The 1,153,433-nt window shown below is 43.3% G+C and overlaps 1 protein-coding gene, 1 non-coding gene and 1 pseudogene across 2 annotated transcripts; 1 reads left to right on the plus strand and 2 right to left on the minus strand.

The window, feature by feature from the left end:
• Nucleotides 1–54,494: 54,494 nt before the first annotated feature.
• On the minus strand, nt 54,495–826,391 carry LOC126237916 (serine proteinase stubble). Its single transcript, XM_049947754.1, has 10 exons — nt 826,258–826,391; nt 772,036–772,139; nt 298,733–298,828; nt 189,166–189,418; nt 163,457–163,899; nt 107,478–107,563; nt 100,289–100,395; nt 85,658–85,955; nt 60,081–60,206; nt 54,495–55,089 (listed from the first exon to the last, which is right to left on the minus strand). Exons 3-10 carry the CDS (start codon nt 298,824–298,826, stop codon nt 54,931–54,933), a joined length of 1,566 nt encoding a protein of 521 aa, XP_049803711.1. The 5' UTR covers nt 298,827–298,828; nt 772,036–772,139; nt 826,258–826,391; the 3' UTR covers nt 54,495–54,930.
• Nucleotides 276,085–276,166, plus strand: Trnas-cga (transfer RNA serine (anticodon CGA)). Its single transcript has one exon. It is a non-coding gene; the product is annotated as a tRNA-Ser (tRNA).
• Nucleotides 826,392–994,082: 167,691 nt separating the features above from the next.
• LOC126205932 (5S ribosomal RNA) lies at nt 994,083–994,199 on the minus strand (annotated as a pseudogene).
• Nucleotides 994,200–1,153,433: the final 159,234 nt, after the last annotated feature.

A 1,153,433-nucleotide genomic window follows, 5' to 3' on the forward strand; every position in this document is an offset into this window, starting at 1 on the left:
TCCTTCATTGTTTTGTCCCTTTTGTTAGCTATCACTTACGTCTGTCATCTTATCACTTTCTCTTCTTCAGTGTTTTATATATACATAAATATATATTTTCGTCACCAACTGTGCTAGTTTCATCTTCCTCCCATTATCTTGTTCCGTTTATAGTCCTCTTCTCTTTTTTATTTATTGATTTATTTATTCAACATTCCATAGTTTTAACGTTCGTTATTCGCTGTTTCCCAGCCAACAATCACTGCCAACAATCTCTTCCACACCTACCAGTATCATCCATTTCCGTCGATTTCTTGTTGCTGGCGATATTTTTGTGCCAGTTGCTATCTTTCTCTGCCACAAGAAAATTTTTTTGGGACATTTCTGCGCCACCCGCGATCTTTTTTGCGGCACGCGCGATCTTTTTTGCGGCACGCGCGATCTTTTTTGCGGCACGCGCGATCGCTTTTGCAGCACGCGCGATCTTTTTTCGCCACTCGCTATCTCTGTTTTTGAGCAACGTGTGTTCTTTCCCCCTGATCTGGACATACTTGCTTGGTCTGGTCAACTTTTTCCGTATTTTTCTTATTTAGTGGTCTTCCTTTTGTATTGAACATTACCAACACAATTTCTTTCCTTCTCGTCCTTCCCTCCGTGTTTTATTCCTTCTTATGGTTACTATTTCAACTTTAGTTATTTAATTTCCCTACCCACCAGTTACCCACTATGTACCCTGATCCTATACCACATTATTTACATTCATTCCAGAAACATGCATTCACCGTAGCCAAACTGCAATCTCACATACTTTTCCTCCGGTCCTGCTTAACCTTTGGAATTACCCCTAAAGAGCTTACCTTAAAAGTTCCCACCTCCGGGTGCAATTCCTCCTTCCACCAGTCTCTCCTGGACTTCCAGAACCTTCAGTCCTTAGCCCTTACCCAACTTGTCCTGAATCTCTACACTACTTCATGTAACCACCACTCCCAACAGCTCCTATCTCTCTTCAAAGTCCTCCACCTCTCAAACCCTTGCTTGGAGAACACACTCAGGAACATCATCCTAGAAGCCAGCTGCAAACTTGAGTTCCATGCCACACACCACCTGAAAAAACTATCCACAGTGCTAGTGCAACACCTAAGAAGTGGGGTCCCTCTCCCTATATCTCACAAACACCAACCACAACAGAACCCTCAACAAACCCCCCTCATAGCCAACAAACCTAGCCTAGCCACCCTACTCAATCTCCCCATCCCAGCACATACCCCACACAGACCAAATCTCAACTATAACCACAGTCAAATGCCACATATCACCAGTCCCAATTCAGTCCTAAACCTCTCATCCAGATCCCTCTCTCCTCCAGAGACATCCGTTCTATCAAATGGCTTAACCTTTAGCCCCACACCTAAATTCAACCACACTGCCCTGGTTAAAGATCTCCTCTCATTCACCCGGAACCTCAACTGGAAATATCACTTCACTACCCAAACACAGCCCCCAAATACTAGACCTAGTGTTGAACCCTGTCTAGAACAGTTCCGACTGCCTTCTCAAAGGGATCCTCCTCCCCTCCCCCAAAACCATCCCTTGCAGACATTTCAGGAATTCCTCACATTCAGTGTTGCCTCCCAGTCCTTCTTGAAGAATATCCCGACAACCCCCAACATCACCCCAGCTGAATCCCATGCCATTAAGGAGCTGAAAATAGACCGCTCTATTGTCATCCTCCCGGCGGATAAAGGCTCCACAACTCTCATACTTGACCGTGTGGAGTATGTGGCAGAAGGACTGCGTCAACTCTCTGACACCTCAACCTACAAAGCTGTCACCCAGGACCCCATTCCCTCCATCCAGACTGAGCTGCAAAAAATCCTAAAAATCCAAGGTCCCTCACAAGACTTCACGACGGCTTCCATAGACTTACTCACTCCACCTGAGCCACGTACCCCTACCTTCTACCTATTACCCAAAATCCACAAAGAGAACCATCCTGGCCGTCCCATTGTAGCAGGCTTCAAAGCCCCAACCGAACGTATCTCAGCTCTGGTAGACCAGCACCTACAACCTATCACCCGCAGACTCCCATCCTGCATCAAAGACACAAACCACTTCCTAGAACGCCTCAAATCCATTCCCACTCCTCTCCCACCTGAAACCTTTCTTGTCACCATAGATGCTACATCCCTTTACACAAACATCCCACATACCCATGGTCTCTCTGCCCTTGAGCACTACCTCTCCCAATGCCCACCCGAAGATCTTCCAAAAACCTCGTTCCTTATCACACTTACCAACTTCATCCTCACCCATAATTACTTCACTTTTGAAGGCCGGACCTACAAACAAATCAGGGGAACGGCCATGGGAACCAGGATGGCTCCGTCCTATACCAACCTCTTCATGGGCCGCATGGAGGAGGCTTTCCTGAAGACCCAACAGCTGCTTCCCCTGGCCTGGTATAGGTTTATAGATGACATCTTTGTGGTCTGGACTCATGGTGAAGAAACACTCCTTAATTTCCTCCATAACCTCAACTCCTTTTCGAATCTGAATTTCACCTGGTCCTTCTCCAAAACCCAAGCCACCTTCCTGGATGTTGACCTTCATCTTGTTGAAGCTCACATCCACACCTCTGTCCATATCAAACCCACAAACAAACAACAGTACCTTCACTTTGATAGCTGCCATCCTTTCGACATCAAACGCTCCCTTCCCTACAGCCTAGGTATTCGTGGCAAACGTATCTGCTCCAGTGACGAATCCCTCAACAATTACACCAATAACCTGACCAGTGCTTTCCTCTCCCGCAACTATCCTGCAGACCTTGTCCACAAACAGATTTCCCGAGCAATACATTCCTCTCCATCCAACAACAATGTTCCTACCCCCAGACCACACAGAAGCATCCCCCTTGTCACCCAATATTATCCTGGCCTCGAAAACATCAACAAATTACTCCGCCAGGGATATGACTTTCTCAAGTCAACCCCTGAAATGAGATCATCCCTTGACAAAATTCTCCCCACACCACCCAGAGTTGCCTTTCGTCGCCCCCCTAACCTCCGTAACATCCTTGTTAAACCCTACAATATTCCCAGACTACCTTCTCTACCCAGTGGTTCCTACCCCTGTAACCGACCCCGCTGCAAAACCTGCCCCATGCATCCCCCCACAACCACCTACTCCAGCCCCGCTACTGGTAAAACATACACAATTCAAGGCAGGGCTACGTGTGAAACTACACATGTCATTTATCAACTGACATGCCTGCACTGCACAGCCTTTTACATCGGCATGACAACAACTAAACTGGCTGAGCGCATGAACGGACACAGACGAACTGTCCGCCTAGGAGATGCCCAATACCCAGTAGCGGAGAATGCCCTCCAGCATAATTCTATGGACCTAGGAACCTGCTACACCGTATGTGCCATTTGGCTTCTCCCACCCAACACCAGTCCCTCTGAACTGCGGAGATGGGAACTTGCACTCCAACACATCCTTTCATCCCGCCATCCCCCTGGACTGAACCTACGTTAAACCACCTCACTCCCATTCACTCTTCAGTCTTCTCCTCTTTCCCTTTCCTCTTTAGCCATTCACGCATCTTTTCATCCTACATAGTTGTGTTTATCTTTATACTATATACCTCTTTACTTCTGTATGCATCCTCTTTGGTTTGAAGCTGGCACAGTACTTACAGTAGAATATCTTTGGCTTCCCTCTGACAACCATGCCTCCATCCTTGCTACCCTCCCTATTTTCCTTTCCCTGTTGCTTCATAACCTGGGTTGTGAGTAACTGAATCTCCTTTCCCTTCTTCCCTTTCTTTCCCCTCTCTCCTCCCCGATGAAGGAACATTTGTTCCGAAAGCTAGGAACGTAAATTTTCAGTTCTGTTTTATGTGTATCTATCGGCTGTACTAAGCTGAGGTAAGTACTGGCCAGCCCCTCTATCTCTTTGTTAGTATTTGTTTCACATCTTTATATGAGATTTTCCATATATATATATATATATATATATATATATATATATATATATATATATATATATAAAGATGATGTGACTTACCAAACGAAAGCGCTGCCACGTCGATAGACACACAAACAAACACAAACATACACACAAAATTCAAGCTTTCGCAACAAACTGTTGCCTCATCAGGAAAGAGGGAAGGAGAGGGAAAGACGAAAGGAAGTGGGTTTTAAGGGACAGGGTAAGGAGTCATTCCAATACCAGGAGCGGAAAGACTTACCTTAGGGGGAAAAAAGGACAGGTATACACTCGCACACACACACACACACATCCATTCACACATATACAGACACAAGGAGACATATTGGTCGTTAAATATGTCTGCTTGTGTCTGTATATGTGTGAATGGATATGTGTGTGTGTGCGAGTGTATACCCGTCCTTTTTTCCCCCTAAGGTAAGTCTTTCCGCTCCTGGGATTGGAATGACTCCTTACCCTCTCCCTTAAAACTCACATCCTTTCGTCTTTCCCTCTCCTTCCCTCTTTCCTGATGAGGCAACAGTTTTTTGCGAAAGCTTGAATTTTGTGTGTATGTTTGTGTTTGTTTGTGTGTCTATCGATGTGCCAGCGCTTTCGTTTGGTAAGTCACATCATCTTTGTTTTTAGATATATTTTTCCCACGTGGAATGTTTCCCTCTATTAATTTTTATATATATATAGTGTATCTGCAAAGAGTGTTGTAACCTATTATACAATTCTTTGGTTTACCTGCAAAATGTCCAGTTTAGGATCTTCCTTCCAACTGTTGAGATGTGTGATAACACATTGAACGAGCATTTTCCTGTATTTTGCTTTTGTGGCAGTAGGGATGCTCAAGTCTAGACTGAACATGGCTTGTGCAACTTGCTGCAAAGAAGTTCTATGTTGCTAAGCTGTAGTGCTGAAGAATGAGCCAACAATTGTCTAGAAGCAAACGTATTTTCCTCTTCTCATGATGCATGTGGGCACTAAGCTTATTGAGGTGACTTTTGAAGAGGTTTGCAGTCATCCTTAGCTTCTTGTTTGACTCATACTTGGTGGGATATGATTTTGTGCCCTTGAAACATCGAGGCTTTGCTGACTTCCCTTTCACTAGTGGACGGAGTTTATCAGAGCCATCTGTGTTTACAGTAAGGAGTACCATCACTCTTTTGTTGCTTCTCTTTCCTCCAAAGCAGGGACTGCCCATAAATGCCAATGTTTTGTCCAGAAACAAGTTTAAAAAAAGTTCTGTTTCATCTGTGTTGTAAATATCTTTCAGACCGTATTTTGCAGTTGTACTTGGGAGATGATGCTCTTTCCAATATCCTATGGTGACATTATCCACACTGTTAGCCTCCCCACAAACTCTGCTGCCAGTAATGCCACATCTTACTTTGAATCAGTGTAACGAACCAGAAGAAGAAAGAAAGTTTCCAACATTTAACTTTTTTACAAATTCTACAGCCTTTTCTTTCAGTTTTGTGCTTGAGATAGGTACATTAGCTGCACGCTGTAACTGAAACAATGTCTGTAGGTATTTTTCCATTTCTGCAAACTTTCCACCTTGGATACGTGTGTGTTTCTCACCACTTGGTCTGACTTTCGAAGCAGTAGATCTTATCTGCGTTTCATTAGCCAGTATGGTAGTTAAGGTAGAATATGGGATGCTTTGCAATGCTCACTTTAGGTTCACTAGGACGTCTTTGCACTTCTTCAATTTCGTTTATTTTCTCCTGCATGGAAAGACACCTCTAATTTTGTGACAAACTCTATCATTTTCACATGCATAAAAATTGAAAACTACACTAAAAAAATTAAGTTCACCCCTTACAAAAACAGTCCTAGTTTGACTCATTGTGTCTTTCCACCTGCTTACACTACCATCAAGTGCCACTTGTATGTACTGTGTTGTGTGATTGTTGGACTGCGGGACCCGTCCTTAGGTCCCCATTACATGACACCACTCTGCAGCACTCATGAATTCACATGGTGCAGCATGTCATGCCACTACTGAGAACAGATGCAGCTGTTGCTGTGAGCAACTTTGATGCTGCCGCCACTGCTGCTATATTTGCTGACGTCTTGTGCCGATTGTTCATACGCAACTACCCTCTGCGTGGCTAATCAACAGCCCCCTGTGTGGCGTCGTGTGGAGGCCGTTATTGGGAACAGTGTTTCCACCAAGTTACACAATCTGAAACCGACTGCCACAAGGTCAACAACAGTGTCGCCATGTGTATTGTAGCAAAGGCCTGCAATAGCAACTGTGGCTTTGCATGCAGACAACACATCTACGAGGGCAGTTCAATAAGTAATGCAACACATTTTTTTTCTGAAACAGGGGTTGTTTTATTCAGCATTGAAATACACCAGGTTATTCCCCAATCTTTTAGCTACACAACACTATTTTTCAACGTAATCTCCATTCAATGCTACGGCCTTATGCCACCTTGAAATGAGGGCCTGTGTGCCTGCACGGTACCATTCCACTGGTCGATGTCGGAGCCAACGTCGTACTGCATCAATAACTTCTTCATCATCCGCGTAGTGCGTCCCACGGATTGCGTCCTTCATTGGGCCAAACATATGGAAATCCGACGGTGCGAGATTGGGGCTGTAGGGTGCATGAGGAAGAACAGTCCACTGAAGTTTTGTGAGCTCCTCTCGGGTGCGAAGACTTGTGTGAGGTCTTGCGTTGTCATGAAGAAGGAGAAGTTCGTTCTGATTTTTGTGCCTACGAACACGCTGAAGTCGTTTCTTCAATTTCTGAAGAGTAGCACAATACACTTCAGAGTTGATCGTTTGACCATGGGGAAGGACATCGAACAGAATAACCCTTCAGTGTCCCAGAAGACTGTAACCATGACTTTACCGGCTGAGGGTATGGCTTTAAACTTTTTCTTGGTAGGGGAGTGGGTGTGGCGCCACTCCATTGATTGCCGTTTTGTTTCAGGTTCGAAGTGATGAACCCATGTTTCATCACCTGTAACAATCTTTGACAAGAAATTGTCACCCTCAGCCACATGACGAGCAAGCAATTCCGCACAGATGGTTCTCCTTTGTTCTTTATGGTGTTCGGTTAGACAACGAGGGACCCAGCGGGAACAAACCTTTGAATATCCCAACTGGTGAACAATTGTGACAGCACTACCAACAGAGATGTCAAGTTGAGCACTGAGTTGTTTGATGGTGATCCGTCGATCATCTCGAACGAGTGTGTTCGCACGCTCCGCCATTGCAGGAGTCACAGCTGTGCACGGCCGGCCCGCACGCGGGAGATCAGTCTTGCTTGACCTTGCGGCGATGATGACACACGCTTTGCCCAACGACTCACCGTGCTTTTGTCCACTGCCAGATCACCGTAGACATTCTGCAAGCGCCTATGAATATCTGAGATTCCCTGGTTTTCCGCCAAAAGAAACTCGATCACTGCCCGTTGTTTGCAACGCATATCCGTTACAGACGCCATTTTAACAGCTCCGTACAGCGCTGCCACCTGTCGGAAGTCAATGAAACTACATGAGACGAAGCGGGAATGTTTGAAAATATTCCACAAGAAATTTCCGGTTTTTTCAACCAAAATTGGCCGAGAAAAAAAATGTGTTGCATTACTTATTGAACTGCCCTCGTACAATCACTGACCACACCATACACGAAACATTTCAAAACAATTTCTTGGTCTTTATAATGTATAAGTGAAACAAAAATGACTGCAGAGTAAAAATAATAGTGTAAAAGTACAAAAACATATAAATGGAAAAAATGAAAGTGGGGCAACTTTGCATGCAAAATCGAAAAAAGTGCACATTATAAAATGTACAAGTGCAAAAAATGCAGAGCTGAGGAACATATAAATGAGGTTTCACTGTGTAGGTTAGTGGTGGACTACTATAAATTGATTGACGTTTTGGTAGAGGAGGCATTCCCAGTTCCAAACATATCTGAAATACAGGTCCAGTTAGGAAAGACCAAATATTTTCCCACTTTGGGTTTTGCAAGTGAGTATCACCAGATATTAATGGACTCCACTGGGCAGAGAGAAAACTGCTTTTAGTGCTAACTGCTAGCACTATGAATCCAAGAGGATGCCAGTGGGATTGAAAGATGCACTTAAGTACATTCCAAAGGTTAATGAATTTAATGAATGTTGTATTAGCAGAGTTGCAGGAAACAAAATTTTTAGTATATCTCGATTATATTATTCACTATGGAAATTCTGTGAGAGAAATTATGAGAGATTTTTGACAGACTAATGGAACATATGCTGAAACTACAATCAGACAAGTGTGAGTTTCTGTGAAGGGTCTTATTCTTTGGACATAAGATGTGGATATTAGACTACAGCCAGATGAGCAAAATGTAGAGAAAGTGAAGAAGTTCCTAGTTGTTGGTAATTGATGTAATCAACATTAACATATTTATATCTCTGATTGGTAGTGCTGATTTATAGTGTGTGACTTGTAAACTCTTTCATTAAATGTCTTCTGTGGCTTGTAAACTCTTTTGTTATATGTGTTCTGTGACTTGGACATAAAGAGTTGTGGCAGACTGCAAATTGCTGCCTCCTACTGCCATTCACAGCATAAAAACTGCTGCCAAAACCTGGGAAGATTTCCATAATTGTTGCTGAGACACCATGATTTTTATAATGCACATCATGTGATGATGCTGTGATGGCCCACTGCAGTAATTTGTCAAGCCAGGCACCAAACTCATCTGATGATGTCCGACTGCATAGGTAGCTAAGTTTAACTGAATTTTCATGGCTTATGTTTTGTAGTGCCACTTGTAAACAGTTGATTCCTTGTTGTGTTCTATACTGTTATTGTGGCTGCTTGGTTGACACTTTAATAGTGTCAGATCTTACAGTAAGCCTGTAGCTTGCTTATGGCTTATATTTGTTTATCAAATTGTGTACTGCATTGCCCGCTTAGACAATTGCAATCAGTTCAGAAAGTCGGACACAGAAAATGGTGATAGCAAAAATCAGTCCACCTGTGTCCAGCCATCCTGATTTAGGTTTTCCATGATTTCCGTAAATTGTTTCAGGCAAATGCCAGAATGGTTCCTTTAAAAGGGCACAGCTGACTTTCTTCCCCATCCTCCCCTTACCCGATGGGATGGATGACCTCACTGTTTGGTCCCCTCATTCCAAGTCAACCAACAAACCAACAATCAGTTATAGTGCTTGAGACCTGATCTTGTTTTTGGCAACAGTTCCAGCAATCAACTGATTAGGATCCCATGATACCACCATTCATAAATTCACATTTTTCCATGGTTGCTTATAAGGGGAACCAAAGTATTTTTCTGGCAGCATCTCCAACCTACGAAAAAAGTGAAAGAATCATCACAGCATGCTAGGACGATAAAAATACGATAAGGTTATTACTAAACTTTCCCTATTTAACACATTAAAACACAGAAACTAATTACCGTACAAGTAACAAATGTGCCCCATTAATGTCAAGGACATGGGGAAGAGAAATAATGCAGACTCAATTCAATTAAAACACTTTTAATGTGCTGCTATGGTACATCATACCATTACATACTGATACCATTACTGTTACCAAAGGGGCTTAGTGTGGCATCTATAAGAGTCAAGAAGAGTCTGAAAGTGCAAGATTGCATTCTGCACAGCAGAATGAAAACTATCTGTAGATATTCTCGCTACCTCTCTTGATATGCTACGCTTCAGATCAGCACATGTATGAATGGTCCCTGTTCTTCAAGTAGCCCCTCAACCAGAAATCACAGGGAGTGAGATCATGTGATTGTGCTGGCCCAGCATTTGGAAAAGATTGGCTAATAATTCAATTGTTTCCAAATGTATTTCTGAGAAGCAGGTGAACTTCATGAACGATGTGTGGTGTTGCCCCATCTTGTATGAAAACTGTTGAGTTCAATGCATCTCATTCCTGCAGGGTGGGTATGACATGCTGGCAAAGCATATCGCAGTAACGCTGGCCACGTCTTTGGCCTTTGAGCTCCAGCCTGTTTAAGGAAGAATGGGCCAATGACAAACATAGCCATGAAGCCACAGCATATGGTGACATGTTCACCATGCAGAAGAGCTTCATGCACAGTGACAGAAGGTGAAGATCCTCACATTTGACAATTCTGTGTGTTTACCTCACCCCTCAGAGAAAAAATGAGCTTTGTCTGACCATAGGATGGTCCAGGGCCAGCCCTCGTCAACTTCAGTCCTTGCGAGAAAGTGGAGACTGAAGGCGACACATTGTTGTGTGCCCTTTGGTGCAAACTTCTGTATGATATGGATCTTGTACTGATACCATTTGAGAATGGTTTGAAGCACCTTCTGTACAGTGGACCATGGGATGTTCAACTGTCATGACACAGCACACGCTCTGCCTGATTAATGGGAATTGTGCACAGCTTTTTCTGCTATAGTAACAACAATTTCATCAACCACTTGTGGTGCAACCGGTTGTCGGCCTCTTCCCAGGGTGACACCCAGTTCTCCAGTTGATTCAAACTTCTTCATCATGCTCCGCACAGCAGGTGGAGAAAGAGGACCATTCCACAATCCTTTCAGCTGGCAATATTGTTGAAGTGCAGCTGCAGCATTACTGTTGTTTCGATAATAGAGCTTTACCAATAATGGCCTGCTCCTTTGCACTGCGATTGGTCAGATGTATGAAGCTATGAATTACGATGGCTGCTCCCTGTACCTGTTGGCCATAGTTGGAACTGGATGGTGGCACTGTAACACATGGAAATCATGCACCCCATACTCTGGACATTAATGCTACCAAATTTGGCACTTGTATGGTAATTAGTTTCCATGCTATAATGTGTTAAATAAGGAAAGTTTAATTATAACCACCTAGTAGAATTATGCAAACTCATCTGGATTATTTGGAATATATTAAGGCCAAACACTTTCCAAACCCAAATCACTGCAGTTAGCTCATCCACAAACAGATTCCCAAGCTTATAATGATGATTGCTGGAACATTGTAACTGAATGTTTATCAGCAGTTAAGAAGGAAAAACTTGATAAAATAAAGTGGAGGATTGTATTCAGTGTGTCTTATCATAAGCTCAACATCTCACAACAACATGTTATAGGTGGGAACAAATCTTCTGTCAGAAATAACTGCTGTTCTGTTATGGTTCCAAGCACATTGCATGACTACTATTAATGATATTATGGAAGGATTTCTGCAACTTGTCTTGCACAAGGACATCAGGGATTTTACATGTTTTCTATCGCACAACATTTTTCAAGGTAGTCACAGAAATTATCATACCACGATCAAAATAACGACTTATGGTTTCACTTGAATTACATTCAGCCTGACATGCCATCCATTCTTGCTTTCTCATGTACTTAATTACTGGCTGGCACTACAGTCCTCATATAACCTTGGCCTCCTTTGTTACCTGCCTCCATTCTTCTCTGTCCATTGCCTTCCTTCTCCGTTGCTTTGAGGTCCTCCTCCATATTATCAAGCCACCTTTTCTTGCATCTTTCTCTTCTCATTCCTCCTTCGGGCATTCCTATAAACACTCTCTTAACGCTAAGTTTCTGTCCTTCTGTGTACTTTACCAGCCCATCTTATTCTTCCTTGCTTGATTTTCACTATAATATTCATGTGTCCAAAAAGTGTCTGTGGCCCTGCATTCGCACTTATTCTCCAACTTCCTTCCTCTCTCACTTCGCCAAATATCTTTCTCAAAGTCTTTCTTTCCCATCTTAAGAACCAGCCTTCCTTCTTTGTATCATCACCCAACCTTCTGACACATACATTACTATAGGTCTTAACATAGTCAAATATATTTGAGTTTTTGTGTTCCTACTAACATTTCTGAACTTTAATGTATTCTGCAAGGATTAATAATTGAAATCTTATTAAACACCTTATATGCTGTATCTGAGGGAGTGATTGCATGGTAATTGCTGCACTCTGCCTTATCAACTTTCTTATGTGATGGGCAGGTTATTCTCATCAGGCATTTTTTCCTTTATACACACGAACTTTATTAGTTGGTGAACAGCCATTTCCACCTTCTTTTACTCAAATTGTAATAATTTGGCCTCTATGCCATCTTCCCCTGCTGTTAAATTATTCTTTTAGTTTTTAATTGCATTCTTCACTTCCCCTAAGTCAGGTGATTTGACTTCGTGCTCCTCCGCTTCTGTTTCTAATTCCAATTCCAAATGCAGTTCCTCTTCTTTGTCATTCAAGGTTTCTCCTCTCTGTTCCCTCTCCGATTTCCATTAAGTAACTCAACAAAATACCCTTGCCATATTAGGTTTCAATCTTTACCCTTATAGAAGACTGCTCACAGTTCGAACTCTCTCATCATTTCTCTAGATCTCTTATAGAACTTTCATATCTTATTATTATCCATAATTTTGTCCAACTGCTCTATCTTCCTCCTTTCTTTTTGCCTTTTCTTCACTCTAGTAACTTACCCAGTCTTTCCCTCTTCTCTCTCAAGTCTTCCACTGTTAGCCCCGTTTTCACTTCTCTGTTGGATTACCACTAAGTATTTCCCACTGAATGACTTCTCCATTCTTTGGTATTTTCACTTCCCTATCATTTCTTCCAAGGCTACACTGATGGCTGTTTTCAATATGCCCATTTAGTTTCCACATCCCATTCATTTCATGTGCTCTCTCTTGTCTTGGTAATCTCTTCTAGTTTCTTCTCATATTCTTCCTGTTTTTCATTAATTTGTAGACTTTCTGTATTGTGATTCACTTTTCCCCTACTCATTTTTTTCATGACACATCTATCTATTGATAATTCTGTGTCTCCTCCTGCCCATCTACAGCTACTAACTTCCATAATGTGTGATGAATGCATTTATCTATAATCACATGGTCTATCTTGTTTCTTGTAATTCTGTCTGGCAATTCCCATGTACTTTCTTGGATTCCATTTGCTTTTTATCAACAACTCCTTGCCACTAGCAAAGTCTGCAGCCTCAGTCCTTTACCATTACTGACTTCATGCAGGCTTTCTTTTCCTTTATGTTTCTACAGACTACTACTTTTCCAAGTGTTTGTCTTCAGATCACGTGACCAATGTGTGTTATCTGTAACAATTTCATCTTACAATGTGACGTGTTAACCCCGCGCCCAACCCCCAACCTGGAGTACCAGTATTTTCCTTTGGAGTTTACTCTCATAGACAGGTTGACTTCCTTTAACCTATAGAAGACATTCCCCTGCCCTAAGTGAGACACAATTTGTCTGACACCTCTGTTGAGTCCTGTCTGGCTTGGGTGACCCTGCCTGCAGCTGTGCTACCGCCGACATGCTGGAGTATGCAAACCCTCCCACCTGGCACTGAAGGTGCCTTCAGTACGGTTGCATCTCGTGGGCGACCATTCTTGCTTTTTGCAGTGCTAGGCATGAGACTACATTTTCCATCACCACACAGATACAAGCCAATAATGTGTCGATGACTTCACATTTAGTGCAGATAATGACACTGAAACTATTGCTGTGTGTTATCAACTAATGGCTCTCATGAAATTATTGAGTCTTAAATAAATGAAATGGGCCAGTTTCAAGACAAATGGAGAACCTAAGGGCAAGAGATCAACACATATAGTCAAGATGGAGGTGTGTAATGGAATGCGGCAATGGACAGTTTGTTCATTTACACAAATGGTGTCACAGAAAAATCACATGATGGACCTACTACCAAAAGGAAACTATTACAGACTGTAGTTAAATTTTGACACACACTAGCACTATTCTAGCCAAAGTCAATCATGGCAAAACTATTATTCCAAGAAACTTGGTGTAGGGGAATTTACTGGAATGAAATGCTACCCAACAACCTGACAACACTTAGTTGTCTTGCTATTCATGTCTCATAATGGTTATCAATTACTAAGTCACAATGTTCAGATTCACATATTTTGTGATGCTTCAGAATGAGTTTATGCAGCAGATCTATACATCCACAGTGTTTCACAGAGCAACACTTTGATTCACTTGGCCTGCAGCAAGAGCGGGCTGGCATCTATTAAAAGAATAACACTGCTATGTCTCGAAATTCTAGGTGCAATTGTTGGCGCAGGATTTCTAAGATAACAGTATTGCTTATGCAATGTTGTGGACTGATGCTACAGTGATCTTAGGTTGGATACTTAGTGATGTTAATCAATGGAAGACTTTCATCCATGACAGAGTGACAGAAATTCATACATATACATCACCTAGTCAGTAGAGACATTGTCCTGGACATGATACTCCAGTGAACTCCTTAACATTGGGACTTCTTGGCAGTCACATACAATATATATATGTTGGTGGAAAGAATAACTATGACCCCCTCCTCCTCTACCACCACCACCACCACCACCACCACAGACTTTGCAAGCCCTCTCTCTGCCAATATGGGCATGACTATAGAAAAGGCCAGTATAACGCTCTTCACTTGTGCAACAAGACACACAGTAGGGTTAAAGCATTAGAACTCTGCTCCAACATGAATAGCGACACATTTTTGTGGCTTTATGGAGATTTGCTAATAGTAGTGGATTGGTGAGCACCATCTACACCGACAACACAAAGTCCTTTCGCACTGCCAACACAGAATTGTTGGAACTATGGAACTTCCTGACAAACTTGCAGACCCACTGCTTCCTCATCATAAATGGAATTACTTGTAAATTCATTGCACCGGGGCTGTGTTGGTGGAAGTGAATAGTGGAAACTGTCAAGCAATGCTTACAGAAAGTGTTGGGACGATCAAGACTAACTGCAGAACAACTCTATACCCCCTTGGTTAGTATGGATGCTGCAGTAAACTCCAGGCCTACCTGATCAAAAAATTTAAACTATGTCAGAAACTAGCAATCAACTTCTAGAAAAGATGGACCAAGGAACATCTCATGGAGCTTAGGAGCTTTCACAAAGTTAGAGGCCCATCTGCAAGATGTAGTGACACCCATCCTGGTGACCTGGCTTTGATTCAAGAGAGAGGGTGCCCGCAACATGTCTGAAGGAAAGACAAAATGGAAAGACATGTACAGGGAAGAGACAATGCAAGTGGTGAAGAAGTAAGAGCAGTTCTATCATAAGGAAATATTGGAGGTGATCTACCGATAAAGCGTGCTTCGTGATTGCTAAATAAAGCAGAAAAAGACTACTCAGGAACTGAGATGGAGTGTTTGGTAATGGATTGAGCAATGAAGCAACTTCAGTTATAGAAGGAAATTCATGATCATAAACCGCTAACTTGGATCATCAGTATATTTATCCATCCTCCCATTTTTTGAAATGGAGACTGAAACTCGAAACATATTCATACGTGGTTGCATTCAAGCCAGGTCACTTAAACACTAGTGCAGATGCATTTAGTGGAATGAGATAAGCACATGATGATGCAACAAGAAGGGAGATGGAGGGGCAAATAAAAATAGTAACCAATCATGAAGAACTGTATGAGGACACACTAGAAGTTACCAATAAGGATAAAGCAGAAATTGTGAAAGCAGTATGCAACAGTCTATTAGGTAGTCACCAAGGTATCCACAGAGTGCGGGATTGACTACAGAAATATTGCACATGGAAAAGAATGAAAAGGAATCCAGGGAAATATATTACAGCGTGGGACCAATGCTGAAAGAATAAGTATACACACAGTACGACAAAGATGCCATTAGTGATTATAGACATTGTTTTGTAAACCCTCATCGCCAGTTGCGTAAAGACCTTGTCACTTCTGCTGTGGAGGCAGAGTTTCCACTGTTGTTATAGTAGGCCAAGTTTGTGAGTTCATGAAACAGCTTCTGGTGCAGGGCACCACTAAGACAATTTCTCCCTGACACTATTACACAGCTATGCCCCAGGGTCAGGAACAGAATCTGAGAAGGAGGTTCTACAACACTCCAACAAATTAGTAACAAAGTCACACAAATGAGTTAAAAAGGTTTACTTATCTTTGTGACCTTTTAAATAATGAAGTTTGCAACACTGTATGTAATATAACACAAAAAAGGCCCTCAGTGGCTAAGAGCAAATAATCGTAGGTAAACTTCACAGTATATAGCAAATGCAATTTACAACAACTGTCTGTTCACTTCTAAGAGCTCACTAAATGACATCCCCTGTCTAAGTCAGCCACGGGCAATGATCTATAACGAAGTGGGTGAGAGCTGCTGCTCTGTCTTCTGAGCAGGCTTCTGTTCATCATTGTCGGGTCATTGGCAAATTATACTCGGCCAATAATTGGCCAAGGCAAAGTTGATATCTTCATCCTCAGTGCCACCTTTGGTACTGGTGGAACTCGCGCAAGTGGTAAGTCTCTATGGTACTGGCACTAGCTTGCATGTTTGCACCTGTTGTGCTTTTGCCCTCGCTGTGTCTTGTTCGGACAACACAGCACATTGCAGAAACCATTTTTGACAAATGTAATTCTGACATAGCAGGTCCATTAGACTTAGAAACAGAGCTATAGATGTATTTTGACATTTCAGGATAATTTGCACAAGTTTGCAGTAGCTATTCCACTAGAAAGACAAGCTGCAGCTACAGTGGCAGGAGATTATATTAAGGTATGGTGTTTTTTTAATGGATAAAGACTCTAGTTTTTTAATTAAAGTATTTAAGAGAGTGTGTAAATTATTAAGAATAAAGAATATACAGACAAACGCCTTGCACCCCAAGACAGACAGAGCTTTGTGTAGTAGTGGTGCTCCTATCTCTCTTTCTTATCATTGAATATGATACTCACATTAAAGTTCTGGCATGATCCAGCAGAATCAAAACTGTAAATTTAAAAACCAAAATTATTCTCATACTTTTTCATGGATTGAATTAAAATATAAAAAATGATGTAAGATTTATTACCAAATAATTTGAAATTGTAATTATAAATTAAAACTGTAATTTAAAACTGTCATTATTCATGTTTGTATGACTTATTCTGAAAACATTTAACTAGAAGTATTTGAATGTGCAAGAAACGTTTTTGATGTGAAAGATTTATTCATCTTTGACCACTGATCTGTGACTTCATGTGTTGCTGCAGTTGTTGATAACTGTGTAGCAAGTAGCATGGGCTCAGTTATGGAGTAGTGAGTTGGTTGGCATGTTATGGCATGAGTTGTTGGGCTATAAACTTGATTGATGTGTACCTTATAATAAAAGTTTAATTTTGGGGAAATGAAGAAAATAAAACAGCTGATGAAGAAACATATGGAATCAGTATCTTAATTATATACTGAACCAAATCAAGTCCAGTAGATATGAACATTGTTTTCTAGAGTGACTCACAGTATCTTACGAACAAGATATTTATCAAGGGGCAGCAAGGAACGGGTATTGAACACTTATCCTTCTCACCTAATATTTATAATGTAGCTGGACAGATAAAAAAAATCTGCTCTCCAACTAGCAGTAGGATAACACACTTGTAAAGGTATTAAAGTTCACAAACTTTCAGAGCCAGTGGCTCCTTCTTCTGGCAGAAAGGTTGAAGAGGAAGGAGGACAGCTGAAAGAAAAAGACTGGTGAGGTCTAGGAAAAGGGGTAGAGTTCAGAAAAGCCGGCCACACCACCGTGGGTAAGGGCAAATTTATCATAGGGGATGAGAAGGAAAGACTGATTGTTGGGGTCTGCACTGGACAAGATTTGAAAATCTGAGAGCTTAAAAGTGGAAGATAGGGTAATATGCAAGACAGAGATTTCCACCAAAACAACATGCAAGAGTTAATAAGAGTGGTGAGCTAGGTGAAATTTATGTGACAGACAGGGGGGGGGGGGGGCAGTGAAAAGTAGACAGATCAGTAAATGAAAGATATAGAACACTAAAAGGTTGTGAGGAAACAAATAGCTACTGTAAGGAAATGCTGAGACTGAAGAAATTAACGTGAATGAAGGTAAGGTGGATGGCGAGAAACAAGGACATGTTGTAATGCCAATTCCTACTTATGGAGTTCTGAGAAACTGGTGTCTTGGGGAAGAATTCAGATGGCACATGTGGTGAAAAAGGCACCAAGGTCATGACTATCATGTTGTACAACATGCCTGCAGTAGGATCTTGTGTGGTGTCAGTATACAACCTCCTCCTATGCCCATTCATCTTAACTGATAACTTGGCACTAGTCATGCTGATGTAAAAGGCTGAACAGTGTTTACATAACAACTGGTATATGATGTGTCATTTCACATGTGTCTCTCACTTTGATAGTATATGTTTTGCCAGTTACAGTGCTGATATAGGTGGACGTAGGAGGGTGCATAGGGCTAAGGCAGATATACATTTGGTGGGTGGTTGCTTTGAGACCAACAACTATGAAACGACCAGGGTGATTGGGTTGTGACTCTTAGGGGTAACAAAAAAGATGGGGTGCATGTTTGGGGGGGGGGGGGGTAAGAAGTTCTATGGATTGAGAGGGTCATTGTGAGGGGCCTGAGGTTTTAAGGAGGGACTACAGTCAGTTTGAATCATGGCGTTGGGATCTTGATGGCAGATGCTGTACATAGAGGTGTCAGACAGCTAGCATAGACCTTTGCTTATGTACTCCCATCAGTGAAGTACCACAGTGGTAGATCCATTGACTGCTGGGAGGATAGTAACAGAGTATTCAGCTTTTAGTAAATGAAGAACCTGGAGTTCTGCAGAGGACAGGTTAGCGTCATGTTGCAGGGACCTGAGGAATGGTTGTGAAGCTATGCTGCATGTGAGGAATCCTTGGAAGGCTTGTAAGGGATGATTTTGAGGTAGTGGTTGTGGATAAAGTTGGGATCATGGTCAGAACTGTTTGAGGCAGGGTTCAATGTCAGGATTGCTGTTGGAATGGTTTTGGGATTAGGTTGCAAAGTGATATTTCCAGTTGACATTACATGTGAATGAAAATAGGTACTTCACCAAAGCAATATGTTTAAATGCAGGTTTATGGCTAAAACTGAGACCACTGGATAATACAGACAATTCAGGAGGGGAGAATGTTTTGGATGAAAGGTAGCAAGACTGACACTCATGGCATGTGATATGAAAAACAATAAGTAACATTTTGAAGGCAAAGGTTTTCTCTCTGTTTTTCTATGTCCCTCAGACAACAGGTAGTTGCTTGTTCAATGCAAAAGACAAACAATCAGCCAAAATAAAAAAGAGGGGTTTATAAAATCACATGTTGTGAGTGTCAGTCTTGCTACATTGGACAGACGGGAGGTCAATCTGCACCAGGCTAAAAGCTGGAGATTGAAGAAGCTCGATTCAGCCTTTGCAGAACATTGCCTGAACAAAAACCACAAATACATAATAGATGTACAAATCTTACATGCAGAGGAAAAGAAGGCTAAACTCAACCAATTAGAAATTTTAGAAATTAAAAGACAGCTGTGTACATCCCCACACCTATCATTAAACAATCAAACCAATTTAATTATTCACCTCTTTTAGATGAGATCACAACCCCAGGATAAAAGCATAACATTGGACCTAAGTCCATTAGTAGATAAAAAGTTATTGGCTGATGCATAATTTTAGTCCTGTCATATTAGTGTAATTGCTGAATTGTGTAATGACATATGTAATTTGTTAAAAAATGGTCATTAATATAATCTTACATTCAGCTATGGATTGATACCTGAAGAAGTTCAGATGATTATTCTTGCCCTGTCATCATGTTTATCTGTACATTATCATCTTTGGGAATTAGTAATGTACCTGAAAATGGGCTTATAACCCAAAACTTAGTAGTGCAGTAACATTAATAATAAAATTTGTGAAACGAGGCAAAAAACAGTGTTTGTTTAGTTAAATTTACAAGGTTTCACCAAGAATTCACAGTTGATTCATTTAAAATGATTAAAATGACATTGTATAAAATTACAATTGCCAATACACTCTTTGTGAAAAGTAGCAGCATCACTCCTTAAGAAGCGAGTAGGTAGTGAAAGAAAGTCTAGAGAGCCAGGAACACTTGCGTAACCTACACTCAAAATACCATATGCATTAAGACTGTAAAAGTAGATGGGTAAAGTAACATGTTTTATTTTAAGTGTGTTTTCTTGTTGAAGGAGTTTTTATTATATTTTTGCTTGTAGGAAATTTGCTTGAATTGTTGAATTAGGTTTTGTGTATAAGATTCATGGGAATCAAAGCTAATGGTTGTATCTTGCTTGTGTAACTTTTTCTTGCAATATTGCTTTGCTAAGGTAAAGAGTTTGAGGTTTATCCTTTTTTATTTATTCTGTTAGTGCTGTTCATGAGGTTGATCATGGTAACTTACTAAGTAAGGCAAGAGTGTGATAACATATGGGAGATTTTATGTAATTGATAGTGTATCAATGAATGTGGATCACAAACATTGGATCTTTTGAGAAGAGGGAGGAAAAGTGATTGCAGCTTCCCTTCCACCCAAGCAGCATCACCATAATTGTGGACAGTGAGAGGGTCCTTTTTTATGCAGAGTTGAATCTAATGGTGTTTTATTTTCATGTGTGTGAACTTTTGTTGGCAATGGTAAGAGAGGGTTTGTTATTGTATTTTGTGTGAACATTTGTTGAGATTAATGGTAGGTGTATGTTTTTCCATGGTTGTGATGTTTAACACATTAACGTTATAGATTCTTTGGATGTTCATTGTGCTATAGTCTACTGATGGGGGCATAGGAAATAGGTCTCTAATCCATTTTTGTGTGATGTTTAGTAATAGGTTTATACACTCTATCACATGTTGAGCCTGCCAGCACAGCCCCCTTCACTGACCACCATTCATTCACTGCCTGACCCTGAACCAGGAGTGCTGTCCTCACAGCCTTGCCATGCCCCCACTGGCTAGTGAGCATGCTTCACTGGTCTAGCCACAGCCTGTGTCCTGTGAGCATTGGCCTCTGCCCATTGCCCCCATGACCGTTGTTGTTTGTTATACGGAATAAAAAGAATATTTAACAATGCTGTTTTATGATGGGACATGTGCAACCACCTGGCACCAACCCACCACACCACTGCAACCATGCACTGGCTGGTGAAATGCAGACCTCCTGACCGTCAGCAGCTCAGCTCTGCAACCCACCGTAGAGGTCATCCACCCCTTACACCAACAAGTGGTGTCACAAGTGTCTGTCATCCCTACACCTCTGAAGCAAGCCAGGCAACTTGTTGATTTAATATGAAACAGGACAGGTGGCAGTAATTACACTTGTCTCTAAGATAGAGACCCAAGTTACTGCATCCAATAGCAATAGGAACAAGACACTAGGTAGATCTTCCTCTTGGAATGCCGATACCCTTGTGTATTAGGACTACTGAGGAAGCACTATCAGTTAAAGGACGAGCAGGGTGGGCCAAAAGTGGGCCAATTAAACAGTGGACTGGCAGTGACTGATGTTTCAGTTGACACATAGCAGGGGTCTGAAGATTGGGGATTTTGCTTGCCTATGCTTCCTCAAGTGCACAATGCTTGAGGAATGGAGTGTTTGAGTATGAATACCCAGAGCGGACAGGAGGCATAGTGTGTTTGAACAAGGAACCATGAGGAGCGGAGGACTGCCACCTGGCCCAGCAGACGTATCGCTCTGTTGTTGTGGCCGTCATAGCAGCTCTGTGTATATGCAGGCTGGTGATGCTTTTGTTACATTCCCATCAGCTGATGGAACTACACTTGGATCACTTTAGTTATGCCATACATTTATATTTCTGCATTGTAGCATCTAATATTTTTGGTGACAAAGAAAACATGGGAGCAGTTTTGCAGAAAAACTAAGCAACTACCAATTTACATAATGAAAAATCATATTGCTGTTTTTTGTAATGCCATCTGCTGTATTGATCCAAATTTGCATACATGAATGTTACCATATAATAAATTAGAAATATAATAGAAATAAAATGGTCTACAAACTATTATCAGTTAGCATTGTAATTACAATGAGTAGTCAAGACATCATAGATGCATTTCAAAAATCATTTCTGCTTTTCTGTGCAAGATAATGTTCCTCGGCACACTGAAATTTGTTTCACTGGCTGTATTTAAGGCTGGAACACACATACTCTTTTCACTTGAATAGCAAGCTTGGGAATACTGTTGTGCTTCCCCACTCAAATGGATTGTCATCATCACCACCACAATCCATTCTGAATAAATACAGATCAAACTCATCAGTAGATTGAATATCACTTGACCCACAGTCAAGACACTCTGAAAACAGACACTTAATTTTTTATTTTTTTTATTTTTTTAATTAATTAATTTTTTTTTTTTTTTTTTTTTTTTTCCATGCCTTACCGGGAACTGATATTTCGTCACAGATTTGACACATTTCATTGAACGTCTCATTCCTATCAGCAGTGGATGTCATTTTTAGTATTCAGAAGGGTGGCCACAGAAATATTGCTACTCTGTGTGACACCCCTACTTCCACTTTCTCTTCTATGAGGTGGAGATAATACTCTTTCAGCACTCATGGTACCTACTGTTAACATAAGATAACATGAAAGTTGAACAGTATTATGTAAAACATTCGTGGTTTTCTTCAATTCGAGATAAAATCTCAAGCTTTTGATCATAGCCTCCATCATCATCGTCAGGAGCAACTGACTGTCTTCACTGCTGCTGTGATGGCCTTATATAGCCCGTGAACTGCTTCTGATTGATCAGCTTGTGATTGCTCAGCGATTACGTTCTGCTGTCACAGACAGTGTCAAAGTCTGTGCTGGTGGCACCACCGCTTCCGTGGAAATGTAAACTCTGCAAGGAATGTCTCTGCTGCTTCTCTGCATTGAGCGCTCGTTTCCATGCACTGCTCATATAGTATCTGCTATAATGGTTAAAGTTCTTCTCGCTCATTCTTATTTCAACAGCCTCCTTAATAACAGAATCCCAGTATGTGGAGGCATGGGACAATTTTTGTTTCATCAAACAGTATTTTATGTTCGTTTGTGAGGCTGTGCTCTGCAATTGTCGATTTCTCCAGTTCTCTATTTTTAATATGCTGTTGGTGTTCTGCACAGTGATCAGAAATGGTACGAATGGTCTGACCTATATAATTGCTTTCACACTCACAAGGGATATTGTAAATTCCAGGGACCTGAGGCTGAGACTGTTCTTAACAGGGTGCATCATCTCCTTAATTTTCTTAGGAGGACATAAAATCGGTCTTATATCCCACCCGTCCATCCTTATTTTCTCATTATGTTGATGATACATTTATGGTCTGGCCACATGGCGCAGAAGCTCTTGAACATTTCATGGAACACATGAACAGCATATACCAAAACATCTGGTTCACTGTCAAGATGGAGAAGGAAGGAAGGCTGCCATTCTTAGACATTTCAGTACAATGACAGGCAGACGGGAAACCTGGCCACTCTCTGTACTGCAAGCCAATGCATACTGATTTATACCTTAATGCACAGAGTTTCCATCATCTTGTTCAGAAGAGAGTCATCTTGAACACATTGGTACATAAGGCAAACACTGTTTCTGATGAGGACCACTTGAAGTCCAAAATTAACCATCTGAAGTATGTGTTCCGAAAGAATGACTATGGTGCATGCAATATGAAGGCAGCATTCACCAAGAAAAGGGAACTTGAAAATGCTGCACACTCACAGGATGAAACACTGATTGTGGTTCTTCCTTTTTGTGGTGCTATAAACAGCAAAATAGGAGGAGTCCTGTGTAGACGGGGTATAGGACCAATTTTTCGTCCTCCTAAGAAAATTAAGGAGATGATGCTCTCTGTTAAGGACAGTCTTGGCCTCAGAGTCCCTGGAATTTATATCACCCGTGTTAGTGTGGAAGCAGTTATATAGGTCAAACCATTCATACCACTGTGCAGAATCCAACAGCATATTAAAAATAGAGAACTGGAGAAATCGACAATTGCAGAGCACAGCCTCATGAACAAACATAAAATACTGTTTGATGAAACAAAAATTTTGTCCCATGCCTCCACATACTGGGATTCTGTTATCAAGGAGGCTGTTGAAATAAGGATGAGTGAGAACAACTGTAACCGTGATAGCAGATACTAACTGAGCAGTGCATGGATATGAGCACTCGATGCAGAGAAGCAGCAGAGACATTCCTTGCAGGGTTTACATTCACATGGAAGTGGTGGTGCCACCAGCACAGACATTGACACTGTCTGTGACAGCAGTATGTGATCACTGACCAATCACAAGCCGTCCACAAGCTATATAAGGCCACCACAGCAGCAGTGAAGACAATCAGTTGCTCCTGGCGGTGACGATGGAGGCTATCGTTGAAAGCTTTAGATGTTATACCGAATTGACACAGCAAGAAAACCAAGAATGTTTTACACATCAGTGCTGTCATGAAAGACTTCGTTCCCTTGTTCAGTATTGCCAAATACCATAGACACTGAAACTGGTGTTTTGCAACTAAATATGATTTGTGTTTGCTGGACACATAATGTGTATTAAACAAGAGAACTGGGACTATACTGATTTAAACAAACATATGTCTCTGGCTCTTGCATTGTAATGACTCTTTGGTTTATGCACACATAACAATACAACCTGAATTTTAGGATACTTCTCGAATTTGAGCAGCCACCTTCATTGGCCATCATTCACTGTTTGACTCTGAACTAGAGTCATCACCACAAAAGTGCTGCTCTTGCAGCAATCAGCTGATGATGCAAATAGTACACAGAGGCTCATCTCGGACTCACTAAGCCCACACAAAGCACATTGGCAGTGCAGTGCAGCTTGCTGTGCACCCGATTAGGTGAATTGTAAACAGCCTCAAGTTTAATTTATTTTAGTAATCTGTTGCGAAGAGTTGTAGAAATATGTTTCAATGTAATTAAGTATTTTTTTTTACTGGATCCCAGTGCCTATTACTGCTCACAGAATGGGATGCAATATGTAAGAAACCTCAAGGAAACTAAAAGAATTGTCAAAAAGTAGTAAAGCTCAAGTAGAGAAATTAAAGAAATTAGAAGAACTAGACAAACTGACAAATGGTGTTAAAGCCACCAAAAAAGAATTATCAAATAGTTTTGAAAGTTTAAAAGCAGAAGAGTGGGAAGCAGCCAGTACAGTGAATAAAATTTTTAAGATAGAGGAAACCCTATTAAACTTATCTGAGGAGCTACATCTCGAAGTAGAGAATCAGTGTGATTTGGTATGAAAAAAATTTAAGGAACAGTTTAATAAATTATAAAATGAAACAATTGGAGGAATCTTCAAATAAGGAACTTGAAGGTATACTTAGTCAATTGTTGAAGATTTGAGACCAGGTAGAGGAACTAGAACAAAATTGCTTTTGTTTCAAAGTGATTAGTGCCTCAAATCCTTTGGCAAGTTTGGAGGAGATACTACAAGAGTTAGTCAAACAAAAAATACAAGAGAATGCTGAACTTGTCAGATCTAGTGCTGCCATAAATTCTATGGACTGTATGGTAACATGTCAGCAGGAATTGCAGAAGTTGTGGGCAGTCACAGAAAGCACCCAGTGTGAAATTAAGGTGAGTGATTTATGAACACAAGGAGAAATCTTGAAAAATTTTAAGTTTTCTAAATAATATAGCTCAAAGAAAAGAGTTATAAACCCATGTAATGCTTGCCATCCTTTAACAGATCTTTTGGGAACATTTTGATGTGTGAACCACAGCTTTTGGTCTCAATTTTTTTTTCTGAATTGTATTTTGTGTTGCAAGTGAAATAGAGCATATTAATTATGAGGGCTATTCAATAAAGAATGATCATAATTTTTTTTGACAACATACCATTACTCATCCTCATAATTTTGATGGTCCTTCTGAAAGTAGTCTCCCATGAATGCAATGCACTAGTCCCAGCATTTCTGCGTCTTCAAATGCATGCTGAAAACCATTTTTTGAGAGGTCCTTCAAAATCGCCTCTGCAGCCTTTGCCACTGCTTCTGATGATTGATAATGCCTCCCACGAAGCCGTTTCTTCATGTTAAGGAATAGACTACAGGGAGGGTGAGGGATGGGCTTCACATAGATTTTTGTAAGATATACAACAATAACATTGGCAATATGATGCTGCACATTATTGTGATGCAGCATCCTGCCTGCTTCACAGAAATGTGGTCTTTTGCGCCTGATATAGACTCGCAATGTTTTCAGGATATTGCCGGCCGGGGTGGTCAAGCGGTTCTAGGCACTACAGTCTGGAACCGCACGACTGCTACGGTCGCAGGTTCAAATCCTGCCTCGGGTATGGATGTGTGTGATGTCCTTAGGTTAGTTAGATTAAAGTAGTTCTAAGATCTAAGGGACTGATGACCTCAGAAGTTAAGTCCCATAGTGCTCAGAGCCATTTGAACCATTTTTTTCAGGATATCCCTGTAGTATTGTCCAGTTACTGATGTATGTGCAAGTACAACATGCTGATAAACCATGCCATGAATATCAAAGAATGAGATGACCATAACTTTCCCAGAAAAGCAACCACTTTTGCTTTTTTGCGGGTTGGTGATGAAGGAGATTTCCACACTCAGCTTTGCTGTTTGCTCTCAGGATCAAAATGATGTAGCTGAGTTTCATCAGCAGTGATTAAATTCGAAAGTAACCGCATGACTGTGTGTGGATTGTGTGTGTGTGTGTGTGTTGGTGGGGGGTAGGGGGTGGGGGGGGGGCGGGCAGGGCACATGTTTGCATGTGTGCGTGCTTGCTTGTGTGTGCGTGCACCTTTGCTGCTACATGGTGAGTAGTGGCTATCCTTTTCTTATTACTATCATTGTAGAATGAACAACATAACTTACGTATAATGAGATTTCTTTTATACTTTTTCTATACTATGACACATTATGGTTGTGTTTCTACGACTTTTTTATATGAGAGGTGACATACCATAAGCCAGTAGCACCTTGGGGAGCCAGTGACAACACACTAATTAACTTGTAACATTGACTGCTTGATGAATTGCAATCATTTTGTTACTCCATATCATCATACTTACAATAGGGATGTGTTAGAATAAATTTTCAGGGCCTGTATAGGGGAAGCTGATACAAGTTCATTCTGTAGGGTATGCTGATCATGCTTCATGTCTTCTTCCTCCCTTTGATTCTCAACAACTCATTCTTAATTTTCTTTTCCATATGTCTCTGACTGGAGTACCTATTATGTTATCCCTCTTTCTAAATTTGTACATTTCTACCACAGAAACCAATCTTTTCTGCAGACCACATCATTGTAATTTTAACCTACTAACGTAGCACAGTATGGGACAGTAACAAGTGTACAATGGCAAGGCACATACGGTTAACTGACACAGTATGCACAGCCTCAAACCCCTTTTCCTTCTGCATTCTAATGGTGAAGTTTCTCTGCAGAATAATAACTCCACCTTTTCATTCCAAATGTGTGTTTCCTACTTCCCTTACAATATTCCAGCCACATCACAAAAACAGGGTGAACAGAAACAGGAGCTTTTTCTAGATGACATCAGTTATGACATATTAACATACAAGCATTCTGGAGTTTTCAAATCATTGAGCAAATGCTTTATACTTACAGAGAAGAGTAAATATAGCATAAAAGCAAATATAGGATTATACTCAATAGAACCTGAGAAACTATCATTTAATATATTGTGAGTGATGGTGTGAAAGGCTGAAAAAGTATGTCTGATACTTTTGGTCCCATTAATTTGTATCAAATATTTAGGAGTAGGTGAAGACCATGTAGAAAAGTGCAGGAATGTTGTCGGTAACAAGAAAAGCAACAAACATTGGAAGAATACTTTGAGACCAGACCTCTTATTAGTTACTTTCTTATATGTAACTTATAACATTGCAAGAGAAGTGGATAAAAACTATAAAAGGAGTAGTTAGGAAACACATGTTTGGAATAAATGGATAAAGTACTGTGCTGCAGAATAACTTCATCATTAGAATGTAGAGGGAAAAGTGATTTCATCCTGTGCATACTGTTAAAGATTTGAGAAGGAGTGTGCCTGATTTTGGGCAGATATTGGAGAGTAAACGGTAGGCAAAATCATAGAAGGGATGGCCTGCATCTAGATCAATTGAATCCATGGAAGGAATTATCTATACCATTCCCTTTATGTAGAGATATCGGGAGAGAGACACTCACATCGAAAATACTAAAAAAATATGTACACAGCATCATCCATAGGATAAGTAAGCAGTGAGTGCAGCTCTTACAGGGGTATGAAGCTGTACAGTGATAGTTAACCATACTGTTGAAAGATTCTCCAAAGTAGTCAAACATTAACAGTCTTACCTCAATAATGATATTACTCAGAATTTTCATTTCCATAAATGCTTGATGTACCACAGATTTGAGATTTGAAATACTGGACAGAGGTGTAGATTAATATGTCAGTACATATCTCCTTATGGTATATAAAGACTTAAAATTTGTTTGCCTCAATAAATTTGGGAATATTGTACTGTTACAGACCATGATTTAGAAACAGTGTAAAGCAAATAACATATGAGTAAAAGTAACAAGATAATCATGAAGTCTGGTCAAATAGGACCAATACCTCCCATGGGATTTCTTTAACTACAAAAATCTATTAGTTTATGTACTTAATAGTTGGAGAGTGATAATAGTACAATAAAGTGTGCAAGATGAAAGTAATTTATTAGAATAGGATATAAGAAACAACATAATAGTTAAATAGGTATTCAGTAGTAATTATATTAAGAAAGAAATGAGGTGAATTCTGTGAAGGAGGATCACTGCCCCAGGAGGCAGTAGGAAAGGAGTATGCTCTGTATGCTTTTAACACATATGCATGTTACGTATATGTGCTTACTAATAAATAGTGTGGAACTGGTATGACTATACTGTGTCACTCACTATTCTGCTATCACACCATTGGTATCCCATTTCCCACAATGGTGACCCCAGATTTGTACATTGTATCACAGTTCTGCTGTTGAGTTGAAAATCTACTGTGCTGGTTACACCATTGAGAATGCTGCTGTTACAGACAGTACAACCTCACCGTTTCTTCAGCAATGACAACAACATCTCTCAACAAGTGCTCATGAATTCCATGAACTCCCATGTGAAAACTGTTAAATATCCGCCTAGGCTTGGACCATACTACAGAGCCAAATGACATAGCAACAGTTGTTAATCTCTCCAAACAAGAACTGAACAACGGCTCTGTGCCAGCACTGAATAAAGGCCTCAATTTTTCACCAATCTCAGTATATCTGCCAATTTTGGATATTATTAGTGGAATAGAGCTAAGCCACCAAAATCTAATATTAGCCAGGAGGAATGACATGGCTTACATTTACTGCATGAGAACAAGGACTTAGTTATCTTGCTAGTCAGCATAGGAAATTCCACTGTGGTTTTGAACACTGAAGACAACCACCTGAAGGAGCCACATTTATTACAAGATGATGCGTACCAGAAGCTTAGTCATGATCTGAAACGGGCCATAGTCAGGAAGACATGGAAGTTATTAAAGAACTCTGGTTTACCAGATGAAGTGGTGGTGAAATTAATGCCTTATGCCACCAGACATCTCAGACTTTATGGACTGCCGAAGATACATAAGGGAAATGTCCCTTTTAGGCCAATTGTTTGTGCAATTAGCTCATGCACCTACAGACTGGCACAACATCTTGCAGGATTATTAGCACCAAAACTGGGGCATTGTGAACACTACATTGTAAAATTGCAGACGTTTATGGAAACACCCAATAACATCGAAATAACATAATGATTAGTCTGGACATAGTGTAACTTTTATGAGGGTGACAGTACAAGACACACTGGATCTTTTGGCCCAACGTGTTTCTATCTGGAATTGTCAAGTTGTACTGTCATGTTCTAATGACAACGTACTTCTTGTAACATGATGAATATTATGAAATGATCAATGGCACAGTGATGGGCGCACCACTGTCTCCTGCAGTCGCAAATTTCTTAACGGAGCACTTTGAGGAGTAGTCTCTGAACTCTGCATTTTGCGTCCATCTTGCTTCCTAAGGTACATCAGTGACACCTTCCTGATATGGCCTCACAGTGAAAACACACTGTACCAGTTCATGGATCACATGTATGGTGTCATCTACAGGAACCAATTGCCACACATTGCTGAGACTTTCCTACCATTCACCCAAGCACTGTGCAGCAAAAATACATCTGGCAAATGATGCCTTGGTTGGATGCCAAAAATCCAAGCAATCTTTGAGAAAATAAAAGAACACATGTTACAGGCCACAGCCCTCACCCAGTCATCATCTGACACACATCTAATTATCTCATCTGATGCCAGCGATTATCCAATCAGGGCTGCTTTACAGGAAGAGGTAGTTGAAATCACTCAGCTGTTCGTGTTTTTCTTGTGCAAACTTACCTACCTCCCCCTTCCCCCCCTCCCCCCCCCCCCCAAAGAAAAAAGGTCTACATTTGACTGTAAACTGCTAGCCATATATAAAGCAGTTTGTCACTTCCAAGATGATGTTGAGAGGAGACCCCTTACTATATTTACAGATTATTGCTCATTGGCAGATGCATTCCGCAACCCTTTGGCAAATTCTGTGCCCAAGAGATTCCGCTGCCTACATTTCGTAACACCAGTCACTATCAACCTGCGATACTTTGAAGGTGCCAATAATATTGTGGTGGACTGTTTTTCCTGTATCGCAGCTGCCTCCACACTGTTGGGCTTCGATGCATAAGTGATAGGTGCTGATATCCATAGCTTGTTCAACAAACCAGACACTGGGCCCCAATTGCAACAATGCACACTACTCAGCACAACCAAACAAGTTTGTTGTGATGCTTTGAATTAACAGGTTTGGGCAGTTGTTATGGAGCCATATTGCAGGACAGTTTTTGAGCTTCTCCACAACCTTGCACATCTGGGCATGCACCCTACCACACACCTCATCATTTCATGTAGACCAGGACTTGCATCCTAGCCAACAGGCAAAACTGACCACCATGCGCAGCCCCCTTTTGTTAAATTCCTGATTCCAAATGGGCTGTTCAAGCATGTTCACATTGACACTATAGGGCCACTCCCCGAATCACAGGGTTACCATTACATTCTGTCAATGACAGATTGTGTGGCATGATGGGCAGAAGCCACGCCAATTTCTGACACACAATTAGAAATAGTAACAAAAACTTTCATCACAGTTGGATTGCGAGATTTGGCTGACTGGCCTCTTTAACATCAGACTAGGGTCAGCAGTTGGATTCTCAACTGTTCAATAACTTATGCCACGTATGCAGATGCCACTGGTTCCACACAACCATCTACTATTCCCAATCCAATGACTCATGGAATAGTGGCATCAGATGATGAAAGCTGCTCTCATGTGCCACTCAAAACCTTGGTTGGAAGCGCTTCCATGGGTTCTCCTGGGCATTTGCATGGCTCATAACGATGACCATGCATCACTTGCCAAAATATACTCCTGGAAATGGCAAAAAGAACACATTGACACCGGTGTGTCAGACCCACCATACTTGCTCCAGACACTGCGAGAGGGCTGTACAAGCAATGATCACACGCACGGCACAGCGGACACTCCAGGAACCGCGGTGTTGGCTGTCGAATGGCGCTAGCTGCGCAGCATTTGTGCACCGCTGCCGTCAGTGTCAGCCAGTTTGCCGTGGCATACGGAGCTCCATCACAGTCTTTAACACTGGTAGCATGTCGCGACAGCGTGGACGTGAACCGTATGTGCAGTTGACGGACTTTGAGCGAGGGCGTATAGTGGGCATGCGGGAGGCTGGGTGGACGTACCGCCGAATTGCTCAACACGTGGGGCGTGAGGTCTCCACAGTACATCGATGTTGTCGCCAGTGGTCGGCGGAAGGTGCACGTGCCCGTCGACCTGGGACCGGACCGCAGCGACGCACGGATGCACGCCAAGACCGTAGGATCCTACGCAGTGCCGTAGGGGACCGCACCGCCACTTCCCAGCAAATTAGGGACACTGTTGCTCCTGGGGTATCGGCGAGGACCATTCGCAACCATCTCCATGAAGCTGGGCTATGGTCCCGCACACCGTTAGGCCATCTTCCGCTCACGCCCCAACATCGTGCAGCCCGCCTCCAGTGGTGTCGCGACAGGCGTGAATGGAGGGACGAATGGAGACGTGTCGTCTTCAGCGATGAGAGTCGCTTCTGCCTTGGTGCCAATGATGGTCGTATGCGTGTTTGGCGCCGTGCAGGTGAGCGCCACAATCAGGACTGCATACGACCGAGGCACACAGGGCCAACACCCGGCATCATGGTGTCGGGAGCGATCTCCTACACTGGCCGTACACCACTGGTGATCGTCGAGGGGACACTGAATAGTGCACGGTACATCCAAACCGTCATCGAACCCATCGTTCTACCATTCCTAGACCGGCAAGGGAACTTGCTGTTCCAACAGGACAATGCACGTCCGCATGTATCCCGTGCCACCCAACGTGCTCTGGAAGGTGTAAGTCAACTACCCTGGCCAGCAAGATCTCCGGATCTGTCCCCCATTGAGCATGTTTGGGACTGGATGAAGCGTCGTCTCACGCGGTCTGCATGTCCAGCACGAACGCTGGTCCAACTGAGGCGCCAGGTGGAAATGGCATGGCAAGCCGTTCCACAGGACTACATCCAGCATCTCTACGATCGTCTCCATGGGAGAATAGCAGCCTGCATTGCTGCGAAAGGTGGATATACACTGTACTAGTGCCGACATTGTGCATGCTCTGTTGCCTGTGTCTATGTGCCTGTGGTTCTGTCAGTGTGATCATGTGATGTATCTGACCCCAGGAATGTGTCAATAAAGTTTCCCCTTCCTGGGACAATGAATTCACGGTGTTCTTATTTCAATTTCCAGGAGTGTATTATACAACAAGCTCCTCACTCTACCCACTGAATTTGTAGCACAAGAAAAGGTCCCCACAGACCAGGACTTACCACACTTAATTGCATGCGTGTGCACACCTACAAAGCATCTGTGTGTCACACCCTTCCATCACATGACACAATAAATTTTTATTCATAAAGACCTGGCCATGTGTTCTCATGTGACGCTACATACAGACACAGTGAAATCCACCCTACAACCACCATTTACAGGACAATACTAAGAGCTGAATTGTGATACAAAATTTTTGATATAGTAATCACTGGAAATCAAACGACAGTGTTAGTGAACCAGCTTAAGCTGATGTGGACTTTAGCAGGTCACAACAGATACTTCCCACCCCACCACCTCCTACTCATCCACTAATCAAAGTGTGTGTGAATCTCTATGATTTTCTGCCTGACGACATATGCATCATTTTACATGATACTGACCTCTTGATTACTGCTACCTGCATGGACAGACACTTGGGTGTAAGCACTGTCACACACAGTTTTGCGTACACCACTCATGTCCCATCGTAAGTTGATACAGCAAGACTTACCTCCTGTTTTCAGCAGGTGGCACACTCGCCACACTGGCTTTAAATGCCACCAGCCCTGCAACACTTCTTGTGGTCACAACAATGTGAGGCCATGCCACCAATGTACCTCTCTCCTCAAATTCTGCAGCTTAAGCCAGCAACAATTATAGGTGCCACTGAGACTACTTCCTTGTCTGTTAATGCTGGCGGTGGCAAACTGTTAGTCTCACTGCTGACGTAGTGCTTTGGGCAGGCCCTGTACCCCACCACCCTCTCCCCCAGCACACCTTGGTGACTATGTGTCTTCCATTGCACCCACACGTGCTCCACACTGTGGGAAGTGCCTCTCTGGCAGTGTAACATCTCTGACTCTGTAAATGAGGATTGCTGCCCTGCAAACCAATAGGAAAGGAGTACGCTAACATTTGTTAATGCTAACATTTGTTATGTATATGTGCTCAATAATAAATAGCGTGGAAATCATGTCTCTACATTGTGTCACTTTTCTGCTATTACACTGCAAGTATGCCATTTCCCACAAGGTTATTAAAAACGCAATCAAGTTTTCAACTGAGTAAGTGTTCCCCAGAAGGGAAGTGCAATTCTTGGTAGATTGAGTGATAATAAACTGAAGAGACTGAGCTAAGAAATATTCCCACATGTGTTTCACCTTGTGAAGGAATAAAATTGAATTTGGTTTTGTAAGACTGTAATTTTAATAATGAAAGCAAGTTAACAAAAGTTTAGATTATAAAATGACTGTAACTGGTCATGTAAATTACATTACACATGTTCCATCTATGTGAGGGAAGATTCTTTGGAATAATACGTTCCACTCTGATCCTCTTTGGCCAACAAATGGTATTTGTGAGAGCTGAAAACATAGTTTAGGTACATGTAATGTAGAAAACATCCCAATGTGCCTGCTATAGGTTTATATCTGTGCAGATAAAGTGTAATTCAAGCCAGCTCTGGACATTGGCAAGGCGTGCCAATGAATAAACTTCTCTACCTGCTGTGGCAGAGCACTTGTTCTTTTGATATCATGGCTTGCCAGTGTCTTGGAGGTCAAGGAGCAAAGAGGGTGAGCACAAGAATGTAAACAATCATAAAGAACTGAAAAATCATTATAAGAACTGCCTCTTTCGGTTCCTAATGTTCAAGCAAAATGCATGTGTGTTGCAATAGGCTGTCATAAGCTACAAAACCTGTTCACCCATCATTGTAACTGAAGATATATACCAAAAACAATGAATATAAAATAGACAATAGCTATGCTAAGCTGTTTGTGTTATTTAGTGGTTTGGACAGATTAATGCTTCCATCCAGCAACCACACCTCGTAACAAGGAAAAGTCCGGCAGCATGGCATCGTCGTACTGCATAGCAGAGCTGTGAAAGAAAGTAATTAACTTCAAGAACAGTGATCAGAAATTATTTGTCAGGTTAAATTGATACACACACATCAGGGTGGCAGATCACATTGACTGTAACTACCAATCCAGTAAGCAATGACAAAATTCTTCAGTATTTCTTTGTGGATAATTGGTGATGTATCCCTCAAAAAGATTAGTTCTTGTGAAAGAAAATGATTAAAATTCAATCCTCCAAAACCTAATTTTTTGGAGTCAGGTTACATCATAGTGACCTCTCCAGGAGTAGAATAAAGAAGTATGCATCATTAGAATATCAATAGTCATTATTAATGTCAATTGTTCTACTTAGCCAAAATGTCTCTGTTACCTGCTGTTATAATTTTTTCTTGGATTCAGGTGCAGGGTTATCATTGGGGAGTGGAAAGGCTTTGTGATGGCAGACCATTGACATATGTTGTATGATACAACAGAATATTCTGCATTACACAAAAACAGTAGTGAGACTACATGCCAAGAAAGTTAGATAGAACTACTTGGCATATAAAGAATGCAAATGTACATACTATAATTGTTTGTGGATGGCACATAATCAACATTTTGCAAAACCAGTTACTTCCCAATGTTATTGAAATCTGAAACATGGACAAATAATTTACAGATTATTATTAAAGGACATTGGTACTTTTCTAAGAAATAAAACATATCATGTCCTAATTTATCTTATTATCATAGTAATATTAAAGAAAGCAAGAAAAATGGCAGGCTTACATGATACAAGACGTAAGAACACAGTGAAGAACACAAGGCATTTTGTGCCTCAATTATTTAAAAAAGTGAAAAACAAAATTATTTAAAAATGGCATATATGTGTATCGGTACAAGGTACAATTTAATCTCTGATTTTGAGAGAGAGTTAATATGTTACAATTTCACATTGAATGGCTACGGCAACATTTGTTAATAAAGTTGGAAAAGTAATTCAACTGTTCTCCTGTTGCTGTTTTTCAAATACACTCTTGGTACAAAACAATAGTAGCTACATTTAATCAATTATGAAGCTGCTTCATCAACTGGTGTCTGGCATGTTTGTGGGCAGTATTAGATAATTGAGGGGCTGAGGGTAGACATGGTACAAGCGCTTGCTGAAGCAAACCAAGTACATTACTGCCAACATTAAATGGCTATTTATAAAATACAAGCATGACTATCGAAAGATCAGATATTTTTTTCTAATGATCAGTTAGTCTGTGTATAGTTGGAGGTATTGTTAGAAATTGTAGGTCCCCACCATTATTTCTTTTATAAAACTGGTATATTAAAATTTCATTTTAAAACTTCTTAGAGTAAAACAGCCACATCACACACGAATGTACATTATAAAACAAAGATATGTGAGTAGTTAAAATGATGTTAATACAACAATCTGAAAAACAGTAGGTAAATAGCAAATACTATTTAAATCAGCAATCACATACCTTACATTGAATTTTATATATACTGTACCTGGATTTAAATATATGGTTGGTTTCATTTGTCTGGAATGTAGTAGTTTTAGATGATAGTGTCATGTCTGCTATGCAGATCTGACATTAGAGGGTTTTAGTAGTGTGTTGATTCCATGCAGCATCGTGCCTAGGTATCTAGTAAGTACATGTTTAAACTTTTGTTTTGCTGTTGATTCTCTTGTCAGCATTGTTTCCTTATGTATGATGGATTGACTAGACGTAATGCATTTATTGTGGAGGTATGTAACAATTTTAGGTTCAAAATCATTTTGTTCTGCAACATATTTTAGGACTTGTATCTCTTTTTATATGGCGTCGTCCTCCAAAGGCAGGTTTAGTAACCAGTAGAGACCGGATGTTACGCATCATTAAAACCTTAAAATGTGCATGAAAAATGCTTAAAAATGCATGGAAAGTGTCGAAATATGAAAATTCAAATAATAAAAAAATATAGTATTTACTGTGTGCATTATATCTCAAAGTCAAACCTGTGCATATCAATTATGAAGAAGAGCACCGGCCATACAAAAAATCGGTACATTTAGAATGCTGATATCATTTTCTGAATTCTTGATAGTAGAGACTGGGGAGGGGTTCTTTCTGGGATTATTTTCTAAAAAATTGCAAATTGGCAATGCTTGCCGTGTTTCAAGAACTGTTCCTTCTTTTCTATTGTTGTCGATAACAAGCGCATGTGATACGAGAGAGTCACAGCAAAACAATCAATACGTATAGGACCAACTTTGAGATATATGGCACGCAGAGGGCCACGCTCAAAAACTCCACAATATTTTATTTAAAAAACAACATACAATCATGAATTTTTTTGAACAGCATGAACTTTTAATTAATACTATTAGACCAATGCATCATTTACAATTTATTTTACATTTTTCTACTATTCTAAACCTAAACAACCAATTACTATTCTAAATGTTCGGTAGTAAGATTATGTCTCCGATCACTCAAAACATTTTGATACGCAGAAAATCCTGTGTCTTTCCATCCTGATTTAGGTTTTCCGTGATTTCTCTAAATCACTCCAGGCAAATGCCGGGGTGGTTTCTTTGAAAAGGCATGCCGACTTCCTTCCCCATCCTTCCCTTCTCCAATGAGACCGATGACCTCACTGTCTTGTCTCCTCGCCCCCCCTCCCCCCCCTGCCCCCACAACAACCCATAAGCAGAAAAGGATTGTTCAACATCAACTGGGATAACTGGGCAGTATTTGAATTTGGGTGCTATATTGGAATTTACTCTTTCTGGTAAAAGTGCACCCATCCCATTAATAATCAATTTGGCACAAGGGTTCAAAGCCTGGGTTATTGTTTAAGATGTTTTCAGACTTCTCTTCAAGTTTTTTTGGGGGGAATACCTCCAGCAATGAGGAGTTCACCAGAATAATTTTATTCATTAACTGAATACATTCTTTCAATGCCAAATCTTGAGTTTCAAGCTTTTTAATATTTGCAGGTGTATGGGAAAAATGAGTACTAAGCACAGCAATGTCTTTTTTAATACCAGAATCACTGAAGGCTTCCTTGCACTGGCAAACTGCCAAAGCCTCTCGGAGTCATTTACTACCCCTCTAATGGCCTCGAAATGTTCACTGAAACAACACAGCTTTGACCCACTGGTTCGGGAGTTAAAAAAGCACATTTGGTGGTTTTTCTTTGTAGGTCTTGATGTGAGCAGGAGCCTTTAGAAACACTCTCTTTGTGGATGAAATTAATTTATTTACATTCACAAATGTGGAATGTACTTCTTCAGCAAGGCAGTGTACTCCATGAGCAAAGCAATTCACGTGACTCAGATTGGGATAAAATACTCAGAGAGCTTTTACTGATATAGGGAGCAGCATCTGAAATAAACACAAACACCCTTTCATCTGCAGCAGGTTCCGGAAATATTTTTCTAATACCCTCATTCACAAATCTGGTGATCGTAGACTGATTTCCTTTTTCAATTTATTTGCAGGCCACTAAATAGGAAGAAAGGCTCTTCTTTTATAGCCCCAACATTTAAAATTGCAATGTAATGGCCACAAGTGTCTGTAGTTTCATCATCTGGAATCCAGATAATGCTGTTCTTGAGTTCATTGCGCATTTCTTCCAGAACATTTACGTAAATTGTTGGTATTTAATTTTTACGCGATGTTGATTCATCAGCTATATTTTGATTTAAGCAATATTTGTGCAGGAAGCCTTTGAGGGTATGGTTTGTGAAGAGGAATATTGCTTGCAATGAATGCTTTACACAGATCCATGTTAAACTTACTTTTTTGGTTACCTTTGGACAAATCCCTGGTACTGCAATTTGCTGTTGTCAGAAGTAGTTGTTGGGCTCCTTTCTTCTGCATTCCTGTGAAATGAAGACTTGTCTTGACAGCCTGGTCTTTTTGAAACTTTTTTTGCATGAAATGTATTTCTCGCAAACTCGATAGTATGAAACAATTCTGTCATATGTAAAAGTTCCAGGATGGTCACCTATCCACGAAACAACATTCCTTTTTTTGGGTGACATGGCGCACAACACGTTACACACTAAATGTCGTAAACACATTTAACTGTGTACAAGTAAATAGAATGCTAATTTGAAACAGTGGATGTGCGACTAAAAGCTTGCATAGTTTAATTTAATTGTTGCCGACGCGTACAGTGTGACAATGGAGGGGATTAACTGGGGGCGCGGGTGCAGGAGCATTGTCTGTGTCTGCCTGTTCCTGTTCCTGTTCCTCTTCTGTAATGATTTTGATTGGCAGTGGCCTCTCGGTTAGTGATTGCATGCAGTTCTAGGCCCCGGTCAATCTGTGAGACATCAAAACTAGATCGAGCTAGAGACCACCCATCTAAATTTTTAAAATATTGTAAACATAGAGCAAAGGTATGCATCGTCACTAGTTTTTAGATAAAATGCACAATAATGAATGAAAAGGAGCCAAACATGTAAATGCATATGCAACATGCAAGAGCATATAATCCGGTCTCTACCAGTTAATCATAACATGGAAATACACATACCGTACTTTGCAGTTTTGGGTGACAGGAATGTGCATTAATAATGGTGTATTTCTGCGCAGTTTCGGATAAATCTCAAAATTGTGTGCGTAATTGATGTTTATTATGGTCAAACACAGGTAATTTATTGTTTTGTTATTTTGTAGTTCTATGGTAATTTTATTTTGTGGTGCAGATGTATTAGTTGTTTGTCTTCATTATTTCCATCATTTTTAAGATGCCATCAACATACCAGTATCTATTGTAATGTACGATTTTGGAAATTTTGTGTTTGTGGCATGAAGTAATTCTCTTCTACATTATTTAAGAAAATGTACGCTATTCAGCTTGCGATGCTACATGCCATGGCTACACAATCTGGTTGAATATAAAATTTACTATCTTAATGAAAGAAATTTTGGTTTAGTATTAAGTTTATTAATTGAATGAACTCATATTTTCCGCTTGTTGAATTTTATGCTTTCAAGTAATTTAACCAGTTTTATATTCAACTGGATAAATTGTAAGAATTTAACCATTATATTGTATGATGTTAAGGTTAACAATTTGTACTTATCTGGGCCCACTGCATCATATATATTATAGGCCTATTGTAATAAAGAATATAATAAACACAGCAGCATGTTTGATCTCACAACATAATATAGTAATCTCCTTATATGACATATAGGGTTCAAATGGCCAAGATGAGACCAAATTGTTGACGTTAGTGTCGTATAATATAATGGGAAAACACTTACAATTTCTCTGATTGAAGATAAAAATTGTTGAATTACTTGAAGACTTAAAATTCAACATGTTATGCATAAAGAAGAAAATTAATCATACTTATGTCAGCATCAATATTGTCACAATACCTGCAATAATACCAACCAATGCATGGCAAATTCATTGATAAGGACAAAATCAATCACACAATCATATAAAAGAACAGAAAACCTGGATGACATAGTATCCACAAAGGATGAGTAAAGCTGTTAATCTAGAACCCATATTCCACAGCACTATCAAGAAACGAGATATATTAACAACTAAAAAAGCAATTGATGCATATAGATTACACAAGAAACAACAGACTTAAATTGGTATTGGGACATTGAAATAAAGAGAAAAAGAAGGCACCAATAATTGCAAAAAGCACTACAAAGGCTACATGATATTACATCATATTAATGATAATCTAAAAGAATAGAATAGAATAGAGCTAATAACACAACAACAATAAAATCAGGCAACTATAATAGTTCAGTCAGCTAAAACGAAATGACTATTTACAAATTATAGAGATCTTACAAATAAATATACAGCACAAACAAAGATAATCATCAAACAGTGTAAACTATTCTACCCAATTGTGAAAAAGGAGCATGTTTGGTAGTGAATCCTAGAACACCTAAATTACATGGACATCTGAAAATTCATGTAATATTGTCCAGACCCATCCAGTTGTTGATAGTATAAACAGTTCCATGTATTTACTTAGCGGAGAACTGCACAAAATTCTAAATTATTGTTGTTGTCTTCAGTCCAGAGACTGGTTTGGTGCAGCTCTCCATGCTTCTCTATTCCATGCAAGCTTCTTCACATTCAAGTAACTGCTGCAGTCTACATTCTTCTAACTCTGCTTAAAGCATTCATCTCTTGTTCTCCCTCTACAATTTTAACCCTTCACATTTCTCTCCAGAACTAAATTAGTGATCCCTCGGGGCCTCAGAACATGTCCTTTCAACTGATCCCTTCTTCTAGTCAAGTGATGCACAAATTCCTCTTCTCCTCAGTTATATTCAGTAACTCCTCATTAGTTATGTGATCTACCCATCTAATCTTCAGCATTATTCTGTAGCACCACATTTCAAAAGCTTCTATTCTCTTCTTGTCTAAACTATTTATCATCCACGTTTCACTTCCATGCATGGCTACACTCCATACAAATACTTTCAGAAGGGACTTCCTGACACTTAAACCTATACTCGATGTTAACAAGTTTCTCTTCTTCAGAAACTCTTTCCTTGCCGTAGCCAGTCTACATTTTATATCCTCTCTACTTTGATCATCATCAGTTATTTTGCTTCCCAATTACAAAACTCATCTATTACTTTAATCTCATTTCCTAATCTAATTCTCTCTGCATCACCTGATTTAATCTGACTACATTCCATTTTCCTCATTTTACTCTTGTTGATGTTCATCTTATATCCTCCTTTCAAGACACTGTCCGTTCCGTTCAACTGCTCTTCCAAGTCCTTTACTGTCTCTGACAGAATTACAATGTCATCATCAAGTTTTTATTTCTTCTCCATAGATTTTAATTCCTAATCCAAATTTTTCTTTCGTTTCCTGTACTGCTTCCTCAATATACAGATTGAATACCAAAGAATCAAACTGCCTGTAACCATGTAACATTGCTGACTCAACTGTTATAGCTGTCTTGAAACACCTTTATGAAATAAACTTTCATAATTTGACAGTTACATAAATAACTATCCCAACAAAAATTTACATCTACTGTAGCCCCAGCATCATCAAAGGAGCAAACTCATAAAATAGCATTGCAGCAACTGAGACATCAATGTCACATGGATATGAAGACCATCTGATGTACATAGCAAGCCATAATTCTATAAGTGACATTCAAAAAGAAACTAGCCAGAGTCTGGAATCAGGTGACAGGAGGGTAATATCGTGGCGTGTGTAATGAGATGTGGTTTCGACCAGAGTGGTGAAGTTCAAAGCCCATCTCTAGAGGGCACGCATACATGTCATGTGACTATACAGAGCCAGCAGCAGCATGCATCAATCATCCAACACTTCCAGTCGCACTGCAAACAGTGACATGGAGGCATCAACAGAAGAGCAAAGAGGTGTTGTTCGTTTTCTGACAGTGGAAGGAGTAGGAGGAACATACATTCATCAACGAATGTCACAAGTTTACGGTGAACACTGCATGTCCCTTGCAAGGGTCAAGGCATGGCACAAGTGCTTCATGGAAGGACGGGTGTCATTAGCCAATGATGGTTGGTCTGGAGCACCACACTGCATTACTGATGACATATTCCAGCTGGTGGATGCACTCATTACCCAGGGCCACCGAGTGACAGTGAAAGCCATAACTGTCAGATTAAGTGTTGGAAGTGTTCATACCATCATGAAGGAATGACTGCACATGTGCAAAGTGTGTGCCCAATTCCCCACAGTCTTCAACCACACCAGGAAGCATGTCGAATGGCCCACTGTCTTGCTCATCTGCAGTGCTTTGCTCGGGAAGGGAATTTGTTCCTGGCACGGTGGTGGCTGGACCAGAATCAAAACAACAAAGTCCTCAGAGGAAGCACCCAGGGTCACCACCACCAAAAAAGCCAAGGCCATTCACATGAGTGCAGGAAAGGTTATGCTGATGTTCTTCTTTGACCTAGATGATCCCCTTCTGATTCACTTCCTGCAACACAGGACAACAGTCACAATGCCCAGCATTACTTGCAAGCCTTGACCACCCTTCACCAAGCGATCAAATCAAAATGACCAGGCAATCTCACCCGTGGGGTCATTCTGCTCCAAGGCAATGCAAAGTATCATATGGCCAACACTGTCACAGCACTCCTGCAGAAATTCAAATGGGAAGTTCTCGACCACCTTCCATACAGCCCGGACTTCTCTCCCTGTGATTACGCCATTTTTCGTCCCCTTAAAAAGGCTCTGAGGAGCAAACAATTCACCTCTTATGATGACTTCCAGCTGTACATGCAGAACTGGTCAACATTGCAGCCTCAGGAATTTTATTAGATAACCATTCACCGCCTTGTGTCACAGTGGGACAAGTGTCTCAACAGCCAGGGTCAATACTTCAAACATACTGGTTTCTGAAATTATGCCTCTGGCTCATTTCTTTTTGAACACCCCTTAGATAATAGGTTAAATTATGTGCTTAAAAATTAGAAATATTTTATCAAATTGTGTGCTTTTCACAGATAACCTGAAGATGGCAATCATGCCCACATAGGACTATTGTAAGAAACAATATCATCAAACACAGCAGTGTCTTTGGTCCTGACAGCAAAATATGAAAATATATTAGTGTAGTTCCAGCACATACGAGAGATTACTCATAGTCACATTCTATATTCCCCTCGCCATCAGTGCTTACTGAATGATAATAAAAATGTAAATGTTGTGTGACTAGGGCCTCCCATCGGGTAGATCGTTCATCGGGTGCAAGTCTTTCAATTTGACGCCACTTCGGCAACTTGGGCAGAGGAAATTGCCGACCCAGCCGAGAATCGAATTCGGGCCCTTAGGATTGACATTCTGTTGTGCTGACCATTCAGCTACCAGGGGCAGACACTGAATGATAATCATTTCCTTCTATGGTACCTCTTGAAGAATGTCATGATTGGGAAACACTTGTGATTCTGTGCCATTATGTTGTACATTTTTCAATCTTCCTCATCTCCTTCTTTGACTGCATCTTCTTCTTTCTTCACTCCTTCGTCTTACACCCATGGTAACTGCTGTCTGAGTATGGGATTTTTATAGAACTCATGCTCAAGTGGAGGGACATAGTTCTTTGTGTCCTGAAGAATTTTCTGTTTCACAAATTGTAATTCAAACTCATCTTGGTGCCAAGAGGTATTGATGGGGGATCAATATTATGCCTTCTAAAATCTGCTTCTATAAATTCCAGAACACAGTTTAATGAATGCTTGAACTGCAGCGTTAGAGGATTTTCTTTGCTGATTTAGACTCACCTGGTATTCTTCCATTCTATTTTGTATCCTTCTGTGTCTCTAGCAACTTTATTCTTTGCCATGGCTTCCTTGGCATTAATTGAAAAAAAGTTTTCTGTTTTCATTTCCAGTACAGAAAACTTTCTGCTGACCTGCTTTGCTGCTTCCATCCTGTCTTGGGGAACAAATACATGTTTGAAGTGTTTTTTTGCCTGTTCAGCAAGACCAAAACCTTTATCATATTCCTTACATGCAAGGTCAGGTTCAAGGACCTGCTGATCCAATGTGTCCTGGTAATTTTTCCTCATGATGTACAAACAATATTTTAAATAATGCCTATTTAAATATGCTTTAAGTATTCTTGTAAGCAAAGCTTGGTTTGTGATGGTACACACTATTACTCCGGCACTCCGTCTACAGGCCACAAGTGACCCCTAGGGACCACCTGACCACTGTGTTATCTTCAGTGTTGGTACCTCTGGGAAAAAAAAAATTGGAACCACTGATCTTTAGATGGGGTGCAATAGAATTTTGTTTTTTACTAATACAAATGTTGTATCCAAGCTTTTAATACATCTTAAAATTACATTTTAAGAAGTCAAAATTTCATAAGCAGTCCCATCCCCACCCTCCCCCACTATCAGAAGGTCACAGTTCTGGAACCTCTTTTTTTTTTAAAATCAGTCACTGCCCTAACTATTCTTAAAATCATATACATTAGGTTATTACCTTACATTAAAAAAATAAATACCTTAACTTTCATTAAAGATAGCAGTAATTCTCCTCCATTCCACAATTTCACTTATACACTGATGAAACAAAATTGCAACTCCAAGAAGGAGTTACATGACAAATAAGATTGTTCTTAGGCATGTTTCTACATCTGAAGGATGATGTCTACTCAAATTTCATGTGAATCACATAAGAATGTCACTAGTAGCACCATTATGAGGGTGCAAATCTCGTTTACTTTAAATACACACTTAACAGTCTTGAGCATTACACACCTTTGAGATTGCATATGGTGGGTTGATGTTATTCAAGAATGCCTTTAAGTCAACAAGGACACCACTATCAATACCTCAATGAGTTTGATTGAGGCTGTGTAATAGGGCTACAAGAAATTGGATGTTCTTTCTGCAATATTGCATAAAGACTTTGCAAAAATTTAGCTGCTGTACATGCTTGTAGGCAGAGGTGGTCATGAGAATGCATGGTTGCAAGATGAAGCTCCAGATGGTCATGTGGCACTGCTGAGAAGGAAGACCATCGTGTTTGGTGTATGACTCTGGCATATCATAGTGCATCTGCAGCAGCAAAATGAGCAGCCATTGGACACTAGTGATGCAAAAAAACTCTCACAAATCAGTTACTTCAAGTATAGCTCTGAGACAGATGCCCTGTAGTGTGCATTCCACTGATCTCAAACCACTGCTATTTGCGACTTCAATGGTGTCAAGCGAGAGCTCATTGGATGGCAGGGTGGAGGTATATTGTGTTTTCAAATGAAAGCTGGTACTGTCTTGGTACAAGTGATGGCTTTGTGTTGGTTTAGGAGGAGGCCAGTTGAGAGCCTGCAAACAGCCTGTCTGCACCTGTCTGCATGCTTGATAACCTTATGCTGTGGAATGCAATTTCATATGACAGCAGGAGCACTTTTGTGGTTATCCCATGCACCTTGACTGCAAATTTGTACATCAGTCTGGTGATTTGACCTCTTGTGCCACAATTAATGAACAGCATTCCTGGAGGTGTTTTCCAGCCAGATAAGACTTGCCCACATATCACTGTTGTAACCGAACATGCTCTACAGTGTCGAGATATTGCTTTGCCACCAGATCCCTCTTCAGTCGTGGACATGTGGGACATCATTGGACAACAACTGCAGTTTCACCCTCAAACTGTTTCAGCCATCCCTGTATTGACCAATCACATGCAACAGGCACGGAACTCCATCTCACAAACTGACATCCACGTCCCATACAACACAATGTATGCACATTTGCATTTTTGCATTCAACATTCTGGCAGTTACACTGATTATTAATGTATAAACATTTCACATTTCCAATTTCTTATCTCATGCTTGCATTAACCTGTGATCTTACAAAGTTAATCACTTAAATATGTTACCTAAACAAATACATTTCTGAAATTTTATTACTCTACATCTACATCTACATACATACTCTGCAATCCACCATACCGTGCATGGTGGAGGATACCTCATACCACAACTAGCATCTTCTCTCTCTGTTTCACTCCCAAACAGAACGAGGGAAAAATGAGCGCCTATATGCTCTGTATGAGCCCTAATCTCTCTCATCTTATCTTTGTGGTCTTTCCGCGAAATATAAGTTGGTGGCAGTAAAATTGTACTGCAGTCAGCCTCAAATGATGGGTCTCTAAATTTCCTCAGTAGCGATTCACAAAAAGAATGCCTCCTTTCCTCCAGAGACTCCCACCTGAGTTCCTGAAGCATTTCCGTAACACTCGCATGATGATCAAACCTACCAGTAGCAAATCTAGCAGCCCGCCTCTGAATTGCTTCCATGTCCTCCCTCAATCTGACCTGATAGAGATCCCATACGCTCGAACAGTACTCAAGACTAGTTCGTATTAGTGTTTTTTAAGCGGTCTCCTTTACAGATGAACCACATCTTCCCAAAATTCTACCAACGAACCGAAGATGACTATCCGCCTTCCCCACAACTGCCATTACATGTTTGTCCCACTTCATATCGCTCTGCAATGTTATGCCCAAATATTTAATCAACTTGACTGTGTGAAGCGCTACTTTACTAATGGAGTATTAAAACATTACAGGATTATTTTTCCTATTCATCTGCATTAATTTACATTTATCTATATTTAGAGTTAGCTGCAATTCTTTACACCAATCACAAATCCTGTCCAAGTCATCTTGGATTCACATGATGGCTTGTCTGTACCACCTGTAATGAATCCATAGACATCCCAGTCTATACTAGGTAGGATGAAGTCGCCTCCAACTAATATAGCATGATTCGGGTACTTCTGCGATACAGAGTGTAGACTCTCTTTGAATGATTCTAGAACTGTCACGGTGGAACCTGGTGGCCGGTAATAAAACCCAACAATTAACTTTATTTCTCCTAGCCCTGTTAAACGTTCCCAGATAACTTCACAATCACACTCTACTTTGACCTCAGTAGACACAATATTTTTGTCAACTGCAATGAAGACACCACCTCCTATGGTGTCTAATCTGTCTTTCTGATACACATTCCAACCCTCACTAAATATTTCAGAACTTCCTATCTCAGGGTTCAGCCAGGTCTCAGTCCTGAGAATAATTTGCATGCCACACGCTTCCTGGAGGGCAGTAAATTCAGGAACTTTTTTCCGAACACTCTGAAAATTTACTGCTAATATCTTGATAGCTGAAATGTCTTTACACTGAGCGTGTCCTGATTCCCTGCCTGCACGTTGACTGGTGAGTGTTCATCAGGACACCTTGCACTACTGCCTAGCCTAAAAAACCCCCATGTTCACGCCACAAGTACTCTGCTACCCGAGTAGCCACTTCCTTTGTGTAGTGCACCCCTGACCTATCTAGGGGCATCCTACAATTCCCCATCCAATAGTGCAAGTCTAGAATCTGCAGCCAAGACCATCACAGAGTCAACGAAGCCTCTGGTTGAGGCCCTCCACTCGGCTCCAAACCAAAGGACCCTGATCCACTCTGGGAACGAAGCTGCAAGTAGAGAGCTCTGCTTGCACCCCGCGTGCGAGGCCAGCGGTCTTCACCAAATCCGCCAGCCGCCTGTACGAACTGAGGATCACCTCAGAACCCAAGCGACAGGCATCATTGGTGCTGACTTGAGCAACTACTTGCAGATGACTGCACCCTGTATGCTCGATAGCCGCAGGCAAGGCCGCCTCCACATCTTGGATGAGGCCCCCCGGCAGAATGGAATTCTTTCCAGCGCTGTACGCTATTTCCCTAAGGGGCTCCATCACCCGCCTAACGTTAATCTGAATGCTTATGTTCCCTCTTTCCCAATATGCCCTCCTCTGCTTCTAAATGTGTTTAAAAGTCTAAACTATACATGATGAGGTAAATTTATGACTTCCACTGACAACCATTCCAAACAAAATACAGCCACAAACCCCCAACAATATGATTTAAAGGGAAGAACAGTCTGAAAAAAAAGTCTCTGTTCAATTGTAGAGGTAGCATCAAAATTAGTAAGTGAAAAATAATTGCAATCTTGGGCCAATTATAATTTTTGATGTGCATAATGTATACATATGCACCCACACACAAGGTAACAGTGAGTAACATTTATATTTTTTTAAATATATGCAGTATGTTCCTCCTAAGAGTGAACAGACATATTTTCTTTAGTTTTTCAGCAGATATTTGCAATCTCATATTTGCATTATGTAGCTGGAGTCAGCCCAAACAAACAGTACTCATCACGGCTTTCATGCAATACCCAATGTTGACTGAAAGCACCAGTTTCTTTCCTGTCACAAGCAAAATGATCCTTACAGTGGAATTTTTTGTATCCATTTGATAGAGTGATCCCAGATTAATCTAGTGTGGTACCTGTTTTATCAATCTGTATTAATAGGGACAATGAAACTTAAATAATAAACAATACTCCACCAGTGACTGCACCATCCTGTATCACACTGACTGCTACCTTCGAACATGGAACATTACTGAGTCACTGCTGGATTTTTAAAGTTTTTCTGTTTCTGTTTATAGATATTGATAAAATAACTATCTCACTACTAGACTAATTTGGGACTGCTCTATTTCATGGGAACATAAAATTTTACTTCAAAATACCATTTTGTTTGTAACTGGAAACTAACGGATGCTTTCTGCTGATGCTAGGAATCACCAGAAAAATTACTGAGTATGTATGCGGGTGTAGATGCAGATGTAGATACACACCAGGGCATTGCAGCAAATGTATTTAAACTTTGTTATACTTTGGGAGACTCAACAAGAGACTTCCAATAATTTGCATATGTAATCAATGATTTATGAAAAATTGCTTTTTTTGATACTTTTAAACAAACTGCAAAAAAGTATGTCAACACCAGGACTTTTAATTTACTGTTCATGATACCATGATTACCATGAGATCATGATTATCATAAGACTTTCCTGTTGTTCATGGAAGTTATGTTTCAAAGTGCAATTTCAACATGTATGTTACATTTTTCTGAATGCCTGAAGCTTCCATAAATTCCTTCAGCCTTGTAATTATGTTTATTATTGAGTAACATGGAATCTTTGTTGAAATACTCTATACCTTCTGGCGATTTTTTCATCCTTGCTGACTGCTCCTATCTTCTTGTTAAATGTTTGAGTTATTGAAATACCCTGGTATGCAAAACATAGCACTTAACTCACAAGATGATTTGACGCAAATTCACAAATTTTGCATGGTTTTTAAATAGTACACATAAATAAACTGATAGAGAACTGGATTTTACATTCTGAAAAATTATATCCCTGTGGCAAGTAAATTTTCACATAAAACTAAATCATAGGAATTAAACTTGCATACAAAACTGCCCTTGATCAGTACAAAAGAGTTTGCAAAAGTAACATTCAGTGCTGGTCTCCTTAGTTTTCTTTATCTTTACAGAGCATACATTTGGTTTTACTTAACACTTTAAACAATGTACTGAAGAAACAGAGCACCCCATCGCAATTGCCCTGAAGCTCTTCCCTTTGCTAGCAGAACTGTGATCGCTGGCTAGTGTAAAATCATAGCCTTTTGAGCTATTCCTTGATGTATATCACTGACACCTTCCTCCATCAATTGACAAACAATTTCATATCAAACTTAGGATCATAAAGCTGCCACAACCTGTGAGCACATTTTGCACTATACTGAAGAAAACAGGTATGTAAGTCACAAGGCATGGTCTAGGAGACCACAAAATATGTTAGTAACAGGAGTCAACAACAAAAAAAGAAGGTGATAAAGAAACTGACAACAAAACATTGTAGGATTGTTGATTCAAGGAAGGGGGGGGGGGGGGGGATGGAGCAGGGATATAGAAGCAGTCAGCCATTACTGATCTTGGAGAGCGAGTTCAAAAATTTTTGCTTGGTCTGAGGGACCACACCTTATGGGGTATGGGTTAAGGATGAAAGTAACTGTCACATGAACTTTCACTGCTAAGTAACATACTTCGATGGAAATTGGACCACACAGAGAAACAATTACTATAGTATAGTATGGAAGGTATCCAAAAGAAATACACTATGAGACAAAAAGAAGTGAAACTTTTACTCATAAATAATAACTACACCAAAGTCGCCATGATTTATGATGGTTCCCTGGACATTACAGAAGGATGGATATGGTTCTTAATGGGTGAGTGATCACCTTGGATGGGAGACCACAGGGCTGATCAGTAGCTCTTGTGGTAAGGCATTTCATTCTTCCCCCAGTGTGGTTGACAACTTCTGGAGGGTTATTGGTGCATGTAGATGTGCTGCAATACATCTCCCCAATGCATTACACATGTGCTCGATGCGATTTAAGTCAAGGAAATGGGATGGACAATCTATTCATTAAATATCTTCTTATTCGAAGAGCTTCTTTACATGTGCTATTTGATGCAGTTGTGAATTATCGTCCATAAAAATTGAGTCAGAGCCAAATGCAGCCAGAGAAGCTGCATCTGGGGAAGGAGTACAGTTTCACAATAATGTTGATAAGTGTGTATATAGTTTTCAAAGATGTGGAGGTTAGTGTACCCATGCAACATTATGCTTCCTGCAGTGGAACTGATCAGCAAATCACTTCTTTATATTCTGGAGTACTTAATACGTACAAGTACTCAGAATACCCAAAACTATAAAATAACCAGATCATATGATATTTATTTTCAGTTTATAGTTATTATGTTTTTCTACATTTTAAAAAGATATTTAAAATTAATAATTATTATAGTCATTATTGTTGTTTCTATAATTTGTTCTGAGTAATAATTAGAAAAGAAAGAATTAATCATGTACAAATTTCTTTGGACGTAAAAATCAATAATTCATTAGACTACTGTGCTACTAGTTCTTATAACTTAGTTCTTCTTCAGTCATCATGTTTTGGCATGTGTTAGTTATTATCTTTTTTTAGCCTGGAACCTGCTTCTGCTATTGTAAGATGAAGTTGTCATGATGAACCGTTGTAATGTTATTCATGTTGAGACATGAAATTACTAAATATGAAATATAGGAAATGCATGGATGAAATTCTACCACATTCTTATTTCAAAGACAAGCCTGGACCATACTTCCTAGATGAACAGTTATTTTTCCAGCAAGCCATATTTTTCATCAAGCCACATTTTTGACATTGAGCTAAAGGAAAGAGAGTAAACTATGGTTTATCATCACATAATCTTCCTTCTTACACAATTATTAGCTGCACTACAATAGCTAAAAATGTACGCTTGATTTGACAATTTTTGAATATGAACAATTCCACATGGTTTTTTGTAATAATAGTGGGAAAGGTCATTGTGCTCCCCACACGGTAACACGAGGACCATCAAAATGGTCATGCTCAACAATGCTGGATGTACCATCATATGGTTATAGGTGGGAACATGTAATTTGTCCAGGAACATCGACAAACATAATTCAAAAATGGTTCAAATGACTCTGAGCACTATGAGACTTAACATCTAAGGTCATCAGTCCCATAGAACTTAGAATTACTTAAACCTCACTAACCTAAGGACAGCACACACATCCATGCCCGAGGCAGGATTCTAACCTGTGACCGTAGCGGTCGCATGGTTCCAGACTGTAGCCCCTAGAACTACTCGGCCACACCGGCTGGCTGACAAACATAGTTGTTTTGGTGGTTGAAGTGTTATAGTGCGTGGAGGCATAATGTTGCATGGGCATTGGCCCTGACTTCATTGTTATAGATGACAAGGTGCAGCTGCATTGAACAGCTCTCTTGGAATGAGAGGACATTCAGTGAGTCCCCCAACTTAAATCCCATTATGTGTGGGATGCGTAGGGGAGACATACTGCACCACATCCAAATGCACAAACTATCATCCAGAAGTTGTCATATGGGCTGGTGGAGGAATGGAACATCCTCCTCTGAGAATTCCTTACCAGCCTTGAGCCAGCGTGAAAGCACATTTCTGAGTATGCAGTGCCATTTGTGGGTATCACACACACCATTGAGAACCAAGTCCATCCTTTTGTAATGTCTGGGGGACCATCATAGTTGCAGTAAGTTCAGTGTAATAGGGGACTAACATAAATCACAGTGACTTCAGTGTAATTATTGTCTTTGAATAAAAATGTAACATTTCTGTTTGTCTCACTGTGTATTTCTTTCATTTACCTTCTGTACTACACTGTAGCAGTACTTTCTATCTATCACCAAGTTTCATTGAACTATGTTACTTGGCAGTGCCACATCACAGAAAGTTTCTTTTGTTCTTTTGTGGATGAGTGTACAATCATGAGTTTACAAAACAGTGATTGTCTCTAAATATCTAAATATCCTTTTCCATAGCACACTTAGTCATGAATCTTTTACTTTTTACATTTTTGTGTTGTATATGTTTTCTTTTTGCTTTTTGGCTTTCTGCTCCCTGCTCACTCCAGATGCTGAATTTGTTAGAATTTCCCGATTTATGTTGCTGTTAACTATGGAATGCAGTGCTTGTTGGGTCTGCTTTATAAAGATAGCTAGTTTGATGTTTTGATACTTACCCAGAAGTTTTTTGTTTTGTGGGTGCTTGTTTTAATGTTCTTTCCAGTGCTAGAAATCTTTTTTTCTGTGTCCAGCAAGCTCTTTTTGTCTTTGCCTCCCTGCTTTGTCTCAGCAGGGTGAGGGACCTATGTGAGGGACCTACCTCTCCTTTTTAGTGAGTGCCTTCTTAATTCCCTGAGAAAGGGATTAACAATTCTGAAAGTTGAAAACAGCTTTTTCTAGAGTAGTCTTTTGATGATAATAATGGTTGAGTGTTGTGGCTACATATTAAATTACTTGAATAAGTCCAACAAAATACCAAGAAGAATTTACATTTTCACCCATTTTCAGCTGGTGTAATACATGTATATCTTCATAAGTAGTAATCTTTTGTTGATTGCATTTTGAATGCTGCAGCTGCATTTTGGTCTGAAGCTTGTAATGTCATGTTTTGATTTTGTATCCACAATATACACTTTTAGCTACACTGGAGTATTGATGCAATGCAATATTCTCACTGTTGCCTTCTGAAGATAATTAGTGCATCCTTGTAATTTACATTTCTTACTGTCTCCTACATGTCATCACATCATTTATGACATAAGCATCACTTTATAATCAGACAGCAGCTTATTTATCCCCAAATTTGTCAAAGATTTATGTCATTTATCAATAGCATCCTTTGTACAGATGTAGGTAGGTGTAGTAATGAATAAGCTTTGCACTGATTTGAATTGCATTTTCGGATCAACATTATGGCAACTAGATCATCAAGAAACTTCTAAAACAAAGCATTCTAGATTCTAAATCACCATTATTTCCAAAAGGTTTCCCTCCATTGTCTGAGGTTGTATATGGGTTTTAATCTTTCAGCATGTAATCTCTCCTTGCAAACCTAGCAGGTTTGAATGTTTTGTAATATTCTGACACCTCCTAAACCTCCAGTTCCCTATTCTCTTTCTCTCACTTTTGTATCTTGGCCGTACTTTATTGTAAAATATTGACAATATATTTTTTTCTTTACTCCTTCCTTCAGTTATTGTACTTCACATTATTGAAAGTTTTGTATACTTTGTTTATTTTTGAACTATTTTCTATCACTACTCCTCACTTCTTGTTTGCTTTATACCCCCTTTTCTTGATATTAGTTTTTACTCTCTTCTCTTTTTGAACTGACACTCTCAAAAAATATTAATGATTACACTTAGTAAGTTAGCCCTTATATGTAGAAAAGTATGTACTCTTATGCGTTTACCTTCAGTTTTCAAAATTAATTGAAAATCTTGAAAATCCATCTACCTTTTTCTTTAAAATACCCCATTCACTATGTACTTACAAGTTATTACTGTGTAGGCCATTTGGTAAAACATTCGTTAACATAAATGCAGTAACTTGACTGTTGTTTTTCCTGTCTCCTTTTATGTCCAAACACAGAAAGAAATGAGGTATTCATAATACTGACAATTTCAGTCTGTTGTTAGATTGCACATCACAAATGTGCAGAACAGATTGTCTACAGAAGACTATATTTTCTCTTTTTTTGTTATAATAGTATCAGGGTGACAGTACTACATAAATTATGCATGGTTGTAGAGTTTTTTTACATATTCCACAGTAATACAAATTTTAAGGTCACTTACATAATATTTTTGACTTCAGTTTTTGTATTTTTATTTTACATCATTTTTGTTTTCTCTCCGTCTATTGCTCAATGTCAGCAGTTAAAAGCAAATGAAAGGGATAGTGTTTTATGGGTTATTAAACATTAATAACAATAAAAAATTGTATAATAAACTTTATTTTTATAAATAGAAGTAAATAAAAGCTATGTCTTTGGCTTTAAAAAATATTTTCTCCCTAGGGCAGCAAGTATGGTCTCTCTCCTTTTATGTTTTGACCATCATTTGATTTGAATCCTTTGTGTGTTAACTCAAAGATAATACATTACACAAAACATTCATAGCACAAATTACTCTGAGGTCATTTGTTACAACATTCACACTATGTGGTTGACACATTTCCAACAGTGTAAAGCAAAAATACAGATTGACAGTTCATGTGGCATGATGCTTCATCACTTTTGGTAATGTCCAATGAGTCCATGAAAAGTAAATTGCATCATTAAACCTAATCATAGTTGTTGTGTCAGATTTCCTTTGCATTGATGGTCTACTGTTCTGACTGTGATTCAATGATATTTCTGGAACTTTCACAGTACTGGCAGAGTTATTTTTCAAGAAAGCTGGCTCAATAACAAGTATGAGGAACTATGTCACATTTTCAAGTATCCATGGTACAAATTTCGATATCCGTGTGCAAACTCCAGGCAGGTTGGCTTCAGCACATCCGATGCCCCAACTGATGATTCCTGCTAGAAAGTAGTGCCCATCTTTACCACGAACTTGCAGTGGGCCACCAGAATCACCCTGTCAACAGAAATTGTTTTGGCATGTCTGGGTTTCATTGTGATAAAAAAAGTGAGCAGAGCATACAAAATAATTGTGGTTTGCTAATAGTCAAGTAATAATTTTTCAGCCTTATGTTTTCTACTTGAGAAGAAAGCACAATTTTTTATGGCTTATAATCTTTGCAAAGTGCTTACACATTAATGTTATGTGTCATTTCAAAGATTCACAAAATCAGTTAACACATTACTTGCAATAAAATTTGTTATTGCTTATAATCAAATATTGTGCATATTAGACACATTAGTGAGTCTCTATCACATAGCTGTAGCTTGGAAATTATGAAGACAGTTTGCTTATTTGGTAGTAACAGATAAATGTAATTCCTTTAATTAGAAAAAAAGTTTATATTTTTAATATGTTAATAGCCTACCTTTAAAGTGATAAGAAAGAGTGAATACTATGTAATTTGTGACCGAGAAGCATCCACTGATAAGGCTCCTAAGTAGAGTAATCTGGATAAGTGGATAAAAAGCCACACAAAAATATTGAACTATGACTGGCTGTCAATATTTAAGAATTTTCTAATTTTTTTCATCGGGCTGAAGGTATAGGCACAGCTTCTAAATAGAAGGAAAAATTGGCCCCTATCCCAGACATGGAAAGACATAAATTACAGGAAATGAATAGACAGTAACTATCCATGATTCAAATATCGGAGGACCCATAATAATAATCTGTTGGTAATGTATAAGTCAAAGATTAAATCTACACTACGAGAAACTGAATATAAAATTGGGATAAAGGAGGGTAAAGAGAAGGGCAAGCTTGGCATCAGTAATAGAATATTGGACAAAACATACAAGCTAACTGGTGGTACTTGAGTGTGTTCTCACAGTCAATCCATCCTGGACCAACAAAATATTTACACTGTAGTGAGGCTGGAATGTTAGATACAGTCAAGGTTTGGATTACAAGTTTTTGCAACAAAGCATCACAGAGTTGAAAGCTGGGGGTAAGATTTGATTGCTAGTGGAAGCCCACTCTGGTGGCAGTGGAAGTGGTGTTAGGTCATGTTGATCTAATTTTAGTGTATGATGTATAGAAGCTGGTTATATCCATGGCATGGATACTGCCTTTTAGGCATTAGCCACATCCGTGACATAGATGCTGACTGATAGGCACTACCCAATGGATGCTTTGTGTGTTTCCCTCCTAACCTCTATCAGATCCTTATGAAAGTGTATGATGATTATATTTGCCCCAAAATTCTTACCCCTGCAATCATTCTCACTATGAAACCTGCCCCCATGCTCCCACTGACTACTACTTACTCTAGTCCCACCACTGGTATTTTCTACAATATCAAAGGTAGAGTGAGATGGGAAACCACTCAAGTTGTTTCATAACTAACTTGCATTCATTGCAGGGCTTTTCATATAGGAATGAGCACACCCAAAGTGGCTGAGCACACGGGTATACATAGAAGTATGTACAGTTGAGAAACCCAGCACCCAGTTTGCTGAGTATACTCCACAACATGGTTCAAGGGATCTGAGTAACTGCAAAGCCAAATGGGCCATTTAGATCCTCTGCCCTCTATTAGTTTCCCTCAATACCAAAGTCAATAATTTACCCTGCAAAATTCCTCACATCCTGACATAATTCTGGACTCCTCTCCATTAACCCTCAAATAGGTGCACCTGTGTATAAAATGTGCCAATCACAAATAACATTTTCTTGTTCTGTTCCACTGTTGTTTTACGATTGTGAATCCATACCTATTCCTTCAGTATTGCTTCAGTTAACAGGGTAATAAGTTGTGTTGTCATAAGTTTAAATGAGCAGCATTAACTTAGAATAAACAGCAACCTAAGTCAGAAAAAAATTTGCGATCCATGCAAGAAAATCCCATAATGAGGCAGTTATCTATGAGATAATTAGTAATTAAATATGCAGTTGGCAGGGATCTATTTCAGTTCTGCAGTTAAATGCTTCAAGTGGGTCATCACTGTGGGGTAACACTTGTATGTGGCATCAGAGCGATATAAGATTTATTTGATTATTGTTTAAGTAAACAGTGATTTAGCTCTTATAATGTATGCCGTTTTACCATTCTTTACTTAAACTAAGATTAAACTATGATTTTGCTCTTATATGTTTACCTTGGTAACATAAAGTCAACTATTCATTACATGTGTACAAAATGCGCCACATGCGTGCTCATGTTATAAAAAATGGCGCACCCACTCAAGTGTTAAAAATACATTCTTCCCCCTATTTTCCCAACTGTTGGATTTTTTTTCAATAATAGGGTTTCATTAGTTTCTCTGCTACTTTGTGGGGACCTTACCATTGATAAAGAAAGTGCAGATCAATAAGAATCTTTGCTCAGTGGTTGAGTCTCTGCAAGGAGAGTATTTTTGATGATGTCGGTCTGCTGTATGTTATTGTATCGTGTACATGCATCTTGTTGTATTTACATATTAAGCAATGAAGTTCCAGTGAATTCCATCCATCTGCTCCCTGAATTTCACTATGAGCATTTCCACGAGGAATACTCACAGTGGTGATCTTGCAGTGAACAACAACAGCTACTCCATCTTAATCAGTGTACACCGATTGACTGTCTTCACTGTGACTATGGAGCCATCCCACAACTGGTACTCTTGTGAACAACAGGTACAAGAAAGAGACTCTCATGGTGCTTTGTATAATGTTTTCCAGTACCCAGATCAGCCTACAGTATATGTGAAACACAAAACGACATTCTGTCATGCCATTGCAGGGACTACAGTAATGATGCACATGTACATGAACAGTGTGTGTGGACTTCTGACCTTCTCATTGATTTTAGTGCTAACTTAAATGTGTCCAAACACCATCAAGTCAATATTCCGCATACCTACTGTATGTCTACACAGCAGCAACCCATGTAATTTTACCACTCTTTCCACATTGATCACAGCCCAGTCAAATGCATTCATAAGCTCAAGAAGGACCCAGGCAGCCGAACCAAGTGAGAAGATTCTCATGTTGTCACCTGCAGTGCACAAAGCCATAGATCTTCGTCTATGTGAAAAATTTTCATGGCAGTTTTTGTTCACTGTCGTTTGAGAACAGCTCTTCAGCACGTATTTCCTTTGTTGCTCACATCTCCCCAGATTTGTCATGAGGAACCCTTATACAGACTAGTAGCAGAGAATCTGAACACTCCATCATCAGTAGTTCACCACTTCATATGCAGTTGCCGGCAGAGGACACTAATCTACAGGCAGCTTCCCGCATGATCCACAGATATGAGACAGAAACCATCATAGAGTCAGCAGCAGACACTCACATACAGATGAGACAGGATGCAATATCTATTCCATTGCAGACATAGGCCAGTATGGTGAGTACTTCTGGCAGTGTGCATGTATCCTTCTGGTGTGATCCCCCCGTCCTTTGGCACTCACATGTGACGATTCAACAGAGCAGTAATCAATACAAAACTGCACATAGAATCCCTTCTACAACAAGTTGCTTGGTCAATGCACAGCATGAGAAATGAAAGTTTGACAACAGTTTTATTTCCAGACAGTTTTTGCACAGCTGCAATCTACTCAGTGGCATCAGACTGGCCACTTTTACATCAAGATTATCAGTTGACAGGTTCCTAACTATCATGGCTCACAGGACAAAACACTTGCCTCTAAGCAAACAAGCAGAGCCTGATGGAACTGCACCCACTACTCCATCACTTCTGCAACCCAGCATTCCCCCACAGCAACATGGTGATCTCAATGCAGACTGGGAATGCTGCTATGGTTATCCTCACCAGCTTCTGCCCCACCTCAGCCAGTATAACCTGTATGGAAATGTGAGTTTTTCCCCAACATCAGACTTTTTCTTCTCTCTTGCCAATATATAGTCCAGTTGTGATCTGCATAGCAGCCAGCTATGGCATAGTTGGTCATGTGCTCCTATGCAACATGATATACACAGATGTGACCTCTGGTCGCCTCCTCCCCCAGTGCTCTACTTGCCCACTTGGGATGTAAAGTGGTGGACTATGTTGGGACCTCATCATTGGTAATGCAAATGCAAGATAATTAAACTCTTTGGTCAGTGGTTGAGTTTGCATAAGGGGAGAATCTTTGATGTTATCAGTCGTCTATATGCTGTCATACTGTATACATGTGTGTTGTTGTATCTCCATATTAGGCAGTGAAGTTTGTATTAATCCCACTCATCTGCTCCTTACATTTTGCAATGGACATCCCCACCAAAAATTCCCTCAACTTATGTATATTGTATTTTCATCTTTCCCTATCTCTTTAGTTTTTCCCTATCTCCTTTCACACATTCCTTTCAGTTCCTACTTGCACTTCTCATTGTTTTTCCTTTTAACCCATCGTCACTTCTCACTATCCCCTATCACATCTCAACTGAGCCTGTGGAAATGGATATGTTTCTTCAGTTACAAATATTACATATTATTATAATGAAATTATCAGTTCAGATGTATTTGACCTACAACTACAAAGTAAAACATGGTCTCGGAAAACACAATAAACTGTGTTAATGAGGAGTGTGTTGTTCATCTGATGCCCTTAGAAGTACTAATATATTGTAATGAACAAAAATGAAGATTTACTATTAATGTTTCTAAACATAGTACATTCACTGTCAACACACTTTTACTGTTATTTCTCACTTTTTTAGAAGTAACAAAATTCAATAAAGGATTGCGTTCTTCACAAATGAAGGTTTCTGATCATACTGAAACATCTCCACATGTATGAAGATGAGGCATCATTTGATTATTGTCTGATAATAAAGTAAATAAATCCCATTAGCTTATAATGTAAATATTGGAACAAAAATGGTAGAAAGAAGACTCTTACAGGGTAGATATGAAAAAAAAACAAGAAATAAAACCACTATAGTACAGTTAATAATTCATATACGGTGCTTATTCCTGTTTCCTTGTTCTTCATGTCAGTAACAGTGTTGGATGGTATACTGACCTGGCAGGAGTCCTGTCCACCATTTTCGTAGCCTGCACACAAGAATATTTCTGGAATGAACTCATGTCTACCAGCACGGAGAAACATTGACTTGCATTTGTCGTTGCTTACAATTGGAACTGAGACCTGTGACAAACAAATCTGATTATAGTGATTACATTTGCAACATGTTGCTTTCAATATTATTCTATCTATTGCTAAAGAAAAATTTAAGTATAAATGCTAATATTTCATGAGAGCTGCTTGCCACAGTAGCCTAATACTTTTGTGTATTCTGAACGTTGATTTCTAACATTTCTAGCATCAGATAAAGGTAATCCATGTTGTAAGAAAATTCAACAAAAATAAATAGCCCTTTATGAAGGGTGAAATGTTTACATCAAGTGAATCCAAGGATGAGGATCATCTGAGAAGGAAACATGAAAAATGGAACACGAGCATGAGGTCCATTTGATTGAGAAGAACAGAACTGACACGAGAAATTCTTCTTGACTTGTATGATCCAGCACTGTCATGAATTATACAGCAATAGAAATGGTGTGGACTGAGAGAGATGGTGAAAATTCATGCCAACAGTTAAAGCTGAAGCAGAAGTGTTTTGGAAGAGATATAAATGCAAGGACAAATTGAATAAAAACTAAAAATGCTGCCTTAATCAGATGAAGATAGGACACAATCTGGAAATATAACTATGAGAAACAGAACCAAACTGAAGAGTTTTGAGGGGCTGCATAGTGTACCACATAAAAACGAAATTAATCCACAGGAATGAACAGGCAAGAATAGAAATCTTAACCTTCAATAGAGTATATAGATTTTTTTGTGTAGAAATTTACTGCAAGTGGACCAAAGTGTTAACTTTTTATTCCATGCATGAGAAATCTTGCACTTCTTAATGTCGTAGATAAGGACATTATTGTGTTTACTACAGATTACACTTCTCATGCATCCCAGTTTCATGTCTTTTTTATGTTGTTGTTGTTGTGGTCTTCAGTCCTGAGACTGGTTTGATGCAGCTCTCCATGCTACTCTATCCAGTGCAAGCTGCTACATCTCCCAGTACGTTCTGCAGCCTACATCCTTCTGAATCTGCTTAGTGTATTCATCTCTTGGTCTCCCTCTACGATTTTTATCCTCCACACTGCCCTTCAATACTAAATTGGTGATCCCTTGATGCCTCAGAACATGTCCTACCAACTGATCCCTTCTTCTGGTCAAGTTGTGCCACAAATTTCTCTTCTCCCCAATTCTATTCAATACCTCCTCATTAGTTATGTGATCTACCCACCTACTCTTCAGCATTCTTCTGCAGCACCACATTTCAAAAGCTTCTATTCTCTTCTTGTCCAAACTATTTATCGTCCATGTTTCACTTCCATACATGGCTACACTCCATACAAATACTTTCAGAAATGGCTTCCTGACACTTAAATCTATACTCGATGTTAACAAATTTCTCTTCTTCAGAAACGCTTTCCTTGTCATTGGCAGTCTTCATTTTATATCCTCCCTACTTCGACCATCATCAGTTATTTTTCTCCCCAAATAGAAAAACTCCTTTACTACTTTAAGTGTCTCATTTCCTAATCTAATTCTCTCTGCATCACCTGGGTTAACTCAACTACATTCCATTATCCTCGTTTTGCTTTTGTTGATGTTCATCTTATATCCTCCTTTCAAGACACTGTCCATTCTGTTCAACTGCTCTTCCAAGTCCTTTGCTGTCTCTGACAGAATTACTATGTCATTGGCGAACCCCAAAGTTTTTATTTTTTCTCCATGGATTTTAATACCTATTCCGAATTTTTCTTTTGTTTCCTTCACTGCTTGCTCAATATACAGATTGAATAACATCAGAGAGATGCTACACCCCTGTCTCACTCCCTTCCCAACCACTGCTTCTCTTTCATGTCCCTTGACTCTTATAACTGCCATCTGGTTTCTGTACAAATTGTAAATAGCCTTTCGCTCTCTCTATTTTACCCCTGCCACCTTCAGAATTTGAAAGAGAGTATTCCAGTCAACATTGCCAAAAGCTTTCTCTAAGTCTACAAATGCTAGAAATGTAGGTTTGCCTTTTCTTAATATAGCTTATAAAATAAGCCATAGGGTCAGTATTGCCTCACGTGTCTTTCTTATATGCGCAGTAAAATATTGTCATAATAATCTTTTAATTTTTTTGCCTTCTTAGCTACACAGCAAAAAATGATGTGAGAAAGGTGTTAAATACTGTACAAAATGTATTCTAAACTTCAGATTCACAAGTTATTCTTGTTTTCGTAATGAACTGTCTTATTATGGGCCACTTTTGGGGAGAGAAATTGTGACGAAGAGGGCAAATTTATGCCAGTGTGTATAGCGAAACCGTGGTTACATTGATAGGTGTTTATTTTCAGCAGCCATGTACAGTGTGGGGCCCAGCAGTTTTGTGAAACTGGGTGCCTTATGTAAATATTATTTATGAAATGAGTATGTACTGATTATATTATATGAAGTGCCCAGAAGAGAAGGAGAAAACATAATCAAACTTCATGACTTGAGAGGCATGTGATGCTATTTCAGCAATTACAATATCAAGCAGAGTTTATGAAGAACTTAGCAGTATGAGCCCACTTTCCAGTATGAGATTGCACCCCCTCTGATCTGGATGCATGCATTGCTTCAGTTGGGAACTTGTCATAAAACTGTTGTGTCTTCTCCTGTGGTAGGTTGGTCCACAGATATTTCAACTGGTATTGATATCCTTGGTACTGGCAATGGAACAGAGTTGACATCAAAGATAGTTTTCCACACATTCTATTAGGACCAGTTCGCAGGTACATGTGCCATATGTGGATGAGCAGTATCCTGTGAATGTTGCAATAGAGGTAACACATTAGAACACAGGATGTCCATGACATAATGTTGCACTGCCAGAGTTCCTTCAGTAAATTACTGTCTGTGACCTGAAATCATATACAATGGTTCCCCACACCATTGATCCCAGGACAGGCTGTTCCAACTTGAGCACTTGCCAGTGGGGTGGGGAGAGTGTTCACTTGCCTGTGAGGCACTACCTCTCAGCCCTGGCCTGCAGCAAACATGTGTACAAGTGAAGGGGCAGGCTGGGGCCTGATGTGACGAGAAACTGCAGCTGCACTCAAAACCCTACCTCAGGCATGGCTGTATGTGAAATCCCTCTAATTTAATCTACATGAAATTAGTCAGAGTAAAAAAACTGAGGGCCATGGACATGTAACAGCTGCTAAGGGATGAACTGGCTGTGTGGAAATGGTGAACAGAGCAAATTAATGAGTATCCATTGCACATCTAACAACAAATTGATTGATTTACAGATCTTTTGGGAGACAAGTGCACTTTTGTCAGGTGATACCTGATTTACTGCAGTGATGCACAGCATACTCTTCACTGTAGGGTCCTGAAGCAATTATCTGTCTTTGTTTTTAATTCTCGTCATTTCAGAGAATAACTCCTCATAATACGTATGTTGATCTTAACATGCACATAATCACAGTTGTATTCCTGTGTTACTTTGTATGTTTCTGTCTTTACATTTTAAGACAAATTTAAACAACTGTAGTACATGTCCTTTAAAAATGCTGAATTTTGCAAGCTAGTTTTAGATCTCACAGAATCAGGTAACCTGAAAAAGGAGTACCAAACAACTGACATTCCTTCTCTTAAAAGTTAAGTTTTTGGAACCACAACTAGCTATTAGCTGATTAATTATGCATTTGTAGTTTTAAATGGGAACAGGGCAGGTAAAGGTATAGAATCAAGGTTTCTGTTCCTCATTTGTCTTTCGTATAAACAGAACTTATCTTTGAATGTCCTGAGTTTGTCTTACATTTGTACTATCAAAAATCTTCCCTCTGTAATGACGCATTCAGTGCATTTAGGTTCATTTTTATATCAACCAGAAAGCGAAAAAGAACCTTGAAGAACCGTACTTATGCTTATACACTGAACTATGCACTGGTAAGGCATAACTCCACATACAGATTCATTATCATGAACAGACTCTTTGAACTGATGATGGCTGACACTGTACCTTTGTACAGAATTCACACAGGTCACCACAATTTCCATTACATCACAAAGTTCCTCAGTCTCAGCACACAATGCCTCCAGATGAAATAAACACTGTACACTGTATATGCCCTTTCCGAAGTCACTCTAAGATTTATTTTTTAAGTGAGAGACAAAATCTTGCCAGCCATTTGTGGAACACTGGCTGTAGCCACAAAATGAAGGTTTTCCCACAGCAAATTCATGCTGTCTGCCGAGTAACATACAGCTTCAAAAATTTTGAGCCCTGTTGTCATGTAATCCAGTGGTACCATATCTAGCAGCTCCTCCATGACATGCATTTGCACATCCACATTACATAAAGGACAGCAAATTGAGCACATTCAGATATATCTGTGCTCTCATAGAGTGTGAGAGGAAAAACTGTGAAACTATGGGTGCTATTCCTGAGTTGTGCCTCCAAATCAGCTCCCATGTCAAGGATTCAATGGGACACCATTTGTTTTGAGAGACAAATGCCTTTGAAGTTCCTAATTCCCTTGGAACTATGCATCCTGCTAATGCTACCAGACATGATTTAATGCAAGGTCTCAAAGAGAATGGTTTGCCAGTCAGTGCTACAATGGGAGATACTTTCTAATTTGCATGAATTACAGCTTCATTTAGGTTTCCTTCAGCAGTATTACCTAAAATGAGTAAACATACTCCTCAGTCACAATATGTTTTAACTTAAAAATCTTCTTGTATGTTGACCTTGAAATTGGAAATCAAATTACTTGCAAGCATACCCTTCTATTCAGTCATAGCCTATTGCATGAAGGCAGTTGTAATGATGCTGTAAATTGTATTTCTTTGCAGAAACAAGCATTTTGTGACACATCAGGCACTGTGGGCTTCCATCTCTGTCACTGAACAGATATGTTTCTTGTAATGAGCTTTTTATTGCTGTCACATTTACACATCCACAATATCTAAACAGGCAGAGGCAAATCTGTTTGCTTCTGCCTCCAGAGTACTAGTGTGCATGACATCAGCTCCCCTCACCACCACCTCTCTGAGATGAGGCCCTGAGTACTTATAAATGCTCCTGCCCATGGAGCATGTGTTGTAACAATCAGCCCTAGGAGAATTACTTTTGTGCCTCTCCTAACGATTGGAAGAACAGAATCTCTAACCGTGTCGCTTCCATACTCACTGACGATGATCATCTGGGGTAATGCAAAACTGCAAGCCATCTCTCAACGTAGCACAAAGCCACTCATCAGTTCATGCTTCCTGGACACACCACCACTCCAAACTCAGCCGTTTGTGTTGTGGTGTTCACAGCAGGCTCTGTACGGGACAATAATTCCCTAGTCTGGCTGCTTCTAGTCTTCGACCACTGAAGCTGGATGACACGACATGTTGCAGGACGTCTATTACTTGTTCTCAGGTGGCAGGCACATATGTGAAGGGGATGCACTGTGCTTGGTGCAAAATATATTGATCCTCCCTTGTAGTGGTCAGACACGGTCACCCGGAATCTTGATGATGAGTGTGTTTGACCTCACATACCCATGGAGCCATACATTAGGCCATTGTCACATCTGAATACCCCACAAATCTGGATACTGCACAGTTCGACCAGTTAGCCAAATGGAAATCCATGATGAGGCCGCTTTCAAACTCTCTCATGTGCTGATAATGCTACTTCATGCATGCATACGGCACCTCTATCTCCTTCACAGTGATCATCGAACATCTGAGACTGTTCATATTCCTCATATAACCTAGCACGCCTGGTAACAAGACTAAATACAAACAACAGTAATACACTCTGGTGGCTGTACTACCTGTCACAGGGAACTGCTTCTCTAATAATATACATACCCACCAACAGTGTGTACACGTAGGAAGTTACACTGACATCCACCCATATCTCATATGGGCTTCACTTTTTTGTCAGGCAGTAAGCTTGTATTTAGGCATGTACTTCTACATCTACATCTACAAACATATTCACAAGCCACTGTACAAAGCATGGCAGAGGGTGCCCTGAACCATTACTAGTCATTTCCTTTCCTGTTCTACTCACAAATAGAACAAGAGAAAAATGACGGCCTCTCTGCCTCCATATGAGCCCTTATTTCTCATGTCTTACCTTCATGGTCCTTAAGCCAAATGTATGTTGGCATCAGTAGATTCCTTTGGCAGTCAGCTTCAAATGTTAGTTCTCTAAATTTTCTGAATAGTTTTTCTCGAAAAGAATGTTGCCTTCCCTCCAGGGATTTCCATTTGAATACTCAAAGCATCTTTGTAACCCTTATATGTTGTTCAAACCTACTGGTAACAAATCCAGCAGCCCGTCTGTTAATTGATTCATTGTCTTCCTTCAATCCAACCTAGTACGGATCCCAAATACTCAAGCAGTACTCAAGAATATGTCACACCAGCATCCTGTATACAGTCTCCTTTAAAGGTGAACCACTCTTCCCTGAAATTCTCCCAGTAAACTACAGCTGATCATTCACCTTCCCTACCACAGTCCTCACATGTTCGCTCCATTTCATATCATTTTGCAGTGCTATACCCAGATATTTAAACAACTTGACTGTCTCAAGGAAGACACTAGTAATAGTGCATCTGAACATTACAGATTTGTTCTTCCTACACATATGCATTAACTCACTAGGGTGTAGAAAAATATCCGCTACCAGTCATAATAAAAGGTTGTTTATTTGTCACACGACTGGTTTCGGTCTTGCACCAATCTTCAGGTGTTTATACATTCATGTAGATGTTCATACTGTTGGAGATCAATAAAGATGAAGCACCATTATTACAGTTATGCTGTGGTGACAGTTTTGCCACTTAGTTACACACTTATTATCATTTCACATCCATATTTCAGTTTTACCAAGATTAGCTTCATATTTCACTATTATGATGTGAAATACACTATACATACAAACATGTGAGCTGTGGTCAAAGAACTTATTTTTCTACACCCTATAAAGGAACAGTCATGGAGTTCGACAGCATGGACTATGGATAAAATGCATTAACTTCCGTCTTCCCACATTTAGAGTTAGCTGCCATTCGTCACACCTAAATTAATTGTGTCCAAGTTGTCTTGTATCTTCCTACAGTAACTCAACTTTGGCATCTTACTGCACACCACAGCATCATCACCAAACAATTGCAGATTGCTGTCCACCCTGTTTGCCAAATCATTTATGTATGTAGAGAACAACAGCAGTCTTATCATACTTTCCTGGGGCTCCTGACGATACCCTCATCTCTGGTGAACACTTGTCATTGAGGATAAGATACTGGGTTCTCTTACTTAAGAAGGCTTCAAGCTACTCACATATCTGTGAACTTATTCCATAACATATGGAATATGTCTGTTGTCCTTCATCCATAGTTCACAGTACATCATGTGAGAAAAGGGCAAGCTGAGTTTTGCGTGAGTGATGATTTCTAAAACCATGGTGAGTTATGGACTTACACTTCTCAGTCTCAAGAAACACAAACTACACAAACTACAATCACCAACCAGTCACACTTCATAACACTTATTTTATACAGCAACAGCAGCAGCAACAACAACAACTAATTTCCTTCCTCTACCATCCTCCTAATTCTGACTCAGCCTTTTATCCTTTCCATTGGGTCAACGTTTTATATAACTCTGTTGTTGTTGTGGTCTTCAGTCCTGAGATTGGTTTGATGCAGCTCTCCATGCTACTCTATACTGTGCAAAAACTTCTTCATCCCCCAGGACCTACTGCAACCTACATCCTTCTGAATCTGCTTGGTGTATTCATCTCTTGGTCTCCCTCTATGATTTTTACCCTCCACGCTGCCCTCCAATACTAAATTGGTGATCCCTTGATGTCTCAGAACATGTCCTACCAACCGATCCCTTCTTCTAGTCAAGTTTTGCCACAAACTTCTCTTCTCCCCAATACTATTCAACACCTCCTCATTAGTTATGTGACCTACCCATCTAATCTTCAGCATTCTTTGTAGCACCACATTTTGAAAGCTTCTATTCTCTTCTTGTCTAAACTATTTATCGTCCATGTTTCACTTCCATACATGGCTACACTCCATACAAATACTTTCAGAAACGACTTCCAGACACTTAAATCCATACTCGATGTTAACAAATTTCTCTTCTTCAGAAACGCTTTCCTTTGCATTGCCAGTCAACATTTTATATCCTCTGTACTTTGACCATCATCAGTCTCTATTTTTATGTTTATTTATTATTTTAGTATATATTCCATTAAATTTGTACATGAGCATCACATTTCACTTCATTACACAGTATGTGGCAATTTGCCTAATGCAGGATTAGTTTTGTAATACCTTACAAATGACAATGTTTGAGGGTCTTTTTCACCTCATTCAGTACTAAAAGCTAGTTACACAACCCTTCACTGGAACAGTGACAGGTGAATGTTTATATAAGCATTACTTGGTTTTGTAGTTTCCAAAAACAAAGAAGTTTGTGGGGGCAGGGTGGATTCTTCTGCTTAATAAGTAGCTGATTCTGCAAGAGGACTGTCTTAAAATGTGTTCATCTTACAATTTGACTCTTGTTTTTCCTACTTACAGATACTTTTTTTTGCTTTCTATATTAAATACTGAACTGTGCCAATTACACCGTCTTACTATTGTGTCTCCAGCTAAGCACATTTGCTATAGATTTGAACAGATGATTTCATCTTCCTCAACAGTTCAACAGCCTACCACGGTTTCTGTATAAATTGGGCTGTTCACTTCACAATAATTAACTACTGTCATCACATAAGCATTATTGATTGTAAATAAAGGAATTGCAAATTCAGAAAATTTACTAGCTTCTATCGGTGGTTAGCTAGATTTAAAGCTTACAAGACAAAACTTTTATTGTATAATCAGTCATTTTCCCATTGATATAGGGAACATTAAGAGTAACATACTTCTCCAATCTTTTCGTACAATTTCAAAAGTTGCCACCAATTCTAGTTTTAGCATACATTTGCAACAATATTCCTTGGAAGAAATGTCCTTTTCTGATTGTCCTCCCTGTTGGGAAAAAATCACATGGTTTAAGATTACTGTCTGGGGCAGGGATGGGGGGCAGGTGGTGGTGGGTTGGGAAGACAGAGAAAAAGATGTAATACTGGAACAAAAATAATCATGACAGCTGTAGGCATATGCAGCCATATGATGTCATGATGAAGCTTCCCCTTGCCAAATCAGTGTCTTCAATATTTCATGGCACTTTCTTTCATCAGTGTACTCTTTTTTCTTGTTTTGATTTATATATTTACTTCACAGTAGTCATCAGCTATGATAATGCTTCTTTCAGGATGTACTGTTTCTTGAATTTGCAACTTAATTTTACTTGTAACTGTTAAGCATTATCATCAGATCCCAGTGAATATGTTATTTAAGTTAGTGTTCAATGTTGTGTGAATGTTCAAACCAAAATATTTAGACTTTACATATGATTCTTGATGGTTTAACTGGAAAGAATGATACACGAGGCATCACAACAACGTTTCACCAGGCAATGCCGGTCAACTGCTGTTTGTGTATGAGAAATCAGTTGGAAACTTTCCTCATGTCAGCATGTTGTAGTTGTTGCCACCGGCGTCAACCTTGTGTGAATGCTCTGAAAAGCTAATTATTTGCATATCACAGCATCTTCTTCCTGTCAGTTAAATTTCGCTTCTGTAGCACATCATCTAAGTGGTGTAGCAATTTTAATGGCCAGTAGTGTATGTAGATTTTACCACAGAACTGTAATCTGCAGTTAAAAATGGGGCTCTCATTGAAGATTTCAAAGCTGCCCCACAACCACCCATGCACTTGGTGGGGTGGTGTATTGAGTGTGGTATCATTGGATATCCCCCTCCGAGACAAGCAAGTTGGAATTATAAATTTTTTTATCCAAAGTGAGTTTTTGAGATCTTTCAATGAAAGATGTTTAGGCGGAGTCCTATGTGCTATTGGATATTCAAGGGCCATTGAGTAATGTGTCATAAATTATGATGGTATCTGTGGCAAAATGAAGAAATGCTTCAGACAAAACATATGTAGATTTGCCTTGGAATCATAAGTTGTAATAAAAAACATGGCTTCCCATTGAAGATTTCAAAGTTAAAGTTGCCCCCCACCACCACCACAACCTACACAAGGAGTGGGGTGGGGGATTGAATATGGTATCTGTTGTGACAGTGCCACGACATTTAACAGTGCCGCCACGACAGTACGCGCAAACGGCGATAGAGGCGCTCCGCAACTCGGCTGAGCGCGGGAGTGCCACCTAGCTACGAACGGCGCCGGCCGCATGTCATGGCACAGCAGTCGAATGAGAGATACTGAGGTGCTATTATGTAACCAGCTATTGTTTCTAACAAGGGAACCTCCCCATCGCACCCCCCTCAGATTTAGTTATGAGTTGGCACAGTCGATAGGCCTTGAAACACTGAACACAGATCAATCGAGAAAACAGGATGAAGTTGTGTGGAACTATGAAATAAAAGAAGCAAAAGTACAAACTGAGTAATCCATGTGCAAGATATGCAGTATCATGGGCAGGCTGACCTCACGAGCGCCGTGGTCCTGTGGTTAGTGTGAGCAACTGTGGAACTAGAGTGCCTTGGTTCAAGTCTTCGCTCGAGTGAAAATTTTACATTCTTAATTTTCACAAAGCTATGATCTGTCTGTTTGTTCATTGACGTCTCTGTTCATTGTAATAAGTTTACTGTCTGTGTTTTGCGACCGCACCGCAAAACCGTGCTATTGTTATTGAAGTCGCGAGCTATATTTGCTGGATTCATATTGCCTACGGAATACATCTCACGTATTTAATGCACTCTCGTCCATAGTAGTGAACAGTCAACTGCCAGCCAGGGATCCTCGTTAGCAGGAATACTCTCTCTTCCGTGCGCTGTTGTCGACTGACGTGTGTTTCAATGTTTGTTTAGGTGTAGCGTCCCCATACCACGGCGCAGTTACCTTGCATCGGACGGACAGACTGTCTGAAAATTAAAATTTTCACTTGAGGTAGGACTTGAACCATGGACCTCTCGCTCCGCAGCTGCTCACGCTAACCACGGGACCACGGCGCTCTTGCGCTTCCACTATCCTTGATATTGCCTATCTTGCACATGGACTACTCAGTTTGTATATTTTGTTTATTTTTCCATAGTTCCACACAACTTTTTCCTGTTTTCTCGATTGATCTGTGTTCAGTGTTTCAAGGCCTTTCGATTGTGCCAACTTATAACTAAATCTGAGGGGGGTGCGATGGGGAGGTTCCCTTGTAAGTGAGTGTGTTTGAATATCCACGAAATTATTGGTGATTAAAGGTTATAACAGTATCATTGGATGTTCCCCTCCAATACAAACAGCCTGCATCTCATGGTCGTGCGGTAGCGTTCTCGCTTCTCACGCCCGGGTTCCCGGGTTCGATTCCCGGCGGGGTCAGGGATTTTCTCTGCCTCGTGATGGCTGGGTGTTGTGTGCTGTCCTTAGGTTAATTAGGTTTAAGTAGTTCTGAGTTCTAGGGGACTGATGACCATAGATGTTAAGTCCCATAGTGCTCAGAGCCATTTTCCAATACAAACAAGTTGTAATTATAACTTTTTTTTGATCCAATGTGTAGTTTTTGAGACTTTTCAATATCTTCAATTAAAATGAATACCCTGCGTAGTATCTGAACCACAACAATGAAAGAATGACCATTTCATAGTTTCAGCAGACACAAAAGTGATAGTTACCTATTTATGATAAGTGATTGAGATAATTGTTGACTATCTCAGGCTAAATGAGACAAGCACAAATTTCTTGATTTACAAAAACATGATTTTAAAGAAGGAATGAAGTATTTGGCTAATAAAAACCAGATATTGCAGATAATAGGTTGATCTGTAAGAAAATCATTACAGATGGAGTACAAATTCAGAATGGGCAAGGAAATGAGCCTTGTCCTTTTAGAGGACCATCCTGGAATTCACTGTAAGTGATGTATGGAAACCACAGAAAACTTAAATCAGGTGGCTGATTGGGGATTTGAATAACAGTCCTCCCAAATATGAGTCTAGTGTCTTATCACAGCACCACCTGCTCGGTTTGATTTGGACAATGATATTGATTTTTTTTGTTTTTTTTTTTTTGTTTTTTTGTTTTTGAGTCATCAGACTTCTGACTGGCTTGTTGCAGCCCACCACAAATGCCTCATTTATGCTAACCCCTCCATCTCTGAGAAGTATTTACACACTATGTCCTCAGTTATTTCTTAGATGTATTTCAATATCTGTCTTTCCCTACAGTTTCTGCCCTCTGCAGTTGCCTCTAGTATGATGGAAGTTATTCCTTAATGTCTTAACACATATCCTATAATCCTGTCTCTCCTTCTTGTCAGCGTTTTCTGTATGTTCCTTTCTTATCCAGTTATGCAGAGAACCTCCACATTACTTATTTTATCAGTCCATCTAATTTTCAGCATGATTCTACAATACTACATCTCAACTGCTTTGTTTCTCTTCTTTTCCAATTTTGCCACAGTTCATCTTTCACTACAATACAGTACTGTGCCCCAAACATAAATTCTCAGAAATTTCTTCTTGAGCATAAGGCCAGTGTTTCATACTAGCAGACTTCTCATGGTCATGAATGTCCTCTTTGCCTACACTAAGCTACTTTTTCATGTCTTCCTTGCTTAACCCATCATATGTTATTTTGCTTCCTAGGTAAAGGAATTACTTAACTTGATCTACTTAGTGGCCCTCAATTTTGATGTTAAGTGTATTGCTAATCTCATTTCTGCCACCCCTCATTACTCTCATCTTTCTTCAGGTTATCTTCATTACACTGTTAATTCCATACATGTCCTTCCATACATGTCCTGTGTTTCTTCTTCAGTTTCAGGATAGCAGTGTCATCAGTGATTCTTATTGTTCATAACTTTTTATGTTAAATTTTAATCTGAGTCTTGAACCTTTCTTTTATTTCTGTCATTGCTTTTTCGAAATATAGATTAAACAATAGGGGTGAAAGACTGCAACCCAGTCGTACACCATTTTTAATCTGAGCCCTTCATTCTTGGTCTTCCATTCTTATTGTTCCCTCTTTGTTCTTGTATAAGTTGTATATTATTCATCTTTCCCTATAGTTTGCTCTTGTTTTCCTTAAAATTGTGAACATCATGCTCCATTTTAAACTGTCAGACACTTTTTCTAGATACAAAAGATCCTGTAAATGTGTCTCGATTGTTCTTAAGCCTTGCTACCATTAACAAAAACAGCTTCAAAACTGCTCTCTGGTATCTATACCATTCTGAAAGCCAAACCGATCGTCATCTAACATATCCTCAATTTTCTTTTCCATTTTTCTATATACTATTCTTTCAGCAATATCAATGCATGATCCATTCAGCTGATATTGTACTATAGTTTTCACACTTATCTGTTTTTACTATCTTTGAGATGGTATGGGTGAGTGGGTGATGTTTTCCTGAACATCTGATGAAATGTCTCTAGACTCATAGATTCTACACACCATCTTGAACAGTTTCTTGGTTGCCACTCCCCATCCCACCCCCCCTCCCCCCCCCCCCCCCCCAACCCAATGATCACAGAAATCCCAAAGTAATGTCATCTGTCCCACCTTCTTATTTGACTGCAAGTCTTCCAAAGCTCTATTAAACTGACTCTAATACTAGATTCACTATGTCTTCCGGATTGATTCTGACTTATTCCTCAGTCATGTCACCAAACAAGTCTTCCGCCTTGTAGAGGCCATCAATGTAGTCTTTCCACTTAACCGTTCTCTCCTCTGCATGTAGCAGAGTAATTCCCATTCCACTTTTGATGTTAACATCCTTGTTTTTAATTTTAATGATGGTTGTTTTGATGTTTCTAGTTGTTTAATCAATCATTCTGATGATCATTTGCTTTCCAGTATTGTGGCATTTCTCCTTACACTTCTTATTTATTTCATTCCTAAGTGACTTATCATATTGTATTCCTGCCTTTCCTTGACCATTTTTGTACCTCATTGTTTCGTTGATCAATTGAAGTATTTCTTCTGTAAGCAAAGGTTTCTTCATAATTACATTCCTTGTACCTATATTTGTCTTATCAAATTATATACTGTGGTTCCCGTATTTGGAACTGCAGATCTATAGCCTTAGAGAACTTCAAATGCCTCTTGTCAGTCTTCAGTTCTCCAGTTTCCCACTTATTTCCACATTGATATTTACAATGAGTCTCTTAAACTTCATGTGTTTTACTCTACATTTCACATTGCTTTTATGAGATATACTGAAGTTGCAGTGTTTATCTTTGGTACACTAGAGTAAAAGGGGATCACTGCCACAGGGATTCTCAGGACAAGATCAAAGTAATTACAGCACACAAAGAGGAATTTAAACAATCATTTTGCCCAAGCTCCACATGCGAATAGAACAGGGAATAAGCCCCGACAAATTGTACAGTGGGACATACCTTCTACCATACTCTTCACAGCGGTGTGCTGAGTAGGTATGGTTGTAGATGTAGAAACTTCAGACTACTCTTCATCATTACTAAATTGCAATGTGAATCTATATCCACTCAATCCAGTACCTGATTTCGAATCCCTGATTCTGAAGTAATCCAACTGGAATCTTCCCATGTCTCCAGGCTTTTTCCAAGTACACCTCCTCCTCTTGTGATTTTTGAACACCGTATTTGCCACTAAGAGCTAAAATTTATCAGAAAGCTCAATAGACTTTCTCTTCTCACATTACTCCTAGAAAGTCCATATTCTCTCATAACTTTTTCTTCTATACCTTACCGTACTACCTGTTCCAATCCGCCATGGTTATTAGAGTATCATGTCCTTTCACTTAATGAATTACTCATTTAATGTCTTCTGATTTCTCTCATTTTATTCCATTGATAATTTCTCTCTATGTAGACTCGCAAAGAAAAAAAAAAAAAAAGAAAAAAAAGAAGACGAAGCACCACAAAAGAATTATCTGAATGGGACAGATGTGATATACATGTACAGACGAACAAATGATTACAATTTCAGAAAAATTGGTTTATTTATTCAGAAGAAAGAGTATCAGAAATTGAGCAATTCATTAATGCCTTCATCCACATCTGGTCCTTTTGCTAGCAGTTCTTTGGCTTGACACTGATTGACAGAGGTGTTGGATGTCCCCCTGAGGGATATCGTGCCAAATTCTATCCAATTGGTGCATTAGATCGTCGAAATCCAGATCTGGTTGGAGGGCCGTGCCCATAATACACCGAATCTCAATTGGAGAGAGATCCGGCGACCTTGCTGACCAAGGCACGCACAAAGACTAGCAGCAGTAACTCTCACCGTGTGCAATTCTTGAATTATTCAGTTTGTGAAGCTCTTTCTTTTGAATAAATCATACAATTTTCCTGAAACTGTAATCATTTGTTTGATTGTACATGTACATCACCTGTACCGGTTTCCGTCCAATTAGAATAATTCTTTCGTGGTGTGCCTTTTTGTGTCTTAGTGTGGATTTTCGCATTCAGAGGTGAAAGTTAGTGACTGAAATTTCGAAATTTCGTGAATAACTCTCGCCGAAACAGAAAACGCTTTTGTTCAGTGATTGCCACCCCAACTCGCTTAGCATATCCGTGACACTCTCTCCTGTTTCGCAATAATAGAAAACGAGCTGCCCTTCTATGGACTTTTCGAACGTCCTCCTTACATTCTATCTGTTAAGGGTCCCATATTGCACAGCAGTACTCAAGCAGAAGACTGACAAGCGTAGTGTAAGCAGTCCCTTTAGTAGACCTGTTGCCTCCTCTGACAAATGTTCTGCCAATAAAACTCAGTCTTTGCTTTGTCTTCCCCAGAACATTATTTATGTGATCGTTCCAATTTAATATATTTTCTCCATCTCTTCATCATCTGCTTGTGACGTCGACATGTATACGTGGTTTATTGTAGTTGGCCTTGGTTTGCTGCCAATTCTGATGAGAACAAACCTATCATTGAACTGTTTGCAATAACTCATTTTCTGCCTTACTTTCTTATTTTTTACGAACTCCACTCCCGTTATACCATTTTCTTCTGTTGTTCAAATTATCCTGTATTCACCTGACCAGAAATCCTTATATATATTTTTGTATCACTTCACTGCCGCTCATTTTATCAAGACTTAGCCTTTACATTTGTCTTTTCAGATTTGCTGACTTACCTATCTTTTTCAAACTTCTGACATTCGACACGCCAAGTTTTAGTACCGTGCGTTATCCTTTTGTTTTTGATTCAATCTTTTTCTTCCAGAGGTCTGAATGAGGGATTAATCTGAAAACTTTTTCCAATGGAGAAATTATCAGACAGTTTTTAATTACAAGCCACATATCCTGTGGACAAACATTATGTGGCTTTAATGTATGTTTCCATTGTCTTCTGCCTCGAAGACAGTAGACAAGAGGTCGTCCTGAAGCTCTGTCCGCTCCTCTGCCATCTTTGACAAGGCCATCAAAGGAACGAGGGTGACTCCTTACGCTGGGAATCTTCGACTGCCATTGCTGATGGTTTTTATTCAGAATATAAGCAATGGTTGGATTATAACCGGGGACCCATGACATTTTGGTTACGGTCAAAGACGCTACGCCTAGACCACAGTTCCACAACGTTGCCTTTTTTTGTGATGATGGTGGAGGGCAGGACTCCTCAGTCTTCTAAATGGTTCGATGCAGCCCACCACGAATTTCTTTCATGTGGCAAGCTCTTCGTCTCAGAATAGGCTACAGTGAATATAAATGTTGTTTCCAACGAAAAGAACTTGGTACCAGTGCAAGTACATCTTTCTTAACAGGGAGACATTGTCCGAAACGAAAGCAGCATTTGATGTACCCCAAAGAAAAGTGATGAGATCGTTACTGTTGAAGATTACGTCTGCAGGGTGTTTCAGAAGGATTAGTTAATATTTCTGGATGTGGTAGAATAGAGTAAATCGAATCCTTATAATATACAGGGTGGTCCATTGATCGTGACCGGGCCAAATATCTCAAGAAATAAGCGTCAAACGAAAAAACTACAAAGAACGAAACTTGTCTAGCTTGAAGGGGAAAACCGGATGGCGCTATGGTTGGCCCGCGAGATGGCGCTGCCATAGGTCAAACGGATATCAACTGCTTTTTTAAAAATAGGAACCCCAATTTTTATTACATATTCGTGTAGTACATAAAGAAATATGAATGTTTTAGTTTGACCACTTTTTTCGCTTTGTGACAGATGCCTCTGTAATAGTCACAAACATATGGCTCACAATTTTAGACGAACAGTTGGTAACAGGTAGGTTTTTTAAATTAAAATACAGAACGTAGGTACGTTTGAACATTTTATTTCTGAGAACGCATGCTGTTACAGCGTGATAACCTGTAAATACCAAATTAATGCAATAAATGCTCAAAATGATGTCCGTCAATCTCAATGCATTTGGCAATACGTGTAACGACATTCCTCCCAACAGCGAGTAGTTCGCCTTCCGCGATGTTCGCACATGCATTGCCAATGCGCTGACGCATGTTGTCAGGCGTTGTCGGTGGATCACGACAGCAAATATCCCTCAACTTTCCCCACAAAAAGACATCCGGGTACGTCAGATCCGCTGAACGTGCGGGCCATGGTATGATGCTTCGACGACCAATCCACCTGTCATGAAATATGCTCTTCAGTACCGCTTCAACCGCACGCGAGCTACGTGCCGGACATCCGTCATGTTGGAAGTACAACGCCATTCTGTCATGCAATGAAACATCTTGTAGTAACATCGGTAGAACATTACGTAGGAAATCAGCATACATTTCACCATTTAGATTGCCATCGATCATATGGGGGCCAATTATCCTTCCTCCCATAATGCCGCACCATACATTAACATGCCAAGGTCGCTGATGTTCCACTTGTCGCAGCCATCGTGGATTTTCCGTTGCCCAGTAGTGCATATTTTGCCGGTTTACGTTATCGCTGTTGGTGAGTGACGCTTCGTCGCTAAATAGAACGCGTGCAAAAAATCTGTCATTGTCCCGTAATTTCTCTTGTTCCCAGTGGCAGACCTGTACACGACGTTCAAAGTCGTCGCCATGCAATTCCTGGTGCATAGAAATATGGTACGGGTGCAATCGATGTTGATGTAGCATTCTCAACACCGACATTTCTGAGATTCCCGATTATCGCGCAATTTGTCTGCTACTGATGTGCGGATTAGCCGCGACAGCAGCAAAAACACCTACCTGGGAATCATCATTTGTTGCAGGTCATGGCTGACGTTATACATGTGGCTGAACACTTCCTGTTTCCTTAAATAACGTAACTATTCGGCGAAAGGTCCGGACACTTGGTTGATGTCGTCCAGGATACAGAGCAGCATACACAGCACACGCCCGTTGGGCATTTTGATCCCAATAGCCATACATCAACACGATATCGACCTTTTCCGCAATTGGTAAACGGTTCATTTTAACAGGGGTAATGTATCACGAAGCAAATACCGTCCGCACTGGCGGAATGTTACTTGATACCACGTACTTATACGTTTGTGACTTTACAGCGCCATCTATCACAAAGCGAAAAAAGTGATCCAACTAAAACATTCATATTTCTTTACGTACTACACGAATATGCAATAAAAATGGGGGTTCCTATTTAAAAAAAAACGCAGTTGATATCCGTTTGACCTATGGCAGCGCCATCTAGCGGGCCAACCATAGCCCATAGCGCCATCTGGTTTCCCCCTTCAAGCTAGACGAGTTTCGTTCTTTGTATTTTTTTCGTTTGATGCTTATTTCGTGAGATATTTGGCCCGGTCACTATCAATGGACCACCCTGTACGTGCAATTTGTATTGATTACTGAGATACAGCGATTAGAATGCAACCCAGACAAATACTCACAGCAAAGGCAAATGATTAAGTTTAAAGTTGATTTTCATGAATTCTAGCTCTGTGTTCATTGCACTTTCGAATTCTCGTGATAAAACTACATGCCATATAGCTCCTCTGATGTTGTCTTGGAATTCTTTCATGACTGCAGCAGTTTTCAAAATTCGAACGACCAGTGCGTCTCTTGTGTCTACCTTCTCTTTGTAGACTTCACCTTTCAGCCATTCCCAAGAGCAAAAAACAAAAGGGGTAACGTCAGGGGACCTTGGTGCCTAGGAAATGTGACCATTTCTGTCGATTCGTCTTCTGGCAAACATAAGGTTTTGTATCCGCGGAGCCAAACGAATAGCGCGCGCGCCCTTGCCATCGCATCGCTTGCCTCAGTTTCCCGTCGCGACCGCCGGCGGCGCATGGCGTTGCCGCCGACCGAAGACGTCGCGCCATTGCTGAGCTGGGGACCTCTGGCTACACGATATAACAGGAGCGCTGGCCCCGAGTCAGTGAGTCTTGCAGACAGCTCGTTGCAGTCGTCAGTGCCGTCGTTCGTTGTCTGGGTAGCTAGCTCGCTGTGTGATTCAGTATTCTATAACGACTTAGGCTACGAATCAGGAATATTCTTTGGACACTAATTGGAACTGTATCTACGGCACACTCTTCGCTGCCAGTAACGCTAAGTAACTGTTCTATACTAGCTGGCGCTTATTTGTCACTAATCGTTTTCCTGCCACCAGATTTTAGTCACAACCTGGTCACGTCCTACTCCATATCCAAATTATGGCTGCCACGCCCGGGCAGCCATAAAACTAGGTTTAGATGATGTGTCACCTGACAACTAGAATGTGGCAGGACTCGTACTGGAAGATCTTATCTATCATTGTGGCTAAAGAGACGTCTTTCAATAATACTGGGAGCTCATTTTTAAGAAAGTCTAGATAATGGGTCACTATACGGCGATACTGCAACAGAACAGAGTCAGTCAACCAATTGTGTTTCATATCACACGAGAAACTGACAGAGAACCGTTCTTGAAAATGTGTCACCACAAAGGGGTGTAGGTTTTCGTTGGACGACCGATGTTATTTACAGGGGTTATTGATTCCGTCCCTAGGGAAAATGGCTTCATCAGTAAACTTTATTAACGGAATTACTAGCGGATTTACAACTAGCCAGTTCTATGATTTCGTCTTCATCTCGAAGGTGTTCAGTCCGCTCTAAGTGGTAAGGATACAGGCGGTGCATACGTAATGTCCGCTATATTCTTACATGCGGAACATCGATACGTGAAGAAATTGTGCACGTGCTTGTTAAAAGGCATGTTCTACCAACTGAATAATGTCATCTACCTAAACCATACATTGGCGCTGATGACCTCGATGTTGAGCGCCCATAAACCCCAACACACACACTAAACCATACATTGTCCATTTTCACGTTGAAATTAAATTAGACTGCTGGTCACTGTACCAATCTCAAGCAGTTTAGTGAAAATACGTAACATCCTTGAATCTGCGGTTAGGGAATTATATACTGTATTCTCTACAAGTAACAAATTTGTGAAAACGTGTATAAACACTCTAGAATCTGGTACCTTGCACATAGAAAATCGCTTCTGTATTCTCTACAAGCACCAGCATCCTTTCCATTGCAAAACCGTACACAAACACCACACTGGTATACTCAGAGTTTGTAAGTAAATGCAGAATGCCCAATCGGTACAGCAGAATTGGCGAACAATCCCAATCACAATAACAGTTTTCAATTTCACTAATGTAAGCTCAAGTGCAACTTCGCAACTTGGACTTCAAAACATAATGACGGTCGATAAATAAACTCATGCGAAATAAAAACTTACGTATGTAATCAGCTATATCTCTGTATCCAATAATAAAAATGGGACATTGTGTATGCACTGGGTGTATCTCCCAAAAGTATTCCTCTGGTGTTTCAACAGTTAGCGAAATACACTGCCGGAAAAAAAAATTAATATGCCTGGAAAGACGACGTCGATTTTCATCAGATGACGGCAAACGCCTCCTAGGGGATAGTACATGTACTGACAATGGCTTCAATGTCGTGCACCAACAGTTAGCGTAGTGGCACAGCTACCACAATACCATCAATATCTACACCTTAATAGGGAATGCCTACAGCCGGAGCGCTCAGTGTGGTGCAAACGTGTGAACCAAGCAGGCAACCATGTCACGGAGACGCACTCGTGCTTCCTACAGCCAACTGAGCCGGTTTGGAAGCGGTCAAATAGCAGCGTTCCGAGTGGTGGGGCGGTCCTTTCGGAGAATTGCCACGCAAGTTGCACGTGCTGCGTCCTGAGCAGCGATGCTGGCATCAGTGTTCACGTGAACATTCTCACACTAGTAGACGAGGTTCTGGACATCCACGCAGAACAGATGCCCGCCAGGATCGTTGTATTGTAAGGGAAGCAGTGGCAGATCATACAGCTGCTACAGTACAGATGAGGGGGATTATGAGCCCAAATTTTCAACATGAACTGTTGTGAACCAGTTGTTAGCAGTGGACCTACAAGCACTCGTCTAGACCATCGTCCACTGGAGCCAGAGCTTTGATGTGCATGGCTCGATTGGTGTTGTCAGAGGATTAGCTGGAATGACACACTGTGGTCTTTAGTAATGCATGTACTATGTAGACCTGGTGAGTGCTCTCTGGTGAGTGCTCCAAGACACACTGGTCCCAGACCAGGCCTAATGGCCTCGGGTGCGATAAGCTACAACTCTCGTTCAGCTATGATGTTTCTGGAGGAGACGCTAACCAGCGCTCGCTACGTGCAGAATGTTACTAGACCTGTTCTTTTGCTGTTCTTGCAACAGGAAGGTGACGGGTTGTTCCAGCAGGATGATGCCCGGCCACACACTGTTCATGAAACTCAGTGTGCTCTGCAAACCGTCCAGCAACTTCCCTGGCCAGCACAATCCCCAGACTTGTCTCCAGTCGAGCCCGTGTGGGATACGAGGGGACGAGAAGCGACTTGGACAATTCGTCAGCCGATAATTCTTACAGAACTAGATGAACAGGACGAAGAGGCGTGGCATAACGTATCCCTGGACATTATTCACTATCTGTAAAGTCGATTGGATGCCAGAGTCAGTGCCTGCATTGCCGCCTGTGGAGGCTACACCCCATACGAATACGGATGTTTCAGCATGGGTCGATACCCGGTACCTCAGAACTGCTTGTGCTACTGATCTGTATATACAGTCATTTCATGTACTCCACATGCACTGTTGCAACATAAATCCCGAGTGAGTAGGAAACCACTAAAAGGGTGCACTAATTATTCTTTCTCTGACAGTGTAAAAGGGGTGCAAGTTTTCGATGTTTGTTTCTCTCTCTCTCACACTCCCTCTCCCTCTCTCTCTCTCTCTCTCTCTCTCTCTCTCTCTCTCTCTCTCACACACACACACACACACGCACTCAAACAAAACTATGCAAGAGTTGAAGGTAGTGAAAACTGTCTTTGAACAGTTCCACATCTTCATACGTATTCTGTGAACCACTGACAAGGGAACCTCCCCATCGCACCCGCTCAGATTTAGTTTTAAGTTGGCACAGTGGATAGGCCTTGAAAAACTGAACACAGATCAATCGAGAAAACAGGAAAAAGTTGTGTGGAGCTATGAAAAAATAACCAAATTTTCAAACTGAGTAGTCCATGCGCAAGATATGCAACATCTATTGTGAGCTCAGGAGCGCCGTGGTCCCGTGGTTAGCGTGAGCAGCTGTGGAATGAGAGCTCCTTGGTTCAAGTCTTCCCTCGAGTGAAAAGTTTAATTTTTTATTTTCAGACAATTATTATCTGTCCGTCCGTCCGTCCGATGCGAGGTAAAAACGTATGTTTTGACAGAGCACAGGGAAAACTGTTCGACTGTGAAACTGTTGCATTCATTTGTTGCAGTTTATGTGACAAACTCTTATGTTTTCATCACTTTTTTGGGAGTGATTATCACATCTACAAGAAAACCTAAATCGGGCAAGGTAGAAGAATCTTTTTACCCATTCGCCAAGTGTACAAGTTAGGTGGGTCGACAACATATTCCTGTCAAGTGACGCACATGCTGTCACCAGTGTCGTATAGAATATATCAGACGTGTTTTCCTGTGGAGGAATCGGTTGACCTGACTTGCGATCAGATGTTTTCGGTTCCCATTGGAGAGGCACGTCCTTTCGTCTACTAATCGCACGGTTTTGCGGTGCGGTCGCAAAACACAGACACTAAACTTATTACAGTGAACAGAGACGTCAATGAACGAACGGACAGATCATAACATTGCGAAAATAAAGAAAGTAAACTTTTCACTCGAGGAAAGACTCGAACCACATATTCTCTCGTTCCGCAGCTGCTCACGCTAACCACGGGACCACGGCGATCCTGAGCTCAGACTATCCTTGATGTTGCCTATCTTGCGCACTGACTACTCAGTTTGTATATTTTGCTTATTTTTTTCATAGTTCCACACAACTTCTTCTTGTTTTCTCGATTGATCTGTGTTCACTTTTTCAAGGCCTATCCACTGTGCCAACTTATAACTACACTACTGGCCGTTAAAATTGCTACACCAAGAAGAAATGCAGATGATAAACGGGTATTGATTGAACAAATATATTATGCTAGAACTGACATGTGATTACATTTTCACGCAATTTCGGTGCATAGATCCTGAGAAATCAGTACACAGAACAACCACCTCTGGCCGTAATAACGGCCTTGATACGCCAGGGCAGTGAGTCAAACAGAGCTTGGATGGCGAGTACAGGTACAGTTGCCCATGCAGCTTCAACACGATAACACAGTTCATCTAAATCTACATCTACATTCATACTCCGCCAACCACCCAATGGTGCGTGGTGGAGGGCACTTTAAGTGCCACTGTCATTACCTAACTTTTCTGTTCCAGTTGCGTATGGTTCGCGGGAAGAACGACTGTCTGAAAGCCTCCGTGCGCGCTCGAGTCTCTCTAATTTTACATTCGTGATCTCCTCGGGAGGTATAAGTAGGGGGAAGCAATATATTCGATACCTCATCCAGAAACGCACCCTCTCGAAACCTGGCGAGCAAGCTACACCGCGATGCAGAGCGCCTCTCTTGCAGAGTCTGCCACTTGAGTTTGCTAAACATCTCCGTAACGCTATCACGGTTACCAAATAACCCTGTGACGAAACGCGCCGCTCTTCTTTGGATCTTCTCTATCTCCTCCGTCAACCCGATCTGGTACGGATCCCACACTGACGAGCAATACTCAAGTATAGGTCGAACGAGTGTTTTGTAAGCCACCTCCTTTGTTGATGGACTACATTTCCTAAGGACTCTCCCAATGAATCTCAACCTGGCACCCGCCTTACCAACAATTAATTGTATATGATCATTCCACTTCAAATCGTTCCGCACGCATACTCCCAGATATTTTACAGAAGTAACTGCTACCAGTGTTTGTTCCGCTATCATATAATCATACAATAAAGGATCCTTCTTTCTATGTATTCGCAATACATTACATTTGTCTGTGTTAAGGGTCAGTTGCCACTCCCTGCACCAAGTGCCTATCCGCTGCAGATCTTCCTGCATTTCGCTACAGTTTTCTAATTTTTCTGGCGTATTGTGACGAGCCAGTTACTCGGCCACCATTGAACAGACGTTTTCAATTGGTGAGAGATCTGGAGAATGTGCTGGCCAGGGCAGCAATCGAACATTTTCTGTATCCAGAAAGGCCCGTACAGGACCTGCAACATGCGGTCGTGCATTAACCTGCTGAAATGTAGGCTTTATCAGGGATAGAATGAAGGGTAGAGCCACGGCTCGTAACACATCTGAAATGTAACGTCCACTGTTCAAAGTGACACCAATGCGAACAAGAGATGACCTAGACGTGTAACCAATGGTACCCCATACCATCTCGCCGGGTGATACGCCAGTATGGCGATGACGAATACACGCTTCCAATGTGCGTTCACCGCGATGTCGCCAAACAGGGATGCGACCATCATAATGCTGTAAACAGAACCTGTATTCATCCAAAAAAATGACGTTTTGCCATTCGTGCACCCAGGTTCGTCGTTGAGTACACCGTCGCAGGCGCTCCTGTCTGTGATGCAGCGTCAAGGGTAACCGCAGCCTTGGTCTCCGAGCTGATAGTCCATGGTGCTGCAAACGTCGTCGAACTGATCGTGCAGATGGTTGTTGTCTTGCAAACGTCCCCATCCTTTGACTCAGGGATCGAGACGTGGCTGCACGATCCGTTACAGCCATGCGGATAACATGCCTGTCATCTCGACTGCTAGTGATACGAGGCCGTTGGGATCGAGCACGGCGTTCCGTATTACCCTCCTGAACCCACCGATTCCATATTCTGCTAACAGTCATTGGATCTCGACCAACGCGTCTGTATCACGTCATATTCGTGGTGTAGCAATTTTAATGGCCAGTAGTGTAAATCTGAGGGGGGGGGGGGGGGTGCGATGGGGAGGTTCCCTTGTGAGAAGTGAATGGTAGAGATTACCTGCCATACACTGTACGGTGGCGTAGCGAATATGAGGACATAGATATGGCATTTTTATTTCTTTACACTAGCGTACAGTGCGCAATATTAGGCGGCAAGCGCAGGCGGCGTACCTCCTGGAGGACGGAGGGCAGCGTGCCGCCCTCGCTGAGGCGGCCCCAGCCGGTGACGGTGGCGTTCTCGCCGACGAGCAGGTCGTCGGTGGCGGGCAGGCAGATGGGCGCGATGTGCGGCGCGAACTCGAGCGCCCGCTCCAGCTGCACGAGCGCCAGGTCGTGCTCGTACGTGAAGAAGTTGTAGCGCGGGTGCACCACCTTGCGCGCCACGCCGCGCTCCACGAACGGCAGTGGCTCCTGCACGCTCGAGAAGTCGTACTCGCCCACGCGCACGCGGATCTGCGACGTCAGCAGGCTGTGCGCACACAAGAGCACACGGTCTCATTCGACAATGTACGGCCCGCCTGCTACGGCACTCAGAGTGATATTCATCGTGAGTTTGCTGAATAAGGACAAACTGCAGGGAACGATTTCTGAGAGGATGAGGAGCAAGAAAGTTTATAATGGACTTATGGCCAGAAATGCGATACAAGGGAGGTACACCGACTTGATGGTAGAGATAAGACTTTTGAAAATGAGTGCCGTATCAGTACTAGGCACGTGGCCACCATCATGGAGTAGGCCAGGCGACCATGTGGAACATTCTGGACGACAGCTGCCCGCTCTGTATCACTTATAAGCGCACAGGCCTTACTACTGGCTGATTATAGTTTAAGTGCAGCTACTCGTAGAGGTTCAGTGTGGGCTGCAATTACGTGTGGCAGCGAAACTTGGTAGATATGCTAATGTGTTAACCCGGGCCCGATTTACACTGGAAAAAATAGTTTCAGTTTTGGCCACCAGGTGCAAATCTGGCGCTGTGAATGCAAGAAAGGGTACAGAAATGTTTCCATATGTACTGGATTAGGAACGGATCGTGGGCAGAAAAGATCAAACAAGAGAGAAAGGCACAGTATTGATGTTATTATTAACCACCGCTTATACAATTTGTTCTATATGAGCACTCCAGACGTCGACGGGATGCTGCATCCATGAAACGACGTTCTTAGCAGTTACCCAGAGCAGTTGCGGCGGAACCTGAGCAACGTGTTCCTGTATACTGGCCTTCAGATCAGGTAGAGGCCGAACATGTACCTGGTAAACCCATTCGTTTAGATGTCCCCAAAGCCAATAGTCACATGGATTCAAATCAGATGATCTTACGGGCCATGCATGTGGGAAATATTTGGAGATAATACGTTTATGAGAGGTTGCATTAAGCAGACCAGTGAAAAACTGACCACAAGACTTTCCGTGCTGTTGACTGTGGGATGGACAATTCTCGTGATACTGCACGGAATCTGTGCACATCACCACACATTGTTGAACACAATGCTCTGCGGCAGGAGGAGGAGGACGAGATTAGTGTTTAACGTTCCGTTGACAACGAGGTTATTAACGACGGAGCACAAGCTCGATTTAGAGGAAGGTGAAGAAATTGGCGGTGGCCTTTCGAATGCAGTATCTTGGCTTCTGCCTTCAGCGATTTAGGGAAATCACGGAAAACCTGAATCAGGATTGCCAGACGCGGGTTTGAACCGTCGTCCTCTGGAATGCGGATCTAGTCTGCTAACCACTGCGCCATCCCGCCCGATGCTTCGCAACTGAAGACTCCTATGCGATGCCGTGTTGACCCAATGACATAATCAGTGAGTACAGAATCATAGATATTGGACCGTTGATCAATGAAACGTATCACCAGGTCGGATGAATCACGTTTATTATTACACCAGATGGATGGGCGTGCCTGGATACATCATCCAGGTGAACAACTGCTCACAAACGGAACATGCCACAAACATAGGCCGATGGGGGCAATATTATACTGTGGGGCACATTCATCTGGACGTTAGTGGGATCTATGGTAGTAACTGAAGGCACCATAACAGCTGTGGGCATGTGATCCTTACTGTCGATCATCTGTATCCCTCCATGCTAGATGTCTTCCCTGTTGCCGATGACATCTTTGAGCAGGGTAACTGTCGACCTCACAAGAGCAGAATCGTTCTACAGTGTTTTGAGCAGCTTCATAGTGAACTTACATTACTGTCTGTGCAGGTATCTGGGCCACAGGCCTCCAGGAACCTAGTGAAAACTTCTAGAATCCATGACACGCAGAATCGCTGCTGTATTGTGTTCCAAAGACGGACCAAACCGCCATAAAGCTTGTGGTGATATCGTATTGACTCATCAGTGTAAGTGTAATACAGAAACACCGACGTTTCTATCTGCATAATGGCAGGACGTTCACCCCCTCCACCCCATGCCCCCACCGACCCTCGTATATTAACGTTTGTCGAAATTGCAACATCAGTAAGGATATATGTGACTGAAATGAACTCTATACCATAGCTTCCGTACATTACAGAGCTATATGTGATTATGTCTTCGAGAAATCAGCTCTCACTGGCTGCAGTGTGAACATGTTTCATCGTAGCAAAGATCATGGAGAACTGTCTTTCTCACCGTTTGCACGGGAGTCCACTAAGCATCAACAGTGGCTGCTGGAGGATTGAGATGAGTAAATTGTTGATTAACTGTATCCCAAAGATGTTTCAAGGGAGACACGTCAGGCAGGAGCACCTGTGGCACCTGCTACGGAAGACTTGAAAACACTTCGCCATATGTGGTATGGCATTGTCTTACTGAAATATGACTTGTGGAGTTGCCTGAATGGGACGGCAGTACGTTGGGCCCTGTAAGCCCATAATGTAGCAATCATCGTTTAGATTTTCCCCAGAACATGAGACTCGAGATCATATGATTGTATCCAATGATGTCTGAAATTTGGCGCTTATTCACTATATCACTTAAAAATGCAGGTTGAAAGATAGTGATGTGTGTCGAACGCAGTAAGACAGAGTGAAGTGGAACTCTGTTGAAAATGCCACGTTTTCCGCTCATCGCATCAGAGATGACGATCTCGTGCTCATTGCAACCTGAGGCATATTGTTTCTGCACAGCAGCAGCCGACGCAGTGGCTTTCCTGACGCACCAGGACGAGCTCTCAACAAGGGAAGTGTCCAGCCGTCTCGGAGTGAACCAAGCGATGTTGTTCGGACGTGGAGGAGATACAGAGAGACAGGAAGTGTCGATAACATGCCTCGCTCAGGTCGCTCAAGGGGTACTACTGCAATGGATGACCGCTACCTACGGATTATGGCTCGGAGGAATCCTGACAGGAACGCCACCATGTTGAATAATGCTTTTTGTGCAGCCACAGGACGTCGTGTTACGACTCAAAATGTGCGTAATAGGCTGCATGATGCGCAACTTCACTCCCGACGTCCATGGCGAGGTCCATCTTTGCAACCACGACATCATGAAGCGCTGTACAGATGGGCCCAACAACATGCCGAATGGACCGCCCAGGATTGGCATCACACTCTCTTCACCGATGAGTGTCGCATAGGCCTTCAACCAGACAATCGTCGGAGACGTGTTTGGAGGCAACCCGGTCAGGCTGAACGCCTTAGACACACTGTACAGCGAGTGCAGAAGGTGAAGGTTCCCTGCTGTTTTGGGGTGGCATTATGTGGGGCCGTTTTACGCCCCTGGTGGTCATGGAAGGCGCCATAACAGCTGTGCGATACGTGAATGACATCCTCCGACCGATAGTACAACCATATCGACAGCGTATCTGTGAGACATTCGTCTTCATGGACGACAATTCGCACCCACATCGTGCACATCTTGTGAATGACTTCCTCCAGGATAACGACATCACTCGACTAGAGTAGCCAGCATGTTCTCCAGACACCCTATCGAATATGCCTGGGATAGATTGAAAAGGGCTGTTTATGGACGACGTGACGCACCAACCACTCTGAGGGATCGATGCCGAAACGCCGTTGAGGAGTGGGACAACCTGGACCAATAGTGCCTTGATGAACTTATGGATAGTATACCACGACGAATACAGGCGTGCATCAATGCAAGATGACGTGCTACTGGGTATTAAAGGTACCGGTGTGTAGAGCAATCTGGACCACCTCTGAAGGTCTCGCTGTATGGCGGTACAACAGGCAATGTGAGGTTTTTATGAGCAATAAGAAGGGTGGAAAAGATGTTTACGTTGATCTCTATTCCAATTTTCTGTACAGGTTCCGGAACTTCACTTCCAGCGCCCTTCGCTCAGGGGCCAAGTTAAAATGTGCCATCAGTAACTGTACTGTACTCATATTTAGTGTACATTGATGTATTTGTTTAATTGTGTAATGAAGCTTGTTTCAGCCAAGTTCTCCATGGCATGTACCTTAAGCTATATCATATTCCGAGAATTTTGTGATGATGAAGCTTGAAAGAGACTGGCACTGTACTTTATAACATTTTCGAAACGTGAGGAGCACAAGGCCAAAATTTCTTGTTGAGATGGAAAAGTTAGTTGCTGGATGTGAGGTATGTTGAATTATGTCTTTTTTCTATGGCTATTATGAAGTAAGTGATTCATTTTTTGACAGTTGCAATAGGAATTACTCCAATTTTGTTGCATTCTAGGAATTGTATGTGATGAAAGGTTTCACATAAAAAATACGCATTACAGACAGGTAGGCCATAATATCCTATGAACAAATAATTACTTGTTTTAAATTATAGCTTCAAAATACCACAGAAACCATTTGTATGCAAAGTAAAAAATCCAAATTACTCTATGAAATAATATTGGTATGCTTTTATACATGTGTTGTTATTTTGAAACTTTTGGATTAATATAAGGATCAGAAGATAGAATAATACGGGAGCTAGTTTAGCTAGGCAGTGTCTTAAGTATTAATTTCACAAGCTTACAATCATCCAACAATTTCGTTGTATATTCGATTAGGCGGGTGGATTAAGTAGTAATGTACCTGATTCATGAGTCTGAGCTTACTTATTTGAGCAACACGGTGCACAGTTTATTGCGCTTTTTCCACATTCAGATACAAATTTAACCATATGCTGCACTCAGTTTAGATAAAAGCATACTTTTTCTAGAACTCTTTTGCCTCAACTCAGTTCTCCGGAATTTGTAGGTTACACATACCTTCAACTGATTTAGGAATTTTTCTGTGTTGAATGTGTCTTACGTTTAGTGAAGAGCGTATTAAACCACACAAAGACTGACCCTAAAATGAATTTTCGAGATTATGCCTTCTTATTCTGAATGTTACGCAACAGATCGTCTGGGACCGAAGTATCTGCATGTAAGTGTTACAGTAATTGTTGAAAGACGATATATACCAAGTGCTCGTCCGCCATATTCAGGGGTATTTTAGCTTCTGGCTGTAACTGCTAATCATTGAAAGGTGGACGTTATTTTGTAGTTATTTGACACATTATCCACCTCTACCCTACATCACGTCCCTTTCATTTGACTTCAGAAAATATGGTGGAGGGCTACTCAGTTTGCTTTACTCTGGTCGCAGTGTTGCCTCTCTATGGTATTATACCTCTTTGGTGCCACCTATCTATTTCGCAGCAGACCAATACCCATTATCGCGCGGAAGGCGTTTTTTGTATACCAACAAAACCTGCTATTAAGTAAAAACTTACTCTGACTATTTTCGACAGTAGCCAGTTTAGACTTTGCGTCATCATATGGAAGACACATATGGAAGCAGAAAAGTGCTGTAAACCACGCGAGAATAATTACACTGTACATCTGATAAATAATTAACTCTGTGTTAGTAAGTTAGCGTAGTGTATGGCACGACAGCATCCAGCATTGTTTGCAGACAGTTCAATTTCCTAAATATCGATCACACTCTTTTGCATGCGCGCACAATTGTTAGCATATTCGCAGATAACATGTATCTGCTCTGGAGGCCCATACGTAAAAGCGTTTTCTGGTCTGCTGCATCGTCCAGAAATGTAGTAGCACCCTGGTTTGGACTGAGAGCTGTTCCAAATGTAGTGGGTCACTCGCCTTCATACGTCATCTTGGTCACGAAACTGCGCAGTTTTCACGACAGTTGTTCACAATGGTCGCATTAATCCGCTCACGACACACTTTCATCACCGTGATACGCGAAGAGTTGAAATATTTTGCACTCGGAAGTACTGGCAAGAAAGTCTAGTTTCATTCCTTCCCGGAACGTGCATAACCTGATCCTTGGCTAGTAACGGCACTGAGAAAAAATATGGGGATCGTTTTTGAGTCGATTTAAAAAAAGTAACACCGACAGTAACACGTGATGTGTCCTGAGAGACTTTTGTACATCACATGAAGAAGTGAGTAATGTTATATGATTCGACCATAAAAAGTGCATTACCTTATTTAACAGATATCTTGCCTGCTGCTTTTTTCCACGTCCTGGCATCTGCATAGTACATTTAACGTTGTAAGAGCTAAGCTATTGAGAACAATGGACAGCAGACGACTGAATGTGTATTTGTTGTTGTGGTCTTAAGTCCAAAGTGGTTTGACGCAGCTCCCCGTTTTAGTCTGTCCCGTACAAGCCTCTTCATCTCTGCCGCAGCCTACAACCATTTTAATCTACTCACTCTGTTCAAGCCTTGACCTTACTATACATTTTCTTAACCCCACCCTTCCTTTCGTTACCAAACTAACAATTCTTTGATGCTTTAGTCCGTGTCTTTCATTTTTTTAGCCATGTTGTGGAGTAAATCTCTTTTTCCACAACTGGATTCGGTATCTTCTCGTTTTACTCATCTAATCTTTGAGATTATTCTATAGTGTTGAGTGTTGTTATTTATAATGTCTCTGAGCTGTCGTTTCCCTCCCCAGAAAGTTGGTTATTTATTCTATAGCACCAAATTTCGAAAGCTTCCATTCTCTTCTTGTATGAATTAGCTGTCGCCCGCGTTTCACCTCCGTACAGGTCTACACTTCAGGCAAATATTTTCAGAAAATACTTCCTAACGATTAAATTTATGGTAGATGTTAACAAATTCCTCTATCTAAGAAATTATTTTGTTGCTTTTGCTAGTCTGCATTACGTCGGCCATCATGAGTTAATTTTCTTTCCAAATAAAAATATTCATCTAATACTTTTAGTGTCTCATTCTCCTATCTAATTCCTTCAGTATCGCCTGATTTACTTCGACTACATTCTATTACAAAAAAATGGTTCAAATGGCTCTGAGCACTATGGAACTCAACTGCTGTGGTCATAAGTCCCTTAGAACTTAGAACTACTTAAACCTAACTAACCTAAGGACAGCACACAACACCCAGCCATCACGAGGCAGAGAAAATCCCTGACCCCGCCGGGAATCGAACCCGGGAACCCGGGCGTGGGAAGCGAGAACGCTACCGCACGACCACGAGATGCGGGCTACATTCTATTACACTTGTTTTGCTTTTATAGATGTTCATCTTTTAATCTCGTTTCAAGACACTGTCTAGTCCATTCAACTGTTCTTCCGAGTCCTTAGCCGTCTCTGACAAAATTATAGCGCCATCGGCAAACAGCGAATCTTAATTCCTTTTCCAGATTTCTTCTTGGTTTCCTTCATAGCTCCGTAGACTCTCATAATGGTAATCAGTTTTTTTTTTACAAATTGTAAATAACTTCTCAGTCTCTGTATTTTACCTCCGCTGCTTTCAAAATGTCGAAGAGAATAGCGCAGTCCACATTGTTAAAAGATTTCTCTATATCTACAAACACTTAAATGTAGATTTCCCGTTTTTCGACTTATCTTCTAAGATAAATTATAGGGCCGGTACTGTCTCACGTATTCCTACATTTCTCTGGAGCCCAAAATCATCGCACCCAAGGTTGGCCCGTAGCAGTTTTTCTATTCTTCTGTGAGTAATTCGCGTCAATATTATGCAACCACGACTTATTAAACTCATAGAAGAATATGTGTTAGAATCGATAAAACACTGTAAGCATTTATTTAGATATGAACGTATCTCTGTGTGGTCTGGTTTCTGTTTTCAGTCAATTAACTGTGTGACGTAGTTGAAAAAAACATTTACTTTCCAACTCAAGTATTAGGAATAGTCCAGAGAAAAGTAATGGTATGTAGGGCAGTGTCCTGTACCAAAACACACAGCGCAACATAATCACGGGTCACTTTGTCGAAACCCCGTAGCTATCTCCCATGGCGACGTAGAAGTTCGAGCTTTGACTCAAAAGTGCCTACTACCTTTCTCTGCAATAGTGCAAAAGTGTGGCGCCCTGCACCGTCAACCTCGGCCTCGGCGACTCTTCAAACAACAAGGTGTCGACGCATGCGAAAAAAAGGCCAGAACTCATGTGTGGTGTAAGTTGTGTTAATGATGTCACATTGACACCAAATTTCACCACAATTCTGCTGGACGCCGCAACGAACGTATCACACGATGGGAAAGTCGTCACACGCCCTCGTACCCACATTTCACTCCTTCGTTTGACTCCTCTACGATGGAGGTCAGAATCACGACACCCAGCATTGATTTCATGCTGTTTTATTATGGGTGACCGAGGAAAACATTTCACATACACCGTCGCTCAGAATCGACACGAAAAAGCCTCAGGAGGTGGCATAATAGAGGGCGTCAATGAAATCATTCTTTCCCTTGAGGCTCCAAAAAGACCGTTCGCAGGGCGATGGACAACGGGATAACGTTCTGGATAAATTTTGACATTGCTGCCCCGCCTTCCCTCCCTCCCCGGATGATTCAACCCCTTTCTACGGTCATCGCGAGCTACAACCCTCTTGAATGTAATCTCACCCCTTTGGAGTGTAGCGTGACTGCAATGTTTGCTCTCATGTACAGGGCGGGCCGCTAGAGTCTGTTCAAAACCATTTTATGAAATTTAAACGTGATCCGAAGCAAAATACCATATTTATGCTTTTTTCATCCCTTCCTTTTTCGCGCACTCCTATGGCGTGTGCACTAGGGGGGGGGGGGGGAGGGGGGATGGCGGGTGATGCTTCATTGATTGACAGACAAGTGAATGAAATGGCGAAGAGTCTCTCTGAGACACCCACCCCCATCCCCACCCCTCATTTTGACACAACCCGGGTGCCGCTCGAGCGCCTTTGCTGGGCGCTTTAAAAATGTGCCTGCACAGAGATACTCATTTACGGATCGCTGCCCTCCGGCGAGACAGGCAACCCGCTCCACATATGTGGCTGCTGGCCGCATGCGATATACTCGTAAGAGGGGTGTCGAAATACAAGCAAAACTAATGCAGGTTGTCCTGAGAAAAAGAAGCATGAGTGGCTACGTCATAAACACTGCTTCGCATTTTTTGTGGCTCATTTATAAAGGTCAGACAAAGTTTATAAATTTCACGGAATTTCTAGTGTGTACATTTCTTAAGAGAAACAGCAGAGGTGAAAAAATTTGCAAAATAGAGACAATAATTTTTGCTGTTGGCAAACTGTATATTTCTAAGCATACATTTTCAGCGAATTTTAATTCTGTTACTCCTACACATTAGCACACACGGAGATTTTAGTTTAAGGATCAGTCTACATTTATGTTGGTGGTTTTCGGAAATTAGCAAGCATTTTTTAAATATCTGTTAAAACTCACCACATGTTATAAGTATAAGACTCAACCTTCACGTACTCGTGATAAAACAAAAAGATTTTAACGTAAGCATACACTATTTCACTTTTTCAATAAAAATAATCTTGCTGGATGTTCTGAGGAAAATCTGGAATACCGATACGTACACAAAGAACGTTACAAAAAGTTTTTGTCTCCACGTAAGTGTTCGATTCTTTCCTCAGCAGACTGCACGAAAGTATTATTATAGACATATTCAGCAGTCCATGTTTCCCAGTCGCGGCACCATTCCAGACACAACTGTGTGTGCTGCGATGGTAGCGGCAGACTACGCATGGGACTATAATTATTATAGTCCAGCTGCTGACAAAAGGTGCGGGAGGACAGAGAATGTTGCAGGGAGACTATTACTTGTTCTCGGATGGCAGGTATGGATGTGAAAGGGTTACAGTACGACTTCCCTCACTTGGGACGGTCATACGGTGGTCGACCAGCACCTGGACGACGAGTACGTCTGTACTCACTTTCCCTTGCAGTTCCATATCGGGCCACTGTCAAATCCGAGTGCCCCCAAATCTGGATACTTCACCACTTGACTAGCCGGCCAAATGAAAGCCCTTTCAGACTTTGTCATTTGATGATAACACTGTGTCTCACGAGTACGCAGCCTCTCTGTGTCCATCTACATCTACATTTATACCCTGCAAGTCACCCTGCGGTGTGTGGCGGAGGGTGCTTTGTGTGTCACTGTCACTTCCCCATTTCCTGTTCCAGTACCGAATAGTTCGCGAGAGAAACAATTGTTGGCGAGTCTCCGCGTGAGCTCGAATCTCTCTAATTTTATTTTCATGGTCTTTTCATGGAACATACGTGGGAGGAAGCAATATATTTATTGACTGTTGTAGGAATGTGCGCTCTCGGAACTTTAACAGTAAACCACGCCGTGACGCAGAACGCCCGTCTTGAAGTGTCTGCCACTGCAGTTGGTTTATCATATCTGTGACGCTTTCGTGCTTTCTAAATGAACCAATAACGAAACGCGATGCTTTTCCTTGAATCTTCTCTATCTCCTCTATCAGTCCTGTTCGGTACGGATCCCATACTGACGAGCAGTATTCAAATATTGGTCGAACGAATGTTTTTAAGCTACTGCTTTGTTGATGGACTACGTTTCCTGGGGATTCTTCCAATTAATCTCAGTCTTGCATCTGTCTCACTCGCGATTAATTTTATGTGGTCGTTCCACTTCAAATCGCCCGAACGCATACTTCTATATATGTTATGGAAGGAACCGCTTCCAGTAATTGTTCTGCAGTTGTGTAATCATGCAGCAAAGGGACTTTCTGGCCATGTACTTGTAACAGGTTACATTTATGTTGCGATTCAATGCTGCTCCCTGCACCAAGCGTCGATCCTCTGCAGGTCTTCATGCATGTCGCTACAATCTTCTACTGTCACGACTTTTCGTATACAACGGCATCATCCACGAAAAACCTTATGGAACTTTCGACATTATCTGCTAGACTATTTACATATACTGTGAAAAGTAATTGTCCTAGAACACTCCTCTGGGACACGCCCGAACTTCCTTATACGCCTAAAGAATTCTCTCCGCTCAGAGTGACGTGGTAGAAACTGTTCAATCCAATCATACAGTTGGTCTAATGTTCGCTATGCTCGCATTTTCTTTATTAGACGGCAGTGCGAAACTGTATCGAATGCCTTCCGGAAATCAAGCAACACGGCATCTACCTTGGCGTCTGTATCTACTGCATTCTGTGTTTCGTGGACGAACTGATCGAGCTGGGTTTCACACGATCGTTGTTTGTAGAACCCATGTTGGTTCCTACAGAAAAGATTCCTTCGCAGTGAACGCTCAGTATCTGATGGTGTTCAGGCTTCCTATATACCGAACTAGGCCTGGTAACAACGGCGAACACGAACAGCGCTGATGTAATCTGGTGGTTGTTCTACCTCTAATCATTAAATACCCGCCAATGGTCTGTACATACATGAGCGAAATTACATTGAAAATCCCTTGTGTCTTCTGGGTGCTTCACATTCTTTGTCAGGCAGCGTATACCGCGTCTGCACTGCATGAGAGAGGTGAACCTTTCCTCTCCCGGCCTGCTCTTCTGCCCACGGCAGTCTAAGTGCGAGGTAGAACTGTCGCTGTAAGTAGCGCCAACGAAGCACTGCATGGTGTAACGTCTGATCATAAGACTACTTTTGGTTAGAAATCTGTCACATTAATGAATTTTAACAAGAAGGAGTAAGCACCTTCTGTTCCGGCGTAACATCAACCGCCGGCACGTCGGCCTGAATGTAACAACAGAGAAGGCAGTGAGACGACGTCAACCAATAGTACGCTGACTAGGACGGCACCACGACAGGAGCGGCCCCTAGACGAGAAGAATATAAGCGCCGCTCCACGCTAGCTGTAGTTAAACTCCAAACCTACGCCCTTCCTGTCAACTACATGCGTCTGTTGGCCTCCTTCCTCTCCCGCCGCCCCTCCTATGTTACCATCCATAATGCCAATTCCCAAACCTTCTACCCCTCTGCAGGTGTGCCCCAGGGCTCTGTCCTCTCTCCTCTCCTCTACCCCCTGTACACGGTAGATAATGCCCCCCCCCCCCCCTCCAGTACACTTCTAGCAATATGCCGATGACACCGCATTCCTCGCCCTCGCTCCTACCCTCCAACGGTCCCAACGCCTTCTCCAGAATCACTTTGATCTTTTTGCCGCATGGTGTAAACAGTGGCTCCTGAAAATCAATCCTTCCAAGACCCAGGCAATCATCGCAGGCTGTACCACTCGCTCCTTCCGGCTCCTGGATTTCTCCCTTACCGTCTGCGCCCGTCCTGTCTGCCTGAGCCCCACCCTCACCTACCTTGGCCTCACCATTGACCGTCACCTCACCTGGATCCCTCATCTCCGCTCCGTCCAATCCAAAGCCCACAACCGCCTCCGACCCCTCAAACACCTCTCTGGCTAGACATGGGGGTTGCACCCCTCTACCATCCTCCACACCTACAAATCCTTAATCCGTCCCATCCTCTGTTATGCCAGTCCCGCCTGGATATCTGTCCCCCCTCTCCCCAAATTCTATAACTTCCTCCAGATCCTTGAGCGTCATGCACTCCGCCTCGCCTTCCGTATACGCCTCCCGTCCCCCATGCGGATCCTCTATAACCTCATTCCTTTACCCTATTTGTTCCTATTCCTCGAACATATCCGCATACTCTACACCTCCCGCCGCCTTGATCCCCCTCACCCCCTGATTGATCCTCTCCTCTCCCATCCCTGCCCCCTGCCACGTCTTCACTGTTGTGTCCCCCCTACCCTCCATCTCTACACCCTTCATCTCCTTTCCCAAGGTGGCTTCCATCAACTCCCCCTCCCAGATGATGCCCTCTCTCCCTCCATTTATCCCTCCTATCAACTCTGATCCTCACCCCCCCTCCTTTCCTCTGTCCTTTCCCTGGGCTCCCTCTTCTCCCCCTTCCATCCTGTGTTTTCTCCCCGCCTAACCTCTCCCTACCTCCCTACCTCCCTTCTCCCCCCCCCCCAAGTCCTTTTGTATTCCCCTCCTCTGCCTTCCCCACTCCCTGTCGCGTCTGCTCAGCACCCCCCCCCCCACCCTCTTATAGGTCCTCATCCTCCATTGGCTCCTTTCCCCCCTCACCCCTTCGCTTTTCCTCTCCTTCCCCCTTTTTTTATTTTCCCATCATCTGTCCAGTTTCCCCCCACCTATTCTCGGCTGTGGTATGTCATATTTGTACCAACTTTTTAGTGCAGTGTTTAAGTGAGTGTTCAGTGTTGTATGTCTTTCCAAAGTGTTGCAAACAGAAATCATGCTGTCGCTGCGTGTGAATTTTATATCTCTTGCGAACAGAAACCAGACTGTCGCCGTGTTTTTTAACTGTCTGTCTACTATTTTTCTGCTTCCTGTGTATTTTATTAGCATCATCAACCCTTTGTTTCATGTTTTAAATTCCACAATTTTCCGCCATGTTACCTTTAAGTCACCGATTTTATCGCCAACTTTTATTATTTATTATCTTCATCTTTTTAAAACAAATTCTGTAGGCTGAAGAGCGGCCTACTAAGCTGCTGCCAACCTGCCCCCTTCAGGGGGAATCGAAACTCAATAAAGAAAAAAAAAAAAAGAAACTAGCTGTAGTCTCACTAGAAGACGGGCAGTAGAAGAGCCGCACTAGAAGGCGAGCCGTGATCCAAACGATGAGATAATTTCGCCCCCTTGGGGTAGTTTCAAGCTACCTGTTGATAAGACAGTATCACAGGTTAAAGCAGCTTTAAGAACGAAATAAATAAAATAAAAAATGTACCTAATATTTATACACTCCTCCGCTGTTTGTGTCACAGTGAAAAACTGTGGTCACTTAGCATCTTCCACACATTTGTGAGGAGGAAGATCCATCAAAAGGCATCCTTAATAAATATCTCCTATGGTCATGGTGGCAACGATCACAACCTGCATATACAGTACATCACTATTTAGATGTTATGGCACAACAGCTGTTTACTGTGACACAAGCAGTAGAGGTTTGCAAACATTTTTATGTTAATTTCTGATTTTGTTTTATCTGTTCTTTAAGTTGCTGAAACTTTTGATATTGTTTTACTACAAGATAGTTTGAAAATGTCGAAGGGGGTGAAATGAGCTAATAGAAAGAGTACGACATATTCTTTATTTAAAAAATAAAAACAACTGACTCAGGAAAATGACTTCCGTCAAGAAATTCGCAGCGGCCTTGGGCCCATGTATACAAAAAACTATCGATTTTTTCTTTTTAGCTGTCAATGTGGATTAATTATTCGTTAGTTTTACCTTTTTCTTTTTTTGTCGGAGGGACTGGGGGTGGGGGCGGTTCAGAAGGGGGGAAGGGCCAAACAATCGTAGCGAGTTTCCTTTACGTTGTGTCAGAACCTGTCAGCAATAGCTTGTGCCGTAAGCAGGGGACTCGTGTACGAGGAATCACTGGTGTCATACATGATGGTTTTTGTCAGGGAGCACATCGGGTGAGAGAAACTAGATCTAGATATTGCTTATGTCACTCGGGTGGGGGGGGGGGGTATCTTACTGTAGTATGATTGTGAAGCAGCAGATATCCAGGGAAAGACGAACGGGGTTCTTAAGATTGCAGAGGTGAAGGAAACCAAGTGGCGTACTCACTCGTCGACGCAGTGGCCAGCGGTGGCGATCCAGTTCTCGTTGAGCAGCGCGCCGCCGCAGCGGTGGGTACTCGAGAAGCCGAAGAACGACGTCCGGCGCACCGACACCTGCGAAAGACGCCGGTATTAAAGAGTTGACGACGCGATTTGCTTATAGCTACCACACTAGAAGATACTGGGGTACATTAACAGGACATACACTACTGGTCATTAAAATTGCTACACCAAGAAGAAATGCAGATCATAAGCGGGTATTCAATGGACAAATATATTATACTAGCACTGACATGTGATTACATTTTCACGCAATTTGGGTGCATAGATCCTGAGAAATCAGTACCCAGAAAAACCACCTCTGGCCGTAATAACGGCCTTGATACGCCTGAGCATTGAGTCAGAGCTTGGATGGTATGTACAGCTACAGCTGCCCATGCAGCTTCAACACGATACCACAGTTCATCAAGAGTAGTGACTGGCGTATTGTGACGAGCCAGTTGCTCGGCCACCATTGACCAGACGTTTTCAATTGGTGAGAGATCTGGAGAATGTGCTGGCCAGGGCAGCAGTCGAAGATTTTCTTTATCCAGAAAGGCCCGCACAGGACCTGCAACATGCGGTCGTGAGCTATCCTGCTGAAATGTAGGGATTCGCAGGGATCGTATGAAGGGTAGAGCCACGGGTCGTAACATATCTGAAATGTAACGTCCACTGTTCAAAGTGCCGTCAATCCGAACAAGAGGTGACCGAGACTTGTAACCAATGGCACCCCATACCATCACGCCGGGTGATATGCCAGTATGGCGATGACGAATACATGCTTCCAATGTACGTTCATCGCGATGTCGCCAAACACGGATGCGACCATTATGATGCTGTAAACAGAACCTGGATTCATCCGAAAAAATGACGTTTTGCTATTCGAGCACCCAGGTTCGTCATTGAGTACATCATTGCAGGCGCTCCTGTCTGTGAAGCAGCGTCAAGGGTAACCGCAGCCATGGTCTCCGAGCTGATAGTTCACGCTGCTGCAAACGTCGTCGAACTGTTCGAACAGATGGTTGTCTTGCAAACGTCCCCATCTGTTGACTCAGGGATCGAGACATGGCTGCACGATCCGTTACAGCCATGCGGATAAGATGCCTGTCATCTCGACTGCTAGTGATACGAGGCCGTTGGGATCCAGCACGGCGTTCCGTATTACCCTCCTGAACCCACCGATTCCATATTCCGCTAACAGTCAATGGATATCGACCAACGCGAGCAGCAATGTCGCGATACGATAAACGGCAATCGCGATAGGCTACAATCCGACCTTTATCAAAGTCGGAAACGTAATGGTACGCATTTCTCCTCCTTACACGAGGCATCACAACAACGTTTCACCAGGCAACGCCGGTCAACTGCTGTTTGTGTGTGAGAAATCGGTTGGAAACGTTCCTCGTGTCAGCACGTTGTAGGTGTCGCCACCGGCGCCAACCTTTGTGAATGCTCTGAAAAGCTAATCATTTGAATGTCACAGTCTCTTCTTCCTGTTGGTTAAATTTCGCGTCTGTAGCACGTCATCTTCGTGGTGTAGCAATTTTAATGGCCAGTAGTGTATTTAAGGTTTATATCACATCGACAACAGTGCGTAAGTGACTGAAGATGGAGCCATAGTTGCTTCAAAATCGATTCCACATAAATTAAAACAATTAACATAGCTGAGCAGAAGAAAAGTAGTAAGAAAATAGTCTTTCTTTTCCATAAAAAAAAGGTCTTGCTGTTACCTTAGCCCTGCTCCCTACAGTCCGGACGTGAGTCTGCCACCCTCACACTTACTCTCAAGATTGAATCAACTCGTACATGGACGTCGTTTGTCTATTCTGGAAGAACTTGCTGCCACCATTACCAAAACCATTCGACAAAGGAACACGGATGGTGTATAGTACGGAATTACGAACTCCCATACTGAGAGTTTTGTAGGTAGACCATTGCAGATGTTAGTTGTAAGCTTCTCCGACGATCACTTTGCCAGATTTATTTCTTGCAGTTTAAATTTGGAACTTTTTATATCCGGGATTCACTAATTATAACGTCCAGGATTGCTCAAGTGTCACTGTTGAAATAGCCCTGTTGCTGTAACCTAAAGCACAGTTTACTCCGGACGATTGACAGATATTCTAAGAAAAATGTTGAAGCTGTCCTTTCCTAATTTAAGGATCGCTTCACAGAAGTGCGTGAAAAGTGGTTGAGAAGAGCGCCGTCCTAGAAGCCCCTGAGACAGCTCTGTTTAGGAAGTACGCCCCCGAGTGGATCTGTCTGGCTATGACGTAGAACAATAATATAAACCTCTGATATGTCAGCTGCAACTTAGTCATATCTCCTTATACTCATGCAGTTTCCTATGGCTATAAACGTGCTAACCTTTCATTGCCAAACATCCGTGTTTTTCTCTGCTTCATGCGTTTTTATGTCAGGTACTTCATTTATACCCTAGGCAAGACAATCAACCGAGATGAGTCCTACTTGAGTGGCTTTAATTGCTTCTGTTATCTGCTTCGCTGAGGGGTTATCGAACTCGCCTAACGACGATCCTGCTATTATTATGGGTCTTGGATTTGGTGAACAATCAGGTCTCATCAACCAACAATTTTTTCAAGTTAACTAAGAAGAAATACACCAATATAAGGACAGAAATGGAAAAACTTATGGACATTCTGGCTTATGAGGAAAATCGACTTTACTCCAAGAAAAAGACGTATTGAAGCAGGATTCTTCAAAAAGATATCCATACGCCTCTGTAGGAAAACGTTTCAACATTTGTGTGTTGCGACTTGCTGATTTCCTTGTAACTGATAACGTTGCAAAACGTGGGTTCATACTACGGTTGTGACAAGGAAGCGCTCTAGCGAATTGCTGATAGCTTTTATGCCTACATACCGGATGTACTTTATTGTGCAATATATATGCTGGTTTTCTTTTTTACGTTGTCCGTAGTGTCTATATGCAGACATCATATGATCCACGTGTGTTTCCATCTTTTCCAGGTAACTGATAGTCTGATCACTTATTCCAAGAAATTAGTCTCTTCGAAAATACAGAATAACGCCAGTATTTTGTTACAATTTTAATCGGACTGTTATATCATCAGAATTTCGCAAGATCATTGTTGTATATGCCAGACAGTTATTATAGTGCGGGTTTTGGCGGGTCAGTTCAGTGGTTTAACCCCCCTTCCTCGTAGGATTTTCCGTTACATCCAACGTAAGTTCCACCTCCGGAAAGATGCTGTGTATGTAAAACATTCCTATTTCGACGGCAGTTCTCATTCCGCTCTAAACTATAAGGTTTCCTACAAGTAGCTGGTTTATCAGGTTTTGAGATCGGAGAAAGCCAAGAAACATTCGCCTCTAATGGAAATGCCTTAAAACAAAAGAAATTCCAGTGCTGGAAAATCTAAGACAACTGTGACTTTTCTCCATATGAAATCGTGACGACGTGCTATCCGCGCTGTGATAGACGAGCTCTTTTCAGTAGAACATAAACGTTTTGAGGGGAATGTCATTTATGCGGTATTTACCTACTGGGAAGGGAGCTAGACTAATTAAAGTTCTAGTCATTGTACTTTATAAGAAATTTGCACAGTCCGTGAATGATATTCTAGACAAAAGAAGTCACGTCAACAGTGATTCTAATTGGGCATGAAACGAAGGCGCAATGGAATCTGACGACAATTTTGATAATCTACCGATTGTAATGGTAGACAGGGAAGCGTGACACATATCTACGTCTACGTCTGTGGACCACAAGCAAGCTGTGCGTTTCAGGTAATAGAAATAGCAGTATACCATAAGATACTCTCTTCGCATCCGCCCTTTTTTCCTTCTTTTCCATTTATGGATGGTGCGCAAGAATATCCACTAGGGAGGCAACCACACAAGTAAAAATACGTGACAGGATTCAACGTGCTTAGTAACTCATTTGGGAACATTCGCTATCGAAATTTCAGGAGAAAATTTTCCGTAATGTGTAACGTCTTTCCTGTGACGTCTTGCATTTGAGTTTACTGGTGATTTTATGACACTCTGACGTTGGAAAATTCCCTTCCTCCTCTGTTAAACTTAGTAATGATCCTAAGTGACAACGAATCCTGGATAATAGGTTGGATGAGGATTTGTAAACTACCGCCTTCGTTAAAGAATCACTCTTCCTTAGATGGTGCTCCAAAACTTCGATTTTCTTGCAGAAGGAACTACGTAGCAAGAACTTTTCTCTACCCGAGACTATAAATACGTAGCGTTACTTTTCCGAATATTGTTACGATACCGTCATTTCGTACGTTTCAACCTGTGAGGCATACTGAACGTCAAATTGAAGTCCACTATAAAAAAAAAAAAGATAGGCGTATGCTTTCCAAATATGACTGAAGCTTCATTTAAAAAAAGCTGATCATGTATAGTTTTGTGCTGGATTTTATGTTTTTATAGCAGTACTGAAAGTGAGAGAGTGTGACCAATGGATATACGAGGACGTTCTAAAAAGTAATGCCTCCGAATTTTTTATGCGAAAACTTTTAAAGATTTTTAAATAAAACAAACGTAATTAGATTTTTAAATAAAACAAACGTAATCAACATTCTACATCATTATTCTCCATGTCTTCATATTTATCTCCCAACATAGTAACCCTGGCGACAAACACAATTCTCCCAACGAGAAACCAGTTTGTTGATACCGTTGTAGTAGACTGTCGGTGTCATAACCTCACCTCTGTTTGCACCGCTTCATCACTGTCAAAGTAAAGTCCTCGAAGGTGTTCCTTAGGATCCGAAAACAGATGGAAATCGAATGGAGGAAGGACGGGACTTAATGAAGGATGGTTGATGAGAGTGACGCCAAAGCCTTGGATTGTTGCAGATGTCGCAGCGCTTGTGTGTGGTGTGACATTGTCACGCTGGAGGAGAGGGTGCTGCACGTGTGGACGAACTCTTCAAAATCTAAACTGGATTACAGCAGGCTGTTTCTCACACGCCGACATAGTTAAGTTACACACGGCCGTGTTACGCTCTACAGTTCGGAGCCGTATAGTCACAGACATACATAGACATGAAGAATAAAGGAAAAAAAAATACAGCCGAGGGAACTCAGCCACTTCCGTGAAGTTTTCAAGGAAAGGGATTTCAACAACAGATTAATTTCGCAAGGAGTTTCGTCCAAGCCGCGAAAGCAGAAGGCCTCCGAAGAAGACACGAAGACGACTGCGTTTTTACCGTTTCGTGGCTTAATAACAGGAAAGATTAGCTGGCTCCTGAAGAAACTTGAAATCGACACTGTCTTCAGGTCCGCATCAAAGATCGGCAACTAATGAAGCCTATGAAAGACGATGATGATGATGCTGAAGATGAATACGCTAAGCAGATTCAAAGGGATGTGGGTTGCAGTACGTACTGGGAGATGAAGAAGCTTGCACAGGATAGAGCAGCATGGAGAGCTGCATCAAACCAGTCTCAGGACTGAAGACCACAACAACAACAACCCTCAATAAAGACGGTGTATTGCAGCTGAGTACGGCCTCGGATCCTGTGATTGGGAAGTTGAAGCAGGCACGGCGACCGCGCCACCAAAACATTCCCATATATGGTAGGGGTGGGCACGAGACTCACGAGGAAGACAGGTCAGGGTGCGTACGTCACAGCATGGGGCGCTGCAGGTTTTACGAGTGCCAGCAGCCGTCTCCGGCGGGGAGCGAGTAACTATTTCAAATGAATTTAGTAATTCTTAACTGCGTGCTCAAATGCTTGGAAGTTCTCAGTAGCACATGACAAAATTATGATCTTCATTCAATTTAATATTGATTTCCCGTGGGCTTACACGGAGCCGAGAGTTCACGAAGTGTGACGGAAAAGACGACTAGTGTGACGTCACAGGTTCGTTGCAGGGCCACTATAACTCGTTGGCCCCGAGTGGGCACTAGTGACGTCACTGATTCCGGCGCGGCTGTATAAGTACGGCAGCGGCATTCATACAACAGTCAACCACTTGACAGTGGCAGAGATGTCTGCCGAAAGCTCGTGGGCATTAAACCACGTGACGCGGATTGAGACACGAGAATTTTTTATTAATAAAGAAGTAGAATGTTAATAACCTTAGTTTTATTTAAAAAATATTTAAATTTCTTCATTTGTGTGACCTTATTGTCAGTACTTTCTTTACAATTCTTGAGGATATTTTTGTTCTGTCGTTGCAACTACAGACATGCGTGATTTTTTTTACCAGACGCGTTTCGATTTATTGAGGTGAAGCATCTTCAGTGGTCTGTAATTAAGTTATTTACATTTTTAGTTGCTTTAAGCTAAAAAACAGTTCATTAAAAGTATCTTGATTTATAGTTATAGTGATTTTCGCTTGATTTATCTCAAATACCGGGAAATGCAGTCTGCTAGCACATCGTTGATATTTTTCTGCATTAGACACTGATAGATGTTTAATTGTTCTGCAGCACTATGCACTTCGTATGTTTTTCACAGCACACTGTGTGCAAGCAAGAAAACAAACGAAAATCACTGTAAATACAAATCAACATTTTCTTAACGAACTGTTTTTCGATCTTAAAGCAAATCAAAATGTAAATAGCTTAATTACAGACCACTGATGATGCTGTACGTCAATAAAGCGAAACGCGTCTGGTGATAAAAATCACGCATTTTTATAGTTGTAACGACAGAACAAAAATACCCTCAAAAATGTATAAGAGTGTTCATATAAAAAATCGACGGCATTACTTTTCAGCAAGCCCTCGTAGAATAGTTTAAGGCTATTCTCCAAGCAGACAAAGAGGTTTTGTAGAAGTATAATTTTCGCAGATAAACAGTTCATGTGCTTCCTCTCACTTTTCTGTAGCGTGCAATAGGCTATAACCAATGGCTGAGGGCGGTGCAGTTGTGAAGGTGCTATTAATTCGACGGTAAAAGCGGATTAAGATAATTCCGAAATGTATATACCTGAGTAGGGTCTGTTTTGTTGAACATGTCCGATAGAACAAACGTCACTCCTGATGACGCGGCATGCCGTCACGATTTCCTATCTATCCTCTCCTTTCCCTTCCCTTTCCTATATTTCCATTTCAAAACATGATCCAAGTGGCAACACATTGCCCGTGTAAACACACTCGACAAAATCGGAAACTACAGGAAACGGCTGAAGAGAGCTTACCTGCCACGGCCAGCCGCCGAAAGGCGCGTTCTTGCCGCCCACGATGCGCATCTCGGGCCGCGGGAACAGCGGGGGCACGCCGCACTCTGAAACATACGGCCAACACGTGGTCACGGGTCGCGTAGCATTATCACACTGCCTGGCACAGAGAGTGAAGCGCCAAGAAGCGGAGGTTCAAATGGCTCTGAGCACTATGGGACTTAACATCTGAGGTCATCAGTCCCCTAGACTTAGAGCTACTTAAACCTAACTAACCTAAGGACATTACACGCATCCATGCCCGAGGCAAGATTCGAACCTGCGACCGTAGCAGCCGCGTTGTTCCGGACTGAAGCGCCTAGAACCGCTCGACCACAGAAGAAGTGGAAGAGGAAGAGGAAAGAAGCTTCATGGGTTGAGAGGCTGTTTGATGTTATGTGATTACAAAATCGAATCATATTTACAAGGAACGTGGCAGTATGAGTCCTCTTTATTAGTGGGACGTTGCACCCCGTGGCAATGGGACTGAGTTGACGTCCTAACTGGTCCCACACGGGGCAGATCTCGGGACCTCGTTGGTGGCGACGGGAGCGCCTCAACATCATGCAGACAGTTCATGGAGACACGTGCCATGTTAGGACGAGCATTTTCCTGTAGAAAAACGTCACCACGCCACTGCACCGTAAGAAGAAACACATAACGACGCAGGATGTCCGCGACGTTCCGTTGAGCCATCAGAACTCCCTCAGTCGCTACCAGCCGTGACCTGAAATCATACCCGATGGCTCCCCACACCTTGACGCCCGGAATAATCTCCGAAGACTGGTGCTTAATGACACATGTCTTCTGGCTGCTTCATTTTCTTTGTCAGCCAGTGTACTACCACCATTCCAAGGACGAAAACAAGATGAAGCTATGATGCATTGTAACTAAGACGAGGGAAGAAGTCGGCTGACTGACCGTGGAAAGTCTCTCACCAAGCCTCCTTCGCTGCCTCGGCGTTCACTTGTAGAGTCCCACGGATATCGAGGGAAAAAACCCCTACATGTTAATATAGGGTCTACAAAGACTTCAGTGACCACTTATTACTCTTTGGAGTTAATTACTTTCCTTTTTATATAGGAACTGTACATTTCCTCATGATCTCTTTTGACAACCATCTTCAGATCTTATCCCCTTCACCATAAAAAAAACCGGATGAATATTATCACATGATATTGATAGTACAAATCCTAGAATATGCTAGAAGTTGTTTGAAAATAATTTGCGAGATTTAAGTAGAAAAAAAGGAATAACCTGAAGGACATAAATTCAACAGACTGTCACAATTAAAGAAATTGTACATAGATATACTTCACAATGTTTTCACTTGTTTTAAAATGCCCAGTTTTGCAAAACGTTTACTAGTATTAAGATAATTGAAAATAGACTTATTAAATAATTATTAACTCATTATGTAAGATGTGACTTAGCCTCAGTACTAAAGTCATTATTTTAAATAATATAGACACTGCTCCGGAGCTTTCACCGTATTATTTGGTGCCCATTATACTGAAAAATGTTTCTGAAAGCAGGAAAAATCGTAAATAGCTCCAAATTTTTTCCAGGTAATTGAACCGGTGCCCTTGCCCTCCAATCAAATCTGGTAATGAAATACAGGCTGTAATTACTCTGCTGCTACTGAAAACTATCGCTCTTGAGTTAATGAGATTTATCGTAAAATAAATGACATAAAATTATTATGTATTTTTCGTATGAAATTCAATTCTATTACTTGCAGACTGTAAATCATACGTTCTTGTCAAGGAGCGTCTAAAGTAAACTGAGGTAAAAGAGTCATTGGAATGAACACAATTCACGTGTGTTATGAGAACAAGAGTGCTTGTATGATGCGGAACAGATATGGCATGATGGATGTCGTCAGAAGGTGTGGCGTGGGGGCTGGTGGTTGGGGACAGGAGGAAATGTTGTCTCTTCTCACACTTGAGTTCGCACTTTTTTACCTTTAAGAGTCGCATTCAACTTGGTGCCGATCGGAACGCAGGGGTAACAATTGTCGGTGGCCATCTAGCGTCATTTTCTAGTGGGATTGCAAATGGATGGTGCTTGAGTAGCCACAAGACACAACTTAAACAGGTTCGAATCCTGCCTCGGGCATGGATGTGTATGATGTCTTTAGGTTAGTTAGGTTTAAGTAGTTCTAAGTTCTAGGGGACTGATGACCACAGCAGTTAAGTCCCATAGTGCTCAGAGCCATTTGAACCATTTTTGAAAAAACTGCAAAACAAAAATACATCAAACTTCGCTTCAGTACTTCGCCGAACTTATATAAAACGCGTTTCTGTTACTTATAAACTACTTTCGCATTTATCAATAATAACAGGAAATTCTTGCCTTTTATGATAATGAATAACACTCTATTGCGTACAAAATAACAACAATAATTATTTATATTTTTATGTTTGTATTTGTAAACTGCACCTGCATCAAAAGTAGTTGGTTTGGTTACATGAAAGCGGAGACGTTACGCGATTAACTAATTTCTATTACTTACAAAATGCAATTTATATTCCGTAAGTCCATAAAATACACAATGGACTAGCAATGAATATTGTGCGGTTCTAATGACGTGCAAAACAAACAGCCAAACAAAAGCAAAGACGGATCATCGGCTTCCAGTTTCTCTTTTACACATTCATCTATATTTCTTTGCCTATCAATGCTATCAATAATGTGTGTGTGTGTGTATCTGGATCTTATGCGAATACCAAATTTCAGGCATTAACGCTCACCACGGACAACGCAGTGACCGACGGCCTTCACAACCGAGACCACTGGCGACATCACAGAGATGTCAGTGCTAGCAGACAAGTCACACTGCTTGAAATAACCACCTAAATCAATGTGGGAAGCACTAGAGCTTAAAACGCCAAGATCACTAATCGTGAGACTCTCTGTTCAGATCTACGTTGAATTAGTGTCCTAACCAGCGCTTGTCGCAATCCACCTCGCTCAATCCTCTGTTGTGCCGATGTCCTATCGATCTCCGCTCACGAAAAATTTAACACTCTCTCCAAACCATCGAAAGCCACGCACTCTGTTTCGCCTTTCCGTTTATTATCCCCCATTAGGATCTTAGGATCGCGTACGAACTACAGAATTTCCCTTCTTTCCACTTCCACACTAAACATCTTTCTGGTTTCCTACATCTCCAAAGACTTGTTCCAACCACCCAGTCGTGTCATCGTTAATTACTGACGCTTATATTCTGGCGCATTTGAACCAGCTCATGCCCCAACCTTACATCTTCATACTCTCCACATCCTGTTCCAACGAAACCACCTCCCCTTACTTAATCACGACACCTGCCCTGAGATCCGCCCAACTTTCCAGCTTTAACAAACATTCTTCTTCCTCTCCATGTCAGCGTTCCTACCTCTTCTACTCCCTCCCCACTTCCCTTCCTCTCTTTCCAAATGCTTGGTTCGAGATCCTACTCCGTCCATTCCATACACTTTCCAAACACTCTCCCTCCAACATTCTTCACCTACCGTTCCAGTAAAGGGCATTGTTCTGTTTTTGTGGATACTGCCGTAAATTCACTGCGTTTTAAAAAATACAACAATATTTTCTTGATGCCTTCAAGGTACAATAGCCTACTTAAATAATTTTAAATACATATACATATACATATACATATATATATATATATATATATATATATATTTAATAAGTTTATTTTTTTAGAAATTATGTTAGTATATATTATTAATGCTACCAGCCAATGCTGTAACAATAAAGTTAGAAAATGATCTCACCCATGAAGAAATCTACATTGCCTACAAAAAAACTGAAGCTCTCGGAAGGGAGAAGACAACGAAATGAAACTTCGCGTGTTGAGTGAATATGAGATGTTATTTCAATGATTACAAAATCGAGTCGCATTTACAAAGCACTATGAAGCGCTATGAGCCCAAATATCAGTATGACGTTGCACCCCCTTCGTCCTGGATTCGTTTGGGGCGGAAACTCTAAAGCCGTTGTTTCCTCGCCTCAGGCAAGCTGGCTCATAACAGTTGTAACTGGTTCTTGGTATCGTAGACACTGGCACTGGGACCAACTTGACCTCCGAGATGTCTGGGCACATCTTCTATCAGGGACAGATTTGGGAATCTTGCTGAGCGCGAGAGTACTTCAACATCATGCAATTACTCCATAGAGACACGTACCATATCTGGAAGAGCATTGTCCTGCTGAAAAATGGCACCACTATACTGTCGCATGAGAGGTGGGAAGAGTGCGAAGAACCTGCTGCACGTTATTTCCCATCTAAGAAATAAAAGATGTAACAAAAAAGTACAACTATACCATCAGGACCAATCGTAACACAGTGAAAAAGAAAGTACATAGTACGTACAAGGGGCCGGAGACGCTTCATTTTCATGTGAGAACTCATTATCTTCAACTCTTCACAGCACATTAACTATGGGAAACACACACCGTACCAGCGTACCATGTGAAACTATTTGTTACATAAAATGTTCAACACGCCGTCATTTAACACTAGTACATTCACCAATGAACTTTCGCAATGGATTCCATATGTACTGGTGTATCCCTGGAATAATGAAAAGATTTCGGAGCCTTTAGAATTATGGTAATGAAGACTCTCCGTATTTTGTGGCGAGATTCGACATATAAGAGCTTGCAAATAAAAAGCTAGTGCGGTTAGGTCCTTCGAACGTGGAGCCAAGGAACTGGCCCACTTCTTTCTATCCATCCGTCATGAAATCTGTTATTCAAAAATAAGCGCGTGACGATAAACGGCATTTTTAACATTTTATGTAAGAAAGTCTGTTGGTACTTTCTGATCCTTCATATTTTTTCTTCATTAATATAGTAAGAAAAGATGAGTAAAACGATTTCTAAAATTTTCGCCATAAATTCAGAAAATTTCAACTTATTTTTACTACTACATCTCTGTTTCACGTTACAAATCAACAATTTCCTAATAACACCTGAATTAAACATTGACAATATCAGTTTTGCTATAAATACTGTTTATTCTTAAGTAACAGACAGGAGGATAACTATATACAACAAAAATAGTCCTTACGCTACCCGGCCTTTTATACAGGGCGTTTCCGTAAGAGCGTGCAAAAATGTAGCAGAACATAGCGAATGCTCCACTGAACAATTTGAGATAAGTAACTTGGTGTCGGAGAAGCCAGCTTAAGGAGATATGGGAGTAAACTTGTCTACCGCTCTATTCAGCATTACTGTTTTCCAGCTTATTTACAACTAACATGTGTACACGTTACTGTGCTATTTATTTACAAGTACGTTCTTTATTTCCTGCAAGGAAACAAGTACGACGAGCCTAATTACCAGGAAGTCATGATGCAGGTTTTGTTTACTTTACTTGGCTCAAATGGCTCTGAGCACTATGCGACTTAACTTCGGAGGTCATCGGTCGCCTAGAACTTAGAACTAAATAAACCTAACTAACCTAAGGACATCACACACATCCATCCCGAGGCAGGATTCGAACCTACGACCGTAGCGGTCGCTCGGTTCCAGACTGTAGCGCCTAGAACCGCTCGACCACTCCGACCGGCTTATTTTACTTGTCCATAAAGTGGCTCTGTTGTGTCATATTTACTATGCCCTACGGCAAAGTAAATACGAATCAACGACAGACCCATTCGTCACTCAGCTCTATTCAGAAGGGGAAGTCCTATTCCACGGCCTGAATCCCCTTGATTATTTTCTATGCGAATATCTATAGTCACTTGTGTATGAGATCCCGTGGATACGAAAATGGAATTAGTTGCCAGAATTGTAGCTGCCTGTGATGCGATTCGAAGCACACCAGGGTATTTGCCACAGTGCATCAGAATCTTGTTCGCTCATGTCATGCTTGCGTTGAGGTTGATGGCCGTCAGTTTCGGGCGTTTTTTAAGATACAGTACAAATGGTACGTTCATTCTGTCAATGATAGTATTTGCAGTTAACTAATGCAAATAAAAAAGGACACAGTAATGTGATTTTATTCGTATTCTCTCCTTAAGGTGGCTTCTTCGACCCCAGGTTCCTTATCCCAACTTGTTCAGTGCAGCGACCTCTAAGTCCTGTTAAATTTATGTACGCTCTTACGGGAACACCCTGTATATCGTCAATCAGTTTCTAGACGGTTTTAGGGCAATATAGTGAGATACTGATCGCATATGCAAGGGAAGCGATCTTTATGAGACAACAGCCGAGTGGTGTGCAACATACTTAACATACAGGCAACGCGGGTACGACCTTAACTTACCAAAGCTACACTACTGAACATTAAAATTGCTACACCACGAAGATGACGTGCTACAGACGCGAAATTTAACCGACAGGAAGAAGATGGTGTGAAATGCAAATCTTTAGCTCCCCAGAGCATTCATACAAAGTTGTCGCGGGTGGCGACACCTACAACGTGCTGGCATGAGGAACGTTTCCAACCGATTTCTCATACACAAACAGCATTTGACCAGCGTTGCCTGGTGAAACGTTCTTGTGATGCCTCGTGTAAGGAGGAGAATTGCGTACCATTACGTTTCCGACTTTGATAAAGATCGGATTGTAGCCTATGGCAAAACGTCATTTTTTCGGATGAATCCGGGTTCTGTTTACAGCATCATGATGGTCGCATCCGTGTTTGGCGACATCGCGGTGAACGCACATTGGAAGCGTGTATTTGTCATCGCCATACTGGCGTATTACCCGGCGTGATGGAATGGGGTGCTTTTGGTTACACGTCTCGATCACCTCTTGTTCGCATTGACTGCGCTTTGAACAGTGGACGTAACATTTCAGATGTGTTACGACCCGTGACTCTACCCTTCTTTCGATCCCTGCGAAACCCTACATTTCAGCAGGATAATGCACCACCGCATGTTGCAGGTCCTGTACGAGCCTTTCTGGATACAGAAAATGTTCGACTGCTGCCCTGGCCAGCACATTCTCCAGAACTCTCGCCAATTGAAAACGTCTCGTCAATGGTGGCCGAGCAACTGGCTCGTCACAATACGCCAGTCACTACTCTTGATGAACTGTGGTATCGTGTTGAAGCTGCATGGGCAGCTGTACCTGTACAGGCCATCCAAGCTCTGTTTGACTCAATGCCCAGGCGTATCAAGGCCGTTATTACGGCCAGAGGTGATTGTTCTGGGCACTGATTTCTCAGGATCTATGCACCCAAATTGCGTGAAAATGTAATCACATGTCAGTTCTAGTATAATATATTTGTCCAATCAATACCCGTTTATCATCTGCATTTCTTCTCTGTGTAGGAATTTTAATGGCCAGTAGTGTATTTAGGAAAACCACGGTAGTCTATGGTAGTTTTACAGCTCTGGAACAGAGAGAAAGTAAAGAAAGAGGAGGAAAGAGAGTCAACGAGTCTGTATTGCGCACAGGAGCGGTATAACCGAAATGGAATGTGTGCTGCGCGACTGCCACGGTTAAGCGCCCCGCGATGGGACGGGCCGATACGGAAGTGGGACTTAAAACTGCCCGCTGTAGGGAGCGGCGGAGCGCATAACGACACGCGCTGCCGGCGATCGAACCCCGCGCCGCGCGCTCTTCTGTCCTGGACAGCGCGTCTCGCGGAACCTGTACCCGCGCTGCGGAACGTGACGCCTGAGCCGCATCGCGAGCAGCCGGATGTGTCCGCTGCGACCAGGGCTCTCAGGTGCGCGCATTTCTCCTCCCCGCGCCTTCGCTGCCAGCTCCACGGGAAGCAGGAGAACTGCGTGTGAGGGGAAAACGTTGTCTGTAAAGGCGATACGGCTCTCAGTACAATATTCACGGACATCACTTGCTGATGAGCAGGTTCTCAATGCACCAAAATATATTTTTAACATTGTCGCTGGGGCACACTGCCGTTGGTAAACAATGTAGGGATCAATTACCTTCGACGTCTACACTGAATTGCAGCAACTCGAAGGGGCATGGACCCGACAAATAGCTGGAAGTTCCTTGCAAAAATATTGAGCAACAATGCCTCTATGGTCGTCCGCAAAGAGACCGCCCCTATGTAGTTGCTGTGCCACTGAGGAGTGAGAGAATGCGTGTCTTGCAATCTGTTCTCACTTGCGTCTTTTCATGGGTGCACTCGATTCTGAATTCATTTTTATTGATGACATGCGCGATCGCATCGAAAAGCGCAGACGGCAGAGCTCTCTGGACGAGAGGATATACGGCGAATGTACTGGTCTGCTTGGCCGGCCGCGGTGGTCTCGCGGTTCTAGGCGCGCAGTCCGAAACCGTGCGACTGCTACGGTCGCAGGTTCGAATCCTGCCTCGGGCATGGATGTGTGTGATGTCATTAGGTTAGTTAGGTTTAAGTAGTTCTAAGTTCTAGGGGACTGATGACCACAGCAGTTGAGTCCCATAGTGCTCAGAGCCATTTGAACCATTTGAACTGGTCTGCTTGTTTCTTCAACTTAAATTCCATCGAGCACCTACATGATACGTTGGGGAGACTTATAGCAGCACGTACACATGCACCGGTGACCATTTCCCTGTTGTCAACCGCGATGGGGAAATTGACCGCCTTTCCACAGGGGTGGCCAAGAACTCGATTCGTGGGTCGCGCCCTGGCACGAGTGCCGTAGAGCTAAGCCTGCCTGGAACGTTTGTCCCACCGCCACGTCACGCTGAGACCGAAAGGAGGGCGAAACTGCGAACGCGCCGCATTTAAATAGCAAATGCAGTTGCTCTGCGTAAGACTTAGTTTTATATTTCATGTTTCTCAACAACGTAGATCAAAAACAAAAAAAAGTTTCGATAATTAATTATTTTTCGCGCCCTAAAGATATATAATTTTTATCTGGTACTAACTGTCGGCATATGAACAGACGCAGATAATTTCCCAGATTTTCGCACTCAAGTTCCTATGTAATAGTGATTTATTTAGTTCCATAATCGAAACTAAGTCATTCACATACACATGTTGATCGAAATATTGAAGCGCTTTTACAATCTCATAGAGGAGACGTGGAAACTCTACCTGAGGAAAGCAATGTAGATTTCCTGAAGAGTTTTAACTTTAAAAGGGATTTGTCTTTGAAACTTAAATTACCTTGCAGATCAGTTAGTTGCATCAGGGGCGCTTTCGACTGAAACGGCAAACAGTATCGTAAACAACTCGAAAACAGTTGTAAGACTGACAGTGCCCTCAAAACGTTTAGGAAACTATATCTGTAATTCTTTGAAAGCTACAATGAATGCTTCACACCTAGCATTCTCTTTAATACCAATGAGCTTAGGGAACTGGACAGTGTTTGCCAGGAAGTCACCCTCCTAACGTGATTCTCTCTTTAAATCCATACCCAAGAAATTAGAAAGAAGTTGTCTCTATCCTTGTAATTTCCTATTGTGAGCAGTGTGCCGTCAAGTCCACTTAAAATGCGAGGTCTGCAATCCATTCCAGATTTTGTAATTTTCGTTCCTGCATCCCTTTTTCCTTCAAAAATTCATCAATAGCGAGTTTTAAATCGAAAAATCGTTCCAGGCATGCCCCTTGATTTGATCAAAGTACTTACAGTAATACGGTATAAAGTCACCATAATCTTCGTTCAGTTTCATTGTGCTCCATACCTGCAAACTTAGCACGAAGTACTTTCAGATCTGCAGAACAACGAATTCTGCCTAGCAATCGTTGTAAGTTCTGGTTTTTCATTGGCACCTAAATCTTTAAGTTCTTTCAGCGTCGTATTGCAAGATCGTTTCATAAAAAACTTGCAGTACCGTCGCTTATGCGACTGCATAGTACATGCTGAGTATTCTCACCCCTCTTCTCTATCATTCCGATTCATTTTTAAAGATTGTGACGAGACATCGTTAGACTGCCTTGCTTTGTGTAAACAGCCTCTGCCCATGTGAGACCGCGCGGGGTAGCCGTGAGTTCTACGGCGCCTTGCCACGGTTTGCGCGGTTCCCCCCGTCGGAGGTTCGAGTCTTCCCTTGGGCTTGGGTGTGTGTGTTGTCCTTAGCGTAAGTTAGTTTAAGTTTACGAGGGTTGTCCAGAAAGTAAGTTCCGATCGGTCGCGAAATTGAAACCACTGGGAAAATCCGGTAAAGCTTTGCACAAATGTGTTGGGCAGTGTCTCTAGTATGCCCGTCGATCGTGTGGCGTCACTCTTTTCAATTTTGAATGAACTGTGAGCACGTAAAGCTGCGTAGGGAATAGCGTCTCCCGCCAAGTACGAGAGCCTGTGTAATGCAGCCCACATAACACAGCTGTCGAGCACTTCCTTCTTCATGCCAATTCTCGGCCGCACACTGCAGCGGCAATGAAGACACTCCTGCAGCGTTTCCGATGAGAAGTGTTTGATCACCCACAGTACAGTCCGTAATTGGCTCCCCGTGAGGCTCATCTCTGCTCACAAGAATCGCTGACTATGAAGACAAAATTTTTCCACAGACGAGCTGCAGACCAGTTCAGATAATTGGCCGAAAGCAAAGGCGGCTGCTTTCTATGACGAGCATATTGGAAAGTTGATACAACACTACGACAACACTCGAAGTTGGAGCGGCGACTACGTAGAGAAGTAGGTGGAAGGTGTACCTAACTGTTGCAAATAAAACGTTTCTGGTTTTCACTGTGGTTTCCATTTCGCGACCGATCGGAACTCACTTTCTGGACAACTCTCGTATCTAAGCGATCGCTGACGTAATAAATTATTATACAAACATAATAGAGGTCGCATATTCCAGTTGGCAATAACTCAAGTAAAAAAAAAATGATGGCCTACGTTTGTGATCATCTGACTTTGCGTCATTGTCCTATATTATTTTCTATAACTCTCTATAGTGTCTCATGGAGTAGGAGCATGCGATACTTTTTACGGTGATCCCGTCGACGGATGGGAACTGTAAGTTCGGCTGTTAGAGAGGAGTAGGCTGTGTATCGGCATCGGGTATCATCCTTTCCCTTCTCTTAGCAGCATACAACATAAACATGACATCACAGTGCACACCCATCCATTACGGTCACCTACGCTCAACAGAGAGACCTACATAACTCTCGTTTATCGCGAGGAAAGAGGCCACTTTGCGCCGAGGAAGAAATCCCTTTCCGAGTGGGCGGCCAAACCTACGTCTCGAAATCTCCTAGCCAACATGGCCATAAAACTCTCTCTTTTTATCAAGGTTAAGGGTAAACGTCTGTAGTAAGACACATCGTCGACAAGGAGTAATACTAACAGCTGTGTGAAATGGGACAAACATATAAAATAGGCTGTAGGGAACTTAAGACTGAGATGTGTTGAAAAGTATCCCTGAACATGCAGTGCATCATAAGAGGACTTCGCATACTAGAACCTAGTGCGGTCAGTTATAGAGTATTGCTTTAGCTTTTGTAGCCCTCGTCAACTAAGCATGACAGAAGATATCGAATAAAGGCGGGGAGGCGCTGATAGAGTCGTAACAGTTTGACAGAGTCCATACACAATTACTCGTCCATCCGAAAAGTGTAACAGTATTGTTTCATTGAACTGCCACTCTTAAAAAATGTCTCTTAAACCTTACTAACTACACGGAGAAAGTCTGGGGATTTTTTCTGATACCTAAAATAAAAGAAAAGAGGAAGTGTGTACTTCATAGTTGGTCGTATCTGCACTGCAGAGACCATTCCAAATCAACGATACACAGGTCATGCAGTTTTCTTTTTCGGAATACCGATGTTACATATCAGCGTACAGTAAAAGTAGTCATGCTTATATCCAGGGATATGTGCAAGACTCAGTGCAGTTCTTTGATTGAGACTTACTTTCTTTCTTTTTTAACATGGCTCAATTCGTCTGACACAAATCATTCCATAACAGGAAACTACAAACAACATGGAGACCAGGCACCGTAAAACATGGTTCACCTATGCTGGTAACCGGTACGTATACCTACAAACAGACAGGTAACCCTCTACAAAAAATGACGGCGACATAAATGTATGTAGAAATGGACGTCGTATAGTTCTTGTGTGAAACTGAACATCTGATGGACGTTCTCTGTCGATTCCCTGAATTCCATTTGAAGTCCAACAAGAATCTTCTGGAAACGATTTCTTTTTTCACTATCATTCTTACTCTCCGCAGTATGACATATAGTACTACATTATATGAAATGAGCTGATTTATATAAGATGCCACTTGTAATGACAAGAAACTGTGCACCGTAGATTAATGATTAAATGTTGCTGGTAAGAGTAGATGACTTGATGGATGTTCCCCATGGAAAGAGAAACTTTAGAAGCTTGATGTAGGACTTGTGCGATGGTTGTGAAGGAAAATTTATGTGGGTGTTACGGCACTTGGATTTGCCGAAGTGAGGTGTGTGTGTGTGTGTGTATGAGTGTGTGTGTGCGTGTGTGTAAAATGAGGCTTTGGTGTACAGAGAGAGCAAGGAAGTCAAGGTCCATAGCTGGTATATAGGACAGGCGTCGTTGTTGCCTTAGCATGCAACTCCTTGGCAAGCTGTAGCACTCAATATGTAGGGTGATTCAGCTGCTCCTACGGACGTCCCTTCATGAAACCATACATGACACCACAATGGTGTTGGCGAGTTCGCTCTGGACATGTGACACACATTGTAGTAGTAAAGTACACGAAGATATCTTTGGAATATAGTACAAATTTTGTTTCTGAAACTACTTTAGCACATTAACGCGGCGTGTCGTTTTAATATTTTCATTGGGATAAGTACTGGGAAGTTGTTACTTCTTTGCTTCCCATTTTGATAGCTCCTGTTAATGTCGTTGGTCCTGATGGTGAAACACACTTTATAAGGCAATGTGTCTCAATCATTTACGAAAGATTAGGTACTCTAAACGGGATAAACTGACAGAGACACCTCAAACCTGTATGACTACACCGCTAAATACACAAAGAAAGATTGTAGACACTTGCATAAGTATGGCAGAAGTAGGGTATGTCTGAGATTAAAACTACTGTGTAACTCATGGCTAGTTCTCATGTGACTGATTCCGTTTACCAACAGTTGCCTACAGCTCTGAGAGGGAACTTACGAGGGTTGTCCAGAAAGTAAGTTCCGATCGGTCGCGAAATGGAAACCACAGTGAAAACCAGACACGTTTATTTGCCACAGTTAGATACACTTTCCGCCTACTTCTCTACACAACCGCCGCTCCAACTTCGAGTTTTGTCGTAGTGTTGTATCAACTATTCAGTATCCTCGTCATAGAAAGCAGCCGCCTGTGCTTTCGGCCAGTTATCTGCACAGGTCTGCAGCTCGTTGTCTGTGGAAAAAATTTGTCTTCATAGCCAGTGGTTCTTGTGAGCAGAGATCAGACTCCGGGGGAGCCAATTACGGACTGAATTGTGGGTGATCAAACACTTCTCATCGGAAACGCTGCAGGAGCGTCTTCATTGCCTCTGCAGGTGTGCGGCCAATAATTGGCATGAATAAGGAACTGCTCGAAAATTGTGTTATGTGGGCTGCATGACACAGGCGAAATCTCTTACCAGGCCCTCATACTTGGCGGGAGATGCTATTCCCTTCGCATCTTTACGTGCTCACTGTTCACTCAAAACTGAAAAGAGCGACGCGACACGATCGACGGGCCTACTAGAGACACTGCCCAACAGATCTGTGCAAAGCTTTATCGGATTTTCCCAATGGTTTCCATTTCGCGACCGATCGGAACTTACTTTCTGGACAACCCTCGTATATCGACTACGTGGCTGTCGCCTGCCTGGGTACTGTTCCTGACAAAGACTTAGTGCGGGCTGCATAAAACGACATCGTTAGGGGCAACTAAATAATCCTGTGTATTGACACACTGCCCTCTCTTGTGTTTATTAGTCTTCTGCCAGGTTCGACGTGACGCACCACGGCTTCCTCTCCTGTAGGAACCTCTTCATCTCAGAATAGCGCTTACACCTACTGTCCCAGTAATTTGTTGGATACATTCCAGTCTCTGTCTTCCACTATTTCACCCTGCACAACTCCTTACAGTACCATGAAAGCTATTCTCTAACGACTTAACACATTAGATAGCAATCCATTCCATTTTCCACTCAGCCTTTTGTGTACTTTCCGTTTCTCCCTTCTTGTAATGCAGAAGCGGATAGTAGATGTGGAAGGAATGAAGATTAGCAAATGTCACAAACAGATGGACATCATACACTCGAACATAGTACAGGGCCGTCTATTATAATGTAGTTGTTGCTGAGTACAGACTTCACGGAAAAGCTAATCTCTTGTACGTACCTCTTCCTCTGTCTCTGTGCGCGACGACGGATAAAATTGAGAAATTTGGACTTGTACAGAAGGATAATTAATCTTGCGGTTACCGTCGGCGAATGGAAGAAGTGAAGACAACGCAGGCTTGAATTTTTAAAAAATATTTCGGACTATTTCTGATAGAATTAGATCTCACATTTGAAAAATTTAAGAGAATGAACTATAATTTTTAAAATGAAATTTCAATCAAGGCGTATATTTTTATAATTTTTCGTTTACTTTTTGGACATGTACTTGTAACACTTCAAACATTGGTGTTAGACGTAAATTTTTAGAATTTTTGTTTTACTTTTTGGACATTTACTTGTAACACTTCAAACGTTCGTGTTAGCAATATTATACGTAAGTACTCTATTACATTTAGTTTCAAACTTTCTAGTTTTTGATTTCCTGTCAGAAGCTGCATAATTGCTGTTTCTCTTCAACATTCAATAACAATCGACTATCATACTTTCATTGCAGCTTCCCTAGTACGCCTTCTCCAGCTCTTGAATGTCCTGATAGAAACCTCTTCGCTCAATGTTCCAGATTTTCAAGGGAGTAACTAATATGTGACTGAAGGAAGAGAACATTTATTCTCACGGTACAACACAACTTACCGAAATTTTCCCAAGTGATTTAGACAATGGCCTTGTAATGGCCTTTTTATTCCATAGAAAATTTTGAGTTAAAGATCTGAAAGGTACCCATGCGTATTTTTTTTTTCTACCATTCATTATATTCTCAAATTCTTGATTCTTCGTCAACTGTGACTTTAAGGACCAACAAAAATTATATCTTTTAAGTTTTCGTGACTGGTGAAGGGAAATTTCGTAGCAATACTCTTAAATCAGAATCCGTCTTGTGAAGTTACCTTATAGCCTGCCTCATTATTCACAGTTTGCTATTTAATCGTGGAAACAATATTGTTTTCGTTTTGTAGAGAATGTATGGTCGCAAGAAGACCGGGATCCGGACGGCCACGTAGCACTACCGAGAGGGAAGACCGCAGTTTTCGAGTGCGGTTCTGGTGCATCGTACTGAGTCTGCGGCATCAATTCGAGCGGCAGGTAGCAAAACAGCGCAACCACGAACTATTACAAATCGGCTGTTTCAAGGTCAGCTTCGAGCCAGACGCCCTGCAGTGTGCTTTCCATTGACCCCAAACCACTGCTCTTTGCGACTTCAGTGGTGTCAAGCGACAGCTCATTGGAGGGCGGATTGAAGGTGTGTTGTGATTTCCGACGTAAGCCGGTTCTGCCTCGGTGCCAATAACTGCCAGGTGAACGCCTGCAGACAACTTATCTGCGGGCCTAGACACAACAGACCTACACGTGGAGCTATAGTCTGTGGTGCGATTTCCTATGGCAGCAGGAGTACTCTTGAGATTATGCCACGTACCGTGACTGCAAATCTGGACGTCATTATGGTGATTCGACTTGGGCTGCCATTCATGAACAACATTCCAGGGTGTGTTTCCCAACAGGATAGCGTTCACTCACATGCAGCTGTTGTAATCTAGTGTCGACATATTGCCTTAGCCTGCTCGATCACCAGATATGCTTCCAATAAAGCACATGTGGGACCTTATCAGACGACAAGTATAGTGTCATCCACAATCAGCATTAACTGCTCCTGTGCTGACAGACTAAGTGAAACAGGCGTGGCATTTCATCCCACAAACTGACATTCGACGCCTATACGACACAATACATCCACGTTTGCATGCTTGCATTCAACATATCGGTTATAAACGTAGCAGCATTTCACATTTGCAATGACTTTTTTCGCGCTTACCTTAACCTGTGATATTGCAACGTTAATCACTTAAATATGCTACCTAGACAAAAGTATTCCAGAAATTTTATTATTGTACACTGATTATTTCTTGATGTTGCGATTCTTTTCGTTCGGTGTATTATGAAGAAACATCACGTGATAGAAAATAACTAAGAACTGTTTTGAAATCAGCATAAAAAATTTAGCCTATAACACATATTTATTTTCAATCACACAACATGGAGGCTGGTGCGATCGTTGTGGTACACTATGTATCGACTACCACACATCAATGGTGGCTTGCAGCGTGCAGATGCAGAATGATACACTGTTTCACTTCTTTGTGACTGACTTTTCGGGATGAAAATTTAGAGTTCTCGTCACCCTTTCGCTATCGGCGATGGGAAGCCATGGAAGGAATGGCCGACTGTATGTTCACATCAGCGGTCTCCCCGTCAATTTTGTAGGCCAGGGCGTCTCCGCAGCAGCAAGTTTCCTCCGGACCTGGACTCAGGCCAGAGCTGCAAACCGCAAACGATGTCCCGGCCAAAGAAAAAAATAAGTGCGGCGCAGTGGCCGTGATCCTAATAACTACGTGCTGGCGGAAGAGTGTGCACCACTTGATTTGCGAACCCGTCGCGGTCGGCTGGCGCTCCCGAGGGAAAGCTGTTCTGCAGACGCTGCACCGGCCGCAGGCGGACGTTTCCCACTTGCTGCCTCCTCTGTCCTCTGGAGGGTCCCATCAGTAGCTATCAGGTGCCCGATGACAAAGTTTTTATTGCAGTCCAGAAGCAAATAGTATTCCACGCGTTCGAGTTGGAGAATGCCACACTGTGAAAGTAAATGGTTCAAATGGCTATGAGCACTATGGGACTTAACTTCTAAGGTCATCAGTCCCCTAGAACTTAGAACTACTTAAACCTAACTAACCTAAGGACATGACACACATCCATGCCCGAGGCAGGATTCGAACCTGCGACCGTAGCGGTCACGCGGTTCCAGGCTGTAGCGCCTAGAACCGCACGGCCACCCCGGACGGCTGAAAGTAAATAATCTTTCAAACAATGTATAAGAGGAAATCCTGGGAGAATCTTAGGAACGACTCTTGCGATTCAATACTGAATGCCCCATACTCTAGCAGTAAGAATGATATTTTGAAAAATGCATGAATGTCTCAACCTCGTCTCGTTTACAATGTATTTAAAAACACCTTTCTGTTCGGAACATTGTTTGCAACTTGTTCCGCAACATGTTGGCGACATTGCTCGTTGTTCGCGTCGCCGTTTACAGTAGCGACAAACATTTATGCATATGTAATCGCATCATTCGCTATGCTGAACTGACAGCAGACATTTCACATAGTGCATTCGCATCAAGAGTTATGCTGTGACAAGTGAAGAGGAAAAATTAATGGTAGATGATGCTGCACTAAAATCCTCGACGAGATAAGCAGACGAAGAAAGAGACTTAGTGGACAAAAACATATTGTAGAATGCGTGACAGGAATGACATGCTGTGTGAGTTGAATTTGGAAGACGGTTTTGGTTTTTGTAACTTCACTAGGATGTCGCCGTCCGATTTTGGAATTCTGGTGAACTTTTACTGACCCAGTTGTTTCAAAGAAAGACACTAATTTTAGAAAAGCAATTCCTGAGAAGCAAAGACTTGTTTTTAATCTTCATTTATTTGGTGACAGGAGATTCCTTCCTTCGAGGGTTGCCCAGAAAGTAATGCACCACATTTTTTTTTCTCAGCTGAAAACAAAGCTACGAATGCGAAACGTTACGTATGTATTATTGGAAGTCTCCTGAGTGAGCGCGCCTAGGATTCGTCACTTCCGTCAGATAGCGGAGCTGCTGGACAGTTTCAAAATGGCGTCTGTAGGTCATGTGCGTAACAAGCAACGTACCGTCATTGAATTTCTCACTGCATAGTAAGAAACTGTAGGGAATATTCACAAAGGCTTGTGCAAGGTCTGTGGAGCATCTACTGTTGACAGAAATAGTTAGTCGCTGGGCACGGAGAGTGGGGCTATCAGAAGGCGGTTTGAGGACGATGCGATTCACACAGTGAAGCAGTGGCTCCGCCCCCAGGACAAGGATTGGTACCGACAGGGCATACAAGCCCTTGTTTCGCGCTGGAGGAAGGTCTTAGAACGTGCAAAAATAGGAAGTGTAGATACAACGCCATTCTTTCGTGTGTGCAATTCTCTTTACATTCAATAAAGAATTATTGAAGAAAAAAATGCGGTTCATTACTTTCAGGGCACCCCTCGTATCAAAGCCTTGCATAGTTATTCCACATTTCAGAGCCAGCCGTATCTTAAATAGTTCCTGCAATTTGTGAAGCTTTGATTGAAGGATTATGTAAACGTAATTCTGTTATGAAACTTCCTGGCAGATGAAAACTGTGTGCCGGACCGAGACTCGAATTTGGGACGTTTGCTTTTCGCGTGCAAGTGCTCTACCGACTGAGCTACCCAAGCACGAGTCACAACCTGTCCTCACAGCTATATTTCTGCCATACCTCGTCTCCTACCTTATTTCCCACGAAAGACAAAGGTCCCGACTTCGAGTCTCGGTCCGGCACACAGTTTTAATCTGCTAGGAAGTTTCATATCAGCGCACACTCCGCTGCAGAGGGAAAATCTCATTCTAGAAACATCCCCCGGGCTGTGGCTAAGCCATGTCTCTGCAATATCCTTTCTTGCAGGAGTGCTAGTTCTGCAAGGTTCGCTGAAGAGCTTCTGTGAAGTTTGGAAGGTAGGAGACGAGGTACTGGCACAATTGAAGCTGTGAGGAAGGGTCCTGAGTCGTGCTTCGATAGTTCGGTCGATAGAGCACTTGCCCGCGAAAGGCAAAGGTCCCGAGTTCGAGTCTCGGTCCGGCAAACAGTTTTAATCTTCCAGGAAGCCTCATATCAGCGCACATGCATCTGCAGAGTGAAAATCTGTTTCTGTTATGTTAATAGCACCGAAATGTATATTTAATTTACATTTTAATTTTCATATTAAAATTAATCCAAATAATCGTTTCCAATAAAGGAAACTTCTTCAGGTTCAGCTTTAATCGCACCTCCAGTGAATGTTACAGGGGAATCTGCAGTTGATTACCCGCCTGCGACGTCCATGTTTACTAGTGACTACTGCCTCCTATGTAGCCTACGTCCATTTCTTCCTCATTGGAAGCGTCGTAAATTTTTTATTGTTGTCACCGCCCTTTCTTTCGGCTGCAGCTCAAGTAACTTGATGACGACACATTTTTCCACAAAAGTCAGGTAACGAATCCTGTTCTCGTTGTGTTGTTGTTGCGGTATTTTGAATGAGAGACTTGACTTTTTTACCTACGTCACTGCTGCTGCTGCCAGGAAACACAGTATTTTTTTTTGTAGAGAATCATCTTTCTGTTTAATATTTTTGTAACTATAACTTAGAACATTCCAGTGGCACTCTTCGTCCTCATATACTGTCACAAGTTCGTAAATTTTGCTTCTTGTTCATAGACAATTACAGCGGCACTCCTCAGCCTCAAAGAGTGTGACAGTTTTGCTTCTTATTCACTCCATTTCGTAAAGGAACGCAGGGAAAGACAACCCTATAGACAGAGCAAAAACAAACACTAACCCTGCGCAGAGGCTTTTAGTGGTAGCAGGCCACGGATCTTTACTGAAGGGCTGACGGTAAGATATCAATAGATAGAAATTTTCCCATTGAAATCGATACATGTAAGCGACATTTCTTAACCTATATATCGATATGGAAAAGTCAATATCGAGTGCCGATATTTTTATTTTATATCTTTTTCGCAATTTTTGATAAATTTTTGAAGTTGTTCTTTTCAAACTGTAGTAGAACATAATTTTACTTTCACTCTATAAAGGGGTCTTACTAATTTTTGAGCTTTCATCACGCCCAGTCGTTTTCTTTGACTGTAAAGCAAGTATAGATGGCACGAAGAAGACGTCCTATAGCACTGCCGAGGGGGTAGGGAGCGGGGGGGGGGGGGGGCTGACAGTATGAATGGAATAACAAGATAGCCGATGTGAAGAAATAGCACAAAAGTTGCGTTAAAAAACAATTTTTAAGGCAATTAGCGCGCTATTTCTTCATATCTGCGTTCTTTGAAAACAGTTGATGAAACTGATGAACAAAAATCTAAATGACAAGATTGGTCTTTGCGGTGGGCGGAGACGTGTGAGGGGAAATGCTGACGTGATCGGCGCTCGATGCCACCAACAGAAACTGTGACGTTTAACACCACCACGCAATTTTGACACTAAAACTGCGAGGTCGCTGGCGTTTGTAGAAATGAAATAACAAGGAAGTCAACATAAAGCCTTCCAGGCAAATCCGATATGTGACGAAACCGAACAACGGACCTGTCTTTTATAGTGCTGCTTGCCGGCGTTTGCCACTGTGAGAAAAGTGGTTATCGCCAAGGGTGAACGTGCATCATTTTCGTTTCAGTTCCTGCTCTAAGTGGGATAAGCAGGCAGCTAGCTTGTTGATGTACAGAATATCTAATAATAAATCAGTACTTAAATATACAGCTCTAAAACTGGCAGTAAATTTACAATGTGCAGCCGATACTTTTTTTGTCTGTAAGTCGAAATTCTTTCCGTCGATATATCTATATATTGATAGTTTTTCGATGTATCAATAGCGACAATGATACCTTTTAAATATCGATATATTCCCAATACTTTAAAAAATATCTACGGTGCTAGTACCGACACAACCGTGGAACACTGGTATTTTGTTGCCAACATGTTGGAAACATGTTACATGGGTAGTTCAGTACAAGCCGCGAAAAATGTTGCAGGACCTGTTTCGAACTCAGTATAAACGCGCCTCTACAACATCCTTTCAGTGAATAGTAAGGAAACATGAAATTCTTATTTATTTCACAGTCATATTCCCGGATTTTTTATACATGTTCGTCATATTTACAGTGTCATTCCACCCAAGTAGCATAATACAGAATCGACTATAGTTGACACGGAGCGCTTGGTTCACGCAGCTGGCGTCTATGTTCAACAATGGTGTTCTTGCTGTTACTTGGATACTGCATTGTGGGATCTCAAAGCTGAAGCAAATATCTTGCTTGAGAAAACGCTTCCGATTTTTGCCGTTTTTTGCAGACCGAGAATTATCGTTAATTTGTGAGAAGCAAATAAAATCTGTTCTTCATTGTACATAAGACTAAAACCAATGTACAGTACCTGCCATAAAGAATTAACATATTAAAAGTTAGAGTCCTCGGTGCACAGCCTGTGACTGCGCTACTGGCCTGATTATGGGTAGAATACAGCGGCAGTAGGAGGGGGCCATACACCCGGCCGCCTCTTATCCCCGCGAAAGGTCCCCGATACTCATTTGACAGCAGGGTGAATGGATCTGTGTCCGTCGTAGAGGGACTGAAACAAAGTGAGATCCTCGCCCCAGTTCATGATTCAATCCGAGACCTCCAGGGCCGGAATCTAGAATTCTACCCATTTGTTTCATAACAGTAATTTACTGAGTATTCTATATGTACCGTTTACTAACATTGAAATAAAGATAATGAAGATGAACATGACACATTTTACATATATGAACGCAGAATTTATTAGAAGAAACACAACAGACGTATCTGAATATTCGTGCAAAACAGGAAATACATTTTACTAGCCGGCCGATATGGCCGAGCGGTTCTTGGCGCTTCAGTCTGGAACCGCGTGACCGCTACGGTCGCAGGTTCGAATCCTGCCTCGGGCATGGATGTGTGTGATGTCCTTAGGTTAGTTAGGTTTAAGTAGTTCTAAGTTCTAGGGGACTGATGACCTCAGATGTTAAGTCCCATAGTACTCAGAGCAATTTGAACCATTTGAACATTTTACTAAAAGGAGTCATAATGGTTACAGTGAGCTACAGGCTGGCGGAGACAAGGTGCGTAGGGGTCGAACCACGAGGCCTGTCCAGGATTCCTCCCCCCCCCCCCCCCCCCTCCTCCACCCTGTCACTGGGCGCTCCTTCACATGGCATTATTTTTTGAAAAACAACACCAATAACGCAAAAAGAAGGAGCAGAGAGCAAAATCAAAGACGAGAAAACAAACACACTATGAGGGCAGCAGCTGCTGCCGGAACTATCCAACGCCTTCTCTTTGAAACATAGATTCAGCTTATTGACAAAGAGTACTCGAAATCGTGCCAGTTGGAAGCAGACTCGTAGACAAAGCTGACGAAAAGCTAATTGGTCATCATCATCAGCACCAACGACAAAATGTACAAAGTGACCACTCAACCATATGATCGTACTAGTCTTTGTCTTTGTAAAAAAAGAAGTATCGGGCGGCTGAATTATATCTGTGTACTATGCAGCCTCAACAGGCCGACTGAGGACAGCCAATTGCTTCTTGGGCCAGTACCAGTTTGCTACCTGACCACGACAAGTAAATCAGTGCTGCGCCTTATCTAGGAACGCGCGTCTGCTGCAGTTATCTGTGTCTCTAATCCCGATGCTGCACAGATGGTCGTTGGTGGAAATCAAGTTGTTACCATCCTGTACCAGGAGGAGACCGCTGGTGTCTTAGAGCCGAGAGGCTGATCTTGTTCCACACTATTTTTCTGGATGTTCTCGGTCATAGTGGTGTAACTGGCTTAGGACAGGAAAATCCTTCCCAGCGGGGGAACAAAAATTTGGCCGTGAGCAGCGGCCGCTGCAATACGTCAGCTCCCAAACAGCTCACAGCTAGGCAAAACTCTCGAGTTTGTCTCAGTTTAAAATTCAGACGACCAACGTCAATACGGGGTGAAGACTCGCTGCACCCAATAAGGTGAATTCCCGAGTCGCAAAGGTATAAAATTTCTGGCTGATCGTCAATGTGGTACGCCGAACGTATAATACAGATGCCTTCGTCTTAATGTCAGAAAGGCTCAATCCACGCAGGGAGCGAGACTTCGTCAATATCTCGTATCGCAAACCGAACACATGAAGCTTCCATAAAAAGCGACTGTACAACTGCTTCAGTTTCTAAGCCATCAAGGAGCGGAGCGGGAAAATTTGTGCCATATAATACGCCTTGCACAACAGATACGTGCTTCATATTCGTACCTTCTGAAGAAGGGTAGGAAAGCGTCGTTCGTGTTCCAGTTTTGCCCCCTGGATCTTATCAGTAACCGAATTCCAGTTGAGAGTCGCCCCCCAGACAACGATTAATAACAATTACCAGTAACGTATGTCGATTCACTGCAGTAGCCCACATTATGAGAGCTCCACCGAAACCCCGTAAATTAAGAAGTTTACTTTTGCCCTCGTTAAGTCGCGCTCCTGAGAAACGGCAGCAGTCATCGACGCCTTCAGTAGAGGTATCTCTGCACATCGACGGAGTAAAACCATCACACGATCAGTGTACGCGCCAACAGTGGGGGTCCTTCCAGAAGGCGTCCAATCCTGAAGCTGGGACGCAATCTTCTGAAGCAGCGGTACTACCTGACGGATGGTAATAAGGGGAGTCATTTGCCCATTGACAACTACTGAAGCTGCGATGTCCGTTAAAAAGTTCGGTAACACTCCTACGACCCTCACCAGTAAACCCTATCATCTCCAAAATCTGAAGCAGGCATACATGATGTACACGATCGAAAGCCTTATCAAAATCAAAAAAGGCAAAAGCACAATGAATAGAAGTATCGGTAACAACCGAAACCACATCCACTAGATCACCACGGCTACAACAAAAACAGGTTTATTCTGTTTCACTTTCCATTTTTAGGAAGTTTAAACAATTTGCGAATATCTCGACCTAAGCTATCGGGTGGAGAATTGTAGAGTTCCCTTTAATAGGTCAGGCGTACACTACACTACATGTGGTGTGCACATGGCTGTTTTTTAGGTTAGAGGAACCTGCCATCCCGCTTCCACCTTGGGATCAGCGATGAATGGTCTGCCGCAATCGAAGATACATCAGCCTCATTAGTCACACAGAATGCTCGTTCTTGAAGGTCGCAATGAAATTAGTGATTTGGAGATGCGTCCACGGTAACGTCCCAGGATTAGTATAGCTTTTTTTTTTTTGTCATCAGTCTATTGACTGGTTTGATGCGGCCCGCCACGAATTCCTTTCCTGTGCTAACCTCATCATCTCGGAGTAGCACTTGCAACCTACGTCCCCAATTATTTGCTTGACGTATTCCAATCTCTGTCTTCCTCTACAGTTTTTGCCCTCTACATCTCCCTCTAGTACCATGAAAGTCATTCCCTCATGTCTTAGCAGATGTCCTATCATCCTGTCCCTTCTCCTTATCAGTGTTTTCCACATATTCCTTTCCTCTCCGATTCTGCGTAGAACCTCCTCATTCGTTACCTTATCAGTCCACCTAATTTTCAACATTCGTCTATAGCACCACATCTCAAATGCTTCGATTCTCTTCTGTTCTGGTTTTCCCACAGTCCATGTTTCACTACCATACAATGCTGTACTCCAGACGTACATCCTCAGAAATTTCTTCCTCAGATTAAGGCCGGTATTTGATATTAGTAGACTTCTCATGGCCAGAAATGCCTTTTTTGCCATAGCGAGTCTGCTTTTGATGTCCTCCTTGCTCCGTCCGTCATTGGTTATTTTACTGCCTAGGTAGCAGAATTCCTTAACTTCATTGACTTCGTGACCATGAATCCTGATGTTAAGTTTCTCGCTGTTCTCATTTCTACTACTTCTCATTACCTTCGTCTTTCTCCGATTTACTCTCAAACCATACTGTGTACTCCAGAATGAGATTTTCACTCTGCAGCGGAGTGTGCGCTGATATGAAACTTCCTGGCAGATTAAAACTGTGTGCCCGACCGAGACTCGAACTCGGGACCTTTGCCTTTCGCGGGCAAGTGCTCTACCAACTGAGCTACCGAAGCACGACTCACGCCCGGTACTCACAGCTTTACTTCCGCCAGTACCTCGTCTCCTACCTTCCAAACTTTACAGAAGCTCTCCTGCGAACCTTGCAGAACTAGCACTCCTGAAAGAAAGGATATAGCGGAGACATGGCTTAGCCACAGCCTGGGGGATGTTTCCAGAATGAGATTTTCACTCTGCAGCGGAGTGTGCGCTGATATGAAACTTCCTGGCAGATTAAAACTGTGTGCCCGACCGAGACTCGAACTCGGGACCTTTGCCTTTCGCGGGCAAGTGCTCTACCAACTGAGCTACCGAAGCACGACTCACGCCCGGTACTCACAGCTTTACTTCCGCCAGTACCTCGTCTCCTACCTTCCAAACTTTACAGAAGCTCTCCTGCGAACCTTGCAGAACTAGCACTCCTGAAAGAAAGGATATAGCGGAGACATGGCTTAGCCACAGCCTGGGGGATGTTTCCAGAATGAGATTTTCACTCTGCAGCGGAGTTTCATATCAGCGCACACTCCGCTGCAGAGTGAAAATCTCATTCTGGAAACATCCCCCAGGCTGTGGCTAAGCCATGTCTCCGCTATATCCTTTCTTTCAGGAGTGCTAGTTCTGCAAGGTTCGCAGGAGAGCTTCTGTAAAGTTTGGAAGGTAGGAGACGAGGTACTGGCGGAAGTAAAGCTGTGAGTACCGGGCGTGAGTCGTGCTTCGGTAGCTCAGTTGGTAGAGCACTTGCCCGCGAAAGGCAAAGGTCCCGAGTTCGAGTCTCGGTCGGGCACACAGTTTTAATCTGCCAGGAAGTTTCATACTGTGTACTCATTAGACTGTTCATTCCGTTCAGCAGAGCATTTAAATCTTCTTCACTTTCACTCAGGATAGCAATGTCATCAGCGAATCGTATCATTGATAACCTTTCACCTTGTATTTTAATTCCACTCCTGAACCTTTCTTTTATTTCCATCATTGCTTCCTCGATGTACAGATTGAAGAGTAGGGGCGAAAGGCTACAGCCTTGTCGTACACCCTTCTTAATACGAGCACTTTGTTCTTGATCGTCCACTCTTATTATTCCCTCTTGGTTGTTGTACATATTGTATATGACCCGTCTCTCCCTATAGCTTACCCATACATTTTTCAGAATCTCGAACAGCTTGCACTATTTTATATTGTCGAACGCCTTTTCCAGGTCGACAAATCCTATGAAAGTGTCTTGATTTTTCTTTAGCCTTGCTTCCATTATTAACCGTAACGTCAGAATTGCCTCTCTCGTCCCTTTACTTTTCCTAAAGCCAAACTGATCGTCACCTAGCGCATTCTCAATTTTCTTTTCCATTCTTCTGTATATTATTCTTGTAAGCAGCTTCGATGCATGAGCTGTTAAGCTGATTGTGCGATAATTCTCGCACTTGTCAGCTCTTGCCGTTTTCGGAATTGTGTGTATGATGCTTTTCCGAAAGTCAGATGGTATGTCGCCAGACTCATATATTCTACACACCAACGTGAATAGTCGTATTGTTGCCACTTCCCCCAATGATTTTAGAAATTCTGATGGAATGTTATCTATCCCTTCTGCCTTATTTGACCGTAAGTCCTCCAAAGCTCTTTTAAATTCCGATTCTAATACTGGATCCCCTATCTCTTCTAAATCTACTCCTGTTTCTTCTTCTATCACATCAGACAAATCTTCACCCTCATAGAGGCTTTCAATGTATTCTTTCCACCTATCTACTCTCTCCTCTGCATTTAACAGTGGAATTCCCGTTGCACTCTTAATGTTACCACCGTTGCTTTTAATGTCACCAAAGGTTGTTTTGACTTTCCTGTATGCTGTCTGTCTTTCCGACAATCATATCTTTTTCGATGTCTTCACATTTTTCCTGCAGCCATTTCTTGTTAGCTTCCCTGCACTTCCTATTTATTTCATTCCTCAGCGACTTGTGCTTCTGATTCCTGATTTTCCCGGAACATGTTTGTACTTCCTCCTTTCATCAATCAACTGAAGTATTCCTTCTGTTACCCATGGTTTCTTCGCAGCTACCCTCTTTGTACCTATGTTTTCCTTCCCAACTTCTGTGATGGCCCTTTTTAGAGATGTCCATTCCTCTTCAACTGTACTGCCTACTGCGCTATTCCTTATTGCTGTATATATAGCGTTAGAGAACTTCAAACGTATCTCGTCATTCCTTAGTACTTCCGTATCCCACTTCTTTGCGTATTGATTCTTCCTGACTAATGTCTTGAACTTCAGCCTACTCTTCATCACTACTATATTGTGATCTGAGTCTATATCTGCTCCTGGGTACGCCTTACAATCCAGTATCTGATTTCGGAATCTCTGTCTGACCATGATGTAATCTAATTGAAATCTTCCCGTATCTCCCGGCCTTTTCCAAGTATACCTCCTCCTCTTGTGATTCTTGAACAGGGTATTCGCTATTACTAGCTGAAACGTGTTACAGAACTCAATTAGTCTTTCTACTCTTTCATTCCTTGTCCCAAGCCCATATTCTCCTGTAACCTTTTCTTCTACTCCTTCCCCTACAACTGCATTCCAGTCGCCCATGACTATCAGATTTTCGCCCCCCTTTACATACTGCATTACCCTTTCAATATCCTCATACACTTTCTCTATCTGTTCATCTTCAGCTTGCGACGTCGACATGTATACCTGAACTATCGTTGTCGGTGTTGGTCTGCTGTCGATTCTGATTAGAACAACCCGGTCACTGAAGTGTTCACAGTAACACACCCTCTGCCCTACCTTCCTATTCGTAACGAATCCTACACCTGTTATACCATTTTCTGCTGCTGTTGATATTACCCGATACTCATCTGACCAGAAATCCTTGTCTTCCTTCCACTTCACTTCACTTCACTGACCCCTACTATATCTAGATTGAGCCTTTGCATTTCCCTTTTCAGATTTTCTAGTTTCCCTACCACATTCAAGCTTCTGACATTCCACGCGCCCACTCGTAGAACGTTATTATTTCGTTGATTATTTAATCTTTTTCTCATGGTAACCTCCCCCTTGGCAGTCCGCTCCCGGAGATCCGAATGGGGGACTATTCCGAAATTTTTTGCCAATAGAGAGATCATCATGACACTTCTTCAATTACAGGCCACATGTCCTGTGGATACACGTTACGTGTCTTTAATGCAGTGGTTTCCATTGCCTTCTGCATCCTCATGTCGTTGATCATTGCTGATTCTTCCGCCTTTAGGGGCAATTTCCCACCCCTAGGACAAGAGAGTGCCCTGAACCTGTATCCGCTCCTCCGCCCTGTTTGACAAGGCCTTTGGCAGAATGAGGCTGACTTCTTATGCCGGAAGTCTTCGGCCGCCAATGCTGATTATTTATCAAAATTTAGGCAGTGGCGGGGATCGAACCCGGGACCGAAGACGTTTTGATTATGAATCAAAGACGCTATCCAGAGAGTTTTAAGAACAGAAAGTTGGTTGAAACTGGAACTGAATAGCAAAGATATCCTAGATTCAGATCGGAATGTTTATCGCAAGGATAGGTTAGTCGCCAATGGTGGCGGCGTACTTTATTGCCAAAAATAATTCGATAGTACCCAACGAGTTTACCACGGATTCCGCAGGTGAATCAGTGGTGAAGTTCAGCATCATCGGTGTGTCAAAAATGGCAATCGGATTATTTTACAGGCCACCTGCATCAGGAGCTGTAGTGTGTAAGTTTCCTGATCATGCTGTTTTAATAGGGGGTGACTTCAGTTTGCAAAGTATAGTCTGGTATTCGAGTGATATTGTTCCGAATGTCTTGTCCGAAAATTACTCCGAGCAGATAGCCGCAGAACCATCTCGTGGACATAACATCTTAGACCTCCTAGGAACAAACAGACCTGAACTTCTCCAGTCGGTTAACATATAGGAGAGCGTCAGTGATCATCAGGCTGTGATGGCATCTATGATTGAGGGTATTACAAGGAATTTCAAGAAACGCAGGAAAATATTTTTACTTAGCAAGAGTGACAGGATTGCTGAGTATCTTCATTCAGCTCCGGGGACGATGAGGTGGAGCTCAAATGGAAAAATATTCAGAAGTATCGTTCAATACGTCTTAGACAAGTACGTTCCGAGCAAGGTCTTAAGGGATGGGAAAGATCTACAGTTATTAGAAAACTATTCCGTAAATAAAGAGAGTTTCTTCTTAGAGTGAAGAGACGTCAAAATCTAGCTGACAGACAAAAGCTGAATGAAATGAAAATGAGCGCAAGGAGAGCGGTGATAGAAGCGTTCAGGGATTTTGAAAGTAAAATTTTGTCAACCAATGTGACTAAAGCCCCTAAGAGATTCCGGTCTTACGTTAAATAAGTAAGAAGTTTGAAGTTTGAAGTTTCACTCAGTGACCATAATGGAACCAAAACGGAAAATGACAAAGGGAAGGCAGAAATATTGAATTCGGTCATCCGAAACTGTTTCACCGCGGAAGATCGTAACACGGTACCTCATTTCAATCATCGTATGAACCTGGATGTGGCGACAAGCTGGTACGCGACCTTCCCGTTTAGAAGAAGAATCGTAGCGCAGATGCACATAATTGTAGGCCTATATCGTTGATGTCGATGCGTTGTAGAATTATGGAGCATTTTTTACGCTCTAGAACTCTGACGTATTTGGAGAACTAAAGTCTCCCCTGTAGAAATGAGCATGGATTCCGCTAACAGAGATCTTACGAAACTCAAGTCGCCCTGTTCCTCCGTGAGATCCACAGTGCTGTAGACATCGGTGCTTAGGTTGATGCCGCGTTTCTTGAGTGCAGGAAGGCATCTGACACGACCCGCATTGACGTCTAGAGAAAAATACGCGGTTTTGGAGTACTGGAATAGATTTGCGGTTAGTTTCAAGACTGACTTGCAGTTAGAATTCAACACGTCGTTGTTAACAGAACAAAATCAGCAGATGCAAGTATAATTTCGGAAGTACCTCAAGGAAGTCGACAGGACCGTAGTTGATTACAATGTTTATAAATGATCTAGTAGAATGGGTCGGAAGCTCTTTAGGGCTGTCCACAGATGACGCAGTTGTCTATAAGAAGCAGCAATGGTAGAAGACAGCAACGATCTGCAGAAGGACGTACAGAAGTTTGATAAACGGTGAAGTCTCTGGCAGTTGACCCTGAGCGTAAATAAATGTAACATATTGCGAATGTATAGGAAATAAATCCACTACTGTTCAACTACACTGTTTATGGCAAATTGCGGGAAACAGCAACCACCATAAAGTGTCTAGGAGTATATATCCGGAACGACCTTAAGTAGAAAAACCACATAAAACAAAGAGTAAGAATAACAAATGCGAGATTGACATTCATAGGAAGAATCTTAAGGAATTGAAATTAATCCACCAAAGAAATGGTTTCTAAGGCACTTGTTGGACCGATTCTTCAATGTTGTTCATTAGTCTAGCACCATAATAAGGCAGGACTGATAGAAGAGATAGATGATGCAATATTCTACATCAAAAAGATTTATTTAAATAATGTTTTTCATTACTGCTTCATTTTTATTAAATCTATTCACGAAATATCATTTTGCTAAATCCAATCAGAAAAAAATTTCAGACAGTTTTACAGGGGGGGGAGGAGGAGGGGGGGAGGTTTTGGTATTTATGCCAGGGGAGCATGATCACCTAGGTACGACTTTGTCCTCTGTGGTTGAGAACTGTATGATACCTGACAGATGTGTCACAACATATTATAGAATGAGATGTAAGGCTGTCATTAAAGTTGTACACGCAGATTTGTCTGGTGATTTTACGCCAGTACAGATTCGATGTTTGATAAGAAAGGTGAAACCTGTTCTTTGGCCACAGGAGGTACTCAAAAATGATCGCACATGAAGAGGATTTTCTCCTCAAACATACAAGTTTTTAAGAAGACAGAAGTATCCGTTGTTCTGTCGTTCAACGTACTATCATGCTGTAGTTCGGGAATTTATAAAAAAGGTAAAAGAGGAAATTACAGCTAGACTGAAACTGTTTGAAGCCTTTGAGGCGGTGTTTGTTGTTGTTGTTGTTGTTGTTGTGGTCTTCAGTCCTGAGACTCGTTTGATGCAGCTCTCCATGCTACACTATCCTGTGCAAGCTGCTTCATCTCCCAGTACGTATTGCAGCCTACATCCTTCTGAATCTGCTTAGTCTATTCATCTCTTGGTCTCCCTCTACGATTTTTACCCTCCATGCTACCCTCCAGTACCAAATTGGTGATCCCTTGATGCCTCAGAACATGTCCTACCAACCGATCCCTTCTTCTGGTCAAGTTGTGCCACAAACTCCTCTTCTCCCCAATTATATTCAATACTTCCTCATTAGTTATGTGATCTACCCATCTAATCTTCAGCATTCTTCTGTAGCACCACATTTCGAAAGCTTCTATTCTCTTCTTGTCCAAACTATTTATCGTCCATGTTTCACTTCCATACATGGCTACACTCCATACAAATACTTTCAGAAACGACTTCCTGACACTCAAATCTATACTCGATGTTAACAAATTTCTCTTCTTCAGAAACGCTTTCCTTGCCATTGCCAGTCTACATTTTATATCCTCTCTACTTCGACCATCATCAGTTATTTTGCTCCCCAAATAGCAAAACTCCTTTACTACTTTAAGTGTGTCATTTCCTAATCTAATTCCCTCAGCATCACCCGACTTAATTCGACTACATTCCATTATCCTCGTTTTGCTTTTGTTGATGTTCATCTTATACCCACCTATCAAGACACTGTCCAATCCGTTCAACTTCTCTTCCAAGTCCTTTGTTGTCTCTGACAGAATTAACAATGTCATCGGCGAATCTCAAAGTACATTGTACAAAATTTATGTGGAATAAGTTACGACATATCGATCTGATACTCGGTCTCACGCCCAAAAATTTAATGTATTGATGGCCTGCAGCTCAATTTCTACCTGTAAGCAGCTAATGTACCACCATTTCGATTTTGGAGTGACACGTGAACAAATTTACTACTAACACTTGAAAATAATAATAAAGGTACCAGAAGAAACAACTTCGCATTTAGCTGCTAGTAGCGGCGCACAGATGAAAAATTCGGGATTGGGTTATCCACAGAAGAAAAATGCTTGAAATGGCTCTGTGCACTATGGGACTTAACTTCTGAGGTTATCAGTCCCCTAGAACTTAGAACTACTTAAACCTAACTAACCTAAGGATATCACACACATCCATGCCTGAGGCAGGAGTCGAACCTGCGACCGTAGCGGTCGCGCGGTTCCAGACTGAAGCAGCTAAAGCACCGCTCGGCCAAAGCGTTTAGATCAAAGCGTGCATTCTTGTTACGCTAAAAGATCGAAATGTAGACGTCTGATAGACCTATTGGCGCTCCTGACCTTATTGATTCATTCCGTATACACACTATCTGATCCAGACGCCTATTAACGGCACATGTTCTTTTAGTAAACAGGAGCAAGTGAAAAAGAGTAAAATTCTTGTAACCCTTTGCAGACATGATAATAAGTTGCCTACATTGCTCACCGATGCTCATATTGTTGACAGGGAACCAGCAGCTTTATTAAATTTCTTAAAGCAAGTCCCATAGTGCTCCAAGCCATTGGAACCATTTTGAACCTAAGTGCTTCGTCATGTTGTTAGTCATACTAATAACAAGACTGATACTGTTAATAGTTTTCAGAAGAAGGTTTGTTAGAACTATTTCGCTTCCTTTGGCTGGACGGAAACAATGTAAACTTTTCGGTCTATCAATAACACAACGAGATTTTAAAGGTGAGAAAGCAAATTTTTTAAAGAAAAGTAGTCGCCTTTTAGGTCAATGCACTTCGTCTAGAATTTTTCCATTGGGTAGACTATATTCATAAGATGCTATTCTGTACGGCCCACAAAATAGTCAACTAAGGCTGGACTAAAACAGACGAAAGATGGATTAAAATTCATTTCTGTAAAATAAATTTCTTTGGATGCGAGGTTACGTGAAAGTCAGAGGCTACCATGTTTTAAGTACAAGCTGGGTTATGCAGCTATTCATGCGTCGGTTTCCTCTTTTTTCCTATTGCCAAAACACTTTTGTGGGCAGGAGCGTTATTCTGATGAAAGATGACATTTGCTTTGCTTCAAGTCTCTTTTCAAGCATGCTCCCGCACAGGTGGTCTGTAATACGTACGTAGTGTTGATTAGATATTATTCTATCCTAAGCAAGGTAACAAAAACATTGCCCATAGCTTTCCAAGTCTCATACACAGTAACGAATCAATTGGTTTAATTTCAGATCGATCGTAACTTAGGAGGAAAATACGTTTTTGGGTTTACTTTTGGCCAGCATTCAACAAATGAGGCACCGATATTTTCCAAAGCATTATCATGTAGGGCCTTCGGTATAGTGCACTTTTCCGACGTTTCGAGACGTACTTAGCATGGACCATGTTCATAGGAATCACAGCACTTTCGAAATGTGCAATTCATGCCTTAAATGCTGTAAATGCAGTAGGAAATTTATTATGAACTTTCACCAGTTGAAGTGAGTTTCTATTGGAGAAAAATTGTACAGGAGCTATTCTTATGTGGCAACACTGTACTGCAGTTATTCATTTAAACGAAATGCTCACAATACGGCTTTGAAAATACGTACAAACAAAAGTATTTCGCAGAATTAGTTAATGTTTGATTTATGTTATTACGTAACATTAATCAATAAAACAGAAATATCTTTTTTATTAGCGCTGTCGGTGTGCCAAGCTGGGAAATTTTTAGTCTAGCACACACTACGTTAACTTCACGAACATCTCAAGTACATACATCACTAGATAGCTACATTTGCTACTAAGCAGCTGGCCTTAGTTAATACCGACACAAAAATCAGGTAATAGGCGCGATATAGCATCCAATAACTAAACTTTTAAGGCCCAGTCTGGCAATAAATGCTTTATTCCATTGTTTACAGAGAGCAGAGCTGTTGGCAGTTTCCGAGTATGCTGTGAGATGATTTACTCACGTGTGTGATATTCAGTTTGACAGGACAGTCAATAGAAATATTATTTCGCGCTTTTTTCACAAACTCATTTGTCACGACTGAAGCCTGGACGTCGTGATGTACAAACCATTAAAGAAGAATACTCTTCGGGCAACATTTTCACAAACCAATACAGCATAATGCCTACGTCGCCTACGATGCAATACTACTACTGGCTTATTCCTGACAAATTAAGATCTCTGTAGTATATCATTTGTATCGCTTCGACATTGAAAAATTGATACAGACAGTAACCAATTGATGTCCTCCGTGGAAGTAACGTCTGTGCATGCTTGTACTAACAAATATGGTTACTGCACCTTCGTTTTGTGGCGTAAGAACAAGAGACATCACTGGAGTAGGGGAGAATACAGGAAGAGAAGACTCGACGTGTAGTTTTCCGCGATGCAGAAGGTCGAAATACCCTGCTCCGAAGGCATGCGATTTCCCGTGCGGCGGCATGTCGAGGTGTAGACCGCGCGGCGCGGCTGGATGCTGATGAATGGCTCACGCAGGAGAGCTCGTGCGCGTGTCTCGGGCTGCGGCGATCTCGCACACGGGAAAGTACTGCGGCAGACGATGCAGCACATCCGAAGAGAAATCGTAGACCGCGAAACTCAGTAGGCTCTGCGTGAACGTTCTGCTCTCTTTGCTCGTTACTGCGTAAGTTTAAGATAACACAAGTCTCGTGCACATGCTCGATTTTCTACCCTTCCACTATTTTTCCGAATCGTAATTACAAGTCACGATCGAAACGTTTCCGTTCGAAGGCATTGCAGTCCAGAATCGGTATGCCAATCCGGCAGAATCGCCGTGGGCGTTGAGGATAAGATTAGACTGGACTAGTACTTGTTCCATAGATCATGAATACGACACTTCGTAATGACGTGGAACGTATGAGGTTAATAAAAGCTTTGTATACAATACATTACATTACACAAAATATTACATAACACTTAATATTTTTTTTTTTGGGGTGGTGGTGGTGGGGGGGGGGGGGGGTCGGGGAAATTACCCACTTACTATATCCAAAAATGCATCTAATGAGCAGAGTGAGTTGCCATTCAGAAATTCTTTTAATTTCCTTTTAAATGCTATATGGCTATCTGTCAGACTTTTGATGCTATTAGGTAAGTGACCAAAGACTTCCGTGGCAGCATAATTTACCCCCTTCTGAGCCAAAGTTAGATTTAACCTTGAGTAGTGAAGATCATCCTTTCTCCTAGTGTTGTAGCCATGTACACTTTTGAATTCGTTCGGATTGTTAATGACAAATTTCATAAGTGAATATATATATTGTGAGGCTACAGTGAAGATCCATAGCTCTTTAAATAAGTGTCTGCAGGATGATCTTCGATGAGCTCCAGCAATTATTCTGATTACACGCTTTTGTGCAATGAACACTCTTCTACTCAGTGATGAGTTACCCCAGAATATGACGCCATACGAAAGCAGATAATGAAAATAGGCGTAGTAAGCTAATTTACTGAGATGTATATCGCCAAAATTTGCAATGACCCTAATAGCATCGGGGTGGCCGAGCGGTTCTAGGCGCTACAGTCTGGAACTGCGAGACCGCTACGGTCGCAGGTTCGAATCTTGCCTGGGGCATGGATGTGTGTGATGTCCTTAGGTTAGTTAGGTTTCAGTAGTTCTAAGTTCTAGGGGACTGATGACCTCAGAAGTTAAGTCCCATATTGCTCAGAGCCATTTGAACCATGTTTTGAACCTAATAGCATAAATAGCTGAACTCAAACGTGTCAGCAGATCTTCAGTGTGTTTTTTCCAGTTCAACACCTCATCAATGCATACAGCTAGAAATTTTGAATATTCTACCTTATCTACCGATTTCTGATCGAAGTCTATATTTATTAATGGTGTCATTCCATTTACTGCGTGGAACTGTATATACTGTGTATTGTCAAAGTTTAATGAGAGCCCATTTGCAGAGAACCACTTAATGATCTTCTAAAAAACGTCGTTTACAATTTCATCGGTTAATTTTTGTTTGTTGGTTGTGATAGCTATACTTGTATCATCGGAAAAAAGTACCAGCTTTGCATCTTCGTGAATATAGAAGACAAGTCATTAATATATATTAAGAACATCCGAGGATCCAAGACCGAACTTCATTCTTGATTGTTCCCCAGTTTGAGGAATCATTAGTTTTTTGCATATTATGTGAACTGCTTATTTCAACAATTCTGCACTCTTCCAGTTAGGTACGATTTACACCATTTGAGCGCTGTCTCATTCATACAACAGTACTTGAGCTTATCTAGAAGTAGTCCTGCTACGTGAAGAAGTACGTAACTACCTGCTGCACATCCTCGTCCAAAAGAATCATCGGTCCTTCAAGGCCGTCTTTAAGCGACCGAATCCATGACAATCGCATTGGGAGAGATCACGATTAAAGGGCGGGTGCACGAGTGTTTCCCACTTCATTTGGCGTAGCTTCTGCGTTACGACAGTTGCAATATGTGGACGTCAGTGGTCATGAAGCAGCAGCATCCCTTGGCGCAATTTGTATTCCACAACAGTTGTTTTCGACTTACATGCTGCCCCCTACGCATTCTTCATTCTCCGATGAATATCTGCTGGTGTTTGTGATTTGGAAGCCAAGGAAAGAATAACACCACGTTGGTCCTGTTTGGAAGCATTTGGTAATAATGTCACCATGGTGGAAAGAAATAAAGTCCACGGTACTAAGTGTAACGGAGGATATACTAGGAAGAAAGAAGATAATGAAGAAGAAGAAATGGTTCGACGAGACATGCCAGAAGGCTACAGAAAAGAGAAGGAAGATGAGGGAGAAGTGGCTAGCTGACAGGGAGAATGAGCAGAAAAGGGAACATTTTATCAACATCAGAAGGGAGACAAAACGAATCCTAAGAGCAGAGAAGAGAATATATCTAAACAACTTGCTAGAACAAGTTGAGGCAGAGAGCCAAAACAAGAACTCAAGGCAATTCTTCCAATACCTAAAAAATCGGAAACGAGGATTTCAGAGCCCAACTTTTTTCATTAGAGATAAGAACGGCAACTTGATAAATGACGAGAAAAGAATTGTAGAAAGATGGAGAGACTACTTCTCAGAACCGTTGAATCGCCCAGACCAAGATGACAGATTACCTGCAAACACTACGGAGGAAAGGAAAGATGAAGAAGAATGGGAAGTTAGTGGAGAAGACGTGAAGATCGCAATCATAGGACTCAGAAACAAAAAAGCCACAGGGGAGGACAGGTTAGCATCAGAATTAAATCAAGAAGGGAGATGAGAGCTTACACTTAGAGATATATAAACTGATCCAGTTGATATGAGAGAAGGAGACACTGCCAGAAGAGTGGATATTGGTTGTAATATGTCCAATATACAAGAAGGGAAGCAAAATGGAATGCGGTAACTACAGAGGAATCAGCTTGTTGAATTTAACGTATAAGGTGCTGTCCATCATTATCCTCAGAAAATTGCAACCATTCATAGAGAACAACATACAGGAGTAGCAAGCTGGCTTTCCACCAAACCGATCGACAATAGATCACATTTTCACACTAAGACAATTGTTTGAAACACACTGGGAATATGATAACGATATCTACAGAAAGTCGATTTTCAACGTGCATGTGACAGCATCCACAGTAAAAGCCTATATATGCAATGCGTGACTTCAGAATCCCTAAGAAGCTAGTGAGAATGGTGCAAGCTTATATGGAAGCGTCAAAGGCAGCAGTACGTTTCCGAGGAGCCACATCAGAAACAATTCGAGATTGAGACAGGCCTCAGAGAAGGGGATGCTCTCTCATGTATTCTGTTCAATGTCATGTTAGAGAAAGTAACAAAAGAGTCTAGGCAACAGGAGTGGGCTGGAGTAGAGATGGACGGTAACTTCAATTGTCTCGCATATGCAGATGACGTAGTACTACTGAATGAATCAAAGCACGAATTGAAAGAAATTTACCAGAAAATGGACAATTATGCGCAGAAGGTAGGGCTCAAAGTGAATCGAGACAAAACAGAGTTCATGCAATTAGGAAGAAGACGAGACCAGGAAGAATTTCTTGAGATAGATGGCAAGAGGTTCAAGAGAGTACACCAGTTCAAATACTTGGGATCTTGGTTTACCACGGACAACAACATAAAAATGGACATCAAGGAAAGAATAGCAGTGGGTATGAAATGCAGAGAGACGCTCGGCTCTAAATCGATCTCAGTGAACACTAAGATGAAAATCTACAACACAGTGATATGCCCAGCAGTAATATATGGTTCAGAAACATGGAGCATGACTAAGCGAGAAAGGGAAAAATTATTAATATTTGAAAGAAGAGTAATGAGGAAGATATGGGGTCCAGTTTTATATAACGGAGAATGGAGGAGGAGGAAAAACGAGGAAATCTACCTTCTGATGCGGCAACCAACTATCCTACAGAAGATAAAGAGCCAAAGAATACAATGGGTGGGCCATGTAGCCCGTATGCCGGATGCAAGACAGGCGAAGATGGCACTAGCGGGGAAACCAAACACCAAACGCCCCATTGGACGACCTGGCTGGCGAAGGGCCTAGCAGCCCTGATGAACTGGAGACACCTGGAGGAACCGGGCACAAAACAGGAAGGAATTCAGGCAGTTTGTGGAAGCAGCGCGTGGTCTGCAGGGCCTGTGATCGTTGAATATCTATCTATTTATCTATCTATCTAAAGTTGACGTTTCCGCATTTATCACATGCATAACGAAAAGACACGAATGACACACAAATTTTTTGTCTATAGGGTGGTGCTTGTATACCTGCATCGCAGTCGCGCTACGTTGCATATATGGCAGCAACGGCTTGAAACGGAAACTTTTTGATCGTCCTTTATACGTTGCAGAAGGCAACTAAAGTGCGCGTCATTTATGTTGGCGGCCAAGTTTAGGTTCGTTCTGCGCATATGACGTCACAAAACACAGTCAGCCAATGAAGAGAGAACGACGTTGCCAGATCTCGACTGCACAGCAGAGCACGGGCGAGTGTCTTCAGTTTTAGAAACGTTCAGTCATAAATAAAGTAATAGAACAAAAGCAATGCTTGATAGCAGACTTTCTTTTATAGAAAGTTTGGAAAAAGCATTCTTTATACCAATGGCTTCATATTCTATTAATTAATTAAACCAAACATGGCCGGCCAGTGTGGCCGAGCAGTTCTAGGCGCTTCAGTCTGGAACCGCGCGACCGCTACGGTCGCAGGTTCCAATCCTGCCTCAGGCATGGATGTGTGTGATGTCCTTAGGTTAGTTAGGTTTAATTAGTTCTAAGTTCTAGGGGACTGATGACCTCAGATGTTAAGTCCCATAGTGCGCAGAGCCAGTTGAACCATTTAAACCAAACAAGCAATAGGACTCCTAATTCAGGCGATAGCAAGGAAAGGTGTTTGTATCAATCTCACGAACCGCGTTTTCGCAATAAAGAACAGCGGTAATTGTTTATTTCCTATTGTACTTCGATGAAGTGTGCATAATTCACAGTCATACCAACAGTGTTTGTCAGTATTTTGCGTGACCTGCTAGAGTCCTCATGGAGTTACATTGTAGGACGATCTGCGTTAGTGTAACGGTTAAGGCGTCGGGATAGTAAGTGAAAGGTTAAGAGTTCAAACCTTGTGCGGTGTTTAATATCTTCTTTATTTAAAAACAATATCGAAGTGTCTTACTTCACGAATTTTATTCGTTTGAATGCAATTTTTTGAATTTTCTAGTGCTTTGTCTCTTCGTTAACCCATTCGCTGCTGCAGACACGTGCTCCCCGCATTCCGTGACTGTAATAAAAGTTTTATTTACACCGGGCACGTTTGGCTTTATTTTAAAGCACTTCAATCAATGAAAGGTATGGCACATACACAATGGTACTCATGTTCTCTTTCTTGTTTTTGTTCCACAGTCGGAGTTTTTCCATTGGTATCGAAATATATTCCTCTTGTGCAACTGTAATAAGCGACTTATTTAGACCAGACGCGTTTCTCTCTTTTGAAGCATCTTCAGTGGACAGTATTATGTCTCCTCCATTGCCAAGTCACCTTTCGTAGTTTTGTGCTGCGGTAACACAATATTCAACGTTTGTGTCGGCTGATCAGTGTTTTAGCAAATAAGTGCTGTTTGTGTGTGCCACACACAAAAATTATATTTGACATAGCTCAGAGCACTTCACTGATAGACGGTATATTCAAGTCCTAATGTTTTTGTAAGTCCACAGTTTTGTTTGATGTATTTTGTCTACTTCCTTTTGATTGATTGAAGTGCTTTAAAGTAAAGACAAACGTGCCCGGTGTAAATAAAACTTTTGTTACAGTCGCGAAAGACGGAAAGACGGAATATTTGGTTCTGAGCACTATGGGACTTAACATCTTAGGACATCAGTCCCCTAGAACTTAGAACTAGTTAAACCTAACTAACCTAACGACATCACACACATCCATGCCCGAGGTAGGATTCGAACCTGCGACCGTAGCAGTCGCGCGGTTCCGGACTGCGCGCCTAGAACCGCGAGACCACCACGGCCGGCACGGAATATTTCTCAATATTACATACACCTATGTGGTACTTAAATTAAATGAGATATTGTTATACAGTAAATTTTATATGAAATTTAGGTATCTTGTCCACATTTCATTCTCAACATTGTGGCAACTAAAATCGATCATACGGAAAGTATACTCTATGGACTTTTACCTCTGCAAACTCTTCAAAATTTCGTGCAATGGTTTACTATATTTAATGCTGCATAATAACTGCGTTGAACAACGAAACAAAATTAAGTCATTTATCGGGGGAAGGTATCAGTCAAGAAGATGTGTAAAAATCTAATTTTTGGGCCAAATAGTTTTTGTGGAATCGAATGACAAGAGTGTCAAAGCAGTCGGAACACTATGTGTCAGCACAGGCGAGCAGTGCAGTGACAAAATCGCGCACAGCGCGGAATGCGGGGAGCATGTCTCTGTAGCAGCGAAAGGGTTAATGCGGCCGTGGTGGCTTTACTTCATGAACTGCGCGCTCCCCCCTAAACGTAAGGTTGCGAACTATGCTATACTATGGCGCTGCTTCTCTTGGCGCGTGCGTCGTGTGCAACTGGCAACGCAGCAATCTCCCGCGTCTGGGCGGGCATGCGCGAGCCGCCAAGATAAAAGAATTGAACTATAGTTTCAGACTAAGAGTGTGTCTTTGAAAAATAAACAAATAAAATGTCAAAAAAAGCTTGCCGGACAAAATAGCAGTTACCCCCTCAAAAGAGCAAAATGGTCGCTTTGGTGGGCTGCATGTGGCATAGAACAACGTGGTCATTGTGACCCCCACCGCTGACCTAAGTTCAAATGTTCAAATGTGTGTGAAGTCTTAGGGGACTTAACTGCTAAGGTCATCAGTCCCTAAGCTTACACACTACTTAACCTAAATTATCCTAAGGACAAACACACGCACCTATGCCCGAGGGACCAGCCGCACAATGACTGCAGCGCCTTTGACTGCTCGGCTGATCCCGCCCAGCGCTGACCTAAGTCATGGAAGTATATAGACGCGACAGAACAGCAGGAAGGAGCTCTCGCTTTTGGGCGTGCCCATGACCGCACCTCGGATGAAGTTACAAGATTTTCTGGACTAAACTGACCAGAAGCGGTACGGAGGTTGACTGGAGGCGTGTATTGCGACCCGAAGAGTCGCTGTTTCATCAGAAGTGGTTCCGTGATCTTTTGAGTTTTATTTTCGTGTGATGAGTTCGGCCTCCTCGTTCATGAACCAGGATGTATTTTTTTCAACATTCTCGCTGACTGCTATAATTGTACTGTCGACAGTCCCGTCTTCCAAGATTATAACAGCCATGTTCAGACGGCTGTGTTCACACATTCCTGGCTTGTCGATCAGTTTGGCATCTCCAGATCTTAATCCTGTGGAAAATGTCTGGAACCATCGGGACAGCGGGTGAAACGTGGCAATGAACGTCCTTGCAGTTTGGTAGCTCTATGGGATCTTTGCATCAATTAGTGGCTTCAGCTGGATACGACACACATGAAGTAACATGTGGAAGCTCTACCTCGCCGAACAGAGGCCTTTATCAAGGCTAGAGATGGTGTTACATGACATTTGAGTTATGTCTTCAGAGAGGTTTTCTAATATTTGTCCAGTCTCCTTATGCTGGATGTAATAAGTATAAGCGCAGACATTTTTAGATGTGGTACCTCAGTATGCGCACACTTCATTGTGTTGGTTGATTTTTCTCTGCGTCGAACAGTCTTCCCACAAACACAAGAATTTTACGACCTGATGTTTTCTGCACGGTTGTACTGCACCACTATGTGAACTGTAGACTAACCGTTTCGATTCACACTTCAACATTGGACCTGTTTCCCAGGGGAAAATAAGCATTGATGGATTGCTCTTTCCACATGTACTTCCTGGTACTAACCAACCTAAAAACATACAACTTGTAATGGCTATAATTATTAGTCTGGAAATGACGTAAATACTAATGTAATGTCGTTCCGTATACCGATCTCAATCACCAATAAAAATATCTGCAGTTACACTCTTTACATGCCGTAAATTGTTCCTGTGACTATTTCTCTTTGGAAAAACAGAACAAGTAGAACGTACTATTGAAGAATGAAAATTAATAAGCCATGACGTAAAATGTGATTTTTCGATGGGTCTTTTACAGATAGCCGTAATCGTCGCGCTGAGTTTCAGAACTCAATATGCAACGGACTTTGACTTTGACTCTTCCTCTTGGGTCCTTTTCGTGTGAATGTCTCTTACTGACTGTAGTAGTGTAATATTCATAATCAAAGTTTCTGCAATCAGAGTTCCAACGATCCAAGATTCTGTAACAATCTTTGTAGGAAAAACATTATTTATCTTCCCTAACTGCATAAGAGTCTTTTTGGTTCTGTGGGTGTTTCGCTACAAACGTCGGTGAAATGTTCAGAGTTAACTTTGTTGAAGTCAGTGTGTTTCATCCGTCCTCCTGTCAGAGCAGATTGTTTAAATGTAATAAACATTTTAAGCATATTCTGCAGCAAATGAGAACAATTGTGATTCCGTTCCTAAGCTTATACTGTATACAAAATATTCTGTATGGCAATGCAATTTTTTTCTCGAAGCTAAAGGGTTTGCTGGTGTATTTTTAGGTGCTGATTTCAGGCAAAGTACTCAGAATATTTCAATCACATACAGTTTTGACTCACATTCAGAATTTATATGAGGTATTATTGACGACGCAGGTTGCAAGTGCTACTCTGTGATGAAGAGGTTGGCACAGGAGAGGAATTCGCTAGGTCTGCAAAATGCAGCTGTTTAATCGTTGTGTAAATACCAGTTTTTTTTGTAAAGATTTTCAATGTAACATGCTACAAAAATATGTTTAATTTTATAGTCTACAATTCCATAACCCATGTACTTCGGTGATACTGTAATGTTGAGGCTCATAAGTCTGTTTTAAATATCGACTGCTGCCTGATTTTTTGAATTTCTTAGTTTCAAGAGGTTATGTTAGTTCTGCTGACTACTTCTGATACATCTGTGGCAAACTTAAAGTTATCAGGTAAGTGTATTTTACGTACTTTGACGTGAAGGTTGGGGGCCAGGGCAAGTCGTGGGTCCATAACGACTATGTTCAAGTTGTGAGGGAGGACCCGTGATCCTATGCGAATTGAGCAGTTATGCAAAAACAAGCACTGGTCTCAAAAAATATGGCCAATGTGAACGCCAAAAGTTGGAGGGAAGAACGTACTATTCGATTCAAAGGTGCACCCAAAAAGAGCTTCTGTCTGCTTTTCGTATAAAACTTGTCATTATAAAACAATTAATTAAAGCCCTACTCAAAGATGCTGACAGTTTAAAGTATGCGGCAAGCAAGTTACAGGGGCTGTCAGAGGCTGAGATGAAAGAAGGGAGTTTTTGTCAGCTCTGACGTCCGGAAACTAATTAAAAGACGAAACACTTGAAGACAAAGTTAATGAAATTTAAGGATCATCTTGGATATACTTTAATCAAAATGTCAACGAGTCTGTTGGCAACTGCAAAAAACTTGAGTACGATAATTATGTTACGGTATAGAATATAAAGGGGGAGAAATTAGATTTTTTTTATTAAAATCATTCACATTGCCTCAAGCAAATTCAAGTCATGCCAGATACAGAGGCGCAAGCAGGAAGTGAGTCATTATGTCGCAAGTAAGTCAGGTCGACAACACTGCCTGCCGAGTAAGAAGTAAGCATTCGGCAGAAAAGAGGACGGAAAACCAAAGCAAGAGAGACAAGCATATTCATTAGCTCGTAAGGCATGTTGCAAGAAACTGTAGCTATTTCACGAGACCATGTAGCGAGGGACTGATACAACAGTTAACAGCCTCTTAAGTAAATGAAGCAGAATGGGGAGGACACATTCGGTCATTACGAACCGAGTCTGCGTCATAACCTCACACTATCTCCCTTTAAATACTCCAGCTCTTGTCTTGAGTTGATCATTGGGACTGATTGCATTCACAGTAATCGCACTCGATTCCATGATTACGTTGCTGTAGTGAGTCTATGTCCTAGATGATCCAGCACCGTCTATGGACTAGCCGAAGATGTACCGATGATGATGGCCTTCACCGGATGAGCTTCATGCTGCTCGCCGCCTACCATCTACTGGAGAAATTGATTGTCTTCTGACAACACCACGTCGCAGTGTGCTGCCGATACCGGACCCTAACGCAGAAGTCAACAACGGGGGCTCTTGGCGTCGACGTTCTACCCAGCACGCAGGCGCCCTCGGGTGCAGAAACCTACCAGGGGTACGGAAGAGATCAACCAACTACAAGACTACCGACACCAGATAAATACACCTATCCGCTATGTATCTGGTGTCGGTAGTCTTGTGGTAGGCTGATCTCTTCATCGTTGAATTCGGAGCGGGACCAAGTACACTCCGCAGCCGGGGCGAGAACCGCTTCGCGCCGGGCAGTCGCTGCCCCACTCGGTCGCAGCCGCCACGCCTCCAGGGTCGCTGACATCACCTACCGGGCGTGCAAACGCTGAGATGACTGGACGGACGTCAGCTAGAATCCAACACGCAGCTGAATAACCGAGGCTACTGGAGAAGAACGAAGGCTTGTAAAAATTGTGAATAAATGAATGAACTCGAATAATGTTTTACTGACGTTGTTGATGCTTCACAGATTTCCAACAGCTACCCTAACTTCACGCAGAGGTCTCTGTGCTCGGGCCTCTGTAATTAGTAAGAGAAACGCTGGATAGCTTCAAAGTATTGGATTCTTCAATGAGATTGAAGCTGCACTTTATGGATTCCTGCATAGGCTATTTTCTGGAAAATCCAGACGCTGCCGCGCGGGGTAGCCGCGCGGTTTGGGGCGTCTTGCCACGGTTCGCGCGGCTGCCTCCGTCGGAGGTTCGAGTTCTCCCTCGCGCATGGATGTATGTGTTGATCTTAGCGTAAGTTAGTTTAAGTTAGAGTAAGTAGTATGTAAGGCTAGGTACCGATGACCTCCGCAGTTTGGTCCCATAGAACTTACCACAAATTTCCAGATGCTGTGAGTGAGGTACAGGGAGTATGGTTTCAACAACACATTAAACAAGTGGAATGATCGATGGGATGTCATCATGATAGCTGAAAGCTGCTGGATGCCGTACACGGCGTGTCCTCACTCAGTGTACACAAGAAAATGCAACGGCGATTTGAAGATCTGAGGAACATAATATTTCATTGTGATATTAGGAGAGCCTTAAAATTTTTTTTTCAACGTTAGTGTTTTGTATGAATTTTCTGGGTCTTCATTATTACCTTGTTCAAATGATTCAAATGGCTCTGAGCACTATGGGACTTAACATCTGTGGTCGTCAGTCCCCTAGAACTTAGAACTACTTAAACCTAACTAACCTAAGGACATCACACACATCCATGCCCGAGGCAGGATTCGAACCTGCGACCGTAGCAGTTACGCGGTTCCAGACTGAAGCGCCTAGAACCGCACGGCCATACCGGGCGGCTATTACTTTGTGAAAAAACCTTGTATGATTGATGGAAACCAATAGCATTTTTGAACTTAGTGTATCAAAAACATTGGAATCAACTAAAATGTTTAGCGAAAAAATTTCAAACTATAAATTTGTAAGATATGATACTGCGTTAAGAGTTTGACAGAGCACTGAAAGACCTGAGTCGAATCAAGGCCCCCGGAGTAGACAACATTCCATTAGAACTACTGATAGCCTTGGGAGAGCCAGAACTGACAAAACTCTGCCATCTGGTGAGCAAGATGCATGAGACAGGCGAAATACCCTCAGACTTCAAGAAGAATATAATAATTCCAATCCCAAAGAAAGCAGGTGTTGACAGATGTGAAAATTACCGAACTATCAGTTTAATAAGTCACGGCTGCAAAATACTAACACGAATTCGGTACAGACGAATGGAAAAACTGGTAGAAGCCGACCTCGGGGAAGATCAGTTTGGATTCCGTAGAAATGTTGTAACACGTGAGGCAATACTGCCCCTACGACTTATCTTAGAAGATATTAAGGAAAGGCAAACCTACGTTTCAAGCATTTGTGGACTTAGATAAAGCGTTTGACAATGGTGACTGGAATACTCTCTTTCAAATTCTGAAGGCGGCAGGGGTAAAATGCAGGGAGTGAAAGGCTATTTACAATTTGTACAGAAACCAGATGGCAGTTATAAGAATCGAGGGGCATGAAAGGGAAGCAGTGGTTGGGAAGGGAGTGAGACGGGGTTGTAGCCTCTCCCCGATATTATTCAATCTGTATATTGAGCAAGCATAAAGGAAAAAAAGAAAAATTCGGAGTAGGAATTAAAATCCGTGGAGAAGAAACATTGTAATTCTGTCAGAGACAGCAAAGGACCTGGAAGAGCAGCTGAAAGGAATGGGAGTTTCTTGAAAGGAGGGTGTAAGATGAACATCAACAACAGCAAAACGAGGATAATGGAATGTAGTCGAATGAAATCGGGTGATGCTGAGGGCATTAGATTAGGAAATGAGACACTTAAAGTAGTAAAGGAGTTTTGTTATTTGGGGAGGAAAACAACTGATGATGGTCGAAGCAGAGAGGATATGAAATGTAGACTGGCAATGGCAAGGAAAGCGTTTCTGAAGAAGAGTAATTTGTTAACATCGGGTATAGATTTAAGTGTCAGGAAGTCGTTTCTGAAAGTATTTGCATAGAGTGTGGTCATGTATGGAAGTGAAACGTGGACGATAAATAGTTTGGACAGTAAGAGAATAGAAGCTTTCGAAATGTGGTGCTACAGAAGAATGCTGAAGATTAGATGGGTAGATCACATAACTAATGAGGAGGTATTGAATAGAGTTGGGGAGAAGAGGAGTTTGTGGCACAACTTCACCAGAAGAAGGGATCGGTTGTTAGGATATGTTCTGAGGCATGAAGGGATCACCGATTTAGTATTGGAGGGCAGCGTGGAGGGTAAAAATCGTAGACGGAGACCAAGAGATGAATACGGGAAACAGATTCAGAAGGATGTAGGTTGCAGTAGTTACTGGGAGATGAAGCAGCTTGCACAGGATAGAGTAGCATGGAGAGCTGCATCAAACCAGTCTGTGGACTGAAGACCACAACAAACAATTATTAGGAGTGCCTTATAAATTTTTTTCAACGTGCCTGTTTTCTATGAATTTTCTGGGTCTTCTGTATTACTTTGTGAAAAATCCTTGTACACTCCTGGAAATTGAAATAAGAACACCGTGAATTCATTGTCCCAGGAAGGGGAAACTTTATTGACACATTCCTGGGGTCAGATACATCAAATGATCACACTGACAGAACCACAGGCACATAGACACAGGCAACAGAGCATGCACAATGTCGGCACTAGTACAGTGTATATCGACCTTTCGCAGCAATGCAGGCTGCTATTCTCCCATGGAGACGATCGTAGAGATGCTGGATGTAGTCCTGTGGAACGGCTTGCCATGCCATTTCCACCTGACGCCTCAGTTGGACCAGCGTTCGTGCTGGACGTGCAGACCGCGTGAGACGACGCTTCATCCAGTCCCAAACATGCTCAATGGGGGACAGATCCGGAGATCTTGTGGCCAGGGTAGTTGACTTACACCTTCTAGAGCACGTTGGGTGGCACGGGATACATGCGGACGTGCATTGTCCTGTTGGAACAGCAAGTTCCCTTGCCGGTCTAGGAATGGTAGAACGATGGGTTCGATGACGGTTTGGATGTACCGTGCGCTATTCAGTGTCCCCTCGACGATCACCAGTGGTGTACGGCCAGTGTAGGAGATCGCTCCCCACACCATGATGCCGGGTGTTGGCCCTGTGTGCCTCGGTCGTATGCAGTCCTGATTGTGGCGCTCACCTGCACGGCGCCAAACACGCATACGACCATCATTGGCACCAAGGCAGAAGCGACTCTCATCGCTGAAGACGACACGTCTCCATTCGTCCCTCCATTCACGCCTGTCGCGACACCACTGGAGGCGGGCTGCACGATGTTGGGGCGTGAGCGGAAGACGGCCTAACGGTGTGAGGGACCGTAGCCCAGCTTCATGGAGACGGTTGCGAATGGTCCTCGCCGATACCCCAGGAGCAACAGTGTCCCTAATTTGCTGGGAAGTGGCGGTGCGGTCCCCTACGGCACTGCGTAGGATCCTACGGTCTTGGCGTGCATCCGTGCGTCGCTGCGGTCCGGTCCCAGGTCGACGGGCACGTGCACCTTCCGCCGACCACTGGCGACAACATCGATGTACTGTGGAGACCTCACGCCCCACGTGTTGAGCAATTCGGCGGTATGTCCACCCGGCCTCCCGCATGCCCACTATACGCCCTCGCTCAAAGTCCGTCAACTGCACATACGGTTCACGTCCACGCTGTCGCGGCATGCTACCAGTGTTAAAGACTGCGATGGAGCTCCGTATGCCACGGCAAACTGGCTGACACTGACGGCGGCGGTGCACAAATGCTGCGCAGCTAGCGCCATTCGACGGCCAACACCGCGGTTCCTGGTGTGTCCGCTGTGCCGTGCGTGTGATCATTGCTTGTACAGCCCTCTCGCAGTGTCTGGAGCAAGTATGGTGGGTCTGACACACCGGTGTCAATGTGTTCTTTTTTCCATTTCCAGGAGTGTATGATAGACGGAACCCATTAGCATTTCTGAACGTAGTGTATCAAAAAACATTGGAATCAGCTAAAATGTTAAGCGAAAAAATTTCAAACTATAAATTAAAATCAAACAATGGAAACTATAAATTTGTAGATTTGTGATTATTACAGTTATTGCCTAACGAAATATACTGGGGCGCAAAGCGTAAGGACGAAAACAACTTTCGCATGGTGAGTCACTCTCAAGTTGCATAGCTCTATGAAACTTGGATCATACATAGAGAAAACTGCAACAGTGTAATAGAGAAGGTATCTGAAAGAAATACGCAATAATACGAACAGAAGTAACATTTTTTTCCGAAAGCAATGTTCACTGAAGTAAACACAATTCATGATGGTTCCCTGGACATAACAACACGCGTGACATGGCTCTTAATAGGGCGTGTGATCATCAGAGACTGTAGTACATGCTGTGCAACATGCTCTCACACTGGCCACAAGGTTGGTAAGAAGTTCTTGTTGTAGGGCAATCCATTCCTCCACCAGCACGGGTAACAGATGCTGGATGGTCCGGTCGTTGGTGCATCTGGACACGCTGCAGTACGTTTCCCGAACATAGCCGACACGTTATCGACGTGATTTAAGTCGGGGAAATGGGCACGACCTCCCATTCGCCGAATATCCTCATGTTCCAAGAGCTCCACCACCTGCACGGTTCGATGCGGTCGCGCATTCTCATCCACAAAAATGAAATCAGGACCAAATGTACTCCTGAAAAGACACATGTGGGAAAGGAGTACAGTGTCAAAATAAACAGGCGAATGTAAGGTGTTCAAAATATGGAGGAAAGTATGCCAATGCAGCGTTATGCCTTCCCACACCATAAGACTTGAACCACCATAACGATCGTGTTAGTGTTGGACGTACCCCCAAATGGCGGGAGGATGGAACGTGTAATGCACCCAGGAACCTTGTCGAAGCTGATCGTTTTGGAGTGTAAGGTGCTATGGTGTTGGGAGGCATGATGTTGCATAGGCATGGTTTTCTTCCCCCTTTGAGCAAGCATCACTCACTGACCAACGTTATTATGACACTGTACTCCTCCCGTAGGTGCGTCTTTTCAGGAGTACATCCGGCCCGGATTTCATTTTTGTGGATGACAAGGAGCTCTTGGAACCAGAAGATATTCAGCGAAAGAACTGACCTGCCAGTTCCCACAGAGGAAGTGTGGGACGCGTTTAGGAAACGTATTGCAGAAGTTGTCGACCGTGCTGGTGGAGGAATGGGAGGAATGGAATTCTCCACCAAAAGAACTCCTTACGGACCTTGTGGTCAACATGGGAGCACATTGCAGAGCATACTCTGCTGTGCGTGCAGATTACAAATCCTTTCAAGAACCACCTCCTGCCTTTTCAATGTTCAGGAGACCATCATGTATCGCTATGACTTCATTGTAATAACCATCTTTGAATAAAAGTGTAACATCTGTTCGACTCAATTCGTATTTCATTCATATAGCTTCTTTACTGTATTGTAACGGGTGTCTCTATGTATGGTCCAATTTGTTTGAGCTATGTTACTTGGCAGTGATACATCATGACAAAATTAGTTTCGTCCTAGTTTTGCACAGCAGTGTACTTCAAGTTTGTTATGGTTTCCTTCCCGCCTTGATGTCTCTTCCGCACGAGTCTCTCCACAACAAGCTGCCTCAAGTCGCACCTGTAAACCTATTTATTGCTGTATACTCTTCAGCCCAAAAACTGATTTGACACACCTCTGCACGTCAGTTTATCCGGTACAAGTCTCTTCATCTCTGCATAACAAGCGGAACCTACACCCGTTTCAACCTGCTTACTGTGGCCAACCCTTTATCTCCCTCTTTAATTTTTACCCTCTCCACTTGCATCCATTACTAAATTGACTATTCCTTGATGCCTCAGCATATAGCGTACCAACCGATCCCTTCTTTCGGTCAAGATACGCCATAAATTCCTGTTCTTCGCAGTTCGACTCAGTAATTCCCCGTTCGTTATCCGATATATCCATCCAATTTTCATCATTCTAGTGTAGCACCACATCGCTAAAAAACCAGAAGTGGGTTAATGAAGTGTGTAATATTAGCGGAAAAAAAGTGTGAAAAATCCCTGTCTCTAAGCGTGAGCGGCCGTTGGTACATGTGTTATGGGACAAAGGAAAAGCTAATATGGAGATACAGCAAGAGAAGGCAAAGGATAGAATATGCAGAACAGAATATGCATGTACACTGAGAGGAACTGACTCACGCAAGGTGCGAAGAAATTGAGAGATGCTTGTAAGTAATCGACCGATAGTTGAATGGAAAGGAAAAGAAGCTACTCGGAGTGACTGGAACTTAACATTATCTCATTTTATCAAATACCTAATGGTGATGCATTGCTTGTTGAGATCGAGTCACACTGTACGTCATGGAACGGAAAATCAAAACATTCGAGATGCATTTCAAATGGCGTCATTCAGACAGACTGTCAACTGTATTGGATGTCAGCGTCAAAGCTTTACGGAAAGAAAGTTTTGACGTTTACGTTGGTGGTGGGAAAGTACGTCGTCTACTAACGTCGGAAGTTACCTATTCCTAGAGCGCTCATTCAGATTACAGAAGTCGAGTTGGTGTTGTTAATCTCATTATTCTTTATTTTATTGATCGTTTTGTTTCGTGGCGTATCGTGACGTTCCCCCGAGGATTTGGATATTATTTTGAATGAATGTTGTCCCACAGATGAGGCCAAATATCTGAAAGCGTAAATGATTTAGGTTTTACAATATCTGGACAAAGAAATGTTTTACACTTTTCATAAATAACAACATAAATTAATGACTCAATTTTCATAACAAGCATTTCTAAAAAGTGAAATAGTCAGCTCTATCGAAGGAAAAAAATACAGTTACTTTTGATGTTATTTTGTAACTGAAAAAAAATAATAATACGCTGTGAATAAGGTAAAAAGGCTCTGTATATTGCCATATAAGTACTGTGTGATGTGTTTGTATGTACGAGGGTCACTCCAAAAGAAATGCACACTATTTTTGTAAAAATACAGTTTTTATTCTGCATGTGTGAAAGTTTTACAGTGTGTAGATGCATCTTTCCCGCTTGTTTTCAAACTTAGTTCAACCTGTTCCCATGAGTGGCGGCGTCACAGCATGTCTTCAAGATGGCTGCTACACTTGACGTTCATCAGAACGAACGTGCTGTCATAGAATTCCTGTGCTGTGAAAACGAGACAGTGGGAAACATCCACAAGAGGTTGAAAAAGGTGTATGGAGATGCTGCTGTCGATTGCAGTACATTTAGTCGGTGGTCAAGCAGGTTACGTGATGAAAGCGGGCACTGCAATATTGAGGATTGTCCTCGCAGCGGCAGGCCTCGTACTGCACACACTCCAATGTGCAGAGAGTTAACGAATTGGTGACTGCTGACAGACGCATCACAGTGAACGAATTGTCACGCTACGTTTGGGTGGGGCAAGGAAGTGTTTGCAGAATACTGAAAGTGTTGGCGTTAAAACAGGCGCGGAGAAAACCATGAAAGCGATCACAAAACTCGGATGGACAACACTGAAACACCCGCTTTACAGTCCTGACCTGTCTCCATGTGACTATCATCTCTTTGGGACTTAGTGGTAAAAGGTTTGAAGATGATGACTCCCTTGTGCATGCTGCCAAACAGTGGCTCCAACAGGTTGGTCCAGAATTTTACCGTGCGGGTGTACAGGCGCTGGTTCCAAAATGGCGTAAGGCAGTTGAGAGGGATGGAAATAATGTGGAGAAATGAAAATATTGTTCCTAAAGGATGTATCTACACACTGTAAAACTTTCAAACATGTAGAATAAAAGATGGATTTAAAAAAAATAGTGTGCTTTTCTTTTGGAGTGACCCTCGTATATATTTTATGGAGCAACAAAGGCCGTTTTGAAATATTTGGCTATTACTCTTCCCAGTCTTTCAGTTCTCTTAAATGCAGAAGATTTACCACAAAACATTTAACAAGAACATCCATTACGAATTTCTCTTCGACCATTGACAAACTTTATGATTGGTTGTTCCATAATTATTATACTACACTCCTGGAAATTGAAATAAGAACACCGTGAATTCATTGTCCCAGGAAGGGGAAACTTTATTGACACATTCCTGGGGTCAGATACATCAAATGATCACACTGACAGAACCACAGGCACATAGACACAGGCAACAGAGCATGCACAATGTCGGCACTAGTACAGTGTATATCGACCTTTCGCAGCAATGCAGGCTGCTATTCTCCCATGGAGACGATCGTAGAGATGCTGGATGTAGTCCTGTGGAACGGCTTGCCATGCCATTTCCACCTGACGCCTCAGTTGGACCAGCGTTCGTGCTGGACGTGCAGACCGCGTGAGACGACGCTTCATCCAGTCCCAAACATGCTCAATGGGGGACAGATCCGGAGATCTTGTGGCCAGGGTAGTTGACTTACACCTTCTAGAGCACGTTGGGTGGCACGGGATACATGCGGACGTGCATTGTCCTGTTGGAACAGCAAGTTCCCTTGCCGGTCTAGGAATGGTAGAACGATGGGTTCGATGACGGTTTGGATGTACCGTGCGCTATTCAGTGTCCCCTCGACGATCACCAGTGGTGTACGGCCAGTGTAGGAGATCGCTCCCCACACCATGATGCCGGGTGTTGGCCCTGTGTGCCTCGGTCGTATGCAGTCCTGATTGTGGCGCTCACCTGCACGGCGCCAAACACGCATACGACCATCATTGGCACCAAGGCAGAAGCGACTCTCATCGCTGAAGACGACACGTCTCCATTCGTCCCTCCATTCACGCCTGTCGCGACACCACTGGAGGCGGGCTGCACGATGTTGGGGCGTGAGCGGAAGACGGCCTAACGGTGTGCGGGACCGTAGCCCAGCTTCATGGAGACGGTTGCGAATGGTCCTTGCCGATACCCCAGGAGCAACAGTGTCCCTAATTTGCTGGGAAGTGGCGGTGCGGTCCCCTACGGCACTGCGTAGGATCCTACGGTCTTGGCGTGCATCCGTGCGTCGCTGCGGTCCGGTCCCAGGTCGACGGGCACGTGCACCTTCCGCCGACCACTGGCGACAACATCGATGTACTGTGGAGACCTCACGCCCCACGTGTTGAGCAATTCGGCGGTACGTCCACCCGGCCTCCCGCATGCCCACTATACGCCCTCGCTCAAAGTCCGTCAACTGCACATACGGTTCACGTCCACGCTGTCGCGGCATGCTACCAGTGTTAAAGACTGCGATGGAGCTCCGTATGCCACGGCAAACTGGCTGACACTGACGGCGGCGGTGCACAAATGCTGCGCAGCTAGCGCCATTCGACGGCCAACACCGCGGTTCCTGGTGTGTCCGCTGTGCCGTGCGTGTGATCATTGCTTGTACAGCCCTCTCGCAGTGTCTGGAGCAAGTATGGTGGGTCTGACACACCGGTGTCAATGTGTTCTTTTTTCCATTTCCAGGAGTGTATATTCGGGCTTTGAAGTTGACTGGCATACTCTCTTTCAAATTCTGAAGTTGGCAGGGGTAAAATACAGGGAGCGAAATGCTATTTACAATTTATATAGAAACCAAATGGCAGTTATAGGAGTCGAAGGACACGAATGGGAAGCAATGGCTGGGAAGGGAGTGAGACAGGGTTGTAGCATCCCCGATGTTATTCAATCTGTATATTGAGCAAGCAGTGAAGGAAACAAAAGAAAAATTTGGAGTGGGTATTAAAATCCATGGAGAAGAAATAAAAACTTTGAGGTTCGCCGATGACATTGCAGTTCTGTTATAGACAGCAAAGGACTTGGAAGAGCAGTTGAACGGAATGGATAGTGTCTTGAGAGGAGGATATAAGATGAACATCAACAAAAGCAAAACGAGGATAATGGAATGTAGTCGAATTAAGTCGGGTGATGCTGAGGGAATTAGATTAGGAAATGACACACTTAAAGTAGTAAAGGAGTTTTGCTATTTGGGGAGCAAAATAACTGATGATGGTCGAAGTAGAGAGGATGTAAAATGTAGACTGGCAATGGCAAGGAAATCGTTTATGAAGAAGAGAAATTTGTTAACATCGAGTATAGATGCAAGTGTCAGGAAGTCGTTTCTGAAAGTATTTATATGGAGTGTAGCCATGTATGGAAGTGAAACATGGACGATAAATAGTTTGGACAAGAAGAGAATAGAAGCTTTCGAAATGTGGTGCTACAGAAGAATGCTGAAGATTAGATGGATAGATCACACAACTAATGAGGAGGTATTGAATAGAATTGCTGAGAAGAGAGCCGGCCAGAGTGGCCATGCGGTTCTAGGCGCTACAGTCTGGAGCCGCGTGACCGCTGCGGTCAAAGGTTCGAATCCTGCCTCGGGCATGGATGTGTGTGATGTCCTTAGGTTAGTTAGGTTTAAGTAGTTCTAAGTTCTAGGGGACTGATGACCTCAGCAGTTAAGTCCCATAGTGCTCAGAGCCATTTGAACCATTTTTTTGGAGAAGAGAAGTTTGTGGCACGACTAGAAGAAGGGATCGGTTGGTAGGACATGTTCTGAGGCATCGAAGGATCACCAATTTAGTATTGGAGGGCAGCATGGAAGGTAATAATCGTAGAGGGAGACCAAGAGATGAATACACTAAGGAGATTCAGAATGATGTAGGTTGCAGAAGTTACTGGGAGATGAAGAAGCTTGGACAGGAGAGAGTAGCATGGAAAGCTGCATCAAACCATCCTCAGGACTGAAGACCACAACAACAACATTCGGGCTTTTAGTATCATGCATTTTATCTCAGAAACGCAGTTTCATCGTTCGGAACAGGGCTAGGTCAACCGACGTTGTGTCGAAGTTTCGTGTCCGTTTGACGGGGACGTTCCCTTCCGTCCCACCCCATCAGAGTGAGTACTTACGGACGCCGCCTTCACCAGTGGCCGACACGGTCGACACGGAAGGCTGCGCGGGGCTCGTTGGCCGCGGCGTCGTCGACGTCGTCGTCGTCGTAGTGGTGGTGGTCGTCGGCCGCGGGGTAGTAGTGGTCGTCGTGGTGGTAGTGGTCGTTGTGGTGGTGGTTGTCGTGCTGGTGGTCGTAGTGCTCGGGCGACGGCGCGTGACGGTGGTGGCACTAGCTCCAGCAGCGTAGTGAGTTGACGGGGGGCGTCGAGTGGGCGGCGGCGTGGTTGGAGGCGGCGGCGTGGGGCGGCGCGTGGGCGGCGGAGTGGGTGGGGGCGGTGGCGTGGGGCGGCGAGTCGGGCGCGGCGGGCGCGGCCTGGGCCTGGGCCGCGTCACGAACGGCGGCTCCGTGCTGCTGGGCTGCTGCCACACGCCCCACGTGCTCGCCGGCTTCGAGCTCCAGCTGCAACACCGCCATCGCCGGTTCAGTAGCTGTCCGCACCAACCGTGCGCTCACCGGGAAAAATATCAGAGCACACTGGTCGCTTCAGGGGGCTGTAGATCGTGTGTAACTGGTACCAGGCGGACGTGTGACCCTCTACTGCTGTTGAGTAAGGCTATTAAGTGGTGTCCGAGCGGTCTAAGGCGCTGCAGTCATGGACTGTGCGGCTGATCCCGGCGGAGGTTCGAGTCCTCCCTCGGGCATGGGTGTGCATGTTTGTCCTTAGGATAATTTAGGTTAAGTAGTGTGTAAGCTTAGGGACTGATGACCTTAGCAGTTAAGTCCCATAAGATTTCACACACATTTGAACATTTTATTAAGTGGTGTGTGCGTGCCAGTCGGCTGTATGGAATCAACACAGTAACATGGATTGACGCGGAGACAGAATTCAGAAACGAACTATGTTGTCGCTTTTTAGTACACAAGATCACTTGGTTAATGAAGTTGCCCGGACTATCTGCCGTATCTACAAGGAATCGCGTATCACACGCAACCAAGTAACAGGGCGTAAGAACAATGGTCATAAGAGCATCCTAGACGACATTCCAACCGGTGACGATTGCCACTATGACAGTCGGTTTCAAATCCGACAGGAATTACTACCTTTGATGAATTCAGTTGTTCAAATGTTCAAATAAGTCCTAAGGGACCAGACTGCTAAGGTCATCGGTCCCTAGTCTTACACACAACTTAAACTTACTTATGCAAAGAACAACACATACACCCATGGCCGGGGGAGGACTCGAACCTCCGGCTGGAGGGGCCGCGCAATCCGTGGCGCCTCAAACCGCTTGGCCACTCCGCGCGGCCTCGAATTCAGTTCCTTCCGACTGAACATTGTAAAGGAATCTGCATGCAACAGACATTTGTACATCGGTACCTCGCTCTCAGGAATATGTAAAGCTGTTCGTCTTCAGCGGACCAAACTTGTAAGTAGGCTGTTTAGGTTTTTATGTTGGTAAGGCCACGTAGCGCTCTGTATGAAAATCACTGACTTTGCTGTGTGAAGTCTGTGGCTGGTTTACATTGTTGGAATATTTGTATTGTAGTGTTGGGCAGTTGGATATGAACAGCGCGTAGCGTTGCTCAGTTGGAGGTGAGCCGCCAGCAGTGGTGGATGTGAGAAGAGAGATCGCATAATTTTGAGAGTGGATGATCTGGACGTGTGTCCATCAGAAAGTGTAAATTTGTAATACTGGATATCATGAGCTGATAATATATGACTTTTGAACACTATTAAGGTAAATACATTGTTTGTTCTCTATCAAAATCTTTCATTTGCTAACTACGCCTATCAGTAGTTAGTGCCTTCAGTAGTTAGAATCTTTTATTTAGCTGGCACTATTGGTGCACGCTGTATTGCATTAGTTCGAGTAACGAAGATTTTTGTGAGGTAAGTGATTCATGAAAGGTATAGGTTACTGTTAGTCAGGGCCATTCTTTTGTAGGGATTATTGAAAGTCAGATTGCGTTGCGCTAAAAATATTTAGTGTTGATCAGAATAAGTAAAGAGAGAAATGTCTGAGTACGTTCAGTTCTGCTCAGCTGTTTGAAAATCAAATGACGTAAGAGGTTTATCAGCACAGTAATTCATAAATTTTTCAAAGGGAACGTTTCAAACTTCACAGAAATTTGCCGGTAGCGGATCCGATCCGACAAGTCGCTGCTTTGTCTCTTTTCAAATGAGGTAAGGTGTCGATTGCATCGACGACCCAATGAGAGGTCCAACCCGGAATGTGTGGGGGAAGTAGTTCAGGCGCAAGTTGTTCTGTGATATTTTTGGGAGTGTCTTTGATACCATGACTTGGGCACACTCTTTCAGGTTACAGTTACTACGAACCAAGATGTTTATTTCAATATTCTCGGCGATCAAGTGTCGCTCTTTCTTCTGCGTCTTCGAGATGAGTGCGCTGTGGACACTCCCATCTTCCAAGACGACAACAGCCGCATTCATATGGCTCCACACATTCGTTCCTGGTTTGACTAATACTCATGCACCCTTTTGCAACTCGACTGCTACGCTAACTCACCCGATGGTAATCTCATAGAAAACGTCTGCGACTACTTGGAGCAGCGGGTGAAATGTGGCATCTCCGCAATTTGGTAGGTCTACGGAAACTAATTATTAATGAATGGCTTTAGCTGGAACTCTGTTCCTCACCAAACTGAGATAGATAATAGGGCTATGGAGGATGTAATACTGTACTGGTACACTGTCTCCTGGGTTTTCTTTGTCCACTGTGCTTATGTATTGCGTTCTCTCCCAAAGGCCTCAGTAGCTTCTAGTTTTATTGCAGTGAAACAAGCACGACAGTTAATCTTTCACCCTGCAACGTAGTTTGTGCTGTTTTCAAACTTCTTGGAGCATAAAAACACTATGCCGGATCAGCGCTCAAACCCGTAATCTTGACTTTTGAAAGCAATGCTCACTGTTTCAAAAGAGTGAAAGATTCGTTATGGAAACAATCTATTTAGCTGTAGCTAAGCCATTTCTCGGCAGTTATTTTTCTTCCATGAGTGTCAGTGTCAGTCCAGCTGGCTATGCAGGAGAGGTTTTGTGAAGTTTGGAAACCAGGCGAGGGTTCCTAGTAGACGTGAAGCTTTCGGGGAGAATTACGACTGGTGCCCAGATGTCTTAATGGGTAAGAGAACTGTGCGAAAATGGCGAAGTTCCAGATTAAAGTCTCGCTCCAGCACACAGTTTCAGTCTAACAGGATTTTCAAATTAGATCAATCAGATTCATATGCCTGTTCTGGGTAAACAGAGTCATTACTACGTCATACGGCTGAAACATTATCGATGTAACACATAGTATCAAAACATTGGCAAAGTTCTCCTGTGATAAGTCACTGCCCTTATGCAGTGAATGATGACCGAATTATTACTGCCTCCTTAGTCTGCAGTTTCAGCCATCTGATCAAATAATGTCTGTTATGAATCATTGTCCAGGTCTGCGGCCACTAAGCGACGGTACATTCCATTTCACAGGTAACGACTTTTCATGCTTGGTGTGAAAGTGGAGTTCGTTGATTGAGAGGCTACCCTTGGGTCCTTATTATTTTCCTTATGATATCGTTCTAGACACAGAATAACTAGGTAAGGTCTGGTCTATCGCGTGGTAACGATAGTGGACCGCTGTTACTGAGTCACGTGCCGGTTTTTGTAAGCCGTATCTACTACAGACGAAGCGATTTGGAACCATAGTGAAACACTGCTATTGGTCAATCCGACAACGTCTATGAAGATTATTTCTCACAATTTCACGTGTGCCGTCTGTTCAAATACAAATACACTGTCACTTTCTTCTCACATGCAGTCTTAATGAAAGTGAAATGCCTTTTTCAACAAAGTGTCACAGGGTCTGTTGGAACAGCCGTAGTTGATATTCGAATTGATTGATGGGTATGAGCGTGTCTGTCGTCATACACGATTAACACAGTGTAAGCCAATGAGCCAGCTTATATTCATCTTTGAGGGCTAATGTTACCAGAAGACTGTAGTACTAGTTTTTGACGACGCGATCTCTTGCGAGTCGGGTTGGACGTGTAACAGCGATGGGAGGTTCTAGGATTATAATGCTTGTATCATCTACAATCCGTGATGTAATAGTCTGAAGAACATGGAGAGGACAACTATCGCCCTTGACAGCACGTAAGTTCAGCAGTTCTCAACCATATAGAACACTTATGAGACTTCGTGGATATCCGCTCAGTTTGTTCGAGAAATAGTTGTCGAGAGTAAGCGACGTTTGACACTGTATTTGATTGGCCATGTCAAATTAGTTCAGTGAGCATTGTTCTTGTGCTACTGTTATGTCTATAGCGCTGGCATTCAAGGGCGACTGAATGGGTCGATTATTTCTAAATGCTATGTCCAAGTTTTCCGTCGGTGCCTCGCAATTTTCGTAATGAATTGTACGTGATCATATTTGTTTCTCATGCTTTTGAAAAACTTGGATTTTGTTGACGTGGACTGGCACACCAAACGCCGGTCCTTTAGTAAGACGATCCACTCCGCACGCAGTGACAAGCAACATCACAATAGCCGGCCGAAGTGGCCGTGCGGTTAAAGGCGCTGCAGTCTGGAACCGCAAGACCGCTACGGTCGCAGGTTCGAATCCTGCCTCGGGCATGGATGTTTGTGATGTCCTTAGGTTAGTTAGGTTTAACTAGTTCTAAGTTCTAGGGGACTAATGACCTAAGCAGTTGAGTCCCATAGTGCTCAGAGCCATTTTTTGAACATCACAATAATCGGGTTGCTGAAACTCTTCTGGAAATCCTCGCAGGATTCTACTACACAATAGAACAGTCTGCTTCCCACGCCCGGGTTCCCGGGTTCGATTCCCGGCGGGGTCAGGGATTTTCTCTGCCTCGTGATGGCTGGGTGTTGTGTGCTGTCCTTAGGTTAGTTAGGTTTAAGTAGTTCTAAGTTCTAGGGGACTTATGACCACAGCAGTTGAGTCCCATAGTGCTCAGAACCATTTTGAATAGAACAGTCTCATGTTGCCTCCAGAGAAAAACATCAGCCACTGCAACGTGATATAGTCCGCTACTAGCGACATTTTACCACAAAAAGCCGGCCACATGTGACAGCATGATTTATCCATCAGACCTACTGTACTCTGTTCTATCTGTTTCATAATCACGATCAAAGACAAATCATCAATCATGATAAATGTGCGAAGACGGTCTCCATCAGCAGCAACACAGCTTTTCATACGTAATTCTAGATGTTCACCACTGTGGCAAGGTCGTTGCTGTCGCAGTGTGACGTATACATAAATCCTGATTACCCTGCAAAACAGAGCGCAGCATTCGGGTGGTTGCTTTTCTAGTTCGTTGCGATCCTCACATCCTGCGTTTATAAGATTCCATCACCAACTAAACTTTTCCTGCTACCTTTCTCTGTGCTCCGTCTTCTGCGTGACTTACTTGTTCCACTTCAATGATTCTAAGTTTGTGTACGTGCGGTTGCTATCTTACATACGCGGCCTTTTACAGAAAGGATTCAGCCAGCTGAAGCTTTCGGTTTCTGAGCGCAGCTCGATTTGATTGTCAGTCACCTTACGTTCTATTTTCAGATGGGGCAGTCATTGTCTACTTCCACGCACACTGCTTTATCAATCCGAATGTAATTCTGTAATTTATTGACGTCAGAAGTAGGCTTTAATTTTTTTGCTTCCTATTCTATCAGTGACAGCAAAGAGAGCCACAAAATTACAACATTTTGTGGCAATTCAATATCTACACTGTACATAGACAAAAAATTAGGGAATGACTGTTAAATACCATATTTAAATCGCATTGTAAATGTATGATGTAGTCCTAGAAACTCGAATTTTCTACCGTAGTCGTTCCGAAACTTGAAGGAATAAAAGAATATAACATCAAAGTGGTACACGTTGTTCTCTCTACCACTTTAAAATTTCTAGTGCGCAAAGCTTAAATCTGCGACATGTAGTTCAGATGACAATGGAGAGAGAGAATTATGCGGACTTTTTGGTACCACAGGCACCGAAACTGACTACAATAGACTCGGTACTTGAACCTGAACAGGACTGAACCAGTGAAGACAGAGTGCGCAGTTTATTTCTTCCGACTCATTTCATCTCTCAGGAAAAGAAAAACCACCTAATTTCTAGGAATCGTATGCCAATAATAGTTCAAAAGACGTATATGGAGTGTTTTTGAATACTCCTTAAAAATTGTTTAGTGGTTAATGATCTGAAGAGAAACCCTTGTTTTCGTTGTACAGAGAAACATGGAAAACAAAGTGGTCCACTGTGTTGTGTCTGCTGACTGAAAGACGGACAAAAATTGCTGTGGCTCCGGTAATTATTACATCTGTGTGTAACAAGTAATGCGGCAATGATGTCTAATGCTACTGTGGTGGGAGGGAATGAGGAATAGCGACTGAAGAAGAGACACCGACTGTTGTGGAGTGGCACTTGAGCCTAAGTGGTTTAGTATATTCATTAGTAATGGGCTGTATTCCTAAATTAGTTAGATGCTAACAGATCTAGTAATTAACAGAGTGACAGGAAAGTACTATCTTGTTTCCACCCAGCAGATGCAAGACAGTCGAAAATTTTGTTTCGTAAGTTTGTTATCGTAGCATACACATGTTTCGTCTCCATATATAATCCTATTCCAATCATTGTAAACCTGAGCCATTCATATACAACTAGAGTTTATAAGGAGAATGTAGACGCATATAGTACGTTCACAACTTCATACCGGTTATGGAAGTGGCAGCGATTTCTTGCGCCTTAGGCACTTTCTTTCCACAAAGCTTCTTTGTGAAGCTGGTTGCCGACTTGTTCCCTTCAGGCGTCGCCTGTCATGGAATTATTCATGAACGTATTATACTCAGCTACGACAACTTCACTTGGCGTGTTAGAAGATAAGGCGGGGCTGTCACTGTTTATATCGACTACAATAGCTGGCTCTAGATTACATACAAGATATTGCTCAACGACATGCCGTACAGGACATCGATTCGCCGAACAAACGACTGTGTCCAGAACTTTGCATTTGTATGTTACATCATGGCAGCGTGCATTTAAGAGGGGGATAGTACTCTGTCATTAATATCGTGAGTGCGAAGAAGACAATGTGATGTCGATCAAAGGCGTGTGTTCATAGGGGAATACCCATCAAATATTTATTTCAAATCTAGAAGTGTTTCACTAGAGCAGATTACATCTATCATAAGGTTTTGCAATTGTCTTGCCAGTGCTTCATCCTGAATTCCCGATATTTTAAGATCAAAGACTGCTGCCAGTCAACATAAAGTTAACAGCTTTGTCGAGGACATTCATTCAGTGGCCGCTGGTGGAGATTTGTTTAACGTATGACGAGTTCAGCTTCTCGAAAATACTATACGATAAACCCCTCATCACTTGTGTGGACCACTCGTGTCACTAGATGGCATTCTAATGTTTACGGTTTCCTTTTTCCGTAAGGAGACTCTGTCACAGTTAAGGGCGCTATGGAATGCACAACGATTTTTACGCTTTTGTGGTAGAAATTTGACTTATTTTTTCAGCCAAGAAGTTCTTTTGTGTTTGCCGATAGTTGCTAGGGATCGGATCTGAGAAATAGTACGCCAGCTTATATAAATTTTCGATAATTCATCTCGAATTCTTGTTATGAAATCTCAATTCTGGAAAAAAATATTTAAGGTCACAAATACTTCCACGGTTGCATTAACCCATTACTCAATTCTGTACGAAAGGAAATGTTAATATTTTCTAGAATGAAATTCAGATATGAAATATTCGAGTGATTCAAAAGTTCTTAATGGTATTTGGCCGTTATAAGGAAAAGCAATGTTTATGGGGAAATGGTATACATAAACAGGTCAGAAATATTTTCTCTTCTATTGCTTTCTCTCTTTCCTGCACAGTTGAAGTAATTCTCTAATGTGTGTAACACCATGGCTCTAATGCTCTACTGATCTATTTTGTCTCTGTTTCATTTAATGTTTCATCATTGAGCTTCTGTAAATGTATTTGTTTGAATCGATAACATAAAATTGTATACTCTTTTCTTTGTCAAGCCTTTGATGTCGTGATTTGATTCTATGCAAAGCAATGTATCTGTAATTTAAAATTCTTTGTCCCATTTGGAGGGAACAAAACTTACTGCATATAATTGCAATTCTGTGTGAATAATTTTTTGTAGAAGTGTCAATATGTGCAAATGTTCTGTTTTATTTAATGTGTTTGTTTGCTGTTATGTAAATTGCTGACCTTCACTTAGGGCTCTTAGTTATTCTGTATGTAAAAGGTGTAGGGGTTCCCCTCAGGAACGGAACAGCGTAGCGCGCGCAAAATGTGGTTGGCCTAGGTGGAAAAGGTGGAACTGATAGTCAGTCGGGGACGAGCAGTTAGTCGGGGACGAGCCAGCAGTCAGAGATGAGCTACGAGTCCGTGCACTGCTGTGTAAAAGTTGCATAGTGCTGGTTTCGAGAGAGGCTTTTCTGTTATTTTCCAAGGCCTCGGATGGATGGATAAATAGCTGGGCTATTCTGGAGTTTGTATCTATCATCGCCACCAAGAAATGACAGATTCCAGCAATTCTGCCTGCAATTCCACCTACCAACATGCAGTTGCCACCACATTGCGCAATCATTGCAACGTAACACGGTAAAGATGTACAGTGAAGGCTCAACTTAATGGATGTGTTATTGTGCTGAAATATAAGGTAATTTATATCTGAATTTATGTACCAACCTTGATTTTCTCCTCATCATTACACCTCTCAGGGTCCTCTCCGTTTGAACTTAAGTGATTACCGAGTATCCTTATTGAAAGTACGTTAAAACTCAGTTTGCTAATTAATGCCTATTGGACAGAGTAAAATTAAAGTTAATGTGGCAAGAGAGTGAGTTAAAGTTATTGATGCTTGCCGAAATAATTTTCCTAGTAAAACTGACTATTAATGTGTTGTTGCCAGATTCAAATTAAAATTTCTCAAGACTGAGGCTTATAACGTTTAGCTTAGTAAATGATCACATTACTACCTGTTGTTAATCGTAGAAAGTGAGTCAGTATCTTACATTAATATTAATTTTATGTCTCATGGTAGTAAAAGTGGAAAATTGCATAGTAGGAAATTATATACTCATGATTACTAAGTGTTTGTCTCTCTTGTGTGCATATTAACAGTATAAAGACCACTCAGTTTGTGTAAGCCCTGAAAGTGATAGTGTTTTTCTGTACGTGTTATAACTGTGCAAATAGTTTTTTGTGCTGCTCCAGTTGTTAGCTTCAATCTTAAAATATATGTGTGTCAGAGTTCATTGCACTCGCGTGTGGCCAAGTCTAGGTTGTGTTTGTCCATTATAGTTACTTATACCTACTTTCTTGAACGAGAATGTTAATCTTTCTCTTGCCTAGTTAGGCTGGCGGCCGTTTCCTTTATCTGTTGAACAGTGCAGATAGGCAAAATTTTGTTTGGTACTGTTCAAATATTTACGTAATTCTGTTCTTTCATTTCCGATAAGCCACTTCCGTTAGGTACAACACGGTAAATTTAACAAAATTCCTCTCAGAGGGTAACACAGCTCTGTTGATTTGTACTATAATTGCTTTTACAAAATAGTTTTATGTCACAATCTGTTTCTGGCATTGAGGTTATGGTGCAGTAATAACAGCAGAGAGGAGTGTTATAGTATATGGCGCCGCGTGACAGGACGTTGTTCGGCTTGCACTTACAGCCGGAAAAAATTATAAGTAGTTAGAATTTTACAAACATTAAGTGAACATAAAACGTCCAGCGGCACGAACCTGTATATTAGTTAACAGAACGGATAGTGAAAGTTCAGCTTAGATTGAAAATTAAAGGTATCAGTACTTAGTAATAGCTAAAATGGACAGGGAACTAGAAATGAATCTAAATACGCGAGAGCAGAATGCAATCGAGAGTAGTTCAGGCAGCACACCAACAGATGGCATTACGCGCGAGTTAAATTACGTACGCTACCACGCCGATGTCAATAAACAGATAGAAGCTATGAATGTCGCTCGTACTAAGGACGACAATATGAGTGATGTTGTGGAAGACAGTGGCTATGTTAATGAATCGCGGGATATGTTTGAATCACCTAAAACAGAAAGGGGTGTAGAATCTGAACACGTAAATGCAGTTGAAACCAAAAGTGAAAAGATACCAGATATGACTGATTTGATTAGGATGCTGTCTGCGCAATTTGCAGCGCAAAATGACAATATCAATGACAGTATTAAGGCACAAATTACAGCACACAGTGATAATATTAAGGCACAAATTGCAGCGCAAAACGCAGCACTAGGTAATGATATTAGTAAACAAATGCAAGAACAGGGTACCAGACTTAGTAAACAAATTGAAGAAGTCAACTCAAGGGTAGGAACAGTGAGTAATGAAATCAAAAGTATTAAAAGCGAAATTACTGTCATCAATGGCAATATTGCCAATGTACAAGGACAAATTGATGACATTAACGAAAGATTTGACTCTGAAGTAATTAAAATTCAAGATCAAATAGAACCCTTAGTCTGTACTAAAGTGGATGAAAAGGTATTCGGTATTAAATCCGAAATACAAACAGAATGTAACGCAGAATTTGCACAGATTAAACAATCTGTAACAGAAAAAAGTAGGGAACTAACTAAACAGATTGTTAATTGCGAAAAGAAGTGTGACCATAACACTTCACAAATCCAAGACAAAATGTATGACTTGGAAAGAAAAATACAAACAGGACCTACACAATTTACAGAAAGGGTCCCCTTCAGTAAAATATTAGAGGGCGAAGAAAAATTCGACCCTGCAAAGAGACATAACGGATGGAACCCCCTAGACTTTGTAAAGAATTGCGAAAGGAACTTTCCTGAATATTTATCTGACCAGGAAAAAATCGCGAGTCCCGTCCCCATCATAACAACAATTATTCGCGCGAAAATAATGACCAAAACGAACGACAGGAGAATGATAGATTTCGCGTAAACACGATTCAAAGAGGTCGTGCGAGAGGCAGGGGAAATTTTACGACGCGCGGCAGAGGATACATGGCGCGGAATTTCCAAAATAGAGAAAAAATGGAAAACTGAAAACCGCGTGTGTTACGGGCCGGATTCACGCGGAAACTGGTTTTGGGCCCAAAGAAAAGATGTCCAATATTAGGTTCGAGAAGGAAAGATGTAAACAACGGGGCAGAAAGGTTAATGACGCGCCTATAGCAGACGGGCGCGGAATGATACATAGTGGCATTCCCAGTGCGAAGTCACGTGACCGTTCGTGCTCGGGCCAGCGGTTGCCGGAGCAGCGTACATTGCACTTGACAGCAGACACAAATGGCAGACGTCAGAACAAGATGGCTGCCGTAGAGAGAGACAGAAGAGGCGGGATCGGACACTTCCGATGGCAGGTTTCAGTAGTAGATGGATGTAGAAATGAAAATAAAGTTAATACGTCATATGATAAAGATAACTCAGTATCGGTTTCGTGCGAAAAGACTTTATTAAAGAATGAAAGGGAGACAGAAAAGGCGAGTGAAAAGGGAAATATTGGCACTGTTAATGATGTGTATGAGGTAAAGGACGTAGATGTGGGGGGAGTTATGATGAATAAAGAGAAAAGGGAGGTAGAATATGCCACGCAAAAGACGTGTGCTCAATTAATAATAGGTAAAAATGATGTAGAGGAGGACGGTAGTAAACATGACATTATAAGCAGTGCAGATGAAATTATTGTCGATGGAAAGGTGCTTAATGATTTTAATGCAGAAGGGTCTGGTAGGGATTTCGCACGATTACCTGAAAATGACAGCATGGAAGAAAATGAAATGAAAGTTATCGAAGTACATGACGATTATACTAAATATGAAGTTAAGGCCGAAATCGCCCAAAGTGATATAACAGATGTGTCTGACTGTCCAAACGATGTGTATTACGTAGAAAATGAGTCAATAAACAAAGTGGCTGAAACATCTAGTGATAATTTGCCTCACTGTTTAAAAGTTGCATTCCTGCTCGAATCGGATGACGAAAATGAAATCAGTGATAGCTCAGACGAAGGAGAGACGACAGATTCAGATACAGATGAGTTTTCGGAGGTAGACAAATCTACTTATACCTTTACAGAAAGAGGTTACGAAAAAATTAACGACATCTTTTCGAAACAAAATCCGGAATGTGTAACTGAAACAAAACCGAAAGAGCCGCCGGATGACACTATATTAGGGCAGGCTTTACTTAATGTAATGACAGAAATAGATTTACTAAAACTTAAAGAACCTCCAGATACAAACATAGCAGAACGTGAACTGTTAAAGATCTGTAAAGATGTAGAGGTACACAAACCCAAAAAGCCACCTGATATACAACAGAAATCAGTAGGTAATATTTCCTGGAAAGATATTATGGTTGAGCAGGATCTGTTATGGGAAGAGCAGGAGGAAAAGGAACAGAGAATTATTAAACAAACTATAATACCGGTAAATGTTTGTAACACTGAACTGCAAGTACTTTTAGACACAGGGTCCCAAATCAGTGCCATATCAGAATCATTCTTTGATCATATTTCCTGTAAACCAGGGTTAGTAATAATGTCTGTTAGTGGAGTGAAAATTATAGGAGCTACTGGTAGGTCCAGCAAGCCCATTCAAAAACAAGTACTGATGGACTTTGAAATAGGAAGCCAAAAATTTGAACATGATTTTTTAGTGGTCCCTGAACTAAGTGCTGAAATGATTCTAGGTATTGATTGGCTAGACAAGGAAAAAGTAATTTTAGATTGTGGTAATGGAACTGTTAAGATTAATAGGGAAACAGAAACAATAGAAATTAAATTTGAAGGTGACAACCAGGTCCAAGCTGTGAATGTAGAACCCATTTTGTTAAAAATAGAATCTGAAAATGATGGTTTATCCCAAATATATGAAATATACCATGTGAGAAGTTTATTGCAGGATGACCAAAAAACTGACAGTTTTAGGGAAATTGTTGATGTTATCCAAGAAATATCATGTGAACAGAAAGGTGATTTATTTGATATCTTGAATAATAATAAGAAAGTGTTCTCTGATAAACCAGGTGTCGTAAATAACTTTGAATACCGTATGGATATCCTGGAACATGAACCATTCTTTGTCAAACCATATCCTATACCTATAGCTAAGAAAGAAGCAGTACAAGCTGAGATTGAGAAAATGTTGGAATGGGGGGTAATAGAAAGAAGCAATAGTGAATACAATAGTCCACTTATTATAGTCAATAAAAGGGATGGAGGTGTAAGAGTAGTCATTGATGCACGGACATTGAATAAAATTGTCAGGAGAGAAGTAGACAGGCCTGAAAATTTAGATGATTTATTACAAAAGTTCCATAATGTAAAGTATCTAACTAGTTTAGACCTTACTGCTGGATATTGGCAGATCCCATTACACAAAGATTCTAGGAAATATACAGCCTTTTTGTTTGCAGAAAAATGTTACCAATACAAAGTTGTACCATTTGGTTTGAATACTTCTGTTTCTGTTTTCATTAGGGCTTTGGATTCTGTATTAGGAAAAGAACTTTGTGCCAGATTGACTGTATATGTAGATGACCTATTGATTGCTACTGATAACTGGGAGGAGCATTGTGATCTGTTAAACAAAACCCTTATTGCTCTTCAAGCAGGGGGCATGACTCTAAAGTTAAAAAAGTGTGAATTTGTGAGACAAGAAATTAAGTTTTTAGGACACATAATAACCACATCTGGGATTGGCAAGGACCCAGAAAAGCTTAATGCTATTGAAAAGTGCCCTCCTCCAAAGAACCGGAAACAGTTGAAAGCGTTTTTAGGTCTTTGTGGGTTTTACCGCAAATTTGTGAAAGGGCAAGCTTTTAACAGCCCACATTTGAATAGCTTGTTAAAGAAAAATAGTGTATATATTTGGACATCTGAATGTCAGAAAGATTTTGAAAATTTGAAAACTGAGCTAGTAAAGGAAAACATTTGACATCACCCAGTTTTAAGTAAGCCATTCCACATGATTACAGACAGTAGTGCTTATGGTATTGGTGTTGAAATATTTCAGGAAAACACAGAATCTGAGGAAACAGAACATAATACCATTGCTTTTGCTAGTAGGACTTTAACTAAATATGAGAAGAACTATACTGTTTCAGAGAAAGAGGCCTTAGCAATCATTTGGGGATTAAAGAAATTTAGGATTTATTTATGGGGGCATAAAACCATAATTCATACAGATCACAGGGCGTTAACCTTTTTGAAGGATTGTCGACTGTTTACTGGCAGGTTGAGTCGATGGGCCCTGTACTTACAACAATTTGATTATGAAATATTATACATTAAAGGCAGTGACAATTATGTCGCTGATGCTTTATCACGGTTGCCTGAAGGTATGAACAACTTACCAAGAGAATGTAATGAAGACGGCAAATTTCTTATAAGATATATTAAGGAGGTTCCAGGTAGGAAAAGAATTGAGCAAATTTGTAAAAGTATGAGGTTCCACCAGAATGAGGATGAAAATTGGAAGTCAGTGAAAATTAATTTTAGTAACCCTAATTTCCCACAAATCAGTAGATTTTACAAGATATTTAATGGAGTTTTGTACAGGAGAAAGAATACCAGCACTGAAGAATGGAAGGTGTGTTGGCCTAAGCAATTTGAGACTGAAGTAATTGATTATTTTCATCTTGCCTTGGGGCATTGTGGTCCCAAGAAGTGTATTGAAAAGTTAACTGATGTGGTTGCGATTAACGTAGGTGCTACTAAGAAAATTACTGAGAGAATAAGATCTTGTGATGTATGTCAAAGGGCAAAAGTAACAAATAGAGTAAATCAGGGTTTCATGCAGAATACGATACCAGAGGACACATTAGAATTACTGTCAGTGGATTTGTATGGTCTGTTACCAAAAACCTCAGGTAATTGGTCTTATATTGTTGTAATGTTGGAAGTGTTCTCCAAATTTATTAAATTATATCCAATCAGGAAAGCCACTGCTAAAGTAGTCTTTAGCAAGATGACTGAGTATTTTAACACCATTGGTAAACCCAAAGCAGTTTTGTCTGATAATGGACCACAGTTTATCTCAAAAATCTGGAAGGAAGGCATGAAGCAACATGGTGTTCAAGTTAAATATATTTCAGCTTACCACCCGGCTAGTAACCCTGTCGAAAGATATATGCGTGAATTAGGAAGATTAGGTAGAACCTACTGTCACCATAACCATAAGGCTTGGGGCAGATTTGTAAATGACTTTGAAAAGACCATGAACACCTTGTACCGTGAAACCACCGGTTTTACCCCTGAAGAAATTCTGTTAGACCGTAAAAGTAAAAGTATTATTGAAGAGATCTTGCAATTCCCCCCTATTGTAGGAATTAACCTGCATGAGAAAAAAGAGTTAGTTAAGAAAAGAATGAAAGAGAAAGCGGCTGCTAGATCCAAAAGGCATGATAATAACCTTAAAACAACTAAATTTAAGCTTGGAGATTATGTCTTAGTGAAGACCCATGAAAAATCAAGTGAAATTAACAATGAAATTTCTAAATTCAAATACATTTACAATGGGCCTTTTGAAGTGCAAGGAACTCCACATGCAAATGCTTATTTTCTTGTGTACCCTAGGTCAAGGAAGCCTTTAGGAGTTAGAAATATAGTCGACCTGAAGTTGTATGTCCATAGAAACCAATGATGAATGAAATGTAGTACCCTCAGGCGACAATGCACCCTTTGCATTGTCAGGTGCCTGACGAGCACCAGGGACCCGAGTCATTGCCAGTACTATTTCCGTTTCTTTTCGTGCTGCCAACCTTCCTCTTCATCATTCAGAACTTTTGCTATCTTCTTTCCTTCTTCTCTATCAGAATAGACTGAAAAGTGTAGAAATAAGGTGAGATACTGTGTATTGTTTGTGGACGAATAAATGAATAATTAAATTGGGTACACTAGAAAATGACCAATATGAAAGTAAGTATTGTGGATACTGTAAAGAGAAAATGTAATGAAAAAGTAATTGGAAAGAGAAAAACGGATGTGAAAAGGTAAGAATACTGAAAACAAGGTAAATGAATACTGTAATATGACTGAATGTAAATGTGTTTCTGAAAATAGGGATAATTATGATGTTGAAAAAACTGTGTGTGTCAAAAACTGAGGAGATGAACCTGACTAATGTATGTAAAAATAGGTATTGGAGGCATGTGTCTAGTACCACAAAAGGTAGGCAGAAATCACTTGCAATAGGATTTAAAATTATTGTCTGGACTTGATGTATGTAATGACCTAACTGTGTGTGGAAAAGCAATGGTAAAGGAGTAGTAAGAAATTCTTAATACTGACTTGACCCCAAGTATGACATTTAATTGGTTCTTGATTAATGTATATTTTACCTGATGTTGTCATTTGAAAAGAAATCATTTTGTTGCCAGTGTCTAATTACTGTTTCAAAGTTGCAGGTTTTATGTTTTGTACCATTAATGCAAATTTTACCAAAGATGTGACATAATGATGAAAAACACAAAGATGATGACAATAAACTGCTCAAAAGTATGTTGTTGGGCAGTAAAACAAGACAAGACAACAAAAATGCTGTGGTCCTGAAGTTGAGGGCTACCAAATATGCTGTGCTGAGCAGTAGCCAAAGGACTTGCCATTGTGGGGCAAGGAGCTGATAAGTGGTCACGAACTGCCAAACCTAGAGGATGGGGCAGTGTGTCAAGTTAAAAATGTGTTTTATTTAGTGTTTTTAATCTAAATTGTGATTTTGTGTCTAAATATTTATAGGCAAAGACTGCCAAGCCAATGAGAGGCAGAATGTGTAAACATGGACTGATAGTGCTGAGGCAAGCAGTGAACTTAGGTTTATTGGTCAATGTGTCATGAACTGACTATTTTTCTGAAGTCAATGAAAATTTATTATAGAATATATGTGGATTCTTATTCAAATGGATGTAGATGTTTTGATGCTAGGGTTTTTGGAATAACTTAAAGTTTTGGACTGTCTGTTTTTAAAATACAGCAGAGATGATTAAAGATAGGTTCTGAATAGGTTAATGTGTTTATGTGCAACAATCATTTTGGACTGCTATTAATGAAGAGCAGCTTTAAAGTTAATTGTTTTGAGAAAACCTTGAAAAATTACTTTTGTATTTAAAGAGTCAGTTGGAAAAAGTTCTCATAGCTGTTTGTGTAAATATTTGTGCATTGATGGATGCAAACTGTAATTTTCAATATTTCATTAATTGCTGAATCTTGTAAAATGTACTATGACCATTAACGTGCTTGTGTGTCTGAAAATTTACATTCCTTCAAAAATATTGAAAGACAAATTCCTGCTTTGTTGAGTTAAAATGTTCTGTTCTGTTATTTATGTGTTTATTATTATTTTTTTTTGTTTGAAGGTCATACCTGTTCTACTAATATGAAGCTTATTTTGTGTACTGTTTTGTCTTTTATTTGAACTGTGTGTGTATGAAATGGACATGCTTGAAGGTATCCTGTGTATTGATGAAAATTAATTTCCTTGAAGCAGGGTGAAAATGAAAATTACTATAAATGCTTTACTTTGAAAATGTTTTCGGAAGAAGTGTATGAATCTCCTTAGTGTATATACTGTATATTTGTAATATGTGTATTTTTTCTCTCCCAACTGAAGTTGGATGTAATTTTTTTTCTGTAGCCAACACCACTTAGGTGTTATAGATGTTTCCTTGAAGTATCCCTTACAGGAAACTTCAACGAAACATGGGACATGTGTAACACCATGGCTCTAATGCTCTACTGATCTATTTTGTCTCTGTTTCATTTAATGTTTCATCATTGAGCTTCTGTAAATGTATTTGTTTGAATCGATAACATAAAATTGTATACTCTTTTCTTTGTCAAGCCTTTGATGTCGTGATTTGATTCTATGCAAAGCAATGTATCTGTAATTTAAAATTCTTTGTCCCATTTGGAGGGAACAAAACTTACTGCATATAATTGCAATTCTGTGTGAATAATTTTTTGTAGAAGTGTCAATATGTGCAAATGTTCTGTTTTATTTAATGTGTTTGTTTGCTGTTATGTAAATTGCTGACCTTCACTTAGGGCTCTTAGTTATTCTGTATGTAAAAGGTGTAGGGGTTCCCCTCAGGAACGGAACAGCGTAGCGCGCGCAAAATGTGGTTGGCCTAGGTGGAAAAGGTGGAACTGATAGTCAGTCGGGGACGAGCAGTTAGTCGGGGACGAGCCAGCAGTCAGAGATGAGCTACGAGTCCGTGCACTGCTGTGTAAAAGTTGCATAGTGCTGGTTTCGAGAGAGGCTTTTCTGTTATTTTCCAAGGCCTCGGATGGATGGATAAATAGCTGGGCTATTCTGGAGTTTGTATCTATCATCGCCACCAAGAAATGACAGATTCCAGCAATTCTGCCTGCAATTCCACCTACCAACATGCAGTTGCCACCACATTGCGCAATCATTGCAACGTAACACGGTAAAGATGTACAGTGAAGGCTCAGCTTAATGGATGTGTTATTGTGCTGAAATATAAGGTAATTTATATCTGAATTTATGTACCAACCTTGATTTTCTCCTCATCATTACACCTCTCAGGGTCCTCTCCGTTTGAACTTAAGTGATTACCGAGTATCCTTATTGAAAGTACGTTAAAACTCAGTTTGCTAATTAATGCCTATTGGACAGAGTAAAATTAAAGTTAATGTGGCAAGAGAGTGAGTTAAAGTTATTGATGCTTGCCGAAATAATTTTCCTAGTAAAACTGACTATTAATGTGTTGTTGCCAGATTCAAATTAAAATTTCTCAAGACTGAGGCTTATAACGTTTAGCTTAGTAAATGATCACATTACTACCTGTTGTTAATCGTAGAAAGTGAGTCAGTATCTTACATTAATATTAATTTTATGTCTCATGGTAGTAAAAGTGGAAAATTGCATAGTAGGAAATTATATACTCATGATTACTAAGTGTTTGTCTCTCTTGTGTGCATATTAACAGTATAAAGACCACTCAGTTTGTGTAAGCCCTGAAAGTGATAGTGTTTTTCTGTACGTGTTATAACTGTGCAAATAGTTTTTTGTGCTGCTCCAGTTGTTAGCTTCAATCTTAAAATATATGTGTGTCAGAGTTCATTGCACTCGCGTGTGGCCAAGTCTAGGTTGTGTTTGTCCATTATAGTTACTTATACCTACTTTCTTGAACGAGAATGTTAATCTTTCTCTTGCCTAGTTAGGCTGGCGGCCGTTTCCTTTATCTGTTGAACAGTGCAGATAGGCAAAATTTTGTTTGGTACTGTTCAAATATTTACGTAATTCTGTTCTTTCATTTCCGATAAGCCACTTCCGTTAGGTACAACACGGTAAATTTAACAAAATTCCTCTCAGAGGGTAACACAGCTCTGTTGATTTGTACTATAATTGCTTTTACAAAATAGTTTTATGTCACAATCTGTTTCTGGCATTGAGGTTATGGTGCAGTAATAACAGCAGAGAGGAGTGTTCTATGTGGAGTTGAACAAGGCGTCAAGTCATGATTGGAAAGTATATTTTTGCTATCGGCGAAGGTCTATCGAAGACTCTTCTAATAAGAAAGGAAAGTAGGGAGGTTCGCGAGGGTAAGACCGGGAGAATATAGGAACATGGAATCACTTCCCAAAGGAGGCCTTAGCGGTTGCCTTTGTTACGTTAAAGTCCTCCTGACGTGCATTCACCTGGTACTGTAGCACTTACTTACTCAACTGGAATCGCGAGGCATTCCAGCTATTAAATATTGCGTCAGCCCTTGTAGTTACACTTCTGACATCCAGCAGAACAGAAAATTTGTGAGGAGTGTTACTTTTTTTTAGGACTTAGCCGTTCGATTACTTTAATTTTTTTCCTAAATTACCAGTAACAGTCTTGGAAGTGACTAGTGTATTTTTTTCAGTAGTTAAGTTACGGCTAACTGGAAGAGATGTACAAATGACCGCCCGCTAATTTTTTATGCTTTTCCGTTACACTTTTCCGACACTGTGCAGAGAGCAATAAATTCGTGCGATGGTAGATATGTCATAGTTTATCACACTTGTATCGCCAGGGATTACAATGATGAGAAGGCGTTTTTCAAAGCCAAACGCTCTTCCTGAACTCTTCCAATCTCTCAGTTGAAACTGTTCCTCTGTTAAACCATTTTCGTCGTGACACTCTATCCCACGACAACACCAGTCCTCCGACCCGCCCTCACTTCATTTTATACTTTAGTTACCTCAAAAAGAAATCGAGTAGATGGTACAGCTTGATTTTATTTATTTGCCTCGTGATTTATCTCGCAGATACCACAAACTTCCTTCATACCAATCAAGTCAGAGATTTGTTTACAGGCATAACCTTCCAAGTAACGACTGAAAGGTCACAAACGGTAAATAATAATGTCTTACAAAAACACTGCAATGGAAACAAAAATGGTAACTTCTTTTATGCAGTACTTATCATAAGATTGTTAAACGGTACAGCTATTTGGCATTAAAACTTACCTAGCATCAGAAGAAATGAAACTAATGTACACATTTGAAAGAACAATGGGGTTTGGTTATTAAGATCTGAATCATCCAAATCACAAAGAGTTAATCGAGAGATCGTATGTAGAATATTACTGTAGGATGCGGTAAAAATGTTGCTTTATATTCTTTGTTCCAAGGAAATGATGTTTACTTCAGGGTGCAGTTGCACGAAAACTGTAGGCTTAAGATGCTACTAATGTTAACAGTAAATAAATAACAGTCGACACTGCAACATTTTTATGTGTTCTAATATCGTTCATGTTAAGGACCAGAGGTAGCGGTTGTTAAGGTAATAGTTGTAAATATTTTATCATAAAAGCACTAATATTAGGAATGCGGTTTCGGTAGTGAAGTTCCAATCATCTGGCTGTCTGAGTTAACCTTAAATAAAATACACTTCAAAAGCACTCAAGGTCAAAATACAAAAACAAATAAAGTTATTTAAAAACAGCACTTATACAATAAGACGAGGTTTTCACGTCGGAATATTTTGACCTTGATTACTTTTTAAGTGCGTTTTATGTAGGATTAACTTAGGCAGCCAGATGATGGGAACTTGACTCCCCAAATGCGTAGCTGAGGATAATGTTTCTAATATTAGTGGTTGTACCTTAAAATATTTATAGCCTTTTATGAATAGTAATTGACAGCACATGTTGAATAAGTGACCTATACATTGAATGGAAGGCCAGAAATTGATCTTTAAAGAGTCATTAGAATATAAGATCGTATACGAATAGGGTATAATATTTTAGACTGATGTGTACGGAACAGTATTCTAATAATGAAACACTTGTTGGTCAGATTGCATTACGGCCAGTGATAGTGGCCATGTGCTCACCCCCGTGCCACCATTTATGCAGCAAAGGATCCTTACTGGAGGAATGACATCACAGCCACTATTTATTTCATCAGACCTGCTGAAAGTAACCATATTTAGGACCCTATAGTATGATGGTCCTCCGTTAGTGTTGTCGACTTCAACTAGAACGGTTCGTGGCTGTCTCAACGACTGAGATTACAAGCAGAGCACCATCCGCGCCACATGAGTCTGTCCTGTCGTCAGTGGTATAAATAACGTTTCGGTTTGTTGCAGGAATGGCAATAAATTATTTTGTGAATTGTGATTCAGTATTAGTGTAAATCATGTTGATCTATAGGCCTAATTTGACACCTATGAGTAAAACAACTATCATTCCAGTCTCCAGAATGAGAGGTTCGCAGGAGAGCTTCTGTAAAGTTTGGAAGGTAGGAGACGAGGTACTGGCAGAAGTAAAGCTGTGAGGACGGGGCGTGAGTCGTGCTTGGGTAGCTCAGTTGGTAGAGCACTTGCCTGCGAAAGGCAAAGGTCCCGAGTTCGAGTCTCAGTCCGGCACACAGTTTTAATCTGCCAGGAAGTTTCATATCATTCCAGTGTTCACCTTATGTCCTCGACTCTAAGTGTTATATAGGTCAAGAATATGCCAATAGCATATGGTGGTTTATACTTCTCGCATCGATAAAACAACACTGCCGGGAAGACTTAATGTTTGGTGAGTCATTTACTCACTTGCTGTCTCATATGCTTGGACACATACAGGTTCTATTTAGGCAGGTGACTTGATCTTTTCTACCATCAGTTACCTGCAAAAATTCAATAAGCAGCAGCACTGTTCAGTATCAGAATAAATGAATACGGCGCTATGTGCAAATAGAAAATCAAGTTTTAGGATGTCCTAAGAAGTTCTTCGCTGATGGTTGAAGGACAAGACTCGTGTCCTCAGAAACACTTTCGAAATAAATTTCATTACCTTAAAATAACGTAGTAAAACTTTACGAGTGTGTAACGTTTTCAATGTTTTGAAGTGCACCTTGCTTCTCTTTGACAACCTTTTGTGGAAGTTTCAGTAGTTTGTAAAAATTGTGTACCGCACTAGAACTCGAGATTCTATCACCTATTGTTTGAACTGCGTTCCTTTTGTCAGTTTGCCCTTGCAAGCTTCGTGGTCTGACTCATAAAATCAGTCTCCACACTGATTTTGCTTTTATTGTCTGCCAAAGAGTTGTAGTTCAACTCGAATATTACAACAGTACAGTGCCGAAATTTCTCGTCTTCGCAAACTCCTCTAGCGGGAAAGATTTCATTCGTACCTCATTTCTTGATTCGTTACCCGCCAGAATAAACAAATGTTTGAAACGGTTTAGAAGTGCTTTTGAGTCGTCGTTTGCCCCTTATCTCCTTAAAATATATGTCATCAAAGAAATTAATTTTGAGAACGCCTTAACGGGTTATGAAGACATATCTTTATTATAACAAGTAGTTTCGACGAGTACTTTTTGTGTAATTCCATGTTATCAGTAATTTGAGAAACCTACTATAGATTGTACAGTTACATACATATGCATGCCATTTTTAAAATAAAAGAGTCCCGCCCAGCCGTTTAATTACAGGTACACCCATAGGTGGACGAGACTCTGGGTCATAAGCTATCCAGAAAGTACACTCACATTGAATGATACCTCCTTAAGGAATCAAACCATCATCCTGGACGAAAAAGAGGTGTCGTCTTTAAAACCTTGGTGGGCAGAGCCAACAAATTCTGCGAGCCGGTTTATTCGCAAGATGAATTAAATTAGTTACGAGCTTTTCTCACATTCATTAATAGAATTACGGATAATTTCGGGGAAGTTTTGGCCAAGTATAGGCTCTAAACGATCTTTAGACCCGCCAAAAACATTAACGAATATTTGAAAACAGCCAAAGACGCATGGCACCCGCTATCATCACCGGGTACGTAAAATTCCATGCAGTCGAGGGCAAGTGTATTACTCGCGCAAACAAAGTTGACACTCGGCGCGTGGCTGATGGGGAGTGACTGTAAAGGTATTTCCCATTTACAGTTGCTCCCATCAGCCAGCGCGCCGAGTATCAACTTTGTTTACGAGAGTAATATACTGGAACTCAGTAAAAAAGTGTCGACACACGCACAGCCGAACAGCAAGGGAACTATTGTCTGGGATATAATGAAAAATCGGCCGTAGGAGAACATGTTTTTCGACATGGGAACTATGAAATGAAATTCAATGAGACGAACGTTTTAACAAGGCCATCGCATTATCATGCACGCATGTATAGAGAAGCAACAGAGATTCACAAACAAGATAATAACTTTAGTAGAAAAGAAGAAGGTTTGAAGTTAGATAAAATATGGACGTCGACTTCGCGCCAACAGAATGGCAATCGATTATTTTTAATCGAGAATGATGAAACCATTCAGAGAGAGTCATACAGTCAGGATCACGTAACATATGATGATGTCCTCTAGGCGTCGATAAATGCGAGAGCCCCTCAAACCTCAGAAGCAGTAGCCATTTTACCTCGGAAGATGTCTCCCGCAGTCGGGAGGCGAAACGTTAGGAAGCATTTTTACACATCGACCACGGCCTCTCAGCCCGGAAGTTTCAACTGAAGGAGACGTCGGTCATGAAAGCCTACATTGTATGATTACCTCGAATAGACTTCGAATGTGACATCTGTTCTGTAAGCCGTGTTAAATTTTCCTTGTTCGTTTGTTCCGAGACACTGTTGTCCATACTTCAAACCACTGCGGTTGGTCGATATCAATCGTGACATTTGTGCAAGTGTAAAATTTTGACGTTTATTTGATAGTCTCGCTTTTCATGTGTTGACAGCTATACCTTCTGACAAATTCGTTCCACACCATTAACCTTGTGTACGATTATTGTGTAGATAGAAATTGTCAGGTGAGTCCTCAAAGAATAAATTGGATTGTGCATCGTTTCTGATTAGCAAGAAGTGTCGTAAATTGTGGTTTTATTTCAACACACAGGATGAGAGCCACACCTGCGAACCTCATCTCACATCATACTGCACTTCGACAGGTGACAAATTCTTTTCTTTTCACGGTGTCTTATTTCCTCGGCCGGGCGCTAATAAAACAATTTATCATTTGTAGTATTTCTGATTAGTTGTGTTGTGGTTTCCGAGTAATTAGTGGTGCCCTTTATATGGTAGTGTGTTCCTTTGCCAACATGGAGAATTATAAAGCGAAGAACACAACTGAACTCACTGATATAAGTAGTAGTAACCTGATTTATCGAAAGCAAAAATCAAGAAGAACAGTATCTGAAATAAGTGACAGTTCAACACGAACAGTAGTCTACTTCGCATATATTCATATGCTTATGTCATATGGTATTATGTGTTGGGGTAATTCTTCTGATTCAAAAAGGGTATTTTTGGCTCAAAAACGGGCTGTTCGAGATAATGTGGTGTAAGTTCGAGAACCTCTTGTCGACCCCTATTCAATAGTCTGGGAATTCTGACATTGCCCTCACAGTATATATTTTCTTTAATGTCGTTTGTTGTTAGCATTATTAGCTTATACCTAAGAGTTAGCAGCTTTCACTCAGGTAATACTAGGCAGAAATCAAATCTGCATGTGGAATGCACTTCCTTGACTCTTGTGCAGAAAGGAGTGCACTATTCTGCTGCATCCATTTTCAATAAGCTACCACAAGAACTCAAAAATCTTAGCAGTAGCCCAAACAATTTTAAGTCTAAACTGAAGAGTTTCCTCATGGCTCACTTCTTCTATTCTGTCGAGGAGCTCCTGGAAGAGCTGAAAAATTAAGCAAATTCCAGTGTTACGTTGTTGATTTTCTTTATTTAAACTTACGAATTGTCGCCTGAATACGTTTCTTATATTTCATTTTATCTGTTTCTACTATCGTGTTATAATTTCATGTATTGACTCGTTCCATGACCATGGAGACTTCTCCTTAATTTGGTCCCACGGAACAATAAATAAATAAGTAAATAAATAAATAAAAAATTACCACCCTCGAGGAAATGGGAACTTACACAAAATTAGTAATAAGGAGGATCTAATAAGATTTCTAAGGGTAAAGTGTTTCCAGCAGTCGAAGACATTATCACAAATGAACTTGAAAACGACTCCAGTGTAAGCCTCTTCTGTGCAGATACTCTTGTGCAGGTAAACTTGTACAGGTAAAAATGCACAGTTAAAAGCGCGCAGGTAATCTGCACAAGTCCCCCTACCCGGTAAACTGACGCCTTTAACGAATGTAACGTTTATAGGGCCGGTGTGTGACGTCCCGGTGAGCGTTTTCAGCGGCCGCAAAACAGGTGTTTGCTCAGCGTGGCAGGTGCAGCGTACTCACTGGATGCCGCTGGCCGAGGTGACGGGAGGATCCGGGGGCACGTACAGCACGGCCGGCGTTCCCGGCGGGCCCTGCGGCAGCGGCGGCGGCAGCGCCTCGTTGCTGGAGTCGTTGTGCGCGCAGCAGCTGCCGAACATGAACGTGTCCACGCACATGCCCACGTGCCGGCCCTCGCTCTTGATGCACTCCCACACGAACATGCACGTGCCCTCCACGCTGTTCACCGAGCACGGCTTCGGGCTGATCTTGTAGCCTGCAACACAGTAACCGCGTCCCATGTAGGTTTCAGCTTCGGAGCTCCCCGTAGTATCGTCTCTGTATTCTTCCTCTCCGGGCTTAACAGTGACCTCATGTGCGGCGGAATACACCTTTTAAATTACTTTTGGCTCGTTAAAGATATTAATTGTAATGTCTTGTCACCTAGACAAACTGGCTCACGAAACAAAAACTAATGCATTTCCAAAAATGATATAGGCATCAACTGCGTTTTTAATCGTCATTTTTGCGCCAGAATGACTGACTCTTCTGACAGAAATTCAATGATACAACAGTGCCGTAGGTCTGACGAGAAATTGTGCTGTGATCCTCAGATCGATGACGGCTTACATGCAGTTCTCCACGCAAGTCTAGCCTACGAATCTTCATCTCTGCATGCTTGCTGCATCCTACATCTACTTGAATTTGGTCTTCGTCTACGATTTTTAATCTCCCTACCAATTCCTTCCATTACCAAATTAACATTTCTTTGACGGCTCAGGATGTGTTCTGTCAACCGATACCTTCTTTTAGTCAACATTTCCCATATATAACTTTTCTCCCCTATTACTTCATTAATTTATCCATGTTAATGGTGGTTTATCTCTTTCTCGTTACTCCAAGAAATACGGCAACGAACCACTTTTGTACACTTTTATCTGTGTCAAGAAGCGTTTCGGTCTTCCACCCATCTTCAATTGTCGAAACAAAATTTATATCTTCGTCGATATAACGTGATGTATGCAAAACAACAGTAATGCTGTATAAAAACTGGCTGTTTGCGGCATTTCTTCGAGTAATCTCTTCATTACTTACTGATATATCATTGCGGTTTTCAGCATTCTCCTATTGCACTGCATTTCTATTCGCTTCTTATCTTTACTGCCTATCGTACACTGTTCACTGCCACATAACACTGCAATTCGAACAAATACTTCTAGAAATGCCTGAAATTTATATTCATTGTTAAGAAAATTTCTATTTTTCGTAAACGCTTTCCATGCTATTGCAAGTTAGCATTTTATATCGCCTTTATTTCGGCCATCGTCACTCATCTTTGTGCCCAAATAGAATAACTTGCTTACTAGTATCAGTGGCTCATTTCCTTATCTAATCCCTCCAGTCACTTGATTTAATTGGAGTACACACTATTACATCGATATTCATTTTATGACAGCTTTTAAAGACAACCATTCCGTTAAACTGCTTTTGCAAGTCCTTTGCAGTCTCTGACAGAATTACAATGTCATCGGCAAATCTTAAAGTTAAGATTTTATTTCTTATTTCTGAACTTTAATTCTCTTCCTAAATTTCTCGTTGGTCTCCTGTATTGATTCGTCTATAGAGTTGGGGATAGGCTACTACCCAGTCTTACTACCGTCTCTATTACTGTCTCCATTTCAGGTCCTTTGACTCTTATAACTGCTGTCTGGTTTCTGTTCAAGCTGTAGATATCTTTTCGCTTCCAATATATTATCCTAGACGATATCACGGTTTCAAAGTGAATGTTCCAGCGAACATTACTGAAAGTATTTTCTAAAATACAGATGCTATACATATAGATTTGCCTTTATTCAACGTATAATCAAGCTCTCAGAGCCAATATTGCCTTTCATGTTTCTACATTTTCCCATAACTGAAATTGATCTTTTGACTGGTCGGTTTCTACCGGTCAGTCCATCCTTTAGTTTAAAATGAAAAGGAAATAAGGAGTAAAAATACTTTGAATATGGTAATTTTTGTACTGTTGTTGTGTTGTGCCCGTTGGAATGATGGACTGTTTCGGAAGTTTACACCATTAGCCATGGAAACTGCCATCACGAGGCAAGCGATACTTGATGTTTAACCACCTTCGACGGGGAGTGGAAGGAATCTTTTGTTCAGAACGCCGTTAATACGGCCACAAGAACAGCTCAAAAACCCTCAAATCAATGTATTTTTACTTTGCAATTTACATCATACATAAAAAGATATCACTGAATCTCTCTCATACATTTCCGGTATTGTCGCCCAAAAAATTCTGTAATTGCATTAAAAAACAAATTGATATATGTATCTCGATGACCAATGAAACTGCGAAAAAGTATTAGCTTCATCTACATCTAAATCTACATGGATACTCTGCAAATCACATTTAAGTGCCTGGCAGAGGGTTCATCGAACCACCTTCATAATTCTCTATTATTCCAATCCCGTATAGCGCTCGGAGAGAACGAACACCTGTATCTTTCCGTACGAACTCTGACTTCCCTTATTTTATCGTGGTGATCGTTCCTCCCTATGTATGTCGGTGTCAACAAAATATTTTCGCATTCGGAGGAGAAAGTTGGTGATTGGAATTTCGTGAGAAGATTCCGCCGCAACGAAAAACGCCTTTCTTTTAATGATGTCCAGCCCAAATTCTGTATCATTTCAGTGACACTCTCTCCCATATTTCGCGATAATACGAAACGTACTGCTCTTCTTTGAACTTTTCCGATGTACTCCGTCAGTCCTACCTGGTAAGGATCCCACACGGCAGAGCAGTATTCTAAAAGAAGACGGACAAACGTAGTGTAGGCAGTGTCCTTAGTAGATCTGTTACATTTTCTAAATTTCCTGCCAATAAAACGCAGTCTTTGGTTAGCCTTACCCACAACATTTTCTATGTGTTCCTTCCAATTTAAGTTGTTCGTAATTGTAATTCCTAGACATTTAGTTGAATTCATGGCCTTTAGATTTGACTGATTTATCGTGTAACCGAAGTTTAACGAATTCCTTTTAGCACTCATGTGGATGACCTCACACTTTTCGTTATTTAGGGTCAACTGCCAATTTTCTCACCATTCAGATATCTTTTCTAAATCGTTTTGCAATTTGTTTTGATCTTCTTATGACTTTATTAGTCGATAAACAACAGCGTCATCTGCAAACAACCTAAAACGGCTGCTCAGATTGTCCCCAAATCGCTTATATAGATAAGGAACAGCAAAAGGCCTATAAAACTACCTTGGGGAACGTCCGAAATCACTTCTGTTTTACTCGATGATTTTCTGTCAATTACTACGAATTACTACGAACTGTGACCTCTCTGACAGGAAGTCACAAATCCAGTCACATAACTGAGACGATATTCCATAAGCACGCGATTTCACTACGATCCACTTGTGTAGTACAGTGTCAAAACCCCTCCGAAAATGCGGAAATACTGAATCGATCTGAAATCCCTTGCAAATAGCACTCAGCACTTCATGTGAATAAAGTGCTAGTTGCGTTTCACAAGAACGATGTTTTTTAAACCCATGTTGACTGTGTGTCAATAGACCGTTTTCTTCGAGGTTCGAACACAATACATTTATATTATGAATCTCTCCTCCCTAAGGCTCTGGATTAAAAGAGATTACAAATACCTTTAATGAGTCAAAAATAGTTTGTGGTAAATAAGTTAGGCGCCTCACGCTTTACGTAATTCAGACACAAATTCAGTTGCGTGTGGAAGCGACCACAGCTACGGAGACGTACTGAAGATTTCTTTTCTTCGAAATATGTAAATCCGATTACGACTCCGATGTCTTTTACGCAAAATGTGTTGAGCAAATTAAATGGTAAAACTCACATTGCCAAGAATGCATTGGAAACAGAAGGAATGGAATCAATTTCGAAATTTTGTGAACTACGTTACGCTGTATCACTGATGACACCTTTCAGAATCAAATATTTCTTCGGTAGATCATTCCTATCTTTTTGCTACGTTGTGTCAGTTCGACAACATCTAATAAAAATCTTGCTGGACCTCATGAGCTGAACAACCGCTTAAGACAAGAAACAGAAACATCGTAGAGCATGGAATGTGTTTAGAACTATTGAAAATATGGTGATCTGAAGAATTTCTTAATTATTCTACGTCTAATTAACATTGCAGCTCAAGCAGCAAAACATGCAATTCTTAAATCACAAAATCGTGCTACCTAAACATTATTTCATAAGAATACATCTGGCTGTTTTCTCTTCGGTGTTAGATTAACATTTTTTTTGCGCCCAGTCCTAGCTGAAAACTCGTTGATGGATTGAGAGATGGGGGAGGGAACGCATCTGAAGCGCCTTTATTTTGCTGAGAACTCGTCGAAGGCACAGAGCATCAAAACTATGTTATTGTGGAAGGTGAAACGAAAGATCGAATTCGGAAAACTTACGGGTCGCCATTAGCTGTAATTACTTCGAGATACATGATGCACGACGACGGAGCAAGATAATGCTTAGTAGGGAAACTACGTGTCGTACCCCGCTCAGATTTAGTAGTAAAATGACCCAGTGGATAGCCCGTCAAAAAGTGAACACAGATCAAGCATGAAAACTGGAAGAAGATGTACTGAGCTGTGGAAAAAGAAATAAAATAAACGATGCAAGCTCATGATGTGGAACATGACGGAATTATAAAAGTCACGTCGTCGTAGTTGTGTGGTCATGGTGATGGTCAGTGAAACGGGAGATCCGTCTTCAAAACTCCCTCGTGCTACTTTTTTTTCACAAAATTATGAACTTTCCGGCCGGTCATTGTGTGTCTGTTCTCCTTCTGTAGTCTTGGCAATCGTCGTACTGTACATTGATTATAGAATATGAGTCATGTAATAAAAACTTATTACCGTCGCAAAAAAATGAGATGAATGCGAGCAGGCGAGATGCCGCATAGTCCTCTCACAGAAATGAAAACAACATATAAACGGGTGTGAACTATGTTAGAACAAAGGAATTCAGGAGTCAAGGCTCCATTACGGAACGCAAGGGTCATAACATGTGATAGTTGTGTGGAACAAATAGGTGGTACGGGCATCTGGAGGTCCCTTCCTTACACCTCGCTGCTGCAAACGGATGTTACATCACGAAACAGACACAAATTTGAATACAGCGAACAGACAAGGCAGTGGACGGACGTTCAGCTCATAATTTCGTGAAACAAATATGGGGAACGATGGAGATTTAAACGCGGATCTCCTCCTTCCTAGTCCAACGCGGTGACCACACAACCACAACACCACTGTTATACAAACTCGCTCGATGTTGCACATCTTGAGTTTGGACCGTTCACTGTTTCGATTTGGCTTCTTTTTTCACAGTTCAGTACACCTTCTTCCTGTTTTCTTGTTTCGTCTGCGTTTTGTTTGTGACAGGCTATGCAGTGCGCCATCTTGCCGCTGAATCAGAGGGGAGTGCGATGAGGAGTCTCCCTTATTAGAATAAGGTGGGAAAAATTTATAATATTTATTGCAGTAAAAATAAGAGACGAAATGTGTTATTTTTTTAACTTAAAAATCATGAATTTAGGCTACAGCTGAATTGGCAAAAAACTGTTTACTTAAAATTGCAAACTGAAGAATTTTTTCTCTCGCTGCAATATTACGAAGATAATTTTAAGTATACCCATTTCCACAAAAAATACAGATTCTTTCCTTAAGTGGTGCTCAGCTCGAAGCGTCAGTAAGAATTTCTGGTGATATCGAACGGCTGAACTTAAAAGATTAGTATTCAACTAGGTACCATAATTTTAATATAACCAGTGATGTCAGTTTTGCACCATCTTCCCATTTAGAATTCTTCTGAATTTGATTATGTTTCCTTCAGTTTACTGTAGATTTCACATAGTATCTTCATATTTCAGTTCGTCCTTAAGCTGAAAACATTTGTCGTCTCACCATCTTCTACACTGAACGTTTGAGACAATGTGTATGTAATCGGAAAATTAAGAGGTTTTATTGATATTGAGATTTTCTGCTCGAAAGGAAATGTTTCCTATTATGATTTGACATTTATTTTATTTCGTTTATAGACTGCAACTCTGTGTCGAGTAACGTGGAGTTGTTACGCTTCGACGAGAGAGGAACGTACTGCTGAGGCTATTCGGAGCTTTCCGAACCACGGCGGCGGTGTCATTCATTACATTTCGTTCACGGAAAGCATTCGATGACGTCACTGTACTGGTTAAGGAAAGGAAATATAAAACATTCTAGAAGATAACATGTTTGGATAGCCAGCAAACTCAAGCAATTAGCGATTGGATATTCGGCAGGGTCAATGGGGCAATACTGAAGAGGCGGCGAGTATACTAACTAAATAAATCGTAGAATTCACAGTCTTACTTGAAAAGATCGAACGACCATTTTTCATGTTTACTGTATCTCCCTGAACATTTGAGAGAGGTCCAAAATGCAACATATCAATTCCAGTTTGGCTATGAAACATCCATTGACAGAATACTGTCCTTCTCGCTCTCATCTTGAAGTACTCAAGTTCAGATACAGAGGCGTCTGGCAATGCGGACACGAAGGAACCACATAATACTTTGTCTACCATTGCACATTATTTAACAGCTTTAGGCAGAACATTCTGCTATATAGGGCTGCAAGATACCTCGAAAAGTTCAACGTCATTAACAAGCTAGCGAACAAAATCTCCAACAGACTGCTAAAAGGATATAAGGGTGTCGACGCAGGCTGTCTCGGGTGCCGCGGGTGCAAAATACGGAGTAAGAAACTGTAGTGAGTATGAATGCCTTTTAATGTGGAAATAGTAACCGGTGTTGGAGCGTAGACTTGATGTACATTCAAAGGCCACAACCCTCGGCTGCTACGATTGGTACCTAACCCATATCTCTTCCTACGTCTTTTTCTTTCGTTTCTCTGTATCTTTTTAGCTAAATTTTATGAATTTTTCATGTAATTGGAGTACGTAGTATCAGGTCGCATAAAGTACTGGCAAGATTGCCGGTCTTCAAATTATTACTGTATCTTCAAGTGACATTGTATAAACGAATTGTGACTGAATGCCATAATTATAATTTCGTGTGTCTCAGTGCTCTGGTGTAGGTCCCTAACCCATCCCAATTATACGGCCGGGCAAAAGGGAACTGCAGTTTCAAAATGGTTCAAATGGCGCTGAGTACTATGGGACTTAACTGCTGTGGTCATCAGTCCCCTAGAGCTTATAACTACTTAAACCTAACTAACCTAAGGACATCACACACATCAATGCCCGAGGCAGGATTCAACCTGCGACCGCAGCGGTCGCGCGGTTCCAGACTGTAGCGCCTAGAACCGCTCGGCCACTCCGGCCGGCAACTACAGTTTAATGTGGAATACGAATCACTTGTCGTTTCTGGCGAATCTCCACATAATTGAGAGGTGAATTCTACGTTAAAAGGCAGAACCAAATATCCGTGATCCGGCCGGATTCGAACCCGGGACTTTTCGGATTTCAGGCAAACGCTTTACCACTAGACCGACAGGACCGAGATAGAATGCCAAAATATGATTATCTTATTATTACTATGATTGTTAGTTGTGTAAGTAATGGGATGTAAGGTTTGCCATAGTACCCAAGTGATGCAGCATCAAGTTCTTACAGCAGTAAATGGATTAATTTCCGTTGCACTCTCTTAGTGACTCACCATTTTTTGTGTGAACTGAACAAACGGCGTCCTTCCCAGTGGTTATGATCTCTCTGACTTGTCAACGAGTCCGAACCGTGACGCTCATAGTGTATTTTATTGTAAGAAAGTTTTTACGTCCAACGATCTTTGAAGTCGTCTATTCTAGTATCTTTCGGTCGATATCAGCAGAACCACAAATTATTTGTGTAATGACATTCTCTTATGTGAGGTGTCAAAGAGCAACAGAAAGAAAAAGGGACGAAAGTGGTGTAACATCCGCAAAGAATGATAATAATAACGATTGCACATTATCGCCTGCCGCTGAGGCCGAGCGGTTCTAGGCGCTTCAGTCCGGATCGGCGCCACTGCTACGATCGCAGGTTCGAATCCTACCTCGGGCATGGATGTGTGTGATGTCCTTAGGTTAGTTAGGTTTCAGTAGTTCTAAGTCTAGGGGACTGATGACCTCAGATGTTAAGTCGCATAGTGCTTAGAGCCATTTGAACCTCTTTTTTTCCCACATTGTCGTTAAGCTCTTGTCTCCTCCAGAACTCTGGCCTTTTCGCCAACATCTTACAACATAGAGTTTGTGCCGTTACTGTCTTACATCATTTTTTCCTCATCACTTTGTTAAGCGCAAGATCGATCATGTCAGATTATACTGTTCTACTTTCCTACTCTCTAGACTATCAATTTGGAGCCATATACCTAGTGGAAGGTCTATTTCACACCGTCAGGTATGGAGAAGTGCTCGATCATTGCACCCGTTTGACTTGTAACTCACTGTGCTGACTCCAGTGCGAACGTGACTGAGGAACCTGTGACATCACCGTGATCGATAAGACGAGGAGCCACTGGTACGAGGTGAGAAGCTGCATTTCACTTAAAACTCACAATTTATACTGCAGGACAAAAAGATCTTGAAAATCGGAGATCGCGCTTGATAAAATGGAATGAAGGAGCGGTATGGCTAAGCGGTAGTTCTAGACATACGGTCGGTCGAAAAAATTTCAGGAAAGTTCAACTTCTGAAATAACCTATTTGTCTAGAAACTTGAAGGAGACATGAAGTGTCCATCAACAGCAGTTTAGCACTCATTTTATCTTAGATGTCGCTAGAACATTCTGTAACACGAAACGGTCTCATGGACTACGACATAAAAATGGGCTATCAATCCTAACCACCAACAGCAAAAATCAGATTAAGTCCTTGGTTTGCAAAAGTAGAGGACTTGCGATAACTCTGACAAAATAATGGTTCTGTCCACTTGGTTTAATCACGAAATGCAACGGGAAGTCCATCACTAAGCCAGGAACGAAAAGGATCAACTAGGCTTTGAGCATAAGGATATGATGCATTACACAGCGAAACTCTTATCACCCCAAACTGAATTCATGAGGCGCGTTGAGAAATGTTACTCAAAGCAAGTGTCACTTTTACATTTGCCTTCGTGTACGAAACTAGCACATTCACATAGCAACTACAAGACCGACCAACGTGCGCTAACTCCGGAGGAAAACATGCAGCAAGTCTGCTAGCAAGACATTCAATGATACCATGAATACACTGCAGAAAAAGCAAGTGAAAGCAACAGCATACGATTAAGGAGGATATCGTCCATAGCAGTGCTATAAAAGAAAAAATCGTAGCAATAAAAAGAAATCAAAGTCAGCAGTGGAAACAACATAAAAAAATCAGCGGCGAGGTGTCAGTCGGGAAACCATCATCTCACAGGCAACCGAAATTCTAAGTGACACAGTTGAAGTTGTGAACTTAATATGCTGGTCACACAAGCCGCAGCTGGTGTTTGGCCTCGACAATTAGTCTCCTCCCACTTCTTCGGTCCAGGTGTTCTTTTCCAGCTAGTCCCATCGTAATCATATCCTCTCTGACGTCATCAGTCCATCTCTTCCCCTCGGTAAAAATGGAAATGAGCGTATGGCATCGTTGGCCGGGATTCCCTATTCGGGGGAGCTCAGCCACCAAGTGCATGTCTTATTGCAGTCGACGCCACATGGGCGACTTGCGCGCTGGTGATGGGGGTGAAATGAAGGTGAGGACAACACAACACCCAGTCCACGAGCGGAGGAAATCTCCAACCCGGCCGGGAATCCAACCCGAGCCCGCTTGCACGGGAGGCAGGCACGTTAACACCCAGCTAAGCAGGCGGACCTTCCTCTCAGTATCTGAACTCGGACGTCTTCTTCCGCTACCTGCCTGGTGATCTGACTTTCTCAGCACATTACGTGACCGTACCATTTCAAAAAAATGGCTCTGAGCACTATGGGACTTAACTTCTGAGGTCATCAGTCCCCTAGAACTTAGAACTACTTAAACCTAACTAACCTAAGGACATCACACACATCCATGCGCGAGGCAGGATTCGAACCTGCGACCGTAGCGGTCGCGCGGTTCCAGACTGTAGCGCCTAGAACCGCTCGGCCACACCGGCCGGCCGTACCACTTCAGTCCTCTCTCTTTAATCACTACCACAACGTCCAGTGATTTTTACAACTCCTGCAGTTCGCGGTTTTTCCTTTTTCTTCAGTGGTCTCCATCCTTCACCTGTACAAAAGTATGTCTCAGAACAGAATTCTCAAATGTCAGGAGTTTTCTTTCTCTCTTTTGGGTGACAGTCCAGGTCTGTGATTCGTACAGGACCATGAGTTGTATTACATTCCTGTAGATGCCAATCTTCGTAGATATCGATAGAAGCTGAGACTTGAACAGCTTTCCGAATGCTAACATTGACCTGTTTCCTGCTTGGATCCTTGCCATTATTTCCTGGCCCTTCTCTTTTCTTTCACTGAGTATTGCCCCTAGATATTTGAGCTCTTTTACTCTTGCAAAGATTTTACCATCCACGTCTAAAAGTGTGTCATCGATCTCTGCTCATTACGAGGCGAAGCCGGAATTACGAAATGTAGGACGCAAAGTAACTGTGTTTACTTGTCTTCTATCATTAAAAGGACTGCACTCAGATCATTACTGAACATGATTTTCTATTACAAGATATTACAGCTTAAAAAACTAATAGTTTTTATGGAAATAAAGTAAAACCAGACAGACATTAAGCACTAACCGTACTCGCTAAAGGCGGACATTGTTACACGACTTATAATTCTGCCGTTTTTGCTTTTAAAAAACAGTTCAGTTAATCTAAGTAAGCGCTAAGTAGACGAAATCTTAAAAGGGGCAGAACTGAACTTCGCCGATAAGAGAACCGATTGTGTGGGTGTTTGGTGTACTAACAAGTGTCTTTGGAGTTCTAGCTACTTAAGAAAGCTCTGCTAATTAAATTGGTAATATAAAATCCTCACGGACGTTTAATACTGATTCGATTCCTACAGGTTTGGAACTCTTTTACTTATGTCATTATTTCAAATAGAATATTTACATTCTGTGTTTCCATTAGCTAGTCTAGTACGATGTTGCCCTCTCATTCATTTGCTTTGACTTGCAAGATACGTAACGATTTTTTAGTCACACTACTTAAAGTAATCATAATTTATGTTACATTAGATTCTGAAATAAATATTGCTGTGACAACATAAAACAAGAAAAATCGTCAAAATAGCAAGGTGAAAACTAAAATCACGAGTGTATGTAACCCGCAGACGGTCAGGTTCATTAAATATTCGACATGATTCAGGTTTCACTAAACTTTCATTTGAGCCAGCATTCCAGACTTGCTGCAATTAGATACTTTTGGGACGAAACTTGCGAGGTTATTGCATGTTTACGTTTCTCGATTACGGTTTAGGAGCAATAAACCGCTTTGAAAAATTATACTAGCCAGGAGGCCGGCGAGGTCGCTTCCGCGGTGGAAATGTGCGCCACAGGTGTTCGTCCACAGCCAGCGCCTCGGGTTGTGAAGAAATGCGATCCTAATTAGGAGGAGAGACTGGGGCCATCAGCCCCGGGCCGTGCCCCGTATCGGCCGAGTCCTGCTTCCGGGCTCGGCAGAACAAGTGTAACTTGCCGATAGGCAGGCAGCGTTCTCACCAATAATGTATCAATAGATAGACACATTTTATTTTCACTAAAGTCTGAGGCCTTTCGTTCTTAGATACAACAGTTGTTGATACTGTAACTTATAGCTTATGGTGAGAATTGTGATTTGTGCTGAATTCTAGAACAAAAATTCACAATGAAATGCAAACATACAGCAAATACGCTATGCACATCGCACAAAAATTTAACTACCTGTACGTGACGTCACATTAATACCGTATTACACTGCCTCTAGCCTCGATAAAGGCCTCAGTACATCGAAGAAGAGACTCCACAAATTTCTTCAGGTATGCTATATCCAGCTGAACCCTCTGGTTGATGATCAGATCCAGAAGAGGTACCAAGTTAGGGAGATACTGATTGCTAGTTTCAGCCGCTCTTCCAAAAAACAGTCCCAGAGGTTTTGTATGGGATTCAGATCGGGTGACTTGGTGGGGCAATCGAGGTACAACAATAGGGTACCAGAATTAGAGGGCCCAAATTGCGGTGCTGAACACCCCCCCCCCCCCAAACAAAAAACAAAAAAAATAGGACACTCTCCGGTCTGAGCTACAGTATTCGCACACTATGGGTTAAGCGTTTCATTGGCCCATTGGTGCAGTCGACATATGTGCATAATTTGAAAAGAAGCTAAATCACTAGTGACCAGTTTCATTGTTGTTTGGCCCAACTAAAGACACGCAGCTTCATGCGACAGTGTGATCCGCTACGGTCGCAGGTTCGAATCCTGCCTCGGGCATGGATGTGTGTGATGTCCTTAGGTTAGGTTTAAGTAGTTCTAAGTTCTAGGGGACTGATGACCTCAGATGTTAAGTCCCATGGTGCTCAGAGCCATTTGAACCATTTGAACATCAAGTTTGGAGGATCACAAGCTCGCCTGGTACCAGAGCTCCATAGCAACAAGTGTGCTGTTTTAATGGCATGTCTAATATTTTGTCTAGTGCACTTATGAGGAAATAGTGGCGGAAATTTGATGGATTTCGTTCGAAATGCAAAGTTCTTGTGGGCAGCTAATTGCTAGAATCTCAAACAATTCTACTGGGGTCGTGAAATATCCTGACAAAAAATGGTTCAAATGACTCTAAGCGCTACGGGACTTAACAGCTGAGGTCATCAGTCCCCTAGACTTAGAACTACTTAAACCTAACTAATCTAAGGACATGACACACATCCATACCCGAGGCAGGATTCGAACCTGCGACTGTAGCAGCAGCTCGGTTCCGGACTGAAGAGATCCTGACAGATCAGCCCTTCTGAATGTGGTGTTTGAACACATTTATGATCTTCACTGTTCACAGAGATGAAATATGCATTTGATAAACACGTTGTGCAGCTCCAAATATGATCCCCATTAGCTTCCCCTTCATAAGAAAGAATGAGGTGGTTAGATTTTGAACCTTCCCAGTCACATCGCTGTCAGATTTTCCAGAATTTTAGTAAATGGGTCACTCTCATTAACTGACGCAAACCAAAATTATTTAATACCCCTGGGGACGTCAATAAACTTGCAGATGACACAGAATTCTGGAGTTCACTGTTGTGTGCGCTGTTTTGAAAAACGTAAAAATGTGTTTATTATTAATGAAACGTCATGTCTGTGACGCTCTGTTGGGAGGCATGAGTTTTCATTAAGGATTCTGGATAGTCTTACGATTGCCACTCCATCACCTCCATATCTAGACTGAACCGCGATGACTGCAGCATTAGAATATGAGAAGTGAAGTGCCTAATAATTAACATCTCTGAGAAACACTACATTTTTAAGGAAAAGAAGATTTTATATTAAAAAAGGGACTCATTTTACTGCAACCCCTTTACGCCTAGATAAAATGCGATAGACGTATCTCGAAAACCTGTTGCTTCATATCCACATTTTGGACTGCAAATACTACCAATCAAAATCTCACGTGTATTCCGATTTATAACTACTTGCAGCGGTACAACTGCAGAAAACGACTAGCTTCATTCAATTACCTTATATATCACTCCTAAGTATGAATACGAGACATTAGTGATTTCGTGAAGAACCGGTAATATCACTCATTTTGTGAAGTTAACCGTTTTCCTGGCAGAACTTCAAGCGCCTCGATATTTGTTAACTGTCTTTAGATGGACATACGTGGTGATTTAATTTTATTAGTACTATAAAGAAATTGTCTCCCTTTGTTTCTTCCTCTTTAACGATAGTAGCACTTCATATCCACCCACACCAAACAGCAAAAATCCAAATGTCTTCTCAGTATAGTGCACTTCAGTTACAAGAGCTTTGCATTAATTTTTCAGCGTTTCTTCTTATTTGGCTTATATTTGGTATTTTCTTCTTTAAATATAAAATATTGCTTGAGGACGGTATATCGATTCTTTCTTAAGCCCCAGTATGCGTCATCAGTGTTCCTAAAGATTTATCACCAAGGATAATATATCTATGGTTCATGAATTGCTTTTACTGCTACGTGATTCGCGTGGGAACACAGCGTACAAGGATTTGCTTGTCCCAGCATGCTGATGGTTCAGATTTGATGAATTGCCGCTCCCACTCCCTGTCGATCGGTGTCCTTTTGTTATTTGGTTTGACAGATTTTATTACCTGTACAGCAATACTGGACACACACACTGAATATTATATAAAGGAATCCATACGTTTCGAGAGAGAGAAGGAATTCTGAAACTGGTAGTGGCATAATGAATATACTGACTGCGGCTGATTTGGTTTGCTAGAACTTTGTTACTTCTTGTCCTATATGTACATGAGAAGAAATTTTTGTCGCACGTTTCTAATTGGATATACCATAACTTTTCTTTTCTTTTCTTTGTGTGAAAAGCGAAATAAGAAATTTGGTTTGTCGTCTCCACTTAAAAGTAAAGAAATATTTGTTGAGTTTCCCGAGTTTAACCTAACAGGATGGAGCAAAATTATGATACTGGATTCGTATCCCGGATTTGCAGAGTTACATTTCCCGCGTTTTCCTTGAAGTACTTGAATGGAATGTCGACACGGTGTCTTTCAAGAGTTTGTTGCATGCTTGCACAATTGAATTAAACTCTGTCTCTGATTACTTGGATGTGGAAGGGACGTTCACTTCTAGCCTTCTTTCTCTGTAGTTGACGGTGACAGAGATGGGCCATGACTCATATCCCAAAAGAGGAACGTTTATTTTCCTTTGGTCATTATGATATAGATTTATATGATGTTAAAATAACAGGTTAAAGATAGGACTTGTTTCTATTACGGTGACGGCAAATGTCTTCCTCTAACCACGTGCAACTAAGCTAGTGACCCATCTCCAGTGACACCCCTTCGTTGGTGAGATAAACTAACCTATGTTAGCCTTCAAGTCATCCAGACCTTCGGCGGCGGAACGTCGAGAAAATATCAATCAACATCACTCATTAAATCTTCAGTGGCTAAGCACTGTTTTCATGTAAAAGAATGTCATGATTCATAGTGTATCACTGCATGCGTACTATTTTGGCAACGATTCTCGTGAGGTACATACATCTACAAGACCTCCACAGCTACATCACTACTCTGCAATTCACATTTAAATACCTGAAAGAGGGTTCATTGGATCACCTTCAAGCTATTGCTTTACCGTTGCATTCTCGAACAGGGCGCGGGAAAAAGAACACTTAAATCTTATCATGTGAGCTCTGATTTTTCTTTTTTTATTACAACGATCATTTCTCCCTTTGTAGGTGTTAGCAAAAAAATTAATAGTATAGGGAAAGAAACACCCCGAAGGTAACCTACTGCTAGGTATGAACAAGGATAAGAGTTTTGGACCATTCTTTGTATATAGCAAGTAGTAAAGGTACAAGTTCCCTTGATATCTGGAGCTTTTGCTGGAACCAAAGCCGCAGAAGTTCACTACATATCTCAGCTCTGAAGTGCTTTGACCCCACTCCTTGAAAGATTTTCTCGTCAGCGTGCTTGGAGTTATTTCTGTTCGCACATTAATTGTGTCATCAGTCATCGCCTCGCCACATAATCATTTAACTCAGGATCGCCAAGTGAAGGTTTCGATATAATCCGCGACAGCAAAAACTCAAGCATGTATCTTTATATCGAAGTACGGAAACTCTGTGGGCTTCATAAGTGAGTACCCTAAAATGCATGTGGGTCAGTCACTCACTGGCAAGATACAGATCGTGACGAGCCACGTGGTCAGCGATCATTTGAAAATTCTTTTTCATTTATAGGGTTATGCTTCATACTTGCGGTAATACGGATTGTAAGAGACAGGCTGTGGCTAAAAAGGGGCCGTGTATTAAATGTCTGCTGCGTAATTTCGTTTTTTGTTGGCAAAGTACAGGCATGTATTGCGCCATGTGGTCACACTCGTAATGCAGATACTTAAATAAACGTACTTCATTTAGAATTGCCTGAGCGTCGGCGTGCTTTCTTTCGAGTCCCTCCTCGTCACAACAATTAAGACACGAGGTAAGTGATCTCTATTCAAGGAACTTCAACCGAGTGATATGATGAAGTTGTCAGCGCATTGGACTCGCATTAGCGAGGACGCCCGTTCAAATTCCCGTCCGATCATTCAGACTGTCATTTTCCTTGATTTCCCGGTTAAGGCAAATGCCGGGTGGGTCCTTTGAAGGTGCATGGGAGATTTTTTTCTCCACTTTTCGTAATGAGGGCTTATTCTACGTCTCTGGTGATCTTGTTGTCGATGGGGCGTTAAACTTCTACCTTCCTTATCTTTTTTTCCAAAGTACTTCAATTAAATAGCGTTTCTGCACGAAGAAGGCTTACACGCCTTTCGACTTCGCGTCAGACTACAATTAGTCGTAATGACAGATAAGTAACATGGGAGTTATTCCGTTTTTTGGCGCTGTAATAAAATATTATTTGGAACAAATTCATTTCACTTTCATTTAAAGTATCTTCACTGGTCTCGATAAGATTGGAATTTTGTTTACAAATCATAAACAGTTCTCATATTTAAAATTATTTTTATTAATCACATTTTTTGGCTTCTACATATTTCATTGGTTCCGTCACGCACAGATGTACGGTTTATAGCGTAGTGCACCTGACTGATACATGAAATAACATCTTCGGATGAACAGAACTACAACTACTACCACTACTACTACTACTAGAAGCAAAAACACGAGTAATTTGTAATTTTAATCACAGGAACTATTTGTGATCTCGATAAACCGCTTTGTAAGCAAAATCGCCCCCCCCCCCCCCCCCCCCATTAACCATGGACCTTGCCGTTGGTGGGGAGGCTTGCGTGCCTCAGCGATACAGATAGCCGTACCGTAGGTACAACCACAACGGAGGGGTATCTGTTGAGAGGCCAGACAAACGTGTGGTTCCTGAAGAGGGGCAGCAGCCTTTTCAGTAGTTGCAAGGGCAACAGTCTGGATGATTGACTGATCTGGCCTTGTAACAATAACCAAAACGGCCTTGCTGTGCTGGTACTGCGAACGGCTGAAAGCAAGGGGAAACTACGGCCGTAATTTTTCCCGAGGGCATGCAGCTTTACTGTATGATTAAATGATGATGGCGTCCTCTTGGGTAAAATATTCCGGAGGTAAAATAGTCCCCCATTCGGATCTCCGGGCGGGGACTACTCAAGAGGATGTCGTTATCAGGAGAAAGAAAACTGGCGTTCTACGGATCGGAGCGTGGAATGTCAGGTCCCTTAATCGGGCAGGTAGGTTAGAAAATTTGAAAAGGGAAATGGATAGGTTAAAGTTAGATATAGTGGGAATTAGTGAAGTTCGGTGGCGGGAGGAACAAGACTTCTGGTCAGGCGACTACAGGGTTATAAACACAAAGTCAAATATGGGTAATGCAGGAGTAGGTTTAATAATGAATAGGAAAATAGCAATGCGGGTAAGCTACTACAAACAGCTTAGTGAACGCATTATTGTGGCCAAGATAGATACGAAGCCCACACCTACTACAGTAGTACAAGTTTATATGCCAACTAGCTCTGCAGATGACGAAGAAATTGAATAAATGTATGATGAAATAAAAGAAATTATTCAGATAGTGAAGGGAGACGAAAATTTAATAGTCATGGGTGACTGGAATTCGAGTGTAGGAAAAGGGAGAGAAGGAAACGTAGTAGGTGAATATGGATTGGGGCTAAGAAATGAAAGAGGAAGCCGCCTGGTAGAATTTTGCACAGAGCACAACTTAATCATAGCTAACACTTGGTTTAAGAATCATGATAGAAGGTTGCATACATGGAAGAACCCTGGAGATACTAAAAGGTATCAGATAGATTATATAATGGTAAGACAGAGATTTAGGAACCAGGTTTTAAATTGTAAGACATTTCCAGGGGCAGATGTGGACTCTGACCACAATCTATTGGTTATGACCTGTAGATTAAAACTGAAGAAACTGCAAAAAGGTGGGAATTTAAGGAGATGGGACCTGGATAAACTGAAAGAACCAGAGGTTGTACAGAGTTTCAGGGAGAGCATAAGGGAACAATTGACAGGAATTGGGAAAAGAAATACAGTAGAAGAAGAATGGGTAGCTTTGAGGGATGAAGTAGTGAAGGCAGCAGAGGATAAAGTAGGTAAAAAGACGAGGGCTAGTAGAAATCCTTGGGTAACAGAAGAAATATTGAGTTTAATTGATGAAAGGAGAAAATATAAAAATGCAGTAAATGAAGCAGGCAAAAAGGAATACAAACGTCTCAAAAATGAGATTGACAGGAAGTGCAAAATGGCTAAGCAGGGATGGCTAGAGGACAAATGTAAGGATGTAGAGGCTTATCTCACTAGGGGTAAGATAGATACTGCCTACAGGAAAATTAAAGAGACCTTTGGAGATAAGAGAACCACTTCTATGAACATCAAGAGCTCAGATGGGAACCCAGTTCTAAGCAAAGAAGGGAAAGCAGAAAGGTGGAAGGAGTATATAGAGGGTCTATACAAGGGCGATGTACTTGAGGACAATATTATGGAAATGGAAGAGGATGTAGATGAAGATCAAATGGGAGATACTATACTGCGTGAAGAGTTTGACAGAGCACTGAAAGACCTGAGTCGAAACAAGGCCCCCGGAGTAGACAACATTCCATTGGAACTACTGACGGCCTTGGGAGAGCCAGTCCCGACAAAACTCTACCATCTGGTGAGCAAGATGTATGAAACAGGCGAAATACCCTCAGACTTCAAGAAGAATATAATAATTCCAATCCCAAAGACAGCAGGTGTTGACAGATGTGAGAATTACCGAACAATCAGTTTAATAAGCCACAGCTGCAAAATACTAACACGAATTCTTTACAGACGAATGGAAAAACTAATAGAAGCCGACCTCGGGGAAGATCAGTTTGGATTCCGTAGAAATACTGGAACACGTGAGGCAATACTGACCTTACGACTTATCTTAGAAGAAAGATTAAGGAAAGGCAAGCCTACGTTTCTAGCATTTGTAGACTTAGAGAAAGCTTTTGACAATGTTGACTGGAATACTCTCTTTCAAATTCTAAAGGTGGCAGGGGTAAAATACAGGGAGCGAAAGGCTATTTACAATTTGTACAGAAACCAGATGGCAGTTATAACAGTCGAGGGACACGAAAGGGAAGCAGCAGTTGGGAAGGGAGTAAGACAGGGTTGTAGCCTCTCCCCGATGTTATTCAATCTGTATATTGAGCAAGCAGTGAAGGAAACAAAAGAAAAATTCGGAGTAGGTATTAAAATCCATGGAGAAGAAATAAAACTTTGAGGTTCGCCGATGACATTGTAATTCTGTCAGAGACAGCAAAGGACTTGGAAGAGCAGTTGAACGGAATGGATGGTGTCTTGAAGGGAGGATATAAGATGAACATCAACAAAAGCAAAACGAGGATAATGGAATGTAGTCGAAGTAAGTCGGGTGATGTTGAGGGTATTAGATTAGGAAATGAGACACTTAAAGTAGTAAAGGAGTTTTGCTATTTGGGGAGCAAAATAACCGATGTTGGTCGAAGTAGAGAGGATATAAAATGTAGACTGGCAATGGCAAGGAAAGCGTTTCTGAAGAAGAGAAATTTGTTAACCTCGAGTATAGATTTAAGTGTCAGGAAGTCTTTTCTGAAAGTATTGGTATGGAGTGTAGCCATGTATGGAAGTGAAACATGGACGATAAATAGTTTGGACAAGAAGAGAATAGAAGCTTTCGAAATGTGGTGCTACAGAAGAATGCTGAAGATTAGATGGGTAGATCACATAACTAATGAGGAGGTACTGAATCGGATTGGGGAGAAGAGGAGTTTGTGGCACAACTTGACCAGAAGAAGGGATCGGTTGGTAGGACATGTTCTGAGGCATCAAGGGATCACCAATTTAGTATTGGAGGGCAGCGTGGAGGGTAAAAATCGTAGGGGGAGACCAAGAGATGCATACACTAAGCAGATTCAGAAGGATGTAGGTTGCAGTAGGTACTGGGAGATGAAGAAGCTTGCACAGGATAGAGTAGCATGGAGAGCTGCATCAAACCAGTCTCAGGACTGAAGACCACAACAACAACAACAAGCAAAATCGCAACTATTACAACGACCACTAAAGGTATTGTAAATAAAAGCGAAACGTATCTCGCCCAAATAAGACTCTTCCTACAGTCGCAAAAAGTGCCACATTACTTGCGAAACTGCAACTGCGGAAGAGAGAACTCTAAAACAAAAAAGGGACAGAGAAGTTCTTTTTTCTTATTTGTAACGGCTTTTGGTTTCATGACCATTCAACCAACCATAGTTTAAGCACTTCGGTAAGAATTGTCAGTTTTGATTACTATCTATGCACAGATTTCAATTCATTTATAGCAATGAAAGTATAAATTTTACAACACTGGTATGCATACACTACGTTTATTCATAGCAAAATTTGATTTAAAGTAAGGTATAACAAAAGTGTATTACTTTAACTAAATAACTGTGTATAAATGCACTTCAATTTATCTCGAATAAAAAACAGCCCACAGTTGCATTAATTATGTTAATTATCATAATTAGAGCAAGTGGGCTGTTTTTCATTCGAGACAATTTCGTAACGGTTGCTGGTGTTGCTGCCATGATGAAAACAACACTTCAATTTATGTGTCCGATTTGTCTTTCGATATACTGGGATCCTCCCTCCGGGCAATGCAGTTTTAAAAATTAAAGCAATCCTCGGTCGCAAAAATTAAGTCTTTTGACCTGGGTTTCGGCACTTCTGTGAGTGCCTTCATCAGAAATTAAACATTCAAACTGGCCTATAACGTAAGTACAAAAGTTATGGGAATTTTTTTTTTTATAGAAGTGTAAGTACTGACTAACAGTACAAGAAAGGAACTGTACTTACATGTTACGTATAAAATAAATATCAAGCGATAAAGCTTTAGCGACTAAATATCGCTTGATATTTTTTATACGTGACATGTAAGTCTGCTTCTTTCTTGTACTGTTAGTCAGTGCTTACTCTTTTATAAAAGATTTTCCCATAATTTTTGTACTTATGTTATAGGCCAGTTTAAATGTTTAATTTCTAATAAAGGCACTCCCCGAAGTGCCGAACGAGGTCAAAAGACTTCATTTTTGCGATCGAGGCTGTAATTGCTTTAATTTTAATTTGTAAACGGTCGCTGACCACGCAGCCATGTTTAAAACTTTGATACTGAAATTTTTCGTTTATGCTCTGCCCCTCAGAGTGGCCGTTCTCAACTATGGCCTTGTGTTAGCGGTTTCCTCCTCCTCCCTGCCGTACTCGTAGGATCTAGATTTTGACGTGGCTGATTCTATGGACACTCTTAATTCCTTGATAGCTGTGTAGATGAGTTTATACATCTAACGTCTGCTGTTGCCAAAAGAGTGATAACGCAGTAGGGAGCTTTGGACAGCATAGCACTCGGAATGAGATTTTCACTCTGCAGCGGAATGTGCGCTAATATGAAACTTCCTGGCAGATTAAAACTGTGTGCCGGATCGAGACTCGGGGCTTTTGCCTTTCGCAGGCAAGTGCCCAACTATCTGAGCTACTCAAACACGGCTCACGCACCGTCCTTACAGCTTTACTTCTGCCAGTACCTCGTCTCCTACCTTCCAAACCTCAAAGAAGCTCTCCTGCGAAACTTGCAGAACTAGCACTCATGAAAGAAAGGATATTGCGGAGACATGGCTTTGTGGTGTCACCGCCAGACACTACACTTGCTAGGTGGTAGCTTTAAATCGGCCGCGGTCCATTAGTACATGTCGGACCTGGGTGTCGCCACTGTCAGTGATCGCAGACCGAGCGCCACCACACGGTAGGTCTCGAGAGACGGACTAGCACTCGCCCCAGTTGTACGGACGACTTAGCTAGCGATGCACACTGACGAAGCCTCGCTCATTTGCAGAGCAGGTAGTTAGAATAGCTTTCAGCTAAGTCAATGGCTACGACCTAGCAAGGCGCCATTAGCATTACATTGCATGTATCTACAGAGTCTCACTTGTATCGTCAAGAGCGATGTACAACAATGATGGATTAAAGTTAAGTATTCCAGCAGCTACGTACTTTTCTTTATAGCATTCATTACGTATCCTGTTTCAGACCTCACGCCAGCCTGCGTGAGTTAACGCGTGCATTCGGCCTCCTCAACCAAGTTGTGTGCGTAGTGTTGGCTAACTGCTAACACTACAGGCTTAGCCACAGCCTGGGGTATGTTTCCAGAATGAGATTTTCATTCGGCAGCAGAGTGTGCGCTAATATAAAACTTCCTGAAAGTTTCGCTGGAGAGCTTCTGTGAAGTTTGGAAGGTAGAAGACGAGGTACTGGCAGAAGTAAAGCTGTGAGGACGGGGCGTGAGTCGTGTTTGGGTGGCTCAGATGGTAGAGCACTTGTCCGCAAAAAATGCCCCGAATTCGAGTCTCGGTCCGGAGCACTGTTTTAATATGCCAGGAAGTTTCAGCATAGCATTCAGTCGATTCAGTGTCCCATCTATCCTGCCTATAACAGAGATGTTGGATTGGCTAAATACACTACTGGTCATTAAAATTGCTACGCCAAGAAGAAATGCAGATGATAAACGGGTATTCGTTGGACAAATATATTATACTAGAACTGACATGTGATTACATTTTCACGCAATTTGGGTGCATAGATCCTGAGAAATCAGTACCCAGAAGAACCACCTCTGGCCGTAATAACGGCCTTGATACACCTGGGCCTTGAGTCAAACAGAGCTTGAATGGCATGTACAGGTACAGCTGCCCATGCAGCTTCAACACGATACCACAGTTCATCAAGAGTAGTGACTGGCGTATTGTAGCGAGCCAGTTGCTCGGCCACCATTGACCAGACGTTTTCAGTTGGTGAGAGATCTGGAGAATGTGCTAGCCAGGGTAGCAGTCAACATTTTCTGTATCCAGAAAGGCCTGTACAGGACTTGCAATATGCGGTCGTGCATTATCCTGCTGAAATGTAGGGTTTCGCAGGGATCGAATGAAGGGTAGAGCCACGGGTCGTAACACATCTGATATGTAACGTCCATTGTTCAAAGTGCCGTCAATGCGGACAATAGGTGACCGAGACGTGTAACCAATGGCACCCCATACCATCACGCCGGGTAATACGGCAGTATGGCGATGACAAATACACGCTTCCAATGTGCGTTCACCGCGATGTCGCCGAACACGGATGCGACCATCATGACGCTGTAAACAGAACCTGGATTCATCCGAAAAAATTACGTTTTGCCATTCGTGCACCGAGGTTCGTCGTTGAGTACACCATCGCAGGCGCTCCTGTCTGTGATGCAGCGTCAAGGGTAAGTGCACCCATGGTCTCCGAGCTGATAGTCCATGCTGCTACAAACGTCGTCGATCTGTTCGTGCAGATGGTTGTTGTCTTGCAAATGTCCCCATCTGTTGACTCAGGGATCGAGACGTGGCTGCACGATCCGTTACAGCCATGTGGATAAGATGCCTGTCATCTCGACTGCTAGTGATATGAGGTCGTTGGGATCCAGCACGGCGTTCCGTATTACCCTCCTGAACCCACCAATTCCATATTCTGCTAACAGTCATTGGACCTCGACCAACGCGAGCAGCAATGTCGCGTACGATAAACCGCAATCGCGATAGGCTGCAATCCGACCTTTATCAAAGTGGGAAACGTGATGGTACGCATTTATCCTCCTTACACGAGGCATCACAACAACGTTTCACCAGGCAACGCCGGTCAACTACTGTTTGTGTATGAGAAATGGGTTGGAAACTTTCCTCATGCCAGCACGTTGTAGGTGTCGCCACCGGCGCCAACCTTGTGTGAATGCTCTGAAAAGCTAATCATTTGCATATCACAGCATCTTCTTCCTGTCGGTTAAATTTAGCGTCTGTAGCACGTCATCTTCGTGGTGTAGGAATTTTGATGGCCAGTAGTGTAATATGGTTGGTTTTACCTTTATTGATACTCACAGCTGTGGAATAGAATTCAAATCTTTTTCTTAGGAAGGATGGTGAAGGAAATCACGTGGTGATTCATCTGGGCTGGCTGCACTTCACGACACAGATACTAGACCATCAGGTTCCTCCGTATTACGCGCTCCGCCTGCCTGCAGCTGAGACGCGAGCGGAAGACGAGTGGAGCGGGAAATGTGAACACCTCCCCCTCCTCCCTCCCCGTTTATAACAGGGAAAGCGTGAGGCGAGCGTAGCAATCTGTCTCAATGCTGGACGAGCTGGCTGCCCTATTAGAGCGGACAAGACGGAGGAGAAAAGTCCGAAAGCAGGCGCTGGCGATGGCGCGCCACTTAATTGGCCGGTGTGCCCGGGAAGCCGGGCGTCCCGTGGGAGCGGCAGGTAGCTCGGGATTTACGGCGCGGATCGCGTAATTAACCAGCGGCCGCAGCAGCAAGTGGAGCGCCGGCTCCGTCACGCGAAGCGCGTTGCTCCTCTCGCCTCTGCACCAGCGCGACGTGTCACGACGTATATCGCAATGATACCTCAGGTGCACGTGCCCTTAGTCTCATTAAATGTGCTTACTAGCTGATACTTTGTAACACAATATTTTTTGGCCGCGCCTGTGTACTTGTCCTCTTCACTTTCGTGGACGCCAGTGCTGGTCTCCGATACATCCGAGGTACGAGGTTTTTTGTCCAGCCTCGAGATGACGGGCCAGTCTTGTCTGAATCCTCCTACATGGGTTGTGGTCAGGACATCCTACTCTAGCTCAACCGTTTGCGACTTCCCCAGGATTCTAAGTGTTTTCAGCACCTGCTGGAAAGAAATTTATGAAGGTCCTGGCAGGAAATAGCAACTGCTACATCCGACAGATACAGCGATGAATAGCCTAGCTACGTTATCGACTGTCGCGGTTCAACGGCGTGGCGCACGTAGACAGCAACCTACAGGAAGCGGTGCGACCAGCGGGACGTGCCTCGATTATCCCCCAATAAATGCAAATAGTCGGAATATAGGGTGTCTCAAACCATTTTGGTCAAACTGAAACAGGTGATCATGGGGCCACTACTGATTATATTGCGACAGGGAAGCAATCATGTGAAAGAATATTTATTGTGTCATGCACATACACGGCATGCATCACAAAATAACAACGTAGTTCGTAATAATTGTTCAAAGTGAGGATTGCAAGTCTCATAGCCTGCAGGGCAACGGTGTTAGAAATTCTGCCCCACTTTGTTCAAAGTGAGAATTGCCAGTCTCATAGCCTGCATGGCAACGGTGTTTGAAGTTCTGCCACACTCTCTCAAAGTTCCCTGATGTTTGTCGTACCACGAGACAGGCAGCTTGGACCCTAGCGAGGGTCCTTCATCTGTTTCCACAAGGGTTTCGTACAGCAACGTCTTGACGTAACCGTACAAGAAAAAGTCCAGAGGTGTCATATCTGACGGTGACACTGGCCAAGGGACAGGACCTCCCCTTCTAATCCGACGATAAGGGTACATATTGTTCAGGTGCTCACCAACATCATCATCAAGGTGGACTGGAGCACCGTCGTGTTGAAACCAACAAGGGGTACAAAGAACTGTGGCAGCACTTCTCGCGGGAGCACACAGTAATGTAGACAAGTCCTGTTAGGAGGTCTTGGACATTGCTCACCCATATATTGACAGAGAATGGTCTGTTGGCCACTGATGTTGGTAGCATAGGGATTGTCCTCACTCCAGACATGGCTGAATGAGGCCTCATCTGTGAAAAATATAAACACTCGGGGCATTTCCGAGAGTGCTGCAGAACTCCATGTACTGTTGCGATACATGCACTGAGACCGGTGGTCATCAATTTGAACAATCTCTATGGGGTATTCCGTTGTTATGTAATGTCAAGGTGCCATGTCATAACAGAATAAATATGCATTTCCGACCATTGTTCCCCTATCTCAATGTAATCGGTTAAGGACACACTATCATGTGCTTCAATTTTACCCCCAAAAAATTGCGTAGGCGTGGCTGACGCTAACGCCACAGACACCTCCACTATTCATCACACCTACAAAACCTCGATCCAAAGTCTACTCTTCTATGCAAATGGTGCACGGATATGCACTCCATCTAACTGCTATGAGTCTCTCCTAATCCATGAACGCCATGCACTTCACCATGCGTTCTACATCATCTGTTTACTTATCCCAGATGGATCCTTTACCAACTTGTCAAATTGCCATCTCTCGTCAGTCTCATTAAAAAAGCCTTCCAGTAACCTACACCATCCGCAAAGTCGACTGCAATAATCAAATTGTATCACCTCTTAACTTCCAAGCCTAATACACTGACGCATCTCTACTGCCACTTTCCACCACCCCTAGGCCAGCACAACCTCCACTTTCTCTTCCAACGAACTTTGTCTTCTGGGCAATGAATCCAACCCAACATTTACCCATCCTTCTATCTGTAATCCCATCCCATCCATGCTACCTCATGAGGGATACCTTTTCCTTCACTTCCCTATTTTTCCTTACCTTTTTTCTCCGTCCCTCCCCATCTTTCCATGCTCCCTTTTCCCCTTCATATAATGGCCTTTCCGACACCCTCAAGTATTCTTCCATTTCTGCCTCACCATCGTACACTCCATCTCCATCCATACTATCCATTATTCCTCCATCTTTACACCAACACCCTCCTATACAGCTAATCGCCTCGCCTTTTCCCCTCCTACAACAGACCTTCAGCCCCTAGCAGATCCTTCAACTATTAACGATAACGAAGTGCTTCATTTATAAGATCAGAGTTTTACATCGTTTTCGAAATGTTATATTCTTATTGTTTTCACGTTACCTTTTCGTACTCCTGTTAGGAGGTCTTGGACAATGCTCACCCATATATTGACAGAGAATGGTCTATTGGCCACTGATGTTGGTAGCATAGGGAAATGTAAATGTAAAATGTAAATGTAAATGTAAATGAAGAAATGTATGATGAGATAAAAGAAATTATTCAGGTAGTGAAGGGAGACGAAAATTTAATAGTCATGGGTGACTGGAATTCGACAGTAGGAAAAGGGAGAGAAGGAAACATAGTAGGCGAATATGGATTGGGGCTAAGAAATGAAAGAGGAAATCGCCTGGTAGAATTTTGCACAGAGCATAACTTAATCATAGCTAACACTTGGTTCAAGAATCATGAAAGAAGGTTGTATACATGGAAGAATCCTGGAGATACTAAAAGGTATCAGATAGATTATATAATGGTAAGACAGAGATTTAGGAACCAGGTTTTAAATTGTAAGACATTTCCCGGGGCTGATGTGGACTCTGACCACAATCTATTGGTTGTGAACTGTACATTAAAACTGAAGAAACTGCAAAAAGGTGGGAATTTAAGGAGATGGGACCTGGATAAACTGAACGAACCAGAGGTTGTACATAGTTTCAGGGAGAGCATAAGGCAACAATTGACAGGAATGGGGGTAAGAAGTACAGTAGAAGAAGAATGGGTAGCTCTGAGGGATGAAGTAGTGAAGGCAGCAGAGGATCAAGTAGGTAAAAAGACGAGGGCTAGTAGAAATCCTTGGGTAACTGAAGAAATATTGAATTTAATTGATGAAAGGAGAAAATATAAAAATGAAGTAAATGAAGCAGGCAAAAAGGAATACAGACGTCTCAAAAATGAGATCGACAGGAAGTGCAAAATGGCTAAGCATGGATGGCTAGAGGACAAATGTAAGGATGTAGAGGCTTATCTCATGAGGGGTAAGATAGATACTGCCTACAGGAAAATTAAAGAGACCTTTGGAGAAAACAGATCCACTTGTATGAATATCAAGAGCTCAGATGGAAAGCCAGTCCTAAGCAAAGAAGGGAAAGCAGAAAGGTGGAAGGAGTATATAGAGGGTCTTTACAAGGGCGATGTACTTGATGACAATATTGTGGAAATAGAAGAGGATGTAGATGAAGATGAAATGGGAGATACGATACTGCGTGAAGAGTTTGACAGAGCACTGAAAGACCTGAGTCGAAACAAGGCCCCGGGAGTAGACAACATTCCATTAGAACTACAGATAGCCTTGGGAGAGCCAGTCCTGACAAAACTCTACCATCTGGTGAGCAAGATTTATGAGACAGGCAAAATACCCTCAGACTTCAAGAAGAATATAATATTTCCAATCCCAAAGAAAGCAGGTGTTGACAGGTGTGAAAATTATCGAACTATCAGTTTAATAAGCCACAGCTGCAAAATACGAACGCGAATTCTTTACAGACGAATGGAAAAACTGGTGGAAGCCGACCTCGGGGAAGATCAGTTTGGATTCCGTAGAAATGTTGGAACACGTGAGGCAATACTGACCTTACGACTTATCTTAGAAGAAAGATTAAGGAAAGGCAAACCTACATTTCTAGCATTTGTAGACTTAGAGCAAGCTTTTGACAATGTTGACTGGAATACTCTCTTTCAAATTCTAAAGGTGGCAGGGGTAAAATACAGGGAGCGAAAGGCTATTTACAATTTGTACAGAAACCAGATGGCAGTTATAAGAGTCGAGGAGCATGAAAGGGACACAGTGGTTGGGAAGGGAGTGAGACAGGGTTCAAAAAATGGTTCAAATGGCTCTGAGCACTATGGGACTCAACTGCTGTGGTCATCAGTCCCCTAGAACTTAGAACTACTTAAACCTAACTAACCTAAGGACATCACACACATCCATGCCCGAGGCAGGATTCGAACCTGCGACCGTAGCAGTCGCACGGTTCCGGACTGCGCGCCTAGAACCGCGAGACCACCGCGGCCGGCGGAGTGAGACAGGGGTTGTAGCCTCTCCCCGATGTTATTCAACCTGTATATTGAGCAAGCAGTAAAGGAAACAAAAGAAAAATTCGGAGTAGGTATTAAAATCCATGGAGAAAAAATAAAAACTTTGAGGTTCGCCGATGACATTGTAATTCTATTAGAGACAGCAAAGGACTTGGAAAAGCAGTTGAACGGAATGGACAGTGTCTTGAAAGGAGGATATAAGATGAACATCAACAAAAGCAAAATAAGGATAATGGAATGTGGTCGAATTAAGTCGGGTGTTGCTGAGGGAATTAGATTAGGAAATGAGACACTTAAATTAGTAAAGGTGTTTTGCTATTTGGGAAGCAAAATAACTGATGGTGGTCGAAGTAGAGAAGATGTAAAATGTAGACTGGCAATGGCAAGGAAAGCGTTTCTGAAGAAGAGAAATTTGTTAACATCGAATATAGATTTAAGTGTCAGGAAGTCGTTTCTGAAAGTATGTGTATGGATTGTAGCCATGTATGGAAGTGAAACATGGACGATAAATAGTTTGGACAAGAAGAGAATAGAAGCTTTCGAAATGTGGTGCTACAGAAGAATGCTGAAGATTAGATGGGTAGATCATATAACTAATGATGAAGTATTGAACAGAATTGGAGAGAAGAGGAGTATGTGGCGCAACTTGACAAAAAGAAGGGACCGGTTAGTAGGACATGTTCTGAGGCATCAAGGGATCACAAATTTAGCATTGGAGGGCAGCGTGGAGGGTAAAAATCGTAGAGGGAGACCAAGAGATGAAAACACTAAGCAGATTCAGAAGGATGTGGGTTGCAGTAGGTACTGGGAGATGAAGAAGCTTGCACAGGATAGGGCAGCATGGAGAGCTGCATCAAACCAGTCTCAGGACTAAGACCACAACAACATTCCTGTTTTAAAGTAACAACGAAGAAAAACAAGTTTTTTTTATGTAAAACCTTCCATAAATTTGTCTTTGAAACTTTTAAAATCCTTGTAGATACCTCACCGTTTAATTTATGTTTTGTTTTATTTTCGTATATGTTGCGTGGTCTTTGGCTGAAGAGCGGGATGAGTGTTCCGCTAACAGTCCATAGCCCGCCCATATGAGACGAGGGGGGATGAAAAACAATAAAAAACCACCAGATTATTTGTTATCGGGAGCTTGTCCGGATTTCATCTGCTGCCTGCTTCTAGTAAGTGTTATTGAGTTAGACGTCTTTTAATTCTCGTCGGCCGGCTATAATTACGTCGGAAACCTTTTCACATGAATCACCTGAGTCCAAATGACAGCTCCGCCAATTCATTGCATTTTCATATATTGTGGACGTGATACTACCGCTATCGGTATGTGTGTGTCTATCACTATCCAATGATGTGTCTATGTACGAGGCGCATTCAAGTTCTAAGGCCTCCGATTTTTTTTTCTAATTAACTACTCACCCGAAATCGATGAAACTGGCGTTACTTCTCGACGCAATTGCCCTGCAGACGTACACATTTTTCACAACGCTGACGCCATGATTCCATGGCAGCGGCGAAGGCTTCTTTAGGAGTCTGTTTTGACCACTGGAAAATCGCTGAGGCAATAGCAGCACGGCTGGTGAGCGGTCACGGAGAGTGTCTTTCATTGTTGGAAAAAGCCAAACGTCACTACGAGTCAGGTCAGGTGAGTAGGGAGCATGAGGAATCACTTCAAAGTTGTTATCACGAAGAAACTGTTGCGTAACGTTAGCTCGATGTGCGGGTGCGTTGTCTGGGTGAAACAGCACATGCGCAGCCCTTCCCGGACGTTTTTGTTGCAGTGCAGGAAGGAATTTGTTCTTCAAAACATTTTCGTAGGATGCACTTGTTACCGTAGTGCCCTTTGGAACGCAATGGGTAAGGATTACGCCCTCGCTGTCCCAGAACATGGACACCATCATTTTTTCAGCACTGGCGGTTACCCGAAATTTTTTTGGTGGCGGTGAATCTGTGTGCTTCCATTGAGCTGACTGGCGCTTTGTTTCTGGATTGAAAAATGGCATCCACGTCTCATCCATTGTCACAACCGATGAAAAGAAAGTCCCATTCATGCTGTCGTTGCGCGTCAACATTGCTTGGCAACATGCCACACGGGCAGCCATGTTGTCGTCCGTCAGCATTCGTGGCACCCACCTGGATGACACTTTTCGCATTTTCAGGTCGTCATGCAGGATTGTGTGCACAGAAATGCCAACTCTGGAGGCGATCTGTTCAACAGTCTTCGGCGATCCCCCAAAACAATTCTCTCCACTTTCTCGATCATGTCGTCAGACCGGCTTGTGCGAGCCCGAGGTTGTTTCGGTTTGTTGTCACACGATGTTCTGCCTTCATTAAACTGTCGCACCCACGAACGCACTTTCGACACATCCATAACTCCATCACCACATGTCTCCTTCAACTGTCGATGAATTTCAATTGGTTTCACACCACGCAAATTCAGAAAACGAATGATTGCACGCTGTTCAAGTAAGGAAATCGTCGCCATTTTAAGTATTTAAAACAGTTCTCATTCTCGCCGCTGGCGGTAAAATTCCACCTGCCGTACGGTGCTGCCATCTCTGGGATGTATTGACAATGAACGCGGCCTCATTTTAAAACAATGCGCATGTTTCTATCTCTTTCCAGTGCGGAGAAAGAAAATCGGAGGCCTTAGAACTTGAATGCACCTCGTATCAAATTATCACAATTGTTTCTTCAGGATAAATTCTGTACGTAAATTGCGAACGAGTTAGAAGATTTGATCAAGGCGACCATTGTTACTGCTTCAAGTCGGCTACCAAACTATTCGCCTGAAGTTCAGTCAAAAATTAGAGCGTGAAGTTATTACAATAAAAATAGCTTTCACTCCGTGAGTCAACTAACAAACCGTTCAGCAGTATCCTTGCTTCTGATATTGTTTACCAGTACTTAAAAAATAAATTTTATCTGTAGTCACATTTGTCAAAATTTTAACAACTATGGCCAGTTTCTACAGTTACATCTTCATCAGACAGCCTGTCCTTATCTGAGGGAGATGTCGGTCAAGAGAAGTTGATCAGTAGCTGTATTTTCAGATTGCCGAAAGTTAAAGAAGACGACATGCAGGCAGATCGTGGGTTAGAAGAGACGAATGTAAGCACGTGATATCTCAGAATGATGTAACTGTTGAAACCGTTGATAGCTGTTAAAGTTGTTATGGGGCTGAGAGTGTAAATGAAGTCGCTTTAGCGGACAGAATTGATAATCGTTGACGCTCTGCCATCGAATGAATACTACTGGCAAATTTTTTCACGATGTACTGTCGCTCTAGACGATGGTCGATGTCTGATGATGGCATTATAAGTCGAAAACCGGTTAATGAGAAACATAAATACTTAGAACACACACAGTTTGTTTTACATTTCTAAATTAAAAATAAAAATCTACCGTAGAAAAAGAAACTAGCTTCTCCCAAAAGATCGAGTCGTAGAACTTGTGAAGGAGAGGAAAAGAATGAAGAGAAAAATTGAAATCGTTATCATCTGCACTGTGAATGCTTAGTATTCGATACAGTTACTGGATTGATAATGTAAGATGGCTTAAAAGATAGAGTTATGTCATTTAGCGTAGCAGTAGCGTTGGCTACCAATACACTTCGCTGAAGTGACGCAAATGCGCGGTGATTCCGCTTCCAAATGACCCCTGTTTATGCTAACACAGATCCTCGAAGCAGCCATTTGGGTGCATAGCGATATGTAAACGCTTTAAAAAATCTGAATTCTAGTCTACGTTTATTCAGTTCCTACACAATCTGTAATACTTTCGTCTGTTTCTTTTGAAATTCAAACCGCTTAATAGTTACTTGTCAGAAGAAGGAAGGCTGAAGGTGACTGTCAACATGTTAAGAAAGATATTGAAGGCTCCGTTACTCATCTCTTCTGCCGCATAAATGAATAAAGCAAGCAGACAGACTAGATGATTTTTTAGTGATGATGAAGTAAAACCCGTTAACACAAACGAAGACAAACAAAACTACAGAAAACAATCAAGCAGAACAGGTCTGGCAGCGGCTTTTAGTAAGAAAGGGGTCGAAGTGATGAACGCCAGATATTCTGTGACGACCTCTGTATTCAGAATGCTTATAATACTAGTTCCGACAAAACAAACGTTAACGATTTTTATGTCTACTTTCTCAGTATGGTCTCTCTTAATGAAATTATTTACTTCTAAGTGTCTCCTAGACAGGTCGCGAGTGAAAAAGGTAATGTAATTAGACAGTATATTCTCTGATATACGGCCGAACTTAAGAATTCATTTGTATGTACAATATTTCAATGGCTAATGTATCCGCCTTCATCAGGTACTGCGTGAAAGAATATGATGTGGACTCCACGGCCTCGCAAAATCCATGCAAGCATAGGATATACGGAGTTGATTCGTGTACAGCGCAAGCCCAGTGTTCCGCTTTGCGCAGGAAGCAATTCCGAAGAGGCTATCTCTAAATGGTTCAAATGGCTCTGAGCACTATGGGACTTAACATCTGAGGTCATCAGTCCCCTAGAACTTAGAACTACTTAAACCTAACTAACCTAAGGACATCACACACATCCACGCCCAAGGCAGGATTCGAACCTGCGACCGTAGCAGCAGCGCGGTTCCGGACTGAAGCGCCTAGAACCGCTTGGCCACCACGGCCGGCGGCCATCTCTGATCGCCAAATTATGTTCCGTCATGTTCCTCGAACTCTGGCAGGTAGAGTATCGATTTTAGTCGAACTTAAGAAAGTTGGTCTTGGAAAGAAGTCTGAGAAAATCGTTGTGTCATTCAGGATTTGAGATTAGTGCATCAGTAGTGTAACTGTGGTGCACAAGCTCAAACTGGAACGTAGCTGCAGCAGCGCGGGCTGTGCAAGTATTGCTGCCATAATGGCAATGCTAGAGCAGCATTTCGTCACCACGCCCTTCTCGATAGGTGGCACAACCGGTTGGTCAGAGACCAACTGTATTACTGAAACTCTAGACGCTTTGACGGCGTTGTTGCAAGCCCACCCTGTCGCGTATAAATGCTGGCCGTCCAGCTTGCATGTGGCATCGAAATGTCTACCATCATGAGGCCATCGTCGTTCACTTGCCACACTACGGTGGCGTCTACTTAGGGGCACAGCCGTAGCAGCGATGGAGAGTCAACTGAGGCCCTCTCACTCGCCGATCCACTGGGTGTCCGTCGACGCCAGACGAGAGTCTGAGTTTTCTGGTGCCTTAAAATATTGTATTATCCACTTAAACAATATAAAAAGCTAACCAGATAAAGTATTAGTTAGCCTCTTGAAAGAGGACACAAGACGTTTTGAAGCGCTATAGGTGGTGCAGAACTAGCTACAGACAGAACTAGCCACAGACAGTCATGCGGCCCTCCACTGCGGAGTTAAGTCACGGGAGTGAGGTAGTGTGTATGTGGCGTCGGATAAGCGCTGTAAGGTGGTTCGACATAGAGGCGTGTCAGAATGGCAGGAAGGAGCTGCTGGGTTTGGAGTGCCCGTAACCAAACCGTAGATGTAGCTGTGGTTTATCAAAGGAGACTGTCCAACTTATGTATAAGAAGCGTATTACTCACAGCCACGGCTGAGAACAATGGCCATACAATAACCTTAACCCAAACGAATCGGAGACCATTATCACACGTTTTCAATGGCAATGTTCCAAACCCGACAGGAATTTCTACTGTCAGTGTACGCAGGCCCATTTGGAAAAGTATTAGAAAGAACGTTGTGAAGAGATTTGGAGCCAGGTACCGGACAAAAGGCCACTTACTGACAGCAACATATAAAGCTGCGCGTGTTCACTGCTCCAAACAATACAGAAACTGTACAGCGCAAGCGCAGTGTTCCACGTTGCGCAAGTAGCAGTCCCGAAGGGGCCATCTTCGATAGCCAAAATATACTCCGGCATGTTCTTTAAAATTTTTGTTATCCATTTAAAGAATACACTGATGAATGGAAACTTTATGATCACTGGCCATCGCGACGTTGTATGCCGCATGGTGGCGTTGCGAGCACGTAACGCGATAGCAAAAGTATGTAAACCGAGCAGACACAGACGGAGATCACCCTAGCGAAGATATGGGCTGCAAATGAGGAAAATTCCTTTGACTAGGGACGGATTATTATTACGCATCGACTGCGAATGGGTAAGTCGAAAACTGCGAAACTGGTCGAATGTTCACGTGCTACTGCCGTGAGCATCTAGGGAAAGAGGTAGAACGACAGTGAAACTACCACTAAACGGTAAATGGCAGAACGTCCACGACTCTTTACAAAACGTGGTGTTCGGAGGCTTGTCTGGTCTGTGAAAGAGGACAGATGGTGGCATCTCTGGCGAAAGAGTAGCTGGTGCACGCAGAACTGTTTCTCAGCACACCGTTCATCGTACATTGTTGCATACGGAACTCAGTAGCAGACTACCCCTACGTGTTCACATGTTGACCCATCGACATCGTCAATTACGATTGCTCCGGGCACTGGACCATCGGGATTCGACCGTCGATCAATGGAAACCTATCGGTTCTTCAGGTGACTCATATTTTAGATACGAGTACACTAGGTCGATGGTCGTCTACAGAAAAGCCGTCGCCTAGGTGAACGGCGGCACGAAACGTGCAGCGCGCCACAGACGCAGACTGGTGAGGGCACTATTATGCTATGGGACACTTCTCCTGCACTTGTATCGGACCTGTGGCAGTAATCGAAGACACGCTGACAGCTGCGAACCACCTCCACCCCTTCACGCACTATGTCTTCTGTGATGGTGACGTCATCTTTCAGCAGTATAATTGTCCGCGTCTCGGTGCAGAACCGTGTTACAGTACTTTGACGGGCATTACAGTAAACTCAGGCTAATGTCTCAATGACCAAATTCGCTTGACGTAAATCCTATGGGACCCATGTGGGTCGCTAAGGTGCGCCATCACCCGAATGCAAATCAGCGGCCCGTTATTTACGCGAATTGCATGACCTCCGCAGACCTATCAACAAATTGTCGGATCTTCGATATGCAGAATCAGTGATGTATTTCGTTACAAATACGGATAAATAAGCTATTAAGCAGGTGGTCGTGATGTTTTGGCTGATCAGTATTTAATAAGCTGACCGGACAAAATATTAGTTACTCCCTTAAAAGAGGCGACGGCAGAGTGAGGCGTTCAACCAGCATTTCAAGCCAGAGGTGATGGTGTGATGTTTCGGGGTGATTTTCCTATCACGATTCGGTTCCACGTATTCAGATATTGTAACATTCTCGGTGATCAAGTGTTACCCTTTCTTCTACATCTCTAAGGTCGGTAGGCCTATGCTGTGGACACTTCAGTTTTCGAAGATGACAACACCCGTAATGACATTGCTGCAACCGGTTTGACAAACACTCAGACAGGCTATCGTACCTCGAATGGCCCGTTGAACCATCCGATCTTAATCACATACAGAACTTGTGGGACTATCTGTAACAGCAGGTACAAGTTACGTCAACACCCTCGCCATATGATAGCTTTAGAGGGTCAGGTTGGTGTGGCGTCTCTGGCGAAAGGTACAGGCTCTCTTGTTCGAAGAACTGATGGCATTTCGAGGCTTCAGGCGGTGTTAGACGGTATTAGCGTGATGAACCCTTGGGGTAACTAATTTTTTGTCCGGTGTGTTTATTAGAATTTATGGCAGCCTTTTTGTTAGGGGGCGGCGTTAGGAGGGGGAAGAAAACATTCTGTTCTCCCCGAGGCCACAAACCAGGGGCCCGCATCTCGTGGTCGTGCGGTAGCGTTCTCGCTTCCCGCGCCCGGGTTCCCGGGTTCGATTCCCGGCGGGGTCAGGGATTTTCCCTGCCTCGTGATGGCTGGGTGTTGTGTGATGTCCTTAGGTTAGTTAGGTTTAAGTAGTTCTAAGTTCTAGGGGACTGATGACCATAGATGTCAAGTCCCATAGTGCTCAGAGCCAACAAACCAGGGAAGCAGGCGCTAAAAAGGAGTTGTTATTGTTCTGGTCTTCAGTCCTGAGACTGGTTTGATGTAGCTCTCCATGCTACTCTATCCAGTGCAAGCTGCTTCATCTCCCAGTGCGTACTGCAGCCTACATCCTTCTGAATCTGCTTAGTGTATTCACCTCTTGGTCTCCCTCTACGATTTTTACCCTCCACGCTGCCCTCGAATACTAAATTGGTGATCCCTTGATGCCTCAGAACATGTCCTGCCAACCGATCCCTTCTTCTAGTCAAGTTGTGCCACAAACTCCTCTTCTCCCCAATTCTATTCAATATCTCCTCATTAGTTATGTGATCTACCCATCTAATCTTCACCATTCTTCTGTAGCACCACATTTCGAAAGCTTCTATTCTCTTCTTGTCCAAACTATTCATCGTCCATGTTTCACTTCTATACATGGCTACGCTCCATACAAATACTTTCAGAAACGACTTCCTGACACTTAAATCTATACTCGATGTTAACATATTTCTGTTCTTCAGAAACGCTTTCCTTGCCATTGCCAGTCTACATTTTATATCCTCTCTACTTCGACCATCATCAGTTATTTTGCTCCCCAAATAGCAAAACTCCTTTACTACTTTAAGTGTCTCATTTCCTAATCTAATTCCCTCAGCATCACCCGATTTAATTCGACTACATTCCATTATCCTCGTTTTGCTTTTGTTGATGTTCATCTTATATCCTCCTTTCAAGACACTGTCCATTCCGTTCAACTGCTTTTCCAAGTCCTTTGCTGTCTCTGATAGAATTACAATGTCATCGGCGAACCTCAAAGTTTTTATTTCTTCTCCAGGGATTTTAATACCTACTCCGAATTTGTTTTTGTTTCCTTTATTGCTTGCTCAATATACAGATTGAATAACATCGGGGAGAGGCTAAAACCCTGTCTCACTCCCTTCCCAACCACTGCTTCCCTTTCATGTCCCTCGACCCTTATAACTGCCATCTGGTTTCTGTACAAATTGTAAATAGCCTTTCGCTCCCTGTATTTTGCCCCTGCCACCTTCAGAATTTGAAAGAGAGTAAAAAGGAGATGATTCAAAATATCATACCTCCATAAAAGTTTAGTGTTTTTTTCTTCGTTACCGTGGCAGTGGAGACTAAATAAAATTATTACCAGCAGCGTGCGAATTCAGCTATATACAGTGTCAACCTATAATGTGAGACTCTGAACTTTTGCTTGTAGGTAGGACTTGAGGACCAGTGCGGGCAGCCGGACTTGGCTTTGCCAGGTCTGGGCCGCAGCGACCGGTCCTGCGATAGGCTCGCGATAAGGGCGGCAGCGGGAGCGCTGCGGCGCGTTGAGTCGCGACATGAGGGCGTGGCTGGCCACTTTGAGCGCAGCGTATACATCACAGCGAGTTTGCGCCTAGGCAGCCAGCGGTGGAGGGCGGTAATCTGAGAGGCAAATTCCGGCCCGTAGCCGCCTTCAAGCCTGACGCTGAACGCGAGTCTTTCAGGTGCGGCGCCACCGTAATGATTCTCTTGCATTAATATGGTATGTCCCCATAGCTGAGGTTATCAACGCTCGGCAGCGTTTTCCCTTCTCATGGAGGTAGCATGTTCCCATCTGCCCTACCATTTCCATATAGGTTCTTGCCTCGCTTGCGGTCTGAATTAGAAAACCAATTAAGGTTCTCCTCCGTTATTTCTCAAAGATCTGGAACAGTTCCATCACGAGCCTAAGTTCGAATTGATATCCTTACTTATTTACTTTAAGCAACACACACCCACAGCTAGAAGACTCCCCTTCCACCGGATTCTATTTTGTGCGTTCTGTCACCAATCATGATCTCTGCCGATCTACAACAAGTTCTCATCTATTCCATCACCCTAATTTCGGGTGATGCTGAGGGAATTAGAATAGGAAATGAGACACTTAAAGTAGTAAAGGAGTTTTGCTATTTGGCGACCACAAAAAAATGATGATGGTCGAAGTAGAGAGGATATAAAAGGTAGACTGGCAATGGCAAGGAAAGCGTTTCTGAAGAAGAGAAATTTGTTAACGTCGAGTATAGATTTAGGTATCAGGAAGTCGTTTCTGAAAGTATTTGTATGGAGTGTAGCCATGTATGGAAGTGGAACATGGACGATAACCAGTTTGGACAAGAATCGAATAGAAGCTTTCGAAATGTGGTGCTACAGAAGAATGCTGAAGATAAGGTGGGTAGATCACGTAACTAATGAGGAGGTATTGAATAGGATTGGGGAGAAGAAAAGTTTGTGGCACAACTTGACTAGAAGAAGGGATCGGTTGGTAGGACATGTTTTGAGGCATCAAGGGTTCACAAATTTAGCATTGGAGGGCAGCGTGGAGGGTAAAAGTCGTAGAGGGAGAGCAAGAGATGAATACACTAAGCAGAATCAGAAGGATGCAGGTTGCAGTAGGTACTGGGAGATGAAGCAGCTTGCACAGGATAGAGTAGCATGGAGTGCTGCATCAAACCAGCCTCAGGACTGAAGACCACCACAACAACAACAACAACAACAACAATTTCGCTTTGCTCTTCCTAGTGGTCTTCTTCAACATCTGTGAATCTCAAAGGCCGGCGGTGTTTATAGATCGGTGAGACATGTTCTGCCCATATGAGCTGCTTGCTTCTCATCAGGCGTGCAATGTTTGGTCTATTGTAGATATCATCGAGCTCACAATTACGCCGGATCCCCCGTTCTCCAGCGATCTCATTTTGTACCGGAGCATAGATCTTGCTTAAGACTCTTCCCTCGAAAACGAGAACGTTATTTAAGTTTCGCAACCATACAGATCTATGGATTGTATCGGTGTTTTGTACAACTGCAGTTTCAAATTCCTTGAAAGACTGCGCGATTTAAAAGCAGACTGAGTCTGAAGTATAATCGGTTGACGGCTTGGATCCTCGCTGTGATTTCTGTCGCAGACGGTGCGTCCTCTGTAAAGATTATCCTCAGATATTTAAGAATGTGGATCCTTTGGTATAATCGGATTCCAACTACAAGTAGTTGGAGTGGTCCTCTTGAATGAGTCCAGCTCATTGCGAGATACTGGGTCCCTGATTCCAGTCGCTGCCGCATTTACGCTTTCGTTCATGTGCATCTGTTCTCCTTTGTATCTGGACAACAGGCCTACAACGTCGGCAAGTGGGAGATGTATCATTTCCTCCTTCTCTTCCTTGATCCCCTCGAAGTTGTTATGGAATGCTTCTCTCATTACCTTTTCGATCGCCAGTTTGAATAATATCGGTGATACTCCATCTCACTGTTTCAACCCTGCCTTTACGTACGATATCCTCTAAAATCCTGGTGCTCTTGACTAGATGCTGAATTTTCTTGTGGAGTCTCTCCCCTCCAGCTTGAATGACTTCTGTCTGGATTCCATCTTTTACTGGACTTCAGCTTCATTATCTGATTCTTAATTTCCTTCAGTACAGGTCGCGGACAATCCAAATCTACCGTGTCATGAGGCTGAAATTTGAATAGATCTTTAGGTTGATTACAGTTGAGGAGCTCTCTTAAATATTGTTATGACCTTTAATATTCTACTTTGAAATTTTATTGAGTTTCCTTGCTTCTAACATTATCGACTGGTTTTCGCTGTCTCTCTCGTCAGCGGTAAACTTAACATTTATAGTTCAGCGTGCAAAGACTTAGACTTCTCATTCTACATTATTGAACAACTACAGACTAAGATTGGCGTTCTCTGAAAGCCCAGCAGTTCTTTCCATACCCTCTCACCCCAACGCCTAACACCCAAAACAGAGCAAAGTACTGCACGTTCACTACCAATAGCCAAAAAATCTTAGAGAAACAACAAGGGGACTGCATTAGAATCAGAACACGATTTAAACATAATTTCTGTGATAACGAATCCAGGAATGTTTTGTTAGTTGTTATAGCATTTGTCATTAGAATAATATTTTTCCTATTAACGGGATGTTCCGAGGCTCCACTTTCGGAAGGTAAATATCTTACTGTGGCTAGTTGCCTGTCAACAAACTAACATTGCAGTGCGTAACAAATACAGATTTTAAACAACTTGGATGAGCCAAAGGATTTAGTCTGAATAAGTGACAGAGGAGAGTTTCATCCAGCCTATGTTTGTCTTATGCTGTTCTCCTCATTCGGAAACCGAGCGCTGGTTTTACTGGCTATCAAGCACAGAAAAAAATATATTTCGAATAAGCTGATGTATTTCTGCGTAATACGATAGCAGTTACTGGTCTTGCAGGAAATTCAATGAAAATACACTGAGAATCACACACGGTACTCGGAAATGAATGGTGGGTGGGAACTGTGAATAAGCATCGTATTAGTCTTTAGTAATATTCTAGTTGCAATGGCGCCGCCCATTTCTGACGTGTATGCTCGGCCTTCCACGAATAATCGTGTAACGGAGATGCTGTGTGGGTGTATGCTGCGTTGTGTTACTTGTGTGTTGCTTTCGAGGAGAATAAGGTCTGAGAGCTACCTCAAAGTTTATAATTTACAATTGTGCACTGCCAGCAACTCTATCTTCTCCATCAAACAAAACGACTAAAATTCATTACACCAGATTGAGGGTGAAATGTATTTTCACCTGACATTCTAACATCCTAATTCAGCTCCTCTCCCTCCCTCCCCCCCCCCCTCTCTCTCTCTCTTTCTCAAGTTCCTTTGCGTTACTGTCCAATAATAATTTCTTCTTAACTGTTATTAACGTTAGATACACTGATGCAAATACACCAACACACGCACATACACAACACACATACATTCTGAACATGGAAAGAAAAATAAAAGAAAATGTGATAATAATACATAGTGGATTCTAGTGACAAGAGCAAGCCATAAATGCTTGTTTTCCACTGGGTGATAGGACTGGTGTTGAAGTGTGGTCACATGGACGCAAAACGGTTAGTCTATACTGACAAGCATTGTCCAGGTAGTGGTAGAGCTACGGCCGTGCAGTAGACATCAGGCAGTAAATTATGTGAGGTGTTTGCGGGCAGACCATTAAGAGGCAGAGAAAAAACAAATAATACCCTGAAGTGGGTACAAATTAACGTAGTAATGACCACAACATTTGTACTTATACACCTAACACCCTGTATAAACAATTCACAAAGCATTTAAAGAGCACGGCAGATGGTCCTTGGGCTCTCTGATCTATTGAAATCGTGAGCAAAGGAAAAATAATCTGTATATCTCTACGCTCTACCTAATATCTTTTGTCTTATACCCGTGGTCTCTCCGAGAACTATGTGATGGAGACATTGGAAATGTTGTCCAGTCCAGTGTTTCAAAAATAACGTCGCCTGAGCGTCTATGTTTGTCACACTTTCTTATTAGAGTTCCAAGCTTTATACGATCGCTTTGTTGTCTGTCTGTCTCTCTGTCTGTCAGACTGCTAAGAACCCTTTCTCTGGAACTGGTAGACGTATCAAGTTCAAACTTATGTCACATCCTAAGATATGCCTCATCAAAAGATATGGCCAACTGTGTCACATATTTTGATATGCGAAAACTCATTCATCAAAAGCTATAGAGTGCATCCCGTTGACCTAGAATAAGGATGGTTTCACAGTACAAGTAAAGGAAAAAACATCCGAAAATTGTTAATTTGTAATTATATAATAAAAAAGTTTTTTGTCATTCTTTATCCGTCTGTGTGTTTGCTATCCGTGTGTTAAGACACTTCTTATCTAGAATAGGTTGGCGTATCGAGTTAAAATTTATGTCACATACTAAATTCTTTGGTGTTAAGCTTCTAAGCTAAGGAAATCGAAAGGTGCAGTCATTAATGTAACATATTTTGGCACTCGCATACTCACTCATCAAAACCTGTAGTGTACTTCCCGTTGACATAGAATCATGAAATTCGGCAAGAAGCAAGATTTAACAGTACAAGCAAAGCAAAAAAATCTGAAACTGGTTAAATTGTAATAATTATATCTTATAAATATATCTTTTTGTTATTTGAACATACATTGCATTCGTCTCCCTTCAAAAGCGTAATAGACAAACATTGCTGCACGCAAACATAAAACGTAAGTTGTAGTTATGTTTTAGTAAGTAAATAAAAATGGTTTATTAAATCTTCTCTTTCTACATAAATAATCTGAAGTCCCTTCGTCTGTCCGGCGTAGTCTCAGGAACTACTGTAGAGGTTTTGATAAGGTCTTGGAATTCCGGGGACCAATACCTTATCAGTATCGATGTGGATAACAGGCAAAAATCGTTGAGATTCTCGATTCCCAGATTGCATGAACTACTTATTGCATTTTTAAGTTTGTACGGAGCCTTCATTGCGCGAGTCCTACCTGCACTTGGCTAACGATTTTTTTTTTTTTTGGTACATCAATTTTATTGGATGTGACCAAAGAAGTCGATAACAGTCGATTCAGTAACCTGCGGGTTACACTAGCTTCTCCCGTGGGTGAGTAGACACTCGGAAATCGTGACAAAAAAAAAAAAAAAAAAACAGCTAAATATTTATGACAAGCGAAAATATAAACGTTATTCTTATTGAAGTAATTCAGTCTTTTGTTTTTTAATCAGACTACAGTTACAAAATCGAATAAACTCACTACTGAAATAGACCGGTTTATATGTAAGTAACATAGGATATTAACCTTCAGAACAAACTTCTATTACATTAATAAGAAAGCTCGAAACTTGTTACAAACTTGAAGACGAAAACAAAATTATAATACAGCAGATTGTGAACATCTACATCTACATGGCTACTCTGAAATTCGCAGTTAAATTGCAGGAAAAGGGTTCATCGAACCACTTTCATTCATTTCTATACCATTCCACTCTTGAACCGCTCGCGGGAGCACGTAAAGCTTACTGTGTAAGCTCTGACTTCTCGTACTTTACTGCACTGATAATTTCTTCCTAAGTGGATAGTGCCAACAAAATATTTTCACGTTCAGAGCAGAACGATGGAGATTGAAACTTCGTGAAAAGATATCACCGCAACGAAAAACGCCTTTGTGATTGCCACCCCAACTCGCGTATCATATCCGTGACACTCTCACCTCTATTTCTCGATAATACGAAACGAGCCACTACACCACAGTAACCACATATAAATTTCAACAAGAGTATCTTTCTTCTTAGGATATCCAGAAGACTTTTACTGCTGATGTTTCACTAACTACATTTAATTATGGCAAATCGTACCAAGACTGATGCGTCTTTGATAAATCTTCAATGCGCCACTGCACTGAAACGGCATACTGTCAAAACGTGCAAGTTATAGCAACAAAACACAACAAAATCTAATATGGTGTCTCCAAATTTCTTCAGTTTTCTACTTCTACCGAGTTTCGCGGTCTCTTTGAGCTTTATAGGATACAAGTCATTCAGACGTAACTTCTGAGCTTATTTTATCCATGTAACACACTCCTTTCAAAGATCATAAAATGTTTTCAACCGCAAGAAATTGGTGAAACGACTGATTTCGGCTCTGACTGTGGAAATGAAACAGAAAGATACGCGCACAAAATAGAACACACACCACTCCTGCACTCTATATGTCCAAGGATTACAGAGTCCAAAAAGGAATAACAACGATGATTCAAGTGTTGCTGAGTCCAGTGCAGATGAACAAATAATCCTGACGAGATATGTAATTGACGAGGTTGTGCTTCTTCAAATACATTTGCTATTACCTAAATCTTAGAGGATTTTCAGTTGCCATCAGTTGCTGTGCTGTAAGGTTGCCGCGGACGACAACCAAAGGCTATGGTAGGAAATGGCACCCCATCATAACTGGTTTTCGGGCCGTATGACGGGCGACAGCCAGGTTGGTATCCCACCACCATCCAGGGTGTCTGCAGACACGTCTTCACTGGTGATCGGGTCACAGTTCGAAGCGGGGCTCATCACTCAAAACAACTTTGGCAGACTTAATGAGATTCCGTGCCGAAGATTCGCCTGGAGAAGCCGACCTGACTGTCACCAGCATACGGCCCGACATCCAGGAGTGACGGTCTGGGGCGCCATTTCTTTTCATAGCAGGACCCCTTTGGTTGTAATCTGTAGTACCGTTTAACACAGTCCGCCCCCGCCAAGGGGCCCGGGTTCTATTCCCGTCTGGGGCAGGAGATTTTCTCGGCTCAGGGTCTGGGTGTTGTGATGTCCTGATCATCATTTCGTCCCCATCTGCGACACGCAAGTCGCCCAATGTAGCGTCGAATGCAATAAGTACTTGCCCTCAAGGGCCAAACTTCCCCGAATGTGGGATCCCGGCCCACGATGCCGTACGCACCTTTCCGTTTTACCGTTAACACAGCGGTACGTCGGCGATATTCTACGACCCTTCTGCCTCCCTTCAAGGCATGCCATCTTGGGCTTATATTTCGGCAAGATAATGTCAGGCGCATACGGCGAGAGTTTTTACTGCTTGTGTTCATACTTGCCAAACCTCATGTTGGCCAGCAAGAGCGCCGGGTCGCTCTGAAATTAAGAGCATTTGAAGCATAATGGGCAGGGCCTTCAGCCATTTCGGCAGTTGGACGATCTGATGTGCCAATTCGACAGAATTTGGCATTTGGCATGCAACAATTCTATCAATCAGTGCCAAGCCGAATAACTGTTTGCATATGGTTGAAATTGGCTCTGAGCACTATGTAACTTAACATCTGAGGTCATCAGTCCCCTAGAACTTAGAACTACTTAAATTTAACTAACCTAAGGACATCACACACATCCATGCCCGAGGCAGGATTCGACCCTGCGACCGTAGCGGTCGCTCGTTTCCAGACTGAAGCGCCTAGAAACGCTCGGTCACCCTGGCCGGCGCTTGCATATGGGTAGAGGTGAACCAACGCATTACTGATTTGCTCAATATGTGAAGTTGTTTTCTTGAATAAAGCATCCAATTTTTCGAAAATTGTAATCATTAGTTTGTTTGTACTTGTGCATCACATCCATCAATTTTCGTCCCGTTCGCATAATTCCTTCATGGCGCGTCTTTTTTTTTATCTTACAGGTATTGTCCGTCTATTCTACCTTGTTTTATCGCAAGTCTTCTAAAACTCCGTTAAATTGCAACCGTCGTTCTGCCCCTAAAATAATCGAGCGATAATACCTTCCTGTGGAGAATGTCATTGTTAACAAGCAGTATGTGAGAGCTGCTAACATTAGACATATCATTTGTGTAGTTTGGTAGCATTAGCGGATCCGATAATGCTTTCTTGGGCTACACCTGATGGCTTCATTGTGGTTGACCATTTTCCGTCCATTTTAACGGACTGGGAATTTTCATTTACTGAACATAAACAGACGAGCAACTGCATTGTCGCTACACGAATTCGCTAATTAGCATACGAAACCCACTTACTTTCGAACAAATTGAATTTTGTACTTCAGTTCTATTTGAGGGAAAGAAAGGATTGTCGCGCGGGATCAGCCGAGCGGTCTGAGGCGCTGCGGTCATGGACTGTGCGGCTGGTCCCGGCGGAGGTTCGACTCCTCCCTCGGGGATGGGTGTGTGTGTTTGTCATTAGGATAATTTAGGTTAAGTAGTGTGTAAGCTTAGGCACTGATGACCTTACCAGTTAAGTCCCATAAGATTTCACACACATATTTTTGAAAGAAAGGATTGTTAAAAACTTCAAAATTTAAACATGTCGAGAGTTGACGCAGGTGTAGCCTGCTTTTACTGAAGTTATTGACAGAACGAGTTTATCCCTTTCCTTCCGTGGTTTAGAACTAAGATAACGACGTTCTTTATTTAAATGGAAAGTTTCAAAGAGATATACTGCAGTAACCGCTGGATCAGCTTTCATTGTGTACTTTAAAATAACCAAGATAATGCGGTGGATAGAATTAGTAACACTACAGATCTTTTTATATGCGTATTGAAATGCGAGAAGGAATGAAAATTCATGTGTATCTGACTGTACTTGTAACATAGAAAACGAAAGTAATGATCTATAAAAGTTTTATCTTGTGAATCAGAAAGTGGTCGTTTTGAAAACTGAGTAGTTATAAAAGGCTTACAAATGCGTTATGTATTTCTAAATATCGTTACTACTGCAGATGGCTATGTTTTGCTTAGCTGTATAGAAGTGCAATGTTTATGCAAATAGTCTACGAATCGGGTTCGATTGTCTTCGGAAATACCGTTACAGGATCGTCGGGGAGTTTGTTTCAAGAGCCTTGTTCTCAGTTTCCGTTTGACTACCTGAGGACTAATAGTCAGCCGTCTCTATATACATCATGGTGCACCTTGCTCTTGTATTTGTGCATCGTTGCTCGATTTATATTTTTATTTCATTAGGATTTCTGATCGAAAATAATGTTGTACCGCCATCAGCTGCTATGAAACATGTTTTTTATTGTTACCAGTGTGGTTTGTCACACAGAATAATTAGGTACAACCATAGTACCTGTGGGGATTCATACATTGAATACAGTCCCTCTCTATGTAACGTATAAAACACAGATCGAACATCAGAACTTTCTGTACAAAACAATGCTCAGAATATACCACGTCGATGCAATTCAGAAGTACTGTGGATCCAACCACTGGAAATGGAAGTGTTTGGCCACGCGGGATTAGCCGAGCGGTTTAAGGCGCTGCAGTCATGGACTGAGCGGCTGATCCCGACGGAGGTTCGAGTCCTCCCTCGGGCATGTGTGTGTGTTTGTCCTTAGGATAATTTTGGTTAAGTAGTGTGTAAGCTTAGGGACTGATGACCTTAGCAGTTAAGTCCCATAAGATTTCACACATTTTTGGACAACATCCATGCTAGATGCCTTAACGACGCATCGTCGTGGTACAGTGCTTAAATTTTATGTATTGCGTTCTGGTGTTCAGTTTGCGTTTTTGGCATGTAGAGTGGGACTGAACGTCATGCATGTATCCGTTGAGATAATACGACTGAAAAACTTACTGTGCCTGATGATGATCTGTGAAAATCGAAACTGGTAGCAATAATACAAGTTTTCACAGAAGCTGATGGTGGCACAGGATGGTTTTTAATATGCATCTGCAAGCTGCCGGGCAGTACCTGCCGGAAATATTTAGTAATGTTTATCTTCGTTTCTTATAACGTTTGAGTTATAGACTAGTATAACTATCACGAGACCCTCTCTTTCCATTGCTGAACTGCCACCGACTTTTTCGTCGACAGGAGTGCCAATCAGTACCGCACTCGCCCTGTTTCGCTCTCATCGATAAACGTGCGAGAGAACCGAGCGAGGTGGCGCAGTGGTTAGCAGACTGGACTCGCATTCGGGAGGACGACGGTTCGAATCCGCGTCCGGTCATCCTGATTTAAGTTTTCCGTGATTTCCTAAATTACTTCAGGCAAATGCAGGGATGGTTCCTTTGAAAGGGCACGGCAGATTTGCCTCCCCATCCTTCCCTATCCGGACTTGTGCTCCGTCTCTCTAAGGACCTCGTTGTCAACGGGACGTTGAACACTAATCTCTTCCGTTCGAAAGCTCGCTGGACCCAGAGAAGAGAAGCAGCATAAGGTCTGTTATTACAGCATGAACCACACATAAGTTTTTTGCCTTTCGGTACGTAAAGTATAACGAAAACATAGATCTTATAATTTTATCATAATCATTACTTCTTAGGGATCTGTAGTGGAACAGTGTTAAGACATTTACTCCTAAAAGCTAGCGAAGGTAGTATTGATACAAAGTGAATAGGAGTGATATGTTCATCACAAAACCATAATTTAGTAAGTGCTTTGTCGTGATTGTCGTATATCACCTACTGTAATCAGTGTATTTTACTGAATGACCACATCTTAATAAAGTTAAATGGTTTATGTGTTGTAAGATTCGACAGTTGCTGCGTTCTGCATCTGCAGAAGCCGGAACAAATTCTACAAAGCACTAGAGTAAGACTTCTTCACAACTTTTGTAGTCACTGAAGTCCTGCCAACTTCTAACGAAGTCGTTACAGTTTTGAACTGACTGGTTCCGGCTTGAGATGAGAAATACCGATAGAAACTTAAGTAATTACTACTCTAACACTTATATTGACTTTCTTGCAACGCCCTACAATCAGGAGCTGGCGGGTAACGCTTAATCATGACTCATTAAGAATTTGGACCGCAAAGCCTGCTCCTTGCGCTGCGTCTGGCTGTTCATTAAACTCCTATTCATCATCTGCTTGTAATTAACGGTTTATCGAGCGGACCAGGAGCTACATTCCGTGCAGATACATTTCTTGAGAATAGGTGGCGATAAGTTCCTGTATTCCTTAACTGTATTCCTTGCCGAACTGGGCAGGCTGTCCGGACACTTATAAAAACAGTGCTGGTGCCGCAACCAACATTGACATCACGTTGGCAAATGAGTCAGCAGCTAACAAAATCAAGTCTTGGAGAGTCTTTCGGCATGCTACTGGAAGCGCCCACAATGCGATTGTGACAGGTTTTGTGGATACTGGTTTACAAAAAAATGGCTCTGAGCACTATGGGACTTAACATCTGAGGTCATCAGTCCCCTAGAACTTAGAACTACTTAAACCTAACTAACCTAAGGACATCACACACATTCATGCCCCAGGCAGGATTCGAACCTGCGACCGTAGCGGTCACACGGTTCCAGACTGAAGCGCCTATAACCGCACGGCCACACCGGCCGGCGCTGGCTTACAACGAAGGATTATGCGAAAGGAACACAATCACCTTCGATATAATTTTAAAAAGGCTAACTGGGAAAAAAGTAAGTGGACAGGTTTATCACACAATGTTGCCATTCCAATACATAATATTACTACATATTGCGCTAAGTCTTCGAGTGAAGAACTTGCAAATCTGAAAAGCACAACTTTATCAGAGAGGTTTAGATCAGTGAACCGAATACAGAGTTCTCACAGATACCACGAAAAAGGCGTTGGAAGCAATACTTTCAATGGAAACTGTAAGAGAAGCGTGGGATACTCCCTATGTATAATAGTAACAGAGAAAGCTAAAACACCAACTATGCTCTCTGCGCTGCGTAACCAGGGTGGGACTATTACCAGAGTTTGGGGAGACTCAGTTGAATACTTGCTGAGGCCTTTTCTTCCACTAGATAACAGCGGAAATGATGATGATCTTCGGAGACACGAGGAAGTGGGTATGCACCAAGAAAATGTTCAAATGTGTGTGAAATCTTATGGGACTTAACTGCCGAGGTTATCAGTTCATACGCTTACACACTACTTAACCCAAATTATCCTAAGGACAAACACACACACCGATGCCCGAGGGAGGACTCGAACCTCCGCACACTACTTAACCCAAATTATCCTAAGGACAAACACACACACCGATGCCCGAGGGAGGAGTCGAACCTCCGCCGGGACCAGCCGCACAGTCCATCACTGCAGCGCCCAAGACCGCTCGGCTAATCCCGCGCGGCGGATATGCACCATACGAAAGTCCGTCTGTAGCTGTATCATTTGCACAGGAATAAAATGTAGTTGCTGTGGCTCAGCTAAAAATTGAAAACTCAAACTCCTGACTACATTCATGGCGAAACGCTGAAAGCAGCCACGAACGAAATTGTTCCATTCTTCACACACTTACTGAGTGAATCGTTAAGACAAGGAAAAATTTCTGTAGTCTAGAAAAATGCACAAGTTTTATTAATTCAGGACCGCGTACATAGAGATACAATGCTCCCTAAGAATACAGACCAATCTGTCTTCACAGCACCTTGGATAAAGCTTGCTGCGCAGAAGATTACAGTCCTACAGGTAACTACTGGGCCTCAGCCGGAGCCAGTGCAGCATCAGAAGGTGCAGAACGGTAGGCGACCAAAATTAAATGCACTCTCAGCATTGTGGACAACTGTAGCAGCAAGTAGGTGGTAAGTATCATGGCTGAAATTGCGGATGCATTCGACAGTCTGTGGTGGCCCGCAGCGTTAGCTTGCCTACGACGATTACAGGTCCCAGAATGTTTGTACCAGAGCTTCCTAGATTACTGTGAAGGGCGCACTGTGGAGTGGGCACAACATCCAGAAAAGTAATGAGGTGAATTACCAATAGTTGTCCACAGGGATCTATATGTGGACCAATTTTCTGTCATCACTTTCTTCAGTAGTTGCTAACAACTCTGAATGAAAACTCTCAAGTGTCAGAGTAATAGCCTGTGCCGATGACATCGTGGTAGGGCTCGAAAGCCAATCTAGAAGAAAAGTGTGTGGTGTGATTGCTCAGGTATAAAAGTAGTGCTCAAATAATAAATTACACTCCTGGAAATGGAAAAAAGAACACATTGACACCGGTGTGTCAGACCCACCATACTTGCTCCGGACACTGCGAGAGGGCTGTACAAGCAATGATCACACGCACGGCACAGCGGACACACCAGGAAACGCGGTGTTGGCCGTCGAATGGCGCTAGCTGCGCAGCATTTGTGCACCGCCCCCGACAGTGTCAGCCAGTTTGCCGTGGCATACGGAGCTCCATCGCAGTCTTTAACACTGGTAGCATGCCGCGACAGCGTGGACGTGAACCGTATGTGCAGTTGACGGACTTTGAGCGAGGGCGTATAGTGGGCATGCGGGAGGCCGGGTGGACGTACCGCCGAATTGCTCAACACGTGGGGCGTGAGGTCTCCACAGTACATCGATGTTGTCGCCAGTGGTCGGCGGAAGGTGCACGTGCCCGTCGACCTGGGACCGGACCGCAGCGACGCACGGATGCACGCCAAGACCGTAGGATCCTACGCATTGCCGTAGGGGACCGCACCGCCACTTCCCAGCGTGTGGTGTCGCGACAGGCGTGAATGGAGGGACGAATGGAGACGTGTCGTCTTCAGCGATGAGAGTCGCTTCTGCCTTGGTGCCAATGATGGGCGTATGCGTGTTTGGCGCCGTGCAGGTGAGCGCCACAATCAGGACTGCATACGACCGAGGCACACAGGGCCAACACCCGGCATCATGATGTGGGGAGCGATCTCCTACACTGGCCGTACACCACTGGTGATCGTCGAGGGGACACTGAATAGTGCACGGTACATCCAAACCGTCATCGAACCCATCGTTCTACCATTCCTAGACCGGCAAGGGAACTTGCTGTTCCAACAGGACAATGCACGTCCGCATGTATCCCGTGCCACCCAACGTGCTCTAGAAGGTGTAAGTCAACTACCCTGGCCAGCAAGATCTCCGGATCTGTCCCCCATTGAGCATGTTTGGGACTGGATGAAGCGTCGTCTCACGCGGTCTGCACGTCCAGCACGAACGCTGGTCCAACTGAGGCGCCAGGTGGAAATGGCATGGCAAGCCGTTCCACAGGACTACATCCAGCATCTCTACGATCGTCTCCATGGGAGAATAGCAGCCTGCATTGCTGCGAAAGGTGGATATACACTGTACTAGTGCCGACATTGTGCATGCTCTGTTGCCTGTGTCTATGTGCCTGTGGTTCTGCCAGTGTGATCATGTGATGTATCTGACCCCAGGAATGTGTCAATAAAGTTTCCCCTTCCTGGGACAATGAATTCACGGTGTTCTTATTTCAATTTCCAGGAGTGTAGAAATCACAGGAAATAGCGCTACAGCTACCAGCTGCTCAAAGACAGACTCCACTGTTTGCGGAGTCCTATTCTGAGAACTGACAATAGCAGAAACTTCGGTGCGGTGCTATGAGGTATTTAAGTATTTGAGGATACTCATGTACGAGAGGCGTAACGTACACAGACATATCTCTCAGATATGAAAGACAACTACTTAAGTTATGCACAAATTGACAAGATTAGGCATAATTGATTTTAAGACACATTTGCTGCACCTTAGGTTCTATCATGGTATCGTAGGATTTTTCCGCCACTGTCTGGGCATACAAACTGGATACAATCGGCACAAGCTAATCCTAAGGCGTACACAGAGGAATGTGCTGCTGAGGCTCACAGAAATCTACCCAAATAACAAAGGTGGAGGCACTACTAGTCATACTAGGAGTGTATTCAGTTGATATTACTGTTCAGATCCAGAAGGTCTCTCTGCTGGCTTCTTCGAGGGAATCTTCCCAAGGTGAGAGAAATTTCTGGTTAAGAGATACCAACCAAACAAGAGCTAGAGTTAGGGAAAGTGTGTAAATGGCAAAGAGAATGGGACAACATCACAGGAGGTGGCAGGCTATAGGTCACATTTCCAAACATCAAATAGAGGCTGCTTATGAGCCATGTAAATCTATATAGTGGCATGGTTCACTGACTGACAGACCATGGATCATACCCTGATAAAGAAACGCCAGGCAAATATGTGTGCATGTGGCGGCATTGGTACACAAGACTATATTTTATTAGAATGCCCAGCGTACGAATATTTGTGGTCTCAGATGATTGATGTTGGTTCACTAAATGACACTGTTAGGGACAAAGAGAAACGGCACTTGGTGATCGAAGAACTTAGAAAATGTTTAGAGTATAAGAGAAACCCACTTCTAAGTGACAGTAGTGAATGAATACTGGTAGTGAGTGAATGAATATCGCGAGGATTCACCGACGCCAGAGCTATTTTCTACACAGAGGACGACCAGGAGCAGTGGATACGTCACCACCAACATTGCGGCTATGGCAGAACCGGCAGAATGAATGGGAACTTATAGGTGACCCAGAAATAACAGGCTGTGCAGGGACTGGTGTAGTGAATCCGTTAGGTTTCATTGACTGACTCCTCTGGGACTGCGGGCGACGGCGCTAGCTTACCTGTGGTTCCAGATCAAGACACACACGCGTTGGGGACGGACTGGTTTGGGGCTGGTAAAGGTTTGCTGGATATCCAGTTCCAGAGATTTAACATGCTGTCCCCAGCAATCAGGGATTTACTCGCATAGAGGTAAGTAATGATAATATGGATCATAGATGTAGAATTCTACAAAACCGGCTTCCTGGAGAATGTATCTTCCTTAGTCCTGAAGTTTTCCAGTGGTTAAGTTTAAGAAATGCCAATAAGACATCTGTTGCGATGGTAATGGAGGTTATTAATGCATGCTGTGAGGACTGACATTGTTTAAAGGTTTTGGGTGTTTTTACCTATTCATTTAATATTTTATAAATTTTCTATTTCATTTATAATTAATTTCCCTAATTATTATCAGTGCTTAAATTTCAAATTTGTAAGTGAATGTCAAGAACAGTTGTTTGCTAAGACAACAGGTGCTTTCTAAACTGGAACTGTGTGAGATACTGAAAGAGAGAAGTCATTGTAGGCAAAGATTGTAACTTAGGGGAAGAGAGGAAGGCCCGCATGTTGACTCGCATTCATCTCAGCACTAACAACTCTGTGTGAGCAAGTATCATATGGAATCCGGTTTTTGCCATCCGGCCTCTGTGTAAGGAGTACCGAGTCTTCATTAATTTATTAAATGGTTCAAATGGCTCTGAGCACTATGGCACTTAACATCGGAGGTCATCAGTCCCTTGAACTTAGAACTACTTAAACCTAACTAACCTAAGGACATCACACACATCCATGCGCAAGGCAGGATTCGATCCTGCGACCGTAGCAGTCGCGCGGTTCCGGACTGAAGCACCTAGATCCGCTCGGCCACCGCGGCCGGCATTAATTTATTAATTGATGGTGATATAAACTAAAACGAACTTTATTTCCGAAAGCCTTTTTCATAGCATCGTGAAATTTGGTAGAAAGTGGTTTAATGATCTGGCGTGTGGTACAGCGCTCGTAGGTGTATAAATCTATGACGGAGAAAATCATCTCTCGGGCATCGCAATACATCACGCTGACAGAGTAATATAACAAGTACTGACTGAAAAGTGAGAGGTACACCTTTTTTTTTCTTTTTTTGACCAGACCGTCCCGAGTCATCCAATAGCAGAAGCCATTACCCATACAGGAAACAATATAACTTCAGTTGATCCATGTAATACTGAGCTGAAAAAAATCTATAGCTTCGATTCAACGGTTATTGAGACTCATTGTTCAATTCACTTGTAGATGACTCACAGGTCCGGTTTGTTGTCTTTTGGCATTTTTCTCGATCCCTGTCATTGTTGTTGTTGTTGTTGTGGTCTTCAGTCCTGAGACTGGTTTGATGCAGCTCTCCATGCTACTCTATCCTGTGCAAGCTTCTTCATCTCACAGTACCTACTGCAACCTACATCCTTCTGAATCTGCTTAGTGTATTGATCTCTTGGTCTCCCTCTACGATTTTTACCCTCCACGCTGCCCTCCAATACTAAATTGGTGATCCCTTGATGCCTCAGAACATGTCCTACCAACCGATCCCGTCTTCTGGTCAAGTTGTGCCACAAATTTCTCTTCTCCCCAACCCTAATCAGTACCTCCTCATTAGTTACGTGATCTACCCACCTTATCTTCAGCATTCTTCTGTAGCACCACATTTCGAAAGCTTCTATTCTCTTCTTGTCCAAACTGGTTATCGTCCATGTTTCACTTCCATACATGGCTACACTCCATACAAATACTTTCAGAAACGACTTCCTGACACTTAAATCTATACTCGATGTTAACAAATTTCTCTTCTTCAGAAACGATTTCCTTGCCATTGCCAGTCTACATTTTATATCCTCTCTACTTCGACCATCATCAGTTATTTTACTCCCTAAATAGCAAAACTCCTTTACTACTTTAAGTGTTTCATTTCCTAATCTAATCCCCTCAGCATCACCCGATTTAATCTGACTACATTCCATTATCCTCGTTTTGCTTTTGTTAATGTTCATCTTATATCCTCCTTTCAAGACACTGTCCATTCCGTTCAACTGCTCTTCCAAGTCCTTTGCTGTCTCTGACAGAATTACGATGTCATCGGCGAACCTCAAAGTTTTTACTTCTTCTCCGTGAATTTTAATAACTACTCCGAATTTTTCTTTTGTTTCCTTTACTGCTTGCTCAATATACAGATTGTCATTACATTATTGAAACGTGATGATCACTATAATCACATTTCTGAAACGAGTAAATACACTGGACTAGCTCTGAGCACTATGGGACTTAACATCTATGGTCATTAGTCCCCTAGAACTTAGAACTACTTAAACCTAACTAACCTAAGGACATCACACAACACCCAGTCATCACGAGGCAGAGAAAATCCCTGACCCCGCCGGGAATCGAACCCGGGAACCCGGGCGTGAGAAGCGAGAACGCTACCGCACGACCACGAGCTGCGGACACTGGACTAGCATTGCAATCATTTTATAGTTGTTAGGCTGTATAAACAAAAGGAATAGAGTGCAGGCCACTATCACATGTATGATTGTGTATTGGGTATTGCGCTAGGTTCATCGATAACAATCGTATTTCAAAGTGAAGTTATCAGAAAAGTACTCCCTCCACCCATTGCTCTGAAACGTTAGAAACTGTAATGTTTCTTCCCCATTCCGATCTGGATATATTATCATCGGAGAAATTACAATGCGGGGAGCAATTTTATATTTACTGCGCAAAAGATATCCACATACGTTAACACAGTCACGAATTTAAGCAGAATTTTCGGAAGACATCCGGACTGTTCATGGGCTGGAATATACAAGTTTCAGTCAGTCTTTACTGGAATCGGATGATTTTCCCCAAATCCGAGAGTAGAGTGGCACACTTGCATGCGGCCACTGCGCGGTGTTCAGAGGGTTTACTGCAGTTTTAAGAGGACTATTATGTTCGTTGGCTTTGGTTCGCAGGTTACGAAGTAACCAGCCGCAGCGCAGGTTATAAAGTAACTAGCCGCAATGTACACACGGAAACTCAACTTTGAAGGGTGGAGTAAACATGGAAAAATGGCTAAAGAGTGCATGAGAATCGGTTTGCAATTGGTCCTCGGTGAATATATGCATGGTAAACGTTTATTACCTTGCGATACTGGTCGGAAGATAGAGACTGCTGTCTAACTGAAGAATGTCTTCCCAACAAGGATATTACGTTAAAGGATTTTCCACCAAAGACAAGCAAATATACCCAACCTCTGGATGTCAGTGTGTTTTAGACAGTACAAGCTCTATACCAGATCTCCTGTTGATTTTGTGCCCTTGCAGATAGCCCGCATCTCGTGGTCGTGCGGTAGCGTTCTCGCTTCCCACGCCCGGGTTCCCGGGTTCGATTCCCGGCGGGGTCAGGGATTTTCTCTGCCTCGTGATGGCTGGGTGTTGTGTGCTGTCCTTAGGTTAGTTAGGTTTAAGTAGTTCTAAGTTCTAGGGGACTTATGACCACAGCAGTTGAGTCCCATAGTGCTCAGAGCCATTTGAACCATTTTGAACCCTTGCAGATAGACAAACCGCATATCACGTTACATGATCGGCAGTTCGTGATCCGTCTTTCCTCTGTCGCCTATAATCAACTTTTGCATCGGGATACAGAATGTAGTTATAAAGATGATATTCGTGTTTGGTCATTTGATAATGTGCTACCGGTGGCTTTTGATACTGGGCTATTGCAGCGCGGATACATTGGCAATGATGTCCAATGTTACCCTTGTTGCATTCCACTGTGTTTTAATGGCTTCATTGAAACTCAACATCTGAACTTCGATGAGGAATAAAATAAGAATGGACGAGATCACAGCACTATCTGTTTTGGAAAATCTGATTGGGAGTGCAGCCTTGGTTAACCACAATGCTTCAAGTAAATATTTAATTTTTCCAAATAATATCTCATTTATGACTCTTGCAAGTCTGTTGGTCATAACTGTCTATTAAAGCATTGTTTCTTCAGCGCGCAGTCTCTATATTGGTTAATCATCAAACAACTGTTGTACATAATTGAGGAGTTTTATCTTTCCGTTCCTGACGTGAACCTCATAGGTGGAAGTCTAAAAACTTACTTTGCTTGTTTCCATTCTACTATGCCATAGCCCAATCTGTCAGTAGCTATTACAAAGAGCACAGGCGCTTGTAAATTTTATTTACTTGTAAAAATTGATAAAACATCTCGCAGGGGCAGCGCGACTATGGATGGGAGGAAAAGGGTCGCGACTAACGGAAAGTTAAAGATAAAAGACATGATTGATGGCATTTCAAACTCATTTTTATTCGGCTTCAGTTATTCGAGCTTCATTGCTGCCCTTATGAGTGCACTCGGAATCCTACCACACAGTTACCAATTTCGTCAGAGATGTGATTCTTTAATCTCGGCCGGCCGCGGTGGTCTAGCGGTTCTAGGAGCTCAGTCCGGAACCGCGCGACTGCTACGGTCGCAGGTTCGAATCCTGCCTCCTGCTTGGATGTATGTGATGTCCTTAGGTTAGTTAGGTTTAACTAGTTCTAAGTTATAGGGGACTAATGACCTCAGAAGTTGAGTCCCATAGTGCTCAGAGCCATTTGAACCATTTGAACCTTTAATCTCGTATCTTGGGTTAAAGCGAGGCTGGTGACCTTTGTCTAAACTATTTCTCAAATATAGCTGTACAAAGAGTTGGTGCGAGTCCGCCGATTAGCAGTTCCTTCGCCGACCGTTGTGCGTATTTATCGTCTAGCGCGTTTGCGTATGTTGCAAGAAACTGGAGCAAGTATACATGTGATTTAACGACATCATGCTGTTAAGAAGAAAAGCTCATGGTAACATTATTAACTATCTCTACGAAGCAATTGCCACGAACTCTGAGCTATTGCAGAGAACTTCGTCGCAGGTCAGATACTGAAGCGAGTGGCGGGGCGATCTTTCATGAGGCAGTAGGACTTGGCTATCATCATCGTCCTGTCCCAGAAACCCATGTACAAGCACAAATTGGGTGGTTCAAACAACTCGTTCTTTGATCTGTGGAGCAGAGGAAGTAGATTGGGTCCGCCATCTTTTTCCGATTTAGGCCAAGAGAATTAGTTTTCACTGGTACAAATCTGTCCGCAGAATTAAAGAAATCATTTTAGTCAAGTGCCTGGAATCGTATGTTTTCTATGTTGTTGTTGTGGTCTTCAGTCCTGAGACTGGTTTGATGCAGCTCTCCATGCTACTCTATCCTGTGCAAGCTTCTCCATCTCCCAGTACCTACTGCAACCTACATCCTTCTGAATCTGCTTAGTGTATTCATCTCTTGGTCTCCCTCTACGATTTTTACCCTCCACGCTGCCCTCCAATACTAAATTGGTGATCCCTTGATGCCTCAGAACATGTCCTACCAACCGATCCCGTCTTCTGGTCAAGTTGTGCCACAAACTTCTCTTCTCCCCAATCCTATTCAGTACTTCCTCATTAGTTATGTGATCTACCCATCTAATCTTCAGCATTCTTCTGTAGCACCACATTTCGAAAGCTTCTATTCTCTTCTTGTCCAAACTATTTATCGTCCATGTTTCACTTCCATACATGGCTACACTCCATACAAATACTTTCAGAAATGACTTCCTGACACTTAAATCTATACTCGATGTTAACAAATTTCTCTTCTTCAGAAACGCTTTCCTTGCCATTGCCAGTCTATATTTTATATCCTCTCTACTTCGACCATCATCAGTTATTTTGCTCCCCAAATAGCAAAACTCCTTTACTACTTTGTCTCATTTCGTAATCTAATTCCATCAGCATCACCCGACTTAATTCGACTACATTCCATTATCCTCGTTTTGCTTTTGTTGATGTTCATCTTATATCCTCCTTTCAAGACACTGTCCATTCCATTCAACTGCTCTTCCAAGTCCTTTGCTGTCTCTGACAGAATTACAATGTCATCGGCGAACCTCAAAGTTTTTATTTCTTCTCCATGGATTTTAATACCTACTCCGAATTTTTCTTTTGTTTCCTTTACTGCTTGCTCAATATACAGATTGAATAACATCGGGGAGAGGCTACAACCCTGTCTTACTCCCTTCCCAACCACTGCTTCCCTTTCATGTCCCTCGACTCTTATAACTGCCATCTGGTTTCTGTACAAATTGTAAATAGCCTTTCGCTCCCTGTATTTTACCCCTGCCACCTTTAGAATTTGAAAGAGGGTATTCCAGTCAACGTTGTCAAAAGCTTTCTCTAAGTCTACAAATGCTAGAAACGTAGGTTTGCCTTTCCTTAATCTTTCTTCTAAGATAAGTCGTAAGGTCAGTATTGCCTCACGTGTTCCAGTGTTTCTACGGAATCCAAACTGATCTTCCCCGAGGTTGGCTTCTATTAGTTTTTCCACTCGTCTGTAAAGAATTCGTGTTAGTATTTTGCTGCTGTGACTTATTAAACTGATGGTTCGGTAATTTTCACATCTGTCAACACCTACTTTCTTTGGGATTGGAATTATTATATTCTTCTTGAAGTCTGAGGGTATTTCGCCTGTTTCATACATCTTGCTCACCAGATGGTAGAGTTTTGTCACGACTGGCTCTCCCAAGGCCGTCAGTAGTTCCAATGGAATGTTGTCTACTCCTGGGGCCTTGTTTCGACTCAGGTCTTTCAGTGCTCTGTCAAACTCTTCACGCAGTATCGTATCTCCCATTTCATCTTCATCTACATCCTCTTCCATTTCCATAATATTGTCCTCAAGTACATCGCCCTTGTATAGACCTTCTATATATTCCTTCCACCTTTCTGCTTTCCCTTCCTTGCTTAGAACTGGGTTTCCATCTGAGCTCTTGATATTCATACAAGTCGTTCTCTTATCTCCAAAGGTCTCTTTAATTTTCCTGTAGGCAGTACCTATCTTACCCCTAGTGAGATAAGCCTCTACATCCTTACATTTGTCCTCTAGCCATCCGTGCTTAGCCATTTTGCACTTCCTGTCGATCTCATTTTTGAGACGTTTGTATTCCTTTTTGCCTGCTTCATTTACTGCATTTTTATATTTTCTCCTTTCATCAATTAAATTCAATATTTCTTCTGTTACCCAAGTATTTCTACTAGACCTCGTCTTTTTACCTACTTGATCCTCTGCTGCCTTGACTACTTCATCACTCAAAGCTACCCATTCTTCTTCTACTGTATTTCTTTCCCCCATTCCTGTTAATTGTTCCCTTATGCTCTCCCTGCAACTCTGTACAACCTCTGGTTCTTTCAGTTTATCCAGGTCCCATCTCATTAAATTCCCACCTTTTTGCAGTTTCTTCAGTTTTAATCTACAGGTCATAACCAATAGATTGTGGTCAGAGTCCACATCTGCCCCTGGAAATGCCTTACAATTTAAAACCTGGTTCCTAAATCTCTGTCTTACCATTATATAATCTATCTGATACCTTTTAGTATCTCCAGGGTTCTTCCATGTATACAACCTTCTTTCATGATTCTTAAACAAAGTGTTAGCTATGATTAAGTTATGCTCTGTGCAAAATTCTACCAGGCGGCTTCCTCTTTCATTTCTTAGCCCCAATCCATATTCACCTACTACGTTTCCTTCTCTCCCTTTTCCTACTGTCGAATTCCAGTCACCCATGACTATTAAATTTTCGTCTCCCTTCACTACCTGAATAATTTCTTTTATTTCATCATACATTTCTTCAATTTCTTCGTCATCTGCAGAGATAGTTTGCATATAAACTTGTACTTCTGTAGTAGGTGTGGGCTTCGTATCTATCTTGGTCACAATAATGCGTTCACTATGCTGTTTGTAGTAGCTTACCCGCATTCCTATGTTCCTATTCATTATTAAACCTACTCCTGCATTACCCCTATTTGATTTTGTGTTTATAGCCCTGTAGTCACCTGACCAGAAGTCTTGTTCCTCCTGCCACCGAACTTCACTAATTCCCACTATATCTAACTTTAACCTATCCATTTCCCTTTTTAAATTTTCTAACCTACCTGCCCGATTAAGGGACCTGACATTCCACGCTCCGATCCGTAGAACGCCAGTTTTCTTTCTCCTGGTAACGACATCCTCTTGAGTAGTCCCCGCCCGGAGATCCGAATGGGGGACTATTTTACCTCCGCAATATTTTACCCAAGAGGACGCCATCATCATTTAATCATACAGTAAAGCTGAATGTCCTCGGGAAAAATTACGGCTGTAGTTCCCCTTGCTTTCAGCCGTTCGCAGTACCAGCACAGCAAGGCCGTTTTGGTTATTGTTACAAGGCCAGATAAGTCAATCATCCAGACTGTTGCCCTTGCAACTACTGAAAAGGCTGCTGCCCCTCTTCAGGAACCACACGTTTGTCTGGCCTCTCAACAGATACCCCTCCGTTGTGGTTGCACCTACGGTACGGCTATCTGTATCGCTGAGGCACGCAAGCCTCCCCACCAACAGCAAGGTCCATGGTTCATGGGGGAGGGGGATGTTTTCTATATCCGCACAATAATACCCCTTTTACAAAGTGAGAAACACTTTAACTCGATTTAAAGAAAATGAGATGATTTTTATAGTTTTCTCAAGGGCCCGTGCAAAACTTTATTGACCATCATTACAGTGAGCGTGAGAATTGCGTGCAAGTTAGATGAATTTGCCCAAAAATTTGGCGACGACTGTTCACTATACTTTGGGAAACGCTGAAACAAATTTCACATTCAAGACATCAGAAATAATTAGCTGTAGTGATAAGAATGGTGACTTGGCAGAAGATATAGACTTTTAAACTATTGTGTCTGCAATTGTTAAGAACTGTCTGTACATATCGTGTTAACCGTCGCTTGTAATACGAGCGGAGCTTTCCATGTGGACCAACTGTTTGAACTCGCTGTTCTTCCCTGCGCTGACGTAATTTACATCGATATACTCCCTGTTTTCCCCAATCTTCTACACAATCCTGATATTTTGGTTATTCGGAATAACTCGTTTCGTGAACACACAAAATGCCACAGCTACGATAGATTGGAAAGACTGTGCTAGGATAACAACGCAGAACCGTACCAAGGCGTGGAACGTGAAGGACACGTCCGTGCAGCGCCATCGAAGACCAATTCCGGCGGCTGAGGAGCGCTTTCGTTCCCATGGAGCAGAACGGGAAGCGCCTCGCCGCAGAATTCCATTTCTGTTGCGGTCGCTCGGCCCAGTCTGCGGCTCGTCGGTCCATCCGGAGCTTTCGGCCTGAGGAGGGCCCGCCGTGCAAATCCACGCTGCGAAACGACGGAATTAGCGAGGTCGCTATCAAATAATTTCGCAGTGCCACACAGTCCGAGTCTTTCTTGTAACAGAGGCGGATGTCCGCTGTCCCCGTGCCCCACATTGCAGAAGAGTGGTGACTACATCTACATCTTCACCATACTCCGCAAGCCACCGAATGGTGTGCGGCGGAGGGTACTTTCGGTACCACTATCTGATCCCTTCAACCCTGTTCCACTCGGGAATAGTACGTGGGAAGAATGATTGCCTGTAAGCCTCTGTATTGGCTCTAATTTATCGAATTTTCTCTTCGTGGTCAATACTCGAGATGTATGTTGGGGGGAAGTAATATGCTGCCTGACTCCTCATGAAAAGTGCTGCCCCGAAATATCATTTGTGAACCAGCGAAATGCCGTGGGAAAAGTTACCGGGACGACAATGAAAGATTTTTAGGTAAAAATGCACTTACTCGTCGACGTCGTCCACTTCTAGACAATGGCCTTGTACAACGTTTATTTAACGAGTAGTTTTATCGCCAGAAGTGTCATTCTGGAAAGCGACTTGCAAAATATCTCGTACATTATCACTGATCACAAATGGCGTAGATGATTCAACAGTTCTTGCTTTTAAATTCTAAAACTTCCTACTGCTAAAGCACGTTTGTGAGCTGGTGCAGTTTCACAACAATAGAGTTTTTTAAAAATACAGGCAACACTTCATGTATTCATCCAACTGTTCCAGACGGTCTGCATAGTATTCCCTAGCAAGGGAAAGTAGTGATATATGAGCATAAATCTGTAGTATTTGGGATAATTTCAAGGAAACTTACTATCTCGTAAAATATGGTGTTGGGTAAGACACCTGTAGCACTCCTTCGGTTAGGGATAACCAGTAAAATTAGTCGAGAACGAAATGTGTTAGTTTCAAAAGTTTAGTTTTCGGCGTTAATTACCGATTAATGGCAGTTCATGTGACATTTAGCCCGTAGCGGTAGGGGGAGGGAGTGGGAGGGGGGGGGGTCGGGCGTAACGGTACGAAGGGGTGTCATTGTGTGTTCCAGCCATTCGGTTCACTTGTTCTATTAAATGCAGTTCTGCTGCTGTTCCACACTTTTATTGTTTGTGATGAAATATGGGATGAGAAACAGCATGTAGTGTTGGAGAAAGAAAGTCGAACAAGAAGGTTCAAATGGCTCTGAGCACTATGGGACTCAACTGCTGAGGTCATTAGTCCCCTAGAACTTAGAACTAGTTAAACCTACCTAACCTAAGGACATCACAAACATCCATGCCCGAGGCAGGATTCGAGCCTGCGACCGTAGCGGTCTTGCGGTTCCAGACTGCAGCGCCTTTAACCGCACGGCCACTTCGGCCGGCGGAACAAGAAGGTGTGCTTCTGTTAGTTAGGTAGTTAGTTTCAAGCTAATTAGTTTCATGTTCCATGATTCATTTCCACCATAAATCGTAATGATAAGGAACGAGTCATATTACATTCCCACGATAAATTAGTTTGTAAATATATGTATATGCTGTATATTAATAAGCTTTTGCAGTCATGGACTGTGCGGCTGGTCCCGGCGGAGGTTCGAGTCCTCCCTCGGGCATGGGTGTGTGTGTTTGTCCTTAGGATAATTTAGGTTAAGTAGTGTGTAAGCTTAGGGACTGATGACCTTAGCAGTTAAGTCCCATAAGATTTCACACACATTAATAAGCTTTATTTTCTTTATTTTTTATTTTAATTAATAAATACCATGTGGTTATTAAAGTTTCCCTATTTAACACGTTATAAAACGGAAATTAAGTTCCGTACGATTACCAAACTTGGTAGCATTAATATCCAGACTACGGGGTGCATGATTTCCATGCGCCACAGCGCCATCGTCCAGTTCCAACTATGGCCACCAGTTTCCATGATCAGTCATTGTGATTCATAGTCTCACACACCTGACTAGTCGCAGTGCGCTTGTTGACGTGTCAACATGAGCTTGGACAAAAGGAGCACGGCGTTATTGGTGAAGCTGTATTATCAACACAACAGTAATGATGTTGATGATCTTTGGTTTGTGGGGCTCTCAACTGCGCGGTCATCAGCAGCCGTACAAAGTCCCAATTTTTACACAGTCAAATCTAGCCACTGTCACGAATGATGATGATGAAATGATGAGGGCTACACAAACACCCAGTCCCCGGGCGGAGAAAATCTCCAACCCCGTCTGGAATCGAAAAACAGTATCCCGTGATCCAGAGGCAACAACGCTAAACACTAGACCACGAGCTGCGGACAAAACAACAGTAATGATGCAGCTGCACTTCGAGAATGAATCCGGTTGAAAGGGTTACGGAAGGGTCCTCTTTCTCCACCTGCTGTGCGGAGCATGATGAAGTTCGAATCAACTGGAGAACTGGGCGTTGCTCCGGGTAGAGGCCGACGACCGGTTGAACCACAGGTGGTTCATGAGATCGCTGTTGCTATGGTTGACAACGCTGCGTGCAGTTAGGCAGTGCGCATGCTGTGTTATGACAGTTGAACATCCCGTGGTCCACTGTACAGGAGGTGCTTCGAATCATTCTCAAATGGTATCCGCACAAGATCCATATTGTACAGGACTCATAACGACGTGTTGACTTCGCTCTCCACTTTCTCGCAAGGGCTGAAGTTGACGAAGTTCATTTTTCTCTGACTGGTGAGGTGAAGACACAGAATTGCCGAGTGTGGGGATATTTACTTCCAGTTACTGTGCGTTAAGTTCCTCTGTATGGGGAACGTCTCACAGTATGGTGTGACTTCACCGCTACGTTCATCATTGGTCCATTCTGTTTTGAGCAGGCTGGCGTTCAAGTTCCAAAGAGATGCAGTGTGACTGGTCTGCGTTACTGCGATACGCTCCGCCAGCATGTCATACGCGCCCTACAGGAGAGAGACGCACTGAACTCTACAGTTTTCATGTAAGATGGGGTTCCACCGCACATCGCTCGTGACGTTCACCTGCTTCTCCGACATCAGGAAACGATCGAATTATCAGCCGATCGTTTCCAAATGCGTGGTTTGCACGATGACCTGATCTCATTCCCTGTGATTTCTGGTTGTTGGGCTAACTGAAGGACAGGATTTACCAGGGGAGCATGCACTGATCTGAAGCGCAGCCTATCAAGAGAGATAGCCAGCATACCTACGCACATGCTTCGTTCTGCTGTGCAAAAGGCAACCCTGCCCATTGAGACTCTTCTGGACACTGATGAGCGCCATATTGAGCCTCTTTTGTAGCAGTAATGTTACTGGCATGATGTATCGTAGCAACAAGTTAAAAGTGTTTCAGTTGAACTGATTCTACATTATTCTCTTCCCCATGTCCCTGACATTAATGCTACCCAGTTTGCTACTCGTACGGTAGTTAGTTTCCGTGTTAAAACATGTTAAATAGAAAAAGTTTTATTACAACTACCCGGTATATAGATGTCAGTTAGTAGTTCCAACCCACCATTTTTTACACATTACAGTAACAGAAATTCTTCTACAGAGTAGAGGGAAATGTCAATGCGAAACTTTTTTCAGTTCGTTTTCAAACTTTACTTTGCTGTTTGTCAGACATTTTCTATCGCTGGTTAAGTTATAAAAAATTGTTGTTCCGGTGTTATGCACTTCTTTTTGTGCTAAAGACAACATTAACGTGGAGCAATGAATGTCATTTTTCCTTCCGGTATTGTAATCATGTACATGATCGTTTATTTTGAACTGCTGTCGATTATTTACAACAAACTTCACGAGGGAATTAATATAGAAAATAATATTATTAAATATAATATAAAACATGACAATGGCGTCAATTACAGTGCAGCGTGCAGAAATAACTTGAAACGGAAATGGTGACGTAAGTTATTTGCAATAGTCGCGCGAAACCTAGGCGCTATAAGATAAAAGGCCGTATTTCGTAAGGTCGAAGAAAATAAAACAACCCCTGCTACATTTTTATAAATATATTGAAACTTCCTGTTGACACATTCCCTGTAATCTAAATATTCTCTGCAGTCTCACTAGATGTAAAGAAAATACGCGAGAGAGAAGTTCCAGTGATAATAGCTATAATCTGATTAAGATTACTAAGTTCCTCTAGTCACAGTTCCAGTAAACGCGCTACCTATTGGCATTGAAACGGACAAAATAGAAGTTTTCGTTGTCACTGTGGGATAACCACAACCACTGGTGTAAAAGCTGTGTGTAATGTCACGCCTCAGCTGTACGTTTCTTCTGTTACATATCATTTTCACATTCTGCATTATTATTTACTAAATGGCTCTGAGCACTATGGGACTTATCATCTGAGGTCATCAGTCCCCTAGACTTAGAACTACTTAAACCAAACTAACCTAAAGACAGCACCCACATCCATGGCCGAGGCAGGATTCGAACCTGCGACCGTAGCAGCAGCGCGGTTCCGGACTGAAGCGCCTAGAACCGCTCGGTCACAACGGCCGGCTTATTATTTACCTCAACTTTGTCTCTACTGATCAGTTGAGCTTTACATCTGAGCGTTACGAAGAAATGAGTCATAACACGCGGAGGAATAGGTCTTTCGGTCTTAGCAGCGTATTTTCTGTAATGATTCTATTCGACAATTTAAATCTGCATCCTGACCGAAATTTCAACCAGGACCCTTACCTTTCACAAGCAGCGGGTTAACATTTACACCATCTAACCATGCCTCCCTGATAGCCTCAAAGCTTCAATTGTTGCTGGCTCCCCGCCAGGAGGACAAGGCCTTGCAGATTTAGGGAAATCAAAGGAAAAGCTCATACCTGAGTGTCAGCAGGGATTTCAACCATTCTCTTCAAGAGTACCGGTGACCTAAACACTACGCCACATCGACTGATTCGTACCCTTGAACTCCTATCATTTACGAGTTCTATGGTCCTGTCCAGAGGTAGAGTTTGGTGGTCGATTGCGGACGCTTTACATTGCATATTGACGGCTGTGCTTTAGTATTCTGCTTTTGATCGCTAATATGCAATACAGACGGATGAATCGTCAGTAACGGTAAGGAACTGTTGCCACATAATTAAACCAACACTTTTTAACATGTACTGATATATGAAACACAAATCTAAGTAAGAATGACAGGATGGGATGTGAACGCTTAACGTTCCAGTCTTGTTCAATTTATTACACTGGCTGACAAAGGAACTGAAGCATCCCCAAGGTCATTAGAAAACGGAACGAAACTTCACCGGTTAAGAGGGCATGTAATGTTATTACAATGCCTACAACACCGAATTTACTTTACAAGTAACTTAGCAATATGAGTCCATTTGTCAACATGACGCACCCTTCTAGCTTCGATGCACGCTCTGGTTCGGTTGGGAAGGGTGTCATAAAACCGTTGTACTCTCTCCTCAGACAAGCTGGCCCACAACTATTGTTACCGATCCCTGACATCCTGGATGCTGGCATTGGTACGGAATTGTCGTCTGAACTGATCCCCCACATGTTCTATTGAGGGCAGGTCTGGGGATCTTGCTAGTATCGGGAGCACCTCGACATCATACAGACAGTACGTAGAGAGACGTACCAAGTGTGGAAGAGGTCTGTCCTGTTGAAAAGTAGCCCCACGATACTGTCGCATGAGAAGTAACACAAAGGAATGCAGGATGACCGCGTCGTACCGTCGTGCCATAGGATTTCCCTTAGTCATGTCCAGGCGTGATATGAAGTCATATCCGATGGCTTTTTATTCCATGACGTTACATCGCTGTGTCTCTCCAAACATTGGAAGAATGGAATACCTGCTGGGCAGAGGTCGCTGCTATACTCGCCTATAACGGTCATCCTGGGTAGTGCAGAACCGCGATTCATCGTTGAACATAATGCGACACCATTCATCAGCAGTCCTTCTTCGCGATCACAGCACCACTCCAAACACAGTCGTTAGTTTTGTGGTGTTAAGGTCAGCCTACGGGAAGGACGCTAATTCTCCAGTCCGGGCTAGTCTCCGACCAATGATGCGAGATCACACAAAATTTTACACGGAGTCGATCAGTTTTTCGCGGATGGCAGTCGCTGTTGTGAAGTGGATAAGATGTGGTTGGTGTAGAATACGGCGAACCCCTCTTGTGCTGGTCCGGTGTGGTCGACTCGAACCATGACGACGAACATGCCCGCCATTACGTTCCCATGCAGCTCAACAGCTGGGCAATGTCACGCCCTAATACCCATGAAAATCTGGTTATTGCACGATTCGACCAGCCGGCCAAATGGAGACCACAATGAGGCCGCTTTTAGACTCCCGTCATGTGCTGATAACGCCGTGCCATAGGAGAATGCATTTCAGAAGCCCTTACGACGATCACTCAACATCTGACGCTTTTCAAGTCACTTCTGACACTATCACGCCTGGTAACAGCACTAAACATGAAAAATAATGTACTGTGGTGGCCGTTCTGCCACATAGAATTGCAATCCTAAAGATTTACGTACCCGCAGGTGGTGTGCACGTATACGAAATTACTTTTACTTTTGTTTTATTAGGCTACGTATGACTGTAACTGTTCGTTCAGCTATTGGACAATCCATTTGTATCATGTTCACTAGCAGGTAAGGCACTATAATACATCCAAACTTATTGAAAAAGTTTTACGTAACCTTCATGAATAGATCGTGTTTTATTGTTCGGAACATCTTTGCCAACACTGTTTTGGCCACGGCAAATCACTACATACAACCACCTGTATAATGAAGGTAGAATTAAATCTGTATTCTGAATGCAGTGCAGTATCTCCAAATGTGTACGGGACAATCCAGTGTATCTTCCACTTATCCTTCTGATATGCTGCGAAAGGTAATTTCAAGCCTAGACTGTGTCACTTTATGGAAGGGAAGGGAATGTGGCACACACTACAGCGACGTTATTCGAACATGGAGCCGTTATTGAGAGACAGGAAACATTGAAGATATTCTCAGAATTACGGCTCGTAAGTACCTCGAGATGACAGTTTCGTGGTTGATGGGATACATATGTCTTAATAAAGTAATATGCAGTTTTGGGGGTTGGGAAGTCTATATCTCATACCTGTCTAGTACTAAAATGTAGCCAGATGCTTTCTGAAATTGGAGTAAAATATTACGGACCAAGAGGTGGATATACAGAAGGCTGTGAGCAATCGACTGGGGAGGCGTGTGTTCATAGTGTGTCTGTTTCATGAAAATCATATCAGATCACCGTCTTCTCCATTCCAAGGATGTCTGAAGTAACTAATTGTGTTTTCTTATACATCATGGACATTGTTTTGGAAACTACTACACATCTCAGTAGTTCTGCTAGTTTTTACAATATTTTTATGTGGTGTGACGTATATGTCCTATAAAACTTCATAGGATTTAGAAAATATTGATGTTTGGTGTGTCGAGGCCATCTTCAAATGTTATGTTGAAAACTTGTGTATGGTGTTTCATGTTTTTAATTGTCATAGGAATAAAGGCGTTTTGGTAATGATTTGTTATACTTTTTTCCATGATTGCTATCCTCATAAAATCATTCTAAAATTAAAAATTTAGCTCTGAAAATTCTATGTTCATATGAAACCGTGGGTCTTTTGGATTCATCGAACAAATGTCCCACTCCACCCACTTTCAAAACTTATCAGTTTAAAATTTTTTGGTAGTGAAAGCTTCTTACATATCTCAAAGGAAGACAGTTTTTGACCTTTTGTTATTCAAATGTATTCAAAATAAAATTTAACGTTGAAAGGGCTAAATCGCAGCCGTTTTGTAGGAAAGGGGGAGGCGTATGTGGACTCCGAAAGTACACAAGCATCTGAACACGGTCAGTGTGTTCTCTGGGCGTTCTGTATCAACCATACGAAACCCACAGGATCGTGATGTGCGAAGAGGGTGGACGGGGGAACATCTAGGACGGAATCTGGATAAATGGTGTCGGGTACGCCTCATCAACGAGTGGTGATATGTATATCACGTGATGATCGTCGTACGAGCACTACACATCACAGGCGTGCAGTCCCACGAGGTCAGCAGAGCAGGAGGTGAGCCATGTTTTGGGGCGGCGTCACACATCAATGTCGGACGCCTCTCATCGCTGTCAGTGGTAATGATTTGAGGGCTACATAGTTTCGGTGCAGGATCCTCCAATCAACTATCCAGCGCTACAGTCAACATTTTTCCGATGGATTCACTTTTAAGACGATCATACAAGAGCACACATGGTTTACCTCGTGAAAAGCTTGGTTTAGAAGCCAAGAATCAATCGAATGGAAAGGCCTACAGTATCTGCTGTCATGAAGCCGAATGAGCATGCTTGACACTAGTTGAAACTTCCAATGCGTCGTTGTAGTGGCTCTCTTCAAACACTGTATGAGGCGAGGAGAACTGCATGGCTGAACGTTACCCAGCAAACGATTTTGATCTCACAGAGGTGCAGAGAAAAGCATTTTACAACAGACTGTCTTCATTTTATCATTTAGTTTTTATTTTAGAGTAAAGTAAATCATTATAGAATGAGATTTTCACTCCGCAGCGGAGTGTGCGCTGATATGAAACTTCCTGGCAGATTAAAACTGTGTGCCCGACCGAGACTCGAACTCGGGACCTTTGCCTTTCGCGGGCAAGTGCTCTACCATCTGAGCTACCGAAGCACGACTCACGCCCGGCCCTCACAGCTTTACTGCTGCCAGTTTTAATCTGCCAGGAAGTTTCATATTAGCGCACACTCCGCTGCAGAGTGAAAATCTCATTCTGGAAACCTCCCCAAGGCTGTGGCTAAGCCATGTCTCCGCAATATCCTTTCTTTCAGGAGTGCTAGTTCTGCAAGGAGAGCTTCTGTAAAGTTTGGAAGGTAGGAGACGAGATACTGGCAGCAGTAAAGCTGTGAGGGCCGGGCGTGAGTCGTGCTTCGGTAGCTCAGATGGTAGAGCACTTGCCCGCGAAAGGCAAAGGTCCCGAGTTCGAGTCTCGGTCGGGCACACAGTTTTAATCTGCCAGGAAGTTTTAAATCATTACACTCAGAAAATTACAACCATTCATAGAGAACAACTTACAGGAATACCAGGCTGCCTTCAGACCAAACCAATCGACAGTAGATCACATTTTCTCTCTAGGAAGCTGTTTGAGAAACTGGGAATCTTTTCTTTCTTTTTTTTGCTTGTGCCGTTTTCCCTGCTGATATGCAGGGTCGGCATGGTTAATCGGATGTGGCAATGTTAGTTGAAGGGGTGGCCGGATGCCCTTCCTGCCGCCACCCCGTACCCCCCAGGAAGGAAGTAGTGTACCCCAACTGTCTGCGACTAGTGGAATAGTGCGAAAGTGTTCAGATGTCTGCGGGCCGTGTAACGGAGGCGGTCCGTGGAGACCAGCCCGGTATTCACCTAGGGGTATGTGGAAAACCGCCTAAAAACCACATCCAGGCTGGCCGGTACACCGGCGCGCGTCGTTAATCCGCCGGGCGGATTCGAACTGGGGCCGGCGCGCCTATCCGACTCCAGGAAGCAGCACGTTAGCGTACTCGGCTAACCTGGCAGGTTATTTGAGAAACTGGGAATGTGATACAGATATCTATAAATTCTGTTCGTCGATTTTCAACGTGCATGCGATGGCACCCACAGGAATAACCTACACAGTGCTCTGTGTGAGTTCAGAATCCATGAGAAGCTAGTGAGAATGATGGACTTTTATGTATTTCTAAGACTGCCGTCCAAGAGCTATCTGTTGCCAGATTTGGAGTATGTCGCCAGAGAGAACAGCTGTTACACGATGAAATCCGTCACTAGAATCCTAAGAAGCAGTCTCCTGTGCTTGCTTTGGTGAGAGTCTCTGTCGAAAAGACAGAGCACTGAATTTTATGTCTTTAAATTCGTCCTGTATGAGCTCCCGAAAATCGTCCTCGAGCCATTTGTCCTCCTGCTCACGCCATTCCGACAATCACAGGGAAACGGGCCTACTCAAGAGCCATTTATCTTTAACTACAAATGCTCAGTCTTCTCTAAAAAGAACTGCAAAGTAGTCAGTGATTTCCGTTTCTCAACTGTCTTTTTCAGAACAACCAAGATTTAGATTTCACGACCATGGGAAAGTTTCCTTTCACTTGACCTGCCTTCTGTGACCTCGCTGATCAAAGCGCAATACCCTATGCAGAAAACACATTGTTGGGACATATTGTAAAACGTCCACTATGCAGGAGGCCTGTCGACACGACTCTCTTCAGTGTATTCACTAGGACCAAGGGCAGCTACTCAACTTCCAAATTTCGCAATAATCCACTGCTTTGTCCGCTAATGCAAGGCCAGCAGAACAATACATTTCCCACATATCTGTCTTGTGAGCGGCTAGGAGCACCTCTGCCCTCAGTCGGCAACTCAATTTTAAGTTACCCCAAGAGTCCTCTGGGAGTAGCATGACAGCGTGTGCCAGTCACTACCCTTCACTCTATATTAAGTCTCTCATACACAGGCCAACCAGTCAGCGGACCTGGCGTGTCAAGTGTGTCTGCCCTGACCCATTCGCCTTCGTATGGGCGAATTTATAGCGGTCGGATCCATGATCTGGGTGAATCAGTTTGCTGGCAGACCACTACCTGCTTGCCCCAATCGCTACCTGCCATCCCGCTCTCCATCAGTGCAGGTAGGCGAGGTCCACCATGCACTTGCATTGTGTCCACTCACAGACAGAGGGGTCGGTGATCTGCTCAGCAGGGGAGGGGGGGGGGGGTAGGTTCAGCCAACCAGGCAGCCAACCTCCCACTGACATGTGGGTTTGACCCAAAATATTCGCCTCTGAGTAGGCGATTGTATAGTGATTGGGTCTATGGTCTGGGCAAGCCAGCTGCACTGGTACAATGGTATCTCCTAGACTGTCTGTTACCTACTACCCCATACTCCGCCATTTTCCCTCTTGTTTTGGGATGGTGAAAGCTGCCATACAAGAGGGCAATGTGCCCACACCCCGTCAGACGGATTGGCAACACAGTCAGTGGAGGTGTTTGCTGACTTGTCAGCCTGTGAATGGGTGGCTTTAGCGCTGACTGTTCGTGGCTTTGGTTTGCAAGCACATATTCTACATACATGAACCCATTCCCAGTTACCAAATAAAAAGGAGATTAATAAAGATGCCTTGACTCTCACAATTACTGTCATAATGCTCATCATTTGGATAAAAAATAATGGCCTGACTAGTCTACATATGACTTTAATCGGTGTCACATGTTATTAGCATATATAATAAAATGAAAAATATCAGGCTGAGGATGGCTTGACGCTTTTCACCCAAAAAGATCAATATAACCTTAAGTAAAATATGTAAAACCCACGCCGATTGATTTTATACAGACTTGGTTATGAACACAATGAGAAGCTTAGTCATACGTTTGACGACACCAGGACCCGGGAGACGTGAACAAAGCAAGAGATTCGTGAACAAAGAACTTAACAAGCTTCCAAACGATTAACCCCATATACAGGAGATACCCAGCTGAGAGTTGAGTGGAAGGTCTGAAGGAGCGTGAACCACATCAGAATGGATGTAACACCAGTGAACGCAAACCAGATCCGAAGGGGCTAGAAGTTGTATATGACGACATATGTGATTGTAGCGAATATCAAGATATGGAACATCTCCTTACGTATACTGTTCCAGCAAATATATCCTGAACGAATTGTGGCAGGGAAACAAGGAAGCAGTGAACGTAGCCCAATTTTGAGCAGAAAAACTTTGGTCTCCGGATACGAAAAGGTCAAGTAAGATAGAAGACTGTTTTATTCTCCTGCATTTTTATTATTAAAAATTATATAACTATCAATAATGTTCCGAACATTCTGAAGTTAACTCAGCCATTTTTTTCTGACTTGATTTACCGTATGTGACAGTCATAAATTAACGCGAGAAGTTAGGCAGTACACAAGATATGTGGCTTGTAGTCTGGCGAGAAATACAGTTCCACCATTTTATGGGGCGAGTCACAGCGAACCGTATCGTTTAGCTGGGCCGGGTTCAGCTCCTGCGGGTAGCGGTCGCCTGCAGGCAGGACCAGTGCCTGCCTTGACCTCCGAACTCCAGCGCGGCTCTCCAGCTCTCCAGGTGACCCCAGCCACTCGCTCCCGGCACGAGGTCGTCTTTTACTTTCGTGTCAGGCTCCCAGATCTCCTGCTGATAGCACCGCTGGAGATTTATACCCAGCTTAATAATCGCATTACGGTCTCTTTAGGCCGAGATCAAAAATGATGAATTTTTCCGCTTTCGGCAGAACGCGCGCCGTTAACGACGCGTTCCGTGCAGACCAGTAAATCATTATAGCGATGGAAGTAAATGAGATGACAGCCCCCAAGGCGCTGATCGGTACACCTATAATTAACCGACAGACTCGTGCTTGACAGCAGGAGAAATATAGCAGTCGCGTTTTGTGAAAAAGCTCTCGAGTCCCTTGCACGCAAGCAATTGCGTAATACTCTTTATGAAATATCTTTGACAATGGAAGACGCAGTGGGTGCTTGAATCTACGTGACTGTTCGTGAAGACTAGACACTACATGAAGTGCTGACTGTAAAAGACGGGAGCTCTCGGTTACCAGTTACCAGTTCGATCACTTAATCCGAATATTTAAAGACGAATATTTGGACACACATAAGAGTTTTAAATTTATTCCAACCCAGCTGCTTTATGTGGATTGTTAACTGGCACACAAGATACTAAAACTAGCCGTCTGACTCTAAATGAAACTTACTTGCAAATCACAAAAACGTCCTTCATTGTCAGGTAAAGTAATAAGCTTGCTTTGAGGATTCTGACATTGCTTGACTGCGGGTGGAATGTCAGTGGTAGGTATAGGCATCGTGTTCACTGTAGCCAAGGACTGTGGAGGACAGAGGATCGAGGTGCTGCCTGCCACTGAAACTGCCATTCAGCCAGTGAGACTTACATATTCTGTTGTGAAACCTACTTTGTCCTGGGTCAAGAGGAGACAAACGCAGAATAGTAGGGCGTCTATTAATCGTTGACAGTTCAAATGTAGTACGAATAATGGTATCTCTTGGGGAAAAGGCACTAAGGGACAGGAAGGAACGTTGGGCATCCTCAATTTATGTGCTTTGGGATCTCATTCACCATGTTGAAGAGGCTATTAGGGTAGCCATTGAGGGAACAGGGATATAGCTCTATGTCAACAGTTCAGAGGATGTACCACCTCTTTATTACATACTATTATATACAGTCATATCGCCAACTATTTTACATTTCATATCAACACCTCTACCACGGAAAAAGACACAGATATTATCATGAGACAGTTTACAAGACCTACGGGTTCCAACACACAATGGTTTATCAATAAAAAAATTAGTCGATGTTTCACCAACACCACGAACATGGTTACCATGAACGTCCTATAACCGAGAACATCACGAGGAGGAATCTGCTCCAAAGACGTCGCAGTTGACTTAGTAGTAGTATCAATACGAATAATCGCAACAGTCAACCAACACTGACCGACAGGATTGTCAGTAACAGAACAGTGGTGCATTTTGGAACGAAAGCTACCTGTCCTCTGGGCTCTGAGGTCATACTTGGATCGTTCTAGTGTGGCAGAGAAATTTGAGAGAACCAATCTTGTGCATGGAGTTTCAGCGAAGCTCACAATTTGCAGCGTTGTACCAGAACCGATCGTCGCCACCTGGTTCTGAGTCAAGTGGAAGGATTTAACAAGGAATTCGAAGGTTCTGTGACAGGCTAAGCTGCGACCTCTTAGGCTTGCGTCACAGAGAACTTTAGGGTCCCCTCAAACGCATCAGGTGCGCGCTATACACCAGATGCTACCTATGTAACGAACTGTATGTGGGGTGCACACAAGGGATTTTCAGATTAGGTGGCTCTCCATCCAGTACAGATAACGACAGCTGTAGGAGACCCGTAAGTATTAATGTAACATCCAAAGGAATGCCCCCCAAAGGCGAGAGTATTAAAATCCTTGTAGTTAACTGTCAAAGTATTCGCAGTAGAGTGCCCGAGTTCGAAGCACTGCTGTAAAGCAGTTAAGCTCACATAATAATAGGCAGAGGAAGGTGGTTAAAACATGAAGCTGATAGGAGTGTGATCTTTAGGGAAAATCTAAGTGTGTATCGAAAGGACAGGCTAAAATGGGAAATGGAGGTGGTTTAATGGTCGCAGTAGACAATGAACTCAAATCCACGAAGATAGAAATTGAAGCTGCATACGAGATTGTTTGGCCGAGACTCAGTATAGGCGGCGAGTGTAAAACTGTAATGAGATCCTTCTATCGACCATCAGACTTTCCTCCTGATGTAATCGAAAACTTTGGAGAACAGTTCGATTGTTTGTGAGTTCCCCAGTCATATTGTAATCATTGCTTACAAATCAGAATAATATTCAAGTGTGTGGGTCTGGTATTAAATAGGCTAACAGGGGATATTGAAAGTATACAGGCAAGGGCAGCACGAATGGTAACAGGTTTGTTTGATACGAATGTCACAGCGATGTTGAAAAGACTGAACTGGCAGACTCTTGAAGATGTGAAAAATTCTGAGGCAGTGTACTACCACAGTTTCAAGAACCGGCTTTAAATGATGACTCTATGAATATACTACAACCCCGTACATTTCCCTCCCGTAGAGATCATGAGGGAAAGATCAGCACGTGCGGAGGCATGTAAACAATCATTTCCCCGCGCCTCCATAGGTGAATGGAACAGGAAAAAGCCCTGGCATTTGGTACAATGGGATGTTGTTGTTGTTGTTGTGATCTTCAGTCCTGAGACTGGTTTGATGCAGCTCTCCATGCTACTCTATTCTGTGCAAGCTTCTTCATCTCCCAGTACCTACTGCAACCTACATCCTTCTGTATCTGTTTAGTGTATTCATCTCTTGCTCTCCCTCTACGATTTTTACCCTCCACGCTGCCCTCCAATACTAAATTGGTGATCCCTTGATGCCTCAGAACATGTCCTACCAACCGATCCCTTCTTCTAGTCAAGTTGTGCCACAAACTTCTCTTCTCCCCAATCCTATTCAACACTTCCTCATTAGTTATGTGATCTACCCATCTAATCTTCAGCATTCTTCTGTAGCACCACATTTCGAAAGCTTCTATTCTCTTCTTGTCCAATCTAGTTATCGTCCATGTTTCACTTCCATACATGGCTACGCTCCATACAAATACTTTCAGAAACGACTTCCTGACACTTAAATCTATACTCGATGTTAACAAATTTCTCTTCTTCAGAAACGCTTTCCTTGCCATTGCCAGTCTACATTTTATATCCTCCCTACTTCGACCATCATCAGTTATTTTGCTCCCCAAATAGCAAAACTCCTTTACTACTTTAAGTGTCTCATTTCCTAATCTAATTCCCTCAGCATCACCCGACTTAATTCGAGTACATTCCATTATCCTCGTTTTGCTTTTGTTGATGTTCATCTTATATCCTCCTTTCAAGACACTATCCATTCCGTTCAACTATTCTTCTAAGTCCTTTGCTGTCTCTGACAGAATTACAATGTCATCGGCGAACCTCAAAGTTTTTATTTCTTCTCCATGGATTTTAATACCTATTCCAAATTTTTCTTTTGTTTCCTTCACTGCTTGCTCAATATACAGATTGAATAACATCGGGGACAGGTTACAACCCTGTCTCACTCCCTTCCCAACCACTGCTTCCCTTTCATGCCCCTCGACTCTTATAACTGCCATCTGGTTTCTGTACAAATTGTAAATAGCATTTCGCTCTCTGTATTTTATCCCTGCCACCTTCAGAATTTGAAAGAGAGTATTCCAGTTAACATTGTCAAAAGCTTTCTCTAAGTCGACAAATGCTAGAAATATAGGTTTGCCTTTCCTTAATCTTTCTTCTAAGATAAGTCGTAAGGTTAGTATTGCCTCACGTGTTCCAATATTTCTACGGAATCCAAATTGATCTTCCCCGAGGTCGGCTTCTACCAGTTTTTCCATTCGTCTGTAAAGAATTCGCGTTAGTATTTTGCATCCGTGACTTTTTAAACTGACTGTTCGGTAATTTTCACTTCTGTCAGCACCTGCTTTCTTTGGGATTGGATTGGAATTATTACAATGGGATGTACCCTCTGCCATATACTTCACAGCGGATTACAGAGTGTAGATGTAGATGCTTCGAATCGAGATACACTTGAGCCATGTACAATGGCATCTGACATCTGCTCTGTAAAGTGATTAATGGTCGCGAATGCCATCACGGATCTTGCACACAGCATGACTGCCGCATAATCCACCAGGATCTATGCGTTAGATCCGAGTCCGGCATTACCCGAGGGCGACGGCAGTGCGTTGTAGCGTACCTGCATCTACGCGTATACTCAGATAACCACAATAGAACGCTTGGCAAAGGTTACTTAGCACGGTACCAAAAGTCAGGGCTTCTTCCCGTTACAATAAACCGCACATGGAAGAACGACTGCTTAAATGCCTCTCTACGTGCTGTAGTTAATCTCATATTGTCTCCAAGTTATGGAGCTGAAGAACATCTCTTTTCTTCTCTTAACAGTGGTTCCTGAAATTTTGTAAGTAGATTTTCACAGGATAACTAATGTATTTCTCAAAGCGTCATCCAATGTAGGTTTTTAAACATTTTTTTGACGTTCTTCCGTCTGTCCAATAAACCTCTGACCGTCGATGCCTTTGTATACATTCAGTATCTACTGCCAGACCTATTTGGTATGAGTCTATCAAGCATGACTAATATTAAGAAACCGCCTTCAGTCACAAGTTGCGTTTATTTACTGCGCTATGCATTTCGAGCCCTGGAGGATCATCTTCAGGTGCTTTTTAGTGATTTACATGAGGTTTTTTAGTTGTTTGCAGTTTAACATTGTATGATGTTTGCTTCTGTTGTGCAGTTGGTATACACAACAGAAGCAGACATCATACAATGTATAACTGCAAACAACTAAAAAACCTGATGTAAATCACTAAAACGCACCTGAAGATGAGCCTCTAGGGCTCGAAATGCATAGTGCAGTAAATAAACGCAACTTGTGACTGAAGGCGGTTTGTTCTTCATTTTACGAAAGTAAAACAGTCGCGGACGATACACTGAAAAACAATGGATAATATTAAAATGACTAATATTGATGACGGGAAGAACTCACACAGTACGTAAGTTACTGCCCATTAACGGAATATTACGTGCGTCGTCGTAAGAACAAAACATGCTGTGCTAATTTTCGTTTCCTGGGAATGTAACCAGAAATATAGACTAACATTGATTACCACTAAAGAAGAGGTCTTAAAACCCAACTGAAGAAAAATATTCAGGAACTTAGATCACTGCGACATGCCCGTTACTTGTGTATGTTCGTACGCCACTAATATGTTGAAAACAGCTACAAAGGACGTTGTTTGTAATATGATTCACTCCTTCAAACTATCTTGATTTTGCATCCTTATACTTTCACTTTTCCGATCTCTGTCAATAATCTTCGACACAGTTCCTTTGATGTGGAAGTTACTTTTCGAAGTTGACTTGGCGGTTTCTTCAGCTCGAAAGCAACAGTACGTCATCGGTGGGAGTGGGTCACGGTTACTGAGCAAGGGCAAAGTAGTGATTAGCTTCTATAATCAGCTGATCCCATATAAATTCCTTCATTAAAACCACAAAACGCTATGGTATTATTCGTCAAACCAAGCAAACTGCCATTACATGATTTACGGCGTTGCTCAGTAGCTGTTCAGTTTGATCTTATACCATGTAGTTATCTTAGAGTTAATTAAGAGTTAAATTATAGAGACGACGTTGAACAAGTAAGATAATAATGCTTCCCTAGTCAAGTCTCTTGTAAACGTAAATATATTTTCTGATTAATTCTCTTTCCTCAGCCATTGTCTTTAATAAAATCTTTTCGATCTTCAAGCCGCATCAATTGAGTTTGAATCCTACAACACTCGAAATCTGTCGCCACCTTCGGCTTAGGGAATTAAAGACACTGAATACTGGATACGGCAAGGGGTTCTCCTTATATTCGCGAAACGACAGAGTGGAAAGATGTCGGCCGAGTTTATGCACGCACTGTTAGAGGAGCCTCTAGAAGATTCTGCACACACGTTGAGATTCCCAGCAGTCAGCATTTTTAATTCGTGAACTCAACGACGGGTAGCTGTCGTACGTTTGAGAATTTAGCTCATCTGACGTGAAGGGAAAACCAACTGCTATTTATTCAGCCGTGCCACTGATGATGAAGGCCTTGCTACAGTAGTCTTAAGCTTGTAAATTTTTTTTCAATGTGTGGCGCTACGTTCTCATCCGGGGTCACAATCCCGAAACCTATTTGTTTGTCGGTTACAGCTCAATTACCTTTGTTTTCAGAACACTGTGAACTAATACTCTGTTTTAGCAAGGTATTTGTGACTGAAAAGTCATTCAAACGACTTTCGGAGAAGCTGTGCGTGAATAAGAGCTATTGGCATTAACGTCCTGCGTTCACATAGTCCTTGTAGTAAATTTCTCGAGCAATATTATTTTACGATTGGGTACTGTTAAAGCCATCAGATAGAAGTAGTACTACCTTTAAAGTGAGTAGACTGTAGTCTCTCTCTGCTGGGCGCAGCTGAAGAACTGCCGTCACGAAGGCGTTCCACAAAGTAGAAGGAACTACAACACAGTAGTGGAGAACATGGGCTCAAGCAAAAACAGCAGGTCGTACCAGATGGCGTAGGGGGCTATTAGAGTTCGGGTTGTAAATCGTTTTCTCTGTCATATTAGCGTCTTGTGTTGCGGAAATCCTAATAACGGGTTTTCCCTAAGCACGCAACGTAGCTGGCCTAGGCTTCCACTGGAAGGTGATATTGGAGAGGGGGCTGCGGTGCAATAAAGGGAATTTATCCAGGCGGTCAAGGCTAGCGCATCGCACGCCACCTTTGCTGCCAGGGGTTGTCAAGTTCAAGTTCAAGTGGCTCTAAGCACTATGGGACTTAACATCTGACGTCATCAGTCGCCTAGACATAGAAGTACTTAAACCTAACTAACCTAAGGACATCACACACACCCATGCCCGAGGCAGGATTCGAACCCGTGACCGTAGCAGCAGCGCGGTTCCGGACTGAAGCGCCTAGAATCGCTCGGCCACAGCGGCCGGCCAGAGGTTGTCATTCGGTTTCCAAACAAGAGCCTACAGAACCACACCACAGCCAATACCTATCGAAAAAAATGGTTCAAATGGCTCTGAGCACTATGGGACTTAACATCTTAGGTCATCAGTCCCCTAGAACTTAGAACTACTTAAACCTAACTAACCTAAGGACATCACACACACCCATGCCCGAGGCAGGATTCGAACCTGCGACCGTAGCAGTCCCGCGGTACCGGACTGAAGCGCCCAGAACCGCACGGCCACCACGGCCGGCTCCTATCGAAACTAAATGCTCAAGTCCATATACTGTCTGTCATAGATTAACGTTTTGCTTTGTGTATAGCTTGTCATGGTCAATTCGGAACACTAACACTTTTGGGCACCTGCTATTTTTGACTGATGACCACAGCTGCTCATCTCGTGTCAGTGCCGCTATGATAACCTGCTGTATAAATGTTACGAAGGAAGGAAAGTTGATCAGGTTACCTTCCATTAGGAACGTGGGTGCACTCACAGACTGTGATCATTTATAAATTATACAGCGCAGCAATCAGTCGGCTTTTTTTTTTTTTTGCAGGTTTTATTTGACAAATCCAGATTCCGTCTAGTGCCTAGCCATTATGAATGCACTACTTTCCATTCTCAATGCATGTCAGTTCCCTGTTGTCCAGGCGGCAGTCTTTGAGTACTGCTAGGCACTAGGCGAAATCTGGATTTGCCAAATAAAACCTGGAAAAGAAAAGACGAATGATTGCTGTACTGTATAATTTATAAAGGAATGCTGAGTTGCGAAGTAGCAGAATGGGTTAAAATAACCGGTAACAGAACGGATGTACTTTGTTATAAGTGTGATAAGCAGCGGCAAGGACATCTGAGAGAGGGAACTTGATTCGTTCATTACAAAGAGCATCGAAATCTAAGATAATGCATACTTCGTTGCTGACTGTCTAGCAGTGGCTGCTGGAGTTATTTGAAGCTGGGTGTTGCACCAAACTTTCGAATATCCAATTTTCATACGAGTAGATCAGAAGGGCCTAATTTTTTTTAACTCGGCAGCTTCCTTCCCGTAACGCCATCCCAACAAATGATACTTCAAAATACTCCTTTAAGAGAGCGTGTTTAGATTATCCACGTAGAATCTTAAGTTCACACACCAAATTACAAGAAAGACAACTGTTATGATTACGTGACATGATCACTCAGTGCAGGATGTGATCTATAATTTTTTGGTATAGCCTTCTTTAGAAAATCAATTTATTTGCCTAGATCGCTACGTTAACACACATACTGGATTACTAGTTTCGTTACCATGTAATGCCATCCTCAGAATCTAAGACCGTGCAGGTGTAGTTACATCGTACAATGCTTGCACCACTCCGTCACATGATGACTACACAATATTCATAAAAAATCGAGAAATAACAATTTTTATGAATTGTTTATGAACGTTGTACAGTTCCAATGTTACAGAGTGGTGCAAGCATTGTATGATGTAACTACTACTGCATGATTTTATGGATCTGAGGGTGGCAATACACATTGTCGAAACTAGTAATCCAATAACTATGTTAACACAGCGATCTTGTCAAATAAATTGGTTTTCAAAAGAAGACTACAGTTAAAATTAAAAATGTATGAAATACGATGACTTTAGTTAAATACAACACCTAGGACACGCATATTTCTGTCATCACCCAATAGGTCTACAGGAAAGTCAAAGATATCTGAAACCAAAACACTCAATCAGCTCGAAAAACTGCAAAACTTTTAATATGTGGTAAACGAAACATAACGCCAACAGGAACACCAACAATACCATGTCGCTTACCACGTGTGATAATGTTGACACTAGGCTTGATTTACAGTTGACAAAAATATAAAACGAAATTATGCTGATGAGAAAACAGTTCCTCAAAACTCTATACTTATAACAAATTTATATATGAACCAAAATGTTAATGACTGATGATGAAATACCAATGATGGTAATGCTGGGGGGGGGGGGGGGGGGGTAAGGCGGCGCGGTAAGGCGTAATCTTGTGTGTGGAAAGAAACTGGTCATTGAGAGAGACGAGAACGCACAGGTGAAATCATCTCCGCAGACAGGTGGTTCCTAATAGGCACATTCGGAACTGTTTCCTCATAGAGGGTTTGATACCGCGCCTCAACACCCAAGGACAGGTACTGGCGTGCGATCTGGTTCGCCTCCGCTGAAACGACACTGTGGTGCGCTGTTCGCTGGGGAGCTGCAATAGGAAAGCAACCTCCGGTTTTGATTCGGACCCGCCAGAGTTTATTGGTCCATTAGGAAGCATCGGGACGTTGAACGACGAAACGTGGTTGATTTTTACATATTTTACTGGAATTCTTAGGCTCATTACATTAAAAGTTTAGAAGAAAAGCCGACCAATAAGTGTATAGTTATTGGGACTTCTGCAGCACTGCAGAAATATCACATACTATGTCTCATGCCTAGTGTCGGTGAAGCTGTAGTTACCATTTGAAAAAAAAAAAAAAAGGCAACCAAGAAAGTAGGAATAAAATTTTAAAAAGAATTGTGGAGACTCTTCTCCATCACGCGATATGCTGGCCATGTACTTCGCTGAATTTTATCGTGGTCATACCAGCACGAATGAGTCATGTGACTGGAAGTTATATGTACCGGGTGATCAAAAAGTCAGTATAAATTTGAAAACTTAATAAACCACGGAATAATGTAGATAGAGAGGTAAAAATTGGCACACATGCTTGGAATGACATGGGGTTGTATTAGAACAAAAAAAAAAGCAAAGTTCACAAAATGTCCGACAGATGCGCGTCGCTTGGTGATGAACGTGTGATCAGCCGCCACTTTCGTCATGCTTGGTCTCCCAGGACCCCAGACCTCAGTCCGTGCGATTATTGGCTTTGGGGTTACCTGAAGTCGCAAGTGTATCAAATGGTTCTAAGCGCTATGGGACTTGACATCTGAGGTCATCAGTCCCCTAGAACTTAGAACTACTTAGACCTAACTAACCTAAGGACATCACACACATCCATGCCCGAAGCAGGATTCGAACCTGCGACCGTAGCGGTCGCGCGGTTCCAGACTGAAGCGCCTAGAACCGTTCGGCCACCCCGGCCGGCTCGCAAGTGTATCGTGATCGACCGACATCTCTAGGGATGCTGAAAGACAACATCCGACGCCAATGCCTCACCATAACTCCAGACATACTTTACAGTGCTGTTCACATTATTTCTCGACTACAGCTATTGTTGAGGAATGATAGTGGACATATTGAGCATTTCCTGTAAAGAACATCATCTTTGCTTTGTCTTACTTTGTTATGCTAATTATTGCTATTATGATCAGATGAAGCGCCATCTGTCGGACATTTTTTGAACTTTTGTATTTTTCTGGTTCTATAAAACCCCATGTCATTCCAAGCATGTGTGTCAATTTGTACCTCTCTATCTACATTATTCCGTGATTTATTCAGTTTTCAAATTTATACTGACTTTTTGATCACCCGGTATATGACAGTTGAAGAGCCGGTCAACAAAATCCACCACACTGCAGTGAAAAACGATCGAGTAAAGAACAAGGAGATAGATTATGTAATGTCCGGCATTAACATTCATGAAATTCGCAAGAAAACAGGAAAAGAAACGTCCACATTCTGCGCTTGATGAACAGCGTGAAAGCTGATCTGCTGTATTAATTGCGAACATCTTAGCTGGAGTTGGGTGAGAGAAAATATCAATATCTGATTATGGCTCAGGACCTCTAGGGAGACCTAATTATTTAAGCTCCAAGCAGCGTTATATTTCATTGTGCACTTGTGTACCCGAAGCGACTGACGATCTTCCATAAGGTTTATAAGATCAAGGATTTTCAGTATCGACATTCGTATGCCACAGTGTATCCAGATAACTGTAACTGCTGTTAGCAAATTCTCGCTGCTATTTGTTGCTAAAACGAAGAACGGTGAGTCCGCCACAGTGTATCCAGATAACTGTAACTGCTGTTAGCAAATTCTCGTTGCTATTTGTTGCTAAAACGAAGAACGGTGAGTCCACTTTTGATATTTAGCTAACTTCATTTCCATTTTCACTTAGGTGCAATTTTGCCATATGATGACATGATGGAGACCGTGGCTGTTGTTTGAAGACAAATGTTGATGGGTGTTAGGACAGCAACCAGCCACAAATTTGTTTTCAATTCCTTTATTCAAAGGATACCGTTACCGGTTTCGAATCGTTGTGATTCATCCTCAGACGGTTTACACGCTTTCTTTATGACATGTGCTGTGTTTTTACAGATTAATTGTCCTAAAATATAAATAGTACATAATTATAAACACGCCACACACAGATGGTTGCGTTACAGATTTTCGTTGCATGTGACTTACGTGAAACGTCGGTTTCGAGTGTTTGTTTTCATAATATTCGTCCAACAGATGTAAATGCATTCCCACTGCATCCTCGTTGTTGCAGACGTAAATGGTTCACACTGAACACTTTAGATTTGTCGCTGAGATCATTTCTACCAGACACCACATGTTTTGATACATACAAAGAGCTTACAAGCATATGAGTATCACAGATGCTATGATATATCGTAACATTTGACGGTGTTGTCCCATGTTTGGAAAGGATCATATATTCATTTCACAACTGTAATGCCTTTTACATTAGTACAGAGACATTGAATTTTTTAGTTGATATTGCTAAATTAATTATAAAGTTTTTTATATATATTTAGAACTGTATAGGTAAAATAGTATATTATTTAATTACATTTAGCATCATGAGAATTACAGTAACATATAAATTTGCTACTTGATCTCCAAAGCAAATAATATTAGTACACCTATCTGCAGATCAAGTAGCAAATTTATATGTTACTATAATTCTCATTATGCTAAATGTAGTTAAATAATATACTATTTTACCTATACAGTTCTAAATATTTCACTGAGATGTGCGGAAGCTATAGCAATGGAGTCTCCGTAGACGTCAGTTACTTTACCGTGGCACCCGACCACAGACTTGTTGCAGAATATTTCCGCTATAAAACCGGTTATTGATAGCCACACATAATACCCATTCGTTCTATGGCATTAGTAGGTACTCAGAGGTGGTAGCTGCGGTGTCCGAGTGGTTAAGGAGTTGGACTCGAAATCCAATGGGGTCTCCCCGCACAGGTTCGAATCCTGTCCGCAGCGAATATTTTTCACACATTATAAGGAACACGATTCCACGTCTATTACATAATCCAAACATTGTACGTGGTAGTACATTCTGTTGTAGTTGTAAATCAATTAGAAATATCGAAAACGTAATACAACATATTGGATGTTCGTAGTCCAGCGTCAAAATCTGTTAAATAACTCAGAATTGTAAAATACTTAATGTAGCTCACCATACAATTAACTAGTAACGCAGCGAGGATTTAAAGAAGGTAAAAATTAGAGTTTGCCGTAATAGTATTTGCATACGAAAAAATCTTTGCAGTTTCCTACGTATCAATAATAAGCTCATACTACCAACTCCAGCACTATAAGACCTGCTACCGATCACTTGGCAGTAAATGTGTAGGAAGTATCGATAATATTTGCTGTAACCGAACTAGCGCACCATAAGCACCCTGCGAAAATAGTTTTAATGTAATCTACGGTTGCAAGCATCAGCATTGTCAGTGATTTTGAAAAATTGTTTTACCCAGCTAGATGGAGCACAGGTTGTGGTACCGGGGAGGCGTTCAAATTCCAGTACTGGTATTCTGTTTTAGTTCTTCTACGATTTCGGTAAGTCTTCGAATACGAATCCTGAAATGATTCCTTGAAAACAACTTACAGCTGCCTCCCTCTTCTTCTCCACTCCTCTTTATTAAACTTATCTGTTGCTCCAACAATCTCGATGTTCGATTACGATGGGATATTAAACTCTAACCTTTCTTCTTCCTTAAAATAACCAAGAAAAAATGCATAATTTCAGTGTGCTAGATGTGAATACAAAACATTGTTCTCTTCTCTTTCACAGTATTAGCGATAATTATGTTCACGGCATCATTTCTGAGAGGGTACTTTTTTTAGTGTATCTTCCCCGAAACACGAGGGTTCTCCAAAACGTAAGTTCCGATCGGTCCCAAAATGGACACCACAGTGAAAACCCGGTGAAGCTTCGCATAGATCTGTTGGGTAATGTCTCTAGTATGACCATCGATCGCATCAAAACGCTCTTTTCAGTTGTGAGCGCACTGTGAGCGAGTAAAGGTGCCTAGAACAAAGCTGTTTCCTGCCAAGTAGGAGGGCCCGCTAAGAGGCTTCGCCTTAATGAATGCAACCCACCTAACACAACTGCCACGCACTTCCTTCTTCAAGGCAATTCTCAGCTGCACTCTGCAGGGGCAGTGAAGACGCTCCTGCAGCCTTTTCGATGGGAAATGTTCGATCACCCACAACACAGCCCTAATTGGCTCGTCCTGAGTATCATCTCTGTTCACATGAAACGCTGGATACGAAGACAACACTTGGGCGCAGGCTACACGCTATAGACCAGTGTAGAGAATTATTGGAAGTCACAGGCGGCTGCCTTCTATGACGATGGTGTTGGGAATTTTGTATAACGCTCCGACAAATGTCTAAGTTAGAGCGGAGACTATGTAGAGAAGTACCTGGAAGGTGTAGCTAACTCTTGCAAATAAAATTTTTGTGATTTTCACTGTGGTTTCCATTTAGCGACCGATTGGAACTTATTTTCTGGACAACCGTCTAATGAATCTCATGTACTACTTTTCATAAGAAATACCGTTGGCCTCCTTCAATGAAGGCCATTTACTAAGAAAGGAAGAGTTATTTAATGGTAAAGAATACATGCACGCATTTTTCAAATTTTACTCATAAAACCGAGTAACAAAATTACAATTAGTGTTTGGTTAAGGAAAGTACACACCTATTTCTGAAGACACAGATGAGGAATTGTGATTAAATATCAGTCTTCATAGTTCCTGTTTATTGCAGGAACAACGCGGTTTCTTTCCTCTATAATGTTCTGTACATAATGGGTCTGGTCTTCTTGTGTCGAGAAAAACAGACAGAGGTGGTACTGTTATAATAATCTGGATTCGTCGTATTCGGCAGGAAAGCGTTTCCAAAACTCGTCTGGCCATCCAGATTTGGGTTTTACGTGATGCTGGGACGACGTCTCTTTTGGGAGGGCACGCCTGACTTCCCTTCTAGTTCGTACTTGAGCTCAAACTTACATTGAGTTGACGATAGCCATGGGATAGCGATATGCACTTATGCAGAATGTGTACACAAGATGTAAAAGGGCAGTACATTGGCGGAGCTGTCATTAATAGGCTTTGAACGTGGAATGGTAGTTGGAGCTAGACGCATGGGACATTTCATTTCGAAAATAATTGGTGAATTCAGTATCCTGAGATCCACACTTTCAAGTGTGTCGAGAATACCAAATTTCATGCATTGCCTTCCACCATGTACAACGCAGTGACCGATGGCCTTCACTTAACGACCGACAGCAGCGGCGTTTGCCTAGAGGTGTCAGTGCTAACAGACAAATACCACAGCAGACGACCGACACGAGTACATTTGCTAGCAGCACGACATATCCTGCAGCGCTTTCCTGGGTTAGTGATCATGTCGTTTGGACCCTAGATTATAGGAAAACCGTGGCCTGGTCAGACGAGTCACGATTTCATTTGGTAAGAGCTGACGATAGTGTTCGAGTGTAGTGCAGACTACAAGAAATCGTGGACCCAGGCTGTCAACAAGGCACTGTGCAAGCTGGTGGTGGCTTCATAATGGTGTGAGCTGTGTTTGTTAACAAGGGACTGTGTCGTCTGGTCCAATTGAACGGATCATTGACTGGAAATGGTTATGTTCGGCTACTTGGAAACAATTTGTTGCGATTCGACGATAGAATTTTTATGGATGACATGTCTCTGTCTCTGGGACTCGGTTGTTCGCGACTGGTTTGAAGAACATTCTGGACAATTCGAGCGAATGATTTGGCCACCCAGACCGCCCGACATGAATTCCGTCGAACATTTGCGGGATATAGTCGAGAGTTTAAGTTCGTGCACAAAATCCTGCATCTACAACACTTTCACAGTTATGGACGGGCCGGCCGTTGTGGCCGAGCGGTTCTAGGCACTTCAGTCCAGAACCGTGCGGCTGCTACGCTCGCAGGTTCGAATACTGCCTCGGGCATGGATGTGTGTGACGTCCTTAGGTTAGTTATGTTTAAGTAGTTCCCATAGTGCTTAGAGCCGTTTTTGAGTTATGGATGGCTATACATGAAGTATGGCTCAATATTTCTGCAGGGGCCTTTCAACGACTTGTTGTGTCCATGACACGTCGAGATGTTGTACGAGGGCTGGAAAAAGGAGGTCTGAGACATTAGGAGCTATGTCATGACTTTTGTCACATCAATGTTTAAGCCGCCGATGTAATGAAATACTGTTTAAGGGGCATACTCATTGCTACAGGAAGTACAAACTGTATATAAAGGGTGGTCAGAAACAGTCTGAAAAACTCATAGGGGTGTTGAAAGGTAGATTGTTCTGACAAGGGAACCTCCCCATCGCACCCCCCTCAGATTTAGTTGTAAGTTGGCACAGGGATAGGCCTTGAAAAACTGAACACAGGTCAATCGAGAAAACAGGAAGAAGTTGTGTGGAACTATGAAAAAATAAGCAAAATATACAAACTGAGTAGTCCATGCGCAAGGTAGGCAACATCTAGGAGACGGTCAGCTTACGAGCGCCGTGGTCCCGTGGTTAGCGTGAGCAGCTGCGGTACGAGAGGTCTTTGGTTCAAATCTTCTCTCGAGTGAAAAGTTTAATTTTTTATTTTCAGACAATTATTAAAGTTCAGGCACTCACACATAATCAACTTCGCTCTCCAAAATTCCAGGACATGTTTAGATTTGCTTGGACATATGCAGGATTTGACGGTCTACTCACGGAAACATTTGAAAACGTAAAATCATATGTTTTGACAGAGCACTGTGAAACTGTTGCATTCATTTTTTGCAGTTTATGTGACAAACTCTTATGTTTTCATCACTTTTTTGGGCAAGGTAGAAGAATCTTCTTACGCATTCGCCAAGTGTGCAAGTTAGGTGGGTCGACACCATATTCCTGTCATGTGGCGCACATGCCGTCACCAGTGTCGTATAGAATATATCAGACGTGTTTTCCTGTGGAGGAATCGGTTGACCTATGACCTTGCGATCAAATGTTTTCGGTTCCTATTGGAGAGGCACGTCCTTTCGTCTACTAATCGCACGGTTTTGCGGTGCGGTCGCAAAACACAGACACTAAACTTATTACAGTGAACAGAGACGTCAATGAATGAACGGACAGATCGTAACTTTGCGAAAATAAAGAAAGTAAAATTTTCACTCAAGAACTTCTCGGTGCATAGTTGCTCACGCTAACCACGGGACCACGGCGATACTACGCTTTCGTCCTCCTTGATATTGCCTATGTCGCACATGTACTACTCAGTTCGTATATTTTGCTTATTTTTTCATAGTTCCACACAACTTCTTCCTGTTTTCTCGATTGATCTGTGTTCAGTTTTTCAAGGCCTATCCACTGTGTCAATTTATAACTAAATCTGAGGGGGGTGCGATGGGGAGGTTCCCTTGTGAGAAATAATTGTTAAGAAAAAGAAAGTTGCGCTGTTTCCGAGTTAATTAGCATTGAAGTTAGCCAGTTAGGTAGCCTCCCGCTCAAATTCAAGCGGCCTGCCAGTGACGGTGTCTCGAAACGTGTTCTTCGTTTGGTTTTTATAAAACCGCACAAGAGAGCGATACACAAAATTGGGCACGGGGACGGTAGTAAGGATGGAACCAGAGCCGAAGGCTAAGCAGTCTCGTGTGCTATCATCTACGCTTTGAGAATAATGAACACTTATTGTACCTGCCGGGCCGCCTGAATGTGTGTCCGCAACGGCCCGAGTGGCTAACTTCAACGCTCATTAACCCGGAAACGGCACAAGGTATTGAATTTTTTCTTAAGAATTATTTCTCAGCAGAGACTCTTCAGCAGTACCCTTACAAGCTTTTCAGACTGTTTCTGGCCACCCTGTATATATATTGCTTAAATGACTCTACACCCGTTTACAGTTCAGGATTTAATATCAGTTTTAATGATTGTAACAGAGCCGAGACAAATTACTGCATCTAACATGCGCTTTCATTCATAAAATAACACCAGAAATAATGTTGGAAAAGGTTGCTATTTTAAAAGGTAGAACAATACTAAGTAAGATTTTTTGGTGCCTAAATTTGTAAATTGTTTAACCCGGACCAAAAACTGTTCGGATGATTATTAATGTTGTTCATAAGTTTTTAGTGGAGGCTAAAATGCGTCTTTTTTCTAATCAGTACGTATTTCCATTTATTATCATTTCTTCCTCGCTGCTCCTGTTCTGTGCTCATAGGCAGCACATAGCGCCTGGCACAAGCGGCGTTCGGGGACCACAGCACAGCTACGACACCTGAGGATGGACTTATAACAGTCCGAAACCGGTCGTGTGAAAATAAAGTAATTTGCAACTGAAGCGGTATTTTCAAGCTCTCCTAGATCTATTTAGGTTGTAACCGGTTTTTTATACTATTTTTACTTAATTTCGTTTCACTCACTGATCACTGACGTGTAATGTTTTGATTTGTAGGAGGTAGACTACTGAATACAATACTGACTTGATTTTCTCAGCCTGCCGGTGTGGCCGAGCGGTTCTAGGCGCTTCAGTCTGGAATCGCACTACCGCTACGGTCGCAGGTTCGAATCCTGCCTTGGGCATGGATGTGTGTGATGTCCTTAGGTTTGCTAGGTTTAAGTAGTTCTAAGTTCTAGGGGACTGATGACCTCAGATGTTAAGTCCCATAGAGCTCAGAGCCATTTTTGATTTTCTCGACTGCAGCACTTTTAAATTTCAATATAATATTTGTTCCTAGGGAAATGATAATGTCATACCTTGGAACAAATATTCAGGTTTTGGAAATGCCTTACTTTATCTGCAGTAATTTTTTATAATTTCAGAAAAACGCCGTAGTGCACAAACAGTGAATGCTATCCTTAAAAAATGGAATATGTATGTATATTAAACTACTGTTACAGTGCTGAATAGAGGCGAAAGACTGAAAAGTGATCCAAGGTTCAAGACTCACTGCCACCAGAAAAAAGTGAGTTATGTATTACTTTTTGACAGCAGCTTTTCCATTCTTTAAGACTATAGTTAGGGTCACAGTTCAATAAATAACCTTGCTGCAGTGTGTTCCTGCATAGCACAACCATTAATGATGTTCTCTATAGGTACATTCATTACGCGTGAGCTAGTCAAGAAACCATTTGCGCAGCTGTCCATTTCATAGAGACTTTCTACTATCACCCATAATTGTGAAGAACTGACTAGCTTAATCTATTCTGATGTAAATAACTCACACGTGCAGATCATCTGCGCCACCAACAGTTCTGTCCGTATGTTAAGGGCTCATCCAGCAACTGCTGTAGGATTTTTTTGTTACGTTTTCACTAATAGGTAAACTGATTCAGCCTCTGCTAAAACCATACCAGTGCCATAGACCACTGAATGGCTGACTCCTTAGTATCTTTCATACATACGAGTTATAAATTTAAACCCACTTTTTCTATCTGTGTGTGATAGTTAATCTCAAAAACTGCTGTAGGAATTTTGATACGGCTTCTGCTACACGGGACATGTCAGCAGGCGTTACATACTTAGAGCTAGTCGTGCGGAGATGAGGGGCAAGTGGCAGAGAGCTGGGGGGGGGGGGGGGGGGGGGTTCGCTGCTTTCACAAATGTGTTAAATTCTTAGAAAATTTTTTCTTCAGCCATTGGAAAGGAAAAAAGGTATTTCCAGAGATTATTAGGGATAACGTTCTCTTAAAGTTTTATTTTCCACTGTATATAACTTTGTTTCTGAATATAACATGCATTTGTTCTGAATATTGTATTTAATGCGGTGTGAGATTTCTTTCCTTATATCATTGAATTTGCAACTATGTCTCTAACATTTTGAACTAACTACCCTGTTTAGAGGGTACTTTGTTAAATGTACTTGTTTTTCTTGTAAGGATCCTTAAACGGACGTGTAAAATAAGTAACTAAAAGTTTTTTTGGTTAATCGTACTACTTAACGCAGTCTACTTTCTTCACTCTCATTCTGCTTCAGCGATCGCGCCGATGTTACACGATACAGTTCATCTCGTTTTTCGAGCGATTACCAATGTCTACGGAAAACACTGGTTTTGTTTCCCATTACGACCGAAATGATTTTTAAAGCGGAATTTTACGTGCATATTCGATAGAGTGGTCTCACATTAGTCTAATATAATATTCATTTAATTGATGTGTATTAACACGGACCTTAAATTGTGAAGAAAACTGAGTACTCCAGCGGAGATGAACTCGTTTCCCTTTTAGCCGCGTATAGCATACTGTGTTATGTGAATCTTGCATATACCCTCTAATCCAAAAGTGTATGGTGATTGACTAGAGGACATTAATATGGGTGTGTATACTGTTCGAAAAGGCACACTGTATTTAGAACCTCTGGCAGTTGATGATAATAACTCATTACGTCTATCGTGCGAAAGTGCCTACAATACCCGAAATTACCCAGAGTTTCTATAATGTTAGGTAAATGATATACTTCTGTCACTGTTCTGTAGCGGTAACCGCGTTAAAACCTAAGCTCCTTCGCTCAATCTGATGACCTCTTTGGCACAGTGGTGGCAGCATCTCCCTAGGCACAATTGCTTTCCTCTGTTACACAATCGTTCAATTGCCAGTTGTCAATTCTTCCATAATCGGTTGTAAGACTGGGGGACACGTCTAGATACGAGTCTGGCAGATGACACATACGTATGCATCCTGTCTGATCACCTGCATCCATTCATGCCCATTGTGCACTCCGACGGATTTGGGCAACTCCAGTAGGCAATGAAATATTCCACACGTCCAGAATTGCTACGGATTGTCTCCAGGAACACTCTTCCGAGTTTAAACACTTCCGCTGGCCACCAAACTCCCCAGATATGAGCATTATTGAGCATATCTGGGATACCTTGCAACTTGCTGTTCAGAAGAGATCTCCACCCCCTCGTACTCTTACGGATTTATGGACAGCGCAGCAGGATTCATGGAGTCAATTCCCTCGTTCACTATTCGAAACATTTGTCGAGTCCATGCCACGTCGTGTTGCGGCACTTCTACGTGCTCGCGGGAGCCCTACACGATATTAGGCAGGTGTATCAGTTTTTCACATTTACCTGTGTCGTAGGGTTTTCCATGTGATGGTGATTACAGTTTTTATGCGTCTTGTGCAGGTGTGATGTTGTGTGCTTCGATTAGGTGAAATTGCGTATGCGTATGTTGGTTTTGTTTTTACATTTTCCTGTGTGCAGTATGTGTAGGCACATATCCAAACTCGTCTAGCCTCCACGTTAATGTTATTTGGAAGTTTATCCAGTGATGTAATTGTCTGTTGATTTGCTTTGCCACCTCGTTGTGGATGGAACCTCCGACTTTATGTCATCTATATATTCTATCGTATTATTTTAGCTATCCAGTAACATCGTTGAACGTGCTAGGGGTGGGATGAGTTCATTTTTGTCGTAATTCTCTGGGAGAAGACTCATTTGTTTTCTCCTGGAAATTGCTCTTCGGTAGCTTCTCTGTATTGATGACGGTGATTTGTATTTACGTGTTTTGGGTGATCGGCCTAGGATATTAATATCTGTTGTATTCGTGTTGATTTTAATTGGCATAGTCTATGCCGTCCAAGAGTCAGACTTGTAATTATTTATAGATTTCGAAATCACCTAGTTTTGTTTTGGTTGCAGACACGACCTTTGTATTTGCAGGGGATGCAGACGCAAAACTCTGTGGAAGTGCACTGATTGCACTTGTATCCTTGGCTGCCACACTTGGCACACCTAACGTCGGGCTTTCCGCACGTTTTAGTCGTATGTCCAACGTCACAACAGTTACAACACGATTTGCTACTTTACAGTCTTTCACAGACAAGACTTTCTGCCTTTGTGTTAGGACTCTGTACAAGTGGGGGCTGATCTCTAACACCTGATGATTGAAACCCCTTGCTTTAGGCCCTATTTTAAACCTTCTTTTACTTCTCTGTCGAAGTCTTTTATTGTAGTGTCACCGTTCAGATTCTGCTCATGAAGGCTTTTTAGAAATTCCTCGACGATAAGTGTATCGGGCATGTGATATTCTGCCACCAGTAGCTTGCGTTTTCGCGGAGCTCCACAGACAATAGTGTGCAGGTCTTTCGTCTTCTCTGTCATTTTTCGACAATCCTGCTGTCTTGCGGATTCTACTATAACTGTAGTCTGAGTGGTTCTGATGTTAATATGCAGGAGGGACGTTCACAAAGTTCACCACCGATATATTGGATCGGTGGTGCAGCCGCATCCAGCGTGGTTAAGCGAGTCTGAACGACCAAGAATGAAGTGGCAGACCACATCTATATAAAGAACTAGGAGACGCAGTGGAAGTGGAGGCCCTGGTGCTCCAAGACCGGCGTACCACAATCGAGGCGATAGTGGCAAGACGGAAAATCAGTCATACATCAGCTTTCAACGTCTTACACAACATTATTTGGAATGTGACAAAAATCGCCTGCAGCTGCGTTTCTCGACTGCTCACACGCTTTCAAAAAGCTCACTCAACAGGGTCAGTATCAGGAATGTCGCAGCCGTGCCAGGCCAAATAACAAATGATTTGTTCAGCCACCTATACAGCGCAGAGGAGTGCTGGGCGTACCACTATGACCCTTTGATATGGGAGGAAAGCAAGCAGTGGAAACATGCGAATGTATTACCGCCAGAAAGACGAATACACAAGTATCATAGAGGCTACCACGGTGTTGTGTTGGCAGACTACGCTCGTGAGGGGCAAATCGTCACAGGAGCACACTTCCTAAATCTGACGATGTTAAGAGAGGCTGCCAAGATCAAGTTCCGCGGGAAGCTCTCCGAGGGGGTGTTTTTGCTCCGCTACAGCGCCCCAGCTAATTCTGCACTAGACACAAGGATAGTCAAAGGACCAGAGGAAGGGACCAGGTGGTAGGTTCTGCGGGAAGATACACTGGTCGGTTATCAAGAAGGAATCCATATCAAAAAATACATGGCTTGGGCGCTGGAAAGCATCGAAGTCTGAGATGGGTATGCGTTCCTCATTATGTCAATAAACCCAATGTAAGTAGCAAATCACGCTGTCTGTGTTACAAAAGGGCTTCGAACTGCATATCTCCTATGTTAATGCAGTGCCTACATCGGCGGTACTGAGTCTCACGCACATGAGCCAATACGTGCGGTTGTCTTTCAAGTATTTCAGTCGCTTCGTGGACTCCAGAAACACGGTCCTTCGCTGACGCTACAGGTATGCCATACTCCAGAGTATTTATACTAACCCACAGGAAATGGTTAACAGGTGTCAAGTCTGGCGACCGTGCTGACCATGGAACTGGTCCCCCCCCCAAATCATCGATTGAGATATGTGACACTGAAGTGATTTCGCACATCGACGTTACGGTGTGCTGGAGCTCCGTCATGTTGCAGCCACATGCCCATCCGAACATCTAGGGACATTACATCCAATAGGGTAGCCAAAACATCTCTAATAAATTTGAGGTGGATATGTCTTATTAATCTGTTTGTCAGTAGATATGGTCCAATGGTATAGTCACCAATTATCCTGGCCCATACGCCATAGCCAAAACATCTCTAATAAATTTGAGGTGGATATGTCTTATTAATCTGTTTGTCAGTAGATATGGTCCAATGGTATGGTCACCAATTATCCTGGCCCATACGCTAATGCCGACCCTGCTTTGGTGATTTTGAATCACCTGTGCACGCGGATTTTCGTCAGCCCAAACATGCATGTTGCGTAAGCTTAACATGCTTTCTCTAGTAAACGTGCGTTTTGGCGCGAATAGCACCAAGTTCTAGAACTGTGCCTGGAGTGTGCATTGTTGCAAATACAACTGCAAAAACTGTACTCGCCGTGGCGGTCCGCCTCTCGTAATGCAGACGCTACGAATGGAGCCGGTATTCATGGACAACACGCCACACGGCACTTACCCGTGTGCGGCGCCTGTACCGTCTGCCGAGTGTTGGAGGCTGGGTCCTCTTCCAACATTGTCAGCACGTCCTCTTCCAACATTTTCAGCACGTCCTCTTCCAACTGTAGTGTTCGAGCCGAGCCTGGACGTACCTCACCACGTTTCGGCACATACCAGGAGACAAACAGTAGACTCGAGATAGTATTCGCAAGAATCAAGCACGAAGTGCTACGACTGTACTGTACAACGGACATATCTCACAAAAGTATCTGCGTGCAACTTCCCGGCTTCCATGAGGCGTCTTTCGATGACCGCGAACGTGGAATGGTGTGGGATACGTCTGTTGGGAAAACGTTCCACGTACAATATTGCAGCAGTTCACCCATTGCAATACACTTTGCCGTACACAGGCACCATATACGTCATGTCCGCACCTGTGTACTGGTATATGTTGCACTGCTTTCAGCAACAATACTGGACTGACAGTAACACAAGGTTCGCAATAGGATACACACAAGAGCTATGTGGAGAAATGTAGCGCATGCGGAGGATTGTTATTAGACACAGATCGTCCATCTACAGTACACAGATGGCTTAACGGTTGCATATCTTCCGTATTCATACATCGGAACGATCGGAACAAATCAGAACAAATCGTTACATGGGTTCGTTCTCAGATTTCGACATTCTCCAGCGCGCAAGTCTGCGTTTCCCAATATAGGCCCCTTGTAGAAAACCAATAAGCGTGTATCTCACATTTGGAACACAGCTAAAGTTCATAGTTAAGGTTAAATAAAATTAATCAAGCAATAAAAAACACGAGTGGGCATCTATTAGGTGTGCAGAGGATAGCTGTTTTGCGTTTTCTCATGGTAAATACATTCTAAGACAAAAAACGGTGACGCACCACGAATGAATTATCTGACTGGGACGGAAATCGGTAGGTGCAATGGAAATGTACAGAAAAACAAATTATTTCAGTTTCGGGAAAACGGGATGTGTGGTTCAAAAAAAGGGCTTGAGCAAGCCAATAACGCTTTGGTTGTTCCTTAGTCCTTATGCGAGAAGTCACTCAGCTGGCATTGATTGATACACCTGTTGCTTGACCTCCGAAGGGGTATCGTGCCAGATTCTGTCCAATCGTCGTTTTACATCGCCAAAATTACGCCGCTGTCCGGGGCGTCATTTCCTTTCATAACATACCCGTTTGGCTGTCTTTCGCGGCACCCTTACAGCACAGCGGTACGTCGACGATATTCTACGCCCCGTTTTGTTACCCTTCACGGCAAGCCATCTTCGAATTACAGTTCAGCAAGATAATGCACATCCGCACATGACGAGAGTTTCGACTGCTTGTCTTCATGCTTGCCAAACCCTACCTTGGCCAGCAAGCTCGCCGAATCTCTCCATAAATGATAATGTTTGGAGTGTTATGCGCAGGGCCTTCCAACAAGCTCGGGATTTCGACACCTGACGCGTCAGTTGGCCAGGATTTGGCACGATATCCGCCAGAAGGACATGCAACAACTGTCTAAATCAATGCCAAGTCTAATAACTGCTTGCATAAGGGGCAGGGGTGGACAAACGCGTTACTGAGTTGATCAGTTCGTGAAGCTCTTTCTCTTGAATCGATAATTAGATTTTTCTCAAATTGTAATCACTTATTTGTCTGTACATGCATATCGCGTCTACCGATTTCCGTGTCATACGGATAATTCCTTTGTGGTGTATAGTTTTTTTTTTGTCTTACAGTGCAATTAGATCACATTTCCGGGACGAAAAGTGGCGTCCTTTCTTTAAAAAAATTAATAATACATCTTTTCAGCGTGAAAGAAAAATCTACATTAAAATGCACCCACAAAAGGCTAAATTAAATTTACACACCTAAAGAACCATTATCGCGTTTTTACTGCGCGCAGTGCCTTGTCTTAGGTTTCCTTTTTCTCTCCTCGTTTGGGTACCAATGCTCCTGGTGTCCATCGTCCCCGTCGCTGCGCAAATTATTATTCATAGGCCTAGTGGGCGGGCTGCTGAAAACCGCCCGCCGGCTCGTCCCCGGTTTACGATCTGGCGCCAGGCCCGCTAGTTATTAGCGGCCGTAATGTCGCCGCCAAACACGCCCTAACGCACCGCCGCCGGCTGCCAGGTACACATTCAACTGTCTCCTGGTACAGTGCGCGACCCATAAAAAATATCCCCAATTACCTTTACAGTACTGTAGATAAGCGGCTTTGGAAAAATTTCTCAGCCTAAGATTTAAGGACTGTTTATTTAGGTCAGAAATGTACACGTTTTTCACAATGAACCCCTTTTAAGTAAACGCAGTACGCCTAAGAGCAGCCAGTACATCTCGTCTCTGAGGCGCAGTTTCGAAGGGCATACAAAAATCTAACCAGAGGCTGCCGTAAGCTCTTTAATGAACCTCACACGTTTCCAGTTTTGGTCGAGTGTTTTGACTAATTTCATCTCACTTCATCGTTCTGTCGTGTACCGATCTCTTCATCTCCGCTGCGTTCATTCTTTATACAACGCAATATATTACGGTAAAGTTTAATATCCAGTAATGCCAAAGTCATCTGAGTAGGACGCAGGCTGTGTTCAATAGAGAAGGAAATCTCGTGGTAACCAGTCCCACGAATTTATTTAAGTAAACCATGGAAAACTTTAATCAATTTGACCGAATCCCATTCCTCACCAATATTTTCCTCATATCAGCCTCTGCGCTACATCACTCGGTGTGCACCTTAGCACTCGTTATCTTCATAGTTTTAGTATTTTTGCGAGTTGTTCAATCTCTTACTTAAATACTCTTTTGACTTATAAGAAAAATTGTTCAGGTAAAAAAAAAAAAAACCAAAACTCAGTCCTAGATCCTTTTTAACACATCCTGGTCTTTGTCTTGCTTCCACTCTCTTGACTTTTTTGTAATGCGTTGTGATACAGATTTTGTGCTGTACCACTGCGGATTTTCCCGCATCCACGATTCATGATAAAGTATGCTACACAATATGTTATATACGAACGTTAATGATTTTTGTATAGTCACTATGAAACATAAAACTAAAACGTGTTCATTTTGTGTTTTTTTAGTCATTTAAGAGACGCAGAGATCGGGCGAGAGCTGATGGTTTTTCTTCGCCCGGCACTGTAATTTCACCGCCGGGGTAAATTTTCACCTGGTAGATGGACGTCTGCCGCAAGAGGAAGCCCGAAGCCGTGCCAAATCAACTGCGGCTATTATCACTATCCACTGATACAAAATGAACAATGTATGAATGATTGAATTTATTAATCTCCTGACTAGTTTGTTTTGGCCACGACGTAGTACACATACATGTTTTACAATGGTTCCTGAATACATGATATCATTTTGTGCTCTGTAGTGATAAATAAACCATCTTGAAGTGTTCGTGAAGATTAAAAATATTCATTGAGTTGTAAATAATTTTGGAAACACAATGACGGAAAAGAGATCGCAACACAGAAAAAAATTGCCTTAGAATAATGAAATTTCGGGAATTTGTTTAATGTTGCAAGATCATAGGTTAATGTAAACGCGAGATAAATCATTGCAAACGTGAAATGCTAGTACATTAATGACCAGTGTAACAGCCAGAATGTTGAATGCAAGAATGCAAACACGCATTCTTTGTGTTGTATAGGTGCCGTATGTCAGTTTGTGGGATGGAGTTACGTGCCTGTCGCACTTGTTCCGCCGATACAGGCACGGTTAAATGCTGTTTGTGGATAATACTGGAGTTGGCATACGACGATATCCCAGATGGTCTCACTGAAGACAGATATGGTGATCGAACGAGTCAAGGCAACATGTCGACACTCTATGGAGAATGTTGGGTTACAACAGCGGTATGTGGGCGACTGTTATGCTAATGGAAAACGCCGCCTGGAATGCTATTCATGAATGGCAGCACAACACGTCGAATAACCAGACAGACGTACAAATTTGCAGTCAGGGTGCGTGGGATAAGCTCGATAATGCTCCTGCAGTCATACGAAATCGCACCTCAGGTAACAGCTCCCGGTGTAGGTCCAGTGCGTCTAGCCACCAGGCTTGCGCGAGTAGAAAAAGCGACACTCACAATTTGCTTATCCGTGTCCGCGAGTGTTTTACCCGCTTCACAGGATGTTAGCCTTCGATGCAATGGAGGTCTGACCGTAGGCGTGTAAAGTAAAGGCAAAGTACTGAGTTTTGGCCCTAGACCGGCTTCACCGACCGCCGTGTCATCCTCTACAGGGGCGTCATCGGATGCGATATGGAGAGGCATGTGCTCAACACACCACTCTCCCTGTCGTTGTCGGGTTTCTTGATCCTGGAACTGCTATTGATAAGTCGAGTAGCTCCTCAGTTGCCCTCATCAGGTTGAATGCACCCCGCGCCATTCTTCCCACGAAGAAAAAATTCCTAGCACTAAAAAGAATTGAAGCCGGGTCTACCACATTACAATCAGTCAAGCTACTTTTTTCCAAATCTTTTATTTAAAATTTAATTATTTCACATAATCACATACTACAACGTATCAGAAATCATAATTTATTTTGTAGATAGTTGTATGCTCTACAACACATACACATTAAGTCTTGAACATGCAGATCAATTGTCAATGGAGTAAATTCTTAGGTGACACTTACATACAATTGACATTACAGTTCTTTTGAGGAAGAATGCATATTTCTCAGAATAATTGTTAATTTGTTGTAGTTTCTGGTGTTGTCAAGTAATACACAACCAGAAATCCTCTTAAGCCCTGTCCCTTTTTGAGAATATGTAGAATATCGTATGTCCCTTTAACCAGTTCACGGGATTTTTCTTCATTTTCGGGTAATTTTGTTCATCTGGATGTAAAAGGCTCGTTAGTGTTATGCTGGGTGGGGTCTTTTGGGTACTGCCAAATTTTTTACTTATGGACAACCATACGTTGTTTGCATTGCCATGAACAAATGTATATTCTTCGGTGACAATTAGATTACAGATGGCACATAGTGGAGAGTCTGCCAGATGAGTAGAGTACAGTCTTGAGTTTGCTGACAATTTTCTGTCAACAACATAGTAACACACTGCTCTTATACGGGTGGGTAACAGCAGGTGAAGTAAGTTCTTCCAGATTTTGTGTGCCAGTTGAAGTATCTGTGCTTTTGTTCTATGACATTCATACTTTTATTTTGTATCAAATTCTTGTATACCTCTTTCACGTTGGTCATACGTTTCTCAAAAGTTCTTATTTTAGTATAACTATATTCTATGAGGAAGTGTTTCAGACGGTCGTTCGGGATGTGCGGGACTTCTGCTGTTGTAGGATCAAGGGTGGCCGGCTCATTGTCATTTAATAGTGATGCCGATATTTTACTATCTGAGTTCCTCAACCGTTTGTACGTTTTAGAAATGTACAGCGCTTGTGCTTTATTCTATGTATTTGTAAGATTTAAACCACTGCAGAGGCAGACACCGTAGGCGTGTGCCTGGCATCAATTTCCTTCGGCTGAAGTCGAACCTCTTAATTCATATTCCATACTCTAAGAACCTACATGCCGATCTAGAACACGTTTTAACACTAGATAGTTATACTCTTGAAACAGTCCTTAAGTTATAATTCTCTGTTTTAATTACTGAAACGCATTTTGTGCAGTTTTCTTTAGAACACTTGCTAAAACTTAGGAAATAAAATCAAGTCGTGCTATGCCTTGTCGTCACATATTGTATACCGTTAAACGCTCGTTCATCAGATGTACTTTAATTAACGATAATGTAAAACCAACATAAAGTGCTACACTTCTCAGTATAATAACAACTACGCTGTGTACTTGTAAATACTATTACCGAAAACGTTTATAGCATCGCAGATTTAAGGTTGAACGAAATTAGTCCCGTAGGTGATGCACAAACAGGAGCCAGAACATGATGAGAGAATTCTAATGAATGGATTGTTCTAGAACATCCTTCACACTCTCCGTGTCGCTTTGTGGCAGCCTCCATAATTAAGAACGTGACTTTGTTAATATAAGCGACAAAGAAATGACTCAGACGTAAGTCAGAAGGTGCGTGTAACTATGCGGAAAACCGGGAAGTTAGCCTTGTCGCCATCTTTACGTCTTGCAGGTGTCGGCAACCCATCTACCGTCTCTAGGTCTCTGTATACTGAAGTCAATATAGTGGCGGTCCGTCTCGAGTAGATAACAACAACGACGTAAAAAGTAATTATCATTATTATCAATTGCTTTGAATGTAAATGGACGAAAATCGAAATGTGACACTGTTCTTCGCTTTTAACCACAAAGTAATTATCATTTCGGATATCTGCATCGGTACAGGCTTATGTCCTCACCGAAGTTAAGCCCTTCGGGCGTGACCAGTACTACGAGGGTAGCCACCCGGGTATGCCGCGTGCTGTCGACTGCTTACCCTTTGCCTGTACGGCGACGGGGAGAAAGTGTGGTGACGTAAAGACGCTGTTCACCAGTCTTCGCGCCAATGGTTTGGACTGAATCCCGAACCTCTCCTCAGAGTCTCATGAAGTGACGGCATGTGATACTGTTGATGGTGATCCGTCCTTCGGATGGGGAAGTTTAGCTCTACCGCACCCTTGGTGCTATTTGAGAGGAGTAGGCCATGTGCCAGCACTAGGTTTGACTTATCAGATACCCTTATACATAATATACTCACTCTTTGGGGAAGGAAAGGTGCCAGCTTGCACGAAGGACAACTAACTCTTATTCAAGCACGTATTCGGCTTAGCATTGACTGACAGATTTGTTTCTTGCCGTGAGAGGGTTATCGTGCCAAATTCTGTCCAATTAGAGATTTGTATCGTCAAAATCCCCAACTGGTTGCAGGGCCCTGCTCATAATGCTCCAAACGATCTCAGTTGTGGAGACATCCGTCAACCTTACTGGCCGGCAAGCACGAAGATAAGCAGTTGAAACCCTCGCCAAGTGCTGGCGGAATTAGCTCGCCGAAATATCAGTCCAGGACGGCTTGTCATGAACGGCGTGGAATATCGCGACATACCGCTGTGTTGTAAGGGTGCCGCGGTTGACAACCAAAAAGGTCCTGCTATGAAATGAAATGGTACCCCAGACAGTGACTCCTGGTTGACGGGCTATATGGTGAGAGACATTCAGATTGGTATCCTACCGCTGTCTGGGGCCTATCCAGAAACGTCTTCACTGGTCATCGAGGCTCAGTTCGAAGTGTGGCTCATTAATGGCAGCAATTGTAATCCAGTCAGTGAGATTCCAGGCCGAGGACGTGTCTGGAGACGCCCTGGACAGAGGTGGGATACCAACCTGACTACCGTCTGCCATATGGCCCGACAGTCAGGAGTGACGGTCTCGGGTGCCATTTTACTTCATAGCAGGACCCCTTTGGCTGTCATCTGCGGCATCATTATAGCACAGCGGCATGTCGACGATATTCTACGCCCCGTATTGTTGCCCTTCATAGCAAGCCATCATGGGCTTATATTTCAATAATACACACAGCAAAAATAGTTTTGCATCACCTCGGTTCCCAGAACTCTTGAAGATAGACGTTGACTGTGTATATTTTATCACAGACGCAGTCCCTTTGATTATTCAGAGAGGTCACTAAACCCGCCCAAAGATGTAAGCAAGCATGCATGAGCACCCCCTTTTAGACGGAGGGGTCTGACAGCCGATCAGTTCCAGTCATTCCACCAGGAACGAGGTACACAGCTCGTGTTATCTGTAGTTCAACCATGCCTAGATGGTCAATACCACGGTTCGATCGCGTCCGGATTGTTACTTTGCGCCAGGAAGGGCTCTCAACAAGGTAAGTTTCCAGGCGTCTCGGAGTGAACCAATGCGATGTTGTTCGGACATGGAGGAGATACAGAGAGAGATGCCTCGCTCAGGGCGCCGAAGGGCTAATGCTGCAGTGGATGACCCTACCTGCGGATTATGGTTCGGAGGAACCTTGACAGCAACGCCACCATGTTGAATAAAGCTTTTCGTGCAGCCACAGGATGTCGTGCTACGACTGAAACTGTGCGCAATAGGTCGCATGATGTGCAACTTCACTCCCGACGTCAGTGGCGAGGTCCATCTTTGCAACCACAACACCATGCAGCGCTGTACAGATGGGCCCGACAACATGCCAAATAGATGCTCAGGATTGGCATCATGTTCTCTTCACTGATGAGTGTCGCATATGCCTTCAACCAGACGTGTTTGGAGGCAACTGGGCCAGGCTGAACGCCTTAGACACGCTGTCCAGCGAGTGCTGCAAGGTGGAGTTTCCCTGCAGTTTTGGGGTGGCGTTATCTGGGGCTGACGTACGCCTCTGCTGGTCATGGAAAGCGGCGTAACGGCTGTACGATACCTGAATGTCATCCTCCGACCGATAGTGCAGCCATATCGGCAGCATATTGGTGAGGCATTCGTCTTCATGGAAGACAATTCGCGCCTCCATCGTGCACATTTTCTGAATGACTTTCTTCAGGATAACGACATCGCTCGACTAGAGTTGCCAGCATGTTCTCCAGACATGAACCCTATCGATCGTGCCTGGGATAGATTGAAAAGGGCTGTTTGTGGACGACGCGACCCACCAACCACTCTGAGGGATCTACGCCAAATCGTCGTTGAGGAGTGGGACAATCTGGACCGACAGTGCCTTGATGAACTTGTGGATAGTAGGCCACGACGAATACAGGCCTGCATCAATGCAAGAGGACGTGTTACTGGGTATTAGACCACAACCTCTAGAGGTCTTGCTGTATGGTGGTACAAAATGCAATGTGTGGTTTTCATGAGCAATAGATAGGGCGGAAATGATGTTTATGTTGATCTCTATTCCAGTTTTCTGTAGAGGTTCCGGAGCTCTCGGAACCGAGGTGATGCAAAACATTTTTTGATGTGTGTGTAATTTCCGGCGAGCGTTTTTACTGCCAAACCCTACCTTGGTCAGGAAGGTCGTCGGATCTCTCCCCTATTGAGAAGATTCGGAGCATTATGAGCAGGGCTCCCCAACGTGCTGCGGATTTTGACGATCTAACGCACCAGTTGGAAATAACTGGGGGCGACATCCCTCAGGAGGACACCGAACAACTCTATCAATGAGGGCCAAGTCGAATAACTGCTTGCATGAGGGTCAGACGTGGACCAACGCATTATTGACATGACCTACCTGTGAAGCTCATTGTCTTGAATAAATCATCAATTTTTTCTGAAACTGTAATGATTTGTTTGCCTGTACATATACATAATATCTGCCGATTTCCGTTCCATTTGGATTATTCCTTCGTGGTCCATCCTTTTTTTTTTCTTTTTTTTTCCTGTTTTACTTTAGGAAACGTTTGGAAAGTACATATTTTCAAGCTAGCATTCAGAGTGACCGTTAGCCGTTGCGCAAGTGGAAAAGGCCGGCCGTAGTGGCCGTGCGGTTAAAGGCGCTGTAGTCTGGAACCGCAAGACCGCTACGGTCGCAGGTTCGAATCCTGCCTCGGGCATGGATGTTTGTGATGTCCTTAGGTTAGTTAAGTTTAACTAGTTCTAAGTTCTAGGGGACTAATGACCTCAGCAGTTGAGTCCCATAGTGCTCAGAGCCATTTTAGCAAGTGGAAAACAACTCTGAGAACCTTGTTCATGAATCAATATACCCAAATGAAAAATTCAGTAGGAGTTTATATCTGCTTTCCGCGTAAGAAAAGGAGAAAAAGCACGAGCAATAGGTGTGCTGTACAGACGTATGAGTGGGGGAGGTGCGGGGGACAGTGATGGAGCTGGCGGACGTTTAGCGTTAACTCTGTGGCGGGTGACGCGGCTGGCGGGCTCCCCGGTAACTCTGTGTCACCTTCACGCATAATGCGCGCGGCGCGTGCAGGAACGCGGCGATCGCTGCCTTTGCGGCCGCCGCCGCCGGAGCAGGCGCCGGACGGGTCCGCAGCCGCTTTACATTCCGGCCGGAATCTGGACGTGGTAGTTTGTGCCACCCGGTCGTTTGTTCCGCCGCAGACTCGGACGTTTTAGTCCGCTACTGGTCTTTTATTTTCTTTTTCACGGACATTCCATTCCTTACGTTGATACAAAGGAGCAGTAATTCTAACTTCCCGTATTCGGAGGGCTTCTTTTTATGGAGATATCGAGGACATTATCTTTTTTATACACACTCCGGGACAGAAAGATTGCGACACCGTAAATAATTTTTCAGAAGCAGCATAAAATATCTAATAGCGGTATAGTTAAATGTCAAAACTTGGGATTAATACAACTACATTACTACTAAACGAAACAGGTATTTTATGAGGCCATCTGGAGCTATTGTTTACATCGCAGAATCAGGCCTGCGACTAGTTTGACAGGTAGGTGAAGCACTACGCTCCAGGCTCTTTTGACCCGTGGCAGTAATTTACAGATGCTGATTTCAGCACACAGATGGCTGTCTAATTACTGTGCGAACGTATCCGCAAATATTCTAAGTGGCTACACGCAATATCCCTGCGTAAGGGTGTAGTGGCGTCACATGGTAATTTCCTTGACGACCTGTCTGCTCGGAACTCTGTCTTAGGCATGCTGACTTGCTTGCCCATCCCGGTTGAGCTCTTAATCTGGTCTGTCCACCATAAAGATGAGCGTCGTCTAGGTCTTCGGTCGTCGACTTTGCCCTCTGTCCTCGTCCTTTCAGTTGTCTTTTGCCTTCTGGCAATGCGACCAAAATATTTTACCTGATTTTCCTTGACAGGAGTGAAGAGTATTAGCCAGATCCAGAGGTGCTTGAGGATTAGAGTTGTAAAACTACCTAGCCTACAATAACTTTATCTTGAAACTCTTCCATTTGGTCCGTGATTGCATTGAAAAAAAAAAAAATGGGAATTGTGAGTCCACATTGATGCAAAACACTTTTTGTTATTTATTTGCTTATTTCAAAATGCTTCAAATGGCTCTGAGCACTATGGGATTTAACATCTGAGGTCATCAGTCCCCTAGACTTAGAACTACCCAAACCTAACTAACCTAAGGACATCACACACATCCATGTCTGAGGCAGGATTCCAACCTGCGACCGTAGCATCAGCGCGGTTCCGGACTGAAGCGCCTAGAACCGTTCGGTCACAACGGCCGGCATTATCTTATTTATTCCCAAAAATAGTTTCAACGACAAATATCGCCATCATCAGTGGGTTATTTAAATCTACAACATGCAGAAAACAGCACGGAGAAACACATTACTGCTTTTGTACTGTTCTAAGTTCTAGGGGACTGATGACCTCAGATGTTAAGTCCCATAGTGCTCAGAGCCATTTTTGAACTTAACTTCTGAGGTCGCCAGTCCCCTAGAACTTAGAACTACTTAAACCTAACCTAAGGACATCACACACATCCATGCCCGAGGCAGGATTGAAACCTGCGACCGTAGCGGTCGCGCGGTTCCAGACTGTAGAACCGCTCGGCCACTCCAGCTGGCAGGAGGGAGGCGTGCCAGGGTAATCCGGCCAGTTGCGTGAACCACTGTGCCAAGATGCCTTAGTGGCTAACGTACCTGCCTAATCAGCAGGGGACCCGGGTTCGATTCCCGGCCTTCGTACAAATATTCACTCGGCGCTTCAGTCTATAAACATAAAATTAATGCCGTGTGACTGCCACTGGTGGAGTGGAAACGGAGTACTCACTGTGTCCTCGCTGCAGCGACCTGAGCGCGCAGGCGGCGGGCGGCGGCACGAGCAGCGACACGGCGCCCACCACCAGCACCCACCGCATCCTCATGCCTGCAACACAGGCGCAGCAGTCACTCTCACCTGTAACGCTGACACTACGGACGGCTCAGTTTTCCTGTAAAAATTATGTGTGCCAACTTACACAATAGCGCATTAACAGTTTGTGACATTTTGGGACTGCATTGTTAAAATTTATAGACTATTGAGTAATTTAATATGCAAGGTAACATAATATATTACAATACACTGACGAAAAAAGTGGAGCACCAAAAATTAGTTAAGGGGTTTAGGACGCCAAACGGGCCGACTTGGAGCGGGAGAGGCACCAGAGGACATTTTAATTCCAACTGTCCATACTTTTACAAATAAATTTATAAAACTTTGTCAGCATGACCAGGAAGAATTCAGGATTCACACTCATAACAGTGGAAGTTCAAACACATAACAGATTTTTTTTTTTAATTGTGAAATTTCAGCATTTTTTCACTTACTGTTGGCTGCATTTGTTGCTATAGGTACACTTTTCTTCATAAGTAAGAGAGATCGTTCGATGAATTTTGCACAGCATACAAACCATATTTACAGATGTATGAAACTCTAGAATTTTCCAAATCTATTAAAAACTGTGGTAAAAATTGAGGTAATTGACTATAAGAGTTGAGTTTTTTCTAAACATGAAGTTCAAAATCCAACAGCTCCTTCATTTTTTCATACATCAAATAAATTCTAGAGTTTCACATACCTTTAAGTATGGTTTGTGTGCTGTGCAAAATTCATCGAAGAATCTCTCTTACTTACGAAGAAAAGTGTATCTATAGCAACAAATGCAGCCAGTAGTAAATGAAAAAAATGATGAAATTTCACATGTAAAAAATATTATTTTGTTATGTTTTTGAACTTCCACTACTATGAGTGTGAATCCTGAATCCCCGCTAGTCTTGCTGACAAAGTTTTACGAATTTATTTGTAAAAGTATAGACAGTGGGAATTAAAATGTCCTGTGGTGCCTGTCTTGCTCCAAGTCGGGCCACTCGACGTACATTTGTCTAGGTAACACATTTAAGTGATTAACATCACAAGATCACATGTTAAGGTTGGGTTGGGTTGGGTTCTTTGGGTAAGGAGACCAGACAGCGAATTCATCGTTCTCATCGGATTAGGAAGGGACAGGGAAGGAAGTCTGCCGTGCCCTTTCAAAGGAAACATCTCGATATTTGCCTGGAGAGATTTAGGGAAATCATGGAAAACGTAAATCAGGATGGCCGGACGCGGGATTGAACCGTCGTCCTCCCGAATGCGAGTCCAGTGTGCTAGACACTGCGCCACCTCGCTCGGTCACAAGTTAACGTAACCACGAGACAAGCCACTGCAAATGTGAAATGCTGGTACGTTAATAACCCATGTAGCCGCCAGAATGTTGAATGCAAGCATGCAAAAGTGCATGCATTGTGTTGTACAGCTGCCGGATGTCAGGCTGTGGGATGGAGTTCCATGCCTGTTGCATTCGGTCGCTCAATACGAGACGGTTAATGCTGTTTGTGGATGATGCTGAACTTGTCTTCCGATGATGTCCCATATGTTCTCGATTGGAGAAAGTTCTGGTGATCGAGCAGGCCAAGCCAATATGTCGACACTCTGTAGAGAGTGTTGGGTTACAACAGCGGTATGTGCGCTTCAACAGAAACAAGCGTAACTTCAGGTGTGCCCCAGGGCAGCGTTATAGGTCCGCTGATTTTTACGATTTACATAAACGATCTGGTTGACGGTATTGACAACGGCAGTAGACTGTTTGTCGATGATGCTGTAGTCTACAGGAAAGTAGTATCACACGAAAGTTGTGAACAAATCAATCAGGATTTGCAGAAAATATATGCGTGGTGTAATGACTGGCAGTTACATCTCAATATTAAAAAGTGTAAGCTACTGCATATAACAAGGCGAAAATCCCCATTAATGTACGAATACAAAATAAATGCCCAGTATTTGGAAGCGGTAATATCCGTCAAGTATCTGGGTGTGACTATTCGAAATGATCTCAAATGGAATGATCAGATTACACAAGTAACGGGTAAGGTGAACTCTAGATTGCGGTTTATTGGTAGAATCCTGAAGCGATGCAGTCCTTGAACAAAGGAAATAGCTTACATTACGTTAGTTCGTCCAATCTTAGAGTATTCTTCCTCTGTATGGGACTCTTGCCAGTTGGGTCTGATTCAAGAGATTGAGAAGGTCCAAAGAAGAGCGGCAAGATTCGTGACTGGTACATTTAGCCACCGCGAGAGCGTTACAAGTCTCATAGAAAGTTTGAAGTGGGAAACACTTGTAGATAGACGGCGCGCTAAACGGAAAGGGCTACTCACTAAATTCCGAAATCCGATCTTCACAGAGGATGTAGAGCAATATTATTACCACCAACTTTCAAATCGCGCAATGATCACCATTCAAAGATAAGGGAAATTAGAGCTCGTACTGAGACGTTCAGACTGTCGGTTTTCCCCCGCGCGATCCGCGAGTGGAACAAAGGGGGTAAATTATGACTTTGGCGCGAATTGTGCCCTCTTGCTACACACCGCTTGGTGGCTAGCGGAGTATATATGTAGATGTAGAGCGTTATCCTGTTGGAAAACACCCCCTAGGATCCTCTTCATGAATGGCAAATGGCTCTGAGCACTATGCGACTTAACTTCTGAGGTCATCAGTCGCCTAGAACTTAGAACTAATGAAACCTAACTAACCTAAGGACATCACACACATCCATGGCCGAGGCAGGATTCGAACCTGCGACCGGAGCGGTCGCTCGGCTCCAGACTGTAGCGCCTAGAACCGCACGACCACTCCGGCCGGCATGAGTCGCACCACAGAAAGACGAATCATCAGACTAAGGTACAGATTTGTAGTTAGGGGGCGTGGGATAGCCACAACATTGCTCCTGCTGTCATACGAAATCGCATCCCAGGCCACAATTCCAGCTGTAGATCTAGTGGTCTAGCACGCAGACAGGTTGGTTGCAGGCCCTCAACTGGCCTCCTAACTAGCACACGGCCATCACTGGCACCGAAGCAGAACCTGAGCTGTCCGCAACGTCAGCCTTCCAATGAACGCTCGCTTGACACCAGTTAAGTCGAAAATGGCGGTGGTTTGCGGGCAGTGGAATGCACGCTACAGGGCATGTGACTCGGAGCTGTCCTTGATGTAACCGATTTGTAACAATTCGTTGTGTCACTGTAGTGCCAACTGCTGCCCAAAAGCTGCTGCAGACGCAGTATGACGCGCCAGAGCCGCATGCCAAACTCGATGTTCATTCCTCAAGGTCAGGCTCATCCAAGAATTGCGCCCCGCGGGCGCGCCCGCGGCGCCCCGTCCGCGACCGTGTGTCGCTAGTGTCGCCATGGGAGCGAGAGAGAGAGAGAGAGAGAGAGAGAGAGAGCTGCAGAGCGAGTTAGACCGCACAGCACTGCTCTGCGCTGGACTGTCCCGCGATCAGATCCAACGTAAACAAATTATTCTATTTTAGAATTAATTTTATGTAAGGGATATAGAGTCTCATTCTTACTGTTAGTAGTTACAAGTAAGTATTTTTTGTTATACTTCGTGCTACAATTTTTTGTAACCCTTTTCAGAGTTTAGAAATCGGATCCTTAGTTTGCTGTTTTTCAGGACTGCTAGTTCTGCAAGGAGGGCTTTTGTAAAGTTTGGAAGGTAGGAGACGAGATGCTGGCAGAAGTAAAGCTGTGAGGACCGGGCGTGTGTCGTGCTTCGGTAGCTCAGATGGAAGAAATATAGGCAAGACTTCGCTAATTACTTGCGACTTACATTTACCGACCCGCCGGCCAGATGGGGTGTGACGGGTGAGAGATGAGATAGACGAAGAAGCCGAGATAGACATCGATCACACTTACGGACCCTTAGTTAATTTCGAGAAGACGACCCAGTCTTACACCAACGTCTGGAGAACGAGTCGATAGATGGCTCTCTTGCTTTATCGAACGTCGGGTCGTGAGCAGATGTCGCCCCCGACACGAATTTCATTTCATTGCTACAGGAGCATGTTTCTTTTGTATTTGTACTATCCGCAATGTCTTCATGTCTTTCATTTGGGCATTTTCAGTTTTATTCATTTCCTTAAATAATTAATTTTCTCATTAGCCACTATTTGTCAACATAGGGACTTTGTAGACACTATTTATGCGATAGTACCACAAAATGTATGTCAGCAAAGGTGGTAAGCCTGACATTAGATTAAAAAAAAAAAAAAAAAGTGGTCAGCGCGACAGACTGTCAATTAAAAAAAAATGGATAGGGCGTCTGCCAAAAAAAAAAAAAAAAATGGTAGAGCACTTGCCCGCGAAAGGCAAAGGTCCCGAGTTCGAGTCTCGGTCGGGCACACAGTTTTAATCTGCCAGGAAGTTTCATATCAGCGTACACTCCGCTGCAGAGTGAAAATCTCATTCTGAAAATGAACTTTTGTTCGATACCCTTCGAACAAAACCAGTTTATGTAGGTATAAAATAAGAAATATGCATGGAATGGCCTGTTGTATTATTTAATATATTGTGTATACCACGACAACTGTAACTGAAGAGAAAGCTACCGCCGGCCTCTGTGGCCGAGCGGTTCTAAGCGCATCAGTCCAGAGCCGCGCTGCTGCTGCGGTCGCAGGTTCGAATCCTGTTTTGGGCATGGATGTGTGTGATGTCCTTAGGTTAGTTAGTTTTAAGTAGTTCTAACTTCTAGGGGACTTATGACCACGGCAGTAAAGTCCCATAGTGCTCAGAGCCATGTGAACCATTTTTTGAGAAAGCTACAACACATGCGTGAAAATCGACAAAACAGATTTCCGGCTCAAAGTAGTCCAGTTCCGCAGTTGTTGCTGCATTGGGGTCATAAACGTCAGAATTTTTCAGTACAGTCTTCTTTTGAAGAATAAGTAAATATTTTTTTAAAAAAAAATTGTGTTTGAAAGTCGTGAAGTGGAAGAAAAATCAAATTGTTGTTTTTTACTAATGTGTGGGACGCAAAAATATAATAACTCTTCCGTTGATAAAGTAGAATAATAATTAAATAAAACGCTAATATTACGGCGCTTATGACGGTAACTGACACTGAAGTGTTTTTCCAGCTGTCTCGCAATAATAACACACAGCTGTGAGTGTTGCGACGGTGTATGTCAGACTTCTGCAGCACTTTCACTTACTCGAGAAGTCAGTGCCGGCGTAAATATGAGGACGAGGTGCTTCTGGAGTTGATAGAACGCCGCCCGCTGATGGAAACGCAGTAGCCGCCGTACAAAACGAGGAGCGCGCTGCAGCAGTAAACGGCCCGTTTGCGGCCCTCCCCATTAGCAGCATCGCGGCCGGCGATCGCCCCGGCGCCACGGCGGCTGCCTATTCTCCAATAGCACCGACCAATGGAGGCGCCGGCTGCGCTCATCCGCGCAAATAGCGACTCTTCGCGGGAGGGAAGAAAGTTCCCACATCCTCCGCTGATTGCTTGAACCCCACCGTAAAGCCTGCGCTCGTCGCGTACCTTTCCGCGGCCTACTGACACATAAATGGGATATTTCTCGTGCACGCCATCGCCTCTCTTCGTAGAGGTAAGTGTACCTACCTTCCAGAAAGCTGTTGTGCGCGAACGATCCTTTCCTGAACTGAGAATGTACGGTCAAGACACTTTGAACTCTACAATCGCGAAAGGCCGGTTAAGTTCGTCGTAGGATTAGAATTTATGGTGAAAGGATATCACTGATGAGGCTCGATGATGACATTGAAATCCTGTGTAAAATTAAGGAGGTATTACAGGATCATTTGAAAAGAACGAAAAATCAAATGAGCTCAGAATACGGTTAGAGAGTAAACCAAAAAAGACAGAAGTACTGGGGAGAAGTGGAAACGAGATTTACGACAGTCTTAACATCAAAATGGCGACCAGAAAATGGAGGAATACAAGAAATTCTACTGCTTTAAAGTTAAAATAGGGCATGATAGACGAAGAAAGCACGACATGAGAAGCAGACTAGCACAGGTAACGGGGTTACTCCTCGCTAAAAGTCTAATAGTATCAAACCTAATAGAAGTCTAGTAGCATCAAAAATTGGCCTTTAATTGAGGAAAGTATTTCTGAGAACGTGAGTCTGGGAAAGGAGGTAATCTTAGCGTTTGAAACATGCTGTTAGAGAAAATTGAAAATTAAATGAACTTATATATATATAACGAGGTCTCTGCAGAATCTACATTTGCTGACTTTGCAAACTACTGTGAAGAAGGGACAGTACGGTATGGCACATATTAAGACATACCTCCATGGTACTAGAAAGAGCAGTAGAGGACAAAAATTATAGGACAATACAGGTATGGAAAAATATACATTAGACAATTAACGATGCTGGTGCAAATGCTATTCCGAGATGAACAGATTGACATAGGACCGGAAATCGTAATGAGCTGAATCTAATCAATTAGAAGACTGATGAAAAAAAAAAAAAAGCCATTGCTGCTGGGGTCAATTCTTACAGTAATGTTCTCAAAGTTCGAATTAGTTCCCTATCCCTAGCTACAATTCTTTTAATTTATACTTCAGTTCGAGAATGGAAGTCACTAATTCAAGCTCATGGATGAATTCGTTTACGAAAATTCGCTCATGGTTCTCGAAATTACACCGCACCTTATTTAAGGAAGGTATTTCGTTCCTGGCGTGTACTATACGGATCACGTATGACAATGGAAACAAATTACTTCCTGGAAATGCAGACGTTTCTCAAAAGAAATAACAAATAACATAAAATCGATCTTATCAATGTAAACAAACTTTTCAACAACTCCACGGAGATACTGATCACTGATAAATTGCTCTAATATCATTACACAGCACAGCTATTCTTGATTGACGCTATGCGGCAAAAGCAGATACAAGTAAAAGCTCTTCTCCCGGCTCCTGCTCTAATATACTTCTATGCTAAACAAGATCTTTTTTGTTGTAACAATCAGTATGTCGACTTATGCAACAGGCTTCTGTACATTCGTGTCACATAAGATGTTATCAGAAAACATCAGTTTTTCTTTCGTCGTCATCTACGACAAAACATCACTCGACCATCCAAATTTACATTCGCCCTGGTTCAGTACATCAGTTAAGAAAACTGCAGGGAACTGACTATAATTCGTGCAGCATCACCCACGACGTCGTCGACTACGGGATGTTAAAACCTGATCATCGTCCCTTTTATGGTACTACTATCAGGTTTCGTGTGACGTTACTAAGGTAAATTGAAATTGTGTACAGATCATTTGTTTAATGTTTTTTAAATTGACTAGTAAATTTCCCCTAAATCAGTGCTCTACGCCAGAGGAGGAGAATATTTCTTTTTAGGAGTGGCAAAAGGTCTGTTCCGTGCTCATCAACAGTCTTAAAACCTCTATGTCACTCAGATGCGAGGTAATGCTGAAAGTTCCTGGCAACCATACATTGTATTATGGAGTACTAACTGCAGCTGCGATTACAGGGCGTCGACGTGTCCTATTGCACTTTCCTGTATGTATACATGGTATATACTACGAATCACATTACAGTGAGTTAAAAGATTACCGCTGCGAAAAGAGAAATTTCTCATCCGAGTTTCTGATTTATTTTTGTGGTTATCCTTCGTTGCTTTCGTTAGAATAAGTCTTTTCAACGAAGACTGCTAGTTGCGGTCGTTCTCTGCTTGCGAAGAGACGAAAACACGCGTGAAAAAGGAAAAGTGTATACACAATCACATCATTTAGGGCATTCAGTGGAAGACAGTACAAAAAGTCCTGGAACTCTACAGTGGATCCCAAGTTTGATTTGTGCTGTTGTCGTACACATTTTATGCAGTTCTAAAGTCGCGTAAAATATTTTGTTAGTAACAGCTAACCGTGGTCGAATAAGGACCTGACACACACTTATTTGAGAAACTATAACAACAATCAGCGGCAGAAACTCACTTTTTCACTGCTGAAAAGTAAAAGGCGTGTATCCTCGTCTCGTGATATCTATCGCAATTATAGCACGTCTTTAGACGAAGAGCGCAGGTACTTCCATTCCAGGGTTTGCTATTGAACGTTTTCCTGATGTTACCAGGGTGTTATTTGTATAAGTGTTGATCACTTGGATTGTTTATAATGTACGTAATTCTAAAAAACCTCATTGATTTAATTTCATTACTTTCGATTTTACAGCACGTCAGAAAAATTGCAATTGTTACCAAGTTAGGAAATACGTTAATGGAGAGTTTTGCTTTAACTATTTTTATGGATAGTATAGCGGCTAAGAGAAAACTACTCTATGTCATGGCAAAATATTGTTTAGCGATCATTTAATCGTGACTTACACAGCAACTGACGTCATTTGCACTGGAAGAGTAAGCTTCAACCTTAGGACGTTGATTTTGCTGAAAACGGAATAATCATTGGATGCAAACTGTTCATTGCATGAGGCGACCACTCGAGATGTTTTAAGGCACAAATACCTCAAGAAATTTAACAGTAGCGACGTTCAGCATGGTACAGTATGTGTGGACATCTAGGAGCGCAAACAGTATTGCTCAGAAATGACATGTTAAAAGCTCCTGCAATTCGCACTGCGTTTTGGTGCCATCAAACATGTAGATTTGTGTTAAAACTGCAAGCAGTTACTCACACTTCAATATTTACACTTCTGGTGATACAGAGTGTCATCTCTCCGTAGATTTGCACAAGCATCAGAGTACCTACTTTCTATAGCACCAGACGTTATAACTTAACACTATCATATATCGCTCATAATTTTATTTCCGAGACTCGAATTGCAGTAGCACTCTTTGTTTCAGTAAAAATTATTTTCTGGTCAAAAATTCCGTTGGCGTAGTATTGTGCTTGATTTGTGGGAGTAGTAAATTTTCAGTTGTAAGCAATTTAAATTCAGTTTCAGTGGTTTTGTAGGCTCTCTGTGGGTGTGTATACAAATTAGCTTGTTAGTGGGCTAGTGGTTAGCGTTACTAGCTTCTGAGACGTATGTTCCGAGTTCTCTTCAAGGTGACGACCTCGTGCGGTTCCGTGGTGAAACATGTTTATACTTGGCAGCAACTGAGAGTTGTAAACCCAGATAAGCCATTTAGGTAGAAAAGAGGGCACTGTCCTATAAATAACTGAAGTACTGTTTCATTGGGTACGTACCTACTATACGCATGAAATACCGGGTGATCAAAAAGTCAGTATAAATTTGAAAACTTAATAAACCACTGAATAATGTAGATAGAGAGGTAAAAATTGACACACATGCTTGGAATGACATGGGGTTTTATTAGAACAAAAAAAAAAAAAAGAAAAGTATTGCTAGACGCGTGAAAGAACTCTTGCGCGCGTCGTTTGGTGATGATCGTGTGCTCAGACACCACTTTCGTCATGCTTGGCCTCCCAGGTCCCCAGACCTCAGTCCGTGCGATTATTGGCTTTGGGGTTACCTGAAGTCGTAAGTGTATCGTGATCGACCGACATCTCTAGGGATGCTGAAAGACAACATCCGACGCCAATGCCTCACCATAACTCCAGACATGCTTTACAGTGCTGTTCACAACATTATTCCTCGACTACAGCTATTGTTGAGGAATGATGGTGGACATATGGAGCATTTCCTGTAAAGAACATCATATTTGCTTTGTTACTTTATTATGCTAATTAGTGCTATTCTGATCACATGAAGCGCCATCTGTCGGACATTTTTTGAAAGTTTGTATTTTTTTGGTTCTAATAAAACCCCATGTCATTCCAAGCATGTGGGTCAATTTGTACCTCTCTATCTACATTATTCCGTGATTTATTCAGTTTTCAAATTTATACTGACTTTTTGATCACACGGTACATTTTGGTATCACAGTCACCAGCGGATGCATGAGAACGAAAGATACTTGGATTCGGACTGTCTTTTTTCCGGAACTGTGGTACATTCATTACTTGCAGACAATTTAAAGGGAGCTGGTGGAAACAAATATAGTGTGCCGCTTTAGTCACAGTGGTTCGTAGAGATGACCACTACGTTCGCATAGTACAACAGAAGGTAACTCGAAAAGATTCTCATTATTTATTACAGTGAAGGTAAATATTATACAGAATATGCTTGCATTAAAAAATACTGGAAATTGTAATACGAATGGTATTTACCTATTCTAATATTCTACGAACGACTTACTGTTTTTCTATATTACACACAACAAAAAATGGTTCAAATGGATCTAAGCACTATGGGACTTAACATCTGAGGTCATCAGTCCCCTAGACTTAGAACCACTTAAACCTAACTAACCTAAGGGCATCACACACGTCCATGCCCCAGGCAGGATTCGAACCTGCAACCGTTGCAGAAGCGCGGTTCCAGACTGAAGCGCCTAGAACCGCTCGGCCACAGCGGCCGGCTTCCACACAACATTCAAGAAAACAAATAAAATACGAATCGTATAATATCACTTAGACAGTGGTAAATTCCGCCACTTGACGTCGCATATTTATTAATGACTGCAGAAAATGTATGATAACCAATTTATGATTAAGCTATGTAACGAGTTGAATAAAATATTTTAAGGGAGATAATATTGATACTGAAAACTGAGTTGCACTGTGGATATAAAAGGAAGAGTTAGATTGGTGCCAGGAATCGAATCCTAGAGTCCTGTCGGACACACTATAGTTGCAATACAAAGAGTGAGTATACTTAAGACCATTATTCTGTAGCTTTGAATACTTGTATAGCACAGTGCTAAAAATAAGTAACTGCCATCGACAGGCTCACAACAGCGCACAGTATGCTACAGAGTGAAAAAATCTTTCAAGAAACAACTTCTGGGCTGTGCCTAAGCAATTTTTCCGCGATGTTCTTTGTAAAGAGAGTGCTTTTTCAGCGAGATAAGCGGGAGAGTTTGTTTTATTGGAGAGTAGGAAACAGGTATTCGAAGCATTGCCAGAATGAAAGTCCGGATGGGTGAGGATGAAGAGGGGGAGGGGAGGGGTCAGAAGTCGTGCATGAGTCAAGGAGTGATAGCCGGGCACCAAGTTTTAATTGGTCAGATGTATGTACCGCCTCTGCATTAAGGTGCTTACTGCACACTAAGAACCCAAATAATAAAATAAAAATACAGTACAATTTGTCTGGAAGCTTTACAACAGCTCGTACTCCATTTGAAACTTGCAACGAAAACATGAAACCTATTACACCGTCCCAGTCGTAATTTAAAGTCGAGTAAAAGCCTTTGCTTCAAGGAGAAATTATAAGATAAGGCGAAAATAAAATAATCTGTTTACAAAAATTTCTTTTTCGCTCCTTGGCTATTATATCATGTCTTTTATAGTCGTGGACCTCCATTAAGTTCTTTAGGACAGAGTGACATTTTTATTTTGGAGCGTTATGACATTTTCTCTTTATTTTGAAACCAAATGAATCAGCCTCACATGAAGCGAATCAAATCACAAACAATAAATCGGTTTGTTTCCCGTTACAAACAAGATGATTTTTAGAGAATAATGGAGTACCGGTTATTCTTTCTGTTTTACTGTCCCTGTTAATACATGTCTGTAAAACGAATATCGCACTAGAGTAATCTGAGATCGCTCAATCGAAGTGGCACGTAAATTTCCGCTTTAAAAATGATCTTCTCTGTAGCGGGCAACAAATCGACACTTTGCGCTGACATTGGGCATCACATGAAACATATGAAGAGAATCGTTTGTTCGGGTCGACTTCATCTATAAATTTCAAAAGTGAAACTCCAGAAAAAATGCACCTGACGATTGTTAGGCGAGATCCCTGTAGCCTTGAAACAATGGTCCTAGATACGCTCTTGATATATGTCTAAGATTACTCTTATGTCTGAAGATTTCACTCTGTCAAAAATGACATGCTGCATTCTGTTTGCTAGGAACTGTTTAAACCAGTCATAAACCTGAAGTGATATTTCGTGCGGTCGTATTTTGTTCCTTAGGTTATGTGCGCAACTATATCGAATGCCTCCCCGAAGTCAACGAATACGGCAGTAAGTTGGGCGTCTTCTGGGTGTTGTGAGCTAGCTGGGTTTCACGAGACTGTCGTTCATAGAATCCATGTCGGTTCCAAGAGAGGAGATTTTTCAGCCTGCAGAAAGGTCTTAATACATAAGCATAACAAGTCTTCCAAAATTCTTCAAGAGACACATCTGTGATTTAGCCCTATATTTGTGTTTGCCTGTTCGACGAATCTTCTGGGAAACGGGAATAACCTGCACGTTGGAACAGTTCGTTCCTCTTCTTACCTACAATAGACTGCTTCTAGAAGAGGCGCAATTTCTTTCGCGTACCTATTGAGCAGAACAAACGTTGTCTTTACAAACTGACTTCCTGTTGCATTTCTTCAGAGTTGTTTTTAGAGTAAGTTCATGAAACGAACGACTTGAGCGGTACGAAGGTACCTGGAAAAAGAGATACTGTGTACCGATCACAGAGCGTCCGGGACCAGGGCCGTACATAGAATCTACTCGTAAAATAAACCTTAAGACTGAACCTCTGGTTGAGGTCCCACTGCTAGGGAAACTTTAGCGATAGTCCGATAAAACAGCATTTTAGAACATTTTCCAAATGTTGTTGTTGTTGTGGTCTTCAGTCCTGAGACTGGTTTGATGCAGCTCTCCATGCTACTCTATCCTGTGCAAGTTTCTTCATCTCCCAGTACTTACTGCAACCTACATCCTTCTGAATCTGCTTAGTGTATTCCTCTCTTGGTCTCCCTCTACGATTTTTACTCTCCACGTTGCCTTCCAATGTTAAATTGGTGATCCCTTGCTGCCTCAAAACATGTCCTACCAACCGGTCCCTTCTTTTTGTCAAGTTGTGCCACAAACTCCTCTTCTCCCCAATTCTATTCAATACCTCCTCATTAGTTATGTGATCTACCCATCTAATCTTCAGCATTCTTCTGTAGCACCACATTTCGAAAGCTTCTATTCTCTCCTTGTCCAAACTATTTATCGTCCATGTTTCACTACACTCCATACAAATACTTTCAGAAACGACTTCCTGACACTTAAATCTATACTCGATGTTAAAAAATTTCTCTTCTTGAGAAACGCTTTCCTTGGCATTGCCAGTCTACATTTTATATCCTCTCTACTTCGACCATCATCAGTTATTTTACTCCCTAAATAGCAAAACTCCTTTACTACTTTAAGTGTCTCATTTCGTAATCTAATTCCCTCAGCATCACACGATTTAATTTGACTACATTCCATTATCCTCGTTTTGCTTTTGTTGATGTTCATCTTATATCCTCCTTTCAAGACACTGTCCATTCCGTTCAACTGCTCTTCCAAGTCCTTTGCTGTCTCTGACAGAATTACAATGTCATCGGCGAACCTCAAAGTTTTTATTTCTTCTCCATGAATTTTAATACCTACTCCAAATTTTTCTTTTGTTTCCTTTACTGCTTGCTCAATATACAGATTGAATAACATCGGGGAGAGGCTACAACCCTGTCTCACTCCCTTCCCAACCACTGCTTCCCTTTCATGCCCCTCGACTCTTATAACTGCCATCTGGTTTCTGTACAAATTGTAAATAGCATTTCGCTCTCTGTATTTTATCCCTGCCACCTTCAGAATTTGAAAGAGAGTATTCCAGTTAACATTGTCAAAAGCTTTCTCTAAGTCGACAAATGCTAGAAATGTAGGTTTGCCTTTTCTTAATCTTTCTTCTAAGATAAGTCGTAAGGTTAGTATTGCCTCACGTGTTCCAACATTTCTACGGAATCCAAACTGATCTTCCTCGAGGTCGAAGTATTTATTAGGCATAGGCCATATAAAAGAAATGTAAGAACTAAGAAAATTTTACTTACATTAAATTCAAATACAGTCCTTTACCACAACATATGGTTGACAAACAAAGTTATATGGAAATGATTTTCCGCAGCTTCAAGCGTTCAAGAATCCGCAAGTGGAGACAGGAAGTAAAAAGGTTTATAGGTTCTGGTTTGGATGAAATGAGGTATGAAAGGACTCGACTTTCTGATAAATGTAAGTCTCTTTAAATCTCCAAAATTCCCTTGTCCGTTCTTTCAAAAGTCCATAATATTTTTCCACTGAAGTGCAACGTGTTAGACTGACTGAGTACCTTGTGAATTTTACACGCGGGAGCACGTCCTTTACGAAGTGAGTGTTGGCTTAATTCATAACAGCTGTCCATTGAAAACTTCACCCTCATAAGCCCATACATACTACTTTTTACAATTAAGACATCAATATGACTCTCTCAAGGCAACCAAATAGCTTGTCACTTGGGGCTAACAATGTCTTGCCACTTTTGCAGTAACTATAGCTCTATTAAGATATCCAAATGGCTAAATGGCTCTTCAAAATGGTTCAAATGGCTCTGAGCACTGTGGGACTTAACTTGTGATATCATCAGTCCCCTAGAACTTAGAGCTACTTAACCCTAACTAACCTAAGGACATCACACACATCCATGCCCGAGGCAGGATTCGAACCTGCGACCGTAGCGATCGCGCGGTTTCAGACTGTAGCGCCTAGAACCGCTCGGCCACCCCGGCCTGCCAAATGGCTCTTCAGTTTGGGAGCAACTATGAGAGTGTTAAGATAGCCAAAAGTCATATTCGTTTCAGATAGACAAAGGCTGTTTCTCTTAGGGAGCAAAAAGTGTTAGTATCGTCGTTAGTACGAAGACTGGTTTGATGTAGCGCTCTGCGCTAATCTATCCTATGTAAAGTTCTTCATCTCTAACTATTAAAACCTACATATATTTGAATCTACTTGCGGTATTCATGCCTACGTATCCCTTCACAATTTCTACTCCCCACCCCTCTACACCTATCCATACTTCACTCCATTACCAAATTGACTTTTCCCTGATGCCTTAGGATGAGTCATATCAACGGATTCCTTCTTTCAGTAAAGCTGTGTCATAAATTTGTTTTTTTTTTCCCAATGTGGAGCAGTACGTCCTCAATTATTCTATCTATCCATCCAGTCGTCATGATTTTTTGAAGCATATTCTTGTCTCGACACATTTTCGTATGTGTTCCTCCTCCGTGCAAGGCTACACTCAAGAAAAATATCTCCAGAAAAGACTGCATAGCATTCAACTTTATATCGGATGCTAGTGAAGTCCTGCTTTTCAACTTTTGCCAACCTGTATTTTTACTTCGGCCATCACCAGTTGTTTTGCTGCCTAAACAGTAAAACTCATTTACTACTCTAAGTATCTCATTTCCCGAAAATCATCAGATTTAATTCGACTAAATTCATTGCGCTTGTTTTACTTTTCATGAAATTCATCCTACAACCTCCTTTCAAGACACTATCCATTCTGTTCCAAGTACCTAGCCGGCTCTGACAGAATTTGAAGGTCACCGGGAAACCTCAAAGGTTTTATCACCTTTCCCTGAATTGTAATCCTTTTTCCTAGATTTTCGTTGGTTTGCTTCACAGTTTGCTCAAGATGCAGACTGAATAACATCAGGGATGGACAACTACCCTGTCATATTCCCTGGTCAACTACGACTTCCCTTTTAGGACCGTCGATTCCTACAACTACAGTCTTGGTCCTGGTCAAGTTGCGAATAACCTTTCGCTTCTTTTACATTAGCCCTGCTACCTCCAAAATTAGAAGATGCTAGTGTAGTCAACATTGTCAAAAGCTTTCTTCAAATCTACAAATGCTAGGAATGTAGGTTTGCCTCTTTTCAACTCATCTTCTGATACGCATCGTAGGATCAGTATCGTCTCATGTGGTTCCACATTTCTCCGGAACATAGGCTGTGACTGTGTTAAAGTAGTCAAATGTCTCGTTACCTGAGGAGAGACTGTGAATCCTTAGGCGAAGGATTTCACCCAAACCAGGCAATCCTCGTAGACACAAGGCTGAAGACATATCACTTTGGGCCAGAATGGCCCCAACCTTTAGTCGAAACCTTAGTCCTATCTTCTTTTTAGTAGGTTTTGTGCGATGGAGAAAGGAGAGGGTTTTTGCAACTTGCCCCCCTCCCTTCTCCCCTCCCCCCCCCCCTCCCCCCGTCCTCCAGTCATTACTGCTTAATATAGATGCTGAGAAGGTACTTTGTACGTATCTGAGAAATCTGGCTGACTCGACAACTTGCGGCAATCAACTTCTTGTCACGGCGATGCGGCAGACCCACTTTAGTGAGGGTCTCCATGAAGATTTCCCTGGGAGGATGTGGAAGTCGACCCCCTGGAGACGCCCAGCCTCCTTGAGGATACTCACTTTTAGCCGAATTTTTCCTTGCTCACAGCATCGTCCCCAAGCGGTATGTGATCGGCTCGCTAAGGGTTAATTTTGTTCCTAGATTGGAAGGAAATAAACACGACCAACTACGGAGGAGCTCGACAAACTTCGTCGATGACGACATCTACAACAACGATGACGACGAACACAAAGCAACTACCGCCTCTTTCAAAAGTTGGAAGTCACTAGTAATAAGATAGAGAAAATTCGTGTCTACTTATCTGAAGGTAGCGAAGTGCCTCGTCACCTGTGGAATGACAACCTTAAATTAGCCAAACCCGTCGTCACTTTGGAACAGGCTCCTTTGTGGATCAGGTCCATAGACTGCTGCCACGTGCAGGACGTTTGAGCGCAGAGGAGTATAGGCGGCGGCGTGTCGCTGGCGTTTACCGCGCTTTCCCAGCTAAGCGCGCGAGCCCTCGGCATGAAACCCCCGCGCCTGGTGATAATTTGGGGGCGCGGGCTCCGGAGCCTCATCCGGCAGCGGCTGCGGCTGCGGCTGCGGCAGCGAATGCGGCCGTAATGGCGCCAACTGCGGGCCGTCATTAGCCGAGACGCGCGTCGTCGCCCGCTTCACACCGCTCGCCTCTAATGGCAGCCCACTCGCGCAGACGCACACGTGTAAGCGTGGTTATTGCCTGTTTCTTCCATGTCTAACGACCTTCCGCTGCTGCCGCCCGCTGCTGCTTTCGCGTAACCTCGCTATTTCCTTCCCGGATGGTTCGAATTCAGCTGTGACTTATGGTGCGCTTGTCTGGTGTTACGACGCACGTAGCCCCGGTGGTGGTTTGGCTGCTAATTTCGAGGGCGACAAGACGACTTCGCAATTCGCACTTAACTTCTTGGCAGTCAGAGAACCACTTTCCGACTATTTCTCGGCTGCTACTCTCCAAATCACACGTCATAAAAATCAACACCTAAATCTTTCCGCGTGAGTTCTAATTTCTCTGACATTACTACGGTAGTGATACCTACAGCTCGTGGCCTCGTGGTTAGCGTCGCTGCCTCTAGATCGCGGTGACCTGGATTCCAGGCCTTGTTGGAAGTGTTCTTCGATTGGGGACTGGATGCATGTGTTTTTTATTTCATTTTCTTTCGCCTTCATCGAGGCACAATTTCCCGAATTAACGTCAAACAGAAATATTTGCACCAGACGGAAAAAGAACCCATCTACCTAGCTAGCGTTTACATACTTGTGCTCCAATGGTAAAGGAGCGACTGAGTTTGAACTCCATGTGTTTGATCTCATCCGCCCAATTCGTTGGCGTTTACATTAAATTTAGACTCTATGTGTGTTTCTCTTTGCTGCAAGAACGTGACCAGCCAGATAATTATGACTACCTACGTAGCGGCCGGGATGTCCACCTTTGGCACGGATAACAGCGGCCAGGCGTCGCGGCATAGATCTAATGAGTCCTTGGTAGGCTGCTGGAGGGAGTTGACATCTTCACACATAAATCACGTAATTCCCGACAATTCCGGGGAGGGGGGGGGATGAGCTCTGACGTCACGTTCCATCACATGCCAGATGAGTTCGATCGGGTTCAGATCTGTCGAGTTGGGAGTAGCACATCAATTGCAATTTGCAACTATGTCCCTCGAACCACTCCATCAAACTCCTGGGCATGTGACACGGTGCATTATCTTGTTGAAAAATGCCACTCTCGTCGGGAAACATGATCGTCATGTTCTCTTGCTAATAATTGCCACTGTCGTCTGGAAAAATGATCGTCATGAAGAGATGTACGTGCTTGCAACCAGTCTGCGATGCTCCTTGGCCGTCTTGGTGCCTTGCACGAGCTCCACTGGACTCATGGATGCGCACAACAATGTTCCCCAGATGCGCACAACAATGTAGCCAACGTCAGCTTGTCTCCGCCCTCGCAGTACAGGTGTCATGTAGCTGTCCCCTGAAAGGCGATGGATTCCCACTCTCCCATCGGCATGATGGGATTCCTCAGGCCACGGAACGCTCTGCCACTGCGCCAACGTCCTGTGCCGATGTTCACAAGTACATTTCAGTCGTAGTTGCCGATTCCATGGTGTTAACATTGGCACATGTATGGGTCGTCGGTGGAGGAGGCCCATCGTTAGGAGTGTTCAGTGCCCTGTGTGTTCAGACACACTTGTACTCTGCCCAGCATCAGAGTCTGATTTTAGTTCTGCCAGTCTACGACGTCTGACATCTGAAGGAGGGGTGGTCGCCAAACCTAACAACGTATGCACGTGGTTTCACCTTGGTTTCGCCACTTATTGAAGACACTCAACATAGCACTCCTCGAATATCCGACAATCTGCACACAGTCAAAATCAGATACATCGACCGTCTTCCCCATTCTCCAAACGGACAGTACGCTCACTGATACTACACCCTGTGTACCTGACTAGCCGTCATTACTCGCCAGGTGAGGCTGCTATCGCCTGCACGGGTTCATATCGATAGTAGGGGCCGTGGTCGTAATGTTCTGGCTGATAAGTGTATATAACTCGACTGCGGGTGCGACTCGGAAAAGTTAACACTGTACTTTCAGTCAGGGGTTGCTTTCGGGTATCTTGCAGCGAGGAGGGAAACTCTTCCATTTAGTTTATTTCAGTGATCTGTAGGAAAGATGTTGCCCAGATCAAAAGCTTCGTTATATTTTTAGGCCTATTATGTATACCAGCAAAACGCTGTTGAAATCTTTATTACTATGTAGCTCGTTTGGACAATTTATATCACCATCTGTCACCCGGCAAACTTTAACATGTGTCATGCAGTCTGCACCATTTAAGTTTTCAGAAACTACACTTGTGTAAACTATTTGCAGCATAATTAATATTTTAGCGGGACCAATAAAGTCATTCCGAACTGTATCCAGTCGAAGATTAAATCTGCTACAAGATCAATAAAAAGGCATTTGACTTTGGTACTTGAAAATGACCAAATCCAAAATCATAACTGTACATTAGAATAAACGGTTTATTCATGTAAACATTATCATACGACTGTAGTCCTAAACTACTGAAAAATTTTCGGTTTCAAATGGTGTCTACCGCATTCCCCAAAATCATGACTGTACATTGGAATAAACAGTTTATTTATTTAAACATTATTATACGACTGTGGTCCCAAACTCCTGAATAATATAAGGTTTCAAATCGTGTATACCACATCTCCATTTTTTGCAATATGTCACGTATCTAGTTGGCGCTGTGAAATAAGGTGAACCTGGAATCTGGCAATACATCATCCATCCCGTAGTTTACACCATTTTATACTTTAAAAACTATCAGATGGTGATATAAATTGCACAAACTGGTTGCAACATAATACGTGGGGCTTTGAGTAAGTAATGCAACACTTTTTTCTGAAAGCAGGTTGGTTTTATTCAGGATTCCAGTTCACCGTATTATTTCCCAATCTTTTTGATCAGAAAATCCAATTTTTCAACATAATCTCCGTTCACTGTGATGGCCTTACGCTAGCTTACTGTATGCTCGCATGGCAGCACTCAACTGCTCGACGTCGAAGCCAAAGTCTTACTGCTTCAATAACCTCCCCGTCATCTACGTACTGGTTCCGCGGACTGAATACTTTGTTGGGCCAAACAGATGGAAGTCGCAAAATGCGAGATCCGAGCTGTCGGACGGCTGAAGAAGAACAGCCCAATGATGTTTTCTGAGCTCCTCTCGGGTGCACAGACTTGTCGAGACTTTGCGTTATCGTGGAGAACGAGAAGATCGTTTGCATCCGTCTGTCACCTCGAACGAGATAGTCCACACGTTCCAACATCGTAGGAGTGGTAGCTGTGTGATCAGACAGGGAGATCATACAAGTTTGCGCGACCACGTTGGGATGATGACAGACCCCTCGCCCAACGACTCGTCGTGGTTTTGTTCACTGATAGGTCTCCGTAGATATTCTGCAACCGCCTATGCTCTGGTTTTCCGCAAAGAGAAAATCGCCACCGTCACAGATGTCACTTTGAAGGCTACATATAGCGTCGCAACTTATTGGAACTTCATGAAACTACAGGGTATGAAGTGGGAATATTTAGCGATGTCCCACAACAAAATCCAAATGGCTCCGAGCACTATGGGACTTAACATCTGTGGTCATCAGTCCCCTAGAACTTAGAACTACTCAAACCTAACTAACCTAAGGACATCACACGCCTGCGACCGTAGCGGTCACGCGGTTCCAGACTGAAGCGCCTAGAACCGCACGGCCACAACGGCCGGCTGTCCCACAACAAATTCAGCATTTTTTCAACCGAAATTAAAACAGAAAAAAATTTGTTGCATTGCTTACTGAAGGCCCCTCGTAAACATTTTAGCAGTTTTTTGATGGTATTCATAGAAAACGCCTTTTCGCAAAGCTGTGGAATACTAGCTATAGGGTGTTTCAAAAATGACTGGTATATTTGAAACGGCAATAAAAACTAAACGAGCAGCGATAGAAATACACCGTTTGTTGCAATATGCTTGGGACAACAGTACATTTTCAGGCAGACAAACTTTCGAAATTACAGTAGTTACAATTTTCAACAGATGGCGCTGCGGTCTGGGAAACTCTATAGTACGATATTTTCCACATATCCACCATGCGTAGCAATAATATGGCGTAGTCTCTGAATGAAATTACCCGAAACCTTTGACAACGTGTCTGGCGGAATGGCTTCACATGCAGATGAGATGTACTGCTTCAGCTGTGCAATTGTTTCTGGATTCTGGCGGTACACCTGGTCTTTCAAGTGTCCCCACAGAAAGAAGTCACAGGGGTTCATGTCTGGCGAATAGGGAGGCCAATCCACGCCGCCTCCTGTATGTTCCGGGTAGCCCAAAGCAATCACACGATCATCGACATATTCATTCAGGAAATTAAAGACGTCGGCCGTGCGATGTGGCCGGGCACCATCTTGCATAAACCACGACGTGTTCGCAGTGTCGTCTAAGGCAGTTTGTACCGCCACAAATTCACGAAGAATGTCCAGATAGCGTGATGCAGTAATCGTTTCGGATCTGAAAAATGGGCCAATGATTCCTTTGGAAGAAATGGCGGCCCAGACCAGTACTTTTTGAGGATGCAGGGACGATGGGACTGCAACATGGGGCTTTTCGGTTCCCCATATGCGCCAGTTCTGTTTATTGACGAAGCCGTCCAGGTAAAAATAAGCTTCGTCAGTAAACCAAATGCTGCCCACATGCATATCGCCGTCATCAATCCTGTGCACTATATCGTTAGCGAATATCTTTCGTGCAGCAATGGTAGCGGCGCTGAGGGGTTGCCGCGTTTGAATTTTGTATGGATAGAGGTGTAAACTCTGGCGCATGAGACGATACGTGGACGTTGGCGTCATTTGGACCGCAGCTGCAACACGGCGAACGGAAACCCGAGGCCGCTGTTGGATCACCTGCTGCACTAGCTGCGCGTTGCCCTCTGTGGTTGCCGTACGCGGTCGCCCTACCTTTCCAGCACGTTCATCCGTCACGTTCCCAGTCCGTTGAAATTTTTCAAACAGATCCTTTATTGTATCGCTTTTCGGTCCTTTGGTTACATTAAACCTCCGTTGAACACTTCGTCTTGTTGCAACAACACTGTGTTCTAGGCGGTGGAATTCCAACACCAGAAAAATCCTCTGTTCTTAGGAATAAACCATGTTCTCTACAGCACACTTGCACGTTGTGAACAGCACACGCTTACAGCAGAAAGACGACGTACAGAATGGCGCACCCACAGACTGCGTTGTCTTCTATATCTTTCACATCACTTGCAGCGCCATCTGTTGTTGAAAATTGTAACTACTGTAATTTCGAAAGTTTGTCCGCCTGAAAATGTACTGCTGTCCCAAGCATATTGCAACAAACGGTATATTTCTATCGCTGCTCGTTTAGTTTTTATTGCCGTTTCAAATATACCGGTCATTTTTGAAACACCCTGTATTTAAGTAAGTGTACATTTATAGCTAGAACAATATGACCACTGCCCTAATATCGATATAAACCCATTAAGGCGATAGCAGCATCAATTGGCGAGGAATGACTGAAAACACACAGGGTATATGTAGGGGCCTAGTATCGGTGAGCGTGCTGTCCGTGTCTAAGCGATATATCTACGTTTGACTGAGAGCAGATTGTGATGGCCCGGAGGCTCGGCACGAGCTTTCCGGAAACTACACGACTTATCGGCAGTTCCAGGAGTGCGAAACCCAGGTGAAACCACGTGCAGCCGTTGTGGGGTTGGGCGAACGCACCTCGTTACAGGTGTCAGACGTCTTAGACTGTGCAGATTGGTGAAACAGGACAAGCGGCGTGTGTGCGTGTGCATGTGTGTGTGTGTGTGTGTGTGTGTGTGTGTGTGTGTGTGTGTGAGTGTGTGTGTGTGTGTGCAGAAGCACTCATAGTCAATGATAAATGTGCGCTGATACGATGAAAATAAACAAAATGTAAATTTATAATGCCCAAGAGAACAAACCTAGTTATGTGATTTGATTCGAAAATAAGTAGAAAGTAATCAGACAGCTCCCAATTTAAAAAAAATCAGAGCAACGAAAAGAAATGAAGAAATGAGAGGCAGCATATCTAATGTGTGTCAGTAGCACATAAATGGTCAGGTTAATAAAGGCAATAAATTACTTTCAACATTTGTTAGCTTTCCACTTACAGAGCATCCGGCTCTGCAGTAGGACTGTTTCCCATTTTGGGTGTACATGAATTGAGATTGCAGAAAGTAGTTGATTATTGGAATTATCGTATTACATAAGGCACAACACGATGTCTCATAGTGGCAGTCAGCAGTCCAGAACTCGACGACATTTTCATTAGCATCTGAAAACTAAATATCAGATAATGATTTTTAATTCTCACTTCCTACCCAGTAGTCGAGCGGCTAGAGGTCAGAATGACTGTGACTCAGGTATTCAACTTTCATAACGCAACAAGTTATCGGCGTGGCAGAGTAGCACTTTCAAACTGATTAAATATAAATAATGGTATGTTTCTGGGAAATGAAATCATAGGACGTTAATTTAGCAAGCAATCTGTCGAAAATTTTACGGCACAGTAGGGATATTTTCACTTACAATTCCATGATTAAACTTCAACATCGCTTGAAATATGTGAGTCTGATTCCTTGAAAATTTAATCTTTACACTTCAGGAAAAGTTTATATCTTTGTATTCATAATAGCACAGAATGAAATAAAGCCATATCTGATGCAACAACCAGCCTTCAAACAGTTCGTGATAGCAACCTTTGAGTATTTATCACATAGTGCGAAAACGCGTTTTCGGATATCTACGCGCGAATAATCCACGTGAACATTTCTAAACCAGTTTCCAAACATATACTTTAAGTTATAGCAGCAAAGAAATAGAGTTCGTCTCAACCGATCCTTAGGCACTGCTATGTTTGCTCAACAGCGTGGACGTCAGCAAGACAAAACCATCTTCTTTCTCAACACCAGAGACACGACAAAAAGTGCCTCTTGGAATTTACCGTTTCAAGTCCGAGAAAACAGTGGCCAAGAGTAATGGCGAACCACTTTGAAACGAGAAAGGCACACTCTCCTACATGCGCGAACGGATATTGTACCTCGTAGGTCGAGAGCAAACCGACTCGGCAAAGATTTTACAGTGATCACTCAAAGACGTTGTTAAAGAGCCTGCATTGATATTTCGAAACTCGTTAGAGCAAGATGCGAGGAAATGAAAGTGCTGGGGTAACAAGCACCTTCCAAAGTGCAACCTGCCACTCTCTTTCAAGGTGCAAGCTACTGCTCTATCTCTTCACGACTCACCAGGCAAGCTAGATTGTAGCGCGTCTTTCACGTAAAACAGTTTTGTTCTGTGTATTCTTATCCTCCGGGAGTATCTACTTACGTAAAAATCACAATTTAGTTATTTAATCATGTAGTAAGACTTGCTTTTAATTAACATTCAAACTGAAGAAGCGATGTAGTAACAATTCCTTTTAATTAACATTCGTACTGAAGGAGCAATTGAAATTATAATAATGTAATGCAATAAAAACGGAAGGTAAGTTACATATTCCATAACATTCCACTATATTTCGATTTGTCTATTGAAGTATATGATATTTTCTGTGTAACATCAGTAAATTAAATTACTAGCCTCATGTTACACATCAGCAGCAACATGGTCATTTGAGCATTTCGTGGAAACTGAATAAAATGTTTAATGTTTAGTATATTTATTTCAAGTAGGACATTAATCGATATCTAGAGAATCATGTGTGAAAGTAACGCCTTTCCCTGCCTTTTGGTATTAATAAACAATAATGAAATGAATTAATAATATGGAGAAAAATTAAATTAGAAGTTAGTGAAACAAAAATGAAAGTAATATTCAACTTTATTTATCAAGCTGGGGGCCCAACAGCAGGAGGCTGCCAATCGAGATAATTACTTTTAAAGATGTGCGATAAATAGGTGTATAGCGAAGCATACTTTCCTGATGAAGCAAAAATAGAAAAGAAATAATCAGGTTGACCTCCAAACGAAATTGAATATTTGTTAGACAGATTTAAACGTAGGATTTTCGTAAGAATTAAATTCCTACTGAGCTGCCATACATTGTAAAAATGAATTCATGGTTCGAACTGACAACGTGCTGCGGTCGCTTACAAGGAAAATATACCATTTTACCTCGACGGTATTATCTGAATAGCGCTTCCAGCCATGCCTGGAAAAGATACAGTGTTTCTCTTTCGCTTGGTTCCCTTCTGGAACCTTGTGCGTATTTAGCGACCAACGTGCTTCGTTTAGACGAAGCAACTCCAAGATACCTTTATAATGTCATCATTTCACATATGAATCAGTTTAATGTAATTCCATGTCATTTGTGAGACACAGAAATATAGCGATAGTACTGTGTATATAGGTTTGCGTGAAAAAAAAGTAAGAAGATGGATTTTCGATTTCTTTCAGAATTATACAAAGTTCAAAAATGTTTTGCATCACCTCGGTTCCCAGACCTCCTGATGACAGACGTTGACTGTGGGTATTGTATCACAGACACAGTCCCTCTGACTGTTCAGAGATGTCACTAAACCTGCAGAAAAATGTAAACAACCATGCATGAGCAGCACCTATTAGACGGAGGGGGTCTGACAGCCGATCAGTTCCAGTCATTCCACCAGGAAGATGGTACACGGCTCGTGTTGTCTGTAGTTCAACTATGCCTAGACGGTCGATACCGTTATTCGATCCCGTCCGCATTGTTACTTTGTGCCAGGAAGGGCTCTCAACAAGGTAAGTGTCCAGGTGTCTCGGAGTGAACCATAGCGATGTTGTTCGGACATGGAGGAGATACAGAGAGACAGGAACTGTCGATGACATGCCTCGCTCAGGCCGCCCAAGGGCTACTACTGCAGTGGATGACCGTACCTACGGATCAAGGCTCGGAGGAACCCTGACAGCAACGCCACCATGTTCAATAATGCTTTTCGTGCAGCCACAGGACGTCGTGTTACGACTCAAGCTGTGTCGCATACGCCTTCAACCAGACAATCATCGGAGACGTGTTTGGAGGCAACCCGGTCAGGCTGAACGCCTTAGACACACTGTCCAGCGAGTGCAGCAATGTGAAGGTTCTCTGCTGTTTTGGGGTGGCATTATGTGGGGCAGACGTACGACGTTAATGGTCATGGAAGGCGCCGTAACGGCTGTACGATACGTGAATGCCATCCTCCGACCGATAGTGCAACCATATCGGCAGCATACTGGCGAGGTAGTCGTCTTCATGGACAACAATTCAAGCCCCCATCGTGCACATCATGTGAATGCCTTCTTTCAGGATAACGACATCGCTCGACTAGAGTGGTCAGAATGTTCTCCAGACATGAACGCTATCGAAAATACCTGGGATAGACTGAAAAGGGCTGTTTATGAACGACGTTGCCCACAAATCACTCTGAGGGATCTACGGTGAATCGCCGTTGAGGAGTGGAACAATCTGGACCAACACTGCCTTGATGAACTTGTGGATAGTATGCCACGACGAATACAGGCATGCATCAATGCAAGAGGGCGTGCTACTGGGCACTAGAAGTACCGGTGTATACAGATTTGAACCACCACCTTTGAAGGTCTCGTTGTATGGTGGTACAACATGCAATGTGTGGTTTTCTTGAGCAATAAAAAGGGAAGAAATTATGAAACTTCCTGGCAGATTAAAACTGTGTGCCCGACCGAGACTCGAACTCGGGACCTTTGCTTTTCGCGGGCAAGCGCTCTACCATCTGAGCTACCGCAGCACGACTCACGCCCGGTACCCACAGCTTTACTTCTGCCAGTATCTCGTCTCCGCTGCAGAGTGAAAATCTCATTCAGGAAGAAATTATGTTTATGCTGATCTCTATTCCAATTTTCTGTACAGATTCCGGAACTCTCGGAACCGAGGTGATGCAAAACGTTTTTTTTGATGTGTGTATGTACGTCGTTTAATTTGCTGTGCTGTGTAAACGTCATTTAAAGGCACTATTTTTTGGATTGTAATTCACAGGAAAACTCTTTGCAGAAACGTCGCCACCTAACTTCAACAGCACATACAACAATAACCAAAATATCACGCATGCGATAAAAACAGTCATAGAAAACATTTTATGATGGCAGGCGGGCTCCTGATAATTGCAACATGCTGCCGAAACGCTCCATTCCACGGCGCCGAAAAGCCGCCTCTCAAGTAACTGCAGGTGACCGATAGTAACCCACAAAAGTGCTCGACAGATAACAGTAGTTACTGCTATTAAATGTGACTGAAGTAGCAAAATATGTCACTTGTAAAACACATAAAACAGTCGCAGATCTCATCGAGTTCCAGGTAATATGGGCAAATTTAAGTTAAAAATGCGTACATCGAAGGTAACTTTTAGAATTTAGTGAAGAGGCTGTGACAGCAGTATATTGATATGTTACTGACTTCCCAAGAATTTCACTTCAAGCGAGAACTTTAGAGAGTGGTAAAAATTTTAACAAAGTAGATGAACCCAGAAAAGGGTCTGTGTCGATAAATGAGTGTTTATTAAAAATCACAGTTTTTCACTACCAAGTCTAAATCATTCCACCTTGGCTGTTCTCGACGTTCCATCGTACTGACTGGCGTCCACTGTCATTAGTGACCCTCGCAAGACGGGAATAGGTGCGGTTTCCGCTACCTGCAGTTTGGAATGGCATACAGTCTGACGCTGCCATTGAGTTTGCTCGCCACTTAGTGCCCCGGACAGGTGGCGCTAAACACATCTGCGAAGCGATTCCTCTGTGTACAGAGAGCGTTAGGATGATGCCAATGCCGGTGAGCAGCGGCAGAGAGTAACGAGCAGGAAGCGAGTCCCTCCCCGGGAAACATCGCACTCATTACCTGGTAACAGCTCAGTTTTACTAGCTGGAGATTTCACCTAATGATACGCCTCGTTTCGCTTTTAAGTCGATGCAAATTGAGTGTCGAGAGGAAGGGGTTTAACTTGTGGATAGGTTCGCCATTTTTATTTCCTCCTTACCTTCAGTTTCACTTGGCTCCTTTCCGCCTTTCTCCGTTACCGCCGCTCAACCACATGTTGGTTGTTAACAGTTGCGTGTTCTTAACAGCCACTTCAGTACCACTAAATGCTAAATGCTTGCAATCGATGACGATATGACTGCTTGGCATTTTCTTCCTATACAGCTGACCTTAACCATGAAAGATAAAATGAGAGTGACGTTAACAGTATTTTCCAAGGAGATAAGAATTTTTGTAGGTAAAAAACAATACAGTAGCATTTCGGTGTAGTTCTCTTTACAGTTAATGCATTTCGCTCTGCGTTTCTCTGTAAGTAGATTAAATCCTGGAATTGTGGTTCTGAAAGGTCTACAAAATATCCATCTAGCGTTACCATGACAGCTTTGTTGTATTCGAAACGTTCTCTAGTCGCATTTTTTTTTTTTAATATGCAACAATAGTTGAATAAAGAAGAATGCTGGTGACTCTGATAGAGGCTCTAACAACGCGTACTCTAGTCCCTAAATTTTTCCCATTAGTAAATCACGTTTATGGCGAAGAACATGGGCCCGCTGAAAGATAATTTTCTTCTTATATAACCCAGGCGTCTTTGTTATTTTTTAACTCAGTTTCTGCGGTACAGCTGCACAATATTCATCAATTGTTGGTATGCCCTTCCTAAAGTAGTGATTAAGAATGATGGTAGAAACCACTGGTCATATACTTTGCAACAAATGGTTCAAATGGCTATGAGCACTATGGGACTTAACATCGGAGGTCATCAGTCCCCTAGAACTTAGAACTACTTAAACCTAACTAACCTAAGGACATCGCACACATCCATGCCCGAGGCAGCATTCGAATCTGCGACCGTAGCAGTCGCGCGCTTCCGCATTGAAGCGCCTAGTACCGCTCGGCCACAGCGGCCGGCTACTTTGAAACAGGTGAACTGCACTTCGTCTTCTTTATGGAGTTGGGCAGCCGGCTCCCGTCCACTAATTAGATTGGTATTTCCTTTCTGGCGTGAAATATCATGTAAAACAAATGAATATTAGAGTTTTACGTCCTGTTTACGACGAGGTCATTAGACTCCAAACACAGGCCCGGATTGAGGGAAGGATGGGGGAGAAAATCGGTCGTTCCTCTTCAACAAACCAGCCCGTCATTTAACAATGTTTAAGAACATTTCTCGTGGAGAACAGCGGTATGGCAAAAAGTATTTTAAAAATGGACACAGACAGTCTCGATCGCAAAAGAATTTATTTTGATGGGAACCGGTTTCGGCCAGTGTTTTGAGCATACTCAGACACGCACACCATGATGGTAGGCGGTGGCGGATGAGTGGTCAGCAGTCAGTTTCTTGGTATGGACTTAGAACATTGTTAATAAAGTAAGTATTTATTTTCTAATTTGTCTAATTATTTTCGTGAGCGTCAAATTCTGTGGTAACAGAATACTTTCTCAGTTTTTTGGACACAAATCAGTTATATACAAACAGAGATAATTGTGTTTTCATTCTCCTGTACCAGCCGGGGTGGCCGAGCGGTTCTAGGCGCTAGTCTGGAACCGCGCGACCGCTACGGTCGCATGTTGGAATCCTGCCTCGGGCATGGATATGTGTGATGTCCTTATGTTAGTTACGTTTAAGTAGTTCTAAGTTCTACGGGACTGATGACCTCAGAAGTTGAGTCCCATAGTGCTCAGAGCAATTTGAACCATTCTCCTGTCCAGTGTCAGATTTGGCACTAAAACATTTTCTATTTCAGCTCTTGTAATGAATTCGAAAACTGTGAATAAAAGCATTACGCGTATGCCATCTAACAGGTCATCTCCTTTTCAGTTACCAAACGGAAGAAATCAAATTATCCAAAGTACTTTAAAACAGAAAATTATCAGATTTAAAGTTAAATGAATATAGGTTAATGCAATAACGGCAACAAAGTTTCCTAATAAATGATGACTTAGTCTCGGCACAGTTGTTTTGGGTGTGTCGTCCATATTCACTAACTCACACTGTTTCATTCTGATTTGTAGCACCTATGAAACATGGAGCAATTTCTGACAAAGGAATGTGCCTTAACTTCCTTCGCTTTTTGTCTTTCCGAGAATCAACTCAAATTATTTGATGTGAAACTAACGATGACTAGATATTAGTTTGCTCTAGCAACGCGGAGTTTCCGCGCGGTTTGAGGCGTCATGTCACGGACTGCACGGCCCCTTCCGCCGGAGGTTCGAGTCCTCCTTAGGACATGGGTGTATGTGTCGTTCTTAGCATAAATTTAAGTAGTGTGTAAGACTAAGATGACCTCAGCAGTTTGGTCCCTTAGTAATTCACACATATTTGAACATTTGGATTTTCTCTACATATGTAATGTTTATACATGTTATTTGACTCAAATACCGCGAATATGCGCCAACACAGTTGCTGCAGTTTGTCAGATTGTCACCTACTATACTTGAATGCTGTGCCAATTAATCACCTGTAATCTACAGGACTTATCTAAATACTCGCAGAAGGAAAATGCAGAGTGTTTGACGTGAATCATTATCTTTTATTATCATATCAAACTACTATTTTCTTAAGGCTACATCAATTGAAACAGCTGCAAATATTCTAAAATAGAAGCCGATTGATGAGAGTATTATAATGATTGTGAAAAGTTGCATAATTTAAAAGCTGCACAGGTAGCGACAAGTACCCACAACACTGATTTGCCGTAAGCTCACAAATCTCTATCTTCAGTGGATGTCGTACCATAGGAAAAATAATCTGAAATTTGGAACTGAGCTAAAAGATAGGAAGACATGATACGTGTTTATAAACGAGTGCTTCATAGACAGAGAAACAGAGAAGGAGAATAATGAGGGGCAGGAGCGGGTGAGAAAAGCGACATTTAACTTGCTGACTTCCTCGTACATGTACATTTGGCTTACCAACGAACTTATTTTCAGGTTTTTTTGAATATTTAAACACCCACAGTGTCAAAAAAATGATATATTTGCATAATACAGCAGCAAAGGAACTGGTACGCGAACGATATCTTTACAAGTCGATATATGCAGTGACAAAAACTAATTAGACAACCTAACGTTGCACACAGATTGATATCCCATTACCTCTAGTGCAAGAAAACTTATTCTCGCAAGTTCTTACTCATAAATATTCATTAAGTATATACCACTAGTATAATACGGAATGTGTACAAATTTATCTTCTACCTGCCTCAACATGTTTATGCTTCATCGCGATAACTGTCTACGTTCACACGCTGAACAGGTAATGACAGTAATTATGCAAACGGTGTCACTGTAGCAGAGACAAACAAAGATTCTGCATATTCATAATGTCGGGAAGAGTTGTCAAGTTGCTAGCATTAACATGAACAAATCGCGGACAGGGGTTGACGTTATAAAGTAGTGAATTAAATCAGGTGAACAGTTGCACTAAAGAGTACTCATTCGGTTGCAAACTACTCTTCCTTAGCATCACTACGTGCTACTGTGGTACACTGAATAGTTACCATCATCAGTTATTGAAACAGAAGGGATGGTGAGCTTATATACTGCCGTCAGTGTAGAGCTGTGCCCGAGAAGACCACAATTTGACTAATCTACTCGTGTAATACTGAAACCGAAATGAAGCTGAAAAATCTTTGATGACTAACTGAAACCCTCAGCTGCTGACAGGTGTTGTTGATATACCTCGATGTGGACCGCTAAAAATGTGTGCCCCGACCGGGACTCGAACCCGGGATCTCCTGCTTACATGGCAGACGCTCTATCCATCTTTCTTTTTACTTTTTTTCTTTTATTTTATTTTTATTTATTTATTTATTTATTTTGTGGGTTTCCTTCCTCCCCTTCAACCCATCCTTGCGCTCGCCAATTTCTGCCGTCTCGGCCTGGCCTCTATGCCATTAAAAGAACGTTGAACACAAAGGACGCTTCTTCTGCATCAAGAATGGAAAACGTGTTGTCACTGCAGTGGAAAGCTCAAGGTGCGTTGCTCCTGCAGCAAAGGAAACGTTTCATTCGTTGTTGATGACTCTTTGCTGCAAAACTTTTATTTTCATCGTGTTTTGTTGGTTTTTTGTTTTTTTTTTGTATCGTTTTTAACTTTTTTAATATACAACAAGTTTTTTTTAATTGTTTGTTTCCACTATTCTTTGCGTGAGACATCTCGGCTTGTTGACGGCACTCAACGCTCGTCTTCTCGAGGGTTGCCTATTATGGTATACCCCAAGCATATAGCTTGGTCTCATTTCTTTCTCCCCTTTGTATATGAATCTGAGCCACCGAGAACACAGATGAATAGCGCGACTGCAGGGACTTATCCCTTGCACGCTTCCCATCAGACTCACATTCCCAACTGTCCACAATTCTACATATGTAATGTACCTTATAGACATTTGCCCATTCACTCATTACTCGCGCACGCTCTGGAGATTCCCGTAGGAGTTTGGGCAACCTGTGCGCATTCGCACAGACGAAGGTCAATGGCTGGGTTGCCTTTAACTATATATATGAAGACAGTAACTGTTCTCGGAAGAACAGAATACTGTTGATGACCGTGCAGCATTTCCCTGGAATAAATGATGACTAACTGAAACCCCGCTTTTAATATGATCACATTTTAGTTTGATTAACACTGTACTCGGTCCGCCCAAAATATTCCGAGACTGATTTTCTTCCTGCCCTATAAGCGACGTCAGCACGGTAATTACGGTGGCAGCTTGAACTATCAACCGCAAACAATAGATATGCATTCGACCAGTCATTTGTGAACAGGCAGTGTTAAGTAGCGGCCGAGAGGCCGTAAGTACGTTATCGTCGTTGAGTTACAAATCGCACTGGAGCAACACCTCCCAATCAAGTGTTCAATACATTCTCCTGAATGTTTTGAAGAAGAGAGAAATGTGTGTAAAATTTATCCCGCGCACCTTGGCTCCTGAGCCGGCCGGTGTGGCCGTGCGGTTCTAGGCGCTTCAGTCTGAAACCGCGTGACCGCTACGGTCGCAGGTTCGAATCCTGCCTCGGGCATGGATGTGTGTGATGTCCTTAGGTTAGTTAGGTTTAAGTAGTTCAAGTTCTAGGGGAATGATGACTACATATGTTAAGTCCCATAGTGCTCAGAGCCATTTGAACCAATTTTTGAACCTTGGCTCCTGAACAGAAACAACGGCACGTGGACGCATGCCGCGACTTGACTGAAATGCGAAACGCGGAGAATTCTTATCTGGTAAAAATTGTTGCAGGTGACTAGCCATGGTGTTACCAATACAAATTCACCACAAAACAACAAAGACCAGAAATTCACTTTCAAGTCACTGCGATCGCGAATCGAACAACAAAAGTTTGAATATTCTGTGCGTTGTACTGAAGTGGGGAGAGACCATGTAGAGCACCTATAGCATTAAAACTACCATCATAACTTTTCTGTATTAATCCAATCCTGAAACTTTTTGGACTGACGGGGTATATGCGAATTACCTAAAGTATTCTCTTAAATTGTGAAATTACAATCGCGATCTCGCTTCCATCGAGTTGTCAAAGTAATTCAAACTGGAGTTCTTCTGTTTTAGAATGTAATATTCCATTTCCTATTCAAAATTAAAACCATAATTCAGAAACATGGACCATAACTGTGCCATTACTTTCTGGCTTATAGTGAGATAAATGCCTTGAAGTAGATCTCAAACTGCTAGTACTGTCGCAGCAGATTTGTCACGAATGAACGACTGCAATCATAATTAAAAATATACGAGGGTTATCCAGTCATTTAGATTCCTAATTCTTAAAGAAGGAAGTATAGTTACATGAAAACTTTCCTGGCAGCAGATACAGCACTGTTTGATCTATTTTTTGGCGTAATAGCCGTCGGAATTGAGGTACTTGTCAACTTCTGTATTTCTGTGTTGTGGAAGTCTGTCTTCTGAGGACGGAGCTCTTTGGAACATAACAGTCGTAGTGGTTTTTTTTTTTATTAGCAAAGAAAAGGATCCTATTGTTCCAAGTGCGGCTATTGAATTAGCACCACCAACATAAGTGCTTACCATCTTTCATAGAGTTCGTTGGTTGTACGAGAACAGTTTAGCCGAGAAAAGTGACTGACATCCGATAAATGGACAGCATTTGAAAAAAAAAGCTTGAGAAATTTTCAGAAAAACGCAATTTTTGAGTGATACCATTTCCACACACACACACACACACACACACACACACACACACACACAGAGAGAGAGAGAGAGAGAGAGAGAGAGAGAGAGAGAGGGAGGGAGAGAGAGAGAGAGAGAGAGAGGCGTAACTGAGCTACTGCCTGAAAGCATAGAATAATTGATTACTATAATTTTCGGGAATTTTTCTCATTAATTTAATTGCACTTAATTTCTCTTTCCACCCATCACACTCTTTGATGGGTAGAATTACCAGTAATTTAGAACAGACGCCAGAGGAATATTCATGGAAGCTGTATTTCATCATCATTTCCTGCTAATCTTAGCTGTCTATGATGTATGGGGTAAGACCGCCGCGCTGTGCGTTTGATCGACAACACTTTTATATTGGTCTTACTTCTTTCTCAGTTGCATTGTCTGCACATTTGCGTTTTTCTTCACTCACTTCTTACGCTTGTTTGTGTACATCACATTTCGTTACTGATCTTGTGTCTTTGTCTTTTCTGACACCTTGATACGTAGATTAAACTTTTGAATACAAAGAGAACTTAATAAACAAGGCAGTCTTCTACAACAACAGTCTCACGAAAAAGGCTATATCTAGTCATTAATTGCCTTAAAATGTTCTATCGCAGTCGATACTTATAGTATCAAAATATTTCTTGTCATTGGAGTAACAAGTCCATCACGCACATTTCAGCTCTTATAAAACTGACCAAGTCTGACTTTTGGCGATCTCATTGTCAAGTGGAAACTCAAGGAACAACCACAGCCACACCAACACCAGGTAGACAGCGTGTACTGGTGGAGAGGAACCGTTGAGCACTGTGGAAGGTGGCCGTAAAAAATCGGCTGAAATCAGCTGAAGGAATCAGTGGTGAGTTCCAAAGTGTTGCCAGCCCTCCAGCTAGCAGTACGACTGTGCATAGGGGATTAAAAATAATGAGATACAACGGTAGAGTACCTCCTCATAAGCAAGAAATGTCTGTACTCAGTGCGAAGCGAAGCTTAACGTGGTCTGAAGAGCGACGCCATACGACGGTGAATGACTGGAAATGAGTGATTTTGAGTGATGAATCTCGCCGTACCCTGCGACAATCCTATGGAAGGGTTTGTGTTTGACGATCGCCTGGAGAACATTACCTGCCATCATGTGAAGCGCTAATAGTCAAGTTACGGTGTAGGGGTGTTTTTCGTTGGTTAGGGTGTGATCCTCTTACTGAGCTTAAGACAACTCCAAATTCCGAAGGACATGAACGTATTTGACAGCACTGTACACTGCAAACAGAAGAGGAACAGTTCGGAGATGATGATTGTTCATATAAGCATGACTATGCACCTTGTCATAAAACAAAATCCGTGAGGCAATGGTTTGTGGGTAATAACATTCCTGAAATGGACTGGTTTGCCCAGAATCCCGACCTGAAGTCAACGGAACACCGCTGGGAAGAGTTATGACGCCAATTTCACTCCAGACCCCGGAATCCAACATCAATACCTTGTCTGGTTCCGGCGCTTGAGGATGAATGGCATACCATTACTCCACAGACAACCAGGCACCTAACTGAAAGCACAGTTCAAGCTGTCGTAAAGGCAAATGGTGGATACACGCCCCATTACTGTCAACTAACAGATATACTGGTTCTTTTGATCAAATAGTGTACTCATTTGAAAAGGCGTGGATTAGACGAAAGATGAACTAAAGCCTTGATAATAAAGAAAGTAAAAAAAAGTCACAAGTGTGTACCTATTAAAACAAGCATAAGACAGTCGTGCCAGGCTTCTTTAGTGTCGGATCGTTCGGAAAACGTATCCGTCTTTCGACGCGTACATATTTCGTCACCCTGCTTAGAAAATGCCAGGAGAGTGCCTGCAACCCGTCTCGGAAGTGGAAGGAGGTCACCGCCCAAAAATTTTAATAGTGAATAACTTTGTAAAGGAAGGATTATCCAGAGGAAGCTTACATAATGACACAAGGAATATGCAATTTCCCTTTGTGACATCCACAGGAGTATTGAGATACCGTTGGTATATTAAGCCTTACACTTCACTTTCTGCATATATCACAGCTTATTAAACGGTTCTCTATGACAATTTTCCCCCAGCATTCTCAATTTCCGTTATTACTAACTATGCCGTTGTTTCCTTTTGTAGAAGTTTAACTTTTAGCTGAAAGAGAGAATATTACGGACGGAACTCGCTGCTCTTGGACCTAGATTTAATGTGAACTTGCTCGTTAAACAGAGGATCTGCTGTTGAAATTACGGAAATTTTAAAGCTGTTGCGTTGAAATTCATTATGTATGTAAAGAACAAAATTCTTCTTGGAACTCGGTAGTTAAAAAGAAGAAAAAAATGCAACGATAAATGCATACACGCTGTGCGAATCTAGTTCCTATTAATGAAGGAAAAGGTGGAGAATAAAATCAGTTGAACCTGAAGTGATACTGTAGTTGTACATTGTTTCCGTTTTAATGCTTCCTCCTCATAAAGAAAACCATGACTGTACAGAAAAATTTTACGTAAGCCAGTATACACTCCTGGAAATTGAAATAAGAACACCGTGAATTCATTGTCCCAGGAAGGGGAAACTTTATTGACACATTCCTGGGGTCAGATACATCACATGATCACACTGACAGAACCACAGGCACATAGACACAGGCAACAGAGCATGCACAATGTCGGCACTAGTACAGTGTATATCCACCTTTCGCAGCAATGCAGGCTGCTATTCTCCCATGGAGACGATCGTAGAGATGCTGGATGTAGTCCTGTGGAACGGCTTGCCATGCCATTTCCACCTGGCGCCTCAGTTGGACCAGCGTTCGTGCTGGACGTGCAGACTGCGTGAGACGACGCTTCATCCAGTCCCAAACATGCTCAATGGGGGACAGATCCGGAGATCTTGCTGGCCAGGGTAGTTGACTTACACCTTCTAGAGCACGTTGGGTGGCACGGGATACATGCGGACGTGCATTGTCCTGTTGGAACAGCAAGTTCCCTTGCCGGTCTAGGAATGGTAGAACGATGGGTTCGATGACGGTTTGGATGTACCGTGCACTATTCAGTGTCCCCTCAACGATCACCAGTGGTGTACGGCCAGTGTAGGAGATCGCTCCCCACACCATGATGCCGGGTGTTGGCCCTGTGTGCCTCGGTCGTATGCAGTCCTGATTGTGGCGCTCACCTGCACGGCGCCAAACACGCATACGACCATCATTGGCACCAAGGCAGAAGCGACTCTCATCGCTGAAGACGACACGTCTCCATTCGTCCCTCCATTCACGCCTGTCGCGACACCACTGGAGGCGGGCTGCACGATGTTGGGGCGTGAGCAGAAGACGGCCTAACGGTGTGCGGGACCGTAGCCCAGCTTCATGGAGACGGTTGCGAATGGTCCTCGCCGATACCCCAGGAGCAACAGTGTCCCTAATTTGCTGGGAAGTGGCGGTGCGGTCCCCTACGGCACTGCGTAGGATCCTACGGTCTTGGCGTGCATCCGTGCGTCGCTGCGGTCCGGTCCCAGGTCGACGGGCACGTGCACCTTCCGCCGATCACTGGCGACAACATCGATGTACTGTGGAGACCTCACGCCCCACGTGTTGAGCAATTCGGCGGTACGTCCACCCGGCCTCCCGCATGCCCACTATACGCCCTCGCTCAAAGTCCGTCAACTGCACATACGGTTCACGTCCACGCTGTCGCGGCATGCTACCAGTGTTAAAGACTGCGATGGATCTCCGTATGCCACGGCAAACTGGCTGACACTGACGGCGGCGGTGCACAAATGCTGCGCAGCTAGCGCCATTCGACGGCCAACACCGCGGTTCCTGGTGTGTCCGCTGTGCCGTGCATGTGATCATTGCTTGTACAGCCCTCTCGCAGTGTCCGGAGCAAGTATGGTGGGTCTGACACACCGGTGTCAATGTGTTCTTTTTTCCATTTCCAGGAGTGTATTATCTTCAATTCAGACTAGCATAAAATACATAGTACACTATGTGATAAAAAGTATCCGGACACCACCAAAAACATACTTTTTCATATTAGGCGCGTTGTCCTGGCACCTACTATCAGGTACTCCATATCAGCAACGTCAAAAAAATGTATGTGAAATCTTATGGGACTTAACTGCTAAGGTCATCAGTACCTAAGCTTACACACTACTTGACCTAAATTATCCTAAGGACAAACACACACACACCCATGCCCGAGGGAGGACTCAAACCTCCGTCGGGACCAGCCGCACAGTCCATGACTGCAGCGCCTTAAACCGATCGGCTAATCCCGCGCGGCTCCTAGGGTGTAGCTGAGTCTTTTCTTCAGAGAGTGCTGTTTCCGCAAGGTGTGTAGCAGAACTTGTGTGAAGTGTCGAAATGGGAGACTGGGCGGGGCGTAGTCGCAGCTGGATAGCCCCGTCCTCGTCCTATCCTTCCTCCTCCATCTTCAGATAAGAATGATCTTCAGGAACCGAGAACGTATCGTGCCCGCCATACATACATACTGTGCGTCTCAATTCAGTAATAGTTTGAAAACGGGACGAGCGCGAAACATATACTGTCTAGTAGCAAGTGAACGCAGAAAATTGACGTTAATCCTGGTCCGACACACAGCTTTAATTTTTCAGTTAGTTTCTAAAAGTGGATTTGCAGACGGGGACGTGAATTTCAGTCTTCCCAGGTGCGAGACCAATATATTGGCCACTGCGGCGTCTCGTTCAGTCTCTCCTAGCCCGGCCGCTGGACAGCCTCGATATTTTATGGCGCTAATAAGCCCGACGGAAGGGCGGTTCGAAAGTGCGCGCGTCTGGAGAAACGGGGATACGGGACGGCGTGCACGTCCAGCTCCAGACGGCGGTTCCCAGGGGGCAGGCCAGAAGAACGGCGGGCGCTGTGTTTGCGCACTTTCCTCCGCCAGAGTACCCGGCCGGCTGTGGTGGGGGACCAATGAGCGCACGCGATGGAGGTCAGTGTGTCCGCCACTGAGGACGCGACAAAAAGGCCCTCACGCCGCCGATTGTTGCAGAGTGCGCGCGGAGGAACGAGGGCGACCTACTTGCGCAGCGGCACCTGCCGCCAACAGCCGATGCTATCGCCGGGGCTGATGTGTGCTCCCTGCTCTGTGCTCCCTGCTCTCCCCACGCCCACGAGTCGCCGCCGCGGGCGCAGCCCGCTTGTGGATACCGTCACGCGTGACTCGTCCGCTCAGACGGAAGAATGCGAAACAACCCTGGAAACGGTGCGCGTGTCTACCTCTGGCCCCTAGCTCCGGTGTTGGCTTTCTAGTGCGAAAACTCGCGTTACTCCGCTAAGGATGAACCACGTGGCAAGTAGAGCAAAAACAAAAAGTTGTTCAACGTAAGCAGTCACAATTCGACGAGATAATCTCATAGAGAGCGGTTCTAATGTTACTTTTTCATCTTCAGGTAATGACGTGACACTTACGTGCGACATTTTTATGTATAACCACCACGAAGCCGCTAATATCTGTACTCTTCTGCAATTAGCCAACTAGTATGTCGTCACCTAGCACAATTAGACTTTTAAAATGGTGCCAGATGGTCACATAGTATGGAATGTGGTTGCATAATAATAAAAAAGTTTGCAGCGTTTGGTGGTTATACATAAAAATGTCTTTTATAAGTGTTGTGGAGCACAACTAAAAAGAAAACTTAGCTGTGACATACGAGTGAATGATTGGAGTGATATTATATATCGTGTGTCTTCGCCTATCAGTTGGAAACAGTGCATTTGCACAAAACATCACAATCACTTGTTGTTCAATCCGAAGACTGCTTTGGTTCAACTCCACATGTTAGCCCGTCTCCTCACAACTCCTGCAGCCTACACCCACAACAATCTACGTACTACAATGGAGATCCCCTCCACCCTCCCTGACTTCCCTCCACCAGATTAAGTATTTCTTGACGTCTCACAGTGTGACCTATAGAACTGTCCCGTATTTTACTTACGTTGTACCGTAAATACATCTTCTGCTCCGGTCGATTCGGTATGTACTCATTGGTTATCCTATGTGCCCACGTAATGTTAAATGCCCTTTTTCTAACACCATAGCCCAAAATCCTCTGTTCTTGTCTGTAGTGCCTATCGACCACATTTCACCTACATACAAGGCCACATTCCAGACAAATACTTTCAGAAAAGATCCTATCAATTAAATTTATATTTGATGATACAGATTTCTGTTTTTCAGAAGAAATTCCTTCTTATTGCCAGTCTATACATTTTATACCCTCTCCACTTCGGCGATCGTACGAATAGCACGGCTTATTTACTGCTTTTATTGTCTCATTTCCCAGTCTAATTTCCTCTGGATTACCTGATATAATTCGACTAAACTTCATTATCCCTGTTTTACTTTTATTGATTTTCACGTCACAAGCGTTTTTCAAGACAATATCCATTCCATCCAAATGAACTTACAAGTCCTTTGGAATCTCCACCGGTATCGCAATTTTATCGGGGAAATTTAAGTCCTTGTTCTCTCTCTCCTTTAAGTTTAAAGCTAATTCCAAATATCTCTTTACTTTCAATAACATAGCTCAGAGAGCTATGAAGCTGAGTGTATGGGATTTGTATCAGAAGATGTATACTAAACAGTAAAACGCGTTTTACAAAATTGTGGCAGTAAGTCGTGACTGTTTACGATGTTCAGTTCGTTGTTTTTAAACTACCGTCATAAACAGATACGTCAGCGCTAACCTTAAATATATCTGCTTTTAAAATTCTACGCGTCGAGTATTGAGATACGCTGTAGCGTCTTTTGTCCAACTTGCGTTCTCCAGTACTGTCACTGTTAGCCCTCATTGAGTTGCTAGTTATTGCACTGGTTTCCTACGCTAGGCACTGCTCGTGATACTAGTTACGACATCAAGAGCGTTGTAAGAATGTGCTCTGTGACATTTTATGATAATTCCTTTGCGTAGGACGTAGTTGATGAGCCATTTGTGCATTTAAGTAAAATAATGTGTAAACAGCCAGAAAGCTGCATAAAATATGCGCAGTGAATCAAATAATCCAACAAGCTTGCCGTACCTGCTCTATTTTCTGCATCTCATATTACTTTCACATGGAAGGTGGTTGAGTTCAATTATGCTAGCCGATAATGCACAGCTGTCTACCAAATACAAATACAAACAAATCTAAAAAAAATTTGTTTCTGTTTGGAATGTATAGAAGCGAAAAAAAAAAACCATACCGTCACATTGAGGTCATCGCTGTCAGAACAGATTCTAGCAGGAACTTTCTGGCCAATCTGAATGATAAGGAAATTTACTTCAGAATTATAGCAAATATTTATGGTTCTTTAAAAAGTACACTTTTATACGTGATACTAGAGAACACTTTAGCCGATTAACATGCCCTTTAAATGATTTGCATATTATATTCTGAAACCTGGCAATCATAATATTTCGTAATCTACCATCAAACCATGCAGAGAGCTTTTATGTGGCAGTTACTTGAAAGACCACTGTTTACAATCATAAGCGAGTCAACGTTATAGCAGTACAAACAACTTGTTTTTTGGAATTAAAGCAACGAAGTGTTCTGTGACACTGCTATCGAGAGGTATTAAATCTTATGAAAGGGCGAAAATATAAACTCACGAGTACCAAAAGTTTTGCTATCGGCTGAAAGACGACAAAAGAAGAAGGCTGCACAAACGTACCTATCTGTGAGATACATTGGTTAAGAAACTGGGCCCGCATTCGGGAGAATCCTGTTTCAAAGCCCCGTATGGCCATCCATATTTAGATTTCCCGTGATTCCCTAAACAGATTACGGAAAATTCCGGAATGGTTTCTTCGTAATGCGGACTGCTGGTTTCTTCCTTCATTCCGTTTTTTTTTAGTGTGGCTCAGTGTCTCAGTAGGTCAAGCGTCAGACTACCACATTGAAAATCCGGGTTTCAACTTCCAGTCGTTCTAAGATTTTTTCTGCCACTTGTTGATCCATTCACCTCAAAATTGATTTTTTAATTGAGAAACGTCAAGCTGCTCCGTTTCCCGGAGCCCACATTAAACCGTAGGTCACCTGTGGGTGGCTGGATATGTCACTGGATAGGTCGAAGTAAGGAAAGGTCATAGCTCTTATAACGGGACCATGTCCAGTAATGCCCTTTGATTCTCAAACCAACTCTCGGGTTTATGAAAACTTTACCGCCTTTCCAGTTGACGCTTATGCGCCATCTCTGATGACATCGTCGTCGACGGGGCGATAAACACTAATCATCCTTCGTTTATTTTTTCCACCAACGCGTTGACTGGTATGTTGAAGGTAGAATGGAATCATAGGAATGTTTGTGTTAGTGGCAGAAGTAGTCTGACCTGACCATGTCACCGAGGGGTAAGCACAGACGTGGTGAGTACGTTTACTGTCTTTGTGGGCGCTGATACTTTATCGAAAATTAGTATAATGAAGTAAGTTCAGCTGCACAGAATTAGTGAACGATATGCTGCTTGAGATTTTATTTTTGTGTATAAGCTTATTTCGGATTTATTGCGTTCATCTACATATCCTGAAGTTAGGACGTGCGTGAACTTTGACTAAATAATTGCTGGTGTCTGTAGTTGATGAATGTAATATTTTTTCAGTTACGTTTGGAAGTTGTCCGATGATCTTATGCTGCACGTATATCACAATACATATTTTATTATTTTGACAGTCGTAGAAATTCAAATTTGACAGCTTGTTGTTTACTTTAAAACTTAACTGAAAACGTTTTATACCTATCAAGTATGCTCTAGTTGACATATAACCGTTTACAGCGTCAGGAGATGTGCTGATTAAGACAATAAAGCCGAAATAAGCCTATATATAAAAATAAAATATCAAATGGTTCAAATGGCTCTAAGCACCATGGGACTTAACTTCTGAGGTCATCAGTCCCCAGAACTTAGAACTACTTAAACCTAACTAACCTACGGACATCACACACATCCATGCCCGAGGCAGGATTGGAACCTGCGACCGTAGCGGACGCGCGGTTCAGGACTGAAGCGCCTAGAACCGCTCGGCTACTCCGGCCGGCAATAAAATATCAAACAACATATTGTTTACTAATTCTCTGCATAATGGCTACTGCGACATGATATATGCTACAGTTCCCATAGCAAAGAAACTTAAATTCAACTGTTTAGTGCAGAAATTTGAGGCGAATATTAAATGGTTCAAATGGCTCTGAGCACTATGGGACTCAACTGCTGTGGTCATCAGTCCCCTAGAACTTAGAACTACTTAAACCTAACTAACCTAAAGACATCACACACATCCATGCCCGAGGCAGGATTCGAACCTGTGATCCGTGTGGCGGATACACTATCATAATGGACTTCTCATGTCCTCAGTCCACGATACAGAACAAACAGGTTTGGAATTTAACTAAGGCATAGGCGCGCAGCCTGCCGAACATCTTCCGCAAGGCAGTCCTCATCGTCACTCTGTTGACAGTGGTGAGAATTAAGATTCGAGTCAGCTACCTTCGAGTCTAGCGTATCTGAACAGCGACCGATTGCGCCCGTAGCAGTGTACGTGGGAAGCAGCTTACATTCATAGGAAAAATCCAACGAGCTGCATAATGAAGCATCGTTTAATGGAAAAAAGAAGCAATTGGGAGTTAATCAACGTTGCACATTAGGAATGGATTATCCACTATCGATAAACACAAGTAACATTTTTCACTTTCCTGTTGTTCGCGTTTCGTTTCTTAGTCATACAAATTCTGTCGTTAGTCTTCCGATTGTAATCTTTCGATATGCACAGTGTTCGGGAGTTCCCGTTACAAACTTCTACAACCTGTAGAGGGGAGTCGGTACACAACATTCTGAATATGAACCCATGTCCGTAAACGCACTGTTTCCTGTCTATGACGGATTCAGTTCAGATGTTTTACACATCCACTTGCGTTTCAGGAATTAAATTAGGCCTGACGCAGTACAATTATTAGGTAACAATTCGAAAGGAACCAAAACGAAACACCCATTTAACACTTAAGCACATTTGTTTTTATTAACACTTTAACACTACGTTCTGTATGTACAATATGCTGAGTTCTTTTTTGTTTGGGAATTATGTAAACACGTTATGTTTAAGCGTTAATACAAACAAATGTGCTTAGTGACAAATATATGTTCAGTTTGTTTCCTTTCGAAGTATTGGTTAATAGCTGTACTGCGTGAAGCCTAATTCAACTCCTCAAAAGAAGTGGATGAATTAAACATCTGAATTGAAATCTCGTAGAACAGAAACGGTACATTTTCGGACATGGGTTCCTATTCAAAATATTATGTACTCACTCCCCTCCACAAGACCTAGAAGTTTGAAACCGGAATTACAGAAGCCTTGTATGTTAATCAATAGGTTCAGTCTTTACAAATAAAATGCTCTTTCTTTCGCTGTCCAGCGATAATATATATATTTGGAGAGAACTATGCGTATGTTCGAAATGAAGTATCGTGAAGTATGTACCATTTATTATAATTTGCAATTAAACGTCACTTTTTCAAAACGAAATTGCAGTGTGCGATTATGACAGGAGACTTCAGTCAAAATGCTGGTCTGTGAACAAATTTCACCTTGCGTTTTTGTTTAAAGTGTTTTCCTAGATATAACTATTTCTGCATGGAATACACTTCAGATGAACTAACATCCGAGGCAATGTAATGAATGTGATAGGACCTTGCTAATTAAAGATTTATTACAAACTGAGAAATGTAGTGGATCGTAATAGAATTTAGAAGAGCACAGCCTCGAAACTTCTTGACTGGTGCTATCCGCAAGTATGACACAATAAATGTTAGATGTGTTCAACAAATATGAAACATGTTTAATGTAAAATTATTCCTCTCACTTTTCTTATGTTTTGTAATAATTGGAGGATATAACCATCTGCATAATATACTAACAGCACAGTTAAATTAGAATACCTCGCTATCGACATACGTTTGAGACAGGTAAACAAAAATAATAAAGTGATGGTGACTATTTTTTGTGTGATTATTAATGTAAACATATATGTGCAGAATGGTTTATGATCAGTGTGTGGTAAAAGGTATGTGGTAGTACATAGATGCATTTCGTTTTTGTGCAAGTCGAATCCCGCAAAAATTAAACAGATTATGGCAAGGAGAGAAACGCAGTTTCCGACGAATTCCTGAAATGCGTCGTATTTCTTGATTTTTAATTTGATTCTTGAAGTAGATGACGATATAAAGGGCCAACAGAAGGCAGCCAGTGACGTGTAATAGAGAAACAGTAGTACAAATTAGTACATAGATAAAATTGCCACATATTTCATTTATTGGTATGTAGTAGAGAATATAGAAGTCAGTTTCATACTTTCTTTGAGTGTTGTTTCTAGAACCGAACTCGGTAGTTGGTTCTTTCAGTTCTGTGATGAAATAAATTCAAAATTCGTTAGAAAGAAAACTTTTTATTTCACTATGACACGAACTCATCTTAGTTAATTATAATTCAGTCTCCGCGTCTCAGTGTAATAAGGAACTGCCACGGTTTGAAAGTAGCTCCCGTTTTCTGTGTGATAAAGTCACAGGGTATTTTTACTAAATGCTAGCTGACAGACAGTCTAACGGGAGTATTTAGCGCAGTCATCCCCTCATTTTAATTAGTTCTTGGCCGCGGCATCTGCATTATTTATCTCAGGAATAATTAAGAGCCACTTAATAATGTGACCTATTTACTCATGAGATAATGTTTAGACGTCGCGTAATGCAATCACCGCTGCAACTTTTGAAATAATGGAAGCTTGTAGCAGACTGTAGCATATGTTTAAAAGGAATTTTGATTCGTACTTCCAAGATTTTATTTCCCTTTTCGCTACTTTTATCTCATTAAATGAATGTACTGCTAATTAAACCTTCACGGAAATAAATTAATGCGTAGCGACATGCCAACAAGGGCTTTCTACTAACATATCAACGTTCACATACTGATGAGCCCCACCTTCTGATTCTCTTTCTTGTCAAGCTCTTTTCTGTTTTCATGTCAGTGTCTGAAATCCACAGATCATACAGACTTTTAGAAACAAGCAAAATCGTATACTTACGTTTTTCTGTAGCCTTTCTCTCTGTGTTTTTGTTCTTTTCTCTCTCTTTTTGGCCCAGTGCAAGCTCAGGAAAGTGTGCATGAACAAGTGAGTATATAGTATTTTATGGGGTTCGATAGACGCGACGGCCATTCAATAGCGTGCTGGACGACGTTCAAGGTTATGAAAAGCATTTATTAAACTGAAGTATAAGCTTAGCAACCGAGAAATTCGTGTAGAGATTTATAGTCTTAGTGATATGGCTTTCGAAGCTGAAGGAAACTTTTCTTGCCTTTGTATACGGTGTCTACAAATCAACCCTTCTACTGCGAGCTTCTTGTGTTCTCTTTCTTAACAGTTTTTTTTTCATTGATAGCAAATGCGCTCATATGAAGGTCCACGAGACGCACACATAGACGACGATAAAGTGTATAAAAAAGTCATAGTGTCAAAATTATGACACGTGCAGCCGTGATACCCATCTACAATACAGGGATATGCATGCTATGGCGTATGCTTAGCACTTTACCGTGTCTCTGCGCCGGTGTCACTATTTATTACTGATTTTTTTTAAGAAATTGACTTTTTTCCTAAAATTAGTTGCAAGCAACACACTGTCCTTGAAATAATTGCTTCATTTCCCGCTTCAGTTGCCAGTGATTTTCTTAATTTATTCAACAAGCCGTTTTGAAGCTTAAAGATTCACGTTCAGCGCCCACCAAATAATTATGGGAACATAAAGTGCGTGTCGGTTGAGCCAGTTTGTCACGGGGGATCATATACACGTCAAACAAACGCATGGGAACGTAGGACTAGTAACCATAACCCCCGCCTGGACATCACGACTTCCATAAATTCCCCAAGAGTCCTCTGGTTAAGTGAGTGTCCTGGAAAGATCTCCAGGTCTAGCTCAGAACCCAGTAAGAGCCTCCTCCTACTAGTAGTAGCAGTGACTACATCCACTGTGTCACCGACATGGTACCTGAGGCAAACACGCCAATGTCATACATTGTATTGTATTGTATGATGCTGGGGACCTAGAAACGACGGAGAGGCTTCGTCCCGCCCTAGCCCTCAGTGGTTTACAACCCAACAATAGGCCACAGCAGTACACCCACCCCACCGCCGCCCCACAGCGAACCCAGGGTTATTGTGCGGTTCGGCCCCCAGTGGACCCCCAAGGAATGTCAGACACCAGACGAGTGTACCCCAAATGTTTGCGTGGTAGAGTAATTATGGTGTACGCGTACATGGAGACAGTGTTTGCGCAGCCCGCCTTCGCTGAGGTAGGTGGAAAAATCTCTTAAATCCATCCAAAGGCTGGCCGGCACACCGAACTTCGACACTAATCCGCTGGGCGGATTGGTGCCAGGGACCGGCACGCCTTCCTGCTCGGAAAGCAGCTTGTTAGACCGCGCAGCTAGCCGGGTGGGCAATGTCATACATTGATATTATATACACATTCCATCTACATTATTATATATACATTATTCCATATACTTTAACATTAATCAAGGAAGGGCCTGATGCCCTTTCATATCAATACAATATCCATAATTACTTCCAGTACTGAAGACCAGATCGCAGGCCGCCCAACACGGCCTGTGGTGACGCCTCTATTTCTAAGATAAAAGCGATCTGGTGATTAGCAATGGCTCTGATAGCTGCGCTATGGCTGCAAATCTTCTGTGTAGACTTTAGATCGTCCAAAGCTAGTTTAATCAGGTTCAAGTCTGCAGAGTGAGGAGGCAGTTGGCGCATCACGTAGTCCTGACAGGAGCACTCATCCACCAGGACAGCCCTTCGTGGTTGGTTGTTGTCATCGAACAGGTGCAACCCAGGTCTTAGTCAGCATGAAAAGGGTGCATCTGTCTTAGATGGATGTCGATCCTGTAGACCGAAGGCTTTTGAATATCTCCAGTAAATAAGAGCAGTGGAATAAGTACTAGAAATATGATGCTAACCCCAGACGTCAGCGTGATGACCGACACACTGCCAAGTTTCTACGATATTGGTAGGTTTGTAATATGTCCCAGGATCTGTCAAGTTCAAAGGCAGTGAGAAACGCTCTTCCGATTACACTGTGAGCCACCTGTAAATACCTTAACTTCGCTGTTTGGAAAATGGTCGTTTCCATCACCGACTACGGAATGTAAAAACATCAGAAGGAATAATTTTATACTACAGACTTCACATTTTCTGTACGCTTCTAAAATTTCTTAAACCTTATTTCTAAATAGCACCTGCAAAGAAATTTCCCATCCGTGCTGTATCAAGTTTAACTGAGTACCTTTCTCAGTTCATAATGAAACATTAATTAGCAATGTCCTTTTACATTCATCACCTGTTTCCATCCAGAAATACCGATATGTGCATGGAACAAATAAATGTGGAATACTAGCGAGATAACTTAGGAACGAAACTTAAATCAAAAGTTAAGAGGAATGTGGGACTCAGAACTATCGGTAACGAGTAAATCATTTGTAACGTACAAAATTTCCAGAATTTCAATTTTTTCTCGCTCCTCCTCCTCCACCCTTCAGTGCAGTACTTACAGTGATCCCACAGAGTAACTGAAGTCGAATGAAGCAAAAGTTATTTGCTAGGAGGTCATCGAATTATTCTTACTTTAAATTAAATACTGTGATTGATACTGCTTGACCTCGCCAGTAAATGTTATTTCAGTAAAATTTGGTATGCCATGTTCCATAGAATCAAATTAAGGAGCAAATCTCCGTTGTCATGGGACGAGTCAGTATGTGAAATTATGACAGAGGAGTAACAATAGATCAAATGCAACGTATATGAATTCTTGCAGACGACAATGCATAAGTTTCAATAAACATAATCAATAACGTAACACAGGAATTCGCTTAATTTTTTAATGTTTCCGTGAGTTCCTCGACAGAACAGAAAGAGTGAGCCACGCGTAAACTCTTCAGTTTGGACCTGAAAGTGCGTGGATTACTGCTAAGATTTTTGGATTCTTGTGGCAGCTTACTGAAAATAAATGCAGCAGAATACTGCACGCCTTTCTGCACAAGAATCAAGGAGGTGCGTTCCAAATGCAGATAGGATTACTGCCTAGTGTTAAGCTGGTAATTCTTGGGAATAAGCTGAAAGTATTAACAACAATCGACATTAAGGAAAATATCTATTGAGAAGCCAGTGTCAGAATTCTCAGGCTACTGAACGGGGATCTACAAGAGGTTCACGAACTTACACCAATATTGCTCGAAGTGCCCCTTTCTGAGTCAAAAATACCCTTGTCGAATGAGAAGAGTTACCTAAAAAAATAACACCATTAGTGATAAGCGAACATAAATAAGCAAAGTACTCGTAGTCTACTATTCTTGATGAGCTATCACTTATTTAAAATATTGTTCTATTGGTATACAAGCAGCGTTTAATTTTTGAGCAATATCTTGAACATTGGCTTTTCATGACAGCTTACTATCTAACAGAACGCCTAGGAATTTGAGCTATTCAGTCTCACTAATCATATACCCATTCTGAGTAATCAAAAAGTCCGTTGTTATTGAATCGTGTGTCAGAGACTGTAAAAACTGAGTCTTAATGTGATTTAACACCAGTTTATTATCTACAAGCCTTGAATTTATGTACTGAACTGCATTATTTGATAGTGTATCAACATTGCACACAACATCCTCCACTACCATGGTGGTGTCATCAGCAAACAGAAATATTTTAGAGTTATCTGTAATACTAGAAAGAGAAAGAGTAGCGGCCTAGCACCGACCCCTGCGGCACTCCCACTTCAGTGTGCCCCATTGGGACTGCACGTCGCAGCCATTCTCAGTTCTGCGTAGAATGACCTGCTGTCTGTTCTTAAAGTAGAGATGATCCAGTTGTGAGCTGCTCTCCTTTTTCCATAATGGCAGAAATATTTTGTAATCAACACAATCAAACACCTTAGTTAAATCAAAGAAAAGCCTAGCGTTCGCAACCTTTTATTTAATCCGTCAATACCCTCACAGAGAAATGAGAATATAGCATTTTCAGATGTTAAACAAGTTCTAAAACCAACCGTACATTTGATAGAAAATCACGTGAATTAAAATAATCAATTATCTTTGAATATGCTGCCTTTCCAATAACATTAGCAAAGACCGGTGGTATAGAAAAAGGTCTAAATTGTGTACATTATCCATTTCTCCTTTTTTTCTAAAGTTGCTTCACTACGAAGTACTTTAATCGGTAAGGAAACTGGGGGTTACGAAAGGAAAAGTTACAGATGTGGCGAAGTACGCATGCAGAACAGTACTTCAGTATTCTGCTAGATATCCCTCATATCCATGTGAGTCCTTAGTCTTTAGTGATTTAATTATTGACTCAGTCCCTCCCCTTCCCCCCTCCCTTTGTCAGTAGCATGGAGCAATATTTGATATAACAGTCTCGCAAAGCTATTTCTTAAGAGATGCCTGTAGGAACTAAGCTTCTGATTAGATTACCTACTATATTCAGACAGTGATTATTAAATACTGTACATATATCCGACTTATCAGCTACTGAAACATTTCCACTAAGCACTGACTTTACATCCTCAACCAGCTGCGGCTGACTAGACACTTCCTTCACAAATAACCGCATGGATTTAATTTTATCCCGATAATTGTCTATCCTTTTTGCATACCCATCTACGAAGTCGAGGGCCCTGAAACTCGCTAGTGTGATGGTACTGGGCTTGGAGGTAGTCGCTTATACTGAAGGACACGTCACTTTATCCGAGCACCGCCTCCCTTAGATCTGAGACTATCACCTTAGCGGCTGGCCGACAGAGCAGAGCACTCACAAATGTCGGGAAATACCCCAAAAGTGGAGGATAAGTGTTGAACACGTGACCATCACCATGTGAAATAGCTCGCCGAATTTGCAGTGGTTGAACCTACCGGTCTGACGCATCTGATCATCGCAGGTACTCACGCCAGTGTCGCTCCGGGCCTACGAGCGCGACTTCAGAGCGTGGAGCCCAGAGTTCGAGTTTTGTACTTGGGAGGCAACATTTTTTCCACTGGGTTAGACGTTTATGTGTTGAAACGGAGGTAAGATTCATTGTTTTATTTACCGGGCTCCTGGTCTCCGCTGGTCAACTGCAAAGTACAGTGCAACAAAAACCTACCGTATTGCGTCAAAGTAAGTAAGTATAAGCTTCCGAATTGCGTCGTTACTAGTACAGGATCTACGTTTTCTTAACCAAGTAATGTCTGTAAACAGAGAAAAGGGAGAAAGGAAAAGAAACATAGAAGAGGACAGTAATTTTGTAACTTCTACGGTTAGAACGGATCGCATTTAGAGAAGGTGTTCGAAATTTGCACCGTTTTCTCGAAAGCAAGTATTGCATAGCTCAATCATCGTTCACGCCCAAGACCAGCTGCTGCACGTGCGGCAAAATACGTCATCTGGTGACATCACATGTTCAATATTTCTCATATATTTTTCTGGTATGTTGCTAATATGACATGGTTAACAGAATACACATTTATGTTTCATGGATACACAGCTCTCTGCTTTCACAGATGTCAGTAACCAGGCAAGCAGGTGAGTTCACGCAACGCTGGTATACGCTGACGCCTGCGCACCTCGCAGTCTCGGCTGCCGCAATGACGGGGCTGCACACGCAGTCGCAGCTGCGTACAGCTGGTTGCTGACTGGATGCACGATGAATGTTGCCTGAGTCGTTCCGGTGGCCAGCTGCACGGCTAGCAGGTTTCCAGAGCACTCTCGTGACGTCGTGGACGGCACACTGGAAAGGCACCTAACAGCTTCGCACGAGGACGCCGTATTCGTGAAGAGTTACGTCACAGCCGTATCGTGAGAGAAGGGCCAGCAGCGCTGGTGTCTGCTCGTAGATTCAGGGAGGGGGGCCAGCAGCTACTTCACTCAGCCCGTTGCTGGTTGTTTGGCAGCTCACAAGGTACCATCAGGTAGGCCTCAAGTGGATCTGTGGTGGGAGTCAGTCATGTCTTCTCATCAGCAAAAGCAAAGACAAGGTACCAACAGACCATGGCAGATTTCAGGTCGGGCTGGCTGTTGCATCATAGATCGAAGTCATCTAGGCAGACCGCGCATGGAACATCACACGTGCCCGCCTCAGAACTAGGTAGCTACAAACTGAGAACTAGGCTTTGGAAGTCAGTGAATTTGTACTAGTCGTTATCGTTTGGCAACAATGACCCAATGTGGTCTAGTTTTATAGACCTGTAAAAGCTCTGCGCTTTGTCACGTTGTCCGAACTCCTTCCTTCGGACTCCTTTGGTTATTTCTGCAGCATCTGGGTGCTGTAAAGCCACTCTTGCATACCTCTTACGGTTGTTACTTCATTGTGCATGTCGACAGAATGACACTATGCTCCCTTCTCCGCGAGGTCGCTCTGTTGCACTTTGGTAATCCCGCTCGGCTGGTGTGTGGCAGTTAGCTCGGTGATGTGCCGGTGCTACGAGCGATATAGCAATATCGACTATTCTTCCTTGTTGACATTTCGGTCTAGATATTGTATACTAGCCTGCCTAGGCTTCAGCTCTGGCGCTGGCGCCGGCCAGGGCGAAAGTTAAAATTTCTTCAGATCGCTCTGGAGCGCATTAATATCCTTCAAAGAGTACACAGGTCGCTTTGGAAACATGTAGATGGTACCAAACGTGCTGTTACCCTTCACTGCTGACGTAAAAATCATGACGATGAATTGGTGTGCATGTGCTAGTTTGTTGTGTGTAATCAGGTGCTTCGACGTGGAGGCATGACAGAAAAAGAAGCTGTCGTATCTGGCTGCGCCCATGAACAGAACGTAAATGAAGCTGCCATTTGTTTTCGTCTATCAACGTGTCTACATGGAATAGCGTGCCATTCACTGACACATAACACGATATAAGAAAATTATCGTTAGAAGATCCTGACAGGAACCAGAGACGAGTGTCACACTTTGTCATTGACAATATTTTGCGATGTGTTCTACAAAAAGTTATACTTTTTCTTAACTTAGTACATTGCTTACTATTACGTTCGGAGAAAAACATGGCCAGGGAAATAACTTCCTCGTTTAATTGCGTAGGCTTCCGCGGCCAGAGTCAGTCGACATAAAAGTTTTCTGGGTTTGGTACCGCGTCATAATGTAAAAACTACTGCTGCTATAGAAAAGTCAACGTTCGGCCACGATTGCAGCGGCCTTCTTCTGGGTATAATGGTCGGCTGTCGAACTTCCACGTTTCATGCGTCTTTTCAAATGATGCAAGGCGTAGAGTGCACCAACTGACCACGGGGAGTTTAACCAACAGTGTGAGGTGGGCGAAGATCAGGTGTGTGGGGTAATGTTTCACTCCACACCTTGGGCTCCCTCATTCAGGTTACAGTGAATGTACTCCATGGTGCTTAATTCAACATTCTTCGTGAACAATTGTTGCCCTTTATTTTATAAATTCGTGATTAGTATGCTGTGGACACTCCAATCTTGTAAGGTGAGAACAGCCCAGTTCACACACATATACGTTCGTGGTTTGATGAACACTCAGGCATCCTATCGCACCTCGATTTCTTCTTCTTTCTTGCTGAAGCAGTTTTGCTTTTGCAGGTCGATGGCATAACCTCTTCCAATCTTCACTTTCCTCCTACAGTCTATAGTTAAGTATTTCCTTCCATTATGGTCCTCTTTGCTTCACATCATCCTTAAACTAGTCTCTCCATCTTGATGATGGACTTACAGTTCGCCTTCTTCCATTTACTGTACCTTCCAGAGCTCTTTTTGAAAGTTTTTCCCTTCCCTTCACATATCTCCAAAATAAAAAAAATCGAGTGGGGTCATGCCTGGCGATTTCGTAGGTCAAGAATGCAGTGCAGCGTCTTGGGGTCCCGTGAACCCTATCCACTGTTGAGGCAGAGTATCATTGATAAACAGATGTACGTAGTTGTGGCAGGATAGTGGAGTTCCACGCTGTTGGAAAATGAAGTAAGTGTAGTCCTCCTGAACTAGCGGGATGCCGGTCGGGGTGGCCTAGCGGTTCTAGGCGCTACAGTCTGGAACCACGCGACCGCTACGGTCGCAGGTTCGAATCTTGCCTTGGGCATGGATGCATGTGATGTCCTTAGCTTAAACGGTTTAAGTAGTTCTAAGTTCTAGGGGACTGATGATCTGAGAAGTTAAGTCCCATAGTGCTCAGAGCCATTTGAACCATTTTTTTTTTTTTAACTTGCGGGAAGAGCCAGTCATGCAGCATTTCAGGGTAGCCCATTCCAGTCAGTGTTTTCCTCAAAAAAAGAAGCGACCGCAGACATTTTCACGAGAAGTGTCACATGTATCCTGTCTCTTCAAATTGGCGATACCAACGACGAATGTTTTTGGGCGCAAGCGAACCAATGCTAAATCGCCAACGAAAAGAGAGCAGGACGGAAATCCCTGATTCACTTTTTCCAAACGGTAGAACACAAAATACCTTCTATTGAGCGGGCACCATTTTACTTCTGACCGGATGCAAACTGAGAAGATAGACTAGCTGAAATCCAACAGCGAGTTTCTGAAAATTTAGACCAAGCCCATTCGAACAAGACACATTTCCTCCCGGCACTTCCCATGTTTCGTAATTGTTACCGTCCAAAATAAGATCATTCTTTCTGAAACACCCTGTGCATAGAGAATGAGGGCGGCCCCATCACATTTACCTGCGGCTCTCCTGATGATATCCTTGTCTCTGATGAACACTCACGGTCGAGGACAACGTGATGCCTAATTTTTTACCAATGTGCTTAGCTCTCGGCAGTAAAACTTAAATCGTGAATGAAACCCTTGTTAATGAAAGAGGCTGTGTAACTTCTTATTTTTATTTGTTATTAAATTAATAGCTACATAGGAAACTGGCGCAATAGCAGGACAGTGCTCTGCTGCGGTCCTCTCCGGGCTGGGCTGCCTGGAGCTGGTATGAATTACGAGCGGCCGAGGTCGGGTGGCAGTCGCTCGCTTCATAGAAAATTAACGTTCCGGGCCAGACCGGAGGAGTCAATGAACGGCGGTGCGCAGAAAATTAGAGGATAATCGTGTCGGAGGCAAGTCGCCGGACGGCGCGGGAACAGCGGAACATTGCAAATCGCTGACCCACAATCGCGCGCCGGCGACTGGCGGGCGATCACAGGGCAGGCGGAGCTGGCGGTGGCCGTCCTCGGGCGGTCGCCCGGCCTGGTGGTGCAGACACTGACACACCGCCGCTGATTGGCGGGCCACGGGCTCGTGGCCGCCGGTGACCGCTGGAAGCTGCTTACACGCTGTAACGCGAGATGGTATCAAAAATTTCACGCTGCTGCTAATTAGGGGCCATATACTCGCAGTATCGTTATTTAGAGGCCAGTTCCTTAGCTGGAATTGAGATTTCCAGCTGGGATTTTTCCTATATTCTTCGTTTTCTTTTAACGTAGCGAATGTTTATAGGGAGGATTTAGCCAGTCCAAGCGAGCTCTAAACAAGGTTTTACTGCTACGTTCTCACGGCAGCTAGCTCATTAACAGCGGAGCATTAGAAGACTTTGATATGGGTCGTAATAGGTATTACTAGAGTTTTCTTCTAAGAAATCATACCAGCAGGTGTCTGAGTTGCGTTAATGAAACTGTAGATACTATCAGTAAAGACCACGCATGGTTGTAATCTGATGCTCCCTGTAGAGAACCTTCACTACAACATCATGTACATGTACAATACAACTATCGTGGTATTAATGTGATGCCATCTTTGGCGAGAGTCTATGGCCGTATCCTAAAAAAGAGGATAGAAGAAGAAATAACTGAATCTGAAGAACAAAATGGATTCAGATCTGGTCGCTCCTGTACCGATGGAGTGTTTGTTGGGTTGGCAGAAGAGCCAACACCGTGTTACTAGAGGAGGCCGAAATGCACGCGTTTTAGCTCACCCAGCCTGGCGTGAGGAGGGAAGAACTGTACTGACGTGAGGTCTGGAACATGACAAGGAATTAGAATTCATAAAGTGGGCGTAATTAGTTTCATACTTAACTTTAATCCATTAATGATGAACGTCGCTCTTGACGGTACATGTTCACAATATCAACCTCAATAGTAACTGAATATGGCGCCTTGCTAGGTCGTAGCAAATGACGTAGCTGAAGGCTATGCTAAACTGTCGTCTCGGCAAATGAGAGCGTATGTAGACAGTGAACCATCGCTAGCAAAGTCGGCTGTTCAACTGGGGCGAATGCTAGAGAGTCTCTCTAGACTAGACCTGCCACGTGGCGGCGCTCGGTCTACAATCACTGATAGTGGCGACACGCGGGTCCCACGTATACTAACGGACCGCGGCCGATTTAAGGGCTACCACCTATCAAGTGTGGTGTCTGGCGGTGACACCACAGTATTTACCCTCAAAAAACTAGTGGAGAAAAGGACAGCAAGGGGCCTTACAACTAACCTTGTCTTTGTAGACCTCCAGAAAGCTTATGACACAGTTCCACAGAACAAGTTATGGACAAGTCTAATTGATAATGGTGTCTCACCGAGCTATGTGAAAGCTGTCAGACTCCCCTACCAAGTTTGTACGGCAATGGTTAAAGTGAGAAATCAACTATCTCAAGAGTTTGAGGTGACAAAGGGACTACGCCATGGATGCACACTTGCCCCTACACTCTTTAAAATCTACCTAGAGGAGGCGCTAAAATCATGGAAAAGGAAATGCGGAGGAATGGGTGTCCCTATAGAAGACGAGATCTTGTTCGTTCTATTTTTTGCTGACGACCAAGCTGGAGATGAGGAAGATGCAAATTACATGCTCCGCAAATTAAAAGAAGAATATGAAAACAGGGGTCTTGTCATAAACGTATCTAAAACAGAATATGTGAAAGTGGGAGAAAATACTGTTAACGACTTACAGTTCGGTTCTCATACTGTTAAAGGGTGTCATAATTTTAAGTACTTGGGAGTGACACTGTCGTCCAATGGTAGAAGTATGGATGATGTAAACAATAAAATAGGCCAGGGCAAGCGAGCCATAAAACAACTAAATGGTATTCTCTGGAAAAATAAACATAACGCGCAGAACGAAACATACCATCTACCACACAATTATTGAAAGTATCACAACATATGGTACAGAATTGTGGGAACTAACTGCTGGCTGTCTAGATGGATTTCTGGAGACAGAGTAGTGGATACTCCAGACTTGACCATATTAGAAATGATAGGATCAGAGAGGTTACGAATGTCAAAATCACAATCCTAGACTACATAGAAAGGAAGCGCCTACTCTGGTATGGTCACTTACAGCGTATGCCAGACTCAAATTGGCCAAAATGGGTATGGAAATGGACATCAAAGAAGAAAGCGCGGTAGACCTGCGAGATGCTGGAAAGGCGACGTCAACGAAGCAATGGCGGCGAGACGTCTTAATGAAGGAGACTGGAATAACCGTGAACGATGGAGATTGGGATGCGAGAGGCGGCGGCAGCCGTAGAAACCTCGCTCATATATATATATATATATATATATATATATATATATATATATATCGATAATGGACTGTGGGTAAATTATCAGCACACACACACACACACACACACACACGCACGCACGCGCGCGCGCGCGCACACACAAAAGACTGTCACCAGATGATAGCACACAAAGGGTATTTTGCTGTGTAATCACCTTTTTACCTTGCAAAATATTGAAAGAATTATGGTTTATAAATTGGTCGACTTCAGTTTTCAATGGTGTTCGTTGCAGAGAAATATACGTAGTGAAACGTGTTGCTAACATATCTGGGAGACATGAAAAAAGTGAAGCCAAAGTAGCTGACACAGCACGGTTCCAGCTACCAGAGTTGATGTTTACCTGGCAATGGAGGTGTAACAGCATAATGCTAGCTGACTTAGAGCGTTTCCATGCTACTACCTCAGAGTTGTTATCCACCCAGCTTTTTTCCTTTTTGCGGAATATTTATAGGAGCAAATGTCTAACACACTGAACGTATTTATATTACAGCTATTTTGAATGATTAGAGTTATTTTTAGCTATAGAAAGACATTGTAGAGAAAAATACAATAGTCTATTCCTGTTACGAAACACCAAGAAAACGCCAAGCGTTGTCCCTTTAAACCAGTGTGCTGGATCATGACATAGATGATGAAGAAACTGCACACTGTCACTCTTCCCCCAAGACCCGTCAAATTTTAACGTTTCTGACAGCCATTGTTCGACCCGCCAGGATAGCCGAGAGCGCTAATGCGCTGCTTCCTGGACTCGGGTAGGCGCGCCGGCCCCGGATCGAATCCGACAGGCGGATTAACGACGACGGCAGTTGTGCCGGCCAGCCTGGATGTGGTTTTTAGGCGGTTTTCCACATCGCTCTCGGTGAATACCAGGCTGGTCCCCATGTACCGCGACTCGCAGATGTTTGAAACACATTCACACTATTTCACGATCTACGCTAGACACAGATAGCTGGTGTACACTACTTCCGTCCCGGGGGGTATGGGATGGCGGCAGGAACGGCATCCGGCCACCCCTTAAAATTCACCGTGCCAAATCCGTACTTAACCCTGCCAACCCTGCGCACAATGCGGGATAAAGGCAGTAGCAAAAGAAAGAAAGAAGATAGCTATTGTTCAAGGTAAGCAGGTACACTACTTCCGTCCCGGGGGGGTATGGGATGGCGGCAGGAACGGCATCCGGCCACCCCTTAAAATTCACCGTGCCAAATCCGTACTTAACCCTGCCGACCCTGCGCACAATGCGGGATAAAGGCAGTAGCAAAAGAAAGAAAGAAGATAGCTATTGTTCAAGGTAAGCAGGTGGAATCAATATTTACTGACTTCTGGAAAGAATTTGTTTCAGTTTCACGCCAACGTTTATTAACGAAAGTATGATCAGATGGAGCATGAAACTAAATGCGCGACTAAACAAGATTTTTTGGTGGTGGTGGTGGTGGTGGTGGTAGGGGGGGGGGGTGAAGACAGAAGTGCTAGTGATTTCAGGTGTGCCCCAAAGCAGACAGTATTATTAGTAACCTTATACTTCTTGCAGCCGACGCACTTATCTGTAATGAAGTACCGTCTAAATGAAGCAACATGAATATTCAACCGGATAAGGTTTCAGAGTGGTGCTAAGATTGGCAACTTGCTTTAAGTCTACAAATGTATAAAATTACGCGCATCAAAAAACGAAAGACGTAGTATCCTATGACTACAACATCAGTGAGTAGTGCGTACAATGAACCAGTCAACTCATATGAATACCTGGGCAAAAATAAAAACACAGTATTAAGCATCGTAAAAACGTGGAAAACAATAATTTCCACGGCATCGAGCACACCGTGGAAAATCCTGCATTTTTTTTCAATGTATCTATTGGAAAGAAAACCTCATTCACGTCCTCCTTTGTTTAAGAATTTGCATTCGCCAAGAATCGAATCCAGGCCAACCATAGGACAAGCGAGTATTCCACAGCACAACCTCGTAACCCTTTGAAAAATCGTCCGTCCTTTAGTCAATTAAGGACTCTGGGAAAACATCGAAGTCCATCTTCTCGAAAATTTTTGAAAGTTGTGTCTGTTTCGAAAGAACGATATTTGAATTCTAAACTTCACGTACCGTAAATATAAAAAAATACAATATTCCAATCCCCGTGTGGTTTTACTTTAAGTTTTATAGAAAAGTGTAAGACTGTCCCCTTGTCGGATACCTTTACACACGTTGAAAATTTAATATATTATACAGGGTGTTTAGAAATTAGCACTGCAGACTTCTAGGACTTGTGGAGGTGAGTGTGTACATAATATTTTAAATATCAACCCATGTCCGGAAAGTGCTGCTTCCGTTCTACGACAGTTTTCATTCTGATGCTTAACACATCCACTTCTGCTTGAGGAATTGAATTAGGCGTGACGCAGCACAATTATTAGGTAGCAGTTCGAAATGATACATAATAAAATATCCATTTATCACTCAAGCACATTTGTTTGTATAAAAACTTAAACATTACGGGGTTCATTATTCCAAAACAAAAAAGCATCCAGCACACTGCGCATACAAAACAGTACTGATGCATTACAACAGCGGCTCGATGTGGCGACCACCAACATCTTTACATACATTGTATCTACGAATCATTTTCTGATACACACTCTCCATTACACCTGGTGTCCCTTCAATTAGTAGTGCAGCATCCACAACTCCTGCCAACAGATTCTCCTATGTCTCTACACGAGTCTCACCGCAAAGCAGACGGTAAGCGACTTCAGGTGACCGTCTGACGTAATACACGTCATCCTGTCTGCCTTATTGCGTACCAGGAAAAGAAAATCTGAGACTTTTCTCTTTTCCTTCGCAGAAGTAGATAAGTTAAACATCTGAACTGAAATCGTCGTAGAACAAAAACGGTACGTTTCCGGACATGAGTTCCAATTCGAAATATTATGTACTCACTCCACTCCACAAGTCCTAGAAGTCTGTTACGGGAAATTTATAAATTGCAGATTTTTTTATGATGATGATGAGCCGCTGTAGCCGAGCGGTTCTAGGCTTTTTAATCTTGAACCGCACAGCTGCTACGGTCGCAGGTTCGAATCCTGCGTCGGGCATGCATGTGTATGTGTGTGATGTCCTTAGGTTAGTTAGGTTTAAGTAGTTCCAAGTCTAGGGGACTGATGACCTCAGATGTTAAGTCCCACAGTGCTTAGAGCCATTTTGATGAGTTTTACACACTTCTGCACGTACTGCTTCATATACTGAGCGTCTGAATGAACTGAATGATGAAATGAGGTATTAACCTGAAAACACTTATTTTCATTCGTTTCAGAAGCACGCTTTTGATGACCTAGTGTTCAGGCTACGCGATTCGGCGCTGAGACTCAAGTGTTTTAAACATATTACCGTGAAAGTGAAGTCGACTTGGTAGAGACTGTTGCCGTGTGTAAACGTAAGAATGTACTTCTCTTCCGCCGTTTTGTCCGAGTCGTGCAATCCAGTGCACTTGCTGACTACGCTGTTCGCTTCTTATAACCCATCTCAGTGGGTGCCACGTTTTGCTATAAAAATACTCCGCATTCTGTAACGCAGTTCAAAGGGCGTCGCTTTTTTAATAGCTTTGAACATTCATAACTAAAATAGGCAGCGGTTCTTTTGTGTGCGTGGCAGCAACGAGGAGTAGTTCGTTTTGTTACATTAGCTCAGCCGGAAATAATTCGAGCAGCTACGCTTTCATAGCGACGTACGGTTTCTCTTTCAGTCGAAAGCTACTCCAGGCCCCTAACGGTAAAATTAGAGCGCTCACTGCGGCCAACCACAAGTGGTCCCCACTGGCTTTTTTCCCGCATGGTGAGAGCCATTCGCTCCGATCGTGAAATCGACAAAGAATCAATGCTACTGTTTCTACTTCGTACACTGCTTTTTACTAACTGAGGGGACTCTTCCGTGAATCCAAAGGTGCCATTCAGTCCACATAAAATGTAAATAAAACGGTGTTTTCTGTATGAATAAGCTGTGTATTTATCGCTCAGTCAGGCCTTCCCAGAGTAACGTAGTGCACAATAATTTGAAACTAGTTATGTTCTTAGCAGGGTTTATTTTCATAGAAGTATCTTGAAACTAATATCGCTGACATTACGCAGGGTAACAATGTATGACAAACTCTTGACTTTGGTCTTATAAAAGCATTATGCTCTCCAGTCGATATTTCCTACAATTTAGGTTTTACTCTCGTTTTTTTTAAGAACAATTGAATACATATGTAACCTAGTGGTGTTTTCGTAAAGTCTTCATTTTGGGGACACCCAGTAAATTTTTCGCTGAATTATAACATGGAACAGTAGACTGCAGTAGTTCATGGCACTCCTTCGTGACGTCGAGAGAGAAACTTGATCAAGTCATGTAACGAGGGTTTATTACAATCACACTAGGAAAATGGTCGGAACACACTGCGAAACTGAAGAGAGATGTATTCGAAATGAAGTGAGTTAAAAACATCAATATGTCACCACAGCTGGAGGCACATTTTCTCAAGTTATTCCAGACAAGAAAAAGGAAGCCTCGTGGGCTGAGAACGACAATGTTACGAGTTCCACAATCGATTGTCACAGAAGAGAAAAAGCAGCAGAGAGTTATGTGGGATACGCAAGAAAGAGAAACTGTTGGTGATAAAGAAACACAGGAAAATCTGCAGAAAAGCAAATCATATGGTGTGTAGGGAGAGAACGCGTATCATGTTGATTTGTTTCCGCGGTCGGTCTGTTGTACTGAACAAGCTAGGGGTCGACACTTTAAAGACTGGTCGTCCGTCGGCTTGCCAACGAGATACAGAGCACGTACACCATTTATGGTTTACCTGATAAGCAAGCAGCTACATAAGAAGAACATGCATCAAAACAGAGCGACCATGCTCTCATAGGGACACGCACGTAAACACACACACTCTCTCTCTCTCTCTCTCTCTCTCTCTCTCTCTCTCTCTCACACACACACACACACACATACACACTAGAAACATACCTTTCTCGATGCAATCCGCTGATACCCTTGTAGCTACACGCCAGCTGTGTCTGGTCGACGTATGAGATTTCATTTATTTCATAATAATTTTGTGAGACTATTCTGAATTTATACGAAATGGTGTATTTCTGACATAGGGGAACCACAGCGGCAAATTTGTTACAGGAATCTGAGTATTCAACTACGGCGATTAGTTTTCTAACAACACATGGTATCGATTTTCTGACTGCAAATAAAAATTACAATAAGAGCTATGAAATGTAGTGAACAAATTTCTAAACATGAGATGAACCAAAGAGAAAATTAATTATGATTATCAGGCAGGAGAAACTGCCAGGTAAACATCGAATTCTCCTGGGTGTTCCACATCTACATACATATCTGCAAGCCACAGTACGGTGCCTGGCGGAGGGTACTTTGTACCACTGTTAGTCGTTTCCCTTCCTGTTTCAGTCGCAGGTACAGTTCATGGTGAGCAGATGATGACTTCTAAGGAATACCTGCAAGTTGCAGAGCACCGAGCATACAAGATTTCCATGTTCTGCTGTCGAGTAAACAAGACTTGTGAGATAAAACAATTAAGTTATAACAAAGGCAGTTGTAGGAGAAGAAATCGGTGTTGTACAGAGAAAGTCGTCCTCGAAACTGTGTATTTACAACACAACATTGCATCGAAGTAAAAAGGAAGCAATGACGAAACTGGTAAAAAAGACTCAAAAAAAGATCTGAAATGTGTAGTCTTATTGAAGTACGTAGATAATAAAACGAACATCATAAGTATAAAATTAATTCTGTATCAGACAAAAATACCAAAAGTAAAAAGTTTCATTGTAAAACCTGTACATGAGAAGAGACGGTTCATTGAGAAATATTATATGACTGTCATGAAACACGTTTATATTTCGCATCTGTTACTAAGCACAGTTCTTCGTGCGCCAGTTGTTTTGTTCTTAACTGCAGGCAGACGATGATTAGAAGGCCTGTCGACAGTATTGTGGCACCTGTATTGTGTGTTCTGATGTCGACTTCGATGTTTGGAACCAGTCACATGGGGATTACCACATGGCGAGAGATTGTTACGAATCGTTACATGCATGCTGGAGATAGGAAGTGGACGTGGTAAGGGCCTGGGGACAGATCCGCGAAGGAAGACGGCCTGAGAAACACAGTCGCTTGAGATTGCCAGGAGAACCTACAAGGGGAAGCGCCTCCTCGCCATCAGCGATTTCATCCAAATTTGTGATATACGCAGTACTTGGTCAGAAATAAAAGTGACAGAAGTAAGAACTCCAGGTGGCCAAGCGCTAGAAAAAAATAGGATTTCGGATGAGGATGAGTCGTTTATGATAGCATTAGTTTCAAGTAGCGTTTGGCACAACGGAAAGAGCAACTGTGGTGTCACCGCTAGACACCACACTTGCTAGGTGGTAACTTAAATCGGCCGCGGTCCTGTAGTACATGTCGGACCCGCGTGTCGCCACTGTGTAATCGCAAACCTAGCGCCACCACATGGCAGGTCACAAGACACGGACTAGACCTCGCCCCAGTTGTACGGACGACATAGCTTGCGACCAGACGTACGAAGCTTTCCTCATTGCCGAGAGACAGATTGAATAGCCTTCAGCTTAGTCCATAGCTACTACCTAGCAAGGCGCCATTTGTATCAGTGCTTATAGCCTACTAATATTCAAGAGAGATGTATTCCAACAAGAGAATTAAAGATAAGTATTAAACGCTACGTACTTTTCTTCTTATTCATTAATAAGTCTCATGTTCCAGAACTTCAAGCCCGTCTGCGTTAGTTTAGCGTGCACCTAGCTACCTCATTGTGTCTAGACTGTATGAACTAGACACAACAGCAACAACGGCAGTCAGAGGTTTGAGGGGTCGAGTCTCTACGTAGAAACTTTTTTATTGTTTCAGTCTCAATTTTTGTGTTATTTGGATTGCAAATAACCCGAAATAATGCTCAGTATATTCCTTCTTCTTCTTCTGCTTTTACGGCCTCATTGGACCACTTCAGTCAATCATTTCTGGTCCTCTTCTTTGGTATTTTCCCCTTCCGAGTGGCCCAGTATCTCTTCATTCGTTCCGATGCTTTTCGTCGTTCCTCATCTGTAAATACCCTTTTCATTGTATGTCGTTTGTCAATTTTTGGTTTAAATCTTATTTCTGTGTCCCTCAACTTCTTTAAATTTGGCGTTTTGTTCTGCAAATCATCCAGGGTTATTTCCAGTTCTTCCATATCCTCTCTTATTTCCTTAAGCCATCCTCCTTGTTGTTTCAACTTCCAGAGTTTCTCAATAATTTTCCTTGATAATCTGGTTTCTGGTGTCCTCAGAATGTGACCACAAAAAGAGATCCTTTTCTTTCGTATAGTATCAGTGATGGGCTCCAGTTCTCTGTATACCACTTCATTTGGAACTATCCGCCATTGTCCAGCTTTTTGATATTTCTTATTTATGCATGTTCTAGCAATTCTTCTCTCTACTTTTAAAATTTTGTCAATTCTGTTTTTCTGGGTGACTTTAAAAAGAGTTTCACTTCCGTATGTAACCTCTGGTTGAACCACCGTCTTGTAATGTTTTAATTTTGTTTTAATTGATAGACATTTTTTATTGTACGTAGACCACGTTAGTTTTTGAGCTTTTATCATTTTATTAGTTCTTGCTCGCCATGCAGGTTTCTCGTCCAATTTATGTGTTATAATTTCACCCAGGTATTTAAATTGTTTCACTATTTTAATTTCCCTATTATTCACTGTGATGTGATCTATTACAAGTGGATCCGTTACCATTATTTCAGTCTTTTCAAATGATATTTGGAGTCCTAATTTTTGTGCTATATTTTGTAAGCTTGTTATTTGTTTCGTGGCTTCCTGAATATTATTAGCTAGTAATGCTAGGTCATCAGCAAATCCCAAGCAATTTAGGTTTATTTTATCTTTCTTAGTCCCAATTTTAATATTCATAGGATTTACCTTGTACCATTCTCTCATTACATATTCAAGAGCACAATTGAATAGCAATGGTGATAAACAATCTCCCTGTCTCAACCCTGTTTTAATCGTAAATGGTTCAGATATTTCTCCTCTAAATTTTACTTTGGATTTGGTGTTTGTTAAGGTTAACTGTATCATTTTTATTAATTTAGGATGAAGTCCAAAATTCCTTAATATTTTCATCATTGAAGATCTATGGATGCAATCATACGCCTTTTTGAAATCTACAAAGGTTATGACTAGTTGTTTTTGCCTTCTTTTGTAGACATCCATAGCTAACTTCAGGGTGATTATCTGTTCTGGGCAGCTTCTCCAGGATCTAAATCCTCCTTGATATTCTCCCAGTTCCAGTTCTAGTTGATCTTTACAGCGGTTGTATAGTATTCTTGACATGATCTTATACGTACAGTCCAAAAGGGAAATTCCTCTATAGTTGTCTGGATTTGATTTTTCTCCTTTCTTATGTAATGGATGTATTATAGCAGTAGTCCAATTTTCTGGTAATTTCTCTTCATTCCAGATTTTTACTATGCATTTGTGTAATGCTATCTTTACTGGTTCTGCTGCATATTTCCAGTATATTCCATTTATTAAAATTTTCATAAAAGGCATGAAAGGGAAGGAAAATTTCGGATTTCAAACAAATTTCTAACAAAGATTGTTCTTAAGGCGTCTACAAGGACTCTGCAAGTAACGTTCAAACAAAGGGTTGTAAGTAAGGCGTAAAAGACTTCGCATTCCATTAGCTTCATTTTGAGCTTCTAGCAGCCCTCGGTAACTATACGTGAAGAATAAGTTCCCACTGGAGAAAAAAATCAGCCCGTCGAGAAAGAAAACGAAATCATGCCCCGAGAGCACTGCATCAAAATACATTTCGTTGAACATTACCAACTACCCTCTCAAATATTTGGTGAAATGCTGGGTTACGCTTTGTTTGTTGGCAAACTGTGCGATGTGAGAGAACCTTTCGTGAATGTAAACCAAGTTTGTTTTGCTACAGAAAATTTAAAGCATATAGTTGTATGTACAATATCAAATTTTCCTTATCTTTCCTTTTCATGCGTTTCATGAAAATATTAATAAATACAATGTGGTGAGCATTATTTCAGTTCATTTGCAGTGTAAATAGCGTAAAAACAGAAAATAAAAAAATATTTCGGAGTAGGGATTCGACATCACGATCCTCGGATTACCGTTTTACTTTTTCCGCTGCACCAACCGCTACCTGCGAACTATGCCAAAACATACGGCTCAGGCCTCGCCCAACCCACGTCAAATGTCCTGTCTTTTTTTTTCTTTTTTTAAAAATAATTGGCCATCTGGAGCTCCCACGCCTGTCACTTTCATTTCTGGCCAAGTCCTGCATATACTATATTATAAATTTGCTCGAAATCGATGATGTCGAGTAGGTGCGGTCCAATTGTTAGCAGCGTAGTCTCCTGTGCGAACTGATATTCGAGATACAAACAGCTGAAGCGCTAGGGCACCATGGCACCGCGGTTCATAGTTGCTTCGTTCCGCCTTAAGCGTTAACTACTTTGTGGAATGACAGGCACTGAATTCTGCATAACTGTCACTGCCAAAACATGCCAAGAGGTCAATTAGCAGGTTGCATCCAGGAGGAAATGTAAGCATTTCAAAATGACAGGAAACATTAGTCCAACTGAGTTGCTGTTAATCGGCATTTGCGTCATTTAAACTCTTACACAACTCGACACACCACATCAAAGAGGACAGTAACGGAAGCCATCCCTCAACGATGTGGTGGTATATCAAAAGACACTCTAAGGACATCCCTTATGATGTACATGGAGAGGCGAGAATAATTGAACTGGTAGTGGAAGGGTAACGGAGAACAACGCAGAACTTGAACTTGTAACTGTAGATTTATGTCGGCCATGATTAAAAATAACTCTATATTTCACTGTGTCGATTCATCCACACCTTTCGTATAAGAGATCGCAAAAAATAAAACGTTGGACTGATTATCTAAATAAAAACTGAATAATATTAGGGCTGATAAGGGGAACCTTCCATAGATCGCGCTCTGACACAACTGAAATTTGGTATGGTGAAAGAAGAGTGAAAGTAAAGGAACACCTGTCTTGCCTTACGGGCCAACACTCAATAGTTTTCGAGAAAATAACGGTTATAATTTTTTTGTGACATCGTAAAATATAAAGCAATTATTGACAAAAGAAATAAGCATTTACAATCTTAATAGAACAGATTTCATCATGACAAAATCCTATATAACCTTACACAGTTAACAATAATTTAAAATTAATAACATGAAAATTATAATATATCAATTTTTGCTTTGATTTTTACTTTTATGATTTAAGAGAAACAGTGCGTTAATGAAACCATTCAAAGCATAAAAATTCGGAGAACCACGAGCAACGTATGAAGGCACATATACCATATTGATATTTTTTGTGGGAATGTCATTAGGTCACTACTTCGCGACCTAAAGATAACTTCGCAGTAAACCAAGCATATAAAAGCATTTTCTCGAAAGCTGGATTCTGCAGTTGATTATGGATCAAGGTGCATGTCTTAATTGTATCGCTTCTAATTTGTGATTTCCCTTTCTGTGCTATGAGAGTTGGGGACTTCTGTAATTAACTCACGTAATTATACACCTGCCAGTAAAAGTTAACGTCGCAGGATTTACCTAATTGAGTAAACTTTGACAGACTTGCGTTTAATGATCCTGTCGGTATTTCATCGACAAACAGCCCATCGTATAAGGAGAGATCGTTTTGCCCATCCCAGGAGTCAGTAATGTACAGTAACGGCTCCATATTTACGTAAGTTGGCAAAACTTCGTTCAGAAACCGGTGATAGGTTTCTCTCGCGAACTTTCTAGATTTTTAAGCTGTTTCTTGGGCAATGTGATTTCGTTCCGTTAACTATTTTACGTCTTGATGCACTCGAGTGACAAATTTATCATTAACTTCTTGGAGACAGACGAAAACAGTTAGCAGTAGTTTTCTGGAAGGTGTTAATCAGTGGCAAATATTATGATAAAATCTATTTATACCAAGATTTAAAATCACTATTTCTTTCGTCATTAACTCCATTATATTCGATGATGTCATGAAAAATATTATTACATACTTTCGCAAACATAAGCTTGGTTCTGAACACGGGTGCGAAATTTCGAAACTGTGCTTTTAGCCACTGCATTAGCAACTCATTTGGTTCTACGATGCGCGAGTGGACTGATGAAGTCGCGTTGGAAGTTTGACCGTCACTTCCTCGCAAACTATTTGGTAAGTAAGCCAGAACAGGTGTTCCACTATTTTTATCCTTATATCACCATAACAAGTTCCGACTGCATCAGAGATATCGTCTTGTGTTGCTACAGATTGAATCTTATAAACAATAGCTTTCACCCTGCAGTGGAGGGAACAGGAGCGGATCCCAGGACGGGGTGGGAGAAGTCATGAGTCTCGAAAACGACCGGAACTACTATGATAGGACACTTTTTAGTTGCTTGCGTGAAGGCCTGGCCACGAGCATGGTCTTGCAGCCTGACCAGTAGTATGCCTACAGGTAAAGGTGCGCATTCATACGCTGACCGCACCGGCTGTCGACAGTCAACAACAAATCTGACACAGTTCGTGACTCAACAGGCGGAACCGACAAAACACTCTAATGAGAGGATACAGAAAAGAAAATACCGCTAGTAAGAAAGAAAAAACCGGACAAATGCTATCAGGACTCGTGATCTGAGGGTCCCGCACAAACTTTTTTATGTACAGGGCTACAGATAGTTCGTCTACAGGTTTTGATGAGTGAGCTCGCGAGTATTAAAATATGTGACATAAACGGTCATATCTTTTGATTGCATTGACTTAGAAGCTTACATTTTTTACACTGTCAAGGGACCGTAGACTTTAGTATTTGATACGAATTTCAACGTGATACCTCTATGTGTCTTAACAGACGGACAACGAAGTGATCCTATAAGGATCCATTTCACCGACTGAGATATGTGGCCCTAAAAATGATAGTAAGCCTAACTTCCCAAACTTGCGGAAGCAATTGAAAGGAGCAGCGTGTCCCTCGGAGATCCGTATTCTGCACACGAGTTCTCGCAGTCGTAGCGTTTAGTGAAACACTGATAGTGGTGAGGCACGTTTCAGCGTAATATTGTGCAAGTTACTGTGTTGCCAAGGTTGTGAGTTTGATGGTGGTGTTATTCTTCAATTAAATGCGTGACAGATGTCTCAAAGTTTCGGACGAGTGCACTGCAGATTCTGTACTCTTATCAATCGCAATATGGACTTAATGCTGAAGTGTGATGCGCTTAGGACTTAGGCAGACAAGTTATGCTGCATTTAAGAGTATTGCCCGTTTTGTATTCTCGACTCGTTCCGGTACACTCTTACAGTCTGTCAAGAACGTAGCTCAACAGTTGATCGATATTATACTAAAAATTAATGACCTGTGATCCCACACAGAAACAAATCGTGAAATTTATACATGTGGAATTAAGACAAGAACTACAACACATACTATTTCCATCACATAGGAACGACTCGCGAAACGCCTCATGGCAGAATTGAAGCAGAGACCCTCTTATGGCAAGATTCCGAGTTCGAGTCCCGGTCCAGCACTCAGCAGGGCTCAACTTTATTTCGAAGCACAGGGTAAAATAATGGAGGGAACACAAGCTGAGCTTCACTTGTGGAATGGATGAACGGACTGGAGAACGCAAACCGATAAGCCTGATCTAAGGAAACTATGCACCGGTGACGGCTTGCCTTTGAGCCATTCACTGAATCGATGAGAATGGAAGTGAAACGGTGTTAGACAAATCTGCTAGTCCCGCCAGGTGGTGCGCACGTGCTGTGTGACTAACGCGTCAACCGAATCGGCGGTCCTGATCACCTGCTGCGACACCAATTTTTAGGCCATGTGTGCTTCTAGGAGCAAATTTCATTGGTGTCTATGGAGTGAGCTTTGAGATATACTGAACAGAATTTTTGACACCAGCATTTTTTGCTCCCAAATCACATGCGGCCTAACGTAAAGCACTCCGCGGGATCTGAATGTCATTACAAGGCTCGTAACGGTACAGACAAATCCCCTTGACACGTTGTGTGAGTCTTTCAGGCGTTGCATAAACATCGTAACAATTATAATTTGATGTGTAGAATGAAGTTACTTTAAACTACGAAGAGATGAATGCACAGTGGTTTCGTTTTTTCACGACAAGTGTCACTTTTTTTGTTACTGGAAAAGAACTAACACCACAACTATTGTTTAGGTTTTTTACTGCATTTGTTCGTATTGTGGAGTCTCTCTTTTAATGAATAATGCTACAGCGGTATTGTGAAATGTCTTGCTAATAATCCAGAGCGAAAGTGTCCTGAAAAACATCAAATTTGGGTATTGATTTATGACTATCCGTTTTTCTGATTATAATAGGCAAGCCCAAAACAATATTTTACAGTTTACCGTATTTATTTGGCACATTTTGAGTATAAGAGTCAACTACATTACGGAATAAACGTCACGTGGGTAAAAGAGACACTCAAACATTATTCGTACATAATCATTTATTTCTTCTCTGTTTTTAAGCGTTTCCATGCAGTCTATGTCCTCATGAGTAACTTAAAACCAACCATTTCGTTGGTGACTGATAGGTCAGAAAAGCTCATAGCTACTAGTAGGAAAGCTTCTTGTCATGACTACTTTAGGATACGCATAATGATCTTAAAATCTGTGGAACATCTCGTAAGAACGACACGACCTCACTCATTCTTGCTTTACTCGTGTGTGTAGCCGTAGCCACCGTATTCAATTTTAACTGTGTCCTCAAGACAGAAGCAATTTTGACAATTGCAGCCAATGGGAACGAGCGGCATCCGAAACAGAATTGTCTTCGTTGGTTTATTTTTTGATATTTATTTGGCCTTAAGGCCTTATATCAGGCTAGGAACAACACATTAAAAAATTTACAAAAAGGTTTTCAATTCGTATGCATATTTCTGTTTCAGTTCTTGTGTGAACAAGTATAATTACCAACACAAATAAAAAGAAGAAATGATAATAGTAATTGGAATTAATAATAATAGTAATTATTAATATTATTGTTATCATAAAATGTATTAAGAATAGCAATAATATTGATAAGTTGAACATATTTGAATTCGTATTTAGTATCATGAGTTACAGAGCGGATAGTGAAAGAGAAGATTGAACTGGGAGTTACAAAAGCTGGTAAGAAAGAACACGTTTTCAATAGACTACTCTTCGACAAGGAGGATGGAAAACTGATTAGGGAGAAAATGCTGACATGAGTGGGTTGTAGACAAGTTGAAAGTTGGGTCCCTGTGTTTTCTTTGGATTCTGAATATAAGTGATCGTTGAGTTTGACCCCTGTGCACATAACGCTGTCACAGTGAGAACAACAAAGTTTACATGTGCACCAGGTTACAACATGCCAAAGTTTCAGGAAAACGTAACGGATCTTGGAATGTAAGAACTACGATTAACAGATATTTATTAGCTCTAATGACTGACAAAAATCACAATACAATTAACAGAGAATAAAGTTCTCTAAAACTCAGACCAAATTACAAAATGACGAGGTACCAAAAAGTGTGGGAGACTTTATGGGGAAAGCTCTACGGGATCTGCTCATATGGGCAACTCGCAAAATCAAAGTTAACGATGACAAGATGCCACAAATTATAGCCAAATTAAGCTACACAAGTTGCGTGGCAAATTAAGCAAGTAACGAGCTGATCAGAATATGTATCACACTACTGCAATAGCAACACTTACATTTCCTCAAAACCAGCAAACCTATCACCACCTAACAGTGGCCACGAGACGAGTGGATCTCATGGCAGATGGCGATCGAACGATCGCGTAAAGCAGATCTTCCTACACAACTATATTCTGCAGAAACTTCCCTCTCTTGGCTTACAAAGCGCAGCTTAACAATTAAGATGTTGATACTGGGAAGGAGCAGTGTCCCATCGACTTGTCGGTTTCTTTGCATCAAACACGGTGGTGGGGCAACTCCATTCGATTGGATACAACAAATTTTGGAGCAAAAGAAAGGGTTCAAAATGGTTCAAATGGCTCTGAGACTATGGGACTTAACATCTGAGGTCATCAGTCCCCTAGACTTAGAACTACTTAAACCTAACTAACCTAAGGACATCACACACATCTATGCCCGAGGTAGGATTCGAACCTGCGACTGTAGCAGTCACGCGGTTCCGGACTGAAGCGCCTGGAACCGCTCGGCCACCACGGTCGGCCAAAAGAAATGGGATTCCGTCGCTGGTTGGGCAGCGTTTTCGTATCTCGTCCTTGGACCTCTGAGCAGAACAGCCAAAAATGTCGAGCTCAATTACTTTCTGGGGATGGCAGTGGCAGCACGGTACCCGCCGCTCAGGACGAGAAGAGGCGCCGGCTCTGGCGGCTGTGGTACGAAGCGGGCTGCAGCCTTACTTCCGCGAAAACTGCCCAACTCCCAGTGGACTTTCGTCCTTCCTAATGACGTTCACTGACTGCCTCTTGCCGACAAAGAGGATCCAGAGATGGCACCGGGAGGACATCTTCCCAGTGAGAGAAATGCAGAGCTTTCCTCCTAGCAAATGTGGCCAGCAGACTAAATAAAATTAACCATGAGATGGTGGCAACAATTAATCAATGCCGGCTGGAGTGGCCGTGCGGTTCTAGGCGCTGCAGTCTGGAGCCGAGCGATCGCTACGGTCGCAGGTTCGAATCCTGCCTCGGGCATGGATGTGTGTGATGTCCTTAGGTTAGTTAGGTTTAATTAGTTCTAAGTTCTAGGCGACTGATGACCTCAGAAGTTAAGTCGCATAGTGCTCAGAGCCATTTGAACCAATTAATCAATATTGCATAGCAGTAAGTGCCAGATGTCGCAAAGTGTATGGAAGAGACAGCTTTTGTGATAGAAGATGGACCATGAGCTGTCTTGCAAAGTTTGAAAGGAGTTTAATTTCTCCGATATTTTGAAGAAGTATATTCCAGCGTCGAGTCCCTGATACACAAAATGATTCTGAGAAGGTGTCTGTGCTATGTAGTGGTGTAGAGAGGAGTTTAATTTGTTGAGAACGCTTGTTTCTGCTGTGTTGTTCAGGTTGTAGTGTAAGGGCTAAAGATAGCTAAGAGGAAGTGCAATGACTGAAGAACACAGAGAATGATAGTCTCTGAGCTTAACAGCACATATCCATGATAACTGTTCGTAGACAGGAGCGATATGGTAGAAGTAACTAATTTCACACATGTATCACACACAAGCAGTCAACGCCAGTAAACAAAAAAAAAAAAAAAAAAAAAAAAGGCTCTGAGCACTATGGGACTTAACTTCTGAGGTCATCAGTCCCCTAGAACTTATAACTACTTAAACCTAACTAACCTAAGCAAGGACATCACACACATCCATGCCCGAGGCAGGATTCGAACCTGCGACCGTAGCGGTCGCGCGGTTCCAGACTGAAGCGCCTAGAACCGCTCGGCCACTCCGGCCGGCACGCCAGTTCCAGCCTGCGTGAGTTCTCATACGTAAGAACCTGAAGAATAGGATCACCATAGACAATTGTGGGCAGTGTTAGTGATTCTAAGAGTTTATTTATGAGCCTGACAGGAAATCCTTTTTTTTTTTTTTCCTTGCTTACTTGTGTGCTGAATGAAGTGATGCTGACACTTTCTTACAGACTGCACCTGCACGATGGTCCAAGTTCTTAGGCGAGAGAAAGGACGTTACTTCTTTGTCATTTAGAATTAAGGATGGAAGAGATTTCCTGATCTGAGGAGTAACAACCTTAGTGAGCGAGTAAGATAACTTCTGTTTCAGTGGTTTAAGTTTCAAATCTATGTTCTGCGCCCACTCTGATGAGGCAGGTAAGTCACTGGATGACTATGTACAAATCAGTTAGATTTAAAATTTACTATAACTAGAGGTCGTCAGCGTACAAGAGATATTTGAAATAGTGTCCCTGCGTGTTTTCTGTCTGCTTGGTGGTTGCCGCCTCACGCAGTCCTCCCGACAGCTGTAACGGACGAAGCGAGCAGTGGCAGTGAAGAGTCGAAAACGAAGACGAGGAGAGAGTGGCGGGCGAGGAAGTTGATTTGTGGAGAGGCCGGGCCGGGCCCCGTGCCTTTGTACCGGCGCCTGCCTTCACCTGCCTCTCGCCCATTGCGCGCTGCGCTGAACCCCGCTGGGTAGCGCTTAGCTCGTGCCACGGGCGGCGTGAAATATTGCCCAGTGAGCGCCGCGTGAAACCAGCCTGTGATTTACGACCCACCTCGGCGCACTTGTGCCACTGACCTCTGCCCAAGTTCGCGGTGTCGTCAACACTCAGCCAAACAGTGTGTTAAGTCTTCTCTCCCCCCTGCCTATGGCTTCAAAGCCGACTGATATCAGCCCAACCAGAAAAACTATGAATGTGTCCTCCCTCACACACTTTTCCAAAATTTTACATTTTGTAGCGAGGTGACTATTGGAAATGACTTCGCTTCATTTTAATGGATATATGATAAAAGATGAAACCATCCAGTTGAGAACGCAATGGCGTGTTTTCGGTGCTGCATAAACCTGAGAGTAGGTTTCAACGTTTCACCAAATTTACTTCTTGCTGTAGAGGGTCCAGCGTTAATATATTTCTCAAATTGACATCAACAACATCTTTGTTCTCCAGAGATTACCATGTATCGAAGATCTAACGGAATAAAAATAATGTTCAAATGTGTGTGAATTCCTAACGAACCAAACTGCTGAGGTCATCGGTCCCTAGACTTACACACTTTTTAAACTAACTTATGCTAAAAACAACGCACACACCCATGCCCGAGGGAGGACTCGAACCTCCGGCGGGAGGAGCATCGCAATCCGTGACATAACGCCTCAAACCGCGTGGCCACTCCGCGCGGGCAGAATAAAAAGCTACACCAAAAATAATACATATAAGTTCACAAAACACAGGAGGAAAGAAGCCGAAGACTAACTGGACATGGGTATGTAGCTTCCCTCCGCTGTTTATAGCTGTTGTTGATGTTATTGCTGATTTTTAAATGAAACGGTTTTCTTTGCTTCGAACAGGCATGGGTAAAGGATGGTTAACAGAGAGAACATTCTTCCAACGAAAACCGACCGTATCATCTAAAACAAAAACATTTCATATAATTTACTTCATTTATTGAGATCACAAGTTAACACACTGCCTAACAATGATTAGACCCAACCATGCTCACGTTAGTAGTTTCCATTTAGTTCCACTTTCACCGTGATTTTTACGATTGTTGTATTGCTTCCCTAAATTAAACGCTATAAAAGCTCATGGTAATCTTGAAAACTGTTACGGTAATAATAAAGCCTGCCAACGGATGCTACTGCCTAAGGATGACTATGGTTATTTGTCCACTGGTTTCATGTGTAAATACACGCACACTCCACGAATGTACCAATTAATCTCTGATTGTTGCTCTACTATTCGACGGAAAACTCTTAACTCATATTTCATCAACATTTGCAAACCGTTCTTAAGTTTTTGTGTGAGTCGACTGCCTACGACCTTTCCACGCTAAACATGAAGCAAGAATGCCCTCGCTTCGCTTAAAGGCCGGCCGGTGTGGCCGAGCGGTTCTAGGCGCTTCAGTCCGGGACCACGCGGCTGCTACGGTTCGAATCCTACCTCGGGCATGGATGTGTGTGATGTCCTTAGGTTAGTTAGGTTTACGTATTTCTGAGTCTAGGGGACTGATGACCTCAGGTGTTAAGCCCCATAGTGCTCAGAGCCATTTGAATCATTTTTTTTTTCGCTTAAAGGAGAGCGCTTGGGAGTTGGGAGTTGCTGAACGAAACAGTAAGACTGTGCCTCCTACGAGAAAAGGCGCGCTCAAACCCAAATGTTTTAGACAACCAGCGGTACGTAAAGGGTGCAACTGCCTACAATGCAGTACTCTCGAGCTGCCGACAGTAGTACATGTCATAAGTGTCTTTTTTAGCCCTTTTTCCCGTGCCTGTTTTTAGCTGACTTTTATTATGTCAACTGGGATTGACGTATAGTCGGTTTTTAACTCCTCTCTGTCTTCGTGTTCTATAGTTTTGACTCGGGCGCGTATGACCCCAGTTGTTTTTTGCGCCCTAAAGAAAAACAAAACAAAGAATCACAAGTGTTACACTATCTATAGAAGGCGCAGCTGTAAGTAGGAAGATTCCAGCGCATTATCCAATTCTAGCTCTGCGGGGCAAGATCTTGCTAATAATCGAGCAACCCGGACCTGCGCATGCCGCCAGAACGGTGCAGTCTGACGCACAAAGCTGCAGCGGAGTGAGCGCTGCCGATGACGAACACGGTGCCCTCTAGCTCAACGTCACAGGCGTCATGCAAATGTCATCGACACCAGCGCTCAACTCTCTGCTGACTCGCTGCACAGGCACGGTCACTTCCAGTACGTCGCCATAGCCCGAACAATAGGCGCCTTCACCAGTTCTGCCTCGAATGGTCACGAGTCCATCCTACGATCGGAGATATGTGGCGTGATCGGCAGGGCTAAGCCGCGCTGACAGGAGCCCCGGGAGAGATTATTAATGATTCAATTATCGCGCCTCACGCTCGTTCCCAGCAACCGGAAGCAGATGACAGTGACTACAGTATTACAGTCCGTCATGCTTTACAAGGCATGGTCGTACTGGACGTGTAGGCCATCCTGAGTGAAAGTGAAGAGGAATTACAGGATCTGCTTAGTAGAGTGAACAGTCTAATGAGTACAGAATATGGATTGACAGAAAATCGAAGAAAGACGAAAGTAATAAGAAGTAGCAGAAATGATAGCAGCGAAAATCTTAACATCGGGATTGATGGTCACGAAATAGATGAAGTTAACGAATTCTGCTACCTGCACAGTCAAATAATCAGTAGCGGACGAACCAGACTAGCACTGGCAAAAAGGGTATTCCTGCCCAAGAGAAGTTTACTAGTATCATAAATAGGCCTCCATATAAGAAAGAAATTTCTGAGAATGTACGTTTGGAGCACAGCATTATATGGATGTGAAACATGGACTGTGGGAAAACCGGAACAGAAAAGAATCGAAGCTTTTGAGATGTGGTGCTACAGACGAATGTTGAACATTAGGTGGGCTGATAAGGTAAGAATGAGGAGGTTCTGCGCGGAACTGTAGAGGAAATGAATGTGTGGAAAACACTGACAAGGAGAGGGACAGGATGATAGGACATCTGTTTGTCGTCAGGGAGTAACTTCCTTGGTATTAGAGGGAGCTGTAGAGGGCAAAACCTGAAGAGGTTGCCACAGGAGAGGATTTCGTGGCGGGCAGCATCAAAGCAGTCAAAAGACAGATGACTAAAAAAAGAAAAAAAGAAAAGAAAATGCAGCCTTCGCGCCCAGCTATAAGCCGAAACGAGTCTTGACATGACATACGCTATCCATTAAGCAAATACTTTGCATCGGTGGGAGTCATGTGTAATGGAATCATAAATCTACTGTAAACACATGAAAATTCTAATAGAGGTGACTATTGTGATAATGTGAGTGTGCTTGAGTGAGCGAATGAGAGAATGAGAAACAGGCGAGAGACGGACATAGAGAGGGAGTGGGAAAGAGACGGGGAAGGGAGAGAGGGAGGAAGAGAAAGAGAGAGAGAGAGAGAGAGAGAGAAAATGTTCCTGCTGCCTTTGTTAGTAGCAAATGCGAGGGTACGAGTGTATCGAAAGAACAAGTGGCTCTGCTAGTACTAATGAGGCACGTAGTGAAGGTATTGTCGTGTGGGAGACGATGTTGTTTACACTGGGTGAAGTGAGGTTCCAGAACAATCTCCTACGGCATAGTATAGGTACCTCCCGTCCGACTATGGGCATCCACTTGTGCGTTTATAGTAACTCGCAAGTGACCTGTACCATCAACAAGGCAAAAAAGGCCCTACCACTTCATCGCTTCCGAACTGTTTCGGAACAGCCACGGACTAGAGGATGCTTGTCCCACGTGTCACCTCAACTTACTCCATTGAGCAAATCTGTGTCGCTGCTGAGCTAGACACGCATCTTTGTTATAGCACCGGCCAGTCTTCGTGAACTACGAGCAGCGGTTGAGCGACCGTGGATCAGGATGGTTCCCCAACGCTTTCGGTGTCCTATGAAGACTACGCCACGACGTATCACCACCATTGTCAGTGGCAGAAGAGGTGCTGCACTGTCGTACGTAGGTGTCTAATTCCGTTGAGCGCAGTTGATCTAGTGGTTTGCTAGTAACATACTTAGTTGAAGATTACCCAGTACAAGAGCCAGAATGGATTTTAACTCTGCTTCAGAGTATGCGCTAATTTGAAACTTCCTTGTAGGTTAAATAAGTGTGCTGGACTGGGACTTGAACCCGGAAAAATGTTATACGCAAAAAAATGCTCTATAGACTGATGTATCCAAGTATGACTTTCGATACGCACTTCGGTTGCGGTACACAGTTTTAATTTGCCAGGCAGTTCCAGCTCAACGTATACTCTGCTGCAAAGTAACCAGTCATTCTTTAAAGAATCTCCAAGGCTGTGGCTAAGCCGTTTCTCCACAATATCCTTTCTTCCGGCAGGGGTAGTCCCGCAAGATATGCAGGAGAAGTTCTGTGAAGTTTAGATAGTAAGAAAGAGGTACTGGCAGAAGTAAAGCTGTGAGAGGGCAGGTCATGAGTTATATGTGCATGGATAGCTCAGTCGGTAGATCACTTGTCCGCGAAAGTCAAAGCTTAAGGTTTGGAGTCCAAGTGTAGTGCACAGTTTTAACCTGGCAATGCGAGATCATACGAAATTCGCTTTCACTATGCTCTCTGTACGCTGTGCTCGTTAAAATCGAAATGTGCGCTGATTTGAAATTTTCTGGCAAATTATAAATATGCGCCGTTCCGGGAGTTAAAAGAAACGATATAGTGTCAGCAGTCTTCATTTTTTGCTTTCGCCTATTTTTATGCTGGAAATGAGTAGTTACTAGTACAACAATGCTACTTACGCATCAGTGGAAGCATTTATTCCATGTCCACAGAAACCAGGTATCTGGTAACCGTGCTGACACTCTGAGTGGCGCAACTACCTGTGATAATGTTGGAGTCAATAGATTCCAATCACTTTGCGGTTAAATGAACTTCAGGGCGAAACAATTCATCCAATTATCCCTCTTTTTTGGTACCAATATTTCAGTGGCAGATATCACGTTTTGTTAAAAAAATCTGCGATAGACTTTCTTGTGGAGGGACTTCTTAGTCACAACACCAGGAAATCTGACGTTATTGGATGTGATAACTTTTTCCTGAAAAACATTGTAGTTAAAACAGTCAAATAAGAATCTTTGCGGCTAACTGATATTTTCTCCGGATTAGAAGTGTGAGTCCTGAAGGTCATCGCTATCCTCGTACCACGTAAATCAACCAAGTACGCTTCGTAAACTGAGTCATTCAGCTATCAATTACCTCTTTTTCGTGTTCCGCAACTGTACACGGAGACAGAAATCTCGTATGAATACAGGCTTTACGCCACTGATCGTTGAAAAGTGTAATTCTCTTCTTACAACATGAGGAAGACTTTGAACAGATTATTATAAATAATACATTGAATATAAACCACGACGGAACGACACCAGACTAAACCGAGCCAACTTGAGAATGCTTACTGTTACTTGTTGTAAGCGTTCGAATTGTTAATGTTGATTTCTACATCTACTAATTTCATTTTATGGTATGTTCATGAGATTCTGTTTAAATCTATTTGCAGTTATATGCCTTACAATTTTAAAAGTCTTCCAAAAAACAGAGTTGTCAATGATTATCTGTAACGAACGTCATTACCGTTTAGCAGGTATATTTAACTGGTATGGCCGGCCGAAGTGGCCGTGCGGTTAAAGGCGCTGCAGTCTGGAACCGCAAGACCGCTACGGTCGCAGGTTCGAATCCTGCCTCGGGCATGGATGTTTGTGATGTCCTTAGGTTAGTTAGGTTTAACTAGTTCTAAGTTCTAGGGGACTAATGACCTCAGCAGTTGAGTCCCATAGTGCTCAGAGCCATTTGAACCATTTTTTTTAACTGGTATTCTCTCTGCTGTAAAGAGATAAGCGTGGAGGCTTGCGTTCTGTGGACCTATGTATACCCACATATCTTGACTCAAACTTTCACACATAAAAAAGCCACTGGCTGTTACGTAAGAAGTGCTAGTTTCCGTCAAAATCTTTAAAAACAAAAGAAAAGTGATATATACGACGTAAAATAGAAGCACGTCTCAAATATATTTTCCGTGCCTTCTCCTGCAGATGAAATTGGACAGGATTTTTTATTTCTTTTATTTTAAGAAACGTATTAAAATACAGAGTCCGGTAGGAATTAATTACCTCCTTGAATTCCTCCACTGCCTTCCACAGCTGAAATTTCGTCGAGGATAAGAAGCTGCGGTGCTTAGTGCCGGTTTATTCAGACTTACCTGAAAAAGAAAGAAACACGACTTTAAGTTGCAGCATATACACAGATAGTAGCTTATTCGAAACAAATTATAATATCTACTACTACAGAAGTTTTCTGTCATATGTATACACGCAAGTGTTAACAGTGAAAACATTTCACTCGTAGAGAACCCACTGTCAGTTACATGCGAAGTGCTTGTTACTGACGAAGCCGCTGCAAGACAAAAGAAAGGTTATATGTACGTCAGTAAAAGTTAATCATGTTTTAAATGTGATTGACATATGTTCTCCTATAGTGGCAAATGGATAACCATTCCATAAGCAACGTTATTAAAATACGGATTCAGGGGATGCGTCTGTCATTCGCTTGACTTAGGAACGGAAAAAAGCAGGTCTCGTCTTGTAATCCATCGATAACAAAGTTTATTTTCGGCGTTTCTGTGCGTCATCTTACATTTGCTCTGTGATGGTTTTGTCGGCAACGCCATGATCCATCCGTCTTCTTCTTCTTTTTTTTTTTTGTCCAGAATGAACTAGAATAATGAAAATAATCTCTCTGTCAACAGCAATTAAAATTATAAGGGCTAACTCGTAGCTGATTGGTGCTTCTGTCTTGTAAATTGAAATGCCTACGGAAAAAAGGAAATGCGTTGACGTTGTTTGCAGGCGACGAAACGAAATGACAAATTTATAATTTATTAGTAGCGTGAGGTTTTCCTTCTTTTTTTTGTATCTTTCACACATTACCCAAGAGCACAGAATGAGCAGTTGTGGAATTGGGTTTTTAATACCAAATACCACCGAAAATTGTTCCCAGGTGGGAGAATTAGGGAGGCGTTTATGAATTACGGCATTTTTTTGACAGATAAGGAAATCTTTCTAAATCATATGATGGTATATATATCTGTGTGTGTGTGTGTGTGTGTGTGAGAGAGAGAGAGAGAGAGAGAGAGAGAGGGGGGGCAGGGGAGGGCGGAAAGAGGTAGGGGGTATGGTATGTGAGTAATCAATTTTTTTTCTTGTTTTAACATGTAGATTCTGTGTTGCAACACGTTTGACCGAAACGCCAGCTTCGTGCCGAGTCAGGGGGCGCTGTTCAAAATGTTCAAATTTGTGTGAAATCTTATGGGACTTAACTGCTAAGGTCATCAGTCCCTAAGCTTACATACTGCTTAACCTAAATTATCCTAAGGACAAACACACACACACCCATGCCCGAGGGAGGACCCGAACCTCCGCCGGGACCAGAGTTACAGTCGATGACTGCAGCGGGAGGCACTGTGGTTATGACAATGTACTTGTATTAGGAAGTGACAGATTCAAATCTTATTCCCACACAGGTGTTCCTTTGTTTCTCTAGAACACTTCAGGCTATTGACGGAGTGTAACACATCCAAGTCCATGGTCGATTACCTACTCCGCACAGTCCAAGCTTGCGTTTATTCTCGACGTTGACGGGACGTCAGATGCCTCACCTTAAGATTAATAAGTAACGGTGATTCGTGAAAGGCGACTGCCTCTTTCCATTTTGCATGGTGGAAGGTGAGCTCTTCATCCAGGCGTCAGGAGCCGAATCAGCTGCCGGGTTATCGCAAAGGGCAGCCGACGTGGTGTGCCTATGCCTGACAGTTGGCGTGATGGCTTATCTCTACCATCGCTGTCTGGCTCGTCAAGGCTGGCGAAACCGACAGCTTGGATAACACTTGTGTCAGCAGAGTTCGGCGCACGCGCATTGCATGTGAGATTGAGACGCCTCACCACCTCGGTGCATGGGCCACAAGACAAACTTGACAAATAAGATAGAACTCAGAGAGGAAAAACTAGCGATACTCTGTTGTTTCGATGAACAATAAGTAGTTAAATGTACTCAGCAGTATTTCAAATAGCACGTTCTTAAAGACATTGCTTAATACTTACGGACGTTCATGAATCTCAAGTGGTGTCATGAACAATGATTTTCTTAAATCTGTTAGGGTTGTTAACTGCCGATTCTGAGTTCTGTCCTCAGTGTTGTCCACCCCGAGCTTATTCACTGTCTCTAATGACTTCTTTGTCGCTGGCCGGAGTGGCCGAGCGGTTCTAGGCGCTACAGTCTGGAACCGCGCGACCGCTACGATCGCAGGTTCGAATCCTGCCTCGGGCATGGATGTGTGTGATGTTCTTAGGTTAGTTAGGTTTAAGTAGTTCAAAGTTATAGAGGACTGACGACCTCAGCAGTTAAGTTCCATAGTGCTCAGAGCCAACTTCTTTGTCGACGAAACCAGAAGCACCTAATCTCCCTTCATTCTCATACTGGCAACCGTGAGGTACTAACAGTACGCACTGTCGAAGATAAGCCTATCGCACAAGACCGAAGCAAAACTGTCCCGAAATGTACTTTAGGTGTTTGATGACAAAGTAAAGCGAAGAGATCACTCTAAATTTGCAGAGAAACAGTTGGGTGAGACTTTTCTCTAAATAGCTGTTCTCCTGTGCATGAACTAGAATACCTTATTCCGTAGCAGACTTTAAACATTTTGCTGTCAGAATTTATTTTGGTCACCTGGTACTTGCTCTGACAACGGTAGCCGGTTGAAAAACTATGATGTTTCCTCAGCAATTGACACCCGTTAAATATTCTTCGTAATGGGCACGATTACATAGAATGAGATCTCTAGCATCAACTCAGGACCTATAAAATGTAATTTGTCGAGAATTCGCCGTGGTGCACTGATACAGCTATCGATATTCTTTCTTTCAACTCTCTTGGGTGAAAAAATCATCTTGGAACACATCGCGACCAAAACTGCATTTTAAAATGAAGTCAAAGCACTTACTTTTGTAACTATCTATTTTTGAAAAGTCTGCTTACTGTGAAATGAAGAACGAAGCTTCTAAATGTCACTGTGCTCGTTCCATCCGTCGATAACAACATTCAACATACATTCTCACTGGTTATTTACGTAACAAATTCAACATACGAATACCACTGAAAAACCAATACTAATAATATATCATCCCTTTTTAAAAGAAAAACTTGGAAAGCCTTATGTAGCAAAATGATTGCCTTGTACTGTCCTTTGTTCTCTCTGACCATTTATAAAGCCAGAATAGCGCTGCAGTTCCTTTTACTCCTAAGAAACTTAGCAAATAAAACCGCGTCGATCATAGTAAGTAGCTAGTAAGTTATCTCTTTCTAACGATTCTCTTATTTTAATGGCTCAACTGACCTAGAGGTACAGCCTCGTGTTTGGCGTCAACTAAGAATTTGCAAACAGTTACAGTGCAGTGGTTAAGACAATGGATCCGCAATCGGCAGGTTTTTGCTTCTAATCTCCATATAGTCCTCACGATTTCAGTTCCCATGGAGAACTACGAAGCAATTATCAGCAAAATTATTTGAAAAGATGTCGATCGTCTCCTTGCCTAGTCCTTCCTTATATGAGCATTTGCTACGGCCTTGCCACAGACAAGCGAGAAGACGTAGAATTCTAACCTTTAATCCCGCAAGAATCTGAGGCCGTTCGATTTTTTTTTCTTATATGGTACAACGACATCGCGTTTTGATGTCACTTTATCAGTTTGTACGCGTGGGGAAAATGTCAGAGTCTGAAGGTTTTTATAATCACTTGAAGGTTGCAATTGTTAAAAATTATTTCGTATAAATCTGAACAGTGTGGTAATTACAGTGTCCCATAAACAGAATGCAGGCCGAAATATCTTTGCCGGGCTGATCCAGCGTCCTGATGAATATTCAGCAGTTAATTAACTAGTTCTATATCTGACCGGCATCACTGACTGGTTGATTACCCACCAGAAAATAAAGTGTATGCGAACGACTGTATTGAGAATGGATGAACGTTGACGTCACCAAATCATTTAGGGAAAGTGGCACACAAAATTAAATCATATATTTGTTAACTACAGAAATAGATCGAGTGCCTTCCAGTAGAATTTAAGAGTCTATGTAATAAAAAAATGTTATTTTGATTGATTCTCCCATCTCTTCTTCATAGACTTACGCCACAACACATGCAAAGCAATATATTGTTTACGTTCTATAGTCTGTAAGATTAATTTATTCAGGTTTACCGGTTTTCTGCTTGCAAGTCCATTATCAGACTTTAACTGACTATCGTAGCCACAGAAGGTACAATGTTTGTAGACAATGTTGGGAAAAGTGTTACTCGGACTGTGCGGCTGGTCCCGGCGTAGTTTAGAGTCCTCCCTCGGGCATGGGTGTGTATGTTTGTCCTTAGGATAATTTAGGTTAAGTAGTGTGTAAGCTTAGGGACTGATGACCTTAGCAGTTAAGTCCCATAAGATTTCACACACATTTTTGAAAGGTGTTACTCATCTGGACCGAGGTACAAACATACAGTAGACGCCATTTGACAGTGCGGTGGGAAAGCAGGTTAGAAGATAAGAAGTTGAACAATTAATAAATATAGAGGGAGCAAACAGGAAAAAGATTGACAATTAATTCGAAAAGCAAGGCCTGTGTAATTTTTTACATTAAATAAAAAAAAACAATAGAATACAAATAATTTTACTACATTTCTTGTTTTTATATTTTTGTTGTATTTTTATTTTTGTTTTATTGGATTTGTTTATTTAATGTAAACTGATATGCAGGCATTGCTTTTCGAGTTAACTGTTAACGTTTATCCTGTTTGCTCCCTTTATATTCATTTATTATTCAACTTTTTACCTTTTAAATTGCATTACCACCGCACTGCCGAAGATAACATGTTCTGTATGTTTGTGGCTTCGTGTAGAAGAGTGAAATCTCTTCTAACGTTGTTTACGAACATTGTAGCTTCTTTGGCGACGATAGTCAGTTAAAGCCTGGTGATGGCCTTCTAAGCCGGGAACTAGTTAACCTGAATAAATTAATCCTGTAGAACATTAGCAATACAATGCTTTTCATTTATTAACAAGTTGTTATAGTCAGTTACTGAACAGTTAAAAAAGTCAGGAATTTATAATAATTGAATGTTGTTAATTAGATTTTCCTTCATTTTACACACGCTTTGACGTAGTAACTTAAAGACAGTGTTCTTGCTAAAAAAATATGGAAAGAAACAGTGCTAGTGGCCCAGCGCTGGACAGTGTATTCTTTTGCGGGAGGAACGGAGGTCAGACTACCACCCAGCGAATCGCATTTAGGTTTTTTTATCGCTCGAGTAAGGCTCCGATTCCAATAATCTTCTCGTCGACGAGAGATTAATCCCAACGCTTCCTTCCTTTCTCTGCAATAACTTGAAAACCTTAAAAAGTGGAACCTATAACGATGGAGTATTAGAAGAACTACAGTTAAATATACAGAGCATTGATGAGGTAGCCCTACTCCGCAAGAAAAGGCTCTAGATGTCGTGGCATCGGAGTAAAACAGATGTCACTGATAAACAGAATTCTGGATAGCCGCCATCTGACCCTGAAGATCAGCTGCGTTGTATATCTGACGAGCATCGTGAACGGATCACTGACCAAAGAAATCCAGAAATGTTCCGTGGGCAACATGACTTGCGAATATATAAAGTGCTGTAGACTTTCAAGCAGTATTGACTATTCTACCAAACCAATGGAAGATCATTGTCCTCTTAGAATGTTACTCCATGTTTGCGTTGAAGGAAGACCACCATTCCAGTCCGGAGAGCTTCCCTGTTACAGCGATCGCCTTCGACGATGGTTCACTCGAGAAGTTTATTTAATACACGGTCTACTCACATTAATGTGACCACCGCGTACGTTCGACGTCAACGTGCAGTAACCAATCACAGACGGCAGGTGGCACCATTTGCAGTGGAGGGTGTCGGGAAGGCGCGGAAAACAGTGCAGTCGTTGTCATAATGCGGAAAATGAGCGATTTATCTGACGTCCAGAAGGGTATGATCATTGGCTTTCGGACCAATGGTGGAAGCGTTTCCGAAGCGGCCAAGTTTGTAACCTGATCACGTGCCATCGTAATTGATGTACACCGTGCATGGCAAAGCGGCACTATCCAAAACCGGTGCCGAGGTAGCTGTGGTGCACCACGGCCCATAAATGACAGGTGTGGACGACCTCTGTTTGGCCGCGATGTATACGGGCGAGTTCAACTGTTCAGCGGCTGACCGCACAGATGAACAAAGGAGCTACCAACAGTGTCCCCGCAACGACCGTTCAGCGAACGGTGCTGAGTACGGACCACCGCAGAAGGTACCCGGTTCATGCATCCATGATGACTGCTCTCCATCGGCGACGAACACTGGGATTTGCATGCCAATACCGCAACTGGACGTTCACTGAGTACCGGCAGTTGGCCTTTTCAGATTAATCACGTTTTATGCTCCATCGGACAGATGGCCAACACCCTGAAACAATCGTCGGAAGGGTCCAGGCCGGAGGAGGAAACGATAAGGTCTGGGGAATGCTTTCCTGGCGTTCCCTGGTGATCTCGCCTTTCTGAAAGGCACAATGCATCAGCACAAGTATGCACAAGTATGCATCTACCAGCAGAATGATGCAACGTGTCACACAGCTAGCAGAGCGTTCGAAGAGCAACAGTATGAGTTTACCGTACTACCTTGACCACCAAAGTCCCCGGATTTAAGCTCAACTGAGAATCTGTGGGACCACCTCGATTGGGCTGTTCGTACCATGGATTCTCACCCGAGAAACCTACCGCAGCTGGTCATAGTACTTGAGTCGTCAAGGCTGCACATCCCTGTCAGTACCTTCCAGAAACTCACTGACTCTTTTTCTGCACATATCACACCGATGCATGGTGCAAACGGCATTATTCAGGTTTCTGACAGGTGGTCACACTAATGAGACTGGACTGTGCATGAGCCGAATCATCCAATTTGTAGGTTAGCGTTCACATCTACCGCACGTTACGCAACTCGGCCGTCACAGCAGTTTGCGCTGAAGCTAGGGTCATTGGAAAGATACTGCAACATCTTATAACAAAACAACATCTTATAACAAAATAAACAATCGATATTGCTCCCTCACAAAAAAAGAAAAATTTGCAAAATATGTTGCATCGTATTCCGCGATGCATTGCCATTCCCATTGACTTATGTCTTACTGCCCTCTTTAATTCTAGCACAATTTCATGCAATCAGTATGCGATTTTGGGTACGATAACAAAGAACGGCGACCATGCGCATCTGTTCAAACTTGGTACCAAATGGTTCAAATGGCTCTAAGCACTATGGGACTCAACATCTGAGGTCATCAGTCCCCTAGAACTTAGGACTACTTAAACCTAACTAATCTAAGGACATCACACACATCCATGCCCGAGGCAGAATTCGAACCTGCGACCGTAGCGGTTGAGCGGTTCCAGACTGAAGCGCCTAGAACCGCTCGGCCACACCGGCCGGCAAACTTGGTACCTTTTGTGTCGTAACCTGAAACCAACTAGGACGGTCACTGCCGCGAGCCAAGTAGAACGTGCAAAAAATAATAACAATAATCATGTGGCATTATTGGCAGGAGATCACATCTGGGGATGTTCGGCCACCTGGTCCAAGTCTTTCTGTATGATACCACGCACAGTGACATTACCAATAAAGTTTCTGAAATTTTATTTTAATTGTTGCTATCCACAGTTATTTTCGAGTATTCGCCATGAAATATATTGTCTCGATTACTTCACCACTCGTGGAACTATTGTGCTATTTATTTATATTACATTTTCTCTCCACGCGCAACTGTTTAGTCTTAATTTAATTACATTCGCAAAAAATTAATATGGTGGGCACATCGTATAATTCTTTCTTGCGCAAAGTGAATAAGATCATGTCTCCGGTGAATGCTCCGAATAGAAATTTCATGAGTGACAGTGAACATAAAAAGGAAATTTCACGAAGAGTCAAAATACAACGTGAAGTCCTTTAATTAAATTTAAGCTCTATGCCTTTTGCAGCACACTCGAATTTTAACTAACTAATAGCTCGAGGCAAGTGACAATACACAACAGTTTAGTGTAATAAATATCAGACGGTAAACATTTTACGCTGAAAACAAATTGCTGCAATCATTGTGGAACAACAGACTGAGAGCATGCATTTGAAATATACTTCGAAAAATCCTGAATAAAACCACCATGCTTCCAGAAAAAAAGGTGTTGCATTACTTACTCAGCACCCCTCGTACATCGAAACTTACACGCACCATCTACCTTCTGATTCCCAGAAAGTTTGGGAGGAAGACTTGCGTCGCTTGAAATCTCTGTCCTCCCGGCACAGAGAGCAAAAAGAAATTCCGTGAGATGCCGGAGAGAAATTCGACCCTAATGACCTCACATGGAGGAGCAAGAAAGGCAGCGTCTGCACTTTTGGTTACCGCGAGCCACCGGCAGTAAATCGGGGGACGGAAACGGGGCTGCAGCGCCGTGGTGTTCGCGTTCCGGCGCCTTCCGATTCCCGGCCGCGGCGTGTGCCGGTTAAGCCCGCAGTGGGAAGGCGACGCGGGTCGCGACCTCTGCCGATGGCCGCCGCCGTCCGGCGACGGTATCTCATGCTGCCTGTGAACACGCCGCCTCATTAGCAGCGCTCTGGGCTGCCATTAACCCACATCTCCCAGCTCTCGCCCAGCCTCCACTTCAACTCCAGTGAACGACACTGGCTTCGAATTCCTCAATACGGTGTAATTACACCGCCATATGTAAACTCAACAAAGCAGGTATATAACAGCTAACGTGCAAAGACTATGATCCGTTATACATCGGACAGACGTTTCAGGATAAGATGCTCGGAGCATTTAAGAGCGTTGAAAAGTGACAACACACATTCCACATTTGCAGACCACCTCATCAAAAATAACCATCCCCCCAACGGCATAGAAACAGGCGTCCAAATCCTAAAACACAGTAACCATATGGACCAATTTTAACAAATGGTTCAAGTGGCTCTAAGCACATAGAACTTAACATCTGAGGTCATCTGTCCCCTAGACTTAGAACTACTTAAACCTAACTAACCTAAGGACATCACACACATCCATGCCCAAGGCAGGATTCGAACCTGCGACCGTAGCAGCAGTGCGTTTCCGGACTGAAGCGCCTAGAATCGTTCCGCCACAGCGTCTGGCTCCAATTTTAACAACCGGAGAAAATTACCGCTTCCAAAAAGCTATCACACAGGGAACAAAGTTATCAATTACCAAACAGCACTCGTATATAGCACTCTCAACGATTTATCGGACAACACGAAACAAAATACACAAGCATGCACACACACACACACACGCACACACACACACACACACACACACACACACACACACACACACACACACACACACAGACAGACACACACACACACACGGTTCTAGGCGCTCAGTCCGGAACCGCGCGACTGCTACGGTCGCAGGTTCGAATCCTGCCTCGTGCATGGATGTGTGTGATGTCCTTAGGTTAGTTAGGTTTAAGTAGTTCTAAGTTCTAGGGGACTGATGACCACAGATATTAAGTCCCATAGTGCCCAGAGCCATTTGTACCATTTGAACACACACGCACTCACAGAGAGAGAGAGAGAGAAAGAGAGAGAGAGAGAGAGAGAGAGAGGAAGGGAACAAACGGAAGAGACCCAATCAAAACAAAAAAATATACAAATGACTGTCGGAAGAGAAATACGAAACATGACACATGAATAGCAAGATGCACGAAATATTTCGTCATAAGTAGCCTTCACAAAACTTTTACCGATGTCCACAGGTCAGCTCAGCGACACAAAAAGACCTTTGGTGCATAAAAACAAATCTGTCACAGCTAAGAACAACCAAAATATTACAATGGTAAGCCCAAAGAGGGGAGAACGCCACGAATTTCATCAGAACACACATTTTGAAGACTGTATAACAGACAAAAAATTCAATGCACATCGTTTTCTAACATCCCTCATGTTTGCATATGACATGGTACACTAATTTAGACCTGTGGCGGATTTTGGTTGGCAACCAAAGGACGCACACAATGTGAAATAAAAAGTAAAGTGAACATAAAATTTAAATAACAAAATGTGGTGTATCATATTCATTAACCCAAAAATATGTTGTTGCAAGTATTTCAGAAAAATAACAAAAAAACACTGAGGATTGCCACAGCTGTGGTGAAGCATGTTTGGATGATAAAAAAAAACTATGATTTGTGTACTTCGCAAAAACGCGAACCCATTCTTAATTCGTTATTGTATGATTACAGTTTCTTCCAAGGTGTCTCGACGAAGATGAAAATACTGTTCCTTGTTTAATGTAAAGAACGCCGTCGTTTCCACAATCTGTTCATTTAAAATGTACTTTACTAAGATGGATGGGTCGGAGAACTTGAGAAGATACTGAATCAAATTGGGTAAAAAAGAAATTTGTTGCATAACTTGACTAAAGTAAGTCTATGGGAGATATCCTGAGGCATCAAAGAACCATTAGTTTGATGATGGAAATAAGTGTTGAGGGTAAAAATTGTAGAGACTAAGAACTGAATACAGTCAGCAAGTTCAAAAGGATGTTGTAGTTATTCGGAGATGAAGAAGAGTAAGAAGCGTGCGTAGGATGAACTAGCGTCAAACCAGTCTTCCGACTACAACAAAAACGACAATTCTATCACGTTTTTCTTAGTGTCATCAGTCTTCCGAATATCAATTGAGCACTTGCAGCCTATGTCCTCATTATTTGCTGGATGTGTTCCAATACCTGTCTTCCTCTATAGTTTTCACCCTCTACAGCTCCCTCTAGTACTATGGAAGGTATCCCATGGTGTCTTACACGTCCCTTCTTCTCGTTAGTTTTTTCCATATGTTCCTTTCCCCGCCTTTTCTACTGAGGACCTCCTCATTGCATGTCTCATCAGTCCACCTAATTTCCAACATTCTTCTGTAGCACCACATACCAAATGCCTCAATTCTCTTCTGTCCCAATTTTCTCACAGTTCATGTTTCATTGGTGATTCTATAGGCTATAAACATTCTTGTACTACTAAATTGCTTTACAATGACGCTTGGTAGCGCAAGATACCTTCCGCCTTTACTGCATGTTCCCGCATAAAATGCTAATTTATGTATATTAATGTTAACGTATAGTTCCATGATTTCGTTTAGTGCGCGAAAGGAAGCGTAGTGTTGGAACGTTTCCAGTTTTATTTCTTTTTATTTTTTTAAGTCAGTGTATCACATATTTTGAATAACAGTCGCTGACGTTATCAGACAGACATAGATGCGTCCTCGTTGTTCATATGCTTATCTCCAGTGTAATTATGACCGTAATAGAAGTGAATTTCGCTAGGATGCATAGCCGCGCTAACGGATAATAGATGGAGCGAAGAAGTACTTTGCTGGATTCCATGGGATAAGGAAAGACTGTAATGTCCAGTTAATGACAGATGGGTAAATGACATTGTATGACATGGAGGACCTACTACACTGATGCGTTTCGCTTAAGAAACTGGGGAATCTGTAAGTGGTCTTTATTCAGAAAAGGTTATAACTGACTGACACTCCACAATGAGGTGACAAAAGTCGTGGGGTATCTCCCAGGACCATGTCAGAAACCGTTTTTCCTGGCTTGCTGCAGAAACTCGACATGGCATGGACTCAAGTCGTTGTAAATCTCCAGGAGAAATATTGAACTATGCTGCCTCTGTCTCTCTTTCCAAGCATTTATCCCGATTTGCGGGGTCTGTTGGTTAAACGGATGTGGCATGTTAATTGTATGGGGTGGCTGGATGTACTTCCTATCGCCACCCCGTACCCCCTAGGAAGGAATTAGTGTACCCCAACTGTCTGCGTCGAGTGTAATCCATGGAATAGTGCGAATCTATTCAGATGTCTGCGAGCAATACAACTGAGGCGGAATTTGAGGACAAGCCCGGTATTCACCTGGCGGGATGTGGAAACCCGCTTAAAAACCACATCCAGGCTGGCTGGCACACCGGCCCTCTTCGTTAATCCGCCAGGCGGATTCGATCCGACAAGCCCGGTATTCACCTAGTGGGATGTGGAAAACCGTCTAAAAACCACATCCAGGCTGGCCGGGACACAGGCCCTCGTCGTTAATCCGCCGGGCGGATTCTACCCGGGGCCGGCGCGCCTACCCGAGACCAGGATGCTGCGCGTTAGCGCTCTCGGCTACCCTGGCGGATGCCTCTATAATTGTCCATAATTACGAAAGTATTGCCGGTGCAAGATTTTGTGCACGAACTGACCTCTCGATGTGCCCCATAAATATTCGATAGGATTCACCGATCTGGGTGGGCAAATCATTCGCTCGAATTGTCCAGAATGTTCTTCAAACCAATTGCGAACAGTACTGAGGCCCAGTGAAATTGCCCATTGTCATCCATAAAAACTGTAAATGATCTTCGGAGGTCTCCGAATAGCTCAAAATTGCCATTTCCATTCAATGATCGGTTCAATTGGACCAGAATCCATTCCATGTAGAGAGACAGCCCACAACATTATGGAGCCACCACCAGCTTACACAGTGTCTTGTTGACAACTCGGATCCATGGCTTCGTAGGGTCTGCGCCACACCAGACCACGATTTTGCACTCGTCTGGGGTCCAATTGATACGGTCACGAGCCCAGGAGAGGCGCAGAAGACCGTTAGCAAAGGCGTTCTCGCCGGTCGGAACTGCCATAGCCATTAACACCAAATTTCGCAGCGCTGTCCAACGGATACGTTCTTATGACGTCCCACATTGATACCTGAGGGTATGTCACGCTTTGTTGCTTGTCTGTCATTTATCTTGTTCATTTGGTGTTAAATGTTGATATCTGGAACGAATAAGCATCCGAAGAACGCTTGGTAAATTCTGTGATCCTATTTGGCTAAGAAAGGTGGCTCATATATGGGCAACGGATGACCAAGGTTTCCCAGTGTTTTAAGCCTACACAACGATTTCAGAACGTCATAAGTGCCTAACACTGTTTTCCTGTTTTGCTAATACGGCTTGGAGGATAAAACTTGTCACTGGCAGCTGAAATATGTGACTGTAATTCTGTCGCGGCACATAACTGTCGACAGCAGATAGTGGGATTAAGCTATCCGATACCGGCTGCCTGTAGGTATGGAAAGCACAGCTCGGAAGTGCCACGGCGCGTCGAGTAGAATGCGTACGGCTGGAAAAAGCAGCGATGCAGCAACAGCTATTCCTGACGCTAAATCTATGTTCTTTAAAGTACCTGTTTGAATCCTACACCGTTCGAATCAACTCCACCGGAAGAATTTATGTACTCGACACTGAGAGTTGTCAGATTAACTGCCCGCTTGCTTCCAGATAGGGAAACGCACAACGCGTTTGTGGACACCGCGAGTTTCTAGAGCAGAATTGTATCCAACGTGGCACCTCTCATGAAAATTCCTGTCGTCCACCCGGTGCTGCCGTCACTTTTTACGCCCGGTGACACGGCTCTAAGGCGGCGGCACTCTGCCAATTAGGCGCAGCGGCGCGTCGCGTCCGTTTGTTGTCGGCGGGCGTCCTTTTTGCGTACGACGCGACTTGTCAGGTAGTTGCCACCTGGCTGGTGAATAATGCAGCCTGCGCGCGCACTTATCGCAGCGGGGGCCCTGCCCTGACGACCCAATCAGCTGCTCTTGTCGCACCCGTCATTCAACTGTCTCCCCGACAGGTGAGCTGGCTTCTCGCGTGTCTGAGACAACTTTTCGCCACATCTAAGGCTTGGGCAGAGTAAAACAAAGTCCCACCTAATATGGGGAAGGCCACCTGTGGTTGTGAAAGTACCCTGTATCGTCCTAAGAGCCGTTACACCTAAATACTGAATGACAGTTTGGATTTATAGCTCTCCTCGGTAAGGAACTGCACCAGTTCTTCGAAAAATGAGAAGAAGAATAGCGAGTCCTTAAAAGTCGTTTCGGTACGGATCGCAAATCCGGCTTTCTTCTGGCTATTTCTTTTTAGGATGTCATCTGGCTGCCTCATGGCCTTTGCTCGATGTTAGCCAAGGCGTGGGGCTCCAATTTGGCTGCCTCTGATCAGGCACGATTTGTTGTTAGCAGTTTTCTCCCATAAGGAAATTTTTTAAATGAATGGTTCAAATGGCTCCGAGCACTATGGAACTTAATATCGGAGGTCATCAGTCCTCTAGAACTTAGAACTAGTTAAACCTAACTAACCTAAGGACACTACACACATCCATGCCCGAGGCAGGATTCGAACCTGCGACCGTAGCAGTCGCGCGGTTCCGGACTGAATCGCCTAGAACCACTCGGCCACCGCGGCCGGCTTTCCAAGTATCCTGCCATAGTAAAATGGTTCAAATAGCTCTGAGCACTATGGGACTTAACATATGAGGTTATCAGTCCCCTAGAACTTAGAACTACTTAAACCTAACTAACCTAAGGACAGCACACACATACATGCCCGAGGCAGGATTCGAACCTGCGACCGTAGCAGCAGCGCGGTTCCGGACTGAAGCGCCTAGAACCGCACGGCCACCGCGGCCGGCAGCCATAGTAGAGGCACTGAGTTTTTCTACATAATTTACCTGTCACATATTGATGTACCAACGTTTCGGTCACTGTTCTTCATCTGGGTATTTAAGACTACAACATTTTTCTGGAAGTTGCTACCGATCACGAGAGCCTACAAAGTTACACGGATATGGCGTGCAAAGATAGCAGAGTTCAAGCAGTGAAATTGCAGCTTCCTATAGCGAAACGTAAGGAATGAAGAAGTCAGAGACAAGTTCAAAGTGTTTATGAGGTCCATTCGGAAAGTAAGCTCCAATAGGTAGCGAAATGGAATGAGGAAGCTCCTGCAGCGTTTTCGATGGGAAGTGTGTGATCACACCCCAAACAGCCGGGTCTTGGCTCCCTCTGATGTCGATCTCTGCTCAAATGAACCGCTGGTTATGAAGACAACATTTTGGAACTGACAACGAAATTCAGACCAGCGTAGAGAAGTGGCGGAATACAGATGCGGCTGCCTTGCATCACGAGTGTATTGGAAAGTTGGTACAATACAACGACAAATATCTAAGTCTGAGCGGTGACTGTGTACAGCAGTTGCTGGAAGGTGTAACAAACTGTCGCAAATAAAACATTTTTGATTTGCACTGTGTTTTCATTTCGCGACCAATCGGACCTTACTTTCCGAGCAGCCTTCATAATATTGTAGAGGCAGTTGATAAGTGTTCTAATGGATGTATAAGTCTCATATAACGCATGAATGGCGGTAGGTATCCTGAAATAATTATAAGCTATCTGCATGGAGGGAAATGGGGCTTATGGACGTGACCGTTCACATATAATTTCAACTTCATGCTCATAAAATAGCAACACATGTGTGTAGAACTTCCAAGATGGTGCACCGCGGGCAACGGACTGCAATAGCAGGACGGCAAAAGATTTACACAATAGGTGGCCGAACTAGATATCTCACGGACAACGAAAGCAACAGCAAACAGAAGTAGATAATAGCTCTCCTCTGAGTCCACATGTAAAAAATGTTGGACGAAGCGTCCCCCACAAAAGACAATTTCGACTGCCTGAGTAAATTGGCTGATGATAGTGACATCGACGTTATAGTTCTGTTACGTGATAGCAACTCAGCGGCTAGATGCAAGGTACAAAACGCTTTCAATGTTCCTCTTATCTATCAATAGATCCACAATAGCATTTCGAATTTTACTCAGGTAAACTCGGCCGTTTTATCTTGCAATTGAGCTAGGATGATTAATTTCAACATTCTCGGTTATCAAGTGTTGCTCGTTCTGCGAAATGTTTATAGTGCTGCGGACACCCACGTTTTCCAAGATGACAACGTGCTTGTACATAGGGCTGCACGCATACGACCCTGGTTTGATGAACGATCAGGAAAACCTTTCGCATCTCATTTGATCCGTTCATTTCTGAGGTTACCAACTAGAAAATTAATGCCATACCGATAATTATGATAGAACTTAAAGATCTGGCTATTAGATCAGCCGAAACCACCAAACGTAAATTAGTAAACACTAGTCTTTTCCGCAGCGACTACGACTTGAGTGTATGAGGGAGATTTTAACAACCGAAACACAACCTGAGGATGCAGACGGAAACTAAGAAAAACGGTCCAAACGGATCGACGTATAAGAACTATATATTATGATACCCAGGTGTTTAAAATATTCCGAAGAGACAGATGGGAAACGGATACAGACCCTGACCTATCCATATTCTCCACCGACGAGAACAAACTACCACTGGATCATTCAAGAAAAGAACTAAAACATTTTCTAGGAAGCTCACAGCGCCTCTCAAAAAATCAACATTGGTGTTAAAATACCAGTTACAAAATCCATCAATAACCCTAGACGGAGCTTTGAGGAAGCTAACAGTACACCCAGCATTACGAAAGATACTTGGTGATCATTTTAGAAGTAGCTAATCGGAATATCTCAAGGGGAATAAGAAATATTATTCTCAAACCTCTGCAAATAAACACAAGTTCGCTTGGACCGTAGTACCGAAATACAAACAAATCAGGAGTGAAACAAATCGATAACGACCTACAGCATACCATCACCCTACCACATCTCTTCGGCGAACAGGAGATAAAAGAGGCAATGAAAACTTTCAAAATTGGAAAAGCAGCAGGGTTTAATGAGATATTCACAGAATTTATAAAACACATAGGGGAGAAGGGGAGATCTTGAGTCAAATAAATAATTTCATAAAGATGTACTGAACATCGGATAAATCCCTCCTCAATTTAAAATTGCACACACTTTGTCAATCCTTAAACCCGGGAAGCATCCGGAAGATTTTTCTAATGGTTCAAATGGCTCCAAGCACTATGGGACTTAACATCTGAGGTTATCAGTCCCCTAGACTTAGAACTACTTAAACCTAACTAACTTAAGGACATCACGCACATCCATGCCCGAGGCAGGATTCAAACCTGCGGCCGTAGCAGCAGCGCGGTTCCGGACTGAAGCGCCTAGAACCGCTCGCCCACAGCGGCCGGCGAAGATGTTTCTAGCTGTCGACCAATCGCACTGCGGATGTCAGCTTCAAAATACTTGGACGCCTAATTCAGAGTAGGACTCGGGTTGTAAAAGAAAAAGCACTTCTACATTTCAGGCTGGCATCAAGAATAAGCTGCCCTACGGGAGCTGGCATTGGCTTTAATTCTACTATTAATTATTTACTGAAATTTATGCAAGGTGAACCGGAACTCCACTGATAAAATTTCGAAGTTTGTACAGGGATATTTTCCGATGATCTCCAGTGGCTGATAACAGACTCATTACATTTCATTTCGTTTGATTTCTTACACATACGAGGGCTGTCCAGAAAGTAAGTTACGATCGGTCGCGAAATGGAAACGACTATGAAAATCCGATAAAACTTTGCAATGATGTGTTGGGCAGTGTCTCTAGTATGACTCTAGGTAGAATTATGTCGCTCTTTTCATTCCTGAGCTCTTAGTGAGCGCGTAAAGATGTTATAGAAAATAGTGTCTCCCGCCAAGTACGAGGGCCTGGTGAGAATTTTCCCCTGAAGCTATGCAACCAACATTACATAACTGTCGTGCGGTTTCTTCTTCAAGAAAATTCTCAGCCTCATTCTGCAGGGGCAATGAAGATGTTCCTGCATCGTTTCAATTGGAAATGTTTGGTTACCCACAATACAGCCCGTAATTGTCTCCCACTGAGTTTCATCTCTGCTCAAACGAACCGCTGGCTATGAAGACAACATTTTGGCACAGACAACGAGCTTTAGGCCAGCGTAGGGAATTGGCGGAAAGAACTGCCGGCTGCCTTCTATGATGAGGGTATTGGAAAGTTGGTACAACGCTACGACGAATGTCTGAGTCAGAACGGCGACTACGTAGAGAAGTAGCTGAAAGGTGTAGCTAAATGTTACAAATGAAACATTTCTGATTTTCACTGTGATTTTCATTTCGCGGTCAATCGTAACTTACTTTCTGGACAGCCCTCGTATTTATCTTAGTGTCTGTATTCCAATGAAAGAAGTCTGCACAAATGCGAAATGCTTTCGATCTCAGAAATGTCAGGTCCTTTTACCTTCGAAATACCACTTCTACAAATGCTGTAGTGTTCCGTCCAAGAATAAAAAACGGTACTACATCAATATCATTCCATTTCACGTTGGTACGGACATAATGCGGTAGAGAGGATCTTGTGAAAAGATATGGAACTCGGAGCAACATCTCCATTCTTGCGATTCCATTCTGAGAACAAAAGCAGTTTTTCTGTAGCTGTCGTAAATCCTCTTCCAGCACCGACACTAAGCAGCAGACTCATTTTGCGTGCAAGAACAAACGCAATAGCACATTTCCGAAGTTATGGACCGGGCGCACGATTACGAACTTTACGTGACTTTGAAAACAATTTTAACAGCAGGGGACTCGGGGTACGTATTTGCAGGGTTCTTCACTCATCCTCTTACGACTGGGACCAGTTCCTCGCTTCGACCACTTTTCTCCTCACCGCATAATTTTTCCAGGCATATTTGAAATGCATGCTCGCAGTCAACTGTTTCATAAAACTTGCAGTAACATGTTTTCATGGCGAAATATTTATCATGCGATGTTTATTACACTAAACTGTTGCGTATTTTCACTTGTCTCGAACTGTTAGCTGCTCAAAATACGATTGCGATGCAAGTGCTCTCGAGTTTAATTTTAATTAAATGGCGAATGGCTTTACGACGTATTTTGACACTTTCGTTAAGTTTCCTTTTTATGTTTACTGTACTCACATAATTTCCATCTTGAGCATCCACAGGAGGCGACGGTATCAGTCACTTTGGGCAATTAAAAAAAAAATACACCTTATGCCCACCATACATAGTTTTTTCGAATGTAATTAAATTAACACTGAAGAATTGCACGTGGAGAGAAAATCTAATTCAGACAAATGAGACAGTAGCTCCTGGAGCGGAGAAATGAACGAGGCAATACACTTCATGGCGAGCGGTTAACACTCGAAACTAATTGTAGATAGCAACAATTAAAATAGAACTTCATGCAGATTATCGGTTACGTCACTGTGCTTAGTGCATCATGAGCTACATGCAAAGTCCTACCATTAAATTTTATACACCATGGTACATTTGACTCTATCTATTCTGACAACCAGTAAAACGAACAGCTAAAAAAACCAACACGGAAAATTTAACACCAGCTTATACAAGTAAAGATGGCGTCTTTCAAGAAATCCTAACGACTTTCGTCACGACTAATAGAGGCTGAATTCGAATTCACAGAAATAATCCCTTGTCACTAAGTAGATATACTCTCGCACCATTCAGGATCACTTGCAACTTCCTTCCTATACAAACTGATACATAGGGCACAGAACAGTCATGAAGATGTAACAGAAAAGGCATGGACTGAAGAGGGGAAACCAAGGAATGTGTCATAGATTTGTATTGATTATGACGCATCAAAACCAGCCACTGGGTCGGTGTCTAGAAAACATGCACGACGCGTCCGCTCTTCTCGAGACAGTTAAATGTAGTAGTAGTAGTAGTAGTAGTAGTAGATTTATTCATTCTTATATCACTTTTATAAGGATATTGGACATGTAGTGGTATTACAATTTAAGAGGAGCAAAAATTATGTAATTCATATACACAGACATTACGTAGTTACAGGCGTGGTATAGTTGTCTTATCTTTGATCTATAGTAATTACACTGTTAGACACATAAACATACATCGAATTCTTATATGACAGATGGTAATATACTGGCAGTAAGCTGCGAGCGCTCTTTTCTTTTCATGACTATCTTGTTTCAATCGATATTTCTCCTATATATTCTCAGGGTCGACGTGTTATTCTGTATTCGGCAATGTTAGTCGCAGAGGGTGGCTGGATGCACTTCCTCGCGCCACCGCTTCCCACATTGGGACGGAATTTGCATATATGTCTGCGTCTAGTGTTATCCCATGTGAAAGTGTGAGAATGTTTTGGATACGTTGTGAACTGCGTAACTGAGGCGGGACTTGGGTATCAGCCCGGTATTCACCTGTTCAGATGAGGGAAACCTTAAAAATCACATCCACGCTGGCTGGTGCTCCGTCGCTCGTCGTTAATCCGCCGGATGGATTCGAAACGGGTCGTTGCGCTTGCTCGAACCCCGGAAGCGGCGCAGTAACACCCTAGGGTACATGGGCGGTCGATGATCTTGTTTCAATGAAAGCCATTGCCACAAAAATACCGTTTCCTTGGATTGAATTTGGTAAAAGAGACACTTATATGTGAATCAGTCAAATATACATCTGCAACTGAAACATTATGAAATGCTACTGACATCAATAGACGAAAAGTACGACATTATAGTTATTTGGAATACCTCATTAAAATGGCATGACATATTAAGTATTTTCCTGGTTTTGGCTGCACACTGATTTTATTAGCTCTTTGTTTACAAACGACAATCTCTTTTCGGCAGTTTCTCATTTTCTAGTAATCTTGAAATATATAATGTACAGCTTTTTCTTACAAAATTATAAAAATTATAAGTTTGTTGGCTTACGTCTGTTGTGGTAGATATTTGGATTTTTATGTGTCACAAAATAGTGTGCTGAAGCGTCTGTTGAAATTATTTCTCAGTTTCCGTGCTGCTGAAGTTTGTCAGAACTTTTAGTATTGTGTGTACCTTTTAATTTGCGCTTGATAGCAATGGGAAATAATAAAAAAAACCTTTGCTCACGCTTAAGACATAAGAAACAAAGTAAACCCTTATGATTCCTATCCAAAGTTGAAATTATGAGTGAGGATACCGAAAGGAGGAAAAAAAGTTCTGTATACATTAGAAAGCAAGCCATGCTTAAGAGGAAATTATATTCCTAGAAAGGCAGCTTCAAGACATTCTGTCACTGAAATGCTACATTCCAGTGGAAGAATTTATTATTATCGACGAAACGTCGGGGGCACCTCATAAGAGGCCCGATGAGGTTGGGTTGGCTGGTCTGGGAGTGTCAAAAAACGATCGCCAAATGGGGATGTAAAAGACAACGAGGAACCTGACATGTGGAGACAGCACTACAGATAAATAAAGTCCAGCGAGTAATCCGGAGAGAGAAAATCTGAGACTCAGCGAAAGCGGAGACCAAGAACCAACGGTGCTTTTACGACAACGAGACGATAGCGATGCGTACACGACTGAGCCCTGTCTTTTTTTTTTTTTTTCTTTATTGATTTTCAAGGGGGCGGGCTGGCAGCAGCTTACTACGCTGCTCTATGCCCTGTGTCGTTGTGTGCAGAATTTATAGGACGGCCGGGAGCTGTAATTGGCCAGCGGAATAGTGTGTGGTTCCGCAGCAGGCGGCGCTAGCGCTCTCAGGGCTAACAGCTCCGCCTAGAGGCCGAAATCGAATTCCGTACTGTCTGGCGAGGTTTTTAAGTCTTCGGTACAGAGAATCAGAGGATTCATAAAGGATGAGTTGATAATTTGAGCAGGGTGTAACTAAGGATTTGATCTAATGCATAACTGTTTTTATACAAGACGTTTAAAAGAAATGTCACGTACACCTATAGGAAATAGTACTGATCAACGTTAGAAGACCATTTCCTACAACTATATGTCCATAACCCAATATTTTTTCGAATGTGGGCCATTTTATTTCTGAAGATTAAAGTGTAGTATTTGCAGGTGAAGCTTGTCTTATTGTTGCAGTCCATTGCTCATGTCTGAATGATTCTGATTTCCGGGACACGGGTGGTGGCGCTTATACCTGTCATAGCAGTGTAACCATCTGCTACATCAATCAGTATGTGTTGTGCTGCCCACGCATTATGTTAGCAGAACAAGATTAGTCATTCTGTGCAGTGTGAACAAACTGTTCTGTAAACAGTGCAGTGGAGGCGTACTATTACACGAGGAAAACGGCAGATATGGAATTCTGTGATGGGTCAGACCAGGGGCTGCCAAGTACTGAGCTCGTGAGCCATGCCCTGGCTCGCGGGCTGTAACGCTGAGGCTGACAGCACGGTTGCCCAATCGCCAAACCACGGTGTCTGAGTGGGAGGAGGGGGAACGGGGGAAAACTTTGATGGCAGTGTAGTCGCACAGCATACGACTTGTTTTCACATTTGACATGACATTTCTCAACAATATGCAGCACAAACAAAACAAATTTTCATTATTATTTATTTTTTGCATGCTGAAGGGATAACATAGTTTTTATCTGGTAGAAATGTCGGCATACAGACAGACAAAGACAATGTCACAGATTTTCTCTCTCGGGTTAACACGTAATCGAGACTGACTTAGTTTCATATTCGATAAAAGCCTTTCAGCCGGCCGCGGTGGCCAAGCGGTTCTAAGCGCTACAGTCTGGAACCGCGCTGCTGCTACGGTCGCCGGTTCGAATCCTGCCTCGGGCATGGACTTGTGTGATGTCTTAGGTTAGTTAGGTTTAAGTAGTTCTAAGTTCTAGGGGACTGATGACTTAGAAGAAGTTAAGTCTCATAGTGCTCAGGGCCATTTGAGCCATTTGAAAGCCTTTCACACATACTTATTGATCAAAATATTTTATCACGTTTGCACCTCGTTATCGAGACGTGGAAACTCCACCTGATGAAAACGCTCAAGAATTTGTATTTAAATCGGGAACTGCTTTGCAGATTAATCAGTTACGTCTTCAGATGCATGGAGGCACTTCAACTGAACAGGCAAACGGTCTCGAAAACAGTTCGAAAACAGATGTAAGATTAGCAAAACGTTTAGCAAACCTCTTTGTAATTCTTTCAAAGACAAAACGAATTCTTCAAGCATCGCGTTTTCTTTAGTGCTAATTAGCCCCCGGAGCTGGACTATGTTTTTCAGAATTTGTGACTTCTACAGTGCGATTTTCTTTTTATATGCATCTCCATTAAATCAGAAATAAGTTGTTTTCTCAACCGGCATTATGTGCAGTAAAGTCCACTTACAATGTGAGGTCTGTAAATCCATTCCGGACGTTCTAATTTGCGTTCTTACATTCCTTTTCCTTAATAAATTCAACAATATTGACATTTAACTTGAAAAATCGTTCCAAGTATGCCCCTTGTTCAATATGGTTCAAATGGCTCTGAGCCTTATGAGGTCATCAGAACTTAGAACTACTTAAACCTAACTAACCTAAGGACATCACACACATCCATGCCCGAGGCAGGATTCGAACCTGCGACCGTGGCGGTATCGCGGTTCCAGACTGTAGCGCCTAGAACCGCTCGGCCACCCCCGCCGGCACGCCCCTTGTCTTCACCAGCGTAATTCGCAGCAATATATAAAGTCTCCACGATCTTCGTTCAGTTCCATACAAAATTGCTAGAACTGACAGTGGAATAATGCGTTCGACTTCAGAAATTTTATTATTCGTACCACCAATTTCTTCACGTGTTCCATGCCTGCAAATTATTCTTGTTGAGCAAAACAATGAATTCCGCCTGTCGATCGTTGTAATTTTTGCTCTTCGATTCTCAACTAAATCTTTCAATTCTTTATGCATTGTGTAACTAAGTAGTTTCATCGTAAATTTGGAGTACACGTCGCTTATGCAACTTCATAATGCGTACTGAGATATCTCATCCCTCTCCTCTGTAAATCCCATTCACTTTTAAAGGCTTGTGACGATAGATCGCTAGAATGTCTCTTTTTGTGCAAACAGCCACTGGACCTGTGAACGTCTTTAATACCAGTAACAAACAACGAAGGGTAAACGGCGCTGATACCACGATTCTGCTGAAGTGAAGAAAGTTGTGTTACCGAAATATGCCGCACCGTGATACTAATTGAAAAGTCGCACTGTGCCGGGTACTTCTGAGAAGGTCCGAGAAAAGCCGAAACAGGACGATCCTCGACCTGCACATCCAGCTCGCGTGCGGTTTGGAACGCAGTTGCTGGCTGTGGGTTAGACTACGGCAGTAACCGCCAGGCCCTTGATCTATATGGCGCGCGACATCAACAATGCACCATTGCCCGAACTCTTACGGGACTCGGTAAGATGGTCTGCCGCGAGTTCAAAAATGGTTCAAATGGCTCTGAGCACTATGGGACTTAACATCTATGGTCATCAGTCCCCTAGAACTTAGAACTACTTAAACCTAACAAACCTAAGGACATGACACAACACCCAGTCATCACGAGGCAGAGAAAATCCCTGACCCCGCCGGGAATCGAACCCGGGAACCCGGGCGTGGGAAGCGAGAACGCTACCGCACGACCACGAGCTGCGGACTCTGCCGCGAGTAATGAGTGTAATGGGTAGGGGCACTACGAATGCAGTGTGTGGACATTAAGTTGGGAATGTGAATCTCACGGGGAGCGTGCAAGGGATAAATCCCTGCAGTCGCACTATCCTCTGTGCCCTCGGTGGCTCAGATGGAGAGAGCGTCTGCCATGTAAGCAGGAGATCCCGGTTTCGTGTCCCGGTCGGGGCATGCATTATCAACTGCCCCGTTGTTGTACATCAACGCCTGTCGGCAGCTTAAGGTCTTCATTTAATTATCATTTCACTTTAAAGGCATTGGTGTATGCCCAGCACATCGGCAATGTGCAGACGTTACAAGAGCGTGTGGCCAATATAAAGCCCAGAAAGAAGATGGCCCTGGCGCTTACGTCAGGGCACGTGACACTGCAGGTTTTACAAGTGGCAGCAAGCACTTCAGTAGGGTCCGCTAAACTATTTCAGAAAAGTTAAATAATCCTTAACTGCGCCATTAAATGCAACCATGCCGACCATAGCACACAACAAAGTTGTCCCCTAGAGGGTATCTTTCATTGACATTGCAAGAGGTCCATAATTAAGGAATTTGTTGCTAGCGCACTCGAGCGGGTGTAATTTCGATGTATTGCTCACGCGCTGCCTGAAATATGTAAGCTGTAAGAGAATCTCAGACCAGAGAGCAGTGTTGTATGCAGTAAGATCAGTGTCTGTAGCAGTAGGAGTAAGAAGTAGCTAGCAGTTGTGTGTGTGTGGAGTTGGCTGGACCGGTCGTGGGAGCGATGGCGGTGCCTGACCGTTGCAGTATAAGGTAAAAGCAGCATCGCGCATATGTAGTATTGTTATATCAACTCCCATATAATCTTTCTTACAAAAATTAACTTTCGACAATCATTCAACTCAATTTAAAGATATTACTAATTTCTCCAATCCTTGGTCACCCTGATTATTGTAAAGAAAAATCGGTTCTTTCTTTTTATACATGACAAATCTATCGGCCAGCATTGCACTCAGCTGTGCCAGAAAAATTTCTTATAGGAGCAGATATATACGCGTTATCCAGCGACCTAATTGAGGTAAGAATTTTCTATTTATTCAGAATGATCTTTCAGGGCCATGACACAGCACTGCTGACGTCCAAAATTCACCAGTTTAAATTCACAGTCGTTATTGAAAGGTTATAAGTGAGCTACAATTTTTTATTGAGAGATTAGTCACATTGTATTATTGGTTGTTGTTGTTGTTGTGGTCTTCAGTCCTGAGACTGGTTTGATGCAGCTCTCCATGCTACTCTATCCTGTGTAAGCTTTTTCATCTCCCAGTACCTACTGCAACCTACATCCTTCTGAATCTGCTTAGTGTATTCATCTCTTGGTCTCCCTCTACGATTTTTACCCTCCACGCTGCCCTCCAACACTAAATTGGTGATCCCTTGATGCCTCAGAACATGTCCTACCAACCGATCCCTTCTTCTGGTCAAGTTGTGCCACAAACTTCTCTTCTCACCAATCCTATTCAATACTTCCTCATTAGTTATGTGATCTACCCATCTAATCTTCAGCATTCTTCTGTAGCACCACATTTCGAAAGCTTCTATTCTCTTCTTGTCCAAACTATTTATCGTCCATGTTTCACTTCCATACATGGCTACACTCCATACAAATACTTTCAGAAATGACTTCCTGACACTTAAATTTATACTCGATGTTAACAAATTTCTCTTCTTCAGAAACGCTTTCCTTGCCATTGCCAGTCTACATTTTATATCCTCTCTACTTCGACCATCATCAGTTATTTTGCTCCCCAAATAGCAAAACTCCTTTACTACTTTAAGTGTCTCATTTCCTAATCTAATTCCCTCAGCATCACCCGACTTAATTAGACTACATTCCATTATCCTTGTTTTACTTTTGTTGATGTTCATCTTATATCCTCCTTTCAAGACACTGTCCATTCCATTCAACTGCTCTTCCAAGTCCTTTGCTGTCTCTGACAGAATTACAATGTCATCGGCGAACCTCAAAGTTTTTATTTCTTCTCCATGAATTTTAATACCTACTCCGAATTTTTCTTTTGTTTCCTTTACTGCTTGCTCAATATACAGATTGAACAACATCGGGGAGAGGCTACAACCCTGTCTTACTCCCTTCCCAACCACTGCTTCCCTTTCATGTCCCTCGACTCTTATAACTGCCATCTGGTTTCTGTACAAATTGTAAATAGCCTTTCGCTCCCTGTATTTTACCCCTGCCACCTTTAGAATTTGAAAGAGAGTATTCCAGTCAACATTGTCAAAAGCTTTCTCTAAGTCTACAAATGCTAGAAACGTAGGTTTTCCTTTCCTTAATCTTTCTTCTAAGATAAGTCGTAAGGTCCGTATTGCCTCACGTGTTCCAGTGTTTCTACGGAATCCAAACTGATCTTCCCCGAGGTTGGCTTCTACTAGTTTTTCCATTCGTCTGTAAAGAATTCGTGTTAGTATTTTGCAGCTGTGACTTATTAAACTGATAGTTCGGTAATTCTCGCATCTGTCAACACCTGCTTTCTTTGGGATTGGAATTATTATATTCTTCTTGAAGTCTGAGGGTATTTCACCTGTTTCATAGATCTTGCTCACCAGATGGTAGAGTTTTGTCAGGACTGGCTCTCCCAAGGCCGTCAGTTGTTCCAATGGAATGTTGTCTACTCCGGGGGCCTTGTTTCGACTCAGGTCTTTCAGTGCTCTGTCAAACTCTTCACGCAGTATTATATCTCCCATTTCAACTTCATCTATATCCTCTTCCATTTCCATAAAATTGTCCTCAAGTACATCGCCCTTGTATAGACCCTCTATATACTCCTTCCACCTTTCTGCTTTCCCTTCTTTGCTTGGAACTGGGTTTCCATCTGAGCTCTTGATATTAATACAAGTTGTTCTCTTATCTCCAAAGGTCTCTTTAATTTTCCTGTAGGCAGTAACTATCTTACCCCTAGTGAGATAGGCCTCTACATCCTTACATTTGTCCTCTAGCCATCCCTGCTTAGCCGTTTTGCACTTCCTGTCGATCTCATTTTTGAGACGTTTGTATTCCTTTTTGCCTGCTTCATTTACTGCATTTTTATATTTTATCCTTTCATCAATTAAATTCAATATTTCTTCTATTACCCAAGGATTTCTACTAGCCCTCGTCTTTTTACCTACTTGATCCTCTGCTGCCTTCGCCACTTCATCCCTCAAAGCTACCCATTCTTCTTCTACTGTAGTTCTTTCCCCCATTCCTGTGAATTGTTCCCTTATGCTCTCCCTGAAACTCTGTACAACCTCTGGTTCCTTCAGTTTATCCAGGTCCCATCTCCTTAAATTCCCACCTTTTTGCAGTTTCTTCAGTTTTAATCTACAGGTCATAACCAATAGATTGTGGTCAGAGTCCACATCTGCCCCTGGAAATGTCTTACAATTGAAAACCTGGTTCCTAAATCTCTGTCTTACCATTATATAACCTCTCTGATACCTTTTAGTATCTCCAGGGTTCTTCCATGTATACAACCTTCTTTCATGATTCTTAAACCAAGTGTTAGCTATGATTATGTTGTGCTCTGTGCAAAATTCTACCAGGCGACTTCCTCTTTCATTTCTTAGCCCCAATCCATATTCACCTACTATGTTTCCTTCTCTCCCTTTTCCTACACTCGAATTCCAGTCACCCATGACTATTAAATTTTCGTCTCCCTTCACAATCTGAATAATTTCTTTTATTTCATCATACATTTCTTCAATTTCTTCGTCATCTGCAGAGCTAGTTGGCATATAAATTTGTAATACTGTAGTAGGTGTGGGCTTCGTATCTATCTTGGCCACAATAATGCGTTCACTATGCTGTTTGTAGTAGCTTACCCGCATTCCTATTTTCCTATTCATTATTAAACCTACTCCTGCATTACCCCTATTTGATTTTGTGTTTATAACCCTGTAGTCACAGGTCACGAAATTTTACTGTTGGGAGGTTTTGGAGTGTATCTGTTGGAAGGTTACGCTGAATGTGAATTATATACTTATATTTTTTTTACTGTTGGGAGGTTACTAATCTGAATGATATATAATATTATTTTACTGTGGGGAGGTTACACTTGGATCCTGACGGGGTCGCCAAGTGTAACCTCCCCACAGTAAAGCCGGCCGAAGTGGCCGTGCGGTTAAAGGCGCTGCAGTCTCGAACCGCAAGACCGCTACGGTCGCAGGTTCGAATCCTGCCTCGGGCATGGATGTTTGTGATGTCCTTAGGTTAGTTAGGTTTAACTAGTTCTAAGTTCTAGGGGACTAATGACCTCAGCAGTTGAGTCCCATAGTGCTCAGAGCCATTTTTTTGAACCCACAGTAAAATAATATTATATTTCATTCAGATTTAGTGTAAACTCCGAACAGTAAAAAAATATAAGTATATAATTCACATTCAGCGTAACCTTCCAACAGATACACTCCAAAACCTCCCAACAGTAAAATTTCGTAACCTACCAATAATACAATGTGACTAATCTCTCAATAAAAAATTTTCGCTCACTTATAACCTTTCAATAATGACTGTGAATTTAAACTGGTGAATTTTGTACGTCAGCAGTGCTGCGTTATGGCCCTGAAAGATCATTCTGAATAAATAGAAAATTCTTACCTCTGTAAGGTCGCTGGATAACGCGTATATATCTGCTCCTATAAGAAATTTTTCTGGCACAGCCGAGTGCAATGCTGGCCGATAGATTTGTCATGTATAAAAAGAAGGAACTGATTTTTATTTACAATAATCAGGGTGACCAAGGATTGGAGAAATTAGTAAAATTTTTAAATTGAGTTGAATGATTGTCGAAAGTTAATTTTTATAAGAAAGATTATTATTAAGAGATTTCTTTTTAAAAGTATTTACATGGGAGTTGATATAACAATACTACATATGCGCGAGGCTGCTTTTACCTTATACTGCAACGGTGAGGCACCGCCATCGCTCCCACGACCGGTCCAGCCAACTCCACACACACACAACTGCTAGCTACTTCTTACTCCTACTGCTACAGACACCGATCTTACTGCATACAACACTGCTCTCTGGTCTGAGATTCTCTTACAGCTTACATATTTCAGGCAGCGCGTGAGCAATACATCGAAATTACATCTGCTCGAGTGCGCTAGCAACAAATTCCTTAATCATGGACCTCTTACAACATAGTGATATCCCTTTGACCCAGCACGGAGCCGAGCGTTCGCAAAGTAAGGCGGACAAGTCGACCAGTGTGACGTCACAAGTTAGCCGAGGTGCCCCGGAGTAATCAGAATGGAGGCAGGTATATTTGAAAAAGTGGGTAATTTACTGCGGGGAAGGGCTAAATAATGATTCAGGATGCGAGGTAACCACATGCGTTGTCTAGAGGGTGGTCCATTGATAGTGACTGGGCCAAATATCTCACGAAATAAGCATCAAACGAATAAAGTACAAAGAACGAAACTCGTCTAGCTTGAAGGGGGAAACCAGATGGCGCTATAGTTGGCCCGCTAGATGGCGCTGCCATAGGTCAAACGTATATCAACTGCGTTTTTTAAAAGTAGGAACCCCCATTTTTTATGACATATTCGTGTAGTACGTAAAGAAATATGAATGTCTTAGTTGGACCACTTTTTCGCTTTGTGATAGTTGGCGCTGTAGTAGTCACAAACGTATAAGTAAGTGGTTTCACGTAACATTCCGCTAGTGCGGACGGTATTTGCTTCGTGATACATTACCCGTGTTAAAATGGACCGTTTACCAATTGTGGAAAAGGTCGATAACGTGTTGATGTATGGCTATTGTGATCAAAATGCGCAACGGACGTGTGCTATGTATGCTGCTCGGTATCCTGGAAGACATCATCCAAGTGTCTGGACCGTTCGCCGGATAGTTACGTTATGTAAGGAAACAGGAAGTGTTCAACCACATGTGAAACGTCAACCACGAGCTGTAACAGATGATGATGCGCAGGTAGGTGTTATAGCTGCTGTCGCGGCTAATCCACACTTCAGCAGCAAACTGCGCGAGAATCGGGAATCTCAAAAACGTCGGTTTTGAGAATGCTACATCAACATCGATTGCACCCGTACCATATTTCTATGCACCAGGAATTGCATGGCGACGAATTTGAACATCGTGAACAGTTCTGCCACTGGGCACAAGAGCAGATTTTTTGCACGCGTTCTATTTAGCGACGAAGCGTCATTCATCAACAGCGGTAACGTAAACCGGCATAATATGCACTATTGGGCAACGGAAAATCCACGATGGCTGCGACAAGTGGAACATGAGCGACCTTGGCGGGTTAATGTATGGTGCGGCATTATGGGAGGAAGGAAAATTGGCCCCCATTTTATCGATGGCAATCTAAATGGTGAAATGTATGCTGATTTCCTATGTAATGTTCTACCGATGTTACTACAAGATGTTTCACTGCATGACAGAATGGGGATGTACTTCCAACATGATAGATGTCCGGCACATAGCTCGCGTGCGGTTGAAGCAGTATTGAATAGCGATACATTGGTCGTCGAAGCACCATACCATGGCCCGCACGTTCACCGGATCTGACGTCCCCGGATTTCTTTCTGTGGGGAAAGTTGAAGGATATTTGCTATCGTTATCCACCGACAACGCCTGACAACATGCGTCAGCGCATTGTCAATGCATGTGCGAACATTATGGAAGGCGAACTACTCGCTGTTGAGAGGAATGTCGTTACACGTATTGCCAAATGCATTGAGGTTGACGGACATCATTTTGGGCATTTATTGCATTAATGTGGTATTTAGCAAGCCGGAGTGGCCGTGCGGTTCTAGGCGCTACAGTCTGGAGCCGAGCGTCCGCTACGGTCGCAGGTTCGAATCCTTGCCTCGGGCATGGATGTGTGTGTTGTCCTTAGGTTAGCTAGGTTTAATTAGTTCTAAGTTCTAGGCGACTGATGACCTCAGAAGTTAAGTCGCATAGTGCACAGAGTCATTTGAACCATTTTTTTGGTGGTATTTACAGGTAATCACGCTGTAACAGCATCCGTTCTCAGAAATGATAAGTTCACAAAGTTACATGTATCACATTGGAACAACCGAGATAAAATGTTCAAATGTACCTACGTTTTGTATTTTAATTTAAAAAACCTACCTGTTACCAACTGTTCGTCTAAAATTGTGAGCCATATGTTTGTGGCTATTACAGCGCCATCTATCACTAAGCGAAAAAAGTGTTCCAACTAAAACATTCATATTTCTTTACTTACTACACGAATATGTAATAAAAAATGGGGTTCCTATTTAAAAAAAACGCAGTTTATATCAGTTTGACCTATGGCAGCGCCATCTAGCGAGCCAACTATAGCGCCATCTAGCTTCCCCCTTCTAGATAGACAAGTTTCGTTCTTTGTAGTTTTTTCGTTTGACGCTTATTTCGTGAGATATTTGGCCCGGTCACGATCAGTGGACCATCCTGTACAGTGTCTACTTCTAAGCAACAAGCAGATGGGGATGAGAGGACAAATTCGCGTGTATCTCAAGAGGAACTGGTTTCCAGACATACCATTATATGAAACTTTTTCTAGTTTTAACCAACACTACCTCCTGCAGGAATATGTAACACTTTCTTTAAACGCCCCATGCGTAGCAATATATTAAAGCGGCGCCGGAGTTTTCTGTGGTGGCATCATCCGACAAAATTCTCTTTGTGTTGAAAAGGCGATACATAGATTAAAATACAATATGATGCGGAGCTTGAAATAATGAGGATGTTTGACTTATGGCAACATTTCTTATAGTTTGTATGTAAATATTTAGAAGTAAAATGAGAAAGGATGTGCAATGGGTATTGGGAAGGGCGAAAATGTGAAATGCAGGTCGTAAGAGGCGGGTGATGTTGCAATTATGGAGGGAAAGTGTTGGATGCAGCCATCAATTCGAACAGAAAAAGGCAGAGTAGGTTTTAGTTGATAGGAAGGGTAGATTTCACGAACGATTTTGTGGTAGGCAAAGGCAGTTGAAATTACCTTAGCAAAGGATGTGGAGTGTATGCAGACGTGTGGAAGAGGGAACGTGGGGACCGAAGGGCTGCGTGGGGTTTCCTATCGTTGGGTTTCCTACAAGGGTGCAGCAGGTAGCGAAGCTGTCCCGAGCAACCGGTTCCCTAACGAGGTTTTTGCGAACTGAGCGTCCCCCACTGCTTGTCTACCCCAGTCGCTCACCCTCAGTGCAGGTGTTGTCACCGTTTCTCAGACAGTTTCGTCGTCGATAGCTTTCGTTCCGTGCGTTTTCATACACGACTTCTGTTCTATGCAAAGTACACGATGGAGGTGATAACAACAACGAAAGGGAGGCCGTGTCTTATCAAGGATGGCCATCGCTACCGTATTTATAGGAAAAATGAATATACGAACTGGATGTGCGTCGATTACGAACGGAGTAGGCGCAAAGGCCGTTTAAAAACTGCAAATGGTGAAATCGTTGCTCAACAGCAACATTCTTGTCCATCTGACTAAACAGATGTGGAGGTAAAGAAAAGACTACATAATTGCAGAAAAAGAGTTCGTGAAGAAAAGACCGTGCCTGTAGCCCAAATTTTTAAGCAGGAATTTCAAGATTTGAAAGATAAAGGATTAGAATTCGTGACATATATTCCGAATTAGGACAGCTCGGAGACTCAACTGTGTAAGGCGGGAAGAGGAGCTATTGTGTGGTGAGGAGGTTGGGAGGGGGCAGCAAGGGGAGCCTCAATTTGTTTTGCCGGCCCAGGCCTCTGACAGGTTTAGTCAACACCGACTCAAAGGAAGGTCTCGGCGCTTGTTGGTGACGTCACGTCAGCTAGGCATGGCGAACGCCATGTCTGTTGCAGGCAGAAACGCCTGGGCGTGCTTATAACTATAAATCTCTTATTTTTGGACAAAATGTTTGGTATTGTTTTGGATTCTGCAGTTTTATTTAGATGAAAGATTTTCTTACTATCGTAAATCTACAAATGAAGATCATAGTTCTGTATTACTGAATCCTGTCGAAACAAACGTAGATCAATATGAGAAGACACTTTGCCCCATTGCAAGCTTCGGAAATTTTACATTCAAGTAACTATATTTACTTGATCCATTTTGTTATCGAAACTTACCCCAACCCCATTACAATGAATTCGTTACTTTTAGTTATTTATTTATTTTCGTTTGACATCGTCACTAGAAATGTAAACTAATTTACATGTGTAAATGTCCAACTGTTGCCAGTCATTAGATTACAGTCGTTTTCAACGAAAGCAATTCTAAACAGGAAACAAAATAGCTTCATACATCAAAAATGCTGCTGAGCTTAAACTTTTTTAAACATGCACATCAGAAAAGATAAATATTCCCCTCTTGCAACTGAAAGGAGAAACTTTATAAGATAAAAAAATTTTATTTGATAAAAGAAGTATCTCTCTTTTGCCTCTTCTTCTGTCCCCCACCCCCTCCGCCAACGTGTACAATCGCAAGATATTTCATTAACATTCAGTGCTCCTCACCCCATAGTCAACCAAGATACCTAAAGAAGAGCACCAATATGTTCACAGTTTCTTGTAAGAGCAACTCAGTACAACTCAAATTTACGAATAAGGTAAAGAAGCACGAATTCTGTTGCTGCTGGACAATGAAGTTGTTTTTGTATGTCAATCCTTAAAACAGGTGGAAATTGAAGTTCAGGAGTACACTATTTGTTAAGAGGTGTAATGAATTGCACAATTAATTGATTGCAGAAATCCCTCAGAATAATGTGTGTTGATCAATTATCGCCAATAGTTTCACATTTTCCTGTGTCAGGGAGGGAGACAACACCTATGAGTATGCCTGCAACAGACCTGGCGTTCGCCTAGCCTAGCTGACGTGACGTCACGAACAAGAGCCGAGGCCTTCCTTTGAGTCGGTGTTGGTTTAGTGAGCCACTGCTCGTAGGAAACCCCACGGTAGGAAACCCCAGGACACCGACCGAAGTCGGGTACCTGGCCTTGGTTCTCAAAGGATGTGGAATACATTGGGAAAACAGAAATTGATTTTACGGTAGGTGAAGGTATTCGTGACATATGGAAAGGCGTGGAAGGTTTAGCTGCTAGTAGAGAACACAAGTGAGGGCATAAGTCACGAGATAAATAGTTCGCACCTGTAACGAGTAACGCGGAGGTGACGAGGCGAGAGGAAATCTGGGGCTGGTGCTGACAAATGCGTGCTCCGCCCACTCCGGGATCAGACGTTTAGAGGCGCACCGCGTGTCCGAAACGGATAAACCGGTCGAGTCGGCTTCCCGGAACGGGATCCACCCGGCACAGGTACCGGCACCCAGAGACGTCATTGTCTGGCGGAACGCGAGCAGGTAGGTACTGGACCGGCGATTCTGGAGAAAACGTCATTGTGGGCCGAGCGAAAGGAGTGTCTGGAGCTGGGCGATGGGGCCGCGATAAGGCGGGGCCGGCGGTATCTGGGACAGCGCGGAGGGCGGCGGGCGGCGGCGATCAAAGGCACGCGCCTCGTCCCGGATGGGCGGCTGCGCTGCGGCTGCGGCCGCCCAGCGCCGCGTAATTAAACGACGGCAGCGCCAGCCAGTGAAAGTCCCGCTGCGGGGGCCGGATGCGCCCGCCACTCGCGGCTCCACCTTCGCCTCCGCCCGCGCATTGCTTCCTCCTGCTTTTATTTCTGCAGGTTGTAACGCCGGAAACGCATATCCTCCTATTTCCATCTATTGTACTATAAATTTTTTTCCTTATTTTGTTACCTGAAGATTTGACATTTTTGTGCCTTTATATATTGTAATTGTTTTACTATTTGTATATATATAGGGTGTTACAAAAACCCTATATATTCTCGTCAGCCCTCACATGTTGATTGTGAAAATTTACAATTTGATCACGTAGGAATGAAGCCTCATCCGTAAAGAGAACATTTGCACTGAAATGAGGATTGACACATTGTTGGATGAACCATTCGCAGAAGTGTACTCGTGGAGGCCAGTCAGCTGCTGATAGTGCCTGCACGCGCTGTACATGGTGTTACAAAAAGGTGCGGCCAAACTTTCAGGAAACATTCCTCACACACAAAGAAAGAAAATATGTTATGTGGACATGTGTCCGGAAACGCTTACTTTCCATGTTAGAGCTCATTTTATTACTTCTCTTCAAATCGCATTAATCATGGAATGGAAACACACAACAACAGAACGTACCAGCGTGACTTCAAGCACTTTGTTACAGGAAATGTTCAAAATGTCCTCCGTTAGCGAGGATACATGCATCCACCCTCCGTCGCATGGAATCCCTGATGCGCTGATGCAGGGCTGGAGTATGGCGTATTGTATCACAGCCGTCCACAATACGAGCACGAAGAGTCTCTACATTTGGTACCGGGGCTGCGTAGACAAGAGCTTTCAAATGCCCCCATAAATGAAAGTCAAGAGGGTTGAGGTCATGAGAGCGTGGAGGCCATGGAATTGGTCCGCCTCTACCAATCCATCGGTCACCGAATGTGTTGTTGAGAAGCGTACGAACACTTCGACTGAAACGTGCATGAACCACATGTTGTGTCGTACTTGTAAAGGCACATGTTCTAGCAGCACAGGTAGAGTATCCCGTATGAAATCATGATAACGTGCTCCATTGAGCGTAGGTGGAAGAACATGGGGCCCAATCAAGACATCACCAACGATGCCTGCCCAAACGTTCACAGAAAATCTATGTTGATGACGTGATTGCACAACTGCGTGCGGATTCTCGTCAGCCCTCACATGTTGATTGTGAAAATTTACAATTTGATCACGTAGGAATGAAGCCTCATCCGTAAAGAGAACATTTGCACTGAAATGAGGATTGACACATTGTTGGATGAACCATTCGCAGAAGTGTACTCGTGGAGGCCAATCAGCTGCTGATAGTGCCTGCACACGCTGTACATGGCACGGAAACAACTGGTTCTCCCGTAGCACTCTCCATAGAGTGACGTGGTCAACGTTACCTTGTACAGCAGCAACTTCTCTGACGCTGACATTAGGGTTATCGTCAACTGCACGAAGAAATGCCTCGTCCATTGCAGGTGTCCTCGTTGTTCTAGGTCTTCCTCAGTCGCGAGTCATAGGCTGGAATGTTCCGTGCTCCCTAAGACGCCGATCAATTGCTTCGAACGTCTTCCTGTCGGGACACCTTCGTTCTGGAAATCTGTCTCGATACAAACGTACCACACCACGGCTATTGCCCCGTGCCAATCCATACATCAAATGGGCGTCTGCCAACTCCGCATTTGTAAACATTGCACTGACTGCAAAACCACGTTCGTGATGGACACTAACCTGTTGATGATACGTACTGATGTGCTTGATGCTAGAACTGTAGAGTAATGAGTCGCATGTCAACACAAGCACCGAAGTCAACATTACCTTCCTTCAATTGGGCCAACTGTCGGTGAATCGAGGAAGTACAGTACATACTGACAAAACTAAAATGAGCTCTAACATGGAAATTAAGCGTTTCCGGACACATGTCCACATAACATCTTTTCTTTATTTGTGTGTGAGGAATGTTTCCTGAAAGTTTGGCCGTGCTTTTTTGTAACACCCTGTATGTTTATACATTTATGTCGGTGTATAATTTGTTTGTTTTGTAAATATTATTTGTATTTTTACGCTGGGTCTGGCCTAGGGAAAACTATGCTATCGAACGATTACATCGATAGGTCGTGTGGAGAACCAAAGTGTTTAGGATCTGTGGTAGTGTTAACTCTGTCGCATGGAGCGCGGGCAGGGAGAGTCTGACTGGAGCAGGGCGTTGGAGCAGGTGTATTGTGTGACGCTCCCGCGAGTTGCCGCGCTTTCGGGGTTTGGCAGCATGTAATTGCGCTCGACTTGCTATGATAGTTTCTGACACGGTGTCGCGGACGGGAAACATTAGCTGGCGCACATCAAGAGCCCGTTACGCCCGGTGAACGTGTCGAGAAGAAGGCGCGCCAACATCCAGCTTCTGCAACAGCGACGGCCGACAATGAGTGACTGTCACCACCTCCTCGATCGACGGTTTCAAACCTTCAATCAACCAACAAGGAGGACTGGAAGCACGTAAAGTTTTACAACCTCAGCTTTTCAAACTGTTCAATTTGTCTCACAAAATTACAGCAACGTAGCATGAACCTTTGTTGCTCATTGTCCCAATTGCATTACCAAGCAGGGTCCCTTCCTTTTCCGGAATAAACCCGAGTGTCATTGAAATTTAAACGCCAGCATTAAAGTAATATCATTCCATTTCACTGCTTTAATTTCAAAGTTCAGTTAAAGTACTCATATCTGGCTACAATATTTAGATTACACAAGCACAAATTAAGAGTGCAAGTTTTGCTACCATATTTTAGCTTACCTGTGACTGCAGCTCAGCTTGGTACGTACTAAATTTTACTATTGTTAATTGTTCAGAATCATTTAACTCAAGTTCAAAGTTAAATCTCTTATTTCTAAATTGCGTAGATTCAAGTAGCTTTTGAAATGATTGTTGAGGTAGCCCAAAACTAACCTGATTTTACTGAATTTCACACTGCTTCAGAAACAAAGTTCACTATTAATTTCAGTCACTAAATTAACTTTCAATTTTCCGGTTTTATTAATTCTTCTGCTAAATTAAGTCAGAGTGTAGCGAAATTTATTGCTTCTGAAAAACATTCAGTTTTCACACAACACGTGTCAACCTTCAGTTGCCATGCTTTTAGTACTAATTATTATATGTGCATTAATCTCTCATTTTCAGTTATTATAGTAGTTGTCCATAGGATTGGCAACCGTAATTTTCCCCAAATCCCAAATATCTGATTAAAGCCAATTAATTGTTAACGTAAAGACCGCACATTTACTTTCTTTATTAATTTTACCCTTTTCTCAAAATTAATTTCCACCAATTCCATTTGTATTTTCCCTTTCATTTGGATGTAACCCTTTCCTCCCTCTTTACCGACAAATTAACTTCGGTGACGATTGCTTTTCCCAAATTTCCATTAGGTGCACGCGGTTTAATTTTTCACTGTCATTAAGGTCGAAAAGTGAGGGGGAGGTTACAACGTCTCCTATAAGGTGAGCGAGAAGTCCCCGTATCTCTGTAACCCATGTTTAATATCAAATACGAGAGTAATCCCAAAAGTGTCTCCTAGTTTTTTATAAGTACAGAACTCTGTGTGGCAATTGGTCACATTGTTATGAAGAGTGCTTCACGCGCTGTGTGTAAACATGCGCACGCCGCTCTGAGGCGCTCAGTGTTGGCTTGACAGCCGTTAAGAATGGAGCTCCCATTGGATGTTACCGCCAAGTGCGACTTGCGCGCGGTTATTCGGTTTTTGAACGCAAAGGGCACTGCGCCGATTAAAACCCATCGCCAATTGACGGAAGTGTATGGTGAGTAGTGCATGGATGTCAAAAATGTTCGTAAGTGGTGTAGAGAGTTTGTAGCTGGTCGGACCGAAATTTTCGACGAACAAAGGAGCGGGAGACCGTTAGTTTCCGAGGAGACAGTGCTGAAGGTTGAGCAAAGCATGTGTGAAGATTGGCGGATCACCCTGGATGATCTCTGCACGTTGGTTCATGAGGTTTCCCGAAGCACCACTCACAGAATTTTAACGGAAACATTGAAATGCCAGAAGGTGTGCGCGAGATGGGTGCCACGCATGCTGACTGAGGACCCCATGCGGCAACGAGCTGATGCTTCCCGCGCATTTCTTCACCGCCTTGCAGCCGAACAGTACAGCTTTCTGGACTCAATTGTGATGGATGACGAAACCTGGGCATACCACTTTACACCTGTGACCAAGCAACAACAATCACGCTAGTTCATAACTTTCTGAACAGCATGGCGACGAGATGGTATAACATACAAAAACTGCCACAGCGTCTACAAAACTGCATCGACAGAAATGGTGATTATGTCGAAAAATAGCTAAATGTTAAAGCTGTAATCTGATGTAAACCATTGTAGGAATAAACAGGTCTATATACTTACAAAAAATAGGAGACCTTACTTTTGGGATTACCCTCGTATTAATATGCAGGCTGGTAGCTATGTTACGTCTGACCAATTATTGGAATTCACGTTTACATTTTTTCACAGTCGCATCCAATTTTAATTTGTAGCCGCGACGTATGTGAGTGGTCATAGCAAACGAATTTTATGCTGAGAACTAACGTCCGTCCAATATTTATTCTCTCACTCGATTGTCCATCATGTGATGAGAGAGCCTTCAGCGTCTCAACAGGTGCAATTATATGTACAATTGTGCGGCCTGATTTTACACACGTCAAAAGAGTTCTGCATCACCTCGTTTCCGAGAGTTCCGGAACCTGTACAGAAAATTATAGAGATCAACATAAACATCATTTCCGCCCTTTTTATTGTTCATGAAAACAACACATTGCGTGTTGTACCATCATATAGCGAGAACTTCAGAGGTGGTGGTCCAGATTACTGTATACACATAGTAACACGTCCATTGATGGATACCTGTATTCCTCGTGGCACACTGTCCACAAGTTCATCAAGGCAGTGTTGGTCCAGATCAGATTGTCCCACTCATCAACGGAGATTAGGCGTAGATCTCTCAGAGCGGTTTGTGGGTCACGTCGTCCATAAACAGCCCTTTTCAATCTATCCCAGGCATGTTCGATAGGGTTCATGTCTGGAGAACATGCTGGCCACCCTAGTTCAGCGAGGTCGTTATCCTGAAGGAATTAATTCACAAGATGTGCACGATGGGGCCGCGAATTGTCGTCCATGATGACGAATGCTTCGCCAATATGCTGCCGATATGATTGCACTATCGGTCGGAGGATGGCATTCAAGTATCGCGCAGCCGTTACGGCGCCTTGCATGAACACCAGCGGCATACGTCGGCCCCACATAATGACACCCCAAAACAGCAGGGAACCTCTACCTCGCTGCATTCGCAGGACAGTGTGTGTAGGGCGTTCAGCCTGTCCGAGTTGCGTCCAGACACGTCTCCGACGATTGTCTGGTTTAAGGCATATGCGATACTAATCGGTGAAGAGAGTGTGATGCCAATCCTGAGTGGTTCATTCGGCATGTTGTTGGGCCCATCTGTAGGGCGCTGCATGGTGTCGTGGTTGCAAAGATGGATCTCGCCATGGACGTCGGGAGTGAAGTTGCGCATCATGCAGCCTTTTGCGTACAGTTTGCGTCCTAACACGACGTTCTGTTTCTGGACGAAAAGGATTATTCAACATGGTGGCGTTGTGGTCAGGGTGCAAATGGCTCTAAGCACTATGGGACTTGACATATGATGCCATCAGTCCCCTAGACTTAGAACTACTTAAACCTAACTAACCTAAGGAAATCACACACATCCATGCCCGAGGCAGGATTCGAATCTGCGACCGTAGCAGCAGCGCGGTTCCGGACTGAAGCGCCTAGAACCGTGTCAGAGTTCCTCCGAGCCATAATCCGTAGGTAGCGGTCATCCACTGCAGTAGTAACCCTTGGGCGGTCTGAGCGAGGCATGTCATCGACAGTTCCTGTCTCTCTGAACCTCCCCATGTCCAAACAACGTCGCTTTGGTTCAACCCGAGACGCCTAGACACTTCCCTTGTTGAGAGCCCTTCCTGGCACAAAGTAACAATGCGGACGCGATCGAACCGCGGTATTGACAGTCTAGGCATGTTTGAACTACAGACAACATGAGCCGTGTACCTCCTTCCTCGTGGAATGACTGGAACTGATCGGATGTCGGACCCACTCCATCTAATAGGCGCTGCACATGCATACTTCTTTACATCTTTGGCGGGTTTAGTGACATCTCTGAACAGTCAAAGGGATGTGTCTGTGATACAACATCCACAGTCAATCTCTATCTTCAATAGGTCTGGGAACCGGGGTTATGAAAACTTATTTTGGATTGTGTAAAAGGGCACTCCATCGCCTACGAAGGTTAGGCCTTGACGGGTGGATGAATTGCACCACTGGCCTTAAACATCTCGTGACCTCATGGCATATTACGTTTTTAATGATGGATTGTGAATGAGTGTGTCTGTGTATCCCCTGTCCAACATTTTGTTAAAGAGCGACGCTGTATAGCAAAAGCAATAAATTCACTAACTCCACACTCCCAAACTAAGGGACGAGTTTGACTGTCGCCTGGACGTTTGTTCTGTGTTCACTGGCGGGTGCAGTGAACATTTGTGAAAGACAAATGAAAACAAGTTTGTGTCAGTCATCCGCAGTAAGGACAGGAACATTCGTTTAGTAAATAAAAACGCCTTTTTCTTGCTGCAGTGCATTTTACATGTTCCAGGTGCGTTTTACCATTTACTTTAAGACAAATTAACTGGTATCTAGCTTGATACAGTTTTAGTTTGATATGCCATATTTGTAGATTATAAAATAGTTCGCGTCTGATTTTTGCGTAAATTAGTGACTGCTTACAGTTATTCGAGTTTGTGGTTGGCGTTTCTCCTCGTCTGTTCACATGCTGGACGTGGCGCTACAACTTCGCTTACGAAACATAAGCGAATTTTCGCTTTGGAATTTTCATGTTCTTCGCGCTAGTTGCTGTGGAGCACTATTATTCTTCTGTACTAGCTGTAGATATTTTACCGAAAACTACGATTTAAAGTCGTCAGTACTGTGTGTTCATTTTGTCTCTTCTCATTTAGTTTGTTTGCATTCATATCGCCAACCTAACGAAGTCTGTTCTGAAAACTAACGTCTGTTTGTTTCTGTTTATTTCATCTCTCTCTCTGTGTGTGTGTGTGTGTGTTTGTGTATGTGTATGTGCGTGTGTGTGTGTGTGGGGGGGGGGGGGAGGGGGGGGTTAGTTAGGACGAGTTGTATAAATATGAGTGTTAATGTAATAGCTGTGGCTGAAAGTTTTTGTGTTCGGCTGATTTAGGTTTTGGTTTAAATTTCTGTGGATGAGGGAATAATAATAGTGCTTTACAGCAATTTGCGCAAAGAATATGAAAACTGTGAAGAAAAAAGTTCGTAACGTGAAAATGTGCTTATGTTCCGTAAGTGAGGTTATATGTGACCCCATAAGAAGAAACGCCAGCCAAAAACTCGAATAACTATAAGCAATTACGCATTTACGGAAAAAATTAGACGTGATCTGTTTTATAATCTACAAATGTCGCGTATCAAAACTGGTTCATTCCATTGATGTTGCCTTAGAGTGGAAGGTGAAACGCGCCTGGAAACAATAAAATATATTGCAGCAAGAAAAAGGCGTCTTTTTTTGTACAATGCGGGTAAATGAAATATTTGATCCTAAAAATAATTGTAAAAAATACCCCAAGGTTGTATGTTCAAGCATGCAAAGGATATACTCTTGCAAAATCGTATGGTCCTTTTGAGAAAGAAAAGAAGAAAACTAAATAGTGCCGTGGGTGAGTTAAAATGTAGCCCAACTTTCTATCCTCATTCATGCGGAAGACATGGCCTTACGAAATACAACGAATGTTCGTATAACACGCTGCAGGCCAGACGAGACATCGGACACTAACCTTCCTTTTTCTCCTGGAGACAAAGATTGCTTTGCTCTCAGTTATAGGAGCAGATGATGGAATGGGACAGAGAGGCGTCCGGACAAGAAAAGCCGCTGCGGGACTTCCCAGCGGGCATGACGTGGCGGCTGGCGGCTCTGCAGACGACGTGTGGGCGGGCCGGCGGTTGGGTAAGAGCGTTATGGCCAGCGAAAGTGCGTGCCCACGCAGGTCCGGCTGCTCGGCTGGCTCACCACGCGTCTCCAGCAGTCCCCTGCGTCACTGGCGATTAGAGAACGTCGATTCTGCTGCAAGGTGCGCGTAATGTGAAACATTCAACGAATTAGCTCCCACTATAGATAATGATCACGGTATACTGACTCCCCGATACCGAACTGAAAATGTTACCAATTATGCTACTCTGTCACGCACTGCGCCTACTGTTGTTGACATGTTTTCCTGTGTACTCCCCCTCCTCCTCCCCCCTCTCCTAAAGGAAAACGATGAATCATTCAGCGCAGTTATCCGGCCCGCGGAAGAAATTCTTACGAGGGAGACCGAGTATTCACAGTGTGTTCCGACCAGGATGTACACTACTGGCCATTAAAATTGCTACACCATGAAGAAATGCAGATGATAAACGTGTATTCATTGGACAAATATATTATACTAGAACTGACATGTGATTACATTTTCACGCAATTTGGATGCATAGATCCTGAGAAATCAGTGCCCATAACAACCGCCTCTGGCCGTAATAACGGCCTTGATACACCTGGCCATTGAGTCAAATAGAGCTTGGATGGCGAGTACAGGTACAGCTGCCCGTGCAGCTTCAACACAGTACCACAGTTCATCAAGAGTAGTGACTGGCGTATTGCGACGAGCCAGTTGCTCGGCCACCATTGACCAGACGTTTTCAATTGGTGAGAGATCTGGAGAAAGTGCTGGCCAGGGCAACAGTCGAACGTTTTCTGCATCCAGAAAGGCCCGTACAGGACCTCCAACATGCGGTCGTGCATTATCCTGCTGAAATGTAGGGGTTCGTAGGGATCGAATGAAGGGTAGAGCCACGGGTCGTAACACATCTGAAATGTAACGTCCACTGTTCAAAGTGACGTCAATGCCAACAACAGGTGACCGAGACATGTAACCAATGGCACCCCATACCATAATGCTAGGTGATACGCCATTATGGCGATGTCGAATACACGCTTCCAATGTGCGTTCACAGCGATGTCGCCAAACACGGATGCGACAATCATGATGCTCTAAACAGAATCTGGATTCATCCGAAGAAATGACGTTTTGCCATTCGTGCACCCAGGTTCGTCTTTGAGTACACCATCGCAAGTGCTCTTGTCTGTGATGCAGCGTCAAGGGTAGCCGCAGCCATGGTCTCCGAGCTGATAGTCCATGCTGCTGCAAACGTCGTCGAACTGTTCGTGCAGATGGTTGTTGTCTTGTAAACGTCCCCATCTGTTGACTCAGGGATCGAGACGTGGCTGCACGATCCGTTACAGCCATGCGGATAAGATGCCTGTCATCTCGACTGCTAGTGATACGAGGCCGTTGGGATCCAGCACGACGTTCCGTATTACCCTCCTGAACCCAACGATTCCATATTCTGCTAACAGTCATTGGATCTCGACCAACGCGGGCAGCAATGTCGCGATACGATAAACCACAATCGCGATAGGCTACAATCCGACCTTTATCAAAGTCGGAAACGTGATGGTACGCATTTCTCCTCCTTACACATCACTACAACGTTTCACCAGGCAACGCCGGTCAATTGCTGTTTGTGTATGAGAAATCAGTTGGAAACTTTCCTCATGTCAGCACGTTGTAGGTGTCGCCACCAGCGTCAACCTTATGTGAATGCTCTGAAAAGCTAATCATTTGCATATCACAGCATCTTCTTCCTGTCGGTTAAATTTCGCGTCTGTAGCTCGTCATCTTCGTGGTGTAGCATTTTTAATGGCCAGTAGTGTATTTACATATTTTCGCTTTTCCTATTTTTGCAGTTTGGCTTCTGTGTAATGGAGAAGTTCAAGTGACTGAGACTTTTAAATTTTTCGAAATTAGCAAAGGAATCAGAGCTTAATTTATGTAGCGCTACAGAAATATCTTATGCCTGCGCGATCTCTCATTAAAAGAATTTTTGGACAAATACATGGATACTCTGCGAATCACACTTAAGTGCCTGGCAGAGGGTTCATCGAACCACATTTACAATAATTCTCTATTATTCCACTCTCGAACAGCGCGAGGAAATAACGAACACCTACATCTTTCCGTACGAGCTCTGATTTCCCTTATTTTATTATGATGATCGTTTCTCCATGTGGAGGTCGGCGTCAGTAAAATGTTTTCGTATTCGAGGGAGAGAGTTTGCGACTGAAATTTCGTGAGAAGATTCCGCCGCAACAAACAACGTTTTTGTGTTAATGGTGTCCATTACAAATCCCGTATCATGTCCGTGACACTATCTCGTCAGTAAAATGTTTTCGTATTCGAGGGAGAGAGTTTGTGACTGAAATTTCGTGAGAAGATTGCGCCGCAACAAACAACGTTTTTGTTTTAATGGTGTCCATTCCAAATCCCGTATCATGTCCGTGACACTATCCCCCCTATTTCGTGATAATACGAAACGTGCTGCTCTTCTTTGAACTTGCTCGGTGTACTCCGTCAGTCCTATCTGGTAGGGATCCTAAACTGTGCAACAGTTCTCCAAAAGAGGACGCACAAGCGTAATGTAGGCAGTCTCTGAAGTAGATCTGTTACTACATTTTCTAAGTATCATGCCAATAAAACGCAGTCTTCGGTCGCCTGCCCCACAATATTTTTCGATATGTGCTTTGCAGTTTAAACTGTTCGTAATTGTAATTCCTAGGTTTTTAATTGAATTTATGGGCTTTAGATTTGACTGATTAATCGTGTAACTGAAGTTTAATGTATTCCCTTTAGCACACATGTGTAGGACCTCACCTTTATCATTATTTATGGTCAGTTGCCAATTTCCGCTAGTCAGATATCTTTTTTAAATCGTTTTGCAATTTGCTTTGATCTTATGATGAGTTTACTAGACGATAAATGACAGCATCATCTGCAAACACCTTAAGACGGCTGCTCAGATTGTCTCCAATTATTTATATACATAAGGAACAGCAAAGGGCTTATAATACTACCTTGGGTAACGCCAGAAATCACTTCTGCTTTACTCAATGACTTTACGTCAATTACTATGAACTGTGACCTCTCTGACAGGAAATCACGAATCCAGTCACATGACTGAGACGATATTCCATAAGCATGAAATTTCGCTTCAAGCCACTCGTGTGATACACTATAAAAAGCCTTTTGGAAATCTAGAATTACGGAATAAATTTGAAATCTTTTGTCAGTAGCACTCAACACTTCCTGAGCGTAAAGAGCTAGTTGTGTTTCATAAGAACGATGTTTTCTAAATTCATGTTGACTGTGTGTCAATAGACCGTTCTCTTCGAGGTAATGTATTAAGTTTGAACACAATATGTGTTCCAAAATGCTTCTGCATATCGACGTTAATGATACGGGCCTGTAATTTAGTGGATTACTCCCAATACCTTTCTTGAATATTGTTGTGGCCTGTTCCACTTCACTGTGTTTGGGTACTGATCTTTCGTCGAGCGAGCTGTTGTATATGATTGTTAAATAAGGAGGTATTGGATCAGCATATTCTGAAAGGAACCTAATTGCCATAGTCTGTTCCAGAAGATTTGCTTTTATTAGGTGATTTAAATTGCTTCTCTAAGATACCCATGTTGGCAGCTGTTCTTGGTTCGAGTTCTGGAATATTTTCTTCATCTTCTCTGGTGAAGGAATTTCGATAGGCTGTGTTTAGTAAATCTGCTTTCGCAGCATTGTCGTCGATGTATTTCCATTACTATCGCGCAGAGATGGCATTGACTGTGTCTTACCGCTAGCATACCTTACATAGCACCAGATTCTCTTTGGATTTTCTGGCAGGTTTTGAGACAAAGTTTCGCATTGATGTACACGCTAAATTTCGATCTTCTGTAAAGGATAGCCAATCTTGGAAATTTTGCCTTCGTTTGGGTTTAGTATGTTTTTCTCGTTGTTTCTAAATGGTTCAAATGACTCTGAGCAAATGGTCCAAATGGCTCTGAGCACTATGGGACTTAACTGCTGAGGTCATCAGTCCCCTAGAACTTAGAACTGCTGAAACCTAGCTAACCTAAAGACATCACACACATATATGCCCGAGGTAGGATTCGAACCTGCGACCGTAGCGGTTCCAGACTGTAGCGCCTAGAACCGCTCGGCCACACCGGGCGGCCGTTGTTTCTACAACAATCTTCTGACTCGTTATGTGTAACAAGGAAGATCAGCTCCGTCTTCTGTTAATTATTTGATATAAATCTCTCAATTGCTCTCGATAATATTTCTTTGAATTCAAGCCACATCTGGTCTACACTTCCATTGTTAATTTGGTAGGGGTGGAGATTGTCTCTCAAGAAGGCGTGAAGCGAATTTTTATCTGCTTTTTGAATAGGTACATTTTTCGTTTATTTTCGGAAGATTTGAGGTTTACAACAGTCAGTCTCGCTACGACAATCCTGTGTTCACTAATCTCTGTATTTATTTTGATTTTTGTTATTAACTGAGAAGTATTTGTTGCTAAGAGGTGAAGTGTGTTTTCACTATTCGAGTGGGCTCATGAAGAAACTGCTCGAAATAATTTTCATAGGATGGGTTTAACCCAATTTCGGATGACGTTTTATGTGTGCCTCCGGGTTTAAACATGTATTTAGGCCGTCATATCGAGGGTAAATTACAGTCACCAACTACTGTAATTGTATGAATCGGGTACGTATTTGAAATTAAACGCAAGTTGTCTTTAAACTTTTCAGCAAATGTATCATCTGAGTTGGGAGGTCGGTAGCAGGATCCAATTATCATTTTATTCCGGTTGCCAAGAATGACCTCTGCCCATGCTAACTCACAGGAACTGTCTGCTTCAGTTTCGCTACAAGATAAACTACTTCTAACAATAACAATCACGCTACCGCCAACTGCCAATAGCTATCAATCCATAAAACCACCTAACATTTACTTCAAAATAATTATCTTTAGACTTATCAAAATTCCAAAATGAATGAGCATATTTACAACTGGCACAGTTAATAAGTTTCCTGGCTAGTCCATTTGATACCTCAGTGTCTTCATGTAAACTAACTGGCCCTCCACATATTTTACAACACACACATTCACCTAACACCCTTGTTAGGATGTGTAAATGTATCAGAATATAACTTATCATTTACATCACTTTCGTATTGAGAAAACTGTGTGTCGCAACGTTTTATACTAAATATCACATCGTTTTACTTTAATCTTCGAAGCACTAATGGATGTTTCTCTAGATACTGACGCGTTTGCCTGTATTTCATTGTCTGTAACTTCACGCACCACATGTTGGACACAATGTTTCCCCTTACTCTAAAATCTATTAGCATGAAACCCACGTTTCTTGAAAACACTTCGTTTTGGCATCATACTTCACGTTTTGAGAGATTTACCAATCTAATCGTCACTTTTCCTCGGAAAAAGGTTATCACTTCGACATACAACGCGTGTTTATACTATGAAATGATACGATACTGTTTTTGACAGTACTACCAATACAAACACGTAATTTAACCTCTGAAACTCAGCAATCCACAACCTTCTATATAAAAAAATTGCCGATTTTATTAGATCTTGAAGTAATGCACGTAAAAATTTTAACATTTTCAACCGGTGTAGATTATATTAGAAAAAATACTCCCCGTGTGAGTTTATAAGTGATATATATATATATATATATATATATATATATATATATATATATATATATATATATATATATGTTGTTGTGGTCTTCAGTCCTGAGACTGGTTTGATGCAGCTCTCCATGCTACTCTATGCTGTGCAAGCTTCTTCATCTCCCAGTACCTACTGCAACCTACATCCTTCTGAATCTGCTTAGTGTATTCATCTCTTGGTCTCCCTCTACGATTTTTACCCTCCACGGTGCCCTCCAATGCTAAATTTGTGATCTATCGATGCCTCAAAACATGTCCTACCAACCGATCCCTTCTTCTAGTCAAGTTGTGCCACAAACTTCTCTTCTCCCCAATCCTATTCAATACCTCCTCATTAGTTACGTGATCTACCCACCTTATCTTCAGCATTCTTCTTTAGCACCACATTTCGAAAGCTTCTATTCTCTTCTTGTCCAAACTAGTTATCGTCCATGTTTCACTTCCATATATGGCTACACTCCATACAAATACTTTCAGAAACGACTTCCTGACACTTAAATCTATACTCGATGTTAACAAACTTCTCTTCTTCAGAAACGCTTTCCTTGCCATTGCCAGTCTACATTTTGTATCCTCTCTACTTCGACCATCATCGGTTATTTTACTCCCTAAATAGCAAAACTCCTTTACTACTTTAAGTGTCTCATTTCCTAATCTAATTCCCTCAGCATCACCCGACTTAATTTGACTACATTCCATTATCTTCGTTTTGCTTTTGTTGATGTTCATCTTATATCCTCTTTCAAGACACTGTCCGTTCCGTTCAACTGGTCTTCCAAGTCCTTTGCTGTCTCTGACAGAATTACAATGTCATCGGCGAACCTCAAAGTTTTTACTTCTTCTCCATGGATTTTAATACCTACTCCGAATTTTTCTTTTGTTTCCTTTACTGCTTGCTCAATATACAGATTGAATAACATCGGGGAGAGGCTACAACCCTGTCCCACTCCCTTCCCAACCACTGCTTCCCTTTCATGCCCCTCGACTCTTATAACTGCCATCTGGTTTCTGTACAAATTGTAAATAGCCTTTCGCTCCCTGTATTTTACCCCTGCCACCTTCAGAATTTGAAAGAGAGTATTCCAGTTAACATTGTCAAAAGCTTTCTCTAAGTCTACAAATGCTAGAAACGTAGGTTTGCCTTTTCTTAATCTTTCTTCTAAGATAAGTCGTAAGGTCAGCATTGCCTCACGTGTTCCAACATTTCTACGGAATCCAAACTGATCTTCCCCGAGGTCGACTTCTATCAGTTTTTCCATTCGTCTGTAAAGAACTCGCGTTAGTATTTTGCAGCTGTGACTTATTAAACTGATAGTTCGGTAATTTTCACATCTGTCAACACCTGCTTTCTTTGGGATTGGAATTATTATATTCGTCTTGAAGTATGAGGGTATTTCGCCTGTCTCATACATCGTGCTCACCAGATGGTAGAGTTTTGTCATGACTGGCTCTCCCGAGGCCATCAGTAGTTCTAATGGAATGCTGTCTACTCCCGGGGCCTTGTTTCGACTCAGGTCTTTCAGTGCTCTGTCAAACTCTTCACGCAGTATCTTATCTCCCATTTCGTCTTCATCTACATCATCTTCCATTTCCATAATATTGTCCTCAAGTACATCGCCCTTGTATAAACCCTCTATATACTCCTTCCACCTTTCTGCCTTCCCTTCTTTGCTTAGAACTGGGTTTCCATCTGTGCTCTTGATGTTCATACAAGTGGTTGTGTTCTCTCCAAAGGTCTCTTTAATTTTCCTGTAGGCAGTATCTATCTTACCCCTAGTGAGACAAGCCTCTACATCCTTACATTTGTCCTCTAGCCATCCCTGCTTAGCCATTTTGCACTTCTTGTCGATCTCATTTTTGAGACGTTTGTATTCCTTTTTGCCTGCTTCATTTACTGCATTTTTATATTTTCTCCTTTCATCAATTAAATTCAATATTTCCTCTGTTACCCAAGGATTTCTATTAGCCCTCGTCTTTTTACCTACTTGATCGTCTGCTGCCTTCACTACTTCATCCCTCAGAGCTACCCATTCTTCTTCCACTGTATTTCTTTCCCCCATTCCTGTCATTGTTCCCTTATGCTCTCCCCAAAACTCTCTACAACCTCTGGTTCTTTCAGTTTATCCAGGTCCCATCTCCTTAAATTCCCACATTTTTGCAGTTTCTTCAGTTTCAATCTGCAGTTCATAACCAATAGAATCCACATCTGCCCCAGGAAATGTCTTACAATTTAAAACCTGGTGTCTAAATCTCTGTCTTACCATTATATAATCTATCTGATACCTTTTAGTATCTCCAGGATTCTTCCAGGTATACAACCTTCTTTTATGATTCTTGAACCAAGTGTTAGCTATGATTAAGTTATGCTCTGTGCAAAATTCTACAAGGCGGCTTCCTCTCTCATTCCTTCCCCCCAATCCATATTTGCTTACTATGTTTCCTTCGCTCCCTTTTCCTACTGACGAATTCCAGTCACCCATGACTATCAAATTTTCGTCTCCCTTCACTACCTGAATAATTTCTTATATCTCGTCATGCATTTCATCTATTTCTTCATCATCTGCAGAGCTAGCTGGCATATAAACTTGTACTACTGTAGTAGGCATGGGCTTTGTGTCTATCTTGGCCACAATAATGCGTTCACTATGCTGTTTGTAGTAGCTAACCCGCACTCCTATTTTTTATTCATTATTAAACCTACTCCTGCATTACCCCTATTTGATTTTGTATTTATAACCCTGTAATCACCTGACCAAAAGTCTTGTTCCTCCTGCCACCGAACTTCACTAATTCCCACTATATCTAACTTTAACCTATCCATTTCCCTTTTTAAATTTTCTAACCTACCTACCCGATTAAGGGATCTGACATTCCACGCTCCGATCCGTAGAATGCCAGTTTTCTTTCTCCTGATAACGACGTCCTCCTGAGTAGTCCCCGCCCGGAGATCCGAATGGGAGACTATTTTACCTCCGGAATATTTTACCCAAGAGAACGCCATCATAATTTAATCATACAGTAAAGCTGCATGTCCTCGGGAAAAATTACGGCTGTAGTTTCCCCTTGCTTTCAGCCGTTCGCAGTACTAGCACAGCAAGGCCGTTTTGGTTAATGTTACAAGGCCAGATCAGTCAATCATCCAGACTGTTGCCCCTGCAACTACTGAAAAGGCTGCTGCCCCTCTTCAGGAACCACATGTTTGTCTGGCCTCTCAACAGATACCCCTGCGTTGTGGTTGCACCTACGGTACGGCCATCTGTATCGCTGAGGCACGCAAGCCTCCCCACCAACGGCAAGGTCCATGGTTCATGGGGGGATATATATATATATATATATATATATATATATATATATATATCCTTTTTATTCGGAAAATTGCAAATTTTATAATGAGATAAAATCCGAAAAATGTGAAAAAAAAATTCCGTTGTAACTCACCTTAAATCAACAAGCAGAAACTTAGAAACTAAACTACCAAAGAACACTGATGAAACTACACAATTCGCTCCTGGTTAGGAACTCGTAAAATATCACAAAATCGGTAACTTCCCTGTAGCTGCTTGTGTCTCGCCCGACTGCTGCTGACTGACTGATGCTAATAGTGTTCCTGGATATTAACATACTAAATTTCAAACACTCTAATGACCTGCCTGTGTTTCTTTTATAGTCGTTTATTTTTTCATGACGACATTTCAAGATACCTGACACCCCATGTTCAGTGTTTACATTTATTATTTACATGTCGTGAGCATTGTTTCTTTGTTAACGGCGCTGCAGAATTTTACAATAGAAGATTTTAAGACAGCGATTGTAAACGTCGTACATAAAGAAACAGTGTTCCGACACGAAAATGAATGTTAACGTCCGAAGATAGACTATACATAAATTGAATATACCTTCTAAAACAGGTTTTTTGAGGTGAATAATGTCCTCGTTTCATCAAAGGTAGCCCATGCCTGCCCTAAACCAATTACGTTAATTTCTATAACTGTACTGATGATATCGAAACACACCAAACAAAAAATTAGCCCCCCCCCCCTTCTCCCCTACCAGAGATGCCACGCTGATACCGTGTTAACACCGCCTCTAGATAAGAGCGTCCATACACTGTGTTAAAAAAGTCCATGTTTTGTGAGTTGGTAGTATGGACCAAAACAAAAAAAGAAGTCCAGCAAACACGGGCAAACATTAAGAACTACACTCCTGGAAATTGAAATAAGAACACCGTGAATTCATTGTCCCAGGAAGGGGAAACTTTATTGACACATTCCTGGGGTCAGATACATCACATGATCACACTGACAGAACCACAGGCACATAGACACAGGCAACAGAGCATGCACAATGTCGGCACTAGTACAGTGTATATCCACCTTTCGCAGCAATTCAGGCTGCTATTCTCCCATGGAGACGATCGTAGAGATGCTGTATGTAGTCCTGTGGAACGGCTTGCCATGCCATTTCCACCTGGCGCCTCAGTTGGACCAGCGTTCGTGCTGGACGTGCAGACCGCGTGAGACGACGCTTCATCCAGTCCCAAACATGCTCAATGGGGGACAGATCCGGAGATCTTGCTGGCCAGGGTAGTTGACTTACACCTTCTAGAGCACGTTGGGTGGCACGGGATACATGCGGACGTGCATTGTCCTGTTGGAGCAGCAAGTTCCCTTGCCGGTCTAGGAATGGTAGAACGATGGGTTCGATGACGGTTTGGATGTACCGTGCACTATTCAGTGTCCCCTCGACGATCACCAGTGGTGTACGGCCAGTGTAGGAGATCGCTCCCCACACCATGATGCCGGGTGTTGGCCCTGTGTGCCTCGGTCGTATGCAGTCCTGATTGTGGCGCTCACCTGCACGGCGCCAAACACGCATACGACCATCATTGGCACCAAGGCAGAAGCGACTCTCATCGCTGAAGACGACACGTCTCCATTCGTCCCTCCATTCACGCCTGTCGCGACACCACTGGAGGCGGGCTGCACGATGTTGGGGCGTGAGCGGAAGACGGCCTAACGGTGTGCGGCACCGTAGCCCAGCTTCATGGAGACGGTTGCGAATGGTCCTCGCCGATACCCCAGGAGCAACAGTGTCCCTAATTTGCTGGGAAGTGGCGGTGCGGTCCCCTACGGCACTGCGTAGGATCCTATGGTCTTGGCGTGCATCCGTGCGTCGCTGCGGTCCGGTCCCAGGTCGACGGGCACGTGCACCTTCCGCCGACCACTGGCGACAACATCGATGTACTGTGGAGACCTCACGCCCCACGTGTTGAGCAATTCGGCGGTACGTCCACCCGGCCTCCCGCATGCCCACTATACGCCCTCGCTCAAAGTCCGTCAACTGCACATACGGTTCACGTCCACGCTGTCGCGGCATGCTACCAGTGTTAAAGACTGCGATGGAACTCCGTATGCCACGGCAAACTGGCTGACACTGACGGCGGCGGTGCACAAATGCTGCGCAGCTAGCGCCATTCGACGGCCAACACCGCGGTTCCTGGTGTGTCCGCTGTGCCGTGCGTGTGATCATTGCTTGTACAGCCCTCTCGCAGTGTCCGGAGCAAGTATGGTGGGTCTGATACATCGGTGTCAATGTGTTCTTTTTTCCATTTCCAGGAGTGTATGAGCAGTTGTTCATCGTGGCAACTGTGAAACATTTCTCTCCCACTGAAAGCTCTTTGAAATGTAGTAAACAGACGAGGACACATTCTTCTGTTATCGTACATGCACAGCGCTTGCAGTAATCATTTGTTAGGGTTGTTGTGAACCCTATTCACAGTTCTGGGTGTATAATATATAGATTCTCGCCACGTAGCTGTAATATAATGCTGTAAGTTTTTTGTATGTTCGATTCAACTGTGTGGACCCAAATGCAACTGATTTTAGATGAGCTGGATGTTCAATAATTGACCATCATGACAGGAAATACTTGTTAGACAATCATCGTCATCTTAGGCTAAATGGTGTCACTATTACGGCTATTAATAACGTATTTGTAACTATTACCATAATAATGTGCTCGTATAACGTAACTTGCAACGTGCAGCTTGTGAGACTAGGAGGGGAGACACTCCAAGGTCGCATCCGCGCGGCGGAGCAGCGAGCAGTGGCTGGTACAGCGACCAGACCGAATGTGGTTTTCAGGCGGTTTCCGACGCTCGTTTAGATAAATGCTGGGCTGATCGCCAAATTCCGCCGTGGAGAATTCATATACAAACAGCTGAAATACGAGGGTAATCCCAAAAGGAAAGTCTTCTATTTTTTTTATAAGTACATAGACCTGTTTATTTCTACAAGGGTTACATCAGTTTACAGCGTGAACATTTAGCTATTTTTCGACATAATCACCACTTCTATCGATGCATTTTTGTAGACGCTGTGGCAGTTTTTGTATGCCCATGTCATACCAGCTCGCCGACACGCTGTTCAGAAAGTTATGAACCTCTTCTTTCAGCTCGTCGTCGGAGCTGAAGCGCTGGGACCACAATTAACGCTGGCATGTACTGCGAGACTCTGAAAAAACTCAAACGGGCAATTCAGAACAAGAGAGGAGGAATGTTTAGCAAGGGCGTACACATTCTCCATGACAACGCTCGCCGACACATCGCTTGTCAAACCGTTGCTCTCCTGCAACAGTTTCAGTGGAACATAATCACCCACCCACCCTATAGTTCTGACTTGGCCCCCAGTGACCATCACTTGTTCCCTAGGTTAAAAGACGACTTGGCCGGAAAGCGATTCAGCTCCGACGACGAGATGAAAGAAGAGGTTCATAACTTTCTGAACGGCATGACGGCGAGCTGGTATCACATGGGCATACAAAAACTGCCACAGCGTCTACAAAAATGCATCCACAGAAATGGTGATTATGTCGAAAAATAACTAAATGTTCAAGGTGTAAACTGATGTAAACCATTGTGGAAATAGACAGGTCTATGTACTTATAAAAATTAGGAGACCTTACTTTTGGGATTACCCTCGTATAATAATGTGGCGAATTAAGTTTACACTGTACACAGATGGCGCATATGACTTCCATCTTTTAGTTTACCTTGACACCTGCAGAGTCAGAATGGGCATCTGTCCACGAAGTTGAACATCAGTGCCGGCCGCGGTGGTCTAGCGGTTCTAGGCGCTCAGTCCGGAACCGCGGGACTGTTACGGTCGCAGGTTCGAATCCTGCTTCGGGCATGGATGTGTGTGATGTCCTTGGGTTGGTTGGGTTTAAGTAGTTCTAAGTTCTAGGGGACTGATGACCACAGATGTTAAGTCCCATAGTGCTCAGAGCCATTTGAACCATTTTTTTTTTGAACATCAGTATTTGCCAAATCCTGAAAAATAAATGGACTCTATTGTGGACGGACAGACGCTAAGGAAGAGTAGAAAAACAAAGCAGGTGCAAACGCAATCTGTGTTACTAGTGCTGTCGCAACAAGATAGTCCGTAATCATACCTAAAGTTGCCCGCCCGGCTATCCGCGCGCGTGGTCGTCCCCGGCACGAATCCGCCCGGCGGATTAGTGTAGAGGTCCGGTGTGGCGCCCAGCCTGTGGATGGTTTTCAAGGGGGCTTTCCATCTGATTCGGCAAATGCGGGCTGGTTCCTCTTATTCCGCCTCAGTTACACTTTGTCGGTGATTGCTGCGCAAACACTGTCTCCACGTACGCGTACTCCATAATTACTCTACCACGCAAACATTTGGGGCTACACTCGTCTGGTATGAGACGTTGCCGGGGGGGTTGCACTGGGGGCCGAACTGCACAATAACCTTGGGTTCGGTGTGGGGCGGCGGTGGGGTGGGTGGACTGCTGTGGCCTGTTGTGGGGTTGTGAACCACTGAGGCCTACGGTGGGTCGAAGCCTGGTTCAACACACAATACACGCAATACCTAAGGTTAACAAGTGACTGTATGGAGTGAAATATGCCGACGAACTGTGGAGTCGGGAGAGATTTTTCTTTCTTTTTTTTTCTATTTTGTACGCCAGTTAAACCTAAACTATTCATCTTCACAGCGTCTAGGCCAGTGACACCATGCTGTGCTGTAGTGAATGAGAGATCCGGGCCCGCTAGCGGCTTTCCTCTGGTGGCGCGAACCATACATCACAGTTCGGCGCGGCCGGCATTTGCATTTGTGTGTCTCGTCGCGCTGCGCGTGTTTGTTGACAGGCGCGTCCACGCCTTTTAGGGGCGCACGTGTGTACGCTGGGTTAATAAGCTGTCCCGTTGAGGCCAGCTGAATAAACGTTTCCATCTGCCGCGCTTGTGCGCCGGACGACAGTCACCACCGTCACCGACGTGTAGGGCCACAGTTGCCGAATTTATGACCGCTTGCCGGAAAGCTATTTCGAAGTAGCAACACGTAGTTTTTACTACACATAAATTACAAAGAGCTCATGGGCAAACTGAAGGAAGTTTTATTTTTTTCTGCACTAACAACTGTCAGTTTCTTATGGTGTTTCGCAGAATACTTTCTAAAGATTTACATGAAAAGAACTGTCTAAGTCATACATTATTTATCCACATCAACTGTAAATCATGCGTTTCGGCTGTTTTCTTTTTAAGAAATTCTCCAAATATTTTAAGTTAACTCCTCTTCGTGTTTTCATAACAGGAACAAACAGTAACGATCTGCCGAAATGTGTAGTTGATGTGGATAAATGAAGTGTAATTTACAACTAGCATGCTAAATAAAATTTTATGTTTTATGTCTTTTTGCAAATAAAAAAACTAAATTTCGTCTTCTTATAGATAAAGCTCACTAATTTTTCAGTCTTCGATGGAAGAAATCGCAAAAACAGAATGGTTCCCCGATAGATTTGTTTCACTGTTCAGCCATATTAATCTATATTGTTAAAGATATTATTGTTAAAAAACTGAAGGTAAGAGAAACAGAAGGTAAAAATCGTTGGAATAGGGTAGAATTGGTAACAGATTTTTCGGCGTGTGAGGTTCAAAAAGGTACAGTATGAAAGATTACTTAAAGTTATACTTATGTGGATATGGTGTCTGTTCTTTCGGACATGTCCTGCTTACATGGCAGGAGATCCCGGGTTCGAGTCCCCGTCTGGGCACACATTTTCACCTGTCTCCGTTAATATATATCAACGCTCGTTATCTGCTAAAGGTATTAATACAATTCTAATTTTATTTAAAGTTAGCTTGCATGAAAACCGCATGAAACTTGTCGAAATACTTATATCTATTTTTAAAAAAAATTCAAAATGAAAGCAGAGTCTGAGCTGAGCTGCCAGTATCTATAGCATGGTAATGCGGAAATGGGAATATTGCGTTGAAACCGGGACGAGGCTATGTAAACAAGTAGTGCGTAATCATTTGCTTTATTTGGAATCTCCCACGTGTTCCACAACGTGTTTTAATGTGATGAAGAGTGAATGACGAATATTACACGTCAGTTGAAGCCGAACGCCTGAGAAACTCGTTTTCCGAAGTTCCTCATCTTTCAGTTTTCATTGATTCAGTGTCAAACATAAAGCCAACCTGGAAAATATCGTCTACTACTTCCGGCATCAGAACGGCCAACTACGTGTACTTACTAGATTATGAGGTGTTGGATAATATTGCCCACATAATACAAAGAACATGGTCTTAAATAAATAAGCACTGAATGGTATCAGCAAGAAGATGTGATAAATGAAACAGCCATCGCTGAACGTTATGAAAGCAAACTCAAAAAATACCTTCAGTTGTCAATTCTATGAAGGCGCCGAGAAGATGGACCGAGATTGCACACCACACTCAACAGGAAAAGGAAAATATTCCTCAGGGAAACGAAATAAAACATACATTTTAATCTGCCAGGAAGTTTCATATCAGCGCACACTCCGCTGCAGAGTGAAACTCTCACTCTGCATACATTTCCAGTCAGAATAACGTAGTAGATTTTCTTCGAACTCCTACAGACCCGCTTGATCTTTACCACAATTCAGAAGTTCTTGAAGCGATGTGAGTATAAAACAGTATGTGAAATCAGAAGAAGCGGAGCACGAGGAAGACCGTCGAAAATGTATAGATCGTAACAGTGCGCGTATGCTATCTAAGTAATGGAACATTTATAGAACATGCGGGCAAGAGAAGAACCTAAAAAATATGAAATCAGATTCAACTAACAAGAAGGACACGGGTGTCAGCTGTGTGGCTCCCAACCGCCAAAGAGATCTAGATGGCCACGACACATGAGAAAAGATTAAAAGCTGCCCCGTCAGCACAATAATTTCAAATAATATCCTTCTTATTTGTTTGGTAACATTCTCTTCTTACACTACCAGCTCTCGGGAACTAATAAATATGGTCTGCAGCTGAGAAGCTGATAATAGCCGTGGGGTACGTACCGTAGCAAAAAAATGGTTCAAATGGCTCTGAGCACTATGGGACTTAACTTCTGAGGTCATCAGTCCCTTAGAGCTTAGAACTAATTAAACCTAACTAACCTAAGGCCATCACACACATCCATGCCCGAGGCAGGATTCGAACCTGCGACTGTAGCAGTCGCGCGGTTCCAGACTGTAGCGCCTAGAACCGCTCAGCTACATTAGCCGGCACCTACCGTATCAGCATACGTAGTTTTAATGAGATTATTATTCACTGAAGCACCACAGAAACTGGTATAGGCATGCGTATACAGAGATTTGTAAACAGGCAGAGTACGGCACTGCAGTCGGCAACGCCTATGTAAGACAAGTTCAAATGGTTCAAATGGCTCTGAGCACTATGGGACTTAACATCTGTGGTCATCAGTCCCCTAGAACTTAGAACTACTTAAACCTAAGTAACCTAAGGGCAGCACACACCCATGCCTGAGGCAGGATTCGAACCTGCGACCGTAGCGGACGCGCGGTTCCAGACTGTAGCACTTAGAACCGCTCGGCCACACCGGCCGGCTATAAGACAAGTGTCTGGCGCAGTTGTTAGATCACTTACTGCTGCTACAATGGCAATCAAGATTTAAGTGAGTTTGAAAGTGGTGTTATAGTCGGCGCACGATCGATTGAATACTACATCTTCGAAGTAGTGATGGGATTTTCCCATACGACCATTTCGCGAGTGTACCTTGAAAATCAGGAATCCGGTAAAACATCAAATCTCCGACATCGCTTCGGCCGAAGAAAGATTCTGCAAGAACAGGTCCGAAGACGACTGAAGAGAATCATTTAACGTGACAGAAGTGCAGCCCTTCCGCAAATTGCTGTAGATTTCAGTGCTGGGCCATCAACAAGTGACAGCGTGCGAACCATTCAACGAAACGTTATCGATATGGCCTTTCGGAGTCGAAGGACCACTGGTGTACCGTTGATAACGGCACGACGCAGTGCTTTTCGCCTCGTCAGGACCCGTCAATACCGACACTGGACTGTTGATGACTGGAAACATGCTGCCTGGTCGGACGAGTCTCGATTCAAATTGTATCGAGCGGATGGACGTGTACGGGTATGGAGACAACCTCATGAATCCATGGACCATGCATGTCAAGCTGGTGGAGGCCCTGTAATGGTGTGGGGCGCGTGCAGTAGGTGTGATATGGGACCCTTGATACATCTAAATACGACTCTGGCAGGCGACCCGTACATAAACATCCTATATGATCCCCACACCATTCATGTCCATTGTGCATTCCGACTGACTTGAGTATTCCAGCAGGACAATGCGACACCCCAAACGTCCACAATTGCTACAGAATGCCTCCAGGAACACTCTTCTGAGTTTAAACACTTCTGCTGGCCACCAGATTCCACAGAAATGAATATTATTGAGCATATCTGGGATGTCTTGCAACGTGCTGTTCTGAAGAGATCTCCATCCGCTCGTACTTTTATGGACTTATGGGCAACCCTGCAGGATTCATGGTGTCAGATTCCTCCAGCACTACTTCAGACGTTAGTCGAGTCCACACCACGCCGTATTGCAGCACTTCTGCGTGCTCGCGGGTGCCCTACACGATATTAGGCAGATGTACCAGTTTCTTTGGCTCTTTACTGAACAAAGATTGAAAATTAGCGATTGGCGGACATTCTTCCACCACAGTAGTTTGAAAGTAAATTGTTTGTTGTTACATCACGAATCTATACATTCAATGCAATCACATTATATGACTACTTTCACTTTTTTGCAACAGTTAAATATAGCGGATATACTAGGATGTGGCAGCAAGAAAATCTTAGTTTTAAACAGTGAAGAAACTGGAACAACATTCCTGGGATGAATCATCTGCGTGCCGCCAAGAAATATGTATACCATCGCCGACCGCGGTGCTCTAGCGGTTCTAGGCGCGCAGTTTGGAACCGCGCGACTGCTACGGTCACAGGTTCGAATCCTGCCTCGGGCATGGATGTGTGTGGTGTCCTTAGGTTACTTAGGTTTAAGTAGTTCTAAGTTCTAGGGGACTGATGACCACAGATGTTAAGTCCCATAGTGCTCAGAGCCATTTGAACCATTTATATATATCAAGCACGTGGGGAATAGTTTCATGAGAACAGTGGATCGCCAATGACCTGTGGTTTCAGATTCCTTGTGTACGACCATGTTGTGGCATAGCGGGCAGTCAGCTGAAGTGGCTCTATCCCCTTCAGGGAACAGAAGAATTTGGTTTACTTGTCGTGAAGGTGATGTTCAGTGCAGCTACGTACTACGGTCGAGCCGATGCGATCAGAAATATTAGTATAACAAATCGCCACCACTAATGGTTTAATGCTGATATAATGTGTTGGCCTGTCAGAGACCGTTTTACTACGAGCAGTCGTAAATGCATGATATTCAGAGTGCCTCATAAATAAGGCTACATAGACATTATATGAAAATGAAAGCCAAAGGGAAGCAAACACAGGACCCATTGCTGTACAAAATCAGTACAAACTACTTAGCGAGCACACCATATGGCAAAAATTTAAGTGGAAGAGCTCGTATTTGCCATTCTGGCAAAGCAGTCACATTGAACAGCTACTTAAGGCAGAAATTTCGGGAATTCCTCGTAAAACAGGAGAAATAAACTAACAAATCGTTTTAAATCGAAATACTGACGAAGTCACATCCTCTTAATCGACGTTCTGAGTTTTGTTACGAGGACGGTTTCCGAGTTCAAAGGGCAGAGCAGGAGGAATGGGAGCAGAGGATCAGGAGTGGAAATGAAAGAAACAAAATTAGTATGGCGTTGTCAATGATGGAAAATTAAGGCAACTCTGTAAAGAAAATGGGCACTTTTGCGTAGTGTGTGTTTCTCTAGTTCCGAAAGCGTTACTACATATGGGCTAGAGGGTGTGTCTCAGGCCTGCAACTGCAATACAAGCATGTATACCGGACGTATTACCTTGTGTGTACTTGTGCGCAAATCCAGTGCAGCTACAAAATTTCACCGGCAGCCAGTAATAAAGTTTGACAACAGCGCATTTCAGCAAAGCAGCATAGGAAAGAAAGCCCGCATCTCGTGGTCGTGCGGTAGCGTTCTCGCTTCCCACGCCCGGGTTCCCGGGTTCGATTCCCGGCGGGGTCAGGGATTTTCTCTGCCTCGTGATGGCTGGGTGTTATGTGCTGTCCTTAGGTTAGTTAGGTTTAACTAGTTCTAAGTCCTAGGGGACTTATGACCACAGCAGTTGAGTCCCATAGTGCTCAGAGCCATTTGAACCATTTGAACCATAGGAAAGAAACAAGTTGAGGCTTGAGAAGCAGTAGCGAGAGAAAAACAAACGTTGTGTATGTCATTTTACAAGTAGCATCGACTTAACAAGGAGTTAATTTAGTTCCTAAGCAGTAAATCTTGTTATAAATATCTATTATGTTTAGAAATTAGCAAATTTTTGTTAAGAATGAATGGAAAAACTTAAATCGAGCTAACGGTAAAGAAATAAGTAAGTGTCGACGGGGCTTAAACACGTGCTTAAAAAGTAAAGCCCAAAACCAGGCTCTCGCAATGAACCATCTTAAACATGGAGAAGCTAATTCTGAAAAGTTTGCAACACTCTCCTGTTGCGGTTGTGAGAAAGAGTCTGTAAATATGGAGCCAGCCAAATAAAACCTAAAAGTTACCAAGCAATTAGGAAGCTCCTTATGCGGCACGCATCTCGAGAAAACGGTCTGGCGAATACCCGGACCAATGACTAACTGCGGTTATTAATTGCATTTGCTCACAGACGTTAACGTCGAAGACACGTACGATTAAGTCATTAAGTACTGATCAAATCTGCGTCCATAAATAATGCAAATAATGGGTTGCGTCGTTTAAGAAGAAGGCGCTTAATGGGTGAAAGTCAGTAGCGTGTCCGAGATTTCGACGTGCAACAAGAGGTGTAATTGTTTTTGCATTTTAAATAATGGCCTCTGAGGTCTAGTGCGTACACAAGCTGGTCGACGAATATCACGAAGAGATTGCCTTTTTCTGGCGTAGATGACGGTTAAGAGTGACTGTACTTACCATACGTGCATATTTAGCATAGAAGAACAAGTAAACGAACCTTCTTGACCGATCATAACTGCTTTTGGGTCGGCACTCGAAGCTCGAGACTGGATTTCCGTTGTAAAGGATCACTGTCGTGCATTCGGAATTATGCGTAAAGAGGAAAGAAGTAGAATAATAGATAGAGACTATTGAACCTGAGTCCGCAGCTCGTGGTCGTGCGTTAGCGTTCTCGCTTTCCGCGCACGGGGTCCCGGGTTCGATTACCGGCGGGGTCAGGGATTTTCTCTGCCTCGTGATGACTGGGTGTTGTGTGATGTCCTTAGTTAGGTTTAAGTAGTTGTAAGTTCTAGGGGACTGATGACCATAGATGTTAAGTCCCATAGTGCTCAAAGCCATTTGAACCATTTTATAGAACCTGAAATAAATCATTGACTCAAATAAACAATTGTGCAGTAATCAGGAACGCGAACAAAGCTGAGAAGTCTACTAAAACCGCATTGAGGGAAAGAATATGCTGTATGCAACTGTTGCATAGACATCGAGCCAAGAGAGATATTAGTGAATGACGTAAGAGAGCCATACAAGCCATAAAAATCTTTTTTTATGACACAGTCCCTTTGATTGTTCAGAGATGTCACTAAAGCCGCCCAAAGAGGTAAACAACCACGCATGAGCAGCGCCTATTAGACGGAGGGGGTCCGACTACCGATCAGTTCCAGTCATTCCACCAGGAAGGAGCTACATGGTTCGTGTTGTCTGTAGTTCAAACATGCCTAGACGGTCAATGCCGCGGTTCGATCGCGTCCGCATTGTTTCTGTAACGGCTGTACGATACGCGAATGCCATCCCCCAACCGACAGAACAACCGTATCGGCACCATATTGGCGAGGCATTCTGCATGCGCTACGGTCGCAGGTTCGAGTCCTGCCTCGGGCATGGATGTGTGTGATGTCCTTAGGTTAGTTAGGTTTAAGTAGTTCTAAGTTCTAGGGGACTGATGACCTCAGATGTTAAGTCTCATAGTGCTCAGAGCCATTTGAACCAAGCATTCTGCATGGACGACATATCGCGCACCCATCGTGCACATCTTGTGAATGACTTCCTTCAGGATAACGACATCACTCGACTAGAGTGGCAAGCATGTTCTCCAGACAAGGACCCTATAGAACATGCCTGGGATAGATTGAAAAGGACTGTTTTTGGACGACGTGACCCACCAACCACTCTGAGGGATCTACGCCGAATCGCCGTTGAGGAGTGGGACAATCTGGACCAACAGTGCCTTGAGGAACTTGTGGATAGTATGCTACGACGAATACAGCCACGCATCAGTGCAAGAGGACGTGCTGCTGGGTATTAGAGCACCGTGTGTATAGCAATCTGGACCACCACCTCTGAAGGTCCCACTGTATGATGGTACAACAAGCAATGTGTTGTTTTCACGAGCAATAAGAACGGCGGAAATGATGCTTATGTTAACATTTATTCCAATTTTCTGTACAGGTTCCGGAACTCACGGAACCGAGGTTCAAATCAGATGGCTCTAAGCACTATGGGACTTAACATCTGAGGTCATCAGTCCCCTAGACTTAGAACTACGTAAACCTAACTAACCTAAGGACATCACACACATCCATACCCGATGCAGGATTCGAACCTGCGACCGTAGCAGCAGCGCGGTTCCGGACTGAAGCGCCTAGAACCGCTCGGTCACAGCCGCCGGCAGCCAGCCGGGGTGGCCGAGCGGCTCTAGGCGCTACAGTCTGGAACCGCGCGACCGCTACGGTCGCAGGTTCGAATCCTGCCTCGGGCATAGGTGTGTGTTGTCCTTAGATTAGTTAGGTTTAAGTAGTTCTAAGTTCTAGGGGACTGATGACCTTAGCAGTTGAGTCCCATAGTGCTCAGAGCCATTTGAACCATTTGAACAGCCGCCGGCAGTGCGTTAATACGGAACAGATCTACGCTAAAAGAAAATTGTTCCAATTTTGGCCACCAGGTGCAAAGCTGGCACAGTGAATGCAATGAAAGACATATAGAAATGTTTCCATATGTAATTGATTAGGAGCGAGACGTGGCAAGGACACATCACATAAGTGAGTAATGCGAAATGTTGATTTTGTTATTAACCGACGTTTGCACGGTTTGTTCAGTATGAGCGCTGGCAGCATGCATTCGAAAACTACGTGATCATCAGATTTTCGCAGCAGTTCCGGTCCAATCTGAGCAATGCGTTCCTGCATAATTTGTCTTCATAGCAAGCATGTCCCTGGCAATCGTGTTCTTTTAGATATCCCCTGAGCCAAAAGTCACATGTATTCAGAACAGGTGATCTTGCAGGCCATGCATCTGGAAAACCTTTGGGGAGAACACGTTCGTGGAAAGTTTCATTAAGCAGGCCTTTCACTGGGCGAGAGAAATGAGGTGTTCCCCATGTTTCATGAAAACAGTGGTTTTCAAACAGTTGCGCTCTTCCAAAGCAGGAATAACGTGCTACACATGGACGTCTCGATAACGTGCAGCCGTCACGGTACACCTGACAGGCCCTCTGTGTATATTATCTTCAAACAAGAAAGGACCGACAATAAAGGTGCTTGCGAATCCCCACTACGCAGTCATATACGGTGTGTGCAGTGGCTCTTCGTGTACAACATGCGGTATATCAGTACTCCAGATTTTACTGATTTGTGTATTCACTGCACCCCGTACGTACTGTAAAATTTGCTGCGTCACTCCATAAAATTTTGCCTGACCACCTGTCATCAACTTCGATCCTTGCCGGAATGAGAAGAGCAAATTCAGAACGTTGCTGCACATCAGTGTTCAGTTACAGCAACAGCAACCTCGTAAATAGCTGACATCGGGATAGGACGCCTTCCTCTTCCAGGTACCAAACTAACATGCCCGTGTTTTCAGATTTTATCATCACCTTTAAAACATATAATGACGTCAGGCCCCACCTCAGATCTTTCACTCGGCGATACTCACTCAATATCGCTGCCGTCCACACACAACAGTTTCACACTGTCTCTCTTCTCGATAGCCACGCTGTCTATTCAAGTTATGGCTTATCAAATGACAGTGTGGATGTGATACCGTCACAGAAACAATGCACAGCGTCAGATCTGCACCTGGTGGCCAAAATTGGAACTATTTTTGCCAGCGTAACTCGGATCCGCATTATCATGTCTGCCAGGTTTCGCCGCCGTACGATAATTATAGATCACACTGGACCTTCATGAACAGCTGCACTTTGATTATACAGGGTTTTACAAAAAGGTACGGCCAAACTTGCAGGAAACATTCCTCACACACAAAGAAAGAAAATATGTTATGTGGACATGTGTCCGGAAACGCTTACTTTCCATGTTAGAGCTCATTTTATTACTTCTCTTCAAATCACATTAATCATGGAATGGAAACACACAGCAACAGAACGCACCAGCGTGACTTCAAACACTTTGTTACAGGAAATGTTCAAAATATACTCCGTTAGCGAGGATACATGCATCCACCCTCCGTCACACGGAATCCCTGATGCGCTGATGCAGCCCTGGAGAATGTATTGTATCACAGCCGTCCACAATACGAGCACGAAGAGTCTACATTTGTACCGGGGTTGCGTAGACAAGAGCTTTCAAATGCCCCCATAAATGAAAGTCAAGAGGGTTGAGGTCATGAGAGCGTGGAGGCCATGGAATTGGTCCGCCTCTACCAATCCATCGGTCACCGAATCTGTTGTTGACAAGCGTACGAACACTTCGACTGAAATGTGCAGGAGCTCCATCGTGCACGAACCACATGTTGTGTCGCACTTGTAAAGGCACATGTTCTAGCAGCACAGGTAGGGTATCCCGTATGAAATCATGATAACGTGCTCCATTGAGCGTAGGTGGAAGAACATGGGGCCCAATCAAGACATCACCAACAATGCCTGCCCAAACGTTCACAGAAAATCTGTGTTGATGACGTGATTGCACAATTGCATGCGGATTCTCGTCAGCCCACACATGTTGATTGTGAAAATTTACAATTTGATAACGTTGGAATGAAGCCTCATCCGTAAAGAGAACATTTGCACTGAAATGAGGATTGACACATTTTTGGATGAACCATTCGCAGAAGTGTACCCGTGGAGGCCAATCAGCTGCTGATAGTGCCTGGACACGCTGTAGATGGTTCGGAAACAATTGGTTCTCCCGTAGCACTCTCCATGCAGTGACGTGGTCAACGTTACCTTGTACAGCAGCAACTTCTCTGACGCTGACATTAGGGTTATCGTCAACTGCACGAAGAATTGCCTCGTCCATTGCAGGTGTCCTCGTGGTTTTAGGTCTTCCCCAGTCGCGAGTCATAGGCTGGAATGTTCCGTGCTCCCTAAGACGCCGGTCAATTGCTTCGAACGTCTTCCTGTCGGTACACCTTCGTTTTGGAAATCTGTCTCGATACAAACGTACCACACCACGGCTATTGCCCCGTGCTAATCCATACATCAAATGGGCATCTGCCAACTCCGCATTTGTAAACATTGCACTGACTGCAAAACCACGTTCGTGATGAACTCTAACCTGTTGATGGTACGTACTGATGTGCTTGATGCTAGTTCTGTAGAGCAATGAGTCGCATGTCAACACAAGCACCGAAGTCAACATTACCTTCCTTCAGTTGGGCCAACTGGCGTTGAATCGAGGAAGTACAGTACATACTGACGAAACTAAAATGAGCTCTAACATGGAAATTAAGCGTTTCCGGACACATGTCCACATAACATCTTTTCTTTATTTGTGTGTGAGGAATGTTTCCTGAAAGTTTGGCCGTATCTTTTTGTAACACCCTGTATAATCACTCGGTACAATGAGTATGGTGGCCTGATGAAGCTGGACATCCACTAAGTGGATGTGTCAACTGTTGAACCACACTGTTGATCTGTATTCAGCAGTGAATAAACTTAAGTAAGGGCGCATAAGAGAGCCAGTGTTTTGAGGACGGTAAAAACAGGAAGCAGACAGGAGCGTCATGCTTCACCGAGCCACGAATCGATCAGAGGCCTTGTGTAGCGCCTCCGTTCCAGTCGTGACCCGTGGCCACGATCACGATCACGTTACTCGCGTGTCGCACGCCTGTCAGCTGTCAGCCACCGCTTGAGACCCGCGTCCAATTAGTGAGACACAGACCAGTCTCGTTCCCAGACAAAACAGCGGCCCCGCCTGAAGCCGTATATACGGCTCAGAGAATATTCAGCTTCAACTTTCTCGAGGAAGGGAGGTGGGTGGGGGTAGGGCGTGTAGTGGAACCTTACCTAGATCTCGACATAAGAACATTATAAAGCTGCGTTAGCTTCGAAATGTTGACTGTTATTGCCAAAAACGCAGAAAGTTTACAAACTTAAATGCATTAGCGTGTCAGGCTGACTCATTTTTTAGCATAAAAATGAAATACACAACAAAACAGACGTTTCAGAAGTCTTTGCAGCCGTCCTCATCAGGGCGACGAAGAGGAACGGGTCCGTTGCAAAAAGGCTTTTTATGTAGTTCGTTTTAGTGTAACAAAATGGCGCGGCCTAATAGCCACACGGAACGAGCATGTTCAGCTTAGAACATCTGTGGGATCAGGTCTCTAAACTCCGATTTCTTTAGCCAGACAGTTCACGGAAGGTCGTTAATGACAATGAAAAAACAAAGCAAAGACTGGATTATGATTAATAATGGTATTTGTCTGGGGGCTTTAATAATTACGCCATAAGAAAAACTGGTCTGACAGGTAAAGGTACAATATTTCTGCATCGTTTGCCAGACTATAAGCGCTTGTAAGGCGCCTGGTAAAGCGATGCATACTGTAATCATGCCACATCACGGCGAATGCGTTGGCAAGTTAAGGGCCAGGCACTGACGAAAAATTCCCCATAAAATGTTACGCTCAATGAGAACGCGTTCCAATAAAATTTTTTCCACAAAGAGTTTCCGAGTTCAATAACTATAGCGCATGACAGTTCCATATCTGAAAGTTACGAAAAATAGAAAACAAAAATATTGTTCACATCCTAGTAGTAAAGGGAGTGAACCACTACACTAAGAAGCGATTAGTACAAAACTGTTGGCCGACCTGGAATACTATATGCTTAAAATTTAGAAAGCGACTACTAACTTACAGGCCAGTTTACCTAATCGTTAAAAAATTATAACTGTATATCTCATTGAGAAAGAAACTCCATCCTCAGCAGATGGACAACGTCTACTGCAGTTATATTTAATTTGAGAAACAAAAGGAAATTATTCTCTCATATGGATATATAACAGCATCTTTGTCGTTTTCTGTTCGAAAAGTTAGTAATATTTTGTAGCCAAGCGTGTGGTTCCGAAATCATTGTCAGTTTAATAGAAATTTTTGTGGGTGTGTGATGGCGCCTTGTTGAAATACTGCAAAGTCTCGTTGCAGGTTACTTACTCTAATGTATCCCACTCACAGGCGCATTTTACACAATACACACATTTGTTTTAGCTACTGTAAGAAACTGGAGAGGAATTCAAAACTCCTTCCTCAGAACGATGGTAATTATTCACTCATTAACTTCAAGATGAAAGGACAAGAGCCAGAGTTCGGAAAGTAGGCGGCCATGATGAAAAGTTCTCGGCCTAGCACACAGATGGTGTTAACAGCAATGAATTTTTATTGCGATTTCGTTGGTCTACATCGCGCACGGACGTAAGAACAGTGATTATTTGAACTGTGAAAGGGTTTTATGTATAGAGCCTCATAAAGCAATCAAATAATATGTGATTCTTTCAAGCGGTTAAATTAGAATACTATGTTGTCATAAAATTATTTCTACAGGGGCTTATTGGTAGATGAATTTTAACCAGTGTTGTGGGAGATTTATAGGGAGTCAGATACGCCGTTTTCAACAAGGGAAGAATGGGCGAAAGAATTCAAAAGCAACCGCATTGCTCTTGGAAAGTGCGTTCCAAAAATGACAAAATCGATAATGTACACTATACGATGTTTACTCATCGGCGATTAAAGGTGTATGAAATGGCTGACGCAAAAAGTAGCTCAGATGAAGTGTATAGTACATACATTTTACTCGAGGAACTGAGTATCAGAGAGCTCTGAATGAGATGACCGGCACAGTTTGTTGGGATGTTGGCTGAAAGCAAATACGACGAAAAAACACCACCAATGTTCTACTCGTTTTAAATACAAACCAACTGATTTCGTGCACCATCTATTTATTGCGGATGAGGCGTCAGTCTCACGCTTCACCTTAGAAACAGGACATCAGTATAGGTGGCGTATGAACACTCGTGGTTCTGAATCAAAGAATATAATACTGGTTTCAACAGCGAGAAAGCTTTTGGAAAATTTTTCTGGTGTCTACAGAGACTTTTCTTATAATTAGCTTGCAAAGGGGAAACAGCAACTGGCTAATAGCACACAAGACTTGTGGACCGACTGGATAAAGATGTGTTAGTAGATATCAGGATCGTAAAAGAAAAAAAATCATCTTCCATTAGTATAAAGCACCAATCCATAAATGTCCTTTTGCAAAGGAAGAAACTGAGGGATCTGAAATATAGCTGTTGAAACATCCACCCTAGTTTACAGATTTGACACCTTTCCACTTCTGCTTAATTGCACAACAGTTTTGGGGGTACAAAACATGTAGAGACCAATTATAATTCTATGGCAGCCGCGAGTGGCTACTTATCAGAGCCAGCCGCAGTCGCATTTCGGTGGTGAAATTCATTCAGTGGAAATACTTTGGTACTGACTCTCAAGGGAATATGAGAAAAGTGGCTATTTACTTAAGGATACAGGGTGCTTATAAATGGTGGAAAAACGAAATTTTTTATGACTTTATTAAATTCTATAGCCTTTCCTGATTACATTGATATGTACATTATAGGGTTAAGAACTGTAAACTTTCTGTTTCCAGCGATTATACGTATGATACATTGTGTGTTGGTAACAGTGCAGGTTTATAGTGTCTGTAAATGATTATCTTTGCTAGTATTTACTTTTGTTTCGCCGAAGCAGTTTGTTCACTTGTTACTGAATGTTTGTGGGCCAAGTGCTACATATAGTTGTGGAAGAACATATCTTTTAGTGAGCAATAAATACAAACTATACCACGCATTAAGAAATTCAATAAAAGGAAATTCCGTGGTAACCAGTTCACAAACAAAAAAAGCCACATTGCTGAAAGTAACCTACGTATCAGTTCTTCAGGGAAGAAACTCCCACATGGCACGCTTCCTATGGTGATTAAAATTTTTGTGTTAACAATGACGCTGTTTGCAGTTGATTTGTTGTTGTTGATGTGGACATCTTATCTTCTTTGATAAAGGAAGTGGCGAAATGTAAACAATGTGAAGGTGTAGGCTGTCTGGAAATAACTGAACAACAAAGTAGCAGGATGGGTTTAGCATCAAAATTAGTTGTTCTGTGTAGATCCTGCAAAAAATCTACCTCGAAAATGACTTCGAATATTGTGCATAATTCATATGATGTATATTTGAAGTTAGTGTATGCAATGCGTGCAGTAGGAGAAGGAAAACAGGCTGCTCAAATGTTTTGTGGTTCGATAGACCTCCCTCCTACTTCCAGTAGGTTCAGTAAGTACATAAAAATACTCTTAGGTTCCTAGAAGACTGTGTCTAAAGCATCTATGAAACGTGCAGTAGAAGAAACTGTAAATATTAGTGGAACCAGGGACATTACTGTTGCACTTGATGGGACATGACAAAGTCGAGGACATCGTTCCTTGGATGGTGTTGTAAGTGCTACTACTCTGGAGAATGGAAAAGTTGTTGATATTGAGTGCTTATCTAAGTACTGCCACACCTGCCATGGTAACACTGAAGGACATATTGAACAGCAGTGTTCTAAGAATTATGATGGTTACAGTGGAGGTATGAAGTGTGATGCAGCTCTAAAAATATTTCAGAGGTGGGTGCCCGTTTACAACGGTTAGATACACGAAGTACCTAGGCGATGGGGACTCTAAAGCTTTCAATAAAATTAATGAGTTCAGTTTTTATGGTGATACCTTGGTAACAGAACTGGAGTGTTGTGGATTTCTGCATAAAAGGATGGGTTCTAGATTGAGGAAGCTACGAAGAGAAATGAAAGGAAAGTTGTTATCTTACGGAAAATCTCTGTCTGGCCGAAGCTGATTGACAGAAACTGAAACAGACCTTCTTCAGAGTTATTATGGAGTGGCCATTAGACGAACTGCACCTCTGAATGACGTCACAGCAATGAGAAAAGCTGTATGGTCCACTTACTTTCAAAAGTTGCCCGCAGATGACCACCCTGTTCATGGACTTTGCCCTAAAGGAGCAGATCCTTGGTGTGGTTGCCAAAAAGCAAAAGAAAGTTATCAAATGTACCATCATAAGGATTCTCTTCCTGAGCCTCTTACGAATGAAATAAAAACAATTTTGCCGGCCGCGGTGGTCTCGCGGTTCTAGGCGCGCAGTCCGGAACCGTGCGACTGCTGCGGTCGCAGGTTCGAATCCTGCCTCGGGCATGGATGTGTGTGATGTCCTTAGGTTAGTTAGTTTTAAGTAGTTCTAAGTTCTAGGGGACTGATGACCGCAGCAGTTGAGTCCCATAGTGCTCAGAGCCATTTGAAAAAACAATTTTGCAGACTTGAGTGACCCTGTTTTGCTTAGTAAATGTCTTCATGGGAGCACTCTGAATACAAATGAAAGTTTCAACAGTTGCATTTGGGAAAGATTACCAAAGAATGTTTTTTGGAGGACTAAATACATTAAAAGTTGGTGTACTAGATGCAGTGATATGTTTCAATGATGGCGTGATAGGAAGGGTGGAAGTCCGGAGGAATTTAGGCATAAAATGTGGCTCTAATATGGAAGATCAATTGATTGCGTGTGACGGACAACGGGTGCATGAAGCTGAAAGATTCGCTCTTCAAGTTACCAAAGAAGGAAGAAGTGATAAAGGGAATGCCAAGAGGAAGCTTGAAGATGAAAAAATGCTGCAGGCTGCTTCAGGAATGTTCTGAGGCTCAGTTTAATTGAACGCATATCTTCATTCGCAATTTCGCGCAAGTCGTATTTCTCAGAATTCAGGTACAAATATTTCCTAAAGCTTACAAAGCACTCCTCTCATTTTTTCTTAATTTGCAGTTGTCCATACGTATGTAGCAGACATAAGTTTTATTGCAGAATCAATTAAATTATAGAAAAAATAAAATTTGTAGGAAAAAAATTATAAAAATTAAAATGTAAGATGTATTTTTTTATCCTTGTAATATACATAAAATGTAGAATTAAAAAGGTTTAGTACCTCAGCCATCGTGTCATGCATATCAGGTAAAAATTTGGTCTCCTTCAAATGTATAACACTGGATTAAATGGTACCTCAATTTGAGGAAGCATTTTGGAAAAAAAATTGCATCAATTTCTTTGTAATTTTTTTAATAACCCTAAGCAGGTTGAAAATATTCAAAATACTTCTAATTTGTTTAGAATGTGTGCTGCATTACTTGATATCAACAAAAAATCTATAAAACATATACGTTATAAACAGTGCCTGAAAGAAATAGGTGTTGATCTTTACATACTATTGAGCCGGAAAAGTAGCCTGTGTCCTTAAACAAATAGCCTTTCATAGATACACCGAGAAATTTTCACCTTTCCCTCGTAGGAAATGATGTTGAAGAAGACCGTACCGTTGTGCTCAGGAGAACAGAAGAGAAGTGGGTTGATACGTGATAGAGCAGGGTGCAGTGAGGGTCCTGGGGGGCCAAGCGCTATTACCGGGAGGGCAGGGGGCGCTGCCTATGTGATGATTTTTAATTAACCTCCGTAATTATAAGGTGCAGCCAGCGGCTACGCGAGTACTCCCACCCACTGGCGATGTACCGGAGAGGCTGCCCCGCAGAAGGTCCGGAATAACGCCTTGTGGTGTCTGGACGCCCTGGAGGATGTATGTCGGAAATGGGACTACTGAACATATCTCGGTGGCGAAGTTTTTGACACCTGAACAAATAATGACTCGGAGGTGACCCCCATATATATGAAGCTTCATGTGAATAAGAACATTTAACTGAAGATTTAATAATTGGAATATAAAGGAGTGAAGCTGCAACTGTGTGCTAAAAGAAAAGTAGATGCGCAAAGGAAGAATCTTTAAGTGGCTTATACTGTATTTAGATACGACGAGAACATCAGTAACTGAAACTGATCTGAAGAAGCAGGGGTGAGCATTTCATGTGTACATCAGTATCGACGAATGAACTGCAGCACAGAATGTGGTACAGACTTCTGTCTTCTTACGGAGGTGGGTCGCCATCCCAGAAGCTTGTCTTAACAGTGTCGGATTATTTCCTCTTCGAATTCGGTCATTTTATAAGAGTGATGTAGGTTAAGACGCGCAGTCCACACTCGAGTGGAGTGATGTACAAATCCGTGTTCAACAGTTAGAGTTTCAAGGCCTCTCCAAAGTGTTTTCTTGTAGTCGCCTGTCTTTTAGTAACTGCCTCTTTATTGAAAAATATATTATTACCGGCTTGAGGAGGATATAGCTGTCGCCACCGGCCGTTACTACATTTCTTTATACAGAGACAGCCTCTGCAGGAAAATTACAACATTTGTCTTGAATTTGGTTGTTTCGGTTTCGCTAAATGACTTTAGGTGATTGTCGTCGAGGTTTCTTCTGTTAGACTACGCTGTTTCCTTACAGTTTGCCTGCCCACCTAACTAAGTTTACATCCCTAATGATGACGACGGGACATTATTGTCAACGTTCCTCCCAGTGTCATCAGACATGAATGACGCTTAATTCTCCAAATGTGTATGGCAAGGAGCCGCGCGGGATTAGCCGAGCGGTCAGAGGCGCTGCAGTCATGCACTGTGCGGCTGGTCCCTGCGGAGGTTCGAGTCCTCCCTCGGGCATGGGTGTGTGTGATTGTCCTTAGGATAACTTAGGTTAAGTAGTGTGTAAGCTTAGGGACTGATGGCCTTAGCTGTTAAGTCCCATAAGATTTCACACACATTTCAACATTTGTATGGCAAGGAAGCTGCCTACATGTTGTTCTCACCACACGAAAATTAAAGCAAATCCAGGGTGTTGAATAATATTATTTAATAAAGCGAAGTGTTAACTGATTCCAGAATAAGAGGCTTCCAGGCTGCGCTCGTAGACGGCATCAGCAGCAGAACGATACCCGTTTCACATAGGCGTGAAAGGGAAGTGCAGCACAACCAGAAGGTTTGAAAATTAGAAGTCTGAAGGAGCGACCTCCAGTCTGATGACTAAGGTTGGAAAGGTGTGCGAGCCAAAATTTGCCTACTTATTCTCTACTATTACGACTGGAATGTACTGGGTTTCTCGTGTTTCAGTACTGATAAAATCCTTTGTATTATACTGATACTAATAGTAGGCTCTTTCCTTGTCCTATTATTTGCAATCCGTCGAATAATGTAAGAAATCTGACGGACACAATCTTCATTTCGTGGAATGTCAATTGAGCGTTCTCGTCACGAAAGGGTCTTGTCCTACTATTTGCATCAGCCATCACTTTGCTGCCATGTCGACCACACGATCAGCCATCCTAGCCTCCAGTAGTTATCAGTAGGTGCCAGTGATTGCAATTGCCTCCGCAAGATGGAATTGAGTTGCTGATATCTGCGTCAAACTGAATCTCTTGTATTGTATTATATCGTTACTTTGGCCACACTTCTTCTCTGCAAGTGTGTGTCAGATAACAGCAAAATAAATAGGTTAAGCGTGGAAAAAAATTGTTCAAATGGCTCTGAGCACTATGGGACTCAACTTCTGAGGTCATCAGTTCCCTAGAACTTAGAACTACTTAAACCTAACTAACCTAAGGACATCACACACATCCATGCCAGAGGCAGGATTCGAACCTGCGACCGTAGCGGTCGCGCGGTTCCAGACTGTAGCGCCTAGAAACGCTCGGCCACACCGGCCGGCTACGCGTGGAAAATTCAGTACTATTAAGCATTTTATAGAACACAATCAAAGAAGAAATAGTTGAGTGTTACTGCTACACTGTAATCACATATTACGGTGTGACTAAACTCGAGAAGTGTGTCAAATCAGTAACTGATAAGGATCAATGTGTAAATTGCACAGCTCATTAACAGGCTCTATTAAAAATGATACTTGAGTTAAACGTTAACAAATAATTGGGAAGTCTGAGAATAAAATACTAATATTAGGATGCTTTCTAGGCAGAAATTACGAACAATACGGGCAGGACAAAGGAAAAGATATCAGAGGGAGTAAATGAAAGAGTACTGGAAAAGGAGGGAGGAACAAATAAAGGAGAGTTACAGAAGTTGTTATGTGATCGCAGTTGCTAAATACAAGGAATAAAAAATGGGAACCTAATTTTTTACTCACATTACGCAAAGAGAATCCCTGAAGAAAAAAAATCATTGGAGGAAAATACAGACGTAGGTACGCAACACGCATGCTGCGAGGAGAGTTTAGTGAAATGAGCTGCAACACTCACTACAGGACTGTATCAACGCAGGAAGACGGGCGAGAATGGCTGCATCAAATAGGCGTTATCTTACTGAGTGATTGTGATTTTGTGTCCAGTTGTGTTCAAAACAATCAGTTCTCTGGTGTCAAATTTATTTCATCTCTTTCTCATAATATGCACTCGAATCGTGAAAGCACTCCGGAGGCTAATGCCAAGTGAGCTGCCTGGCCGTCAGCAGCTCTCTACTTTCTTTCTTTGCAATGGCTGCGGGTGGCGTATTCCGCACGTCTACTTCATCTGCAGTGCCCATTTATTCGGAACTGTGCAGATCCGTGACAAGATCTAGCAAGCAGCATGTCATTACAAAAGACAGCTTTCACCATACTGGCAGCACCTGCAGGTTATTTATCATCTCTTTCGGGCAACTTAAGGCGTGGTCGCTACTTCTGAACTGATAACTTCCCAATAGTATATCTCACTTATCGTTTAGGGTGATATTTTTATAATTTTTATTACAAGTACAAACAGCCATATTCTACCAGTATTACATAGTTGGTCTGCAACTTCCTCCCGTGCTTCTCCGCTATAACTGATTTATGGAGCACGCCTTCTTCGTCGAAGCGTAGTCGTTCCGCACCTGTAGTTTCGCTAATGGCACATTTTATAATCATCTATCTTGTACTTAGAGCATCGCTGTATCTGCAGATATATGGTTCTTATAGGGAAAAGAGTTGTATTTTTTACTAGCAATCCTATTAGGAATGTTCCATATTCAACCAGAATTGAATAAAGGTATGCTTAATATACTAATTTAGTCTTAAATACAGATTCTGTCACCTGCAGCACATTTAAAAATTATATCACAGCGTACTCACCAGCTGAGTGGCTACAAATTTCGCTATGCAACCAGTTGCCAAGCAACTTACTGGAAAGTAATTTGCGAAAAGTATAATGTATTAATTTTCCGCAGACGAACCCTAGATTGATGACTCACGAATATGAGGATCGTACTGGATGGAAGAGTTAGTTACAACTATACCTAAAATGGAGAAATCATTTTCTGAAAATTTCTTCTGGTCTTGATTATTATTCAACGCAGCACTGACTCTTGAATGACCACGAATGGGTGGATGAGATATATATATATATGCGACTGCAATCTGGCACATTGAATTGTTACAGTAATATGTGGAACTAAAAGAACAATTTTCTGTCTGTCTATTTATCTATCTGTGTTCTCTCGGAGTCATGCAACAGACCTATTTGATCAGTTTGTGGATTAAAGTAGAAAACTTGAAGTCGACTAATGCGTTTAAGCGATGAGAAAAAAATATTTTGTCTTATCTTTTTTAAGGCAGTTCAGATTTTTTTAAAGTAATTTCCGCCAATTGTCCATATTTAGTTTTTTTATCTATGTATTGTAATTTCACAATCTAATACGAACAATTTTATTACTGAAATGACTGTTTGACACTGTGCGACGTATGCAGAAATCAAAGGCTCTATAATCTTCAGAGAGATATGAACGCCGGCCGCGGTGGCCGTGCGGTTCTAGGCGCTCCAGTCCGGAGCCGCGCTGCTGCTACGGTCGCAGGTTCGAATCCTGCCTCGGGCATGGATGTGTGTGATGTCCTTAGGTTAGTTAGGTTTAAGTAGTTCTAAGTTCTAGGGGACTGATGACCACAGCAGTTGAGTCCCACAGTGCTCAGAGCCATTTGAACCATTTTTTTAGAGATATGAACAAAACTGTAATTTCTAATTTACATGCACTTTTTGCTGTTATGCGGAATATTAATTATTCTGACTTTTGGTCCGGATTATTGTTCTCGTTACGATTGTCTTGTAACTACTACAGCTCTATAGATATATTTTATTGTATCAGAAGAAATAAAAGATCTCATCTCATTTGATTAATAGAAGAGACACGAAATTAACTATTCTTCTACAATTACATTCTCATAAATATCTAGAGAGTTCCAGATATCTACATTGACATGCATTTGGAGAGACGTTGGAGACGTGGCGAACGAAACTGCAATCACACGGCGATTCTTTACAGACTCAAGACCTCGCAATTACATAGCATTAAAAGTGTTACCAAGATTTCGTCAGTCAACATATTACGCAAACGACGAGTTTAGTTAACAATACATATATCGAAAGCCAACAGTACAAAAAAAAATCTCGTCCAAATAATATTCCAACACAACATAAAACAGCACGACAAATAAAATAATATAGCAGTATTTAGGAGGTAAAGGTACATCTTCAGGGATTACAAGACGTAGATTGTCCCAAAATTCAGGTATTTCTGCTTCACCAGACCACGATAATTTCGATTCATATCTGCACTCTTATAATTATAGCCTTGAATCGAATAATTTTTTTACGAAGTTGAGTTTTAAGTTCGTTCGACAACGAGTCGTTACAGGATTAAAGTCCAGAGTTTATAGAAATGAAGTAATATCACAGAGACTCTTATTGCACTTACCGCTGACACACTGTGATGTGAAACAAAAATATTTCATCTGCTCAACTAAATATCCGATAACTGCGTATTCGATATGTACTAAGCTTGGATGTCTGTAGCATACAAAACTCGTCCGGTTAGCAAAGTACTTTCCAAAATGCAGAAACGTTCGGTCTGTCAAGGAATAGGAAAGTCCCTGCGACAAAGGGATGAATTTCTTAATGTGAAATAGAATGAGGGTATCACAACGACTATTATGGATAATTACACAATACGTAATTCTACTTTTCGATTGCGTCATTATCCTCCTGGCTATCATCCTACTCGAGACACCTCTAATGTTCGATACTTAAGAGGTAATTGAACTATGCATGAGCGTTTGTGTCGCCCATGATCCTTTTTTCCAACGGGACAAACTATAATGAATACCGTACATTAACGACCACAGTGAGCAATGCCGTGTCTTGATCTTCTGAACACCATGCGTTCTACGATAGAATAAAACGAGATTGCATATTACACGAAAGCCAATCTTGCCCTTGTCGTGTCAAATTATCCAGCCTATAGAGCTGAGAAATAAACGTATGTCGAACACAAGCGTCCACAACATCTCGCTCTGGATGGTAATGAAATTTACGACAGACATTACACGTAGCGTTCCCAGATAATGGTCGTCAGAGGCGACTTAATCTAATGATAAAAAAGTTAATTACATTCACCGAAGGCAAAGATAAAATTCCCTCATGTGTGTGAAGAATGACCGATTAGTTCTGTTGTACGATGGAAGAGACATCGAGAAAAAGCAGCAAGTGGTCTTTATGTGGGTATGATTTAATATGCCACTGAGACACAGAGCAGCTTGTGATAGATTTGACATTATACATCCTGAGTCATACTTTTCGTGTTTGTCCTAAGCTTTTTTTAGCACTACCAAAATAGTAACTATAGGGCGAGTCCAGAAATAGACGCCCCTTCTGTGACTTCCAGTTTCATACACTTTGGAGAACGGAAGACTACAATATTTCTAAGAGTAATGGCAGCAGCAAGCACCAATAACAATAATTTTACCAAACAATTTTGTGAATTTTAACAGTATAAAATACGGAAAGATATTTTTAACTCGTATTATATTTTTAACTCTCATGTTTCTCTGCAGTTTCTGTTAGAAAAGATAAGACTGATTTTGTTATTTTTACATAACTGTATACAGGGTAGTCAAGCTGCCCCTACCGATGTCGTGTTATGCATCCCGCAGTGGCCGTCAATAACCACGCGCGAGGTTTTCATATTCGCTCGCTCGCAACGCACATATTATTAGTCTTACGGGAAAATGAAAAGGATCTTTTCGTGGGAAGTTCAATGGAGCTAAATTTTGTACTGGGATACGTTTTTGCTAGAGACGGCAGTACGTCAAGTACAGTCGCACTCCTACACTCAGCCCCCACCAGTCAGCATTTCTTGTAGCCGGCCGAAGTGGCCGTGCGGTTAGAGGCGCTGCAGTCTGGAACCGCAAGACCGCTACAGTCGCAGGTTCGAATCCTGCCTCGGGCATGGATGTTTGTGATGTCCTTAGGTTAGTTAGGTTTAACTAGTTCTAAGTTCTAGGGGACTAATGACCTCAGCAGTTGAGTCCCATAGTGCTCAGAGCCATTTGAACCATTTCTTGTATGTTATTCATGGCACTCTTTCCTATCACTGCACAAAAATTTCCGTCTGCATCTATTATTTCCCAAATTCGACCTTTTTTGGTCTTCATTGACTGGCCTTATTAGGCCAATGGCTTAGTCGAGGACTTAGACATAGTAAAATTGACGCTTGTGCAAGTTTTACCAAACAATTTTGTGAATTTTAATAGTATAAAATAACAATTACATCGGTGTACTCGTCAGGCATTCTGTCTACGAAACTGCAATGCTAGTAGGATCGAATTGTCAACTTAATTAGTTTTAACATAACGTTTACAAAAGTCGTCTTTTTTTCATTACCCTCACAGGCACACTGAAATAAATAATGTTAAATATGGTGGGCCCTAATAGCCCAAACAATTGAGACCAAAAACGATGGAATATCGGGAATAGCTCGAGTAGATGGAAGTTTTTGTACAGTGGCGGGAGAGGGCCACGAACAATATACAAGAAATCCTGACTGGTAAGGGCTGAGTGTGGGGGTGGAGTTGCGTTTGGAGGCCTCTTTTGCACATTTTTCTTGAATAACTCGAAAACTCTGGCCTCCAGCGAAAACATTAAATTTGCTATTAAAGGTCCTGTTCATTTTTTCTGTAGGACTAATGCTCTGTGTGTAGTGAGAGAGAGAATATGAAAATCTCGCACGTGATTTCTGAAAGCAAGAAATAACGTTGCGGGTTGCATAAAAGGACGTAGGTACGGGCAGCCGAATCACAATTTGTGTAACGGGCGATCAAAAATCTTTCGTTTGCGGGCATTTCTGCGGCGTATATGCAACCCAGCGCAAATCCGCCGAGCCTATAAGAGCACCACCGACCCACCATTCGAACAGAAACTTTCTGGTCGCCCCTTATATAGTGGTAATTTTACAGAAGACAAGTTATCAGAGTAACAATGTTAATTTAATGGGACACGAAATATGTGAACGGCATGGTTCCGTGTACCTCGTACTTGTTGCAACATTTTTGTTGATCTTACTGGAGGCAGAATTTGTGAAAGGCCAGTACGTATTGCTTCCTAAACTATTTGCTCAGATCGTATAGTTTAGAAAGTGTGCATTGCATTGTCGAAAAAGTTTAATTTCATTATTATTGCGTTATCCGCAACATAGCCATACACTGCTGCTTGTTGTTGGAGCGGATGAATTTTGATTTCAGCATCTTCTGCGATCCCTGTTGATTCAAAATGATAAGTATTAGCAGCAGTTCGCCAGGATTTGCAGAGCCGTTCAGTACGAGTCAATCTTTTCAATAATGAAGTATTTAGGTATGTGTCTGAGTGTGGTGCTTAACTCTGTACTCGTACATCCTCTAAGCTGAGTAAAGCGTTGAACTTCCTTACTGTTCCGCGAAAAATTAACTTCCCATAAAGATAGAGTTGGAAACAAGTAGTGCACCAGGTAAGTATGAAATCCCAATCAAAGTGTAGACATTGGATAACTCCTCGATTTTCGAAAAACACCTGACACAGTGCACACTGCCCACTGTTAATGAAGGTCTGAGAATACGGAATAGGTTCTAAGATATGCAAATTGCTCGAAGAATTTTTAGTAATAGAACACAGGGCGTAGTCCTGGGGGTCGAGTGTTCATCAGAGATAAAGGTGTCGTCAGGAGTGGTCCAGGGCGGGGTAATGCGACGGCTGTTATTATCCATTACATAAACGATTTGACGGATGGTGTAGGCAAGAATCTGAGACTGCTGATGACACTAGTGTTTGGAAAAGTGTAGACATTGGATAACTATAGGGCGAGACGGGAAGATGTGGATAAATTTTCTAGCTACTAGTTAACTATGTGATCAAAAGTATTCGGACACCCGCAAAAACATACGTTTTTCATATTAGGTGCAATGTGCTACCACCTACTGGCAGGTACTCCATATCAGAGAGCTCAGTAGTCATTAGGCATCGCGAGTGCACAGAATGGGGTGCTCCATGGAACTCACGGACTTCGAAGGTGGTCAGGTGATTGGGTGTCACTTGTGTCGCACGTCTGTACTCGAGATTTCCACGCTCCTAAACACCACTAGGTCCACTGTTTCCGATGTGATAGTGAAGTGGAAACGTGAAGGGACACGTACAGCACACAAGCGTACAGGCCGACCTCGTCTGTTGACTGGCAGAGACCTCCGACAGTTGAAGAGGGTCGTAATGTGTAATAGGCAGACACCTATCCAGAACATCACACTGGAATGCCAAACTGCATTAGGATCCACTGCGAGTACTATGACAGTTAGGCGGGAAGTGAGAAAAATTGGATTTCATGGTCGAGCGGCTGTTCATAAGCCACATAACACGCCTCCGAAACACGGTACACAATGTGGCGATCCTATGGCAGGGTGTGGGCATGGCAAATGCCAGGTGAACGTCACTTGCCAGCGAGTGTAGTGCCAACAGTAAAATTCGGTGGCGGTGGTGTTCTGGTGTGGTCGTATTTTTCATGGATAGGGCTTGCACCTCTAGTTGTTTTGTGTGGCACTATCACAGCACAGGCCTACATTAATGTTTTAAGTACTTTCTTGCTTCACACTGTTGAAGAGCAATTCGAGGATAGCGATTGAATCTTCCAACACGATCGAGCACCTGTTCATAATACACGGCCTGTGTCAGAGTGGTTACACGATAATAACATCCCTATGATGGACTGGGCTGCACAGAGTCCTGACCTGAATCCTATGGAACACCTTTGGGATGTTTTGGAACGCCGACTTCGTGCCAGGCCTCACAGACCGACATCGCTACCTCTTTTCAGTGCAGCATTCTGTGAATAACGGGCCACCATTCCCCAAGAAACTTTCCAGCACCTTCAGTCCGGGACCGCGCTGCTGCTACGGTCGCAGGTTCGAATCCTGCCTCGGGCATGAATGTGTGTTATGTCCTTAGGTTAGTTAGGTTTAAGTAGTTCTAAGTCTAGGGGACTGATGACCTCCGATGTTAAGTCCCATAATGCTTAGAGCAATTTTGAACCTTCCAGCAGCTGATTGAACGTATGCCTGTGAGAGTGGAAGCTGTCATCAAGACTAAGGGTGGGCCAACACCATATTGAATTCCAGCATTACCGATGGAGGGCGCCTCGAACTTGTAAGTCATTTTCAGCCAGGCGTCCGGATACTTTTGATGACGTAGCGTATCTGTTCACGACTGTTTATGGCGATACTTTGTCTGTAACGTCTCCCCTGATATACTCGGTTACCTTGAATGTATGTCGTCGACACTCGTTCTGTCGTCGTCCTATAGCCTGTGCGATATATCGGTATGACGCTGCGACGTTCCTCGTACCAGTGAGTTGACCTTTCTCAGAGTCTGACGGTTGACGATAAGCTGCATGTTGGCATGTTACGTTGGGGTCTCCATCAAGGTAAGTTCTAGTAACGTTAGGCACACCTAGCAGCCATTGCGTACTCACGCCAGTCTCCATTTGTACAAATGATGAAAATAAGCTCACATAAGCATGAAATTTTAATCGTTATATTGCACAGTTATGGTAACACTGGAGTGTTTGGCAGCGTTTGATCAACGTGTTCATTGTGCAACTCCTGCCATCTCCGTCAATGTAGCTGTAATTGTCTCGATGATTGGCGGTTCTAATAACCACATACATCCAACAGTCACATCAAAATAAACGTAGGGCACCTAAACAGGCGAAATATTAGTATAAAAACTAGTTTTAATTTCACTGAAGGTTTCAACGGTGCGGTATCAGTTTCTTCGTAAACATATTGTTCTGACCCTTCATTTGTCAAATACTCGAGTTGGTGTGTGTAAGACTTAAGTAAAATCTAGCAGTATTTGCGTTTCGAGCTACGTTTGAATATTTCTCTGTAGGAGATAGAAATCAGTGTTAAATGATACGTATGCAGCTATCAGAATAAAAACTGGAAGAAGTTGCTCGACTAGAGTATGGAAGCGCTCTATGGACTGTCGAAGGCCTGGTTCGTGCCGCGGTCGCTCAGCAACATCAGCCAACGAGATGGATCTAGCAGCCTGACGCTGGTGACAATTAAGGCTTAAACATGCACGAGCGCGGCAGGCGCATACCAGTAGGCCTGTTGAGTGGTGTGCTCACGGAGCCGTGGATGGGACGGCAGGGCAACCGTGTGTGCACGGCGGAGAACCCACAGGTATATTAGACGAGCGGCCGATACTATCTGCGATGCGATCGCGCCACCGCCGCCGCTTAGCGTTTCTCCAGCCGCCGATTGGTTCCGTCGTCTGAGAACCTGTTCGAGGCGAGTCTGCGCCGATACGCTCTGTTCCCTGGCCTACAAACCAGCAGCGCAGTCGGTACCATCTGCCGTACTCCGCTAAACTGTATGGCATCTTTGTCGCGAAAGTTTTTAAACAACTCTTCTTTTTTTTGAGAAGGAAACGCTTCCGTATTTCACAGATGGCTTAAAATTGACCAGCCGTCGGCTGTGGGAAACTCTTTCATTCATAAGTCTCTGGATCGGATTTGGCAATTACAGTCGGCTGGCTGTTTCGACTCCAATGAGTCTCTGTGAGAAGTAAATACCCATTTTTTCTTTTTTGTTACGGAAGGCACAATCAAGCAATCATAGGGGTGGCTAAACATTAGCAGATTGTAAGTGATCACAATGAGTGTGTAATCTACCCACTGGAAAATTACCCTCTATCACGCAATAATGAATAATGGTCAATCAAATCATCCACATTTATTTACGTTTGAAAAGTATCTGATCAGATTTCCTAGTAATATATGCGCCGACAGCTCGTCGACGCCAAGGTATTTTTCTAGTACGTTTATTCCTTGGAACAACAGAGGTACGAAAATGTATGCTCCATGGTTATTGTAGTTAGAGAGAGAGAGAGGAACAGCTTCGGAAGTATTCGTTTGAAGATTATCAGATTGCTAAAGGAGTTTTATTTATTCTTCTTTGCGCTAGAGCGGGATAGGAAAGAGGATAGTTTGTGCCGCTAGCGCGATAGTAAAGAGAAGATAAACCTGTACCAGCAAATTGTAAGAGACTTGGAACCAACACCAAACGGAACATGTATGGAAATGAGTCAATATAATTTTGCCTCTGAAATAAGGTTTGTGAACATTTTATTCTAGAGTGAATGACGAATGAGTTCTCTGTCTGAATCATTGATGATTGTCTGGGCCCTGTAATTAATTGGGAAGTTTCAGCTGTGACGAAGAGAGCCTGCAATCTCTGAGTTTAGAAATCGTCCAAAAAGGCTTCGTTCACATCTGAAATTTTAGATCTGTCGTAAACTGAACGAATGGTTCAAACGATCGATTTTCCCAACTGAATGCAGCGCTTAATAATAATAACCAATGCAAAGATCTTTTCTAGCAAGCCAGCCGCTGAATATTAAGACGAAGGGCTCCACCAGAGATTCTACTAGGCTGATCTCAAGTAATTAATATAGTTTAAACTGTATACAGATAAAGAACATTTCTGTGTGAGAGTGAAAGAGCGATAAAGGCGACAGATACACTTCTGTACAGACCAAACATTACACCAAGTTAGCGGCAAGCTGCATTCACCACATATAGACTTTCATCATTTACAAAAGTAATCACAGAATTCAATTATAAGTGTTTATTCCTGATGGTGATTCATTAGAGGCGAAACCGTTAACTGTAAATATCTGCCAAAAGCGATCCACAGATTTATGAATGAAACAGTGTGTTTAAATACATGACGTGCTCCAATATGATAATATCGAGCTTCATTGAACTGTCGAAGAGTGAGGTAAACCAGTGTTTATCCATTACTGCTGGAAACTCACCAGCGAGTGGATATCCTGTTCAAAAAATGGCTCTGAGCACTATGGGACTTAACTTCTAAGGTCATCAGTCCCCTAGAACTTAGAACTACTTAAACCTAACTAACCTAAGGACATCACACAAATCCATGCCCGAGGCAGGATTCGAACCTGCGACCGTAGCGGTCGTGCGGTTCCAGACTGTAGCGCCTAGAAACGCTCGGGATATCCTGTTCTCAATTGCTTTAGGAATGATACGGAGCAACTGGATGCGCGACTCAGCTTTGCAGACGTGGCACTGAACATACGCGTAATCGTTTATTATTCAGTGTACGAAGATAGTACGGGCATCAGTGCTTTTTCGAAGCTGAATTAGTTTTTCGATTTAGTTTAAATGCCGGGTAGTTCCAGTCGTCGTACTTCCAGCCCATGAAGCAGACACGCAAGTGCAGATCCTGCTGTGCCAACGACGTCTTTACGATCCTGAGAACTTGTCGATGGAAAGTGCAGGAGAAGACATTTGTAATGAGGCTGCCCATTTTTCGTCGAGTGGGAAACTTTCATGTTATTCAAGATAGGTACAAATTTTATGCAAACGAAATCTTAAGAATAAATCAAGTTTTCATCTGCTCCAAAGCCGAATGCCGTCATTGATCTATATTAAAAGACAATTTAGTTAAATGTTGCCCATGATCCTTCCCTAGAGCGTCAGGAACTATTATACTATCTGATCAAAACCATCCGGATGTCTCTATGTAATGAGGAACTGACCACCAGATGTCTCACGAGAGGCCGACTCACCAGTATAAAAGGAAGAGCGAAGTATTGTACTGCGAATCGAGAAGCAGTAACAGAAGAATGGTGTGGCCAGGAGAGCTCTCTGACTTCGAACGTGGACTAGTCACTAGATGCCACTGTAGTAACAAACCCATCAGTATATTTCAATCCCTCTACAGCTGTCCGGATCCACTGTCGCTGATAGTATTGTGAAATGGAAACGCGAAACAACAAACACAGCCAAACAGGGAGCAGGCAGACTGCGGAGGGTGGTTGTAAAAAAAGGCATGAAATCAGCGGTTGGAATCACTCCTGACCTCCAAAGTGCCAGAAGCTGTCCAACAACCCTATGGCAGTCCGATGAAAGGGTTTGGGTTTGGCGAATACATGGTGAAGGTTACCTGCCGTCATGTGTAATGACAACAATGAGTTATGGAAGAGGTTGTGTTACGCTGTTGGGGTGTTTTCGAGGTTGTGCTGTGGTTCCCTTGTTAAGCTTAAACAACGCTATATGTGAAACGACATGACCACATTTTAAAGCATTGTGTTGTGCGTACAGAGACGAAGTGTCGAGTGCTACTGACAAGAGATCTCAAATTGATTCCGCATTTCTAGATTCCCAAAAGGACTCTGACACTGGACAACACAAGCTACTTGTAGTGAAACAGCATGCTTACGGAATATCGTCTCAGTTATGTGACTGGATTGGTAATTTCCTGTCAGAGAGGTCACAGATCATAGTAACTGACGGAAAGTCATCGAGTAAAACAGAAGTGATTTCTGGCGTTCCCCAAGGTAGCGTTATAGGCACTCTGCTGTTCCTTATCTATGTGAATGGTTTAAGAGACAATCCGAGCCGCCGTCTTAGGTTGTTTGCAGATGACGCTGTTGTTAATCGTCTATAAAGTCATTAGAAGATCAAAATAAATTGCAAAAAGATTTAGAAAAGATATATATGTATGGTGCTAAAATTGACAACTGACCCTGAAAAACGAAAATATGAGATCATCCACATGAGTGCTAAAAGGAATCCGTTAAACTTAGGTTACACGATAAATCAGTCATTTCTAAAGGCCGTAAATTCAGCTAAATTCCCAAGAATTATAATTACGAACAATTTAAGTTGGTAAAAGCACATAGAAAATGTTGTGGGGAAGGCAAACCAAAGACAGCGTTTTATTTGCAGAACACTTAAACAATGAAACAGATCTACTAAAGAGACTTCCTACACTATGCTTGCCCGTCCTCTTGGAGTACTGCTGCGCAGTCTGGGGTCCTTACCAGTGACGACTGACGGAGTACATCGACGGAGTTCAAAGAAGCGCAGCATATTTTGTATAATACCGATCAGGGGGAATACAGGATTTGGGGTGGACATTATTAAAACAAAGGCGTTTTTTGCAGCGGCGGTATCTTCTCACGAAATTTCAATCACCAGTTGTCTTCTCCGAATGCGAAAATACATAGTTGACGCCGACATGCATAAGGAGAGAGACCATCATAATAAAACAAGGTAAATCAGAGCTCGCACGGAAAGATATAGGAGTTCCTTTTTTCCGCGCGCTGTTAGGCACTGGACTAAAATGGAATTACTGTGAAGGTGGTTCGATGAACCCTCTCCCACGCACTTAAGTGTGATTTGCGGAGTATCCATGTAGATGTAGGTGATTCTTTGTACCAGTTTTATAATGCACCCTGTCATAAAGCAGCATCTGGGAGACAATGACCTGTGGACACTAAAGTTCCTCAAATTGACTGTCCCGACCTGTAAGCAGTGTAACATCTTTGGGACGAGTTAGAACGCCAAATTCGATCCAGACCTCAGCGTCCTACATCACTGTATTCTCTGGTGCCAGCAACTGAGGGAGAAAGGACTACCATTGATCCACAGTCACACACCTCATTGAAAGTGTTCCCAGCAGATCTCAAATTCTAAATTCTAAATGACAGGTTCTTTTGAAGTGCAGTTTGGTGCCGGCCGACGTGGCCGTGCGGTTAAAGGCGCTGCAGTCTGGAACCGCAAGACCGCTACGGTCGCAGGTTCGAATCCTGCCTCGGGCATGGATGTTTGTGATGTCCTTAGGTTAGTTAGGTTTAACTAGTTCTAAGTTCTAGGGGACTAATAACCTCAGCAGTTGAGTCCCATAGTGCTCAGAGCCATTTGAACCATTTTTTTTGCAGTTTGGCAATGGGAGGAAAACGACTGATCAGACATCTGTAAAAGATATGGCTACAGCGTTGCAGGAGGGTCGAATAGTGGCGTGTAAAAATGCAGTGCAAGGAGAACTGCCTGAACTTCGAATATTTCTATGAGCAAGGTGCATAAAATTCTACGAAACGTTCTCCAATGTTATCCATACAAAATTACCAATTTTCAGGAGCTACTTCATGTTGATCTGCCAGTAAGTAAAACGTTTGGTCTAGAATTTCTTACTCACTTGGAAGAGGACAATAATGGTCATGGAACAGTCTGTAGACAGAAAAATTCCATTCCCACCTCCAAGGGCATGCCATTATACAGCATTGCAGAATATAGCAACGGAAAATGTGGTTGCACATCAACCGGCACTGCTTAATTCTGCAAAGATAACTATGTGGAGTGGAGCAATGAGCTGCTGTCTAGTTTTCAACACCAGGAAGTGAAAATGATTATACATATATGAAACGTTGTCCACCGTCAAATATACAAATATACCAAATACAAAACAAATTAAATAATATGGAACCTAACTCAAAAATGTTTAATACATAATTTAAAGAAAACTGTTAAAACGTAATTACCATATACTAACAATACACAGGGCTGGTTCAAATGGTTCAAATGGCTCTGAGCACTATGCGACTTCTTCTGAGGTCATCAGTCGCCTAGAACTTAGAACTAATTAAACCTAACTAACCTAAGGACATCACACACATCCATGCCCGAGGCAGGATTCGAACCTGCGACCGTAGCGGTCGCTCGGCTCCAGACTGTAGCGCCCAGAACCGCACGGCCACTCCGACCGGCAATACACAGGGTACTGGGGGTATACGTACATATAGTTTGATAAATGGTACCTTAATGTGTACCAACATCAGTATGTCAGTCGTTTCTTCGCTACATCTAACAGTCTTTCTGCATATTTCTAATTTATTACCTGACGTTTTCTGCACAGACGTTACTGTGCCACGTAGTGGACTACGCCTGTCAGTACAGACTACCCATTTTGTGTCCTAAAAACATACTGCTCGTAATAGCTATAATTTCTACTCTGCAAATTAAGTAAATGCTAATGTTAATGTTGTTCAGCACGCTGTCCTCAGTCATCAATAGAAATATCTCCAGGCATACCTCTAACACACTCTGTACTGCTACAAAACACTGACGGTCTCGGGATGACTCGAGTCTTACCACCCCTACAGCCAAATAACAAACTATTCCTAAGTTGCTACCTCAGAGCCGTATTATCAAAGTCTAGTAGAGTCCATTGTGTCTAGTATTATCGTATGTAGTATTCTACATACAATTCACTACTATTTGAAATATCGCTCTCTATTAATAAGTGGTCGCAAAGAAAATTACATTTAAGCGTGATACTTTTGGTTTTTGCATTGATAGATTACATACAGATTACCGCGTTCATAATAAATACATGAAGTAAGTTAACTCACATACATCTCAGGATCATTAGGTGAGTCTTCTTAGCTGAAGTCTCTGTTCTCCTGTACTGTAGGGTCTGCATCTTGTAGAATGCCTGCAGCCGTAATACCCAAAGGAAGCGTCGGCGGATGCCATCGACAAGTTCTCAAGGTTGTGCAGACGTCGAGGGAACAGCAGGATCTGCATTTGTGTGCCTGCTTCACAGTGTGACAATGCCATGACTGGAACTACCCGGCATTTCTCCCTCGCGTTCTACACTGAAGGAAGACTGGGTTGAACGTCCCGTCACGATCGAGGTCATTAGAGATGGATCACAAGGATTGGGAAGGAAACTGGCCATCCCCTTTCAAAGGAACCTGGAGGGGTTTAGGGAAATCACGGAAAACTTAAATCTGTCTGGCCGGACTCGGGTTTGAACCGTCGTCCTCGCGAATGCGTGTCCAGGGTGCTAACTACTGCGCCACCTCGCTCGGTCCTACAGGGCCCAACCCGTTGGGTGGAGCCCGCTAGCGTCATCTTGTACTAGAAAATGTCTTGCCTCGTGCAAGGCGGTAACACACGGTGACAGTATCCTGTCTAGCGGGATAGCTAATTCGTTGACTGGTGCGCTTAGAGACATATTTACAACGTCGAATATTCAAGCTGCCGAAAAGATGTTGAATTAAAAGCCTTACAGTACGAAGTAAGACATGCAGAGAGCAAGTAAAGAATTAACTAACAACTCTGGTGTGGAAAGATCACCTGATATATTGAAACAATATTTCGTTTTGAAGTCTGAAATGAGCGTGGCTGGTTAAGCAACGCATCGCCTCAGATCACAAGTGCATGATATTCTGAACTAATGTGTGGCAAAAATAAATAAGAGTGAAATGGGGTATGGACACGAAGTTCGAGTGGCATCATTATTGAGGTGGCCATAGTGGGAAATGAGAAATTATGGATGTTAGACACACTAAGATGTGAAACCCCCCCTTAGAAAAATTTATGAATTACTGTGCTGGTAAACCCCTTACGTCATTTGAATTACAAACAGCTGAGCAAAACTGAACGTGCTCAGACATTTCTCTCTTTACTTATTCTGATCATCAATAAACAGACACACAATATTTTTAGCCGACCGGTGTGGCCGTGCGGTTAAAGGCGCTTCAGTCTGGAACCGCGTGACCGCTACGGTCGCAGGTTCGAATCCTGCCTCGGGCATGGATGTGTGTGATGCCCTTAGGTTAGTTAGCTTTAATTAGTTCTAGGTTCTAGGCGACTAATGACCTCAGAAGTTAAGTCGCATAGTGCTCAGAGCCATTTGAACCAATATTTTTAGGGCAACGCAATCTGACTTTTAATAATCCCTACAAAAGAATGGCCCTGACTAACAATAACCTCTACCTTTCATTAATCACTTACCTCACATAAATCTTCGTTACTCGAATTCAGCAATACAGCGAGCGCCAATACTGCCAGCTAAATAAAGGATTCTAACTACTGAAGGCACTAAATACTGATAGGCATAGTAGGCAAATGAAAGATTTTTGATAGAGAACAAACAATGTATTTACCTTAATAGCGTTCAAAAGTCATAATATATATATCAGTTCATGACATCCACTCTTACAAATTCCGTTTTTCTGACGGATACACGTCCAGATCGTCCGCTCTCAAAACTCTGCTATCTCTCTTCCCACATCCACCACTGCTGGCGTCTCACCTCCAACTGCGCAACGCTACGCGCTGTTCACATCCAACTGCCCAACACTACAATAGCGAATATTCCAACAATGCCAACCAGCCACAGACCGCACACAGCACAGTCAGTGATTTTCATATAGTGCGCTACGTGGAGTTACCAACTTAAAAACCTAAACAGCCTACTTACAGATATAATAACTAGTTCCTAGTTACCACAGTGTGTACAATAAAGCAAAGTGGCAATGTTACAAAATATATCGGCTCAACCACTTGTTTATAGTGTAAAACACTAAGGCTGACGCGTTTCGGAAGTCAAGCTTCCATCATCAGAATAATAAAAAGTAAAAGAACCTGTTAAAACTCGCTAAAATGGAACATGCACCAGGTACAATAAAATTGATAATAAAATTAAAACATCGTGGCTACTTCCTTTGTTGCAGCCGTGTCTTCCAAGGTGCATCTCCACATAGTCGTCAACCTTGTTTTAATTTTATTATCAGTTTTACTGTGCCTGGTGCATGTTCCATTTTAGCGAGTTTTAACAGGTTCTTTTACTTTTTATTATTCTGATGATGGAGGCTTGACTTCCGAAACGCGTCAATCTTAGTGTTTTACACTATAAACAAGTGGTTGAGCCGATATATTTTGTAACATTGACATTTACAACCACGACCTCTCATCCAGTATGGATAAAATCAAAGCGCATTGGCCATTTTATGATTGATTAATAAGGGGATTAGCAGAAGAGCGGGCAGTGCGGGTGTTTATAACTTGTAGTGAAGTTGCCGCGAATTTCCATTCAGAGGAAACTCTGGGATATCATTAACGAATGGCCACGGTTCACTCAGCACTCTGTCTGATGCGCGTGCTCCGTTCCCAACTTTCCTTCCAGCTCCGACTACTTCTGCAGGTGCTTTGTCGTGCTAAACGAATTATGTAATTTTTATTTATTGTAAGTAATTGCTGTGCACATAAATTAAAGACAACATGTAACGTCGACGGAGCTATCGATTATTACGTGCGCGAAATGTTTAATAGCCGGCTGGTCGCTGTTTAATTTTCATGAGCGTTTCGCCGGATTCGTGCTGCTTCCCCTAGAGGTGCTACGGGCCGTGAATAATGCATGAGGGCGTTGCCACCAAGAGCCGCGGGTCCAAATTGAAGGGCATTACGGTAACGACAGCTTTATCACTTAGGAGGTGCCTGCAGGCGGAGGGGCACCTTACCGCACCGAGCCGGCAGCTGTCGCTACAGGGTCACACGCAGCCGCGCCGGTGGTCTGCGGCAAGCACGTGGAGACTACCGGCCGTGGGTGTGACCACTCAGCTGCGGCCGCTGCTCTGACACCGTGCACCGGCTAATGTACTGAGTAACCGCCGTGTACAGTGCCGACATTAACAAGGCGCAGAAGAGTCGACTGTTAGCAGATAGCAAAGCTGTCTCGAATCATTTGTAGTCCTCTGTTAAGTAAAGAGCGAGCAGTGCTTGCGGTGGGGAACGTGGTCTTGCGCGGAGAACTCTGCTACTACAGTACAGGAGCTCTAAGAGTGGTTGTCACAACGTTTTAATTATTACTTCCAAAAAATAAAGCTGCTGTTTAATTCCTGTCAAAAATTGTTCAAATGGCTCTGAGAACTTTGGGACTTAACATCTGAGGTCATTAGTCCCCTAGAACTTAGAACTACTTAAACCTAACTAGCCTAAGGACATAACACACATCCATGCCTGAGGCAGGATTCGAACCTGCGACCGTAACGGTGGCGCGGTTCAAGACTGAAGCGCCTAGAACCGCTCGGCCACTAAGGCCGGCAATTCCTGTCTTTTAATGCAATATTCATTCAGTACTTGGACCACATAGACATTAAAAACTGGAATACACAGTATTATGTCCCAAAATAATATTTATTTTATAATAAACCAGACTGACTGAACACAAAAGGATTTGGATGCTAGAAAAAAAGGAGTCTCCATTTTTAAGAATCTTCTTAATGAATGACTTTATTATGATATCAAATGTGATGTTTTTCATAGGTAAAATAAAAGCACAAAGCTAATGTTGATGGAAACAGTAGCAGTCAATAAACGTCACAGAATTCTGATCATATACAGTTTCAATATTTTCACACTTGCCAAAGAAGCTGCAGCCGTTTAACATTGTTCTCATACTATGGTGTTATGCTTGTTATAAATTACGTAACCTTTCCCTCTCACATTCCAGTGTGTCATTCCACTGTGTCCTCCGCCCCCTCTCTCAACTCCCCCCCCCCTTCCCTTCCACTCTCTCTTAAGGGTCAACAAAATCCCCAACGTATTAACAATCTGTGCCAGAAATCGCTTGGTATACTGTTCTGCACTTTACATTCACATGCCTTTAATCTTGGATTACAATGTAATATATGGTTTATTTGCACACACCTTCTTTATGCATATTTCAATATCAGTTTATCGTATGCCCCCGGCAGCTGATTGGTCAGCGCGACAGAATGTGATTCTAAGGGCCTGCCGGCACGGTAGCTCAGCGTGTTCGGTCAGATAACTGGTTGGACTCTGTAATAAAAAACTGAGTGGAAGGATCATCAGACGAACTTTAACAGATGCCACGACCAAACTCAACGAAAAGGCCGGGTTCGATTCCCGGCTGGGTCGGAGATTTTCTCCGCTTAGGGACTGGGTGTTGTGTTATCATCATCATTTCATCCCCATCGACGCGCAAGTCGCCGAAGTGGCGTCAGATCGAAAGACTTGCACCCGGCGAACGGTCTACCCGACGGGAGGCCTTGATCACATTTATCAGTTTATCATACTATAACGATTTTTAACTAATATCTGTATAACATGTGTAGTTCAGTATGTTTAGGTCACTTAAGCAATGCGTTTATGGATTTATACTTCCATCCTCAGAGTCTAAAACATTATACAGAGGTGAAAAACTCACGGGAAAATGATAAGCATATCAACAGATTGCGGAAGTATCACTTACACGACGTATGAAAGGGCAGTGTATTGGCGGAGGTGTCATTTGTACTAAGGTGATTCATGTCAAAAGGTTTCCGACGTGATTATAACCACACGACGGCAATTAACAGACTTGGAACGTGGAATGGTAGTTGGAGCTAGACACATAGGACATTCCATTTCGGAAATCATTAAGGAATTCAGGGTTCCGAGATCCACAGTGTAAGGAATGTGCCGCTAGTATCACATTTCAGTCATTACCTCTCATCGTGGCCGAGCGGTTCTAGGCGCTTCAGTCTGGAACAGCGCGACCGCTACGGTCGCAGGTTCGAATCCTGCCTCGGGCATGGATGTGTGTGATGTCCTTAGGTCAGTTAGATTTAAGTAGTTCTAAGTTCTAGGGGACTGATGACTTCAGATGTTAAGTCCCATAGTGCTCAGAGCCATTTGAACCATTTTGAACGTCTCATCACGCACTGGCCGACGGCCTTTACTTAACGACAGAGAGCAGCGGTGTTTGCGTAGATTTGTCAGTGCTAACAGAGAATGAACTTCAGAAATCAATATGGAATGTACGACGAATGTATCCGATACGACAGTGCGGTGAAATTTCACGTTAATGGGCTGTGGCAGCAGACGACCGACACGAGTGCCTTCGCTAACAGCACGACATAGCCTACGGCTCCTCTCTCGGACTCTTGACCATATCGGTTGGACCCTTGACGATGGAAATCCAAGGCCTGGTCAGATGAGTCCCAACGGCAGATCGTAAGAGCTGATGGTAAGTTTCGAGTTTGGCGGCTGCTCCATGAAGCTGTGGACCCAGGTTGTCAACAAGACACTGTGCAAGCTGGTGGTGGTTCCATTACGGTGTGGGCTGTTTTTTTTTTTTTCCATGGAATGGACACGGTCCTCGGTTATGTTTGGCTCCTTTTAGATCAATTGCAGCCATTCATGGACTTCGTGACAATGCGCCATGTCACTGAGCCACAAGTGTTCGCGATTGGTTTGTGGAACATTACGTAAAATTCGAGCGAATGATTTGGTACCCAGATGGGCCGACATGAATACAATCGAGGATATGTGGGACATAACCGAGATGGCAGTTCGTGCACAAAATCCTGCACCGGCAACACTTACACATTTATAGACAGCTATAGGGGCAGCATGGCTCAGTACGTCTGCAGGGAACTTCCAACAACTTGTTGAGTCCACGCCATGTTGAATTGGTGCACTACGCCGGACGAAAGGAGGACCGGCACCCTATTACGAGGTATCCAATGGCTTTTGTCACCTCAGTGTACGTGTATCATTATATAATATTTATTGTTTTGTCCCCATAGTTCCAAAAAGCCTTTAATCGCCTATTTCATCCCCTTAGAAGTGGAATTTCGGACAATTCTTTCTTAAGCGATGCCTACATTATAAGGTATTCCTTTCCAAATTTCAAGTTCCTATCCTCAGCGGTTTTGCCAGGGCGATGATGAGTCGGTAAATTAGTCTGACCCTACTTAACCTCCTTAGGGGTTTAATTTCCAAAAATAGTGAAACACCTATTTTTTTCTTCTCTAACCAAGAAGCCAAACACCAATTTTTGAAGATTTAGTTTTAAGAATGTTTTCGCAATGAAATATTTTTGTAAAACTTTTCACCCCCTTAGGGGTTGAATTAAAAAAAAAAAACAGTGACATCCGTATGATTTATTTCTAACACAGAAACGAAATACAAAATTTCATAGATTTAGCTTAAAAAATGATTGCACAATTAAATATTTCCATAAAAACTCTCATCCCCCGTTTCACCCCCGTGGGGACTGAATTTCCAAAAACTGTGAAATACGTATTCTTTTACTTCTAACTGAAAAGACAAATTAAAAATGTCATTGATTTAGCTTTAAAAATGCTTTTATAACAAAAATTTTCTTAAAAATCTCATCTCTTATTTCCCACCGCCCCCTTAGGGGTTCATTTTCCAAAAACACTGAAACACGTATTTTTTTTTATTTGTACCGGTGAAGTAAAATTCCAATGTTCATAAATTTAGCTTTAAAAATACTTTAGTAGTGATATATTTTCAAGAAACGATTTCACCCACTACGTATTTCTCCCCCATAGGGTTGAATCTCCAAAAATACTGAAACACTCATCTCTTTATTTCTGAACGAGAAACCAAATACCAACTTTCGTAGGTTTAGCTTCAAAATTGCCTTAATAAGAACATTTTTCAGAGAAACCTTGCATCCCCTATTTCACTCCCTTAGGGTTGGAATTTCGGGAAATCCCTTCTTAAACGATGCCAATGGTGAATGATCCACACCTTCACTGAATTTCAAGTTTCCATCCTTAGCGTTTTGGACTTGGCGATGATGACGAGTCAGTTGGTCAGGACACTGTCTTTTATATAGATAGAGATTGTTTCAACCATTTTATTGTAGCAGTAAATATTGTGAAAACTCCAGGACGGTATGCAGCTAGACCATTCGCGTAATTAACTGAGATAATCTTAGGTGAAACTGAAAGCAAGTGCGGCTACATCAAAAGTGCAACAACAATTCCACTGTTAAACTCAGAAAAGAGAGCGGGTACGTGGAAAAAGTAGATTGAAGACCTCTACGAGGGCGAGGACTTGTCTCATGACGTGATAGAAGAAGAAATGGAAGTGAATATGGAAGGCAAAGGGGATCCAGTAATAGAGGCAGAGTTTAATAGAATTTTGGAAGATCTCGGTCAAATAAGGGGGAAGGGGAAGATAATACTTCTTCGGAATTACTAAAACTATTGGGGGATGTGGAAACCCAATGACTATCAAAGTTGCTGTGTAGAATCCGTGAGTCCGAAAACATGCCATCAGACTTTCGGAAAAGTATCATGTACACCATCCTGAACATACTAACAGCGAGATTTATCGCACAGTGGACTCCTAATCCAAGTTGCTGACAAAAGTAATATACAGATGAATGGAAAAGAAAACTAAAAATGTATTAGCTGACGATAAGTTTCGATTTCGGGAAGGTAAAGGCACGAAAGAGGCAATCCTGGCCTAACGCATGATAATGGAAGCAAAACTTAACATAAATCAAGACTTGTTCATAGGATTTATCGACACAGAAAAAGCATTCGAAAATGTAGAACGCTGCAGGATGTTCGCAGTTACAAGAATAATAGGAGTAATCGACAAGGAAAGATGAGTAATATACAGTATAAACAAGAATCCAAAGAGAGCAATAACAATGGAAAACAAACACCGAAGTGCTCGGATTACGTAAAAAGCTGGCTAGCACTGGCAAAAAGAGCATTCGTAGTGAAAAGACAGGGATGCAGTCATTCGCCCATATTGTTCAATCTATACATCGAAGAAGCAATGACGGAAATGAAAGAAACGTTCAAGAGTGGAATTAAAACTCAAGTTGGAAGGGCGCCAACGATAAGACTTTCCGATGACGTTGCTATCCCCAGTGAAAGCGAAGAAGAATTACACGATCGGTTGAATGGAATGAAAATCTTACTGAGCACTGATATGGATGCAGAGTAAACGAAAGAAAGACAAAAGTAATGAAGAGTAGCAGAAATGAGATTAGCTACTTAACATCAAAATTGGAGACCACAAAGTAAACGAGGTTATGGAATTCTGCTACCTTGGAAGCAAAATAGCCTATGATGGACGGACATAAGGACATAAAAATAAGACAAGCACTACCAATGAGAACACTGCTGGCCAAAAGAAGTCTGCTAGCATCACACATACGTTTCAGTTTGAGGAAGAAAACTCTGAGAATGTACGCTTGGAGCACAATACTGTGTCATAGTGGAACATGGACAGTGCTGCTGTAGAATAATATAGAAAAGTAGGTGGGCTAATAGTAAATGATGAGGCTCTCCGCAGAGACGAGGAGAGGAACATGTGAAAACACTGAAAGCAGTAAGGACAAGCTAATAGAACAAGTGCTGAGACAGCAGGGAATAGCTTCCTTGGTACTAGAGGGTAAAAACTGCAGTGGGTGACAGATTGGAACACATTCAACGAAAAATTGAAGACGTTGGATGCAAGTCTTAGTCCACGACGAAGAGGCCGGCATAGGAGAAAAATTTCTGAGAGGCCACATCAAACCAGCCAGAAGACTGAAGAATGGCCCACCACGTTCCAAGATGGTTATCAGCTGTGTGTCGATATTGGTACCGATGGTTCAAGCATGATGTACATGTCTGCATTGCTGGTTCTGGAGGGCTGATGCATGCAGATTACCATCAGTACCGCCTCCACAGACTAGGGAGCCACTGCTGGTCAACAACACTACAGCATCAACAGGGAACAAAGTCCCACTCAGAGTGTTGGAAGCTATGCTGCTGCATAGGCACAGTGCTGAAGCCGTGTGCGTAGCGCAAGTGATGAGAGCAAATTCTGAAAATAATTTATTATTCGGCAGAATCACAACAATTTTGATGCGAAGTTATTTGTTTCGGTGGTCACTGGCAATCCTGAAATTATAAGACAGATTCCGCGTTTCACTCCAGCCACTGCGAAAACCCAATTTTCGTTGCATTGAAGGCCGAAATCGGTAATTTCGTACTAAAATTTGTGATTGTGCTAGACAATAAATTATTTTGAAAACCATCAATTACTCTCTCCTCCAGTAGGATTGAAATGTCTCTTTTTTTCTAGTGCACGTTCTGCCTTGTCATTGATCGTTTGCAAACGCAGTATCAACCCGGACAGCGGCTACTAAGGGAGTGCATCAAGAATGCCACCTACAAGGCCGATTCTGGGCATCATATGATGTAGGGAGCCACAACCTATAATACATTATGACTGTGGGATATTTTGAGAAATTACTTCACATTCAGAACATTCTCGAGCGCATCCCATTGTCGTTCCTACAGCGTCAGGGAAAGGTTCTTTTTGAAAAGGGCCATATCAGTGCACGCCCTTATGCTGTACCAAACTCGCTCACAAACAAGTTCGTCCATTCATGTGCACACTATCACCAGGCGTGTCCTCCTTTGAGTAGGAATGAGCAGTTGTAGTTGTGGAGGCTGTACAATATACAGAAACTGTAGTAGACAGTGAAAGGTGGCTACACTGAATCACAGCGCCAGAGATTGCGCCAAAGATTATTATTCCGTCGCCTCCACTGGTGCAGTAGAAGTTCAGAGGATGTCGAGGGCAGCTGTTGTCTTGTTGGGCGAGAGAGTAGATGCTGTTCGGTTGGTGTAATGTATAGATGGAAGAAGTTGCAATTGTCGGAGTATATTTGAGGAGATGGGCCTTTGATTTATGATGCTGGTGTAATGGAAAATTTTCGTCAATATATAATGAGGTAAAAGGATATTACAGTTTTCTTTAATGACAATGCCTCTTGCTCACAGGTACAGTCAACGAGGCATCTGGCTCGTGTTCATTTATTAGACTTGTAATTCTGGTTTCTATGTGTAATTATAGTATTTCTGGTTTTTCAATTAGTTCATTGTAAATGGTGTTTAAAATATTTTGTCGTATTGAGAAAGAACCGAGCCTGATACATGTACGTCACACTACCACACACAGAACAGTTACACTTGTGCTTTGTTGTTTCGTAGCTTTTATAGTTGCAGGGGACTTAATTAATCAATTGTGTTAATGGAATTCCTTGTCATTCTTTATTTTTATTTTATGCAGTCAGATTGCGTGCTAATACTAGTCAGGGCCAACTGGTTACGAGACTTCGTAACCGGTCACACAACTACTAAAACTATTGCATTTATTCATTAATATTAGTCTTTTCTTTTTAATTAAGCCCCCATGCAACAGTCTGCCCAGGTGTGTACACAGTGTGCAACTTGTAAAATAGACACATAAAAGTCCGTCATGTGGAGCCGTTGCCAGAGTGTGTGTGAATCTTCCATCAGTGTAGATCAGTTGTTTGGATGTTAGGTCCATCTTACACAATAGATGATTTTGTTAGTTGTTGGTCAAGTATCTTTCACTAGTAACTTTTTTGCATATAATCTTTTTTAAATTGTGTTTTCAGAATAATTGACACAAAATACAGGTTACGTATTTTTAGAATCTGTCCTTGTGAGGTCAACAAATGTAGATCAACTGTTTAACAAGCTGTAAACGGTGCCTATAAGGAAGAAACATGCGTACATAATTTTTAACCCCAGATCCTCACCGAGAGCTAATAGTATCACAGTCGTGTTTAACCACGTAATGAGACATTCAACGGCAAACAAAAGCTACCCAGATTCGTAGAACGAATTACAATTTCTTCTGTTACACGTCAGCTCATTGTCCTAGATTCGCTAAACTACACATTTTGTCTTCATATTGAGGTGCGTTCCAGGTTGAGGATAATCTGCTCTAGCTCTCCCAACCTACTTTCACCAGACGCTGGGAAGAGCATCTCGAAGCTTACAAACACGTGCGTGTGCTACGTCGAGCGGCGCCGACCACTGCAGACGTCACAACCGCAGCGACTGCAAGGAACCGGTCTGGCGGCTGTCACAGACGCGTCCAGTGTGGACATCCGCTCCTCCACGTGCGAGTCCACATGTTTGGAAAATGCTGCACCGGTATTCATCCCCTCCCTAAAAACGCTCTAAGATGCAGCAATTTAAAAGAGACTTCACGTAGTCGATGAAATTGTTTCCATCTTGACGTAAGGTTCTACACGGAAGGACGTTCCAATGAATCAGTAGCAATCCAGAATGAGATTTTCACTTTGCAGCGGAGTGTGCGCTGATATGAAACATCTTGGCAGATTAAAACTGAGTGACGGACCGAGACTCGAACTCGGGACCTTTGCCTTTCGCGGGCAAGTGCTCTACCAACTGAGCTACCCAAGCACGATTCACGCCCCGTCCTCACAGCTTTACTTCCGCCAACTGTGAGGATGGGGCGTGAGTCGTGCTTGGATAGCTCAGTTGGTAGAGCACTTGCCCGCGAAAGGCAAAGGTCCCCAGTTCGAGTCTCGGTCCGTCATACAGTTTTAATCTGCCAAGAAGTTTCAATCAGTAGCAATGCTAGCCGTGAATCGTACTCTAGCAGAGCCTAGGGGTGAGGTAATGCCTTTTGAAGTTTAAAAAGTATGACTGTTGATCTTTCATTACTGGCCACGTATCTTTCGCTGCATTAAGTCAAAAGCTGTGCAAGACGTAGCATGTGAGTTGTAGATATATTCCGACAGAATGATGTAGGAAGCAGTGGACGAGCAGATGTGCGAATCATCGAGGAAGAGATGACAGTTAGTAAAATTGAAGAGGTGGCGACTGGTTTTGGCTGAGCCATCGTTCTTGCTTTCAGACATTCAGATACTATCGAACCGAACTCTCAATGAAACGTGTCCAGTTCAATCATACCATTATCAGAGGGTGCAGTGATGAATGATTGTTCTCATGGGGACCAGGCGCCCACTCCCCTTAACCGCCCACTACGTTAAGCAAAGGTTCAAATTTTCATAAAAATGGTTCAAATGGCTCTGAGCACTATGGGACTTAACATCTGAGGTCATCAGTCCCCTAGAACTACTTAAACCTAACTAACCTAAGGACATCGCACACATCCATGCCCGAGGCAGGATTCGAACATGCGACCGTGGCGGTAGCGCGGTTCCAGACTGAAGGGCCTAGAACCGCTCGACCACACTGGCCGGCTCACATTTTCATACAAACGTCTAAATTTTGCAGGCGTTGCCTACCTGCTAAGGCTACGTTCTTTGGTAACCCAATAGGCCGTCGGGCATTGTAGTTTCGACAATCTGTGGGTTTTCATTCGAGCACGTGTCCGTGTTTATTTAGCAGTGAGTAGCTTGAGCCGGGTTGAAGCAGTCAGAATCCTCAGTTGAGAGTTGGAAGAGTTGTCTGTTATATAGAACAGTAACCGATATGAAATACGATTAATGTAACTGATGAGTGAAGCAAGGGAAGTGTGGTGAGAGCATCAACGTATTTAGTAATACGGGGGAGTCACTAATGAAGTAGTGCTCCGATTGAGAGTGGCTTAACTGGCTTAACAGTTGAGTGTTGATAATAAAAACCAATAATCGTTATTTACGATGTTTTAACTACATTATCGTGGTTTTCATGGGGTAAAGTCCACAGTGACACTAACTGTAGTACGGTATCGTAACAGTTGTTCCGAGTGCTTTCACAAAATGAAACTGCTGAGATTGAAGTCCTTCTACATCCACATCTGTACCTGTATCTACATCATACTCTGCAAGACACCTAACGGAGGCAACGCCTGGTGCCACTAACTGTTCCACTCGCGAATAGCGCATGGTAAGAATAGTTATCGGTAAGCCTTTGTATTGGCTCTAATTTACCGAATTTTCTCGTCGTGTCAATTTCGAGAGATGCATGCAGGAGGAAATAACATGTTGTTCGACTCACTCCGCAAAGTGCTCTCTCGAAATTTCAGTAGTAACCCTCTCCGTGTTGCACGATGTTTCTCTTCTAGCGTCTGTCACTAGAGTTGTTGAACACCTCTGTATACGATCACGTGACAAAACGTGCTGCTCTTTGGCTGATCTTCTTTGCCTCTTCCTACTGTTTCTTTGATGTGGTCATTCCGCTTCAGGTCTCTCTGGATAGTTATTCCTACATAACGATAGATACTATGTCATGCTGTTTCTCATAAATTATCAACATTGACAATATTTATACATTTTGCTCATCCTGAATTTCTGAATATAAATCATTCACATACGTATGACTATATGAATTAAGGCACAGTATACCGTTAGAAAAGCCTGTTCTGTTGATGGTGCGAATGGAGCGGTCTACTGCCTGTCGAATCTCTGGAACAGTTATGTTTAATGTGCAATATCCGTGGGACGGACACTATGTACACTATCACGGCTCTTAGCCGTGCTTTGTTTATCTGTATGCGATTTCTTCACCACAAGGTGAATAAATTCCGCCTGCGTAATCTAAACTTGCAGCCGATAATAGGAGGGTTGGAACTTAAATAGTGGCAACTATTTACTCACAATCGATACAAAACAGTTACATGTTTGCATCTGTTTACTGTCCTTCGAAGTAGTCACCAGCTTTGTGTAGAACCCTTTGCCAGTGATGTGAAAAGGGTAGTATGCCGTTAGCAGAGCCTGTTCTGTTGATGGTGCGAATGGAGCGGTCTAAAGTTATGGTGATTCTCGTGTACGACTGTGATGGTGTTATCCTAACACATTGCGCTCCTCCACGGCAGACCGTCAATGCACAGTATTACTGTTCGTTTTTGGAGCATCACCTGCTACCAGCTTTGCGAAAGAAGCGGCGACACTTTCTGCGCAACTGACCCATCATTTTGCACGACAATGCGCGAGCGCATACAGCGCAAGCTGTGGCTGCTATGTTCGGTCAATGGGACTGAGAATTACTGTAACACCCACAATACTCCCCGGACTTAAGCCCTTGTGACTCTGATTGTTATCCGAAGATGAAGGAACCACTCCGTGGCATTCGCTTCAGTACTGTTCCAGAGATTCGACAGGCAGTACACCGCTCCATTCGCGCCATCAACAGAACAGGCTCTGCCAACGGTATACTCCACATCGCTGGCAACGGATTCTACACAACGCTGGTGACTACTTCGAAGGACAGTAACAGGTGAAAACACGTAACTCTTTTGTATCGGTTATGAATTAATAGTAGCCACTATTTAAGTTCCAACCCTCGTATATTCAACACATTAGCACGAGAGTGAAGGAGGAAAACTGACGCCATGCGGTGCTGACTTGTTGCAATGCCAGTTCCATCCCAGTGTCCAGCCAAAGGATGGTCAACGTGATACCGATAAGTAGATTCATACTCTCATACAGTCACTTCAGTAACATCTCATACCCTCTCAACCACTCATGTTTCCTGTCGTCCTCGCCTTACAGCTGCTTCACTTTTTAAGCCAAGCGGTATACTGTTACACTACTGGCCATTAAAATTGCTACACCACGAAGATGACGTGCTACAGACGCGAAATTTAACCGACAGGAAGAAGATGCTGTGATATGTAAATGATTAGCTTTTCAGAGCATTCACACAAGGTTGGCGCCGGTGGCGACACCTACAACGTGCTGACATGAAGAAAATTTCCAACCGATTTCTCATACACAAACAGCAGTTGATCGGCGTTGCCTCGTGAAACATTGTTGTGATACCTAGTTTAAGGAGGAGAAATGCCTACCATCACGTTTGCGACTTTGATAAAGGTCGGATTGTAGCCTATCGCGATTGCGGTTTACTGTATCGCGACATTGCTGCTCGCGTTGGTCGAGATCCAAAGACTGTTAGCAGAATATGGAATCGGTGGGTTCAGGAGGGTAATACGGAACGCCGTGCTGGATCCCAACGGCCTCGTATCACTGGCGGTCGAGATGACAGGCATCTTACCGGCATGGCTGTAACGGATCGTGCAGCCACGTCTCGATCCCTGAGTCAACAGATGGGGACGTTTACAAGATAACATCCATCTGCACGAACAGTTCAATGACGTTTGCAGCAGCATGGACTATCAGCTTGGAGACCATGGCTGCGGTTACCCTTGACGCTGCCATTGGTTACGCGTCTCGGTCACCTCTTGTTAGCATTGACGGCACTTTGAACAGTTGACGTTACATTTCAAATGTGTTACGACCCGTGGCTCTACCCTTCATTCGATCCCTGCGAAACCCTACATTTCAGCAGGATAATGCACGACCGCATGTTGCAGGTCCTTTGCGGGCCTTTCTGGATACATTAAGTGTTCGACTGCTGCCCTGGCCAGCACATTCTCCAGATCTCTCACCAATCGAAAACGTCTAGTCAATGGTGGCCGAGCAACTGGCTCGTCACAATACGCCAGTCACTACTCTTGATGAACTGTGGTATCGTGTTGAAGCTGCATGGGAAGCTGTACCTGTACACGCCATCCAAGCTCTGTTTGACTCAATGCCTAGGCGTATCAAGGCCGTTATTACGGCCAGAGGTGGTTGTTCTGGGTACTGATTTCTCAGGATCTATGCACCCAAATTGCGTGAAAATGTAATCACGTGTCAGTTCTAGTATAATATATTTGTCCAATGAATACCCGTTTATCATCTGCATTTCCTCTTGGTGTAGCAATTTTAATGGCCGTAGTGTATTATCTGTCTTCATTTGCTTCTAAAGATGATAATTGGAGCAGAGCTCATGTTTACGTGTTACTACCGGGAGCACCCTGAAGAGTGCGTGTGCCTAGAAGCTCCAATGGTCGGGCTGTCAAAGCAGCGTCGCCTGGGCGGGCGAGACGCGCGGCCGCGGCCGCCGGATACGGGCGTGTGCTCATTGTGCAGGCCGGCTGCTTCAGAGCGGGGCGGCGTGACGTGTGGCGCGGTGCGGCCATTTGTAGCCGGCCACGCGCTGATAACCGGCGAGCAGCTGCTGGATGTACTCGCCGCCGCTGTTCGTCTCCCGGCCTGACATGTGCGCCAGACGCCTCAGCCCTGCAAATACCCTCCGCGACCAGTTAGCTGGCTTGCTTTTCCATCCGCCTTCATGCATTATTTAACTTACTGGCCAATGATTAACGATCCTCCCTCGAAGCTGCGATACAAGATCGAGTCTTCTCGTCATATAATGGCTAGTCTCCGCCAGATTACAATTTATGATCTCCGCTTAGTGAGCGTTAAAAACCATTCTTGCACGAAACGCGTACGTTCTCCCTGTGACGTACCATTTTTTGTTCCCATTCCCAGCTTCCCTTTGTGCGAAACACGACGTTACCTCGACAAGTTCTTTCCGTAGTCTCTCCAGTAGAACAATAGCGTGGAAAACTGAAGGAAGTCAGTATTCATAGTATATTAAATGTAACAGGACCGATATCCGTGCATATTACAAAATGGGATGTACGTATATATGTATTATGTATTTATGTATATTTGTACCACATTCCCCCCTAAACCACTGGACCGATTTCAACCGAATTTGGTACACATATCACTCACTGTCTGGAAATCGTCCTTGCGGTGATAAGCACAACCTACCTGTCAAAGCGCTGGGGGTGAAAAAGCTGAGTAGCTCACGACGAGTAATCCAGCATTTGAGAATGGTAGTACTTAGAGATTTGCAACAAACATTACACATAATTTCAAACCTCCACGAATTTTTTTCTCGCTGACAACCCTCAAAAAAGGATGAAACGAAAAAAGTTTATCTTTTGCTACATTCTTACCGTTCATGCAGTAAAACTGCCGCTGAAATATGACGTTTTAATTTATTACTTTTTTTACTGCTAACTGTATTCGCAACACATCTTGCAGACAGTATTCACACACACTATTGAATGTACCAGAAAAATTATATCATTGTACGACACATAGTACAGGAGATACAACGTCAAAAGCATTGAGATGCGTGAAAAACTGCCAAGTCATGCAAGACGTTTAAATTTATAGCTTCGTTGCTTCGAACTTTCGCAGACGTTTTCCATACCTGCCGTTGACTGTACCTACAAAAATACATAACTTTACGACACACATTTCATGAGAGACAATGTCAAATACTGTGATGCACGAATAACTGCCGAATCCTGCAGGACGTTTTGATTTGTTACTTCTTTACTTCTCATTCTATTCACGACACATTTTGCAGATAGTAGGGACATAAACCATTTGATTCACCTACACAATTATATCATTATACAGCATACAGATCAGAAGAAACGATGTGATAAGCATTGAAACTGCAGGGCGGAATTTGCTATAGATACAGATGAAATATGTGTGCAAATACTTTTGAAATATGTTAAATATATATGAGGTATATCTGACTACCGCACACGTGAGCAAAAACACGGCTAAAAAGCTCATCCTGAACCCCTGGAACGAATTCAACGAAATTTGATGCACATATTAGTTACAATGAGAAAAGTAATCCTATGACGTAAAAACACGAGCCTCCTATTGCGGCGTGCATGGTAACGTGGAGAGAGAAGTGAGTACGAGGAACTGGAAAGGCAGCGAGGGGAATGAAGAGATGGACACAGTTAGGTAGAGGAGGAAACAGTCAGAGAGAGAGGAGACGAAGAGATGGATAGAGAAATGAAAGAGGAGGAGATGAACAGAGACAGGGGGAGGAAGAGATAGAGAGAGGGATTAGGAAGAGGAGAGGAACAGACAGAGGAGAGGAGAAAATGGAAAGAGAATCTCAAGGGCGATCGTTGATCTTTAAGGACGCAGTAGTTTTACGAATCTGAAGAGGATAGCTGAAAAGCGACATAAATTTGGTACTGGATCAAACCAATTTTAGTTCCGATTGTCAAAATATTCATTATAAAGATACATCCTAAATTCATGGACAAAAAATTTCCTTAGAGGATAATTCCCATACATGTTTTTCCAACGGACCAAGTGAGCTGAAGGAATGTTTACAGGTGCTGGACTCGCATTCGAGATGACTGGTCCTCAAATACCATATTCTCATTTGCGCTTCTGTGGTTTCAAATGGTTCAAATGGCTCTGAGCACTATGGGACTTAACATCTGAGGTCATCAGTCCCCTAGAATGTAGAACTACTTAAACCTAACTAACCTAAGGCCACCACACGCATCCATGCCCGAGGCAGGATTCGAACCTGCGACCGTAGCAGTCGCGCGGTTCCGCACTGAAGCGCCTAGAACCGCTCGGTCACCGCGGCCGGCTCTGTGGTTTTCTAAGATAAGTTAAGGTGACGGTTGGAATGATTCCTTTGGATAGGCCTCGGCAGATTTTCTGCTTTATCCTCGTCCGGTTCAGACTTCAATGAGACGCAGGACGGCAATGTACTGATGGTTTAGAGTGCTTCCACAGAAGTTACTGTGAAATGCGATGCAGAAAGATAGTGCGTTCCGGAAAACACTCTCGGGAAGTGAGGTTTTCACTCGGTGGCGTTGTTTTTCTTTTTTCCATCGCGTGTACAACACCAATACATGTCGCTTTATGTGGCATCACTACTAGTAGCCGTAAGAAGTTAGTGGATCAGCGTGTCTCGCATACAGCACAGGTTGTAGAAGAGGATGGACAGTTTGTGTCACACTGAATCGGGATAGCCAGCAACAGGACAGTAGGGGCAGATTATACAACTACGTCTAATGCTGAAGTGATAAAAGAAGCTGACGAAGAGTCTGCACGCTTGCTGTCAATATGATACCAATTCTTTTCGGCGCTAGAATCTGGAGAGATTAGACACTACTATTTGGTAGATAAGTAGATAACAGCGTTCGTCCAGCATTGATGTTGCCGGTACTATAAATCAGCTGCACGTAGCAAGATGGACGCAGACAGCGGGATGGCGTGTTACCAGACCGTGCGACACGTTGAATAGTTACCCGTGTTGTTTTGATAGCCAAGAACGCTGCAGTAAATGTATCGATGTCGGTCAAATATATTTCAATATTGTGTCTGTTTTTTGTATGCAGACTACTGACGTAGGCTGTGATTTATATAGATGTTTCATGCGTAAACAGCAACAGTTAAGAATCAGTCATGACACAACAACGACGAGTATTATAGAATTCTCTGCGTCTACATGGATATTCTGCAAATCACACTTAAGTGCCTGGCATAGGGACCATCGAACCATCTTCACAGTAATTTTTCTATTGTTCCATTCTCGAGCAACGCTCGGAAAAAACGAACACATATATCTTTCCGTACGAGCTCTTATTTGCCTTATATTATTATGATGATCGTTTCCCCCTATGTAGGTCGGCGTCAACAAGATATTTTTGCATTCTGAGAGAAGGTTGGTGATTGAAATTTTGCAAGAAGATTCAGTCGTAACAAAAGACGCCTATCTTTTAATGTTGTCCAATCCAAATACTGTATCATATCTGTGGTACTCTTTCCCCTATTTCGTGCTGCTCTTCTTTGAACTTTCTCTATTTACTCCGTTAATACTGTCCGGTAGGGGTCCTAGACCGCCCAGCAGTACTCCAAAAGAGGACGGACAAGAGTAGTATAGGCAGTCTCTTTAGTAGACCTGTCACATTTTCTAAGTGTTCTGCCAATAAAACGCAGTCTTTGTTTTGCCTTCCCCAGAACATTTTCTATGTGTTATTTCCAATTTAAAATGTTCCTGATTGTAATTCATAGGTGTTTAGTTGGTTTTACAGCTTTTAGATTTGACTGATTTATCGTTTAGCCGGAGTTTAGGTGATTCATTTTAGTACTCATATGGATGTCCTCACACTTTTCATTATTTAGGTTCAATTACCAAGTTACGCACCATTCAGATACTTTTTCAAAGTCGTTTCGCAGTTTATTTTGATCTTCTATTGAGATTACTAGGCGATAAAGGTAGCATCATCGGCAAACAACATAAGACGGCTGCTCAGATTGTCTCCTAAATCGTTTATATAAATAAGGAAAAGCAGAGGGCCTATAACATAACATTGGGGAACGTCGATTTCACTCCTGTTTTACTCCATGACTTTCCTTCAGTTACTCCGAACAGTGACCTCTCTAACAAATCATGAATCCAGTTACATAACTGAGATGATGATCCAAAAGCGCGCTATTTCACTGCAAGTCACTTGTGTGGTACGGTATCAAAAGACTTTTGAAATCTTAAAATACGGAATCAACTTGGTATGTATAAAGAGCTAGCTGTGTTTCGCAAGAACGACATTTTCTAAATCCCTGTTGTCTATATGCCAACAGACTGTTCTCTTCGAGGTAATTCATAATGTTCGAACGTAATATATGATCCAAAATTCTACGTCACATCGACGTTAGTGATATGGGCCTGTAATTTGGTGGATTACTCCTATTGCCTTTCTTGAACACCTGGTGTCACCTGTGCAACTTTCCAGTCATTGGGTACGGATCTTTCGTCGAGCGAGCGGGTGCATTTGATTGTTACGTATGGAGCTATTGCATCAGCATGCTCTGAAAGGAACCCAACTGGTGTATAGTCTGGACCAGAATACTTGCTTTCAATAGGTGATTTAAGTTGCTTCATTACTCCGACAATATCTACTTCTAAGTTACTTATGTTGGTAGCTGTTTTCGATTCGAATTCTGGAATATTTACTTCGTCTTCTTTGGTGAAGGAATTTCGGAAGGCTGTGTTTTCGATAACTCTGCTTTGGCAGTACTGTCGTCAATAGTATTTCCGTTTCTATCACACAGAGAAGGCAGTGATTGTGTCTTGCCGCTAACATACTTCACATACAACCAGAATCTCTTTGGATTTTCTGCCAGGTTTCGAGACAAAGTTTCGTTGTGGATAACCACCTCGCATTGATGTCCGCCCTAAATTTTAGGCTTCTGTAAATTTTGGAGATTTTGCGTTTGTTTAAATTTGGCATGCTTTTTTCATTGTTCCTGCAGCAGTGTTCTGCCCCTTTTAGTGTACCAAGGGGGATCAGCTCCACCGTTTGTTACTTTATTTGACATAAATCTCTCAATTACTTCGATACTATTTCTTTGAATTCAAGCCACATCTGATCTACACTTCTCGGTCACATAAGCTGAGATCAATATGTTCAAGTTTACCCTAACCTTGTCGATTACATAACTTGAGGTAAGTGTGTTCACGTGCGCCCTCAATCATTTTGAAGGTTGTGGATCAGACACTAAGGTAACACACATTAGAACTCTTCAACCATTCATTTCGAACTGCATCCATAAATTCGTCCGTCTGGCGAAAATTGGGAAATAATCGTAAATAACGCGTGTGTTGGAGAAGTCTTCTTGTTTTCCGATGTCAGATGAAAGACATTTACAGAGCAAGGAATGTTAGCGATTAGCGCTAACGCAATTTGATAACGATGGACAAGTGAATCGGCCATAATTTATTCAAATGAAGGACAGCGGGATTCGTGGGCAGTTATCTGAGAAACCGTAGAGAACCGAAAAGCTGTTGTCCACTCCTAACGAATACGACTCACTCCACTGGTATTACTTCACTACAGAGAAGTAATTGCTGTTGCGGTCTTCATCCCAAGACTGCTTTTGCGCAGCTCTCCACTCTAGTCTAACCTGTGCAAGCTTCTCCTGTCTGCATAGCCACCACAACCTACATCCATTTGAACCAACTTTCTGTAGCAAGGCCTGACCTCCCATTACTGTGTTTATCCTCCCCTCTCCGCCCCCCCCCCCATTATAGTTCACTCCATTACCAAACTAAGGATTCCTTAATACTTGGTTCGATTCCCGGCGGGGTCAGGGATTTTCTCTGCCTCGTGATGACTGGGTGTTGTGTGATGTCCTTAGGTTAGTTAGGTTTAAGTAGTTCTAAGTTCTAGGGGACTGATGACCATAGATGTTAAGTCCCATAGTGCTCAGAGCCATTTGAACCATTTGAACCTTAATACTTTCAAGAAGTGGCATGTTAAGCTATCGTTCTTTTTAGTGAAGTTGTGTCATAAATTTCTTTTCTCCCCAGTTCGATTCAGTACTTCCTCATTACTGATGCAATCTACCCAACAAATCTTCAGCGATCTCAGCTATTATCACGTGTTAAAAAATTCTATTAGCTGCTCTCCTTGTCTTTATTGTTTATCCTCCACATTTAACTTTCATATAAGGCTACACACCAGATTAACACTTCCAGAAAAGACTTCGTAAAACTTAATTTATATATGATGTTAAAACATTTCCGTTTCCCTCTAAGGGTTTTCTTGCTGTTGACAGTCTGCTTTTCTACGCCCTGTCTACTTCTATCATCATGAGTTATTTTGTTGCCCAAGTTATAAAGCTCATTTCCCATCCTATTCCCTCAGCACTGCCTAATTTAATTCGTCTATATCCTATTTAATCTTTTTTAAGTTTTTTATGTTTATCTCATATCCTCTTTTCGAGACAATATCAACTCTGTTCAAGTGCTCTTCCTACTCTTTTGCTCCCTACGACATAATTACAGTGTCATCGACAATCAACAAGGTTTTTATTTGTTTCTTCTGAAATTTAATTGTGTTTCATGATTTCTTCTCTGTTGTCTTCGAATGGAGACTGAATAATATCGGGAATGTGTTATAACAGTGACACAGTGTCTTTCCTCAATTACTGGTGCCGTTTCATGTCCTTAAGCTCTATTTTATGTCCAAGTTGTTCACGCGTGTTACACGCTTTAAGGTATTTGAAGTAGATGACTGTACTAAGAAAGGAAGAGCGGAAAATCAACGCTGGCTGTTAGCCTGATATACCAACATCACCTTTCGGCCTCATTCCATAAAAAGGCAGAGGAACGTATCAGTGTGACTAGTAATCTCCACGTCATCGATTTGTAAACTCATCCTTACTTCCTTTTCCTTTCCTCTTTCCGCCAGTTAACTTTTGACGACGAAAATTTCTTCCGGCATGGTTATTTCAGCTGGATACCGTTGTGTCCTTGCAGGTGAGTGATACTGGTCACGGCAGGAACTTAAACGCAGAAACAAGAATAACTACCTATAAAGTACCACAGCACACTCTGAAACGTACTCTGTTGTCTTAAGGCAATAATATATTACCAGAACTAGACATTTTGATAAAGGACATTCTTACCGACTCACATATATTCAATTTACTCCTATAAGCCACTGTTAAAATAAAGCTTCATTTAATTATATATGACGGTAGTATCTGTTCCCGAAAGAACAGTTACCGTTGATGACCATGCAGCTTTGCTAGAAATGAAATGATAATTAAATGCAAACAGGCGTTGATATACTTCATTGGGGACATGTTGAAAATGTGTGCCCCGACCGGGATTCTGCCGTGTAAGCAGGAGATCCCGAGTTTGAGTCCCGCCATGTAAGCAGGAGATCCCGGGTTCGAGTCCCGGTCGGGGCACACATTTTCAACATGTCCCCAATGAAGTATATCAACGCCTGTTTGCAGCTAGCGTGTCCATTTAATTATCATTTCATTCTAGCAAAGCTGCATGGTCATCAACGGTAACTATTCTTTCGCGAACAGATACTACCGTCATACATAGTTAAAATATGGCTTCCCGGCCACTGACCTTTTTGTGCGAACGCACACGCTATGCCCGAACTCGTACGGGACTCGGTAGATTAATCTGCCGCGAGTAATGGGTATGATGGGTAAACATCTATTAGGCGCACTACGAATGTATTGGTGTGGACATGTTGAGAATGTGGGTCTCACGGGCAACGCGCAAGGGATAAGTCCCTGCAGGCGCACTATCCTCTGTGCCCTCGGTGGCTCAGGTGGGTAGAGCGTCTGCCATGTAAGCAGGAGATCCCGGGTTCGAGTCCCGGTCGCTTCATTTAATATTTAAGACTAGAATGGGGCAAGTTGATTACTCGAGCGACGTACATCCTGGACCCACTTGAACTGTTGGTTGCAATCGACAAGTTAGTCGGCATAGCTGGCGTCTTTCATCTTCTATACAAATCACGACAACCAGTATACCTGTATTCAAAAGAAAGCTTAGGCACCATTGAACTGTTGTAGACAATTATTTTAAATGGATCACAGCTAATAACAGCCATAGTACTGGTGCAACGAAAAAATTACAAGGCAGTCCACCGAAGAAGAATTCAGGAAACCTGGACTAAAGTTAAAAATCAAAGGGCACAAATTATAAACTGTAACAAAAATAATCAGAAGGCCCGTGTGAAATTTTCGCACCAAGTGCCGTCTTTGGGATAAGGATAGTTATGGGAACGAAAAGAAAACATATTTAAAAATGAATCGAACGACTTGAAATAATAATCGTGAATTTCTTATACATGCTTGTATATACATTTACATGTGTCCAAAAATGAGATTCGCATTCCGGCTTGTACGACGGGCAGAGATCTGGGCCGTCAGAAGAACCACATAACCTATAACTTTAACTCTAAAAACATTTTTAGTTATAGAAAGTGTGGTGTCACCGCTAGACACCACACTTGCTAGGTGGTAGCTTTAAATCGGCCGCGGTCCATTAGTACATGTCGGACCCGCGTGTCGCCACTGTGTGATTGCAGACCGAGCGCCACCACACGGCAGGTCTAGAGAGACGTACGAGCACTCATCCCAGTTGTACGACGACGTTGCTAGCGACTATACGGACGAAGCCTTTGCTCTCATTTGCCGAGAGACAGTAGAATAGCCTTCAGCTAAGTTCATGTCTACGACCTAGCAAGGCGCCATTAGCCTTAGATAGCTTGTATCTAAAGAGTCGCACTTGTATCGCCACAATCTCCAGATGTCTCATCAAGAACGATGTATACAAAGGAAGGATTAAAAGTTAAGTAGTCCAGAAGTTACGTATTTTCTTTATAGCATTCATTAAGTCTCCTGTTTCAGACCTCACTCCATCCTTCGTGAGTTGGCGCGTGCATCTTGGCCGCCTCTTTCAATTAGTGTGCGTAGTGTTGGCAAGTCTGCCGACACAACAGAAAGCACATTAGTTCGTAGTAGCAATAGCTAAATCATAACTGAAGGCGACAAAAACGAATACGTTTGTCGTTTTGGAAGGTATGTCTGTTCAGAAAAGTCATCTAGTACATGGGGCAGATAAAATGATATTTGTAATAAGATAATATGAAAAGCGAGCTTTTTATCCTTGAATAATACGTTAGATTCGTGAAATACAACTATGAAGCTGAGCATCTATGATACCCTTCTGCCTGTATACTTAGAAGTCTATTTTATGTTAATATTTTCACAAATAGTTTAAGCGCAAAATCGATACGCAAAGTCAGAAACCAGTTCAAAAACGTTTCTGACGGTACCTCATTCATCCTTGTACGACTAGTCTGTGTTGAGGAAAAGGGATGATGACTTGTTAAATAATATCAAATGGCTCTAAGCACTATGGGACTTAACATCTGAGGTCAACAGTCCCCTAGAACTTAGAATTACTTAAACCTAACTAACCTAAGGACATCACTCACATCCATGCCCGAGGCAGGATTCGAACCTGCGACCGCAGCAACAGCACGGTTCCGGACTGAAGCGCCTAGAACCGCTCGGCCACAGCGGCCGGCTGTTAAATAACATATGTAATGATTAATATGATCAGAATGACAACACGACCTAATTGCTTCCACTTCTATTACGGATATTATCTGCAAAGACTTGCTTTCCTAATAGATTCCCAGTCATCAGAAATGTTAGCAAACATTTTCATAAATCAGTCAGAAACTGAAATCTTTGAGAAAATAGGCACACAAGGAAAAATCAAAATCATATATAGGCATAAATACGGGGCTGCATAATATGTCTGCTATATTAAACGCAAGAAAGTATAGACACATTTCATAAATAATTAAACAAGGTGCAGATAAACATAAAACTCGCACTAGAGAAGGACAAACAACTAAACTTTCTTGAGATGAAAATGACAACGGAAAATGATAAACACTCATTCAATATGCACAATATTACACTAGAATAATGCTCATTACCAAAAGCAAGCTGTACTGATGACACACATATCGTAAACAAGCTGAGTTACAGAAATAAAACTAAAATACAAGCTGAATTACAGAAATAAAACTAAAATACAGATCAAAAAGTACACACGTACAACAACAAAGCAACACAAACACATGCACGCACACACACACACACACACACACACACACACACACACACACACACAGACACACACACACACACACACACACACACACCTAAAAGAAAACTTTCCACAATGGTCTACAATTTCTAGGTGATTTTGGTGTACAAATGGAGTGTAATTTAGTACAAAGAGCAAGTGCTGCTACTCTAGCACCAACTTAGGCTCTTACCCAACTGGGTATCGAGACAAAATAAGCTTGGGTGACAGACAGGGTACGGCATTTCCTACTGCTTCTGTTCTGTGACAGAGCTCATCAGTAGTTGTGGATGGGTAGTGGTGGTATTCCAATCTATTGGCCACCCATGATCACAAGTTTTGAAGTAAGAGATCTGGTGAACATACCATCTAATACAACAGCCGAACGCTCTCTATATCGGGCTAGGTGAGAACTGAGCGAGCAACGTGCAGTCTTGTGTTATCTTGCTGGAAGATAACGTCTTGCAGCAGTCTTGTGTTATCTTATTGGAAGATAACGTCATGGAGACTTCAAAAATACATTTACAGTAGCCGTAATGCGTCTGAGTGTATCATCTGGTATCCAAATCATCAGAGGCGATCGTGTTTTGTACACGTTGCCACCCCACACCGTCACGCCAATTACTGGCCCCTTATGATGATGATGAATGCATTCTGACAACGTTCTTTCCCTTCAGAGCTTGTGCACACACACACACACACACACACACACACACACACACACACACACACACGCACACACACGTGATACCACTCTAGTATCGGGTATTGTTGTTGGGCTCACCATTATCGGCGCGCGTCTCTTTGCCGTGTCAAAGCAAGCCGTAGCGATGGTCACCGTGCCGACATAGGGACGATTTACACAGAAGGTAGTTTAGGATGCTAATTACAGCAGCGGCAGTTCCAGTAACTGCTCGAATGCGCGACTATTGGCCTGTATGAACGCAGCACATAATTGGACCGTTGATTGTCATGTCCGTTCGAAGATTCCTGGCTTGTCGACAATGGTACCAGCAGCCACAGCAATTCTAGCGACGAGGGCTTCTGCTCCATAACGGTTTCAAATGTCAGCTGCTACAGATGCCCCCAGCGGAAGAACTCCAGTCACGTAAGTTCAAGTATCCTGGGTAGCCAACCACACAGCTACTTCGACCGATCCATCGGACCCCGAAGGTGGCTCTCAGATGATTCCTGACAACAATGCTGAAATGGGCTGGCTCCACGTCGTACTAGAACTAAATCTTTGTGTAACATTCAGAGATACAAGATGGCGTGAGAAAAATAATGATGCTGACAATACTGCAAGCGAGCTGTGAAAGCTGTGTTGTTCTCGTTGTGTAGACTGTTGTGTTCATCCGTTCTAGATGGTCACTCCGAGTTTCAGCCCCGTACAAACAACATGTGATTTCTGAAAGCGCCTTCAGTGAAGTTGCGTTATTATTGTGTTAAGAAAATGGAACAGCGGAATTTAGAGCAACGTTTTGTGTTTAACTTGGGGACATTTGAAAAGTTGAAACAGTGATGGGGGAAATGTTCCTTCTCAAGAGCATACGTTTTTCAATGGCTCAAATAATATTTTGGAAGCCCGAGAACACGATGAAGATGAACGTCACTGAGGGATACCTTCAGCTTCAAAAACCGGCGTAAACGTCGAACATGTGAGTGCTGTTATGAGACAGACCGATGTTTAACAATAAGGATGATGATTTACCTGTCAAGCGTAAACACTTTCACCGTACGTCGAATTTTGATTGAAGTTTTGTACACTGCACATAAATGGATGATGCATCACGACAACGCCCCTTGTACCACGGCCACTTCCATCACAGAATTTTTGACGTCAAAAGGCATTCACCTGATGTGAGTCCTTGTGAATTTTTTCTTTATCCGAAATTGAAAAATGTCTTTTGCAGACTCAGGAGAACATTCAAAAGAACGTGATCGTCATGTTAAAGAACTTAAGAGTTGAAGCCTTTCAGCGCTGTTACCAACTGGGGACAACGACCCCGCCGGTACGTAGCTGTCGGAGGGGAACTACTTTGAGGGAAAATAATATTGTTCAAAAACAAAGTAAATGAAAATTTTGATAGATAAAAAAATCAGTCTCGTTACTTTTCTTACATATCTCGTACATTTTCCAGGAGTTCTGGCGATACATGTTCTACAAAGTTGGGATATCTCTATCCGCTGAGGCGGAATGGAAGAATATATGGTCCAGTCAACCTATCACCGATACTGCCGTCCCCCACATTAACACCGAATCGCTGCTGATCAGCACGTCGTCGAGTACAGTGTGGATTCACTTGTGGCTAAACAAGCGTACACAGAATAGTTTTGAATGTCAGCTCACATTCCCAGTCATCGGCAATGACACAACAGGTTACGTCAGTATCCCAAACAAAATGTTCCCCGCCGGCCGGAGTGGCCGTGCGGTTCTAGGCGCTGCAGTCTGGAACCGCGAGACCGCTACGGTCGCGTCCGCAGCTCGTGGTCGTGCGGTAGCGTTCTCGCTTCCCACGCCCGGGTTCCCGGGTTCGATTCATGGCGGGGTCAGGGATTCTCTCTGCCTCGTGATGACTGGGTGTTGTGTGATGTCCTTAGGTTAGTTAGGTTTAAGTAGTTCTAGGTTCTAGGGGACTGATGACCATAGATGTTAAGTCCCATAGTGCTCAGAGCCATTTGAACCATTTTTTTTTTCGCTACGGTCGCAGGTTCGAATCGTGCCTCGGGCATGGATGTGTGTGATGTCCTTAGGTTAGTTAGGTTTAAGTAGTTCTAAGTTCTAGGGGACTGATGACCTCAGATCTTAAGTCCGATAGTGCTCAGAGCCATTTGAACCATTTTGAGTTTCAGAACACCCTGTGGAGTATGCAGATGGTGTTACTCCTAACTACTTTGTGCAGTTGCACCGAAGTGCTGATTATTTACGTATCCAAGCCCGGAGTAGTAGTAGCACTCCGTCATCAAGCCACATGTGGCCCACCGGTACCATCCGACCGCCGTGTCATCCTGAGTTAGGGATGCGGATAGGAGGGGCGTGTGGTCAGCACACCGCTCTCCTGGTCGTTATGATGGTTTTCTTTGACCGTAGCCGCTACTTTTCGGTCGAGTAACTCCTCAATTGGCATCACGAGGCTGAGTGCACCCTGAAAAATGGCAATAGCGCATGGCGGCCAGGATAGTCACTCATCCAAGTGTCGGCCACGCCCGACAGCGCTTAACTTCCGTGATCTGACGGGAACCGGTGTATCCACTGCGGCAAGGCCGTTGCCAAGCCCGGAGTACACTTCACGTTAATTTGACGTTTATCGGACGACGTCTGTACGATATTGCAATTTTAATGGTCAACAGTGTATTCTCCAAGCTGGACGAGAAACTGCATGTGTTAGAAAGACCATTTCAAAGTGCTGTGGGTGAACGACCCCTCGAGAGCTGCCTTCTCACCCTTTCAGTTTTACGGCAATTGCAGTGGGACTGGACACACGTATCCAAACGGAAAGGCGCACCGTCAGCGCAGAGGGCCGCTTCCCGGCGCTGACGATGGACTCGATAAGTGAGCGGACACGGAGGCGGCGACTGTTTGCTAATGCAGGCCACGGCCGGTGTGCCCCGTGTCGCGAGTGAGTCACGAGAAGCACTTAGCATCTAATAAGAGCGTCACCCGCTAGCACTGACCTGGAGGGCGGGACGCGCCGTGGCACCCCGCGGGTCTGCGACGGCGCTACTGCCGCGGCTGTGGCCGCTCGGGCCGTTCGCAGGACGCGGTTGTTGAACCAAAGTGGCTGTCCGTCCAGCGGACGTCTGCGCGCTTCCCGCCGTCGAAATATCCCCAAAGACGCAGGACAACGACCTCGCCGCCACTCTCATTCACACCCGCCTTCATTCACCCACAGCGCCGCGCTCACCTCGCTTAACAAAGCTCGCGTCTCTTTGTGCGTGACAGCTTTTGACTTGCGCGTCCGGCTGCCCAGAGACGAGTCCTAATGGCGTCTGATGTGCTGTTATTATCGCCGCTAATACATATTACAGACACGCTTTCATTCGCGCATTTCCTCTAATAGAAGGAGAGAGGAGATTTCTCTCGATTGATCGCCCTCTGCTATTGACCAGCCTGGACAATGGAATAACAATTTTCGCTGTGGCCACGCCGATCCCACACAATGCAGTCGCCTGAAGCTAAATGGTGCCACGTTATGTTTCCGGCGCTTTTTCTGCGTAGAGCGGTGAACTGATATAGTGGAAGTTTCAGTTGCGTTTTTGTATTTTGATGTCCAAATTGCTTCTGGTGAGGCTATTAAGCCTCCAGTGCACACAATACACGGTGTGCGGGAATAATACGAGGGCTATTCCGAAAGTAAGGTCCGATCGGTCACAAAATGGAAACGACTATGAAATTCCGATAAAGCTTTGCACAGATGGGTAGTGTCTCTAGTATAACCCCAGTTAGCATCACGTCGCTCTTCTCATTTCTGAGCTCGCAGTGAGTGCGTAAAGATGTCTAGAAAATAGTGTCTGCCGCCAAGTACGGGGGCCTGGAGAGAAATTTCCCCTGAAGCTATGCAGCTAACATTACATAACTGTCGTGCTGTTTCGTCTTCAAGACAATTCTCAGCCGCATTCTGCAGGGGCAATGAAGATGCTCCTGCATCGTTTTCAAATGGAAATGTGAGAGTACCCACAATACAGCCCGTAATTGTCTCCCTCTGAGTTTCAGCTCTGGTCACATGAACCGCTGGTTATGAAGACAACATTTCGGCACAAGACAACGAGCCGTAGGCCAGCGTAGAGAATTGGCGGAGAGCACTGGCGGCTGCCTTGTATAGCGAGGGTATGGGAAAGTTGGTACAACGCTACGATACACGTCTAAGTCGGGTCGGCGACTATGGAGATAAGTAGCTGCAAGGTGTATCTAACTGTTGCAAATAAAACATTTTTGATTTTTACCGTGGTTTCCATTTCGCGACCTATCGGACCTTACTTTCGGAATAGCCCTCGTAGCATCCACATGTTACGCTGCAATGAAAGTTAGACAAAAAATAGTACACTGAAGTGACATCCTGTCGGTCCTCCTTTCGCCCGGCGTAGTGCACCAGCTCGACGTGACATGGACTCAATACGTCACTCTTCGTCCCTCGGAGAAATATTGAGCTATGCTGCCTCTTTAGCTGTCTATAACTGCGAAGGTGGTGCCCGTGCACGATTTTTTGCACGAACTTACCTCACTATTATGTCCCATAAACGTTCGATAGGATTCATGTTGGGCGATCTGGGTGGCCACATCATTCCTTCGAATTATCCAGAACGTTCTGCAAACCAATTGAGAAGAATTGTGGCCCTTTAACATTGCGCATTGTCATCGATATAAATGAAGTCCTTGGATGGCTGCAAGTGGTCTCGAAGTAGGCGAAGCCGGCCGCTGTGGCCGTGCGGCTCTGGCGCTGCAGTCCGGAACCGTGAGGCTGCTACGGTCGCAGGTTCGAATCCTGCCTCGGGCTTGGGTGTGTGTGATGTCCTTAGGTTAGTTAGGTTTAAGTAGTTCTAAGTTCTAGGGGACTTATAACCTAAGATTTTGAGTCCCATAGTGCTCAGAGCCATTTGAACCATTTTTTGAAGTAGGCGAACATAACCAGTTCCAGTCTGGTTCAGTTGGACAGAGACCCAGTCCATTCCATGTAAACACAGCCCACACCATTATGGAGCCACCAACAGTTTGCACAGTGCCTTGTTGACAACTTGGGTCCATGGCTTCGTGTAGTCTGCGCCACCCTCAAACCCTACCATCAGACTGTAGAATTACTAACCCAACAAACACGCGCATCAGGTAACAGATGTGTTTACAGTCTATCCATGTGGAGTCTCGCCGACCATATGTTCCTAACAACCAAAGACTTCTATAGGCGGGAATCAATACCATTCCTTGTTAACAGAGTTGAAACGTACCTATAGTGTTTGTTAACAATTTAAAAACCGTGAAACTTGGCGGCGTTCCCACTAACTCACTCAAAAGATACTGGAAGGCCGATTTCGGTAAAAAGTGTTACATTCTTTCAGAATCACAGCAGTCGCAACTGACTTTAGAGACTTCGAAAATTTCTCAAGTAGTCTACGGACTTTTTGATACTCGATTTACTATCTTAATGTTCGATTAGCGGCGTCCACTTTATTCACACACGTCGTTAGTATCTGTATTAATTTCACGATTACTACTGTTTCATGATATACAGAGAGACGGGGAAATAACGAGACTCTAATTACCGCTCCGGTATATAACAGTTTACTCTGAACACGATAAACACATAAATTGCCAAGATTCTGTTACAAAATTGCTTCGTGCAAATATATTTCGATCTTGACTGAGAAGTTGCCTTTTACCTACTTAACGGTCGAGAATAAAGTCTAACTTTGTTTGCAAAGGCAGCTGTGCAGAAGGTAATTCATAGTGGACATAGACAATGTCATAATTTTTACGTTGAACGCTGCCCTGTGAGATTCTTTTAGTTCTGTGAGCTATTTGGTTTATACTGGACAACAATTAACTACTTTCTTTAAAATGCCTTTCGAGTGGTTTACATCTTTGCTACTCTACATTTGCTAGTTATTTTGTGCTTTAGTCTTCATAAACAACATGTATCTTACAATCATACCTCGATGTGTTTTCGTTCTTGCAATGGAACTGAAGTTATCTCTTCCTCGATGGTAGGTTCATCAACTAGAAAAACTGAGAAACGTCCCGCTCTTGGCAGTATGACAAGTCTTTTGAAGCAAGACAATGATTAAAAGTTATGATAACTCTGTTTGAATATACACTATTGGCCATTAAAATTGCTACACCACGAAGATGACGTGCTACAGACGCGAAATTTAACCGACAGGAAGAACATGCTGTGATACGCAAATGATTAACTTTTCAGAGCATTCACACAAGACTGGCGACGGTGGCGACACCTACAACGTGCTGACATGAGAAAAGTTTCTAACCGATTTATCATACACAAACAGCAGTTGACCGGCGTTGCCGGGTGAAACGTTGTTGTGATGCCTCGTGTAAGGAGGAGAAATGCGTACCATCACGTTTCCGACTTTGATAAAGGTCGGATTGTATTCTATCGCGATTGCGGTTTATCTTATCGCGACATTGCTGCTCGCGTTGGTCGAGATCCAATGACTTTTAGCAGAATATGGAATCGTTCGGTTCAGGAGGGTAATACGGAACGCCGTGCTGGATACCAACGGCCTCGTATCACTAGCAGTTGAGATGACAGGCATCTTATCCTCATGGCTGTAATGGATCGTGCAGCCACGTCTCGATCGCTGAGTCAACAGATGGGGTCGTTTGCAATACAACAACCATCTGCACGAACAGTTCGACGACATTTGGAACAGCATGGACTATCAGCTCGGAGACCATGGCTGCGGTTACCCTTGACGCTGCATCACAGGCAGGAGCGCCTGCGACGGTGTACTCGACGACGAACCTGGGTGCAAGTATGGCAAAACGTCATTTTTCGGATGAATCCAGATTCTGTTTACAGCATCGTGATGGTCGCATCCGTGTTTGGCGACATCGCGGTGAACGCGCATTGGAAGAGTGTATTCGTCATCGCCATACTGGCGTATCACCCGGCGTGCTGGTATGGTGTGCCATTGGTTACACTTCTCGGTCACCTCTTGTTCGCATTGACGGCACTTTGAACAGTGGACGTTACATTTCAGATGTGTTACGACCCGTAGCTCTACCTTTCATTCGATCCCTCCGAAACCCTACATTTCAGCAGGATAATGCACGACCGCATGTTGCAGGTCCTGTACGGACGTTTTTGGATACAGAAAATGTTCGACTGCTGCCCTGTCCAGCACATTCTCCAGATATCTCACCAACTGAAAACGTCTGGTGAATGGTGGCCGAGCAACTGCCTCGTCACAATACGCCAGTTACTACTCTTGATGAACTGTGGTATTCTGTTGAAGCTGCATGGGCAGCTGTACCTGTACACGCCATTCAAGTTCTGTTTGACTCCATGACCAGGCGTATCATGGCCGTTGTTACGGCCTGAGGTGGTTGTTCTGGGTACTGATTTCTCGGGATCTATGCACCCAAATTGCGTGGAAACGTATTCACATGTCAGTCCTAGTATAATATATTTGTCCAATGAATACCGTTCATCATCTGCATTTCTTCTTGGTGTAGCAATTTTAATGGCCAGTAGTGCATAAACATGAATATTATTACACGCTGGTTTCTGCAGGACTCAGGAGATGTAAAATGCAGTTGATCTGCTGTATTCTTACATAGTTAAGAAAGAAAAAATATAAATTCATATTGCTGTAGAGAAATATTATGAAAACTCTTAATACTGGACTTTCAATCAATATGCAATAGCACACCCGAAGGACGCAAAATTTTGATTTATGTATTATGTTGTTTATGTCAGATAAATACTGAGGAAAAGAAGCCTTAATTTGCGTACTGTTTCATTTTTAGCAACTGAGTGTTGCGATTGGGGTAAAATTTCGGGCCTTTAAGCACGATGATAGAAAGCACTGTTAGAAAATTCTCTCGGTGAATGAAAGCCGATATTCACATGACGGTAATTAACTATTACAAAATATGTTAAAATGTCGTACGACACTTATAGATGAGTGTATTGATATTTATCTGCGTGATAGTGGAATGTTGATCTCCTCTGCAGATCAGAAGATTTTCGCTGTGAGCAGGTTTGGCGAGTCACGCTGTGTAATAAACTGACGGCTTCATAAGTGTGCTTCGTTCTTAGTTTGTGGGGTCAGGGAGAGAGGCGCTAAATAATTTCAAGTCATGGTTTAGGAGGGCTGGATTTCGGAACGTCTCTTCTGTTCTAATCAGTCCTTGTAGTCACGTTCGTCACACCATTATCATCATTATGGGCTACCACGTGGATTAAAAACCGTGAGTTTTTCTCATTTGCACATTTTTTTATCAAGTTATCATTATTTAAGCTCTGTGCCCATCCGTGTATAAAATATATCATAAAACAGGTATTTACTTGAGTTTACCCGTATATTTTTCACAGCAGTTGTAGAATCTTCAGTGGCCGTTTATCAATTTTATATTTATTACGCATTTCGCTTGTATGTCCGTTTCAGCAAGGGATCTATAACGCCATTATTGTTGTCGTAGCGAGTCTAAGTCTAGTGTTGATTTGACGTTAGTTAGAAACCGAAGGACATGTTGTGGGTCCACCACCACTGAAAAACATACCCTTTTTCATTTTATGAGGCTGAAGGTTTTGGTGCTATATAAAAGGCAGGCGTGTGAAATTTTATGAAATGGTTGTAATGGCGAGATTTCTGAATGGCAACGAAAGTCTTAAGAAAACAAATATAGTAACAAATATACATTTTAAACGAATGGTGTGATATAGTTTTGACGTGACATCGACATACACTACATAATAAAAAGTATCCGGGCACCTATTAGTGGACTATAATGTGCGGTGGGTGCACCCTTCACCTTTGTGGCGGCTTGAACTCTGTTGGGGACATATTTAATGAGGCGTCTGAATGGCTGTGGGCGAACGGCAGCCCAATCTTTCTCAAGAGCCGAAACCAGAGGAGGTAGTTATAATGGACGCTGAGTTCGGGAGCGAAGATGTGCCACTGGGTGCAGGGTGGAACTAAGGAGCACGGGAGTCCATTTCAGAAATGTTATAAATGTTACTGCTCACAAACCATTGTTTCACAGATGCAGCTTTATGACAGGCTGCAATGTCATGTTGGTACAACCATCATCTCCTAAGTGTTTCTCTACTGTACCCAGTATGCTGCAAAATGTGTCCATGCGTTTCCTCATTTAGCCTTTTGTTAAGTGCAATATATTGACCACATTCTAACAGTGAAAACCACCCACATTCCGTAACACCACTTTCTGCATCCTTCACTGTTGGTACTACACACAATGGCAGGTAACATTCTCCATGTATTCACTAATCGCCAAATCCAAACGCAAATCCATCCGGATTCGCAGACGGTGTAGCGTGACTCATCACTCCATTCCACTCGTTACCGGTCATCCATTGTCCCGTGGCGTTGCTCTTTTCACCACCTCGAGCACCGCCTAGTACTGACTACAGAAATACGTGGCCTATGAGGAGCTGCTCGATCATTGTACCCGATTCTTTTTAGTTCTCTACGTGCCGTCACTATGCTAGTTGTACTTATGGTTGCTCTTTAGAACCCCCGTTTAATTTCATGCGATTTTTGTACTACCACCCTCTGCAGCGCTTGACGGTCTCTGTGCGTCAGTACACTGGATATGTCTGGTTTTGATTCAGCTGTGGCTCTTAGTTGGCGTTTCCAGTTCACTGTCACATCACAAGAAGTCAACTTGGGCAGCTTTAGAAGGACTGGAATCCCGTGATGGATTTGTTACTCGGCTGACATTCAATGACTAGTCCACTTTGGAAGTGATGATGTTGTTTGGTTTGTGGGGCGCTAAACTGCGGGGTCATCAGCGCCCGTACGAAGTCCGAAATTTTACACAGTCCAAATTTTGCACAGTCCAATTTAGTCACTGTCACGCATGATGATGATGATGATGATGATGATGAAATGATGAGGACAACACAAACAGCCAGTCCCCGGGCAGAGGAAATGCCCAAGCCGGCCGGGAATCGAACCCGGGACCCCGTGATCCAGAGGCATCAACGCTAGCCACTAGACGACGAGCTGCGGACACTTTGGAAGTCACTGAATTTTCCTGACCGGCCTATGTTGCTGTTACTGACGTCACAATGCTCTCGGCCCTATTTCATAATGGCGGGTCCACCTCTCGTGACATCTAGCGGTCAATTCCACATTACAAAGAGATGAGTGGATTCTTTTGACTAAACAGATTATTTCAAAAATGAAATCCAATTTTTAAAGAATCATGATCGTGGGTAGCAGCCAAATGGGAGAGAAACCACAGCACTGTAAAGAACATCAGTTGATGGTTCGGGAAGGGCAGCAAAGCCTTATTGACCTTGGTGGTGGTGTTGGTTTTGATGATGAAAAAATGGACAGGAACATACTAAGTGTCGAATGAGTAATCCGAAACACTAGAGGATCTTGGATATTAATATCGTTTCTGCTGTATTTTGGTCCTTTATTACTGTACCACTGCCGGTTTCGTGGCGTTAAAGGCACATCTTCAGATGACATATGATTAAAACATTAGAGCGGAAAAGCTTGGAATATTTTATCCGAACATTCTTTGTCTGTCAAATACAAAACACCGCTAAAAGACGGTATGCCATGGATAAAAGACTACCAAATTCCAGTATACTGGATGGGTCCAAAACAAATGGTGTAATAGTAATCACTTCTCCAATCTACGAGGGTCACTCAATAATTAAACAGACAAATTGGTCTGGAGAAAAAAGTGTTTATTTTTAAAAAAACAATACTTTTTGTACTTTTCAACATAATCCCCTTGAACATTTATGCGGGTGTTTCAACGGCCTACAAGCTTTTTACTCCGGCTCCGATGAACTCTTTATCTTGATGTCTGAAGGAATTTCCCACAAACTTTTTCACGTCCTCGTTGTCCTGGAACCTCTTCCCACGTAATGCCTCCTTCAGTGCTCCAAACAAATGGAAATCATTAGCTGCTAAATCACGACTGTAAGGGGGATGAGGCAGTATTTCCCAGCCCATTTTGTCAAATGTTTCACGGATTAGTTGAGCAATATGAGGACGTGCGTTGTCTTGCTGGAGAATCACATCTCTCCTCTGAGATCCACCACGCCTCTCTCTCATGGCTGGCTTCACCTTGTTTAAAAGCAAATCTAAGTAGTATTGGCTGTTCAATGTATGCTACCCTTTGAGATACGCAAAAAAAAAAAAAAAAAAAAAAAAAAAAAAAAAAAAAAAAAAAAAAAAAAACCTGGGCCTTCAGCATCCCAAAACACCGTCAACATGACTTTTCCTGCTGATGACACGTGAGTTGGTGTGTTCCTACTCCATGCTTTAAATTTTTGATTCTGGCTTATAATAGCGGACACAAGTTTCATCACAAGTTAAAATTTTGTTGAGGAAGTGCTCACCTTCTCTTTCACAACATTCCTTCAGTTCTATGCACACTCTCAATCTTTTTTCCTGGTGTAGCCGCGTCAACTCCTTTGGGACCCATCTTGCACATGTTTTGCGGTACTTCAGCTTGTTACAGGTAATGTTATGAATTTTACCAGTACTAACCTGAACCTTATCATTTCCACAGTATCACGGCGGCCGGCACGAATAATGTCATCAATTCGACTTTCCAGTGAGGGAGTTGAAACTGCAACTGGTCGGCCAGAACGGTGTTCGTCAGCCCCTGAGTCGCGACCATTTTTGATCTGCTCTACCCACTTGTAAAAATTTGTACGATTCATACAACCTTCGCCATAAACTTTAGACATTCTACTGTATATATCCACTGGTTTCTCGCCTTCAGCAAGTAAAAAACGAGTAACAGACCGTTGTTCAACTCATGTGATCGTTTCAAGCGGACGCGCCATCTTGAAATGTATTTTTGAGGTTATAAACAAAACAACGTTGATGCATCAGCTGATCAGGGCTCATCCCAGTGATACCAGCTTAAAGCTATAAAAGTACCAAACTTGCCCTACTAACAGATTCTTCCTCAGACCAATTTGTCTCTTTAATTTTTGCATGGCCCTCCTATTTGGAACCGCACACAGGGGACGCGTCCGCGTCCAAGATGAATACTCACGGCTGTGGGTGCCCCACCTAGAAGTTGCCTGCACTAGAGGATCTATTTGCCACTTCCCGTGGTCGTTAACTTGAGCTGCAAAGCACAGTGCTGATGTACGAACGTAACTTTTCTCACGCCTGGGAGGCGGAGCCACAGCCTGTGTCGGTTTGCTCGCTATAAGCGGAGACGTCGGTCGAAGTGCAAAGTTGTCGGCGGGGTGGAAGATGGGGAGTAGAGCGGAAGGTGGGAGCGGCTGGCAACCCGTGGCGCCTGCGCCTGCGGTCGGTAACTCCGCACTGAGTCAACGGAGCAGCATCAGCCGCCCCCGCGACGGGAGGGCCGGCCGGAGTGGCACCTGCCTTACATCCTGTCGCGTCGGTCTCAGCGCACACAGCGGACGAGGAAAAAGGCCAGGGGATACGACCCAAACTCACCAGAGTTTAAGTGGAATGGCCTATCCCCATGACAGGAGGATTACAAAGAACCATAGCGAAAGTGTGAATTAGGGATGGTTCAAATGGCTCTGAGCACTATGGGACTTAACATCTGAGATCATCAGTCCCCTAGAACTTAGAACGACTTAAACCTAACTAACCTAACGACATCACACACATCCATAAAAAGGACATTAGGGAAAAATATTTGCTTTGATGTCCCGTACAACCTGCCAGAGTTTGTCGGTTAAAATACTTTTCACCTTGTATAAATTTTATAAGGCTTTCTCTCTTTAATAAATCATCCAACTCTTCAGAAATTGTAATCATTTGTCTGTCTGTACATATACATCATACCTACCGATTTCTGTCCCATTCCAATAATTCCTTGGTGGTTCGTCGTTTTTCCCTTCTCTTAGAGTGTGTTTACATGAATGTTATTAAATGCTGTTAGTAAAGTAACCGTTTCTCATCGACACAAGTGTGGTGTGATGTAGATGCGATCGCAGCCTGTCTGACACAACATTACGGGTGGCAGTGATGAGACTAGCCGTACAAGCTGCAGACAGCAGGAGAGGCCGGCAGTCACGTACCGAGAGCGACAAGTGCGGCTGACACGTACTGCGCTGGTACACCAACGTTGCTGTTTATAGCGTAATTACTAAGTTTTTCAAAGAGAATAGACTATTTAATAGATTTTTTTTCCTTGAAATATAAATCCGGATTTAAGAAATCTGTATGCAGATAGACTCGCCAAGTTTGAATGGTTAGAAACACAGGTTTAAAATGTTTAACGTGTCCTCCAGTTGCTGCACGGCAAACATCTAAGCGGTAGCCGAACCCATCTCATACGAAAAGGATCGCCTCTTGAGTTAATGAGTTCACAGCAGCTATGATACAGTTCAGCAGGTCGGCCCGAGCTGTTGGTAGAGATGGAACGTAAACTCCCTATTTCACAAAGCCCAGCCGACCGCTGTGGCCAAGTGGTTCTAGGCGCTTCAGTCCGGAACCACATTGCTGCTGCTGTCGTAGGTTCGAATCCTGCCTCGGGCATGGATGTGTGTGATGTCCTTAGGTTAGTTAGGTTTAAGTAGTTCTAAGTTCTAGGGGACTGATGACCTCAGAAGCTAAGTCCCATAGTGCTCAGAGCCATTTGAACCATCACCAAGCCGCGCAAGAAGAAAGTATGAAATAAAATGAGAATACGAAATGCTTCGCTGTTTTCAAAGACATGCACTTTGTTGAAACTACTTAAACTCCTTTAACACAGCTAGTGCCGAATCGGAGACGAAATGCATTCTACATTAATGCAACCGATCCACTCCTTTCGAGCTGAAGAACGCAAAAAACCTTACGCTGCATGATAGCCATCTTCCTCACAACAGACGTGAACTGGCTGTCTGTTAGCGTGCGCACTCTAACTATCGTTTATGAAACTATCAATTTCTAGTGGTCGTAATCGAAACTTAAAATCTTCTTCTTTCCAATGGTCTGTAGATTGCCCATGTCCAGTTTATACTGGCTTGAGTAAACAGTGATTAAACTGGGTTCAGCTATTTGAATAACCAAGTATAATTTCCTGCATAATTTAGTAGAGAGTGCAGTGTTCACGTATAAGAACTACTGTGACTTAGTACTCTGGTAAAAGCAGCCTTCAAAGAAACCTATAAATATGCTGGTATCTCAGTGTTAATAATAATGTTTTCGACTGAACGGTACCCGCAATAGTGTCGCGAAAACTTTACGTACTTAAAACAGTGAGCTCACTGCTCAGCGAGAAAGATTAATCAGACATTCTGTACTTCACAACATTATGCCCATAATTATTCAAAACACGCTTGGATTTCGCATCAGTACCATGTTCGTTACGAAGACTGTTGTACACTGATAAAGAGGAAGTTCGCTTTACCTTAAGCTCTTGGCTGCTTGATGCTTGCCTGACTTCCACGAGTTACCTTCAGTAGACCATACGTTTGTGGATCAACCAGTAAAATACTTTCGATGTAACCATAGAATTGCAAAACTGAGAGAAATTTGACGTCACATTATCAAGTGAGAATAATAACAGACATGGGTACTTATCTATTGATTGAAGTTATGCTTAATTCATAACAGACAAAATTACATTCATGCAGGCTCCCCCCGTCGGAAGTTCGAGTCCTCCCTTCGGCACTGGTGTGTGTTTTGTCGTTAGCATCAGTTAATTTAAGTTACATTAAGTAGTGTGTAAGCCTAGGGACCGATGACCTTAGCAGTTTGCTCCCATAGAACTTATCACAAATTTAAAAATTTTACATTCATGCAACAGATGTTAGATGAACAGCGTACTAAGTTTACGGAATGATTTTTTCAGCTGGAGAATGAGTATGCGAACTTTACTAATACAATTTAATTTATAGAAAGGTATAATGAAGAACAATGTACCTAAGCACTTATATTTATAACAGCTTGCCACTAGACCCCACTTAGCATTCTGACAGCTAATAATTTCATACATAGCAGAACATATTTGATGCGTAATTTCCACCATCTTTTGGTACAAGTAGAGCTATTTTTAGCAGTAAACTCTTTGGAACGCGACGCCCTTCAAATGCTGGAGAACGCACTTTTTGACGTCATAGCGATGCCTTTTACACGAGTAACATTCTATGTTCATTTATAGCCGACGAAAATGAGATGCAGCTCTTGCTTCATTAGGGTTATATATTACTAACGAAGTATTCCACGGAAGCTCAAGCAAACTTACGGTCACTATTCTCAGTAAGGCCAACCCTAATTTTACCATCTTTAGTCAGAACTTTTCCTACCGACAGTCTGGGTAAAGACGTACAGCGGCTAAAGTGTGTATCGTCCAAATCAGTAGATGAACAGAAAATGTCCGAAAAACGTCTTTGTCTAATGGAATATAGTTTTTCATAACATGTGAATGGCTGTTATTAAATTAACAGAATCTATATTTTAGCATGATCACAGAATTCCTGCACCTGCAGGGCAATATTTTGAGCATAAGAATATATTTCTGAGATTGAGAGAAAATTTTAGTTACGAACTAAATTGCCTGGAATAAGCGCAGTCCTACGAATAATTGACTGGGGATAAAATGAAGTAATTCGCAAGCAAGAGAAAAGAATTGTCTTATGAGGGTGTGATCTGATAGGCTCATTCTCTTTATGAACAAAACAACGAATAGAAAACACAGAACATACCTACTTTTGGAAAAAAGCGCAAAAGACAATAAAGGACCATAAGCGTCACATCGAAACGACGATACTACACCAGTACCAAAATGAGCTAGTCAGCAACATCGTGATATAGTCATTGCAGCGACAACGCATCAGCATGCGAGAACGCGATTTTACGTGCACGACTGTATAACCGAGAGCGTTGCAATACCATTATGGCAACACCACGGCCGGCTGTGCAGCGCCTCATTACGATACATGTAAAACGTGTTTAAACGTATCTAACATAAATCTCCGCGGTATTAAGACGCTTTCATGTGAGGCCGAGGCGGCGGCGTGTTTCGCGACGCCATAAGAGTAACAGCGCTCGAGAGGGCAGTGCTTTATCCACGCTCTGCAGTACACGTGCACGCTGCACCACTTGTAAAGTTTCGCTGCTTTGATGTTCCGGGGTAACGCTTTCAGTGACGGCAATATCGGTTACGGTTAAGCAAAGGAGAGCACAATGCTGTCACGGACACAAAATGCAGAATTACGTTTAACGGCTACCATGAACAGGAAACGTAAACACACCAGATTCATAAACATCACACTTACTTTAAATCATGCAGTTTTTCTGAACTAAATCATAGTAGTGGTCTTTAACGAACAAGCTGAGGGTATGTGTAAAAGAATCCTTAAAACTGAAGAAGGAACGTTTCTTTTATCCGGAAAAGCCTGTAGTTCATGTTCATACTCGTTCTTTCACTGAGATCGAAAGCAACACCCAAAAACAAGCATTTTTTGTGCTGACAAACGGCGCGTTTTCACTCGTTCTTCGCTAGCAGGAAACTATCACAGATACATGAACGTGAACATGTTGTAACATTGGTTTACGCTCAACGAAAGGTAACGGGATGGAGGTGTGGAGCAAAAAAGATTTTTCGGCAAAATTTAGCACCACGACACGAGCGCATGTCGGCAAACGCATCAACTGACACCTTCCAGGTCATAGAACTGATCGTGTGTAGTCCGCTAATATCTGCTTATGCCTTTTCCCAGTGTCCGGTTTCTTGTTGTGCTTACCCTACCCTTAGCTTTGTATAGAAGGAAGTTCCCATCCCTGCACTGCCAGAGCACTATCTGAGCCACCAAGTACATCACATCTGACGTACATGAGAATGCTTTGCTAGAATGGCGTTCCCTCTTCATGCCTGTCCTGTTACACTCTGACATTAGAAGGAAACCGTATAAAGGCGGCGTAAAAACAACAGCCATTTATCTCTGAGATTGTGTTAAGAGTTCGTCTCCTCCAGTTTCTGTGAAATCGTAGCAGCAGGATATTGTTCAATAACCGTAAATCAGTCTGTATTTTTTCTCTCATTTTCGATAGTAAACTGGATTCATAAAGAATCTCTTTAAGGCGTGCATTGAGAAGTCGTTGAAATCAATATTAAGAGAACGTCAGGCAAAACGTCCAACTATCCTCACAAGAACATTGTCACTGAATGTGTAGCGCATGATATCTTTAAAGTAATTGATTTACGTAAGCACCTTTCCTTGAACATGAATGAAATTCTTATGAGTTTTCAGACTGAAACTGTCACTTTACAGTGGAGTACACAGTAATCAAATTTAGATTAAAACCTGAGGTGACCCGTCGCGGTTCACGCGGCTGCCCCCGTCGGAGGTTCGAGTCCTCCCTCGGGCATCGGTGTGTGTGTTGTTCTTCGCGTAAGTTAATTTAAGTTAAATTAAGTAATGGTTCAAATGGCTCTGAGCACTATGCGACTTCTGAGGTCATCAGTCGCCTAGAACTTAGAACTAATTAAACCTAACTAACCTAAGGACATCACACACATCCATGCCCGAAGCAGGATTCGAACCTGTGCCCGTAGCGGTCACGCGGTTCCAGACTGAAGCGCCTAGAACCGCACGGCCACTAAATTAAGTAGCGTGTAAGCTTAGGGACCGATGACCTCAGCAGTTTCGTCCCATAAGATCTTACCACAAATTTCCAATTTTCCTGTTTTTACCCTTCGTCAGTCACAGTTAACTATCCAAGAACGCCTCACGTCCCTACTGATAAAGTTAATTTCCACCAGCTTTCTCCTATTCTTAGAAACACCATCGACCCTGTACTCTACTGGACGGCACATTTGGGAGAAATGATATGAGGGTGTATAACCAAGTGAAGGATTACTGAGTTTGAAAAAGACAGGAGTTCCGCTACGGTGAAGGTTTGAATTAGACCATAAGTGTTCCGATTATACAAGAACATGTATACTTTCATGGCGTTTCGGAACAGCTTTGTTCAAAAAGAGAGTGAACAGTTTGCCGCTTTGGGGTTTATTAGATATCTGAAAATGTTCAGATGTGTGTGAATTCCTAAGGGACCAAACTGCTGAGGTCATCGCTCCCTAGACTTACACACTACTTAAACTAACTTATGCTAAGAACAGCAGACACACCCATGCCCGAGGGAGTACTCGAACCTCTGGCGGGAGGGGCCGCGTAATGGCGCCTCTAACTGCGCGGTTACAGATCTGAGATCGCGTGCAGAGAATCATCGGGATCTTACTCTGTTCTCTGCAGACGGATTAATAGAGAACAGCAGGAGGCGCTACTAAACGGTTATCGAGGCCCTCTTGCAGTCACACGCTGACCATTAATATTCCCAGCGGGCATTTGTCATCTGCCGCGTAATGGCAACTGTGCCTTGCGTGGGGCGAAGGCATCGCGTAATTAACGTCGCTTCGTGCTAGGTCCATGAACAATTCCCACTCTTTATCACTACAAGCAGTCGTATTATATAACTGCTGAGATTGTAGAACAGATGGAAAGCAACAGAAAGGCTATCTGTTGTATTAGAGTTTCAAGTGTTTTTTTTTTGTCCCTTTCGGCAATATAGAATGAACTGATTTGTGTTGTAGCTTTTTGAGGATTAAGAAGCTTAAAGTGGCTTGTCAAATACATTTCGTCCTCTAGAAGATGCTGGAATGTGGAAGTTTCAACAGCTGTACAGCAGACAGGAACTATAGAGCCATGTTGCATGCCTTCTGATTTGGTTCTGCTGTCAGTGGTCGATAACCACAATTTATGGAGGCTGTTTAGCCCCACACGACCACGCCCTTCGTTATTTAAGACTGCCAATAACCAGTTAACAAATGTTTAACATTTCATCCAGCTAACCTTTGCTGTACTCCAGAGTCAAGAAACGGCAGAACTTCCCTTTAAATGATCAAGAAGCATTTACGGCAAAAAAAGGACATAGTGAAAAAGTTAAAAGTCATCACAAAATCGCCCTAGTAATGCGGTTAGAAAACGTCGAAAAGCGATAAGATGAAGAATTGGAGAATTCAGACTTAGATTTGGCATTTTTATTTTCTGTACCATACCACAATCTTATTTATGTTTATTTTTATGAGGCAGTCAACCACAAGACATTCGATCACAGAGAAAGTAAAAGAAGAAATTAATGCACACTCCTACGCATCGGCCGGCCGCGGTGGCCGTGCGGTTCTGGCACTGCAGTCCGGAACCGCGGGGCTGCTACGGTTGCAGGTTCGAATCCTGCCTCGGGCATGGCTGTGTGATGTCCTTAGGTTAGTTAGGTTTAAGTAGTTCTAAGTTCTAGGGGACTTATGACCTAAGATGTTGAGTCCCATAGTGCTCAGAGCCATTTTTTCCTACGCATCGCATTGTTCTTACCGGCAGATCGGACCATCTAAACTTATTATCACAAGTTGGGGTGTTGAGGTACACCAGACGTTAGAGTTTGCACCCTAGTGCCGTTTATTGCAGCCATTCTTCAAGCATCTCTGCTCCTCCGTGATTCCTTACAAAGTGTGCTTCTGCATTTTTTTTATGTGAAAATTAAATTAAACAACAGTTCAGGATCCAACTTGAATAGTAACTTTGTAACAGTGAGCTCTATTGAAGTTGTTGATTAGATGATTAGAGAAAAAGTGACTCTTACATGTGGTTACCGGAAGAAACTATATCCTCTCTCAGAAACTCCAAAACGGATTTTTTGTAATAAATGTGATGCTGCCGTCCAAATGGTAATACAGAGTCGACAAGTGATTTCATTTACAATATCCTTTTCCGGCTCTTAAGGAGTTTTTTTTTTGTCTAGGACAAGCGTCTCGTTATTTTCATTTTAAACATCACGTTAAACTATGGGTTTATGAGGGAAATTTTCCGAAGAAACATAAACTGAAGACGTAAAAGTCAATGTGGAAACAATCATTATTCTTATCATTTAGTGTTTCGCACAGAGCTCAGAAGTTTTAAGATATTTCCGCTATCTGTTTGCATGTGCAGCTCGTGTTTGTGTATAGTCGCGTGCGAAAACGAGTCGCATTCGTTTGTTCAGAGCAATTAATCCGGTACTATTTCGTTGGAGTTAATAGTGGGAAGTATAGGAGATGACCTTGCCACCTCTGCGGCACACGGCATATGAACCAGGAGATCAGCTGTACTTCATTTGTTACGAATCAAACTACTTTACCATAATTATCAACTAGCATCTTATAATACATAAGGGACAGTCGCCAGCTTATCATGATTTCACTGAAAATGCTTCCGTCAACACAGTAATTTAAATTTTTGAATTAGATTGGCATTCAAAAGCGTCATAGAAACGATATACTGTACATATTTGACAACACGATTTAGTCGCGTAAGAAGTATCTCACAACGGGTCCTAAGGATTTTACAACACCTTGAGCTTTTGTAACTGTCAGACGCTTTCTTATTACGTTTGCTCCAGTTTTATCATTTACTCAGAATTTCTCAACACCCTCGCCTTTCCAAAATAAACTTATTGTGAACGGTTAGGTTCCTAAGAAATGGCTCTGAATTAGGACTGTAAGCAACAATTCTCATTACTATACATTCATATCAATTTAAATGCTTTGTATTCATAAACTTTGATGTTATGTCTCCACTCCTAAGTTGTCATGTATGTGTGAACTCATTTTGGTTTCAGGTGTGAAGGGAACTGTGCTAAGGCTTTCAAAAACAGTAATTCAACTGGGGAAAGCAATTTCACTAAATTAGTCTTTAATGTTGTTCGAAAAATGATATTTGCCACGGAAATATGTGAATTAGAGGATAACTTTTTGAAGCACCGAATTGTCTCCCATTGCAGCGTATAAGTTTGAAATTTGGCTCAAAGGCGACTACAGCCTTCCTCTGTAGTGGAGAAAAAGCGTGGAAACCTGCGCCCTCAGATTTCGCATAAGGCCAGCAGGTGCTAACTCGGTAATATGGCGCCATTCAGCTCAGGGATGTCAATGGTTGCATGTCACACCGGCGCCCAGTAATCAGTGACTGGCTTTCTCTGTATGGGCACATTTTTAAAGTGTTCACCAGATACAAATGTGGCACTGGAGGTCTTAAAGGGACCATTTGCCTTTTATTCACGCACGTATCAATGTCGCAGCCCCCTTCATCACGCCACAGGAGGGCGCGAAACATGATCGCTGGAAAACTATATACACCCTTTGCTGCTTCCAGTCACGTTCAAGTTTCGTCGAATGGTTTTGAATAGTCCATAGTGGTTTGACGTCGTATATCGGAGCAAAAATTGCAGTCGCGCTGTACTCCAAAGGGGTGCGATCACTTTCAGTGGGGTTGCAGCCTACGGCGTCCTTACAGAACGGTTGAATCGACCGATGGTTGTCAGGAGTGTCAGTGGTTGTCCTGTTGCTCATTGCTTTGCGAACTGTCGTTTCCGACTGCGATGTATGTGGGAATCAACGTCCCAACGGAAATGGTCTTTTCAGTGACGCCCTAAGGTCTTTTCGTGTCGATACTGAGCGACGGTGTCTCTGAAATGTTTTTGTCGGCCACCCAGAAGAAAACGCGCGATATCAGCGCTGGGCGCAGAGGCGTGAAAAGAAAGGGTGAAACGCAGGTAAGAGGCGGTGTGACGACCTCCCAGCGTGTGACACATCCTCGGTGGCGTTGGGAAGAACTGAGGTCAAATTCGATGCCAGTGTGACGTCATTAAGCCACCTTACACCTCACGTCAACTTCTGAGCTCTGGTCTTTTTCCGCACGTGTCGACACCCTGCTGTTTGAAGCCTGAGGATGACGTCACAAGGCGCAACGCTTTTGCACGATAATAGAGCATGAGTGTAGGCACCTTTGAGCAAAATTTCAAACTTTTTCGTCGTAATTGGAGGCAATTACAGGGTTTCGAAAAAGTCACCCTTTAATTGTATTTGACCCGCCGTCTGAGCGAGGTGGCGCAGTGGTTAGCACACTGGACTCGCATTCGGGAGGACGACGGTTCAATCCCGCGTCCGACCATCCTGATTTAGGTTTTCCGTGATTTCCCTAACCACTCCAGGCAAATGCCGGGATGGTTCCTTTGAAAGGGCACGGCCGACTTCCTTCGCCGTCCTTCACTTATCCAATGACACCGATGACCTAGCTGTTTGGTCTCTTCCCCCCCCCCACACAACCCAACCCAACTCGCCGTCTGCTCAGTGAACTCAAGATATGAAGGCAATAGATTCCAACAGATTACATTCATCGTTCTCGTCATGTACTTGTGTTTCTCCCAAAACGACTGGCGACCAGCGAAAGGCTTCTTCTCGTCGCTAAGCACGTTTTTCCCACAGAAAACAACAAAACTTTTAACCCGTGTCTGATCGGTTCGCAATACGATAAAACACAATGCATTTTGTCAACGTCACTAAAATTGTAGAAAATTACCAAAATTACATACTTTTGGTTTTCGCTGGAGTATGAACATTTCGTGACACGTCAAAACTAAGTATGGAATCGGTCCTTGGGCCCAGATGTGTTTTTACGTTCTCTAAATTGCGCTATACGACTATTTTGTTAATTTTCTTCATAATTTCCAAAGACTACCCTATTTTACTGTGTCACAAAATGTCAATTAGCTCGTATATTCTGCTGAATAGGAAATCTGAGTAATATCGCAAAGGCTGTGATTATAAAAAATGGTTCAAATGGCTCTGAGCACTATGGGACTTAACAGCTGAGGTTATCAGTCCCCTAGAACTTAGAATTATTTAAACCTAACTAACCTAAGGACATCACACACATCCATGCCCGAGGCAGGATTCGAACCTGCGAACGTAGCGGTGGCGCGGTGCCAGACTGAAGCGCCTAGTACCGCTCGGCCACACCGGCCGGCGCTGTGATTACATCTTTCTTCCTAAAAGTGGATGTTCCACAGCATCGAGAGAGAGCCCGTGCGGAGTTTGCCGGTATGGAGAGAAACTAAAGAGCATTTTGAACTTAGACTTCGGCAGTGAGGTTTGTTAGGATAGTCCAATTGGTACAGTCCTGTCCAGTAAGGGGAGGTATATGCCTGACCTCTTCCCGTCTGGAACAGACTGTCAGACAGTCACAAATCGTTCAACAAAATAGTTGCTCAGGTTTAGGCACGGCTGAATCTACTTGAAAATAACTGCCACATTCACATGTTCAGTATATCAGTCCTAAAAGAGAAACACAAGACAGTGGATAAAATAATAACAAAAGAAGCTTAAGGCCTGAATATGTCATGAAACAACGATGAATAAAGACAAACGAATTTTTGCAAGGAAGAATGTTACCAATCATACAGTCGTTCATACTGAACCGATTTCTGAACACTAGCGATTTCTGTATTGGGACATTTCGGTGTCATATCTCTAAGCTACAAAAAATTTTGTTTAAGTCCACGGTAATAACAAGTTGCTCAAACATTTTAAATTACATATGTGGTCTTAATATTCGCTACTGCTCTGACCTCAGTGACCCAAAATATCATATGACCTGTGTAAATAAGAGAGCTGACGTCACTATTATGTTTAAAAGCCGTCTTCAATGCGTCCTTCCATGCTACATACTCTGATATATGACATGGTCTGGCGTACAAGGATGGAGGAATCGATTTCGACCTTGTTGAAGGGGAAATTTTTGAAGCTGGACGTTGACAGAAATCTGAAACTGTGTCTTTGGACAGAATTTCTAGCATAAAACACCTGACTCCGAATACAAAGCGTTACCGATGTTCTGCTTTGCCCGGTGTTGCAATTCCATGCACATTTCGGTTCTAACGTAGCATCAGTGAGTCGTGACGCTCCTTCAGTATTACTTGGGTAGAATTTGTGGAAAGAATGTCATTGTCCTAATTATACGCAAATCTGACAACAACGCTATGGAATGTTTCATAGGCAGGGTGTCTGGCAGGTTAGTAGAGGACAACAATCTAAGCAAACATAAGTCTGGGAACCAATGGTTTCCACTATATGACGTCGGCACGAGTGTCTTCACATGAATGGTGGCCAAGTGGCTCATTTGTAGGACTATGTCTTCAAGTGCATATCTTCAGTTTGAGTCCTCGGAGACTGCTGTATGGCGTTCACATACACAGTCGTAATCCGTCGTATCGGGGAAATGGATGTTAATTAGGATTATTTGTTTGTTTCATTTCCTCTACTTGCCCCTTTAGTTTGTACCTATTACAGACAAAGAGCCGGCAGGAGTGGCCGAGGGGTTCTAGGCGCTACAGTCTGGAACCGCGCGACCGCTACGGTAGCAGGTTCGAATCCTGCCTCGGGCATGGATGTGTGTGATGTCCTTAGGTTAGTTAGGTTTACGTAGTTCTAAGTTCTAGGGGACTGATGACCACAACAGTTAAGTCCCATACTGCTCAGAGCCATTTGAACCCATTTGAACAGACAAAAGACCTTGTATATTGTACTTACAAACTACGGGAACCTAAATCAGGAAGACTGGGCCGGTGTTCGAACTCTTTGCCTCCTGAAAACGAATCCAATGCCAGAATGGTACACTGTCTCACTAGAAAAAAAAAGTTCAATGCCGTATTTTTTAATAGCGTACTCATTAACCGTGGTTTTGTGATAAAAGGCGTACGATAAATTCAAAAATAGTTTGAAAATGGTTCAAATGGCTCTGAGCACTATGGGACTTAACTTCTGAGGTCATCATTCACCTAGAATTTATAACTACTTAAACCTAACTAACCGAAGGACATCACACACATCCATGCCCGAGGCAGGATTCGAACCTGCGACCGTAGCGGTCGCGCGGTTCCTGACTGTAGCTCCTAGAACCGCTCGGCCACTCCGGCTGGCGTTTGAAGATTGCATCTAAACAACTCTTTAGTTAGTTTAGAAAGCAACGCAGTTCATTTTGTGCTTAATGCTTGAAATGTCAATATAATTAGTACGCGTAACCTACTTTTTCTGAGGCTTTGAACGGAAGGGAAGAGGTTGCATATCTCAGGGAGATCAGAGGAACGCTGAGTTTCTCCTAGCCGCAGAAGCTGATGAGCTGAATGAAAATCCGCTTTACGTCCTATGTTACGGCCAGACAGCTGGCGGCGGGCATTTGCTTTGAAAGCTTGCTCGCCGCCGCGGACAGTAAAACTGGTAGTCACTTATGAGCTGGCATTAACATCTTGCGATATTAGCATTTGAATTGATTTTACACTTTAATTTATATACAGCGCAAGTCTTTAAGTGGCACGCTTTTTTCTCCCACATAGTCTTTTCCACCACACGGAAACTCTTTGCGTCTTATGGCGCCGACGTGTGGTTATTACAGGAAACGAAGAGAAGTTTTCTGTATTACGTGAATATTTGTACATACTGGTGGTAGCTCATAGTCACTTATTTACTGTTCCGTCTTACTACTCACGTTCTTCTTTTCTTCGTTTATTTCACTCTGACGTGTAAACTGATCGTTTTATGATACATGCCTAGACTGTTGGTCAGTAGCGTCGTGCTACCTGTTTTTTGTACATGCTTGATAGATTTATTCCATCTGCATCTTTTCTGGTCTACATTTTCGAACTATCTAACTTTTTTATGTTGGTTTATTCACTTTTGTTTGTTATCGTTTACCCTTCTTTGCAATGCACGCTCTAACATCTTCGTTTTCTTCTTACACGATTGTTGCTCGAAGCCACTAACAATTTTTTCGGCCATAATACAAGTGTTTGATCAGAGTTACCTCACTCAGCATACAAGAGCAACAAAAACAGTTGTTTTACATATTCATCCAAATGTCGGTATATGATAGATAACTTATCTTGAATGGTATCACTGTGATACGCAATTTCTTTATGAAACTAACAATAAATGTTTCAGCTTTTTCCTTACGCAATCACTGCATGTTTTAGGTTGTCAGCGACCTCATGGCTTATCGTAAGATCACAAGGAAAAGTATTATTACATCAAAATGGAAACGATCGCTTTGGAACGCTGTAAGTAGTGTAGAATTGCTTCTGGCTGGAAACGTGGCCCCACATCGCTGACGTAAGTCATGACAGTGGAGTGATGTGTGTGTGTGTGCCAGTCGGCTGTACGGAATCAACGCAGTAAAATGGGTCGGTGTGAAGACGTGCCAGAATGGCAGAAATGAGCAATAGTTACCGGACATGCCCATGAAAACACTGCGAATAAACCTGCTCGATCTGTTGGTGTATCAACACCAGCGTACAAGTAGCAACCATATAACTTGACATAGTAACAATGGTCGTAAAAAGATCCTAACTGACAAAGATCTGAGACGAGTGTCACGTTTCCGCAACGACAGTCGCTTTCAGACCTAACAGTAACTGCTACAACCAATGCAAGTCCATTTCGACCGATTTTCGTGTAAGCTTTGAGAGGGAACTGCATGTGCTGAACATTTCGATTTCGATACCTCGTTTCATTGGACAAGACAATATAGAAAGTGGAAAGTAGCTGACTCTAGATCGGCAGTGAGGTCCAAAGAATTGCGATTTTCCTATTTTCGAATGATACCAGACACCGACTGCACCATGAGGTGCCTTGTCCGCAGTGCTTCGAGGGTTTAAATCAAGCCGGAGGTAGTTCCGTAATGATTTGGGGAAATTTTAGTACCATAATTGAGGCCCAATTATTCAGGTTACGGAACCGTAAACATGAAATAAAACATTTATTTGAAAATTCTTGGTGACTTAAGTATTGCCCTTAGTTCTATCAACTCGTGATGAATACGCCATGAACCCTTCAGTGTTCCAATACAAGAACAACAGCATGTAAGTGTTCACGGTTTGACGAATATTCAGTCACGCTACCACGCCTTGGCTGGCACACTGAATCACCCGATCTTAATGTCACAAATAATTTCTGAGACTATCTGGAAGATCGTGTGAAACGTAGCAGTCCACGATCCCGGAATTTTGTTGTTCTGCGGGATCCAACCATCAGTGACTGTCTTCAGCTGATTTGTTCAGCATGTTGACAGAAACTTGTAAACTCTCTTCCTCGCCACTGTCAAGCATACAGGCGGAGTTACGCGATCTTAGCGTGATGTATCTTTGGAGTGTGGCAACTTTTTTTTCCGGTGTCTTTATAAATACCTAGGCGTATTACAAGGGCTATTTTTTGAACTTTCAATAGTTCACGAAGTGAAAATCAAAAGCGTTGTATTTAGAAGATTTACCTACACTTTCCACCTACTTCTCTAACAGCCGCCACTCCGACTTAGATATTGGTTGCAGCGAGTTACAGTCGTCACAGAAGACACAAAAAATGGTTGAAATGGCTCTAAGCACTATCGGACTTAACATCTGAGGTCATCAGTCCCCTAGACTTTGAACTACTTAAACCTAAGAACATCACACACATCAATGCCCGAGGCAGGATTCGAACCTGCGACCGTAGAAGGAGCGCGGTTCTGGACTGAAGCGCCTAGAACCGCTCGGCCACAGCGGCCGGCCACTGAAGGCAGCTGCATGTGATTTCCGCCAGTTCCCTGTGCTCATCTGCAGCTCGCTGCCTGTACCAAAATGCTATCCTCATAGTCAGCGATTCACATGAGCGAACAGATGGAAATCCGAGGGAGCCAAGTTCGGGCTGTATGGTGGGTGATCAAAGACGTTCCATCGATAACGCTGCAGGAGCATCTCCATTCCACCTGCAGTGTGCGGCCAAGAATTGTTATGAAGAAGAAAACTCATGACAGTTGCGTTACGTGACTGCGTGAAATCAGGTGAAACCTCTCGACAGGCACTCACATTTGGCTGGAGTCAGTAGTGCTCTATGCATCTGTACGTGCTCACTTTGCAGTCAAAACCGAAACGTGCGACATGACGCGATAGACAGACATACTAAAGACAATAAGCAACACATCTGCTCAAAGCTGCATCGGCTTTTCGGAGTATTTTAAATTTCGCAACCGATCGGAAGTTGAAAAAAAAAAAGAAAAAAAAGGGTCCTTGTATTACAGAGCAACGTGAAATGAAACCAACATGTGAAATCACTTGAAAGGAAAGCAAATGAATTATTTAGGTCTTTTTCAAGGCTTCTCGGTAAATATAGTTTATATACTATGTTAATGATATCCCATACAAGAAAATACTGCGATCCATTCTACACTACTGGCCATTAAAATTGCTACACCGTGAAGATGACGTGCTACAGACGTGAAATTTAACCAACAGGAAGAAGATGCTGTGATATGCAAATGATTAGCTTTTCAGAGCATTCACACAAGGTTGACACCTACAGCGTGCTGACATGAGGAAAGTTTCCAACCGACTTCTCATACACAAACAGCAGTTGACCGCCGTTGCCTGGTGAAACGTTGTTGTGATGCCTCGTGTAAGGAGGAGAAATGCGTGCCATCACGTTTCCGACTTTGATAAAGGTCGGAATGCAGCCTATCGCGATTGCGATTTATCGTATCTCGACATTGCTGCTCGCGTTGGTCGAGATCCAATCACTGTTAGCAGAATATGGAATCGCTGGGTTCAAGAGGGTAATACGGAACGCCGCTCTGGATCCCAACGGCCTCGTATCACTAGCGGTCGAGATGACAGGCATCTTATCCGCATGGCTGAAACGGATCGTGCAGCCAAGTCTCGATCCCTAAGTCTACAGATGGGGACGTTTGCAAGACAACAACCATCAGCACGAACAGTTCGACGACGTTTGCAGCAGCATGGACTATCAGCTCGCAGACCGTGGCTGCGGTTACCCTTGACGCTGCATCACAGACAGGAGCGCCTGCGATGGTGTACTCAACGACGAACCTGGGAGCACGAATGGCAAAATGTCATTTTCTCGGATGAATCCAGATTCTGTTTACAGCATCATGATCGTCGCATCCGTGTTTGGCGACAACGCAGTGAACGCACATTGGAAGAGTGTATTCGTCATCGCCATACTCGCGTATCCTCGGGCATGGATGTTTGTGATGTCCTTAGGTTAGTTAGGTTTAACTAGTTCTAAGTTCTAGGGGACTAATGACCTCAGCAGTTGAGTCCCATAGTGCTCAGAGCCATTTGAACCATTTGAACTCGCGTATCACCGGGCGTGATGGTATGGGGTTCCATTGCTTACACGTCTCGGTCACCTCTTGTTCGCATTGACGGCACTTTGAACAGTGGACGTTACATTTCAGATGTGTTACGACCGTGGCTCTACCCTTCATTCGATCCTTGCGAAACCCTACATTTCAGCAGGATAATGCAGGACCGCATGTTGCAGGTCCTGTACGGGCCTTTCTGGATACAGTAAATGTTCGACTGCTGCCCTGGCTAGCACATTCTCCAGATCTCTCACCAATTGAAAACTTCTGGTCAATGGTAGCTGAGTAACTGTCTCGTCACAATACGCCAGTTACTACTCTTGATGAACTGTGGTATCGTGTTGAAGCTGCATGGGCAGCTGCACCTGTACACGCCATCTGTTTGACTCAATGCCCAGGCGTACCAAGGCCGTTATTACGTCCAGAGGTGGTTGTTCTGGGTACTGATTTCTCAGGATCTATGTATCCAAACTGAGCGAAAATGTAATCAGACGTTAATTCTAGTATAATATATTTGTCCAATGAAAACCCGTTTATCATGTGCATTTCTTCTTGGTGTAGCCATTTTAATGGGCAGTAATGTATAGTGGTACGCCGATCACTGTTAGACTGATGAATATAAGAACAATAATATGGCGGTGAACTCTACTGTCACCTTGTGCTAATCAGAGCTTCATACAGATGAGAATAAGTATAGTCAAACTGGGTTATGCTTAACTTTTTATGATTAGTTGCATGTTTCCTTATAAGTAGGCTAGTCAGTTCCTAGGTATAAGGAAGGGAGTAGTCTGCCACATCCAATAAAGAACGTGCGTTCTTAGGCACTGATTGCGGTGTTCAAATCAGCCTTCGGGTTAACGACTCCTTTTCTTAGGAAGTCTTTTGAGACGTCAGGAAATAACGAACGAAGAAAAAAGACGAGGCTGGAAATTAAAGCGCTGTTTGTCGGTGTGCTCTGTGGCGCAGACAGACGCGGTGGCGGCCGTATTTCAGAAGCAGTCCTTAATGCCCTTCCGGGCCGGAATCCGGATCTGTCGGCGCAGCGCTGCGGCTTACGGCGCTCAGCCGTGGAGTACTGTTACAGGCGGATCGGATCGGATCGCCTTACCTGCTCGCTTACGACTCCGGCAAGTTACACGGGAGGCGCGCTGCGCCTGTCGTCGAGCCGCCTACCCTGCGAACAGTGCTGGCCACTCACTTGTAAAACGTGCTTAAATTAATCATACAGTTTCCTGAGTAGCTTTGAAGAGGCATTCTAGGCAACTTGCGTTATAAAACTACTTTAGATTCGCCAGTTACGACTGTACGTTTCTGTCTATTCTCACCGTTAAAGTGTTCAAGGAACAGCCAAAAACTGAGGTCTTCTTTCCAGAAGTTCAAATAGGTTAGTCTGTAACATATCGTCTATGGCCGCGCTCTCTGTTCGTGCTAGCCGTATTGCGAACACCGAGACCGGTTTTCCAGTATTCTGAGGGTGGGGGTTACCCTAACTTCCGTTAATCCCGTTAAATGAGTGGTCATCTGGGCCAAATGTGCTGTATTAAAAAGTAACTTTGTCTTCCTGACGAAAAAGTAAATGTTGTAGGGCACTCCCGTGTGTGAAACCCCACGAGGTGGTTTCGTCCACCTGTCGGAAACTGTGTTCTTCCTCCACGCACCCTGACTGACCCCATTCCTTAGTGATATGTAAGAATTTTGTCGTATGTGTATTTGTACAGTGTTCGTGAGTGTAATGGATGCGTGTATAGCCGGCCTGAGTGGCCGTGCGGTTCTAGGCGCTACAGTCTGGAACCGAGCGACCGCTACGGTCGCAGGTTCGAATCGTGCCTCGGGCATGGATGTGTGTAATGACCTTAGGTTAGTTAGGTTTAATTAGTTCTAAGTTCTAGGCGACTGATGACCTCCGAAGTTAAGTCGCATAGTGCTCAGAGCCATTTGAACCATTTTTGATGCGTGTATAATGCAGTGTTATGTTTTTGGTGTTTGTGATGACAATGATGTTGCTCGCAGGTTCGAATCCTGCCTCGGCCATGGATGTGTGTGATGTCCTTAGATTAGTTAGGTTTAAGTAGTTCTGAGTTCTAGGAGACTGATGACCTCAGAAGTTAAGTCCCATTGTGCTCAGAGCCATTTGAACCATTTTTGAACGATGATGTTGAGAGAAATTTGAGAGTAAAACCCGGCGCCGGCCCGTAGTATTTCTTCCGAATACGACCAAGAAAGACGACTGCTGAGCTTAACGTTCAAAAAAATGGCTCTGCGCACTATGGGACTTAACATCTGTGGTCATCACTCCCCTAGAACTTAGAACTACTTAAACCTAACTAACCTAAGGACATCACACACATTCCATGCCCGAGGCAGGATTCGAACCTGCGACCGTAGCGGTCGCGCGGTTCCAGACTGAAGCGCCTAGAACCGCACGGCCGCACTGGCCGGAGAGCTTAACGTTCCCGTGCCCTATAGGACAGGCCACAATCAACAGTGTCACGCGCTCCCACTTCATGAAACACTGCGGGGAGATTTGAAATTTAATCCGGACACTGGTGCAAAGGGCAGTGATCAGAAATTTTACACCACCAGCTCCCGTCCCTTTTCCTGGCCAAAAACTGGGACTGCAAACTATACCTATCACCATTATTCGAACAGGCACGTCTCCGAGTACAGGATCTCGTCTACGGAGACCCATTAAAAAACGTCTCATTACGTGGACATCGGGAGAGAGTGGGAGCCATGCGAAAAGACCATCACGACCGATCCATCTCACATGAAATGAGTCATTCAGTACATATTTGACTCCATTAGACTTCTTTTCGTGCAGTTCCGTCAATGATCTCGTGTAGACAACACTAGTCATTGACACTAGTATCCTTTCCGCATGAATCAAATATACACTACTGGCCATTAAAATTGCTACACCAAGAAGAAATGCACATGGTAAACGGGTATTCATTGGACAAATATATTATACTACAACTGACATCTGATTACATTTTCACGCAGTTTGGGTGCATGGATCCTGAGAAACCAGTACCCAGAACAACCACCTCTGGCCGTAATAACGGCCTTGATACTCCTTGGCATTGAGTCAAACACAGCTTGGATGGCGTGTACAGGTACAGCTGCCCATGCAGCTTCAACACGATACCACAGTTCATCAAGAGTAGTGACTGGCGTATTGTGATGAGCCAGTTGATTGGCCACCATTAACCAGACGTTTTCAATTGGTGAGAGATCTGGAGAATGTGCTGGCCAGGGCAGCAGTCGAACATTTTCTGTATCCAGAAAGGTCCGTACAGGACCTGCAACATGCGGACGTGCATTATCCTGCTGAAATATAGGGTTTCGCAATGATCGAATCAAGGGTAGAGCCACCGGTCGTAACACATCCGAAATGTAACGTCCACTGTTCAAAGTGCCGTCAGTGCGAACAAGAGGTGACCGAGAAGTGTAACCAACGGCACCCCATACCATCACGCCGGGTGATACGCCAGTATGACGATGACGAATACACGCTTCCAATATACGTTCACTGCGATGTCGCCAAACACGGATGCGACCATCACGATGCTGTAAACAGAACGTGGATTCTTCCGAAAAAGTGGCGTTTTGCCATTCGTGCTCCCAGGTTCGTCGTTGAGTACACCATCAAAAATGGTTCAAATGGCTCTGAGCACTATGGGACTCAACTGCTGAGGTCATTAGTCCCCTAGAACTTAGAACTAGTTAAACCTAACGAACCTAAGGACATCACAAACATCCATGCCCGAGGCAGGATTCGAACCTGCGACCGTAGCGGTCTTGCGGTTCCAGACTGCAGCGCCTTTAACCGCACGGCCACTTCGGCCGGAGAGTACACCATCGCTGGCGCTCCTGTCTGTGATGGAGCTTCAAGGGTAACCGCAGCCATGGTCTCCAAGCTGATAGTCGATGCTGCTGCAGACGTCGTCGAACTGTTCGTGCAGATGTTTGTTGCCTTGCAAATGTCCCCATCTGTTGACTCAAGGATCGAGACGTGGCTGCACGATGCATTACAGCAATGCGGATAAGATGCCTGTCATTTCGACTGCTAGTGATACGAGTTCGTTGTGATCCAGCACGGCGTTCCGTATTACCCTCCTGAACCCACCGATTCCATATTCTGCTGACAGTCATTGGATCTGGACCAACGCGAGCAGCAATGTCGCAATACGATAAACCGCAATCGCGATAGGCTACAATCCGATCTTTATCAAAGTCGGAAACATGGTGGTACGCATTTCTTCTCCTTACACGTGGCATCACAACAACGTTTTACCAGGCAATGCCGGTCAACTGCTGTTTGTGTGTGAGAAATCGGTTGCAAACTTTCCTCACGTCAGCACGTTGTAGGTGTCGCCACCGGCGCCAACCTTGTGTGAATTGTCTGAAAAGCTAATCATTTGCATATCACAGCATCTTCTTCCGGTCGGTTAAATTTCGCGTCTGTAGCACATCATTTTCGTGGTGTAGCAATTTTAATGGCTAGTAGTGTAGTAGTCAGGACTGTTGATGCTGCAATGCTGACCTGTACATGAGCAGAACTTGAGTATCCTTAATGCTCTACGAGTATTCGGGCATTACAGAAAAAAAAAAAAAAACTTTGCGAGCCGTGAAACCTTGCGACAACCAACTGTGCCACTCCATTTCTTATGGTTTCCAAATTACAATTTTTTTTTTTTTTGAACGGGGACCGCTACTTTGGTACACTCTGTAGCATTTTAGTAGTCGCTTCCAGCCAAGCGTTCGTGTACTTGTAGGCAAGAACGGTTCATTTCAGCGAGACCTGATTGCCCGGAGCGCCTGTGCAATTAGTCTGCAGCGAGAATAGCGGAGACAGTTGGGGTCGCATCCTGTTCGCAGCCCACTCCGCGCCTTGTCTGGTGTCCTCTCTACGGCTGGCGCGGCTCTGCCGCCTTATACAGAGCGCCACTGCCAGCACATTGTAGTCCGGCTCCACTGATCGTCCCACGCGAGAGTTCCCAGTGCGGAGAGGATGCGTCTGGCAGCCACAAGTTCCATTAAGGAGCAGCCGCTCGATCCTGCTTCCGGAACATCGTGGTCCCTTTTGGAGGCAAGCGAGCTCAGGCGAGGTACGAGCACAGACGTGCGTGGTACAATGTAGGCTAATCAAAAGAAGTCGGGTACACGTGTGTTCTCTCCCAGATCGCTGGTAGCCAATAGCACCATCACGTAGGCGATATGGCGAGGGCAGTTCTCCTGGCCCAGGAATTTATAAGACTGACGCGGAACTGAGCTTTGTTGGTGGACAGGATAACTGCCCATCACAGTAAATGCCGGAAACTGCGATTTCGCTGCGCCAGTCGATCGCTAACACTTGTCTGCGTGTACACATACCCAGAAGTGTTCTGTCCCAAGTACGTCGCTAGCTTAGAACGTTTGAGTGACTGAGTGGACTACACACGTTTAGTGATCATTAGTGACCAGCTGAGTGGAACACGAATGGGCGATCTCGATGAAACATCGCATGTTCATTGTCGAGTGTTATGCAAAGCACAGTTCGTGGATAACGTGTGCAGAACTATTTTAGCAAGAGTTTAAGACAGGAAGTATTTCGGCAAACCCTACAGCTAAGTCTCCAATGAAAAACTTAGTGGCGAAATGGTGCAAAATCGTTCAGTAACGAATAAAAATTCTAACTATCCGAAGAGATTTCGAATACCAGAAAACATTGCTTCGGGCCAGTTTTGTTATGTCCACCCTGTGTAACTGGATTCAAGTTGTTTGTAACGGAAACGAACTGAAATCTGTGTGTCGCTTTTGCATCGGTACTAGTGTAGCTTGTGTTGATCCATTCACCAGAGCTTTCCTTAAAGTAGGCAATCTTAAGTCCAAATTTGCTGGACCTAATGAGTATCAATATGGTGCAACAAATGACATGGTTTTTATCCTGTCATCATGATTACATTCTTAATAGTTCCAGATATTCTTCTTCAACTGCCACTTGTTTATCACACAGGCAAGAACAAATACTGTCCGTATTTTGCTACTCATCGTTGATTTTGTTTTAACCAGTCATGTTTCACCTTTCATTTTACGCTTCATCTCTGATCGACAAAAGAATATTATTTAACTATACACATTTTGTTAGGATACATGTAGTGTTTCCTGGCAGAACGTTTAAATTACTGTTCACAATTATAGGTTGTGATTTATAACTTACTTTTATTTTTCCTATTCTTTTCGTGTGTCCATTGGTTTTTGTAGGCACTAGATTCGCACAGCAGAAGTTTCAAATTAACAGTATCTCACACTTACGGATTGCACTGTACATAACCTTTAATAACGCCGTGCTGCGAGACATAACGACTTTACGTTACTTCTAATCACGGAAACATTAATCAGTATTATAAAAGGGTGGCCTCCTTGCGTGCTATTTTATTAGGAGCTAGGAGTCAACCAATTTTTAAAGAGAGGCTGTATTAAGATATGGTATCAAGACTTTTGTGGAAAGAACTAGTTTATACGCCAACTCAGTTTAAGATTTCCATTATTTATCATATCTTTAATTATGTAGCTGACTTACATGGTTTTATTGCAGAATGAATCTCGCTGAATGGAACAATGAGTACTCAAAATTTCCCTCTAGAGTTTCTCTGGTAAAGCTTGTTCTCTCATGTGTATTATTTATGGTACAGAAATTTAGAGACCAAACATTTGAGATCAGTCATATGACTTTCTTTTCCTTGTTACTCACTGCAGTACAAGGTAACAATAGCCGACAGAAAAAAGACAAATTATAGTGACAGGGGAGCAAGGAAAATAGTTAATAGGGCGCCATCTTTTAATGTCTCAAATTGCGGAGCTAAGTTGACAATACTACAAAATTTTCCGATGTTGCAATAGCAGATGAGAGAAGTTGAAAGTAGGAAGAAAAGCGGTAGTGATAAAGAGAAGACTCGCTGTGCTGCCTACCCGTTAGACAGTGGCGCGTCGCGGGGCCGGAAGGTGCCTTCGGCGGCGATGGGTTGGCACGCCGCTGCGACCCGAGGGCACAGTTTATGGGCCTCCGGCCTGATCACTCGACTCACAGGAACAGGTTGGTGCCAGAGGTAAACGTCTTCTCTTGTTGACCGAGACGCGGCGATTACCTCACCTCGCGTTGCATACCACCTGTGCACTTGCAAACGTCGTATCTTTCAACACACCAAACGTGTACTAGCATATACCTCCAGTCAGACTAGAAAGAAGTACGGGCTGCAATACGAAACCGTGTGTATAGGTGCAGAGACTCGTGATAATCGGATGCTACACAATTATACTGCTCACATCTTCGTAACAAAGTGAGACACGTTAGAAAATAAACTAAATTTCTAAGTGATAACAAGGAAGTTTTGACAAGTTAATTTTTATGAAGAAGAAAACAGTAACAAGCCACTATTAACAGTGATATTTGTTTACGTAAATAGCGCCGTTAACGCTTTAGAACCGACAGGTACATCTTCACAGGGATCTACACGTTTACATTATTTGTTGACTTTTTTTTCGGTAACTAATGGAAACAAGAGCAAATGTTATATAAATGTGAACAGCTGCCTGAAGATGAACCTGTCACTTCGAAATTGGCGCCGGCCGCTGTGACCGAGCGGTTCTAGGGTCGCAGGTTCGAATCCTGCCTCGGGCACGGATGTGTGTGGTGTCCTTAGGTTAGGTTGAAGCGACTGTCATCAATGCGACCAACGAACTGATATCCCTGGGAGTAATAATGGCTCTAACCCCGCCACGGATTAGGTCTAACTGAGAGGATGATAGATGAGGTTAAGAGGTTTCATGTCGATTCAGCTACATGAAAGGTTGCGTCTATAGTAGTGACTTGCGAATGGTGTCACTCCTTCTGCATTGGGGTAGGTCAAGTCACCGCTGGCATAATCAGATCTCGCGGTTTCTTGTAGAACCGTATCGTAACAGAGTCTCTGAAGATAACGCACAAAGACCGGCCTTAACACGTCAGAAGGTTAACTCCTGCTGACCAAATTAACGGCTACGAGAACCAGAGACGATCGTGTTGTGCGACACAACATACCATCAGGCCTGGTACTTGGACCGTATGACGCAGATGCATACAATCTGAGGCGGCAGCAGAGAGAGGCGCCACGTTTTCGTAAATAAACTGTATTATTAACTTTGGTTGGTGGCTGTTTTCTACTTTTCAATAAGAAACTTGTATTTCGTACACAGCTAATGTCTTAAAAAGTCAGATTTCAACAAAACAGCGGGAAGAAAGTTTTTGCCCAAGTGCCATTAATACTGAGGCATTACCGTTTATTCGTGACAATGCAAATGCAGGTTTAATATCCCTGCCAGCGGACATAAATATGGACACAGGTGAGCTGTCAAAGGTCTCATGGGAGAGAAGTACGGATAACTATCACGGATAGGACGTGCGAGCATAGTAAAGGCAGAAGCGCTGACTTAGGTGTTTACTTGTCGGTGGTGATAGACCGTGCCAGTCAGTTCTTACGCTAACCTAGATTAACACTGAGTTGGCATCCGAATCCCGTATGTTCTTGGTTCCATGTACCAGTTGTTCCGATCATTCGCGCTGGTCGCGTTTATGCTTTCTCCGTGCTATCTCTACACGTGTTCGTCTCTTTACTCCTCCCTGATTGACCCGCACATCTACTTTTCGATCTTCTGGGATTACGTCCACAGTATCCCGGTCGAGCACACACTAGCAGCTGATTAATGACATCTGTGTCAACAGAGCGCTTTAGCGCTGTTGTCACGCCAATGCTGGTACAATAGTGGCGATGGAGGACGTTCTTACTAATATTTTGTTCTCGTAGCGTTAATTTGTGGCCACCATGGAGCGTCATTTTGCAATACTGGCAGAACAGTTGCGCCTCCAGGAGCAATAACAACAGCACCAACAGAAGTAGGAGCTGCTGGAACAGAATGTGGAATTGACCCAGTCTCAGGCTGTGCTGGCGGCGGGCCAGGCGCCTGCAGAGCAGCCTTCTTCCCCGCCACCCACGATACCCTACGCCGATTTCGACGAGTATACGTACAGGTGGGATAATTACCTGCACCGGTTCTTGCTGCACTGGCACGTAAGGCTTATCGTCAATCCACCTGATAAATCCACTTTTTCACTGTCCAGAAACTTTGAGGAACTCTGTTGGTTGCTCACGCAGTATTTTGTACTCAGACCCATGTCGTGGTGGCATGGCTGCGGCTCAACCAGCATCACAAAAATGGTTCAAATGCCTCTGAGCACTATGGGACTCAACTGCTGTGGTCATCAGTCCCCTAGAACTTAGAACTACTTAAACCTAACTAACCTAAGGACATTACACACATCCATGCCCGAGGCAGGATTCAAACCTGCGACCGTAGCAGTCGCACGGTTCCGGACTGCGCGCCTAGAACCGCGAGAGCACCGCGGCCGGCAACCACCACCACAAGCGCCTCAGCCAATCTTATGTGGTCCGGATCGCTAACCTGCTAGGTCTCTCGAACAAGCGTCGGTTTGACTGTTCCCAGTGTCGTATCTCGGTTGAGGACTCGCTAATTAGGGATGTGATCGTCCGATTAGCATCCGATTCTGAGAACAGAACTCGGGCAGTGGCCTTGTCCGACCCTTATTGAACCAAAGTTGCCCAGACTGCTGAATCACATGAACTTACTCCAGCGGCGAGGGGCTTACTTGGCACTTGGTGAAGTAAAATGGAAGTGAGCGTTTGGCGTCATTGGCCGGGAGGCAGGTCCGGCCGCCTTGGTGCAGGTCTTATTACATTCGACGCCACAAAGGGCGACTTGCGTGCCGGATGGGGATGAAATGATGACGATGAAGACAGCACAACACCCAATCCCTGAGCGGAGAAAATCCGCGACCCAGCCGGGAATCGAACCCGAGCCCCTAGGACGGCAATCCGTCACGCCGACCACTCAGCTATCGGGGCGGACACTTGGCGAAGTTAGATATGCATGGTAAAATGCTCCTGGTAGTGAGCCAGGTGACCTCGCCTTCTGCTGAGACGTCATGTGATGACAACATTGTCAGTTCGCGTCCAGTGACGTCACCGCATTGATTATCATCATCCGCGGAGAGCTCGTCGTGTACAGGTAAGTCGAAGAGTCGTGATCCCTGCTTGCTACGTTTGTCGGCCTCTCGGAGTCTCTCTCCTTCTGCTCAATGTGCAAGCCGGTGGTCCTGGTCGGACTGTCGTTTGGTGCACATTAGACATATTGCCCGTATGTAGACGCGATGTGTGTCGTCTGCAGAAAAGTAGGCTATTTGAAACCAATTTGCGACAGTCGGGAAACCGCGGGACAGTCGTTGGATGCCCCAGTGTTTTCCCTGAACTTGGAACACTTCGTTGGACCCACAAGATCGCCCCAGGATATTCTACTAACACTGGTCGTGGAAGGGCGACCGACTCAACTTCCGGTTGGCACGGCGGCGCACATTGGAACAGATTAACACTTAAGTTACCGTTTGTACGAGTTCACAGTTTGTACAGTCTTGAAAAGTGAGTCTGACAGAATACCAACAGGCCCGCAAGCCGGTTCGAAAGTTCCTTGGCGGCGACGGCGGCGTGCTGTCGGCCGTGCTGGATCGGGAGCAGACATCCTCTCTTGGCTGGCTGTATCGTAATTCCCAAAATCGTCGCAGACGCGGTCCTAAAGACCCGCACGGGGGAGGTACACTTCTTCCTGATTGGCTGACCGCGACGTTGGCGGATGCAGCAAACGGTTCGTGGTATGAGCTAGCTTACACGCCCTCTGTACTGTGGTCCGCTTGTGCGAAGGCACTCTGCAGGTCGCGCTGCAAACCATGCGAGCCAGAATGTCGTGTAGTCGCAGGGGCTGAACTGGCAACCAATACGACGGCGGTGTGTTGCCGTGTGGCGTCGGCGCTTGGTGGCTTTTGTGACAGGCCAGTATGAGACACCCTGTATTGGTGATCATGGTAAGAAACTCAACACTGTCATATAAACACGGAGTCGACAGCTCTACTCAACGCTGTGCTAGATCCCAGCTGCCCTATTAGACGGTAGGTCAAGAGACCAGTCGAAATGCTCGCTAGGCCGTGCAAGATCATACAGCCACGTCACGAACCCTGGAACCCTGAGCCAGGACACGGACTTGTTTGCAGCAGGACAGCTATCCACATAGATAATACGACGACGTCAGGAGCTCCAACGACTGTCATCAATGCGACCAATGTTGTGCCGTCCTCTGAGGCGGCAGCAGAGAGAGGCGCGCGCGCATGGTGGTGCGCCCAACAGCAACACTGGATACAGGAGCGGCGCCACGTTACCTTTTCAGATGATTTCAGGCACTGCGATGGATGTACCCTCTCCGGAGTCTCCGAGGAGAACAGACGTCGCCAGATTGCATGCGTGATACGATCCCAGTACCAGGCCTGATGGTGTGTGGTGTCACACAACACGATCACCTCTGGCTCTCGTAGCCCCTATTTTGGGCCGCAGGAGTTAAATTTGTGACTTGTTAAGGCCGGTCTTTGTGCGTTATCTTGAGAGACTGTGACGATGCGGTTCAACAACAAACCCCAAGACCGCATTATGCTAGTGGTGACTTGACCTACCCCGATACAGAGTGAGTGACACCACTCGCAAATCAATACTATAGACGCAACCTTTCATGGAGCTGAATCGACATGAAACTACGTAACGTCATCTATCATCCTCTCAGTTCGACACGATACGCGGCGAGGTTAGAGCCGTTATTACTCCCAGGGATATCAGTTCTGCGTACTAAATTTCGCATCCTGTGCAGCCCAAAATAATCTACAAGTTTAATCACGTATTCTTCCTACTATACAAAATAAAAATTCGTAATTTGATGTCGTGATATTGCAGTTTTAATGGTGAGTTGTGGAGTGAAAAGTGAAAAATTCGGACTCACCATCCATGAATGGATTAGGAAAAGGTCTAGCGACCCTGGTACATTACGAACACTCGATGAAATTATCCAGTGACTTGCAGACTGCAAATGTGACTGTAGATCGGCACGATGCCGACTGCAAGCCCATATGCCGCATAAATAAATGAAGGATGTCAATGAGATAATGTCTATCACGCGCGAATCATGCAGTGAGAGCCGGAGAGCTTCACAAGCAGACGTGACAATGTCTATTCGCTCTTCGGCCGAAACGCTCTTAGCTGGGACATTGCTTGTGTAATTATTGAGAGCTCTAGGAGCTTGACTGGGACCCAAAGTCATGAATGAAAATATTCGATAAGTTGGTATAGGGTGTAAACGTGGACAAAATGAAACTGGCCCTGAAAATCTAGGAGTGACTTGCTCAGCTAATGGCGTTGCAATTTTGACTAATTTTTCTCCAGTAGAAATTCCTCAAATGAAAGATACCCCGCGGAAAAATCCGATAAAGAGGCAGCATCGGTTAGTTGTGCAATTCAGACTCTTATACCTCTCCCAAGCCCGTGTTATATTGGACACCTTGTAAGTAATTATACGATGTCCTCGTAACGCAATGTCGATCTTTTTATTTCTATGGAATTCTTTACTAATACCTTTGATATATTATGTAGGTGGCCTTATATACTACTTTACCGACCGTGAATGTACAGTAAAATGCGAACATCAATATACGTATATTATAAATTGAAGTTCCCCACTGAGTTTTGCTGTCTGTATGTGACAGCGAATCTCAGGAACTACTCTAGGAATTTGAAACAGTTTTCACTAATAAATACGTGCACAGCTCGTGGTATAGTGGCTAGCGATGCTGCCTCTGGATCATGGGGTCCCGGGTTCGATTCCTGGCTGGGCCGGAGACTTTCTCTGCCTGGGGACTGGATGTTTGTGTTGTTCTCATTATTTCATCATCATTAGTGACAGTGGCTAGACTGGACCGTGTAGAAGTTAGGACTTTGTACGGGTGCTGATGCCCACGCAGTTGAGAGCCCCACAAACTAAACCAAACCAAACTAATAAATAGACTGACTCAAGAGGAAGATTTGTGCATGTAATTTTTTATCATTACGCCAGACAAACTGCACCGTCGTGTAGCTCTACATGAGCGAAGCTGGGGCTGGTTGTTAGTAATTTATAATTATAGTAATGAGTGTGCAGTATATCGTTATCTGCTTCACGTTTAGTTGGTGTTCGCAGTGACATCTCGTGGCAGTCTTGGGAGTTAGGAGCTGGACATCTACAGAAGAGGCGGTATCTGGTGGGGAAAACATAGAACAGCTGCTACAACTCCAGAGAGCAGGGAAACTTGACCAGCAGCATCTATACATATTATACATATTGTATGGAATTGGGGACCTAGAAACGGCGGTCCTTAGTATGGATAGGGTCTGTGATTGCTGTGTGCGGATGTGAGCCGAGTTGGTGACACTTCAATCTCAGCTCCAGGCTGTGATGGCTTCCGTTACACAGCTTGATGAAATCATTGTTGTGGACAAGCCGTGGGGATCCAACAGACGTCCAGCATGACCCACGTGTCCGCGGATCGGTCCGCTTCGATGGCTAACCCAGTTACTGCTCCCACAGAAGTAACTGGAGCATTATATATTGAACGACCCTTGTATTATATGAGTTGGTCAGTACTGGAAGCGTCGTCTCGACATCGTCTTGCAGAGGTTTAGAAGAATTACGGCAAATTCAAATCGCGCAGGTCGTTGTACATCCTTCTGGCAGCGAGCCCAGGCTTTGGCGCTGCGGCAGCTCGTTCCCTGAACACGGGTACGGCAGCGCCTACGGAGATAAAGCGGTGTGTCTTGCGGTCACGACACGGTGGCAGAACCTGTTGGCGGACTTTTCGGCGTTACAAGGGCCGAGATTTAGCGGCGTCGCCGTCATCTTATCTGGCCGTCCGATCCGGAACTGAGCAGGACGCGAGCAGGGGACGACCGCCTCTCGTTAGGACGGGCCATATTTATGGAACACCTTGTCCGACCCCAGAACGATGCCGCGATACCGCCAGCACGCGCCGGTCGAGGCGTACATTAGCGACAGCCGACGCCGCGAATTAACGACTGCCTTGCCGCCCGTGTCGCTTCGGCGTACTGCGGAACCAGGAGATAAAGCGGTTAAGACGCAACATTAGGCTGCAGTGAACTACCCCGTGTCTGGGTGTGCACGTAAGTATAGGGACGGGGCGTTGTTGGCAAAGGTAAAATTTTCATCAGGCAGACAGGCTCGCTGCAATAGTGATAAGCAGCAGCTAAGACGAACTGTGTTCGCCGTCGCAAATAGACACCATTACGCTGGAAATACCACGCGAACCAAAATATATTATCTGCACTGCAGCTTAATATAAGAAACAGTATTTTAATGTTGCTTAACGTTAACCTACTTTCATCAGCAGATGACGCAGCACTTACTGATAAATTGGAAGTAGGCTGTTTAGGTTTTTATGTTGGTAACACCACGTAGCGCTCTGTATGAAAATCACTAACTGTGCTGTGTGCAGTCTGTGGCTGGTTGGCATTGTTGAAATATTCGCTATTGTAGTGTTGGGCAGTTGGACGTGAACAGCGCATAGCGTTGTGCAGTTGGAGGTGAGCCGCCAGCAGTGGTGGATGTGGGGAGAGAGATGGCAGAATTTTAAGAGCGGACGATCTGGACGTGTATCCGCCAGAAAGAGTAAATTTGTAGTACTGGATATCATGAATTGATATATTATGACTTTTGAACGCTATTGACGTAAAAACATTGTTTGTTCTCTGTCACAATCTTTCATTTTCTGACTATGCCTATCAGTAGTTAGTGCCTTCAGTAGTTAGAATCTTTTATTTAGCTGGCAGTAGTGGCGCTCGCTGTATTGCTGAATTCGAGTAATGAAGATTTTTGTGAGGTAAGTGATTCATGAAACGTATAGGTTATTGTTAGTCAGGGCCATTCTTTTGTAGGGATTTTTAAAAGTCAGATTGCGTTGCGCTAAAAATATTGTGTGTCAGTTTAGTGTTGATCAGAATAAGTAAAGAGAGTAATGTCTGACTACGTTCAGTTTTGCTCAGCTGTTTGAAAATCAAGTAACGTAGAGGTTTATCAGCACAGTAATTCATTAATTTTTCTAAGGGGGCGTTTCAAAATTGTTTACTATATGTACACTGACCAGCCAAAACATTTTTTATGACCACTGATTACCGCTACAGCGAATGCTATCTGGTGTTGTTGCGAGCATATATCGCAGTAAGGACAGTATACAGGGTGAGTCAGGAGGCAAGGTACATGCGTTGAGGACTGATAGTATTGGTGATGCTGAACAAAAGACTTCGAATCAACATATCCCCTTTTCTTAACCTTATCCTACGTACAACTGTTTGAAAATCATGCTTCAGTCGCATGTGCTTCTTCGCGAACACTCACATGCGAACAGGATAGGGACAAAGCGAGAATAGGGCTCTGCAGTACTGTCTTTATTGACGATTTCAACCCGGTGTCGGTGCTGATCAGTCTTTATTTCCTTCAAAATCTCTTACCAGAATCGAGTGGTTGTAGGCGCTTCAGTCCGGAACCACACGGCTGCAACGGTAGCAGGTTCGAATCCTGCCTCGGGTATGGAGGTGTGTGATGTACTTACGTTAGTTAGGTTTACGTAGTTCTACGTCTCAGGTGACTGATAACCTCAAATGTTAAGTCCCATAGTGCTTAAAGCCATTTGAACCATTTTTGTATTACCAGACTATTTGGTAGATATTCCTTTCGCAACACGACGTCGTATCTGCTTTCAGCACGACGGAGATCCTGCACATGCCGTACGGCCAGTGACACTGCATCTCACAGAGGCGTATCCTGGGCGCCGGATCGCTCGCCTTGGAGTCATTTCCTAGCCATCGAGGTCACCCAGTCTTACTCCACTCGACTGCTGTTTGTGGTTTGGTTTAAGAGCGACGTTTACAAGCGAAGAGTGGACACGAGGAAGGAACTTCTCGCTCGTATTTCACACGCGTGCCTCAAGTAAAGGACTGTACGAATGAGATGAAATCAAGAACACAGCAGCCGTCTGAAAGGGCTGCAAAAAGTATTGCAGTCGACAGTGGATTTTTTGGACCTCTTTTGTGAGGAAATGTAAACAAACAAAACATTAGATTACAATATTTCATTTAGTATCACCAGCATTTGTCTTGTTTCCCACTGTTTTATTTAGCTTGTATTGTATTGTATGCTAACCGGAGGCCTAGAAACGACGGAGAGGCTCCGTCCCCGCCGCAGCCGCAGTGGTTCACAACCCCACGACGACTACCGCAATCCACTTCAACCCTCCGCCGCCCCACACCGAACCCAGGGTCATTGTGCAGTCCGGCCCCCGGTGGTCCCCCCAGGGAACGTCTCACAACAGACGAGTATAACCCCTATGTGTGCGTGGTAGAGTAATGGTGGTGTACGCGTAAGTGGAGAACTTGCTCGAGCAGCAATCGCCGAACAGTGTGACTGAGGCGGAATAAAGGGAACCAGCTCGCATTCGCCGAGGTAGATGGAAAACCGCCTAAAAACCATCCACAGAGTCGCCGGTTCACCGGACCTCGACACAAATTCCCCGGGCGGATTCGTGCCGGGGACCAGGCGCTCCTTCCCGCCCGGAAAGCCGTGCGTTAGACCGCACGGCCAACCGGGCGGGCTTTTGATTAGCTTACAGTTACGAACAGTATATGTGTTCAAATGACGTTTTTTGTTCAGAATCACTAATACTATCACCTTTCAAAGCGTGTACCTTTCCTCCTGACTCACCTTGTATAAGCGGAGCAGAGACGGATTTGCAATTATCTAACGACGGTTCGTGCCGCAAATGGATAAATCCACCTACATAAGCGACTTTGACATTGGGTGGATTGTCTCGATTCGGCGCCATGGAACGAGCATCACGGTCACTGCGAAGCGGTTAGCTGTACTCGTGCTCCTGTTGTGAGCATCCATCGAAAGTGTTCGAAAGACGACGAACCTACGAGCAGATAAGAAGTCTTGAACGTCCACGTCTCATTGCAAAATATGGAGGTAGAAGAATTGCCTGTTCTGTAAAACAGATTAGGCTGCGATCTATGGCGTATATGACGACAGAGAGCAATGACGGTGCAGGCACCAGTGTTACAGAGTACACCGTGCAGGACGCACTGTTGTGTGTCTGCAGCAGAATGCCCGTACCTGTTCCGATGTGGATACAACGACTTGGTCGGCTACGGCTGTACTGGAGAGGAGATCATCGTGATTGGACGCGGGTCAATGTAAACGTGTCCCTGGTCAGATTAAAAGTTTCATGTTATAGCAGGTCTGGGTCCTGTCGGGATGATTCGCCATCCAGGCGAACGACTGCTCGAAACAGGCACCGTGCTACGGTCGCAGACTGGTGAAGGCTGTATTACACTATGCGGGGTATTTACCTGCTCTCCACTGGACATCTGTTAGTATGCTAAGGTACTATTACATGTGTAGAACACGTGAACATTGCTGTGGGTCACCTGAATCCCTTCGTGCTTAATGTCTTATCCGACGGGTCGAATGATGTTCATCTCACAAGGCCATATTCGTACTGCAGTGGTTTGGAAAGCATGACAGAAAACTCACGTTGATGTCTTGGCCACCAAATTCGCCTGACCTCAACCCAGTGGACCACACCTGGGGCGCTATCGGACGCCAACTTCGTGTCTACAAACCACGGGCCCGTAATTTCAGGGAACTGTTCGACCTGTGCGCACACGTCTGGAGCCGAACACCTCCGGAAAATTACCAAGGAATTAATGAATCCACGTCACGAATACTCGCAGCTGCTTTGAGTTCCTAAGGTGAACCGACACGCAATTTACCATTCGTAACTGTTTTACCTCACATAAAATGTATGTAATTCAGTATCACAGAGTATTTAGAGATAAAAATCGTCCTGGAACGTCCGAAATAACTGATCGTGCTCAGGTAAAAACAGTCAACCACCTGGACAAATATTTTGGCACATATGTTCTATGCCTGGGGTTGAAATATCACCTCCGTCAGGCCTTTACTTGTTACTGGAGATGTGCAGCTTGAAAAGAGATGGTCTGCTCCTTTAGCTGTTAAACCACTCATTAGAAAATTGTAGCGAAATGCAGGAAGATCTGCAGCGGGTAGGCACTTGGTGCAGGGAGTGGCAACTGACCCTTAACATAGACAACAGTAATGTATTGCGAATACATAGAAAGAAGGACCCTTTATTGTATGATTATATGATAGCGGAACAAACACTGGTAGCAGTTACTTCTGTAAAATATCTGGGAGTGTGCGTGCGGAACGATTTGAAGTGGAATGATCATATAAAATAAACTGTTCGTAAGGCGGGTACCAGGTTGAGATTCGTTGGGAGAGTCCTTAGAAAATGTAGTCCATCAACAAAGGAGGTGGCTTACAAAAGACTCGTTCGATCTATACTTGAGTATTGCTCATCAGTGTGGGATCCGTACCAGATCGGGTTGACGGAGGAGATAGAGAAGATCCAAAGAAGAGCGGCGCGTTTCGTCACAGGGTTATTTGGTAACCGTGATAGCGTTACGGAGATGTTTAGCAAACTCAAGTGGCAGACTCTGCAAGAGAGGCGCTCTGCATCGCGGTGTAGCTTGCTCGCCAGGTTTCGAGAGGGTGCGTTTCTTGATGAGGTATCGAATATATTGCTTCCCCCTACTTATACCTCCCGAGGAGATCACGAATGTAAAATTAGAGAGATTCGAGCCCGCACGGAGGCTTTCAGACAGTCGTTCTTCCCGCGAACCATACGCGACTGGAACAGAAAAGGGAGGTAATGACAGTGGCACGTAAAGTGCCCTCCGCCACACACCGTTGGGTGGCTTGCGGAGTATAAATTTAGATGTAGAAATTAACAACTATCTTGACTTGTGCTACATCGTGGGATGCTTGAACGTATTCGTTTGCCCAAAATCCTCCTGCTGTCAGAGCTCAAAGACAAGTACATGGAATTTTCAACAGACAGTGGACAATCAAATGGCAACGAAATGTCTTTCGGAATTGTTTGTCAGTTTGGACGACAGCTGAACAGGTGTATATGATAGCTAACAGAGACGAAAGAAAATCTTAGAAAACTTTTGCAGAAGCTTCCGAAGTTCTTGGCAGTATGGTATAGGATTTCATTGTTCATTAATGGGCGACCCTACTTCAGATCACTCTCAACAATGATAGTTATATCAGTAATTGTGTAGAGCTCAGTGGGACTCATTGAGCGCCATTTTTGAACTTTATTCCAAGGATACAATACTACTTTATGTATTTCAAGTCGTTTTTAGGGCCCTTTACAATACACATAACGCCTCTTCTCGCTTCCGATCATTTCCCTGGTGTGTGACCCGTTGACCATGTTGGAGATATAATCAGTGAAATGTGGAGATGGTGCTGCGGTGATAAAGTGCTATGGTATTTGGGACGCCAAAATCTATTGATTCTACATTCTTTTGTGGGTGAATAGCCCACTTGTAAAACATGAACAGTACGGAATGCAAAAAACCTTACATTCGAATGTAAGCTCTCTGAAATGCCATTCGTCAGTAACAACCAAGAATATTTTTGAGATGCCGTTATGACATGGAGATATTGTTACTGCACCGTGTAGCTGCTTACCATACAGAGATTTCTACCAGAACAGTGAAATAAATTGCAGAGCTGTTTGTGGAATAGTTGTATGAAAAAGCTACGTGGTAGGCATCAAGTAATTCTGTACTACTACAATGTACCAATGGGACTAAAATTCTTTAGGATTTGCGGTCGCAAATCTAATGTGATCTCTTTTCGAGATGTACTTAGATCAAATTATTGTGACTTGGTGAAAAGTATCGTAAATGGTTATACGAGGAAGATACACATAACCTCTTGACGACAGTTAGTTAATGGTAGCTGAATGTGTGAATTATGTGCTTCGAAAGTTAAAAGAAGACTATGTAAAACAAGAAATAACATTCAATAAGAAATATAGGAAGTGTGCAACTAGGATAAGCTGAAGTACAGAAATAGAGAAGACTGAAGGCTACAAATGGTTTAAATACTTACGTGGCATGCTGCACGGATGGCATAAAGTGTAAAATCGGACAGGGTAAGTGTGCAACATCTGAGCTGAAATCTGTACCGTGGAGTACAAATTTATCAATGGACACTGACGTATTGTCTACAAAACATTAAGTATTAGTATTTTTGGAATAGAAGATTTTAAATGGTGAACGAGGGACAATGCAAAGATATCTCACGGTGGAACTGAACTTTTGTAGGCGAAAGAGCAACATTCCTGCGATTGATCACGTGGGAAACGAGACCATAACTTAATATGTGAGAGTAGGAGGGACAACTATAAAATGTAACTTGAATCTAAACTTCACGTTAGTACGAATAATTTGAAAGGCTAAATGCGAGCAGACGGCCAACTGTAAGCGCGAATGACCACCTGGAGAGAGGCTGGTGCAAATGATGCGACTGCAGAGGAAGTGTTACCATTTTCAGAAACATTAGTGTGTGTTTTATAACTATTGTTCTCCGACCAGCAATCAGGATTTTGTTCGATATTCAACGATACATAATTTTGTAAACGACCAAAATATGTGCTGCTGCATTTGGAGACACAGTGGTAATAGTTTGCTTAGGCTGTCACACAGGCGACATCAGGCGACCTGTTGAAAATGTATCCAGGTTACACCACAGAACGCATTTTTTTTGCGGTTATAGTCTTTCAAAGATGATTTATTTTAGAATTCGCATACATATGCAAAACTATAAGCAGAAAGTCGTTCTGAATAACAATATACAGTGTAGCAGTTAAGATTCCAAAGAAGTAAGCTGAGAAAACTGTACGATTCCCACAGGTTAATCGTTTACCTTTGAAGCCGGTCTGTTACGTAAGAACGGAGATGGGTTGAACTCGTGGGAGCGCTCGTGGTGTATAACGAGTGCTTCCGCAGCGGCGGTCGCTGCTTCCCACGAAGCTGGCGCTTCCTTTAGCGAACGAGCCTGCGACGCCTCCGTGGGAGGACGGGAAGGCTGGCCGCAGGTGCTCAGACAGTTACGCCGTACTTTCGCTCAACTAGCGAGGGCGCTTCGGCAGCGAAACGAGGCGAAATTGCTTTCCCTACGTGCTGCAGACGGTTGTCGCCTACGCCAATAATATTTTACTATCCTTATTATGGGAACGGTAGTTAGTAAGGGCCGGTGGGAAGTATGGGCCACACGGTGTATCTGCGGTTTGCCGTTAAAAGTGGGCTCAGGCAGAGCTTACAATAAAGGCCATTCATTACTCCGCCGTTTGCTGCGACTTTTATGACATAACCGATGAGTTTCCGTCGTACCGTAGCAGTGTCAGTTATTGTGGATCATGTAAGTAACTTTTAATTTCTGTTTTAGGGCGTGATCACAAGGTTCAAGAAGATGCCTACCGGCGAGTGTCGGAAGAAATAGGCTGCGACTGCAATGAAGCAAGCTGTTTCAAATGGTTTGGAAAGGGAAATGACCGGAAGAACTACAGTTAATCGTTTTAATGCTCCTCGAACTAGACAGTGAACGAGATTTAAATCTGTTGTAGAGAATAAGCAGACATATGTGGCATCTCAGATGTGGTTTTTAAAACCAACTTCGTTTGTGGCGATTTTTTTTTTTTTGAAGAAATCTGGGTCCAATGTGGAAGGTGTGAGGGCTGGGCACATGAACTTTGTGCAGCCATTGAGCATTCATTGTATTACTATTGTGACTACTATAAAATGAAAAAACTTTCAACTTTTTAATATTGGACAAGTAGTTTTTAGCTAACTGTCCCTTATCTGCGATGTAGTTTATCATGTATCCTTCCTGATGTTGCGATTTTCAGGAATTTTGGTATAACAGACAAAAACAAACAAATGCTGAACTTTTATGTTAACTGCGTTATCAAGTTTATTAAGTTGTATTCATCCGATGAGAAACTGGAATATTTGTAATAAAGTACACAAAATTTGCTGAATAGATTTATCACAGAGTATTCCCGTGATAATTGCAATAATTTTTACATTTTTTGGTTACTGCAGTCAGTGTAGGTCTATTTCGTAATTAAATTATTCGCCATGAGGACGTGTTATTGTTGAAGTGACTATAAAGCAGTCCCATAGCACGTCGCCACAGACTGCAAACAGGAATATGCATGTGACAACCAGCCTGAAATTCGACAGGGTGGATGTCTGTATGCGGCACTGACACATCTGTAAGCGTTCGCACATTTCTTTCTTTCTTTCTTCTTTCCTTTTATTTATTGTTAATAGAAAGATTGTGAGAGACACTACGTACGCTATCCGATCAAAAGTATCCACACCCCCCCTCCCACCCCATGTAATTCGGAACTGACGACAAGATGCCACAAGAGGCAGACCCGTCAGCATGAAAGTTACAGCAGAATGGGTCAGTCAGGAAAGCTCAGTGACTTCGAACGTGGACTAATCTGGCTATCGGTGGTGTTATTGTGGAATGGAAATACGAAGCAACAAGCACAGGTAAACAAAGACTGAGAATGAGATTTTCACTCTGCAGCGGAGTGCGCTCTGATATGAAATTTCCTGGCAGATTAAAACTGTGTGCCGGATCGAGACTCGAACTTGGGACCTTTGCCTTTAGCGGGCAAGTGCTCTACCAACTGAGCTACCCAAGAACGACGCTCGCCCCCTCCTCACAGCTTTACTTCCGCCAGTACCTCGTCTCCTACTTTCCAAACTTCACAGAAGCTCTCCTGCGAACCTTGCAGAAATAGCACTCCTGGAAGAAAGGATATTGCGGAGACATGGCTTAGCCACAGCCTGGGGGATGTTTCCAGAATCAGATTTTCACTCTGCAGTGGAGTGTGCGCTGATATGAAACTTCCTGGCTTTCTGTGAAGTTTGGAAAGTAGGAGACGAGGTACTAGCGGAAGTAAAGCTGCGAGGACGGGGCGTGAGTCGTGCTTGGGTAGCTCAGTTGGTAGAGCACTTGCCCGCGAAAGGCAAAGCTCCTGAGTTCGAGTCTCGGTCCGGCACACAGTTTTAACCTGCCATGAAGTTTCAAAAAGTGAGAATACATTACGTACTGAGGGACAGACGCCGTCGAGCACCGCAGAGGGTGGCTGTGTAAAATGGCATGCAATCGGCAGGAGAAAGCACTCTTGAGCTCCAAAGTGCTACTAGCGGTCCAGCTAGCTTACGGAGTTGAAAAAAATGGTGCTGTACAATGGTCGAGCAGCGTATCATAAACCACACATGACGCTAACACTACCAACAAAGCAAATCGTGCAGCGCACAGTCTGAACTTCATTCCTATAAAGCTGGGTATAGAAATGGCAAATATTTTTCCGTCTGCTCTTGCTCAAGTAGCGAAAGTTTGATTATAACCATCCTGCAGATATACAGGTATATTGTAGTATTATTAGTTTATTATATATACAGAAGGAAGATATTTGAGAATTCTTCTTGTAAGAGGGAGTAAAATATAAAACTGCTTAAGTACGTACAACATAGAAAGCGAGCTATCGTCTGTGAGGTAGGAAACTGAACTAAATGACTCTTTTCCCAAAAACCTGCACAAAAACTTAAGCAAAAGGACAGGTATTTTGGCAATGGAAGGAATGTCAGAGCATTACTTTTACAGGTGAAGCAAAGAAGAGGAACATGTCACAGACATTATTCGGCGTTGTGTATAGCAAAAAGGATCAGATAGTCGCAGCAAAAAAGAAGTGTACGCCCCACCACAAGAGATTTTGTCTGTTCTGTCCATGCTAACTAAGTAATCTCGTCGACAACGCGACAGCATAGTTTCTTTGGCCCAAAGGCGCAGGTCCGCTGATAAGGAATGTTGTACGTCTCGAGACAAAACTCAGCCGGCGGGGAGCGGCAGCTCCTCTGTGGCTGCGGCCAGTAATGGCGCGGCTGGCGGCATTAGCGTCGCCATCAGTCACGCTGATTTGTGCGATACCGCGCCGCCAGCGCCATCTGCGCACGCCATCTCGCGCAGCCGGCCGTCGGCCGCGTGGGGGGTTCCCCGGCTGCGTCTGCGCCTGCGCAGTGCGCGCCGGTGGTGCGCGGTAACTGATAGCGCGGCCCGAGACGCGGGTCACTGAACATCATACACATCTCCGGCAGCAGCAGCGAACACTGCTACCGACTCGTAGCTGCCGGCAGCTCAAGCAGTGGTAATCCGTGATGTAGTGTTCCAGGAACTAATCAATTTGATGCGTAAGCCACTGTCTTTTGCTTTCTGCTCTTCACTTTTACGTTCGTTAGGTTTTCCTTCTATGCCCCACGTGGCATCCAGTTAAGTCGTTCTCTATTGTCATACTACTGTGACTTTATTACTGTTTAACAAACTGCTTTAAAACACAGTGATTACTCACACTAGACTTTTGTTGTAGGGCACGTCTTTCCTATGTTGTGGACAAATTATGGCGCACATGTTAACAATTGTATAGAGACCCAAACAATATAGCAGCCCATTTCGAGATCAGTGGTACGCGTGCAGAAAAGGTACATGACATTAAGCAGACTCATTACAAATTATACTCAAGACAACTAAAAAAAATGGTTCTGAGCACTATGGGACTTAACTTCTGAGGTCTTCAGTCCCCTAGAACTACTTAAACCTAACTAATCTAAGGACATCACACACATCCATGTCCAAGGCAGGATTCGAACCTGCGACCGTAGCGGTCGCGCGGCTCCAGACTGTAGCGCCTAGAACCGCTCGGTCACTCCTGCCGGCCAAGACAACTAAACTTATGTAGAAAATAGTAAACAACGGTATAAGTGGCAGATGCGAAGAGATCCGGAAGATCTTTAATCTCGAGAACAGACACCGATGTTGCTGCCATTAATGAGTTGAGAAGGAGTCAACATGATTCATTGCGTCAAGGAACTCGCGAAAGTCGTATATCAGTTCATGCGTAAGAGATAATGCTGAATAAGTGTTTGCCGTTCAAGAACTTGATGTCACATTACGTTCAATAATTGTTTCTACGGAATGAATTTGACTGAAAAAGTTTTGGACTAAAGTGACGTATAATCTAGTGGTTGTGAACAGGAGGTTGAAAAACAAGACGATAAAGAAAGAAGAGTACAATGTTTTGGAACAGGAAAAATTTAGGACAAAGTGAAATGAAGTGAAAATTCTCAGTGTCGGTGGCCAATCGCCTAAGCAAAAGCTCAGAGAGCAATTAAATGTAAGAGGACGGGAATTTAATATGAAGGGAACTGAGTCAGAACAGGACACAGAGAGTATAGCGAAATCAGAGGTGAAGAAAACTTCAACGACTCAGGAAATACTCGAACTTACGGATGGAAAAAGAAAATATAAGAAACCTCAGAATGAAATAGAAAAGAAGTAGTATAGACCTGTTGTGAATGAGTTCCAAACAAGCTTCGCCAGTGTGGATGAGAGAGATATAGAGCAGAAAGTCGATACAGCGTAAAGGAAGGTTAACTTCTGGGTAGTAAAAAAGAAAGGTGTTAACCTTCGAGATGTAAAACGAAAACCTCTATTAGATGCTGAAGAAAAGACTGATGTATCGCAGGAACAAATCAAAATCTGCATTATGGAGATGAACTGAACCAAATTTTAATAGAAGAGGGGAAGGAAGTTGAAGTGGATGACACAGGTCATCCAGCAACGCTGTTAAAAACTGTCGTTCACTGAATCATCTGAGCTGAAACAATGTCGCAGTAGTTGGTGATGTCGCCGAAGGCTGTGGGTGATAGAGGAACTAGAAAGTTGATGATTGCATTTTTTTTAAATTTTGAGCTTTTCCTCATTACAGAGGCTTTTCTCCGACATAATAATTTACTCGGAAATTACAATACGAAGAATAAACGTTCTTAAACTATATTTTCAAAATATTCCTCTAGGTGTTTGTCCTCTTCCTCTACGCACATTCTCCTCATTGTATGCTGTAGATTTTGGAGCCAGGTGGTCATAGGTCGTCTGTTCTCTTCTTCTTCTCGCCTCCGGTACCCACTCCAGTATCAATTTTGGTATTCTGGCTTCCTCCATTCGTCGTACATGCCCTACCACTGTAATTTCTTACTATCCATTACGTAATATTTTCTTTCCATTCTCCTTCTTATTTCGGTGTTCTTTATCTTCTCTTTCCTGGAGAGTCTTGACGATCTTCTCAAGAAGTCCATCACTAGAGCGTGTAATTTTTTAATGTGCTTCAGGTTAACTGTCGAGGTCTCCGTTCCATACAGAACCACAATCTCTAATATAGATTTGTCTATTAATTTTTTAGTTCTGCTCATTACATTTCTGCTCCATAAGAATGAGTTAAGCATCCCAATGACCTTCCGTCCGCTACTAATTCTTTTATTGCCTGTATGTATTAGCATGAAAATGCACTCTGTCTAAAGCAGCATCTGTAAGGCAATGATTTGTGGCGGACATTCCATTTTGGAAATCTTTAGGGAATTCAGCGTTCCGAGATCCAAAATGTAAACAGTGTGCGGAGAATACCAAATTTAATGCATTATCTCTCACCACGGACAACGCAGAGGGTGACGGCCTTCACTTAAAGACAGAGAGCAGCGGCGTTTGAAAAGAGTTGTCAGTGCTAACAGACAAGCAACATTGTATGAAATGACCGTAGAAATCAATGTGAGAGGTACGACGAACTTATCTGTTAGGGCAGTGTGGCGAAATGTGGCGTTATTGGGTTATGGCAACAGACGCGTTGATGCGAATGCCTTTGCTAACCGCACGACATCGCCTGCAGCGCATCTCCTGAGCTCGCGACCATGTCGGTTGGACTCTAGAAGACTGGGAAACCACTGCCTGGAAAGATGAGTCACGATTTCAGTTGGCAAGAGCTAATGGTAGGGCTCGAGTTTGGCGTAGGCGCCATGAAGCCATGAACTCAGTTTGTCAGCAAGGTAGTATGCAGCTGGTGGTGTCTCCATAATGGTGTGGGCTGTGTTTAGTGGAATAAACTGAGTCCTTTGGTCCAATTGGACCGATCATTGACTGGAAATGGTTATGTTGAGCTGCTTGGAGGCCATCTCCTGCCATTCCTGGGCTTCATGTTCCCAAACAACAACGGAATTATTATGGTTGCCAATACGACATGTTGTAATGTTTCTGTCTTTACAGCCATCATCTTCAGTCACAAGGAGCTCTACTCAGAGGAGTTGAGAAGGCAGCTGTGAGAAGATGGCGTAATGTCGTGTGAGATACCGGTGACAGGTGGTTTATTCGGTACGGCTACCGTGAGGAAGACCGCCTAAATTGTGATCCTTCTCCGTGACTGGCTGCTGCGTTCGGAAGCAGCGCCAAAATGATACACTTCTGTTATTAATATAAGAAAAACTCAACAGTGAATTAACTTGCATTTCAAATGAAGGCATCACTCAGTGGCAGGTTATCATTCCATTATTTCAAAAATGTTGAGATGGCGGACGAAGTGCTTCGGCTGTCAGATCTGAGCTGGTTCGGCAGCCTCGGAAGACAGACGTGTTGTATGTCACGGTCGGCATCGGTTAAGGATTTCATTAGCAAGCTCTGATTATTTGGATATATAACTGACAACAACTTGATAGTAATTACGCAACTAGACATTTTATTATTTTGTTGAGCAATGGGAATTATCTGTGGTTCATAAAGTGAAATGCAACTGAGCAGTTTCTCGTATTCTGCTAAGAAAAAGAGAGTGGCATCCCGTATAAACAAACTAATAGACTATTTAATTATTCATGTTGTGTCTAGACAAGACGGCCTAGACACAATGAGAGGAAGCCGAAAGGCACGCGCTTAAACTCACGCAGGCTGGCGTGAGGTCTGAAACAGGATACGTAATGAATGCTATAAAGAAAAGTACGTAGCTTCTGGAATACTTAACTTTAATCCACATTTGTAGAACATCGCTCTTGATGATACATTAATAGAATCTCAATATCAATTGAATACGGCGCCTTGCTAGGTCGTAGCAAATGTAGCTGAAGGCTATGCTAACTATCGTCTCGGCAAATGAGAGCGTAGTTGTCAGTGATCCATCTCTGGCTAAGTCGGCTGTACAACTGGGGTGAGTGCCAGGACGTCTCTCTAGACCTGCCGTGTGGTGGCGCTCGGTCTGCTGACAGTGGCGACACGCGGGTCCGACGTATACTAATGGACCGCGGCCGATTTAAAAGCTACCACCTAGCAAGTGTGGTGTCTGGCGGTGACACCACAATTCATACAGTATCAGTTCCTCGCTAAGAGTTTATTACAGCCTCAAGATAACGGATTCACAACCTACGTGCTGTTTTTTGCGCAGGGGACAACAACTCATGCATTCCACTTAGGGCGGTAGAATCAAATGGGCACTTCACGTGCCTTGTTATCCTAGTACAAATGAGATCAGTGACAATTCGTCTGTGGTAACACAGAGGAGCTACGAAGGAGAGAAGTTTTCGAGGTGGAGCTGTATCATATGCACCTATGTATCTCTCTGTCTAACCCTCTCTTGCCGGCCGCGGTGGTCTTGCGGTTCTAGGCGCTGCAGTCTGGAACCGTGGGACTGCTACGGTCGCAGTTTCGAATCCTGCCTAGGGCATGGATGTGTGTGATGTCCTTAGGTTAGTTAGGTTTAAGTCGTTCTAAGTTCTAGGGGACTGATGACCTAAAATGTTAAGTCCCATAGTGCTCAGAGCCATTTGAACCATTTTTTTCTAACCCTCTCTTCTTTCACTTGCCGTAATGTTACAGGGCCAAAATTGTTCGCGATTGGTTTGAAGAACATTCTGCACAATTCTAGCGAATGATACGGCCACCCAGATCGCTCGACATGAATCCCATCTAACATCTAAGTGACATAATGGCACAAAATTCTGCACCCGCAACGCTTTCGCAATTATGGGCGGCTATGGAGGCTGAATGGCTCAATTTTCCTGCAGGGGACTTTCAACGACTTCTTGAGTGTATGCCACGTCAAGTTGTTGCACTATGTCCGGCGATATGAGGTCTGACACGATATTAGGAGGCTTCTCATGACTTTTTTCACCTCAGTGTATATAATTTCAGATACTTACTCATTTTAAGCGACTGCAATTCCCAATGAAGTTAGTTTGCAATAACAATAAACAGAGCTCTAAATCAGAGAGAGTGGTAACGTGACGCCGAGAGAGAGAGAGAGGGGGGGGGGCAGGGAGAAACTGGACATAGACAGCTTGAGGAGGAGATGAGCGGAGAGGGAGAGAGGTGGGGGGAAGGAGTTTAGGAAGCATATTTAATTCCCATACATATTTAGCATTTGCGGAGCACTGCCATGTTCGCTAGTTAACTACAGGGGCTTTACTTTTGTACATTTTTATTACCTAGACAATATTTTTGATACAGGCAACTGACGTTAATATTGACATCCAGATAACTGTGGATGTAGCTGCCCAGCTTGTACCGCTAACATCAATAAATACAGCTGAAGAAAACAAAATACACTCCTGGAAATGGAAAAAAGAACACATTGACACCGGTGTGTCAGTCCCACCATACTTGCTCCGGACACTGCGAGAGGGCTGTACAAGCAATGATCACACGCACGGCACAGCGGACACACCAGGAACCGCGGTGTTAGCCGTCGAATGGCGCTAGCTGCGCAGCATTTGTGCACCGCCGCCGTCAGTGTCAGCCAGTTTGCCGTGGCATACAGAGCTCCATCGCAGTCTTTAACACTGGTAGCATGCCGCGACAGCGTGGACGTGGACCGTATGTGCAGTTGACGGACTTTGAGCGTGGGCGTATAGTGGGCATGCGGGAGGCCGGGTGGACGTACCGCCGAATTGCTCAACACGTGGGGCGTGAGGTCTCCACAGTACATCGATGTTGTCGCCAGTGGTCGGCGGAAGGTGCACGTGCCCGTCGACCTGGGACCGGACCGCAGCGACGCACGGATGCACGCCAAGACCGTAGGATCCGACGCAGTGCCGTAGGGGACCGCACCGCCACTTCCCAGCAAATTAGGGACACTGTTGCTCCTGGGGTATCGGCGAGGACCATTCGCAACCGTCTCCATGAAGCTGGGCTACGGTCCCGCACACCGTTAGGCCGTCTTCCGCTCACGCCCCAACATCGTGCAGCCCGCCTCCAGTGGTGTCGCGACAGGCGTGAATGGAGGGACGAATGGAGACGTGTCGTCTTCAGCGATGAGAGTCGCTTCTGCCTTGGTGCCAATGATGGTCGTAGGCGTGTTTGGCGCCGTGCAGGTGAGCGCCACAATCAGGACTGCATACGACCGAGGCACACAGGGCCAACACCCGGCATCATGGTGTGGGGAGCGATCTCCTACACTGGCCGTACACCACTGGTGATCGTCGAGGGGACACTGAATAGTGCACGGTACATCCAAACCGTCATCGAACCCATCGTTCTACCATTCCTAGACCGGCAAGGGAACTTGCTGTTCCAACAGGACAATGCACGTCCGCATGTATCCCGTGCCACCCAACGTGCTCTAGAAGGTGTAAGTCAACTACCCTGGCCAGCAAGATCTCCGGATCTGTCCCTCATTGAGCATGTTTGGGACTGGATGAAGCGTCGTCTCACGCGGTCTGCACGTCCAGCACGAACGCTGGTCCAACTGAGGCGCCAGGTGGAAATGGCATGGCAAGCCGTTCCGCAGGACTACATCCAGCATCTCTACGATCGTCTCCATGGGAGAATAGCAGCCTGCATTGCTGCGAAAGGTGGATATACACTGTACTAGTGCCGACATTGTGCATGCTCTGTTGCCTGTGTCTATGTGCCTGTGGTTCTGTCAGTGTGATCATGTGATGTATCTGACCCCAGGAATGTGTCAATAAAGTTTCTCCTTCCTGGGACAATGAATTCACGGTGTTCTTATTTCAATTTCCAGGAGTGTAGGAAGAACGTGTTTTGTGAGTATTGAACAGTTGACATCGCTGTACCTTTCGCCAACACGAGAGGAAGAAGATTTCCACACTTGTCTTTCAGTTAACGAACGAGGTGGCGCAGTGGTAAGGCACTGGATTTATATTCGTGACAATGGGCGTTCAGATCCCGCTCTCGCCAGTTATATTAAGGTTTGTGAGCGGTGGTAAAATTTGCTGTTTTGAAGAGCGCGCCGCAGCGCGTAGTGTGAAGCAGTTGCCCTCCGTTTCTGGCGGTGGCGCCGCTGTGGCAATCGCAGCTTTGGTGTCTCCCTCTGGTGGGAAAGGTAGCCTGCTCACGTGAATTTAAGGGCGCTATGAGCTCGCTAAGGGGAGTCTGGTCAGTTGGTCAGCCGGGTCAGTGTGGGGCAGTCAGTGTCCGTCTGTCGTCCGGAGTGCTAGTATGTGTTAGGCCGCCAGTCTGCTTGAGTTTGTTCAGGCAATGGTCATTGGCGGTTGGATCGATCGGTTGGTCGGTCGCGGACTGGGACACAAGATGACTTGTCCGTCTCAGGCGTCGGCGCATGTGAGATCGCCACGTCAGTGAAGTGGCCCGTGCCGTATAGCGAGGGGTAGTGGCTTCGCGGCCGACACGAGAGCAACAGGAGTCAACCCACGACATCGGGCTGACCGGTGCGAGCTGCGACGCCGTGAGACGGGAGATCGGCGCGCCTTCCTGCGTCCGTTGCAGCGGCTGGCAGCGGACGGTTCGGGAGAGCGATTTGTGGGTGCTGCGCCAGGTCTTCGTCAGACATCGCAGTTAGAAGTTAAGTGATTGGTGGTATGTTGTTTCATTTACTTGTTAAATTCTAGTTGTTTTCTTGGTCAGTCTCTCGTCCCCAGCTTGCTCGTCTGTCTCTCGTCCGCATTTGTTAGGTAGTTACTGTCTGTCGGTCTGCCGTACGTTAATAGCTGCCTCTGTCATGTTTGTCGGATTCGGTGTTAACGAATTTATTCCTTTAAGTGTAACGGGCGAATTCCTGAAATATGTTTTTATCTTGCCTATCATCTTGAGAGGCGGTATATGTGTAATGTAGAGCATGTTTGTATATATTATGTAAGACTGGATTTCACGGGTTTTTATTTAAATGGTGATTTTAGCATCTAAAGTTGCCACCCTTCCACCATAAGAGTTTTTTTTTTAAATTAAGTTGCACCTTCGGTGGTAAGTTAATTTTTTTAATGTAAGCGTTTTGTACCATTTCCATCCCTCCTACGGGGTGCATAGTTCATGTGCTTGTGTGAGTAGTTAAAATTTTTAGTTTAAAGTAATCTGGAGTGTTTCAGATTAACACCAGTGTAGTCTTTCAGAGGTTGTTGTGAGCGGTCGTGACTACGGCCGTGTCAAAAGGGAGTGGCAAGGTTCTCAGCCCGAAAGCTCATACTGTCAAAATTGGTTTTTTCTGCCTCTGAATAAATTGTAACTTGATATTTAGAGGGTGCTTTCTGATTGTAATTTTAAATCTGTTTAAAAAGAAGGGGGCTTTTAGGAATAAAATTTCCATTTGTTGAAAGAAATTTAATTTGTTTTCATCAGTTACCCACTGGCAACTACCTCCACGCTCATATAGTGTGATTAAATGTGTTAATGTTCTTGATGAGTCGCTAGTAAATAAGGTAAATTCTTAGGAAAAGGATTTGAAAGTAAATTCACGGTTCAGTTTGCACTCGTTTTACTAAATGATTTAAGACAAATAACAGTACGCTTCTTTTGGAGAGCACTCGGCTGATTTCCTTCCCAACCTTACAGCCTACTCATTCTTTGCCTCTCTATACCCGTCAACATGCCACGGAACGCCACCCCAGAGGACGTCATCCAGGGCCGCAGACGAAAGACAAAACGCGTTCGCTCATCACCCCGAGGCAAAACGACCCTCAAGAGCGGTGCGAGCCGGGCGGACTAATTCCCTTTTTGCGGGCGTTACGGTACAGCCGGGAGGCGGGCGGCCCCCCCAGCAGGTTGGGCTGCGCCGCCTGGCTGCCCGGCGACCGCTGCTCGCGCGCTGACCTCGTCCTGCGCCCGCCGGCCGGCACGCGCTGCACTTAATTCGCTAATTACCCGGTCCTGTTGTAACGGGAGTTTCCTGCCGCATTGTGCAAACACACTCGCTATAGCCGCACCAGGTGTTTATCCGCTAACAACTACAGCTGACAAGGCAAGGGCCCGCCCTCGATCTGACGGCCCATTGTATCTTGCCATGCCTCCCGGATGTGATGGGTACCGAACCTAAGGTTCCCAAACAACATAGAATATACTAAACGTCGTGTAGAAAATTAAAACTGTGTGCCGGACTGGAACTTGGACACTGATTCTGCTTTTCGTGAGCAGTGCCCCTGGTTCGGTTTCAGTCCGACGTAGAATTTTAGTTTCACTCAGAACGTTTATCGTAGCGTACACTCAGTCGTCGTTAAGTTGGAATCTATGCGGTGTCGCGTTCCCCAGGGTCGCTACTACTGTTGCATCCATACATATGGTAGAAATCGGTGTATTTACACTACTGGCCATTAAAATTGCTACACCACGAAGATGACGTGCTACAGACGCGAAATTTATCCGACACGAAGAAGATGCTGTGATATGCAAATGATTAGCTTTTCAGAGCATTAACACAAGGTGTGACACCTACAACGTGCTGACATGAGGAAAGTTTCCAACCGATTTCTCATACACAAACAGCAGTTGACCGGCGTTGCCTGGTGAAACGTCGTTGCCATGACTCGTGTAAGGAGGAGAAATGCGTACCATTACGTTTCTGACTTTGATAAAGGTCGGATTGTAGTGTATCGCCATTGCGGTTTATCGTATCGCGACATTTCTGCTCGCGTTGGTCGACATCCAATGACTGATAGCAGAATATGGAATCGGTGGGTTCAGGAGGGTAATACGGAACGCCGTACTGGATCCCAAAGGACTCATATCACTAGCAGTCGAGATGACAGGCATCTTATCCCCATGGCTGTAACGGATCGAGCAGCCACGTCTCGATCCCTGAGTCAACAGATGGGGACATTTGCAAGACAACAACCATCTACACGAACAGTTCGACGACGTTTGCAGCAGCATGGACTATCAGCTCGGAGACCATGGCTGCGGTTACCCTTGACGCTGCATCACAGACAGGAGCGCCTGCGATGGTGTACTCAACGACGAACCTGGGTGCACGAATGGCAAAACGTCATTTTTTCGGATGAATCCAGGTTCTGTTTACAGCATGATGATGGTCGCATCCGTGTTTGGCAACGTCGTGGTGAACGCACATTGGAAGCGTGTATTCGTCATCGCTATACTGGCGTATCACCCGGCGTGATTGTATGGGGTACCATTGGTTACACGTCTCGGTCACCTCTTGTTCGCATTGACGGCACTTTCAAAAGTGGACGCTACATTTCAGATGTGTTACGACCCGTGGCTCTACCCTTCATTCGATCCCTGCGAAACCCTACATTTCAGCTGGATAATGCACGACCGCGTGTTGCAGGTCCTGTACGGGCGTTTCTGGATACAGAAAATGTTCGACTGGTGCCCTGGCCAGCACATTCTCCAGATCTCTCACCAATTGAAAACGTCTGGTCAATGGTGGCCGAGCAACTGGTTCGTCACAATACGCCAGTCACTACTCATGACAAACTGTGGTACCGTGTTGAAGCTGCATGGGCAGCTGTACCTGTACACGCCATCCAAGCTCTGTTTGAGTCAATGGCCAGGCGTATCAAGGCCGTTATTACGGCCAGAGGTGGTTGTTCTGGATACTGATTTCTCATTATCTATTCACCCTAATTGTGTGAAAATGTAATCAGATGTCAGTTCTAGTATAATATATTTGTCCAAAGAATACCCGTTTATCATCTGCATTTCTTTTTGATGTAGTAATTTTAATGGCCAGTAGAGTATGTACAACAGCTTGTTTGTCCGTCTTTGGATCGAAATGATTTTGGCTATTAGGGATCCGACAGTTTGTTGGTAGGTTTGTGGAGGTGCGTGGCATCAGACGCCCATGCACAGGTCATGTACTTAACGTAAATAATGGGCCGCTGATTTGTGTACTCGATGATGGCATCCGATAGCGACCCAGATGGGTTCCACAGGATTTACAGGCGAATTTGGTCACCGAGGCATCAACGTGAATTCAGTATAACGCTCCTAAAACCAATGTATTACGGTTCTGGCTCCGAGACACGGACAATTATACTGCTGAAAGATGACATCGCCGTCGGGGACGACATCAAGGATGAAGATGTAGGTGGTTCGTAGTTGTCAGCAGGTCCCAAGCAAGCGCAGGAGGATGTCCCCCCACTGAATGGTACTGCTCCCACCAGCCTGCATCCTTGGCGCGCTTTACGTTTCGAGCCGCCATTCACCTCGATAACGGCATTTGTGGAAACGATCATCGGCCTAGCGTAGCTGACACGTTTCCATCGATCGATGGCCGATTCGCGATGGTCCCGTGCCCACTGCAATCGCAATTAACGATGTCGTTGCGGCAACACGTGATCACGTGATGCGGAGCTCCATGTTGAAAGGTCTCTGTTGGATTCCTTTCATGTTAATTTCTTAAATCTGTTGTCATTTACGGCGTAAATTCCTTTTCTAAATTTACTGTGGCGTTTCTGACTATCTGGGAGGAGACTGAGTAGTGGAACGTGTTACTTTTACACATAAACAAGAACGATCTGTCACACTGCTACACTTTAAAACACAGTTTATATGTAATTCATGTCACACAATCTCATCCGCTTTCTTTTATATACTGTATATGATAAGATACTGTCATCCCCATTCCCTTCTGTGTGAGAGGATGAATGAGCAAATGTATTTCTAGTTGCATGCTTGAGGGTAGCAGACAAGCCTGTCTGCTAGAGAACAGTAGGACCAACGTCGGAACAGGTAGCTACGCTTTCTAAAAGCAGAGAGGTTTCCATTCTTAGTATGTTCCTGTCCGTCCCTTGTCATGTTGGTATAGGAAGCGGCCTCTCTGGCCACTTCCGTTTATATTAGTGAGCCACCCTCAGGAAGGGACCAGGGCAGTCTGTCCGCGGCGGGCGTCTGAAGTGGTAAGATCTCCGGCTAAGCGCGTGTCTGCTAAGTCCGTAGGACAATGGATTTCTTAAGATCAGCCTAACTGAAAATTTAATCACCTTTATTTCAGGTTTAGCTCTAAAATATCTAAAGTTATCTTAAATTGCAACGCAGTGTAATTCGAGTGTGAAGTTCAGAATATATTCCGGTAGTTGCTTTGTCGCTACTTTGTGAGTAAAGTGGAACCACGTGTTGATCAGTAACTCTAACTAAGTTGATCAATCTTAAATGCGAATGTGCGTGAAATTATAACGTCTCGTCTTGACAATATCTTTCAATATAGCAACTTTTCTTTATGTTCCACCCACGTGGGGTGTACTTTGTGAGACCAGTACCACGTGCTTATACAATTGTTTGACCCATCAGGTTAATAGTAAGACGATAGTAACCAGTTCGAGGTTTTTCTTTTGTAAATTGCTTTTCGATCTAATTTATTTTAATTACCAAAATTATTGTGGAGTTACACTCTTTGTGTAAACCAAGTTGACCACGTGAAGCATGTGGTGTAATCATCAAAGTAGCCCTCAGCTATTCTTTTCGGGAAGATTTCACAGAGAGTTAGTATGAATTTAGTATACCAGTGTGTGGTAATTACATGACGGACAGGTTTGTGCTACGAACGTAACTTCTTTGGGTGAAAATTGAATCGGTTGGTTGTGGTTAATTTCCTCTTGCATATGTTTCAACGTTCTTCGTGTGTTATTTTATGAATGCAGTGTTGTATGCAGTCTCCCAATCTTGGCTCCATATTTGATGTGTTCCGTAAGATTACAATCTCACATTTTCACAATCCTAAATAAGGCACCAGTTTAGTTATGAATCAAGTTTAATATGCTGAAATTTCAATGATCAATGTTAAAATAAATTTCCAAATATAAACTGATTTATTTCTTTTTATTTAAATTCTCTTTTATATATATATATATATATATATATATATATATATATATATATATATATATATATATATATCACCGGTTGTCGTATGACTATTAAAAGATTATAATTAATATTAGTCTGTAGCACGTGAACATTTGAGTAGCTTCTCCGTTTTCGACATACTCGTTCACATGATCTGCGCAGTCAAAGTCAAAGTCGCTCATCTCAGAGGATTTCCCCGTTTGCAGTCCATATCTTCGGTAGGGTGATACCCCGTCCGTGTCTGCTCCGTTAACATACTATTACGGCACATAGTAATACGGGTTCCAAGTTATAAAATTTTTAACGGTGTTCGACCACCTTGACGTAACATGGCTGGTTACGTCACGATTAGCGGCGGACCATGAAACACGGTGATGCAAGACAGAGGGAAGCACAGTGTGCAACTCTGCAGTAGCTGAGTGAGAGATAGCATACGAAGCGTGAAAACAGAAAAGGACAGTGACTAAGCAAAAAAATACGCACGCTCGTCAATAAGCAATAGACACGACTAGAGAAAACACTCATAGCCCAATTTAACTAGGTGCTAAGAGAGAATAAAAGCAAAGGTAGCAGAATAACGAGGCCACATGCTGTCATCGCTAGTAAACCGCACGTCACAGAACTACGGAGAGCTCTTTAAATACCGGAGCCCCAGCTCCAAGTAGGGGAGAACGGTTCAGGTCTATGGGAACGATAGAGTCCGCGTCGACGACATTCCGTTTCATGACCATCTCGTTTTAGTAAGTCTTGTCTCAAATCAACCAGCGCAGTACCAGCCAGACGTGGAGTGCCGCAGAGCTGAACTCCACCGACGAACCTCATGCTTTGTCAGGCCAACGACTATTGGTTGATGAACTACCAGCAGCAGCGCAGTACCAGGTGCTGTACTCCCTGAGTGTGGGACGGAAGACGACGACCAGGGTTCCTGGCGGAGACCTACCGGGCCGGCAGTACTAGGTTCAACACCTGCCGCCTACACCACACCGCAATAGGGTGGTCCAGGGAAGAAGAGGCACGGAGTGGGATCGAGTGCACTTCTTCATCTGGTAGCAGCTATCCTTGCTGGACCAGGATTCGAACCCGGATGCTCCGCTTCTCTAAAACCGTCTAGGCCACGCTGACACGCCTACCGACCGACTCAAATTCTCGATTTATTGCACGCTGCTTTACGGCGTCTCTCGTCTATTCAGAGAAAAGAAATAGAGAGAGTGAAACCTGGTTCCGGCACGAAAACTTTAACCACGTGATGTCTCTATCCCATAGGTGAACAACCAACAATGGGATATTCCCTGTCTCCATGAGACTATGGGGTTTGGTGAATCATCGCCTCATCTGTACTTGATGGACAAATGTTGTGAATGAAAATTTCTTCCACAATCAGGCTTGGAATTGGCTACCCCAGAAAGTAAGTATGACTGGAATTTAATCTCGTTTGGCTACTTTGAAGCGCCACGTTACAAACTCGCGTCAAATCTCGGCAGCGCAGTGGGCCGTAACTATCTCTCTCTCTCTTCTCAGCTATCACAGGCACTGTAGACCACGCGCTGCATCAACTATCAGCTTCAACAGCCTTCTATCTCTCGCAGCCTCTCTCCTCCATGCGGAAATTCCTAATGCTGCGATGTCCTTCTCTATGTCATCTTTCCACCTTGTACGGGGTCGGCCCAATGGCCTTGTCGCCTGGAGAGTTCCTTCAAATGCTTTCTTGGTGATTCTGTTGTTTTCCATTCTAGCCACGTGTCCAGTCCATTGCAGTCTCCTACTTTTTAATTTCTGGATGATAGTGAGTTGCTTCATTAACGGATAAATTTCATTGTTCTATCAGTCGGACGTAATTAATCGTTACATTTCGTGGCAATTAAATGTCTGCAATAAGTGGACATGTAGAGATATGAAAATCTCGAGGTCTCAGCTGCCCGAAGCTACACAAGAAATCTCTGTTGATTTTCCAGCAAAGTCGATGATATCCTTGATGCATTATTTACAATCTTGTTTTTTGTTGCAAGGCACCAATAGTTCGTCCGTCGCGGCTTGGTCTGAGCGATTAGAGTTCTGACATCGGCAGAGTCACATTTTAGAAGGCTAAATACTCTGCTCGTCCCATTTCTCATAAGTCGCTACTTTATCTGAACGGCGGGTAACCGTAGCTCATCTTGTCGTTCTATCAGCAATATGTCCATTACGGCAAAAGAATAAGGATTTACCATCTCCTTTCACGCTTTGTCCTCATATGGGAGACATTTTCTGTCGTCTTAAATCTCCTAAGAGCCTTTTAACGGTTCGACTTGTCAGCGTGTTTTTTTTTTTATTTCAAGACGTGTCATTTTTGGTCGTTGCTTCGCTGATTATTATTATAATATGAATTTATTTGCAAGTTGATACGAACGCTTGTGTCGTAATCATATCAGATGACGACACTGCCCTGCAAGTAAGGCAAGTCATCACATTTTAATACTAAGTAATGCGTCTGGTATGTCTTCATTAACAGATAAAAGCTTCATTAGCATCCAATTTAAAATTTTACGCACAATTCGTTACCGCCATTTACGGTCAAGCTGGAACAAGTCTCCTTATTTGTAAGGGAAGCTACTAGTCTCGTGTGAGGTCCTTTTTCAGAATAATATCTGGAATGGCACGTTCTGGCAAGGGTTGATCTGGAAAACAATCAAGTACTTACTGCGAACAAGGAAGTTCCTCGATTGAATCCTTTTTCTGTCGCGAGTTCGTAATAAAGTAGTAATTCCTTTAGAATTTAACCTGCGGGTGCACACAGATGCTTTCAGAATGTTGCCTGTCTAGCAAGCACGCGTTCCTCTCCGGTGGGGAAGCTGAGACCGTGACAGCCTCCTCCGCCACTGCGCTGAGGACAATGCCTTCTTTCTTCCATTGTGCACTCTCATGAGCTAGCAATTGTTCCTTCTTCTCTATCTCACAAGGCATTACAACGTTATATGTCATGAGCGTCTTCGTAAGCTAGTTAAAAGAACAAAAAACCACTTCAGCACCATGTTAGAACAATGTCTTCCATTTGTAAAAGTGCTACAACTTCCTTGCGTTATTGTTACGCATATTAGTAACAAATGATTAGCTTCAGTGTGCAAAGTTAGGATCAGCACTTTGCAAGCTGTTGACACGTTATTATAATTTACCTTTATGGATGAACTGCCGTACAGGTGTTGTTCATTGTTTTTTTGTTTATATGGGCTTCCGATGTTAGCTATTCAACCAACCTCACTCACGTACATTCAGTTGTAAAATTAAGACGTTTTCATTAAACAGTCACAATATAGTTAAAATAAACAATGATGTAGATCCCAAATTAACGCAAATACTTAGGCGTCAAACATTTAAAACAGTTTGTGAACTCTCTGATTAAAATATCAGGACGCATATTAGTGAACATTAATATGGGGTGCATCAATTGCCTAGTTGCCAGCTTGAACTCTGCTCTAGACTCTTCAATCAGGTGTCTGAATGGCTGTGGAGGAATGGCATCCCAGTCTTCCTCAAGAGCCGAAACTAGAGAAGATAGTGAAGATAGTGATGTTGGCCACCGGATTGTGAAGTGAAGTTGACGTTCTGAGTAACCCAAAATGAGTTCCAGTGGGTTCAGGTCGCGATTCTGAGCTGGCCAGTCTATTTCAGGAATGTTATTGTCCACAACCAATTTCCTCACAGATGATATTTTAAGACAAGGTGTATCGTCATGCTGATACATCATCGACGTTCCTATACTGTGCGTATAACACAATGCTGTAAAATGTGTTCATGTCCTTCAGTATTTAGCATTTTCTTAAGCATCTACATCTATCTAAATCTACGTGATTACTATGCTATTCACAATAAAGTACCTGGCAGAGGGTTCAATGAACCACCTTCAAGCTGTCTCTCTACCGTTCCACTCTCGAACGGCGCGCGGGGAAAACGAGCACTTAAATTTTTCTGCGCGGGCCCTGATTTCTCTTATTTTATCGTGATGATCGTTTCTCCCTATGTAGGTGGGTGCCAACAGAATGTTTTCGCAATCGGAGGAGAAAACTGGTGATTGAAATTTCATGAGAAGATCTTGTCGCAACGAAAAACGCCTTTGTTTTAATGATTGCCACTCCAATTCACGTAATGGACTGTGCGGCTGGTCCCGGCGAAGTTTCGAGTCCTCCCTCGGGCATGGGTGTGTGTGTTTGTCCTTAGGATAATTTAGGTTAAGTAGTGTGTAAGCTTAGGGACTGATGACCTTAGCAGTTAAGTCCCATAAGATTTCACACACATCTGAATCATCCAATACACGTATCATGTCTGTGACTTTATCTCCCCTATTTCGCGATAATACAAAACGAGCTGCCCTTCTTTGTACTTTTTCGATGTCATCCGTCAGTCCCACCTGATGCGGATCCCACACCGCTCAGCAATACTGCAGAATAGGGCGGACAAGCGTGGTGTAAGCAGTCTCATTAGTAGACCTGTTGCACCTTCTAAGTGTTCTGGCAATGAATCGCAGTCTTTGGTTTGCTCTACCCACAACATTATCTCTGTGATCGTTCCAATTTAGGTTATTTTTAATTGTAATTCCTAAGTATTTAGTTGAATTTACAGCCTTCAGATTTGTGTGACTCATCGCGTAATCGAAATTTAGCTGATATATTTTAGTATTCATGTGAATAACGTCACAATTTTCTTTACTCAGGGTCAAATGCCACTTTTCGCACCATACAGATATCTTATCTAAATCACTTTGAAGTCGTTTTGGTCATCTGATGACTTTACAGCACTGTAAATGACACAGCATCATCTGCAAACAATCTAAGACGGCTAGTCAGATTGTCTCCTATGTCGTTAATATAGATCAGGAACAATAGAGGGCCTGTAACACTTCCTTGTGGAACGGCGGACATTACTTCTGTTTTACTCGATGACTTTCCGTCTATTACTACGAACTGTGACCTTTCTGACAGGAAATCATGTGTCCAGTCGCACAACTGAGGCGATACTCCGTAGGCACGCACAACAAGGGGACCACATCCTAACCACGAAAAACAGCGCAATACCGTAATACAACCTCCTTTTCACTCCATCGTGGGCGCTACGTATGATGGCAGGTAACGTTCACTCGGTATTAGCCAAGCTCCAAACTTACCATAAGATTACCACATGGTATAACGTGTTCGTCTCTCCAAATCATTCGTTTCAGGTGGCGCCACTCTTTGCACGATTCCAAGCGTCGCTTAGTACAGAAGTGTGTGGTTTAAGCAGAACTGCTCGACCGTTGCATTTCATCCTTTTTAACTCCATGCGCACTGTCATTTTGATACCAGGACTGCTGATAGCACTTTATTCTAGTGATTTCGTGCCATTTTTATAACGGCCCTCCGTTAGGCTCGACGCTCCCTGTCCGCCAATACATGAGGTCTTTCTGGCCTTGCTATAGCTGTGGGGGTAGCTTCTCGTTTCCACTTCACAACTGCGTCACAAGCAGTCGTCTTGGACCGCTTTATAAGGGTTGAAATGTCGCTGATGGATTCGTTACACAGAGCGTGCATTCGGTCAAGAAAAGTGTTGACCCTAATGGGGAGTGTGTAAGTCGCGCCCACAGTTTCCAGTAATAGACGGGGTTGTATCCAACCCATATGTTATTGAGTCTGTACATTGAACAAGCTGTGAAGGAAACTAGAGAGAAATTGAGAAATGGGACTGAAGTTCAGGGAGTAGCAATAAAAACTTTCAAGCTTGCCGATGTCATTGTAATTCTGTCAGCGACGGCAAATGATTGTTACTTCTGTGTTTCTAGCTGGTATATTCATACCAGTCTTACAGTTCCCGGAAAAGTTTTTGTTAATGAAAATGAAGAGTATGAATTTGGGATGATCGCTGTTCTTTTTTCGTGGACGTATTTTGCATGTTCCACGTCTTCTAATCTACCATCTCGTTGTCTATTCCTCAAAGGAGAGTTTATCCTATTTGTAACGAGCCCTTTCGTCGGAAAATATGCATCTTTTCCCACCGGCGGTAGCAGAGTCACTAATATTACCTATCAGTTCAGGTATCCTATCAGCCAATAACTACCGACGTTTAATTAATGAGTTCTGACTTAACGAATAGTGATGGTGTAAGGAAAACTTACTTGAAAGGCGCTTAAGATTTTTGAAGAGGCATGTCAAAGTTCATCTCTGCTAAAGAGTAAAGTTTCTTAAAGTGGGCCGGCCGGAGTGGCCGTGCGGTTCTAGGCGCTACAGTCTGGAGCCGAGCGACCGCTACGGTCGCAGGTTCGAATCCTGCCTCGGGCATGGATGTGTGTGATGTCCTTAGGTTAGTTAGGTTTAATTAGTTCTAAGTTCTAGGCGACTGATGACGTCAGAAGTTAAGTCGCATAGTGCTCAGAGCCATTTGAACCATTTGAACCGGTGTGGCCGTGCGGTTAAAGGCGCTTCAGTCTGGAACCGCGTGACTGCTACGGTCGCAGGTTCGAATCCTGCCTCGAGCATGGATGTGTGTGATGTCCTTAGGTTAGTTAGGTTTAAGTAGTTCTAAGTTCTAGGGGACTGATGACCACAGATGTTAAGTCCCATAGCGCTCAGAGCCATTTGAATCTTAAAGTGGTAGTATCATTCACTGAGTCGCGGACCTCGTGTAGAAGAGAGTCGTTAGTAACTGGTAGCGTTTCCCTCAGTACGTATGGGCGAGACGTTCATACAGCGGATGAAGTGGCATCTCATTGCATTCAATGAGAAGAACATTGGTAGAGATAGAGCTGGCGCTATCCGAACAAACGCGGAGGCCTTTCTAGTAACATACACGATGTATTGCAATATTTCTGTTAGAATTCGAACCGCAATGTTTGCAACGGTAATGATTAGTAATTCCTGTTTTCACACGTTACAAACGGATCATGAAGCAAACCTACGGAGAATAAAAGAAAATGTACCCGCAGTTTACCTTCGATGAATCCAGCGGCACGACAAATGGTTCAAATGGCTCTAAGCACTATGGGACTCAACATCTTAGGTCATCAGTCCCCTAGAATTAGAAACTACTTAAACCTAACTAACCTAATGACATCACACACATCCATGCCAGAGGCATGATTCGAACCTGCGACCGTAGCAGGCGCGCGGTTCCATACTGAAGCGCCTAGAAACGCTCGGTCACAGCGGCCGGCCGCTTACGACAATGCTGCATGTGAGTGAAAGCTCAAACCTGCAACACGTTCAGGTTTCGCGTTAAATTTTAGCCGAGGAGAGCAGTGGAATGACGCTACGTCTGGACAAGCACTGTAGTGTTGAGATCAACCTTCAAATAGATGACTGATCCTCTCCGTAATACAATAGTACAACAAATAGCATTTTGGAAGTAAGCATGTAGAAATACTGGTCGGCTTAACTGGGATTCTCTACAGCTCTTTATAATCAAGTCTGAAAGACAGCAATCAGCGTATAGATTATTTCAGTTCTCGTTTGAAGTAAAATGATCTCTCACATGGTTTCATCGCTGTGGAGATCATCTAACGTGACCCAAAAAACCTTGTGCGCAGCTCAAAGATCACTATAATTCCTGTAGTGAAAGGAAAAGGTATCTACTGAAAATTCGCTTTGGTAATTATAGCGGCAATGTTCGTGACACGCGTGGTTCGAATGGCTCTGAGCACTATGGGACTTAACAGCTGAGGTCTCAGCCCCTTAGAACTAAGAACTACTTAAACTTAACTAACCTAAGGACATCACACAAAATTCTTGCCCGAGGCAGGATTCGAACCGGCGACCGTAGCGGTCGCTCGGTTCCAGACTCAAGCGCCTAGAACCGCACGGGCACACCGGCGGGCGTAACAGGTGTGTTCATACGTTTTGATAAAGGCCTTTAGAGAAGGGGCGCATATTATATTTAACATAGAACTTCAGTTTTTACATCCAACCCAAGGAACTTCACTTACGCCATCGGAGAGAGAGAGAACACCGCTTCCATCAAAGAAAGCATACATTCCTTGCGGTTTACTTTAACCGGGTTTCTTTTTCTGCACCTGTGCAAAGAGTAGGCTTCTCTGCAGTTAAACATGAAGTCAAGATCCGGCGTCAACATTTGACAAAATTAATAGCTCTACAGTTTATCACATCTAAAGAACAGCTATCGTAAACAAACGATTTCATTATTTTTTTGTTTTTATTCTTTTTTTTTATTTCAGGACTGCTGTATCATTAACAGCGTTTCACCGTTGTTCATGAAAGTGATAATGCGAACGTGAATATCATAACTTTAGTGCTCTGTATGCTTCGAAACTTTTATACTGTGTTTTTCCATTTTTGTACTTTTATGATTTCCAGAGTATCCTACATTACGAACGGTCACATTTTCTACTGTTGAATAAGATTTCTTAACCTTAAGCAAATGATTTATGCAGATCTCAAACTGGAAACGGAAAACTGCGTATCACGCAAGTAATGTAGCGCATCGCCAACTGGAAATCACTTGGTTCAAATGGCTCTGAGCACTATGGGACTCAACATCTGGGGTCATCAGTCCCCTAGAACTTAGAACTACTTAAACTAACTAACCTAAGGACATCACACACATCCATGCCGGAGGCAGGATTCGAACCTATGACCGTAGCGGTCGCGCGGTTCCAGACTGAAGCGCCTAGAACCGCTCGGCCACTCCGGCCGGCGGAAATCACTTGTTGGACAACGTTCAGATTCATAGCAGTTACGGAAGTATAAGAATCACCGATTCGGAAAATATTTTGCCTTGCAAGAATTGCGAATGGATTGTCTTAATGCAAGTTACACTAACTACTAGGAAAAATGAGAAGCGAAACTTCCGGAGTAATTAAGAAATGTGTATAGACGTGGGCTGCAAAGCTGGACCTTTGAGAGAAATGCTGTTAGGCGTGAAGCAAGCAGGTATGTAACTTAGGCTGACTGAAAGCTTCAATCCGCCACTACCTAACGCACTTTTGTCAGCCAATTTTCTGAGGGAACCAAGGATATGGGATCGTGTCTCAGTCCGGCACATAGTTTGAACATGTGATGAAGTTTCAGTGCAGCCTACAGTTCACTGCAGAGTTAAAAATACAGTATTGTAACAAGTGAGTAAATAACCGAAGCTCCTTCATAATACGCTGAACAGGATTCAGAGACATGTCTGCTCCAAATGCTGATATTTATCTGTTAAATCTGTTAATGTGCGAGGAGCTCTTCGTGAAACGTAATAGTATTTTGAAACATATTCATTTAGTTACTTAGAAGGTCCGTCATTTTAATTCAGACGTGATCTGAAACTATCTTTGCGCGTCCTTTTGTCTTTCAAAGATGACTTATGGAAGCGCTTTCGTACAACAATTTTCATCGAGAAAAAATGAAACGAGTACATGTGTTCGGCTGTAACTCAAGCAGACGACAGGTTTCGATTATTTTGGTAAGGCACTAGAAAACTACTGTTTGCATACGAAACCGACTTTTTATGACACAATTGTACATTGAAATACTGCTAGAGTTATTTACATATTGCCGGAGTAACGGCGGTCTTCAATGGCTTCGCTTTCGGTTGCTGTGAATGGCGGGAGCGTGAAACAGAAATAATGAAAAACCTTCCATGGCAGACGCACACAGAAAGTGGCCGCGAATTTCTCTAAAACCCACTTAGAAAACTCGAAGTACCGCTGATTATACCTGTATCGGAATAACGAAGTGATTGACAGTTGAACATACAAGTAGCGATGCCGTCGGTTCGCCGTTTCGTGCTCCTGTATCAGCAGCTGTGCAGCTGCGCACTGGGTACGATTATGTTTACACCTCATACTTCCCCCGTGAACGTGCCGTATCGATTTCGCTTTGCAGGATCACGATAGTCTTATAACTTCCCTAACTTCGCATATCCCGTAAAGGGAAAATACTGCACTGTAAAACAAAGCATATAAGGATATAAGAACAAACGTGATGGACCACAACTGTCTAGAGCAGAGGTAGTAGAGCGATATGACGACTGTGCACGTGACAGTAACTATGAGCGTGTTCTGACTGGTTGTTGCTAAGGTAGCCGTATGTAAACAGGTAGCTGTCTGTCAATTTGTTACTCTGATCCAGGTATACGGCAGAATCGACAAAAATTGTCCAAACTTCTACCATTCACTTACATAGCCATCGTGAAGTTAATATTAGACTAGTAATAGCGAACTCAGAAATGCATAAGCAATCATTCCTCCAACCTTTCAACTGTGAACGAAAGTGGGATTAGAGCACGGTCCGCTACCACCCGTCTGTTTTGACCCAAGGCGTCATATCTGGAATAAACAGCATAGTTTACACCAGTTAGTAAGACAACCACAAATAATATTTAATAAGAGACCTCTCAATCCTTTAAGATGGCGAAAAGAAGATAAATGATATCGTCAACAATCATAAAAGCTTGCGAAATATTTCAGTCACCTAATGAAACGAAACTAATGAGACAGTTAACAGAAAAAATGCGAAACAAAGAAAAACTACACAACAAAAATCGAATATTTCACTTCAGATATAGCTCAAACGAAGACAATGATACCAGATACCCACTCCACAAAATCATTCTAGTGATTATCTCAAGTATAACTTGACAACAACAGGACCCCTAAAAAGGCAATCCATTTTCAATACGCCGCATCTCTACGATATCACGTTAAAAAAAATCCAAATATTTGTAAGAACAGAGATTGTAAATAAGATCACTACTCGTTACACTCACAACAGCTTAAGGTGTGCTCCCAGCTTCCTACCTAAGACGCTCTTGTAAATCATTACATGTTTGGAACAAACAGCTGAGTTTACACCAGTTATCAAGACAACTACAGATTGCATCGTAAACTCATGACGTCACAGGAGACATCATAGCTCGAAGCAGACGAGTGGAATCGGACCGTGCTTTTGACCCACGAAAGTGGCTGAAACAAACGCATAGTACAAAAAGTGTGCTAGCTGTAAATTTTATTGTAATTCACAGAGTGTGAAAGTAAAAGTAACGTGTACAAGATGTCGTCTGTATTATGGCCTTCAACGAACTTCATAGCTCGAAATAGGTGAGTACAAAAAAATTTCGAAATAAGTTCTTTGTACTCACCATACTTCCCAGTACGCGGAAGAATTCTCAGGGTGATGGATTATCCGGCAGAAGACGACACTGAGTCACAGAAAAGCTCGTTGCGACGCTTTAAGGCTGCCGGCCGGAAACGAAACTGCGGCGGCGGGCGTCATTAAAGGACGATCTCTGTCCGCCGCGGAGGGGAGCGCGGTTCCTCGGCCGTGGGCAGGAGGAGGCGCGTCGCGGCGGCGCGGCCGCTGGCAGGCTGCATGTCCGACTGCCGCGCAGCAGGTGCGAGCGGCGCCCGCGTCCGCGGCGCGTCGCCGGGGTAACGGCAGCCGGCGTCTGCAGTTGCCGTTAGTCCGCGGGGGCTGGCCGGCCGGGCGGCGACCGCGACCGCCAGCGCAGCCTCCGGCGCTGGGTGCTCTCGCTCAAGGACGCCCGCAAGCCGCGCGCGCCGGCCACGCGCTACCCTACTGGCGACGCTGCCGGAAGCGCCACTGCGTGGGAAACACTGGCGGCGGGCTCGGCTGCGAGTTTCACAGGCGAACATAATTGCCGCAATAAACAGGTTCTACGTGCTTCTATTGTCACCTTTTAGTGAAGCAGAGTCAGTAAGGCGTGCCCCACACATCGGGGCCAATGTTCGCGCAACAGTGTTCGTCCTGTGTGTGGCTCGAGGAAATTGGCCCCAATGATGGTACGACTCCGTTGCTTGTCGGTATTTCCACTGAACATCAAAGAACGTTGGGCCAATATCGACAACCAATCACACTCTAGCTCCAACATTGCTTGTTTTCTGTCTTTACCGCTTCGAATCCTACAAGCTTCTATTATCACCTTTTAGTGAAGCAGAGTCAGTAAGGCCTGCCCCACACATTGCGGCCAATGTTTGCGCAACAGTGTTCGTCCAATGTGTGATTCGATGAAATAGCACTGGAACCAAAGTTGGCCCCAATGATGATTAGACTCCGCTGCTTGTCGGTATTTCGACCGAACATCAAAGAACGTTGGGCCAATATCGACAGCCGATCACAAACTAGCTCCAACATTGTTTTCTGCCTTTACCGCTTCGAATTCTACAAGCTTCTATTGTCATCTTTTAGTGAAGCACAGTCAGTAAGGCCTGCCCCACACATTGGGGCCAATGTTCGCGCCAACAGTGTCTGTCCAATGTGTGGTTCGATGAAACAGCACTGGAACCAAAGATGGCCCCAATGATGGTACGATTCCGTTGCTTGTCGGTATTTCCACCGAACATCAAAGGACGTTGGGCCAATATCGACAGCCGATCACATACTAGCTCCAACATTGTTTGTTTTCTGTCTTTACCGCTTCGAAACCGAGTTTGTTAGTTTGTTTGTTGATCATTCCTCGTCGTCATCGTCGTCGCCGCATTTATTTCTAACCTCAGATCTTCGAATTTTCTCAGGTTACAGCGAAGTAATGTCATTCACGCTAAAAATCGCAAACGCACCGGCCGCGATCTGTGCGTCAGTCATGTTTGCGTTGCCTCTATGCGGATTCAACTGAATGTTGGCTACAGTGTGTGGGTGCGTCCCATAAATATTGGACAATGTTGGTGCCAGTGTGCGGACGAAGGGTAAGGGTGTTGACTTTACTTTTCACACGTCATTTCAAAAGAAAGAAAGAAAGAAAAAAAGAAAGTTCTGGGCTACCTGAATATCTGCGATCATATGTGAGTGTGAAAACGTCGTGCGCGTTCCCAGATGTGTCGCTTGTGCTTGTGTGCACGATCACTTAGACCGGCGTGATGACAGAAGGGGGTAGCGTAACTCTACTGGAATGACAGTCGATTGCAGACTATTTTAAACGGCATAATTTCAAAAAAAAAAAATCAAAATTGCATCAGTAATGCCACTCACTCAAGATAAAAAGGTATTGAAATCGATGGCAAAAGTGCTTGGATACAGGGATTACAGAACTGGGAAACATCGCTTGGTGAGTCAAGAAAAACTGCACACATAAATTATCGGAGAACACGTACAAGTGGTTCAAATGGTTCTGAGCACTTAACATCTGAAGTCATCAGTGCCCTAGAACTTAGAACTACTTAAACCTAACTAACCTAAAGACATCACACACATCCATGGCCGAGGCAGGATTCGAACCTGCGACCGTAGCGGTCGCGCGGTTCCAGATTGAAGCGCCTAGAACCGCTCGGCCACACCGGCCGGCAACACTTACAGGAAGAAGAAGTAAGCTAGGCGAGCGCGGGAAAGAGAAGTGGTCTAATTATAAAACATTGCAGTACAACGAGGTAGATCACCATTGCCTCAAAGGCTAGTTAAGCACCACGAAGGAATTGTGCGAATGGGCCGGAAGTCGATATGTGAGATACACATGTACAGGTAGTCATGCTGCGGTCGTAATTGAATGGTCATCGTAATTTTAGATGGTCTTATTGTCGCAACTAGCAGCCGCCAAGACCGTGTGTTTATTATCCGGTTAACATGTAGTATTAGAGCGACCTCCTGAGTTAAACTGTTTGGACCATGTTATCTGGTCTGACTGCACTAGTCACAGAAGCGCGTCTACGCTGCCAAAAAGGAAGGGCCAAATGAGGCTGAGCTCTCGTTGTACGGTTCATTTAACACCTCCGGGTTCGGAGAAAACGGCCGACTCCGCGGAACGCTCTACTTTTCGCAGCCAACCCGCTCATTTGCACAGTTTTGGGCAATCTACAAAGTTAGTTAGCACTGATTTCCTTTAACAGTCAGGATCGGTTTTTTGGGGCCTCTTTGGTGTATCCGTGCACGAAGGACCGTTCAAACTAAGCACAAAGGGCTACCTTACAACGAAAACGCGTTAAACTTAGGTTACACGATAGATCAGTCTAATCTAAAAGCCGTAAATTCAACTAAATACCTAGGTATCACAATTACTAACAATTTAAATTGGAAGGAACACATAGAAAATGTTGTGGGGAAGGCTAACCAAAGACTGCGTTTCATTGTCAGGACACTTAGAAAATGTAACAGACCTACTAAGAAGACTGCCTACACTACGCTTGTCCGTCCTCTTTTAGAATACTGTTGCGCGGTGTGGGATCATTATCAGATAGGACTGACTGAGTACATCGAAAAAAGCTCAAAGAAAGGCAGCACGTTTTGTGTTATCGCGAAATATGGGAGAGAGTGTCACAGAAATGATACAGGATTTGGGATGGACATCATTAAAAGAAAGGCGTTTTTCGTTGTGACGGAATCTTCTCACGAAATTCCAATCACCAGCATTCTCCTCTGAATGCGAAAATATTTTGTTGACACCGACTTGCAAAGGGAGGAACGATCACAAAGATGAAATGAGGGAAATCAGAGCTCGTACGGAAATATATAGGTGTTCATTCTTCCCGCGCGCTTTACGAGATTGGAATAGTAGAGAATTGTGAAGGTGGTTCGATGAACCCTCTGCCAGGCACTTAAATGTGATTTTCAGAGTATCCATGTAGATGTAGATGTAGGAAACCAAAATTTTAGCAAAAATTTCTAACTTCTGAATTATCAGCAACAACGAAACGCAAAATTTACGTATAACACTTTAGTACTGTGAAATCACCGCTCTTTAATATCTCTCGTTTGCCATCGAAACACACATAACATCACAGATAAATTATTCTTCATAATTGCTTTACATAGAAATGTCTCCGGTGGTCTGAGAAACTGGTTAATCTGTAATCACTCTAATCCATGGGTGGCGATAATACACCCTAAGTAAATAAAGAATTCGACACGTCATGAAGGAATTATTCGAGTGGAATGGAAATCGGTTGATGTAATACACATTTACAGGCAAACAAATGGTTCTTCGCCCTGGAATCTTATTGCCTGGCGTAGAATTGTCTTTATTGCCGAGTCCCACTTCGAATTAAGTCCCGACCAATGAGGAGGCCGGCCGGAGTGGCCGAGCGATTCTAGGCGCTACAGTCTGGATCCGCGCGACCCCTACGGTCGCAGGTTCGAATCCTGCTTCGGGCATGGATATGTGTGATGTCCTTAGGTTAGTTTGGTTTAAGTAGTTCTAAGTTCTAGGGGACTGATGACCTCAGCAGTTAAGTCCCATAGTGCTCAGAGCCATTTGAACCAGCGAAGACGTGTCTGGAGTCGCCCCAGACAGCGGTTGAACACCAACCCGACTGTCGCCCGCCATACGACCCTTCAGGCAGGAATGATGGTCTAGGCTGCCATTTCTGTTCATCGCAGGAGCCCTTTGTTGTCATCGTGGCAACCTCACAGCACAACGATACGCCGTCGACATTCTACCCTCAGTTTACACTGCAAAGCCATCCTGGGTTTACATTTCAGCAAGATAATGCTCGCCCTCTCGAGTCGACGGTTTCTACTGCTTGTATTCGTGCCAGCCAAACCCTACCTTGGCCAGGAACGTCACCGAAACTCTCCCGAAATGAGAATCTTTAGAGCATTACGGTAGGGCCCCTCCAACCAGTTCGAGATTTTGACATCTAACACGATCGTTGCACAGAATTTGGCACGATATCCCTCGGGAGGACAGCCAACAACTCGGTCAATCATAAAGGCCAGAGATGGACAAACGCATTATTGACTAGCTCAATACGGAAACTCTTTCTCTTAAATAAATCACCCTTTCTTTATTTTTGAAATTGTAATCATTTGTTTGTCTGTACATGTACATCACATATCGATTTCCGCCCATTCGGATAATTCCTTCGTGGTGTGTTCTTTTTTTTCTTTTTTTTGTCCTGCTAGAGCGTAAGCGTATTTTGGTGCCTCTGAAGAATGTGACCTCACTTGGCAGGCAATAAATACCAAAATCCGTTGCTAATAACGTTCAACACCTTGCTGCTTCGCCTAAGGCATTGTAACATGCTTGGATCCTCCTTGGATATCCACAGAGTAGTCAAGACTCTTCAGTTCATCTGCCCTTTCTTTGACAATGGCTCTCCAGACGTCATTTCATGTGTGAGCAGTGTTCCTGCCACGACTCAACTAAGTTTCCACTCGCTTCAGTCATGCTCAGTCGAGTCAATGTCAGCAGATGATGTAAGCCCCTATCCCTGCCTCCAGGGGGAAGGTGTTCGCGTGCTTCGGCTGATGTGCTTGCAGATTACCGTCTTAAAATTCGGATCCATTGGAGAGATATTCAATGAATGGCTGGAAAATTGGCGAGAAGAAGTATGGCGATACTGCACAGTCCTCAAATCTCCTTCAGCAGGGATGGCAAGCCTCCAGCTTGCTACCGGCCCAAAATATGACTGACCTGCCTCCCTGCAGAACCTCTTCGGCTGTGTGCGCGAGATATACGAGGGGCGTTCAGAAAGTAAGCTCCGATCGGTCGCGAAATGGAAACGACTATGAAAATCCGATAAAGCTTTGCACAGATGTGTTGGGTAGTGTCTCTAGTATAACCCCAGTTAGCATCACGTCGCTCTTCTCATTTCTGAGCTCGCAGTGAGTGCGTAAAGATGTCTAGAAAATAGTGTCTGCCGCCAAGTACGAGGGCCTGGTGAGAAATTTCGCCTGAAGCTATGCAGCTAACATAACTGTCGTGCTGTTTCTTCTTCAAGACAATTGTCAGCCGCATTCTGCAGGGGCAATGAAGATGCTCCTGCATCGTTTTCAAATGGAAATGTTAGATTACCCACAATACAGTCCGCAATTGTCTCCCCCTGAGTTTCATCTCTGGTCACATGAACCGCTGTCTTTGAAGACAACATTTTGACACAGACAACGAGGTGTAGGCCAGCGTGGAGAATTGGCGGAAAGCACTGGCGGCTGCCTTCTATGATGAGGCTATTGAAAAGTTGGTACAACGCTATGACAAAAGTCTAAGTCAGAACGGCGACTACGTAGAGAAGTAGCTGAAAGGTGTAGCTAATTGTTACAAGTAAAACATTTCTGATGTTCACTGTGGTTTCAATTTGGCAATCAATCGGAGCTTACTTTCTGAACAGGCCTCGTATTTATACATTGGTATATGGTCCCCACCACTCTCTTCGACAATGGTCAGCAAGTATTAGAAAAATCGTGAATTCGTCGCTGAAGAAAGCCGAAAGCCGCTGATCCAAGTTCAATTCCATGTAAACTTTCGTGTTTCTTCTACGCGAACCAAGTTGCTGAGGGAACTGCGCTGCATTTCGCAATGGGTGCAGTTATTGACGTTATTTTTGTTGTGGTGTTAAGTTCGAATAATGGTTTGATGCAGTTGCCCATGTTACTGTCCTCCCTAAAACGAAGGATCAAGGATGTATGTTACGTATTAAAGAAATGAGGTGCTGGTACCAGAGTTAATAAATTGTGAGATCGGAAAAAAATCATTTGAGTAATGGTACTGAATTGAATCTAATTAATTAGTGAAGAAAGAAAGATTACAGTTGAAACTCTCTTCATCATCCACATAGTTAAAAATCGAGAATGAGCTCAGCTGTGAAAGAAAATGAGCTACAGTATTCTTCTTCAAGAAACTACCCGAAAATTGGCCTAGGCCGATTTAGGAAATTCGTGGTAAGTCTAAACTAAAAGGAGTAGATGGGAATTAGCAACTTGCTGCATTCGTAAACGTATCCCACCTCTTAACCATTGTGTCATCTCACCTAGTGACTGCCAAAGGATTACCAAATAGTTTTTAGCCTAAAAGGAACAAATTTTTTTAGTAGTAACTCATCGAATTTTAATTTTGATTTGGGGAGTAATTTTGCATTCATCCAGTGAAGCCAATCGCTCACTAAACACAGTGCTGATTGAAAGATAATATTTGGTAGATTTCCTGAATTAGAGAAGTTCATAGGTCTGGCGATATAGAATTCAGCGAAGTAGTGTGGGACGACTATATGGGTGTCCTGCCAAGAGTGGAATAAATATTATATGAGAGTCTTGTGATACGCTTGATGTTTTATCTCCGCAAGCAATATTTTATAACGAAGGCTTCATTCTAAGTTTATAACTAATTCTCATTTGGAGGAAGCTTTTGTCAAAGCAATGTACTTGGCTAGGTTTCATTAAACTTACAATGAAGTCTGTTGCTTCAGATAATTAACCCTTACTCGTAGGCCAAAGCGAGGCTGGCGGGTTTTATTAAAACTGTTTGAGAAACGCAGGGGTGAAACTCGTTTGTTCAGGTCAGAAAATAAAACGTCTTCTTTGCTTATCAAGTGACAGTTACACTGCACAGATGAACTGTGAGGGTGGCATAGTTACACGGCTCTGTAAAGATATCAATTATTATTATTCATTGAGCGCAAGGAACCAAAGAAAATATAAAATTTTATTTTTTCTCTGAGTCTCATTTTCCGCTTCGTCAAGCAGATAATTACAGGCGTTGTGAGGAAGAAGGGAACATAAATGAGTATTTTGCGTTAGGATCAAAGACAATTGGAAACAGCAAAATCTCAGTTGAAGAAGTACGAGAGAAGCCAGTGATGGCCTTATATGGAAACACCCCAGCATCTGTCCGCAGTGAATTGTGAAAATTAGTTGGAACCTAAATGAAAATGTCTGGACGAGGATTTGAACCTCGTTCCTTCCCCATACTAATCTACTATGTTTCTTAACCACTACTTTATCCTGCGCAATGCCTGACAGGAGCGATCAGAATGGAAAGGATCACAGTCCACCGTCTGCTGTAAATATACGAGTTGGCGGAAACACTGTCAAATGCTTTGGAAATAGTTTTCGTGTCATTCTGTGAGAGCATAATTATCTTACCTACATACGTAGCAAGCCACCATATGGTTAATGGAGGAGAGTACCTTGTTCCACTACTAAATGACTGTTTTTCCTCTTCCACTCGCAAATGGAGCGAGCAAGAAACGAATGTCTGTATGCTTCCGTACGAGCCTGATCTACCTTTCTTCGTGATACTTACAGGAGATACGTATTGGCGGCAGTAGAACGTTCAACGATCTGTAGGAAATTCCAGTCCTCTAAAATTCCTCAATAGTGTTTCGCGAAAAAAGATCGTCGTCGTCTCTCCAGGTGTACCAACATGATTTCACAGAACAATTTCGTAACTGTTTAGTGTTCATCAAACCTACCGGTAACTATTGTAAGAGCGCGTTCTTCGATATCTGCAATTAATCTGACCTGGCTGAGATCCAAAACGCACGAGCGGTTCTCGAGTATGAGTCGCGTAAGTGTTTTGCACGCGGCCCCTTCTCTGCAACCGACGTTACGTGCTCTTCCATTTCATGTCGCTTTATGACGTTACACCTAGGTATATAATCCATGTGACTGTTTCAAGTAGCACGCCACTGATATTGCATTCGAACACTACAGAATTGTTTTTTCTATTCGCCTGAAATAATTTATATTATTCTACTTTTGGGACACGCTAACATTCATCAGATGAAATATAAATACCGTCCTATCACACTTTTCTGGGGTGCTGCTGTCAGTACCTTTGTCTCTAATGAACACTCACAGTACAGAGAACGATCTGGCTACTATAACGTAAAGGTATCCAGTCATACACATAGCTGATTATCTACTTCATATGGTTCGATCTTCGTTAACAGTCTGCAGTGTGTCAAACGAAAGAAAAATGAGACATTTCTACAAGAAAAAAAGGAAAGGAGAACCTTCTTAAACATGTTTCTGCAGAAGGATTAAAGGTTAGAGAAGGGCGAAATGGAAACTTTTTAGACAGACTGATGGAAGAATAAACACTAGGGGAAACAATGGACACCGTGGAGGAAGGAACATTTTCGAAGGCATTGTAGATCAGCGATTCTGCATCTCGGTCGATACGAGAACAGATTACAACTTCTATGAGGTGCGACAACATGATATTGTTAAGCATCTCTCGGATAAACATAAAGTTTCGCTGTTTCTTGTTCTGAGCACACGCCTGTGCAAGAGCCGTCGAGCCGGCCGTTGTCGCCGAGCGGTTCTAGGCGCTTCAGTCAGCAATCGTGCTGCTGCTACGGTCGCCGGTTCGAATCCAGCCTCGGGCATGGATGTGTGTAATGTCCTTAGGTTCGTTAGGTTTAAGTAGTTGTAAGTTCTAGGGGACTGATGACCTCAGAAGTTAAGTCCAATAGTGCTCAGAGCCATTTGAAGAGCCGTTGAGGCTGAGTATACAGCTGTTGTCGGTCTCGAACATTCGGAGGGAGCAGTCGAATACTAACAGAACAGCGTACTGAATTTTAGGGTCGTGTGTGGGGAAAAGTGTAATAATAGAAATTCGTAAAGCAGAATGTTGTCCAAGACTGATACATGCATGAAAGCTGAAGTTTTATGCGAATCTCGTGGCATAAATGTGTTACTACATATAATTCACGACTAGCTTCCAACAAAGGCTATAATAAACTAATAGTAACATTCCAGTCATCTGTTCTTAATGCACACTTGCGAAACAATCATCATTATTATAATGGTAATCAAGAAACAATACGTAATCGAAAAGGAGAGGAGTAATTATAAAGGAAATGAGCGAGATGGAGCTCAGAGAATGCAGGGTGATTCAATTTGCAATAGAGAGAACAGTAGGAAGAAAGCATTATAGGAAGTAAGGCAGACAGGCTGTAACAGAACAATGAGATCATCTTGCGTAGGTTGTATTCTGGAAAGAAATGGTTGAAAGACGATAGAATCGAACACGAAAAAGACATATTGAAAGACGGGACGCCACTCTCGCACTTTAATTCCTCTGTCGGTCAGATTAATATTCATATTTTAGGTCTCTATGATCTCTGTGTTCCCCAGTACTACATTTGGTATATGTGGCTTATGACTTTTTAAAATGAACAAACTGTGGGCAGAATGTTCATATTACTGCATGCCTAGCCTGTAGAGAACTTGTACCCGAAGGGCCATGGTGGAGGTAAAGCCGAACAGGGAGAAAGATGGATTGCGGGCCATAAATGTCGTGTCCAGCGAACTGGCTGAGCGAGAGATTCGGGGAAGTAGCGCACTGTGAATTGTACCTGCACAAGGACCTCGGCCCATGGCATTCCACTCTTACCACTTAGGATATTGAGGGCGCCAGCGCGCAAAACATTTAAACTGGACCAGGCGGCAGACTGTCACGAAGGCGGCCAGCTGGCGGAAAGTGGGTAGAGGAAGTCATTTAAGAGAAACTGCTGTAATCTGATGGTTCAAATAGCTCTGAGTACTATGTGACTTAACATCTGAGGTCATCGGTCCCCTAGAACTTAGAACTACTTAAACCTAACTAACCTAAGGACATCACACACATCCATGCCCGAGGCAGGATTGGAACCTGCGACCGTAGCGGTCGCGCGGTTCCAGACTGAAGCGCTGTAATCTGAGCTTTTGTGCAAATGGCAAGACGTCATAAAACTACAAGCATTCTCATGTTAGAAGCTGGAACAAGCGGCTAGTGCATATGTTAAGTAGAGCCAAGACTGTAACTATCCTGGCAGTCGCCTGGTTCTTTTAGCGAGCAGCAAAAACATATATTTCATGGGCACGACGGTCTGAAGAGTTTAACATCCTTCTTTCAGAAATTGGAAATTATCGACCTGGAAAGATTAGATCTCTCTGTAAATGAGGGACTGTGGTCCCCTCTAGGTAGACGTCTTTCGCCGAAACAAGGCATGCTTTTCATGAGAACGATGCTTCCCTAGTCGAAAATCTTCTTCTCTCAGACAAGAGAGATTTTGAGAAGTCTTCTTTCAGGATACGCAAAGCAGGGGCTTGCTCCCCCCGCGTTGGTACCGTGGTGCTGTCTCTGGATTGCCTACCAGACCAGCAGAACATTGAAGAGGGAAGATTCAATGAGTGGAGGAAAGTTCGATTGGTTTCTACAACGTGGAGACAGTTTCTTTTCTGCTAATTCGGCTCCCATACCGAGGCTTGGTGGAAAGTGATTGTGATTCTTTGCCTTCTTCATCATCTGGTCCTCCCCTGTTGGAGAACTTCAGGTCTTTCCCTAGTGGTTGAGACAGTCTGCAACTATTGGTGGGCTGTGAGCCAGTGGCAGTTTCCAACTGTAACGACAGTGCAACTGCAATCGTCTCGGATGTATCATATGTCACCATGGTGAACTTACTCATCCTGAGTGGGCCGTGTGACATTTGACAATTCCAGCATGTGGTATCGTGCCTGTGAGTCATACTGATTGCCAGGCCAGCGAACGGGTGCATTTCACACTGAAATCTGTCGGGATTTTAGGGCTCTGATTGGGAATTCCCCGCGTTCTAATGATCAGAACGCCAGTTCCCGTAGTTTGGAGATTTTCGTGGACGCGTCAGAACATTACAACGGCTGCAGCGCACCGCTCCTCGCCCACAACGTTCCATTTCCTGCCGCCGCCTGAATCAAGGTGAAGGGGTAAAGTACTGGTGCAGCGGCGTGGGGTTGTTAAATGATAGTCATAGCTCCCTGTTCTCCATGAACAATAGTTTGTGGTGTCCTTGGTCGTAGCTGATTCCATTTGAATAGAGTTCGACCTCACAGTGGATTCATGTGAGCAAAGTGCTAGCGTTGTAAAAGGGGCTAACGCATGTGAGAATTTGTATAGTTTCCACCCCAATGAATGCTTTGCCAGTCAAGCACCACCCCTTTCCTGATTTATGTTTGTCATCTTCTTTGTAAGATTTATCAGCTCGATTGTAGTTATAAAAGCCTGAAAAAAACTTGTCAATATTTTTGTAAACTTAAATAGGCCACTGTACTGATTCACACTCCTCCAACATTTCACCGCTTTTATTTTATTGTGATGATACGTGGATACACCAGCAATTGAAAATAAAATCGTACTAAATTAGTTAATTTGATGATTAATTTGAGTTCTGAATGTGACCGCAGATATAGGCAATAAAAGTGCCATGAGTAAATTCACTAATTTCATAGATAAAAATTACGGGTGTAGCTCACCATTTGAAGATTGTTGAGGAGATAAAACTTTTCTTTATGTAACGAAAGTAACATTTCTCATTACTTGGACATATGTTTATGATTAAAAAATGGTTCAAATGGCTCTGAGCACTATGGGACTCAACTGCTGTGGTCATAAGTCCCCTAGAACTTAGAACTACTTAAACCTAACTAACCTAAGGACAGCACACAACACCCAGCCATCACGAGGCAGAGAAAATCCCTGACCCCGCCGGGAATCGAACCCGTTTTATGATTAAAGCAAGCGACCTCTTGCAATATAGGCTGTGGAAGGGAGAGAAAAAAACGAGGCAAGGAATTGTAAAGGAAAGGTCAGTGTTTTAATCTTACTACTGTAGTTGTGGTTCACACGTACCTTTTCGGATAGATCTCCTTCTCATGTATCTTTAAAATTCCACTCAGCAAGAACAGTCCAATGCGGTTTCTGTTTCCGGTCGTGAAGAACATCTGATATTGCACAAAAAAGCGAGAAATCATGTGATACTTCTTAAACCAGCAGTCGCTTAACTACTGACAGCGGGCTACGGTGCCATGCGTGTACCAAGCAAAGAAAGCAGCTTTCCCCCTATGGCTACACAGACGGGCAGACGTATCGGTTCGGTTTTCAGCTCGAAGAAAGACGGGACGTATAATGGATACTGACTCGTAGAAAGTGTAACCGGAACCATATGTCGTGAACTCTCGCAACTTTTTCCTCAGTCGCTGCGAAATTAAGATCGGTTGCGACCTCCCCACTGCGCCTTCCCTTCCCACCCCTCAGATTCTGAGTATACTCTTGCACAGTACTTCGACTGATCTGGTCTAATCCCTCATCTCTCTCCACCCAGTGTGCTTCCATCCTTGCACACCTATAATCGTCGTTCAGTAATCCGTGTCAAATACAGCACCGTGTGTTTATATTCTCATATAATTTTTAGTCATAATTCCAATCTACATATCACTTCCAGTGTGCCTTAAGGTTTAAAAGTAACAACTACTGAATGTTAGTAAATTCACCCGAGTACGTTTTATGCCAGGCCGACAGACAAGTTTTCTTTTACTTTTCTTTGTTAGAGCAGGACCATAACGCGGCCGGATTGCCGTTATAACGCTGTTCCGTGCGACTCGACGGCCATTTGATAGCAGGACGTAACAGCAACACATGTGCACCCAGCACTTGATGTGGCACGTAAGGGAGCCACGGCATGGCGCATTTCTTTATGTGAGACGGCTGGCCATTCCAGAGGAGATAACACGCCCACCTATCTTTGACAATTAACCTGGCGCATTTCTTTATGTGAGATGGGTGGCCATTCCACGGGAAATAACACCTCACCGACCTTTGACAATTAGCCTTAATCGCCCAGATTTCCTCAGAAGAACAGTATTTCTCCGTGTCGTCCTAACCGCCGTCTGCTTCACGTCTGCTGTGCAGCGAGCTACCTTAATTTGAGTATTAACTGTATTTTTCTTACTTGTCACTTCTTCTTCCGTGTGTTTTTGCTTTTAGGAAGCTTTAATTGTCGAGTGCTATTAATAGTGTTCCATAGATTTCGTGTTTGTTTTGAATACAGTCAGATAGAGTCCCTTTAGTCAACCGTAGTGCCAGTAGTACTAGTGTTTGTTTTCAATACAGTCCAGAGACAGGTAGTGCTATTTTCATTGCTTTCTACAAGAAGTGGCTAGCAATCACAGTTTAGTCAATAATCAGCCGCCTTTAGTGAATTAGCAGTCTAGTTAAAAGTTGATTAACTCTCTTCAGTAAATAGATTCCTTAGGATGGATAGGATGTGTGACTGCTGTGTACGGACGCAGGAGGAGCTGGCCACTGTTCGCGAACAGCTGAACGTGTTGATGGCTGCGGTCAGCCGTCTTCAGGCTGCTGCCTCGGAGTGTAGCGGCAGTGGGGAGTCTGGTGCGTCGCAAGGTACACCCCAGGTGTTACATGCTTCACCAACTGTCCCTGCTGTCGAGACATCTTCGCGGGTACCGGGCGCGGTTGGGCCACCCTCTCCCCAAGGGGAGTGGCGGGTTCAGCGGCGTTCGCGGCGCACGAGGCGGAGGGTAAATGTGGAGGCTGGCCGTGTGGCATCGCCCGCTCTGCCTGTGAGTGGACATGTGGCTGCTCCTTCAGCAAGGTCCGAGCAGGCACACGGGGGGAGGGGTTTATTAGTTATTGGGAGCTCCAACGTTAGGCGGGTGATGGAGCCCCTTAGGGAAATAGCGGAAAGGTCGGGGAAGAAGGCCAGTGTTCACTCTGTCTGCTTGCCGGGTGGTCTCATCCGAGATGTGGAGGAGGCCCTACCGGCGGCGATAGACAGCACTGGGTGCACCCGACTGCAAATTGTTGCTCATGTCGGCACCAATGACTCCTGCCGTCTGGGTTCAGAGGTCATCCTCAGTTCGTACAGGCGGTTGGCGGAATTGTTGAAGGCGGAAAGCCTCGCTCGCGGGGTGGAATCTGAGCTAACTATTTGTAGTATCGTTCCCAGAACCGATCGCGGTCCTCTGGTTTGGAGCCGAGTGGAAGGCTTAAACCAGAGTCTCAGACGATTTTGCGGAGATCTGGGGTGCAAATTTCTCGACCTCCGCTATCGGGTGGAGAAATGTAGGGTCCCCCTGAATAGGTCAGGCGTGCACTACACGCCGGAAGCGGCTACAAGGGTAGCGGAGTACGTGTGGAGTGCACATGGGGTTTTTTTAGGTTAGAGAATTCCCTCCCTAGGCCCGACAAGACGCCTCCTGAGACGCGGCAAGGTAGGAGTAGGAAAAATGCAACAGGGAATAACAATATTAATGTGCTAATAGTAAACTGCAGGAGCGTCTATAGAAAGGTCCCAGAACTGCTCTCATTAATAAACGGTCACAACGCCCATATAGTACTAGGGACAGAAAGTTGGCTGAAACCAGATGTAAACAGTAATGAAATCCTAATCTCAGATTGGAATGTATACCGCAGAGACAGGCTGGACAGTGAAGGGGGAGGCGTGCTTATAGAGATAAGAAGTGCAATAGTATCGAAGGAAATTGACGGAGATCCAAAATGTGAAATGATTTGGGTGAAGGTCACGGTTAAAGCAGGCTCAGACATGGTAATTGGATGTCTCTATAGGCCCCCTGGCTCAGCAGCTGTTGTGGCTGAGCACCTGAAGGATAATTTGGAAAATATTTCGAGTAGATTTCCCCACCATGTTATAGTTCTGGGTGGAGATTTTAATTTGCCGGATATAGACTGAGAGGCTCAAACGTTCATAAAGGGTGGCAGGGACAAAGAATCCAGTGAAATTTTTTTAAGTGCTTTATCTGAAAACTACCTTGAGCAGTTAAACAGAGAACCGACTCGTGGCGATAACATATGTATTAGACCTTCTGGTGACAAACAGACCCGAACTATTTGAAACAGTTAACGCAGAACAGGGAATCAGCGATCATAAAGCGGTTACGGCATCGATGATTTCAGCCGTAAATAGAAATATTAAAAAAGGTAGGAAGATTTTTCTGTTTAGCAAAAGTGACAAAAAGCAGATTACAGAGTACCTGACGGCTCAACACAAAAGTTTTGTCTCAAGTATAGATAGTGTTGAGGATCTGTGGACAAAGTTCAAAACCATCGTACAATATGCGTTAAATGAGTATGTGCCAAGCAAGATCGTAAGAGATGGAAAAGAGCCACCGTGGTACAACAACCGAGTTAGAAAACTGCTGCGGAAGCAAAGGGAACTTCACAGCAAACATAAACATAGCCTAAGCCTTGGAGACAAACAAAAATTACGCGTAGCGAAATGTAGTGTGAGGAGGGCTATGCGAGAGGCGTTCAATGACTTCGAAAGTAAAGTTCTATGTACTGACTTGGCAGAAAATCCTAAGAAATTTTGGTCTTATGTCAAAGCGCTACGTGGATCAAAACAAAATGTCCAGACACTCTGTGACCAAAATGGTACTGAAACAGAGGATGACAGACTAAAGGCCGAAATACTAAATGTCTTTTTCCAAAGCTGTTTCACAGAGGAAGAGTGCACTGTAGTTCCTTCTCTAGATTGTCGCACAGATGACAGAATGGTAGATATCGAAATAGACGACAGAGGGATAGAGAAACAATTAAAATCGCTCAAAAGAGGAAAGGCCGCTGGACCTGATGGGATACCAGTTCGATTTTACACAGAGTACGCGAAGGAACTTGCCCCCCTTCTTGCAGCGGTGTACCGTAGGTCTCTAGAAGAGCGTAGCATTCCAAAGGATTGTAAAAGGGCACAGATCATCCCCGTTTTCAAGAGGGGACGTCGAACAGATGTGCAGAACTATAGACCTATATCTCTAACGTCGATCAGTTGTAGAATTTTGGAACACGTATTATGTTCGAGTATAATGACTTTTCTGGAGACTAGAAATCTACTCTGTAGGAATCAGCATGGGTTTCGAAAAAGACGGTCGTGCGTAACCCAGCTCGCGCTATTCGTCCACGAGACTCAGAGGGCCATTGACACGGGTTCACAGGTAGATGCTGTGTTTCTTGACTTCCGCAAGGCGTTCGATACAGTTCCCCACAGTCGTTTAATGAACAAAGTAAGAGATATGGACTATCAGACCAATTGTGTGATTGGATTGAAGGGTTCCTAGATAACAGAACGCACCATGTCATTCTCAATGGAGAGAAGTCTTCCGAAGTAAGAGTGATTTCAGGTGTGCCGCAGGGGAGTGTCATAGGACCGTTGCTATTCACAATATACATAAATGACCTTGTGGACGACATCGGAAGTTCACTGAGGCTTTTTGCAGATGATGCTGTGGTGTATCGAGAGGTTGTAACAATGGAAAATTGTACTGAAATGCACGAGGATCTGCAGCGAATTGACGCATGGTGCAGGGAATGGCAATTGAATCTCAATGTAGACAAGTGTAATGTGCTGCGAATACATAGAAAGATAGATCCCTTATCATTTAGCTACAAAATAGCAGGTCAGCAACTGGAAGCAGTTAATTCCATAAATTATCTGGGAGTACGCATTAGGAGTGATTTAAAATGGAATGATCATCTAAAGTTGTTGGTCGGTAAAGCAGATGCCAGACTGAGATTCATTGGAAGAATCCTAAGGAAATGCAATCCGAAAACAAAGGAAGTAGGTTACAGTACGCTTGTTCGCCCACTGCTTGAATACTGCTCAGCAGTGTGGGATCCGTACCAGATAGGGTTGATAGAAGAGATAGAGAAGATCCAACGGAGAGCAGCGCGCTTCGTTACAGGATCATTTAGTAATCGCGAAAGCGTTACGGAGATGATAGATAAAATCCAGTGGAAGACTCTGCAGGAGAGACGCTCAGTAGCTCGGTACGGGCTTTTGTTAAAGTTTCGAGAACATACCTTCACCGAAGAGTCAAGCAGTATATTGCTCCCTCCTACGTATATCTCGCGAAGAGACCATGAGGATAAAATCAGAGAGATTAGAGCCCACACAGAAGCATACCGACAATCCTTCTTTCCACGAACGATACGAGACTGGAATGGAAGGGAGAACCGATAGAGGTACTCAGGGTACCCTCAGCCACACACCGTCAGGTGGCTTGCGGAGTATGGATGTAGATGTAGATGTAGAAGATGAGATAAAACTATTATCAACCCGTAGATTGAGTTGAACACCACAGCACGTTCCTAGGCTTGGTTCTGTTGGAGATGGCACACAGACATCTTCCACCATCTTTCGAACTGCCTTACGAAACAAGTTTTAGGGAGACCTACAGTTCAACTTGGACTCCTATCGACGGTGCAGCTTGATACTTAGCACATTAAGAAATCATTACCAGAAGGGAAAGGAGTGAGTGACAGAAGCAATCGCATTACGTGAAGTGACTTTGAATTCAAATGAATGTTTTAGCAGCAGATGTTACCAATGTAACTACAAGACGTACAGTGATGGTAATGCGATCTATTTTTGCAATTCAGCCGATATTTCCGAAGTATAAACCAGAACATCACAGAAAAAGACCATTTGGAGAAAGATAAATGATTTAAGGTGAGACTGACCATCCTTAACAGATGTTTTTGAACTGCATGGTTTCGGAAATATTCGGAGAGATGGATGAGTTGGAGTTCAGCAAGGTATTAGCAGCTGCTGAAATTTCGAACGAATCGAGCTTTCGTCACATTCCTGTGGATACATATTGTAAGAGTTGTAGTCCTCCCTCCCTAATATTATTGTTTTCCGAAGTGCAAAGCGGTCAGTAACAAATGCATGTTAGACGTTGTAGAAAGCCTGGTGAATGTACAGTGACGATAACTTTTCGTTATGAGAGCTGTCACAACCTTTCTGGTGACAGAATCTCAAACTACAAATTTAATTAGTTCAACTGTGTGAGACGCTGTTCACCGTGCCGATACAAGTTCGCCGCAGTGCTTACTCACATTCGTGGAGTTTTAGACGTTTTTCGGTTTTAACAGAAATCAGATTAGAGTCGTGACTTCTTATCGATAAGCCAACAAAGAAATCTTCCTCATGTCCCATAACGCAAGTAAAATCCAAGCGTTGGTTCAGAGGGCCGCAATAGGACATGGCCAGCTGCGAAGTTTCTAATATCACGCTAAACGTTTATACTGTGTAGATGCTCACAAAATATAAAATATATGTGCGCATTAGAGGATCCACTCGTCAAATAACTGCCTTGAGGGAATGTCCATGAGAGGTGTTATTTGACTTTTGGCAGTAGCGTGTTAGCAGACCAACGAAATGGCGTTGTACTTCTGATCCTAGACGGTCGAAAAGATGTTGCAATGAATTTATAAGAACTGAGTTATTACTTTTTAACTAATATGTAGTATGTATTACGAACCCGTCAGGTTAGAGCGAGAGCGCTAATGCGCTGCTTCCTGGACTCGAGGAGGCGCGGCGGCCCCGGATCGAATCCGCCTGGTGGATTAATGACGAGGGCCGGGGTGCCGGCCAACCTGGATGTGGTTTTTAGGCGGTTTTTCACATACCAATAGGTGAATAGCGAGCTGGTCCCTACGTCGCGCCTCAGTTAACCGACTCGGAGACATTTGAAAACGCTTGCACTATTTCATGGCTTACACTAGACGCAGACAGCTGGTGTACACTAATTTCGACCTGGGGGGGGGGGGGGGGGGGGGTGTGAGGTGGTGACAGGAAGGGTATCCGGCCACCCTCTGCTAACATCGCTAAATCCATAGTAACAAGGCCGACACCGCGTTGAAGTGGGCCAAAGGCGCAAAGGAAATGATGATGATTGCAGTATGTGTTACAGGAGAGATGGATGCGAAAACCTGGAAGTACAAGTTGTCTCAATAGTAATCACAGGCTTATGAGTGGAAGAAGATGTTTGAGTTATTTGTGCCGCTAAGAAATGGTGCATATAAAAGCTCACCAGTGGTGAGAGAGGTCAGTCAGCAAAGGGCAGATAGATAAGTTCAAGACCAACTGTTACGTGTTCGCTTGTGTGAGACGGTTAAAGCCTGATTGTTATTTCACTAAAAGGTGATTTTAAATGACCCTTTGAAACACCAGCTACAGCCTACTTTTTAGATTAAGAGCGGGATTTCAATGCGATTTCTACAACTAAAGCACAAATATCACAAGGAAATCGGCAGCACAGGCGATATGTTGCGGCCAGAATGAGAGCTGACCGACATGGTGACAGAGAATGGTTGATTATTCGTCTCACGAAAAGATATTCAAGAAGATTATACAGCGTCTAGCGTAATTGTACGATTTACAACGGGAATCTAGCATCATTATGCACAATGGTTGTACAGAATATCACATTACAAGTGAGGCGCGACATTCGATGCGAGTGCTGCTCTGCACCTCACATATTTTCGAAATTTGTTTTCTTCAACAGTGCAGCCCTCGTGGCTAACAAGGAGGAACCGACTCCTGTATTAGTCAGATGTCTTAGTGTTTGTCATATTGTGTTGAGACGACACCTCTGATAATTTAAGAGCTATAGCACAAAGTGAGAAAAAGAAAAGGACAAGCAAGAGCAGCCGCCTTTTTATTTGTTTATTTTTTAAGTAAGAAGATCGTGTTAGGTGTCTGAGAAACAGCTACCAGAACGTGTCGGAATTCGACAGTTGCAGGCCTATTGAGATGTTTTATCGTTCTGATTGCGTGGGTCAGGAGTCCATGGAATCGAGTTTAGGAGAGCTCTACTCAAGACAATGCAGAATTTCAGCAGCTACATGCATCTAGCGCCCGAGGGGATAAGCACACTATTCGTTCGGCCACGTATGAATGTACAGCCACGTCATGCACTTTGCGTCAGGAAACGAGCTTGTTTGCAGCAACACCAGGATCCAGACGGTCACTGCAACGACGTCTGGAGCACCAGGACCTACCGGCATGGCGACCATAGTTGTGGTGGCTTCCCTTGACGCGAAAGCACAGCGGGAAACATCGACAACACTGCGCCCAGTGGCGACACGGGACAGAGAAATGGAACCACGCCATCTTGTAAGTCGAATGACGGTTCTGCGTACAGCAGCACGATGGAATGTCCGTGTGTGAAGGCTGTGAGGATAAACGAACGTTCTTAGATGTCATCCGTCGTCGTGGTAGAGGCCCAGCATCTCGAGTGATGGTATGGGACAACATTTGGTACACTAAACAAACAGCTCTGTTTCGCGTAGTCGGTATATTGGATTGCATTTCTTAATTTTCTTACGTGTTATGGCCGGTGGCTGTATCTTATTTTCGAATTCCTTATAACGTAATCTTTCAACAAGACAACGCAATACCGTATGTTCACCGTGTTGTCCTGACTTACTTAGACATAGAAGTGTTCGACGGTTGCCCTGGCGAGAACGTTCTCCAGCTCTCTCACCCAACGAAAACAACTAGCCGTAGGTAACCGAGACACAGCCCCCGGCGGCTAGGTGTTGTGTTGTTCTAATCATCATCATTAAAATGCCGGCGCGGTAGATCAGCGAGTTCGGTCAGAGACCTGGTTGGCCTCTGTAATAAAAAAAAATGAGTGGAAGGATCAACAAACGAACTTAAACGGACGTCATGTGACGTCAACAACGACCAAAAACACACCGATCAACAACGACCAAAAATAATGGTCAGCGCGACAGAATGTCAATCCTAAGGGCCCGGGTTCGATTCCCGGCTGGGTCGGAGATTTTCTCCGCTCAGGGACTGGGTGCTGTATTGTTCTAATCACCATCATTTCATCCCCATCGACGCACAAGTCGCCGAAGTGGCGGCAAATCGAAAGACTTGCACACGGCGAACGGTCTACCCGAGAGGAGACCCCAGTCACACGACATCTATTTATTTACCGAGACACAAGCGCGCCACCACCCGCCAGCCACTGCAGTTGATTAACTCTGGCGCAGAGTTGAAGCAGCATGGAATGACATATTCTTATGTCTTACACAACTCGATGCTCAGCAGTTTTAGAGCCAGTATTTCTACATCTACATCCATACTCCGCAAGCCACCTGACGGTGTGTGGCGGAGGGTACCTTGAGTACCTCTATCCGTTCTCCCTTCTATTCCAGTCTCGTATTGTTCGTGGAAAGAAGGATTGTCGGTATGCCTCTGTGTGGGCTCTAATCTCTCTGATTTTATCCTCATGGTCTCTTCGCGAGATATACGTAGGAGGGAGCAATATACTGCTTGACTCCTCGGTGAAGGTATGTTCTCGAAACTTCAACAAAAGCCCGTACCGAGTTACTGAGCGTCTCTCCTGCAGAGTCTTCCACTGGATTTTATCTATCATCTCCGTAACGCTTTCGCGATTACTAAATGATCCTGTAACGAAGCGCGCTGCTCTCCGTTGGATCTTCTCTATCTCTTCTATCAACCCTATCTGGTACGGATCCCACACTGCTGAGCAGTATTCAAACAGTGGGCGAACAAGCGTACTGTAACCTACTTCCTTTGTTTTCGGATTGCATTTCCTTAGGATTCTTCCAATGAATCTCAGTCTGGCATCTGCTCTACCGACCATCAACTTTATATGATCATTCCATTTTAAATCACTCCTAATGCGCACTCAGATAATTTATGGAATTAACTGCTTCCAGTTGCTGACCTGCTATATTGTAGCTAAATGGTAAGGGATCTATCTTTCTATGTATTCCCAGCACATTACACTTGTCTACATTGAGATTCAATTGCCATTCCCTGCACCATGCGTCAATTCGCTGCAGATCCTCCTGCATTTCAGTACAATTTTCCATTGTTACAACCTCTCGATACACCACAGAATCATCCGCAAAAAGCCTCAGTGAACTTCCGATGTCATCCACAAGTTCCTTTATGTATATTGTGAATAGCAACGGTCCTATGACACTCCCCTGCGGCACACCTGAAATCACTCTTACTTCGGAAGACTTCTCTCCATTGAGAATGACATGGTGCGTTCTGTTATCTAGGAACTCTTCAATCCAATCACACAATTGGTCTGATTGTCCATATGCTCCTACTTTGTTCATTAAACGACTGTGGGGAACTGTATCGAACGCCTTGCGGAAATCAAGAAACACGGCATCTACCTGGGAACCCGTGTGTATGACCATCTGCTCGAACATAACACGTGTTCCAAAATTCTATAGCTGATCGACGTTAGAGATATAGGTCTATAGTTCTGCACATCTGTTCGATGTCCCCTCTTGAAAACGTGGATGACCTGTGCCCTTTTCCAATCCTTTGGAACGCTAAGCTCTTCTAGAGACCTACGGTACACCTCTGCAAGAAGGGGGGCAAGTTCCTTCTGCCAGAGGTTGCAGCTCTTTGTACTAAATTTCACACCACGTATACGCCCACAAAACCTACAAATTTAATCATGTACTCTTCCTTATTTTACTGTATAAGCAAAATAAATAAAGTTTTAGAATTTTGTATCCTTCCTGGTGCTGCCGTTTTAATGACTAGTAGTGTTGTTGCCCTATTGCTTGCTAAATGAGTGGTACATATGCCATCAGGTGAATGTAAACATGGATAGGATACGAATTTAGTGTTAAGCTTTACTCCGACTTGTTTGATACAGATACATCTAAGAACTGGTGCCAAAAGCCAACAGGCAGATGTACTGAATGGAGTCTCGTATTGCCGCGTTCGTGTGGTACGCAATCTACCTCAGTTTGCACAGCGGCGACTGACGCAGACGTCCTCGTTAGTCGTCCAGCCCGCACGGCGCACACGTGTACCGCCTCTGGCGGAAATCACGGGCGTAAATTACAGCCGCAAAACGTGGAATGCGCCTCCGACATGCTTCCCCGGCGGTTGTGTTCGCAGTTGTACTGCCAAAACAAATTATCGTTCTTCTCTCCTTACTTGGAATGGTGCTGTGTACGTGTCAGTTGCACGACGGCGCTGTCATTTAGATCATTTGATTTGTTGAAATTTATTGGTGTAGCATAATGTATGAAGTGGTTGCTTGAGAGACAGGAAAGTGAGGTAGACCGGTATCGAATCTGCGCACCGTATAGCGACTGTTGGTGTGATAAACTGGTCTCCACAGGTGTAGTTCTTAGCCAGTTACCCACATGCGTTTTTCGTGAATGCTGTACGTCCGCTCAGAAACTCAACATACTAGCAGGTACAAAACTACAGAAGCGAGTTTACACTACACACGTGGTATGCATAAGATTCCTCTTTCAAACTTAGGTTACGATGCGACGTTCGAAAAGGCATCGATTCTCAGAAACAGTTGTGAAATAAAAATAAATAAAAAAAGAGAGCGAGAGATTCTGCAGTTGTGCAATTGCCAATTACAGGATGACGATAGGAAAAAACACTACACACCCAAAACATACAACACACATTTTATAAATGGAACGGTAATAAAGATTAATAGTGAATTATACAGGATGTTACAAAAAGGTACGGCCAAACTTTCAGGAAACATTCCTCACACACAAAGAAAGAAAATACGTTATGTGGACATATGTCCGGAAACGCTTACTTTCCCTGTTAGAGCTCATTTTATCACTTCTCTTCAAATCACATTAATCATGGATTGGGAACACACAGCAACAGAACGTACCAGCGTGTCTTCAAACACTTTGCTACAGGAAATGTTCGAAATGTTCTCCGTTAGCGAGGATACATGCATCCACTCTCCGTCGCATGGAATCCCTGATGCGCTGATGCAGCCCTGGAGAATGGCGTATTGTATCACAGCCGTCCACAATACGAGCACGAAGAGTCTCTGCATTTGGTACCGGGATTGCGTAGACAAGAGCTTTCAAATGCCCCCACATAGATGAAAGTCAAGAGGGTTGAGGTCAGGAGAGCGTGGAGGCCATGGAATAGGTCCGCCTCTACCAATCCTTCGGTCACCGAATCTGTTGTTGAGAAGCGTACGAACACTTCGACCGAAATGTGCAGGAGCTCCATCGTGCATGAACCACATGTTGTGTCGTACTTGTAAAGGCACGTGTTCTAGCAGCACAGGTAGAGTATCCCGTATGAAATCATGATAACGTGCTCCATTGAGCGTAGGTGGAAGAACATGGGGCCCAATCAAGACATCACCAACAATACCTGCCCAAACGTTCACAGAAAATCTGTGTTGATGACGTGATTGCACAATTGCGTGCGGATTCTCGTCAGCCCACACATGTTGATTGTGAAAATTTACAATTTGATCACGTTGGAATGAAGCCTCATCCGTAAAGAGAACATGTGCACTGAAATGAGGATTGACACATTGTTGGATGAACCATTCGCAGAAGTGTACCCGTGGAGACCAATCAGCTGCTGATAGTGCCTGCACACGCTGTACATGGTACGGAAACAACTGGTTCTCCCATAGCACTCTCCATACAGTGACGTGGTCAACGTTACCTTGTACAGCAGCAACTTCTCTGACGCTGACATTAGTGTTATCGTCAACTGCACGAAGAATGGCCTCGTCCATTGCAGGTGTCCTCGTCGTTCTAGGTCTTCCCCAGTCGCGAGTCATAGGCTGGAATGTTCCGTGCTCCCTAAGACGCCGATCAATTGCTTCGAACGTCTTCCTGTCGGGACACCTTCGTTCTGGAAATCTGTCTCGATACAAACGTACCGCGCTACGGCTATTGCCCCGTGCTAATCCATACATCAAATGGGCATCTGCCAACTCCGCATTTGTAAATATTGCACTGACTGCAAAACCACGTTCGTCATTAACACTAACCTGTTGATGCTACGTATTGATGTGCTTGATGCTAGTACTGTAGAGCAATGAGTCGCAAGTCAACACAAGCACCGAAGTCAACATTACCTTCCTTCAATTGGGCCAACTGGCGGTGAATTGAGGAAGTACAGTACATACTGACGAAACTAAAATGAGCTCTAACATGGAAATTAAGCGTTCCCGAACACATGTCCACATAACATCTTTTCTTTATTTGTGTGTGAGGAATGTTTCCTGAAAGTTTGGCCATACCTTTTTGTAACACCCTGTATAACCGTGTGTTACGTTATAAAATGTGTATCGCTGCAAGTCTAAGTGAAACTAGGCCAAAACTGCGGGTGCCAAAGAGAGAAATACATAAAAATGTGAGTGCAGACGACACATCGTGGTTTAAGGACAAATCAGAAGTAAATGCAGTAAGAAAAACTGACACTTCAGTAGCTTATAAAGTGAATTGTTTTTAGATCTAGATCCAAAACTCAAACTGTAAATAGGTTCAGTGCCAAGATGGATTTGAAATACTTTAAGTATAAGAATCACTTCGTTTACTAACGGAACTGATGCTCACACCCCCGCAACTCCCTCTGCTCTGTACTATGACGGGAGGAGACTGCAGTGCTGCAGTCTTTTTTTTTATGGCTGTCACATTGAGTGGCTAACGATATCTCTTGGAAATGATCATTACTCATAAAGTGAGTGTGAAAGGTTGAAACTTGCGCGGGCATGCAATGATATTAGGGACTAAAATTTTGAATACATTGCTTTTTTACCCGTCCTATATAAATTCACTCTGATATAGGTAAAGGAGTGGATGGAGTCTGCTGGTCCGCGTGAAAGCTGGTAGACCAAGAGAAAAGTTAAACTTCCTGGTTCGCTACTAAAATATCTTTCTCCGTACAGAGACACACATTCTTAAGGTTTCTATTTGTTGAGAACCATTCTATCACTTTACCTAGTTTGTACAAGCTGTTAATGTGATCATACAGTGATCAAAAGTATCCGGATACCTGGCTGAAAATGACTTACAAGTTCGTGGCGCCCTCTATCGGTAATGCTGGAATTCAGTATGGTGTTGACCCATCCTTAGCCTTGATGACAGCTTCCACTCTCACAGGCATACGTTCAGTCAGGTGCTGGAAGATTGCTTGGTGAATGGCAACCCATTCTTCACGGAGTGATGCACTGAGAGAAGGTACCAATGTCGGTCGGTGAGGCCTGGCACGAAGTGGACGTTCGAAAACATTCCAAAGGCGTTCTGTAGGTTTGAGGTCAGGACTCGGTGCAGGCCAGTACATTACAGGGATGTTGTCGTGTAACCACTCCGCCACAGGCCGTGCATTATGAACAGGTGCTCGATCGTGTTGAAAGATACGATCGCCATCCCCGAGTTGCTCTTCAACAGTGGGAAGTAAGAATGCACTTAAAACATCAATGTAGGTCTGTGTTATGATAGTGCCACGCAAAACAACAAGGGGTGCAAGCCTCTCCATGAAAAACACAACCACATCATAACACCACCGACTCCGAATTTTACTGTTGTCACAACACACGGTGGCAGATGACGTTCACCGGGCATTCGCCATATCTACACCCTGCCATCGGATCGCCACATTGTATACCATGATTCATCACTCCACACAACATTTTTCTACTGCTCAATCGTCCGATGTTTACGCTCCTTACACCAAGCGAGGCGTCGTTTGAAATTTACCGGCGTGATGTGTGGCTTATGAGCAGCCGCTCGACCATAAAATCCAAGTTTTCTCACCTCCCGCCTAACTGGCATAGTACTTGCAGTGGATCCCGATGCCGTTTGGAATTCCTGTGTGGTGGTCTGGTTAGATGTCTGCCTATTACACGTTATGGCCCTCTTCAATTGTCGGCGGTCTCTGTCAGTCAATAGACGATGTCGGCGTGTACGCTTTTGTGCTGTACGCGTTCCTTCACGTCTCCACTTCACTGTCACATCGTTCACAGTGGACCTAGGGATGTTTAGGAGTGTGGAGATCTCTCGTACAGACGTACGACACAAGTGACACCCAATCACCTGACCATGTTCGAAGTCCGTGAGTTTCGCGGAGCGCCCCATTCTGCATTCTCTCGATGTCTAATATCTACTGACGTCGCTGATACATAGTACTTGGCAGTAGGTGGCAGCACAATGCACCTAACACGAAAATCGTGTAGTTTTGGGGTCGTCCTGATACTTTTGATCACATAGTGTAGTAAGATCTCGGTGAAACTTGTTGCCCCAGGGCCGGCGAATAGTAAAGGATGTCTAGCCAGGAAGAGGGCCAGGAAGAGTCAGCGAACATTTTATCCCTGACAAAAGTTTTTCCCCTTGATGTGATCCATCACACCTAGAAGTTTGATGCGAAGACTTTAAAACAACACGTGAGTGCTCTTGGTTCATTAATACTAGGATGGGAACGAAATTTTGTTTTTGCTATTACGGTTCTTAAGCAGCAGAATTATGTCATGCCTCCGTTGCAATTGTTATGGAAACGTCAGTTCTGCAAAAGAAAAAAATGAAATTTATAACCAGCACAAAGAACATACAGGAGCTGTGTTATAATGTGCTTCATTTGAACGAATGACGAATGTGTTACAAGAAATATAGCTACACATTACACAAAGAATATTACTGGCTGAGAAACGCGGGGGAAGAAATACTAACAGCCGGTTAAGCCTTAATACCGCACAGTGCTTCCCGTAATAAATCATTTGCTTAAGAAGAAATAAAATCTCTATCTGTGTGGTACAGTGACGAACCACTTCCACCCCTTCTAATCTCTAGCAAACGCAGCTTGCCAGCGGTTTTACGGAAGGTAAAGCCTTAATTAACGCATAATAGCTACCGTCATAAATCATGTACTTAAGAGAAAAAATATCTTCCATTCATTTCCCTCCACAATTACGCCCCCTACCTTTTCCACATTCACAGACATGTACCGGACTGCATGCGTGGCAAAGAACATTAGGGACTGGCATACAGGTAGGGAAGAGAAAAAGAGAGAGAGAGAAAGAGACGCACCAAGCAAAGAAAAGAGAGAGTCGGCGTTGACTCTGTCCTACTGTACTGTCGCTTGCAGCATTCTGTTTCTCTTGCTAAACAGGACGAAGCGTATAGTAATTACTAATGCATTAACTTATTGTTTTAAAAAAAACTGGGTCTTTTTTAATCAATAATTAACACTGAAATGTGGAGTAATGTTATCTTGTGGAAACGGACAATATTGCAAACTGCGCGATAGCCACAATTTGGGGATGTTAAGTCAATGGTTAACGCATCCGATGCTACAACATCCACACTCCCCTTCGACTTTCTGGTCTCTAGCTTGCTACTATAACCTAAACTGAGTCGATAATGAAATTACTTGAAGGCAGCAGTGGATACTCTCCACATTCATACAAAACGGCTGCTTGCCACAATTACCACTTGTCTGCTTTCAGCGCCAGACATGGCAGTGGCTTTCTTTCCGAACAAGAGAACGACACTGTTTCTTTCAAGCAGTATTGAATGAGCATTGTATTAAGAACTACTAGCTAGTTTCAACCGTGTGCTAATTCCCAGGTACACAACAGGCGACGACACTTGATACTTCGTAAGTAGAAAAAATCAGAGATCACCACATGCACCGTGCACTTGATTATGAGTGCGCCTGAAAGTAGCACTTGATAAAGTATTGATTTAACGTGGCAGCGTCGTTCTTTAAATTTATCGCGGCTCTGGTGACCACACAGAAGATGTCGACCAATGTTTCACAGTAAAATGTATCAGACATGTGTACTTCTTTTCGTCAGTGGATGAATATCTGGAGCCTACGAAAAAAACGCAAAAGTTAACGTACATCTACAGCTACGATACTCTAATGCCGCTGTAGCTGTACTGCTAGGTTCATTGTGTAGCAAGAAAATTTCCTCTCGGCGGTATTTCAACGACGTAGCTATTATTACAGCCTGATCTTCCTTACAAGTACTAGCAGCATTCCAATGGATGTTGTGGTTGCCATAGGACAATGCCGCCGAGGTGCAGGACGTGCCGAGCAATTAACCGGCTACATGGTCTCCGCTGCTTGTAGAGATAAGCCAGCAGGATGGAGACAATGGCTCTGTGAGCAGCGGTTGCAACAATGTTATGTAATTACCTATTTCTCTGTGTTTTAAAAACAGAGAGGGCTCTCAAATGTCTGAGTATTGGGTAGTGCAGTTCTCTTTGTCTGTGGCACACAAAATGATTTCGTTCCGATGTTACTTACGAAACATTAGTGACCTTCCCCTTCCCTTATATAACTACACTGTATAAAACTAACGATGATGTCAGATGAACAGATTGGCGTGCTTCATGAAGAAAAGCTTAAAACTATTAATACGTTTTAGTGATTCGTGACAATTTTTTCGCTATTCACATAAAACTGTTGAAAACAATGTGCTATCAAGATTCCTAGCACCATATAGTTCTATTTTTCACCTTGAAAAAAAAATTACGTAGATAATTTTTAGTATGTTTGCCGTATGTCTGCAGTCCTGGTGCACATTAAAATCCACGCTCCAGAGTACCGCATCACGCCGCTAGAGGGACCAAAACAAAATGGCGCAGCACATTGACAAAGTGGGGACTGACCCTCGTATTGGTGGAAATAGGGTGCTGTGTACCCACTCTTCTAATGGAATGTATATTCTAACGTAAAAAGGACAGTAACTACATACTACTGTTGGTGTTTGTCAACAATTACGTGAACGGTTTTTGCAAACGAGCCCCGACGGGCCTTTTATATAATAGGGTAACTGGGGGTAAAGCCCCGCTTGGAGTAACCCTCACCGAGTTCTTGCAGTATTTGACCAACAGGTGGCAGGTTTGTCGTATTGTAACTTATTGTTCCACGACAGTTTTCCGGCAGTTTGCTCCAGAGATGAGAAACTTACGAAAGTCTGTGTCTTACCACACACAAATAACTTTTCAGATGTTTTATTTGAACGTTGTATAACGTAAGTTTTGAAAAGAATAATCAACGCATAACTCGTTGTTGTTACTGAATTAAAGCTTCACTTCCGCATGGAAATAACTGTTCCCGGTAGTCCCCAAAATGAACAATGGCGTATTTGTTAGAAACTGGCGTAATGATAATCCCAGCAATAGATGATATTTAGTGCACAGTACGTGAAATTAAATCACTAAAGATATGATTCCGTTGTCTATAATAAAGATTTAGGGGAAACTTTCTGACAAAGCATCGAAATCTGTGGTTCTAACGTCGACACAGAATAAAGAACGAATGGAAGAATACACGGGAAGGGGTACCAAGAAAGAAAAGGGCTTACTATAGAAAAAAAGGATGTAACCTAGATTGCATTACATCAGTGACAAAAAAGGAAGAAAACAGTTCAAACAGCCAGCTGATTATTCTTCAGAGTCAGCTTCACATTTCTCAAATCATGAGAGGAGCTCATATATAGATATGGGCTTAGTATTTGACGAAGAAATATCCGAAGAAGAACAGCAAGGGCCTGGGAACTAAAGGAAGAGTCTGAGAACCTAACAATCTACACACCTTATTCGGTACCCGAATAGCTTAGCCTCAGCAAAGGAACTGTTCCAGGTTACACTACTATTTCTTCTTTCGGGAAGAAGAAAGTATTATTTTTGTAGAAGTATTTTTAAGCGTTGTTTTCCAAGTTACGAGATGTTTCAGTTCAGTATTGTGTTGGCCAACTTCGCTACAACACAACAGTATTACAAACAATTATTTCAAGTGTTTTTATACAGTTACCCATTTTTATCCATATTTGTCTTAAATGTGGCAAACACTTGCACTGCAAAGCTTTACTCCAATTTATGGGGTAAAATCCGGCAGTTTTTATTTTAGTTAAATTGTAAAATTCTCTGTAATTGATTATCAGAGTTCGAATTTCAATGAGTCAAACTATGACTTCATTTTGGAATCGCAGAAAAGTCTATCCCTCATTGGCCACAATATTAGAAAAACTGAAAATAGAAAAACTGAAAAAAAAACTGAACTATGAAGCGGTTCATAACTGAAAAATTTAATTTGTAGAAATGCAGCTCACAAAAACCTACGTACATAATTAGTTTAAACAGGCATGAAATAGATGCGATTTCTATTCGATTCCTGTCGTGAACATTAACTAAAATCTTCGTTTTAATTCAAAAAATGTTTCCCTTTTATCTGAGGTCATGATATTTGAAAAATCTGGAATAAAAGAAGCGCTGTTATAAAAGAGGGGCTTGTTATGTGAGACTACCGTTGAGCATCACGTAAGCCATTTACACGCATTGTATGAAAGCAGTACAGATATTTCATGAAACAACACTACTCGCTTGCGGACTGAGAAAACTCCACAAAATGTTCGAAACTTTAAAAGGACAACAAAAGGCCCGCCCTTCACGCACAATTATAATATATTAATAAATTGTTACAATTTCAATCATATTTTTCCGAGTTTGTTTGCGTGTGGGTTTGCTCGTATCGTGTTTCGGCATGCACACATGGCGCCCAGCAGGTGACGTGCACGTCATTTTACCACTGCCAAGTCGCCTGGTATCTGCCCAGACGATTGTACTGCACTACGAATCAGCTGATCTTACCAATACAGCTTTCCCCCGAGATGCACATTGTTATTGAAATAGTGATGATCCTCGGGACGCGTTAGTCTGAGGTATGTATAATGCCGAAATCGTTTAGCAATATCACGTTTTCCTACCATACGTTAAACGTAGCATCATGAATGTGGGTTAGTCACCTACCGAGGACTAGGGATGGGAAAAACCGGTACCGGTATTATAGTTCAGAATAACCGATATTTTTCGGTATTTGTATGGTCTTGATTATAACAAGTGTTTTATTTTATTTTTTACTAGTAACCGGGTAAAAAAAGCAAATATCAATTAGCTATAGCAGCAGTGCTAAAATTTTTCGTGTTTAAATAAACATTTTTTTTAAAAAACGAGTAATTTCTGTTTGTAAGATTTGCATAGGTTTAAAATATTGCGCTAGTACAGAAAACTTGTGAAGCGATCACTACTCTTTTAATAACAATGCCGACAAAAACGAGCAAGAAACACATGGCTTTCGAATTGGTACAGCATTGCTGCGACAATAATGTACATGTTAGCATGTGGCGCGGTCTGTTATATCCCACGCGTGTACATGCAGTATACGAGACTCTCTGGTCTGTACGGTGGCCTCACGTTGTTGTCGTCAGACATTAGTTGTATTGCAGAATGACACCGTCCTCAATCTGAAAGCATTTTACGAAGTGTGGAATCAGTAAAGTATACTGCCCCATTTCCATTAAAAGATTAAAGGAGCCACAAGAAACTGCATATGACATAAGGAGAAAACATAAAACATAACCATTCATAGTTTACAGAAAAAATAGTGGGGTAGATGATCTGTTCTCTGTGTCTAAATAATATGCCTTTATCTGACTGTAGGCCTTGAAAACGGACAAACTAACGTGATAAATAGTTCTTCGACCTCAGTTTTCACCCTTTTCCAGAAACTATTTGTAATGCCAAAATAAAGATACGATCCTCGATTACAATATGATTTGTGAGCAGAGTTTCAAAAAATTATAAGCAATAGGTGAATACTGCTAATTTTTGTAGCATTCAAGCACCTGTCACTTTTCAAGAAAAGCAGCGTACGGTTGACAGACTAATTTCTTGTTTTTTTTTTTTTTTTTTTTTTTTCCTATTGTGAGTTTACGCATCTTGAAACTGAAGTGGTCGAAATTTTTCAGTTTTTGCTCGATTTGTACATTTATTACAGGAAATAAAGAACTGGAAACCGGTTATTTGAGAAACCAATTATTTTGTGCCGTTTGAACATTCGGGTTAAACTGACGTTCAAAAAACAGATATAACTAAAAACCAGTTGTTTCAGCGATAAAAAAAATGGCTCTGAGCACTATGGGACTTAACATCTATGGTCATCAGTCCCCTAGAACTTAGAACTACTTAAACCTAACTAACCTAAGGACATCACACAACACCCAGTCATCACGAGGGAGAGAAAATCCCTGACCCCGCCGGGAATGGAACCCGGGCGCGGGAAGCGAGAACGCTACCGCACGACCACGACCTGCGGAATGTTTCAGCGATAGCTGCCATCCCTACCGAGGAGTGTGACATTACAATGTAATGGGTAAAGATCTTCAAATTTGTTAAACGTGACGAATTACAGAAATGCGCTGCCAACATCTATGAATTAACTATCGCAAGAGTCATTGGAGAAGCTATTTGTTCGTACGACTGTTACTTCTCTCTAAACGTAGATTTTATTTTTCCGCATCTCCAGAAGCCGGAATGGCAGCACCACAATAATGCTGGGATGGTTCCTTTGGAAAGGGCTTGGCTGACTTCCTTCCCCAACCTTTTGTAATCAGAGCTTGTGCTACAATGACCGAGCTATCGACGGAACGTTAGACACTAATCTTCTTTTCTTCATCATCTTCTTCTCTCTCCACCTTCACCCTCACCCTTCTCTCTCTCTCCCTCTCTCTCCCTCTCTCTCTCTCTCTCTCTCTCTCTTCCTCTCTCTGTGTGTTTGTGTTTGTTTGTATGTACGTGCATGGGCATCTTGTATGAAGTGCTATCATTGATCAAGACGTTTCACTGAAGCGAGTAAGTACGCGCGTGGTCTAGTGGCACAAAAAAAAAATGGTTGAAATGGCTCTGAGCACTATGGGACTTAACTTCTGAGGTCATCAGTCCCCTAGAACTTAGAACTACTTAAACCTAACTAACCTAAAGACATCACACACATCCATGCCCGAGGCCGGATTCGAACCGGCGACCGGAGCGGTCGCACGGTTCCAGACTGTAGCGCCTAGAACCACTCGACCACCCTGGTAGTGACACAACCGACTACCGCCTAGGCTCCACCACATACTGATGGTTTCACCTCTTTCGCTATCTTGTCCGTCACACAGGTCTGACTATCAACAGGCACCATCAGAAGAAGAATGTGTGGGTCCAGCTCCACAGTTTCATTGTCGAATGCGGTTATATGATAACACATTATACGAATGCTGCGTGTTACAGATCGTTCAGTTACAACTAAATGGAGAAACGGCAATGCCTTCTAATATCGTTCTATGTTTATCAACATTTGTGCCAAATCCATGGCCTCATTACTGCCGCAGTTTAAAGTAATTAAGTTGTGTGGTAAATTATAACAATAATTTGAATAACACGAAGGCGTTTTTATTTTAAATCGTCATTATTTGACTAAATATTCCTGTGTGTTAGAATGGATGTCAAGACATTTCAGTGCCTTATTCTTCTGTTCGGGACTGTTCGGAGGTAGACTAATCCCATAAATAACTAAATAACTGTATGCCGCCGTATCACGCTTCAGTACATTCGGAAACAAATTACTGCACAGACCACTATAAAGTGGGTTTCACTAGGAAACGTCTGCATATGCAGCGGTCAGCCTCATCCCTTTTGATTTACAATTATGTTAACAGATTCATGACTACAGAAAAATAGGACCTAAGATCTTAGATATAAATCTCAGTACTGTTTCGGAAGCTATGGACAGAGGATTCGGAAAAATCATCCAATTTACGAAATGCAAATTAATAGGCTCTTCATTTTGCGAAAGATGAGACATCCATGCCACACACTGTTACTGGAAAATGATTATTACCCTTAGACGTTGTCGAACGAACAATATACTCACATAGTATGTTTAAGTCACATATCCTGTAGATCATATTCACCATAAATGTTAAAGTAAGAATTTAACAATATACGGCATAAACAAACAAAAAAACTTATATGGCTGTTTACAGGTTTATACCTGCCTAAAATTAAACTGAACTCCACCCGAACAGGCCATGAAGGCCCAACGGCACCGACTGGCCGCCGTGTCATCCTCAGCTCACAGGTGTCACTGAAGGCAGAGATGGAGGGGCATGCGGTCAGCACACCACTCTCCCGGCTTCTATTCAAAAATTCCTCTACATACAGTCTACTGGCAGCTATTAAGGAGAAAAAAAATTAATCCACATTCGAAAACGCTGCTGGAGTCTATTGGACGTTTTATTTTCAAATGGCTCTGAGCACTATGGGACTCAACTGCTGAGGTCATTAGTCCCCTAGAACTTAGAACTAGTTAAACCTAACTAACCTAAGGACATCACAAACATCCATGCCCGAGGCAGGATTCGAACCTGCGACCGTAGCGGTCACGTTTTATTTTCATTGACAGATTACGAAAGAGTTTTATAAGTGTATATTTCATTCATTTATGTGCTGAAGTTCGATTCACTTGAGGATAACACAATCTGAGTACTCTTAGTTCTACTTAGGTTCTTAGTTAGAGGATACCAGCCAACTTGAAGTGGTGGCACAGGTATTAGCCTCGCTGTTATGGGGTCAAACCCTGGCAACGAGAGTCATGGTAACGTATGTGACTATATGACGGAACTATTGTGTTACTTACACCTGATGGGAGAGGTTATCCTTTACTCTAAATGACAGCTTGCTCATGTTTGTTAAAATCTTTATTTTACTCATTGATTCATTACTATATGTGGTGGAACCATCAGTTTGTGTTTCATACACACACTATAACGTGTTAAATAAAAGTGAATAATGTTATAAATATTACCTGGTAGGACTTTCTCCTTGCAGTGCACCAAATATCAATTTGAGTATACCATTTGTAGGTGCTGTGATGTCTATGCTAATAATGCCTGCTGAATTACACCGTTCATGCAGAACCACCTTCCTAATAGCCGATATGTGGATCTTTGGCACGGATAACAGCGGCGACGTGTCGTGGCATGGAATCAATGAAGCCTTGGTAGGTCGCTGGAGGGAAGTGGCAGCACATCTGCGCACACATCTGATGAACTGGGGGGCCAGCACACGAATTCAAACTTGGCGCTGTATTCCTCGAATCACTCCATCACTCTCCTGACCTTGAGACATGGCTCATTATCTTGCTGAAAAATGCCACTGCTGTCGGGAAACATGATCGTCATGAAGGGGTGTACGCGGTCGGCAAACCAGTCTGTGATACTCCTTGGCCGTCATAGTGCCTTGCACGAGCTCCACTGAATCCATGATGTCCACGTGGATGTTTCCCAGATCATAACAAAACCATTAGCCGGCTTGTCTCCGCCCCGCATTACAGGTGTCAAGGAGCTGTTCTCCTGGAAGACGACGGATGCGCTCTCTCCCATCGGCATGACGAAGAAGGTATTGGGATTCATCAGACCATGAAAAGCTGAGCTACTGCGCCAACGTCCAGTGCTGAAGGCGACGTGCCCATTTAAGTCGTAGTTCTCGATGTCGTGGTGTTAACATTGGCACATTCATGGTCGTCCGCTGCGGAGGCCCATCGTTAGGAGTGTTCGATGCACTGCCTGTTCTGATACACTTATACTCTACCCAGGATTCAGATGTTGGTTCCGCCGCAGTTTGCCCACTGTCCTGTTTTATCTGTTTGCTCAGCCTGCGACGTCCGGTATCTGCCCAACCCCACGACGTCTGAACGTGGTTTCACTTCGCACGTATTGAAAAAACTCACCACAACACTCCTCTAACACCCGACAAGTCGTGTAGTTTCCAAAATGCAGATGCCGAGACTTCGTGCCATCACAGTCTGCCCTCAGTCAAACACAGACACATGGAGCGTCTTCCCCTTTCTACCCACCGACAGCACGCTCACTGATACCACATGTACCCTGTGTGTCTAAGTATCAGTCATTCCTCACCAGATCGCCTGGACATGTTTATATCGAAAGTAGGTCGGTGGTCGTAATGTTCTGGCTGATCAGTGTATGTATCACTCATGAACTGCAGACGATTTCGTAAAGACAGAAAATGATCAACTGTGAGACATGTCAAAATGTCATTATGCAAGTTCGTTAAACTCACTTGCATTTTCACACGTTCAGGAAAATATCGCTTAAAACATGCGGTTAAAATTTTTGTAAGATTATTATTACATACCACATCAAAGGCGCATACCAGAGATTCTCTAAACGCTGAAGAGCGCCGGAGCAATATAGTGATGTAGGTGTCAAGCGCTGAAAACTTACCTGAAACAAAAGAGAAGTATTCTTAAATATTTATAATACTTTTCATTGTGTTTTGGAAATAAACATCTACAGATAAGTAAGTTCACGTAGTCGCAGCTTTTCTTTCACTCTTTCATGAAAACAAAATAAAAATACTGATTTTGCCCACGACTCATAGCTCTGTAAGCTACTGTATGTTGTCACTGATAATATCCCTGCATAAAAAAAAATGAAAGGTGAAGCTGACTCTAAAGAATCCAGATTACTACGTTTTTAATGTTTTCGAAATAGGTTAAATATGTCTCACGAGAAGTGAATATCAAATACGTGACGCCCGCCGCCTGATATTACCTCAGTGCAGGTGATACGTAAAATTCTAATACTGATTATATTTTTTTTAACAATGAAACTGGGGGAAGTATCCGCGTCTGCTGCTCGTTATGGGTACGTAACATACTAGTTTCTCGAACATTGTTAAGTTACGTTATTCACATTAAATTATAAAGCGTCTTTGTCTCCATATTCTATCAGTTGGTACCAATGTTTCACGGGTGCTCTTTATTCTGAATAAAAGACTTTCGGTTGTTTCAGTAACTATCTCCTATGTTCAAAACACCTTAATCTCAGGGGTCCCAATCCACCAAGATATGCAATAGGAGTTCTGTAGAATTTTAAAAGCAGCAGAAAGACACTGGCGTAATTGAAGTTACAATGGTGGGTCGCAAAGGCATACGTGGATAACTGTTCCTATTTTCAACGAGCTGTGCTTATCAATGTATGGTCACAAATCGTTTACTTTTTTGAAGGTAAATGTAACTGACAGAAAGTTCTTAAAAATTTATGAAACTCATCAGCTGTGTTATATTGAAAACTTCGTAGAAAACGACTGTAATTAGAATATAGAACAGGTAAACTTAGCAGTAGGGTCCTTCTAGCGAAAGGTGAGAGTTCGCATTTGATTACTGGTCCAGTGGTTAATTTAGTTTCGTTTACCAGCTAGTACAGTGTACTGAGTTTCTCAGCCCCACATTCTGTCACGTATTTCAGGAGATCCTCCATATGGTCGTACTTCGGAATCAGAAGCTTTTCGTAAATCTGCATTGCTGGCTATAAAACTGCCATGAAGGTGGCTTGCAAAAACATCAGACACCATACAATCAACTGCATGCTTGTGTAAGTAACAACTTAGCATTTCAATATCCCTAGGAGTAACGGCATCAGCGTCCTCCATACAAGGGAAAATTACAGTGTCTCTCTCATTCAGAAATGGCATTTGAATGTGGTTTGTTTTGATTGTTACGTCTCGTGACAGAAGAACAAACACCTCTCGGCAAGCGTCGGAATTCAAAAGCCGCAGAATCGTGCTCTATCGAGACCACGGTTTATCGCTTCTTGCCATTGTTGCTCACATTGGTTGGGATTCCACAAATGCCATGCGAATGTGGAATCGACCGGTTCAGGATGGCTGTACTCAACAATTCGCAGGATCTCAGCGGCCCCACGCAACTAGCACCTGAGAGGACAGACATTTGTCTCACTTGGCCATAAAGTGTCGTACGTTCTCGCCAAGTACCTTGAGTCAGGCAGCATGCTAGCTTGCAACAAGAAAAGCGTCCAGACGAAAAATGCGACTATGTCTGGAGCGCCGCAGACTGTCAGCATGACCACCACTGGCGCGGCTTCACTTGGCGCGGCAGCAGAAGCAGGCGCACTGCCAGTGGGGCGTCCAACGACAACACTGTGTGTGTTTGCATGCCCGAATGGCTCCTGGCTTGGATCAAGGTGGTCGTACAGGCGACGGAATGGACTTTTGCGGGATTGACCAGAGCAGGGTGGAGAGAACATTAAGAAGGACGCTGCAGGTAACGGGCTGGAATTTTGAGGAAAGATTCTGAAGACCAACGGACGTGTGGGCGATTGCCAAGCTGTCTTTTTCCACCGGAGAAATATTACTCGCAAATACTACACTGGAAAATACTAAAACTGATTATAGTGGACTTGCATAACAGACGAGGACATCAAATTAAGTCTCCAAGTAACAAGTTTTGTACAACATGTATATACTCTTGGTTTTAAGACATCCTTTAATTAAAATTATTAATAACTCTTTAGTTTATTTACCTACACCAACAAATATTTCATTTTGATGAAATTTTGGGTCTCTGCTAGGGTTATGCTTGGTAATTCAAATCGTAACTGGACTATTTTTAGCTATACATTATACATCACATATTGAAATAGCATTCAGAAGTTTAGTACACATCTGCCGAGACGTAAATAATGATTGAATTATCCGAACTTTACATGCAAATGGAGCATCTATATTTTTTATTTGTATTTATTTGCATGCAGGACGAGGAATTTACTATGGATCTTATATATACATACACACCTGAATAATTGGTACAGTAATTCTATTCTTAGTTATAGCAACTGCATTTATAGGATACGTTTTACCTTGAAGTCAAATATCATTTTGAGATGCGACAGTAATTACTAATTTATTATTAGCAATTCCATACTTAGGAACAGATTTAGTTCAATGGGTGTGGGGAGGATTTGCTGTTGATAACGCAACATTAAATCGATTTTTCACATTTCATTTTGTATTACCATTTATTATTGCAGCTATGGCAGCAATTCATTTATTCTTTCTTCACCAAACAGGATCTAATAACCCATTAGGACTAAACGGAGATATAGAAAAAATTCCATTTCATCCATACTTTATTTTCAACGATTGTATTACATTTGTATTAATAACATCGTTATTAATTATATTATGCTTAATTAATCCTTAACTCCTAGGAGATCCAGATAATTTTGTACCTGCTAATCCATTAGTAACACCAGTTCATATTAAACCAGAATGATATTTCTTATTTGCATACGCAATTCTACGATCAATTCCTAATAAGTTAGGAGCATCGACTACAGAAACGCTTCATATTTCACTCCTAGTTAATCAAAATGGCTGCAGTCATTAACAATACGTCGAAGACTATTTGAAATGTACAACGAATGCATACTGACAGACACTGACTGTAACTTGAACGGGTCCAGAATACTGACACTTCTATGAAAACCATTCAATGAAATTAAGCAAAACTAGAAGTGTTCCAAACTTACACGTATTATGAATGTCATATGTGATGCACTATATCATCCTCTTCCTAAGTGTATTTAGGTTGAGACATGTAAGCTTTTACTGTGTTCAATTAAGCATTATTCATCCTGACTGAATCAGATCTCCATTTCTGTTAACCATAATTTAAATGAGGACAATGCTAAGTAAAAGCCAATGGCACCACTTAAACCAACAGGAAATATTTCCTGATCTGATACACAACACTTACATTTATGATATATATACCTTTATTGATCATTCTTGACAGTTGTGTATGATAGTACAAAGTCATGTTTTTATTAATATACATCATAACATGTACATGGTAATGTTTTCACTGACACAAATTGACCAATGTGGGGATGCACTCCTTCCAGTACGCATAGAATTAAGAAGAAGAATGTAATTTAAATTACGGTTATCTTATCGTAAAGTTCTAAGAATTTGTGAACATGACTAACGTGACATGGACTTCCAAGGTTTTAAATAGGCTGCCGTCACTTGCCTCGCGGTCATTTTGGCGGTCATTCGGCGAGACGTCAGTGGTGAGTCTGTGTCGGTGAACACCTCCAGCGATTCGCAGCTTTTGGCAAGTCAGCCACAACATTACAATTTTGTGTTTGATAGAATTTTAGGCAGCACTTGGCAACGTAGGTATTTTTCCATTACTTTCAAATCTAAGTTTTTGCGACTGAAAGACTAATTTTGAGAGTTATATTTTGTGAGGAACTTTTGTGAGTGGTGGAGTAGCATCAGTGATGAACTTTAATATTGATGCATGGTAGAACTTTGTTATTGTTTCTTCTATCGTGGTAAATTATTTAATTGGGAAATCAGCCAAAGATTATTCACTATTCACACAATCTTAACTGCACAGACTATGATTTCATTTCTTTCAGTTTAACGTGAAAGTCTATACGCTTTTAATCAGTTGATGCGAGGCCGGTACATATTTCCTGTTTCAAATTGAGTAATTTATAGATTTCAAGCTTAACTTTGCCATTTGTTTCCAGTCGTTCAACATGTATTTTATTGAATTTATTTACTTACTTTGTAGTGAAATACAGGGCGTATAGAAAAGAATCATCCGATTCTAAAAAATCATAACTGTTATGTTATTTGAGGTCTGTACGTGAACAACGTGCTGTTGGAAAGAGAAAAACTGTAGAGTTTTACATAGTTCCTGCTAGGAATTCCGTAATTTCGATCTTGGCAATATGGAAGGATGACAGTTTTCTTCCACGCATAGTGTAAAATGACGAAACAACATTCCATTTAAATTGAAAGGTGAACCGTCATAATGTAAGAGTACAGGGTACAAAACCAACACATGAACTTGCACAAAATGAGAGGGACTCTACAAAATTTAATGTGTTTTATGCAGTTTCACGAGGAAAGACGTACGGTCCATGTTTCTTTGCCGAGGACACTGTTACAGGAAGCACATATCTCGATACGCTTGAGAACTTTTTAAATCAAAGGATGACTGAACGATGGATCGGTCGCACAGGACCAAATGAATCAGCCTTACATTACTGGCCTCCTAGGTCACCGGACCTGACCGTATGTGATTATTTCCTGTGTGTGTGTGTGTGTGTGTGTGGGGGGGGGGGTTATAAAAGACTATCTTTATGGGCATCCGTTACCAGCAACAATGAATGAACAGAGACATCGCATAACTACAGCTATAGAAGCTGTAGCTCAAGACATGCTGGCGGCAGTGTCGGAACAATATGAATGCCTCAGTGACATATAACGTCCATCTCAAGAAGGCATATTGAACGCCGCCTGAGGAAAGGTATGAAAAAAAGTTTTTTGAGTTTCCCATTCATCAGAAAAGAAAATTCATTGAATATGTTTATTAGTTTCAGAAATATAGACATGCCAAACCGGATGATTCTCTTTGATACACCATGTATATGTCTAACTCTACGTGTGTGATTGGTGCTTGCATGATAAAACCTTGTTTGGACATCTGGTGCTGTTATTAGGGTACATGTGTAACAGTGTATGACCCACCCCTAAGACTGCAGGGCCGTAGTTTGTTTTAGAGGAAATTCAATAGCCCTAACACCAACAAAGCTCCGTAATCAGTTTGAGAATATTTACGCCACGTGTAGTGATATTTCTCAAAAGAGGGGTGAACTAGCTACTGGACACAGGAGTTGCTCGATATCGTATTTTCAGACGTCTCTGTTCTGCGTACAGCATGACGATGTACAGATCTTTCTGTGGAGACACAGAGGAAAACGAACGTTTCCAGATCGCATTCGTTTTCGTGATACAGCCCACCTGATGTGACGATCTGAGGCGCCATTGCCTCCCACAGCCGATAATGTGTGACGACAAGTGTTTCATCTTTCGACAAGATAAGGAAAAAAGTATGTTGCGCATGCTGTCCAGATCTAATTTGTCCTGGCCAGCCGGTTCTGGACATATCTCATCGACTGTGAACAGCTGGTAATGGTTTGCCGGAAGCTGGCACGCTGCCAGTAGTCATCCACTACTGTTGACTAACTGTGGGCCGGCCGTTGTGGCCGAGCCGTTCGAGGCACTTCAGTCCGGAACCGCACTGCTGCTACGGTCGCAGGTTCGAATCCTGCCTCGAGCATGGATGTGTGTGATGTCCTTAGGTGTGATGTCGTTAGGTTAGCTGGGTTTAAGTAGTTCTAAGTCTAGGAGACTGATGACCTCAGATGTTAAGTCCCATAGTGCTCAGAGCCATTTGAACTAAGTCTGTGGCTCAGATGCCAGCTCTGTACTGCATTATGCTCCATGTGTACCGCCAAATCACCAACAAATTTTATCAAGGTAGGAAACGAAGGAAGGTTGGGTATACAAATGTTATCAGGTGTCCATTTTATTACTCAGGGAGTCCCAGGAACGTTGCGACAAACTTCGAAGGGTTGTAGACTGTGTCTTGAGGAAGAATACGAGGATATAAACGAGTGTCCAGAAAAGTTATCCAACGACGCTAGAGAGCGTTGATACTGTAGACGCCGGTGTCTGTCACCAGGCAACCCATTCGGCAGCAAACGTGACTTTGTACGCTGAATGACCGTAGGTGGAACGTCTCGCAATGTTGTTCGTTATTCAATGATGGCAACGGATTCCCACGATCGCCAGTGGCGAAGATGGAGCTAGGTGCTATGCTGAACGGCTTTCTCTGCTATGAATGCGTGCTCTTCTGTCTTGGTGGATGATGGTTTGGGAAGCGAATTTCCAAACGCAGCTAATTTTTCTCGTGGAAACGTCTAAAATCTCCAATGTTTCTCACTATACAGGAGAAAAATAAACAGCAGATGGAAACCAGTCTCAGAACTCATTATCCACTGAGACAAAAGAGTATCGAATTGGTAGGACACATCCTCTGGCGATCGCGGAAATCAGCTGCTATCACTGAATAACAAGCAACATTGCGAGATGCTCCGCTTACGGTTCGTCAGCGTAAAACGTCACGTTTGCTGCCGATGGGATGACCTAGTGGCAGGCACTGGGGCCGAAGCCTATAATTTAGACGCTCTGTAGTGTCTTTGGATGACGTTTCCGGACACGGGTTCCTATCCTCGACTTGCTTCCTCGAGACACCCTCTACAATCCTTCATAGTTTGTCGCAACACTTCTAGGGCACACTGTGTAATGTATCAGTGTTATTTGCGGTCCTTCCTGGTGTTGTATTTTTGACGGCCCGCAGTGAAGGAAAACGGAATTCCCCCGTTGGTCATCTTGTGACGAGGCAGAGCGCGCTGCGGCCGTGGCCGTGGAGGGTGTCCGGCGCTGATGCGGCATTCCAGCAGAGCGGCGTCACCCGGCAAGAGAGGCTGCAGAGGTCGGCGCGGCGCGGCTTCCTGCATTCCCACCGCGGATAAACGCTGACAACTTTACTGCGAGCCGCGCCAGTCTGGCCCGGCCACGAAGCCCGACCTTCTCGGAAAACAAGCGCCGACCTCGCTCTGCGTTCTCCAAGCCGACAGCACGTGGTTTTGCATTTACAGTTTAACATCGTCTATACTGCAGCATCACCCGAGGCTGGCTAACAATGGAGCGAATCTCTGAAACTATGTCAGATGGTACGACCGTGCACAAAAAAAGGCAATAAGTGGGACCTCCTATACGAGAACGAAGTCCTTTGCGGCCACGTCCTTATGCAGTCTCAGCTGAGAGTTCCTCGTGACCACATCGTCGACGTGCTGTGTCAGATGGCTGTGCAGAACACCTTGACACATCGGGAACCAAAACTCTGACACAAGTGCGGTGGCTGAGCGCTGTCTTACAAACAAGAAAAGCATTCTGTCTCATGAAGTTACTGGTTTTCTAAGCATTTGCTTAATGGGATTTTGGCAATAAGGCAACTGAAAATTAAGTGTAGCAACAATTTTTATCAGCACAGTGATTATACTTTTATTGACACATCGAAGAATGGCGCACAATTCCGATAAATACATATAAACATTTACTGACATAATCCTTAGCAACAGAAGCATACTAGCTTCTTACCGTATCCTTGACGACAGGGTGATGTATACTGGTCGATTACTAGCTGACTAGAACACCATATAAGTAGCCAGGCAATTAGTTGCTCCTGATAATGACAGTGGTGTACATAATCGAGACGTCACTCAACTCTGACGTGGTATGGACACTAACAATAGATTACATGACGGTGAAAAAAAAAAAAAAAAAAGAACTTAATAACTTAATATCATCAGCATATAAACTACTGTGGGATGCTGTAGAAGTGTACCACGGTGATACATCTACTCTGAAGACCAAAAGAAACTGGTACACCTGCCTAATATAGTGTAGGGCCACGCGAGCAAGCAGAAGTGCCGCAACACGACGTGGCATGGACTCGACTAATATCTGAAGTAGTCCTGGACGGAACTGACACCTTGAGTCTTGCAGGGCTGTCCATAAATCCGTAATAGTAAGACGGGTGGAGATCTCTTCTGGACAGTACGTAGCAAGGCAACCCATATATGCTCAATAATGTTAATATCTGGGGAGTTTGGTGGCCAGCAGTAGCGTTTAAACTCAGAAGAGTGTTCCTGGAGCCACTCTGTAGCAATTCTGGGCGCGTGTCGTATCGCATTGTCCTCCTGGCATTGCCCAAGTCCGTAGGAATGCACAATGGGCATGAATGGACGCAGGTGATCAGAAAGGATGCTTACGTGCGTGTCACCTGTCAGAGTCGAATCTAGACGTACCAGGGGTCCCATATCACTCCAACTGCACACGCCCCACACCATTACGGAGCCTCCACCAGATTAAACAGTACTCTGCTGACATGAAGGGTCCATGGATTCATGAGGTTGTCTCCATACCCGTACACGTCCATCCGCTTGATACAGTTTGAGATGAGAGTCGTCCGACCAGGCAATAGGTTTCCAGTCATCAACAGTCGAATGTCGGTGTTGACGGGCCCAGGCGAGGCGTAAAGCTTTTGTGTCGTGCAGTCGTGAAGGGTACACGAGTGGGGCTTCGGCGCCGAAAGCCCACGTCGATGATGTTTCGTTGAATGGTTCGCACGCTGACACTTGTTGATGGCCCAGAATTAAAATCTGCAGCAATTTGTGGAAGGGTTGCACTTCTGTCACATTGAATAATTTGTAGACGTCGTTGGTTCCGTTCTTGCAGTATCTTTTTCCGGCCGCAGATATGTCGGAGATTTTACGTTTTACCTAATTCCTAATATTCACGATACATTCGTGATATGGTCGTAGGGGAAAATCCCCACTTCATCGCTACCTCGCAGATGGTGTGTCCCATCGCTCGTACGCCGGCTATAACACCGCATTCAAACTCACTTAAATCTTGATAAAATGCCATTGTAGCATCAGTAACAGTTCTAACAACTGCTCCAGATACTTGTCTTATTTAGACGTTGCCGACCGCAGCACGTATTCTGCCTGTTACATATATCTTTGTTTGAATACGCATGCCTATACCAGATTCTTTGGCGCTTCAGTATATATCTATCATCAGCTTTGTGAACAGCGATTGAAGACTCACTGTACTGGGTCAAAGTGTACAATTTTTAGAGCGTTCGAAAGATAACCGGATTCTGTATTGCGAAAGAAATCTGCAGCATACTTCACGAGAATTACAAACTAGCGTGTCTTTGTGAAACTGAAAAAATATATTTCGGCGATGTGTCAGTGAGTGATCAGAATCATGTTACGTGATACGCTTAGTGTTGTAACAATCACTTCGCAGTTGGGGAGGGACATCTGATCTGAATTATCGCCTGTTTCATGTGAACGATAATTACGACGCTATGATGGGTTTTCGCCACCGATCTCTGCGATTAAGAATCGCCGGGAAGCAACTGTCATGACTAGTCTATATCAAATAAACGTTGACAAGAACAATAGCATTGATATGTCCCGTATTAGAAGTACAAATCACTTAGTCCGATTGCATAAGCTTATAGTAGAAGAAATACACGGTGTTTCACAAATTCTATTAAGGGTACTAGTGGCTGTGGAGAGTTTTAATAAGAAATCCTTGTCCGAAAATGTATCGTTTGAATTAGGAATAAGTTCGAAGATCGGATCACTTTCAAATCTCCCGCTTCACGGTCCGCACGCGAACTGAGAAGAGGGTACCGTTGTCAGTCGGTGTGTTAATCGCGACATCTAATTCAACTTTCGTCCGACAATAGCAACCGCTGTGAGAAGCTGTTCCTTCGGAACCGCAGTATTCACTGTGAAGCTCCACGTACGCACAGCATTCTCGATTTTAAAGAGCAAGTCCTTCGTCACGTAGAAGAGAGCAGACGATGTGAAATCGAAACATTGTGCTAGCGCTGACAAGGGAACCTCCCCATCGCACCCCCGTCAGATTTAGTTATAAGTTGGCACAGGGATGGGCCATGAAAAACTGAACACAGATCAATCGAGAAAACAGGAAGAAGTTGTATGGAACTATGAAAAAAATAAGCAAAATATACAAACTGAGTAGTCCGTGTGCAAGATATGTCACATTAAGGTACCTGTTCACCGAGGAGCACCGTGGTCCCGTGGTTACCGTGAGCAGCTACGGAACGGGAGGTCCCTGGTTCAACCCTCCCTCGAGTGGAAAGTATTAATTTTTTATTTTCAGACAGTTATCAAAGTTCATGCACTCAGACATGATCAACTTTGCTCTCCAAAATTCCAGGACATGTTCAGATTTGCTTGGACACATGCAGGACTTCACGGTCTACACACGGAAAAATTTGAAAACGTTAAAAACGTTTGTTTTGACAGAGCACAGGGAAAACTGTGTGACTGTGAAACTGTTGCATTCATTTGTTGCCGTTTATGCGACAAACTCAATGTTTTCATCACTTTTTTGGGAGTGATTATCACATACACAAGAAAACCTAAATCGGGCAAGGTAGAAGAATCTTTTTACCCATTCGCCAAGTGTGCAAGTTAGGTGGGTCGACAACATATTCCTGTAATGTGACGCACATTCCGTCACCAGTGTCGTATAGAATATTTCAGGCGTGTTTTCCTGTGGAGGAATAGGTTGACCTATGAATTTGCGATCAAATGTTTTCGGTTCCTATTGGAGAGGCACGTCCTTTCGTCTACTAATCGCACGGTTTTGTGGTGCGGTCGCAAAACACAGACACTAAACTTATTGCAGTGAACAGAGACGTCAATGAATGAACGGTCAGATCGTAACTTTGCGAAAATAAAGCAAGTAAAATTTTTGCTCGAGGGAGGAATCGAACCAAGGACCTCTCGTTTCGCAGTTGCTCACTCTAACCACGGGACCACGGCGCTCGTCGTGTTATATAGTCCTAGATGTTGGATATGTTACACTTGGACTACTCAGTTTGTATATTTTGTTTATTTTTTCATAGTTCCACACAACTTCTTCCTGTTTTCTCGATTGATCTGTGTTCAGTTTTTCAAGGCCTATCCACTGTGTCAATTTATAACTAAATCTGAGGGGGGTGCGATGGGGAGATTCCCTTGTGAGCTCCTGTAGTACACATAGGTCAGAAACAGGGTGTACAGGCAGCAACTATGGTTCAAATGTCGCTTGATTCTTATTAACTCTGCTATTTTCTTGCATCTGCTTAAGTGACGGGCGAGCCATCTCTCTGAAAACTACATTTCGTCCACCATTATTCTGCGATAATATTGCCTTAGCAAAAGTTACTTCCACTGCCATCACCTTGGACATGGTTACTTTTGGTAAATTTGCCAAAATTAAACATTTTCGTAAGACGATAAATTTGCTCTCGTGGGATGTATTCAACGTCTGCCATTTTGCTTCAACTATGTCTCATCAGTTATCCCGCGGAAATGTTCTGTCCACCAGTTTTCTTCATTGCAATTACAAACTAAAGTCATGGTGTGCAAATAAGAATAATTATCATTACCTTTAGAGCAATATTCCGTATCGTGGCAATGCTATCATAATGTTCCTAACGTGAGATCCCAATGTGAGCATAAAAATAATTTGTATGGGACGTTCTGTAGAGGACATCAAAGTGTAGTCACACGAACGGTGTACGGTAAAGACTGCTGCTTCTCTTAACAATAAGACTAGCACCCCATGAGAGCAGAATTCTGTTGGACGGCTGTTGAATGAAATAGATATGAAAGTGAGATCCACAAAATCGACAGTTAGAGATTGTGGTGCACGTTTCTCAGCAGCAACTGAACGGCTTGAGAAGAAAGATCGCGAATCGTTTGATTTTAGTTGCACAGTCTCGTAGTCCGATTTCGCTGGGACTCTAGAGTCTAGAGAAAACTGTGATGGGCAATTGTTGATTTAGCCCCATCCAGGCTTTAGTATGAGGTGTTATGCGCGGTGTACTCAAGATTTTATTAGTTGTGGTGCCACGCCAGCTGACTCCTGAACTGAAAAAGAAACGTGTGAACGTTTGAGGCGAACTTCTCTGGGTTTCTTAAGGAAGACAACTACGCTGACCTTGCTAAATTCTTCATATAAAACGGTAGTTTCGGCCATTTACCCTTACTAGAAATCAAGTGTGGTGAGCATGAAGTTCGGCCATTTATTTTCACCAAATACTGGAAACTTTCGAACACAATTATCTGCAAGAAAATTTTCGCTGACTTTCTTGCTCAGACTCATATCAAGGAAACGATGTTTACCACTGCAATCCGCGTCGTTTTGAGAAACTGCAACCAATTAGATAGCTGCGGCTTAGGAGAGAGAGTTGTAAATTATAGAACGAAATGGTGCAGTGAGGAACATAGGTTGCCCATTGAAACATTACGGAAGATAATATTTCACTACCATCCAGGAGGAAGAAGAAATGTTGGTAAACCAAATAACTGGAGAATTACAGCCGTAACGGAACATCGGGTCGCAGTTTAGCTGAAGAAGCGGAAGGAAGAAGAAGAGCGAGAGTATTTATGAAAATGTATGAAAAAGTGTGATAACTGAAAGTATGTACAAATCTATTAATATACGGTAATTACTGACTAAAACAATTTGTGTCGTAACAATCTTTAGTGCGAATGGTAGTAGTTACAATGCAAATGGTAGTAGCTCCAAAGCAGAGATTTGCGAGCTTACGAATAAAGAGAGTGAAAATAATAGAAATGAGAGAGAGCTTTAAAACATATAAAGTAGAGGGAATTATTGACAGTTATTTAGCATATGATAACAAAGTGCTTGGATTAAAAAGGGTGTAAAACAGAGATGCAGTCATTATCTCCAAATATTCAGTGTAAGTATCGAAGAACCAGTTTCGGAAATTAATTATTGAGAGCGGGGTTACAATTCAGGGTAAGAGAATATCAACTATAAGATTCGTTGATAAAATTGCTATCGCCAACAAAAGCGAGGAAGAATTACAATAAATACTGAATGGGATGAACAGTCTACTGAGCACAGAATACGGTGTTGAGAGTAAACGGAAGACAATTGAAAGTAGTGACCAATAGCAGAAATGAGATTATCGATAAACTTGACATCAAAATAGAAGACCGCGAAGTAGACGAAATGAAACAATCCTACTACCTTGGCACCAGAGTAACGTATGACGAACGATGGGAGCGGGGGATGACTTGGTGGTAGAGACCAAACATCGAGGTCATCGGTCTCATCGGGTTATTTTTTTTTATTCGTGTCAGAAGCACCATGGATACAGGAATATAAAAAAATGAATAGCACACAGAAAGAAATTAATTACAGGCATATGAAAATATATATAAATATATACACAAATATGTGTGCACAGAAACAAAATGTTATAGGCATTTGGCCCATAAGCGGGCTACGTCGACAGCATTTGGGGTTGCCAACATCAGATCCTCTAAAGTGCAGTGTGAAGGACATTGAGGGCAGTTATACATGTGCTGGGTCGTCTGCACCTCTCCACAGTCGCAGAGATTAGATGTAGTAGAATATCCCCACTTCAGAAGGTTATCTCTTGACCGTGCAGTGTTGGCGCGTAGCCTGTTTAGTGATCTCCAGACCACCCAGTCCTCATCGTAACCTGGTGCCAATTCTTCCTTTGGTTCCATCCAGTGCCCTTCTCCCGACCGCTTCCATCTCTCCACCCTAGATCCAGGTTGGACGCTACAATCTTCGGTTGCTCTGAGAAAACTGCGTCTAGATTTCAAGCGTTTGGTGGCTGGCTGAGCTTTGTGGAGGGGGTGGCTCTCTGCCATCTCAGCCCTCGCTCTTTCACTATAGGCTGCCGCTTCTCTTCGCACTGCAGGAGGTGCAATCCCAGCAAGATGGTAGAGCTTGTCTGTTGGCGTCGGTTTCAGACATCCAGTGACGAGCCTGGAGGTCTCGTTCAGAGCAATGTCGACCTGTTAAGCGTGGGTAGAGTTGTATCAGACACTGCTTGCATATTCGCCTGCTGGGAAGCAAACTGCTAGTGCTGTGGTCCTCACTACCTCTGGCTTTGCGCCCCAGGAGGAGTTCGTTATTTTCCGAAGAATATTATTTCTGCCACTCACCTTCATTTTGGTGTTAATATAGCGCTGTTTATACGTCAGAACCCTGTCTAGGGTTACTCCTAGGTATTTGGGGTTAACGCAGTGTTCGAGGAGTGTGTCCTTCCAGAAGACACGCAGCTTACGGGATGCCTGCTTGTTACGGAGATGGAAGGCGCAAACTTGTGTTTTGCTAGGGTTCGGCTTGAGTTGATTGTCGGCGTAGTACTGACAGAGCATGTCTAGCGCATCCGTGAGCTTTGTCTCAACATCCTCAAAGGAGTCACCCTGTACGGCCATAGCACGGTCATCGGCGTAGATATAGTTTTCCGTACCAGCTGGCAGTGGTTGATGGTGTATATGTTAAAAAGTAAGGGTGCCAGTACGCTGCCCTGAGGGAGACCATTTTTCTGGGCCCGCCACCTGCTATGCATCCCTTGGAATTCCACAGAGAACCTACGGTTCGCTAACAGACTTCTAACTGTGGATGTGAATTTAAAGTCCCTGGTAATGGCATACAGCTTCTTCATTAGCAGACGTAAGTTGACGGTGTCATATGCGGCTGTCAAGTCTATAAAGGCGACACCGGTTATTTTCCGGTTCTCATAGCCGTCTTCAATCAGCTGCGTGAGGTTAATTACCTGAGATGTAGTGCTTTTCCCTGGGCGGAAACCTGCTTGTTGGGGGATTAGGTAGGGTTCTATGGCTCTGGAGAGGCGATCCTGGAGTATTCTTTCAAAGATTTTAAAGATATGGCAGAGAAGTGACACGGGTCGGAAATTTCTGGGGTCATCAGCATTTTTGCCTGGTTTTAAAATGGCAATAGCCTTCCTCCAGATTGTGGGAATCTGACCTGTTTCCATACAATTGTTAAACAGTTTGAGTAGCCATTGTTTAACGTTGAGACCAAAGTGTTTAATCCGTTCAACAAAAATCACGTCCAGGCCCGGGGCCTTCCTTAGCTATCGGGTTATTGATGGATAGGGAAGGAAGCCGGACGTTCCCTTTCAAAGGAACCATCGCGGCATTTGCCTGAAGAGATTTAGGGAAATCACGGAAAACCTAAATCAGGATTGCCGGGCACTGGATTGAATCGTCGTCCTCCCGAATGCGAGTCCAGTGTGAGACGGACGAGGGAAGGAGGACGTAACAAGCCACCAGTACAGGCAAAGAGGCCATTTCTGGACAAAAGAACTCTACAAGTATCAAACATTGACCGTAATTTGAGGAAGAAATTTTAGGCAATGTACTTCTGGAGCACAGCTCTGTGTGGAAATGGACCATAAACTGTGAGGAAAGCAGCAAGGAAGAGAATTGATGTGTCTGAGATGTGATGCTGTAGAAGGATATTGAAGATCAGAAATGAGGAGGCTCCCCGCAGAATCGAAGAGGAAGGAAGTATGCGGAAAACAGTGATAAGAAGACGGAATAGGACGGTTGGAGATATCGTAAGACGGTAGGCTGTAAGCTTCATGGTACTAGAAGGGCTTGCAGAGGAAGAAAATTGTAGTGGTAGACAGAGATTGGCATGTATCGAACAAATAATTTGTGTAGAAGTACTATTGCGAGAAAAAGAGGTTGGCACAGGAAAGTTAATCGTGGCTTCTTGCACCAAACCGCTGCGAATACTGATGACTCAAAAGGAAATTTCGCTTATTAATTAGTACCAGCACGTTCTCTCCTTTTATATGTATGAGCAGTATTTAGTGAACTGTTAGGTCTGAAAGAAAAGTCGCGCTTGCTTATTCACGGCTTACATTTCCCTCGAGCATAACTTCTAATTTCGCTGCAATTTCTTACAGAAGGAGTGAAGCGCAATTACTGAATTAGACGTGTAAGATGCGGGATGTCTAAAGTGCAGTTTGTAGCAGCGTTCAAATTACCGCCAGGCAGTGCGAGGACGTGGACTAGACGAGCGCAGAGTCTGGCTGTGGTTTTTGAGCGCTGCAGCGCCGCGCCGCGCCGTGCCGCATCAGCGGAAGGCACCAGCGCCTGCCTAATCCGCCTACCGCAAACTGCGTCCCCTCAGAACTGTTAGCTGTTCCAGATTCTCAGATCCTCCTCTCCACTCCTCGCCTGTCACGTAGCCATCCACCACTTTTACCTCGTCATTTCCGGCGCGAATTTATGACGAGTACAGAAATGGGAAAAGATGCGAGCTGCAAATGGCGAATGTTGCACAGTTCATTGTATCCAGATCATTACACAAGCTTGCAGTGCACTTATTCGCTGTCATTATCTTACCGCTATGTTGGATCTACAGCCTCCCATTAAGGCTGTGTGCCTAGTAGAAAATGCTGGTTGTACTACAGCAGCTGGTGAGCGTTTCTTCTGTAGCTGACAAAAAAAATGGCTCTGAGCACTATGGGACTTAATATCTCAGGTCATCAGTCCCCTAGAACTTAGAACTACTTAAATCTAACTAACCTAAGGACATCACACACATCCATGCCCAAGGCAGGATTCGAACCTGCGAACGTAGCGGTCGCGCGGTTACAGACTGTAGCGCCTAGAACCGCTCGGCCACCCCGGCCGGCGGTAGCTGACAGAAACCATAAATGCGACTCAATCTTTTTCTTTTTCTACATATCGTGACTGGTTTCTTGAGCAACGTCAAGATTTTGTCTCTTACGTCAGTCTTTTCATCTCCGAATAGCACTCGCACAGTACTTCACGGGCAGCTCCTTATCGAGTTTATTCACACTTTTTAAGAGCAGTGCCTGGACATCGATTTCCTAAAGTAATACGACGCAATTATCAAAAATAATTGAAAAAGTCATCTGAGATTATTAGATTTTGTAGCACTCTTCAGCAGAAAACAATTAAAAAAGCTTATTAATATTTTCGCCGGTAGCCGAGTGCGTAGTATTGTAGCCTGGTAGTTGTGTAAAGCCTCTCGTTCCTAACTCTTTTTACTTTTATTTAAATATCATAACAAATGGGATGTTGATGAACAAATATTAATGCATAATTTTTTGATGAGAGTAAAATCTTTTATTTTAATTATTACGCCCATAAAAATGCGAGTATTCACAATAAATAAAAATTTGGTACGAAAATGAGAGAAATAAGATAGAAAATAAAAAAAATTGTTCAAATGGCTCTGAGCACTATGGGACTCAACTTCTGAGGTCATTAGTCCCCTAGAACTTAGAACTAGTTAAACCTAACTAACCTACGGACATCACAAACATCCATGCCCGAGGCAGGATTCGAACCTGCGACCGTAGCGGTCTTGCGGTTCCAGACTGCAGCGCCTTTAACCGCACGGCCACTTCGGCCGGCAATAGAAAATAAAATACTCCTTTATTCTAGAGATTGAATGGTATTACTGAGGTAATTTTTTACTCTGCAATAAGGCACTTCGTATGAGTGTATTATATTTAATTCACTTCAACATCACCAGTAATTAAAAATAAAAATATGTTATTTCTATTAAAACGTTATGCGCAAATAAAAGTTAATTAACATTTTTAGAGATAAAAATACATTTCTATTAAAACATTATATACAAATAAATATTAGTTACCATTTTCATGTGTTAATAGATATGGAATTTAAATAAAAATGAAGAGAAATATTGCGATTAGTGAGATTCGAACAAGGGATTTGACGGCTACGGAAGTCATACACAATGGACTTCACTGTTAACTTTTAAAATTATTGTTTCCTCATATATGTACAAAATAAATCGAAATTACGGGGTAACTGAGACAATTTACAGAAGTTAAAACATGGTACATTTATAAAAGAAAGGAGCAGCTGCAATATAAACCCAGTACTTTCTGCATGTGAAGCAGACACTCTCTTGCACCTTTTTCCGCACTCATCTACCGGTGAATGTGTTAACAAGCTGTAATACTATTGTACTCAACAGAGTTCGGATATCTTCAAAGGCGATTTTTTCGAGTTTCCCTTCACAACTTCGTCAGGCTGATTTTAGTCTTTAAAGTCCCCTTCTTGGACCCAACGTCCTCCATTATCTATTGGATGCCTTCCAATCAACGTCGGCTCCTTAAAACATTTTTATCTTCACCGTTCCTTTTAGCAGTATAGAAGCTATTCCCAGATTTACGCCGGCCGGAGTGGCCGTGCGGTTCTAGGCGCTACAGTCTGGAACCGAGCGACCACTACGGTCGCAGGTTCTAATTCTGCCTCGGGCATGGTTGTGTGTGATGTCCTTAGGTTAGTTAGGTTTAATTAGTTCTAAGTTATCGGCGACTGATGACCTCAGAAGTTAAGTCGCGTAGTGCTCAGAGCCATTTGAACCATTTTGAACCCAGATTTCCTTACACTTAATTTGAGGAAGAAATGTCTGAGAATGTATGTTTGAGGCACAACAATGTATGGTAGTGAACCATGGGTGTGAGAAAACCGGAAAAGAGATGTGGCGTTATAGAATAATGCCGAAAATTAGGTGGTCAGACAAGGCAAGGAATGAGGAGGTTCTCCACAGAATCGACGAAGAAAGGAACACATGGAAAATACTGACAAGAAAAATCGACAGGATCATAACATTTATGTACAGATATCAGGGAATGACTTACATGACGGTAGAGAGACCTGTAGAAGATAAAAACGGCACAGGAAGACAGAAATTTACATCCAACAACTAACTGAGGACGTACTGCGCATTTGGTCCTCTGAGATGAAAAGTAATAATAATAATAATAATAATAATAATAATAATAATAACAGAACCTTCATGGACTTGTAGAGAGGAGTGGATACACAATATAGGAAATATTATCAATAGAAACCGACGTCCGTTTGCGCCCATGATTCATTTCCAGAGAGCAATGGTTCTTTAACTGGTAACGTAGTGCTGTTTGCATCTTCTAGGAGATCATAGCCACCGAATGACACGCTCTCCAGACTTTCGCTTGTCACCAAACGTACGTAGGTAACGTGTATATAATTTAATTCGTCTGTGGAGGATTCTCTCCGCATACACGATGTTTCTTCCAGCATTAACTGCGGTAAAATTTTACAAATTTTCTAATATATCCAATAAGGTTGATTTCAAACAATTCGGCAATTACAGATTGGTACTTCCAGTGCCTTCAGTTCATTTACTTTATCAAATGGTAGCATGCAATCACTTTCGAATGTGGTGTATTTATTAGCTGCCACTAGTGGACCTTACTTGCTTCCTTAGCCGTTGTTGCTAGTGCAGACCGTGTGGTGAGGCTTATATCAGAGATAGTCTATTTCAGTTCCAGTGGCGGGAAAAAGAGGAAGAAGGAGAATGTGTGGTGACGCATCGCCATTGATTATCAAGCTGTTTGTGAAAGCCCTGTGTTAAAACACGGCCTTCTCGGAAATGTCTCATTGATTAAAGGTGTATGATTGTTATGCCAACTATCGCTTCTCCGTTATTTCACAGCTATCAATATGTCGAAGAAAGCAGAGAAACTGCAGTTTGTGTTGCAATCGTTGCGGTAACAGATAGTGTGAAGAGATGCCTCTTAAGTCAGTCAAAATGAGGGCTGAGCAGACGACGGGAAAGCGCGTCGAGGATGAATGGCAAAACGCGCTAACGGTCTGCTAGAGTAAAGAGTTATGAATTTGCAAATAATTTATTAATTGCACTGCAGCGGTAAGAATACTCACTGCGCCAGCAAGAAGTGCATAGCTTTCTAGCGCTACATGCTGATCGGCAACAAAGCAACCTCTTCCACGCGCCGACAAGACAACGAAGCTCATGGTGTAACGGGACCTGAGTTGCATTCTGCTAACGCAACGATCCAAGAGTGCGAATTCCGTGCTAATCTCGGCGTCCACTATCATGGAAGTTTAAACGACCGCCGCAGAACTGGCCTGAGGACTGGACAGACCAATTTTACTCCGTACAAATGCGAGGAAACGTTCAGGGTGACACGAGCTCGCTCACGTTGTGAAGAATCGGTCGAGGAGCCAGACGTTGGCTTTTAGTGAGCTGTGATATACGCTGAGGCGCCAGAGAAACTGGTATAGGCACGCGTATTCAAATACATATATATTTAAACACAAAGAATACGGCGCTGCGGTCGGCAACGCCTATAAAGACAACAAGTGTCTGGTGTAGTTGTTAGATCGGTTACTGCTGCTACAATGGTAGGTTATCAAGATCTAAGTGGGTTTGAACGTGATTTTACAGTCAGCGCACGAACGACGGGACGCAGCATCTCCGAGGTAGGGTTGAACTGGCGATTTTGCAGTACGACCATTTCACGAGTGTACCGTGAATATCAGGAATCCGGTAAAACGTCAAATCTTCGAGATCGCTGCGGCCGGTAGAAGATCCTGCAAGAATGGGAGCCACGATGACTACAGAGAAACGTTCAACGTGACAGAAGTGCAACCCTTCCGCAAATTGCTGAAGATTTCAGTGTGCGGACCATTCAGCGATACAATCCTCCACATGGGCTTTCGGAGCCGGAGGTCTCTACCAGTGTACCCTTGATGACTGCACGACACAAAGCTTTACGCCTCGCCTGGGCCCGTCAACACCGGCAATGCACTGTTGATGACTGGAAACCTGTTGCCTGGATGGACGAGTCTCATTTGAAATTGTATCGAGCGGATGGACGTGTACGTGTCTGGAGACAGCCTCATGATCCCATGTACCCTGTATGTCAGCAGAGGACTGTTCAAGGTGGCCGAGGCTCTGTAATGGCATGGTGTATGTCCAGTTGAAGTGATATGGGACGCCTCATGCGTCCATATACGACCCTGACAGATGACACGTACGTAAACATCCTGTTGATACCTGCATCCATTCACGTCCATTGTGCATTCCGACGTACAAATCCAGCAGGACAATGCAACACCCCACTGTCCAGAATTGTTACATAATGTTTTCAGAAATCTTCTGAGTCCAAACACTTCCGCTGGCCACCAAACTCCCCGTCATTAACATTATTGAGCATCTCTGGGATGCTTTGCAACTGCCTCGTCGTACTCATACGGATTTATGGACAGCCCTGCAGTATTCATGGTGTCAGTTCCGTCCAGCACTACTTCAGACATTAGTAGAGTTGATGCCCCGTCGTGTTCCTGCACTTCTGCGTATTCGTGAGGCTCCACACGATATTAGGCAGGTGTACCAGTTTCTTTGGCTCCTCAGGGTAGTACGTGGCTGGTGAGTTAATGGTCAATATCATTGCATAATATAATTTGTTGATACCTTACTGCCTACAACAAGGGCAGAAATTACGTTTTCATCAATTCGCTGTAGATGTCTGTTTATTGAGCTTGGTTATGGTCGATGTGATTTATGTTCGAGTGATATATGTCGACCCCCTCAGGCCGTCGGAATAAACTCATAGTTTAGGCTTAGATTTGTTTGTACGTATTTAATGAAAAGTGTCACTTAGTTCGAGGTTTAACAACTCGCTGATTTTGAGCATGAGCACTTGCGCCTGCTCAGGCTCTGCTCACGAGTGAAGCGGTAGGGCCAAGACGGGGAGGGGGCAAATGCTCGCGCCCACTGTGGTCGCTACAATGTAGGAGAAGCGCTAACTGTGAACTGTGTGTGTCGGGCAGGGGGGGGGGGGGGTTCCCTTTTGACAGCGATGATGCCCAACAGCAGCAACGGGAGTCAGCGCTGTGTAACATCGACAATGTCTCCGCACTTCAATCCGCAGTGGACGGAATCTTAGTTGGTTTCTTACACAAAAATATGATTTCACAAAATGTTTAGTGTGTGAAAGAGGACATAGAATACTTTTAGGAAGTTTAAGTTACAGAGGCGCTACTTATTTTAGCATGTCAAAAAATACGAATACAAAAATATGATGGACCTGGGCGTGTACAAGAAGTTTTAAAACTTAAAAGGAAGCTCTCTGAAGAGGAGTAAAGAGACGAAGAAAAATGCAGTAAGTCTATCGATCGGGTGAGCTACAAAAGTGTACTGTTTTTAGCGAAGTTTTTTCGTCCTTTCACGGGTGGTGGTTTAATAAGGGAATGATTGGTAGTTGTAGCTGAACTCATACGTCCACTTCAGACAGATCAGCGAGGTATCGCTATCTGACAACCACGCGTCACATACATGATGTGGCAGATTACGTTCAGAGTCAGCCTGTAAATATTGTTGCATATTCCTTTGTGTTCGATGGAAGTAGGTGTCACGGGCACGGCCCAGCTAGCTATTTTTGTCAGAAGCGTAAACAGTAGACTTGAGGTCAGAGAGGAGCTTCTGGACATTGTAGCAATGAATAACACAATTGGATGTGACATTCTTAACAGCATTGGAGAAAGTGTAGAAAATATGGCTTTATTGTGGAATTTATTAGTTTCTGTGTCTACAAAGAGATCACCAGTCATTTTGGGAAGTAAATCAGGGTCTGTAGTGCAACTGATAGACAAAATGAAAAAAAAACTTCCAGTACCCAATCAAATCAGAGGTATTCGCTGCTTGATTCATTAGAATTTCTGAGAATGTTTCGTGATGACTGTTGTTGTTCATACGACTAGTCGTATGGGTTTCAACACCATCAATTTAGGAAGTTCCTTGAAAATATCCACTACTAGAACGGAAGTCGGCATTATTACACTGAGGCGTGCTGGCTTAGAGGGGGACAACGTTTAAAGCGACTATTTTTAGTCTCATTCAAAAGACTAAACAAAGTCACTTTAAAAGTTTTGAATGAGACATTTTCATGGAAATGAGTAACTTACATGTCACTGAACCGAAACACCCTTCATGGAAAACTGACCTAGCATTCCTTGTTGATATAACCAGCCATCTGAACGATTTTAACACATCACTTCAGGGTAAGGATCTGTTGACAACGAATTTCATTGACCATATACGACAAGCGTTCAAGATGAAACAGTCATTTTCGGAAAACCAGTTGGACAAAGAAAATACTGCTCAGTTTTCGAAATTATCTTCACTGAAGATACACAGACTTCGAACGCTCCCCACCTATTCTATGTAATCTCAAAAAAGTTTCCCAGTTCCGATTTAACAGTTTGATGACTGACCTGCAATGATACAGGAAATAAAAAGGCAGATTTAATTTTACAATTCTACAAGAATTTCCTTCGAGATCGATTTCCACGTTTATAGGAGAGGGCAACTGGAGTAATGTCGATGCTCGTTTAGAAGCACTTCTGTGAACAACTGTTTTCAACAATGACGAACAGTAAAACGCGTTAAGAAACTCATTGTCTGACCGTCACCTGACGTGCACGCTACGTCTGAAATGCACACGAACGATTGCTTTTAAACGAGAGCTTGTAAAAGAGAAAAGATCAAGTGTACGAGAGTTGTTCAAAATCATTACACGTGTACTGTGCAAGAAAAATGAGAAATTCTAACTACTTAATATTAAAATTATGTGGTAGCATTACATCTTTACTTTACTGGATCAGTTTGTGGCAATGAAACGTCGTTTACAGTAACTTGCATGTTTCTGGTTGCAAAATTAATCAGCGTGAAAAACATGCGGTGTCTCCTCTGAAGTCTCCACACGGGTCAGCACTCCTTACCCTGTAATGTGACCGGTCAAGCGTTTTACCAAGGCAACATTGCGCCTGTACTAACATTTTATGGCCAGCAAGTACAGGTCAGACGATATTCGCCTGTTTCGCGGAAGGACGCTGTGCGGTTCTTTTGGCTGATGACCCGGGGTCGGCCGACTCTAGCTACCGCTGCTGCCGGCTTGCCGGTTGCATCTCAAATTTACAGCTACCGCCGCGGCGAGTAAGCATCTGGGCATAAATATTTATCGCTCTTTGCCATCAGGCAAGACGTAGCTCGTGCCACCGTACCCTGTTGTGTTGGTTTTTCGGCGCCTGCCGAACAGCCAGTCCATTGTATGCAGATTCTTCAAGCACACACAAAAACACCGTTTCCTGGCTGTTTTTCACCATGGGTTTTATTAAGCGCCCCTCGAAGCTGCTTCTTGACAGAGCTGCCCGTCCTCCCAAGACATAAGAAGATAGTTTTTCGTGCTGACAAGAACTGTGTTGATAAAGGTCAGAGATACCATGCTTTTTTATTAATTTATTTACTTATTTGAAAGTGTAAGCTGTTTACGTGTGCAGTGACCATAGACGTGCACTACGCAATGAATTTGCTATAAAATGTTGCTTTTTACGCCTGAATACTCCAATATCGTTAGCTAAATAGTCATGAAAAAACAGTCAGCAAACCTATAATTCTAGGGGAAATCAACAGAGCTCTCGCTAGTGAATAAACTGACTTACAGTCAAACAAGACAAACGAGTACAATGCTCGTTATCTCTACTGAGTAACAACAGAACGATCATTTAGTTTGGCCACTCTGCACAACGATAACACCATCACAGTGAGAACAACAAGCTTATTGATAGCGGGTCTCCTAACAATGGAAAACTGTAGGACAATAACAGGATCTTATAATTTAAATCAACTCTCAGTGTTAACAGATTTTAATATTCTCTAATTACTGGGAGCAATACACGATCTATTAACACACAGCAAAGTTGTCTAAAAATCTGGTTTGAATTCTCAGAAAATGATGCTAGCACTGTGCGGAGGTACCAAGATATATGGTAACGTGTGTGGAGAAAATGTAAGGATTTACCATTACCTGAGTAGATTGCAAATTCAATGAGACAAAATCACAAGATAAAACCAAATGGGCAACTCAAGCTGCGTGCCAAAACAAGTAAGTAGCCAGCTGCTCAGAGCACAAAACATGGTTACTGCAGATGGCGAAATTTACATTCTCCAAAAATCAGCAAAGAATGCGCCCATCAGCACTAGATGACACCTGGAAGACCAATCACAGGGCGGCCATAGCACGGATGCCACGAAACTTTCTTTTCTCTCCTCAGCTCTCTACTATCAAAAAAACTCTTCATGGAGGGAACGACTCAATGCTATTGACAATTTGAGACATGGGAATATCGCTTATTCATGAAAAATTCTAGATTGTCCCACTCCTTAACGGCGATTCGGCGTACATCCCTCACAGTGGCTGGTGGGTCACGTCGTCCATAAACAGCCCTTTTCAATCTATCCCAGGCATGTTCGATGGGGTTCATGTCTGGAGAGCATGCTGGCCACTCTAGTCGAGCGATGTCGTTATCCTAAAGGAATTCATTCACAAGATATGCACGATGGGGACGCGTAATGTCGTCCATGAAGACGAATGCCCCGCCAAAATGCCGCCGCTATGGTTGCTCTATCGGTCGTAGGATGACATTCATGTATTATACAGCCCTTACGGCGCCTTCCATGACCACCAGCGGCGTACGTCGGCCCCACATAATGCCACTACAAAACATCAAGGAACCTCCAACATGCTGCACTCGCTGGACAGTATGTCTAAGGCGTTCAGCCTGATCAGTTTGCCTCCAAACACGTCTCCGACGATTGCCTGTTTGAAGGCTTATGCGACACTCATCGGTGAAGAGAACGTGGTGCCAATACTGAGCGGCCCATTCGGCATGTTGTTGGGCCCATCTGTACCGCGGTGGATGATGTCGTAGCTGCAAAGATAGCCCTCGCCATGAACGTCGGGAGTGAAATTGCGCGTCATGCAGCCTATGTGCACAGTTTGAGTCGTAACACGACGCCCTGTGGCTGCGCGAAAAGCATTATTCAACATGGTGGCGTTGCTGTCAGGGTTCCTCCGAGCCATAATCCGTAGGTAGCGGTCATCCACGCAGGTGTAGCCCTTGGGCGACCTAAGCGAGGCATGTCATCGACAGTTCCTGTCTCTCTGTATTTCCTCCATGTCCGAAGAACATCGCTTTGGTTCACTCCGAGACGCCTGGACACTTCCCTTTTTGAGAACCCTTCCTGGCGCAAAGTAACAATGCGGACACGTCGAACCGCGGTATTGACTGTCTAGGCATGGTTAACTACAGACAACACGAGCCGTGTACCTTCTACCTGGTGGAATGATTGGAACTGATCGGCTGTCGGACCCCCTCCGTCTAATAGGCGCTGCTCATGCATGGTTGTTTACATCTTTGGGCGGGTTTAGTGACATCTCTAAACAGTCAAATGGACTGTGTCTGTGATACAGTATGCACAGTCAACGTGTATCTTCAAGAGTTCTGGGAACTGGGGTGATGCAAAACTTTTTTGATGTGTGCATTTGCCTACGCTCGAATTCAGTTATATATGACATAATGCACTTACACTCTTCTGACCACGAATGACATTTGTAAAGTGTTGTGGGTGTCACACAAGGGCGGTTCGTGGTCAAGTGCAAAACGCAAGCTGCAGGCTTGGCTAGCATCTTCATATATGTTCAAGCGTGCATTTCTCGCAGTGTTTTCATATTTTGTTCAACCCCTGTATATAGATATACTTCTAGTTAAAAAAAAAAGAAACGAAAGAAAAGGAAAGAAAAGTTATAGTTAAACGTTCAGCCTATGACAAGGTTGTTAGATACGGAGCACAAGTTCGTGCAGGGCGAAGATGAGGAAATGAACCGGACGTAGGATTTTCGGAGAAGCCATTTCGGATTTCGAATAAATTGGTTTAAGGATATCAAAAAACAAAAAAAACCCTAAATCTGGATGTCCCGAGACGGAATTGATCTCGCTCCACACCAATACAACTCTGTTGTCTTAATCACTGCATCATTTCGTTCCCTGCGGAGGTAGTGTCGTTATAATACTACAGCTATTGTTTTAACGGAAATCGTGAATCCATCCGAAAGGTCACACCAGAATATGCAACTGTTAAGGATTGAGTTGAAGGGATCTATTGGAAGACTGACAACTGAACGAATAAAAGTGATTCTGCAGGTCTGGAGTTTAAATATGATATCCTGATAGGTCCATGTCTTCTACAGAGATGTCAACTCTTCTATTCACATTCATTTCCTAGCAGTATTTCAACTTCAAAGCTCAGTTACGTTCAAACTATTTTTGGAATGTCCTGAACTGGCCCAGCGATTCTCATTAACATCATAAACGGTGCGTGCCTACATGACGTCTTCTCAGCATCGATGCGCTCTAGAGAGGAATGCAGCTAGGGGAGGTCATTTATCTAGGTTTTGCGCAAAGTTTGACAACTGACAAAGGTGAGTGGATAGACTTTGTCTCTTTTGCGAAGTTACGGAAGCTTGTATAGTAATGGTGGATGGCCGTTTGTTGTTGACACGAAAATTAATGTAAGATAAATGTACAATTCCTGTGACATCTAAATCAGTGAAAAGGCCGTTAGCATCATTTTGACACTGGTCTGATACCGAGATGCTTTTTTGGATGGATATCGCGAGTCAAACTACTGGGATGATTAGTTTTGTCGCAATGTCGCAACCATCAACAGAAATCTTATCTCCTTTGCATGATTGCTTCTAAGTTATTCATCTCCACTCTTTCAATCATTCACACGATGCTCCATCTGCTTTTCGATAACCAAACGAAGAACAACATTTGCCGAAACAGATGTATGTTCATTTCGCTGTTTAAAAGCTAATTACAAGATACAATTAAAATTTCGGTCTTACCCAGAAGTTCTCTGACAGACGACAGTTAGAGCGCACGAGATCGTTTATTTTTTGCCTTTGCGCAAATACAGTGAGGTAGAGCACCTGCCTGCTCGAGGATCATCTTCAACTTCGAGACGGCAGGTTTCGAATTGAGAGGACCGTGTATGACTAGAGAATCATCTCCATAAGCTTATTTCAAAACTTCAGCGTCAACTGTAGTTCCCCTCTCTCAGACAAAATTTCTTGTTGTATCATTTCTTCCGTAAATCATAAATGTTGCAAAAATCGCAGAACATGTGCCGTACCACCTTCATCAGTTCCTCAGAAATGGAACGAGATGTTTACAGTGTAGACAATGAGATTATTCTGGAGACTGTGACGGAAAAACTTCTGCTGCCGACTCGTCGCTAAGGCGCTCCGTAATCAGTAAAAAAGTTCCTTCGTTTGTTAAAGAGATCTCTTAGCTGATTTAGAAATTAAAGGGACATGGTTGACAGCAAGTAGTGTTTCAGCGGTTGCATGTTATAGCATCAGAACACTGGAACCTTATTACACTACTGGCCATTAAAATTGCTACACCAAGAAGAAATACAGATGATAAAAGGGTATTCATTGGACAAATATATTATACTAGAACTCACAAGTGATTACATTTTCACGCATTTTGGGTGCATAGATCCTGAGGAATCAGTACCCAGAACAACCACCTCTGGCCATAATAACGGCCTTGATACGCCTGGGCATTGAGTCAAACAGAGCTTGGATCGCGTGTACAGGTACAGGTGCCCATGCAGCTTCAACATGATAACACGGTTCATCAAGAGTAGTGACTAGCGTATTGTGATGAGCCAGTTGCTCAGCCACCATTGACCAGACGTTTTCAATTGGTGAGAGATCTGGAGAATGTGCTGGCGAGGTCAGCAGTCGAACATTTTATGTATCCAGAAAGGCCCGTACAGGACCTTCAACGTGCGGTCGTGCATTATCCTGCTGAAATGTACGGTTTCGAAGGGATCGAATGAAAGTTGGAGCCACGGGACGTAACACATCTGAAATGTAACGTCCACTGTATAAAGTGCCGTCAATGCGAACAAGAGGTGACCGAGACTTACAACGAATGGCACCCCATACCATCATGCCGGGTGATACGCCAGTATGGCGATGACTAATACACGCTTCCAATGTGCGTTCACCGCGATGTCGCCAAACATGGATGCGACCATCATGATGCTGTAAACAGAATCTGGATTCATCCGAAAAAATGACGTTTTGCCATTCGTGCACCCAGGTTCGTCGTTGAGTACACCATCGCAGGCACTCCTGTCTGTGATGCAGCGTCAAGTGTAACTGCAGTCATGGTCTCCGAGCTGATAGTCCATGCTGCTGCAAACGTCGTCGAACTATTCGTGCAGATGGTTTTTGTCTTGCAAACGTCCCCATCTGTTGACTCGGGGATCGAGACGTGGCTGCACGATCCGTTACAGCCATGCGGATAAGATGCCTGTCATCTCGACTGCTAGTGATACGAGGCCGTTGGGACCCAGCACGGCATTCCGTATTACCCTCCTGAACCCACCGATTCCATATTTTGCTAACAGTCGTTGGATCTCGACCAATGCGATCAGCAATGTCACGATACTATAAACCGCAATCGCGATAGGCTACAATCCGACCTTTATCTAAGTCGGAACCGTGATGGTACGCATTTCTCCTCCTTACACGAGGCATCACAACAACGTTTCACCAGGTAACGCCGGTCAACTGCTGTTTGTGTATGAGAAATCAGCTCGGAACTTTCCTCATGTCAGCTCGTTGTAGGTGTCCTCATCGGCGCCAACCTCGTGCGAATGCTCTGAAAAGCTAATCATTTGCATATCACACCATCTTCTTCCTATCGGTTATATTTCGCGTCTGTAACACGTCGTCTTCGTGGTGTAGCAATTTTAATGGCCAGTAGTTTATATTGTAATGACTGTACTCGAAATACAGTTTTGTTAAAGAAGGGTCATCTTGTTGTAGTATAATCGTGTGTTTTCTTCGCTGTTGTTTATTTCTGCCGTGCTTGTCTAGTTGATAGTCTTAACACTTGGGTTCGGTCCAGTGAACTATCGGCATGTTTCCGAGACTGAAGTAGCCAGAGGACTGAAGATTGTCTAACAAGTTGATAGACCTTGGCTCACAGTGAAGTCACGGACGTGAGTGAGCGACGGCAGCCGGTGCATCAGCTGTTGCAGGCTGTGGCGCCGCAGCGGTGGAACGGACGCGCGCCGCAGGTCTGCAAGAAGCGGCGGCGCCGTGTGGCAGGTCGTAACGCGGCCGCTAATTGCAGAGCCGCGCAGGCCGCCGGCCGCCGCTGCTGGCGAGCACACGGTTCCCCGCTGCGCTGGAGGCCCCCTTACAAGGCGCAGGCCGTGTCGCGCGGCCGCTACCCGGGCCGAGCTCGCGTCCGTCGCCCTTAAGCGAGAACGCCGTCGCCACCAGCTACTGCTCCCAACGCAGAGAGGGGGGCCGTGCGGGTAGTGTGCATCTGTTCTATCTTCTTATAGCCTATTATTGGAGGCGTCGGACAATATAAACGGAGTTCTAAAGTCACTGCGATAAACGTTTACTGGCGTACACGGTCCAGACACATTAACGTGACTGCCAACCGTGTTCCATGTCAACTCGCAATAACCCCTCACAGACGGCAGATGGCAGCACTAACAGTGGGGGGGGGGGTATATAGGGAGGTCCATTGATCATGACCGGGCCAAATATCTCACGAAATAAGCGGCAAACGAAAAAACTAAAAAGAACGAAACTTGTCTAGCAAGAAGGGGGAAGCCAGATGGCGCTATGGTTGGACTGCTAGATGGCGCTGCCATAGCTCAAACGGATATCAACTGCGTTTTTTAAAATAGGAACCCACATTATTACATTTTCGTGTAGTACGTAAAGAAATATGAATGTTTTAGTTGGAACACTTTTTTCGCTTTGTGGTAGGAGGTGCTGTAATAGCCACAAACATATGGCTCACAATTTTAGACGAACAGTTGGTAACAGGTCGGGTTTTTAGGTTAAAATACAGAATGTAGGTACGTTTGAACATTTTATTTCGGTTGTTCCAATGTGATACATGTACCTTTGTGAACTTATAATTTCTGAGAACGCATTCTGTTACAGCGTAATTACCTGTAAATACCACATTAATGCAATAAATGCTCAAAATGATGTCCGTCAACCCCAATGCATTTGGCAATACGTGTAACGACATTCCTTTCAACAGCGAGTAGTTCGCCTTCCGTAATATTCGCACATTCATTGACAATGCACTGACGCATGTTGTCAGGCGTTGTCTGTGGATCACGATAGCAAATATCCTTCAACTTTCCCCACAGGAAGAAATCCAGGGACGTCAGAACCGGTGAACGTGCGGGCAATGGTACGGTGCTTCGACGACCAATCCACCTGTCATGAAATATGCTATTCAATACCGCTTCAACCGCACGCGAGCTATGTGCCTGACATCAATGATGTTAGAAGTACATCGCCATTCTCTCATGCAGTGAAACATCTTGTAGTAACATGGGTAGATCATTACGTAGGAAATCAGAATACATTGCACCATTTAGAGTGCCATCGATAAAATGGGGGCCAATTATCCTTCCTCCCATACATTAACCCGCCAAGGTCGCTGATGTTCCACATGTCGCCGCCATCGTGGGTTTTCCGTTGCCAAATAGTGCATATTATGTCAGGTTTACGTTACAGCTGTTGGTGAATGACGCTTCGTCGCTAAATAGAACGCGTGCAAAAAATCTGTCATCGTCCCGTAATTGCTCTTGTGCCCATTTGGCAGAACTGTACACGACGTTGAAAGTCGTCGCCATGCAATTCTGGTGCATAGAAATATGATACGGGTGCAATCGATGTTGATGTATCGTTCTCAACACCGACGTTTTTGAGATTCCCGATTCTCGCGTAATTTGTCTGCTACTGATGTGCGGATTAGCCTCGACAGCAGCTAAAACACCTACTTGGGCATCATCATTTGTTGCAGGTTGTGATTGACGTTTTACATGTGGATGAACACTTCCTGTTCCCTTAAATAACTATCCGGCGAACCGTCCGGACACTTGGATGATATCGTCCAGGATACCGAGCAGCATACATAGCACACGCCCGTTGGGCATTTTGATCACAATACCCATACGTCAACACGATAAAGACCTTTTCCGGTAAACGGTCGATTTTAATACGGGTAATGTATCACGAAGCAAATACCGTCCGCACTGGTGGAATGTTACGTGATACCACGTACTTATACGTTTGTGACTATTACAGCGCCATCTATCACAAAGCGAAAAAAGTGGTCCAAGTAAAACATTTATATTTATTTATTTACTACACGAATATGTAATAAAGATGGGGGGGGAGGGTTCGTATTTAAAAAAAAAACGCAGTTGATATCCTTTTGACCAATGGCAGCGCCATCTAGCGGGCCAACCATAGCGCCATCTCGTTTCCCCCTTCAAGCTAGACGAGTTTCGTTCTTTGTAGTTTTTTCGTTTGACACTTATTTCGTGAGATATTTGGCCCGGTCACTATCAATGGACGACCCTGTATAAAGCGGTTGGGGAGACGCGAGAAACACTGCAGTCGTTGTCGTAACGCGGGAATGGAGCGACTTATTTGACGTTGAAAGGCGCATGATCATTGCTTTTCGGACCAAGCGTGGAAACATTTCCGAAACATATAAGTTTGCAAAATGTTCGCCTGCCACTTTGGTTAACGTAAATCGTGCATGGCAAAATGGCCCTATTCCAAATCAGCAGCGAGCAGAGTGTGGTTCACCAAGGGCCGCAGATGACAGCGGTGAGCGACAACTGAAGAGACGTATGCGGCGAATAAGACATGCAACTGTTGTGCAACTGGTAGTCGAGATCAATCAAGGGGCTACCAACGCGTCTCCTCAGCGAACGTTGCTGCGTATGAGCTTCCTTACCAGCCACCTGTTTCATGCACCCATGCTGACTGCTCTTCATCAGCAACGAAGGCTGGAATTTGTACAGAAGTACTGGACGTGTATGGCGTGAAACGTCTGAACGCAAACACACCGCAACATAAGTCGGAAGGGTCCAGACCGGAGGAGGGGGTATTACTGTCCAGGGAACATCTTCAAGGCATCTCCTGGTTATCTCGCCATTGTGGATGGACACAAGTACGCGCCTATCCTTGAGGACCATGTTGACGCCTACATGCAGTCTGTTTTTCCTCGACACTGCTGCATCCATCAGCAGGACACTGCAACGTGCCCGCAGGTAGCAGTGTACGTGCGTGCTTCGAAGAGCGCCAAGAGGCGTTTCCTCTGCTCCCCTGGCCGCCGAACTCCGCGTATTCAAACGCAATCGAGAAGCCATGGGATCTTGCTGCCATGGGATCGGGCTGTATGCACCACGGATACTAAACCGAGAACTATAGTGCGGCTGGTCACGATACTGCATTTGGAATGCCTTCACATCTCTGTCGGTATATTCCAGAATCTCACTGACCCTCTTTCTGCGCATTTCACAGTGATCTGCCTTGAAAAATGTGGTTAGCCTCGCTTTTGACATGTGGTCACATTAATGTGACCGGACAATGTAGATCACGTCATGCAGAACAACTTTTGTTTGAGACTAAATGTTCGCTGACACTTTCCGACGACGCTAGGCATAGTTTCATTGCATAAGAATGCTTCAGGGTACCTACACACTGGCAAATATTAAAGGGCGTAATGAATTATAAACAGTGTCTACATCGCCTGGAAGCGTCAGTGAACATTTCATCCGTAGCCAAAGTTCTTCCGCATGCTGTGGTCCGTCACACCTACACATTGGTCGCAAGTACTTTGAAACACTGAAAAAGTACTGACATTTGTGAACACTGCAATATGTATAAAATATTGTTGTTGTTGTTGTGGTCTTCAGTCCTGAGACTGGTTTGATGCAGCTCTCCATGCTACTCTATCCTGTGACAGTTACTTCATCTCCCAGTACCTACTGCAACCTACATCCTTCTGAATCTGCTTAGTGTATTCATCTCTTGGTCTCCCTCTACGACTTTTACCCTCCACGCTGCCCTCCAATGCTAAATTTGTGATCCCTTGATGCCTCAAAACATGTCCTACCAACCGATCCCTTCTTCTAGTCAAGTTGTGCCACAAACTTCTCTTCTCCCCAATCCTATTCAATACCTCCTCATTAGTTACGTGATCTACCCACCTTATCTTCAGCATTCTTCTGTAGCACCACATTTCGAAAGCTTCTATTCTCTTCTTGTCCAAACTAGTTATCGTCCATGTTTCACTTCCATACAAATACTTTCAGAAACGACTTCCTGACACTTAAATCTATACTCTATGTTAACAGATTTCTCTTCTTGAGGAACGCTTTCCTTGCCATTGCCAGTCTACATTTTGTATCCTCTCTACTTCGACCATCATCGGTTATTTTACTCCCTAAATAGCAAAACTCCTTTACTACTTTAAGTGTCTCATTTCCTAACCTAATTCCCTCAGCATCACCCGATTTAATTTGACTACATTCCATTATCCTCGTTTTGCTTTTGTTGATGTTCATCTTATATCCTCCTATCAAGACACTGTCCATTCCGTTCAACTGCTCATCCAAGTCCTTTGCTGTCTCTGACAGAATTACAATGTCATCGGCGAACCTTAAAGTTTTTACTTCTTCTCCATGAATTTTAATACCTACTCCGAATTTTTCTTTTGTTTCCTTTACTGCTTGCTCAATATACAGATTGAATAATATCGGGGAGAGGGTACAACCCTGTCTCACTCCCTTCCCAACCACTGCTTCCCTTTCATGTCCCTCGACTCTTATAACTGCCATCTGGTTTCTGTACAAATTGTAAATAGCCTTTCGCTCCCTGTATTTTACCCCTGCCACCTTTAGAATGTGAAAGAGAGTATTCCAGCCAACATTGTCGAAAGCTTTCTCTAAGTCTACAAATGCTAGAAACGTAGGTTTGCCTTTTCTTAATCTTTCTTCTAAGATAAGTCGTAAGGTTAGTATTGCCTCTCGTGTTCCAACATTTCTACGGAATCCAAACTGATCTTTCCCGAGGTCCGCTTCTACCAGTTTTTCCATTCGTCTGTAAAGAATTCGCGTTAGTATTTTGCAGCTGTGACTTATTAAACTGATAGTTCGGTAATTTTCACATCTGTCAACACCGAGTAAATTCGAACCAATAGGAAGCGCAGAACAACGTTCTACCATTCGCACAGTGCTAGCCATTAAATCTGGAACACTATAATACATAATAAATAAGGAAATCCCATTTAATGATTAAATTTTTAGGTAATTTGGGGTATTCAGCGTATTAAGTTTAGTAGACATAGCTACCACTTACGGCAGCAAGAATAGCTGTAAGACAACTAGGAATAGAATCGAAACAAACTTCAGTGACATATACGGGTACGTTGTTGCTTCAATTCTACACCAGGGTTCGTCAGACTTTGTGGCTTGCGTGTGGCGGCGTGCCATTCTCTAAGTAATTATGGTCAGATTGTTGCAATTGCTGAGACATCTGGATATTATACTCGTCAGCCCAACAGTCGAACGTCCTCTGCGTTGAGGTAGGACGGCAGTGATACAGTCAGTCTAGCTTTACCTTGACAAATAACGTCACAAACACGACCTTAACACGCAATTGACGTCAGAATTACCGGCTAAGCGATCTTGTTATTGATTTTGTATGGCTATGTTCAAACGTTCAAATGTGCGTGAATTCCTAAGGCACCAAACTGCTAATGTCATCGGTCCCTAGATTTAAACACTACTTAAACTAACTTATGCGAAGAACAACACACACACCCATGCCCGAGGGAGGACTCGAACCTCCAGCGGGAGGGTATGGCGATGACGAATGCAGTCAGGAAACATTCGCTGTCCTCAGAGTCTCCAAACACGTGTCAACCGTAACGCTGCACACAGAACAGGGACCAGTCTGAAAAGTAGACGTGGTGTCACTCGTGTCTCTGGGCGCACCACTGACGACGCGCCTCTCTCTGGCAATAACCAAGATCAATGGTCAACCTCTGACAGTCTGTAGTGCTCGAGATGTCGTTGCGCTGCAAACAAGCCCACTTCCTGATGAAAGGCATGTGGCGTACTGTAGGATTCTGCACGTTTGGACGATCAATATGTACCTCCTCTTGACCGCTAGTCACTCGTTGTCGCTGAGATACGGTATGGCACTATGGCAATCCCCAGCCCATCGATTCCACATCCATCTGACAGTCGTTGAACCCCTACTAATGCGTGCTTCAATGTCGTGGAAGGGTTAATCACTATCGATTTGCCACGATCCCATCACTAACAAATTCCGACACGTTCTGGTAGATGTTTCTCAGTCGTACATGATGTGTAGCACGATCATCTCAAAATCTGTAAGTAGGCTGTTTATGTTTTCTTATTGGCAACGTTACGTAGCGCTCTGTATGAAAATCACTGGCTGTGCTGTGTGCAGTCTGTGGCTAGTTTGCATTGTTGTCTGCCATTGTAGCGTTGGGCAGCGGCAGCTGGATGTGAACAGCGCGTAGCGTTGCGCAGTTGGAGGTGAACCGCCAGCAGTGGTGGATGTGGGGAGAGAGATGGCGGAGTTTTGATATTTGTAAGAATGGATGTTATGAACTCCTATATATATTATGACTTTTGATGACTATTAAGGTAAATACATTGTTTGTTCTCTATCAAAATCATTTGCTAACTATGCCTATCAGTTGTTAGTGCCTTCCGTAGTTTGAATCTTTTATTTAGCTGGCAGTAGTGGCGCTCGCTGTATTGATTGCAGTTGTTCGAGTAACCAAGATTTTTGTGAGGTAAGTGATTTGTGAAACGTATAGGTTAATGTTAGTCAGGGCCATTCTTTTGTAGAGATTTTTGAAAGTCAGATTGCGTTGCGCTAAAAAATATTGTGTGTCAGAATAAGCACAGTCTTGTACAATTGTTCAAAAGGGGACGTTTCAAATCAGACAATATTTAAATATGATTTACAAATGAGAAATCCCCTACTAATCTTTCCTGATGTACAAAATGTATATGGCATTACTTCTAATAACTGTGTGAAGTTGCACTGAAATGTTAATCATTTGCACATCCCAGAATATAATACACTGCATACCAATTTGAAGGTTGTTGCGTGCTGTCTTCATGGTGTTGCAGTTCTAATGATCACCAAGGAGTAACCTGTATTTCTTTATTGGGAGACGAAGCAGCGGGGCACAGGGATTCGAAAACGTACATTCGACGGACCAAACAAATAATGCGTATAACCCTATAATGGTATGACCCTGTCAAATTTGAAACTGGATGTCGCAATTTTCACTCTCTGTTGAAACTGGCAAGTACGAAAGCTTCAAAACCGATCTCCAAGGCATAGAATGCCACTAGATGCGAAGTAAGTCTAAAGAAACGTAACTTTTTTTTATCAAGGACGACTGTGATTTCCAAAAAGTCAAGATTCGAGATGTCGCCCAACGCTGCATAACTAGTTATGTTGGATACGTGGATACGAGGCCTATTATTCTGAAATCAAGGAAATAAAAAACAGAATTCTACGCGAAAATTCCCGTCAACCTGTAACGAATTGCCTTCATAAAGAAAGTATTTGAGATTCTAGTTTGGAATATACACTGATAGGCCAAAATTGTATGAGCACTGCCCACCGTGACGTTGGATGCCACCTGGTGGCGTTGCGGCACGTGACACGGTTACAGAAGTATGTGAGCATTGCAGAAAAGGACGGGGAATCACCCTTGCGAAAATATGGACCGAAAATGGGGAAATCCACAGAGAAAAGCGACTTTGACAAAGGGCAGATTATTATTACGCAGAGCCTGTGAACCAGTATCCCGGAAACGGCGAAGCTGGTCGAATGTTCACATGCCACTGTCATGAGCATCTGCAGAAAAAAGTAGGACAGTGAAAGTACCACTAGGCGCTAAAAGGTTGGACGTCGACAGCTCTTCACGGAACGTGCGGTTCGGATTCTTGTCTGCTCTGTTAAGTGGGATAGGTGGTGATCTGTGGCCTCTCTACCGCAAGAGCACAATGCTGGTGCACGCATAAGTGTTTCGGGGCACACTGTTCATCGTACATTGTTAAAAACATGGAGCTCCGCTGCAGTCTCCCCCCCCCCCCCCCCACATACACCCCCTACGTGTTCACATGTTGACCCTACGGCATTATTAGTTACGATTGCCGTGGGAGCGAGACCATTCGATGAACGGAAACATATCTGTTCTTCACGTGAAACTCATTTTTGCTACACTAGTTCAATGGTCGTCTCCACAAACGTAGTCATCGAAGTGAACGGCGACTCGAAACGTGCAGCGTGCCATGAACGCAGGCTGGTGGGAGCAGTGTTATGCTATGGGAGACATTGCCATGCGCTTGCATGAGCCTGTGATAGTAATCGAAGACACACTGACAGCTGCGAACTACCTGCATCCCTTCATGGTTGATGTCTTCCCCGACGGCGTCGTCATATTGTCTGTGTTTCGGAGGCAGAACCGTGCTACTGTGGCTTTAGGAGCATTATAGTGAAATTACGTTGCTGTCTCGGTGACCAGATTCGCCTGATGTAAATCCTATATAACCCATCTGGGTCGCTATCGGGCGCCATCACCACGTACACATATCAGCAGCCCCTTATTTACCGTGACCTGTGCGTAGACTAATATCACATACCTCAACAAATCCACGAACAAACTTTCGGATACCTGATAAACAGAATCAGTGATGCTTTTCGTTCCAAAGGCGGAGAAATAAGCTATTAAGTAGGTGGTCGTAATATTTCGGCTCATCATTATGTTACCGGTCTTGAAACAGAAATCGGTACGTTGAGCATGAGAGATTTTTGGTAAGGCTTGCTATATTTACCTCAGAGGAACCATATGCTATTATGGTTCAGGAACTATCTATGTTATGTGGTGTGTGTGATTACATTATGAGTTAACGACAGTAAATTCAAAGAAAATCACAAGTCAATTCTGTCTTTAAAAAATAGCCCATGTGGTGTTGCTTTAATCCCTTTGCAATCGTAAAATATTTGTGTGTTTTCTTTTGTCACATCAGTCCATTCAATATTTTGTGCCATTAATAGCTTTGTCATATGCCATCAGCAGACCCACCTTCGATCAGGACTGCGCCCTCGATGTTCACAAGAGTAATAGTAGAAAATCACTGTTTCTTTTCTCCTGGAGACAACATTTACCATCATATTCAATTCACATCGACACTCCAGTGTGAAGTCGGTTCTGAGTTCTCCATATATTGTAAGAAAGCTGTTAAATTGTTTGTATCTGTCAGCATATTCTCCAGTTGGTGCAAAAATAAAAAATAATGGTTCAAATGGCTCTGAGTACTATGGGACTTAACATCTGAGGTCATCAGTCCCCTAGAACTTAGAACTACTTAAACCTAACTAACCTAAGGACATCACACACATCCATGCCTGAGGCAGGATTCGAACCTGCGACCGTAGCAGTCACGCGGTTCCGGACTGAAGTGCCTAGAACCGCTCGTCCACCGCGGCCGGCGCAAAAATAAAACGCAGATTCTCATCCCTTCGATTCTAGTCTTTCAGCTTATTTGTTTCCATCCATTGATTTTATCCTTGTTGTGAAACTGCGGCATGTCCGGAGTCTATGTGCGCCTGGTCGATGACCATATGATGGTAATTGTGGACTGTGTTTATTTCTTTTTTTGTCTCCCTGAAGTAGCTTTGCTACTAGCTGGACGATGTTTTTTTGTGGAAAGCAAGTGTATGAAAGATCTAGTCATGAGACGTTCCGGGCTACGTCAGTGTGGTTTTTGTGCACTGAGGCATCTAAGGAGAAACATCATAGTCGGCTGTGGAAAGGTTATAGGATTCTATTATAGGCGTACTACTTTCTGAGGAGGATTTATTATGTGGGGACGAGTGACGCATGTACTCATTTGAAAGTTGTTCCTGCATTTGGTTCGCATTATTTTGAGAACTAAGATGACGCTGAGACAGAAAGTCTGTATCACACATCCAAATCGCAGTTAATCAGTGCCGTTTCACTATACTCCGTTTTCATTCTTACACTCTATCCAGCGTCTGGTATTTAGTAAGAACTGCGTTATCCCTTTTGTAGATAACAAGAAAAACAGAACAAAAAACCGAAACGATCATTCCCTTTTATTCCAGAAATCATGTTTAATTAAAGTTCATGACTTGTAGAATGATGTGTCAACATTCACGTACACTGTTCTCTGACACTTCTTTTGTATCATCTACCTAAAATCGCAATCCAGCGGATGTGATCTTCCATAGCAAAGCGGGTGGGGATTTGACTGTACGAGATGTGGCTAGAAAAAAATCGGACTAGTACTGGTGAAACAATAAAACGAATGCAATAAGGCTGAAAGTCGCGTGGCCTGTCACGTGACTCTCGCTCCGCCTACTGCTCGAGTTTCATCTGCCTCCTGCATTCAGTCTGCCCGTGGCGTCTGTTTTAAGTAGTTGACGTTTTGTCTGTGCGTCGGAAAATGTTGAGTGTACAGAAAGAACAGCGTGTTAACATCAAATTTTGTTTCAAACTAGGAAAATCTGCAAGTGAAACGTTTGCAATGTTACAACAAGTGTACGGCGATGATTGTTTATCGCGAACACAAGTGTTTGAGTGGTTTAAACGATTTAAAGATGGCCGCGAAGACACCAGTGATGACACTCGCACTGTTTGATTTGTTCTGACATCCTGGAAAACATTGAAAGTGATCTCACCTTCTTACAAAATGTTATTACTTGCGATGAATCGTGGTTTTTTACTTACGATCCCGAAACTAAACGCCAATCGATGCATTGGAAAACTCCTGGTTCTCCACGACAAAAAAAAGCACGAATGTCAAAATCGAAATTCAAGGCAATGATGATTGTTTTTTTTGACATCAAAGGGATTGTGCACATTGATTGGGTACCAGAGGGACAAACAGTGAATCAGCATTACTACATTAGCGTCCTGGCTACCCTACGTGAGCGAGTACGGAGAAAACGGAACGATTTGTGGAGAAAAAAGTCATGGATCCTTCACCAAGACAATGCCCCAGCTCACAGTGCGTTGTCAGTGAAGACGTTTTTGGCAAAACACAACATTACCATCTTAGATCATCCACCCTACTCACCTGATTTGGCCCCCTGTGACTTTTTTCTTTTCCCTAAAGTCAAGTCAGCTTTGAGAGGAACTAGATTTGAGACTGTTGAAGCAGTAAAAGAAAAAGCGACGGAAGTAATGTATGGACTTACCGAAAATGATCTGCAGCATTGCTATGAACAGTGGAAAATTCGTATGGAGCGGTGTAGAGACCGAGGAGGAGAGTACATTGAAGGAGATAACATGAAATTGTAAATAATTGTAAATAAATGTTTTTTCCAGCATCAGTCCGGTTTTCTTCTAGCCGCACCTCGTATAAGATGGACATTTTCATCTTTCCAGTCTGCAGCGTGCGCAGTTAACCAACCCGACGACACTGTATTTAGGAAGTCAGACCGGTCGGCAGTCTCAGCCGTGCTTTTAATTAAGAAGAGTGGCCGCTTTCTACACGTTTTTGTTCGTTTTCGCCTCATTCTCCGACGCTGGGTTCCAGATACCGGCCTGGAATTTGGTTCACTTGAGTTGCTGAGGGTCTGCATGCATATTGCAGCTTTATTCATACATCGGTTACCGAAGACAAGACTTTTTGAAACTAAATGGAATTAGGAACTCGCTTCGTGAAAGTTATAAGGATAATTTAGCTGCATCACGCGATCCATCAATTGAAAATATGAATACGCTTACACGAATAATTGTAAACGTCGTGTATAGTGGAAGGTACCTGTTATGATTTTTCATTCAGTCCTAAGCATTTTAATTCTAAAACGTTATCTGGAGTATGTTTGAATTCACGAATAAAATTTGTACTAGGTTACAACCGTGCAGTAGAGCTGCATTTGACAGTGGAAGGACTGAAACAAAAGAATTTCGCGAAACATCATTAATAATCCATTGTGACTTTTTATTCAGGGGATGATGTGCTGTCTCCGTTAAGGTGTCTCTCTCAAGGATAGAAAAAATAAGGTAATTTTTTGATAAGTTAGTGCACACGAAGGGCACGAAGCTAAACCTCAGTATGATCGGATCATTGACGCCTGAGGTCTGAATCACTCTGTGTCCATTGTTGTGCAGGCTTTGGGCACTTCAAGGGCTACTGTGCCTATTGCTAATATTCAGTTCTTGGATGCAATGAACTACCTACGGTAAGATAACAATGTGTGGAAAAAAGGACTGGCTGTTGACTAGCTCGGATATAACTGCGCATAGAATTAGCAGCAGTGCAGCAACACACTAATTTCGTTGGCGGGCGACATTAACGTTAGTACCTAAAGCCCCACAATGAGGTAAAAAAACCGTAACCCCTCACTAGTATCGCTTCATCACCTTAGAAGTCCAGGAAGATACATATCAGAGTCACCAAATAAAAAGAAAGGTCGACTTTTATGATGATTCACAGTGCTATGCTACCCCACGTGTGTATCGAAATGACTATAGAGCAGTAGACCTCTCTTGATATCAAGGAAAATTTCATTCCAGTAACACTATCCTCATGTGGGAAGGACTGGTGGACCTCTTGTGCGTCTTTAGAGTCGAACTATGCAGGAAGCTGCTAGCAGGTCATCTGCACCTGTTCATACTCCCTGCAGAGGGCCAATACTTTCAGCATTACAGTGCATCGAACTACTGTTCTTGCATTGTCGTAGAACAAACGCAGTCATGAAAGCACATGTCTGGCCACGTGTTTGCCCAAATTGTCATACCGATCATGTAATATACGTGAAAAAATTACGTTTGGAATTTGACGTTCTGGTGACGTCGAAGTTGCCAGAAACGGAGTCCAAGATCGAATTTCACTAAGATGCAGGAGCAAACCGGCTGTGGACTTGCTTAAGAAGCAGTTCTGACCTGGGCTTCCGGTGATTTAGGAAAACAACAGAAAACTAAATCGGGATGTTAAGACGGCCGTTGCGATCACAAATAGAGTCCAGTGTATTAAACGCTGCGTCACCTCACTCGTTAGTACATCTGACATGGTATACAACGGGTAGCACAGCTGACACTATAGAGGGAGTAGCACATCCGACATGTTACAGAGAGCTTAGCACAACCACCATGGTATAGAGAGTGTAGGACATTTGATGTGGTATTGAGAGAATAGCACATTTCAGGTTGTATCGAGAGTATATTACACGTGACGTGTCAAGAGAGTAACATTCGTGACGTGTTACTGAGAATGTAGCGCGTATGAGCCCTATCGAGACGGTAGCACATTTGATGTGGTATCGAGAAGGTAGCGCGTCTGAAGTGTTGTGGAGAGGGTAGAACTTGTGACGTAGTATCGAGAGGGTAGCACATTTGAAGTGGTATCGAGGGGTAGCACATCTGACTTGGTATCGAGAGGGTAAAATATGTGGCGTGGCATCGAGAGGGATTCCCCATTTTGTAGGTTTCTGCAGAAAACCTGAGAATTTCGTTGGCTGTAGCTTGTGGAGCAGCAATTCTTGTGAATTTTATTTCACGACTAATCGTCATCCACCATTAAGCTAGAATACTGTGCTGCTCATTACAGTAGACGTGTCTCAGCTGAGCTGCCCTCTAGTGTGCTTTTAAGTCAAGCAGCGAGAGCCAGGGAGTAGGCCGCGCTGCCTGTTCCTCAGAGGATCTGCTGGCAGCAGACTCCAGACGGACAGCCGTCAGTCCGGCGCCAACTCGCCGCCTAACCACTCACCATTAGCCGGTAATTGCAGCCTGAACGCACACTTTTCACTTAACGACAGTGCGTCGTGACGTAACCGCATCAATCGGCCCTAGTTAAAGTGTCCTAGAGGTAATCAGAGGAGGTCTTCGCGTACATGTACAGGAGCCCATTTGCTATCCGACGAGCGATTTTTCTGCGTGTTTTCCAAGATAACGACCCTTGCTACGCAGATCGGTATTAAAAACAAAAGGAAGGAACGTAACCATCAGTCCGCCTCGAAGTTCCGTTCCCATACATTATGCACCAGTTACGTTACGTCACACGAATAGTACCATTGTATACATTGTCACAACTTCGACGATGTCGTTGGTATTATGGTATTCAAATGAGGAGAAATTTGTGTAGGTGTACGCTTATGGTCACCATTACATATTTTTGGGAGAAGATCTAAGCTATGTTAGCTAAATGCATCAAAAGAAGAAAATAACATCTAAAAATATTTTACTGGTATCATAAAAGACCATTATCTCCACTTTTGACAACAAGATCATGCCTGTTAATAAGGGACGATCTATGACGTTGAGATTGCTGTATGGGGTGGTAGGTGGCAGTTGACGCTAAATAACGAAAATTGTGAGGTGATCCACATGAGTTCCAAAAGAAATCCGTTGGAATTCGATTACTCGATAAATAGTACAATTCTCAAGGCTGTCAACTCAACTAAGTACCTGGGTGTAAAAATTACGAACAACTTCAGTTGGAAAGACCACATAGATAATATTGTGGGGAAGGCGAGCCAAAGGTTGCGTTTCATTCGCAGGACACTTAGAAGATGCAACAAGTCCACTAAAGAGACAGCTTACACTACACTCGTTCGTCCTCTGTTAGAATATTGCTGCGCGGTGTGGGATCCTTACCACGTGGGATTGACGGAGGACATCGAAAGAGTGCAAAAAAGGGCAGCTCGTTTTATATTATCACGTAATAGGGGAGAGAGTCTGGCAGATATGATACGCGAGTTGGGATGGAAGTCATTAAAGCAAAGACGTTTTTCGTCGCGGCGAGATCTATTTACGAAATTTCAGTCACCAACTTTCTCTTCCGAATGCGAAAATATTTTGTTGAGCCCAACCTACATAGGTAGCGATGATCATCAAAATAAAATAAGAGAAATCAGAGCTCGAACAGAAAGGTTTAGGTGTTCGTTTTTCCCGCGCGCTGTTCGGGAGTGGAATGGCAGGGAGATAGTATGATTGTGGTTCGATGAACCATCTGCCAAGCACTTAAATGTGAATCGCAGAGTAATCATGTAGATGTAGATGTTGTCCATTACACCGATTGGTTTTCACAAATTTATTTTCTCATGATTTCAGTAAAATATGAGAGTAACATGAGTTCACGAAATGACGAAAGTAGGATGTCACGTTTTTCCAGAGACCTTGGCGACCTGCGTAGCCTCACTGTAGCTGATCACCTGGCATTGCTACCGTCGGTCAAGGGCTGGGTATGCCGGGTCCCTTGTGGAAGTTCGCTTACAGTAGCGGCGTACGGTAAGGAAGATATATGATATTGAGTTCCAAGGACACTTTCGTTCACAAAAATTTTGTTGATGTCTCGAAACGATAAACTTTTAACACAAAACTGTTTATCAAAATGCAACCGGAGATCAATGATTGCGGCCGGAAATTCTCGATAAAGTAATAGAAAAAGGTGTTGAAGCAAGTCATTCAGTGCTCAGGACCCAATGATGCCGCTTTTCCGCGGCCTCGTGTCACGAGTAAAACAGTTCTTCGTAATTCTCTTAATGAGAGCCAGTGCGAGTACACGTATATATTGTTGCGCCACTATGATTATGAACGAAATGGACACTGATTCGTATGTAGTTAAGTTAACAAAGGCATAATGATATGACGCGAACTGGTCTCTAGCTACGTTAATGAGAAATGTTATTTTTTACAAAGAATGGTCGACAATTTCAGAAATTTAAAAAACATAATTTTGTGAACTTTCTTAAAATACCACGTTGAAATCTGTTTATTATGACAAATAGTTTTAGTCTGTGTTGATCAAATTCTAGGTGACAGGAACATTACACTGTTTACGGAACTAGCCTCGTGAAATCTAGATTACAGTTTCGAAAGCATAGAACGAAAACGAGAAGAAAGAAAAGATCCGTAGACCTTGAGGTCATTACAAGCGAGACACAAAATCGGACTGCGAAAGGATGGCGCAAGGAACTCAGCCGGAAGAAACTCAGCCGATCCCTTTCAAGGAAGCCATTCCGGCATCCGCCTTAAGCGATCTGATGAAAGTATGGAAACCTAAATCTGAATAGAAGGATGGCTTTTGGTCTACCATTCTCCCGAATAGGAGTCCAATGTCTTCTTACCACTGCGTGACGCTGAGAAACTATGAACAGTGCTACGATGTCACACAAGTCTTCATCATATAATTATACTAACAGTACGATAAACTGTTGCCAAGAACATGAAACCCAGTGGATGTCACGTTGATTAACGTTCATTGTTAATAACACTAGAATAAATAATTTCGATCATCTGTGTAACATCAGATGTGTGCTTTATGTGTTTGTGATGTTTCTTGCGTATAGGCTAGACGTAACGAGATTAATTCCGTAATCGAATTGTACTTCAATACTTTTTCGAACATACGACGATCAGTACAGAAAATAGTGGTATTAACACACTTTAATTAGCTGTTTATAGTTTTTATCACAAATACTTTCTTCAAAAAGCGTTTTAGTAATCATTATCTACTGATGGACGATGGAAGAACAAGTAACCATGGAAGTAGCTGAAATGAAATTAGTGCCACTTTAATGGACCTTGTATTATTTATCTATTTATATCGAAGTGTACTCAGATACGTACAATAAAACAGTTGTCGTACCGTAACACTGAAAGAACAATGCAGGTGATATTACGACAAAAAATTCTGAAAGCACGATGTGGTTTTTATGGATATGCGCAACTTCCCGTAATAAATTAGTGTCGGAAAAGGAATCCGTTTCCATTCTCTCTGTCTGTCCCTCTCAAACTCCCCTCTCGGTCTCTCTCTCTCTCTCTCTCTCTCTCGTGACATTAACATTCCATACAGCTGGTTTCTGGAAAAACACACTAAAATCTAAATTATAAAAGGCAAGCAAACAACCTTATAGCTTGCCAGCGAAGCTTTACAAAACAGCTGGAAATAGCTGGGGAACAAATGAAAATACGCTACGGATGCTGTAATTTAACTTGTGTAGTCAGCTGCTGAATATTGTGCCCCTGTATAGGAAAAGTAAAACACAAACAGCTATAGATGTACATCTGAATGAGGACATGAGACCCATTACTGGCTCTTTCACGTCTACTTCTATTCAGTAGTTATTTCTTGAATTCAGTACTGCTCCTCCGTATCTCAGAACAAAAACTGTCAAGATAAAAATTCTTAAAAAGACAGAGTCCCTTGAGGACTCATTTCTAAGTAGCGCTTTCGGTAATCGATCAGCTATACGTCTGTCTCGTACGTCACATCGATCACATAGGTTTTCGATGCCAACGATAAGCAGAAAGGATACTGGAACTAACATCCATCCCAAGTCAAAACCCAACGTTGCAGGGTTTGGTCTTCCCCATCGCGAACGGTCCAGACTCAGTCACATCTGAATTGGACAAGGGATATGTGGTCACATCCTGAACGGGTTATTTTGAAAGTGCTGCGCATGACTGCGGTGTGGCTATGGACCAGAGGAATGGATAATACCACGTGCCGAACTGCCAACTGCTCGGTTTACAGGAGGTCTGAAAGACTAGCATGAAGTGACACACAGTGTTGCTGTCCAGGCGTCAAATTTAAATACACAAATTTCTTGTGTTTGTATATGAATGTGTTCTTTGATGATATACTACAATACACTGACGGAAAAAATCGCAACACCAAAAAAATAATTAATGTAGAGTAATGAAGTTTCGAGAATACAGCTATCTAGATAACAAACTTAAAAGATTACATTGCAAGATCACAGGTTAATGTAAGCGCGAGATAGCCATTTGCAAATGTGAAATGCTGATACATTAATAACCGGTGTAATCACCAGAATGTTGAATGTAAGCATGCACACCTGCAGGATGCCGGATGCCACTTTGTGAGGTGGAGTTCCATGCCCGTTGCACTTGGTCGGTCAATACAGGACGGTTAATGCCGGGTGTGGATGACGCTGGAGTTGTCGTCCGATGATGTTCCATACGTGCTCGGTCGGAGACAGATCTGGTGACCGAGCAGACCAGGGTAACAATTCGACACTCTATAGAATATGTCGGTTTATAACAGCGGTATTTGGGCGAGCGTTGTCTCTTTGGAAAATACCCTCTTGGATGATTTTCACGAATAGTAGCTCAACAAGCCGAATCACCAGATTGATGTACAAATTAGCAATCAGCATGCGTGGGATAACGATAACAGTGCTGCTGCTATCGTACGAAATCGCATCGAAGACCACAACACCAGTAAGAGATCCATCGCGTCTAGCACGCAGACATGTTGGTTGCAGTCTTTAACCCGTCTCCTTCTAACCAACACACTGCCGTCATTGGCACCGAGGTAGAATCAGCTTTCACCAGAAGACACAACAGAACTGCACCCCGAACCCCAGTGAGCTCACTTGACACCACTGAAGTCGCAAATGGTGGCGGTTTACGGTCAGTTGAATGCACGCTACACGGCATCTAGCTCGGAGTTGTGCTTCAAGTAACCAATTTGTAACAGTTCCTTGTGCCAATGTAGTGCCAAGTGCTGCTCAGGTTGCTGCTGGAGATAGAGTAAAATGCGCTAGAGCCATACACCGAACACGACTATCTACCTTCTCGGTAGTGCCACGTGGCCGACCGGAGCCTGGTCTCCTTGCGATCGAACACTCTCGTCACCATCTCTGCCAGCAATCATGTACAGTGGCTAAATTTGTGCCACATCATACTGTGATATCGCAGAACGAACATCGTTGTCTTATTACCCGACCTCGTCCAAGCTCAGTTAGGTGTTGATAATAGCGTCTTTGTCGCCTCAAAGGCATTCTTGACTAACATTAGCTCACGACGTCCTATCTGAAAGGTAGCTAACGCTCGCGGCCGTTACAGCGTGTATTTGAAGTAAACCTGATTTGAGTCCTCACAGTGGTGCTACTAGCACCGCTCTTATACGACTGGCGGGAAATTTGGTTCAAATGTTTCTGAGCACTATGGGACTTAACATCTGAGGCCATCAGTCCCCTAGAACTTAGAACTATTTAAACCTAACTAACCTAAGGACATCACACACATCGATGCCCGAGGCAGGATTCGATCCTGCGACCGTAGCGGTCGCGTGGTTCCAGACTGTAGCGTCTAAACCGCTCGGCCACCGCGGTCGGCGCGGGAAATTTGAATAGACATCATCTTTCAGATGCAGAAAAACGCCTAACAACTTTCGTTTATGTTGCACAACTCCTTCTTGGTGCTGAGATTTTCTTTTTCCCCGTCCATGTAATAATGATTGTTTGGGAAAATAAACCCTTCAGTAGAAACTGAATGTACAAAATAACAACAGAAGTAGTAAGTATAGATTCACAGACAGGTAGTTGGTGCCGAAAGATGTCTAGTGAACACGCGTAGCTACCAGTAGTTTAGCGGAAGAGAAGTTGCAATGTCTGGAACGTAACATCGTTGGTGTTGGGTGTGAAGTGGCCAGGTGGAGCAGTTCGCGCTGGGTGTCCGTGAACGCCGGTGCCGGCACGTGCTCTCAGGTGGCCGGTGCACTGGGAGGGCACAGCCGCCCGCGCCGGCGGACTCGATAACAGATAGCGCCGGCTGAGCCCAGATCTTATCCTCGCCGCTCTTCTCGCCTGCGTAATTTAAATGGCGCTGCTCCTGCTATTTGCCTGTCAGTCTGCGCGCTAAACAACCTCGGATTGGTAGGTAGGTCTCAGAGGGCCGCGAAAGAACAGCTGTAATTCTATTTAATTTTTGTTGGCAGAAATGGAATATACAGGGTGTTACAAAAAGGTACGGCCAAACTTTCAGTTCCTCAGACACAAATAAAGAAAAGATGTTATGTGGACATCTGTCCGGAAACGCTTAATTTCCATGTTAGAGCTCATTTTAGTTTCGTCCACCTACGGTCAATGGAGCACATTATCATGATTTCATACCGGATACTCTACCTGTGCTGCTAGAACATGTGCCTTTACAAGTACGACACAACATGTGGTTCATGCGCGATGGAGCTCCTGCACATTTCAGTCGAAGTGTTCGTACGCTTCACAACAACAGATTCGGTGACCGATGGATTGGAAGAGGCGGACCAATTCCATGGCCTCCACGCTCTCCTGACCTCAACCCTCTTGACTTTCATTTATGGGGGCATTTGAAAGCTCTTGTCTACGCAACCCCGGTACCAAATGTAGAGACTCTTCGTGCTCGTATTGTCGACGGCTGTGATACAATACGCCATTCTCCAGGGCTGCATCAGCGCATCAGGGATTCCATGCGACGGAGGGTGGATGCATGTGTCCTCGCTAATGGAGGACATTTTGAACATTTCCTGTAACAAAGTGTTTGAAGTCACGCTGGTACGTTCTGTTGCTGTGTGTTTCCATTCCATGGTTAATGTGATTTGAAGAGAAGTAATAAAATGAGCTCTAACATGGAAAGTAAGCGTTTCCGGACACATGTCCACATAACATATTTTCTTTCTTTGTGTGTGAGGAATGTTTCCTGAACGTTTGGCCGTACCTTTTTGTAACACCCTGTATAACAGTTCCGTTATCAGCACTACCTCATTATCAGTTACTACTAAGCCACCCCCCCCCTCCCTCCACCCACCCATTCCTTAAAGAGTCGAAGTCCCATGTATGAACAGGTTCATATGTCCGATTACTTTACAAATGAGTTACTGTTTTAAATATTTGACGTTAAGAACGTAAGCGATAGAAAGCTTAGACAAAGTTATAATTTACGCTTAAAGTTTGTTGGAAGTCTAAGTGCTCTCATTATGAAACACGGGATGAATATAGTCTGCGTAATTTGCTCTCCGTTTTAAGCAAAAGCAAGTTTTTCACGCAACTCAATGTTTAAGACGTCGTATTTCGTGAACTATGTGGCACACAATTATATAATTTTGCAGTTACGTTTAGTGGTGTATGTGGATACTGCCTGAAAATCGTGTTATGAATGGAGTCTGGTAAAGAAGTAATAAATTGTAGTGTCATCTCTATTGCTGAAATTTTACTGCACGAACAGCGACAATATAATGACCGATAAACCTTTTCCCTTTAATCATTTTGTGGTACTATTAGTCAAAAAGGTTTGACATTATGTGTGAGGTTTGCTGGAAGTTGCAAGGTGCTCTCATTCTCAAATACTGGATGAATGAAATCCGGATACTTGCGCGCCACGAGTTACGCTGCCTGAGGACAAACAGTTTCTAACTGTAACAGTTGTCTTGCTATGCCGTACTTTTAACACAATATTATACCTCTTAATGAGTAGATTATGACAGCATTTAGAATATTTTAATTCGGCCAGTAACTAAGCGAAATATCTAAAATCAAATTTTTGCTGCCCCTGCTAGGTAGGCAACCCGTAACTAAGTATGGGTTCCGTGGTTGTCCTCAGTAAGACAGACACGTATTCCGTGATCCGCACTGGTTGAATTGTTTCTACGGACAGGTACATTCGTTGTAAAAACCTCGTTTCAATCTAAGGGGAGTGAATCTGTGACCGCTACATGTCAGGGAACGTTGTAAGCCGTGTCTCGCTTGTGCAGTTGTCTGACTTTTTGAACGATGACGAGATGGAGCCTACGCGTGTAAAGTACCTCCTGAACGTCTACGTAAAACTGTGTACAAACAACATAGTGGCTGGCTCGTGCACCAGACATGGATTTTTTTACAGGTTCGGCTCATATTCACGTCTCACAAGATTGTTTTCGACACGCTTCATTCACTCTGTAATTTCTGAAAGTAGTAATAGTGATAATAATAATAATAATAATAATAATAATGTGTTAATATTGGAAGCTGAAGAAATAAATAAAATTTTTTACCGTGGCCGAGACTCGAACCGGGGTCTTCTTGTACAAATTTTAATTCATTTCTTCAGCTTCCAACATTATCGTAGATAAAGACGAGACTTAAATGTCAGGGAAAATTTAATTATAATAGTGTATTAATTATTCCAACAAAGAGAAAACATTAAAGTGGATGGATGTTTGCTGTCCTCATAATTAAATCTATAATGATGCAGGCAATCGAAATCATTAAAATAAGATAATACAACAGTGCAGTTACTTTTTGTAAGGTAATCTGCAAATATAACTTATAGCAGTTACAGAAATGAATCGCTTTGGACCGATTTGCTACGTATGTGCACCTTTCATGTTTGGGAACTACGAATTATGCGAGATACAGTTAGGTCCATTAAAACTGGAACACACTGATGTGTAGTAAATAATGAAACTTTACGTATTACAGATACACAGTGTGGTATAAGAATAAATGATTAAATACAGGGTGCTGCAAAACACATGTTAGAAAATTTTTGGCTATAACAGTATAACATGGTTTGATAGATTCTCGTTAGCACATTTATGCTGTAGCAGACGTCCTGAAATTTAGGACAGAAGGTTTCCAAAGCGATTTTCTTTTGCAGCATTGAGTGTGTAGAGCTTTGAATTGAATTTCGTGATGCTTTTCTGGAGAATACCACTTATAGACTGCATGAATAATCTGTAGAAATTGCAGTATCAACAGCTTGGAGTGTTGCAGGTGCAACCTTAGAGACTCTGTCCTTCGGACAACACCATTAGAGCCGGCCGGAGTGGACGAGCGGTTCTAGGCGCTACAGTCTAGAACCGCGCGACCGCTACGGTCGCAGGTTCGAATCCTGCCTCGGGCATGGATGTGTGTGATATCCTTAGGTTAGTTAGGTTTAAGTAGTTGTATGTTCTAGGGGACTGATGTCCTCAGAAAGAAACAATCACGCGAGTTGAGATCAGGACTGTAAGAGAGCCATTCCACACCATCTCAAACGTGTGGTCTATGAACGTCCTGAAAGAAATCGAAGATGTTCGCAGCACAGTGTGGATACGCTCCATCCTCCATGAACCAGAAGTTTCGAAAAATTCGGCCGATCTTGCCGGCCGGTAGAAATTCATGTTATCGTGGGTTTATGTCTGTTTTGTCAGGTCCGTCAATAAAAATTCAGTGTGTACTGATTGCACAGCAAACAGTGATTTTTTGTTAATACAGCAGCTTGAGTGTGTGGGTTCTCGGCAGCCCAGTGGCACCAGTTCTTTGCCTCGTCACTGGTCTGACGCGTGTCGACTGTTCCTTCCAAAAGAATATCGCCGTTCTACATCCCTGTCATTCAAGGGTTGGAACCGCTGAATTTTGTAAGGGGAAAGGTTACGTTTGTCTTTAATTATCCTATGGAGAGACCGTCGCGACATCTTGAGTTGCTGTGATGCATGTCTTCTTGACGTTGAATACGTTTTTCACTCGTTGAACTTCACTGAAGCTGGTCGTCCTGGGTGGCCCTTCATGCTACCTGTACCATGGAATCTTATTAGAGAATACTTAAATTTTGTCACCACAATTTGACTTCTATTCTATCCTGTAATCTCCACAAGAAACGGTTATTCCGGATGATGCAGTTCTGGGATCGAATGCGCTGTTAAATGCGCGTCTCACACAACGAATTCTGAATTCGTGTAAAATATCTTTACGATCAAAAAACGCTGCTCTAATATTAGTGCTTCGCTCGGAAATGTGAACTGAGGCATGTGCGAGTGAGCTATAAAATTTTCAGAGCTATAATGCAGCAGTATCACAAGGAAAATCATTTACGCCATACAATTAAATCACAGTTTACAACTGAAGCTGGTCGTTCTATTTCAGCCACCCTGAACGAAAATTTAAGTGATTTGTGGATGTGTAGGATGCGAAATTTACTACATACAGCTGTCACCTCTATCTGCAACAATGCAGCTGGTCATTGAGTCGAAGAGAGAGTTCTATGATAGAACTGGGTACGTCATTCCGCCACGCTGCCTCAGCTCTATGCCATTAATCGTAGTGACTGGCGAGCCACTAGGACACAGGTTCTCGGCAACCTATTACTAAACTTCAGCGAGTGAGAAACTGTAAAATTGTGAGATACGTATTCAGACGGGCAAAGAAGTGAAAACATCCGAGAAAGAAACGTCCTTATTTAACGTCATTGCAAGCGCCTACAAGGTTTCTACTTTTAATGGGGATAACAGTATGTAATAGACAAGGACAAGAAAAATGGAACTACGCTCATGCTGTATGTTTTCTCAAATCTAGGCAAGTTTGCTGTCACATTATTTGTGAAGGCGTGAGAGATATCGTCGTGTCATGTTCGCGATAATCTACCAGAACAAATTGTCTTGTCTGCAAGTGCGAGTGGCCTGTGAAGTTGCGTTGCAGTTGTCATGGAAGAACTGTGAAATAAGATGAATGCGGCGGATAGAACATGCTTTTGGGACTTGTTCTGCCCTTTTAAGTAACGGCGTGTGGTGATCAGTAGAAGCACACTGGATCCCATTCCGGAGGCTGGCAGTTCGGATGCCCTACTATACATCAAGATTTAGGTTTTCCGTGATTTCGCTAAATCGCTCAAGGTATATGTCTGGAAAGTTTCCCTCGAAAAGGTCGTAACCAATTTCTTTCCCCTTTGTGCCCTTGAGCTCCATCTAAAGCGACTTCGTCGGAGACGCGATGTTGGATTCTACTTTTTCTTCTTTTCTCTCTTTTAAGAGGAAGAACAGGACTGCTATCGACGTAGCCTGCTCGCCAGTATCTGTTTCACTAATTTAGTAGTGAAAATTGAATCGCAAATATTCAACTTCCGTAGAGTGTGTGGAGAGTACCGCTCTTTGACTATGATTTTTGGCACATAATTAATATGGCGAAGAGTTGAACGATGTTCAACAAAGTGTGGTCACTATTCGTGAAATCACTGTCGCGATAAAGAGAAATTGCAAGGTGGCGTGGTATATCAATGTTTGACACTTAGCGAGCTGAAAGGTTACTCGTCTCCCCACATCACCAGCTATCAAAAGACGTACGAGAGACATTTAATTTACCTCAGCAACACTGAACCACTGTCGTTAAAACAACTCATTGGTGTAACACGGTCTCCTTCCTGCATAAATGGCAGGATAGTTACCTCACATTAGGGAATCTACGTTCATGACGTCGAACTTCTCGCGTCCGTTCCAAATCATTCCCCACACCGCTGACAGCTTTGCTTCGTGGAATACACGGGTTACTATCAGATCACCGTAGTTAAGCAACGTCGGGAGTGACCGGTGTTGGGATACGGTAACAGCCACTTCTGTTCATGACTTTCCCTTTGATTTTCTGTCAAAGATGAGGACGAGTGGTGGCGTAAAATTCGTGATCACTAGAGTTTGCGCAATGTCCTGGATTAAATTGCACACTTCTCCACTGCACTTTGAAGCCAGTACGAGTTTATCGTAGGAATTCAGTGGAATACATAAATACAATAAAACTATAGCCTCTGGAAAAATCCTGCTGTCGTCTCGTAGGTCGGGAGACGAGACACAAATGGAGCACAGGGATCTGTGACGTGCCTGCGGTTAGGCCATCCCTCAGCGAACAAGTGTATACGCTGCCACCATTAAGCTTAACACTGCTACGTTTATACGACACACAACTTCTGAAAACCGAACTGCAACAACCGCTTTTCGCAGTCGTGTTTACATGTTAAGGCCTGAAGCGGTTTTGCTAGATAGGTCAAATATCGGTTTTCCGATCGTCAATTGTTTTACACGAATGGCCTCAGGAATTCAAATGTTCCGGTTTCCGTTTAAATCAGAACAATGGCTGTAAGTCTATTCTACTTTCCCTCCACTCCACAAAAAGTCACTCTGTCCTGATTAGTCGTAAATTTGTTAAAAAACAAGACATATCAAAAGTTGTTGGGCGTTTACATGGGAGCGGATGTCGATTGTAGAAGAGAAAGACCGCGAGTTAGAACCGCATTTTCATAATCGATTCTGGAAGAGGTGTGAGGAAATCGGTATACGAAATCCGATTTTGGGAACCCCACATCGTTGTAGTGTACGGCGCTGTGACCAATGTGGACGCATTCATCGCTCATGCAACGTTCTGAATGCCGTCAAGTCTGCTTACGGTCTGTCACCACACGGAATAACAAGGGGCGGCTAGAGGCAGGTGTTGGCCTCTGTAATGTCGACGATCCGCCGCGACGTTGGATGACATTTCCAGACACGGGTCTCTATTCTTGTGCCTCAGGTCGCCTGGACAGCCCCTCGAATTTCGTCGTTACCATTTTGTATACCTTGTGGACCCTTTTAATAATATTGAAAATGTTGTAACGTGTTCCATAGACGTTCCAGATGAGGCTCGGTGAAACCGTTGCACTTAATTTTACACTTGGAAAGACAACGCACTTGCTGAGAGGGTTGTTTCTGTGAAAGGAATGCACCTGGTGGATGGCCGAGCCTACAGAGCCTGTTAGAGGTGGGAGGTAGCGCAGAGAGACGGGAAATATGTGAGCCGGAGGCTGCCGTGAAGTCTCTAGCCAGGGCAGCTACTGAGCTGCTTAGGACTCTTAGGGTACTTTAATGACAAACGGTTTTTTCCAGCATAACGATGAAATACATGTCAGTATCTGATCTTTGGGAATGGGAATGAAATTGCTCAGTGTATTAAACAATGGAAAATCCTGGATGGAACTTAATATAATGAAAAGTGTAGTTGCTACTCACTATATAGCTGAGATGCTGAGTCGCAGAAAGGCACAACAAAAAGACTGTTCGAACGTTAGCTTTCAGCAAAGAAGGCCTTTATCAAAAATAGGCAATACTCACACACACACACACACACACACACACACACACACACACACACACAAACGCAACTCATTCACGCAACACACACACAAACGCAACTCATTCACACAGTACTACATCCTCTGCTTCATTGTATTACGTATTTTTAAATCTGCCATGAGGTATGCAGTGGTAAATATTCCTACCAATGAATCAGGAGAAAAATAAATAGTCCTACCAATGAATCAGGAGAAAACAATTATTATACATGGCAACTTCTATTGATTACTAGTGGTATATACAAGTCGTGCGCAGTGGCCGAGCGTTTTGAGACGCCATGTCACGAATTTCGCGGCCTCTCCCCCCGGAGGTTCGAGTCCACCCTCGGGCGTGCGTGTGTGTGTGTTGCTCTTAGCGTAAGTTAATTTAAGTAGTGTATAAGTCTAGGGACCGATGACCTCAGCAGTTTGGTCCTTTAGGAATTCACACACATTTGAACATTTGGTACATACAAGGTGCATCTGAAGAGATCGTTGAAGGGATCAGAAAATAAAGAGTTACAAACATAATACTTTTACTGGCCTTCAAAATAATCACCTTTAACTACAACACACTTCTATAATCGGTTGTAAAACTGCTGGAAACTGTCTGCAAACGGTGGAATTGCTCAAAGCACCGTGGTCGAGGGTTGTGTGATACCTGCATCATTACAGGAGGTGGTACCTTGTGCTACCACTACGATCCGGAGGTCAAGCGACAGTCAGTGGCATTGTGTTCAATGTCTTCCCAGCCTCCCAAAAAAAGTCGTTTGGCAAAATACAACATTAGAACATGTTGATCGCCTTTTTTGCAGCAAGGATTTATTCGTCGTGAGGTTTCTTCCTTAAGAGGCGTGGAAGACGATTAGCAGCATGCCACTGACTGTCGCTTGGTTTCCGGTTCGTATTGGTAGCATCAGGTACCATCTCCTGTAATGATGTTGATATCTGACAACGCGTTACAACGGTGCTTCGGGCGATTCCACAGGAAGCGTCTGCTGGCAGTTTCCACCAATTTTACAACCGATTCCAGACTTGTGTTATAGCTAATGGTGATTACTTTGAAGGCTAGTAATGGCGTTTTGTTTGCAGTTCAGGTTTCTTTATTTTTTGAGGCCATACATAGTACTTTTCAGAGACGCCTGACCCTGGTTTGTAGTACGTTGGCTGCCCTGACCGTGCTGCTGTGCGTGATCCTCACTCCTAAAAAGTTTCCGAAGCAATGGTATTACCACAGCATCGACGTCGTACTGCCGATCCACCTCGTGCAGTCAGGGGCCAACATTCTCGTCTGTACTGATCCGGCCACGTCTAATTTCATCCAGAAATGATTTCCCGTAGTACAAATACTGTCCAACACCTGTCTGCAAGTCGGTCCTTACCGGTACATTCAATACCTCTTGCCATGTAGGTTTTAAAACCACGCTGATTCCAGACTGATGTGCCATGTATGATACATGTTTCCGTGTTGTCTTGGAGCAGTTTATTCCTTATACTGACACCACAGTGCAATGCTTATTTCTGGTTCTCAAAAACGGATATGAGTATACATGCCAATTAAATGGTGTTTAGATATATTGTAAATATTTTGCCATGTTCATGCAGTCAAGTGTAATAACACAGGTAGTGGAACTTAGGTTTAATATTAGGTGCCGAACACTTACATTAATTGCTAACTACTTCATGAACATACAGTACTAATACAGGTAGATAAATCTACTATCAAAAAGGAATTTTCCAACAAATGATTATGCTTCTGCACAGGAGAAGTGAAAAAATTATCACTTCACGTCACGTCTACCATCAGCTACTCTGGGCAGTGAAAACTATTTGTAGTACAAGATGAACTTGTTAAAATTCTAGATATGCACAATATTGCACTATCTTTTATCTTATATTAACCACGAATATATCCCTCGAGGAATCTTAGGTGTAGAGGCGTCTGTCTCCTCTCGTACTGAGAGCGTTACCTTTTTGTGAAGTTTCAAAATTGAAATACTGACTTCAGTCCGACGTTACTCGCGTACATTCGTACTCTAAAAGTATTCAGTTCTATTAACCTGATGCAAACCGCTACTAAATAGCTACGAAATTTCAGCCCCCGCGAAACATACACAATGATGCATGACTATGAAATACAACACACGAAAGGGGTGTTAGTTTGTACTTTTAATTTACGAAACGCATATCGAGTTCTTTGACAACGGTTCGCTCTCAAAACCGCCAGGTTAAAAACATAGAGAGAGAGAGAGAGAGGAACGGTGGCGGGTTTGTTTCTACATTTGGGAACGGTGAGGGGAGGGAGTGGTATGTGGGTAAACATTAAACAAGTGAATCCATAGCAAAATTTGTATAAAGGCAATTTTTGCGAGGTTTTACGAATGGAAAGTGAAGTACAAAGTGTAGTGTTGGCAGAAGAGCCAACACCGTGTTGCTAGAGGAGGCCGAAATGCACGCGTTTAATTACACGCAGACTGGCGTGAGGTCTGGAACAGTACAATGTCTTGAGAATTGCAAATAAAGTACGTAGATGATGTAATACTTAACTTTAATCCATAATTGGTGTACATCGCTCTTGATGATACAAAAGTATAATAAGCTCAATATAACTGGTAATGGCGCCTTGCTAGGTCGTAGCAAATGACGTAGCTGAAGGCTATGCTAACTATCGTCTCGGCAAATGAAAGCGTATTTGTCAGTGAACCCTTGTTATGAACGTCGGCTGTACAACTGGGGCGAGTGCTAGTAAGTCTCTCTAGACCTGCCGTGTGGCGGCGCTCGGTCTGCGATCACTGACAGTGGCGACACGCGGGTCCGACGTATACTAATGGACCGCGGCCGATTTAAAGGCTACCATCTAGCAAGTGTGGTGTCTGGCGGTGACACCACACAAAGAGACCGAACGGAATAAAACATAAATAAAAAAATCGCGAGTGGGGACAGTGACACCAATCCTTTCCGAGAAAACCCTTTGACAACAACTAGAGAAAAACCTATGCATGGAAATATGTAAAAATAGCAGTAAATGCTGTAAGTAAATTGTACATCGCATTCATTATCAAAACCTGTTTTAAGCTCATAAGAATCAATATGCAGAAACGTCTCACATATGCAATATTTACAGAACCCCCACTGATGATGTTCTGCCAATAAAAGTGAAACGCATGTGGTGTAATGCTCGTAAACTGTAGTACTCTTAATAGGGAGAAAAATAGTCATTGTGGTGTGGAGATGTTTATTGGTTGCATCAACGAGTATTAAGGCTACGTTATCATATTGTTAAGTATGAGGGCGTGCTGAAAACTAGTTCCATCGAATCTTTTATTCTGTTCTCAGTACCGGTTGATGTGTTACACGGCTTGCGTATCATTCGGTCGATTTCCCGCTTCGCTGCCACAAGTTGCAGCCCACTGGCGCTAAATGACTCAAAATTGCAGCGTGTAGCATGGCGATGTGTAATGTAACTATGTCGGTACGTGAGAAACAGTGTGTTGTAATCTAGTTTCCAACCGCAGGAAACATGCCTCCAGTCAGAACCCACAGAAGACATCAGTAATGTGCGACATTAGGCTGACCGTGCTCGTAAGGAAGGAAACGGTGGCGCCAACATCGTCATGTGTGACAGAGCTCGGAGAGGACGTCCGCCTACGGTAAACGAAGGGACTCATCGGAATCGGGCTGATAAACTCATCAGAGAAAATCGTCGGATGACGAAGACACAGTAGTCAAGTAAGTGAAGCATGCGACCAGAGCGTGTAAAGGCCATCACTACAGAACTGCGGTACAGAAAACTGTGCACGGTTGGTGCCACGAATTCTCACTCACGACATGAAACAAAGGAGATTGGACATCTGTCAGAAAACTTCTTCTACGTTTAGAGCGTGAGGGTGACGAGTTCTCCAACATCGTTGTTAAGCGTGATGAAATTTGGGTTCGTCATTTTGACCCAGGAAACAAGTGCATGGGGGCTTAATTAAATGTAATGAAAATGATTTTGATTTCTTGCTTTAGCAGCTGTCTGTCCGATTACGAAGTCTCGTAAACGGTTGGCCCTGACTCGTATTATTACGCAATCTGACTGCATTGAACAATAACAATGAATGAAATGGAAATTTTCATTAACACAATTAATTAATTAATTAAGTCCCCAGCAACTATAAAACCTACGGAACCAAAGCACAAGTATAACTGTTCTGTGTGTGGAAGTATGACTCAACGTACACATCTGGCACGGTTCTTCTTCAAAAGACAAGAATTTCAAATACCATTTATACTGAATTAATTAAAGAAAATACGAATACCATAATTACTCAAGAGAACCACAATTACACTCTAATCCAAGAACACAAGCCAGATGCTTTGTTGACTGAACCTGTTATGACACATTATTTAAAACATGGAAATAATGAAAAATAAATCAAGTTTCGTTACCTTCATATATTGATGACAAGCACTCAAATTATTACAATATATCTCCACACCGACTCGCTATTACAACATCTCAACAAGAATTTTTCAGTATCACATCTCAGCAAGCACTCCCTACTAGCACATCTCAACACGAACTGACTACTACGAGTCCTGGACAAGCACTGACTACTACGACATCTCAATAATCACTCTGCCAGTGGAGGCGGGCGAACAATGCTCTCTAGCGATCTCTGGCGCTGTGGCTCAGTGTAGCCACCTTTCACAAGCTAGCAACAATGGAGTCACGCCACAAAGTGTCACCGACACCCAAAAAAGCTAAAGACAGTGCCATCAGCAGACAGTCAAGTTCACAGTGTTCTGGGGAGTTCAAGGTGCGGTGAATTTAGAATTGGTGCCTGAAGGCAACACCGTAAGCTCTGAAAGATACTGCGAGACTCTCAGAAAACTGAAAGCACGAATTCGATGAGTTCGTCCAGAACTGGAGCGCACATGGAGCATGACAATGTCAGACCATACACGAGTGCTGCGGTATCTTCAACAAACTGATTCCTTGGGTTCACTGTAATCGACCATCCTTCGAACAGTCCCAATTTGGCCCCATCCGATTTTCATCTTTGCCAAAACTTAAACGACGCATTGATAGTGATGAAGCAGCGTAAGAAGAGGTGAGATTGAGGCTCCGTCAACAAAAGTTAATCATTCTACAGTGACGATATCAACGAACCGGTCACTCGTTGGAAAAAAATGTGTTTGCCGCTAATGTTACTATGCTGAGAAATAAATACGTGGACATGAAGACTAAAGATGTAGAATGTTAATAACGTTTGTTTATTTAAAAAGCTTTAAGAGTTTACAAATAATGAATTGGGAGGCCTTACTGTCCAGCACGTCTTCGTACGACAGTACAAGAAAGTATAATAAGTGCACGAAGCTTACATTCTCAATCACTGTTTGTTTAAATAATCTATATACTTTTTCTGAACCGCTTGTCGGCACGGGTTGGAAATTTCTCTGGGTGTACACCGTCTCTGGGAAAAGGACGCTGGTATTTAGGCAAGTACCCACTATCCTACTTGCTCCGCCTGTCAAGGACTGCCCTTAACGAAGCCGCTGCTTGCGATGACGCACAAAGTTTCCTTTCTCTGAATTCAAGTGAAAGCCTCGACAGAGATGGAACGCCACGATTGTGGCCAATGAATGGGCACATAAATCGAAGAAGCGTTTATGCCGAGAAAAGCGGACGGAGGAGTTGCCCGCAACAGACCCACAGGCCGCTTGAATCACGATCTCCGAGAGCGGCTGCCGGCACCTCGCTGGCGTGGCCTAGCCTGGCGCTCAGAATGGTGAGAGCGTTACCGCTGGGCGAGGGGAAACTCTGGCCAACCGCCCTCAATTATTCTAAGATTAAGTTCAAGCACCTCCTGCAATGAAATTTCTATTGGGCTCGTGAAAGTCTCCGAACGGCGCTTTGTGTAGCACGCTGCGAAATTCAAGCATCTTACTCCTCCGTGGTGTTCGCTCGTGTGTTAACCTGAAGTCGCCAGATGGCCATCTGTTAATGGCTTTCAAATGGTCGCACAGTCATTGCACTTGAATAAATACTGTGACAGATACCTGACAGCTTCTAGCTAGCCCACTGTGATCCTTCCGTTACTAATGTTTTCATGTCTCATGTAAGGGAATATAAGATGTGAAAAACACATGACGATTCTGTCCCCGCCGCGCGGGATTAGCCGAGCGGTCTTGGCGCTGCAGTCGTGGACTGTGCGCCTAGTCCCGGCGGAGGTTCGAGTCCTCCCTCGGGCATGACTGTATGTGTTCGTCCTTAGGATAATTTAGGTTAAGTAGTGTGTAAGCTTAGGGACTGATGACCTTAGCAGTTAAGTCCCATAAGATTTCACACACTTTTTTTTTTGATTCTGTCCCCAGCTGCTGAACGAAATTTCTTTTCAAGCAGTTACTCGCTACAAACTCTTTTGCGTGCTGTTTGCAGTAGACCACAATTCACTTCCACATGTTACTAGATTTTCTATCAGATGTCTCATAAGGACAGATCGCCGTAACGGTGTGTTACAACATCGTTAACACTTTATGCCAAGTGAGGTGACTGTAACGCTTCTTAAGACAATGTAAGTGCTGACAAAGTGTTTCATGTGTCCCTTAGAATCTATACGGCTCCCATCAGCTGTTATATATATGTGAGGGGTAGTTTCGCCGATAACTTACTCCACATCAACAATATTCGACAGCACAATAGAATCTTTGAAAACGTTTTACCGCTGGAATCCTCCCATATATTCCTCCTACCGGTATTGTAATTTGTTCATTTTGTGACTTACTAAACTGTGGCAGTAAAAGATCCAGTAGTAACTACACATTGACTGCAGTGTAGCAAAAAGTAGAGATGCAACACAGAGAGTTAGAACTAAGAATGAATGGAGCAGAAAATCGGCCGTGTTCCTTTTCTATTTTCTTAATTTTATTAAGGAATCGTCCCGTTGTTTGCCTTGAGTGGTTTCAGCAAACCATAGAAAATTTAAATCTGGATGGTCGGATGGAGATTTTAATTTCTCAAGCCCATAGCACTAACCAATATATAACGCTGTAACGGCGTACGGGAATGGCGTGTAATGTAATTTAGTATGGATGATCGAAAATCTGAACACAACTTTTGCTCCGTTTGAGAACGTTTTATGCGACCGTAGACGACGTTTTTTTTTACTTTTATTTTATTGTAATTCTTTATTTATAGTTTATATTTAGATTTTGCTGGGGGGCGGGGTTGAAAATTTAAAAGTTCATTACATAAGGGAGATGAGAGAACACTGGAATAAATTCTAACAAACTCAGTTAGTGGTGATTAAAGTAGGTACTGTGGAAAGTAGTATGTTTATGTTCAAGTGAGTGTAAACGTCGTCTTTTCGATTACTTGGTTTGTTTGAGGGGAGAGACCAAACAGCGAGATCATCGGTCTCATCGGATTAGGGAAGGATGGGGAAGGAAGTCGGCCGTGCCCTTTCAAGGGAACCATCCCAGAATTTGCCTCGAGCGATTTAGGGAAATCACGGAAAACCTAAATCAGGATGGTCGGACGCGGGATTGAACCGTCGTCCTCCCGAATGCGGGTCCAGTGTGCTACCACTGCGCCACCTCGCTCGGTTTTCGATTACTCTGAGAGTTTTCCTCGCATAAATTCGACAACGTTATTATGAGCAGGAGACAGCTTTAAACTTCCAGTTGTATCTGAGGATTTTCTGAGTGTAGGAAAAGAGAAACAAGGGCCAGATTAATAGTGGAGTTGCAACTAATTAACTTTGTCCAACGAAGCTGGAAGAACTTGTTCAAACAACTGCAGTGGAGGACGTGGGTTAGATACAACGAGTACTTACTTTTCTTCGCCGATCGTGAGACAAATACGTCGTGTGCCGGAACAGCGTGCGCCACCCGACATTAGAACGTGGTCAGCTGATTGGGATTAACTTGTGTCATACGCCCGTACGCAAGATTTCTACACTGTTAAATATCCCTAGGTCCACTGTTTCCGATGTGATAGTGAAGTGGAGACGTGAAGGGACGCGTACAGCACAAAAGCGTACAGGCCGACCTCGTCTGTTGACAGACAGTGACCGCCGACAGTTGAAGAGGGTCGTAATGTGTAATAGGCAGACATCTAACCAGACCATCACACAGGAATTTCAAACTGAATCAGGATCCACTGCAAGTACTGTGACATTTAGGCGGGAGGTGAGAAAACTTGAATTTCATGGTCGAGTGGCTGCTCATAAGCCACACAACACTCCGGTAAATGCCACACGACGCCTCGTTTGGTGTAAGGAGCATAAACATTGGACGACTGAACAGCCGAAAAAGTTGTGAGGAGGGACGAATCACGGTACAAAATGTGACGATCGGCTGGTAGGGTGTGGGTATGGCGAATGCCCGGTGAACGTCATTTGGCAGCGTGTGTAGTGCCAACAGTAAAATTCGGAGCCGGTGGTGGTATGGTGTGGTCGTGTTATTCATGGAGGGGTTTGCGCTCCTTGTTATTTTGCGTGGCTCTACCACAGAACAGGCCTACATTGATGTTTTAAGCACATTCTTGCTTACCACTGTTGAAGAGCAATTCGGGGATGGCGATTGCATCTTTCAACACTATCGAGTACCTGTTCATAATGCACGGCCTGTGGCGCAGCGGTTAAACGACAATAACATCCATGCAATGGACTGGCCTGCACAGAATCCTGACCTGAGTCCTATAGAATACCTTTGGGGCGTTTTGGAACGTCGACTTCGTGCCAGGCCCCACCGACCGACATGGATACCTCTCCTCAGTGCAGCACTCCGTGAAGGATGGGGTGCCATTCGCCAAGAAACCTTCCAGCACCTGCCTGGACGTATTACTGCGAGAGTGGAAACTATCATCAAGGCTAGGGATGGGCCAACACCATATGAATTACAGAATTACCGATGGAGGGTGCCACGAACTTGTAAGTCATTTTCAGCCAGGTGTCCGGATACTTTTGACCACATAGTGTAGAAACGAACTCTACGAAAATTGATTGATGAACATGCTATCTAAAAAGAATGTTTCCCTAGATCAGTTGCTAAAATGGTGTTGAATAGACAAATATCAGATAGGCTCAGGGAAAAGACGATTTATTTAGTGGTTTAGTCAATTATCCAGAGGCAAAAATAATCTCTCAATGATCTTAAAACGTTTGCGCAATACATTGTGTCGTGGAGGAGATACCATGATTTACACACCTACAAAAAAACAAGGACAGTTACTCCTACGTATTGCCAAATTCGACCGTTAGCAAAAATGATAAAAATGGCTCTGAGCACTATGGGACTCAACTGCTGTGGTCATCAGTCCCCTAGAACTTAGAACAACTTAAACCTAACTAACCTAAGGACATCACACACATCCATGCCCGAGGCAGGATTCGAACCTGCGACCGTAGCAGTCGCACGGGTCCGGACTGCGCGCCTAGAACCGCGAGACCACCGCGGCCGGCAGCGAAAATGATAGTATGTTGAGGAAAATACTCTGTCATATCCAATGATAGGATTTGACGCTGGAGCCAATCTCTCCCGCATCGCACCAGTCCATGCACTATAGTCAGAGTCTGTGGTACCTTCGTGCAGAATATAGTTTCTATCACAGCAAGACGTTCATCAGAATGGTAAAAGAAACATTTAGCCCCCAAGGTTGTCGCTAAAGTAATTGATACTACAATTTACAGCTAATATAATTTGTTTGTCAGCACGTATTTCCTAAGATGCTAGAGACGTGCTGAAAAAGGTGCTAAGTCAGTGCCTGACGCGAAATTGGCCGACTTCTCAGGTCAAATTCGGTAACAGCGAATGGCTGTTATGTGATTGTGCCTTGAGAATTTAAAGGACAGATAAAGCCAAACCAAGGTACTTTGACTGGTAACCCTTTAGATGCTTCTTAGCTGTTTGCCACGGTTAGATACCAGCAGTAAATAATTTATATAAAGGCCTTGCTGTGTCACGTACATCGTCAACAGTTGAGGTCGCATAACGACGCTCAAATTCCGCATCATTTGCTGGCAAAATCATGAGTGGACGATCCTGCTGGAGGGTCAAGTGTGCAGCATGCCGCTTCCCGGTCGCCAACGACGGCTTTTGAAAATAAAGTTAAAACACTGTGTTTGATTTGTAAATTTTTCTTGCAATTCAATAAACATGATTTCAACATTTTTTATTACTGATTTTTTTGTTCTAATGGGTCAATACGGACCCACTACTCATAATCCTGTTGCTGCTGCCATCTAATGATCTAGTTTACAAACTAGAATGCATAGGAGGCATGTGTAACCAGTAGGCTTTCGTGAACGTTGCAGAAATATCTATAACTCAAATGGGTCCAGACTGACCCACTGGTCTGCATCCTGTTTCAGATCACCATCACTAATACACGGTCCAATAACATTAACGTGACCATCTTCTATGCTCAACGCCAACGTGCAATAACCACTCACAGACGGCATGTGGTAGCAGTAACAGTGGAGGATATACAAATCGAGTAGGGGGGGGGGGGGAGACACTGAAAACAGTGCAGTCGTCGTCGTAGTGCGGAAACGGGGAATTTTATCTGAGGCCCAAAAGGGCATGATCATTGGCTTATGGGCCAAAGACGTAAGCATTTCCGAAACGGATATTTCTGTAAGCTGTTCGCGTGCCGCTGTCGTAGTAGTACACCGTACATGGCAAACCAGTGCTATCTAAAACCGGTGCTGGGGCAACTGTGCTGCACCACGGACCACGGATGACAGGAGAGAATGACGGCTGCAGAGATGTGTACGGGCAACAGACGTGCTACTGTTGAGCAACTGAAGCCCAGAAGAATAAACAGGCTACTAACAGAGTCTCCTCAACGACCGTTTTCTGAAAATAGTGGCGTATTAGCCTCCTCAGGAGGGTCCTAGTTCACGTACCCCTGACGACTGCCATTCATCGTTGACGAAGGCTAGAATTCGCACGCCTTTTCAGATCGGCGTTGGCATGTTCAGCGTGAAACGACTGAAAACAAACAGCCTGTAACAATCGCAGAAAGGGTTCAGGGCAGAGGGCATTCCCTGAATGATCTCGTCATTCTAGAAGGCACAATGGATCAACAAAGTATGAATCTATCCTTGGGGACCGTTTACACCCCTACATGGAGTTTGTTTTTCCTCGTCACGATGACATCTGCCAGCAGACCAATACAACGGGTCACACAGCTCGCTGTGTCCGTGCGTGGTTAGAAGGAAGAGCGGCAGGATGAGTTTACCATACTCCACCTGCCACTGAATTCGCCACATTTAAACCCGCTCTAAAAAATGTGGGATCATCTCGATCGGGCTATACGCACCATGGAACCTAAACCGAGAAACCTCATGCAGGTGCCCACGACACTGGAGTTAGCATGGCACCACGTCCGTGTCGGTACCTTAAAAACCTCACTGACTTTCTTTGTGTACGTCTCGTAGAGGTCTGCGCTGCAAAAGACGGTTAGTCAGTCTTCTGAGAGGTGCTCACATTAATATCACTGGTCAGTTTAATACCTGGTAGTGAAGATGGGTCGTCCGTGTGGTATACGTTAGATGCGTTTGTATTTATGGAACTCGTGACGCGAGAAAATTGAGCGTATTCAGTGAAAGCCTGCAGAGTATCGATACTTGGTAAACGGATTTTCGGTTGACCGTAAATTACAAAAATACAACTATGACGCGCAGATAGCAAGGCGCATTATTCCTTGTTTAAGTCATTGGAGATCAATCACTGACAACAGTCACAACCGGAAAATGACTGGGAGTACGCTTTCGGAGTGATTTAAGATAGGATGAGCAGTTAAACTAGCTGTAAGCAAGGCAGGTGCTATTCTGAGAAAGAGTCCTGGTAAAAGTCCACCGACGAGTTAGCCACTAAAACTCTAGTTTCACCGATTTTTGAGTACATTTCGTCAGTTTGCAACGCTAACGGCGCAGATTTGGTGGAACGATGTAATAGAAAGAAGAAAAAATGTACACCTACAGTTTAGGGTTCATTTAGACAGCGCAAAAGCGCCATGAGATGTTCAGTCAGTCCCACTGGCATACAAACTGGCTGTGATTCTAAAATAGCAGAAACTCTGACTCATTGAGACGCCTACCGATAATCATTCCTACAGCACATCATCTGCGAATGGAAGTTGGGAGGGAATGGAGAGGGGCGAGAGCGAGGAAAGATGGAAAGAATGAGAGTCGTGCAAGAATATCGCCCATAAGGAGGCACTTGAACAATAAATGTAGATGTAGCTGGTCGGCTAGCTACGGAGGCTGATGGCAACGTCATATAGGAGAAACTAACACGTGCTGCTCGTCAAAAACAGATTAGAGCACTTAACCAGTACCAGCAGAAACTTATTATTCTTGTGTTAATCAAGACGCAAAATCTGTTGCAAGCACACAAAAGCTGAGAAGGCATAATATGCTAAACACATCGTTATGTGCCACAGGGCTTTCAGGACCGTTCCTTTTAGTCATAAAGACTGCTTGGAATTTGAATTGTAAATAATAAACTGAACTAAATTGTGGTAAATTCTAGGTGTGATACCTTCAGGACGGATTGAATAGTAAGTGCATGTAATTTACTGCCGGCCGTAACTGTTATCATTCGTGGCTGCGTACGAGTAAGACACGCAATGCACGTTAATCTAACCAGCACCCTCGGTAGTGGAAATTAAGACGAAGTAAAAGTCCACCGACGAGTTAGCCACTAAAACTCTAGTTTCACCGATTTTTGAGTACATTTCGTCAGTTTGCAACGCTAACGGCGCAGATTTGGTGGAACGATGTAATAGAAAGAAGAAAAAATGTACACCTACAGTTTAGGGTTCATTTAGACAGCGCAAAAGCGCCATGAGATGTTCAGTCAGTCCCACTGGCATACAAACTGGCTGTGATTCTAAAATAGCAGAAACTCTGACTCATTGAGACGCCTACCGATAATCATTCCTACAGCACATCATCTGCGAATGGAAGTTGGGAGGGAATGGAGAGGGGCGAGAGCGAGGAAAGATGGAAAGAATGAGAGTCGTGCAAGAATATCGCCCATAAGGAGGCACTTGAACAATAAATGTAGATGTAGCTGGTCGGCTAGCTACGGAGGCTGATGGCAACGTCATATAGGAGAAACTAACACGTGCTGCTCGTCAAAAACAGATTAGAGCACTTAACCAGTACCAGCAGAAACTTATTATTCTTGTGTTAATCAAGACGCAAAATCTGTTGCAAGCACACAAAAGCTGAGAAGGCATAATATGCTAAACACATCGTTATGTGCCACAGGGCTTTCAGGACCGTTCCTTTTAGTCATAAAGACTGCTTGGAATTTGAATTGTAAATAATAAACTGAACTAAATTGTGGTAAATTCTAGGTGTGATACCTTCAGGACGGATTGAATAGTAAGTGCATGTAATTTACTGCCGGCCGTAACTGTTATCATTCGTGGCTGCGTACGAGTAAGACACGCAATGCACGTTAATCTAACCAGCACCCTCGGTAGTGGAAATTAAGACGAACGGCGACGGCTAAATTACCTTGTCGGCCTCGGCTACCGCCCCCGCATTTCATTAGCTCACAGCGGGCCACAGCAGCTGCCCAGTGGCTGCTGGCACGAGCGCGTGGGATTACCGCTGAGAGATGAAGGGCCTCCGCACTTGTCGCCATTGTTCCCCACTTTAAGACCTCGCACGAATTCATCAAACCTGATAATCTCACATGTGCGCTGCGCTCCTGAAGCTACGGATGCTCACCATGGAGAGAAACCTTAACGCTGCATCTGCGTAGCACTTGTTGCACAGAAAGGTTAGAAATGGCGGGAGCGGTCTCATTAACATAAGTCACCGGATTCATTTTTTTTATTTTATTTTATTTTATTTTATTTATTTTTTTTTTTTAAACGAGACTTTGGGTGTCTGCAGTTTCACAGGAAATTTCATAACCTTATTGTAACGAGTGCTCAATGTATGCTCAATAATTACTTATTCAACAGATACAATTCTGCAATCATGTACACCCTAAACTCGAAGTAACAAGCTCATATCAGCCTGATTGAAGGAATTTACGATATGAACTCCTAGTTTTCATGCGTTCGTTGATAAATAAGGCACACAGACACAACCCTACGCAAAAAATCGCATGGGGTTAAGCAAGGTGAGCATGGAGTCCATTGTAGTATTTTGCTATCACTAACCCCTACACGACACATCACGAGCTTAGAGAGATATGGAGCGGAATACCATCTAGTTGCTACATGAAATCCATATTTTCGTCCTCTGTATGTGACATCATCCAATTTGGAAGATAGCTGTTTGTGTTGTAATGGTCTGAGGAAAAGTGGTTGTTAAGAGATTGTGTACAGAAGACATTAGCGCTTGTTGAGTTTCGAATGTGCTGCACCACAATGCAAACTTTTCTTGTACATCACATTAACACACTGCGAATGGTCGTTGTTGTTGTTGTGGTCTTCAGTCCTGAGACTGGTTTGATAAAGCTCTCCATGCTACCCTATCCTGTGCAAGCTTCTTCATCTCCCAGTACTTACTGCAACCCACATCCTTCTGAATCTGCTTAGTGTATTCATCTCTTGGTCTCCCTCTACGATTTTTACCCTCCACGCTGCCCTCCAGAGCTAAATTTGTGATCCCTTGATGCCTCAGAAAATGTCCTACAAACCGGTCCCTTCTTTTTGTCAAGTTGTGCCACATACTCCTCTTCTCCCCAATTCTATTCAATACTTCATCATTAGTTACGTGATCTACCCATCTAATCTTCTTCTTGTCTTCTTGTCTCTTCTTGTCCAAACTATTTATCGTCCACGTTTCACTTCCGTACATGGCTACACTCCATACAAATACTTTCAGAAACGACTTCCTGACACTTAAATCTATACTCGATGTTAACAAATTTCTCTTCTTCAGAAACGCTTTCCTTGCCATTGCCAGTCTACATTTTATATCCTCTCTACTTCGACCATCATCAGTTATTTTGCTCCCCAAATAGCAAAACTCCTTTACTACTTAAAGTGTCTCATTTCCTAATCTAATTCGCTCAGCATCACCCGACTTAATTCGACTACATTCCATTATCCTCGTTTTGCTTTTGTTGATGTTCATCTTATATCCTCCTTTCAAGACATGTCCATTCCGTTCAATTGCTCTTCCAAGTCCTGGTCACTATACTTTTAATTTTAAAAAAATGTTGCTTCGTCGACAATTATAACACTTTTCCACAGTAAAAGCCGCCCCTTTTCCACATACTCTTACATTTATATAGGAAAATTGAAAGCTTCTCACTTCTTCGAACATCAAAACTTGCAGAATTCACGAGCGAAAAAATTTCTGTCTAAATTGTTTCGATACGATCATCCAAGGGAACTCGCTTGCATGCGCTCAGTCGTCTCTTCCATCGTTGTCAATCGGTCCATCCATTACTCCTTACCATGGCAGTCTACGGCTGTAAACAGTAAATACAATTGCCAAATGACGAAGACAACCAGCGCGTCATCGAGAAACTTCGTTCAGAATTGTCGTTGCAGTTAAAGAGTAATATGAATGAAATATAAGCATAATATGAGTTTCCTTATATCCGGTGGCCATGTTATTAATTGCTAACCGTGTGACTCTGCCGGAAGAATGCGGAAAATGCTACAAAGATGCAAAACTTTTTGAATTTCTTAGTGTGGCAGCCAAATTCTTCAGTATCGTGTCAAAAATATACCCACGGCAAAGTCGTGAAACTGCTTCAATAACGTGCAATAACCCTGCGCTGCAGCAATTTCTGATCTGATAACAAAGCACAGTTTGGAAGAAGTACAAATACACAATCTCTACTGTAGCCTAAATCACCCGGCGCAAGTGCTATCGGCTGAGTAAGAGGGTTGCGGTCAGTTGTAGCTTGAAGTGTTGGACTTGTAGATTTGTGAGTTTGATAAGTCGTAGACTGAATCCTACGAATATTGCTGTCGCAATCGGAAGGTGTGTTTTATGTCTTGTTCACAATTTACTCAGACGTTAAATGGTCTGGCCAATGAGTCATATATGTTTCGGCGAAGAGGAGGAATAACTAATTAAGCGACTTGGTGTTTAAACACGAAAACCCCGTAAATGTTGTGTAGATGAAGTGCTAAAGGTCTGCCGTCGATTGGGAATCTCTGAGAATTGCAGATACTGGAGATGAGCCGTAAGTCGAGCTTCCGGTGAACGAACTTGGCGTTCGTAATTGAAGATGCAGCTTGTTGTTGTTGATGATGACTCTAAACTCGCTCAAACGCCAGTAGGAAGAAAACCAATCATACCAGAATATGAAGACCACTGTAACTGTTCAATAGTTCCAGGTACTAATAATTTTGTAGGCCGTCATATGGCACGTGATGTCCTTAACGCAGAAAAAGTAAGATTTGCCAGTATTCGCATACGTTATTACACTGGAAATGTTGAACATAGAACCTGTCATCCAGAAACAAAGAAATTTAGCAGTAGTGATGTAATGAAGAAACCATCATAAAATTTCGCATTGAAATGACTGCCTGATAGATGTATTCACGAAAGTCGGCGGTAACAGTCAATTTGAGACGGAATTGACTCTGAATAATGAAAAGTGTGAGGTTAGCCACGTGAATACTAGAACGAATCCGTTAAATTTCTATTACACTATAAACAACACAAATCTGAAGGCTCTCAATTCAGCAAAATACTTAGGGATTACTACGTTTTATTGTCAGGACACATAGAAGATGCAACAGATCTACTAAAAAAGACTGCCTGCACCAAGCTTGTCCGTCCTCTTCTGGAGTACTGCTGCGCGGTACTGGATCCGTATCAGACAGTTTGGCGGAGAGCGCTGAAAAAGTTAAAAGAATGCAACTCGCTTTGTATTATCGCGAAACAGGAGAGAGAGAGAGAGAGAGAGAGAGAGAGAGAGAGAGAGAGAGTGACGGATGTGATATGCGAGTTGCGGTGACAATGATAAAATCAAAGGCGTTTTTCATTGCGGCGGAATCTTTTTACGGAATTTCCCCTGCAAATACAAAATATTATTTGATGGCCACATAACCTGGGAGGAATGATCTTAGTAGTAAAATAAGAAGTCACACTGAAAGATTTTGGTATTCGTTCTTCCCTCGCGCTGTTCAATGGTGGAACGGTAGAGAAATAATGTGGAGATGGTTCGATGAATCCTCTGCCAGTAATTTAACTGTGAATTGCAGAGTATTCATGTAGACGTAAAAGTAGATGAAGCTTTGCTTACAAAATGGTATGAAGATGAAAAAGATCATGCAAGACTGGATGCATAAAACGTAATGAAACAGTCCGAAGTTTTGAACAAAGCGAGCGAAAGTCTCAAGAAGAATATCACATGCACAGCATAAGGAACGCATCTGTAAAAACAAGGGAAAGCGTACCGAGGAGCATAATGCGCGACGAACTACTTATGAAGAGCGTCTTATTAAGGGAAAGTCGAAGAAAGTGCTTCTGAAGGACAGAGGTTTGTAAGAAGGCCACTTCTGTGGACAAACAGGAAGTAGCGTGACGGGGGACAAAGGAAGGCGACAGCCAGAAGTAAACTCTAACTTATTACGGCTTACATTCCCGAACCAACGTTACTTTCTACTCCGTGGCCTAAATATGGAGACTACGTAGACGGCTATGAACAATTAAATAAATTAAACTAAAGGAATGCGGAAAGTGAGCGCAGCCCTGTCAGACTTGCAGGAAGGTGTACACACCAACCATAATGGAACAACACGAAAGTCATTAGTTACGGTTGTTCTTTACACAGCCACTCTCTTGCAGTTGTTCTACAAAATTTGGAAATTTGTGGTAAGGACTATGAGACCACACTGCTGACGTCATCGTTCCCTAGGCTTACGCACTAATTAATCTAACTTGTGCTAACCTACGATAAGGACGACACACACACACACACATACACCGAGGGAGGACTCGAACCTCCGACGTGGGGAAGCGCGCGAATCGTGAGAAGACGCGTGAGACCGGACGGCTACCCCGCGCGACGACTATACAAAACAAACATAAGAGCAACATTCCAAAATTTGAACTATCACTCATGTTTGTTAGTTGTCCATTGCTAGCAAGAATTGCATAGACACTGCGACTGGCCTTAACTGTTAAACTAATATTATCCGTAGCCATTTAAAGTAGAAATATATCGGTATGACGCGCCTATACGTTCGCATCGAATTTTTCTGCAGAAAGAGGAGGGGGATGTGCTAAACGTGAAACTCAAAGACAGCCAACACAGCACAGGCTCCGTCTCGTTTCCCTACCTTTACGTGGATAACCTGTTGAAGGTGCACTGTGCCTGCAATATTGTCCTTTACGTTTAGCACATTCATCACAACCTACAACAAACGTCGTATCACTAACCTTCTCTTTTCAAGGGTCTCAAATGCTACTAAATAACCCCTTAGGTGAGAAGCTCTGTAGAACTTATGGCTCATAGTTTTGAATATTTGGACCTGTCTTATTCTTAATTGCTAGTTTTAATATTTCACTATGTTTATCCACTTTCCGTGTTTTACACAAGAGACTAAACCGATGCATGTATTTACGGCTTAAGATTTTAGTTTTTTTCTAGAACGTATTCCCGCTTCCAGTATCATAAATTTCATTGAGACGGAAAAGCTTCTGTCCACAGAATAGCACTGGTTTAGAAACCAACGATCATGTAAAACTGAGATTACTCTTTTCTCGCACGGTATCCTGAGAGCCATGGATGAAGAGCAAAAGGCAGGTTCCATATTCCTAGATTTCCAGAAATGGTTTGACAATGTCTCCCACTGCTGTCTGTTAATAAATGTGCGAGCGTACGGAATAGGTTGCCAGATATGTGAGTGGCTCCAAGATTTCTTATATAAAAGAACTCAGTACGTTTTTCTCGACAGTAGGTGTTTATCAGGGACGTAGATTAAATATTTAGGCGTGACATTGCAAAGCTATATAAAATGGATCGAGCACTTGAGGGCGCTAGTATGGAAGGTGAATGGTTGACTTCCGTGTATTAGGAAAGTGCAGCTCATCTACAAAAGAGACAGCGTACTGAACACCAGTTGACCAATTCTTCAGTATTGCTCGAGCGTTTGGGATCTCTACCAGGTTACATTAAAGGGAGACATCGAAGAAATACAGAGGCGGGCTACCGGTAGGTTCGATGGACACGTGAATATTGCGGAAATGTTTCTTGAACTCAGTTGGGAATCCATCGAGAGATGACGACGTTCTTCCGCGAAACACTATTGAATTTAGAGAACCGGCATTTGAAGTCGACTGCAGAAAGTTTCTTCTGCTGCCAACGTATACTCCGCTGGAGGACCTTGTAGATAAAAGAAATTAAAGTTCGTACAGAGGCATAAAAATAGTGTTTTTCCCTAGCTCTGTCACGAGAGGATCGGGTAAGTAGCGGTACAAGTTATCTTCTGCCAGGAATCATATGGTGGCTTGGGGAGTATGTAAGTAGATGTAGAACAAATAGGAGCTGAAAATATAATAAAGCGCATAATAGTTTTATACACTAATTTATGATTGTTATGAGGTCAAATATTCGTTTAGATTCTTAATTCACGTATTTCTTACCTCAGTAGCAATTGTTTTTATTTCCATCTTGTCTCTTCATGTGTCACAGAAACGTACAACTGCAATCTAACACAGCATTGCAACACTATGATTACACTGTGTTAATCTGATGTTCTGCCAGTTCTTTCTAAAGTGACATTATTCCTATGTTTTCTTCGGTGGCCACCTCCAACACATCTAGTTTGAAGCGTGATGTGTCACTGCTGTGGCTGCAGTCATAACACGTACTGTATTTATTTCTATTTTCTTTCATCTGAGATCATTTTAGTAACGATTACTAGCTAACTTTTATCTGTGCGTTAATTAACATTATCCTTCCTGCATTTGATTTTGGTAGTTTTATTACAGTTGTCAACATGTTCTTTTTTCCATTGCAGTGACTCGTAGGTTATAGATGAATACGTAGAAGTCTCTATTGTGATTTTGATTTGACATTTAATCTACTTTGCTTCAGTCCGAGAGTACTTTGTAGGTCCCTTGTCAGTTGCAGTTCTCGTGCATTACAAAAGCACGCCAATACCCTTCTGTCACTGTGTTCATTCATGACATTTTTCGTTAAGCTTGTTAATTTCATAATGATTCTAAGACAATTTCTAAGTCTTTCTCTCCGTTAAAGGTAAACGTGGCTTTACATAAAGATTAATATTGCAACCACTGATCAGGGCATAGTGCGTGGACTATGTATGACGTAAGTCGAGTACCTCCAAATGCCGGAACGGATAGTTGCAGATTGTATACTATTCCCACTGCACGTGGCAAAGGGATCAATTGCGGGTTACTTACAAGACAGTGTAGTTTTTAGCAATAGGTTGTCCATAAGGCAAATGTATGACATAATACGGCGAGCGCACAGATTAGGAACAACTGACGACGACGAATCAGGCTAACGGTAGAGACAAAGGCTTTCAAATTGCGTTATATTACAAATTTGTCACACGGTTAATGCTAGCTTGGAAGCGTGCCTTTCTTAAACGGAAGTGTACTAGTTTTACCTAAAGTAACGACGAGTACCGTGTAGTAAAACCCTCACTACTCTGTATAGTGTTTAAATGGCAGTACGCACTATTCATCCAGGAGAAACAGTCGTGACCGGTTGTCTTCTGGCAACGCTCTGCACCAGTGAAAAACTGCTGAGAGTTTAACGTGTCTCTGACTTCGGGATTCTCAGAGCCGAAGAAAAATGCTCAGTTGGAGTTGATTTGAAGGAGAAAGCTATGTGTTCCTTTTAGTAATTTGTTTGTGCCATGGTCTAATGTGATTTTTAGGAAACGACAGAAAAAACCTTTAGTTCCACCTGTTAATCGTTGCAGCAACTCGTACAATGGATGGTGAAACAATGTATGTCGAGGAATAGAGCACGTAGCTAAAAGAAACAGCCCGTAAGTTCACTAGTCAAGTTGCTCACATTGGTGGTTAGTTTTAGTACTTCGGGAAACTCTACAAGGGGGAGTAAAGAAATTTTGAAAAAAGGGATCTTTGAACCCATTGCGTTCACCAGAATATCTCCCCAGACTATTAGTACTTTCTTAGAAGTGGACAGTGTTTTGTTTCATTTTTGATTCATTATCTAAACTGGTCCTGAGAAGTAACTGTTGTTTATCTACTACTACTGCTTCATATTTAACTTTACATAGTGGTAATTATAAAAGAATATCAGTTGCCTACATGCTGTAGGAATCGAGGGCTGTTCACAATGAAACATTGTTATGAACCGAGTTTTGAATTCTTGAATCTAGAACATGAGATAATTTGCGTAAGGAGTGACTAATACAAAAATTAATTTTCCTTGTAAGATTCTTAGTTTATTATGTGGCATCTGCCAGCAGCTTATTAAGGACCTGAATCAGAATGCGAGGCAAGACAGTAAAGTTAACATAGAAATTCTTTTAGTAAGTTGTATTGTGATTGGGTAAATTAAAGTTCATATGAAAGCATGAAGCAGTATATGTATTGAGATGTGAATGTAAGAATCTCAAGACTCAGTGAGATGACTTTACGAGACGTGCAGTACCTACTTTACATATTGCTGTTCGCTATTACTTTTAAAGTATCCAGAATGAGATTTTCACTCTGCAGCGGAGTGGGCGCTGATATGAAACTTCCTGGCAGATTAAAACTGTATGCCCGACCGAGACTCGAACTCGGGACCTTTGCCTTTCGCGGGCAAGTGCTCAGATCTTGGGCATAACATTTACACCGGATGTGCGCCGCACGGCTGCCATGAACTATGCACGATTAGTAAAGGCAACACGCACAGAAGTTCGCCGGAACTTACTTCGACGGATGGACCTCCTACAGCGTGTGGAATACCTCAACCTTCACGTGGCGACTAAGATGATACACATGGCCCAGGTCCTACCGATATCGACAGCGATGGCACACAGACTGCAAGCAGCGTTTGGATATTACCTTACCGCCGGACACCTATTCAAAGTCCGCTACGAAACACTCACCCTCCCTCCGCTTGATGGCGGGCTGGGACTTATAAATGTACGAGCGAGGGCTACAGCATTATACTTGTGCACAATGATGAAATTGTGGACCCACACAGATGCTTCCCTTACGAGACGTCTGTTAGAGGAATTGCTGCCGGCATCTCTTCTGCCACCTGTCGGTTGCGCACATTACACCCTCACTCTCGCACCTCTCGACATTTATTCTTGAGTATAGTTACGTGCACCCAGACCTTCCCAACACTCGCACTCCCAAGGCGAGAGACGTTTACAGACTGCTGCTAAGGTCCGTCCCTCGCAATATTGAGCGGAAGAGCCCTACGACCCTATGGCCTGCAGTGTGGAGAGCGGTCCAGAAGCCGTTCCTCCCCACGCGGGTACGAGCCGCGTGGTACCAGGTGGTGAACGGGAAGGTTGTAACACGACAAAGGCTGCACGCTATTGGGATGACGGATTCCCCCCTTTGCCCACGTTGCCACCTCGTGGATGCTGACGAACACCGTTTAACATGTGGACCGGCGCTAGAGGTATGGCTGCTAGTGCAGAAGATCCTCGCCTGCTACCTACGTATCGCGCCTCGCACAATTGAGCCACGGCTCCTCCTTTGTCCAGAGGATACTTATTTCCCACCTGCGAAGACTCACGCTCTCACATGGTTTAAAGGCATGTCCATATACTACCTCTTTCGAGATGATGAGAAGATGGTGATTGATTACTGGCAATTTCTCCAGGACAGTCATAGCACACTTGAGTGTACACCCCGATACCGACACCTATTTGCGAACTATTTGCGCAGTGCCTTCGATAACGCCCCTCACAGTTGGGGAGTACCGGGCAGAGGATGACCGCCTTCATGGGGCTCCACACGCTGCGAAATGTTGTACCAATTTGGAACATGGAATCTGTACGCAGATGGGCCATGCACATGGAATGGCGTGCGGGATTTGGTTACATTTTTCTTTCTTTATTATCTATCATCACACTATTAGTTTCAAATTCTATTTCATAGTTCGGAAGGAACTCTTGTTCTGTTGTTGCTACGGATGTACATTCTAAAAAAAAGGAGATGGTAGAGCACTTGCCCGCGAAAGGCAAAAATCCCGAGTTCGAGTCTCGGTCGGGCACACAGTTTTAATCTGCCAGGAAGTTTCACTTTTAAAGTACGTTACTTATTTTCGCCTTACTTCCGCCGCATTGCAACAGGATATACCGACAAGAAAGCAGTGGCAAAATAAGCCGATAATTATCAGAGAGTATAATGAGACACTTGTAACTGCAAAGTATGGCGAATTATGCTTACTTGACTAATTTACCCAAACATTTAGCCCTCTGAAGGCTGTTATCCTAGTGGTCACGAAGGTAGCTGATAAATAATGAGTCTTTTAAAGGATGATTGTCGTTGTTTGTATGGCAAAAGCGGATTGTGAGGCTTTTCAGAAAAGGGACTTCGAAGTTCCTGCGCCAACTGTTCTCGGAAATAACGTGCAAACCACAACGAGTAGTTATAAGTGGAAACAATTCTGGAGGATCAACACTCTCAATAGCCCTGAAAATAAATTACAGGACGTTTCTACTTTCCCAAGAAGTACCATCTGGTGAAGCGTCTGTCCAATGTGAAAGCCTTTCTTTTTTCTTTTTTTCATTGGTACGTGAGCGATTGGCATTGTGAGCGATAATACTCACCACCACCTCGATCGGTCACGTAAGGAAACATTTTCAGCGAAGGTCGAGGATGTCGACCGCACGCCGGCGGTGCCGAACACTAACCTTTCCCGTCAGGACCAGCTCAAATAACAGCCGGGCGCGGAGCGAACGCTGACCGCAGCGAAAAGAACTACCAGCTGTAATGACGGCGCACAGTAAACGGCGATATTCAAATCAGGCGCAGCGCAAAGTGGCGGTTAGGCGCGAGCGGCCGCTATCGTCCATCACAGCCGCCCATTGTCCGCGCCGGGCGTGATGCCGCGACCACACGGCGCTCTCAGCAACATGAGATATGGATATTGTGGCGGATGAATTGCTCCGACATTATCTGCGCGCGTGAAGGCAGTAGGAGAAAGCGAATTAGATTAGCCCTCATTTGCACTTAAATCTTTTTTCTTGGGAGATCTACAATGTGACCGATTGATGTGGAACCATCATGAGCAGCGCTCATTATATCAGAATATTAGCTGGCAACCCTGGAGTTGCCCAGGGATTCATTTTGCCAGTTTTCTATCAGAAACGGAAGCAAAAAATGAACTGTCTTTGTAGTGCAATATCGAAAAAAATTATTTTCCATGTACTCGTGAAATTACCTCTGAAATTATGAAGAAATCGCATATAGAAATATGCATTGTGTACAAATGTGCAACCACAGTTGCTTCGCGTGTTTACAACGCGACTTTTTAGACGTCTCTACGGCAACGTCTCTTCGTACTACTATATACGGCTGTTGTTTTCGTCTAAAGACGTTTGCGAGTCCCAGCTGAAAACTATTAAAAGTGTAGCCGGTTGTCAAGGATTTTCTTAAGATGGCTCCACTGTAGGAGTGTCTTAGCAGTAAAGAATAAACGTATTAAAACTTCATGCAATATACGGCATTTGTTCACACATTTCTTTCTTTATAACGTCATATTTCCTTAACATGTAAGGTAGGCGGTACTTTCCCCCCACTGCGATTGTTGCCTGACTGTAAGGGATACGTGTATCAAGTTTGGATGAAATGGTCCAGTGGTTTAGGAGGGGGTGTGGAAAACATACACACACACACACACACACACACACGCCGGCAGAGGTGACCGAGCGGTTCTAGGCGCTTTAGTCAGGAACCGCGCGACTGCTACGGTCACAGGTTCGAATCCTGCCTCGGGCATGGATGTGTGTGATGTCCTTAGGTTAGTTAGGTTTAAGTAGTTCTAAGTTCTAGGGGACTGATGACCTCAGATGTTAAGTCCCATAGTGCTCAGAGCCATTTGAACATACACACACACACACACACACACACACACACACACACACACACATACATCCTTTTTTATAATATGTATTCATTTCTTTCATTCAGTATGAATCTTTGTCTGTTATGTTCTCTTCCTACAGCTGAAAATTGTAGAAGTCATAAAATTGGGCTGTCTCATAACGTGCGTTGGTAGGCAAATTACGTCGGTTTAATATGGATAAGTGTTGATATCAGTTCTGTTTTATCACTTTAGTTAACTTGCGAAATAGCATACGTCAAATTCAAACTTCTACTGCGGAATAGTCATGTTTATAGAGCTCCCTGAAGTGGATGTGCAGTGTATGTTTCGCCCACGTGGCACGGACAGGAAATTCATTCGACGTTAGCGAACGTCAGATCTCTGTCCCATCATTTCCAACAGTTACGAAAAGGGTAGCTGTATTCAAATGTGATCACATGTCTCTTAAAAATAATTAACGTGAATTAAGTCCCAAAACTACAACAACAAGCAAAAAAGGCGAGAAAATATCTGATACAAAAAAAAAAAAACGCAGATTAACATTGAATGAAACTGCTAACATCATAGGCCTATAGTAGGAAGGGTACGACACAGTTCACAAGATGAACTAACAACAAGAAAGTTTGATTACAGACTAATAAAAATGAAATACAGATTCTAAAAATGGCTCAGAGCACTATGGGTCTTAACATCTCAGGTCATCAGTGCCCTAGAACTTAGAACTACTTAAATCTAACTAACCTAAGGACATCACCCACATCCATGCCCGAGGCAGTATTCGAACCTGCGACCGTAGCGGTCGCGCGGTTCCAGACTGAACCGCCTAGAACCGCTCGGCCACCAGCGGCCGGCAATACAGATTCTAATTTATCAGCAATGTTTGCAGCATTATAAAAGAAACTAATTTTGTGCGGCAAATAGTACCCGTGAATGAGACGCAGATCCACAATATCATACTAGAAGCGTAACAGCGAAGAAAATAGCGGGCGAAGCCGGTGACTCCACCAAAAACGAGAATTAGGCTCCTTCTGTTGTAAATTTTGTAGATAGTGTTTTTGGCATGCTTAAGGTACGCTCACATTGGTTTCTTTGGAATGATAGGATTCCACTCAGTTGGATGAAAAAAATTCCCAAATGACAGAAGCCTACAGCGCGAAAGAAAATAAAAATAATCTCTCAATAGGATAATACAGCTGCTTGCAAAGATCCTCTGACAAGCAAAAAACTAAGGATTTAGAAGCATTATTTAGTGAAACACCCTCCATATTCGTCAATTTTAGCAGCTTATGACCAACTTTTCTTAACATATAAGTAAAAATGAATCCAATGGATGTTTGAAGATAGCAGTACGTAGGCTTTTTCAGCGCTTGCACAACCGAACTTCCGGTGTCGACACTGGTAAAACTTTGTACAAAGCGCGTTGTATGAAAAGGGGACGTAGTCGACAAGAGAATCATTGATCTAAATAACTATTGCATCAGGAAATTTTTAACTCGCTCTAGTACGTGTTTGTTAAGATGATGGCATCTAACAGATTGGTTCTCTTGTCCATGACAGAATAATGAATGCATTAATATTCGATGTGACCACTCTGATATTAAGAATATATGCGTCACTATTAACGATACGTATTGTTCCTGAAATCAGTATATTGAAATACAAATTTCTTTTGAGAGCATGCACAATGTTTTTCTTAAACGACACGGGAACGAGGAATAAATTTGTGCGTACGTACAAGAGATGATGTGTACCAGAATACGTACACACGACAGCAGACTTAAAAGACCACAGATTGGGGCTATGTTGGACGGAAAGTGACGTATCCGAAGTCGAAGCTGTGAAACAAAATCACCATTTGCCACATTCTGGACACCTGCGGATATAGAAGTACATGACATCTATGAGAATAGCTGCAGGATGCATAATAAATAAGAAAACAGATAACCGGCTGCAAATAATTGTTTAATACATTTACCTAGGTTTTCTGCACCTCTAAGGATGTCTTCATCAGAATGAAAATTTAAAAAACTGTAAAGTTGCATTGCGAGTAGGCAATAGTCAAAGTTTAGAGCAGACATGCTAAAGTCAAAAATTGAAAATTAAAAACGTTCCCGCCTTTGGTACGTGCACTTTGCAAGGAACAACATCCGAAAGACAGCCATGATCAAAACTGCAAATAAGTAAAGCAAAGCTGTCCTGAGTCCGAAGGTTGATTTGAGCATCGCAGTGCGTTACGAGTCTTGGTACCATTGAAGGTAGTTTGAATTTGTCTTCCTCTGAGCTTTAAACTAACTTCCCCAGCGAGACTTTGTGTAAAGAGTGGGAAGACTAATGTTTAATGTGGACTCCGAAGCAAGCACTACAATAAAAGATTAAAGAGGGGTTAGTCATGACATATTTAGACGTAAAGATGGAATCTTATAAAAAAACTGAAAAACAAAACCGCTAGCAGAAACAATGTCCAAAGAAAACGTATGTGTCAGCATTTGCCGCAGCGTCCTTTCATTATATGAGGGCTTGCTGAAAAGTAAAGCCTCCGAATGTCTACATATTTGCAGTCCTCTATCGCTACAGGACTGCAAATTGTAGCGTATAACGCTGCGGTGGGTAACGTAATTTTGCCAGTGCGTGAGAAACAGAGTGTTGTAACCGAGTTTTGAATTCGAAGAGTGCGTCCACAAGTGGAACAAGCTCTCCTTGATCATGACAATGCCAGCCCACGAGCGCTGAGACATCTGCAACAAACGGACGCCTTTGGTTCGGTGTCATCGATCATTCCTCATACCGTCCCGACTTGGCCCCATTCGATATTCATCAGTTTCCAAAACTTAAAGAACACCTTCGAGAACTTCACTTTGGTAGTGATGGAGCGGTGCAAACAGATGTGAGGTTGTGTCTCCGTCAAAGAAGTCAAACATTCTTCAGAGACGGTATCAACAAACTGGTCTCTCGTTGGTAAAACTGTGTTCGTAGCCAGCTTGACTACGAGATGTACACACGTAGAATGAAGATGTGACATGTTAATATTTTTCGTTTTACATATAAAGCATCAAGAGTTTTCACACAAAAACTACTTCTCAGCGCGCCGTCCAAGGTGGAAACTGGTGTGACAGGCTGGCTCTCATTGTCCACAACTGACTGACAGCATTTTGAAGCAATATGCATAAAAGTATCATCTGCATGTGCAGCTTCCGGCGAGTTTCTCTCCGAATACAAGACTCTGGCACAGTATCGCCTGAGTAACTATATCGTAACAGAGACGAGAAGTTTCGCGTATTAGGAAGTATTAAAAAGGTCACTCACATTTCTGTAAGTTTTCTCGAATTACTCACAGCAAGTTCAGACGGTATCATGTCTACAGATAGTTCAGTAAAAATTAATTTGCGTGCACTGGACTCTCGAACAAATGAATTGGTCGACATAGATTCTATAGGTTTGTATTTCTATTTTCTTAATTAATGGAGACACATAGCATAAGCTCCTATTCATAGAAACCGTAGTGACGTTCGTGTTAATCGATTTAGGGAAACGATAGGAAAGCTGAATCTAGAGGGCCAAATAGCTATTAGAGCGCCGCTCCTCCGGAAGGCGAGGTGATTGCCTCAGCCACCGCACCACACGCATGATAATAACGATGTCGCAGCTGCGTTGGGAGGTGTAATTATGGAAATGGCACGGTGGCGGGAGTGAGAGGTTTTTCGTCCTGACTGCGCAATTCATCCTCTACTTAACAAGTTTGTTTGCGTGGCCATCATCCGAAGCAAGCACAGAAATATTCGTTTTGTAAATAGCAGCGCCTTTCTTGCTGCAATGTGTTTTATTTATTCCAGATGCGTTTCGCCTTTTAGTATAAGGCTTCTTCAGTGAAATCTGAAATGATAGAGTTTTGTTTTGATATGATCCATTTATAGATAATAAAACAGTTCATGTATTATTTTTTACGTAAATAAGCTATTACTTACAATTTTTGAAGTTTTGGCAGGCATCTGCGTTTCCTCTCAACTGGCCACAAGCTGGATATCGCATTATAACTTCACTTACAAAAAGTAAGCACGGTTTCAAGCTCCGAACTTTCTTTGCGCTAATTGCTGTGGAGCACTATCACTCTTCTGTCACAAGCTGTAGATAGTTTACAGAAAACTATGATTTAAAGTCGTAACTAACGTGTGTACACTTTATCTCTCTATCTTTTTTTATGTATATGTTGTCAACCTGACGAAGTATATGCTGAAAAGTAACGTACGTTCATTTTTGTTCTCTTTATATCTGTGTGTGCGTGTGAGTGTGTCCGCGTGCGTACTCGCAAGAGAGCTCTCTGACACACACACAGATATAAAGAGAACAGAAATGAACATACGTTGGTTTTCAGCGTATACTTCGTTAGGTTGACAACCATGTGCATAAACAAATCAAACAGAAAGAGACGTAAAGTATACACACTGAAGTTACGACTTTAAATCACAGTTTTCAGTAAAATATCTACAGCTAGTGATAGAAGAATAATAGTGCTCCACAGCAATTAGCGCAAATAACATGAAAATTGTGAATAAAAAAGTTCGTAACTGGAAAGTGTGCTTACGTTTCTCAAGTGAAGTTGTGCGATCTCCAGCAAGTGACCAGATGAGAGGAAACACAGATACCAGCCTAAACTTCGAAAACTGAAAGTAATCACTTATTTACGTGAAAAATAATACGTGAACTGTTTTATAATTTACAAATGACGCATATCAAAACAAAACTTTATGATTGTAGAGCGCCGGCCGGTGTGGCTGAGCGGTTCTAGGCGCTTCAGTCTGGAACCGCGCGACCGCTACGGTCGCAAGTTCGAATCCTGCCTCGGGCATCGATGTGTGTGATGTCCTTAGGTTAGTTAGGTTTAAGTAGTTCTAAGTTCTAGGGAACTGATGACCTCAGATGTTAAGTCCCATAGTGCTCAGAGCCATTTTGATTCTAGAGCTGACTGAAGATGGCTTGAAGGATAAGGCGAAGCGCTTGTGGAACAAATAAGATACACTGCAGCAAAAAAGTTGTGTTTTAACTATAAAACGAATCCAGTTTGCGCTTTTCCAAAACACAGCTGAAATCGTTAACCGACGATCTTTCATACTTGGTTGACAGCTGGCTACCACATGATATGAACGCTACTAAAATGATTTATACTGTAGAGTTGTTTTATATTATTGTGTATAGTAAAGCTCCGGCTCCATATCTTCTTAATACAGAAGTTCCCGGTGTGTCCGGATACCGATGGGAGTCGCTATTCATCTAGAAGGTATTATAACACATTTAAGACGAAATTATAAAATACTTATCGTACCGGCGACTTGCAACGGATGTGTGTGGCGTTTTTGGTGTACAATGCAAACGAGCTTTTGAGATCAAAAATAAACATGTCCGAAAGTCACGTGGAGAGCGTGATCATCCATTCCAGTTTAGTTCCGAAATTAGGCTCAACACCAATGACAAGTGTGACAGAATTATGCGTAGACAGTATTCGTCCACCATTCGAGATATCTACCACCCACAGTAGTCCTTGAACACAGAGCGGTTTAGTACAGCGTTCTGTGGACTTGTCAGTGAGGAAACGTCTCGCGCTTCGCTGCTTCATCTCTCTACCTATAGTGGACGGGCCTTGACAGGTGAGTCATTATTCACCCACTCCCTACCGTGCACATTTGCATTTCGCGAATCATTTGCCTACTATTACGTCAGTTGAAGATGGATGACGAATTTATTTACCTGGTTTGCACCATTTTCTAATCAGCCTGCAATCTAGATGTACTACCGGCTTGTGTTTAAATGAAAACGGTGTTTCATGTGACGTTAACAGAAAACGATCGTACAGTTCTCCTTTCATTCTAATGTTTAAGCGATACTACTGTCGGCAAAGATAAAGCCTATTGATACAGCAGAACACTAATAACGTAGTACTCATAACGAAAGCTACGATTTTGATAATCAGTTCCTCATGTTAGTGCCATATTTTTGTATTTCCAATAAGCCTTGTCATGCATTTTAGCAGTTCCACTTTACACTTCACCAGCGGTAGCTGATGGACTGTCAGCTGCTTTCCCTCAGCATTCGGCACGAGAGGGAGAGGAGGGGTACGTCTGCTGCAAAGTAAAAACGTTGCTACGAGGCTCATTCTACTGTCACGTTTTCCTGACAATCTGGAAAACTGAGTTGCCTATTAGCGTTTCTCCCTTTCTATTGATATAATTTACTTCACCAGAGGAATTATACACTGCCCTGGTGAACAAATCACTTTCTAGTTACACAGATACGCTACTGGCCATTAAAATTGCTACACCAAGAAGAAATGCAGATGATAAACGGGTATTCATTGGACAAATATATTATACTAGAACTGACATGTGATTACATTTTCACGCAATTTGGGTGCATAGATCCTGAGAAATCAGTAACAAGAACAACCACCTCTGGCCATAATAACTGCCTTGATACGCTTGGGCATTGAGTCAAACAGATCTTGGATGGCGTGTACAGGTACAGCTGCCCATGCAGCTGCAACACGGTACCACAGTTTATCAGGAGTAGTGACTGGCGTATTGTGACGAACCAGTTGCTCGGCCACCATTGACCAGACGTTTTCAGTTGGTGAGAGATCTGGAGAATGTGCTGGCCAGGGCAGCAGTCGAACATATACTGTATCCAGAAAGGCCCGTACAGGACCTGCAACATGCGGTCGTGCATTATCCTGCTGAAATGTAGGGTTTCGCAGGGATCGAATGAATGGGTCGTAACACATCTGAAATGTAACGTCCACTGTTCAAAGTGCCGTCAATGCGAACAAGAGGAGACCGAGACGTGTAACCAATGGCACCCCATACCATCACGCGGGGTGATACGCCAGTATGGCGATGACGAATACACGCTTCCAATGTGCGTTCACCGCGATGTCCCCAAACACGGATGCGACCATCATGATGCTGTAAACATAACCTGGATTCATCCGAAAAAATGACGTTTTGCCATTCGTGCACCCAGGTTCATCGTTGAGTACACCATCGCAGGCGCTCCTGTCTGTGATGCAGCGTTAAGGGGAACCGCAGCCATGGTCTCTGAGCTGATAGTCCATGCTGCTGCAAACGTCGTCGAACTGTTCGTGCAGATGGTTGTTGTCTTGCAAACGTCCCCATCTGTTGACTCAGGGATCGAGACGAGGCTGCACGATCCGTTACAGCCATGCGGGTAAGATGCCTGTCATCTCGACTGCTAGTGACACGAGGCCGTTGGGATCCAGCACGGCGTTCCGTATTACCCTCCTGAACCCCCCGATTCCATATTCTGCTAACAGTCATTGGATCTCGACCAACGCGAGCCGCAATGTCGTGATACGATAAACCGCAATCGCGATAGGCTACAATCCGACCTTTATCAAAGTCGGAAACGTGATGGTACGCATTTCTCCTCCTTACACGAGGCATCAAAACAACGTTTCACCAGGCAACGCCGGTCAACTGCTTTTTGTATATGAGAAATCGGTTGGAAACGTTCCTCATGTCAGCACGTTGTATGTGTCGCCACCGGCACCAACCTTGTGTGAATGCTCGGAAAAGCTAATCATTTGCATACAGGTATCACAGCGTCTTCTTTCTGTCGGTTAAATTTCGCGTCTGTCGCACGTCATCTTCGTGGCGTAGCAATTTTAATGGCCAACAGTGTAAATGAGGTAGAGAGCATGTTCTGTATAAAAAGGTGAAAAATGAGTGTACGCCCCTGAATGGAAATAGGCTACTCGTTTTTCGCCATTGTCTCATATCCAGTTCTAGTACTGTGTCTTCATGTCCACTACAATTCATCATAAATTCAAATACTGACGTCCTGTTACTCTTACTTCAAGTAGGGCTCCTGTTTTGTCATCTTTTAACTGGCAGAAAAAACGCAATGCTTGGCTATGTCGATACACTACCGATACTGCGCAGTAAATCGCCACAGACACTCGCCACCTGCATCTCCCACGGTGTGAGGCCGCAGTATAGTCACCGCTTCCCATGCGACTACCTCTCAACGAAAGCTGCTCCCACAACAGGACATCTCACATTACGGGTGTTAACGACCTGTGAAGAAGCCCACAAATCTCATCATTGTGCTTTTCAGAGCCCAAGTTACTCATGGTCACGTACTCTGCTAAGGTACATTTTTGCTTGGCTAATAGCATGAAATTCCGACTCCTACATACACAGTCAGTCTCATGGAAACGTACGCTATACTCTGATCAAAGTTTTTTTGGGACTGGCACTTCGCCATGAAGGCGTGGAGGGGCAGGGAGGACGGAGCACGGTTTCCACGTCCCGCCTGGAGCACACGCATAATGTCTTATGTTTCATTCAACTCACTGAAGCAAGCGGAAATTTTCGATGTACAAAGATGGATCTGGCATCAGCGTCTTCTGGAAGACTTGCACGTTCCTCAAAAACGTCTTCTAACCTAACTGCGTGCCTATGGAATATCGCCTCAGTTGTACGACTGGACTCGTGATTTCCCGTCACAGTTCGTAGTAATAGACGGAAAGACATCGAGTAAAGTAGTATCCGGCGTTCCCCAAGGAAGTGTTACAGGCTCTCTGTTGTACCTGAACTACACTCCTGGAAATGGAAAAAAGAACACATTGACACCGGTGTGTCAGACCCACCATACTTGCTCCGGACACTGCGAGAGGGCTGTACAAGCAATGATCACACGCACGGCACAGCGGACACACCAGGAACCGCGGTGTTGGCCGTCGAATGGCGCTAGCTGCGCAGCATTTGTGCACCGCCGCCGTCAGTGTCAGCCAGTTTGCCGTGGCATACGGAGCTCCATCGCAGTCTTTAACACTGGTAGCATGCCGCGACAGCGTGGACGTGAACCGTATGTGCAGTTGACGGACTTTGAGCGAGGGCGTATAGTGGGCATGCGGGAGGCCGGGTGGACGTACCGCCGAATTGCTCAACACGTGGGGCGTGAGGTCTCCACAGTACATCGATGTTGTCGCCAGTGGTCGGCGGAAGGTGCACGTGCCCGTCGACCTGGGACCGGACCGCAGCGACGCACGGATGCACGCCAAGAGTGTAGGATCCTACGCAGTGCCGTAGGGGACCACACCGCCACTTCCCAGCAAATTAGGGACACTGTTGCTCCTGGGGTATCGGCGAGGACCATTCGCAACCGTCTCCATGAAGCTGGGCTACGGTCCCGCACACCGTTAGGCCGTCTTCCGCTCACGCCCCAACATCGTGCAGCCCGCCTCCAGTGGTGTCGCGACAGGCGTGAATGAAGGGACGAATGGAGACGTGTCGTCTTCAGCGATGAGAGTCGCTTCTGCCTTGGTGCCAATGATGGTCGTATGCGTGTTTGGCGCCGTGCAGGTAAGCGCCACAATCAGGACTGCATACGACCGAGGCACACAGGGCCAACACCCGGCATCATGGTGTGGGGAGCGATCTCCTACACTGGCCGTACACCACTGGTGATCGTCGAGGGGACACTGAATAGTGCGCGGTACATCCAAACCGTCATCGAACCCATCGTTCTACCATTCCTAGACCGGCAAGGGAACTTGCTGTTCCAACAGGACAATGCACGTCCGCATGTATCCCGTGCCACCCAACGTGCTCTAGAAGGTGTAAGTCAACTACCCTGGCCAGCAAGATCTCCGGATCTGTCCCCCATTGAGTATGTTTGGGACTGGATGAAGCGTCGTCTCACGCGGTCTGCACGTCCAGCACGAACGCTGGTCCAACTGAGGCGCCAGGTGGAAGGCATGGCAAGCCGTTCCACAGGACTACATCCAGCATCTCTACGATCGTCTCCATGGGAGAATAGCAGCCTGCATTGCTGCGAAAGGTGGATATACACTGTACTAGTGCCGACATTGGGCATGCTCTGTTGCCTGTGTCTATGTGCTTGTGGTTCTGTCAGTGTGATCATGTGATGTATCTGACCCCAGGAATGTGTCAATAAAGTTTCCCCTTCCTGGGACAATGAATTCACGGTGTTCTTATTTCAATTTCCAGGAGTGTAGATGTACTACCGGCTTGTGTTTAAACGAAAACGGTGTGTCATGTGACGTTAACAGAAAACGATCGTACAGTTCTCCTTTCATTCTAATGTTTAAGCAATACTACTGTCGGGAAAGATAAAGCCTATTGATACAGCAGAACATTAATAACGTAGTACTCATAACGAAAGCTACGATTTTGATAATCAGTTCCTCATGTTAGTGCCATATTTTTGTATTTCCAATAAGCCTTATCATGCATTTTAGCAGTTCCACTTTACACTTCACCAGCGGTAGCTGATGGACTGTCAGCTGCTTTCCCTCAGCATTCGGCACGGGAGGGAGAGGAGGGGTACGTCTGCTGCAAAGTAAAAACGTTGCTACGAGGCTCATTCTACTGTTACGTTTTCCTGACAATCTGGAAAACTGAGTTGCCTATTAGCGTTTCTCCCTTTCTATTGATATAATTTACTTCACCAGAGGAATTATACACTGCCCTGGTGAACAAATCACTTTCTAGTTACACAGATACACTACTGGCCATTAAAATTGCTACACCAAGAAGAAATGCAGATGATAAACGGGTATTCATTGGACAAATATATTATACTAGAACTGACATGTGATTACATTTTCACGCAATTTGGGTGCATAGATCCTGAGAAATCAGTACCCACAACAAACCACGTCTGGCCATAATAACGGCCTTGATACGCTTGGGCATTGAGTCAAACAGATCTTGGATGGCGTGTACAGGTACACCTGCCCATGCAGCTTCAACACGATACCACAGTTTATCAGGAGTAGTGACTGGGGTATTGTGAAGAACCAGTTGCTCGGCCACCATTGACCAGACGTTTTCAGTTGGTGAGAGATCTGGAGAATGTGCTGGCCAGGGCAGCAGTCGAACATATACTGTATCCAGAAAGGCCCGTACAGGACCTGCAACATGCGGTCGTGCGTTATCCTGCTGAAATGTAGGGTTTCGCAGGGATCGAATGAATGGGTCGTAACACATCTGAAATGTAACGTCCACTGTTCAAAGTGCCGTCAATGCGAACAAGAGGAGACCGAGACGTGTAACCAATGGCACCCCATACCATCACGCGGGGTGATACGCCAGTATGGCGATGACGAATACACGCTTCCAATGTGCGTTCACCGCGATGTCGCCAAACACGGATGCGACCATCATGATGCTGTAAACAGAAACTGGATTCATCCGAAAAAATGACGTTTTGCCATTCGTGCACCCAGGTTCGTCGTTGAGTACACCATCGCAGGCGCTCCTGTCTGTGATGCAGCGTTAAGGGGAACCGCAGCCATGGTCTCTGAGCTGATAGTACATGCTGCTGCAAACGTCGTCGAACTGTTCGTGCAGATGGTTTTTGTCTTGCAAACGTCCCCATCTGTTGACTCAGGGATCGAGACGAGGCTGCACGATCCGTTACAGCCATGCGGATAAGATGGCTGTCATCTCGACTGCTAGTGATACGAGGCCGTTGGGATCCAGCACGGCGTTCCGTGTTACTCTCCTGAAACCACCGATTCCATATTCTGCTAACAGTCATTGGATCTCGACCAACGCGAGCCGCAATGTCGTGATACGATAAACCGCAATCGCGATAGGCTACAATCCGACCTTTATCAAAGTCGGAAACGTGATGGTACGCATTTCTCCTCCTTAGACGAGGCATCACAACTACGTTTCACCAGGCAACACCGGTCAACTGCTGTTTGTATATGAGAAATCGGTTGGAAACGTTCCTCATGTCAGCACGTTGTATGTGTCGCCACCGGCGCCGTGTGAATGCTCTGAAAAGCTAATCATTTGCATATCACAGCATCTTCTTTCTGTCGGTTAAATTTCGCGTCTGTCGCACGTCATCTTCGTAGCGTAGCAATTATAATGGCCAACAGTGTAAATGAGGTAGAGAGTATGTTCTGTATGAAAAGGTGAAAAATGACTGTACGCCCCTGAATGGAAATATGCTACTCGTTTTTCGCCATTGTCTCATATCCAGTTCTAGTACTGTGTCTTCATGTCCACTACCATTCATCGTAAATTCAAATACTGATATCCTGTTACTCTTACTTCAAGTAGGGCTTGTGTTTTATCATTTTTTAACTGACAGAAAAAACATAATACTTGGCTTTGTGATCGCTCGTGTGTCGATACACTACCGATACTGCGCAGTAAATCGCCACAGACACTCGCCACCTGCATCTCCCACGGTGTGAGGCCGCAGTATAGTCACCGCTTCCCATGCGACTACCTCTCAACGAAAGCTGCTCCCACAACAGGACATCTCACATTACGGGTGTTAACGACCTGTGAAGAAGTCCACAAGTCTCATCATTGTGCTTTTCAGAGCCCAAGTTATTCATGGTCGCGTACTCTGCTAAGGTACATTTTTGCTTGGCTAATAGCATGAAATTCCGACTCCTACATACACAGTCAGTCTCATGGAAACGTACGCTATACTCTGATCAAAGTTTTTTTTGGGACTGGCACTTCGCCATGAAGGCGCGGAGGGGCAGGGGGGACGGAGCACGGTTTCCACGTCCCGCCTGGAGCACACGCATAATGTCTTATGTTTCATTCAACTCACTGAAGCAAGCGGAAATTTTCGATGTACAAAGATGGATCTGGCATCAGCGTCTTCTGGAAGACTTGCACGTTCCTCACAAACGTCTTCTAACCTAACTGCGTGCCTATGGAATATCGCCTCAGTTGTCCGACTGGACTCGTGATTTCCTGTCACAGTTCGTAGTAATAGACGGAAAGTCATCGAGTAAAGTAGTATCCGGCGTTCCCCAAGGAAGTGTTACAGGCCCTCTGTTGTACCTGATCTATATAAACGACATAGGAGAAGGTCTCAGTAGCCGTATTAGATTGTTTACAGATGATGCTGTCATTTACCGTCATGTAAAGTCATCAGATGACCAAAACAGATTACAAAATCATTTAGACCAGATATCTGTAAGGTGCGAAAAGTGGCAACTGACCCAGAATAAAGAAAAGTGTGAAGTTATTCACATGGGTACTGAAACAAATCCGCTAAATTTCGATTACGCGATAAATCACACAAATCTTAAGGCTGTAAATTCAACTAAATACTTAGGGATTACAATTACATATAACCTAAATTGGAACGATCACATAGATAATGTTGTGGGTAGAGCAAACCAAAGACTGCGATTCATTGGCATAACACTTAGAAGGTGCGACAGGTCTACTAAAGAGACTGCTTACACCACGCTTGTCCGCCAATTCCTGGAGTATTGCCGTGCAGTGTGGGATGCGCATCAGGTGGGATTGACGGATGACATCGGAAAAGCGCAAAGAAGGGCAGCTCGTTTTGTATTATCGCGAAACAGGGAAGATAGTGTCACAGACATGATACGTGAATTGGAGTGACAATCATTAAAACAATGGCGTTTTTCGTTGCGACGGGATCTCCTCATGAAATTTCAGTCACCAGTTTTCTCCACCTTCTGCGAAAACTTACATAGGGAGAAATGATCGTCACAATAAAATATGAGAAATCGGGGCTCGCACAGAAAAATTTAAATGCTCGTATTTCCCGCGTGCCGTTCGAAAGTGGAACGGTAGAGAGACAGCTTAAAGGTGGTTCACTGAACCCTCTGCCAGGCACTTTATTGTGAATAGCAGAGTAATCATGTAGATGTAGATGTCTTCGTTTTAGTTTTATTGCGGTAAAAAAATTAAGGCTATACACGGAAAGTTAACTAAAATGCTTTTCCTGGTAACGTTGCCGAATTTTTTATGTGGAAAACTCTTCGGTTATTGAATTTAGATGACCTCATTATGCAACCGAAATCTTAATAAAACATCATGCTTTCATTTGCTTCGAATCTGAACTCTGTTGGAGATTTCAGAGACGAGATAACTTGTGGTACATATGACGCTGGATGTTGCGCTCGTTCGTGAAACCCTCAGCTGCCACCCGTTTGGTTTCACTGCGAGAAATAGAGCGTTAGTTTGCTATTAAGCCATTATTTAGTTTTCTGATTTATGCTTGGTGAGAGTACGCATGGTAACTAATATCCATTACTCAACTAAATTTATACACACATCTACATCTCCACTATGCAAGCCATCATACGCCGCCTGGAGTGGCGGACACGCGGGGTACCTTCTTAAAAACTCATATTCTAGTAGAGGAGGATGAGCGGGAACTTCTGTTGGGACACATGCACGCAATAGCGCAGATGTCTAATTTTGTAGTCATGGTCGTTCTGTGGAATTTGTGTAGGAGGAAGTAGAGTGTTTCTTGATACGAGCAAATGATGTGGCTCAAGTAGTTACGACAATCGTCTCTCGTTTTGGGGAAGAATGATTCTTGGTTTAGTCTGGGCATCCTCATTAAGGTTTTCCGTGGGTACCCTTCATCGAGTAAGCCGAACTCGATTACGCTTTGAAGAGACAAATGATTTTCTGCCTGATCCTTGTCCATTCAGTGATTTTGTTCCATCTGTAATGTCGTTGTCTCCGCGCCGTTAAACGCAGATGTAACATCTTTGATTTTATTATTGTTGTTTCTTGACATGCAGCCTTAAATTATGAGACTGACAAATGCTATGACCCACCCTCCCGGAAAGCATCGACGGCCGACCTTCCGAGAGCCACAGCATTCAGTCCCCCGTGACTCCGCATTACCATCAGCCGATCTTCGGACCGCAACCAAAAGTCGACCGGCGGGCCGTTAGAGGACTATACCAACGGCCACACCAAGCCAGCAATCGACGCGCGCAGCAGCCAGTGGTGTGCAGCGCCGATCGGAGTACGTTATGCGTTCACCAACAAGGGAACCAGCCAATAAGAAAGTTGTAGTCAGCCGCGCGGCCAGGATTGAGCACTGCGGTCTGGCCGCGACAGGCAGCTGAAGACTGATGTTCATCTCCTGAGTCGCCGCGGCTGCTGCCGCCCTGTCCGCCGCTCGCTGCCGTCACCGACCGCCTTCAGTGTCGCGCTTCTGGGGATGGTCCCCGCTCAGCACGACACTTTCGGACTTCTTCTTCTTCAGTGGTGACTACTGAACTTAGATAAATTTTATGTCCGGTTCTGGACACGGGCTTTAGCTCAGTTCTAAGACAGGACAAATTATACGCTGGGATAGTGACTTTGCCTATTTTTCTTCCCAGTCTTATTTGAGGCTGCAGTTAGAAACTGAGAAATTTTGTTTTTTTTGACCGGAACACTTCAAGAAGAAGTCAACCTTTTGTTGAATATTCAGAAGAATTTTGTTTCCATTCTCGATTTAAGTATCAGATCAATTTTGCTCAAAGACCTTTTAAATTGTGTATTAATAAACGTGTTAAATGACAGTGCCTCCTGTTTTCAGTTTCTGGGAGACATTTCAACAACTTACAGTAGTGACAGTTTAGCATTTCTACAACGTCTTGTGGAGACTGCAAGTAGCTATGATGAATGGCTCCACTGTGGTCTGATTCTTCCGATTATTTGCCATTCATCCAGCAGCTAGTAACATTCTCGACTGACAAACAATACCGAAGGACATGCTTGAGGACATTGTTGAGAGCGATCTCCTTCTCCGAGATTTACTCAGCAAATCTCAAACTGGTGTTTCTCATCTCAACATTTCAATTCATGCGGACATTGCACCGTAAATGAGTCTGACAGTGCCAGCTGGAGGGACCGTGCGGTTCTAAGCGCTACAGTCTGGAGCCGAGCGACCGCTACAGTCGCAGGTTCGAATCCTGCCTCGGGCATGGATGTGTGTGATGTCCTTAGGTTAGTTAGGTTCAATTAGTTCTAAGTTCTAGGCGACTGACGACCTCAGAAGTTAAGTCGCATAGTGCTCAGAGCCATTTGAATCATTTGAGTCTGACAGTGTAAACCTAGACGTTGGACAGTTGTAACTGGGTGCAATGATTGGTCGTAGTAGATACACTGAGAGGTGGCATGAGCCCTCTCTCATATTTCTATCTTAGTCTGAGTAATTCGATCTTCCTCTCTAATTGCATGCAGTGTAAAGTCGCTATTCCTTCACACGCGGACTTCCCACGCAGCGTCTCTCGTCACCCGGGTGGTCCGGTGACAGGCGGCTGCTGCTGATCTTGAAAGGGTTAAGCCGACGGGTGTGAGGGAGTCGAGTGAATGCTTTCCAGACGCCGACATTGTCATAAGAGCGGCGGAGACACGCCCGCAGGGGCCTGAAGGAGCGGCTGGGCTAGAGATTCCGTTACTTCACAGAAACTTAGCGAAAACACTTTCTGGCAGGCTACCAGCAAGGCGTGGGAATGACTTGTGTTCCCAGGCAGTCTTGGAGGGCAAATTCCCGCGTTTTCTGCAAAATCGTAACTGTGATTGGCTTGCTCAGGGCATAGCTCCGTGACGTAGCAAAATCGGCGCAGAAATTGGCGCCAAGAATCTCCATTGGTGGAATGGTAGTGCTTCGGCAATAGAGTGGAATTTTCCGCCGGTTTTCGAGTTGCTGATTGGAACGTTTAACCATGGTCACTGTCGTGGGGGCGGGAATGTTCTGTGTTCGGCTTGCACGGGTGCTCTTGAGAAGGGTCGGCTCTCGCCTTTCGGTCGGAGTAGGTTACAAGACTGAGCTCTCGCTGCTCTGGACAGCCTGCCTCCCGTTGGCTGTCTAATATAGTTTTATTTAATTGTAACTGTTTGACGAAGTTGCTGAAGTTTCGACTTCAACGTAACTTTCCGAGTACAGTTGGCAATTGAGCGTTTTGCGTACAAGCGGCCTATGTTGTCCGTCTTGAGCAGTTTTGGCTAAAGTTGACTGTATTGGAGTTATTGTGTGACTTCGCTTGTTAAAATCAATCACTGTACCGTCAGTGATTGTGTGTCGAGCCTTCTTCGTCACCCTCAGAGGCGCATTTGTATTGATAGGAAGTCTTTCGTCTGGAACACCCAGACCAGGATAATTTGTTTCGGGCTATACTCGTGACATTATCATCACCACGACGGGACGTCGAAGCAACCAGCCATCGCTTCCGGTACGCCAGATCGTGTCCTTGCAATTAAGAAGACAGCTTGGTAATGTATGTCGGCAGCACCGGCAAATTAGGGAATTTGCTCTGTGATAATCAGAGCTCAGCAGAGCGCGCCTGGTCCCGACTTTTCTTACGTGGTTCTGTCTTGGATGTTCATTGCCTAAGTTCTCACTACTGTAGCAGCAATTAATGTTTGGTTGGCTGGGTGTTTCTCTTAAGATTTGAGTTACAAGGAATTGGCCCCACATACCACTTGGTCATAAATGTCACAATCTAGTTTATGGACAACTTCACCTTCACAGCCTTTATTTGAGTATCCAATTTGATGTATTGTAAATGTTTTGTGTGTTTTATTATTTTGAGTTTACCTATAATAAATCAAACTGTTATTTTGGACGGAACTTCCATTCTGTTAATCGGTAGAGCACCCCTTTCATTTCTCACTATGTCAATGAAACTTTCCTTACATTCTATCCAATTAAATTATTGCAGGTGCCAGACTCTTTTCCACTCCACTTGCAGGGTCGATTACAATCAGTTCGCGTTTCTTCTTAATCCATGTGCAACAGCAAAAGTAGGAGTTAGAAAAAGGGGGGCTTAGAGCATCAATTCCATATGAAGATACGAGAAGAATTTAGTGTTAAGTACACTGCTAGCCCCGGCACCTCGCAACACTACTGGCCATTAAAACTGCTACACCACGAAGATGACGTGCTACAGACGCGAAATGTAACCGACAGGAAGAAGATGCTGTGATATGCAAATGATTATCTTTTCAGAGGATTCACACAAGGTTGGTGCCGGTGGCGACACCTACAACGTGCTGACACGAGGAAAGTTTCTAACCGATTTCTCATACACAAACAGCAGTTGACCGGTGTTGCCTGGTGAAACGTTGTTGTGATGCCTCGTGTAAGGAGGAGAAATGCGTACCATCACGTTTCCGACTTTGATAAAGGTCGGATTGTAGCCTATCGCGATTGCGGTTTATCGTATCGCGACATTGCTGCTCGCGTTGTTCGAGATCCAATGACTGTTAGCAGAATATGGAATCGGTGGGTTCAGGAGGGTAATACGAAACGCCGGGCTGGATCCCAACGGCCTCGTATCACTAGCAGTCGAAATGACAGGCATCTTATCCGCATGGCTGTAACGGATCGTGCAGCCACGTCTCTATCCCTGAGTCAACAGATGGGGACGTTTGCAACACAACAACCATCTGCACGAACAGTTAGACGACGTTCGCAGCAGCATGGACTATCAGCTCAGAGACCATGGCTACGGTTCCCCTTAACGCTGCATCACAGACAGGAGTGCCTGCGATGGTGTACTCGACGACGAACCTGGGTGCACGAATGGCTAAACGTTATTTTTTCGGATGAAAAATGGCCGAGCAACTGGTTCTTCACAATACGCCAGTCACTACTCTATTTACAGGATCATGATGGTCTCATCCGTGTCTGGAGACATCGCGGTGAACGCACATTGGAAGCGTGTATTCGTCATCGCCATACTGGCGTGTCATCCGGCGTGATGGTATGGGGTGCTATTGGTTACACGTCTCGGTCACCTCTTGTTCGCACTGACGGCACTTTAACAGTGGACGTTACATTTCAGATGTGTTACGTACCCTTCATTCGATCCCTGCGAAACCCTACATTTCAGCAGGATAATGCACGACCGCATGTTGCAGGTCCTGTACGGGCCTTTCTGGATACAGTATATGTTCGACTGCTGCCCTGGCCAGCACATTCTCCAGATCTCTCACCAATTGAAAACGTCTGGTCAATGGTGGCCGAGCAACTGGCTCGTCACAATACGCCAGTCACTACTCTTGATGAACTGTGGTATCGTGTTGAAGTTGCATGTGCAGCTGTACCTGTACACGCCATCCAAGCTCTGTTTGACTCAATGCTCAAGCGTACCAAGGCCGTTATTACGGCCAGACGTGGTTTGTTGTGGGTACTGATTTCTCAGGATCTATGCACCCAAATTGGGTGAAAATGTAATCACATGTCAGTTTGTCCAATGAATACCCGTTTATCATCTGCATTTCTTCTTGGTGTAGCAATTTTAATGGCCAGTAGTGTATTATCATAATATATTCAACCTTTTCACATGATTATGTGCGTTTTAATATACCTGCTTACGAAGTTCGTCGACAACCAGTTTTTCCACCAAGCTATGCTGGTCTGTAGACCTACCTATGTTTAGCAGTACATTTCTAATAAAGCTTCATCCTTGCGGTATCGTCCGCAGACGCTGGAGATTATGGAGGAAAATCGACTGTCATCACGGATCTGAAGGGGCGAGTACGCCGTACCAGAACCGTTCGGCCGGAGCGCTACAGGTGTGTGAGGGGGCGAGACAGCCTACTGGACATGACCCTGGGCGGCAGGTGTTGGCGGCTTATCTGCCGTAATGAGCCGTCATCAGGCGGCAACCATCCGGAACTGCGGCCACCCGCCGGAACTAATAGCGGACAGGCTACCAGCTTTTCGCTCTCACTTGCCCGCTCAACCCCGCCACCGCAAACACCGCTTGAGAAATATGCTAAGCATTACTCTCGGGCTGGCGGTATCACAGTTTCTGCACAGCCATGTAGATTCTCATTTTCCCGCATCAGGGGCGTACAAACTCAGGTTGCAGTTGATTATTAAAATTAAAATTAATTCCGGCGTCTGACCTTGGCCCCCTTCATCAGGTGTTACGGGTGATGATCTCAAATGTGTTCGTTGCCTGGTTTACAATCAGAATACAGCGTATTTATATCATTTTCTGTTTGTAGCTTGTAGCAATAGACTTTAAGATCCATTTACAGTCGTACAATGAGATCTAATGGATCTTTTAAAGACACAGATGATTTTGATATGTAACTAAACTTTAGAAACATAACGGGGTGCGGCTTTACGGCCACCATTAGCTCTTAAAAAAGCAGCGTAACAGTAGGCTCGTGGAAATTGGCTACATTCGTAAACAAACTCGATAAAGTTACAAGTATGTCGAAATTATGTCACATTTGTTTTCTTTATTAGTTATATGATGTAACTGTAGAATATGACACCAGTGGTGTCTATTTTCACTTATTCACGTGTCACTATAACCTAACAAAAGAACGTAGACTACTTCTCTGAACACAAATACAGTACGTTGCGCCATTGTAACATCAAGTGGGGGCCAATCCATTGGAATGTCGATTTGCGCTCTGGCACAACGAGGCATTAGTTATATATCAGTAAGTGAATGAAACAGAAGTGTGATTCCTATAACTACAGTTAGAAGCTTTTTCATGTATTACTAAAGTGACATGAGCTGTAGCCTTGTGAAATGCGGGCAATAAACAGTTCAAACAAGAAGAAAATGGAAAGTTTTGAAATATAGTGCTACAGGAGAATGCTGAAGACTTTATGGGTAGATTGAGTAGCCAATGAGAAAGTACTGATGAACTGAATAAAGAAAGAAATTTATGGTACAACTTGTGTAAAAAGAGGATCGGTTGATTGGACACATCTTGTGGGGAACGAGATTAGCCATGTCCTTTCAAAGGAACCATCGCGGCATTTGCCATGAGAGATTTAGGAAAATCACTGAAAATCTAAATCTGGATGGTAGGAAACGGATTTGAACTGTCGTCCTTCCGAACGCGTGTCCGGTGTACTGACAACTGCGCCACATCGCTCGTCTTGAGGGATCAAGAAAGCTTCAATTTGGCAAAGTAGGGAACTGTGTGGAGCATAAAAAGAAGATCGAGGAACGCATACAACCGTCAGGTTCGAATAGACTTAGGTTGTAATGATATTCTGGAGATGAACGTCAGCAGCGTAGATTAGCGTGGAGAGCTACATCAGACTAGTCTTCGAACTGAAGACCACAACAGTAATAAAGCGGCATGAGCATAAATAAACAACAGATTGTGATGGAAATTATTAAAAATGCCAATTAGCAACAAGCCAAATTATGAAGCTCACACATTAAGGAAAGATGAACTATTATCAATAGAGAACGATATGGACGCGTAGCACAGTCTAAAACTTTTGGGGCCGCGTCTGGGAAACGAAGGAGAAAGTTACGGAAGGGCCGCGAAGCTCAGTGTGAGACACGTATGGCAAGCGAGTCGGGTGCCACGTAAGCCATCAACACGGTGTAGACGATGTTTATGGACACGGATAGTAAATAGCAGGAATCAGCATATTCATTTACTCTATTTTTACTCTAGAATTACCTGCCACAGTTATTTCATTTGTTCCTTACAGATCTGCTGATATGGAAAAATAAAAAAAAAATACTCTGTGTCTCGGGGATGCCGAAATCGTATAAATGTTTTGGTGTTGTTTTATAACTTTCTGGCCAGTATTAACGCCGGTGGACAGATGTTGAAGGTAGCTTGAACGAGTTCAAAGATGCTGGATATTTACAGCCATTTCAGTTCAGGAATTTTTTTGTAGTACAGCAGGAACTTCAACGGACTAGGATTCACTGTTACTGCGAGACAAAAATTATATTTCCACGGATATACTGTAAAATAGTTAGTATAGTTTAACGACGATGAAAAACTCGCAATTTCTGCCTCCAACAATATTCTGCCCCAGCAACGGTCTCATTGCTGTAAGTAGTTAAGTGAAAACATTGGATTTTAGCATCCATTTGATGATGTTGTCAGTTAACGGCGGTACCCTTTTCATAATTAGTTTGCATTAAGTGATTTACGAAAAAGAGAGGAAGCCTAAGTTTGGAGAGCGGGGGGAGAAATCGAGCTCTCGTTCTCCCGAATGCGGGTAACTTGCTATGTTGCCTCGTTCGGTGTCGGCGATGGAGCGAACCTGCTGGACACACGCGTCGTAATAACTTTGTGCACTGCGGCAACAATATCTCTGTTCTGGTCGCTGGCTGCAGGCTTTCACCCTCAGCGTGTGCGAGTTAGCTGGGTAAGCGCATCAGCACGCTCCAGCGCCCACGCACAATAGCCCGGCATGGCCCATCCCAGGAGAGAGGCGGCCTACCTCTACGCCTTTATTGTCCCGCTCTGCTGTGACGCAACGTCCCTGTCACACTTTCGCCTTTCTCCACAGCCTTGACAATCTTATAGCGACGAATGAGTGTACGTTTTGGATGCAGGACTGCCAACACATTTCTGGAGTTTATTAAAAAACTAGAAACCCGCCTCGATTGCGTAAAAAGCACCTAGTGTTAACCTAGGTTTCGGCGTAGATAACTACACCTTCTTCAGAACAATAAAACCCACAAGTGCCTAAGAAGACCTTTGTCAATGATTAAAAGAACACCATAGCTATACATTTATAAACGAAAAAAAGGGAAAACACAAACAGTACATGTGTACAAAGTCTAAACCACTACTTAACTTAATGGTGTAACCTCCACCTCACACCGGCCTATGTTCGATGGGCCATGACCCGCCATAAACTGCAGCTACAAATTGTCGCTCACTTACACGGCCGACCCGCTACCTATGCACATGCGCAAGACAAGGGAAGTTACTTGAATGCGCATGCGCATACGAATACGAGAAAGTTTATACATGGGTCGGGGCTAAATAGCCCTAATATTCCCAACCGTGGATCACGTATATCAAAAAATAGAATGGACAGAATAACTGACGAGCTGAATAGGAGATGAAGCCTAAAAATAACTGCACACGGTTGCTTATGCTAGGAAAGAAACATATATGAAGCTACCAGGCGAATGGGCGTGCTCCATAGCGAAGTCATTCGATGATTCAACCGCTTTTGTAAGACACAAAATATTGAACACTTGCCCTCTAGTAGTTCCCAGCTGTTCCCATCACGAGCTGATAATTGTTACTGGTGAATTATGGATTTAATAAATCCACAGGAAAACACAGCGAAAGTGTGCGGTGCGTTCTTGAAGGTGACTAGGACGGCTGTGTCGACCCGGTATCATACGACCTCTTCACAAGATCAGTTTGGCGTCTAGGCGTCTATTACCAACAACAGGTCAGACCCCACGAAACCGTCGTGCGCGTAGAAGGTGGACAAATATGTGTGAGTTCCTAAGGGGCCAAATTGCTGAGGTCTTCGGTCCCTAGACATACACACTATTTAAACTGACTTATGCTAAGATCAACACACATACCAATGCCGAGGGAGGACTCGAACTTCCGGCAGGAGGCGCTGCGCAATCCGGGACATGGCGCCTCTAACCGCGCCGCCTTTCCGTGCAGCAAGGTGGATAAGGAAACACCTGGAATGGAACTTGGACCAGTGATGTCTGTTTCTCTTAATTGACGGATGTAGGGCTTGTTTGACACCTGTTCATCGACGTAAAAGGATGTGGAGGCAGCCAGTGACCATATCAGCCTTGTATATCCGTAGGTTTAACGGGCAGGTGCGTTTTCACGTTTCGAGCTGGTTTCTTGTAAGAATGTCGGATGCCTTCATAGCTACAGTGGGTGGCTTGAGTATCGTGCAGTAATGGGACAGGATCTTTATACGTACCGTCCAGCCCTACAGTCCCTGGATTTGTGTCCCCAAGATTATACACAAGTACATTGAGCTTACTTCGTGAACATCTTTCCCTAGGCGGCACGAATCAGTCGTATGTAACGGTCTGCTTTAATTGCTGGTGATCCGATTGGCCATTTGCACTGCATCGTCGCCGGAAAGCTCTTTCCATACAGGACGACCCCGTGACGGCCGCCTTGGAAGAGCGGGTAAGCAACAGCTCCACCACCTTGTGAACAGTATACCAAGGAGCTTCTAACCATGTTTCAATGGACGAGGTGTGGCAGCACCACACTAAATATTAGCACGTAATATTTTGCTTCTCACATGTGCACTGTCTAACAGACTGACTTTTTGGGTTATTGTTTTGTTTTTATTTCACTGTAAAGCAAATCAAAATTCGGCGTCCTGGCCTTAATGGGTCAACAGGGACCGACCGATGCCACGTCATCCTCTGCCAACGGTCTGATCGGACGCGGTATGGAGTGCATGTGGTCAACAGACTGTTCTCTGGACCGTTGTCAGCTTTCTTGATCATGTAGCCAGTATTTCTCAATCAGCTACCTCAACATTCCCATCCTCAACCTTCCAATACAGATAATTTACAGATCATTCCACTACCAAAGAGCTGCCTTTTTATGTTGGCATTATATAGGTTTCTTGTTGCTTTGCGGAAGCTCTGAGGAATGAAGGAAGAAAATTTTTGATTTAACATCCCTGTCGATGGCATCGTCATCAGAGATGAATCACAAGTTTGGACTGGAGAAGTACGGGAAAGGAAATAGATCTCAACTGTTCCGCCTTTAATGATTTAGGGCAATCAACGAAAACGTAAATCAAGGATGACGAGTGGGTATTTGTAGCACCATCCTCTAAAATACGAGTCCTACACGTTACTACTACGCCATTTCAATCGATGTAAACTTTGAGAGCAATGCGATTTTAAAACTGTTACTTTGGGTAGCTTTCTCTGCCATTCATAACAGGTGCCCGTGCCTCTGCCACAAAAAAAGAAAAAAAGTAGTGAAGCGTTACTGTTAATAGAAAGCTGACTTCTTAACATGGTATCTATTGAACTGGAGCAAGAGATCCAGTACCACATTAAATGCTCAGGACAGAGAACGTGAACATGAAACGTGGTACGCCGGCTACTTTGTATTCTGAGAGCGGGATGCAGCCTTGCTGGACCAGATGAATGCCTAATGAGAGCTCAGTTCCCAGATGCAGCACACGTGCTGCAAGGCCCGTCCCGCGAAAACTAGTACACGCTTTTTCGTGGCACTTTTAACTGGGCCGCAGAGTAGCATTTGCATAGGTGTTACAAACGACAGCCGACGATTCACTGTTAGCAAAAGCGAAAGCTGTGCTTCACTATCTCCGCTGCATAGTAAATGCGAGACGTTGCCTTTCGGCTGCATCGACAGCTCGTTTCCACTTCAGCAAAGAACGCTGCGCTGTTCTCTATACCACTTAGTTACTACGTACGCGAATTTCATAAATGATAGCCCAAAGGCGCAAGAAACTAATATTTGGTATGCAACTAGAACTATGTTACAGAGGTTCATTTTGCGAAGCTAATTCTGGCTAGCAATATCAGTGCGACAAGAAGAGATTATTCTGAAACAGCTCTTCGGCTCTTGGTCAGTATTTTGATTTAGCACGTTTCTTGCCAGATTACAACCCAAGTATTAGGTTGATGCACAACTTCGTAGCGTTTTGGTCGTGCATGTTGGTATTGCGATTGCTATGGGTTTATTTATCGACTGTCATTTCTTATTTGCAGTTCACTGTTGCTATTTAGGTTTACATGTTGTCGTTTTGTCATTTGGAGGTAGTCACTGTAGGTGTGGATGCTAGAAAATGGAGTGGCAAGTGGATAAATCGTAACCTTTCCGACATATTCTTCTGTTTGAGTTCAATTGAGGCGTGACAGCAGCGGAGGAAGTCAGAAACATTTGCGCCTTGCTTGGGGGTAATGACATTGGGCAGAGCGCGACAAGAAAATGATTTTCTCGTTTTAGGGAGAATAGTTTTGACATTTACGATTCTCCACGTTCGGGAAGACATTCGGGGTTTGAAGGAAATCGTTTAAACGCATTAATCCACAATGATTCCTATCTGTGTACTCGAGAACTGGCAAATGTGATGAAATGTGGTCATTTCATTATCGTGTGACATTTGCATATAATGTGGAAGGTTCAAAGATCGCATTCTCTGAGTCAAAATAAAAAAAAATCAGCGGGTCGCCATATGTGCCTCTCTGGTCGCTCGTCATCAATTGGCTCGTGAACAACACCTGAAACGTCCCCTTAGAAAAATTCATGAATTACTGTGCTGATAAACCTCTTACATTATTTGATTTTCAAACAGCTGAGCAGAACTGAACGTACTCAGACATTTCGCTCTTTACCTATTCTGATCAACACTAAACTGACACACAATATTTTTAGCGCAACGCAATCTGACTTTCAAAAGTCCCTACAAAAGAATGGCCCTGACTAACAATAACCTTTACCTTTCATGAATCACTTACCTCACAAAAATCTTCGTTACTCGAACTACTGCAATACAGCGAGCGCCAATACTGCCAGCTAAATAAAAGATTCTAACTATTGAAGTCACTAACTACTGATAGGCATAGTTAGGAAATGAAAGATTTTGATAGAGAACAAACAATGTATTTACCTTAATAGTGTTCAAAAGTCATAATATATATAGCAGTTCATGATATCCAGTCTTACAAATTTACTGTCTCTGATGGACACACGTCCAGATCATCCGCTCTCAAAACTCCGCCATCTCTCTCCCCACATCCACCACTGCTGGCGGCTCACCTCCAACTGCGCAACGCTACGCGCTGTTAACATCAACTGCCCATCACTACAATGGCGAATATATCAACAATGCCAACCAGCCACAGACTGCACACAGCACAGCCAGTGATTTTCATACAGAGCGCTACGAGGCGTTACCAATATAAAAACCTAAACAGCCTACTTACACACCGACCATTCCTTTCTTGCATCGTTACTGTTAACATAAGGAAAATAAATCAATGGTTGATCCCAAACAAAGCAGCAACTCCCCGTAAAAAGACCTGCGCTCATCCACAAAAGATAATGCATCTGGTAGAACAGTGACGGTGTGGTGTGGTACGAATTGCCTCCCCGAGGTGTAATCACCACTGCTGATATTTACCGTCAACAACTGAGACGTCTTGTAGACGCAGTCCAAGAACAACGACCAGGAAGACTGTGACGTGACGCCACTCCACGATAATGCCCGCCACCATTCTGACAGACTGACAAGAACCTCTGTGCAGGAATTGGGTTGGGAAGTCACTTCGCACTCACGCTTGATCTTGTGCCCTCAGTTTTTCATCTTTTCCACACTCTATCGAGCAGCCTTAACCCTTTGTTGCCTGACGGTACTTAAAAGTACCAGTAAGTTCTGACTCTCATTATTTTCTCGTGGTGCAGTTTCGTGATCTGAGAGCCTGTCGGTACGTAACAGTAACTCTGCTCCACTGTTTCATAGATGTTATTGTGCAATACATAGACCTCTCTGGCGGTCAGAGCTTGAAATTGTTTTTCGCGCGCTGCTGTGAAAACGGAAGATTGTATGTGCATGTTTCCATGGTGTTGTCTGAATTTGTGCGCAATTTATTGAAACTTCCGTTGAGTTTTCCATTGTACGTACTTATCTTCTTTGTTTTTTATAATAGTTTGAAGCATTACGTTGCATGTGAATGAGATAAAGTGGAAAATATAAGGCGGACTTATTAGTACCGTCAGGTTGTGCGAACACTTTATTGTAGCAACAATGCGTTACCTCTCACTAGTTGTTCTGTCCATTTTTTCTCACATAGAAATCGGTAAATACATTTGCCTGTGGAACAGTTAGAACACACAGAAAAGGTTTGCCAGGCAATTTACCTAAAGAAAAATGTCTAAATCAAATCACAGAGAGTCATCTTTAGACCTAACAGTATTTCAAAGGAAGGAAAATAAAGTAGTGTATTTTGCGTCAAACTTCCATGGCACTGAACAGAGCGTAGTGACAAGAAAACAGAAAGATGGAACTAGTATAACTATACCATGTCCAGTTATTGTATGTGATTACAATAAAAACATGGGTGGTGTGGATCATGCAGACAGATTACGTTCAACTTACGGTCTTGACAAGCGATCAAAGAAATGGTGGCACCGTCTCTTCTGGGGAGCAATAGAAATTGCTTTTGTCAATGATTACGTCATTTTCAGTGATCTACATGGGGCACTGCCACTGCTGGAATTCAGGCGTGCTGTAGCACTAGAGCTAATGAATGAACAGCAAGTAACAAATCTCAAAAAGACAAACTCTGGTAAAGATGAAATAATTCTCCCAATGAGAAGGAAGGATAACTTTTCTGTTCCGAAGGATATACGTCTTGGCAACAGAGGAAACCATTTTGTAGTGTTCAGTTGTAAAAGAGGACGATGCGAAATGTGTGCGAAAAATAAAATTCAGTCGAGACCACATTCACAATGTAGTACATGCAAAGTGTATTTGTGCTGCAATGAGAAAAAGAACTGTTTCCTACAATTTCATGAGGTATCACTAAATATGTGATATGTATATACTGTCAAAAATGTATAGCTAAGTTACTATGTATTGTGAAGTTGCTCTAGAATAAATTTATGTGAAATTTAAAAAAAAATTCAGAAATATCATATTTCTGTTAATTAATTTTCTAATGTAAAAATATTTAATATTTATGTGGAATAAAGTACAACTTATAAAAATTGGAGCATTTTTCTGCGCATGTTGTGATTCTGTCCATGGAGCCTGACGGTACTTCTGAGTACCAGGAGAGAAAAAAGTTGTGAAAAATAAAGTAAAATTTTACAAAAAATCCTACCGTCATTTGAGGCCACAATAGCATAAATTCTGCAAAGAAAATGTTAAAAAGTAAATTTTTTCTTATGTCAGGAAACAAAGGGTTAGACGAACTTCGTTTCCAGATGAAAATGCACTCTGAACACGGATTGACGAGTTCTTCGCCTCAAAACCACGTGCTTTCTACAGTCTCAGAACCGAGAAGCTACCCCAGAGTTGACAGACTGCTGTAAATAATGAATCAGAATATATTATTGATGACTAAAGTCTCTGTTAAGTGTATATGTTGTGTTTATTAAGCTTACAGAGAGCCGCTACGAACTTATGCAAGAACGCAGTATTTCGACAAAAATTTAAACGAGTCCTGAAATACATCTATATCGGAATATACTACAGGATAAGAAAACAACAGGATATTGTCTGTGGTTTCCCTATCATTCATGAAAATCACCAAACTGCTCCACAAAAGATTTATGACAATGACTAACTCTTGTTGTGACATAATGTTCCGTTGACAGACACTGCTTAACGTACGAATCATTAGTTCACTATCAACAAGACAGAGGTAAGAAATCGACCGTTTCTGTTGTGCTAAATTCAGAAGCTGTTTGACAGAATATGCGATGATCTTATGATAATGTCTTTCATGGAAAAATCTTTAAGTAGCAAACTAGACTCTCAATCGGATCTCTGGTTGGAAATACCATGATCACATGCTTAAAAGCATGTTGGTCCGCCTTCGGAACGCACTTCAGGAACAATTCTGCGAGGAATGATTCAACAAATCCTCCATAGGTATCTGGAGATATGACGCACCAGATGTCCACGCTAGCGTCACGCAGTTACCGTACATTACGCCCTGCGGTTTGTGGACGCCGAGCTGACACCAGATAGCGCCCTAGGGACTCATTCGTCGGGTTCAGATGTAGCAAATTTTGTTGCTAAGACGTCGACGTTTTACTATAGTCCTTCTGAAACCCTGTATCACAGTTCTGTCGTTGTGACACGAGTAGATATACTGCCGGAAAATGCCATTTCTGTTGGTGGACTTCAAGCATGAAGGAATACAGGTGATTCGGGAACATGTTCATGTCGTCTACAGTGTCTTGGTACCTCCGATTATAACTGAACGTTCAGTCGCACCCCTTAACAACATATTCGGACGCTAACGTCGTCCTCGTGAAAGAAGAAACGCGATTTATCCGATCAGGTGACACGTTTCCCATTCATCAGCGGTCCAATCTCGATGATCTTGTGCCCACTACTGTCGTGATAGACACTCTCGTTGTGTCAGCTTCGGTGATGATGTTTGGTTTGTGGGGCGCTCGACTTACTCAGTCCAATCTCGCCACTTTCATGAATAATGATGAAATTATGAGGACATCACAAACACCCAGTCATCTCGAGGCAGGTGAAAATCCCTGACTCCGTCGGGAATCGAACGTCATATAAGGGTCGTCTAATGTGGAACCCCACTTTCAACAATGTGTGCTGAGCGCTATGCCCTGAAACGCCTGTGCTTGCACCAGCACTGTACCCAGCGGGCAAACTTCTCGTTTCCTGATTGGGACCGGACGTCCAACTGCTTGTCGCCTCCTCGTCCTTTCACCATTTTCCAGAGATGTAGCATGCGAACAGCCGGTCACCTTCACCGTTTCCCTGATGCTCATTCCCAGAAACTGGGCCATAACTATCAGTCAGTGGATTTCCCCACTTGTCACTCGCGCCGTCGCGGGAATGATTCACCATTCGTGACTGCTCTGCTTATACATCCTACTTCCCTTACTGTGCTACGTGCCAACAACACCAGCAGGAATCACTCAATCACGCGATCGACAGTGGTCATAATGTTTTTGGCTCATCAGTGTACAAACAACGTTAAAATTTTATGAAAGAGAACGAGCTTCCTGTGATGTGAGACGATTCTAGGCGCTTCAGTCTGGAACCGCGCGACCGCTACGGTCGCACGTTCGAATCCTGCCTCGGGCATGGATCTGTGTGATGTCCTTAGGTTAGTTAGGTTTAAGTAGTTCTAAGTTCTTGGGGACCTCAGAAGTTAAGTCCCATAGTGCTCAGGGCCATTTGGACCATTTTGGGATCTGAGAAATGGGAGTCAGAATAGAGACGGATATAGTTAAGTTAGAATTAACGGGCTTGATGGTGCAGTACAAATTATTACTCTTATGAATAGAAGGACAGTAAAACAAGTTACCGCAGGGAGCGGACAGATAGTTCTGTTTTGGAATGAAATAAAGCCACTGTCATAAAACTTCATGCTGGTTTATATGGCAATCAAAAGCTGCTTCCTAAATACAGAGATAGTTGAGGAGTGATGAAATATGTGATAAATTAACTGATAAAATAATTGAAGGGACAAAGTAGTAAAATCATACAATGTAGGCTTTGACGGTCGGCGTTGTCTTCAGTTGAAACTTCCGGGCTGAGAGGCCGTGGTCGATGTATAAAATTTCCACCTGACGTTTCGTCTCCATCTGCGGGAGACATCTTCTGAGGTCGTCCGGGTGACGAAACGTCAGGTGGAAATTTTATACATCGACCACGGCCTCTCAGCCCGGAAGTTTCAACTGAAGGAAGTAGTATAAGTTTTGCGCGATCGGAATGATACAACAAGAGACTGAAAGGAAGGCAGAATGACAGGAAAATATAGGCCAAGGGAGAGAAACAAGAGCATGAACGGTATCTGCAGTTTTTCTGTAGGTTTCAGTATGTTGCAGCGAACATACTCAACTACAATGGTAGAAGGTTGTCCTGGGCGTGCTTAAACAACGTACTTGCTGCAGTCGCCTGATACTTGCTGTTGTTCATAGGTGCCGGCGGTGCAGAATGGATGTGACTGAGATCCGATCAGAGATCATGAAACTTTAAAAACCTATGTGAAGCGGAGTTTTTTGGGCCAAACGTCGGCGAAATTAAACATTAATACGTAAGAACTTTCTCTAATTCATAGCGACGTGATACAGCAACTAGCGGTAAATGTTTTGAAGAGCTAAACAGTTTTAGCTGCAAAGCAGGCTATATTATTTTACGTTTTGCCAATAACGCGCTTCATCTTGTTTAAGGCATTTTCAGATTGGCTGGTACAACAGGTGTCAAACACATTGTCTGACGTTCCTGCAAGTGCCTTAGCAGGCAAAAATCATCAAAATTTTAAGAAGATTACCTGGTGCCCTGATATAAAATAGTGTTGAGTACAGGGGATGTCACGTTTACGATACATAAAAGACGTAACTAGGTAGATGCCCTTGTAGAGTCTTAAGAGACCTTGCCCTGTTTTCTTATAGATTATATAGCACTGTCCAAAAGACACCAAAAACGGGATCATGCCTAGAGAAATGTATTACAAAATGTAAACACGTAAATGCCGTTGTACATTTTCTGGCCACGCAAATACTACTGGATGTCGGACTACAACACATGCATAGCCAGCTGGCTAATACTGGATAGTCCAATACCCAGCATTATTTGCGTGGCCAGAAGATGTACAACGGCATTTACGTGTTTAAATTTTGTAATGTATTTTTGCTGTCTTTTGGATAGCGCTATGTACTCTACAAGAAAACAGCGCGAGGTCTCTTAAATCTCGACAAGGGCAACTGCCTACTTACGTCTTTTATGTATTTTAAACATGACATCCCGCGTACTCAACACTGTTTTATACTAGGGCACCAGGCAATGTTCTTAAAATATTGACAACGGTGTTTGCCTGTTAGACATTTGCAGAGACGGTAGCCTATGTGTTTAACACCCGTTATGCTAGCCAGTTTGAAAACGCCTTAAATAAGGCGAAACCCGTTATTAGAAAAATATAAAATAATAAAGCCCATTTGGCAGACAGGTCTGTTCATCTCTACAAAAACTGCTATGGGATGCTTTTTAACGCAATATTTTCTTTTATTGTGTATGGTGGATGAATAGAGAAAGATATAATCAAGACGAACGAACAAGTGATTAGATTAGTGGGGCTCAAAACCCGAAATGACCAATTAAAAGTTACATCCTAACAAGGGTGAAGCATCGTAGAAAGCTGGCGAAGAAAGTAAAAAGGCTTCCTTATGTGAAACACTTAAACTTTTCCTGAGACACCATCTGGTGAGCACAGGCCTAACGGCTGACTTATTCTGGAGGTCGTGGAAGACTTTCGTGATGAGAGTAAGCCATGACTATCAATCGAAGTTGAGAATTTCGAAGGTGTCACTGTTGAACAGCGATACTGTGCTATTTTCGCTGCCGTATGGTTTCACGTATTATTGGCACTAAAGAAATAGATAAAACAGCAATATACAGACTGAAACAATTTTTACCGTCAAACTATACTGAGAGAACACAGAGGCCACGAGTTTCCTATGTCAGTATATTGAGCAAGCGGCCTGAAACCGCACGTAAAAATCTGCCAACGCTTTAACGCCTAGAAAGACTCAATTGGAGCTCTTCAAACTGTTTGACATCTTATTATTCTGTCAAGAGCCGCCAATAGCACGCGCGGTCTGACGTTGCTGCCAACAGCTGAACATAAGTTCCTCACACCAAGCCCTTTCCCCTCCCTCATCCCTCCAAAATGGCTGCGGGATGGTGCCTTAAGCCATTAGCCGTATAATCATATTTTACTCCCTGCAATGTTTTCAAGAGCATTTAATTTACGTCGGTTTCAGATCACATAAACTTTCTCGTGGCAGCCTCACACTTCACTATAGTCCATTTGTTTTGGAAGAGAGTTGCCTTTACAGTAAAATAAATGAAATAAAGGAAGGGCGACCTCTTAAGGCGGAGAATCTGGTGATGGCGCTTCGCCTCGCTGTTGCGGCCGGCCGAGCAGCCGGCGGGTCTTAACGCGCGGCACAATCTTGACAGTCGGCTGTCACGTGCGCTGACGCCTCATTTCACGGACACGAGTTGTCTTAGGCGTGTTGCGAAGCCTTTGGGGGGAACACATGTTGTTTGCGACTGGTTGGTCCAGTTAACCAGCTGCTGGACGGGCTTCGCCGAACATGGAGCTCAAGCACTTGTTGCCCGTCCTTAGCAGTTGACTGAGCGTTTCATTAACGAAGATGAATATCGCGTTAATTGCTTGTCCGATAAGGTACTCGTCGCAAATGACTGCTACGGCGTCCGTTCTCTGCTTCATTTATTTCTTCCATCAGACGGACAGGTTTTCTTTCACAACTTTTTCTTCTTCAGCGTCACGACTTCAAGCCCTGATTCTCCACGCCGGTGTTCTTTATGTCTTGTCGTTCAAGATATTGTAATAAGACTGACTTTTTTTTAGACGTTGTGCCGTGTTGTTCAGTTTCTCGTCTCTTTATACCTTTACGCCCACTGCTATGTGTTTCGTTGTAATCTGTGGGCATTACTGCACAGAAACTAATAGTCATGTCAAAACTGACAGGGTTGACTGTCGGATTTTAACGGATACTGGGCAATGTTGCATTGCACGAATGAAGTGGACCATTTGCATCAGAGTACTGCTTTACGGCTAGCGTCGTTCGGGGTTTAGATATCACTCCGAGTCTAGCGGCCGTCCAGTGCAGCCTTGTACACTGAAATGGTGGCTGGATCACTAGTGCTTTCACGAGACTGTGTTCACTAAGTTACTTGCTATATCCACGATGCCAGTGTAAGAATTTTGCTACTAACTATTCCCATATTTTGTAACTCGGGGACAAATAAAGCATCCGTCACTATTTTTCATGGTATATTAATGTAATTTTGCTGAGTAATTATTAGCTGACACACGGAAGCTACTAATATAGTAAATGTTACATAGCCGATTCGAGTCCGTCGTCCAGCGCTACTGTTGATCGAAGTGAGATTGTTTCGTACTCAATATTTACTCCTCCCAATTTGGAAACGCCCAGGACGCAGATTTCGACTGCTCCCATTATCGTTCATTTTACGACATGTATATTGTATACTAAAACATGTCTCAGGGACGAGTCGTTCATATACTGTTACCACTGAGAGAAGATTTATTAAATTAAGATAAATTATTACGTAGTGTTTCATTTGTAGCTGAGCACCTATGCTCACTCATTGTTAATAATCAGTTATGTGAGTTTAAGTTTACGTAACGCACACGATGTGTATTGATTTCGGCCCGAGCTCCCGGAGTTGGCGGTCGTGTGTGAATGAGGTGTGCTTGCTTGTGTGTACGAATCCTGTGTGTTTCTTCTTTACTAAGGCTGTGGCCGAAAGCTTTGTGCAGTTGTCTGTTAATTGTGCCTGTCTGCAACTTTACGTGTCTTCTTTACCGTAAGCAGCAATCTGTCTCTTCCTACTGTCTGACCTAAAATCACGTAAGACCCCGATACTGAAGGGACAAGCAACATGACAGTGAAAAGCTTGCCTCCAAGTGCCCAACGATTGTTGGTCGCCATAGACAATGCACTGTTAACGCCGAGGCATTTTCCCAGTCAGTGGAAATTTGTCGAAGTAATTACTACACCTACATCAAAGAAATGCTACAGGTATCCCAAAAATTACAAATCAGACAGCCTCTTATCAACAGTTTCGATGAAGCTGACTTGCCATAGTTTTACCATATTCACACTGCAGCGTAACAACAGTCTGTCTGAAACTTGCCTCACCGGGAGTCCAATCAAGGACGTTTGCTTTTCGCAGCTAAGTGCTCCATCGACTGAGCTATCCAATTACTACTCAGGACCCACACTCATAGCTACACTTCCGCCAGTGCCTCTTCTCCTAAGTTCCAAATTTTCCGCTGTAGAGTCAAAATTCATTCTGGAAAGAATTCTCTATGCTATGGCTAAGGCATTTACCCGCAATATCCTTTCTTCGAAGAGTTCTAGTAGTCCAAGATGTGCATGAGAGCTTCCATGAAGTTTGGAATATAGGAAATGAGTTTCTGATGAAAATGAAGCTGTGAGGGCCATTCATGGATCGTGTTTGGGTAGCTCAGTCCGCGCCGGCACGGTAGCTCAGAGTGTTCGGTCAACTTGAAGATGTGTCATGTGACATCCAACCGGATAATGACGAAAAAAAAATCGGCAGACCATCTGCCCGTTAAAGGGGAAGGTCCCAATTCGAGTCCCAATGCGGCGTCCTGTTTTAATCGGCCAGGAATTTTCAAGTCAGCGCGCATTGCGCTGTAGAGTGAAAATTTGTTCTGAATACGTTTCCTTTCCCCGAAATTGCATTAATTATCCTATGCGTACCTATCCTAGAAGGCTTTCACCCCTTTTTCATCTTGTCCACCCTGCTGTTGCGCTACATTCACTCAGGTCTGTTACATTTTTGTCTTTCTTTATTTTAGGACTTCCATTATTCTCTCAGAAGTATTATTTCATCGTCATCAGCTGTTGATATTGGTATGTAAACCTACATACCGGTGACTGAAATCCTTATGCTCTTCCCATATTATGTCATTGACCCACATTAGTTCTTACTTGGCCTATTCGTCTTTCTATTCTATTCCCATTCACTCTCCTCACAATGTTCACGCTTTTATTATGCAACTCTTCGATTCATCGTATATTAGCCCTTTCATTCATCTAGTCGTAAACTTCGCTTTTGAACGAGCAGGATGATTAAGAGTAGTGTTTGAAAATTTCTTGGACTAGAAATCAACTGCTGCTAAGAGCGAATGGTGATTTATTCGAAAGTGTAGCTGAAGTTGGCATGGAAGCCGGATTTTAAAACAAGAGTGGGGTAGGCATTGCTTGTTAGGAGTTGGCCAATCTGGGAAGCCGTACCCGTGGCTTTGCTATTGGCGGCATTGCTTTCAGATTTACGTATGTGGTAAACCCGTTTGTCCTCAGGGCTACGTGGAGGCTGCCGCTGTCCTGCGACTAGTTGATCGCGAAAAAACATTAATTTTCGTTTTCCAAACCTGCAGTGATTCCTGAAGTTCAAGACACAGTTTTACACAACGGAACAGATACTGGGCAGATACTCCATTATCGGAAATTCTTGAGAACTTCTATTTTACGCGACAGGTAGAGGAAAATTTGTAAGCGATAGAAATTTGTTTTCGCAATGAGCGAATCTAAAAGTCCGTAACAGTCTCCGCTAGTTTCGGTATGCATCGTTTAGGTGAGCAGCAGGAAGAGCTGAGCTGTTTACCCCTGGCGCAAGCCGCTAACGAGCTTCGCTGTGCTTGTTAGCTCTTCCCCGTTTCTGGCCACAATACATGCTGAGATGAGAACGCACTCGTTTGCCTTTCCGGCCGGCGTGATCCCCGGCTATGCAAAGCATTCCGCCGACCGCGTCGCATCCAGCCCAGCTTCCTCTAGCGCACTCTCTCGCCGGTTCTAGCGCATTAGTATGAGGGCGGCGCAGCGGCTGCCAACTGAAAGCGGCCGCCAGATCTGATCGCCCGTAATGACGGCCGCCGCGCCCCGGGGTGTCGTTAGCTGCGGGAAAGTTGGCAGAAGCGGCGCTCGCGTCCCCACAGCCCCGGCGCAGCCGCCGGCGAGGCCGCCGACCGGTTTCGAACCACCGGCCCGCGGCAGCGAAACCTGTCGCAAGTCAATCAGCTAGGCCAGCCCTACTTGCTGCGCCGCACAATGAATTCTACTCTTCTGGTAGGTCTTTTTACAAAATATGATCACTTCAGCGGATCGTTGTTCATATTAGGTCCAACTGAAAAAGTACTCGGCTTTGCAATGAAGGACTATTTTTTAGGCCAACGTTGCAATTTCCTCAACGATGTCTCTACTGTGTGAATTAGATTTTTAGAATGCTTTCCTTGCGAAATGAAAATTGGCATTCGAGGACGCAGTCTATTTTGAAAATTCCTTTTCTTAAAAAATTGGCTGTTACCAGCAGCTGTGCTCACAAACGAGTATTTTTGTTATGATGAGTGATGGATAGTAAGTAACTATTGTGCGTGGAATAACGTCAGCTGCCCTAATTTGTCTGTCTTTCCATGTAAGCACAGCTCGTGATGTGCGACCCACTCCCTTACCCCCCCCCCCCCCTCCTTCCCTACCTCACAAGCTTCCCCAACGTACGATGCGTCGGTATGTATAGCGTCGCTGTCCCGCAGTGCACACAGAGGAGCTTGGGCAGGCGAGCACATCTATGCATCGTGTTACTGAAGTAGTTAAATGTTCAAATGTGTGTGAAATCTTATGGGACTTAACTGCTAAGGTCATCAGTCCCTAAGCTTACACACTACTTAACCTGAATTATCCTAAGGAGAAACACACACACCCATGCCCGAGGGAGGACGCGAACCTCCGCCGGGACCAGCCGCACTGAAGCAGCTATACGTTATACGACGTGTAAATTATACAAGAAATAGTGTGGGAATATGGATTGATTACACTGAAGGTTCATTCAATGCGATAAACCTTATCACGTAGCACATATCAACCAATAAATGCATTTTGACAAATATAATGAAGATCAAAAGTCAGAGGATAATAACTTTTTCAAAGAGCAAATATTTATTTCCTAATTCGCAAAATATTCCACAAATCAATAAGAATTTTGTACTGTTCACTTTTTAAGGCAGCTTATGTTCTTCCTCAGCGCTCAGGCTGTCTCCTTTATCAAATTTCATCGAAATCGGATCATTGGGTTGGTCGTGAAAACATGACAGATAGAGCTACTTTCGCATTAATAATATTAGCCTGGACAAAACTTTCAGTTACGGTATCTTTTTTTTTTTTCGTGACCCGATTTTGATAAAATAGAGCCTATACGTTGCCCTAAGCTATTCTCGAGTTACCTGTGAAAACCGCACTACATCACGACATATTCCTTTCTCGTTATCAGATTCTGATGAAATAAAGCCAAGCGGTGCTCCGAGCTATGTTCAAGTCACGTGCGAAAACCCCATGAAAATTCGTCGACTGCTTTTGGACAAGCATGTTCAAACAGACAGACAGACAGATACAATAGTTTTACAGATTTATTATTAGTACAGATAACCTTTATCGCATTTGTTCGACAGTTTACCGTTTTCGGCTCTTACGAGTTATCATCAGTACCATTATTTTTTTTACGTAAGTAACACATGTCCAATAATAATCAAGAGCCCATCTCGGTCACTTGAAACTCTAATTCAAGTTCGTTAGGATTCAAGATAAACAGAACTTCTAGGAACTTACTGTAGTGACCTGTTCAGAAAGTCGTTCATGAGGTATGTTAAGAATGGAACGACTGACATAACATTACGTGAGAAGCTACACTGTGTGATCAAATGTATTCGGACACCTGGCGAGCTCCTTCGGTAGTGGTGGAATTCAATATGGTCATGGAAAACCCTTAGCCTTGATGACAGCTTCCACTCCCGCAGGCATACGTTCAACCAGGTGCTGGAAGGTTTCTTGCGGAATGGCAGCCCATTCCTCACGGAGTGCTGCACAGAGGAGAGGTATCGATGCCGGTCGGTGAGGTCTGGCACGAAATCGGCTTTCCAAGACATCCCAAAGGTGCTCTGTATGATTCAGGTCAGGACTCTGTGCAGGCTACTCCATTACAGGGATGTTACTGTCGTGTAACCACTCCGCCACAGGCCGTGCATTATGAACAAGTGCTCGATCGTGTTGAAAGATTCGATCGCCATCCCCGAATTGCTCTTCAACAGTGGGAAGCAAGAAGGTGCTTCAAACTTCAATGTAGGCCTGTCTGTGATACTGCCACGCAAACCAAAAAGGGGTGCAAGCCTCCTCCATGAAAAACCCGACCACTCCATAATACCACCGCCTCCGAATTTTACTGTTGGCACTACACACACTGGCAAATGACGTTCACCGAGAATTCGCCATACCCACACCCTGCCATCGGATCTCTACATTGTGTAACGTGATTCGTCACTCCACACAACGTTTTTCCACTTTTCAGTCGTCCAAGTGTCCATACGAACTAAGTAAATTTACGCTCCTTACAACAAGCGAGGCGTCGTTTGGCATTTACCGGTGTGATATGTGGCTTATGAGCAGCCGCTCGACCATGAAATCCAAGTTTTCTTACCTCCCGCTTAACTGCCATAGTACTTGTAGTGGGTATTGATGCAGTTTGGAATTCCTGTGTGATGGTCTGGGTAGATGCCTGCCTATTACACATTACGACCATCTTCAACTGTCGGCGGTCTTTGTCAGGCAACAGACGAGGTCGGCCTGTACGCTTTTGTGCTGTACGTGTCCCTTCACGTTTCCACTTCAGTATCAAATCGGAAACAGTGGACATAGGGATGTTTAGGAGTGTGGAAATCTAGCGCACAGACGTATGACCCAAGTGACACCAAATCGCCTGACCACTTCGAAGTCCATGAGTTCCGCGGCGCGCCCCATTCTGCTCGCTTACGATGTCTGATGACTACTGAGGTCGCTGATATGGAGTACCTGGCAGTAGGTGGCAGCACCATCCACCAAATATGAGAAACTTTATGTTTTTGGGGGTGTCGGGATACTTTTGATCACATAGTGTACATTATTTTAAAGTTGTTGTTCTGATCATTATGTATAGCTTCTCCAACATGGAATACGGGCAGCATGACTGAGACCGTATGAGTTAGGACACTTTTTCAGAAAATCGACCGACGTGTCACAGTGGTAAGGCATTCGGTTCGCGTCCACAGGCAGAGGGAGTCATATTGCGGTTCACTCATTGACATTAGAATTTCCACGGTTTAACTAAACACTTCGGAGGAATACTGACTTAGTTCAATTAACAGGGTCAGTCCTGGTAGTGAAGTAGTAAAACGAGTACATGGAAACCGAAAGGTTAAGTGATCGAGTTCCGGTCTGACTATGGTATATTTTAGTCATCCTTTAACCTACATTTCAACTCCCAGTGACGTAGAGATTCGCCAGAGACGTCACATGGTTTGGATTCCGTGTTAAACTGTAGGTCCACTTTCTCCGGCAGGCACAGTGGGTTGCGTTAGGAACACCCAAGTCTGCGAAGCGGTGTCCAATTGAAATATTGCAACAGGTCGGTATCCACACGGAATTAATCCACCAGCAAGGCCACGGGCGATTTCGAGTCATAGCTTTATACAGTTGTTCCAATATTTCATCGTAATGTCCTCGATATCAACAGGTCCAAAACCTCTTACTTACTTACCTTCCTTCCTTTCTTCCCTCCTTCTACTGTCGAGGTTTCTGGCCATTCGCCCTTCTTTTTTTTTTTTTACGTAGAGTGTACTAATACAGGCTTCATTTCGGAAGGAACACGCGACAGTAACATAAATTTTATAAAAACGATAACACATGATTCCCTTTAGAATATACGAAGCACTTTCTCTGACAAAAAATGTTTACTTTTATTTTGCGTTAGAGAACAGTCACACACACACACACACACACACACACACACACACACACATATCAGTACTGGACATTTTTAATGAAGCCTTTTATAACAAGTGTGTTTATAATTAAAATTCCGGTTTCAATACGTCGTGGAAAGATAACCATAGTCATATTTGAATAGCATATTATTGACGCAGGAGAAACGTCATAGAACAAGAACAAATTTAAGGAAAATATTACGAATAGATGGCCCTGTAAGTGCCTTAACGTAAATCTGGTCGACTACAAATAACAGATCAATCGCAAAACGACGGATATGGTTTGAGTCGCACCATCCATCATAGGCGTCAATGTGCACGACTGCCTAAGTTCGGCAGTCAACAGTTATGGCGCTGTTAGTTAGGAAAGCCCATCCACCACGACATGGTCTTACATCGGATAGCAAAGATCGGATTTTCATTGTTCTGAAGCCAGAATCCACATAAAAAGCGAAATAACATCGGTTTCTAATTGTCTGAGACTGGCAGAAGGCGTGTACAATATACTGTCAACCGTTTTCTGCCACAAGTTGAAATCGGGAAACAGCATATACCACACCATACCGTTCAGAACGCTTTGCACAATGTCTTCAATTTAGCTACGTTCTTAACTGGAGCACTGAACACAACATCTTTCAGATAACCCCACAGCCAAAAGTCACACAGACTGAGGTAAGGTGATCTGGACGGCCAGGCTGCAGAGAAATGACGACTGCTAATAGTAAATACAACATATTGTGCATAAACAGGTGGAAAACCCGTTATTTTTTGTCACGCAATTGGCAAAATATCACTAGAAGCAGTCACATCATGGAGTATGCGTACGGAACGGTTTAAATTGAAACACCACAGAGCAGGAAAAGCAGATGACAGACTGATTTTCACTGGAAGAAGCGTTAAGAAATTCAGTCCAGATACAGAGGAGGTAGCTTACAACACCATACTCCAGTCGATACGTGAGCATTATAGCATTACTCCTCAGTCTGGCAGCCTTTTCATATAGTACTGATAGAGGAAATAGAGAATATCCAAAACAGAACAGTGCGCTTTGTCGCGGTTTCTTGTAGTAAGCGCTAAACCGTGTCGGAGACGTTCATCTAACTCCCATGGCAGTCGCTACAAGATACGCATCGCGCATTACGGTGTTGTTTACCGTTGAAATTCCGACGACGTGCCTTCCTTGAAGAGTCAAGTAACATGTGTGTGCATCTCGCGAAAAAGCCACGAAGATAAAATGAGAGAGATTAGAGCTCACACAGGGTTGGGCTTGTTTGGGGGAAGAGACCAAACTGCGAGGTCATAGGTCTCATCGAATTAGGGAAGGAAGTCGGCCGTGCCCTTTCAAAGGAACCATCCCGGCATTTGCCTGTAGCGATTTAGGGAAATTAGGGAAAACCTAAATCAGGATGGCCGGACGTGGGATTGAACCATCGTCCTCCCGAATGCGAGTCCAGTGTGCTAACCACTGCGACACCTCGCTCACGCAGGGCATTCTGCGCAGCATTCGTGACTGGAAGTGGAAAGGGAAGAAGTGAGAGTGGCACTCGAAATACACTCTCTCACACACTGGTAATGTGTTTTCAGAAGTATGGCTGTAGATGTAGATGTATTGTAAATGCCAATTGTAGACCACTCGATAGGTTTCAAAATGCACCACGAAACGACAATAAATTGGGATTTTTGTTCAAATGGCTCTGAGCACTATGCGACTTAACTTCTGAGGTCATCAGTCGCCTAGAACTTAGAACTAATTAAACCTAACTAACCTAAGGACATCACACACATCCATGCCCGAGGCAGGATTCGAACCTGCGACCGTACCGGGCACGCGGTTCCAGACTGAAGCGCCTTTAACCGCACGGCGGGATTTTTGTAACTGTTGTCGCTATTGTTACTGATGTACAAGTTTATCTCAGGCTGTCACTTAGCCGTCATGACGTTTTATAACAACCGAAACCCTTATAACATTGCGAGATGTCGGTTCATTTACAAACATGTATCATTCGGCTGGGTACAATCTATAGCGGTAGAGCCACCAACAGCGAGAAATCACGAGAATGTAACTCGCTGTATTGTCAAGTTATATGAAGTTCTAAGGTTTCCAGTGTTACTACTGTATTTTCTGACGAAGATCGCATTCTGGACTTTGTCAATGGATGACACTATTCGAAGCGTTGCGCTACTTCGACGAATTGTAACCGATTGGAGACCCGATACCTTTATTTTTGTTTTCAGCTCGCAGCGAAAGATATCGTAGTTGTTTTCCCGCTCCGTTTCCTCCCGTGCGGCCGTCACAACATTGTTAACGGAAAGACACGATTTCAATTCTTGATGCAGAGAGATAAGTTAGCACAACTCTGCTTTCTCGCTGCTCTTTACGGATATTGGTTCTCTCGAAGATAGAGGAAATTCGCTCGCCGCGCACGTACGGTAGAATCCGATTCTAGATGGCGTGATCTTTGGAAAGCTCCGGCGATGAGAAAATCGGGTCCGCTCTGATATGTCGTGCGACGTGTCTGGGAAGCAGCGCACCGGTGGCGACTCAGCGGATGCCCAGCGGCTACGGGGAAGGATGTTCTGCTGGCGGTGCCGCCGCGAGCGAGCAGCTTCCGGGGATCGGAATTCGGAGTACGGCGGCAGCGGTCAGCAGGTCACCAGGTGTGGCCGCGTCTGTCTCAGCGTCTGGTCTACCCGGGCAGGGTAGAGCGTCGCCGTGTCGCTGCTACCTCCCGATACCTCCTCATCTCCACTGTATCTGCCCTAACGCAGAGTTCGTATTCTGCGCCGTTTCAAAAAACCATGGAGGTATAAGGAGGGGAGATGGCACTATGGCCGTCTGCTGTACGTCTGTTTGAAGCCGGTGGGCCGCCATGTTTGATTGGTCAAAACAGTTACAGAGCTCTTGTTAGAATTGCGTGTTCTTCATATTTAACGTTATGTCTGCGAAATAATTTCAGATGATGAGTGTTACAATGTTTACATGCATAACACAACGTCAGAATAGCTTTTTCAGGTGTTTTCATTTTGTTGTTAATGCGTTTTTGCCCCAGCAATACAACTGATTTGGTCTCGTTAACTTAAGTGTTTCTTTTGGATACGAACTTCGAATGATGAAAAATAACAGTGTACAAAGCTCTTTTCAAACTCAAATCACCTTTTACTGTATTTGTGTCGATGTAAACTGAAAGCAGAACCCGAAAGCTATGCTAGTTTACATACCGGATGATATTTCTTACTCGTTTACACACTTATACAAAATTTCATTTGTAAATACAAACATCGTTTGTGCTTTGTCAAGAAAAATAAGCATATGAACCCACAGAGCCCTACGAGCTTCATTGATCGGAAATCTGAAATAAAATAAGAAGAAAACAGTTTCACAAAACGTAAACAAGGCCGCACATCTCACGAATATAAACGACAATATTTTACGAACGGGGCCACTTACGCATGGAACGTGATTCCTTTTAACTTGGTAGCACTATTCCAACGGTTAGTACACCCGTAAACAACGCAAACCGGCATTTTAAAAAGAAAAAACCTTCAGCAGCTCTACACAGTAGCACAATCGGAAACGAGTCTTCTGACCAAACTGCAATGGCGGAGCTCGGTTTCTGTCGGCTTCAAGTTTGTGACGTCATGGCATATCCCTTCCTTATACCTCCATGCAAAAAACAGTGCACGAAAAGATAACTGTCACTGCAAAAGGAGACTCTCTTTTTAACTCTTAATTCCTGCCGTGGCGCTCTTCCGGACGAGGGAAGAAGAGTTTTAAAATACACTGCCTGGCAAAAAATATGAAGCACCCGGAAGACATGATGGGATGTAAAAGTACACTACTGGCCATTAAAATTGCTACGCCACGAAGACGACGTGCTACAGTCGCGAAATTTAACCGACGGGAAGAAGATGCTGTGACATGGAAATGATTAGCTTTTCAGAGCATTCACACAAGGTTGGCAACGGTGGCGACACCTACAACGTGCTGCCATGAGGAAAGTTTCCAACCGATTTCTCATACACAAATAGCAGTTGACTAGCGTTGCCTGGTGAAACGTTGTTGTGATGCCTCGTGTAAGGAGGAGAAATGCGTACCATCACGTTTCCGGCTTTGATAAAGGTCGGCTTGTAGCCTATCGCGATTGAGGTTTATCGTATCGCGACATTGCTGCTCGCGTTTGTCGAGATCCAATGACTGTTAGCAGAATATGGAATCGGTGGGTTCAGGAGGGTAATACGGAACGCCGTGCTGGATCCCAACGGCCTCGTATCACGCGCAGTCGAGATGACAGGCATCTTATCTGCATGGCTGTAACGGATCGTGCAGCCACGTCTCGATCCCTGAGTCAACAGATGGGGACGTTTGCAAGACAACAACCATCTGCACGAACAGTTCGAAGACGTTTGCAGCAACACGGACTATCAGCTCGGAGACCATGGCTGCGGTTACCCTTGACGCTGCATCACAGACAGGAGCGCCTGCGATGGTGTGCTCAACAACGAACCTGGGTGCACAAATGGCAAAACGTTATTTTTTCGGATGAAAAATGGCCGAGCAACTGGTTCTTCACAATACGCCAGTCACTACTCTGTTTACAGCATCATGATGGTCGCATCCGTGTTTGGCGACATCACGATGAACGCACATTGGAAGCGTATATTCGTCATCTACATCCTGGCGTATAACCCGGTATGCGGTGCCATTGGTTACACGTCTCGGTCAGCTCTTGTTCGCATTGACGGCACTGTGAACAGTGGACGTTACATTTCAGATGTGTTACGACCCGTGCCTCTACCCTTCATTCGATCCCTGCGAAACGCTACATTTCAGCAGGATAATGCACGACCTCATGTTTCAGGTCCTGTACGGGCCTTTCTGGATACAGTATATGTTCGACTGCTGCCCTGGCCAGCACATTCTTCAGATCTATCACCAACTGAAAACGTCTGGTGAATGGTGCCCGAGCAACTGGTTCGTCACAATACGCCAGTCACTACTCTTGATGAACTGTGGTATCGTGTTGAAGCTGCATGGGCAGCTGTACCTGTACAAGCCGTCCAAGCTCTGTTTGACTCCATGACCAGGCGTATCAAGGCCGTTATTACGGCCAGAGGTGGTTGTTCTGGGTACTGATTTCTCAGGATCTATGCACCCAAATTGCGTGAAAATGTAATCACATGTCAGTTCTAGTATATTTGTCCATTGAATACCCGTTTATCATCTACATTTCTTCTTGGTGTAGGAATTTTAATGGCCAGTAGTGTAACTCCGTACACGTGGGTGTGTGAATAATTAGTATTGCAATTCTTTGTGACAGGTGGAACTACCACCACAGTGTTACATCCTGCTGTTGACAAACGTAGTAGGGCATGTAAGCAGCGTAAAAGCGATAGATGTGATCCCCAGGACAGTGAAGCGCCGCGCATTTACGTGAGACAGCATTACCAGCATCTTACAGAGTTTAAAAGACGATTATTACGATATTGCTGCGCCTGTATTGCCAAGAAGAACCGTGCAGATTTCCTCTGACATGAATGCATAGTTCCACCGCTCCTCTTAATAGCACAGGCATTACAATATCGTATTTATACGCCGATACCAGGCAAAGAATTTCAATCAAAATGCACGCCTCTGTACGGGACTTTCGTAATATGTGTACGAATACAGTTTTTTGTGACGCAAGAACGACAACATACGGACGTTTAAGTGAGGGCGTGAGTGGTCCGCAGACAGCCAAAGTGGTTAAGGCGACCGCTCGTATAAAGCGGGAGCTACGGTTTCGAATCCCAGTCCGGCGCAAATTTTAACTGTCGGCATTCTCTTATACAGCTGATGGTTGTTTGTATTCGCGGCTGCAAATGCGTTTCATGAGTTTAAAAGAGGCCTAATTAAGGGTCTTCATTCGGCCGACTTGCCGAATCGTGCAAAATCGAGACTTGTGGGGCATTCTGGTTTGACATGGCTCGATGTTAGAATGCACGGGAACATGACGACATGCATATTCGTCCTTAAGCCTGTGGTCGATCCTGCCTGACCATCAAAAGGCAGGAACACTATATTGTGGACCGAGGACATCGTAACCCCTTCGTATCTGCACACACCATCCGAGAACAAGAAATGTAGTTCCTGGAACATTCTGTGTCATCGCATACTAGCAGCATCCGGACTAAGGAATTAGCGTCCCGTGCGTAGGATGGCGTTAACCTCACAACGCAAACGGCTCCGATTGGGGTGGTGTTCAAAAATGGTTCAAATGGCTCTGAGCACTATGGGACTCAACAGCTGAGGTCATTAGTCCCCTAGAACTTAGAACTAGTTAAACCTAACTAACCTAAGGACATCACAAACATCCATGCCCGAGGCAGGATTCGAACCTGCGACCGTAGCGGTCTTGCGGTTCCGGACTGCAGCGCCTTTAACCGCACGGCCACTTCGGCCGGCTGGGGTGGTGTCATGATCGGGAAGTACAGACTGCTAACGAGTGGCGTCGCACTGCTTTCATCGATGGAAAGCGTTTCTTGTCTACCTCGGATAACCAATGTTGGCTAGCATGGGAGCGCCCTGGGGAGAGGTCACAATCTCCCACGTTTCGAAGAGGCACACCGATGTTGCTCTTGCAGTCATAGCGTGGGGAGCAAAGTCGTATGACTTCAGGTCATGTCTGGTAGTGACAGAGGGAACACTAAAGGCACAACGGTACGTCACAGGCATTCGTCGTCTTTCGTGTATTGACGTAACAGTATTGTGGTGCAACTTTTTACTGGATAGTGCTCGTCCTCACAAGTCACATACACTATGTAATCAAAAGTATCCGGACACCTGGCTGAAAATTACTTACAACTTTGTGGCGTACTCCATCGGTAATGCTAGAATGATGTTAGCAAACACATAGCCTTGATGACAGCTTCCACTCTCGCAGGCATACGTTCAATCATGTGCTAGAAGGTTTCTTTTGGAATGAGAGCCCAGTCTTCACGGAGTGTTGCACTGAAGAGAGGTATTGACGTCGGTTGGTGAGGCCTGGCACGAAGTCGACGTTCCAAAACATCCCTAAGGTGTTCTATAGGATTCAGGTCAGGACTCTGTGCAGACCAGCCCATTGCATTGATGTTATTGTCGTGTAAACACTCCGCCCTAGGCCGTCCATTATGAACAGGTGTTCGACCGTGTTTGAAGATGCAATCGCCATCCTCAAATTGCTCTTCAACAGTGGAAAGAAGGAAGGAACTTAAAACATCAATGTAGGCCTGTGCTGTGATTGTGCCACGCAAAACAACGTGTGCAAGACCCCTCCATGAGAAACACGACCACTCCATAACAACATGGTCTCCGAATTTTACTGTTGGCACTACACATGCTGGCAGATGACGTTTACCGGTAATTCGCCACACCCACACCCTGCCATCGGACTGACACATTGTATACCGTGATTCGTCACTCCATACAACGTTTTTCCACTGTTCAATTGTCCAATGTTTACGCTACTTACGTCAAGTGATGCGTCGTTTGGCATTTACCATCGGGATGTGTGACGTATGAGCATCCGCTCGACCATGTAATCCAAGTTTTCTCACCTCTCGCCTAACTGTCATAGTACTCTCAGTGGATCCTGATGCAGTTTGGAATTCCTGCGTGATGGTCTGGATAGAAGTCTGCCTATTACACGTTACGACCCTCTTCAGCTGTCGACGGCCTCTGTCAGTCAGCAGACGAGTTCGGCCTGTACGCTTTTGTGCTGTACGTGTCCCTTCATGTTTCCATTTCACTCTCACTTCGGAAACAGTGGACGTAGGGATGTTTAGGAGTGTGGAAATCTAGCGTACAGACATATGACACAACTGACACCCAATCACCTGACCGCGTTCGAAGTCCGTGAGTTCCGCAGATCACCCCATTCTGCTCTCTCACAATGTCCAATGACTACTGAGGTCGCTGATATGGAGTACGTGGCAGTAGGTGGCACCTAATATGAAAAACGTGTATTTTTGGGGGTGTCCGGATACTTTTGATCACATAGTGCATTTCTACGAAATGTCTGTGTGACACTGAGGTGCTCCCATAGAGAGCAAGATCCCCAGATCTCTTCCCAACAGAACAGGTGTGGGTTCTCAGCGGACGTTAACTGCGTCCCAGATCCAGAACCCAGGCTATGAAGGACTAGTTACTGCAGTTGTCGGGCAGCTTGCTCCAGGACAGAATACAACAGCTTTATTATACTCAGTCCTACCGAATCAGTGCATGAATCCTGACGAGAGAGCGAGAAACGTTATACCAATATGAGGGCTCATACTGATGCGTTCTTTGTTAATTTCCTATTTCGTAATCACTGAAATCAAATCACATATTATTTCAACCCGTGAAGTTTCGTTACTTCCTCCCTTCCTGCGTGCTTAATTTTTTCGAGCTGGAATGTAAATAGTTGTATGTTATAATTGGCTAGGTGTCACAAAGAGAGATGTCACCTGGTACAAGTCCTGTACTTGGACGCCACTTCGGCGATTGGGTGGCCCCAGTAATCCGACAGGGGAAAGGGGGCCTAGAGTACGGCGTGGAATCCTAACCACGTGTCGTTCCTGTACAGCGTCACATCACTGAGAGATCAACCCTAATGTAAAGGCAGACTAAAAATTTTCAGCGTCTTTCGGGATTCACCCTCGCAGATTTTCGATTTCCAGCCATGCGGTTTACCACTAGACTACCAAACCCAACAGGGGTCTAGTGTACTATAATTTGCGTGGGCACATGTGCATTTCTTTCCTACACGGTGCCTCTAAGCTTCAGCCTCAAAATTATACAGTTGGAAGGGAATCTTGAACAGAACGTTTTGAAGTAAGGAGCTAATGTTCATAAAAGGTCATATATATAGATTTCCATTGACATAAAATATTTACTCCTTACAGCAGCACCTTAAGCTCTTGGAAGTTGTTGAAACCAGTGACCGGTAGTTTCGATGCAGGCATCACAACACGATCTCTCGACTGAAACCAAAAATCTGGGGCCTGGGACAAAAAGTTCGTAGACGTTTCAGAAACAAATGGGATGACCTAGTGTATACCCAAGTATTAATCAGATTATCAGAACACATGTAACGAAGCCTGTGACACCGAAAACGTATTAAGTGTAGTGCACTTCGACGATTACCAGAGAGAAAAACAGTATAGTGCAATCAAAGAAGTGCCAGTGTTTTGCTTCTATTTTCATAATTAGTCTCCAGTTATACTCATTGTCAAGCGGCACTGCAGGATGTACCATTTCACGTCAGGGCCTGTGTAACAATTCTGTTCGCTATTCTGCTCGACAGGGCTAACTTTGTAAGTAGGCTGTTTAGGTTTTTATGTTGGTAACGCCACGTAGCGCTCTGTACGAAAATCACTGACTGTGCTGTGTGCAATCTGTGGCTGGTTGGCATTGTTGCAATATTCGCTATTGTAGTGTTGGGCAGTTGGATGTGAACAGCGTGTAGGTGAGCCGCCGTCAGTGGTTGATGTGGGGAGAGAGATGGGAGAGTTTTGAGAGGGTACGACTTGGACGTGTGTCCGCCAGAAAAAGGAAATTTGTAAGACTTGAAGTCATATATATATATATATATATATATATATATATATATATATATATATATATATGTAGTAGTTAGTGCCTTCAGTAGTTAGAATCTTTTATTTAGCTGGCAGTATTGGCGCTCGCTGTATTGCAGTAGTTCGAGTAACGAAGATTTTTGTGAGGTCAGCGATTCATGAAAGGTATAAGTTATTGTTAGTCATGGCCATTATTTGGTAGGGATTATTGCAAGTCAGATTGCGTTGCCCTAAAAATACTGTGTGTCAGTTTAGTGTTGATCAGAATAAGTAAAGAGAGAAATGTCTGAGTACGTTCAGTTTTGCTCAGCTGTTCGAAAATCAAATAACGTAGAGGTTTATCAGCACAGTAATTCATAAATTTTTTCTAAGGGGATGTTTCACATTCTGGTGCCCGGGAGTCGGTGAATATTCCTACAGCCTGAAGATGACGGGCTGGTCTATCCCTGAAACTCCTAAATGGCTTTTTATATGTAAGCCTACGGGGCTGGTACGAGAGCGAGTGCGTTTCCAACGAAATCAGGTGTTTCTAAACACCTAGCAGGGATTAATGTTTTGCAGTGGTGTCATTAGTGTTGGGAGAGAAACGGCCGGTGAAATTGTCTGCAAGCTTCTACTGAGTCTGATTGACTGAAAGGCTGACAAATACTGGCTAGGAGTGGCAGGGAGTTGGCGAAATCGAGGAGTCGACCGGCAGAATTTGTGTGATGTTGAAGTCGGTTTTCCACTGGGCTACAAGCGATGTTTTCCTAATCGGGAGTAGGGGATCTTCCGTCATCTACAAAACTACTTTTCAAATACGGAAAGACTTCAAGAACCGGAAGAACGATCCCATGTGTAGGAGTCGAATTCTGTTTACTCCTTTTCCGCATTTATAGGCGTGTTTCCTTTTAGTGAGCATGCGAGTGCTTGATAGGAAGAGGCATCTTATATCAGATCATGGATAGAGGTGGACTGGAGAAGTTTATTTAAAGTAAATCAGTCGTAATTGATTCTGTTTTAATTTAAATGCTGTGTTTCTGTGCCACTTTTCCCGTTATTGACGTTGAACTGTACTCCTGTTTCACTGTTCTGGAAACTGTAGTCAGCCAGTTGGAGGCGGTTTAAAAGCTGTTATGATGTACATATTGCAGTCCAGTGGTCGGATCTTGGAATTTTTCTGAAACTGGTATAGACTTTTAGAGTGGTAAGAAGTTTCACACTGTCTCACGGGTCAAAGCGAGGCTAGCGACTCTTATTTTATATGTACAGCAATGCATAACATTAATCCGCATCCGACAATAAACACATTTGACTAAATCTGAGGAGCAGTACGTCTCGTAATCTGCCTTGCGTACTACACGTCACCAAGAAAGCGATTATTCCAGCCACGGCTGTGAGTCTGATTCCGCGCGGAGCCTCGGAAATTTCGGGGACAGATGAAAGGAACGTTTCAACCGGAACAAAACGAACTGAGAGAGGTACCTAATCCGCACTAACATTTCGTTGCTTGGTTAATGACATTTACGTTGGCTTCAAGGCGTTAATGTACGTACAGAGCCCTTGTTGTTAAGATAACAATCACTTACACGACGGATATATTATTACCGGTAACCTTGATAGTTTTATCGATATAGTCTTTGGTAACGACGGACCTATTCTGTTTTTGTAGCTAATGACAATTTATTGTTTTCTATGTTAACGTTTACATATTGCGTGCTCTAATACTTATATCTTTTATGATTTTTTTCTACTTTAGAATGGGAACTTCGAATGAATTATCATATCTCTCATGCAATATATAAAATCTGCAGATAAGCACAATATACGTAAACAGATACAATGGAGAAATACAATGCTCCTGCAAGAGTGTTGATTGTCTCACAAGTATTTACATGGATTCAACACGAGTCCCTCTATGGCACTAAAGAAACGAACTTCCAAATTTTGAACAGTCGTGCTAGTTAGTGACTGAAGAATGGAATATTCTAGTTGCGATATCTTGTGGGTATCCGCAATTTTTCCACCCAAATCTGGGATTCTTGCAGATTTCCTCGTACAACATGTGTTATTGGTGGATGGTAGAATTAGGTTTTTTCGTATTCCGTATCGTCGGGACTCTAATCCCGACTAGTCATCCAGAATTTTGCTCCCGTGGTTTTTCTATCCTCTTCCATTAAATATGCCTCGGTAGATTGCCTGCACCGTCGCTGTACCACTCAGATATTGGTTCATCACTAATAACCTCATCGCACTGGACTCTATCCTTTTTAATTCTAATAGCAAAATTATCTGTAGCAAAAGACAAACCACACTGCATACTCGACATTGCCGTACTATGATCAAACCGTCAAATGCGCTTCGGCGAGATAGCGCAAATCCAAATGAAGTACACTTGTTAGGACAGCATCTTGCGTGGAATCATTGTATAATAAAGGACAGGAGACATGAATCTTGTCAGATGTGCCACGGTTGCTATTGCTGTAGCTTATGATCAAATTGTGGTATGACTGGAAAACACTCTGTGCATACTGTTGTTCTAAGTGCCCAGGTTTTCATGATTTTTTTGAGCAGCGAAGCAGATTGGACCTCTGTGCAAAGTTTTTTCTGGACAATTTCATTCAGTTCACAAACCTTCAAAACAATAAAATATATCTGGGTGTTGTGTCCTCTATAGGGTGAAGAATTTTCCCAGTCTTGTTGAGACTTTGGTCCGGAAAACTCCTGTATTCGCACTGGAAACTTTGCTGTTCTATAATAATACCTGATCAGTCTGTGCTGTCGCATAGCAGCACTTATATCTGTCTGCTTTCTGTACAGCAAAGAGTGAAATGAATCAGAAAGTAGCACGTATACAGAAAAATCGATAGTTTGCTACCTTTGTGGATAGAATGTGAAACGTGTGTGTGTAAATATACACCGAAATGCCAAGTTGTAGAAATGAATATTTCCTATTAACTCAACATTACATTAAATGTTTGTCTGAATACCAAATAAGCTATAAAAACACGAAAAGATTTTTTTCTCTTATGCATTCATGTCTGCGCATAGCAATTTTTTTTTCTTTTTTGCGATAGTCAGAGTAAATACTCGTATTTCGCAGAGACCACATATGCGGCTGTAAATTTGGAAGTTTCTTCTAAACTATGCATCGTTTCTGTTTCTGTAATTTGCTAAACTAACCTCTTTATAGACACAAAGATTTAGACTGGTGCTAAAGCAAGAAATGTCTGCGAAAGTGGTGCAATTAATTTTAGCGACTCATTAGTCATCAAACGTTGAGAGGTGGCATGAGCCCCCTCTCATATTTCTATCTTACGATTCTCCTCTCTAGTTGCATGTGGTGGAGGGTTGCTTTTCCTTAACACGCGTACTTCCCACGCAGCGTCTCTCGTCACCCGGGTGGGCCGGTGACAGGCGGGCTCTGTGGAACTGGAGAGAGTTAAGCCGACGTGTGTGAGGCAGTCGAGTGAATGCTTTTCAGACGCCAACATTGTCAAGAGACACGCCCGCTGGGGTGTGAAGTAGCGGCTGGGCTAGAGGTTCCGTTACTTCAGAGAAACTTTGCGAAAACACTTTCTGGCGGGCTACCAGCGAGGCGTGGGAATGACTTGTGTACCCACGCAGTTGTGGCGGGAAAATTCCCGCACTTTCTGCAAAATCAGCACAGAAATTGGCGCCAAGAATCTCCATTGGTGGAATGGTAGTGCTCCGGCAATGGAGTGGAATTTCCGCCGGTTTTCGAGTTGCTGATTGGAACGTAACCACGGCCACTGTCGTGGGGGCGGGAATGTTCGGTGTTCGGCCTGTACGGGTGCTCTGGGGAGTCGGCAGTCGCCTTTCGGTCGAGGACGTCGGAGCAACCAGCCCTCGCCTGCGGTACGCCAGATCGTGTTCTGGGAGATAAGAAGACTGTTGGTAATGTACGTCCGCAGCACCGGCAGATAGGGATTTTCCTAGGTGATAATCAGAGCTCAGCAGAGCGCGCCTGTTCATCCTTTTCTAACTTTGTTCAGTTTCGAGTAGCAGCAATTACTATTGGGTTAGCTGTGTGTCTCTCTTGAGATTTGAGTGGAAAGGAATTGGCTCCACATACCACTTCGTCTTAAACCTCACGATCTAAGTTAGGGACAACTTCACCTTTACTGTGTTTGTATGAATCTCCAATTTTAGCCAATTTGATGTTTTATATTTCCTGTGTCTCTTTTACTATTCTGCGTTTAATCTTAATAAATCAGATTGTTATTTTGGACAGAACTTTCTTTCTGTTAATCAATAGAGCAACCCTATCATTCCTCACTATGCTAATGAAACCTTTGTTTATTTAACTTATTTCTCAAATTAAATTATTGCAGGTGCCAAACTCTCTTCTACTCCACTAGCAGGGTTGATTAGAGTCAGTTCGCGTATTTGTTTTATCCTTGTGCAACAGCAAAAGTCGGAGTTAGAATAGGGGGGGCTTAGAGCATGATTTACACATGTGGATTCTAGTAGAATTTAGTGATAAATACACTACTAGCCCCGGCACCTCGCATAAAATGGCGACCCTTAGCCTCGGATCTTTCCTGCGAATCTTCTGATAAGCAAGCAGTAATATTAGTAGGGACACTCAGAATTTTTTTGCTTAATTAATACGCAAGTTTTTTTCTGGTAGTTCCGCGTTTAGTTTTTAAGTAGCGGCGCATGTTTACTGTTTTTGTTTTCAGCGTATATATTTGTTTGTTTGTTCATTGTTTTATATGTTTCTTTGATGTGGTGTCCGTACCACTTCACACTTTGTCGAATTTGTGTGCGGTTTCTGTACCACAACAAATCGTGCGTATAATTACAGCGTTGGAGCGGCGTTGTTGAAATTTTATGTTTATGTGTAAAAATATATGGAGTAGATTAATTTTATTGTGCATTTTAGATAAATTTGTTTTTCATGAATGATAACGAGAAGTAAGGCACGACTATTATCGAGCGCAGCTAAAACAAAAGAGGATAGCATAATGGATAAGGGGCAGCTTACTGACGGGAATAGGTTCGGAGATGACATGGGCACATTTTTAGCAGGGCAGGACGCCAGGGTCATTGATGAGGAAGGTGATTTGGACGCGATCTCAGAGCAGCGTTGCGGCCGTGATTATGATAGTGAAGTAGAGGATGAAACAGAGACAGGCACACAGGTCGAGACGGTAGCAGAAATTTATAATCAAACGAACGAGAGCAGACAGGGGCTAGCTCGGCCACGTCAGAGCTCTAGCGCCCAGGTGTCCAGAGTTACATCTCCCACGTTTGAAGAGGATCAAAAAGATGACGTAAACCCAATACTGAGCTTCCTACGATCCATGAAAGAAGAAGATGAGAAACAGCGTAAGAAGGACACTCAGACTATAATTTCGCATATAGGGGAAATTCGTGGGGAATTATTAACAATAAAGAAAGAATGTGGAGAAGCAAAACAAATGTCAATGGTAGCACAAAAAGTAGCAGGCCTAGCCAAAACTGCAGCAACAGGGGCAATGAAAATCGCAAGAGTAACTCTTAAACTCGCAGGGCGCTTGCGACGTGCGACACAAGTCCACTCGAAATCCCTAGCGGCCTTAAAGACTCAAGGTAATATTGCGGTTACGAACATCACGAAACGAATGAAAGAAGTAGAGAGTCGGATAGCAAAACTAGAGCGAAATGGGCACACGAGCACTGCGCGTTCGGATACCAATGATGGAGCACACAGGATTGTGTCTCCGAGGAAAAGCCCGCCGTGCTCTAGCCCAGTGACAGCGTGCGGAACAAACAATGCACACGCAGAAACAGCGAGTAATAGCTCCAATAATTGCAGCCCACTTAGAAGAGTGAATGCTGAATGCCACTTCCACTGTGATACAGACGTAGCACATCACAGTTATCAGCAAGATAGATCAGGACACTCCGCAGACGTGCAAGTATCGGAAACGTCTGACAACACCAGTGCGAGGATCGGACAGAATTTTGATCACAATCACTTCCTGTCGATACTCAAATTCCAGAAGTTCAAAGATAATGGAGGGTCGATGCATCCGAAGAGCTGGGTGATGCAATTTACTAATTCATTACCGTCGTCATGGCCAACCCAGGCCAAATTAGAATTCATGTGTGGACACATCGAAGGCCAAGCCGCGGAAAAGATGCGGGGCGTGGCAGCGACGTGTCGGACTTATCAGGAATTTGTTGGTGCATTCCTGCGGACCTACTGGTCAAAGGAAACGCAAGACAGGATTAAAGAGGAAATAATATTTTGTCCTGAACTGGAAGTGTCCGGGCATAAGAGCGCAACCAAATTTTTTGATGATTTACTCAAGAAGAATCAGTTTTTAGATAGTCCATACAGCAACGGAGAAATTATTAAATTTTGCTTTTCGAAATTGCCAGTTAGGTATCAACAGACACTTGTCGAGAAGTGTGGATCTGACATAGATGCATTCAAGAGTCTACTGCGCGAACTCGAAGTAGTCTTCGATAAACAAGACGCAAAGGACAGGAAGAAGGCGCAAAATAACAAATACCACGGGCCAGCAAGGGAAGACGACAACAGATCGCATAATCGCACTGGTCAGTTAGGAAACCAGGGTTACCGAGATCAAGGTTACGCTATTCAAGGTTATGGAAACCAGAGACACGGAAACCAGAACGTCAGGGAACAGGGTCAATCCAGACAAGCAATCTGGGACAGGAGGAATGACGAACGGCAAAGCGACCGTAATTGGAGGGAGCGAAATCAAGGACAACAGGAGAGCCAGGAGATTGAAATTAGACCTCCAAATCCTAATGCACGTCAGAGGAGGGGGAGTCTAAGAAGGGATTGACGCTAGTCCATAGGTCTCCACCACTTCTCTCACATAAAGGAGTTCGTAGAATAGTAGTAGTGTAAGAAATGTACATAGTAGAATAGGCAAAGATATGAACCTTTTTTCGGGGAACAATAACCGTTGCATTAATAGATTAAGATTGCTAAAGTGTTAACACGCTGCGTTGTCTTGCATAAGAATTTACTGCTGCTATCCTCTTTTTGTTTATGTTTGCGATCTCCAATGTCGATGGAGTAGGAGACACTACCTTTTCATGAGCAATGTTTTTGTCCTTTCCTATCTGGTGTCCATGTTAAGGGATAAGGATGAGTGACGAGACGTCGCACAAACGGGCGCATACAAGAACGTGCTCTTAGAAGCGTTCTGAGAGGTCGTGATACGCTCCATAGCGGCCACAACCAGTTCGTGAGACGTTCATACCAATGCTTGCAGGCACGCGTCAGTGCACTGCACGATTGTGGTATATTGCGCGATTTCGAGGGTGAATATGGGCAGTATAGTTTTTGCAGAGCTGCGCCGGTATCGTTGTCTTGCAAGTCGGGGTGAACCTGTGAGCATTTGACTCTAATGGTGCCCTAGACGAGAGAAATGAGGGCATAAAAGCCTACCATGCTAATGTGCTGGTTGGGGATTTAGCGTGCTGCTCGTTTTTGTCACAGATGAATCACCAAGGAATTGTACTTGGATATTCGTGACATACTGTGTAGCTGGCGTGTGTTGGGTGTCTGAATCCTCAACAGGAACCAGTCCTGGCTTGGTCATATTACATTGCTTCTGGAAAGGTGTACTTCGATCGCGAAAACCGCTTCACATAGAGAAGGAAGTTGCAACTATAAATTTATTGTCGTGTATAGCCATGGCTAACCCAGTCTCCGGAGTTTCAGTGAGGCGTAATGAAAACTCGGAGGTCATGTCGTACGGCGCGCACATCACTGTCGTCAATAGCGGCGAGCAGCAAGACATCTCAGCGTAACAGGAACTATGTAAGGGTATTGTATAAGGTAAATAAAAAAAAAAATAAATAAATAAATAAATAAAATAAAATAAATAAATAAATAAATAAAAGGGAAAGTACGATACTAGGATAAGTTAAACTGTAGGATTTAACAATAACTAGATTAATATTGTGGGGGTTTTCTACCACAAGTGTGGCGCGCGCCTGTTGAGTTGCTATTTTTCAGGTCACCAAACCACAGACCCGAGATGGAGGGACGACGGGCGAGCGAAAGTAGCGTAGTTGCATGTTCTTTATAGCACAGTAAAACTTAGACCTGCATAACAACATAATTTAATTAAAAGACGTAGAATGTAGATCGTTGGGATATGGTAGTTAATTCTTGAAGCATGTCTACTGTCGATCTATATAATTAATAGTAATATTAGTGCGGGCCCGCACATTTAGTTGTTCATCCATTACAAAGCATCAGTTATCACACACCATGTACTTACTGAGATCGGTCTCTACACGTATATCAAAATAAATTATTTCCATGTCTAGATTAGATGTTATAATGATTGCCATAGATTAATAACTATAAAAGTAAAATAAGAGTGTCTGAAATGACAGACCATCAATGTTTCATTAGGTAAATTTATTATAACATAGAAGGTCATGGGAAAAAGTTAGGCATAAGACTTTTGTAAGAATTGTACAGATGACGAGGTACGTGGCAATGCAGAGGCCAGCCAGCGCAAAAACAAGAGGTCTTCGGCTACCTGCTAGAGGGCGAGCGTCCCGTCCTACACGCTGACAGTCACCCGGCTGCCTACCTGAGGGATTACACGGGACCCTTGCCCCGCCACAAGCGAAAGTGGGGCTGGCCGTTGACCCTGACACGCGACAGCCTGCTAGCTCTCCGGACGTGGCAGCCGCTTGGAGGGATTCCCTGCGGCAGACCACGTCGTCGTGAGTACACGAAGAAGATCACATATCGTGTCAGAACCTGCGCCTCATGTGCCTCAGGACAGAAAGGGACGCTCTATACTCACCTGTTTGGGTTTTTACAACTCACTAGCATTGGCCGATCTGCATACACAAAGCAGTATCGTGCCACACTAACAAATGTATGGTCTCATGTCTTACTTCTCCTCTCTATTAGAGAGCAGTTTTTAACAATAGTCGCTCCTAGTTCGATCCTGTATGGATGACCTCACACACTTGTGGAGTCACTCCACGTGCCATCATCCCTCGTCGAACTGCAATATTGGGAAACATAAAGTTCTGTCCAGCGAGAGAAGAGACCTAGACTAGTGATGTATCCCAACGAGTAGACCTCAGAGACAATTAATCGACGTGAGGAGAGCCTATCACTGTGTCTTCCTACCATACGGCCGTGATCATATGCGTGGGTCTGACTACAATCTCAACAGCGTACTGCAGACACTCCAGAACTCCCTATTGCTGTTGCCACAACGTAGCAACTACAACCGACGTTTAGCCTTATGTGATGTCAGTACAGTGGAATCAGTGAAGTGCCACGGATATTTCTAACAATGTGATTTAGTGCCTCATTCTCAGCACAGTCGTGAACTTTGTGCAATGTGCACGCACAATTTGATGCCCCATGAACCTTGTTTTTTTTGTTTTTCTTAAATTTCTTTCTCTTATGTTGTTTCTGTAATGTATGTTATACCTTGTATGCGTTTGTGTTTTACACTGTAATTCTTATTACAGATTACTGTATTGTTCTCCACATCATGTTTTTTTTTGTATTTTGTGTTTATTGTTGTGTGTATGCTAACAGTGTGCCTGAAGTCCCCATAAACTGAAGCAGATACCACCACTGTCATTGTGAATGGACCATCAGTTCAGGGAACATTTTGTAAAGGTTATTCTTGCTGCAGGGAGACAGAATGAATCGGAGGTTGTAACTAGATCCTGAAAATTCACAAAGAGAGTGTTAACTTAAATATTATCATGTGTGAGTGAGGTCAGGTTAGTTTAATGATTAAAATTGTTGTAACATCTTGGGCATTTAATTGCGGAGCACTCCAACTCTGATTGTAAAGAATAAACTGCTCCATATTTGGCTCAGATGCCCGGGCCATGTTTAGAGCGTGAATGTCTGTGTGAATCGGTGTTTGGAAGGGGCTCCCTGGGTATGGATGTGTGATGTGAGTGTTAGTGTTCCATATTAAGAAGGTGAAGTTGGCTACATCATAAATAATCCTCCCTCTATGAGTTGCATTTTTCAGTTGCAATGATCTTTTTTATAGAGTGCGGTATGTGGAGTCACTTTGTAAGATTGTTCTTGGGCGATTGACTCACTACCTTGCTCCTAAGTGAGCCAACCGCTCACCAATTACAATCTAAAATGGCGTAGGGGCAATGAGAGGTGGCATGAGCCCCCTCTCATATTTCTATCTTACGATTCTCCTCTCTAGTTGCATGCGGTGGAGGGTTGCTTTTCCTTAACACGCGTACTTCCCACGCAGCGTCTCTCGTCACCCGGGTGGGCCGGTGACAGGCGGGCTCTGTGGAACTGGAGAGAGTTAAGCCGACGTGTGTGAGGCAGTCGAGTGAATGCTTTTCAGACGCCGACATTGTCAAGAGACACGCCCGCTGGGGTGTGAAGTAGCGGCTGGGCTAGAGGTTCCGTTACTTCAGAGAAACTTTGCGAAAACACTTTCTGGCGGGCTACCAGCGAGGCGTGGGAATGACTTGTGTACCCACGCAGTTGTGGCGGGAAAATTCCCGCACTTTCTGCAAAATCAGCACAGAAATTGGCGCCAAGAATCTCCATTGGTGGAATGGTAGTGCTCCGGCAATGGAGTGGAATTTCCGCCGGTTTTCGAGTTGCTGATTGGAACGTAACCACGGCCACTGTCGTGGGGGCGGGAATGTTCGGTGTTCGGCCTGTACGGGTGCTCTGGGGAGTCGGCAGTCGCCTTTCGGTCGAGGACGTCGGAGCAACCAGCTCTCGCCTGCGGTACGCCAGATCGTGTTCTGGGAGATAAGAAGACTGTTGGTAATGTACGTCCGCAGCACCGGCAGATAGGGATTTTCCTAGGTGATAATCAGAGCTCAGCAGAGCGCGCCTGTTCATCCTTTTCTAACTTTGTTCAGTTTCGAGTAGCAGCAATTACTATTGGGTTAGCTGTGTGTCTCTCTTGAGATTTGAGTGGAAAGGAATTGGCTCCACATACCACTTCGTCTTAAACCTCACGATCTAAGTTAGGGACAACTTCACCTTTACTGTGTTTGTATGAATCTCCAATTTTAGCCAATTTGATGTTTTATATTTCCTGTGTCTCTTTTACTATTCTGCGTTTAATCTTAATAAATCAGATTGTTATTTTGGACAGAACTTTCTTTCTGTTAATCAATAGAGCAACCCTATCATTCCTCACTATGCTAATGAAACCTTTGTTTATTTAACTTATTTCTCAAATTAAATTATTGCAGGTGCCAAACTCTCTTCTACTCCACTAGCAGGGTTGATTAGAGTCAGTTCGCGTATTTGTTTTATCCTTGTGCAACAGCAAAAGTCGGAGTTAGAATAGGGGGGGCTTAGAGCATGATTTACACATGTGGATTCTAGTAGAATTTAGTGATAAATACACTACTAGCCCCGGCACCTCGCAACGTGACGCAGGATTTCGAATCAGCTATCTTTGTAGAGAGCGTTTTCTTGCTGTAGCACCTATATATCAGTTGCCTGCAGCCAACAGCTCGTAAATATTGCAGAAAAAAGCAAGATACAATTTTAAAAGGTAGCGGAAAGGCTAACTCGTTTTCTTTCAAGACATTATTTCACAGTCGTTAACGATACAGTGCAGTCAGGAACGAGTTCCTCAATAGCCGTGTCCGAACAAAATTTGTTGGGTAATGGCAACGGAGCAATAGAATTTACGCGCGTATATACAAACAGAACTCCGACCTATCTTCCTCTCTGGCAAGTTAACCGCTTCTGGGTGTTGTGAGATTAACTCAAAAACCATGCCGAAGATCACGAACACGTGCAGCTTCTTAATGAGAACTGTACAGTAATACACATCATTCCCGCGATATGTATCGCGCAAAGCAACCCGATGGATCGCCCCTCGGCTATAGTGGCGAAGGGAACTTCGTGCAGACATAGCGAAAGCTATTGTGATCTACACATCTTGCCTAGAGGCCATTGAACACTATTTTAGCACGTGCTTTGCTATCCTTCCCCAAAAGTGCCCCTTTGTGTTCTTGAAAGTTATTTCGAGAGATTTTCTAGCCGGCCGTGTAGTCGAGCGGTTCTAGGCGCTTCAGTCCGGATCCGAGCCGCTGCTACGGTCGCAGGTTCGAATCCTGCCTCGGGCATGGATGTGTTTGATGTCCTTAGGTTAGTTAGCTTTAAGTAGTTGTAAGTTCTAGGGGACTGATGAGCTCAGATGTTAAGTCCCATAGTGTTCAGAGCCATTTAAACCATTTTTTGAACAGGAAGGGAAATAGCTGTAGTGGTACAAGGTGCCCTCCGCCACGTACCATACGGTGTCTTGCGTACTACGTGTGTGGCCGTAAGTTTACTATGTCAGCCAGCCTTTTTTTAAATTTGTTTTTAGTGATGCGTGAAACAATTACTTCTTCAACCACATCACTTTTCCGGAATGAAACTGAGGAAAGGGTTTGAGTTTTGCTTACCTTAGTGCTACAACTAATGTTTTCATTTTCCATTTTTTTATCTCGTTTTAGTATTACCCACGCAGTTGACAATTGCAGAACATTTTTCCCCAAGTGACACACACACACACACACATCTGATCGAAAATCTTAAACTGAAGCCCAGCTGTATTTGACTTTGCAGATGGTAATTTTTCACTGATTGAGAACGGAAGCATATATCCAGCGGGTCAACACTTTTGGTTATCTTCCGCACAGTTATAGTAAATACTTAGAAGTCACAAGTACTGCTTCTGCACGCTATGCCTCTTGAGCGTTTTTGAGAACTGAGGGTTAGCAGTCTGAAGAGAATATTGAATACTATACGAGAGCGCTTGTCGTCGATAAACGGCATTAGCGCAACCGTCTAAGGCCTTTACCTCGTTGGAGTCGCGTTTCCTTCTAGGTTTTGTAATCTTCCACCAAACACTTCTCTTACTCGAGCGATTTGTGTTTCTTCGGAAAGAAATAATTATAACTTTTTTAGTACTGGTTTACATTCGGAACAAGGTATAGAAAGGAATCGTGATGAAATGATCATTTATTTATCATGCGTGTACAGCAAATATAGTGTACATTACTCATCGCACTCGTATAGTCCATTATGGTTTCACTACGAAACACCTACGTGCAGCGTACGTTATGGCTCTGAGCACTATAGGACTTAACATCTGAGGTCATCAGTCCACTAGAACTTAGAACTACTTAAACCTAACTAACCTAAGGACATCACACACATCCGTGCCCGAGGCAGGATTCGAACCTGCGACCGTAGCGGTCGCGCGGTTCCAGACGCAGCGTACGTTATAATAATAACGAATCGTGATAAAGTGAACATTTATTTATCTATTCATTCATGCACTTATTGAAGATACAGTGTACATCATTTAAAGCAGGCATAGCCTGGTACAATTTCATTGAGATACGTGCATGCATGTATTGGCAAAGAAATATTCATCACGATTCTTTATTACAGTACTTAATACTTCACCACGACTGCACTTAATGATTATAATTATTATTATTTTTATTTTCTGAAGAAACGTGATTCCTTGTAGCAAAATGGTTCAAATGGCTCTGAGCACTATGGGACTTAACATCTTAGGTCATCAGTCCCCTAGAACTTAGAACTACTTAAACCTAACTAACCTAAGGACATCACACACATCCATGCCCGAGGCAGGATTCGAACCTGAGACCGTAGCAGTCCCATCGTTGTAGCAATACAAGTGTTTGGCGGAAGATTAGGAAAAAAGATGGGGTCAATTGAACACAGTAAGAATAGATTACTACGTAGTTTGCCGCTATAGGCAGATGCGATAGCGCCACTGTTCCACTGCTCGTGCTTAGCGTATAATACCCAACAGGCTCGTAAGAGTCTGGACCTCGATTTCTTGAAAATGCTTGGAAAACGCATCGTACTATACAGGATGGTCATAGACAGTCTGAAAATCTTGTAAGGATGTTGCAAGGTAGGTTGTGCTGAGAAATAACGGTTCAGGAAAATATTCGATACATTGCGCCTTTTCCAAGTTTATCAACATTGAAGTTAGCTAATCAGGTCGTTGCGGGGGTAAACTAAAGCGGCCTGCCAGATACATCCAGTGTCAGTTGTTCTCATAGCGTAGGCGACAGCGCAAGAGAGTGCCCAGCCTTTGGCTCAGGTTCGACCATTACTACCGTCCCAAGTGCAAGTTTTGTATCGCTCTCTTGTTCGGTTTTTGGAAACCAAACGAAGAATACGTTTGGCGGCTCCGCCTCTGGCGGGCTGTTCGAATTTGCGTGCGCAAAAGTCTGATTGGCTAACTTCAATGTTAATTAACGTGGAAACGGTGCAACGTATTGAATTTTGTCCTTAACAGTTATTTTTCAGCACAACCCACCCAGAAACACCTTTACAAACTTTTCAGACTGTTTCTTACTATCCTCTATAGCGCAGTATTTGTTACGTCTACATTTGTACTGCAGACACGCGAAAGATGAACAAAGCGGATGACCCGTTGAGTTACGCCTCCCTTGTAAGTCCTGGAGTCCCGCCAAAAGAAAATGCGCGTGATGAGATGTGTCGAATGTATAGCATTTCATGAAAAGCCTACTTTTCTAATGAACGTCCGAACGAAATGTTAGTGGGGGCTTAATTTCGCTAACCGGAAACCGAAATATCAAGTTACAAGTATTACATTTTCTCTCTTAATGACCACGGTATTAAAAAAAAAAAGACTGAAATGGTCTCAGAGTGAACAAGGGACGGATATTCCACTCGCTAACGCTAGCACGTCGCTTTGGTATGATGCTCGGCGGTGAAGTTTAATCTGCGATATTTCTCACGGAATTGCAGAACTGCCTCGTGATTTTGCTGAGTGCAGGTGCGGGAAAGAACGTTTATGACGCCACTCATAAACAGACGGCAAGTCGCAGGAGTATTATTTTCGACTAATAAAGGGGCTTAGAACACAATAGTGTTGAACTGGCCTCGTTTCTCTAGAGGACTCCAATGTGTGTTTGTCCACGGTTCCTTCCAGGAAAATCTGTGCTCGTGCAATTAGAAGTGCAAACATTGGTAGAAGATAGCCATACTGGCAGTGCTAGACATAAGAGAACTTGTTGACACATTGATATTAAAAAATAATCCGACGGATGGCGATGAGATGTGAGCACCAACTGTCTGAACGTTGATTTCAGCGTCGTTGAGGCTTTTTGTGTCATCACAAGTGCGAGGAGAAATTCCTCGGACTGAAGTTAAAATTTAGGTCACAAATGTTATCATTTTTCGACTTAGTCCCTTTTCTAACTCAATTTATCGTGTTAGTATGTGTTCAGTATCCCAAACGTAACTATGGGTGGCCTGCTAAACACCCCTGTACGGCTGTCGTACATTCTTTATTGGACCCTAAACCATATCTATCCATATCTACCAATAAATTTGTTTAGAAGTTAGGTGCCAGATATGGTGAATGAGGAGGATGTTTCAACAGTTTATACATGAAACACTTGTTTTATTATTGCCAAAAGTCTGAGCAGGTGCGATGTTCTAATACATAATGTTCTTTCCCAGTCCTGTTTTTATCATATGTTTTTTGTTTTCGTCCGTTTGTAATGGAAGACTTGCGTTGTATTACCCATTACTGTTTCAATCACCGCAAAGAATCAAACAATAAAATAGGTTTAGCGTCCTAGAAACCAAGGGAAACCGACTTAGCCTTTTTTGATGAAGAGCCACAGACTCACACTCATTACCTTGATTACTATTTCGTTACTGGTGTGGAGTGGGGAACTGACGTCGCATCCACAGTAACAAATCAGGGCATGAAACTAGTTTTATTCCTTTTAAAACGAGATAGACGTTACGGAAAGGCCGGCCGGGGTGGCCGAGCGGTTCTTGGCGCTACAGTCTGGAACCGCACGACCGCTACGGTCGCAGGTTCGAATCCTGCCTCGGGCTTGGATGTGTGTGATGTCCTTAGGTTAGTTAGGTTCAAGTAGTTCTAAGTTCTAGGGGACTGATGACCTCAGTAGTTAAGTCCCATATTGCTCAGAGCCATTTGAACCATTTTTTGTCGTTACGGAAACAGTGGTTTTTGCTCTTCCTTTTGACCAGGACGCAACAGATGTGCCATGCATCTCGAGAAATACGAGTTCATTCAACTGCCTCGTTTTGGGTACATAGATGATTGCGCTAAACCTCTGTCCCACTTGGCCGCATACTCGAGTGTTGGTTGGGGCAAGTTATTCTGTACTCTGCAACTCATTCGCCAGAGCATGGTGAAGAATATTTAGTGGCCTTATCCTTCACTGGCTCAAAAATTCTATTCGGGAACGGAATGAAAATATTAACTGTTCTAACTCTGAGCCTTGCCTACGCTCCACTCTTCCCCCCACAGATTACGAAAAGAAGCGGTGGAAATAGCACAACCGTTTTCAGCTTTAAACTATATTAAAACTGAGTGGCGGACGAGCATCCGTACTCCGCAGTTTGCCTTTTACGGCTGTTAAATTCTCTTAACGGCTGCGTTACCCAGGCGCGACCTACACTGCTTCGACTCTGTCATTACTTCTCTCCTACTTACCAAACTCTACAGTAGTTCATCTGGCCACCTTGCTGGATTAGCATCCTTGAGCGAAGGGATACCGTGAGGAAATGGTTTAGCCATAGCGTGGCGGTGGTTTCTACGATGAATGTAGCACGCTGCAGAAGATTGTGCAGACAGATTCAAAGTGTGTGCCGTACTGGGCAATGCTCTGAGGCCTGACGGAACTATCCATGTGTGACTCACATCCGCCTTTACAGTTTTTTTTTTTAGTTTATTTCAACAATGGCGCTTTCAGCCACGTATTCTGCTACTGGAATTGTTTTCCACGCTGTATCAATGATATTTCTAATGAGTAAGTTACATTGTCATGTACAGTGATACGCCAAAACATTATGACCACCGCCCACTGCGACGATGGATGCTACCTGGTTACGTAACGGGCGCGTGACGCGGTAACAAATGTATGTAAGCGGAGCTGACACGGACGGGGATCACTCTAGGGCAGATATGAGCTGCAATGGGAAAATCCATTGCAGATTATTACTAAGCAGCGTCTGTGAACGAGTATCTCGAAAACGGCGAATCTGATTGAACGTTCATGTGCCACCGTTGTGAGCATCCTCAGAAAGAGGTAGAAGGACAGTGAAATTATCACTAAGGTCAAAATAGTTGGGCGTCCGCGACTCTTCACAAAACGTGTTCGGAGGTTCATCTGCTCTGTAAAGTAGGTGATGGGGATGTGTGACAACTCTGCCGAGAGCACAATGCTGGTGCACCCACAATTGTTTCGGAGCACACCGTTCATCGTAAATTGTTGAATACGAAGCTCCGCAGCAGACCACCCCTACGTGTTCACATGTTGACCCAAGGAAATCGTCAATTACGATTGCGGCAGGCGCGGAATCATCGGAATTCGACTGGCGATCAATGGAAAAGTGTCAGCTCTTCGGGAAAATCGCATATTTGCTACAGTGGGCAGACAGTTGTCTCCACGAACGCCGTCATCGAGGTGAACAGCGGCCCGAAACGTGCAGCGCGCCAGACAGTTGTGAAACACCTGCATCCCTTCATGCTTGATGTCTTACCTGGCGGCGAGGTCATCTTTCAGCAGTATAATTGTCCGTGTCTCGGAGACAGAACCGTGTTCCAACGGTTTGGGGAGTGTTATAATGAACTCACGTTGACTTCTCGGCGACCAGATTCGTCCGACATCAATCATATGGAACCCATCTGAGTTTCTCCTTGTTTGTCGCCGGCCGCCGTCGCCGAGCGGTTCTAGGCGCTTCAGTCCGGAACCGCGCTGCTGCTCCGCTCGCAGGTTCGAATCCTGCCCCGGGCATGGATGAGTTTGATGTCCTTACGTTAGTTAGGTTCGAGTAGTTCTAAGTCTAGGGGACTGATGACCTCAGATGCTAAGTCCCATAGTGCTTAGAGCCATTTGAACCATTTCCTTGTTTCTCCTCTGGCAATGAGTTGACAATGCGACAAATGTCAAGGTGTAATGTTACATGAATGCGTAGTGCTTGTCCTTACGGACATGTCCACGCAGCTACACTAACGCAGTGTCCCGGATGGCACAGCTGTTACCTCATCTGCGCAGTAAGAATGAGATACGGGGTTCGAATCCTGTTCCGGAAAACATTTTCACTTGTCGCTTCTGATTCCGCGTAACTTCCCGCTGCAGCTGATAGCAGTGATCCCTTTCACTTTACATGTAAGGTAAACCGTGCTTGAGAGTCCACGTTAAACTATAGTTCTCCTGTAACTAGTTGGCTAATTCAGTTCAAAGGTCAGAGGACAACAACGCATACCGTTTCCTATAGGACAACGCCTAGTAAAAACTGTAGTGGTCAACGCAATTCTCAGGTTGACGATGGCTTCATCTGACTTTTTATTTTTGGAAGGCTGGCGCCAAATTTGTTAGCAAACACCTATATTACCGTAGTATCGTGCTTACATGCAGTCAGACGAGAAATAGCCGTACTTAGTAAGTCAACTGCAGGTGTAGTGAATTGCATGATCCATAAAAATTAACCGACGAAATGATAGTAATATTTGGAAAAAGCATCTACGTACTTTTTATCCCCCGGCACAGTTGCAGATAAAGGGCTCTAGAGAAAGTAAATGTAACCGGGAAGCCAAATTCGAGTACTCTTTCTGCAAAGAAAAAGGTCGTTGGCCGAGTTTAAAAGCATTTCGGGCTAATGAGTCCAGGCTGTTGACAAACTAATATGCTACCCATCATTCTGCTGCAGACTGCACTCTGTAATGAAACGTATTGAGAGATTAAAACTGCGTGACGGGCAACAGTGGTTGCCTTTAACAGCTGAGCAATCAAGTGACGACTGACGGGCCCGGCTCACAGCTTCCTCCCTCGTTAGCGCCCATGCGCCACGCAGTCTCTTCTTCAGTTTGGTTGATAACAGAGCTCTTGCTGAGAGCAGAGTTTGAAACTTGGAAATGACGTCCAGCACACCATTGTGGCTTGTCAGCAACATACATTAGGATGTATGTTTCGGAAAATGATTCTGCCTTGGGCAAATACAACTTTCTTATTTTTAATCCTTCCATGTTTCGGTCAACTTACACTTTCCCAAAGCATTTTTATTTGAAAGCTAACATGGACAAAGTGTGAGCTTCAAACTCGGACGAATATCTTCGGATGTATGGTTCAAATGGCTCTAAGCACTGTGGGACTTAACATCTGAGGTCATCAGTCCCCTAAACTTAGAACTACTTAAATCCAACTAACCCAAGGACATCACACACATCCATGCCCGAGGCAGGATTCGAACCTGCGACCGTAGCAGCAGCGCGGTTCCGGACTGAAGCGCCTAGAACCGCTCGACCACAGCTTCGGATGTATCATCGTTCGTGAGTAGACCAGAAAAATATTAAACTCATCAAAAAATTGTCGTGACGTAAGCCGAACGTATTCTTAGGAAGCAGACTTTCTTCATTACGCAGTTCACTTTCTCACCGTAACACCCTGTCTAATAACTACGCGAGGCGGAAGAGAACGCTCAGAGGCGTGAGAAGCATTCAGCTCGACGCCAGAAATAACTTCTCCTTTGTTTCCTGCAAGTGTTATTCCAGCACGGTCTCGTACCTTCCACTCTCTTTATTATTCTTCCGGCGCCTTGTGAAGTAGTCGGTTTTTAAAACAACTTTACGATATTACGTAACCACTCTTAATGCATTTGAAACTGTGATAAATTGTAGCAGATTTCAAAGAAAATGCATCCAAAAATGAGAAAGAAAAACCTGAGAAATGTAAGTTATGGCCGTCTACATGGAATCAAAAGGAACAAGCCCATCCCAGAAGTCTTAGCTTTGTCCTTGTAGAACAGCAATAAGTGGATATTGTTGTTGTTGTGGTCTTCAGTCCAGAGACTTAGTCTCCCTCTACGATTTTTACCCTCCACGCTGCCCTTCAATAGTAAATTGGTGATCCCTTGATGCCTCAGTATATGTCCTACCAACCGATCCCTTCTTCTAGTCAAGTTATGCCACAATTTTCTCTTCTCCCCAATTCTATTCAATACCTCCTCATTAGTTTTATGATCCATCCATCTACCCTTCAGCAATCTTCTGTAGCACCACATTTCGAAAGCTTCTATTCTCTTCTTGTCTAAACTATTTATCGTCCACGTTTCACTTCCATACATGGCTACACTCCAGACAAATACTTTCAGAAACGTCTTCCTGACACTTAAATCTATACTCATGTTAACAAATTTCTCTTCTTCAGAAACGCTTTCCTTGCCATTGCCAGTCTACATTTTATATCCTGGATATTAGAGAAATATGAATGATATTGGCGTACAAGAAGAAATCATTCAAGATAGAACACAATTTCGAGCACAATGAACAGTCACAAACATGATTAGAAGCCTCTTCGACAGGAAGGACAGAACAGAAAAAGCGAACGGATGAAGAGCTGTTGGGAGGAAAAGTAGAAAGGAACTGCTCTATAAATTCAAAGGCGATTTCTAGATGGGCACAAAGAATAAAAAATACAACAATTTTTTACTGAATAAACTTCATACATCCTATAGCAGCGTCGCAAATATAGATGAATATTGGAGGAACAGAGGAGGGAAAAAACGCATGGTAGTGTCTTTTTATCTGTTCGAAACTGACGTTAAACGCTTTAGAACAAAAACAAGGCCATCACTGGGCGCCGGCTCGGCCGTTAGTGGCTTTTATTGCTCTGTTAGGCTGGTCAGGGGAATGCGGACCTGTGTTTATGAGCGGCGTAGGCCTGCTTTCCGGACTAACGGAACAGAGAAAGGAAGCCATCCTGCGTTCGATATCGCACTGCAGTACCCTTCCCCGCGCCGCACCCAAATCCACTTGTTCTAGTTGCGACGTACCTAATTTATGTTCACTGTCACGACAAAACGCAAAGGCAGCAGTCAGGCAGTGCACGCTGTAAGCTGTTGCAACTTTTAAACAGTAAGCTATCTTCAGTCCAAACAGCACAGTCGTTTACTAGGTGGTATGGCCTTGCCCATTTCCGAACTTTGAAATGAGTTACTCAGTCAGCCATAGGAGAACCTACAGTGACCCTGGGTTCAGAGCTAATGTACAACTTGGAATTTCTTAAATATCATTGGCTGAGATGAAAAAAGACCATAAGTGACAAGAATCCTAGGACATACTGAAGACTGAGTGGCCCCCCGATTCTTACGCTATATTATTTGAAACCCTCCAAGTCATGTAACACCTAGCAGATTATAGTAATGCTTGAAAGAATGTTCAGTGCTACAGTGTACCTTAGCAACCGTAATAGCTTTAAATCATAATACACTACTGGCCATTAAAATTGCTACACCAAGAAGAAATGTAGATGATACACGGGTATTCATTGGACAAATATATTATACTAGAACTTACATGTGATTACATTTTCACGCAATTTGGGTGCAGAGATCCTGAGAAATCGGTACCCAGAATAACCACTTCTGGCCCTAATAACGGCCTTGATACCCTTGCGCGTTGAGTCAAACAGAGCTTGGATGGCGTGTGCAGGTACAGCTGCCCATGCAGCTTCAACACGGTACCACAGTTCATCAAGAGTAGTGACTGGCGTATTGTGACGAGCCAGTTGCTCGGCCACCATTGACCAGACGTTTTCAATTGGTGAGAGATCTGGAGAATGTGCTGGCCAGGGCAGCAGTCGAACATTTTCTGTATCCAGAAAGGCCCGTAGAGGAGCTGCAACATGCGGTCGTGCATTATCCTGCTGAAATGTAGCGTTTCGCAGGGATCGAATGAAGGGTAGAGGCACGGGTCGTAACACATCTGAAATGTAACGTCCACTGTTCAAAGTGCCGTCAATGCGAACAAGAGGTGACCGAGACGTGTAACCAGTGGCACCCCATACCATCACGCCAGGTGATACGCCAGTGTGGCGATGACGAATACACGCTTCCAATGTGCGTTCACCGCGATGTCACCAAACACGGGTGCGACCATCATGATGCTGTAAACAGAACCTGGATTCATCCGAAAAAATGACGTTTTGCCATTCGTGGACCCAGGTTCGTCGTTGAGTACACCATCTCAGGCGCTCCTGTCTGTGATGCAGCGTCAAGGGTAATCGCAGCCATGGTCTCAGAGCTGATAGTCCACGCTGCTGCAAACGTCGTCGAACTGTTCGTGCAGTTGGTTGTTGTCTTGCAAACGTCCCCATCTGTTGACTCGGTGATCCAGACGTGGCTGCACGATCCGTTACTGCCATGCAGATAAGATGCCTGTCATTTCGACTGCTAATGATACGAGGCCGTTGGGGTCCAGCAAGGCGTTCCGTATTACCCTCCTGAACCGACCGATTCCATATTCTGCTAATAGTCATTGGATCTCGACCAACGCGAGCAGCAATGTCGCGATACGATAAACCGCAAGCGCGATAGGCTACAATCCGACCTTTATCAAAGTCAGAAACATGACGGTACGCATTTCTACTCCTTAGACGAGGTATCACAACAACGTTTCACCAGGCAACGCCGGTCAACTGCTGTTTGTGTATGAGAAATCGGTTGGAAAGTTTCCTCATGTCAGCACGTTGTAGGTGTCGCCACCGGCGCCAACCTTTTGTGAATGCTCTGAAAAGCTAATCATTTACATATCACAGCATCTTCTTCCCGTCGGTTAAATTTCACGTCTGTAGCACGTCATCTTCGTGGTGTAGCAATTTTAATGGCAGGTAGAGTATATTAAACATTTTACGTATCGAGTATAACTGCTCATATAATTATGCAGCCTCCGACTAGTATAGAGGACGATATTTGAAGTATTGAAGTACGCGTAGTTAACGGCGGTTTCGAGGTTTCCGTCGTATCACCGAACTCAAGGACGGTTGGGTGTGGCCACTACCAGGACAGGTGGCCGTCCAGGTACGCGCGCCGTTCACAATGCTCCCTTGACGGCAGAGGGGACAGGAGGGTTGCTGATGCTAAGTCTCCGATCACCATACCTTGAGGCATTGTCCTGGATTAAATACCAAACCTCTCGACAGTGCCTCATGAAGTGAGGGCACGTGACACTGTTGATGGCAATCCGTCCATCGGATGGGGACGTTAAGCTGGACTGCCACCTTGTGGTTTTTGAGAGGAGTAAGCTATGTACCGCCACCGGCTTTCATCCTCTCCCTTCTCTCATCACCTCCAACACGAACATGATTCTACACTACCATACATTCACTACAGTCACCTACACTTAACACATATACTTACGCACCCAACTCTCATACGCCGCGAAGGAAAGGTGCCTGCGGGCGCGGGTGATCCGAAAGACTTTTCCAATTTGGCGGTTAACCTGCCCTTGTGGGTCTCCCAAGCATTCATATCACACTTCTCTATTTTACTTTACGTTCGTAGACGTTAACATTCAGCTCTGGAATTATATGATACGTCATTAAAAAGACCTCTTTCCTTTCCTGCATTTTTATATTTTGTTCTTTCAGCAATAAAATGGAGTGAAGCATATTTGTAACTTATCCTCCATGTTCTTCACTTTGTACATTCTGCAAGGAAATTAAGAAGAGATCTGGAAAGCGAATTATGTCTTTTGCGGCAAGGGCTTTGGGAACACGACCTGAATGGAATGGATAATGTCTTGAAAAGAGGTTATAATATGTAAGTAAAACAACAGCAGTGTTGAGTGGTTGAGTTAATTATGTGATGCTGAGTGGCCGGCCGTTGTGGCCGAGCGCTTCTAGGCGCTTCAGTCTGGAACCATGCGGCTGCTACGCTCGCAGGTTTGAATCCTGCCTCGGGAATTGTTGTGTGTGTTGTCCTTAGGTTAGTTAGATTTAAGTAGTACTAAGTCTAGGGGACTGATGACCTCAGATGTTCTGTCGCACAGTGCTCAGAGCCATTTGAACCATTTGATGCTGAGTAACTGAGACGCTGAAAAAAGTAAACAAGTTCTGCTGTTTGGAAAGCAAAATAAGTGATGACGACAGAAGCAAAGAATATATAAAATGTGGACTGTCAATAGCGAGAAACACAGGTCGCCAATAAAAGTACATATATTACTACTGAAAACAAATTTAAGTGTTAGGACGTCTTTTCCGAAAGTATTTGCCAGCAATGTGGCCTGATAAGGATGTGAAATGTGTATGGAATACAGTACAATACAGAATGGAAAAAATGGTTCAAATGGCTCTAAGAACTATCGGACTTGACAGCTGAGGTCATCAGTCCCCTATACTTAGAACTACTTAAACCTAACTAACCTAAGGACATCACACACATCCATGCCGGAGGCAGGATTCGAACCTGCGACCGTAGCAGCAGTGTGGCTACGGACTGAAGCGCCTAGAACGGCTTGGCCAAAGCGGCCGGCACAGTACAGAATAGAATAGAAGCTTTTGAAATGTGGTGCTATAGAAGAATACTGCAGATGAAAGTAGACAGATTGCCTAACTAATGATAAGGCAGTGAATCAAATCGAGACAAAAGGAAATTTATTGCACAGATTGACTACAGGAAGGAACCTGTTGATTGGACACATCCTGGGGCATTAAGGAAAATTTAATTGGGTACGAGAAGGAATTGTGAGCCTTGGTCAGAGCAGGTTAGAATGGATGTACGTTGACGTTGTTATACAGCTTTGAAACGACTTGGTTAAAGTGAAGATATGCTTCATACCATTCTTCGAACTGAAGTCGTAATAACTGTCATGCAATGATCCTGTCTCTCAAATGTGCCATTCTATAGATGCAAAAGTACTGTGATGTGACTTCCGTGGTTGCAATTCAGCGTAGTTTCGATGTGCCGTATTATGTTCACTGAAAAATACACTCACGTCGGCCAATGCTTCATCAGTAAACCAATACATTTTGCCTATACATGTGTCACTGTAAAGGTGCAACTAGCACTGCCGGAGAAAGAAATCCGAGTCACAGGCGAATAGTACTGAATGCAAGCTTGAGGGTGAAGAATGAAATGTGCGTTACTGTGGTCAGCAGCAAGTATCGTGAATCAATGGAACAAGTTTGTTACCAAACAAGGAGTACACCGCATGTCGTCGAATTTTCACTGTTGTGCAAATACTTTCAGTATAATACAGATACTACATAAATACAGAGATAAATGGGGGGTCGAATTGCAATTACTCTGTGACAAGCACCGGAGACGAAGTAGCCTTTTACCAAAATACTCCTGGAAAAACCTTCGACAATTTGTCGGTAAAGTTTGAGTTCGCGCTGCATTTCGTTTTAATCCGAACGACCTAGGTGAGGCTGAAGATCGAAAAGGATTGTCTGACAGGAAAATAAAGAATTTAATGAAGTCATCAATGTCTTTATTGCTGAGAATTACCTTTATTTTCTGGATTTGTTTGATCTGCTAACGCCCATAACTATTTTAACCTCGGTAAATGTCCTGTTTTAATCTGGTCATAAAATATTCCCGCAGCAATCTAGCAAAGCAACAGTTGTGTATTTTTGTGTTATTGGATTTTTTACTTTGTGTCTGCCAGCTGCCTCATGCAGTGGCCGTGGCAGCTGAGTGAATTTACCAGATGTGGCCGCGCTCGGTGTTTATTGACGCACGCACGCACGCAGAAGGCGTTTCCGCCAAAGTTTCGAGGAACGAATTCGGGAGAGCTCTCGAGGATATCCGGGCCGGGACTGTGTTTGCCGGCCGTCCCTAGAGAAAGCCCCGCACACAGCCGCACGCCACGGAAGCCGGCAACCGCTGCCCTTGGATGCTAACGACCGGGCCGCTCACTTTCCAGTGGCTATTTGGCACGCCACTTATAGCTTACTCTGCTGATGGCGTTCTCCTCTTACCGTATCCTGCCTTACCCTCCAACCATTACTCACTCCGATACAGACTCTAAATACCGGTCAACACATACCTGTATTCCGCGCCGATCTATCATCTCGCGAACATTAGTCTCTTTATACCAGCAGAAAGGTTCACAGCAGTATGAAGCTAATACCTATGACGAGTATATCAAACATATAAGACACGGTTGTAGAAAGAGAGAGTAAGGCATTGAGTAATTTTGTAGTAATTTCAAATTCAGGCATCTCCATACCAGTTCTCTCCGATTTTCGTTGCAAGGACATTCAAAGTAATGGAACAGGCTTTATAGCCCTCAGCAATAAAATTCTGGGACCTGAGAGATCGTTCACCTTTGTGTCTATATTATCTACATCTACATCTACATCCATACTCCGCAAGCCACCTGACGGTGTGTGGCGGAGGGCACCCTGAATACCTCTATCGGTTCTCCCTTCTATTCCAGTCTCGTATCGTTCGTGGAAAGAAGGATTGTCTGTATGCTTCTGTGTGGGCTCTAATCTCTCTGATTTTATCCTCATGGTCTCTTCGCGAGATATACGTAGGAGGGAGCAATATACTGCTGGACTCTTCGGTGAAGATATGTTCTCGAAACTTCAACAAAAGCCCGTACCGAGCTACTGAGCGTCTCTCCTGCAGAGTCTTCCACTGGAGTTTATCTATCATCTCCGCAACGCTTTCGCGATTACTAAATGATCCTGTAACGAAGCGCGCTGCTCTCCGTTGGATCTTCTCTATCTCTTCTATCAACCCTATCTGGTACGGATCCCACACCGCTGAGCAGTATTCAAGCAGTGGGCGAACAAGCGTGCCGTAACCTACTTCCTTTGTTTTCGCATTGCATTTCCTTAGGATTCTTCCAATGAATCTCAGTCTGGCATCTGCTTTACCGACGATCAACTTTATATGATCATTCCATTTTAAATTACTCCTAATGCGTACTTCCAGATAATTTATGGAATTAACTGCTTCCAGTTGCTGAACTGCCATTTTGTAGCTAAATGATAAGGGATCTGTCTTTCTACGTATTCGCAGCACATTACACTTGTTTACATTGAGATTCAATTGCCATTCCCTGCACCATGCGTCAATTCGCTGCAGATCCTCCTGCATTTCAGTACAATTTTCCATTATTCACTGTCCTCGAATCGTTGTATTGACAGTTGTTTTTGAAACTATTGCTTGCGATGGCCCTATTAGCACCAGAAGGAGCGAAGGACATGAGTAGCTCAACCACCTTAAATGGAAGAGCAATGTAATTTTTTATCCGATGGTAATTGTCGTGTAACGCCTAACTGACCTCCTAAAATATGAAAATGATGCGAACCATGTTTGTGACATAGTAGTTATTGTAGTTCTCATGAAATATTATTTTGATCAGTGTGCGAAACACGTACTACTTTCATGGTACTAGATGGGGCTGTGGGGTGTAAAAACTGTAGAGTAAGACAGAGACTGGAATACATCAACAAATAATTGAGGACGTAGGTTGCAAGTGCTACTCTGAGATGAAGAGGTTGGCACAGGAGAGGAATTCGTGGCGGACCGCACTGATCCAGTCAGGAGTCTGATGACTTGAAAAAAGAAACAACGTATTGCGATCCTAAAAATCGGTTATCATAACGTTATCATCACACTAGATTCTTTGAATCTTTTTGGTTTGTAACGGCGTCACTGGGAGGATTCTTGATCAACACATTTCCTCAACAGGTATGACACGGAAAATACTTCCTCTATTACTATAGTTTAAAAAAAAGCAGCCACTGGCTATCAATCTTTGTTTTTGGAAAGATTTCGTTATTATCTTCGACATCAATCACACAATCATTCTATGGTGTCCTAACGTCACTTTTATCTTCGAAAAATTATGACTGTTCAATCGCAAGGTCACATATAATTAAATTGACAACTTCATTTACTTCCTCCTACGCTGACAAAGGTAGATCGTCGCACCAGACATAAGGTGAGGCACTTCTCTTCCCAAGTATTTTGAACGGCGGTGTCTTGACCTTAGACCTTTAACTAAAGCACCATTGCCAGGAGTTTATCCCCCTCACTGAACCAGATTTCAAAGTTTCATGCACCTGTCAGAAGCAATTTCCCAGAAGTATTCTTTCTTCTTGCGCTGATAAATTTCTGAATGTTTTTGCTCACCAAGTGACAATATTGGTCATCTTTCGCAGTCAGTACAGTTCGTTGTTTCACATCAGTACAGACGAAATACGAGATTATAAACAGGACGACTGCAGCTAAGAGTAGTGATGGGACAGTTAAATTATATCCAGAATATTACGGGCGTCATGTCATGTATTAACCAGAAATGTATAAAAAGTAAAGGAAGCTGGAAGTATTTAGGAAGGGCAATATTTCATGTCTTGTCGACTTCACGGTTATCAAGCAATGAACATTTAGCTCAGTTAGCGAACTATGGACGTGGTAACTGTGAAACACAAGTCTGGCAAATCAGAGAAAGCTTGAATCTAGATAGCTAGGACGGTCTTCGTACCTCACGCCTGAATATAGCCGATCCATTATCTCAGTAGCTGTATCGCCTTGCTCCATAGAGCCTAAAGACACGAAACACGGATACACTAGTATAGTGATCAGGACTTTAAGCTCAATGAAACAGGCAGAAGTCATATAAATCATTATCTTCATTTAACGTTCCAATCGAGCTATGTGAATTTTTTACTTCGTGACAAAGTTATGTTCTTTCGCATGGGAAACAAAGTAAAACACGGAGCAACAGCTATAAAATATCGTAAAAGGGATCAAGATACAGAAGACAAAGGAAACAGTCACAGAATTTTCTGTTTCTTGTAAAGCGAATATGGAACATGGTCCTGTCTCTGGTGAAGTGCCTTCCATTTGGTATATCTGGGGTTTTCATTAAATCAGCCTCCGTAGCACAAAAAACAAGACAGAAGACACTACCAGTTAAGTTATTCACGTTAAGCTTCAGGCCTCATAGTTCACTTACTGCTGACTTTGTTTACTACTAGAATTTACGGGCGTTAATGATCATATTAAATGCTTCATTCACAAAGGTTGCTTATGTGTCTTAAAACTGTGAAAGAAATTTATATGAAATAAATGTATTGTTTAATTTAGTTCTAGAAAAAGTCTTCTGAAACAACAGTCTTCACGATACTTATTCAAAGGAGTGAAATTATTCTTTTGTCATGCTGATTACCCTCTCCGATATGCCCCTGATACGAACTATCACGCACTAGTCAATTTATGCGGAATCATAATGAACTATTTGTTATCCTTGGAAGCTCGAGAAAGCCAAGAGTAAATTCTTGAGAAGTCTTTAAGGAGACAACAAATGCCAAAACAAATCTACGTGAATATAATCGATGTACGTAACGACAGGCACCGCGTCACGACAAAATGAAAGCTTCTGAGAAAAATTTTAACATACACGAAATAAGCAATGTGCTGAGTGCTTGAAAATTTTCAGTAACGTATTAGAAGTGGAATAACTTGACGTAAGATTTTATGAAGGTATTGTACGACAAGTATTATATACAACGCGGTCCCATGAAAAGATATATCACACAAGGCATACATTTAGAGGACCATTTCCTCTGCACCGATTCTTCCTATACTCTATGAAAGCCTGATTCATCGATAATGGCTCAAAATATAAAAACTTTCAACATCCATCAAATTACATCATGCAATTAAAGATTACTCCAAAGATTATTCACCCCCACAGTGGCGACAGGATGTTTTAATAAACGCATATTCTATTAGAAACTTACGATTATGACGTTAATGTTTGCAGTAAGAGAGAGAAAGAGGCAAAAGGTGAAGCTGTTGCTTACCTCCCTGTTTTGAGTTCAGCGATTTCAGAATCGTCGGTATCTCTTCCTTACTCGTCGAAATGTCAAAGATTCATCCTCTTCCTGAGTCTCAGCAGTCAGATCGTCTGAAAACAACACGAATTTTTAAAGAACAAGAGTCCTGCCTTTCGTATATGCACAGCGTCATTAAATGAGAACTTAACAACTCTAAAATATGTGTGCATGATTCTACAAGAAAATATCAGACGTGTTTGAAATACCAATAGCGAAAGCACACAATAAATGATCACTGTAAATTTTTACGGATAAAATTTGAATCTGTAAGAGACATAAACAAAGACAGTGTCATGGCATTGTATTAAAGAAGAGAAATCAAAATCCTAAATGATATTGAATAGATTAATGTTGCGAACGAATAACATTTTTTTTTGTGTCCATCTGCAGTGTGGGTTTAGGCCTCTTAGAGGTTGTCAGGACCAGACCTTTAGCTTACGCGCAAATAATGGAGAAGTTTTACGAGTGGAACAGCGAATTGTATCTATGCTTTATAGATCTAGAAAAGGCATATGACCGGGTTCCTAGGAGGAAGTTATTGTCTGTTCTACGAGATTATGGAATAGGAGGCAAACTTTTGCAAGCAATTATAGGTCTTTACATAGATAGTCAGGCAGCAGTTAGAGTAGACGGTAAATTGAGTTCATGGTTCAGAGTAGTTTCAGGGGTAAGACAAGGCTGCAACCTGTCTCCACTGTTGTTCATATTATTTATGGATCATATGTTGAATACAATAGACTGGCTGGGTGAGATTAAGATATGTGAACACAAAATAAGCAGTCTCGCGTATGCGGATGAGTTAGTTGTGATGGCAGATTCGATTGAAAGTTTGCAAAGTAATATTTCAGAGCTAGATCAGAAATGTGAGGACTATGGTATGAACATTAGCATCTCCAAAACGAAAGTAATGTCAGTGGGAAAGAGATATAAACGGATTGAGTGCCAAATAGGAGGAACAAAGAACAGGTGGACGGTTTCAAGTACTTAGGATGCATATTCTCACAGGATGGGAACATAGTGAAAGAACTGGAAGCGAGGTGTAGCAAAGCTAATGCAGTGAGCACTCAGCTACGATCTACTCTCCTCTGCAAGAAGGAAGTCAGTACCAAGTTATCTGTTCATCATTCAATCTTTCGACCAACTTTGTTGTATGGGGGCGAAATCTGGGTGGATTCAGGTTACCTTATCAATAAGGTTGAGGTTACGGATATGAAAGTAGCGAGGATGATTGCAGGTACTAGTAGATGGGAACAATGGCAGGAGGGTGTCCGCAATGAGGAAATCAAAGAAAAACTGGGAATGAACTCTATAGATGTAGCAGTCAGGGCGAACAGGCTTAGATGGTGGGGTCATGTTACACGCATGGGAGAAGCAAGGTTACCCAAGAGGCTCATGGGTTCAGCAGTAGACCAAGTCGGAGTAGACCAAGGAGAAGGTACCTGGATTCGGTTAACAATGATTTTGAAGTAATCGACTTAACATCAGAAGAGGCACCAATGTTAGCACTGAATAGCGGATCATGGAGGAATTTTATAAGGGGGACTATGCTCCAGACTGAACTCTGAAAAGGCATAATCAGTCTTAAATGATGATTATGATGCAAGAAAGGAACATTTGCATGATAAAAAGAACAACGAAATACACTGTGCCAAACAGTATGACCAGGTAACGAAGTTGCTGCAAGCTTAACATAGTAGTAATTAATAGTGTAGCTCTCTTTGGCAATTTCAAAATATTATTTTTCTTTCTTTCGCTTAAAATGTTCATTGGGATGTTTATTTTATTGCACTGCTCGCCAGAAAGTATGTTATCGAGTTACATGGCCATTTGTCAGGAAGTGCCTCCGAAAACGATTCAAACAATTAGCAGTAGGAAAAAAAAATAGTGAACATTGCGGCCAGTGTGGCAGCATGTGATTTTAACAACGGCCTAACAGTCATTATGTAAATAATGAACGTGCTCGAGCTTGAGCTTGGACCACCCTGTTACATTATGCAAACACCCGGATGAAAAGCGTATCGAGCGGGCAGAGCAGTGGATGACTAAAGCTGCCAAAGGACGATCATGATCACGAAGGTAATGGAGGAGGGCCTCCTTTTGGATCGGAAGGATTGCTGTATGATACAGGGATCGCTGATTGGAGGTATTTTAACTTAACTACAGATCGTGTAACCGAAAATTCTAAACGTGTTTTTCTCGAAAACGTATTTTTTCAAATTGTGGAAAACATAACTTGAGAATGGTACACACGATTCTAATCGGAAATTGATTCCGGCACTCTGAATTGAAATCGCCTTTGGCATACACAACCGTTTTGTGATATCGTCAAAAATCTAATTTCGGTGCACACTTTTGTCTTGGTTTTGTGGGCGAAGAAAGTGACATTAGTTTCACCATTTTGGTATAATTAATATTTTTCAGTTATCCTATATATGACGATAAGACTGGTAGAAGCTGACCTCGAGAAAGATCAGTTTGGATTCTGTAGAAATGTTGGAACACGTGAGGCAATACTGACCCTACGGCTTATCTTAGAAGCTAGATTAAGAAAAGGGAAACCTACGTTTCCAGCATTTGTAGACTTAGAGAAAGCTTTTGACAATGTTGGCTGGGATACTCTCTTTCAAATTCTGAAGGTGGCAGGGTAAAATACAGGGAGCGAAAGGCTATTTACAATTTGTACAGAAACCAGGTGGCAGTTATAAGAGTCGAGGGGCATGAAAGGGAAGCAGTGGTTGGGAAGGGAGTGAGACAGGGTTGTAGCCTCTCCCCGATGTTATTCAATCTGTATATTGAGCAAGCAGTAAAGGAAACAAAAGAAAAATTCGGAGTAGGTATTAAAATCCATGGAGAAGAAATAAAAACTTTAAGGTTCGCCGTTGACATTGTAATTCTGTCAGAGACAGCAAAGGACTTGGAAGAGCAGTTGAACGGAATGGACAGTATCTTGAAAGGAGGATATAAGATTAACATCAACAAAAGCAAAACGAGGATAATGGAATGTAGTCGAAGTAAATCAGGTGATGCTGAGGTAATTAGATTAGGAAATGAGACGCTTAAAGTAGCAAATGAGTTTTGCTATTTGGGGAGAAAAATAACTGATGATGGTCGAAGTAGAGAGGATATAAAATGTAGACTGGCAATGGCAAGGAAAGTGTTTCTGAAGAAGAGAAATTTGTTAACATGAGTATAGATTTAAGTTTCAGGAAGTCGTTTCTGAAAGTATTTGTATGGAGTGTGGCCATATATGGAAGTGAAACGTGGATGATAAATAGTTTGGAGAAGAAGAGAATGGAAGCTTTCGAAATCTGGTGCTACAGAAGATTGCTGAATATTAGATGGGTAGATCACGTAACTAATCAGGAGGTATTGAATAGAATTGGAGAGAAGAGAAATTTGTGGCACACCTTGACTAGAAGGAGGGATCGGTTGGTAGGACATGTTCTGAGGCATTAAGGGATCACCAGTTTAGTATTGGAGGGCAGCGTGGAGGGTAAAAATCGTAGAGGAAGACAGAGATGAATTCACTAAGCAGATTCAGAAGGATGTAGGCTGCAGTACGTACTGGGAGATGAAGCACCTGGCAGAGGATAGAGTAGCATGGAGAGCTGCATCAAACCAGTCTCAGGACTAAAGACCACAACAACAACAGCATAAATGACGATGGACAATTCATTGAAAATGACTAATAAAAATTATTTTGTTACTGGTTCAATAGGAGGGTTTTGGGAATTCTCCCGATGATTAATGTTCCGGCTGCAACGGTTCCTGCCACCTGGCACAGCGGTTACAGGGAGCGTGCGATGTGCACACAAAAATCATTTCTTTGTTTTAGTTTTTGATGTTCTAACACGCGAAATGTTTGTAATATATATATTGCAAACATTTCTGGTGTTATAACATCGGAAACAAAACGAGGATAAAATTAATCGTGTCTTTCCAGAATGATCCGTCCCAGTTCTGCGTTGAGGGATTTAGAGGAGACCTTGTGAAACATTAATCCTGATGTTATCTGGAATGTCATTCTACTGTCGTAAGGACAGATGTAGGGCAAAATACATCCTTGTACTTAAACATATACAGGGTGAGTCACCTAACGTTACCGCTGGATATATTTCGTAAACCACATCAAATACTGACGAACCGATTCCACAGACCGAACGTGAGGAGAGGGGCTAGTGTAATTGTTTAATACAAACCATAAAAAAATGCACGGAAGTATGTTTTTTAACACAAACCTACTTTTTTTAAATAGAACCACGTTAGTTTTGTTAGCACATCTGAACATATAAACAAATACGTAATCAGTGCCGTTTGTTGCATTGTAAAATGTTAATTACATCCGGAGATATTGTAACCTAAAGTTGACGCTTGAAACCTCCGACGTTCAGTTGCGTGTTGTAACAAACACGGGCCACGGTCCGCGAGCAGCATCTGCAGGGACATGTTTACGATGACGACCGTGTTTACTAGTGTGGCTGTAGTGCACTGTTGTGGTTTGGTCTAGCTGTCGCAGTGTCCGCATGTAGCGCTTGCTGCTATTGTTATTCTGCATTCGTCTCCGCACGCATACCAACTGTAGTACACCGTGTTACCAGACGTCTGTGATGGTGTAGTGTTGTAGGAACTGTGACCATGGTGTATTCGAACTCTGAAAAGGCGCAGATGATACACATCTATGGCGAGTGTCGACGAAATGCAGCTGAAGCCTGCAGGGTGTATGCAGAACGGTACCCGGACAGAGAGCATCCAACGTGCCGCACATTGCAAAACATCTACCGTCAACTGTATGCAACAGGTATGGTCGTAGCACGCAAACGGGTCCGTAACAGGCCCGTCACAGGAGAAGCGGGTGCAGTTGGTGTGTTAGCTGCTGTTGCCATGAACCCACACGTGAGTACACGGGACATTGCGAGAGCCGGTGGACAGAATCAAAGTAGTGTCATGCGCATACTGCATCGTCACCGCTTTCACCCGTTTCATGTGTCACTACATCAGCAATTACACGGTGATGACTTTAATCATCGAGTGCAATTCTGTCAATGGGCATTAACAGAGAATGCGTTGCAGTTCTACCTGTTTACCGATGAAGCGGGTTTCACAAACCACGGGGCTGTGAATCTACGGAACATGCATTACTGGTCCGTGGACAATCCTCGCTGGCTCAGACAGGTAGAGCGACAGCGACCGTGGACTGTAAATGTATGGTGCGGAATCATTGGCGACCACCTCATTGGTCCTCACTTCATTGCAGGGGCCCAAACAGCAGCAACATACATCGCGTTTCTACAGAATGATCTGCCAACGTTGCTCGAAAATGTCCCACTGGAAACGTGTCGACGTATGTGGTATCAGCATGATAGTGCACCTGCACATTCCGCAATTAACACTAGGCTGACCCTTGACAGGATGTTCGACGGGCGTTTCATAGGACGTGGAGGACGCATATATTGGCCAGCCCGTTCTCCTGATCTTACACCTCTGGACTTCTTTCTGTGGGGTACGTTAAAGGAGAATGTGTACCGTGATGTGCCTACAACCCCAGAGGATATGAAACAACGTATTGTGGCAGCCTGCGGCGACATTACACCAGATGTACTGCGGCGTGTACGACATTCATTACGCCAGAGATTGCAATTGTGTGCAGCAAATGATGGCCACCACATTGAACATCTATTGGCCTGACATGTCGGGACACACTCTATTCCACTCCGTAATTGAAAACGGAAACCACGTGTGTGCGTGTACCTCACCCCTCATGGTAATGTACATGTGCGTCAGTGAAAAAGACCAATAAAAAGGTGTTAGCATGTGGACGTAATGTGCTGTTCCAGTCTCTTCTGTACCTAAGGTCCATCACCGTTCCCTTTGGATCCCTACGTAATTCGGTGCTCTCCGATACACACGATCGAACAGCGGAGGAGTGGTACTCAAGCGTCAACTTTAGGTTACAATATCTCCGGATGTAATTAACATTTTACAATGCAACAAACGGCACTGATTACGTATTTGTTTATATGTTCAGATGTGCTAACAAAACTAACGGGGTTCCATTTAAAAAAACGTAGGTTTGTGTTAAAAACATACTTCCGTGCATTTTTTTATGGTTTGTATTAACCAATTACACTAGCCCCTCTCCTCACGTTCGGTCTGTGGAATCGATTCGTCAGTATTTGATGTGGTTTACGAAATATATCCAGCGGTAATGTTAGGTGACTCACCCTGTATACTTCCAAAATTCTTACAGCTAAAACAGTAAAACTTGAGACTATTATGCACAACATAAGGCTTGATGGTTTGCGCAATTCTTGTTTGAAAATCCCCATCGACATACATTTTATAAGGATTTGAATTTTTAATTGTCATTGTTTCTATAATTTACCTTTTCTCGTAAACTAATCAAGCAATAAAACTGGAATTTCACTGTTTACATTTGCATAAGAGGCTAATAAAACGTATGGAACAGACTTTTGTTTAAGGTCATAGCTGCTTTGGAATTAATTTTACAGTTTTGTGTTACCCGAGGCTGCTCTATTTTTGTCAAATTTTGAAGGAGAACTTTTCTCAGAGAAAAGATAACGGTGAAGTTCCGCTCAGAATAATTCAGTACGTAATTCTTAAGAACTATGCCAGATTTTAGAATGTTAGCTTTTATAGTTTCTGAGAAAAGGCACATTATAGCTCAGAAGTAAGTCAGTTTACAGCAGTTCACATTTAAAGTTTTTTCAATTTTTGACAATATTGCTATACCTCTAGCGACTAATTCTGTTCACATCCTTAACCTTCATTCTCTTCCTCGTCTTTCTGGAATAATATCTTCCCCTTACTCCTTCGTCATATTGTTCAACTAAACTTTGACATATTAGTTTGATCCCACCTGTGTCCATCCCACCATTTGACCCTGGTAATCCTTGCTGCATACTTTCTTGTGGTCTTGCTGCCACCTTTCTTCTTTACTGCCATTATTGTTCTTTCTTCTGTCACACTGAGAGCAATCTTTGCTGATTACTTGTAAGTCTCAGATTATCCCTGTACCCACACCAATAACAGACGATACACTGAGAAGTGATGTATGGCCTCTCTTCATCCAGACTCCATCACAAGAGACACATAGATCTGTCTTCGTTAAACAGTGTCCTTCTTCCCCTTCATTGTTAATATCTACAAGTTCCTCAACACCTACTTTCATGTGCTCGTCGTACTCACCTTCAAGAGCACTGAGGAGTATTCTGATGTAATCAGTGAATCTAGTAACTGGTGCAGACATGTTCATCAAGCCACAAAACAAATTTGCGCATTCTCTGCCTACACCTAAGCATCTCACGGCATAACATAGTTTTGTGCACCTCATAAATCTTCCCATGGAGAGCAGAAGTCTTGAACTAACATCATACGTACAAACTTTTCCCAAGATATGTATATTACTTACAATGCCAATTCTGTTACTTTCATCATACAGTCGAAGGCGCTATGAACCACATTTACCACGTGCACACGAAGCATAAATCATAGGGACAAATATTTCTAACCTAAATCCACTGCAAAACTCGTCTTTGGTACTGCATACCGCATCATCAGTTTGTTCACTCGTTTTCTTCGTAGATGAAGTCAGTGACTTTGTCGAAAGTTGCTCTTCACACTTATGAGCAGCGTCTATAACACTGTTATTTAAATAACCTGTACCGTTTACACGTGAAATTCGATATTTCCTCACTTTTTTGAATATGCCTCAATAGGGACGACCCATTTCGAGCAGAACAGGTTATGATATGCAAAATTAAAAACTGAAATTAGTTTGTAGCACGTACTATTAAAAAAACCCACATCGTAAATAAAGAAACAAGCAAAGATAATCTTTCTCACACCCTTCTAGACTCATCTGCAGTTCGTTTCGACTGTGTGAAAGAAAAATTAACGCGCAAAACATTTCGAGCGTAGAGAAAGTTTGGATCACACCATCGAAAGAGGGGTCGTGGTAGTTGCAGACGCCCAAATAGACTTTTCCGAAACATATTTCTAGCCAGAATTCACTTATGAAATTTTGCAATGTTATTCTCAAAGAATCAATCTAATAAATTAGGCAATAAAAGAATTCGAATTTTCGCAATTTTGCCCTACATCTGTCCTTAACGACTACGCCAAGTATTTTGAAGTAGAAGCTTTTTATTGTATTGAAATACAGTTAACTACAATGACATACAAATGTCGATACAAAGCTTCATCTTTATCAACACATATTTCAAATTATTTACATTAAACAAAGAATTTTTTAGAAATTGAGGAATGAATATATCAGTGTATATTTTTAGCCACAAGAATATATTTTTTGAAGAACATTAATTGGTTTTAACTTCCCCTGGATATTTTCTCTGTGCTATATTGATATACTGTGTGAATTGGTTTCAGATATAAACTAGTGAAATTAAAAATGAGAATTGCAGCAATTGCTGCAGAGTATATGTTATACTAAAATAAAAATTTCGAATATAGTAGTAGAAAAAGTTAATATGTGATACCTTTGTTAGTAAAATGAATTATTTGTTCAGATTCGTTGTAGATGAAAGTGATTTGTCCCAATGTTTATTAAATGAACAGTACACGAAATGAAATTAAAACAGGAGACACAACATACATTATTTTCTTCGTCTTCATGACAAAAATAGTCCAATATTAGACGAAACAATACCTCTGACTGCACTGATTTTAGATACGTCGTCCGTTTCGTGTGTATTTTTACAAAAGACTGTTCTCAGTTGTCTTGTTATGTTTGGTGATGGTACCAGGTCGTTATACACTGAGGTAAGAGAAGTCACGAATACGTCCTAATTTCGTGTCGGACCTCCTCAGCAGCTCGACGTGGCATGGACTCAGCAAGTCGCTGGAAGCCCCCTACAGAATTATTGTGCCATGCTGCCTCTATAGCCGTCCATAATTGCGGAAGTGTTGCCGGTGCAGGATATTCTGCACGAACTGACCTCACAATTATGTACCATAAATTTTCGATGGGATTCATATCAGGCGAACTGTGTGGCCAAGTCATTGGCTCGAACTGCCCAAAATGTTCTTCAAAGGAATCGCGAACAACTGTGAGCCGGTGACATGACATCGTTGTTCGGGAAGATGAAGTTCATGAATGGCTGCAAATGGTCTCCATGTAGCTGAACTTAACCTTTTACAGGCAGTAATCGGACTAGATGACCCAGTCCATTCCACGTAAACACAGCCCACACCATTACCGAGCCGCCACCAGCTTGCACGGCGCCTTGTTCACAACTTGAGTCCATGGCTTCGGGGTATTCGCCACACTCAAACCCTACCATTTGCTCTTGCCAAACGAAATTGGGACTCATCTGATCAGGTCACAGTTTTCCAGTTGCAACCGATAGGGTTACAAGCCCAGGAGAGGCGCTGCAGACGATGTCGTGCTCTTAGCAAAAGCATTCGTGTTGACCGCCTGCTGCCATAGTCCATTAACTCCAAATATCGCCGCGCTGTCCTAACGGATACGTTCGTCGTACGCGCCATATTGTTTTCTGCAGTTATTTCACGCAGAGTTGCTCGTTTATTAGCACTGCCAACGTTTCATAAATGTCACTCTCCTTGACCGTTACCCGAAGGCCTTCGGCCACTGTATTAACTGTGGTGAGAGGTAATGCCTGAAATTTGGTATTCACGTTACATTCTTGCCACTGTGGATCTCGGAATATGGAAATCCCCAACGATTTACGAAATAGAATGTTCCATGCGTCTAGCTTCAACTGCCATTCCGTGTCGTGCGGCCATGATCACGTCGGAAATTTTTCGTGAATTATCAGAGTACCAATGACAGCTCCAACAATATACTGTCCTTTTATATCCTGTGTGTGCGACAGTATCGCCATCTGTATATGTACAGATCGCTATCCGATAACTTTTCTTGTATCAGGGTAGAGTGGAAGGAAAATACCCTTTATAAATGATAGGAGGAAGGGAACGCATCTCACGTTACCTTATGAAGTAGGACGGCATCACCGTAACTGTACGAATCTTGGTAGATATGCTTATCCACTAATGCAGAACCAATTTGAGCTGGAAAAAAAGAAAAATAGTACCAGGTTTGGTCACAAGATGCAAATCTGGCGCTGTATAGCACCTCGTCGACGTCTCCGGTGCTTATATCGAAAAAATTTTGAAAGCGGCTGTTAAAATATTATCAACATCATGCCTTTCTCGTTTGTTTGATCGAATGAGATAGCGGTGTGGTTAGCACAGTGGACTCGTATTCGAGAGGACGACGGTTCAAACCGGCGGCTGGCCATCCTGATTTAGGTTTCTCGTGATTTCCCTTAATCGGTTCAGGAAAATGTCGGGACGTTTACTTTGATAGGGCACGGCCGACTTCCTTCCCCATCCTTCCGTAATCCAATGGGACCGATGACCTCTCTGTTTGGTCGCTTCCCCCAAATCAACCAACCAACCAATCATTTATTTGACCTTTTATGCCCATGTCCCATTGCTAATCTGACACATAAGAAAACATTTGTGTACGTCTATCTGGCATTCACATCGCCACATTTGCACCTGGTGGATAAAATTCGTTGTCATACGATAATTACAGGCCAAAAACATGGTTCAAATGGCTCTGAGCACTATGGGACTTAACTTCTGAGGTCATCAGTCCCCTAGAACTTAGAGCTACTTAAACCTAACTGACCTAAGGACATCATACACATTCATGCCCGAGGCAGGATTCGAACCTGCGACCGTAGCGGTCACGCGGTTCCAGACTGTAGCGCCTAGAACCGCACGGCCATCCCGGCCGGCAATTACAGGCCACACTGGACCTATGTGAGTGGCTGCACTTTAATTATAACCAGTCATTGTTACCGATTCGAATCAGAACTCATGATTTTCAGCTATTAGTTTCGAATCAGAACTCATGATTTTCAGCTATTAGTTTCGAATCAGAACTCATGATTTTCAGCTATTAGTTTCGAATCAGAACTCATGATTTTCAGCTATTAGTTTCGAATCAGAACTCATGATTTTCAGCTATTAGTTTGTCTCGAGAGTCATGAGTAATTAATTGTGCACTGACGGTTCTTAGAGGAGATTTGCGGCTACAGTCTTGCTGTGCCAAAAGTCAATACATTCCTGTTTCGCTGCCCTTGAGCTTGGCTGACAACCCAAGCAAAGGCATTGTGTTTAGCGTCTGGGTAAAATGTTCAACCTGACCGCAAACTTGAGTGACTTTTTTTTCACATTATTTTGGTTCTCTTGATGATACAGAGGTTTTTCCCTCACCCACTGTCAACTAGTTCGCTAGGATCGAGTGAAGTGGCGTAGCGGTAAGCCACTGCATTCACTGCATCCGTGTTCGAGAGGACGGCGCTCCAAATCCACGTCTTGTCATCCAAGTTAAAGTCTGTGGCGAAAGTAAGGACGGTTTCTATGAAACAGCACGGCCTTTTTGCTTCTCCAATCCGAACCTCTCCTCCATTTCTAATCACCTCGTCGACTGAGCGTTAAGCACACGTCTCCAGTCCTTCTTTCGCTGGGGATGTGACGGGCTACAGTATCCTGTCAGATGAAGCTCCTCTTGATGATGGATGTCGGTATGTGGAAGGACAGGCTACAGCTTTTGCTCACGGCAGAGCTCAGTAAGAAAAGTTGAGCCACGTGGAGTCCCTGTCGGGCAGGCGTGGTCCCAGCAAGCGTACACGTGCTGCAGCCGAGGACTAATAACAGGTTCGGTGGCCCGCGCGGAGCTAACGCTCACACGCGGACGTGCCTCAGCCGGAGGAAAAGGTGCGCAGGGAAAGGAGCGAGGAGAGAGCGCTGCGTCTGCTGCCTCACCACGGCAGCCATTACCTTGTCAAATATTTGGACAATATGCGAAGCTACCGTTGCGCCACGCCGCGCACCGGTGACGCGGCTAATGAAACTGTGTAGATACGAAACCACCGGACGTGACATTCCTACCCTAGGAAAAAGTTAAGAGCACTCTTTAAAAAAGGTTTCTCTTGTATGCTCCATGTAGTGAACACAATACTATACAAATGGTACAACTGATAATTGAAAAAAAATATATATATAAGAACATACACATCACTATTACACAAGCTCTCCGTAGAAAGAGATTAAATTATACTCGGGATAGTCATAAAACGCTAATTTTCTCCTCGTAAAAACAAGGTTGCGTAATTAGTGTTTCGTTTACAGGTACAAAAAATGGTTAAAATGGCTCTGAGCACTTTGGGACTTAACTTCTGAGGTCATCAGTCCCCTAGAACTTAGAGATACTTAAACCTAACTAACCTCATGACATCACACACACCTATGCCCGAGGCAGGATTCGAACCTGCGACCGTAGCAGTCGCGCGGTTCCGGACTGAAGCGCCTAGATCCGCTTTACCACCACGGCCGGCCAGAAGGATTTCATTATACATCAGCACAGCAGATATGTACCAGCAAACGAGCAATTAATTACGTAACATTATTTTTTGGAGGAGATAATTAGCACTTATGGCTATCCCTCGTACATGCAGACTACAATCTCTTTAAAATCCCATGATGATTCTGTATGTTGTATTTCTGATACGATGATAACGACAATCAGGCGAGTCCGTCAGGTGGTATGGTATACAGTTCCGTGATCCTTTCCAAATTTTGTCTACAGAAACAGGAAAAGGTTAAAGAACAGTAATTTTGTTTTTTATTAATTAAAGTACAGTAAATTACAACGTTTAAATGAATTCGACACAAGAGCGAGTAATTCAAAGCATGTATCTCCTCTAGTTTTGCATGCGCTTTGGGCTGTTCTGTAACTGAAGATATTTTACACAGTATCGCTCAGAGGAGGAAGTTATAACTACAAACATTTTCTTCTGTCTAGTCCAAGATGACTTCGACAGTATAAAGCGGAAGAAATCTCGAGAAGAATACTGATACAAATACAGACGACTAATTAGCAGCATCTATGAAAATGGAATGATAATAACAACAGTGGTAAATCGCAATGGTCCGACGAATACTAATGCACTCTGTCCTTTTCTTATCAGTGCTTAATATACGTTTTCTGTTTATCTCATGAGAACATGCAGACTTCCGGCAAGATCAAGAGGTCTCCGAGCCAGATCGAGAGGACAGTATCTATGTAATCTGGAATATATTAAATATACAATTTATTTGGCTTGATCGAATATTTATGAAATTACGCGCGACCGCTACGATCGCACGTTCGAATCCTGCCTCGCGCATGGCTGTGTGTGATGTCCTTAGGTTAGTTAGGTGTAAGCAGTTCTAAGTTCTAGGGGACTGATGACCTCAGCAGTTAAGACCCATAGTGCTCAGAGCCATTTGAACCATTTTTTATAAAAATACGGCCGAATTCGTTTGTTCAAGGAACTGCCTTCAGATCATTAAAATCAGTGAGTGATGACTAAGTTCGTGCTTGCACTACGTGTGAGGTATTACTTACTGTGACAATCTTTTAATGACTTGAAGATGTTTACTTTAGCAATCGAAGCGGGTCATCATTTTTTAAATGTGCGATTAAGATAAATTTCATATTAAAAATTAAGATCGCGTACTCCACATATGCGACCATGTCATGTCATATTGAATGAACAACTCCTTGTCAGAATGAAGAGGAGGGTCTGCTACTACTAATATCTTGCGTGGCTGATAAAAACATGTCATCGTCCTTCCCGGCCACTACGTGAGTAAACATACCTTACCATAGACAATTACCGTGAAGCTTTATTAAGCAATTTGAAAGTAAGAAGCCAGTAACTAATGAAAATTTTGGCTCGTACGATGTAATGGTCTTGTAAGCAATACTGCTAGGCTGGACACTCAAGGAAAGACGCTTTCTTATTGCCTGCTTTTGTCCTTTCCCGCCATTTCATTAACCAGCGAAGACTACGTCCTACCCTTCCACTAAAGATGCAACAGTCTTATTGAAATTCATAACAGAATGCGGGAGCGCCTGGTTGAGCTCTTGACAATTATGCGAATAATTAAGGTGTGGCATAACTGAAGTGATCACAGGTTGCAGGAAGGCGACCGCCAAATGATGGTTGTGCGTACGGCGTAATAAGACGTCGCGCAGAAGGAGCTGTCGGTGGTGCAGCCGTGTATCGCCCGCTCTAAGTGGCCCGCGCAGCCGCTGGCTAATGAGGGGATCGCGGCTACCCGTTAACTGCTCCGCTACCACGCCAGACTCTCGCCTTCCTCTGCCTGGGAAAAGCAGGATGCACACCAACAGGCACGTCCGTGTCTGCAGTTACGTCACTGTAAGCATTTTGTTCCCAATGGAAAGTACGTGGCGAAAATAGGTTTTTGTCCCGTGCACTGTGTTTTGTAGGTCAGTACTGCACTTTCCACATATTTTTTTCCCAGGTTAATGCAACTCATCCAACGTACATCGAATGAATCAGTTCCATTACTGAATTCGAGTGTGGAAAGTTTGCAAATTACCAATAGAGGCAACTACAAAGTAGCCGGCCAGAGTGGCGGAACGGTTCTAGGCGCTAGAGTCAGGAACCGCGCGGCCGCTACAGTCGCAGGTGCGAATCCTGCCTCGGGCATGGATGTGTGTGATGTCCTTAGGTTAGTTAGGTTTAGGTAGTTCTAAATACTGGGGGACTGATGACCTCAGAAGTTAAGTCCCATACTGCACAGAGTCATTTTTGAACTACAAACTCATGATGAATTCAAAACGTTTTCCAGGCATAAATTTCTTAGATGCAGGAGTAGGTGGGAATAGAAGGGTGCCAGATCCGGAAATTAAGGTGGAAATTTCAACAATTCTTATTTTAAATCGCTCGGTTTTACCTATTAAGAGAGACGTTATATTGTAGCAATGAAATACAGTTCTTTTTCCTTTGCAGTCCGGTCTCATTTTACGTATTTCTCCACACAGAAGATCCAGAAGACTGGCGCGCTATTCTCCAGTTATTATTTCGTCCTTTATAAGGTATCTAGGGATACGAAATTTCTTTTTATGTCTAAAAACACTAGCCTTAATCTTCCCCATTAGATGAAATGTACTTGGTTCAAACGGCTTTGAGCACTAAGGGACTTAACATCTGTGCTCATCAGTCCCCTAGAACTTAGAACTACTTAAACCTAACTAACCTAAGGGACATCACACACATCCATGCCCGTGGCAGGATTCGAACCTGCGAGCGTAGCGGTCACGCGGTTCTAGACTGAAGCGCCTAGAACCGCACGGCCACAGCGGCCGTCCGAAAGGTACTTCACTTTTTGTTATTGCTGAGCCTCCGGCGTCTATCCAGTACTTTGACTGGTGCATCTTGTTCAAATGGTTCAAATGGCTCTAAGCACTATGGGACTTAACATCTGAGGTCATCTCTCCCCTAGACTTAGAACTACGTAAACCTAACTAACCTAAGGACAGCACACACACCTATGCCCGAGGCAGGATTCGAAGAACCTGCGACCGTGGTTCCGGACTGAAGCGCCTAGAACCGCTCGGACACCGCGGCCGGCTTGCATCTTATTGGCGTGAGGAGGTGACTTACGTGTCACACATGGTAAGAAATCGGATTCTTTTCAAATCGTCGCACAGTTTTCTAATATTTAATTCTTCACGACAATACTGCTTCGTCTAATATGTCTATAACATCAGACACACGAACATATCGTACAGTAACACGCAAGTACAAACACAACAGACATAGGCACGTACACGTGGATAATTTTTTTTAAGAAGACTGTTGTCCATTACACTAGAAATAAATTAAAATACTTCCAATTCCAGTTCTCCCATCATGATTTTAGAGAAACTTCCTTGATTATCACGAAATCCCCACCTAAATATTCGCAGTTGGAAATCCCTATTCCCTGTTCCCAGGCAACAAGGAAATTCCGCTGAAAAGAAGTAAGTTTTAAAATGGCTCACCCAGCTCTTATGGGCAGTGAATGAAGTACGTAAAAACTACTTTTACAACTTGTCGTCTAGAAGCACAGTGTGCATTCTTTCGATGTTTTCATCTGTAGCGCATTTTTGGGATGAACTTCACCTGTACTGTTTCGACGAGAAGTGCCATAACGTTTAATTTCAGCCGCTCATTTCTGAACTGCTATCTCCGTAGCAACAAAATGGTTCAAATGGTTCTAAGCACTATGGGACTTAACATCGGAGGTCATCAGCCCTCTAGACGTAGAACTACTTAAACCTAACTAACCTAAGGACATCACACACATCCATGCCCGAGGCAGGATTGGAACATGCGACCGTAGCAGCAGCGCAGTTCCGGGCTGAAGCCCCTAGAACCGCTCGGTCACAGCTGCCGGTGTCCTTAGCAACAGACGCCTTATAAGCGTACACCAGTTTTGGATCAATTCCGATATTTTGAGAGAGTATTCTTGTTTATTCGTCAGAACGAATTATATGTCAACTTTAAGAAACCGTGTAAACTAAATTATTTTGTAGATGATGTTGACGCCTGTCTTATGTATTCGCGCAACATGTACCGATGTGTCAAAAACATCAATTCAGTGATACAAACACCAAATCTCTGCAATGTTGGAAGTCTTATATTTAGGTGTTGTATAGACTTTACTTTCTGTCTGAAACAACAACAAGGAGAAGCAAATATACACTATGTGATCAAAAGCGTCCAGACACCCCCAAACACATACGTTTTTCATATTAGGTGCATTGTGCTGCCACCTGCTGCCAGGTACTCCATATCATCGACCTTAGTAGTCATTTGACATCGTGAGAGACCAGAATGGGGCATTCCGTGGAACTCCCTGACTTCGAACGTAGTCAGGTGATTGCGTGTCACTTTTGTCGTGCGTCTGTACGAGAGATTTCCACAGTTCTAAACATCCACTAGGTCCACAGATTCCGATGTGATAGTGAAGTGGAAACGTGGAAGGACACGTACAGCACAAAAGCGTACAGGCCAACCTCGTCTGTTGACTGACAGATTGCCGACAGTTGAAGAGGGTCGTAATGTATAATAGGCAGACACCTATCCAGACCATCACACAGGAATTCCAAACTGCATCAGTATCCACTGCTAGTACTACACCAGTTAGGAGGGAGGGAGAAAACTTTGATTTCACGGTCGAGTGGCTGCTCATAAGCCACACATCACTCCGGTAAATGCCAAACGATGCCTCTCTTGGTGTAAGGAGCGTGAACTCTGGGCGATTGAACTGTGGGAAAACGTTGTGTGGAGTGACGAATCACGGTATACAACATGGCGATCAGATAGCAGGGTGTGGGTATGGCGAATGCCCGGTGAACGTAATCTCCCAGCGTGTGTAGTGCCAACAGTAAAATTCGGAACCGGTGGCATTATGGTGTGGTCGTGTTTTTCATGGAGGGGACTTGCACCGCTTCTGTTTTGCGTGGCACTATCACAGCACAGGCCTACATTGATGTTTTAAGCACCTTCTTGCTTCCCACTGTTGAAGAGCAATTCGGGGATGGCGATTGCATCTTTCAACACGATCGAACAACTGCTCATAATGCACGGCCTGTGACTGAGTGGTTACACTACAATAACATCCCTGTAATGGACTGGCCTGCACAGAGTCCTGACCTGAATGCTATAGAACACCTTTGTGATGTTTTGGAAAGCCGATTTCGTGCCAGACCTCGCCGACCGACATCGATACCTCTCCTCATTGCAGCACTGCGTGAAGAATGGGCTGGCATTCCCCAAGAAACCTTCCTGCACCTGAATGAACGTATGCCTGCGAGAGTGGAAGGTGTCATCGAGACCATATTGAATTCCAGAATTACCGATGGAGGGCGCCACGAACTTGAGAGTCATTTTCAGCCAGGTGTCCGGATAAATTTGATCATATAATGTACTTTCTCTTTTTATGGTGTCCGCAGTGCTCTGTTCAGAACCTATAGCAATGAGTTAAACGAAATTTTGAAGGATAAATTGCGTCAACGAACGTAACGACAGAGTTTTCACTAGCCGTGAACGTGCATTTTGATACACACTTCTTCGTCAGATTTGTGGCCAACTAAAAATAGAAGTTTAATACGATACTGAAGCGATGTTTCATCGCATACTGCGTAACAGTATAGAACTTTTTTACAATTGTCAGTTGTACGAATTCAGTTTTGCTATCAGTTTTGAGACAGTTGACAGAATTTATCATTTTGTACCACAAAAAGTGGCCATTGTTATCTCTCAGTCGTACAGATTGTTTGCGCGATGATGGAACGAATTGCCAGGGATGTTGAAGGAATACGTATAAAATATTTTGTACCAAGGAAGAATGGTCCGAGGCAACTGAGTCCAAAGTTCGAAAATTAGAACGTTTCGATTTTACTATTGGTCTAGCGCCGATGATATAAACACAAGTAGACACATCTTTGTAATAACTTACGCATCTACACAAATAGCGCAGGATACTACATTCACAACAGCGGGTTTTCAAACGGTTCCAAGGCAATATAGCAAGAAATCTATCAGATCAGGGTAAAGAACACATTAGTTTGTTAGATCACATAAATAATCTGATTTTTATCCATCAGAAATGGTTGTGAAGGCCTGCGACCTTTGAAAATTTTGTTTATAAATAACTTTTCAGCTACGAGTAGCGATTTACATTTATTTATATTTGCTATGCCATTTTCGTTTTTGATGTGTGAGGGTCTGCATTGTTTTGTTGCCTTTACTGCAGTGTGTAAAAAGGCGCAATTTTTAGTAGATCTTTATACATAGTTAATGGCGGAATTTGGAAGATCTTGTATTTAAAGGTTTTTGCGGTCCATTTGTGCAGTCTCACACATGTCAAACGTCATACACAATTTCCTGTGCAAAGTGTACATCGAGAATGACGAACTTACATAAACAGTTACGAATATGTTTTTAGACGTGGTTAACAGAGATGATGCTGTAGGCCTTCCACACACGTTGTTAAGTTAAATACACTCTGTACAAAAGTATATCATACTCGGTGTAAGACCTATAGCGTCATCTCAGTTAACTACGTCTAAAAACAAAAAAAATGGTTCAAATGGCTCTGAGCACTATGGGACTTAACTTCTAAGGTCATCAGTCCCCTAGAACTTAGAACTACTTAAACCTAACTAACCTAAGGACATCACACACATCCATGCCCGAGGCAGGATTCGAACCTGCGACCGTAGCGGTCGCGCGGTTCCAGACTGTGGCGCCTTTAACCGCTTGGCCACCACGGCCGGCATCTAAAAACATCTTCGTAACTGTTCGTTTACGTAAGTTTGTTATTTTAGATATATCACAAGATGTGACATGGTCGCTCAGAGAACGATGATGCAGATAATGCAGAGTAAATTTCTTTTATTTCCGCCCGTGAGCACAAAGTTGTTAGGTCCTTAGACTAACGGTTTCGATCAGTGATTATTATCTTCACATCTGTTTTAGAACATGTTCAAATATAACGAAGCCTTAGTGGCACACATTTTGTGTGTATCTTTTGGCGATGACACTATGAAGATACGCACGAAGTTGTAAGGCTGTGACTTTATTAATGTTTACCGGAAACTTCGTAATGCAAGGAATTCAAATATCCGTCTATGCATTTGTACAAATAGAAGTGGCATGTCAATTTCTTTTCCTAGCATTACTTTATGTACCGTCTTTCAAATATGTAACTGTCTAATGAAAATATTTGCAGATTAAGTATGATTTATATTAGTGTTTTACAGTCTTTGGGGGAAAAAAATCAGAACACGAAAATATATAGATGTACTTTCGTGGCCTATCAATCATTGATATGTGATAAGTTCAGCACACAAGATGTAAAGTTCGTCGTATTTCCTATGGAGATACCTGCGACACCCCTATTTCGCAGACATTATTACCGTAAGAGAATGATATGTACCTCAGTTAGCCGGCCGGAGAGGCCGAGCGGTTCTAGGCGCTACAGTCTGGAACCGCGCGACCGCTACGGTCGCAGGTTCGAATCCTGCCTCGGGCATGGATGTGTGTGATGTCCTCAGATTAGTTAGGTTTAAGTAGTTCTAAGTTCTAGGTGACTGATGACCTCTGAAGTTAAGTCCCATAGTGCTCAGAGCCATTTGAACCATTTTTCTGTAACTCAGTTGGATAAGAATGGGCGAGTGGAGTGTCTGTGTCAAAGTGACAAAACATCTTACCCAGCATTCGCATCAAATGGTTTAGAGAAATCCTGAGAAATTTAAATTAACGTGGTCGAATGGGGATTTGCACCCTGCTGCATCGGGCTAAGAGATGAGTTTGTGGAACAGTAACCAGTATTACTCAGTCCACGAGGGATATATATCTAGTCTTAGACGCTGTCCGTGGCGCACACGGCGAGACTCGGGCGTCGGCGGCCCAACACCCACTGCCCCACATCAGCTTCAGGCTCTACTTGCGCCCCTGTGTAAACAACTCACCGTCTCGCCGTCACGCTCCACGGACATCCGTAATTGCGAGTATTCGCTACAGTCCCATCCACAGTTCCAACCGCAGTGAGACGCCGCAAGAAAACGGAATCCTCTAGCGATACGTTCCTCTCCGCGGACCCCTTCCGTTCCAGACCCAGCACGCCAACCGCTATCACGTTCTTGCGCACACAGTTTTGAGATTTTTCCATTGGTCCCCGGCCGCTAGGCATTAATCTTTTATCTCGTTTTTCACTTTCTGCTGCTGTATTATGAAGAAAGGAAAAAAAAAGTACAATTGATACTTTGTCAGTTACAGCGTTCTCTCCATAAGGTTTCACGCTGTAAATAAAAGTATTACAGTATTGTGTTTTATATTTTCAGCGTTAAGAAACTCTTCACTTCTTTGAGAGACAGTGACTCTTCTTTTGTAACTGCGCAACTTGGTCTCTTTGTGGTGTCACCGCCAGACACCACACTTGCTAGGTGGTAGCTTTAAATCGGCCGCGGTCCATTAGTACATATCGGACCCGCGTGTCGCCACTGAGTGATCGCAGACCGAGCGCCACCACACGGCAGGTCTCGAGAGACGTACTAGCACTCGCCCCCAGTTGTACGACGACTTTGCTAGCGACTACACTGACGAAGCCTTTCTCTCATTTGCCGAGAGACAGTTAGAATAGCCTTCAGCTAAGTCCATGGCTACGACCTAGCAAGGCGCCATTAACCATTTCAAGATAGAGTCTCACTTGTATCATCAAGAATGCTGTATACAAATGATGGAATAAAGTTAAGTATTTCCGCAGCTACGTACTTTTCTTTATAGCATTCATTACGTATCCTGTTTCAGACCTAAACTAACCTGCGTGAGCTGACGCGTGTCCTTTCGGCTTCCTCGCCTTGTCTAGACTGTCTTGTCTAGACACAACACTCTTCATTTCTCGAATTCTACAAGCTGTTTTCTGATTATTCGTCAGTTCGCTCACCAGCTATTTAAAGACCTTTTATTAGGTAATGTTTAGAGGCGCACATTCCTAACCGTGTACACCTCCGTAGCTGAGCGCCCTGCGTTGTGTTATGCAGAGGACCTATTCCAGGTACCGGCTGGTATTTTTCCGTAATAGGAAGACAAGGACAGGGTGCAATGAACCTCGCGAGGCCAACTGATGAGCCTTAAAATCTGGAAAGTTGATAATGCACGTTATACAATGTTCACCCATACTGCATCATAATGGTTTCATATGACCGGCCATGTTAACCCGATGACACACCTACCGACTAACAGTAATTATACACTGCCTATCTCGCAGGAAAATCGTGCTTGGCGCACTCGACTGAGCAAAAATGCTGCAAAGTGGGTACTTGCTCATTGTTAAGTTTCTGAGGTGTTCAAAATGGCTCTGAGCACTATGGGACTCAACTGCTGAGGTCATAAGTCCCCTAGAACTTAGAACTACTTAAACCTAACTAACCTAAGGACAACACACACATCCATGCCCGAGGCAGGATTCGAACCTGCGACCGTAGCGGTCGCGCGGTTCCAGACTGTAGCGCCTAGAACCGCTCGGCCACCAGCGGCCGGCTTCTGAGGTGTCACTAGAGAGGTTTACGTTCTATGTTCAAAGAGGGCAGCACGTTTTGTACTGTCGTGAAATATGGGAGAGAGTGTCACTGAAATGATACCGGATTTGGGCTGGACATCATTAAAAGAAAGGCGTTTTTCGTTGTGGCGGAATCTTCTCACGAAATTCCAATCACCAGCTCTCTCATCCGAATGCGAAAATATTTTGTTGACACCGACCTACATACGGAGAAACGATCACCACGATAAAATAAAGTAAATCAGAGCTCGTACGAGATTGGAATAAAAGAGAATAGTGAAGGTGGTTCGATGAACCCTCTGCCAGGCACTTAAATGTGATTTGCAGAGTATTCATGTCGATGTAGATACGTTTATAAACCTGTTAAAAAGTAATGTTCTAAACATATTTGCATTTAATTTCGTGAGTGGTGGCCAGAGTGAATTCCATGCCACGCTGCTGTTGTAAATAAGATGGCAAGATGGCTCGTGAATGATTACATAACTTTCTGAATGTTGCAGCAGGTACTGAAAAAATATCTATGTGCTCTAGAACACGTGAGTCATAGATCTCTTCATGAGATATAACAAATCACATGCAAAAGAAACACAAAAGCAACGGAATTCCTCTATAGTAACGCTATGCAGGGAAGGAATTTTTTTTTAAGTTGCTTAAGAAAGAAATGGTCAGTACGTATGAAGATACGTTTTGTACAGATAATAATGCCCATAACAAATAATTGCCTTGAAAAAGTTGCAGAAATTATCCACTTGGCCCGTATAACACTATGGTGGCAAATGACAATTAAGAACTAATCACCATCTGTTTTACCGACGAAATGATCAATTTTCTAGCAGCTAAAAGAATGCACTACAGTTTGGAATTAAATACTTTGCTCCAAGCCGAATACTATCAGCAAAATTCCTGAGGCTACGGATGAACCAAAATCCCAACCGTGTCTTTTCTCCTATCGGAGGTAGTCTCTCAGTTCCACGGGAGAATTTTTGCAAATGTCGGAAGGAAAAGCGAGGAGCCCAGGAAAAGTTGAAGCTGTACTTGATTAGCTGTTGCCGTCTCTCTCTTTCTGGCGTTTATTGCGACGTGCTGGGTCCACTGGTGCACGATCTGTCGCTGTCTGGTGGAGGGAAGTCGTGTGTGCCACATGTCTGTGTGTCATCATACAGGCTGTTACAAAAAGTTACGGCCAAACTTTCAGGGAACATTCCTCACCCACAAAGAAAGAAAATATGTTATGTGGACATGTGTCCGGAAACGCTTACTTTCCATGTTAGAGCTCATTTTATCACTTCTCTTCAAATCACATTAATCATGGAATGGAAACACACAGCAACAGAACGTACCATCGTGACTTCAAACACTTTGTTACAGGAAATGTTCAAAATGTCCTCCGTTAGCTAAGATACATGCATCCACCCTCCGTCGCATGGAATCCCTGATGCGCTGATGCAGCCCTGGAGAATGGCGTATTGTATCACAGCCGTCCACAATACGAGCACGAAGAGTCTCTACATTTGGTACCGGGGTTGCGTAGACAAGAGCTTTCAAATGCCCCCATAAATGAAAGTCAAGAGGGTTGAGGTCAGGAGAGCGTGAAGGCCATGGCATTGGTCCGCCTTTGCCAATCCATCGGTCACCGAATCTGTTGTTGAGAAGCGTACGAATACTTCGACTGAAATGTGCAGGACCTCCATCGTGCATGAACCACATGTTGTGTCGTACTTGTAAACGCACATGTTCTAGCAGCACAGGTAGAGTATCCCATATGAAATCATGATAACGTGCTCCATTGAGCGTAGGTGGAAGATTAATGTGATTTGAAGGGAAGTGATAAAATGAGCTCTGACATGGAAATTAAGCGTTTCCGGACACATGTCCACATAACATCATCTCTTTATTCATGTGTGATGAATGTTTCCTGAAAGTTTGGCCGTACCTGTATTTGAGCTATTCGTGTATCGAATTATTTGAGGTGGAGATTGGGGATCGGCCCATATTTTGTCTAAATGAGCGTGGAAAAACGCTGACAAAACGCCTCGCGGATTCTGTTCACGTGTCAATCATCCACCCGTCTAGCCATCTAGTGCGCTGTGAGTTACGTTGATCGAGCATCTCATGTGATTAGCTATTTTTAATTTGCCGTAATTACCTAGCGTGATGGTATCTTAATGGACCTGTATCCGATCAAGAGCGTCCTCCCTGTTTGTCCAACATATCTTGCATCGCACGATGTGCTCAGCTGTCTGCTATACAGGCGATTCCCAAAACTTACTCTTCCACTTTGGGCATCACTTGATGTTTCATTCGTTTCCAGGCCAGTACTAAAGAATAAGTCGCACTACCGTCTACACTCTACACGGTAGTGTAGGTACCTTAGTCTTTCTTAGAATTCTCGCAAGAACACTCGACTACTTTCTACTGATATCACATGTTCGTTCCATTTTGTACCGTTTTAGTGTGGCAGGTCCCAGACGTTTATCCTAATCTTCTAAACTCATACTATCGGAGTCTTCTTTCTTATTTTTCTTGCTTTTACCTGCAATTTTTAGAATGTATCAGGTGGAAACACTGTCAGAACGCGGTACCACATTCTTAATTGTGTGAATTGATTCTATGATGATCTAATAAAATCCACTGTTGATTAATGAGATACTCGTATTGTAATCACTAGCGAGGCAAACGCGATTAATTGTGAAAGCGCTGATGTTGACCGGCTCTCACCTCAGGAGACGGTCAGTTGGATGGAACACTTGGGCCCTAAGTAAAGATGGCACACTAATGGGATTGTACGCCCGCTTGGAGCTAATGGTGACAGATAAGCAAAGAAACACTTTCCTGCGCGGGAACAAATACTCGGCAAGAAACGCCGCCATTACGACGAGAATTCAGTTCTCCAGGACAGGCCGCGGCGGGCCGTAATACCAGGGAAAGGAAAGGGCTGGCCTTCAGTAAACAGGTTGTCTCGCGGCGAGGTGCGGAGCGCGATGCGCCCAGATTGGGAAGGGGGGGGGGGAGGGGGAGGAGGGGGGCGCAATTGAAATGAAAAACAACGACCACTTAGCGCATAACTGGAGGCGCCCACCAGCCACCAGCTCTGGGCGCGCGCCGATATCCGTTACGCCGTTGATTACAGCCATCAACTCGGCGGGCACTCTCCGCTGCCGTCTCGCCATTGTTTATCGCTTTGGCGTCCTCTAGCGCCTCGTCTCCAACTCTGCTCTAACAAGGGGAAGGCCTCAGATGTGGCCAACGTATTCCGTTCATATTTAGCAAGTCACTTGTGTACAATGTAAAACGAAAGAACACACAAAATTTTGGCACTTTTCCTTCCCGTCTTTTGAGAAAGCCACCCCTGAAGTTCATGACACGCAACTGACTCCGAGTTGACGTGACCGACAGGAAATTGAAAAGCGAGCATTTACCATCGGTACGTATCATATAAAAGGCTATGTCCTCAATGACTGGTTCATCACCGTCGACCCCAAACTGCTAAGGATAGAAACTTGAGAGAGGGTGTTGATCGTGTACAGTAGACATCGTTTAAGAAGGAATTTTTCGAAACTGCACCCGCAAGGGGTAAAATACGTGGTGAAAGGGTTTGTGAAATTATGTGGCTATTAACGCAGTTTTGAAGCTAGAATACGAAATCTGATATTTGGTTCCTTGGTCAGAAATAAAGAAACACTTGTTTCAGAATTTTTGGAAATTCAACACCTATGGGGATGAAATATTGGATGAAAGGTTTTCTGGAAACAAATCTTCGTTAAAGAAATGCTAAAGCATTTTTAAAGACACATCTATGAAAATTGGTGTTCGATTTCTCAGTTACAAACAAAAAATACGTATTTTATTGCTTTTTGGCAATTTAACCCATAAAAGTTGGTGAAATAGCGGATGTAAATGTTTATGAAAATATTTCATTACCAAAGAATTTTTAAAGCTGAATGTAAGAAAATTTGTATTTGGCATCTTGGTTTGATTTCAAAAAAGTGTTTCAGAAAAAAGTGTTTCACTGTTTTTGGAAATTCAAGGGAGTAAAATAGGGGACGAAATTTTTTGTGGAAATATTGCACTATGAAAGCATTTTTAAAAACTACATCTCTTAAAATTTGTATTTGTCTTCTAGTTAGACATTAAAAACAATGTGCTTTAGTGTTTTCTGGAGATTCAATACCTGAGTAGATGAAATAGTGGGTGAGAAATATTTGAAAATGTTTAACTACATTAAAAGGTATTTAAAGGTAAATCTTTGAAAATTAGTATTTGACTTCTAAAGAAATATATGTCAAGAGATGAAAGTTTTTATGGAAATATCACCGCATGAACTCGAAGTCAGCATTAACTAAGATTGCAGACTCCAGCTACCAGAATTGCTTTTTCGTCAGAAGAACATTCGGCAAAGACCACGCTTCTATGGCCTTAATTAGCGTGAAAAGTTTAGAAGATGTTGCAGTCTGTGAATAACATAAAAATTCGTTACAGAAAAACAGAAAAAATCTATGTGGACCATATGGTCCAGGCGAGCAAACCAGCGGGCGCTAAGCTGGTCATATGTAGGATCCGAAAACACATATTTTGCTAGAAAACTTTCACGACTGCCGCATATATACCCTCAAGGTCAACTCTGTTCAACGAAAGCACCGCTGCCGTAGCAAACGAGGCATTTCGCTGGAGAGGAGAGAACCTGTGTTCGATTACCCAATGCATCCTGCAGTTCTTTTAATTTGTAGTTTCTCCGACAGGAATAATGACCAGGTAGGTATGCAGATAGAATAGCTAAGTCTCAGGATAAAATTAAAACCATATGGTCAGTCGTAAAGGAAGTGGCTGGTCTGCAGAGACAGGTCAAGGATATAGAATCAGTGCGTAGTGGGAATGTCCGTGTTACTGATAAGTCGCATATATGTACAGTATTTAATAATCACTTTCTGAATATAGCAGGTGAACTAAATAGAAACCTAGTCCCAACAGGGAATCATATAGCGCTCTTAGAAAAAAGTGTTCCGAGACTGTTACCTGAAATGCTCCTCCATGATACTGACAAGAGGGAGATTGAGTTAATAAATCACTAAAGACCAAGAACTCTCATGGATATGACGGGATATCTAGCAGAATACTGAAGTATTGTTCTATGTATGTTAGCCCAGTACTTAGCCATATCTGTAACTTTTCCTTTAGGAGTGGTCGGTTTCCTGACCGATTAAAGTACTCGGTAGTGACGCCACTTTACAAAAAGGGAGACAGGGATAATATTGACAATTATAGACCTATTTCTATGCCATCGGTGTTTGCTAAAGTTACAGAGAAGGTTGTATATACAAGGTTACTGGAGCATTTAAATTCACATAATTTGCTGTCAAATGTTCAGTTTGGTTTTAGAAATGGTTTAACAACTGAAAATGCTATATTCTCTTTTCTCTGTGAGGTTTTGGACGGATTAAATAAAAGGTTGCGAACGCTAGGAGTTTTCTTTGATTTAACGAAGTCTTTTGACTGTTTTGACCACAAAATATCACTGCAGAAGTTGGACCATTATGGAGTAAGGGGAGTACCTTACAATTGGTTCGCCTCTTACTTTAAGAACAGAAAGCAGAAGGTAATTCTCCGCAATATTGAGAGTGGTAGTGATGTTCAGTCCCAATGGGGCACTGTTAAGTGGGGCGTTCCCCAAGGGTCGGTGCTGGGGCCACTGCTGTTTCTTATTTATATAAATGATATGCCTTCTAGTATTACAGGTGATTCAAAAATATTTCTGTTTGCTGATGACACCAGCTTGATAGTGAAGGATCTTGTGTGTAATACTGAAACAGTATCAAATAATGTAGTTCATGAAATAAGTTCGTGGCTTGTGGAAAATAATTTGATGTTAAATCACAGTAAGACTCAGTTTTTACAGTTTCTAACTCACAATTCAACAAGAACCGATATTTTGATCAGACAGAATGGGCATATTATAAGCGAGACGGAACAGTTCAAGTTCCTAGGCGTTCGGATAGATAGTAAGCTGTTGTGCAAAGCCCATATCCAGGATCTTGTTCAGAAACTAAATGCTGCTTTATTTACCATTAGAGCAGTATCTGAAATAAGTGACACTTCAACACGAAAAGTAGTCTACTTCGCATATTTTCATACGCTTATGTCGTATCCAGGATCTTGTTCAGAAAATAAATGCTGCTTTATTTACCATTAGAGCAGTATCTGAAATAAGTGACACTTCACACGAAAAGTAGTCTACTTCGCATATTTTCATACGCTTATGTCGTATCGTATTATTTTTTGGGGTAATTCTTCTGATTCAAAAAGGGTATTTTTGGCTCAAAAACGGGCTGTTCGAGCTATATGTGGTGTAAGTTCGAGAACCTCTTGTCGACCCCTATTCAATAGTCTGGGAATTCTGACATTGCCCTCACAGTATATATTTTCTTTAATGTCGTTTGTTGTTTGCAGTATTAGCCTATTCCCAAGAGTTAGCAGCTTTCACTCAGTTAATACTAGGCAGAAATCCAATCTGCGTGTGGAATGCACTTCCTTGACTCTTGTGCAGAAAGGAGTGCAGTATTCTGCTGCATCCATTTTCAATAAGCTAACACAAGAACTCAAAAATCTTAGCAGTAGCCCAAGCTCTTTTAAGTCTAAACTGAAGAGTTTTGCTCATGGCTCACTCCTTCTATTCTGTCGAGGAGCTCCTGGAAGATCTAAAAAATTAAGCAAATTCCAGTGTTACGTTGTTGATTTTCTTTATTTAAACTTACGAATTGTCGCCTGAATACGTTTCTTATATTTCATTTTATCTGTTTCTACTATCGTGTTATAATTTCATGTATTGACTCGTTCCATGACCATGGAGACTTCTCCTTAATTTCGTCCCACGGAACAATAAATAAATAAATAAATAAAAGTAGGCAAATAAATGTCTCATGCTACTTGGAATAACAAAGAATTGAAATTTTAAGCCTCGTTGTATGAAAATAATTCCGGGTAGGCTATTGCAAATTCGTCAATAGGGACAGCAGACGTTTTCTTACAGCGCCAGGAATGTGGTATGCATCAAAATAAATTCCCGAGAAAGATATATGTTTAAATGTAAACTAAGTCTGCTTTTCATCAAATCTTCGAAAGCAACGATGTAACTGAATGAAGACTGCGTTCATTAGATGTTCTTTGCGCTGCGAGTGTATTTGCTTCGAATGTTTATATGACAAGTAACATACATCCATTTGGTCGAAGGAAAGTGCGATAATGTAACAGAGTGAGTGAAAGAGACATTATAAAGCAACCAGAACTAAAATTTGAATTATTTGCTAATCCAAGTCGTTTGAGACATTTAATCGCGATTCCTTACTGATTTATTTGCCATATTAACCCTCTTAGTCCTGCCGATCTAGATTCGGATAAAATAGAAATTTAAAAAAAAATCTGCAGAATTCATTTGGGAATCGAACAAATAATGGGGCTTTCGTTGAATAGCTTTTACCTGATGGGTGCCTAAGCGGCAGTCGTAGAAGTTTCTTTCCTAGATTTCTAGAAAAAAATGATACGAATATTCTCAATTCAGCTATCGTCAATTTTGAGTCGTACAATTTTGAGTGGTACAAAAAACAACCTCCACCACATACCATTGGGTGACTTGCAGAGTATGATGTAGATGTAGATCGTCCATCATGTACTTTAGAGGTGGTATTCTCAAAAACGGGGGGCTACTGAATCAAAATATCGCAGAGCATTTCATTTTAGTCTGTTCACAAATCACCTTCCAAAAGCCGAATAGGTTGGCCGTGTCTTACACCTTCCCCTTGTAAGCATCGTAGCTCCACAATGCGGGGCGTACAATGCAGATTGAAATAGGAACATCTGTTACGTGACGCACTTTAAAACTGTTCTGACATAATCTTGAATACGTGCAAATATATCCATGTTTATATTAATAACTGATATCCATCAAGAGAGTTAAATGAAAACATACATATTGTTTATAGATTGGTTGAAAGCATTAATAGAACTAAATGTGATAAGCTGTGGTTTGTTATGGAGAGTAGGAGGTTAGAGCCACAAGTGATGAAAGAAGTGAAATGATTACACAGAATTCAGAAATTCCTGGAAACGACCGTCGATTTTAAGAGGGAAATATGTTTCGTTGTACGTCAAAGGGGCGGTATGACACCTTCACTTCTTATTTTAAACCAGGAAGTGCGTGACAGCAGTGCATGAATAAGATTAAGAAGTACACATAGTATTAAACATATGATAACGGAGTTATATGCCGATCAATAGCCAATAACTGCTGATGATGAGGATTAGTTGCAAACAGCATCTCCTCATTTTGATTTATAGCTTCAGAGCACATCCTTAATTTTTTGACAACCGTCATGATGTTTAGTTGTTCGACAAAAATAAACAAATGAAAATTTGTATTATTTTAATTTTTACCACTTGTCTTTTCGCGCAGAAGTAGATACTAGAAATAAAATAGGAAGGTTCAGTTACAATAAAAGTTCACTCTACAGAAATTTAAGAAATTAAGTAAAAAGACAGTTTATAATGGAATTTTTAGAATTAAAGTTATGATTTTTCTTGGTCTCCTGTGTGAAAATAATTTATGGATTCTAACAAAAGAGAAAGTAAACAAGCCTAAGAGAGCAGAAATTATGTACCTGGGAAGAGCGGTAAGTAGTTACACACAAAAAAGTAAAAAAGGTACAGGCGATAACTGTCCAACAAAGTATTAAAACTGAACTCTAACAGACAATGGAAAAATAAATACGTATCGATCAGAGGGAGCACTGAGATGACCAAGAGAAACATTGAAAGAACAACATCGCCATGGCAGGCGACGTGGGCTGATACGTAATGAAAGAAAAGGAACTGGTATTTTCAGACGAGATGTTGTCCATTCTAAAAGGGTTTCAGTCCGTGATGTAGACGTAATACCACAATAGTTAATCCTTTGTCTTTCGATTGTGAACTAAGACTCAATGTACCATGAAGTTATGACAATATATCATGGATGGTGTATTTTATACCAGTATTAAAGATCTGTGAACCTATCGATACAGCTTCGGAAATTTTCTTTTTGAGTTTCAAACGGTTGGAATGGCGCATAGAGATATCCTCATCATTTTTAGATATTAAATTATTAAACAATCATCGTTATATGACTCGAGCTATGAGAGAAATTTGAAATTTGGGTTGTATTGTGAAAAATAAAAACTTAGACATTGGTTTAGTTTTTTTGTTAAACACTTGTTTGCCACTACAGTGTATGCGTGCAACGACGAATAACTGTGTTTCCAAACGAAATCTATTCACCGTCTTTTAATTTAGTTTTTGTTTGAAACGTTACATGCGTTAAGATAACAAAAAGAAAAAAAAAAAAAAACAAATTGGCTGTGAGCACTATGGGACTTAACATCTGAGGTCATCAGTCCCCTAGACTTAGAACTACTTAAACCTAACTAACCTAAGGACATCACACACATCCATGCCCGAGGCAGGATTCGAACCTGCGACCGTAGCGGTCACGCTGTTCCAGACTGTAGCGCCTAGAACCGCACGGCCACACCGGCCGGCTAAGAATTTAGTAACAGAGAGCTTCATTCATGTTTGCAGTTAAATTATAGGTTACAGCTTCCGTCTTTTATGGAAAAACACAGATTTTTTTTTTACCCAAACCCGAGGAGACGTTCTTCGAGACAGTGCCTTTAGTTGCTCGTTGACATGGAATGTACGCTGATCGGGCAAATGAAGGTACGTACATTTTTTTCTGAGTAATTTGGTGTAAAAGGAATACTTCTCTCGGTGTAATAAATTGACCTTGCTTTAAACGTCACAGTGATATAGCACACGCGGCCGGCAAAGTACTTAGGCGACCACCCATGAATCTGACACGGCCCGGCGCCTGAATGGGTGTTGTCACAAGGCGAGCCGACGCAATCACGGACGCAGCCAGCGTTCTCTTCCGCAGCCATCTCTCCCTCTCTACAATGTCGCTTTGCTGGTGTGTATGGCGCTTCACGTCTCGAGCAGTGTGCTGTTGGGCCGCTAATGGCCTTACGGTAACAAGTACTAGTATGGCAGGAAATTTGTGAAGAATGTCCACGCTCACTCTGTTAGACAACTGCCTGTGTACTCGAAGAAAGGAATGAAGATTGGGGTTTAACGTCCCGTCGACATTGAGGCCTTTAGAAAATCGTCTGTGGCCTCTCAGAGGAACCATCCCGGCATTTGTCTGGAGTGATATAGGGAAATTATGAAAAACCTAAATCTCACAGCCGGACGCGGATTTGAACCGCCGTCCTCTCCATTGCGAGTGCAGTGTGTTAAACACTGCGCAGCCTCGCTCGGTTGTGTACTCGAGGTCGCTAACGAACGGAGCACTATTCGGGTGTTCCTATTTCGAATGGTGGTAGTATTAGAAATTTTCGTCACCAATATGCGACAAGTAAGATTACAACAAAATGTCACCGAAATGTTCAGTGGAAAATGAGGACGTAACAGTTACGAAGGTAATGGAAATGCCGTGTGGCTAGGGCCTCCCCTCGGGTAGACCGTTAGCCCGGTGCAAGTCCTCCGACTTGACGCCACTTCGGCGACTTGCGAGTTGATAGGAATGAAATGATGATGATAAGGACAACACAACACCCAGTCCCTGTGCGGAGAAAATCTCCGACCCACCTGGGATTCGAACCCGGACCGTTCGGTATGACACTCCGTCGCGCTGACCACTCACAAGAGAACCTCCCCATCGCACCCCCCCCCTTCCCCCACTCAGATTTAGTTATAAGGCCTTGAAAAACTGAACACAGATCAATCGAGAAAACAGGAAGAAGTTGTGTGGAACTACGAAAAAAAGAAGCAAAATATACAAACTGAGTAGTCCATGCGCAAGATAGGCAACATCAAGGATAGTGTGAGCTCAGGAGCGCCGTGGTCCCATGGTTATAGTGAGCAGCTGCAGAACGAGAGGTCCTTGGTTGAAGTCTGCCCTCGAGTAAAGAGTTTAATTTTTTATCTCCAGTTTATCTGACAAACTCTTATGTTTTCATCACTTCTTCCTGTTTTCTCGATTGATCTGTGTTCAGTTTGTCAAGGCCTATCCACTGTGCCAACTTATAACTAAATCTGAGGGGGGGTGCGATGGGGAGGTTCCCTTGTCAGCTGCCAGGGGCGGACAGAGATGAAGGTGATACACACCGTGAATAACGGCCTTAAAACCTCTCTAAATGCGGTTCTAGGCGCTTCAGTCTGGAACAGCGTGACCGCTACGGTCGCAGGTTCGAATCCTGCCGCGGGCATGGATGTGTGTGATGTCCTTTAGTTAGGTTTAAGTAGTTCTATGTTCTAGGGAACTGATGACCTTAGATGTAAAGTCCCATAGTGCTCAGAGCCATTTGAACCATTTGTCAACAACCATAAGGACAAGCAATTCACCAATGCCATAAGGCTTTAATTTTGTCAAGTTTCGTGTAGGCCACATCAGTAAAACTTCTCGCCAGGATACTTGCAGCCTCTGACGAGGTTCGTGCGATGCATGGTGTACTTGGTAGAGTACTACGAAGATTTTGCCCCTGTACTGAACGTGGTGGTAGCTATTTTGAACACCTTCTGCAATGTACAACATTGTTCAGCAAACAGTACGCTATCTTTGCTAAACTTAGGCGAGTGTGCATTGTTGTCCTTTTTCTGACATTGTAGAGCTTTCGCTGGTTTAGGAATGCTTCCAAAGTTGTATTTAGAGTCCTATATCAGCTCCTTCAATCTCTGGTCAACCTTTCTAATCACCCTATATATTCCATGAAATTTTGGGCTGTATTTTCATTCATTCTAGCCTACATTTTCTATAATAAAAATGGACCGTTACATTTCATGTTACATCTGTGATGAAGATTACGTTGGTTTGTGGAGCGCTAGACATCGTGGTCATAAGCGGCCGTACAAGTTCGAAATCTTCCCATTTCCAGTCTCGGCACGTCCCGAATGATGATGAGAGAATGAGGACGACACAAACACCCAGTCCCCGGGCGAAGAAAATCCCCGACCCGGCCGGGAATCGAACCGGGGACCCCGTGATCCAGAGGCAGCAACGGTAGCCACTAGATCAGGAGCTGCGTACGTATGATATCTGTGTGAATCATTATGTCAATATTTTTTCTGTTCTGAGTACTGACTGAGTAGTGAGCGAACTTGACAATATATATCACACTATTTTGCTTATCTGCTTTTGTTTCTGCTATTGTCGCCAAACATTCAGTTGATTATTATACATCACTCTATGTGTAGTTAATCATGGTTAACCTTTGGCACATATTTCACTACGAGTCGTGTGTTTTGGCTGCAACATTAATGGAATTGCGTGTGACACAAGCTGAAACAACGTTTCCTCCGCCCGCCATGTTGAGTCACAGAAATACACAACCGGCCATAAAAATTGCTACACCAAGAAGAAATGAGGATGATAAACGGATTTTCATTGGACAAAACAAATTATACTAGAACTGACATGTGATTACATTTTCACGCAATTCGAGTGCATAGATCCTGAGAAATCAGTACTCAGAACAACCTCCTCTGAACGTAATAACGGCCTTGATGCGCCTGGGCATTGAGTGAAAGAGAGCTTGAATGGCGTGTACAGCTACAGCTGCCTATGCAGCTTCAACACGATACCACAGTTCATCAAGAGTAGTGACTGGCGTATTGTAACGAGCCAGGTGCTCGGCCACCACTGACCAGACGTTTTCAATTGGTGAGACATCTGGAGAATGTGCTGGCCAGGGCAGCAGTCGAACATTTTCTGTATCCAGAAAGGCCCGTACAGGACCTGCAACATGCGGTCGTGCATTATCCTGCTGAAATGTAGGGTTTCGCACGGATCGAATGAAGGGTAGAGCCACGGGTCGTAACACATCTGAAATGTAACGTCCACTGTTCAAAGTGCCGTCAATGCAAACAAGAGGTGACCGAGACGTGTAACCAATGGCACCCCATGCCATCACGCCGGGTGATACGCCAGTATGGCGATGACGAATACAAGCTTCCAATGGGGGTTCACCGCGATGTCGTTAAATACGAATGCGACCATCAAAAATGGTTCAAATGGCTCTTAACATCTATGGTCATCAGTCCCCTAGAACTTAGAACTACTTAAACCTAACTAACCTAAGGACATCACACAACAGCGAGTCATCACGAGGCAGAGAAAATCCCTGACCCCACCGGGAATCGAACCCGGGAATCGAACCCGGGCGTGGAAAGCGAGAACGCTACCGCACGACCACGAGCTGCGGACAATGCGACCATCATAATGCTGTAAACAGAATCTGGATTCATCCGAAAAAATGACATTTTGCCGTTCGTGCACCCAGGTTCGTCGTTGGGTACATCATCGCAGGCGCTCCTTTCTGTGATGCAGCGTTAAGGGTAACCGCAGCCATGGTTCAAATGGTGCAAATGGCTCTGAGCACTATGGGACTCAACTGCTGAGGTCATTAGTCCCCTAGAACTTAGAACTAGTTAAACCTAAGGACATCACAAACATCCATGCCCGAGGCAGGATTCGAACCTGCGACCGTAGCGGTCTTGCGGTTCCAGACTGCAGCGCCCTTAACCGCACGGCCACTTCGGCCGGCAGCCATGGTCTCCGGGCTGATAGACCATGCTACTGCAAACGTCGTCGAACTGTTCGTGCAGATGCTTGTTGTCTTGCAAACGACTCCATGTGTTCACTCAGGGATCGAGACGTGGCTGCACGATCCGTTACAGCCATGCGGATAAGATGCCTGTCATCTCGACTGCTAGTGATACAAGGCCGTTGGGATCCAGCACGGCGTTCCGTATTACCCTCCTGAACCCACCGATTCCATATTCTGGTAACAGTCATTGGATCTCGACCAACGCGAGCAGCAATGTCGCGATACGATAAACCGCAATCGCGATAGGCTACAATCCGCCCTTTATCAAAGTCGGAAACGTGATGGTACGCATTTCTCCTCGTTACACGAGGCATCACAATAACGTTTCACCAGGCAACGCCGGTCAACTGCTGTTTGCGTATGAGAAATCGATTGGAAACTTTCCTCATGTCAGCACGTTGCAGGTGTCGCCACTGGCGCCAACGTTATGTGAATGCTCTGAAAAGCTAATCATTTGCATATCACAGCATCTTCTTACTGTCGGTTAAATTTCGCGTCTATAGCACGTCATCTTCGTGGTCTAGCAATTTTAATGGCCATTAGTGTAGTTTAGCCACAGGAAAAAATGTCAACAGCGGTTCGCTAGTCATATGCTGATTGTTTCTCTTGTGGCGATAGAACGTTTTCTGTCCGTCTGAATCTTCCCAGCGTGGAATGAAAGGACAAAGAAGAGACGGCTGAGTGTACGTGGCCCAGGCTGGAGAGAAGTCGGCAGGCAGGAATGCCACACAGGCAGACGCACGAGCCACCGGTCTGGCCGACGAAGCCGTCCCCCGGTAACGGGCCGCTGACAGCCGCGGTATCCGTCAGGCCCACGCAGCTGGGGCTGCCTCCTCGGCGCCGCTGTTGCGGTAGCTCTAACGACTGTAGCACCGACACAGACACGTAAAAGCTCTCCACCTGTTTATGTTGCACTCTGCATAGCAACTTGGGTGTTCTCGAGTGAAATGTGTCCCGTATGAAGCTTAGTGTGTAATACTTGACACTGGGTTTCGAACTTTTCCTGGATGGGCACGCGAAGATGTCCTGACAACCGCTAACATTGCTTCTCCTCTCATCGCCGTTTACATCCTTGGTCCAGATTATAATGCAGTCACCCCTGGGAGACATACAGTAATCAGTAAATATTAAAAATAATCATGGAAGTAATAAAAGTGGAAATGATTCAATCGGTTCTTCCAGACTATCACTTACAAATGAAGAATAAAAGCATAACCGGAATCCAACATCATCTCTGTAGAGAGCTTGCGTGTCTGAAACGCAGTAAAGTTTGCGTGTATGCGCGCAGCCTTGGCATTCCGCTACCGACACGCAAATTCGAATTTCGTCTCAAAATGAGCCCTTTGTGAACGATTTTCGTTTCATTGCTAACAGCGACTTCTCTTTCCTATAACCGTGAGATACAGACTCATAGTTCTCTACAGTGTTATTTCATTCACTCTCTCGTCACGGTTAAAGATGGCCTGCCAACGGCTAAGTTCCCGTTTGTCAAGTTATTATCGGTACATTAATGAAATTGAGATAAACTGGGGATTGCGATACTACGTGTCGAGTGTGACCAGCAACATAACGAACAGACGACTATCAGAGTATGTAGTCAATTAGGCGAATATAAAGTCATATTTTTACCGTATTTTGAGCCATAATGAAACGTAGCTACTATGCTCAGTCACAGATCAGCAAATGGAATGTCTATTATTCCATACTGCCTCAGCTCTATGCTGAAGTTCATCTGTCGTAGTGGCTGGCGAATTGTAACATGCCAGTCCTCGGAAACCCATTCAGCGATTTAGTGGTTACAGTAGTATGGGTGCATTGTGTACGTTTTGTTTGATAGTCAGAGGCGTTTCCAAGTATTGTTAGAGCGTTAATTGTTTTAATTTCAGTGTGAAAGTTAATGGGATAGAACGGTAAAAATTTATTAGGTAAAGATAATGGAATTACTATGAAACGAATACCCCTAGCTGCATACAGGCGTTGATGTAAGTCAACAGGGACAGCTGAAAATGTGTGCCCCGACCGGCACTCGAACGCGGGATCTCCTGCTTACATGACAGACTCTCTATCCATCTTTTTTTATTTTCTAATTTTTTTAATCTCATTTTGTTCGTTCATGTTCGTCGCCTTGTTTGGGACGGACGTCCCATGACACCCGTTGAAGTTCGTTATTGAACCATACACAATTTTTTTTTTTTTTTTGATTACAGAAGCCTGCTAACCCTCCGACCGAACACGCTGAGCTACCGTGCCGGCATCTATCTGAGCCACCGAGGACACAGAGGATAGTGCGACTGCTGCAACTTATCTCTGGCACGCCTCCCGTGAGACCCACATTCCCAACGTATTGTCCCGCACTATATTCATAGCGCCCCTGCCCATTATTCTCATTACGCGATGCTTTTTGCCGATTCCCGGAAGAGTTCGGGCACTGTTTATGCATCCGCACAGAAGAAGATGGTCAAATGGCCGGTGAGCCTTAATATATGTATGAAGACAATATAAGTTGCCAATCCTGTGAGAGCAGGTTTAGCTTTACAACAGATACTACAACGACGGCTAAGGAAGATATACATTTGGCCGCAGTAAAACCCACGTAGAACATGTAGTGATCTTCATCAGGCAGTAAATTTCTAAAGTTGCAGCACCACGAAGGCAGCATGTAAAACAAGTCAAATTGCCATCAAGTATAGCGCAGGCTTGGACATGCAAGTGATAACCATCTCAGCGCAACTGCGCGAAGTAGGTAGAAGTAGCGACATCTACATCCTGCATATAAGAAAAGATTACGCACTAGGTTTCTTATTCAGAAATTGCTTTTGTATGTGGGGTTTCTGTGAGACGATCTTATTAAGTCTTGATTCAGAAGGAGAAACGTCTATGGCACGTCTCGGAATTCGCCTTATGAAGACCCGGATTTGCTATTGCATTATCTTTCAACAAAATAACGCAAGACAAAATTGTTCTGCGTCCTTTCGTGATCTGCTGCGCTCAATGAAGAGATCTGGTCTTGGGTTTCCGAGAGAGTGGCATGGTACCACGCGCCGGCCACTGCGACTGGTAGAACTAGCAAAGAGTTGGAGCAGCATTGAGGCCCACGAGAAATCGGGATCCGCAACGAGCTTGAGGCGTCACAGTAGTCACCTTGTAAGACATATTTCACGAATGCTCAGCTCCGAGCAGTCCCACGGGAAATCAATATGTCACTGAAAAGGTACCTATTACGTTGTTGTGTGCTATCGAGAGCCCGCATGCATTCAAATGCTCAGTTAGGAATTGTTAAACTCGTCTGAAATACGAGGAGGGCTGTTCGGAATGTAAGATCCGATTGGTCGTGAAATGGAAACCACAGTAAAAATCAGAACTTTTTGTTCGCAACATTAGCCACCTCTCTAAATAGTCGCCGCTCCGACTTTCCATCACCCTCGTCACAGAAAGCAGCCGCTTGTGCTCTCCGCCAATTGTCTACGCTGGTCCGCCTTTGGTTGTCTGCGTCAAAATGTTGTCTTCGTAGCCAGCGGTTCATGTGGGCAGGGATGAACAACGGAGGGAGCCAATTAAGGGCTGTATTGTGGGTGATCAAACACTTCCTAGTGAAAACGTTGCAGGACAGTCTCCACTAGCCCCGCAGAATCCGGCTGAAAATTGTCTTGAAGACAGAAACGCATGACATTTATGTTATATCGGCTGCATAGCTTCAAACGAAATCTCTCACCAGATCCACATACAGGTCGGGCATTTCTTCGTGAACACTTTGAGCTCTGAACTGAAAGGAGCGATGTGAAGCGACCGAGACGCACACATCTGTGCAAAGTTTTATCGGATTTTCATAGTGGTTTCCATTTCGCGCCTAATCGGACGTTACCTTCACAATACGCCTCGTAGTTACTCGCTCGCCGTCGGAGACGGCTGCTGCTATTTGTAAAGCAGTCGGCACACGGACCGTGCTGTCGAACGTTAACGTTGAGCGTGCCAAGTTCAACGTGCTGCTGAACGCTCAGGAACGATGCGGCTTGTGCTTACGGCACGTGGGCCACAAAGTGGTAAACGCGATCGCAACGCACTCCAGCGGCAGTTGAGGGATGTTTCTAGTTCGTAAATCACACTGTTTACTCGACGGGTGAGCGTAAAATTCCCACGTTAGCTTTATTGAAACGCACATTTCCTCCATCGTCCACGAAAAGGAAAGTACCATGTCCACTCAATAAGTACACAGGCTTATAGAAGTTCCATTACAAACAGTGCGATACAAATTTGGAATGCTTCTCCGCATAAGATAAACATTATCTCATCATTCCCACACTTAAGTAAAACCTCAAGGTCAGTCTTACTTGATAACTGTTCCTACCCAGTAGCAGAATCTTTGCAACATGTGAATTACGAAGCGTAAAAGAAAAAGGAGCAAAATATCTTTATACAAGTAGCGCAAGCTGTCCTGTAGATTAAGCCAATCGAACAAAGTAACCCCTCAAAAAAAGGAACTTATATTTACATAGCATCAAATATTATAGTATATACTTATATTAAACTAATAATAAAGTGTCAGAACCTAATAAAAACGCGAATGTTAAGAAAACAATGGGAGTGTCAAGTTGCCAATCACCGCCGTCAATGAATTTTTATTATAGGACAGTGACGCTACTCATTACATTAAACCAACAACACATGCAGCGCATCTAATCGCATTATCTTAGCCCGTACTGAAAACCTTAATCGTAGACATCTTACTAATTGAAATTTAATTAATACAAATTGTACCAAGAACAATGCGTTTTGGGTGGATCTTCAGTGTGTCGCTGCCTTCAAATAGCCTACTCTCATAATACGCAAGTTACAACAATTGTTTTGCCACGAATATGATGTTTCTCATTATTTTAGTGGAACGAATCACACAGTTAACAACGGGTTTGGAAAGTATTCTTAATTTTCTGATGCTCAGAAACGGCATATATACATATAGGCTTGAAATGAATGCCAATATGGCGCCTCACAACTCTGTACTGAATGGAGACGGCGTGCGTGTGACGTAGGTGGCGTTGTGACATCTCATTGGTCAACGCTCAGACGCACGCTCAGAATATCTGACATGCCAGATATTGCTCTGCACTTTCGGAAAGACCCCCGAACGTTCTATTCCACGGTGTGACGTCAGAAACTCGGCACGCTCAAAGCTCAGCGTTCGGATGCACGGTCCGTGTGCCGACGGCTTAAGACCTCACCAAGCGAAGTGGAGCAGTGGATTCCACACTGGACACGCATTCGGAAGGACGACTGTTCAAACTTGCGTCCAGCCATCCAGATTTAGCTTTCCCGTGATTTCCCCAGATCGGCCAAGGTAAATGCCGGATTGGTTACTTTGAAAGGGCACGGCCGATTTCCTTCTCCATTTGCCACCATCTGAGCTTGTGCTCCGTCTCCAACGATCTCGACGTCGACGGGGCTTTAAACCCAAATTTCCTTCCTTCTTTCTTTCGTAAGACTTCTGCACCGCGGCCCGACTTTCTCGAGCAGCTTGGAATGACCTAATTATATTGCATAATTCAAGAATTCCTCGATACGCATCGCGGTTTAAGGCACTGTCGCCGTAGGAAGTGGCGGCTAGAGAAATTTAATCACTCATTCTTGATGCTGTATTCTATAAGCACAATAAGTTAAATCCCGTTATTTTCTATCGCTCCCGGTATCGGAATTTTGTCGTGAAGCAGTGTACTTAGGCCTTCAGTCTTGTGCCTGAGGTTGTCCCAAGTGCGTGACAAGCAGAGCGCAAGGCGCAGCAATGCCATCCCATCGCGTGCGCCCAGTTGCCGCTCTGATAGGCAGAACCCACTGACTCTGCTGCTTCCATAGCGTCGCCCCACCGCTTGCGGTTATTGCCTTACGAGTGCGGCCCCGCCTAAGAGCACTCGTCATCTCCTACGGTTATACGGCGAGACAGAGGACTCATTGTCGCGGCGGACTTGCAGTTCTCCGTCAACTTGACCTTACCGTAACGGTATCTCAAGGTCGCACTCACACAACGAAACACAACATACCGGACACTCGCAGGTCCCTCAGCGACTTACTAGCCGCATAAGCAATAAATATCTGTTTGTCGGTTGCTGTGTCTCCATTGTATTACTCTCAAATTGTGGCAATAACATTTCGCAAAAAGTGGTCAATAAAAATGCTGTGAAAAGCAGGTAGCAAAATATTAAGCGCAGACGTGTATCTTGGAACTTTTGCATCATGTTTACCCCTTACTCAAAATCTGTGATTTTTAAAACTAAACACGTGGCACGAAAATAATGACCAGTAAGACTGACAAAGGGCTTTTAACTATCTGTCTACATGTATTAGGAAATTCATAAACTTTATTCTTAACTACTATTTGTACAAATTATCTACATTCAATTACTGTCTAACCCTATTAATACTTCAAAAGTAACAAAAAAGTTATAAAAGTAACATTTTAGCTCATTCTGCGCGGAAAAGCATGTTGCTGGATCATGTTGAGCTGTAGATTTGGTGTAGGTGGCTTAGATAGTCGTCTTTCCAACTGGAGTACTACAAAACCCAGACACACGTACACACACACGCGCGCTAGCCCCCGCAAGCGGAAGTTTATCTAGGAAAATCAGATCGGGGTGCATTTTGAAAACACATGTATGAAAACGAGTAGTTGACAACATTGTCACATCTTGCAGTGCATCAGAATGTACAGAGGAACGTATATCACCCTACACTACTGTCTCAGCTTTTTTTGTTTTGTTTTTTAGACGCCTAGTCATAGTTAAACTGCATGCATGTGTCTACTAAACTCGCAATGCACGATCGCGTATTTGCTCCTGCCAAGTCCATGTAGGGCGGCTCCTCGGTGGAGTACACAAACGACGAAAGGAGCCATCCCGATAAGAATGTTTTTAGTCGCCTGGAGGTACGCTTTCGGGAGACCAGTAATCTTCATCCGTAGGTAATGGACAGAGGTCATCGAAGGGCTAGACGTACTCTACAAACAGCGGACGCGATTCTTGGACCGTTCAACAATCATCTCGACGAAGTATCCGTGATACTGCAAGGCAGTTTTAGAAATCTCAAAGACTTGTTGTTGAAGTGTTCCACAACGAAGAACTGCACCCATATAATTACACTCAACACCATCGGCCAGAAGACCGGATTCGATGAGTACAGTTCTGTGAATGGATTTTCCATCAAGTGAAAGATGAAGAACATTTTATGAATAACTGGATATGGACTGACGAATCTATCTTCACTCCTGAAGGTGTTTTTAACCTCAACAGCAGCCGTTATTGATAGGAGCACAATCCACATGTCACAAACGTGTGGGCTGGAATAGTGGGGCAAATGATTTTGCGCCTTTTCGAAGTTGAATGTATTGTGCGTTTCTTTGCAGTACTTTGGCTGACGCTTTAGAAAACGTTTCACTTGGTGTTCGGTAACAGCTATGGTTTTAGTGTGACGGTGCACCGCCACAATTTGGAATGAATGCGCGTAACTATTTAAATAAAGTGTTTCCATGGATATGGTTTGCTCGCGGGGTTCATTGTTCTGACCTCTACATTTCCCAGACCTTAATCTACTAGATTTACAAATGTGGGAAAACTTAAAGCAACAAGTTTACAGTGGTCCACTCATAGATGTACGCCACCTAATAGCTCACGTTCGTGCCGCTCTGGCAATGGTGGATGCAGTTGTGTTGCGTAGGGTCCAGCAAAGTATGTTCCAGCGAGCAGCAAAGTATTTGCAGATGCGAGGTGGTCTCTTTGAACATCTCAAAAGAGAACGTTGCTCGTATGTGAACGTACCGCCTCTTCACAGATAAGCGTGGACGTCAAACGTACAGAGTGAAATTATTATGCGTACCGTAACGTTCAATCTAGAATAGCCTATCTGTCGTGTTTTCTCGTATCTCAGAGGATACAGACGATGTTATTGTATCCACCATTATTTTCTCTTGGCTTTATCTGTGTCATAAATGGAACAAACTGTTCGTTTAAGTCTGTAAGAAGTTCACAAGTTTATATTATATCACACACACACACACACATATATATATATATATCTGCAGAAGTTTTTCTTTATCGGGAACAGATGAAAATGAGAAGGTGCTAAATCTGGACTGTATGGAGATGCCATGTGATGGTGAGATTCTGTCTCTGAAATTCTGCTGTGGTGACACGTGAAGTGTGTATTTTGGCATTGTCATGCTGCAGAAAAACATTTCCCTTTCGGGTCGTAATGGTGTACCCACGTTTCGTCTCCTGTAACAGTTGAATGGCGAAAGGCGTCACCTTCATTCTAGTAAAGCAAAAGGCGCTCTTGACAAATTTCAAGTCTGTGCGTTTTCATTTCAGGAGTCAGCATCCGGGGTACCCGTGGTGCACAGACCTTTCGATAGCCAAGCAAAGCAATAATGTGACCCACATGTTCTTGTGAAATGCCGATTGTGCTTGCAATTGATCTCTGAGTGATATGTCCTGAATCACTCTGTCAACATTTTGCTTGTGAAAATCGGTGATTGCTGTCACAGGACGCATCTTTGTTTGTTTGTCACGCAGGTCAGATCTTCCCGCTCTAACATCTTTAAACATACTCGCCCATCGACGCACAGTACTCAAATCAACACAATGACCGTAAACTGCTTTCATTCTCTGATGAATCTCCTTTGGGGTGACACCTTCTACTGTCAAGAATTCAATGACTGTACGGTGCTTAAATCGCATTGACCGACCGCCTGCGCAGGGTTCCATACTTTCCACTGTAACAACACAACTGTTCAGTGCTAAGGCTCCCCGCCAACTGGAGCTGTAGAGAAGAGGCTACGGAACAAGGCAGTGCCTGCCGCATACCAATGCTACCAACTGTTGAAGAGTTACGAAGGTGGAGGCATAGCTTTTCAGTCAACCCTCGTATCTGGATTCATTTGATAACTGGAACGGCACTCATATAACGGATTGTATGGCACAGGCAACTGGAACGACAGACATATACAACACTTAAATAATTCAGCTTAAGCAATAATTGCGCTTTCATTTATTTCTCATTACCTCATTCCTTCGGTGCGTTCACTGTTGCAGCTTACAAGGGATAATACATTCTGCAATGGGTACTATATAACTTGAGAGTCCAAAGATGTCCAACGTAGCTTTGGAGGAAACTTCAAGGGTAGAAGAGTTCCATGGACCACGGCCATACAACCCGGAAGAATTCTCGGCATCTGAAAAGTGAGTTTCTAACAAAGTCTCACACACTTTTTTTGAAAAAGAAGAATCCCATGGAAAAAGATGTATATGTCTGGCCCATATAGTGACGAGAAACGCATCTGAGCAACATCTTCCGTAAATTTGTATTGTTGTGCAGCTAACACAGTTTAGCGGTTATGAGCAGAGGGTGCGAACAGGTATTTTACTAAGAGTGCCACTCTATTACTAAGCAGTTGTGCCGTGATTCGAGTGCCGTAACAACCGTGAGAAGCAGTGAACTCTGGAGTCGGTATTTGAATTGTAAACTATTTTCTTACGCTTTACAGGTGTATTCTAACAGTTTCTTTTGTCCCTGACGCACGCCTACTTTCTCCGGGACGTCCGCTTCACTCACCGGCTTCCCCGGAACCTGTGTCGCGTGACACAGGGCGTGTGACTCAGGAGCTCACGTGACTCTGCCGTCCCGGAAAGGCCACTGATACCGCACCACCGTCACAACGAGAACGGCACCCACACGTCGCATCATGTCGCGCTAGCCGGCGATTAAGTTGTTTGGTGCATAGCTGTACGCCCGCATTACCATATGAATTGCTAGCTCGCTTTGGCAGGGATCCAAAACCAGGCCTCTGCCTGTCACTTTCAGTTTCCGCATGCCTAGTAAGCTATTGGCGATCTGCCCTGGCAGAAGTGTTTCTGCCTTGTATTAGTAGTGTATGTGGTTTTACAATTGTAAGACTTGACCGAATTTGTTCGGCCTGCATCTTTACTGGAACGGTTGACAACCAATTGGTCTGATGACTGATAATTTTTTCTTTCTTTCATGGGAACATAATGAGGTTGCTAAGAATGTTGAGTTTTAGATTGCTAAGGATGTTGAGTATTTTTACGTAATTTTTATATTTTTCTTGTTAAAATTCAAGTACTGTTGTTTTCTAGTGAGAGCATTGACCTGATGATCTGTAATATGGAGGTAAAATTTGGCCACATACTATCCTCGTCCTCTTGCTACGACCTGTGTTGTAACACACAATTATTCACCTGAGCGTAAGGATTTACCGTACGAACTATGCGGTAGTCGAATAAATTGTTTTATGTACGTGTTCAGAGCTTAGCCTTTGGGTGGATTATGTGAACCTGATCACCCAACAACTAGTTGCTCAATATTCTACTGGGAACAGCTTTTATTGCGGTTTATCAGGTGTAAATGAAAATGTGGTGTCACCGCCAGACACCACACTTGCTAGGTGGTAGCTTTTAAATCGGACGCGGTCCGTTAGTATACGTCGGACCCGCGTGTCGCCACTATCAGTGATTGCAGACCGAGCGCCGCCACATGGCAGGTCTAGTCTAGAGACACTCCCTAGCACTCGCCCCAGTTGTACAGCCGACTTTGCTAGCGATGGTTCACTGCCTACATACGCTCTTATTTGCAGAGACGACAGTTTAGCATAGCCTTCAGCTACGTCATTTGCTGCGACCTAGCAAGGCGCCATATTCAGTTTATATGTCTTCTGAACAGATAATATTGTGAATCATGTACCGTCAAGAGCGACGATCATCATTAATGGATTCAAGTTAAATATCAAACTAATTACGTCCGCTTTCTGAATTCTAATTCCTTGTCATGTTCCAGACCTCACGTCAGTATAGTTCTTCCCTCCTCACGCCAGCCTGCGTGAGCTAAAAAGCGTGCATTTCGGCCTCCTCTAGTAACACGGGTTTGGCTCTTCAGCCAACACAACAGAAAACACATTTAAAATCACAATACTAGAGCAGTTTTAACAGGCCGCCTATTACAACCTTAATCGTGCTTAATAGCGTCTCCACATACTATGATGAACATCATCAACATAGTATCCAGTTTCGTTTATCGTATAATATAAGCATTATATATTTTCATCCGACCCGTATAGCTGCTACGACATGTGTACTAAGGTTTCTGTTGTCTGGGCCGTGTGATAAGAGCAGTGTTATGGTTGGGTGGTTAATTTGGAGGAGGGGATCAAGCAGCGAGGTCATCGGTCCCATGGGATTAGGGAACGATGGGGAAGGAAGTCGGCCGTGCCCTTTCAAATGAACCAACCCGGCATTTACCTGGAGCGATTTAGGGAAATCACGGAAAATCTGAACCAGGATGGCCGGACGCGGGTTTTAGCCGTCGTCCTTCCGAATGCGAGTCCAGTGTGTCGATCGCTGCGCCAACTCGACCGGTAGTGTTACGGTGTCAGCCGATAGTTAAATCTATAATATTAGTTACGATCGATTGGGTTATGCTTTTAGCATATGCAAGTGGCAGAGAACTTGGAGAAAAACCTGCATTCATCGAGCTGATTGAAAAACAATATCGAAGCGCCTGATCAATAAATAAATAATACACCACCAACCCAGCGAGTCGAGTCGACACGCAGGAGCAAGGAACTGTTATGGTCCGGCTCGGTTATACACGCGGACCTAACAGTACAAATGAAAACCCTGTGTCTTCATTAGAAAGGAAACTAAATGGGTATCATAAATAAAACCCATTAAAGAACTCTCATAAATTGTCGTCCATTTAGAAATCGTTTATCATGTGTTTCAAGTGATGCTCATTCAGCGACTAGCACAGAAAGTATACACTATTCTTTCTGAAGCTTATAGATGAAAATCAAACCATGTGCTATAGCATGTAACTATGAGTATTTCTTAGCTATCACAGAAAATAACAGTTTTTCCGTAACAGGATTTGCAGTTATTTTCCCATGTAAAGCAGCATGATCTTTTTGTTATAAAGAAACAGTCATAATACGAGTTCTATTCTTTGGTATATAACTACTATATCCCTGCGTGTAAAGGTAGGTCTTTCCTGCGAGGAGAAGATCATATTAAGGAAGAATTGACAAACAGGCAGCGCAGAATTCAATTATAAACGTGACCCCTTAAATCAGAAAACTCAAAGAGGCTGCCCCTTCTACTCTACAGTGACAATAAGTGTTTCATATAAGCGCCTCGCATCAATTGCGACTTCTCTGTATTGAATACGTTTGATTACGTTTGGCCTGTCATTGTCATTTTATCTCTTTCATCTAAGTATCGTCGTTTCCTCCTACGTATTTTTCTGAAGTAGTTTTTGGTAAGAAAACAAACGATTATATCACGGAAGAAGAAGAGAACTCCGAGGACAAAGGGGGTGAATGCAGGGGTATTGCGCTAGCTGTAGTCAAGTATTATTTGGAACAGAAACTAAGTACTGCGACACGTGACGTAGTGGGACTAATTTCCTTTTCCACTCATCCTAACTAGGTTTGCATATATTTCCTTAAATCATTTCAGGTTAATTGTTGGTAAGATTTCCATCAAAAAGACCACAGCAGATATCCTGTCTCCGTAGTTGCTCAGCATCTTAGTCTCCAATGGCGTCGACGTAGACGCAACACTGAACTCCAGACTCAGCGCGGCGGATTGCTAAGCGAAGGGGCCCTGATTCGATTCACGGCAGGGTCGGAGATTTTCTCCACTCGGGTACCGGGTGATGTGTTGTCCTTACGTTCGTATCCTCATAAATGACATTCCACTGTTGGGATGGTTGTATGGGCACGTTCCGAAAGCCAATCGAAAAACTGCAGAATTACTTCCATGTGCATATTCTTATCTAATGTAATGAGTGGTGAGGAACAGTTGAACTTCTATATCTTTATCGAACACGGCAGATTTTCCTACGTAGAAATAATTCTGGATATGTTAGTTAGTACGTATTGTATTTCACCTTCTCTTAGACTTGATGTATCTTCAATTCCGAGCGGGTTTTAACTGAACCACCTACGCCAATGGTTCAAATGGCTCTGAGCACTATGGCACTCAACTGCTGAGGTCATTAGTCCCCTAGAACTTAGAACTAGTTAAACCTAACTAACCTAAGGACATCACAAACATCCATGCCCGAGGCAGGATTCGAACCTGCGACCGTAGCGGTCTTGCGGTTCCAGACCTACGCCAATCTCGAAGTAAAAATTTACAACCAGTTAGCTCACTAGTGACAGCAGATTTGCAGAAAAATGCTCGAACAACGTACCAGTTTACCTTCCTTATAATAGCCGGCCGTTGTAGCCGAGCGGTTATAGGGGCTTCAGTCCGGAACCGTGCTGCTGTTATGGTCGCAGATTCGAATCCTGACTCTGGCGTGGATGTGTGTGATGTCCTTAGGTTAGTTAGGTTTAAGTAGTTCTAAGTCTAGGGGACTGATGACCTGAGATGTTGTGTCCCATAATGCTTAGAGCCATTTGAGCCTTCCTTATAACAGAGTTTGGCCGTAGGGCAGAGAAAACGATAATCACAATTACAGAATTTATCACGAACGTCGTCCATCTGAAGCTTTACACCGGTTCTGATAATCACGATGAGGGCTGACATTAAATCCCATCAAGAAAGTACCCAGTCGTTAGTAAGTGGCTCTGAGCATTATGGGACTTAACTTCTGAGGTCATCAGTCGCCTAGAAGTTAGAACTACTTAAACCTAACTAACCTAGGACATCAAACACATTCATGCCCGAGGCAGGATTCGAACCTGCGACCGTAGAGGTCGCGCGGTTCCAGACTGTCGCGCCTAGAACCGCTCGGCCACTCCGGCCGGCTCTTTAGTAAAAATCGAGGGCTATATCTAAAGAAAAACTCGAATATTTGAGTGGTAAAACAAACGGAACAGAAATCTCGGCCAGAATCGCTTATGAGATCTGTTATCAACACAAGGTTTGAGACTACGTAGAAGCAAGACCGGCAGAATTATTGTGAGATTTCCTACGAGACTACATGTGATAGCGCAATGGCAAAGCACAGAGATTAGAGTGGTTTCACATTTCACTGATACACAGGCTGCTGGAGTGACGTGGAACGCTCAGGTCAGGTCACGAATCATCTGTTTGCGAAGAGATTTTATCCGTAAACCTTGGAGTTAGTATAGCATCGTAATCAGAAAACAAAAGTTAATAAGGGCTTCAAAAGCTGCCTGGCATGACGAGAAAAGAGACGGAGAAACGACAAGAAACATAGGATCCTATGACTACAATACCAGAGAGTCGCAACTGTAAACAGTACACTCAAACAAAAATCAGGTTGAAATAATTTGTAGGGATATGAAATGGAACGACTGCGTACGCTCAGTCGCAAGTAAACAAAGTGGCCTGTTTTCGTTCATTGACAAGATAGTGGCAAAATATTCAGTCCACAAGGCACTCCTAGAATACTGCTCAACTGTGTAGGACACATACCAAATAGGATGACATTATTGAAAGTATACATAGTAGGGCAGTACGAATAGCCCCAAATCTGTTTAACACATAGGAGAGTGTCACGGGAACGGCGAAATACCTGTACTGGTAGGCGCTTGATGGCAGACCGTCCCGTGAAAGCATACAAAATTCCAAGAATGAGCTTTAAGCGAGGAATCTAGGAATAAACTACACCCCAAATGCATCGCTCCTGAACTGGTCGGAAAGCGAAGGTTTCGGTAAATGTATGATAACTGAAGAAAACTTCACAAGCCAAGATCCAAATCGACTGATATTATTAAAAGAGGCACACAGTTCCAGTACGTTCATGGGAGAAACGCTACGTGCTATAAACTCGATGCTGACAGCGTAGCTCTATCGTAACCGGCCATCCAGTAAAATGCCTTTTCACCGATCTCGGCTTGTGAAGTTTTCTTCAGTTACCATACACTGCAGATCGCCTCCAGACTGACTACGTCTGGAATATACAGGGTGGCGCACGAAACGTGTTACCAATTGTTTCTTTCACAATTTACGACGCACATTAGATATCCCGCTTGGATCTCTACAGCAGTACCAGCAGAGCTTGGAAAAACAAATGAGTTACGAAATGACGTGTAATTCACGATACTGCTGCTAGGAGACTAGTAAGCAGCAATGGCTGACAACGGAAGACTGACGACACAGCAACGATCGGCAATTGTGTTACTTTTTCATGAAACGAAAAGCCTTGTTGTGACTCAGAGGCATTTTCGACAACAGTTTAACACACGATGGGTCCCTTGCAAGAAGACCATCCACAGGTTGTACGATAAATTTGTACAGGAAGGAACAGCATTGGAAGCGAAGCGACCTCGGCCTTAGCCTGTTTGTTCGCCGGAGAATATTGAAGCGGTACGAGTTGCTGTACAGAGAAGTCCCGGGAAATCGTGTAGAAAGGCAGCAGTGCAACTGGGAATATCCAGACGCTCCGTTCAACACATCTCCATATGTACCCATACAAGATGACCTGTGCACAGAAGCTCACTGAAGAACACAAGCAGCAGAGACTACTGTTTGCTCAGTGGGCGGACGATAGGGAAGAAACTCTCAACAACGTTTGGTTTTCAGACGAGGCGCATTTTCATTTAGACGGTTTGGTTAACAAAATTTACGCTTTTGGGCCACTGAAAATCCACAAGTGCTGCATGAACGACAACATTATGCTCCGAGGATTACATCTGGGCAGCAATTTCTAGTCACGGACTTATTGGACCCTTTTTCTTTGAAGAAACTGTGAACAGCGAGCCTTATTTGAACATGCCTCGCAATAGTTTCATTCCACAGCTTCCTGCTACTGCCTTGCCCTTCAACACGCAGTGGCTCATGCAAGATGGAGCAAGGCCATATACTGCAAACACTGTGTTGGAGTTTTTACTCGAGCATTTCCACATGCGGATCATTTCACTCAGGTTTCCAGGTCGCTTCAATGACGGACAAAATTGCCCCCCCCCCCCCCCCCCTCCCCAACAGTCCAGACCTCAATCCATGTGACTTTTTTCTTTGGGGGTACCTAAAGGAAAAAATTTTCCAGAAACGTCCACGTGTTTTAATGGAGCTCAGAAGACTTATTCTTCAAGCTTGCAGTGAAATTACGGAAGACATGTGCCGTAGGGTAATCACTAACGTCAGTGTTCGTTTGAAGGAAGTTAGGAAACGAAATGGTGGACATATGGAGCATGTGTTGAGTTAGAACAAATCTCCATGGACGGCTCTTCATCGTAGTATATGATCCTTTCAGATTGTATCGACAATAAAGTTTATATTCAAAAACAAAATGGTAACACATTTCGTGCGCCACCCTGTATTACTGGCGCGCACCTAAGCATTTGTCTCGATCATTCTTCCCGCACTTCTACATCTATATCTACATCTACATACATACTCCGCAATCCACCATACGATGCGTGGCGGAGGAAACCTCATACCACAACTGGGATCTTCTCTCCCTGTTCCACTCCCAAACAGAACGAGGGAAAAATGACTGCCTATATGCCTCTGTACGAGCCCTAATCTCTCATATCTTATCTTTGTAGTCTTTCCGCGAAATGTAAGTTGGCGGCAGTAAAATTGTACTGCAGTCAGCCTCAAATGCTGGTTCTCTAAATTTCCTCAGTAGCGATTCACGAAAAGAACGCCTCCTTTCCTCTAGAGACTCCCACCCGAGTTCCTGAAGCATTTCTGTAACACTCGCGTGATGATCAAGCCTACCAGTAACAAATCTAGCAGCCCGCCTCTGAATTGCTTCTATGTCCTCCCTCAGTATGACCTGATAGGGATCCCAAACGCTGGAGCAGTACTCAAGAATAGGTCGTATTAGTGTTTTATAAGCGGTCTCCTTTACAGATGAACCACATCTTCCCAAAATTCTATCAATGAACCGAAGACGACTATCCGCCTTCCCCAAAACTGCCATTACATGCTTGCCCCACTTCATATCGCTCTGCAAATATTTAATCGACGTGACTGTGTCAAGCGCTACACTACTAATGGCGTATTCAAACATTACGGGATTCTTTTTCCTATTCATCTGCATTAATTTACATTTATTTATATTTAGAGTTAGCTGCCATTCTTTACATCAATCACAAATCCTGTCCAAGTCATTTTGTATCCTCCTAGAGTCACTGAACGACGACACCTTCCCGTACACCACAGCATCATCAGCAAACAGCCGCACATTGCTATCCACCCTATCCAAAAGATCATTTATGTAGATAGAAAACAACAGCGGACCTACCACACTTCCCTGGGGCACTCCAGATGATACCCTCACCTCCGATGAACACTCACCATCGAGGACAACGTACTGGGTTGATGATGATGAGCGTTTGGCGTCAGTGGCCGGGAGGCCCCTCGCGGGGCAGGTCCGGCCGCCATATCGCAGGTCTTATTACATTCGGCGCCACATTGGGCGACCTGCACGCCGGATGGGGATGAAATGATGATGAACACAACACAACACCCAGTCCCTGAGCGGAGAAAATCTCCTACCCAGCCGGGAATCGAACCCGGGCCCAGAGGTCGGCAATCCGACACGCTGACCACTCAGCTACTGGGGCGGACTAACGTACTGGGTCCTATTACTTAAGAAGTCTTCGAGCCACTCACATACTTGGGAACCAATCCCATGTGCTCGTACCTTAGTTAGGAGTCTGCAGTGGGGCACCGAGTCAAACGCTTTCCGGAAGTCAAGGAATATGGCATCCGTCTGCTACCCTTCATCCATGGTTCGCAAGATATCACGTGAAAAAAGGGCGAGTTGCGTTTCGCAGGAGCGATGCTTTCTAAAGCCATGCTGATGCATGGACAGCAACTTCTCTGTCTCGAGGAAGTTCATTATATTGGAACTGAGAATATGTTCGAGAATCCTGCAACAAACCGATGTTAAGGATATTGGTCTGTAATTTTGAGGATCCGTTGTTCTACCCTTCTTATATACAGGCGTCACCTGCGCTTTTTTCCAGTCGCTCGGGACTTTACGTTGGGCAAGAGATTCGCGATAAATGCAAGTAAGGAGCCAATGCAGTAGAGTACTCTCTGTAAAACCGAATTGGAATCCCATCAGGACCTGGCGATTTATTTATTTTCAACCCACTCAGCTGCTTCACAACCGCAAGAATGTCTATCACTATGTCCTCCATACGGGAATCTGTACGAGACTCAAACGGCGGTATGTTTGTACGATACTCCTGCGTGAAAGATTTCTCAATTGCTAAATTTAAAATTTCAGCTTTCGTTTTGCTGACTTCCATTGCCAGGCCAGACTGATCAGTGAGTGACTGGATGGAAGCTTTCGACCCGCTTGCCGATTTTACGTAAGACCAGAATTTCATACGTGAGTAGAACTGGAAGAATTTTGATAAATGGTTCAAAGGGAAATACCCTCTGCTATGCAGTTCACTGTGGTTTGGAGAGTATAGACGCAGGGGTAGGTCCCTGTAAGGTCCAGCTACGACGCTCCAGCGACTTTGTCGGCTCATCGGCGCGAGTCGAAAAGCGCGGCAGGCGATCAGCTGTTGGTGGCCGCAGCGCGCATGCGCGGAGCTCACCTGCGGCCGCGGCGTCTGTAGCGGACTCTGCCGGCGGAGGCTGTCGCAGGCGCGGGCGCGGGAGCTGAGCTGTGCTGGCGCGGTCGGCGTGCGGCGTGGCGCGGTGGTCAGGACTGAGGCACTCGCGTCAGCTGCGTCCGCCGGTCTGCATGTCAGGCTGAAGCACGCACTGTCACTGTCGCCGGCACACTGGCCGAGAGAGGAGCCGCGCCGCGCAGCGCCGCTCCGCGCCGACCCACATCCCATCCCCGGCGTACGCCCAGATGTGGGTCACTCTCTCTCATCCCGTGGCCGGCTCCTCCAATCACGAGACTCTGGTGCCACCGAGCGTCTCATTGAGCGGCGGCGCGCCTCCCTCCCTGGCCGGTGGGCTGTCCCCGCGCCGGCACCGCCCGGGCTCCTCTGCTCGTGGGGCAGAGCTCCACACAGTGCGCTGTGCGCTGTCTCTACACTGCTGGGAGCGACCTCTGCTACTAACCACGCTGCGCAACACCTTCCGGGCAGAGCTGGTGCAGGCGTTTGTTGAAGGGCTAGAGACTCGAGCAGTGTTCAAACTGTCCCGTTCTTTGATCCACTAGATTTTGGGTATATACAGCCGCTCTCCTGTTTCGAATAACGGGTGCGAGCGCAGTAGCTTCAGACTGTTAGCGCAGCGAGAAGATGGCCTAAGGGTACACGGTCAAAATATCAATTGAGGAACTGGAGTTTCTACGTCTCCACGCTCGAAATCTAATAGATCATTCAACAAGCCGCAGAAATATGAGGAATCATATGAACGGCTCATTTCAATTGTGGTACAAGTCCATTTTAGTTCATTCTGAGATACAGAGTCCTAAAGTTAAATGAGCGCTGAAAAATCTGCAGTTGAGATACCAGAAATATTCAAGTATATATACAGGGTGATCAAAAAGTCAGTATAAATTTGAAAACTCAATAAACCACGGAATAATGTAGATAGAGAGGTAAAAATTTACACACATGCTTGGAATGACATGGGGTTTTATTAGAACAACAACAAAAAAAAAACAAAGTTCACAAAATGTCCGACAGATGGCGCTGGACAGCAAAACGTCAGTAACTGCTACCGTGACGGGGGAGACGTACGCCGATATGTTACAGAATCGCATCATCCCCAGCCTGGATGATAAAGACCTGCTGGAACGTACGATGTTTATGCAGGATGGCGCTCCACCCCAAATTGCTAGACGCGTGAAAGATCTCTTGCGCGCTTTGTTTGGTGATGATCGTGTGCTCAGCCGCCACTTTCGTCGTGCTTGGCCTCACAGGTCCCGAGACCTCAGTCCGTGCGATGATTGGCTTTGGGGTTATCTGAAGTCGCAAGTGTATCGTGATCGACCGACATCTCTAGGGATGCTGAAAGACAACATCCGACGCCAATGCCTCACCATAGCTCCGGACATGCTTTACAGTGCAGTTCACAACATTATTCCTCGACTACAGCTATTGCTGAGGAATGATGGTGGGCATATTGAGCATTTCCTGTGAAGAACATCATCTTTGCTTTGTCTTACTTTGCTATACTAATTATTGCTATTCTGATCAGATGAAGCGCCATCTGTCGGACATTTTTGAAGTTTTGTATTTTTTCGGTTCTAATAAAACCCCATGTCATTCCAAGCATGTGTGTCAATTGTACTTCTCTATCTACATTATTCCGTGATTTATTCAGTTTTCAAATTTATACTTCAGTTGATATATCGGGTGATCAAAATATGTACTTGAATATTTCTGGTATCTCAACTGCAGATTTTTCAGCGCTCATTTAACTTTAGGACTCTGTATCTCAGAATGAACAAAAATGAACTTGTACCACTATTGAGATAAGCCCTTCATATCACGTTCTTTATTGAACAGTGGAAACGTCTTTCATGTTAATGGTGTACTTTCCAGTGTTCATCCGAGATGATGATTTCATTTTTCTGCACCCAGGTTTTTTCAGGAGCTGCAAGTGTCATTCGTACTCAGTGTCTGGACTCCGATCAGACTTCCTGACAGATTAAAACTGTATATCGGACAGGGACTGGAACGACAACTAAGATAACCAAGCACGAGTGAGTAGACACTCTCACACATTTATTTCCGCCAGTAGATCTGTCCTGTCCTACCTTCCATCCAAAGAAGTTGTCCTGCATCCTTGCTGGCGTGGTACTCGCTAGGCGCAAGGACATGAGGGACAAATGGCTTAGCCGGAGACTAGGGGTTCGTTCAAAAAATGGTTCAAATGGCTCTGAGCACTGTGGGACTTAACATCTGAGGTCATCAGTCCCCTAGAACTTAGAACTACTTAAACCTATCTAACCTAAGGACATCACACACATCCATGCCCGAGGCAGGAGTCGAACCTGCGCTGAAGCGCCTAGAACCGCTCGGTCACATAGGCCGGCATTACGGGTTCGTCCCCACGATGAAATTTCCCTCTCCTGCGAAGTGTGTACTGACTTCAATTTTCCTGGCAGATTATGTAAATCTGTAACGGCAGATCGTGAGTCGCGTTTGGATAGCTCAATTGTAAAAGCAATTACGCGCGAAAGTCAAACGGTTCCGAGTCCCGGCACGGAGTACTGTTTCAACTATTAGGTAGTTTCAAATCAGCACACTCGACGCTGCGGAGTGAATATTCTTTCTGGCAGACTGTGAAGTATTCTTACAGTCAAGTTCGACTCCAGGCGTCCTAAAATTCTCTTTAAGGCTCATTTGTTTTTTGGAGCCCGCATTTTTATTCCGTGAAATTTCTTCTCGGCGCTTTTCAGCTCTAGGACGTGATTCCCGGCGATATTGTAACAAATTGACTGCCAGTTCCCAAGACTTCAATAAATTCACACCACAATCCCACTTTATGAGGTTTTCCGATGTCTATATTTCGATAGACTAGTTAATTACATTGTTCCAGAAACTTGGCATTTTGCACCATGATTACATTTGCAGCAGTGATCGGTGACAGCTGATTAATGTGTGTATGTGTGTGTCACATGCCACATTTGCAGTGCCGTTGGAGTCCAGGCAGTGAATATGCCTAGGAATACAGTCGCAGCCTCTGAAGCAGTCGACTGGGTCGGCCGTCGAAATACCTAACAGAAAAATAAAATCATTAGCTTGATTGAACATCGGAAAACACACCGTAAACAATGTCGCCGAGAAAAACAGAGATTACGTCCCTATTCTTGTTCCAGTAGACGCTCAGCGTTCTTACAGCTGAGACAAGATTATGTCGCCTTTCATCTCGTTATAAATTACGTATTTGCCATGTCGTCAGATGTTGTTCAGAGATTTAAGCAGACGACAGGTCGACCTCTCCTTGCGCTCCTGGCCTTGTGCCCTCATGTAAACTATCGACAATTTCGCGAAATGGGGACTCGATTCGCGCCCTGAGCGAAGTGAGAATTAGGCGTAGCTCAGTAACAAAGCGATGTCCAATCTTTGTAACCGATGTCGCTGACGCTCATTTATGGTGGCGCTCGATTTTTACCCGGTTCGAACCCCGGTGCCAGAAGAAAATTTCTTCACCAGTGCTTGGGTTACTATGGAACGAGAGTCCGTGGCGTAAAAGTTCTGACCACTAGTCGTCGCGCCTACGTTCTGGATGAAATTCCCACCCTGTCCTCAGTGTCTCGGAGTGAGAGCATATAAGGCTGTTGACAGTGATCCGTTAGATGGGGCCGACAAACTGGGCGTTCCTCTTTCTGCTATTCGAAAGGAGTAGGCTATGCGCCGACACCGGCTTTCACCTTCTTTCTTCTGTGACCGTTATTCAATACAAACATGACACAACGCTATACACTTAACAGATAGACTTTATATAGTCATTCCTCATGTTGTTGCTGTGTTCGGTCCAAAAATTGGTTTGACGCAGATCTCCACGCTACCCTATCCAGTGCAAGTCTCTTCATTTCCGAAGACTGCAAGCCAGGTCCATTTGTACCTGTTTTCTGTATTCATATCTAGGTCGGCCTCTACAAGTTTTACCCTCTCACTTCCTTGTATTACGAAACTTAAAATACCTTGATGCTTCAGGATGTATCCTATCAACCGATCACTTCTTTCACTCAAATTACGCAGAACATTTTTTCCCCACAATTCGATTCAGCACCTCCCCGATAGTAGTTCGATCTACCCATCTAATCCTCAATTTTCTTCTGTAACACCACATTTCAAAAGCATCTATTTTCTTCTTGTCTGAATTGCTTATTGTTTACGTTTCACTTATGTCCAAGCTACGGTCCAGAAAAGACTCAATAACACTTAAATTGTTGTTAGATACTAACAAATCCCTCTTTTTCAGATATTCTTTTCGTGCTATTGCCAATGTACATTTTATATACTCTGTTTTTCGGCTGTCACCAGTTAGCATGCTGCCCAAATACCAAACGTCATCCACCACTTTTAGTGCCTCATTTCGTAATCTAATTCCCTCAGCATCAGCTAATTTAATTCGACTATACTCCATGAACTTTGTTTTACTTTTGTTGATGTTCATCTTTTAATCTCTTTTCAAGACACTATCAATTCCGTTGAACTCCTCTTACCAGTCCTTTGCCATCTCTGACAGAATAAGTCACCGTCGGTTAACTTCAAATTTTTCATTTCTTCTCCATGAACTTTAGTTCCTTTTGCACATTCCTCCTTGATTTCCTTCACTGCTTGCTCAATGTACATATTGAACAACATGGGATATAGGTTACAACCATGTCTTACTGTCTTCTCAACTGCAGCTTCCCCTTCTGTCCTTCGACTCTTATAACAGCAGTCTGGTTTCCGCTCAAGTTGTGAATAACCTTTGGTCTCTTGTATTTTGTCCCTGATACCTCGAGAATTTAGAAAGTTGTAGTTCGGTGAATAACGTCAAAAGTTTTCTCTAAGTTTACAAATGTGTTTCCTGTCTTCAACCTACCTTCGAAGATAAGGCGTAAGGTCAGTATTGTTTCGCGTGTTCCAATATTTCTCCGGAACACGAACTTACCTTCCCCGATTTCGGTTTTCTGCCAGTATTTCCATTCTGCTGTAAATAATTCGTGTCAATAGTTTGCAACCATGAATTATTAAACTGATGGTTTGGTTGTTTTCACCATTGTCAGCATCTACCATCTTTGGAATTAGCCTTATTCCCCCTGAAGCCAGAGAGTATTTACCCTCTTTCATAAATCTTGCATACCACGAGGAATGTTTCATCATGACTGGCTCACCCAATGCGCTCAGTAATTCTGAGGGAAGGTCGTAAACGCCAGCGGCCTTGTTTCTAGTTTTATCTTTCATCGCTATGTCAAGTTTTTCATTTTTCGTGCAGTACGAAATCTCCCAACTCATCTTCACCTACTTCCCCTTCTCATTCTATAATTTTGTCCTCAAGTTTATTTCAATTATGTAGACCCTGCATGTAGATTTCCCTTCTTTGTTTTGTGTTGTCTGGCCACATGAGCTCTTGATATTCATACAAGTGCTTCTCTTTTCTCCAAAGAACTCTTTAATTTTCCTATAGGAGGTACCTGTCTTTCCCCTATTCAAGCATGTTTCTACAGCCTTGCGTTTGTCCTCTAGCGGTTCACGCTTAGCCGATTTTCATTTTCTGTCAGTTTCATCTTGCAGACGTCTGTATTCCCTTTCACCTGTTTCATGTGCTACGTTTTTATATTTTCTCATTTCCTAAGTTAAACTCAGTATTACCTGTGTTATCCAAGAGTTCTACCAAGCTTTGTCTTTATACCTGTGATCTTCTGCTGCCTTCTCTAGTTCATCTCTCATTGCTACCCGTTGTCCTCTAATGTATTCATTTCTCCTGTTTCAGTTCTTCGTTGGCTAATGTCCCCTCTGAAACCTCCAACATCCTCTGGCTCTTTCAGTTTACCCAGATCCTATCTCCTTTAAATTCTACATTTTTCCAATTCTTTCTATTCTTTAATCTGAAGTCATAACCAGTAATTTATGGTTTGAGTTCACATTTGGTCCTAGAGATGGTCCACAGTTTAAAACGTGATTTCGAAGTCTCTGTCTTACCATTATAACCAATCTGAAACCTTCTCGTAATCCGAAGTCTCTTATATGTATACCGTGTTCTGTCATGATTCTTAAACCAAGTGTTAGCCAAGATTAAGTTATGCACTGTGCAGAATTCTCCCAGGTGGCTTACTCTTTCATTCCTTTCTCCCAGTCCATGTTCTCCTATTAATTTCCTCCTCTTTCTTTTCTTCCTAACGAATGCTAACCACCTATCACAGTTTAATTTTCGTCTCCCTTAACTATCGGAGTAATTTTCTTTATCTCATTCTTTCAATTTCTTCATAGTCTTCGGAGATAGTTGGCACGTAACTTGTACTGGTGTGGTGGATGTTGGCTTCGTGTCTACGTTAACTACTACAATTCACTATGCACATTACTGTTTCCATATTCATTATTAGGCTCTGTCCTGCAGGGCCTCCATTTGAATCTGATTTGATGACTCTGTATTGACCTTCCCATGAGTCCTGTAGAATGTCAGTTTTGTTTTCCCTAAGGAAGACATCATTCTGAGTGGCCCCACCCGGAGATCTGTGTGGGGGATTATTTCACGCCCAAAATATTTTACGCAGGAGGATGCTGTCGTCATTAATCCGCACAGTAGAGCTGCATGCCCTCGGGAAGAAAATGACGGTTGTAGTTTCCCTAATCTTTCAGCAATTTGCGTCACCAGCACAGCAAGGACATGTTGGCTAATGTTACAAGGTCATATCGATCGGATAATGTTAAAAAGTCATATCAATTTATAATCCAGCCCATTTCCCCTGTAATTACTAAAAAGGCTGCTGTTCTTCTTCAAGAGCCACAGTTTTATCTGTTACTTCCATAATTATCCATTCATTATGGTTGCATCTACGTTGCGGCTATCCGTGTCATTGGGGCAGCCAAGCCATCCCAACTCTCAAGGCCCATGGTTAAAGTGTGCGGGGGGGCTTTGCTCATATGGTTGTTAAAAATATTTATTGCTATTGCAATTAAAATTTATCGTTATCATGCCTCATATGGTTGTTAATAATATGTATTTAAATTGCAGTTTAGACAATCTGTCATCTTCAAACACAGTGGGATGTTAAAGCACCCTGTAACTTAAGACGTGACTTGCTGGAATATAGTTCTCAGTAGTCTGTATCCAAATACGTATGACGGATAAATATACACGCGCTTCAATACACCATAGACTATGGACACAACTCTTACAGATCGCGAGAGAAGCAACCATTGTGCGCTCAGAATAAAACGCCCTTCCGTTTAGGCTGTTACGCCACATCTCGGAATGCCCAGCATGCAGTTTTAACCCGAGCGATATAGACGTGTTACTGTTACAACAGCCCAACGCGTAGATATTCCTGAAATAAGTAAACTGGCTTTCACATAAACGAATAGTAGCAGATAATTCAAAAGTCCAGACAATTAAATTATTAAAAAAATCACGTATCGAAAAGGCAAACAAAAATAAAATGTCGGCGTGCCAGAAGCAACAGGAATGCCTTAGAACTCACAGAGCATTCTAAAGAATAGCAGAAGATTAAGACCTATGTTTGCAGAACGAATGTGAATGTTGCGGTGGCGCCGGAGAGCCCTGTCTTCAGGTGTAACGAGTGTGCCGCGAGCCGCCTGTTACAAGGCGGATCAAGCGACGAATATACGCGCGGAAAACGAGTAGTCCATCCACAGCCATAAAGAAACAGTAGCGAAATACAATCTATCGACAAAACACTTTAAACGAGACAGCTCGGGAAAATGGGCGAGTGTTTTTTCAGTATGTGTGTTCGGAGCGACCATAAAACTATGCAGTATGGGAATTGCGTGACAGATAATTTCTCGTGCCTTTTTATTCTGGTAAAAATTTAATTCTCTCTCATATTTTTACAAACAACTTCTCTGGTTGCTGTTAGATGCTCTGACGATCTCCACGTCTTCACGTTAGCAGTTGGCGACTCGATTCTGTCTTTAACGGTGTAGCCATTCTCGTAATGGATGCGTTCTTTGATACGCCTTTCATATTTCAAAATCTCAGAACATGGATTGCACCAAAGCACATAAACAGAAGAGTGTCATCCTATACGGACAAAGCTCGTCACTTTTTTGTCGACACAGGTCTATAGAAACGGTTTTTTACTCAAGTACAACTTACCTTTGAACGACATTCGAGAGCCCTTCAAAAGAAGGTTATAACAACACTGAAACGCTTCCAAAAAGAAGAAATCTATTAAATATGGAGCAAAAAACAAGAGGCAATCAAGATCAATTTTGACACAGGGGAGCGCAGAGATATGTTTTCATGGTAGTGCCACAACAAAGTGCTACAAGGAATTTGTAAACACTTGTTTCTCACGTACACATAGTTCACAAGTTACTAGTGTGCACCGTACGTATTAGTACGGAACAGCCCGGTTCATATTGGGTCTTTGAAAGGGAACTATCTGAAGCCATAAATTTCTCAGTGCAATCAAAGTTTCTAGTAATCCTAATCTGAAGCACCGAATAACACTGTCGTGTTTAGCAATGCCGGCCTCCGGTCAAACAACAAACAGTCATGGGCCCAAGAACTCACCACACGCCTTCATACAAGTACGAGTACCCGTTTCTGTGAAGTCCAGGCGCCCTTAGATTTTACTGTGCTTGAAAGCGCTCAGGCTGTAAAGACGCTGCGGACAGGCTAAAAATCGTCTTAATGCCAAAAGAATATGGGGAATCCACGAGATGGTGGATGTCTAGATATACTTCATCACTTATATATTTTTATTGAGTGGTAACTTTTCGTCTGTGTGACACATGTTGATGTTACCTTCTAAGGAAGAAAACATTGGAAAGAGCCAGTATTAATTACCCAATACTGAAAAATATTTATTTATTTTACAAGGAAAACAAGACAATTTCATATTAGCCGTTTCTGTCAATTTGCGCCATTAACTGAAGTGGTGTTGTATCTGGGTCACTAATAATTCGCTACAAGCCTAAATAACAATTTTCGTAAAACACACTAAACAAAATGAGAGAGGACTACAGGTGTAATTTGTGATGTTCAGATTCACACAATGGAGGCAGACGAAATGTTTATTTGTAATGAACTGCTTTGTGAGTAATATACTTCATGACATCAGTTGGGTGTCTTAATTGCCCATAGCCGGTAATTTAAAATTATATTAGGCTTTTCGAGCGTATGATGGTTTTGAAATGTTATCGGGTATTTTACCAGATGGCCATCTAAACTGGATAAACATTTGCCAGTTAATCTTTCGATGTCTGTACTTCTCCTCCATACGTTGCCAAATACACTCCTGGAAATGGAAAAAAGAACACATTGACACCGGTGTGTCAGACCCACCATACTTGCTTCGGACACTGCGAGAGGGCTGTACAAGCAATGATCACACGCACGGCACAGCGGACACACCAGGAACCGCGGTGTTGGCCGTCGAATGGCGCTAGCTGCGCAGCATTTGTGCACCGCCGCCGTCAGTGTCAGCCAGTTTGCCGTGGCATACGGAGCTCCATCGCAGTCTTTAACACTGGTAGCATGCCGCGACAGCGTGGACGTGAACCGTATGTGCAGTTGACGGACTTTGAGCGAGGGCGTATAGTGGGCATGCGGGAGGCCGGGTGGACGTACCGCCGAATTGCTCAACACGTGGGGCGTGAGGTCTCCACAGTACATCGATGTTGTCGCCAGTGGTCGGCGGAAGGTGCACGTGCCCGTCGACCTGGGACCGGACCGCAGCGACGCACGGATGCACGCCAAGACCGTAGGATCCTACGCAGTGCCGTAGGGGACCGCACCGCCACTTCCCAGCAAATTAGGGACACTGTTGCTCCTGGGGTATCGGCGAGGACCATTCGCAACCGTCTCCATGAAGCTGGGCTACGGTCCCGCACACCGTTAGGCCGTCTTCCGCTCACGCCCCAACATCGTGCAGCCCGCCTCCAGTGGTGTCGCGACAGGCGTGAATGGAGGGACGAATGGAGACGTGTCGTCTTCAGCGATGAGAGTCGCTTCTGCCTTGGTGCCAATGATGGTCGTATGCGTGTTTGGCGCCGTGCAGGTGAGCGCCACAATCAGGACTGCATACGACCGAGGCACACAGGGCCAACACCCGGCATCATGGTGTGGGGAGCGATCTCCTACACTGGCCGTACACCACTGGTGATCGTCGAGGGGACACTGAATAGTGCACGGTACATCCAAACCGTCATCGAACCCATCGTTCTACCATTCCTAGACCGGCAAGGGAACTTGCTGTTCCAACAGGACAATGCACGTCCGCATGTATCCCGTGCCACCCAACGTGCTCTAGAAGGTGTAAGTCAACTACCCTGGCCAGCAAGATCTCCGGATCTGTCCCCCATTGAGCATGTTTGGGACTGGATGAAGCGTCGTCTCACGCGGTCTGCACGTCCAGCACGAACGCTGGTCCAACTGAGGCGCCAGGTGGAAATGGCATGGCAAGCCGTTCCACAGGACTACATCCAGCATCTCTACGATCGCCTCCATGGGAGAATAGCAGCCTGCATTGCTGCGAAAGGTGGATATACACTGTACTAGTGCCGACATTGTGCATGCTCTGTTGCCTGTGCCTATGTGCCTGTGGTTCTGTCAGTGTGATCATGTGATGTATCTGACCACAGGAATGTGTCAATAAAATTTCCCCTTCCTGGGACAATGAATTCACGGTGTTCTTATTTCAATTTCCAGGAGTGTATTACCATGTCAGTAAGGTTGACGTGTAGTGTTCCATTCTGCTACAATTTAAACATTTTGAATCCATTCGTACCAACAAAAACATATCGCATTTAATCTGAATCTCTAGAAGCCGTCTTCTACGAAAAGTATTTTCGTACCGTGAGAAGGTGCAGCATAAATTTATGTTCGCGTTCAGACTTCAACGTCAATGTACCAGGCGACATAGCTGGACTCACGTAGAGGTAAATTTAATCTAAATTTCCAGTCTGATGCCATTCACTCATTAATATTTCCTTTAATTTCCATAAATCAGTTAACACGAATTTCACGATCGTTCTTACGTCTGATTTCTATTCTATACCACGTATTTTCGTTGGGGACAGGTGGTTGTCATAATTGCTCAGATGTTGGGTCACTGGCTTTCCACGATATACACGTTTGTCATTTCACGTTGATTAGGTAGTTCTAGAAACGCTCACAGGACGCTGTTTCTGGAATTCGTACACTTTAATTTTCTAATGCTCTGCATGTACTTTAAATGGGTGGAGCAATTCGCGTATGATGATGTAGCAGTCCTTGCAGAAACTATTACTGATATACAATCACCATCTTCACACGTTAAGCGTAAGATGAGGAGTACCAAATGTTGAAAATGATTGGAGTGAGTAAACTTAGATACACCCTTCGCTGTCTATGTTGCTCTTGGAAGCTGATCTACGATCATGCAGAAGAGTAGCCAAACTATCCTTTCTTAAATTGTAGACTTTGTCTGGAAGCGATTAGTGGTTGACGTTATCATCTGCTGTTAACAGATTCACAGAAATAGATTAGACCCAAAACAAAATGAGCGGCTTCTAAAATCAACTTCGGACGATTACTTCAACCGTAGAGTATACGTGTCTCATAGGCTAGTATAGAACACTGGTTATATCCGAGCCACTTCCCTCCTTTGGACGTAATTCTGTTTCACAGAACTGCAGTCTTCGTTGTTTCCTGTGATTTGGAAAGGAGTAAATTTGCTCTCCACTGGCAGCCCCATTCCGTGCGCACAGCGGAACGCTACACGGGCGTTTGTTAGAATTGTTTGTCGTAATGACTTCTGTTAAATAACGAACACCCGGTTGCCAGAAGTGCAGGGAGAGCGTGCCGGTTGCTTATTGTTCCGCCACGTCGTGACTGAAGCGCGAGAGCATTATTTCTCTCCAAGATGCCTTCGACGAGTTGTTGGAGCTGCTGTGCAGATTGCCATTCGGAAATCGTGACTGGCCCAGAACGGCATGAATTCATTAGGAAAGCAGTCATCGCTTGTTCCTTCAGCCGCGTGCGAGGGATCCGTGATTGCTTCGAAAACAAAGTGCTAAAACATTCCAGTAGTTACGAGATAAACGCAGTCTCCAAACCCAGTTTGCATGCAGAGTATCAAATTACACCCCTCTCGTCGCAACTGAGAATAAGGTAGCACGGGAGTTTGAGCTGGTAACGTGGCTCGTCTTGTCTTACCTCATTCAAGTTGCGTATGATGTTAGGTAATCTATGACGTACTAGGACGTCAGATACCACAACTTAATTTCTAGTTTCTGAATTTGGCTGCAGCTAACGAGCGTTTATGTACATTTGCATACTGTGTGTCAGCTTCTCAGATTTAGGAAACGAGGAGGGTGGTTAAGCTAGCTGTAGTAACCGTGGAAGAAAACTGAAGATCACGTTTGTGTATATATATATATACTCCTGGAAATTGAAATAAGAACACCGTGAATTCATTGTCCCAGGAAGGGGAAACTTTATTGACACATTCCTGGGGTCAGATACATCACATGATCACACTGACAGAACCACAGGCACATAGACACAGGCAACAGAGCATACACAATGTCGGCACTAGTACAGTGTATATCCACCTTTCGCAGCAATGCAGGCTGCTATTCTCCCATGGAGACGATCGTAGAGATGCTGGATGTAGTCCTGTGGAGCGGCTTGCCATGCCATTTCCACCTGGCGCCTCAGTTGGACCAGCGTTCGTGCTGGACGTGCAGACCGCGTGAGACGACGCTTCATCCAGTCCCAAACATGCTCAATGGGGGACAGATCCGGAGATCTTGCTGGCCAGGGTAGTTGACTTACACCTTCTAGAGCACGTTGGGTGGCACGGGATACATGCGGACGTGCATTGTCCTGTTGGAACAGCAAGTTCCCTTGCCGGTCTAGGAATGGTAGAACGATGGGTTCGATGACGGTTTGGATGTACCGTGCACTATTCAGTGTCCCCTCGACGATCACCAGTGGTGTACGGCCAGTGTAGGAGATCGCTCCCCACACCATGATGCCGGGTGTTGGCCCTGTGTGCCTCGGTCGTATGCAGTCCTGATTGTGGCGCTCACCTGCACGGCGCCAAACACGCATACGACCATCATTGGCACCAAGGCAGAAGCGACTCTCATCGCTGAAGACGACACGTCTCCATTCGTCCCTCCATTCACGCCTGTCGCGACACCACTGGAGGCGGGCTGCACGATGTTGGGGCGTGAGCGGAAGACGGCCTAACGGTGTGCGGGACCGTAGCCCAGCTTCATGGAGACGGTTGCGAATGGTCCTCGCCGATACCCCAGGAGCAACAGTGTCCCTAATTTGCTGGGAAGTGGCGGTGCGGTCCCCTACGGCACTGCGTAGGATCCTACGGTCTTGGCGTGCATCCGTGCGTCGCTGCGGTCCGGTCCCAGGTCGACGGGCACGTGCACCTTCCGCCGACCACTGGCGACAACATCGATGTACTGTGGAGACCTCACGCCCCACGTGTTGAGCAATTCGGCGGTACGTCCACCCGGCCTCCCGCATGCCCACTATACGCCCTCGCTCAAAGTCCGTCAACTGCACATACGGTTCACGTCCACGCTGTCGCGGCATGCTACCAGTGTTAAAGACTGCGATGGAGCTCCGTATGCCACGGCAAACTGGCTGACACTGACGGCGGCGGTGCACAAATGCTGCGCAGCTAGCGCCATTCGACGGCCAACACCGCGGTTCCTGGTGTGTCCGCTGTGCCGTGCGTGTGATCATTGCTTGTACAGCCCTCTCGCAGTGTCCGGAGCAAGTATGGTGGGTCTGACACACCGGTGTCAATGTGTTCTTTTTTCCATTTCCAGGAGTGTATATTATACGTACGAAAGGGACAAATACCTCCGTTCAGGAGCTAATAGGTCAACATTTCGCCGTAGTGTACGATATGGCCATTGGAGCATTCTCCTGCATCCATGATACTTTATCGTAGGAGTAAAAGTATTGCTTTTAGGGAGAAAAGTCTTGTATAAAGATTTAACTTTCTTCTACGTAGAGACATAGTTAGAAATGTTTAACAACAATTCTTTACTCCGATTTCATAGTACGTAACCTATAAATACATTCGTTTCATTTTTTGCAAATTAATCACTTTATTGCATGCAACAAATTAACACTATGTGGCTGGCCGGTGTGGCCAAGCGGTTCTAGGCTCTTCAGTTTGGCACCGCGCCACCGCTACGGTCGCAGTTTCGAATCCTGCCTTGGGCATGGATGTGTGTGATGTCCTTAGGTTAGTTAGGTTTAAGTAGTTTTAAGTTCTAGGGGACTGATGACCTCAGATGTTAAGTCTCATAGTGCCCAGGGCCATTTGAACAATTTTTTGAACACTATGTGTCGAATCAGTGTATCTCTTCTTTGTGAGAATGTTTTACCTCTTGAGTTCACCGAAAACACTACACAGCTAAAAAGGAAGGAATTACGACCTAACGACAAGAGGAAACCCTGATTGCAGATGAACAAGAGGGCCAACACATTAGACCCCACCTAGGCAGCGTAGAAGACATTCAGATAGAACTGGGCACATCAAGTCTTTAAACGGTGTGTTTGGCTGTTTACCGGATTATAAGCAAACATGCTGCCCAAATACTATATTGAGAATCGTCCATTATGTCGTGCACCGTTTAGCAAACCCGTACTATGCAATAGCGAAAATGTTTGGAAATAGACCAGACTGCAAGTGCATGCTGCATCTGTTGAGTGTACAAACCTACAGTAGATGTACACAGTAATGGAAGAGTCTGCACGATCATGATAAGTTTAAACTCTAGGTAAGCTACTTAACTGAGGTGTAGGCCATCGTTCACTCGGTTTCTCATAGTGTAAAGTCGACATTGCATGAGAAATAAAGGTCTGAACCATCGCCTACATCCCATTAAATAGCACTCTAGGATCACATAAGCTGGTCATAACTTCTAAGACACTCCAGGTGTCAGCCCGACGCCTACAAGCTGGTTTCCTCGACGAGTCACGAGCTGACTTATAAACTGTCGCATCTAATCAGAGAGACCTATTTTATTTTGTCAATGTGACGGAGATCTGAATGAGCAGCATACCGTAGTCAAATAGAAAGTTGTGACCAGTTCCTTGACGTTGAAATGAGAGCTAGGCCATTAGTAGACATGGACGTTCTAAGAGAGGTTCAAAACAGGCATCAAGTTCAAAGAGAATTTATTCTGTCGTCTGTGTACACGAAGAATGGGTACAGAAGAAGATTTAAGTTAGTTTAGCAGAGCAAAGCTGCGACGACGACGCAGCTAGGAATGAGTATCACACCCTCAAGGGCTGCCATCGAAGCCACCCACACGAACGATGTCGGTGAAACGGCAGCTAGACGACAAGGTGATTGAGGCAGCGAGCTGTGCAGTTTAGTGCTAGGGAATATACAGCTGTCTTGAAGCGTACCATTCCACACACGTTGTTGCTACTGGATTTCCACAACAGTCAACTCATATGTAAGCCCTTCTTTGGCACAATAACTTCTTCAGTTACGACTGTTCAAGGCGTGATACATTCCAGCACGACGACTCTTCATGTCACGGAGACAGAAACTCGTTATATTTGACTGAAGAACCTTATGATGAATTCTAATTGATGTCCCGAGCCTCTAATTTTCTGTAACGCCCTACAGCAGAGAACTAACTCAGAGTTCACATACCTCCTTTTCTTAATATAGAAGTGTAGCATGAGCAGGGAGTTCAGAATTGTTGTAATAATGATTCTTAATAAAGATTCTTAAGAAATACCAAATTAAGGTATTTGATCTTTTAATAGGTGATCTGTTTATATTTTCAATAGTGATCTGTTTATATATGCTTATAGGTTATCCAAGTCTGCACAACGCGAACGCGATTCTTAAATAGATGTATTTATTCTCTGTTTTCTATTTAGATAACCTGAAGATGCCTAAATAAGGCGAAACGCGTCGTTGAAAAATAAAAAAACTAAAATTGCAGCCAAGACTGTTCTAACCAATAATGTTAAGCATTGGTTTGCTGTTATGCCACATATGGACTGGAAGAATTTCTGTATTAACGTCTACGTGCTCTTGACAGGGACGCGTAATATTCATACCGGAAGGATTCACAGACTGTTACCAGATTGTGGATCTGAAAGTTGGTAGTAGGATATTCAAAATGCTTTTTGTTGAATGCCACATCTTATCAAGTAAACTGCAATATTTTTCCACTTTTTGTGCGATTAGCCCGCGAAAAATATGACTTAACAACATTAGTAAAAGGACTACAGTGCTGTGATGTGGCCCCTGTGCAGTGCGGACAGGATAGTTGGTTTACATTGATTGTTTGTACTGGCGTTGGCGAGCAAAGCTGAACATTCGGGAGAATTGTTTACGTCATTTGGCAACGCTGTTTAGAACTTATTAGTAAAAGCACTGCTATGCGCGATGAGCGTCATCAATCACGGTGGTAATCTATAGCAGTGTGTGATTTAACCAAACTGTTCATGAGCTGAAATAATCATTGCTGTCTTTATAACTTTGTGATCATATTCGTTTCAGTTACCTGCGACTCACCCAATATATCGTTGAAAATCGACCCTTACTATATTCGTCTGCACAGTGAGGTTAGTCAACTATGACGGCAAGAACATAATTATTTTCCTTTATACCTCATCTTTTTCTTTTGCTTTTGTCCCGCATCGACGAGTGGTCGCCATAGTTATAGCAGGAATTGGCAACCTTAATTTAAAGAGTGGCCTGATGCCCTTCCTGTCCCCATCCCACAACCCTCCTGGAGGAAGATGTACACCAACTGCCTGCGTGTCGCGCAATCCATGTGACAGTGTATGAACGTTTTCTAGACATTTACGAATTGTGTAGCTGAGGCGGAACTTGTGTATCAGCCAGGTATTCACGTAGTCGGATGTGGGAAACCGTCTAAAAGCCACATCCCGGTTGGACGGCACGCCGCCCCCCATCGGTAAAAAAAAAAAAAAAAAAAAAAAAAAAAAAAAAAAAAAAAAAAGGCTATGAGCACTATGGGACTTAACGGACTTAACATCTGAGGTCATCAATTCAATCCCCTAGAACTTAGATCTACTTAAATCTAACTAACCTAAGGATATCAAACGCATCCACGCCCGAGGCAGGATTCGAACCTGCGACTGTGGCAGCAGCGCGGTTCCGGAATGAAGCGCCTAGAACCACTCGACCACAGCGGCCGGCGCCACAGTAAAATTATAGAATTAATGGAGAATCGTTAAGTTACCTAATTGAGCTACAACACAGCTCAGTGGCCAGATACATATCGCATCTGTGACTGGAAATCACTCCATTGTTTCTATTGATGGAATCCATTCCATTTAATTTCCGCTCATGCCTGCTCGCTCTCCAGATTAGAATCCCATAGGGCATGTCTGGGATGCGCTAGAGAGACAGACTACATCATGTCAGCATCCATCAAGCTCTCTTCAGGATTTGCGAGTAGCTCTGCAGAGACTTTTGACATCACTGTCGCGCGGAGTGGACGCGCCGTTTGAGGCGCCTTGTCACGGATTGCGCGGCCCATCCCGCCGGAGGTTTCGAATCCTCCCTGGGGCATGAGTGCGTGTGTTGTTCTTAGCACAAGTTAGTTTAAGTAGTGTGTAAGTCTATGGACCGATGACCACAGCAGTTTGGACCCATAGGAATTCACACATATTTTGACATTTGAATAGCATCACTCACAGCATGCCCCGTCGTTTCAGGCCTCTACTGCTGCCAGAGGTAGTAACACCCCATGCTGAGCACATTAACCAGTTGCCGGACTGTATGTGCAAACCTGTTAAGTTGGAAAAAACGAAAAACATTTTTGTCGGTAGCTATGCATGTTGCAGTCGTTTACGTTCTGTGTTCTTTACATTCTTACTACTTTACTATCACCTTTTTACACTGTTTTGTGGCAAAATAAAAGCAGCCTTGCAAAATTTCCTTCGTTGCTTTAATTTTGAACACCAGTGTAGTTAGTTAATTGTATCCTTGAGAGTACTCATAAGTAATTAAATACCTAAAGAAGCAAGCAACGTGCAAGCGAGCTGCTCAAAAGTCGCTCAGAGAACATCTCACGCGGCTAGCCTCGCCTAAACTTTCCGTATGCCCTACGGCTCGGTAGTGCAGCTTCACCCATTCGTGCTCGCCGATAAAGCCAATAGCAGGTGGCTATCGCCTAGTGACGCACCATCTGCTCACGACCAATGATAATTTTTGTCATTTGACCTTGGAAAAAAATCACTTAGCTACGAACGATGTACATAAAGTGTAACATTAAGACGAGCCACAGTATCACTTAAAACGTAACATATATCGAATGGTACACATAAGCATGATGTCGTTACAATTTAATATTCACAGTTCATCACGAATAAGTGAAAAACAATATGCATACGCATTATATGGACACAGCTGAATGTTCGCTGTAAAAATATATCCCAAAAGAGCACAGTACATTTATGGTTCAAATGGCTCTGAGCACTATGGGACTTAACTTTTGAGGTCATCAGTCCCCTAGAACTTAGAACTACTTAAACCTAACTAACCTAAGGACATCACACACATCCATGCCCGACGCAGGATTCGAACCTGCGACCGTAGGGGTCGCGCGGTTCCAGACTGTAGCGCCTAGAACCGCTCGGCCATCCCGGCCGGCACAGTGCATTTATGGATTGTTGGTACGTAGGAGATACTTGACGGAAGTCGATTGACTGGCGACAGTCTTCTTCAGTTCATGGGGAAACCGTTCTCTGTGTGCACTTCTTGCGAGCGAAAAGAATATGGTGAATTTCTCTTTGGGAATTACTTTCGCAATGGAGAGACAGAGCTTCGTAGACACTTCCAGCAACGTGCTCGTTAAGACTCAGCTCACATGTGCGTACGTATCTTAAGTCGCAATGAGTGTTTCATTAAACGATTTTAAGCATGACAGAATAATGCCAGGGATTTCTTTGGTATAATTCCGTTTTACAAGCTACGTCTCTCAATGTTGTTTCCTGAAGATTGTAGAGGGGTTTTCTTTAAACGTAGATAGCAGTTCTAGCTTTATTTTCATTGTACCATATCTTTTGTCCTCTCTGAACTTACTTCAGGTGGTAGAAACACACACGTCCTTCAGATGCTCGCTCCTGACCACAGTTGTGGTCCCAGGCGTGCGTCCGCGTGCCCGAGAATGGGGTCGTGGCTTATCGCCTGCTGCTGCTGCTGCTGCGGTACTTTTTCTGGTGTGATGGCTTCCCTGAACGATAAGATAACTCGACAATGAGGGGTGCTTTCTCTCCACGTTACCTTTGTTCCTCCAGCTCCTTGGTTACGCACGCATTCAGATGGATTTTTATACGTGCCTTGCTTACTTCCTGGTAGGCAAACGCGCACCTTATGAGAGAGGATCCTTTACACTTTTCTGAACCTCCATCTAAGATATTTATATTACAAAGTATGCTTATCAGCACGTCTAATTTTAACCATGGAACTGTTGTTGCCTCTACAAGAAATAGCGAAATAAAACGAGAGGAATGCATGATTCACAGCCTCCGCCTCCTGCTATCTGTCTTAGCGATCGAAATTTATGAACTGGAGGCAATCCTGTTCCCAACACTCACTGAAGTAGAACACAATGTTTCTAGTTTCATGCAGAATGTTCTCTTACTGTTTCTAATTTGCTCTTCTGCATTAGTAACTTGGTTACTGCAGCAGAAAACTCTAGAGTTTCGAGACTGGCTGGCGTCTAGGAACCTCTCGTGGAAGACATATTTTGACGACCGTTTGCAAAAGATGATTTCAGCTGCCTTATGACTAAAATATAGTCCATGATTAGTAACGGCGATTATAATTGTTTACTTTCCATGTTTCTATTTTGAGGCAACTAAGACTCAGACTCAAAGAAAATGTCTTAGCCTCAAAGCAAGGTCACGTTGTTGCAATTTGTCTGTCCGTCATAGCTTACATTTTAATGAGTTAGCGATTCTTACACTCACACTACCATGCAAAGTGTTTGTCCTTTATGAGATTTATGGAGGAGAATTGACGTGTTTTATAAAAGCACACAGGCACTGAATACAACACAGCTGAACGATATGTGACAATATCCGCAAATATCATTACAAAAATGTGCACCACTCTGATATTTACTTGCAGTCAAAACTGTTAGTGTCAAGATACAAAGTTTCAAACTCAAAGCCGCCCGGGATTAACCGAGCGGTCTAAGGCACTGCAGTTATGAACTGTGCGCCTGATCCCGGCGGAGGTTCGAGTCCTCCCTCGGGCATGGGTGTGTGTGTGTTTGTCCTTAGGATAATTTAAGTTAAGTAGTGTGTAAGCTTAGGGACTGATGACCTTAGCAGTTAAGTCCCGTAAGATTTCACACACATTTGAACATTTTTCAAACTCAAGCTGAAAACTTTTCTTCTGGGAAAACCCATTCTGATACATAGATTCATTCACACAGTCATTCATCGCATTCCGTAAATTCCATCAATAAACAGAACACTTAGGGATCGCTGCAGTCATGGACTGTGCGCCTGATTCCGGCGGAGGTTCGAGTCCTCCCTCGGGCATGAGTGTGTGTGTTTGTCCTTAGGATAAATTAGGTTAAGTAGTGTGTAAGCTTAGGGACTGATGACCTTAGCAGTTAAGTCCCATAAGATTTCACACACATTTGAACATTTTTCAAACTCAAGCTGAAAGCTTTTCTTCTGGGAAAACCCATTCTGATTCATAGATTCATTCACTCAGTCATTCATCGCATTCCGTAAATTCCATAAATAAACAGAACACATAGGGATCGGGTATGAGTCACGTAATAAGACAAGATAATCATAGAAGCTTAATCTGCGCAATGTTTCAGCTACGAATTACCATTCGTTCTTATGCCTGTTAGACTGAACAAAACAAACAGCAAACAAGGCTGTTGCTTTGAAACGAGTTGTTAAACCTCTATTAAATAAATAGCTGCTCTTTGTCTCTTATTAGTAGCTTAATATTTATTTGTTTAACTACATCTGTAAATAAAAAGTCTTGTTTACAGTGCTTTATTTTAAAGAACTCTGCTACTTGCTATGCAGCTAATATAAATTATTAGTCCAGAATGAGATTTTCACTCTGCAGCGGAGTGTGCGCTGACATGAAACTTCCTGGCACATTAATTATTAGTATTTGGATCTAGATATTCGCAATTTGTAGACAGAGTAGTTAGAGTGTTTCTTTTTAAATATTTTTTTATTTGGTTACCCTGCTAAAGTTTTTTATAGGCTATATACTACAATGAAAATTTACGACTTCAAAGTTTTGTCCCATATGCAGTGTGAAAGCTAGATATCTACTTTTCATTAATAGAGTCCTTCAAATTAAAAAATCAAGGCCTGTTAGCTACCAAATTATTTTGTTGCCAAATATGAAATCACAAAATTTTTAAAAACTTTCTACAAAACTTTTTAAAACTTTCATATATTTTGTATGTACTACCTCTATCCCATTTAACATAAGAAAAATTAACAAAGTGATGACCAGTTTCGGTAGATTAAGTATTTCTTCAGATCGCATGTGGTATTTATTATAAATGCAAATAGCAGTGTACAACATTGCTGCATTGTCCGTAACATTCTTATTTTAAACATTCAGGTAAAATCTGTTATATTTAACTATGCTTACTGAAACAGAAACTGCAACATAGAGCATTCTTTCTCTCGATTTTATCAGAAGATATTAAAACAGGTAAGTAACGAAAATAATTACATAACAGATAACAGAGTTTACCAGGAGATATTAAAAGATGTAAGTAACGAAAATAATTACATAACCGTATAAAAATATGTGATTGAGACAAATATAGAAAAGTTTTGAAAATTTTGAAAAGTTTTATAGAAAATTTTTAAAGTTTTTTATAATTTTGTATTTGATTATCTGCTTACGATCGCTTTCTCCTATTCTAACAATGGCAGATACATTCAATCGTTCCAATGTAAATCAGTGCTCTCTGAATCCTAATCCAGGTCATAAGTAAATGGTTGCTAATCTCGGTGGTACACAGATAATCGAAATGTGTTCAAATTTGGCTACAATAAATCAGCTAGTTTCACAGAATGGATAATGGGTTAGTTTTTAATATCCTTTAGCGTCTGAGGTTTTACGGTGGTTGCACTATTTCTGGGAAAATGTTAACCTTCACCTTACCTTTTCCATAAAGAGATGGCGGGTGAAAAGAAAAAATTCAATACATTTTGTGCATGCATTGATTTCTCCAGTTTTCAGGTACGTTAGTTCCGCGATGTGTATCATTATGATTGATATCATCATCAGCCGTTCGACATCCACTTCTGTATACCCACTTTTCATACATGTCCAATGTATTCATGTTGCTCTTGCATATGTTCTGAAGCCATCTACCCACCTTTCACTAGTACATCATTTCGATTTTATGTCTTAAAATCGAATAAAGAGCTTCCTTTGTCCATCTTCCATGTCACGTCAATTTCCATTTCATTTTCATTGTAGCAGTAATTACGTCTTCCGCTCCCGTCTGTTTCCTACTCCAAGTATTCCTGTCTCTCATCATAATTCCGAATATTCATCTCTCCAAATGCTCGCCGAACTCACTGATTTTTCAGTTATAAGTCCGTGTCTAGCTGCCGTAAGGCAATCCACGTCACAAATAGTGACTGTAAAGTTAGTTTCAGTCAAGTTGGGTTCTTAGTTTCGTAAACTCTGTTTAGTTCATCAAAACACTCCAGGCCATATTTAACACTCCAGGCCAAATTTTACTCCTCTGTTTACTTATTTCGCGGTGCGTCTAGTCATTGCGTTCAACAAGCATAAAGTCAAAACCTCACCAATGGGCGACGCATACAAGACTGAGCTGAGAGTGTCAGCATCTCAGTAACAGTCTTGGAGGTGCGACGTATTCCACTTCTCTTCCAGACCGATTTCACTAGTCCTCTGTGTTGTTCTGTGGCAACCTTGTTTCACAGTCTACATAAACACTTTCTCTATGTTCTTATTTTCACTGATATTGTATGTTTGAATTTTCTTTTATTTATTGTTCCTTGGCTGTTTCCCTTTCTCCTTTTTTTGCTTACGTTTCCCCTATCACCAGATAATGGTACCGAGCGAGGTGGCGCAGTGGTTAGCACACTGGACTCGTATTCTGGAGGACGACGGTTGAAACCCACGTCCGGCCATCCTGATTTAGGTTTTCCGTAATTTTCCTAAATCGCTTCTGGCAAATGCCGGAATGTTTCCTGTGAAAGGGCCCGCCGGTTTCCTTCCCCATCCTTCCATAACCCGAGCTAGTGACCTCGTTATCGACGGGAATTGAAACACTAATCTCTTCCTCCTCCTTCGTACCAGATAATGGTGGATAAGTCATTCAAAAAACAAAAAAAATACTAGCGCCTGATATTAGGTTCTCGGAGTATTGAGCGTACCAAAATTTTATATACATCCTCTTGAATTACTTTACTTATGTTCGTATTGCTGAATAACAGACATTCATTGCAAAGTTGATTTTTAAACCTTAATTGTAACATTAAAGTCTATAAACAGCTGTAAATATGACCTTGTGTAGCCCTTTGTGACCTCTATAATTTATGATGACATCGTTGTATTACTCCTCATATATTCATATTGTAAGCTTTGTTTGAATCTGATTTATTGCTAAAATAAGCACCAGACACCTTAGCTATTCTCGAAATAAAGTACCTACAATATTTAATACGACACTATCATCAGCGTACTCACAGCTGCGGGGAATGCGACACGAACGGCTGCTGCGAGGATTTCTGCTTCTAGATTTCTCACTCCCAGGTGCAGTGAAAACTGATACTGAACGGATAATGTGACTCCAGGAAGACAAGACTGAATAATAAGCTTTCAGAGGATTTTCGTCCTCAGAAAGGTAAGAAGACGAAACTCATGCTTCCATAGGAAGGAAATAGTAGCGATATGTATTTAGCTACCGTTACTAATCTCCTCATAAATTAGCCATACCGCTAAGAACAATGCGTTAGTAAAGGTAAGGCAAAGGCTGTGGTGCAAGCCTGTGACCAGGCTGCTACCTTAACTATAGGCAGAGTACAGACTTTGTACCCAGCGGCGCTAGGAGAGGGACGAAGGCGGGCCCATCGCCCCGGTCGCATTTAACCCCCGGAAAGACCCCGGTATTAATTTGGCACCATGCTGAGTGGACCCGGGGTCGTCCTAGCGGGACTATAACGAGGTAAAGTACCTGACACCATGCGGGATTGAACCCGAGACCTCCTGGACTCCAAGTCCACTGCTGTGCCTAGTAGACCGCCAGAGCCACATTGCAGTGGCACCAGAAGAGTAAGCAACGTACAGAAAACGGTTGATTTTTCTTTAGTGATGTTGTTGTTGTGGTCTTCAGTCCTGAGACTGGTTTGATGCAGCTCTCCATGCTACTCTATCCTGTGCAAGCTGCTTCATCTCCCAGTACGTACTGCAGCCTACATCCTTCTGAATTTGCTTAATGTATTCATCTCTTGGTCTCCCTCTACGATTTCTACCCTCCACGCTGCCTTCCAATACTAAATTGGTGATCCCTTGATGCCTCAGAACATGTCATACCAACCGATCCCTTCTTCTACTCAAGTTGTGCCACAAACTCCTCTTCTCCCCAATTCTATTCAATACCTCCTCGTTGGTTATGTGATCTACCCATCTAATCTTCAGCATTTTTCTGTAGCAACACATTTCAAAAGTTTCTATTCTCTTCTTGTCCAAACTATTTATCGTCCATGTTTCACTTCCATACATGGCTACACTCCATACAAATACTTTCAGAAACGACTTCCTGACTCTTAAATCTATACTCGATGTTAACAAATTTCTTTTCATCAGAAACGGTTTCCTTGCCATTGCCATTCTACATTTTATATCCTCCCTACTTCGACCATCATCAGTTATTTTCCTCCCAAAATAGCGAAACTCCTTTACTACTTTAAGTGTGTCATTTTCTAATCTAATTCCCTCAGCATCACCCAAGTTAACTCGACTACATTCCATTATCCTCGTTTTGCTGTTGTTGATGCTCATCTTATATTCTCTTTTCAAGACACTGTCCATTCCGTTCAATTGATCTTCCAAGTCGTTTGCTATCTCTGACCGAATTACAATGTCATCGGAAAACCTTAAAGTTTTTATTTCTTTTCCATGGATTTTAATGCCTACTCCAAACAAATCTTTTGTTTCCTTTACTGCTTGTTCAATATACAGATTGAATAACATCGTGGAGAGGCTACAACCCAGTCTCACTCCCTTCCCAACCACTGCTTCTCTTTCGTGTCCCTCGAGTCTTATATCTGTCACCTGGTTTCTGTACAAATTGTAAATAGCATTTCCTTCCCTGTATTTTACCCCTGCCACCTTCAGTATTTGAAAGACAGTATTTCAGTCAACACTGTCAAAAGCTTTCTCTACGTCTACAAATGCTAGAAACGTAGGTTTGCCTTTTCTTAATATAGCTTCTAAGATAAGCCGTAGGGTCAGTATTGCCTCACGTGTTCCAATATTTCTACGGAATCCATACTGATCTTCCCCGAAGTCGGCTTCTACCAGTTAGTGATAAAGATTTATAAAGTAAAGGATGGTGATAAAGATTTATAAAGGAAAGGATGGGAGCAAACACGAATATGCTGTGGTAAGAGTGTCTTGTCTCGAATAGCAGTTTCGGATTCAAGGGTAACTAATCAATCAAAGCCACTACTTCCTTACTGAAGCAGCTGCATGATCGACCATTTGAAAGAAACTGACTCGAGCAAGAGGCCGTCCTACTCCCAAAAACGAAACAAAAGGCTCACAATTAATTGAACAAACATTAAAGTGCAGGCTGATGAGAGATGACGTGCTATCAGGTGTTAAATTCAGGTACTTGTGACCCCGTCGAAACAATCCCATTCAAAGTAGTTTTCTCGTCCTGAAAAATTGATGAGCAAAAGGGCTGGTCCAGCTGATATCAGTGTGACAGCCGAAAATTTTACTAACATACCTCGGTTTTATGCGAGGGGTGACTGAAAAGTAATGCCTCCACCTTCGTAGCTCTTCAACAGTTGGCAACATTGATATGCGGCAGGTACTGACTTGTTCCGTAGCCTCTTCTCTACAGCTCCAGTTGGCGGGAAGCCTTAGCACTGAACGGTTGTGTTGTTACAGTGTAAAGTATGGAACCCTGCGCAGACGGCCGGTCAACGCGATTTAGGCAACGTGCAGTCACTGAATTCTTGACAGCAGAAGGTGTCATCCCAAAGGAGATTCATCAGAGAATGAAAGCAGTTTATGGTGATTGTGTTGATTTGAGTACTGTGCGTCGTTGGACGAGTAAGTTTAAAGATGTTGAGGCGGGAACATCTGACCTGCGTGACAAACAAAGAAAGATGCGTCCTGTGACAGCAACCACCGAGTTTCACAAGCAAAATGTTGACAGACTGATTCAGAACGATCGTCGTATCACTCAGAGAGAAACTGCAAGCACAATCGGAATTTCACAAGAACGTATAGTTGGACGTCCTGTGACAGCAACCATCGAGCTTCACGAGAAAAATGTTGACAGATTGAGTCAGGACGATCGTCGTATCACTCAGAGAGAAATTGCAAGCACAATCGGCATTTCACAAGAACGTGTGGGTCACGTTATTGCTTTGCTGACTCCTGAAATGAAAGCGCGGAGATTTGAAAATTTCCAGGAACTTCTCTCGCGTTACGAGAAAGAAAGTGACGCCTTTCTCCATTCAATTGTGACACGAGATGAAACGTGAGTACACCATTACGGCCCGGAGATGAAACGTCAGTCTATGGAATATTGACCCAAAGACTCGCCCCAGAAAAAGAAATTCAAGACGCAGCCCTCTGCTGGAAAAATTATGGCCTCAGTGTTCTGGGACGTAGATAGTTTTCCCATGTTGATTTCCGTGATCGTGGAACAGCAATAAATTCAGAGCGTTACATCACAACGCTGCGAACTCCGAAACGACGGTAAGCAAGGGTCCGAAAGGAAAAGGGATATGTTTTCCTGCAGCATGACAATGCCAAACCTCACACTTCACGTGCCACCACAGCAGAACTTCAGAGACTGAATCTCACCACCGTATGGCATCCTCCATACAGTCCAGATTTAGCACCGTCTGACTTCCATCTGTTCCCGATATTGAAAGACGATCTGCCGGGACATCATTATGCTCCTGATTAAGACGTGGAGAGAACTGTGAGACTGTGGTTGCGGAAACAGAGTGTCGACTTTTTCCGTGACGGCTTCAGAAAACTTGTTCATCGTTGGCAGAAATGTATCCAATTGGCTGGTGATTATGTGGAAAAGTGAATACTGGAAATTAAAGATCACATTCTAAGGATTATTTCTGCGTTTGATTTATTAAAATATTCCCATCGAAACCCAATTAAAGAAGGCGGAGGCATTCCTTTTCATTCAGCCCTCGTACAAAGGCTTCGTAATCAAATACTTCTGATGACTTTGGTGATTTCTTCCCATGATTACTTCCGTTGCTGAATTGCATCCACCAATATGAAAATAAACTATCTGATCAAAAGTATCCGAACATCTGTTTGTAGACATTAATATATGCTGTGCCCGCGATACACCTTTATGACGGCCGGTCAGAGTGACCGTGCGGTTCTAGGCGCTACAGTCTGGAGCCGCGCGACCGCTACGGCCTTAGGTTCGAATCCTGCCTCGGGCATGGATGTGTGTGATGTCCTTAGGTTAGTTAGGTTTAAGTAGTTCTAAGTTCTGGGGGACTGATGACCCCAGAAGTTAAGTCCCATAGTGCTGAGAGCCACATTTATGGCGACTTAAACTCTGCTGCGGACACTTTCAATGAGGGACTGCATGTCTGTGGGGGAATGGCAGCCAATTCAGGCATTCAAGAGGTGGGACCAAGGAATGTATTGATGTTGGACACTGGGGTATCTAGCAAAGTCTTGTAACTCATCCCACAAGTGTTCCACTGGGTTAGTAACGACTCTGGGCCGTTCATTTCAGGGATGTTATACCCCATTTTCCATTGCCTTACAGTTGCTATTTTGCGGCAGTCTACATTATCATGCTGATACACAGAGTCACCGTCTCCGAATTACTGTGCGGAGTACACAATGCTGTGAAATCTTTCCACATTATCGTTTCCTTTAGGACATCAAGTGGACCACATCCTAACCACTGAAAATGCAACCATACGTTAGCAGTACTTCCTGTGAACTTCACTGTTGGCACTACACAAGATTTCAGGTAACGCGTTCCAGGCATTCACCAAACCCAACCTCTTCTACATCTACATCCTTACTCCGCAAGCCACCCGACGGTGTGTGGCGGAGGGTACCTTGAGTACCTCTATCGGTTCTCCCTTCTATTCCAGTCTCGTATTGTTCGTGGAAAGAAAGATAGTCGGTATGTCTCTGTATGGGCTCTGATCTCTCAGATTTTATCCTCATGGTTTCTTCGTGCGATATACGTAGGAGGGAGCAATATACTGCTTGACTCCTCGGTGAAAGTATATCCTCGAAACTTCAACAAAAGCCCGTACCGAGCTACTGAGCGTCTCTCTTGTAGAGTTTATCTGTCATCTCCGTAACGCTTTCGGGATTACTAAATGATCCTGTCACGAAGCGCGCTGCTCTCCGTTGGATCTTCTCTATCTCTTCTATCAACCCTATCTGGTAAGGCTCCCACACCTGTGAGCAGTATTTAAGCAGTGGGCGAACAAGTGTACTGTACCTACTTCCTTTGTTTTCGGACCGCATTTCCTTAGGATTCTTCGAATGAATCTCAGTCTGGCATCTGCTTTACCGACGATTAATTTTATATGGTCATTCCATTTTAAATCACTCCTAATGCCTACTTCCAGATAATTTATGGAATTAACTGCTTCCAGTTGCTGACCAGCTATATTGTAGCTAAATGCTACAGGATCTTTCTTTCCATGTATTCGCAGCACATTACACTTGTCTACATTGAGATTCAATTGCCATTCCCTGCACCATACGTCAATTCGTTGCAGATCCTCCTGCATTTCAGTACAATTTTCCATTGTTACAACCTCTCGATATACTACAGCATCATCCGCAAAAAGCGTCAGTGAACTTCCGATGAAATCCACAAGGTCATTTATGTATATTGTGAATAGCAACGGTCCTCCGACTCCCCCCTGCGGCACACCTGAAATCACTCTTACTTCGGAATACTTCTCTCCATTGTGAAAGACATGCAGAGTTCTGTTATCTAGGAACTCTTCAATCCAATCACACAATTGGTCTGATAGTCCATATGCTCTTACTTTGTTCATTAAACGAATGTGGGGAACTGTATCAAACGCCTAGCGGAAGTCAAGAAACACGGCATCTACATGGGAACCCGAGTCTATGGCCCTCTGAGTCTCGTGGACGAATAGCGCGAGCTGGGTTTCACACGATCGTCTTTTTCGAAACCCATGCTTATTCCTACAAAGTAGATTTCTAGTCTCCAGAAAAGTCATTATACTCGAACATAATACGTGTTCCAAAATTCAACAACTGATCGACATTAGAGATCTTCCATCGGATTGCCACAGGACCTAACATGATTCATCACTCAAATAACTCGTTTCCAGTCACCCTTTGTCTAGTGGTTTCACTCTTCACACCATCTCATTGATAACTGACTACAGAAATCTGTGACTTATGGGAGCTGCTCCACAGTTTCGCCCCATTTCTTTTATCTCCGTATGCACAGTCGTTGCACTAGCTGGAATACTGGTAGCACTTTATAATTCACACGTGACTCCTTCCGTTGATATCAAGCGATATTTTTAGAACCACCATCCACAAAGGTCACGTTCCCTCTCTGTCAGCTCATGAGGTGCGCCTGGTCTTGGTTTAGTGCGGTTGTTCCTTCGCGTTACCATTACAAAATCACATCATCGACAATCGATTTGGCAGCTTTACAAGCGCTGACATGTCGCTGAAGGATTTGTCATTTAAGTGACATTCAATGGCTAGTCCGCGTTCGAAGTCACTGTGCTCTCTTAACCGACCCACTCTGAAATTGCTTCACCACGAAGATTACGTGCTAAAGACGCGAAATTTATCCGACAGGAAGAAGATGCTGTGAATTGCAAGGAATTAGCTTTTCAGAGCATTCACACAAGGTAGGCGCCCGTAGTGACACCTACAACGTGCTGACATGAGGAACGTTTCCAACCAATTTCCCATACACATACAGCAGTTGACCGGTGTTGCCTGGTGAAACGTTGTTGTGGTGCCTCGTGTAAGGAGGAGAAATGCGTACCATCACGTTTCCGACTTTGATAAAGGTCGGATTGTAGCCTATCGCGATTGCGGTTAATCGTATCGCAACATTGCTGCTCGCCTTGGTCGAGATCCAGTGACTGTTAGCAGAATATAAAATCGGTGGGTTCAGGAGGGTAATACGGAACACCATGCTGGATCCCAACGGCCTCGAATCATTAGCAGTCGAGATGAAAGGCATCTTATCCGCATGTCTGTAACGGATCGCGCAGCCACGTCTCGATCCCTGAGTGAACAGATGGGGACGTTTGCAACACAACAACCATCTGCACGAACAGTTCGAAGACGTTTGCAGCAACACGGACTATCAGCTCGGAGACCATGGCTGCGGTTACCCTTGACGCTGCATCACAGACAGGAGCGCCTGCGATGGTGTACTCAACGACGAACCTGGGTGCACGAATGGCAAAACGTCATTTTTTCGGATGAATCCAGGTTCTGTTTACAGCATCAAGATGGTCGCATCCGTGTTTGGCGACATCGCGGTGAACGCACATAGAATCGTGTATTCGTCATCGCCATACTGGCGTATCACCCGGCGTGATGGTATGGGCTGCCATTGGTTACACGTCTCGGTCACCTCTTGTTCGGATCGACTACACTCTGAACAGTGGACTTTATATTTCAGATGTGTTCCGACCCGCGGCTCTACCCTTCATTCGATCCCTGCGAAACCCTACATTTCAGCAGGGTACTGCACGACCGCATGTTGCAGGTCCTGTACGGACCTTTCTGGATATAGAAAATGTTCGACTGCTGCCCTGGCCAGCACATTCTCCAGATCTCTCATCAATTGAAAACTTCTGGTCAATGGTGGCCGAACAACTGGCTCGTCACAATACGCCAGTCACTACTCTTGATGAACTTTGGTATCGTGTTGAAGCTGCATGGGCAGCTGTACCTGTACACGCCAATCAAGCTCTGTTTGACTCAATGCCCAGACGTATCAAGGCCGTTATTACGGCCAGAGGTGGTTGTTCTGGGTACTGATTTCTCAGGATCTATGCACCCAAATTGCGTGAAAATGTAATCACATGTCAGTTCTAGTATAATATATTTCTCCAATCATCTGCATTTCTTTTTGGTGTACCTGTAAAACACAGGTAGCCCGCGGAAGTAACTCGGCCTCATCTCAAGAGTTTTAATTATGTGTCAGAAGTTCTTTGAATCTGTTGTGTACATAGTTCCGCGTAGTCAGCGCGTACACATCTTTCCCACTAGAGCGCGCCCCGCTAAGCACAACAGCGCAGGCGCAGCGCTCGTCCGTCTCCGCACTACGAGATGGAGCTGCCATAGAGACGGGCCAAATTCTGCTTCCTCCGATCCGCGTATTAATATGTAACGCAGCCAATGAGATTGCTGCTAACGTAGAACCTTTTCTCCTCGCGGATCACACTCTCGCAGTGGTACCTGAACGCTCGGGGTATTATAACGAGTGTACAGACCTCCGATTAGTCAGTCTGCATTAGTCTGCATTTATCTGCACCTGTCTGTACCAGTCTGCATTTGTCTGTACCAGTCTATAGTCAAGTTTCAGTCTGTGCCTAGCAAGATTACCATATTCCTGTACATAGCCATTAAAATAAATGTATAGACACTTTTGTCAAGTATCAAAGATATATGTGAGAATAAGATTAACGTACCAATACCAAAGGAATTTTTATGCTTGTTATTATTTTAATAAATGTGTGTGAAAATTAATCAAGTTCTGTTTAAAATTGGCCACTGTCAATCTGCTACTCTAAGTGTGCAAGTGGCATTTCTATCGTCTGACCTAACGGCAGAAGATAAACACGCCACGGTAAGACCACGAGACATATTGCTGACACTCGCCTACTTCGTTAGAGCGACAAGTCAAATAATCTGATGGTGTGTGTACGGAAGGTCTTACAGTATGCAGACCACAGAAACCCTTACTATACAGCTATTTTGTTCATTTCAGTACATTAAGATTTACTGAAATAACAGCTAGAATTTGTAAGGACATTTATTTCAGGTTTGGTGTTCTACACTCAAAATTAAAAAAAACGAACAAAAGTGCTGAAATGCACTCGTATGAAATAGTAAAAACAAGTAAGACAAAAATTTTAGGGGCACTGAGAATTTTTTATGAGGCATTACAGCTCTTAATTTTTGACGTTTCTCATGGAGAACAGTACTTTAAAATGGTCATAAACAGTCTCGCCCGCAAGACGCCTTTATTTTTGTGGTAACCGGTTTCGGTTAGTTACTGACCATCTTCAGACCTGTTTGTAGGCGGTGGCGGTGAACGGAGCAGGTGTTACCAACTCCAGCAGTTAACGTTCGTGAAGTTCGTAACGCCTCCTACGTGCACCACCACCGCCTACCAACATTGTAGGAGGTGTGAAGATAGTAACTTATCGAAACCGGTAACCACAAAACCTGCGGTCGAAACGGTTTATGTTTATTTTAAACTGCAGCCTTTATCCACACATGCATTTGTGCTCTGCACAGCACGCGTCAATGTGTGTGACTGAATGTATGTATTGAAACAAATTCAGTTTACTGTCTACCTCTTAGATTCGAAGCTAACAGGCGGTACGGAAGACCATTGACACAGGTCTTCATAATACCGAATTTCTCTAATTTACCATCATTGACATTACGCGGGATGTGTGTTGGATAAAGTCATTTGTTTCTTGATTCATTTTTCAGCATGGGTTCTTGTAAGTAATGCTCTACGCGAAGCACAAAGTATTTCTTGCAGCAGCTCACACGTTTGATTTCTGTTACACATTCATGATGACTAAGTGAACCTACGAACATATCTGATGAGGGTATTGCGAATGCCATCTGTCGTAAGTGAATTATTGTATTGGTATTGTATTGCATGGAACTGGGGACCTCGAAACGACGGAGAGGCTTCGTCCCGCCATAGCCCTCAGTGGTTCACTACCCCACAACAGGCTACAGCAGTCCACTCACCCCACCGCCGCCCCACACCCAACCCAGGGTTACTGTACGGTTCGGCCCCCAGTGGACTCCCCGCTTTCCCCCCCCCCCCCCCCCCCCCCCCTTGAACGTCACACACTAGACAAGTGTAGATGGTGTAAAGTGTTTGCACAGTAATCGCCGACATAGTGTAACTGAGGCGGAATAAGGGGAACCAGCCCGTCACGCCAAGGCAGATGGAAAACCGCCTTAAAAACCATCCACAGACTTGCCGGCATACCCAGACCTCGACACTAATCCACCGGGCGGATTTGTGCCGGTGACTGACGCGCCTTCCCGCCCGGAAAGCAGTGCGTTAGGCCGCACGGCTCAACGGGCGGGCTGAGTGAATTATACTTCGGTAGGATTCTTCCAGTAAATCTGAGTCTGGCATCTGCGGTCAGATAAGGCAGGAGGCATCGAAAATTTTCTTGGAATTTCTGAAATCACTGGGGACAATGACAACCAAACGACAAGGTGTTATGTTTCAGTCTATGAGTCTGGAGACAATCCCTAAGATGTCAAGTGAGAGAAATATAGCAGAATCAGCTTAACACCTCAGGCATCCAAGTTTGTGACAAAAATAATACACACAAGACTGGAAAAGAAAACTATGGACCGGCTAGATGATCAGTTTGATTTTAGGAAAGGTAAAGAGAGGCAGTTCTGATGTTGTGTTTGATAATGGAAGGAAGACTTAAGAAAAATCAGTGTACAGTGACAAGGTCTGCCGCGGTAGGGAAAGCCTCAGCAACGTAAAATGGTACAAGATGTTAGAATTTCTCACAAAAATAGGGGTAACTGTACTGAAATATAGGTAACACACTTTATACATGAGAACCAAAAGGGAACAATAAGGACGGAAGACCAATGATAAATTGCTCGGATTAAAAAGGGCGAAGGTAAGGATGCCGTCTTTCTCCCTAATGTTCAGTTGGATCATCGAAGAAGTAGTGAAGTAAATTAAGTACAGGTTCATGAGTGTGATTAAAATTCAACGTGAAAGTATATCGACAATAAGATTCGTTGATGACAGTGCTATCCTCAGTGAAAGTGAGGAAGAATTGCAGTACTCACTGAATGGAATGAACAGCCTAATGAGCGCAGAACATGGAGTAAACCGAAGGAAAGAGGAGTAGGAAAAAGTGAAATTAGTGATCAACTTAACATCAAAGGTGGGGCGACAAGCCGGCCGGTGTGGCCGTACGGTTCTAGGCGCTACAGTCTGGAACCGTTTGACCGATACGGTAGCAGGTTCGAATCCTGCCTCGGGCAGTGCTTATAGATACAGTGCTTGCTATTTGGAATTTGTTGGAGTACTGTGTTGCTGAAGAGTTATTTGCTCAAGGTAACAGCACGCATATACATGCATATTTTAAGTTGGCTGAAGCGAAGCTTCTTTCGGAAGTTAGATCAGGTATTGAGTTCATGTTTGGATGTATTAACGGAGTATTTGATTTGCAAAAATGTCGTAGTAGGTAGTAGTTAGGTTTCAGTAGTTCTCAGTTCTAGGGGACTGATGACCACAGATGTTAAGTCCCATAGTGCTGAGAGCAATTTTTTGGGGCGAAAAATTGAAGGAATGTTGCTACTCTGAAAGGAAAATAACATGACAGACGAGGCAACTAGGACACAGAAAGCAGACAATCACAGGTAGCATGGACATTCTACGTCGAAAAAATCTATTAATATTAAACATCGGACTTAATTTGAGGAAAAAAATTCCGAGAATGTACGTTTGGAGAACAGCATTTTATGGTAATGAACTGTAAAAATCGGAAACGAATAGAATCGAAGTTTTGATATTTGTTGCTATAGAAGGAGCACAGCATTTTATGGTAGTGAATTGCAGAAACCGGAAAGAAAGAGAATCGAAGTTTTTGATATGTGGTGCTATAGAAGGATATAGAATATTAGATGGACTGATAAGAATTGAGGAGGCTCTCCACAGAATCGGCGAGGAAAGAAATGTGGAAAAAACAGAAAAGAAGAAAAGACAGGATAATAGAACACGTATTAAGTTGTCAAGGAATTACTTCCATGGTACCTGACAGAGCCGTAGAGGGTAAAAACTGTAGCGAAAGGCGGAGACTCAAATACGATCAACATATAATTGAGAACGTTGGGTGCAAGTGTTTCTCTGAGGTGGAAAAGGTGACACGGAGAGGACTTGGTGGCCCTGAGTCTAGCATCTACCCACCCTACTGCCAGACTTATGTCGTGGTCCCACGTTACATCTTCCCACACGCACGCTCCTAGAAGCTTGACAATAGTGGCTAATCGTGTAGTCAAACGATGGTTTTTGTGTACCTATGCAAGCTCCCTGTCTGATAACAGCTTCAGAAAGCCAGAGAGGTTATCTGTCAGGTCATGGATAATATCGTGAAATGTACCAGTCCAGTCACACTACCTTGAGGTACGCCAGACGCTGCTTGAGCTTCTCACGACGACATCCCGTTAAGAGCGCTGTAATGAATTTTGTTTGCTTAACCGCAAACGTTGAAGTGACTCTACAAGGTGTAGAAAGAGCAATCAGGAAACTAAAGAATAATAAGGCACCAGGAGATGATATGATAAAGACACAAATGTTAAAGGCAGGACGAGAAACACTTCAGAAAGAGCTATACAGTCTCATAAATATGGGAAAAAGAGGAAATCCCAGAAGCGTGGTAATCAGCCGTCATTATCCAAGTGCAAAAAAAAGGAATTGTAAAAGCTACAGAGGCATTTCTCTCTTAAGTGTGCCTTATAAACTTCGACCTTTGATAATACTTTAAAAACTTAGCCATTTGCAGAAGATATTGTAGGAGAGTACCAGGCAGGCTTCCAGAAAGGACAATCGACCATCGATCAAATTTTCACCATGAGGCAAATCCGGGAAAGTGCTGGATATTCAACCATCGGTTTCTGGTGGCGTCCGCGGACTTTTCAAAGGCTTATGAGAGTATCCACAGATCAAGTATGTACAACATTCTGAGAGAGCTTGGTATACCAATGAAGTTAATAAATATGGTCAAGGTGTGCACAGCGGAGACAAAATCCAAAGTCAAATTCCAAGGGGAGCTGTCCAAGGAATTCCATATCAGAACGGATGTGAGACGAGGTGATGTAATTTCACTACTGTTATTTAAGGTGGTCCAAGAGAAAGTAATCCGAGAAGTGAAAAGAGAAAACAAAGGGGTGACGCTAAATGATATGGCAGATTTATTGGGTTATGCAGACGACATCGCCGTTCTATCACAATCAGAGGAAGGAATGGCAGAAACTGTAGAGGAACTACTGCAAAATGCAAGTAAGATCGGGTTACGGATTAATGCGGAAATGACTAAGGTAACGGAGGTATCAAAAGAAGACCATAATGACATCCCATTATTACAGGTAGGGATATGGAAATTTGTTAAAGTGGAAGATTTTAAATACCTTGATACATGGTTCAACAGGCAAAATAATTTAAAACAGGAAATAAACACACGCATTGTAAATGGGTCTAAAACCGATGTCAGTCTAAAGCACATACTGTCATCCGAAAATCTGTCAATTAAGAACAGCTTAAAGCATAAAATACCGTGTTTATGACAATATTGTTGTATGCGACAGAAACACTAAGCACGACAAAGAAGGATGAAGAAAAGTTGTTGGTCTTCGATAGAAAAATAATGAGAAAGATCATTGGGCGTGTCCAAGAAGGGATCTCGTGGAGACGTAGAAAAAACCAAGAATTGTATGAGCTGATGAGGCAACCGAACATCGTTCAAAAACTGAAAGCGCGGAGAATAAGCTTGGCAGGCCACATTGCTAGGAGACCAGACGCCTCTCGGGCAAAAGCCGTATTTATGGGAAGACCGCCGGCCGCGGTGGCCGTGCGGTTCTAGGCGCTGCAGTCCGGAACAGTGGGACAGGTTCGAATCCTGCCTCGGGCATGGTTGTGTGTGATTAGGTTAGTTAGGTTTAAGTAGTTCTAAGTTCTAGGGGACTGATGACCTAAGATGTTAAGTCCCATAGTGCTCATAGCCATTTGAACCATTTTATGGGAAGACCTGATGGTACTCGTCCAATCGGAAGAGCCGAAGGCGATGGGAGAATGACTACAGAGAGACCTTTGCCAGCTAGGAGTCCGTGACAACTGGATCCCAAGTGCACAAGATCGCCATCTACGGAGGAACACTGTGAGGGTGGTGCATGATCAACAGGACCCTCATAGTCGATTTGCTGCTGCTGCTGCTGATGGTGATGATAGAAGTCTTTAATTGCATGGCATATCTCTTCGGCGATACCGTATGAACGTGTGTGTGTTTTTATTTTTTTTATTTTTTAAGGGGTTGGCATCGAACTCTATTGTAGGCTCTTATAAGTCAACAAACAAAACGTCACTACCCTCTGCTTTCTGGAATTCATTAGAGAGCAATTGGTTTTTACACCATCGATGCTTGTGGAAATCATATTGAATGCTACAGAGGAATTGTTAGGTCTCCAGGAAAGTCTATATACATTATCACAAAATACACACAAAAAAGTTTTGCATCGCCTCGGTTTCGAGAGTTCCAGAACCTGTACATAAAAATTGGAATAGAGATCAGCATAAACATATTTTCCGTCCTTTTTATTGCTCATAAACCACACATTCATCATGGCATACTACCCACAAGTTCATCAAGGCACTATTGGTCAAGATTGTACCACTCCTCAGCGGCGATTAGGTGTAGATCCTCAGAGTGGTTGGTGGGTCACGTCGTCCATAAGCAGCCATTTTCAATATATCCCAGGTACGTTCGATAGGTTTCATGTCTGGAGAACATGCTGGCTACTCTAGTCGAGCGATGTCGTTATCCTGAAGGAAGTCGTTCACAAGATGTGCACGATGGGGGCTGCACGGAAAGCATTATTTAACATGTTAACACTGCTGTCAGGGTTCCTCCGAGCCATAATCCGTAGGTAGCGGTCATCCACTGCAGTAGTAGCCTATGGGTGGCCTGAGCGAGGCATGTCATCGACACTTCCTGTCTCTCTGTATCTTCTCCATGACCGAACAAAAACGCTTTGGTTCATCCGAGACGCCTGGACAGTTTCCTTGTTGAGAGCCCTTCCTGGCACAAAGTAACAATGCGGACGCGATCGAACCGCGGTTTTGATGGTCTAGGTGTGGTTGAACTACAGACAACACGAGCCGTGTATCTCCTCACTACCTCCTTACTGGTGGAATGACTGGAACTGATCGGCTATCGGACTCCTTCCGTCTAATAGCCGCTACTCGTGCATGGTTGTTTACATCTTTGGGCGGGTTTAGTGACATCTCTGAATAGTCAAAGGGACTGAACAGTGATACAATATCCATAGTCAACATTTATCTTCAGGAGTTCAGGGAAACGGGGTGATGCCAAACTTTTTTGTTGTGTGCATATACCGCTGTTATAAAAGATAGTGATAATAATGTCTTCGAATTGAGTCCAATAGCCGGCCGAGTTGGCCGAGCGGTTCTAGGTGCTACAGTCTGGAACCACGCTACCGCTACGGTCGCAGGTTCGAATCCTGCCTCGGGAATGGATGTGTGTGATGTCCTTAGGTTAGTTCGGTTTAAGTAGTTCTAAGTTCTAGGGGACTGATGACCTCAGAAATTAAGTCCCATAGTGCTCAGAGCCATTTGAACCATTTTTTTTTTGAGTCCAATACGGAACTATGTAAACCCAATACACACGCCCTGGAGAGCCTACGAGTAACAACCAACCGGACTGACATCCTCCGCCAATGGCGGTACTGGATGCGGTATGGAGACCCGTTGGGTCAGCACACCGCTCTCCGAGTCGTTGTCAGTTTTCGCGATCTGGAACTGCTATTACTCGGTCAAGTGCCTCCTCAATCGGCAACATGAAGCAGAGAGCACCCCTTTACTGTGCTGCCACCAAGGAAAAAAAATCCCTGGAAGCACTGGGAATCGAACCCGGATCCTCCACATTGCAGTCACCCGCGCTGGCCACTTTTTTCCTTATTTTTTTTTTTTTAGATTTTTATTGGCACAAACTAAAATACAACAGAAATGCCATCCTTCCGGCGAAAATAACACAAGACATTATACTCGTACAAGGCAATTTTTTGTTTTTATGAACAAGGTGTAGGAAAAAAAGAATAATAATACTGATGTAAGCTAAGAGGTGTGAAGCAATATACAGTGGAGTGAGGGAAAAACCAGTGTTCTGGTATAGTGCATAAAAGAAAGGAGGCGCGTGTCCAGGCGCCTACTCCACTGTGGGTTACAATATAGAAAGCAGCGCGGGGAGTCTCAGATGTCAGCAGGGCGGGCGGGATTGTTGTCGGCGCGTGGCACCATCCAACTGAGCGGGGGTGACGTAGAGATCGCATGTAGGTAATTGGCGAAGAAGGCGCGGTAGCGCGGTCGATGTTCGACTTGACTGTGGGCGGTTTGTAAGTACTGCCAGAAATCAAGGCGTGATTTGTCGCCATCATTATACATGTAGGTGATGGTCCAACCCTTGACCCATACAATCGCATGATTTTTGATGGTGGGGAAATTAGTATTCTCAGGATGGATAAAAGTCCATGGGTCAATCGAGTCCGGCGGAACGCGGAGGTAACAGGCAACGAACTGTCGGGCTAGTTTCCAGACGTCACTGGTGGCAGCACAAGTCAGTTGATGGACATCGTCATCCACGAGGTGGCAAATGGAACAAAGTGGAGAGTCCATTAGTCCGATGGCGTGAAGGCGATGATTTGTGGCGAATTTTTCATTTGCGACTTGGTACCATGTTGCCCGGACGTGGGAGGGAAGAAAAGGCTGGTGGATATGACGCCAAACCGTGGGGCACCGCTTGGACGGATGTCTCAGTTCGATATTGTTGCTGGATATGGAACGAAGCAGTGGGGTGTAAAAATCTTTAGGTCGAGGAGAACGCGTGGTCCGTAAGTGTGTGTGAGCATAACTGAAGTCGATGACGAAATCTGAAATGTGCGTCAGATGGTGCTTGATGTGTCCGACTGGTACTGGTGTAGTTATGGTCGCGGGCACAAGAATTTCCAGCAAGCTGCGCGTAAGGGAGGTGCCCCCGTGCCACTGCTTGTGCATGGTGGACATGTACAAGGACGCCGCGCGGAGTCGCACATTGACAAGGCCGAGGCCTCCCGCTCGCGTCGGAAGGGTGAGCGTGTCGTAGCGGACCTTAAAGAGCGTGCCGGCCGTAAGGAAGTATCCGAAGGCAGCCTGGAGGCTGCGTCCAATTGTTGATGGCAGCGGGAGGACCTGTGCGATGTGGACCATTCTGGACGCCACATGTTGATTGAGGTATTGGACACGTTGTAAAGAATCGAGTCGTCGGAGAAGATTTTGTCGCACCGTCGTGCGGATAGTTTGGAATGCACGCCGAAAATTGATGGCAGCGGAGCGGCGCACGGTGGAGGTGAAAATGATATCAAGGTATCGTAGTTTTTGTACACACGGGAGAGGTGCTAAGTCGTCGTGTGAGAGGCCGCGTGCGATGGGCATCGCCGCGGATTTAGCCACATTCATGTTACTGCCCGCTGCAGTGCCGTACGTTGATATCAAATCAAGTACCGTGTGTGTTTCACTCCGTGAGCGGATCAAGAGGAGGAGGTAGTCCGCATACGCACGACATCGAAAACTGTGCTGTCGCAGAGTGAGACCAGAAAGGTGGCTCGTCAGACTCCCGATGAGTGGCTCCAGGCTTATGGCATAGAGTAGGGTCGAAAGTGGGCAGCCTTGCCGTACGGAACGCCGGATCGCCACTGGTCCCGCCACACGGCCATTAACCTGAATCAGCGATTCGGCGGTGCCGTACAGGCGCCGGATCACGTCGATAAAGGCTGGTGGAAAACCCATGCGGCTCATCACTGAGAACAGAAATAGATGCCGCACTTTGTCGAATGCGCTGTCAAAATCAATGGCAACCACTGCGGCGCGGAGTCTGCACGCCGCTGCCAGTGCAATTAAATCGCGACATTCTCCTGAGACCGATTGTATATTAACTAAGCCGCCCGGAGTTGTCTGTTCCGGGGACAGAATGCTAGGCAGGACCTTGCGGCATCACGTCGCCAGTAGGCGTGTAAAAATTTTACAGTCTGCGTTAAGCAGAGTCAGGGGACGGTAATGTGCTGTCGTCACACCTGGTGTCGGTTTGTGGATGGGTATAATAATTCCCGTGACGAAGGACGGCGGTACGGCGTTCCCCATCGTCAACAGTTCATGGAACATCGTTGTCCACCGTGACGCCATTAGTGTGAGGAAATCGCGATAAAATTCTGTCGGCAATCCGTCGACACCAGGTGACTTATTCAGAGCGCCTTTTTTGATTGCATCGTGGACTTCGTCACGCGTAATTGGCTTCATCATCTCGTCCGCTTCGTCGTTGGTGCGAGTTACGTGTGGTAACACAGACTCCTCAGCGTGGTTGTCGGTAGTCTCCTCCTGGTACATTGTGCGGTAGTGGTCCACAAAGGCACTGACGATTTCAGCCTGGCAAGTGACGTGCTGGCCGTGACAGGTGTTGATCTCGGTGATGAGTTGTTGTCGTCGATGTTTCCTATCGGCGGCGATATGATGCATGGTGGGATGTTCTTGTTCCGCCGAATCTTGACATCGGGTTCGCACCATAGCCCCCTGCAGTCTACGGCGTGTCAACGTTACAATTTGCGCCTTATTTCTGCTGCGTTCCCTCTGGGTGTCGGAGGTGGGCGGTTGGGCGTCCAGGTCACGGAGAACGGCGTAGAAATAGTCGGTAGTGTGCCGACGCCACGCCGCTACGTCCTTTCCATACTGAATCAAAGTACGTCGAATGGCAGGTTTGGCACATTCCAGCCACCAGGTCAAGGTCGTGCAGTATGTAGGTAAGCGACGTTCACAGGTGGCCCATGTCTCGGTAACACGCTGAAGATGGTTCAAATGGCTCTGAGCACTATGGGACTCAACTGCTGAGGTCATTAGTCCCCTAGAACTTAGAACTAGTTAAACCTAACTAACCTAAGGACATCACAAACATCCATGCCCGAGGCAGGATTCGAACCTGCGACCGTAGCGGTCTTGCGGTTCCAGACTGCAGCGCCTTTAACCGCACGGCCACTTCGGCCGGCCACGCTGAAGACATTCGGGATCATGAAGATGCGTGGTGTTTAGCTTCCACGGTGCACGACTACGCCAGACCACTTGCTTGGGGAAGAGAATGTTGCAGATGTAGGCACAGTGGTCCGAAAAGGCCAGGGGCCAAAGTTCTGCACCTCGTACTGCAGGTGTGAGTTCCCGAGAGACGTAAATTCTATCAAGGCGGCTCGCGGAGTGACTCGTCTGGTAAGTATGTCCAGGCGCGTCGCCGTGCTGAACTTCCCAAGTGTCGCGGAGCATCAGATCTCGGACGACAAGACGCAGTTCTTGACAGGTGTTGTAGTGGGACGCTTGATCTTAGGGTGCAAGACACAATTAAAATCACCCCCAAGCAAGTAATGGTTGCAGCGTCCAAGAAACAAAGGAGCGATTTCTTCTGAATAGAAGAGTGCCCTGTCGCGTCTGCGGGTGGAGCCTGACAGTGCGTAAATGTTGACGATACGCGTCCCCATGACGGTGACGGCCATGCCTCTGGGAGATGGAAGGTATGTGATATCGGTCACTGGAATGCCTTCTCTGGCGTAGATGGCTACGCCGCGTCCCAGGTGGTCACCAGGAGAAGGATAAGTGTTATATCCCGCGACGTCTGGAAGTGTGGCCAAGTGTACTTCCTGTAGTAGTGCGACATCGACGTCTGACGCCCATCATCTCTCGCAGCAGTTGAAGTTTCACGGGTGAGCTAATGGTGTTAGTGTTGATCGTCGCTATTCGGTAGGTTTGGAGCCGTACCCCGTCGTGGAGGGGAACTCCACCGGCGGAGGATGAAGAGGGGCGAGGCAACGGAGAGTCGTGCCGTACGCCACCTGACGGCGTTATCAGCGGCGTAACGATGCTTCCGTCTGGGGTAACTCTGTCCCCAGCGTGTGGTCCGGGTCCTCATCACCATTGAAGACGCTGTCGTTGTGATGGTCGTACGTTCCACGTCGGTCATAGGGGCGGAGGACGTCTCGGCGGCAGTCGCAACGTTGGAGTCCATTGGTTCAGGAGCATCTGGGCGAGCCAGTAGAGTAGGCACCGACACAGCCACAGACGGCGTCATGTTGTCGTCATTCGTATCGTCGTGTAGGTTCTCCGAGGCCTCGTCGGGTCGGACGGCCTCTGGAGCATCAGGAGAAGGTGATCCGTCACGTTCCGAGACCGTACGGCGCCTCCTCTTGCGCCTCTTACGTGAGCGTCGTTTGCGGGTTCGTCCCTCCGTGTCGGAAGACGGAAGGGAGTCGCGTCGCTCTGAGAGGAAGGCCGTCGTGGGAACGTCAAATGAAGGGGCGTCCATATGTTCAGGCGGGTGGGGGTCGGAAGTCGTCGCTGTTGGTAGTGGCGCCGGAGTAGCGTCAGGCTTTGAGCGCGACGTGTCGGCCCCGGCGGTATCCATAGCAGCTGGAAGAGTCACCGGTACATGGTCCGACGGGCGGCGGCCGGTGGGAGTAGGAGAGAGCGCCGATGCGTAGGTGATCGGTAAAACCGTCGTCGGAGCCGGAGGTGCCACGGTAGCGGCTGGCAATTGGGTGATTCGTCGCTGAAGACACTCAGATCTGAGGTGGCCTTCTTTGCCGCACCCAGAACAGGTCTTGGGTTGGCCGTCGTATATGACAACCGCGCGGCACCCGCTAACGTGCAGGTAAGATGGCACGTGGCGATGGAGATCGATGGTGATCTGCCGTACACCGTTAAGAACGGGGTACGTTTGGAATTGCGCCCAGCGCCCGCATCTCGTGGTCGTGCGGTAGCGTTCTCGCTTCCCACGCCCGGGTTCCCGGGTTCGATTCCCGGCAGGGTCAGGGATTTCCTCTGCCTCGTGATGGCTGGGTGTTGCGTGATGTCCTTAGGTTAGTTAGGTTTAAGTAGTTCTAAGTTCTAGGGGACTGATGACCTAAGATGTTAAATCCCATAGTGCTCAGAGCCATTTGAACCATTTTTTTGAATTGCGCCCAGCGTTCGGCAGTGTGGCCATGTACAGTGCCATATGGGCGGAAAGCCGCGATAACGTCTTCCGCCGGGAGCTCGAACGGGAGTTCGAAAACTCGTATGGTGCGCATTCCTAAGCCGGCGTGATCGACAGTGACCGCTCCGACATTGCCGTCGGCGTGGCAAAAGCGTAATCCACGGTTGGTGTCACGAAGTATTCTTTCACATACCGCGTCATTGACGACTTTGACGTACACCGTACTGCTTAATATGGACAAATGGATGCCCAAGATGTCGGAAGCTGGGATCTTAGCAATGTCACGTAGGAAGCGTTCCACTTCCAAGGCTTTTGGTCGTGCGTAGTCGTTGCAGAATGTGAATCGTAATGTTGATTTTCTAAAACAGTTGGCCATGGTTCTAGTGCACGTAAGCGACAAGTAAGTGACGGCCGCTGAAATGTAAACAACAGCGAGCGCGCGCGCTCCGCAGGCGGAAACAACAACACGTCCGCACTGCACGGCGGCGAAAGCCGGACTGTGTCGAACCCAGATCCTCCATATTTGCCGTCACTCGCGCTGGCCGCTCAGCAGAGGCGGATGATTGAATCCACTGCCTGTGTAAAATTATTACGTGAAGACGTTTTTCCTTTGTGTGGCTGTGATAATTATATAAAAGTCTACAGGTTTCAAGCAATCAGCTGCCCTTATGAAAATGATGCTACAGAAGAAAGATCAGTAGTATCACTTGTAATAGGACGTAAAGGTCGAGATGAGATTGATCGTGCGAGGCATACAGAATTTTCTCTAACAAAACCTTTTGCAGTCACGTTAGTGAGACATGCCCAGAGTTCCACTCATCTGTTCCGAGGCGCTTCGTATAGGTTGGAACGAACTTCTATTTCCAGATACTTGACTCGCTTCGTTGTTGCAGCGACCTAGAAACACGTCGGAGAAATACAAGGTCTGATGAAAACTGAAGTGGGAATCATTGAGGAAGTATTTGAAACAGCATATCAGTACACGACTCTGACCCGTGGTCTAGGGCGCCGGCACAGTAGCTCAGCGTGTTTGGTCAGAGCGTTACGTACCCTCTGTAACAAAAAAACTGAGTTAATTGATCATCAACGAACTTCATCGAATGTCTTACGACGTCCGCCCCGAGCAGATACAACGAACAAAAGCGAACAAAATGAGATTTTTTTTAAAAAAAGGGGTAGCGTCTTTTATTCATAATCAAAACTTCTTTGGTCCCGGGTTCGATCCCCGCCACTGCCTAAATTTTGATAAATAATCAGCATTGGCGGCCGAAGACTTCCGGCATAAGAAGTCAGCCCCATTCTGCCAACGGCCTTGTCAAAGAGGGCGGAGGAGCGGATAGAGGTTCAGGGCAATCTCTTGTCCTAGGGGTGGGAAATTGCCCCTAAAGGCGGAAGAATCAGCAATGATCAACGACATGAGGATGCAGAAGGCAATGGAAATCACTGCGTTAAAGACACGTAACGTGTATCCACAGGACATGTGGCCTATAATTGAAGAAGTGTCATGATGATCTCACCATTGGCAAAAGATTCCGGAATAGGCCCCCATTCGGATCTCCGGGAGGGGACTGCGAAGGGGGAGGTTACCATGAGAAAAAGATTCAATAATCAACGAAAGGATAACGTTCTACGAGTCGGGGCGTGGAATGTCAGAAGCTTGAACGTGGTAGGGAAACTAGAAAATCTGAAAAGGCAAATGCAGTGGCTCAATCTAGATATAGTAGGGGTCAGTGAAGTGAAGTGGAAGGAAGACAAGGATTTCTGGTCAGATGAGTATCGGGTAATATCAACAGCAGCAGAAAATGGTATAACAGGTGTAGGATTCGTTATGAATAGGAAGGTAGGGCAGAGGGTGTGTTACTGTGAACAGTTCAGCGACCGGGTTGTTCTAATCAGAATCGACAGCAGACCAACACCGACAACGATAGTTCAGGTATACATACCGACGTCGCAAGCTGAAGATGAACAGATAGAGAAAGTGTATGAGGATATTGAAAGGGTAATGCAGTATGTAAAGGGGGACGAAAATCTAATAGTCATGGGCGACTGGAATGCAGTTGTAGGGGAAGGAGTAGAAGAAAAGGTTACAGGAGAATATGGGCTTGGGACGAGGAATGAAAGAGGAAAGAGACTAATTGAGTTATGTAACAAGTTTCAGCTAGTAATAGCGAATACCCTGTTCAAGAATCACAAGAGGAGGAGGTATACTTGGAAAAGGCCGGGAGATACGGGAAGATTTCAATTAGATTACATCACGGTCAGACAGAGATTCCGAAATCAGATACTGGATTGTAAGGCGTACCCAGGAGCAGATATAGACTCAGATCACAATATAGTAGTGATGAAGAGTAGGCTGAAGTTCAAGAAATTAGTCAAGAAGAATCAATACGCAAAGAAGTGGGATACGGAAGTACTAAGGAATGACGAAATACGTTTGAAGTTCTCTAACGCTATAGATACAGCAATAAGGAATAGCGCAGTAGGCAGTACAGTTGAAGAGGAATGGACATCTCTAAAAAGGGGCATCACAGAAGTTGAGAAGGAAAACATAGGTACAAAGAAGGTAGCTGCGAAGAAACCATGGCTAACAGAAGAAATACTTCAGTTGATTGATGAAAGGAGGAAGTACAAACATGTTCCGGGAAAATCAGGAATACAGAAATACAAGTCGCTGAGGAATGAAATAATTAGGAAGTGCAGGGAATCTAAGACGAAATGGCTGCAGGAAAAATGTGAAGACATCGAAAAAGATATGATTGTCGGAAGGACAGATTCAGCATATAGGAAAGTCAAAACAACCTTTGGTGACATTAAAAGTAACGGTGGTAACATTAAGAGTGCAACGGGAATTCCACTGTTAAATGCAGAGGAGAGAGCAGATAGGTGGAAAGAATACATTGAAAGCCTCTATGAGGGTGAAGATTTGTCTCATGTGATAGAAGAAGAAACAGGAGTCGATTTAGAAGAGATAGGGGATCCAGTATTAGAATCGGAATTTAAAAGAGCTTTGGAGGACTTACGGTCAAATTAGGCAGAAGGGATAGATAACATTCCATCAGAATTTCTAAAATCATTGGGGGAAGTGGCAACAAAACGACTATTCACGTTGGTGTGTAGAAAATATGAGTCTGGCGACATACCATCTGACTTTCGGAAAAGCATCATCCACACAATTCCGAAGACGGCAAGAGCTGACAAGTGTGAGAATTATCGCACAATCAGCTTAACAGCTCATGAATCGAAGCTGCTTACAAGAATAATATACAGAAGAATGGAAAAGAAAATTGAGAATGCGCTAGGTGACGATCAGTTTGGCTTTAGGAAAAGTAAAGGGCCGAGAGAGGCAATTCTGACGTTACGGCTAATAATGGAAGCAAGGCTAAAGAAAAATCAAGACACTTTCATAGGATTTGTCGACCTGGAAAAAGCGTTCGACAATATAAAATGGTGCAAGCTGTTCGAGATTCTGAAAAAAGTAGGGGTAAGCTATAGGGAGAGACGGGTCATATACAATATGTACAACAACCAAGTGGGAATAATAAGAGTGGACGATCAAGAACGAAGTGCTCGAATTAAGAAGGGTGTAAGACAAGGCTGTAGCCTTTCGCCCCTACTCTTCAATCTGTACATCGAGGAAGCGATGATGGAAATCAAAGAAAGGTTCAGGAGTGGAATTAAAATACAAGGTGAAAGGATATCAATGATACGATTCGCTGATGACATTGCTATCCTGAATGAAAGTGAAGAAGAATTAAATGATCTGATGAACGGAATGAACAGTCTAATGAGTACAGAGTATGGTTTGAGAGTAAATCGGAGAAAGACGAAGGTAATGAGACGTAGTAGAAATGAGAACAGCGAGAAACTTAACATCAGGATTGATGGTCACGAAGTCAATGAAGTTAAGGAATTCTGCTACCTAGGCAGTAAAATAACCAATGACGGACGGAGCAAGGAGGACATCAAAAGCAGACTCGCTATGGCAAAAAAGGCATCTCTGGCCAAGAGAAGTCTACTATTATCAAATACCGGCCTTAATTTGAGGAAGAAATTTCTGAGGATGTACGTCTGGAGTACAGCATTGTATGGTAGTGAAACATGGACTGTGGGAAAACCGGAACAGAAGAGAATCGAAGCATTTGAGATGTGGTGCTATAGACGAATGTTGAAAATTAGATGGACTGATAAGGTAAGGAATGAGGAGGTTCTACGCAGAATCGGAGAGGAAAGGAATATGTGGAAAACACTGATAAGGTGAAGGGACAGGATGATAGGACATCTGCTAAGACATGAGGGAATGACTTCCATGGTACTAGAGGGAGCTGTAGAGGTCAAAAACTGTAGAGGAAGACAGAGATTGGAATACGTCAAGCAAATAATTGAGGACGTAGGTTGCAAATGCTACTCTGAGATGAAGAGGTTAGCACCTACTCTGAGATGAAGAGGTTAGCACAGGAAAGGAATTCGTGGCGGAGCACACGAAAGGAATTCGTGGCGGGCCGCATCAAACCAGTCAGTAGACTGATGACCAAAAAAAAAAAAAAAATCAGTACACGACTGGTTTAAGAGCTTTGTCCTGTCTGTCCTGATACTGTGGCAAGTTTAAGTGGCAGTGGACGAGTAGTTTACTACAGAAGTGGTCTTCCGCTCTACTGTAAGATAAAAGCGAAAGAGCTCCTGTGTGTATTAATTACTTCATCGACTACGTCTGAAATTATAGAAGCGTCACGAAGCGAATACAGAGTTCAAGATTTAAAAACACACGCGCAATGATACGCTGCGCCAGTGGTTCCTTAGTAATGAAAGCAGTCCTGTTTCATTTTTGTCAGACGACGTAGATACAGAGATGCTGATTTTAATTTAGGATGCTATACTAGCGGTTTCAGAATTCTCGATTTATCTAGAAGTCAACAAATGGAAGTATATAATCAACTGTAAAGTTATAAAATGATTAAAACTTTTCTATATAACTTTTTAAAGCTTTCAACAAAAAAATTGTTCAAATGGCTCTAAGCACTATGGGACTTAACATCTGAGGTCATCAGTCCCCTAGACGTAGAACTACTTAAACCTAACTAACCTAAGGACATCACACACATCCATGCCCGATGCAGGATTCGAACCTGCGACCGCAGCAGCCACGTAGTTCCGGACTGTAGCGTCTAGAATCGCTAGGCCACCGCGGCCGGCTAAAGCTTTCAGAATCTCTTATGTATTGTGTCAGTCGCATTTAACATTCATAATTTTTTATACAAAGTGATAACCAGTTTGGGTAGCTTAGCTACCATCTTCAGATCTGAGGACAGACAAACCAAAAGAAAACATGGCTTAAGTGATCAAGTTATATAAAAATCGCTGTTGGCTTGCTTTTAAGCAATGTACAGGCAATTAGCATACCACATGTGGTATTATAAATGCACTCGCAGTGTACAACACCGTCGCATCGTCCATAACATTATTCCTTTAAATCTTCAGGTAAAATGTACTACGTGCAGCCTAAAAAGAACGCAAGAATAAACATAGTATGTACTGGCAAACAAGAGAAAGAAATAATTATTTAAAGAAACGACGAGTTCGTTGAACGTACCATGGTGTCTGTGACACCGGTTGGAACAAAAGCCAGTACAGCGTCGTGAACACTTTTATGCATTTAAACGTCCATATCATTATTTCCATTACAGTCAGTAAGAAGAGATTTGCCTATGAAGGCAAAAAGTAAGTAACAAATATTTGCTTTTAGTTAACAGCGCATCAAAGTAATATGATTATTCAAAATAGTAAAGTATTCTTAGTGAAACATATCTCCGTCTAGTGGCGCCTGCAAGCTCAACGACGATTCCTCTTGCTGTCACGGCTCATGAGATAGCACCTCGTGCTCATAATTGCATTTAATGTTAAATATACGTTATTAATTGTTCTAAGCTGTGTACTGACAAATAAATTTATTAACTTATATTGGATTGGTAATGAGTGACGATGAATTATGTCGTGCAGTAAATTACAGCATTTGTTTCCTTCGTCTATCTTACGCACACGAAACGTATAATCTTGTTAACTTACAAACTTTGGAATGCAAGTTCGTACTCTTTATTAATGCGTTAACGTAGTTTTAAGTTAATTACTTTCTGTTTGAAAAAAAAAGAAGAGCAAAAAGAAAAAAATTCTTTTCCCACCTCTATCGCTTATACCAAAACACTAACTATTGACAGTGTCTGTAACTGTCAACTCTCGATCTGTATGTAAACACAACGGTCAGTACTGCTATAATTACGAGTACGTGGAAGTCATGTGTCACCCAGTGTGCATATATCTTTACTATTTGGACAAGTTACCCATTTTAACAATATTGTATGTATATTTCATGTTTTACTTTTGATTACAAGCACAGCTTGCATGTTAGGTTTGACCATGAACATTTTACTATTTTCAATAATCATATTACTTTCATGAGCTGATAACTAAAAGCAAACATTTATGCCGTGATTCTACCTTTTCATACACAAATCTCTGCATGTAGTTACGACTGTAACGGAAAAGATTTTATGGACGTTCCAATGTATAAAAATTTTTGTGATACTGTACAGGCTTTATGTTTCAGTTGCTGTCACAGCTAGCGTGGTACTTTCAGCGACCTAATCCTTCCTCTAAGCAATTATTTCTTATTTTTATTTATTTGCCAGTGCATAGTACATTTTCCTTTACATTCGCTTTAGGGTGTACATATCACATGTTAATTGAAGATTTGAAATAAGAATGTTATGGTCAACACAACTGTGTTGTACATTGGAATGCATTTATAATACTGCATTCGGTACGTCAAGTGCCTGTAAATTGTTTAAAAGTGAACCAGTAGCAATTTTTATATATCTTTGTTACATAATGTAATTTTTCTTTTAGTTTGTCTGTTCTCAGATCTGAAGATGGTTATCACTTAGTAAAAAGACTAATAGTTTTAAATGCGACTGAGACAATTTATAGAAAATTCAGAAATTATTACAAAGTTTTATAAGAAGTTTTCAAACTTTTTATAGTTTTACGCGTGATTGTTTGCGTACGACCACTTCCTTGTCTTCTGACAACGTCAGATATATTTAAATGGAAGTATTCCAGCAAATAACTTTAAAAATAGCTAATAAAAGCCTCCGATTTCTCACTTTTATCTTTACATCAACCAATGGATGTAATGCAGCAAATACATTTAAAAATGTAAAATAATGGCCTACACAGCAGACTGATTTTTTGTAAATCTCTGGGAATGCCATAAAATGTTATCAAACATTTGCTTTTTCCCGTGTGAGAGATATTGTTTATGCAGTCATTAATATATCAAAAGTGACAAGATAACTTTTAAGATATATATTAAGTCAAAAATATCATCCGAAAATTGAGTTACACTGTGAATTTCAGTAACGCTGCAAGCGGTTGCAGCGCAGCACGCAAAGGTTGCTATTTTCACTGGAAGTACAAATTGAGTGGTTCGCTGCATCGAAAGGGAAAATATGATCAGAATTGCCGGCTGGTGTGGCCGTGCGGTTCTAGGCGCTTCAGTCTAGAACCGCGTGACCGCTACGGTCGCAGGTCCGAATCCTGCCTCGGGCATGGATGTGTGTGGTATCATTAGGTTAGATAGGTTTAAGTAGTTCCAAGTTCTAGGGGACTGATGACCACAGATGTTAAGTCCCATAGTGCTCAGAGCCATTTGAACCATTTTTTGATCACAATTAAAACGGCAGAAAGATGTAATAGTAGGTAGAGATTAGTTTTATGAATGTATTCTGAAAATTACAGCGAAGAGGAAGCCAGCAAATCAAAGCTTTGTTGGTTGGTGAGGCCGTAACTTCAGGATGATGAACGAAACAGACGTCTGTAAGAGCGGACCGAAGAATGAGTAAAACTACTGAAGCGTATAAGCGACGAACGAGGAAGGTACGCAGGAATCTGTTCCAGATGGGCTTTAATAATCGAGACACAAACATACAAAAGTAGTTGAAGGTACAAGCATATACAATAAATGCGATTTATCTTTTTACATTAACTACAGGGTGTTTCAAAAATGACCGGTATATTTGAAACGGCAATAAAAACTAAACGAGCAGCGATAGAAATACACCGTTTGTTGCAATATGCTTGGGACGGCAGTACATTTTCAGGCGGACAAACTTTCGAAATTACAGTAGTTACAATTTTCAACAACAGATGGCGCTGCAAGTGATGTGAAAGATATAGAAGACAACGCAGTCTGTGGGTGCGCCATTCTGTACGTCGTCTTTCTGCTGTAAGCGTGTGCTGTTTACAACGTGCACGTGTGCTGTGGACAACATGGTTTATTCCTTAGAACAGAGGATTTTTCTGGTGTTGGAATTCCACCGCCTAGAACACAGTGTTGTTGCAACAAGACGAAGTTTTCAACGGAGGTTTAATGTAACCAAAGGACCGAAAAGCGATACAATAAAGGATCTGTTTGAAAAATTTCAACGGACTGGGAACGTGACGGATGAACGTGCTGGAAAGGTAGGGCGACCGCGTACGGCAACCACAGAGGGCAACGCGCAGCTAGTGCAGCAGGTGATCCAACAGCGGCCTCGGGTTTCCGTTCGCCGTGTTGCAGCTGCGGTCCAAATGACGCCAACGTCCACGTATCGTCTCATGCGCCAGAGTTTACACCTCTATCCATACAAAATTCAAACGCGGCAACCCCTCAGCGCCGCTACCATTGCTGCACGAGAGACATTCGCTAACGATATAGTGCACAGGATTGATGACGGCGATATGCATGTGGGCAGCATTTGGTTTACTGACGAAGCTTATTTTTACCTGGACGGCTTCGTCAATAAACAGAACTGGCGCATATGGGGAACCGAAAAGCCCCATGTTGCAGTCCCATCGTCCCTGCATCCTCAAAAAGTACTGGTCTGGGCCGCCATTTCTTCCAAAGGAATCATTGGCCCATTTTTCAGATCCGAAACGATTACTGCATCACGCTATCTGGACATTCTTCGTGAATTTGTGGCGGTACAAACTGCCTTAGACGACACTGCGAACACCTCGTGGTTTATGCAAGATGGTGCCCGGCCACATCGCACGGCCGACGTCTTTAATTTCCTGAATGAATATTTCGATGATCGTGTGATTGCTTTGGGCTATCCGAAACATACAGGAGGCGGCGTAGATTAGCCTCCCTATTCGCCAGACATGAACCCCTGTGACTTCTTTCTGTGGGGACACTTGAAAGACCAGGTGTACCGCCAGAATCCAGAAACAATTGAACAGCTGAAGCAGTACATCTCATCTGCATGTGAAGCCATTCCGCCAGACACGTTGTCAAAGGTTTCGGGTAATTTCATTCAGAAACTACGCCATATTATTGCTACGCATGGTGGATATGTGGAAAATATAGTACTATAGAGTTTCCCAGACCGCAGCGCCATCTGTTGTTGACAATTGCAACTATTGTAATTTCGAAAGTTTGTCTGCCTGAAAATGTACTGTTGTCCCAAGCATATTGCAACAAACGGTGTATTTCTATCGCTGCTCGTTTAGTTTGTATTGCCGTTTCAAATATACCGGTCATTTTTGAAACACCCTGTATAAGCTGACCATGGATTGAGTACAATCACTTAGTCAGTATTTCTATAATGACAGAACCAATTTAAAACATGGGCTTTCTGGAACTGGAGTGAATGACACTTTTAAGCTTTCTCTTACTTAAAAATAATTTTAAAATTTTTACAACCAATACTCACCGCAGACTCTCTGATGCTTGTTTATAGCGATCCAGCAGACATATCGCTTAGTTTGGAAATATCATTGATAGTACTATTCGAGGTCATTCATTAAGCACCTCTAATGACCTCGTTGTCGACGGGACGTTAAACACTAACTAACCATTAAGCACTATCTATTACAGCGACCTCGTGATACGATAGCGCATCGTCATATTTAAACGCATTGCTTTTCGATATCTGTGTATTACTTACAGTTCAACATAACCGGCGAACGGCAGAAAACAGAACTTTTTTTTTGCCACATTGTTTGATGCTTGGAGAGAAATTAAATACTGTTGTCAATTGTTTCCAGCGACTGCAGTATATATCTGTGGCGTCGTACACACCTTAATTTATACGTTTATTTTGTTTCAAACATGTAATCTCATTATTTTCCTTATCTCTTAGACAATGCTTTCATTCCGCTCTGAATGTACACCACGCGAGAAACACATTCATGAGTCAATCCGATTGCTATTGACTGTTGACTCCGCAGCCTATCCCGGCGAAGTGCTTCAATGGACACGCAGGATGCTCGGAAACTGAAATCACTATGCACTGTTAGAATGTGAAAACAGCCAAATAAATAATAAAACGTGCGTTGACTATAACATGATCACAATCTGGAAAAGCACATTTATCACGTGAGCGCAAGGAAGGAAGTATCGGCAGTCTCCGAGGTAGCAAGATGCACCCAGTTTTTGTGCAGATGTGAATAATTTTTGTTTTTGTTTCAAATGACCCCTTGCATTCGTTATTTCTCATCACACATTATGAAGATGCAAATTTGAAATTCAATAAGAAGAAAACCGTTACTATCACTATTTCTTATTTTGTATTAAAAAAACCCAAATCTGAGGACAGAACTGAACACAAGTTGTTTGTTGCAGTTTTCTTAAGCATCGGTAATAATCAGATTTTCCATTCCATTTACGCCCATGTCTCGTCTGCAAAGCAGGCGTTGTATCTCCCGACCTGCACGTTTTATGTCCAGACCTAGGTCACAGTGTTTGAGAAGCGAACATACGATAGACATCTAATTTATCCGTGAAGCCATTCTAAAGTTCAGCAAACGAGCTAGAAAGTTCGTGACACCAGGACAGCTGTCGGCTATGTTTTGTACGTCGTCGCTTAACATTTGCTACTCGGCTGTAGGATGCCTCTAAAAGTGATAAGCTAATTCTTAACGAATGACTTACCTTAGGAAATATTTTTAACAGCAGTTCAGTCCGTAACGACAATGGTTGCTTAATGTGTTAATCAGAGCCACAACTTTTCAAAAAAACCCACAACTTTTCAAAAAATCTGGAAACATATTATGAATGAATGAATAATTTTCACAATCTAGCATTGGGCCTGTCATGACTGGCGAGTTTCTACAATATAACTTGAACTGAACTCAGGATACGTGGAGAGCTTGAAATAGTAGGTATAAATACTTGCATGGCATGAGTACTTTCAGAAACTGAGTAACAAATAACGTAACATAGTCATACTACCGTAAAATGTTGTTACTGAAACCTCTTTATCGAAAGTAAACAAATACAAGCAATTTCGTACTACTATGGGTAAGAGGGAATCCAAGTTAGCATGTAGAAATAATAAAGGTCAGATGAAAAATGTCTACGCAAAGGAACCTCTAAGAGACTATTCAGAATAAAAAGTTACTAATATGAGAGACTGCTAATAGTCACAAATTTAATTGAGTTACTTCGATTATTTAATAAAGCAAAATGTTCCGAACTACAAACCTTATCTTCAGGCTACAGTGACATGACAAAAAACATTTAACAAATGTACACATAAGTATTAAATTTGTTCCTTACAGTTTTGGCGTGAGCTGCGGCTATTCTGCGCAGAAAGAGAAGGATAATCTAACACGAGGGCATATTCACTTCGTTTACTAGTATGCTGCTCACGTAAAATAAAAAATAGTCACTCACTTCTCTCAAGTAAAATGGTGTCTTCTTGTGGCGTGTTCAGTTACGTCCACTGCAATAGCATTATTTATAAACTCTGAAATGACACTTAAAACACTTCATCACAGTCAATTCTAATGTGGAATAGGAAAAAGGTGGCGATCAAAACAAAGCTTGTTTCGATTTAACTATCAATCTGAGGATTTTGGTGTCATCTGTCACTTGCAATGTGACTGTCAAAATTTGATCAGTAAATTGTTGAAGTATTCGTAAAAAACTTGCCGAATTTACCGCCTTTCAGGAAATTTCTCGCGCTGAAATTGTTGTCGGGACCGAGAGCTGGCTAAAAGCCGAAATAGAAACCTTTGAGATATTTAGTGATTCATGGAATGTATGCTGAAAATATAGCTTACACGCTATAGAAGGGGTAGAGTTCATTGCGGCTGACAAAAGTATTGTCTCCATTCAGATCGAATTGGCGTATGACAGTGAAGTTGTCCGGCGGCGTATAACAGGCATAGGTGAAATCAAGTTAATGGTTGGACGTTTTTACTGGCCACCCGATTCCGCCTTGACATTGTTACAGTCATTCAAAAAAAAGTCTGCGTCCGGGAGCATACAAATACACAGATCATGCTATATTAGTTGGGGGCGACTTTAACCTACCGAGTGTAGACTGGGATATGTATGGATTTATTGCAGGGGATGCAGACAGATAGTCTGGCGAAGCACTTCTGAACACGTTTTCGGAACACTGCCTTGAGCAACTAGTTAACCAGCCCATACGCAATGGAAATATTTTAGACCTTGTAGCTACAAACAGGCCTGATATCATCTACGGAGTCAGTATAGAGACAGAGATTAGTTACGATGATGCCATCATAGGGACTACGGTTTCTAAAGTGAATAAATCAATCAAGCATGCTAGGGCTGTATTTCTTGTAGAAATAGCAGATAATCAGTTGTTAGCTTCCCCCTTAGACAATGAATTGACAGCACTTAGATCCATTATGATGAATGTAAGGCCGGACGGGGTGGCCGAGCGGATCTAGGCGCTACAGTCTGGAACCGCGCGACCGCTACGGTCGCAGGTTCGAATCCTACCTCGGGCATGGATGTGTGTGGTTTCCTTAGGTTAGTTAGGTTTAAGTAGTTCTAAGTTCTAGGGGACTGATGACCTCAGCAGTTAAGTCCCATAGTGCTCAGAGCCATTTGAACCATTTGATGAATGTAAGCAATTACGGCAAAGTTTAAACGTATTGCAAATCGTGTTCTGGAGTAAGTGCAATAAGGATGGAAAGGTTTAGAAACGAAATTCGGCAAAAGCTGAGGAAACAAAGGCTGGTGCTCACTCGGTTCAAAAGAGAACACGCAAATGACGACAGGCAAAGAGGTTAGTAGAGATTAGTGTGTCTGTAAGACGATCTATGCACGAAGAGCACAATAACTATCACCGACATACCTCAGCAAAACATCTGTCCGAAAACCCGAGCAAATTCTGGCCTTATAAAAAATCGCTAAGCGGGTCTAAGGCTTTAATCCAGTCGCTCGTTGGCCAGTTTGGTGTGGCAGTTGAAGAAAGCAAAACGAAAGCCAAAGTTTTGAATTTCGCGGTACAAAATCGTGCACTCAGGCAAATCGCACAAATACCGGGTGATCAAAAAGTCAGTATAAATTTGAAAACTTAATAAACCACGGAATAATGTAGATAGAGAGGTAAAAACTGACACACATGCTTGGAATGACATGGGGTTTTATTAGAACAAAAAAAAGTATTGCTAGACGCGTGAAAGATCTCTTGCGCGCGTCATTTGGTGAAGATCGTGTGCTCAGCCGCCACTTTCGTCATGTATGACCTCCCAGGTCCCCAGACCTCAGTCCGTGCGATTATTGGCTTTGGGGTTACCTGAAGTCGCAAGTGTATCGTGATCGACCGACATCTCTGGGGATGCTGAAAGACAACATCCGACGCCAATGCCTCACCATAACTCCGGACATGCTTTACAGTGGTTCACAACATTATTCCTCGACTACAGCTATTGTTGAGGAATGATGGTGGACATATTGAGCGTTTCCTGTAAAGAACATCTTTGCTTTGTTTTACTTTGCTATGTTAATTATTGCTATTCTGATCAGATGAAGCGCCATCTGTCGGACATTTTTTGAACTTTTTTTTTTGGTTCTAATAAAACCCCATGTCATTCCAAGCATGTGTGTCAATTTGTACCTCTCTATCTACATTATTCCGTGATTTATTCAGTTTTCAAATTTATACTGCCTCTTAGATCACCTGGTGTATCATCGTTTGAGCATCGCACAGACTCCCGTATGGACGACATAGTAACAAGCATACTTGGCGTAGAGAAACAATTGTAAAAATCGAAAAGTAATTAGTCGCCAGGTGCGGATGGAATTCCAGCTCGGTTTTCAAAGATTGCTCTTCAGGACTAGCCACTTACTTAGCTTGCATTTATCGCGAATCCCTCGCCCAGCGCAGTCCTAAATGACTGGGAGAAAGCTCAGGTAATCGCTATATGTAAGAAGTGTAAAAGGACGGACCCGCAAAGATACATATCAGTATTCGTAACCTCATTTCGCTGCAAAATTATTAAACATATTCTGAGTTCGAATATTACAAATTTCCTTGAGACCGAAAACCGTCTCTCCACAGATCGGCACGACTTTTAGAAAGCATCGCTCGCGCGAAACTCAGCTAGCCCTTTTTTCACAAGACATACTGCAAACTATGGATGAAGGGCAACAGGCAGACTCCATATTCCTAAATTTCCGAAAAGCATTTGACACTGTGCCTCAATGCACACTAAGATCGTACGGAATAACTTCGTAGGTATGTGAGTGATTCGAAGAATTCTTAAGTGCGTTGTCCTCGACATCATGTTCAACAGGGACGAGGCTATAGTCAGGAGTGCCCAAGGGCGGTGTGATAGGACCACTGCTATTTTCTATATGTATAAATTCTGTAGCGGACATGGCGAGCAGCAATCGGCGGCTATTTGCTGATGAGGCAGTAATATACGGGAAGATGCCGTCGTTGAGTGACAGTAGGAGGGTACAAGATCTCTTACAGAAAATTTCTAGTTGGTTTGGTGAGTGGCAGCTAGTTCTAAATGAAGAAAAATGTAGGTTAATGCGAATGAGCAGGAAAAACAAACCCGTAATGCTCGATGCAGAATTGGTAAGGTGCTACTTGTCAGAGTCACTGTAACGATACAAAGCGATAAGAAATGGAAGGAACGTGTAAGTATTGTAGTAAGAAAGGGAAATGGTCGACTTCTGTTTGGTTCAAATGGCTCTGAGCACTATGGGACTTAACATCTAAGAGGATCAGTCCCCTAGAACTTAGAACTACTTAAACCTAACCAACCTAAGGACATCACACACATCCATGCCGGAGGCAGGATTCGAACCTGCGACCGTAGCGGTCACGCGGTTCCAGACTGAAGCACCTGGAACCGCTCGGCCACAACTTCGGTTTGTTGGGAGCAGTTTGGGGAAGTTTGGTTCATGTCTAAAAGAGACTCCACAAAGGACACTAGTGTCGCCCATTCTTTAGTATTGCTTGAGTATTTCCAATCTGCACCATGTCGGATTGAACGAAGACATGGAAGTAGTTCAGAGGCGGGCTGCTGGATTTTGAACAACGTGCAAGTATTACGCAGACGCTTCGGGAACTCAAATGGGAATCAACTGAAGGAAAAACGATGTTATTTTTGAGGAACACTATTGAGAAAATTTAGAGAACCGACATTTGAAGCTGACTGCAGAACACTTCTGCTGGGCCGTCAACAAGTGTCAGCGTGCGAATCGTTCGATGAAACATCATCGATAGGGGCTTTCGGAGCCAAAGGTGCACTCTTGTACCCTTAATGAATGCACGACACAAAGCTTTACTCCTCGCTTGGGGCCGTTAACTCCGACATAGGACTGTGGATGGTTCAAATGGCTCTGAGCACTATGGGACTTAACATCTGAGGTCATCAGTCCCCTAGAACTTAGAACTACTGAAACCTAACTAACTTAAGGACAGTACACGCATCCATGCCTTAGGCAGGATTCGAATCAGCGACCGTAGCAGCAGCGTTCCGGATTGAAACGCCTAGAACCGCTCGGTCACAGAGGCCGGCAGACTGTGGGTAACTGGAAACCTGTTGCCTGGTCGGACGAGTCTCGTTTCAAATTGTATCGAGCCGATGGACGTGAACGAATATGGAAATAATCTCATTAATCCATGGACCCTACATGACAACAGGGGACTGCTGAAGAAGGTGGAAACTCTTTAATGGTGTGGGGCGTGGGGAGCTGGAGTGATATGCGAGCCCAGATACTTCTAGATACGACACTGACAGGTGACGCGTACGTAAGCATCCTGTCTTATCAACGGCATCCTTTCATGTTCATTGTGCATTCCGACGGACTTGGACAATTCGAGCAGGACAATGTGACACTCCACACATCCAGAACTGCTACAGAGAGCTTCCAGGAACACTCTTCCGAGTTCAAACTTCCACAGGCAAAGAGGCCCCCCAGACATAAATATTATTGAGCATATCTGGGAATCCTTGCAACGTACTGTTCAGAAGAGATCTCCACCCTCTCGTACTCTTACGGATTTATGGACAGCCCTACAGGATTCATGATGTCATTTCCCTCCAGCACTACTTCAGACATTAGTTGAGTACATGCCACGTCGTGTTGCGACACTTTTGCGTGCTCGCGGGGGTACTACACAACTTTAGGCGGGTGTACCAGTTTCTTTGGCTCTTCAGTGTAGATTTAAGCGTTAGGAGAACTATTCTGAAGGTATTTGTCTGGAGTATAGCTATGTATGATAGTGAAATATGTACGATTAACAGTTCATACAAAAGAGAATAGAAGCTTTCGAAATGTAGTGCTACGTAAGTGTGATGAAGATTGATACGACACTGTCTAAGACATCAGGGGATCATCAATTTCGTATTAAAGAGAATTGTGGAGGGAACAAGTCATAAAGGGAGACCAAGAGATGTATACAGTAAGCAGATTCAGAAGGATGTAGGTTACCATAGTTATTCGGTGATGAAAAGGCTAACACAGGGTTGAATAGCATGGAGAGGTATGTAAAACCAGTCTTCGGGTTGAAGACCACAACAACAACGGAGGCATATAGACAGTTATTTATTCGTCACTCTTTTTATGAGTGGAACAGGAAAGGAAATGACTAGTGATGGTACAAGATACCCTTCGCTTGCGGAGTATGTATGTAGGTGTATATGCAGATTGTGATATTCCATCACATCGGATTGTGCTACTGTTTCTCGACGGGATGGTGACAGCACATGCCGAGATTGAAAATAAAACTTTAATCCTTCTGCACTTCTGTTAAATCTTTTTTTTCCTACCATTTTGCCTGAAGATGAGGTTTGGACCTCGAAACATGTTGCTTTATTAAATAATATAGATCAGTCAGCAAAGTTTGTGAGTGAAAACGGTCTCCAAAAACCTTTTCATGCTTTTGAATCTGTCACGGTTGACCAACGGTCAATATGGCTTTAAAAAGTTACTAAGATTAATATGAACGGCATGGGTCTGTCCAGCTTATGGGAGGGAGACTTACATGTCTTCCACACATTTCCATTTATCGCCCATTAAACCTTTTATATGATTCTGCAATACAGAACATGAAAAATTATTGGACAGAAGGTTACTAAAAAACCTTAGTATGCCAGTTTGAATGGGCAGTATTATCAAGAGCGAGAGCAGTATGTCTAGTAAAACCGTTACCATCAGTAACGTGTACAAATTGTTACTTATGTTATTATATTATTACTGCGCAAGCAGTAATAGAAAGTGAGAAGAAATCTGGAAGGAAGTCAAATTTCAGCGCGAATAAATTGAAACTTTTAGGATTTCCGGTGACATTACGAGTATAATTGTGACAGACACGGAATAGAACTTGGAAGGTCAGTGGAACAAAATGGGTAATATCTTGAGAGGAGATTATGAGTATCAACAAAAGTGGAACAGACGCAACTGATTGTGGTCGTATTAAATTAGACGTGCTGAGGGAATTACAATGGGAAATTAGGCACTAAAAAGTTGATGAGTTCTGTCATTTCAGCAGCGAAGTGACTAACAGTGACGGAAGTGTAAAAGATGCAGACAGGCAACAGCGAGTAAAGCGGAAATATATATTAGCATTGAATACAAATTTAAATGTTAGGGTGTGACATTATATACAAAGGAAATGTGGACGATAGCCAGTATGTATAAGAAGATAACAGAAGTTTTCGAAGTGTGGCTTACAGAAGAATGCTGACGATAAGACAGGACTGAATAAGGCAGAAAACCAATTAAGAGGTACTGAACGGAGTCGAAAGAAAATAATGTCAAGGCACATTTGACTAGAAGGAAGGACTGGTTATTAGGACACATCTTGAGGCATTAAGAACAAGTAGATTCGGTAATGAAAGGAAATGTGGAAAGTTAAAATTTGTAGAGGGAGACCAGGCTTGACTATATTAAGGAGGTTCAAATGCATGTGGGTTGCAGAAGTCGTACAGAGATGAAGAGATTTGCGCAGGACAGACTAGGTGCTGATCTGCATCAAACCAGTCTGCGGACAACGGCAACAACATCACTCGGAATGTGGCAGATGATGTCGGTAGCTCTCTGAGGCTGTTCGCAGTGACTGTAATTGTGTGTGTGAGAAGCTTTAGGATTAGGAAATTGTCGTGAAGGCGAGGAAGACATGTAGATTCTAACTGTCTGGTGCAAAAAAAAAAAAAAAAAAAAAAATGGTTCAAATGGTTCTGAGCACTATGGGACCTAACATCTGAGGTCATCTGTCCCCCAGAACTTAGAACTACTTGAACCTAACTAACCTAAGGACATCACACACATCCATGCCCGAGGCAGGATTCGAACCTGCGGCCGTAGCGATTGTGCGGTTCCAGACTGAATCGCCTATAACCGCTCCGCCACAACGGCCAGCTGGTGCAAACACTCACACTTGTCGCCGGCATAAACAAACTAAACCTAATGTGAGTAAAGAGGTAAAAAATACAATGGAGTCAGTCACCATCCATAAAACATCTTTGGGTGCCCGTTCAGAGAGGTTAAACGTGGCTGGCGACTCTGTTGTGGAGAAGAACGATGCTGAACTTCGATTCATTGGATGCATAGTAAGGAAACGTAATTCATCAACGAAGACATCGTGTTAAAAATTGTAGACTGTCGAGTGATGTTCGCCATACTGATTGTATTAACCCAAGTGACAGAGAAGATTCTGAGAAGACTTGCACGATTCGCCATTGGAGTTGTTAAGTACACGAGAGCATCGCTACAGTTATCAAACTACCTCCAGAAGGAGACACTGTGACATTAGGCTACGAGGAAACGCATAGTTTTTATAATTTCCTAGAGCGTATGCTCAAATTAGAGTCAAGAAAGATATTACTTCTCGCTACATGCATTTCATACAATTTCCATGAAGGTAAAATTAGACTGAATTCGTCTAATAAGGAGACATAACAGCAGAGACTTCTCTAGCGAATAGAATTGTAAAGAGGAGGTGGTATGGGGAGGGGGGGGGGTTGATTAAACTAGTATACAGTGTATCCTTCTTCGTACATGAAACTGTCGCTCAGAGAGAACAAATGGACTACGTCAAGATGTAACATGTGTCTGGAAATACGCAGCGATAAAGAAAAAGAGGGAACATAGTTGGATTACTGACTAGACACTTAATCGAAAGAACCTCGACATAGTAGTCCTATTAAATAACTTCTGGTGTGTACACTGTTTAAAATATATTTCCGTAAGTTTCAAAATGCGGTAGAAAAGAAGAAAACGTTGCTAAAATTTAATCACTAGTCAGTTCACAATCCGCACCTCGCCTACCTTTGACAGAACACTTTCTCGACCACGCCTTGAGTCGGAAGAATGACACTCGTAGCACAAGGACACTGGCGCTGGCGGTGTACGAGCTTGTGACCTGGCAGGCGGAAACTAGCGGCCTCACAGGGGTTTCTCCCGTGCTACTCGTGCCTCCCGCCGCCGGGAAAGTGCGTGCGAACAGCACAGGCAAGGGAAGGGAAGGGACGGGACGACGCGAAACGAGGAGACGAGAGCCCTTTCCTTACGCAGTGTAACGGCACTGGGCCCGAGCACTTCGGCGGAATCCCGCTGCGAAAGTCGTCTCCGCCATCCGTTGTCGCAGCGAAAGTGACGTGTGCTGCTGGCCCCCTCGCGGCTCTCCTTATCCCCGATGTCAGTACTACCTGTCTCAGAGATGATGCTGCGGGTGAACGTCGTAGCGTGATGTAGCGGTTACTGACGCGGAGTTCCCGTGTACGACGCCTTTAGTGGCTTTGGATCTGTGCAACTGGTTGTGGTCTGCGTGGATGAGAATATTAACTGCCTGTCAAAATTTGTGAAGCACCCAGAAGACATTATCGGATAGGTACACATATTCACGATAGGCGAATATGTAAATGATTACAGTTGCAGGGTTCTATGTGAGAGGTACTATGGTCACCAGAGTGAGTTTTTGATGTTGTTAATGTTGTTTAATGTTGTTATCGGGCCTGGTAGGATGCGTAAGGAGCGTGAACCGCGTCAAATACTGAGTGATCGCCGTGAAGGACGCTGATGTCCCGCGTACGTAAGTGAGACAGCGTTATCAGCACCTAACAGGGACTGACATGGGTCTCAGTGTGGATCTCTATGTGGCCATATGGTCTAACCGTGTCATATCCAGACTTGAGTGGCGCTCAGATGTAGGGACAGGAAAAAAACGACCGGTTCCAAACGATACCGTTATTTCAGTTCTCAGTAACCTGTATTTTTAGGTATTTGTTCAGTCTCTGTTGTCACAGGTATTTTTTAAAATAATAACTGGATGAAGAAAACATCGAATCAGTTTGCCATAGCAAGAGTGCTACATTCTTTGGTTTGCAAATAAAATGAAAGAGTAAGTTAGAAACTAGCAACAAACACATTGCGTAAGAATCAGTATAGCCTTACTGAGTAAAAATGCAACTGCTGCCGTGCAGCGTGGCGATTTAGAAAATTCCCGTGCATGCGCAGTGTCAAGGAATTGTCCACACCTGGTGCATCGTTTCTTAAGACAGTCATTCATTCATTCATTCATTCATAGCTTAAAAAAATAGAAAGTTGTGGCTACATATATACCTTTATCTGGTTGTAGCTCTTGGAGACGGACAATATAACACGAAAAACATTCTCCAACCTAAGATTTCACACTTTAGCACTCACTATTCGTATCGCCCAAAAAGTGGTATAATCTTCGATTACGTCATGAGTTTTGAACATAGTTCCAAAAGAATTAGAACCAATACGATAATATTGGTGATTTTTTGTAGCGTTGAACCCATTATTACTTTTCGAAATAATTAGAGAACGGTGGACGGACAAAGTTTTCTTTTATTTGCCTACTTTATTTGATATTTTGATTCTAAGAATCTAGAAACATATAATGCAAAACTCTCAGGGAGTTTTCGGGTTTTTGAACATTTGTTCGATGTCTCACATTATTGGCGGGAATAACAGCAATAAAAGAAATGCGAACCGGTTATTTCAGAAACCGGTTGTTTTGAGCCTTTTTTTTTAAACTGGAGATGAAGAAACGGTATAACTGAAAACCGGTCATGTCAGAGATAACTGCCATACCTACTGGAATGTGACAGTGGCAAGATGTTGGACTGCGTGGGAACACAAGGGCAGTATTCGTCGTCGGACTTCCAGTCGACCACTTCTTGCCAACACAATGGAGGATTACTGTGTTGTGTAGCCAAACACATCGTGAACCCTTCACATCAGCGCCTGCCATCCTATAACATTAATGGATCTCTGCAACATTCTGCCACATCCCGCATCATTGGTCGGTTTAGCTTACCTAGACGATGACGAAACAATAGCAAAGAAATTGTTGACATTTTGTGTGGCGTCAGGACTCCTGCACAGTTCATCCGGATGTACGGTTTTAATATGTTTAATGGCTGACTGATACTATTATTTCCGTAATCAACCAGCTATCTTAATGCCATACACAAACGAATGACAGCGGCGTGAATAGATGTACTGGATACCAAATATGAATTTTTTTTTATGACTGCAGCTATAAGCTGTACTTATACGGCCTTTGTTTCTCGTTTTAACAAGAATATGTACTCATATTTGGTACCACGATTCGAGAAAAGGTGCTGATGACGACGACTCTTAGCGCCCAAAAATCTTAAATCCAATCATCCATCAGAGACTATCATCAGTCGGACTATGGAATTACCGCCTCATGAATTGGCTACTGGGTGCAAGAACTATCGGGGGATAATATTGATGAATCATTATGCAAAGATTTTTGAGAAAATTTTGGAAGCACGAATTCGGGCAAAATTAGAAGGAAGAATGAAGGAGGAGCAACATGGCTTCAGAACAGGAAGGTCCACGGTGGATCTAATTTTTGCTGTAAGACAACTGCAGGAACGGCACTATGCATATGGAATAGATCTACTAATGACCTTCTTGGACATTGAAAAAGCGTATGATAGTGTACGTAGAAGCAAAGTGTGGAAAGCCCTGGAGAACAGAGGAGTAACAAAACAGATTATGTAGAGGATAAGTGAATTGTACGATGGAAGTGTGAGCTGTGTGAAAGTAGGAGGAGAGAGATCACCTTGGATTGAACAGAAGAATGGCTTGAGGCAGGGAAGTGTACTTCCACCATTACTCTTCATTGTACTGATGGATGATATAATAAGTACAGTAGCACAAGTAATTGGTGAAAGGAAGATGAAAGCTATGGTGTTTGTAGATGACCTGATGATTTTGGGGAATAAGGAGGAGGAAGTACAAGAGCAGTTGGACGTATGGGAACAGACTCTACAAGAATATGGGATGAAATTAGGGATAAATAAGAATGAAATTATTAGAAGGGGAGAGGAACAACTGAAATAACAGTTGGTGAGGAACGATTGAGGAGAGTGGAGCTTTTCAAGTACCTAGGAAGCCTGATACAGGAAGATGGAAAAAACGATAGAGAAATATATGCGCTAGGGAGAAAAGCAGAAGCATTTCGGGAGAGTGTCAGAAGCCTAATATGGAGCAAGGATGCACCCCAAATCAGTAAAAAGGTTATCTACCGGACATACCATGTACCAATCTGACATATGCATCAGAAACCTGGGTTATGAAAGGAAGAGAGAAAAGCAAAGTACAAGCTAGTGAGATGAAATTCTTGAGAAACAGTATTGGAGTGACAAAGATAGACAGGTTAAGAAATGAGAGGATCAGATAGTTAATGAAGGTGGAACCATTACAGGAGGAGGTAGAGAGATGGTATGGACACGTTAAACGAATGGAGGAGAAGAGGATTCCCAGGAGGACACACGAGATGAAACTGGAAGGAAAGAGACCACGAGGAAGACCGAGAGACAGATGCGTCCAGAAGAAAGAGGAAAGGAGAAGGCTGGACCAAGGTGAAGATGGAGAGATGGTGCAAGATAGAAGACGATGGAGAGGCCTATGTTCCATACAGACCCGACCAGAGGCTGGAAACTATCCAAGACGATTATGATGATGAATATGCTACTGGGGAGCCGTTAGGTGTGACTTCAGATTACGGCTGCGGCTGAGGAAAGGTATACCACGGACATCCTGGTTCCTCGTGTTTCAGCCCTCACACGACAGTAATGTCTTCCCATTTTTCAGCAGGACAGTGCTCATTCACACATGGCACATGTCTATGAACTGGTGGCGAGGTACTGCCGTGGGCAGCAAGGTCCCCGGATCTATCCCCTATGGAACACATGTACGACCAGCTCAGGCGTCTACTCCGTCCCAGTAGCAGGATATCATGGACCAGTCACAACAGTTGTACTACAGCCTGCTTTAGGAAAAGATACAGTGGCTCTATGTCACTCGTCGCAACCGAATCAATGCCTGTTGCCAGGCCAGGAAGGGTGCAACGTCATACTGATAAGTGGGCTCACACTTTGTGAATGCGACACGGATTTGTAATCACTGATATAGCATCATATGACCCTTCACTCTAAGAAGTCTCGTTTCGTCTCCTCCTCCCCTTCAGGAAGCTAAACTTTGTCTGGCAATGTATTTTTCTTTCCAAATAGCAAAACTCATGTCAACTTTTAGTGTCTCGTTTCCTCTCAGCGTCGCCTTGATTAATTCGACCTTGTCCAGGTATGGATTCAGAGATCCGTTCTATGGAGCTGAGGTGACCGTTTGTTACTGTCTACCCCCCCCCCCCCCCCCCGCCCCGCCCAAACACATAAACTGTTAGCCACTTTAAACGAGCCACTTATACGTAAAATTTTAATAACAACAATAAAATATATAAAATATTTTAATATAAAAATTACAACAATATGTTTATATCAGTCGCTTTAGCATAACTTGCAACAAATTTCAGTTTTAAGAAATACATCATTTCGAACGAATTTGCCCAACAAATTTGAGAAGTTCATACTCATACAATTGGTTTATCAGCGATAATAACAATAAACTCTCAGACTTGGACTTCATAACTCTACGATATGAAATCAATGTTTGCAGTCACTATTATCAATGTTTCACTTACCACTACGAGTGTCAACGCAAGTCTGTCGATTTTATTCTCGAACTTTTATTGTCAGGCTTTTAATGGGCACCTACACTTGTTGGATTGTCCTCCTTCCAGCGCCTCAGGCTTCAAACCCATACACGTGAAAAGTGCTCTGCGTTACACATATCTCATTTCCCAGAATTTCTTGCCGTTTTCGAGATTCTTTCGATTTCATTATACTTCATTCCCCGAAAGCTAGCCGAAAACTTTGAAGAATTTTTATGCTGTTTGTAAAAACGTAACCTCTGGAATTAAAGTGTTGTTTTGGATGGTTTATGAGTCACCCTGACCGTCTTCTAATCTCTTGTCAATACACTGCCCGTTGTGTTCAGGTGATCTCCCTGATACACCTTTGAATTTTAATTCCTTCTTCCTGGACTTTTATGGCCTTTCCAAAATTTAGCTTCGACTGCTTGTCCACCGTAGACGCTGAGTAACACTGAGCATAGAATAGAACCCCAACCACTCCACTCTCGAGTACTGCTTCCTCTTCATGTCCTGCGTGTGTTATGCACCGTTGCTAATATTAACGGCTATACCTACGGAGATTCGCAATAGTAATTGCTCTGTGATTAAAAATTAAAGAACAGTGCCAGCGTTATCTGGGAGCGATAATAAGAACTATTATTGCCTAGAGTCACAGTTGCTACCCACCCGGGATGGAATGCCACTTTATTGGCTTGACTGCAATGTCCCTCACATGATAGATGTTGTAAGGACTAAAGATCGTCTTCTTTCATTTTCAGTAAGGGAGGCCGCTTAGATAATTATCAAAGCAGCCATAAAGCAATATGACATGATACCATCCATTGGAACCTTCGCCTTAAGTCTGTCTCTTGTTTCTGTGTCACGTACAACATAGATAGTGTTCGATAGATAATCGGTGATTCTATCATTATAAAAACTTGTTTAGTTTGTGCTCCGCAACTCATAAACTATTTTCTTATGTACGCGTCACAGTGCTGCTAAAAATCCCTCTTAGATAGCAACTAATTTCGACAATAAATCATCATCTGGTACAGTTTATAATTTAAAATAGTGTACACCAGATGTTCATTATTTTAAATTAATGGACAACATTTTAAATTCTAAAGTCTGCCAGATGAAACTAGTTGCGACATAATACAAATTACAGCAGCTTTGTAACTGAATACATATAATTGGATTTATCAGCGTTTCTCTTATACATATTTACAAGTACATAATGCATCGCTTTTTATATGGAGTAACGTAGTAAGTTAACGTGATTTAACACTACGGTGAATCAATGTAATTTCAGTAATCGAAATATATAATCAGCTTTCAACAGTATCTGATAACAACTTTCAACATGGCTCTGACATACAATTCTTACGCAGAAAATTTCACGAAACTCTTCGCAGTAACTTCGGTGCCAAATTACGGAACTCAGACGCAGAGAATCTGCCCCAGGAATTGGAACACCTCAAAACCGTGTTCCGAATAAACGGGTACTCGGAATGGCAGATTACACGCGCTTTTCGTCCCACCACCACAGCACAACCTGTGGAGACGGATGAAGTCACGGAAGAAGAGGTAGCCACTGCTATTATTCCGTACAATGGCGCACTATCAGGGAAAATCGGCCGTATATTAAAGATACACAGAGTTAAAACCGTCTTTTGCCCGCCCAATAAAACACGGGCATTACTGGGAAGTGTGAAAGATGACCTCGGTTTGCGGAAGGCCGGCATATACGAAATTCCCTGTGAGTGTGGGAAGACTTATATCGGACAAACAGTACGCACCATCGAAGATCGTTGCCGAGAGCATCAAAGGCACACTCGACTGAAATATCCAAATAAGTCGGCGGTAGCAGAGTACTTTTTGTCCGAGAAACACGAGATGGATTATGAGCGTACCAAGATCCTGGCTCAGACCTCTAAATATTGGGACAGCGTTATAAGGGAGACTATCGAAATTCGCACCAGGGAAGATGTTATCAACCGAGATTGCGGCCACAATCTCAGCAAGGCTTGGGACGCGGCATTGAATGTAATTAAGAAAACTCTCAGCAAGAAGTACGAACTGGCGACCAGGGCGGACGTAGCAAGCACATCGACGCTACGACGGATTCCGACGCCCACGTCTTCGCGACCACCGGCGCGCGGGCGCGGACGGCGAAGAGAGCGGCCCGCGGGGGGAGGGGATTTTAATCGGCCGCCCGCCCACTCGCTGAGTGGCAGTCAAGGGTTGAGCATCGCTCCTCTTACTCGCTTACTGTCAACCATAGTCCCCCGCTTGCACGGGAGTAAAAACAGAAGTGTTCTCCGGCTCTGTTTTTATTAAAACACTGACGGGCACTTGCGCCGAGGTCTCAGCAGGAACGGCACTTGGTAAATTTTGCATGGCGTTGCCTGGCAGAATTGTCGTGTCTTCTCGTCGTTGCGGTATGTCGAGCTTGGGTGGCGCCTTGGGGTCGCGGCGGTCACTTTCCGCCGACGACACGAGGCGCGTTTTCTTGTTGCCGCGGGCCGCGCGGCCGGCCGTCTCGAACACTTCAGCTGCCGCAGAGTCAGTCTCTGCCCCCCCCCCCCCCCCCCCCCCCTCCCGAAGAACAGGGAAAAAGTAGGCCAGGACCTGGAAGCGGGCCGCGGAACCACAGAAAGGTTTTCCGTCGCCCCCGTCCAGAATTCCGCGTCTGCCATCGTTATAGTAAGGTCAGCAATGCAACCGGAAAACCCAACGGTGACAACAAAAGTTGCAACTGACAATAACCTGGTAGCAAGCCCCCTTTCCGCTACCGACATGGCAAAAATACACGATACACAAACAAACAAATACATCGTCAGTATTTGCGGTCCCGCCCCTCCCTCCCCTCTCCTCAGCCCTCTCCTGCTTGCCAACGGCTGTAACCGCCTTGCTGAACACATCCTCAACCTAAATGGCAAGCAGAAGTCCAGTCAACCGACTAAAATCCTTCCCAAACCCGCAACTGCCACCCAACCCCCTACCCGATCCCAGTTCCTCAAATCCCCCCCACACAAGTCCACCACATCCAAGCAACGGCGTGTAAGGAAGGACAGGAAGGGGCGCCCCCGACAGCACCTGTCGTCGTCCTGGGAGGGGACCAGGAAACACTGGCACTGGAAGGGAACCGCGTAACCGGGCAGGATTCGGATGGTTTCGTGCTGGCGAGGAAAACCTTTCGCCAGCCGAGGCTCCCGCCGGCCCAGGGAGTGGAACCCACCCCGAACAGGTTTCAGGCGGTGGCCGATGAGCCAGAGGCACCACAAGACACAACACTCAGAATTACGAGGAACTCTTCGAAATGTTAAAAACAGCAATCGGGGGAGGCAATTTCCAGGCGAAACCTGCTGGTGGTGTCAAAATTAAAATAACAGTACGCACACTCGAGCACTTTCAAAACACTTCTCAACAACAAAAACATACCCCATTACACTTCCCCCACAACAAAGACACGTAACAAAAACATTGTCATCAGAGACCTACCGAGACGAGTGGCCCCCCAGGCGATCAAAACAGACCTGACTGCCCAGGGGTTCGTCGTCAAGGCAGTCCAACAGATGGGCAACATAGGGAGCAAATGGCCCCTGTATCAGGTCACACTGCCAGACGTCCCACAAAACAAAAGGGATATTAAGATGATCCTGGCAGTCCCTGTGACCACTGAACCACTGCGCCGCAAAAACAAGACGGTGCAGTGCTTCAGATGTCAGGGCCTCAACCACATGCGGCACACTGCTCCATGGCAGTGAGGTGCAGAAAATGCGCCGAGGCCCATGACACAATAACATGCAACATGAAACACACGGACCCGCAAATAAGGTGCGCGCTGTGTGGCAAAAACCACACAGCAGGTTACCAAGGTCGTGAGGTCCACAAACAATACACACAGCAGGCAAAGGGCGCAAAGGCCGCCCCCCCACACACGCAAAGAAAACACCATGAACCCATACAGACACACAAGAAACCAAAACATGACAACACACACGGACAAGGCCTGGGTGAAACCAAGGCCGGGCACAACAAGGGCGACTTATGCGGAAGTGGTTTCTGCCCGGAGGAACCACGAAAGCGTGGCCCAGTCACCACAACACCAGACACAATCACAAGAACAACACCGGGAAACACATGGCAACAATGACCAGGTCCACCATGACGGAGAAAGCTCTAGGGCACATCACACACACTCCCCCCCCCCCCCCCCATGGATCAGTTGTTAGGCGTAATGGTGCAGACCATGAACCTCATCATGGAAATGATGAAGAAATTCAGGGAAGCCCAGAAGCAGAACACACAGATCCTCGTTGCCCTTCAGGCAACAGTCCAGCAGTCGCTCCCCTGTGCGACTTCCTCAGTAGTAACAAAACCCCATCATGAATAGACGACCAAACATCCAAGGCCTGACAATGTGCGTCTTTAATGCAGACGGCATTGTTAATCAAGAGGTCGAGTTCAGAGAACTCATGAAGGAGTTCTCCATCGACATATGCATGATGGGGGAAACCCAACTAAAGTCGGGAATAAAAGCGACAGTCCCCAACTATGTTAGCTATCGCAAAGACAGGCCAACCCAAGGCGAAGGAGTGGCCATATACATAAGAAGAGGGATCCCTCACCACCAGGTGTTCTTACCAGCTACCAATAAAATCGAAGCAGTGGCGGTGGAAGTAACCACTGCCACTGGACCCCTAACAATTGTTGCAGTCTACCGACCCACATGACCAGATAGATGAGGGAGACATAGCTGCTCTAGGGCAAATTGAAGGAAAACTCGTAATAGGGGGAGACTTCAATGCCAAACACCCTGATTGGAGTTCTAGAGTAACCTCCAGAGCAGGCGCCAAGCTGCAAGAACTAGCGCGCACCCACCACTTCGAAACTTGGGGTCCAGTCGGGCCGACACATTTTCCGAAAAACGGAAGCACGCCCGATGTGTTAGACATAGCTCTCACTAGGAGGATCGCAGGGTTTGTGGCCGCAAGGACAATCAACAGAATGTCCTCCGACCACAACCCAGTGATTCTGGAGGTCGATGTGGGAGAATGGGTAGCACTCCCACGGTACCAGACGTCCTGCAAACGTACAGACTGGGAGCGATACCAGGAAACTGTCGCCTCTGATATAGCTCGCGCTCCGCCACCTACTGCCGAAACAGTAGAACAAGCGCTACAAGACTTAACAGGCACCATCTTGCAGGCAGCGGAAGAGGCCACCCCTCCACAAAGGGATGGCCCTCCACCGCAAATACAGCTCCTGGAACACTTGCTAGCTCAAGTCCGACATAAGAACAGAGTGGCAAAAGAGTGGAAGATCACCAGAAATCAGGCCACCAGGAGGCTGCTCAGTCATCTACAGAGAGAACTGAAGGTAGCGCTCAATGAGCACAGAAACCAGCACTGGCAAAATCGCCTCACAGCTCTCAAATTAGACGATCACACACTATGGCAAGCAACCAAACAGTTTACAAAAAGACGCGCTAGGATGCCGCCACTGCACGGCGAGTGGGGACTGGTCTACAGCCATGCTGGGAAGGCCAACGCCCTCGCCGAATCCTTCGAGAAGCAGTTTCAAACGGCAGAACCCCAGGATGAAGAGCATGAAGAGGTAGTCAGTCGTCAGCTGGCTGTCTTCCTCAATGCTGAGGAGGACCCAGAGGACGAACCCATACTTTTTGCCCCTGAGGACGTGGCAAGAGTAATCAGGTCCCTCCCTACAAAAAAGGCGCCAGGGCACAATAGTGTCACAAACCAGTTAGTCAAAAAACTCCCACCCACAGCGATCACACACCTCGTGAACGTCCTCAACGAGATTACTCGTTCCCGCGAATTCCCAGCTTGCTGGAAACATGCGGAAGTGGTCGCGATACATAAACCAGGGAAAGACCCTCTATTCCCGCAGCACTACAGGCCGATTAGCCTCTTGCCAACTCTCAGCAAGATCTATGAGCACCTCCCGCTAAGACCCATACAAGAACATATTACCAGAGAGCAAATTCTGCCTGATTTCCAATTTGGGTTCTGGCACAACCACACTGCCCCACAACAGGTCATGAGAATGGTTGAAGCTGCCACAGAGGGCTTCAACCACAGAGGCTACTGCGGGATAGTGCTACTAGACGTAGCTAGTATGGCATAGAGGTTGTACACACAAGGGTTTCCCGGGAGCATAGTTCAGCTGATCAAGAGCTATCTCACGAATAGGACTTTCTCCGTCAAAGTAGAAACTGCCACCTCCACCAAAAGGCGTATTCGTGCTGGGGTGCCACAGGGATCGGTCCTGGGGCCCGTATTGTACAGTTTGTACACTGTGGACACTCCAACGGCCCTCCTGGTGCACACTGCACAGTACGCTGACGATACAGCCTTCTACACGAGAAACGCGAACAAGGACCTGGTCATCCGTAGGCTACAAAAGGATTTAGATGACACAGAAACTTGGGCCCGCTGCTGGCGCATCACCATCAACTCTGAGAAGACGCAGGCAATGCTGATTACCCGCAGGCTCGGAAGGCGCGAACCTCCTCAACGTCCCCTCCTCCACCTTCACCTAAACGGAACCCAACTCCTCTGGCGCAGAACCGCCAAGTACCTTGGCGTAACCTTGGACTCTCGTCTTACGTGGAAACCCCACACAGACGAGGTCCACAGGAAGGTCTGCGCCAGAATGTCCATCCTATACCCTATCCTGAACACAACCAGCTCCCTTCCCCGCCCAGTAGCAGTAAATGTGTACCAGGCCCTGATCCGGCCAGTAATGGAGTATGCGTGCCCTGTCTGGGGATACGCGGCAAAAGCAGCACCTGGAAAAACTCCAGAGGCTGCAGAACCGCGCCCTCAGAAGGGCACTGCATCTACCTCTTGGATTCCCCACAGATGACCTGCACGCCGCAGCCGAAATCCCACTCCTGAGAGAGCGTTTCCAGGATCTGGCAAGGGCCTTCTATGAGGGTTCTTCCAGATCCGGAAACGCACTCATCCACTCCCTAGGTCGGTATGACATGTCCCGCGATAAGCACAAGCGCCCTAAGACGATCTTCGACGACTAAGTCGAAGAGAAAATCCCAACACCCAATCCCTAATCCTGTTCCTTCCCATATAACACCAATCTTTTCGCCTGTCCTCAGGCAAGTACCAGACACACTCACAACAGTCATCACATATCACAGACACCAAAAAAACTATAGAAAAATCACACACACACGTACACAGGGGAGTAAAAGCCTAAAGGCTGCAAACTCCCCCTCACACTTCCCCAAAGAGGGGAAAGTAATAGATGAAAGCAGCAGTCAGGAGCTCAGTTCACGCGAGTCGCTGAGATGTGCAGCCGCGAGAAGGACGTACCTGCGCTTGCTAGCGACGCGAAGGATGTGGCAGATCGCTGTCCGGTCGCGCTTGCGCCGTCGGCGGCCCCATCTGGCCCCCTTCTTACGACGACCAGTGCTATGGCTATGGATTTGATGGACACAGCTCCGGAAACCTTGAAGACAGCGTTGTCTGCTCCGCTCCCCGATTCTGAAGATGAGAGCTCCACCGCGCCTCAGCCATGCGGACGGAGTGGGAAAAATAAGAGGAGGGCAACAGCCGCGACGTCCGCTGTTCGCAACTCGCCAATCGGAATGAGGGCCAAGCAAGATTTCGCCCCTGACGCCGGCCCGGCGAACCGCAAGACGCATGCAGTCATCGACGACGCTTCCAACTGCTGTCGCCAACTCATTCGACGCGCTCGCTGACGCGCCGGAACAGCTGCCGCGCGATCCTGCGCCACAGAAAGACTCCCATCTTCCGCCGGTGGTCCTCCAGTTTCGACCGCCCTATGGGGAACTGCAGACGTTGTTGCGCAGCTGGAGAACGGCCATGTACACCGTGAAGCCTGCCGGGCGTGACCTGTACAGGTTCACACTCCGAACTGCTGACGATTATCGCCGGGTCACTCAGGAGGCGTGTGAGCGTGCTATACCATTCTATACTCACGCTTCCGCACCTGACAAGGTCTTGAAGATTGTAATACGCGACCTCCCGTTCAACATTGAAGCCGATCACCTGCATCGTGAACTCGCTGACCTGGGCTTCTAGATTCGGGCAGTCGTGAAGATGAAGTCGTCTAAATCACGCGATTATATGCTGCTCTTCCTGGTCGTCTGCTCCGACACCGTGGAGAACCGCAAGCTCTACCAATTGACGCGGGTCGCCGACGTTCCGGTTCTGACCGAAGATCTTCGCTCCCAGAGAGGCCCAGTGCAGTGCTTTCGCTGCCAGGGGATCAATCACGTCACGCGCCACTGCTCAATGCCGGACAGATGTGTTAAATGCGCCGGTGCCCACGCTGGACGTGCGTGCCCCCGTCCGTCCACCAAGAAGCCGACATGTGCACTCTGTGGCGCTGCACACGCGGCCAGTTATCGTGCGTGTGAGGTGTGGAAGCGTGCCATCGCTCGCCAACGTGGCCAAACACCCGCGCCACGTCCGACGAAGCCAGCAACGAGACGGCCCGTCGTCTCTTTCGCGGCGGCAGCGTCAGGGGCGCCCTCCGCCGTCCCGACTGCGTCGGTCGCTCCTGCTCCCGCCGCCTCCGAGGCTGTGCCAACACCTGAGGCTCCTGCGCCTCCACCCCAGCTGCTCGTGGCGGAGCCGGGAGCTGACTCTCCCGGGGCGTCCGCCGGACTGCGCCCCGCCAACCGCCGGCGCGGGGGTCGACGTCCCCTGGGCACCCAGCGCTCGGCACCGTCAGTCGAGCAGCCCCAGGTGGACTCTCACAGCGCAGCAGCCGCGCCTCCCCCTTCCAGCGATGGGGCCGCGCCTGCTGCCTCCAATGCTGACCTGGCCAACCTCGTCGCGCAGCTCACTGCCCTGGTGAGCAGTGCCACGAAGTTGATCGAAGTCCTGTCGCAGCAACTCACCGCTGCAGTGCCGATGGCCGCTCCGGCCTCGACCGCTGTCAACCCTCACCAGATGCACCGTGGGCAGCGTTAGAGGGCTCACGGTCGTCACGTGGAATGCCAACGGCGTCCGCACTCGAGCTGGCGAACTTCGCCAATTTCTTCGAGACGAAGCCGTCGACGTCTGCCTTATCAACGAAACCCACCTGAAGCCTGGGGTCGACGTCAGGGCGGCAAACTACTCCAGCTATCGCACCGATCGACTGACGGCGGGTGGTGGGACAGCCGTCTACGTCCGCAATGGCATTCGTCATCACGTGATACAACTTCCACCACTGGAAACGCTGGAGGTCACTGGTGTCGTCGTTCATACCTCGGCGGGCGCCATCACGTTCGTCGCTGCCTGTCGACCGCCATCTCGTCCACTGGACCCTGCTGACATCGATGCACTGCTTTCCTTGAGGGGGCAGGTGTTCGTCGCCGGGGACTTCAATAGTAAACATGTCTCCTGGAACTCCAGGATCACCAATGCCGCTGGACGCTGCCTGCTCCGGGTGGCGGTACGTCACCATGCGCTTGTGGTGAGGCCGTACGACCCGACGATCTTCCCTGCCCGTGGCCTCCCGGATATAATCGACATCGCGGTCGTCAAGGGCATCCCTCATCCGATAACTGCCACGACGAGGACGGCACTGTCGTCTGATCATGTCCCAGTGGTTTTTGATATAGACCTCGATGCCCTACAACAGTCCAGGAGAGGCATCTCACTTGCTGGCATCGACTGGGGCAGGTTTCAAGCAGCCGTGACGGACTCACTCGCCGCCGCGACACCCCCTGCGGAAGCTGGAGCGGACGCCGCACTTCTGCACTTCGCGGCAACCACGATCGACGCCGCCCAAATAGCAACGCCACCCCGACCACGCACTCCGCCTGACTACTCCCGTCAGCTGCCGTCGGACATCCTTGCGGCCATCACTGAGTAGAACCGGGTCTACCGGGAGTGGCAGAGGACAAGAAATGCCGACACCAACCGCCTCCTCAACAGGATGCGTCGGGACATCCGGGCCGCCATTGACAACCATCGCCATCGCGACTGGAATAACAAGGTCGCCACCCTCTGCCTTGACGACGGCACGGCCTGGCGGACGACGAAGCGTTTCCTACGCCGCACGCAACGTATCCCTCCGCTGATGGTCCATGGTCAGGCTGTCTGCAAACCAGCTGCGAAGGCTGATGCCCTCGAAGACGTCTTTGTGGCTGTGTTTACAGCGATAGAAGACCCGACCGACGCTGTCCACGACGACATGGTTGCTGACCGGCTCCCGCGCTACTTGGAGGCACGCGACGACGATGACGTCATTGAAGAGACGACGGCAGAAGAGGTGTCGTCCATCCTGCGTGCTCTGAACCCCAGGAAAACTGCGGGCCCAGACGAAGTTACCAACGCCCTTCTCCAGAAGTTGCCGCCGGTGGCTGTCACTCATCTCACCGACGTCTTTAATGTAATCCACCGGTCCTGCAGTTTTCCTCAGTCCTGGAAGCGTGCAGAGATCGTGGCGATTCCGAAGATGGGGAAGGATCTGCGCCAGCCCACGAACTACAGGCCTATTAGTTTACTGCCGGCCGTCTCCAAGGTCTTTGAAAGGGTGTACATCAGGCGGCTGCAGCGCCACGTTGTCGAGGAAGGCCTTCTGCCCGAAGAGCAGTTCGGCTTTCGCAGGGGCCACTCGGCACTTCACCGACTCCTTCGGCTAGTGGAAGATGCGTTCGTCACCCTCGAGCAGCGCGAGTTCTTCGGCGCGGTGTTCCTGGACGTGTCGCGTGCTTTCGACAGTGTGTGGCACCGCGGCCTCTTATTCAAACTTTTTGAACTTGGGGTACCGACGTCGCACGTCCGTCTCATCCATTCCTGTCTTGCCGATAGGATCTTCCATGTACGGGCCGAGCATGGCTTGTCCTCCGCCCGCCTCATCAACGCCGGTGTGCCGCAGGGCTCGGTCTTGGGGCCACTCCTGTACTCGCTGTACACTTCTGATGCGCCGACGATCGACCGTGTGCGGCTCGCCCAGTACGCGGATGACACGGCTCAATATACGAGGAGCCTCAATGCCGCCGTCATGCGCCACCGTCTGCAGTTCGCCGTTGACACCCTGGCAGCCTGGGCCGTCAAGTGGCGTCTACAATTCAATGGGGCCAAGACGCAGTTCCTGATCGTCACCAGGCGACTCGTTCCTGCAGGTCTGCAACCGCTCACCGTCGGTGGAAGCCCTGTCCCGTGGCGTCCAGCGGCGCATTACCTCGGCGTCGCCATCGACCGCCGACTCACGTGGGTTCCGCACATCCGCGAAGTGAAGAACAAAGTGCAGAACAGGCTCTGCATACTCTACCCGGTGCAGAACCCCGGCTCCCAACTACCACCGCGGCTGGGCATCACTCCAATACGCCACCGTCGTCTGGGGGAACGCCGCCGACACGAACCTGAAGAAGCTGGAGACACTGCAGAATCGCATCCTTCGGCTGGCCTTACACCTGCCTTACGATTTCCCCACCGCTCATCTTCACGACATCGCGGAAGTCCCTCTGCTCCGTGACCTCTTCCAGACGACCGCCCGCACCTTTTACGAACGTGCTGGCCGGTCACACAACGCCCAAATCCGGACTCCGGACCGAAAACTGCCGCGCAGCGTCACCACCCGATGGCCACACCTGCTCGCTGGCTAGCTAAAGTGCGCGGCCGAGTTTAGGTTCGTTCTGCGCTTCTGACGTCACAAAACACAGTCAGCCAATGAACAGAGAACGAAGTTGCCACATCTCGACTGCAGTGCAGAGCATGGACGAGTGTCTTCAGTTTTAGAAACGTTCAGTCATAAATAAAGTAACAGAACAAAAGCAATGTCTTGACAGCAGACATTCTTTTATAGAAAGTTTGGAAAAAGCATTCTTTATACCAATTGCTTCATATTCTATTAATTAATTAAACCAAACAAGCAATAAGGCTCCTAATTCAGGCGATAGCAAGGAAAGGTGTTTGTATCACTCTCACGAACCGCTTTTTCGCAATAAAGAACAGCGGTAATTGTTTATTTCCTATTGTACTTCGACAAAGCGTGAGTAATTCATAGTCATACCAACAGTGTTTGTCAGTATTTTGCGTGACGTCTTATAGTTCTCATTCCATTATTTACTCAGAGGAGGTGCATTAGCATAACGGTTAAGGCGTTGGGCTGTTATGCGAAAAGTTATGAGTTCAAACCTTGTGTAATATTTTCATTATTTAAAAACAATACCGAAGTGCCTTACTTCACGAATTATATTCGTTTGAATGCAATTTTTTGAAATTTCTAGTGCTTTGTCTCTTCATTAACCCTTTCGCTGCTGCAGACACGTGCTCCCTGCATTCCGCGCTGTGCGCGATTTTGTCATCACTGCACTGCTCGCCTGTGCAGACACATGGTGTTCTCACTGCTTTGACACACTTATCATTCGATTTCACAAAAACTATTTAGCCCAAAAATTTGATTTTTACACATCTTCTTGACTGATACCTTCCCCCCATAAATGACTTAATTTTGTTTCGATGTTCAACGCAGTTATTATGCAGCATTAAATGTAGTAAACCATTGCACGAAATTTTGAAGAGTTTGCAGAGGTAGAAGTCCATAGCGTATACTTTCCGTATGGTCGATTTTAGTTGCCACAATGTTGAGAATGAAATGTGGACAAGATACCTAAATTACATATAAAATTTACTGTATAACAATAGCTCATTTAAGTACCACATAGGTGTCGTATGTAATATTGAGAAATATTCCGTCTTTCGCGACTGTAATAAAAGTATTATTTACACCGGACGCGTTTGGCTTTATTTTAAAGCACTTCAATCAAGGAAAGGTATAGCACATACACAATGGTACTCATGTTCTCTTTCTTGTTTTTGTTCCACAGTCACAGTTTTACCAATGGTACTGAAATATATTCCTCTTCTGCAACTGTAATAAGGGACTTATTTAGACCAGACGCGTTTCTCTCTTTTGAAGCATCTTCAGTGGACAGTATTTTGTCTCCTCCATTGCCAAGTCACCTTTCGCAGTTTTGTGCTGCGGTAACACAATATTCCACGTTTGTGTTGGCAGATCAGTGTTTTAGCAAATAAATGATGTTTGTGTGTGCCACACACAAAAATTATATTTAACATAGCTCAGAGCACTTCACTGATAGACGGTCTATTCAAGTCCTAATGTTTTTGTAAGTCCACAGTTTTGTTTAATGTATTTTGTCTACTTCCTTTTGATTGATTGAAGTGCTTTAAAATAAAGCCAAACGTGCTCAGTGTAAATAAAACTTTTGTTACAGTCGCGAAAGACGGAATATTTCTCAATATTACATACGACACCTATGTGGTACTTAAATGAGCTATTGTTATACAGTAAATTTTATATGAAATTTAGGTATCTTGTCCACATTTCATTCTCAACATTGTGGCAACTAAAATCGACCATACAGAAAGCATACTCTACCTCTTCAAAATTTCGTGCAATGGTTTACTATATTTAATGCTGCATAATAACTGCGTTGAACATCGAAACAAAATTTATGGGGGGAAGGTATCAGTCAAGAAGATGTGTAAAAATCTAATTTTTGGGCCAAATAGTTTTTGTAGAATCGATTGATAAGATTGTCAAAGCAGTCGGAACACGATGTGTCTGCACAGGCGAGCAGTGCAGTGACAAAATCGCGCACAGCGCGGAAGGCAGGGAGCACGTCTTTGTAGCAGCGAAAGGGTTAATGCGGCCGTGGTGGCTTTACTTCATGAACTGCGCGCTCCCCCCTACACGTAAGCTTGCGAACTATGCTATACTATGGCGATGCTTCTATTGGCGCGTGCGTCGTATGCAACTGGCAACGCAGCAATCTCCCGCGTCTGGGCGGTCATGCGCGAGCCGCCAAGATAAAAGAATTGAACTATAGCACTGCAGAACTGTGCTGAGGAGACACCCAAGAAGACAACCTACACGTGAAGACGCATTACATCTGCATGCATGGGAGGCAAAGCATTAACTGCTGCGAACCCCATCACACATCGGAGGACAAGTTATCTCCGTGCAGATCCACGCGAGGAGCTCAGTTCGTCAGCGCACCTGACGATGGCGACATGTCTGATCGCCGAAATATTGTGCCCGTTGGACTCTATGAACCGGCAGTATATTCGTGGACTGTTATGTTCTCTGTTTGTTCATTTATTTTGGCGCATTTAACGTGTAGACGGTTGTCACCGCTACTGGATCCGCCCTCATACTACCCAGTCAGCACCCATAGTCTACTGGATTCCTTGGGCGTCGGGTTGCACGTCAGCAGCATTTCCACTATAGCAAGTATGTCCAGCCATCACCGTTACTTCTTAAACTCCACACTTCCATGATCACTTGCACCAGCGCAAGGCAGATTCTTGGGACAATATTTCACACGGTGGTCGCCAACCTCAGTCATTTTCTCTCTATCTGCAGAGCATGTTGTATAACCTGGGTGGCAGCATGGTGACTTACAGTTGAATGCCTCGTGAAGTCTTCCTTAGCGTTCCTCGATACTGTGGCTGCAGTATTGTCCAAAATGCGCCAGGTCGACTCGCTCCTTGGTGCTGCTTTGGGATCCAGTATCCTTAAAGCCTGATGTCCATTACCCGCCGTATCTTCAAAGAGCGCGCGATCCCACAGTGTGTGTTCTGGTATGCCTACACTGCCGCAGGCATAGCTATCATTTATCTGTCTTATGATTTTGTATAGATACATGGCACAAGGGCCATGGCCAGTCAGATAATGTATCACTCCGCTCGGTGGGTTAATAAATTTTTCATCTCTCCCTGATGTTAGGGAGAAAATCGTATGTTCTCCTGCCACTGCCTGAAGTGGCCCATTCATTTTACCACAGTTGTAATGTGCAATCTTTTATTGCCTTTTCCGAATTGGCTTCAGTTCCAGGCACCCTTCGTACTTCCATCTGATTGCCTTTCTTTATCCAGTAAAAGGCTCACCTTTTCCTAATTTCCAAGTCCACTGGGCATATTTCTAGAATTATTGAGTGGAGCAGGTACCCGTTATCTTAGTAGCCTCATTGAGCTCTTCTCTATTGAGCCTGGCTTCACTAGCTGTACTCTATGAGCCCAGACACACCATATCATACGAATGATGCTAATGTAGATTGGTGGTATACTCTGTCTTCCAGGGAAGCCATAATTGCCTATTTGCAACGGTTATCATTTTATTAATCACGTTTGTACCTTTTTTGCCTGTTTCCTGCAAATGACGTGCAAGGTTACGCCGTTCGTCCAGAAAGACCCCTAGATATCTCGTTACTGCGCTTCTGCTAATCGTTACATCATTTAATTTTATTTTAGGGCTTCTTATTAGTTTCGCTTTCAGCAGGAGGTAGGTTGTTTTCTGAGGTGCTAGTGACAATTTAACGTTTCGACACCACCTCTGAACCCGAGCGGGGTGGCGCAGTGGTTAGACATTGGACTCGCATTCGGGAGGACGACGGTTCAATCCCGCGTCCGGCCATCCTGATTTAGGTTTTCCGTGATTTCCCTAAATCACTCCAGGCAAATGCCGGGATGGTTCCTCTGAAAGGGCACGGCCGCCTTCCTTCCCAATCCTTCCCTAATCCGATGAGACCGATGACCACGCCGTCTGGTCTCCTTCCCCAAACCAACCAACCACCTCTGAAGCTCATGGAGAGGCGCATTACATTTGCCTTCTATAATTCTTTTGGAACCACCACTTAAAACGAACAGCACGTCATCTGCAAATGCCACCATCCGCTTATATTACCCCTGTCATGTAACTTCCTGTTGTATGGGCTTCAGTGCTACATCCCAAAACTCCGGACCGCGCACTGATCCCTGCGGACAGCCTTATGTTATTGATTTCGTTACTTTCTTTCCTGAGCATGTTAAAGAAGCATGTCGCCCGTGGTAATAATCTCTCAGGCAATTATACAGTGCTTCGGTACACTCCAAATCCCTAACGTCCCAAAGGAAGACGACCACCATAGGTTATCGAAAACTAGAGTGTACGTAGAATGAGTACCCGTCGCTAGCGAAATCGCCTTATTAATAGCGTCCTCAGTTGACTTGCCTCTTGTAAACCCGTAGTGGTCACAGACCATCCCATGTAACAGTCTGTGATCTTGTTATCTTTTGCAAAGTAGTTTTTCAAATATATTGCCGAGACCGTTCAAAAGACAAATAGATCTGCAGGGTTTGGATATCACTGGATCCTTATTTTCCTCTTTACTAATTATTACCACTTCAGCGTTCTTCCTTGCATGAGACACTCACTGTACAGTTCGCACAAGTAACTATTTAATTCGTCACAAAGGCTTATGTTACTTCGGTAGGGATCCCGTTCGCTCCTGTGGATTTTTCCTTTTTCAGTCTTAAAATTTTTCACCTATTTTTTTCTTGTGCGAAGGGGTACAGAAGTTTATCGTTCGTATATTCTTTCCATATCACTTCCTGTAACTTATGCTGAACATCCATCTCGCCTTCTTCTCCACTGTCCGGAAGCAGTGTTTCCATTATGAGGGCAGCTGACTATTCCCAACTTTCTGTTACCGTCCCATCATTCCTTCGGAGCGTAGATAAGGCCGTTCGTGATCGTATTTTCTCGCAGATTATTTTATATGGTACAACCCAAGGATCGGTTTCTGAGTTAGTCTCCACGAATTGCTTCCATCGTTCCATTTTTGTTTTCACAACTCTTCCTTAACATACTGGGTATCTATGTGACCTTCGGACTCTTTCTTCCTGGGTCAGGCTGCTCTGGTACCGCTACCTGGCTCTTCTTGTTTCGCATCTTAGTTTCTGCATCACCTCGGTCCAGATGCAAGGTACTCCTTTAGAATGACCTCCGCTGACAGCTGTCGATGCCTCCATTGCCACTGTCAGTTCTCGCGCTTTAATATCTGCATTATCACCCAGCCGTGGACTTCTTGGACACTGAAACACTCTTCTTAGTTCTTTCCAGTTAGTATCCTTGAGATTATATCTGGGACTTAAGCGCACGTTTACTGTGGCGTCCTGGATTTCCCTTCCAGTGATGGTGTAATGTCAGATATTGTGATCACTCGATGTCATTCCACTCGCGACCTTCTAACTTTTCACACGGCACGCCGTGGCCGTATTTGCTAAAGTGACGTCAAGATTAGACGTTGCTCTGATCACCCCTTTGTAGGTTGGCGGATTGTGAAAAGCACTCAGTACCTGTAGACTGAGCTCCATAATGGCTTCTTCTAGTCGTCTTCCACGGTCATCAGTGAGGCGGCTATGCCACAATACCCATAAGTTAGGAGATCAGAACAAAACTTTTGCGGCACATTCTGTTTGTCATACATGCGTTGCAGGGTTGAGGAAATGGACACAACGCAAGCAGAAATCTTTAACATTGGGGGTTCCAGTGGTATGGACAGAACAAGAAAACCATGCAGATGATTTCTGTTTTTGTAAGGTGAAAATTGGCGGTCATAACTAGAACAGTATGCAAGAACTTGTTTATCCAAACCTAAAATCGGCCATAAGACTCATAACACATGGTACTAATATTCCACTACCTGAACCGCCCACTACTTCAGAATCACCAACATCATCATCATCGTCATGTGGAACTTCAGATCTTGATTATGACTCCACACCTACAAAAGGACAACAAGAGCAGTTTACAAAAGAAGATCTGAATGAGTTGGTAAGAGATCTGTGTCTCCCAAAAGATGGTGTCGATGAAAGGATTTGCTTATCCTGTCCAAAACATTCTACTGATTTCAATCAAGAGAATCGGAATTTCGTGAGTATTTCACTACGGAAGGCTCTCTTGATTATTGTAAGAACATTGAATGTAAGAACATTGAAGATGTGTTATTAAGATATGGTGTTACATACAACACGAATGAATAGAGACTATTTATAGAGTCTAACAAAAGAAGCCTCCAGTCCGTACTTCTACACAATGGAAATAAATATGACTCAGTACCAGTAGTATGTTCTGTGCACTTACAACAAAGCTATGAAAATATGGAGATACTGCTGAAGCAATTAAACTATTCGAAAAACCAATGGATTGTATATGGACGGCTGAAAGTAATAGCAATGCTGCTAGGATAAAAGTCAGGCTTTTAGAAGTTTCCTTGTCTCCCTTGCCTATGTGATAGTCGTGCCCGTCAATTGAAATGGAGTAGAATCCAATGGCCTACCAGAACAGCAATGAATCCTGGGGAGAAAGATGTGAAAAGAGAGTCTCTGGTGAAACGAGAGAAACTCATCCTGCCGCCTCTTCATATTAAATAAGGGAATGTTGAAACAGATGGTCAAAGCATTGCCTCAAGATGGTGGTTGTTTTAAGTATATAAGTTCCCAATTTTCTTTTCTTTCTGAGGCCAAGTATAAAGAAGGAATATTTGTGGGATCGAACGTGAGAAATGTGATGAAAGAAGAAGTATCTGAAAACGTACTAACATATGAAGAGCGACTTGCCTGGACATGATTTAAAAATGTAGTTGATAATTTCTTAGGGAATAGGAAACAGATTTCAAAGCCTTGGTGGAAAATATGTTGATAGCTCTGTAAAATTTAGAGGCAATACGAGCCCTAAAATCCATTTTCTTCATAGCCATCTTGATTTTATCCCTGAAAAACTTGCAGATGTTAGCCAAGGTGATGTAGAAAGAGCTCATCAAGATATAAAAGAAACAGAATCACATTATCACGGCAGGTGGAATTAAGGGATGATGGTCGACTAGAGCTGGTCTCTAAAAAGAGATAATGTGGAGCGACAACATAGGAGAAAATCTCGAAGATCAAATTTCAATATAAATAGGAAGAGTGCTGAAAAAGTGCAGTATCTCTGTAAAAGTAGGAATATGTTGAAATTAAATTGAGATTGGATCTGTGAAAAAAGAGTGCTGTTTGATTTTGTTTACTGAATACATTTGTAAACAGTTTACAGATTACTAGCATAGGCTGTAAGTGTCTTCAATAATATATTAAAAATATTTTAATACTGTATAAATACGACAATTCTTTATAACATTATTAAAGTTTTCTCATGTGTGAGAGCCAAAATCTAACTTTTCAGTCTTCAGCTGGGGCCAGCAGTTAATAAACATCACCCTTCAAGATTAAAAGCTTTGAACGAAAATTAAATTTCGCAGCCCTGTGTTATTGATGACTAAAGCCTCTGTTTTGCGTATAAGTTGTGTTTATTAAATTTATGGAAAAACGTTAAGAACATATGCACCAACCTAAAAAGAGCGTTTTGTCTATGCATTCCATTGTGTACACACATATTAAGCAATTATTTTTGAGGCAATGATATCCTTATTAGAGGTAAAAATTCTTTACAACGTCAGTTTGTTTCCAGTAGTAATTTTAGATTCTCTTATATTTTTATGTTCATTAGATAAAGTTTCCAATGCACTCAAAGATCTACTATGCCAATGGATACCAATTCCTCTAGCAGTTTTGTAATTATATAGTACGAGGTGCATTCAAGTTCTAAGGCCTCCGATTTTTTTTCTCCGGACTGGAAAGAGATAGAAACATGCGCATTGTTTTAAAATGAGGCCGCGTTCATTGTCAATACGTCCCAGAGATGGCAGCACCGTACGGCAGATGGAATTTTACCGCCAGCGGCGAGAATGAGAACTGTTTTAATACTTAAAATGGCGACGTTTTCCTTACTTGAACAGCGTGCAATCATTCGTTTTCTGAATTTGCGTGGTGTGAAACCAATTGAAATTCATCGACAGTTGAAGGAGACATGTGGTGATGGAGTTATGGATGTGTCGAAAGTGCGTTCGTGGGTTCGAAAGTTTAATGAAGGCAGAACATCGTGTGACAACAAACCGAAACAACCTCAGGCTCGCACAAGCCGGTCTGACGACATGATCGAGAAAGTGGAGAGAATTGGTTTGGGAGATCGCCGAATGACTGTTGAACAGATCGCCTCCAGAGTTGGCATTTCTGTGGGTTCTGTGCACACAATCCTGCATGACGACCTGAAAATGCGAAATGTGTCATCCAGGTGGGTGCCACGAATGCTGACGGACGACCACATGGCTGCCTGTGTGGCATGTTGCCAAGCAATGTTGACGCGCAACGACAGCATGAAGGGGACTTTCTTTTCGTCGGTTGTGACAATGGATGAGACGTGGATGCCATTTTTCAATCCAGAAACAAAGCGCCAGTCAGCTCAATGGAAGCACACAGATTCACCGCAACCAAAAAAATTTCGGGTAACCGCCAGTGCTGAAAAACTGATGGTGTCCATGTTCTGGGACAGCGAGGGCGTAATCCTTACCCATTGCGTTCCAAAGGGCACTACGGTAATAGGTGCATATTACGAAAATGTTTTGAAGAACAAATTCCTTCCTGCACTGCAACAAAAACGTCCGGGAAGGGCTGCGTGTGTGCTGTTTCACCAAGACGACGCACACGCACATCGAGCTAACGTTACGCAATAGTTTCTTCGTGATAACAACTTTGAAGTGATTCCTCATGCTCCCTACTCACCTGACCTGGCTCCTAGGGACTTTTAGCTTTTTTTCAACAATGAATGACACTCTCCGTGGCCGCAAATTCACCAGCCGTGCTGCTATTGCCTCAGCAATTTTCCAGTGGTCAAAACAGACTCCTAAAGAAGTCTTCGCCGCTGCTATGGAATCATGGCGTCAGCGTTGTGAAAAATGTGTACGTCTGCAGGGCGATTACGTCGAGAAGTAACGCCAGTTTCATCGATTTCGGGTGAGTAGTTAATTAGAAAAAAAATCGGAGGCGTTAGAACTTGAATGCACCTCGTAGTACTGCCAGAGACAGTCACTTTCAACTGTTCACGGCACTTCATCTGGTCAGATGTAAGTATGGGCCAAGGCCTCACTATCTCGTAAGTGGTCTACTGTGAAACTGAATAGCGTCCCAGCAGCCATTGTGGTGGTAAACGTATGTGCCATCAGTTCTCTCACTGATTAAGGTTTCTGTCACTGATTGTAAATTAGTCATTAGCTCCTAAAAACACAATATTTTATATTCTTGCATTTAACACTTCACTTTCTTTGCTTTCGTGTCCCACTTATCAAACACTATATCTTTTTTAACACTACAATGCCTTTTGTACAACCCTGGAAATTTTTTTACAATACATAAATATCGTCCTTGTTCGGAGTATTCGTAATTGTTGTGGGTTTGGCCGCCCTGACCTGTTCAGCGGTAGTAGTGGAACCAGATTATACGTACCTTTTTGACGTACGTGGTGTATTTGGCTAAAACGGAAATACCGCTACACATGACTAAAGGAGGAAAGTGAGTAACAAAAATAGTTATATGTTGCTTGTTTCTCGATTTATGAATACAATAGACATTATAATAATGAATATGTCGTAAGTGAAAGGGTTTATACGTGTGAATTAAACTTCAGCGTGCTATGCTGAGTATTTACAGGTGCAAAATATAATATGTTAAACACACACACAAAATTGTTCAAAACTATCCTACAGAAACATAATCAACTTTTAAACCTAATATGTTTATTTTCGAAGCATGCTGACGAAGTCTTCCTGGGTTATCAGCCGAGTCAAGGCGTCATTCTGTGGCAACGTTTCAAGTTCCATATTTGTCATTTTCAGGCAAAGTGCCGGGTTCTGTCGCTATTGCTCCATTGGAGAGCTTTCCTTGCTGGGCATGTTCAGCGGTGTAACCATAAAATGCTGTTTCTTATATTCCTGTCAGAGAAGAAAAGAAAAGAAACTTACCTATATGGTGATGACATCCTGTGTGTGCTGCGAGAAAATTATTCTCGCAGCAGGTCAGGACAGCGTGTTGTTGGTCTGTGGTGTGATTGGTGGCACAGATCACGGATGAGCCGGTTATGGGATAGCCCCGTCTTCTCGTAGACGCATCTCGCGATGATCCTAAATCTGTCCTTGAGGATCGGGATGCCTGTGTTCATGTGCAGCAGGCGAGTGGAACGAAGAGCGGTTTTCAGAGGTCAATTTTGGATTCTTTGCAGCGGTGCGATGAACGAATTTGCGGCCTTTCCCCACACCACACCTGCGTATTCCTACACTGGTCGGACCACTGTTAGATACAGCGTGACGCCGAGGTGCGGCGGCAGTGTCGACTGCTTGTACAGCAGCGGGTAAACAGCGCGAAGACGCCCCTTGGCTCTGCTTTTGACGTCCCGGATACGAGGGGCCCAGGAGAGCCTTTGGTCTAGGGTAGTACCTAGATACTTCGCCGTCTTGCTCCGTGAGATGGATGCTCCCAGGATTTCGACAGGAGGGGGGTCTGGCGGCAGCATTCTTCGGGTGAAGATCACTGCCTGGCTCTTGGCTGCGTTGAATTTCAACCGCCAACCACGAACCCAGACCGCCGCACCTGAGATGGAGACAGCGTTGCACCGTGTGCGCGTTCATGCTGTGGGTGTACAGCGCTGAGTCACCGGCGTAGAGAGCCAATTCGACGCCCTCCAACCGCGGTATGTCGGCAGTGTACAGTGGAACCCCAGCACGTACCTGTCGGTCTGTGGACGTACCATCGTCTGCCCTGACGTGGAATATTCGCTCCGCTGAGGAGGACTGCCTGTTGTGTTGGTACCCAGAATACGAGGAGCTTGTACGGACCGACGCAATCGAACGCTCTGAGCATGTCGAGAAACACTGCCCCAAGGTATTCTCTTGTTTCCAGCGTTCCCATCGTCGGCTCTATCAGTCTCACAAGCTGGTGAGAAGTGGAATGACCGCTACGAAAACCAAACTGCTCATCCTGGACGCCAGCGAACGCAGTACGCTCATGCGGGCACTCAATCAGCTTATGCACCAAATTCCAGCACTCCTCGAAGCAGCAACGGCGGCCCTCCAGGCCAACGCCGTCAAACTCTAGGGACACCATGGATAATGCCCATATCCATGGTTTGACCATACGCACGTTCAGTACCAACGGAATGTCCAGCCACCCCCGCCCCCCCCCCCCCACCCCCCATGCAAGGTCAGGGCCGTCTTAATCCTTTCGTATCTTTTTCATTTCAGGGGTGTGTTTACTTGCCTTGATAGTGTCTCTTATAGTGTTGTTGTTAATCAGTGTTTTCAGGTGGGTATTGCAGAAATTTTCTTTGCTTGTGTACTTACTTTTATTGCTTGCCTTGTGTGTTTATTACATTTCTCTCTCCCAATATGAAAAACCCACCTAACCTACCCACTGCACAGGCGCCTCAGCTGCAAGCGATACATGTAGTGCAGTTAATGCAGATGTTTCAGTTTCAGAGCCAGCAAATATACACACTTTTAAACTCAGGGCAGCAGCTTCTGGCCAATGCTGCGCGCCCAATAGATCAACAAACGACACCTACATCAGCTCCAAATGCTGTGCTGCCTTTTCGCCAGTTTCATGGACGAGAAGAGAAATGGCTCTAGTGGTTGCAACAGTTTGAAGCCCACGTAATTGCAAACAACGTAACAGGTACTGTGAAATCCAATTTATTTTTGTCCATTATAGGAAGCGCAGCTTTTAGGCTCATACAGAAGTTGTTACCTAACGCCACTCCGAGTGAACTTTCCTATGATCAGGTTGTAGATTCACTCACTAACTATTATGACCAACAACTGGATGTGTAGCACTAGGTATCAATTCTTTAATTGCAAGAAGCGGTCAGAATAAACTTACCGTTAGTGGGTAACAGATGCCAGCTGGTGTGGCCGAGCGGTTCTAGGCGCTAGAGTCTGAAACCGCGCGACCGCTACGGTCGCAGGTTCGAATCCTGCCTCGGGCGTGGATGTGTGTCATGTCCATAGGTTAGTTAGGTTTAAGTACTTATAAGTTCTAGGGGACTGATGACCTAAGATGTTAAGTCTCATAGTGCTTAGAGCCATTTGAACCATTTTGGGTAACAGATTTGCAAGGTATGATGAGGAAATGCAAATTCAGATGTGCTTGTGGTGCTTTATATTCAGACGTTATGTTGCGTGTTGCGATCGTGTACAACGTAACTGGTGTCGAACTTAGAGAACATATTTTGAAACAGTCCGATCCATCGTTTCAGCACGCAATGCAAATACTAGATCGGGACGATTCAGATGTCGTGTTCGGCAGATAAGTTTGAGCAGCCAGCAATTTGACAAGTTGAGTCCTTTGCTAGCTACCAGCCCATTAGGCAGCAGTAGCTTGTGCACGCCACGCTGTGTAAACAAATCTCCATGCAGCTGTCTAAACAGGCAAACTGAATTAAGTCATGACCCCGGTGCTATTCACCTCATAAACGCCAAGACTGCCCATCCCGAAAAGCACAGCGTTACGCTTGTGGCAAAAAAAGTCACGTACAATCCGTATTTTTGCAACGGAACAAACATAAGAATTCTGCCTACTCACAAAAATCTATTCACAAGTAGCTGTGTATTTGTCTCAACAGCTAGTCAACATGAGTCAGATTATAAGTGTGTATTTGACACACATACTTGGAAGCTCGCATGACGATGCATGATACTGCGTACAGAAACCCCAGCAGCCAAAATAAATAAATTGCCACTATAGACTAATATATGCTCTTTCAATAACATGTTAATTGCTGTTTCGTTGTTCTAACTACAGCATATCGGGAATATGCAATTCTGCGATGTTTGAATTAATTACTGGAAAGTCGCTTCATTGTGCAGCGCAACAGGTTTGTAAATACTCGCACGTGGGTACTCTGCCTACATTTCATAAAATTTTTATGTCTATGAACTTAATGCTCTTTCCTAAAACTGTTTCAGTAACCCTATGCCTAACACAAATTTTTACCCATGCAAGACATACCTGAAAATTTCTGAAACTCTCATAAAAGCAAAGTTTTATTAAAGATGTTGTCGAAAGGGTGAATTAGACTGCAGTTTACACTAAAATAAATTTCTACTACTGATAATGCACACACGGATTCATAGGTCGAGATTTTAAAATGTGGGAGATTGCAGAGAATGAAATTTGGAACTTTTTTCAATAAGGAACTTCTAGTCGGAAATGTAAAATAAAGTTTCTAAGGCAGTAGCAGGTGTTTGATCTACTATCATATGGGTAGCTAACCTTCCATCCACTGATGTTATCTTATTGCTGCGATAATCTACCTGACCCTGTGAAGAAAAAGTAGTTTACTTCTGCCTGCCTTCCTTCAGTTCATACCTTCCATTTACTGACGCAGTGCTGCAGGCAAATAGCTAGTCAAATTGAGTCAGTTTACAGTTGTCTGCATACCCTTCCTTTCGTACTATAGTTAAGTTCTGACTTAACAAAAGGTAATTACACCTTTATAGAACTTGCTGATGTGCAATTGTGTCTTGGTGAAGCGCGCAGGAACCCAGTGCATCTCATCGTTGTACACAGGAAGATACCAAAACAGATGACTTCCTAAGAAAGCATCCAGTTATTGACCAATGTTGACTGTCGTCTGGAAGAGAGAGAAACTGAGTCAGCTGGTATGTGTGAGGTAGGTGCAAGGAAAAGGAAACGAACCCCTGAATTTGGAAGAGACTTTATGGAACACGTAGGTGCCAATCCAATAACAAGCGCGCATGCATTGCCAATGCAGTGCACTTAGATCACATTAGTGTCTGGTGTGTTTTGCACGGTGCGCACCACTCTTTCCATGATCAGTTCAGACTAGGGGACAGTCTGATTTTGAAACACGGCAACAATTCTAACAGTATGTAGTCTGTGTCTACATCTACACTCCGGAGGTGTGTGACGGCGGGTACTTTGTGTACCAGTCTCACTTGCCTATTTTTCCAGTTCCTGTTACACCTGATTTGTCTGAGGAACGATTGCCAGTAAGCCTCTGTATGGGTTCGAATCTCTTAATTTTATACTGATGGTCTTCTCACGAGATATGACTAGGAGGATGCAATGTACTGGTTGACTCTTCTAAGAAAATACGTTCTCGGAACATTAACAATAGACCATACCGTCATGCACACCACTTCTATTGTACCATCTGTCATGGGAGTCGGCTGAGCACCTCAGTGACGATTTCGTTCTTACTAAATGCTTAGTTTAGGTTTTCTCTAATTTCTCTGTCAGTCAAGGCTGGTGCGAATCCCATACTGAGGAGCAGTATTCAAAAACTGGTCGAATGAGAGGTTTGTAAGATACTCTCTTTGTTGTTGGACTAGACTCCCTGAGGAGTCTTCCAATGATCCTCAGTGCGACATCTGCCTTATTCTTGATTCAACGTCCTTCAAACGCACAGCTGTAGATATTTTATGGAAGTAACTCTTTCCAGTGATTGTTCTGCAATTTCTTAATCATGCAATAAAGAGTGTTTCTGTGTATTTTAACTGGTAGGACGCTAGGATTGGGACTAGTAACATGCTGAGCGTAAACAAAATACTTTTAATAAAATAATTATTTATTTAATCGGCACAAAGAGAAATTAATGACACTTGCTACCAGTCGACATTGATTTAAATCAATCGGAAAAGTCGAAAATATGTGCCGGAACGGTATTCGAGCCCGAGCCTCCCACTTACTAGGTAGATGCTCTGACCAGTAAGCCATCTTGACACAGTGGTCACCTCAATTGCACGGACTAGCCGGTCGGTGTGGCCGAGCGGTTCTAGGCACTTCAGCCTGGAACCGCGCGACCGCTCCGGTCGCAGGTTCGAATCCTGCCTCGGGCATGGATGTGTATGATGTCCTTAGGTTAGTTAGTTTTAAGTAGTTCCAAGTTCTAGGGGACTGATGACCTCAGATGTTAAGTCCCATAGTGCTCAGAGCCATTTGAACCATTTTGCACGGACTACTCTAGCACGCCTACGGTCAGAACCAAATTCTCAGTTTGTCCACACACTACTAATGTAATTATCCTCATTATTCTTGGCATTTCGCCGATTGCCGTAAGAGTTAGAGTCTGGTGTACATCCGCTCTGAAGAGATCAACTGGTCGTCCTCATTTGAATTTTATATGTGGTGTCTGATCTTTCCTACAACTATGAAGACAAATAAAACTGACTCGCCACATCGAGCAATCATTCGATTACAAGACAAGCAAATTTAAAACAAACCTTTAGATTCTTATAAATGTACAAGCATTTAAGAAAGATTTCAGGATCAGTTCTTGCAATAAATGGAACAGATAGCTGATACTTAAAGCGCCAAGCACGTCTGTGAAATAGACAGGGAATCCAAAAATGCAAAATATATTTTAAAGGGCAATAAATTTCACCTTTCTATGAAGCAGATCAAACAGCACTTCCAGAACTTATCAAAGCACACGAGTGAAATAATTAAAGCACATAGATTGAAAAGAACAGCAAATTATTGTTCTCTGTCAGTACTAAAACAACAGGTAATACAATCAAAAGTTACAAAAAGAAACAAACTATATGTGTCTGTGATGCAGACAGAGCTGGATTTTAATAAAAATATTTTAAAGAAAAACGAATTTCGGATGTTTATAAAGCGGACGGAGCGCAATGCTCAAACAGAACTTAAACCTTTCAATTATTAACAACCGTTTACTTGTATGAGCAGAGTCGTTTGCTCGATTTAGAACACATTCTAGATCATACAGAATAGAAATTATATTTACGTAGCAAACGAATGACCAATTGAACACCGACTCCTTAAACATAACAGTGACATGTGAACATGCAACGGAAGTCCTTTTTGGGTCGCAAATGCTAAACCACAGGAAAAGTACTCAAATTCAATGAGGGTGATTTTTTAGATTAAGAAATAAACGCACCAATAGTGCAAATTACAATTAAATAACGTTTTTACTTGCTGTAAATAGAATAGACCATTACTCGGTGCTACAAACTTGCAAATTACGAAAAGGTGTTACGGCCTGGTTTCGTGAAGACAGAACATAACCATTATGCATTATAAAACGCAGTCTCATAACGCAAATCAGATTGCAATTGAAAAATCGCACAGGCCTCCCGTAAAACACAACGAAAACAGAGCTCAAGCGTTAAACTTAGAGGGAAGTATTTAACTTCAGGAACACAAAGTACTTAATTTTGGAAATGCTAAACCAAACGCAAACAGTGCAAAACAAGAATTATTATCAAATGAGCGTTAGACTTAATGACGTTCAGAGTACAGTCATGAACGATGTAAGTTGCTACTACCACCAACGAAGGCAGCAGGGATCTCGCCAAAAGTAACTGTAGCGTGTGGACACGTTACCTCGCAGAGGCGAAGGTGCAGGCCGCGAGGTAAACATCGGCGATCCAGACAGACGGAGTGCCCAGCCACACCACCTCGGCACAAGCCAGGATTTCAAGCACTGCTGTTGTACCACATACGCCGTCTAAGGTGAAACATTCATGAATGGAACATGTGAAGTAATGAAACTGATTTGCTACTGTGCATTTGATTCTATATTATGCTTTTTATGACGTAACGATCATCCGTGAGAGCTATATGTACGGACATGGCCACGTGCACAGGGTGCTTTATGAGTCCAAATGTTTTATTTCTGACAAACCTTTGTATAGTGTGCTTCATTTTTTCCACTAACATGGCTACTTGGCATGAGGTTCCAACTCACAATAAACAAATTTTCTAACAAAAATTTTGAAGACCTGAAGATGACAGGGAAGTCTGTCGAAACTGGTTGTTGAAAACTTAGAAATATTTATGCAATCTGTGCTTTAGAAAGTTTTTTTTTTCCAACAGCAGAAAATTTGATCTCCATGTAACCTGTGAAGTTTCATATCTCTATGACAGACGTAAATTAGTTACTGACAATTGTACAGGGGTTAGCATGTAAATCGGGCCTTCTCTAATCTTTTATAAACAGTTAGGGGTTACGGCAAGTGGTAGTTCGTAAGTTTGAAAACGAGAAGTTTGCGGTGGGGTTAAAATAAAGAACGATATCTCCATATGGAGGTCAACGAGGAGTGTAGTGATACCGCCTCCTAAGTTCGGGAATATCATTTTATAAAAATTGATTGGAGAAACACGTCAGTCCAGAAATTTTCGGGACTGGAGGTATAAAAAAAAATATAGAAAAATTAAGATCATAGTTTGAATGGTTCATACGTTGTCCATAGCCTTACCCCGCTCCCTTCCCCCGTCCTCCCCGCCACCCGTTGTCCCTTGACCACAACGCGCAGGACGGTCACACATGTGAAACCTCCGGAAAAGCCCTTCTTCGGAATGATATTCGACGAGCGTGTCACTTTGGATTGTCTGTTACGTTGATCTTCATGCGAATTTCTGAAATTCGTTGTTCCGTGGTACTGATAACATCAATTTTCGTCAGCCGTGATGATTTTTTCTAGAAAAGATCTGTATGCGATTTTGATTTCAATCAAGTCGCAGCAGGCGTTCACGCATCATTGCTTTTGTTCCGAAGTCATGGTGTTCGAGGAAACATTTGCACACGTTTTCCTCTTTTTAAAAAGATTTTGGACAACTTTTAGAATCCTTGATTTAGATGTGTTTCTCCATTACGATTTGTGAAACAACAACGTTGACGCACTACGGCTGCACGGCCACTGGTGAAGACTGTCTGTTTAGAGCACACTGCTCGAATGCGCATCGCTTGTTTACATTTGCTAGTTCAAGCTGCCTCCGAAGCTATTGCGCTGACGTCACTTATTAGCCAGGAATAAAATTTTTCTCGAAACTTTTTGCATGACGGTGTATGCTGAATGTGAGATCGAAATTTGTCAGCACAACGCAGTATTAGTCACTCTATATAATGGTTCCATGATAATAGAGGTGTAACTGTGCACCGCCTGCGCGCTCCGGACTCATATTCAGCACATTTTCCAGCTGTTTTAAAAAAAATGTTTCACTTTTAAACTTGATGTGTCGTGTATACGAGGGTTGTAACTTTAATAATGACAACTATTTATTTACAGCTCGTACAAAATAGATACGTGTTTCACATTTTTACTGACTTCCAAAGTAGTCACCAACATTATGTATAGCCCGTTGCCACCGATGTGGAAGTCATACGATACTCTTAGGAGTGCCAGTTGTGTTGACAGTTCGAGCGGCGCGGTCTATTGCCCAACGAATTTGTAGCAGTTCTGAAGCGAATGCCGTGAAGTGTTTCCTTCAATTTAGATTTTATTTATTTAGCGTATGGCTAATACAGACATATCATGAAATTACATATACATATGTACATATTGACACACAAGAAACTTAAGTTTGTCTTTACAACTGAATATCCAGTCCTTCAATCCAGCGCACTGCATCTGGAGTTGCTAGCAGGAAGTCCTCTTTGGCGCCGTGATAGGCTCGAATCCTGCATTCACTGACAATGTGGTGAACAGTCTGGTATGGAGCCCCGCAGTCACAAGCTGGATCAGGCAGCTTCTTCCACTTAAAGAGAGCATCCCTGCATCGCCCATGGCTGGTACGGATTCTGTTGAGAGTAGACCACGTCTTGCGTGGTAAGTCGAATCCACTTGGAAGTTTAGCACCTGAGAAGATGTTATGCAGGTGCACATCTGTCACTGCTTCCCACCGACCTTTCCATTCTTCAAGAGGTTTGAAATTCTTAGCAACCATGTCAGCAGCATCGCACAGAGTTGGATGACGTGATTTCAGTCTCTTGCTATTTAAAAGTGGCAGGTCGCTATGCACGGGTAGGTTAGAATTCCTGGAGATCTTGTGGAATTCTCTCATAAGGGCAGTACATCTGCGTAGATCAGGAGGCATTATACCGGTTAACAGTGGAAGCCAATAAACTGGAGTAGATCTGATTGTGCCAGATATTATGCGCATTGTCGTATTCAGCTGGGTATCAACAAGCCTTGTATGATGACTATTCATCCAAACAGGTGCACAATACTCAGCACTTGAGTATACCAAGCCCAGAGCTGAAGTTCGCAGGGTGGTTGCTGTAGATCCCCAGGTAGTTCCGCATAGCTTATGGAGGATGTTGTTTCGAGTCCTCAGCTTTTGAGCTAAGTTAAGAAGGTGTTGTTTGAAGCATAGTGTACGATCCAGGATGACACCAAGATATTTTGGGTTCCAGTTGTGACGAAGAATTCTGCCTCTGAAACTTACCTCCAGTTTTACGTTCGCCAACTGGTTATTTAGATGGAAGTAACACACTTCTGTTTTACTCACACTGGGTTGGAGTCTCCAGATTTTGAAGTAATTGTCTAATGCAGACAGGTCATTGGCTAAAATCTCTTCTCTTGTCTTCATTTCCTGGTGTTTGACGGCTAGAGCCAGGTCATCGGCATAGCAGTATTTTCTGGACGAAGTGTCAGGTAGATCAGATAGATATAGGTTGAACAGTAAGGGTGAGAGAACCGATCCTTGAGGCAATCCTTTGTTCAGCTTCCTCTCCTTACTTATGTTGCTTCCAGTGATTACCTGGAACTTCCGATCACTTAGCATGCTGTTAATCAGTCGAGCCATTGTTCTGCAGGGTATGATGCGGAGAAATTTGTAGATAAGGCCTTCCCTCCACACAGTGTCGAAGGCGGCAGTTAGATCAACAAATGTCACAATTTAGAAATCGAATTGAACTCACGAGGACTTAAGTCAGGGGAGTGCAGTAGGTGGTATAGCACTTAGTAGCCCCATCAGTCAAACAAACCAGTAACATCTTGCACTGTACGTGCTTGAGCATTGTCCTGCAAAATGATGCTCAGGTCCTGCAGGAAGAGTCATCACTTCTATTTCAAAAAATGGTACAAATTGCTCTGAGCACTATGGGACTTAACATAGGAGGTCATCAGTCTCCTAGAACTTAGAACTACTTAAACCTAACTAACCTAAGGACAGCACACACACCCATGCCCGAGGCAGGATTCGAAACTGCGGCCGTAGCGGTCGAGCAGTTCCAGACTGAAGCGCCTAGAACCGCTCGGCCACACCGGCCGGCACCTCTAAGTTGGTCGTAGGTTGGGTTCCAAAAATGAACTTCTGTCTCTAATCTGTTCATTTTTGGAACCCAACCTACGGCCAGCTTAGAGACAGAAATGATGACACTTCCTGCGGAACCTGACCATCATTTTGCAGGACAGTGCTCAAACACGTACAGTGCAAGCTGTTTCTGATTGATTTGACTGATGGGGCTGCTGAGTGCTGTACCACCTGCTGCACTCCCCTGACTTAAGCCCTCGTGAGTTCGACTTCGAAACTGAAGGAAACACTTCACGGCATTAGCTTCAGAACTGCTACAAATTCTTCGGGCAATAGACCGCGCCGCTCGAACTGTCAACACAACTGGCACTGCTAAGATAATCCTACGACTTTCACCTCGCTGGCAGCATGTTATACACAATGCTGGTGACTATTTTGAAGGTCAGTAAAACTTTGAGACATGTACCTATTTTGTACGAGCTGTAAACAAATAGTTGCCACTATTAAAGTTCCATCCCTCGTAGTTACAGAAAAAAAAAATGAAAATTAAAATTGTTATGGTTGTTAACCGTATAGGAGAAGATTCTGTACTTTGCTTGTTTTTTTTCTTTTGAAAAGTCTAGTTTTTAGATTTTTAATCGTGTACGAAATATTTGATATGTCAAGGTGACGTGGCACAGTCTGTTTATTTTCTAATGTACCTGCCGTAATGTTACTGTTAACAGCAATTTTAAACTCGTGCTAGCAGTGATATTATTAAGTCGTGTTATGAACAGCTTTCTGTTTGTATATTCCTGACGTCTTTATATGAATAAAGGTAAATTATAATATGTAGTTTTGTAAGACGCTAATGGACAATGTCTGTGCCTCAGATGCTTTTACATTGTAATTGACGTACTTTATAGTGATTGAAGTATGTACAGGAAATGTATGCGCAAATGTGGGCGTTGCATGGGCATGTTGCAAGCAGTTATAGTAAAGTTGTGTTTTGGTAGTAAGGAGTGGTTATACCGTTGGACTGTGTGTGTGTGCTGCTTGGACAGCGCTATCTGGTGGCCGGCTGTGAACCGCTAGAATCACAGCAGATAAGCCTGCGCGGAATAGGGCAGTGATGATTCCGACCGGTGTTAGGCGAGCAGTGGTAGTTTCATCTGGTGACTTCAGTATTATATTTTATGGAAAGGGCGACCATGAGAGCAGTTTTTTTATTATTTTTTATTGGTTGTGACAATGATTTTATCAGATGGTCTGCCCCATATGCCATGATGTCCATATGGTTTTATAAATGTTAATCCACGTTTCAGGTATGTGGTTCTGTAATAATTGTAATGTATATAGTTAACTCATGTAAGCCCTTCCTCAAACCTGTTACACCTTCACAGACCTGATGATTGCAACTTCAGAGTGTTGAAACCGGTCATCTAATAAACGACTGAAGCGATCGTGGCTTGTCAATTATTTTGTTTGTTATCGTTCCTCAACATTCGTGGTTCGTCCCCCTATGAACAGAGGAAAAATTGAGGATTTTATTTGCTACAGAACTGGGCCTCCAAAGTGGTGGCATCGTTTGAGCAGGCTCCATCGTTGGGAAGACAAAGAGTTTGTTCCCGTTTTGGTGCACGTGGCGCCGTGGAACTGGTTCCGTCACAAAGGCAGCAGTCGGCCGCTGCCGCTCTTCAGACGCACGCCTGCCTCCATTTGTTTCACGTCCGCGCCCGCCGCGGGGCTGCCGCCACTCCTCTGTATGAACACGGCTGCCACGTGACGCGCCTGAGAAACGCGGCCCGGCCGGAACTCTTAAATCATAATAACGCCGGCTTACTTCCGTAGCGACGGCAGACATTAAGCACCCTCAATCCGCAGCGATCCGAATGTGTATCACCGCTCATGCCTCCTTTCCTTAACCAACGAAGCGGAGCGAGCAAGTATATCGAACCCTGTAAGATTAGAGAAAGATAGTTCCGGGACCATTTTGCCACAGAAATTCTCATTAATTTCCCCTATATACATACGTTACAAACCACTGTGAAGGGCATGGCAGGAAGTACTTAGCAATGTACGCATCACACGTTAGGGTTGCTTCCATTCCAATTGCTGGTTAAACACCTCTCTGCGGAGCGACACGTAAGGGCATCAAGGAGATCTCTAGTTTCTTCAGTTAATACTGATTCTTGAAACTTTGTAAGTAGGATAACTGGCGTCTATTTCAAGCAAATGTCAGGTTTTTCAGAATTTCCGCGACACTAGCATGAGTCAAACAAACCTGACCATTCTTGCTGCCCGGTAATAGCCTGTGTTAGTCCTATTTCGTATAAGTTTCACACACGCGAGTACGGTATGATTATTCCATTACATGTCTCCACAAATTATTATAACCTGCTGTTTCAATGAAATGGCAGATTTTGAGTCAGTGCTGGAGTTTTTTCTATATGGTATAAATCCCACACACGTGAGCAACGTGTTGGTATTTCATTTCATATCCCCACAAAAGAAAAATTCGGAGTAGGAATTAAAATTCATGGAGAAGAAAGAAAAAAATTTGATGTTTGCCCTCGGCATTGTAATTCTGTCAGAGACAGCAAAGGACCTGGAAGAGCAGCTGAACGGAATGGACAGTGTCTTGAAAGGTGGATGTAAGATGAACGTCAACAAAAGCAAAACGAGGATAATTGAATGTAGTCGAATTACATCGGGTGATGCTGAGAGTATCAGATTAGGAAAGGAAACGCTTAAAGTAGTAAATGAGTTTTGCTATCTGGGGAGCAAAATACCTGATGATGGTCGAAGTAGAGAGGATATAAAATGTAGACTGGCAATGGCTAGGAAAGCGTTTCTGAAGAAGAGAAATTTGTTAGCATCGAGTATAGATTTAAATGTCAGGAAGTCGTTTCTGAAAGTGTTTGTATGGAGTGTAGCCATGTATGGAAGTGAAACGTGGACGATAAATAGCTTAGACAAGAAGAGAATAGAAGCTTTCGAAATGTGGTGCTAGAGAAGAATGCTGAAGATTAGATGGGTAGATCATATAACTAATGAGGAGGTATTGAATAGAATTGGGGTGAAGAGAAATTTGTGGCACAACTTGACTAGAAGAAGGGATCACTTGCTAGAACATATTCTGAGGCATCAAGGGATCACCAATTTAGTATTGGAGTGCAGCGTGGAGGGTAAAAATCGTAGACGGAGACCAAGAGATGAATACACTAAACAGATTCAGAAGGATGTTGATTGCAGTAGGTACTGGGAGATGAAGAAGCTTGCAGAGGATAGAGTAGCATGGAAAGCTGCATGAAACCAGTCTCTGGACGACCACAACAAAAACAACATCCCTAGAAATTGTTATAACCTGGTCATTCTATGACATGACCGGTTCCGATTCTGGGTCATTGCCAGAGACACCGGATACTACTTTTCTTTTTTGTGAAGCGCATAATTTTACATTTTCGAACGTTGGAAGCCACATATTCGTTTTTAATACCTCAATCGGTAGAAACGGAACTCGTATAGGATAACTTAGTTGTCTGTCTCTCTCTCTGTCTGTCCGACTGTTAACACCTAGTTTTCTCAGGAGCTGGTAGAGGCACCTAAGGAGTTACTAAGGTCAACGGTTCCTTGGCGGCATTAAAAAAATGAAGATTGTAATTCATAGCAATCAAAAGATTTGCCATTTACGTAACATATTTTGCTGCTTGCAAGCTCACTCTTCAAAATCAGTAGATTACTTCCCGTTGGCCTAGAATAATGAAATTTATTAAGAAGCGCGGGTTCAAATTACGTCACATAAAGTTTTTTTTTTGTCATCCATCTGACTGTCTGTCTATCCATTTGTTAAGAACCATTTTTCTCAGGAACAGATAAAGGTATTATGTTGAAATTTGTGCCAAATACCAACATTTACAGCCCCTTGGCGGTGTAAAAAATTTAACTTTCAAAGTCAGTACAGTCAAAAGATACGGCTATTTGAGTCACATATTTTAATATCCGCAAACTCACTCATCAAATCCTATAGACGAACTATCTACATACAGGGTTGAAATTATTGAACTATATGACAAAAACGTACGTTAGTTACAAAATAGGGCGCTCACACACTTCATTAAACGAGTAAACGTCACTACAGATATCCGGATTGTTATGACATGTTCGATATGCCATCATTGGCGATGATGTGGCGCAGACAAATACCGAAACTGTGCATGACCTGCTGATGTGTCAGAACGTCGATGACCTCATGAATGGCTGCTTACAGTTGAGCAATGGTTCTACGGTTACTACTGTTTACCTTGTCTTTCATGTAGCCCCACAAAAAGGAAACGTATATGTTCAGAACCGGAGAATATGGCAGCGAATCGAGGCCAATGTCACTGGCCTCTGGGTACTCCCAGAGACAACAGAATGCGGTCCCCTAAGAGCTCCTCCAGTACATGAAACACTCATGTTTCGATGGGGTCGAGATCCGTCTTGCATGAACCACAACTTGTCGAAAAAAAAAATGGTTCAAATGGCTCTGAGCACTATGGGATATGTTCAGAACCGGAGAATATGGCGGAGAATCGAGGCCAATGTCACTGGCCTCTGGGTACTCCCAGAGACAACAGAATGCGGTCCCCTAAGAGCTCCTCCAGGACGTGAAACACTCTATGTTTCGATGGGGTCGAGATCCGTCTTGCATGAACCACAACTTGTCGAAATCAGGGGCACATAGTATAATGGGGATCAAATCATTCAGAACCTTCAAGTAACGTTCGGTAGTCACCGTGCCATCAAGGAAAATCGCACTGGTTATTCCGTGACTGGACACTGTACAGCACACAGTCACCCGTTGTGGGTGTAGAGACTTCTCGATCGCGAAATGACGATTCTCAGTCACCCAAATGCGCCAATTTTGTTTAATGAACCCATCCAAATGAAAGTGGGATTCGCCACTAAACCTAACCATACTAATGCCTATCATGCCTCGCGGCCAACTGTGCAGTTTGAACGTCCTAACGCACACCATTCAGAAGCTATGACGATTTTACTTCATACAGCTCAATAATGGAATCAGCGTATGGCCCTCTTCGGGAAGTTCGGTCGCCAGGTGCATGTCTTATTTCATTCGACGCCACACTGGGCGACCTGGGCGCCGGTGATGAGGATGAAATGATGATGAGGACAATACAATACCCAGTTCACGAGCGGAGAAAATCTGCAACCCGACCGGGAATCGAACCCAAGCCCCCTTGCATGGGAGGTGAGCACGTTACCATCCAGCTAAGCAGGCGGACGGCTCAATAATTATCACGATGTGCACACATTTATACGGAACTGTCAGAGCATAAGTCCTGCTCGGGCTTGTCCGGTTTTGTCTGAACTAAGCTGACTACATAACTGGTGTAAAATGCGCGTAGCACTGCGGTAGTGAGTGGACTGTTGCGATATTGATTGGGCGTCGGTAGGCCACGCTCGCTAATCTATTATGGGGCTAATTATTCTCGACGCGTCCTGATGGTTTTTACTATCAACTGTTATCAATTGAACCATTTGTCCGCTTACTAAAAGTTATCAGGAACAGAAGGTATAATATTATATACGAGTACTAGAGGTGTGGAGGAGTGAGGCAGTATCAGTCGTTACAACACAAAAGCCGGTCGTGTCATACCATGAATGAATAATAGCACAGTCTGACTGCTGTTTGATTGATATACTCAAAACCAGGAAAGAGTTTCATAGTTTGACGTTTAATTTAAAGGGAGTTTGAACATGTATCTGAAAGTACATCTGCATCCTACCGAAAAGAAATAATACTTGCAATGAGAATGTAAAATTTCACATCATATGGTCTAACATCTATCTACAATAAAATTGAGTCACAAGGATCACTCGCCGGCCGCGGTGGCCGAGCGGTTCTAGACGCTACAGTCTGGAAACGCGCGACCGCTACGGTCGCAGGTTCGAATCCTGCCTCGGGCATGGATGTGTGTGATGTCCTTAGGTTAGTTAGGTTTAAGTAGTTCCAAGTTTGAGGGGGCTGATGACCTCAGAAGTTAAGTCCCATAGTGCTCAGAGCCATTTGAACTATTTGAAGGATCACTCTGAACATATTTAGAACCAGCAGGAATTCTCGAAGTTCTCAGGAACTGTAGTCCACTTTACATTTTCTTTAAAATGCATGCAAGGAACTGAAAATAATTCTACTGCTGACAGCTTATCTGAAAAACGATTCTGTTGAAGGTAGAACGTGTCTAGTAGATTGTTGTCGTATCAGCTACCAATTTAAGTAGGAATTCCCTAGTATGTGTGAACATCCCAGGAAAACGTAGTAATTTTCAGAAATGACTGTAGGATCAATTTAAAGAAACTTTTATAATAGCTTCATATTATTATTCGATAAACAAGTGAGGAATTGCATTAGCCAGAATATATCTAAAGGATAGCGTGAAGTGAAACTGCAAAAGCATTTCAATCTGAGCAAAATGGAGTCCCATACAATCTTCAATTCACGTATCAATGTTAAAAAAAGTGGACTATTAACGTGTGGTAATGCCTACACTCACAGATGAACAAATAAGATACCGATATTGATCCTCGAACCTCTCGCTTTGAACAATGGACTGAGTACTGATGTCTTGGCACAAAGTGGGTACATCTACAAAGCTGAAAACTTTGGAATATTACGCCAATGCACTCCTGCAAGCATCCATTTCACACGGATTCCCGCATGTTGCACCATAGAAATGGCCATGAAAATGAAACATCAGACAAGGTACAGGCAGCAATACCGTGCCAACACCAGATTGGTCAGGCAACAACTCCGAAGTGTAGAAAATAGATATAAGTCCTCTGTGCAGTCAAAGACTGTAAAAGAAGAAATTCTTGCATAGATTGTCTTTGTACCTCGCCAGAAATTTATTACTCTTGTAAAGATAATGACCTGAAAGACATTTTCTAATGGATAGCTTTCAACATTTGAAAAAAGTTGCAGATCTCTGTGCTGCTTTGAAGTCTTATCAAGATCTGACTGGATATTTGTGTATATTTTTCAAATAATGTTTCATTATAGATAACTTCATTATCTGGACAAATCTGAGCTTACTATTGATATTCTGTTCATGGTCATTAATACGCAATGTGAATCGCAAGAATCCCAGCACATTTCCCTGGGCGTATCTGAAGTTACTTCTGTTTCTGCTGATTGCTCTGCGTCTAAGATAACATGCTGCTTCTCCCTACCAAGAAATCCTCAATCCAGTCAAACATTTTATCTGATAACCCATATAATAGAACTTTTTTAACATTGGTGTGTTAGCGAGTCAAATGCTTTTCAGAAGTCAACAAATACTGAGTCTACTTGATTGCTTTCAGGATGTTATGTGCAAACGTTTGTGTTCCACATGGTCAATGTTTTCGGAAAACATGCAGGGTGTCGCGTAGGACGTCAACCTGTTCGAGAAATCTCATGGGTTGGAGCTCAGAATCTTTGAGTCTACAACACATAGGATTCAACGATGCAGGACGGTAATTTTGTGGGCACCTTAATTTTTGACCCCTTTTCCTTGTTACTTTTTATTTCCGTCGAAGGCAAAGTCATTATGTTCATAGGTTTTTTTTACCTCTGTCAGAATGTGCCAGGATGCATTTTTACGTGTCTGTCATAAATTGCCTGGAGAAACCAAGTAAAATATTAGCCTTTTTGAGGGTGAAGTAGTAAGCAAAGTGGTGCAGTTATAACACATTAATTCGGGAAGGCGGTGTTTCAAAACCTTATCTGACCATCTAGACAGTTGTTGCCGTAGTCTCCTAAATCAGCTAAGTTAAATGCCAGGATGAAAAATACTCGGCCGATTTCGTTCACCATCATTCCCCACTTCCAGCTTCATCTCCGTGTCTAATGATATCATCGTCAAAGGGATGATAAATAAAAAAAAAAATCTGCATCGTTTTAGGTGTTTCGGGAAATGAAGTACGTTGGAAATTCTCCACCATTAGTGATTCTGTTTTCAATTTTAATATGATCCAATCGAACGACTTTTATCTACAAGAATTTTAAACTATCAACAGTTCTAATATGTTACACGCTTTTGGACATTTGGAATTTCGCGAACAACTGGTCGTACATTTGTCAGTGGTATCCCAAAACCGTAGCAGGAAACAATGAAGAACATGGGTGTAACTCTGGATGCGCAACTCAACTGGACAGAAAATACTGTAGTCACATGAGAGAGAACTTCCGCTTGCGTCTATGCCCTCTAGCAGTTTTATAGGACTAACAATGAATGATGGTGTGTGCTCCATCTGCAACATCCGTCTACTTGACCGTGTCAGTAATTATCATGTTCATTGAAGACAGTTGCAGCCAGACAGTTTATGTGACTACCATACGTTACGTTCACATCATTGACTCTACGGTATGCGGGCATGCCAGTACCAGCATCAAAGGTTAAGAACTTGTTATCTCATTATAATCGCGACACGTGTCTCTCCTATTTAGTATCCCATTTATGTCCATCCATAACATGAAAACCATCGCAAAGTTCTTCTCTGTTGCTGGTGTTCGCCTGTGGAGGAGGCTACCTTGACACCTGTCCTGTTGGATTTAAGGGAAAACGGAAACTCTTCTTTCTGTCAGCCTCGTAGCTTTTCCCCAAAAGTGTTAACGTATATGGCTAGTTTCCCTGTGTCAAAGAGTAAAGCAAATCCTTATTCATCCATGAATGTTTCTTTCTCTTTTAATTTTTCGATCAGTCATACCACTTGTACGTGTAACGATACTGTTGTTACTGAAATTGTAAGTTACGCAGCTTTCATAGATGGTAGTATGCACCAAAACAAGGGAAAACGTTTAATAATCATGGACACTAAAATGCATACCTGAAGAACTATGAGCACTTGTTCGTCGCTGATCCTGTAAAACACATCTCCTCTACTGAACAAGTCACCATAACTCTTAAGGCATGGATTTTGGAACCCATATTTACTTGCCTTTCTTTGTTTTGGTCCATTTCCCTCCGAAAGTTGTCTACCCCAGAATCTTAGCAACAACAGTGCCGGCATATGTATTCCATTGTCAGAGGAGTCAGGGTATTTTCGCTGATAAATTCCGACCAGGTTGTTTCCGGGCCAGGGTCCGTTACCTTAGATTCACATATTTATCCTTTACCATCATCACTGAAAGTTTGTAACACCATCACGGAAACACCTTGTACATCACACATAACTTATAACATGTTCGTCAAAATGAATGTACTGTAAAATATGTAGAGTGCCTGGTTAGATGTCAGACAGGGCCCAGTGGCTTTAATCTTGCCAGACATATATGGACTAAAGGCGGTCTTGCGCCGCCGTCAGAAGCTAAGTCCATGAAGTGCCAGTGACGCAGTATCAGACGATAGCGAATCTTAGAGTCAGTGAGCGCGAATTTTCTTTATTGCCGAGTACACTGGAGTTTTCCAACACCTCATCATCGTATAGCTTACCTTAGAGAAACACAATTGTAAGAATGTAGCCTCGTATTACATTGAAACATTTCTGATGCTATTAGATGCTGTTAAATATCTATTCTGCTTATCTTTTAGCATTGTATGTAATTCCATTTGTTCACACTTCGTACCTCTTTTCACAGAATACTGCTGTTTTAGAACTCGTTGTGAAGTGCACCTGTAATGAGAAACAATACTTGGTTGCTTATAAGTATGTTAAATTACGTACTAATTTTTCTTCACTCCTGTGAATATCACTATTTCGTTGCGTTTATGCTGTTGTTGTGTTGTTATGCTCTTCAGTCTAAAACTGATTTCATATAGCTTTCTGCACTAGTTTATACCGTGAAGCCTCTTCACCTCTACATAAGTACTGCAATACAAATCCTTTTGAATGTACTTTCTGCCGTAAGGTCTTGCCATCCCTCTGCAATTTTTACCCACCCATATTCCCCCCTTCACCTAGCTGACAATTCCTTGATGCCTCAGGATGTGGCCTATGAAACGAACCCTTTTTAGCCAATGTGTGTCTTTAATTTCTGTCTCTCCATTTGATTTAGTACCTCCTCATGAGTTGTCCTATAATTTGCGGCATTCTCTTGTAAAATAAAATTTCAAAATCTACTTTCTTCTTGACTGAACTGTTTATCATCGACGTTTCACTTTCGTAAAAGATAATACATTCGTAAAACACTTCTTAACACTTAATTTTTAACTGAATATTATCAAATTTCTCTTTATCGCGACGCTTTTCATGCTGTTGACAGTCTGCATTTTATATCTTTTCTACTTCAGTAATCGTTGGTTATTTTTCTGCCCAAATAGCATTACCCAACTACAGCTTTAAGTGCATCATTTCGTATACTAAATCCCTCAATATTACCTGATCCCATTACCGTTGTATATTACATGCTCAAGAATTTGTATTTACGTACTGTTTAATCAAGTAAATAATATGTGCCAACAATTAAACAATAATATATCAAAAAATAATTATTTTCCACAATAATCGTATTCCCCCGAACAGGTGGCCGGGAAATCCGATGTATGTTGGTCACTTCAGAAATGAACTCCTGCTGGAAAACGTGAAGCTGTTGACTGCAAGTCAGATCCGCTAACGGTATACAGAAGGAATGCGATTTTTCTTATTTTCACGTAGCGAATGCATTTCAAATTAACAGCTTGCGTTTCTAGTTTACACTGTTCAATAAACGACATGAATGTCAGTTGATCCTTCCAATGGACATGCATGTGAACAGCTATAGTGGAGAAGATCTCAGAATTGTGATTAGTCACGCCAGGAAATGAGGTAATCTTCTTACGGTATTGCTCAGAGGTTGTCTGCGGAATGTGCAAACTGCAGCTCACACGTCTGAATAAGTTGTCAAGGAACGTTTTATGCCTTAAGTACTACTAATGACACAAATTGCTTCTCTACGTGGCCCTCAGATGGGAATGCACGGAGTATTGCGTGTAACTACAGTTTCGAAATGTTCAGGAGATAATTTAAAGTGAAGAAACAACTGTTAGATGGCAATTCCAAGGAAATACAAACAATTTGAAGAAGCGAAAATGAATGCAGTTAGACATTCTTTTAAATAAACAGTTCTATTCTTTCACGTAACTGGTTCTAATTCAAAATTGGTTGGTTTATTGCCAACATAGCATAAATTTGTTCCAAAAATGGGATGATTTCCAGGAACGGTGGTGAGAAGATTAAATCTGAGACGTTGGTAGCACCATTGCCTTATCAAAGAATCGCTTGCAGAAGCCGAAAAAAAAAGAACGATTGATGGTGACGAACAATAACGTTTTTCCAATGAAGGCAAATATGATTATCGCTAACGAGCTCACACGGGTTTTAGTTTCTACGAAGTGCGAAGTGCATAGTCTACGAGGTAGCTCACATTAATTGGAAAGTCTTTCTTGAAATATTTACACTCCTTTTCTTCACCAAATCATTGGCTTCTTTGATTCCATTCGCTGTTAGTAATCGTCAAACGGGATCGTGTGACTCTATAGAAACACAAAAAAAACTCGAATTTCACCTGTATTTAATTGTGTTCTGAATTATTGTAACTGAGTATGTGTGACTGTGGCTACTTAGTAAGCGTCTGATAACACATAAAGATTTTTCGATGTGAAAAATGTCGACTTGCTCCGCGCTTTGAAATCCACGCCAAGCTGTAGGTCTCCTGACAAGGGGTTGAGTAAGTCTATTCAGAGGCTGGAGGAAAGGAAAAGCATACACACTAAAAGTATTGGACGGAAATCGGTAGGTGTGATGTACATGTACGCACAAACAAATGATAACAATTACAGGTTCAAATGGCTCTGACCACTATGGGACTTAACTTCTGAGGTCAGCAGTCCCCTAGAACTTACAACTACTTGAACCTATCCTACCTAAGGACATCACACACATCCATGCCCGAGGCAACAGTTACAGGAAAACTGGATGATTTATTCAAGAGGAAGTGCATCGCAAATTAAACAAGTCAGTTACATGTTGGTACTCCTTTGGCCTTTGTGGAAGCAGTTATTGACAGAGTCGTAGGATGTCCTCCTGAGAAATATCGTGCCAAATTCTGTCCTACTGGCGCTTCAGATCGTCAAAATCCCGAGCTGGTTGCAGGGCCTTGCCCATAATGCTCTAAACGTTGTCAATTGGGGTAAGATCCGGCGCTCTTGCTGGCCAAGCAAGGGTCTGTCAAGCATGAAGACAACTGTGGAAGCTCTCGCCGCGTGTGTGCGGACATTATCTTGCTGAAATGTAAGCCTACGATGGCTTTCCGCCAAGGGCCACAACCTGGGGAGTAGAATACAGGCGAAGTACCGCTATGTTGTAAAGGTGCCTTTGTTGACAACCAAAGGGGTCCTGCTACGAAATGAAGTGTCACTCCTCATCATCACTCCCCGTTGTCGGGCAGTTTGGCGGTGACAAAAAAAAAAAAAAAAAAAAAAATGGTTCTGAGCACTATGGGACTCAACTGCTGTGGTCATAAGTCCCCTAGAACTTAGAACTACTTAAACCTAACTAACCTATGACACACATCCATGCCCAAGGCAGGATTCGAACCTGCGACCGCAGCAGTCGCACGGTTCCGGACTGCGCGCCTAGAACCGCGAGACCACCGCGGCCGGCTTGGCGGTGACAGTTAGATTGGTATCCAGCCGCTGTCCAGGCCGTTTCCAGACACGTCTTCGGTTTGGAATCTCATTGAATAAAGCGGAATTGTTATCAGTGATGAATCCCGCCTCGAACTGAGCCCCGATGTTCAGCGAAGATGTGTCAGGGAGCGCCCGAGACCATTCCTCCGTGAGTCGCTCTTTGTGTATATCGCTTCCCACATCGCCCCATCTGGCAAAAGCACTGCAACGCTCGGTTTGAGTAAAGCTTTCCTTTTAAGTCCATTGCTCACCTACAGAACACGAAAATAGGGATACGGAATCGAATACGTGTATAAAAGAAAGGATACCTCAATTGAAGCATAATGCCTAAAGGAGGAATTATTGCAAGAATGATGCATACAAACAATAGACTAAGATCAGGAATAATAGAACCTTTTTAACACATTCCAGGAGTCTGAGCAGCACCGCACACAGCAGTCAGTGAATACTGCGCTTCAGGACGAGTCTTGCGCAGAGGCTCCAGTCGCTTATACTTTGTGCGTTCCCTATCGTGTGCTGAAATTGGGCGGTGAAGGTGGAGAGGACAAAATGGAAGCGTAGCGCACCACTCAGCCGCTGCGAGACTTCGGAGGCCCAGCAAAAGCTTCTTGCGAAGAACGCAGGCAGGGGCAGACGCCCTCACGAGCACCACTTGGGAATATGGACGAGAGAAAGAGAGAGCCCTATCGTCTTCCCAAACGAAAAGTCTACCCCTGGCAGCGACTGGCGTGGCGGACACTGGAGAGTATGAGCGTGTAAGTGCCGCGCTGCTAGTCCTGCGTGCGGAAGTGGCTCCTCCTTCTTCCCGCCAAAGCGGATATCCTCCTCAGACTGCTCCCAAATGTAAGACTTGAAACACCTGCTACAATGTCTCTAATTAGATGAATACTGAACATAACAAATTCTTTATATAGCTACGAAATCGTCAGGCAAGGCGAATATTATTGGCTATGGATTGTTTGACTGTTGTAGGTACGGACAGGTGGAGAAATAAGTACTGGCGGGGCACTCGCCGTATGAGACCGGCAACATAATGAAATTCACCAACACGGAATTTCTTTCTGAGCGGAAGGACTACCAAACCCGCTTTTTTACGGAAGCCATAAAAATACGCAGACGTGTTTCTATATGAAATTCGTCCCAAATTTATTTCCCACTCTACAAAATGTCTACGTATTACCAGAATTATGTACCTAAAAACTGTTATCCAACTGCCACGCGGGATTAGCCGAGCGGTTATGCCGGCACGGTAGTTCAGCGTGTTCCGTCAGAGGGCTGCGTGCTTTCTGTAATAAAAAAACTGAGTCAAGGAATCAACGATCAACTTGAACAAATGTCTTGCGACGTCCGCCCAGAACAAACGCAAGGAACTATATCGAACAAAATGAATTTAAAAAAAAAAAAAGCGGTCTAAGGCGCTGCAGTCATGGACTGTGCGGCTGGTCCCGGCGGAGGTTCGAGTCCTCCCTCGGGCATGGGTGTGTGTGTTTGTCCTTAGGATAATTTAGGTTAAGTAGTGTGTAAGCCTAGGAACTGATGACCTTAGCAGTTAAGTCCCATAAGATTTCACACACATTTTTTTGTTATCCAACTTAAACTCGGATGCAAACCTTTGACTAAACAAAACCTAATCTGAATTGAATTACAACTAGTCTGAATACAACTTGTCTCTATATTAAGTGCACAACTGAAGTAAAACAATTGTCTGGCCCTAATCAAAATTTCCATTTACCTCGCGTCTTGCCAGCATTGTTTCAGATTTCTCGAAAGCACAAGAGCAAACACCAATCAGGCAGCGGCTACGATAGGTTTCTGTTTTTTAAATAAAATTTCTAAGCAGTATTAAAACTGCTGCATACCATATGGTGCAATGTGGTAATGCGTAATGATAAACCTTCATTAAACAGTGGGACGGGGAGAGAAACTATTCCTATGAAATGATATTCCAAGGCAACGATTTTAAAATGAAGACAGAGTAAAACTTCTCTTGATCTTCACACATAACATTGGTCTGAACAGTATTATGCTTAACAAAGTGAACAATGATTAAAAAATGGTACAGTGTTAACAGAGAATTAATGTAAAAACGAAAGAGCTTAATCAGTTGATATGTTAATCAGTGACTCAGGGAAGTGGTGTGGTGTTTTTCTCAGCTCTCAGCAAGTTAACTAGCTGACAATAATCATTCCGACAAACTAGCTGCGCAGTGCTGCAGTCTTACCTCAGAGGTTTTCTCTTCAAACATAAATGACGTTATTCAAAATTTATATTCCTTTCGCCCTTCACTGTACACATCATACTCATCCTTGCTGACCCATACAATAAATCTTTATTCATCTAACAGATGCAATCACAAGTCAACACATCTCTACTAAAAACATTCATCACCTTACACAGTTCAACTAAGAACATACCAGACTGCGCAGAGGCAAAGACCAAAGACTGTTTAATAGTAACATAACCTGCTCTCTCTCTCTCTCTCTCTTTCTCTCTCTCTCTCTGACATGCACACTGATAACTTCCAAAAATCAAAATGACACACATTACAACATGACAATAGCTTCAATAAGAAAGAGGAAAGCCGCGCGGAGTTGCAAGGCGGTTTAAGGCACCATGTCACGGATTTCGCGGCCGCTCCCGCCGGAGATTCTAGTGCTCCCTGGGACATGGGTGTGTGTGTTGTTCTTAGCATAAGTTAGTTTAAGAAGTGTGTAAGTCTAGGGACCGATGACCTCAGCAGTTTGGTCCCTTAGGAATTCACACACATTTGTACAAGAAAGAGGAAAGCCTCAAGCTAAACGGATTCTGGATACCAGTGCTGCAGTGAACGGCGGTTGCAGGTAGCAAGGGCAGAACCACAGCGATAACGACCAGACAAAAATCCTCAGATTTAGGTGCGACAGGTACATATACTGTGATCTTCTGCCGCGGTCTCGACTCTGTTTCGCCGCGAGTAATGGTAATGTGCATCTTTGGCAATGCCAGCCGCTCGTGCTGGTGAAACGTCACAAAAATCGTCAAACACTCGTTGCCCGAAGAACCCGAGACAGAACACAACAGACAATACATCAGCAAATAAATAAATAAAATGGACAAAAATATATTTTTAACATGAGCAGTACATGGATATGTACAGTCCAACAGACATCCTGCAGGTCGGTGCGAGAATCTGTTAACGGAGGGTTATTTTATTCAAGCGCTTAGTATAGTTGTTCTCAAATTGCCACTTTCAGCTGTAAATCCTGCGACGCTGTGGAAGAGTCGGAAAGAGGTGTTGATTAATCACTCTTGCTTTTGATTAGGTACCTTATGTAATAAGTAGTTGCAGATCCCATTCCCATTCGAGACCCTTTTAAATCCATCTCCCTCTTTTCTTGGTTAGCAAGCTACATGTTTATTAGGTTTTGCTGAAATTGTTCCAGATGTTGCCCTTCTCCACTCATCCAAAGACGAAACGGAGGTTTTAACCTCAATAGTATGTATGTTGTTTCTTTTTTTAACTAAATTCTTCCAATTTTGGCTTAAATTGCTCCAGGCGTTGTAGAGTTATGATGGGAAATACACACTTAGATGTCACATATCTCAATGAATAATAGTCGAACACTTAACAGTACAATAAACCAAGACCACTAATTTCTGGTATGAATAACACATTGTAAGAATATCGATTGAGTTGCTGGCAGAAAGACAAAAAGTGACTGGGGCAGTCGTTAGATCGATTACTGCTGCTGCTACAATGGCAAGTTATCAAGATTTAAGTGAGTTTGAACGTGGTGTTATAGTCAGCGTTCGAGCGCTGGGACACAGCGTCTCCGAGGTAGCGATGAAGTGGGAATTTCCCTTACGACCATTTCACGAGTGTACCACGAGTAACAGGAACCTGGTAAAACATCAAATCTCCGACATCGCTTCGGCCGGAAAATGATCGGCAAGAACGGGAACAACGACGATTGAAGAGAATCGTTCAAATTGGCAGAAATGCAATCCTTCCTCATATTGCTGCAGATTTCAATGTTGGACCATCAACGAGTGTCAGCGTGCGAACCATTCAACCAAACATCATCGATATGGGTTTTCGGAGCCGAAGGCCCACTCGTATACACTTGATGACTGCAGGACACAAAGCGTTACGCCTCGCCTCGGCCCGACTGTTGATGACTGGAAAGATGTTGCCTGGTGGGAAGAGTCTCGTTTCAAATTGTATCGAGCGGATGGGCGTGGACGGGTATGGAGATAACCTCATGAATCCAGGGACCCTGCATGTCAGCAGGGAACTGTTGGAGCTGCTGGAGGCTGTATAATAATGTGGGGGGTGTGCAGTTCGAGTGATATGGGACTCTTGATACGTATAGATACGACTGTCACAGGTGACACATACGCCAGCATCCTCTCTGATCACCTGTATCCATTCATGTCCATTGTGCATTCCGATAAACTTGGGCAATTCCAGCAGGACAATGCGAAACCCCTCACCTCCAGAAGTCCTACAGAGTGGCTCCAGGAACACTAGTCTGACTTTAAACATTTCTGCTGGCTACCATACTCCACAGATATGAACATTATTGAGCATATCTGGGATGCAGCGTGCGGTTCACAAGAGATCTCCATCCCATGTACTGTTACGGATTTATGGACAGGCCTGCAGGATTCATGGTGTCAATTCCCTCCAGCACTACTTCAGTCATTAGCGAGTCCATGTCACTTCTGCATGCTCCCGGGAGCCCTACTTAATATTAGGCAGGTGTACCAGTTTCTTTGTCTCTTCAGTGTGTCTATATGCACTGCATGTGTGTGTGTGTGTGTGTGTGTGTGTGTGTGTGTGTGTGCCTGTATGTACAACACACTAAGTTAAAAACAAATACAATCTTGATCATTTTCTTATTTCGGTTTCAACTCAATGTAGGCCATCCTCAGAGTCATTAATTACTAAAAAGGGAACAAAAAGAGATCTGACAGAACGAGGTAAGTTGTTAAAGTGACATAGAAACAAAAAATTTGGACTTAACGGGCTCACCTTCAATTTGAGAGATTGCAGGGCACTCTCACTTCTGATACAATGTCACGCTGCTTAACGTTCTTAGGGAAGGTGATCTTTATTACTTGGTTGCTATACTGGATACGATCTGACTTCAATCATATGATGAAATGGCTGGCAGTAGTTAGCGCTCTTGCTTGTATGCTGTAGTGAAGGAATAGTGATCAGCTTTACCTGCATTCAAAGGAAGAGGGTGCCGAGTTAATTGACTTCAGTAAAAGCGTACAGTGGCTAAGGGCGTAGGAGAGCGATTTTCCTGCAGAACCTGGGTGAAAACATTTGCAGACTACCCAGTCCCTTGGTCGCATTGCCGGCCGGGGTGGCCGAGCGGTTCTAGGCGCTACAGTCTGCAGCCGCGCGAATGCTACGGTCGCAGGTTCGAATCCTGCCTCGGGCATGGATGTGTGTCATGTCCTTAGGTTAGTCAGGTTTACGTAGTTCTAAGTTCTAGGGGACTGATGACCTCAGAAGTTAAGTCCCATAGTGCTCAGAGCCATTTGAACCATTTTTTGGTCGCATTGTGCAGAGACATTGGATGGCGCCGGTCGGTCATCGGGCGTGCCCAGGTAGGCTGATTAGCGCCGAGGAGTCGCTGAAGATATGGGCAGAGCATTGAGGACAGGCAATAAAGTAGAGGGCGGGCCCTTGTTATGTAGGAAGCCAATGAGATGGCTGTGAGTTTCTGCGAATTTCCGTGGGACAGGGCAGTGGCGCCCAGACATCCAGACTCTGCTACAAAACATGTTTGCGAAGGCACGAGGCTTTTAGCGAGTTTATGGCCGCTCTTTGGAAAATTCTAAATGGACGCAACAGAGGAGATAACAAGCTTTTATGGAGGGATGTATTTCCATCCTGCTCATGTTGTTAGCAAAAGACAAGGCCAACGCGTGGGGAAGAGGTTGCGAAGCTGAATATTTTTTCCTTTTCCTGCAATTAACTTTAAAGTCTCTGATTGGTCAAATTGGTGTATGCAGAACAAAGGTCGCTCTCCAAGCTTCGAATGCCAGGCTCCAGCTCATGATTGGCTTTTGCTAAAGTGGGAGAAGTCTAAGATGTAAATGTGCTTTGGTACCAAGCTGAGGAGGAAGTGGACAGAAAGAGAAGAGCTCACTCTGGTACTGGCACTTCGCTAGTAAAGAACGGCAGGTCTCTACCTAAACGGTGAGACTTGTGTCCTTTGCTAGTGCGCCACTTAGAGCCTGTGTCAGTCACCACCCGAACCATTAGAGATACTGCTTCTGATATTATGCACAAATCGAGCGATGCATGGGTGTGCTTATTTGGTTTTAGGCGGCCGTCTAAAGGTTTGACATATTCTGTCATGCATAGTCATATCACGGAGACAAATTGGTTTGGCAGACCAGCAAATGGGTCCACCTGCACAGTGGAATCCACCGAGGTTTCAGAGGCTCATAGAGAAGTATCTGCGTTCCGAATCAGCCGAACAGGATACTGTGTACTCATTTTTCTGGGCGTGTGCCATTAATAACTGATTGCTGTCGTCCGCGACTGCAGTCGCCGAGCACATCATGGTGTGCTGCCCTGACCAGCAGATGGTTAAAGTATTCGCTGCTAAGGCGTAGGGTTCCAATATATGCTTCGCAGCACCCTGTTGTTTGGAACTATATTTTTCTATATGGAATAGTATAGATGCTTGATAGTTGCGTAGTTTTTGGGCCATACCACGGATTCACATGTATGAAGCCAGGTAAAGCGATTAGTTCTGGTTAGAGTCGTGTATTGATCCCCAGCTGATGACTTTGTTCATCATAGACCGCATATAATTGAAAGTGTTTGTCAAATAAAAAAAATGTTTGTGTGTCGTTTCTTTAGCCTTGTTTTGTAATGTGGTGTTAAGAACAAATAAGTCAACTTTTATTTAGATCACAGCTCCTCCCAGTGTTCTGATTAACATTACATTTGCCATTTTATTAAAGTGTGGATTTTAATGGCCATGTAATGGCCATGAAGCGGCCATTGTACAAAATCCCCATCCCCCTTCAACAGGCGACAACAATTTCCACGCTTTTGATCTGTTATCTCTCTCGCTCGCATTATCGATTGATCGACTGTATTAAAACATGTACGATTACTACAGCTACGTAACACTTGCTCAATATCGCACGTCTAGCTGCGAGATGACGAATATCAGAAAATCTGATACTCTAACAACAGTTTAAGTAGAAGGCATCACACAAATGGTAAGTCTTGAGATCTTTGAGAATCGAATCTGCCATGGTCGGTCGTACAATGCTCCAGTCAGCAGAGACCAGCGTTCACGGCGCCCTCCCAGCACTTTGCACGCAATGGCACCTCAGCGCTGCCTGTCGACGGATGGCGGACTTAGCGCACACGGGATGCACAACTCAGGTCGCTGGCGACAGCGCAATTACTGCCGACGCGGGGCTCCACTTCATGCCCATTCGCGACGCTCGCTGCTCTTCTAGTGAGTCGTAAATTAACATAAATTATGGCGGCCCACACAAAGCGCATCTTCACAGCTGTCGCGTTTATATCCTGTGCGAGAAAATCTAGAAACAAATGTAGGCAATGAGAGTGGCGGAACAGTTTGTTCTCTGCCGCTATGTTTACACGCGTCCCCACATCGGAAATGCGATTTTCCGTAACCGGTTTCCCCATATGCCTCCGACTGTTCACATAAATATTCCAATATCAATTCTGAAAACACGGGTTTGACGACGTGTTTCAGCGTCCACAATCGGTTTTCGCTTTATGTAAAGGCTCTACCGCATGTGAGTGCTGACGGGGTTGTCGGATGCTACTTGCTTTTCGAAATTATGATTAATGTGGATGATGCAATTTTTTGTGTAATGAAGGAAGTGAGGGTGTATTGGACAGACCACACAGCACATTTTACTTTTATTTGATTGAACGCTAGAATCGAAAGGTAGGAGGTAACTGAACTGACGTTCATGACTACAACACTAGTGGTAAGCACAATTAATTTAGACGTGTAATTAAATGAAGAAAAACAGACCATAGTTCGCATATAAATGGCGTTTAACAACCTACAAACACTTATGAAGCAAAATAATTCACACTAAATTAAAATTCTTTCTCGTGAAATATATAACGACAAGCGCAAGAACGAAGATGTAGAACGAAAGAGTAGAGAAGGCTGCGAGACAACGTCAGCCAACAGCACGCTGAGCCGGCCGAAGTGGCCGTGCGGTTAAAGGCGCTGCAGTCTGGAACCGCAAGACCGCTACGGTCGCAGGTTCGAATCCTGCCTCGGGCATGGATGTTTGTGGTGTCCTTAGGTTAGTTAGGTTTAACTAGTTCTAAGTTCTAGGGGACTAGTGACCTCAGAAGTTGAGTCCCATAGTGCTCAGAGCCATTTGAACCATTTTGAACCAGCACGCTGACTAGGACGTCGTCACGACAGGAGCGGCCTCTACAAGAAGAAAATATAAGCGGCGCTCCTGCCATCCTCGGACCCATACGACCACGTTTTTATGTCCGTTTCGTAAAATCACTAGCAGTGGCTTGTTCTCGTCCAGCCACTTTTTTCCTTCACCGTACAATTGGAGCATTACTGCACCCCCTCCCCTGTACTTCCACCGTCGGAGGGTGGCAAGGAACTTTAAGTTCCACCGCCACTTCTTCAAAGTGCTATGCTCGGCTGTTATTCAGCCGTTGTTTTGAGTCTCCTCTCACTTGTCCACCGAGACAGTTGGACCGAATCTGAACTGGTGACGGTGTGTAATAGTAAACTACCACATAAAAAAAGAAAAAAGAAAGAATACCCTCGGCTGGACAATAGACCGGCAATAGCAGACCCCGACAGTAGTAGACGCACACTAGTACATCTACATACATACTCCGCAGTCCACCATACGGTGCGTGGCGGAGGGTATCTCGTACCACAACTAGCATCGTCTCTCCCTGTTCAACTCCCAAACAGAACGAGGGAAAAATGACTGCCTATATGCCTCTGTACGAGCCCTAATCTCTCTTATCTTATCTTTGTGGGCTTTCCGCGAAATATAAGTTGGCGGCAGTAAAATTGTACTGCAGTCAGCCTCAAATGCTGGTTCTCTAAATTTCCTCAGTAGCGATTCACGAAAAGAACGCCTCCTTTCCTCCAGAGACTCCCACCCGAGTTCCTGAAGCATTTCCGTAACACTCGCGTGATGATCAAACCTACCAGTAACAAATCTAGCAGCCCGCCTCTGAATTTCATCTATGTCCTCCCTCAATCCGACCTGATAGGGATCCCAAACGCTCGAGTAGTACTCAAGAATAGGTCGTTTTAGTGTTTTATAAGCGGTCTCCTTTACAGATGAACCACATCTTCCCAAAATTCTACCAATGAACACAAGACGACTATCCGCCTTCCCCACAACTACCATTACATGTTTGTCCCACTTCATATCGCTCTGCAATGTTACGCCCAAATATTTAATCGACGTCACTGTGTCAAGCGCTACACTACTAATGGAGTATTCAAACATTACGGGATTCTTTTTTCTATTCATCTGCATTAATTTACATTTATCTATATTTAGGGTTAGCTGCCATTCTTTACACCAATCACAAATCCTGTCCAAGTCATCTTGTATCCTTCTACAGCCACTCAACGACGACACCTTCCCGTACACCACAGAACCGTCATCCTAAATGTTATACTGAGACTTGTGCCTTATGTTAATTGCTAGTATGGTCATTGTATGTAGAGAAGAACACTGACTGTATGTCGCCATTCGCTTGCGACACGTTCTTGTAAACGAACGTTAAGTATTGTCAATCTATTTTATTGCAATAAAAATCATTAATGTGATTTACTTGAATTGTATAGCTATCCGAGAAAGCAGCATCCTTTAGTCACCCTATAAATGACGAGCGGACAGGACCCCACAGAACGTGTAACAACTTGTATTTCAGTAGAGAGCTAGTTTCTGAAATCTGTTTTGTGGTATCATGGATCGATACCACCCCCACCGGAATCTCACTATAGGCAACGGAAACGCGCATTTCCCACAGATGCTGATAGCGGTCGCGTGGAAACCCGGTGGATCCAGTGACGCCCGATCGCTAATCTATGCCTTTAGCGACTCCCACTACGAACGCCGTCTGCCGCCACAATATACGGTGGTTGGCGGCAGCAAAATGGCCCACTCTCAATAGCAGTCTTCGACAGTCTTCAGTCCTAGTCAACCTTCGATAGTTCGCTCGTGCATTAGTAGTGGGAGCATCACACTGCACATCGTTCTTTAGTTTGCTTCTTGTAATAGATTGACTGAATAGTTGTGTGTTCGTTTCCAGTTGTTTTACAAGGCTTGGAGAAAGCTACAAGCTAAAAGAAACGTCAGTTTTGTAATCATATCTGCACCTGTCCAACTTCCCTATGACGACAGCTGCTGCACTGCTATGTAACCCACCTCTCCTTTACGTTGTGTTAAAAGTAGAACACAACATGTGTGATATCACTTAGGTTGTTGAAGATTTCTTCATTGTTGTTAGTATTGTTATTTTACTATCATTAACAGTATTAGATTCAACAGACTACTGCAAGACCATTGTAAAATCTAAATAATCTATTATTATAATTACTGTCTTTACTATGTTCAACTTCAGTGGCAGAGAGTTCTACATAGTGGAAAGTACACCCAGGAAAATATCATGTTGTTTGGTCAGTACTTCAGTCTGGTGACTGATTTTACAATGTGTGAATGAATGTGCACTAGGTACTAGGGACCGCGATAATTTCCAACATTTTCCACAGTTTTTGTTGTTGCAAGAAATGTGATTGTGCTTTGTGAAGCATTTTAAGTGTGTGTAGTTCTACACATTTAAGTACTGTATAATACATTACAACTATTTTAAATATTTTTGTTAATTCTTCAGTTACAGAATTTTATGTCAGTTAAAATTCTACAAATTTTTAATATTAGTTACATAACGTGTCGAAGGTAAAGCCATACCTCGTCGGTCGTGCACCGTCTTGTACCTTCAACCAGAAGAGCGTCTTTCACTGCGGAACATGAGATATTTACAAATTAACTTTGTTTCATCAGTGTGTCAACAACTTTACCTGTCTTGGAAACGGAAATTGTTACCTTTCAGTAGCTTCAATTTCAAAATATATGTAACTTGCAACTGGTTTTAATAATACTTGTGGTTAGTTTGATTTCACTTACTGCTTACTGGTGTGTAGCAGACTAATAAAGTAACACATGTTCTATTAAATGGAGAATTGACGAGAGTATCTCAGGTGCAGTACTTTTAAATTTCAATCGAATAACTGTTTCGACGTTCAAGACCATATTGAGGCCTACATTGAAACATCTTTTTACATTTGGAAAACCTAACTTTACCGGAAAACATTTGGACTTTCAAAAGCTACAGTACAGCACATAAAAAGCGAATGTCATCACTTAAAAATGAAGTAAGAAAATTTATTAAACTTCCAGAACAGGTCTGAAAGGCGTCCCAAGAAGTAACACTCTCCAATACAGTAATGCCATTGTACACATAAGTACGAAGTTTACAAAAATCAAAAACTTGATGACAGCATGCGAAATATTTTAAACATATTGATAAACGGATATATAAATGCTGATAAATTTACTCAGAATCAAATATCGAGAAAATATTACGACTCGTACTTGACGTGGTCTCTGTAGACGAGAACTGCTAACCTGTTCAGAGCTTACTCCACAGCCTTGTACAGAATGTGTTTCTGCAGCTACTACGTCATTTCAAATGAGGCGTTTAATAAAAGACTTGCGAGCGGAACACCTTGTAGGACGCCTCGTGAGAGCAGCCTTAACGCCATGCTGAGACGAACAGTAATTTTCTCCGTTCATTCCTGCTGACATCCCATCTGAGCATCTGAATACAGTAATCACTACTGGCAGGTCATATTCCAAGGGCAATGTCATCCCCAGAGCTATCCGGCGTGACTGTAGAGGAGTTTTGTCAGGGAAGGAGGTCGCCGCAGAGGATCAAGAGTGACGCAGGTGTTAGGGTGTGAAGGCGCTCCGTCAAGTGAAACCTATGAGAGCTGGAAACTCACTATTACGAGACCTGTACTAGAACAAATGTTAAAAAATCCGCAGCCACCACAGTGAGCAAGCCATGTAGGTCTATGCCGTCCTAAAGAATATCAAAGTGTGTTACGTTTCTTACACTTGCCGTTCTTTCGCAGTATTGGTGAAACAAGCCGTTTCGCACAGGGGAGAGGGATGGCTAACATAAAACATAATGGATGAAAGAATGACATTAAACATCTTCTTCACTTCTTGTTCCACAGTCACTAAGACTTTATTGGAGGCTATTATCATGTTTCCAAAAGGCATGAATACTTTCTTGCAAAATTAAAAATTCATTAACATCCGTAATACGCCTGTTTCGATTTTCAAGTCTGTGGTAGTGGTACTAGCATATAGATGCGCATAACACTTCTGCTCCGACCACGTTTTCACTTTGGGATATTTATGTATCAACAGACATTTTAGCGTATGTGCACCAACACACTTATCCTAAATTTTCAATTTTGAAAAAAGTTAGAATCCCTGTGCAACCATGGTTTTAACCTTCAAAAAGTAATTATATGCTTGAGATGTCTGTCAATAAAGTTCTAGTGTAGGCGGTGAAAAAGTCCTGCATACAGGAGAATACCAAATGACAATTATAAGTGATAAGAAATGAAAAATTTAGAAATATCAAATGCTTTTTTTCATTTATTCCCATTTCTTCTAGAATAAAAAAGTTCTTTCGCGCTACAAGGAGCACAGGCAGCAGTAATGCAAGCTATAAGTTAATCTTCAAACCATCACATTAAAACAAGTTACACACACACACACACACACACACACACACACACACAAACGCACGCACGCGCGCACTCGCGCACACGCGCACACGCACAAATATAAAACACACAAAGAGAGGGGGGGAGAGACACATTGCCTCGTGTCTTGTCTAGCCTAACAGTCTTTGCTATGTCTGTCTCACAGCACCAACCGCCGTCTTGCTTTCGGTAGCTATTCCATGGTTGTAAGCCAAATGCCGGAAACGGAAACTCCCTCACAAATTATTTTAGGTGAGACATTCTCTGCCACGCTGTCAGTTTATCTAATATCTGTCTGGAAACATCGTTATGCTTCCATCCAGAATTCGAACGAGGCACACTACGTTTAACTTGATTTACGTGTGTTAATTTTGTGCAGAATTACATCACTCTAGTAGAACACACTCAATTTACATATCATTTGCCTCACTTTTATGGAACTCGTAGCCGTTTAACTGATGTTTTACACAACCTCTGACAATCATATGGCATGTCAGCTTTTACGAACAAGCTTTTAGTGTTCATCTTAACGGCATTTGTACATAACACCCAACTTCGGTAACATCTTATATGATGTTGACATTACTATAACATTCAACGATAATGAACGCTACATACTGCACAATTTCTCGTCAGTGAAAACTTACAAGGGACGGTATCGATATCATGCAAACAAAGCAACGAATTATGTTGCCAATGTATTAATTGATTTCAGAGATTTATGAGGAATGAAACTTACGAAAACCAGACAGAACAACGTTTAACAACGAAAGATAAAGCTCACTAAATACATGCGCGTGAACCACGAACTGCTGTAACGCTTAAAATTAGTGAAAAGGGTTTAACAATAATTGACCACACCAGCGTTGTAGATTTTCTACCTTTTTGATGTCCAGGAGCTTCGGTCTGCATTCTAAAAACTAAATTTTCATTTTTAGCGATACTTACGCGTTAGGTTTCCATTTTGCAGTTATCGAAACAACAGAGCTGCCAATTTTCCGAGAGTAGCGTGCCAATGAAAGGTGTAAAAATTGCTGTAAATAAGAAAGCAAAGTAATTTCTTTTACTTAGTCGCTGAAAATTGCTCGCTGTCATCAGTGAAAAGCTTTCGAGCGTGCACTTATACCTTTCGTAACTTAAAACTGTCTGCACAGTGTAGATGCCTGTTCACAAATTGAGATATGTATTTACACGAATTTAGCTGCCAATATCTTTAGCTGTGTTGCCGTAATACCATATTAAAATCCGGGCAAAATTAAATGCTAGTTGCAAGAGATAGATTGTGATAAGGGATTGGAAAAGTAAGTCACTACATTATAGTGACTAAAATTGCCGTCAATAAAGTAAAATAAAGTCAGCTCGCTTTTGTTTCTGCTACGTTAAGAAAATAAAAGTAAATTCGTTACATTTAGATGATGTAAGAGAAGAAAACTCTGTAAATTTGTAATGTACATTGTTATTGGTGGAAATATGCCTCTAGCGTCCTTAACTCATTTGTGCCCATTATAATTTCAATCCATTTTACCCATTACGAAGGAATACTGGTGACTTAGATTTTCAGGCAACCAAATGCGCAACTGAGGTGCACAAAATGGAAACCAAACATTGTAGTCACGATCCAGATGTCGGTCGATAGACTCCGTAGTTCTTTTTCATTTTATTTTAATTTATCTTGTTTTATGTTATATTTATTTACTGATTATTTTTGAATCATCAGTCTTGCGACTGGTTTGATGCGGCCCGCCACGTATTCCTTTCCTGTTCTAACCTCTTCATCTCAGAGTAGCAATTGCAACCTGCGTCCTCAACTATTTCCTCGACTTATCCCAATCGTTTTCTTCCTTTACAGTTTTCATCCTCTAGAGCCCCCTGTAGTACCGTGAAAGTTATTCCCTGGCGTCTTAACAAATGTCCTATGTCCTGTTCCTTCTTCTTGTCAGCGTTTTCCACATATTCCTTTTCGCGACAGTTCTGCGAAGAACCTCCTCACTCCTTCCCTTATCAGTCCACCTAATTTTCAACATTCATCTTTAGCACCACATCTCAAATGTTCGATTCTCTTCTGTTCTGGTTTTCCCACAGTCTATATTTAATTACCATACAATGCCGCGCTCCAAACTCACTTTCTCAGAAATTTCTTCCTCAAATTATGGTCTGTGTTGCAGACTTCTCTGGGCCAACAATGCACTTTTTGGCGATTCTAGTTAGCTTTTTATGTCCCTCTTGCTCCGTTCATTATAGATTATTCTGCTGCCTTGGTAGCAGAATTCCTTAACTTTATCTGCTTCGTGATTCCCAATTCTGACGTTAAGTTTCCCACTATTCTCATTTCCGCAACTTCTCATTACTTTCCTCTTTCGTCGATTTACTCTCAGTCTATATTCTGCATTCGTTAGACTGTTCATCCAACTCAACAGGTCCTGCAATTCTTCTTCCCTTTCACTCACGATACAATGTCATCTGCGAATTTTGAGTTTTAATCCCTATCTTGAACTTCTCCTTTATTTTCGTGATTGCTTCTTCAATGTATATATTGAACAGCAGGGGCGAAAGTCTACATACTGTCTTAAACCCTTTTTCATCTGAGCACTTCGTTCTTGTTGTTCCACTTTTATTGTTCTCTCTTGGTTCTTGTACATTTTGTACATCACTCTCCTTTCCCTATAGCGTACCCCTACTTTTCTCAATGTTTCGAACATCCTGTGCCATCTTACATTGTCCAGCACTTTTTCCGGTCAACAAGTTCTATTAATTTTTCTTCAGTCTTGCTTCCGTTATCAACTGCAACGTCAGAACTGCCTCGTTTGTGCCTTGATCTTCCCAAAAACAAATTGATCGTCGCCTGATAAATCCTCAATTTTCTGTTCCATTCTTCTGTATATTATTCTTGTTCGCAACTTGGATGCATAAGCTGTTAAGCTGCTTAAGAGAAAATTGTCCCAGTTGTCGGCTCTTGCAGTTCTGGGAACTGCGTGGATGATGTTTTTCCGAATGTCAGATAGGATGTGGCCAGACTTATATATTCTACAGACCAACGTGAATAGTTGCCTTATTGCCACTTCCCCCCACGATTTTAGAAATTCCGATGGAATGTTGTCTATCTCCTCTGCCTTATTCGATCTTAGGTCTTCCAAAGCTGTTTTAAATTCTGATTCTAATACTGGATCGTCTATCTGTTTCCTGTCGACTCCTGTTTCTTCTTCTATTACGGCATCAGGCAACTCCTCCCCCTCACAGAGGTCTTCAATGTACTCTTTGCAGCCATACCCTCTCTCCTCTGCATTTAACGATGAAATTCCCATTGTACTCTTAATTTTACCGTCCTTGCTTTTAATGTCACCAAAGATTGTTTTCACTTTCCTATATGCTGTGTTAGTCCTTCCAACAGTCATTTCTTTTTCGATTTCTTCGGATTTTTCACGCAGCCATTTCACCGTAGCTTCTCTGCACATCCATATACTTGATTCCTAAGAGGGTTGCCTTTCTGTATTGCTGAATTTCGGCGATCAACGAAAGTATTTCTTCTGTTACCCATTCTGTCTTCGCAGTTACCCTCCTTGTATTTTTGTCTTCCTTTGCATCCTCTGTGGCGTTAAATTATGAAAATATGTGAGTGTAGTTTGTGCAGACGAGAAATGCTCAGAAAGAAATGAACAGTGTAGTAGTGGATTTTTATTTTGTGAAATAACTTCATTACAACAACGTACAAAGAAATCTATATTGCACACAACGAATAAACGGAGTGAGATTTTACTGTTTAGAGGAGGCTGTCCTAGTTTTTTGAAGGATGGAAACTGTTTTCACAAAGGGAGCTCTAATCACATCTGTCCATCCTGATTTCGGGGTTTCATGGTTTACCTCAATTAGTCCAGGCAATACCGGTATGGTTTCTACTATAAGAGTACGGTGGACTACCCACTCCATCTTTCTCAATATAAACCTGTAAGCTGGTAAATGAAAGATTTATAAATTATGTTTTTCTTTCTTAAACTGTAATACGACGTCATGAGCAATATCCTTGAAAGATTGTCCCACAGATGAATAAAGAACTACTGTTATTTGTAAATGACAAATTAAAGTGCAATGAAAATTCACTTTCACAAAAAGTAAGCAGCGGAAGAGAGCAAAACGGAAAGAAGACAAAGATTTACAGACAACAGGATACTGATGCTACGGTCGAAGGGAAGCAGTGAGTTACGTTTGCAGAACTGAATAGTTTCTTTGGGAGTCTGTCAGAATACCATGGATCGCAGATGGGCCACACGTGGTGAGGCTCTGGACTCCCAGTCTGGAGGAATGGGCTTAAACACCCAGTGTGGAAATTCAGAGCTTGGTTCCCGTGATTTCATTTGGTATCAGTCGATTTCCAACCTCGTGCTTATCTAAATGAGGTGCATTGCCGTTTCGTCTCCAATGAATACAAGGGACTGATAGTTTTATGTGTAAACACAAGTGCGTTGCTTCTCGGGAACAACCCGTAAAGCTTGCAATAAAAACTGCCGCACTCCATGGTACTCAGGCAGAAATCTTATGAACTTTCGCAGACTACTTGCAAGATTATTGGAAGTCCGACTTCAGCGCTGAAAGACTGTTAGATTGGTGGACGAGAATCGTAAGTGGTCATGAGACATTTGTCTACTGTTACGATGTTGAAACAATGTCAGTCTTCATAGTGGATTCGGGAAAGGTTCTCCAAGGCCAAAAAATGCTCAACAGGTCAGGTGAAATGTCAACGCCATGCTGACAACTTTTTTTGACTTGAAGGATTAGTTCATCATGAATTCGTGCCACGGGGTAAAACTGTTAATCGATGATACTATCACGACGTGTTGCGACGCCTGCGAGGAAATGTGAGAAGGTAGCGCCAGAAGTGTGGCGAGGCAATCCAAGGCTCTTGCATTACGATGACGCGTCCGCGTCCCTGTTCTTCTCAAACTGCGACGCATTATTTATGACGAATCTGATTAGCGAATATATGTACTGCAACACTTGGTGTGTGGCTATTGCACAACAAACGAAATCACTGTGCTGTCTCATCCTTCCGAGTCTCCCGAGCCGGCTCCTGCGGACCTTTTTTTATTTCTAAAGTTGAAAACGCCGTTGAGAGGACGAAGATTTGCAACGATAGATGAGATAAAAGAAAATTCGCAGACACCGTTTCGCGCGATCCAGCAAGAAGCGTACCAAGACCGCTTCCGGAAGTGGAAATGGCGTTGGGAGCGGAGTATGAATTGTGGAGGAGAATATTTCGAGGGAGACCATGCACTACAACTAAAAGGTAAGAGTAGAAAGAGTAGAACAATTTTTTTAAAAGACATCGTATGCGTGATTAGTGTTAACACTACTGAACACGTTATTGTTTAGTTCTTGCTGATGCAACTACATCTAAAAACAAGGTTTTTTAAATTTCTTGCCTTTATTTCTATTTATTTTTCCTCCATGTTATAAGTTTTAAAACAGAAATTCGTACTTGGAATAAAAGGAGTTGTCCAGAAGAAATAGCTTTAGGTTAGATTTAAAACTTGATTTTTTTCCTGTCAAACACTTTATGTTATTGGGCGAATGACCAAAACTTTTGTTGCTGTATTTTGAACTCTTTTCTGAACCATTGACAGCTTTAGTAATGGGTAGTAAAGACCATTTTTTGTCCTATAATGTTGCAGGTATGGACATCGCTGTTCTTCTCAAACTGCGAGGCATTATTTATGACGAATCTGATTAGCGAATATATATACTGCAACAGAGCAGTCAAACTGCCTAGCTCCTTGAAGTGGTACTTACAAAACAACTGCAAGTCAACACTTATTCTTGCTGCTCGTTTTTGTGCAACCAGTGCTTTCTTTCCAAGTGGTGGGTTACACGCTTCTTCTATTTCAAATTTTCATCAACATGTACATCCAAAAGTTTGAAGCATTCTACCCTGCTCATGTGCTACAGCGATTTTGGGGCTACTCTGTTTCTTTTCTTGTACGCAAATGAATATAATGTGCGTTTTTTTTTCAAAACGAAGAGAGAGTGAATTTACAGGGAACAGTGCTTTTTTTTTTTCAAAATAAAGTGAGAGTGAAGTTGCAGGGAACAGCTTAATAATTCGTTGAAAAACATCATCAAAAATCTCTTCGGTGGATTTCTCTATAATGGAATTTATTAGCACTCTGGTATCGTCTACAAAAAGTACCGATTCTACTTGCTGAATGTTAAGTGGAAGGTCATTCACATGTATAAGTAATGGGAGTGGACCCAAAATTAAACCTTGTGGGTCATCCATTACGATTTCTTCCAATTCACTAACATTTTCCATCCTTCAGACATTGTCTTAATTATTCAGCACAACTTCTTGCATTCTTACGTATGCTTCAAAACAGTTGTGTTTAAAGCCATCAGTTCTATAAAACTTTTTTTTCTAAGAGTGTAACATGGTCTACAGAATCAAATGCCTCGGAAAGAACACAAAAATAGGAGCCGCAATATTTTTTATGTAATATCTGATGCACGATTGCATAAATAGCATTCTCACTTGAGCAACCGTTCTGGAATCCAAACTGTGTGTTTCTGCTTAAATATGGGAGTTCTTTGAGTGCATAACTCTTTCGAACATTTTGGAATAAAATGTTAGTAACAAAACTGGACGGTTGTTTCGTTCAATAAAATTCTTCTGGGTTTTTGACCGCATTGTCAAAAAAAAAAATGTTGGAAAAAAATGTTAGTAAGAAAACTGGACGGTTGTTTCATTCAATAAAATTCTTCTGGGTTTGTGACCGCATTGTCAATGTATAAAAAACTACCGACGCTTCGGTCCCTGTTGCAAGTGAACTTCTTCAGGTGTTTTAGTTTACACAATGAAGAAGGTTACTTGCAACTGGGACCGAAACGTCGGTAGTTTTTTATGTATTGACAATGCGGACACAACCCCAGAATGATTTTGTTGAATGTGAAAATGGCCGCGGAAGCCTACGTTTGTATTTGGCGGAACTTATTTGAGTCTTTCCTGTCACGTTTCTTCAAAGCGCACTTGCCCGCTAAAGGCAAAGGTTCCGACATCGGGTCTCGATCCAGCACACTGTTTTAATCTGCCAGGAAGTTTCAGCAGTCAGCAAAACTGCACTCATCGTCCTACCTTTATCAGATCCTGAAAATTGCTGACATGCATCCTATGAAATCAGATGTCAGTGATTGATTTCCATTGCACCTCGAGTGGTAGTTATCGTAAGGCAATGCCACAGGTTTCCACAAGGAGTCTCTCATGCATCATGGAACGCTTTAGTGACTTAACTCAAAAAATGGTAGGATATATTTCGAAGAAAATCGGAAAGAATCAGATTGATAAGCAGTTATGTTGCAGCGTGCACTGCAGCTGTAGCGGTTATAAAGCTAAGTACTGACAAACTTATTTGTGCTCTGTAATACCGTAAATTTAATAGTTTTCAGCGGTGTTGCGTGCCGTTTGTGGCGAAATAACGACTTAATAAACTTCTGTAATCGTTCGCTCGCTGTGTTTTTTAGAGTTTTCTGTGCATCGAAATCGTTTAGTAAATTTCGTGCTTTAGTTTTCAACTGACGTTTATTATTGTTTCTAGTGAAAGATTTCAGTAAAATTTTCATTCAGTGTTTTAACTTCGCTTAATGTTCCAGTGGCCGTTTGAATTTCTTGGTTTTAGCTGATAATTTTGTGAAATTTTGTTGGTATTGGTATTAGCTGTGGTGCAGTAATATTAATTCGAGTAGTTGCTTTCTTAATAGGCAGAGAATTTCGAGACCGTTATTGTTAGTGCTTAAATAGTTCTGCTGGTGTAACTGAACTTTGGTAACGTAGACGTATAGTTTATTTAGTAGCTGTAAAATTTTACCATGAGTGAGAAGTGTGGGCTCTGTCGTAGGTTTGTGAGTAGTGGGTTTCGGTGTGGGATTTGTTCAAAGCATTTTCGTTGGGGGGGAATGCAGTGGGGAAGCCAGTGGTCATTTTAGTGAGATCCTCTCCTGGGAATGCAGAATCTGTAGTAGAAATGATAGAGGAGCAGGAGCGTAAGATCTGTGCCCTCCAGTGCAGTTACAATGCGCAGAGGAACTAGATAGGTTGAGGAGGGTGAAGGGTGGTGGGGAATGGGAACTGGCTGTTGGCAAGAAGGCAGCTAGGAAGAGGAGGTATTCAGATATTCAGATAGTTTTACTTTGCGTACATGCAATAGATATGACCAACTGTCAGAGTTGAGTGGAGAGGAGCCTCGTGTGGCTGTAGATGTAGGGAAAATGCAGCAGTCCTCAGCAATTAAGAGGCCTAGGTTAGTCGCAAAGTCTAGCAGAAAGAAGAAGATTCTGCTGCTAGGTAGTCCTCACAGTAAAGGTGTGGGCCAGCAGTTGGAGGAAGTGTTGGGGAGTGAGTACCAGGTCACCAGCATTGTGAAGCCTAGTGCAGGGTTGGCACAGTTGACTGACAGCATAAGGGAATTATGTGAGAATTTTACGAAGGAGGATCAGGTAGTGATTGTGGCTGGAGCAGGGAACAGTCTCGATAGGGATGGGGATTATGATGTAGGTGGTTACCTGGTTAAGATAGCTACTCAAACTGGTGGCACTAATGTGCATTTCGTGCAATTGTTTCAGCGTCATGGTCGACCTCACCTTAACGCGGCTGTTAGGCGCGTTAATGTGGGGCTGGGCAGGGCGCTGATGGCGGAGGGCGTGGGTCACATATCAGTGGTGCCAGTTGGGTCTATCAGTAGATGGTGTTTCACTAGGCATGGCCTGCACCTCAATAGGTATGGGAACGGGATGCTGGCTAAGCTTATAGGTGACAGTGTAGTGGGTGGTGGTGGTGGTGGTGGTGTCACTCATGGAAAAATTCCTGTTGTAGTTGGTGTTAGAGGTGCACCTTTTTTAGACTGAAGTCAGCTGACAGGTATACCTGCTTAAAGGAAGTCCCTCTAACTAAGGGCTCACCTTCTGAGGATGTAATGTTTACAAGTAGAGAAGGAATTAATATATTTCATCAAAATATAAGAGGTATTAGAGACAAAGTTAGTGAACTGCTTATAGATGTTGACTATGAAATTATTAGTATATCAGAGCATCACTTAAATAATTTGGCAATTCAGAAGCTTCCTTTACCAGCCTACAGATTAGCTGGCTGTTTCTCAAGGAGTTCCTTGCAGGGTGGGGGAGTGGCTCTGTAAGTAAAAAACAGTATTCCATTTGAGTCCATAGACGTATCACGATACTGCACTGAGCAGATATTTGAATGTTGTGGAGCGGTAGTTGAATTTAGTGAACCTAAACGTCTAATTGTTGTTGTTTATAGGTCCCCTAACTCCGACTTCAGAGCATTTCTGCTCAAGCTAGAGAGGGTTCTTGATTCACTTTATAGGAAGTACCAGAAATTAGTTGTATGTGGTAACTTCAATATTAATTTTGTATATGATTGTGCAAGAAAAAGTATGTTCGTAGGTCTCCTAAAGTCTTATGATTTGATGCAAACTGTGTTTTTTCCAACGAGGGTGCAGGGGAACATTAGCACAGCCATAGACAATATTTTTATTCATTCTTCATTACTAGATGGACATTCTGTTTGTAAAAGCATGAATGGCCTTTCAGACCATGATGCACAAACTTTAACACTAAAAGGCTTTCGTACTCAAAACAATGTCATTAGGAAAGTTGATCCAACAGAAATAGAGAGCTCTTTAAACCTTCTCAAGGAACAAGAGTGGCAGGATGTTTATAGTGCCAAAAACATAGACGTTAAATACAATGCTTTCCTTAACACATTTCTCATGCTCTTTGAGAGTTGCTTTCCATTAGAACATTCTAAACGGAACACTAGCAGTAATGGGCAGCCCGGGTGGCTGACTAGTGGGCTAAGGATATCATGTAGAACAAAGCGGAAATTATAGGGAATTATATCAAAATGTTAGAAGTAGTCACAATCAAGCTACAGTAGCCCATTACAAACAGTATTGTAAAGTGCTTAAAAATGCTATCAGGAAGGCGAAGAGTATATGGTATGCAAACAGAATAGCTAATTCACAGGATGAAATTAAATCCATATGGTCAGTTGTGAAGGAAGTGTCTGGCCAGCAGCACAAGGTTGACGATATAAAGTCTGTTTGCAGTAAAAATATTTCTGTTATGATAAATCAGAAATATGTAGAGTATTTAACAATCATTTTCTGAGTATTGCTAGTGAGTTAAATAAAAATTTCATTTCTGCAGGAAATCATATAACTTTCTTGGCAAATGCCTTTCCGAGATTGATAGCTAAAATACTTCTCTGTGATACAGACAAGAGGGAGATTGAGTCAATAACAAAATCACTGAAGGCTAAGGACTCTCTTGGTTATGATGGAGTGTCTAACAGAATATTAAAGTAATGTGCTGCACATATTAGCCCTGTATTTAGCCATATTTGTAATTTTTCCTTTAGGAATGGTCAATTTCCTGCGCGATTAAAGTACTCAGTAGTAAAGCCGCTTTATATAAATGGAGAAAGGGGTAATGTAGATAATTTTAGACCTATTTCTATGCCATCAGTGTTTGCAAAAGTTATTGAAAAGGCTATGTATGTAAGGATAATTGGTCATTTTATATCACATTATATGCTATGAAATGTACAGTTCGGCTTTAGAAGTCGTTTAACAACTGAAAATGCTATATTCTCTTTTCTCTGCGAGGCACTGGATGGGTTAAAAAAAAAGGTTTCGAGCGCTTGTCATATTTCTTTATTTAACTAAGGCATTTGATTGTGTTGATCACAAAATATTGCTCTAGAAGTTGGACCATTATGGAATACGAGGAGCAGCTCACAATTGGTTCACCTCTTACTTTAGCAACAGGCAGCAAAAGGTCATTATTCACAATGTTGATAACGGCTGTGATGTGGGATCTGAGTGGGGTATTGTCAAGTGGGGGGTGCCCCAGGGATCAGTGTTGGGGCCGCTCCTGTTCCTTATTAATATAAATTATATGCCCTCTAGTATTATGGGTAACTCTAAAATATTTCTGTTCACTGATGACACTAGCTTGGTAGTAAAGGATGTTGTGGGCAACATTGGCTCGGTTTCAAATAGTGCAGTACATGACCTCAGGTCATGGCTTGTAGAAAATAAACTAACGCTAAATCACAGTAAGACTGAGTTTTTACGGCTTCTAACACACAATTCAACAAAACCTGACGTTTTAATTTCACAGAATGGGCATATGATTAGTGAAACTGAACAGTTCATATTTCTATGTGTTCAGATAGATAGTAAGCTGTCGTGGAAAGCCCACGTTCAGGATCTTGTTTAGAGACTTAATACTGCCATTTTTACTATTCGAACGGTATCAGAAGTGAGTGATCGTTCGACACGAAAATTAGTCTACTTTGCTTATTTTCATTCGCTATTGTCGTGTGGTATTATATTTTGGGATAACTCTTCCCATTCCAAAAGGATATTTTTGGCTCAGAAATGGGTTGTTCGGGAAATAAGTGGTGTTAATTCACGAACCTCTTGACGACTTCTGTTCACGGCTCTGGGTATTTTGCATTGGCCTCTCAATATGTATATTCCTTATTGTCGTTTATTGTTACCAATATTAGTTTATTCCCAAGAATATGCAGCTTTCACTTGGTTAATACTTGGCAGAAATCAAACCTGCATTTGGATCTGACTTCCTTAACTCTTGTGTTAAAAGGTGTGCAGTATGCTGCTGCATCCATTTCCAATAAGCTGCCACTCGAATTAAAAAATATTAGCAATAATCCACGCGCTTTCAAATCGAAACCGAAGAGTTTCCTCATTGGTCTCTCCTATTCTGGCGAGGAGTTCCTTGAAAAATTAAGATGATTTTTATTGTGTTGCTGATAGCGTTTACTTAAAGTTATGGACTGACTTTGTTAGGGTTCATGAACATTTATTTTTATCTGTTATTACGTTTAGGTTGTAATTTCATGTACTGACACGTTCCATGACCTTGAAGATTTGCTCCTCAATTTGGTCCTACAGAACTTGACCAGCAAATAAATAAATAAAAAACTAAGTACAATAAAATATCTTTACAGCCCCGCAGGGATATTCAAACTTAGAAATTCGTGATTTAGATTTACGACAAGCAAACGAAACAGCATTCCGACTCGAATGTGAAGTAATAACGGCGAATACGCTTTCAGACATAAATGACCACACGACATGTAATCCACAAACTTTGGCCCTTGGCCGAAAGCAAACTGACTTGGGAAAGGCGTAAACCAAGTTAAGGGGTGGTTAAGTGCTTGTATCGATCAATCGATATTGATTATAGCAGTTTCGAGTAAAGTATGATGAAGATAAATATCGGATGTAGTACAAACAAAATATAAGGAGGACAAAGGGAAGTGACGAGTGAACAAGCACACTTAAAACCACGTTTCTTACTAAATATACACAACAGTAATTGTCTCTATATATGACAGGAATGTCGTTGGGTTACACAACCTACATAGGTTTCCGTCGCTTCTCGTGTCAGAGGAACACTGTTCCGGAAAGACTTTACGTCCAACTTATTTGCTGTTGTTGATCTGCAGCCTACCTCAGCTGTCGCTTGTTCGCTCTAGAGAAAACGCCGATGATTTGCATGGTGCTCGTATTTACAACTGAGCCTTGGTGCCATCAAGTAGGTTTCTGGAACGCAGTCCTCAATAGAGGCGATTCTTTTGCCTTTTTCGCTATTAAACGGAGAGAAAGTGGCGCGGACCAAATGAGCTAGCCGCGCAGCTTGGTGCGGTACAGAGGCTCTCGTTATGTTCGCCACAGGGCCTGCTGCTGTTGCTGCTACTGCTGCTGCTGCCGCTGCAGCGGCTGGCAAAAAGGAGAAGGCGGCGAACGGGGGCAGCGTCGCTGTACACAGCAAATGCGCCTCTGCAGTGACACGCGTGTTGTTACAGTACCGGAGTCTCTAAATTAATCGTATTGGCAGCGCATCAAATAGTACCTGGCGGCAGGGTGACAAAGCATGAAACGTACTGCTTTGATGCTCTATTTCTGCAATTGCTGTCTGAGGCTTTCAATTTATTCTGCGTGTGCGGCTTCAGTCGGTGTTTTAGTGCAGATCGCAGATCTCGGAGAAAGAGAAGGAGATAACTGTGGCACGTACCTAAATACCGGGTCAAGCGCCAAAAATCTGATTTAGAGATAACAAAATAATGCAGTAGTTACATAAACGCAGAATAAAAGTTACGGATGGCGATACAATAACAAAAACGACACAGTTTTCATGTCATGCACCTGATTTTATTGTACATCAACAGTTTTAAGAACAAAATAGTACAAAATATAAAGAAAATGAAAGGTTCTGTATGCAATGACTTTAACCTAAATAACGACACGTCATTATGATCATTTTCACTCATTTCCTAAGGTTCGCGTAAAATCACTTATTCTCCCGTTCTATAAACTGAATCAGTCTAGCTGAATCCCTTGTCTTTTCTTCAGGGAACCATGTTGCTTAGTTTAGTGTTTCCAGCTTCAGCTGTTGGAGCTGAGAAGGCTTCACATTCCTCTTCAAGAAGTAATGTTCCTTGATCTCTTCAATTCCATTGAGAGTCCATCGAAATTGCAGTACCCCTAGCCGTCCACCAGTCAGTCTGAACCGTTGTGGTTTCGAAATATATACACTACTGACCAATACAATTGTTACACCAAGAAGAAATGCAGATGATAAACGGGTATCATTGGACAAATGTATTATACTAGAACTGACATGTGATTACATTTTCACGCAGTTTGCGTGCATAGATCCTGAGAAATCAGTACCCAGAACAACCACCTCTGGCCGTAATAACGGCCTTGATACGCCTGGGCATTGAGTCAAACAGATCTTGGATGGCGTGTACAGGTACAGCTGTTCCTGCAGCTTCAACAGGGCAGCCAGCAGTCGAACATTTTCTGTATCCAGAAAGGTCCGTACAGGACCTGCAACATGCGGTCGTGCATTATCCGGCTGAAATGTAGGGTTTCGCAGGTATCGAATGAAGGGTAGAGCCACGGGTCGTAACACATCTGAAATGTAACGTCCAGTGTTCAAAGTGCCTTCAATGCGAACAAGAGGTGAAGAGACGTGTAAACAATGGCACCCCGTACCATCACGCCGGGTGATACGCCAGTATGGCGATGACGAATACACGCTTCCAATGTGAGTTCACCGCGATGTCGCCAAACATGGATGCGACCATCATGATGCTGTAAACAGAACCTGGATTAATCCGAAAAAATGACGTTTTCCCATTCGTGCACCCAGGTTCGTCGTTGAGTACACCATCGCAGTCGCTCCTGTCTGTGATGCAGCGTCAAAGGTAACCGCAGCCATGGTCTCCGACCTGATAGTCCATGCTGCTGCAAACGTCGTCGAACTGTTCGTGCAGATGGTTGTTGTCTTGCAAACGTCCCCATCTGTTGACTGAGGGATCGAGACGTAGCTGCACGATCCGTTACAGCCATGCGGATAAGATGCCTGTCATCTCGACTGCTAGTGATACGAGGCCGATGGGAGCCAGCACGGCGTTCCGTATTACCCTCCTGAACCCACCGATTCCATATTCTGCTAACAGTCATTGGATCTCGACCAACGCGAGCAGCAATGTCGCGATACGATAAACCGCAATCGCGATAGGCTACAATCCGACCTTTATCAAAGTCGGAAACGTAATGGTACGCATTTCTCCTCCTTACACGAGGCATCAAAACAACGTTTCGCCAGGCAACGCCGGTCAACTGCTGTTTGTGTATGAGAAATCGGTTGGATAGTTTCCTCATGTCAGCACGTTGTAGGTGTCGCCACCGGCGCCAACCTTGTGTGAATGCTCTGAAAAGCTAATCATTTGCATATCACAGCATCTTCTTCCTGTCGGTTAATTTCACGTGTAGCACGTCATCTTCGTGGTGTAGCAATTTTAATGGCCAGTAGTGTATAAAGAAAATGAAAGGTTCTGTATGCAATGACTTTAACCTAAATAACGGTACAAGTATCATTATACTCATTTTCACACATTTCCCAAGGTTCTCGTAAAATCACTTATTCTCCCGTTTTACAAATGAAATCAATCTACCTACATCCCTTGTCTTTTCTTCAGACAACCATGTTTCTTAGTTTAGTGTTTCCAGCTGCAGCTGTTGAAGCCCAGAAGGCTTCATATCCTCTTGGAAAAGTTATGTTCCTTGATCTCTTCAGTTTGAGAGTCACTCGAACTTGCAGTTGCCCTAGCCATTCAGCTTTCAGTCTGATCTGTTGTGGTTTTGAAATATATACAATGGTGTATTAAAATTTTTTCAACAGCTGTAAAAATCTCTTTCTTGCGCGACAGTCACTGTGCCTGGTGTTACGTGTTTACGGCACAGTCATCTAGATGCACTCGCAATCTAGTATATTGTAGCTACAAAGTAGTAGAGGGGTGATTCAGCGATGATGCAGAAACTGGGAAACTTTCTGATGTGTCACTGGCTGGCGTTGAAATTTCGGAACAACTGGTAAAATTGCTAAAATTGATCACGCTATTACCGTACACCGCCCCATATCAACATTGTTTTTCGCATCCCATCTGTCCACTGGTAAACTGTTCATTACCACTTAATGATTGACTGACACCACTTGGTTGAGATGGAGGGAGCCTTGGCGGAACACTGGATATCTGCTACTTGCCACTGTGGAGCATGGGATTAAATGTAGAGGTTATCACTAGCGGACAGTTGTTTGGAAATGTTCCTCAATACTGCACACTCTTCCTTTCTCCTTGTGCTGCGATATCCTCCACATGTTTTACTTTTTTCACTAATAAGATAACAGTGTCTCTCTTCATTTTTGTATATTCCGCGTGTTGTAAACGGCATTTTCCGTCGATGGTACCGGAACGGTAGTCATGTATATGACTGAAAAATGAGGAAACAATACTCGTTGAAATGGAACACTGAGACATCCGCTACCCCGTCGCTGTGGAAGATGACGTTAAATGTATAGGTCATCACCTTCGGATAGCTGTTGGAAACCCTCTACAATCGCACAAACTCTTCCAGTTCCATATGTTGCAATGAGTAGCACATATTTGTCAGTGAGAAACATGGCCTCTGTGCTTTATTTTTACCAACCTGTGTGTTCTGGGAGCTGCATAGTTTACACCATGCGATGTTCAGCTTTCAGTGAGACCCATAGGATCGAAACATGTTGATGTCGGTTTAGCAGTTGACACGGACCTCGAAGTCATGGTAGCAAAACAAAGTGTATGGTGTTGTACACTACTTGGGTGTGTTACAGCCGAGAAAACAGTATATTAAACTGCTTATGAAGGACCAATACAGGAATCCGCTCTTATGATTGATAATCTGTTGCCGGCCGCGGTGGTCTCGCGGTTCTAGGCGCGCAGTCCGGAACCGTGCGACTGCTACGGTCGCAGGTTCGAATCCTGCCTCGGGCATGGCTGTGTGTGATGTCCTTAGGTTAGTTAGGTTTAAGTAGTTCTAAGTTCTAGGGGACTGATGACCACAGCAGTTGAGTCCCATAGTGCTCAGAGCCATTTGAACCATTTGATAATCTGTTGATATAGTCTTTCTCCAGTACAGTCGACAAAACTTTACGCAGATATGTGTAAGAGACTTCGGGCACTGGCCACGTGGTCCAATGGGCTGATACGGGTTACGTAATATGCTCGATGTTAACATGCAGACGGAATTCTTATAGGAGGTTTTGTTACAAGACAGGCTCTCAAGATTTGTTTCGTAAATGCAGGTGTGATATAGCTTCATGTTGGTAGAACGGGACTTTCCTTATGTACAAAACAGTAACGTCGTCTTGAATTAGAGCTTGTTGTTGTCTAACTCAAAATTGTGTTTTTTCCAATATGTGAGCCGATGCACTGTATTCTCTAATGTTATTTCACGTGTTTGAAATGATTGTAATACGCACATAGACGACAGTTAATTTACAGACACTGATTTAAACACGAGAGGCGCTCTAAGTTCCTGCAATTTGTTCATCAAGCTGAAAGAAATTCTTTAACACACACGTTTTTTCTTTGGAGTTTAAATTATCGCTTTTTCTTTACTTCCATGACTCGAAATTAAGAGGACATTCTGTACTGATCGGTAGTTTTCGCAGCAAAATAATGGAAGTATTTTTCCCAATTTACGCAGGGTGGATGGGTATAGGACTCATTTGTAATTGGTCGTGGTGCACTTCGCTGGATGTCACAAAATAATGAGATGTGAACTGTATCCCACAGTCGAACGTAAAAACTTTACAGGCTGTCGACATAAATGTTTTCTGGGTATGGTACCGCGTCTAATGTATTAAACTACTGCTGCTGGAGAAAACCTAACGTTTCGAGCACCGTTACAGCGTCCTTCTTCTGGGTCTGGACCATTAGACCCAGAAGAAGGCCGCTGCAACCGTGGCCGAAACGTTGGTTTTCCACCAGCAGCAGTAGTTTTATACATTATGAGCCGGTACCACATCCATAAAACTTTTATGTCAACTCACTCTGGCCACGGAAGCCTACGCAATTATATTTACCGGTTTTCCCCATAAAACTAAAAGAAAATTGGCTGCACCTATTTTCGTAAAAAGCGAACAATTATCGTTGTCGCGATTGTGTTTTCCTTTTTAATTCGTTCTCGATTAGAAGCAATATGTCGACGTTACATAAAAGTGTTCTCCTTCGCAGAATGACAGGCCTACTGGAGGCGTTGGGGGCGTGCCCAGTTTGTGTGTGAGGTCGACAAAGCAGCTGTATTCTGGTCAGGGCGCTGCCTGTAGGCGGACGCAGTGATGCTAAATTTCCTTTTTGGTTGTAGGACGGATGCTTGGACCATCGCCCCAAGGTGATTGCGAGCTCGTCCGCCAAGGGAGATGGCTGTAGAGCGCAAAGCAGGGCACGGCTGCAGCAGCTGGCCATTTGAAAAAGCGACCTGGAGCGTTCTCCGAAATTTCGTTGTTGTTCAAGAGGGATCCAGTTTTTCCGAGAAAAATGTTTAAGAGATTGCAAGAAGCATTTTCTTCTTGTCTTTTGTCTATCTGTGACTGATTTGCGCACACTGAAGAGAGTGTACCAGTGCCACCAGAAAGATCTCTCTGTGGGCCACCAGTGATAAGATAGAACAGCCTTTACCCCTACCTACAGTGAGGAAAGGGAGGGAGCCAAAGAGGGAGGGATGAGGGGAGGAGGAAAGCGGGGTAGGATTACCTCCAAGATGGTTAGTTCGTGAGCGCCCATTGAGGAGGACACAGATGCAACTGCTGCCTGCCTACAAACTTCTGGGGTCGGCTTTCGATGTAGCTGTGTTATTCCCAATCCCCAGAACACGTGCTGCATTACGACCCATTAATGGTTTTATCACGACAATTGAGAAGTTTAATTAGAACAATAATGCATTTTTTTCCATCAGCTGTGGGAGCGTGTATTGGAATCAATTACCAGGGCTGCAGAGTGATTGTCAAGCAGGTGTCTGTAGCAAACTCTTCACATCAAATAGCATAGATACTGTCCTCAGCTGTATGCTTACAGATAATACACTTAATAAACTCCTCTCTGTCCAACAAAAGCATCTTGTCAGTTGAACATATTTCCCACCAAAAAGAATAAAGATAGTATCTTACACCCCAGACTTTTTCCCTTCAGCTTGTAGGTGAATGGAAGAGTTGGAGTGCGTCTGCCACTGGTTTTGAGTGGTAATGTGAAATTTTTTTCGCAGCAGGCTAACACCTCTTGTAGGGCGTCATCAGTTTTCTAGCTGTATTGAGATTTTAGGAGCAGTTCTTGTGCAGCACTATGATTATAGTTGTGTAATTAGGCCCAATCTGTATAGTTAATTATGTAATTAGGACCAATCTTTACTTCAGTTTCCCAATAAAAAAACAGAGTACTTTAAACCAACCTTCCTATCCTGCATCTGGGCGTTTCCATGTGTTAGGGGTGCACTTGGGCTTTCTATCCAGAAGGAGCAAGGTTCAAGTCCAGGGAAAGGCACCGTCATTTTGAATTTCCCGCTAATTCCAAGCGTCTCTGGTGGTATAATTGTGCTGAGGGGGAGGAGGGTACTTGGGCTTTCTGTCCAGGAGGACCAGTGTTCGAGTCCCTGAAAGGGCATCGCCATTTTCTAATTTCCTGCCAATCCCCGGGTGTGAGGGACGTTGGGGGGGGGGGGAGGCGGGGGGCGTCAGCATAGCAGTGTGACAAAGAAATTCCCACTATAATTCGAAATTTGAAATACCTGCTAATGTGGGGGGGGGGAGGGGAAGGGTGGAGAAGGAGGCAGCTGGGACCCATGTGCAGGTTGAGAAAAACACATGATGTCATCCGGGGGATGATAGGGATGGGCGTGATCTTGGAGGCCGGTAATTACTTGGATAATTTAATTAATTTTCATATCAGTTTGATATCAAAACTGTGGCAGCACCCCCATCTCCGTTCTACTGCCATGTGGGTCGATGTTAGTGAAGAACACTTTTAAGGCGACAAAGACGCCATTATCAGCACCTCGTTGAGTTTTAATCAGGTCATATAGTAAGGGTATGAGAAGCTGGGTGTTCATGAGAAGCTGGATGTTCCTTCTAGAATATTGCAGAAGGACTTTGTAGGAATTTATCCACTGTAGATGACTTCCGACAGCGGTGGTCATGAAACTGTGTAGCACTACGGAGAGGGCACTATGGAGAGGGAAGAGGTATGGTTCTGGCACATCTTACTGCATCTCAGCATCAATCTGAGCAGAAATTGGCACCACAATGTCACAAAGAACTCCTACAAATTGATTACTTTAGGGCCAACTCCAAGCCTGGCGCATTGTAGCATGCATTCTATTGACTCCAAACGATCGCCATTTTCGACTTCGGTGGTGTCAAACGAAAGTTCATTATAGGGCGAGATGTGTAGTGTTTTTTGATGAAAACTGGTACTGCCTCGGTGGCAGTGATGGCCAAGTGTTGGTTACGAGCAGGCCAGTTGAGGGCCTGTAACGAACCCATTTGCACGATAGATGCAATGAACCTACATCTGGAGTTACGGTCTGGGGGGCCATTTCGTATGACAGCAGGAGCACTCTCGTGCTTACCCACACACCATGACTGCAAATTTCTATGTCGATTTGGCCATTCGACCTGTTGCACTGCCGTTCACGCCCAGCATTTTAGGGGGTGTTTTCCAGAGGACACCGTTCGCCCACGTATCTCAGTTGGAACCCAACATGCTCTGCAGCATATCGATATGTTGCCTTGGTCAGCTCCATCACCAGGTAGGCCTCCAATCGCGTATGTATGGAACATCATCGGGCGACAACTCCAGTGTCACCCCAGTTTTGATTGGTCAATGGAACAGGCATGGAAATCCATAGCACAATGTAACATCTGGCGTCTGTACAACACAATGCCACAATGCATGCACAACTGCACGCCTACATTCAACATTCTGGAGGTTACACCGATTTTTAACGTAGCTGCATTTCACGTTTGCAATGACTTATCCCACTCTTAGAACTACCTGTGAATTTGCGATGTGTCCAAAATTAAAGGAACAAACCGCTATTTTCCCGTCCTGTACTTAATTCACGATATAATCAGACTGTCAACAGATGTTCACGTTCTGTACGGAAGACGGCATTTTGTTCAATGGACAACGGCGCCAACAATGATGTCTCGGCACCTATCAAACAAGGTAGTGTTTGGCATGTAGTCCGTCTTCCACATTCACTGTGTACATAGTCACAGACGGTACAGTACTGTACAGAGAAGATGCCTACCAGATTCTCTGCGGCGGAGGGCCATAGAAAGAATGGAAGCAGGACAGTCGCAAACTGATGCAGCCTGATGGTTTAATGTGAATCGTTCTGTTGTTTATCGGCTGTGGTTATAGTTTGAGACAGAACTGTATCCCGAAACAAGGACAGGGCCGACCATGTGTGACTTCAGAAAGAGAGGACCGTTATTTGCCTGTAAGATCACGATGGTAACTGGCATCTGACCTCGGAGTGTCCACTGGACGTGTTGTATAGAGACGAACGGTATACAGAAGACTTTGGCAAAGTGGAATTTGCTGTCGGAGACCTTCACTATTTGTACCTCTGATGTGTCTTCATAGAAGAGAAAGTCTAGAGTGGAATTGTCAATAAGCCACCTGGTCGGTCTAACAGTGAGTCAATGTTCTTTTCACATATGAGTCCCGATTTGGTGTGGAGAGCGGTTTTAGACGTATTCGCACGATTTCGGAACCCAAACATTGTGGAAAGAGACCGATTTCGGGGAGGATCCCTAATGGTGTGGGAAGGGATTATGTTGACCAATCGGAAACTTCTTCATGAACTGTAAAGGTCAATCGGCAAGGTTCAACTGCTGTCAGGTATCATGATGACATCTTTGGGATCATGTTCGATTGTTGCATAGTGATGTGCGCCCAGAATTCGTATTGACGGAAGATAATACTCGACTTCATAAAACAATGGTGGTTGTTGTTTTCTAGGAAACGGAAGGTATTGCAAGCATGGCGTGGCCTGCTCATTCTTCCGATCGGAATCCCAAAGACCATATGTGGGATGCACTGGGGAGATGGATACCATCACGTCAGCATCCACCAACCACTGTCCAAGACTTGTGAGCAGCTCTACAAGAATAATGCGCGTTATTGCCTCAATATGAGACCGATGAGATCGTTTACAGCATGCCCCGTCGTTGTCAGGCCTGTTTTGCTGTCAGAGGTGGTCACACACCATACTGAGCACGTTAACCCGTCGTCGGAAAATGTGTGCAAATCTGTTAAGTTGGAAAAACCTAAGAACATTTTTGTCTATAGTTATGCATATTGCAATTTTTACGTTTCGTATCCTTTACCTTGTTTCTACTTTACTCTGACTTGTTTATACTGTTTCGCGGCAAAATAAAAGCATCCTTGCAAAATTTGCTTTGTTACTTTAATTTTCAACACCAGTGTATGCTGCCTAGGCAAATATATTCCTGAAATTTCATTACTGTACATTAATTATTTTTTGGTGCTCTAATTTTTTCTGTCAGTGTATTTGCCATATTTTTATCTTGCATCCAGTCGATGAAGAATAACTTAGGATGACACGGCGGTCAGTCGACAATTGCGCGGTCTTCAGGGCCTGATCGTGGGGTTTGGTTTCGTTTCTTTTTTGTGTGTAATTTCAAGGTTGTATACGCTGCAGCGTAAGGATTGTAGTAAAGAATATATGCCTGACAAAAAAAGTGGATCGCCCAGAAGATATGGTCAAATGTCAAGGTAACTTCATACACCTACACACCATCGGTGGGTATTTAAATGACTAGCGTTCCTAATGGAGAATGGGAATGAGCGTTTGGCGTCATTGGCCGGGAGGCCTCTTTCGGAGCAAGTCCGGCCGCCTTGGTGAAGGTGTTATTACATTCTACGCCACATTGGGCGACCAGCGGGCCGGATGGCGATGAAATGGTGATTAAGACAACACAACACCGAGTCCCTGAGCGGAGAAAATCCCCGACCCAGCCGGGAATCGAACCCGGACCCGTAGGACGGCCATCCGTCACGCTGACCACTTCTTTAAAAAAAAATTAATTTTTGTTCGTTTTTCGTTCGCTGCATCTGATCGGGGTGGACGTCGTAAGACACACTTTTAAGTTCGTTGTTGATCTATTAACTTAGTTTTTTTATTACAGAGGGCAGCCATCCCTCTGACCGAACACGCTGAGCTACCGTGCCGGCAACCACTCAGCTATCGGGGCGGACAGAGCTGCTAATGACTAATGAGAACCACCTCAGTCGTATTATTATACACTTATTGTGTTACGACCGCTTTCGCTTCTTTGAACATCTTCAGGCTGCCGAGTTGTGCAGGGGTCAAGACATAAATGGTATATTTGTCGTACGTAATGCTAAAGATATGGCGCACTGTGCACAGTGCCACGTCGGCTCGCCAAACTTCCGCCAAGCGGTTGGCAAAGGTTTACGGTCAGGGTTCTTGGACGTGGTCTTTAACATTATGTACCACAACCTGGCAATCTATGTCTTGACTTCACCACAACCCGACGACCTGGAGATGTTTGAAGAAACGAATCCATTCGGAACACAATAAATGTGTAAAACTGCAGCTGAGGTGGTTTTCATTAATCATTAACATTACTGTCAGCTGTGCGCTCAACATGATCGAGATTAGAGTTGCAGTTCTCTATGATAGGTACAATGGCCACCAGAATGCATTTGTGTTGTTCGATTGGTGTTATTCGTGTTTAGTATTGTTACCGGCCCTGATAGGAGATCTAGGCGGTGTCACCAGCGTCATTTGAGTGATAACTGTGAGAGATATGGATATGCTGGGCACCCAAGTAAGACAGTTGCAGCAGCACCCAACGAAGTTTGAAAGAGGTCTCATGGTGTCTCTCCATTTGGGTAGTTGACCGAATCGTACTATATTCAGATTTATTGACGATTTGGATTGGCCGTGGCCCGATGTTGGACTGCATGAGGCTTGATGGCAGGCGTACTCACCAACTCGTCATCAAGGTTCTGGCCAACCACATCTGTTCGTCATAAGGAATGCTTGCTGTATTGTGCACCAAGCGCATGTACCCTTTCACATCTACGCCTGCCATCAGAGAACAAGAAATGGATTCCCTGCAACGTAGTGTGTCATTCAGCACCGCTGGTCGGAGATCAGCAGCAGCTGGACAAGGGAATTGCCGCCCCCTGCGTTTGCTACTGCGACTGGGAAGCTTGGACTGCTGATTAATGGTGTTGCATTGCGTTCAGCAACGAATAGTGGATTTGCACAGTGAGAAATGACCTTCGTTCGCGAGTATGGCCGGGATCTGGTGAGAGGTCCCGTTCTTCCATTGTTTTGGAGAGGCACAGCAGTATTACTCCTGGCATCATGGTTGGGGGAACCATCGCGCATGATCTCAGGTCACAGTTGGTAGTGACTGAGGAGACCCTAACGCCACAACGGTTCGTTACGGGCATCTTCTGTCATAACGTATTACCTCTCACGCAACTGTATAGGGGTGGCATGTTTCAACAGGCCAACGGTCTTCCACAGATTGTGCATGTCTGTATGAACTGTCTACGCGGTGCTGAAGTACTCCCATGACGAAGACGATTCCAACAATCCGTCACTGATAGAACACGTGTTGGACTGCCTTGGGCTTCAACCTGTCCCAGTGCTAATATGCAGAATGTTAAGGACCAGTTACAACAGTTGTGCATCAGTTTCCTTCAAGAGAGGGTACAACTTTCCCAACTGAATCAGTGCATGCACCCAGGCCAGAGGATGTTTAATGTCATACTGATAAGTGGGCTCATTGTACCAAATTCTTTGTAAGTTTGTTGTGTAGTAATGGAAATAATATTACATACCCCCTCTTTTCACATACCCTTTCCACCTGTGAACTTCCATGTTGTTTCCTCCTCCCCTTCCTTTTGGGAGTTTCCCTTTTTGTGAGACAGTATCTTTAAATAAAACACCAAAACAGGAAAAAAAAATGTATACTCACATTTCTGTGCTTTATTATAAAAAGAAAATGTTGTTCACCAGTAGTCCGCATATCACATACAGGGAAAGGGGCAATACCCAACGGTTTTTTCCAAAATATTCCTCGTAGGTTGGCATATCACTTTGAAGATTAGGAGATTAAATTAATGTAGGTTTTGTTCCTTTGATAATGTTTGTTTTTGTAGCAAATAGTGGCTTCTGAACATTTTTTTCAGAACCTAAAATTAAACCGTTGAAACTTTTCCAGAGTCTTGGATAATATACTCTTGACCTAATTGAAATTCTTAGTGATTAATAATATAAAAGAAACTGTCTCAGCCAACATTATTTACAAAAGCTCAAGTTAATACATTAAAAAAAAAACAAGTTATATATGGCAGTTGTAACCCATAATAGTAACATTTTTTTCTGAATAGAGTACATACATTCCTTTGAAAATTTATTGAGTGTTCGAGCTGATGTCTTAGGGTGTTCAACAGCAAGCACATGAGGAACGGGAACTGGGGAAATAACCTCTCATTTGGGCAAATGGAGTGACATCAAACATCCTGAAGGATGTATTAATTGTATGGTAACATCATGCTCTTTTGTATTTAGTTCAGTGAGTATCACAAGGACCACATACTCGAATAATTATTAGCTACATGAGGTGATGGGATATGGGCTTGCTAGTTCGTAAGATAAGGAACAATTTATACCGAGATATGAGGAAGAAACGTTCAGTTGCTGACTATTCCGGTGTCACTGGACTGGTCTGGCCAAAATGTTGAAATACTTTTAATACTTCTGGACATTCTTCACGACAAGCACAAAATGTTATTAAATCAAAGGATTTCTTAGGAGAACAAAACCTGAAAATAGGGATGAAACTGAAACACGAAGTAAACGATTTTGTAGTAAGCGTTTACTGAAGTGATGGACAGTCTAGAGATTTACCATGTGTAAAAGATGTTGCAAGCACAGAGAAAAATCGTTGTGAAAGAAAAGGTTTTTATTTTCGGCAATTTACAAGAAATTTGTTAAAATCTGAAAGTGAATATCCAAAAACTAGAGTACGTTTCTGTACAATGAGTTCACTTAACCCCTAATGGCATGTTTAAGAAAGTGCTAACAGTACCTTGTTGCTATGTGTCTGCAACAGTTTTCAGAATATAATTCGCTAATGAAGGCACTAATATCTGAAGAATTCTATGTATGTATGGTAAGGCTCTGTAACGAATTTCCTCCAAAGAAAGCGGCTTCCAAGAATTTTTTTAAACTTCAATGTTAATAAAACCACTTATTTTCCTGAGTAGAGTATAAAGTCAGAACACAAATTATCATATGTATTGCAAATACTCTGACTTTGTAGAGAATCTTTCATGTAAATTAAAACTAGTTCCACGTTCTTATATTCCTAAATCTAAATCAAAATATTATAAGATATTTACAGATTCATTGGACATAAAGATTGGCACAGTATCAATGTACTTAAGTAAAAACTGCTCTTTTACTGACCAGAACATATCCCAGTGATACCACTGGGCATATGACTCTTGCAATGTGTATCCTATTCCAATAAATCAAAGAGTAATGTTGGGGAAAGATTAACCAAATATCTTTGTGTTGCATCTTGTGATGCCAAACGTGATATCTAGTTGTCGACAAAATTCCGAAACTGTGACTGAATTCATCGAAGAAACGTATTCAAATGCCTTAAAAATTCACAATTTTAGTATTAATGTTTTATCTTGTGACGCCTATTGCATCATGTATTGTGATCGTGAGGCCAATACTTCTGAAGAAGATATTTTTACAAATATTGAAACCATGTTCAAGGGATAATAAACCCTTATTTGCAACTGATTGGCAGATTTTTCAATCTGTTCTGTATTACACAGTTGATGTTTCACAGCCATGTTTAAGATTTTGCAGCCGTGTTTAAGATCACAATTTTAGTGATGTCTGTGCAGGCCAGTGAAAAACTAAATTTGATTTAATTAACTTACATCTTTATCAAAACGATTTTATTGTCAGTGCTAAGTGTTCATTCCTTATAATTAGCCACCAAAAACTGAATGTGATGGTACAAGGCGAACGCTTAAGAAAATGCGCAGAAGTATGTTTTACAAATAAACTTAGGCGATCAAGTACATCGTTTCAGCTTTGTACTGTTAACATCGCAAAAGTTAAGTTTTCTTATATTTCTGATGAATCTGTAAATGACATACGTTCTGACTTACAGAACGCTTTGCAGAATAATTGCTTACTGGAACGAGAAGCTCCCATAACTTTAAACTAATTGATTGTGTAGAGAATTTCGAAACATGAAGCATCAGTAGTGGTGTATGGCCCACCTTGACATATAATTTATGGAATAAAGTGACATCCTTTGTGAGAGAAGAAAATTAGTTCCCATGAAGATATTTAGGTTGTGTATATTCCAATCTGAACTAAATACTAACGAAGATGATGTAGCAATACAATTTATGCATACTTCAGTGCCACTTGCCCAAATGGCGGGATATTTGCAAAGTTCCCATCCCACAGGTGCTTGCTACTGTTGAATATCTTTAGACACTAACTAGAAAAATTTATCAATTTTGCGGAGGAAATGTATGCACTCCATTCAAAAGAAAACGTTATTGCTATAACTTAAGTCTAATGTATGTAATGTTGTGTAAAATTGAATTAAATTTTCTTTTTAAGCACTGGTGGTTTTGACTGTTTCGTTTTGTAAGTTTAATCACACAGAAATTCAGTTACAGCAAAAGGATATTATCCAGGACTCTTGAAATTTCTGTGGTTCTTAGGAAAAAACTTAGAAGCTATTATTTATCGCAAAACAAAACAAAAAATAACAAAGGAACAACAATATCATTAATTTTGTTTTCCTATGTGATAGCCCATGCTTTGAGGATTATTTTGCGAAAGCAAATTCGTAGGCTATCCCTTTCGTTTTATGTGATATTCAAGGTAATGGTGAAACTTTTTTTTTTTTTTTTTTGCAAAAAATGGTTCAAATGGCTCTGAGCACTATGGGACTCAACATCTTAGGTCATAGGTACCCTGGAACTTAGAACTACTTAAACCTAACCAACCTAAGGACATCACACACACCCATGCCCGAGGCAGGATTCGAACCTGCAACCGTAGCAGTCCCGCGGTTCCGGACTGCAGCGCCAGAACCGCACAGCCATCGTGACTGGCTTTTTTTTTTTTTTTGCAAAATACAATACAAAAATATAAATACATTTCCTGACTCAATTGCTTTATTTAAATGTATGAGTTTCGTTCTATGATTCATATTGCAGGGTGTATAACCTTCACATTTTACACTGTGTGGGTGAAAAAACGATAATTTACTTCCTAAATGTTAGCAAGTACCATTTTGTTCCATCACAATATTAAAAACGACAATAATTCCCAATTTTGGAGTGTTATGAAACTGAAGCAGAGATAAAATTCCAAAATGTGATATAGATACTTGTCTGCACAAGGAGAAGAAATAAGCCATGTTTCATTCAAATCTGAGACGGTGAGTGAGGATGTTTCTTCATGGCTGAGTTGACAAATGTGAACTTTTCCACTAAATATCCATCTAACTAAGCTCGCATATTCACTATTAAGAAGAAATAGGGGAGAGTGTTATACCTTGGTATATTTTTCAACTTTTGCCTCTAATGAGAACTGTCATAGAAGTTCAACATAGTTTCTTATCCCATTTTTAAGTGATGGCATTCATTTTTTATTTACTGCAGTTTTTTTCTGAAATTACAAAAAACAATGTGGACAGTTGAGGATTTTTTCAAAGGTGAAAAAATGTACCAAGGTGCAACGTTGTCACATATCTAAAAACAAATATTTTATTGAAATTTAAAGGTAGTGCAATCGAGAAAATCTTGTCAGTACTGCATTAAGTCGCTTATCAGTTACGCTATTACTCTACTACATGCCAATAACCAGTAATTCAACTCGAATTAAGCAGAAGTATTATTAAAAACTAGTCACAAGTCAAATAAATTTTGAAACTCAGGCTGTTGAAAACTAACACAGATTTACATTTCCAAGACAGATAAAACTGTTAAGACATTAAGGAAACTTAGTTCATTTATGAATATCACACGTTGCCTGGCAAAAGACGTACTCATGTTTGAAGGTACTAGATGGCGCACAATCGATTAAGTATTGTGTAACTGTCCTCACATTTTATAAACAGTTCTAACAATATAGAGCATTTTATTGAACATAAAATTCCATGCCTGAATTATATTCTTAATAGCTTTAATATATTATACAGTGTTTAAATGTGTACAACGTGAAATATTTACAAAAACTGCGCAAAACGCACCTCATGTCTAACAACATAAAAGTCTAGAGAAGGGTGGAAATTGGTTATGGAAATCGCTAGTGAACATTCCTTCATGTGGTTCTAAGATCAGTCAATAGAACGAATTATTGACGAAAAGACACCATGTCTTCCTAGCTACGCTATCCTCTCGTTACAACACATTCCTTTACATTAATATTTCAGCACGCTATATGTTGTATTTTCTATACACTTGTACCTTAACTACAATATCCTCTGGTTACAACACTTGCCTGTAAAATAACACAGCTTGTTTGAAAAAGAACTCCCTAGTTTTCAGTGTAAATTTAATGGGAAAATTAATGAAAAATTACATCAATGAGTACATATCATGAAAGAGAATTCCTTCAAGTTTTGTTTAATGTTAGTAGACTTCAAGGTGAGATCCATTTGTTGCCTTGCATTTTTTATGTGGCCCCAAAAGAAAAAGTCCATTGGGGTTAAGTCTGGGCTTTGTGGTGGCCAGCCCTGCCTACCCACCTTCCTGGAAAGCGAGTATCAAGAGCTGCACGCACATGGTTACTGTAATGAGGTGGGGCGCCATCTTGTGGGAAAAACATGAGCCCCTTTCCTGCCTCAATATCGTCCATTTGCGGAAAGATGCACTCTGTCATGATGTGACAGTAAACGACCCCATCCATTGTTTTTTCTACAAAAATGAAAGGACAAATCATACGATCTTCCATCAAACTGCACCAGACTTTAACTTTGGGAAAGTCATGTTGATATTGAATAACTTCATGTAGATGCTTTGCCCCCCCCCCCCCCAAAAAAAAAGAAAAAATTCTGCAGTTATGACGCTTAACTGTTCCACTGACATGAAATGCAGCCTCATCAGAAAAGAAAATCTTTCTTAAAAAGTTGATGTCATCATCAATTCTGTGCAGAAAGTCAACAGCAGACATACCTTTCGATTTTATCAGTAGGTTTTATATTATGTAACAGTTGCAATTTGTGGGCGTGCAACTTCAGTCTTTTACGCACAACATCATACACAGTACATTTAGGCACTCCTAATTGTAGACTACGTCTGGCCAATAACTTCTTCAGGCTCTGAACACACGAAACACGGATCTCTTCAACAATGTCTTCAGAAGTTCACGGTGTACCTGGTGATTTTGGTTTTAAAACGCTACCGGTTTTCTTGAAAGACTTAAACCAATGACGGATAGTTTTTGCTGCAAGTGGTTCGCCACCATACTAACGTCTACAATTACACTGCACTGTTATAACTGACTCGGTTTTCACAACACACTGCACTTTCTATTGCAGAGTACGCATTGTTGCTGAGTTGCTCTGCACTGCACACATGCCTGAACTGAACTGAGGGAACAGAGGAAAATATCAGCACTGGTGCCGTCTCAAGGTCAAGCAGACCTGCCAACTGCAGGGGAGCCAAACTTGTAGAGTTTAAGAATCAAACATCACAAACTAAGATAGTTTATGTCGCTTTGTACAGATTCTAGGACTCATGAAAACTAGGGAGTTCTTTTACAGACCCACTGTACTTCAGCACGTTGTATGTTATAATTTTCTGTACACTCGTACCTCTTAAAGTAGATGTTCCACGCGCCACCCGCGCATTTGGATGTAATATTGCCCCTCTTTTTTTTGTTAAGAAATCTTTGAAGCACCCCCTCTCCCTCCCCCCCTCCCAATCATCTCGTAAATATTTATAAGACATTACAATTCATTACTCAAGATCTTCAATCATATCAAAGGAAGTGCCGTTCGTTTCCCTTTGAAATGGGCTCCAGACAAAACAAATCCAGAAGGCTGAGGTCACGTGATGTGGGAGACCACGGTGAAGGCCTCACCCGAACTTGTAAGCTCCTCACCATCTTCTTGATGGCAGCGGAACTCACGCAATGGATAAAAGAATGTTAGCATTCTTCTTTCGTCGGTGATCACCAAACTACTGACTGACAGGTCATAGGCTTAACTCTTATTTCATACTAGTGAGATACACGAACTTTATCTCAATTACGTGCCCCGTCTACTACTAAACTAATACTACGCTGATACAACCTACGTCATCAAACTGAAACATTTTGAAAGCAGAAAAAAATACGGGGCACACACTGTGCATCTCCCTGCGTCGTGGTCACACACGAAATGAACTTGCATTTACAAACAGTACTGGCTCGTTTTTGAGATAAGCTGTGGTGTTTTAACTGTTGGTTGCAGATGTTTCAAATTTAATTTGCAGCAGTCTTCGTTTAATTTTAAATGGTGAAATAATTACGGTATCTTACAAATTTCACATTTTTGACCGCAATGGCGCGTTAGATGTCTTCATGCATATACCACATCCCTCAACCATTAGTCGAAAAGTTTGCAATACAAAAACATTTATACTAAAATTGACAGTGTATCATAGCGATATCAGTGGCTGCTCATAAACTTTAATACTAATTTTGAAAATGGCTCGCTTGTGAACTGGTGTTTACTTTAAGCTTTTTCATCTATTATCGTTTATTTCTAAGTTTTCCTTATCAGTCATGATACACCTTGTACATGCTGCGTGCCAAAAACTTCATGTTTCCAAAAAACGTTTCATGTCATTGTAAAGAAATGTATCATTATCAGTACATATAATAGTTACAAACAGAAAAGGCATTGGAGAAAGACTCCACGACTTTTACAAGTAGCCTAATGCGTTTCAAATGGAAACCCTCGTCTGACGCTGCATCACTATAGGTGAAACATCTTATCAGTTGTTAACGATGAACATTCAGTTCAGTAGCGATGACTATAATTGATCGTATCATTATCACGCAAACTGTCATGGAAAGAGCTGATCCGACCGTCAGTTTTGTCCAACTCTACTTGCATTTTAGATGAAAATACTCAAAGTCTCTTATCGGCGGTGACTCATTTCTGAGTCATGTTGTTTAAGACACCTAGGACGAGTGGGTGCCGTATTCTGGTAGCTAATACTGTCATAAAGATGTCCAAAAGTACCTTTAGGTTTAGGTATTGAATACTAATTCATCGAAATTTGCCATTTTCAGTGCTGCCTGATATCGACAGTTTCCTTTCTGTGGGCTCTGTCAGTTAGTATCGGCATATTAACGATACAGAGTTTCTTCAAGTGATCTGTACACAATCTGCAGATAGTCTCAGGGATCATGTTGTTATAACCGTGCGAAGGAAACTTCCATTTTTCCCATTTCCGACAGCCGCATCATGTGAGTACGAAAATGTCATACTGTGTGATGAGAAACTCGTCGAAACGTTAAATTTCATCGACCATCTGAATCGGGTGACACGTGGTGAATGTCAGTCAAGAAACTTTTTGCCTCTTGTAGCAGGACCCACACTTTTGAGGGAAGATGATGAGACAGCATTTCGCTGTAGTGTTACGGTAACGTCGACAGGCTTTTGTAACACACGTTCAGAAAAGCCTTCATAAGACTGAGTCGCTGAATATGCTGTACCTGCGTCCATATGGCCCATAAATCGTTGTATGAGGAAGAAAGTCTGGCTCCAAATTTTTATTCGCTTGGCAGCAGTTGTGACAGTGATGAATGTTAATGGGATGTGTAATTAGCTGATACCGTATCCGGTTTTATTGGTATTAATTTTAATCCTCGGCCGCACTCAGAAGCGGACAGGTTTAAATGTTTCTGCAGGTTGATTGGGAAATGAGTCAGTTTTTGTTGCTTTTCCAATGTTCGTCAGGCAGTCAGCAATTATTTTAACGGGTTCCAGTGACACGAATGTTTTTTCTTTGTATTCTTACTTAGTTTCACATAAAAATTCCGATTTTATAAATAAGCTTATTGTTTTTAATTACATATTTGGAAGAAAACTCTCATACAGTTATATGCAGAGAATTTCCAACAGTACCAACTTCTTCATTTCAGTTGCTGGCAAGTAACATTTAACACGCCAATAGGATTACTATATTTTAATGTGATGTAAATTCTTGCACCGCACAATACCTTAATAATCTCCATTCATACATTACCTACTCGTTCTCATAACAGTTCATTTTTCTGTTTTCTTCGTGATGCAATTTTAGAGCGGCTCCCGTTTTGGAAAAAGAAACCTGGGTAGGTTAACTGTATTAGTTTCACAGGCAAATTTTTGAGTTAAAGAGTGAATTAACGTAGACTAAGCGAAGCTATGCACTAGTAGTAACAGTACTCATAGTAGGAACCATTATTATTGACAACATAAATAGCAGGTTGTCCTATGGGGAAAGAGATAAGTAGTTGTTGGAAAGTAGTATTTTATAATTCTAGGGAGTACCTTCGTATACAAATACATAACGTTATGTTTTGGAATGAGTTGGTAATCTTGGCCACTAATGTAATAGGCCATAATTGTGAAAGGATAAAAAGAAAAATGAATAAAATGTGCTTTACATTTGCTGTCAACCTATTGCCAATCAGCATCATTTATCTGTGAGACCACTGATTCTACAACTTTTTAATCTGTGTTTTGTAACATGTTCATACACACTACGATATAGCTGTAGAAATTATACGTTGTGTGACAGACACAACAGCAAACTTAGAGCTTCTAGATTTTAGGGTAGAACACCTAGAAGTGTCATAAGCTCCTCTTTCGACGGGTGCGAAATTAGCTACTTCATTCCGTTACATGAGTACTTTCTTCTAGATTAACACGAGCTGATTTGTTTGAGGTAACGTGAACATAGGCAATGCGAATCAGTTGCGAACTGTTCAAATGTTATAACTGCGTAGGCCTCCGTTGCCAGAGTCAGTTACGACGGAAGTTTTCTGGGTATAAGGACTGGCGACATTGTAAAATAACTGTCACTGGCTTACTAAAACCGACGTTACGGCCAGAGTTGAAGCGGACTTCTCCAGACCAAGAGGAAAACCCCTGTAGTCGTGGTCAAAACAATTTCTTTCTTCCAGTGACTTTTATTTTACAAAATTACTCGAATCTGCACCCATAAAACTTTTATCTTCACTGTTCAGGTATTAATTTCGGGATGAGGTGGCCCACAAAACTCGACTTTGCGAGGATGGTGGTCCAGCTCCCTTTTCGGCCACCCAGCTTCCAGAGTTCCGTGAGTTCTCTTCATTAGATAAGAAAAATTCCTCGACGTTCCCTCTGAAAGGGCACTGACCACAGTCTTGACCGATCCCAGCTTGAGCACCATTTTTAATGAGTTCCCTTGGGATGTTAACCAAGAATCCTTCAATTACTAATTTTCAATGAAGACTTCTGTTACACTGGGGTTACAATAGATAATGATGTAGTGTTATTTTTTATGTATTTGAAGAATCTGCCGCTATTTTCATTGCTAAATGACACTTTATTTTTACTAAAGAGTGTGTTTTTCCACTGTGCTAAATAGAAAACTGTCTTCATCGACTGTGAATAAAATCTCTACGTGTGCTGGAAAACATTGAGTAAACATTGAGTGACGTCTCGCTCAAACATGATCCGAGCATAACTTTCCAAAACAGAGATAGTAAATCGCTACCCAATAAGGATTGCCACTGATTTACAGCCAATAGGAACATCACATTAAGCAAGAATGATTTACGTTAACGGTTTAGTTAGCACTTTAGCTAGCAGAGATAATACACTGAAGCGCTAAAGAAAGTGGTATAGGCATGCGTATTCAAATACTGAGATATGTAAACAGGCAGAAGGCGGCGCTGCGGTCAGCAACGCCTATATAAGACAACAAGTGTCTGGCGCAGTTGTTATTTCGGTTACTGCTGCTGTTACAATCGCAAGTTATCAAGATTTAAGTGAGTTTGAACTTGGTGTTATAGTCGGCGCACGAGCGATGGGGCACAGTATCTCCGCGGTAGCGATGAAGTGGGGATTTTTCGAAAGAACAGTTTCACGAGTGTACCATGAATATCAGGAATCCGGTAGAACATCTAATCTCCAACATCACTGCGACTGGGAAAACATCCTGCATGAACGTGACCAATGACGTGTGAAGAGAATCGTTCAACATGTCTGCAACCGCCCCACAAATTGCTGCAGATTTCAATGCTGGGCCATCATCAAGTATTAGCGTGGGAACCATTCAACGAAACATCATCGATACGGGCTTTTGGAGCCAAAGGCCGACTCGTGTACCCTTGATGACTGCACGACACAAAGCTTTATACCTCGCCTGGGCTCGTCAACACCGACATTGCACTGTTGATGAGTGGAAACATGTTGCCTGATCGGACATGTCCCTTTTTAAATCGTATCCAGCGGATGGACGTGTACCGGTCTGAAGACAACCTCATAAATCCAATGACCCGTTTGTCAGCAGGGGACTGTTTAAGCTGGTGGAGGCTCTGTAATGATGTGGGACGTTTGCAGTTGGAGTGATAAGGCATCCCTGATACGTCTAGAAACGACTCTGACAGGTGACACATAGAAAGTTTCCTGTCTGATAACCTGCATCCATTCATTCGCATTGTGCATTCCAATGGACTTGGGCATTTCCAGCAGGACAATGCGACACCCCACTCGTCCAGAATTGCTACAGAGTGGTTGCAGGAACACTCGTCTGGGTTTAAACACTGCCGCTGGCCACCAGACTCCCCAGCCATGATCATTATTGAGCCTATCTGGGATGGCTTGCAACGTGCTGTTCAGAAGAGATCTCCACCCTCTCGTACTCTTACGGATTTATGGACAGTCCCCAGGATTCATGTTGTCAGTTTCCTTCACCAGTACTTCACACATTAGTCGAGTCCATGCCACGTCGTTTTGTGGCACTTCTGCGTGCTCGCGGGGACCCTACACGTTATTAGGCAGGTGTACCAGTTCCTTTGGCTCTTCAGTGTTTATGCTATGTTTCTGTATGGTCAGTGATAATCGGCTTTCTGAAAGTCCTCCAGAGGCCTGATAAAAATATATTTAATGGAAATGCAAGTGACAATTCCTTCGTGTTTCGAGGTTTCTCAATAATCGTAATATAAGATTTGAACATGCATCTGTTTTTCCTTGAGTTTCAAAAAACTCACTTCGAACTTACAAGAAACCACGGTTGTGTTCAGTCCAAAGGCGGTGAAACATTTCATAGGTGATACTGTCGCAGTTGCCCCAGGTACGATTTTAGAACTGGAATAACCTGATGGTAAAGACCTTCATTAGTATATGATTTAAGCACTCGTGACTAGTCGGAGAGAGGCGATCGTCCCAAGAGAAAAATATCTTTAGTCATTATGTAATATGTCTGATCATATACAATACTTAGTTTCAATAATAACTTCGATCATTCTGAAAAGCTGTATACGACTATAGACAAGTATGGCAGCTATGTCTTTCAGACGGGATGACATAGGTAACAGTATCCTTAGCTAGGTCAAGAAAGTATTTACTACACAAAAGGGGAGATGGGGTACTGGATAAATTATACAGTCTAGCAGAACCCTCTTGAAGGACTCTGGGATTCTTACACTCACGTGGCGGTACATTTATTCGTTAATGGTACTTTTCGTTAATAACTAGAATGAATTCAGGAGTAAGTGTTCAGTTCACAACAACAATGCCAGGGGTGAAAATAATTTCCATATACATCCTTATATAATTAGCTTTCACAATGGATTTGAAATGCCTGGGCTAGCAGGCCAGAGCGGATTAGGTTGTGGAAAGGGGCCAAAATTAAGTTCCAGTCAGTTAAACTCAACATACAATATTATAACAAAAATGCAAAACACTCAAAACTTTAATCGACCTTCGTGATTAGATCGGCTGAAGCCCACACTTAAAATGGTAGATGGTTGGTTGGTTGGTTTTGGGGAAGGAGACCAGACAGCGCGGTCATCGGTCTCATCGGATTAGGAAAGGATAGGGAAGGAAGTCGGCCGTGCCCTTTCAGAGGAACCATCCCGGCATTTGCCTGGAGTGATTTAGGGAAATCACGGAAAACCTAAATCAGGATGGCCGGACGCGGGATTGAACCGTCGTCCTCCCGAATGCAAAATGGTAGACACAAGGCCTCAGAAGAAATTGAAATACAAGGTTCTTCTGGAGTTTTCACCGAAGAATATTTCTAAATCTTCAATATAATGGGCTGACAGCCTTAGCAATTTCATTTTAATGGAACTTGGCTGGAGGTCGCATATTAAGCAATAAGAAGAATTTCAATCAAAAGGCAGAAGGCCTTATCTTAAAACATTGAATGCAAAACTTGACTAAAGGCCTGTACAAAAGCATCACAATCTTATGCCTTAAGGGCAAGACAAGAAATTTAATTTAAGACATAGTAAAACTCGGCTGAAGGCCACACATCAACACAACAACTTAACGGCTTAAGGCCTTAAAACATTTTATGTAACATTCGGCTAAAAGCCCCATATAAGGTATAACAATCTTATGCCTAAAGGGCAATAATTCAAGATATATAAAAACTCGGCTGGAGGCCACACATCAACCAAATAACTAAAACTCAGACAGGGAAGTTAGTATGTAACAGACACGGAACAGCATTCAGAAGTTCTATGTGCTATGACATGAAATGCCGCCCCAGATCATAGCTTCTGGTTATCGGGCTGGATGACGGGCGACAGTCAGGTCAATATTCCACCGCTGTCCGTGGTTATTGGGGCCTGGAATCTCTCTGATTGAAGTAAAATTGTCCCCAGTGATGAGTCTAGCAACGAAGTGAGTCCCGACGACCAGCGAGGACGTGTCTGGACACGCCCCGAATGTCAGTGGGACACAAACGCTACAGTTCGTTCACATCTCAGTTACATTACTGGCCATTAAAGTTACTACACCACGAAGGTGACGTGCTACAGACGCGAAATTTAACCGACAGGAAGAAGACGCTGTGATATGCAAATGATTAGCTTTTCAGAGCATTCACACAAGGCTGGCGCCGGTGGCGACACCTACAACGTGCTGACATGAGGAAAGTTTTCAACCAATTTCTCATACACAAACATCAGTTGACCGGCGTTGCCTGGTGAAACGTTGTTGCGATGCCTCGTGTAAGGAGGAGAAATGCGTACCATCACGTTTCCGACTTTGATAAAGGTCGGATTGTAGCCTATCGCGATTTCGGTTTATGGTATCGCGACATTGCTGCTCGCGTTAGTCGAGATCCAATGGCTGTTAGCAGAATATGGAATCGGTGGGTTCAGGAGGATAATACGGAACGCCGTGCTGGATCCCAACGGCCTCGTATCACTAGCAGTCGTGATGACAGGCATCTTATCCGCATGGCTATAACGGATCGTGCAGCCACGTCTCGATTCATGCGTCAACAGATGGGGTCGTTTGTAAGACAACAACCATCTGCACGAACAGTTCGACGACGTTTGCAGCAGCATGGACTATCAGCTCGGAGACCATGGCTGCGGTTACCCTTGATGCAGCATCACAGGTAGGAGCGCCTGCGATGGTGTACTCGACGACGAACCTGGGTGCACGAATGGCAAAACGTCATTTTTTCGGATGAATCCAGGTTCTGTTTACAGCATCGTGATGGTCGCATCCGTGTTTGGCGACATCGCGGTGAAGGCACGTTGAAAGCGTGTATTCGTCATAGTCATACTGACGTATCACCCGGCGTGACGGTATGGGGTGCCGTTGGTTACAAGTCTCGGTCACCTCTTGTTCGCATTGACGGCACTCTGAACTGTAGACGTTACATTTCAGATATCTTACGACCCGTGGCTCTACCCTTCATTCGATCCCTACGAAACCCTACATTTCAGCAGGATAACGCACGACCGTATATTGCGGTTCCTGTACGGACCTTTCTGGATACAGAAAATGTTCGACTGCTGCCCTGGCCAGCACATCATCCAGATCTCTCACCAATTGAAAACGTTTGGTCAACGGTGGCCGAGCAACTGGATCGTCACAATACGCCATGCACAGCTCTTGATGAACTGTGGTATCGTGTTGAAGCTGCATGGGCAGCTGTACCTGTATACGCCATCGAAGCTCTGTTTGACTCAGTGCCCAGGCGTATCAAGGCCGTTGTTACGGCCAGAGGTGGTTGTTCTGGGTACTGATTTCTCAGGATCTATACACCCAAATTGCGTGAAAATGTGATCACATGTCAGTTCTAGCCGGCCGCGGTGGTCTCGCGGTTCTAGGCGTGCAGTCCGGAACCGTGCGACTGCTACGGTCGCAGGTTCGAATCCTGCCTCGGGCATGGATGTGTGTGATGTCCTTAGGTTAGTTAGGTTTAAGTAGTTCTAAGTTCTAGGGGACTGATGACCACAGCAGTTGAGTCCCATAGTGCTCAGAGCCATGTGAACCATGTGTCAGTTCTAGCATAATATATTTGTCCGATGAATACCCGTTTATCATCTGTTTTCTTCTTGGTGTAGCAATTTTAATGGCAAGTAGTGTAAATTATTATGTATAATTTAATTTAAATGGATTTTTACGAGCACTGTCAAACACATTTGCGGTGTTACTGCCAGACAGGGGTACGGAGCTGGCAGGTGTTTCCTGAGCTGTGTTCGCCGGCAGTGCGGCACTGCACACGCCGCCAGGTGGGACGCTCTCGTTAAACGGCTGTGCTCCGCGCATAAAGCGGCTCGTTCTGCAGCTTACGACCGGTGTTGACTGTCCCGAGAATACCGTCTATAACTTCTCGCTGCATCAGTTGTCAGGTCGTTGCAGTGGACTTGCTTTCTCTTGGACTGCCATTTGGCTGCTGGTTATTTACTGTGGTACTGAAACTCGGACTGTAGAGTGATTCTGTTGGGAACGATTCTACATTAGATTTCTCTTCATCCTATGGTGACTACGATGCACTAGGTGTATGATTGTTTGCGTCTGTATCCGCTCCACGGGAAATTATACTGTGTTACCGTTGATTTCTAATAGTTGAATCACTAAATGATTAATTAATACCTCTTATATTTCTAGTCAGCTTCCCACTTTAATTAAAATACGTTGACAGGGTAAATTACGAGGGCTATTCCGAAAGTAAGGTCCGATAGGTCGCGAAATGGAAACCACGGTAAAAATCAAAAATGTTTTATTTGCAACAGTTAGATACACCTTGCAGCTACTTATCTCCATAGTCGCCGACCCGACTTAGACGTGTATCGTAGCGTTGTACCAACTTTCCCATACCCTCGCTATAGAAGGCAGCCGCCAGTGCTCTCCGCCAATTCTCTACGCTGGCCTACGGCTCGTTGTCTTGTGCCGAAATGTTGTCTTCATAACCAGCGGTTCATGTGACCTGAGCTGAAACTCAGAGGGAGACAATTACGGGCTGTATTGTGGGTAATCTCACATTTCCATTTGAAAACGATGCAGGAGCATCTTCATTGCCCCTGCAGAATGCGGCTGAGAATTGTCTTGAAGACGAAACAGCACGACAGTTATGTAATGTTAGCTGCATAGCTTCAGGGGAAATTTCTCACCAGGCCCCCGTACTTGGCGGCAGACACTATTTTCTAGACATCTTTACGCACTCACTGCGAGCTCAGAAATGAGAAGAGCGACGTGATGCTAACTGGGGTTATACTAGAGACACTACCCAACACATCTGTGCAAAGCTTTATCGGATTTTCATAGTCGTTTCCATTTCGTGACCGATCGGACCTTACTTTCGGAATAGCCCTCGTATAACTGTCGCGTGTTTTTTCATAAGTCACCCATTACAAATGGGGATACACCAGTACATTCAAAACTGCGTGAAACGTTCAGCTAAACATGGGAGTGTGTGTGAAATAGAATGGCTGTTTGAAATTCTGCGCTGAAAATGGGAAAACATTAGACAGCATTGCGTTTTGACTAATAGTAGAAACTGACTACATTATCCACCATTCTGCAGAACCATACAAACTTGCGCGCTTCTGAATAGGGACACGGTTGGCAATTAAGTTATAAAAGGGGAAACTGTAAAAATTATTGACCATTATCAAATGACGACTGATTGCCTCGATTAACGTATCATAAAGATACTCTGCTGTAACTTTCTTTCTTTGCAATTCCTTTTTAGGAACAGGTGGTCCGTCCATGAAAGCATTTTTGCTTGTAGCGATTTCTCAAGTTGGTATCTAATTGTCTTATCTCACGCAGATGAAATGAAATTTATAACGTCTGTATTATCTACATCCTCACTAATATTTACCTCTCAGAGGTTATATCGTCCAGAAGACTTAGGACCGTCAACACAACGAAAGATTGATGCTTTCAAGCAGTTGGTCTGTCCATGGAACAAGCTGCTGTAACAAAATATTTATGTGGCTTTACATTGTACTACGCTTCTGAAAACGTTATATGGAAGTATACCGGTCAATAAATATGTAAATATGTCGCATCATGTGATTGCTGCAGTGCGGACCTGAGCCCCTCTCAGTTCAGACTAGTGCCGGGGTGGGCTGGCCCTAGCGCTGGCACTGTAGCCAGCTAGCCAGCAAGTGGAAACGGAGCCCGTGACACAGATGAGGTCTTCCTGCCCAGAGGAGTTGGGTAGATAGGCGCACCTGCAGCGACCTGGTACGCGAACGTCCGCGATGCATTCATAGTGCTCCCCCTGTCGGAGGTTCGAGTCCTCCCACAGGCATGGGTGTTTGTCTTGTACGAGTACTTAGCATAAGTTAGTTTAAGTAGTGTGTAAGTTTAGGGACCAATGACCTCAGCAGTTTGGTCCGATAGGAGTTCACATACAAATTTTTCTTCCTCTGCCCTTCAAACCTCTACCCTCCTTTAACTTTCGACACGATCTATCTCTAGATCACCGAGTGTTAATGGTAAATTATAACGAGACGTACGCAAACATCGCAGTACCCACATCTTGCGAGACCTCTCTTAGTGAAAACTAACCAATATGCAGAGATATCAGTAGACCTGTTGTGTTGGCCATCATGACCGGGTGGGCGTGGAGAGCCCACTTCTTCCCTCCCTCCCTCCCCCCCCCCCCCGCCTTCGACCACTCCCGACCCCACCCCTCTTTATCCTCTTGAAATACTTCATCTGCCTTGATTACGGAAGAAACCGTCATATGAGTACCAACATTTTTCCTTCATTCGAATTCACTTGGCTGTGACATAAAAAACACTCCGTCTTCGGGCCACGAGTGGCCTACCGGGACCATCCGACCGCCGTGTCATCCTCAGGGAAGGACGCGGATAGGAGGGGCGTGAGATCAGCACACCGTTCTCCCAGTCGTGATGATGGTATTCTTGACCGAAGTCGCTGCTATTCGGTCGAGTAGCTCCTCAATTGGCATCACGAGGCTGACTGCACCCGAAAAATGGCAACAGCGCATGGCGGCTGGATGGTCACCCATCCAAGTGCCGGTCACGCCCAACAGCGCTTAACTTCGGTGATCTCACGGGAACCGGTGTATCCACTGCGGCAAGGCTGTTGCCTCGCTGTGACATAATGTACTTAAAATTGCACAGAACATTGTTCTGACCACGAGTATCACCTGCAGGTGCCGTGCGAGGTCAGACACAAAAGCGCCACCTGCATTTACGTTCGAGCATTCATTTCTCGCGGTGTTACCACATTTTGACCCAACTCCTGTACGTGGCCGGTGTGTGTGTCAGTGTGCTGCAGGCAATCAGGTCTGAGCAGCTGCCGACACTGGGGAAGGCTGTAATTGGTAATAAGTCGAAACAGTGGTACTGTATCTGACGGAAAAAAAATCGCAGCACCAAAAAATAATTCATGTAGAGTAATGAAACTTCAGGAATACTTTTATCTAGGTAATATACTTAACCGACTGACATTGCAAGATCAAAGGTTAATGTAAGCGCGAGGTAAGCCACTGCAAATGTGAAATGCTGATACACTAGTAAACGTGTAACCGACAGAATGTTGAAAGCAAGCATACAAACCTGCATACATTAAGTCGTACATGTGCCGGATGCCAGTTTGTGAGGCAGAGATCCATGTCTGTTGCACTTGGTCGATCAACACAGGGACGGTTAATGAGCATCTGTCGTGCAAATATGAGATTGCTCGTGCTGTCATACGAAATCGTACCCCACACCATAACTCCAGTGTACGTCCAGCGTGTCTAGCACGCAGACGGGTTGGTTTCAGGCCCTCAAATGGCCCCCTTCTAACCAACACACGGCCATCGCTGACACCGATGCGGAAGCAGTTTTCATCAGAAAACATAAGAGACCTCCACCCTGCTCTCGAATGAGCTTTCGCTTGACACCACTTAGTCGCGAATGACGGTGGTTTAAGGTCAGTGGAAGGGACGCTACACGGCATCTAGCTCGGAGCTATTCTTGAAGTGATGGATTTGTAACGGTTCCTTGTGTGACTGTGGTGTGAACTGCTGCTCAAATTGCTGCTGCAGACGCAGTACGATGCGCCACAACCATAAGCCGAACACGTGGCTCTTCCGTCTCGGTACTGCCACCTGGCCGTCCGGAGACCGCTCTTCTTGCGACCATACATTCTCGTGACCACCGTTGCCAGCAATCATGTATAGTAGCTACATTCCTCCCTGCTCTTCCTGCAATATCGCAGAAGGAACATCCAGCTTTTCGCAGCCCTATTACACTACCTCGTTAAAACTCACTGAGGTGTTCACAGTTTCGTCTTTGTCGCCTTAAGGGCATTCTCGACTAACATCAGCTCACCACGTCCAAAGGCAACTAAAGCTCACGACCGTCACAGCTTGTATTTAAAGCAAACCTGATCTGAGTGCTACTAGCGCCAAACTTATTCGACTGCCCCGAAATCTGAACAGAGATCGTCTTTCAAATGTAGAAATACGCGTACCAACTTTCGTTGACGTCGGACAACACCTTGGCGTATATGAAGATAGTAACTGTTCCGAAAGAACAGATACCAATGATGACCATGCAGCTTATCTAGAAAGAAATGATAATCAATAGAAACCCTCAGCTGCCAACTGGTGTTGCTGATATACCTCAATAAGGAAAGCTGAAAATGTGTGCCTCGCCTGGGACTCGAACCCGGGATCTCCTGCTTACATGGCGGACGCTCTATCTACCTGAGCCACCGACAGGACGGAGGATAGCGCGACTGCAGTGACTTACCCCTTGCACGCTTCCCGTGAGACCCCCATTACTAACTCTCTACAACCTACATTATTTGGCGCGAGTAATGAGTGAATGGGCAAATATCCTTTAGGAACATTACGAATGAAGGTTGTGGACAGTTGGGAATGTTGGGAAGCGTGCAAGGGACAAGTCCCTGCAGTCGTGCTGTTCTCTGTGCCCTCGGTGGCACCGGAACCGTGCGACTGCTACGGTCGCAGGTTCGAATCCTGCCTCGGGCATGGATGTTTGTGATGTCCTTAGGTAGGTTTAAGTAGTTCTAAGTTGTAGGGGACTGATGACCTCAGATGTTAGGTCCCATAGTACTCAGAGTCATTTAGAACCGTCGGTGGCTCAGATGGATAGAGCGTCTGCCATGTAAGCAGGAGATCCCGGGTTCGTGTCCCGGTTGAAGCACACATTTTCAGCTCTGTTGAGGTGTATCAACAACACCTGTTGGCAGCTGAGGATTTCGATTAATTATCCCTTCTTGGTGTTGTGATTTTTTTACGTCATTGTATAACAACAAAGGTTTTTGTTATAGTTCATTGTTTTTCACTTTTTCACAGTATAACTGGTTTCGTTCACTGACAATATATTTTCGGATATCCGGTGGTTGTGTTAGAACACATCATACACTAGCATGTAGTTAACTCTCACTATCGCCTTTCACACACATACGCTAGTATTGATCACTAGATCGTACGGGTTACTTAACAAACAGCTCAGTGATTTTCTAGCTACTTCCCGTCACGTCTGCTACAACAGCGCAGTCTGCCTCACTGTTACACGGAATACGATGTCTTACTGAGTTTAGCATGTTAAAAAATATGGTTCAAATGGCTGTGAGCACTATGGGACTTAACTGCTCAGGTCATCAGTCCCCTAGAACTTAGGACTACTTAAACCTGACTAACATAAGGACGTCAGACACATACATGCCCGAAGCAGGATTCGAACCTGCGACCGTAGCGGTCGCGCCGTTCCAGACTGTAGCGCCTAGAACCGCTCGCCCACTCCGGCCGGCTTAGCATGTTAAACTATAGATACAGTAGTGACGTTGGCTAGAGTTGACTGTGTGCTACTTGCTCCGTAATTAAACAAAATTTGTTCTGTCATTAAAAAATAGTGCATCAGAACGCTGCAAGACAACCCATTATAAGATCACATTATCTTTTGAAATAGCAATGCGATGGTTTCTGTGAGAAATATTGTTCCTGGCGAACCTGTTCAATATCACCTGCGCTATGTCTGATGAAGCTGACTTTGAGCCGTTGGTGGTGTGGATTAGCTTTCACAGGCAGTGTTCCATTCTGGCCGAAACGTTGTCGCCCAGCACCGGCCAGTAAAGTTACTACTCGACAAAGCAGACTGTTGGCCAATCACTAGCGGGAACTAACTTTGTTACGTTACAGTTGATACCTCGCAGCGCAAGCAAAGAAAATGCCTCCACGGGTAGGCACGATGACTTGCTTCTAACGTCAATAAATTTGTTGATGATGACAAGGAGAAAGGCTCTTGACGAGGAAAAGGAGAAAGGACTGAGATAGCTGACGCAAAGAACATGTAAAATGATAAATTTGTGCAACTTACAGCTGCAAGGATACGATGCAAAGCTAAGTGAGAAGAAGAAATAAAGTATTCACAACAAGTATCCCTTTGACGGTACGGTAGCAGTTTCTGCTATGTTAGGAACAGTATAACGAAATGACAAATTTGTAAAAATTTCATAATTTTTGTTACACTGAGGGAACTCCAGCAGAAATCATTCTGTGCATGAGATTTGGTTCTAAATGTTATCACAATAAACGAGACATCATGCGCGAAAGGTAAAACGCAGTTTCAAAAAAAGGATATAATATTCGTCATTTTCACGAAAAAGTTAAACAAGTAAAGCGCAGTGTACGCTGTTACCACCTCATCTCTGCGTAAAAACGAGGATGTTGTCAACCTCATCAGGTCCTCAGTTTGCTTTGCTTAGTGATACGAGGGGCAGTCGTAATAGTTTAACAATGACCTGGAAAACATAAATTTATGTAATTGGTCTTTTGTTTGTTTGTTGGTGCACGTTTGCAGTCATGGAACGCAAAGAAATCTCCTGGCCACAGTACCATAGCACGCCGCTAGAGGAAACAAAGAAAAATGTCGCAAACCATAAATAGGGTAGATATTCATTTTCTGAATTTGAAACGAACAACGCTGTCACAGTCCATGCCGAGATGATGGAAGAGTGCGGGACGATGCATCATCCTATGGCATAGTTATAAGGTGACGCAGACACTTCCAGGGTACTCTTCCTTGAAAGGTGACTGTCCTATTTGCTACGATAATTCAGAGTATGTCATGGGCTACAAATGTGAGTTGATTTGTAAATTTGATGAATGATCTCAAGTCTTGTAATATCGCTTTTGTTCGACACCAGAGATGCTGGTCACAGAAATTAGCTTTTCTTTGTAAGAGAGCTGTGTCACAGTGTGCTTATAGTAACTGTAAGGTAATGTACTTGGTCTGAAATGGAGTGGAGATTTATTTGGAGCAATTTTTGTAATACAACATTTAAAGAGAGATTTTAAGCAGAAGGATTATAATACTGTAAGAATGAGAAAAAGTAACATTTAAAGGTAACGTGGTTTGTTGTATTTGGAATTACTTGGTACGATGGTTGTTATAACAATGTTTACGGTTTAGATTTTCTGTAAGTTTTTGCAACGAAGTTTTATGCTCCTGCTTTGTAGCCGATCGCTGTGGCCTAGCGGTTGTAGGAGCTTCAGTCCGGAACCGCGCTGCTGCTACGGTCGCAGGTTCGAATGCTGCCTCGGGCATGGATGTGTGTGATGTCCTTAGGTTAGTTAGGTTTAAGTAGTTCTAAGTTCTAGGGGACTGATGACCATAGATGTTAAGTCCCATAGTGCTCAGAGCCATTTGAACCATTTTTGATGAAATCCAGTGTCGCGTTGCATATCGCGAGTACGGCAAGTGAAACTTAATTTTGACAGTCAAACCATTATTTTATTAAAAAAATAACGGTTGCAGAGCAAACGAGAATAATGTCACTATATGTTCCGAGGTTTAATTCGAGTGAAATATTTAATGAAAGTGCTACATTAAGCTTTCAAACATATTTAGCAGCTAAAGTCAGATGTGTTTTATTCAGTCATCATTTGTTGTGTAATAACGATATTAGTTCTGATACAGGAATCTTTTTCTAAACTAACAAAGATTCGCAACATTCAGGGCCAACATTTAGCACGAAGTCATTTTGTTGCAGCGGCAGACGGCTACCTAAACATTATTGAGAACAGATTTCTTTCTCGCTATAGTTTTCTTTGATCGACCGATTACGCTGGATTTCTCAACCGTGCAGCGTGAATTTAACATAACTTATTTACATGTCATATTAGGTCCAGACAGAGCGAGGTCGCACAGTGGTTAGCGCACTTTCCTCGCCTTCGAGAATACGACGGTGCAAACCCGCATCTGGCCATCCTGATTTAGGTTTTCCTTGATTTCCCTACACCGCTTTAGGCAAATACCGGGACTGTTCCTTTGAAAGGAGGCGGCCTGTTTCCTTCTCCGTCCTTCCCTGATCCGAGTTTCTGCTCTGTCTCTAACGATCTCATTGTTGACAGGATGTTAAACACTAATCTCCTCCTCCTCAAATAAGGTTCAGATATTTTCAGTCAACATTTTTCAGCTCCTCAGCTTTGCATGCTTTACCGTCTGACTTCACCATTACATGAGTATTAAAACAATTTAAGTGATGCTTGCAAGTTGTCCGAATGAAGAACAAAGAGCGGGAAACCAACTCTATGTGAAGGGTCGGTAATCGCAAGAGAAGTGGAGGTTCTCGTGTTCTCAGAACAGCAAATTGCAATCGAAGCGATAATGGAAAAGGTGAAAATCAGTCATGGTTGAGTTTTCAAGATGTTGGACGCCGTTTTGAACCTGACACAAGTCGTCGCTTGCCAGCTCCTGTGACTGCTTACTCCCACTCAAAGAGCCCGCAGAACCGAAGAGCTACCGAAATGCTTGTGCTGCGTCGTACCAGTCCAAGTCACTTCTTTAGCCACCTAATCGCTGTGGACGAGATTTGGAAGCATCATTGTGACCCCGAGACAAAGGAGGACAGCAAGCAGTGGAAACATTTCCTGTCAATCGAATAAAGTTTCGAAATCGTATTAATAAAAAATATAGAGAAGGTGGTGGTTTTAGTGCTTCAGGTGTTCTATATAGCCTCCTCCCACTTAAGCACAACGCACGAAAAGTACATACAAGGTGAGAACCTGTCAGAAAAGTTAATCTCTGTGATTAACTCGAGCGTCACTTTGGTTTGAATGTTGGTTATGCCGTCAGATCGCTGATCATGAGAATTTCTGGACCTTGTCGTTCTGCGTTAGCTTCGTATTCCTAACAGCAGGTCTCGTCACCCGCGAGATTTTTTTCCCGGAAAAGACCTGTCTGCAATCTTTGAGGTCAATCACGTAGCGGCAGGCGTCCACGTGTCGTAGTTATTGATCAGAATTCAAGGTATGGGCGATGAACTTTGCACATACTTTTGTCTTCTTCGATACATTCTGGAGAATATCATGAACACTTGATTTAGAAATATTGCCTCAATTGCGGTTTGTGACATAACAACGTTAACGCTTTATGGCCGCATGGCTGCTAAACACTGCCTGCTCATAACTGACTGATCCTTTGCACATCTGTTGCTTAAAGTTGTCAGTTCAAGCTGCCAGTGTAGCTGCTGCGCTGACTTGTACGCCAGCAACAAAATGAGTCTCGCATTCTTTCATTGGACGGACGATGTATGGCTTTACTACCGCGAATAAAAACTCCGAGACCCAATTACAATTCAAAGTTTAACAGATCAGATTATACTCGTAAATGGCAACTTAGCCGGAAGGCCATACTACCGAAATCTCGAGACGAGGATACGGGGGTCAGTATGGTCACAGGAAGCAGTAGGAGAGGGTGTTTTAGCTTCACAACAACACCCGCACTTTTCTGTGCAAGACGCAGTCAAGTCCGCTGCTGACTTGGGCTATCCCATTTTGTCTCATCCCCCTATTCTCACATGGGAGTTGGTGACCCATTCCATCGGATGAAGACACCAATGCGCGGCGCGCTTTTCCAGAATGACGACGAGGTGCTTTTCGAGGTGTAACGTTTCCGATGACAATACAGACTTTTACAATCAACGTCTCGTCGAAGTCATCCACCGTTGGGAACGCATGTTACTTTGAAACGGTGAATACCCAGGTTCATTTCGCGGTAATAATAAAAAATTTCTTAGTATCCCTCGTACTTCGGTGGACGTGCGAGCCGCTGCACCTACTTGAGTGGGTGCTTGGAGCTTGGGGCGCATGGCCGAGCGCCGGCTGTGTGTTCTGGTCATAGCGTGAGGAGACGTGCGGAGCTGAGCTGAGTTGAGCTGAGCCGCTCCGTGTCCGCGACCTTGGCTCGCAGCGGCGCGGCGTTTTCTCCGGCGCTGCGGCGGAAGCGATAACGCCACGTAGACACGCCGCCTGCCCATGGGGGACGCCACGGTGCGCTAGCTGTCTGTGCAACTGGGTCCGCGCCTCGATGGCCGGCACTGTCTCTAGGGAGACACGGTGCGCTTCTGCTGCACACTAAACCGAAGTTGTACCTGTATAGTGCTTCCCCATATCCCCAGGTCAGACCATATATTGTACAAAGAGATGACTAAGTCATACGTCAGCGATATAGACACATACCGATGGCGGCAGTATCATTTACACAAGGCATAAGAGGGCGATGCATTCGCAGAGATGTCATTCGTACTCTGGTGATTCTTGTGAAAAGGTTTCCGACGATTGGAATTAACATATTGACCGCGGAATGGTTGTTGAAGTTAGACGTATAGAACATTCCATTTCGGAAATCGTTAGAGAAATCGATATTCTGAGATCTACATTGTCAAGAGGGTATATTACCCCTTCTTTTCTGTGGTTATAAATTATTATTATTATTGAAACAGAAGAAAAGGATAATAAAAGAAATATATATTAATTTGTAGGTGGCCAAAGATATATATTAAATTTGGTTTCAAATGAGCGCAAGGCTCCCTACAAATTGTTTCAAATGCTTTCGGCGAAATATAACGCAGGCTAAGTTCACTGACCTAAAATAAATCGCATCTTTCAAAGTATTCATTTTTTGACGAAATAAAATTAGTGAAGTTTTGCACTTTAGTTAATTGAATAACTTGAAATGATCCTTTCTGCTCCGGCTGTGGTGATATGTTACACAAAAAAAAAAAAAAAAAAAAAAAAAAATTAAATACACCGCGCCAGCCAATGTAGCCGAGCGGTTCTAGGCGCTTCAGTTTGGAACCGCGCGACCGCTACTGTCGCAGGTTCGAATCCTATCGCGGGCATGGATGTATGTGATGTCCTTAGGTTAGTTAGGTTTAAGTAATTCTAAGTTCAAGGGGACTGATGACCTCCGCTGTTAAGTCCCATAGTGCTCAGAGCCAAATACGCCGCGTAATGGCGGCCAATTGTTGCCAGTCAAAATCACCGCTGCTCGCTTCGCAAAGACTGAAAAAATGCTAAAAACTTCTTTGCATGGATTCTTTAAGTAACACAATGCACTAACTTTTTTAAATATATTTCCACTAAGCACAGAATACACACTTGAATTATTCGCTACGTACGAGAACAAATAGAACAAAAGCTACCGCTTTACAATAGCAAGCGTACCTTACATACAGCAGAAGAAATGATCTGACTCGAAGTGATTTTAAATATCTTTCTTCTCTTACATACAATAACAAAGATAATAATGCTAGTTTCGAAAACGTTATGCACTACGATCTCATCTAATATAAATAATGTCTTATTACAACATTTCAATCGATATAGTCTTTCTTTGAAGCTCATTTAATACATTTTAATAATCAACTTGTCGTTTATGTGCATATAATATTATTCAGAGTCCTTTATGACTTACTTCAAATACATCGCCTTGAATATTTCAAAAGGGACACGACACTATAATAGTGCCGAGAATACCAAATTTCATGTATTACCTCTCATCACGGACAACGCAGAAGCCAACGACCTTCACGTAGCGACCGAGAGGAGACGCCTCTGCATAGAGGTGTCCAACGGACGAGCTACACTCCGTAAAATAATCGCAGAAATCAATGTGCGGCGTACTACGAACGTATCCGTTAGGACAGGGCGATGAAATTTGGTGTTAATGAGCTGCGGCAGCAGATGACGGACGCGAATGCCTTTGCTAACCGTTCAAAGTCGCCTGCAGTGCCTCTTCTGGGTTCGTGACCATATCGTTCGGACCCCAGACGACTGGAAAACCGTGGCCTGTTAAGATGAGTCTCGATTTCAGTTGATAAGAGCTGATGGTAGGGTTCGAGTGTGGCAAAGTTGTCAACAAGCTGGAATGTACATGGACTGGGCCTTCTGGCCCAACTGAGCCTATCATTGACTGTAAACGGCCATGTTCCGCTACTTGGAGACCGCTTGCAGACATTCATGGATTTCATGTTCCCAAACAATGGAATTTTAATGGATGACAATGCGCCATGTCACCGGGCAAGAATTCTTCGCTATTGGTTTGAACAACACTCTCGTGAATTCGAGCGAATTATTTGAACACCTTGAACCTACGACATAAATTTCACCGAACATTTATGGGACATAATGGAGAGGTCAGTCGTGCGCAAAATCCTGCACCAGAAACACTTTCGCTATTATGGACGCCAGTAGGGGCAGCATAGCTCAGTATCTCTGTACAGGACTTCCAATGACTTGTTTAGTGCATTGCAAATCGAGTTATTGCACAAGTCGGGCAAAATGAGGCCCGTCGCGATATTACGAGAGTCTCATGACTTTTATCACTTCAGTGTACGCAGGAATAGTTACATATAAAAAAATATGCATCCAGTGGACCTGCATATGGAACATCATACCTTCCGCGCTATCCTCTATTTGACATGTTGTGGAGCCTCTTAGGAGCTATGCTTCGAATAAACTCATTGGAACTTTTGCGCTATTCTTCGTAACTCTTGTACCAATGTTGAACCAAATGGGACTTAAATATTCCCCACGCTGGGTTGACTGGTATGGAACGCTGTGGTCAGAGCTTCGTGGTAGCTGTTTTAATGGAGCTGAATATGTTGCCGGAGCACGCCAAACCAAGAGACTGAAAAATGTTTATTAAGGAACTCACGCACCTGAATAGCAAAGGTTGCTGGACTTCTTTTCTTGTGTAATGATTCGTGATTTCCTCGTCTTTTCGCTAAGATTCTACCCATATTTGTGACTTGTCCGAAGGAAAATGTCGATTCATGTACCGTGGAAAAAAATGTCCGCATGTAACATGAGGCGTGTTCCCTTCCAGCTGTTGTTTACAACGGGGATTTTCCTTCTACTGGATAACAATGCTCTTCCTGTGCGAACTGCACTAAGGATATTCATCAACAATTAACGCTCTTGAGCGAGACACGGTATTTACAGATTGTGCCAACGAAGTAGAACAGGATGATGTAGCACCTTAGTTCTCAAAAATCACTGTATTTTTTATTTATTTATTTGCGGTCATGCTGACCATAGATCTTGAAATTCAAATGCTCTTTTCCTCATAAATTTCATTAGAGGCTGCTCGTTTGATTGAGCAATCGCACCATTCATTTTCTCTCGCATTTTTTTACGTCTGCTACACGATCTGACACCGCATGAAACAAAAAATGTTCTTTCAATCAAGCATGATTGCTTTACCAGACAGTGCGTCCTAGAAACTGACTCTAAACATACTTATTGTCTCAGATATTGTTTGACCTCTTTGTGGTCGTTTGTCTGCCCGCAAACATGCCACTAATCACTCGTCAGTAGTGTAATTCTGTCTGATAACATCAGTCATGATTTCGAACTCGGAACAATGCATACTGAAACAAAACAATACAAAACCGGTCATAACACGTTCCGACAATTTTAAAGCAGCGGTAACAGTGAAGCAGTTATGTATGTTCCCTATTGTACAATGTTTAGATAGGTATTGTCACTCTTAGAATATCCTGTACATAGCTACATGCACTAAACATAAAAAATTTAAGAAGAAAACTTAGTCGTAATCGAATTATTTCTCTGACAAACTGCCCAGAAACGTTGGGTATCAGCTACGTATCAGGGTACTTATGTGGACTTAAAGATAGCAGAGAATGTCAGAATGAGCATTATGGAACTGAAGAAAAGACAGTGAAATTAAAAATAAAATAAAAGATGGAGGTAGTATGTTCGAAGTACACATTTCCGCACATCAGTGAAACCAGATTGTGGTCCTGGTAACTTTCAGTATCGTGTTTCGATCTGTGCTTTGTAACTTGTTTGGTTTTTCCTTGAGACGTTGTCATACTATACCATCTTCTAAGTTAAGAAATTTCCATTCACTAGAGTTCCTATTGTCTGTACGGTAGCGATCTTTTGCGCTGAATTCTTATTGTTCTCTCTGCTGCCAGTCTTTTGTTCGTTATTCATTATCTAATGAATGAATGAAATATTGGAGTCTGTATCGATTCGTGCTATCAGCTAGACGTGTATTTAATTTTGGACACGGAGTTCGCTATCTTAATCACTGAAATATTTTATCGAGATCTGTGGAGTAAAGTTGAAGACAGCAATAATAAACATCTGCATCTGCTACTAGTGAGACTTAAACCAATGTCACAGTGCCCACGTAATAATTCTTAATTTGAATGACTAGCTGTTTTTTTTTCAGAATTAAATTGTATGGTTGGTTTATGTTGGAAGTTAATGATGCGGTGATACACAGAGCCTGTATTTCGGCGACGAGATAGTTCTGTTACAACAACTAAGCGTTTCGAAATTTTATCCACGCCGACCGTTACCTGCACAGTCAGACGAACTTTACACTACCAGCCGCTACATACCAACTACTCAAAAGAGAAATTGCAATTAAGATAATGAACATAATTTCAATGCCCAAACTGTAAACAACGTTCATTTAAATTCAAACTAATTCAGACAAATTGTTATTAATATTATGTACTATCCACGAGGTGGTGTACACTTTCGTCACCTTGTTTGTAAAGAGGGTTCTTGTGGAGGAGCACCTGGTATTCAGCTGGTAACAAGCATGCTCCACGAGGCTTATGTCAGCAGACTCTCAGACCATTCATCTCGGTTGGCTCCTGCCTCCTTGTGGAAGATATTCACGGGTGACCTCTTTGCGCTCTCGCATTATCGTCTTGAAACACGAACGTCGGAACGTTGGCTGCGTGGCTGGACCATGCGTTGGAAGAGCCTGTCTCGATACAGCGCGTCCCTCAGTGATACACTATGTGATCAAAAGTATCCGGACACCTGGCTAAAAATGACTTACAAGTTCGTGGCTCCCTCCATCGTTAATGGTGGAATTCAGTATGTTGTTGGCCCTCCTTAGCCTTGATGACAGCTTCCACTCTCGCAGGCATACGTTCAATCAGGTGCTGGAAGGTTTCATGCGGAATGACAGCCCGTTCTTCACGGAGTGCTGCACCGAGGAGAGGTATCGATGCCGGTGTGAGGCCTGGCAAGAAGTCGGCATTCCAAAACATCCCACAGGTGTTCTATAGGTATCAGCCCAGGACTCTGCGCGTTCCAGTTCATTACAGGGATGTTATTGTCGTGTAACCACCCCGCCACAGGCCGTGCATTGAATACGTGGTCTATCGTGTTGAAACATGCAATCGTCGTCCACAAATTGCTCTTCTACAGTGGGAAGCAAGAAGGTGCTTAAAACATCAATATAGGCTTGTGCTATGATAGCACCACGCAAAACAACAAGGGTTGCAAGCCCCCTCCATGAAAAACACGACGAAACTATAACACCACAGCCTCCGAATTTTACTGTTGGCACTACACACCCTGGCAGATGACGTTCACCGGGCATTCGCCATACCCACACCCTGCGATCGGATCGTCACTCCACACTACGTTTTTTCCACTGTTCAATCGTCCAATGTTCACGCTCCTTACACCAAGCAAGGCTTCGTTTGATATTTACCGGCCTGATGTGTGGCTTAGCAGTAGCCACTCGACCATGAAATCTAAGTTTTCTCACTTCTCGCTCAACTGTCATAGTACCTGGAGTGGATCCTGATGCAGTGTGAAATTCCTGGATAGATGTCTGCCTATTACACATTACGATCCTCTTCAACTGTCGGCGGTCTCTGTCAGTCAAAAAACGATGTCGGCCTGTACGCTTTTGTGCTGTACGTGTCCCTTCACGTTTCCACTTCACTATCACATCGGAAACAGTGGACTTAGGGACGTTTAGGCGTGTGGAAATCTCGCGTACCAACGTATCACACAAGTACCACGCAATCACCTGACCACGTTTCAAGTCCGTGAGTTCCGCGGAGCGCCCCATTCTGCTCTCTCACGATGTCTAACGACTACTGAGGTCGCTGATATGGAGTGCCTTTCAGTAGGTGGCAGCACAATACACCTAATATGATAAACGTATGTTTTGGGTGTGTCCGGATACTTTTGATCACATAGTGTAATAGCAATTGGAAGCGTCTTGTGAAAGCCGTACTGGTTCATACCTGAGTGACCCATCGCACTGGTATATGCGTCGGCCTGCGTGTCTCAAATGATATTTCGCTGCCTCGATACTCTTCTACGTCCATTACGAGGTGTCTGGCTTATCAAAAACTGCCTCGTCGGTGGAGAACACTAGACGTCATTGCCCCTCATCTATTCCAGATGTTCTCTCATCACCTTATTAGTGCATCGGGAAACACTTTCTTCCGTTGTTCGTAATGGACGCTAAGATGTATCTGCTCTGTTTCAAATCTGGATTACTAATGCAAACTAAAGCCCAACATGCTTTGATCTGAACTATGTATGCCTTATAATAGACAAAGTAATGGCCCTTGTACTTAATTAATTAATGCAGTCTGACTTTAACATGGCCAATGAAAGTTTATTGAATAGAATAAGCTTACATTAAAAATACAATGGTGAAACAGCAGACAGAGTGGGTAAAAATGAACACAAATCAACTTGATTCATTTCTAATATTACAGCAACGGTGAATATGTTTTATTGTGTCAATTTGCAGGCAGCTGTAATGAATTGCAGGATTAAACTCCACGCTGTTATTTTAACAGTCAAATATGAAAACCTGAACATATGCACTCTTGTAGGATCATGTACAACGTATCTCCAATTTGCAGCAAACCGGAACGTACCTTATTTGCTGTGTAATGCAGTAGGACGGGAGTACGTAACGTTTAGAATAGTGGATGACCAGGCAAGTCAAATTAAGAAATAATATATGTGCTCCACGCCATACAATTAATTAAAAAATCATGCGAATAGAGAAACACATCACCGCCTAGCAACACCAACACAAGTGGTTCGAGACAGAAAGTAATAATATAGCTGAACACTCAAAGCCGCAATTTACCAAGCAACTTTTAACAGACAGGGGCGAAATCGTTCGTGTGGAGACCATTGCACACCGGCGTCCAATCACCTCCAAAGAGGCGATATGCATTGCGCTCAGGGTACCTACGAGTCATAATTTGTAAGTAGCGGTGATGACCTGCTCTTCTTGACCGTCGGTCATCGCTGCGAGAAAAAACTACAATGTTTTTTTTTCTTATGCTGTCGGCTGCATGTTCAAATAACGTTGCCAATTTGGCAGGCACTTTCCCATGCTAACAAATTTTATAGCGGTAAAGAGACAAAGCTTGTGCAGTTTAAACTTGAAATATCCAGCCATGACATGTTGACAAACTAAACAGTAGCGTAAGACGTATTGTCTCGTTACCAACTGTAGGAACAGTGCGTTGTATTGAATTGCACTGAGAACTGAAATTTTGGTTTATCTCGATCCCACAACTAGCTGTACTTAGAAATCTCCTACTGTACTGAGGGAGTAGTTTCTGAATAAATAGAATCACAAACTAATTATGAATGTAGTTAGATTGATGAAAATAATTTTTTGAGCAGCTTTCGGTAAAACTGACAAATATTTCCCCGTTTATCTAGGTAGAACGATCTTTCATCGTACTGGGAAATGGGGTGTAGAACCGATTTGTCAGATTTTATGAAAATACATTTTCTTATCTCGTCTACATTCCAATTTCTGTACTGGACATAAAGCTATCAGCGCAAGCGTAGCATACTACATTCTCTCTTCTTCTGCACCAAGCCTCTATTTTTGCGTTGCGTCTAATTTGTTCTAAAGTTGTTTATTGGCAGATATTTTCTCTGTCGTTTGATCTTTTATTCACTCAATGTTCCATGTAAGAAATATTTTATACCACAGTCTGTTCTCATGGAAGGATTCTGTCAGTTTCTTACCTACTCTTGCTTGTCACTAGGATTACCTGGTCTCACCTTTTTGATACCTCCTAATTCCTAAAATTTTTCAAGTGAATAAAATGAAGTGCAGTTTCCCTTCACGATTTTTTTTAATTTTGTTCATTTTATCGTTAACGTAAATACGTCAAGACTTGGTGAAAGTTTATAATGAGTATGATTCTTCATATTCGAAAGTTAAAAAATCGGTGACTGACCTGAAATGTGCCTCACTTCTCTCGCTGGTAACGCACGAGAAGAGCACCATAAAGAAGCAGCTACTAATGAGAACATCTAGGAGGGATATTCATAAAGCTTTAATATTCTCCTAAGCTGCTTGAGTGATTAAATATTTCTTTGCAGGTACCTGTATACTGTACTTGATACATTGAAATCCCTGCCCCACTGTATAGTATCATGCTCCTAAGGATGTTAGAACGAAATTGTACAGTCCATTGATAAAGTGGAATGCTGTGCGGTAATTACACTGAAATGCCAAAGAAACTGGTAGAGGAATACGTATTCAAATACTGAGACATGTAAACAGGCAGAATTCGGCGCTGCGGTCGGCAACGTCTGTATAAGACAACAAGTGTCAGCCACAGTTAGATCGGTTACAGCTGCTAGAATGACAGGTTATCAAGATTTAAGTCAGTTTGAACGTGGTGTTGTAGTCGGCGCACGAGCCACGGGCACAGCCTCTCCGAGATAGCGATGAAGTGGGGATTTTGCCGCAAGACCATTTCACGAACGTAAGTGAAAATCAGGAAGCCGGTAAAACATGTCTCCGACATCGCTGCGGCCGGAAAAAGATCCCGCAAGAACGGGACCAAAGACGACTGAAGAGAATCGTTCAAAGTGACAGAAGCGCAACCCTTCCACAAACTGCTGCTGAATTCAGTGCTGAGCCATCAACAAGTGTCAGCGCGCGAACCATTCAACGAAACATAATCAGTATCGGCTTTCGGAGCCGAAGCCCCACTCGTGTACCCTTTATGACAGCACGTCACCAAGTTTTACGCCCTGCCTGGGTCCTCCAACACCGATACTGCACTGTTGATGAGTGGAAACAAGTTGCCTGGTCGGACGAGTCTCGTTTCAAATTGTATCGAGCGGATGTACGTGTACAGGTATGGAGACAACCTCATAATCTGTGGTCCCTGAATGTTGGCAGGGGACTGTTCAAGCTGTTCGAGGCTCTGTAATGGTATGGGCGTGTGCAATTGGATTGATATGGAACTGTGACAGGTGACACATACGTAAGCATCCTGTCAGGTCACCTGAATCCCTTCTTGTCCATAGTGCACTCCGACAGACTAGGGCAATTCCAGCAGGACAATGCGACATCACACACGCCCCGAATTGCTACAGAGTGGCTCCAGGAACACTCTTCCGAGTTTAAACACTTCCGCTGGCCCCCAAACTCCGCAGACATGAACGTTATTTAGCATATCTGGGATGCCTCGCAACGTCTGCACCTCCTCGTACTCTTACGGGTTTATGGACAGTCCAGCAAGATTCATGTGGTCAATTCGCTCCAGCACTACTTCAAACATGATTAGAGTCCATGTCACTTCTGCGCGATCGCAGGGCCCTACACGATATGAGGCTGGTGTACCAGTTTCTTTGATTCTTCGGTGTAGATTTCTGCGTCTGAAAGGAAACAATGCTATAATAATGCACAGTGACCTGGTGAAAATGTACGGAAACATTTCACCATCAAATGGCATGGTGTTTAGGTGGCGCAGGCGCTTCCAGTGTGGTCAAATAGCACTGAATGATGAAACGTCAGATCGTCTGTCCGCGGAGGGCAAGGAGTGGCAAGAGCAGTGTAGAGCCTAGTGACCGAATATCGTCGTATCACAATCGAGGCGGCAATCGGAAAAGTGAAAATCAGTAATGCACTAGTTTCCAACAGTCTGCAGTACTATAGGAGTGCATAGTTTCACGGCGACATGTACTAATAAAAGTTTCTCGGCCTCCCAGCCGCGTCAAGTAGTTTAAAACCCACGAGCTTTCGGCCGCGTATTCCTCGGCCATTGCCAAGTGGTGACCTGTATTGCGTTTTCAACCTGTTGCCGTGCGCTGATTTCAGAGACAGTTCACAACCATCCAAACATGTCGAACCGCGCCAGTGGTGAAAATGTGTCAGATCAATCCTCATGGACTTCTTTAGCAGTATAATCACTGTGCACGGGTGCTGAATGTAACAGTATGACCTGAGACAAACGAGGAAAGCCAGCAGTGGAAAGGTATGGATACATCAACGCCGAAAAAAGGGAATAACCAATCATGGGGCTACGTCATGCTTAGTATTTGGGGGGTGATGCTAACCTCTCTGAACAGCAAAGCAAAAATACTCGTTCTCAACCAAGTAGTAGCCTCTCTGCTCCGCTACGTGACACTGCTTTGTTCTCTAAATCATTTTCTGCATTAGGAAACCACCTTTGGAACAATCTTCCTCAAAATATGAGAAAAAAATCATTTCAAACTTCGAAAGACAACTAATGGTCCATGTTCTATTACAATAGCTGTCTTCCATATTCTTCCTTGCAGTTCACTTTTGTCAACCTTCCTTTCCGTACCACCTTCGCCTCCCCATTGTCTACAGAGCTTTCATTCGACTTTAGTCTACGTTCTTTCTTCATAGGCACTGTCATTTCCATTTCAGTCTTCTCCTATTTCATTATCCCTTCCACTCATGATAATAGTCCAACGGCTTCAGATGTGCTAAATCGATCAATATCAGTCGTAGTGCCTTATATTTTTGTTACTATTATTGTCAGTCAATACGCTGTAGTTATAATTAATGCAAATTATCATTATTCCCAGTGCTGTATGATTTTTTATGTGCTGTCCTGTTAAGATGTAATAGAAGGCCTTAAGGTCCTAATATGGTCAGTCTAAAAAACCCATATAAATAAAAATGTAAATGTTAGTTTGTACAAAATCGTACATCTCCCAAACTTTTTCACCGATTGCTTTGAAATTTTGCCACAATGTTGCATTCGAATACACCCGTATTTTTAAAATCTATTTTTAATATGTGTAGTGTATCAATAAATATGCAGTACATAGAGGGGAAACGGTATTACTAAAAATCTCTTGACAATTTGCTTTAAATTTTGACACAGTATTCCAATGAACAATCAGACGGGGCCGCGCGGGGTAGTCGTGCGATCTTAGGCGTCTTGCCTCGGTTCGCGCGGCTCACCCTGTCGGAGTTTCGATTCCTCCCTCAGGCATGGGTGTGGGTGTTGTCCTTAGCGTTAGTTAGTTTAAGTTACAATAAGTAGTGACATGTTGTCTTGTAGGGCGGGCAAAGAAAATTCCGCACTGGCTGTATCAATGATTTTTATTAAATCTGCGACCGGTTTCGCATCACTTATCGGTGCATCCTCAGGCAATATACGCTATTTATAACACGGTACCGTTGAACATTGCCCTGTAGCCACTCCCCACCATTCACATTCAATATAGCGTCATCTGGTGAAAGCAGTAGTTAAAATTTAAAAATCTTTTAATTTATTTTTTTTAATGATGTAAGCGGCAATGACCGTGCAAGCTGAGAGGAATCGCGCGGCAGCGGACACGGCCTAGGGACCGATGATCTCAGCAGTTTGGTCCCGTAGAACTTACCACAAATTTCCAAAAAATTCAGACGGGCGTGGGCTATGAAATGTTGTTAGCAAATGATCACAATACTACTACAAAGTCTGAATATGGAATATCAATAAACAAGCTTCAAGATAGGCGGGAAGAGCTGACTGACAGAGGGGTGAGAGGAAATGAAGGAAGTGGAGAGGAGGAAATGGACAAGGAGACGGGACATCAGAGGATGGAGAGAGGAGGGGAGGAGAAGATGGATATAGATAGGAAGAGGCGATGAGAGGAAGAGATAGGAGGCAGGAAGAGATGGAAAGAGAGGATGTAGGAGAATGGCTCTGAGCACTATGGGACTTAACATCTATGGTCATCAGTCCCCTAGAACTTAGAACTACTTAAACGTAACTAACCTGAGGACATCACACAACACCCAGTCATCACGAGGCAGAGAAAATCCCTGACCCCGCCGGGAATCGATCCCGGGAACCCGGGGGATGGAGGAGAAGATAGACAGAGAACGAAAGGGGGAGGAGGTAATGGAAAGTGCGAGGCGGAGAGAAGGGCAGGAGGAGATGGAGAGAGATTGGGAGGGGGGGGGGTGAGACGGACAGGGAGAGGGAGGAGGATATGATGGACAGAGAGAGTGAGAGGGAGGTTTAGATGGACAAAGAAAGGGGAGGAGAAGGCAGACAGAGACAGAGAGGAGAACGAGTTTGTGACATATATCCAATTCCCATACATAATAGAAATTCTTTCTTGTCCGTTTAACAAGACGGAGGCACTACAACGCGTGGCTGGGAACGGTTACTAAATGAATAAATATTATGCTTGTATGGAGCAAATTGTCACAGGAGTATTTTATCGAATCTCTTAACTAGATTATGGGAGGCTGTCAGGATGAAGCGCGTCGGAAAGCTGTCCAACACGGTGCTTTTGCTCCAGGACTAACGTCTCAGTGCGTTCTGCAGAGCACACATGTAACTTCTCTGAGCGATTAAATTTTGTCTCGCCTCCACAGATTCTCCTGATTTCTTCCTCTTTCCTCGGATGAAGAAACAATTGCGTGGCAGGTATTTCCAGAATGACGACGAAATTATTTTTGAGACTGAACGTTTAATGAACAGTCAGAACTCAGATTTCTACAGCAAAATTCCCTTCCAAGTGACGTGTGAACGAGGAAAAATGTCGGCACCGAAGGATGAACATAGGAAGAAGGAGTAACATTATCAAGTTTCGTGGTTGCAGCTTGATTTTTTCGTGCTCATAATTCAAAGTATATGACTGCCTCTCGTCGTAAGAACGCAATGCAGTTCTGAACAGTCTGCAGTTACATGTTTGAAATTGTTGACGTTCAGGCTTAGCAGCTTAAAAACGAGTACGGTACATTTTACATAAATAATAAACCTTCAGTGCCAAATTGTTACCACATTTACTAAAAGCTTTCCCAAAGTAATTCCTGAGTAATGTTTCAGCGATTTTAAGAATAATTCAACCGATGTTTTGCGCCGATTTATTGCTGAGAATAAAACATAGGAGCTTCACTCGACGCCAAAAACGAACCTCCAGTCACAGAAGCCGCAGGCCCTGCAACAAAAGCTTCAGGTCGACGCTTGCTGGAAAGTTTATTTCCACATTTCTGTTTATCTTCACATTTGCGTGACAGTTATTGATTTTACCGAATGAGCCATCCCGTCATCCCCAAGGAACTTTAATGTTAAGTTATTTAGAGCAGGTCTGTGTCACAGCACTGACAAATTATTAATGTGACCAACGCGTGCCGCTTGCTCTTTGATAGCGAATTCACCATAGTAGTTACCACAGAAAAAATCCTTCCACACACAAAAAATATATGTGCTTGATACAACCAATAGAAAGAATGGTGCTATCGTGGAGACACCACAGTTATCTGAATATCCAGACGGAATATCTTCGATGAATGTTTTCAGCCAGTGTAGGCCATCTTCAGATCTACAGATTAATATTTTAGAAAATGCATGTTAACTTTTCTTTGTTGAATTTTTGACATTTATTCCTACCGATTTCGACAGTCAACCAGCCTGCAGAGAAAAGCATAAAATAATACGACCTTTAAATTTCATGTATCATTCTACAAACGAATGCCATAGTACAGGGCATATATTATGATACACATCTACTGCTATCAGTAAAATTCAACTGAGAATGAGTCACAATGCTTCACTGATAGCTTTTGATATGTTTCATGATATTCCCTGTAGTATGGCATTCGTATGTAGCATGATATATGAAACGTAAAATTCGTTTTTTGGTCCCCCTGGATGATGGTTGACAACCGAAACCGGTCGGAATAACTACACTACTGGCCATTAAAATTGCTACATCACGAATTTGACGTGCTACTGTCGAGAAATTTAACCAACAGGAAGAAGATGTTGTGAAATGCAAATGATTAGCTTTTCAGAGCATTCACACAAGGTTGGCGCCGATGGCGACACCTACAACGTGCTGACAGGAGAAAAGCTTCCAACCGATATTCATACACGAACAGCAGTTGACCGGCGTTGCCTGGTGAAATGACCGAGCGAGGTGGCGCAGTGGCAAGCACACTGGACTCGTATTCAGGAGGACGACGGTTCAGTCTCGCTTCCGACCATCCCGATTTAGGTTTTCCGTGATTTTCCTAAATCGCACCAGGCAAGAGCCGGGATGGTTCCTTTCAAAGGTCATTGCCGACTTCCTTCCCTGTCCTTCCCTAATCCGATGAGACCGATGACCTCACTGTCTGGTATCCTCCCCGAAACAACCCAACCCAACCCCCTGGTGAAACGTTGTTGCGATGCCTCGTGTAAGGAGGAGAAATGCGTGCCATCACGTTTCCGACTTTGATAAAGGTCGGATTGTAGCCTATCGCGACTGTGGTTTATCGTATCGCGACATTGCTACTCGCGTTGGTCGAGAGCCAATGACTGTTAGCAGAACATGTTGGGTTCAGGAAGGTAATACGGAACGCCGTGCTGGATTCCAACAGCCTCGTATCGCTAGCAGTCGAGATGAGAGGCTTCTGATCCGCCTGACTGTAACGGATTGTGCAGCCACGTCTCGATCCCTGAGTCAACAGATAGTGACGTTTGAAAGACAACAACCATCTGCACGAACAGTTCGACGACGTTTGCAGCAGCATGAAGTATCAGCTCGGAGACCATGGCTGCGGTTACCCTTGACGCTGCATCACAGACAGGAGCCCATTGACGGCACTTTGAACACTGGAAGTTACATTTCAGATGTGTTACGACCCGTGGCTCTACCCTTCATTCGATCCCTACGAAACCCTACATTTCAGCAGGATAACGCACGACCGTATATTGCGGTTCCTGTACGGACCTTTCTGGATACAGAAAATGTTCGAGTGCTGCCCTGGCCAGCACATTCTCCAGATCTCTCACCAATTGAAAACGTCTGGTCAATGGTGGCCGAGCAACTGGCTCGTCACAATACGGCAGTCACTACTCTTGATGAACTGTGGTATCGTGTTGGAGCTGCATGGGCAGCTGTATCTGTACACACCATCCAAGCTCTGTTTGACTCAATGCCCAGGCGAATCAAGGCCGTTATTACGGCCAGAGGTGGTTGTTCTCGGTACTGATTTCTCAGGATCTGTGCACTCAAATTCCGTGAAAATGTAATCACATGTCAGTTCTAGTATAATATATTTGTCCAATGAATACCCGTTTATCATCTGCATTTCTTCTCTGTGTAGCAATTTTAATGGCCAGTTGTGTATGTACAATTCAATATAGTATACATGCATTTTCTAAAATGTATTCCTGCCGTGGACTATCACCTCGAAGATGTTTGTAGAAATTAATAGTAATAAAGTAAAATCACAGATTAAAATTAACTATGCGTTATATGCAGTAAAAAAAGGTGTTTTAAAATTCCTGTTGCAGGCATTTAGGAGATGTAGAGGAGACGTAGTAGATAAATATTTGTTGTGGAACCCATGTCCACGGTTCGATACATAATTGTAAAATTATAGAATGCTTGTTTCAAGAATGGCTTCCGGATCGCCTCAGCCACACATACCATTTTTATCCGCTTACAACAACGGCTGTGAAAAACGTTAAGCTTCATTGTGGTGCTACACGGAGGCGCACCGCGGTTTGTAAACGGTGTGTATAAAAGCACGCACTGCAGATACAACTTGTACAATGAACAGAGAGTCGCCATATCGAGCTGCTCATTGTCTCCGCTGTGTCCGTGAATGTGATGCGATCCTCAATATCATGTTAACATACGAACGATAAATCTCTGAAGATGGGTTCCTCATCAGAGTTTTGTCTATTAAATCCTCTCTACAATCTTTAGAAACCTGTAATAGGGATTATTAAATAACCTTTTTCATAGTATGTAGCATACAGCTAATTTTAATCTGTGAAAATTAATTTGTAGATCTGGAGGTGGCCTATACTGTCATCGAAAATCAAATTGTAATCTAGTTACGGTATTGAGGCAACTTGAAAAAAATGGTTGTTGTTTTAAAATATACGTACGTATACCGTTCCATATTTATTTATAATTCAAAACATGTCAGTCTGTTACACAAGATCAAAATTGCACAGTTCCTGGAATCTCACTTAAGGAAACTTCTTACTTCAGGATCAGCGTTAATGCTGTTCACTTACAGAAATTTTTAACTCTTGAAAATTAATAATAATTATTTATTGTCTTCAAGTGCCATTGTTCCTTGTGTTCACATATAGGAATTTACGCATTTATAAACGTTCATTCCCGACTGAAGATAGAACAAGTCCGATCCAAACAGATTAAAACTGTGTGCAGGACCGAGACTCGAACTCGGGTCCCGAGTTCGAGTCTCGGTCCGGCACACAGTTTTAATCTGCCAGGAAGTTTCATATCAGCTCACACTCCGCTAATATATTATTACACGGAGTAACTTCAAAGCTTTTACGTACAATTTTATCTACGCTCTTGACCGACAGTTAACTAACGACAGATGTCCTTATTCCTATTTGGTTGTAAAGAAAATGTCAATCTATAAAACTGTGTTTAAAAATTCCGTTTATCAAACCTTAACAGATTCGCTGATTCAGAACTGCAACTGAAATCTTGGTGATGAATACGTTCGTTTCATTTGTGTCAAATCCATTTTAATGTTCACAGAACACACTTCTGTCGTCACACAGCACGTCTTAGTAGCTCTTGCTGATATACGGGCATAAGAACATATAAAAGAGCAATTTTTGTTGATTTCTTAAACATTTATTTAATCCTATTTTAACAAATTTATTCTATTTTAGCTACACCAATTAATTTATAATCCTTCAATACATCTAGTCATATTTTATTTCCACTCGAAACAGAATGCTTTGAACTATTGGTATTATCTCTGCCGATAAATGTCTTCCTGTTTTCAGGAAAGAGTATTACCTTGTTTTATGACCAGTGATTTCTAGGATACCAGAAGAATTTTTCGTATTAACTACCGTTGAAATATGTGACGATAATTAAAAAAAAACAATGCAACTTTTATGGATCAAATGGATGACTATGTACTCGAGCAAAGCCCGCAGAATTTTTACAGACATTCCACAATCGCATTTCTGGGATGGAACCCATTCTTTGGAAATTACTTTGGGTTGAGTACATTGATCTCTTTCGGGACTACCTTAAGAAATTTTTTATATCTTTCACGTGCAATACGTATTCTTTTGCTGTCAACACGAGAAACTTTCTACTGTTCCCCTTAAGTATCGAGGACATATGGATTAAATAGAAAACTCTTCGTAAAAGTCTCCCGTCAATGGTGTCCTCGACAAGAATCGTAATGTCGTGGGTATTAAGAGAGCAGCATTTGAGCAACTTTACTAGCAGGAGAAATATTAGTCACTTCATTAAAAAGGAACAGTGGTCACGTCGTTGAGTGTAGATATGCATATCTTGTACTAGTCGGTGACTTGAGTGCTGCGGGTGACGTACGCCATGGCAATCAAACTGTTTTTATGTGACACTCCGTCGTGTGGATCTATATGGAGACATGGCAGAACGGCAGGAAGGATTTATCATCTTTGTTCGTGCACTGTAAATGAAGTAGCTCGATCTGTTGACTTATCGAAGGAGACTATACAGTGTGTCTACAAGGAAAGGTGTTTCACTCGTAGCCAAATAACAGAACCTAAGAACAGTGACCGTAAAAAAAAGGGGTTACTCTACTGAGAATGACATTTACATGTACATTCACCAGATTTTATGACCATTAAATAATGAAATATTGTGTGTTGGTGTTTTCTGCAACCTGCCTAAGGCATTTGACTGTGTGAATCAGAGTATTCTTATACATAAATTGAAGTTTTATGGAATTGATGGTATAGCTGACCAATGGATGTCATATCTAACAAAAGAATACAGAAAGTTGTATTTAACAATTCAACCAGTTCTAATTGGAGAGAAATCATATTGGGATTCCCGAAGGTCGTGTTGTTCCTCATGTACGTAAACGATCATCTGTCAAATACACAAAAAGCAGAATTAGTTCTTTTTGCAGATGACGCTAGTATTGAAATCAATTCAAGCATATATATAGAAACAGACGAAATAGTAAACAAAGTTTGTAATAGTATCATTGATTGGTTTTCTGCGAATGATCTCACTCTACATTTTAAAAAAGACACAACATATTCAGTCCTGCACATTTAGAAATACTGCACCAATTATAAGTGTAACACATGGAGAGGAAATAGTAAACTGCGTGAAAACTGCAAACGTCTTAGGTGTCCATATTGATGGGAATTTGGATCGGAAATAGCACAGTTTGGAACTCCTAAAAGAACGTAATTCAGCCGCATTACCACTTAGAATCATTGAAAATCTTGGGGAGAGACAACTCTAAGTTGACATATTTTCATTCGATAATGTCATATGCAATAATGTTCGGGATAACTCATCTTTAAGAAAGAAAATCTCCATTGCGCAAAACTATGCTGCGATCATCTTGTAGACATCTGTTGAAGGAGTTGGGCATTCTGGCTGCTGCTTCACAGTATATTTATTCCCTCATTACGTTTGTTGTACATAATCCATTACAAGTTAAAAGGAAAAAGATGTCCACAATTACAATACCAGAAGGAAAAATGGTGTTCATTACTCCACTTTAACACTGTCCTTAGCACAAATAGGGCTGCACAATGTTACAACAAAATTTTTTGGTCATTTGCCCAGTGATATAAAATGTCTGATAGACAGCAATGTAACATTTGAAAACAAACTAAGAAAGTGTCTCCCTGACAAATCCTTCTATTACGCAGAAGAATTTCTATTATTCTAATGTGTAAAACGTGGTGGGTAAGAATTAATAACTCACATGTGGATATCTTTTTTCTTTTTTTAAAAAACAAAGGAGTGTAACCATTTGTGCAGATAAATCTGCGATGCAAATGTAAAATGACTCGTTTCTAGTTTCACATTATTAGATCCATCGCGCAAAATGATCTGTGGAACATGTAACGAACTAACTAACAATAGGGCCGGAAAAATGTGTCACGGCTTGTGAATGATAATCAGTTGCAAATCCGACAGGAGTTGCTGCTGTCTGTAGCAACAGAGCCGTCTCAAACAGTTTACGAGAGAACATTATGCGAGGAACTGCGTTTACTAGACATTTGGAGTCTGTTACTTCCCGAAATGCTGATGCTCACAGCGGCACATGAAGACGCAAGTCTTCATTGGAACAACCAACATTGAAATTGAAGAGTGGTGTCTAATGAGGCCCAACGAGTCGCAGTTTTGCTTCTCCTTCAGATGACGGAAGGCGTCGAGCCAGCACCCCCTCCTCTATAGGGGGTGCTGTTCGAGCACATCAATGGTACAGTGAGTCGTTAAACTCGTAATTCATTTTACAGAGCACAGTCGCCAAACCGCAGCCTGTGGGACGCATGCGGCCCGAATCAAATACTCTTGCGGCCCGCGGTTCTCAGCCGTATTTTATAATGACATGCATCAAGCAACTAACAGCCGAATCCAGAAAGGCAACTAACATTAACAGCTTCTTAATAGTATGTGCTTAATCGTAATTGACGTTGGTGAGTTGGGCCGTGAGCTGAGTAAAGTTCGACGCTAATTCAGGGGCAAGAGGGAATCTAGCGCGGTCATTGCGGAGTTAGAGGAGGTGCGAGGTGCAATATTATGTTGCTTGTCTTCAAGCACTGACAACTTTAGGGCTTTGGTGTTTCGTATCGATAACCTGTTATAGTATGAATTTCAAACTGAAGTCATATTGATTCATTGGCTTCGAATTGTGAGGATGGTCATCTTCAGATGGGTTAAATATTTGTAGCAAGGAATATAGAAGTAAATGAAGGCTGCTGCAATAGAAAGCAATGAGCATAAGAAAAGTAACATTCAAAATATCCAGTAAACATTTGTAATCTGTCTCACAATGCATAATACTTTTAAATGTAAGTACAGTTGCTATTATTAACCAGTTAATGGGACCCGGAACGTCTATACCTCCAATGTTAAATGTAAGGAACATTTTCTTATGAACTATTAACACCATGATGATGAAACTTTTACTGTATAATATTACATATATTTAATACCATGTACCATATGGATTTTAATTTATTGGTGTTTTTTGGGAATATATTAATTATTTTGTTACTGAAAATAATTGACACATTTTTTTGGCATAGTATCTGTGAAATAAAATCTGTTATCAATTATGTATCACAAAAAGGCTATGATACAAGGTGTATATTGGCACTGTTTACATTCCTTGAAAATTTTAAGTCTTTATCTCTAATAGTTTAGCAGAAAATGTTCCTTATATGGCAAAAAAGTAAACTTGTGGAAAACGTGTTTCAAAGTTTCACTAACATTTTAGTGGAGTCCAGCACCATAATAGGGGTTTTCACTGTCACTAAACATCTCCCCATCTAGCCTTCTTTTCAAACCTTTCATTCTTTGTCTGGCTTGCCTCTCCCACTCCTTTTCTTTCCTTTCAGCATCCCGTTTACTGTCATTGTCTATCGACATCATTGCACTCACCATGTACATTCCGGGCATCACATACAACTCCTGCAGCACATTGCACTTATTGCACTTTATAATGTTACCTTTGTTGTGCGTAGCAATGGCATCATATACTCCAAAATGAAGAGTACGAATTTCCACAAACGCATTTTTTGGGATTCTGGTCCAAATTGCATTATTCTCACTCTCATTTTGATTTTGTATACGTTCATGGAGACATTTCTTCAAAAGTTCAGTTGCAGAAAGATACCTGAAAATTGGTTTTATAGCCTTCATGACAGTTTCTGGTAGACTGTGATGATGCTTGTATACACTTTCAGATCTCTGATATTTGTTGTACTTGCACCAGAAATTGGGTCCCTGTGGGCATAATCCATGTAGTGGTTCCTCGGCAGTCGATAAGGTGTGGTAGTAAAGTGCCATTACAGCCTTTTCCATTGCATCAACACTGTAAGTATTTTGTCTTATTGTCAGTCCATAGTCTCTCTGCAATCTGTTGATTACCTCGTCTGTCAATCTTTTAGCTCCACCCAAAGGTTTTCCATCACTGAGTGAACGTGACCTAAGCACTCCTGTTTAGTAATGGTAACATCATTTCCATAAGGTTTCAGCTCAGATACAGCAGCAAAAGACTTCGAATCACCATCACCCAGGAAATGTAGGTATCTGACCTTGTACCACAGAAGAGAGCGACTGAAAATGTCTTTCACGCCGGAAACTTTCATAGTCCCACTAGACCCATTGTAAATCCTTCGACAGTTTTCTGCATGCTCATCCTTCACTCTTTTAGGACACCTACAGTGCTTGGATTTAACTACAACATCTATAACTTTTGTAGTATCAGCACTTGTTGCCGCTATTACCCCATTATGTGAAGTGTGCCCGCGCTTCTGCCACGTACCATCTAGTGTGACAGTCAGGTCCCGAGGATTCTGAACATCTGGAATTTCTTCATTCACCGCCACAGCCTCTTCCACTGCTTCTTTCATGGATTCTTGGGCAATATCTTCAACACAGGATCCAACAACCGAGTTATATTTTGAGAATTTCGTTGGTGGTGGTGGTAGATTCATTACACCACAAAACATCTGACCAGCGGGAGTATCCCTTACCGATTGACCTTAGAGCATAAACACATCTAATATTTACACCATAGTACTCGCTTTTCTCACTATCAGTTTCACCTTGGCCTATTTCGACATATTCTGAGTTCCAAAATGGAACACTGTAATGACAACTAGTACAATGGAGACAGATTTCTGCTGCAAGTCCTATGTGTCGCTTGACATTTACTGACATACTCAATTTGCAACATTCCTTACACAGTACTGAACTCTCAATCACCTTTGAGAGCAATGAAATGTTAATTATTTCGTTCACATTATCCTCACTACACTTCTCCAATAAACTGCAGTATTTTTCAGTTGATCCATGCAACTTCTTCCTTGTGCCAGAGACAGGAGTAGATTTCACTTCATGAATAACCTCACTATTTTCAGAATCATTTCCCAAGGTAAGAGAAATTGTCACAGTTCCACTAGTGTACCTCGGAGGACGCTTCTTCCTCTTGTAAACTCTGTTACTAAATCGAGGCATATTTGATAAGTTCCAGTTACTCAATAGAAATACAACACAAATCGTGAAATAACCACCAAATGCTCAATGTAAACAACAGTACCCAGAGACTACAATACGCAGACAAAACAATTGCCTATCAAATCGTGTTGCCAACCGGAAGTTTTGAAAAACGATGTTTTCAGTGAACATGTATCCATGGAAATTCAATGTCGCGACATGCCCTCTACAGCATATTATTGCAAAAAAATAATATTTTCAATGCTTGGAGTTCAGCTACAGGTAAGATTAATATGTCATTTTAAAGAGGAAGATCTGTAGTATATTAATCCACAATAAACTGAAAACCCAAAATTTCATCATTTTTAGGTTCCGGGTTCCCGTAATCACGCGCTCACACAAATACCATCGCAACACTTCGCGAGGAAATTACAGTGTCACAGCATTGGGGCCGCTGAACGTGGCAGCAATATAAAACAGAGAACAGTCGACACGAAGTGTTCCGAATGGCATCGACTTTCAACGTCCAGTACTTGGGGGGAGGGGGGATGGGGGGGGGGCAGTGACCAGCTTATCACACTCTATTTTAACTAGTCTTTCGACGGATCATAACATATTTATGTAGGATACCAATTAATAATAAGATCAGTACATAAGCGGTCAGAGGTGTCGCCCCAAAATATCAGTATTCCTTCTTGAGCAAAAACGTTTGACGACGACTGGTGTAGAGGGTCTAGCTCATGGCGGGGATGGTTATGTGACATTTCTTTGAGTTTTTCGTACCATGACTTAGGGCCAATCACTCACATTGCCGTTACCATGAACTACGACGTCTATTGAAACATACCAGGTACAGAATATAGAATGTAAAGAGAAGTAGCAGAAATGAGAACACTGAGATTGTTGATAACAAAGTAGACGAAGTTAAGGAATACTGCAACCTAGGCAGCAAAATAACCCATGACGGACGGGGCAAGGATGACATAAAAAGCAGACTATCAATGGCAAAAAGGGCATTCCGGGCCAAGAGAAATCTACTGGGATCAGAGACCTTAATTCGATTATGAAATTTCTGAGAATAAAGTTTGGAACACAGCATTGTATAGTAGTGAAATACTGACTCTGGGAAAGTCGGAACAGAAGAAAATGGAAGCTTTGGAGATGTGGTGCTACAGAAGAATGTTGAAAAGTAGGTGAACTGATAAGGTAAGGAGTGAGGACGTTCTCCGGAGAGTCGGCGTGGAAAACTAACAAGTTGAAGAGACAGGATGGTAGCGCACTTGTTAAGACATCAGGGAACAATTTCCATGGTACTAGGGGGTAAAATGTTTAGAGGAAGACAGAGATTTGAATACATCTAGAGAATAACTGACGATATAGATTGTAAGTGCTACTCTGAGATGATGATGTTGACACAGGAAAGGAAGTAGTGGCGGGCCGCATCAAACTAGTCCAGGAGACTGAGGACTCAAAAGGAAAAGTGACTTAACGTGGTCGAGGAGTATGAATATGAAGTGGACACCTCATCTTCTAAGGCAACAAAATCTGTGTTCACAGGGCTTACCTATACGATCCTTCTTTCACAAACACACAAGGGGCCTGTTGCGGCTCCACCTCCTGACCTAACCACCCTATCTGGAAAGGTGCGGAACAGAGGATGAAAGGTAGCAGTTAACATCACCATAACGTGGTAGCCCGACAGAATCTACAACATCAGTGAGCCGTTTATGCTTGATAAGGCAAATCCACCCCAATTCGAAGTCATTACAAACCCTTGTGGTGGTGTTGCACTACGCTATCGTGATGTCTCATTCTGGTGAGTAACGTTTTTCCCCGGCCTGCTTATTAACGATGCAAGATGCGGCCGCCGCAGCGGCAGCAGCGCCCGTGGGCCGCGCTGTGTCGCATCCCGCTGCGTCACGCTGTAATTAAGCACCGCCTGCCGGGCTCATAATACACCGGCCATTTAATTGATTCGGCAGGGAAAGGCCCCGTTGTTAACACGCAGCTGGTCGTCTCACGTGCAGGAATTCGACTCTGTAAAGAGTGTGGCGGTATATGGCGACTAGGTGGCTTCTCACTTCATTCCAACAGGCTATCAATTACGCCAACACGCCGCATTGGAAATTTTTTCGATAGACGGCCTCGACACCAAACAAGGGTGCCACAAATGACGGGTCCGTAATCGCAAACCAATAAAATCCTCTTGTGTGACCAAGGTACTGCTTAGTTTAATGTCCCTCACGTAATCTGGACTTACATTTACACGCTTTTCGGTCTGAGTAACATTAGAGCTCCGGACAGTCACCTTGATACACTATATTCTCGGCTAATGTTTCGATATTTTGCATCCCATATGAATTATACAATATTGTGACGACCCTTTTGTTAACACACTGGACTTCTGTTTTGGAGGAGCGGGGTTCAGATACTACACAGAACCCCAGATTCTGTTTTCAGTGCTGGCAAATGCCTCGAAGGTTCCTTTGTTGATGTCGTGACAGTTTCACTTTGTTGATAGCTGCGAGGAAACAAGTCTGCATATGCTGTGACAGCAGCTTTCCTGCGCGACGAAGCACTGAGTTATTTGTTTTTCTTTATTCTTCTTGTGTAGCCGTGGATTGTGAGTGGTGTGAAGATGAACGACTTTTTCTTTACATAGAGTGTTGCATTAACTACTTATTGATATGTGTCTTCGTCAGTGTTATTAAATATGCTATACTGGATTGTATCTTCTCTCTTTTTTTTAATGTTTGGTTACTTATGAACTAAGTTAGCTACACTATCCCAAAGCCATAGAATTACTGATGACATCTATCGTCTGGAAAACACAGTTATGTCATTTAAGTTTACTGACGATAAATTTTTCAGTGTTATCAATGGATTCCATTAAATCACAACTGGAATTTTTTGGCTGAAGTGGGTATTGGACCCCCAATAAATATTGGTTGTGGAGACAGATCTGTAGCGCAGCCCATAGTCTACGTGTGACTGGAAAGTAATTTCATTGTAAGCTGGGGAAAGCCAATGAAGATAAATGACAATATGTGGTAATAGATTGATTAGTAGTGTAGGCTAATGTTTACCACGTTATATTATAGCAGTTTGATATATTTAGCGCACTTTTCCTCAAAACTGCGAGTTAAATTCAGAAAACGGCATTAGATAATGGGCATGTATTTGAATAATTGTATGTGCATACGTAACTTTTACCAACATTTTACACAGAAAACAGCCGAAAATATCAATTATGTCTCTTAGAGCGTTAAATTAGATTTCACATTGAAGTTCATGAGATTGCATTCTTTAGCAGCTCGATAGGAACACAAACAGAAGCGAGGAGAAACTAAAAAAAAAAGTTAACACTTTGGTTCAGAAAGGCCTTGAAGAACAAAATTTTGTAGATTTGAATGTCAGCAGCCACTACATATCGGCGACAGATACCCATCAAAAATTAGAAACGCTCCGATTTAACAACTGAAGGTTTCCACTGAAATTTCGTTTTAAGAATATACATACACGCCCAGAAAAAATAAAATGCCTTGAACGACTAAATGTAGGGCGTTCATATTCACAGGACATGAACATTAAATTGTTCTGCAGAAACGATTAGCATTTGAACGATGACGGCTCGCGGTTTCAATGTCAACATCGATATCGTTGCGCAACACCACCTACCGGTAAAATGTGCCGCGGCTCTGGTTGTCGCTATGGACCGAAGGTAATGGATCAGTGTGTCTTGAGAAGAGGTGCAGGATGCCTCGTAAACGTATGCGCTAACCGTATCGTCAAATCAACGACATTTGAAAGACGGCGCATAATTGGCAGGAGAGAATACGATACATCAATTTGGGAAATCACTTCTCGTGTGGGACGAAGTGATTCGGCAGCGCAATAGGCCAGTGCAGAATGGTTCACGGAACACAAGTAGGCAAGGACGAGACGGGTCAGCTTGCACCACGCTGACCAAACCCCCAAAAAAATCGACACCTCATCCGAATGGCATTGCAGGACACATTTGCGTCCTCCTCGTCTCTGGCACAGCAGTGTAACAGTGTAAAACATCCTACAGTATCAGGGGTGACTGTACAAAGCCGACTATTATGGCATGGGTTACGTGCACGATTTCCACTCCTCCGGCCGCCTTTGGCGAATGTGCAGAAACATACCAGACGACAGTGGGGCAGCAATGGAATCAGATAGTGTTTTCAGACGAATCCAGATTCTGTTTGTGTGAAAATTATGTCCGCATTTTGTTTTGCTGCAGACGGGGAGGGGGGAGCGGCATAACAGCGAATGCTTTCGCACCAGACATACAGCGCCAATTCAAGGCTTAATGGTGTGGAGTGCTACTGACAAGGGAACCTCCCCATCGCACCCCCCTCAGATTTAGTTATAAATTGGCACAATGGATAGGCCTTGAAAAACTGAACACTGATCGATCGAGAAAACAGGAAGAAATTGTGTGGAACTATGAAGAAATAAGCAAAATATACAAACTGAGTAGTCCATGTGCAAGATATGCAATATCAAGGACATTACGAGCTCAGGGGCGCCGTGGTCCCGTGGTAAGCGTAACGAGCTGCGGAATGAAAGGTTCTTGGTTCAGGTCTTCCCTCGATTGAAAAATTTAACTTTTTGTTTTCAGTTTATGTGACAAACTCTTATGTTTTCATCACTTTTTTGGGAGTGATTATCACATCCACAAGAAAACCTAAATCGGGCAAGGTAGAAGAATCATTTTACGCATTCGCCAAGTGTACTAGTTAGGTGGGTCGACAACATATTCCTGTCATGTGACGCACATGCTGTCACCAGTGTCGTATAGAATATATCAGACGTGTTTTCCTGTGGAGGAATCGGTTGACCTATGACCATGCGATAAAATGTTTTCGGTTCCCATTGGAGAGGCACGTCCTTTCGTCAACTAATTGCACGGTTTTGCGGTGCGGTCGCAAAATACAGACACTAAACTTACTACAGTGAACAGAGACGTCAATGAACGAACGGACAGATCATAACTTCGCGAAAATAAAGAAAGTAAAATTTTCAGTCGAGGGAAGATTTGAACCAAAGACATCTAGTTCCGCAGCTGGTCACGCTAACCACGGGACCACGGCGCTCCTGAGCTCAGATTCTCCTTAATATTGCCTATCTTAAGCATGAACTACTCAGTATGTATATTTTGTTTATTTTTTCATAGTTCCACAGAACTTCTTCCTGTTTTCTCGATTGATCTGTGTTCAGTTTTTCAAGGCCTATCCACCGTGCCAACTTATAACTAAATCTGAGGGGGGTGCGATGGGGATGTTCCCTTGTGAGTACAATCATAAATCACAGCTAGTGCGTGTCCAGGGCGCTGTGACCAGTGCAACCAATGTGAATGACATCTTGCGACCTGTAACCATATCCTTTCCGCCGTTTTCCCACAAGACAATGCACGACCACATGTTACTAAACTAACAAGTGCTTTCTTGATATTACAGGACGTGAACCTTTCGCCCTTGCCCGCTGGAATAACTGCGTCGAGGGTCGGCGCAACTTGCTCCACGGAGTCCACCCACCGTTCTGGACTCTGAAGATGGTTGTTAAATAGAATCGAAACCGGTCACTCCAATAAAAATAACAAGTTACGATTAAGACTGCTTTAATCTTTAAATTTCAGTATGTTGTTCAGGACAACTCCTCCTGCCACTGTACTAAAGTTTGGGGCTTCGTTGACTGGGCTAAATGGCGTCAGCTGGATCTAGAATACTTCAGGAAAATCTATCACACACTTTCTCACACGTACCCGCTGTCGGAGATTAACCCCTCTCTCTCTCTCTCTCTCTCTCTCTCTCTCTATCACACACTTTCTCACACGTACCCGCTGACGGAGATTAACCTCTCTCTCTCTCTCTCTCTCTCTCTCTCTCTCTCTCTATCACACACTTTCTCACACTTACCCGCTGTCGGAGATTAATCCACACTGTCGTATATCCCACTGAGTTTGTCCAGAGAAAATTAAGTAAGAAATAGAAGACAGGGAATTATGTTTTCCCTGCCGTCTGTAATCGTCGAAATTTAATATTGTCAAGCTATTGTATCTCTGATGAAGTACAATTAAGAGGCTGTTAGCCTCCTCCTGCGTCTCTCAAGGAACTGATATTATTGCTTTGCCAGGAATCTGATAATATTCTGCTTACCACCATTCAATATTCGTGTGACTCGGTCCTCTGGATGGTTGCCGCTGTCGTGGATGCAGCTGACTGCCGTATATCATATTACACTGGTGTTCACAGTACACTCTCCACTCTCCAACCTTTTCATACAGTGACTCTGCAGTATTGAGAGCATGGTATATGTCTCGTGCCGTATAGTCATCTCTGCGTTCTGTAAGCAGACCAAGAGAGGCTAGGAGACGTATGGGCCGCTGAAGCCTTTGTGTATAGAGTTCTACTCTTGCAAAACTGCCGTCCGCTGTGGCCGAGCGGTTCTAGGCGCTTCAGTCCGGAACCATGAGGCTGCTACGGTCGCAGGTTCGAATCCTACCTCGGGCATGGATGTGTGTGATGTCCTTAGGTTTGTTAGGTTTACGTAGTTCTAAGTTCTAGGGGACTGATGCCCTCAGATGTTAAGTCCCATAGCGCTCAGTGCCATTAAAGTTTCAATTCAATTTTTTTCGTTTGAGCTATAAACAACTATACTCTAAACACACTAGTTTTACCATATTGCAGAAAATTTGTAAGGCTTTTTTGTCATTAGCAAGTGTATATACCACTTTAAGAAACGTATAAAATATACACCCATCATTTAATTTAAACCTGATAGTTACTAGCAATTCACTTCTCAAGCGCCACCCACCCCTTTGGCAGGTCTCTTTCTCGAAACTTCATCCGGCCGCTGTGGTCGAGCTGTTCTAGGCGCTTCAGTCCGGAACCATGCGGCTGCTACGGTCGTAGGTTCGAATCCTGCCTCGGGCATGGATGTGTGTGATGTCCTTAGGTTTGTTAGGTTTAAGTAGTTCTAAGTCTAGGGGACTGATGACCTCAGATGTTAAGTCCCATAGTGCTTAGAGTCATTTGAACCTTCTAGCAAAACTACGGTTCAGTACTTTGATAGACTACGTAAATGACGAAGTAAATGATAGGATTACCGGCAGTATTGGTAGAATTGGTAGTGAAGAAACGTAAATGAATGTTTAACAGAGAAAACCCAAACCGGTGACTTCTCTTCGTTATTTGTTTGCTTGGTTGTTTGTTTTGCACATAATCAGAACCGAAAATCATTCAGTAGTAGTGCATTGTGTGTTTCATATCCTTACAGAGTACAAATTGCATTTTATAAGTAATAAAAATTAGTTGATCACGTAAACTTATTCCTTTTTACGTAACCAAAGAAGTTCCTTTGAGACAAGTACAGTTTACATGCACAGACCAAAAAAATGTATGAGTATTGTTGTTCTTTTGTACTCAAGAGAACGTTCTTCTTCATGACCAAAGATGAGAGTTTCTTGTTATTACTACAAAGTTGTTTATGAATAACAGAAATACGTTCCAATAAGTTCGACGAAGTTGAAGTTCAAGCGATGTCTGATATATTTTTGTTTTGCGTCGTTTTTTTTATTGTAATTTTTGTTGAGGAAAATGCGTTTCAGAGCAGTATACGATAAATCTCTATTGTTTCCTTTATTTTTACTAGAACATCCCTCAGAGCAGTATACAATAACTCTCTATTGTTCTCTTTATTTTTACTAGAACTCCCCTCTGTTTCACGTTTCAAATTAACAATTTTCGAAGAAAACCTGAATTAATTTGATTTTTCTTAAGTAACAGACAGGAGGATAACTAAGCTGTTCAAAAATGTTCTGTAGGTTACCCAGACCTTTATAAATCATCCTTTATTTTCATGGTTCACCACTTTCGGTTTTTGGGGGAAGCTAGTAAGACACTGATCATATACGTAAACAAAGCGGTCGTTATAAGGTAACGCCCGTGTGCAACACGCCCATCGTACAAGTAACGCGGGTACGATATTAACTGACCAAAGCTATTAGGAAAACTACCATAGTCTACGCCTACTGCCGGCCGGTGTGGCCGAGCGGTTCTAAGCGCTACAGTCCGGAATCGCGCCACCGCTACGGTCGCAGGTTCGAATCCTGCCTCGGGCATGGATGTGTGTGATGTCCTTAGGTTGGTTAGGTTTAAGCAATTCTAAGTTCTAGGAGACTGATGACCTCAGAAGTTAAGTCCCATAGTTCTTAGAGCCATTTGAACCATTTGAACAACGCTTACTTGTGGTAGTATATACGGTGGCCTACGGTGCTTTTACGGCTCTACGTGTGTGTATCCAACGCCGGGGCTGAGGAGTGACCTTGACCGCGGGCCGTTCTGCGCTGGACTCATCCTTCAGAAGTTAGCAGGAGCCAGCAGCGCCTCTGCTGCGTCGCCCATTGTCAGCCACAGGGCGGGGGCCGTGCCGATCGGAGACTGATAGCATTCAGCCAGCCGCCCCGCGGTACAGATAATGAAAGTAATTTCTGGGATAAAGGCCCGCATTGCGGTGGGCGGCGCACCGCCCTGTAATGGCGCTTTCGCTTATCAAGCTGGGCAGCCGCCTGTTGCAGAGTTATTGCCCTCTTATGTGCTTCCTGGTAGCGACTCATACCAAAGAGAAAGGGACCGCTTTGTGGTAGACGCCGCATACATTCACACCGTCTACATAGACTGCAGAGCGTTCTCTCCAGGAACTGTAGCCTCGTAAACATGTTACGACGAATACATGTCCCTCTAAAGTCAGTTCAACCTCAGAATCGAACCAGAGCCTGGCTTCCGTGACAACACAAAAGCGTTCCTGTCGCATAGAGCAGTAGTCCAAATCAGGGGTACAGCTGTGTGTTTCTACTGTGTCATTACTAATCAACTTCGTGATGAAAATGGTTCAAATGGCTCTGAGCACTATGGGACTTAACATCTCAGGTCATCATTCCCCTAGAACTTAGAACTACTTAAACCTAACTAACCTAAGGACAGTACACACATACATGCCCCAGGCAGGATTCGAACCACCGACAGTAGTGGTCGCGCGGTTCCAGACTGAAGCGCCTAGAGCCACTCGGCTACACCGGCCGGCTTCGTGGTGAAACTTACCGTAAGAAATGCTACACCAAGAAGAAATGCAGATAATAAACGGGTACTCATTGGACAAATATATTATACTAGAACTGACATGTGATTACATTTTCACGCAATTTGGGTGCATAGATCCTCAGAAATCAGTACCCAGAACAACCACCTCTGGCCGCAATAACGGCCTTGATACGTCTGGGCATTGAGTCAAACAGAGCTTGGATGGCGTGTACAGGTACAGCTGCCCATGCAGCTTCAACACGATACCACAGTTCATCAAGAGTAATGACTGGTGTATTGTGACGAGCCAGTTGCTCGGCCACCATTGACCAGGCGTTTTCAATTGGTGAGAGATCTGGAGAATGTGCTGGCCAGGCCGGCAGTCGAACATTTTCTGTATCCAGAAAGGCCCGTTCAGGACCTGCAACATGCGGTAGTGCATTATCCTCCTGAAATGTAGGGTTTCGCAGGGATCGAATGAAGGGCAGAGGCACGGGTCGTAAGACGTCTGAAATTTAACGTCCACTGTTCACAGTGCCGTCGATGCGAACAAGAGGTGACCGAGACGTGAAACCAATGGCACCCCATACCATCACGCCGGGTGATACGCCAGTATGGCGATGACAAATACACGCTTCCAATGTGCGTTCACCGCGATGTCGCCAAACACGGATGCGACCATCATGATGCTGTAAACAGAATCTGGATTCATCCGAAAAAATGACGTTTTGCCATTCGTGCACCCAAGTTCTTTGCTGAGTACACCAACGCAGGCGCTGCTGTCTGTGATGCAGCGTCAAGAGTAACCGCAGCCATGGTCTCCGAGCTGATAGTCCATGCTGCTGTAAACGTCGTCGAACTGTTCGTGCAGTTGATTGTTGTCTTGCAAACGTCCCCATCTGTTGACTCAGGGATCGAGACGTGGCTACACGATCCGTTACAGCCATGCGGATAAGATGACTTTCATCTCGACTGCTAGTGATAGGAGGCCGTTGGGATCCAGCATGGTGTATTACGCTCCTGAACCCACCGATTCCATATTCTGCTAATGTCGCGATACGATAAACCGCATTCACGATACGCTACAATCCGACCTTAATCAAAGTTGGAAACGTGATGGTACGCATTTCTCGTCCTTACACGAGGCATCACAACAACGTTTCACCAGGCAACGCCGGTCAACTGCTGTTTGTGTATGAGAAATCGGTTGTAAACTTTCCTCATGTCAGCACGTTGTAGGTGTCGCCACCGGCGCCAACCTTGTGTGAATGCTCTGAAAGGCTAAACATTTGCATATCACAGCATCTTCTTACTGTCGGTTAAATTTCGCGTCTGTAGCACGTCATTTTCGTGGTGTAGAAATTTTAATGACCAGTAGTGTATTTTCCTCGGCCAATTTAAAATGTGGAATTCGTTTTGATGTTCCCGCTTCACCCACTATAGTTTCATAAAGTTGCGACAGGCGGTTGCTCTATACGTAGCCGTCAAAATGGTATTTGCAACGGAGGTGCGTTTCAAGCTGGGAGTTGTCATTGATCTTTGGCGGAAAACCGGAGCATCCCAGATATTCATCGGCGTTTGCAGAATGTCTACGCAGACCTGGCAGTGAACCAAAGCACGGTGAGCCGTTGGGTGAGGCATCTGTCATTATCGCAACAAAGTCACGCAAACGTGTCCCACCTTCCGTGTGCCTGCCAGCCGCACACAGCTGTGACTCCTTCATTGTTGGGACGTGCAAACACTCTCATTCGAGGTGATCGACGGATCACAATCAAACACAAGGTGTTCAACTCGACGTCGCAAAAGTCTGCGTAGCCGAGAGAAGCTTACAAAACTTCATTGGACTATTCTTCTTATCCACCATACAGTCTCAATTTCGTACTTTCCCCTCTCCCAGCCGTTTGGCGCAACGAAGGATGCACTCCGCAGGAAGCAGCAGGTGGGTGACTGGGACGTTAGTGATGCACTAAGACGCTGACTCCAGCATAGACTCATACAGGGTGAGTCACCTAACGTTACCGCTGGATATATTTCGTAAACCACATCAAATACTGACGAACCGATTCCACAGACCGAACGTGAGGAGAGGGGCTAGTGTAATTGGTTAATACAAACCATAAAAAAATGCAAGGAAGTACGTTTTTTAACACAAACCTACGTTTTTTAAATGGAATCCCGTTAGTTTTGTTAGCACATCTGAACATATAAACAAATACGTAATCAGTGCCGTTTGTTGCATTGTAAAATGTTAATTACATCCGGAGATATTGTATACTTAAGTTGACGCTTGAGTACCACTCCTCCGCTGTTCAAATTCAAATGGTTCAAATGGCTCTGAGCACTATGGGACTTAACATCTATGGTCATCAGTCCCCTAGAACTTAGAACTACTTAAACCTATCTAACCTAAGGACATCACACACATCCATGCCCGAGGCAGGTTTCGAACCTGCGACCGTAGCAGTCGCGCGGCTCCGGACTGAGCGCCTAGAACCGCTAGACCACCGCGGCCGGCCCTCCGCTGTTCGATCGTGTGTATCGGAGAGCACCGAATTACGTAGGGATCCAAAGGGAACGGGTGATGGACCTTAGGTACAGAAGAGACTGGAACAGCACATTACGTCCACATGCTAACACTTTTTTATTGGTCTTTTTCACTGAGCTACACGTACACACGTGGTTTCCTTTTTCAATTACTGAGTGGAATAGACTGTGTCCCGACATGTCAGGCCAATAGATGTTCAATGTGGTGGCCATCATTTGCTGCACACAATTGCAATCTGTGGCGTAATGACTGCCGTACACGCCGCAGTACATCTGGTGTAATGTCGCCGCAGGCTGCCACAATACGTTGTTTCATAACCTCTGGGGTTGTAGGCACATCACGGTACACATTCTCCTTTAGCGTACCCCACAGAAAGAAGTCCAGAGGTGTAAGATCAGGAGAACGGGCTGGCCAATTTATGCGTCCTCCACGTCCTATGAAACGCCCGTGCAACGTGTACCTCACCCCTCATGGTAATGTACATGTGCGTCAGTGAAAAAGACCAATAAAAAGGTGTTAGCATGTGGACGTAATGTGCTGTTCCAGTCTCTTCTGTACCTAAGGTCCATCACCGTTCCCTTTGGATCCCTACGTAATTCGGTGCTCTCCGATACACGCGATCGAACAGCGGAGGAGTGGTACTCAAGCGTCAACTTTAGGTTACAATATCTCCGGATGTAATTAACATTTTACAATGCAACAAACGGCACTGATTACGTATTTGTTTATATGTTCAGATGTGCTAACAAAACTAACGGGGTTTCATTTAAAAAAACGTAGGTTTGTGTTAAAAAACATACTTCCGTGCATTTTTTATGGTTTGTATTAACCAATTACACTAGCCCCTCTCCTCACTTTCGGTCTGTGGAATCGATTCGTCAGTATTTGATGTGGTTTACGAAATATATCCAGCGGTAATGTTAGGTGACTCACCCTGTAGAGTGGTACCATGTGGGTATAAGGTCCTCCCAGAAATGGCGTACGGCCGCCACGCTGAACGGAAAATATGTTGAAAAATATGGTGTTGTAAACAAAAGAGTGGGGAGTACGGCCGTAGCCGGCCGAAGTGGCCGTGCGGTTAAAGGCGCTGCAGTCTGGAACCGCAAGACCGCTACGGTCGCAGGTTCGAATCCTGCCTCGGGCATGGATGTTTGTGATGTCCTTAGGTTAGTTAGGTTTAACTAGTTCTAAGTTCTAGGGGACTAATAACCTCAGCAGTTGAGTCCCATAGTGCTCAGAGCCATTTGAACCATTTAGTACGGCCGCCACGCTGAACGGAAAATATGTTGAAAAATATGGTGTTGTAAACAAAAGAGTGGGGAATAATACAGTATATTGAAATCCTGAATAAAACCAACCTGCTTTCTGGAAAAAAAAGTGTTGCTTTACATATTGATCACCCCTCGTATGTTCTCTGGCGCAGTGGCCGGACGAGGCTAAATGGCGACCAATACAACTTTGCCCCCCTCGCCCTTCTTCAGCTCTCTTGACATCTTCTGATATTTTGTTTGACTCTCGTCGGTACTTAGCCTATTTATTGGTTTGTTGAGATCAATATAACTTTACAGTTAAGTAAGAGGTACATATCTTAATACTTCTGTTCTGAATGGTGCGACATAGAATCCAGAGTAGTACTGCTTGAATAAATAACGCCTTTCTCGTTGTGGCAATGATTATTAACGCAGTCCTGCCTGGATAGCTGCGCGCGTTAGCACACAGCTTCCGGGATTCGCGAGTCGGCCCGGCCCCAGATTGATTCTGATCGTCGGATTAATGACGACTGCTGGTGGGCTGACCAGACTGGACGTGGTTTCGACGCTGTTTCCCACATCCGACTGGTGCCCACGTCCCGCCCCAGTTACACGGTTCGCAAATATTTCGACAACGTTCCCACAGTTTCACATTGAATACCGCTAGAGTCATACAGATGTGGTGTAGAATTTCCGTCCCGAGGTGTGGAGCGGAGGGTGAGGGGAGAAGGGATGGAATCAGAGACGGCATCTGGCCACCTTGCCACCCTCTACCACTAGCATTGCTAAATCGTTATGTCGACTCAGTCAAAAGATAGGAAAATTACTGGTGAGGAAAAAAAAAAAAAGGAATTTATGCATTCCAGTTTTGTAGCAATTCCAAACAACATGCAAGAATACCAGGAACCAGATCCTTTCTGGTATTTGGTTTCTCCACTGTAACATTCGTCAAGTCGTTTCACGTTCGACAGTTTGAAACAATTTCTCTGAATGGAGGAATCATACGTTTCACTTTAATAATTTAGCACTGATAACATATTGACGTAACATTGGAGAGCTCAGTGTCCTTATAAGTGTTACATTATGAATTAAAAGCAGTCTTCTAGTTTCCAGAATGAGATTTTCACTCTGCAGTGGAGTGTGCGCTGATATGGAACTACATGGCAGATTAAAACTATGTGCCAGACTGAGACTCGAACTCGGGACCTTTGCGTTTCCCGGGAAAGTGCTCCAACAATAGACCTGCCCATCTACCTCTACATCTACGTCCATACTCCGCAAGCCACCTGACGGTACGGTATTGTTCGTGGAAAAAAGATTGTCGGTATGCATCTTTGTTGGCTCTAATCTCTCTGATTTTATCCTCATGGTCTCTTCGCGAAATATACGTAGGAGGAAGCAATATACTGCTTGATTCCTCGGTGAAGGTTTGTTCTCGAAACTTCAACAAAAGCCGGTACCGAGATACTGAGCGTCTCTCTTTCAGAGTCTTCCACTGGAGTTTATCTATCATCTCCGTACCGCTTCCGCGATTACTAAATGATCCTGTAACGAAGCGCGCTGCTCTCCGTTGGATTTTCCTTATCTCTTCTATCAACCCCATCTGGTACGGATCCTAAACCGGTGAGCAGTATTCAAGCAGTGGGCGAACAAGTGTACTGTAACCATGCACGACTCACGACCCGTCCTCGCAATAATTGTCATGAGTGGTATTTGAACGCGGGACCTACTGTCGACGAAGGCACGCTCTAACAACTCACCCACATGAGATCTACAAAATATTCACAGATACGCTTTTTCCGTGCTCCATAGTTCTAGTGTTACTTTTAACTACCGTTTACGCAAGTGCTACTTTAAGAAAGCGCATAGCACGAACTAAATCGGTGTTTTGGTTGATACTCAATCGACATACAACGTTCGGTACCGGTCAGACTATCTGACGTCTGGAGTTTGGATGTAAGCCATGTCTCCCCAATATCCTTTTTTCCGGGAATGATAATTCTATAAGCTTCGCAGGAGAGCTTCTGTGAAGTTCAGAAGATAGGAGACGAGGTACTGGCGGAAGTAAAGGTGTGAAGACGGGTCGTGAGTCGTGTTTGGGTAACTCAGTTAGCGGTCGATAGTGACTTCTGTACCGATTACATATGTTGCGGCGGCGAGATGGGAGACGCCAGCCGTCTATGACGAACCTTCCACATTGGCACAAGTCTAGGAGGCCGCTGCAACATTGCCTGAGGAGCCATCAGCGTCTTCTAGCGCCGATGCCTCTGTTGTCTTCTCGTCGAGCCCAGGCAGCACGCATGTACCACTGCAATGATGAGACGACGTTGCGGCAGGACGCCGCATTCACCTTCTGTTCTGCGCCGGTCACAGGTGAGACAGCGTAAACAGAAATCACAGAAGCGCCATAAGAAACGGCGCACAACGATCGGGGCAGTTGACCAGACCTAGGAAACGACGATGGATGATGTGGTGCGTCAGCCGATACACCGGTTCGACACAACGCATCCTAACTTACCACATGGTTCGATGTCTTCCCCCACTACCGGCGAGACTGCGCATTGTGCGGATGCGGGAGACCACCGAAGCTCCGTTCCCGGGGATGCAGCCACGACTACGTCTACCTCTCGAGATCGAGTGGTATCGACCTCCCTGGGAAACTGGGCGCAGTAGAAGGAGATGCAGGATGCGTTTCAGGTCCCAGACGATACACCGTTGCCATTGGTGGCTTCCACGTTGAAGGCGACAGACGCCTAGGCTGGCAAGACTGACATTCGCCAGTTGCTATCTTTTCGCCCGGAAACGCTCCACACCGCAAATACTGTCCGCCTGTATTGCCAAGAACGGCCCCCGCGATGGAACAGGCGCACCACCTATCAACGGCATTACTTCTGCTCTCAAAACCCGTTTGCTGCAGGATATTACGAGCTGCGGATGTGGATACTGTTTACCCTCAAGAAGTCCGACCAGGACTCCTTTTCAACAGCTACTGGTATGACGCCTACGCCCTGCTTTCAAATGTGGGCGGAGAAGGTGCGGCTGTTCTGCTCAGGCAAGGGGTTGCAGCAACTGATGTATCGGCAGAACACCACGTCAAAACACTTGCTACGTATCACCGCGGCATGGCTCATGGAAGTGCGGGTCCGGGCGACGTCAACTGTTGACATCAGCGAAGACGACCTCCTCTCCATCACATCTTTCAAGACAGGAGACGACGCAAGAGGCAGCTCATTACAGAGATCGAGACGGAGAATGTATTAAGAGCCGAAGCATGAATGGATATTGTCATATACATTTCTCTAGAGTGAGATTGCAACGTGGATGTTGGCATTAGGGCAGTCCTATACGACCAAACCGTCTCACCGAATCCATAAGATGATGCTACGCTGTTGTCGGAGGTGACTTTGGAAAAACTACGAGAGGCTACATTGCGCGGTGCTGTCAATAAGACGCCAGGCCCAGACGGACTTCCTCTCGAATTTTACAAACATCTTTTTGATCTTAAGGCCTCAATGTGAATCAGAATTTACGGAGAACTCCTGTATTCATTGAGGGCCTCTTGATTCCGGTGCCCAAACCCGGCGCAGACCGTCACCCGCCTGATTTTCGTCCACTAGAAATGCTAAACACCGACTACAAACTATTGGCATGCATCCTTCGTGAGAGGCTCAAATCTACGGCAATGGCGGCCGTTCACACTGATGATGATGATGATGATGATGATGATGGTGTTTACTTTGTGGGGCGCTCAACTGCGCGGTCATCAGCGCCCGTACAAAGTCCCAATTTTACACAGCCCAATTTTTAACTCAGTCCAATCTAGCAACTGTCACGAATGATGATGATGGTGATGAAATGAGGAGGACAACACAAACACCCAGTCCTCGGGCAGAGAAAATTCCCAACCCGGCCGGGAATCGAACCAGGGATTTCACACTGATGAAACCTGCCTCAGAGCCAACGCTAATGCGTTTACCACTTTGAGCACCTATAGAGACGCAGTGGCGCTGAAGCAAATGAGCCGTCAGCATGGCGCTCATGTTGCGCTGGATTTTGCCCATACTTTCGATCGCGTCGATCAGAAGTCCTGCGTGTAGTTATGGGACACATTGTTATCTCACGCGTAACGAGATCTGTTGTGCTTCATTTGATCCATGGAGCGGTCACGAGGATTATGGAAAATGGATATCACTCCGCCCCCGTCCGTGTCAACAGATCCTTCAGACAAGACTATCTTCTTTTCTGCCCTGTTATTCACCATTGCCCTCGAGCCAATTCTTCACAGACTGCGGCGACGCTTGGAAGGAATTAACCTCCGCTCCGTGACCTTTCGATGTGGTGTGTACGCCAGTGGTGTGATATTCTTAGCAAGGAGTGGTGACGAAATATGTACGGTGCTGTTCTGGCTCCAACAGTATGAGACGTTGGCAGGCAGTGTGATCAACTTATTTATTTTTATTTTTTTTAATTTATTTATTTAACCTGGCAAGATTAGGGCCATTAGGCCCTCTCTTACATCTAACCAGGCATGCTACTTATTTTACTTCCATATGTTTTAGTAGGCATGTTAAACTACATCTAGTACAAAAGGTGAAATAAACAATTACAAAGGCACACTTGGAAAAATACATAAATATACAGTTTATATTTGTAGATGATAAGTACAGCTATAATTAGACATTATGATAGAGACAGATTTTAGATAGGAGTCCAAGTAGCAGGGGGTATGAGGGAGACTGATGGTGAAGTGAGAAGAATAGAGACATGATGAAATATAATTAATGAAATATAAAGGGAAAGAAGACTGCGTGGCTAATAGCGATAGATGAAGAGGAAGAAGAGAATGGAGCAAGTGGAGCAAGATAGGAGACACTAGCTTTGCTATTTGACAGAGGGGAGGATTAGCCTTGTACATTAATTTTGTGGGAAACGTTATGAGGATAATAATAGGAAATTCTTCTTCTTAAAAGCAGGAGGGGATTGAATTTTGCGCAAGGTAAGGGCAGTTTGTTCCAGAGGCTGACAGCGGCATCTGAGAAGGAGTTTGCAAAAGTTTTTGTTTTGTGATTGGGCACAGTTAGGATACCAATTAACAATGATCTAGTGTTTCGATTATGATGGCAAGGTACTGGGGTGCTTGCGCGACGAGGAGCCGATGAAGTAAACATACAATGTGGTTGTCAAGCAATTTGTCTGGCCGCAGCCACCCTAGCTGGGAGTATGAAACACTGACATTACCATATCGGCGAATGTTGCAGGTGGAACTCACACAGGCATTCGTGGTTAGTTCTAATTGTTTTCACTACTCATGCCACACTGGACTCGCATTCGGGAGGACGACGGTTCAATCCCGCGTCCGGCCATCCTGATTTAGGTATTCCGTGATTTCCCTAAATCGCTCCAGGCAAATACCGGGATCGTTCCTCTGAAAGGGCACGGCCGACTTCCTTCCCTAATCCGATGAGACCGATGACCTCGCTGTTTGGTCTCTTCCCCCAAAAACCAACCAACCAACTACTCATGCCTTACTGAATTACATGACAAATAGTGGAGTTCGGTAGAACGAGTGCCTGCACTAGTTGGCTTTTATGTCCTGTGGAAATACGTTCCGAAAGTTTTTGAGAACACAGAGACAAGCCGACGTCTTCCAACACACTGCAACTGTATTCTCTGTCCATCTGAGATCATCATCCAAAGTTACACCCAAGTTCTTAACTGTTGTCTGAAGTGGTATTGGAACACCGTCGAGCAGAAAATGAGGCAGCCGTTCGCGAAATCTGGACTTATTAATTTCGGATGAGCTATTAAGATTAATTTGTCTTTTTTGCGTTTAGTTTAAGCCCCAGGTTTTTCGCCAATGTCACCACTGAAGTTCATCGTTCATCTGAGCGATTGCAGTGTTTATATCTTCAGATCTGACTCTTAGGCAGAGCTGAAGGTCGTCGGCATAGAAGTGATATTTAGAGGAGGACAGAACCGACGAAATGTCATTGACATATAAGGAAAACAAAAGTGGTCCTAAGACTGATCCTTGTGGCACTCCTGTGGAGACATGTTTCCAGGAAGATTTTTCATTTACGCAGACAACACATTGTTGTCTGTCTTTTAAGTAGCTTTCAAATAATATCATTGCACTATCTGAGAAATTAAGCCGTTGCATTTTTCTGAGCTATATGTCAAAGATAACAGTGTCAAAAGCTTTGATGAAGTTTGGTGTTGTCAATATTGTGGCCTTTCGGCTGTCTATGGCATATTTCAGGTCATCAGTTACTTTAAAAATGGTTCAAATGGCTCTGAGCACTATGGGACTCAACTGCTGAGGTCATTAGTCCCCTAGAACTTAGAACTAGTTAAACCTAACTAACCTAAGGACATCACAAACATCCATGCCCGAGGCAGGATTCGAACCTGCGACCGTAGCGGTCTTGCGGTTCCAGACTGCAGCGCCTTTAACCGTCAGTTACTTTAATTAGAGCAGTGTTTGTGCTGTGGTGCTTACGGAAACCGGATTGAAATTTGTCATACAGGTTGAATTCATGCAGGTGTTCAGTGATTTGATCATGAACAATATATTCAAGTGCTTTGGAAACAGCAGACAGTATGCTAATTGGTCGGAGGTGGGACGAGGCACGCCTGCGGAACTGCATGTAACCCTGACAAAGGTCTCAATGCTCAAATGTTTATGGATATGGTTCGATCGACAAAGACAACGTACGGCGTCTTTTACGTTTCTAAGAATGTCTCCGAATACGGGGTCGACTCAATAAATTTAAATCGTTGTGTCCTATCCAACGAGCTCGGTACGTCAATATGTGCATGTCTTCTCAACTTAACTATTACTCCCACGTATTACCGGTGACAGACACGATGGCTTTCAGGATACAGGCTGTGTTCGGACAGGTGGTGGAAACTGGTGCAGTTTTTAAGATCCGCAAAGGAGGTGGACTCATTTATGTCAAGCACTGAGCAATGGCGCTGTACCTTCGCTCAATTCGGCGACTGTCTTTCACCAACAGACAATCTTACTGACAACCTGATAGCAAAGGTGATCCCACACATGTTGTGGCCGCCAGTACCTGTTGGACATTTGTCGTCCCCACTAATTAATAACGGGACGTGTTTCGAGGGAGTTATACCATGGATACGGAATCCGACAACAAAGAGTTATTATGGTGTCCTCCAACACTGGAATCCTGCTAACGACATTGTACGACGATATCCCACAGTCGACTGGAGGCGAGTTTGGCAATCCATCCACACGCGTTTCCTGCCCACTCTTGTGTGGTCGACGAGAAATTTCCAACCCGACGAATGCTCCATGCCACTCACCTAACTGACGATCCCATGTGCCCCCGTTTCGCGAAGACAGACGCGGACGAACACAGACTGAACCGTGGCCCCGCACGCGAGTGCTGGGAACTGATCCGCCAGATACTGGCTTTACTTCTACGCCGCCCCTTTGTTTCGATTGTACCCATGGATCCCATTCATCCTGACACCGTCTGTTTCCCGATGACCTGGACGAATGCGGTCTATTGGGTAAAGGAATGGCGATACATTACATGTACCACGACTGCAGAAAGGGAGTCCTCGATTTGTGGCAATACATGATGGACGAGTTCATGGTCTTAACAAACAGAACACGATACAGGAACCTTTTTGCTGGGGTCGTAGTTCATGTACCCACCACCCAGCTGGCGTGTACCGGATGTGAGAAGATGTTGAATTACAGACGTAATGTTTCCACGATCCCCATACGGCAACAGAAACAGTCTCTGAGTGCAGTGGCCCCGGGCACCCCGACGGTTGACGCCTGGTGGTGACTTGAAATGCTGATCGCCTCTTACGGGCCATCCGCTTAGACAAGATGTTCCTAGGAAGGCAAGATGTCTCTTTTTAGTTCAGACGATATAATTTTTGGCTGATGACTCCACTGTATTGTTGATTTTTGTTTCATATTCAAAAAATGAAAAAGGCGGTTGTGACGGTGCACCGTGGTGGTGGGAGGGGGAAGACATTGTGGCCAGGCCTTGGAACTGTTTCGTGGAACACAACTATATGTTGGGACACGGAATCCGACAGCAAAGAGTTAGTGTGGTGTCCTCCAGCGCTGGAATCCGTCTGAAGACATTGTACGACTTGCCACTCACAACCTGCCACTGCTTGTGCTCCATCTGTTCTCCATCATAAAAAGTAAAATAAAATAAAATAAAGGACTGACAGGCTGCGGTGCTCACGAGTATCGATGCCGCATGTGGCGAAATCTAGAAGTGTTTCTTTGTGTTTGTTCCTTTCTTTCGTACTCAATATGAAAAACACAACATTGCGGATTCATATTATAACGGTTTCCGCTTCAAATCTCCCTTTACACTGAATAGCTTTTTACTTATGTTTAAATTCTATATTTTCTTGTCATGTGTAAAAACAAAAAACAAGGAAATTCCACAAAGATACGATAAAACAAAAAGAAGTGCTTGCTTTGATCAGATGAAGGATTCTGGATCGAATCTCGCTGCCGCTATTGTTTTTTACTATCCCACGTAATTATTATTACAGGTTTATTACAACTTTGCAGGTTATCAGTATCTAAGGAATTATTCCCCCTCCATGAACCATGGCCCTTGCCGTTGATGGGGAGGCTTGCGTGTCTCGGCGATACAAATGGCCGTACCGTAGGCGCAACCACAACGGAGGGGTATCTGTTGAGAGGCCAGACAAACGTGTGGTTCCTGAAGAGGGGCAGCAGCCTTTTCAGTAGTTGCAGGGGCAACAGTCTGGATGACTGACTGATCTGGCCTTGTAACACTAACCAAAACGGCCTTGCTGTGCTGGTACTGCGAACGGCTGAAAGCAAGGGAAAACTACACCCGTAATTTTTCCCGAGGGCATGCAGCTTTACTGTATGGTTAATTGATGATGTCGTCCTCTTGGGTAAAATATTCCGGAGGTAAAATAGTCCCCCATTCGGATCTCCGGGAGGGGACTACTCAGGAGGACGTCATTAACAGGAAAAAGAAAACTGGCGTTCTACGGATCGGAGCGTGGAATTTCAGATCCCTTAATCAGGCAGGTAGGTTAGAAAATTTAAAAAAGGGAAATGGATAGCTTAACGTTAGATATAGTGGGAATTAGTGAAGTTCGGTGGCAGGAGAAACAAGACTTTTGGTCAGGTGAATACAGGGTTATAAATACAAAATCAGATAGGGCTAATGCAGGAGTAGGTTTAATAATGAATAAAAAAAATAGGAGTGCGGGTAAGCTACTACAAACAGCATAGTGAACGCATTATTGTGGCCAAGATAGACACGAAGCCCACGCGTACTACAGTAGCACAAGTTTATATGCCAACTAGCTTTGCAGATGAATAAATTGATGAAATGTATGATGAGATAAAAGAAATTATTCAGGTAGTGAAGGGAGACGAAAGTTTAATAGTCATGGGTGACTGGAATTCGAGAGTAGGAAAGGGGAGAGAAGGAAACGTAGTAGGTGAATATGGATTGGGGCTAAGAAATGAAAGAGGAAGCCGCCTGGTAACGTTTTTCACAGAGCATGACTTAATCATGGCTAACACTTGGTTTGAGAATCATGAAAGAAGGTTGTATACATGGAAGATTCCTGGAGATACTAAAAAGCATCAGATAGATTATATAATGGTAAGATAGAGCTTTAGGAACCAGGTTTTAAATTGTAAGACATTTCCAGGGGCAGATGTGGACTCTGATCACAATCTATTGGTTATTAACTGCAGATTAAAACTGAAGAAACTGCAAAAAAGTGGGAATTTAAGGAGATGGGACTTGGATAAACTGACTAAACCAAAGGTTGTACAGAGTTTCAGGGAGAGCATAAGGGAACAATTGACAGGAATGGGGGAAAGAAGTACAGTAGAAGAAGAATGGGTAGCTCTGAGGGATGAAGTAGTGAAGGCAGCAGAGGATCAAGTAGGTAAAAAGACGAGGGCTAGTAGAAATCCTTGGGTAACAGAAGGATGTCTTGAATTTAATTCATGAAAGGAGAAAATATAAAAATGGAGTAAATGAAGCAGGCAAAAAGGAATACAAACGTCTCAAAAATGAGATCAACAGGAAGTGCAAAATGGCTACGCCGGGATGGCTAGAGGGCAAATGTAAGGATGTAGAGGCTTATCTCACTAGAGGTAAGATAGATACTGCCTACGGGAAAATTAGCGAGACCTTTGGAGAAAAGAGAACCACTTGTATGAATATCAGGAGTTCAGATGGAAACCCAGTTCTAAGCAAAGAAGGGAAAGCAGAAAGGTGGAAGGAGTATATAGAAGGATGATTCCAGTGTGCTTCGGTAGCTCAGTTGGTAGAGCACTTGCCCGCGAAAGGCAAAGGTCCAGAGTTCGAGTCTCGGTTGGGCACACAGTTTTAATCTGCCAGGAAGTTTCAGTATATAGAGGGTCTATACAAGGGCGATGTACTTGAGGACAATATTACGGAAATGGACGAGGATGTTGATGAAGATGAAATGGGAGATTCAATACTGCGTGAAGAGTTTGACAGGGCACTGAAAGACCTGAGTCGAAACAAGGCCTCGGGAGTAGACAACAATCCATTAGAACTACTGACGGCCGTGAGGGAGCCAGCCCTGACAAAACTCTACCATCTGGTGAGCAAGATGTATGAGACAGGCGAAATACCCTCAGACTTCAAGAAGAATATAATAATTCCAATTCCAAAGAAAGCAGGTGTTGACAGATGTGAAAATTACCGAACTATCAGTTTAATAAGTCACAGCTGCAAAATACTAACATGAATTCTTTACAGACGAATGGAAAAACTGATAGAAGCCGACCTCGGGGAAGATCAGTTTGTATTCCGTAGAAATATTGGAACACGTGAGGGAATACTGACCTTACGACTTATCTTAGAAGAAAGATTAAGGAAAGGTAAATCTACGTTTGTAGCATTTGTAGACTTAGAGAAAGATTTTGACAATGTTGACTGGAATACTCTCTTTCAAATTCTAAAGGTAGCAGGGGTAAAATACCGGGAGCGAAAGGCTATGTACAATTTGTACAGAAAGCATATGGCAGTTATAAGAATCGAGGGGCATGAAAGGGAAGCAGTGGTTGGGAAGGGAGTAAGACAGGGTTGTAGCCTCTCCCCGATGTTATTCAATCTGTATATTGAGCAAGCAGTAAAGGAAACAAAAGAAAAATTCGGATTAGGTATTAAAATCCATGGAGATGAAATAAAAACTTTGAGGTTCGCCGATGACATTGTAATTCTATCAGAGACAGCAAAGGACTTGGAAGGGCAGTTGAACGGAATGGACAGTGTCTTGAAAGGAGGATATAAGATGAACATCAACAGAAGCAAAGCGAGGATAATGGAATGTAGTCGAATTAAATCGGGTGATACTGAGAGAATTAGATTAGGAAATGAGACACTAAAAGTAGTAAAAGAGTTTTGCTATTTGGGGAGCAAAATAACTGATGATGGTTGAAGTAGAGAAGATATAAAATGTAGACTGGCAATGGCAAGGAAAGCGTTTCTGAAGAAGAGAAATTTGTTAACATCGAGTATAGATTTGTCAGGAAATCATTTCTGAAAGTATTTGTATGGAGTGTAGCCATGTTTCACTTCCATAAACATGGACGATAAATAGTTTGGACAAGAAGAGAATAAAAGCTTTCTAAATGTGGTACTACAGAAGAATGCTGAAGATTAGATGGGTAGATCACATAACTAATGATGTATTGAATAGAATTGGGGAGAAGAGGAGTTTGTGGCACAACTTGACAAGAAGAAGGGACCGGTTAGTAGGTCATGTTCTGAGGCATCAAGGGATCACAAATTTAGCATTGGAGGGCAGCGTGGAGGGTAAAAATCGTAGAGGGAGACCAAGAGATGAATACACTAAGCAGATTCAGAAGGATGTAGGTTGCAGTAAGTACTGGGAGATGAAGAAGCTTGCACAGGATAGAGTAGCATGGAGAGCTGCATCAAACCAGTCTCGGGACTGAAGACCACAACAACCACAAAGAATTATTTACTGTTAACGTGAAAAAAGTAAAGTTGGCAGAGCACTTGTCCGTGAAAGGCAGAAGCCCCGAGTTCGAGTCTCGGTCCGGCACACAGTTTTAATCTGCCAGGGAATTTCAGTCTTCTAGTGTCTATTTCAAGCAATTCTGGGAGGGGTCTGTATGTTAAAACACCCCACTCCCTTTTTCGATTACATGTTTTACCAATGTGTAATTCGCCGTTACCTTATTGGACGCACTTCTCATCATTGTAAGCCTTCTAGCGTACTTTTGGTATTCAAGGAATGTCATGTGACCTCTATATTTTCATTCGATGTGTCATACGTATTACTTTTTCTCTGGACATTTTGAGACAGCAGTCTTCACTAGTCGATATGTTACGCCACAGAGGTCCCGAGAACCAGCAATGTGATCTTTGGTTGTCAGCAACATTGTCGTTACCAATAGCATTCTGTAAGACGTAAGTGAGTGATTCAGGTGTTGCACACACTACTGAATGGTCTGGAAATAGCTTGCAGAGCATGAAAATAAAGGTATAGAGGAAGCTGAATTTTGGAAATATGATGTGGTAAAGATTAATTTGAGAAAGGTGAAGATTTTCAAGTAATGTTTTACCTGAACTTCTTGTCTGCACATAAATTAGGATGTGTTTGAAAAACGGAAAGTTTTCGTTTAATTTTTCTTCATTGATTGGGATTAGCTGGTTTCATTGTTTAGATGTGAGTAAGTAAAGTTGTCTGTTTACATAGATTGCTTTCAGAACTTAACAGATTTTCAGTAATTAACGCCATGGCACATTGTATTTGTAATAAGAAGTAAGCTTTGTAAAGATGGTTGCAACTGTTAACGAAGGTATGAGAATTCCAGTGTAGGTTTCGAATGCTAGTGTCTTTGCATTAATCAGTAAATGCAATACCCTCTGCAGTCTCCTCAGGAATTTTATTTTTTTATTGTCGCCGCATTTCACTGAGCGGAGCACATTTGCACAAAAGTAAAACTGAAGCTTAATGTGCATTACACTGCACAAGGATTTTCTTTTATTTAGCTGGTTTGCTGCTGCACTGCATTTTTTGTTTCCTTTCCTTTCGACTAGTACCAGGTTTCCGTTGCTACTGGTAAGCCATGAAAATTTGTTACACCCAGTTTTAAATCACAGTCATGGCAGTAAGAGCATTCATAGTTAGGTGTTGCGTTTCAAAGTTAGTATCAGGTTCAGAGTAAGTAAAGTTGAGTTTAAATTACATTTATTGCAGGTTAGTTGGTTTGGTGGGAGGAGACCAAGCAGCGAGGTCATCACATTTCTTGTCAGACAGCCTCGTTATTACAGTGCAGTGCTACAGTCACATTGTATTATCTTGCGTTTGCAATTTTATTTATTCAGTTGCGTATGTAGAATCATAGGGGATCCTGTAGGAAACATTTTTGTTACTTATTCTTTCAAAATTTATAATTTAATGAAGCATTTTTAATTTTCTTAGTTTTGTGAAGAATTTGCGAGTCACGTATCGTGACGTCACGCCTTGTAGCACTGTTCATTGTGTTGCACAGTGTAGAGTTTTACAGGACAGCTTATTTACGTTTTCTAATTAATTTGGTAAATGTTAGTTCAGATACAGTTATACAGTTTGAGATAGTTTTCGCGACCCATTCTTATCAGGTAGCGTTTCCATAATTACATCACTTGCGCTGTTCAGAATTACAACAGGGACACACACGAAGTTAAAGATAGGAAACCTGTTCGGTACAGCACAATTTTTTTTGTTTACAACAATCAGTATATTTATTTTTAAACAGCATATGACAACAGAATTCTGATTTCCATGGAAAGGGAATGGGAAGCTAGTAATTTACTTTTTTTTTTTTTTTTTTTTTTTAATACTCTGGTCTACCAAGCGTGGAACGTCGTCCATTCTCGGTGGCGTACATTCTTTAATAACTCCCGAATTTAGACTGCACAACTGAGGGACGCTACGGATGTGGTAGGAAGACATAGAGCCAAAATGCACATCACGTAATCTGCTTTCTTTTCGTGATAAAAATCTGATAAGAGAGGCGTAAGTCACTGGTCGTTAGGGTCATTTCGTAGGATGAGAAAATGTGTGGTGAGTTTGAGCATTTGGAAATCACTTACGAACAAAATAAGAGTTTATTACAATAATCTGAATACCAACACATTGCACATCAATCATATGAAATGAAAACTGGAAAAACATTGGTTCCTTAACGTATCTAGTAGTTAAGTTCTGTCAAGACTCATTGTCAGTGGTCATCACTTTCATCACACACAGTGATTGCATGACACAGTTCAGTATCCAACGCATGGGAAGCGATTACAAACTTCACGATAAAATCAACAAAAGCACACATTCAAACCACGGGTAGATTGCCGCAGACGATTACCCAACTAAACAGTTACAAACTTTACAAAACTTGGGTATCAGACTGAAATTCATGACTCGAGGTCACTAGATTATTCGGATCCCAGAAGTTTAACTGGCAGTTGATCCAACGGAATATAATGCTCACTGGTTGAGAGACACCAGTTTTTAGATACCCACAAATGTATGCAAGGTTGAAAAAACATGCGCTGAAGGCAAGTGACTCTGTACAGTTAGCAAAAATTTTAAGTTTGCTCATTTCAGAGTAAATGCTGGTGAATTACACCGCGAATAAAATGAAATTGCTATCGTAACACATAAATGGAACAGTTGAGTGATTCCCTAACAGAAAATAACCGTTAAACCTAACTGAAAGGAAACCATGGAAAGCTTTGTTCTGTGGAACAAATTCATACTCACAGCTTGGTGATAGATCCCAGAGTAAATTAAAAAAAAAAGCGCCGGTCAGCGCCCGTTGGGGCGAGGACCATTTTTTCTTTTTCTTTTTTTTTCACCAGATGAGGGCGATGCTCTGTCCAATAATACGGACGAAAAGAGCGGGAAATCGCAACATCGAGACGTAACTACTTTGCCAGAAGTTCTTTGAGGAACTCAACAATGTTAGCACTACTCTACAAGAGAGAAAAGAAACTGTCTGTCCCACAACAAGCATATTTGAAGCTTATTCACTCATACATTCACATTTACAGGAAGCATACAGGGTAAATGTGAGGATGAAGACAGGGTATTGGTTATCAAAATGTAATAAACGTTCTCACTCTATAAGTATTCCTTTCCCAAAAACGTTATGAAATAGCACAGGATACACTTGTGTAATAGATAAACGTAATAGCAAGGAAAGATAAAATGGAGAAAAACGAAAGAGAACTAAAATAGACCCATTCAGTATTTTTGCTACCTTGTCTGCATGAACAGTTGAATTTAGGTACTTTCCTCGCTTTTATCAACAAGTAATTAAAGGAGGTACTGAACAGCGACTGTCTCTTCAGTTTTCTGTAAAACACTGTTGTTTTTTATGACTTACCGTTCAGTATTTCAGAACTGAATACAGTCTTTATCGGTATCACAACCGGTCTGCGCATCATTAAAAGTTGAATTAAAGAAAACAGAGATGTGACTCCCGTAGGAGTTGCCTTGAATATTCAGAGCATCTAGTTTCTAACTTCGTAAATTACTTACGTAACTAATGTCCTTATCTGTTGTGGAGTATCAAGCAAGATGCAAGGTGGTGCTGAGGTCAGGGAGTTGGACTCGCTTTCGACACGAGAAGGGTTCATTTAACAATCCGGCCATCCATATGTAGGTTTTCCTGAGTTTCCCCTAAATTGTTTAAGGCCAAATCCGAAATGTTGCTTTTGAAATATCTGAGCAGATTTCCTTTGCCACCCTTGCTCAAAGTGGATGCGGGCTCCGTTTGTAGAGAGTTGGTTATCGACTGGAATCCTCCATCCTTATTTATTTTCATTGTGGAGTATTTTCTGTGTTGGATACTTACTCTAGAAAAAAACCGAACGCTCGACTGAAACTATATGTTAACATCTACATTTACAGGGATACTCTACAAACTGCCATGAAGCGCGTAGTAGAAATTGCTTTTCGATGTATTTTATGTCAGATTTTCTCCCAGTTCCAATCCCGAATGGAATGCGGGAAAAATGACTGCTTGGATTCCTCTGTGTGCGCTGCAATGAGTAATCCTGTCTCCGTGGTTGTTACAGGTGTGATACCCAAGGAGCAGAAGTAATTTTTTAGATTTTTCACTGAATAACTGTTGACAAGCGGGAACTGGAAAATGTGAATGAGTTCAAGTACACAAAGGATGCCCACTGCACCAACGAAATCAGTGCAAGAATCGCCATGGCCAAAGCTGCTTTCAACAAGAAGAGGACTCTGCTGACCAGCAAGTTGAGTTTGGCATTGAGGAAAAAACTGATAAAGTGCTACATTTGGAGCATTGCACTGTATGGAACAGAGACATGGACCATGAGAAAGAAGGAGAAAAATACTTAGAGAGCTTTGAAATGTGGTACTGGAGAAGAATGGAAAAGATCAAGTGGACAGGTCGCATAAAAAATGACAATGTACTGCGAAGAGTAGGAGAGAATAGAAGTATTTTGCGTACAATTCTTCAGAGAAAGGCCAACTGGATTGGACATGTACTTAGACACGAGGGACTCATACATGATGTCATCGAACGGAAACTCAGAGGAAACGCAGGACGAGGAAGAAGAAGAATTCAACATTTGGACGACATGAAAGATGCAAGGAGATACAACAGACTGAAGGAAGAAGCTGAAGACTGGTAACAGTGGAACCAGAAATTCTCCGTACGAAGACATGGACCTGCCACTAGGCAGAAAACTACATAATGATAATAACAACTCTTGAAACTTTGAATGTTCGGTTTCGTCAGATGATCCGTGTCTGTCTTCAAGCATCTACCAATTCAGGTTCTTCAGCTTTTCCGTGACGCTGTGCCGTGAATCAGACAAACCTGTGACCATTCGGCCGCCCTTCTTGGGTAATTTCAGTATCCCCTGTTAGTCCTATGAGTCTCACATGTGTGAGTGATATTCTAATATGAGACATACTGATGTTTGTAAGCTGAGTCGTTTTTAGAATGACTGCATTTTTTCGCTATCCTGCCAATGAACCGAAGACTACAGCCTGCTTATCCTACGCCTCAGACTATGTGACTATTCCACTTGATATGCACATAAATTGTTGCACCAAAGTATTTGCATCAGTCGGCACTCCAACTGTGACTCACTGATATTTGAGTCATAAGATACTACTTTTATGCGTTTTGTGAAGTACTAAATCTTACATTTCTGCGCGTTTAAAGCGCATCGATACTCTTCGCATCAATTTGAAATATTATAAACATGTTCTTCGATGTTTGTGCAGATATTTTTCAGATAATACTTTATGACAGACGACTACGTCAACTGCAGAAATGCTAAGGTCACTGTTAATATTCTCTGTCACGTCACTAACAAGCAACACGAACAACAAGGGTCCCACGACACTTCGCTGAAGCACACCTGAAATTATTTCTACTTCCGTCTATTATTCACGATCCAACAAAACAAGCTACATCTTCCCTTAAAAGAAAACGTCAGTCCATTGTCAAATTTCTTACTTCTGTTAATAAATGTTGGTCTGCTTCTGAGCGAAACGCGTTTCAGAAGTCGAGAAACACTAAACGATACAGTTTGAGAATGCACAGCAACCTTTTTGTCAGTTTACAAAATTCAATGGCAACTTATGTGTTGCTTAGAAATACAAACAAATTTAACAGGGAACTTAAGGGACACAATCAATAATCAACAAAAACTGATTTCGTCCCTTGGAACAAGGTAACGTACAATAAATTACTAGAATAATAACTGCATTAGAACAAATTAGAAGAACCGCATGAAAATGGCTCGGCAGAACTGCAAAGTATAACAAATCAAGAAAAAAATGTCCCGTATACATGGACTCTAAAATGCATACCTTAAGAACAATAAGAACTTGTTCTTCTTCGCTACTGTGAGACACATATCTTCTCTTGAACAAGTGCTCATAGTTCTTCAGACACGCATTTTAGAATCCATGTTGTCTCGACATTCCTTTCTTGTTTGGTTGGTACTAGCACCTCTCGAAGTATGGAACACTTTCTTTTTACACCCTGTGATACCGACACAGAGAAGAGAAATGATGGCGCACGGCTTAGCGAATAGCAAGTCGCAGCCAGCATGGTCGAGCTGGTATCGGCACCAGGCAGCTGCTGTCATGTCTTGACGTTAGTTGGCTGCCTTCACGTGCACTACTCGGACACACCTTCAGAAACGACTTCACACTACATAAACCGTACAAAAGACCCTTGTGAAAATATTACATTACGGCAGAAGCACAACAGTTGAAGTTTCTATGATACAAGAGGATGTCGGTATTTGTAGAGGTGCTGCAACCTGATTTTTGGTGGGCGTATTTTGGGACAGAGTGTGGCTTATAGTCGTAAAAATACGATAAGTACTTAATATCTAAAATTCTTTATCAAAACTTGAGAGCCAAACGGAAAATCTTTCATTGCAGTCTTAAGCAAACGGGAAGCTTGCGAAAGTAGCATAAAGCATTGAATGCAAATTTTCCAACTGTGAACAGGGAAAACTGAAAGAAAGTTAAAGGTCTGTCGAAGAGAATAACAAATGTTGACAGTGACGGTATATAAAATGAATAAACTTTATACATTCTTTCCTACTGTATAAGGACGAAAATCTGATATAACTCGGAAGCAGCTGGTGTCCCAGTAAGGAAAGAGGGAAACTGGATTGCAAGTTTAGAAAATAGGGAGAGAAAAGTTGCACAAATATGGAGAGTTGTCGGAGCAGCAAGTAGACCAGTGGGATCCCTTTCACGTCGTTAAAGGCGGCTGGCTAACTGATCCCATTTCCCAGCGGCCGGCCGCTCTGCCATTGAGCACGTCCTGTATTCATCGGCAAACAGGCCTGCCTCGCCTCCGCTCCACGACAGGTGTCTCATTGTTGGCTCTGCAGTCCAGCCATTGTCTTCCATCCTCACACAACATTGTATCCGACAGTCGAATATCGTTTCTACCTTATAGCACGCTAATACCCGGACCAGATTCAGTAAATTTAGTGGTTTGTAACCATTTCAGTAAGACAAATGCCAAACGACCGAACGGAGAAACTCCTGCATGTGTAGTCTAACCGCATTAGTATTGTATGAAGATGGTATTGGTGATCTAGCAGCTCTCGATGAATGAAATTACAATGAGTGCCGCGAGTAATGAGTATAGTGGGGAGGGGCACTACGAATGTAATGTGTGGACAGTAAATTGGGAATATGGGTCTCACGGGGAGCGTACCAGAGATAAACCCCTGCAGTCCCACTGTCCTCTGAGTCCTCGGTGGCTCAGACGGATAGAGTCGGCACGGTAGCTCAGCGTGTTCGGTCAGAAGGTTTAGCTACCCTCTGTAATAAAAAACTGAATAAACGGATCAACGAACAACCTGAACGAGTGTCAACGGACTTCCGCCACGAACAAATTCAACAAACAATATACAGAACAAAAATGAGATTAAAAAAAGATAGAGCGTCTGCTATGTAGGTAGGAGATCGCGGGTTCGAGTTCCGGTCGGAGCACACATTTTCGACTGTCCCCATTGATATTTATCAACGCCTGTAATTACATTATTATTGAGTCCGTATATTTATTAATCAAAAAGTTATGCTGACAATCAAGTTCACATAGTGATAAAAGCAGTATTTTAATGTATTGCTGACTTCTAAAACGACGTTAAGTCTGTTTTTTTTTTTTTTAACTTTGTGGGAGGACGAAATATTCGTGTACCTTTCCCGAATTGGGAACAAATTACACCTTTTTTGTATTTACACATCTTGTACACAAAAAAACGATGGATCAGTCCCCGTAGCCGTAGAGGTGCGCCTGTTCCGAATCGAATCCGCCTGTAGGATTAACGGCGAGGCTGGTGGATGGCCAACCTCAGTGTAGCTTTTAGGCGGTTTCCCACATCCGATTAGGTCAATTTCGGGCTTCGGCGAGGCTGGTGGATGGCCAACCTCAGTGTAGCTTTTAGGCGGTTTCCCACATCCGATTAGGTCAATTTCGGCCTTATACCAACGTTCCGCTTCATTTACACTATTCGCAAACACTTCGAAAACATTCTGACATTATCACATGTATAACACTAGACGCAGACAGACGGAGTACACAAACTCCGTTCTGGAGTAAATGGGGCTGCGACAGGAAGGGCCACCCTCTGTGATTAACATGATCAAATTCGTAAATACAGAATGAGTCAATACGAAAAGGACAGAAAGTAAGTATTCTTAAGACTTCAGTGGCGACTCTATTTCAGAAATACACATATAGACTAAAAGATTAACCCTGACACTTTATGTCGGCAACAATGAAACAATGGAAGTCGCCGCTGTTGTTCATCACTGGCGCTAGTGTTCAACATGGTGGCATCTGCGTTAGAAAAGGCATATTGCGACACAAAAATTGGCTCTGAGCACTATGGGACTCAACTGCTGAGGTCATTAGTCCCCTAGAACTTAGAACTAGTTAAACCTAACTAACCTAAGGACATCACAAACATACATGCCCGAGGCAGGATTCGAACCTGCGACCGTAGCGGTCTTGCGGTTCCAGACTGCAGCGCGCTTAACCGCACGGCCACTTCGGCCGGCTATTGCGACACATCCTGTGCAAAACCTCTATCAATAATCCTTCCTGAAAGACATTTCATAATAAGTTACACCATTGCTAGAAGGGCAAAGCAATTTTGGAATCAGGTTGATCACGCACGAAGAAACTCACAGGACGGCCATCTATCGAGAATGAGATGGTGGAAAATAATCGTAGAATCTACGTAAGAAGCGCCAGAAAATTCACGCGTTGTGCCAGCAGAGAAATGAATGTGTCACAGCTAACAGTGTGGAGCGTGTTGTGCAAGCGTCTGCAGTTCAAAGCTTACAGAATTGAAATGTTCAGCCGCTAAAACCAGCCGATAGTCAGAAACAGAGACAATTATGCACTGATTTTCAAGCACGTATGGAAGTGGATTCTTTTGCAGACAGACTTGTGTTTCCTCACGAAGCCACGTTTCACTTAAATGGCAAAGTGTGGAAGACGCCAAGCCCCTGTTGGTTTGGTCTTTTCCATTGTTTCCCATTTTTATCACCCACTCGAAATGTTCTCGGTGGGGGTGGGCCGATTGAGGTCATGGAATAACATGTCTCCTTTTCCATTGTTTCCCATTTTCGTCGGCCACTAGAAACGTTTTCGGTAGCAATGGATCGATGAAGGTCATGGAATAACAGGTGATAGGGTACTGTGAACTAAACTTTATTTACTCTGATTAAAGTGAGTGTTGACTCTGGACTTGTCTCTGTATTTTTCTCCTGAATTTGTGTGTGTGTGTGTGTGTGCGCGCGCGCGCGCGTGTGTGTGTGTGTGTGTGTGTGTGTGTGTGTGTGTGTGTGTGTGTGTGTGGCCGCTCTGAGAGGAGTGGTGTGCCCGAGAGAATCACACGTGGTCGGGCTAGAGGGTTCCCGGAATGCGGCTGGTTGCTGACAGCAGAGGGGTGCCGACAGAGCCGAACGCTGAGAAACTGTGTAGGGTACGGCTTTGTATCAGCCGGGACCCAGAAGCCATCGAATCGGCAGAAGTTAGGAGCGAGTGGTGGGAGCCTCGAAAAATAGCTTTACTGTCGGAAACCGTAGAATGCGGTACAGATAGGCGTCACACGTAGACGCTGTTTTGCAGCTCTCAGGTGCAATCTCTCATTCCTATGTCTCCCGCACGCCGCAAAAAGGAGCGAGATAATTAAAGGACAGCAGATGTTTTTTTTATTGACGTCATAGGACGCCGCTCATATTTGACGACAAGTCTCTCCACTGGAGGTGGATTTTTGGAAGGGTTGTGCACAGCGTATGGTACGGAACTTATTAGCTTATGATCCCGCGCACAATCATGATTTGAATTGTAGGACCGTGGAGAGGTAAATTATCTTCGGAAACCGTGACTTGTCCGGAAATTATTCGCAGTCGCACCTCGTAACGGAGGTCGGAAATCCTGTTAGAGCAGCCCGGTGCTGATAACTGCCTACCCACGCCCCGTTTCACAGTCTGGTAAAGCATTCGCAGCACACGCAAAGTAGGGACTTGTTTACTCGTGCTGACCCTATCGGCTACGTGCTCCACTGCGTTGTGCCCACACCAGGGATTATTTGCTTGTGTGAATCTGCAGACGAGTAATCTTACTCGATCACTGTTCCGCAGCGTAGTCGAGTTTCTAGTCTCTTTGAAATTTTATCCTGCTCACAATAGAATGTAGGAAACCGTAGTCACGCAGTATTTCTCTACTTGACTTTACCAACAGATCATTCTGAGGTACTTTTTTCTGTCGATTATATTACAAAACCACTATGTTGTATGTTCAATAGTCTACGTGTTCTAAGATAATAAATCTCATAGTGATATTCTGGTTATCATTTCAATAGCGAAGGTACCACGTTTGATATCCTGTCCCTGTGCCGTACATTTTTGGGGGATATTAACTAATCAAACGCCCGCATCTCGTGGTCGTGCGGTAGCGTTCTCGCTTCCCACGCCCGGGTTCCCGCGTTCGATTCCCGGCGGGATCAGGGATTTTCTCTGCCTCGTGATGGCTGGGTGTTGTGTGCTGTCCCTAGGTTAGTTAGGTTTAAGTGGTTCTAAGTTCTAGGGGACTGATGACCATAGATGTTAAGTCCCATAGTGCTCAGAGCCATTTTTTGAACTAATCAAATTATCAATAAAATAAATTACGAAACAGTGTCTGCCCTTGATGAGTACGGTAACGACATGTTTATTAGGTTAGATGCACCAAATAGCTGCTCATAGTAAGTAATCTTTATTTACGACAGACTGTTTCGGCTTTATCGCCATTTTCATGTACGTCTAGATTGATGTGACGTCCGTATTACATGATTAGTGGACTGTTTTATAACTGTCACTGTTTTAATAAGATGACAAATGATGTCAAGATGTGTAAAATAAAATGTTAATTACGATGTGACAGTGATTTGACAGCTCCACTCTTACGATGCTCCACTCTCTTGTCAGACATACATTATGCTGCTGGCCCTAAAGAAAAAAAAAAAAACAGAAAACTTGAAGAGTCCACTCGGGGCCCAAATAATCTCCTATAGTGTTAATTATTGCCCATTGTGTGATAAGAAAAGTGATGGCTCTAGGTAGAGTGTACTTGTTTTTCAGATACAGCTTTTTATGATCTAAGTGAATATCCACTTCTCCACCCCAGCACGTCGTAAGTGAACAACCATAGTTTGAAAATATGGGGTACACAAAACACACATGCCTCTCTGGATTATGAACGTGATTCTTCGATGCTTTACGCTTTCGGCACCATAACCAACTCCAGTCTTTGGCCTTTCTTCTTCACAGAATCTACCGTTATGGGTATAATCGATCTCAGTATGCTTTCTGCTGGTTAATAGGAGAGATACACGACTTCATTTTGCAGCAGGATGGAGTCCCACCAGATCTGGCAAAATCTCGGATGTACTCGCCTTAACAAATATCTTCCACAGCACCGCGTTGGCCATGCTGGGTCGAGTAGTGTGCAATTCATGTTGTGCCTTGCCAGGTCACCTGACCTTACACCAAAGGAAATTTTCTTTTATGGATATGTGAAAAACATGCCTTACGTACCCCTATTTCAGCAGGGCCTGGAGCAGCTAAGGTACAGGGTAGGTGGCTGGATTAACTCCATTGATCGAGCTGCGTTTCGAACGGGTCTGGCAGTAAACGCAGTACCGGATAGACATCTGCCGTGTGTGTGTAAGATGTAAAGGGAGCAGGGATGGAGGAGGGGCAGCGTTACATTTATACATTGAGACAAACACTTGTTTAAACTAAGCAATGAGTGCAGACTGAAACAGTTAGGCAGATATTAGAAGACTTGCAAAAGATAGACTAGCATAGTACGCGGCATCAAACCAGTCTTCGGACTGATGTTAACAACAACCATTCAAGTAGAATTCATCAACTGAAATAAACCAAAAACGATCGCAGTGCATAGCCTCTTCTGAACTCGGTGCCATTTTTATGAATGCACTCTTACGAAACATTCCGGCACTCAGTTAATAATATAAAGAGAAACGTAAAATTGTTCCCTGTTCACAACGAGTAATATCTACAGAAGGGTTCGCATTTTAAGACTCTGAGAACGAAATTACAAGTGTATAAAAATCTCAATCGTTAAAACCGTTTCCTGATGTAAAATGTCTAATAAACTTGAAAAATAATGTCGTCTCTTCGAGTTACAAAAAAAAAAAAAAGTGTTGCGTCCATGAATGTATTTATGAAGCTTCAACGACTAGACTAAAGTGGTCTCATTTTTCGGAAAGAAAAAAAATAGCGAACGTTTTACGTAAAAGTGTTGATTTGAAGAGAAGAAAACAGCTTTTATATTGCTCATTCAGAAAGATGTTTGCTTTTGTTAGAGTGATGAATAATGTGGTTTCTAGGCTACGGGGGTTTTTACAACACGCTTTGTAGAGCCGCCATTTAAGAGGCAATTGATTTCGCGAGACTGTCAGAAGCAAATGTTTTGCAAAGCAAATATCGCAATAAAAAGGTTTTTTAAGCTAGGTGCAGGTACTGCAGCTGGTGGCGGAAGACGATTATTAAGCAGTTACTTCGTGCCCGCTGTTCTTGCTCCTTTACTAGAGTTCCAGCTTCTGCTGAACTGCTCGGGAAAACCAGGAGAGCGTGGAATGGATTCAGGAACTCGCTATATCGTTTGGCCTAAATTTAATTAAAATTTTATTTACCAGGACCTCACGCCAGCAGGCGTCTCGAGATTAAAGGGTCGAGATGCAAGATATTCAGTCAATATACGCGTAATGTCGCCGAGACGATGACATCTTGGATTAAAATGCTCTCATCAAATTAAAGCATCGGGTTTCCTTAGAAGAGCAACCTATGCTCATGAAATTGATAACATTAACCACAAGTCTGTCGCTAAGCAAGAAATACTTATTCGGTACTTTTGCAGATATGGTAGACCTCCTGCAGAGCAAGTAATTTATGTTCTTTATATGTACAAATAAATAAATGTAATTTATGGTCTGTTCTACTCATTTCGCCATATGTTTTTTCAGTAGAATGAGATAATCATCCTTATACAACAATACGTTATTTAGAAATTTTTAACAACATACTTTTGGTTCGTAAACGCTCCTCGTATTAAACAGCGGATCGCTCCTGTGTGTCGCAAAACAGAAAACCAATTTTAGTTGTAATTAGTGAGCATACGAGTAGCGACAGAATAATGCATTATATAATGAGCAAATGTGGCATAACTGTTCTAAACAAGCTATTAAAATGTGTTAATGGAATCTACTGCACGTAAATGTATATATATATTGGTCCCTTGCAGATGTCTGACAATAAAATGCGACGATACGTATTCAACAGAATATAAATTGCTCTCACGTAAACTGCATACAGGCAACATGTTGTATTACTAGCAGCGGCTGATGGGCATGTCATGTATAATAAAAATCAACCTGTGATAATTGCAGAAAATTTCTGCCTTTTTTTTTTTTTTTTAGCGATCCCGGCTTGTGAAGTTTTTTTCTGTCATCATGGATTGTAGATCGCCTCCAGACTAGGAATATACAAAACTTAACCCTTCTTTTTTCAGATCAACTGCACTTCATTGTTTTTGGTTTTGTCATCCACCAATTATGATCTATTGGAGCCTCCTATCTTTACGAGCATGTACAAATGTTTTACAATACCCTGCTGCAAATTTTGACCTCCTTGCAATATTTTCGCGATCCATATACAGAATTCTCAGAAGACGAACCTACCTTTCTGTCTAGGCCTTAACGTGTAATCAAAGGACGAGATTTGTAAAGACAAAGCACGATTTCACATTGATTTCCGAAGAAGCAACCTTTAAAACTTCAAGCAAATCACAAAAAATTTGTGTTTTGATAACTTGGCTCGGATTTCATCAATACTACTGATTTAAGTCGAGTACGCTGTATTAATAACAGTGCTATTTGATTCGGTCTGCTATACATTTGATTTTAAATTTGATTTCTTGCTCGATTCACCGGCTACTGTTAGTTACTTTCCCGGTAGTTTTCTTTCTCTCTCCCCACTTTGGCTCAGCGATGGGAATTCCTTGGTAGTATCCATCCAAAAGACCAGAAAGGAGTCTTCATTAAATTTACTCTGCAGTGAAGTATCACAAGTGAGATCAATAAGGTGTTGTTGCTCTTTTATGTTTCGACATGATGGTCCAGCTATATTTCTGAATGGATGTTTAATCCCATTAAATTTATCAAAATCGTGGCGAAAATAATTTTTGAAGCGAACTTTTAGTGTTGCAAGTTAAAAAAGTCAGGCTTTTTTTCCGTTGCAAGTATCGGATTATCTGTGCCCTCTAACAGTGACTCTGGAGTAAAGCGCATATCTTGCGCGCCACTTTCCATTCGGTATTGCCGCAGCTCTAATTTCCTTAGGAATGTCTTCATTTTTACATTCCAAGATAATGCAGCTCCCTGATTACTTAAAATTAAGTGTAAGAATATTTGGTTTCTCAAGAATGTAATCAATTTGCTATAGAAAATATCCATTTCCGAAACAGTCTGCCAGAGAGTGCCTTTTCTCTTTTAAGTAATAGAATACCTCATTCTCAGACACTCTTTTTAGTACTTTGCTCCTTGAGAGCCATCGAGCATTACTAATAAACAGCAGCTGAATGCATTCAGCAGCCATCTCCTCAGATAGCACATTAAAAAGCACTGAATTTATAAATAGTGCGTTAATAATAATAACTATTTCTACTAACGTTTGCAGCACTTGATGAAGGTATGGCCTAAGTTCTTTAGCAGCTATAGCCTCCCTATGTATCACCGGCAGTGACTCCATGCAGCATCAGTAGCTTTAACTTTCGTTCGCAATCCACCATGAATTCCAAACATTAAGCGAGTCCCATCTGTGCATATTCCGTGCATATTCCGTGATATCCCGCTTGGATTAAAAGAAAAAGTATTCATCATGTCAAAAAAGCTTTCGGCTGGGGTTCAGTATCGAATCACTGAAAGCAATTCCTCTCGAATGTTAAACTGATCAAAGAAACGAACATAAGCAATGAAATGAGCATTTTTATGAATATCAATCGCTTCGTCCACTCGAAGAGCAGAACAGTTGTTACGCTGTTTATCGATTAGCTGCTCGAGTAAATCGTGAGAAACGCCCAAAATTCTTTTGCGTACTGTGTCATTACAGGTAGTAGTACTACTCAGGTGCTGAGGAAATGATGAGGAATTGATACTATCAATCGCTGCTGGTAGAATCAGAGTCTCTGCAAAAGTATGTGGTTTCTTGAATTTCGCAATACTATGTGAAATCTGGTACGAGGCTAAAAGGACGATAGGAGACACGCTCGTCCCTTTAGCAAAGTTCTTCTTTGATTCAGGTTGTTCAGTTTCACGATGTCCCTTTAACTTGTTGGTGTTTATTCTATGAGCAGCTAAAATGGGTAAACAAATCACACACTACGGACGCATTTCCTCCCTCGTTAGTTGTAGTTTTCGTGAAGTCTAGCAACACAGAGTTCTCACCAGACCTCGTTTTCGGCTTTGGAGTGTCCCGCTCCCCTCCGCCAGTTGTTGAACCAGTGATGTCTTCATGTCTGTCAGTATTGGAAATCGTTTCATACTACGTTCACGTCTTCCTCGCGAAGTCTGAGAGCCTGTAAGGAGGCGCCGAGATACACGAGCCAAGGCCTGTACTGCGCCCATAGTTGTGGACACAGCCACAGTGCAGCCGACAACGGGGGATGCTGCGGACGGCCGACGTCGCCCACCTCTCGCGATCATTCAAACAATGCCAAAAATATGACCGCGCTGTCACTATAGTCGACCGCGTCTGGTATAACACCGACATCAGTCTAAGTCCAACACAAATCAACGGCATCTTCTTTGAGCGAAGAAAAACGTAAACTGTATTGTTTGTTATTAAGAATTTTTTTTATGTACCGCTCCACTCTTGCACGCCACTCTCGCTCCCCTTATGGGCCATGCGGTCCACTGTTCGAGAACTACTTATCTACAGAATTTAACACTCCTTTTTTCGCTATTTTCAGCCACGAAGTGAATTTCACCCCTAATCCTTAAAACAACTGGTCTCTCCTTTTTCGCTTTATTTTCGGCATTGAACTTTTACTCTGTTCTTCACTATCGTTTTCGAAAAAAGAAATGATAGGATAACTTTTCGAGATGCCGCTAATTCTTTTGATATACTTTTGATATCCACATTTGATTGTGTTAATAGTTACTTGTTTTAAGTGGTTATTCCGTCGATACTTGTCAGAACAACATATTTATAACTGTTAAGCACAGTATTGTGTGTACTCCACCGAATTTAAATGGCAGAGATCATACACAGTTTGCCGGAAAAACAACAGGCTTTTCCTTAACACGTTTTCTCAGAAGGAAAGAAGCAGATATACTTGGAAAGAAGCAAACGGAACTAAAAAAGGATGTTGACTACATTACCTGTTAAAACACCTTAAAATTAAAGGTTGTTTTTTTTTTTAGTGAAACGAGACAGATATTCGTATTACAGGTATGAGTTGCGGTCTCTCAGATAGGTTTTCGGTTTTAATATTAATTTAACTTTGCTTGACATTTATGGTGACTTCCTATTTAGACATTTTTGCAAAGCCTCGAAGGGATATTGGCTTTCGTAATTATAACAATTATAATGTTGTTCTGTAACTTACGGTCACCAGACAAGGAAGCATCAGTCTTCGATATTTAACAAAATACAGGTTGCTAGTCTGAAAGGACAAATATTACAATACGAGACCGCATGTAAAATGTTAGTTAACGGCCATTATCCTTCGTCAATTATCTTCCTCGCTGACTAATGCGAAATATTACTACACAAATACAAATTGCAATTAGGTTCGGTATACTGTCATTTTAAATTAAACACCGATACTTTTGATGATTTACTTTATCAATTAAATAATTGTATAGGGTCTGGTGGATTACGCTAAGACGTTTCTCTCAAAACTCTTAACAGAAGGAACAGAAGGATAGTAACTGAAAGTTTTTGCCTTTTGTTTTAGAAATAAAAATTATATGAGATATCATCTCTTAAGCCTATCACATGCATACAAATTAATTCTTTGCCGCTACTCGGCATATTTATTCCATGCAGAATCTTGTTTTTCCCTTAAAAGATCTATTACAAAATCACGGACGGTAATAGTCTGGTGGAGTGCAATGTGAAAACAGATGCAATGCAAAAAAAGAAGCTCATCAATCGAATAACGTAGATGGGATTCTTTAAGCACAGAAATTATATGTATGTGAAGGAAGACAAGAGATGATACATCAGCAAATATTTGTTAAAAGTGTTTCGGCACACAGCAAAAAAGTAGGAAGGATAATTATGTCAGTCTGAAATGCAACAACGTGAATACTAAACAGAGAGGAAAAGTTTCAAGGAATATCGCAGAATATACCGAGGTAAACAAAACTATTCGAACTTGTACACAAGGAGTATGAAAAGGTGCACTTAAAACAAAATTTGGAGAGAAAGCAATATGGATAAGAAAAAAAAACAGAAACTTAAACTGGGTGCAGAACACATTTCATTAGTTCAAATAGAAAAAATGACACTGTGACTTACATCACAGACAGAAAAGGGCACAAGCTTTCGAAGTTTGTGTATGTATAGAGATGAGACATAAAAACATAAATTTATAATTAAAATAAAACATAGAGTGGTATAACACAAGGTGTCTAAAGTCAACAGATTTGCATAGCGTTGAAACATAGAAATGGCGTGCTTTAAAAACTCCCAGGAAAAAGTGTTTTTGCAAGTAAAATATGACGCGTCTAATAATTCTCACAAAAAATGAAGGTAGATGTTTGACAGAGAGTTTCCAATTTTATCATAAGAATGCACTTTTTATTTGTCTGATTCACTTTAACCCGTTTCCATGCATTCAGTTCACGTAAGAAAGAATTGAACGTGCTACGTTTAGATGGATATTAAACTATCGTGTGTTGACAATAGATAAAGGTTATAGGACAAAAAAATCGTTTTGACTTCATGCATGTATCTACCTTCGTGCAAAACGTAACCGGTTCATACAAGTCTAAAATATAGAAAAGGTGTCTTTTAAAACCTGCAGAAAATGTGTTTTTTTACATGTTTTTGCAAGTAAATTCCGAACGGTACGCATACAAACGGTGAAATTTGCAGAAAATTAATTTCCGGCCACTTAAAACCGTTTGGAAAAGGACTTAATCGATTCGCACACTTTGCCTGGGCGACAGCTCCGGTTCAACGTAAAAACCTTGCTTAATATACAGCAACATTGCTACTCAAAGACAGATGTTCGAATGACTATACTGATGGTCACTGTACCGGGCTAAATCAAAACCACTTTACTCCATGTTCCTAGCTCAAATAGGAGCCGAGCACAAAGCCGTGATACTGCTCGTAGTCTTGTCAGGCAGCACAATGAACTATTTATAAGTTCACAATGAATTTGTATAATGGGTCAATCATTATGAATTGCCGCTTTGTGTAGGATTCATGGAGTCTGAGAAAGCTCTAGCAACAGCATCTGAGAATCAAGGCATGGATAAACTTACTGATATACTACAAAGTTTATATCACCATTAGATTTCATCAGTATAGTGAGAAATTCAAACTTGAGCGAAGTGTGAAACAAGGAGATTCCATACCATCGACTCTATTTTTATCAGTCCCACAAAAAATATCCGACCTCTCACCTGTGAAAAATGAGGAACACTTGTCAATGAACAAAGTGAAACAGATCCTTTTCATGTCATCTGTTTCGAGAGTAGCTTACCTTCGGCAACTAATGGAACAACGTAACAAATCAAGTATGATAACAGTTCCAAAAATAAACTGTAATAGGATAAAAATAGTGTATGAAGTTAAAAAATGATGGAAGTGAATAAAGATGTCACATAACTAGTTGTTGAGATTTTGCATTTACAGCAGTTGAAGACATCTACTGGATGAACAACATAAGAAATTAAAAAGGGAAAACCCGCCAACTCCCAGATCCTTTATGCTACATAGTAAAGGGTTTCAACAGTTTAAAGATCTCAGTAACGAAGAGACATATTTCGCCTGATACAGAATTAAACAGTAAGATGTAGATCAAGGCTTTAATTAAATCTGTATCAGCAAGTTTAACTTCTGTACACTTTATGCTACTCTTAGAGATTGTACGTCAGCTAAAAGAGAAGTGGGAGTATGATTGCTTTGCACAGCAAAAGCGTCTGGGACTGAAATTAAATTTAAATGAGATGTTTACAACACCACTGAAACTCTAATTAATTGCGAGTGCTTTACAGACAGAACAGCAAATACAGTTACAATATATATCATATTTGGTATAAATCTTCTACCGACATGTACTTTTCGCTTATTTTTGGCAGTATGTTTCGATTTAAGCTACTTTTTTCCTTGAGGAACTAATTATTTATTAATTATCATTCAAAATAGGTAGTTTAACACAGTACAGCATCAACGAGATAGAAAGGAAGATACTAAACGTCTTTGTATTTTACAAGCTGTTTTTCTAAGTTTTATACTAAAATTTTTCGTTCCATTTTTTCAGATCCTTTGTCCATTTGTAGCAATATCAATATACGACAATGTCTCAAGCAACAGTTAAAATACAGATGGCCACATACATCTTATTAGTCAGGGTACTTAAATTTTGAATAAAACTTATCAGTAATGGCGGCTGTAGGTTTCCAGTGTAATCTTTCACTCTTGCTCTCAAGACGGCCTTGTCAAAATGGGCAGAATAACGGACAGAAGTTCATAACAAGCTCTTTTCCGTAGGGTGGAAAACTGCCCTCAGGAATCAGCAATGACCAACCGTATGACGATACAAAAGGCTATGGAAATTTTTACATTAAAGACATGTAAAGTGTATCCATGTGTCATGCGGTGCGTAATTGAAAGAATGTCATCATGATCGCTTCATTGGAAATAAGATTTGGGGTTAGCCCACCATTCGGATCTCCGGAAGAAGGGGGATGTGACCAAGAGAAAAATACTTAATCACTAACGAAGGGGTAACTTTCTACAAGTCCGGGCGTGGAATGCCAGAAGACAGAATGTAGAAGGGAAGCTAGAAAAATCTGATAACTCCGCTTCCTTTCACACTATACACAGACCTTTGATGGTTCAGACTAATTTTGGGTTTTCCATATAGTACATATTGTACCTATGTTTTTACTTTATTTATATAACACCACGAACCTCTTATTAATACGTTTACTCTTATTTTTGAAAATGCAAAAAAATTATTTTTTGAGCTTCTTTTGAGTACTTTTGTTAAATGCAACATGTAAAACTAAATATAATGACAGCGCTGTTATACAAACTATGAAGCGAGAGTGATACCGCCGGCCGAAGTGGCCGTGCGGTTAAAGGCGCTGCAGTCTGGAACCGCAAGACCGCTACGGTCGCAGGTTCGAATCCTGCCTCGGGCATGGATGTTTGTGATGTCCTTAGGTTAGTTAGGTTTAACTAGTTCTAAGTTCTAGGGGACTAATGACCTCAGCAGTTGAGTCCCATAGTGCTCAGAGCCATTTGAACCATTTGAGAGCGATACCAGTAGTCGCAGTCGAACGGACAGCGTTAACGTGTGGGCGACGGTGAGCGCGCTCGAGTATACTGTTGGCAACATGTTAGTATTGCGTCGAATAAAAACACACCCAAGTTTAGTGGCGAGTGTAATGTTTCGGAAACGATTTGTGCTCAATATTGACATGAACGTTATGTAACAAAATTTTTTACTGAATACTGCAATTTTAGTGGAGGTTTATAAACAGCAGTGACGATGGACGCACTAGAGGACAGTGACTGCTGTCATAAAAACAAAACTGTCTGCAGCTAATCGATTAGCATGAACTAATGTACTTAAAGGTTCTCATTCTGTTTGCAACATAATGAACTTCCGAGCGCGTTATTCGTTAACTGCCGCTATAGAAACAGTTAAACTATTCGCTACATATGAATCTCGTTCGCCAAATTCGGAATTTATGAAGGACACGTACAAGCTAAAAACGTATGAACTAATCTCAACTAACAGCAAGTAAAAGTGGATATTACATTCTATCGAAGCTGCTATTTTATATTAATAGTTGAAGTGTGTGTGACAGCACCGTTGTTAGCGTAGAGTTGTGGATTCCAATAGCAAAACGTCAAAAATTACTTTCGACCAGCCTGTGACCAAAAGAATATCACGGAGATAGGAGACTCATACAAGAGGAGGTGACCATTGTAACTCACTACCTATGAAGTTACACTGCTGGCCATTAAAATTGCTACACCAAGAAGAAATGCAGATGATAAACGGGTATTCATTGGACAAATATATTATACTAGAACTGGCATGCGATTAAATTTTCACTTAATTTGGGTGCATAGATACTGAGAAATCAGTACCCAGAACAACCATCTCTGGCCGTAACAACGGCCTTGATACGTCTGGGCATTGAGTCAAACAGAGCTTGGATGGCGTGTACAGGTACAGCTGCCCATGCAGTTTCAACACGATACCACAGTTCATCAAGAGTAATGACTGGTGTATTGTGACGAGACAGTTGCTCGGCCACCATTGACCAGACGTTTCCAATTGGTGAGAGATCTGGAGAATGTGCTGGCCAGGACAGCAGTCGAACATTTTCTGTATCCAGAAAGGCCGGCACAGGACCTGCAAGATGCGGTCGTGCATTATCCTGCTGAAATGTGGGGTTTCGCAGGGATCGAATGAAGGGTAGAGCCACGTGTCATAACACATCTGAAATGTAACGTCCACTGTTCAAAGTGCCGTCAGTGCGAACAAGAGGTGACCGAGACGTGTAACCAATGGCACCCCATACCATCACGCCGGGTGATACGCCAGTATGGCGATGACGAATACACGCTTCCAATGTGCGTTCACCGCGATGTCATCAAACACAGATGCGACCATCATGATGCTGTAAACAGAACCTGGATTCTTCCGCAAAAATGACGTTTTGCCATTCGTGCACCCAGGTTCGTCGTCGAGTACACCATCGCAGGCGGTCCTGTCTGTGATGTAGCGTCAAGGGTAACCGCAGCCATGGTCTCCAAGCTGATAGTCCATGCTGCTGCAAACGTCATCGAACTGTTCGAGCATATAGTTGTTGTCTTGCAAACGTCCCCATCTGTTGACTCAGGGATTGAGACGTGGCTGCACGTTCCGTTACAGCCATGCGGATAAGATATCTGTCATCTCGACTGCTAGTGATACGAGGCCGTTGGGATCCAGCACGGCGTTCCGTATTACCCTCCTCAACCCACCGATTCCATATTGTGTTAATAGTAATCGGATCTCGACCGACGCGAGCAGTAGTGTCGCGATACGATAAACCGCTATCGCGATAGGCTACAACCCGACCTTTATCAAAGTCGGAAACGTGATGGTACGCATTTCTCCTCCTTACACGAGGCATCATGACAACGTTTCACTAGACAACGCCGGTCAACTGCTGTTTGTGTATGAGAAATGGGTTGGAAACTTTCCTCATGTCAGCACGTTGTAGGTGTCGCCATCGGCGCCAACCTTGTGTGAATGCTCTGAAAAGCTAATCATTTGCATATTACAGCATCTTTTTCCTGTCGGTTAAATTTCGCGTCTGTAGCACGTCATCTTCGTGGTGTAGTAATTTTAATGGCCAGTAGTGTACTTCAATTACACTGTCACCTCTGATGAGCCGACGGCGACAACAAACTTACCACCCACGGCGAAGCTCTTTGTCTAAGAATAAACGTAATTTGAGCGTGAGTAGATGATTTAGCTTCATAGGTGACACTTTTTGCTTTATTATCACTTTTGTATCACTACCGTTTGCTGACGCCGTTTCTCTCTATTTTCCTTTAGAGCTTTGCATGTGTCCTTATGTATATTTTTGGAGGATGTACTTCGTCATAAATGTGTGTAATGATTACGTTAGGCAATAATACGTATTCAAGCGTTATATAAAGTACATGATCTGTACCCGCCTGGTTAGCTGAATGGTAATCTGTTTGCCTGACATGCAGCAGGCCCGGGTTCGACTTACGGCCGAGTCGGAGATATCCTCCACCCTTGGACTGTGTGTTCTGTTGTCCTCATCATCGTCATCATCATAACCGACATGCAAGTCGCTCAGTGTGGCGTCGCCTGAAATACGACTTGCAACCCGGCGAACCCACAACCATAGGTAGAAGCACAAGCGGCCAAAGACACTACTACCTAGGGCATAGCCACCTATGGTAAACTAACTTACACTAACAAGCGACAAACGTCGGCAAGCCCCTGCATATCAGCAACACTGACTGGTAATTACCAGCTGCTATTAGAACCGACCAACAGGCCACAGCAGGGACACCGACGAGGTCGCCCACTGACACACATACAATCCGCCAACATCACCCTACACTGTGCATCCGATATATGACCTATCGGACACAAAAACGATAATAAACCTGTTGCAGCTTGCTGACGCTGAACGAGAGCTCTACACTGGCACCCAGCGGCAGCCGCCGAGCAACACCACCGCACAACGTGAAAGGTATCGACATGCATGATACCCACTACTGACAAAGCCTACCCTTGCACGACCTATCGCAGGCAGCAAGACATCCACGACTGCTCTTACCACCCGACCTAACTATCGCAGAGGTTTTTTTCCCTTGGCTCTTGCCTTGGCACTTTCTTCCTCTGCCCTTCAAACCGCTACCCTTCGTTCGACTTCGACCCAATCTATCTCCAGATGAGCGCGTTTTAATGGTTAACCTTAACCAGACGTACGCAAACATCACGGTACCCACATCCTGCGACACCTCACTTTAGTGAAAACTAACCCTTATGCAGAGATGGCAGTAGACCTATTGAGTTGGCCATAATGCTGGTGTGAGCGGGGAGGGGATCCATCTCTAAAAGAAAGGGGTCCGAATTCCCCGGATGGGGCCTCCCGGCCAACAATGCCACACGATCACTTCTGCCATTAGTTTTCATCTGTCCTGTTGTACAATTGTACAGAATAAATTTATATGAGAAACAATAATTATCCAATTACAACAAGATCAGTTTGGATTCCGTAGAAATGTTGGAACACGTGAGGCAATACTGACCCTAAGAATTATCTTAGAAGAAAGATTAAGGAAAGGCAAATCTACGTTTCTAGCATTTGTAGACTTAGAGAAAGCTTTTGACAATGTTGACTCGGATACTCTCTTTCAAATTCTGAAGGTGGCAGGGGTAAAATACAGGGAGCGAAAGGCTATTTACAATTTGTACAGAAACCAGATGGCAGTTATAAGAGTCGAGGGACATGAAAGGGAAGTAGTGGTTGGGAAAGGAGTGAGACAGGGTTGTAGGCTCTCCCCGACGCTATTCAATCTGTATATTGAGCAAGCAGTAAAGGAAACAAAAGAAAAGTTCGGAGTAGGTATTAAAATCCATGGAGTAGAAATAAAAACTTTGAGCTTCCGTGATGACATTGTTATTCTGTCAGAAACTGCAAAGGACTTGGAAGAGCAGTTGAACGGAATGGACAGTGTCTTGAAAGGAGGGTATAAGATGAATATCAGCAAAAGCAAAAAAAGGATAATGGGATGTAATCGAATTAACTCGGGTGATGCTGAGGGAATTAGATTAGGAAATGAGACACTTAAAGTAGTAAAGGAGTTTTGCTATTTGGGGAGCAAAATAACTGATGATGGTCGAAGTAGAGAGGATATAAAATGTGGACTGGCAATGGCAACGAAAGTGTTTCTGAATAAGAGAAATTTGTTAACATCGAGTATTGATTGAAGTGTTAGGAAGCCGTTTCTGAAAGTATTTGTATGGAGTGTAGCCCTGTCTGGAAGTGAAACGTGGAGGATAAATAGTTTGGACAAGACGAGAATAGAAGCTTTCGAAATGTGGTGCTACAGAAGAATGCTGAAGATTAGATGGATAGATCACATAACTAATGAGGAGGTATTGAATAGAATTGGGGAGAAGAGGAGTTTGTGGCACAACTTGACTAGAAGAAGTGATAGGTTGGTGGGGCATATTCCGAGGCATCAAGGGATCACAAATTTAGTATTGGAGGGCAGCGTGGAGGGTAAAAATCGTAGAGGGAGACCAAGAGATGAATACACTAAGCAGATTCAGAAGGATGTAGGCTGCAGTAGGTACTGGGAGATGAAGAAACTTGCACAGGATAGAGTAGCATGGAGAGCTGCATCAAACCAGTCTCGGGACTGAAGACCACAACAACAACAAGTTCTTATGCGCTGTTACAAAGTGATAACCTTGCTTAATTATAAAAGTGATACTGAACATAACTGTCGCAGCCCAGGGATCCATATATTATTACATTGTAGTATATTCTGTCATTAAATTGTAATTCTCTGTCATCGACTAAAGATAATATAATAAATAAAGAAGTATTAGTGTTATGTAGATTTAATTGTATTGCAGAAATTTACATTTTCTCCACTTTTATGGTAATTTTGTTTTTCTAATGTTTTGAAAAATGTGAAAACGATATACAATTCTCTCTTGTTCTTTTTCCACTCCCAGCTTCCACATGAGAAGGTCTTATATATTTGTTAGCGTAATTTGTTGATGAAATAATAACGAGATTCTTAAAATGCATTTTTTTCATTAAGCGTGCTATCCTTTACAAATGACAACGAATATCACTTTATAATTTTGACGAAGTCCGATCATCATTTTTGTTTTCATGCAAAGCTGACTTTTTGCATTAATCGTAAAAACTGCACGGTTTGACGTCACCAAGCCTACTGTTTTCCAGTTACAACTTCTGGCTGTGATGATCTCAACGTTCCGACTAGAAAACGATTCCTATGGCACTAAACATAAGCTTGGGCCATATCACTGAATTTAGCAGGAGTACCTTTTCTTTTCCTTGTGGGCTATGTGATGCGTCCCTTCTTTGTCAGAATTCTAGCTTTCAGATATTAAATCTTTAAAGGACGTACTGTCACATAAGAGAGGGATACATTCCTCTGTCGTGCCGTTTACAGGATAAGTATTTGATGTACACTTCTCTATATAATTTATTACATTGTTACAAATTCTTTACGTGCCATAAAAACAACGAACAGTGGGCAAAATTTGGATAAACGATATAATAGCGAAAAGGAATAAGTTAACGAGAATTATAATTAGTTTACAAGTACAGATTAATTTTCAAAAAATTGTGGACAACAATCTACGTTGTTGCATGAAACAAAAGATAGGCACAACATTGTTCTCCTTGTTTTGTCTATTATTAGATACCACTAAACCAATATAACCATTGACTATCCAATTCTATTGGATATTTGATTATTTTAAAATTTTTGCAGTAATTTGTTTTCACAGTAGTAAAGTTGGTTTGCACAAAATGGCGCTTTCATACTCGGTTCTTTCAGAACGTTAATATCGTCTTTCTGGAAACTTTGTATTCAACTGTAATATTCTCTGTGAGTTTCTTTGGATTTAAAAAACTTAATTTTACAGTTAGAATTTCAGTCATCTTATGTTATGGTAAAAATATGGAAGCACAAAAAAAGATGGAAATTAAAACACGCGATGAGAATCGAATGCAGGGACAGAAAATTCGCTGATGTGACCACTGAACACATAGAAGCTTAGGTTGATGTAACTGAATCGAACCCAAGGAGTGAGAAAATTAATCTAACCACCAGCCACACCCAAGATCCATTTACCACATTTCATCGTATCTTAGAGGCGCCGATGAAATCAAGTGTCGAACAATTCAAAATTTAAGATAATGAAATGTTAAATCAGTTAGACAAAATTTCGAATAAATGTATAGAAATGTGAGCTAAACAAAGTGAAAGGTGAAATGAGCTACATGGTATGTCGTCTGAAAATAAACAATGTCGATGCTCTTCATGGGTAAGTGAGCGGGTTTTATCGCCCTGATGACACAATACTTCGACAATGCAACTGGCCACCATCTTCAGATGCATAATCAAGCAGAAACTGAGATATCAGGTTCAGTGGTTCCTTTAAAACCCGGAACAGGCCGCTGCGCGTACGCGAGAAGTTAAAGGACTACTCTCTCCGAAGAGAAGAATTGCAGGCCAGTGGCGGTAGGAACTAACAAAAGCAACGAATCGCGAATTAAGATGCAGCCAGTCGAAAACCAGACCGTTGTTGTTTTATATCTGGCAAAATAGAACGCCATCTCTTGCTTAATTGAAAATCTTTATCTCTATTAATAATCTCATCGGATAATCTTATTTCAATAGCTTCCTTAAGTGCACAATACCAGTAACGGAAAGCCAGAGAAATAATTTGTGTCTCTTTAGATATATTATGACGTTCATTGAGACGATGTTCAGCGACGGCATATTTTTCAGGCTGGAGCAAACGTTAGTGACGCTGATGTTCTACACATCGGCCATGAACCGTACGAATAATCAGTCCAATGTCAGCCTTTTCGCAATGACAGGCATGTTTATATTCCCCAGGCTTCCACAATCCCATATAATCTGTAACAGATCCAAGAAGGGTTCTAGTTTAGGCCAAAGGCAAAAAAAAAAAAAAAACGCAGTTTTAAGATTGCGTTTTCTGAGGATACTTGAAATTTGGAATAAAATACTCCCCGCAGAGGTTACAAATCAACTGACTTACAAGTGTCCACTGTTGGTACCATGGTGGTCCAAATTCAAAAACACGAACAATTTAATGATCAGTAGATTCATTTTGGCTGAAAACCAACTTAAGATAATGGAGTTCCTGCGTCAAATTATCAGAATCGGAAATAGCATGCGCTCCCTTTATCAGTGTACATAAAACTCCAATTCTTCGATATGGTGGACGACAACAAGCAGCATGCAGTTAGTGGTCCATATGCGTATGTTTATAGAAAACGCTGTGTCCCAGAGTCCCATCACGGAAAAGCCAAGCTGTTTCCACGAGGACAACGCTACACCGTAGGCCACTAATACCAAGTCGCGGCATGAGAAGATGCAGAAATAAGCCGCTGCAACCATTCCGAGCCTGGAGAAGGACGAAGGGGAATTCATCGCCCCAAGCAGGAAGCACACTGCCAGGGCTAAAGTGCTCCAGTTGGTGCAACCCCTGCAGACGGAATCCGATTCAGTGGCATCCCTGAGTCGGCGGGAAGGCGTCACAGGGGGGATGCCTCCTCCCCATGCGCCAGTCCCCGTCCGATGGGAGGGTGCATTTAAGGATTTCTATCAGTTGACTGCAGAGATAGAATCAGCAACAGTAGCAGTTGCCGGAAATGACCTTCTCAAGGTCAAATTCAGCAGCATCGGAGACCACAAAAAACTCATTGAGCCGTGTTGCGGCTCGCGTTTGTGCCGTTGGTAGGTTAGCATCATGTAATAGGGGTAGTGGCGACTCGTTTCCTTCTTGTGTTTACTGGCGCCACTACGTTTGCTAGCGTTGTCTGTGCACGAGTGACAGCAGCAGCGGTTATCGATATCTAGTACTGTGGTACTATCTTTGGAGGGACGTCAAGTGCTTTCCGGGTCAGAGTGTGTCGGGGAGTTCAGTTGGGACGGAGCAGTAGTGAGGTCCGGCATTGCGTGAACATGGCAGGACCGCTGGTGGCAGGCAGGCACTACAGGATCGAGGGGCTGTAATTGCGAGGGCCACAACGTCATTGTCCACCGGACCCAGGACTTTGAGTTGAGTGAACATTAACCCAGTAGTGAAACCTCCACTATTTTGAGATCACGCCATTTGTTCACGCGTTGCTGCTCATAGGGTCACTTAGACGAAGAGCAATGATTGGGATGTTTGGAGTTGGCAAAATTAATTAGCCATCCTCCATTTATTATTATTAATCATTGAATTCCTTGTGTTATTATTGGTGAAGTTCAACCAGCGGTATTTTTCTGCCTAGTGGCTGCTAACGCCCCAGTTACCTACCCTGGAGGTTAGCGTTTTATCGCGGTAGTGTACCTTTCCTCGCCTTGTCGCTGCTGTCCAGTAAGGTGTGTAGTTCGACAGCCTTCTTGAGTGTGGTTCGGATATGTTGTTTCTTTTGGAGTACTTTGATTGTAGTGGTTCCTTCTGCTTCTGGATGTTCCAAACACCGGATTCTGAAGATGCAGTGCTATCCGCCGGTTCCGCCTTGCCTGGATTATTCCATCGTTGTATTGGTTATCAGACATTACATAGATTTTGCAATAGTGTTGGTCTGCAATTAAACTGTCACTTATTTGAGTTGCAATCCAGTTAAGTGAATACAACTCTTGGCTTCCTGTCTCATCATTTACGAAGTAGAGCGAGTCTCCCACGTCGGTCCTTGGAGCACTGTCTGAGGCTCACTTCTTTCTTGATTTGGTCAGATACTGATGATTGCTTAAAAAATATTTCAATTTTAAATTATTACTGTATGGGCCTTCAGCCAACAAAGAGTTCGAATTTCTTGCTAATAAGGCCTCAGCCATGAGTGTAACTTGTCTCAAGAAATTTTAGTTAGACAAAATATGTTAACACTGAAATGTTGACGATTATTCTTTAAATATCTCTCGAAGAAGTATAATTGCTTCTCAAAAATTTGCTATCCAGGCCTTCAGCCGTCCAACTGTTGTTTTGAGTTACTACTATTGGGGCTTTCAGCCGACAAATAATTTGAATTTCTTGTCAATAAGGCCTTCAGCCGTGAACGCAATTGGTCTTAAGAATTTTTAATTAGATATTGTGAAATTTTGATGATTGTCCTTTTTAAAATATTTTAATATCTCTTGGAGAAGTTTAACTGGTTCTTAATAATTTGCTTTCCAGGCTTTCAGCCGTCAAATTGTATTTTGAGTTATTACGATTGGGGTCTTCAGCCGACAAATAATTTGAATTTCTGGTCAATAAGGCCTTCAGCCGTGCGTGCAGCTTGCTTAAGAATATTCTTAATTAGATATCGTGTCTTAAAAGTCAAATTTGTTAATTGTTCCTTATTGTCAACCTTATTTGCAGTTGTTTCCAAATAAAATGTACGTGATTAAAAAGAACTGGGCAACCAACGGTAACTGATTACTGCCCCGTCCACACCGAATCCTTCCTTTCCCTGAGTATCAGGTCTCACTCATGGACCTGCTCCACCCATGGACTTTCTCCAATAACGCTGCCCCCCTCATATTTTCAAGGTGGTCATTCGCAGCGTCCCTACGGAGATGGAACCTAGTCACCTCCAACAAGAACTGGAGATGCTGTACTACGGTGTCCAATCGACATACAAGATGAATTCGCCAAGGGCTCACAGGGCAATGCCTCTGTTCTGTGTCGCCCTGGTGGACAACTTTGAAAATCGCAAGATTCCCCAATTATAACGCATCGCCTTTGTATGAGTCACGGTAGAGCCACTCCGATCATAGGGGAGGCGGGCTTATGGTTACTCTTGCCAGATCCTCGACCACATCGCGCAGTACTGTTTCAGAACGCCCCGCTGCGTCAAATGCGTGGGGACGCACCAGAGTAAGGAGTGCACTCTGCAGAGAGAAGACTTCCACAGTGCTGCAGCTGTAGTGAGTCACATGTGGCGAGCTACAGGGGCTGCAAGGCGTGCAGGAAGCGCAGCAACAACGAGTGAGGAACGGCCGCGCCGTCAAAGGAGTTGCAGCCAGGCACAGCTTCGCGGTGCAGTCAGGGGGGAGGCAACCGCCCCATCCCGACAAGGCCAACAGCAGCAGCAGTCGACCGCAGCAGCCAGGAAGCCGTCAGCTGATGAAGCCGGAGAACCAACCGCTTTACAAGCAGCACCGGGACGCCTGCATGCTCCTACACCGAGAGCACACTCCAGAGAACTCCGATCGCTTCTACGATCGCTGAATGAGCTCCTGCAGCAACAGCCTGTCCTGGTGACAGCAGTCATGGCGGCCCTCCAGGCCAACACCGTTGCCACGAAGAACCACTACGGATAATGGACGCATCAGCAGACTAACAGTCTGCGGATTTAACGCAAACAGTGTCTATCCCTAGCAGGGCGAGATTCGCCAATTCCTTCAGGATGAGGGAATCGACCTCTGTCTTGTGTACAAAACTCACATCAAAGCTGGATCAAACGAGCCGGAAATTACTACTGCTACCGCAACGATAGACTAACGGCTGGTGGCGTTACCACCGTATACACAACGAGATCGTTGCAGCATCATGTTGTATATCTGGCCGAGCTAGACACCAAGGAGGTCGCGCAGCCACATAGTGGCCGTCAACACCGCAGTAGGGCAGATCACATTCATCTCGGCCTACGGACCGCCCAGAGGGAAACTGGAAGTCACTGACATTGAAGCACTGCTGGCAAGCTGGGGGGGGGGGGTGGTGGGAGGGAGGGGGGGAGGGGTGAGGAGGCGTTTCATTGCGGATGATTTTAACGCAAAGCACACGCAGTAAAACTCCAGCCTTTCGAACCAACGATCTGCCCTGCCAGAGGGCAGCCAAACTTGCTCGACGTCGCCATCCTCAAAAGCGTCGAGCAACACACATCCGCCACGACACGCTGCGCCTTGTTATCGGACCATTTGTCGGTCAAATATGAGATCAGCGTCGTGGGTACAGTGCTACATGCCAACCTCCGCTGCTACAAGAAAATAGACAAAGAGCGCTTCCAAAACGAAGTTCTCCACCAGCAAGAGAACTTGTCAGGCTCTGACGCCGCACTGGAATTCTTTAACCGTCAAACACTACGAGTATCCGAAGTAGCGTGCTCAAGACGTCCACTTCCGCTGCAGGACCACTCCCGGAAACTCCCGCCTCACGTTGTGGAGGCGATCAGACAGAAGAACAGGACCTTGAGAGAGTGGCAGCTCAGGGCCCAGCCGGACACCAAACGCCACTTGAATCGTATGAGGTGGGGCATCATGGCGGCGTCGAGGAACACAGAAATCCGGATTGGGTTGCGCTGGTGACCAAGCCTAATCCACACGACGGCAGCGCATTGCGAGTCATGAAGAGTTTCCTTCGCTGGCAGCGGCGCATCCCGCCACTACAAGTTGGCCAGAACGTCGTCTGCAGCCCGAACGACAAGACCAGTGTACTGGCAGACACCTTTGTTGAAATCTTTACAGCTGCAGACGACATCGTCGACCTGGATCACATCCGCCATGTGGAAGGAAAGGTGGCGGAACGGCTGCGGTCGCTGAACACCAGGAGGCCGAGAGGACCCGATGGCGTCGGCAACCTCCTCCTACGGAAATGATCAGCAGGAGTCCACCGGCCCCTGAGTAGCTTGTTCACCAGCATCCTTCGGTCTAGAGTCTTCCCTTCTGTATGGAAGCCCGCGGAAGTCACGGTAGTACCGAATAAAAACAAGGATACTCGTCTGGCCACCAATTGCAGACCCATCAACCTGCTTCCGCCCCTCTCGAAGGTGTTCGAACGTCTCTACATCAAGAGCCTGTTCGGTCACGTCAGAGAAGAGTGGATCATCGCTGACGAAGAGTTTGGATTCAGGAGCGGACGCTCCTCCAGCTACCAGCGGATGAGGCTGGTAGTAGAAGGCATACGCGCCTTGGAGACGCGAGACTACCTGAAGGCGGTACTGCTCGATGCTTCCAGGGCATTCGATTCTGTGTGACACAACGGCCTCGCGTACAAACGCTTTTGTGCGCGCGGTACCGACGTCACACGGAGTCCTCATCCCCTCCTAACTCTCCGGACGGACATTTCACGTCCGCTGAGACGACGGAAGATCGACGCAACTGTCGATACAAGCGGTTGGTGCGCAAGGGTCAGAGCTCGACCTCCAACTGCACTCCCTCTACACTGCTGATGCTCCGCGGTGGCGCGCGTGAATTTGGCACAATATACCGACGACATTGCGCTATTCGAGCGCAGTATGGACGCGGCAGAAATGAGGAGACTTCTGCAACTTTGCTGCGACGCCCTTAGCGCGTGATCAATCAATAATACTTTAAGTACAACGCCGCCAAGAGCCAGGCAGTGGTGTTCACGAGGAAGCTGCTGCCTCCAGACCTGCCATCGCCCCCTACAACGGAGCAAGACCGGCCGCTACCTCGGGGTTACCCTCGACCATTGATTGACGTGGTTGCCGCATATCAGAGAAGTCAAGAGCAGAGAAATAGGGCGACTTTGCCTACACCCTCTACTCAACCCGTCTCGTCGCTGCCTCCACGCCATGGCATAACTATGTATCTGGCACTGATCAAACCAGTGTTAGAATACGCAGCAGTGGGATGTGGAGACACGTCCGACAGCAACATCGTACTAGTACAGTGGCTGCAAAAGCCGGTGCTGAGGTTCTCTCTGTGCCTTCCGAGAAGGCACAGCACACAACTGCTGCACCAGGACGCAGACATCCCGCTACTGCGCGAGATATGCAGACAGACAGCACGCCAGTTATACGAGAAGGCAGAACGTTCCCGGAGCAGGTTCATTCAGTACTTGGGATACCAAATGCAATGCAGCCGACCACGCGTTGGCCTGAGCTGCTGCGGGAGTAACACTTCCTACAACAGAGGACGACACAAAATCCAGCCGAAGAAGAGGAAAATCCACAAAGAGAGGCAAAACATCATCGTAAACAACAAGTGCCGCAGCAACATCGTACCAACAGCAGGCCCAGGATAGGCTGGTCGTTTTCAGCGAACAGCGACGTTATCTCAGTTCGGGCGTGAGTGTGCACCTACAATGCACTTGAAGATGGCCAGCTGAACCGTCGAAATGAAATCATGCCGCATACCCCTGAAGAGCATGAACAAGCGTTACGCCGGAAAAATATATGCAATCACATAAGAAACAATGTCGTCTGAGATATCGACAAACCATAACGAAAAATTCCCATGAAGTAGAACAGTCTACCGCTAAAGTATAGTCTCAGAAATACGATTCGGAAGAAATAGTTGAAATGTCACAAATCAGCAGCATAAACGGGACTTGTCCGTTGTTAAGCAGATTGCACATGACACACCGCCCTTTGTCGTTAAATAAATGGTGAACATTTTAGCCCCACACCATACTGTGAAATGTACAGAAACGTATCAAATCATTCAGGTTTGTCACCCAACCACATACCTTATGGAGAGAGGCAGACACTTCTTTACCGTCGCCTTTATTAAACGAATGCCTTTTCGAAAACAGACTACAGACCCTTCTTTACCGTCGCGTTTATTAAACGAATAACCTTTCGAAAACCACATACCTTATGGAGAGAGGCAGACACTTCTTTACCGTCGCTTTTATTAAACGAATGCCTTTTCGAAAACAGACTACAGACCCTTCTTTACCGTCGCGTTTATTAAACGAATAACCTTTCGAAAACGGACTATTTCAGATGCTCACAGCCACTACGACCAATAATACTAGCATTTATAGTGGCAGGGCCCAGTACTCTCCGCTGCGAGTGTGATTTCATCGTTGCAACACATAGAAAGATTATCGCGTCAAACCTGTGAGGTTTGACCTCCGCCACACAATGCTTGGCAAGCCGAATGCGGTTCACTAAATTAGAATAGGAAGAGAAGGAACTATAACAGATGTCACACTGGCTGCTGTTGTAACAGTACAGGACACTGGCACGAAAATAATAACAAAATCCCATCCTGAATATTATAGAGGTGAAGGAAGAGCCCCGTCTCGCAACGACAACTACAACATGCTAAATTCGCTGCAGTACGCGTTCCATTGTCGGTTGCGGAATGGAATGGGGGCATTATAATTTAATAAATCCATAGCAATATAAGAATGATGCGGTCATTTGGGACAAACTAACTACTGACCACTACAAATACCGTGATCATAGCAAAGAAATAGTTCAAGCTACTTGATGCTGATTCAGGTAGATGTATCGGGAAATTATGCACGCATTGTTTGTAAGCAGAACGACCGATTTATAATCAGTTCGCGTCGTTTAGCACTAGAAGTACCGGACTTAGCCATACCCCTAGTAGTATCGTGTGGGTCATTTTTGACCCACAGTAGAAAACTACCGTTTTATTCGTATTTGGGTGGTGTTTCGAGTGTCTTCATGTTGAAAAAACGTCTCTAAAATGAATAGTACACTGCCAAACAAATATTCAGAAGTAAACTTTTTTATTTTCAATTTTACGGAAGAAACTCCACAATCTTTCATCAATCGTCGTTAAAACAAGTAAGTAAAACAATGTTATAATGTTTTTCTTTATAAAAAGATTGACACAGAATGAAAGCATACTGTTTATGTGAATATTAATAGTATTTTTACTTTTATAGAAAACTAAGGAAACTACCAAATATTTGTGAGAGATTTTAAAATGCCGCAGGTGACTAAAATGCCCTGCGTGTTTTCTTGCTTATTGCAATCAAGGAACTAAAACATAAGAACAAATAACTTCAGCCTATAAATATATTTGGAAATATTTAAGAACGAGGAATTGTCACAATTGGCTAAGCCGGGATTCAGACATTCGACAAGAGTTTTTGCTACGCAGCTTTTGCACAAATACTTGTTCTGTTTGCATGAAATCTCAATTTGACAAGACCCTCTACTTCCATATCGGCCAGTACCGGTACCGGGTGCCTGAAAGGGGAGATTGACTTCTCTCTGCAGTTAGGCAGCAAGCTTGTCTGCCGCTCTAAGAATAAAGTTCTGAATTTGACAACGCCTTTTCCGTATTGACCAGCGACGATATCGAGTGCCTGCAAGGGAGACTAGCTCCTGCCTGATGTTTGTAGAGGTCAGCAAGCTCATCTGCTACTCTGAGGATAAAGTCCCGACGTGAAATATTCTTAGAGGGAAGTAACTTAAAAATGAGTGAGCGTTGACCACGGAAAGGTCTAGAATATTGTAAAAGACGCGCACAGCCCATCGGTGGGTGCCAGCTCGGACACTCTGTTGTCTGGCCATTTGGTCAACTATGTAGTCTCCATCCTTAGTTTCATTACAAAACTTCACAGTTCCTGGAAGCTTCTTCTCAGTATTGTTATTCATCTGATATCCAGCATGCACGTTAGGATATGGATTTTTTTTTCTTTTTCCCTTGGTATGCTGTGAGAAGATTATCACCTGACTTGGAAGTGTATTGCATACAATGTGTCGTCTCCGCTTCGTTCTGCAGGAAGGACCTCCTTGAGTGATCTGTGAAGAAGTTGTCAGTCGCGACATCCCCCCACCGTATTATATGTTATTCTGTAGCTTCCTAGTGTCACTCCGTAGGTCTGCATGTCGCCAGTCAATAGAAAACGGAAAGCCGCGCTGATATATCATACAAAATATCATCGGACCTCCGAATACTTCATATTTCACGTTCTTTTTGGCCCAAAGTATCATAATATACTTTAACACCTCATGAATAACGTCGAGGCACGCCTAGAAACTACAGTGTCTGAAAACCGGTGTTACGGAATCAAATTACGTTAAAATACGTGTGGGTCAAAAATGACACACATGGTACTACTGGTGTTACAAGTAAATTTTTCATACTTCTAGGTGAGCTAGGAGGATGAAATTTTGGTGAGTTCTACAACCACATAAATGACGAAAAGTCACGGGAACGTTTGGTCCTGCGATGATTTTGGAGGGGGCTACGGCCCTCGAAACACCATCGAGGGTAAAAAATGACCATATGGTACTTCTAGTGAGCATTGTCTTCTACACAAGTCATGCCAGCAGATGTATTTTTACGAAGTTCGAATTAATATTGACTTCTTACTTCGGCGATCAGTATAGTATTTTTACGTAAACGAGCATTCAAACGATGATGATATTCAGTAGCCACTGGGGCCTGATATACCAAAAGTTCATGATGCGTGACGTCATATTTATTTGAATGACAGTAAAAAATTTGATTGTATCCATATGTGTGTCATATTATAATCATATCATGCCATTGCATTTGTGGTGCGTGTTTCACTAGACAAGCATTTATTCATGCATTGCAGTATTTTCTCTCACTTTTATCTGCCAGAAAAAAAGTAAATGTTACACACTGTACATGATATCGTAAGGAAAGTGCCGAAAACAACTGTTCTGGACACAGCTGCTTTGGCAAATGCTATGTCAGCCAATTTATTTGGTAAGATTCGTGAGGTCATAAGGGTGCCAATGTTCCTTGCAGAGAAATGTAGGATTATTGGAGCGATCAGTGTCAGTTCGCGAAATGTCAAAGTGCAGACGCATACTGAAGTTGTAATAGTAAAATGGAGTGTCTGTCCATTCCTAATTGTAAGTGGATGAATTGTGGAATGCATGTTTGGTTTAGAATTACTAAGCACTGATCGACTTCTCTGTTCTGAACATCAATGGCAAAATTATTGCTGTTGACTTAGTAAAAACAAATACTGAGCAATGTAAATATTGCAAAAGCTTACAGGTGAAGGTCATTAGAACGAAAGCTGCGTAAATCAGTAGCACACAGCCCCACTGTGGTTCGGTTGAGACTAATGTAGAATCAAATAAATGATAAGATTATAGGGTCCACAACCATTGACTCCCAACAACAGACATAGATAAAGGATTTGTTTTAAAGTATGTAGATGTTTTTGAGAAAAACCAGGTATTACTAGTACGTACCAATAGCAAATGAAAGTTAATGCCATGAAATATCCTGTCATAACACACGCTCCATCCCATGGCTAAATAAGCGACAGTCACAAACTATAAATGGCAGTTCCTTTACACAGGTCCTTACAACGTACACACGATTCCATATGAGTGAAGCTACTTGTTAGCTTTTCTTAAAACCGACAAATTTAAGGGATTGTATTCCCATCACGATCTTAAGAAATAACCACACAGGCGATGAATGTTATTCGTATGTTACAGAAAATGTTTGTACATGTATGAGTTACATTTTGATTTAGCAACTAACTTGAACAGCGACGTTTGTGGGAAAATTTTAGAGCCATATGTATGTTCTAATGATATGTAGACATGTATTAGAGGAGGAAAAAAAATGGTTCACATGGCTCTGAGCACTATGGGACTTAACATCTATGGTCATCAGTCCCCTAGAACTTAGAACTACTTAAACCTAACTAACCTAAGGACAGCACACAACATCCAGCCATCACGAGGCAGAGAAAATCCCTGACCCCGTCGGGAATCGAACCCGGGAACCCGGGCGTGGGAAGCGAGAACGCTACCGCACGACCACGAGATGCGGGCCAGATGAGGAATATTTAGGCAGTAGTGTTTAGGTTAAGTGACCTTTCCCACACTAATTGGATATGTCAAACAAATTATCAGGCACTGCACTGCCTGTGTTAACCCGCCAGGTTAGTCGAGAGTGCTAATGCACTGCTTCCTGGACTCGGGTAGGTGCGCCTCCCCCGGATCGAATCCGCCTGGCGGATTAACAATGAGGACCAGTGTGCTGGCCAGCCTGTATGTGGCTTTCAGGAGGTTTTCCACGTCCCACTAGGTGAATACCGGGCTTGTCCCCACATGCCACCTCAATTCCGCGACTCGCAGACATTTTGAACATGTTCGCACTATTTCTTGATTTACACTAGAAGCAGAGAGCTGGGGTGCACTGATTCTGTCCCAGGGGATACAGGGTGGTGCCAGGAAGCGCATCTGGCCACCCTTCAAATTAACCTTTGCCAAATCCGATACTAACCACGCCGGCCCTGCGAAAACTGGGGGACAAAGGTGCAAGCACAAGAAGAAGCACTGCCTGTGTTACTCAAAAACTAGCTTGAATACATATGTACGTACTAGTTATTAGAAATGAAGGGCCAAAAAATTTTAGTCTCTCATATCCTATCTTCCCACTGTGCAAGTATGTGGAATATCACAGCATGTAGCCTTCATTTATCACAGTAAATGGTCATTGTAGTACACATACTGATGCTAAAGTTTTTTTTTCACCCTTCATTTCTAACAACTAATATGTATACAAATACTTGAATTAGTGTTTGAATAAAACAAACATGCCTTGCTGATAAAAGGTAAAAATGGAAAGTTGATTTAGTAAGAATAGTGTTCAAAGCCATGTAAATAGTAACACTAACAGTATAAGCGGGTTTAAAATGATTACATTTGTTTTGGACCTCGCGAGTCTTCCCCAGTTTCGAGCATGTTTCCCTTCTTTCTCTATGTTTTGCCAATTCTTTGTGTGTGGTTTTGACTTAATACTCATAAGGAAAGATTAATTTTGTCCTTTGAATAGACGATGCTGTCCTGGCTTCCATAAGTGTTGAGCTGCTGAAAATATGAAAGTTATATGAAATCTGGATAGGGTCGTAAAATAAAACTATTTCATTGATTGTAAACGTTCGAAACCCGGCACTGCTTAAATTCTGATTACTTAACAGCATTGGCGACAGAAGACTTATGGCATAAAGGGTCACCCTCATTCTGCCAACGGCCTTGTCAAAGAGGGCGGAGGAGCTGACTGAGGTTCAGGGCACTCTCTTGTCCTTGCGGTTGGAAACTGCCCCTAAAGGCGGAAGAATCACCAATGATCAACAGCATGAGGATGCAGAAGTCAATTGAAATCACTGCATTAAAGACACATAACGTGTATCCACAGACATGTGGCCTGTAATTGAATATGTCTCATGAAGATATCTCCATTGGCAAAAGATTTCGAAACAGTCCCAACTCGGATCTCCGGGAGGGGAATGCCAAGGAGAGGTGACCATGAGAAAAGACTGAATAATCGTTCTACGAGTCGAGGTGTGGAATTTCAGAAGATTGTACGTGGTAGGGAAGCTAGAAAATCTGAAGAGGAAATGCAAAGACTCAATCTAGATATAGAATGGGTCAGCGAAGTGAAATGAAAGAAGACAAGAATTTCTGTCAGATGAGTATAGGGTAAAATCAGTGGTATAACGGGAGTAGGTTTGTTATGAATAGGAAGGTAGGGCAGAGAGTATGTTGCTATGAAAAGTTATGTGATAGGGTTGTTCTTTCCAGGATCGGTAGCAAAACATCACCTACAACAATAGTTCGTACATGCCGACGTCACAAGCTGAGATGGAGGGATAAGAGTATATCAGAATACTGAAAGGATAATACAGTACGTAAAGGGAGATGAAACTTTAATAGTCATGGGAAGTGGAATGCAGTTGTAAGGGAAGATGTAGAAGAAATGGTTACATGAAAATATGGGCTTGAGAAAACGAGTGAGAGAGGTGAATAATATTCTGTAATAAATTTCAGCTAGTAATAGCGAATACTCTGTTCAAGAATCGCAAGAGTAGGAGATATGTTTGGAAAAGGCCGGGTGATACGGGAAGATGCCAATTAGATTACATCATAGTCAGACAGAGATTCAAAAATTAGATACTGGATAGTAAGGCGTGCGCAAGAGCAGATATAGACTTAGATAACAATGTAGTAGTGATGAAGAGTAGGATGAAGCTTTAAGAGATTAGTCAGAAAGAATCAATATGCAAAGAAGTGGGATATGGAACTATTAAAGAATGACGACATTCGCTTTAAGTTCTGTAATTCTACAGATACAGTAATAAGAAATACACTCCTGGAAATTGAAATAAGAACACCATGAATTCATTGTCCCAGGAAGGGGAAACTTTATTGACACATTCCTGGGGTCAGATACATCACATGATCACACTGACAGAACCACAGGCACATAGACACAGGCAACAGAGCATGCACAATGTCGGCACTAGTACAGTGTATATCCACCTTTCGCAGCAATGCAGGCTGCTATTCTCCCATGGAGACGATCGTAGAGATGCTGGATGTAGTCCTGTGGAACGGCTTGCCATGCCATTTCCACCTGGCGCCTCAGTTGGACCAGCGTTCGTGCTGGACGTGCAGACCGCGTGAGACGACGCTTCATCCAGTCCCAAACATGCTCAATGGGGGACAGATCCGGAGATCTTGCTGGCCAGGGTAGTTGACTTACACCTTCTAGAGCACGTTGGGTGGCACGGGATACATGCGGACGTGCATTGTCCTGTTGGAACAGCAAGTTCCCTTGCCGGTCTAGGAATGGTAGAACGATGGGTTCGATGACGGTTTGGATGTACCGTGCACTATTCAGTGTCCCCTCGACGATCACCAGTGGTGTACGGCCAGTGTAGGAGATCGCTCCCCACACCATGATGCCGGGTGTTGGCCCTGTGTGCCTCGGTCGTATGCAGTCCTGATTGTGGCGCTCATCTGCACGGCGCCAAACACGCATACGACCATCATTGGCACCAAGGCAGAAGCGACTCTCATCGCTGAAGACGACACGTCTCCATTCGTCCCTCCATTCACGCCTGTCGCGACACCACTGGAGGCGGGCTGCACGATGTTGGGGCGTGAGCGAAAGACGGCCTAACGGTGTGTGGGACCGTAGCCCAGCTTCATGGAGACGGTTGCGAATGGTCCTCGCCGATACCCCAGGAGCAACAGTGTCCCTAATTTGCTGGGAAGTGGCGGTGCGGTCCCCTACGGCACTGCGTAGGATCCTACGGTCTTGGCGTGCATCCGTGCGTCGCTGCGGTCCGGTCCCAGGTCGACGGGCACGTGCACCTTCCGCCGACCACTGGCGACAACATCGATGTACTGTGGAGACCTCACGCCCCACGTGTTGAGCAATTCGGCGGTACGTCCACCCGGCCTCCCGCATGCCCACTATACGCCCTCGCTCAAAGTCCGTCAACTGCACATACGGTTCACGTCCACGCTGTCGCGGCATGCTACCAGTGTTAAAGACTGCGATGGAGCTCCGTATGCCACGGCAAACTGGCTGACACTGACGGCGGCGGTGCACAAATGCTGCGCAGCTAGCGCCATTCGACGGCCAACACCGCGGTTCCTGGTGTGTCCGCTGTGCCGTGCGTGTGATCATTGCTTGTACAGCCCTCTCGCAGTGTCCGGAGCAAGTATAGTGGGTCTGACACACCGGTGTCAATGTGTTCTTTTTTCCATTTGCAGGAGTGTAGCTCAGTAGGCTGGAAATCTGAAGAGGAATGAACATCTCTAAAAAGGGCAATCATAGAAGTTGGGGAGAAAAACATAAGTACAAAGAAGGTAACTGCGAAGAAACCATTAATAACAGAAGAAATATTTCAGTTCATCGATGAAAGAAGAAAGTACAAAAATGTTCAGGGAAATTCAGGAATACAGAAATACAAGTCGCTGAGCAGTGAAGTACATAGGAAGTGCAGGGAAGCTAGCTCGAAATGACTACATGAAAAATGTGAAGAAACTGTAAATGAAATGATTGACGGGAGGACTAACTCAGCTTATAGGAAAGTCAAAACAACCTTCGACGAAATTAAAAGCAAGGGTGGTAGCATTATGAATGCAAAGGGAATTCCAATGTTAAATGCAGAGGAGAGAGCGGATAGGTGGAAAGAGTACTTTGAAGGCCTCTATGGGGCGAAAGATTTGTCTGATATGACAGAAGAAACGGTAGTCGACAGGGAAGAGATAGGGGATCCAGTATTAGAATCAGAATTCAAAAGAGCTTTGGAGGACTTGAGATCAAATAAAGCTGGAGGGGATAGATAACATTACCTGAGAATTTCTAAAATCACTGAGGGATGTGGCAACAAAACGACTATTCGTGTTGATGTATAAAATGTGTGAGCCTGGCGACATACCATCTCACTTTAGGAAATATATCATTCACACAGTTCCGAAGACTGCAAGCAGCTGATGCACCCAATTTGCTTACAAGAATAAGATATAGAAAAATGAAAACGAAAATTGAGGGTGACCATCACTTTGGATTTATAAAAGGTAAAGGCACCAGAGAGGAAATTCTGACGTTGCGGTTGATAATGGAAGGCTGTAAGACAGGGATATAATCCTTCGCCCCTATTGTTCAGTCTGTACATCAAAGAAGCAATGATGGAAACAAAAAAGTTTCGGAACTGGAAATAAAATTCACGTTGAAAGGATATCAGTGATACGATTGGCTGATGATATTGCTTTCCTGAGTCAAAGTAAAGAGGAATTACATGATCTGCTGAATGGATTGAACAGTCTAATGAGTACAGAATATGGACTTAGAGTAAACGGAGGAAAGACGAAAATAATGAGAAGTAGCAGAAATGAGAACGCCGAGAAACTTAACATCAGCAGTGATGGCGACGAAGTAGATGAAATTATGGAATTCTACTACATAGGCAGCAAAATAACCAATGACGGACGGAGTAAGGAGGACATCAACAGCAGAGTAGTGATGTATAAGGGCATTCCTGGCCAAGAGAAGACTACTAGTATCATACATAGGCATAAATTTGAAAAAGAAATTTCTGAGAGTGTATGTCTGGAGTACAGCATTGTATGATAGTGAAACATGAGCTGTGGGAAAACCAGAACAGAAGAGAATCGAAGCATTTGAGGTGTGGTGCTACAGACGAATGTTGAAAATTAGATAGGCTGATAAGATAAGGAATGAGGGGATTTTGCACAGACTCGCAGAGGAAAGGAATATGTGGAAAACATTGACAAGGAGAAGGGACAAGATGATAGGACATGTGTTAAGGCGTCAGGGAATGACTTCCATGGTACTAGAGGGAGCTGTAGAGGGCAAAAACTGTAGAGCACGACAGGGACTGGAATACATCCAGCAAATAATTGAGGACGTAAGTTGCATGTGATACTCTGAGATGAAGAGGTTAGCACAGGGGAATTTGTAGCGGGATTCATCAAACCAGTCAGAAGACTGATGACTCAGAAAAAAATTATTTCTGCAATGGTGTGTGGATGTGTAAGTAGGCGGTTTAGGTTTTTATGTTATTAACGCCACGTAGTACTCTGTATGAAAATCGCTGACTGCGCTGTGTGCAGTCTGTGGCTGGTGGAATCATTGTTGGAATATTCGCTTGTGTAGTATTGGGCAGTTGGATGTGAACAGCCAGTAGCGTTGTGCAGTTGGAGGTGGGCCGGCAGCAGTGGTGGATGTGGAGAGAGAGATGCCAGAGTTTTGAGAAGTTACTATGAGCGAACGATCTGGACGTGTGTCCGCCACAAAAAGGAAATTTGTAAAGATGGATGTCATGAATTGACTTTTGAACACTATTAAGGTAAATACATTGTTTGTTCTCTATCAAAATCTTTGATTTGCTAACTATGCCTATCAGTAGTTAGAATTTATTTTGAAGCTGGCAGTATTGGCGTTCGCTGTATTGCAGTAGTACGAGTAACGAAGATTTTTGTGAGGTAAGTGATTCATGAAAGGTATAGGTTATTGTTAGTCGGGGCCATTCTTTTTTAGGGATTTTTGAAAGTCAGATTGCGTTGCGCTAAAAAACATATTGTGTGTTAGTTTAGTGATGATCAGAATAAGTAAAGAGAGAACTGAGTACGTTCAGTTTTACTCAGCTGTCTTTGTATCAAATAAAGTAGAAGTTTACAAGAACAGTCATTCATGATTTTTCTAAAGGGGACGTTTCATAGATGTAATTCCTCCAGGAAAGTGTACAGGATTGTTCTATAGGCACATTACCTGCATTTTACTTTACTTAAAGTATTCTGGTTCGAGGGGGTGATATTAATGTACGAATTTGTGGATGATGAATCTAGAGAAGTTACAGACAAACTAGCACTGTGTTACGACGTTTTGAAATGGACAACCAAATCTAAAACGCGGACAGGAGCGCCATGACGAATTTTCCTCTTACCCAGAATAAACTCAGCAATCTGCTATCCACTTGCCATGCAATGCAGAATGATAAAGTGTTTTCGTGTAAGGTGCGACGAATTCTACGCACACTCGCACACACTAAGGAACTCAGTTCATCGACGCGTAACGGACACAGTGCCTAGTGACGTGGCAAACAATTCTGCGTGCTTCACGCCTAACCTGCTGGCACGAGTCGTCATTATTGATCTGAACTGTACACTGAAAATAATGAAAAACAGCCCTACAGAGACTCTTACACAGTGCATGTTGTGAACATTTAACTGTAGGCTTCATCTTCCCTCTATGAACTCATTCATCAAAAATATTGATGGTATAAACCACTGACAGAACAATGAGTGATTTTTCATAGATGAAATACAAAAAAGGATCCCCCATCTGTAAACACGGATCCATTTAATGTATTTAATTAATCATTTGTCATTTTACTTGTGTAAAAGATGTGTAACCAAATTTTTATTTTCAGCATAACTTATATAAATTGTTTGTTACGTAGTAATAATTCTGCTGCAAAATTGTTACATATAGTCTGATAAGGACGGAAACTGCTTGATCCCGTTGAGATGCAGCCCAAGTCATACCGAGGCAACATCTCTGCCGTTCTAATCATCAGTCTCTCTGTCCGGAACCTAGCCAGTATGATATGCTCCGAAAGAACTGTCTACACCGCTTGCACCCTGTCCTTCGAACCATCTTGCCTCTTTATTGCCCGCAGAGTCAGCGACGTCATCAACAACCAGCGTCTCTTAAGTTATGATATCTACTACTATGAAATATGTACAAAGAACCATGTTGTATGGTACATATACAGTGCTACCAATATTAACTAACAAACGAATTAAAATTTAATCCCGTGAAAGAAAACCGCTTAAACACGAGTGCTGGCAGCAAGGCAATGACGTATTGATAATACTTTTGCTAAATATGCGTTATGTCGAAATTATCTTGTCATGGAAACGATGACTGACATACTCTGTATTGAAACTACACTTTATACTAAATTCATCTGACAGTTGTCTATTACGCTTTTGATTGCGTAATATGTGTAATATTCAACCTCCATGTAAAATGAGGCTGAAGGTCGAATCCCGTTACTATTGTGAATTTTCTTTCCGCCATTCATGAGGACAACGTATCAAAACGCAGTGACTCAATTGTACTGTAGGAAGTTTACCTCCTGTGGATATTCTAAAATCCACGGCAATTTCGTTTCTCCAATATTCTGAACAATGTGAAAACGATGTACAACTAACTATAGTTTTTTTTTTCTTTTCGAGTTTCCACACGAAAATGTCCTGTATATTTTTTCAACGGAACTTTATGGTGAAATATTAATAAGGTGCTAAAATATATCATATTTTGTTTTGTCGAGGTATATTTAACGAACATCATTCAAGCCTGCAAGTTATAATTTTAACGAAGTCCGATTATTTATTATTTTCATGCAAAGCTGATTTCTTCATTAACCGTAACAACATGATCCGGCGTCAGTAAGCTTCCTGTTTTCCAACAACGACTTCTGGCTATGTTAATCTAAACGTTTCGACTGGAAAATGTGCCTAGTAAACATTAACTTCTACCATATCACTCAATTTAGCAGTAAACCATTTTACGTCTCTTGCTGGCCATGTTATGTGTCCCTCCTTTGTCAGAAATTTAACTTTCGAACATTTAACCTTCAAACGACGTACTGTCACATGAAAGTGGGATACATCATAATTACCGTAAATATACGCTGCCTGGCAAAAAACTGAAGCACAATGAAGACATGGTCGGATGGCAAATCAACTTCTTACGTTTACCCATCGGCGTGGATGCAAACGATTAGAGCTGCAATTATTTGAGCAGGTAAAACGGCCTTCTGAGTCCATTTGCGTTGCTCAAGTTTCACGTTGGTATCAGACCTTGTAGCATGGGTAACGGGGAGGGGGGGGGGGGGTGAACAGCGTCATATGTTGTGATCACTGTGACGGACACGGAGATGTTGCATACAGCGTAATCAGCACCTCACAGGGGAACCTCACTGTGGATCTCGATTTGTCTTCCTATACGAAATATCACGGAAAATCAAGATTTGTGAGGCAGTCGGATGTTAAAGTGGCCTGACACTGAACTGCATGGTAACACGATATATAATGTCGTCATTGATGGAAAAATAATGTTGCCAACAAGTCATTTTAAGTATCTAGACTGCGATATATCATATGTCGGAAATGTTGAAATTAAGAAAACGCAAGTAAGTATGGACTAATATGTGGAATAATAAAAATAACATTAAAGATAAAAGTTGGGAAAGAAACTTGAATAAAATTTTATAGAACAATGGCACTCCGTAGCCTTATATACGGTAGTGAAGCGTGGGTAACAGAGAAAAAGAGCAACAACAAAAACAAGCAAAGGAAATAAGATTTTTAATGTAAGTAAAGGTATGTACTAGACAGGACAGAATAATGAATGAATATATTAGTGAGGAGCTAATCGTCTTTGCTCTGAGACAATCGACCACCGAATGAAATGAGAAATTCAGTCGGATAAGATGGAGGAAAATCGAATACCCAGTCCTGAAAGATCGGCGCATATGGAACGCGTCTCTAAGAACTGCCTGTGCGGTGTTGAGGTAGTGCCCCGGCCAACAAGATGCCCATGATAGAACATGTGTGGGAGCAGCTCGGATGTCAAATGCATCCAGATTCTAGAACCAAGGACCAGAAGCAACAGTTGTGAAAGATGATACAACGGCTTTATGACACGATCTTTCTAACCAAATCAGTGCGTGCATGTAGGTAAGAGGGGCTCAAAGTCATATTGATAAGTGGGCTCATATTGCTGAGTTCTTTGTAAATTTGATTCGATTCCGTAATCACTGAAATAACATCACATACTCTCCAAACCAGTAAAGTTTCATTTTGTTTTCTGCCACCCCCTCCCCCGTTGCGGGTGCCACATTTTTCATCTGTCGCTGTTTGTACTCCTCCCCTTCCAGCTTTGCGTGAACTGTGCCACCAAACGGAAACGATAGTGGATGCGGTAACTCCAGACAGGCTCGCAAAAACATGGAGAGCGTTTGACTATTTTCTGTATGTGTGTCGTGTGTCCGGTGGAGGGCACATTGAAAACTGTGGAACGTATTTAAAATCTTTGATCCTAAACGTAATTGCAGAAAGTGCACCAATGTAGCACGTACAAAGATCTGAAACCACGTGGTTATTTGGAAAGTAAAAACTATGAAGTTCTATGCGAAAGTTAAAGTTAACCCAAAGTTTGTGTCTTCGTTCATTTAAATGATAGTCTCTTAAGAAATCGGATGACCCTTTCTAAAATGCTTTGTATTTCTTTATTTTCTCTTGTTCGATTGTACTTTCTCAATTAAAGTTACTCGTTAATTGAACAAATTATTAGATATACATTTCATGGAATGAAAATAAAATTATTTTTTCAGTCCTTGAAGCAGTCTCATCTGAGCTGAAACTATTTTCTGTTGAGTACTAATCGTGTCAACGCTGAAGCTTGTACCCAAGACGTATGAATGTGACAGCAAGCTGGTCGCGGATGTTCTAGTGAATATAGGTTCCCAACGTTTCCCAACGTGGTTTCGCAGGATGAAATCATTTTCTTCCAAAGATTCTCCTTTAATTTGCTTGAGTATTACATTTTCGTATGGTCAACAGCGTCGTGTTAAATCCTTGCAGCCCGCCTCTAAATTTGTTCGGTGTTTGCTGTCATATCCGCTTAATGATAAGGGCTCCAGACGGTGGACGTAATACGTCACGTTAGCGTCTTGTATGAGATTTCATCTTTCTTTCTTTTTTTTTTTTCTTTCTTTCTTTCGCAGAAACCTGCCATTCCTCAATACTGATTTTAAGTAATCGTCCCACAACACATCTCTCTTTCCTACTACCCCGAAATACTTACAAGCGTTCCTGTGTCTGTTCTTCTTGTAATCGACCAGTGTGGAGTCTTTCTCTTTGTTATAAGCGTTATTTACTACAAAACGCCCGACAAAGTAAGCTCACCGGATTAAATATTAGTGACTGCCTTAAAAGTACTCACTGGTCACTTTAGGGCGCTGCAGTGTGTGTAGAGCTGGTTCCAGACGGTCGCATGATCCTCCATCCCTGACGTGTCTCGTTACAATGGATAACTGTGTGTGTGCCAGTTGGTTGTATGAAACCATCAGAATGAGTGGGTCGATGTTGAACGTGGTAGAATTACAGGTAGTAGCTACAGTATTTGGAGGTGCCCATGACCACATCACGAACAAGTTCATCTACATCTACATCTTCAGCCGCATGTACAGATTACCTTGAAATTCACAATTAAATGCGTGGCAGAGGGTTTATCGAAACACCTTCATGGTGTATCTCTACCATTTCACTCTCGAATAGCGCGCTCCATGTGAGCTCTGATTTCTCTTATTTTATTATGAAGATCCTATGTAGGTGGGCGCGAACAAAATATTTTCACACTCTGTTGGACAAAGTGGGTGATTGAAATTTCTTGAGAAGATCTTGCCGCAAGGATGAACGATTTTTTCCGCGTATCATGTCCGTGGAACTCTTTCCCCTATTTCACGATAATACAAAACGAGATGCCCTTCTTCGAATTTTTTCGGCGTCCTTTGCCAATTCCATCTGATGGGAGTCCCACACCACGCAGCAATACTCCAGAAGAGGGCGGACAAGGGTAGTGTAGCTAGTGTTTTAAGTGGACATGTGGCATTTTCTAATTCTGCCACCAATTTGGTTTGCTTTTTCCACAACATTATCAATGTGATAGATTCAGTGTAAGTTATTCGTAACTGTAATCCCTAAGTATTTATTAGAATTTAATGCTTTTAGATTTGGTTGTTTCATCCTTTAACCGAAATTTGGTGGATTCCTTTTGACTACTCTTGTGGATGACGTCGCACGTTTCATTATTTAGAGTCACCCGCCACTCTTCCTACTGAGAGAGGACGAGACACTCTCTCAAAATTCTCCATATTCAAGGGTACAATTTAATGTTGATTTTTCACCCAAGGTATCGTGTTTGTGAGACGACAAGAAGTTATCAGCATGAGCAGGCATTGATGGAAGTGTGTACATTGTTAATGCATGTGGGATCTTTAGTGGCTTTCCTCTGAATAGTGTTCCTCTGGAGTGGAGAACAAGCAAGCAGTTTGCTCATTTAAAAGTAAATCTTGCAGTGGACTTCTGGGGATTGAAAGCCACGTGTAGCTAATAGGTAATGGAGCATCTGGAAGCACTCAATGGAGACACAGTGATGTGCCTAAGAACTTCTCCCACGGTTTGCAGACAATGCGTTCGGCCGGTGAGGCGGAAAAACGGCCTACGTGGACCTACCTGTTAGAGACCTCTTGCCACAGCAGGGGTTGGGGGTGCGAGGGAAATCTAGTTTGCCAGCCAACGTGTTACGAAAGTGTCGTGAACGCTCTTTGTGAACAGGTATGGTGGCCATAAAAGCTCACGAGTTTCCACATCCACCATAGGACACTATCGAGAGAGCTATCAGGGGCTGCCGTCCCTCGGCTTGCAAGTGTTTTGGTAGGTCTTGGGTCTTCAAAGCAATTTTAGATGGAACGCAACATTTATGATGGCCCTGAGACGATCTATGTTGGGACGCAAAAGCACTTCTCTTATATTAGCAGGGGTCCGGGTCAGACACGCCTAAGCATTCAGAACATCCAGATAATAATTTCCATGATAAATGTGTACGAGGTGTGGCTAGAAAAAAACCGGACTAGTACTAGTGAAACAATAAAACCAATGAAGGCTGAAAGTCGCGTGGCCTGTCACGTGACTCTCGCTCCGCCTACTGCTCGAGTTTCATCTGCCTCCTGCACTCAGTCTGCCCGTGGCGTCTGTTTTAAGTAGTTGACGTTTTGTCTGTGCGTCGGAAAATGTTGAGTGTACAGAAAGAACAGCGTGTTAACATCAAATTTTGTTTCAAACTAGGAAAGTCTGCAAGTGAAACGTTTGTAATGTTACAACAAGTGTACGGCGATGATTGTTTATCGCGAACACAAGTGTTTGAGTGGTTTAAACGATTTAAAGATGGCCGCGAAGACACCAGTGATGACACTCGCACTGGCAGACCATTGTCAGCAAAAACTGATGCAAACATTGAAAAAATCGGTAAACTTGTTCGACAAGATCGCCGTTTAACAATCAGAGCAGTGTCTGAGTTAACAGAAGTTGACAAGGAAAGTGTTAGGCAGATTCTTCATGAAAGTTTCAACATGAACAAAGTGTGTTCAAAAATGGTTCCAAAGTGTCTCACAATTGAACAGAAGGAACGCCGAAGAATGATTTGTTCTGACATCCTGGAAAACATTGAAAGTGATCCCACCTTCTTACAAAATGTTATTACTTGCGATGAATCGTGGTTTTTTACTTACGATCCCGAAACTAAACGCCAATCGATGCATTGGAAAACTCCTGGTTCTCCACGACAAAAAAAAGCACGAATGTCAAAATCGAAATTCAAGGCAATGATGATTGTTTTTTTTTTTTGACATCAAAGGGATTGTGCGCATTGCTTGGGTACCAGAGGGACAAACAGTGAATCAGCATTACTACATTAGCGTCCTGGCTACCCTACGTGAGCGAGTACGGAGAAAACGGAACGATTTGTGGAGAAAAAAGTCATGGATCCTTCACCAAGACAATGCCCCAGCTCACAGTGCGTTGTCAGTGAAGACGTTTTTGGCAAAACACAACATTCCCATCTTAGATCATCCACCCTACTCACCTGATTTGGCCCCCTGCGACTTTTTTCTATCCCTAAAGTCAAGTCAGCTTTGAAAGGAACTAGATTTGAGACTGTCGAAGCAGTAAAAGAAAAAGCGACGGAAGTAATGTATGGACTTACCGAAAATGATCTGCAGCATTGCTATGAACAGTGGAAAATTCGTATGGAGCGGTGTAGAGACCGAGGAGGGGAGTACATTGAAGGAGATAACATGAAATTGTAAATAATTGTAAATAAATGTTTTTTCCAGCATCAGTCCGGTTTTTTTTCTAGCCGCACCTCGTAGTTCACTTTGCAGCTTTATGAAAACTCAAAATAATATGCTGCCTAATGCGACTGTGGGAAAAAACAAGTCACTGGCTCAATATCTCCTCCTCTCCGCATGGGAATTTGCGAGTGAGGGATGAGCTGTTTCTCCTGAAAACAGAAAACTAATGTTAACTTTGATTAGGACTGGTAGATGAGTAGAGCCGATGAGTTAGAGCGAAGACGTGGAGCTCGTGGAGTCTTGTGATTGGCCCTTGGGGTGGCAGTTGTGAGAGTGGTTTTGTGGATTTTACTGAGATTTCATGGAAAGTGATGAGAGAGGGATACTTGGTCTTTCGATTAAGACTGGTATCTGGAATGGATCTTTTGATTCAGACTCTGATCTTGAGAGGATTCAGGTCTTGAGTTTTGTTATTAGTGGGGTGCACTTCAGCATTTGTCCTGAGTGTGACTCCACACAAGCACTGGTCCTGACAGGGCAACTTATGGTAAGGGCTTAGCTGTACTAAAGGTGTAGACCTCAGTCATCTAAGACAACTAGCTGTGTTGAGGACAATCTTATTCCTGGAGGTCTGCCATTTTGACATTTGATCTCCTTGGGTGCACTGCAGTATAAGTGAATCGAATTGGGCCATGGCAAATGGGAGTGTCACACGCTGGACTCTGCTGAGATTCCAGGGCTCCGTTAGAGAGTAATAGTGATCCTTCTAACAGTTCGTTAGTTGAGATTCGCGTATGTCAACCCGTGATAGGGAATTGCAGGATCCACACATTGCTGCCCTGCACACACTTGAACCGTGACTATAAGGAGGCAGCACTGTACATTGAAAAGGAGTACTGTATTTCTGCTACAACTTGTTAGGACAAACAAGATCACAATCTCGCCACTTGTTCTCAGCTGCACCAACGTTGTATAACTTCTGTGTAGGATAAATCCATCAAGGTCTATTCGTGTTAGATTATTTCAGATTACGTTATCCACACTTAAGGCCAGAGCAAATAGTTCAATCAGACAAATCTTAGTCTTTTCCAGGCAGCTGCCGTACTGGGTTGTCAACTGTTCGTCGCATATTTGTGCTACCATCAGATCATATTTTTTTGTCACCGTGATTAACATGTATTTTTGTCCTATTTCAATCAATAACTTTTATAAATGATCAAACGTGTTTTGTTATATTAATTAACCATCAAAAACTGATAAAAATAATGACAGGATCACCATTTCATTAACACTATTTCAGCACTCAGGTTCATTTAGGTTCTGATAACTGTGATAGCCTCTAATGCACAGTATCAAAAACAAATGCAATTAAAGGGCAGAATCAGTTTAGCGGATGCATGGGACAGGTAGTGAAGTGGTAGAGATTACTAGTCAAGTGATTGCTGTCAGGGCGGTAATTCAGCTTCGTCTGTCGCCTTCCAAAATATACCACAATGTAGTCTTGCACCACCGTGAAGACATCTTGTCTAAATCGTTCTGAAATTTATGTTGACTATCTGACGACTTTATAAGATGGCAAATGGCTGCATGTTCTGCTATGAATCTATGAAGGCTGCTCAAATTGGTTCCTAAATCGTTTGTGTAGATCAGGAATAGCAAAGGGCCTGTAACAGTTCCTTGGGGAACGCAAAATCTTACTTCTGTTTTTCTCAATGACTTTCCGTCAGTTTTTATGAACTATGACGTTTCTAACAGGGAATCATGGATCCATCGCACGACTACGACGATACTCCTTGGGCACGCAATTTCATTGGAAGTCGCTTGTGAGGAATGATGTCAAAAGCCTTCTGGAAAACAGAAAATGTGGAATCAATTTGACATCCCATGTCCTTAGGACTCTTTACTTGATAAGAATAAAGAGCTAGATGAATTTCAGAAGAACGATATTCCGTTTCCACAATCTGTATTGGCTGTTTGTCAATATATCGTTAACTTCGAGATAATTCATAAGCATACATTCTAAAATCCTCCTGCAGATCGACGTTATCCAGTTAGTTAGTGTAGAAGAGTGTCTACAAGGAATGCTGTACCACTCAGAGCCACGTAAAACAGCGTAAAAGGAGTGGTCATATCAGGATACTATCAGACAGGAACCGGAGACGACTATCGCGCTTTGTCAGTGACCATCTGTTCCAAACATGGCAGGAATTCTGTTAGCGAATGCAGCTCCGTTTCAACCAGTGAACATTGCAAAGGGGACTACATGCAGTGGACGTATGGAGTTGGCTAACACACAAGAGGCCGTTGCTGACAACAGGACATAAAACCGCAAGTCCTCATTGAGCCAAACAACACAGAACCTGGAGGGTATTAGCCCGGAGGCTGTAGAGTGCTCCCCACATTTCAAATGATGCATGGTACACAGTGCAACGATGGGCAAATGAAGTGTTTAACTGGCTGTGTGTAGAGGCGGTTCTGTAATTTTTTTTGGGTGGTTTTCTACCATAGCTTGTGACCAAATATTGTGGTTACCATATACACGAACCAGAAAACTTAGGTCAACATTCTCGATAATCAAATATTGCCCTTTCCACTGTATCTTCACAATGAGTGTGCTACGGATATTCCAGACTCGCAAGGTGACTACGCACTTGTTCACAAGCTTCACACTTACTTTCCATGTTTGATGAACACCTGGCCATCCTATTGCACCTTGACTGGTCCACTAAATTACACAGTTTTAATCCTGTAAGAAATGTCTGTGACTATCTGGAACACTGGGTGTAACTAAGCAGTTATCATACCAACAATTTCACAGTGATATGGAATCTGTTTATCAGTGAGAGACTACAGCTGAATATGGCGCAGCCGAAGAAAATTGCGGACTCTCATCCTCGCCGATATGAGGCCATTATGAAGGCTTGAGACTGCAAGCTAATTGTGGTGTGCGTACTGTAGGACCTACGGTACACACACCATCGGATTATTTGACTTGTCGCTCTAACGAAGTAGGCGAGTGTCAGCAATATGTCTCGTGGTCTTATCGTGGCGTGTTTATCTTCTGCCGTTAGGTCAGACGATAGAAATGCCACTTGCACGTTTAGAGTAGCAGATTGACAGTGACCAACTTTAAACAGAACTTGATTAATTTTCACACACATTTATTAAAATAATAAAAAGGATAGACATTACGTAACTTGATCCTGGATGCTGTTTACAATTGACAATCTGAAGTTCCTTTGGTCTTGGTACGTTAATCTTATTCTCACATATCTCTGATACTTGGCAAAGTGTCTATACATTTCACTTCATGGCTATGTACAGGAATATGATAATCTTATTAGGCGCAGATTGAAACTTGACTACAGACTGATGCAGACTAATGCAGACTGACTAATCGGAGGTCTGTACACTCGTTATAATACCCCGAGCGTTCAGGTAGCACTGCGCGAGTGTGATCCGCGAGGAGAAAAGGTTCTACGTTAGCAGCAATCTCATTGGCTGCGTTAGATATTAATACGCGGATCGGCGGAAGCATAATTTGGTCCGTCTCTAAGACAGTGCCATCTCGTAGTGCGGAGACGGACGAGCGCTGCGCCTGCGCTGTTGTGCTTTGCGGGGCGCGCACTATTGGGAAGCCGGCCGAAGTGGCCGTGCGGTTAAAGGCGCTGCAGTCTGGAACCGCAGGACCGCTACGGTCGCAGGTTCGAATCCTGCCTCGGGCATGGATGTTTGTGATGTCTTTAGGTTAGTTAGGTTTAACTAGTTCTAAGTTCTAGGGGACTAATGACCTCTGAAGTTGAGTCCCATAGTGCTCAGAGCCATTTGAACCATTTTGAACCACTATTGGGAAAGTTGTATACGCGCTGACTATGCGGAACTATATACACAACACTAATGTTTTGTCCGGGTGAGCTAATTAACGATGAAAGACAAACCAGTGGGCAGTACGCTTATACACTATCTGATCAAAAGCATGCAACCACACCTGCTTACTCCCAGTGTAAAAGGAAGCTGAGGTCTGGGAATCGTATTGTGACAGTAGGAGAGCGCAATGATTTCTAAAGTATAGTAATCATTGAATGTTACTTGAATAACAAATTCGACAGAGACATTTCAACCCTTCTAAAGATGCCCAGGTCGGCTGTTGGTACTGTGATTTTTTATATATATATATATATATATATATATATATATATATATATATATATATATATATATATATATATATATATATATCTCAGTGGCCAGCATAACTGGATACGCAGATTAACTGAGAACTTAGGTGTCAGCACTCAACTGATTAGAGCACGAGCATTTCGGAAACTGCACGACTTGTCGGGTGTTCGAGGAGTATTGTGACGATTATTTTCAGCACGTGGCGAAACTAAGGTGAAACCACGTTCAGACATCGTGGTGGTGGGCGGCCACGCATCATAACTGATGTCGGGCGACGTAAGCTGAGCAGACAGGTTAAATAGGCCAGCGGGCGAACAGTGGCGGAATTAGCATAGACTTTAATGCTGGGGAGAGTACAAGTGTGTCTGGACACACAGTGCACCAAACGCTCCTAACGATGAGCCTCCACAGCAGTCGACCGATGCATATGCCAATATTAACACATGACATCAGCAAATACGACTGAAAAGGGTAGGTGACAGTCAGAACTGGACTGGCGCAGTGGCAGAGCGTTGCATGGTCTAATGAATCCCGATACCGTCTTCATCATGCCAATGGGATGGCGCGAATCCGTCGTCTTCCAGGGGAACAGCTCCTTGACACATGTAGGCCCCACTGCGGGACGGTGCAAAGCTGGCAGCGGCTCCATTATGCTTCGGGGAGCATTCACGTGGCATCTATGTGTCAAGTGAAGTGGAGCTCGTTCTAGGCACCATGATGGCCAAAGAGTATCGTACACTGATTGCAGACTACGTACGTACACTCCTTCATGAGGACAATTTTCCCTGCCAGTAGGTCGAACTGCGACAGCAATCATGTCGGTGTTTGCCGGTTCGCTCTTGAATGAGTACTGACTTAATAAATAGTGGCGATTTTAATTACTAATCACAGGTAATGCGCCATGCCACAAAGCCACGACTGTTTTGAAGTGGTTCGGGGAACGCAGTTCAAATGGTTCAAATGGCTCTGAGCACTATGGGACTTAACATTTGTGGTCATCAGTCCCCTAGAACTTAGAACTACTAAAACCTAACTAACCTAAGCACATCGCACACATCCATGCACGAGGCAGGATTCGAACCTGCGACCGTAGCGGTCACGCGGTTGCAGACTGAAACGCCTAGAACAGCGCGGCCACACAGACCGGCGAGGAACGCAGTGGCGATTTCCAGTTGGTGTGCTGCCTCCCCCCCCCCCCCCCCCTCCGTCACTGCCTCTGCCTCTGTCTCACCAGATCTGAACCCGATCGAACACATCTGGGATTTCTTGGAAATGTGATTGAACGTGGCGCTCCCTTCCCGGAATTTACGGCAGTCGTGCCAGTTCCCTCTGGAGACCTACCAGGGTCCCATTGCTTCCATGCCACGACGCGTCGTCGCTACTATCCGTGTCAGGGGTGAACACATCGGTATTGGGTAGGTGTTCATAATGTTCTGGCTGATGTATGTATGTATGGCATATTATGTTACGAAACACTGTGATTAGTAATTAAAATTGCCATTATTTATTAAGTCAGTTCTACTCATTCAAGAGCGAACCGGCAAACACTGACATGATTGCTGTCGCAGTTCGACCTAAATTTCACTCGATCACCCAAATATCGTTTCGAGATCACTGTACGTTTTAATAAAACTGAAAACTAAAAGAGAATTCCAAGTGCAGAATAGCCCTACACACGAAAAAGCATAGAGCCTGTCAAGCGCACTGTCCTGCCACAGTTAGTCTCGACTCGTAGGGAGTTTCCACAGATATTAAAAAATATGTCCGAAAACCCAAAGGGCTAAATCACCGCCCAGAGACACACGTAAACCGGAGGCGAACATGCGTGCCCCTTCATAGTCGACACCTGAGTTTCTTCCTAATTGCGACAAGCAACAGGTAGTGTCATTTATGATTACTACTTTTTTTTATATATGTGCTGTCTTAAATCCAAATAAACCAAATGATGCTCGCTAAGACGCTAATTAATATGATATTTAATAATAAATTTTTGTATGAATATTTCGCCGGCAATCATAACTCGACTGAAAGCAATTTTCACGTAGTTAGGACTATATCTGGTCTTAGTAAACTGTGCCTTGCACATATACTGTATACATGGAAGTGGGACATCAGTATAATAGGAAATGAGCTGCCCTTCCAGGTGGTGTCGTCCAAATTTATGTAGCTCTGGCAGACTTCAAATGACGATCAAAACTGTGCAAAGACCTAATTAATTAATTAAAACAATTAAACACTGAAAACGTACAATCTAAATGTTGTTCACCGCTTGGGGCTATGTTTTCCAGTAATATCTATTTTGTGCAGCTAGTTATGCTGTTAATTACTTTCTTAATTCAGACTCTTCACACTGGCTAATTAAATGCATAAATGACATGTGACTAGCTCAAAAGATTTTTATCGTCATGTGCTGTCTTTTGTTAACTCGATATTCTCGAACATTTCATTTGGTAGCTCGATATGCTCTGTGGTTTATTAGCACAAATGTTATTACTGTTATGGTAAACGTCATTATGGATCCGTTCTCCACTCATTAACTAATTAAATACTACATTCCCGTAGTCAATTTATACAAGCATAAATGTGTACTACTATGACCCTTTGTGCGAACTGCAACCGACGCTCGTGACGTCACGCCCAGATGTTGGCCAGCCTGTCGTTTCAGAATTTCCATGATAACGTCTTTGGTCCAGATTGATTCAAAACTACATTAAGGTAACATGGACGAAAATATTTGTTCACAACGTGATTGTAAATTGTTTAACATTTGATACACTTTATGAAAATCGACATTTTACTATCGAAGGACTATCAAATAATCTGTGAAGGTAAATGTAGTGGACTGTTAAGGCAGCCAGTCCACAGTGAAGTAGCCGAAAGGGCACGCGTAAACTCACGCCGTCTTGCGTTAAGTCTGGAACAGGATTCGTAATGAATGTGATAAAGAAAAGAACGTAGCTACTAGAACACTTAACTTTTATATCGTCCTTTGGTATACAGAAATCTTGATGATACAAGTGAGACTATCTTGAGATACATGCAATGGTACAAATGGCGCCTTGCTAGGTCGTAGCCATTAACTTAGCTGAAGGCTATTCTAACTGTCTCTCGGCAATTGAGAGAAAGGCTTCGTACGTGTAGTCGCTAGCAATGTCGTCCGTACAACTGGGGCGAGTGCTAGTCAGTCTCTCGAGACCTGCCGTGTGGTGGCGCTCTATCTGCGATCCTGACAGTGGCGACACGCGGGTCCGACATGTACTAATGGACCGCGGCCGATTTAAGCTACCACCTAGCAAGTGTGGTGTCTGGCGGTGACACCACAGTAAACTTTTTCATTTCCTAAGCCTGAAAGTAAGTGAAAAAAACACGTTTGGAAGTATGTAAGATCTCGCGAACAACACGAGGGCTGTTGCCTTCACTATATGAATAATCCCTATGACCACTGACAACAAAACGTCAAAATTCATTTAATTCGTACACACTCGTCCTGCTCTAACCACATAGCTCACGCGCCTTCCCCATTCTACACACGGATAGCATTCTCACTGATACTACATGCCCGCGCGTGTGCCTGACTATCAGTTCTTCCTCGCCAGCTGAAGCTGCTGTCGCCTGGATGGGTTTATATCGATAATTGGCCGAAGGACGCAATGTTCTGCCGGATCATCGTATATATCCAGCGTAGCCAACTAATTTCTTTTCTGATTACGCATATCAGTTCAATGAAATACGAATTTTTTTTGAGAGGGACAGATAGTGAGAAATGCAACCACGAACTGTAAATGTAGACGAGCCAAAGACTTTATTCAGTGGTCGCACTCAGACTTCCAGATGGCAGGATAGTCTTACGGAATCTGTACCATCGATACCATTGTGCCACCCATAAATCTGGTTCCGTTATATGTTCTAGGCACTTTTTTGACTCAAGCATACTACCTGCTATGCAAATATATAGTGCATAAAGGGTAGTGTATGAAGGGTATCAGAACGTTTAGCATGTTCAGAAAAGACGTGAAGATATGGCAAATTAATCCTTGTTCGAATTTAAAACTTATTAGCAGAACTCAATAAACACACGTAACATTCTTGAACACTAATTGTGAGCAAGCAGCCCATGGACACTCATAATTTCCACAAACGTAGTAGTTCACAGATAAATCTATAATCATGTGTTTCATTTATGTAGTAATAGATTTAACGCATGAAAATGAAGTCTTCTGCGACGACACTGCTGTACAAAACATTCTCGGACTCCTTGCAGCCTAAATTCAGAATAAAACCTCGAGTTTTCGACGGTTACCTCCATCGTCTTCTTGTTTTAAAGGTTGATGACAGTGCATGCCGTTCCATGAGATGACACTGATTTTTGCATGCTTGCAAATCGATTAAATTTCTGTATCTGTTTAGCCGTTGTATTGCTATGGCAAGCTCTTTGATGAGCTGCCGCCGAACGGCAGTCATGAAATGGCAAACACTGTCATCAACCTGTCGGACAAGAACTTGGAGCTATTTCGGCCCTTAATAAAGGATTGAATTTCGCTCTTACACCGCTCACTGTACCTACCATGATCATTACTGGAGGGTAACAGGCGGTGCGGCATCTCTCACAAGACGGCATCGACGAGTTAAGACTTACTACCAGTCGCATTTTAACCTCAGCCAAGCCCAAATCTAACATCAGCAGAGCAGAGAAAGAGGGGCTCCGTACAGAGCGGGAAGATGAAGATCTTGTGGTATTTCCGGCTGACAAGGGAAATGCCACGGATGTCCTTAATACCACTGAAAATACAACAAAGTGGCATCGTTGCTGAAAGATAACACGTACAAATGCTTAAAACGAGATCCTACTCTGTCGTACAGTACAAAAACGGTGGAACTCCAGAAGAAATCTGGACTACCAGAGGAAGACATTAAAAATCTTAGAGCGAGAGCACCTAGATCTACTAGACTGTATAGATTACCTAAAGTCCACAAGGAAGGTATTCCATTGACGCCAATTGTTAGCGCCATTGATTCTCCTACCTGCTGTCTGGCAAAATATTTAACTAAGTTGATGACTCCGACAGCTGGCCGCTGTGAACATCACATAAAAAATCTCAAATGTCCTTTAAGAATATTAAGCACATTAGAGTTGGCCCAAACGATATTTTAGTCAGCCTGGATGTGGTCTCATTATTTACATAAGTTCTTGTGGAGCACACACTGAAACTGTTCGCAGAGCATTTTCCTTCTGAAACGATAAAATCTTTCCAATATGTCATGACGACCACCTACTTCTTGTACGGCGGTAAATTTTATGAAATGACAGACAAATGGCTATGGGTTCCCGATTGTTTCCAACCTTTCCATTAGCCAACTTTTTTATTTTTATGGAATATTAGGAGGAACATACATTAAATTTGGCTCCTTTTCATCCATCTTCATTTTAACGTTAAACTGACGACACGTTTATGATATGACCACTCGGCTTAGGCGCTCTTGATCACTTCCATGAACATAAGAACAGTGTGCATCCAAACGTCCAGTTCACTGGAAAGACAGCCCAGCTTCATGGAGACGGTTGCGAATGGTCCTCGCCGATACCCCAGGAGCAACAGTGTCCCTAATTTGCTGGGAAGTGGCGGTGCGGTCCCCTACGGCACTGCGTAGGATCCTACGGTCTTGGCGTGCATCCGTGCGTCGCTGCGGTCCGGTCCCAGGTCGACGGGCACGTGCACCTTCCGCCGACCACTGGCGACAACATCGATGTACTGTGGAGACCTCACGCCCCACGTGTTGAGCAATTCGGCGGTACGTCCACCCGGCCTCCCGCATGCCCACTATACGCCCTCGCTCAAAGACCGTCAACTGCACATACGGTTCACGTCCACGCTGTCGCGGCATGCTACCAGTGTTAAAGACTGCGATGGAGCTCCGTATGCCACGGCAAACTGGCTGACACTGACGGCGGCGGTGCACAAATGCTGCGCAGCTAGCGCCATTCGACGGCCAACACCGCGGTTCCTGGTGTGTCCGCTGTGCCGTGCGTGTGATCATTGCTTGTACAGCCCTCTCGCAGTGTCCGGAGCAAGTATGGTGGGTCTGACACACCGGTGTCAATGTGTTCTTTTTTCCATTTCCAGGAGTGTAGTCTCTCTCGCCAAGTGTAAAGTTCCTGATGATAAGATCCCCAGATTTCATGTAATCCACGTAACGAAACTGACAAGCGTTTACTTCTTCATGACATCTCTTGGCCGCACACTGTAGTGGTAATGAAGATGCTCCTGCAGCGTTCTTGACGGAAAGTGATGGATCACGCACCATAGAGCCCGGACTTGGTTCCCTCTGATTTTCATCTCTTTCGCTGGCTATGAGAGCAGCATTTTGGCACAGACAATGAATTGCAGACCAGTGTAGGGAGCTAAAGGAAATCAAAAGCAGCTATTTTGTGTGATGAGAGAATTGGAAAATAGGCACTACGCTCGCAGATGTCTAAGTCACAGAGGCAACTAAGTTGAGAAGTAGCTGGAACATGTAGCTAGATGTTGGAAACAAATCATTTTTGATTTTCACTGTCGTTTCCATTTCGCTACCGATCGGAGGTTAAAAAAATATCCCACGTACATTACGTGCATTATAATGATTTCATGAGACAGGAACCTGTAGAAAATTAAAGTACGACGTAATGCACTGAACAGTAGAGTATCAGCGTGAATGTGCGTGTTTGTTTGTATTTGCGTTTTTATGTGTGTCCGTGTGTGAGTATGTGTGTGTGTGTGTGTGTGTGTGTGTGTGTGTGTGTGTGTGTGTGTGCGTGCGTTTGTGTGTGTGAATCTTTTAGAAATATTTGCAATAACAGATGTGGAAAATCTGAGCGGTTCTACATAGTCGTTTTGCCAAATGAAGACAACAAAACGTCGGTTTCGAAAGCTGATTGGCAATTCGGTGCGGTATATGTCCTCTCTCTTTTTGTGACGGGTGTTATTAGCACAGACCACAGAAATGAGTGATGTAAGTTGGCAGGATGGTTGATCAAAGCGTTCACCGTTCGGGGCGCAGCCTTTTTCCTAAACAGGTGGCTAAAACCTGTTCAGGCCAAAATAACTCCTCTGACAGGGCACAAAGAAGGACAAGTAAAATGTATCTGGAGCGCTAGAAGTCCCATACGTCAGTCGGCGTGGAAGTGGGACGTCAGATCAGTTTTATACATACAGATCGTAATAATGTTTGAGCTGGATTAATAATATTGATGAATTTTGAAGCTGTGATGTATTCGCGTGTTTGTCGAATAAATTTCTGTCCTCTGCAAAATAAAGCAACTTTTTATTCGTTTGGGGCACCCTGATATGTTTCATCACATTTGGTTATCTGCTCATTTCTGGAAACATCCAGGGCCGCTTTTAAATCTCAGTTCTTGTTTGTCTCTTTAACGTGTGTCATCTACTTCTTTAACTAAAGGTTTCTTCCGTAGTCTGTAGGAATGGAGAGTATACCATCTGCGTTATAACAATGAAAATTATTTATGTCGATAAATCTGCAAGCAGAAATTTCGATAGTAATGGTAGTGTTTTGTTTTTGTTCAATTTCTGGCATCGAATGCTGTGCGTTTAATTGCTAAAATGGTGTATAGAATACTGCGGCTGTAGTTTTAAAACGGTAACGTTTATAAGTTCTAAAAGAAGTCAATCAAATCTCAGGCACAGAACTCACCATACGGAACTTCTTTTAAAGTTGCTGTTCATCAGTTTAAGGAAGCACTTACTTTTCACTCATTTTAGGAATTCAGTTTTTATGTAAAGGGACAGAATGCATTTCACCTACTTTTGGGTACACATTTAATCCACTTAGTTAAAATTTTAGATCATTATTTGAAATTAAGACAAATTATTATGTTTCCGGTAAATTTTCTATAATTTGTGTCGCTTATTTAGTTAAAAATTTGGAACATTTTGACATTAGAGGATTTCCATTGTGTCCAGCTTCATAGATTGTGATCAACTGGAAACTTTGCTAAATCACTTCTCGGGAGCGCATCCGGGATGTTACTAACATTTCTTTCAGTTCGTCGTGCTATAAATTCAAAGTTGTCACCCTCTCTTAAATTATGATATAATTGTTTCTTCTTTCAAAATCGTGGACAGGGAACGTGACGTTACGATTACTTGCCGTGAATTTTAGTGTTGCATGTTGCTATGAGTACTCATGTGCTTGTAAATTATTTACTTGTGCTTAGGAATGCACGATTATCAATCTACTCCCTCCGGAATTATTTCGATCTAAACCATATCTTTACCTGTTAACGATGCATAATATAGTGCCACGCTGCATAGCGCTTATCTTGTTCTATACCGTGTTTTTGCTTCACTTTCCATGAGTATTGTGGCCTATTGGGAACACATATTGATTTGCAGCCGCAAAACATTAGTAATAAGTAACTTTTCTTTTGATGTTTTTAGGTTTCACCTACGGGCAAGTTGATAAATAATGTATGGAGTGATCTCGCACATTAATATCACGTTACGTGAAAAATATATTCACAAATTATGTGTTAAGGCCAAGGCTTTAGTTATTCCTTAAACATACGTCTTTAATACTGAAGTCTGAATTGTAGTGTGGACGGAATATCATGAGAGCGAGGAATTTCGTGACACAATGATCCACTTACCATCCCGAAAGAACGTGGATGACGACGTAGCCGGACAGCAAACCACCCCAAACCCTACCTCAACATGTGGATAGTCTCTGTTAACGACGAGTAGACGCCGCTTTACGTCAATCGGCTGTGCGTGCACTGCCGCCAGACAGCAAAATATCTATATGCGAGGGTGGTCCAAAAAGCTGCCTACCAGCCTCAAAATGACCAGCAAAGAGACCGGCAACAGTGTGAGGCGGCCTGCGTGCTGAGTCAGCCAGTCTACACGAACCAGATGCTGGCAACGCTTCTCAGGGTCCGAGGTTCTACGTCGTTATGTTAGGTCCCCACCGGATGCAGTAACTATAGTCGCTCCGGTGTGCAAGCAGCTCCAGTTGGATGCCGGCGCTACGTAGCTCCTTGTCAACAGATTCCCAGAAGCGTGTGTGATCTTTAGGGACGAGCACCTACATTGTACTGACGCGAAGCTACGCCCACCGGATGATAGCACACACCTGTATCTACCATAATTTGATGAATAGGAAATGCTTTCCTGAATTCCGTCTATGTTTTGGCGGCCGCCTTCACCTCTGGTGGATTTCTGTAGTTCCCACCAGCTTTTTGAAATCCTGTCGCGCGGATGGCGGAGCATGTTGTGTTATACCTCGTCTGCTCACCGTTTCCAGTAATAAATGGAACACAACGGAGGTGATGCCACATTGTATGGCCTTGGAAGCATCTGATTCGATCCCATTTCTTCTTCTTTTCTTCCTGGTCTGAAGCCCGTTGCCTTCAGTACCATTCAGTTCAGCCTGAGATTATCACGCTATCTTTCCCTTGAACGGCCATGATTTTTTTTTACCATCTGGTGATTCCTTCCTTACGATTTTCAAAATCTTCTGTTCATCCGTTCCAATCATGCTTTCTCTTATGTGTCCACTCATTAATGGAGTCCACTTACATTCTTCTCTAACGCTCTCACTTCTGTGTTTATCTCTGTCTCTTCCCTGTAATCCTTAACAGAAATTTCATTTCTGTCTTTCCCAAAAGTCTTTTTGTTCTTGTCGTTTCCGGTATTGTCTCAGCTGTATATGTCATAACTGGCCTCCCTGATGTTTTGTATATTCTTGCCTTTGCATAGAAAAAATCTCAAAAAAAGTTGAAGTAGTGAAATTTCGGGAATGCGTCAGTCTAGGCAACATATTTTAGTGATTAACAGGTTAATGTAAGAGCGAGATAAGCCACTGCAAATGTGAAATGCTAGTACATTAAATACTGGTGTAACCGCCAGAATATTGAACGCAAGCACGCAAAGTTGCATGTATTGTGTTGTACAGACGTCGGATGCCACATTGTGCGATGGACTTCCATACCTGTTATATTTTTCGGTCAATATCGGGACGGTTAATGCTGTATATGGATGACACTAGAGTTGTAATCTGATTATGTCTCATACGTGCTCGACTGGAGGCATATCTGGTGACTGAGCAGGCCAAGGCAACATGTCGATACCCTGCAGGTCATATTATGTTACAACAGCAGTACGTGGGCGAGGGGCGAGTATGGTCCTGTTGGAAAACACCCCATGAAATGCTGTTCATCAATGGCTGCACAACAGGTTGAATCGCCAAACTCACGTAGAAATTTACAGTTACGGTGCGTGTGATAACCTCGAGAGTGCTCCTACTGTCACACGAAATTACACTCCAGACAATAACTTCAGATGTAGGTCCAGTTTGTCTATGACACAGACAGGCGGGTTACCCTTCAGCTGGTCTTCTTCTTACCAATACATGGCCATCACTGGCACCGAGGCACAAACAACTTTCGTCAGAAAGCACAGCATACCCCCACTCTGCCTTCCAATGAGCTCTCGTTTCACACCAATGAAGTCGCAATTTGTCCTTGAAGTAACCAATTGGTAAGAGTTCGTTGTGTCACTGTGTTGCCAACTACTGGTCAGATTGCTGCTGCAGATGCAGTACGATGCACCAGAGCCATAAGACGAACACAATGATCTTTCTTCTTGACAGTGCCACGCGGCCGTCCGGAGGCTGGTCTTCTTGCGACCGTATGTTCCCGTGACCGCCGCTGCCAGCAGTAATGTACAGTGGTTACATTCTTGCCAAGTCTTTCTGCAATATTGCAGAAGGAACGTCCAGCCTGTCGCAGCCCTGTACACGACCTCGTTTACATTCGATGACTTGTTGATAGTGACATCTTTGTCGCCTTACAGGCATTCTTGATTAACATCTACTCACTACGTCCAGTTTCAAAAGTAACTAACTCTCAGACCGATAAGGAAAACCTGATTTGCATCCACACAGTGGCGCCACTAGCTCCACTCTGATGATACTGACTTGAAATTTTAATAGACACCACTTTCAGTTGTAGATACACGCGTACCAACGTTCGTTTATGTTGCACCACAACTCCTTTTTGGTGTTGCGATTGTTTGTTCGTCAGTGCATACGGTTTGTTTTTTTTCGAATAGTGTTATTGAAATACATTGCCACACTGTTTGATTTTCAATTTCTTCTCTAACTCTCACTTTCGACATTTTCGTTGCTGGGCAGTTCAGTACCAAGATATTTAAATGGCATTTACATGTTGAATTATTTTTCCATCCGCTTCCTGTTTGCATCCAATTGGTTTCACAGATGCGATCATATATAGGTTTTTGAGTGGATATGTAAAAGTTTCTGCATGTTATCTTCACTGTCTTCAAGCAGAACTGCATCATCAGTATAACAAATGATTTTTATTTCTGCGTCCCACATGTATAACCACTACCAGCCAATACCTTTTTTATTAGCTCGTCAATGTCTATATTAAAATATTGTGGGCTCCGGGTCATCTTGTGCAATTATATCACTAAAAACTACAGCTAGTTAACCGGCAACCAATTTATGCCTGGATGTAGTTGTTCGAATAAAGTCTTCAGTTGTATTTATTAAGTTCGAAAGAATCCTCAGATTGTAGAGCATGTTTAAAACCTGTCAAAAGACTTCTGTAAATCAATAAAACAAAGACAGTCTGGTCCGCTGTATTCAGTGGACTTCGCTACAACCTCTGCATTTGCACGTCACCTGCAGGACTTGAAACCATACTGCTCCTCTGCAAGGCTTGTTGTGTTTTTTTTATTTCATATTGTTTTTGTTTTGAGTTTAAGAAAACTCAGTAGATTTATCCCTCTGTAATTCGATGGGTTTTTCTTATCTCCTTTTTTGTACATAAGAACTGTAAAACCAATTCTCCATTTATCTGGAATTTTACTAACAGCTTTAGCACTGTTAGCCAATTTGATTAATTGTTCAGTTAGTGGATATGCCCCATACTTCAGTAATTCATTGGAAATCCATCTTTCCCCTGGAGACTTTTTATTTCTTAACAGACTTACAGCTTCGTCTACCGCTGCATGTGAAACAGTTACATCATTATTTAGTTGTATACTGATAGCTGATCTCTTTTTGTTTCTGGTGATTTTTTGCCTTTATATACATCTGTTAATGGTTCTTCATTTATGTCGTTCATTTTCAAAATTTCATTCAGTTCTTTCTTCTGTTTGTCGTATCATATTTGTCCCTTTTTTGAGCCGCTACTTTAATACTGTCTTTGATTTTCTGTCAACCATCATCTACTTCATTGTCTGCATTAATGAATTTGTATTTTGTGATATAAAATGTTTGTAGACTCATTCCATAATGAATCTCTATTAAATTTTTCTTCTTTTAAGATTGTTCCTTTACCAGTATCGATCCTTCCTACATGCAATCTGATTTTTACCGTGAGGAGTCTATGGTCATTCCCTATGTTGGCAGAGTTTAAAGTCCTAGCATCTAGCATTGACTGAGAATGGATCTTTCTCTTTGTATCTACCTTATGTGTTGTAGATTTATGACCTCTTGTGTTCCGAAAAGTGTATTTATACTGCTCTTTTCTGTCATTGACGGTATTGTTTATTCTGAGTTCGTTGCCTGATCATAAGCTGACCATTATCTCATAATTACCATTTAGAAAGTTTTCATTAAACAATTTTTTAACTCCAGGACTGACACCATTTCCAATAAGAGCATTAAAAACCTCATTAATGACTATAAGTTCGTTTGAAGATATCTTATTGTAACTGCTTTCAGAAGGCCTTTCTTTCTTTTCTAGGTTTACAGGCCTTTGGATTCTAAAGGGAGGTAATGTTCAATCTGTGATGAGGCAGTTTCAGTTTTAGTAAAACTATTCTCTCAGATACGTATTGGCACTCTTCAACAAAATTTTTGTATGTCTTGCGGCTAAGTTTCCCTACTCCTGCTTTGGATCTTGTGTCCTTCTCACTTACACTATAAATGAGTAGGTGCTGGTCATATTATTTCTCCCTTTTTCTTCCTTTTTCCGTCTCTTGGATGGTACGTATTGAGATTTCATGATGTTTCAATCCTTCTATAAGCTCTTAGTCCTTTTTCTTAAAGGATTTTATGTTTAATGTTCCTATTCTCAGAATATTCTTGTTTTTCCATGTCTTACACTAGGTCATAGCCTTGGTCGTCATGTATGTAGTTCGTCCTTTTCCAGGCACAGTACTGGTACTCTGAGCAGCGAAATTACACCTTCAGTAGGTCGCTGGCCTGAGTATCGGTGGGTTTGTTTTCAACATTTTCCTTTCCGTAGACTGGCTGCTTTTACCGCAGCTTAGGAACCCGACTTGCCCCACCAGCCTTTATTTTCAAGTTTTTTTGGTGCTCCCGTACCACTAATAGTGCAAGGCAGCAGGATGGTCTGATTTCTGCTTCAGGGGTTTCTTCCCTTAGCCTTTGGTAAACCAACACCCTATTCTACAAGGCAGAAGCTTTGAAAGTTGAGGAGAAGAAGAGAAAGATACCTTCAGACCTTGAAACCTAATCCCATTACATTCGCCCAAGAGAGACAGAGAGGAAAGGAAATAGAAGGAGTTTACACCAGTAAGGGGAAATAATGTCAAACTCATCGCAGAGCCCCTCGGTGGCCAACACGTGGACTCCGAAGATGGGAGCCCCATAATTGCGATCCCACTTGTATGTGTGAATCAAACAACCACTGTTGGTTATAACCTAACCATAACAGAAGACAGTATTTGGTGTTTCCCGTATTGAATAATAGGCTTCCACTATATTGGTAAGCTGAGTTCACTTAATTATCTGTAAATAGTTAATGTGTCCGTGCGAGTGTCATTTTACAGACTTATCATAACACAACCTGATTCCACTAGAACTAATGTACGCGTTATCCAGAACTCATGTGTACGGCTTACAGTAACAGCGCTAACAGATCTTTACTGCATGCTGAATACATGGACAATAACAGAGGAATGTTCCCTCATTTGGTTTCTGCATTATGTGGTTCGTTTGTAGCAACAAAGAGGTTACAGTAGAAAATATGTGTTTCATCATGACGAAAATGAGCAAATGCTCATATCTCTTAAGGTAAGCGTTTTAGAGCCCATGTTTGCCAGACTTTTTTCCTTGTTTTTGTCCATACTAACACCTCTCAAAATATGGACCAATTTATTTTCAAACAACCCGTAGACCTGTAATTATAACGATCTGTTTGACAATCCTTCCTGGAAACAGAAATGATATGCCCTTTTCCCGAATCACTTCGTTTCCTTAGTTGCTTCAGCGACCAACGATAAACTGCTTCTAGAAGAGGTTCAAGGTCTTTCGCATGATGTCCGTCGAACCTCACAGGAATCGTTCCTCTGCTGAGAAATTTGAGTTTATTTTCTATTCTATTAATAAATATCATTTCAGCCTTCGTGCGGTGGTTGAAAGAGGGAACCGTATTTCAATCATCTAGATAAAAAAATCAATAGATGAGTTTAGTTCTTCGGTTTTTTCTCTGCCGTCGAGTGTTCCTAGCAAATAGAACACAGCGTGTTGTTCTTAATGGAGAGAAATCTTCAGACGTACAAGTTGACAAACTTCTCTTGTGCGTGAGCTCTTTTCTGATATGGAACGTTAATCTCATGAACACTTGTCAGATGAAGGTAGTGGCTATGCGTTGCTGTTGTAGCCAGACCTGCCCCACGCTTGCGCTCCTCGGTAGATGCTATGCCGTTCGACAAGATGATGCAATACATGGCAAGCGTGAGCCAAAAATTTGCTTCAACGAAACTCTCTGTGGCAAAACGGATAGTGACTTCAAGGACTTCATAGAATTCACGACAGGCCTATAGGCTGGACTACAAGATAGTGTCGCGTACAGTGTAAACACTAAATACCAGGTGAGGGGTCAGTCCTTCTTATACTTGTCAATTCCTATAGAGCCCAAGATCATTAATGTTCTCTTTCATGACTCGATTAAATGATGTGGACAAGGAAGAAATAGCAAATTACCTGATTATAGTATTGACATATTGTATATCGTGCTCCCCTCACTACTTCACAAACACCTTTTACTTGGCGTAGGGTCTTCATCAACAAGCTAAAATACCATACACATCGGGAATAAGAATTTTCAATGTTAAGAATATGTCGAGATTATGTAAACAGATGTGCTGCTTTTGTGTGCTGTGTTTTATGACAATCGTCTCTGCGCCTTATATTGATTGATCTGGCCTTGTAACACTAACCAAAACGGCTTTTCTGTGCTGGTACTGCGAGGACATGCATGTGTGCATGGAGAGCTGCATCAAACCAGTCTCTGGACTGAAGACCACAACAACAACATGGGCGTTTCCACAACGTGCTTTATGGTTTTAAATATTTTAGTTATGACAAATCTTTTACAATGTGCTGTTTTTTTCATTTACGTGACAGCTTGGAATGAAGTTCAGGTTTAAATGATCACGTTTCATAACGAAATTTTTTACGACCTGATGATGACAGAAAAATCTGTCGTGCCGGTTATTTTAAAATAAAGAAATATTTATGGCACCTTGCCTTTTGAATGTTTTTAACATTAGGAATAGTTGCGGAACAACAGGGAGAAATGCGTTATTGAGCCCCGTCTTCAATAATCATGACATGACAGAAACGCTCATTTGAAGCAAAAAACTTCATGTGGACGTATGCGCAATTCCGAATGGTTTCTGAGAAAGAACACATTTAACGTGCATTAATGCCCAAAAGTTAAGCATAATCATGAAATGAGGACAGATTGCCTTATCACGACGTCGGAAAGATTACTAAACAAGCTACTGCTCGATCACGAGACATTTGACAAACAACAGAGCTCAAAACACGGTATTCGAAAAGGTAAGGCACATATTTGTGAGAAAATTACACAACTGGGAAATCTCTTCCACAACAAAAGAAGCTGTTAATAGGAGATATGGTTACCAATAAGATCCGCACATGCTGCACAGTGACGTGGCATGCTCTCTACGAGAAGGTTCAGAGCTCTGTTGGCACTCGATCCCATTCCTCAGCAAGAGCGAAGCGGAGGTTTGGATGCTTGATGGAGGCTGCCAGGATGCAACTGCCTCCCTGAAACATCTCAGTCACATTCTATAGGATGTAGGTCCGGGGACGTCGCTGACCATTCCATGGCACGGATATCTTCACCTTCAAGAAATTCATACACTACAGCTGCTCTATTCGGACGAGCATTATCGTTCATAAAGAGGAAGTCTGGAGCAACTGCACCTCTGAGAAGGCGAATACGTGGTAGCTGTACCTCATCTCTCCACTGGGCGTTTACACTGCTCCTCCGACCACCAACGAAGAGCCGGCCGGGGTGGCCCAGCGATTCTAGGCGCTACAGTCTGGAACCGCGCGACCGCTACGGTCACAGGTTCGAATCCTGCCTCGGGCATGGATGTGTGTGATGTCCTTAGGTTAGTTAGGTTTAAGTAGTTGTAAGTTCTAGGGGACTGATGACCTCAGAAGTTAAGTCCCATAGTGCTCAGAGCCATATGAACCATTTTGAACCAACGAAGATGTTCTGCTCCATACTACCGTTCACCATGAGGTCTATCCACACCATGACGCAATCATCTCCTAACCGGTCTCTTTCCATGATGTACATTGGGTTGTATGGGCTACCTGAATCTCCCCAGACTAACGTGCGACGGCATTCATTTTTGCAAACTAAAGCAGAATTCGTCCTCATTTCAGTCACGGTCCAGTTTTGATGTTGCAGCCTCCGCAGTTCATGGGCCCATCTCAATGGTGGAGTGAGCGGGATTCACACTTCCGAACGATTGGCAACCAGTATTGCTGTTGTGAGCCTCCAATACATAGTTTATCGGTAAACAGCCATTCCTGAGGCAGCTGCAAGCAACGCTGCCAGTTGTCTTGCAGGTGTTCTCCGAATGTGTTGGGCTGCTACGGCCGCATATGAGACGTGGTATGGGATGGCTATTCTTGATCGATCTTGCTTTGGAATACGATGAATATCTCCTGTGTCTCGAAACCTCGGCAAAGCATCGAAATTACGTTTTGTGGCACCTCCAAGGATACTGAGACTTTCGTCTGTGTCTGGCTTGCTTGTAGGCGTCCGTGTAGTCCACCCTGCATAACAGGATCCAAAAGGCATCTTTGTGCCATCACATTACCAACCTCACTAAGAGACTACTCTCCGCTCAGTATGAACAGACTAGAAAGACTGAGACTTGAGTGATCTAATGCACTGTTTGTTTTTACCTTTCAGTTACGTCACTATACACAAAACGGATCAGTGCTTTCTTACGTAGAGAGAACAAGTACGGTTCATAGACAAATATTTACGGTATTGTTGGACGATTACTCAGCTTTTCTGTTTTCGTGATTATGCTTAACTTTTGGACACTATCGTATGTTCGTTTTTGGGCTAGTGGCGCCCACACATGTGTCTTACCCACCCAAATTCCTTGACGTGTTACTTTAGTCTAACCTGCCTCAGTGCTTTCAACCTCTTTGCCCAGGATGTATTTCTGCATATTGGGCCGAAAATTGAACCCTGTGGACCTCTCTTTGTGATTTCTCTCTAGTCATTAAAATTCTGTGCCTTTCCAGTATTGTTTGAGTTACTTAGGAGAACTTTTTCATTCTCTTTCTTAAGTATTATTCAAATTAGTTGAGCGTAAGGCCATCAGTTTCATAAATAGCAATGTACATTGATTATGTTTTATCACGGAACCCGTTCGGAGTAAAACATGCATCCATACTTTCCAGTCATATCCCTGAATGTTGACCATTCCTCGTGGGACATGCTGTATAACGGTGCAAAAATGTAGAACCCAGTTATGACTAGAAAATGTCCACACATGCTGGGTAACCATTTCGCTTACTAATTCTTCTTATATTATGTGCTAGAGTTAGTATCAGTAGATTGAAGACGTAGTCAGTAGGTCGCAAGGTGGTGGATGAGCAAAAATCAGTCAGTATTAAACAATTTGTGCACTTAAAATGGTTAAAACATGCCTAAATAAAATAAATAAATAGAAATAAAAATAAATAGTGTCTGGATTAGGCAGATTTTCAAAACGGCCAAGATTATAAATGGCAAACGCGAAAAAACGCAAGAGGAGCTTCAAATCTGAGTAAAATAACAAAATGAGAAGAACACGTGCTCGCATGTGGCCAGAATCTATCAGTCACGTCCCCAAAATTCAGTTTAGACAGATGTACGAGGACTCATTAAACTCAGGGATAAATATCTTTCCAGTTATCATAGTTAAACTGAACTAGCTTTAACTTACAGAGGACGCGATAGTGGGTGACAAGAAATTGTGAGTCATACAAAGAAAATCCCAATTGAATTTACACCAAACAATAAATGAGTATGAAACTCGCGGATAGGAGGAAGGCAGAACCTTGCTACAAATAACATCATTCATAGAATGAGATTTTCACTCTGCAGCGGAGTGTGCGCTGATATGAAACTTCCTGACAGAGGACGAAATTCTTAGAAATGTCGGTCATATCGGTTGGTGAAATTGTCCTAAAGAATATAACGAATACTTCTGCTATTGCCCTGCTTATTCTAGATGGGATATATAGTCAAATTCCAATTTTAATCCTATAACCTTCGCAATGGTGATAAGATGTATCGTATGTTGTACTGAATAAAACTGTATTGGAAACTGATTCTGCATTAAGCAAACGGAATTTTCTTCTTTTTCGGCAGTGCATGTACAGGAGTAATTTCACCATCATCGTGAATTCCGTGAGTTCTGAATAGCAAATACTGATGTGCGTGTAACTGCCTGTCGCCTACTTTGGTACAAATTTCCATCTGCGATTTTTGTGCTTCACGTTTGTCGTGTGTCAGTATTTACAAAATGTTCAACTGCTATTAAGAAAATAGACCGAACCCAATTATGGTGATGACACTTAAATGAAACGCGCGTGGGTGAAAAATAAGAAAATCGCGTTTGCTTCTACTTTTTCACATCAAAGAAAACACGGACAAGAAGTGATCTTGAACTTCGGGTTGTTGTAATGGAAATATGCCCATGTTATCGTCCAGTTATTTGTAATGAGCTAGTGTTTTTTCGGAGAGCTCAGTGCGTCTCCCTGGAGTGCAACTGTGTCACCGCAGAACAGTGAGTCAACGGCCGCGGCAGTTGCTCATTGGGGTCGTCGTAGCTGCGCTTCCGAAAGGGAACAGTGAGAGGGACAGAGGGTGGGGAGGGGGCCGAGGTTGGAGAGAGGTGCGCCCGCTGCCTCTAATAGGGCCCCTGCAACGCCAGCCGCAGCTGATCGTCATTAACGGAACCATTTTTCTGCGCCTCTCCTGCGCCGGAAAGTGACGGCTTTCTCGACTAAAGGTCATGCTACTGTGGAAAGTAATGAACGCCGGCGGCTGCCTCGCCTGCACACTCATCGCCGTGTCATCCCACCCGCTATCGGCGTCTGCTCACTTGCGCTCGCCTGGACCTGTTCTTCTAACAGAAGCACCGACGGAGAAAGCCTGAACTGCTGGTGGGTACTGTCGAATTCAAGTCTGGCAGACACCGATTGAATCACAACATATTTGTTGGTGTAGGCGAACAGTCTGTTTGTAGGGATACACATTTCCATCGATTCAGTAAAATCTTAAACTCGTGTTAAACTGTAATACTAGAAATTTCTGTTATTTTCGACTACTGTCAACCTTAAATCTTCATGTCCTGTAACCGAGGCTGCTTGTGATTTTGCCAGTAATTTTATAACCAGCTGGCTGCATTACAATCTCCGCGCAGGTTAAGGCTCTTGATGGAGCTGCCACCTGTAGGTATCGCGACCTGCCTCATTCTCTCCAGTGGTAATGTCCAAAACAAAATACACACACAACGGAACATTGGGCCCTGAAGTGCAAGAAGAGACCATCATGAAATTCTATAAAGTGATGGCGGTTCCCTTTATCCTATGGAAGCGTAAGCTGGGTTACCACAATAAATAAATCTTCTTCTTCTTCTGTAGTGGTCAATCCAAGGATTGGTTTGCAACAGCTACAATGGCTGCTTGTCTCAATTCTGTGCGTCTTTCGGCTTTTCTCTTCATTTCTTTATAGGTGTTACATCCCACATCTTTCGCGATTTGATCCACGTACCTCAGTCGTGGTCTCCCTCTTGGTCTTTTTACCTCGACATAGCCCTCTATGATTGTGTTCAGGAGTCCTTTATGTCTTAATAGATGGCCTGTAAATTGCACTCTTCTTTTAACAATGAAACTCCAGAGGCTTCTCTTCTCACCTGCTCTTTCCAGAACCACTTCATTTGTGACCTTGTCGATACATTTTATTTTGAGAATGCGTCTTAAGCACCACATTTCAAAAGAATTTAGCTTCTGGTCTCCCTCTGTCGCGAGAGTCCTGTTTCACACCCATAGCACGCCACGCTCCACACATATGATTTCAAAAATCTTTTCCTGATTTCAAGGCTGATGCTCTTAGATGTTTTTCTTCTTGTTAAAAGCAGCCTTTGCTTGAGCAATTCTACTTCTCACTTCTGCCTTGCTCCTTCCATCCCTGGTAATATTACTGCCAAGATAAGTAAATTTATCAACTTGTTCAAGCGGTTCATTGCCTACATGAACTTGGACTTTCACTTGATCTTTTTTGTCGCATGCTATTACTTTTGTTTTTGCTTTATTAATTCTCATATTATATTCTTCCCCCATAACTTTATCCATTCTATTCAGTAGGACTACAAGATCTTCTTCACTTTCAGCTAGGATAGCTATATCATCGGCATATCTTATCATATGTACTATTCGTTGGCCATGAATTACTAGACCTGTCTGTGAATTTTCCCTTACTTTTTTCAGCGCCTCTTCAATGTATAGGTTAAAGATAACAGAACAGGGGATAAGCAAATAAAATAAAAAATAGGAAATTAAAAATCAAACAGCAGGCATGAGGTTCCGAAGGAAGACGAAGGGCAGCATAAGAAGAGACATAATTAGAAAAGAAGATGTAATTTTTCAGGTTTTCCGCCGACCTGTTGACATGTTGAACAACCAGGATCTCTGCCGGATGTTCGCGTCGTTCTCGCACAATATTTGGACGGTGTAACTCATCCTATGCCAGTGTGGGATGTCATACATCGACCAGATCACCAGGACTGTGGACATTAGGTGTAAAGAACACCAGAGGCACACCAGACTGAGACTGATAACAAAATCAGCCATAGCGGGACACTGTCTAGAACTTGATCACTCGATGAATGACAGTGACACACAGACCTCAGATTACTGGGACAGTGTCATAAAAGAATCCTTCGAGATAAAGGTCACGGATTATCTCATCAACTGTGGTACTGGATACCAGCTCAGCGATGCGTGTGATCCGGCACTTGAGCTTCTGAAAACTGAACTAGGACACTTCGAGATTTCGCAGGAAGCAGAAGTGCAGACCGAAAAAACAGCCATGAGACAGAGCCCCAGGCACTAAAAGTGCGATTTAACACACGTAAGATGACGAATACAACCCCAGAGGACGGCTGAGCTGAACGCGAATGGCAGTCGGAACACCACTTCGACCATAAATATAATAAACTGGCCCTGACGTCATTTTCGTGGCTCCAACATCTCTGGGCTGAAGTCATGTGAATGTTGGCAAAACATGGTTGTTTCGTGTTGCGCTTATGGCTGTACTCAGCGTTTTGTCGGGGGAAATGACATTACATTTCACGTGTAAGTGTTTCTATGATAGTGGAGTTGCGTTTATTGAAATCTGCTGAAGTGACTTTTATATGTTTTTGACACTTGAAATAAAGCATCACGTAAATTAAAGTGTTGAAAGTGGTGCCTGTAAAGTCAGACTCATATTACATTTTGGAAAGTATCTGTGATAATTCGGTTACAGAAGTAAGTATAACTGTTTCTCGTTCGTACTCATAGGTTCCCTAAGGATGAAAACCGAAGGCAGCTTTGGATAGAGGCCCTGAAACGGAAAAAAACTTTAAGCCATCTACACAAACGCGCCTTTTTGTATATACAAAAGGTAAGAGCACCTATAGTCGACACATGAAGAGAATTTTTTTCTTCCTTCTAATACTATTAGATAAATGTAGACTGCAAAATTATTTTCTGAAACTTCAGAGTCTCACCTTTCATCTAAAATATCATTTTTTTAAGCTGATAGTCTAAACTTTTGTAAAAATAGTAGGAACTGAACCTTTGAAGTGCACCTAAAATTGATACTCTAAAATAGACCTGCCCCTAAAGTCGACAATTTTGGCACCTATAGTTGACATAATTCCCACATCCCATTTCATTTTATAAGTGACTAGAGCTCAAAACGTGGCGAATCCAATGATTAGAGTTTTGAGACGAGCCCATTCGCTCTGTTTAAAAGAATTTCAACGACATTTTCCTTTAATTGATAGTTTATAGTAATTTCACCCCGCTGCCCACCAGAGGGGCATTCGATGTATTTGTTAGATTTTATAAATGGTACTGTGAACAAATCCAGGTCAAATGTAGTTCTGACATAATTTTTCGCAAATAAAAAAGTAATTTTTGTTGGAAGCGTTTGTCAGTCAATTGAAAAATGTGCGTAAAATACAATACAAACATAGGATGGCAGTCCGCTGATTTGAAATCCCGCCCCGTTTTGCCAACAGTCACGTGGTTTATGTTGGAGCCACACCAGCTCTATAGATTCTGCACAGAAAGACCAGTCTACTAGTATCTATGGTCGAAGGAACACCAGCGGCCAGCGAGGACCGTAGGAACCGCGGGCGCAGTCCACGGACGGAACACCGACACGGCACGGACCGGTTACGGAACGCCCAGCAAGAAACAGAAGTGTAGGCCGAGAAAATAGCCATGAGACAGAACCGCGGACGTTACACATCGGCTTTGACACACCTCAGACAACGACGACGACAGTCGGAACACGGCGACCAGAGAGGACCACTGGAGTCGCGCCTGTCGGGCGCTGACCGCGGATGGAACACTCGACGCGGGGCGGACGGATTGCGGAGCACCCAGCACAATCCAAGCACGAATACTGGGCTCGATCCAGCAGTGGCGAGCAGGTCGCTGTTGCGGAGCGCTCGCTATTGTTACCTGCTATCTACACGCCGAGCAGTCAAATTGCCAGGTGGAGCGCCCACACAATGCAAATTGTCGTGGTGCTGTTTTAACGGCAAAAGCAAAATTGTTGTGTAACGTGCCCGCAGCACCATAATAAGACGACCGTAACTATCAGATGTCCGGCGAATGAAGGGACTGCTGCGGAGGGAAACTCGGTGAAAGACGTAGAAGGCACAGCACGCGAAGGAGAACCATCCGTCCACGACACAGCTCTGCCGTCCCCGCCGATCTAAATCCGCTGCCGGGCTGACATCCATGGCAAACTGAAGACCATCGCGATCGGCCCGCTGAATGTGAAGTGTCTGGATAATGACGCTTTATTGGAAGTGCAGCCGAGATGCATGCATCACAGCGAGGCGTTGATGCCAATCCTGAAGCCATACAAAGCACCGGCACAAGAGAAGACCCAGTCGAAAGAGAAGAAAGAAAAAGTCAAGGCCTTCCTTAGAGGACTCCGCTTGCTGTGCACCTAGGAAACAGTACGAACATCGCTATTTATCCTGGATGTGAACACACCAGCGATGATAAGACGCCCTTCCCGGAACAAGTCTACGGGATCAACAGATCCGAGGCTTCCACGTAACGCTGGAGCCTCTGCCGGCTGAACAGACACCAAGCCACAGACCTTTAAGTGTTTAAGTGTCAACAAGAGGGCATGTGGCAAAATATTGCCGCAACCAAACGACTTGTGTAAAATGCGCTGGCAAACATGACAGCCACACATGCACAAACTCGTGAGTAGACGCGCCGACGTGCTTCCGCTGCGGCGAGGCGCACGTGGCCAGTTGGTGCGGCTGCAAGACATTCAGAGGCCGCTGCAACACCAATGACAAGGCGCACTACCCTGCACCTGCAGAACATGAGGAGAAGATGAAACGATGGAGAAGAAGACGCAGGATATCCTCGCCTCCAGGGTAGAAGAAGAACAAGGTGACAGAACTTCCTTCCCGAGCGGACGTCCAACCCCATCGCCAGTGAGAGTGGTGGAGGGGAGGGCCGGTCGAGCACAACCAGGCGGCGGCAGGTGGCAGAAGCCGGCGCACGGACAAAATGGTTCAAATGGCTCTGAGCACCATGGGACTTAACTTCTCAGGTCATCAGTCCCCTATAACTTAGAACTACTTAAACCTAACTAACCTAAGGACATCACACACATCCATGCCCAAGGCACCATTCGAACCTGCGACCGTAGCGACCGCGCGGTTCCAGACTGAAGCGCCTACAACCGCTCGGCCACTCCTGACGGCGCTCACGAACAGACTGCAGTGAAGATGACCCGCATACACCCACTGATGCCGCACTGAAAGAAGCAGAAACGCGTTTCAAGATGGCGCTCCGTGCGGAAATGGAAGCTGCCTGCCTCATGCTGAGGGTGGCATACCACAGTATGTTGCGGATGGAAGTAATGGCGTACAAACGGAAGCACAACCATGTACTACGGAAGCATCCAAAACAGACAACCATACGTCAAAAGACCAAGCAACGCAGACAAGCACAACGAAGGTGTTGCTGACAAACTGCGACGCACAGACGGCGAGCCGGCCTGGGTGGCCGAGTGGTTCTAGGCGCTACAGTCTGGAACCGCGCGACCGCTACTGTCGCAGGTTTGAATCCTGCCTCGGGCATGGATGTGTGTGATGTCATTAGGTTAGTTAGGTCTAAGTAGTTCTAAGTTCTTGGGGACTGATGACCTCAGAAGTTAAGTCCGATGGTAATCAGAGCCACTTGAACCATTTTTGAACAGACGGCGAACGCCGCCTGAGAAGACAGATCACCAATGGCCAGCAAGGAGGTGATGACGAATGAGGTCATCACAGGTGGTAGATGCATAATCGATCTCGAAGATGTGGCAATTGCTTGCCCAAACCCAGATGAGCAAAGAACTATCAACGTAGGTGGCTGGAGTTTTGTAAGCAGAGAGAAAAAGAAGAAAAGAAAAAGAAGAAGCCGCGCGAGATTAGCCAAGCGGTCTAAGGCGCTCAGTCATGGACTGTCCGGCTGGTCCCGGCGGAGGTTCGAGTCCTCCCTCGGGCGTGGGTGTATGTGTTTGTCCTTAGGATAATTTAGGTTAAGTAGTGTGTAAGCTTACGGACTGATGATCTTAGTAGTTAAGTCCCATAAGGTTTCACACACATTTGAACATTTTTTAACAAGCAGAAAGAGAAGAAGCAGAACGACGCCGCAGGCGTTATGGCCGCCAATCCAACTCCTGCCACCGCCGCTGAGAGGAGAGCGACGTGAGTGGTACGAGCGGCACAAGGCAACCGATCCAGCAGTGACGAGCGACGGCGTTGCACCACCAGGATGGACGCGCGAGAAGCAGCAAGCAAATGTGGCAACACCCGCAGTTTGGAACAGGGGTTTGGAGGTTTCCCTTCGGCCGTAAGACGAATGGGAAATACACTCCTGGAAATGGAAAAAATAACACATTGACACCGGTGTGTCAGACCCACCATACTTGCTCCGGACACTGCGAGAGGGCTGTACAAGCAATGATCACACGCACGGCACAGTGGACACACCAGGAACCGCGGTGGCCGGGTGGACGTACCGCCGAATTGCTCAACACGTGGGGCGTGAGGTCTCCACAGTACATCGATGTTGTCGCCAGTGGTCGGCGGAAGGTGCACGTGCCCGTCGACCTGGGACCGGACCGCAGCGACGCACGGATGCACGCCAAGACCGTAGGATCCTACGCAGTGCCGTAGGGGACCGCACCGCCACTTCCCAGCAAATTAGGGACACTGTTGCTCCTGGGGTATCGGCGAGGACCATTCGCAACCGTCTCCATGAAGCTGGGCTACGGTCCCGCACACCGTTAGGCCGTCTTCCGCTCACGCCCCAACATCGTGTAGCCCGCCTCCAGTGGTGTCGCGACAGGCGTGAATGGAGGGACGAATGGAGACGTGTCGTCTTCAGCGATGAGAGTCGCTTCTGCCTTGGTGCCAATGATGGTCGTATGGCGCCGTGCAGGTGAGCGCCACAATCAGGACTGCATACGACCGAGGCACACAGGGCCAACACCCGGCATCATGGTGTGGGGAGCGATCTCCTACAGTGGCCGTACACCACTGGTGATCGTCGAGGGGACACTGAATAGTGCACGGTACATCCAAACCGTCATCGAACCCATCGTTCTACCATTCCTAGACCGGCAAGGGAACTTGCTGTTCCAACAGGACAATGCACGTCCGCATGCATCCCGTGCCACCCAACGTGCTCTAGAAGGTGTAAGTCAACTACCCTGGCCAGCAAGATCTCCGGATCTGTCCCCCATTGAGCATGTTTGGGACTCGATGAAACGTCGTCTCACGCGGTCTGCACGTCCACCACGAACGCTGGTCCAACTGAGGCGCCAGGTGGAAATGGCATGGCAAGCCGTTCCAGAGGACTACATCCAGCATCTCTACGATCGTCTCCATGGGGGAATAGCAGCCTGCATTGCTGCGAAAGGTGGATATACACTGTACTAGTGCCGACATTGTGCATGCTCTGTTGCCTGTGTCTATGTGCCTGTGGTTCTGTCAGTGTGATCATGTGATGTATCTGACTCCAGGAATGTGTCAATAAAGTTTCCCCTTCCTGGGACAATGAATTCACGGTGTTCTTATTTCAATTTCCAGGAGTGTATGAACAGATAGGATATCCCTCACCCCCCTGCATACATTCGAATAGCCCTCAAACCTCCCTCAGAGGTGAGAATGAAACGACGAAAAAAAAAAAAAAAACTCAAGGACCATTCTCGGGTAGCACCTAAAGAAGACAGCGAATTAAGCCGTCGAAATATCGTGCAAGAATGACTCGAAGATCCGGCAGAGATCCCGATTATTCAACGTGTCAGAAAATAAAATTTTAGAACAGAATTAAATATTTTCAACACGAATGACAAATTTCAAAAATACTGTAAATACTGGAGGCAACACATCATGAGAATGCCAGGTCACAGAATTCCCCAGTCGAATGGGGAAAGAGATATTGGGTGATCGCAAGAAAGATGTGAATGATTTTGTTTGCGAGTTCGCAAACGGCAACAACCTAATCCTTGAAAGGAAAATGATGATGAAGAAATCATCATTACGGCTAATAAGTGTAACACAGGGAGGATGAGGGGACAGTTCGTTGACATCGTAAATACAGGCAGAATACAGGAGTACACAATATCAACCACCATGGTTTCTCAATGTCACACGTTTATTGAAAAGTCTATCGTAAATGAAAACCATTCAGCATCAAATCTAGTCGAAAATATGAAAAGTTACTAGCTTAACAGCTTTTTCCTGTTTTAAAATTCGTTTGTAAATCATTGAATAGCTGCAGTCAAGTTTCTGCAGAACGTATTTTAGACATGCATTATTAGAGTATTTTCAGAATTAATAAAATGTTTGGGGCTATTATGCCGTGGTGGAATGGATTTCACCTTAAACCCGTGGTTTCATCCCCATCTGCAGACGACATTTTCAAGCGGGATCGTAGCTATGTTGAATGTCCGATTCACGCCCTGGCTTGCTACTGACTAGAGCAAAATTCCGCTTCCGCGCCGTGGTGGGACGTCATGTTTTGTACGCGAGGGCAATTGGCCGTTGTCGACCGCCGTCGTCCGCTAATGCTTTCATCCCATGGTGGAAGACTGGTACACATCTTCTTCAAATATCACTCAATTTCACGCCCTCCTCCTTCCTATTGCAATTCCTGAGGTGTTTAGCAATCTCTGTGACCTCTCTGTATAAACTTTCATGGTAACTGTTATTGGCTGCCAGTACTTGAGCCCAGCCAGAATGAATGTGGTGGTCTCCTGGCTGTAAGGCATGTTCCGTAACAGCTGAACTGTCAGTCTCCCCTCTTCTACTATTGTCCTTGTGGTCTTCGCATCTTTTTTGACGGTTATTTTTGTAGTACCCACGTACACCTCCCCACAACTACACGGAATCCTATAAATTCTAGCTTCTTCCAGTGGTTGGCAAGCATCATTGACCTATTTTAGACGACCTTGTTTCTTCCGTGAAGATTACAGCGATGTTCCGCTTTTTCGGGATTTTTCCTATGCGGCCAGTCACGTCCTTAATGAATGACAGGAAAACTTTCGAATTCACAGGCGGTTGGGAGTCGCTATAATTTCTACGCGGTGGTCTTAACGCTCTTTTCACCTCAGTGAACGAATAACTATTCTTGAGTAGTGCATTGGTGAGATGTTTTAATTTTTCGTCAAGTACCTCTGGTTTGCAGATTTTCCTTACTCTAACCGTCAACGTTTTATGATGCCTCGCTTTTGTTGTGGGTGGTGATTCGAAACATAGCGTCGGTGACGGTCTTTGTGCGTGGGTTTTCGGTTAACCGTATGGCCCAAGCTACCTTCTTATTTCTGGAAAACTAGCACGTCAGGAAAACGTAATCTTCCGCCTGCCTCCTCCTCCTCCTCCTCAGTAAACTGAATCATCAGATTGATCTCGTTCAGACGTTTATGAAAACGGCCCATATCCTGCCTGCTATGCCGCCACAGAACAAACGCATCATCCACGCAACGGAACCGGATACTTGGTTTCTTGTTCGCAATTTCTAACGCCTACTCCTCGAATTTTTTCATAAAGAAGTTCGCTGTAACCGGGATTAAGGGGCTCCCCATAGCAACACCACCCGTCTGGTCATTTAACTCTTCCTTCCATTTGGAATACGTAGTTGTGAGGCAATACTTTAAACAATTCTGCAACATCTGGAGGAAAAATCCGATTCAGGCTTTGCTAAACTTCACTGAGTGGAACCACAGTGAATAGCGACACCACATCAAAACTAGCTAATATGAGCTCCGGCTGTACCACCATGCTGTTTAAGTTACTGTTGAAATGTGCCGAATTGTTGATATACGAATACGATCGGTCCACATACGGTCGTAATAATGTTGTCAAGCACCTGGCAATCGAATAGGTGGGCGAATCAATAGTACTCACTATAAGCGTTACAGGAACATGTTCTTTGTGCACCTTCGGCAATACATAAGGTCTTGGTGCTAGAGCAACTGAATTGAACAGACTTTTCTGCACGCTCTGTTCGATAGAGGACTTCTTTATCAACCGCGTAAAAGTTCTAAGAACTTTGTCAGTGGTATCTTTTCTTCGTTTCCTATACGTTTCTGGATTTAATAAGTCGTTAATATTACTATAATAGTCGGCCCACAGTCAAAACAACCTTTGCATTTCCTTTGTCAGCGAGGAGAATGATAACACTATCGTCCGCATTGAGACGTTTTATGGCATTTCTCTTAACCACAGTTAAATTAGTTTTTGGAGGCTTCGCACGAGACGATACTCTTATTGCTTCTAGACTGATTTATTCAGCCGTAACCTTGCCTGCTTCTACACTGGCTATTATTTCTTCCAGGGGCACAACTCGCGGGCTAATGGCAAGCACAGATCTCTCATCGTCAGATAACTAACATCCGGATAAATTCACAGCGTCTAAAGGGTATATCAACTTATTACATTCTAAATTATCAATTTTCTTCTTCTGTCTATTAGACAGAGTCACATACGATTCCTAATAGTACAGTGAACAGTCTTTCAATCCTATCTCAGTCACCACTGCATAATTTATTGCTGATAGTAATTTGGCGACACATTAACTTCACAAGCTGCGACATCGTCGCGAAAAAACAGTGACCCGTATATGTAATAAGTTTCCTTTAATTTACGTCTATGGTCACAAACTGTTTGTTAACAGATTACCGGTTTCGGTCTTTAATGACCATCATCAGATCTGTTTCATAAAAACAAAGTCCTAATGTACTGCAGCCATAGTAGCATCGTCAAATGTTAAATGCCACTATGGCTGCAGTACATTAGGACTTTGTTTTTATGAAACAGATCTGATGATGGTCATTAAAGACCGAAACCGGTAATCTGTTAACAAACAGTTTGTGACCATAGACGTAAATTAAAGGAAACTTGATACATTAACTTACAGTCTGTGCTTGCCAGATCCCGGCGGGTCTGTTGAATCCGCTCCCGCAATAAAGCCTCTTCCGTCTGTTTGAAAATCTGCTGCGCCTTGGCCGAGCTGCGTAGACGCTTATTCCTCAAAGACACCGGAATAACACTGACCGCTTTGCAGCGGTTCAGAAATGGAATACAAAAGCTGCACTCTCTTTTTCTGGAGGCCTCCCATGCGTCGCACATTTATTGACATCTTCTCCCTGCAGAGACATCTAAATGTAAACGTTTACGGCCGGAATTGTCACAGTTAATAAAATGTTCCGAGCTTTTATGCCGTGGTCGAAAGGATTCCACCTTAAAACAAGACGTTTCGTCCCCTTCTGGGAAGGACATTTTCACGGGGAATCGTTGTAGTATCCTGCCCACTCGTCTCCTATAGGGTGCATAGGAAACTGTTTTCTCGGATCTCTAGACAACAATTCAAGCAAATCATATTAATGGAGTTTATTGCAGTATGTTAAATTGACAATACTTAACTTTAAGTATTCACAAAGGTGAGTGGCAAGCAAATGGCTACAATCAAATAATCAATGTCCTTCGGTATATACAATTTCCCCTTGCAAGCAAAACAATTCAGTTCGTAAGTCACTACTGTAGCGTTTGTATGACGGCTCTTCTTCCACTGCGGACGCGGCTAGGCGGCGCGGCGCCTATATTCTCTTCGTGTAGAGGCCGCTCCTGTCTTGGTGCCGCCCTAGTCAGCGTACTATCGGCTGACGTCGTCTCACAGCCCTCTCTGCTCCTTCATTGTCGTGACGGCGTTTGTCGTTTTGGCGGGGGAGGCAGGAGTGAGGACACTTCGCTGGAACGGAAGCTGTGGCTGCAGAGGACGTCAAGTTTCCGTTCGTACACCGCCATCCGGCCTTCGCTCTGGCGGAGACGTCCTCCGGAAAACGACCAGAAGGGTACGCGTCCACCTCCGGAGGCCGAAATGTAGAAGACGTCGGCTGCTGCGATGTGGGCGGGTTCAGCTCCATCGGTAAGACGACAGCAGGCGGTGTCGTGATGACATCCTTTGGCGGCTGCTATGGCCGCGCTGTCTCGGGATCCGTAAATCTGGGAGAAGAGACACAGAAGGATCATCGTGCACATGGCAGTGGTGAAGATGATTTTGACGTCGGAGCTGCAAGCCATCTGGACCTGAAATAAGATACATGCAAGCGCCAAGTCGACGGACGATCTCGCCTCGTGCCCACCGTCTGCTGCCGCTAAAAACCTTGTAAAAGATAATATTACGCTGCGCGAAGTGATACTTGCGACCTTCCTTCGGCGTCGGATGCTGAGGAGAGTGGAGCAAGCGGAGCAGTGTCCTATGGCGGCGGCCGTGAAGCAACTCCACTGGCGATGGTCCAGTTGCAATGTTTGATCCCTGGTGTGTGCGGAGCGAAGTTTGGCCATCTGCTGCTTCAAGGTTCTGACAAAACGTTCCGCTTTGCCGCTTGAAAGTGGATGGAACGGTGCACTATTTAGATGCTGTATGCCATTGCGTTCACAGAATGTTTGAAATTCATTTGACGTGAACTGAGGACCGTTGTCTGACACTATGACTTCAGGTAAACCTTCTAGACAACAAATCGACGATATCATCTGAATTGTGCTACGTGACGTTGTCGAGTTCATTAGCACAGTAAAAGGAAACTTGACATACAAGTTAACCACAATCAACCAACGAGTGTTCCAAAAAGGTCTCGCAAAGTCTATGTGCACACGATGCCATGGTAATTGCGACTTAAGCCAAGCAGAGAAGTTTTGTGGCGGAGCGGACTGATTTTCCGCACATGTTTGACACTATGACATCATTCTATCTACACTCCTGGAAATGGAAAAAAGAACACATTGACACCGGTGTGTCAGACCCACCATACTTGCTCCGGACACTGCGAGAGGGCTGTACAAGCAATGATCACACGCACGGCACAGCGGACACACCAGGAACCGCGGTGTTGGCCGTCGAATGGCGCTAGCTGCGCAGCATTTGTGCACCGCCGCCGTCAGTGTCAGCCAGTTTGCCGTGGCATACGGAGCTCCATCGCAGTCTTTAACACTGGTAGCATGCCGCGACAGCGTGGACGTGAACCGTATGTGCAGTTGACGGACTTTGAGCGAGGGCGTATAGTGGGCATGCGGGAGGCCGGGTGGACGTACCGCCGAATTGCTCAACACGTGGGGCGTGAGGTCTCCACAGTACATCGATGTTGTCGCCAGTGGTCGGCGGAAGGTGCACGTGCCCGTCGACCTGGGACCGGACCGCAGCGACGCACGGATGCACGCCAAGACCGTAGGATCCTACGCAGTGCCGTAGGGGACCGCACCGCCACTTCCCAGCAAATTAGGGACACTGTTGCTCCTGGGGTATCGGCGAGGACCATTCGCAACCGTCTCCATGAAGCTGGGCTACGGTCCCGCACACCGTTAGGCCGTCTTCCGCTCACGCCCCAACATCGTGTAGCCCGCCTCCAGTGGTGTCGCGACAGGCGTGAATGGAGGGACGAATGGAGACGTGTCGTCTTCAGCGATGAGAGTCGCTTCTGCCTTGGTGCCAATGATGGTCGTATGGCGCCGTGCAGGTGAGCGCCACAATCAGGACTGCATACGACCGAGGCACACAGGGCCAACACCCGGCATCATGGTGTGGGGAGCGATCTCCTACACTGGCCGTACACCACTGGTGATCGTCGAGGGGACACTGAATAGTGCACGGTACATCCAAACCGTCATCGAACCCATCGTTCTACCATTCCTAGACCGGCAAGGGAACTTGCTGTTCCAACAGGACAATGCACGTCCGCATGTATCCCGTGCCACCCAACGTGTTATAGAAGGTGTAAGTCAACTACCCTGGCCAGCAAGATCTCCGGATCTGTCCCCCATTGAGCATGTTTGGGACTAGATGAAGCGTCGTCTCACGCGGTCCGCACGTCCAGCACGAACGCTGGTCCAACTGAGGCGCCAGGTGGAAATGGCATGGCAAGCCGTTCCACAGGACTACATCCAGCATCTCTACGATCGTCTCCATGGGAGAATAGCAGCCTGCATTGCTGCGAAAGGTGGATATACACTGTACTAGTGCCAACATTGTGCATGCTCTGTTGCCTGTGTCTATGTGCCTGTTGTTCTGTCAGTGTGATCATGTGATGTATCTGACCCCAGGAATGTGTCAATAAAGTTTCCCCTTCCTGGGACAATGAATTCACGGTGTTCTTATTTCAATTATCAGGAGTGTATTTGGGTGTCCATACCCTGCCAAGTACAGCGTCGACACGCTTTCGTACAAACAATCCTGCAGTGCCCTTGACGAAGTAATTGCAACAATTATTTTTGCAAAGCTTCAGCGATCAACACACATGACTGTCCACTATCATTTTGGACACGAATCTCTCCTTTCTGTATAGCGAGGCTATGCCGACGTGCAAAGTATTGGCGCACTACTGTTCTTTATGCTGTGCAAGGAATGTGGCCAAGATGTGCGAATGTATTTTGGCAAAACGTTCAAATCTCAATCGGCTTCCGAGACCTGTGCAATTTTCCTATAGTTTAGCTGAAAATATTGAAGCAATTCATAATCCTGAGCATCGATGTGACAACAAGATGCAGCAGAAGCGTCAAAGTCTGTATCAGGGTCAATCGGAAGGCGTGAAAATTACCACTGGTACGTCGCCCGGCTGGTGCCAGTACCCCTTTCTTGTACTCTCAACTTTGTCATCGATTTCGCTTTGGCCGGCCGCTCGCCCGTTGTTCACCGCGGGTTCGGCTACTTAACACTGCAGCGTCGAGGCAGCAGGTCTCACTGTATCATCTGTCGGTAGCAGTTACAATACGCTCGGGAGATTGGCCCTTACTTAGTGCGCGTGGTATTACTGGAGTGCTGCGGCCGGAGACGGCAGTAAATGTTTCCGTTCCGGCACGAGGCGTGGTGTTTCGTCCATTCTGGCCACGCAGTGCATGTTGAGAAGAAGAGCTTGCCGGAGCGTCGCCTGGCATTAACCGCTCGCCTGGGTATATGGTGTCTGTCTGATTTAAACAGGTGCAATTGTGTGCTAATATATGTTTGTTAATGGTTAACTAATGTTTTCTTCAGTGACGAGTCTGATATGTCAAAGTTATGTCACACGTGACACGATAAGGGGGCTTGGGCTTCCCATCTTAGTTTCCTACCACTTGATGACGGATCTGCAGCTAGACCTAAGGAAGCCCGGTGAGCTCGTCATTATTGACAGATACTATATCTAAAATTGTGGTAACTTTGTGGTTAAGTAGCAAAATTTGCAGCTTAATTAACAAGTAACGGAACACTATTCCATGAAAGTGTAGTTCTGGTGGGGTCTTGCCCGTTTAAAGTAATACTCAGCTCTTGCTATTATGTTTCAAGGAACAACTTTATTTAAGCGTGTATTGTAACATTTAAATGAATTCTTACGTGTTGAGTTAAAAAACTAAAAAAAAAGTTGACGAGCCTTCCTGTTCCAATGTTATGTTCTATTCCTTTATGTAATTTGAATGTGCAATCTGTAACTGCTCCCCTTAAGATATATTGGAAATGTTCGTTGATGGTATTCGTGCTCCGGCCAACTAGCGCTAATATTGTCTTATGAGGAACATTACATAAAAAAGTCTGTCCTGCCGCACTGCCGGCCGCGGTGCCCGAGCGGTTCTAGGCGCTACAGTCTGGAACCGCGCGACCGCAACGGTAGCAGGTTCCAATCCTGCCTCGGGCATGGATGTGTGTGATGTCCTTATGTTAATTAGGTTTAAGTAGTTCTAAGTTCTAGGGGACTGATGACCTCCGATGTTAAGTCCCATAGTGCTCAGAGCCATTTTTTGAACCTGCCGCATTCCATTCACGCCGATTGCGTATCAATGATACCGGCCAGTTCAAATAATTATATGATCCCCGACGTGCACGAGCACACCAATGGCTATCCATGTACTAATTATGGCTACAGTCCGTGTACGGCAATAGTTTCTCCCCTACAGTTTACGTAAGCTTGATAGTTCGAATCGGTGCAATAACTGTCTAGCGCGGCCAAGAATATTTATGCATGCTGCGCTCTGTTATTGATCTATGTCGTCGCACAAATAAATATTTCATAAATACACAATATTAAATGGGATGAAAGAAATGTCACACAGTAAATCCACTTTATGCTGGTTTATTCTATACTATTTATGTCCTATTATTGTATTAAGGAAGTAACTTTTCCCTAAGCTGGGTGAAATAAGTTACGTAAGTTTTCGTCAAATGGTTTGTAACAAGATCCAGATTTTTTGCTACTTTAACGAAACTTTAGTACTTTCTCACAATTCAATACGAATGTTCACTTCCTATGTTGGTAAACTGCTAACAGTCTATTAGTTTGGGGTAAAGTTCAGTCTACCCTGTATGATTATCAACTTAAGACAAGTTCTGATTTTTTCCTCTCTTGGCTTTACGTAATGGTGTATTCAAGGTTACTGTTCTACCTATTTAAATTTTAATGATTCCTAGCAGATCGCAAAATTTCCAAAAATGCACAAAAACAAAGTCGTCGCGCCTACGTACAAGAGCACGCGTTTAGATACGACCTGATCCAGCAGCACATTAACAATGTATGACGTTTTTCTTCTTTATTAAGCAGTGTACTCGAAGAGTACTCACAAGGAGTATTTTTGAGTTCTCTCGTTCTATTCCGTGATCTATAAGTACACTACTTTGTGATCTTCTATTATTTTAATTTGAAACTAATGGATTCTATTTCTTTTCTTTCCCTTTTTAAAACATTAAGTAACGTTATACTGGATCTCCTTTCTATATACTTGCTACTATTCATGTGATGCTATTCCAGTAGGACTTGAAATTTGGATCTTGGATTTTGGGACTTTTCTTGGGTTTTGGGTACTATTTTAGATTTTCAGTTTTGCGTCCAAAGGAAGCGGCGTTACAAATCGCAACTGTGCTGTTGTAGTTGACTTATGTTTCAGCTGGGCGGAGCGCAGTATATTTTGTCCGGTGCGGTGGGACGTGGCACCAGGGCTTGACGACTTGGCCGCTGCCAGTGGAACTGTGTTTCCTTAAACCGGACTCCATGTTCCTAGCCTTCTGTCTCGATGTCGTTCTTAAGTTGTATATTGCTGTTCCTGGCTCTGTCAGGTCGTTAAGCTTTGTAGCTCGTTCCTCCGCTGCCCTAGCGGATGCACCTTTCGCTCAAAATATGAATTTAATCTTGTAAAACTGGGTCTTTCTGTAATTAGTGCGCGATCAGATTGCTGGAGGCTCCGCCTTATTAATTCTGTATTCCCTTATCAGCCACTTTTATCATATTAGTACCTTCTATGCTGATTTTGAAGCTCAATTCTTATCAAGGAATATTTCATTTGCTTATGTTCTCAGGGAGTGCTTAGATACCGAGCTGCTGTTTTCTTATTAATTGTTTGTATCAACTGGAATATTACTTAGTCAGAAGTTCGTGTGCCCACTGTCTTCATTGCCAAGCATTCAAGTTTTAGAAGTTGCCTTATTGTTACTTGTGTGCATTATGTTATACCTTGGTATGAATTTATATTGCAAAAGAGGAGTCTTTGTACAGGGCAGTCTTGCTGATTCAGAGTCTGGCAGGTTTTGATTGTATTAAGCATTTACATCAACATATTTTATGCATTTGTTTACAGATTTCGAAAGCGATCTAAGAAAAATTTTTATTGTGCTTGTTAAATTTATAGATTATATTCTACAAGCTAATAAACATTGTTTAACACAAGCTGTGTATGTTTTCTAATTATGGTCCTGCTGCTTCCTCCATGTCGTATTATTGGACGCAAATAGTACGTCCCAACCATATTGAGCTGTCGGACGATACACAATCTCGTACTAGTACTGAGACAACAATAAAGTCCATCTTTGCAATTTTTGGGTAGTTCGTACAGGTATCGGTTTCATAGGATGAAACAAGGACTACAAAGGCTTGTGGTCAGCTACTAAGCACAATTTTCTGCCATACAAATAGTGTCGGAATTTGGTAACACCATACACAATAGCCAATGCCTATTTCTCAATTTTTGAATAGTTACATTGAGCCTTGGATAACACCTTCGATACGAAAGCAATAGGTCTGTCTTTATCACCAGTTCTGTGCGAAAGAAATGCGCCGATCCCGTAAGAGGAAGCATCAACTTGCAATACCACTGGTTTGTCAGGGTCAAAGTGAACTAAGCATCGGTCACTGAGCAATGCATCTTTAAGTTTTTGGAAAGCTGCTTGACACTCATCTGTCCAAACAAAGGGGACATTCTTGCGACGCAAGCGATGCAATGGAGCTACGATTTGCGCAGCATTCGGTATTAACCGAATATAATAGTTCATTTTCCCTAAGACAGACTGCAATTCTATAACATTGCGAGTAACTGGCAAATCTCGTATGGCTAACAAATGCGAGTGAAGGATTGGCGGTTTGTTCCTTCTGCAGCGTTGAGAGCAAACACGGAAACAACCACAGAAAATGATACAACAATCGGTAATTCATCAACAGCTTCCCCAGAAGGCTCAACTCGGAATATCTTTCCTTTCCCGCAGATACAACCTGATGGAAAATCCTCCAGAGCAGTACCAGACGCTCGCTCACTGAACATCTCCGGAGAAAATTGCTGTAGTGAGGGCAAAGAAGGAGTGTCGCCTACTGATGCAAAAAGCAACAAAAAAAGAAAGCTTCTGAATGTAATGGTGGTGGATAAAGAAATGGCGGTACCAGTAAGAGAGCTGATGTTGACCTATACAAGAAAACAGCTAACAAAATGAAAAGAAAAGTTTTACACAACGATTCGGATGGGCTCATAAGTGATTCTGAAGATCAGGCGATGGAACGGAAATGAGGATTCTGCCAGGGGAATGGTCACGTGTTGCAGATGAAGATAAACGTGAATGGATAAAATGCCAAAAGTGTACCACTTGGTATCATGAATACTGTGTCGGTGCGAGAGGTCGTAAGCAGTTCTTCTGTGGACGCTGCAGGAGATTTACGACAACAGAAACTATTCACAAAGGCTACTTTCCATTATTGTGAAATTAGTATTGTAACTATTATTATATCATAGAGGTATAGAGTATTAAATACAAAATAGCGTATTTTCAGCTAACCTTCCATGTGATTTAATTGTGTACCTGCCCATAATTTACCTTATTCAGATAGCCCCGACCACTATCGGAATAGCCCCAATGAAATGCACTTTTGTCCAATTGAGAGGATAAATTGAATAGCATAACATAAATGCTTGACAATCGTGCATAACCACCTTTCATTAATATTATAGGTGTACCCATAGAAGTGTTACTACATCCCTAAATTAAAATTTAGTTAATAATTTTCCGGAAAATTTTGATGTCGTTTGAAAATATTCTTATGGACCCGCTGTACCCTCTAGCCAAAGAAAATGTTAATTTTAAAGAGACGCGAACAGAACGCGATCAGAATCGGTTAAGAACTGCGCACCACTTCTCGTTTCACTGCTTGTGGTATGCCCAACGAACATATGTTTCGTCCACGGTAGAAAGTCCAGTCTGGCCTAGGGACGGTTCCTTGTTTGGCGCGAAGATATAACAAGCCCGATTGATTATAAAGCACTGAAATAAAATGGATTTGTTTCGTTTCTGGACCCACTGGACAACGTCACGGCCTCCATAAAGAAAAATCGAGATCGTATTGCACTGTAGCCGCTACTGAGAGAGTATGAAGAGTCGAAAAATGTTAACTCCAACGACTCAGAAATCTTTATTTGAATTAGAGTTATTTAGAAACTATAAAAGTTGTTCATGTGTCTTTGTGCAGTTCCTTTGTGATTGCAATTATTAATATAACTACATTGATATCACTGTTAGTAGTCCTCATCCGGATGCCACCAAATACCATTGGAGTCAGTATACTGAATGCTAACTGCTACTTGTAAAAAATGTGTCATTTCGTTTGTTGCGTGATTGCTGCTAGGAGAACGTATGTGAAAAGTTATTTTAGTTCAGCATGGTTTACTGTTTTTGACCTACACTGTTTTGGGTTGCTTTGTCTTAAGATGCAGAGATAAATTCTGTCTGGCTATGCGCTATACAAGAAAGAAAGTCATATAATTTTATCTTAAGGCGATATATATGTCTAAATTAATGAACAGGGTGTAATATAAATTGTAATGGTAGATTTCTCATCAGATAGCTGGAATACTGTTGCACAGTATTGTAAAACGCGAGGGAAATCGATTAGGTAACTGCTATATACTAGTTCTGGAAACTGCCATACATTTACACATTCAGTGATTAATTTCTGATGGAAATTGCCTAATTCCTAATTCGACTTTCAAATAAGGTGAGATTATGTTTTATTTTTTGATGCACATTTGTTAAAATTAAAACAGACACACACAATTACTGAGATGGTCTACGACGAGCATACATCAGTAAAAAGATTGTAGACGAACCTCACTTTAATTTAAGTTTTCGTGGTTCCTTAAACTGTTCGCTGAGAATACAGGTATTGTCTCCTAAACGAAGCCCCAAGCGATTTCCATGTCTGTCCGGTCTCCTTGACAAAAGTCGAGCTCGTGCTACATCTGTAATGACCTCGACATCAACGAAACTTTAAACTGCCGACTTTTATGAAACCTTAAGCGAAAATAATAATAAAACAATGAGTACAGTCGACAAGCCGTATGCGTGAATAACGAATGCTTTCCACTTCCGTCGACGCGGCAGCTCCTCCACTCTGACGCCTGGTTAATGTAGTTCAGTCTCGTCATCACGAAACGTTGGTAGTAATAGACTCTTCAATATCTCTAGCCTTTGATGATATCAGGGAAATGAACTAAACGTTTATAAGTGATCGACAAAAGTTGTACAAAAATATAGCAAAAGTTATAAATATAAAACATTAACCTTTTCCAATGTTGACTCGTTAATATCTGCTTCACCTAAATGATGTGTATAATTAACACCATAACGAAACATGTCGTTTACCGCCTGATGTGTGACTTTTTAAGCGACTTTGAAAAAATAACAACGACAATATTCAATTTTACTATGCAACGCAAATATTACAAATTTAAAAGAATGACAGTAATGAATTAAATAAAAATTTTGCTCCACTTGAGGAGTACTATCTCCAGTTAGTCGGAGGGATGACCGTTAAATATTATTAAAAAAAATGGCTCTGAGCACTATGGGACTCAACTGCTGTGGTCATCAGTCCCCTAGAACTTAGAACTACTTAAACCTAACTAACCTAAGGACATCACACACATCCATGCCGTAGCGGTCGCATGGTTCCGGACTGCGCGCCTAGAACCGCGAGACCACCGCGGCCGGCTAAATATTATATATACTGCATAATAAATGATATTATAGTGACATCTGAACTAAGACTCTCTTAGTGCGAGAAATAAATCTTGAAGTCTGTTATCCGCACAATAGGCCCACTAATTAGCTAAAAAAATTGATTTGGAGCAAAGAAAGCAATCTGATGTCTCCAGGCATAAGGGCAAAGTTTTCGTTTACATTTTCTCCTAAATATCCTGTATTTGTTCTCCGGAACTTGTGGGAGAATTTGCCGACGCTGTTAGGAATGTACACTCTGCTAATGGATACTGAAGTGCTTGGGAGAGAACGTAAGTGGTACACCGCAGTAAGAGTTCAGCTGTAAGTTAATTATGTGGGAAACTTGTTGTTCTGTTTTGGGTGTTACATCGTGGTAGGTACCTGTAATGAACATGAACAGGTAACAACCCTCTCTTTGTGCCGTCTTCATATCGTCGCATCTTACCCGATAGCAGATACGGTCGTGATAAATCTGTCACACGTAGGGTATCATGACGGAAGGAGTTTTGCACCACCTTCCGCGTAATCTGCACCGCGCGAAAACCTCATTCGTAATGACATATGATGGGCGCAGAACAGTCACGTAAGGCGCGTTTATTCATAGCGATTTCTAGTAAAATATAAATATTACTACTCAACTAAAATTTGAAGCTTTGAGATTTGTTCCTGTAAGAGGGAATTAACTTGGTAATGATAGATTTTTTTTTTCTACTCTGAATATCTGGGTCCAGTTTTATGCCGCCTGGATGACGGAAGGTAGGAAGTTTGGGGCTTACATCCCGCTGACGAGAAGTCATTAGACGAAGCACAAACTGGAATTGTGGAAGGAACCATCCTGCCATTTGCTATAAGTAATTTAGTGAAACCACAGAAAATTAAAATTTCGGTAGCAGGATTTGAAGCGTCGTCCTTCAGAATCGAGGCCAGTTCTGAGTACTGCATCAGCGTCTCCGCCTAAAGATAATTATGTAACCACGGTAACACGCCTTGTAAGAAATAATATATGGTTGCAAGCGAAGTGCGCTACGGCCGAGGTGATAATCACGTTTGGCAACAACAGATTTCAGACATCGAGTTAATGTTTTGGCACTGATGATCTGGCCGCCAGAGAGACTTTAAACTCTTAATTTTTTATTATTTCTTGGCCGCAGCCATCTATTTTCAGTTTTTCTTTGTACATGCAGTTAATTCCATATTCTACATTTAAAGACTAATAACAGTTAAGAGATGTTATTCAGAGGCTCCGGTCGAAGACAGCTGTGTACAGGTAATGAAAAATGAGTGGTATTTGGAGGAAGCGATGGCATGATACTATTCGATTCGTTGTCGCATAGAAGCCGTTATGACTACGTGTCAAAGAAAACTGGTGGAAACTTAGCTTCTTCGCATTTAAGGCCAAGTTGTTCGACTATAATAGCATTAGAAATTTGCAGCATACTCCTGGTGGACGCTGCAACAAAGTTATTGGACGTCTGACGGTTTTATGGGCAACTGCAGTTGCGTCTCTGTACTGAAGATTTCGACTCATGCGAAGAGTCGTTTAATTTTGATGATTTTTAGGAAACAAACGCTATAGAGATTTTTAATATTGCATTATTAATGAAATTTTCTGGCAGATTAAAACGGTGTACCAGAGACTCAAAGTCGGGACCATGGCCTTTCACGGCAAGTGCTCCATCGACTGAGCTACCAAAGCGAGACAGATGACTCGTAATCCACAGCTTTACTTCCGACAATACATCGTATTACTTTCCGAAACTGATGATGGGCCATGAGTCGTGCTTGGATAGCTAAGGCGGTAGAGCACTTGTACACGAAAGCAAAGGCCACGACTTCGGCTTCACGGTGTGCCAGGAATTTTCATATTATCGCACACTCCTCTGCAGACAGAAAAAAAATTAATTCAATCTCCATCAAAGTTATCTGAACGTCCCACTATTCTGAAGGAAGAACACGATTTCCTTGGAAACCATACAGGATCTGTATCTATCCATTTCGAGACCACTGGAATTTTTTGTGTATGCCAGTATTAGGATTGGTAATGTTATGTTTCTGGTCTTTGCATATTTTTGCATGTGGTGACCTGTGTGCGTGCGTGTGTGTGTTTGTGTTTGTTTGTGTGTGTGTGTGTGTGTGTGTGTGTGTGTGTGTGTGTGCGTGTGTGTGTGTGTGTGGATAGGAAGTTGTTACAATGCATTTGTCATCGTCATATGGGACCATCTCCCGGTGAGATGGTATGAGATGCCGCTGGGTGCACAACACGATAACTTCTGATATGGAGAGCTAATAATGTGGATACTACCCGTTACGTTTCTGACGTGTTGAGGCTGAATCATGTCTGCGAGGTCTTCGTGATGTTACCTTTCAACAAGATAACGCATGATGCTTGGTGCCCTTGCTGGCCTGAACCTACTTCGACCACTTGGTCGTACTTGCGCAGTTCCACTCGATGCTGAGCCGTATTAGAGCCATAGGTGGCAGCTCTGTGTACCACATGTGGCATAGTGTGTACTCCCAAATGACCTACAGATTTACTCATGTATTCTTCCTACTTTAAGCGCATATTAAGTAAAATATTAAGTAAAATTTCGGTATTTAATACCCTTACTGTTGTAGCAAATTAATGACGATTAGTGAATAGGCTACGTCCATATCACCGTATTGATAGTTACTGTCGGCAAGGTCTCTTGTTGCTGTTTGTTGTCATTAAACTCTCCACATTAGTCTGTCGTATGAAATTCTCTTCATCTCTACGTAACTACATCCACTTGAGCCCTCTTACTCTCTTCAAGTCTTGGTCTCAGCGGACAGTTTTTCACTCTGTACATTCCTCCATTACGAAACTAATTTATCTTTGTCTCGGAATGCGTTTTAACAACCTATCCCTTCTTTTAGTCAAGTTATGCCACAAATTCCTTTTCTCCTCGATTCAGCTCAGTTTTTTGATTAATTATTCGGCGTATCCATCTCACCTTCGGCATTCGTCTCTAGCACCATGATTCAAAAGTCTGTCGTCCACATCTGTCTTCGACACCATTGCTTCCAGAAAGAAATTCTGGAAGCATTCGATTTTACCAGTTAATAGAAGGTGAAATTTATTTCTCCAACGGCAGATGACTATGAGACAGAACTATAGGGTAAATGACTTTACATTGCGCTATCAAAATAAGTTAGGATAAAGCCATGTTATGTTATCAAATTATCATTTTAGTATTTACCTGAAAACACAATAAATATCTCATTAAATTACAACAGACAAATGTAGCGGAACATTGGCTGTGTAACGACAAAGGCCGGCCGGTGTGGCCGAGCGGTTCTAGGCGCTTCAATCTGGAACCGCCCGACCACTACGGTCGCGGGTTCGAATCCTGCCTCGGGCATGGATGTGTGTGATGTCGTTAGGTTAGTTAGGTTTAAGCAGTTTAAAGTTCTAGGGGACTGATGACTTCAAATGTTAAGTCCCATAACGCTCAGAGATATTTTTTTGCAACGAGAAAAAAAGTATGTATTTGCATTCAGTGTGCAAAAGGCCAGAAATAGCAGAATGTAGATCTCGAAATTGATATCGGTTAGGCACTCAAACGAAAATTCGTATCTTGAACTGCTTTATTCTGTCTGCTTGAGAATTTTGTGCTTTCAGCTTACAACCCAGATGGAAGATAACAGGAAAATTTATTGGCTCACTTCATGTACTGAATTCCTACTGAATAATGAAAAGCATTCTCCGGCAGCACCGGAGCCGGAGAGGACCTGTACAACAATTTCGTACGCGCTGCTGGCAATTATCGAGTTTTGTGAAGGAGTTCCGGGAACGGAAGGTCCGTGTTGCCCGCAGGACAATGCTTGCCGCTGGAGCCCTAGCTGCAGCTATTGAGGAGCCGTCGTAAAGGCGCTGACACCACACCTCTGCCAACAAAGTCCCTGCGCTGTGGCCGTGGCTATGGCCGGCCCAAACAAACCCGGCTGGGCCTGGGAGGGTCCCGTTACGTGAGATTAGCATCAGCCACCATTGTGAGTGGGTGGCGGCCGGCCCACACGTGTCTCCACGCGGACGGACACCTGGCCTGCCAGACGCCGGCCCAGCGGCCGGCAGATGTACCTCAGGGCCTCTCCTGCCCAGGATCACGTCCGCCACGTGGATCTAATCTCGCTCCTGTCTCCCAGTGACTGCAAGAAAGGGCCATGCTCGAAAGACCTAAAGACAACAAACATTTTATAGACGTTCATCAGTTTCTGAATTGGACTGCTCGGCATACCAGTGGTTAAGCGACAAATTTATACAATACTGGCCATTAAAAAAGCTACACCACGAAGGTGACGTGCTAAAGACGCGAAATTTAACCGACAGGAAGAAGATGCTGTCATATGCAAATGATTAACTTTTCAGAGCATCCACACAAGGTTGGCGCCGGTGGCGACACCTACAACAAGCTCACACGAGGAAAGCTTACAACCGATTTCTCATACAAAAACAGCAGTTGATCGGCGTTGCCTGATGAAACGTTGTTGTGATGCCCAGTGTAAGGAGGAGAAATGCGTACCATCACGTTTCCGACTTTGATAAAGGTCGGGTTGTAGCCTACCGCGATTGCGGTTAATCGTATCGCGACATTGCTGAACGCGTTGCTCGAGATCCAATGACTGTTAGCAGAATATGGAATCGCTGGGTTCAGGAGGGTAATACGGAACGCCGTGCTGGATCCCAACGGCCACGTATCACTAGCAGTCGAAATGACAGGCATCTTATCCGCTTGGCTGTAACGGATCGTTCAGCCACGTCTCGATCCCTGAGTCAACAGATGGGGACGCTTGCGAAACAACAACCATCTGCACCAACAGTTCGACGACGTTTGCAGCAGCATGGACTATCAGCTCGGAGACCATGGCTGCGGTTACCCTTGACGCTGCACCACAGACAGGAGCGTCTGCGATGGTGTACTCAACGACGAACCTGGGTGCACGAATGGCAAAACGTTATTTTTTCGGATGAATCCAGGTTCTGTTTACAGCATCATGATGGTCGCATGTCAGTTCTAGTATAATATATTTGTCCAATGAATACCCGTTTATCATCTGCATTTCTCCCTCGTGTAGCAATTTTAATGGCCAGTAGTGTAATTCTGAGATCCGTGTGACCAAACCTTTGTTTTCTCTGTCACTGTCTTACATCTGCCAATGATTTGCTGATACAAAATTTGACAATATGGATTGTGGTTTGGAGTCTGCCATGAACTGAAAGTGTTCGTATTACTGACTGGTTAAGTGCCAGTCACTGCAGTGGCCAGACCAAGGCCGGGGTACACCATGTCCAATAGGATCAAAAATAGCAGTGTTCAAACAAACTCTGAAAGTTAAGACAAGTTTACATATACAAGCTAACTGTCTGTTATATTATATCTAACAGTTCGCACAACAAAACGACCATCACCTTTAGTGCCCCCAACATAGCAGCTACTAGTTTAGTGTGAAATCCTTTTGGATATTAGGCAGTGCCATTCTGTAAAATCGATAAAAACTTCTGTATCAGGTGACGCGACCAAGTAAAGAAAATGAAAGATCAAGGTTTAGCTGTCCTTCTGCGACCACATTAGGAATGGAGCACCATGTAGTGGAAGGATATCATATGTACTCAATCAAAGGAATCATCTCAGCATACAACTTAAGAGTTTATGGAAATCACAGAAATTTTAAATCTGGATGGCAGGGAAGAGATTAGGGCAGCTGCCCTACCAAATACGTGACCAATGGATTACCAATTCCACACCTTGCTTGGTGAAGGCCTAACACACAAAACGATTTTATTTGCATTTACTCTAAATACTTATTGAACTGCAGGGTCCAAAGGCTACAACCTGTTTTACAACCTTTCCAATCGTAGCACTTCGTTCTTGGTTCTTGTACACATTGTACATTATCCATTGTTCCCTATAGATGTACCTATTTTTTTCATAATTTGAAACATCCTGAATCGTTACAAATTTTTCTAAATTGACAAATCCAGTGACCGACTCTCGATTTTTCTTAAGTCTTGCTTCCCTTGTCAAGTACAAAGTCAGAACTGTATTTTTGATGCCTTTATCTTTCTAAAAGCAAAACTGATCGTTATTCAACACATTTTCAACTCTCTTTTCTATTCTTCTGTATGTCATTCTTGCCAGTAAATTGAAAGCGGAAGATAATACGCTGTCTGTCCGATAGTTCTTGCCTTTGCCTACCCTTGCTATCTTCGGAATGGTTTGGAAGAAATTTTTTTGAAAGTCTATTGCTATGGCTTCTGAGTAAAGTTCCTTGAACAGTAGTTTGGTTACCATTTTCCTCGACGATTTAGGAAACTCTGAATAAATGTTGTCGATCCCTTGTCTGATGACTAAATGTACAGAAAAACATGGAATATACAAGAAAGGTAACATAACTGACAGTCATACAAATTAAAAGTACTCTGATACAAGTATCACCATCAAATAATCTGTATCTAGGTACATAACAACGGCTGGTATACAAAGGCAACTATAGCCAATAGAGGGCACTAGTGCTGAGATATATAAGCGATCAGCATCATAATTGAGCGAAGAAAATGGCTTATGGATAGCCACTAGCTGAAATGATTTCACATGACAAAATGTGTCTCGTAATGAAACGTAATATAATACATATAAATAAAATCAGTACAATCAATACTTGAACCTCAAATAACACATGCTAAATAAAGAGAGAGTCTATTGAAGGAAAAACTTTTAACGTGACAAAGTAAATAAAACACGAAATTGTGTGAAAGATGGTTAATTAAACATTACATGGGACACAGACAGATGGTGGTCACACCGCGTACACAAGGAATGAAAGGGCAGTGTACCGGCGCTGCTGTCATTTGTACTCAGGTAACTCATATAAAGCTTTTCTGACGCGATTTTGGCCGCACGACGACAATTAATAGACTTTAATTGCGGAATGATAGTTGGAGCTAGACGCATGGGACATTCCATTTCGAAAATCGTTAGGGGATTCAATATTCCGAGATTCACAGAATCAAGAGTGGGCCGAAAATACCAAATTTTAGTCATTACCTCTCACCACGGGCCGGCAGCCTTCACTTAACTACCGACAGCCGCGGCGTTTGCGTAGAGTTGTCAGTGGTAACAGACAAAAAACACTGTTTGAAATAAGAGCAAAGATCAACGTGGGACGTAATAGAAACGTATCTGTTAGGACAGTGCGGCGAAATTTGGCGTTAATGGGCTACGGCGGTAGACGACCGATGCGAGTTCCTTTACCAACAACACGACATTGCCTGCAGCACCTCTCCTGGACTCGTGATCACATCGGTTGGACCCTAGACGACTGAAAAACCGTGGCCTCTCAGATGAGTCCCGATTTCACTTGGTAAGAGCTGACCGTAGGATCCGTTTGTAGTGCATATTCCACGAAGCTATGAACCTAAGTTGTCAACGAGGCACTGTGCATGCTGGTGATGGCTCCATAATTGTGTGAGATGTGTTTACATTAAGTGGACTGGGTCCTCTGGTACAAGTGAACCGATCGTTGACTGGAATCAGTTATGTTCCGCTACTTGGAGAAAACTTGCAGCCATTCATGAACTTCTTGTTCCTAAACAATGACGAAATTTTTATTGATGACTACCCTCCGTGTCGCTGGGCCACAACGCGATTGATTTGCAGGATTTTGTGGACAATTCGAGCGAATGGTCTGGCCACCCAGAGCGCCCGATATGAATCCCGTCGAATATTAATGGCACATAATCAAGGGTCAGTTCGTCGACAAAATCCAGCAGCAGCAACGCTTACGCAGTTATGGACGACTGTAGAGGTATCATGGCTCAGTATTTCTGCAGGGAACTTCCAAACATTTGTTGTTATATTCCTGTACTACGCCGGGAAAAAGGACATCCGATACATATTACGAGGTGTCCTTGATTTTCCTGGCCTCAGTGTAATTATCTAATAAAAAGTCTCGATGGTAGATAACACATTCAGAGCACGAAATACGATGCATCTGCCGCCACCTTACGTCCTCTCTGGAGTAAGGTTATGTTTTCATTGGCCTGTGTACACGGTCGCGTGCTGAACTGCTATGGTGCGCGATGCTTTCAGACTAGCAAGTCCCTGAATCGATCGAAAGAGTCATTTAAGTTCAACTTATTCTCTGTGTTAAAAATAACACTGACTGTCCTTTTCTAAGTACTTAGATGTCTACTTCCTCAAAGAGTTTCAGTTATTGTCATTTCGTTGTTCTATGTAACACTGCAAAATTATCCTGCAATTTTTTTTGCCAAGTTTTTTTTTCTTTTTTCCAGTGTGCACCGAATGCGCTCTTATTTAGCCTATACGTCTGTTCTTTGAAGCTCGTATGACCAATATAAAACCTTTCACAGTCTTGGCAGTTGATTTTATGGACCACAGATTCCAGCTAATTATTGATGATGTTGTCAACGTTGTGTGATAGTCTACAACCAGTTGTACTTTTTGCCTTAAACCTAATTTTAAGTGTAGTTTTTCTGAAAGTTTTCAGAAATCAATCGGAAAGTGTACCGTTGTATGACATAGTAACAAAACTGTGGTCGAGACTGGTTGTCTTCTTCTCATGTATTTTTGATCTTAGCTTGTATAAATTCGTTAGAGCATGGTCATATCCATACACTCTGGCCATACGCTTAACAATTCTTCTCCTTCATTGGTACAGTTACATGGCAGTTCTAACATCCTGTTGATCATGCCTTATAATTTTGAGGGTCACAGGCTTTCGCATTTATGATCGTGTCAGTAACTATTGGCTTTCTAAATATGCTAATCTTCGGGCTTCCAGCTTGTATCGTTAACGTGAGACCCAAAAAGCTTATATTTCTTTCTTCCTCCAATTCCACTCTAATTTTTTTTATGCTCCTCGCGTATTCGTTTTGCTAACTAGAGGATTTCATTCTCACCACCTTTATACAGTAACAAGATGTCGAATAAAGTCG

Source organism: Schistocerca nitens, chromosome 1 (assembly GCF_023898315.1).
Source record: "Schistocerca nitens isolate TAMUIC-IGC-003100 chromosome 1, iqSchNite1.1, whole genome shotgun sequence".
Lineage (NCBI taxonomy): Eukaryota > Metazoa > Arthropoda > Insecta > Orthoptera > Acrididae > Schistocerca > Schistocerca nitens.

Excerpts from the sequence above, each read along its gene's own strand:
- LOC126237916 (XM_049947754.1), bottom strand. The coding sequence starts at position 298,826 with ATGAGGATGCGGTGGGTGCTGGTGGTGGGCGCCGTGTCGCTGCTCGTG. Across the intron at positions 189,419-298,732 it reads GTCGCTGCAGCGAGGACACA|GCTACAAGATCAGCCCGAAG; the intron begins GTGAGTACTCCG and ends ACTGTGTTGCAG. Across the intron at positions 100,396-107,477 it reads TCGGCGGCTGGCCGTGGCAG|GTGTCGGTGCGCCGGACGTC; the intron begins GTAAGCTCTCTT and ends CGTCTTTCGCAG.